General features: G+C 36.9%; 16 protein-coding genes, 2 long non-coding RNA genes and 1 pseudogene across 50 annotated transcripts in view; 8 read left to right on the top strand and 11 right to left on the bottom strand.

The window, feature by feature from the left end:
• Positions 1–6,705: 6,705 nt before the first annotated feature.
• On the bottom strand, positions 6,706–23,314 carry LOC137248758 (uncharacterized). The gene is made up of 4 exons (XM_067779665.1): positions 22,981–23,314; positions 9,995–10,308; positions 9,192–9,362; positions 6,706–7,357 (listed from the first exon to the last, which is right to left on the bottom strand). The coding sequence occupies exons 1-4, from the start codon at positions 23,312–23,314 to the stop codon at positions 6,992–6,994; spliced, it is 1,185 nt and encodes a 394-aa protein (XP_067635766.1). The 3' UTR covers positions 6,706–6,991.
• Positions 23,315–104,410: 81,096 nt separating this feature from the next.
• On the top strand, positions 104,411–214,210 carry LOC137248935 (uncharacterized). 5 transcript variants are annotated; one of them, XM_067779933.1, is made up of 5 exons: positions 105,637–105,698; positions 127,845–128,397; positions 137,390–138,230; positions 185,123–185,502; positions 185,657–186,247. In XM_067779933.1, exons 3-5 carry the CDS (start codon positions 137,501–137,503, stop codon positions 186,149–186,151), a joined length of 1,605 nt encoding a protein of 534 aa, XP_067636034.1. In that variant the 5' UTR covers positions 105,637–105,698; positions 127,845–128,397; positions 137,390–137,500; the 3' UTR covers positions 186,152–186,247. The 5 variants fall into 5 exon arrangements, with proteins under 5 accessions (XP_067636036.1, XP_067636034.1, XP_067636037.1 ...); XM_067779936.1 differs by lacking the exon at positions 105,637–105,698 and adding an exon at positions 214,199–214,210 and having other exon boundaries at positions 127,801–128,397; positions 185,657–186,163; XM_067779935.1 differs by lacking the exons at positions 105,637–105,698; positions 127,845–128,397 and adding an exon at positions 104,411–104,549.
• Positions 132,198–134,655, bottom strand: LOC137248934 (uncharacterized; annotated as a pseudogene).
• Positions 214,211–236,218: 22,008 nt separating the features above from the next.
• kairos lies at positions 236,219–782,255 on the bottom strand. Of its 5 annotated transcripts, none has more exons than XM_067784589.1 (8): positions 781,243–782,255; positions 598,530–598,615; positions 540,371–540,423; positions 434,811–434,899; positions 309,254–309,313; positions 267,127–267,169; positions 242,248–242,698; positions 236,219–242,154 (listed from the first exon to the last, which is right to left on the bottom strand). In XM_067784589.1, exons 6-8 carry the CDS (start codon positions 267,128–267,130, stop codon positions 240,999–241,001), a joined length of 1,611 nt encoding a protein of 536 aa, XP_067640690.1. In that variant the 5' UTR covers positions 267,131–267,169; positions 309,254–309,313; positions 434,811–434,899; positions 540,371–540,423; positions 598,530–598,615; positions 781,243–782,255; the 3' UTR covers positions 236,219–240,998. The 5 variants fall into 5 exon arrangements, with proteins under 5 accessions (XP_067640690.1, XP_067640687.1, XP_067640689.1 ...); XM_067784586.1 differs by having other exon boundaries at positions 780,930–782,255; XM_067784588.1 differs by lacking the exon at positions 434,811–434,899 and having other exon boundaries at positions 780,930–782,255.
• A 41,719-nt stretch (positions 782,256–823,974) lies between these two features.
• On the bottom strand, positions 823,975–824,524 carry ubl (Ubiquitin-like protein 5). The gene is made up of 3 exons (XM_067779937.1): positions 824,372–824,524; positions 824,171–824,309; positions 823,975–824,105 (listed from the first exon to the last, which is right to left on the bottom strand). The coding sequence occupies exons 1-3, from the start codon at positions 824,408–824,410 to the stop codon at positions 824,062–824,064; spliced, it is 222 nt and encodes a 73-aa protein (XP_067636038.1). The 5' UTR covers positions 824,411–824,524; the 3' UTR covers positions 823,975–824,061.
• An 840-nt stretch (positions 824,525–825,364) lies between these two features.
• On the top strand, positions 825,365–826,951 carry LOC137250900 (anaphase-promoting complex subunit 15B). The gene is made up of 2 exons (XM_067784593.1): positions 825,365–825,670; positions 825,743–826,951. The coding sequence occupies exons 1-2, from the start codon at positions 825,460–825,462 to the stop codon at positions 825,901–825,903; spliced, it is 372 nt and encodes a 123-aa protein (XP_067640694.1). The 5' UTR covers positions 825,365–825,459; the 3' UTR covers positions 825,904–826,951.
• LOC137250899 (NADH-cytochrome b5 reductase 1) lies at positions 826,608–828,058 on the bottom strand. The gene has a single exon (XM_067784592.1). The coding sequence runs from the start codon at positions 827,702–827,704 to the stop codon at positions 826,703–826,705; it is 1,002 nt and encodes a 333-aa protein (XP_067640693.1). The 5' UTR covers positions 827,705–828,058; the 3' UTR covers positions 826,608–826,702.
• Positions 828,059–831,358: 3,300 nt separating this feature from the next.
• THG (tRNA-histidine guanylyltransferase) lies at positions 831,359–832,652 on the top strand. Of its 2 annotated transcripts, XM_067784595.1 has the most exons (3): positions 831,372–831,489; positions 831,554–831,746; positions 831,810–832,652. In XM_067784595.1, the coding sequence occupies exons 2-3, from the start codon at positions 831,599–831,601 to the stop codon at positions 832,535–832,537; spliced, it is 876 nt and encodes a 291-aa protein (XP_067640696.1). In that variant the 5' UTR covers positions 831,372–831,489; positions 831,554–831,598; the 3' UTR covers positions 832,538–832,652. The 2 variants fall into 2 exon arrangements, with proteins under 2 accessions (XP_067640695.1, XP_067640696.1); XM_067784594.1 differs by having other exon boundaries at positions 831,359–831,746.
• NC2beta (negative cofactor 2beta) lies at positions 832,531–833,401 on the bottom strand. Its single transcript, XM_067784599.1, has one exon. It carries the CDS (start codon positions 833,274–833,276, stop codon positions 832,704–832,706), a length of 573 nt encoding a protein of 190 aa, XP_067640700.1. The 5' UTR covers positions 833,277–833,401; the 3' UTR covers positions 832,531–832,703.
• Positions 833,402–837,061: 3,660 nt separating this feature from the next.
• Positions 837,062–838,350, top strand: ATPsyngamma (ATP synthase, gamma subunit). Its single transcript, XM_067784596.1, has 2 exons — positions 837,062–837,211; positions 837,282–838,350. The coding sequence occupies exon 2, from the start codon at positions 837,319–837,321 to the stop codon at positions 838,201–838,203; it is 885 nt and encodes a 294-aa protein (XP_067640697.1). The 5' UTR covers positions 837,062–837,211; positions 837,282–837,318; the 3' UTR covers positions 838,204–838,350.
• A 2,329-nt stretch (positions 838,351–840,679) lies between these two features.
• Positions 840,680–866,225, bottom strand: Surf4 (Surfeit locus protein 4). Of its 2 annotated transcripts, none has more exons than XM_067784597.1 (5): positions 865,959–866,225; positions 844,732–844,995; positions 842,691–842,921; positions 842,396–842,575; positions 840,680–841,449 (listed from the first exon to the last, which is right to left on the bottom strand). In XM_067784597.1, the coding sequence occupies exons 1-5, from the start codon at positions 866,007–866,009 to the stop codon at positions 841,363–841,365; spliced, it is 813 nt and encodes a 270-aa protein (XP_067640698.1). In that variant the 5' UTR covers positions 866,010–866,225; the 3' UTR covers positions 840,680–841,362. The 2 variants fall into 2 exon arrangements, with proteins under 2 accessions (XP_067640698.1, XP_067640699.1); XM_067784598.1 differs by lacking the exon at positions 865,959–866,225 and adding an exon at positions 849,996–850,082.
• Positions 866,226–869,983: 3,758 nt separating this feature from the next.
• LOC137248937 (uncharacterized) lies at positions 869,984–870,620 on the top strand. The gene is made up of 2 exons (XR_010952219.1): positions 869,984–870,127; positions 870,186–870,620. It is a non-coding gene; the product is annotated as an uncharacterized lncRNA (long non-coding RNA).
• Positions 870,621–885,988: 15,368 nt separating this feature from the next.
• Positions 885,989–892,803, top strand: LOC137250910 (RNA-binding protein 1-like). Of its 12 annotated transcripts, XM_067784627.1 has the most exons (9): positions 885,989–886,144; positions 886,293–886,545; positions 886,672–886,800; positions 887,119–888,173; positions 888,236–888,287; positions 888,373–888,437; positions 889,001–889,386; positions 889,589–889,963; positions 892,086–892,803. In XM_067784627.1, exons 2-4 carry the CDS (start codon positions 886,337–886,339, stop codon positions 887,900–887,902), a joined length of 1,122 nt encoding a protein of 373 aa, XP_067640728.1. In that variant the 5' UTR covers positions 885,989–886,144; positions 886,293–886,336; the 3' UTR covers positions 887,903–888,173; positions 888,236–888,287; positions 888,373–888,437; positions 889,001–889,386; positions 889,589–889,963; positions 892,086–892,803. The 12 variants fall into 12 exon arrangements, with proteins under 12 accessions (XP_067640728.1, XP_067640727.1, XP_067640726.1 ...); XM_067784626.1 differs by having other exon boundaries at positions 887,119–888,287; XM_067784625.1 differs by having other exon boundaries at positions 888,373–889,386.
• LOC137250912 (band 7 protein AGAP004871-like) lies at positions 890,037–994,890 on the bottom strand. 3 transcript variants are annotated; one of them, XM_067784631.1, is made up of 4 exons: positions 994,769–994,890; positions 902,860–903,376; positions 902,626–902,791; positions 890,037–895,866 (listed from the first exon to the last, which is right to left on the bottom strand). In XM_067784631.1, the coding sequence occupies exons 2-4, from the start codon at positions 903,360–903,362 to the stop codon at positions 895,705–895,707; spliced, it is 831 nt and encodes a 276-aa protein (XP_067640732.1). In that variant the 5' UTR covers positions 903,363–903,376; positions 994,769–994,890; the 3' UTR covers positions 890,037–895,704. The 3 variants fall into 3 exon arrangements, with proteins under 3 accessions (XP_067640732.1, XP_067640733.1, XP_067640731.1); XM_067784632.1 differs by lacking the exon at positions 994,769–994,890 and adding an exon at positions 969,032–969,060 and having other exon boundaries at positions 902,860–903,373; XM_067784630.1 differs by lacking the exon at positions 994,769–994,890 and adding an exon at positions 928,116–928,371.
• On the bottom strand, positions 947,797–950,679 carry LOC137250905 (probable serine/threonine-protein kinase nek3). The gene has a single exon (XM_067784601.1). It carries the CDS (start codon positions 950,499–950,501, stop codon positions 949,440–949,442), a length of 1,062 nt encoding a protein of 353 aa, XP_067640702.1. The 5' UTR covers positions 950,502–950,679; the 3' UTR covers positions 947,797–949,439.
• Ubr1 (Ubr1 ubiquitin ligase) lies at positions 967,521–1,125,069 on the top strand. Of its 3 annotated transcripts, none has more exons than XM_067784604.1 (10): positions 967,521–967,791; positions 1,041,329–1,042,028; positions 1,075,612–1,075,629; positions 1,089,647–1,089,981; positions 1,093,316–1,094,794; positions 1,099,861–1,100,522; positions 1,103,437–1,103,548; positions 1,110,476–1,110,604; positions 1,110,674–1,112,039; positions 1,123,329–1,125,069. In XM_067784604.1, the coding sequence occupies exons 2-10, from the start codon at positions 1,041,854–1,041,856 to the stop codon at positions 1,124,552–1,124,554; spliced, it is 5,502 nt and encodes a 1,833-aa protein (XP_067640705.1). In that variant the 5' UTR covers positions 967,521–967,791; positions 1,041,329–1,041,853; the 3' UTR covers positions 1,124,555–1,125,069. The 3 variants fall into 3 exon arrangements, with proteins under 3 accessions (XP_067640705.1, XP_067640704.1, XP_067640703.1); XM_067784603.1 differs by lacking the exon at positions 967,521–967,791 and adding an exon at positions 1,036,909–1,036,990; XM_067784602.1 differs by lacking the exon at positions 967,521–967,791 and adding an exon at positions 1,036,997–1,037,533.
• Positions 975,285–1,032,220, bottom strand: LOC137250909 (fatty acid hydroxylase domain-containing protein 2). 4 transcript variants are annotated; one of them, XM_067784614.1, is made up of 7 exons: positions 1,031,965–1,032,220; positions 1,031,440–1,031,895; positions 1,027,739–1,027,812; positions 999,745–999,920; positions 995,024–995,478; positions 994,769–994,954; positions 975,285–976,219 (listed from the first exon to the last, which is right to left on the bottom strand). In XM_067784614.1, the coding sequence occupies exons 2-6, from the start codon at positions 1,031,892–1,031,894 to the stop codon at positions 994,804–994,806; spliced, it is 1,311 nt and encodes a 436-aa protein (XP_067640715.1). In that variant the 5' UTR covers position 1,031,895; positions 1,031,965–1,032,220; the 3' UTR covers positions 975,285–976,219; positions 994,769–994,803. The 4 variants fall into 4 exon arrangements, with proteins under 4 accessions (XP_067640715.1, XP_067640713.1, XP_067640712.1 ...); XM_067784612.1 differs by lacking the exon at positions 975,285–976,219 and adding an exon at positions 993,689–993,788 and having other exon boundaries at positions 994,713–994,954; positions 1,032,001–1,032,220; XM_067784611.1 differs by lacking the exon at positions 975,285–976,219 and adding an exon at positions 993,689–993,788 and having other exon boundaries at positions 994,713–994,954.
• Positions 1,125,070–1,129,830: 4,761 nt separating the features above from the next.
• The window catches only part of LOC137250915 (uncharacterized), a 570,288-nt gene continuing 546,685 nt past the window's right edge, over positions 1,129,831–1,153,433 (top strand). The window contains exon 1 of the long non-coding RNA XR_010953116.1: positions 1,129,831–1,130,293. This is a non-coding gene — a long non-coding RNA (uncharacterized lncRNA). The remainder of the gene's footprint in view (positions 1,130,294–1,153,433) is intronic.
• LOC137250913 (uncharacterized) overlaps positions 1,137,201–1,153,433 on the bottom strand; it is a 178,497-nt gene continuing 162,264 nt past the window's right edge. For all 5 annotated transcript variants that reach the window (XM_067784636.1, XM_067784635.1, XM_067784634.1 and 2 more), the window contains 2 exons: positions 1,148,604–1,148,955; positions 1,137,201–1,141,661 (listed from right to left, as the gene is read on the bottom strand). In XM_067784636.1, the coding sequence (XP_067640737.1) occupies positions 1,141,425–1,141,661; positions 1,148,604–1,148,955 (589 nt within the window). In that variant the 3' untranslated portion in view covers positions 1,137,201–1,141,424. The remainder of the gene's footprint in view (positions 1,141,662–1,148,603; positions 1,148,956–1,153,433) is intronic.

The following is a 1,153,433-nucleotide window of genomic DNA, read 5'->3' on the forward strand; positions in this document are numbered from 1 at the left end:
CATAGTAACCACGTTCCCGTCGCGATCCCTCACGGGCATGCTTCGTTTATCGGTGCAAAGCTTCCCAGTGATACCAAAAACTTCTTTCAAGTTTTCTTTAGATGCAGCAATCTCAGCCTCACGAGCTAATCTTTCATAATATGCTCTCTTATCTGCTCTCGCTTGTCTTTTAATTTCCTTGGATAGAATCGCGATATCTCGGCGCAGCTGTAGGCCACTTCTCACGTTTGGTTGGCTTAATAAGTTTTCCTTTTTTGACCTTCGTACTTCAACTTATTGCCAAAAATCTGCACTTAGCCACTCATTATTATTTCTTGTTGATACACCGAGTATTTCGTTGGCTGACGCAAGCATAGATGATTTTATATTGTCACATAGAACGCTTACTTGTGTTTCACTATCTGTTCTGTAGCCGTTCTCATACTTTGTGCGCATCGATCGAACAAGGTTTTATTTCGTCTTGTCTTCTTGGAGCCTGTTAATTTGAAATTTTTTCCTTCCAGTAGTGCCATTAAAAGACTTCGTTTATTTGGGAACCAGCATCAAAAACATCAGCACTGAAATCCAGCGAAGAATCAATCTTGCCAATAAATGCTACTTTGGACTAGGTAGGCAATTGAAAAGTTAAGTCCTCTCTCGGCGAATGAAAATCATACTCTACAAGTCACTTATCGTACCCGTCCTGCTATATGGGACAGAAGCATGGAACATAACAACAGCAGATGAAGCGGCTTTGGGAGTGTTCGAGAGAAAATTTCTTCGAAAGACTTATGGACCTCTACGCATTGGCGATGGCGAGTACCGAAGAAAATTTAATGATGAACTGTACGAGTTATACGCAGACATCAACATAGTCCAGCGAATTAAAAGGCAGCGGCTACGCTGGCTAGGCCATGTTATTGCGAATGAAGAATGATGCTCCGGCCAAGAAAGTGTTTCTATCGGAACCCGCCTATGGAAGCAGAGGTAGAAGGCGGCCCTCACTCCGTTGGATGGACTAGGTGGAAAAGGATTTAAACTCCCTTGATGTGACCAATTGACGCCGGTTGGGGGAGCGAAGGAGCGACTGGCGGTCCTTGTTGGGCGGCCATAACCGTTTAGATGGTTAAGCGCCAATTAAGTAAGTAAGTAAGTCGCAAAGTCATCTAATGCGAATGTGAGAAGATAACCGCTGTCCATAAAATGTACTTCTCGGCGCCCTCCTTTGGAAGCATAGCAAGAAGGAGATTCTTGTACTCCCTTGGAGGCACCCACTGAGACATATATTCAGGGGAATTCTTGGGTTTTTCAAGTTAGTGTAATGAAGAAGCAGTTGGGACACTTTTCTGACGGCCACAACCGATTAAACGTTTAACCGCACAGTTAGGTATGTATGTATGTAAAGAAAACCCACATGTGATATTTATTGTGAAATCGTATACATAAATATATCTAGCGCTAGTACGATATTGCATTTCAATACGAAATTAAATTAAATTTATTGAATTCGAAGTGAAAAAGTACCGCAGCACCAAAAACCCGCTATTAATTCGTATAATTTATGCAATTAGATATGCATACAAATCAACAATAAACAGTAAAATTGATGCGGGTCAGTAATGGGGTGTTGAATTGAAAAACTTGTTAGCAAACTACATATTAGTTAGCTTAAAGATTTCAATTTACTTGAAAATAATTAATTAATTCTGCCAGTTTTTCAATGAAATTGCAGTCGGGTTTTCCCCAACAACACTTTGCTTAAAGCTTGTTATACCTTGCCAATATAAAAAAAAGTAACATTTAAAAAGTCATAAAACTTATAAAGCCGTTTTAATTAGGGAGCGTTTTTAACAGTTTGTTTACAAATTTGAATTAAAAAATTAAGATAGACGACTAAATATTTTTGATAACTGAATATGACTAAATAATGATTGTGTGATAATGAATATTTTTCTCAAATTTCGATGAGCGAAGAAACCCACATAATAAATCTTAATAAGGTATCTGTGGTCACAAGACTTAACAGCACAAGTGTGTTTTTTAATTTTTCAGGAGAGCATTTTAAAGATTTAAATTATAATCTGAAAAAAGTTTTCGAGGTTTTCGAACAAACTTTTTTTTGGAATATCTCAGATGATATTATATGCATCTTATGCTGGCAGGTAACTTACGCAAATACTATTAGTTTTCCAAATACGCTTAAAAACGTAATTTATACCTTTTGCCCTAAAAATAATTTGACATAGACGAAAGACGTAAATAAAAACTTATGCTATTATTCCAAACTAACATTCTTACCATCTGGTGACACAATTCAAGTTATTCCAATATGCCGTAACAATAAATATAATGTTTTTAGTATAAGAATACTTGCGCTGTCTTGTCAAAACTGTTGTCATATTATTGAACTCCGTTAAGTGCATTTATTTCATTACATAAACCTTTTGTAAATGCATGTACATAATGAAATGCTAAAAATTGTATATGCGAATTTTTATGTGTATATAATAGTGAGCGTGGTAATCAATCGGGTTTGAGATTCCTGCACAAGGAAATTCTTTTTTGAAAGGAAATATGGATAACAAACTGCATCACTATATCTGCAGCGTCCTACATGAGGAACGACTTAGTGCTGTTTCGATAGTTATACGTGATTGTTTCATTCAACCGTGTGACGATTCTTCCTCTACATACTGGTTGCTGTGCCGAAGGTTTCTCACGACAAACCCTTTAACTGCGTTCGGTCTACTTTTACCGCCTCTCGATTTGTTGCGTCGACCACTGCTCCTAAGCGCTTGATAGTTTTTATTGCTGCATTGAACAATGGAAAGGTTTTCTTAATTCTTCCGATTCATGCCCTTTTCCACTCTTCTTCTCTGATAGAGTTCACCTGCTGTTTCATAACGCACCTCATTAGTTTTCTGCTAATTTTTCTCCCATAGCCCAACCCATTGTTTGTAGAGCCTTTCTTTGCTCTCGCTTATGACTCTGTTTTCTCTCTCTACTCCTTGTTATCAACGCAAAGTATCGGAAAGATTACGTTGAAATGCCCCCGGATATACCCTTTGGTTACAAATCATCCAATAGCCACAGTTCGTGGTCACCGAAATCTCTCCACCCTTCTTATAGGAAACACGGTGTAGATGGGATGCCCGTAAGTTCTCAGATGTTACGTTATGGAGTTCGACTAAGCCATCACACCATCGACAAGGAGCCTACCCTAGTGAGCACCTTGAGTAAGATAGTAGTAACAACAAATGATGCCTACAAATGGGACTACCTGCTGAAAGGTGGTGTTTCATTTTTAAGTAGGGCCTGGATGTCTGGAAAGTAACAGTTCGAATAATTGTATGCGGTTAATCGAACTACAAATAAAACTCTTAAAAATACAGAGCCCTATTTTTTTCGAACTTTTTATTTTATTTGCCTTTTTTTCCAAATTTGCACATAACGATTAAGTACTGATTTATCACAGAATCACATTTCATTTTGAAAAATTATTTGATATATAGAAAGTGGGAGTGGTTGCTTACCTATTATGCCCATTTTTAGCAGGAGTTTTCATCGTGGTCAGAAGAAGAAGTACGTTTAATTTCATTACAAAATATTTCTTTGAATGAAAGTGAAAAAAACATTTGAGGATGACTCTTTGGATATATAGATAGGCTGATGGATGGACCGATGGATGGATACAGTGGAAATTTTTTTTCGGTTGACTTGCTATAGAGAAAGGATTGCTAACCGTCACCATTGATAAATTTGAAAAGGGCTACCGAAAAAATTAAATTATTTCGTAAAGCTTAGTTCTTCAAGCAAGAAAATCAGTTAGACTAATTGAAAATCTGTTTTTTTACAGCATATTGTTATGTTGAAACGACTTAACAAATGTGTTCTCTCGCTAAAAACTACTCGGTTGAATTAACCGAATGCGAGCATAACCCGATTTGTTGACTCTACTAGGGTTATTTCTTTTGGTGCAACTGTTAAATACGGACAGGTCTTATAAAAATGATAACCGTTACAATCCCTGGATTTAACAAATACAGTATGTATGAAACCATGCTTTTATTCTACGCTGAAAATGTATGTGAAAAATAAAGCTAAACATTTAAATATCTCTCAGATTTTGAATCTATTTATTTTTTGTTATTTATATATGTTACAATCACTTTTAGCATTTACAGTTATGTATAAGTATATTGAGTGTCGATTTTATCGTAATTTACAGATAAATTTTTTATTATATTAAATTTTTTAATAAATAATTATTTTTTATTTTTACGACATCTAGATATTTTTTAATTTATTAGGACATGAGATTCAACATTATATGAATGTGTGTATCTTATAACAACTATAAAATTATTATTTATTCTAAAAGCGTTGTTTTTTAATTGTTCAGCTTTGCTGGCAAATGTTTGTTTCTTGCGTAAAATAAATAAATAGTATAAAAAATATCATACAATATAATAAATAAATATAAATAGTTTATCAAAGTAATAATCTTGGCTGCATGATTTTCTATAAACAATCAGTTTTGTCTTCCTTTTTATTATGTTTTCTTTTTTATAATTTGTAAATTGTAACGTATAATGTAAGGCTTTTATTTATATTTACATGTTATTATTGATATTTAGTAATTTTTATGCATGAGTTCCAATGCAATTAAGTATTATTTAATATTCAATTTAGTATTTTTAATAACTGAATATCTGTAGTATCAGTTCCAGCCATCAAGTGATGGCAATCATTCACAATTATACATGGTATGATATATAATTGAAAAACATAATGATCGGCAATGAATTCAAGTGAGCTGATATTATTTCGTAATTTGCTATGTGACTTGTGATGTTTTGATATCACAGTTAATTCTGCAATCCAAAGATGTATCTATCATGTAATATGTACATATTATTACTTAATGCTGCGATTTACATAAATGCATAATATGATATATTTCTTCAATCATGAGATAATGCGATCTAGCACTTCTATTCTACGACAACACTATTCTATTTTAATTTTTCTCACACCAATATATTTCTTTGTTCGAAACTCATTGTTCGGTATGGCCCTGTTTTTGCTTAGTTTTATAAGTTTTTTCATATCACTTGATTTCATGTACGACAAAACTTCATTTAGTTAGGCTTAATGATTTTCTTATTTTATATTGAGCAAAATAGCTACATATATCTTATCACATAACTAACTAAGTTGATCTCCTACCACTTTTGTTTCGCTTAAATTATATCAATAATTTTTAATTGATATTCGCATGACTGTTATTGCTTAGCATGCGATATGAATTGATGTTATCGTGTGATCTAATTTTATAACTTTTTTTTTAATATTTAGCAGCTCAAGGAAAGCTACATCATGTTATAACATGCGTTGATGTGTGTTTCGCCAGAAAGTCGTAATAATATTAAATTTTGAGGGAATGTCTTACATTATATCATATCATATCATGGCATATCGAACTGCTATATGAAAAGTAAGACTCACAAAATTCAATGTAAAAATATCATATCATATAATAATATTAGATAAATTCGCAGGAATATCTTACATAATTTCACAGTATATCATATCATATCATATAATATCATATCATATCATATCATATCATAGCATATCGTATCATATCGTATCATATCATGGCGTATAGAAGTCCCATACGAAAAGTAAAACTTTCAAAACATCCTTCAAGAATCTCTCTCTATACAACAGTCATCATATCATTTAATATCACATCATATATCATTTCGTTTCCATAAATATCGGTGTGCTTGCTTGGAAGTATTATCCTCTGATATTATTGACCTTGTCTAGTTATGTCACAATAAGTAAATTTATATGTGAAGCATCGATAACGCTAGTGCATCAAATAGTAAATTTACATGTGAAGCAACAATATCGCCAACACGTCAAATCATTTGCCAGCGCTTACACGTGATTTTTTTCGCAAATAGTTACACATTATGACGTTATATCAGATGGTATTGAATGACATGTTTAAAGTGATGTCATGTCATTCGTTTGAATAATATTGACATCAATTTATGAGCGAGTAATAAAGTTTATAAAATAAATAGGGATATAAATAATTTTATAACTACATAAATAAATAAATAAATATAGAAATAAATAACTCATGATATTGAATTCGTTATAAAATAATATTTGCGGTATTAATTTGTTTTGAGTAAGTAATAAAAATTTTATAGAATTAAATTATTGACAAAGAATAGTAAGTGAATTGCCAAACTTTCTAAGTTTTCTAATTGTTATTTCTTTTTCATTTCTGTTTAAAAACAAAGCATGATTAAAGGAAATTGAAGATTTAGTCTTTTATATTTTTATGAATTGGTCATCTTATACGAACATAATTTACGCAATTTTCGCACCAAATACTGTAGATCTCCTGTGTTATTAAATCCTTTAAAAGCATAGATTTTATGAATTAAACTGATATTTTTGTTATTTGTCTGCTGTCCGTCTTAATGTGCATCCAAAAAACTCTATAGATTTTGTTTTTCTTACTCGTCATTATTTAGTCTCTCAAAAACTGAGTTTTGATGGTAAAAATTTAATAAAGATGTTTTATTTAATATATAATAAAAATCACTAGATATTCATATTTAAAGAGAAAAGCAAAAGCTTCTTTTTTTGAAGTTCATAGTAAAAATAAATCATAAATAGGAATGCAGTACATACATAAAATCTCTAGTAACACATACACAAATGTAAAAATTTAATCAATTATTATGGTGCTCATAATTATACAGCAAATAGAAAACAAATAAATAAATAAAAAAAAGAATACCTATGAAATCAACCAACAGCAAAGTTGTCTTGTATGTGTAATATAAATTTGCTATACATTGAGCATACGAGCGTTATTTTTTTTTTTCTTTTCTTTTTTTTTTGTAGTTTTTATTAGTCGATGAGATAGCCTCCTATGCAGGCATATTTACTCCGCATATATGTTATATATGAGTATATGTATTTATACAGATGTCATTGAGTTGCACATTTCCAGTATTCGCGCATACAGTTTATTTAGATATTGTAAGAAACTAATACTTTCTACAATAATTAGCCACTCTTTTGCATAATCTGTTTCGTTAAATGTCATATCATTTTCAGAAGACTCTTCCAAAGGGATCTTCAGCTCCTCCATGCCAAATTTTGCATTTTCTAGATTATTATTTAATTCAATACGTGACTGATTTATAAATTCGCTAATTTTATCATACGATTTAAATCTGTGTTTCAACTCAGCTAGATTTTGTCTATTTTCCTTATCGAGATGACCAAAAGCGGCTTGCAGCATGCGAATTGTTTTGTGGACTTTATTCAGTTCCGTTTTAAGCTGAAATTATTAAAAAGCAAAAAAAATATTGGTTTTAATTTGAATCCGATTTTTATAGCTTTGTAATCTTAATCAAAAGAGTTGCAAAAACATTGAAAAAAATATATATAATTGCATGAAAACAAAAGAAAAAAACAAAATTAAAGACACAAAAAACATTCTTGCATATAATTCGAATTTTGTCAATTCAAGGTAAATAGTCATTTGATATGAAGCTTAGCATTTTCTAGGAGTGAGGGGTGGGACTACAAAATCACACGCATACGAAAGTAGATGGCTACACTTTTCAATCTATGTATTATATTTTTATTAGAAACTCAGATCCAATTTTCACCTTAACATAACTTGTATCCTTAAAGCAAAAACTGAAATTGATTTTAGCTTGCGACATGTGGGACAGGTTGCATTAGAAGCATAATGTGCGTGATTAAATTTAAGCTGACAGCTTCGCTGTTAATACTTATTTTATCTTTGTTAATTCAAGCGGCCGCCGTGGTGTGATGGTAGCATGCTCCGCCTACCACACCGTATGCTCTGGGTTCAAACCCCGGGCAAAGCAACATCAAAATTTTAGAAATATGGTTTTTCAATTAGAAGAAAATTTTTCTAAACGGGGTCGTCCCTCGGCAGTGTCTGGCAAGCGCTCCGGGTGTATTTCTGCCATGAAAAGCTCTCAGTGAAAACTCATTTGCCTTGCAGATGCCGTTCGGAGTCGGCATAAAACATGTAGGTCCCGTCCGGCCAATTTGTAGGGAAAATCAAGAGAAGCACGACGCAAATTGGAAGAGGAGCTCGGCCTTAGATCTCTTCGGAGGTTATCGCGCCTTACATTTATTTTTTTTTATAATTCAAGCGAACTTAATAAATTAGGTTTCTTGGAAGATAAGTATGTTTTGCTATACGTTTTTCATGCACTGAAAGACAATCATTTAATTCCAGTTTTTTATCAGTGGTGAATGACCCATATACCACAGAGAATAGAAAATGGCAGTGGCAAAGCAAACAAATTTAAAAAACGATTTTGAATAACTTTGAAAATTTGAGTAATTTTGCAGAGCTTTCGACTTTTTATTTAGAGTTCTCTGAGTTTTTTTGAGCATGCAGTTTTGTAAATCAAAAAATTTTTATACTTGGTTTCAAAATGACAGACATCAAAAACTGCATTATGCTAACCCGCTGGGCAGTTGTGGTGAAAATCATTTCCACTATGTCACATTTTTGACTCGAAGTCGATAAAACAGTTCATTTATTTCACAACCCATTTCGCTATTTCCCGTCGTTTCACACGCTCTGGAAATATTTTTAGATGGGACACCTGTTGGCAAACGAAAATAAATTGCCGGAGCCGTTTTCACTTAGAGGTAACTGTAATTTTGGAGTCAAAAAGGTCAAGTTTTCATTTTTTTTTCCTTGTCAATAAAATTAGCGTTAAGTGGCAAACAAAAAAGTTGAACGTTAAATTGATTGAAAAACGAAATTATCAAAATAAATTTTGTTTCGTTCGTGTTATAAATAAATTTTCGAAATAGTAATATTGTGTAAAATGAGTATAAAAATATATATCCGTTAAAGAAACGAAATTTCCTTTTTAATAATTAACGTTAGGAATAACGTTATAAAAAAAAGAAACATTTTTGATAATTTATTTTGTTAATCAACAAAACTAAATATTTTGTTGGTCTTTCTTTTATAGTCAGCGAATCGAAATATTTTCCTTTATATCGTTATTCAGGCCTTTTTTAAGAAATTTTTGGTTTCAAAGTAGTTTTATTTGGCGACTCATTTGAACAAGATTACCGATATAGTTTATGATACAAAATTTTGAAGAACTCACCAATAGCTCGGACATGTTCTTTCCATCCAAATGAGACAAATTATGATTTAAATTCTTATTTGTAATATTACGATCCAAGTTCTGATGATATGGATGAAGAAAATCTTTTAATTTGTGCAAGTTCCAACTTTGAGTAACATTTTCTGGTGTGCTATTAAAACGCGATTCGGTCTGAAAATAAAATAATAATAACATTAATACAATATGAAAGTACTATTGCAACAACTTAAACAAGTGATGGTATGAAATCATTATTTTTGGATCGCAGTAGCGGAAAAGCTAGCTGATATAGAATGGAGAATTGCTTTATAATACCCCAGTGTAAAAAAACCATTATCAATCCAAACCAATCAGCTTTCGTCATAATCAAAAATGCAAAATTTGAAGACAAATTAGAAAGCTATCAGCAAGGCACTCAAAAGGTTGGGTGGATAGAGGCATCTGCCTGAACACCAGTACGAATACAGCTAGCTGATGAAGAAGTGAAAATTAGAAACATGTCCTAGGAATATTCGACGTTGTGCTAAAATTTTTCTTTCAAATCAACAACAACGCGAAAAATATGAAATTTTTAAGAAATATAATAATTTTTTATTAGCATGGGAGCATTTGAAGAATGAAGTAGGGAGTCTTGTGCAAAATATCCATCGCATAGTAGATCATCATATTATACATAAATATCTTCAAAATTCAAGAGAGAGAAAACGCCAACTTGAGCTTTAAACTTGAACAGACTTTACATTTAAAATATTAAAGATGAAAAGTACAGAAAAAGTTTTAAAGTAATTGCTACATATACTTACATATTTATGAATTTCTGCCATAAGTATTTGCGCTGAGGTTTCTGCTTGCTCTTTCGACCCTCTCAGTATTTGTGCAATATCAATGCAGGTCATATTGAGCGCACGTTTATTCACATGATGACTAGAATGACGATGAAGAGGTTTTAAGTATCTGGGCTCAAGTTCAAGCTCGTAATCCATATGATGTTTGTAATGTTGCAATCGTCCTTCAACCGCGGCTAAACGTAATTTCTTTACTAATATTGATCGACCGGCAACACAGGAAATTTGCGCAATTATGAGAATGCAAATAATGGACAGGAGTGCATAAGATTCTGGAAAAATGAAAGAAGAAATCGACGTTAGGTAAGTGAACATTTTTGGAAAATTAATAAAGGAAATAAAAAAAAATACAAAATTTAAAACATAAAATTGATAAGATTTGTCTGGTTTCATTAGGACATGCGATGCCACAACGCTCATGACAAAAAAAAATAGATTTTAAAATAAACAAATAAAAAATAAACTATTTGCATTTAAACAAAAAGAAACATAGTATGTATACGAGTTTGTTTGCATCCCATCAAGATTCCTCAAACATTGTCGGAGCGCTCCTAATTTATGAAAAAGTTTCTATCTAATTATCGCCGTAATGATCAGAATTTTAACAATGTAGGAATTTTGAGCAAAGCTGCGACCGTTGTATGCCCTGGTTGTTCTGTCGGGTCTGTCTCTAATTACAGCTGACATCGCTATGCTCTACATTTATGGGTTTCCTCCAAAATTTCATGTGTACAAAACCCGCCCTGATATAGCTAATTTAATCAGTTATAAAGCACATAAACGACAAAGCAAATAGTCATATAGGAAGTAAATTATGGACACTTTAGTCTGAATTGAGCCCAATCTTTCAGGGACTCTTATTTTAGCTCATATAATGTAAGAAATTGAGCTCATATCGGTCGACCATCGCAAGAAGGGAAATAAATTTATTTCGGACTCATAAACGAGCTCAGAGTTAGCGTAACCGATACGAATTAGGACTCCTTTCTGACTCTTTTTGACTCCCAATATATGCTGGGATGTAAGTTATCCAAGAACAACAAAGTGTTAAACTTTTTTTATAAAGAAAAACATGCCGATGCTACCTTATGAAAAGATTTTAATATTTTCAAAACCACTTTTTCCAATTCGCCGATGCATAAATAATAATCCGTAATACATATGCACAAATACATGCACATGGGTACTAGACCGTCGGTTAGCCAACAAAAAAGTCAACTTATATAAAGCTTAATTCAATTAAGTTTAAATGTCTGCACGGCAGACCCCAAATGTTAAAGTTCAGATTAGTTATGGAAATAATTTGTACAATGTTTGACATTTATCTGTCAACAAAATAGCGCAAAAAGTTCAGTACCAAAGATCCCATCAAGTGAGCGTGACCGCCATGTGTGCAAAAGTACTTGCGTGATAATAAATGAATGCGCACAAACGAGTAATATAGTTATACCCGCTTGAGGGTATAAGCAATTGGTATTATTTGTATACCTTTCATGAGCATGAAATGGTATATTAACTTTGGTCCGATGTTTGTAACGTTCAGAAATATAGATATACTTACCATTAAGTATACCGAATTGATCAGGGCGACGAACTGAGTTGATATAGCCTTGTTCGTCTGTCCGTCCGTCTGTCTGTTTGAACGCAAACTAGTCCCTCAAATTTTGAGATATCTCAATGAAATTTAGCACAAGTATGCATTTTTGTATTATATTAGACATTTGTCGGATCCGGTAAGATCGGACCACTATAACATATATCTCCCATACAACCGCTCGTTCAGATAAGACGATTTTGGTCATGTCTGCCGCAATTTAGAAATTATAAACGTGAAACTCGGTGATATATATTCTAATATATCATAGAAGATGTCCTGGAAAAATCACTTTGATTGGAGCTATATATAGTATATATCCCATACAACCGATCGTTCAGATAGAAAGATTTTTGGCAATTTCTCGCTTAATTTGCAATATAAAATGTTAAACTTGGTGATATTTATTCTAATATATCATAGACGATTTCATGAAAAAATCATTTCGATCGGAGCTATATATAATATATAGCCCATACAACCGATCATTCAGATAGAAAGATTTTTGCCATTTCTCCCTTAATTTCCAATATAAAAACGTTAAACTTGGTGATATTTATTCTAATATATCATAGAAGGTTCCCTGGAAAAATCATTTTGATTGGAGCTATATATAGTATATAGCCCATACAACCGATTGTTCAGATAGAAAGGTTTTTGGCCATTTCTCCCTTAGTTTCCAATATAAAAACGTGAACCTTGGTGATATATATTCTAATATATCATAGAAGATTTCCTGTAAAAATCATTTCGATCGGAGCTATATATAATATATATCCCATACAACCGATCGTTCAGATAAGGAGGTTCTTTGCCATTTTTTTTTTATATTTATCTTAAAAATCGTTTCGGTATGTACATCTGTTCACTATATATTTCCTATCTTATACATGCTATTATTTGGAGATTACAAACGGGAAAAGACTATTGTTCAGCCCCATTCATGAAAGGTATGAAGTCCCGTCCTTACTTGTTTTGCATGTATATGGGACAATCGCCTGCACGAAAGTAACTGTTTGCTGACATGAGAATCCTTAACACTGATTTTATGCAAAGCCAGGCAAATATTCGGAGTCAAATAAGAGTCAGAAAGGAGTCCTTTGAGCTCATTTATAAGCCTAAATTTTTCCAAAAACCACATTGTAAAAAAAAAAACAAAAAAAAATTATCGTTGAATATTTGTTTGAGCACAAATCACAATTGTTCATCGTAAATTATGGAAAAAGAGTTTTTGAAAGCGTCCTTTATATAAATTTTCGGCCACTGTATTTCGGCAATCCGTTGCACTTAAATTTTATTCTTTTTTAATAAGCCGAGGTTCAGTAGAACAACAATTTAACAAATATTCATCGTAATTAAAGATATCAAAAATTTTGGATGTTACACTTGGGGAATTTTGCCGCATATATAAACTTTAAAGGTCATCGAAATATAGTGTTATGCCCGGGTTTTCACTGAGTCAAATTTGACTACAAACTTGGCCATATCATTGAAAACGGCTCGTCAACAACATCAAATGCGCTGGCATTTTGACTAAAAAAAGACAATTGTCCAACGGCATGTCAAATTTGACATACACATTTTATTGGCTATCATGTGGGCAAATTATTTTCATTTGCCAATTGTTGCCTTATCAAATAATAATGCCACAGCGTGTGAAAGAATAGGAAATAATCAAACACATTGTGCAATAAATGATCAACAAAATTTTGGCGTGGGCTTTGACCCGATCGACTGCTTGTCAGAAATGTAACATAAAGGAAACGTCTGATCAGAGGGACAGCTTGATGCAGTTCTTGAAGGACATTTGATGTAACAAAAACGTAGCATAAATTAGGTTAAACTAACAATATAATGTATGCATTTTTTAAATTCGGTGTATCACAAATTTTTTATAATCGTTAAACAAATTTTTTTGCTGTGTACAATCTACATTTAAACCTACACACTTGGGCAGTCATACATATATGTATGTACATATATGACTGCCCCGCCAATTGCAAAACTGCGCCAATGAGCGCTACGAAACTATCACATACATATGTACGTTGCATTAGCTGACTGCTGACTGTAAAAAATAGTGTAAACTGAATTGCTTTTACAATATAAACCTTAGCGGCTAGCTATCGCTTTAGTATTAGTAATAACGAAATAATAAAACATAAACTTCTCATAGACATATGTATGTATGCATGCATTCGTGCAATTAATTGCGACGCATGTGCGCTCACAAAAATTATTTGTAAAATTTTTTAAAGATCACATAAATTGATGATATCAAAGCAGTTAAGTTGTCGTCTGTCACTACACATGTGGCATGCAACAAAATAGATCGATGTTTTAGGTTAAAATAAGGCTCCATTCATACTTTAGTGTGACTGTGTGTTTGTAACTCAGCAATCAGGTTGTCTGGTTTATCAATGGCCTATTTGTCTTCAACGATAGCAGATCAAGGCAAAGGCCGCGCTCTCCGCCAATAGAAATTAAGTTCATATGTGTAAGCCTATTGCATTTATATGCTTGTAGTCGCTTTTGTAAGCGCATACCACGCATGCGCCAATTGTAATTTTCATTTGTCTGCATTTCTTTTTTTGTCCCTTTTTTCTTGTATTTCGTTGTGTGTGGCCGATAGACAATAGAAATTTGCTAATTATACTTTGTCATTTAGTAGTTGGATTTTAAATTGCTATTAATCTTGGTGAAAAATTTATATACGTCCGTTGTAGAAAAGACATATGTTTGTATGGTCGGTTTCTCTCGGTCAAATTGCTTTTGCTGATGTGTGGTCCTTTGTCCAGGTAGCGCTTTCTAAATAAATCAGTTCCGGTCATGGTAGTTCAATTAATTGACATTAAGAGCATTAATTGATTACAAATTTGCAGCGATTTTCCAATACGATAGTTGCTTATGTCTTTTTTTTGTTTTTTTTTTTTTTGTTGGAAAGTTATGTGGCAGTGGTGTTGTAGTGGTAGCGTGCGAAAAAATAAAATGAATCGGACTCGACCCACCAATTTTTAAGAAAATTTCGAAAGCAGCATGATTTCATTTGAAAGAGAAGCTCGCTGATATATATATTTATACTCTACGGTGTTATATCACGCCATGTATGTATATTATTTTTTTAAGTTATGTTATTTTACGTAATTTTCTTTTTAAAAATAACCGTGCTAATTTTTAGCTGTATTCGTTTTTTTTTTCTTTTAGTCATTTTTTCTTTGTTATTCATTACATGGTACAAAAATAACCTACATCTGTGACTTATTTATGCCTTTAATTAGGTTGCCATATAATTACAAGTACCAATATAAGGGTAGCTGTAAGTGTGTGTAGATTGTACTAAATTATAACATAGGCGAACAAAGTATACTCACAAAATAATTTGTTGCATTGAAGCATTCTAATAATTTATCGTTCATTAATACGCATCATTCCACACTGTGACAATATTGACGTGATGTTAATCATCCCTATAGAGAAAATCTTCCGAGTATTGAATTGGGGCTGTCTTCTTTTGTATTAAAAATACCGATTAGGTCAGCGTCAACTTGTATGCCGATTTTCTAGATTGTGACAGTTTTCAACAATGCATCACATTTTTTTATAATTCTGCTTATTGCATGAATCGCCTGCAAAGGTGCGATATCACATGATCTCGGCAGTTGGTTTGAAAATATCACAACTAATTTATTTAAAAGGACGGCTTTATCTTAGAATTTATTTTATATTTATGTTTTTATACAAAACACATTTGCAGCTTGGGTTAAGGCATTCTACAAATAATTTTGAAGATAATACTTTTTTAAATCGAAATGGGATGATCTTTAGCTCAGGCTACAATTACATTTAGATTTTCTGACAGGCTTCAAAGTTGGCGCCAGCTACAGAAAAATATTTTTGCTAGTCAAGATTTAGTTATGTCACAGTTATTGTTGATTTCTCTGCAGGGATATTTTAGACACAAACTCATATGAATAAATATACAAATGTACATACATATATGTATATTTATACACCCGCTTAAGACATTGAGCAGTAAGATAATTATTAATGACCAACAGTTGATGTTACTTTTTGCAAATGCACGTAGGCGGAACGTTATTGACCTGTTAAGGCAAATCATCAATGCTTAGTTATCCTACATACTTGCAATACGCAGATACATATCTGTAATAATTGTAGCACTTTATATGTATGTGTATGCAATTATATTTTATGACTTTATTAGCTCTTTTCATTTTAATTAGGTATTAAGGTGTAGTTATAAATACTCATGTATAGATCATAATAATACCAACGAAGGATCGGTATATAAAAAAATATATGTTTGTTTATTAGGATGTTTCATTTACAAGAAAAAAGAGCTTTTTTTGCCCTAATGCGTTGTATTAACATCAAAACGATCAAGAAGTTTTTTGATTTTCCCCTTGTAAGCCAAAGGTGAAGTTGTTTTATTATTATTATAGATATTTTCCTTTATTATTATACAAACTCTTTACAAAGTTCGTCCAAGATACGATCCGCATGATCAATTGAAATGTGCTAGGATTTATTGGGCATTTCTTGAGCACTTTTTCCAAGATCCAAGAAATGTTCAAAAAATACCTCTAGTCTTGAATTTATGGTTGCAGCACCCGTCTTTGAAGCAATTTTACAAAGAAGATGGATAATAAAATAGGAAAATGTGTATTTCTCAAATAAAAAATTTTAAAGTTTCGCAACAAACATTTCTTGTTTTTTTTACCAAATACCTGATCATATTTATTTTATTTGTTTACTAAGACATCTACTCTTATGCGCATATATATAAACAAATCTACGTTACACCACCCTACCATATCTAAAGGTGCTTGATGCTAAAAATGGATTTCTATTGAATTAAATATTAGAAAAAAGGACTGAAAGGACAATTTCATTGTGATGCTGTGTGAATTTATCGAAGGCGTTTAGTTATAGCGCTAATGTCTCTTTTTTGAGTGATTCTAGTTGATGAAGCCTTAGGTAAAGTAAAGACGAAGTACTTGCTCTCATCCAATAAAGAATCGGCGCATTCGAGCATTGGCAGCGGCGTCACTGTTGAAGGAGCTTAGAAATCAAACAAAAGTTTAGAAATCAAACTGAGAACAATCCTTTCCCACAAGTGCTACTTTGACTGAGTAGTAAAAGTAAGATCATCTCTCGAAGAACAAAAATCACGCTCTTCGATTCGCTTATCATACCTGTCCTGAGTATGGCTCAGAGTTATCGAGAGTTGATTAGATGACGCTCGGAGTGTTCGAGGGAAAGTTATCCGGCAGATTTATGGCCTGCCTGTGATGCCGATGGCGAGAATCACAGATACGAAGATAGTGCGCGAATACAAACCCGTAGACGGTTTCTCTGGCTAAGTAATGTTATACGAATGGATGAATACGCTCGGGCCATGGAAGTATTTCAATCGACACCGCAGTTTGAGGTCAGAGGAGAGGCAGATGGAAGAAGACTTTTACCTCCCTTGGTGCTCGCGCCTCTAATCGCAAAACAATGACAGCTGGAGTGACTTGTTACGAAACTGCCAAAATCTCATAGGCGGCTAAGCGCCAACGAATGATGATGATTATGATGATGCTGCCTAAAGTGGGTGGACTATGCACGAAATTAAGGAAAATTATTTGCCAAGAAAGAAACATATTAACTTTAATATTTATTCCAAAAAAAAGAACTATAAACAAAAGAAAATTTAATGCGCAAGATTTGGGATTTTTTTTGAAATTGGCGTTGTTTTTTGTTTTTTTTTTTTTTTGTTTATCGTAAAATGGTATTTGAATTTGGCTCTTATTATAAGACAAAAAATTGAGTACAAGCATGTCCGAAATTTTGTTTTCTTTTTTTTTATTTTATTTCGTTGTTTGCTGTTTTTCTCCATTTCGCTTCATTCCGGACGATATTTTTTTTCACTTAAAAAAGATAAAGTCGAACTTCAATTTTCGGCTAAAAAATGTAAAGTTCGAATTTTAACTTTTAATATGGGCATGAAAAATAAAAGTAAAACTTTATTAATTATTTTTTCACCTTGTGTATCAAAGCAATTTTAGTACTAAGAAAATTCTGGCGGCCGTCGTGGTGTGGTGGTAGCCTGCTTTGCCTACCACACCGAAGATCCCTAGGTTCACGTACGGGGCAAAGCCGCATCAAAATTTTAAAAACACATTTTTTCAATTGGAAATAAGTTTTTCTTAGCGGAGTCGCCCTCGGCAGTGATTTGGCAAGCACTACGAGTGTATTTCTGCCTTACAGATGCCATTCGTAGTCTGCATAAAACATTTAGGTCCCGTCCCGTCAATTTGTAGGAAAAATTTAAATGAGCACGATGCAAATTAGAAGAGAAGCTCGAGCTAATTATCTTCGGACGATATTGCACCTTGCATTTATTTTTGAGCCGAATTCTTTGTAAGGAGTATAAAAAATCAACTGGTATGCAATTTGTCCATCCCGAATCGCGATAAGCTCGCCTGGTAGTTAGTGAAAATATTTGCTCCAAATTCTTTTCCGATTTAAGTCCTTTCCGCAGTTAAAAATAAAGATATCTCCATTCGTTTAGGAGTATCTGTAGTAAAATTTTGTGGTTTTTTATTTTGTTTTTATACCATTAAAATAAATATTAAAATTAATACAAAAAAGTCCTATATTTGAATTTCTGTTTGTATTAATATTAGAACTAAACTCAAGAAAATTTTAACATTTGAAAATATGGGCTTAACACCAACTCTGTTTAGGCTAAGTAATTTTTCCCTTTATAGAAGATTTACCTCGATTATTAACTAACACAACCTCGAAAACTTGGCGATGATATTTTATTTACAAAAATATTAACGCCTACCTAAAATGGGCAAACTCGGTTATTAGTCATGCCCAGTTGCAATTAAAATAGTAAAAGCAATTAATTTCAGTATAGTTTTAATGAAAAATTAGGAGTTATGAACATTTGCGAGTGGTTATATTAGCTGTGTTTTTTTTTTTTCATATATATACATATCCACTTAAACTTTATATGAACTGCTAAGTATGTAATTTTATCTATACTTATGAAGTCTTTGTGCAGAAAATGAGTACTGCTAAATGTCAGTATCCATTATACTCAGATGCAACTGAAACGTGTCTCTCAATTTTAATTTATAATTATAATATGAAACTTCATTTCAGAATAACCCCCTCATTTTATTTAAAATCAACAAATTACACAGAAACATACTCGCACCACCTGACAAGGGCACCGATGCGCATAAGTAACATATTTTTTTTTATTATACTCAGCTGAGCAGAGCTCACAGAGTATATTAACTTTGTTCGCATAACGGTAATCCGTAACGGCATAAACTAATTGAGATAGATATAGACTTCTATATATCAAAATGATCTGGGCGAAAAAAGAAATTCATTTAGCCATGTCCGTCCGTCCGTCCATCCGTCCGTAAACACGATAACTTGAGTAAATTTTGAGGTATCTTGATAAAATTTGGTACGTATATTCCTGGGCGCTCATCTCAGATTGCTCTTTAAAACGAACGAAATCGGACTACAACCACGCCCACTTTTTCGATTTCGAAAATTTCGAAAAACCGAAAAAGTGCGATAATTCATTATCAAAGACGGATAAAGCGATGAAACTTGGTAGGTGCGTTAACCTTATGACGCAAAATAGAAAACTAGTAAAATTTTGGACAATGGGTGTGGCACCGCCCACTTTTAAAAGAAGGTAATTTAAAAGTTTTGCAAGCTGTAATTTGGCAGTCGTTGAAGAAATCGTGATGGAATTTGGCAGGAATGTTACTCTTATTACTATATGTGTGCTAAATAAAAGCAAAATCGGATGACGAGTATGCTCACTTAAAAAAAATTTTTTTTTAAAGTCTAATTTTAACAAAAAATTTAATATCTTTACAGTATGTACATAAGTAAATTATGTCAACGTTCAACTCCAGTAATGATATGGTGCAACAAAATAAAAAAATAAAAGAAAATTTCAAAATGGGCGTGGCTCCGCCCTTTTTCATTTAATTCGTCTAGAATACTTTTAATGCCATAAGTCGAACAAAAATTTACCAATCCTAGTGAAATTTGGTAGGGGCAAAGACTCTATGACGATAACTGTTTTCTGTAAAAATGGGCGAAATCGGTAGAAGCCACGACCAGTTTTTATGCACAGTCGACCTACTGTCCTTCCGCTCGGCCGTTAACATGATAACTTGAGCAAAAATCGAAATATCTTTACTAAACTTAGTTCACGTTCTTATCTGAACTCACTTTATCTTGGTATAAAAAATGGCCAAAATCTGACTATGACACGCCCACTTTTCCGATATCGAAAATTGCGAAAAATGAAAAAAATGCTATAATTCTATACCAGATATGAAAAAAAGAGATGAAACATGGTAATTGGATTGGTTTATTGACGCAAAATATAACTTTAGAGAAAACTTTGTGAAATGTGTGTGACACCTACCATATTAAGTAGAAGAAAATCATCTTGGAAGGAATACTGTTCGTGGTATTACATATATAAATAAATTAGCGGTACCCGACAGATGATGTTCTGGGTCACTCTGGTCCACATTTTGGTCAATATCTCGAAAACGCCTTCACATATACAACTACCACCACTCCCTTTTAAAATACTCATTAACACTAAATACTCATTTGATACACATGTCATACAAACACATTCCAGGGTTACCCTAAGTACATTTTGCTAAATGGTGATTTTCCCTTATTTTGTCTCCAAAGCTCTCAGCTGAGTATGTAATGTTCGGTTACACCCGAACTCAGCCTTCCTTACTTGTTATATGGTATCAAAAATTAGCATACAATATAAGCTAATATTAGCTTGTTAAAAAAAAAAAACATTTTTTGGAGATCTTGGGTTAAAAAAAATTTTAAAATTTTAATGTGGAACATTTTCTTTAAACAGGAATGAAAAACACAAAAAAGTCCTTCGGAATATAATGAAAGAATTGTACTGACTTTTTTTGTTATTGTATTTCCATAAAACCCAGATATTATCTTAATATTATATAACTTTTTTTTAACAAACATTTTAGTTTTTTTAGAGTACTTAACAGCTCATAGAACTTGGCACTCACAAGTTGACTCGAGTATACCATGTATAAGTTTCCAAACTTGACGATCTGTTGCACTTCTTCCATGTTTACGGACTTGTTCTGACAGAAGTTTGACTTTCATTTACTTCAAAAATTTCGTCAATTTTCCTTTTTTAAAATTTTTTATTTCACTAGTTTGAATTAGAAAATTAAATTGAAAAGCTGTTTTGATTTCCCCAAATTGAGTAGCCCTTAATTAATAGTAATGGAAAATCTTAATACAATTAATGCATGAATAATCAAAATCTTTTCCAATTTTTATTTTGTTTCCGCAAAAAAAAAGCAAAAATCAACATATTTTCACAAAAATATTATACCTGTCGATGTTTTTTTTTATACTCAGCTGAACAGACCTCACAGAGTATATTAATTTTGTTCGCATAACGGTACCCCTTAACGGCTTAAACTAATCGAGATAGATATAGATCAAAATGATCTGGGCGAAAAAAGAAATTCATTTAGCCATGCCCGTCTGTCCATCCGTCCGTCCGTCTGCCCGCAAACACGATAACTTGAGTAAATTTTGAGGTATCTTGATGAAATTTGGTATGTAAGTTCCTGGGCACTCATCTCAGATCGCTATTTAAAATGAACGAAATCGGACTATAACCACGCTCACTTTTTCGATACCGAAAATTTCGAAAAACCGAAAAAGTGCGATAATTCATTACCAAAGACGGATGAAGCGATGAAACTTGGTAGGTGGGTTGACCTTATGATGCGGAATAGAAAATTAGTAAAATTTTGGACAATGGGCGTGGAACAGTTTACTTTTAAAAGAAGAGAATTTAAAAGTTTTGCAAGCTGTAATTTGGCAGCTGAGTATGTAATGTTTGGTTGTACCCGAACTTAGCCTTCCTTTCTTGTTTTTTGTTGTAAGTGAAGAATATGATTGATTAAAAAACTTTAATAAACGTGGTTTAATTTGACAACCGATTTATGTAAAATTTTTAAATATTTGACTGGCGCAACTGAACTGGCGTATTCCAAAATGACGGATGGGACATTTTGACCTATTTTTTATTCTTAATTACATTAATTAATTACAAGACATTTTTCAATATAAGCGCTTAAAGTCTGAAATGAAACTAATGAAGTATTAAACTTAGAAGTATAATTTAAACGAACCATGCCATTTTCTAAGAGTGATGGCGTGACTTCTAAATCACTCGGCTATATAAGTTGTAGATTTCACTTGAAAATTTCAGACAAAACTATAGAAATCTTTTAGAAACTGGCTTTGTGATTTATAAATACAAAGGTTCAAATTACTGTAAACTAACTTTTATATATTATAAGGAAAAACTGTATGCACATTTTAGCCTATGACGTGTGGGACAAGTTACATTGGAAGCACATAATTTTATACGATAATTTCAATTAGCCACATCGAAATAATAAATTATTTTAAACGTGATACTACATTACAATTTTTACAAGTATTTTTACATTTTCTTCGCTCTAAATTCTAAAGCACATCCAATTTTGAATTGCTTAGAAAATTATATGAATTTCACAATAATTCAGTATCCTCGTCAATACCCAAAAATGCCTAGTGATATTAACCGACATATTTGCGTGTACATACACACATGAAAAAAAATATTGTCACAAGGAATTTATGCAGTTTTTAGCCTAAATAATTTTCGCAATTAGTTTATAAAAACTTGTCATTGAATTTTAATGTTTTAAAGTGTTAATTTTAATTACTTAAACTAATTTCCGGATTTTCAGCAATTTTTGTTGCTAGTGAGGTGAGCACTGTCTTCCTTAAAAAAAAAAACTACGTTCAAAAGTTTATTTGCTTTCTGCTGAAAAAAATGATTGCCAAAAATCAGAAATTTTTTGTAAAGGATTAATTAATATTAACACTTTATTGTAGTTAAATTTAATGAACTACAAAATTTTAAAATTTCACTGAAAATTTGTGTTTTGAATTCGAATTTTCACTAATTTTGCTTAAAATCTTGAACATTAGTTTACATTGATTTTATTACATATTTTTTCACGTTTTTATAAAAAAAAAAAAAAATCGCGAAATTATTTTGTTTAAGCAAAACTAGGTGACAACTGCAAAAATCTTTGTTTCAATAATTTTTTTCTTGAGTGTGTGCTTTCATCATTGGCGTATGCTTTGTTAATTAACTTATGTGATTGATATATGTACGTATAGTTAGTTTACTTGTTTAGTTTTATTTATTTTTTTTTTAACTTACTCATCATAATTGACAGCCGCTTATGCGCACGCGTTTTTCCGTTTAGTCTTATACTTTGCATAGCCACTAAACTGGTGGGTGCATTTTGGGAATTAGGGGTGGTAGTACTGTCACCAGTTTTCGTGATTGACAATTGGCAGGTGAATTTGCCATTAGCTGGCGATGTTAAGCGAACTTTGCTTTTGTTGCATTCAACATTTGTTTGTTTGCAAATGGTAAGCTTTTGCTTTTCTTGTCGCATTCTTATATGTTTTTTATTATTGATTGTAAGCACTGTGCGCGATTCGGTGCAATCAAGTGCAATATTTGTAAAACTCACTTGTGATTGATACATTTTTATTAAATATTTTTTGCTTTTTTTATAAAAAAAAGTCGTCTTTTAATTTAGTTGTTCGATTTTTAATTATATGTTTAACACAGAAAAAACGAAACAAACGGAAATTGCACTTAGTACTATCGTGCGAAATAAGTATACTTTTTTGTTGCAATCCTTTTTTTAAACCTTAAGTCCTTTTTGAATGTTCAGTTTAATACGAATACCAATTCCTGATTTTTCGTAAAAAAAGTATGTTTAAAACGCTTTCAGCTTTTCATATTGTGAAATAAGCTAAGAGCGAACTTAACTTTGATTTTTGTTAAAATTTTTATTTTCTGAATTTGTTCAAAATAATCTAATTTTGATTTAGAGCGCGCTATCTGCTTTCAATTTCACTAGTTCGCTACTGAATGGTGATTGTAACCAAATCCATATTTACCTTGGCTTTTTATTTCAGCCACTCGACTCGAGAACTACATACACACACATGCACATAAATGTTTGTTGCAGAGCATCTCTAACATACGCGCGCACTACAGAAAACTTAAGCGATAAGCTCAGTATTAGTACCCAACTAACAAAAAGGCGCGACGCGCTTATCATCGCAAATTCGCCTCGTAATTAGGTTTTCTTGCTTGCAATCTTAAAAAAAATTGCTAAACGCGAAGAAAGAGTTAGTTCTCGTTTTGCCAATTATAAGCAGTGATGCCAAATCGAGGGATTTTTGCCTTTTTGTGCGATGTTTTAATAAAAAATATGATAAAAGAGTAAAAGTGATTTCCGCAGGACTAGTGATTAAGAAGAGGTGTTTTTGAAAATTCATGCTTTTTTGTTAGTCAGTTGAACCCAAAAATTACCCTATTGAATTTTTTTAATAACTCTTCTTTGACTTGTTTAAAGCTACTCGATTAAGCCCAAACAGATCTTGTACATAGTCAAACGAGGGTGTTTGGAATACATTTGAATGAAAGTGTTTGGTGAGTGGAAGCTTATCTTAAAGCACTAAACATTAGATGTAAGCCTTAAGTATGGTATATTCGAATATTGAGGCACAAAGAATCAAAAAAATATTAAAAAACACAAAATTCTGCAGGTTCATCGTAGAAAGTAAGGAATATGTGGAATTTCAGCATGTTAAAAGAGATTTACGTTGAGTCATGATATTAAAATATCTGCCGCCGGTTAAAGTAGCGACATGGTTTTCAGTTAAAGTCAAATTGATTCACAAAAAAGAAGAAAAAAACTTGTAAAATCAACGGAATTGCGGATCAATTCAACCAAAATTTCAGTCAATCTTGATTCATCGTAAATAGCTGTTGAATCCACTTTGCATAAATTTTTAATTCTGAACTAACAGTTCCAACGGTCAAATCAGTCAAAAAAATTTAATCAAATGCTTTCTTAAAAAACTAGTTTGCAAAGATTTGATTTTGCTTTTTCCAGGCCTTGATCCCAGGGTTTTCGGTGTGGTGGGCGTTAAGATAATGCGACTGTTGTCAGTGAGTAAGGCGGTGATTTCTAGGTTTGCATCGCCTGACCGGACAGATAAGCCTTGACGTTCAAAGACATTGTCCCTGTGGCCGATGTCGGGATCAAGTGTATGGTATTGCACAGAGTGGTGTATAGTAAACGCAAGGCCGCCTCCATTTCCGCTCTCGCGATCTTTTCTGTGGACGTTGTACCCAGAAAAGGTCTGCAGAGCAGATCTTGCTGTGAGTTTAGTCTTTTGAACCGCAGCAATGCGGATGTTGTGCCGCTTCATGAAATCGACTATCTACGTGACCTTGCCAGTTAATCCATTAAAGTTTAACTGCAGAATTCTGAAGAGCATAGAGGGAGACGTCGTCACTCTGGGAGTAAGTGACGGGTGACTACGCCTGGGTTGAGGAAGGCCAGGAGGCAACTGCTGTTGTGGCGCTAAGGCGTATACTACGGGACGCCGGAGCCGTGAACAGCAAGGAGCCATAAAAGATTTATAGAAGTTACGTGGACGTCAGGCTTTGGGATCTAGCCCAGAACATCTTGTCTGATGCAGCCATCCCTTACACGAGACACACTGCAAGAGTATGACCGTCCCAAAAAGATTCTTTTCCGGCAGATGCAGCAAAACCATTTCTGAGGACCGGCGTCAGGAGACGGACCCGGATTGGTTTCGATACCTTTGCGGAGCAAGAGAATATGAAACAGTCCCGCTGCAATGAGCTGCTGGGAGGATGACAATTTGTGGGAGGGACGCAACAAATTAAATGGGGTTACACTGAAATGACAGTCCTTGGTCGGGAAAAATCCCGCGTCGCTCCGGTACATAGAGCCGACTGCCTTGGGAAGCACATCATACCCGTCCTGTCATATGGTGCAGTAGCATGGACGCCGTTAACATCAGATAATCCGATGTACAAGAACGACGTTCTTCAAAAGATTTAGCGAAATCTGCGTAGAAGAAGACCACCGACGATGACTTATGGTGAGCAGAGCGAGCTCTTTGCAGACAACAACATAGTTCAGGGAATTGAAACACCGAGATTATGCTGGATACGCCATGTTATGCGAATTAATGATGATCCGGCGCAAAAAATATTCTTATGGGAATCTACCTATAGAAGCAGTGGAATAGGGTGACCACCAAGTCGCTAGAGGGACTAGCTGAAAAACGATAAGTTTCTTTGGTATTACCAATTTCGCTACTTCGTTCAATGAAGAAATGATTGACCGATTTTTGGACGGCCATTAAGTAAGTTAGTAAATACAACGCCTGCTAAAGCGCCAAATACACGACACGAACATTTCCGCGAACATTCCGCAATCTTGTTCGCAGCTTTGGCCATACACCATACGAACTTTTGGCCGAACATTAGTTCTCTTTCAGACAGCGATGAATACGGACAACAATTGTGCTGCAGCAATATTGCTTGCTGTGGCAATTAAGCGTAAAAAAATTTATACATTTCAATAAATTCACTCAGAAATTTTTTATTGTCCATTTTACTTTTCCGCGCACGTCTGTTCCGTTCAGAAATTACTACGATTATGAGCTATTTCGCCATACACGCACGAACAGTTTGCGACAATGTTCGCCAAAAATTTAAATATTTTGATTTTTGGCGAACATTTGCGCGAACTGGCAAACACCACCATACACGACAGAAAAGGTCGCAGAAACATGACATAACGGGAATGTTCGCGGAAATGTTCGTGTCGTGTATTTGGCGCTTAACTCGCATACGATACTCTATTGTAATGATATTATTATCAGAGGATGTGAGCTCGCACCGCAATCGAATAAAGTCCGTTGTGTTTATTGGGTAGCAAAAACGTCTTTACAGTTAGAATGTGTGAGGCGAAGTCGTCACATCGTGGAGCTGTGGCTGCGCAACATCTGTGTATGCATTGACGTCGGACGTATTATAGCGTTATTAGCCATAGCAGCGCCACTTTGAAGTTGGCGCAACACAGGCGTCGATATCACAGCGACGACGTTAAGCATAACATTGAATTTCTCAGTTACTCGTTTAATAAACGATCTTGGCCAATAGAGTAAGCGCAAGTCAAATACGTACTTAATTTTGCTGAATTATTTTTGCTTGTGTGTGCACCAAGAAGCTAAAGGTTTCGGTTACTACTCGTACAAGCAACGGCACGCGTCGTTGGCTAAAGTCATAAATTAAGGGCGCTAAAAGCAGTATGTCAAACATAACGAAGACGTCACTTAACTAGTGTAAACGTCAAGCCAAAAAGGAGATGAGTGGGTATATAAATGTCGTTTAAAGGCGATTAGTACTAAACAAGCATTTCTTATTAAGCAGCAGCATTTAGTAGCAGCACGCGGTCAGCAGCGCTATTGACTCACACGTCGCTACCGCTAGTAAGTGGGAGTATTGACAACGCGCACGCTTTTCAAAAATAAATACATTTCATTTATACTTAATTAAACGTAGCAACTTAACACTCACTCATACCAAACAAACAAATTCTGAAAAACCGGCGCGTAGATTATACATATTGCTGAGCGTAAAAAGACCGCATGGCAGTATATGTGCGCCAGCCCCAAAAAAACATATTAATCAACAATCACACAACTTCGAAACTGGTAACCGCTTACACATGCATAAATACATGCATATAGTAAGCGCTTATCATGTCAATTAGATAATAATAATTTCAGTTTGTTTTGTATGATTATCAATTTTTATACTCCTCTCAGCGCGTCTATGTTTGTACTCAGTTGAGCAGAGCTCACAGAGTATATTAACTTTGATTGGATAACGGTTGGTTGTACAGGTATAAACGAATCGAGATAGATATAGACTTCCATATATCAAAATCATCAGTATCGAAAAAAAATTCGATTGAGCCATGTCCGTCCGTCCGTCCGTCCGTCCGTCTGTCCGTTAACACGATAACTTGAGTAAATTTTGAGGTATCTTGATGAAATTTGGTATGTAGGTTCCTGAGCACTCATCTCAGATCGCTATTTAAAATGAACGATATCGGTCAATAACCACGCACACTTTTTCGATATCGAAAATTTCAAATAATCGAAAAAGTGCGATAATTCATTACCAAATACGGATTAAGCGTTGAAACTTGGTAGGTGAGTTGAACTTATGATGCAGAATAGAAAACTAGTAAAATTTTACACAATGGGCGTGGCACCGCCCACTTTTAAAAGAAGGTAATTTAGAAGTTTTGTAAGCTGTAATTTGGCAGTCGTTGAAGACATCATGATGAAATTTGGCAGGAACGTTACTTTTATTACTGCATGTCTGCTTAATAAAAAATAGCAAAATCGGAGAACGACCACGCCCACTTTTAAAAAAATTTTTTTTTTAATTAAAATTTTAAAAGAAAAGTTAATATCTTTACAGTATATAAGTAAATTATGTCAACATTCAACTCCAGTAATGATATGTTGCAACAAAATACAAAAATAAAAGAATATTTCAAAATGGGCGTGGCTTCGCCCTTTTTCATTTAATTTGTCTAGGATACCTTTAATGTTATAAGTCGAACAAAAATTTACCAATCCTTGTGAAATTTGGTAGAGGCTTAGATTCTAGGACGATAACTGTTTTCTGTGAAAAAGGGCGAAATCGTTTGAAGCCACGCCCAGTTTTTATACACAGTCGACCGTCTGTCCTTCCGCTCGGCCGCTAACACGATAACTTGAGCAAAAATCGATATATCTTTACTAAACTCAGTTCACGTACTTATCTGAACTCACTTTGTATTGGTGTAAAAAATGGCCGAAATCCGAACTTTTTCGATATCGAAAATTACGAAAAATGAAAAAAATGCCATAATTATATACCAAATACGAAAAAAGGGATGAAACATAGTAATTGTATTAGTCTATTGACGCAAAATATAACTTTAGAAAAAACTTGGTAAAATGGGTGTGACACCTACCATATTAAGTAGAAGAAAATTAAAAAGTTTTGCAGGGCGAAATCAAAAGCCCTTGGAATCTTAGAAGGAATACTGTTCGTGGTATTACATATATAAATAAATTAGCGGTACCCGACAGATGATGTTCTGGATCACCCTGGTCCACATTTTGTTCGATATCTCGAAAACGCCTTCACATATACAACTAAGGGCCACTCCCTTTTAAAACCATCATTTATACCTTTAAGTTGATACCCGTATCGTACAAACACATTCTAGAGTCACCACAGGTCCACGTTTATGGCGATATCTCGAAAAGGCGTCCACATATAGAACTAAGGCCCTTTCCTTTTTAAAATACTCATTAACACCTTTCATTTGATACCCATATCGTACAAACGCATTCTAGAGTCACCCCTGGTCTACGTTTATGGCGATATCCCGAAAAGGCGTCCACCCATACAACTAAGGCCCACTCCCTTTTAAAACACTTATTAACACTTTTCGTTTGATACCCATATTGTACAAACACATTCTAGAATCAACCCTGGTCCACTTTTATAACGATATTCCGAAAAGGCGTCCACCTATAGAACTAAGGCCCACTCCCTTTTAAAATACACATTAACACCTTTCATTTGATACCCATATAGAACAAACAAATTCTAGAGTCACCCCTGGTCCACCTTTATGGCGATATCTCGAAAAGGCGTCCACATATAGAACTAAGGCCCACGCCCTCTTAAAATACTCATTAACACCTTTCATTTGATACTAATATCGTACAAACAAATTCTAGAGTCACCCCTGGTCCATCTTTATGCCGATATCTCGAAAAGGCGTCCATCTATAGAACTTAGGCCCACGCCCTTTTAAAATACTCATTAATACCTTTCATTTGATACCCATATCGTACAAACAAATTCTAGAGTCAGGCCTGGTCCACCTTTATGGCGATATCCCTAAATGGCGTCCATCTATAGAACTATGGCCCACTTCCTCTTAAAATACTCTTTAATACCTCCCATTTGATACACATGTCATACAAACACATTCCAGGGTTACCGTAGGTTCTTTTTACAACATGGTGATTTTCCCTTACTTTGTCTCCACAGCTCTCAACTGAGTATGTAATGTTCGGTTACACCCGAACTTAGCCTTCCTTACTTGTTTTTTTTTTTTTTTTTGTTTTGTTCTCTAATTTTTCTTGTTCTTTTTTTATACAAAACGTTCGTGTTGAGCGCGCGATGATTAGCATGCAATTTACCGGCTTGCTTATCGCCGCTGCACTTGTAACGCGTGCCAAGCGTAAGCCGAACGTTGTGTTCATTTAATATAATTTGTATATGTTTATTTGTTGTATATGAGTGAGAAAATTGTTGTTTTATTGGTAAGCATATGTTAGCGGTGTTTTTACAGAGCGCGTGCTGTAACTTTACTAGCTAGCGGGCGGTTTTGGTGCGAAATGTTGCAAATTGAATTGGGTGGCTTATGAAATTACGTTTCACTCAATAAGTCAATTAATTGATTGGAGGTTTCATGAAATGTTCATGTGCCTTTTTGTTTCCATACTGGTCTTACTTGTCTTAGCAAACGCTAACTTCACAGAAAACCTAGTTCACATTAATCACGAAATATAAACAACAGTTGGTGCAAGCGGCGTGAAAACAATAACCGCAAACAAACGATAAGCAAACCAAAATTACTGTTGCTTTGACTCATTGCATAGCACGAGCGCGATTTTGGGCGAATGTGTTGTTGTTCATTATCGAATTAAATTTTTGAGTAAAAAATTCGGTTCACATGGGGAACTTCCAAGGAAAATCATTGATGCTTTGCAACTGCTGTTAGTAGATGAGAAGCTCTGAAAGCAATAACCACAACCAAACGATTAATAAAACTAAAATTGCTGCTATGACTCACTGCACTCAGGTGCGCTTTGGACCGACATGCGCTTGCTTCTCGAAAAATATTTGATATTTGCTTATTATTGTGTGGACCTGGGCCTGTGGCCTTTATTGTGCAATCATCGGCGTAGGAAACGATAGTGACTCCATCTGGTGGTGAAGGTAGCTTCTGTATGTAGAAGTTAAACAGAAGTGGGGATAGGAAGCCACCCTATGGTGCCCCTTGTTTAATTCTTCTTGGTTTATTTGAACTCGTGAAATATTTTGTTAGTGAAATATTTTCATTGTGTAATACGCAGGTACCAAGGAATTTTTTTAGCAAAAGAAGAATATAAAAATTTTAATAATTTAATAAATAAACATGACAAGGAACTATTAAACGGAATCACAACTGATCTTACCTACGACACCGAACATGTCACGGCAGCTTTTGACTATCAGATGCAGAACAAAAGCTTTTTTCAAGGGAAGAATGGGGGAAGGCCAAGACAGTGATAGGAGCATTGCATTCAACACAGATAGCTCGAAAATGGAAAAGTGAAGTGGAGCTGGAGCTGGAATCTAGACAAAGCCTATGCAGGTAAAACAATCGTATCGACTGCCTGACTGATGCATTGTCTTTCGGGCGGTGGTCTAACCCATAGAGAGAGAGAGTAACCAGATTGCTCCAGGATAGCCCGTCCCAGACCCCAATGTAACGATCTTTGTCGACAGCCATGCCGCCTTAAAAGCATTAGAATCCAACGGAATAAAGTTGTATGTCGGACGGAGGTGTCGCGCTTTGCTCTTTCCGGTTTCGGGGCACAGCTATATTGAAGGGAACGAATTTGCATGCGTACAGCTTCTTACGACCATCACTTGGTTATCTCCTGAAGAAAATCGAGGAGTATGAAATGAGATGACTGTGAGGTTTTAAGGTTCTTATGGTCATTTTTGTATAGTAAAAGAACTAGCTTCCTTTTCAATCTTAACAAATATGCAGTGAGAGTACTTACGGGTGTCAGCACAGGTCATTGCGCTATCGCAACAATGCTCCGATGGTGGCGCATACTAAAAAGCTCACTCTGCAGAAGCTGTCAGGATGAGGAGGAAGTGGAGTCGATTTATCATTTTCTCCATTGATGTCCAGGACTGTAACCTTAATTAAGTTCATCAAAGAAAATAAGTGGTTCGTTGAGGACCACTAGGAAGTAATCGGGTTGGGCGAATGTGCCATACAAATTTCTCCTTGTGGTGCATTGGTCTTAGGGCATCCTTATGTTTATCTGAATCAAACGTTTGCGTAGATAGGTTCCGGGTCTCGTCATAGTGCTTATGAAGATGTTTCTTCATCCCTCTTGGAGCCGGAGCTATTTCAAGCAGTTGTTTGCTAGGGTGTCTTGGTTTGTTTAGCAAAAACTGCCTGTTCAGCATTTTGTTATACTGTTTAATTTTGAGCTTTTTTGTCTCACTATGTAGGTGACGTTCAGGAGTCATAAGAAGACATACCATGGCAGTTTTTGGCAGGCCTGACGAATTTTCCGGTTAGTTTTTTTTACGCCAGGCGACGAAACGGGCGAGGCGTAGCATACGAGCGGCCGGCCAATTTTTTGTAAATTGTTCTTTATCTTTTTCTCAAGTGCTGCCGGCAATCGACTTAAGAAATCGGTTGCGTCTTTGTACTTACGATACAATTTCGGAGACATGCGCCTAGTGTTATCGAATTTACTCCAAATATCTTTGGGTGTCTGGCAGTCAGAAGTGTAATGCCATCGACGTGAACGTCCTATAATTGCGGCGTCTGTTCCTTCCACGTGGTAAACAGAACGGACGTGGATTTGAAATTGGAAGACTGGGGAAATAGCTTATTATTTTAGAAGCTAATTGGTCTATTGAATGGTCAGGGCCTGTTGCTATTATTGTGCAGTAGGCGGTATAGAAAATGATAGTAGCTCCTTCTGCTGGGGAAAGGCGACTTTAATATGTAGAAATTAAACTAAAGCCGGGATAGGGCATCACCCTGGATACACCTGTTTAACTCTCCTAGGTTTTGAGATTTCGTTCCTAAGTCGAAACGACGCTTGTCTACCATTCAGATAACTTGCAGCCCATCTTTTTGAAAAGAGGTGAAATTTTGTATGAGCAAATGTCGAATGTGCAGGAATTCCCAAGCGAATCCATTGATGCCTTGCAACTACAGGAATGTTAGTAGATGACTTACTTACTTATTTAATGAGCTTATAATATTTTTAGTGAACAATACACTTATATTAAATAAAAGAGTTAAGTGGCGAAATTATGTTATTGGGAACTTAAAATTCTGGCTTTTGAAAACCGACTTTTTTAAGATTCTGCTTTTAAAATTCTGAATTATCAAATTCTGTAAACAGTATTAAAGAGCACATGCCATTACTTTTCCGTAACTTTTGTTATATCGAATTATTCAGCATCCCCGCAAAGATAGAAGTCCAGGGAGGAACCTTTTGAAATCCTAACAACGGACTGGACCAAAGTCCGGGAATATTCAGAAACGAAACTGGGACAATCTAAAGAAGTGACCACTATAGAAGAACTGAAGAAATCAATAACTTTCTATCAAAAGCGCTTATGAGAGAGTATAGCAGAGATTGTCCCCTAAAAAGATTCAAGAAGATTCAGAGGAAAGACAAAGCCGCCATGGTGGAACAAGGAGTTGAGTCTTCTTAGAGCGCAGGTAAAAGAAATATTGGAGCTAGCAAAGGTCGCGGTAAGCAAAGCCTGTAGGGTCGAGTACGGTGATCTATTGAAGCGTGAAAGCCACAGGTCAGAGAGAGCGTAATAGAAAAACTTATGTGAGGACATCGAGTGCAGCAGCGAAAAATCGCGGTTGAGGAAAGTCCTAGCAATGAGAAATATAGTGCAGAAACTAATAAAGCAAGTGAACGAGGAATGATCAAGGGGTAGTAAATAGTCACTTAAAGTGCTTCTCGATGCACATTTACCATGGATACGAGGTAGAAGAGACACAGACAACGCATACTCTGCGATGACGGAGCGGTTGTGTCGGGCTTGGTGACCCATACTAAGATGGCACGAACGGTGAAGATTTTTTCTAAATTTAAGTCGCCGTTCCCACTTGGTAGACATCATGCTTCAAATCCCGAGTAGATCGTTCGTGGAATGGTTTAAAATAATATTCGACGGGTGCGTAAAACTGAATAATGTACCCCACTCTGGAAGAAAATCTCGTGTAGTTTTTCTACCAAAAACATTATATGGCGCGATGCCAGGGCGAAAGAAGATCTTTATTGGGCTGAGAACCGTCTTACCTAATCCAGAAGTAGTGGCAACCACGCACTCACTATTATGAATTAGCATAGGAAGACACATACATCTATACAGTGCCCTGGCCATAAGGACATAAATCGTAACGAAAGGGCGGATATTATGGCAAACTAAGGAAACATTCTTAAAGAAATTAAGACATACTAGTATTATGGCGTTAGACTCAAATTTAGTATTATTACGCAACGGAAGGCTGTGGGTACAGAACGTATAAATTATTGTAGGGCACTTTCTATTAGCATCACACGACAACAACTACAGCAATATTGCAGCTGTGAGATGAAATTGAACATATCGTTACAGATTGGCGCTTCTGCTACTAACAGTTAGTAAATATGTCAGATATCGAAGCAGCAATTACAATACTTCTGGCACCTTATAAGAGGAAGATAGGTGTTTTCAGACTTTTTTCAAATTGCTGCTTACATTTCAGGCTCACTTGATCTATGCGAGGTACTTGCGAGACAGTTCGTAGCCATTTCAATTAAAAAAAAAAAATTCAATTTAATAAAACCAAAAATGTGTCCAGTATAAAAAGGGCTACACATCCATTTTTCTCAGTGGTAAAGCAATTTGAAAATTGAGCCTTAATTTTGCGTGCAGTTTGCAATCCAGCTCTTTTCTTTATTCATTTATTTTTATACTCAGTGGAGCAGAGTTCACAGAGTATATTAACTTTGATTGGATAACGGTTGGTTGTACAGGTATAAAGGAATAGAGATAGATATAGACTTCCATATATCAAAATCATCAGGATCGAAAAAAAATTTGATTGAGCCATGTCCGTCCGTCCGTTAACACGATAACTTGAGTAAATTTTGAGGTGTCTTGATGAAATTTGGTATGTAGGTTCCTAATCATCTCAGATTGCTATTTAAAATGAACGATATCGGACTATAACCACGCCCACTTTTTCGATATCGAAAATTTCGAAAAACCGAAAAAGTGCAATAATTCATTACCAAAGACAGATAAAGCGATGAAACTTGGTAGGTGAGTTGAACTTATGACGAAGAATAGAAAATTAGTAAAATTTTGGACAATGGGCGTGGCACCGCCCACTTTTAAAAGAAGGTAATTTTAAATTTTGCAAGCTGTAATTTGGCAGCCGTTGAAGATATTATGATGAAATTTGGCAGGAACGTTACTCCTATTACTGTATGTATGATTAATAAAAATTAGCAAAATCGGAGAAGGACCACGCCCACTTTTAAAAAAATTTTTTTTTTTAAGTAAAATTTTAACAAAAAATTTAATATCTTTACAGTATATAAGTAAATTACGTCAACATTCAACTTGTCTAGGATACTTTTAATGCCATAAGTCGAACAAAAATTTCCCAATCCTTTTGAAATTTTGAAGGGGCATAGATTTTATGACGTTAACTTTTTTGTGTGAAAATGGGCAAAATCGGTTGAAGCCACGCCCAGTTTTTATACACAGTCGTCCGTCGGTCCTTCCGCATGGCCGTTAACACGATAACTTGAGCAAAAATCGACATATTTTTACTGAACTTGGTTCACGTACTTATCTGAACTCACTTTATCTTGGTATAAAAATGAACGAAATCCGACTATGACCACGCTCACTTTTTCGATATCGAAAATTACGAAAAATGAAAAAAATGCCATAATTCTATACCAAATACGAAAAAAGGGATGAAACATGGTAACTTGATTGGTTTATTGACGCGAAATATAACTTTAGAAAAAACTTTGTAAAATGGTTGTGACACCTACCATATTAAGTAGAAGAAAATGAAAAAGTTCTGCAGGGCGAAATAAAACACCCCTGAAATCTTGGCAGGTACTACATATATAAATAAATTAGCGGTATCCAACAAATGATGTTCTGGGTCACCCTGGTCCACATTTTGGTCGATATCTGTAAAACGACTTCACATATACAACTACCACCACACCCTTTTAAAACTCTTATTAGAACCTTTAATTTGATACCAATATCGTACAAACACATTCTAGAGTCACCCCTGGTCCACCTTTTTGGCGATATCTCGAAAAGGCGTCCACCTGTAGAAATAAGCCCCTCGCACTTTTAAAATACTCATTAACACCTTCCATTTGATACCCATATCGTACAAACGTATTCTAGGGTCACCCCTGGTCCAGCTATATGGCGATTTCTCGAAAAGGCGACCACCTATAGAACGAAGGCCCACTCCTTTTTAAAACCCTCATTAATACCTTTAATTTGATACCCATATCGTACAAACACATTCTAGAGTCACCCCTGGTCCACGTTTATGGCGATATTTCGAAACGGCGTCCAACTATAGAACTAAGGCCCACTCCCTTTTAAAATACTCATTAACACCTTTCATTTGATACCCATATCGTACAAACAAATTCTAGAGTCAACCCTGATCCACCTTTATGGCGATATCCCTAAATGGCGTCCACCTATAGAACTATGGCCCACTCCCTCATAAAATACTCTTTGATGCCTTTCATTTGATACACATGTCATACAAACACATTCCAGGGTTTCCCTCGGTTCATTTTCCTACATGGTTTTTTTCCCTTATGTTGTCACCATAGCTCGCAACTGAGTATGTAATGTTCGGTTACACCCGAACTTAACCTTCCTTACTTGTTTTTATTTCGTTTTTATTGGCAATTGCGTCTGCGAATATTCACACTCTTCAATTTGTTGTCGCTCTTCATCGACTTGTGGTATTAGTCATTCAAGAAAATTGCTCAGTGTCTCTTCCTTTACACGCTGAATGATTTCTACAACAAGCTCTTGCATTAATAGCCGCTGAGTTTTAATTTTGTATGGCATTTCCTTTCAACTTCACATTTGTCTTCGCTTGTGATGTTTTGCAATATTTATTTTCTTTTCTTTTGTCACTTATATTTTGCTTACGAGTTTTTATTATTTTATTTTTTTGTCTTCTTTTTTCATTTATTTTTTCTGCCTCTTTTGGTTACCGGCGCATGTGGCTAAGCGTCAAAACGGAAGTAACTTCGCCGCCTTTGCGGCTGCCACTGCAGACGTAATATAGCGATAACTGGCTTTCTGAATGACTCCCTGTGCATATTCATTCCTGAATATCTACTTATACATACATATATGTACCTACGAATGTTAGTTTTATTCTGGTTAGACCATCACCACGCACCTTGCAATGCACGCATGCGCATTTGCACATTTGCGATTTCACTGATATGACAATGTCTAGGCAATGAACAGTGAATTCTTTTCAGAATTTCCCACATAAAATACTTTTTACATATTTGCCAAAAATATGTATAAAAGGAAATCTATACTCAGAAGAAACCAAACAAAAATGCACAACAAGAAGAACATAAATAATTTACAATTTACAATTATTTAAAGAAAGAGAAGAAAAAAGTGTTAAGTACATGACGCGATTTACCATCGAGGAGAATTAGACCGAGTTTCTTTTCCAATTTACGTCGTGCTCTTTTTTATCTTCTCCACATATTGGCGGGACCGGAGCTATATGTTTTATGCCGACTCCCAACGGCATCGGTAAGGAAAATGCATTTTCATGGCAGAAATATTAATTTAAAAAACATATTTCTAACTTTATGATGTTACTTGGCCCGGGATACACTCTCTAGATCCTCCGAAATTATTGCTTGTAGATTTAAAGGTAGTGCCTTTCCCTATAATTGGAACTATAATTGGGCCAGCATTTAAGAGATTAAGAGAAGACGAATAGACAAGACTTAAAATGAGGGGAATGTAAAGCGAAGAAGAGGAAAACGGTCAACATCGAAATATTTTGGAAACTTTTTCTTTAGGATCTTTCCTCTAGGCAATAGTTCAAACTCTCTAGAGCACTGTTGTTTTTGTTTTGCCGTGAAGAAAATGCACATATACAAATTCACATTTTGAATAAAATAAAAAAATTTCATGCACTCCCAAGTGCCTGAATTTCATATATATGTAAGTGTAAAGAAAAAACTCTTCCATATGAAGCCAATACACTTTGGGATGATATTCAAATTTACAACAAAGAATTGTTCAAACATATTGTAGCACTGAAAAAATTTTTAATTCAATATTTATTTATTAAGGGGACCATCAAAATTCTTTGAATATTTAAAATATTTTTTATATTTTTTTTGCAATTTAAAAAAGATTCAGTGTACATATAATTTTGTATATATATTGTGAATTGCACTTCAATATAAAAATGTGTGAACAGCCCTGTTCTAGAGTATTCCAGTATTTTAGGAAGATAAGTGAAACACAAACTCAAAAAATTCTTTGACAGAAAATTGCATCGTGCTAATCTTTTTCAAAAAAAAATTTTTTTTTGTACCAAAAAATTCTTCTTAATCAACTTCTTCCAGCACGGGGCCCAATCTAACTTTATGGGCGCCTAACCGTTTTAACGGTTATTGACACCAACAAGGCGAGTCAGTCGCTTCTTCGTTGGGCTAACTGGCGTCAATTCGTCACACCAAGGGCAATTTAAATCGTATTCCCACTAGTCCTTATAAGTATACATTCTTTACCGTAGCATAATATTTCATCTACTACCCTTTCCTGATATCTAAACATAAATGTTAATGTTTTAATTTCAACGCTGTCGAACCAATTTTTTGACTAGCAAGAAATTAGTACAAATATTTGAAAATTTGACGTCAATCATAAGCGCTTCTAAATTCCAATGTAGTGATTCACGTATCCCACAAGTGACGAATTGGGTGGCCGATTTTAAGCTAGTTGGCATTTAATGACAAATATAAATTCTTAAGGGTTTAGATTATAATTATTTAACATTTTCTTATTTGCGCTTTCCTAATATATATATATATATATATATATATATGGGGTATTCCATCCCATGTCGACCAATTTTGAACCCGCCCCATTAGAATTGGCTGAAAGTTTTTCTTCTTTTTCTAGCTTACGAAAGACGTTTTTCAGAATTTTTTCAAATTTTTTCATCCAACTCAAAAAAAGTTATGAATTAAAAAAAAAAACGATGTTTTTTTCAAAATGCTATAACTTTTTCAAAAATTTACCGTTTGGGATTTTTTTTTTAATTAGTTTTTAAATGTACTTTTCGGAAAAAATACAAAAAAATTTTTAAATTTTTTTTTTTTTTTTTGTAATTTTTCAGTTTATCGAGGTTTTTCGAATTTCGCCATTTTTTTTTTCTCATAAAAAACTTCAATCAATTCTGCAATCATCCCCACTAATCCCGGAGTGGGCCGACACCGTTTTCCAACTCAAAATAAGTTTTAAATATTAAAAAAAAAACGGCGTTTTTTTCAAAATGCTATAAATTTTTCAAAAATTGACCGTTTGGGATCATTTATTTTTTTTTTAATATGTTTTTAAATGTACTTTTCGGAAAAAATACAAAAAAAAATTTTAAAGTTTGTTTTTTTTTTTCAATTAAATAAAAAAAAAAAAATTTCGGCCCACTCCGGGATTAGTGGGGATGATTGCAGAATCGATTGAAGTTTTTTATGAGAAAAAAAAGGGCGAAATTCGAAAAATCTCGAAAAACTGAAAAATTACAAAAAAAAACTTAAACAATTTTTTTTGAATTTTTTCCGAAAAGTAAATTTAAAAACAAGTTTTTAAAAAAAACAAAGATCCCAAACGGACAATTTTTGAAAAAGTCATAGCATTTTGAAAACAAAAACGGTGTTTTTTTTAAAATTCATAACTTTTTTTTAGTTGGATGAAAAAATTTGAAAAACTTCTGAAAAACGTCTTTCGTAAGCTAGAAATAGAAGAAAAACTTTCAGCCAATTCTAAAGGGGTCGGGTTCAAAATTGATTGAAATGGGATGGAATACCCCATATATACATCGGGTTGCGCTTTAAACGAATTGGCCGATCACAACTAAGTTTAAATCACGCACTACAAACCTTCCAAAGATGGTCATAAGCTAAACATAACTTCAATATAAAAAAGGGGGTGGCACCTACCATACAAATTAAATAATGAAAATTAGTAAGGAGCTATATGACGTTAAGTCCCAACAGCACCAGTAATATATGGAATTGACAAAAAAAACAAGACAAATGGGACTTTCAGAACTATGACTGCCTTAAAAACGTAGGTTATTTCAACACGTAAAGTTTGATTTCAGAGTTGGGTTTGGCCGTTATTCCTTTAGTATTTTTTTATGTTATCTTCAGGGTTGGTATTTTTGGATACGCCTGGAGGGACCGGAAAAAAACATTTCTATATCAAATTAATATTAATTGATGTAAGAGCAAAAAGAGAAATCACTATGGCAGTTGCTATCTCAGATACTGCGGATACCGTTTGGTGGACGTACAACTTCGCATTTAAATGACCACTGTCTGCAAACATCTGATACACCGATGTACAACATAAGCAAACGGCCAGGCCAAAGTGAGGGTGTGCAATGTGTGCACCATGACTCGTAAACAGTCGGTGCAAGTTTTAGACCAAACCCCTAAGAATTTAAGGTGTAATCACCATCCCAAAGCTGGTGCTTTCCTGTTACTTGCTGGGACAGCCGCAGTTGAAGTAAATGCGTGCTTTTTCGTCTATAGACGGCTTTACCTACACAAATTTACTCTCTTTAGAAATATGAGAGGGCAATTTAGCGGAAACACTTCAACAGAAGCTTTTGCTAAACAACTTCTTGAAATTAATTATGGCAAAATTCCTATTTTTATACTAACAGATTTGATTTCTTTTCTGCAAGTTTTTAAGAAATTATGACATCACCTGAAGCTTTAATAGCTAATGTTTCTTCCAAATATTGAATCTATCTTTACAAACTATAAATGGCTTTGAGAAAAGTCATTTTAGGCACCTTAAAATGAGGATGTTAATATCACTAAAACCAAGACAACTTATCACTCTATTAACACAGTCGTGGAAGTCTCCCAAGCTGTGTAGATCCGACGGAGTTTATTTGCTCTTTTGAGCCACCAGAAATTTCTCCTCATCGATCGATCCTTAAAAAAGGGCCCATAATATCATAATATTTATGCTTCGTTATTTCGATTCTCCACGCTTATGTAGTGGGACAAATCTTTTCATCACAAAAATTTTGCGAATGTCATTGAAGCAATTCATTTTATTGGAAAATTTCGAAAATAAAAAAGTTTAAAACCAAGGATTCCATTGATACCGATAGATTTGTCTTTTCAATTTTAAATGTCTCAAATTTTCTATCACTATCAATGAAGCTTAAGGACGATCATAAGCCGCGAATCAAGGAATTGATGAGCGCAATATAAACCTTTATATCTTCAGGACTTCTGCAACTGTCAACCTCACCTACGCGAGGGGAATCCTGTTACAAATATGAATATATCATATAACAACAGTCATTAGCTGTAGCAGAAGTCAATCTTACCAACTCATGTTTTACCCATGGCCAGTTACGCGTAGTCCGCATATTTTTATAGAAACGTGGGGTAAAACCCACGCGCATAACCTAGTTTTTTATAAAAATCATTTTTTTATGCCAAAGTATATTAATTGTCGAAACTTTTGATGTAGAAAACGTTGAGTTACGATAAACCGTTCACGAATTATTAATTTTTTTTAAATAACATGATCAAAAACTCTAACTGTTAATAACTAATGTAAACAAAATTTTTTGCAAAAATATTTTCGGGAGATCGTCTTTACCTCCAAACCGACTAAAAATCAGACTAATGAATGAAAACTGGATAATCGATTTTAAAGTGGCCCACTTGAGGAATTTCGACCCATAAATTATGGTGTATGGTGGGTTCCGTCGGAGGCTGTCAATCCGGAGTCGAGAATGCACCTATTCCCTTTCTAAATGAATATACATTGCTTTGGTATTTGCTTCAGACGAATACATACACCATTGCGGAGAACTGTATCTAGTTTTTATATTGGAGAATTGTATCTAGTTATTTGGTTGGGCGGCCAAGGTCACCCACTGGTCAAAAGTGGCGGGAGTGTGAGAGATAAGACAGACTTCCCTTATCGTAGGTCGCATATGTGTATCAAATGCAAACTGTTTCTACTTACATATATATAAATAGTTATAAACAGTTTGAGAAGTTTACGAACTAGCGGTTATGCGATTGTTGTGCGAATGATATTCTTTCAAGTGATTACTTGCATTTTGTCTGTGCATTCTAATTGGCCTGCTAATCGCCGTATTTGATAGTAACTATATGAATGTGGGGTAGTGAAGCACTGTGACGAGTACTCGTTGTTGTTTGTAAATATATATCATTAATTTGCACTGTACGTGTGTACGTGAAGTAGGTTTTTTCAACTAAGCAAACATATTCAGAATATACATTAGCCTCTAGCGACCTTTACTGTCAAACATATTCCCTCAATATATAGAATAATAATCTCTCTTGTGAGATTGGCGAAATATCAGCGTTCTTAATAATTTGTTTATATTGTTTAATTCAAATATACATATATATAGTAATCGTGGGGCATATGTTTATTTCATGACAAAGAATCCCAACCCTGTACGCACCAAAAGCATCGCTTTCCAGTGAGACTTATCGCCGAAATTTGTTATACTCAGATGAACAAAACATCACTTTCGATGAGCAATGGGAAGAAAGCTAATGGATTTTTTGCATCGTAAACTAAAACCCATCACTATTTTTTTTTTTAAGCCATCTATATTTTTATACTCAGTTGAGCAGAGCTCACAGAGTATATTAAGTTTGATTGGATAACGGTTGGTTGTACATATATAAAGGAATCGAGATAGATATAGACTTCCATATATCAAAATAATCAGGATCGAAAAAAAATTTGATTGAGCCATGTCCGTCCGTCCGTCCGTCCGTTAACACGATAACTTGAGTAAATTTTGAGGTATCTTGATGAAATTTGGTATGTAGGTTCCTGAGCACTCATCTCAGATCGCTATTTAAAATGAACGATATCGGACTATAACCACGCCCACTTTTTCGATATCGAAAATTTCGAAAAACCGAAAAAGTGCGATAATTCATTACAAAAGACCGATAAAGCGACGAAGCTTGGCAGATGAGTTGAACTTATGACGCAAAATAGAAAATTAGTAAAATTTTGGACAATGGGCGTGGCACCGCCCACTTTTAAAAGAAGGTAATTTAAAATTTTTGCAATCTGTAATTTGGCAGTCGTTGAAGATATCATGATGAAATTTGGCAGGAACGTTACTCCTATTACTGTATGTACGCTTAATAAAAATTAGCAAAATCGGAGAAGGACCACGCCCACTTTTTAAAAAAAAAATTTTTTTTAAGTAAAATTTTAACAAAAAATTTAATATCTTTACAGTATATAAGTAAATTATGTCAACATTCAACTCCAGTAATGATATGGTGCAACAAAATACAAAAATAAAAGAAAATTTCAAAATGGGCGTGGCTCCGCCCTTTTTCATTTAATTTGTCTAGGATACTTTTAACGCCATAAGTCGAACAAAAATTAACCAATCCTTTTGAAATTTGGTAGGCGCATAGATTTTATGGCGTTAACTGTTTTCTGTGAAAATGGGCGAAATCGGTTGATGTCACGCCCAGTTTTTATACACAGTCGTCCGTCTGTCCTTCCGCATGGCCGTTAACACGATAACTTTAGCAAAAATCGATATATCTTTACTAAACTCAGTTCACGTACTTATCTGAACTCACTTTATCTTGGTGTGAAAAATGGCCAAAATCCGACTATGACCACGCCCACTTTTTCGATATCGAAAATTATGAAAAATGAAAAAAATGCCATAATTCTATACCAAATACGAAAAAAGGGATGAAATATGTTAAGGTAATTGGATTGTTTTATTGACGCGAAATATAACTTTAGAAAAAACTTAATAAAATGGTTTTGACACCTACCATATTAAGTAGAAGAAAATGAAAAAGTTCTGCAGGGCGAAATAAAAAACCCTTAAAATCTTGGCAGGTATTATATATATAAATAAATTAGCGGTATCCAACAGATGACGTTCTGGGTCACCCTGGTCCACATTTTGGTCGATATTTGGAAAACGCCTTCACATATACAACTACCACCACTCCCTTTTAAAACTCTCATTAATACCTTTAATTTGATACCCATATCGTAGAAACGCATTCTAGAGTCACACCTGGTCCATCTTTATGGCGATATCTCGAAAAGGCGTCCACCTATAGAACTAAGGCTCACTCCCTCTTAAAATACTCATTAACTCCTTTCGTTTGATACCCATATTGCACAAACGAATTCTAGAGTCACCCCTGGTCCACCTTTATGGCGATATCTCGAAAAGGGGTCCACCTATAGAACTAAGCCCCACGCCCTTTTAAAATAATCATTAACACCTTTCATTTGATACCCATATCATACAAACAAATTGTAAAGTCACCCCTGGTCCACCTTTATGGCGATATCTCGAAAAGGCGAACACCTATAAAACGAAGGCCCACTCCCTTTTAAAAATACTCATTAACACCTTTCATTTGATACCCATATCGTACAAACAAAGTCTAGAGTCACCCCTGGCCCACCTTTATGGCGATATCTCGAAACGGCGTCCACCTATAGAACTAAGGCTCACTCCCTTTTAAAATACTCACTAACACCTTTCGTTTGATGCCCATATTGTGCAAATAAATTCTAGGGTCACCCCTATAGAACTTAGGTCCACGCCCTTTTAAAATACTCATTAATACCTTTCATTTGATACCCATATCGTACAAACGCATTCTAGAGTCAACCCTGATCCACCTTTATGGGTATATCCCTAAATGGCGTCCACCTATAGAACTATGGCCCACTCACTCATAAAATACTCTTTAATGCCTTTCATTTGATACACATGTCATACAAACACATTCCAGGGTTTCCCTCGGTTCATTTTCCTACATGGTTATTTTCCCTTATGTTGTCACCATAACTCTCAACTGAGTATGTAATGTTCGGTTACACCCGAACTTAACCTTCCTTACTTGTTATTTTTATTTTTTTTTATTTATTATGCGTCAGTGGTTGGGGCTGTGTGTAGAAGCCCATGCAAGGGGGGAACCATCTGATAGCTACTCACAAGGAGAGATTTGTTTTATATAGAAGCTTGCTCCCAAGTACGCGTAGTCAGATAACATCCATTCGGCGTAAGTTAAAAATCCTTATAATTGATTTAATGTCGATGGGTTGTAATTAGGTCAACTGAAATAACTTTAGTGGAACTTTTGACAATTTGAAACGGCCATAATGGCAATTGGCATTGTGACGGCTTTAAATGATCATAAAAAGTAAATTGACTTTATGACCTTTTCAAATTTAACTGAATGGCTGTTGAGACTAGTGTAAAAAAACAGGTAGTAAACAGGATATATTAGACATCAAGTTAAACGAGTGTTTCTTGTTTTAAAGAACCGGTTTTTAGTCCAGTTTTCACTGGAATGAAACCAGAATATGAGACAAGAAACGCTATGATTTTAATTGAATAAAACAGTGTAAGATGCGTTCTACCTCCCAGCATATTAAGGCCGTGCTTCACTTCCAATCTGCGTCGTTGTTGTTGTTGTAGCGAAAAGGTTGCTCCCCGAGGGCTTTGGGGAGTGTTATCGATGTGATGGTTCTTTGCCGGATACAGATCCGGTCCGCTCCGGTATCACAGCACCAATAAGGTGCTAGCCCAACCATCTCGGGAACGATTTATGTGGCCACATTAAACCTTCAGGCCATTTCCTCCCTCCCCACCCCCAAGTTCCATGAGCATCTTGGGGTCGCCAGACCCTCGTCTGTTAGTGAAACAAGATTCGCCGCGGATAGGTGAGGTTGACAATTGGGTTTGGAGAAGCTGTATATTGCGCTGGCAACCTGAAGCGTTGCGCTATGCAGCCCCTTGAATCTGGTAGTTTAGTCGCCTCTTAAGACAGGCATACCTACCGCGGGTATATTGTGATCCCCTAACCCTCTGGGGGGTTCCAAACTGCGTCGTGCTACTTTTTGAATTTTCCTGGGGCGACGGGACCTATGTATATGTTTTATGCCGACTTCGATCGGCGAATGAATTTTCGCTGAGGAGCTTTTAATGGTAGTAATACACTCGGAGTGTTTGCCAAACAACTTTCGAGAGTGGGCATGCTTATGAAGCTTTTTTCTAATTAAGGGGATTTTTTCGAGATATGGATGCTGCTTTTCCTGGACTTTGAGTCCTTAAGCCGACGCTACCGCTATAGCACGGCTGAATAAGTTATTTCCTTTTAAAATGAAACCTCGCCGGATCATACGCATACTAAAGCAAACCAGTTTGTAGTTCTAGCCTTTAAAAAACAGAGGAAGATTTTTCGTTTACAAAAAAAAAAAAAATCCTTACAAAACTAGATACTAGCATCCGGGACTATAGCGAAGCAAGCTTTTTGGAGCTTAAACCTAAATAAAATAGGGTTCTTGCAGAAAACATTTGAGGATGGTGAAAGTGGTCATATTAGTAAACTTTTGTGGATGGAAAGGCAGCAGAATTAAAAGCACCACCGTAACAATGAATATTTATGACTGCTGTTATCTAACTTTTAATTTTTAATTCAACGCTGTGTTATATATTTTTTTATATTAATAAGAAATTAGTGCAAAATCTCGACAATGTACCGGAAGTGTATTAGTTTAAGTAACTTGCAATAAAAAAATCATACGTCATAAGCGTTTCTAACCTAAAAATGAGTGATTCATGTATATAAGATTCACGCAGGGTGTGGGCTACTTTTAGTTTTATGACTTTTAATAACAAATATAAAAAGGGTTAGTATCAAAACTAAAATGAAACAATTGTAGGCTGGGTCTTATTTGAGTAGTCGGCTGACATCTTTCCAGTTCATGAACGTAACACCAAAACCTAGGAAAACTAAACAAGTAGCGCCACAGGGCTGTTTCTTTTTCACCCGAAGGAGCGCTTGTTTCCTACGGCGATGACTGCATGACAATGGGTACAGGCTCTGGCCCTTCCATTGATGACCTATGCTGTGAACGCGGCAAATGTCGGCAATATCAGAGGTCCATGTCGAGGGAATTATGCTACCTCCTGCCCAGCACAAAAAAATTGGGAGTGACGTTCAATAATGACCTGCATTTTGGCAAGCACGCATGAGAAAAGCACTTGATAAATCTGCAGATCTGTCAAAATACTGCACTCAGAACTACCAAGGTGTATCTTCCCATATATACAGAACATCAACTACACATTGAGATGATTATACTCCCCATAAAGAATACAAACGAATGCTGAACAAACAGTTTCTTTTAAAAATCAGGCATCTGTACATCCCAACAGATATTTGCTAGAATAGACCTTGCCTCCTAGGGACGCATGGAGTATGCCACGAAAAAGTATTTGTTTGACGGTCAATCAGGTCCCTGAACTTACGTTGTAGAATAAATTCATCCTCTTGTCAAAAAATAGAAGTTTTCTGGGACCTAGCTTAATTCTTGCCTCGAGATCTAGCTACTCCGCAGCCCCTAACAGCTGGAGCACTGGAGAGGCCTAGCTTATACATAAGCATGTGAGGGCCCCGCACAACTGCGATCTGAACACTGTTATAAGTGAAATTTTTTCTTATCTAGAATCAACCCCGACAAGCACAATGTATGTCGTCATGTAATGTGTTTCCACATGATATCAACTACCTTTTCACTTGCAATATGAAACCCATGCCTTTCACACCCATGTCTATTGGGTCCAACCCTATTCAAATTTCCAATTTCCTCGGAATTCCCTCAGAGGCTATCGGTGCAAATTTGTGAGTGGTCACACTTATTAGTTGGCCGAAACACTGCCACAAAAGAAAAAGACGAATTTATTATTTTTGTTAGTATACTTGTATGCATTTCTGTTGTTAGGTTGAAAAATAACGACATTTTTAATGACATGTTTATAATCTTTTATTTAAAAAAAAAATGGCAAACATGAGGCACACATTTATTTCATGACTAAGAATCCCTACATTGACTGTATTAGAAATCGCAGAATATTTAAAACTCAGCTGGAAATAGTTTAGAAAGTATTTAGATTTTTTTTTTTCAACTAGCAAACCTGCAGACGTTATTCTGCCCAAACTTTAGTCTATCTGCACAACTGTTAAAAAGTTTTTACCTCTATATATCTTCCTCCTTCTGTATATTCTTTTATTCACTCCTCCCTCTACCTCAGTTATTCTGTTTTCACACAGAAACTTAATGATCTCATTTCACCTTCTAATGAAATCGTAAATTTTTTGCTTTCACACAGAAGTAACTGCTCGATTAGTATGAAGGATGAAATGTCAATCGAATAAAATGGCAATGATATATGACAGACAATCATGGCGGAACGATACAAGGTGGCAGCATGGTGACATACCTACATACATAAATAAGAATTTCATGTACTTTGTTTTTGTAACCTTGTATCGTTACGCCATGCAGACAATGACATTTACTTTGACAAATGACATTTTTAAGCACTGAAAACACCAAAAACTAAGAAATTGAACGCTCCGAACAGAGTTGCATTGTGCTTTCGACTTCATTAGGCATTCGATTAGCTACCAATGAAATAATTACAGATTCGAATTTTGTAGGGAAGATTGAGCTCAATAAGTGTCTTAATGTAGAAAACTGCCTTTATTATTCAATAAGCCGTCTGTGTGAAAACAGTATTACAGTCTCAGTCCAAATACAAGTCCCAGTTCAATTCCCAGTGGGTCCCTGGTCCATTTCAAAGAGGTAACCCTAGAATGCGTTTTCACAATTTGGGCACCAGACGAAAGGCATGGGAAAATACTATTGCATTGGGTTGTTTTCACAATGCCTTTGCACAATATATATATGAAATCAAATCTCCTTACGAAGGCTTAAAAAGAGTGTAACCCTGATTTCGATATCTCAACCCCTTTCCGAGTGGATCAGGGGTACCCCTGGATATATCTTCACTAAATAGGTGTAAAAAAGGTATTCGGGGGTATTAACGTATGATATCTTATATGTATTTCAACATCTTGCTTTCTTCAAAAAATATTCACCTAAATGTGGGCCAAAGGTAACCCAGAATGTGTTTTCACAATATGGGCATCAGACGAAATGCGTGCGGATGTGCTTTTGCATTGGGTTGTTTTCAATGCATGTTCTAATTAATAATTAATAAAATAAATAAATCGACGCAATAGAACTGCAAGGAGACTTAGGCGGCTCTTCTTGTCCAATTTGCGACGTACTTTTTTTAATTTTTTCTGAAAATTTGACGGGACGGGACCTACGAGACAAATTAATTTTTGCCGAAAAGCTTTTCAAGGCAGAAATATATTAGTAGTGTTTGCCAAACCACTGCCGAGGGTCGATCGCCTTTTTAGAAAATTTTGTCTTAAGTATTTTGGTGTTGCTTCTTCCGAGGATTGAACACAGGATCTTCGGTATGGTAGGTGAGCAGGCTGTAGTGACCAAATCTTTTTTTTTTTGGTATTTGGTACTCAACTTTGTCTGCAAAAATAGACATGATGAGACTTTATTTGGAATATCTTTAGCTAGTAAAAAATAAAAATAACATTGTTATTGTTAGGGCCTTGAGCTCGATTCGCACCCATGATCTGAAAGTTCTGTTAGTGATAAAACAAACATACCAAACTTCTTCCAATAGTCTGCTGATAATTTTACTAAATTATTTAGCTTTTCCAAACACTGTTCCTAAATCATAGTGTAATGATAATTAGTTTTTGTAAATACATATGTAGGTTCTGACAAAACTTTTCAACTTGCAACGTTTAAAACTATCATATTTATCACACAATTTATAGATGCACTTTTAAAAACTTAAATTTCAACTAGAAAATTAGAAAAAATAATTTAAACATTAAGAATTTTTTTCGAACCACGCCACCAACTGTGCTTATTTGGCAGAGGTAAAATTAAGTTATTGTTGATCCTTAATAATGAATTACATTTTTTATATTATTTTAAATATAGCACATTGCTCATATTACATATTATTTTTAACGTTACACGGTAACAAACTTTTTTACACTTCTCTAATATTTTGTTCAATCGCATATTCCACTGCACAGAAATTAAGCACTCTATATATCTACAAATTGCGTTTGCGAATTCTTTGCATTCTTTATACATAAATGCTCTACAAATAATTTGCAATTCATTAGTGATAACTTATCAATACACCAATTTTATACAAAACCAAGTCTTCAAAGGAAGATCTCACATTTTTTGTCACAAACACAATAAATCAAGTCATAATAAATTCAAAAGGCCTAATAATTACAAGCGATCGATGTAAATATTCGATCAAGACAATGCGGAAGAGACAAAGCAACTAACGACAAATGTATTTAAGAATTACAACTGTATACTTCCGAAGTGGACAATATGCAAAAAAATAAAAAAAAGACACAACTAACGACAACAAGAGAAGCGTTTACAAAATCGTTGAGTTAAACGGATAAGAAATTGCAAAAATATAAAAAATACGGAAAGATATATTAATGAATAGTAAAAACTGCAATAAATGTTGTGGGTGAAAAGAAGACGATCAATCATTCTTAACGTAAACAAACTAAGTGGAAGAACTTATGCGGCCGCCGTGGTGTGATGGTAGCGTGCTCGGCCTACCACACCGAAGATCCTGGGTTCACGCCCCGGGGACATCAAAATTTAAAAAAAAGGCGGTCGCCCCTCAGCAATGTTTGCATGTACTGCCAGTGTATTCCTGCCATGAAAAATCTCAGTGAAAACTCATCTGCCTTGCAGATGGCGTTAGGAGTCGGCATAAAACAAGTATGTCCCGCCCCGTCAATTTGTAGGAAAAATTAAAAAAGAAGCACGACGTAAATTGGAAGAGAAGCTCGGTCTCAAATCGCTTAGGAGGTTATCGCGCCTTAAATTTATTAATTTTTTATATGAGCGTATGTAAATAATAATAAATTCGCTATAAAGAGAAATGGTAGACGCACTTTTAACTCGTACACAAATATTTATTATTTGATGACACTCTCAGTTTTTTACTCATCGATCACAAACCTGAAAAAACGTTTGTATTCAAATATTAAAAGAGTGAGATTATACACGATGTCCGCTTTAGGTCATCTAGACATTTTAAGTCACTTTTCTAAAGTACATGTAGATCAAATTTGGAAATGTACTAGCCTTTTCGCTGTTTGTGTCAGGATTTCAACAAACATATGTAACACTCATTTGGATACAACTGTCTCGTTCATTCTATTTAACAAGTGTTTAATTGTAGCCGTAAGTAATTAAAAATAATACCTAGAGCGAATGGCTTGGAAACACGTCCTTTCCAACCTCCCACACAGTGCAGCTTTTATAGTTGTGTGACAATTGTACACCTGCTGCGCGTGCATTCCAACAGTATTATTATAAATACACCAAATGTGATTCAGTGATGCGCGGCATCGCTTTCACTACAACATATTCAATAATGCACATATATAAGAATATATATAAACGGGTTGATAGATTGAATACTAATCATTTCAAACACATCAACAGACTTCTGCAATGGGCTCGCCCGTCCCGACGTCTTCAAAAATGTGATTCGCCATTTATATGATTTACCCATGTAGTCTCTTAAAACTTAGTAAACTAGTTCTGTAAACTTGTTTGTATTTTCATATATAAAATCTGTGTGCTGAGTAGATCTAAATATAAATGTACATATACATGGGTAGTCTTTAAGATTTGATCAATCTGTAAATGAAATAATTGAACAACTAAATGTAGGCATATAATTTTTAAGCCAATAACTGCAGTGACACTTGTAAGAAAATTCAAATAATAAGAATCAAATTAGAAGACAATTTCAAATAGGGCGTAAATTGGAAATTAATATTGTATGCCACTGTGATTTGGCTTTGGTTTTATAAAACCAGAAGAGTGACAGGGAGTAAGCAGAAATGATGTTATCACCCATTTATCGTCGAGTCATCGGCTTCTTATTGGTCTCTTACTTTACCCATGAAATAACGGGTTACAGATATGTCATCGAATTTATATTGACGTTTATCGATATCTTTTTCACAACAGAAAACGTTGATAACAGGACGATAGCAAATTGCGTACTATCCGATGAGAAATCTATAACGCTTCGATACCAAACCGATACCTTTTCGATAACAAATCGACAACCGTTTTATAAAAAATCGATAAATATATAATCGATAATAATATATAACTTTTTAGTACCAAATCGAAAACTTTTTATTAAAACAAAAAATACTTTTCGATAACAAATCAATAACTTTTTGATACAAAATCAGTAATTTTTGATAACAAATCGATAATTTTTCGATAAAAATCAAAAACTTTTAGATTAAATGGCTTTCAGTTTTTTCCCATACACTAAATCAGTTGTTTAATTTATTATAGAATTTTTATAAAGTATTTCTTAATATTTGGTTAAGTGTGATAGCTAATTCATTAAATTGAATTAATTTCTTATCTTCTACCTCCAACTTTTCTTTCTTGCAATAAATTTTCTTAACTTACCGAAATCAAATTGGAAAACTTGAAGCTACATATTTAAATCTCCAGAACACCAACTCGTGCGGTGCATCTGAAAATATTTATCAACCGAACACGATCCACCGAACATGCCTGATAGCATTAAAACAATGAAGGAAGCATTCTTAAATGGACCTGAATTGATTTTAAGGTAGTTTCGAAACTATCCCATAGTGGTTACGAAAAATCTCGAAATAATCCTAATATAATCTCAAAACAAATCCCGAAATAGTTCCGGTTAAGCGGCAACCCTATTTAATATTATCTATACGACGTAAATAGCATTTGTTTGCTATTCAATACCAAAAACCAGTTTTGATTATTCCGTTTTGATTATTTCTGACTTTTATAATAACAGTCATACTTTAGTTGTTATCATTTTAATAAATATCTATATAAAAAAATCGGACAAATATTCTTTGGCTCACAAGTGTTCTGGTAATCAGTTCTGTATCCGAAGAATTTCCTTCTATCTATCTAAACTGCCGATTTTTCTACTAAATAAAATATTTCGACGAAGTTATGGATAATCTCTCTCAACTAACAAAATTTCTCTACAGAAAAGTCGGCGGTGCGTTGACTTCCAACCTTACTTGCTTCTTATTTATATCTAGTTGTAATTTAAATGAGCTTCACAAACGAAATCTTTATACCTTTACAAACTAGGTGGTTGGAAAATAAAAAATAATTAAAAACTAAAATTTCGGGATTGCCACTACTGGTACGCAAGAACACGTGATAAGCGAGGAAATATCAAAATGAGTGCCGTGTCTATCGTGCTTTTGCCGCGAATTCAATTTATGAATGAAAACGTAAACGTAAAAACCCCACAACTGCTGCTTTACGACTTCATACATGCATACATTCATATGCACATATGTTTATTTTGCCGGTTGATTTGCTATATTTGTATATACATACTTGGTAAGCAGGTGTGAATATTAAAAACCTGTTGAGCTTCAAATATAATAACGAACGAACCGCTACGTAAACCAGTTAGATTTTGTAAAATCATACGACACAAACGAACTGTTTAAAATGATTTTGTTATTGTTGCTGATTTGCGGGGCTTTACAAATTTCAAACCCCTTTCTACAACTTTAATAAAAATTGATATTCTCGTTTGAAAATCAATTTCGCAAGTTAGGGCAATTGCAACGGTGGCGCGATGCAAAACAAATCTGCAATCAATTCTTTAAAATGTGCGAGTTCATTATTATGTCACATTTCGTGGTGTGCTATGTTCTCTATCCCTGCAGTCAAACCAACTAGATGTATACAAGATGAATACTAGTTTGCCAAAAATCTCAACTAGTATGAGTTCTGTAATTTTTTCATATTTGCAACTGGTACTTTTAACATGGCGATGTCCTACGAAATATCAATTGCCAGTCTCTGCATCAGCATCATACCAATTGACAAACTAGTCATTATATACACCAACATCGTACCAGATGCCATACTAGTCAGCATACTCCTCAGGGTCATACCAATTAACATACTAGTCAGCCTTTCCGCCAGCATTATACGAGATGGCATACTAGTTATTATATACACCAATATCATACCAACTGATATACTAGTTAGTATATTCAACATCAATATACCAGTTGGAATACTACTCAGTATATGCATCAATGTAATAACAGTTGACATACTAGTCGATATTTGCATCAGCATCCTACTAGTTAATACACTAGTCCTAGTTGGATTGAAAAATTACTTGAAAATTGATAAATTAGCTCAAATTATGTTATTCTTTATATTTCATATATATAAAAGGTATGTCTATAACTTTAAAATTTATCACTTCAATACACTATACTTTGGAATAAATTTTAATAAAAATACGTATATATATATGAAAACTAAAAGGTAACGGAAAAACACACGAATGTAACGCAATCTCAAGACGCAGGGCTAAGTTTATGGGCTCACCATGGCCAGAACATTCCCACATTAAATCCCTCAAGCCAAGAGAACTGCAAGGGTTCATCATGGAAGTCGGATGGGATGAGGTGCTGACCAAAGGCCGCAGTGCAATCCTCAATAAATTATTTATCTATCTAACGGAGAAGGGACGAACCAGTAGTGGTTGACTGTGTAAAAACAGACCAAGCTGCACTAGCGCCGTCCTGTTATGAGTGTTAATGGAGTTCAGAATGGTGGTAGTGATATGCACTCTACGGAAGTCATGCTTATGGCTGGATAACCGAACAATTTCATTTAATTGAGGGAATCATAACGGCTTTAAACGTTTTCGTTACTGACTAAAGGGATAATATCGGTAGATACTGGCTGGGTTCCGGTCTTTCTCTGTTATTCTGGAAAGGCATAGGCTTTTAACGACAAGTAGAAAAAATGCCCTAGGCTACTGATGCCCTCATGGAACAGGTGTTTTGGCATCGGAATAGGTCTTCCGTCTGGGACTATTGATATGGATGGCTTGGCCTTTTCAATAATTTCTTTAACCTCTGTTGAGGTAACGGTGAGGGTTGACTCGTCATGCTTGTGTTTATGTGCCCATTGATTTGGACGATATCTAGCATTGTCAACTGAAGTATGCATTGCAAATTGGCTACAGAAAGCACTCGCGCATTTCCTCGAGCCGACAGGCGAAATTCTAGTCAAATGAATTATTTAAATACTAACTAGTATGAATAAACCCAAAAAATTCTAGTCAATGAACTAGAATGTTTGCTGTCTACTTTGGCTTTTGGCTGCAGGGTTATTGCATCATGCGTGTTCTCGTTTGCCTCAAAGGCAGCGTTAGCATATTTGATGTTTGGTCGCTTTTGTACTAAGCGTTTACGCAATTTATCGATGGGTGATTTTGCAAAAACATCGACGATGTATGTAAGTGTACTGCAGTTGGAGTGGGAGTGGAAGTGTAAGTAGGAGAGGGATTGAAATTTGGAGGGCATATGAGATAGAGATGAACAGTAAGGAGAAATAGGATATAGTGAAGATGAGGAAGAGAATAAGAAGGATAAGAAAGAGTGAAAGGACTATTTATCAAGAAGATTGTCAGTGGTATATTTGCTCAGTGCTAACAGAAATAAATAATTACGAGTAGATACCACAGCAAATAAACCTTGAAGACAAAGGTTCGAATCGAATCCCCCAGCGGGTTAGGGGGTCAGAATATACTCGCGGTAGGTATACCTGTGGTAAGAGGCGACTAAAATACCAGATTCAAAGGGCTGTGTAGCGTAACTCTTTCAGGTTGCCAGCGCAATATATAGCTTCTCCAAACCCAATTGTCAACCTCACCTATCCGCGGCGAATCCTGTTTCACTAACAGACGAGGCTCTGACGACCCCAAGCTGCTCACGGAACTTGGGGATAGGGAGGGAGGGAATGGCCTGAAGGTTTAATGTGGCCATATAAATCGTTCCCGAGATGGTCGGGCTAGCACCTTAATGGTGCTGTGTTACCGGAGCGTACCGGATCTGCATCCGGAAAAGGAACATAACATCGATAACACACCCCAAAGCCTTCGGGGAGAAACCTTATAGCTACAACACAACAACAACAACAACAACCACATTTCGAATAATGTATATATTTTTTGAAGTTATATCTACTTCTTTAAGCGCTCTAAGAAAAAATTACACTGAAAGAAATGGTGCTAGTAAAATCAATAAATCGGTTCTGTTGTTCTTGACTTAACGGAGATTCGGTGAATTTTTTTTTTTTTTTATATGCATACATATGTTTGTATGCAGCTTATGGACTCCAAAACCACTCCGCCGATTTTATTCAAATATGCAAGACAGCAACCTGGAGAGTGTTTTCGTTAAGTCTCCTTTTGGGAAGTGAACCAGCGGCCGATATTTTCGAACAAATTCAATTCATGGTACGATTTGCGTGAAATTTGATACGTAAGTAGCTCTTTTCCTAGATTAGTATTTACGAACCATGAATAGAATTTGTTCGAATAGATAGCTCCCTGCTGCACTTTCCCTGAAATATAAGGTTCGTAAATACTAACCTAATAAATATATGCCAATCAAATCAAGAACAGAATTTATTCGAAAAGATCGATCCCTGGTCCTTTTTTCGGTAGTAAATACTAATCTAGGAAAAGGGCTACCTATACACCAAATTTCAGGCTAATCGAACCAGGAAAAGAATTTGTTCGACTAGACCGTCCCCTGGTCCACTTCCCGGAAAGATACTTTTTTCTGATCTTTTCGATAAAATTCTGTTCTTGATTCGACTAGCATATGTATATTTATTACATTAGTATTTACGTGCCTTATTTTTCAGAGAAGAGCAGCATGGACCTATCTATTCGAACAAATTCTATTCATGGTTTGACTTGCCTGAAATTTGGTATATAGATAGCCCTTTTTTACCATTAGCCACTGATTACTGATGTTCCGATTCAGTCATTACCGAAAGATGGTATGGCAGTGGACATAATTTAAAAATGATGACATTCGATTAATTTCCGAATCTACGTTACACTTAGGCCCACTAGCATAACGGGAAGTTATCGTTTTAAAGCGGAGTGCATTTAAAAAATGTGTCATATCAGGTTAACGCTGAGTTAAACAAGTAAGAACGGGACTGTCTTCGGCTGTGCCGAAGACTTCATACCTTTCATGAATGGGGCTGAACAATAATCTTATCCCGTTCGTAATCTCCGAATAATCGGATGTATAAGATAAGAAATATATAGTGAACAGATCTACATACCTTAACGATTTTTAAGATAAATATAAAATAAAAAACAGGTAGGTAATTCGTGTGAGGATGCAAAGTTTCAGGTTTTTTGTGGTCTGCGTGTAAAAACTATGACTACGAATCACGTATTTCAAAAATATATGACGAAAACGTAACTATTTGATGAAATTTGATGAATTTTGAAGATCCTAGCCGTAAAAAAGGGGTCAAAATGACAGTTTATATGAAGTATATAATATATATACGACCGATCTCTATGATTTTTTCAGACAACAATATATGCTATATACGTAAGCATTTTGTGAAATTTGAAGCTTCTAACTGTTAAAACGGGGCAGAAATTGCGTAAAGTTTCTTATCTGAACAATCCGTTGTATGAGATATATACTATGTGTACCACCGATCTCAATGATTTTTTCAGACATCAATATATGCTATACACGTAAGCAGTTGGTGAAATTTGAAGCTTCTAGCTGTTAAAATGGGGCCGAAATCGTAAAAAAATATATATATACTATATATATATACTATATATACCATCATATATATATTATATATATCACCGATCTCCATGATTTTTTGACACAACAATACATACTATATACGTAAGCAATCGGTGAAATTTGAAGCTTATAACTGTTAAAATGGGGAAGAAATTGCGCAAAGTTTCTTATCTGAACAATCGGTTGTATGGGATATATACTATATATACCACCGGTATCTATGATTTTCTCAGACAACAATATATGTTATACACGTAAGCATTTGGTGAAATTTGAACATATCTAAACGATTTTTAAGATAAATATAAAATAAAAAATAGGTAGGTAATCTGTGTGAGGATGCAAAGCTTCACGTTTTTTGTGGTCTGCATGTAAAAACTATGGCTACGAATCACGTATTCCAAAAATATATGACGTAAACGTAACTATTTGATGAAATTTGATGAATCTTGAAGCTTCTAGCCGTAAAAAAGGGTCCAATATGACAGTTTATATGAAGTATATAATATATATACCACCGATCTCTATGATTTTTTCAGACAACAATATATGCTATATACGAAAGCATTTTGTGAAATTTGAAGCTTCTAACTGTTAAAACGGGGCAGAAATTGCGCAAAGTTTCTTATCTGAACAATCGGTTGTATGAGATATATACTATGTATACCACCGATCTCAACGATTTTTTCAGACATCAATATATGCTATACACGTAAGCAGTTGGTGAAATTTGAAGCTTCTAGCTGTTAAAATGGGGTAGAAATTGCGAAAAGTTTCTTATCTGAACAATCGGTTGTATGAGATATATACTATATATACAACCGATCTCTATGATTTTTTCAGACGACAATATATGTTATATACGTAAGCAATCAGTGAAATTTGAAGCTTATAGCTGTTAAAATGGGGTAGAAATTGGGAAAAGTTTCTTATCTGAACAATCGGTTGTACGAGATATATACTATATATACAACCGATCTCTATGATTTTTTCAGACAACAATATATGCTATATACATAACCAATCGGTGAAATTTGAAGCTTATAGCTGTTAAAATGGGGTAGAAATTGCGAAAAGTTTCTTATCTGAACAATCGGTTGTATGAGATATATACTATATATACAACCGATCTCTATAATTTTTTCAGACAACAATATATGCTATATAAGTAAATATTCGGTGAAATTTGAAGCTTCTAGCTGTTAAAATGGGGCTAAAATTTGCGAAATTATATATATATATACTATATATATATACTATATATACCACCATATATATACTATATATACCACCGATCTTTATGATTTTTTCAGACAACAATATATGCTATATACGTAAGCATTCGCTGAAATTTGAAGCCTCTAGCTCTTAAAATAGGGCAGTAATTACGAAAAGTTCCTTATCTGAACAATCGGTTGTGGGGGATATATACTATATATACGACCGATCTCATAAATTTTTTCAGGCAACAATATGTGCAATATACGAAAGTATATGGTGAAGTTTGAAGCTTCAATCTGTTAAATTGGGTAAGATATTACTAAAATCCTCTTTTTCTGAAAAATCGGTTGTATGGAGGATATATGCTATAGTGGTCCGATCCGGTCGGTTCCGACAAATGTCTAATCGGACACCCAAATACACCTGCTCACCAAATTTTATCAAGATATCTCAAAAATTGAGGGACTAGTTTGCATACAAACAGACAGACGGACAGACGGACAGACGGACATGGCTAAATCAACTCAGCTCTTCAACCTGATTATTTCGGTATACTTAATGGTGGGTCTATCTATTTTCCTTTAAGGACTTACAATTTTCGGTTTCGTGACGAAATTAATATACCATTTCATTTTCATGAAAGGTATAAAAATAGGTAGGTAATCTGTGTGAGGATGCAATGCTTCACGTTTTTTGTGGTCTGCATGTAAAAACTATGGCTACGAATCACGTATTTCAAAAATATATGACGTAAACGTATCTATTTGATGAAATTTGATGAATCTTGAAGCTTCTAGCCGTAAAAAAGGGGTCAATATGACAGTTTATATGAAGTATATAATATATATACCACCGATCTCTTTGATTTTTTCAGACAACAATATATGCTATATACGAAAGCATTTTGTGAAATTTGAAGCTTCTAACTGTTAAAACGGGGCAGAAATTGCGCAAAGTTTCTTATCTGAACAATCGGTTGTATGAGATATATACTATTTATACCACCGATCTCAATGATTTTTTCAGACATCAATATATGCTATATACGTAAGCAATCAGTGAAATTTGAAGCTTATAGCTGTTAAAATGGGGTAGAAATTGCGAAAAGTTTCTTATCTGAACAATCGGTTGTATGAGATATATACTATATATACAACCGATCTCTATAATTTTTTCAGACAACAATATATGCTATATAAGTAAATATTCGGTGAAATTTGAAGCTTCTAGCTGTTAAAATGGGGCTAAAATTTGCGAAATTATATATATATATATACTATATATATATACTATATATACCACCATATATATACTATATATACCACCGATCTTTATGATTTTTTCAGACAACAATATATGCTATATACGTAAGCATTCGCTGAAATTTGAAGCCTCTAGCTCTTAAAATAGGGCAGTAATTACGAAAAGTTCCTTATCTGAACAATCGGTTGTGGGGGATATATACTATATATACGACCGATCTCATAAATTTTTTCAGGCAACAATATGTGCAATATACGAAAGTATATGGTGAAGTTTGAAGCTTCAATCTGTTAAATTGGGTAAGATATTACAAAAATCCTCTTTTTCTGAAAAATCGGTTGTATGGAGGATATATGCTATAGTGGTCCGATCCGGTCGGTTCCGACAAATGTCTAATCGGACACCCAAATACACCTGCTCACCAAATTTTATCAAGATATCTCAAAAATTGAGGGACTAGTTTGCATACAAACAGACAGACGGACAGACGGACAGACGGACATGGCTAAATCAACTCAGCTCTTCAACCTGATTATTTCGGTATACTTAATGGTGGGTCTATCTATTTTCCTTTAAGGACTTACAATTTTCGGTTTCGTGACGAAATTAATATACCATTTCATTTTCATGAAAGGTATAAAAATAATTTGCCACTCTGCAAGTAAGCCTTAATGTAAGAAAATAAATATTAATTTATTTAGTTTTTCAGGTTTAAACTTAATTTATTGAGTTTGTCTTTTTTCAGTCCTTTAATATTTTATTTTAATTATTTATTTGCATGCAATTCAAAACTATTTTTTGATGATGACAAAGAAGTTTAGCTTCTCACGTGCATACCCGTACCCACTACAAATAGCATATCGTATGAAGTTGTTATTCTGCTATTCGCTCTGCTCCAAAAGACGACGTAGTTCCCAGCAGACCATAAGAAATGGACTGCTGAGCGGAATATCACCTTATCTCGCATGCCGTTTCGAAAACGGCATACCTTAAAAAATGTTTAAATAACGCCCGTTTCAAAAGTTTGTTTCAAAAATGCCGTATCTTAGAATTCAGTTGTGCCAAGGTCAAAATGTAATAAATTTGAGATCAGATAGGGCATAAACAAACTCTGATATAAATCTTTCTACAACCGAATTCTGATATAGGGCGTTTTTTAAGCAAATTCATTTAATTTAGTAATTCCTTTGTTGCATGTATATTAGGGCGGGTCGATTTGTGGGGAGGCAAAAACATCATCAGAATTCGTTTTAGAGGTATGGTTTCTTCGGCAAAGTTTCTTATTTTGATCCCTAGAATACGATTTTCACAGAGCAATGAGCGATTTTTAAATCGACCCGCCCTAATGTATATACATTAGACTGGTCGATTTATTAACCGATATCGCGCCATCGTTTTTTTTTTTTTTCGCAGGCTCGAATTTATTTTTTTGGGTATGCGTAGTGGAACTTTTTCTTCCCGAGCTCAAAAGGCAAGGTGATATAGAATTCAAACAAATTGATGTGTGTTCAAAATTCTAAATTACAAACGCATACAATCTCATAAAAAAGCACGTGAGCACTGGAACTGCTATTTGTGTCTGCATTAACGCCAGCTTTATGGCCGAGACACAATGAAGTTTTTCATATAGATGCGTTCAATGCAATCCTATGCTTACCAGTAACTTAGGAAGGAACTTCAGATTTAGCAATTGAAGTTTATTTTGCCTTGCCCATTCACATACACAATTTTGCGAATCACTGTTATAAACATTCTCACTGTACAAGAAATATATTTGCCAACATATTTTGTGTCCTATTGATATGTTATATCGCAGTTTTTATTGCAGTTTTTAACTGTCAAAAATATTAGAAAAGTTACCAACAAGTGGGGAAAATAATTTGACTTGCAAAGTGTGAAAGCATCTTTAGCGAAGGCAAATGTCAAATTCTTCTTCTTATGCGTTGCTTGCAACAAAATTCGGAAGTTGGCTCCTTTTTCATGCTAGATGGCGCCAGTGTCGCTCAATCTGCAGTTCTCGATAAAATTGCGTGCAATCTACCAATAGCGCATAAGATTGAGTTATGAAAAACTGTTTACGTGACGGGGGGGCTTTTAGTATAGCAAGCAGAATAATGCTGCTGCGTTTGACAAGGCTCACAATGTGCAATTATTGTAGTTGCGCTTAGGTCTGAAAATACATACACACGCACATGTAAACAAGACTAAATTTAGAATGTTTCGAAAATGGAAAAAACCCCAGCTACTGCAGATACAACCAGAACTTAATGCGTTATTTAAATATTCTACATATTTAATAGGCTCGCTAATTTACAAATATTTACATGTATGTTTGCGGAGGAATGTTTTGCTAATATGTTGATCATACGCCCCGTGTGTTCCCTTATCGGTGCAACAATGACTTTGGGGCGCTTATAAAGTTGATTGATTCTTGGTGTTTTTGCCGACTATTTAAAGGCATGCATTAAATTTTCAATAACATTGATTATGAATAAACTGTATTTATATATGTGTATATATGTCCAGCAACTAACACAACTTGGCACCTGTTGTAAGGTGTCAGTGTCAAATTCACTACACAGCGAGCTATCGATAATATTAACATATACAAAATAAATACTGTGGTAGCACTTTATTGCGATCTATATATTTACTACGTTTTTCTAAAAGTGTAGACAACTATCATACCGTGAGTACAACGTCTATGAGCTGTGAATTTAAAACAACTTTCATAACTTTAATCTCCCGAAGGTATTATCGCGCTTCAAACAATATTAGAGCCCTCACAATTCAAGAATCAAAAATGAGCCCGAAATATGTAGAAAATGTGAGCCTTAGAAATGTGATCATAAAGTAGTCCTTTATGACTCCGATATGATGAAAATTAGGAGCCATATCCCAAGAGTTTTCTTTTAACGAAGCAACTTCAGAACAAATATTCATATTGCGTTTATAACCATTTCAACTATCGTAGGAGTGCGGGTTCGACTCCCACTCCCGGAATTATTAAATTCATATTTTATTTAGATTTTTTATACTCAGTTGAGCAGAGCTCACAGAGTATATTAAGTTTGATTGGATAACGGTTGGTTGTACATATATAAAGGAATCGAGATAGATATAGACTTCCATATATCAAAATAATCAGGATCGAAAAAAAATTTGATTGAGCCATGTCCGTCCGTCCGTCCGTCCGTCCGTCCGTCCGTCCGTCCGTCCGTTAACATGATAACTTGAGTAAATTTTGAGGTATCTTGATGAAATTTGGTATGTAGGTTCCTGAGTACTCATCTCAGATCGCTATTTAAAATGAACGATATCGGACTATAACCACGCCCACTTTTTCGATATCGAAAATTTCGAAAAACCGAAAAAGTGCGATAATTCATTACGAAAGACAGATAAAGCAACGAAACTTGGTAGATGGGTTGACGTTATGAAGTAGAATAGAAAATTAGTAAGAGTTTGGACAATGGGCGTGGCACCGCCCACTTTTACAAGAAGGTAATTTAAAAGTTTTGCAAGCTGTAATTTGGCAGTCGTTCAAGATATCATGATGAAATTTGGCAGGAACGTTACTACTATTACTATATATGTTCTAAATAAAAATTAGCAAAATTGGATGAAGAACACGCCCACTTTTTAAAAAAAAATTTTTTTAAATTCAAATTTGAACAAAAAATTCAATATCTTTACTGTATATAAGTAAATTAAGTCAAAATTCAACTCCAGCAATGATATGATGCAACAAAATACAAAAATAAAAGAAAATTTCAAAATGGGCGTGGCTCCGCCCATTTTCATTTAGTTTGTCTAGAATACTTTTATTGCCATAAGTCGAACAAAAATTTACCAATCCTTCTCAAATTTGGTAAGAGCATAGATTCTATGACGGTAACTGTTCTCTGTGAAAATGGGCGAAATCGGTGGAAGTCACGCCCAGTTTTTTTACACAGTCCACCGTCTGTCCTTCCGCTCGGCCGTTAACACAATAACTTGAGCAAAATCCGATATATCTTTACTAAACTAAGCCCACGTACTTATCTGAACTCACTTTATCTTGGTATAAAAAATGGCCGAAATCCGACCATAACCACGCCCACTTTATCGATATCGAAAATTACGAAAAATGAAAAAAATGCCATAATTCTATACCAAATACGAAAAAAGGGATGAAACATGGTAACTGGATTGGTTTATTGACGCAAAATATAACTTTGGAAAAAACTTTGTAAAATGGGTGTGACACCTACCACTTAAGTAGAAGAAAATGAAAAAGTTCTACAAGGCGAAAGCAACAGCCCTTGGAATCTTGGCAGGAATACTGTTAGTGGTATTGCATATATAAATAAATTAGCAGTACCCGACAGATGATTTTCTGGATCACCTGGTCCACATTTTGGTCGATATCGCGAGAACGCTTTCACATATACATCTAAGGGCCACTCGCTTTTAAAACCCTCATTAATACCTTTAATTTGATATCCATATCGTACAAACACATACTAGAGTCACCCCTGTCCCACCCTAATGGCGATATCTCGAAAAGGCGTCCACCTATATACCTAATACCCAATCCCTCTTAAAATGCTCAGTAACACCTTTCGTTTGATACCCATATCGTACAAACATTTTATAGTCACCGCTGGCCCACCCTAATGGCGATATCTCGAAAAGGCGTCCACCTATAGACCTAATGTCCACTCCCTCTTAAAATGCTCAGTAACACCTTTCGTTTGATACCCATATCGTACAAACATTCTAGAGTCACCCCTGGCCCACCCTAATGGCGATATCTCGAAAAGGCGTCCACCTATAGACCTAATGTCCACTCCCTCTTAAAATGCTCAGTAACACCTTTCGTTGGATACCCATATCGTACAAACATTCTAGAGTCACACCTGGCCCACCCTAATGGCGATATCTCGAAAAGGCGTCCACCTATAGACCTAATTCCCACTCCCTCTTAAAATGCTCAGTAACACCTTTCGTTTGATACCCATATCGTACAAACATTCTAGAGTCACCCTTGGTCCACCTTTATGGCGATATCTCGAAAAGGCGTCCACCTATAGAACTAATGATTACTCCCTTTTAAAATACTCATTACCACCTTTCATTTGATACCCATATCGTACAAACACATTCTAGAGTCACCCTGGCCCACCCTAATGGCGATATCTCGAAAAGGCGTCCACCTATAGACCTAATGGCCACTCCCTCTTAAAATGCTCAGTAACACCTTTCGTTTGATACCCATATCGTACAAACATTCTAGAGTCACCCCTGGCCCACCCTAATGGCGATATCTCGAAAGGGCGTCCACCTATAGACCTAATGCCTACTCCCTCTTAAAATGCTCAGTAACACCTTTCATTTGATACCCATATCGTACAAACATTCTAGAGTCACCCCTGGCCCACCCTAATGGCGAAATCTCGAAAGGGCGTCCACCTATAGACCTAGTGCCCACTCCCTCTTAAAATGCTCAGTAGCACCTTTCGTTTGATGCCCATATCGTACAAACACATTCTAGAGTCACCCCTGGCCCACCCTAATGACGATATCTCGAAAAGGCGTCCACCTATAGACCTCATGCCCACTCCCTCTTAAAATGCTCAGTAACACCTTTCGTTTGATACCCATATCGTACAAACATTCTAGAGTCACCCTTGGTCCACCTTTATGGCGATATCTCGTAAAGGCGTCCACCTATAGAACTAAGGATTACTCCCTTTTAAAATACTCATTACCATCTTTCATTTGATACCCATATCATACAAACACATTCTAGAGTCACCCCTGCCCCACCCTAATGTCGACATTTCGAAAAGGCGTCCACCTATAGACCTAATGCCCACTCCCTCTTAAAATGCTCAGTAAAACTTTTCGTTTGATACCCATATCGTACAAACACATTCTAGAGACACCCCTGGTCCACCTTTATGGCGATATCTCGAAAAGGCGTCCACCTATGGAACTAAGGATCACTCCTTTTCAAAATACTCATTAACAGCTTTCATTTGATACCCATATCGTACAAACATATTCTAGAGTCACCCCTGGTCCACCTTTATGGCGATTTCTCGAAAAGGCGTTCACCGATAGAACTAAAGCCCATTCCCTTTTAAAATACTCATTACCACCTTTCATTTGATACCCATATCGTACAAACACATTCTAGAGTCACCCCTGGTCCACCTTAGTGGGGATATCTCGAAAAGGCGTCCACCGATAGACCTAAGGCCCACTCCCTCTTAAAATGCTCAGTAACACCTTTCATTTGATACCCATATCGTACAAACAAATTCTAGAGTCAGCTCTGGTCCACCTTTATGGCGATATCCCTAAATGGAGTCCATTCATAGAACTATGGCCTACTCTCTCTTAAAATAATCTTTAATACCTTTCATTTGATACACATGTCATACAACCACATTCCAGGGTTACCCCAGGTTCATTTTCCTTATTTTGTCTCCATAGCTCTCAACTGAGTATGTAATGTTCGGTTACACCCGAACTTAGCCTTCCTTACTTGTTTTTAATAAATTGGAATCCATTCATTGTTTCTAATGTATCTTGCTCTTTCTTTTTGATATTGGTATAGACTCTTATTCTGGCCGTCGCCGTGATGTGATGGTAGCGTGCTCCGCCTACCACGCCGAAGATCCTGGGTTCACACCCCGGGCAAAACAACATCAAAATTTTAGAAATAAGGTTTTTCAATTAGAAGAAATTTTGTCTAAGCGGGGTCGCCCCTCGGCAGTGTTTGCAAGCACTCCGGGTATATTTCTGCCATGAAAAGCTCTCAGTGAAAACTCATCTGCTTTGCAGATGCCGTTCGTACTCGGCATAAAACAAGTAGGTCCAGTCCCGTCAATTTGTAAGAAAAATTAAAAAAGAAGCACGACGCAAATTGGAAGAGGAGCTCGGCCTAAAATCTCTTAGGAGGTTATAGCGCCTTACATTTATTTTATTTTTTGAACGCAAAACTTTCCGCGGCGTGCCCCAGTTTACGACAAAAACATCGGAATGACCTACTTATGGAGGAGTTCTTTCGGCTTGGTTGTTTAGTATTCCAGTCATGATTTTGCAAGCATTTGAATGTCGTGCTAAAAGAACCTTCTTTGAGTTCAATAAGTGCCGAAAAAACATGAGATAAGTTTATATTGGACGAACATTGCAAGAAGATAAATCTGTTCATTTCCGACTCCTTAATGGACTCATAAAGCGCGTAAATGCTGAAATTTAGGGTTCCTTTCTGAATCTTTTAGGACTGTGTATGTTTGCTGGGATAGAAAAAGTGTGTCCACTTTTTAAGTTTTATGTTAATATTAATATGTTTGCTTTACCTGGGGTGTACTGTATTGCATTGTAATATATTTTATTTTAATAATACTAGATTTTTGTTCGACAAACAGTGGGCTCGTTGTTATTATATGTACATCCGACAACTTTTGAAACGGCGCGAACAATGCAGCGTTATCAAATGAATGAGTCGCCAGACCCGTCAAAATAGCTGTATATGTTTTTGTTGTTGCACATTATTAAGTGTTGCTGTTCACATGTTTGTTTTGTTTATTTATTTTGCAATTTTTTTATGTGCTTTACTTCACTTCAATTAGAATTAGTTGAAAGTGAAATTATTGTGCTGTTATTGCAATGGGAATTTCTCCACGCTTATTCCTTGTAATTAGATGCTTGGGAAAATTTACTTAAATACTTTGACTTGACTTAAGACAATAGATACCGTTTTATGTACCTAGTACTTATTTAATTTTGATAACAAATTTCACGCGTAATTAGAAACAAATTTCTAGTTTAAAAGTTTATTTTATGAATACTTTAAAATCATTGAGGTGCAAAAACGTGTTGTTGTTAGCTGATAGATGGATCATCGCTGAATTGGTTTTTCTAACAGCATCTGTTTACCTATTGGTGTAATGACCTCTTTATTTACACATAGTTCATTGTTATTGTTGTTGATTTACTACATTGGCGGTTTGTGATTAAGGTTTAAATGCGTTCTTTTTGTTGTTGTTGGGGCGTGTTACCAACATTCTGCTTTTATCGCGAGTAGTTTGGGAGTGATTGAGTGATTGAAGATTGCAGTGAATTTAAATGCTTTCTTTTTGTTGTTGTTGGGGCGTGTTACCAACATTCTGCTATTATCGCGAGTAGTTTGCGAGTGATTTTTTTTTGTCTCTCGAACCTTTCTCACTCTCCGTATTTGTTGTTATGAGAATGTTTGAATTAAAAATTAAAATAAATTTTAGAAAATCTGCAAAATTAATTAGATTATGGGTTTGGCGGCCGCCGTGGTGTCATGATAGCGTGCTCCGCCATCCACACCAAAGATCCTGGGTTCACGCCCCGGGTAAAGCAACATCAGAATTTTAGAAACAAGTTGTTTCAATTAGGAGACAATTTTTCTAAACGATGTCGCCCCTCGTTAGTGTTTGGCAAGCACTCCGAGCGTATTTCTGCAATGAAAATTACAAAGTTGACAAACGGCGATGTTTACTAGGACATGTTTCTGAATTTCGCTTCTTTATCAGATAGTTTCTAGGGGACTGAGTATTGAACTCGAAATCTCCAACATTAATACTTTATACTAGTGTAAAGGCCGATGCCGTTATCCACTCAGTCACTCCAGCTGGTCGCTAAGTGTTACCTTTTTTTGTGGAATAATTATAGGCGCGCTCCAAGAGCGTAGTAATATTGGGTTTATAGCAGTGCTTTTATGAGCACTACTTTCGCTGTTCACTATTAAATCAATATTATTTTCTATATTTAATTGGCGAGACATGCTCATATTGCTTTATACAATTGCTTTTGTTATTGCTATTAGAGAAAAATTACAAAGTTTACAAATGGCGCTGGTTACTAAGACATGTTCCTGAGTTTCACTTCTTCTTCACTTCTTCTATTTAAATACAGAGAAAGGAAAAGAAAAGAAAAGAAAAGAAAAGAAAAGAAAAGAAAAGAAAAGAAAAGAAAAGAAAAGAAAAGAAAAGAAAAGAAAAGAAAAGAAAAGAAAATAAAAGAAAAGTAAAGAAAAGAAAAAGAAAAGAAAAGAGAAGAAAAGGAATAAGTAAAGGAAAACCGAAGCTAAAACCGAAGCCAGAACCAAACTGGACGATGCGTTACTAATAGGTTATCGAGGTAACAACCGTTTATTGTAGGTGTGTTATTGGCAAAATACAGCTAACACATTTTTATCGGAGTGTTATAAACTTTTTTGTTAACAAAGGTTATCAATGAGTAACTGACTTTTTATCGATTAGTTACTGGTTGTTATCGAAAATGTATCGATAATTGACCACAAATTTATCGATACGTTCCTTAAAAAATTTTATAGTTTTGTTTTCTACTAGTTATCAATTTGTTATCAAAAAATTATTGAGAAATCTTCTACCAGCTATCGTTTTGTTATTGAAAAGTAAACGATTTTTTATCGGGATGCTTCCAAATTCTTATTGGCTTGTTATCAAAAAGTTATCGATTTTTTATCGAAAAGTAAACAAGTATTTATCGATTAGCTATTGATATAATACCAAAAAGTATCGACAAATTATTGACCTGTTATCGAGAATTTATCGATATGTTATCGAAAAATTATCAACTCTTTATAGAAGAGTTATCGATTTGTATAGAAAAATTATCGATTTATTAACAAAAATGTATATATTTAATATTGAAAAGTAATTTTTTATCGGTTACTAACTGTTTGATGTCGGAGTGCTAACGATTTTTTATCGGCGAAGCATCAGTTTGTTATGATAGATATCGATAAAGCTACACGTTTGAAATCAAGCGATTAAAAACCAATAAAAAGCCAATGACTCGGCGATAACAAGCCGATAGCAAACCGAGAGCTCGACTATAATAGTTCAGTGTCGATAGAAAGCCGATAATAAAAAAAAAAAATAGTGTCAGCTGTTATCGATAAGTAGCCGACGAAGCTCTTCTCAAAAAGCCCGCTAATATTTGCTTCTAGCAAACTTATATCTGTTGTCGTTTAAGTACGATTCCTGGTCAAGCTTTAGTTAACTTAAAAATACTAATTTTCTAGATGTACACTTGTATGTTTACACGTCGTACTACACGAGTATTTCGTACTCACGCCTTTTTTATACCCAGCGTGCTTTGCATAAAGAGTATATTAACTTCGATTGGATAACGGTTGGTTGTACAGGTATAAAGGAATCGAAATAGATATAGATATATCAAAATCACAAGTATTGAAAAAAAATTTGATTGAGCCATTTCCGTCCGTCCGTCTGCCCGTTAACACGATAACTTGAGTAAATTCTGAGGTATCTTGATGAAATTTGGTACGTAGGTTTCCGGGTACTCATCTTTGATCGCTATTTAAAATGAACGATATCGGACTACAACCGCGCCCACTTTTTCGATATCGAAAATTTCGAAACACCGAAAAAGTGCGATAATTCATTACCAAAGACGGATAAAGCGATGAAACTTGGCAGGTGGGTTGACCTTATGGCGCAGAACAGGAAATTAGTAAAATTTTGGACAACGGGCGTGGCACCGCCCACTTTTAAAAGAAGGTAATTTAAGAGTTTTGCAAGCTGTAATTTTGAAGTCGTTGAAGATATCATGATAAAGTTTGGCAGAAACGTTACCACTATTACTGTATGTGTGCTAAATAAAAATTATCGAAATCGGATGAAGAACACGCCCACTTAAAAAAAAAATTTGTTTAAGTCAAATTTTAACAAAAAATTTAATATATTTACTGTATATAAGTAAATTATATCAACATACAACTCCAGTAATGATATGGTGCAACAAAATACAAAAATAAATGAAAATTTCAAAACGGGCGTGGCTCCGCCCTTTTTCATTTAATTTATCTAGAATACTTTTAATGCCATAAGTCGAACAGAAATGTACCAATCCTTGTGAAATTTGGTAGGGTCTTAGATTCTATGACAATAACAGATTTCTGTAAAAATGGGCGAAATTGGTTGAAGCCACGCCCAGTTTTTATACACAGTCGACCGTCTGTCCTTCCGCTAGACTGTTTACATGATAACTTGAGCAAAAATCGATATATCTTTACTAAACTTAGTTCACGTACTTATCTGAGCTCACTTTATCTTTGAACAAAAAATGGCCGAAATCAGACTATGACCACGCCCACTTTTTCGATATCGAAAATTACGAAAAATTAAAAAAATGCCATATTTCTATACCAAATACGAAAAAAGGAATGAAACATGCTAAGTGGATTGGTTTATTGACGCAAAATATAACTTTGGAAAAAAACTTTGCAAAATGGGTATGACACCTATCATATTGTTACGAATATTAGCAAAACTAAGGAGTGCTGCTATCTCTAAGCCGATGCTAAGCAGTGACGTGAATTCACATCCATAGATCAATCATTATGTATCTACATAAACGAAACAATAATTGCGTCTACACATATGTACCATGTACGTATACGACCAGCGGAGAGTCAATGCACAAACACATGCATATATCTGAGATACTCCTATAAGTATGTAATGAGAAAAACTATAAAATTGTGCAATTGTAGTTACAGCTGAGAAGTTTGAGAGCTGCTGGACTAGTAGATTCTGGAAGCGCCTAGAAGATAAGAAGGTTGAAATCAAAGAGTATAAAAGGCGGCAATTGTAGAGGCGCTGGAATTCAGTTTGATTTGAGATTTGGATTAAGACGCTATCTAGCGAGCAAGAGCAGTATTATTTTGAATAGTAGAGTTTCATTTGAGCTATCAATCAGTTTGGTTATTAAGCAAGCTATTCGTTGCACAGTTTGAGTGTTATTGTGAAGTACTTTAATAAAGGCCATTTTGCATTACTACCTATTGGAGTTATTTATTCAACATCGAACTTAGCAGATGGTTGCAAATAAGAGGATTTGCAAGTAAAATCGTTACAATATTAAGTAGAAGAAAATGAAAAAGTTCTGCAGGGCGTAATCAAAAGCCCTTGGAATCTTGGCAGGAATACTGTTCGGGGTATTACATATATAAATAAATTAGCGGTACCCGACAGATGATGTTCTCGGCGACCCTGGTCCACATTTTGGTCGATATCTCGAAAACGCCTTCACGTATACATACAGCTAAACGTGACTCCCTTTTAAAACCCTCATTAATACCTTTAATTTGATACCCATATCGTACAAACACATTCTAGAGTCATCCCTGGTCCACCTTTATGGCGATATCTCGAAAAGGCGTCCACCTATAGAACTATGGCCCCCTTCCTTTTAAAATAATCATCAAGACCTTTCATTTGATACCCATATCATACAAAATAATTCTAAAGTCATCCCTGGTCCACCTTTATGGCGACATCTCGAAAAGGCGTCCACCTATAGAACTAATGCCCACTCCCTTTTAAAATACTCATTAGCACCTTTCATTTGATACCCATATCGTACAAAGAGATACTAGAGTCACCCCTGGTCCACCTTCATGGCGATATCTCGAAAAGGCGTTCACCTATAGAACGAAGGCCCACTGCCTTTTAAAATTCTCATTAACACCTTTCATTTGATACCCATATCGTACAAGCACATTCTAGAGTCACCCCTGGTCCACCCTTATGGCGATATCTCGAAAAGGCGTCCACCTATAGAACTAAGGCCCACTCCCTTTTAAAATACTCATTAGCACCTTTCATTTGATACCGATATCGTACAAAGAGATCCTATAGTCACCCCTGGTCCACCTTCATGGCGATATCTCGAAAAGGCGTTCACCTATAGAACGAAGGCCCACTGCCTTTTAAAATTCTCATTAACACCTTTCATTTGATACCCATATCGGACAACCACATTCTAGAGTCACCCCTGGTCCACCCTTATGGCGATATCTCGAAAAGGCGTCCACCTATAGAACTAAGGCCCACTTCCTTTTAAAATACTCATTAGCACCTTTCATTTGATACCCATATCGTACAAAGAGATCCTAGAGTCACCCCTGGTCCACCTTCATGGCGATATCTCGAAAAGGCGTCCACCTATAGAACTAAGGCCCCCTCCCTTTTAAAATACTCATTACCACCTTTCGTCATAAAAACACATTGCAGGGTTACCCTAGGTTCATTTTCCTAAATGGGGATTTTCCCTTATTTTGTCTCCAAAGCTCTCAGCTGAGTATGTAATATTCGGTTACATCCGATCTAAGCCTTCCTTACTTGTTTTATTTAGGTTGACTTGACAGGCTGCACAGCCGTTGTGAACGAATTTTGTAATTAAAATTGAAGTAACTTCCCGATAAGCTACAAGCTTGAAACTTGGAATATAGTTCAGAACCCGATGACAATGCAATAATAAGAAAAAAATCCCCGCTAGGTAGCGCAAGGATCGAGATATTCACCAAAATCGTACTTGTGATCCGATTTGGCCCATATTTGGAACTCAATACATACAAGAATAGAAATCGACCTGTGAAAGAAAATCACCGCCAGGTGGCGCATGAATCGAGATATTCACAAAAATCGTATTTATGGTCCGATTTGGCTCATATTTGGAACACTTAATACATACAAGAATTGAAAGCGACCTATCAAAAAAAAAAATCGCCGCTAGGTGGCGGAAGGATCGAGATATTCAACTAAAATCATATTTGTGGTCCGATTTTGCCCATATTTAGAACACATAATACATAAATACACGAATAGAAAGCGACCTATGATGCCCGATTTGGCTCATATTTGGAACAAATATTGCACACAGTCCGGTAGAAGTGACATCAAAATATTTTGGAGTTGGAGGAGGGACAAGCATACGTGGCGCAGAGTCGAGTAAAGTGTTTGGAAGGATTATGTATTGAAGAATTAGATTGTAACAAATTGTCAGGAAAGAGTCCTTGTAATAATGAGTTACCAAATGAACTAAATAAAATGAGAAATAATGGGCAATTAAATAAAGACTAAACACTTGAAAAAAAAATAATAAAAAAAAATGTTTAAGTTAAACGGTTTTATCGAAAACAATACATACAAGAAATAATAATAATATTAAAACCTAGAAAATAATTAGGTAGGTACTAGTACTTACACTCCTCAACAATCTGAGGCGTTGATCAGATAATTAAATAAAACGCGTCAAATTTCTATTGATAGTCATATATAAGACCAACTGAGAATTAATCAGGTTATGCTGCGTCTCACATTTTTAAAAATTTCACGCGCCCAACGCTTTTATTTAATTGTCCTATAAACGCCCTAGATTGATGAGGAGGGTGATGACTAGTACCTAGGACCTACCTAATTATTTTCTAGCTTTTAGTATTATTATTATTTCATGTAAGTATTGTTTTCAATAAAACCGTTTAACTTAAACATTTTTTTTAATTATTTTATTTCTAATTTAGATTTTTATGTATATTTGGAATTCCCTGCATGTGTTCTCCATCCAACAAAATTTGTTCGTCTACATTCGAAAAATTGTCATCCTACCCCCCTCCACCCTCTATTATATTTGGCCAACCTCATTCTTACCTCAAAATCCTATTATCCTTTCTGTTTCTTTTTTTCTTTCTTTCTTTCTTTTCTTCTATTTCTTTTAAAAAAAATAAATGTAAGGCGCGATAACCTCCGAAGAGATCTAAGGCCGAGCTTCTCTTCCAATTTGCGTCGTGCTCCTCTTGATTTTTCCCTACAAATTGGCCGGACGGGACCTACATGTTTTGTTTATGCCGGCTCCGAACGGCATCTGCAAGGCAGATGAGTTTTCACTGAGAGCTTTTCATGGCAGAAATACACCCGGATCGCTTGCCAAACACTGCCGAGGGGCGACCCCGCTTAGAAAAATTTTCTTCTAATTGAAAAATCTTATTTCTAAAATTTTGATGTTGCTTTGCCCGGGAGTTGAACCCAGGCCATACGGTGTGATAGGCGGAGCACGCTACCATCACACCACGGTGGCCGTATTGGCCGTGGCTATTTCTCTTTTACTTCTTCTTTTTATCACTCTATCTCAGCCTCTTTTTTTCCTATACTTATACCTCTATCTCTACCAAATGAACTATGAACTATAAGTCTAAGATAGGTCATAAATTGTATCTATCCTCATCTGTTGGTGTAATGATAGATAATCAACTCAGCGAAAATTCATCTTTGGTCGAAAAAGTACTTCCGTATATTCTCCGGTTTATAAGAAGAAATTAAAAATCAGCATGCCGCAAACTCTGAGCCTTAGCCTTTTATATGTAAATCGCGTTGGAGTATTATTACTATCTAAGTATTACTAAAATGTACAAAGTCATGTCCATGGTGACGCGAACACTGGTTCGACTATTCTTTTTCGGCCAACCAATATTTTCTTAGTTGACTTGTAAGTCAAGTATTAACTTACATACATATGTATTTTAGGTATTGCTAATGAGGATAAATAGAGAAAAAATAGTACAAGTTGCATTCATGCGGATTATATATTTTCAGATTATGACGCACTTGACGTAATCAAAAGCAGTGACGCATATCTATGCATGTACGCGCTTTTGTATCTTTACGACCTCTTGTTTTCCAATTACCTTCATGTGTACCACAACCTACACATCTCATATTGCATTGTAAATAGCGTTGCCAAATGTGCCGTATTGCCCGGGACATCCCGGATTTTTCACAAATTTTAAAATTCGCCACCGGGAAATGCCATGTTCCGGCATTTTCACAATATCATAATTAATAAATTATAATCTGCTGCTTAACCGCACTGGAACAATATACTATAAAAGCGTGCAATTACTGGCATATGCTGGTGGCATTGTTATCATCGGCCTAAACACCCGCGCTGTTAGTTCGGCCTACTCCAAACTGGAAAAAGAAGCGGTAAAGATGGGTTTGATGGTGAATGAGGACAAAACGAAGTACCTGCTGTCATCGAGCAAAGAGACAGCGCATATGCGCCTTGGCAACCACGCTACTGTTGGCAGCCATAATTTCGAAATAGTAAAAGACTTCGTTTATTTGGGAACCAGCATCAACACTAGCAACAACATCAGCATTGAAATCCATCGAAGAATCAATCTTGCCAATAAATGCTACTTTGGACTAGGTAGGCAATTGAAAAGTAAAGTCCTCTCTCGGCGAACGAAAATCATACGCTACAAGTCACTTATCGTACCCGTCCTGCTATATGGGGCAGAAGCATGGAACATGACAACAGCAGATGAAGCGGCTTTGGGAGTGTTCCAGAGAAAAGTTCTTCGAAAGATTTATGGACCTCTACGCGTTGGCGATGGCAAGTACCGAAGAAGATTTAATGATAAGCTGTACGAGCTATACGCAGACATCAACATAGTCCAGCGAATTAAAACGCAGCGGCTGCGCTGGCTTGGCCATGTATGCGAATGAATGATGATGCTCCGGCCAAGAAAGTGTTTCTATCGGAACCCGCCTATGGAAGCAGGTAGAGGGCGGCCTCACTCCGTTGGAAGGACCAGGTGGAAAACGATTTAAACTCGACTGGTGTGACCAATTGGCGCCGGTTGGCGGAGCGAAGGAGCGACTGGCGCGCCTTGTTGAACGGCCATAACCGTTTAGATGGTTAAGCGCCAATTAAGTAAGTAAGTAAGTAATCTGCTACGAAACATGGCCATACTTGCGGCTTGGATTGTATTCATCTCATTAGCATATTGCATGCAACTCTGTAAAGAAGATAAATTAATCCAAACTGTGGTTCTGAATATTGTCAATGTTTGACATTTCGCACACCTAAATATTCATTTTGTATGGGGAAGTGTTTTGTTTTAAAATAACGTTTAGAAAATGAATCCATAGAATATTGAATTCGCATTAAACATAGTAAACGTATTAAGTGTTAGCCTGTTTCATAAAAATATTTGTTATAAATAAAAGAGTTTAAAAAGTTTAATTCTATCTAAAAATTATTTCGCCGAATGCGCAACCCATACAAATATATAGGTGTTTCTTATTTTTCAAATATCCAGGGAAATTTTTAAAAATACCCGGAATTTGGCTCATATTTGAGGTTTGTCCCGGGAATCCGAAATAAAAATCTGGCAACCCTAATTGTAACACATTTATAAACAAACAGCGTTGAGTTCAAAAATAAGCTGAAAATTTACGCGAATTGAAGCTAGGAGGAAAAACTCATGACACTTAACTCTTCTAAAATTTTCGTTGCTTTATTTTATAAGAATTCGTAAAAAGGAAATATAATAAAAATAAAATAAAAAAATTTTAAGCACTCCCTTTATATAAATGGACAAAAATCAGCGAAAAATATCTCTTTATATAAAGACATATTCTTGTTTAACTTTGATTTTTAAACGGTTTTATTCAGCGTGAGTTGACAGGCCGCATGGCCGTTGTGAACGAATCTTGTAATTGAAATTTAAGTAACTTCCCGATAAGCTACAAGCATGAAACTTGGAATATAGTTCAGAACCCGATGACAATGCAATAATAAGAAAAAAATCCCCGCTAGGTAGCGCAAGGATCGAGATATTCACCAAAATCGTACTTGTGATCCGATTTGGCCCATATTTGGAACTCAATACATACAAGAATAGAAATCGACCTGTGAAAGAAAATCACCGCCAGGTGGCGCATGAATCGAGATATTCACAAAAATCGTATTTATGGTCCGATTTGGCTCATATTTGGAACACTTAATACATACAAGAATTGAAAGCGACCTATCAAAAAAAAAATCGCCGCTAGGTGGCGGAAGGATCGAGATATTCAACTAAAATCATATTTGTGGTCCGATTTTGCCCATATTTAGAACACATAATACATAAATACACGAATAGAAAGCGACCTATGATGCCCGATTTGGCTCATATTTGGAACAAATATTGCACACAGTCCGGTAGAAGTGACATCAAAATATTTTGGAGTTGGAGGAGGGACAAGCATACGTGGCGCAGAGTCGAGTAAAGTCTTTGGAAGGATTATGTATTGAGGACTTAGGTTGTAACAAATTGTCAGGAAAGAGTCCTTGTAATAATGAGTCACTAAATGAACTAAATAGAATGAGAAATAATAGGCAATTAAATAAAGACTAAAAACTTGAAAATAAAATAATTAAAAAAACGGTTAAACGGTTTTATTGAAAACAATACTTACATGAAGTAATAATAATACGAAAAGCTAGAAAATTTTCTTATTATTATTACTTCATGTAAGTATTGTTTTCAATAAAACCGTTTAACTTAAAAATTTTTTTAAATTATTTTATTAAATTTTGACATAGGAATTGCAAATATATTTATGAGAAGTAGAAATATAAAAGTAGAGCGCACGTTACTTGGATTTGAAATTTGGTAGGAAGGGAGATATTATTAGTCAATTAATTGCGCTCCACCTTTATATTTTTACTTCTCATAAATATTTTTGCAATTTCTATGTCAAAATTTAAAAATCAAAGTTTAGCAAGAATATTCTCTTATATAAGGAGATATTTTTCGTTGATTTTTGTAGATTTATATAAAGGAAGTGCTTAAAATTTTTTTATTTTATTTTTATTTTCTCCTTTTCTTACATTTTCTCGGTGTCTTAGCTCCATGAGAACTTACATAAAAATCAATTCCAAAATTCCCTCCATTCCGTTTGATTTTTATAAATATCTCAGTCCGTGCGCCCCCTAGCGAAACTTTTTGTATTTTGTCATCGGCTGTCACCGACCTCTGAATTAAGCTCTAAATTTTTAGCCTTAGCTCATTGAGAAGTTACTTAAAGCCCGGTTTCAAATTCCAAAATTATTATCTCATTTTTTCGATCCGTGCGCCACTTAACGGAATTTTTCCCCCCTTTATTCCTTTGTCACGGTGTCTTAACCTGTCTCTGAGGTTTCATGTTTGTAGCTCAATGAGAAGTTATTTTAAAATCAATCTCAAAACACCAAATTCCCCAATTCTTATTTAAATATTTCGATCCGTGCACCACCTAATGGATTTTTTTCTTTTCTTAAATTTTCTCGGCGTCTTATCCTATCTGTGAAGTTTTGCAGTTGTAGCTGAATGAGAAAATATAAAAAAAAACATCGATCCCAAAATTCCCTCCGTTTCGTACGATTTTTCCAAATATCTCATCCCGTGCGCCCCCTAGCGAATCTTTTTGTATCTTGTCATTAGCTGTCATGGACCTCTGAATTAAGTTTGAAATTTCAAGTCTCTAGCTCATCGAGAAGTTACTTAAAAGCTGGTGTGAAAAGTTTCAAATTCTTATCTAATTATTTCGATCCGTGCGCCACCTAACGGACTTTTTTCTTTTTGTTGCATTGTCACGGTGTTCTACTTATGTGTAAAGTTTCACGTTTGTAACTCAATGAGTAGTTACTTAAAAATCGATTGCAATATTTGTGTGAAAAGCGGACAAACATTCAACCGACCTAATATAAAGGAAGTAAAAAAAAGTGGAAGCGAAGACATTTTGAAGTTTATGGTCTTATATATTTAATTACATCCCTGAGTACCCCATACAAAATATATTAGTTTTCTCAGACCTAACGCAATAGCTGCTTCGAGATCTGGCGACTCTGCCGCTGCTAGTAGCTGGAGCCTTGACCTGGCGAGCACCGGATACGAATACAGAACGTGCTCCACAGTTTCTTCCTGCAACTCGCACTTCCTACATATTCTGTAACTGACGATGCTTAACTTAAAAGCATGTGACACAAGAAGGTCCAATTAATATGCCCATCGTGAGACTTAAGTTTTCTTTCTACAGAGATATGAGCTACTTTGTGAGTGTAATATTGTGGGCTTTGCACATGATATTAGAAATTTTGTCGCACCGCGCTTCTGTCTAAGTTTTTCATGTTTGATGGATTATGAGCAACTCATGCCTCCTTTTGATATCTCCCAAATGAATTGGGACATCTACCGTCGGTTAATCGAGTGCTGCATCCACATTTCCCAACTCATCGAAATTTTCGTTATCTTCTATCACTTTATGGCCGGGAACCCAGTATAGATGTATGGCCCGGCCTGAGTGTAGACTCTCTATTGCTTTTTGGCATTCCAGGATACTTCTTGGTGAAGAACTGTCCCAGATTATCGTTTTGTTTTCCGCCTGACTATCAATATACATATGTTTATATTGATGTGACTGCAGCTTCCTCCAGAATTTCTGCCAATTACTTCACGGCTAGATCTTTTGCTTATGGCCGACTGCAGTGATCAAGTAGCCTGTGGGATCTACTTATGTCTTGATTGACTTAGGAAACAGCAGACCCGTCGTTAATTTCTAATCATCAGTATACACGTGCATAATGTGTTCCGTCATTTCCGCACTTTTGCACCAACCCTCGGGCTCTATTGAGGTGCCAAGATGTCCTTCGAAGCTCAGGTTTGGGACCATATAATCCGTTCACTCTTTATTAGATGGCGCTATACTGCTTTGACCATACGGCATGCGCTCAAGCTGCCCCGAGGCCCTAAGCCCTTTTTCAGTTTCTAATGCTTTTTTTGACCACTAAGTCTTCAGGCGAAACGTGCAGAATGACATGCAATGCTACTGTCGAGGAAGTCTTTACTCGACTGCTGATATGCGTCCAGAAATATAATTAAACGACGCGTCTTGACATTAGTATTAATAATACGAAGACGTAAATAAAGAATTTAACTAATTCAAAAATATCAAAGGCGGAAAAATTGCCACGGGCTCTTCGGAAATCGGGGGTGAGATCGATAGTATTTTTACGCAGAACACCTTTCTGCCTTGGCGTCCTTCAGCATGCTCTTATAAGAAATTACGCTGGCTTCACCAATGGGGTGGGATCAAAATTTAATCCGTGCAAAATCCCTTTGTACACGTAATTTTTTCCTGTGTACAACAACAACAAGCACCTGAAAACTTCCAAATTTAACTGCAAATATCTTCGACAGAGATAAACTTTCGTTTTGCAGTTCGATTATGAGTTTCAACTGCTCAGTTAAAAATATTTTTCGGCTTGGTTTGGTAGAGCTAGAAACAAAAAACAGGCTGGAGGGATGGACAGAGCATCCTCGGGCCTGTCTTAAGGATAGGTTTTGTCCTCCCAACATGAAGTGGCAAATAGTTTTGAAACGATATTACCGATTTTGTGCCTGGCGTGGTGCCATTTAAAAACCAAAAAATTTACATTGTTACGAGAAATAACGGAATTGAATAATGGAGCTACTGTAAATAACGGATCTACTGTAAATAACGGAGCTATTGTGAATAACGGAGGAACATGTGAAATGAAACGACAATCTAGAAAGACCATTTCGATTATGTACCTGGCGCTGTGGTCATAGAAACCTGCCATTAATCCCAAATCCCAGAAAAAAAGATACAATTTCTCTTTTCCGTCTGCAGATTATTGTTGTCGATGTCGTCGCGTCGCGTCGTTTGATACCTCTCCCAATATTTTTGGACTCGTATTAGCAGTCCATTACTGCTATAGGCTTTTGCCCTTTTTTGTGTGGCTCTCCACCTAAGAAGGACCCCATAGCAATACTAATCTCTCCAAATTTATTTCCAATATCCGGGTACTCACTTTGCCAATTGCCACGTTTGCCACTCATGTGCCTCCATCTGTTGCGTTTCGTCGTTTTGTAATATCGTTTCTTTTGTCAGTTGATTCTTGAAACTATTTTCTTTTCCTTTACCAATTTCTTTTGACTCGTTAGTATGTGAGTGTTTGTTATAGATTTAATCAAAATTTTTTTTATTTTTTCAAAAATGAAAATTTTTATTTCTTTTAAAGCAATTTTTTAACAATATTACTGCACGATTTAGGCCCAAAGAAGTTGGAAATGGTAAAACAGTTGCCAGCTGCAGCGAGTGCGTACAGAGTTCACTTGAAATTTTATGTATTTTTGCATTTAAATCAAATCTTTGTAGCGTTTTTTTGAAAGCTTGATCAAAATGTAAATTTTGTTTTTTCAAACATTTGTTGATACATTTCTATTTTTCTATTCCATTTATTTTGCTAATGATTTTCACGTCATATCAAGTTTTTGTTTCAACTTTTGTTCTCTTTTATTTTCTTTTTTCAACAAATACTTATGCTTCGTGGCTTAAATAATTAGCTATTCAACTAGCACCAGCTCCTCTATTAATAGTATTTATCTTATTCTTAAGACAATTATTATTGTGTTTTTAATTGCGGAGCATTGTTTTTTCTCTTTGCTTATTTGTTTAATATTTTTGAATATAGACTCACGTCAGTACCATGGTACACAAACAATTTGATATCAAAGCAGAAATTGAGCTTTTGTCTAATATTTAAGCGCAGTGTTTGCAAAAGATATTTTTTTTTGGTTAAGTACACAAGCACCTTGCCGGCGCTTAATCCAAGTCAAACGAAAAATTGCAATGAAAGAAAAATGTAAATTTCAATATTCACACCTACTGAATTACAACTTTATTATTAAAGATAGAATAATACTTTACACATGTTTCTTGTACGCTAAATACGAATGAATTCTGGTTTCGCGACAACTGTCCCCAATTAAACTGTCGCCATTGACTCACAAAGTTGCTCATATATCTAGAGAGGGAAGATCTAAGGCTCACGATGGGCAAACTAACTGTATACTGATTTCTGGTGTCATACACTTATAAGTTTGGCCTCGCCAGTAACAGCAGATGTAGGAAGTGCAAGCTGCAGAAACAATGATTGAGCACGTTCTGTGTTCCTACGGTGTGGCAGAGTTGCCAGATTTCGATGCAACAATTAAGCAAGGTCCTAGAAAATTTCTAGTATTTGCCAAGAGGACGAAGTTATTCTTTAAGTCTATAACATAATTCCTGGCTCCTTATTGGGGCTCAGCCCTTTGGTGGTCAAACAAATTCCAGTTATTGACCAGGCAGTTCAACATAACGTAACCTAAACTAACCAAACCGAAACTGCAACTAGCAATAATCAAAGCGGAAACTGCGGACGATTAACCCAAATCAAAGTGAAAATGAGAATCGATTCCTCACTCTGACACGAAATCAAAATTTTGAACGAAACCAGCACCACAGGCAGAGTCGAACATGAAAATAAGATTTAAAATCAAATTCCTGTTATCGGTATTTATGAACAAATTGTACAGATGATGTTTTGTTTTCTAAAGCTTAAAGAATTTCTAAAGTGTCATTCATAGGTAGAAGCACGACATAAAAGAGAAACCTCGAAAAACCTTAAACAGACGATAGATTTCATTGTGGATAAAACAAGTGTGATACTTTATCCTCCAACTGCCTGACAGGATGTTCGAGATGGCAGCGCATAGGACCGGCTATCTTCAGCGGTTGATAGAAAGAGACACAGAATGAGACCCCATTGTTCAACTAAAAATCAAGTGATCGGTTCTATCAATTACACTTGTTTTATCCACAATGGTAGATGGGACAGATGTACATCATTGTTCCTATGAATGAGACATATCGTCGCCCGCTAGCCAGAAGCATGAAAGTGCAGTTTTTCCGATATTGCAATGCCATTTTCACGAATGTATAATTCAATCACACAAAACCGAGCCAGAAAAATTAATATGGCACATTTATCTTTCTGGCTGACAACAAGGTAATGATGTTTCTGTTTGTATGTCACATTCGTTGATATGGCTCAACAATTTTTGAAAAAAAGTAAGAACAGCACACATTCGTATGTTCGGGTATACGTGCCTGAATGTTGGGCACCAACTCGTAACTCATCAAAACTTTTCGAGGTTCACACATAATTGTATGACGATTTTTAAGCTATTGCATAGATTTTATCGCGGGCTTGGCGACTAAATCAAAAAAAACCGTAACGGATATTTGTCAAAAAAGATCCGAAAATGCTCGAAAAGGTTCGAAAAGGTTCATAAAGGTTCGGTGTTAGCAACAGGCCAAATACATAAAATTGGATCTCTATCATAAACAGCGGTGGGCACCACTACATTTACACGGTTACCAAATTGAGAATGTGTTAGTAAACACGAACGCGTAGCGAGCACGAAAGCAAAATCAATTATTTATTTCATGGCGGAACGATACAAGGTGGCAGCATGGGTTAGCTGATTATAACCTTTTTTATTTGATTTGATACATCAACTTCCGGCGCAGTACGATTTTGACATTTGTCCATCGAATTTACAAAAACAAAATACATGGAATTTTTATTTATGTTTGTAGGTATGTCACTATGCTGCCACCTTGTATCGTTCCGTCATGATTTATTTAGTTTGATTTCAATGCTTGAACGGTGAACACGTGTCACACGCACTCTTTGGTACTCTGTTTTAAGCGCGCGTGCGACACTTCTTCACCATACGACCAACTAAATCAAACTAAAAGAGCTGTCGTTGATTTTCACGAAGTAGCCATTGTGCTATCGCTTATCGTATACATATATGGTCGCTTACAAGTATAGCGGAACGATACAAGGTGGCAGCATGGTGACATACCTACAAACATAAATAAAAATTGCATGTACTTTGTTTTTGTAAATTCGATGGACAAATGTCAAAATCGTACTGCGCCGTATTTTGATGTATCAAATCAAATAAAAAAAGCTTAAAATCAGCTGTCCCATGCTGCCACCTTGTATCGTTGCTCCATGCTTACAAGCCAACCTAATAAAACCGCACTGCGTTTTTAGCCCTAACCCAAATAAGCATGCGTTGCGACAATGTAAAGCATGTGTGCAAACGTCAAATCTAAATGTCACGCAGAACAAAAATTGGAAATCGAGTTAGGTTTTCACGCATCAAATTCAATTTGAGTTGCTCTCATACAAGTTGTATGTGCATGAGACATTTTTGACAGAAAATGACTTGCGTGCGTTTATATTAGGTTGGCTTGTTAGCAGGTGCTAAGCCCACGCCCACCCCGGATCATAAAGTTAAAGTTAAAGTTAAAGTTAAAGTTAAAGTGAATGTTAAAGTTAAAGCGAAAGTTAAAGTTAAAAATAAAGTTAAAGTTAAAGTTAAAGTGAAAGTTAAAGTTAAATTTAAGGTTAAAGTTAAAGTTAAAGTTAAAATTAAAGTTAAAGTTAAACTTAAAGTTAAGCTAAAGTTAAAGTCAAAGTTACAGTTAAAGTTAAAGTTAAACTTAACGTTAAAGTTAAAGTTAAAATGAAAGTTAAAGTCAATGTCAAAGGTAAAGTTAAAGTTCAAGTCAAAGTTAAAGTTAAAGTTAAGGTTAAAGTTAAAGTTAAATTTAAAGTTAAAGTTACAGTTAAAGTTAAAGTTAAAGTTAAAATTAAAGTTAAAGTTAAATTTAAAGTTAAAGTTAAAGTTAAAGTTAAAATTAAAGTTAAAGTTAAATTTAAAGTTAAAGTTAAAGTTAAAGTTAAAGTTAAAGTTAAAGTTAAAGTTAAAGTATAAGTAAAAGTTAAAGTTAAAGTTAAAGTATAAGTAAAAGTTAAAGTTAAAGTTAAAGTGAATGTTAAAGTTAAAGCGAAAGTTAAAGTTAAAGTTAAAAATAATGTTAAAATTAAAGTTAAAGTTAAAGTTAAACTTAAAGTTAAAGTTAAAGTTAAAGTTAAAGTTAAAGTTACAGTTAAAGTTAAAATTAAAGTTAAAGTTAACGTTAAAGTTAAAGTTAAAATGAAAGTTAAAGTCAAATTCAAAGGTAAAGTTAAAGTTCAAGTCAAAGTTACAGTTAAGGTTAAAGTTAAAGGTAAAGTTAAATTTAAAGTTAAAGTTACAGTTAAAGTTAAAGCGAAAGTTAAAGTTAAATTTAAGGTTAAAGTTAAAGTTAAAGTTAAAGTCAAAGCTACAGTTAAAGTTAAAGTTAAACTTAACGTTAAAGTTAAAGTTAAAATGAAAGTTAAAGTCAATGTCAAAGGTAAAGTTAAAGTTCAAGTCAAAGTTAAAGTTAAAGTTAAGGTTAAAGTTAAAGTTAAATTTAAAGTTAAAGTTACAGTTAAAGTTAAAGTTAAAGTTAAAGTTAAAGTTAAAGTTAAAGTTAAAGTTAAAGTTAAAGTTAAAATTAAAATTAAAGTTAAAGTTAAAGTTAAGGTTAAAGTTAAAGTTAAAGTGAATGTCAAAGTTAAAGTTAAATTGAATTTTAAAGTTAAAGTGAAAGTTAAAGTTAAAAATAAAGTTAAAGTTAAAGTTAAAGTTAAAATTAAAGTTAAAGTTAAATTTAAAGTTAAAGTTAAAGTTAAAGTTAAAATTAAAGTTAAAGTTAAATTTAAAGTTAAAGTTAAAGTTAAAGTTAAAGTTAAAGTTAAAGTTAAAGTTAAAGTATAAGTAAAAGTTAAAGTTAAAGTTAAAGTATAAGTAAAAGTTAAAGTTAAAGTTAAAGTGAATGTTAAAGTTAAAGCGAAAGTTAAAGTTAAAGTTAAAAATAATGTTAAAATTAAAGTTAAAGTTAAACTTAAAGTTAAAGTTAAAGTTAAAGTTAAAGTTAAAGTTAAAGTTAAAGTTAAAGTTAAAGTTAAAGTTACAGTTAAAGTTAAAATTAAAGTTAAAGTTAACGTTAAAGTTAAAGTTAAAATGAAAGTTAAAGTCAAATTCAAAGGTAAAGTTAAAGTTCAAGTCAAAGTTAAAGTTAAGGTTAAAGTTAAAGGTAAAGTAAAAATTTAAAGTTAAAGTTACAGTTAAAGTTAAAGTTAAAGTTAAAGTTAAAGTTAAAGTTAAAGTTAAAGTTAAAGTTAAAGTTAAAATTAAAATTAAAGTTAAAGTTAAAGTTAAGGTTAAAGTTAAAGTTAAAGTGAATGTCAAAGTTAAAGTTAAATTGAATTTTAAAGTTAAAGTGAAAGTTAAAGTTAAAAATAAAGTTAAAGTTAAAGTGAAAGTTAAATACTAACATCTCATTTATTCAATAAAAGTAAAAAGTTTGTTTTCTTATCGGTCACCACGCTTAAAAAGGTTAACTTGAATTAATATCAAAGACAAAACTTGAATTAATATCAAAGAAAACAAAATGTTGCATAAATATTATAATTGCATAAGTTGATAATATGCAATAGCTTTACCGCGGCAGTCCCCGAGTGCCACACGTCCTTTTTTATTTATAATTATTTTACTCAGGGAGCTATAAAACTAACCATGCGATATATATGCTAGTTGATATACACAGAAGATGAGCTGTATAAGGTATTCTTCATAAAAAATTATACCGATGAAGAATTTTTAAAAGCAGAATATCCGAAAAAAAGATAGTTGTTTAATTGAAGACAAACCGGTTTATAGGAAGCCGTTGCCTCTTCTCGAATCAAAACTAAAATATACTTTAAAAAATTGTGTGAAAACCTGGTTATACCAAAAGAATATCATTCTTTTTATACAACTCTTAAGGCAACGCTTTACCCAGACCCAATATTTCAGAAGATTCTGATTCCGACTAGAATAAGAACTTTTTCTAAGTGCAATAATATCTTAAATAAAAACACATTAGTGTATATGAAATTGAATTGAATGCGTAACTTTTTTCATTTACATACATACTTTCGATAATTCAAAGCCGCGGATGTTTTCCCAAGTCCTATGATGCTCCGAATCCCAATCCGGAAACAGAATTGGCCTGGCAGGTCTTGGCTGGGCCCAATGTTATTTAAAAATCAATCTGGCCATACCATGACCACTTATAGTGTATTCGGATTCAGCGCATCAAAATGCATAGAAAGCATGAGCCGATTTACCTGATCCGGCTACTTAAAATTTTTTGGTTAGGTGTGTTAACAAAAAATTAGATCAGTTTTTATATTCAGTTGAGCAGAGCTCACAGAGTATATTAACTTTGATTGCATAACGGTTGGTTGTACAGGTATAAAGGAATCGAGATAGATATAGACTTCCATATATCAAAATCATCAGTATCGAAAAAAAATTTGAATGAGCCATGTCCGTCCGTCCGTCGTCCGTCCGTCGTCCGTCCGTCTGTCCGTTAACACAATAACTTGAGTAAATTTTGAGGTATCTTGATGAAATTTGGTACGTAGATTCCTGGGAACTCTTCTCAGATCGCTATTTAAAATGAACGATATCGGACTATAACCACGCCCACTTTTTCGATATCGAAAATTTCGAAAAACCGAAAAAATGCGATAATTCATTGCCAAAGGCGGTTAAAGCGATGAAACTTGGTAGATGGCTTGACGTTATGACGCAGAATAGAAAATTAGTAAGATTTGGACAATGGGCGTGGCACCGCCCACTTTTACAAGAAGGTAATTGAAAAGTTTTGCAAGCTGTAATTTGGCAGTCGTTGAAGACATCATGATGAAATTTGGCAGGAACGTTACTACTATTACTATATATGTGGTAAATAAAAATTAGCAAAATCGGATGAAGAACACGCCCACTTTTTAAAAAAATTTTTTTTAAATTCAAATTTTAACATAAAATCTTTACTGCATATAAGTAAATTAAGTCAAAATTCAACTCCAGTAATGATATGATGCAACAAAATACAAAAATAAAAGAAAATTTCAAAATGGTTGTGGCTCCGCCCATTTTCATTTACTTTGTCTAGAATACTTTTAATGCCATAAGTCGAACAAAAATTTACCAATCCTTCTCAACTTTGGTAGGGGCATAGACCCTATGACGGTAATTGTTCTCTGTGAAAATGGGCGAAATCGGTGGAAGCCACGCCCAGTTTTTATACACAGTCCACCGTCTGTCCTTCCGCTCGGCCGTTAACACAATAACTTGAGCAAAAACCGATATATCTTTACTAAACTTAGCCCACGTACTTATCTGAACTCACTTTATCTTGGTATAAAAAATGGCCGAAATCCGACCATAACCACGCCCACTTTATCGATAACGAAAATTACGAAAAATGAAAAAAATGTCATAATTCTATACCAAATACGAAAAAAGGGATGAAACATGGTAATTGGATTGGTTTATTGACGCAAAATATAACTTTGGAAAAAACTTTGTAAAATGGGTGTGATACCTACCATATTAAGTAGAAGAAAATGAAAAAGTTCTACAAGGCGAAATCAACAGCCCTTGGAATCTTGGCAGGAATATTGTTAGTGGTATTGCATATATAAATAAATTAGCAGTACCCGACAGATGATTTTCTGGATCACCTGGTCCACATTTTGGTCGATATCGCTAGAACGCTTTCACATATACATCTAAGGGCCACTCGCTTTTAAAACCCTCATTAATACCTTTAATTTGATATCCATATCCAATGAAGACTCTTCTTTCAAGAAAATTTTGATAAACGGTACAGCATATATGAATGAATATGAAATTGCTAACAATCTAAATAAATATTTTGTTGATAGTATTGAGGATATTTGCAATAATATAGAAGAATTTTATACAGAAGTAAATTTTCCTATTCAGTTAAATGGGATTTTCAAATTTGTAAAAGTTAGTACAGGCGACGTCATCAAAATTGTCATGACGTTTAAATCTAAGCGAGGTGGTAAAAAGCTGTTATCAGATGGTGTTCTTAAAGACATGATATCATATCTGGGATACTTCTATGTGCAAATCATAAATGAAAGTTTAAGTAGTGGCATAGTTCCGGGTATTTGGAAAACTTCTACCATTGTGCCAATCGAAAAAGTTAATAACACAATAAAAGCAGAGGAGTTACGTCCGATAAATACACTGGCCAGTGATGAAAAGATTTTAGAACTTGTGGTAGAAAACCTGTTGGTTCAATACTTGGAAGAAAAAAATATACTCATACCTCAACAATCAGGATTTAGAAAAAAACATTCCTGTGAAACAGCTTTGAATATGGTTTTAGCTGAATGGAAAGAAGAACTTAATAATAAAAAGGCGATAATAGCAGTTTTCATTGATCTTAAAAGAGCCTTCGAAACTATAGATAAAAAAATATTATTAGGAAAATTGGAAGGAATTGGTATTAGGGATGTTGAACTGGATTGGTTTAAAGATTTCTTAACAAATCGCAAACAAAGAACAGTAATTGGTTCGATAATATCAGACGAAGTGGATGTTAAGATTGGCCTACCCCAAGCTCTGTTCTTGCACCAATTTTATTCAACATTTATATTAATGATATAAATTCTGTTTTGAAATTCAAATCCATAAAACTTTTCGCTGATGATGCTCTAATTTCTATAAATGGCAAAAATGAAAATGATATAAGAATCAAGTTACAAAGTGACTTAAACGCACTTTATATCTGGCTGTGTACAAACAGACTTAAAATTAATATAGAAAAAACTAAATACATGCTTATTTCAAGAAAAAACATTGCTAATTTTGAAACTATTACTATAAATAATATGGAAATAGAAAAAGTAAATACGATTAAATATTTGGGTGTTTAGATTGATTGCAAATTAAAATTTGATGCCCATGTTGACTATTCAGTAAGTAAAATAGCAAAAAAATTATGGTTTATTCAAAGAACTTGTAAAAACTTAAGTAATTATTACAAAGTGAAAGTTTATAGATCCATAGTTGAGCCTTACTTGGTCAACAATATTTTTTATTGTGAAAGATTCGCAAATTGATAAGTTGCCAAAAATTCAATTCAATGCGCTTTATTTTAAGCAAACGTTATGATACTCCTATAAAAGACATGCTTCTAAGTTTAAATTGGATGGGCGTTAAACAACAAATATTCTTTAACACAATGAAATTTATTTATAATATAAAGCACGGAATTTTGCCAGAGTATCTCAGAACAGGTATTACATTTAATTACGAGGTCCATGATAAAATACAAGGCAGAGAAATAATTTTAAATTGCCAAATTATAAAACAGAATCGGAACAAAATAGTCTTTTTTACAAAGGGTTGAAATACTTCAACGAACTACCTGAATATATAAAAAATTGTGATAGAAACTTATTTAGCAGCCGGTTGTATGACTACACCAAATCTAGGCCGATTAAATGATATAGTCGTTGAGATTTAAATGCATTAGTGATACATGTGTCATAATTAAAATTTTTTCTTTAATTTAAAAATTTAGATTAAGTACACATGTTAATTAATGCAATCATATTTTTATGTTTTGAACTAGGCTCTTAGAGTCGTAATAAATAAATAAATATAAAATATAAATATAACACATTCTAGAGTCATCCCTGGCCCACCCTAATGGCGATATCTCGAAAAGGCGTCCACCTATAGACCTAATGCCCACTCCCTCTTAAAATGCTCAGTAACACCTTTCGTTTGATACCCATATCGTACAAACATTCTAGAGTCACCCCTGGCCCACCCTAATGGCGATATCTCGAAAAGGCGTCCACCTATAGACCTAATGTCCACTCCCTCTTAAAATGCTCAGTAACACCTTTCGTTTGATACCCATATCGTACAAACATTCTAGAGTCACCCCTGGCCCACCCTAATGGCGATATCTCGAAAAGGCGCCCACCTATAGACCTAATGCCCACTCCCTCTTAAAATGCTCAGTAACACCTTTCGTTTGATACCCATATCGTACAAACATTCTAGAGTCACCCTTGGTCCACCTTTATGGCGATATCTCGAAAAGGCGTCCACCTATAGAACTAAGGATTACTCCCTTTTAAAATACTCATTACCGCCTTTCATTTGATACCCATATCGCACAAACACATTCTAGAGTCACCCTGGCCCACCCTAATGGCGATATCTCGAAAAGGCGTCCACCTATAGACCTAATGCCTACTCCCTCTTAAAATGCTCAGTAACACCTTTCGTTTGATACCCATATCGTACAAACATTCTAGAGTCACCCTTGGTCCACCTTTATGGCGATATCTCGAAAAGGCGTCCACCTATAGAACTAAGGATTACTCCCTTTTAAAATACTCATTACCACCTTTCATTTGATACCCATATCGCAAAAACACATTCTAGAGTCACCCCTGGCCCACCCTAATGGCGATATCTCGAAAAGGCGTCCACCTATAAACCTAATGCCCACTCCCTCTTAAAATGCTCAGTAACACCTTTCGTTTGATACCCATATCGTACAAACATTCTAGAGTCACCCCTGGCCCACCCTAATGGCGATATCTCGAAAAGGCGTCCACCTATAGACCTAATGCCCACTCCCTTTTAAAATGTCCAGTAACACCTTTCGTTTGATACCCATATCGTACAAACACATTCTAGAGTCACCCCTGGCCCACCCTAATGACGATATCTCGAAAAGGCGTCCACCTATAGACCTCATGCCCACTCCCTCTTAAAATGCTCAGTAACACCTTTCGTTTGATACCCATATCGTACAAACATTCTAGAGTCACCCTTGGTCCACCTTTATGGCGATATCTCGAAAAGGCGTCCACCTATAGAACTAAGGATTACTCCCTTTTAAAATACTCATTAACATCTTTAATTTGATACCCATATCATACAAACACATTCTAGAGTCACCCCTGGCCCACCCTAATGGCGACATTTCGAAAAGGCGTCCACCTATAGACCTAATGCCTACTCGCTCTTAAAATGCTCAGTAACACTTTTCGTTTGATACCCATATCGTACAAACACATTCTAGAGACACCCCTGGTCCACCTTTATGGCGATATCTCGAAACGGCGTCCACCTATGGAACTAAGGATCACTCCTTTTCAAAGTACTCATTAACAGCTTTCATTTGATACCCATATCGTACAAACATATTCTAGAGTCACCCCTGGTCCACCTTTATGGCGATTTCTCGAAAAGGCGTTCACCTATAGAACTAAAGCCCATTCCCTTTTAAAATACTCATTACCACCTTTCATTTGATACCCATATCGTACAAACACATTCTAGAGTCACCCCTGGTCCACCTTAATGGCGATATCTCGAAAAGGCGTCCACCGATAGACCTAAGGCCCACTCCCTCTTAAAATGCTCAGTAACACCTTTCATTTGATTCCCATATCGTACAAACACATTCTAGAGACACCCCTGGTCCACCTTTATGGCGATATCTCGAAACGGCGTCCACCTATGGAACTAAGGATCACTCCTTTTCAAAATACTCATTAACAGCTTTCATTTGATACCCATATCGTACAAACTTATTCTAGAGTCACCCCTGGTACACCTTTATGGCGATTTCTCGAAAAGGCGTTCACCTATAGAACTAAAGCCCATTCCCTTTTAAAATACTCATTACCACCTTTCATTTGATACCCATATCGTACAAACACATTCTAGAGTCACCCCTGGTCCACCTTAATGGCGATATCTCGAAAAGGCGTCCACCGATATACCTAAGGCCCACTCCCTCTTATAATGCTCAGTAACACCTTTCATTTGATACCCGTATCGTACAAACAAATTCTAGAGTCAGCCCTGGTCCACCTTTATGGCGATATCCCTAAATGGCGTCCATCCATAGAACTATGGCCTACTCTCTCTTAAAATACTCTTTAATACCTTCCATTTGTAATGTTCGGTTACACCCGAACTTAGCCTTCCTTACTTGTTTTAAATTTTTGTTGTGCCAGAAAAATGAATATGATAAATCTCGGAGAATAGAAGGGATGCGAGCTGAACAACTGTCTCAGTTGAAAGAGCATAGTGTGAGTATAATATATAAGTACATTTTTACACTAGAAACTAATTCCTCTAATTTGGAGGGAGCAATAAACTTTGAAATTCGATTTCCCAACATTTGACGATATGTGAACGCGTAGATTAACTATTGTTGATTTATCTGTAGATGAGTGCGTGTGTGAGCATTATCTATCTTAGATTTAAAAAATTACTAATACATTCTCATAACTAAGTTCTGAATATAAAAATAGTCATATCAGTTTGAATGTGGTAATATGGCAAAGTACCCTGTTTGTTTATATAATTGTATGAACTCTAATTAAAACTTTCTTAACATATGCAATAATATAAATAATTACCAACTGTTTAAATATTAAAATTTTTTAACATTACTATCTAATTAGCTAATTGTTCATACAAAATATGCCTTTAATATTTGTTGAACGTTTAAAAAACAATGGATTGGTAGACAAAATCTCGCATTATCGTTAATATTTGCTAGAGTGAAAAGCAAATATTAGATACACTGTGCAAAAGCAATTTTGGGAACGCAATAACACCAACTCTAAATAAAAGATACAAATCCATATAACATCAGCACTGAAATCGAGCGAAGAATCAATCTTGCCAATAAATGCTACTTTGGACTAGGTAGGCAATTGAAAAGTAAAGTCCTCTCTCGGCGAACGAAAATCATACTCTATAAGTCACTTATCGTGCCCGTCCTGCTATATGGGGCAGAAGCATGGAACATGACAACTGCAGATGAAGCGGCTTTGGGAGTGTTCCAGAGAAAAGTTCTTCGAAAAATTTATGGACCTCTACGCGTTGGCGATGGCAAGTACCGAAGAAGATTTAATGATGAGCTGTACGAGCTATACGCAGACATCCACATAGTCCAGCGAATTAAAACGCAGCGGCTGCGCTGGCTAGGCCATGTTATGCGATTGAAAGATGATGCTCCGGCCAAGAAAGTTTTTCTTTCGGAACCCGCCTATGGAGGTATAGTGCGGCCCCCACTCCGTTGAAAGGACCAGGTGGAAAACGATTTAAACTCCCTTGGTGTGACCAATTGGCGCCGGTTGGCGGAGCGAAGGAGCGACTGGCGCGCCTTGTTGGACGGCCATAACCGTTTAGACGGTTAAGCGCCAATAAAGTAAGTTAGAAGTCTAAGATAGAAGACTCCTTTATCCTATATAGTAAAAGCTAATAAGGCCCGAAACTATGTTCGAAGTTTAAGGTCAATGGGTTATCGGGAAATTCCTTGAAATTTGGAAGCAAAATTTCCACACTCGGATGATTTTTTCAATTTACGTGATCCCTGGACTAGCTAAAAAAAAATTTTTTCACTCATTATGCATTGTTATGGGGTTCTGAATTATGTTCTTTGCTTGAATAATCTAGCTCTACGGGAGGTCAATCTAAATAGCGATGGGAAGATTCCACATGTTGTAAATAGACTTTTCCGTGTCCAATATGGAAAACTTTTTTATCCTAAACAATATAATCTAATAGAGCCATATCCGAAGTTTAAGGTCACTGGGTTACCAGGAAGTTCCTTGAAATTTGAATGCAAAAGTTCCAAGCTCAGACTTTTTTTTAGAACTTTAACGATCTCTGGATTACCTAGTGAAACTTTCTTTCTCTCATGATGCATTATCAAGGGGTATGTTTATAGTTTCAAAAATCTAGCTCTGCGGAAACTTACTCAAATATCGGTCGCAAGATACCACATTATCTCTAAATATCTCAATCGCTGTCCAATATAGAAAACTATTTTGTCCTATTTATAACAACCTAATAAGGTTTAAATCTTCGTTGGAACTTTCAGATCTCTGAGCTATCTAAAAAATCTCTAGGTTAGGTTGAACTGGCCGGTCCATGAGGACCTCAAGTAGACTGATTAAGTCCGTAGTGTTACCAGAATTTTGTTTTAACGACCAAACTGTTATAAAATAACTCCAACCAATGTTATAAAATAAATCCGTCCTCTTGGCAAATACTCGAACCTTCCTAGGACTTAAGCCACTTGCTGCTTATAGATCTGACAGCTGTATCACTCCTAATAGCTGGAGTCTTAGTCTGTTAAGTGCAGGGCACGAGCACAGAACGTGCTCGATCGTTTCCTCCTCCAACACCCACTTCCTACATATGCTATAACTTACCAAGCCTAATTTAAAGGCATGTGACGCCAGAAGGCAGAGTTCAGTCAAAATACCCGTCATGAGTCTAGAGTTCTCTCTTTTTAATGATAGAAGCAACTTTATTAGTCTAAGGTTGTAAGACCTACACATAATCTTCGACACTTTACAGCCCCGCGCTTGAACCCAAGCCTTTCCGTCTTGGTCGATCACGTGCACCTCTAACCTTCGCTTAATCTCGCCCAGTCTAATTGGGACCTCTACGGAGCAAGCTTCAAGGGATGCGCCCTTTTTAGCTAGTTCATCCGCTTTTTCATTCCCATCTATTCAGATATGCCCTGGGACCCAATATGGATGCATGCTTCTCCCTGTCCCGATTCTCTCCAGAGACTGCTTATACTCTAACACGTATTTAGATGCTGCGCTATGCGATTTTATTGCCTTAATTGCTGCATGACTGTCAATATAAAAGTTAACACGGTTGCAGCTTAAGTTATTCTCTTCCAGGGTTTCTACTGCTTTGGTTACGGCTAATATTTCCGCTTGAAAAACGCTACAGTAATCCGGCAGCCTGTAGGACCTGCTTATTTCCAGATCAGCACAGTATACCGCAGACCATACTCCTTGCACTACTTTGGAACCATCTGTGTACACATGTATCGCCTCATCCGCCATTTGCGCACCCTTGCGCCAACCGCCCACCTCTATTGTGGCCTTAAGATCTCCCTCGAAGCGCAGATAGGGAATCAGGTAGTCTGTTCGTCTTGTGATTGAAGACTCTATACTACTATGGCCATATGGTCGGCGCTCAAGCTGCCCCGAGGCACCGAGTCTGGTTGCAGTTATTAATGCTATGTTCCTTGTTACCAGTTCTACAGGTGGAATGTGCAGAATGGCATACAGTGCAGCCGTCGGGGTTGTTTTCAGGGCTCCCATAATGCTAAGCATCGATAGTCTGCATACCCCCTCTAATTTTTTGAGGTATGTTGTTTTTTGTGTGGCTTTCCACCAAACAAGAACTCCATAGTATAGAATAGGGCTTACAATCGCTGTAAAAACCCAATGATAAATAGGGGTCGATAAGCCCTACGTACACCCCACCATTCTTGTACATGCATACAGTGCCGTCGAGGCCTTCTTCACCTTCTCCTCCACGTTGAGCTTCCTTGACAGCTTACCCTCTAGGATGATTCCTAGATATTTTGTGCAAGGTTTCTCCTGTAAGGTCACCCCTGCTAACTTAGGCCTGGTCCAATTTGGGACCTTGTACCTCTTTGTAAACAAGACAGTATCCGTCTTCATTGCATTGACTTTAAATCCGACATTAGATGCCCAGGTATGAATATCCTGAAGCGCCCGATCCATCAGAGAACTAATCGTTGGAAGGCACTTTCCACTTATGACAATTGCAACGTCATCTGCGTAAGCCGTAAATTTTACGGGTCCCTCATCGAATCGCCTGAGCAGTTGGTTGATGACAAGGGTCCAAAGGAGAGGTGATTGCACCCCTCCCTGCGGCGTGCCCCTGTCCACTGATTTCGTGGCATCATACAATCCCCATTGTGATGTAATCTTCCTGCAATTTAACATGCAGCCGATCCATCTGGTTAAGGCTGGATGTACTTTAATGTAATTAATACCATCCATAATCACCCAGTTAGAAACATTATTGAAAGCCCCGGCAATGTCCAAGAAGACTCGTAGAGCATATTCCTTATATTTCAGAGGTTTCTCTGTGCTTATTACCACCCTATGCAAAGCGGTGTCTACCGACTTGCCTTTGGTGTACGCATGCTGTGTTGTGGAGAGCAGCTTTTCACCCACGTTGGACTTTATGTACACACATCACACAAATCCCTAAAACTGGAGAGAAAAATTTCAAAGTTCGAATGTTTTTCTCTAATTTGTAAAGTTTGTTTTCCCTTACGTTAAATTGTTATCGATTTTCGATGTGTGTTGAAAGTTTCAAGACTCTTGCTCTCTGGGAAGTTCCTCAAAAATGGATTGCAATATTCTCCAATTTTGTATGGAAATTTGCGGAAAAACATCAAACGAAACTAATTTAATGAAAGTAAAACGGTACAAAATAATGTATATCGGATCAAGATATGCAGTTAGTGTTTAAATAATAATATTTTACGAGAAATAACACAGCCCGACAAATTTAGGAACCAAAAATGAGCTTATACTTTCTGTGGGCTCTCGGCAAGCTGATTTTGAATGCGACACCAGTTTTTTTCCAAATTGGTTTTGGCTTTGCGATATTCATATTGAAAGTGCGGAAAGGGTGAAGACTTCTTTTTATAACGAACAGTGAAGGCATTGTTAAATAAAGCGCTGCTAAAAATCCAATGTAACTAGGCTCTGTTGATGCGCGCCTGTAAATATACCACACAAGTGGGATCAAAAAACATGTTTTGTAGATTGCATTCCAAAAGCAATAGATATTTAGCATTGCATTCTCCAAAAAATTATATACGGCTTTGCATTTGCTACCTCATGGCAAATACGCAAATACTCCCCTATTAGGGGAGTTCAGGTTTTTGTGAAAATGGTCTAGCATCATTTCATTTGCAAATTGGCGTTGTTAATTTGCACAATACGCTATCAAAATATAGGACTATTAATTTGCTAGGTCAATGCAAATACGCAACATCAAAAATCAAACAATTTTTTTTCCAACTCTGAATAGCAAATCAGCAACTATATACAAATACAAAACACAAAAAAGAAAAATTCCATGGCTGAACTATATGGTTGGCTCATGCTATCAGCTGATTTGTTTTTTTCATTTCACTGGAGTAGAGATTGTCAAAAGGAGATGGCAAACTCAAAATGAAACCAACACATTTACAACATTTTCTTGCAACACACAAAACTGCTTAGTTTGATGATTTTGATGACTACGCCTAACACCAACACGCAGATTTTGACAATCTAAAAAAACATATGTTGTTGCTGTGGAGATGAGCCAACCATATAGTTGAGCCATGGAAAATTCAAAATAAAAAAAGTTGTTCACCATGATTCAACTACAAAGGTTTGTTCTCCAATGATGACAGAGCTTTGACACTCCCACGCTTTAAAATAGTAAAACGGGGAATAATTCAACCCCCTTCAGCCAAAATTGTAGTAGAAAAGTAGAGTAAAAGTTAGTAGTATACTAGTAGCGATAACAAATTTGTAAATGCCAACAGGTTTTGGGGAAAATAATCCATTTTCTATTAAATATTTCGTGAATTGATAAAGAGTTATAATGGTTGGGTCAGCGGCCACTGTGGTGTGATTGTAGCGTGCTCTGCCTACCACACCGAAGATCCTGGGTTCAGGCCCTGGGCAAAGAAACATCTAAAATTTTAGAAACAAGTTTTTTTCAATTAGAAGGAAATTTGTCTAAGCGGGATCGCCCCTCGGCAGTGTTTGGCAAGCACTCCGAGTGTCTTTCTGCGATGAAAAGCGCTCAGTGAAAACTCATCTGCCTTGAAGATGCTGTCTGCATAAAACAAGTAGGTCCCATCCCGCCAGTTTGTAAAAAAAATAAGAGGAGCACGACGCAAATTGGAAGGAAATCTCGGCCTTAAAGCCCTTCGGAGGTTATCGCGCCTTACATTTATTTTTTTATGTTGGTTTGGTCATTCTTTATGAATTTGTTTGAAGAATGCAGTAAGTTAGAATTTTATTCAAAAATACATTATCTCAAAATTTGTTTAAAAAACTCCCTATCTGAGCATAAGTTCAATGACAAAAGAGGTAGTTAAAGAAAATCATTTTCAGATGAGGCGTTCTTCAATCTTATACTAATATAGGGCGTTTTTGTGACAAAGCCTGAAATGGAAAATTTTTTAAAAATATTTTGAGATAGGGCGATGTTGAACAGGCAGCCGACATGGTGTGATACTCTACCCAGCAGCCGCAATGAACTGACAAAAAAAAAATAAAAGAAAATGACGCACTGTCTTAAAACTTTATATTCCGGTCTTGACTTTGACAAAAGGGTTAAGCTTTTGTGCGGTCCTGCTAGACACTTTTTTTCTGAAATTTCGGAAAGCTCTTTTCCGTTGAGTATTCGTGGAAGGGTTCCGGATAAACTGTTAATTTAGAATATTCGGAACACGTTCATTTGATACTACCTCACGAGGTCCGTATATATCAAATAAGTATATAAATAATATTCCAAATATATACCGATTCCACAAATTCTTAAATGTGCCGAACATACGGAATGAATAATTTAACATGCTCAATGAGTAAATTTCGTAATGGCACATTTTTACGTGAATCGATTCAGTAGTCGTGTTTTTGACGTTGAACGATGAATTTTGAATTGTGTTAGGTTTCGTATGTTCATAGGTTTACGAAAGTGCACGATTCCTTGGTGTTCGCACTTTTCATAAAATTACATATTATGTTAGCCTCACTAATAAATCATAGCATAGTTAATAAATTCATTATAAAATTAAAAAAAAAAAAAATATGTTCTAAGTACCCTGCAAAAATCACGAGTACTCCATGCATGCATGTATGGAGTACTCACCATGGACCAACCGGGTGCTCCAAAATTAACCACAATTCATACAATAAAATATGGTCCAATTAACATTGCGATGTCCTAGGACTGGACCATATACTCCAGCTCCGCATTACATCAGAGTAATCCATGGAGTACCCACAGTCCAATAAACATCATGTAGTGATTACAATCGTTAAAAACGAGCAATGATCGGCTTACAATATGTTCGTATAGAAACATGAGTTGGTCCATTGCTGCATTACAGGGGAGTATAATGGTAAGTACTCCAGTAGACCACATGATCCAACGCTTTTTGCAGGGTGGTTGTTCACGATTTGTAGCTTATGCTTGCTATAGCAAAGCACAAAACTCAGAACTGCGTTAATGTACAATATTTTTTGCAGGTCTTTTATCCATTGCAAACCTAAACAATTAGCGGAACTAACAGCTGATCGCTCAAAATCAGTACACCCACATAAACATTACTAATTGCCATATTACGAAAATCGTTTAGAAAATGTAAGTTATATTTTTAAACATACATAAACTGTTATAATTTTGGAATATATAGCATCTAGGGCACTTATTTGCGGTAATATAGCGAAAATGTTTGCTTATATTGAAGTATTTAGTAATATTTTCCACATTTATTTGCAATATTGATACATATATTGAAGGTATATTGATGCAATGCAACTCTGCTCTTCCTGCTGTTCTTCATTACACTCCATTCAGCTGCCTTCTTTTACTGCCTTCCACCCTATTCGCAACATAACCTCAATTTAAGCTGCCGAACTATATAGTAAACCATGGAGGAACATGTACGCTATCTGAAACGGTGCGGGTGTATTTTCTAGGAGAAGACGCGAGCAAAAGTTTTACCCGAATCAAAAAAAATGGGAGCAGAAAAATAAAAGGCCATTTAAAACTGCATATTGCTGCTTAGCATTGCCACCTAACGCCAGTGCAAAAGTGGTAGGTACTTATGTCCAGTACGAGTTTAATACTGTTTTCACACAGAAACTTAATGATCTCATTTCACCTTCTAATGAAATCGTAAATTTTTTGCTTTCACACAGAAGTAACTGCTCGAATAGTATGAAGGATGAAATGTCAAGCGAATAAAATGACAATGCTATATGACAGACAATCATGGCGCAACGATACAAGGTGGCAGCATGGTGACATACCTACAAACATAAAAAAATGCCATGTACTTGTAAATTCGATGGACAAATATTAAAGTCGTACTGCGCCAGTAGTTGATGTATCAAATCAAATAAAAAAGGTTATAATCAGCTGTTCGATGCGCCCACCTTGTATCGTTCCGCCATGCAGACAATGACATTTACTTTGACAAATGACATTTTTAAGCACTGAACACACCAAAACCTAAGAAGCGGAACGCTGCCAACAGAGTTGCATTGTGCTTTTGAATTCATTAGGCATTCGATTAACTACTAACGAAATAATTATAGATTCGAATTTTGTAGGGAAGATTGAGCTCAATAAGCGTCTTTATGTAGAAAACTGCCTTTATTATTCAATAAGCCGTCTGTGTGAAAACAGTATAAACCACTGTTGGCTTTGAATAAAATTTAAATCTCTTGTTAACTTAGCGCAACTTCAATTAAAGTTGAAGCTTTCACTCAAAAACCGGACATAACAGGGAGAGTTGTTATCCATATATACGTATGGAATGTATTTACGTCAGTTTTTGAGTTGAACGTTACTGCCTTTCGGGGCACAAAATGGTTTTCGGGTTCGACTATACTATATGAATACAAACTTTATCAGAAGATCCACCAAAAACTATTGACAGTTGAATTCATGATATATTTACCAATTTTACCAAATTATTATTTACCAAAATATGTGAGGTGATAGACGGCCGCCGCGGCAATCGGGCATATACCAGAAGATGCTAGTACCGAAGCATTTGAAATTTGCAAATAACAATAAATATCATAACATTTTTCTAAATTTCAAAGGGCTGATTTTTAGATAAAAACAGCAACAGAGGCAACAGTTACTATTTTATCATAATTAGAATAACATAATTTTATTGAAATTGTTACATAAGTTATAATACGAAAGTTTTCGCGTTCTTGTTGTAGAAATGACAAAAACATTCCTCGAAAGTCTAGGGTAGCGCTGCCCAAGAGAAAACACTTGGTTGGATATAACAGTTTGTTTTTACAAAGCCATTTAAAAAAAATTAAGTATATTTGATAGAAACGTCCGCAATGTTTAACACGGCTTTACTTATGAAAATCAACACTGAAAATACCCAAATGAGAGATCTATGTTATTAAATTCAGTAAGCATCCATCGACTTTCAGCTAATAAGTTGGTGCGAAAAAGTACTAAAAGTGGCTTATTTTATTCTTAAAAAAATTCACAAAACAACACTTTTTCGGGCTGAGATATTTTGTTATGTTTGCGATACTTTCGCCATACAAACTTTTTTAACGAACTTGAAGTCTAACTTTAAGCACCTTAGAGGCAATGTCTGCACGTGCGAGACGCGGCAAATCATTCGTATTTAAATAAAGTTATTTTAAAGTAAAAAACAAAACGTTTAAGTTAAAAGGAATTCTGTCGACTACTCCATCTGCTACACAGCTTCAAACACAATATAATAAAGTCTGCCTGGAAGTGGGCTAGACATATTGCTATTGTTCGCAGCGAGGTAAATGGTTGTGTTTTCTAACGGTATGTATAGTTATTTAATGAAAATTAGTTTATTGGGGGTAGACTCAGTAACTGTTAGTTTTAATATGTACATTTCTTCATATAATTTGTATGAAGGAAAAATGTATATTTCAAAACTCACCCTTACTGAATACAGCACCTGGGCAAAATTGAGTGCTGAGTGCAACTGAAAAACCGGATTTGAGTACCTTAATCTTAAAATATCCCAAAAACAAGAATCAAAATAAACAATCTGGTAGAAAGTTCAAATTCAGTGAACCGAATACCTCTCGAAAGGTATTATCTAATTTCTGCGTCTGGACTTTTGAAGAAAAAAGAAAGTAATAACACAGGTACAACAGACAAGCACGCATCAACAAATAAGCACAAAATAATAAACAAACGAAATCAACAAACACACAAAAAAGGTCAAACGACTAAAATTATACACAAGTCGACAAGAAAACACACCCCCTTTCTGAATGAACACATAACACACACATATATACTTACACAAACATTCAATTTGACAACAGCTGTAGGAAACTACGAACTATAAATATAAGACACACGACAACAACAGATCAGAACGAAAAATTACACTGATGATTGCGCAACGCCGAAACCGAATTTCGATAGCGGAAAATAGTTCCAATATATATCAATTATCCACCCTGTAGGAAAATCAACAAAACAAAACGAAACAAACGGTTATACCTTGTAGGTATTTTTACCACTTGTTCGAAATTGTATTGAAAATTTTTTTTTTAATTATTGCAAATTACAAATTTCCATAGCGGAAACCCCTGACCGAAGAATGGAAAATGCTTTTTAGGTTCAAGTGTATGGGGTTAGGTCCCTCAACTAAAAAATTGTTGCACGGTGTTATAAACAACAATAGATACAAATTGTATTTAAAATAAACTAGATAGCATACTTTTTGCAGTAATATGTTTGTTTGCACTTAAAATAAAACGTGTATTCAACTTTTCAATGGGGAAGTTAATTTGGTATATCTTTTGTTTTATTATCTCACCTGTGTCAATAATTAATGCATTAATAAATGTTTTAATTAGATATTGTATTATATATTTTTTTTAAATCTTTAAAAACTAAAAAGTTCAAACGACTAAAATTATTGACTTCTACCTGCCTTAACTAAACACACAAGTCGACAAGTTAAAACCACCGCCGTTTCTGAATGAACACATAACACACACATATACTTAAACAAAGATTCAATTTGATAATACCTGACACTGATGCTGGCGCAACGCAGAAACCGATTTGTCTCCAAACCAAATTTAACAATTGGGATAGAGGAAATTCGTTCTAATATACATCAATTATCCAAAAGGAAAGGAAGGAATCAACAAAAAAAACGAATCAAACGGTTATACCTTGTATTTAACACCTGTTTTTACTTATTGTAAATTACAAATGACCATAGCGGAAACCCTTGACAAAAAATGGAATATGGTTTTGAAGTTCAAGTCTTTGGGGTTAGCTCTCTCCGCTAAGAGATTGTTGCACAGTGTTATAAATAACAATAGATCCAAATTGTATCTAATAGAAACTAGAAAGCACAATTTTTGCAGTAACATATTTGTTTTCACTTAAAAAAAATGTGTATTCAAGTTTTTATCAATGGGAGAGTTAATTGGCATATCTTTTAATTTTTTTTTTTTTTTGCAGTAATAAATGTCTTGATTAGATATTCGTTTTTTGTTTTAAATATTTAATTTCGCTCTGCAACAGCAACTTAAATGCAAAATGAAGGAAAGACAAAGGTGTGCTATCACTATGGTAAATTTCCATTATTTTGTTTGATTTTTTTTTTTAAACAAGTGAAACAATTTTTTAAATATTTTTGGAGCAAAATAAGTAGACAAGACCTATATAGTTAAATTTTATGAGCTCTCTCATGAAAGGGTCTTATTGGATTCTCTTGGGCATGGTGTGAATAAAATGAATTTTCGCTTGAGCTCTGGTCAAATTTCTTTGTTTTTGGCCCTTTGAGAGTAAATAGAGGACGGGGAAAATTAGGAAGGCGGAGATAGAAAGAGATGGAGTAGGAGATAAAAACTTCTTAAAAGTAATGCAGAAACACATCTGGCAGTTCTTCTTCTTATACTATTAACTATAAATAAAAAGGGTTGCAAATCATAATACTTACATGATTAGTTTAGAACTCTTTGAATCTGAAATGAAAATAAAAGACTTTAGACTCGTTAGCTAAATCTTTTGAAGTTTAAGTAAAGAAGTATCATTCAGGATGAACGCTTAAAATACGTAGATGTTTTTGGGCGTTTAAGGCATTGCACATTGGTCCCAAATCCAAAATTTGTGGCATAAACTCAATTTTTAAACTTTGAAGTGTTCAAAAAAGGCATATAGTTTCCAATAGTTCATATACTATTGCACCTAAAAACCAGTTTTATTCAATTCATCTGGCAACCATCAGTTTCTGACAAGCCATCAAAGTCAGCTGTATCGACACAATAATATTTAAGTTTTGCGTGTTGTTTTTTGCTGTAAATTATTTATTAGTGGAAAACCTAAGCTTGATTGAAAAAGTGTACTTTTTTGTGAATAACGTGTGTAGAAGTAAGTAGAACTTACTTTTAACAAGTTTTTTCATGTTTCTAAGTGTATTAGAGTAGCTTTGATGTGCTTTGTGAAAGGTATTTTATGTTAAAAAAATTTTATAATTTTTGTGTTTCGTAGACAAAAAGTTATATAACTACACAATACTTCACAAAAGTAAAGACGCTATATTATTTAGTAAAGCGTATTTAATAAAGCCGTGCAAAAATATTATAGCCGTTTTTAGCCGTTTTTAAAAAATTCGATATTTTTCCAGTGAACTTCTATCTCAGCAATTCCGAATTGTTCGACATTTGGGTATTACATGGAAAAAACAAAGAATCAATCTCAAAGTGGGTGTTCGGAAAAATAAGTGCAAGTCTCACAAAATGGAAGATTCAAGAAATTAACAAACAAATTGCAAATGTTGACACCTATATCAAGAGATTTTTTTAAAAATTCAAGGGAGATATTGAACGATTCAAGAGTAAACATCAGAAGTGGTATTCTCGGCATATGGTAATAAAAATTGGAGAAAAAGATTGTGTGAAGTATAGCAAGGTGGGACGCCCCTCCTTAGCATATTCTGAAGGCGGTACAAGATTAAAAAGAAAATTAGCTGCTGATCTTATGGCAAAACATTAGCATAATACAGATCTGCTTACCCACGCAGCTGCTATGGGAGCTAGGAAGTCAAAACCTAACGACGTGGTACTTGTGTTAAAGGAGACATTGACTACACCTAGCAAATTTAGTGAGGTTAGAAAGAAGCTTGAGTATCAAGAGCCCATTCCCATAACTCCTAATGAAGCTTTGGCTTTTTTGTTTGAAAATGGTTTAACTAAAACAACATATAACAATACAAGGCTTCTAAATAAAAGTTAAAATTGCGATATATATCCGAGTTATAAGCAGTTGATTGAGGCTTCAGTAAAATGCAAACCTTCTGGAATTCATGTCTTGGAAAGTGTCGCTTATGTATCATTACAAAATCTGTTGAATCTTACTGTTGAGCGCATAATTACAATGCAACAGGACATATTTGATCAATTTCCTGACATTAGGAATGTGAAACTAATAGCCAGCTTTAGTTTTGATGGTCCGACTGGACAAAGTATATATAAACAGAGCTTCTTAGAAGAAGAACCGAAATCGCTTGATCAACCTTTGTTTGTCACAACGGTAATACCATTACAGTTACTCGATCCTACTGGCCGAATAATTTGGATTAACCGTTCTCCGCAATATATCAGATTTTGCAGGCCCCTTAAAATAGAATTTGCCAAAGAAACAATGGAACATATTTTGAAAGAAAACGCTAATTTGGATACACAAATTGAAGACTTGCAACCATTTGTGTGCTTTATAAAGAGAACTATTACTGCCGAGTTTGAACTGCACATGACTTTAATTGATGGAAAAGTCTTGAATATATTGACGGGGACTAATTCCTGTAAATCATGTCGGATATGTGGAGCAAAGCCCACGGAATTTATAAAAACTATTGACCTGAATTGCGAATGTTTCAAACCAAGGCCTGGAAGTCTGCAGTATGGCGTGAGCCCCCTTCATGCGTGGATCCGTTTTATGGAGTTTGTGCTGAAAATATCTTATAGGATCGGGGTAAATAAATGGCAAGTAAGAGAATCAAATGATAAGGCTATGGTGAGAGAACGTCAAACAAAAATGCAAAAGAGATTATGGGAAGAAATGGGACTGCACGTGGACAAGCCGAAACAAATTGGAAGTGGAAGTTCCATTATGGTACCACGGCTAGCAGAGCGTTTTCGAATTGTGACTTGTTTGCGTCAATATTAGACTTTGATAAAGAAGTCCTTAAACATTTTCATACAATTTTAATAACAATTTCCTGTAAATATAACGTTAATGCTTGAAAATTTTAACTATTCTGTGAAAAAGCTGCGCTCCTGTATTTGGAAAAGTATCCGTGGTATCCAATGTCTCCGACCGTTCACAAAATTTTAGCGCAGGGTTCTCAGATTATTTCGGCTTCTGCACTTCCGGTTGGCTGTCTTGGAGAAAATGCTTCGGAAGCTCGAAATAAATTTTATCAGCACGATAGGCTATCACACGCTCGAAAAAATATTCGAACTAACAATATGTTTTATGTTTTCCATAGAGCTATAGACTCTTCGGATCCATTGCTATCTAGCCTTTGTCTCAAAATCTACATAAGGCTCTCCCACCTAATGTAATTAGTCTTTTGGAACCAACAAGTCATATTTTTAATGAAGATTGCGCTAATATATCTTTCAATGACAACGATGACGTTTCAGATGAGGACGACTTGCAAAGTGTAAATGAATATTCATTTGATTTGGATGTGGAATCTATTTAAATTTTAATTAAAATGGAAACAATCAATTTGTCAACTTTCAACCACTTAGCTGCATTAGTATAATTTATGCCAAAAAAATGGAATTGGGACCAATATGCATTGTAGGGCACCTTTATTGACATGGATTTGCTATTTACTATTTTTCAAAGTATAAATTTAACAATTATGTTTTTGGTGGAGCAGTGCTTCACCCCATCCAATAGGTGCGACCGACCACAAATTGTCATCAATATCCTCTAACGGAAGTCCAAGGAAACTTGCTGTTTTAACAGGGGTGGACCATAATGGGAGGGGTGTTGGAGACGTTGGTTCCTCATCTGCAAGTTTAGGGTATTGTTCTTTGAGTACAGGATTCACTGGGCAATTCCTGGCATAGAGGTCCGACGTCTGTTGGGGGAGTTCACTAAGGACCTGCTTGTGTTTTTTGGTTTCATACAGCTGTGTTCTCAGGTGCAGTATTTCCCCATAATGCTTACGGAGATGACTTCTGAAGCCCCTGGCCGGTGTTGGCTCGTCAATCAGATGTTTGTTGGGATGCACAGGTTTCTGGGTATTCAACAGGAACTGTTTGGTTAGCCTTTCATTTCTCTCCCTAATGGGGAGTATTCGCACCTCATTATGTAGATGGTATTCTGGGGACATAAGAAGACAACCCGTGGCGGTTCTGAGGGCTGTATTTTGGCAGGTCTGTAGCTTCTTCCAGTGAGTAGTATTTAGGCTTGGCGACCATATCGGGAACGCGTAGCATGCAATCGGCTGGCCAATTGCTTTGTAAATGGTAATAAGTGTTTATTTTTCTTTTCAAGAGATTTGAGGATTTTATTAAATCTCTGGATTTTCGGCACAATTGAGGCTGCATGCTCACCAAACTGTAGATCCAAGATTTTGGGGTGTAAGACAGTCGGTAGCGTAGCGCCAGTGACGTAGATGTTCAAAATGGTCAACATTTGGGACGTCCATGTTGTAAATAAGGTCTCCCATGATTTAGTCGGTGATAATGTCAGGTTTTGCGATGTGAAAAAACTGGAGAGGTTAGGGAGGTAGCCGTTTATTTTGTTGCAAACCTCATCGATCTGTGGGCCTGGGCCTGTGGCCATTATTTTGCAGTCATCGGGGTAGGAAACGATAGTAACTCCTTCTGGTGGCGAAAGTAGCTTTGATAAGTAGATGTTAAACAAAAGTAGGGTTGAGAAACCACCCTGTGGCACCCCTTGTTTAATTCTTCGTGGTTTTGACGTTGCGTTTCTAAATTGCACCGATGCCTGCCGACCATCCAGATAATTTGCGGTCCACCTTTTGAGACTTGGGAGGAAGGGTAGACCCTTCCAGGTCTTGCAGTAACGTGTTATGGTTGCCCGTATCAAAATATTTGGAGGTCTAGCGCAACGAGTACTGTTCTATACAGGGCGTTTTGATTTAAACCGCAATTTATCTGGGTGCTAATGGCATTAGCGCGGTGGTTGTGCTATGAAGTTTTCTAAAGCCATACTGATGACAGGCTAGTTGCCAATTCGCTTTGAAATAGGGGAACAAAATGGCTTCAAGTGTCTTGGCTTTGGCGATAGGAGAAATATCGTGCGATATAACTCTCCTGTGTTAGCTGGCTTCCCAGGCTTTATTAGCGGCATCAACTTGGCTATTTTCCATTTTTCGGGAATGGCAAAGGTGGAACGAAAACGGGTTGAAGACATGTGCTAAATATTTGAAACCCTCTTTTCCTAGGTTTTAAGCATCGCCATGGCTATGCCGTCTAGGCCCACTGCTTTAGATGGTTTAGCTTGACCGTTGGCATCCTCAACCTCTTTGGCGGCGATGGTAATTGGGGACGCGCTGAATTTATGTTTATGTGCGCGTCTGTTGGCCCTCCGTCTAACTTTGTCAACCACAGAATGTATTATATATTGTCGGCAGAAAGCGCTCGCACATTTTTTCGCATCCGACAGCACTGTATCGCCAAAGGCAATGGAAGTTTTGTCATTGTGCTTAGACGGATTCGATAGGGACTTTACGGTGGACCAAAGCTTACCCACACCGGCAGAGAGGTTGCAACTACTTAGATGCTCCTCCCATTTCGCCCGCTTGTGTTCATCAACAAGCAATCTGATGCGTTAGCTTATATCCCTTATTTGGGGGTCGCCGGAAGGGGGCCGAATTTCGGGAATTCTACTGGCGGGAAGGAGGCGAGCCGAGGCGGATTCAATGATCTTGTGGAAAGCACGCTCCCCTTGTCGGGCATCAGTCGGGATAGGGAGGGCAGCAAAGCTGTTGTCTGTAAAGGATTTGTATTCGTCCCACTTTCCTTTTTTAAAGCTTAAGAAAGTGCGTTTTTATCTGACGATGAAGTCGGCGGTACGCTCCAGCGAAATATGTATAAGCAGATGGTCGGATGCCTATGTTACCATCGGCTGCCAGTTGACGCAGTATACGAGTCCTGCCCTCACGATTGATATATCCGGCGCAATGTAATAGCTTCCTACCGTACGTGTGGGGGCGTCTCCATTTATTGTGCAGAACATCGTTTCTTCTATTTGATCCGCCAAAATCTCACCCCTACTGTCCGCACGCAAGTGTGAATGCCGTAGATCGTCGTGGGCATTGAAATCGCCTAAGATAATGCGATTGTTGTCAGTGAGTAAGGCGATGATTTCTAGGTTTACATCGCCTGACCGGACAGATAAGCCCTGACGTTCAAAGACATTGTCCCTGTCGCCGATGTCGGGATCAAGTGTATGGTATTGCACAGAGTGGTGTATGGTAAGCGCAAGGCCGCTTAGGCGTAGACTACGTGACGCCCTTGAGCGTGAACAGCAAGGAGCAACAAAATATTTATAAAAGTTGCGTGGACGTCGGGTTTTGGGATCAAGCCCAGAACAACCTGTCCGATGCAACCATCCCTTGTACGAGACACACTGAACAGAGTATGACCGTCCTAAAAGATTCTTTTCCGGCAGATGCAGCAAAACCATTTCTCAGGACCGGTGTCAGGAGACGCACCCGGATTGGATTCGATGCCTTCCCGGAGTAAGAGAATATGGAGCAGTCCTGCTGCAAGGAGCTGCTGGGAGGATGACAATTTGTGGGAGGGACGCAACAAATTAAATGGGGTCACACTTAAATGACAGTCCTTGGTCGGGAAAAATCCCGAGTCGCTCCGGCACATAGAACCGGCTGCCTTGGGAATAATAGCGAATACTGCACTGATCTTCAAAATGAAAGGACTTAATATAAGAAAGTAATGATTTTGTATACAACAAGTAAGCATGTCTAAGTTCGGGTGTATCCGAACATTAGATGGAGCAATCCACGGTTTATGCGAGACAAATCGTACACATTCTTTCAGTTTTCGGTCTTAACTAAGGACGAAAGCTGCGACATAGCGTTATTTAAAAAAAATATATAAAAATTCTAGAATACTAGAACACTAGAACACCCGGCAGATTTTGTTCAGCCCGAAAATTGGTTGGCTTACATTTGAAAAGTGAGCCTCGCTTACCCTCTTCACTCTCTATCCCCTTATCGTCTTCTTTATCCTCCATTTGTCTTCTTATTCTTGTCCATCCCTTATTCGATTTATCTTCCTCCCACTCCCGAACCCACTCACTCCCACTCCTACTTCCACTTCACCTCTCATTCATACTCCCACACACACTCCTCTGCATCTTACGGACTCCATCTACCCCTCTACTCTCAATTATCTCCTAGGTGGAGTCTTTAAACCAAATATGATATACCTGCTTCGTCTGAACGATTTGAATATCTTTGTTTTTATAAACCAAAACGAAACTATATGAGACTAACGCAGGTACAATATTAAAATCGCATTTATCTTTTCAATTGAGATATAGATAGATAATTGAGACGTTCTCCTGCCATATTGTACTCCTCTCGGCGATAACGCCATTTTTCGTATTGCAGCTTCTGCAAAAGAAAAACATTTAATCTTCTTGCCTCGCCCTTCTTCTCTTCCAATTTCGTCCCTGACTCTCCTCCGTATCTTCCGAATTTCAATTTCTAGATTTGTCTCGCTGCCGCTCCACATAATTCCTCTCCTATAGTCTACCTCTAATTTTCTTCACCCGTTCCCCTTCTCTAAGCTCCTTCCTTCCTACCTTTCCCTCGAGAATGTCGCTATTTCCTACTCGCACTTTCGCTCTTCTGCCTCACCCCCTATCTACTTTTCTTCCTTTCACCTTTTCTTTCTCCCGGTCTCCAATTCCAACTCCTATATCTTATTTTCCTTTTTTTTCAGCCTATGACTTTTTCCTCTCGATCTTTTTCTTAACAACCACCCTTTTTTTAAATATATTAATTGATACCGAGAGCCGAGCCGGGCCCCTTGGACAGTTCGCGTTTGGCTCATAGTAGAACGTAAAAAATTTTTCACGCGAGACAATAGACTAAAAGAACGCTCCCCTACAGCCACACTGACTGGAAGTATGCAAAATATTCTTAATGTTATGCAGATGTTCGGAAATAATACTTTCATCTTCAAGTCGTGAAATTTGTTCAGAAGTTGAAATGGTGGCAGCAAATCACATCCCAAATTTGCTAAGTGGATGGCTTTGAGATGAATGATTTCATCTATCAGATCCGTAGAAATATCGATGCCATAAATCGTGCAGAATGCCGCTGCCTTTTATCTGAGCTCTTCTTCCTCAGATCCTGATACTTCTACAATAAACTAAATTTAATCACAATGTCATTTACGGCTTCGAAACATCTTGTCATGTTACCAATCAAGCAATCCAAAAGAACGTAAAAAACTTGCTTGACTTGAATTGAGTTTCGGAGTCACACTCAGGTGATTCGCTAGGTAATTCATCGAACTGGCGCTTTCTTATCTTCCTTTTTTCTCTGCGAAGGTATTCACAACTCCTATACTCCCTGCTAGAACCTTACATTCTTGAAGTATGATCGACCATTGATCCCTGAACTTCTTCAACTCATCAATCAGGCCACGTATGTTTTCTGTTTCCACGTCCAGTGTGGCCGCTCTATTTTATTATCAGCCTGTATTTACAGATGTCGTTGGCTTTTACAAAAATGAAAAAGCAATACGACCAAACCGATGAGGCATAGTTATAATCGAAATAAAATGTGATTTTAAGGGAGTTGAAGCATTTTCGAGAGATAGCGCTTATAAAATTCTGTCAAAAACGTTTATCTAACTTAAAATCACATTTTATTTCGACTATGACTATGCCCCATAGTATTTGATTGGATGCTTATAATTTAAGTGAATTGATTTTCAATTTTAAAATAATTTTTTGTAGCAACAAAATATGTATGTATCTATGAAATCCTAGTTAGAGTACTGTCAATACTGCTTTGCCTTGCCGGGCCCCCGAAAACGTTCCGAGCCCCAGGGCAATTGCCCTGGCTGCCCCCCCTCCTCGACCATGGTCATGGTTAATTGAATTTCTTTTTTCGCACAGATGATTTTGATATATATAAGTCTATACCTATATCGATTAGTTTATACCGTCACGGGGTACCATTATGCGAACAAAATTAATATACTCTGTGAGCTCCGCTCAGCTGAGTATACAAATTGCTTGCGATCCGTGATTTATTTATGCTATACCAACTTTTCCAACGTCAAATATTGTTTTCACTTTGAATATGAAATAGCAAACTGAAATTGTAGATTTTTACTTACATAGAATGTGAAAATTCCAACATCAGTTCAAGTCCCAGACTACACAAAAACTTGCTTAATATGCACAAAAATTGCTTTCTGCGCTTAAGAAAAGATATTAAATATTAAATCATGTCCTAGAACGGGTTAAGGAAATTATCTTGATGGTACAATTAACCACTTACAACACACCACATTTAGCAAGAACGCGAACCTTTCGGAAAAGCACAATTTGTGGTGTGTTTGGGGCTTTTAAGCTTCCTAAAGCAAATTAATACATCATACTAAGGCATTCATACATTGGTGTGGTGTAAATAAAATACAAATAACAAATGTTATGAAGAACCAAAAATACATACATATTTAAGTTTTAAATGATGTGCACATAGTAAACTTATGCTGCTAAAACAATTAGATCATCATTAAGTTTCTCTGTTGAAGAAACGAAATCTGTGACAGCGCCCAATAACAGCCAAAGTCAGTTTATTAGTGAAGAGTCGTAAGCGTTTACTCAAGATTTTTTATTTCACTTTAGCTTTTATACCAGAATTTTTCTGTATTTTAAGAGAGAACATAATAAAGCTGATGTTGACTTTGGTTGTTTTTACATTACAAAAAATAGATATTTGATGACAATCATTATTACAAAATCGAGCAAGGAGAAAGCTGGGGCCTGTTATACGATCCGTGGTCGAAATCATTTTTTTTAAATCGCTATAGCTCTGAAATGGTTAATCGGATTAGGGAAATATAGGACATTTTGGCTACCAGTGCTCATTAAAGATCTGCCATGGCTACATGGCTGTAAGCTCACAAAATTTTGATCCTTCGCCAAATATCCCACGAATTTTGAGCGCGAATTTGATCGACCTTATATTCGAAAGAACCACTCGACTGACAACTTAAAATACCAGATGACAACCTAAAATAGATTTACAATGCTTTAGGAATCGATTTGGTTTTTCTCAGCTAAAATAAAATTGATGTATGCCTATTGGAGAAATGATGGGTCTGACTTTCAAATGTTATATAATTTACAACCAATTTAACACATGTGAAAAAGGTGGAAGGGTCATATGAGATCAACGGCCATAACGACAATTGACCTTATTACAACTTCAAATGCCCACCCACCAAGTCAATATGGAAATAAAAATATGCTTATGGCCCTTATTTTGAGCATCTTTCGATTTTCGATCTTCGCTGGCTATCGAATATCGACTTTCAAACTCATATTATGACAGCTCATTGCTGTTAAAATTTTTGTTGTGTATCTAATTTTGAATCGACTTCGGGTTTGTTGTCGACGCTGTATTGAATTTGAAGAAAATTGTTTTGTAATGTAAGTTTTTTGTGTTTATCTTCTACTTTTTTTCTACCTAATAGTAATTTCCAACTATTTGTATTAGTCCTACATACATATATAGGTCCAACGTCATGAATACGAAACAACAGCTTTGAATTTTGTTTTCAAAAATGGGACAAAATTCGTTTATAACAAAGGGACTTGCACAAAGGCTCATGTGGCAAAAAATTCCGAGTGCATTCTCGTTCCTGATCCTGAAAATATGGCTGTATATACAAACTTTAAACACATACAGCATAAAGAAACTAATTTTCCCATAACTATTTCCCAAAAATCGCCTAGTTTTTTGAAAAACTCCTCCAGTACTTCCTTTACAGAAAATGGTATATCAATATGGATATTCAATGAAGTGAGTCCATTCAAACGTTCTTGACTGATTGTACTCCGCAAGTATGATTTTAACCTTTTGAGGGCAGAAAATGTGCGCTCTGGTGTTGCTGTCGAAACTGGTAGAACGGCTAATATGCGCAATATCTTATTTACATGTTCGAAAGCATTTGGATTCACCATCTGAAAAAATAAAATAAAAAAGAAATATAGCATAAAAATTTTGTAGGTAATCATCAAAATTGTGCCCATCTCAAGTGCATCAAACACGTTTTTAAAGTTCTGACCATCGACTCACCTTCTCCACATTTTGACTTCCATTGCAAACTCGGTTTTGGAACAATTCACAACACTTTCATAAAATTCATGCAGTTTATTGCATTTTTCAGTGTTGTATTAATTTTTGGGGAGCAAAACACCGAAATTTTCTAAAATTAGTTGGTGTTTCATGTAACGGCTCTTGATTTTAACCTTTTGAGGGCAGAAAATAACGCAAATTTTATAAATGACCAGCACGTTATATTTAAAGATGTCATAAAATTTATTGAATTTCTGGTCATTTAACGTGCCATGACACCGAATGACCGTATGACTATTTGAAGTGGTCATAAGATGGATTAACTTTATGGCCGTTGACGTTATGTCATCCCGCCAAAAAGGCCCGTCGAGGCTTGTATCCTTGTTAGAAAATATGTATGTTAACACTTTCTTTTTACTTAATTTCAATAAATTTCGACTTTGCAGTTAGGTTCAGGCTAATAACTACATAGAAGCTGTCGAAGATTTAAGTTAGCCTCGGCTTTATAGGCTTACGATTCACCCGCGCCGCACTGTGCAAAACCAGTAACTGGCAAAGAAACGAAGCCAACTCCTGCTATACCGGCAGCGGGGAGAGGAATTACTCGAGCCTCGTTTTGCATACTTAAATAGTTTCGGTTTATATAACTAAGTGTGGGCCTTATCTTGCCGAGTTCAGAGAACTAGGAAATGTAGGAGAAATATAGATATCACAATTGTACCCGACTCCCAAGATCTTTCACTAAATCACTTATAACTACTCGATTACATCATTACTCGCCTTTCCAATTACTGTTTATTGTCACGTATAATTCAGTTCTGAATCTGCTTCATTTTAACAGAATTACTAAATAAATCACTTCCGCACCTATCCGGAAATGTTCCTCAAATATTGATTTATCGCAGCTTTCTTTAGTTGCGCAGCGAGTCCTTTTGTCCAAACACATACATGTGTACATATTAACACACAACCAATATATTTAAAAGTCAATATTTCAAATATTAATAGAGCATGTTTGATGTACGAGGTGAAAATTGTCAACAATAATACTTGAAATTAAGTAGCAATAAATACCAATTAAGATGTCACCATCAATGATACACCTCCTCCTGGTACATGCTCAACAACAGCCAATATGTACACGTGTGTATTATGCACATATGTGTTAGTGCGGCAGGATACACGTTTTTTGTAAACTGTATTTAGATATTATAGCGATGTATGGGTAGGTTCATATTAACATAGATAAGTCAAGGAGTGTACCAGATAACGAGAAAGCGACCAGATGTTTTCCACACATTTAGCACATCAATGGCAATCAAAAGGTCCTTAGAGTAGAAAGAAGACAGAAATAAGCATCTATAGTGGGAAGAAATCGTAACTTAGGGATTTATATTTGCATTGAAATATATTTGATGAAATGAGGTATGTGCATATCAGGACTAGGCAATAGGTAGATAGATACGACCGAGCGACGATACAAAAACAAAAAGTACATACATAAATCAAAACGATTACTAGCAAGTCACGGCTAATTACCATAGCTACATATCAATCGGAGCTAAGAAATGAGCCGAAGAGAAAATGCGCCAGAGAAATACACGGTAAAAAATTCGTTTTTTTGTTTTAAACCGAGCAAAGTTTACTGTTGATTTTATATCACTATTCAAACCACTAAACAGTTTTAAGCCACTTCTAAGATACTTTGGTTTCAATTTTAGTCCAGACACTTAAAAAATAAGATTTTCGATAAAAAGTTTAAAATAGAAACCATCAATTTTTATCCATAAACTTTTTTTAGTTTATGGTACATACTATTAGAGAATAAATCCAATTTTTAGTATTTTCGGGTTTAAATTTTAATCCAGAAATTTGAAAACTATTTTTTCTAATGAGTGGTTTGAAACTAAAACTTAAAAGTCCTATATTCTACAATAGCTGGCGACTAATTATACTCAGTTGAGCAGAGCTCACAGAGTATATTAAGTTTGATTGGATAACGGTTGGTTGTACATATATAAAAGAATCGAGATAGATATAGACTTCCATATATTAAAATAATCAGGATCGAAAAAAAATTTGATTGAGCCATGTCCGTCCGTCCGTCCGTCCGTCCGTCCGTCCGTTAACACGATAACTTGAGTAAATTTTGAGGTATCTTGATGAAATTTGGTATGTAGGTTCCTGAGCACTCATCTCAGATCGCTATTTAAAATGAACGATATCGGACTATAACCACGCCCACTTTTTCGATATCGAAAATTTCGAAAAACCGAAAAAGTGCGATAATTCATTACAAAAGACCGATAAAGCGACGAAACTTGGTATATGAGTTGAACTTATGACGCAAAATAGAAAATTAGTAAAATTTTGGACAACGGGCGTGGCACCGCCCACTTTTAAAAGAAGGTAATTTAAAATTTTTGCAAGCTGTAATTTGGCAGTCGTTGAAGATATCATGATGAAATTTGGCAGGAACGTTACTCTTATTACTATATGTACGCCTAATAAAAATTAGCAAAATCGGAGAAGGACCACGCCCACTTTTAAAAAAAAATTTTTTTTTTAAAGTAAAATTTTAACAAAAAATTTAATATCTTTACAGTATATAAGTAAATTATGTCAAGATTCAACTCCAGTAATGATATGGTGCAACAAAATACAAAAATAAAAGAAAATTTAAAAATGGGCGTGGCTCCGCCCTTTTTCATTTAATTTGTCTAGGATACTTTTAACGCCATAAGTCGAACAAAAATTAACCAATCCTTTTGAAATTTGGTAGGGGCATAGATTTTATGGCGTTAACTGTTTTCTGTGAAAATTGGCGAAATCGGTTGATGCCACGCCCAGTTTTTATACACAGTCGTCCGTCTGTCCTTCCGCATGACCGTTAACACGATAACTTGAGCAAAAATCGATATATGTTTACTAATTTCAGTTCACGTACTTATCTGAACTCACTTTATCTTGGTATGAAAAACGAACGAAATCCGACTATGACCACGCCCACTTTTTCGATATCGAAAATTACGAAAAATTAAAAAATGCCATAATTCTATACCAAATACGAAAAAAGGGATGAAACATGGTAAGGTAATTGGATTGTTTTATTGACGCGAAATATAACTTTAGAAAAAACTTTATAAAATGGTTGTGACACCTACCATATTAAGTAGAAGAAAATGAAAAAGTTCTGCAGGGCGAAATAAAAAACCCTTAAAATCTTGGCAGGTATTACATATATAAATAAATTAGCGGTATCCAACAGATGATGTTCTGGTTCATCCTGGTCCACCTTTATGGCGATATTTCGAAAAGGCGAACACCTATAGAACGAAGGCCCACTCCCTTTTAAAAATACTCATTAACACCTTTCATTTGATACCCATATCGTACAAACAAATTATAGAGTCACCCCTGGGCCAGAAAGGTCCACTCCCTCTTAAAATACTCATTAACACCTTTCATTTGATACCCATATCGTACAAACGCATTCTAGAGTCACACCTGGTCCATCTTTATGGCGATATCTCGAAAAGGCGTCCACCTATAGAGCTAAGGCCCACTTCCTCTTAAAATACTCATTAACTCCTTTCGTTTGATACCCATATTGCACAAACGAATTCTAGAGTCACCCCTGGTCCACCTTTATGGCGATATCTCGAAAAGGGGTCCACCTATAGAACTAAGCCCCACGCCCTTTTAAAATAATCATTAACACCTTTCATTTGATACCCATATCATACAAACAAATTCTAAAGTCACCCCTGGTCCACCTTTATGGCGATATCTCGAAAAGGCGAACACCTATAAAACGAAGGCCGACTCCCTTTTAAAAATACTCATTAACACCTTTCATTTGATACCCATATCGTACAAACAAAGTCTAGAGTCACCCCTGGTCCATCTTTATTGCGATACCTCGAAAATGCGTCCACCTATAGAACTAAGGCCCACTCCCTCTTAAAATACTCATTAACTCCTTTCGTTTGATACCCATATTGCACAAACGAATTCTAGAGTCACCCCTGGCCCACCTTTATGGCGATATCTCGAAACGGCGTCCACCTATAGAACTAAGGCCCACTCCCTTTTAAAACACTCATTAACACCTTTCGTTTGATGCCCATATTGTGCAAACAAATTCTAGGGTCACCCCTGGTCCACCTTTATGGCGATATCTCGAAACGGCGTCCACCTATGGAACTAGGGATTACTCCCTTTTAAAATGCTCATTAACACCTTTCATTTGATACCCATATCGTACAAACGCATTCTAGAGTCACCCCTGGTCCATCTTTACGACGATATCTCGAAAAGGCGTCCATCTATAGAACTTAGGTCCACGCCCTTTTAAAATACTCATTAATACCTTTCATTTGATACCCATATCATACAAACGCATTCTAGAGTCAACCCTGATCCACCTTTATGGCTATATCCCTAAATGGCGTCCACCTATAGAACTATGGCCCACTCCCTCATAAAATACTCTTTAATGCCTTTCATTTGATACGCATGTCATACAAACACATTCTACATGGTTATTTTCCCTTATGTTGTCACCATAGCTCTCAACTGAGTATGTAATGTTCGGTTACACCCGAACTTAACCTTCCTTACTTGTTTTTTATAATTTTTGATTTAAATTTTAGACCAATGAGTTCTAGCAAAAAAATAAATGAATAAATGCAAGCCGCGATAACCTCCGAATAGATTATAGACTGAGCTTTTATTCCAGTTTCCGTCATGCTCCTTTTAATTTTTCCTATAAATTGGCGGGACGGGGTCTATGTGTTTACGTCTACTCTGAACGGCTTCTGCAAGGCAGATGAATTTTTACCAAGAAGATTTTAATTCCAGTTTTTGAAGGTTTCAAAATACATACTCAAGGGTTTGAAAAGCAAACAAAGGTTTAAGTTCTTGTATTTTAAATAAATAAGTGGTGTGATTTTTTTTTTTCCAAAAAACTATTGTAAAAAATTTCGCGATAACAGTTTTTTGAAAAAAAAAATAAAAATATATATTTGGGTTTCGGGGAGTGGTTTGTTCGAAAAATTTACCCTTTCGCCATGGTTTTTTTTTTGCAAGCTTGAAAGTTATTTCTTTGGGTATGCGTAATGGACCTTTTTTTCCTGAGTCTAAATCCTATCGAAAAATCGATGGCGCGATATCGGTTAATAAATCGTAAAAGTTTAATATTTCAAGCAAAATTTTGAACCGTGTAGTAGGTGAATGAATGATGGTGAATTGGCGCCACCACACGTTTTAAAGACAAACCCCTTATGTTCATTCAAACATATTATTTCTGTATGTACATATGTGCATATTCATATACACATGGGGCACTCTATGCCAACTAATCCTAGAGATTTTTGTATCAACTATTTCGGATATGGATATTATTTTGTGCTCTTCCAAAAGTGTCGTTATATGATTTTTCCCATTTTTTTTAAACCATCCAATTCGAAAATATAAATTTCGACAATACCTTCTTTTAAAAAATTGTTTTTTTTTTTTTTAAGTAAAATTTTGCGATTTGGGTAATTTATTGTGTTCTTATTAGGGCTGGGACTATCCGCATATTCGCATACGGATATCCGCTGACACGGATAAAATCCGGACGGCATGGATATTCGGTTAATATTCGTTTGTGAAACTATCCGAATATCCGGATTTATGAAGATCCGGTTAATAACCGTATTTTTGTATATCCAGTGGAAGCAACAAATTGATGTACCATATATGTTTATTTAACATTAATAACAATAAATTCGTGGGGCATTTAAATCAATTAACAGTTTTTTTTACATTATAAACAAATGGCACTGTTCTTATTTTCAATTGTTCGTAAAATTGTAGCTTTTTAATTTTTGACGTTAATTTAATAATCTACATACATATTTTGTGAATAATTTTTCGATGTTTGCTTCGTTCAATTCTGATATGCAGATATTCAACTTTTATATTACAGTATCCGGACATATGGATATCTGGATTTTCCCTTTATGAATCCGGATATCCGGATAGCCGGATTTTTTGCTTAGCTATCCGGTTATTCGAATATCCGCTTTATCCAGATAGTTGAAAAATCCGGATGCAGTTCACAGGCCTAGTTCTTATAGATTGCATCATAAATTGAGATGTTTTGTTTTAGTTAAACAGAGATTTTCAAATATCTCTGAAATGGTGAATAGGTTTGGAGACATATGTGTACTAGTGGCAACTGGTATTCAAAGGAACACTGCATCTGTAATGTGGAATAAATAATTGCTCTTTCTATTCGATTGAACAAAAATATGGAGAAAACTAGAAACAGTGTTTTTAATTCCCTGTTATAATTTCAATTGGTTCAGCTGCGAAACTTTGTGACCACTTGAGAAAATCTGCGGTGAACTTTAAACCATTTTGGAAAAACGTAATGGCCATAATGGTAATATCTTTGATATAGGAACCATATGAAATGGTCATGCTCCCTTATTCGTTCCGAAAATTCAGTGTAAAGATATCCAAATTTTTTTGTTTCTTCATTATCTCCACTTCACTATAGATAAATAAAAAAATTGCAAATGCTTTCTATTTTTTGTTAACATGGAAGCTGCCTAATAACATAATTTTCCTATACATATGTATAGCGAAAAATAATATCAATGAAATTTTCTTTTCAAGTTTGACTATTTTTATAAACTTCAAAAAAACTAAGTTAGAAATATCAAAGGAAAACAAGGCTCGAGTCGTGTTTCACGATCACGTATCGAAAAACAATTTCATTCAAACGATAAAGATGAATTCTCCAAACTAAAAATGAAAACAAAATGGTTGATATTGATTGGTGCATAGTCATAGTCGAAATAAAATAGGTTTTAAATGTAGTTGCAGCTTTTTGACATAATTTTCTATGAGCTATCTGTCAGAAAAGTTGAAGAAACATACAAAACCTACTCTATTTTGACTATGACTATGCGCCATTGATTTAATGTGACCCTACAGCTAATACGGATGAATTAGCATGGAATGTCTCATATGCACACATATTTACATATAAATCATATTATAGCATATGAATTGGTCCTTTCGTTGCCAGCACGCTTCTTCATATTCTTTTTTATGTAACACATCCTTCCTTTCTAGTTTCCTTCACTTTTACTTTGAGGAACCGGGAAAGTTGTGGGTGTGCCGCAACAAGTGGTATTTTAATGAGAAATTATTATGTGCTTGTGATTTCACTTTCTGTTCTGTCAATAAACAAACCCATTTCGTTTTCAATGTGCTATCCGAGAGTTTTTAAGTGACATAAATTTTCTAGGTGTTTTTTGGAGTTGTTGTTGTTTATACATATGGGGTATTCCATCCCATTTCGACCAATTTTGAACCCGACCCCTTTATAATTGGCTGAAAGTTGTTCTTCTTTTTCTAGCTTACGAAAAATTTTTTCATTCAATTCAAAAAAAGTTATGAATTTAAAAAACACCGTTTTTGTTTTCAAAATGCTATAACTTTTTCAAAAATTTACCGTTTGGGATCTTTTTTTTTTAAATTTGTTTTTAAATGTACTTTTCGGAAAAAATACAAAAAAATGTTTAAAGGTTTTTTTTTCAATTAAATAAAAAAAAATAATAATCGGCCCACTCCGGGATTACTGGGGATGATTGCAGAATTGATTGAAGTTTTTTATGAGAAAAAAAATGGCTAAATTCGAAAAATCCCGAAAAACTGAAAAATTACAAAAAAAAGCTTTAAAATATTTTTTTCTTATCTTGTAAATCGATCCCAATAGAATCGAACCATCACTACTCGCATAAATTAGCTGCCTTCAATTCTATGGTTCATCGCCTTATTAACGTCCCACTAAGCTGTGTTGCTTACAACAAAGAAAAACACAAAATGTGAGCATCGCAGAAACTAATGGGTATTGCGCCAGCATGGTAGAGCAGCTAATAAGAAAACACCAGCGTAAAAAATTCCAAAAAGAGTGCAGTTCGTTTTTCGGCACAGTGGGCGAAAAAGACAACATGACTTGGTGCAGCATGACTTACGACCCATATTATTTTTCTGATATGAAACATATCTTTAAAAAAGCTGGTTTAAATTTGGCTCCAAAATCAAAAACAAAACTGAAGGCCTTATTGAGATCATCTAAGGATAAAGGTGACATCTTGGACAATCCTGGAGTGTACTCAATCACTTGCTCTCATATAAATGACGACGGAGTAGAATGCGGTGCAAAGTACATAGGCCAATCGACGCGCACTGTACGAATCAGGTTCAATGAGCATTTAAAATACATACAAAGTATTGAGCCCAAAAGTGGCATCGCCGAACATGCATTATCGAATCAACACTCGATAAGTCAAGACGACTGTAAATTAATTAAAATAGAATCTAATATTAGTAGATTAAATATTTTAGAATCCCTACATATTTATCTAAATAAAAGTGTGTCAGTGAATCGTGATAGTGGCCCACTGTATACAAATCTTTACTCAGCTTTCCATTAAACTTCGTTTGATCCATATTTTGTTATTACTTAATTTTGTTGTTGTATTATACTCTCTTTATATCTTTTTGCTTTTTCATTGTATTAGCCGATAATATTTGACAAATTTGGATAGGCTTACTTTGTTACTTTGTTATTTCTGTTGACAATGGTTAGTTGAAAACTAGCAACTGAAGAAGACACCACGCGAGTGTTGAAACATTTGTCTTGTTAGAATAAAAACAAAAAACTTAAACGACTAAAAGGTGTTGTTTCACTTTCTTTACAGTGTCGAAAGTCGTTTAGCACTCAAAAATAATTTAATTTAATTGAATTAAATAATTAATTGGCTTATCTTGTGGACATTTTCGAACATTTAAATAAACTGAATATGCAACTGCAAGGTTCCGGAAATAAACAGTTACAAAACGTCGGAAATATATTCATTTTTGAAGACAAACTTCGAGCTTTTATTTGCAAACTTCAGTTGTGGATAAGTAAACTTGAAGAAAAAAATTATTCTGCGTTTGCGACATTTAAAACTCTTGTGGAAGACAAAAAGTATGGCTCGAGTGTAGCAAATATCCAAAAAAACATTAAAACTCATTTACTCATTTACTCTTTGACCCGAAGTTGAACTTTAATAATCATGTTGACTTCATCATTGCAAAGTCCTATTCAGTACTTGGTTTTATCCGTCGGAATTCCACTAGGTTTTCTGACCCTTACACTCTGAAAATGTTATATATAACATTTGTACGCTCGCGTCTTGAGTACGCAGTTTTCATATGGAGGCCCTATAGCCAAGTTTCTATTAAAAGAATAGAACGTATTCAGAAGGTGTTTCTTAAATTCGCCCTAAGAACCTTAAAATTCGACGATCCTGTCCCTTCGTATGCTTCGCGTCTCATGCTTATTGACCTACAATCTTTGGATAGTCGTAGGTCTATGTTGTCGATGACTTTTATATTCAATATTATTCAAGGGATCCTTGATTGCCCTTCTCTCATGGAAAGGATTACTTTTAATGTTCCTAGGCGTAACCTCCGAGTCACTTACCCTTTTTACTGCAAAAAGGTTAAAACTAATTTCGCCAGCAATGCTCCTCTTGCAAGATCTATGCGAGAATTTAATATTTTGTCTCAAACAATCATCATTGATTTTTCAATGACCACTGAAGCTTTCGTAAATCTTTTTCGCTCGTTATCTATAAATCTTTAAACTTGTTTTAAATGCTTAGCATATTAACTTCTTAAGTTTAGTATGTAACATACTTATATTTTTATATAAAAATGTATGTACTTGTTGTTACTAGTCTGTAAGAAACTTTGTTTCATTGACGGTATTCCAATAAATATAAATATAAATATAAATATAAATGAGATAGTAATTTGGAATAGGAAAAGCGTCACATGAAAACGAGAGCTATATGGAAATAGCTGTAAAATGAAAATGCGAAAGTGTCGTTTGTAATTGGGAAAAGTCAGTCGTGAATAAGAAAGCGTTATTTGATATTAAGAACAGTTAGTTTTCAATAAGAAATTGTCAATTGAAAATTACAAAGCGTCTTTGGAAGTGCCAATTTCTTCGCTTCATCCACTAAGTGTTCTAAATGTTGGATCCGTGGGTCGCTTGCTCTGCCAGTGTTGAAGAACTAACCGAACCCATGCAGGGCATGCGTCCATCCCAAACGAACTCCTTTGTCGGTCTATCGATCTAATACAAACACTGATATCTCGCCAAATAAATTAGTGTTTCGGCCTCAATCGAAATACAGTGTCGCATTTACAGCTGACGCTTTCTCATTTTCATATGACGCTTTTGCATTAACACTTTTATGTTGTTATATTAGCAATAAAGACACTCCACGAAGGCTTTGGGGAGTTTTATCGATGTTGATGGTACTTTGCCGGATATAGATCCGATACGTTCCGGTAACAAGCTTCATTAAGGTACTCACTCAACCACCCGGGAAATGATTAATATGATAACATTATCCCGCACCCAAGCCCGAGTTTCTAAGTTAAAATTTACTAATCTTATTACCAACTGAAAAATCTTATTTTCAAATGACGCTTTCTCATTTACAACTCGAAATGGCATAGACCAGGGGTCGGCATTGCATAGCAAAATTGTGCTCTTATTGCGTATGCGATCATTACTTTTAACTTTTGGAGATCTACATATGGTGTAGATAATACGCAGTTTAGTTTGGTTTCTATGGGGACTTTTTTTTGTGTTTGGGCGCCCCTTAGCCCGCAATATCTTTTACGGGATTGAAAAAACACTTGAGCATTCATATAGAGTTCCGTTTGCCCGATTGTAGCCGGAAATCGTGATAGGAAGCTGATTTTCACATTAGGGCGTCACTATGTCGAATATGCCGGAGAGACTTCGCTAAAGTTTCTCCTCTTTTTACCGCAACCAAGATTACACATGGACTTGTTTGCGTCCACAACCCTAATGTTGATTGTATTTCATAGAGTAGATACAAGAGAACGGGATCAAGAATTATAGCGCAGCTTAATCACCTGGTGAGAGCCATAGCAAATGACCGAAAAATAATACTGCAGACAAACCGCTTTTTATCCACAGAACTGTCTGTCGTTGTATTTGCAATGTTAATCCAGCCGACTTCTGGTTTAAACCGGTACCGACACAAGTACCGGCTATTTACAACGCAGTCAAATCAGTGAATATTGCGAATACTTAAGATTTGGTTAACAAAGTGTAGTTACATACAACAAATTGCGGTTTGCAGCTCATGATAAAACACTTGATGAAAAGTTTTTAGTTTCTAATTGTTAAAAATAAAAAAAGCGGACGCTGCCGATGCTTATTTACTTGTCAACGCCTCATATATAAGCTCATATAAGAAATAATTTCCCTCAATTAAGCATTAGCTCAAATCTACAGACCAATTAGAACACGCAAACTAAATTTTGAAACGCCATTAAAACTGAAGAGCATTAAAGATAAAATGAGAGCAAGCTATAGGCAAGCAGGCATAAGTGATCTTGTATGAGTAGTAAGGAATGGGGCGTGTATGCGCGCCACAGTAAGAAGGCATTTATCCTCAAAATACTGCACATACATAAATACTGCTAGTATATAAAGTCCACAGTGAACCACCAAACAAGTTAGATAACAACAGACTAGTCTGCAACTAGCATTTTTATACTGAAATCGAACAAATGCGAAAAAAGCTAGACATAGCATAATTTGAACTCGAAAGCTGTGGAAAATACTGCATTGTTTAGAGTCGCCCCAAATTATTAATGCTATAATTATTCGGCGGCCACCGTGGTGTGATGGTAGCGTGATCCGCCTACCACACCGTATGCCCTGGGTTCACACCCCGGGCAAAGCAACATCAAAATTTTAGAAATAAGGTTTTTCAATTAGAATAAAATTTTTCTAAGCGGTGTCGCCCCTCGGCAGTGTTTGGCAAGCGCTCCGGGTGTATTTCTGCCATGAAAAGCTCTCAGTGAAAACTCACTTACCTTGCAGATGCCGTTCGGAGGCGGCATAAAACAAGTAGGTCCCGTCCGGCCAATTTGTAGGGAAAATCAAAAGGAGCACGACGCAAATTGGAAGAGAAGCTCGGCCTTAGATCTCTTCGGAGGTTATCGCGCCTTACATTTATTTTTTTATTTTATTATAATTATTATTTTTATAACCTTGTGATATACACTAACACTCATCGATTTAACTGCTGGGTTAGTATGAAAAATTAAAATGTTTGCATATAACCATAATATCTGTATGTATGCACTGAAGATCAATGTGATGCACGGCAAGAAGATCATCTATTCTACATTAGACCACACAAAAAACAAGAGAAGGGTAGTGCATTTGTGGGAAGGTGAACAAAGATAGGCAACTGTGCGATTAAAGGAGGGGGGACAAAATAAAGCAGTAGGACTCATCCAATAAGAAATTGAAAATAATTTCAGTAGTCATTTGACTTTGGCATTGTTTAGTGTTTGCGCAGCAATTAAGTTAATTAACTCATTTGTGTTTTTTGCTAATTAGATTAGGACACCAGATAATCAAATTTACGACAAAAAAGACAAAAAAACAGTAACAAAAACAAGCGAAAGGAACTTGAACAAACTGCTACCCAAAAAAAAAAAATTTTACTCACAATAAAGAATTACAAAAATAATCAGCGAAGAAGCGGTGGTGAGACTTGAGTGATTTACTTCGACAAAAAAAAAAAAAGAAAGAGTTTATGCAAAATCTGTACCCAACGCAGGAAATTTAAATTCGAGGCGGATAAAAAAAAAAATTTTTCAGTTAAAAAGTGAAAATAAGTAGAAGTGCTGACATTTAAATTACTTCTCAGCTTAGTTGACTGAAACAATATTTGCTGCTGAATCTCGTATGTTATAATTGAAGTATTTAACAAGTGCGAAAAGAATTATAATAAACAAATACAATAAAGAATATTCGAAAATTTAAACTGACAGCTAGTCAGTGAGGCGCTGTGATGCGACGGCCTACTCTACGACATATCGTTAGGCTGCTGTCAACGCCAATCCGATCGACAATTATCTGTGCAACCATTTTCTTAATTAATTGACTTGTAATTGATTGACTTGAACTGATGCGCTAATAGTAATAGCAAGCACACATACATACATTCGTTAGTACATACATTGGTGGTCAGAATTTAATAATAACAAGTAAAGAAGGTTAAGTTCGGGTGTAACCGAACATTACATACTCAGTTGAGAACTATGGTGACAACATGATGGAAAATAACCATGTAGGAAAATGAACCGAGGGAAACCCTGGAATTTGTCTGTATGACATGTCTATCAAATGAAAGGCACTAAAGAGTATTTTATGAGGGAGTAGGCCATAGTTCTATAGGTGGACGCCATTTAGGGATATCGCCATAAAGGTGGACCAGGGGTGACTCTAGAATGTGTTTGTACGATATTGGTATCAAATTATAGGTTTTAATGAGGGTTTTAAAAGGGAGTGGTGGTAGTGGTGGGTGACTCTAGAATGTGCTTGTACGATATTGGTATCAAATTAGAGGTTTTAATGAGGGTTTTAAAAGGGAGTGGTGGTAGTTGTATAGGTGGGCTCCTTTTCAGAGATATCGCCCTAAAGGTGGACCAGGGGTGACTCTATAATACGTTTGTACAATATGGGTATCAAATTAAAGGTGTTAATGAGTATTTTAAAGGGAGTGATCCTTAGTTCCATAGGTGGACTCCGTGTCGAGATATCGCCATAAAGGTGGACCAGGGGTGACTCTAGAATACGTTTGTACAATATGGGTATCAAAAGAAAGGTGTTAATGAGTATTTTAAGGGGAGTGATCCTTAGTTCCATAGGTGGACTCCGTTTCGAGATATCGCCATAAAGGTGGACCAGGGGTGACCCTAGAATTTGTTTGTACGATATGGGTATCAAATGAAAGGTGCTAATGAGTATTTTAAAAGGGCGTGGGGCTTATTTCTGTAGGTGGGCGCCTTGTCGAGATATCGCCATAAAGGTGGACCAGGATGAACCAGAACATCATCTGTTGGATACCGCTAATTTATTTATATATGTAATACCTGCCAAGATTTCAAGGGTTTTTTATTTCGCACTGCAGAACTTTTTCATTTTCTTCTACTTAATATGGTAGGTGTCACAACCATTTTACAAAGTTTTTTCTTAAGTTATATTTCGCGTCAATAAACCAATCAAATTACCATGTTTCATTCCTTTTTTCGTATTTGGTATAGAATTATGGCATATTTTTCATTTTTCGTAATTTTCGATATCGAAAAAGTGGGCGTGGTCATAGTCGGATTTCGTTATTTTTTTACACCAAGATAAAGTGAGTTCAGGTAAGTACGTGAACTAAGTTCAGTAAAGATATGTCGATTTTTGCTCAAGTTATCGTGTAAGGGCCATGCGGAAGGACAGATGGACGACTGTGTATAAAAGCTGGGCGTGGCTTCGACAGATTTCGCCCATTTTCACAAAAAATAGTTAGCGTCATAAAATCTATGCCCCTATAAAATTTCAAAAGGATTGGTAAATTTGTGTACGACTTATGGCATTAAAAGTATCCTAGACAAATTAAATCGAAAAGGGCGGAGCCACGCCCATTTTGTAATTTTCTTTTATTTTTGTATTTTGCTGCACCATATCATCATTACTGGAGTTGAATGTTGACATAATTTACTTATATACTGTAAAGATAATAAATTTTTTGTTAAAATTTTACTTTAAAATTTTTTTTTTTAAAGTGGGCGTGGTCCTTCTCCGATTTTGTTAATTTTTATTAAGCGTACATATAGTTATAGGAGTAACGTTCCTGCCAATAAATTACCTTCTTTTAAAAGTGGGCGGTGCCACGCCCATTGTCCAAAATTTTACCAATTTTCTATTCTGCGTCATAAGTTCAACCCACGTACCAAGTTTCATCGCTTTATCTGTCTTTGGTAATGAATTATCGCACTTTTTCGGTTTTTCGAAATTTTCGATATCGAACAAGTGGGCGTGGTTATAGTCCGATATCGTTCATTTTAAATAGCGATCTGAGATGAGTGCTCATGAACCTACATACCAAATTCCATCAAGATACCTCAAAATTTACTCAAGTTATCGTGTTAACGGACGGACGGACATGGCTCAATCAAATTTTTTTTCGATCCTGATGATTTTGATATATGGAAGTCTATATCTATCTCGATTCGTTTATACCTGTACAACCAACCATTATCCAATCAAACTTAATATACTCTGTGAGCTCTGCTCAACTGAGTATAAAAGTACATTAAATATTTCAAAAATCCTATACATATATGACACCGTAGCGTTCTATGGTTTCCACTCTCCGTATGAACTTTTTTGCAAAAGTTTTTCCCCGTTCTTTGCATTCCCGTCGAGTTCTTAACTGTGTGTGAAGTTTCAAGAGTGTAGTGCAAGGGTAAATCCCTTTAATCCTCTCGTAGGATTTTTCTCATTTTACTATGCGCCACCTGGTGTTAATTATTTCGGCGAATTTTTCCTTTATTTCCTTGCATCATATATGTAATACTCCTATATTGCTACAAAATGCTAGTTACATTCCCAAACATCAGAGCGCCGATATATTGCTGTTTAAACGTTTTTGTTTATTGATATTCAATAATCGAATGAACCTAAATTAAAATTTTTTCTTGTCACACTTATGCTGCTACAATCACAAAAATTTTATAGGCTGTCTTGTTTTGATTTCGAATTCAAAACACATTGCGAGCATTTTCTGTTAGCAATATAGGAGTATTACATATATTCCTTGCATGGTATGTACTCCCAACAAAGTTGTGCGGTTATTCTAGTCATCTTGGTCCACGCGTTCGCAGCGGATTTTTTGTTCAATTAAAATTTATAGATTCTCCTATCTCGACCAAAAGTCCACCTAACATATTTTTTCATTTGTCACGTTATCCCGAAGTTATTGTGAGGTTTCAGTTACTTAAACATTACTTGTGAGATTCCTTTTGTCCCGTAAAATTTGTCTAAATATCTATGCGTCCCAGCGGAACTTGTATTGATACGTATTCTACAGGCACTGGCCTTTGAGCACTGTTTTAAATATGCCAGTTTATAACTTGCTATCTAAAGAAAGTTTCTTTTTCTAATAAGATATCTCGATTTTTTTGACATTACGAAATTTTTTCTTATTTTGTTGTATTTTGAAAATTAACAATGGGCGCTTACAGCGAATCCAAGTGTTGATCAGTCGGTGAATGACAATTTTCTGAACGCACCACTATTTTTTATCCACTCGACGGTTGGGATTTCATGTCAAATTACTGAGCATAAATTTGCTTCCCTACACAGTTCTTAGACATTTTAAAGAGTTGGTTGCGAATAAAATTTCTAGTAAAGTGTGAAAAATAATTTAAGAGGTCTGTTTTCTTAAAATTTAAGGATAATTTTTCATTCGGCAATTGGGTAAGCTCGCCGTTGCACTATGGCCGAAATTGCGATTTTAGCGGCAAAAAATACTTCCCGACAAGCTAGCTTCACCAAATTTGGTGTGTAGACATCTAATGATAAAGAAATCGATTTGAGAAAAAAATGGGCGGACCACGCCCCCTTTTTTCAAAGTAGTGGCAAAACGTACTTCCTGGCAAGCTAGCTTCACCAAAATGGTTACACGGACAAAAAAGCAACTTGAGAAAAAATTGAACGGTCCACGCCCTCTTTTTCCTATATCCAAAACCCAAATTGTCGCCAAAAATACTTACCAAAAAGCTCGCTTCATCAAATTTTGAAAACGGACTTCTACTGACAAAAAAAACTTTAGAAAAAATGGGCGGCCCGCGCCCACTATTAAAAAAATATTGAATGCTACCAAGAAATTAATTTATTTTTTAATTCATAAATTTATAATTTTAAAGAAGTTGTAAATACTTATGGATTAATCTGAAAATAACAAAAATAACATACATATTCTCGAAAGATATAGGGCTTAATTATTCATGGTCTGTTTCTTCGTTTTCAGCCGCTTCTAATTCTAATGAATAATTATTTATCAACTCTAAGCTTACATTATAATCATAACTATAATTGCAGCTGGAGGCTTCTTGAGATGTTGAAGGTAATAAAAGTTCTGGTGGCAATACAGGCATTTTAAAAAGATCAATGACTTCTCGAGGAAAAGTAAGTTTTTTTGAACTATTTGTACGTTCTTGCAAACATAAACTTGAAATATATGGGTCAGAGCTATCCATAGCTCTATAATACATGTCAAGTATGTTGTGCATTCTTGAATCCTTTCGAGCGTGACCAGTTCGATCTTTTTTATAATATTTGTTTCGCGCCACAGATGCATTTTCTGCCAGGACACCTACGGACACTACTGAAGCCTCAATTATTTGTGACGAATGCACTAATATTTTGTGTATTGTGGCAGGCATAGAGTACCATTCGTAGTTTTGGAAAAATATTTCACTGGTTTTAATGCAATGATCACGAAACCTTTGAGCATCAATTTCAAATTCAGAGGAGAGAGCAATTAAGATTATGTGTAAATGTTTCAAAAAATCAATATTTATACCAGTAATAGATGCTAAAAGGTCCGTGTGAGAAAATGCTCTTCTAGGTGTGTTGCCACCGTTGGTGTTGCCGCTGCCATTTGCTTTCGGCTTATCGACATGAAGCCCCATTTGAAGCAAAAACTCTTTTTGAATTTTTTGTTTCTTTTCTGCCAGGATTCTCTTCTCTTCTGCTCCACGAACTTGCCATTTTTTCAAATCTAGTTTGTTTGAAAGTTTTAAAACAAACTCGAAACTACGAATCCACGCATTCAAAGGGCTTAATCCACATTTCAAAGCGTCGGTCTTCAGTTCAAAATTAGGAGAATCAAAGTTTCTTATAGTTCGAAATTCCTTTGGACCGGCATGACAGATGGGACATTGCTGTACACTTTTAGTTTCTGTCAACACATTTAAGACTTTCCCATCTATTAATGTCATATATAAATTATATTTTACTTTAATTTTTTCCCCATTACTTAGTGTGTATTGTAGTGGTTTCAACTCCTCAATCTGTTTCTTTTTGTTGTGGTTTTCAGTTAAAATATGCTCTTTTGTTTCTTTAACAAACTCCACTTTTAAAGGTCTACAAAAGCGTACTGACTGAGCTGTACGGTTTACCCAAATGTTATACCCTGCTGATGAAATTATTTTTATTGGAATGACTGATGTCACAAAAAGGGAATGATCGAAACTTTCCGAAGTATTTTCCACAAATTTTTGTTTAAACAAGCTGTGACCGGTAGAACCATCAAACCCGTAGCTCGAAATTAAGATCGATTCTTCAACATCCATTGTACACAATACTTCATCTTGATATTCAAGAATTCTTTTAGCTGTGTGTGCTAGACAACGACACTTCGACAGAGCTTTCATTCGCTTTGATTTCATCCGGTATACATTTCAATTTGCTTTTATAAACTTTATCATAAATCGGATAAATAATACAATTGTGTTTTATGTTTAATTGCCGCATATTTGAGTACACCTTTTTAGTTAATCCGTTTTCTAACACAAACATTAGAGCTTCATCAGGTGATACTGGCGTAACTTCTCTATGGCTAGTATTAAGAACTTCTCGAATTTTGGATGGCCGATTTGGAGATATAGAAACTTGTTGTAGGACAAATTTCAAGTCCGTTGCGCGGGATTTTTTGGCAGATATAGAGGCAGCATGAACTAATAATTGCGCATTGTCTCCTTGCTGGGAAGCTAATTCGGAAGCAAATTTCCTTTTATTTCTTTCGCAGCTATCATCATACGTCAGTTTTGGTCGCCCAATAGTATTAATCTTTTTCGGTATTACTTATCGTCTCAACCATTTCTTATTATATTTTCTAAATACATTCTCATTTCTGGTTTGTTTATTCCATTTAAGTTTAATAAAATTAGATAAGTTCTGAGCTTTAGTACATATCAATTTACTTAATTCACTGTAAATTTCGTATGAAACCTTTCCTTTTATGTAATTCGAAACATTCCTGTTGTTTCTCAACCAAAACTCAAATATTTCAGAATTTTTGAACCTGAGTGTTTCTACAAAAGTATTAAAAATTCGTTCATTAGCAGTCAAATGCATACACTTTTACCATGACATAAAACTTGAGTTTGCATGTGTGTGTACATGCAAATAGTTCCAATGACACTTCAAAACATTTTTAGTTTTACTCCACGAAAAACGATAAAACTCTTCAGAATTTTACAAAAAAATACATACAAAAAACCACCAAAATAAGTACGAAATAAAAACATTTAACAAACTATATTTGTATATAGTAAAATTACTCACCTCGAGTAATAGAACTCATATTTACAAAGTTTTTTACAAGAATATATTATTAAAAAACAGTTTTTAATTTTACAAAAATTTTGCTGCTTCACTTGTATTAACACGTACTAAAAAACTTGCAAATATTACCAGCTGTTTGTACATAAACAGGGTTGCCAACAGTAATTTTTTTTTTTTTTAATTTTTTCTTATCAATATGTTGGGTATTGAACACCATCAAAATAATTGCAAAAATTTAAATTTGAAAAATTGACTTTTTGCCGCTAAAATCGCAATTTCATTTAAAGCACATCAAGTTCTTAAGTTTAGTATATGTACACATTTTCCTGCCTCATTAATCATTCGTCGAAACAGATATGATGGGGCTCTAAGTCCCATCTATTGCAAAAGGGCAGTAAAGTGTAAAATGCAAAATCAGTGAAGATTGAGTTTTGGTTTGGGAAAGACTTTTCAAGTAGACAACAAATTAAAAATTTTTTTTTATCTTTAAATTTGAATTTCAATAAGGATTTTTTAATCAATGAGTAAATTATAAACACAGAAATTGTTGGCATTAAAAATTTCTAACATCATTTCGGTTGTGTACTCCTCATTTTAATAGCTAATCTTCACCTGAGGTAATATGGTCATATTAATATACATGATTCGTATCCTTATCGACTGGACAGATTTTGATAAAATTTTGGGTGTGTGTTCAAGGGAATTTGGGGATGTTTTAGATTTAGAATTTGGTCCGTTTCCTTCTTATCTTTCCGGGAAGTGAGCCGGAGGCAGATCTGTTCTAAAAAAATAAAGTATGGTGCGATTTGCTTGAAATTAGGAGTTGGACTACTTCCTAGATTAGCTTGTTATTTCATAAACTTTCCTTTCCGGGATGTAGGACAGGGACTGACCTTTCCTAAACAAAAATTTATATATGGTGCGGTTTGCTTGAAATTTGGTGCAGGGGTTAAACTAGCTTAACACTTGGACCCTTTATTTACGGAAAGTTGACCAGGACAGTGATTTGTTTGAAACTTATTATCAGCGCAGCCTTTTGAATAAGTTAATCTGTTGGTAACTTTATAACTCAAGATCGGATGAACCAAGAAGAAAAATATAGTGGTGGCAAGAGAGAAGACAGAAAGTGGGAATAGGAGATGAATATAAAAAAGTGTGTGTTGAAGAAAAAGTTTGAGAGGGACTTAAGAAAAAAGAGATGAGGAAAAACAGTGAGAGAGGAATAAAGCAGAAGTAGAGAAGTGAGAAAATTCGAGAAAGTGATAGGCGCAAGACACGAAGCGGATACAGGGATCAAACATGGAGAGGAGGGAGAAGCAAGATTATACATATGTATTGTAGAAGCTACACTATGACAAATGCTTTGTTTACTGGGACAGTGGATACATCACAGAGAGGAGTACTATCGTGCTACAGAACGTCTCAATTATCTCTCTGTATCTTATATGTAAAGATGAATGCAATTTTAAAAGTTGTACCTGAGTTAGTTTCATATAATTTCGTATTTTCCAAAAGAATAAAGATATTGAAATAGGCCCTTATGGGTTTACCCCATTTTTTACAATAAGATTCCATATATGAGGAGGTAGGAGTGAGAGAGACAGTGGGATTGGGACTATGAATGGAAGTGGGATCTGGAGTGTCAGTTGCAGTAACAGTGGGTGTGGGAGCAGTGGTTGGAGTAGAGCTGCGGAGTAGAGCTGCGAAGAAAATTCAAGACAACGTAGAAGATAACAGGATAGAGTGCTGAGGGAAGGAAGCGTTGCTCACTAGTGAAATGCGGGCAAACCAATTTTCGGGCAGAAAAAGTTTTGCGGGTATTCTAGTATGTGTATACATATATAATTTATTCCATGCATATTGTTTGTACTTTGCGACTATACGGGTTAACCCTCAGAAGGGCGTCTTATTTTTGAAAATCACAGCAGCTCCCCATAAAATAGGAATGACCTCACATGTATCAAAAAATAATTTCTCGCAATGGATAAATATGAATCCGTCAAACTGTTCTTAAGATGCTGATAAGTTATATATTTAAGCAGTATGACAAGGGACTTGTGCATTTAATTCGATTCGCCATTTCAGAGTTATTGTGGTCTAAAATGTTGATTTCGATCACGGATCGTATAGCAAGATTCCGGCTACAATTCTTCTTATTTGGCTGTAAACCGCTGTGTGATAAACCTACTACTTAAAAATTGAATTTCAATATAACTAAACTACAGTCATCAAAGGCATACGGTCTTCGGCACAGTCCCGCTCTTACCCAGCCAACAAAGTCTTAAAAGTAAGAGAATTTTTTGTAGGCAAGTGTAGTCTCGACTCAAGGAAGTTGTTGGGAAGGGACCCTATTTAGCAATCGAGTAGTGAATAATTAAGGAAATTGCGCAAGCTTAAATCACAATAAAATCCCATTAGAACACGACTTAAGAAAAATAATTTTTTTGGATTCAATAATTAGGTCTAATTTTGTTCCTATTTTTCTGCGGTGTTACTCGAGTCATACTCCAACATTATATACTCGAAATGGAGGGTTGAAATCTAACTGGTATCTAACTTCCGTGTATGTCGGGTACTTGTTGCAACTCCCACAGTTCAATTACTTTTGCCACCAGTGTTTAGATGTCCTAAGGTGTGTGTGTGTGTGTGTGTGTGTGTGTGTGTGTGTGTGTGTGTGTGTTGGATAAAACACAGAGATAGTCAGCGGTTTTTGACACTGATTTACATTAATTTAATGATTTTCTTTTGTACAGTTGCCACTAAAGCTAATCTCTTCTCCAACGCCAACCCCTTTTCTTAACTTCTACCTCTCTTTGGCGTTATTTCAAGCAAATTTGTTTGTTTGTGCGCACTCTTAAATTAGGATGCTCAATTATCATGAGCCGCAGTTGAGTAGCTCAATTGCTAACACCGAAAATTTTTCCTATCCACAAACGGCAAACGCGTCAACTCTGACATTGCAAAATGTTGCTGACAACCGCAGAGATAGCAACGCGGACGGCAGCAGCGGTGGCAGTAGTGGTGAAAGCAGCATCAGTGGTGGCAGTAGTGGTATTGCAGCGGCATTCTCAGCATCATCATCATCATTAGATCATCTGCACAGTTTGACGCAACATAATGGATTTGCCGTAGCCACGAACAACGATAACAACAATGGCGATAACCACCTTAGTAATATGAGCTCACATTTGACTATCGAAAGCACCTATCATCAGCAACAACAACAACAACAACAGCAATCACATCACATCCATCAACTTCAAAAACAACATCTGCCACACCACCAACAACAACCCCATCATAACCCACATCAAACGAGTGGATTTAACGGTGGCGTAAGCGTTTCAGGACCATCTACAAAACCAGAATGTTGCACCGCTCCCTGCTCACCCAACGAACTTAAGCGAATTGATGTTAGCAACTATCCCTTGGACGTTGTCGATAGCAAACATTCAGAGAATGTGAAACGTTTCTCCGTGAATAACTTGTTGGAATTGGCTAGTGATTGTCGTATGTCAGGAAAATTGCAGCATCAGCATCAGCAGCAACTCCAACAACAAAAGAATGTAGATGGCACGCAAATCAACGACATAGGTAAGTTGATCTAGTTACTTGTAAAATATATATAAACAGTAGAGAACAATTTTACAACCCACGCTTTCAGTTATTATCAACCTGGCTGCCTTGCTTATATGATATTAGTTTGAGTGAAATAGGCAAATGGCTAATTTGTCGTGGTCTGTTCATCGTGCTAGATTCATAAGGACACACTTCAAAATTCTGATATTCAGGACTCCTATTGGAAATCACCAACAGAACTTGAAGTGTTTTCCACATCTTATTTCCAAACCTACGTATGTGTGTGAAGATAAGAACACCTCAACATCTTACTCAGAATTTTTTCTATCGCACGTCAAAATGTTGTGCATTCGGAGATTGCATTTAACGGTTAGCCAGAAAAAGCAATTCGGTTTATCACAAATAACAACCGGTATCCAAAAACAAAAAAGGCTTTCTCAGTGAGTTATGCCTATTTTAAAATCTTTTCGGTCTTTCGAAGTCGTTAATTTGAATTTTCAAAGATTAGGCTGTGTTGAATGGGCTGGTCCGTGAGGACCTCACATAGACTGAATGAGTCCGTAGTGTTACCAGCAGTTTGTTAAACGACAAAACGGAAAAACCCTATCAACCCGGACTTATGTTATGAGTTAACTCCGTCCTCTTGGCAAATTCTAGAAGCTTTCTATGACCTATACCACTTGTTGCTTCCAGATCTTACAGCTGTAGCCCTCCTAATAGCTGGAGTCTTAGCCTGGCAATCTCGAGGCACGAGCACAAAACTTGCTTGATCTTTTCCTCCTCCAAATTTTTTTTCACTATTACTGAAATCGTTTAGAGTTATTCATTGCCTAATACTTTTTTAAAACTGTTGTTTTGCGACTGAAAAGCTCACGGGTATGGCAAATTTGTCGTCTCATTAACACAATGTAAACTTAACCTTATGTTATTACTTTGGTCTGTAAATTACTGTTATCACTCAAAACTTAAACCAAAAAAATCATATTAAGTCTCGATACCATGTTTAGGGGGCATACAAGGATTTTTTCAGGGCCACTTTTACATCATTGCTGAACTGTTCGGAAATATTTTTGGAACCATTTCACGACTTTTATTGAGTTATGTTGGGATCGTTACGAGACTAATTTGAAATCACTTCAGGATTATTTTGAATTTTTTAAAGATTTTTCAAGGAAACAATCAGGGATTATTTGAACGATTACTTCGGAACTATATATTTCCAGACTATGTCGCGATATCGATATTTTAAGATAGTTATGTGATAATCTTGGTATCATTTCGTAATAAATCCGCGATTATTTTAGCGGATATTTCGGGAAATTTCTGGACCAATGGGGAAAATATAAAAACTAACACGAAAATTTATCGGGCTGTTAATATCATCGGATTGTTATTGGCATGCTATTGGTTTGATATTGACATGTTATCGGCTTGTTATTGATAAGAACTATTATCGGTGCATAATTTGTGAATTATGGACATGTTGTCGGTTTATTATCGATAAAATTTACTTCTGCAGATTAAAGAAGCCATAAAATTGGTCAAGCTTTCTAAATCAACAAGTCCGAGACTTAAACACCTTGGGCGTAAAGGCAACAGCTACCTAACGCATGTTTTCTACTTGTCGTTTTTACCTTTGTCATTCCAGAAAAACGAAGAATGGCAAAGATAATGTCATTACTAAAGCCTGGGAACCTAGCTAATTATGGTAGCTGGAACCTACCGATGTCTTTTCTTTAGCTGGTAGCGAAGCCATTGGAAACCGTTCTGCTTCCAAAACGAAGTTTGGTCAGATTGACTCGTATTTCTCTGGGCAGTCTGCGTTCATCTTCTGCAAGGGTTGCACAATGTATATTGATAACAGCGTTCACCGGGCGCAACCTTGCGAAGTTGTTAACCGACTGTGTGTGAATTAAGCTTGGTGCCTGCATATGTTTATTTAGTTTAACCGGATGATAGGTGCCGTATCTCATCGTAGTTCTTACGGAGATGTTGCCTTATCCCTTTGGGTGGCGGGCCTAAATATAGCAGTTGTTTGCTGGGTTGCCCCGTTTTAAGATAATTCATCAAAATCTATCTGCACGGAAGGGAGCTTTAATATGTACAAATTAAATAGAACCTGGGATAGGACACCACCCTGCGCTACTCCCTTTTTAGTTATCCGAAGTTTTGAGGTTTCGCTCTTAAATTTAGCAGGCGCTTGCCGATCACTCAGATAATTTGCTGTTAATCTTTTCAAACAGGGATTATCCATTTATGTCTTGGAGTAGTGTGAAGTGGTTGATTGTGCCAAAAGCTTTTATTCGGTCAAGTGCCAAAAGCTTTTATGAGATAATGTGCTGCGAGCACTTTTTATGGGATTTTTGGTGGTTCAATCAGCAATTTTTTTGGGTATTAATGGCATTTAGGGCGGTGGTAATGATATGTATTTTACGGAAGCCGTACCGATGGCGGGCTTATCCAAGACTTGCGTTTAAATGAAGGAAGGAGAACGGCTAAAGGAATAATATCGGTAGGCTATCCAAGCTTTGGTAGTGGGATTATCCTTCCTATTCTAGTCATAAATTATAAGGTTCGCTGACTACTTCGGCTTTTGACTGCTGGGTATGTATGGAAATTAAAAAGGTGTGTTGACCGTATTTCTAAATACCTTCAGTTTAAAATTCTGACACATTCACAAATATGTGCATGCAGCTAAGTATGCGATAGTTTGAAGAGTTCCTGCGATTAAAATTATCCTGAAATTAACCTAGTAGCTTTACCTTGTAGCAGACAATTTCATAGAAATTGTAATTCAGTTGAGCGTTCATCTGTTTGAAAATGGCCAACAAGAAGGTTCTCGTTAACTATATTTACTGATAAAGATAGGCGACTACGCTAATTTGCAGTTCCCTGCAAAAATCGCGAGTACTCCATGCCTGCATGTATGGACCAAGCGAGTGCTCTATAATTAACTACAATTCATGCAAAAAATATGGTCCAATAAACATTGCGATGTCCTAGGACCGGACCCTATACTCCAGCTCATCATTACATAAGAGCAACCCATGGAGTTTCCAGTATGACACAATTAACATTGCGATGTCCTAGGACTGGACCATAAACTCCAGCTCAGCATAACATCAGAGTAATCCATGGAGTACCCCAGTATGACGCAGGTGGACCACATCATCCAACGACTTTTGCAGGGTTATTACTTAAAAAACAAAAAATATATTTAAGGCGCGATAACCTCCGAAGAGATCTAAGGCCGAGCTTCTCTTCCAAATTGCGTCGTGCCCCTCTAATTTGTTCTCTACAAATTGGCCGGACGGGACCTACATGTTTTATGTCGACTCCGAACGCCATCTGCAAGGCAGATGAGTTTTTACTGAGAGCTTTTCATGGCAGAAATACACCCGGAGCGCTTGCCAAACACTGCCGAGGGGCGACCCCGCTTAGAAAAATTTTCTTCTAATTGAAAAACCTTATTCCTAAAATTTTTATGTTGCTTTGCCCGGGGTGTGAACCTAGGGCATACGGTGTTGTAGGCGGAGCACGCTACCATCACACCACGGTGGCCGCCAGGTTATTACTTAGAAAAATATTAATTGCAGGGACTTAAGAACCATCTAAATTATATTTAGTCCTTAACATGGACGTGCAAATGCATTTATTCAAATAACTGGCAAGACCAAGCCCTGCTGGTGTTATAAGTATACTTTTTTTATTATCTAATACTTATGTATGTTATCCTTTTTTGATGTGTTAACATGGACGTCTTATCCATGTCTTATTGATGAGTGCGCAGTTTGTTATACATAAAAAGTGTGTCATAGACGGGTCATAGGCGAGCTATGGGTTTGCTATCGTAGTGTTATAGGGTTACTATCGATAACAAAGGCTGTCGATGAGTGATAGATTTTTTAGCTAGGTTTTTATAGTTTGTTATCGTAATTGTGTTGATTATATATCGAAAACTCGTGGATATTGTATCAAAAAATTATCGATTTTCTGTCAAACATTACCAATTTGCCATCGGAGTGTTACAGATTCGTAATTCATGTGTTATCGAAAATTATTAAATAGTTATAGATTTATTATCGAAAATTTATCGATTTATTATCGAAAAGTTACCGATTATTAATCTAAAAAATATCTATATGTTATAAAAATTTATCGATTTGTTATCAAAAAATTGTTGATTTTTTATCAGAAAGTTATAGATTTGTTATCAAAAAATTATAGACAAACTATCTATTTATATTAAAAATCAAACGATTTGCTATCAAAAAGTCATAGATTTCTTATCGGAATGTTACCTATTTGCGATTGTCGTAGTATTTAATTGTTATTGATGACTCATCGCTTTGTTATGAAAAAGGCTCCGATTAAACTTCAATATAAATTCGGTTATACATCTTTAATCTCTTGACAACTAGACCACAAGAAACCGTTGAAAAGCTAATGTTTCTACCATAACAAGTCGATAATAATTCACCATCGGTTGTTACCGATAAGAAGCCCAAGAAACCCTTCTCAAAAGGCGAAATCATATCTCTTTGGAAATGTTAACTCTCTCGTAGTTTAACTTCAACCCCTGAGCTTTAGTGAATTTAAAAAAACACTAGTTTTCTGGACGTACACATGTCTGTTTACACGACTAATTTCACGAGTCCTAGTTAGTCACGTCTTTTTTGCATTCGTTACGAATATAACATATGTATATAATCTAATCCGGTGTCTAATTTTTGAATCGAGGTATTTGCTATCCGAGCTTTGTTATAGTGAGATGTTGGAACAAAAATTGCATGAAACTGTATATTCCAAATTAAACAAATGGGAAAAGGGAACATACCCCTCTCCATTCTCTCCCTATCTGGCCAAAAATGGGCTGACCATAGACTTTTTTCTTGCAATCGATTAGTTGTCATTAATTGAATAATAAAAGTTATTTAAGGGGCAGTTTTTACATGCTTACACTTTGTGTCGAAAACACATAATCCACTATATAAAGCCAAACTTAAACTTTTGTTTTACGATGTTCGGCACAAAAGTGTCTCGTTGCGTTGAGTTAAGTGGAACATAATAATCCTCTGACGCCCCGATTCTAGTGTGGTAACAACATTCTTTACCGCAGTAACGAAATCATGTGGCAACTTTTACACTCTTTTGGTATTCTACCCGTAACCACACAACAGCTGTTGTTTAGAAAAAGGCAAAACTGAAAAATAAAGAATTGTAAACGCAAAAAGTAAAGATAATAGTAAAAAAGTGTTGCCTCTGCTATACATATTTGTTTACATTATGTTCTTTCACAGAATAAATTACAATATACCTACAAACTTATCATGCATAATATGCATATACACATCGTCCCGTTTATTCGTTAACCTCGTATCTACAAGTGAGACATTTTCGGTAACGCGAACACGGTTGCCGCACCATGGTTTTATTTGGAACCAACAGTCACCGAAAAAAAGGACCAAATTTTTGTTTTATTTTATTAGTATAAAAAACAAAATTTTAAGATGTTTCCATATAAAATTTTACTAAATATAGTAAAGATTTTCCTCTAATTTAAGCTGAACAAGCAAATATATGTGCATGCAAACAAAAATGGTACTATATTTTGACATAGGATAAGTCTATGTCTTTCACCAACCAAACGATGTGAACCTAGTTTTGGTCACAAAGCTCTTGGTTCTAACATTTTGTTGTTGATTGCAATGAAATAAAATTTATAGTGCAGTTAGGTTTTAGTAAGAAACGGTTAAAAATTTGCGTTCTGGTATTGCCGAACTATGTATGTGGAAAAGTCAATAAATCATAAATGAAACTAGGCAATTTTGTTAGTGCTATTTTTATAGATGCTTACTTTTTCCCTTATCGTTTAAACTTCATATCAGAACCTAGATTCAGTAAGTGTGAGTTTTGATCCCAGGCCTCATGGGTTCTGTTAACACCTACGGAAATAATTTTATACAAAACATTTCTTCCGAAATCAAATCCCTTTGCTCTTTGCTTCCTTTTGTCTTCGGGGTAAAATATTTCTTGTGCGAAGATACTTACTTTTCAACTACCTTGCGTGGCTTGTCACCACAATAGTCCTGGAATTCCTTGAACTCATTGAGCTGGGTGAGAAAGATTTAAATATCAACGTGCCAAACGAGAAGTAATGCATAGAATTATTTGCATAAATTTTGAAAGTGTTAGGCTCATGGCAGATGCTCGCTATTAGCTACGCTAGGCGAGAAGCAATTTTTATTTTCATATAGTTTACATAGTGTTGTATAACCGATCGAAATATCTAGCCGTTATTAATATTATTATAAAACAAGAGATTTTTTTTTTTTTTGTTAGTCGGTTATTTCATCAACAATTAACGACAATGTGTTTGCCAACACTTTTATTTTTAATGCCTGGCATAAATTATGTCCTAGGTCAAATGTTATTGTTCTGGTACATTCTATTGACTGAGCAATTTTTTATGGTGAGAGTTCCATTGAAGTAAATTCAAAATTATATGGGGGCTAACGAAAGTGTGGCGAATTTTTGGGCAATATTGTGAATTTTTTCCTGAGTCAAAAATAAATAAAAGTACCAATTGTGGCTACTGCCTAAAAAGGACTAAAATTGAAGAAAAGGGACCAGCGGACAAAATGGGGTTGGAAGGGACCATTTTTGGTGCAAATGGATCAAAGTGGCAACCGTGAAAGCGAAGAAAACTACCTTTCAAATTTCTCCACAGACACTGGTGAGTTTTTCGGTGATGACAGCGTTACCACTTGGGCCAGAATCGCGGATAAAAGAACTGGTAACGATATTTGGTTACATAATGTTCCGGGTACTATTTTACCGGTAACGCTCAGAATCGGGGCGTGAATATAAACATTCTTCACTTCAAACTGAAAAAGTTAGCAGGGGCCGTATCGTCACTTACAATCACGTATCGAAAACAATGTTCACTCAAGTGATAAAAATGGGGCTAGCAAACTTAAAAAAAACATAATAATAATATATTATGGTTCTAGTGAGTATGGTTTGCCCATAACTCATATATTTCATCAATCCGATTCACCGTTTCCGAACTATTGAGATTAAAAAATACCATTCGATCACGGATCGTATGACACGATACGGCCCAAGAAATTTATTTTCTCGTATCCTGGTACCTGGTGAGTTATGCATGTATGTGCATAGATTCAAACGTTCTTTTAAATAATTCCCAATATACTTAGGTAACTAAACTCAAACCGTATTGAGTGTGGATTATTTACACACCTAAATGCTTTGACATTCAGCTTTTTATCGGACAGTCGGACGTGTAAATAATCCATCCATAATAAGAGTGTGCTAACCGAAATAGTCATATCCAGAGTTATTTGAAAACAACAACCTCTTATTAAGTAATTCTGCTGACATCGAACCACCAAAAAAATTTAGTTTTGTGTGGAGTTAATAATTTTAATTGAAAATCGGGACTTTACTCCATCGCCTTGTTGAGCCTGTTCATTACAAATTCAGAAAAAACATTGATATTCGTTTAAAGCTGTAAGAAAATATGCTTTCCAGTTGAAAGTATAGCAGCATTCCATACATACACATTTGTACGTAACTATGCATAACCAAGTCGATTGAAGCATAATTTAGAAAATTTTCTAATGTCCTTGTAATGCAATTTTCATGCATCGTTGCTTATTAAAAACGCAGACCAATTTGTTTCCCGAATAACCTCTGCAGTTCCTGTGCGTGTATGTGTGTTGTAATACCATGCAGTAAATTGTACAAGTTGAAAAGTATAGTGAAACGCTGATATTTTAAATGCCGAATGCACCATAATTATTGCCTTCACAGCAACCCTGGCTACGTGGTCTATAATCACCACTTTTGCAACCGACACCCATATCGGAACCTCTTTCGCATTACTTCCATATTTGTCGTTTTTTGCGATCCCTTAGTTGCGCATGCAATCACGGACCGCTTTTTTGCTCTGAGAGTGATTTTTATAAGGTTGCTAATTTTTTGCCACTTTTCTGGGCCTTGCAATATTTTAGTGATTTGGTCGAATCTGTGCTCGAGCATTTGTCAGTTCTGCCTCTATGGTGACCATTTAAAAAAGGTGTGATCAGCATGGTCCTGTTTTTGTTGTTGTTGTAGCAGTACTACGTCCCATCCAATAGCCGCGGTATATTTTTTGAATTGCCATGTCCGGGGAGTATTTTGTATGTGATAACTCAACTTGTCAAAACTTCTGGTGGTCCATTTTTTACCATCTGTGATTGGTTTCGCTGTCCATCTTCTTCGTTGTTGATTTATTCACCCTTCTTGCCACAGACTGAACGTTTTTCCCTGCTCTGTGTACTAACAACTTTCATGATCCGTCTGCTTATAAGCTGGCCAAACCTTCTTCTTTCCAACGTTAAGAGGTCGATACAGATTCCTCCGGTAATCACTATCACTTTTGGTCCTTTAATTGTTGCCATCAATCCGCTTAGATGCCTTTTCAGTCGCATTCTCTTTTATGTCACATGTATTTCCGGAGGGGGTTTTAAAGCTAACTTATAGCGATATATGCTTTTTTAGGAGTATTGACTCTGTTTTTTCTGTTGCAATTACAATTGATTCCTATGCTGCTCCGCATGTGACTATCATAGTCGTTAGGGCCCCTGCAGTCTGATATAGAAGGACATGATCACTGAAATAGCTTTCGAGGACGCGTTGTAAAGAGCATGTGCTTTTTTAGCGCTGCCAATATGCAGCCAGCATGTCTACCCATCTCCCACCCACAGCATTCTTCATGTCTAAGGTTACAACGAGGGCAAGTCGCTTGGATTTGGGTTTACCTTACTGTGCGTATTCTCTGCTAGTATGGACATCTTCCAATTCGCCTAAAGTGCATTTTTCAGGCCTGGAGCCATGTTGCCTAGGTGATAGTCCTCCAGCTTGTTCTCTGGCGGTATGCTGATAAAAAAATGAGGGTCCCTTTTCAGTCAGAACGAAAAATGCACTAAATATGGCACAACGCCGAAATCAGTTTATCTCCAAACCAAATTTGACAATGGATGACGGAAAATCGTTTCAATATACATCTACTTTCCTACTCTTTCGGAAAATCAACAATACAAGATGAATTCGGGTCCCCCTTTTCTTTGCCAATTAACACTAGCTGCTGCTTTTTCTATATATTTTCTGGAACAATGCCCAGACCGCTCGCCGCATGACCGCTCGATGCCAATTTGCAAATACTATAATAATTTTTTCCGATATCCCATCTGCCACTGAGGCCTTATTGTTTTTAAGGTTCTTGCTGCAAATGTTAATTCTCGTGTGGCGCATGGCGTAAGATCTTCAAGTGTGCTGCTCTGGCTTGCACTGCTTCCCCTCAGTTCATGAGTACGAAAACGAGTGTTTATTATGTTTTGCACAAAGCCCACATTTTGTAGTACTATTTTGTAGCCCAGGCCTAAAGAGTCCCCGTTGCCTTAAAAAAGCTCCTGCTAGTGGTCTTTAGCAGCTTTTTTCATTTTTGTTTGATTTTGCTGCTACTATAGTTTTTCGCAAACATCTGGCTCTTCAATTTCGCCATATTTTCGCTTTTTATTCTGTCCACCACTCTAGGAAAGTTCAGTACAAAGTGATGTTATCCCATTAGCTGATTTATTATCTTTATATTTTCCACGCAGCGCCTTGGTACAGCAGAATGTCAATAAAACGAAATCGATGCAAATATACTTCGGAGTTGACATTTGCTGTACGGCGGATTGGTGTGAATTCGCTTTGCTGGTATTGTTTCATCAAAGCCTGAATTCTTGAAGGATGAAAATAAGGGACATTGAATTAAATATTGAGTGAAACACTAAATAATTTTGGATACTTAAGACCAAGTCAAGTTTAGAATATTTATGATCACGAATGGTCACTTATTGTACCCGTCCTGCTATATGTTGCAGAAGCATGGACCATGACAACATTAGATGAAGCGGTTCTGGTAGTATTAGAGAGAAAAGTTCTTCGAAAGATTCACGGACCTCTACGCGTTGGTGACGGCGAGTACAAAAGAAGATTTAATGATCAGCTATACGAGCTCTATGGAGACATCAACATAGCCTAGCGAAATAAAATGCAGCGGTTACGCTAGCTGAGCCATGTTATGCAAATGAAAGATCACGCTCCGTCTAAAAAAATTGTATGTATATGGCATCAGAGGACGCAGACATAATAGTTTAAACGGTTAAGCGCCAGTTAAGGATGTAATAATACTTAACAAAGAAAGAGAAGATTTTCCAAAAATCTTCGAGGCACAACATTATTACATAAGTTCGAAAAATCCCTTTTCCTTAATTTATGCAAACGTGACGCAATCACTTTCTCCACTGCTTTCTCAAAATGCCTTTGGCTCTCTTATATCGCTCAGAAAGACTGAAATATGTGATTGGATGTATTTCGCGTGCAACTGTCGCAAAATATACTAGTTTAAAATGAATGAGTTTGCCGACAGGGTTGTAAATATTTCGACTCTGAATGCAGAGCAGCTCAACCGGCAGCCATTCAAATTGAAGGAAGAACTAAAAATTCCAACATTCTCACAAATGGCATAGTGTTAATTCATGTTGACAGTGCCGGCTGCTGCTGACAGCCAAGAAAGCAGACAACACACCCAGCTAGAAGTGAAACCACAAGACTTTGTTGCATACACAACGTAGCTGACAACAAACCAACAAAAAAAAAATTACTTCCATATGAAAAATTATTCCAGAGGCCATGAATTTTTGCTAGTATGCAAATTTATAGTTGAAAATTGCAATCAAAAACTCGCCATTGAATGGAAAAATTTTCGGTTAAAGAAACCATTTAAACGGGTTGATCTAGTAGCTATTTGAGACTCCAACTCATTTGCTTGTATGAAAGAGGGGTTTGTGCTGAAGTCACAACACAGACTATTCACTTTAAAAATAAAAAAAGTTCGCTGATGGTCGTGGGTTGGGTCATGCTCAATCCTTCATAGTTGTCATACTATGTGCTGTAATTGTCATCAAATTCCTTTTAAGTAAGTCCTGGGAAACTGGCAGTGCCAAAAACACATCTTCGCTTCGCTGTTTGAACAGCTCAGATGGTAATCCGTCCTTACCCCTTTTCCTGTTATTCTGTAGACGGGATTGTTCTATTCTCAGTTAATCACAGAGCGTTTGGGGTGTCGAGTTCGTTTTCTCTCTGGTTATCTAGCAGTTTGTATATGCGCTTTATTCACAACTCAAACGCAATCTGTACGTCAGTAACGAGGTCGCATTTATCATTCCTGCAGAGCTCTGTCCCCGTCTTAAAACTTTATCTCAGTGAGTAGATGTGAGCGTTAGAGGGAGTAGTCATAGGCAGTCTCATAAGTAAACAACCAACTCAATAAGGGATCAAATGACCTTGATACTTTTAACCACGCACTCTACTCCAAAGAGTGCAGGAGTCATCCGTCTTCATAAATTCAAGAAGTGAACCACAGAAAGCCATATGTGTAATTTGAAAACGAAAAATTCAACTCAAGAAGAATTGAACAAGGGATAACACAAAATCATCAAGTCACTTTGTTTCAGCAATTATACAGTGACGCATCACCTGTTTGAGCTATCGACTTAAAAAGGACCCTCTGGAAAAGTTGTCTTCGAAACTACCCTAGGACGTCTCTACATGACGTCAGAACACCACTTACTCAGCGAGGTGGGAGCGCTCAATTTTAAAGACTGAAAAAGCACCGACCTGAGCATTCCACTAGACAATTGCTTTATTGGTCGGCGCCTTCATGTAAGCGAATATCTCCGTAAGTACTATTATAACATTTGGTGTAAGTAGCTCAGCTGTTTACTTCGAATAGTCGGCCAGACAAACATATCCACAGATTTCATGGCTTACTTTAAAAAATCAAAGCCAGTAAATCTGGTTATTTTATTTCAACTTTGTTTACGAGTACCGCAGAAGAAGGAAGCACACTGCTCACAGAGTTTGGAGGCACTCTGACTCAATTTATATCTGGCGATTGTAATTCAATTCACTCTTACCTATCCAAAACCGCCCCAGCAGTGTTGTATGCGGTGTGCCCTTACATAACACAAACCATCAATTTAAATCTAATGTCAAACTAAAGCCTCTAACGGCAACTACCCTTTGTTCCGAAGATATTTTAGGCCGCGCTTTTCTTCCATTTTACATCGTGCTCTTTTTAATTTTTCCTACAAATAGACGAGACAGAACCTACATGTTTTATGCTGACTGCGAACAGAATCTACAAGGGCTTTTGAATTTTAACTGAGAAGCTTTTCATGGCAGAAATACTCTCGGAGTATTCGCCAAATCACTGCCGAGGGGCGCCGCGGCTTAGAAAAACTTTCTTCTAATTGAAAAAAACTTCTTTCTAAAATTGTAATGTTGCTTTGCCCTGGGCTTGAACAAGGCATCTTTTGGTGTGGTAGGCTGAGCAAGCTACCACCACACCACGGCGGCCGCCGAGCATCAACTCCTATGTAAAATATGATGATATAGTGTGATCTGCCACAAAATCTGCGATACCACGTCCTACCGCGATGTCGGCTTACTTATTATAGCGAAAGACTGAAACCCAGTACGGCTTAAGACCGGGTTAATCTACTTTATACCAAATCTTCACGAAACGCCAAATCCTAATTAAGACTTGCGATGATACCTCAAGTTCTGTTTTCGCTGGACTGGACAAAGAAGCAAAACATTAGTTCTTATGGTAAATAAGAATCAGATGACATAGTTGTTGTCATCCAAGGAAGATTCAGCGCACTTGCGTCCTAGCGGCCTTGTCAATGTTGATGGATCTAAGTTCCAGACTGTCACTGCATTTATAGGAAAAAAATGTTAGCTTAAAAATCAAATCGAGGTTGACAACTAGTGCTACCTTGGACTGAGTAGTAAATTGCAAGGTTAAGTCCTCTATCAACAAAAATCACGCTCTACAAGGAAGAAAATAAGGCGGCACTTGGAGTGTTCGAGAGTAGTTCGAATGGAATGCTCAAAAAAGTAGTTTTATCAACACCTGTATTTGCAAAGAGGGAAATAGAGCAACCTCTACTCAACTGGTAGAGGCAGAAGGGTGAAGACTTGATCTTCCTTGGAGCTCCCAGTTGTAGTCAGTTATCGCTAAAACAAGGATCGCGAATAGTTAAAGCCATCTGTGAGATATGTTTCTCCCTCATCACCAAGGTGTGTTAAGATAGACAAAGCTAAATTGTCTAGGCCAACCGATTTCTAGAGCTTGATCTTTTAGATGTCTTTACCACCCTTTGTGATCGGGATTGTAATGTGCTCCCGTGTTGTTGCTCACCATCTAACCTTGTTAATCGAAGAAAGCATCACAAATTGCGGCATAAGAAAATTTGATTCTTCTTGCGACTTATTCATGTGAGTTTATTTTATCCATTCTATTTGATTCCATCAATTCCAACACAAGACATTTGCCAATGTTCTTCGCCAGAGTTGATGACCCATTTTATGGCGTTTTCCATTATTATTAGCAGAACTAAAGCGACAGGTTTCTTGCGAATATTCCTTTAAGTGCGGTCGATTACAACCTAGAAGATATTTGTTTAATTTTGTACTACATATATCATAGTGCTACAATAGGCTTTGTACCAAAAAAGCATATGTACACAAATTCTGGAAAAATTGTACTACAATCTTCGTCCATTTTTAAATAACTTATACTATTTACTTTTTTATAATTTTTATACCTTTCATGAACATGAAATGGTATATTAGCTTTGGACCGATGTTTGTAACGTTGAGAAATATAAAAGATAGACTCACCATTAAGTATACCGAATTGATCAGGGCGACGAACTGAGTTGATATAGCCATGTCCGTCTGTCCGTCCGTCTGTCTGTTTGAACGCAAACTAGTCCCTCAAATTATGAGACATCTCAAATTTGGAACAAGGATGTATTTTTGTATTAGACATTTGTCGGATCCGGTAGGATCGGACCACTATAACATATATCTCCCACACAACCGATCGTTCAGATAAGACGGTTTTGGTCATTCCTGTCGCAATTTAGAAAGTGTAAACGTGAAACTCGGTGATATATATTCTAATATATCATAGAAGATATCCTGAAATGATCACTTTGATCGGAGCTATATATAGTTATATCCCATACAAACCGATCGTTCAGATAGAAAGATTTTTGGCCATTTCTCCCTTAATTTAGAAAGTATAAACGTGAAACTCGGCAATATATATTTTCATATATCATAGAAGATTTTCTGAAAAAATCACTTTGATCGGAGCTATATATAGTATATATCCCATACAACCGATCGTTCAGATAGAAAGATTTTTGGCCATTTCTCCCTTAGTTTCCAATATGAAAACGTGAAACTCGGTGATATATATTCTAATATATCATAGAAGATATACTGAAATAATCACTATATATAGTTATATCCCTAAAAACCGATCGTTCAGATAGAAAGATTTTTGGCCATTTCTCCCTTAATTTAGAAAGTATAAACGTGAAACTCGGTGATATTTATTTTCATATATCATAGAAGATTTTCTGAAAAAATCACTTTGATCGGAGCTATATATAGTATATATCCCATACAACCGATCGTTCAGATAGAAAGATTTTTGACAATTTCTCCCTTAATTTCCAATATAAAAACGTTAAACTTTGTGGTATTTATCCTAATATACCATAGAAGATTTCATGAAAAAATCATTTCGATCGGAGCTATATATAATATATATCCCATACAATCGATCGTTGAAAGATTTTTAGCCATTTCTCCCTTAATTTCCAATATAAGAACGTCAAACTTGGCGATATTTATTCTAATATATCATAGAAGATTTCCTGAAAAAATCAGTTTGATCGAAGCTATATATAATATATATCCCATTCAACCGATCGTTCAGATAAGGTGGTTTTTTGCCATTTTTTATTTTATGTTTATCTTAAAAATCGTTTAGGTATGTACATCTGTTCACTATATATTTCTTATATTATACATCCGATTATTTGGAGATTACGAACGCGATAAGATTATTCTTCAGCCCCATTCATGAAAGGTATGAAGCCTTCGGCTGTGCCGTCCTTACTTGTTTTTTTTTTTTTTTTTTTAATTTAATTCTTCGATTTTATATCATATTCACGTAGTACATCAAACATACATATATGTAGCTAAACTTTATTTCTCAATGATGTTGCTCTCGTGGGACGTGCTGGCACAGAGGGTGATATACGACAACAAACAACTGCAATCCCATCACTTTCGCTGCATTCACTGCTACTGTCGCGGCATCTTCAATGTCCAACTCAATTTACTTGAGTTAAATGCCGCATGTGCAACGATGCAATACTGGGTGTATCCTTTACAAATATATAAATGCAACATTTATCGTGTGGGTTTTAGTTCATTGTTGTTGTATTTCTCTCGGTATTTAAATACCCAGTTGTTTTGAGTAAAAGGTTTCCAAGTATTTCAGTTCTCAGAATCAAATAGTAATGAATTCAAGTACGCCGTAATAAAATTTTTGGCAATGAAAGAAAAGATAGGAAAGGAAATAAATGTAAGGGAAAAGAAAGGAAAGGAAAGAAAGAAAAGAAAAGAAAAGAAAAGAAAAGAAAAGAAAAGAAAAGAAAAGAAAAGAAAAGAAAAAAAAAAAAAGAAAAGAAAAAGAAAAGAAAAGAAAGGAAAAGAAAATAAAATAAAAGAAAAGAAAGGAAAGGAAAAGAAAAGAAAAGAAAAGAAAAGAAAAGAAAATAAAAGAAAAGAAAAGCAAGTAAGGAAGGCTAAGTTCGGGAGTACCCGAACATTACATACTCAGTTGAGAGCTTAGCTGCGTTGGTTTAGTAGGGTTTCGTAGATGGTTTATAAGTGGTTTTTAATTTCATGTCACACACGTTTGGGAAATATCGACCAAATTGTAGACCAAGGGTGACGTTTTTTGGAGCGTTTTTCCTTCATCCTTTGACAAATAAGAGAAAATCACCATGTAGGAAAATGAACCTAGGGTGACCCTGGAATGTGTTTGTACGATATGGGTATCAAATGAAAGGTGTTAAAGAGTATTTTAACAGGGAGTGGGCCTTAGTTCTATAGGTGGACGCCTTTTTGAGATATCGCCATAAAGGTGGACCGAGGGTGACTCTTGAATGTGTTTGTACGATATGGGTATCAAATGAAAGTTGTCAATGAGTATTTTAAAAGGGAGTGGGCCTTAGTTTTATAGGTGGACGCCTTTTCGAGATATCGCCATAAAGGTGAACCGGGGGTGACCCTTGAATGTGTTTGTACGATACGGGTATCAAATGAAAGTTGTTAATGGGTATTTAGGTGGACGCCTTTTCGAGATATCGCCATAAAGGTGAACCAGGGGTGATTGTACGATATGGGTATCAAATTAAAGGCATTAATTAGATTTTAAAGGGAGTGGCCAGTACCTGTATATGTGAAGGCATTTTCGAGATATCGACCAAAATATCATCTGCCGGGTACCGCTAATTTATTTATATACATGTGTAATACCACGAACAATATTCCTGCCATGATGCCAAGGGCTTTTGATTTCGTCCTGCAGAACTTTTTCATTTTCTTCTACATAATATGGTAGGTGTCACACACATTTAACAAAGTTTTTTCTAAATATTTTGCGTCAAAAAACCAATCCAATCACCATGTTCCATCCCTTTTTTCGTACTTGGTATAGAGTTGTGTTTTTTTTTTTTATAGAGTTGTGGAACTTTTTTTATTCTTCGAAATTTTCGATATCGAAAAAGTGGGCGTGGTCATAATCGGATTTCGCCCGTTTTTAGTACCAGGATAAAGTGAGCTCGGGTAAGTACGAAAACTAAGTTTAGTAAAGATATATCGATTTTTACTCAAGTTATCGTGTTAACGGCCGAGCGGAAGGACAGACGGTCGACTGTGTATAAAAACTGGGCGTGCCTTCAAGCGATTTCGCCTATTTTCACAGAAAGCAGTTACCGTCATAGAAACTATGCCCTTACCAAATTTCACTAGGATTGGTAAATTTTTGTTCGACTTATGGCATTAAAAGTATTCTACACAAATTAAATGAAAAAGGGCGGAGCCACGCCCATTTCGAAATTTTCTTTTATTTTTTTATTTTGTTGCACCATATCATTACTGGAGTTGAATGCGGACATAATTTAATTATATACTGTAAAGATATTCAATTTTTTGTTAAAATTTGACTTTTAAACATTTTTTAAAAAAGTCCGTGTTCGTCAACGGATTTTACTAATTTATTTTATTATTAAATTTCATCATGGTATCTTCAACGAATGCTAAATTACAGCTTGCAAGACTTTCAAATTACCTTCTTTTAAAAGTGGGCGGTGCCACGCCCTTTGTCCAAAATTTTACTAATTTTCTATTCTGCATCATAAGTTCAATCCACCTACCAAGTTTTATCACTTTATCCGTCTTTGGTAATAAATTATCTCACTTTTTCGGTTTTTCGATATCGAAAAGTGGGCGTAGTTATAGTCCGATTTCGTTCATTTTAGACAGCGATCGGCGATAAGTGCCCAGGAACTTACATACTAAATTTCACTAAGATATCTCAAAATTTACTCAAGTTATCGTGTTTACGGGCGGACAGACGGACGGACGGGCATGGCTAAATGAATTTCTTTTTTCGTTCAGATCATTTTGATATATCTATCTCGACTAGTTTATGCCGTTACGGGGTACCGTTATGCGAACCAAATTAAATATACTCTGTGATCTCTGCTCAGCTGAGTATAAAAAGAAAAGAAAGTAAAAGAAAAGAAAAGAAAAGAAAAGAAAATAAAAGAAAAGAAAAGAAAAGAAAAAACGAAAAGAAAAAAAAAGAAAAGAAAAGAAAAGAAAAGAAAATAAAAGAAAAGAAAAGAAAAGAAAGAAAACAAAAGAAAAGAAAAGAAAAGAAAAGAAAAGAAAAGAAAAGAAAAGAAAAGAAAAGAAAAGAAAAGAAAAGAAAAGAAAAGAAAAGAAAAGGAAAGAAAAGAAAAGAAAAGAAAAGAAAAGAAAAGAAAAGAAAAGAAAAGAAAAGAAAATAAAATAAAAGAAAAGAAAAGAAAAGAAAAGAAAAGAAAAGAAAAGAAAAGAAAGGAAAGGAAAAGAAAAGTAAAGAAAAGAAAAGAATAGAAAGTAAAGGAAAGTAAAGGTTTGTTATAGGTGTGTCAAAAATGAGGTGCTATAAATTTTCTATCGATAACAAAGGATGTCGACCATTCATCGACGATTTGTCAGTTTTTTATCAAAAAATTATACATTTACTATCGAAAAATTATTTATTAATTATCTAAAGATATCGATAAGTTATCTAAAAAGCTATTGATTTGATATCGGCGTGTTTCCTATATGTTGTTTCCGTGTTAACATATAGTCATCGAAAAGTTATTGATTTGTAATCAAAAAGTTGTAGATTTGCAATCGAAAAATTTGTTTTCAATATGTTATTGAAAAATTATCGATTTGCTATCGAAAATTTATCGACTCCTATTTTTCTGTTCGCTGCTGTATTAAATTTTTTCTTTCTTTCTAATATGCAACTCATTGGTTATGTCCACACTTGGGTATATAATCAGATTTCCTCAATTCTTTTTATTAGTATTTCTTTTTGTTACCTCACCAATTATTGCACTCAGTACTGAACTCATGCATTCCCCCCCCCCAATTTGAGTCTCTGATTTGGCATCATTGATCATTTACATTTTTATTGATATGAGAAGCTATTTGTTCTGCATTTTCACTTTCCTTGATATACTTTTTTTTCACTAAATTGCCACTCAAGGGGTATATTTCTGTTCGTTTTTTATTCCACATTTATTTGACAGACAAGACAACTATACCTCAGGGACGATGCAGTTTTTTATTGCTAAGAACAACGACAATAATCACAAGCGTGGCCACATTTGTTTGAGAGTTTTTTTTGGTGGAATTTTAAGTTGTTGACAAATTGGCATCAGTTGTGTTGTGACAGATTTCTTTTGTTTTGTACCACTCCACTTTGATGGATATTTTGGTTTGCACTACCATTTGTAAGTTTATTTAATACTTAGCTATCTCATATTTCTCCTCCTCCTCCCCTGCTAGACGTACCAATTGGTTTTTGATTGAATTATTGCCACTATGAAAAAGTGTTAAACTTACTTTTCTTTGCCCATTTAGGAGTTACAGCTTAGCTCCCCAACTTTATATTAACTCTTGGGCTTGAAGTTTTTTATGTATAACATTTTTGTATTTATTCTTCGTTTGTTAATTTTTTTCCTGCACGTCAGTAGTTTCCGTCGCTGCTCGTCAAAATGGAGACATTTCACTTCAAGCGTGTAAGTAATACATCAGCGTTTGTGCATTGCCGCTAAATACCGCCCAGGTTAGTCCACACAAACACTCCCTTTGAGGGCGCATGCAAATAAAATAAATGTTTGATTTGGTTATTCTTTCATTTATGGCAGTTTTTCATTTTCCCCACCGATTTCTTGGTAGGGTGTTATGTGTAAAAAAAAATCTGCAAACTGAATTACTATTTGAATCAAATAATTGTTCTTTCTTTATTATCCCTACTGAAAAAATGTAGGTAATCACGCAAAGCATCAGTTTCGCACCATAGATTTAATGACTCTCTCCGAACTGATGCTAGTCGCATGCACAACAGGACAGTTGGCTGCGATACGTGGACAAACAGTACTTAAGTTTGATCTTTATTAGTTTAAACTAATCGATAAAAGGGTGCGCCTAACTAAACACCACCTATGACTGAACCCGTTAAAAAAGCCTTCCAAGGGTCTGTAAAGAGGGTAATTGTAATTTTTTAGGTTACTTCGATTTGGCAGGTCCGTGAGGAACAATTCTAGGACATCCAAATGTTAAAAGTGCCAGTTGAAAACACTACAAGGCAGCAGTTCTGAACTACTGTTATTAGGTTATCGGTGATGCTAGCTTTCAAATATTTGAAAACTTCATTATCACAAAAGCTGACTGAAAGGTTTCACCTCTAAATCTTGCACTCATCTATTACATCTGGGGATATTTAAGATAATAGGGTGGGTTTCATGGACTCACGATTAACTTTAATAACTTAAAACAGATGTGTCGAGCGCTTAGAATTAACCACCGAACAATAGTCCCCCCCAGCAGGCATGCCTGTCATAGCGCAACCCTTTTAGTGCAATTTAAAGCTTCTCCAACCCAATTTTTAACCTCACCTACCCGTAGCGAATCCTGTTTTTTTTTTTTAGCAGCCGAGGACCTTGCGACCCAAAGTTCCGCATGGATGGGGCGGGATGGCTTAGAAGGTTCAATTAAATCGTTCCCAAGATGGTCGGGCTTGTACCTTAATGGTGCTTGTTACCGGAAAGTACCGGATCTATATCTGTCAAAGGACCACCAACATCGACAACACTCTCCAAAAATTTCGGGGAGTCTCTTCATCGCTACAACATCAACAATATCGACACCTGGCAAAATGTGGTATCGGCCCAATGCTAACTTAGCTGATTCGAGTCCACTTGTCCAGCAGCAGTAAGCAAATGGCCAAAGGCATACCTTCCTTACTTTTCCTAAGAGCTGACACGTTGGGCCCATAAACATCCGATCGTGAGCAGATCTCAGCGCGACAATTGCCATTAATGTCATAATGATCTATCACGCAGATAATGTTTATCGATGTCACCGTGAGTGAGGTAAACCCATACCTGAAAGCTCTCTACCTTTTGATGTCAGAAGTCTAGCACTTTGATGATCTATTAACGTCGATCTGGAGTCTTATAGGTCAAACCAAGCACTAAAAAGAATTGAGATAGGGATGACTATAATATCTACAGGGTCCCCGATCATATGCGAATATATGTGAATTAAAGGGTGACTGAGATCCCAATTAGATTGCGAGAAATGGGATTCAACTTGCTGTGTAGAGCAATCATTCTATCATCCTCATCTACTCGTGGCGAACACTGTTTATTTAGCATGCGAGGGAGTATTGGATGACCTGGAAGGTGGAAAGTGTTCATATCAAATCGGTCCCGCCATGGTCGGGCTAGTAACTCAAGCGTGTTATTTTGCGGAATGTACCATGTAAATATCCCGAAGGGATAATGATCATCTGTAAATCTCTCCAAAGCCTTTGTGGAGTCTCCTTATCGCTATCAGTAGGTGAATAATGAGCGTAATAGAAAATAGGGAAATGTTACACATTTAAACCTATCAGGAAAGGCGTAGATCCAGGCGCGAGCTTCAAAGTGTTGAATATAATATGCTAGGCTTACGGCGTGAGACTAACCAAGTTGGTCTAACCGATTAAAACAGAAAACTGTGTCCTTAAGATGTGCGTACTTACTTGCCTCTAGAATGTGCAATTGCAGAAAAACCCCGTTTTAGGCAGGGATATATAGACGGGGCACTATTCTCCTACAAACTTATTTAAGATATGAATTTCTGCTGTTTAGTACACAGTATATAGCTAGATATCTTCTTAAAATAGGCGGACTATCAGGGGTAAGTGCTCACATATAGGCACCCACATACATACATAAGGGTAGGTCAATTTGTTATGGGAAGGTTTTTCCAGGGTCATTGGATTTCCAGCAAAATTCTAAAAAACAAATTCAGATAGAGAAAAGCTCTTAAGGTTATTTCGAACCTGTCCAATCTTTTTATTGGTCGACATCTAAAAACCCTTCGAGAAAATCGAAACATGTTATGTTTCATATTCTCCTCTGAAATGTGGTTGTATGTAATGTCATGATGATCACATGTTTGGGATAATTTTGACACATTTTGATATACAGCAGTGAGCACGAAAATGTCATTGGAAATTTATTCAAAATTTTGATAGTTGGGTTCTTTTTTATTTTCTATTATTTAAAATAAAACTGCCATCAATTTCTTACTAGCACTATTCAAACCAATTTCAAAAACGTTTTCGAAATATTTGAAAATTCAAGTTTTCTAAGTTTGTTTGAGTACGGAATTTTGTAACCCAATCAGTTTAAATTTAACAAAGTACTTACAAGCAATAGATCTCTGAAAACTCGCACTGATTATTGACAATTTTTTTTCCAAGTGTGCTTCAGCCTTTCTTTCATATTTTATATGAAGAAAATCTGAAACAAACTTCGGAAAAAAAATTATTTAAAAGATCAACAGAAGTTTTGAGAGACCTATAATTTGTACTTTCTCAGACTAAAAATTAATTGGGCTTCATAACTGCATACTAAAAAAAGTTCATAATTTTCGTTATTTTTTCTAGAACTTTCAAGGACCATATTCGATATTAGTATGAATAGTTTTAGTTTCAAAACTCAAAAAAGTTTTTTTCTAAATTATCGGAAATAAAAAAGAAGAAGAATTTAAGTTACGAAATTTGATAAAAAAAATGCCACTTCCTTTTACCTGTTCGCTGCTGTTCATCTCGGGCACAAGTCAATGGGTAAAGGAAAAACGGTATGTAATGTTACTTCTTGAGTCTAAAAAATATGTAAGGGATATTTGAGAAAAATCTACTAAATAGTTTGGGTCTGAAAAACTTTAAAACAAGGAATTAAATTTTAAAAATCTTTATGTAGATTCCAAAAATCTAGATTCAATGTCACAAAATAAACCGATCCATCCTAATCTGCATGTATATTAACCTGGATCGATTTGTATGGACGAAAGTTAATCGAAATCGCGCCATTGAGTTTTCGATAGGATTTGGGCTCAGGAAAAAAAAGTTCCACTACGTATACCCAAAAAATAATTTTCGAACCTGCGAAAAAAAAGTGGCGAAAGGGTCAATTTTTCGACCAAAACACTTCCCAAAACCTAAAAAGTATTTTTTTTTTTTTCAAAAAACTGTTACCGCCAATATTTTTACAACAGTGTATTGAAAAAAAAATATTTTTTGGGTTTTGGGTAGTGTTTTGGTCGAAAAATTTACCCTTTCACCATTTTTTTTTTGCAGGCTCGAAAATAATTTTCTTGGGTATGTTTAGTGGAACTTTTTTTCCTGAACCCAAATTCTATCTCAAAATCGATGGCACGATATCGGTTAATAAATCGACCTAGTCTAATGTATATACATTCATACATATCAAATATGCCCCTTGTTTCGCATATTCTACATATAAATTCACCCCCGACGATCAAAACGTCAAGTATGTTGCTTTTATGTTGACAGCTCGGTTATGCGTCGCTGTCAAACCAAAATCACATGTACCGCCTCTCAGAAATTGCCCACATATGGCGCGTGTGTGCGCAGCGATTTATCATTATACAGCTCAGCATGCCATAACGCCGACAACAACAACAAAAAACAACTCATAAAGGCACCATTGAAGTGGTTGTCGGTGCGGTGCGCCTGCCTACCATAACCGAAATGAATAATTAAATTTTAAAGAGCACTAAATTTTCACCTAATTATAAATCATCATCGTTTGTTGTATTTTTTTTCTATTTTTCTTTTTGTTTTTGTTGTGAGGATTTTTTGTGCGCCAGATTGCTGGCGATTGCCTATTGTGGTTGCTGACTCCATCGTTTTTTGTGTGCGTGTGTATTTGCAGAGAAAAACTCGTGTTCCGGAGTAATTTGTGTCAGCGTATGGATCAGTGAGATTGCATTTTGCGGTTTGTTGACAAGCAATCCACATGGCACGTTATGTCGGAGGCTATGAATCTATGCGGTTACATTTTAAGAGAAATTCGTGTTTCTGTTTTTTTGGCGAGTTTTCATGCATTTAGGTTATTGAGGAATTTTTGTAGATGGAGATAATGCATTAACTCATAAGAGGTGCTATATTTAAAACCTCATTCAACAGCTCCTATCCTAAGGATCTACGAAATTTTGTGTGTATCTGCTAGGTTAGGTGAGGTTGGACTGACCCGCACATAGACGGAATGTGTCCACAGTGTTACCGAAATTTGTTTGAAGACCAAACGGAAAAACTTCAATTAGGAAACTGGACTAATGTTATAAAATGATCCCATTATTCCATTTCCCTTGAAAAATAGTAGAAGTTTTCTAGGGCCCTGCTGCCTCGACATCAGTTAACTCTACCGCCCTAGTACCTGGAGCGCAAGACAGGAACGCAGAACGCAGGGATTCAACAGAAAAATATCGTTCCCGAGATGGGCGGGCTAGTAGCTCAATTGTACTTGTTACCGAAGCGTTACAGATCTATGTATATCCGGTAAAAGATAATCAACATGGATAAGACTCCCCAAATTCGGGGAGTGTCGTAATCGCTACAAGTAGAAGAAAAAGAACATACAACAACCTCAACCGTATCTTCCTGCACCCCGCACTTCAAAAATCTGCTGTTACTGGCGAGGCCTTATTTACAAGCATGACGTCATCATCTTCTTTCTTTAGAGATGTGAACAACTTAATAAAAAGAAATTTCCAAAAAATTTAGGAAAATATCTATTAAAATAAAAAGATGATAAAAAAAATTTAAGGACTGCCTTTATATAAATGGACCAAAAAATAGAAGGCAATTTTTCCTGTAATACATACATAGTCTTGTTGGATTTTGACTAAACAACTTTAACAATAGCTCTTGTAAAAGAATTTTGGGATTTAAAATTATAAAGGTGGAGCGCAATCTTTCAATTCAAGGCAAACCATGTACTTGGGATTAACTAATTGATTATTTAAAATTTAAACACGCGCTCTACCTTTATAATTTTAAATCCAAAAATTCTTTTACAAGAGCTATTGTTAAAATTTGTTAGTCAAAATTCAACAGGACTATGTCTGTATTAAAAGAAAAATTGCCTGCAATTTTTAGGTCTATTTATATAAATGTAGTCCTTAACATTTTTTTTCATCTTTTTATTTTCAATTTTTTAGTACTGCCTACAAAAAGGCAATTGCAACTTTGATTAGTAATTTAAGTAATTCCTAAGTGTAAATTCTTATATTTATTTATTCAAAATAGCAACATTTAAGAGAATTAGTGGAATTTTCGCAACAAAACACAGAATTCCACCTCGCATCATAACAAGAGAATTCAACCTCGTTTGTCAGCTACTTAATTTGCACAGCTGAACATCGTGGTGAAATTCGCATACGCCTGAAAGTCCAAAAGAATCATGGTGAAAGTCGCATACGCTTAAAGGTATGCACGTACGTGGATTGAGTTGGGCCTTCAACGAGGTGGAATTCAACAACGCCTGCAACACTTATGAGGCTAGCCATGAAGGTATGGCGTAATCTTCTAAATAGTTCGACTTGTGCGTTACGTACCTCAAATTTGTTGATCAAACATTTCACTGTCACTGAGTTTTAAACTATATTTCAGGTTTCAAGTCTCTAGATATCCAGGAAGTTAGTTAAAAGTCGATTGCAAGATTATCCATTTAAAATTAGTTTTCTCAATATCTCGATCCATGCGCCACCTAGCGAATTTTTTTTGATAAAATATTGAATTGTCACCGGGTTCTGACTTACGGCTCAAATTTCAAGTCTATAGCTCGCCGGGAAGTTACTTAAAAATCGATCGCAAGATCAAAACAAAAACTCTCTGAAGACTCACCTAACGTTTGAATCTTAATCATGCTCAGAACATTAATCTTCCGCAAGTGGAGCTAATAGATTTGGCTTCCCCTAATCCGCAAGCTGTGGTTCCATCCACTTCTAAGGCCGCGGAAAAAACCTTAGAGTCTCAAACTGTAACTGTAACTTCTCAATCTGTGACTTCTTATTCAGAAGTACCGGCTAAGAAGCTGGTTGTAGGCCCGCTCAAAAAATCGATTTTTGTATCTCGCTTTGACAAAGAAGCTTCCGTTGAGGATATCAAGTCTTATGTCACTTCGAAAATTAAGGCTGACGGCATGACTTTAAGAAAATTTTAATTTAATTACGAAAGAAACATTTCTTCATTTAGAATTGATGTTTACTCAAAAGATTTTGATAAACTTTTGGACAGCGCATTTTGGCCACCAGGGGCTTTTGTTCGCGAATTTGTGCATAAGACTATTGAGATTACTCAAAATGTAGCAAAAATTCCTCCTCAAAGTTCCGATCCAAAAAACTTAATTTAACATCTTGCTTAAGCATTTACTATCAAAACGTTAGAGGCTTAAATACTAAATTAACTGACTTATATTTGAAAACCATTCACTGTAACTATAATATTATTGCTTTTACCGAAACATGGCTGAAACCCAATGTTTTAAATTCCGAAATTTTTTGCGGTGAGTATCAGACCTATAGAAATGATCGATTAAATAGGACCGGAGGTGGTGTCTTGCTAGCTGTACATTCTTCAATTCCATCTGAAGATGTTAATTTAGCCGAAGTTTATTCCATCGAGTTTAAATGCATCCGAATCTTACTAGGCCGGGGTCATATTTACTTAGCCGTTTGCTATATTCCACCGTCTTCTGATCTATCAGTGTATATGTACCATATTTCACTGTTACAATCAGTCAAGTCGATGATAAAGCCCACGGACTCAATGATTGTTTTAGGCGACTTTAACCTGCCACATATATCTTGGAATACCGTTGATCACAATATTGTCCCCGTATCATCCAAGATGCATAACAATGACTTTTTGGATGGAATTACTGATCTTTGCCTTAATCAGATCAACTTCTTTCCGAATAAGTATGGAAAATTCTTAGACTTAGCATTTGTTGACGACATATCTAAATTCTCTATAAATCGGTGTGAACCTCTTGTTTTGCCAGAAGATGTTTACCATCCTTCTCTTGAGATAACTTACGAAATCATAAGCAACGAAGTCGGCTGCACTAACAAAACACGTGTCTCTACCAGATGCTTTGATTTTTCCAAAACTAATTTCAACAATTTAAATAAAGAGCTTTCTGAGATAACTTGGCCTCGATATAAAGAGGATGTAGAGGAAAACGTTTTACATTTTAATAAAACCATTTATACTTTATTTGAAAAACATGTGCCCAAAGGCACATGCTCGTACATTGAACCAGTGCAAGCTTGGTTTACTAAAGATTTAAAAGCTTTAAAAAATAAGAAATCACGTTTATTCAAATTATATAAGAGAACCGGTTTACATTCTCATTATGCACAGTACGCTATTTTCCATCATAAGTATTTTGAACTTAATAAAAAGTGTTATAAAGCTTACATATGTAAAATAAAAAGAAACATTATTTGGCACCCGAAGTGTTTTTATGATTTCGTAAATTCTAAACGCAGAACTAACGGGTTTCCTTCTGCCATGAAGTTTAGAAATAGCATTTCCAGCGACGATCAAGAGATTGCAAACTTCTTCGCTCAATTTTTTCACTCTAATTACTCTGCTGTGGTTGATTCATCACCTACAAATTATCCGTATGAGCTCCATTCTAGTAACTCAATATATGCCCCACATTTGCTGCCTGAAGATGTTCTACTACATCTAAAGACCCTAAAAGAATCCTTCAAATACGGTCCCGATTTGATCGCAACATGTTTTCTTAAAAAATGTGCGGAATACATTTACCAACCCCTTACTGATCTGTTTAACCTCTCTTTAAAAAATGGCATTTTCCCGACGGCTTGGAAGGAATCTTTTCTTATCCCACTCCATAAAAAAGGAAGCAAGTCGTCTATTGAAAACTATCATGGAATAGCAAAGCTCTCCGCTATCCCCAAGCTTTTCGAAGCAATCGTTACTAATCACCTTACATTTTCGATTTCTACATTGATAGATAGTTCTCAGCATGGCTTTTGTAGAGCCAAATCAACCACAACCAATTTGCTTGAATTTACAACTCACGTATTTAATAGGTTTAGAAACAATCATCATACCGACGTTATATACACTAATTTCAGCAAAGCATTCGACAAAGTACGCCACTCATTACTTGTTTATAAACTCGAATTGCTTGGTTTTCAACCTGGCCTAACTCGCTGGATCTCCTCCTATCTTTGCGGTAGAACTCAAAGAGTCATTTTTAAAAACCTTTGTTCGAATGTCATCGATGTTCCCTCCGGTGTGCCTCAGGGCAGCCATCTCGGTCCTATTTTGTTTTTGATCTTTATAAACGATGTTTCCACAACTATAAAATCTTCTAAAATTTTAATGTATGCCGACGACGTAAAACTTTTTAAGTCATACGCGTCGGTTGAAGAACGTTCTGTACTCCAGGCGGATTTAAATCATTTAGTTACTTGGTGTAATGCGAATTTTATGCTTCTCAACATAGAAAAATGTAAATCCATGTGTTTTTCACGTGAGAACATACAGCCAGCTTCCTACACAATTAATGGCCAAACTCTGGAAAGCGTTGATGTTTTTGTCGATTTGGGAGTTACAATGAATTGCAAACTTAGTTTCAACCCTCATATTAATGCCACAGTCAATAAAGCGAGAGGGGTTTTAGCATTTGTGAAAAGATGGGCAAAAGAGTTTGGTGATCCTTACGTTACAAAAACCCTTTTTACATCATTGGTGAGGCCGATATTAGAATACGGATCGATAATTTGGAATCCGCGTTATCAAGTTCATGTGGATAGACTAGAATCAATTCAAAAACAGTTTTTACTTTTCGCCTTGAGAAATCTTCAGTGGGACTCTCCGTAAAATCTTCCTCCTTACACTAATCGATTAAAACTAATAAATCTTCCTACACTTGCAAGTCGTAGAGAAATGCTAGGTGTACTATTTATGGCTAGACTTTTAAATGGATCGATTTCAAGCCCATTTCTTTTGAACGAAGTAAACTTGAATGTTCCATGCCGAGTTTCAAGGCATTATAAACCTATAATTCTTAAACAATGCAGAAGCAATTTCCAACTACACGAACCTTTTAATTGATGTTTCGGACTCGCTCTTTGCCATAAAAAAGACGGTTCTATCTTCTCTTAATAATTAAAAAATTATATTTACTTTTAGTCTATTGTATTTTGTGACTTTATATTTCTCAGCTGATGAGTTTCTCTGTAGCTGAGCGGTTTTAGATCTCGGCGCTTAAGAAGCCACTGCCTCTCAAAGACTCGGTAACAAAAAAATTATAAATAACACATAAATAAGAATTAGGATACATAAAAAAAAAAGAAAAAAAAACAGTATGTATAAATTAAAAAAAACCAAAAACAGGATTAGCCTGGTTTCATCGGGCCACTTGAGGGCAGTGCGCTGCCACAACGTCCGAGAAAAAAAAAAGATTCCCTGTACTTTTCATGGATTTTCGTTTATCTCGATTCGTCTGCCACCTGGCGGCATTTGGTTTTCCACGAGTTGTAGTGCCATCGACTCGTGTCACGTGTTAAGTTTCAAGTCTCTAAATCGCCGATAAGTTAGTTAAAAGTCGATCGTAAAATTTCCATTTTAAAATTAATTTTCTGTATATCTCGATCCATGTGCCACCTAGCGGATTTTTTTTCACTTGCATTGTAATGTCTCTCAGATCTGAACTATGTTCTAAGTATCAAGTGTCTAGCTCAACGGAAAATTACCGAAAAAGACTTTTCCGTGGGTCAAAAATTCGTATGGAAATGAGGGGACAAACATGAAAGCGACTTAATATAAAGGTAATAATAATAAAAAAATGTTATTGATTTTTTTCCATAGAATTACTTGACAAATAATTTTCTTAAAAATAATTTTTTTTTATAGCAAAAACTTTCTTAAGAATAGATAAACTTGCCTCGTGTTCCCCCACATCACAGTCGGTTGCTTAAACCAGTGAGCTATCTCGTATATGTAAATATTGTAAAAAATGCTCAATCAAGTATTCTGGATTGAACCATGGCAGAACTATATACGGTGGCGGCACGGTGACAGCTGATTTGTACTTTTTAAATATGATTTGATACATCAACTTCCGGCGCAGTACGATTTTGACATTAGTCCATCGAATTTACAAAAACAAAGTACATGCAACTTTTATTTACGTTTGTAGGTACGTCACCATGCTGCCACCTTGTATGGTTCCGCTGAACAAATTTAAGAAAAAAGTTTCAAAATAAGAAATTTTTACTCATTAATTAAAATTTTCCTTAATTTAAAGAAAACTTTTCAGGAAACTTTTTTCTCATTTTAGGGAATTATTATTATTTTTTTCTGAGTGTAATATCGTTGGCAAATCGTAGATTCATAGTGCTGATTCTTTCTTTCCCTACTCTTTGACCTGACATTGCCATCTATATTCCTAACCAATGCAATCCTGTTGTCGGAGTAGCTTTTAAGGCTCCTGTTTTGCTTATCGTCGATAATCTGTATACGTTGATGTTGTTGTTGTTTGTGTAGCGAAGGCCTCGGGGAGTGTTACCGATGTTGATAGTCCTTTGCCGGATGCAGATCCGGTACGTTCTGGTACCAAGCCTGACCATCTCGGGAACTATTTGTTATGACCACATGTGACCTTCTTGGCCATAACGCCCTCCCACCCTCTAGATCCATGAGGAGCTCGGGGTCGCCAGAGCCTAGACTGTTAATGAGACAGGATTCGCCATGGATAGGTGAGGTTGGCAATTGGGTTTGGGGAAGCTATATATTGCTCTGGCAACCAGAAAGAGTTGCGCTACACAACCTCTTTAATCTGGTATTTTAGTCGCCTCTTACGACAGGCATACCTACCGGGGTATACATCGTAGGCGTTTTTAGTATAAGTGTAGATGCCCACAAAACAAGGACCATATAAGAAAGTATGAGTTTGGATATTGCCGTTAATACACAATAAGATAATGTGGGATATACGCACACGTGTGTTATGGCCTCACCTTGCATACATACAAGTGCCCTTTCTTCCAAATGGAGTTTCTATGACAATTTACTATCGAGTATAATTCATAAATAATTTCTGCGGTACTTCTTTTGTAGGGTTACCTTTCCTAGCTCAAACTCGGTCCAATTAGGGCCCTTTTTTCCTAAAAAACAATACTTGATCATTTTTGGCAACTAACCATATGCAAAGGAAGGTACATTCTGCAGCGTCATACTAACAGACAGCTGGTTATTGACAGAAATCTGCCACTTATGGTTGCTGAAGCAGTTGGTTGAAAAGCGGCGTTCATAGCAATGGTTATAATACCCCTGCCTGCCGCGTTTACTAATTTTATGGCCTCGCACATACCCCATTGCGACGGGCCTGTGTTCGTGATTGCTCCATTGTTGTAAGCCCCTCTAATCTCCAGAAAAATATCTAGCGTCTATCTCTGGTGTTCCAAAGTTATTTCTGTGTTCATGACCACTACATGCCAGGTTGTAACGACTGACTTGCTTGTTTTGTTAAGCAGGTTGAGGTTAAGAGCAGGGCTGATCAAAAATTTTGATATTGAAGTGCAAATCACAATACATATACAAAATTATATGTACACTGAAATTTTTTTAAATTAAAAAAAAATTTTATTTATTTTAAATGTTTAAATAATTTTGATGGCCCCTTAATGAATAAACTTTGAGTTAAAAATTTTCTCAGTGCTACCATGATACAAAAAAGAAGGTAGTTCCGCTCAAAATTTGTTGACATTTTTGGGCATTTTTGAAGTTTCATAATGTTTCTTGTTTTGCCAAAAGCGTTGCCATACCGTTACTGTTTAAGGCGAAATTGTGGTTTTTCTAGATGGAAATTTCCTTTAGGACGAAAACGCAATGGTCATCTGAGACAACAATAATATGCTTTAGCACGATTTATGTGCATATATATCGATTGAGAATTCAGTAAAACATGCAATTTTATTGAAAAATAGTGGATAACGACTCGTACATTGGTTAGTGACTCATATCTTTATGGCTGCTTGACCCCTAGACAGAAAAAATACACGAAAAGTCCTGTTATTTTAGCATGGCCCTATTATCATGCCCATACAGTGGATATTTCTCAAGGCATGTTGAGAAAAAGTGTACCTACAAAGTCCGCCTCCCTAAAAAATGGTTTGATAATTCCCTCCTAAAGCGCAACGCTTGAATTATACAATAAATAAAAAATAAAAAAGGTGGACTTGTAGCCAATTTATCAAGAAATTGGGGTGTCGGTTTATAAGGACCTCCTTTGAGCAAGCATTGACAAACGTGTGTATTTTGTCAAAATGTTCTGAGCAAACGTACGTACACTTGAGAAGGCTATATTCCCTTGCTTTGCATACTTTGATTCACGATTTTTCCACCAAAACAATTTTCGGGAGCTCGAAAAACTTATTACAAACGTTCTTTTCTAGGCTGATATTTCGTATTAAAATATTTCCAAGACATGGGGCTCATTTTCTTTCTTTTTTATTTAAAATAATTATGAAAGTAATTTAGTCGTATTCGTTAATATGAAATCCATTAAAATTAGAAAAATTCGTAAAATTTTTCAATCTGGTAGCTTGTTTTTGGTGAAATTGTCATTGTCAAGTAACTAACGTCACACTAACTGGAACTGCCTCAATTTTTTGTATCATGAGTGCTACAATATTTATGTAAAATTTTTTCATGTCAATTTGTTAGAGTAAATTTGAATATCATACAAAAGTGCCTTGGCTTCATATGGAAGTGCTCCTTCTTTGCACTTTCATGTGAAATTCAGGCACTTTCACATGAATTGAATTTATATGTGAGGGCATATGGGAGTGCTATGAAATTTTTTTTTATGTTCAATTTGTGAATTTGTATCTGTGCTACAAGTGTATAGAGGTTGAGCAGCTCTGGTTAAGAGAGAAATGTTGCGTTGATATTTTACTATACATATATTGTAATATAAGGACCCATATGCTCTGTACATACTTTTATACATACATATATTTACATACTTTTAACAAATAGTACATACATATTTCTCTTAACTAAGTTACATAGTTTTAAGAGTAAATATACTAAGACTAAGGAGAGTAATTTAAAGAGGAGAAATTAGTCGTAAACTTTAGATAACTAACGTTTTTTATAAAATTTACTGAAATAAAGGAGTCGAGTTATTTTCCAGATAGCAAAGAGTGCGTTTGTGTTTTTAATAACGTTAATGGCGACGAGGAAAAAAAATAAATATAAAACAATATTTAAACAGAATTAAATACTTGTTAATGGAAAATTTAAACACAACAAAAATCGCAAATGAAAGTTATACTTATTGCAAAAAAAAAAAGGCAAATAAATATTGTGTAAAAACTTAAGTTGAGTGAAAATATTTCTTTTCAAAATAACTGTTTATTAACAAAAACAACAAAACCGCAAAAGAAACAAATATTGAAAAAATAAAATTAAAAATCTAAGGTGTGATCTCTATGAAGGGGAAAAATTTGCAAAAATTTTAATCGCCATCAATTTTCTATTATACAAAAAATTTTATCTTCACTCTCATATTGAGATAAAACAAGAATATTTTGTGTCGAAAACAAAGCCGACAACAATATTTGATCTCTCATTGATAACACTCCGACTGTATCGTTTTCTTGACTCCCTCTAATAAAAACAAAAATGCTATAAGAAAAAAAAATTAAATAAATAGAAAATACGTGCTAAGTACATGTAAACAACAATAGTTACTTACAATCGTGAATTGAGAAACCCACTCTCAGGGAACCGATTGCACCTTAAACTTTACACACATTATCTTCTGCGAAAAGAGGAGCAGTATTTGGAGCCGAACGACAACAACAAAGTTTACATCGCATTTATTTAACTGCACAAAGTCATCAACTGGAGAAGTGGCCAGCAATAGCAAGTAGCAGAGCAAATGACATGAGCAACAACAATTATAATTACCAACAACAATAAGTACTACAACTTGATACATGTTTATTTTCTTTTCTGTTTGATTACTGAGAGCACTTACTTTGCATATTTTCTTCCTACGTACTTACACATAATTAGGAAAAATATATACAAAATTCATTATGGATGCTTTACAAATAAGCAAATTTAATTTAATTTTAACCTGCATTAAAAATATTGAAAATTTTGATGGCAGCGATCCAAATCAGCTACCTGATTTTATAAGTCAAGTTGAAAATATTGTTCCATCAATGGCAGAGTTTGACAATGTTAATAAAAATATTCTTTATGGCTACATAAGAAACAAATGTGTTGGTAAAACTAGGGAAGCAATTCATAGGTACGCTAATGTAACCGATTGGCCGATTTTAAAAGATATTTTAATTAAAAACTTTGGCGAAAAATATAGCAGTAATGACTTGATGGATGATTTAAAAACTTGTAGATTACAAGGAACAATAGAAAATTTTTATTTTAAAATTAACAAACTTGCTAATAGGATTCATAAAAGAAATTTAACCCATAAAGATACGGATTATACAACTGAAGAAGTTAATAGGATTTCACTTAAAACTTTTAGAGATCATCTTCCTGAGCCAACACGTACTATGATATTCTCTAGAGACCCGAAAACATTGGAAGATGCCTTCAAGATAATATTAGATGCCAGACATCAGCATTACACCCAGTTTGGTCCAGCAAAAAGAGATTATTTGAATTCAAGTATAAGAACGAACTTTAGTGATAATTATAATAACAACTCCATTCAAGAAAGGCAATTTAGTAATACAAATAGGCTTAATTACAATAACATAACAGTACCAATAGGCCAACAAACTTCGTCTTATCAAAATAAACAGCAATTCAATCCGAATTTTTATTGTAATAACCCCTCAAACTCCAATTCCACAGGTCAAACAAGGCGATCCAATTTTTCACAAAATACAAATAGAAATGTTCCACAATTTTACCCCGACAGTAGATCAAACCAAACTAGGCAATCAGCTTTTAGGAATCAAAGAGGATATAATTTTGATAATGTTAACCAGCAAGTAGAACCTATGGAGATAGGAAACTCGAATGTAAATTTTCCTGTAGCAGACGAGCAAGACTTCCTTACATAGTTATAAATAATCCTGTGAAGGTTTTAAGATTTATAATTGACACTGGCGCCGAATTTAGTATAATTAATCCTAATATTTGTCATCCCAAATTTAAGCAAAATGTGAACGTAGTAGCAAGAGCACTAGGTACTAAAATATCAATAACAAAACTTTGCAAATTCCCAATAAAGAGTTAATTAAAAGAGAATTAAAGAGTTCAATTTAAATAATTATCACTGCGAATTTTTAGAATATCCTTTTCATGAAAACTTTGATGGACTTATAGGTAATAATATTTTAAAAGATTTAAGTTGTATAATCGATTTAACTAATCGACAATTCATTACAAGTAATGCTGTAATAACATTATTTTTATCTACGGAGGAAGAAGCTTATGTTAATTTAGCTTACAAAGAAAACTTTGTTTTTAATTGCGAAGTTGAAAGAGATAGCGTTTTGTCGCAAATTCGAACAAGCCACCTAGAAGAATATGAAAAAGAAAAGATGTTAAGAATTATTAGAAAATATAAGCAAGTATTTTACGATAAAGATGACAACCTCACGTTTACTAATGAAATAAAACATAAGATTGCAACGAAGCATGATATGCCAGTTTATTCCAAATTATATAGGTATCCTGAGGTGCATAAAGCAGAAGTTGATAGCCAGATTGAAAACATGCTAAAACAAAATATAATACGACATTCAAATAGTCCTTATAATAGTCCAATATGGATCGTACCGAAAAAACTAGATTCTTCTAATAAAAAAAACTGGCGTTTGGTAATTGATTATCGGAAACTAAACGATATTACTATCGAGGACAGATTTCCCATGCCAAACATTGATGATATTTTTGATAAACTAGGCGAATGCCAATATTTTTCTACCCTTGATTTGGCAAAGGGATTCCATAAAATAGAGGTTCATCCCGACGACATTCCAAAAACCGCGTTTTCGACAGCAACTGGCCATTATGAGTTCTTACGCATGCCGTTTGGTCTCCGTAATGCGCCAGCAACTTTTCAAAGACTGATTAACAACGTATTGAAAGAATACATTGGTTCAATCTGTTTAGTTTATTTGGATGACGTTCTAATTTTTTCGACAAGTATAGAAGAACATTTAGAAGCAATAGAGAAAGTATTAAAACGTTTCAGCCAAGCAAATTTGAAATTGCTGGTTGACAAGTGCACTTTTCTGGCAAAAGAAACTGAATTCTTAGGCCATGTTGTCACTTCTGAAGGTATCAAACCCAACCCGGAAAAGCTTAGAACTATAGATAAAATAGCTCTGCCCAAAACACAAAAAGAAATAAAATCGTTTTTAAGCATAACCGGTTTTTATAGACGTTTTATAAAAGACTATTCAAAGATAGCTCACCATCTTATTAAGTATTTAAAACAAGGTGCGAAAATCAATACAAACGATAAAGATTATAAAAACGCTTTCGAAAAATTAAAAACGTTACTCAAAAATGATCCTATTCTAGTTCATCCCGATTTCAATAAAACATTCACACTTGTAACTGATGCAAGCAATTTTGCGTTAGGAGCTGCACTGATGCAAGGAAATAAAGTAGTATCATTTGCAAGCCGTACATTAAATGGCCATGAAAAGAATTACAGTACAATAGAAAAAGAATTATTAGCCATCGTTTGGGCAACGAAGTATTTCCGTCCCTATCTCTTTGGGCGAAGGTTTGTAATAAAAACAGACCATCGGCCCTTAGTTTGGCTTAACAATATCAAAGAACCTAATGCAAAAATCCAAAGATGGAAAATCAAGCTAAATGAGTTCGATTTCGATATAAATTACATAAAAGGAAAGGAAAACGTAATCGCTGACGGTCTAAGTAGGTTAAGTTATGAGGCATCAAATAACGAAATTGAAATAAATTTACATGAATTATTTGATGAAGATGCTAATACAGTTCATAGCGCAGAGAGCGATGATGCTGACTATATTAAAATCACAGAAAATCCTCTTAATATATTTAAAAATCAGGTAGTTATCCAAACATCAAACGAAAACTCTTGTAAAACAAAAATTATGTTCAAAAATAAGATCAGACATAACTTAAAGGTGTCGAATGCGGGTGGTATTTTGAACTTTCTAAAAGATAAACTTCCTTCAAAAGGACTCGTAGTTGTTTTTTGTCCAAATATTGAGCTATACAAAGAATTCCAAGCTTTGTATATAAAATATTTTGCAAAAAACAAAAGCCTAAAAATACTAAAGGCAAATTTATTTATAGAAGATATAACTGATAGAGAAAGTCTTTTGCAGTTAATTGAAAAAACGCATATTAAAAATAATCATAGAGGTATTAATGAGGTTTACGAAGAATTGAAAAAAAATTATTGTTACCCGAAATTCCAAAAAGAAATCCAGAAGTACATCAATAACTGTGAAATTTGTAAGCTTGCAAAACACGATAGGTCTCCAATAAAATACAGTTTAAACATTACACCCACCCCAGTAAAGCATAACGATATTGTTCATATAGACATATGGTTTCCACAACGAGGCACCATGTATCTGACAAGCAAAGATAAACTTCCGAAGAATGCAACTGCCTCTTATTTAGAAGATAGAACTTGGGTATCAATACCTAAAGCACTAAAGGAGAGAATTCAGTATTTAGGGAAACCAAATCTATTAGTATTCGACAATGAACTGGATACTGCCGTAATTAGAGAGTTTTTAAAAGAACAGGAAATAAAGTGGCATACGACCACAGCATATCTTAAAACTGGAAATGCAGATATAGAGAGGCTTCATGGAACCCTGAACGAACACATCCGGCTCTTTAATGCGGATCCAAATAATAAGGATGATATTAGCGAACATGTGCAAAAAGCAATAATATCATACAACAACACTATTCATACTACTACTAAATTTCGACCAATTGATTTTTTGAATAATTTAATTCCAAAAGAAGAAATATCTAAACTTTCACAAATAGTACATCAGAAGAAAGTTAATCGTATAAATGCTTTGAATCAGAAAAGCTATAGAATTTATACAGACAGTTTTGCCAACAACATTGTTCATAATAACAGGGTTTAGTAAATCAAAACCTAAATACAAGAAAATTGTTAATTATAAACAAGATGGAAATTATTTAGTATCAAACGATAACAAATTTAAAAAAGTATATAAATCCCAAGTAAAACGAAAAACATGAATTATAAATAAAAAAAAAATTATGTTCTAAAAAAAATATATATACATATATACATATACATAATAATAACACTTAACTATATTTCTAATTATAATATATTTACGTTCTGAATAAGCAGGGACTGCCTATTCTAGGGGTGGAGGTGTAATATAAGGACCCATATGCTCTGTACATACTTTTATACATACATATATTTACATACTTTTAACAAATAGTACATACATATTTCTCTTAACTTAAGTTACATAGTTTTAAGAGTAAATATACTAAGACTAAGGAGAGTAATTTAAAGAGGAGAAATTAGTCGTAAGCTTTAGATAACTAACGTTTTTTATAAAATTTACTGAAATAAAGGAGTCGAGTTATTTTCCAGATAGCAAAGAGTGCGTTTGTGTTTTTAATAACGTTAATATATACATCAATTAGACTCTAGAGTTTTAAAAAAAAAGATGTTAAACTGATAGGCCTATAGGCTTTCGAGTTTAGATGACTGGTTCTTCCTGCTTTCGTTAATGTTCTAACCCATTCCACAATAGTCCCATCCGCCGCCTTCAACAGAGCAGTTAAAATCCCATCTGAACCCTATGAGTTAAATCTGCCAAAAGTTTACATCGCCCATTAAGTTTAGACACTTATCTTCAACTCAAGTATTGCTCTCTCCTTGTCTGAAGTTTGAACTATTTTACAAAACTCTGCCGCATTATCTCCCGATGGGAAAAGACTATTAAGTATCGCCTCAAGTGAGTCTTCACCACCACTTGAACATTCCCCGTAATCATTTTTTATCAGTTTCAGGACCATATCTCACTCCAAAAGACTTTTCAGTTTTTCCATTTCGCTTCCTTGAAATCCTCTTCGACCTGTTGATTTCATGTTTATCGATCCGAAACAACGCAGGTGTCAGTGCCTTTGATAAGAGGTTGTTCGACTCCAGTTCCAGCTGATCTATGGTGGCAACCTCTATAGGTGCCCAAGTATTTTTTCATTACATTTCTGGAATTCGGTTTCTAAAGGTTTCCCCTTTTTTATCATTTTTAAGAGGATGCTGAGTCTGATATATGCCGGTTCTGAGAAGAATAGCCTGTCAGGGGAAAATTATGTATAACGCAACGAAGCTTTTTTCTTGTGTGAACGAAAACTCGTATGATATAAGAACATTCATTCACTGAAGTGAGTTTCAGGGAACCTGAGGGCCTTTGTGAAATTTTTTGTATTATATATATATGAATGTGAGTGACTTCGACGCAAAGTGTCACCGCGTCATACATAATCTGACCACTAAAAGAAATATTTCAGGTACCTACATGCCTTCAAATAGTAGTCCTTGAAACCTAAGCCAAAACCGGTACATGAAAAGAGAATTCTCATCCGAGGCTTTGGTATATTTTTCGTTGTGATTTAAATATATAAACGACAAAAAAATTAATAAATAAATGCAAGGCGCGATTACCTCCGAAGAAATTTAAAGACGAGAAGAACTCTTCCAATTTGTGTCGTTCTCCTTTTAATTTTTCCAACAAATTGACGGGACGGGATCAACAGTTTTATGACGACTCCGAACGGCATCTACAAGGCAGATGAGTTTTCACTGAGAAGCTTCTCATGGCAGAAATACACTCGTAGTGTTTGTCAAATCACTGCCGAGGGGCGGGCCCGCTTATAAAAACTTTTTTTTCCAATTGAAAAACTGTTTCCTATATTTTCGATGAGGCTTTCGCGGGTGAGCGGAGCACGCTATCACCACACCACGGCGTCCGCCAAAAAGATAGCTACACATAAAAAATAGCGATTGAGCATGACTACGATTGCTCACCGGCGTCATACAACATAACATCCCAATTATATACTTCTTGTATACAAAAATATAAAAACCCCAGTCCCATCCGAAACGAAGTTGAGGTCAAGTGACGAGCGTCTCGCTGGGGAGGTTCTCAACTAAAATCACAAATTTACTATTTCTATGTAAAAAGTTTTCATTTTATTAAATTGGTTGTAAAGTAAAGTGTAATTTCAAACTGAAACATAAATTGATTTAATTAAGGGCCTTTTGAGTACTGCAAACTTTCGCGGAAATGCTGTAACCAAAATCAATTAGTTTTTCTATACACAGCAGAGCAACCTGCATTAAATGACTTAATGAATTGTACAAGCTAAAAATTAGAATACATGTATGCACCCATTAAATAAAACAACAAACAGCAAAAGTTAACACTAAATCATTATTTTACGAGCATTTAATTCGATAATAAAATGTTGCTCATTTACGGCAATCGCTAATGGGCAACAAAGTATTTACCGTTAAATGGTAACAAAAGAAAAGAATTTTAGCGAACATTTTTATGTTCATTGGAGGAGAAAAGTGAACGCATAAGCATTGAAATGAAGAAATTGAAAAGAAATGTGGAAGAAAATTTTATGATAAACTATATAAGGATATTAGGCGGTGTTCGTAATGTCTTCTACTTACTTGCTTGTAAGACCCTGTAGGCAAAAACTATTTTACAAGAACGCTTAACACAAGAATACATTCTAAGCCTTTTTGATAAACATAAGTATGTAGCTATCACGATAAGCCTTGTTGTAGTTGCATTATCGATAAAGTTATTCCCCGAATTTTTGGGTAGTGTTATCCATGTTGATGGTTTTTTTTTTCGGAAAAAAATACGGTACGTTCCGGTAACAAGCACCATTAAGGCTTTACCCGACCATCTCGTGAACGATTAATATTACCACATTGAACCTGAAAAGAAGTAGAACTAGTGCCGTCTCTCGATGCGATAGTTCTGTGCTGGTTGAAAACTAGTGCGATTCGTTGCAAGATTCCGACAAAAACTAATTCGAACATCAAAATATATCCGCTCACCAAATTTCAGCAAGATATCTCAAAACTGCTTTCCAACGAACCCGCTAAATCAATTCAAGCTCATCATCCTGATCAGTATCATCAGAATATTTATTGGTGGGTCTATCTCTTCTCTTTTGAAGACTTACGGATCAGAGATAAGAGAGTTAAGTTTACAGCGACTGCACCCATCAACACCGTGAGGTACACTTAAGCCACCTGGTCAATTGTAATACTGAGCTAATGCCCTTCCACCTTAGATATGTAATAAAATAATTTAAAAAAAATTTAAGTTAAGCGGTTTTATTGAAAGCAATACTTACATGAAGTGATAATAATACTAAAAGCTAGAAAATAATTAGGTAGGTCCTAGGTACTAGTCATAACCCTCCTCATCAATCTAGGGTGTTGCTCAGACAATTAAATAAAAGCGTTGGGCGCGTGAAATTTCTAAACATGTGAGGCGTAACATAAGCTGATTAAGATTCATTTGGTCTTATATATGACTATCAATAGATATTTGACGCGTCCAACACTTTTATTTAATTGTCTGAGCAACGCCCTAGATTTATGAGGAGTGTGATGACTAGTACCTAAGACTTACCTAATTATTTTCTAGCTTTCAATATTATTATTACTTCATGTAAGTATTGTTTTCTATAAAACCGTTTAACTTAAACAATTTTTTTAATTTTTTTTATATTCAAGTTTTTAGTCTTTATTTAATTGCCTATTATTTCTCATTCTATTTAGTTAATTTAGTGACTCATTATTACAAGGACTCTTTCATGACAATTACAATCTAAGTCCTCAATACATAATCCTTCCAAAGACTTACCTCGACTCTGCGCCACGTATGCTTGTCCCTCCTCGAACTCCAAAATATTTTCATATCACTTCTACCGGACTGTATGTAATATTTGTTCTAAATATGAGCCAAATCGGACATCATAGGTGGCTTTCTATTCATGTATGTATTACGTGTTCCAAATATGGACTAAATCGGACCACAAATACGATTTTTTTGAATATCTCGATCTTTGCGCCACCTAGCGGCGATTTTTTCATAGGTCGCTTTCTATTCTTGTATGTCTTATGCTTTCCAAATATGAGCCAAATCGGAACACAAATAAGATTTTTGTGTATACCTCGATCCTTGCTCCACCTAGCGGCGATTTTTTTTTCATAGGTCGATTTCTATTCTTGTATGTATTATGTGTTCCAAATATGAGTCAAATCGGACCAGAAATACGATTTTTGGAATATCTCGATCCTTGCTCCACCTAGCAGCGATGTTTTTTCATAGGTCGATTTCTATTCTTGTATGTATTATGTGTTCCAAATATGAGCCAAATCGGACCACAAATACGATTTTTGTGAATATCTCGATCCTTGCTCCACCTAGCGGCGATTTTTTTTCATAGGTCGATTTGTATTCTTGTATGTATTGGAATATCTCGATCCTTGTGCCACCTAGCGGCGATTTTTTCCTAGGTTGCTTTCTATTCTTGTGTATTATGTGTTCCAAATATGAGCCAAATCGGACCACAAATGCGATTTTTGTGAATATCTCGATCCATGCGCCACCTAGCGGTGATTGTTTTTCATAGGTCGCTTTCTATTATTGTATGTATTATGTGTTCCAAATATGAACCAAATCGGATCAGAAATACGATTTTTGTGAATATCTCGATCTTTGCGCCACATAGTGGCGATTTGTTTCTTATTATTGCATTGTCATCGGGTTCTGAACTATATTCCAAGTTTCAAGCTTGTAGCTTATCGGTAAGTTACTTAAATTTCGATTACAAAATTTGTGCCAGCCAGCCAACCTACCAGCCTGTCAAGGCAAGCTAAATAAAACCGTTTAAAAAATTTAACCAATTTTCCAACTGATATAACACAGGATACCCTCAATTGTATCAGAGTCAAGCTCTGAAGTGCTTCTTAGGCATTCCATGCATGTCTTGGCTAGAGCCGGACATCTGTGAATGAAATGTTAAACACTTTTCATCTCTCCCTTGCACCTACAACTTCCTCAGAAGTCATTCTTGATATTTCCACGCGTTTATCGTGTATTCCCATCAGACAGTGTACTGTGAAGAATCCATTAAAGAGACCTGAGGAGGGACGATTTAGTTTGATAATAATTTATTTCGATCCACATTTATGCGAGGTCAAGTTGTAGGGACATCTCACAAGTGAGTTCCTGTTTCCATCTCACATTGGTTTTATCGGTAAATACAGACATGAAGAAGTGTTTGCATGTCCCTAGTTCATCAGCAACATAGCTTCCAAGTTCACGACTGTGACCCGGAACCCACATCACCATTGTGGTGCACCAACGCATTAGTTTGTTGAACGTTTTTCTCCAATCTATTGGTACCTTTGAGGAAGTACCCTCGCCTAGAAGAGCTTTGGTCGCTGCTTGATTATCGGAGTAGATTGCAACGGATGTGAGATTATTGGAAAGTGGACTTGGAGCTGCCTTGAAAGATGCTGCAGTGGATTGATAGTCTAATACTTACGGAGAGCGAAAGAACCCACATGGCACTTAAGTATGGAGCCACCCGTGATGACTGCTGTAGTTTCTGCGGATAGAACGGATATATGTATAATCGCACTCGCGTACACTAGGACTTTGATATAGAAGTTGTAGTCTAGAGGAAGGGTCGGAGTAGTATAGTTCAGTCGACGAAAGAATAACAGGATGGTTCCCACAATAGTGATATGGGAAAATCTCAAGTCGCTCCACGCCCTACAGGTCTATTTGGAAATGGTTAAGCGTGATCCCAAAAGCCTTGATATCAGCATTGCGGCTGACTGCTTCAATCCAGTCGTCCTGATGACTGTGCGATTTGACATTCGTACCAAGCTTAATATACCACTTCATTTTCCTGAAGAGTATAATAAGATCAGTATAACCAAAATACGAAGCGGGTAGCACTGCCATTCATTTGTTCTCAAATGTGTTAGCACAAAACGAACCACGGTCAATATATCTGCGTAGTTTGTTCGATACTAATCCCATTTTTGATTTCTTATATCAACGGTAAGTAGGTGCGTACTGAAGTTGCTAGAATTGAGAAAACATATTCTAGGCAAAGAAGTATGAAAACCTAACCTAACCTAACCTACCGGTTCGAGTTCTTGTCGAACACAAGCGAAAACTTCGTAAATGAAGCGAAAGCTCTACATACAATTTTACCAGTGCACGAATTTAATTGAATGTCGGTATGGCGAACTTTACAAGTATTTCGATTTTCGAACATCTCGCGAGAAGCCCAGTTCTTGATTTATCTAGTCTCTCGCTTCTGCTCGAGAAAATATTTTAAACTCTAAACATAATACAGGCAATGCAGCGATAAAATTGAATATTGGGAAGCTTGCGAGGTTTACGATTATTTCGAGAATCTCGCGAAAAGCTAAGATCATTTTAGCTTAGACACTGCAAAGTTTTTCAATCTCATCGTTTCACATATTCCCATTTTTCCTTACAGGGTGTCAGCCAATTAAGCAATAAAATCAATTGTAATGTTTTGCTAATGCTAGCATTGAGTATTGAAGTTTCTACTGTCAGCCAATTTGTTGGTGGTGGCATTGTCTAAGAGGTTGTAAACATGCTGTGCAACAACACGACAAAATTTAACGACCCACTGTAGTCAGGCATGGCGGGAACAATGGAATTGACAACGAGCATTCGCTTCAGCATAAAATCACATTTGATACGTCCTCCGGCGCTACTGATTCCCAAAATATGCTGACACGTCATAAAAATTTTTATATTCTCTAAACTATATAACTAATGTTACTAAGTGCTGTGTTACAAAACATCGTGTGGCGTCATTGCGTCTTGTCATATTAGATAGAGAAAAATTGTTAAAAGTGTGTTAGTAAATGGGCGGAAATTTTCCCTTTTACCAACTAATTTTATAACTTTCATGAAAATAAAATGGTATGTTAATTTTGGCACGATAGTCAAAATTGTAGGTTCTTACCGGGTAATATTTTAACAGTAGGAAACTTAAAATTTCACTAAATGTTTATTATTCTCTAAAAAAAACAGCTGAAGACTCTGTCGTCCTTATTTGCTCAACACTACTATCGCCCGACTAAGTTGAAAATATAGCGTACAAGTGATGTCCCTTGGCAATAATATCGATTTGGGATTGATGTTTGAGACATTTTCTTAGATAGTGCGAACTAGTTCCATGCGTCATCATTTTCGGACCATAGTAGGCAGGCCGGTGAAACGCATATTTCCAACATTACGATAACATACTGTACTGATTTCATCTATAGTGCTGGCTCAATATTATTGGCGCACGAAAATTGGCGCCATTATCCACTCTTAGTGTCATGTGTGAAATGTACGGCGTGAAACGAGAGATAGAACATATGCACATATGTTTGCGTATTTATGTGCGAGGGAGCAGTATGTGACAATTGGTTATTGGTCATCCGGTCCCTTGTATGTAATTTGAGCTTTGATTTGTGTCGCACTTTTTTCTTCGAATTGATTTAATGGCTATGAACGCCAATGAAAGGGAAAAGTGAAAAATACACTTTGTTTATCGCAAAATTCAGCTAAAGTAGACATTCCAAAGTTTTCGAAAGTGTCACAAACGTAGACGTATATATGTATATATTTATTTACACGAACTCTTATTTTCCACTTCTAATTTAAGGACGAACCAATTTTTTTGGTGATAAGTCGTCTTTAAATGTAAGATTATCTTCTGCTCAACTAAATCACATATGTAAATTAAATATAATGTTCCTCCTCCCTTTTGTTCAATTATAGCGGTGAATAAAGCACTCCTGCTACTTTATTTTTGCCCTAATGGGATCGCTGAGTTCATTGTAATAAAGATACATCATTTTGTTCCTGAACTACGAGCTGTAGTTCCTCTTAAAAAGACATTGTGTTGTTCGCCTCGAGCAAGGGCTGTCAGTTCAGTGTAACTTCATACGATTTGTTGCGTCGCTCCCACAAACTGTCATACTCGGAACAGATCCTTGCAGCTGAACTTTTTCATACCTACTTATTACGGTTTATGAAAATTTCATGGCACTATTTCGCACTAAACACCATCAACATACAAATAAATTACGGATTGAACCAAAAAACCACGGAACCGCACCCTTAGAGCTAGACTTATCAAAAGCCTTTGAGATAGTCAACTACAGCACCTTACTACAAGACTTGGAAATTTCTACCTTTCCACCTAGTATAAAAAGGTAGCTCGCAAAATATATGTCTGGTAGGTAGGTATTGTGTCAATTAAGGAACGTAACATCTCAACCTAAAATAATTAAAGAAAGGGTGCCGCAGGGTGATATGCTTTCCCCCTTTTTGTGTAATCTTTACCATCGAACTCTGAACAAGCAGTTTACGTTAAATAATCAAAGATCTGAGCTTCGTAACAGATATCTGATTAAGTAGATCCCGCCTCCCAGAAATAAAAGGAGTCATCTCATACTTTGAACCAAAAGAGCATAAAAAGCCCATCCGAGTAATCGCGCTTCATTCTGGCACAACTTTGATCTGGATTATGTAATAGACTAAAAGTTTTACTTATACAGAATCGAGGCTGACATACGCATTGTGTGTCCTGCATGTAATGTCACATAACACCAACCATCTTTTAAATTGCAATGTGGAACCAAGGCCTCCACACCCATATCCTTCACGTCGCACTCTGTTAAAACTACAAGTTTCCCTAGACTTCCTTGAGGGGATGTCAATAACAATTTATGAGTAATCGCACCTCTTTGATGTTGCAAAACACTGCTACCAGAAGGAAAGGAAAGGCTCTTTTACACGTATATAATGCAATGTATGTGAGCTTCCAGTTCAGCCTTTTGTCCAGCCTTTTGGCCTTATCGGTTATGTCAAGCCCCATACTATTAAGTTCTTTAAGTGGTATAACTCAGTTCAAACCGAAATTTTCCTGAGACTTCCATTAGAAAACCTAGAGAATTAGTCATGCCCATGACGGGTAATTAACGTATCTCAAATTGGTTTTTAGATTATGCTTGATTACAATTATCTATAATACATATTATGTTATTTAACGCTTTAATAGTTTCACCTCCCGCTTGATTGTGCATTCCTTTCAGGTAGCAGCTTTCGCAGCAGTAGGCATGGTTATCCGGACGCTTGCATCTTAATTGATGCTCCACATGCTCAACAGCAGCAACTAGAGCAACATTCACATCATATGCCAAGCCAAAGCTTGCATATCAGCAATCAACAACTACAGCATCAGCAAATTTGTACACACCAATCACAGCATCCTACCCCGCCATCACTACCAGCTGCACCAGAGCCATGTGAAACAACGCATCATAATTCCCGAAAGCCACGCCGTAATCGTACTACATTCACCTCTGGACAATTGAATGCACTGGAAAAAGTTTTCGAACGAACTCACTATCCAGATGCATTTGTGCGTGAGGAACTGGCTACCAAAGTGGGATTAAGCGAGTCACGTGTACAGGTGCGTATTTTCGTATAAAATTGCAAATGAAATTAAAACTGAATATATAGTTGATTACTTTGAAATTCTTTTACGCCTTCACTACTCAATAATCACACAACACACATACACACGCTCTTTCTCTTTTCCGCTTTCCATTTCCTTTCAATAATAGGTTTGGTTTCAAAATAGACGCGCAAAATTTCGACGCAATGAACGCAGCTCAACAAGTGGACGTTCGATATTAGCCAGTACACCCCAACCGGTACTTCCCATCACTGTTACGCATAAATTTGATAAACTCATTGGTGGCAATGGCGTTTCTGGTGGATTTTTCCATCAACAAATGGATCATGTAGTCGCAGCGGCTGCGGCATATAATTTGAGTTTTCCAACACTCGGCATGTATTCGTCAGCGGCGGTGGCCGCCGCGGCTGCGAAAAATTATGCAAATTCCTACAATGCATTTGGTAATGGTGCTGTGAATGTGTCATCCAACGCTGCTGATGCATTTAGTAGCAGTAGTGGTGGAGTTGGTGGTGCTGGCAGTAGTGGTGTAGGTGGTTGTGGATTCTTTGGCTCTTCAAATTATTGTGCACCTGCAACTGGATACCAGCACAGTTTTGCATCGTTGAGATATAAAAGCACACAGGGGTTTTCAACGTTATGAACGGCGCTTGTTGTGAGTTGAATCAAATAATTAAATAAAAAGTACAATTTAGTTAAATTTTCAATGAAATATGTTTACTTAGGATGTTTCATTCAATAAAATATTTATTAAATCGAATTTGCTTTGCCTTGCAGGACTCAGTGATGAAAACGAAAGCTTCTGGAATAGATTTAACAAGTAATTGAGGCAAATATTGTCAATAGAATCAATAATATTAAATCTAGGTGGGTTTTGTTAAAGGATGAGGTTGTGCTTGGTATATCCAGGTTGAAAAAGAGCTAAGTGATATGCAGATATGGTAATAAGGTTTTATTATTTTAAGCTGACTAGCGAACTTGTCCGAATTTACCCTGCCAGATAATTGGTTTGTCCATACACGGGCGCCTCGCAACACTCTTCACTCTCTTTCCCATTATCTTCTACTTTATCCTCCATATTTTCCTCTTAATCTTCTCTGTCCCTTATTCCATTTATCTTCCTCCCACACCCACTACCACTCCTACTCCTACTCCACGCCCACTTTATACACTTTTTAAGTGCACACATAATCTCGACTTCTTATTTGTTTCTTTTCGGCTTGTTACCGACTGTCTGCAGATGTGTCGTTGGTGGCATATTTAAGTTAAATCGCCGATAATATATTGTTAACACTCCGATAACAAACCTTTAATTTTGCAATAAAAACGCGAAAACTCTTTGATGGAAAATCGATAAAATCAAGAGAATCGATATTATTTCGGTAAAAAATTTATTGCTTTTGAAAAAAATCGACAACCTTCCGATAACATAAATTTTCGATAAAATATCGTTAAAACGCCGGAAATAAAAACGATAACTTTTCGATCACAAATCGATTACACTGTAAAAAATAAACTGATACTACTCCAATTACAATCCAGTAAGTTCTCGATCGTTTATTTATAACATTTTCGATATATATTCGACAAATTTTCGGTAATAAATCAGTAACAAATTGATAACTCGTCTACACCTCGTTGCTAATACTTCGATAACAAGTCGATGACTTGTCGATACGAAGTGGTTAACGCGGCAGTATCCCGTCGATAACAGCCCGATATGTCGTCGATTACAAACCGTTAACAACTCGTTCATTTCCATTAATTTCCTTTCCTGCAATTTCCTTTATTTTTCTTTCCCTCAAATTCTTATACCTTTTTTATTTTTCCAGTTCTGTTTTCTTAAGCACATGCATGTATGGGTCTTATATTTATATATGTATTTTCTTATATCCATTAATTTTCTTATATCCATGTATTCTTTTATATGCTGTTTAAAATTTTGCTATTTAAAAAATTTCCGTTCTTACATTTACTATCTATGCTTAAAGTCAAGTACTAGCTTGGCTGCGTGACGACAATATCAACATTTAAAACTACAAACTCTTAATTTTAACGAGCACACCATAGCAAACAATTTTTGACAAACTTTGCAAAATCCCCCTGATATTCCTCATCCCAACGCATTCTAAACTCGTTCGTTTTTGGGTTAATTAAAGCACCTTTCGAACACTACCCAGCAGTGAATTCATAAATTGTACAGCAAATATTCTAGCTCATTAACTACACTGAAAGAAAAAGACTGGCAAACTCAACCGAAACACGGGACAATTCAATCGAAATTTCTGTAAATTTTTATCCATCTCAACAAGATGTTGAATCAACTGCGCACAAATCGTTGATTCGTAATTGACCGTTTTAGTAGTCAAATGAACAAAAAAAGTTGTAAGGCACGATAACCTCCGAAGAGATTTTAGGCCGCGCTTCTCTTCTAATTTGCGTCGTGCTCCTCTTGATTTTCCCTACAAATTGGCCGGACGGGATCTACATGTTTTATGCCGACTCCGAACGGCATCTGCAAGGCAGATGAGTTTTCACTGAGAGCTTTTTATAGCAGAAGTACACTCGGAGCGCCTGCCAAACACTGCCGAGGGGCGACCCCGCTTAGAAAAGTTTTCTTCTCATTGAAAAACCTTAGTTCTAAAATTTTGATGTTGCTTTGCCCGGGGTGCGAACCCAGGGTATACGGAGCACGCTACCATCATACCACGGTGGTACTTACTAACCGAACGTCAATTGGGCTACATCAAATATGCTGGCACACATTAAATATTATACAATTTATTATTTTGTTTTATTAAATTCACTTTCACCAAACTTTATATTTCATAATTTATTTAATTTATAGTTTTGAACTTCGCTTTGCAAATAGAAATGAAAATAGTAGTCACAAAACTGATTCTCAAGTCTTTCAGTTGCAGCTCAGCTCATTCTCAGTTTCTTCTCTCGCACGTAGTTGCAACACTTGATTGTTTCGAACAAAACTTGTAGTATAAATGTTTGACGTAACATTTTAAAAAGAGAACTTGTAAGCTATAGAAAAGTAAAGAATCAAATCGCAGGAAGGTAATTCACCCCATTTAACTTGTTACGTCCCTCCCACACATTGTCATCCTCCCAGCAGCTCCTTGCAGCGGGACTGCTCCATATTCTCTTGCTGCGGGAAGGTATCGATTCCATTCCGGGTCCGTCTCCTGACCCCGGTCCTGAGAAATGGTTTTGCTGCATCAGCCGGAAAAGAATATTTTTAGGACGGTCATACTCTGTTCAGTGTGTCTCGTGTAAGGGATGGTTGCATCGGACAGGTTGTTCTGGGCTTAATCCCAAAACCCGACGTCCACGTAACTTTTATAAATATTTTGTGGCTCCTTGCTGTTCACGTCCGGGGGCGTCCCATAGTCTACGCCTCAGCACCCCCCAACTACCTTCCAGCAGCCCAGCTGCTCAGCAAACCACAACTAGTACCCGCTGCTGCTCGCGCCTCGCGGCGCCAACAACTCAAACAGCTGCTACGACTCATAACTACTATCTTCGTAGTAGAGTCGGTAGCAATGCTGAGCATCAGCCCCTCCCCCCGTCACCCCCCCCCCCCCCTCTTTTCCGGCAGCAATCGTGTAGGTAAGGGAACCAGACTCTTAGTCCCTAACCCGTTTGCACCGTTTGCCAGCACAGAATATATATGTTTGCGACAATGCAGCTCCTGCCTTGGGCGGTGCCACTTTCCTAGATGTCCTGGTCTCTGCAACGGCAACCCCCCGACGGGTTTCATTGCGCCATGTTGCCAGGTCGCAAACCCCAATCTACCGGGTACCCCAATGCTTGTCCAAGGACGCCCAGTCCCAGGGCCACAACAGCAGTTGGGTCCTGGCCTTCCTCAACCCAGGCGTAGTCACCCGTCACTTAATCCCAGAGTGGCAATGTCTCCCCCTATGCACTTCAGAATTCTGCAGTTAAACTCTAATGGTGTAACTGGTAAGATCACGGAGATAGTCGATTTCATGAAGCGGCACAACATCCGTATTGCTGCGATTCAAGAGACTAAACTCTCACAGCAAGATCTGCACTGCAAACCTGTTCTGGGTATAATGTCCACAGAAAAGATCGCATGAGCGGAAATGGAGGCGGCCTCGCGTTTATCATACACCACTCTGTGCAATACCATATATTTGATCCTGGCATCGACCGCAGGGACAATTTCTTAGAACGTCAAGGCCTATCTGTCCGGTCAGGCGATGCAAACCTAGAAATCATCAACATCTACATCCCTCCTGCCACCTGTTGCCCCGGTGGACACCGCCCTAATATTAGCGCCTTACTCACTGGCAACAATCGCATTATCTTAGGCGACTTTAATGTCCATCACGATCTATGGCATTCAAACTTGCGGGCGGACAGTAGGGGTGAGATGTTGGCGGATCAAATAGAACGACGTTCTGCACAATAAACGGAGACGCCCCCACACGTATGGCAGGAAGCTGTCACAGTTCGCCGGATATCTTAATCGTGAGCGCAGAACTCGTAAACTGCGTCAACTGACAGCCAATGGTAACATTGGCATCCGACCACCTGCCTATACTTGTTTCGTTCGAGCGTACCGCCGACTTCATCGTTACAGAAAACGCACTTTCATAAACTTTAAAAAAGGAAAGTGGGACGAATACAAATCTTTTACAGGCAACCTCTTTGCTGCCCTCCCTATCCCGACTGATTCCCGCCAAGTGGATCATGCTTTCCGCAAGGTCATTGAATCCGCCTCGGCACGTTTCATTCCCGCCGGGAGAATTCCCGAAATTCGGCCCCACTTCCCGGCGGAGGCCGCAAATTTAGCGAGAGAACGTGACCTTATAAGACAGCTCGACCCAGGCGACCCCCCAAATAAAGGATATATACCAACGCATCAGATTGCCTGTGGATGAACTCAAGCGGGCGAAATGGGAGGAGCACCTAAGAGATTGTAACCTCTCTACCGGTGTGGGTAAACTTTGGTTCAACGTAAAGTCCCTATCGAATCCGTCTAAGCACAATGACAAAGCTTCCATCGCCTTCGGCGATAAAGTGCTGTCGGATTCGAAAAAATGCCCGAGCGCTTTCTGCCGTCAATATGTAATGCATTCTACGGTCGACAAAGATAGACGTAGGGCCAACAGACACAATCATAAACATAAATTCAGCGCGTCACTAATTACCATCACCGCCAGAGAGGTTGAAGATGCCATTGGTCACGCTAAACCATCCAAAGTAGTGGGCATAGACGGCATAGCCATGCCCATGCTTAAAAGCCTAGGCAAAGAGGGTTTCGAATACTTAGCACATGTTTTCAACCTGCCTCTTTCCACCTTTGTCATACCAGAAAAATGGAAAATGGCCAAGGTGGTCCCGCTACTAAAGCCTGGGAAACCAGCTAACATAGGAGAGTCGTATCATCCGAGATCTCTCCTATCGCCAGTAGCAAACACGTTTGAAGCAATTTTGCTCCCCTACTTCCAAGCAAATTTGCAGCTAGCCTGTCATCAGCATGGCTTCAGAAAACTCCATAGCACCACCACCGCGCTAAATGCCATAAACACCCATATAAATTGCGGTTTAAACGCGTTGCGCAAGACCTATCAAAAGCTTTTAATACGGTCAACCATGGCACGTTACTGCAAGCCCTGGAAGGGTCTACCCTTCCCCCATGTCTTAAAAGGTGGACCGCAAATTAACTTGGTGGTCGGCAGGCATCGGTGGAATTTAGAAACGAAACATTTAAACCAAGAAGAATTAAACAAGGGGTGACAGAGGGTGGTGTCCTATCCCCACTTTTGTTTAACGTCTACATATCTAAGCTACCTTCACCACCAGAAGGAGTCACTATCGTTTCATACGCCGATAACTGCACAATAATGGCCACAGACCCAGGCCCACAGATCGATGAGCTCTGCAACAGAATAAACGGCTACCTCCCTGATCTCTCCAGTTTTTTCGCCTCGCGAAACCTGGCATTATCATCGACTAAGTCTTCCCCCGTCTTATTTACAACACGAACGTCCCAAATGTCGACCATTTTGAACATCCACGTCGATGGCACTACGCTACCGACTGTCCTACACCCCAAAATCTTGGGTGTGACGTTTGATCAGGATCTACATTTTGGTGCGCACGCAACCGCAATTGTTCCAAGAATTCAGAGCCGTAATAAAATCCTCAAATCCCTTGCTGGCAGTACCTGGGGAAAAGATAAAGAAACGCTCATTACTACATACAAAGCAATTGGCCAGCCGTTTACGTGCTACGCGTCACCCATATGGTCGCCAAGCCTGAAAATTATCCACTGGAAGAAGCTAAAGGCCTGCCAAAATACTGCTCTCAGAATCGCCACGAGCTGCCTTCTTATGTCCCCAGAACACCATCTACATAATGAGGCGAGAATACTCCCCATAAGGGAGAGAAATGAAATGCTAACCAAACAGTTCCTGTTGAATACCCAGAAACCTAGGCATCCAAACAGACATCTGATTGATGAGCCAACACCGCCTAGGGGCTTGAGGAGTCATCTCCGTAAGCATTTTGAGGAAATACGGCACCTGAGAACCCACCCGTATGAAGCAAAAAAACACAAGCAGGTCCTTGGTGAACTCCACAAACAGGCGTCGGACCTTTATGTCGGCAATTGCCCGGTGAATCCAGTACTCAAAGAAAATTACCCAAAACTTGTGGAAGAGGAACGCATACTCCCCAAGGAAACACGTGTCACTCTTGCTCAACTTCGTTCTGGATACTGTAACAGGTTAAACTCTTACCTATCCAGAATCAACCGATATACAAAATGTATGCCCCGCTTGCAATGTGTCCCAACATGACACCAACCATCTCTTTAATTGTAATGTGGACCAGCGCCTCTAACACCCCTTTCATTATGGTCCACCCCTGTTGAAACAGCAAGATTCCTTGAACTCCCGTTAGAGGATATTGATGATCGGTCGCGGCAGTTAGGTGGGGCGAAGCACTGCTACAACAACAACAACAAGGTAATTCACCACTGGAGTAACTTTACATGTAATTCGGCAAGTTTAATTTTCGTAACACTTTAAGTTGAAACGATTCCAAAACAACTCAAACTTTTATGTTGTCGGAAATATCAACATTAACAAGTAAGGAAGGCTAAGTTCGGGTGTAACCGAACATTACATACTCAGTTGAGAGCTATGGAGACAAAATAAAGAAAATCACCATGTAGGAAAATGAACCTAGGGTAACCCTGGAATGTGGTTGTATGACATGGGTATCAAATGGAAGGTATTAAAGAGTATTTTAAGAGAAAGTAGGCCATAGTTCTATGGATGCACGCCATTTAGGGATATCGCCATAAAGGTGGACCAGGGCTGACTCTAGAATGTGTTTGTACGATATGGGTATCAAATGAAAGGTGATAATGAGTATTTTAAAAGGGAATGGGCTTTAGTTCTATAGGTGAACGCCTTTTCGAGAAATCGCCATAAAGGTGGACCAGGGGTGACTCTAGAATATGTTTATACGATATGGGTATCAAATGAAAGCTGTTAATGAATATTTTGAAAAGCAGTGATCCTTAGTTCCATAGGTGGACGCCGTTTCGAGATATCGCCATAAAGGTGGACCAGGGGTGTCTCTAGTTGTACGATATGGGAATCAAATGAAAGGTGTTACTGAGCATTTTAAGAGGGAGTGGGCATTAGGTCTATAGGTGCACGCCTTTTCGAAATGTCGCCATTAGGGTGGGCCAGGGGTGACTCTAGAATGTGTTTGTATGATATGGGTATCAAATGAAAGATGGTAATGAGTATTTTAAAAGGGAGTAATCCTTAGTTCTATAGGTGGACGCCTTTTCGAGATATCGCCATAAAGGTGGACCAATGGTGACTCTAGAATGTTTGTACGATATGGGTATCAAACGAAAGGTGCTACTGAGCATTTTAAGAGGAAGTGGGCATGAGGTCTATAGGTGGACGCCTTTTCGAGGTATCGTCATTAGGGTGGGCCAGGGGTGACTCTAGAATGTGTTTGTACGATATGGGTATCAAACGAAAGGTGTTACTGAGCATTTTAAGAGGGAGTGGGCATTAGGTCTATATGTGGACGCCTTTTCGAGATATCGCCATTAGGGTGGGCCAGGGGTGACTCTAGAATGTTTGTACGATATGGGTATCAAACTAAAGGTGTTACTGAGCATTTTAAGAGGGAGTGGGCATTAGGTCTATAGGTGGACGCCTTTTCGAGATATCGCCATTAGGGTGGGCCAGGGGTGACTCTAGAATGTTTGTACGATATGGGTATCAAACGAAAGGTGTTACTGAGCATTTTAAGAGGGAGTGGACATTAGGTAAATAGGTAGTCGCCTTTTCGAGATATCGCCATTAGGGTGGGCCAGGGGTGACTCTAGAATGTTTGTGCGATATGGGTATCAAACGAAAGGTGTTACTGAGCATTTTAAGAGGGAGTGGGCATTAGGTCTATAGGTGGACGCCTTTTCGAGATATCGCCATTAGGGTGGGCCAGGGTGATTCTAGAATGTGTTTGTACGATATGGATATCAAATTAAAAGTATTAATGAGGGTTTTAAAAGCGAGTGGCCCTTAGATGTATATGTGAAGGCGTTCTCGCGATATCGACCAAAATGTGGACCAGGTGATCCAGAAAATCATCTATCGGGTACTGCTAATTTATTTATATATGCAATACCACTAACAGTATTCCTGCCAAGATTCCAAGGGCTGTTGATTTCGCCTTGTAGAACTTTTTCATTTTCTTCTACTTAATATGGTAGGTGTCACACCCATTTTACAAAGTTTTTTCCAAAGTTATATTTTGCGTCAATAAACCAATCCAGTTACCATGTTTCATCCCTTTTTTCATAGTTGGTATAGAATTATGGCATTTTTTTCATTTTTCGTAATTTTCGATATCGATAAAGTGGGTGTGGTTATGGTCGGATTTCGGCCATTTTTTATACCAAGATAAAGTGAGTTCAGATAAGTACGTGGGCTAAGTTTAGTAAAGATATATCGGTTTTTGCTCAAGTTATTGTGTTAACGGCCGAGCGGAAGGACAGACGGTGGACTGTGTATAAAAACTGGGCGTGGCTTCCACCGATTTCGCCCATTTTCACAGAGAACAGTTACCGTCACAGAATATATGCTCCTACCAAATTTGAGAAGGATTGGTAAATTTTTGTTCGACTTATGGCATTAAAAGTATTCTAGACAAACTAAATGAAAATGGGCGGAGCCACTCCCATTTTGAAATTTTCTTTTATTTTTGGATTTTGTTGCATCATATCATTACTGGAGTTGAATTTTGACTTAATTTACTTATATACAGTAAAGATATTAACTTTTTTGTTAAAATTTGAATTTAAAAAAAAATTTTTTTAAAAAGTGGGCGTGTTTTTCATCCAATTTTGCTAATTTTTATTTAGCACATATATAGTAATACTAGTAACGTTCCTGCCAAATTTTATCATGATATCTTCAACGACTGCCAAATTACAGCTTGCAAAAATTTTAAATTACCTTCTTGTAAAAGTGGGCGGTGCCACGCCCATTGTCCAAAATCTTACTAGTTTTCTATTCTGCGTCATAACGTCAACCCATCTACCAAGTTTCATCGCTTTAACCGCCTTTGGCAATGAATTATCGCATTTTTTCGGTTTTTCGAAATTTTCGATATCGAAAAAGTGGGCGTGGTTATAGTCCGATATCGTTCATTTTAAATAGCGATCTGAGATGAGTGCTCAGGAACCTACATACCAAATTTCATCAAGATACCTCAAAATTTACTCAAGTTATCGTGTTAACGGACGGACGGACGGACGGACGGACGGACGGACGGACGGACATGGCTCAATCAAATTTTTTTTTCGATCCTGATTATTTTGATATATGGAAGTCTATATCTATCTCGATTCCTTTATATATGTACAACCAACCGTTATCCAATCAAACTTAATATACTCTGTGAGCTCTGCTCAACTGAGTATAAAAAAGGATGTTTTTTATTATCTTATTAAATTCGTTCGCGTGAGTGAAAATTCGTAAAAACTTGAACAAATTGTTACTAACTTTGGAAAAATTCCTGTTCGTTCAAACAAAACTTTTGCAACAAGAGGGCGCAAATTTGCATTTCGCTTGGACGAGAAGTTGCAAAATTGTACCCGATAGATAGGTGTCCCGGTATCTCATAATTTTTTCACAGTAAATTCAAAAAATGGTTTTTTTGTATTGATAACTGAAAAACTAGTTTTTTGTTGTTTTCCCATTTTGTTGGTTTTTTCGATTTTATGGTTTTCTTATTTTGGTGTTTTTTTAACAATTGGCACCATCGTCATAAGTACAAAGTAGAGAACGCAGTGAGCGTAAAATTCTCTTTGCAGTTTGCTCATGTATTGGCAGTTGATCGCCGTTGAAATGACCTGTAGGATCAGTTGTGTTAACAGAAAAATCAGTTAGATTGACCAGGAATCTGTCAATTTTACTGAATTTTGTTAACTTAAGAGCGACAATTTCTCTTCTGTTGAAACGACTAAACTAATTTGTTCGTTTGACAAAGAACTCGGTCGAATTAACCATAATTCGATCAATTTCACCGAATCTTCGTTAAGTCAAGAACAACAGAACCGATTTGTTGACTTTACTAGCACCATTTCTTTCACTGTATGTAATAGTAAAGCAGTTAGTTTAAATGAAAGCTCATACTAATATCTAATAATATGGCACACCTGCAAAGAGATTTAGGCCAACCTGTATGCATTACGTCAATTCGGAATTGCATCTGGAAAACTTCTCATGGCAGAAAAACACTCAAACTTTTCAAATTCTAATTGGTTGTATATAATGCTTTTTCTCAACCATATCGTTTTCAAAAACTCTTCAATTTTGAACTTGTTTACTGCTTGGAAAGAATACTTCGGTTATTAACTAGTTCGGCCTTAACGTAGAGGCAGTTGAATTTATACAAGTTTACACCCCAATCTTCAATATCAAGAGTAGCAGAGCAGTAAATTAATTTTTGTTCTGAGGTCATAAGCTAGTGCAATAATTAGTCGCGCTCACTTCACCCATATTTTTATTCCCTTTCAACATGAAAAAAATGCTATTGTTTATTTGCGATCTCAAACGCTCATGCGCAGAATGTTTTAGTTGTTAATGTAAGCAATATATTTTGTTTAAATTTTTTTTGTACATACTAGTTTTCTACATTAAAGCCCTCATTGAACTTAACCTTCCATACAAAATACTTATTCTTAACTAGCTTTACCAGGTGCACGTTGTAACGCCCGAGATCGAGTGGATGTTGCGTTTATTTTATACTCAGTTGAGCAGAGCTCACAGAGTATACTAAGTTTGATTGGATAACGGTTGGTTGTACAAGTATAAAGGAATCGAGATAGATATAGGCTTCCATATATCAAAATCATCAGGATCGAAAAAAAATTTGATTGAGCCATTCCCGACCGTCCGTCCGTTAACACGATAACTTGAGTAAATTTTGAGATATCTTGATGAAATTTGGTATGTATTTTCCTGAGCACGATATCGGACTATAACCACGCCCACTTTTTCGATATCGAAAATTTCGAAAAACCGAAAAAGTGCAATAATTCATTACCAAAGACAGCTAAAGCGATGAAACTTGGTAGGTGAGTTGAACTTATGACGTAGAATATAAAATTAGTAAAATTTTGGACAATGGGCGTGGCACCGCCCACTTTTAAAAGAAGGTAATTTAAAACTTTTGCAAGCTGTAATTTGGCATTCGCTGAAGATATCATGATGAAATTTGGCAGGAACGTTACTCCTATTACTATATGTACGCTCAATAAAAATTACCAAAATCGGAGAAGGACCACGCCCACTTTAAAAAAAAAAATTTTTAAGTCAAATTTTAACAAAAAAATTAATATCTTTACAGTATATAAGTAAATTATGTCAACATTCAACTCCAGTAATGATATGGTGCAACAAAATACAAAAATAAAAGAAAATTTCAAAATGGGCGTGGCTCCGCCCTTTTTCATTTAATTTGTCCAGCATACTTTTAATGCCATACGTCGAACAACAATTTACCAATCCTTTTGAAATTTGGTAGGGGCATAGATTTTATGACGCTAACTGTTTTCTGTGAAAATGGGCGAAATTGGTTTGAAGCCACGCCCAGTTTTTATACACAGTCGTCCGTCTGTCCTTCCGCATGGCAGTTAACATGATAACTTGGGCAAACATCGACATATATTTACTGAACTTAGTTCACGTACTTAACTGAACTCACTTTATCTTGGTATAAAAAATGAATGAAATCCGACTATGACCACGCCCACTTTTTCGATATCGAAAATTACGAAAATGAAAAAAATGCCATAATTCTATACCAAATTCGAAAAAAGGGATGAAACATGGTAATTGGATTGTTTTATTGACGTGAAATATAACTTTAGAAAAAACTTTGTAAAATGGTTGTGACACCTACCATATTAAGTAGAAGAAAATGAAAAAGTTCTGCAGGGCGAAATAAAAAACCTTTGAAATCTTGGCAGGTATTACATATACAAATAAATAAGCGGTATCCAACAGATGATGATATCTGGAAAACGCCTTCACATATACAACTACCGCCACTCCCTTTTAAAACTCTCATTAATACCTTTAATATGATACCAATGTCGTACAAACACATTCTAGAGTCACCCCTAGTCCACCTTTATGGCGATATCCCTAAATGGCGTCCACCTATAGAACTATGGCCAACTCCCTCATAAAATACTCTTTAATGCCTTTCATTTGATACACATGTCATAAAAACACATTCCAGGGTTTCCCTCGGTTCAATTTCCTACATGGTCCCTTATGTTGTCACCATAGCTCTCAACTGAGTATGTAATGTTCGGTTATACCCGAACTTAACCTTCCTTACTTGTTTCTGTTTTGTTTGTTGATAATTTAGTTTATTGTTCTGTAAATTGAACTGAATTTTGTACGCATATTTGGTGAAATTTTCTGTTAAAACATTTTGTTCTTTTATCTTATTTTATCTTATTTTATATTATTGTATTGCTTTTACCACTGATGATTGTTGCTTTGATTACATTCCGAAGAAGCATGACTGGTGAGCCAATTTTCAAATTTGATATATGCGCAGGCATTCCTTTTGGTTCTAAGGAGTATAGAAATTCATTTGGATAATTCACAATTTTATCTTCATCTGTAACTGCTTCGATCGATTTATATTTCGTCACCTCACCAGGAAATTGATTTTGAAAGCGATCATTGATTTTGTTAACATGATCATTTTTGGGAGCTAAGATAGTTCTTTCGCATAGCCAAAAAACAAAAACATTTAAATTTAAAATTCTTAATTCTGAAATATGAAATATGAAAAACTTTCGTCCTGATCGAAGGAACATAGGGAACACACACACAGAATTTGAATTTTATAGAAGATGTAGATAGACTGAAGCTAAACAATTTTTTTAACAGCGGCAGATTACTAAACATCCAAAAGGCATAACAGCTAAACTCAACAATGCAGTCAAACTTTAGGTGTTAAAATAACTTAAGTTTGTACGGCAGCCATAGTTTTTCCCCATTCCACATTTTACTGGAGGTTTTAGGACTTAACGTCACATAGCTCCTTACCAATTTTAATTATCCTACCATTACGACATCCAGATATATTCAGTATAATATATTCCATTTGTATGGGAGGTGCCACGCCCCCTTTTTCCCAATTACATATTTTCTTGGTGGTGTTAAGGATTGACTTCTAATAAATCCTTACTGAATTTCAATGTTCTGGCATGTATACCTTCAAAGTTATGCAGTACCAAAGATTCCATTTGAATGGGAGGTTCCACGCCCCCTTTTTCCCAATTCCGCATTTTCTTATTGGTGTTAGGGATTGACTTCATATAACTCCTTACTGAATTTCAATGTTCTGGCATGTATACCTTCAAAGTTATGCAGTACCAAAGATTCCATTTGTATGGGAGGTGCCACGCCCCCTTTCTCCAAATTCCGCATTTTATTGGTGGTGTTAGGGATTGACCTCATATAACTCCTCATTGAATTTCAATGTTCTGGCATGTATACATTCAAAGGTATGCAGTACCAAAGATTCCATTTGTATGGGAGGTGCCACGCCCCTTTTATATATCGAAATTATTTTTAGCCTAAAACCGTCCCGTTGATCGAAAGAACCCATAACCAAAATTTGGTGATGATTGATGTGTGGGAAATACGTTTCCATAGCGAACACACACACACACAGAATTTCATTTATATATATATATGGCTAAACCGATTTAGGATTTCAAAATCAACTAACCATCGTCTCTCTTTCCTAAAAATTTCATGGCAATCTGTCGCGCCGTTCTCGAGTTATGCAGTGACAATCAAAATGTACACTTCTTTTTATATATATAGATTATCTCATTATTGCCCAATTGAGTGAAAAATCTAGTCGGTCTTGCTTGGTGTTTGGATTTTTATTGTCAATGTAACAAATGACAATCAAAAATAAATTATTTTCAATAATTTCCGAAAAATAGAAAAATATCAGCAAATGCAATTTTTTGCTTTTGAAAAAGCTTGGCCCGCATCACGGATCATATACGTGATCGAAAACAATTTTTTTAATCGCAATAGCTCTGAAATGGGTAATCGCATTAGGGAAATATTTGGAATGGTGGCTACCAGTACTCATTACTTCCATAACTTATTATCCTTTTTACGAATCTTTTGATAGTTTCTGATTATGGTTTGAGTAGAATTTCATTTCGATTCGTGATCGTATAATACGATGCGGGCCATGGTGCGGAAATTTTGTGATAAAGATTGTCCTAGTTTAATTTTGAGCACGCTCATGAAACAAAAAGTAGAACAACTCAGAGAAAGACATTTTTTTATTAAACACAATTGTATGCAATATTTCAAGCTGGAGTAATTTAGAACCACTCAATGAACCAAACTAATGTGAATAGAAAACTAGGAATTAAAAATCGCGGATTTTTTTATTCCACATTTTCTGTTTCTGTGCTTTTTTCTAAATTCCAATAATTTAATTTTAAATGACATCAATTTTTAAATCATAACTTAATAGACAAATAATATTATATTATATTTGGAATTAAAATGTGTGCGAATTTTTATTTCTAAGCTCGGTAGTGGTATCCATAAGAAGTTCTGACACTAATTCACTTTTGCAAAGAGAATTATTATCAATAGCGTTAAAAACTATTTCCCACAATAACTCGATTTTTTAAAGGGAATGAATGTCAATGGCATGGATACCAACACGATTCTGACATTAATTATCTTACGGATTTGGAAACAAATTAATTTTAATGGTGTTTCAACAGCTAATTATGTCAACTAACGTTTGCTCCATTCACTGTGTTTCACTTTGGAGAATCATCAAATATTTTAATACATGTAAACGTATAAGATATTCGTTGTATATAGTCATTTCAAATGCATCTATATCTACAATGAAAAATCGGTAGCCTCTAACGTCTTTTTCCGGTAGCGACTAGCGGTTTTGTCGCTAACTTCCACTTGCAAAATTTTACTTAAAAAACCGGAAGAATCAGCAGCACAAAAACTAAAAGATATCAATTCTCATCAACCCATTCGACTAAGAGGGGTCTGCTCAATTTTTTTTTTGTGCAATAACCTGCATTTAAGTTTAGATTTTGTATTGAAATTTGAATAACAACTTCTTCAGGACACATGAACGAGCGTAACTGGTCTTCAACGGCCCAAATTTGTTTATATCCAATATTCTGTATAAATTTCTTATCTTTATTATTCAAAAAAGACCTGGTATAGGAAAAACTATAAAAATCTCTAGATAACCACGCCCACAAATCACATATTGGATATCTGCATATGATGAACTTCATATCAAAGGCTGAAAAAAACGTAAATTTTGAACCCGACCCCCTCAGAATTTGATGAAATTTTGAATGGGGTTACATCTTACCCACCCAAACACAACCTCATTTTTAGAAATTGCATTTTTAAAAAATTGTGGGCGTGGCAAGGTATCGAAATATCCGAAAATATTAGAAAAATGACGATAATAGGTACTTTTAAAGTGTGATTACTACGGAATGGCTTACTGTAAAAATTTTTAGCACACTGAAAAAAAATTTTTTTTTTAATAAAATTTAAAACTGAAAAAACACTTCAAAGATCAAGCGATTTTGAAAAATAAAATTTTATTTTAGAATGGTCTATTTAATATATATAACATATCTGAAAACTAAAATGGGGGTTTTTTTTTAATTTTTTTTAAGTAAATGCATCTCTTGGTTACTTTCTGATATTTTGATATCACGCGTAAACTAATCACCCGATTTCAAAGCTTTTTATACCGTTAGAAAGGTATTAAAATCACCTGTAAAGATTCTATATTACACTGAAAAAAAATTTTTTTTTTATTTTCTTTAATTTTCTTAGATGTCATGGTGTTTGGTAATAGAGATAATATTTTTTGCTTATCCAAATTATTTGAGCAGTTTTCGATTTGATATTTCATGTTCTCCAAAATTTGTTCGTAGTAAGCTTTGATCTTCGTTAGGTCTTCTCATAAAGTTGACAGTGAACCACCTCCAAGTGAATCCGAAATACTTGCGCAATTTGCTGTGTTTTTTTTTCAGTATGAATCCCTTTCTAAATATTTTCGCTTCATTGGCGATGGATGGCTTCCAAGATGAGGAATAACATGCTTATTTATATTGTCGACGAGTTCGTTGCGTTCGAGTGATTTAGTATAGCTGCTGCATGTTGGAACTTCCTTATATTCTTGATATAATTCACCGCTAGTCAAGATTTCTTGTGCCTCTTCACTTTCCGTTTCAGTAGAACGCTGATTATCAGCAATCTTGATAGCATCCTTAAGTTTAAAGCGACAACTTTCGCAAATACAGCAACGATGAACGTCGGAGACTGCTGGAAAATGCTCAGATATCAGCGCTGCTTCATTTAAGCTAATGTTTCGAAGTTGAGAGGAACATTTTCTTGATAGCTGCACACATCTGTATTAATTAGTTGATTCCATATCAATGCCTAGTTTCGTTCTGGTCTGTGTCTATCCTTTGTGTTGTTTTTTATAGTTCATGGGTGCTGTGTCAGGTAATGTCAATCTATGTGTCCGTGGTAGTTAACGTTAATATGCGTGTGTGTGTGAGCGGTATTGATACGTCCGAATGGTTACCTTTTCCAAGGGTTGTTTTTGTAGGTATCTGGACATACCGCTTGTTAGCAAAGCGGTAGGTTGAGGTAGGTAGAAATCGGTGATTTTTGCCGTTTGGTAAATTTTTCGTTTTTGCTTGTTCATTGTTACGTGTTTGGTTGCTGTACCTTCTGGCTTGTGCTGTTTTTTGTAAACTAGTTTTAAGGGTTCAAATATTTCGTCAGAGATAGTGTTGGTTTGTTCGTTTATTATCCTGCCGTCAAATGTTTTTAATTTGTATATCTCCATGTTCTCAAATACATTGAGCCGCCGACCTTTTCCTTGTACGTGAAGTATTCGAGCCGTTGTTTTGATGTTAGCTGGGGTGCACCCCACTGGAATAAAAATTTTTTACGGTGTATTTTTTCAAAAGGTGATTTTAATACCTTTCTAATGGTATAAAAAATTTTGAAATCGGTTGATTAGTTTACGCGTGATATCAAAATATCAGAAAATAACCAAGAGATGCATTTACTTAAATAAATTAAAAAAAAGAAAAAAAAACACCCTTCTAGTTTTCAGATATGTTATATATATTAAATCTAGCTTTCTAAAAAAATTTTTTTTTTAATCGCTTGGTCTTTGAAGTGTTTTCCCAGTTTGAAAAAAAAAATTTAGAAAAAAATTAAAAATTTTTTTTCTTTCAGTGTAATATAGAATCTTTACAGTATATGTTTTCAAAGGTGATTTTAATACCTTTCTAATGGTATAAAAATTTTTCAAATTTGTTGATTAATTTACGCGTGATATCCAAATATGAGAAAATAACCAAGAGATGCATTTACTTAAAAAAAATTAAAAAAAAAACCCCATTTTAGTTTTCAGATATGTTATATATATTAAATAGACCTTTCTAAAATAAAATTTTATTTTTCAAAATCGCTTGATCTTTGAAGTGTTTTTTCAGTTTTAAACTTTATTTAAAAAAATGTTTTTTTTTTTCAGTGTACTAAAAATTTTTACAGTGTATTTTTTTGAAAGCTTATTTCAATACCTTTATAACGGTATGAAGATCTTTGAAATCGGTAAAGCCGTTCCGTAGTAATCACACTTTAAAAGTACCTATTATCGTCATTTTTCTAATATTTTCGGATATTTCGATACCTTGCCACGCCCACAATTTTACGAAAATGCAATTTCTAAAAATGAGGTTGTGTTTGGGTGGGTAAGATGTAACCCCATGCAAAATTTCATCAAATTCTGAGGGGGTCGGTTTCAACGCATATTGGATTTGATATGAAATTTATCATATCTGTATTTGAATATTTACCAATATTTTAATATTATCTTCAGTGATTTCTATAACAAATATTTTATAACTACCTAAAAATTAATTTTTCTTAATCAAGCCTTGTTTGTCCGTCGTTGGTACTTACCATTTCTTACAAATTTTGGTATCGCGAAAGTTTTACCACGCACAGTTTTCATGCTAATTGGTGTAGCTTTCTATAATCATACTCACATACATATGCACATAAGCCTGGTGTATACATATACATATATGTACATAAGTATAACAAGCAATGTGGAAAAAGTTTCGGTAAATGTTTATAGTTAATATTCAATGGGAATTCAATAAATCAAATAAATTATTCAGTTTCCTACACTGGAAGTGAATAAAAACTTCTAAGACTTTTACGCTTTGGTAAGCTCTGAAGAACATACTTACATACTTACCAACAATAAAAGTTATATACTTGATTATATAAATTAATTGAATTTTGCTGTCGGTAAGCCTGTCGCTAAACTTTTAACAACTATTTAAATTAAGAAAAGGGGGTTTCAAATAAAAAATTTCAATTGAATTTTAAACTGAATATTGTATTTGTGGTCTCATGCAATAACCATGTAAGTCGACTTAACAATAATTTTATTAATTGATGCACCAGCGCAGTGGCGTACTGATGCTTTCTTGCGCCCGGAGCAAATATTTTTAAGAGAAATCCAAATTTAACATTAAGGTCGTTTAGTCGTGCAAATCTTGTACGTTTTTCTTGTTGGATACGATCGAGAACACTTTTCATAACGCGAGAAATTTCACATTCTGCGGAAAGACCAACATCTCTAGCCGATTTCCGGGCATTTTGCGGGGCCTTCTTACACGCTTTTCTATATAAATATCCCATTTTTCACAAAGAGACTTCGCTTTTAATCTGAGGTACACACGATCAATCCTCCTTAAGATTTCATACCATAAATGAACTAATGGTATGAAACTAAAATTTACACTTGTGGTGTTAGTGTCATCTACTAATTGTTCTAACTGTTCTACTACATTCTCTGCCCATCGACGGTAACGCTAACCGCTTGTATTCTGGAGCTCCATATGTTTCAGATTCATGTTTGACAGTTTTATTAAAGCATTTTTAATAATTCCCAGTTGAACGTGAGAAAACAAGTAATAAGCTTTCAATTATTCCACAGCCTTTCGCAAGTGTTCCGGATATATACATGAATTTTTTAGCACAGAAATTTTTTTCCAGAAATCATTATAATAAAAATACAGATTATCCAGGAAGTTCTGCTTTGCGTACCATTTGGCGGCCCCCTGTGATTAGCGCCAGGGGCAAGATGGCACCCCCATTACTACGCTACTGCACCAGCTTCCGGTGTTTGATGATGCTATTTTGTGTCCAAAATGTATTCCAAAATGTATTCACAATTAATCGTATGTACTAGCAAACGAACTCAATATTTATAAAAGAATTTTGCTACGATTTTATGAGAGCTTACTCAGTGGAAAGCTCTCTGGCTAACATTAAGGCCCGTTGTGATACCAAATGAGATAATGTTGGAAACACTTTGGCTACTATAGAAGTTCTTGCATAGCAGCGATATAGTTGCGAATAAGTCTGACCTCGACCCCAAATAAATTCTTTGGAGAAAGTGAGCCAAGACCTAATACTTTCGCATAATTCTGGCAAAACCTGAACAAACTTAAGATTATGAGTTATTCCACCTAGTCTGCAGCTGCAGCAAGAGTGGTTTCTCAGTATGTTGAGACGTATCGCATGTAATCCCATTGCGCACTAACCCGTCAAAACCCCAATCACTATTGAAAAATTACCCTTGTAGAACCCAATAATTTAAGCAAATCGCCTGTTATCTACTTTCAGTCAGAAGCATCTCGCTTCCATACAGGTGATAGTGTCCGCTTAGCGTTTACTTAGATGACTCGAGGACGATATTTAGAGAAGCAAACCACAGGTGACTACGTGTTCCCTATAAATATCTGCAAGTAAAGAGCGAGTGGCCAGCCAAATCTCCACTGGCAGACACCCTAAGTTTGGCAGTGCCTCCTCGGGCCAATAAATCAACCTTAATTTTACTAGGCATATTCCTTTGCACTGCTACCCATATAATTTTTTTTTTTCAAAAAGAAGTAAGATGCTACTGCAAAGAAGGTCAAGGCAGAGTGCTTTGATAGCCACCGAACTGAGAAGATTTTAAATCCTTCAATTCAATCAATATACCCACCCAAATCCTCCCATCTAGCCTGTATCCACTCGTGAACAGGCTCACCAGGTTACTGTCCCATATTAAAAATCCCACCCCAATCCTAGCTTGTGCGAATATAAGTGTTGAATGTTACAACAGGAGCGGACGCCGGCTGACAGTAGTCTGGCCTGCCCATGCTGTAGTCTCTGCAAACTTCCCGCCAGTATATTCATGGTATTGATATAAGCCACCACTTGATAGCCCCAACCCTCAAAGTCTTAAAGCAGGTAGTTCATTGCCACGATTCAAAGCAAATACCCTCATATGGAGTACGCCTTTTCAACTTTTGCTAATACGTCGCCCCCATCTAGACAGCTAGATGAAGTCCCCAAAAATCTGTGAAGTTGCGAATTATTTAACTCGGGCCGAAGACTTCTAGGGCGTATAAAAAATTATGACCCAAGCAAGTTGGCTTTCCCCATGGCGGGTTAAAGGCATTACTCTTAGACTGGCAATCGCCGGTAATGAAGCTGACTCCTGTGCAACTGGGACATGCGGGAAGTAAGTTTGTGTTAGAGACCCAAGGGATTCCTCACCGCTCATGGTCCAGCTTCCGTTCAGCATCGAGGACTCTAAATTCAATAAGATTATAATAATGTCACATTCGTTTAAGTTATATGTCAACTGACATACCCGAAGACAGTCACATTTTTATTTGCTCTTTATTTATTAAAATTCTTAACATAAATTACATAAAATATTAGTATTATCTTTCAATAAGAATACTCATACTACATCCGGATTTGTCTATTCCACTTCACTGATTACCAATTATATTGAGCCTTCCTTATCTCATTTGAGACTTTTATTTACGTTTGAATTCTCTTCAGTATTAAACTTTGCTAAGTACTTGGCAGAAATAATTTTAAGTTTCAATAATTAATTGGTGTTGGAGGAAGAGCGCGTCGGAAGTCAGCTTCAGTGGCAAAACAGAGAAGATGCACTCACTCAACCACATATGGTGTAAGCAATTATTTTCACAATTTAATTGAAAACTCACAATTTTTCCAGAACTTAATTTTAAGCTTAATTAGCATCCGTGGCAACAATATCACTGTCATAAAAATCAATTACACAACAACAATGCAAAGTAAACGAATGCATACATTAAGCACTTAGATGAATTTTGAAGTCTTTGCAAATACAGAGATTTAGAATCAGCTACATGAATTTCCTTCAAAGCTTTCCGCAACTAAGGAGTGTAATCGCTTAAGCTTCACTTCACTTGACTTTGTGGCTGCTGACCTTCGAATCATTCAAGTGCTGCAGTTACCGACTTATGTACTTAGTGTAAGATATATACACCGACTGTTGTGTTGTTGTTTTTGGGGCAAAATATGCTTACCTTTATGTCATTGAAGTAAGCCAGTAGAGAATTTGTCAAGCGTTTCACTTTGAAAAGGAACTTATCAGCAAAGGCAATCAATGCACAACTACGAAGCGCTTCATTGAAAGTGCTTCCTGTGCTCCCTTTTGAGCAATTTGGCCCGTTTCATATAAATAATATTTGACGATATCACTTCTAGGGAAAAGTATCCAGACACTGAAGATTGGCGTCTGTAATTCTTTCTTAATTGTTTCTATTTTCACTGGGAGATTGTGGCTATGAACTTGTACTGGACATGGAAATTGTGTGTACCACATTCAGTTAATGATATTGAACATAGGGAAGACACCTCAATGTTAGAACTAGTATCGTCTCTTCTCCGCTAGATCGAAATTAGTACGATTCACTGGAGGGAAATGAACTCTGTGAATTTGAGTTAATTTAGCTCAAATTCAATTCTGAAACTAAAGACGCGTAGCTTAAATCCTTTATTGTTTTCATTTCGCTATGGATCGCCCAGTGATCAGAAAAAAAGCGTAAGTTCCTCGTAAAGTTCCACGTACAAACATTTAGGTGTACGTTAAGAAAAATAATTTTTTTGAATTACGAACTGAAAGGTCGAATTCAAGGATGGAACAAACTTTGATGGTATTTACGGGCCGAACTAAATGAAATCTAAACCAATGGGATGCCACCCCACAATTTTTCAGGCAGAAATTCACGTTATCGAAGTTTGCGATAGATAATATATATATTAACGGCCGTCGTGGTGTGATGGTAGCGTACTCCCCCTACCACACCAAAGACCCTGGGTTCACGCCTCGGGCAAAGCAACATCAAAAATTTAGAAACAATTTTTTTCAATTAGAAGAAAAATTTTCTAAGCGGGGTCGCCCCTCGGTAATATTTGGGAAGCATTCCGAGTGTATTTTTGCCATAAAAACCTCTCAGTGAAAACTAGTCTTCCTTGCAGATGGCGTTCGGAGTCGGCATAAAACAAGTAGGTCCCATCCCGCCAATTTATAGGAAAAATTAAAAGGAGCACGAGGCAAATTGAAAGAGAAGCTCTGCCTTGAATCTCTTTGGAGGTTATCGCGCCGCTCTTTATTTGTATTTGTTTTAATATCGACAGAGAGGCTTATCCTCGAGAAGTATCTACATTATGTCAGACAGCCAGTCAACTTTACGTGCATTCTAGTATTCCACAAATACTTTCTAGGTAGTGGATGAATGCATTGGAGTCCTCTCTGATTTTTCCAAAAGCCCTTCTGTGGACTGACAAAGGCATACACTAGGAAATAAAGCAGTTCCGACAAAACTTTATTGAATACCCAGATCAAAGACAGGCCAATTTATTTATACTCCCAGCAACGAGAATATCAGCCAATCTCGCAAATCTACACACTTTTACTGGATACTACACAGGTCATTGTAATCTACAATATTACCTAAGTAAGTCTTGTTAGTATCCGATACAAGTATGTCGCTTATGTAAGTTGGAGGATGAAACGCCGGTTCACATTCCCTGCAAATGTGTCGTTTTGGCAAGGCAGAGACTCTCTCCAATGAAGGTTGTGTGTCTGTTGATCCTTTCGTGATATAAAGTAAACAGCCTGAAGAGGTACTTATATACATTAAAAGCCTGCACAATGTGTTTTTTAGTTTCGTGTAGTTTAGTTTCGTGTACATCGTTGTGTTGCTAGCGTCAGAAGACTAATATGACTTTATTTATTTTATTGCACTATTAGTCTTACTTATTCCAATTAGTGTTCTCGTATAACACAGTTGACTTTCTTGCTCAATAAGTCAGTTGAGTACTGAACTGCTTCGTGGCTTATGAGCGGTTATTCATTTTACGAAGCATGACTATATAAATATGTGTTAGTGGCTATAAGTGCTTGATATTCTTTGTTTGCATACGCACTAATACTCATTTTTTGGTTAGTTCACTAATAATCTTAAAAGATGAGTAATTGCAGCTCACTGCTACACATACATCAATAGGCTGAAATATCAATCACAGTTTATCTAAATAAGGGTAGCAGTGCATCGAGGCCTTATTATAATTAACAAATAAACGAGAGTTTGCCCGGGGATTGAAGTAAAACCACAACTGAGCTAACGCTATAATGGCGGTTTCTTTTGTTAAAATAGTGTTTCTTGTTGGGTATACATATCCCACTGGTAAGTTTGTGTGTTTCAAGGTTTAAAAGTTGGAATTTATTGGTGCAACAAAGGGGCAAAATTTATTCCATAAAAGGGAAAATTCGAGCAATTTGAGAAGAGCTTCACTGCCTTTTCTGTAGCGGTTGTCACCGATACGTTATTATTTTACTATCGGCTCATTATCTATAGCGGAACTAACGTCAGGATATCAGTTTGTTATCGTATATTGATCGGCGAGTCGTCGGTTTCTTATCAACTTGGTATCGATATTATCGTTTTATTATTTTATAACAAACAGACGAGTCATCGATAACAAATCGATAAAGCGTCCATAACAAATTGTTAAAACTTCGATAACATAATAGCTTTATGTAGCAAATCGATAAATTTTCTATAGCAAGTCGATAGCTTTTCGATAAAAACTCTATAACTCGTTTACAACAAACCGATTACTAATTTACGATCTACTAATCTACTAATCACGCCGATAACAAATTTTTTTAATCCGATAATAAACAACAATGTTTCAAGAACATATCGATAACTTTTCGATAGCAAATCCATAACTTTTCAATAAAAAGTCAGTAATATTAATGGAATAAAAATAAATAAATGGAATTAAGAAATCACCAGAAACATTACTTAAATGATTAACTGCACTCAGAAAACACTTGCCTAAAATGAGAAAAACATTTCCTACAAAATTGTATTTAAATTAAAAAATAAATATTTATGATAATGGCACCTTCACAATGAAACAATAACTTCTTTTACACATTCACAAAGTAAAGTACGAATATTTATTTACATAATATAATTGCTTAAATTACATAATATAATTGCTTAAATTGGTTTATTGTTTTCAATATTTTTTGTTCTAATTATTTGTGGAACTTCTTCCACTTTCAACTTTCAGTTAAGTAGTAATTTTTCTATTGAAATAGTTTGTTTTTATTTTTTATTGTAGTACGTACGAATAATTGTAACAACATATCGGACGTAAAAATTAACTTATATAACATAAACTGTATTTATTGGATTTATTTTCTCACATTTGACTGTGGTTTCATGTCTTAGAGACTTATGAATATGTTAGGCTTATGCCACTACACATAAATTGGGATAAATATGTGCATAAGTGTATTGATTTAAAGTTTCTATTCTTATAGACTATGTATTACTGTTTCCACTTAAGAAATGGAAATTTGAGAAAAAGTAAATAATAAAACACAAAAAGTACACATACACAAGCTGTTATGTAGCTTCTTTGAGTGCGTACATATTGCACTAAAATGTGTGTAAACAAATAATATATAACCCAGCAACATCACAGTCGAGTATTCTACCGACTTAGGGTAGCTTTCACCATCTTTAGTTAGTCACTTATCTGAAAGTTATCGAAATTTTCACTTTCTCCATTTTAACTGAAACTGTGCGTCTCAGTTCAGTCCATTGTGAATTTATACAAGTGAAAAATCTTTCCGTATCCCCATTGCCATACCTACCAGTCAAATGACAACTGACAGGGGGAATGGAGGTCACTTATAGCCAGAGAATGGAAAAGAGGTTTGTTTTGTGCTCGCCATGAATTGCACATTTGTGTTTCAAACCAACTTTTCTTCAAAATGTGTCTACAGAAAATCAGATTACATATCGTTAGCTTAATGTGAAAATGTGCTAAGTCACTTTTTTTAAAAAATCGTATTTTAATGCAGTTTTAAAACTGAATTCAAAATACATCGATCGGCGGAAAACAAGTATTTAAATTTTTAATTTTTACGTGCTGTTTGCAATGATGTGTAAATGTGCTAAGTCGTCAAATGTTCAAAAAAATGTGCTAAGTCAATGAGTCAATAATATCAAACTGAATTACTAGTAATTTCTTTGTGCGCGCATTTTATTTATGTATTTAATTCACTCAGTCTAAAAGTACATGTTTGTTGTTGTTGTTGTTGTATTAACGATAGAGACACTCCCCGAAGGCTTTGGGCCGATGTTGATGATCCTTTGCTGCATATAGATCCCGCACGTTCCGATAACAAAGCACTATTAAGGTACTAGTTCGACCATCGCGGGAAGGATTTATATGACCACATTAAGCCTTCTAGACCATCCCGTCCTCCCCACCCCCTAGTTCCATGTGGAACTTGGGGTCGCCAGAGCCTCGGCTGTAAATGAAACAGAATTCGCCACGGATAGGTGAGGTTGACAATTGGGTTGGAGAAGCTATATATTGCGCTGGAAACCCCTTGAGAGAGCTTGCCTACACAACCCCTTTAAATTGGATTCACCTAATTGATACATACCTTTGGTGTGTGATAAATACTTTGCGCTGACCATAATCTACTTCAATTGGTACATGTCGATAAATACATGCTTTGTTACAGACTATTTAAAAATAGAAAACAATTCAAGCTTAAACTTATATAATCTGTTATTAAAATTAATAACACTACTGAATCTATTTGCTAGATGTATAGTCCTAGTTATAGGTTCATTCATAGCATAATTCGTTTTATGAGTTATTTCGATAAATAATCCATTATGCCGAAGATCACGCAGTGGAATATATGGAATGAACAAACTAGATAAATCAGAGCTATTCGTGCTAAAGTTTATTACATTATAGGCAAGCATGAGTGAGGTAAAAGTTCTTCTGTCATGCAAAGCCTGAATACCAATCAATTTGCACCTACTGGTATATGGTGGGAGGCCTGGCCAGTGAAGCATACGTAAAGCAATTTTTGTAACAATTTTTTGAACTTCCTCAATTTTATAGGAGTTTGATTCATAGAAAGGATTCCATATTATTGAGCAATATGTAAGACGACTTCTGACCAAGGATATATAAAGTGCCTTCAACGTCATAGGGTTCTTAAAGTCACTGGTGTTACGCCTACTGAACCCAACCATTGCAACAAATTTTGAAACAACGAAGTCAATGGTACTAGAAAAAGAGAGTTTGGAGTTAAAAATTACACTCAAGTCTTTACTCTCTTGACAACGATAAAGATATTTAGTATTTAGTTTGTAGATAAAGTATGTGGCAGTTGTCTTTTTGGAATAAGACACAACACAACATTTGTTTGAATTTAAATATAAATTATTGTCTGCGCACCATCCGGCAAAAGAGTCCAGATCAGAACCGTTAGAAATAGTTTGACAAATAGATAGTATTTTTTGTGAAATATATAGTTTTAGTTTTTTATTTCAATCATTAAAGGTGAGGAGAGTTGGGAAAACATATTGAGTAAAAAGTGCTAAGTCAGGAAAAAAATTTGTTATTAGTGCGGAAATTGTGCTAAGTCATAAAATAGCTGCTGGGTTGGCATACATGATTTTTATTTATCTTTTTCAAAGCTTCTACACTCAAAAGCATTGCAATTAAGGTATCCTCATTCACAGTTTTGAAAAAAGAAAGTTATTTCAAAAATTATTCAGTTTTTTCGTTTCCTGTAAAATTCTTAAAAAGTGACTTAGCACATTTTCACATTAAGCTGACGATATTATTATTCATGTCTAAAATCTACATAATAGAGAAAATATGGGCAGTCAATTAAAAAACATTTTAAAATATGAAAATAATGCAATATACCAGCAAAACATATTTAAAGGTTTTGAGGAGTGTTATCGATGTTGACGGTCCTTCGCCGGATATAGATCCGCTATATTCCGGTAACAAGCGCCATTGAGGTACTAGCCCGACTATCTCGGTAACGATTATTATGACCACATTGAGCTTTCTAGGCCATACCACCCGCCCACCCCTAGTTCAATAATAGGATTACACTCGTGTGGGTATTAGGTTGATAATTAGGTTGCGGAAAGTCTAATCGATCAGCCATTTAACGGGTGTTCCACGCCGTTTACTATTGTGAGCGTTTTTTTTTTTCAAACATCTGACACTTGTATGAATTCACAATAGTTAAGTCCAAGGAAAAGTGTAAACATAAGTCAACTGTTTTCGTGTATTCACAATAGCTTTTTTGCCTTTTATTCTACAAAATATTCACAATTATCGATTTAACCGGGGATTGATCACACTAGGTTGATGTGAAAGAAAATGTCAAACTTAGCTATCTGAAAACGGCCCCTAGATACAAAATTAATTCGTAAAAACACAGGTCATTGTTTAAGTAACTTGAAAGTACTGTCTTCATCTTCTTTACTTTCGTAAACAAGCCAAGTGATATTATCTAATTATCGTGTAATAATGCTACATACCTTACAACGGATAAATTGCGGAAAATCTGGAGCAACCTTTCAAATAAGTAATACCTAAATTTTCATAAACTTTTCCTTTTTCTTTTAAAGGATTACAGATCAAAGCAAATTTGTAGCAACATATACATGCATTGAAAATTCGTGTACAAAACAGCAACATAAGGTTCATGCTAGGGATGACGATTTTCGAAAGTTTTCGGCATAATGATGATCTATATTTTCTTTACGCAGATATGACGATAATGTTATGCGAATGGACGAGAGCACTACGGCCAAGAAAGTATTACAGTCGACCCCGCAGTTTAAAAGCAGCGAAAGACGGTGGCCACCACTGAGTTGGGAGTGGCAGATGGAAGAAGACTTAACCTTCTTTGGCGCTTGCAATTGGCGTCAGTTATCACGTAACAGGGAAAACTGACATGGCTTGCTACGAAACGGTCAAAATCGTTAAGGCGATTAAGCGCCATTTACTCATGAGCTTCAAATACACAATGTTTTAAGTTTTTGATAAACAAGCCGACTAGCCCAATTCACTTAGGAGTCAAAATTATTAAATTTGCAAGATGGACCAATAAATAAAAAATAAATGATAAGTTATTTAAAAATTTGATAAATCGCCATAAGGACTGGTACAGAAATTTCTGCAAATTTTGAATTCACTATAAGTTTTTTATTAATAATAAAGTACGCTTTAAATTAATTACTTCCGAATTGCTGTTTTATAACACTTTTGAGATAAGATTACCTTCTGAAACATTGCATAAAAGACAAAAGTTATATCTTAACCGTCAATCGATGTTCAAGATGACTACTTTTTAGAGTTTTCGCAGCATTTTGAGAGGATGTTCAAGATGGCGACGCACACCTTCGGCTATCCTTAGCAGGTGATAGAAAAAGATACGGATGAGATCACGATAGTCACTTTAAAAATCAGATGGTCCATTCTATTTGTAATCTTGACATCTATGCAGAAGAAATCGCACTTGCCTTATCCACAATGTTCTGAAGTCAAGCCTCCAATAACGAGGAAAATTAGTAAGAAGTAAGACCTACTTAAAAAATATTGTACACTAAACGCCCAGTTAGAGAATAATTCTCTATCCCTAATTAGGAAAAACCCATGCATGCCAACAAAAGATATTGTCAAGGCAGCTAAAATAATTGAATCATGAGCCAAAACCACACATGTGCAAGTCACATGAATGAAGCAGAGAAATGGTATAAAAACCTACAAAAAGAAAAAAGTTCCAATACGCAGTGAAAAATAGACGTCAAAAAGCATTTCCCTTGCACGTAAGCTCTATGAGACAAAATTGTCAAACAAAAATGTTTTTGTTATTATGGACGACGAAACGTCTTTGAAAATGGACCTAAGAAAGTTGTCAAGTACCCAGTTGTACTGCTTGCAGTCTGAAGAGAACATTCCTAATCGGAAAAAACTGCCTTGAAAGAAAAGTTTGGAATAAAGCTTTGATTGGAGAAGATATTTGTGAATGTGGGCATAAATTCACGTCGTTTTCTACGATGGGAAACATTAACGTAGAAATTCGGATGAAAGAGTGTCTTCAAAAACTTTCTCTTTTTACGTCGCCATAATGGTTATTATATATTTTGGACAGACTTGGCTTCAAAACATTACGCCGGTGTCACACAAAAGTGGTACAAAGATAACAATGTGCGTTACGTTATGAGAAACTTGAACGTGCCTTAGTTGCGGGGAATTAAGCGATATTGAGTTCAGATGAAAGAAAGTTTTGAAAATTTGTAAGTCAACAAAAACCGTTACAGAAATTAAAAGAATGTGCCGAGAATAAGACAGTTGTACGAAACTGGATGTGGGGTCTTTTCAGCAAAGTTCGGTCATAAGGAAAGCAATGACTAAATGTTAAAATCCTTTTACATGCCATTGACATTAACAAGTAGCTGTTAGGACTTTATGGGCATTTTACAATTTGCAGAACTTTTTGTATAAGTACTTATTCAAAATTAAATACGAAAGAATCTAGGAAATCGTGCAATTAAGCATGTACTTCTTCAGGCTTTACGATAGGTAATTCAGTAAGTTAATTAGTAACGATTTATTTTTATTGCTATTAATTTGAGTTTTTCCAATTATTTTAGCTTAAGTATAATTACTTTTTTTGCCATGCATATTTTCGTTTTTTTTTTTATAAACTATTTATGCGTATTTTCCCCAGAATCAAGTTTTTTTTTTTTGCGCAATTCGAAAAAGCGGTTTACTTAATATGTAATTATTTTATTTAATAATTAACAGATAATTATGGGAGAGTTTTTCGTTTCAATACGCATACTTTTTTTGCAAAATTTAATTAATTTTTTCAAGATAAATTTTTAGGTAGCTTGGTATATTTACATGTACGTACGTAATATGTATGTGTGACCGCAAGTGTAAATATGTATTTTATTATTATCTCTACACACGTTTATATTGATACCAGCTTTTTGATACAATATTTTTTTCTTTTTCATATTTTCATTAATATTTACATGTTTCGTAATTATATACTTGTTTATTTAATATTTACTTTTTGTAAATAATTCTTATATATCTATGTATATTTATGCTTCTTATTTTTCATTCTATATTGTATGATACTTAACTGTCTTTTTATAGACACCGTGATGTATATATAATTTTAATTATAAATTGATTGTATTTATGCAAATTACACATGTACTTAAATATCTATAACACGTATTTACTTGTTTTCAATACACACTCAGAATTCCATATAAATAATTTGTTGTCACACTTAAATTCTAAGAATTAAAATAAGAAGTAAAAAATAGGCAAATGTAAACGTTGAAACACAAAGGTTAATTGAAGCCCAAACTAGCAAGAACAATATTATCTAACTGATGTTTCAATGCGCAGACAGCTTGAACTTTTTGATTGCTCTGCGTATATTCTAAATTTTCTGTAGATAGGAGAAGAATCTGTAATAGTTTATGAATGATGTGTGGTCGAGCAGTATGTGGACTAAATCAGTCTAAATACTATTACACTCAGGAAAAAACACTTACCTCCCAGTTGAAATAAATTACATGCATACAAGAGGTATGTATGCTAAATGCATGAAAGGGTATGTAATATTCATACTTTTTAATTCTAAATATATTTATTTATTTACCTGGAATCATATTTAGTTATACAAAAAGTACGCGTGTTTTATAAGTGCAAAAGGATGAACAATTCAATGCTAGTCGAGTGGAAAAAGTTTTATGCATGCATGAAATATGCATGTTGTATCAATGATCGTATGTATAGCTGCTCAATCACTATATCCTTATAGTACTGTTGTTTTGGCCTGTAAAATAGGCACATATACAAAATCACACTTTGAATAAAAAAAAAAAAAAAAAATGCATAACACTCCCATATGCCCTCACAAGTAAATTCGATTTATATAAAAGTGCCTTAATTTCATATGAAAGTGCAAAGAAAAAGCACTTCTATATGAAGCCAAGGCATTTTGGTATGATATTCAAATTTACACCAAAAAATTGGCAACAAAAATTTTTTCGAAAATTTTGCAGCACAGAAAATGTTTATTTCAAAATTTATTCATTATGGGGACCATCAAAATTTTATAAACATATAAAATAAACTTCTTTTTCAATTTAGATATGTTTTTCCTTTTCAATTTAATTAAGGACTCTTCGATTTTTCTTTATTGTATTGAAAAGTTTATTTGTATTTACGAAATGTATGTAATTAAAAAAGTTTTCTTTTTCGAAAAAAATCCACTATATGAATACTTGATTAGAAATTGGACAACTTGGAGCAATAACCGTGGAATTTGTATAGGATTAATTACGACCGCTGACCGTTTGGCTCAGGATGCTTTATTCCCATTTAACTGCTGTGAAAACAATTTTAAGAATGGTGGGGTTTGACCAAACCGTTTAGAATAGTGCGTGTATTAATGGTCCATATAATCCAAGTTTATGGCTTCAAGTTGTTCTATATCTCGTCATATCAATGTAATTGTTGTTGTAATTATATATGTATAATTAATGCCTATTGGTCAATGTAATGATAGTGATTTCTCATGTAAGAAACAAAGAACAGCAAAAATCGAAAACAACAACATTCGATTACATTCGGCAACATAATCGTGTTCAATGATCCAACTTTCTTAAACGAACATAATCGAAATTGATTTAAAATCAACCAACTTTTTTATTGCATACGTTAATATAATCAATTCAGACGTTTGCTCGTTTGCCTCAACAGCAATGATGACATGATACGAAACATTCATTCTCTCTCCATTCGTTTCCAGGAATGGGTCTTAAAGTTCATTCAATTGTAAACATTGGTTCATTCGATTGTAAACAAACTTCATTCGTTTCCAAGAATGGGTCTTGAAGATCAGAGTTGCGTAAACCGCGCAAAAAAAAATCCAAGAAAATCGGTGCGTTTTCATTATTTTTCATTTCAAGTGTATTCAACTACATAAGCGGATCAAAAATTTGTAAAAAAGTTACAAGAAATAACAAAATTAAATGAGCTGTTATATTAACGCACGAAAATAGATAAGTACATTTTATCTTAGCTATCAAAAAATTAAATTTCACGTGTTGTGACGGAAAAATTTTTAACGGGTAAAATAAGCTTTTTTTTGTATTTGTGATCCTGAAAAAATTCGAGTTTTTTGATATCCCATTTGACAATCTTGAGTAAGTTTTCGGTGAAAATCATAAATTAAACCTTTACCATGTAAAATACCACAAAGTTATTCCGAAATGCCCAAATTTGATTTTGAGGATGATGGCATCTATGGTCAATGTTATAAAAAATGCACATTTTCACGCGCTCTCAGAGAGCGAGAAGTTTCATATCATGTCATCATTGCTCAACAGTGAGGCAAATATGAAAACTCCATGCGTCTGAATATTTTCATGATTCTTTTGCCCTTACGTCACGGCGACAAGAAGCTACATATAAACATAGCTTACGACTCTGTTTGTTTGCCGAACTAAACGATACAAATTCTCGTGCTTTGATTTTATTCTCCGCTTGCCTTCGTTTGATCAATACAATCGTACGCAAAGCCTGTTCGGTCATTCGCTCGCAATCATGCTAACGGAGTCTAGTAAAGACAGATGATGAGTTTATTAAATTATGAGTTTATTCGCATGATTGAATGTGATTGCAAGTTTTAATGTTTGATTAAATCAAGAAAATTGTGATTTTTACAGTTCTCTGGTAAAAAACATACGTATGGATATATACATGTTTTTCTAGTGCACCATATGCATACAGAAGTACTACAAAGGGAGTATTAGAGCACTGATGACCTCATACGAAATATTCATTCTCTCTAAATTCGTTTCCAGGAATGGGGCTGAAATCAGCTGTCTGTTCATTCAATTGTAAACAAAAGTTCATTCGTTTCCAAGAATGGGACTTGAAATCAGATGGCTATAGAGTTGCCTAAAATTTGCAAAAAAAAAAAACTCCAAGAAATCCGTTCGTTTTCATTATTTTCAAATAAATCAGCAAGTAAGCTGATAACAACTTATTAAACGTTATCAAAAAAGGTAAAGTTTTGTAGAAATATTTTGTGGTAGATAAGTGAAAAAATATGAAATAATATATTTCGATTGCGTTGCTTTGCTTTGTTGTTCTGGCACCGGCATAAGATAACAATAAGCGGCTAGTCCCTTTTTTCACTTTGATGCGACCAAAACGTTTATGTACATACATACATATGTATATCCACATACAATAAAAACGCAAAAAATGTATAAGAAATTACGAAATTAGATCACTTCATGAGGTATCTGCGTTGTCGTCCGCAAAAGGCTATTAATTAAACATGTTGCGTTAACCTATACGTATACCTACAATTTATCTCAGCTGTCAAAAATGGAATGTCGCAACGCTCCACAAAAACATGGCCTTTATGCATCCATTTACATCAATGCGTAGACTAAGAAGCTGACTTATATATCAATCGAAAGTTGCTACCAAAACCTGTTTCGTGTGCAGACCTTCGACGAAAGGTGTTGTCACTGATAAATTTTCAACAGTTGAAAAAGAGTTATTTTTTTCTTCGGATTTGTAATCCTGACAAAAATTCGAGTTTTTTGATATCATATTTGACAATCTTGAGTAAATTTTCGGTGAAAATCATAAATTGAACCTTTACCATGCAAAATACCCCAAGGTTATTCTGAAATGCCCAAATTTGATTTTGAGTATGATGGCATCTATGGCCAAAATTATAAAAAATGCACATTTTCACGCGCTCTCAGAGAGCGAGAAGTTTCATATCAGGTCATCAGTGTATTAGAGTTTGCAGGCTCCCTGAGAAAGTACACATGTTAAAAGGAAATAAACGTGCATTTATGCTGGCATGCATACATAACTCCAATTCATGCTTCAGTAATCCATGTTTCAGTGCATAATATGCATTGCATACATTTACAACTGGGCTTATATGGCGAAAATATTTTCTGAAAAAAATTTCTTTAAATTGGGCAAAATTTTAATTTATGTAATAATATGTACAAAACACACACCAAATTGGCAATTTATACCATTTGGGCATTTTACTACGCAACATATCATATAATAAATTGTAATAATAGATTGCCAATTTAAAAAAAATTGCGTAAAAAATTGTTTCAAACTGCAAAAGCAACATTGTAAAGTTTGTTTATTGAGTAGATTTAAACGTCAGCTTTACGAAAAAACCCAAAAGTCAAAGTAACAAAACGTCAAACACAAATAAACTAAATCAATATTTTGTTAAAATTGATGGCGAACAACGTAAATGGTGAGTAAATTTGAAATTTTAAAAGCCAACCGTGAATCCAACCTTCATTCTATGGCTTTAAATAACAACACACGTTTAGAATTTTCCATACTTTTTTTAAAATTATTTTTTTTTTTTTTACAAATAAATTTTAAATTCAAAACACCACCAGCTGTCAAATTACTATTGTGTAAGCTAAATTGAGTTATATAAACACAGTCAATTTAAATCGAAATTGCCTCAATTTATATTTCTGTTTGAACATAATATAACAGGCGCATCTATTCAAGGTGATCGCAAAGTGAATTCAACCAATTCGCCCTACAGAAGAATGTCACGTCAAAAGAGAATTTATATTGATTTCGATTAACTGACATATTGTTGTAGAAGGTATTGTCTGGAAAATAATCAAGAATAAGCAATCAGATGTTGGCATAACCCCACCTGGTAATAAATTCGTCTTGTGTATGTATACAACTTTTCATAAATTTTGTACTTATCTTGACCCCGAATAGATTGGTAATGAAAATGGGTGAAATCAAACGATTACAGCGCCCAATTTTTCAATAAATATATTTTCGGAGTATGGAAAAAATGCCATAACTCACTGCCAAAGACCGAAAGAATGATAACATATGATATAAGGGTATTCTTTATCACGGAATATATACAATAATAGGTTTTGTCGATTAACCGCTTACCTCACGTAGTGCTTGAACCGTTCTTGATAGAACGTTGAATCAAAATACGTTCCAAACTACAGTTAGGTAGCTACATTTTTCAACAACTTTTTTGTGGAAATTTTGTTTGCTTAAGGAGATATACACAAAGTTCGGTTCAGTCGACAGTAAATGTCGTAGCCCTCGTAGCACTGGTGCCGTTAATTATGAAGCCTTAAATCAAAATGTCAATCTACCTACAAGTAAGTATTTATGTATTAAAACCAAATGTTTTTTTTGGAGATTTTCCTTGGTTGTAGAGATATACACAAAAATCGGTTTTATCGACAGCAGTTGTCGCTAAACGGGCTTCTCACGTACCGCTTCCACCGTTATAGATAGAACATTGAATCAAAATGCATCTCAATTTACATTTAGGAGGCTATATAAGGCAAAGAAAGTTTCGAAAATCTTATACTATGTTCAAACAGAAAAATAAATTGAGGAAATTTTGATTTGAATTGAGTGCTGTTCATACAACTCGATTTAGCTTACACAATAGTAATTTGATAGCTGGTTGGCTCATCTCTACAGCAAGAACATACCTTTGTTCAGACTGTCAAAATGAACACGCACATTATTAGGCGAATGAAATGGAATGAAAACATAAAACTTTGAAATTTTTGTGTGTTGTAAGAAAATGTGTTCAATGTTTTGGTTTCATTTTGATTTTGCCATCTTCTTTTGAAATCCGTACTCCAGTGAAATGAAAGACATAAAATCAGCTGATTAGATGAGCCAACCATATAGTTCAGCCATGCGTAACTGACGTTTAAGTATACTCAATAAACACACTTTACAATGTTGCATTTGCAGTTTGAAACAATTTATTACGCAATTTTTTTAAAATTGGCAATTTATTATTACAATTTATTATATGACAAATTGCGTAATAAATTGCCCAAATAGTATAAATTGCCAATTTGGTGTGTGTTTGAACCTAGTATTACGCTGTTCAAGAAATATAGAGAAATTAAGTGCAGGGTTATTTTTGTACCGATAACTCCAAGTTTTGCCTTGAAGGGTTAAGATGGAATTTTATATCAAAAGGTGGATTTATCTACAAATACAAAAAAATGTCCTGCTGGTGGAAACTAAAATTTATCCAGTGTTCAAGCATTATTTAATTAATTTATCTTATTTGATTTGAATAAACATAAGATACCGAATTCAAACATCATAAAATTGTTTTTGTTAATACTGAAAATTTTTAATTTTTTTTTTTGTGTTTTCAAAAAAATTTATAAAGCCGGTTGGTTCAGTAGTTATCAAATAAGAAAGACTACGCAGCTGATTTTTCTAACTCTCACAAAGCCGATGGGAGCAAGTTTCAAGAGGATTCCATCTCGTTCTTTTTCGAATCAAAATAATGGTTTCGGTTTAGGTTTTGAAACAGCTTCAGACGGTTATAGGTACCGTTTGGCTTAGTTCATTTTTACCCTCAGTTTCGAGTTATGCAAAAACCGAATAAGTTTCATTCATAACCGCCTTTACAGAAGCCTGGGCGCTGGTTTATTTCTGGTCCTTACTCGTGGTTATTTACTCTGTCCGTGAAAATTTAAAAAAGCCGAAAAATAATAGGAACTCAGAAATTCAACGCAAGCGGCAGCGGAAATAATAGAATTCCAAATGCCCCTTAAAGTATGCTACAATTTTATTGATTGGTGTAGCGTAATATATATCCTATTGCAAAAGCTCAATATAATTTGATGACCTTACTATGCAAGAAAATGCGATATCTTTTTTTTTTTGTTTGTTTGTTTGTTTGTGTAAATATACTATCGCTGGACTAAGGTGATCACGGTTCCTATAGCATTATCTCTGAATTGATTCTCAAAATCTTTGGCTGTTGTAATCAATCCTTCAAATCTGGAAATAACATACGTACTTTTTTGTGTTGTTTTATATTTCAAGAGCTCATGGTTGTCAACAAATGTAGCCCCAGCTTCTTCTAAAGTTTGTAATGTTTCAAGATCTCTCCTATTGACACTAATTCCAAAAGGATGTGACTTTCAAAAAATTTGTATTCTCATTGCTCCAGTCAAAGCTATAACGAAAATAGCACATTCGCACTGATATCGTGTCCACGCGGTACCTAATTGAGCCTCGAAATAATAAAAAGCTCAGAAGTTAGATAAAATCTCCATCGAAGGGCACAATGCCCCTTAATGAAAGCTAGACACATAAGTCGGTTCTGTAGTTATCAAATGAGGACTGCGCAGCTGATTTTTCTAACTCTCACAAAGACGATGGGAGCAAGTTTCAAGAGGATTCCATTTCTTTCTTTTTCGAATCAAAATAATGGTTTCGGTTTAGGTTTTGAAGCAGTTTCAGACGGTTATAGGTACCGTTTCGACTTAGTTCATTTTTACCCTCAGTTTCGAGTTATAAAAAAACCGAATAAGTTTCATTCATAACCGCTTTTACAGAAGCCTGGGCGCTGGTTTATTCGTGGTCCTTACTCGTGGTTATTTACTCTGTCCGTGAAAATTTAAAAAAGCCGAAAAATAATAGGAACTCAGAAATTCAACGCAAGCGGCAGCGGAAATAATAGAATTCCAAATGCCCCTTAAAGTATGCTACAATTTTATTGATTGGTGTAGCGTAATATATATCCTATTGCAAAAGCTCAATATAATTTGATGACCTTACTGTGCAAGAAAATGCGACTATTTTTTTTGTTTGTTTGTGCAAATATAATATCGTTGAACTAAAGTGAGCTTTCTAGGTACTCCTACACCCTCCTTGTGCAAGGAAGGAGCACAATACCTATAGCATTATCTTTGAATTGATTCTTACAATCATTGGATATTGTAATCAATCCTTCAAATCCGGAAATAACATGCGTACTTATTTGTGTTGTTTTGTATTTCAAGAGATCATCGTTGTCAAAAGGTGTGGGCCCAGGTTCTTCTAAAGTTTGTGATGTCCCATTGACAGTAACTGCAAAACTACGTGGTTTAACTAATTTAGTTAAGATTCCCATTGCTTCAGAAAAAGCTATAACGAAACTAGCACATCATTATAAAATCGTGTCCCACGGCACGTAATTGAGCTTCGAAATTATAAAAAGCTCAGAAGTTGAAAGAAATCTCCATCGAAGGGCAAAATGCCCGTTAATGTAAGCTAGACACATAGACCGGTTCTCTAGAAAAAATTTTAAAAAAGTCGAAAAATAATAGGAGCTCAGAAATTCAGCACAAGCGGCAGCGGAAAGAATAGAATTCCAAATGCCCCTAAATTTATACTACAGTTTTATTGATTTGTGTAGCGCAATATATATCCTATTGCATGGGCTCAATATAATTTGATTGACCTTACTATGCAAGAAAATGCGATATCTTTTTTTTTTTGTTTGTTTGTTTGTTTGTGTAAATATACTATCGCTGAACTAAGGTGATCACGGTTCCTATAGCATTATCTCTGAATTGATTCTCAAAATCTTTGGCTGTTGTAATCAATCCTTCAAATCTGGAAATAACATACGTACGTTTTTGTGTTGTTTTATATTTCAAGAGCTCATGGTTGTCAAAAAATGTAGCCCCAGCTTCTTCTAAAGTTTGTAATGTTTCAAGATCTCTCCTATTGACACTAATTCCAAAAGGATGTGACTTTCAAAAAATTTGTATTCTCATTGCTCCAGTCAAAGCTATAACGAAAATAGCACATTCGCACTGATATCGTGTCCACGCGGTACCTAATTGAGCCTCGAAATAATAAAAAGCTCAGTAGTTAGATAAAATCTCCATCGAAGGGCACAATGCCCCTTAATGAAAGCTAGACACATAAGTCGGTTCTGTAGTTATCAAATGAGGACTGCGCAGCTGATTTTTCTAACTCTCACAAAGACGATGGGAGCAAGTTTCAAGAGGATTCCATCTCTTTCTTTTTTGAATCAAAATAATGGTTTCGGTTTAGGTTTTGAAGCAGCTTCAGACGGTTATAGGTACCGTTTCGGCTTAGTTCATTTTTACCCTCAGTTTCGAGTTATGAAAAAACCGAATAAGTTTCATTCATAACCGCTTTTACAGAAGCCTGGGCGCTGGTTTATTCGTGGTCCTTACTCGTGGTTATTTACTCTGTCCGTGAAAATTTAAAAAAGCCGATAAATAATAGGAGCTCAGAAATTCAACGCAAGCGGCAGCGGAAATAATAGAATTCCAAATGCCCTTAAAGTATGCTACAATTTTATTGATTGGTGTAGCGTAATATATATCCTATTGCAAAAGCTCAATATAATTTGATGACCTTACTGTGCAAGAAAATGCGACTATTTTTTTTGTTTGTTTGTGCAAATATAATATCGTTGAATTAATGTGAGCTTTCTAGGTACTCCTACACCCTCCTTGTGCAAGGAAGGAGCACAATTCCTATAGCATTATCTTTGAATTGATCCTTACAATCATTTGATGTTGTAATCTATCCTTCAAATCCGGAAATAACATGCGTACTTATTTGTGTTGTTTTGTATTTCAAAAGATCATCGTTGTCAAAAGTTGTGGGCCCAGCTTCTTCTAAAGTTTGTGATGTCCCATTGACAGTAACTGTAAAACTACGTGATTTAACTAATTTAGTTAAGATTCCCATTGCTTCAGAAAAAGCTATAACGAAACTAGCACATCATTATAAAATCGTGTCCCAGCGGCACGTAATTGAGCTTCGAAATTATAAGAAGATCAGAAGTTGAAAGAAATCTCCATCGAAGGGCACAATGACCGTTAATGTAAGCTAGACACATAGACCGGTTCTCTAGAGAAAATTTAAGAAAGTCGAAAAATAATAGGAGCTCAGAAATTCAACGCAAGCGGCAGCGGAAACAGTAGAATTCCAAATGCCCCTAAATGTATACTACAGTTTTATTGATTTGTGTAGCGTAATATATATCCTATTGCATGGGCTCAATATAAATTGATGACCTTACTATGCAAGAAAATGCGATATTTTTTTTTTTTTTTTTTTTGTGTTTATTCGTGTAAATATACTATCGTTGGACTAAAGTGATCACGGTTCCTATAGCATTATCTTTGAATGGATCTCAAAATCCTTTGCTGTTGTAATCAATCCGTCAAATCTGGAATAAACATGCATACTTATTTATGCTGTTTTATATTTCAAGAGCTCATGGTTGTCAAAAGATTTGGCCCAGCTTCTTCTAAGATTTGTGATTTTTGAAGATCTCGCCTATTGACAGTAATTCCAAAAGGACGTGAATTTCAAAAAATTTGTATTTAAGATTCTCATAGCTCCAGTCAAAGCTATAACGAAAATAGCACATTCGCACTGATATCGTGTCCACGCGGTACCTAATTGGGCCTCGAAATAATAAAAAGCGCAGAAGTTAGATAAAATCTCCATCGAAGGGCACAATGCCCCTTAATGAAAGCTAGACACATAAGCCGGTTCTGTAGTTATCAAATGAGAAGGACTGAGCAGCTGATTTTTCTAACTCCCACAAAGCTGATGGGAGCAAGTTTCAAGAGGATTCCGTCTCGTTCTTTTTCGAATCAAAATAGTGGTTTCGGTTTAGGTTTTGAAGCAGTTTCAGACGGTTATAGCTACCGTTTCGACTTAGTTCATTTTTACCCTCAGTTTCGAGTTATAAAAAAACCGAATAAGTTTCATTCATAACCGCTTTTACAGAAGCCTGGGCGCTGGTTTATTCGTGGTCCTTACTCGTGGTTATTTATTCTGTCCGTGAAAATTTAAAAAAGTCGAAAAATAATAGGAGCTCAGAAATTCAACGCAAGCGGCAGCGGAAATACTAGATTTCGAAATGCCCCTAAAAGTATACTACAATTTTATTGATTGGTGTAGCGTAATATATATCCTATTGCAAAAGCTCAATATAATTTGATGCCCTTACTATGCAAGAAAATGCGACTCTCTTTTTGTTTGTTTGTGCAAATATAATATCGTTGAACTAAAGTGAGCTTTCTAGGTACTCCTACACCCTCCTTGTGCAAGGAAGGAGCACAGTTCCTATAGCATTATCTTTGAATTGATTCTTACAATCACTGGATGTTGTAATCAATCCTTCAAATCCGGAAATAACGTGCGTACTTATTTGTGTTGTTTTATATTTCAAGAGATCGTCGTTGTCAAAAGGTTTGGGCCCAGCTTCTTCTAAAGTTTGTGATGTCCCATTGACAGTAATTGCAAAACTACGTGACTTTTAACTAATTTTAGTTAAGATTCTCATTGCTTCAGAAAAAGCTATAACGAAACTATCACTTCGTTATAAAATTGTGTCCCAGCGGCACCTCATTGAGCCTCGAAATTATAAGAAGCCCAGAAGTTGAAAGGAATCTCCATCGAAGGACACAATGCCCCTTAATGTAAGCTAGACACATAAGCCGGTTCTGTTGTTATCAAATGAGGACGAATCAAAATAATGGTTTCGGTTTAGGTTTTGAAGCAGCTTCAGACGGTTATAGGTACCGTTTCGGCTTAGTTCATTTTTACCCTCAGTTTCGAGTTATGAAAAAACCGAATGAGTTTCATTCATAACCGCTTTTACAGAAGCCTGGGCGTTGGTTTATTGTGGTCCTTACTCGTGGTCTTTACTCGTGGTCCTTACTCGTGGTTATTTATTCTGTCCGTGAAAATTTAAAAAAGTCGAAAAATAATAGGAGCTCAGAAATTCAACGCAAGCGGCAGCGGAAATACTAGATTTCGAAATGCCCCTAAAAGTATACTACAATTTTATTGATTGGTGTAGCGTAATATATATCCTATTGCAAAAGCTCAATATAATTTGATGCCCTTACTATGCAAGAAAATGCGACTCTCTTTTTGTTTGTTTGTGCAAATATAATATCGTTGAACTAAAGTGAGCTTTCTAGGTACTCCTACACCCTCCTTGTGCAAGGAAGGAGCACAGTTCCTATAGCATTATCTTTGAATTGATTCTTACAATCACTGGATGTTGTAATCAATCCTTCAAATCCGGAAATAACGTGCGTACTTATTTGTGTTGTTTTATATTTCAAGAGATCGTCGTTGTCAAAAGGTTTGGGCCCAGCTTCTTCTAAAGTTTGTGATGTCCCATTGACAGTAATTGCAAAACTACGTGACTTTTAACTAATTTTAGTTAAGATTCTCATTGCTTCAGAAAAAGCTATAACGAAACTATCACTTCGTTATAAAATTGTGTCCCAGCGGCACCTCATTGAGCCTCGAAATTATAAGAAGCCCAGAAGTTGAAAGGAATCTCCATCGAAGGACACAATGCCCCTTAATGTAAGCTAGACACATAAGCCGGTTCTGTTGTTATCAAATGAGGACGAATCAAAATAATGGTTTCGGTTTAGGTTTTGAAGCAGCTTCAGACGGTTATAGGTACCGTTTCGGCTTAGTTCATTTTTACCCTCAGTTTCGAGTTATGAAAAAACCGAATGAGTTTCATTCATAACCGCTTTTACAGAAGCCTGGGCGTTGGTTTATTGTGGTCCTTACTCGTGGTCTTTACTCGTGGTCCTTACTCGTGGTTATTTACTCTGTACGTGAAAATTTAAAAAAGTCGAAAAATAATAGGAGCTCAGATATTCAACACAAGCGGCAGCGGAAATAATAGAATTCCAAATGCCCCTTAAAGTATGCTACAATTTTATTGATTTGTGTAGCGTAATATATATCCTATTGCAAAAGCTCAATATAATTTGATGGCCTTACTTTGCAAGGAAATGCGATTCTTTTTTTGTTTTTTTTTTGTGCAAATATAATATCGTTGAACTAAAGTGAGCTTTCTAGGTACTCCTACACCCTCCTTGTGCAAGGAAGGAGCACAGTTCCTATAGCATTATCTTTGAATTGATTCTTACAATCACTGGATGTTGTAATCAATCCTTCAAATCCGGAAATAACGTGCGTACTTATTTGTGTTATTTTATATTTCAAGAGATCATCGTTGTCAAAAGATTTGGGCCCAGCTTCTTCTAAAGTTTGTGATGTCCCATTGACAGTAATTGCAAAACTACGTGACTTTTAAATAATTTTTAGTTAAGATTCTCATTGCTTCAGAAAAAGCTATAACGAAACTAGCACCTCGTTATAAAATTGTGTCTCAGCGGCACCTCATTGAGCCTCGAAATTATAAGAAGCTCAGAAGTTGAAAGAAATCTCCATCGAAGGGCATAATGCCCCTTATGTAAGCTAGACAGATTACAAAAAAGGGATCGTGAATACTACTTAAATAATGCGCATTTGAATAGTTGCTCAGAATATAAGGAACCGACGACAAACGAAGTACACAATGTATGCGTTGCTCCCAAATGTATGCTGGAAATCATGTGGCGCTAAATTTCAAATTTCGCATTTCCTCCGATGGTTTTAACAATGTTTGCGTTCGAACATGTATAAATCATTAATTTCCGTTGCCGTCGTCCTTTAAATTCAGAGCACCTATTCACACATTGTGGAATATAATTTACTATATAAACCCTACCTTTAAATGTATACAAAATAAAATAGTCACCGATTTACACTAACCACTCCGCACTTATTCAGTCTATGTGAAGTCCTTATGGACCGGCCAGTTCAACCTACACTAACCACTGCGCTATTGAATAGGGGCTCAGTATATAAAGGCCGACGACAACGAAGGTAAATGATTATGCGGCACTGTAAGGCATTCTTGCCCACAGTTCTATAGTGTGCACGAAAATTTAATATAATATACTATACCCTATAACAGGTTCTGAAAAAATACATATTTAAGAATTGTAATGTCTAAAATTCTTGTTTGTTTGTATAGCCGAATGATCTCGGGAACGGCTCAACCGATTTAAATAAAATTTGGCACAGAGATAATGTATTGCCTTCTAAGACTTTCTACCTAGGTGTTGCTACTTAGAATGTTTCACAAGGTTGCCACCTATTCGAAATTTAAAAAAAATTGCATGAGATATGCCGATATGGGTATCAAACGAAAGGTATTTTACTCCGCTTTACAATTGGGACTTTTTGAGTAGGGTTGTCATTTAGGGTTGCCAACTTTTCGAAATTAAAAAAAATTTCATGAGATATGCCGATATGGGTATCAAACGAAAGGTATTTCACTCCGCATTACAATAAGGACAATTTTGAGCAGGGTTGCCATTTAGGGTTGCCACCTATTCGAAATTTAAAAAAATTGGATGAGATATGCCGATATGGGCATCAAACGAAAGGTATTTCACTCCGCATTACAATATGGAAATTTTGAGTAGGGTTGCCATTTAGGGTTCCCACCTATTCGAAATTAAAAAAAAAATTGCATGAGATATGCCGGTATGGCCATCAAACGAAATGTATTTCACTACGTATTGCAATAGGGACAATTTTGAGCAGGGTTGCCATTTACAGTTGCCACCTATTCGAAATCAAAAAAAAAATTGCATGAGATATGCCGATATGGGTATCAAACGAAAGGTATTTCACTCCGCATTACAATAGGGACATTTTTGAGTAGGGTTGCCATTTAGGGTTGCCACCTATTCGAAATTAAAAAAAATTGCAAGAGATGTGCCGATATGGGTATCAAACGAAAGGTATTTCACTCCGCATTACAATAGGGTCATTTTTGAGTTGGGTTGCCATTTAGGGTTGGGGTAGTTAGACGAAATAGTACTCTACTGACTCATATTCAATTAAAGCTTTCAAGGAGAACATTAAAGTTGAAAATCTTCGTAAAAAATCTTACACATGATTCGACTTAATTTTAAATAATTTTCTTTTAAATTAATAATTGCAATTTCTCACAGATTACTATTAGAAAGATTTCTCAGCACAACGACTGGAGATTTAAAAAAGTATTTTTCTAAATAACATTTACTCTAATACTTTTTCTTTAAAATCTTTGGAGCAAATACAATTTTTTTTTTAATCACAATCTCTGTCGGCAATGTAACAAACACTACATACTTTAGTAGGAGCTCAGAAATTAAACACAAGCGGCCGCGGAAATAATTGCATTATAAAATGCTCGTAAATGTATTCTTTATGTAAACAACCAACCAAGCAATTCAGGAACTGCAATTTTCCGCCCTTATTTGATTTCTTGTTATATAATTGCATAAATTTTTCTGTGTTTGTCCCTAAATTTCTTTTAATTACGATAAATTTCAGATAAATTGGAAAATTAATTAATTAAAACTGAGTCTACAGTCTAGCCAGCTGATTGACGCAGCCTCGTTTCTCAGGTAAATAAAGAGACATGTGAGTACATATTATGAATAAATTCGGATCCACGATCTCATAAGATTAATCTAAGAGAAAATGAAAAGACCCTTCTCCTTATCCATGCGTGCTCAGCAAATTTTTAAGCCGAGTAATGCCCGTCCAAATTTTACCCAATTCTTACATACTTAAGAGAAAAGTATTCCATCCAAGGCCTCGCCCGTCACTCGTTTATGATGGAGCCTTGAATAAAAATGTTGATTAAGTAAGTGTCTATGTATTACAACAACAATTTTTGGAAATTCTGCTTGGTTGAAGGGATAACACAAAAAATTGGTTTTATCGTCAGTAGTTGTCGATGGATTATTTGTGTACCGATTACTCCCAGTTTTGCCCTGAAGGGTTAAGATGGAACTTTATATCAAATGGTGGATTAATGTACAAATATATACTTACATACTACAAAAAAATTTGTTGGAAATTTTGCTTGGTTAAAGATGATACAGTTATGTTCGAGTACTCAATAAATCATTGTATCAGGAGAAAATGATACGCCTATTTGTCGTAAAGTCTTATTTAGAAAATCTTAATCGATCATTTTCCAATGATATTATTATTAGGCATATTGTTTATAGTTGAAATATATTTACATTTAGTGTATATCTAAGAATGATTTGCATTTTTTATTTCCCTTTATTTACCCTAGTTTAAATAAATTTCAGAAAAAAGGAAATAGTTGATAGTTGATAGTATTGTCATCATTGTTTTGCTTTTGAATCTAGTGTAGGCAAGTTTAGTTATCATTATTTTTAATTTTAACTTTTTTTTTTGTACATATGTTTTCTAGTATTATTGTAGATATAAATATATTCTTTACTAATTAAATATATATATAATTTCAACTTTATGGCTAACAATAAACTACTTAACATTATTTACAACAATAGATGCAATTATTAATGAATCATTTTCTACAAAAATTGTTTGCAAGTATATAAACTAGGAAGGATCGAAAAACTCGAAAAAGTTTGTTACAAGAACTGTATAGGCGCCAAAAGCTGTAATTTGTTTCAAATATTCCACGAAATAAAAAAGGCTTCCTTAACCTTACAAACCCTTAACTTACTGTAGAAACGAGAATTTGAAAATTATTTTAAAAATTAAAAAGTGAGAAAAAAGTTAAAAACGTTTGGATTACAATTTTTTTTTTTTTTGGAAAAGATAATATTATCTTCCCAAAAATGATCCGAATTATCTTAGGAAAAATCACGAACTGCATCCGAAATGAGATGTTAAAAGCTTTCGAAATGTTCTCGAATTGAAAAAAATTAAAAATTATCCCAAAAAACATTCCTAATATTGTCCGCAAAAAGTTTCAAACTTTTTTAAAATGGTTAATTAAAAAATGCTTGCATGATTGCAACAATACAAGATTTGAATGTACCGTAGTGGTAATGCCTTACTCGTTGATTACGGAGCAACGAGGTAAGACGTACGCAGGCTTGTTTGTTAGAACTAAATATTAGATCGTAAATATGTTATAAAAATATTATTTTATTGATTGAGTCTAACAAAAAATTTAAACAAAATGTATTGCTGACATTAATTAATTTCATAACATTCTCCAAATGAGCGTTTGTTTGCAAAATATGTATGTATATTAGACTGGGTCGATTTATTAACCGATATCGCGCCATCGATTTTTCGATAGGATTTGGGCTCAGAAAAAAAAGATCCACTATGCATACCCAAAAGAATAATTTTCGAGCCTGCGAAATTTAATTTTTTTTTTTTAACTTTTTTCGACTTTGATTTTTAAGGTTTTTTTCATGAGCTACTAAAAAAATTTTCATTTGATTGTAAAATTTTCATGTATACCCCGTCCGACCCAAAAATGTTGGCGATAACAGTTTTTAGCGGACATTTTTGGGTCGCACAGGGTATACATACGAACATTTTTTAGTAGGTCATGAAAAAAAAACTTAAAAATTAAAGTCGAAAAAAAGTAAAAAAAATGAAATTTCGCAGGCTCGAAAATTATTTTTTAGGGTATGCGTAGTGGAACTTTTTTTCTGAGCCCAAATCCTATCGAAAAATCGATGGGGCGATACCGGTTAACTTTCCTCCATACAAATAAGATTTTTTCAGAATGTTGCCTCAACCCTTTAGGAAGCAAATAAGGACCTTTTTCCAAATGATATCATACTACTTTCAGATCTATTTGGATTGACCATACCGTATCAAATTCGGGAACTAATTTGGTATCACTTTTGCTATTAGCGGGAACATTTCGGATAAACTTTGTGATCATTTCGCGATCATTTTGAATTATTTTGAGAAGCTTTTTGTCATGTATGTAGTAAATATTTCAAAGCCATTTCGGCATAATTTCTTGGCTATTTGAGAGATTCACAATGGTTTGTTACCGATAATAACCGATATCGACGAGCTATCATTTATCATATATGCTTATTATCGATAGTCAACCTATCGGTTTTTTATCACGTTGAAGTGTTATTTGTACGTATTAAATAAATAATAAGCCGATGAGTCGTTGATAACTTTACTAAGTATATACAACAAACCGATAACACGTCCATAACATCCCCATAACGCTTCGAAAACGCTCCAATAAAAAATCGCAAACTTTTCGATAAAAACGAGATAGCAAATCTCTAGTTTTAATAGATCAGTTTTCGATAACAAACCCATACCTTTTCGAAAACAAATCGATAACTTTTTCATAGCAAACAGTTTAGTTTTTGAATAAAAATCGATCAGTTTTCGTTAACCAAGGAGTTAAAATAAAACAAATCGATATATTTTCGTTTACTTTTCGATAAAAAACCGAAGGGTTTGTTTGGTTAGATACTGATTTTTGGGTTCTTTTAAAATCTATACCTCAATTTTTGTTACAACTTTCTTATGTTTTTGACCATCTGTTTCATATTAACATAGGTACATATTTATGTTTATAAATTACATTGATGGTTGTATGTAGTCACAAAAGGTTTGTCAAAAATTAAATTTCATCATATATTTAATATGTGGTGTATTGTTTATGTAAAGATCTAAATTGATTTTTTTTTTAACAATCAATATATGCAATATACGTATGTTTATGTTATTTGCGACCTATTGAGGATAGTTGGCATTATTTCAATATAAATGTTTGAAATTTTTATTATTTTTATAAAATTTTTTTGCAACGGTTAACTTGTATTACATTTAATTGGATTTGTTCAATTTTTAATTTATTATCGAATGCAATGGAGCACGTTTGGCATTAACATTTGTGCTATATAATTATTTTTTTTTTTTTGATGACTGTTGCAATTACGATTGCTTCAATAACAATTTTAATTTATTTGTAATTTATTGTAAATATATTCAGCAATACAAAAAAAATATATGAGCTCTTTCATATTAACAATTTTAGTTTATTTCTTTTTAACAATTTTTATAATTACTTTTATTATTTATCTATATCTGCAAAATAAAATACATTTATAACTTTTCATCATATCAAAATAAGGAGTGTTCCGAAAACATAGTGCACACATTTAACTTATTTTTTCTCGAAGTGTACATATGTACCGGATCATTATTTTATCCATGAACGAAAATGTAATCTATTCTGGTTTTTCTACAGATTTGTTCACCGATGCAGTTTTCATCAGCACAAAACTAAGCGAAAATGGCGAGAACCACTATAAAAATAGCTAATCGATAACATCATTTGTGTAGCGCGATGCTTTCAAGGGGTTGCCAGCGCAATATATAGCTTCACCAACCCAATTATCAACTTCAGCTACCCGTGATGAATCCTGTTTCTTTAGCAGCCGAGGCTCTGGATCCAGGGGTGGGAAAGCGGAATGGCCTAGAAAGTTTAAATCATACTAAATCGTGCCAGAGATGGTCAGGCTAGTACATTAACAGTGCTTGTTACCAGAATGTGCCAGATCTGCATCCGACAAAGGACCATCAGCATCGATAAAACCCCCCAAAACCTCCGGGGAGTGTCCTTATGGCTACAACAAAAACAACAACATCATCATTTGAAATCTTTTAAAAACACGGAGCCATCAAAATAGAGGGAAAAGCGGTGATATTAAGCAAACAGGCAGCACCAAAGTCTATGAATGTTTAGTGACAGAAAATTTTGAGTGAATTAAAAAATGTTATCTTGTTCCAATTTTGCATAGAGCCCAGTAGGGTAGTGAGATTTTCTTGCGCCCGGGGCACGCTCCATCTTGTTTCAGATTCACCTTTGACAGTTTTTCTTGAAGCATTTTTTAATAACTCCCATCGTAACGTTGAACGTGAGAAAAGAAATATATGCTTCCAATTATTCCACAACCTGTCACAAGTGTTCCGGATATATGCATGCATTTTTTAGTATAGAGAATTTTTTCCAGAAATCAGTTATAATAAAAATACAAATTATTCAGGAAGTTCTGCTTTGCGGACCATTTGGCGCCCCCTGTGTGTAGCGCCCGGTGAAAGATGCCCGCCTTGCCTCCCCCTCTCACTACGCCACTGATAGAGCTGACTGATTTGAATGTTAAATTTCCATTGTCTCCAAATTGTTAAAAGACGACTTTTATGGTAAATTTGTTGCACTTAAGCCTATTAAGGACAATCTGCAATTATGGTATAAGGGTTATATATCAAGGAAATCAATACCAGAAAGTTTCCAAGTAACGTTGAATGCCTTCCTATTGCAACACATTGTGTCAGCTTTATTTTGACTTAATTTTTCCCTGTGAATTTTATTAGATCTACAGTAGGATGGTATAAGGAAAACGCTTAAACAGTTGATTAAAAAGAGGAGATTCTTCCAAAATCTCAAAAACTGTGCTCAATGGAATGGTAGTGGGTGAATGATATGCGCAATATGTCCAGATAAGCTTGAGCTTACCATCATATATGCACAAAACTTGAAAAAAAAATAAAAAATATACGAAAAGCAAAGGTAACTTTTCTCGGAAGAGCTGCAAAGAAGTAAATCAAATGTGGCGAGAGTAGAACTCTGTTAAAATTAATAGATGCATTTCTTTGATACCTTCCTTCAACCATAGACTAGTTTAAAAGAAATTTGAAGACTAGTTTAAATATGCTTGTTTTCGTTAGAAGAAATTTGAAGCATATAAAGTGTAAGCTCGTCAAGATACAAGCTAATTAAAATGTCCACTTTATTTTCGGAAGAGTCCTTCGTTATATTAATAGCAATGTGCTCATTAGTTTTATCCTTTGCAAAATTGACCAGCATTTATTACTTTTTAATCCTCGGCATTTCATCCAGCTTGTAATGTTCATCCATGCAATAGCATACAATTTATTGAATCGCAAAAAAATTTTGCACTACTATTTACTTTATAAAAAAAATACATTTAAACATCACATTTAAGATTATTTTGGTTCCAATTAGATGATTAACATGCAAAATTTTTAAGTACGAAATTTTGTAATGCGAATTAGAATATTAATGAAAATTTTGGAACGTTTCAATCGGCTGTACATACAAACATTAATCGTAGTTTTGTTTCTTTTTACGTTTAATGTTCAAGCTTTTTTTCGTATAAACACAATTTCTGTTATTGATTTCAATATTTGTGTGGTTGTGGTTTTTGCAGTCATTATATCTCTCCATGAGCACTATTTGGTCGCTTTATATCAGTTTTAATTTCTTTTGTTTTACCAGTTTTATCATTATTCCTCTATTATAATATTGTTTTGGTTTTCTGCTTAATTTGCGAGAAAAAGTTTGTTTATGTACTCACTTTTAGTTTGTTTAACATCGAGATATTTAAAATATAATTTTATGTCTATTGAGCAGCAGATATGGAAAAAATTAGTTCAATAATTTCATAACTAACTAATAAATCCATACCTTTTCGCAATATAACAATAATAGTAATTTGGCGCGATATATATTCGAGGAAGTAAAGGCTTATACCAATTTCACATAGAGAATTAATGGAATCACAATTTCGTTTAATGATATAATCATTTTATCTCTTTCACAAAGCTTAATTGACAAATTAACGGGTATTCCAAAAAAGTATTATTCTTCTTACAATAAATTGTTAAAACGGATAGCACCGCTTCCGTCTTAACTTTAAAGGTAATAAAAGTAAAGCGCGCATAAAAATCATATCCAGACTATTAGGAATAAACCACATACAGAATGTATGTGCCTACATGGTGATCAAAAGGAATAGACACAAAAAGGCAACTCTTAGAGACCAATTGTACAGCGAACAACGGGACATTCATATGGCTGAGCAGCTAAAGGCATCTGCCTTTGCACTGATATGAATGTTGGAGATACGAGTTCAATGCTAAGCTCCCGAAAAGCTAGCTGATGAAGAAGTGAAATTTAGAATTATATCCTAGTAACCATTTGCCTTTTGTAAACTTACAATTTTTCTCTAATATCAATAACAAAAACCATTGTATAAAGCAATATGAGCAAAGCTCGCTAATAAACACATATGATCATAAATCATAAAAATAAAATTTAAAAGATAAACGAAAATATATCAAACTCACAAATTTTGGGGGTAAAGTAGTCTCGCTTTCTCATGGTAGAAATTGTTTTTGTGTTTTGAAGTTCCAATAAAGTTTCGTCAGTTTTTTCTCTTGGAATCCAAGACAAAATAAAGTAGTGTCATATAAGTAGGTATCAGAACATTGACAAAAAATATGAAACACCAAATAAAACCGTCATTTGGCTCAATTAGGTATTCAATTAAGCAATAATGGAATAATTAAGAATTTATATTTTGTATGGAAGATTGAGTTCAATAAGGGCTTTAATATAGAAAACTTGATTAAATATTTGCTTTACTTTCTACTTGAAATTGGTATAGACCGCAAGTGAATTAGCTTAAAAATATTTTTCAGTTCTAATTAAATTTTTTTGTTATTTCTTAAAGTTTGATTAGACAGGTGGTTTTGATTTGTTCCATTGGTAGTGTCGCGAAGGCAACGAAGATATATGTTTTTATATTTTAGGTATCAAGGGGAAGACAGTTTATATAAAAGCAGTTCAATCGGGCATTCGTTTGTTATAAAATAGAATTTTATGCTAATGTGCAAATAAAGTCAGAATTCAAAAAGTTCCTACTTGTTTACTTGAAAATTTTAAACACAGAAATAGAATTAAGATAATAGAACTATACTAAAGATATTAACTAAATACATTTATTTAGGTACCTAAATCTACATAGATGCACGTTTGTAATATGTAAATTACTTATCTCCTAGGACAAAGAACTTTTATTTCAATATTTTCACCTGGCATTTTTAAGCAAAATTATGTTAGTTAGCTTATTTATCAACTTTTAGTAACTATTTATTAGTACACGATCTTTGTGCTTCAGTACATTTTTATAACTATACATATATTAAGTATGTACGTTAGGGTGGCCCAAATAATTTTATTTTATTATTTTTTTTCGTTTGATGTAGTGAAAATATTGTTCAGGAAATCCAAAAAGATAGATTTTAAAAATAAAAGCTTTTTATATTAATGTTTAAAGTTGCCAAATCAAGACTTTAGTTTTCCCATAAAAATTGTTTGGGGGGTTTCCCAGTTTTTATATAGAATCCACTAGTTGCGATATTAACTAACTTTTATCACTCTCGCATTCGAGACGTGATTTAACACTGATATGAAAATATTACATAAATCATAAATACTCATAAACCTTTGCACATGCATAAGCGTTTTTGCTTAGGTTATATGGTAGCAATGTCAGCATAAATGAACATCAAATGTGCTGCTTATTTATGCTAGCGATCAAAATAGTTGAATGCACTCTTGGCTCATGCTATGATTTTTAATTTCTTATAAGATTTTGCATAATTAATGATTTGGGTAATACAAATTTAAAAAATCCAAATATGATTTTTATGGAAAAACTTACATAAATCGATATTAGTCCGGTCAATTTAACGATTAAAATAACAAAAATTACGACAAAGCCAAATTTAGTTTACCTTAAAAAAAACTTTAAAACTCCCTATCTATCCCATTTGTGTTAAAAAAGTTATTCGAGGTCAAAATTTCAGGTTTTTAAATTTTCTTCGAAAACGGTAAGTTTTATTAAAAAATAACTCAGACCAACTTGTACATTTCGAAATTCTCTACAGAAATACTCCTCTTGGTGTGAGTATCATCGTTCTTGAGATATCGCAACTATAAGAGTCAAATTGTTTATAATATGCACCACATGTGAGTCTAATTAGCATTTTAACTTCTTGTTTATTTGAATCTGATTCATACTATTCTTCTTCTTCTTCCTCATGCTGGCTATTCATAACTAGGTCAAATGAAGATCTATTAGTTGTCTCTTCATCAAAATCACATGAATCATTATCTGTTGTACTCAACTGAACATTTAAGCAAGATTGATCTTGGAAATTGGTACACGCCCAATTTTATCGTCTGTGTTAAGTCTTAGGAAAGAGTTGTAACAACTTTCATGGTATTTAGCATTAAAAGCTACTAAATCATATTCAAAATCATTACGTGCAATGACAGCTTTTGATAAGTCATCAGAACAATCTTTAGCTAATTTCAAAATATATTCTTTAAATGTAAGTGTAGAAATTTTAAAAATTTTTTTCGTAGATTCTGCGGTTTCTTTTTCTCGGGCTGTTCTTATATTTTATTGCAACGAAATAAGCATTTTTTTTTTTTTTTTTTTAAATAAAAGCTGGATCCACTTGGCTAGTGCTCTAGTTTGAGCTGCATTTACTCTTGAAGCACTAGCCTGTTCATCTTCACGCTGTCTTTTTGCTGCGGTGATTGAACTTTTCCGAGTGTATGACTTTCTGCAATCCAAATAGCTTAAATCCTTATTTTTTATGGTAAGCTTAAGGTCCTCACCAAAATGTGGCTTTGTCGAAATTTTTGTTGTTCTATCTCTATTTGTATGTTTAAATTGACCGGACTCTATGAGAAACCTCTAAATATAAAAATAAAATTTAAAACTATTACTGGCCATCTTTTTTTATTGTGGCGTGGACAATATTTTCACTATACCACAAGGGGAAAGATATATACATTTTTGGCCAGTCCTAATGCACATATGTTATATATAAATATGTAGTTGTGGTGTACACATGAACCGGAAGGTACTTCAGACTCTAATTGTCTGTTGTTTTTTTTTTCATACAAATCTAATTGGTATTTAATACTTTAAGTAAGAAAAACTTTAGTAACTATACTTTTTTGTTTACGATGCGCTCCACACCCCATCATCTGCTTAATTGGTACATTTTCATATTTCTCCTTAATATCACACTGCATTTCAAACCCATTACACAAATTTACTTAAACAATCTTCGCACTGTCAATTATTTAACAAATAAATCTTTTAGTGTTGAACATAATGATGCCTCGCATGTATCTTTTGAATCATCTTCGTCCGTTTTACCGAACCAATTGAGTGTTGTACGCATTGCATTTGTTGCCTGATTTTGTGCACTGCGACCGCCTCGCTTAGCTGCTTCTTTAGCAAGCAGACCAGTGGCTTTTGTGCTAGCGCTCTTCGGCGTACTACCCGAACTACCAGATGGACCTGATACAGAGCCTTTACGTAGAAATCCCTCAATAGCCGAACCTATCACAGTCGCATCAACGATTGTCCCTTTGGTGGTGTCTGTCCAACTTTTTTGCTTACTTCGTGGTACTAATTTTGGTTTACTCTCGCGCAACACATCTTTCGCTTGCAAACGTTTGAGCATATCTTCGGAGAGAGCCATTGCAGTACTCTTGCTGCGTACACTTTTCTTACGTGCCATCGGTTGATGTCGTTTCTCAAACCAACCTGACAGCGCTGCCGAACTATTGTCTTGTGCGTTACTTACCATTTGTTTAGCATTATTGAGTATGGAAACATCGAAACTATTGGAACGCGTAGAGCGTCCCGCATTGGGGTCGAGCAGATTTGATGCCGAGCAACTAGTTGCTGTGCTACTCGCTGATGCTGTTAAGCCACTGCTTGGCGTTGATGTTTTAGTTTTGGCTGTGGCCCCTGTTGAGCTTGAGCTGCTGAATGGTGGCAATACTACGGTGGGTACGGTGTCTTCATATTTGTTGATCTCAGTGGCGGACGATGTGAGCGTACTAAAAATGGATGCGCCCAATATACCACCACTCTTTTTGCGTTTTGTCGAAGAACGATTGCTGCTCGTTTGTGGTATACATGGTGAAACGATAGCTGGATGTTCAGAGGCTCTACGCATATTTGCCGCTGATGAAGTTCCACCCGATACGCATTCCGAGTAGCGACGATTTGTATAGCGCAGCGGTGTACCAGCACCAACTTCGTCTAAAGTTTGTACCTCGCATACTTTTTCGCTGCTTGTATTCCATAATTTCATGCGTGCCTTACGTGACTGTACAATATCATCCATTATATCTAATTGTAGATTATGTATGCTACCGATGGGATCTGTAGATGGTGGACCATTTGATGTCTTGCTCTCGCGTCGCGAATTAAGTGCACGGCTGGTGAGATGGAAAAAAGGTTGAACAGTTATGTAGATTATAGTAGCATAAGAGCACTGCACAACAAACAAGCAACCCCCTTCCCCAACTCACCTGCTTCCGGAGGGATAAGCTGCAACCGATTCACGTCGCGAGCGACCAAACAACGTTGTTGGCACTTTAGATATGGTTACCACGGAATGACGACGACCAGATGGTGCCGGCGCTTGTGAGAGTGTGGCGAGGAAAGCTGCCTCTTTGGGTGATGGACCAGAACCTTCACCGCCACGCTCTGATAAACGTCGCACCTGACTGGCTGTTATACCCTCGGTAACTTGCTGTGAGGGCAGTGAATGTTTACGTCCTTCACGCGGATCACGCCACGGTGAAAGTAAATAAGGATTTACCGGCGAATCAATGTCCAAACTGGCTTTGTTTGATGGTGTCTCTGAGCTATCGCGATCATCCTCCTCAACCATTTGTGACTCCTCAACGACAATTAACGGTTCCTGTTTGCCCACGGACCCGAAACGGGAAAATGATGAACGACGTATGCGAAAAGTGTCTGCAAAAGAGAAGAGCAAAGTAAAAAGATTTGATAAAGATTTTTTGTGTAAACTTTTTAAAGCTGCCAAAAAATGTAAAAGTACTTAATCATCATCATTTTCTCACATATTTATTTTGTGTTACAAAGAAACTGGCATGTTTTCAATAGCACACCCAACTTGCATACAAATATTCACGAAGTACCCATGCCCATTTTGAAATTCGTAACCTTCTTCTTGATGGATTCATGTAAGAATTTATTGTCATCTGTTACATAATGTCATGCCCACGCTTACAGAAATATTTATGACAGCGTAGTTACTCATGTTCGTTGAAAATGCATAACTACTGCTAACTTTGCTAAGTAGAAGGTCATTTTCATCTTACACAAAAAAATTGAAGAAAAAGTCAAATCAAAAGTCAGCAAATGAATTATAGCAGACGTGATTGCAAATATGTCAAACTGATTTATTTTATGGCATGTGTTGAACATAAAAAATTAACGATTTTTTTATATTAATAAATTGGTTGTTGATGAGGTGGAACACAATTCCGTTTGAACTTGTGACTCAAGAGTAGAGGTTGATGGTGTACAAAATTTGCCTTTTTAGCCAGGGTGCATAATACTAGGAGACCATGTCTTTCTAAGAGGTCGATTGTTTCAATGGATTCTACGTTTGGAGCTTAGAACAAAGACAGCCTAATATTGCAATGGAGAGGAGTGAGTATATGCACCTCTATTCCCGCCCACTTATAGTCGCCGGTAGGTTTGTCTTATAGTATACTGCCTGCATGCTTTCGACGCAATTGACTTGTGAAACAATTTGTAAGGCAAAGAGTATGATGGAATACATTGACTTCCGTTAGGTCGGAGGGTGTTGTACATATTGTCATATATGTATCTTTCCATGAACTTTATCGTGAGAAAGTCTTAAATTGTCAAAATTTTCACTTTTAAGCCAGTGAACGAACCTTTTGAGACGATACGACTAGAAATGGGGTTTTTGCACCTAAACTAAAATAAATACTTGGCGCAATTTACCTCCGCGGCAATTAAGGCCGAGGTTCTCTTGCAATTCACGTGGTGCTGCTTTTTAATTTTCGATACGCTGCCGGCAAGGGGGCATCTTGCCCCGGGAGCTACACACAGGGGGGAGCCAAATGGTCCGCAAACCAGAACTTCCTGGATAGTTTGTATTTTTATTATAACTGATTTCTGGAAAAAATTTTCTATACTAAAAAATGCATGCATATATCCGGAACACTTGCGAAAAGTTGTGGAATAATTAAAAGCATATATCTAACTGTCAAACGTGAATCTGAAAGATTTTCAAGCGCCAGAATACAAGCGGTTAGCACTATTGTCGATGGGCTAAAGAATGTAGAACACTTAGAACAATTATCAGAGGACATTAACACCACAAGTGACATAAGAAGAAGAGCTACAATTCTGTTGCAAAATATACTAAATTTTAGTCTAATAACATTAGTTCAATTCTGGTATGAAATCTTAATGCAGATTGATCGTGTGCAGCTCAGATTACAAGATTCGGGAATGAATTTTAGAGAAGCATATCATGATATTAAATCTGACTGAACTATCCGAAATTCGAGACACTCTCTGTGAAGAAGTAATAGAAAAAGCGAAGTCTCTTTGTGAAAAATGAGATATTTATATAGTAAAACGTGTAAGAAGGCTCCGCAAAAGAACGTGAAATTTCTCGCGTTATGAAAAGTGTTCTCGATCGTATCCAACAAGAAATACGTACAACTTTTATACGAGATGCAAATTAAAACTGATTTTTACAATATTTACGATCAACGATGGTGCAAAGCCGCCTAAGTAACTTAACATTATTAAGTGTGGAAAAAGAAAAATTTTAAATGACAAAATGTTGATAATATCTTTGATATATTTGCTTCCTCAAAGTTAGGCTTACTAATGTATTATTATCATATTATTATTAAATATGTATTTGAGTCTACTTATAGATGATATCTTCAGACCATGATAAAAATATAGGAAGGTAAAACCGTTCTCTCTTCTCGGCGGCCATGTTGGTTTTTTGATTTTTAAAAAAAATTTAAAATCTCTCTCAAAAACTTTGTGGAAATGCCAAGCCAAAGGATACAAACAAAGGACATAACGGTTGATGACATGCAGAGAGCAGCGCACATTTACATTTTCTTGTTAATCATCAACAGAATTTGGCGGCGTAGTCTATTTCCCGTCCGTCCATGTATGGTTCTTACTTTTGTTGTAAAAATCCCTCACCTGGGTTAGTACGCTAAATCACTCAAGAAATTTTAAATAAAATCCTCTAATGGAGGTCCAAGGAATCGAGCAGTTTCAATATGCTTTTACCAAAAAGAAGTTGCTATTACAGGTTTTTGTTCCACATTACAGACGAATAGATTATTTGTGCTATACACCAGGCTAGAGCCATACATAGAGATCGAAGTTGGGCCAGAGTAACGCGCATATCCTGCGGAGGTATGCATTCTTCTTCGGCGTTGGCTGCAAAGATCCTGACTTTGAAGGAAATCACAGACTCTGTGTTTGTGTTGCTCTGGATCATACTATACCAAATCTCGTCATATGGCTTATGCAGGTTTCTTCTTATCTGCCTTGGAGGCGCAGCTACATCAATCAATTGTCTCTTGGTATGCCTTGGTGCTCAGATGTCTTAAGAAGATATTCCGTAGCAGTTCTAAGTGGGAAATTTGGCAGCCCTGCAATTTTCTCCATTGCAGCGATTTGATGATTTTGATGAATCATGATGACGAAGCAGCAACTGTGTTCGAACGTCACAACCAAAATTTGTTGGGTTCTACAGTAGTAACGTTATGCCATCGAAGTGTTGTGTTATGTGTAAAGTCCACGCCGTGAACAATATGGCCGTATGTACATTAAATCAGTGCTAAGTCCTGTGATGTGAAAAATTTGAAGAGACTAGGGATACAAATGTTTACTTTGCAGCATAATTTTCTCTTGTTCATTCCAGTCTGCATGCACAGAGCCGTGAAACTGCCGGACAAAACTAAGTTATAATATTTTGCCCCGGCCGCAAGAAAATATAACTACGCCTTGACTCCGAACGTTATCTACGAAGAAGGTGAATTTTCATTGAACTTTTTATGGCAGAGATACACTCTTAGTGTTTGCCAAATCACTTCCCATGGGCGACCCCTATTCGATTTTTTTAAATATAAAATTCTATAATATAAATTTTTGATGTTTCTTTGCTCGGGAGTTGAACCCAGGACCTCGGTATAGTTGGCGGTACACGCTATCATCACACCAACAGCCATTTTCCTTAGACTCCCGGTAGAGGACTTTGATGGCAATTTGGTGGTCGTGCCCGCTGAATGGGCGAAACAGTGAACAGTGATAAATAACGAAAAATAAAAGGTCTTTTTTGGGTGTGCCTTCAGGGTATGCAAAAGTTACTCCTTAATTGTACAGTTCAGCAACCACGACATAACGTCTCTAAAGGGTCATAGAGACTGTAAAGCTTACACATGGGACGGACACAGATGCATACCACCATGCCTTTCCAAGGATAAAGTTGAAGCTAGCAAAAATACTAATGCTTCGAAAGTGTTCATTCCTCGCATCGACGCTAAGTTACAGCGTGGGCTGTGGCCATGCTCCTAATAATTTCCACCGGCGGCATATGAAACAATGCATTCAAAGTCAGGCTATGCGTTCCAAAATTTTGGCATTAGAAGCAGTATCTAGTGCAGTTCAATAAATCAACCCTGCTCAGCTCTTTGTATTAATCTCTCACGAAAGCTTGTTTCACCAAGGTACCAAAACTACCAGCAATACTTTGCCAATAAAAAGTGATGTGGAACAAAGATTTTTTTGTTTGGGATTTTAATTTAAAGTACACGATTCAGACCACTAAGCGGGCTCAAATGATTGATGCGTTTACGCCCAATGTTTACGGTAACAATTTCTACACTTTAGGCAAATTAACTTGCTGGTAAGTGTAGCTTTAGAACAAAAATTGTAGGCTGAACTACTCTTCCCAAATAGTACTAAGATTGAGTAGGTAACTGATAAATAAACGTCACTATTTACGGTCTGTTATCATGAGAAAAGTCCATCGGAAAGACTCCCCGAAATAATTTTGTCACTTCCATTATATCAATTAAAAGCAACGAAAAGATTGTATCCCCTGAAACAGTTTTCGAGCGCTCATATTTTAGGAATCAAATATAAGTCAGAAATTAGTGGAAAACATTAGCCTCAGAAACATTATCATAAGGGACCTTTTATGCCTCATATATGATGAAAAATTGGAGCCTCATGCCAAGAGTGTTCAGCAAACAAAGCAAATTCTAAACAGATATTCACATTTTACTTTGGAAACATTTCCATTCAAATTAAATTTTAATATGATCATAACGTTTGCCTGTTTCGCTGTTCCCTTTGCAAATTGGTATGATTTTTCTTTGATGGGCGCTTCGCCTAATCATTTGGTTATCATCCACATATATGTAAGTTTTATGGACTTTTTTGATTGCAAGAACGAATGTCTTCCACGGTATACCCGGGGTTGGTGTGTCGAGCTTCGTTTATCTACGATAAGCGCTGACGTTGGTGTACTCTACTTTTAAGGGGTTTCATTCCAAATATCATACTTTCCAACACTTATCAATAAACTATCCCATTTTTAAGTAAAGCGTCGAATATTATGTATAGGTCTTACAACCTTCGACAAACAAAGTTGATTCTATCATTAAAAAGATAGGACTGTAGAATCCTGACGGGTATTCTGACTGGACACTACCTGCTGACGTCACATGCCTTTAAATTAGGCTTGGTCAGTGGTAGCTGTGGTAGGAATTGCGGGTTCGAATAGGAAACGATCGAGCATGTTCTGCGTTCATGCCCTTCGCTTGCCAGGCTAAGACTCCAGCTATTAGGAGTGATACAGCTGCCAGATCTAGAAGCAGCAAGTGGCTTAAGTCCTAGGAAGCGTCTAGTATTTTCCAAGAGGGCGGAGTTATTTTATAACATAAAAAATAAAAAATAAATGTAAGGCGCGGTAACCTCCGAAGAGATCTAAGGCCGAGCTTCTCTTCCAATTTGCGTCGTGCTCCTCTTGATTTTCCCTACAAATTGGCCGGACGGGACCTACATGTTTTATGCCGACTCCGAACGGCATCTGCAAAGCAGATCAGTTTTCACTGAGAGCTTTTCATGGTAGAAATACGCCCGGAGTGCTTGCCAAACACTGCCGAGGGGCGACCCCGCTTAGAAAAATTGTCTTCTAATTGAGAAATCATATTTCTAAAATTTTGATGTTGCTTTGCCCGGGAGTTGAACCCAGGGCATACGGTGTGATAGGCGGAGCACGCTACCATCACACCACGGTGGCCGCCATATTTATAACATAGGTCCTGGTTTTTGATAGAGTTTTTCAGTTTGGTCGTTAAAATAAACTTCTGGTAACACTACGGACTCATTCAGTCTATGTGAGGTCCTCATAGACCGGCCAGTTCAACCTAACCTAACCTACCCCATATTTAATACTTACTATCGAAACTCCGCTCTGAACGGGGAAATCTTAATCCCTTATATGAGGCACGAAAATAGCTCCGAAAAGTCATTTAATAAGTAAATAATGAGTGTAATAGGAGTCTGATCGGACTCCAATTAAGTGGTCAAATCGTACTCGTTTGCTGGGATTTGATCAGTTTTACATAAATAGAAACATATTGCAACGAACAAAATCTTAACGTCTTCAATGTTGAGGTCAGGTTATGCGGGTGGAAACAGCCTTTTTTGAGGCACGGAAAATACTACCATCGACACCCAAGTTTAGCAAGAAGATAAAGTGGAGGCGAGCATTTAAGTCTTTATTAAGCTTAAAACAAAACAAGAAAAACAAACAAAAATTGTAAAAAATGGCGTAAGAATTTGAGTGAAACTGCGCATTATTTAACCAGTTTTATCAAACAGTGGACGTGATTATTAACCCATCTAGCAATAGTCTAAGAGCCCGTGACGGGCAGACCTTCATCATTTTTTAAAAGCTGAAATTTCGCTGGTGCACTTCCAACTGAAGCAGGATCGTTGGTCTATTATGAAACTTGAGTCATAGTGGCTTTAACAGATATCGTGTAAAAACTTTGCAGAAAAATAGACTTTTCTTTCGTCATTTTATAAAGACTGATTTTCATATATGGTCTTCGTCATGATATAAGAAGCAACTAGCCTCATTGCCAGACACTTTCCATAGTGGCTTTGTTCAGCCAGACACTTTCCATAGTGGCTTTGTTCAGCCAGACACTTTTTATAATGCAAAACTGTACTTTTTCAAAAGTTTTTTAAAGATTTTCTATTCGAATTTCAGTATAAAATTGCTTCGATGTTCCTTGAAGTTTAGAAGGATTAAAAGTGTCTGGTTAATTAAAGCCACTACGGAAAATGTCTGGCAATGAGGCTAGTGGCTTCTCATATCATGATGAAGACCATATACATATATGAAAATCAGTTTTTATAAAATGACGAAAGAAAGGTCTATTTTTCTGCAAAATTTTTGCAGGATATCTGTTAAAGCGTCTATGACTCAAGTTTTATAGACCAACGATCCTGCTTCAGTGGGAAGTATGCACTGACGAAATTTCAACTTTTATACAATGACGAAGGTCTGACAGTCTAGGTCTCTTGCTCTACAAGTGATCTCTGGATCTGTAGCTAATAATTAACAAGAATATTACTTCCTCCCAATTTCAGCAACTGATTTTGTTTGTAAGTTTCTAACGTTTGAAATTTTCTTCTCTTAAATGAAGGTGGTGGCACGCCCGTTTCTCAAAATACTAGCAAATATGTAATTTGTGTAACAGAAACAATCCATAAGCCAAGTGCCAGGGTTGCCTGAATTATCAGAATTGTCTAATTTTTCGACATTTTCGAGGTAGAAATCCGATTTTGCCCATCATAAATTCTAATATGTTTAGGGTAAAGATTTCTCATTTATATTATTGAAACTTCTCTGTTATGCTATTAAATTTAAAACTCCCTGTAAAGAAAATCAGCTGTTTTTACAGGACGAAGCTTAGTATGCACGTCGTGCTCGTGCAATTTTTAAACGGTTTTATTTAGCTTGAGTTGACAAGCTGCACGGTCGCAATCACGGCCGTTGTGAACGAATCTTGTAATTGAAATTTAAGTAACTTCCCGATAAGCTACAAGCTTGAAACTTGGAATATAGTTCAGAACCCGATGACAATGCAATAATAAGAAAAAAATCGCCGCTAGGTGGCGCAAGGATCGAGATATTCGCAAAATTCGCATTTGTGGTCCGATTTGGCTCATATTTGGAACACATAATACATGCAAGAATAGAAATCGATATGTGAAAAAAAATCGTCGCTAGCCGGCGCATGGATCGAGATATTCGCAAAATTCGCATTTGTGGTCCGATTTAGCTCATATTTGGAACACATAATACAGGCAAGAATAGAAATCGACTTGTTAAAAAAAAGTCGCCGCTAGGTGGCGCATGGATCGAGATATTCACAAAAATCGTATTTGTGGTCTGATTTGGCTCATATTTGGAACACATAATACATACGTGAATAGAAAGCGACCTATGATGCCCGATTTGGCTCATATTTGGAACAAATATTGCATACAGTCCGGTAGAAGTGACACCAAAATATTTTGGAGTTGGAGGAGGGACAAGCATGATGCCCGATTTGGCTCATATTTGGAACAAATATTGCATACAGTCCGGTAGAAGTGACACCAAAATATTTTGGAGTTGGAGGAGGGACAAGCATACGTGGCGCAGAGTCGAGTAAAGTCTTTGGAAGGATTATGTATTGAGGACTTAGGTTGTAACAAATTGTCAGGAAAGAGTCCTTGTAATAATGAGTCACTAAATGAACTAAATAGAATGAGAAATAATAGGCAATTAAATAAAGACTAAAAACTTGAAAATTAAATAATTAAAAAAAACGGTTAAACGGTTTTATTGAAAACAATACTTACATGAAGTAATAATAATACGAAAAGCTAGAAAATAATTAGTTAGGTCTTAGGTACTAGTCATCACACTCCTTATCAATCTAGGGCGTTGATCAGACAATTAAATAAAAGCCTTGGACGCGCATTTTTCTATTGATAGTCATAAGTAAAACCAACTGAACCTTAATCAGGTTATGCTACGCCTCACATTTTTAGAAATTTCACGCGCCCAACGCTTTTATTTAATTGTCTGATCAACGCCCTAGATTGATAAGGAGTGTGATGACTAGTACCTAGGACCTACCTAATTATTTTCTAGCTTTTCGTATTTTTATTATTTCATGTAAGTATTGTTTTCAATAAAACCGTTTAACTTAAAAATTTTTTTTAAATTATTTTATTTATACTCAGTTGACCAGAGCTCACAGAGTATATTAACTTTGATTGGATAACGGTTGGTTGTACAGGTATAAAGGAATCGAGATAGATATAGACTTCCATATATCAAAATCATCAGTATCGAAAAAAATTTCGATTGAGCCATGTCCGTCCGTCCGTCCGTCCGTCTGTCCGTTAACACGATAACTTGAGTAAATTTTGAGGTGTCTTGATGAAATTTGGTGTGTAGGTTCCTGGGCACTCATCCCAGATCGCCAATTAAAATGAACGATATCGGACTATAACCACGCCCACTTTTTCGATATTGAAAATTTCGAAAAATTGAAAAAGTGCGATAATTTATTACCAAATATGGATTAAGCGATGAAACTTGGTAGGTGAGTTGAACTTATGACGCAGAATAGAAAACTATTAAAATTTTGGACAACGGGCGTGGCACCGCCCACTTTTAAAAGAAGGTAATTTAGAAGTTTTTCAAGCTGTAATTTGGCAGTCGTTGAAGATATCACGATGAAATTTGGCAGAAGCGTTACTCTTATTACTATATGTATTCCTAATAAAAATTAGCAAAATCGGACAACGACCACGGCCACTTTTTTAAAAAAAATTTTTTAAAGTCAAATTTTAAAAGAAAAGTTAATATCTTTACAGTATATAAGTAAATTATGTCAACATTCAACAAAAGTAATGATGTGGTTCAACAAAATACAAAAATAAAAGAAATTTTCAAAATGGGCGTGGCTCCGCCCTTTTTCATTGAATTTGTCTAGGATAATGTTAATGCCATATGTCGAACAAAAATTTACCAATCATTGTGAAATTTGGTAGAGGCTTAGATTCTAGAACGATAACTGTTTTCTGTGAAAAGAGGCGAAATCCGTAGAAGCCACGCCCAGTTTTTTTGCACAGTCGACCGTCTGTCCTTCCGCTCGGCCGTTAACACGATAACTTGAGCAAAAATCGATATATCTTTACTAAACTCAGTTCACGTACTTACCTGAACTCACTTTGTATTAGTGTAAAAAATGGCCGAAATCCGACTATGACCACGCCCACTTTTTCGATATCGAAAATTACGAAAAATGAAAAAAATGCCATAATTATATACCAAATACGAAAAAAAGGATGAAACATGGTAGTTGTATTGGTCTATTGACGCAAAATATAACTTTAGAGAAAACTTTGTAAAATGGGTGTGACACCTACCATATTAAGTAGAAGAAAATGAAAAAGTTTTGCAGAGCAAAAATTAAAATTATCATTAACACATTTCATTTGATTCCCATATTGTAGAAACAAATTCTAGAGTCACCCCGGGTCACCTTTATGGTGATATCTCGAAAAGGCGTCCACCTATAGAACTAAGGCCCACGCCCTTTTCAAATACTCATTAACACCTTTCATTTGATACCCATATCGTACAAACAAATTCTAGAGTCACCCCTGGTCCATCTTTATGGCGATATCTCGAAAAGGCGTCCACCTGTAGAACTTAGGCCTACGCCCTTTTAAAATACTCATTAACACCTTTCGTTTGATACCCATATTGTACAAACGCATTCTAGAGTCAACCCTGGTCCACCTTTATGGCGATATCTCGAAAAGGCGTCCACCTATAGAACCTAGGCCCACTCCCTTTAAAATTATCATTAACACATTTCATTTGATACCCATATCGTACAAACAAATTCTAGAGTCAGGCCTGGTCCACCTTTATGGCGATATCCCTTAATCGCGTCCATCTATAGAACTAAGGCCCACTCCCTTTTAAAACACTCATTAACACCTTTCGTTTGATACCCATATTGTACAAACGCATTCTAGTGTCACCCCTGGTCCACCGTTATAACGTTATTCCGAAAAGGCGTTCACCTATAGAACTATGGGCCACTCCCTCTTAAAATACTCTTTAAAATGTAACCATAACCATATCCTAAACCATTTTAACTGCAGCCTTTAACTATATAAATTTGACGTTACGTAAAGATATTTGATGGTCAACTTTTCTTTTAAACTTTGCCTTCACTCGCAGCGTTGCCTAAATCTTGGTCTTGGTCTTTACCTTCTGTTATCATTATCCTTTATAGTTACCATTATCAAAAGTATTGCTAACATTCTTCTTCTTATGGCCCTTTCATATTATCTTACCATTCATTAACTTTTTCGTTACCTTTTTATTGTACCTTTCTATTTCCCAGACCCTTTTTTATTCGGCATTTCTTCACTTTGACCTATCAACATTTCCCTCACTTTTCTTCGAATACCCGATTTCGCAATAAAAAAAAATATTTATATGTAAGAGAATGTTGTTACTTTAGCTTATTAGCACTAAAATAATCTATGTATTTATTTTAAATAAAATTAAAGAAAAAAAACTTTTTTAAAAATAAGCTTTTATTATTTTGGTTAATAAAATTAACTAAAAAGTAAACAATAAATTGACTCTAAAGAAATATAACACTTTATAAGTTCATTGTAAGCTTAAACGATAATTATGCTTTTTCGTCTGCGACAAAAAAATTCTATATCGTACATAATTATATATTTTTAACATTAAAACTTTACACCTAAATTATTAAAGCTTACAGTTTATATCACAGTCCTAATTGTTCTAATAAAAAACGTTTTAAATTTTGATGGTATAATTAGGAACATTTAGGATCTCATTTTCTTGCTATCGCAATGTAACACGCTTTTATCAGAACAATTAGGACTGTGATATAAACTGTAAGCTTTAATAATTTAGGTGTAAAGTTTTAATGTTAAAAATATATAATTATGTACGATATAGAATTTTTTTGTCGCAGACGAAAAAGCCTAATTATCGTTTAAGCTTACAATGAACTTATAAAGTGTTATATTTCTTTAGAGTCAATTTATTGTTTACTTTTTAGTTAATTTTATTAACCAAAATAATAAAAGCTTATTTTTAAAAAAGTTTTTTTTCTTTAATTTTATTTTTTACTTTTTAGTTCGTTTTATTAACAAGTAATAGAAGCTTATTCTTAGAAAAGCCTTTTACTTAAATTTAATTTAAATATGAATTTTTTTTTAATTTTTAGTAGGGTAAAATATTGTTTAAATTAGTTACGTAAACTTTACTTAGTTATTTGTAACGTTTCTCATTCTATCCATTTCTTTTAATGCATCAACATTACAGGGTTTCTTTGAAGTCAACTTTGAACAGTCAAGTTCTTCGATTCGAATACCTGCTAAAGACCTAACTCGGCTTTTGACAGAGAGCACATATAAAATTGTGTCAAACAGTGTTAACTAACTTAAAATCATATTTTATTGTGACTTGGCCTATGTGGCGTTCAGTTTACAACTACTAATTGCAGATCTCTGCTCTGTGTGTTAAATCTGTTTTAAAATAATAGCCGTATTTTTTTTTTACACGTAAACGTCTATACGCTTATAATTTATATGGACTGCTAAGCGCCAAACTTTAAATACACCTCTGAAGTTGCTGCGCATAAAATGTGTACTAATAAATTCCAATACGCATTATACGCAGATGTAACTGAAATATGTGTTTTTGTTTCACCCCCTACACTAATTCTATGTATTCTATGTGTGTCCACAATTCATCGCAACTGATTTAGCTATTTGTTATACACAGGCATACAACAGAGGGTCGTGTCTCCGCTTTTCGGTACACGCTGTAGCTGTAGCTAGTTGTTTAACCACTGCCGCTAGATGGGTCTCCTAAGCATTATGTAAGCGAGGATAGGCGTTTTTTTTCACGCGCCAACGTAAACCTATACGCGTGTATAAAAAAACACGGCTAATATTCCAACTTTCGCTTAGCTAAAATTCCATCGCCAAAAATCTGTAAAACAAAATCAAGTGCGCAGAAAAGTATGCAACACTTACCGATAAGAGCCTAACCGCGTTAGCGTTCGTTGTATCACAGAATTTTTACAATTTGAAAATGACGGCTGTTGTTTGCAAGGTTGCATTCCTTTGAGTGTTCGTTTTCACCATCTGGATTAACAAAGTCATGAGCCTGGGCATTCGCGCAATTTTAGTGATGTAAATTGCATGGCGCCAGCGCCAATGCGGTGCCAGCTCAATAGTAGCTCATTGACGAAATGACTCCAAGCGAATTTTTGACGCTACTTAGTAGTGAGTGCGTAGTACATTTTACTTGCGCTATTGAGTGAAACGACTTTTGTATGTCAGGCACGAGTTTGGTGTTATTGGCGCTACTGGCAATGATGACACTGAGCTGTTGACGGTAGCGCTGGTAGTTCAGATTTTGAATCAGAGAAAGAATTGATGACCCGTGTAAATTATTATGGTGTATTTGTATATTTTAGATTTAATGCACAATTAATATGTGTGTGTTTGAGCGGCCAAATAATAACAGTAGTATTGCTAAAGTGCTGCTTAGTTGATGGAATGTCGCTAATTTCCTAGCGATGATCAGCAGATTGTCAATATTTCGTTCAACGGACGAGTGAAATTGCCACATCTGCTCAAATTTTCCAAGATTTTCCATTCTTGATTTTACTTAAGCTGTTATGCCAATATTTTTCAGCCAGCTTTTTTCAAATAGGTAATTTTTCCAAAAGAAAAATAAATTACAGAAAAGATTACAGAGTTAAACAGCCTTAAAAATTTAGCTATGTTGGTTATACACAGAAATACAACAGAGGGTTGTGTCTCCGCTTTTCGCAAGCGTTGAGATTAACCACGCGTGATACGCGTGATTCATCACGTTCAAATATCACAATCCACGGATAGGTACCGGCGAGTTTGTATGGGACTTAGGCTGTTATGCCAAAGTAAATACAAATCTTTACCGATAACTGTGTTATCGATTAATTTATCGAATTCTAACAAAGTAATATTGCATTGTCATCGGAGTTATACATGTGTACAAAATTTCAGCTCAATCGGACACCGGGAAGTGTATCAAATTTAACTTGCAAGATTCCATTACAGACAACAAAAGTGAAACTAAATAAAAGCTTATAAAATAGACCACAGCTGGGTATACTATATTCAGTTTTTCTGCTTTTAAGTTGGCTTTGTTGTTTAAAATCGGTTTATTGAAGCAACTTTTCCATTCAACACCCAATTTTACATTGTTTTGTAAGTTAAAAAGTCAATGAGTATTTTGGCCACGTAGCGGCACCACCAACCTTTCTGCAAGGACACTTTGACCTCACAAACACAATTTATGAACAAATTTGAGTGCTGCATAGGAACTTTTGTGCGCGCATAAAATATATTCATATACAAATACCTAGGGACTATGCATTTAACGCCCAAAAAAAAAATGTGCAACTTGTGTGAGCTGAACTAATTTTATCAAAATACGCGGTCTAAAACTTATAATAGTTTCATTATTTACACTACACTTTATATATGAATGTGTCAACACCTTTGTCCATAGTATGGAGGAATCCAAGATGTGAGCATAAAATAATTGTAAGTGGAAGTGTGGGGGAATAAACAATATATAAGTGTAAGCGTTATGAGTGTGAGTGATCTAAGAAAAGAGGAGGCACCAAACCAGAAACCGGATGGCGTGTCATCGATTTATTATGGGCTTTTCATCGACGTTTTATAGGTTTTTACACATTTCTTTTCTTTGTGGCCTTTTATCGCACGATATAGACGAGCTACCGATTGGCTATCGATTTATTTTCGTCTATGGCCAGCACTATGTTCATATTTACATAAATCTCATAGAGCTCCCAATAAAAAAAAAACTGATATATTGGAACGATTTTCCATCATCCCTTGTCAAATTTGTTTTCGAGACAAACCGGTTTCGGCGTTGTGCCAACATCAGTGTCGATTTTCGTTCTGATCTGTTGTTGTCGTTTGTATTCTATTTATAGTTCGTAGGTACATGAGCACTGCTCATTGAGCAGGTATTTTAAAAATTGATGTTTATGTATGTGTGTGTGTGCCGTGTGTTCATTCAGAACCAAAAAAACTCCTGGCGCACGGAAATCAAATAGATTTCGGAATTTTTTTTTTATTTTTTCTTCATTTTCTAAGCCGGTTAGAGCTCACCCTTTATAAAACTTATCAAATAGGCTCCAAACTGCATAAACAAAATTTTTCCAAAGAGTCTACGTAAAAAGTTTATAATTTAACCCTTTCACTACTGTACTACAAGTAGCGATCAGGCACATATTAAGCACATTTTTCCTGATAGCTTATGCACCAAATCGGCAAAAAAAAGCCTTTGGAAAGAATCGTATGTCCTGTGAAAGTAGATTATGTTTTTGGATAATTAGCCCCACTGGTTTTCTCACAACCCATTGAGTGGAACTCATTAGCCCACTTATAAATCGAAGCACTTTTCAATAACACGGTCATCTTGCTAATCGCGAATTGAAAATCCTCGTTTGCTTATTGAAATAGGGCGCAAATTGCATTTTGACAATTATTTATATTTCTATAGGCAACGAAAAGGGCACTTGCAGATTTTTGCTGAATTTTGTAAAATTTCTGAATCACTGAATTAAATATCTTTTAACAAATTGAGCATGCCAGGCAAAGCTGGTTAAAGCTCGCCGTACACTCAAAAAAATTTTTTTTTCGAAATGGGAATGATTTTTCGGCATACAAATTTCTTCCTATAAATAATAAAATTTCTTGAAAAAAACTCACAAATTTTTCGTTATTTAAAAACGGAAATAATTTCATGGCGAAAAATGTCTACCATTTTCCATGTTTTTCAAGTTTTTTTTTTCGTGTAGTAATAGTTTTTACCCAAGATTGCCACTGACTAACAATACACTTTCCTCAAAATAGCTGCTAATATCAACCACACACATCTACCGTTCAAACCGCTTTATGAGCGAGTGAGTAACTTACAGTTACCTGTCACAGCGTATTTTGAATAAATAAGCTATAATGTTGTCACGTTTATTAGTGCATAATAATCTCAAACACACCCAAGCACACACTTCCGCATATGCAAATTTATTTTAATGAAAAGTAAAAGAATAAGCTAAGACCCCGAGGAATCACAGCTGGCATCTGGAATTTTCTGCGTGAAATGGAACTGTCTCAAGATTTTCGCAAAACAAAGTTTTGGATCGTACTGAAGTACGACAGAGTTTTGGAACCACATCGACATTGTTTTAATCTGCAGGAAAATCTTTAGCAGTTCTAAATGTGTTGTTTAAAATATGAAAGCTATTCTGAAATAAGGAACGAGCTAAAAGTGGCTGACGTTGGAAACGATGCATTACCTTTTAATAAATAAAATAGTTCTTGGCTCAATCTACCTTAAATTTGGCAAAGATATTCTTCCCCGACTAGCGTGTTGTTTGGAATTTTTCTTTCCGGGCAGTGGATCAGGGACTAAGTGCTTCCAAAAAAATCTAATGAATCTTGAGGCTAACCCATACCAGCGGCTCAGTCCGCACTAGAAAACGAAACTTAAAATGATTGCGTATAGCCTCGACATAGTCCTGAAAACAGTTTCGAGGTAGTCAAGAAAATAATCTTAAAACAGTCTCGAAAAATACAAAAAGAGCGAAATTAAATTTAAAAAAATAAACAAATGTAAGGCGCGATAACCTCCGAAGATAGCTAAGGGCGAGCTTCTTTTCCAATTTGCGTCGTGCTCCTCTTGATTTTCCCTACAAATTGGCCGGACGGGACCTACTTGTTTTATGCCGACTCCGAACGGCATCTGCAAGGCAGATGACTTTTCACTGAGAGCTTTTCATGGCAGAAATACAACAGGAGCGCTTGCCAAACACTGCCGAGGGGCGACCCCGCTTAGAAAAATTTTCTTCTAATTGAAAAAACTTATTTCTAAAATTTTGATGTTGCTTTGCCCGGGGTGCGAACCAAGGGCATACGGTGTGGCAGGCGGAGCACGCTACCATCACACCACGGTGGCTGCCGCGAAAGAGCGAAATTAACTCCTGAATATATCTAAGACCAAGCTTCTCTTACGATTCGCGTCATTCTCCGTTTTCATTTTTTTCTACAAATTGGCTGTTTTATGCCGACTCCTAACTGCAACTGCAAGGCAGTTGACCCTCTAAAGAAAAGCTTTTAATGGCAGAAGTTCACTGGGAGTGTTTGCCAAATCATTGCCGAAGGGCGACCTTAGTAAAATTTCTCGACTGAAAATATTTTTTTTAAATTTTTCAATGCTGCTTTGCCCGGCGGCCGCCATAAAATATACTGTAGTTTTTGAAACAGTGGTACGCTATAATTCCCGGAAACACTTTTTTACGAAATAAGCCCTAAATGATCTTAAAATTTTTCTGAAAACAATCTCGAAATGATCCAGCGAAACCTTAAAAATATCCCGTTGCAATACTTCAAATATGATTCCCTGACAGCCTCGAAATGGCTTAGAAAACATTCCTTAAACGGTCCTAATTAATATCGAGAACAATCTCGAAACTATTTGCAGATATTCCCTAAATATGGATAAATCGGTCACGGCGATAGATTATGAATAATATCAAGAAAATTATCCCAAAATGGTCCCTTAGTAGTCTGGAAGTAACCTAGAAATAGTCCCAAAATGCTTCTGAACTGGCCCATATGGTGCCGAAACTATCAACAACATCTTCTGCCGATCTCTACATCAACTGCTGTTCCGATCTCTACATCTTTGTTGTTGCCAACACGGATTTTGCTTGAATTCATAACTCACGTCTCAAATATATTTCGAGAACACATTAGACTAGGTCGAAAAAAAGTTCCTAATGTCCGCCCCTAAATTTAAAGATTATGTTGAGAGGGTTTGGAAAAACATTTTTTTTTTAATCCTTCGAAATACAGCCAAAAAGGTTTTTTCGTTGCAACTTGGTTATTTGACGTCCGATTTTTAAAATTGTTATGTCATTATTTAGGCTTTGAGAAGCTTCACATTTCCGCTGAATGTCCTTATAAGCTATGAAGTTGTTTTCACATGGTTAGGTCAGCTAACAAAGTTTTACCCTCTAAATTATCCTTTTTTCTTTACTAAACGAAAATACTTAAAAATTCAAGAAAATGTTGCTTTCAAACCATATTACTAAAACAATAAACAAAGAAGTTATATCACTTTCAATATTTATTGCAACTGTTATTTTACCCGATTCTTATTATACTTAAATCTGAAATTCGTGATATTTTTGGAGGAAAAATTATTATTAGGGTTTGCATTGAAAAGTTAATAAAGATATGCCAAATATCATAAATAGGGGAGGTCGAAGTAAATAAGTGAATCAAACCTTTTGTGTCGATTTTATAATAATAACACTATGCAACAAAATAAACTTTTTTTCTCGTTATTGGACAAACCCCACTTTTTTGTAGAGATTGAGGCTTAGATAAACAAAGTTCTGTCTCCGTTTTTCGAAGTTAGCCTCCTTTTTCAATTTGGTGAACGTGTTACCAAAAAATAAATAAAATTTCGACTTTCGAAAGCCGATATCTATTTTTGGCTAACTTCGAAAAGCGGAGATAGTACTTTGTTTATCTAACCTCAATCTCTACCAAAAAGTGGGTTTTGTCCAATACCCAGAAAAAAATTTATTTTATCGCATAGTTTTATTATTATAAACACGAAACAATAGGTTTGATTCACTTATTTACTTTAACTTCCCCTATTTATGATATTTGGCATATCTTTACTAACTTTTCAAGGCAAATCCTAATAATAAATTTTCCTCCAAAAATATTATGAGTTTCAGGTCTAAGTGTAATAAGAATCGCGTAAAATAACAGTTGCAATAAATATTGAACGTGATATAACTTCTTTGTTTATTGTTTTAGTAATATGGTTTGAAAGCAACATTTTCTTGAATTTTTAAGTATTTTCGTTTAGTAAAGAAAAAAGGATACTTTAGGGGGTAAAACTTTGTTAGCTGACCTAACCATGTGAAAACAACTTCATAGCTTATAAGGACATTCAGCGGAAATGTGAAGCTTCTCAAGGCCAAAATAATGACATAACAATTTAAAAAATCGGACGTCAAATAACCAAGTTGCAACGAAAAAACCTTTTCGGCTGTATTTCGAAGGATCACAAAAAATTTTTTTCCGAAACCCTCTCAACATAATCTTTAAATTTAGGGGCGGACATTTGCAATTTTTTTTTGCATGGGGACCAACCCAGTCTAGAATACATGCACAACGACGTTGTATGCACAGATTTTAGTAAAGCATTTGACAAAGTATGTCACTCGCTACTTATTCATAAACTGCTGGGCTTTCAACCAGGTCTCACGCAATGGATATCGTCTTATCTTCTTGACAGAACTCAAAGAGTGATCTTTGAAAATGCTTCGTCAGATGTCATCGATGTAATTTCCGGAGTTTCTCTTGGCCCAATTCTGTTCTTGCACTTTATAAACCATACTTTTACAACAATAAAGTTTTCTAAACTTTTGATGTACGCTGATGATATAATAATTTTTTATCTGCACATTGCTCAATTGGTGCGACATCAACTAAGCATATGGCACTTAATCTTAAAAAAGCAAATTTATGTGCTTTTCACTTAGATTACTTCAGCCAGCTTCGCACACTCTTAATAATTATAATGTTGAATATGTATACAATTTTATAGACCTTGGGGTTAATATTGGTAGGAGGAACTTAATCTTAACCTTCATATTAGCGACTCGTACGTTACTAAAGTTCTTTTTACAACATTAGTCAGGCCCATATTAGAATACGGTGCAATAATTTGGAACTCCAGGCTACCAGGTTCATATTGATCGGCTAGAATCAGTCCAAAAACAAATATTTCTTTTCTCCTAAAGGGATTTTCATTATTAATATTACTGCCCTTGCTATTCGTAGGGAAATGCTTGAAATTTTATTTGGGAATGGTTCGGTCTCTAGCTCATTTCTGTTGAGCGAAGTAAACTTTTAGACCATCACAATATCAGATGAAATGGCTCCGGGAGTGTTCGAGATAAAAGTTCTTCAAACGATGTATTGACCTTTACGCGTTGGCGATGGCGAGTAGCGAAGAAGATTTAACGATGAGCTGTACTAGCTCTACGCAGACATCAACATAGTTCAGCGAATTAAAACACAGCGGCTGCGCTGGCAAGGCCATGTTATGCGAATGAAAGATGACGCTCCGGCCAAGAAAGTGTTTCTATCGAACCCCGCCTATGGAATCAGAGGTAGAGGGCGGTTCCCACTCCCCTGGGAGGACCAGGTGGAAAACTATTTAAACTCCCTTGGTGTAACCAATTGGCGCCGGTTGGCAGAGGGAAGGAGCGACTGTCACGCCTTGTTGGACATCCATAACCGTTTAAACGATTAAGCGCCAATTAAGTAAGTAAGAAAGAAGTAAACTTTAATGTTCCTTCCCGACCTTCGAGACATGTTAAACCTCTCTACCTAAAACATAATAGAACAAATTTTTAATTAAGCGAGCCCTTCCGCTGTTTATCTCAGAATTACTATTCCCATTCTAGCACATTTGATGTTTCTTCTCTTAATAGTAACTATTTGTATTCATTACCATATTCAATTCAATGCCTGATAATTCTATCCATTATATGAATGCATACTTATTACAAATAAGGCATTTATTTTCCTTAGCTGATGAAGTTGCCTCTATACCTGAGCAGTTTTAGATTTCGACGGTTAATAAACAACTCCCTTACAAAGACTCGGTACGAACAGGATTAGCCTGATTTCATAGGACCAGTTGAGGTCAGTGAGCTGTCACAACCTAAATAAATTTGTTTCTTAATTAAGCGCGCAATTATCGCGAAAAAACCCTAAAACTCCAAAAATCACCCGAAAATAATCTCAAAATGACTATAAAATTATCCCGAACAGTGTTGCAATGAGCCGGGAATGTCCACAAAACGATCCCGAAATAACCCAAAGAAAGCCGTGAAATGATCAGTAAAACGCCTGAAAATAATCCTGAAACTATTCGATAAGTTAACTGAAAACTGACATTTTATCTCAAATATTTTGATCGTACTTTTCCCGAGACTTAATAATATGAGACTGATATATCGTACATGTAGTTTTGAAAAAAATAAAAATGTCATGGGGACAAATGAGGGAGCCAGACAGTTTTAAGCGTTTTCTGAACGTAGCGATCTTTTGAGTTGATCGGTGTTTTATTCTATGTGCGCGATATTTATTTTTCGCAGAAATATAATGACGAACATTTTGAAGGATATCCTCAAAATAACAGCATAAATTTGACTGCTGGGTATTAATTGGAATGCATACGCCTCAAATTAATATGCAGTGCAAGTAGCAGTCATACATTAGCTTCACTATTTATATTCTTGCTCACCTGCAAACAAAGCGCTGCTGTTACACAATCCCTGATACAGAAAGTCATCTTTTGTGCTCGATTTTTTGCTCAAGTATGTATGATTTATTTATTTGCATTATCATGGATGATTCAATGGCAATTTCACTCATTTTTTGCCATCTTTTCTCCTTTTCAGAGACCGCGCTTGATGCCGGTAATAGATAAATAAAATACGCACGACTGCAGTAAGATACCTCCCTTGGAAGCCAATTTTATGTGTAGTCCTATGCTCTACTTGTACGTTGTGTTCTTCTCTTTCTCCTTTTGCATCATATTTATTTATTTATACTAATACATAGATAAATATTATCAATTTAATGTGCGTATACCTGCACAATAAATTGTGATTATATTTATTGATAAATCTATGACTTTGCACTTATTGTGACTATGCGATTATCCAGTTAATGTGATAAATCGTTAGTAAAATGCTGAAAATTGAATTTACACAATCAAATCAAAGTCATGCAATTTCGTTACGCAAGTCATTTAGTTTGCTTTAAAGAGTAAATTAGCCTCATTTAAAAGTATTTACGCATATAAATACATTTATGTATCTAACTACCTACGTTAGGCTTGTGCACGTCATATATGAAAATAAATACAGTGGCGATTACAAGAAGATAACACAAAAATTCAAAATGGCATGGTTTGCGGGTTCTAAAAAGTTATAAGATATTAATAGTCCTACCTAGATTTATTAAGTTGGTTCTTGATTTTGAGAAATTTATACTTAAATTGCCGTGACCGAAGCAGGCACAACATCATAAAGTATAGTAGAGTGAAAGCTACCCTGTAAAGAAAAGGTGTAGGGAGAAATATATACTGTAACGATTTAAAAGCAATTCCGCTTATTTGCAACCTTCTACTAACGTTCGAATCACTAAACTGTTGAATATATAAATCCACTATTCAATAAGGCAAAATGGCCTTTATTAAAGTAATTCACAATAACACTTCTACAGCTCAACAGATAGCGTGCTTAAATCAAACTGATTCGTCGTACCTCAGCTGCTGATTTTATACTCTTTGGTTTCCTCGTTGACATATTTCTAGGCGTTTCTATTTCAAGAATTTGCTACTAGTTTACCAGCTATAAAATTACCAGCTATAACTACAATGCACGATAGACTGGGTCGAAAAAAAAAGTTGCCAATGTCCGCCCCTAAATTTGAAGATTATGTTGAGTGGGTTTAGGAAAAAATTTTTTTTTGATCCTTCGAAATACAGCCGAAAATGTTTTTTCGTTGTAACTTCGTTATTTGCCATCCGATTTTTAAAATTGATATGTCATTATTTTGGCCTAGAGAAGCTTCACATTTCCGTTTAATGTCCTTTTAAGCTATGAAGTCGTTTTCATATGATTAGGTCAGCTAACAAAATTTTACCCCCCCCTCCCCCCCCCCCCCCCCCCCCTAATGTATGTTTTTTTCCTTACCAAACGAAAGTAATTAAAAATCCTAGAAAATGTTGCTTTGAAACCATATTACTAAAATAATAAACAAAGAAGTTATAGCACTTTCAATATTTATTGCAACTGTTATTTTACCTGATTCTTATTATACTTGGACTTGAAACTCATAATATTTTTGTAGGAAAAATTGCAGGGTTTGCTTTGAAAAGTTAATAAAGATATGGCAAATATCATAAATAGGGGAAGTTAAAGTAAATAAGTGAATCAAACCTGTTGTTTCGTATTTATAAAAATAACGCTATGCGACAAAATCTACTTTTTTTCTGGGTATTGGACAAAACCCACTTTTTTGTAGAGATTGAGGCTTAAGTAAATAAAGTACTGCATCCGTTTTTCGAAGTTAGCCTCCAAAAAATGGATATGGGCTTTCAAAGTTCGAAATTCTACATTTCGAAATTTTATTTTTTTGTTAACGCGTTCAGACTCTAACTTTTCACCTCGTATAACAGCTGTTATATTACATTTCTCAAAAAAAGAATTCAGCCCTTCAAATAAGGGAAAAGAGCGGACCACGCCCACATTTTTACTCTTTAAATTTGCTGAACGCGTTAACAAAAGAATAAAATTTCATAATGTAGAATTTCGAACTTCGTACTTCGTAAGCCGATATCTAATTTTGTTAGCTGACCTAGTCATGTGAAAACGACTTCATAGCTTAAAAGGACATTAAACGGAAATGTGAAGCTTCTCAAGGCCAAAATAATGACATATCAATTTTAAAGATCGGACGTCAAATAACCAAGTTACAACGAAAAAACATTTTCGGCTGTGTATCGAAAAATCAAAACAAATTTTTCCGAAACCCTCTCAACATAATCTTCAAATTTAGGGGCAGACATTAGCACTTTTTTTTTTTGTGTGGGGACCAACACAGTCTAATGCACGTTATAGCTTCTCATATGCGCGTGTATATGTGAGAGATACTTCCGCCGATGATTGCCTACTTTTGGGAGTATCTCAGATATATGCATGTGTTTGTGCTGTTCTCTCCGCTGCTTTTATGGACATATGTGTAGACATAATGATTCATTTGTTTACGTACATACAAGTGTGACAGATTCCTTTATTGTTGCTGTGGCTTTATTTACTTAGTTTCAGATTAGTTATATGAGTATCACTTAGTGTCACTAATATTCGTCACGATACATATATCTTTATTGCGTCCTTAAGCATATGGGTATAAGTGAAAATGAAAAAGCGGATAAGCTAGCTTAACAGGGCGCATTCTACGAAGCCTCTGTCATAGACGGTCCAATTAGCTTGGGCGAGATTGAACGAAACCGAGAGTTTTGCATAATAGACCAAGCAGGAAAGGCTTCAACGCAAGCACATGGCTACAAAGTATCGAAGGTCACGTACAGTTATTGCAACTTTAGACTGAAAAAGTTACTCTTATCATTGAAAAGAGGAGACTGTAGGCTCCTGATGGTGAGTCTGACTGGGCAATGCCTTCAGGCGTCTCATATTTTAAATAATGCTTAGTCACGCATAACAGAATTAGACAGTGAAGGTTGGAAAAGGAAACGATCCACACCTTTTTTTGCTCTTACACTGTGCTCGCCAGGATGTGACTCCAGCTATAAGAAGTGACATTGCTATCAGATCAAGAAGCAATAAGTGGCTGAGGTTCTAGAAAGCCTTTAATATTTTTTAAGAGGCCGGAGTTATTTTGAAACATTAATTCTGATTTTTGATAAATTTTTTCAGTTTTATTATTAAGACAAACTGTTGACCTGCGCGTCTTCACTCATTGGTATTAATAGACTTACTCAGAGAAGCATGTGGACTTTTATGGTAAAACCCATCTTCCATACATTTAGATTCAATGCCATTCATGTGGACAGGTATGCTGATAGATTTTAAAACGTGATTTTTGTTCATCTGAAGAGGATTTTAGTGTACAGTTGCCTACTTAGTTCAGACATATCCCTTATATACACCATATGTAGAGAGTCACGCATAAGTTTTGTCTCTTTTTCTCATTTACACATAAAAGAAAATTATCTGATATCTCTTACACAGACTTCCATTCCTTTCAAAATAGCACACATCCTGAGGCTACCACCAAATAATTTTGGTAACAATTAAAGAAGGGTCACAAAGTCTTAGTGTTTATGTTGTTTCTATGGTTACCAATATTACATTTGATTGCATAATGTATCTTACGATGAATAGCAGACCTTGTGAATTTCCCAAATATCCACTATTAAGTAGTTTACTACACTTTTATTATTTGACTCACTTAGAATAAAAGAGCTTACAGATAAAAAAAAACATATGTATATAAAGAAACAAACTTACCCATTTTTAAAATTTGATAATTCTTTTATAAGTCCAGTTTAATCTGAAAAATAAGAGGAAAAATTGGACTTAAACATATTTACTAATTAATTTTAGCAATGCGAAATATTGTATCTATTATTTATATTTTTAACATCATGTAAGTCCCCAATTATATATACTTTTAGTAAACAGGTCGGCTAAGGACTACACGAACCTTGGCCTTCATGTACTTGGGAATTTTCCACATTCCCCCTTTTCCGAATTTGCCTTCTTCTTATTCGCATTCACACCACCACTAACCAAATATTTTATCTTCTACTTATTTTTTTAAACCGTTTCTCCTACATGCTCTAATTCGCAGTCCCGATCCCTGCCACATTCCCACTTCCACACCAATTTAAAACTTTTATTCCCACTAGAACTTTTAGGGCCATTCTAATTCGCATTCTAAATCTCTATTTTTTCGGTATAGTGAATGGTACCAGAGATACACAGAGTAAAACACTTGTATGGGAGGTCACGTAAACTTTTCACGATCCGTTTCAGGGGGTGTTGGATATTAACGTGGCGGCTCCTTTTTTCGCATTGGTTGATTTTCAATAAAACAAGAAGCCTATTTCAAATGTCCTTCAAAAAATTAATTATCAAAGCAAATTTCGTTTCATAACAATAACTTATTGATTTTTTTAGAGATGGAGACTAGCTACGATGTCTCAAAAGCTCTTAAAACTATTCGAATCACTCGATTAATCCAGTATTCCATTTTACTTTTTGTACGTGCTATAAGCGAAGTTGACAATTCGCATAGTTTATTCGAAGGTTCAATTTGTATTTATTACGTATATGCCATGTATGAACCATACGCATACATAGATTTGTCTTCTTTGTTGAATCGTCGTAGATTTGATCGTCCTCCACAAAATTTTTTGAACTTTCTGGTTCCGGTGAGAAAAACGTAAGTTGCCATATAAAAATATCGAAAAAATCGAAGTTTTAGTATTAATGTCAAAAAAGGTATATAAATTTTATGTTTTCCCCAATTTTCGACACTCCATAGCTACAGAAATAAAGAAGTGTATACTTTTTAATGTGCCATATCTGATCCCTCCATCTATGATGAAAAATGCACTCGCAATGGCGCAAAATGTGATCGTTTATAATCGGCTGATATGAGAGCTTTCAACACCGATTTCAAGAAAATGTTGTATTAAACTCCAAAAAAAAAGGTGTTCCAACAGTTTTTTTCTTTGTATCAGAAATAAATGGGCGAAAAATTTCGGCGCAACCTTGGATAAAGCTTTAACTAAATAAAAATAAATGAAAATGTAAGGCGCGATAACCTCCGAAGAGATCTAAGGCCGAGCTTCTCTTCTAAGTTGCGTCGTGCTCTTCTTGATTTTCCCTACAAATTGGCCGGACGGGACCTACATGTTTTATGCCGACTCCGAACGGCATCTACGAGGCAGATGAGTTTTCACTGGGAGCTTTTCATGGCAGAAATACACCCGGAGCGCTTGCCAAACACTGCCGAGGAGCGACCACGCTTAGAAAAATTTTCTTTTAATTGAAAAACTTTATTTCTAAAATTTGATGCTGCTTTGCCCAGGGTGTAAACCCAGGGCATAATGTGTGGTAGGCGGAGCATGCTACCATCACACCACGGTGGCCGCCAAAGCTTGAACTGGCACATTAAATAAAAAATAAATGTCGAGTGTCTCTCCAATTTGCGACGTGTTCCTTCCTACAAATTGGCGGGACGGGACCTATATGTTTTACGCCGTTTCCGAGCGGCATCTGCAAGGCAGATGAGTTTTTATTGAGAAGCTTTTCTTGGCAGAGAGGAGTGTTTGCCAAATCACTAACGGGGTGCGACACCGCTTGGAAACACTATTTTTTAATTTAAGAAATTTGTTTTCTAAATTTTTGATGTTTCTTTGCATTATTTTTTTGTTTCAGAGATATGTGGAGACAAGTGTCATGATCTCCTTCAGAATATTTATTAATAATTTTAACTTTTTTAATTGTGAACTTCGAATATTGTAGCATTTGAGTAATTCGATTAATCGAACAACTCGAGCTCTATTAGTTTCCAAAACACTCGAAATTTCATACTTCATAATATATTTTTACTAGCAGACCGGGCAGACGCCGTTCCGGCCTAACTTTGGTCTACCTACATAAATTTTACGAAGTGTCACCCTTTACCTCCCCCCCCCCCCTCTCTACCTTTTTTTTATCCTTTAATTCACTGCTCTCTCTGCTTTTCTATTTCTCTGCGTCTCTTTCTCCCTCTCTACGCCTTTTTCCCCACCTTCCGGAAAAAGCATCGTAAATAACAATTCAGGCAAAGATCTATCTTTATACTAAATTTCAGGCAAATCGAAATATGAATGGAACTTGTTCGAATAGATCGGTCGCTGATAATAATTTTTATGTTATAAATTAAATTATTTATTTAAAAATTTTTAAAATAATAATATAAAAGTGGTTTCTTCAATTATCTCTTTTTATGCTTATGTAATACTATGTACAAACACACAGCAAATTGTCAATTTTTACCATTTGGACAATTTATTACGCAATTTATCATACAATAATTGTAATAAAATTTATTATTTAAAAAAAATTGCGTAATAACTTGTTTCAAACTGCAAATGCAACCTTGTAAAGTGTGTTTATTGAGTAGACTTAAACGTCAGTTATGCATGGCTCAACTATATGGTTGGCTTATCTCATCAGCTGATTTTATTTTTTTCATTTCACTGGTGTAGGAATTGTCAAAAGAAGATGGCAAACTCGAAATGAAATCAAAACATTGATATTTTTTATGTTTTCATTCCATTCCATTCGCCTAATACCAACACGCACATTTTGACAGTCTGAACAAAGGTATGTTGCTGCTGTAGAGATGAACCAACCAACTATCAAATTATTATTGTGTAAGCTAAATTGAGTTGTAACTATGAACATCACTCAATTTAAATCGAAATTGCCTCAATTTATTTTTCTGTTTGAACATAGTATAAAATGTAAAAAAAAAAAAAATTTAATTGTTTTATAAACAAGCAAAGATCAAAATTTAATATCCATTTATAAACTTTTCTTCTTTAAAAAAAACTTTAATTTAAAATAAACCTAGGAAAGATTAATTTTCGAACATCGGAAGAACATTACTATGCCTTCGATACCAACTTCAAAAAAAGAGGCATTAATTTTGCGCGTGTGTCTCGATATCTTCTAAAAAATTAGTTTGGCCTTATGCCCCGAAAAAAATTCAATTTGCGGACCCTGCAGGAAAAAATTATAAATTGGTAAAAAAGCCGACTAATAATTAAGTACACACTTTATAGAATTTCAGAAAGAATCTTACTTAAACTTGGTTAGAAAGTCATGCAAGATTGCCATGGCAACTATTGTAACTGTGAAATTGAAGAAAAATGAAATCCACATAGTTCTAAGGGCCGTTCTCTCATGTACTCCTTAAAATTTATTTGCCTAATAAACACTAATTTTGTTCGCAACAAATGTTTTTATCGTACAGATAAACCATAAAGTTAACTTGAGGAAACGATTCTAAAAAAGAAAAAGTTTTATAAAAAAAATATTTTAAAACATAATAAAACTATCTTTTATTGGCTTGTAGTTAACTTCTTTTCCTACTGGTGTAAAAAATCTAATAAATTATTGTTAATAGATTGTACTATACACACATCTCTTCGAATAACTTTGAAGATCGTGTTCAGAATTCTTAGAAGCTGCAACAAGCATATATACATAGCTCTCAAAACGACTAATTTTCAATAAAACCACAGAAATATCACACAACATAATTAATTCTAGTATCCTTCACGGAATATACAACTAAGTATAAAACGTTATATGGTCCCGGACGAGTTAAAATCTTCAAGTTTTTTTTCCCAGTTTATCAACAAGTTAGTTGTCAAATATTTAAAAGCGCACTTTCACGCACACACGAGCACAATTTCACAAATGTATTCGCCCATCTAAGATTAACTGACAAACTAATTAAAATCCACTTGCATACCACGTACAGAAAGCCAATTACCACTTTGCCACTTGTATGGCTCAACTAACGAGCTCACGAGCAACTCAACGATTTTCTGGCTATAGAGCTTTGGAAAACTTGACAAGGAAGCTAACTAATTTCAAGATTGAGAACAAATTCGCCAGGCAACAAGTAGACTACGAAAACCAAGTAATAAACACATGTACGTGTGATTGTACACACATATCGCTCATTTGCTGCAACGTCGTCATAACTCAAAAAACATGACTTTTGAGTTAATAACATAAAAACGTACCCAATATCATGATGTATGTTGTATAAAAAAATCTTCGTGATCAGTTAGAAATTTAGCACGTGTTATAAAAATTAAAAAATGCCTTTATATGAACAACATATTGCAGTTAAAATCTTTGAGTGGCTCTCCTGGAAAATTGTGTTTTTTGAGTTATTACAGCGTTGCAGCAAATGAGCGATATGTAGGTATATACATATAGAGGGAATAAAGATGTACATACATATATATAATATGCATTATTTGTGTGGCTTGGAGCAGCAAATAAAGGTAGTAAAAGAGACACAATCAGCGCCCACATAGTTAGAAAATGCATGCCCCACAAAAATCTGTGTATCATTAAGTGTAGAACGACTAAATCCTTTAAATATATTTTATGCGTTAAGTTGAGTCTGCCTTTGAGATGGCCAGGAGAGGTTCAGAAATAGGCGATAGTGAGACGGACAGCTCCGTACGACCACCGCTTTATGATCTCATGAAATAATTTAAGAATATAAGATATGTGCTTGCTTTTTACCCAACGGGATTATTGCGAAGTCTCAAAGTCCTTACGATCATGTTTGGCTAGAAGAGAAACTGGCTTCCTTCTCAAGCTAAACAAATCTGCAGTGGGAGTACTTATTATTGCAGCGATGCACCGACGGTAACGCATACCGACAAGCTACCTCTACAGCAGCTGTTAGGATGAGGAGGAAGATAACTCGATTCATCACTTGCTCTTCCGATGTGCAGGACTGCAAGCAAGACGGCTCAGATTTCTGGGCGCGCGGATTTTCAATAGCCTGGCATTAGTTGGGAAGGTAGATGTTTCACTCTCTCTTAAGTTCATCAGAGAGAGCAATTGTAGCGTTGACGACTACTGTTAAGTGATCTTGTTGGACAAATGCGCCACCACCCGGCACTCACTGAGGGCATTCACTATGAACAAAACTGTATCCAGGTGAAAAAGTAGGAGGTACCTATGTACGCCCGCTTAGCCAAATTTAACCTATACAACATTATAGTAGTATCTATTAAGCAAATAGACGTTTTATTTTCAGTCTCACTCCTTCACATGGTAATATTTATGTCAAAAATATTACATTAAAATACTTTAGGCTGATTCGTGTTGAGGTTGAGCTTGCGCTCGATTGTTCCTCACACAATCTTGATGTAGAGCAAGACTAACCTAAGTCCCTATTCTAAAACAATAAACTGCAGTACAAGGTTTTGTATTAAAAATACTTTCAACATTGTTGGCTGGGTATACTAATCCGTTTGCGGTGAATTCCGCTTGAAGAGAATCTTGAGAGAAATAATGAATTTTGGAGCATGCAAATTACTTCATTCTAATCTCTCAACATATTTACACACCCACACAATACATCAACATCCAAAAATTTATCAAGTGGAAGGACGTAAATGGAAATTCCTATGATAGCATCATTTAAGATGTAAACACCTGTTTGTTATAATCAAAATTTGTGCTCCGTCTCGCCTAGATATATTACAGTAGTTTGGCATATAGCGTATAAATACTACGTCTTCACTTAATTGTTCCAATTCCTACTACACTGCCCAGCCGGAAATATTTGAGTTAGAGTATCCAAAAATAGTTTGGCCAGAAACGTGAATTCAACGGCTTTACGGCTAGAATATTTCACGCAAATATATAAGGGCAGTGCGTTTAAAACCTTCTCAGACGAGGCAGCGCTTGTTAAAGTAGGTTGTTGTTGTTGTTGTATTAACGAGAAAGACACCCCCCGAAGGTTTTTGGGAGTGTTATCGATGTTGATGGTCCTTTGCCGGATATAATTCCGGTACGTTCCGGTAAGAAAGCACCATTAAGGTACTAGCCCGACCATCTTGGGAGCGATTTCCACATTAAACCTTCAAGGCCAACCCTCCCTCCCCACCCCCTAGTTCCATGAGGAGTATTCTTGATTGAAAAAATGAAAGAAAAATTTGTCCCTCAAGTGTATGAAAAGTTTTAAACAAAAATGAAATATTCCTCATTTTAAAGAATGTTTCAGAAGGAAATGTTTCCTTGTTTTAGTTACGTGTTTCTTCTGGGTTCTAGGGTTCGACCATTTCTAGTGAAATCTTATTAATGATTCGATACGTTAACATAAGAAATACTTTTCTCTCCAGGAAAGCGGACCAAGGATCGACCCTTTGAAAACGATTTATGATCTATTAAAAATGTTTCACTTAAAGGGGTTTTTGATTAGGTTAGTGTTGGGAACATTTTTCTTTTCCCTAATTAGGTGACCATGGACAGACTTTTCAAAAAAAAAAAATTAGTTTTTACGCGAGTTTCTGTACGTTCCTATAGAGATAGATTGCTTCATCACGGTTCAGCTCTGCTGCTAGAACTATCTTCTCCAGCATTATGGTGAAGAAATCGCGCGAAAGGGAATCGCCTTGTCCGAAGCCTCGTCTGGTTTCGAATGGCTCCCAAAGGTCTTTCCCAATCCTTAAAGAGCTGGTTGATGTTGCTCAACGTCAATTAGCAGAGCCCTTTTAGCATTTCAGGGAACTTAATTCAGATATAGCAGTATACAAGCAAATTCTTTTTGCGCTGTCAAAGGCTGCTTTGAAGTCGACAAAAATATAGCACATCCCAGCAAAAAAGGTTACGCAGTAAATAGTTTTAGGGCTTAAGTTACAGACGGACCGACAAAAAACAGGCAAGCAGATAGACAGTCACAGTTCTGATCTCTTAACACTAGTGAGAAACGTACGTCTGTGAGACGTGCGTCGTTTTAATTTTGCTCTCAGTCTCCCACAATCGCAAAGAGAAAACATTCTATTTCTCAGTTTTCTCAGCTACCATTACCAGCTTGTCAGTGGGGGTGTTTTTCAGTAGTAACTTTTTTGTTTTCTGAAATATATACGATTGTTTTTTAAAATACGTCTAAGACACGTATCGTAATCTTTTACGTGACTACAAAAATTTTATATGTAATTTTTGCTACAATGGTAATTTAAGCTAATATTTTTTTAAGTAAAGTTTAAAACAGTTATTTCATTCAGTTGAAGTACAAAAACATGTATTTTATTTTAATTTTTTCGCTTTACCTGAGGTCCTTCGAAAAAGACTGATTTTTGTAAGGACAAGTCCAATACAAGATAAACTTAATTTTTTATATATTGAAAAAACAATATTTTTCTTTAAAAAATATTTAAAACAAGTGAATATATATCAAAATATGTCAAACAAATGATTAAAAAAAAAAAAAACAAAAAATGTAAGAAATCTTTAGGGTCCTTAAACTGGAACACGTCTCTCAGACGAACGTTATATTTCTAGTTTAAAATAACGTTATATTTCTAGGGTTAAATATACTCATCAGAAGATCTTACTATTATTTTCTTCGATCTTAGAATTTTCAAGCAGCGAGCCAGATGACTTTTAAGTGTTTTAGTGAACGTTTGACATATTTGAATTGGGCGGAATCATTACGGCGGTGGTAGAAATCTGTTGATTGGTACTTTTCATCTGATTTGGCATTTGCTCTGCCTGCACCTTTTTATGGTTTCATTTTGATTTTGACTATGAGTCACTTTTTTTGTACGCATCATCCTTTGCAGCTCATTTTCTTGTTTGCGCTTTTTCTCGTCAACAGTTATAAATGTTTCCTCTGATAACTGCTTTCCTCAGCTTGTTTTACCTGCTAGGCCAGTTGCCTCTTCTAGCTAGATTTGACATATGCCTATATAGGTACTTCGAAAGTACATTTTAGTGCACAGAAGTATGCCTACACACAAGCAAATCTTCTTAGTAATCGAGCAACAGTTTCACACATCAAAATCTGCATAATTTAAGCTAGTTGAGCATGTCGATACTTAAGTGGTTAAATTAAGTTTGCTTGGTTGAAAATTCAATTCGTAAATTTGAAAATGCTAAGCGAGTGGGCTTCAAACCGAGTAAGTGTGTAGATATTTTGCGGTACAATAATTAAAACGAATAAATATTTTAATGAAAATTATAGCCACAGGTAAAAAGTTTTCCGAAAACTATTGCTCTTGAAGTTTAAGGTCAGCCTAGAATAAGTTTAAATTATATACAATTTATTGCTAAATTTGCTTTGCAAATATGTTAATTGAGGAAAATTATAAAGGCTGTTAAGGGTTTTATGAAATTGTTTGTGTATGTTTAAACGAAACATATTACACGAATTAAGGAAATTATTTTAGTGAGTGGCCTTAAGCTCATTAGGTATGGTCATTAAATATTTAAGTGAATAATAAAGAGTTTTTTATATACATAAAATCTTCGAGGGCTTATACATAAATTGTGCCAAATCAGTTTATACAACAAAAAAAAAACAAATACGAGCGAACCGGCAGATGTTGTTTTGCCCAACTTTGGTCTTACGCATAACTTTTAGGAAGTGTTTACCTCTTACCCTACCCCTATCTCTCCCTTTTCCTTATCCTTATCTTTTATTCACTCCTCCTTCTGCCTTTCGCTTTCTTTACATACATTTCTACCTCTCCGTCTTTTCTCCACTCTTTTCACTTCATCTATCCCATCTACCCCTACCCCATCTTTCTATCTTCGTCTAACGCTTTTTCCTTCTCAATCTCTTTCCCTCTTTTCTCTTCTTTCCTCCCAATGCCATTTTCCTAGTTCCAGTCAATGTCCCAGCCCCAGTACCACTCGGTCCTTGGTCTGAAATGAATTTCGAGCCTCCCTAATTTTGTTAGAAAATATTTTTTTTAGGAATTTTTATTATTATTTTTGTTAGAAAATATTTTAGGCTATTTAAAAATTGAATTTGCAATATGGAAAAGTAAAATATTCATCGATTTTTGCAGCAAATTTGTCGATTTTCCCTAAAAAGAAGCGACAAAATGCGTCAAATAGTAGGAAAGCGCCCTATAGGGACGAATATTTTACTTTTCCCTATTGCAAATTCAATTTTTAAATAGCCCGAAATATTTTCTAACAAAAATAATAATAACAAGTAAGGAAGATTAAGTTCGGGTGTAACCGAACATTACATACTCAGTTGAGAGCTATGGTGACAACATAAGGGAAAATAACCATGTAGGAAAATGAACCGATGGAAACCCTGGAATGTGTTTGTATGACATGTGTATCAAATGAAAGGCATTAAAGAGTATTTTATGAGGGAGTGGGCCATAGTTCTATAGGTGGACGCCATTTAGGGATATAGCCATAAAGGTGGATCAGGGTTGACTCTAGAATGCGTTTGTACGACATGGGTATCAAATGAAAGGTATTAATGAGTAATTTAAAAGGGCGTGGACCTAAGTACTATAGATGGACGCCTTTTCGAGATATCGCCGTAAAGATGGACCAGGGGTGACTCTAGAATGCGTTTGTACGATACGGGTATCAAATGAAAGGTGTTAATGAGCATTTTAAAAGGGAGTAATCCTTAGTTCTATAGGTGGACCCCTTTTCGAGATATCGCCATAAAGGTGGACCAGGGGTGACTTTAGAATTCGTTTGTGCAATATGGGTATCAAACGAAAGGAGTTAATGAGTATTTTAAGAGGGAGTGGGCCTTCGTTCTATAGGTGTTCGCCTTTTCGAAATATCGCCATAAAGGTGGACCAGGGGTGACTCTAGACTTTGTTTGTACGATATGGGTATCAAATTAAAGGTATTAATGAGAGTTTTAAAAGGGAGTGGTGGTAGTTGTACATGTGAAGGCGTTTTCCAGATATCGACCAAAATGTGGACCAGGGTGACCCAGAACATCATCTGTTGGATACCGCTAATTTATTTATATATGTAATAGCTGCCAAGATTTTAAGGGTTTTTTATTTCGCCCTGCAGAACTTTTTCATTTTCTTCTACTTAATATGGTAGGTGTCACAACCATTTTATAAAGTTTTTTCTAAAGTTATATTTCGCGTCAATAAAACAATCCAATTACCTTACCATATTTCATCCCTTTTTTCGTATTTGATATAGAATTATGGCATTTTTTTAATTTTTCGTAATTTTCGATATGGAAAAAGTGGGCGTGGTCATAGTCGGATTTCGTTCATTTTTCATACCAAGATAAAGTGAGTTCAGATAAGTACGTGAACTGAGTTTAGTAAAGATATATCGATTTTTGCTCAAGTTATCGTGTTAACGGCCATGCGGAAGGACAGACGGAAGACTGTGTATAAAAACTGGGCGTGGCATCAACCGATTTCGCCCATTTTCACAGAAAACAGTTAACGCCATAAAATCTATGCCCCTACCAAATTTCAAAAGGATTGGTTAATTTTTGTTCGACTTATGGCGTTAAAAGTATCCTAGACAAATTAAATGAAAAAGGGCGGAGCCACGCCCATTTTTAAATTTTCTTTTATTTTTGTATTTTGTTGCACCACATCATTACTGGAGTTGAATCTTGACATAATTTACTTATATACTGTAAAGATATTAAATTTTTTGTTAAAGGACCACGCCTTCTCCGATTTTGCTAGTTTTTATTAAGCGTACATATAGTAATAAGAGTAACGTTCCTGGCAAATTTTATCATGATATCTTCAACGACTGCCAAATTACAGCTTGCAAAATTTTAAATTACCTTCTTTTAAAAGTGGGCGGTGCCACGCCCATTGTCCAAAATTTTACTAATTTTCTATTTTCCGTCATAAGTTCAACTTATCTACCAAGTTTCGTCGCTTTATCGGTCTTTTGTAATGAATTATCGCACTTTTTCGGTTTTTCGAAATTTTCGATATCGAAAAAGTGGGCGTGGTTATAGTCCGATATCCTTCATTTTAAATAGCGATCTGAGATGAGTGCTCAGGAACCTACATACCAAATTTCATCAAGATACCTCAAAATTTACTCAAGTTATCGTGTTAACGGACGGACGGACATGGCTCAATCAAATTTTTTTTCGATCCTGATTATTTTGACATATGGAAGTCTATATCTATCTCGATTCCTTTATATATGTACAACCAACCGTTATCCAATCAAACTTAATATACTCTGTGAGCTCTGCTCAACTGAGTATAAAAATTTCTAAAAAAAACATATTTCCTAACAAAATTAGGGAGGTTCGAAACACATTTCAGATGAGCAATATTACTCAGTATGACCCATAGATTCAGAAACTGGATGTGCCTTTTCAACAAAAACCCACCCTACTCTTTATATACCAAATTTTAGGCAAATCGAACGTGAATGGAATTTTTTCGAATACCAGTAGTATTTATGCGGACAAAACTAACTCGGTCGTCGAACTCATTTTATTGGAATTCTTCGAAAAAAACAGAGGCAATTCAAAAGATGTTACTGAAGCTTCGGACACCAATTTTCAACATCAGACAAACCGTTTATAAAAATCTCTGCGGAGAAATAATTAAAAAATGGTCGCCATCGACAAGAAGAAAGATTTGAAGCGATACATGACACTAACCGAAAAATGAGAAAAAGGGTCAAACAATATAGATACAAGAACCTGGTGGGGTGACATAAGGTGAACAGGCAAAAGGTTAAACGACGTTATGACCATTTCAAATGGACATAAGATCAATTGGCCTTATGACTAGTTCAAGTGATTATAATTTAAATTGGTTTAATGGCCCTTCTTCATTTCACTTTATGATCATTTAGGCAAAAATACTATGGACTATTTGCTTAGAAAAAAATTCAAATTGAAAAGGAAAAACTGTTTAAGTGAGCAGAATTACATACGTGTGTAAGTTGCTTGATATGTTTTTGCTTTTCACTTGGAACTTTTTTCCAAACGAACAGAAAATGTTTAGATACGAAAAAAAGACCCAATCATCAATTTAAGACCAACAGAAAAGCAAACAACGTTTGTAGGATTGGTAAGACGTCTGTTTGAATATGGTCTTCCTATTTGGATGGAATCCTCTCTGTCCCTGCTTTTAATCCGGTGCGGTTTTGTACTCTTATAAAAAGAGATTTAGGAAAAGTTGCGGCGCAGGCTAAAATTTTGAATAACAAGTAAAGAAGGCTAAGTTCGGGTGTAATCAAACATTACATACTCAGCTGAGAGCTATGGAGACAAAATAAGGGAAAATCACCATGTAGGAAAATGAACCTAGGGTAACCCTGGAATGTGTTTGTATGACATGTGTATAAAATGGAAGGTATTAAAGAGTATTTTAAGAGGGAGTGGGACATAGTTCTATAGGTGAATGCCTTTTCGAGATATCGCCATAATGGTGGACCAGGGCTGACTCTAGAATTGGCTTGTACGATATGAGTATCAAACGAAAGGTGTTAACTTGTATTTTAATAGAGCAGGGCTTAGTTCTATAGGTGAACGCCTTTTCAAGATATCGCCATAAAGGCGGACCAGGGCTGACTTTAGAATTTGTTTGTACGATATGAGCATCAAACGAAAGGTGTTAACTTGTATTTTAATAGGGCGTGGGCTAAGTTCTATAGGTGAACGCCTTTTCGAGATATCGCCATAAAGGTGGACCAGGGCTGACTCTAGAATTTGTTTGTACGATATGAGCATCAAACGAAAGATGTTAACTTGTATTTTAATAGGGCATGGGCTAAGTTCTATAGGTGAACGCCTTTTCGAGATATCGTTATAAAAGTGGATCAGGATTCACTCTAGAATGCGTTTGTACAATATGGGCATCAAACGAAAGGTGTTAATGAATATTTTAAAAGGCCGTGGGCGTTAGTTCTATAGGTGGACGCCTTTTCGAGAAATCGCCATAAAGGTGGACCAGGGGTAACTCTAGAATTTGATTGTACGATATGGGTATCAAATTAAAGGTATTAATGAGGGTTTTAAAACGGAGTGGCCCTTATTTGTATATGGGAAGGCGTTTTCGAGATATCGACCAAAATGTGGACCAGGGTGACCCAGAACATGATCTGTCGGATGCTCACGTTATCGTGTTAACGGCCGAGCGGAAGGCAGACGGTCGACTGTGTATAAAAACTGGGCGTGGCTTCAACCAGTTTCGCCTTTTTCACAGAAAACAGTTATCGTCTTAGAATCTAAGCCCCTACCAAATTTCACAAGGATTGGTAATTTTTTGTTCGACTTATGGAATTAAAAGTATCCTAGACAAATTAAATAAAAAAGGGCGGAGCCAAGCCCATTTTGAAATTTTCTTTAATTTTTGTATTTTTGTTGCACCATATCATTACTGGAGTTGAATGTTGACATAATTTACTAATATGTTGCAGAGATATAAAATTTTTTGTTAAAATTTGACTTTAAAACAATTTTTTTTTAAGTGTGCGTGGTTGTTCTCCGATTATGCTAATTTTTATTAGGCATACATATACTAATAGGAGTAACTTTCCTGCCAAATTTCATCATGATATCTTCAACGAATGCCAAATTACAGCTTGCAAAACTTTTAAACTACCTTCTTTTAAAAGTAGGCGGTGCCACGCCCGTTGTCCAAAATTTTACTAACTTTCTATTTTGCGTCATAAGTTCAACTCACCTACCAAGTTTCATCGCTTTATCCGTCTTTGGTAATGAATTATCGCACTTTTTCGGTTTTTTCAAAATTTTCGATATCGAAAAAGTGGGCGTGGTTATAGTCCGATATCGTTCATTTTAAACAGCGATATGAGAGGAGTGGTCAGGAACCTACATACCAAATTCAATCAAGATACCTCAAAATTTACTCAAGTTATCGTGTTAACGGACGGACGGACGGACATGGCTCAATCAAATTTTTTTTCGATACTGATGATTTTGATATATGGAAGTCTATATCTATCTCGATTCCTTTATACATGTACAACCAACCGTTATTCAATCAAAGTTAATATACTCTGTGAGCTATGCTCAACTGAGAATAAAAAATGGCGCTTCTGTTGAACTTAATTATCTCTGTAGCTGATAATGTAATTAATACAACTTTGAATGCATTTCAAATATGTGCGTACATTCTTGCATATTGCTTATTATAACCATAATAATTACGGACTTGCATAAGCACCATAATTAAATTATTTACAATTGCTTGGTTTCGAATTCGAATAAAAAGAAACCACAAAGTTTGTACTAATCAGAAATTATTATATGGCTACTGCAGAAAAAATTGTAGTATCAAATTTTGAGCAATTTTTTGTTTTATCACATATAAGCTAGTGACAAAATAATTTGTTACTCCTTCAGCTGCCAGTTTGATCTGCCGCGGGAACACTCAAAAACTCAAAATCTGAAAATAATGGTCCGTAAACAAGTTTTTTGTATATACAATACATACAAATTAAAGTTTTTTTATTTTTTTTTTAGAGGCACATTATCGCATCTTTAGTTATTCAAACTGGATTTTGTGGGTGCCTCTTTTTATACTCAGAGTGCTTTGCACACAGAGTATATTAACTTTGATTGGGTAACGGTTGGTTTTACATGTATAAAGGAATCGAGATAGATATAGACGAGATAGGGCAACTTTTTTTCAAACGGGCGGTGCCACGTGTTATGTAGAAAAGTAATTTATCTGAAATGAAATGTACAATTGAATTTCACGCTGAGAATATAACGTTTGGTTACATCCGAACTTAAATACCTTTACTTGTTTTGAATAATGTCTGTTAGTCTCGCTAAAACTTCACCTGACGCAATGTATCCAAAAATTGCAGCAAGGCAATTTGTTTAGAAATGTAAAGAGGCACCACCCATAAACGTTTAATATAATGAGTCATATTCAAATGAAAGGGTTTATTTCCTAAATCCATTGTCCTAAAAGAAGATGATATTAAGCAACAAGTATGCCTGATAGAATTTGATAGATTCATATAATCAGAACAAATATTTGTGATGGATACATATTTTATATATGACCGATCTTGACGATTTTTTCAGACAATAACGTACGCCATATAGTATGCAAGCATCCTGTGAAATTTTAAGTTTCGGACTGTTAAAAAATTGGCAACAAGTTTCTGTTCAAACAGACATACTGACAAACGGGCATGGTTTAATGAGATCAGCTTTTCATGCTGACGATTTCTGTATACTTGTTGTATAATATCATCTCCCTTTCATATTTGAATATAACTTATTATATTAAACGGTTATAGGTGGTGCCTCCTCATATTTTTAAACAAATTGCCTTGCTGCCAGTTTTGAAAAACTAAAGACGCGATAATATACTTTTAAACAAAAAAATAAAAAGCTTTAATTTGTATATGCTATCGTTTGGAACGTCCAGCACAATTTTTTCGCGATACCATACAAGTCGTGTAGGAAATCACTGCAATTTGTGGTTGAACTTTAATCTCAAATAACTATTAAATGAGTAAGCTTACAAAAAACTTATTTACGAACCATTATTTTCAGAGCCACACGATTTTTGAGTGTTCCCGCGGCAGATCAAACTGACAGCTGAAGGAGTAACAAATTATTTTGTCACTAGCTTATATGTGATAAAACAAAAAATTGCTCAAAATTTGATACTACAATTTTTTCTGCAGTAGCCATATAATAATTTCCGATTATTACAAACTTTGTGGTTTCTTTTTATTCGAATTCGAAACTAAGCAATTGTAAATAATTTAATTATGGTGCGTATGTAAATCCGTAATTATTATGGTTATAATAAGCAATATGTATGAATGTACGCACATATTTGAAATGCATTCAAAGTTGTATTAATTACATTATCAGCTACAGAGATAACTAAGTTCAACAGAAGCGTCGATGTAATACACCGAAAGAAATGAAGAAAGTAAGATCCATAAATCAAGTTTGCTGTCCTTGAGTTAATAGTTATTCAGCGGCCGCTGTGATGTGATAGTAGCCTGCTCCGGCTATCACAACGAAGATCGTGGGTTCAATCGCCAGATAAAGTAATATCAAAAACAAGCTTTTTTAATTAGATAGGAGGACGATCTACGCCATGAAACGTTTTTTAGTGGAACCTCATCTGCCTTCTGTTCGGAGTAGGCGTAAAGCATGCAGAACCCGTCCTGCCAATTTGTCGGAAAACCAACAAAGAGTACGACGCAAATTGTAAGAGAAGCTCAGCCTAAAGTCTCTTCGGATGTTATCGCGCCTTGCATTTTTATTTTTCTTTTTTTGTTAAATTGGTCGCTTTACGGTTAATTCGCTACAGTTTCTTGTCAAGACAAAATTGTGTAGTAATTTCAAAACAAGAAAAACTGTTGATCTCAAATTCAAATATTCTGTAATAAAATATTCTGCAAACATTACAGTTTGTTAATCAATCAGTTTGATTTTTCTGTTAGAAGAACTGATTTCAATGGTCATTTCAACAGTTGAAATTGTCAGTACAATGGAAACGGATCAGCTAATTTTAAGGAGCCCTCTCCACTTTGTTCTCATGACTATCAGCAAGCATCCACTGTTATATTTTATAAGTTTTCATTGGCTTTTTTAGGGTGACAGATTTTTAGTTAACACACCAGAGCTAGGCGACCACAATGGCGTGATGGTAGCGTGCTACGCCTACCACACTGAAAGTCCTGAGATAAAAGCCTGAAAAAACAAAATATTTAGAAAAAATTGTTTTACTTGTATTTATTTATATTTTGTTTTTAGAGCTATGGCTTACATTTGATGAACTTTTTTTTTTGTAGATTAGACTGTTGAACGGTCGATTCAGAATCAACAATTTGTTAACTGAACAGCTATTTGTTATAGATAAAAATTTACAGAAATATCAGTTTGATGTGACCCATAATTCGGTTGACTTTAACAGTTTCTTTTTTTTAGTGTACTTTGAATTAGGCTATATGAATTGAATTTACTAACTGTCATGTTCACGAATCTCAGTTTTAAATGCAGCTATAGCTATAAATTTGCAACTCAATACGGATATTCAGCGGATGTTTGTTTTGCAATACATTTAGTAAAGTTTGCAAAGTTATTAAAAAAGCGGGTAGAAATAGGTAACCAGCTTACGGTTCATGTATTGATCTATATGTGGACTTATTAATAAAGCGCAAAACCTGACAGAGTATTAAGTGAACATCCATAAGAGTTTCTAAGAATGGGCATGACACGGCTCACTTCCTTAGTAAGTGGAGACGTAAATACATAACCACTATGGATATGCTAGCAAAAAATGACTCTGGCGCGCTTATTTTTGCCGTATAACGCATAAACAAAAAATACCACGCAAACGCATAACGGGGGTACCCCTGCGTCCACTTACAAGTTTTTGCCGTTACAAATGCACAGTAACAAAATTCTTAAGTAAAAATTATTACAGATTGGGTGCTGATCAATGAGTTACTTTCTTACTGCGACAAGCTCGAGAAAACCGGTAACTGGATCCTGCTACCTATGTTATACTGAAGCCCCCAAAGGAAGAAGAAAAATGCGATAACAATGAAGCATCTGCAAAAAACTAATGTGCCTGGTACATTCGGTAACAAATTGTATCTGCACCGTTTGCGAGCAGAAAATTTAGTATATGTCTACAAAATACAATATCTTTTGTTTAAAGATTCATGTTTTCTAATATATTTTTACAATCCGCAATAACAATTTTTCCTATTAAAACAAATAAATTGTTAAATATTTGAAGGGTATACGGGTACCCGGTTATGCGTTCGCGTAGGTGTCGGCTTTGGAAACTTATATCTGGGGAACCCCTCAACTGAAACCTGCAAGCAATGACTTAAACGATACGGAAATACTGTAGTTTTCTAGATTACAAGGTTCAACGCTCTAGTGACAGCGGTTCTCTCACTAAAGTAGTTTAAAGTGGCAACTGAACACACGGATACCCGGTTATGCGTTCTCGAGTTAATGAAGTTCTTCGCAAAACTTTTGACCAAGGATCCAAAAACAGTTGTATTTGGACTTTTTTGATTTTTTATTCGATAAATATTAGGTATTAAAGGCGAACTTTTATTTTATAAGTTCGAAAATAAAAGTTAAACCCAGAATTTTATTTTTAAGGACAGAAGAAAAGTCCGGTCCTATTACTATGTGGCGGCTCATTTGGATGAATTTCTTTCTAACATAATATTTCTTGTTGAAACAGACAAATACAATGTCTCAATTTAATCAAGCTTTATGTCATAAAAAAAAACAACTTTACCATAGAACAAGTAAGGAAGTCTAAGTTGGGGTGAAACGGAACATTACATACCCAGCCGTACACTTGAAATGTTGTTGTTTTTTTTTGTGTGCTTAATAGTGTTACAAGGCTGCACAATAATACATATACATATGGTTCTATTCTGAACTAATTTTTCTTCGAGTTATGGCTCCCGAAGCATAAAAAATTGCTTAGTCATAAAAGGGGCGGTGCCACGCCCATTTTTTTAACTTTTAACTTTTTTCTATTTATTTTTATAAATCCACTTGGGAAATGAAATAGAAAGATATAGCATATTTTATTCGACCCTTTTAAAAATCTTTTCTATTAAAGTGGGCGTGGTCCTTAACCGATTTCGTTAATTTTTCTTCAAAGCATTCCTTATAGCAAAGGCAACCTCTCTTCCGAATTTTGTTACGATAGGTTTAACGATTTTGGATTTATGATTAATAATATTTGTAAAATTAATTTTATCACAAGTGGGCGGTGCCGCGCCCATTTTAAAAAAATTTTATAAATTTCTATCAACAGTCTCAATATCAGTTCGCGCGTCAAATTTCAACATTCTAGGTGTATTATTTACTAAATAATCAGGTTTTTTGTGTTTTCCAAAATGTCATATATATAAAAAGTGGGCGTAGTTATCATCCGATTTCGCTCAATTTCAATATAAATCTATTCTGGGTGTTCGTGTACAATTTGGTGAAGTTATCTCAATATTTACTCAAGTTATCGTGTTAAGGGACAAACGGACAGACGGACGGACGGACATGGCTCAACCAATTTTTTTTTTTTTTTTCGATACTGATGATTTTGATATATGGAAGTCTATATCTATTCCTTTATACCTGTACAACCAACCGTTATCCAATCAAAGTTATAATACCCTGTGTACAAATACAGCTGGGTATAAAAGTAATAGTAATAGTACAATGAGACTTGGGTTTTGTTTGTCAATGACAAATTTCTGGTATCAGTAACAAAAACTTTCAAATAATCATAGAGGTTTCGAATCTGGAAACTGAGTACGATTTATTGGTATAAAATGGTTTCATTTGGATGAGCAAATCCATAATTACAAAGCCGGACTGTTATTTGAATGTAAAAAATAAAAATCGGATTTCACTTTTATTTATGTTTTTGAAAACAAAGAAGGAAAAATAAAAAGGATCCCCGGGATTCCATAAACTTTCACCTACGAAAATTTTTGGACCTGGACTTTTTCGACTGAAAAAAAAAAGATTACATTTAAATGGATCCCTGCTTTTGAAATCCAAAGCAAACAAAAGGCAACGAAATTTTACGAAACATTGTTTTTATTGCAGATACTGTTTTTCGTTCAAGAGAAAAGTTCTTCGAAAGATTTATGGACCTCTACGCGTTGGCGATGGCGAGTACCGAAGAAGATTTAACGAAGAGCTGTACGAGCTCTAGGCAGACATCAACATAGTTCAGCGAATTAAAACGTAGCGGCTGCGCTGGCTAAGCCATGTTATGCGAATGAAAGATGACGCATCGGTCAAGAAAGTGTTTCTATCCGAACGCGCCAATGGAAGCAGAGGGAGAGGGCGGTCCCCACGCGGCTGGAAGGGCCAGGTGGAAAACGATCTAAACGCCCTTGGTCTGACCAATCGGCGCCGGTTGGTAGAAAGAAGAAGCAACTGGCGCCGCTTGTTGGACGGTCATAACCGTTTAAACGTTTAAGCGTCAATTAAGTTAGAAAGCAAGTTTTTCGTAACTTTCTATTTAAATGTATCATTAATATATATAAGAGCACAGGCTGGGTATATAATGTTCAGTTTCACCATAACTTAAACTTCTTTCGGAATCTGTTTCACACACATTTGGCAATAAAAATCTTAGTTCGAAAATCATCAAAACAAACCACGGTCATATATGTATATGAAATTATGTAACTGCTCGTATCTGAAAATATTTTCTCTTCAAAAATTAACACGACATACAAATTGCAACGATTGAACAAATAATTGATGATTTCATTAAGTATTTCAAGATTAAATTTTATAACATATAAGATTGAACATTAAATCCTTTCGAATAAATCTCTAAGTGAAGATAAGGTATTAAATCCTGTAAAACTCTATAATTTTTAAAAGCAAAAATTCTTATTGAAAGTAATTTCTAAAATGTATTTTCCACTCTCCCTCAGGTCGGACATTATGCAAAAGCATCGATGATATGTAAGTGGACAGCTTGTAAAATTGGTGGTTAAGCATAAATCACTATATCAGATCATCATTTATTTCAATGGCACACATTTGCTATATCACTAATTACACTTAATATATATACATATATGTATGCGGACGTTTGATTAATGTCCGAGTGCTGACAGAAAGTAGACATATTGCAAATGAAAGCACAAAGGCGTCAGTATAGGGCAATCCTTGAGTCCCTAAAATAAGATAGGCAGATTTATGTACATAGTCGCAATGCTAGCAACTCAAACAAAAGCAAGAAAAAAAGACATGGCAATACAACAAAAGACATGAGCACGTAGGCTACGAAATTTCTCATTATCACTTGCTTGATTTGACATCTAAAGTGTGTAGTAAACACAGTATATGGAAAAAAATAATAACAAGGAGATTAATGAAGCCTACAAGAGCATCAAAGACAGTAAATTCTTAGGCATATTTCAAGATTTAAGTGCAGCAAAATCTCATTAGAGTAAGTCTTTTAAGTTTCCGCAAATTGAACAGATTCATGTAAAAGAAATTTAAATGAACAAGGTAGGAAAGGAAGTAATTATAGATCAGGCAGAGTGTAATGAGTAAATATAGTAAAAATAATAAGAGAATATTGCTTCATATCCAAGTAAGTCAAACAGCAAAGTGCTCAGTCGTTCGTTTGTGTTAGGTTCTCACAAGTCGGTCAGTTCAATCTCACCCAACCTAATCCAGCCTCACCGAAAATTATTTTTGCTTTGTTGTCATGCAAGATACGAAACGTGTTATCTGATGTAACTTTAAACTGGGTTTCTCACGTTGCCTGAGTCATGAGCATGGGCGCTTGTTGTTGTTGTTGTTGTAACAGTGCTTCGCCCAATCCAATAGGTGTGACCGATCACAAATTGTCATCAATATCCTCTAAAGGGAGTCCAAAGAAGCTTGCTGTTTCAACAGTGGTAGACAATAATGAGAGGAGTGTAAGAGGCGTTGGTTTCACATTGCAAGCAGGGCATATATTTTATGTGTCGGGGTTGATTCTGGATTGGTAAGAGTTTAATCTGTTACAGTATTCAGATCGAAATTGAGCTAGAGTGACTCGCGTTTCCCTAGGGAGTGTGCGTCCTCTTTTGCAAGTTTAGGGTATTGTTCTTTGAGTACAGGATTCACCGGGCGATTCCGGACATAGAGGTCCGACGCCTGTTTGCGGAGTTCACTAAGAACCTGCTTGTGCTTTTTGGCTTCATACGGCTGTGTTCTCAAGTGCCGTGTTTCCTCATAATGCTAACGGAGATGACTCCTTAAGTCCCTGAGCGGTGTTGGCTCATCAATCAGATGTCTGTTCGGATACCCTGGTTTCTGGGTATTCAACAGGAACTGTTTGGTTAGCATTTCATTTCACTCCCTAGTGTGGAGTATTTTTGCCTCATTATGTAGATGGTGTTCTGGAGACATAAGAAGACAACCCGTGGCGGTTCAGAATATTTTGGCAGGCCTGTAGCTTCTTCCAGTGTGTAGTCTTTAGGCTTGGCGACCATATCGGTGACCCGTAGCATGCAATCGGCTGGCCAATTGCTTTGTAAGTGATAATGAGCGTTTCTTTGTCTTTTCTCCTAGTACTGCCAGCAAGGGATTTGAGGATTTTATTACGGCCCTGGATTTTCGGTACAATTGCAGCTGCATGTTCACCAAAATGTAGATCCTGATCGAACGTCACACCCAAGATTTTGGTGTGTGAGACAGTCGGTAGCGTAGTGCCATTGACGTGCATGTTCAAAATGGTCGACGTTCACGTTGCAAATAAGGTCGCCGATGATTTAGTCGGTGACGTCAGGTTTCGCCAGGTGAAAAAACTGGAGATATCAGGGAAGTAGCCGTTTCTTTTGTTGCAAAGCCCACCGATTTGTGGGCCTGGGCCTATGGCCATTATTGTGCAGTCATCGGCGTAGGAAACGATAGTAACTCCTTCTGGTAGCGAAGGTAGCTTTGATATGTTGAAGTTAAACAAAAGTGGGGATAGGACACCACCCTGAGGCACCCCTTGTGTATTTCTTCTTGGTTTTGATGTTACGTTTCTAAATTGCACCGATGCCAGCCGGCCACCCAGATAATATGCGGTCCACCTTTTAAGACTTGGAGGAAGGGTAGACCCTTTCAGGTCTTGCAGTAACGTGCCATGGTTAACCTTATCAAAAGCTTGTAATAAGTCTAGCGCAAGGAGTACTGTTCTTTGGTGGGGGATTTGATTTAAACCGTAATTTATCTGGGTGCGTATGGCATTTAACGCGGTGGTTGTATTATGCAGTCTTCTAAAGTCATGCTGATGACAGGCTAGCTGCAAATTTGCTTTGAAATAGCGGAGTACAATGGCTTCAAGCGTCTTGGCTACTGGCGATAAGAGAGATATCGGGCGATATGACTCTCCTATGTTAGCTGGTTTCCCAGGCTTTAGAAGCCGCACAACCTTGGCTATTTTCCATATTTCGGGAATGGCCAAGGTGGAAAGAGACAGGTTGAAGACATGTGCTAAAACTAAACCCTGTTGTCCTACGCTTTTATGCGTCGGCATGACTATGCCGTCTGGGCCCACTGCTTTAATGGTTTAATGTATAATGTATAATATATTTATTTATTACGGCTTTCCTAAGCCTAACATAAATCTATTTTACATGTTTATAATTGTCTTCTGGACTATGCAATCTAGAATAGTTATATCTATGTCCTACCTTGGAGTACTATGGATGGGAGACTTCCAGATCATGCGAACAAAGCGTTGTGCTTGTGTAGTATGTAGGCATTTTACGCATGTTAGTAAAGCGCGAAGGCAACATCTGCACGGCGATGCACTGAGTTAATCGAGTGATGCGCTTCAGTGTGTGCTTCGGCAACCTTTTTGTATGCGTACAAGAGCTTGGAAGTCTTGGCGCTACATAGCAGTATAGTTTCGCAGCACTTCTATCGATGCTATGGAAGTCCGCCTGTCCAGCACTAAATTGGTAGTGTTCTGCAATAATTGTACAATGTTTGTTTAAATTTATTGGAATGACATGATTTAATATCATTCGGTTGTTCATTATAGGATTTAAGACCTTTATAATACAGATTACATTTGTCTGCTTCAGTTTTATAAGCCGGCAGATTAAAATCATTTTTATTACGAGTATTTACAGAGTGCATATCTTTTACATATTTTATATTAGTCCTCAAATACGCTGGCATAGTTCCTTCTATTATGTTTTTAATAAATTTTATGGTATAATAAAAAAGTTGCTGCGTAATGCTAAGCGAATTAAGAGAGCATAGCATGTCTCTGATAGGTGTGTCATACCGTTTTTTGAGAATGAATCTCATAGCGCGGTTCTGTTGCTTTTGTAGATTGTATGTCTGACTATCTCGCAAGATGAAAAATATAGTTGGGCAATAAATAAAATGAGGTTCGACTATAGATCTGTAGACGATGATTTTATACCTTCTATTTAAATATTTGCAGGTTCGTTGTGTAAAATATAACTTTCTCGCTATTTTTCCTACCGTATAATCCACGTGCTCGTTGAAATTCAGCTTATCATCTATTTTTATTCCCAAGTATTTTATGGTGCTGACTTTTTCAATTAGTTCGTTATTTATATTTAAGTTTTGTAGCTCACTGTTTTGAAAATTTGCGTCTAGATATAACCATAAATTTCGTTTTATTGACATTCACTTTTAGTCTGTTTACGCATAACCAACCATATACGCTGTTAAGATCTTCTTGCAGCTTAGCATATATTTCAGTAATATTGTTCCCACTTATCATCAGCAATGTATCATCAGCAAACAATTTTATTTCACAGTGTTTAATGGAGCTAGTTATATCATTAATATATATAATGAACAGTATGGGTGACAGCACAGACCCTTGAGGTAGACCAACAGGTACCACCTCCCTTTTATCCGATACGGACGTTCCAATCACTGTTCTTTGGTATCTTTTAATTAGGAAGTCTTGAAACCATTTTAGTTCTATACCAGAAACGCCAATGCAAGAAAGCTTTTTCAGCATTAAGTTTTGGTCGATCGTCTCGAATGCACGCTTTAAATCCAAAAACACAGCTAATATGTGTTTTTTCCTGCTTAAGTCTTCTTTCCAGTTAGCTACAACCAAATTCAAAGCACTTTCACATGAATGTTTCTTTCGAAAACCAGATTGTTGAGGTATAATAATTACATTATTTTCTAAATATTTTACCAGCTGATTTTTTACCACTGTTTCCAAAATTTTTTCATCACATTGTAACGTGTTAATAGGTCTTATCTCCTCAGCTTTGATGGTATTTTTAACTTTTTCTAATGGCACAACTATAGAAGATTTCCATAAACTAGGAACGAGACATTTATCTAAGCTCTCATTAACATATTGAGAATAGAAAAAACCTGTATACGTTATGGAGTATTTAACGACTCCTTCCGACACAAGTTTCTTCCCTCCAATTTTATTTTTAAACTTACTTACTATATCAACTATCTCTGAAGTGGATACTTTCTGAAACTTAAAAACATTAGGGCCATTTTGCTCATCTATAGTACCTTCATTACTAAATGAAGTAGGAATATTCATGCTAATATCCAATATACTATCAATGAAATAGTCATTCAAAGACTGCGCTATTTCATTTTCCTCTGTGTAGAGTTGGTCGTTTATTTTAATTTTTTTAATACCATTATTTTCTTTAGCCATGCTTATGGAATTTTTCAAGTTTTTCCACATGACCTTACTATCACCAGCACTATTGTTGATTTTGTTTTCCATGTACTTGGCTTTTTTTATCATAATTAGCCGTTTATATTGGCGTTTCGCACTATAATATTCACTCCATTCTTGTAAAGATTTAGCTTACGTTTATTTAAGTTAGCCAGCTCAAACTCATACCACTTGTTCATAAGATTGACACTGACTTCTTTAGAGTATGTCAGGGTGGTCACTGCGCTTGATAGCGTATTATATAGGAATGTTGCTTATTTTCGATGCTCGGATTTTCAAAGTCAGTGTAGTTAAGCTGTCGTAATTCATTAACAAGGCTGTCGCTTGTATAATTTTCCCAGGAAATTATTGTTCTCTTCGTTCTCATCTGAAATAACTTATGTAATTTGATTTTGAATTTAATCTTTTCATGATCTGAAATCTGAAACTCTTCTAATTTTAAACATGATATGGAGCTACTATCTGTAAATAACAAGTCGATCAATGTATCTGTCTTATCGCCCTTTCGTGTATAAAAATCTATTTTTTTGCTCCATAGCAAAGGATCGAAATAAGTCAACTAACTGTTTACTATAAGTTGTGCTCTTGTAAAGGTTTATATTGAAATCGCCCACGAAGATAATATTATCCTGTGCTACGCAGTTATTATTTAAAATGTCGTATAAGTACGTTATAAATTCTGCATCACTTGAGCTCGGTGAGCGATATATCAGAGCTATTTGATATTGGGGGAAAATATTTTTAACTTTTAGTATAATACACCAAATGTTCTTGTTTAATGTTCTGTTGTAACTTATTGAGTATTCAATTGTTTCATTTACATATATTAGCACACCGCCTGTGTGCCTGCTGTGGGAATCGCACCGTACACGTTTATATGTTTGTATCTGTAGCTCTTGATTCGTTATTTCTTCAGTCGAACAAGTCTCCGAACAAAATATTAAATGTGGTTTATGTACATCTATCAGACGCTCTAGTTCAGCTTTATTGGCGACGATACTACTAATATTTAAATATATACAACTTAGTTCCTCTGGTATTCGTTGCTAAACTCGTGCCTTATTTCTTGGCTGCGAATATTTTTTATACGCAGGACAATCTTTGCTGAAAGCGTAATGGCTAACATCGACGTCAATAACTTTTTTTTTGAACAAGTTCGCTACAGTTTACACATTTAACAATGTTAGATGTGCACTCTTTGCTATCATCGGGTCCAGCACATTTTCTGCAAGCTACTTTATTCGTGCACTCAGCTGCTTTGTGCTTATATCCCAGACATATAAAACACCTCAGAACACTTATATGCTCGTAAGCGACGCAAGTATCCCACTCTATATATAGTTTCTTTTGTTGCAACACATTATCGAATGTTACTGCATCTGTTTCCACTAACGCAATGTAGCTTACTTCTCTACGATTGGTATTTTCATACAGTTTTAACACTTTAAAATCCTTTCCGTTACATGAGTCATTTTGCTTAGTTAAGCATTCTACCAAACGCTCATTGCTAACTTTTTCAGTTAAACCAACAATTTTTATTTTATTTTTTATTTCATCCTTATTTTTTGTTTTCTCTGCTTCATAATCGTTTCCAATACCTTCTCTTACCTTTAGCTGGACTTTTTCACAGGCGTCTTTATTTTTACATTCTACAATAATCGCACCACTATTTACTTCTTTAACATTTTTAACAAGGCCTTCGGTAGGTTCGACAACTTTTTTTAGAGCTTCCTTGGTTTCCTTAGCTTTTTTGTCCTTCTTTTTCGGTTTAATGACAATTTTATTCTCATTTACAGAAGCGACCTGAGCATAAGATAGTTTTTCTGGCTGATCATTTGCCACGCGTAAATCGTTAAGCAATTCATTGCTCTTTTTTAATTCATTAGATAAATCTTTTACTATCTCATTCTTCATTGCAATCAATTTTACTTCTATGTTATGCTCTAAAAGGGAGTTGAAGTCCGTAATAATGCTACTTTTAATCTGGGAGAATTTATTACAAAATATCTGCTCGACTATCTGTTTAATATCAACGGCTTTCATTTTTGTTTCTTCACATTTATTAATCAAATGTTTGATTTCCACAAATTTAGCATTGGTATCCGATAATGCACATACATTACAGAACCATTTTATGTTCATATTATCTTCTATTATATTTTTTTCATTTATTTTAATATTACTGCATTTCAAGCAGAAACTATAGCCACACCCACCAGAGCATGCTACTATGTCATCTACCTGAAGCAGTTTCGCAGTACATTCTTTGCACTCTGCTGGCATTGTAAATGTATATCTTTATAAGAAAATGTAAAAGATATGCAACTTTACATGGCAACTTTGTGATACACAACTTTAAATATTCGCAAGACTGGTTTGAAAAAATAACCTAAAAAATATGTATAAATATATATTTTTCTACCGTGATGGCAGCCCTGTTTTAGGCTGACACTTTTCACTCTTTTATGTCTTCCACTTGCCCTTTCTATCATTCACCTTTGTAAACAAATTCAATGCTTATCAGGAGCTAATTTTTCGCGCTAAGTTAATGATAGCAAAGAAAACTCAAAAACACAAAATAAAGAGCACAATTAGTAGCGACAGTATAGCAACAAAGCGGCTTGACAGGTTGTTGATGTTCTCACCCGTACTCAGCGTATCAGCAGGCGTTTGTGTGAAAGTATGCTTGGCGATGTTTGCAGCGCGCCGACTGCGGTATTGGCAGCACAGCAGATAGCTTTTGCAAATTCCTAACCACCTATGTAAATACTCCACTCTCCCAAACTATGTTTTTAGATTTGTCCACTTGAATACAGCTTCCCGCACCTGTTGTTAGATGTTGTACGTTTTTTTAGCGCTTTTGTATGTTTTTTTAATATTTTTTTGTTTAATAAAAACACGGAGCACGTATCAAAATGGCCGTCTTGTTCTTGTTATGATTATTTGAAGATTTATGGACGCGTTGACCGATGGCATCCTCAACCTCTTTGGCAGTGATGGTAATTGGGGACTCGCAGAATTTATGTTTATGTGCATGTCTGTTGGCCCTCGGTCTAACTTTTTCAACAGTAGAATTCATTATATATTATCAGCAAAACCGCTCGCGCATTTTTTGGCATCCGACAGCACTTTATCGCCAAAGGTGATGGAAATTTTGTCGTTGTGCTTAGACGGATTCGATAGGGACTTTAAGGTGGATCAAAGCTTACCCACCGCCGGCAGTGAGGTTACAACTACTTAAATGCTCCTCCCATTTCGCCCTCTTGTGTTCATACACAAGCAATCTGATGCGTTGGTTTATATCCCTTATTTGGGGGTCACCGGGATCGAGCTGTCTTATAAGGTCACGCGAGCTGATGCGGATTCAATGACCTTGCGGAAAGCATGCTCCCCTTGGCGAGCATCAGTCGAGATAGGGAGGGCAGCAAAGCGGCTGTCTGTAAAGGATTTGTATTCGTCCCACTTTCCTTTTCTAAAGTTTATGAAAGTGCGTTTTTCGGTGACGATGAAGTCGGCGGTACGCTCGAGCGAAATAAGTGTAGCCAGGTGGTCGGATACCAATGTTACCATCGGCTGCCAGTTGACGCAGTTTACGAGTCCTGCGCACACGATTGATATATCTGACGAACTGTTCCAGTTTCATACCATACGAGAGGGGGCGTCCCCGTTTATTCTGCAGAAGGTCGTTTCTTCTATTTGATCGGACAACATCTCACCCCTGCTTTCCCCCTGTAAGTTTGAATGCCATAGATCGTGATGGGTATTGAAATCGCCTAAGATAATGCGATTATCGCCAGTGAGTAAGGCGCTAATATTAGGGCTGTATCCACTGGGGCGGCAGATGACCGGAGGGATGTAGATGTTCATGAACCACAAAAGGTTTATAAAAGTTACGAATACGTCTGGTTTTGGGATCTAGCCCAGAACAACCTGTCCGATGCAACCATCCCTTGCACGTGACATACTAACAAGAGTATGACCGTCCTAAAAAGATTATTTTCCGGCAAACACAGCAAACCCATTTCTCAGGACCGGGGTCGGGAGACGGACACGGATTGGGTTCGATGCTTTCCAGGAGCAGGAGAGTATGGCGCAGTCCCGCTGCAAGGCGCTGCTGGGAGGATGACAATTTGTGGGAGGGACACAACAAATTAAATGGGGTTACACTGAAATGACAGTCCTTGTTCAGGAAAAATCCCGAGTCGCTCCGGTACATAGAACCGACTGCTTGATGTTCATGGCTCAAAGAATTTCTCATAACAATTCTATGTCAACACTATCCTTTATAGCGCAATATTGCACATTAAATTACATGCAAACAAAGATACGACTGAATGCTAATCGTGAGGAAATTCGTTATATATAATTTTAAATTAAACTGCTATAAAAGTGTCTGCATTTATGAAGAGAAATATTTCACAAAAGCTCAGCAATGGATGACGGTCGCCATGGAGTAGTTATAGGGTGCTCCATCTGCTACACCGAGGTTCCTGGGTTCAACGCATAGGCAAAGTAAGATCGAAATTTTAGAAACAAGTTTTTTCAATAATTTGTTAATTTTTTTAAGCAGGGTCGCCCTCGGCAATGATTTGGCAAACACTCTGAGTAGATTTCTGCCATGAAAAGCTTCTCAGTGAAAATTCATCTACTTTACAGATGCAGTTCGGAGTCGGCATAAAACATGTAGGGAAATGTGTAGGGAAAATGAAAAGGAGTACGTCGCAAATTGCAAGAGAAAAGAAGCTCGGCCTATTTCCCCTCAGAGGTAAATCGATCCAAGTATTAATTTTTATACTCAGTTGAGCAGAGCTCACAGAGTATATTAAGTTTGATTGGATAACGGTTGGTTGTACATATATAAAGGAATCGAGATAGATATAGACTTCCATATATCAAAATAATCAGGATCGAAAAAAAATTTGATTGAGCCATGTCCGTCCGTCCGTCCGTCCGTTAACACGATAACTTGAGTAAATTTTGAGGTATCTTGATGAAATTTGGTATGTAGATTCCTGGGCACTCATCTCAGATCGCTATTTAAAATGAACGATATCGGACTATAACCACGCCCACTTTTTCGATATCGAAAATTTCGAAAAACCGAAAAAATGCGATAATTCATTGCCAAAGGCGGTTAAAGCGATGAAACTTGGCAGATGGGTTGAAGTTATGACACAGAATAGAAAATTAGTAAGATTTTGGACAATGGGCGTGGCACCGCCCACTTTTACAAGAAGGTAATTTAAAAGTTTTGCAAGCTGTAATTTGGCAGTCGTTGAAGATATGATGATGAAATTTGGCAGGAACGCTACTACTATTACTATATATGTGCTAAATAAAAATTAGCAAAATTGGATGAAGAACACGCCCACTTTTTAAAAAAAAATTTTTTTTAATTCAAATTTTAACAAAAAATTTAATATCTTTACTGTATATAAGTAAATTAAGTCAAAATTCAACTCCTATAATGATATGATGCAACAAAATACAAAAATAAAAGAAAATTTCAAAATGGGCGTGGCTCCGCCAAGTTTCATTTAGTTTGTCTAGAATACTTTTAATGCCATAAGTCGAACAAAACTTTACCAATCCTTCTCAAATTTGGTAGGGACATAGACTCTATGACGGTAACTGTTCTCTGTGAAAATGGGCGAAATCGGTGGAAGCCACGCCCAGTTTTTATACACAGTCCACCGTCTGTCCTTCCGCTCGGCCGTTAACACAATAACTTGAGCAAACAACGATATATCTTTACTAAACTTAGCCCACCTACTTATCTGAACTCACTTTATCTTGGTATAAAAAATGGCCGAAATCCGACCATAACCACGCCCACTTTATCGATATCGAAAATTACGAAAAATGAAAAAAATGCCATAATTCTATACCAAATACGAAAAAAGGGATGAAACATGGTAACTGGATTGGTTTATTGACGCAAAATATAACTTTGGAAAAAACTTTGTAAAATGGGTGTGACACCTACCATATTAAGTAGAAGAAAATGAAAAAGTTCTACAAGGCGAAATCAAAAGCCCTTGGAATCTTGGCAGGAATACTGTTAGTGGTATTGCATATATAAATAAATTAGCAGTACCCGACAGATGATTTTCTGGATCACCTGGTCCGCACTTTGGTCGATACCGCGAGAACACCTTCACATATACATCTAAGGGCCACTCGCTTTTAAAACCCTCATTAGTACCTTTAATTTGATATCCATATCGTACAAACATATTCTAGAGTCACCCCTGGCCCACCCTAATGGCGATATCTCGAAAAGGCGTCCACCTATAGACCTAATGCCCACTCCCTCTTAAAATGCTCTGTAACACCTTTCGTTTGATACCTATATCGTACAAACATTCTAGGGTCACCTCTGGCCCACCCTAATGGCGATATCTCGAAAAGGCGTCCACCTATAGACCTAATGTCCACTCCCTCTCAAAATGCTCAGTAACACCTTTCGTTTGATACCCATATCGTACAAACATTCTAGAGTCACCCCTGGCCCACCCTATTGGCGATGTCTCGAAAATGCCTCCACCTATAGATCTAATGCCCACTCCCTCTTAAAATGCTCAGTAACACCTTTCGTTTGATACCCATATCGTACAAACATTCTAGAGTCACCCTTGTTCCACCTTTATGGCGATATCTCGAAAAGGCGTCCACATATAGAACTAAGGATTACTCCCTTTTAAAATACTCATGACCACCTTTCATTTGATACCCATATCGTACAAACACATTCTAGAGTCACCCCTGGCCCACCCCAATGGCGATATCTCAAAAAGGCGTCCACCTATAGAACTAAGGACTACTCCCTTTTAAAATACTCATTACCACCTTTCATTTAATACCCATATCGTACAAACACATTCTAGAGTCACCCTGGCCCACCCTAATGGCGATATCTCTAAAAGGCGTCCACCTATAGACCTAATGCCCACTCCCTCTTAAAATGCTCAGTAACACCTTTCGTTTGATACCCATATCGTACAAACATTCTAGAGTCACCCTTGGTTCACCTTTATGGCGATATCTCGAAAAGGCGTCCACATATAGAACTAAGGATTACTCCCTTTTAAAATACTCATGACCACCTTTCATTTGATACCCATATCGTACAAACACATTCTAGAGTCACCCCTGGCCCACCCTAATGGCGATATCTCAAAAAGGCGTCCACCTATAGAACTAAGGACTACTCCCTTTTAAAATACTCATTACCACCTTTCATTTAATACCCATATCGTACAAACACATTCTAGAGTCACCCTGGCCCACCCTAATGGCGATATCTCTAAAAGGCGTCCACCTATAGACCTAATGCCCACTCCCTCTTAAAATGCTCAGTAACACCTTTCGTTTGATACCCATATCGTACAAACATTCTAGAGTCACCCTTGGTTCACCTTTATGGCGATATCTCGAAAAGGCGTCCACATATAGAACTAAGGATTACTCCCTTTTAAAATACTCATGACCACCTTTCATTTGATACCCATATCGTACAAACATTATAGAGTCACCCCTGGCCCACACTAATGGCGATATCTCGAAAAGACGTCCACCAATAGACCTAATACCCACTCCCTCTTAAAATGCTCAGTAACACATTTCGTTTGATACCCATATCGTACAAACATTCTAGAGTCACCCCTAGCCCACCCTAATGGCGATATCTCGAAAAGGCGTCCACGTATAGACCTAATGCCCACTCCCTCTTAAAATGCTCAGTAACACCTTTCGTTTGATACCCATATCGTACCAACATTCTAGAGTCACCCTTGGTCCACCTTTATGGCGATATCTCGAAAAGGCGTCCACCTATAGAACTAAGGATTACTCCCTTTTAAAATACTCATTACCACCTTTCATTTAATACCCATATCGTACAAACACATTCTAGAGTCACCCTGGCCCACCCTAATGGCGATATCTCTAAAAGGCGTCCACATATAGACCTAATGCCCACTCCCTCTTAAAATGCTCAGTAACACCTTTCGTTTGATACCCATATCGTACAAACATTCTAGAGTCACCCTTGGTCCACCTTTATGGCGATATCTCGAAAAGGCGTCCACATATAGAACTAAGGATTACTCCCTTTTAAAATACTCATGACCACCTTTCATTTGATACCCATATCGTACAAACACATTCTAGAGTCACCCCTGGCCCACCCTAATGGCGATATCTCAAAAAGGCGTCCACCTATAGACCTAATGCCCACTCACTCTTAAAATGCTCAGTAACACCTTTCGTTTGATACCCATATCGTACAAACATTATAGAGTCACTCCTGGCCCACACTAATGGCGATATCTCGAAAAGACGTCCACCAATAGACCTAATGCCCACTCCCTCTTAAAATGCTCAGTAACACCTTTCGTTTGATACCCATATCGTACGAACACATTCTAGAGTCACCCCTGGCCCACCCTTATGACGATATCTCGAAAAGGCGTCCACTTATAGACCTAATGCCCACTCCCTCTTAAAATGCTCAGTAACACCTTTCGTTTGATACCCATATCGTACAAACATTCTAGAGTCACCCTTGGTCCACCTTTATGGCGATATCTCGAAAAGGCGTCCACCTATAGAACTAAGGATTACTCCCTTTTAAAATACTCATTTCCATCTTTCATTTGATACCCATATCATACAAACACATTCTAGAGTCACCCCTGGCCCACCCTAATGGCGACATTTCGAAAAGGCGTCCACATATAGACCTATTGCCCACTCCCTCTTAAAATGCTCAGTAACACTTTTCGTTTGATACCCATATCGTACAAACAAATTCTAGAGTCAGCCCTGGTCCACCTTTATGGCGATATCCCTAAATGGCGTCCATCCATAGAACTATGGCCTACTCTCTCTTAAAATACTCTTTAATACCTTCCATTTGATACACATGTCATACAAACACATTCCAGGGTTCCCTAGGTTCATTTTCCTACATGGTGATTTTCCTTATTTTGTCTCCATAGCTCTCAACTGAGTATGTAATGTTCGGTTGCACCCGAACTTAGCCTTCCCTACTTGTTATTTCAGCACTGGTCCGAAAATATAAAAGTAAAATTTATTGAAGTATAACACATTTTTTCTATAGTAACTTTGGTTTAGTTTTACATTTTTTTTTGCTGACATATGTTTAGTTAGGTTGAGCTGGTTGGTCAATTAAGACCTCACATAAACTGAATGTATTCATAGTGTTACCAGAATTTGTTTAACGACCAAACGGAAAATCCCCAATCAGGTAGCAGGACTTATGTTATAGAATAACTCCGTCCTCTTGGCAAATATGTACTAGTATTATTCTGGGACTTTGCTTAATTACTGCTTCGATATCTGGCAACTCTGCCGCCCGTTATAACTGGAGCCTTGACCTCTATTGACATAATAAACAAAAACTGTGTTGATGAACTTTCGAAATTATAGCTTGCATAATCTCAATTCGTAAGGTATTGAATCGTATACAAAAATAATTGAGGCTTTTTTTTATGTATTTCAGTCAGAGAAGAAATGGTGTCGGTTGAAGTAAAACGTTGCTAAAAGATAAACGTGGTAAGATAGGTTAGTGAATTTATCGGACAAATTAGGTCCTGAGTGAATAACTCCACAACAATATATCACTCATTGAAGTCAATGATAATTTATAAAAAATATGTCTAGAATATCAATAACAAAAACAAATGTATAAAGCAATATGGGTCTGTCTGAAAGTGAACAAAAGAAACATTGCATGTAAAGCACTGCTTAAAGTCTAATGGTACTAAGCTCTTGAAACGCGCCTGCAAATATTCCACAATAATTGGTTGAAAGAAAATATAACGTATACATATATATACCAAAATTGTGCATGAAAGGATTAGCAAAAAAGGCAATGCTTGGAGATGATTTATGAAGCGTGCAGCGGGGCATTCATATGGCTGAGTGGATAGAGGCATCTGCCTCAATACCAGTACAAAATATGAATACTGAATAATGAAGATTTCGGGTTCAATACTCAGCTCCCAAAAATATAGTTGATGAAGTGAAATTCAGAAATATACAAATTCTGAATAACAAATCATAAATCACAAATATGAAAAACATATTTCGCTGCTTTTGCTAAATTTTTTTTTTTAATATTCTTGAAGTTTAATCAACAGATTTTAGTGACACGCTCTAATGTACATAATACTATTGTATAAGCCCAAGTATTCGATATCAAAGGAGGAGCAGTGACAGGAGATAACGATGCACAGGTATAATAGTTTTTCATCCTTATCAACTCATGTTGTAGTTTGACTATATATGCTACGATTTAATAAAGATATGATATAAGTTTAATACTTAGTACATTGTGATATATGCAGCACTTGCATCACGTACCTCAAAAGTGCTTAGTTTAACCGACTCTACAAAAATGAATTAAGTTACTCATTTCAACATAAACTGTGTAGCGATTTTGAATGTGTGAGACGTGATTTGGATTTAAAAATATTTTGTAAGGTATTTTAGTGGTTGTAGATAAATGGTTTTAAAAGTTTTTCCCTGTTGCACTCCAAGTTGCGAGGGTGAGTAATAGGATAGATTGGGAAAAGGAAATTATAACAAAAAAGGAATAAAAGAGAAGATAACACACAAGAAAGAATACTGCGTAAAGAGGGAAGGGGAAAAGAGTATATGAGAGGAGGTGGAAGAGCGCAATAGAAGCGGCAGGATTATAAGGTTAAGGAAAAAAGAGGAAGTTGAAAACCTTTAACGGCCAAATTACATGTGTTAAGCATTCTCAAAAAGAAGTGCACACAATCAATAAAATTTCAAAAAAGTTAAATCAAACACTAAAATCTCAATTTTAAAATGACACCACTACAAATTCTAACCAAGTGTTTAAACTATGAGAGTATTTACACTCACACTACGGAAGTGTTGAGAAACTCAGCAAGCCTCAGACAAATGAACTGAGTATTACTCAGATTTGAACTCTCGATCAAATGCACGTAGAGAACAGTGAAGTGAGAACAAAACAACTGGAAGAATAGCGCATTCAGCAAATATTAGTAAATGTGTTATTTTTGCTGATATTAAAAGTGTTTACAAAAACAAACGCAAATATTCAAGTTCGAACATTTATACATTTGTTAATAAAAAAATTTTAATTTTAAAAAATAAACAAAAAAAAATAAATAAAATAAAAAAATAAAATAAAATAAAATAAAATAAAAAATAAAATAAAATAAAATAAAATACAATAAAATAAAACAACAAACTATAAATAATAATATAAATAATAAATATAAATAAAAAAAAATCAGGTATAATAAAATAATATAAAATAAAAAAAAAAATAATAAATCATCTGTATTTAATGAGCAAGTCTTGCTAGTTAAATGCAAATGATAATATTAATATAAAACTAAAAGCGGAAGCACTCCTAATAAAAAAAACAATGCTGTAAAAATCCTTTTTTACTAAGCTTTTAAGCGCGGCTAAAAAATTCCACAACATGATAATTAAATGGCACATAGATTAGTATGTTCCATAAAATGGTGAATTAAAAGGAATAGCAACAAAGGCAATACTTAGAGACCAATTGCAAAGTGAGCAGCGGGGCATTCATATGGCTGACTGGTTAAAGGCATCTGCCTTAACACTGGCATGAATGTTGGAGATTCGAGTTCAATACTCAGCTCCCGAGAAGCCAGCTGGTGACGTAGTGAAATTCAGAAACATGTCGTAGTAACCATCGCCGTTTGTAAACTTTGCAATTTTTCTCTAACATCAATAAAAAAATATATATAAAAAAAAAAAATAAAATAAAATATAATAAAATAAAATAAAACAAAGTAAAATAAAATAAGATAAAATAAAGTAAAACAAAATAAATCAAAATATAATATTACAAAATAAAATAAAATAAATTTAATTAAATTAAAAAAGTAAAATAAAATAAAGTGCGTTGCCGTGCCGATGGTCATCCTGGCTGGGGGGGCCCCTTAAATAGCTTAGTCGCTAACGGAACCCTCTGGGAACAAGGACACGCCCAGTTGTAATTTAGGCCTTACCCCAGGTACAGCGGATCTCTTCCTGGGGTGGACGACCCTGTTCTCTGCAAATCGTGGGATTCACTTATGAATCGTAAAAACAAAAACAAATGTAACAAGGCCGTTACTCATAAAAACCCGGAAGGGGTAACACCTATCAATCTTCGCAAATCGTGTGATTCACTTATGAATTGTAAAAACAAAAACAAATGTAACGAGGCCGGTACTCATAAAAACCCGGAAGGGGTAACACCCATCAATCTGGAAAGTCGTGCGATGTAGGGCCCCTCTACCAGCCGCAGCGCGGCTATTGCGGGTGATGCGCAAAGACTTCAGGCGGCGCCGGAGTCTTTCACATCACCCATAAATTCATCTATGGGAGCTTTGGGGCGGCGACTTGACCCGCTGCCTCTGCTAGTAACCTTCTCGGTAGGCAGTTTGGTACCGCGGGAGCTGCTAGCACGGGGGAGCGGCCCGACCACCTACCTCCGGCTACGCCAACGGCGTACACCCAGAAGAAGGATAGGCCACCTCCCTCACAGATACGCAGTGGGCATAAACAGATGGCTATACGAATCCTGAAAAGGATGGCAAATGTCCCTCTCTATGGCGTTGCCTGGGGATGTTGATGAGTTAGGGGTGGAAATCTAGTGGGAAAAATCCATAGTGCCTGATTTTAAGAAGTCTGCTCCGGTGAAGGAACAGGCCTCCGGTAAGCGCAACCGTTCGATAGAAGTTGCGCAGAACGCTCCCAAGAGGTTTGGAGTCAAAGGCCCCTCATTTGCTGATGTTGCTAAAGGTGGCATCCTTGTGGGGGTCTTTGAATCTAATCCTGAGAAGTAGCAGGCCTTCAAAGACAAATGGGACTGGATAAGGACCGAAATGGCCAGTTTTGCAGTCGCCTTGGTAAGGGAGAACCCTGGACCTCCACCTGCTTGCAACGCGGTGGGTTGGTACCAGCGGCAAGTTAAGTTGGTGGCCTGCGATGAGCAGAGGTCAGCCGACTTATATAAAAAGGTGGTGGCTAAGTTTGGTGAGTTCTGCCCTGGTGCGATGCTCAGGGCTGTAGACTTTAAGGATATCCCATATAGGCCGACAGTTAGGGTCTGGATTCCATCGAAGCCGGATGATCCCGAAGATGTCCTTGAGGTCATAAGGACCTCCAACCCGGAGCTACCTTGCTCTGGTTGGAGAGTTCTGAAGCTGGAGCATAGCACCAGGGCGACGCGTCAGGCGATACTCCTGCTCAACAAGGAATCACTCCCTTTTTTGGAGCACGCGGATGGCGCTATTAAATTTGGTTTTGACACGGTGAAGGTCAAGGTGTACTCCAATGATTTAAAGGTGGCCTATGATCCGGAGCTGGAGATAGAGCCTGAAAAAGTAAGACCTAACAGGGCTAGTCCGACGGATGACACGCTGCGCGGGGACGCGTCTTCGCTCTGCTCGCAAACGCTGGACAGGCGCAGTGCTTACACTGGAGAGGAGCCAATGTCTAATGAAGATGGCGATTCGACAGTGGTGGAGGTGGTCGGTGCTTGGCTTAATGCGAGTCCTACAAATAAACCTCCACCACTGTAAATCAGCGTCTGCTGCGCTGCTGCTCCAGTTTTCCAGGGGGGCGGCTGACATAGGCTTTATCCAGGAGCCTTGGGTAGTAGGGCACAAGATATGCGGGCTGAAGGCAACAGGACTGACGTTTGTAAGTGGTGCCACACGTGGGAAACTGAGAGCTTGCATCTTGGTAAGATCTAATATACATTTTCTTTTTCTTCCCAGTTTAGCGACGAAGATGCTACAATTTTGATGTTGACGGTCGGTGGTACGGATGTTACACTGACTTCTTTCTGCTTCCCCCATGAAGTGTCGGCTCCGACGGAGCTAGTCTGCAAGATAGCTCGGGAGGCGAAGGATCGACTTTTACTAGCGGGAGATGCCAATGCGCACCACGAAGCGTGGGGCAGCGGAGACACGAACGAGAGGGCTGAGTCACTCTTTGATTTTTTTATTTATCATACCTTTAAGATTTCCAATAGGGGTTTGGTACTCACGTTTGTTACTAGGAGCAGGCGGGAGATTCTGGGCGTCACCCTGATCTCGGGCAGCGGGAAGTCCTTGATAAAAAAAATGCATGGTGCTTGAAGACCACTCCTTTTCGGATCACACATTTGTTCGGTGGCGCTCAGAACTGGCTGGCACAGAAACCTAAAAAACGCCAATTGGCATATCTATAAGGCTCTCAGGATCTAGCGTTCATATTCCCCGGATTCGGCAGAGAGCGCAATATGCATGCTCCTGAGTATCTACTTTCCAGGCACTAGTGGTGAAGAAATGAACTGGAGGGAAACTCATACTGGCAAATCGTTTGAGGGGAAGTTCATTACTATGGGTAAAGTTGAATGGGCTATAGTGTAGTTCAAGCCCTTCAAAGCACCAGGGCCGAATGGATTGGCCCCGGAGCAACTCCAGCGAACAATCGAGCTGAGCTCTTTATGGTTGTATACCATTTTCAAAGGAGTTTGTGCTCTTAACCATATTCCACGGGGTTGGAACGATTCAAGGGTCACCAAAAGACAGAAGAACTGGTCACGCCTAAAGACTTCAGACAGATATTTCTGACATCCTTCCAGCTGAAGACACTCGAAAGGTTAACGGACTCCACATTAAGGCAGTCCTTGGAGGGAATGTTGTCTACATCCCAGCATGCGTATATGAAAGGGAAGTCCACGGAGACAGCCTTGCATGCAGTTGTCTCCCAGATCTCGAAATTCTTGGCGTTCAAGAAACTCACACTCATAGCTTTCCTCGACATTGAGGGAGCTTTTAACAACGTTACGCCCTCTGCGATAACTTATTCACTAACCGTCTTGGTGGCCGATTCGGGGCTAGGAAAACTTGTTCAGCAGTTGCTGATGCGAAGAAAGGTTCATGCCGAACTAGCTGGGGGTACTTTTTCCACTTCTATGGGTTGCCACACTTAATGAGCATTTGGTTCTTCTTGAGAAGGACGGATGCAGCAAGGTAATAGCGTATGTAGATGACCTTGCGCTGTTAGTTAGCGGCAAGTTTCCGCACACATTATGCGTTCTAATGCAAACTAAGCGGAGACGGGTGGGGGACTGGACCAGAAGTAAAGGTCTATCGGTCAATTCAGCCAAAACTGAACTGGTTTTGTTCACTAGGAAATATAAGATTCCTGTGTTGCAGCTACCGGTGCTAGAGGGTACGACCCTGACGCTTAGGGACTCTGCCAAATACCTAGGAGTAATTTTGGATAGGTAACTATCCTGGAGGGAAAACGCTCAGGAGCGTGTGAGGAAAACAACGATGGTACTGTACATCTGTAGGGGAGCTGTTGCACGAAGATGGGGACTGTCTCCGGATATTACCCAGTGGCTCTACACTGCTGTGGTTAGACCAATCCTTCTATACGGGGCTTTGGTCTGGTGGACGGGCTTAGATACAAAATCGAACCTACGAGTATTCTAGAAGGTACAAAGAAGTGCTCTAGTCTGCGTGGTGGGCGCTCTACGACCCACCTCTGCAGAGACGCTGGATACTCTTTTTAATGTGTTACCAATAGATTTAATGGCCAAGCAACGCGCGGCCTTTTCTGCTCTACGGCTGCGGAAGTTACCCAGTTGGAGAGATAATGTGTTTGGCTACGCAGCCATCCTTAAAAATCTGGATTCGCCTTCATCGGACTATTGCGCTCCGACTGCATTTATCGATATGAAGTACGAGGTTGTTATCCCGGATAGGGATTATTGGGTGAAGGAGCCGCCGAACCTGAGCGATAGGCTGCAGATTTATACTGACGGCTCCAAACTGGACAAAAGGGTGGGTAGCGGGGTCTTTGCAGCTCATTTAGCGTGGAACATATCCTTTAGCCTACCCGTGTTTTCCAGGCGGAGGTGGCTGCTATAAATGAGGCGGTTGATCACCTGAGGAACGCTGTTCACGGCTATAATAAAATTCGTATTTACTCTGACAGCCAGGCTGCACTAAAAGCGCTTGCATCGGTCACATGTAAGTCCAGGACAGTGGAGAAGTGCCGCAAATCTCTTAACGAGATCGCTAAGCAAACTTCCCTCAGTCTGGTATGGGTGCCTGGACACTCGGAAATACCGGCCAGTGAGATGACTGACGAACTTGCAAGAGTGGGCGCATCCGTTCCGCTTTCGTCGTCCTGGAAGGGATTGAGCATGCCGCTCGCTACCGGTAAGCTCACTTTGAAAGGAATTTTTCTTAGGAACCGGGTGTGATATGGAGCAATCTCGCATCCTGCTATCAAACTAAGCTCGTGTGGCCTGAATGGGATGCGAACGTACAATAAGTCTCATTCTTCTTAGAAGGGGGGCATATTTCTGGTGGTTGCACTTATAACCGGCCAAGTAGCAATCGGGAAGCATGCACAACGGCTGGGTGCTCCTTAAAATGATTACTGCAGGAGCTGCAAATACGAAGAGGAGATAGAAACAGTCAAGCATTTTCTGTGCGACTGTCCTGCGCTTTGGCGCAAGCGGAAGGAATCTCTGGGATCCTTCTTTGGCGATCTTTGTGATCTGGCTAAGTTGGAACCTTAAAAATTCCTGACATTTACTGAATCGACCTATTGGTTTGAGTAGGAGAGCGATCCACGTGGTATCACAATGGGACCTTTTGGCCCTAAGTGCACTGGTGCTCGCACAGGTGGCCACTCTAACCTAACCTAACTTAAGGAAAATAAGGAAAAAGGAAAGGAAGGTAAATGGAAGTCTGTACTCTTTAAATTTCAATCACTAAAAGAACTTTATTTGTTTAACAATGTGAGCTTTTTAGTGGAAAGTGTTTAAGTTATTGTAAACTTACCTCCTTTGTTTAAACCTAGCACTGCGATTTCAAAAATTAAGGTTTTTTCGAAATGAAATCCTGTAAAGATAAAATTTTTGAGCGAAAATTAGCAGAGTAATCTAGTTATCTTTGCATTCAGCTATTAATATATGGTTACTAAGAACTGTAAACGTACTGAGTAATTCAAGAAATGCTTTAACTAATGATCCATTTTTTTTTTTTTTCTTGGATTACAGCAGCAGTAAAACGTAAAATTCTCACATTCTCTCTAAACAGAGGCTACAGAGAAGGATGACTGACTCCTTTTTTTTTCAACCCCATTTTACATGTTTATTCCATTCAGACCACAAAATATAGTTTCACCGGGCTAGGTCAGATTAAACTAGGAGTTCCGTGAGGATATCACATAGACTGAATGAGTGCATAGTATTATCATAGATTTGCTTAGCACCAGATTAGCTCAAATATTTACATACAGCTTATAGCTATGTTCATAACGATATTATGAATCAAATTTATAGCGCCCTAATCCATCCGGCATTTGAAATGTTTCGGCAAAAAAACCGGTATAATTTTTTTTCACTATCAGAAGTATTGGAACTAGTTCATTCCATGATTAAGAATAAAACTTATTTTTGATGTATAAACATATTTACATACGCAATGGCGCGTCGAGTTAAACGTGCGTCCCTGGAACGGTATGATTTATGGAGTAGTACAGAAAGTAAGTGTTAGTGTGAACACCACACTGTAGTTTAGTGTAGAAACAATGTACGTGCAGAGCTAATACGAGCGAAATTAGACAGCAATTTAAGGCGAGGCAAGGCCGAGTAATCAAAGGCAGGGAAAGTCAAGGCAAGTCTAGGCAAGTCAAGGAGGAAAGGAAAGGAAAGGAAAGGAAAGGAAAGGAAAGGAAAGGAAAGGAAAGGAAAGGAAAGAAAGGGAAGGCAAGGAAAAAGACAAGGCAGAGCAGAGAAAAAATAAGAAGACAAAACCGAAGCCGAATGGCGTGCTAACAATTACCCTGTCGAAGAACTACCGTTTTTGGGAAAATTCAACATGCTAGTGTTTCGTAGTATGAGGCTGTGGTGCTAAATGTTACGTATACGCCATGGTGTGCAATATTGTTTCCTAATGCAATAAAAACCAGCTAATTGTAAGGAAATTGGTTTTGTGTGCTTGTTTACCCTCTTATGTGCTGCTCGTTGTGCATGTACAAGTTTACAGGCGTTTGCATAAGCTCTATAAGCAAAGAAGCTGACAATAAATTAGTGTATTTTAATAATAAGCCGCCACATTATTTTCATTCATATGAATAAGTTCAATATGTATAGCAATGAGCTAAAAGACAAGGATGTATTATATTTCTTGCTAAGTGACGTTTAGTAACTGGGTGGTGCAAACATAGAGGATTCACTTACCATTCCGTTATTTGAAACTGTTTTTACAAACATAAAATCTTTATTTGGAGTCCATCAAAACTAAATATTATTCTGCATGTTTGATATGAGATCTGTACAAAAATATAAAATTTATTCATAATTTTATGGCAATTGTTAAACTTAAAAGAATGAATTCAAAGTGCATAAGAAATGAGAAATTTCTTGTATAATGCAATATATTTTAACAATTTATTTATGGCCTTTCAATTATTACGATTTCATTACTTTCAATTTTAGTAATGAATCTCTAAGAATCATAAGGCAAGAACCTCTTTTATAGAAATTTCAGCAAGCAAAACTCAATAATTAAAAATTCAGCTTTAGGTAAGTTATTTTGACCAATTTAATTCTTATCCAAAGGGCTATACTGTGTAGTTTTGTATGCTCAAATGTACATTAATGGGAATTTTATTTTTAGAGAATCGAAAATTTTCTGTTGGATACACATACAATCATCTGAATTTGCATATAAGTATAAATTGGTGCATACAATGGCCTTGGAAAGAAGTAATTACAAGCAGCATTGACAGTTGAGTTTCAAGTTTCTCTCAAATGAATACATGTACATACATATAATAGGGCATTGTTATTTTTTGAAAAGTGTTTATTACACATTCGGATTCTGGTCTGGTTCCAAGATAATGGAAGGTGTGGGGTCTGCGGCATACTGTGGTCATTCTGAAATTTCAAGCTGAAGTGGAAGTAGCAGCCAAAACCAAACCAGTATAAACACTGGAAGAAAATAGCTTTTATATTAACCAAGCAACAATTAAGGCAATAATCTCACATAGCGCAACATATTAAAAAATGTGTGAGTGTACGGAATCTCTGGAAAGAATAGGGTAGGGAAAGGTGTACAGTGTACACCAATGTTGGGTAGTAGAAATTTTTTGGAAAAGATGGGAATGAAAAATCGGAAAAGATAGCTAAATAGGGCGAATGCCAGAAAGACTTTACCTTCGACGTCTCAATGAGGTTGGGGAGATAAAGAGAAGTTTAGATGTGTACATAATCGCCCGAGCGGGAAAGGCGTGAACCCAAGCGTGGAGCTGTAAAGTGTTTTAAATCATTGTAAAAGATGATTCTAGCACACTTTTGAAGTTTGTGAGATATATGAAAATAAAAATTACTTTCTGCCCAGCATAGTTTACAGCGAGCAATCTGTTGTGAGCCTAAAGGAATGAAATGCGGAATAAATAGTTTTGAGGCGAATCCTTTTCCCAATATGAGTCTGTCATGCACATATTTAGTAGATGAGGCTCTGGTCTCCCTTGCCGACGGAAGGAGGAGGTCATATAAAATCGTTCCCGAAATATTCGAGATAGAAGATGAAAAAGATAAAAGAGAACAGCGAAAATTTTGAACAAAAAATTATACTCTAGATATTTCTAGTGACACAACCTGGCCTGAGATACCCTAAGCTTCATAAAAAACTGGGCCTGTGAAATCTTTCATATCTTTCCTCTGCAGGAAAAACATTATAGGTCTTGCCTTACCCAGCATGCTGCTGGCGCTATGTTCTTTAAAGATGAGAAATTAATCTAATTTTAATAAGATTTTATGCTTCATTTTTCATTGTGACACTTCTATAAAATCAGCTTATTACTGGTTAGCGAGGCCAAGTAAAGTACTCCTTGCCATCAAGCATAACTTTAAAGGGTATCTTCTTCGCAACCAACTACTTATAGGAGCCAACTCACCTACTGGAGGCGAATCCTCCTCCAAATATGAAACTGTCATGCTCATATTTAGCAGATAAGGCTCTGGCCTGCCAAATTTGTTGACGGATGGAGGAAGTCATCTATGTTCGGCAAAGGATTATCCGCATCGACAGCGAAATTTTCGAACACACAGTGACACAGCATGACGACTACTTGAGATGCCGTAGGATTTATAATAAACTTTGATCTTTTCATGACATCTTTCACATCTTTTCTCTGCAGGAAAAAATATAATTGGTCTTGCTCTATCCAGAATGTTTGCTAATGCTTTTTTAAACGACTTAAAGCATCATTTTAAAATCAAACTTCCTTCCATTTTAAATTTTACCTTCCCGCCCATTATGTTCATTCAAGTTATAATAACTATTCTGTTTTTAAACTGCATATATTTTGAAACCGCTAAATGTATTGCTATGCAAATGCATTTCACATTTGCTCTTGCATACTTTTGCTCTATTTTCAAAGTTATTGAACATAAACCTTTAAGTGGTTCTTTTTTGTATGTTTCAAGGAAATTCGATTTCTGCATATTTATGAGTAGCACTATTGGCATGCATTTACAAATAAACGAAGTTAAATCAATTTTAAAGTTTTGTTTTTTTCTTCAGCATATACACAAAGTTTCCGCACAGAACAGTGGTTGAGCTGATATATATCCATGACTTCATAGCAAGTACTCAATTGCCTAACCTTTTTTGTTGCGTGAGCTATGATTGGATTTAAGTTCAATTTATTGACAAAAGTAATTGCACCAACCCACTGTTGTATGAAGAACTTTACAATTTTTTCTATATATTTTTATATTTTGAATTTGAAGTAACTTTATTTCTAAAGTCTAGGATTTATATTGGTGACTACAATTAAAAAAGATATTTTGCGATTAGTTTAGAGTGATAAAAGATACATTTCTGATATGTAAACATCTTTGCCTACGGTAGTGGGAATACATGTCGAAGAATTGAAATTAAAAAAAAAACAAGTAAGGACGGGACTGTCTTCGGCTGTGCCGAAGACTTCATACCTTTCATGAATGGGGCTGAACAACAATCTTATCCCGTTCGTAATCTCCGAATAATCGGATGTATAAGATAAGAAATATCTAGTGAACAGATCTACATACCTAAACGATTTTTAAGATAAATATAAAATAAAAAAATAGGTAGGTACTTTGTGTGAGGATGCAAAGTTTCAGGTATTTTGTGGTCTGCGTGTAAAAATTATGACTACGAATCACGTATTTCAACAATATATGACGTAAAAGTAACTAGTTGAGGAAATCTGATGAATTTTGAAGCTTCTAGCCGTAAAAAAGGGGCAGAAATTACAGTTTATATAGGATATATAATATATATACCACCGATCTCTATGATTTTTTCAGACAACAATATATGCTATATACGTAAGCATTTGGTGAAATTTGAAGCTTCTAGCTGTTAAAATGGGGCAGAAATTGCGCAAAGTTTCTTATCTGAACAATCCGTTGTATGAGATATATACTATGTATACCACCGATCTCAATGATTTTTTCAGACATCAATATATGCTATACACGTAAGCATTTGGTGAAATTTGAAGCTTCTAGCTGTTAAAATGGGGCCGAAATCGCAAAAAAAATATATATATACTATATATATATACTATATATACCATCATATATATATTATATATATCACCGATCTCTATGATTTTTTGACACAACAATACATACTATATACGTAAGCAATCGGTGAAATTTGAAGCTTATAGCTGTTAAAATGGGGTAGAAATTGCGAAAAGTTTCTTATCTGAGCAATCGGTTGTATGAGATATATACTATATATACAACCGATCTCTATGATTTTTTCAGACAACAATATATGCTATATACATAAGCAATCGGTGAAATTTGAAGCTTATAGCTGTTAAAATGGGGTAGAAATTGCGAAAAGTTTCTTATCTGAACAATCGGTTGTATGAGATATATACTATATATACCACCGATCTCTATGATTTTTTCAGATAACAATATATGCTATATACGTAAGCCTTCGTTGAAATTTGAAGGCTCTAGCTCTTAAAATAGGGCAGTAATCACGAAAAGTTCCTTATCTGAACAATCGGTTGTGGGGGATATATACTATATATACGACCGATCTCATCAATTTTATCAGGCAACAATATGTGCAATATATGAAAGTATATGGTGAAGTTTGAAGCTTCAATCTGTTAAATTGGGTAAGATATTACAAAAATCCTCTTTTTCTGAAAAATCGGTTGTATGGAGGATATATGCTATAGTGGTCCGATGCGGTCGGTTCCGACAAATGTCTAATCGGACACCCAAATACACCCGCTCACCAAATTTTATCAAGATATCTCAAAAATTGAGGAACTAGTTTGCATACAAACAGACAGACGGACAGACGGACAGATGGACATGGCTAAATCAACTCAGCTCTTTAACCTGATTATTTCGGTATACTTAATGGTGGGTCTATCTATTTTCCTTTAAGGACTTAAAATTTTCGGATTCGTGACGAAATTAGTATACCATTTCATTTTCATGAAAGGTATAAAAATTATAGAAAATGCCGCATCGCAACGACGTGAAGCAATGACCCCATGCTAAGCATTTAATGGAATTTCGAGAAGTCCATTTTACTCAGAACACTTTTGGGGAGAGAGAATCCCTAAACTGACCCTGACTTAGAAGCCCGCTTCGCGGATGGAACAAAATTTGATGAAAGAAAAACTGCAGCTGGCATTTATGGGACGAACTTCAAAAAATTGAAAACAGTGGGATGCTACCCCACTAATTTTCAGGTCGAAATCCATGCAATAGAGATTTGAGGTAGAAAATGTCTCCGAAGGAGCTTATCCTTGGGAAGTATACTTATTATGTCAGAAAGCCAGGAAAGATAGTGGATGAATTCATAGAATTCCTAAATGACCTGTGAGCTAAAAACTAGGTTTTGTTAGGTTCAGGGGAATCAGGGACAAAAGGGTAATTAACATGCCGGCTACCTAGCCAAACAGGGTGGTATAGCAGCATTCTATGGTACATAGCCCTTCTGTGGACTAACACAGACACACGCAAAATAAGTGTCAGGGAAACAAAGCAGTTCAGACAGCACTGAGTTGAATGCGAGGGCCTACGAGCTCGCACTGGGTGTTATATATGGCGCACTGTAGTCTACAATATTAAGTACATTAAATCTATTCGACACACAAATCTCTCACTTTTGTGAGCTGGAGGATGAAGCGTCGGTTCATGTTCTCTGCAAATACGTCCTCTGGCAAGAGTCTCCTATCTAGGTGGCGTGACCCTTAATTTGTTTGTGTTATGGAGCAAGAAGTCTAAAGAGGCACTTAAATACATTAAAAGCCTCCACATACAGTAATAGGCTGAAAGGTCAAGCATAATCAATGTAAATAAAGCTCGCAATGTACGGAGGCCTAATAAAAAGAATAATAATTGTATTAGGATCAAAATGGGAGAATACAGAATGTACATATGTGTAGACATTACACTGAAGCATAATGTGGGAACAATGTATGTGGTAGAGTTGATATTTGCAAAGTCGGACAGCAAATCGGTTAAAGCAAATTACCAAAGACAGAAAGCAAATCGATGACATATAAAGCATAACCGACAAAAGAAAAGAAGTAAACGTAAAGAAGATGAAACGGAAAAAGAGACGGAAGGAAGAGCGGACGATAATAACAATATCGATAATGATGTGGATAATAATAACAATGCTTATGGTTATCGGCAGTGTTTTGAAGCGAAAGCAAAGCGACGAGTTTTGGTTTGTACTAGGTGTGTTATCGACGCGATTTAGACGAATTTTCGATTTGTTAACGAAGTATTTAAATTTTTCTATCGATAATAAGAGCTACCAATATTTTATAGACAAGTTATCGGCTTGTTACCGAAAAAATATTGATTTCATATCGCAAAGATATCGATTATCTATCGCAAAGTTATCGATGTAGTATATTCAAAATTTGACCCTTGTTTATTAAAAATTTATTGATTTGTTTTCGAAGTGTTACCAATTTGTTAAGGATTTTGTATGTATTCGTGATCAAATAGTTATCGATTGTTGTCTTATTATCATCGAGAAGTGACCGAGATGTTGTCGAAATGGTACTTATTTGTTATAAAATAATTATGGAGTGCTTTGCACACAGAGTATATTAACTTTGATTGGATATCGGTTGGTTGTACAGGTACAAGGGAATCGAGATAGATATAGACTTCCATCAAAATCATCAGTATCCGTCCGTCCGTCTGTCCGTTAATACGATAACTTGAGTAAATATTGAGATATCTTCACCAAATTTTGTACACGAGCTTGTCTAGACCCAGAATAGATTGGCATTGAAAATGAGCGAAATTGGATGACAATCACTTTTTATATATGTATGTAACATTTTGGAAAACATAAAAAACTTGATAATTTATTTATTTATTTAATTTCAAAAATAGTCTAAATTCTTACAGACTACTTGAGTTTGCACTTAAAAATACAGACCTTAGCAATACAATAAAAAAATTATTACACACAATGATTTGAAGATGGCTTTGGCAATAGTAGTAAATAATACACCTAGAATGTTGAAATTTGAGGTGTGGACTGATATTGACTTTTGATAAAAATTTGAAAAAAAAAAACAACTTAAATGGGCGTAGCACCGCCCACTTGTGATAAAATCAATTTTACAAATATTATTAATCATAAATCAAAAATCGTTAAACCTATCGTAACAAAATTCGGCAGATAGGTTGCCTTTGCTATAAAGAATGTTTTGAAGAAAAATTAATGAAATCGGTTAAGGACCACGCCCACCTTTATATAAAAGATTTTTAAAAGAGTCGTGGACGAATAAAATAAAATATATCTTTGCAAAAAGACCTCTATATCAATGGTATTTCATTTCCCAAGTGTATTTATAACAGTAAATAGGAAAAACTTCAAATTTAAAAAATGGGAGTGGCACCGCCCCTTTTATGACTAAGCAATTTTCTGTGTTTCGGGCGCCATAACTCGAAGAAAAATTAACGGATCGTAACAAAATTTGGTGCACGAAATTTCCCTATACAGGAAATATTTCTGGACAATGTCGATGAGATCGGTTAAAGACTACGCCAACTTTTATATAAAACAAGTTTCAAAGGGTCGTAGACTAGAATAATAAGCTATAACTTAGCAAAGAATATTTTTCAATCAGTGATATTTCACTTATCAAGTTTTATTGTAAGAGGAAATGGGAAGACATTTTTTTTTAAACGGGCGGTGCCACGTTTTATGTAGAAAAGTAATTTATCTGAAATGAAATGTACAATTGAAGCTCACGCTGAGTATATAATGTTCGGTTACACCCCAACTTAGACACATTTACTTGTTTTTTTATTAGGGTTACTTGTACTTAATATAACAATGCGACATCCTTTGCATTTATCATAAGTTATAGCTTGTGTGGCTTTTTAATTAGCTTTGATAAAGCAAAGTTGTCTCATATTTTTTGCCTTAATTAATGGTTTTAGTGGCAATCTTTATTAAATATAAAAACCACAAATGTAGTAAAGATTATCCCAAGCATAAATCTTATAAATTGTATCAAGTGAAGCAAAAAATAACTGCATATCAACAAATTTATTAATTTAGCCGACGACAGATATGATACCACTTTCACTTTCTTTATCCTAATAAATTCGTGCACATATTTGTGTGAGTAGTGCAAATAAGAAGGAAGCAAGGCCGAATTATGTTGCAATGAGAGCCAACCCAAATAAAGGTCAGATTGTGAAAGAAAAGAGAATTTATTTTGTGCTATATTGGCCAATGTGCAGTAACTCACGCCAAATTGGACCAAACAGTCATGTAGCCATGTACTCAATGTACCCCCTTTATAGAAACTTGACGATTGCACTGGATCAATTCCTACTTTAGCGGTAATAGGTTTAATGCAATCAGGGTCCAACATTGATAAAGTCGTTAAAAATCGGAAACAGTTTCAGGGTAATATGTAGAAATGGTGAGAGGAAATCGACGTAGATAATGGCGAGAAAAAGGAAAAAGGGGAGAGGGGAAAGGAATGATATGAACCTAAATCATAAAGCGTATCTAAAAGCGGGTGGAATGATATGAAACCAAATCATGAACCATAACGGGAACCAAAACCGGGCAGCAAAAAAATAATTTTTTATCGAAACGTTAACGGTTTTTATTCAAAGTAACTGTCATCGACGAGTCATCGGCTGGTTTTTTGATGATTTATCGGCGTGTTATCAATTTCTTTTTGCCGAGTTATCGATTTGTTATTAATTTGTTATCGATTTGCTATCAGCGTGCTATCGACGAAATGAAAGCTGTCGGTTTCCTTACGAGAGCTTATTGAAAAATTATCGATTTACTAGTTGGTGTCGAAAATGTATTAATTTATTATCAAGAACTATCGTCGTTTTTATCGACGAGGTATCGGCTTGTTTTTGTATCGACATATTGCAATGTTTTCGTGAAGTTATGCGTGTGGCGTTCCATATTCCCCGTTTTTAAGAGCCTTCTGTTGTTACTACGTCCAGGTACCGCTTTATTGCTCTGAGTGAAATTTCTTCAAAGTTGCTGATTTGTTGCCACTCTTCTGGGCCACTTAGCATTTTTGCTGCTACATTATCGGCGGTGGTTTTGACGGCATTTTCCTGAAGCTTATGCCGGTTCTAGCAAGCATTTGAAGAGAGTGTGTTCAGCATCGTCCCCGGCTGCACCCCCGTAAACGCACTTAGGATCTCCGACCTTTTTTATTGTACACAAATATTTATAGGTACTGAAGTAATTAATTTCGCCAAACGTCTGGATCTCCATGCTTCAAAATCTCTACCATCTGTCTCCTTGTTCATTTTCCAACCGTTTTTGTAATAATCTAAACATTTCTTCTCTGCTCTCTTGTTATCGAAGTTTTATTGATATGTTATCGGTTTGCTATCGAAAAATGTTCTATTTTTTATCGATACAAAAATTTTCAACTACTCAGCGGTGTGTAATAAATTATATAAAACAAGTAAGGAAGGTTAAGTTCGGGTGTAACCGAACACTACATACTCAGTTGAGAGCTATGGTGACAAAATAAGGGAAAATAACCATGTAGCAAAATGAAACGAGGGAAACCCTGGAATGTGTTTGTATGAAATGTGTATCAAATGAAAGGCATTAAAGAGTATTTTATGGGGGAGTGGGCCAAATTTCTATAGGTGGACGCCTTTTCGAGGTATCGCAATAAAGGTGGACCAGGGGTAACCCTAGAATTTGTTTGTACAATATGGGTATCAAAAGAAAGGTGCTAATAAGTATTTTAAAAGGGAGTGATCCTTAGTTCCATAGATGGACGCCGTTTCGAGATATCGCCATAAAGGTGTACCAGGGGTGACCGTAGAATTTGTTTGTACGATATGGGTATCAAATGAAAGTAAAGGTATTAATGAGGGTTTTAAAAGGAAGTGGTGGTAGTTGTATAGGTGGACGCCGTTCCGAAATATCGCCATAAAGGTGGACAAGGGGTCACTCTAGAATGTGTTTGTACGATATGGGTATCAAAGAAAAGTTGGTAATAAGTATTTTAAAAGGGAGTGGGCCTTAGTTCTATAGGTGGACGCCTTTTCGAGATATCGCCATAAAGGTGGACCAGGGGTTACTCTAGATTGCGTTTGTACAATATGGGTATCAAATGAAAGGTGTTAATGAGTATTTTTAAAAGGGAGTGGGACTTCGTTCTATAGGTGAACGCCTTTTCGAGATATCGGCATAAAGGTGGACCAGGGGTGACTCTAGAATGTGTTTGTACGGTATTGGTATTAAATTAAATGTGTTAATGAGAGTTTTAAAAGGGAGTGGTGGTAGTTGTATATGTGAAGGCGTTTTCCAGATATCGACCAAAATGTGGACCAAGGTGACCCAAAGCATCATCTGTTAGATACCGCTAATTTATTTATATATGTAATACCTGCCAAGATTTCAAGGGTTTTTTATTTCGCCCTGCAGAACTTTTTCATTTTCTTCTACTTAATATGGTAGGTGTCACAACCATTTTACAAAGTTTTTTCTAAAGTTATATTTCGCATCAATAAACCAATCCAATTACCATGTTTCATCCCTTTTTTCGTATTTGGTATAGAATTATGGCATTTTTTTCATTTTTCGTAATTTTCGATATCGAAAAAGTGGGCGTGGTCATAGTCGGATTTCGTTCATTTTTTATACCCAGATAAAGTGAGTTCAGGTAAGTACGTGAACTAAGTTCAGTAAAGATATGTCGATTTTTGCCCAAGTTATCGTGTTAAAGGCCATGCGGAAGGACAGACGGACGACTGTGTATAAAAACTGGGCGTGGCTTCAACCGATATCGCCCATTTTCACAGAAAACAGTTAACGTCATAAAATCTATGCCCCTACCAAATTTCAAAAGGATCGGTAAATTTTTGTTCGACTTATGGCATTAAAAGTATCCTAGACAAATTAAATGAAAAAGGGCGGAGCCACGCCCATTTTGAAATTTTCTTTTATTTTTGTTGCACCATATCGTTACTGAAGTTAAATGTTGGCATAATTTACTTATATACTGGAAAGATATTAAATTTTTTGTTAAAATTTTACTTTAAAAAAAAATTTTTTTAAAAGTGGGCGTGGCCCTTATCCGATTTTGCAAATTTTTATTATGCGTACATATAGTAATAGGAGTAACGTTCCTGCAAAATTTCATCATGATATCTTCAACAACTGCCAAATTACAGCTTGCAAAAATTTTAAATTACCTTCTTTTAAAAGTGGACGGTGCCACGTCCATTGTCCAAAATTTTACTAATTTTCTATTCTGCGTCATAAGTTCAACTCACATACCAAGTTTCGTCGCTTCACCCGTCTTTGGCAATGAATTATCGCATTTTTTCGGTTTTTCGAAATTTTCGATACCAAAAAGTGGGCGTGGTTATAGTCCGATATCGTTCATTTTAAATATCGATCTGAGATGAGTGTTCAGGAACCTACATACCAAATTTCATCAAGATACCTCAAAATATACTCAAGTTATCGTGTTAACGGACGGACGGACGGACATGGCTCAATCAAATTTTTTTTCGATCCTGATGATTTTGATATACGGAAGTCTATATCTATCTCGATTCCTTTATACCTGTACAACCAACCGTTATCCAATCAAACTTAATATACTCTGTGAGCTCTGCTCAACTGAGTATAAAAACACTTCAACTATTTAAGATATCCCGCTGGTATTTTAAAGGTTTAGCTAACGTTCCTCAAAGAGGGTATAAGACTTCCGTATTCTTATTCCAAAAAATTATGCCGAAAACCTGTAGTTGTTCCTACATTTCATTGCCTGTTTCGTGAATTTCAACTTGTAACTACTGGTATTAAAAATTTTGTTTATAAACGCTTTGCTTATAAAAGCAATGAAGGCGTCTTTTAAATATCACACTATTGAAATAATCAATCAGGCCAAGGCTATTTAATAAAAAATAAAATAATTAAAAAAAGTTTTTAAGTTTAACGGTTTTATTGAAAAGAATATTTACATTAAGTATTAAAATAACACTAAAAGCTAGAAAATAATTAGGTAGTTATCACACTCCTTGTTTAGGCCAGCAGGCTAAGACCAAATGGAAAATTAAGGACCGGCCACCCTAATATAAACTGATATAAAACCGCTTATTAGTTACAGCCGTTATCACTCATACAAGGCAAAAAAGTGACGTTTCATTAAGTTACCCCGCCAAAGGCCTGTTAGCTTTGGGGGGTAAACGGAACTTGTGGAATGGAACTCGGTCACTTGGATTAAAGCCGCAGCAGTATACGCACGCTCGTAAGTTCTTCTAATAAACAATAAGTTTTCAAAACCATAAAAAAGGTCACTCCAGCGATCATCACCGCCAGAACGCAGAGTCCCCGAATATATTAAAAGGTAAAACTGTAGCAATTGCATGTTTGCTTTTTAAACTCTACTACTTATTTTTCTATTGCACATTCCTTTGAAATAAAATTCTAGTGTAATTTTTTATATTAATCACTGCCTTTTATTTCTAACCCCCATCGAGAGAAACAAGTCTAGAATCCGCCAGCCCACGTTTTCACTCCTCATCAATCTAGGGCGTTCATCAGACAAAGAAATATAAGCCTTGGACGCGTAAAAGTTTCTAAAAACGTGAGGCCTAGAATACCTGATTAAGGTTCAGTTGTTAGTTGTGCGTATATGAAAATATCAATAAAGATATGAGCTGTTGATCATCAATAAAAATTTTACGCGACCCCCGCTTCTATTTATTTGTCTGATCAATGCCCTAGATTGATGAGAAATGTGATGACCAATAGGTACCTAGGACCTACCTAATTTTTTTCTAGTTTTAGTATTATTTGCAACAAACAAATTTTTATACCTTTCATAAACATGAAAAGGTATATTAACTTTGGTCCGATGTTTGTAACATTGAGAAATATAGAAGATAGACTCAACATTAAGTATGCCGAATTGATCAGGGCGACGAACTGAGTTGCTATAGCCATGTCCGTCTGTCCGTTCGTCCGTCTGTCCGTCTGTCTGTTTGAACGCAAACTAGTCCCTCAAATTTTGAGATATTTCAATGAAATTTGGCAAAAGGATGTATTCTTGTATTATATTAGACATTTGTCGGATCCGGCAGGATCGGACCACTATAGCATATATCTCCCACTTTTACAAGAAGGTAATTTAAAAGTTTTGCAAGCTGTAATTTAGCAGTCGTTGAATATATCATGTTGAAATTTGGCAGGAGCGTTACTACTATCACTGTATATGTGCTAAATAAAAATTAGCAAAATTGGATGAAGAACGCGCCCACTTTTTAAAAAAAAATTTTTTTAAATTCAAATTTTAACAAAAAATTTAATATCTTTATTGTATATAAGTAAATTAAGTCAAAATTCAACTCCAGTAATGATATGATGCAACAAAATACAAAAATAAAAGAAGATTTCAAAATGGGTGTGGCTCCGCCCATTTTCATTTAGTTTGTCTAGAATACTTTTAATGCCATAAGTTGAACAAAAATTTACCAACCCTTCTCAAATTTGGTAGGGGATTACATTCTATGACGGTAACTGTTCTCTGTGAAAATGGGCGAAATTGAATTGAAGCCACGCCCAGTTTTTATACACAGTCCTCCGTCTGTCCTTCCGCTCGGCCGTTAACACAATAACTTGAGCAAAAACCGATATATCTTTACTAAACTTAGCCCACGTACCACTCCCTCTTAAAATGCTCTTTAACACCTTTCGTTTGATACCCATATCGTACAAACATTCTAGAGTCACCCCTGGCCCACCCTAATGGCGATATCTCGAAAAGTCGTCCACCTATAGACCTAATGCCCACTCCCTCTTAAAGTGCTCAGTAACACCTTTCGTTTGATACCCATATCGTACAAACAAATTCTAGAGTCAGCCCTGGCCCACCTTAATGGCGATATCTCGAAAAGGCGTCCACCTATAGACCTAATGCCCACTCCCTCTTAAAATGCTCAGTAACACCTTTCGTTTGATACCCATATCGTACAAACATTCTAGAGTCACCCCTGGCCCACCCTAATGGCGATATCTCGAAAAGGCGTCCACCTATAGAACTAAGGATTACTCCCTTTTAAAATACTCATTACCACCTTTCATTTGATACCCATATCGTACAAACACATTCTAGAGTCACCCTGGCCCACCCTAATGGCGATATCTCGAAAAGGCGTCCACCTATAGAACTAAGGATTACTCCCTTTTAAAATACTCATTACCACCTTTCATTTGATACCCATATCGTACAAACACATTCTAGAGTCACCCTGGCCCACCCTAATGGCGATATCTCGAAAAGGCGTCCACCTATAGAACTAAGGATTACTCCCTTTTAAAATACTCATTACCACCTTTCATTTGATACCCATATCGTACAAACACATTCTAGAGTCACCCTGGCCCACCCTAATGGCGATATCTCGAAAAGGCGTCCACCTATAGAACTAAGGATTACTCCCTTTTAAAATACTCATTACCACCTTTCATTTGATACCCATATCGTACAAACACATTCTAGAGTCACCCCTGTTCCACCTTAATGGCGATATCTCGAAAAGGCGTCCACCGATAGACCTAAGGCCCACTCCCTCTTAAAATGCTCAGTGACACCTTTCATTTGATACCCATATCGTACAAACAAATTCTAGAGTCAGCCCTGGCCCACCCTAATGGCGATATCTCGAAAAGGCGTCCACCTATAGACCTAATGCCCACTCCCTCTTAAAATGCTCAGTAACACCTTTCGTTTGATACCCATATCGTACAAACATTCTAGAGTCACCCCTGGCCCACCCTAATGGCGATATCTCGAAAAGGCGTCCACCTATAGACCTAATGCCCACTCCCTCTAAAAATGCTCAGTAACACTTTTCGTTTGATACCCATATCGTTCAAGCACATTCTAGAGTCACCCCTGGCCCACCCTAATGACGATATCTCGAAAAGGCGTTCACACATAGACCTCATGCCCACTCCCTCTTAAAATGCTCAGTAACACCTTTCGTTTGATACCCATATCGTACAAACATTCTAGAGTCACCCTTGGTCCACCTTCATGGCGATATCTCGAAAAGGTGTCCACCTATAGAGCTAAGGATTACTCCCTTTTAAAATACTCATTACCATCTTTCATTTGATACCCATATCATACAAACACATTCTAGAGTCACCCCTGGCCCACCCTAATGGCGACATTTCGAAAAGGCGTCCACCTATATACCTAATGCCCACTCCCTCTTAAAATGCTCAGTAACACTTTTCGTTTGAGACCCATATCGTACAAACATTCTAGAGTCACCCCTGGCCCACCCTAATGGCGATATCTCGAAAAGGTATCCACCTATAGACCTAATGCCCACTCCCTCTTAAAATGCTCAGTAACACCTTTCATTCCTATATCGTACAAACACATTCTAGAGACACCCCTGGTCCACCTTTATGGCGATATCTCGAAACGGCGTCCACCTATGGAACTAAGGATCACTCCTTTTCAAAATACTCATTAACAGCTTTCATTTGATACCCATATCGTCCACCTATAGACCTAATGCCCACTCCCTCTTAAAATGCTCGGTAACACCTTTCGTTTGATACCCATATCGTACAAACATTCTAGAGTCACCCCTGGTTCACCTCAATGCCGATATCTCGAAAAGGCGTCCACCGATAGACCTAAGGCCCACTCCCTCTTAAAATGCTCAGTAACACCTTCCGTTTGATACCCATATCGTACAAACAAATTCTAGAGTCAGCCCTGGTCCACTTTTATGGCGATATCCCTAAATGGCGTCCATACATAGAACTATGGCCTACTCTCTCTTACAATACTCTTTAATACCTTCCATTTGATACACATGTCATACAACCACATTCCACGGTTACCCTAGGTTCATTTTCCTACATGGTGATTTTCCTTATTTTGTCTCCATAGCTCTCAACTGAGTATGTAATGTTCGGTTACACCCGAACTTAGCCTTCCTTACTTGTTTATTTTATATTTATCTTAAAAGTCGTTTAGGTATGTACATCTGTTCACTATATATTTCTTATCTTATACATCCGATTATTTGGAGATTACGAACGGAATAAGATTATTGTTCAGGCCCATTCATGAAAGCTATCAAGTCTTCGGCACAGCCGAAGACAGTCCCGTCTTTACTTGTTTTAATTATTTTATTTTCAACTTTTTAGTTTTTATTTTATACCTGTTATTTCTCATTCTATGTAGTTCAATTAGTGCCTCTTAATAAGAACTCTCTCTGACAATTTGTTATAATCTAACTTCTCAATATATAATCCTTCCAAAGACTTTACTCGACTCAGCGCCACGTATGATTGGTCCTCCTCGAACTTTACAGTATTTTGATGTCACTTCCAACGGACTGTATGTATGTTCCAAATATGAGCCAAATCGGACCACAAACACGATTATTTTAATATCGATGCTTGCGGCACCTAGCGGGAATTTTTTTCATAAGGCGATTTTAATTTCTGTATGAAATATGTGTTCCAAATATGAGCCAAATCAGACGACAAATACGATTTTTATGAATTTTGTTTCAAAACCACGCGTCGGTTTTCATGTTTTTCAGCGACCCAACTTCAGGGCCCACTGGGCGTATGAGCAACATTTACATATACAATTTATTTTACAAATTGGAAGTAAATTGATATTAAATTATTATTTTGCTACCATCACCCTGTAAAACGTACAAATAAAATAAAATTTTAATTTCAAAGAAAATCCTTTTTCAGTTCATTTCAATCCATATTGTGGCTGAAGGTAGTTTTCAGCTGTAATGCTACATTGATTCGGTTTAATGGTAGCTTAATGTCAGATGACCGAAATACTAAACAGAACAGAGTCACTTTATTTTATATGCATGTTTTAAAATGTGATCAAAATGGGTAATCAGAATTAGAACAGAAAACTAAAACATTGCTATGCTTTTACAGAAATAGATGTATCTACTTTGCACAAATGTAGTCTATGTGGAAATTTGTTAAATATGAAAATCACTGCCTTTTCCTTTTATAGATCTGAACTCTTTAGAATAAAACAGGCTTTAAGACAAATCTGATCTAAAAAGCATTAATTCAGTCTCTCATATTTACAATTTTGGATATACATTCATATCGCTGATTTACTTCAATAGTGTCACAACTCAAAAAACATGACTTTTGAGTTAATAACATATAAACGTACCCAATAACATGATATATGTTGTATAAAAAAATCTTTGTGATCCATTACATGAAAATATGCCTTTATATGCGCAACATATGGCAGTTAAAATCTTTGAATGGCTCTCCTCGAAAATTGTGTTTTTTGAGTTATGACACTATTGAAGTAAATGAGCGATATGTACTTACTTTTGAACAAAAAAGACATATCGAGCATTCTATGGAAAGCCCATGATTAACTTTCAATACCAAAATATTTTCAATATATCACATTTCAACTTACAAAAGAAGAATTTAAATATAATATCAACTTAAAAAAAAGAAAACAAAAAACAACATTGGTAAAGGAAAAATAAAAGAAAAAAGAATACGAATCAAATAAGCTCAAACAATAGTTCCTTTAGCAACCAGTTTTTTACTTCTGTATATTTAATGGCTGAAAAAATGCAGATTGTTTATTTCTGGAAACAAGCTAAGTCTGTGCAAGGAATTTGTAAATTTTGCGTAATATAAGCAAATGGAATCTAAGTGACCTTTGCCCAATCCACAAGAAAGGGCATACTGCAAAGTGATCCAACTATCTCGGAATCAGTCTTCTTAATATCGCATATGAAGTCTTGATGAGCATATTGTGCGAAAGATTAAAGGACACCGTGAGTCGGCTGATTGATTAATCAAACATCGACCATATTTTCAAAAAAACGCGAAAAAAATAATTGGCACGCTTCACCGTTTTGTCGATTTTAAAGCCGCATTCTCCAATACGAAAAGGAGCTCCCTGAGTTTGAATTTGAGTGCCAATTATGTAAGTAAGTAACAATCAAACGGGAACCACTTTACATATAAGATAAAAATGCATCACCTTTCTTTAGAGAATATGAAAAAATTTTAAAAAATAATTTCTTACGTGTACCACACAAGCACGAATGTTCGGGCACACATGTAAATATTTTAAAAGCAGGTTTATATTTTTATTTAGACACGCACCACACAATATATGTGCACTTAATTTGGAACGATTGCTACATATCTACCGTGGAATGCTCCATATATGTACATAAAATTGTCTAAACGTATTTATGAAAATGTAGGCATATAAATATTTGTCTTCTTTTCGATTTCAATTCCCATTTACTACTTTTTTCATTCAAATCATAGTTAGCATTAAACGAAAACATCTGATGGCGCCGTCATTAATGCAGTGACATATCGTTTATCTAGTTTTCGGAAACTCAATGAGCCTTAGTCGAATCAATGCTATTGAAGTTTATCGCTAATGGTGCATATTATCAAAAAACGTGTTGTTTTAGCCACAGCTTACATAGTGTCAATATAAAACAAATAAATCGGTTTATCGTTGTTAGTTGTGTAATGTCAAAGCTGGTATCATGTTGGTCCGAGTGCGTGCATAAGTGGAAATTATTGTAGATTAAACCCTTCTTAAATTAAAAATTATTTAAAATTTTAAAACCCAAAAAGCGATATTTATTTTGAAGCCCAAAGTAATGTTCGTTAGTGGCTATTTTTTTTTTCTTTCTTCAGGAAGCAAAATGAATATGTTTTATAGAAAGAATTATCGTCCAGCACGTATAGTAAATAATTTCTACGTTATTTCGCTGAAAAAACGTTAAAGCATTGCCTCATTCTACTACTGCCCAGTATGATGTGAGTGGTTGCTACCCCTGGCAAAGGAATCTCACTTGGATAACATGAAGGTTCATTACGATGCTCTCTGAAACTCTTCTTCACCACTACCATTCAGTTTTTTATCATCCGTAATCCAGTTACCGGGTCCATGGCCTAAGACTAGTGTCTTCGGTGGGAAATTATGCCAGGGGTAGTGGAACGAACAAGGTGAGAAAGTCCATATCCAATGTCAAGAAGCCTTGTCTTATCTTATTGTTACTGTCAGTAACATTTTTGTAATTCTCGCCGTACTATAATAAATGCCCAACGATTTTCCCCCAAATCGAGAGTGTTCTGACAGCGGGAATCTTGCATCTTCTCGCAAAAAGAACCAATGTCGTTTTTTTTTTTTTCAGTATTAATATCAGCTCACATTACTTAGCTAACCTTGTGATCGGGTCTAGTTAGAGCTACAAACAGCGAGAACATAGATCAGATGTCTACAATTCAGCGAGTTAGTGGGCTTAGAATATACCCGCGGCAGGTATGCCTGTCGTAAGAGGCGACTAAAATAATGAAATTATTCATTTGGTTGTTTAGCGCAAACCTTTCAAGAGATTTATAGCTTTTCCTCGCAATTTATAACTTCTTTAATCCAAGACCAAGTCCAAGTGTAAATCCTAGTCCCAGTCCCAGTTCAATTCAAATCCTAGTCGAGGTCCAAGTCCAAGTCCGAGTCCCAGTCTCAATCCTAGTCCCAGCTTACAAGCCACTTCCTCTCCCACTTATATTCCTACTCCCATCCCCTTTCATTCCCTTTAACACTCCCAGGCCCAGTCCCACTACGCCTTTTTTTATTACACTTTGGTGTAGCGTATTACCCTCAAGTGGCCAAATGAAACCAGGCTAATCCTGTTTATGAGTCCCTACCCCATGGGACCACCGTTAGGCATAACGTAACGGGAGGAAAGGCGATCTAGTCGCCACTACTTCTCATGCGCATTTCTCTGCGCATTTCTCTGCGCTCCCTTTCAGCAGAGATCAATAACTATTAAGAAGATCTTGCTCACAGCAGGCCAACAATCTATTTGGCTACACATTCGGCGAACTAAATATTTAATGGTAGGCTTCTCTCCAAAAACTGTGTGTACAGAGTCTTTCGCCGTCAGACACTGTCCCATAAGCACATGCTATTAGTATAGTAGTAATACGATAGGCTGCTAGTACATCTTTTTGGTGTGCCATTTTAGATCCGTGCCATACTGGTGATGCATACAATATTATCGAGCTGGTTACGTTGGATAATGGCTGACGGGTGGCTTTGCATGGGCCGCCAATGTTGGGCATTAATGCATTAGGGCTCCACTAACTACAGAAACCTTCTCCCCCACCGTCCTGAAGTGCTCCTTAAAAGTTAGTTTTGAGTAAGTATTTTCCCCGAAGTATTTCAAGAGTGGTTTTGAATTTGATAAACTCCTATGGATAGGACTAACTCATTCACAGTCCGCTTTGAGCTCACCAAAAACATTTCGGTCTTATTGCTAGCCATCTCCACTCCTATGTTCGTCCGACAATCCTTTATTCTCCCGCTCCACCTACCTCTTCCAAGTCAATTTCCTCATATAATGCCACTATACTAAATAAATGCGGAGATAAAGCAAACTCAAATAGGGGCGTGGCACCGCATACTATTCTAAAACTCAAAGTTGATATTTATATAATACTAGCTTATGCCCGTGAGTTTTATCCCACGTTCCTATAAAAATATGCGGGCTACGCGTAACTGGTCACGGATAAAACATGAGTTGGTAAAATTGACTTCTGCTACAGCTAATGACTGTTGTTGTATGATATATATATATTTGTAACAGGATTCCCCTCGCGTAGGTGAGGTTGACAATTGAGTTGCAGAAGCCCTGAAGTTATAAAGGTTCATATTGCGCTCATCAATCCCTTGATTCGCAGCTAATGATCGTCCTTCAGCTTCACTGATAGGGATAGGATATTTGAGGCATTTAAAATTGAAAAGGCAAATCTATCGGTATCAATGGAATTCTTGGTTTTAAACTTTTTTGTTTTCGAAATTTTCCGATAAAATGAATTGCTTCAATGACATTCGTAAAAGTTGTGTAATGAAAAGCCTTGTTGTCCCACTACATAAGCGTGGAGAATCGAAATAACGAAGCATAGATATTATGATATTATGGGCCCTTTTTTAAGGATCAATCGATGAGGAGAAATTTCTGATGGCTCAAAAGAGCAAATAAACTCAATCGGATATGCACAGCTTGGGACTCCTCCACGACTGTGTTAATAGAGTGATAAATTGTCTAGGTTCTAGTGACATAAACATCCTCATTTTAAGGTGCTTAAAATGCGTTTTCTCAAAGCCATTTATAGTTTGTAAAGATAGATTCAATATTTGGAAGAAACATTAGCTATTAAAGCTTCAGGTGATGTCATAATTTCTTAAAAACTTGCAGGAAAAGAAATCAAATCTGTTAGTAAAGAAATAGGAATTTTGCCATAACTAATTTCAAGAAGTTGTTTAGCAAAAGCTGCTGCTGAAGTGTTTCCGCCAAATTACCCTATCATATTTCTAAAGAGAGTAAATTTTTGTACGTAAAGCCGTCCATAGACAAAAATACACGCATTTACTTCAACTGCTGTTGTTCCAGCAAGTAAGAGGAAAGCACCAGCTTTGGGATAGTGACTACACCTTAAATTCTTAGGGGTTTGACCTGAAACATGCAACGAATGTTTATGAGTCATGGTGTTCACACCGAAAGTCCTCACTTTGGCCTGATTGTTTGCTTATGTTACACATCGGTGTATCAGATATTTGCACACATTGGTCATTTAAACGCGGACTTGTACGTCAACCACACAAAGGGTATCCGCTGTATCTGAGAAAGCAACTGCCATAGTGATTCTCTTTTTGCTCTTACATCAATTAATATCAAATTAAACAGAAATATTTTTTTCCGTTTCCTCCAGGCGTATCCAAAAATACCAACTCTGAAGATACCATAAAAGAATACTAAAGGAATTACAGCCAAACTCAACTCTGCAATCAAATTTACGTGTTGAAATAGCCTAAGTTTTTAAGGCAGCCATAGTTCTGAAAGTCCCATTTGTATTGTTTTTTTTTTTCTATTCCATATATTGCTGGTGCTGTTAGGACTTAACGTCATATAGCTCCTTACCAATTTTCATTATTCCATTTGTATGGGAGGTGCCACGCCCCTTCTTACTCACCCCTTATTTTCTTAGTGGTGTTAGGAATTGATCCAATTTAACTCTTTACTGGATTTCTATGTTCTTGCATGAATACTTCGAGAGTTATGCTGTATCAAACATTCTATTTGTATGGTAGGAGCCACCTTCTTTTTTATATTGAAGTTACGCTTAGCCTTTGACCATCTTTGGAAAGTTTCTAGTGCGTGATTCAAACTTAGTGTGATCGGCCGATCGGTTTAGGGCGCAACCCGATTTATACCTACATACAAACATTCATAATTTTAACTTTATATATACATATATAGATAGAAAATGTGGATAGACTGAAGTTAATAACAAATTTTAATGGCGGAAGATTACTAAACATCCAAAAGGAATATCAGCCAAACAACTCTGTAGTCAAACTTTAGCTGCTATAATAACCTAAGTTTGTACGGCAGCCATAGTTCTGAAAAATCCCATTTTAAGAAGGTACCACGCCCCCTTTTCCCCAATTCCACATTTTACTGGAGGTATTAGGACCTGCTGAACATACATCCAGTAGATATTGCGGGAAAGGCAGCTGCGGCCCGGCCGTTGGTCAGGCTTCGTGATATGGGTTATATGCTTTCTGATTTCGGACACTCTAGCTTTCTTACTAGTTTCGAATTTATCCCGGACAGGACGGACTATTGCATGCCGATAGCCGCTCCCTATGCAACCTTCACCCCAGTCATTCCCCCGAGGGAGTAGTGGGGAAGAGGAGTTATCTGGGGCATGGGACCGGTTAACTTGTTCACTGATGGGTCGAAGTTGGACGGAAAGGTTGTCGGGGTGGTCTTTTGCCAAGAGCTAAATGTAAGCCGCAAGTTTAAGTTGGCTGATCACTGCAGTGTATTCCATGCGGAAGTTGCTGCGATTAAGGAAGCGGTGGATGAAATGCTATCCAGCGCTACTACGGTTAGGGAATTTAACATCTACTCTGATAGCCAAGCGGCTATAAAGGCCTTGAGCTCAACTACAGTGCGATCGGAGGTGGTTTGGGAGTACCTGACGTCACTTGCGATTGCATCGAATTATTTTACAATTAAGATTATCTGGGTCCCAGGCCATAGTGATATTCTGGGTAACTGTCAAGCGGATCTCTTAGCCCGAATCGGAACAACTGAACCGGATAAAAATGGCTGTAGAGATTTCGGGATTCCGCTAGCCACCTGCGGATTGCTCTTCCATACCTGGGCCTCGAGTCAGCTCAGCAAACGTTGGGCGGACACTACGTCTTGCAGGGTAGCAAGGTCTTTCTGGCCGAAAGTGGATGGCAGGAGGTCTGCTGAAACAATTGGGTTCCCTAAGGCTCACATATCAATGGTCATTGGGGTTTTGACGGGGCACTGTCCCATGAGTATCCAAGCGGTGCGTCTTAATATATTGGAAACTCCATCCTGCTGCAGCTGTATGGAGGATGATGAGGTGGAATCACCAAATCACTTTATGCTTGGTTGCCCAGCTTTTGCCAGAACTAGGCGAAAGTATTTCGGTCGTGACTCACTTGGATCTCCCGAGGAGCTATCCAAGGTTGAGATCGGGATCATTCGGAACTTTATCGTTGCTATCCAACGTTTCTCTAAGTAGTTATATCTACGTCACCGTTAGTTTAGTTTGTTATATGTGGTATCACAACGGACCGTCACGTTGTCCAAGTGAGCTTCCCCTATCAGGGAAGCTGCCACCCAACCTAACCTAACCTAGGACCTAACCTCATGTAGCTCCTTACCATTTTCACTATCCTACCATTACTACATCCAGAGATTTGCAGTATGATAAATTCCATTTGTACGGGAGGTACGACGCCCCCTTCTCCCCCACCCAACATTTTCTTGGGGGTGTTAGGGATTGACCTCATATAACTCCTTACTGAATTTCAGTGTTTTAGCATGAATACCTTCAGAGTTATGTAGTACCAAATATTTATTTTGCATTGGAGGTGTCACGCCCCTTTTATATATCGATTTTATTTTTAGCCTATGACCCTCCTTGGAAGGTTTCTAGTGGGTTGTGCAAATTTGGTTGTGATCGGTCGATCCGTTTAGGACGCAACTCGATCTATACCTACATGCATACATAATTTGAATTATATATATATAGATATATGCTCAAATACAAATAGATTCAACAAAAAAAAAAAACAAGTATTTAACCAAAATTCTTTTTCCCTAAACCATGCGTGAAGCATTACGAAAGAAACAATAAGGGGTTAACAGGATTTACCATTACATGTAGGGTGTTAAAATTCCGAGTTCAATGCATAGTTATAAGAAAATTACAGTACTCTATAGTCTCAATAATGTGTAGTAGGGTGGAGTGAGTTTATATTTTTTCGAAATCGCTTTTGGCTGACCTCCAGAAAGTTGCCCTTTATTTCACTCATCGTATGTTTGGAGGTGCCACAACGCAACTAAACTTTGAAAAAGACGGTAGCTACAAAATTTTTTTTTTGTCCATGATTTACTTTTGCTTGTTGTTTATTGTGCTCACTGATTTCAAAGCCTACTGATTTTCATGGCCTGATATGTGCCTGTAAAACTCTTACTTATACACTTGATTAGAAACATACTATTATCAACAAAAAACTGTAAAACACCATTTAAAATTTGTTGTTATTAGTTATAATATGTAGTTTTACTAAAATTATGTATATTAAAAAAGAAATAAAATAAATATGTAAATAAAGAGCTTTGTAAAATCGCGATTATTTTGCTCAACTTCCTGGGGCTGGGGGCACCTCAAAACGACATCCTACGAAAATAATATTTGGTGCTTTTGGTTAACTCTTATAAAGACAAATTTTCATTGCTAGGTCATTACAAAAAAAAAAAATCCACCCTAATGTGTAGGCAAAGTTCTATACATGATTTAACAATGTTTTAGCGCAACAAGTTCCTGTTTATGTCAAAAAGCAATGATATATGTAAAGTATGTATGTATATGTATCTATCCATAGACACATCTATACTGCACATAATAAAACTAATAGATTTTACTTTTCATATGTACATCAAATTATAAGCTTATTAGTTATGTACGTAAGTACAAAAAAGAAGTACCCGCGCATTCAATTTAAACACATCTATGTGAAATTGTGCGCACTGGTCTATATATATTAATACTTGAAACTTTTGGCGCAAAGCAACGACTCTCCTCACATACAAAAGTTCGCAACTTGAGACGCTACTAACTATCTGGTATACCAAACAAACACCCAATGCGGCGGATGCTTTACGACGAAGGCTTTGTAAATTACACAACACAGAAAACACAACAAAGAGTTTTCAATTAATAAATATGAGACTAAGTAAATTCTGTCTTGTAGCCTTGTAACTTTAACCTAACAAACACAACCACAAATTAATGTGGCAATATCAAATTTTCGAAACCAGGAGCAAAAAGTTAAAAACGGCGACACAACCAAAAATATACCAAGTAATTAATTTATTTTTTAATTAAGGTTCGAGGGATTTGGCGTATAGCTTTTGGTCAATTCGAATTGCACTTAGCGAAACTCATTTAATCTCTTCCGAATTTTCAAATGTCCTCAAGCAATTGAAACATCCACAAAAACAAATCTTATATAATAATAAAAGTTGAATAAGCTCATAATTGCATTAAAACAAAATTAAGTTTATTTTAAGTTAGACGAAGGGATGTGCGTGGAAGTGTGAAAGAATGTAAATTAAAAAAATTAGAGATTAATTTTATTACATTCAAAAGCCTTTAACTTTGTCGAAAATTGAAAATTAGTTATTACTAAATAAAAATAAACGAAGTAGCTCAACTAAAACAAGTAAGGACGGGACTGTCTTCAGCTGTGCCGAAGACCTCATACCTTTTATGAATTAAGGTGAACAACAATGTGTTGAAATTTCAAAAATTCATAGTATGAACTATTAGTTGTATGGCATATATGATTTGTTAACCGATATCGTTTTTTTTTTTCATGACCTACTAAAAAAATTTTCATTGAATGAAATTTCGCACGCTCGAAAATTATTTTTTTGGGTATGCGTAGTCGAACTTTTTTTCCTGAGCCCAAATCTTATCGAAAAATCGATGGCGCGATATCGGCTAACTTTCGCCCATACAAATCGACCCACCCTAATATACATATATTATATATACGACCAATCGTAACCATTTTTTAGACAACAATGTATGATTTATATGTAATCATTCTTTACAATTTTAATTTTCTAGCTTTAGGAATACATGACAAAAACGCACTTTCGGTGGCATTTTGGATATAAGTACGCTTTAGTGATCCGATCCAGTTGGTTCGAATATATAATAAATTGAACACCCAAATATACCAGGCAAACAAATTTCATGAAGATATCTCAAAAATTGTGAACCTAGTTTCCGGACGGACAACTCAGCTCGTCATACTGATCATTTCGGTGTACATACTGGTTGGTCTATTCCTCCTTCTTTTAGGACCTACAATTTTGAGATTCGACAAACTTAATAAACGTTTTCATTTTCGTGAAAGGTATAACGAGTTTTGAGAATGATTGTAAAAGAAAAGTTGGTTACTCATCGAAAAAATAAAATTTGTTCATTAAACTTGAATATTCTGTATCAAAGCCAAAAACTGTATAAAGAATGTTCCATCTTCACGGGTGGGACAATTATACGCAACATTTCATCTTTGTTGTAGCATTCTAATAAAACCAGCTGGGGACTTTTAGTTCTTATATAGATTGATATTGTAACGAATTTACTGCAAATCCTCTTATTCGCAGCCTTCTACTAACGTTCGTATCGCTAAACTGTTGAATAAATAACTCCAATATTTAATTATTAAAGTACTTCACAATAACACTGATACTTCACAACCAATAGGTTGCTTAAATGAAACTGATTTTCAAAATAATGCCGCTATTGCTCGCTAGATAGCGTCTTAAATCCAACTGATTTTTCGCTTTTACTGTTGCTGCCTTTTATAGTGTTTGGTTTCCTCGTTGACATTTCTAGGCGGTTCTGTTCTAGAATCTACTAGTTGGTTATCCGCTATAAGTTTCTCAGCTATAATTATAGATGCAAAATTTTTATAGCTTCTCTCACAGCTCATGCGCGTGTGTTTGTGCGTTGCTTCTCCGCTGCGTGTACGTACATATGTGTAGACATAATGATTGAATTATTGATGTGCATACACGTCACTGCTTAGCATCGGCTTAGAGATGACAGTACCCTTTAGTGTTGCTAATATTCGTAACAATATGCTTAACATTCGATCATGGGTGGGACAAATTTCGGTGTTGAATAATTTCTTAAAAACTTCAAAAAATTCAAATTTGAATCATTGTTAAGACGAGATTATAACATTGTACAAATAGGAAATACAACAACGACTGGCATAATTTAAAATAACAACTTTCGACTTTTTTGTAATGGATAGAATAACACTAATACTGATCGATTCATCTAATAATAAAAATAAAAGTCTTATATTTTAAGCAGCTTCATTAAATAAAGATTAGTCTTGGTAGTTACTTTTCTTATTAATCACTCGAGTGGTAAATCACAAACTATTTGACGGTTTTTCCAAAACAAGCTAGCTATTTAAACCCCATTGAATTTGTTTTTAAGAGTAAAAAAAACTTTAATGAAAATTCATTTAAAGATTAAATTTTATATTTTTAGGATGGTTTAAGATTTTTACAACATTTGCATCCATACCGTCTCCAATTTTATAATTCATCATTGAACATCCCATAAATCACTTTTGTTAGAATTTTGTTAAGACGTTCCTCTTTTTTTCCTGGTCATATACTCTGCTAGGAGTTTTCAGATAATTTTATCGTCTATCGCCAAGAAGAAACTTATTCGATACGTTTTGCAGTAACTAAGGCGATATAAATTCATTTCCAAAACAAAAAATACTTTACCGAACCTTTTCTTTCCAATCAGAATTTCCCTTTATTTCAATAACTTTTCAAAATTCTTTCTTCAAATTAATGTTTTTAAACGATTTTATTTAGCTTGACTCTGTGTAGCGAACAGAATTTTGTAATTGAATTTTAAGTAACTTCCCGATAAGATACAAGCTTGAAACCTTGAATATACTTCAGAACCCGATGACAATGCAATAATAAGAAAACAACTCCAATAGGTGGGGTATAGCTCAAAAAGTCGTAATTGCGGTACGAATTGGCTCATTTTTGGAACAAATATTACATACAGTGCGGTAAAAGAGACATCAAAATACTTTAGAATTCGAGGAAAGACAAGCATACGTGGCGCTAAGTCGAGTAAAGTCTTTGGAAGGATTATATATTGAGGACTTGTAACAAATTGTTAGGAAAGAGTCCTTGTGATAATGATTCATTAAATGAACTAAATAGAATGAGACATAATAGGCAATTAAATAAAGACTAAAAACTTTAAAATAAAATAATAAAAAAAAAATGTTTAGTTAAACGGTTTTAGTGAAAACAATACTTACATTAAGTAATAATAATATTTAAAGCTAAAATAATTATGTAGGTCCTAGGTACTAGGAATCACACTCCTCAATCAACTCAATCTAGAGCGTTCTTCAGACAATTAAATAAAAGCGTTGGACGCGTGAAATCTCTAAAAAATTGACGCGTATCATAGCCTGATTAAGGTTCAGTTTACTTAATGTAAGTCTTGTTTTCAATTAAGCCGTTTAACTTAAAAATTTTTTTTTATTATTTTTTTTTTTCTGAACTTGAATAAAAAATGTATTGTGGTGAATGCTCCGATCACAAATATTTTGCAAAGATGAAAAAGTTTATCAAAATACAAAACTTTTCTATAATCTATTTATTCACAAGGAGATGTTTTCGCACTTTTATTTATGAGGTACGAACTCATTCGCTTTTTTTAATAATTTATCCACTTCTGCGGAAAGATTTTTTCATCTTCTAGTGAGAATCGTCTTTGCCAATATCAACTATCTAAAGTATCCTATCGTGTTACATAATTACTTTCGTGGTACAAAACTGCGATCTTCCTCGAAATTTTTCGTCTTATGGCGTTAGTAAATTATATTCCTATCTAAACAGTTTCTAATTTCTTTGTAGCTAAAGTTCTTCCTGAAAGTTGATAAGATTTTGGAACAACGGTCTAACCTCTGGCAATTAATTCTTCAAAAATGTCGTATCGCCGTGGTGTGCTGGTAGCGTACTCTGCCATCCACACCGAGGATTCTGGGCTCACGCTCCGGGAAAAGCAACATCATAACTTTAGAAACAAGTTTTTTCTTTTAGAAGAAAATTTTTCTAAGCGGGTTCGCCCCTTGGCAGTGTTTGGAAAGCACTCCGATTGTATTTCGGCCATGAAAAGCTCTCATTGAAAACTCATCTGCCTTGCAAATGCCGTTCGGAGTCGGCATAAAAAAACATGTAGGTCCCGTCCGGCCAATTTGTAGGGAAAATCAAGAGGAGCACGACGCAAATTGGAAGAGAAACTCGGGCTTAGATCTCTTCAGAGGTTATCGCGCCTTACATTTATTAATTTTTGTTTTTTTCTACTTTAATTTTCTATACTTTAAGCTTTACTTACTCAATTATAATTTCTATGAATTTTATAATTGAAACTATGCAAACCAATCTCAAAAACGCTTTCAAACAAACTAGAATATTCAAGAAAATATTGCGAAAATTTCACACTATTTATTTGGTTTCTATGAATTCTTTGAGCATGCAGCTTTATAGCCCAATTAATATAAGTCTAACTCTGTACGAGTTATAGGAGTCGCAAAACTCGCATTGATTTTTGAGAACTTTTTTTGCGATTTTCCTCCATATAAAATGGAAAGTTTTTTTTCGTTTGTTTGTTACTAAGCGGAACGTGACCCTATTGCTGCAATTTATTAATATTAATTTTTTCTTAATAATTTGTGAAAAATTTAAGTCCTTGCAAATCTCTTCAATGCCTTTTCCACGGGAATGATATTCGAACCCGCACATATGTGTTAATTGAACTGTTGAAAAACACTTTCCGAAAAAGTTGTAACCGAAGAAAAACACAAGACTGCATACTCAAAAAAATACACGGAACTCGAGGACTTAAGACAGTAGCATAAGTAAAAACAAGTAAGGACGGGACTGTCTTCGGCTGTGCCGAAGACTTCATACATTTCATGAATGGGGCTGAACAGTAATCTTATCCCGTTCGTAATCTCCAAATAATCGGATGTATAAGATAAGAAATATATAGTGAAAAGATGTATGTACATACCTAAACGATTTTTAAGATAAATATCAAATAAAAAATGGCAAAAAACCCCCTTATCTGAACGATCGGTATGGGATATATATTATATATAGCTCCGATCGAAATGATTTTTACAGGAAATCTTCTAAGATATATTAGAATATATCACCAAGTTTCACGTTTTATATTCGAAACTAAGGGAGAAATGGCCAAAAAACTTTCTATCTTAACTATCGGTTGTATGGGATAGGTATATATTATATACCATATACATATAGCTCCGATCAAAGTGATTTGTTCAGGATATCTTCTAAGATATATTTGAATATATATCACCGAGTTTCACATTTATACTTTCTAAATTGCGGCAGGAATGAACAAAATCGTCTTATCTGAACGATCGGTTGTATGGGAGATATATGTTATAGTGTTCCGATCCTACCGGATCCGACAAATGTCTAATATAACACAAACGTACATCCTTGTGCCAAATGTCATTGAGATATCTCAAAATTTGAGGGACTAGTTTGCGTTCAAACAGGCAGACGGACGGACAGACGGACATGGCTATGTCAACTCAGTTCGTCGCCCTGATCAATTCGGTATACTTAATGGTAAGTATATCTTCCATATTTCTCAACGTTACAAACATCGGACCAAAGTTAATATACCATTTCATGTTCATGAAAGGTATAAAAAGCAAGTATTTAGGTGTTTATATTTTCGCAGTTAGCCTGTTTGAAAAAAAGAAAGATTTTGTGAAATAGTCTAATATGCATGAGATATGTATTAGAACACCCACAGAAATAAAGTGCTAATTTTCTTCGCGCCCCATGTATTTTCTGAAAGAATGGAGATAAAGAATAAGATCCGCAAAAAAATCTGGCCATCTGTAGTGAAAAAATTCCATGGAAATTTGACATAAAAGCTAAAAATGCACTAAAAAATTGCATATGTCTTTATTGGCTAATATCTCGTACACCAGTAATTTTGGGGGAACTAACGGCATAAGGACTTTTATTTAGATCGGAGCCAAGAGTAAATTGTTCATATAAATGTTGTACCTGCGAGTGCATTTGCCAGGACTTTTAATAAGTCGAAGTTAATATTTAATTTTTTAATTTTTGTAATTGCCAAATAAAATACGTGCAAAATAATTGATTAGATAAGCTATACACCGTTTGGTAGGATATTAGCCATAGTTTGATTTTAACATTGCATTTTAATTTTATTAACATTTTTTTAATGGTGGGATGGTAAAAAGGTTTTTAAATTTCTAAAAATATACTTACTTACTTACTTACTTAATTGGCGCTTAACCGTCTAAACGGTTATGGCCGTCCAACAAGGCGCGCCAGTCGCTCCTTCGCTCCGCCAACCGGCGCCAATTGGTCACACCAAGGGAGTTTAAATCATTTTCCACCTGGTCCTTCCAACGGAGTAGGGGCCGCCCTCTACCTCTGCTTCCATAGGCGGGTTCCGATAGAAACACTTTCTTGGCCGGAGTATCATCTTTCATTCGCATAACATGGCTTAGCCAGCGCAGCCGCTGCGTTTTAATTCGCTGGACTATGTTGGTGTCTGCGTACAGCTCGTACAGCTCATCATTAAATCTTCTTCGGTACTCGCCATCGCCACGCGTAGAGGTCCATAAATCTTTCGAAGAACTTTTCTCTCGAACACTCCCAAAGCCGCTTGATCTGCTGTTGTCATGGTCCATGCTTCTGCCCCATATAGCAGGACGGGTACGATAAGTGACTTTTAGAGTATTATTTTCGTTCGCCGAGAGAGGACTTTACTTTTCAATTACCTACCTAGTCCAAAGTAGCATTTATTGGCAAGATTGATTCTTCGCTGGATTTCAGTGCTGATGTTGTTGCTAGTGTTGATGCTGGTTCCCAAATAAACGAAGTCTTTTACTATTTCGAAATTATGGCTGCCAACAGTAGCGTGATTGCCAAGGCGCATATGCGCTGACCCTTTGCTGGATGACAGCAGGTACATCGTTTTGTCCTCATTCACCATCAAACCCATCTTTACCGCTTCTTTTTCCAGTTCGGAGTAAGCAGAACTAACAGCGCGGGTGTTTAGGCCGATGATATCAATGTCATCAGCATATGCCACTAATTGCACGCTTTTATAGTATATTGTTCCAGTGCGGTTAAGTTCTGCAGTTAGTATAATTTTCTCCAGCATCAAATAAAAGAAATCGCACGATAGGGGGTCACCCTGTCTGAAACCTCGTTTAGTTTCGAACGGCTCGGAGAGGTCCTTCCCAATTCTGACTGAGCTGATGGTGTTGCTCAACGTCATTTTGCACAGCCGTATAAGTTTTTCGGAGAAACCAAATTCAGACATAGCGGCATAAAGGCAGCTCCTTTTCGTGCTGTCGAAGGCGGCTTTAAAGTCGACGAAGAGGTGATGTGTGTCGATTCTCTTTTCATGGGTTTTTTCCAAGATTTGGCGCATTGTGAAAATCTGGTCGATGGTAGATTTACCAGGTCTGAAGCCGCACTGATAAGGTCCAGTCAGCCGGTTCACGGTGGGCTTCAATTTTTCGTACAATACACTTGAAAGGACCTTATATGCGATATTAAGAAGGCTGATTCCACGATAGTTGGTGCATTTTGCAGTATCCCCTTCTTGTGGACTGGGCAAAGAAAACTTAGATTCCAACCGTCGGGCATGCACTCGTCCGCCCATATTTTGCTAAGAAGCTGCTGCTTGCGCCTTACCAACTCCTCGCCGCCGTACTTGAATAGCTTCGCAGGCAATCCATCAGCGCCCACGGCCTTGTTGTTTTTCAATCTGGTTATTGCTATTCTAACTTCGTCATAATCGGGCGGGGGGACATATATTACATCATCATCGACTGCGGGATCGGGTTCTTCATCTCTGCGCGGTGAATGGCTGCCTCCACTTAGGAGAGCAGAGAAGTATTCCCTCCATAATCTAAGCACTCTCTGGACATCAGTTACAAGGTCGCCGTTTTCATTCCTACAAGAGTTTGCCCCGGTCTTAAAACCTTCCGTCTGTCGCCGTATTTTTTGGTAGAATTTTCGGGCGTTATTCCTGGTGGCTAGCAGCTCAAGCTCCTCGCACTCACGCCTTTCTGCTTCTGCTTTTTTCTTCCTGAAAAGGCGTCTCGCTTCCCTTTTCAACTCACGAAAGCGTTCACACACTCCTCTTGTCGCGCTCGCTTTTAACGTAGCCCTGTAGGCAGCGTCTTTTCTTTCGGTTGCAACGCGGCATTCTTCATCGTACCAGTTGTTTTTTCGTGGCCGCCGGTAACCAATTTTTTCCTCAGGGGCAGTACGAAGTGCTTTGGAGATATGCTTCCACTGCTCCTGTATTCCTTCAGGATGAGTTGTGCTCTCAGAGAGCAGGTGTGATAGTCGAGTTGCGAAATCATTGGCGGTCTGTTGTGATTGAAGCTTTTCGACGTATAGCTTTCCTTGTGTTTTTTGTTCCTTGGTTTTAGCCGCGTTGAGGCGGATGCGTATTTTGGCTGCGCACATATAAAAACCTGGAGGCATGCCGGCCGTCTGTCACAACGTGATCGATCTGATTTCGAGTATTTCGATCAGGAGACGGCTATTCCGCTTGATGTATATTTTCCTGCTGGATATGACCATGTTTCGAGCACCGGCAAAGTCAATCAGCCTCAGTCCGTTAGGAGAAGTTTCATTGTGTAGGCTGAACTTTCCGACTGTAGGGCCAAAAACACCTTCTTTGCCCACCCTGGCGTTAAAGTCGCCAAGCACGACTTTTATATCATGGCGGGGGCAGTACTCGTATGTGCGTTCTAATTGTTCATAAAAAGTTCTAAAATTATTCAGAATGAGATAATTCAAGGGTAAAGTTCTAATCCTCTTCGCTGCACATAAAATACAAAATCTGTAGTGAAAATATTCCATGCGCTTTTGGACTAATGGTTAAAAATGCACTAAAAATTGTACATATATGTCTTTATTGGGTAACGTCTCGTAAACAAGTGTTTTATGGAGAAATAATAACATAAAGACTTTTAACTATTTTTGTTGTTATATCGGCCTACTGATTTTAAGATCGCGGGTTCGAATCGAGCTCAAGGCCTAACAATAATTTTAAATTAGAATAGAAGAAAGAAAAAATTCTAGACAACTGCCAAAGCTCGTTGTATAGATCCATTTCGGGAACTGCTAAATTCCTTCAGCCACCACAATGGTTATAGCAGCGGCGCCTAAACGTTGCCGATGAAGGAATAAAGCAGTTCCCGAAATGGATCTATACAACGAGCTTTGGCAGTTGTCTAAAATTTTTTCTTCCTTCTATTCTAATTTAAAAATTTTTTCAATTAAGAAAAAATGTATCATAACAATAATAATGATACAAAATTATTGTTAGGCCTTGAGCTCGATTCGAACCCGCGATCTTAAAGACTTTTATTTAGAATGGTATCAGGAGTAAATTGCTCATATAAATTTTTTAACAGCGAGTGTCCTTTTAAGAACTTTTCATAAGTCAACGATTTTTAAACTCAGTTGAGCAGAGCTCACAGAGTATATTAAGTTTGATTGGATAACGGTTGGTTGTACATATATAAAGGAATCGAGATAGATATAGACTTCCATATATCAAAATAATCAGGATCGAAAAAAAATTTGATTGAGCCATGTCCGTCCGTCCGTCCGTCCGTCCGTTAACACGATAACTTGAGTAACTTTTGAGGTATCTTGATGAAATTTGGTATGTAGATTCCTGAGCACACATCTCAGATCGCTATTTAAAATGAACGATATAGGACTATAAACACGCCCACTTTTTCGATATCGAAAATTTCGAAAAACCGAAAAAGTGCGATAATTCATTACAAAAGACAGATAAAGCGACGAAACTTGGTAGATGAGTTGAACTTATGACGCAGAATGGAAAATTAGTAAAATTTTGGACAATGGGCGTGGCACCGCCCACTTTTAAAAGAAGGTAATTTAAAAATTTGCAAGCTGTAATTTGGCAGTCGTTGAAGATATCATGATGAAATTTGGCAGGAACGTTACTGCTATTACTATATGTACGCTTAATAAAACTTAGCAAAATCGGAGAAGGACCACGCCCACTTTTAAAAAAAATTTTTTTTTAAGTAAAATTTTAACAAAAAATTTAATATCTTTACAGTATATAAGTAAATTATGTCAACATTCAACTCCAGTAATGATATGGTGCAACAAAATACAAAAATAAAAGAAAATTTCAAAATGGGCGTGGCTCCGCCCTTTTTCATTTAATTTGTCTAGGATACTTTTAACGCCATAAGTCGAACAAAAATTAACCAATCCTTTTGAAATTTGGCAGGGGCATAGATTTTATGACGTTAACTGTTTTCTGTGAAAATGGGCGAAATCGGTTGATGCCACGCCCAGTTTTTATACACAGTCCTCCGTCTGTTCTTCCGCATGGCTTCTAACACGATAACTTGAGCAAAAATCGGTATATCTTTAATGAACTTAGTTCATGTGCTTACTTGAACTAACTTTATCTTGGTATAAAAAATGAACGAAATCCGACTATGCCAACGCCCACTTTTTCGAAAAATTACGAAAAATGAAAAAAATGCAATAATTCTATACCAAATACGAAAAAAGGGATGAAACATGGTAAGGTAATTGGATTGTTTTATTGACGCGAAATATAACTTTAGAAAAAACTTTATAAAATGGTTGTGACACCTACCATATTAAGTAGAAGAAAATGAAAAAGTTCTGCAGGGCAAAAACCCTTAAAATATGGGCAGGTACTACATATATAAATAAATTAGCGGTATCCAACAGATGATGTTCTGGGTCACCCTGGTCCACATTTTGGTCGATATCTGGAAAACGCCTTCACATATGCAACTACCACCACTCCCTTTTAAAACTCTCATTAATACCTTAAATTTGATACCCATATCGTAGAAACTTATTCTAGAGTCACCCTGGTCCACCTTTATGGCGATATCTCGAAAAGGCGTCCACCTATAGAACTAAGCCCCACGCCCTTTTAAAATACTCATTAGCACCTTTCATTTGATACCCATATCGTACAAACGCATTCTAGAGTCACCCCTGGTCCACCTTTACGGCGATATCTTGAAAAGGCGACCACCTATACAACAACCACCACTCCCTTTTAAAACTCTCATTAATACCTTTAATTTGATACCCATATCGTACAAACATATTCTAAAGTCACCCCTGGTCCACCTTTATGGCGATATCTCGAAAAGGCAAACACCTATAGAATGAAGGCCCACTCCCTTTTAAAAATACTCATTAACACCTTTCATTTGATAGCCATATCGTAAAAACAAAGTCTAGAGTCACCCCAGGTCCACCTTTATTACGCTACCTCGAAAAGGCGTACACGTATAGAACTAAGGCCCACTCCCTTTTAAAATACTCATTAACCCCTTTTCGTTTGATACCCATATCGCACAAAAGAATTCTAGAGTCACCCCTGGTCCACCTTTATGGCGATATCTCGAAAAGGCGTCCACCTATAGAACTAAGCCCCACGCCCTTTTAAAATACTCATTAGCACCTTTCATTTGATACCCATATCGTACAAACGCATTCTAGAGTCACCCCTGGTCCACCTTTACGGCGATATCTTGAAAAGGCGACCACCTATACAACAACCACCACTCCCTTTTAAAACTCTCATTAATACCTTTAATTTGATACCCATATCGTACAAACACATTCTAGAGTCACCCCTGGTCCACCTTTATGGCGATATTTCGAAACGGCATCCACCTATAGAACTAAGGCCCACTCCCTTTTAAAATACTCATTAACACCATTCGTTTGATGCCCATATTGAACAAACAAATTCTAGGGTCACCCCTGGTCCACCTTTGTAGCGATATCTCGAAACGGCGTCCACCTATGGAACTAAGGATTACTCCCTTCTAAAATACTCATTAACACCTTTCATTTGATACCCATATCATACAAACGCATTCTAGAGTCAACCCTGATCCACCTTTATGGCTATATCCCTAAATGGCGTCCACCTATAGAACTATGGCCCACTCCCTCATAAAATACTCTTTAATGCCTTTATTTGATACACATGTCATACAAACACATTCCAGGGTTTCCCTCGGTTCATTTTCCTACATGGTTATTTTCCCTTATGTTGTCACCATAGCTCTCAACTGAGTATGTAATGTTCGGTTACACCCGAACTTAACCTTCCTTACTTGTTTTTTTACGAATTCTTAAAAAATAGTTTATTAAATACTAATACACTAAATTGTCACAAAGGGCTTGGAAATATATTTATAATAACCGTGCATTGTAATTGTGATCTCTAGGCCAAGAAATTTATAATAAAAATAATTATTATAAGGCAGCAGTGCTTTATTTTTGGCAGAAGGACTAATCAATTTATAGGAAAAATTCGATATTCCAGTGAAAAGACGTGACGGAATTGAAAAAATTATGTTACTAAGTTATAATAGCTAAAAGAAAATAAAAAAATAGTAGTTTAGCGACTATAAAAAAGTTTAACAACTCTTTGGAAAACTGTTCGATATTTCGCATATAAATACGTTAACATTTTAGTAAAAAAAAAAAAATAAAAGCAACAATTTTTTTCTTTACTTAGTATTTACCATTATACTTTAACATAGCATACAAAATTAGAACTGTGCCCCTGAATTATCTCATTCTATATGTTTTTAAAAATTTAAAAACCATTTTTACTTAGTTTTAAGCCATCCCACCATTGCAAAAATGTTAATAAAATTAAAATGCAATGTTAAAATCAAACTATGGTTAATATCCTACCAAACGGGGTATAGCTTATCCAATCCATTATTTTGCATGTATTTAATTTGACCATTACAAAAAAGATAAAAAATTAAAAATTAATTTCGACTTATTAATAGTCCTTGAAACGACACTCGCAGGTACGACATTTATATGGGCAATTTACTCCTGGCTCCGATCTAAATAAAAGTCCTTATGTCATTAGTTCTCCTAAAATTACTGGTTTACTAGATATTAGCCAATAAAAACATAAAGAATTTTTTAGTGCATTTTTAGCCTTTGGGTCAAATTTCCATGGAATTTTTTCAATACAGATAGCCCGATTTGTTTACAGATTTTATTTTTTATCCCCATTCTTTCAGAAAATGCGTGGGGAGGGAAATAATTTGATACTTTTGTAAATTCCATACATTCTGTGGGTTTTCTAATATGTATATAAGTGCTGAGGTATGCGCAAGAGCATAATTGAAAAGTGATTGCAAAATAGCTTATCGCCACAAAATAGTTATGAGAATACTCTGCTGTTAAAATAACAGAGTTCTATTTTTCTCTTCATAATATTTGAGAAATTAGAATAAAGACATTTTTAAATATGCTAATCAATTACAAATTTTTTATCTAGTTTTTAGGAATTTTATAAATTTTCTTTGCAGTAATGATTAATATGCACATAAAAAAATGTTGGCCAACTGTGATGCATGGATGCTAATGCTGAAGCAGGTCAAGCTAATCGCTAAGAGCTGATACCATGTATTGCAGATGCTTGTATTCAGATCTGGATCCTACCTTCAGGATTCGGATGAATCGCGGGTTTGTGGTTTAAAATCGCATTATGGATTTCTTCGTTTTTCTTTTATGCGAAGAATTCACTTTCGTGGAAAATGACAACAAAGCATACTTAATGAAGGTATGCAGTCGCTTCTTTTTTGGAGTTGGCAATAAAGCATTATCTTCGGAGAAATGCGATCACTTCAGCCCTCGAATTAGATAATACAGCATTTTCTTCGGAGTAGTGCAGTCTTCTTGTTTGGAAAGTTGGTATACAGTTTACTCTTAGTCCGCCCACAAGGGTAAACTGTCTCTTTACATATTCTTAACCTAAGCATAAATATTTCAAAGACTGTTTTGCGGAAGGTCAAAAAAAGGCTGATCACATTCCAAAATTGTAACCGTATTGTTTAACATGGTATAACCTGTTGAGAAAATTAAAGATAAAGCAGATGCCTATCATTTGTGGATGACTATTGATAATTGTAGGAGTGGTTTTGTGCTCACGCTTCTTTTTGAAATGTTTGAAACCTCGTTAGGCTATGCTGACCGATGACATCTTATCTAGAGTAAATGTGATGAGTACCTGTGATTAATGAAAATGTATCTTTTATTGATGACGTCGTAGTAGTTATTCACAGCGAATGAACATTTCAGTCATGATGTGTTGGCAAGGTTGAATCACAGCCCCTTAATTGTCAGCCAGGTTTTGTTTATTATTCTTCCTGGAGCTCAGAACGGGTTGTTCACATCCTCTAATACTTTTCATGGAATTCAAGGTGGAGTTGCCTTGCAACCGGTTTCTATTATCCTCAAAATGGTGGGAGCTTAGTAAGACTCAGTATCATACTAAGATAAAACTTTGTTATTGAAACGACTACATGTTAATTTGATAGCAGTTATTTGGCTACGAAGTGTTGAGGTTGGCAACATGGATCCGAAAGTTAGGCCATTGATCATGCAACTAGATCCATATTTGACGCAGTGGAGTTGGGTCTTTCATTGACAGGAAATCACGTTAAAACATATTAAGTAATTATACACCCAACTGTGTGCTTATATATATTGACGTACTGAACGACAACTAGCACAGAAATTTAACGTCTGACAAAACCTAGCAATTTCCATTTGTGGATGGGAAAAAGAAGCGACTTCGATTTGTCGCTGACGAAAATTGACTCAAACTCAGTTTGTTGTTTTTTTAAAAAAGTTTTCGACAGTAATAAAGTTTCTTCATAAAATTATAAATAGATTTTAGATTTTCTATAGATATTGATAATGTAATTGTTTTTGTTTTTATTTTCGGTCTTTCAAAAGTTATATTAAAAAGAATTTTCGAACTCTAGGCCACACACACAGTCGTCAAGGTGCATTCACAAGTCCCTGAAGATGATTTCTAATTGAAATCCAAATATCGGCAAAAGAAATAAATACTAAAATATATGGTATAATTGATTGAATTTTTATTACCCATATATATGTGTGACCTAGAGCTCGAAAATTCTTTTTAATATTGATTACGTAAGTCAAAAGGAACCATGCGTTCGGTACTAAGGCCTTTGAAAAATAGCATATAAAAATCTACAACCCAGTTTTGATGTCCTTGCACATTGATAAGGCAGAAGTGAATCACAAATATAATGCTCTTCGATAAACCTCGATTTCTTAGTCTTTTTTTAGTGCTTCTTCCATAAGTGGCCGCGGAACAGTGAAACCCGAGAACATTATGAGACTAATTTCAAAAATTATCAAGCTACGGGCATAGCTCTGAGCTGATTACGGTATAAAAAACAACAAAAGGTTTTGAAGAAAGTTTTAGTATAAATAAAATTACGATAGCGCAACCGGTTTGGGAGATGTCAGCCAAATATAATACGTTGCTTGTCGAAAAATTAGCCTTAAACGGCAGGTACTAAGGGGGCTTAAGCTTATAGATGTATCTATATCTACCAACCAATTTCGAGGTTATTCCCAACATTTGAGCCAGCGATAAACATGGGATCTTTTAAAATTTAATAGGTGTACAAAGAAGTTTTTAAGCTGAGCTTAATGCAGATATGATAGTGCAACGAGAAAAATCCCAAAGGCCTCATAGGCTATGTCATGGATTGCGAATGGATAAAGAGGTTAGTGTTGAATAATCATACAATATTTGAAAACCATCACAAGAGTGTTGATGTAATACAGTGAGTTATAAATTGCTTTACACTTAAGTCAATTTACATCTTTAAGAGCTTTAAGTTCTCATAAGTATGTAATTATCAACTTTTTAAATGCTCTAACTGATAAGTTGCCTTAATATTCGATAAAAAATTAAGCCAAGTACATGTGGATTGTTCGTGAAAAGTTTGTTATGTGCACATATATATACACATATTTGCATACATATGTAAATGCATGTTGTTGTACATATCTATGGCACATATGTGACTAGTATACGCTCTTAAACCAAATGAAATAGCTTAAAAATGAATAAAATTTGCATAAAGTTTAACAAAATGTTCAAGCAAACACAATTAAGCAAATTAACTCAATTTGTATGTAATGCAAATCTCCTGCAGTCATGGATATGTATACATATATGCTAAGTATGTATGCGTATCCAGATGTGTGATGTGTATGTATGTATAAGTATGTTTCATAGCCGAGTGCATAACACTTGTGGTGTGATTCATTACGCTTCATATTTAGTGCGTAAAGAATAACATGTGGGTGCTTTTTGAAACTGAGAGAAAGGCTTACAACTCACAAGTGCACACGTTTATTAACAACAAATTGAGGACTTTATATGCTTGCGTTTGTAGGAAACTTTGAAAACTCTAAAGAAATCATGTTGAATTTTTTTTCGGTGGATACTGCAATTTGGCAACAAAGTTGGATCACAGCTTTTGCTGTTTCAAGGGTTTTACATGTGTAAACAATTTTGCTGATGATATGTTTGATTCTTGATAGTTACTGGTTACTCGGTGTTTCAGGGATGAATTGATAACAGGAGAAATAAACAAATATATAGAAACTGAAGGAATAGAAATAAATCAAATCACAAGGGCCTAAACGAAAATTTAGAGGAACAAGTAAAAGGTAGAAGAAATGAGAAAAATTAAAAGTTTTTTTACTCCAAATTATGGAGAGCATCTTTACGTTTTAGCGTAAGCCGGAGTAAGTTGTGATGGTCCAAGTGGCAAATAAAAATTATCTGAGCTTGATCCAAGGGCGCACCAGCATGCCATTACCGACATATTTAAACTCTTTTGGCAATTATCGCCAGCAGAACTTTATATGAGTTAATGTTTCACTTATCTTGAAAGACACGATGTACTGCAACCAGATTTCTAACTAGATATTTCCATCCTAAATGTATGTCCCACATATGGAGCATATGAATGCAAAAGCTAGTATCTATTCAAGTGTTCGGAAAATTAGATTACTTTGCCTGTGAATTAGGTAACGTTGAAGGGGCTGCGGCGGAGGCACACATACGCCAGTGTCAGGAGGCTCGTTATGATACAACGAACATGCACCACCACCCCTCCTCTTGGGATCATTTAGAGGACCTGGTAAAAACCAGTAAGCCTTGGTATGATACTTTATGACCTGGCGTCAATTATTTAGAGAGGGAGAATCCAGTGATCGCGGTAAGACGGTTAGTTCCTTGGAGTTTCTGCAAGAAGCTCTCAAACACAATCTAAAGCGCTGGCGATGAAATTAAATGGCGAGATGCAGGTATCTATGAATCTTAATGGATTTCCATATGCATCTCATTTCCAAAATCGCTTCTCCTTAAGAACTGGTTTTCTTATTAACAAGTTACTCTTTAACTCGGTTATTTTTTTGAACCGGGTACTTTTTTGGAACCGGTTTTTTCTTATGAAATTTTTTTCTTTTTTGAATAAATATGTTTTTTTTTACAGTAACTTTTACGCAAACTATTTGCTTTTTTAGAAACGGTATTTTTTTGCAACGGTATATTTTGTAACCGGATACTTTTTAAACATGGTAAATTTTTGTAACCAGTAATTTTTTACGATCTGTCCCATTCTTGAAGCTTTCTCTTTTGGAGTGTTGCTCAGAGTGTTGCTTGTTGTTGTGTATTATTTAGTAAATAACCAGGGTTTTTGTGTTTTCCAAAATGTTATGTATCATCCGATTTTCATTTTCAATGCCAATCTATTATGGGTCCAGATAAGCTCGTGTACCAAATTTTATGAAGATATCTCAATATTTACTCAAGTTATCGTGTTAACGGACAGACGGACGGACGGACGGACATGGCTCAATCAAATATTTTTTCGATACTTATGATTTTGATATATGGAAGTCTATATCTATCTCGATTCATTTATACCTGTACAATAGGGCGGGTGGATTTAAAAATCGCTCATTGCTCTGTAAAAATCGTGTTCTAGGGATCAAAATAAGAAACTTTTCCGAAGGAACCATACCCCTAAAACGAATACTGATGTCCCCCCCCCCCTTTGGGTCGAATTTTTGGGTAGGGGCAATTTCAATTCTACCTGCTGTGTCTTGTGGTGGCTTAAAAAAAACAACAAAAGCAAATTTACGATCTGCAATTGTGTCACAGTGATACCTTCATTTTTTAAAACGGTTGAGTAAAAAATCCACACAATTATGTTTACGACATCCAAATGCATCACAGTGATGCCTTGGTTTTAAAAGGGGGTTGTAAAAACGCTAATTTCTAAATTTTTTTTTTAATTTCTTTTCTATTACTAAGTTAAATTCATTTTTTCATTTACATATGTTCTGACTAAATAAATTTCTAAAGAGAAAAATAAACTCCAAAAAAAAAAAACATAGGCATTTCAAAGTGGGATTTTTCAAAATTTGCCCTTACGACCCAAAGGGGGGGCATCAGAATTGGTTTTAGATGTATGGTTCCTTCGGCATAGTTTCTTACTTTGATCCCTAGAATATGATTTTCACAGAGCATTGGGCGATTTTTTTGCCTCCCCACAAATCGACCCGTCCTACTGTACAACCAACCGATATCCAATCAAAGTAATAATACCCTGTCTACAAGTACAGCCGGGTATAAAAAAGTGTTTCTAAAAAATTAAGCTGTTGCTTTTCCTGGCTATATTCCACATTACTTTCCGAAATAAAATAAAAGAAAGGAAAAGAGGAGGGAGATGAAAGAAAAGATTAGATTTTCTTATCTTTCCTCTCTCCGAAAGCAAAACCGAAGCTCGAACAAAAACCGGACGGCGTGCTATCAATTTTATGGTGATGTTCTATCGGTATCTATTTTGTAGCAAGCCGATGAGTCGTCGGTAGCGAATCGATAACACGCCGAATGGAAATTGGTAGCACTCCGAAAAACCATCGATAGCTTTTCGATATCATATCGGTAACCATTTGACAGCAAATATATTACTTCTGGATAAAAAGCCGACAAAAATTCAATAAGAAGCCAACGACTCGGCAATAACAACCCGATAACTCGAACATGATAATTCGCTGTCGATAGTAAGCAGATGTTTTAACAATAACTCGGTGGTACTTTTTTTTATTTTCCATAAATCGACAATAGGGGGAAAAAAATTACATAAATTCAATTAAGTTCATAGGTACCAGTGAGCTGCAATTATTCATGTTTTAAGGTTATTAGTGGACTAACCAAAAAATTAGTATTGGTGCGTACACAAACAAAGAATATCAAGCACTTATATCCACTAAAACACATTTACATAGTCATGCTTCGTAAAATGAATAACCGCTCATAAGCCACGAAGCAGTTCAGTACCCAATTGTCTTATTGAGCAAGGAATTCAACTGTGTTATACGAAAACACTAATTTGAATCAGTATGACTAACAGTACAATAAAATGAATATAGTCATATCAGTCTTCTGACGCTAGCAACACAACGATGTACACGAAACTAAACTGAAAACAGCGCTGAAGAAAAACTGATAATAAACGAAGTATACAGTGTATTATACACGAAACCAACATGCTACTGAATTAAAGCGACTAATGATTTCAGTTTATACTCAACAGTGTCATATATGTATGGGACATACATATGTATTGCGGGGCACTCGTATGTATTTTCTATTTTATGTGCTAGTCACTCATAGTATTTGTCTGTACTTGACTAAGTACACATTTAGATACAATTTTTTGGCTCATGACTGAGTGCACTAATTTTATTAGTACTCAAAGCAGACCTCTGATAGGTACAAGGAATAATCACTCATAGACAGTGTACGACCGATGTCAGCACAAACATTTTATTACATGTTAACAAGAATATTATTAGTCGTATTTAAATGCATGCAAAACCAATTAAGGCAATTTAAAAATGAGAATTTCAATACAATTTAATCATTCGTCTATCAATCAATCAATCAATATAAAATGTCGAAGGTTCTGCTACAATTACTGCGCAGAAAATGAGAACCAATAAATTAATCCACCAGAAAACAGAAATAAAGCAATATGGGCAATATAAGCTAAAATAGTAACAACAACGATTCAAAGCTGACAGCAACAGGCCACAAATAGGATTATTTTGCTTACAAGCAGAAGCATCAATAGAAACTGTTTACATAAGCGCCTATTTGAATGCCACATTATATTTTAACTGCCGACACCATTAATAACATGTAAATACAATATTACGCCTACTATGCCCCAACTGATTAGCAGACCAATTAAATGGGTATTAGCAACAAGCAATAGCGTGTTAAGGAAAAGAAATAAATTATCAGGAGCGTAAAGAAAGAGGTATAATTAAAAAGATTCTAATTTTCTTTGTATTTTTTTTTTGTTTTTGCTAATTAAAAACCATACAAATTTGTATTCTCTGTTGGCTTATATTCAAGCACACATAAACCTTATGATGAAAATGTCTGCCTTGAGTCGTATCGCGAGACTTTTTGCTACAGCCGTGGATGATAGTAGTTCACCATGGCTATGGGAATGGAATTTCCCTTACCTTTCCATGCACACTGTTGAAGTTTTTGCAAGGCCTGATCATCCTTCTGTCTAGCCCGATTCTTTGCACGTTCAATACGGAGGTGAGGTTAGCCTTTGCTTTCACTTAGGCATGCACTTTCCGCGCAATGATACTTTTTTGTATAAGGTCCGCTATGCCTTAAGTTAATTGCGATTGCCGTCTTCAGAAAAAAAGCTGTTATTATTTTTCTAGAAGTTTCTACTTAGCGAGCTCCAACTCCAACGCACAACCCTGATACGGAATTGAATGATATTTATAAATCGGGTAGCTTTATTTGAAACGGATGTCTGTTTGCAGGCAGCGCTTGTGGTTACCAACTTTTAAAACATCGGTGAGGCTTAAACGAAAAATAAAGATTTTTATATAACCGAATGGAGTGAGGTTGATCAACTTCTTCACGGATTGAAATACGTAGCTCTGTAGCAAAATCGAACAGACACACCAAGCTACCCGACTTGTTCCAAAATGATAACAACGTTGCCGATAGCCTTTATACCATCAGGATATGCGCGTTCTACAACATCATAATATCGACTCATATCATTACCTTGAGCCAGTTAGGATAAGCGGAAGCCTCGTGTAGCGAAGAAATTATAACACAAAGAAACCTTACCGTCGTAAATCTGGTACGGGAAACCAAATTGGTGATATTTCGAATCGGCTGTCAATGCTACTCACTCATTTACCACAAACCGCACAGCGGACATAGCAGGATTCGAAGTAGTCCTGAAAAACTAATAGTATGTTGAAAAATCTCCGGCCGCACGTTCACCACGTATACGTCTAGCCAATTGAATATCTTTTGGCATAATTGTGACACGTTTTGCATGAATGGCACACAAATTTGTATCTTCGAACAAACCAACTAAATATGCTTCACTTGCTTCTTGTAATGCCATAACAGCTGAACTCTGGAAACGTAAATCAGTTTTAAAATCTTGAGAAATTTCACGCACCAAACGTTGGAATGGCAATTTACGAATCAAAAGTTCGGTACTCTTCTGATAACGACGAATTTCACGCAAAGCGACTGTACCTGGGCGATAACGATGTGGCTTCTTCACTCCACCAGTTGCCGGCGCACTTTTGCGAGCAGCTTTAGTGGCCAATTGTTTACGTGGCGCTTTACCACCAGTCGATTTACGGGCTGTTTGCTTTGTACGAGCCATTTCTCACTTTTATTTTCCACAATTCAAAATAAACATATTTTGTATACATGTACTCTTTCGTAGGAAGTATTTTTCTTTCTGCTTTGCACGGGGTTATTCATGTACATAAATGCTCCAACAAAATATATGCGGGCTAACGGTAAACCTAAATATGCACAAAAAATCACCAGCTTTTCTCAATAAAAGTAAATAATAATATACTCTTCCAGCTAGTGAGAGTAATGTATGGTTTACTACTCCAAGAAAAACATCGATCAATACATAGAGGGATTTTCTCGATGAGTAAATGTTCCATATATCGATCGACATCGCTACTTACCAATGTGCAAAAACGAGTAGTAAATTTGACAAACATGTTTTTATTGCACAAAAAACTCACTTAAGCGTTGGCTTACTCATAGTAATTGTTTAAAACGATTCTAGAAGTTTGTGTTAAACTGTGTCTTGTGAAAATTCGTATGCATGTTAATGTATCGAATCAAAAATGCATCGAGTTATTTTGGCAAGTGATGTCTCTAGAGTGGTTTAGCTCACTGAGGCAACGGTAAATTTCTTAAAATCAACAAAGCTGAATGGCTTTTATTAAATCTAAAGTATTAGTTGGACTTTCTTCATCGTTGAGCGTTCCATTTATAATCGGGTATAATGTATGTAAATATTGTTACTGTTACCTCTAATAAAGGAAAAAATAAGCTAGTACTAGATGGATTCGTTTTTCATTTGGAAAGACAAAATAACGATGTGTTTTATTCGAGGTGCGAAAATCAATCAATTGCAAGGCACGAGCAATTACAGAGTTATACAATAGCAACCACCAAACAAAAAAGTCATCCTTTCAACACTCTCATGATCCGCTTGCATTTGAGAATAAAGTTTATAAAACAAACGGCAATCTGAAAGCGCGCGCAAAAAACACTAACGATAAACCATCACAAATAATTAATTCCGCAACAGTCCAGTGTCATCCTGAGTGTAGAACATATTTGCCAAAACATAGGAATTGCTTGCAAAAGATTAAAAGAGTGAGAAATAATTTGTTAAAAGAACTTAAAAGCTTACATGAAATTACTATACCAAAGATGCTTCGAAATGTTGAAGATGAAAATATAATTTTTTTTTTTTTTTTCAAAAACTGTTATCGACAATATTTTTAGCGGACATTTTTGGGTCGGACAGGGTATACATGAAAATTTTTTTAGTAGGTCATGAAAAAACCTTAAAAATCAAAAAAAATAAAAATTTCGCAGGGTCGAAATTTTTTTTTTGCGTATGCGTAGTGGAACTTTTTTTCCTGAGACCAAATCCTATGGAAAAATCGATGCGCTATATCGGTTAACTTTCGTCCATACAAATCGACCCAGGCGCTGCCTTAAAATTTTATTTTTTGAGTTTAAATAAGTATACCAATTTCGACATTTTTCGGCCTTTTTTCTTTTTTCGACATTGTTTAATTCAATAAAAAAAGTTTTCTGTATAATGAGCTTTTTAACGATTCGGCCTTTTGTGATTCGACAATTTTTTTTTCGACATATCGTACGGATCCCAAAATTTATCGGTTTTTGATAACGAATCGATATCTATTCCATAACACGCCAATAATTGATCAATAGCTTTTCGATAACTTACTCATAACAAACCGATAACATATCAATAACTTTTCGATAGAAAATCTTAACAAATTGATAACTTTTCGATATTAAATCCATAACTTTTTATAACATATCCATAAGTTTTCGATAAATTTTCGACAACTTTTTGATTATAAGTCGATTATTCTTCGATTACAAACCAACAACTAGTCGATTAAAAATCGATGTTTCATCAGTAGATTTAGTTATCGATAGCAAGTTCATAACACCTAAATAAAGAATCGAAAAAACTCGTCCATTGGTACTCATCGATAACAAACCGACAACTCAAGAAAAAGCTTGGTGTGCTTGTTGGTAAAACTTAGGTTAGGTGGTAGCTGCCCTTGTTAAGGGAAACTCACTTAGAAAACATGTACGCCCATTATGATACCACGTAAAATAAAATAACGGTGACGTGCCTGCAGGTACTTTGATAATCATTGCGTAGCAACGAAATAGTTTCGAATGAGACCGATCTCAAACTTGGATAAATATTTCGGATATCCAAGAGAATGACCGAAATAATTTCGGATAGCTCTGACAGCTACAGCAGAATGGAGTTTCCAGTATATTGAGACGTACCGCATGAATTCCCATTAGACAGTGCCCTATCAAAACCCCAATGACCATTAATAGATGAGTCTTAGTTTACCCAATCAGACCTCCTGTCATCCACTTCCGGCCAAAACGATCTTGTTTCCTTCCAAGAGGTGGTGTCCGTCCAACGCATGCTGAGCTGACTTGAGACCCATCTATACACGAAAAAACTACAGGTGCCCAGCGGATCCCCGATATCGCTAAAGCCATCATCACACAATTCAGTTGTACCGATGCGGGCTAAGAGATCCGTTTGACCAATAAAACATACTACGCCTACAATTAAATTCTATATTTCTCCATACAGCATACTGTTTCCAAACACTACGCTTGCTCTTACAGTTACCTAATGCTTACACTCTGTGTTTCCCCATACCCTGAGCAGCGATGTTTGCATATCTAACAGGTTTTATTAAAATACCCATTTAGAGCGCTCTTCACGATTACCGTTGAGATATTTACGCATATTTACGGTTACCTGACGTGAAAAAACTGATAAATGAGCTAAATTAATCACACAAAAAAATCCAAGGCATTTAAAGCATTTAGATGAAAGTCAGTTAGGAAGTACCAAATTAGTATTTATTCACAAGCATAATATTAACGCCAAAATTGAATTATAAAAAGAAATTGCATAAGAATAGAGAAAGAAAGAGTTAAAACGGCAACAGCTTTATGAGCAAGGCAAAATATATGATAAATAATAATTTACTAAATGGTTGTATGTTTGTATGCGCGAGTGCACGACCTAACGATTTCATTGTCATTTTGCGGCTTACTACGATCCGTAGTGCAAAACAATTCTTTATAATAAGGACATCCAACTGAGCTATTAAATTTTCATAATATTCTTGATTGCTTATTCTGTGTTATTCGTTATTCTCCCGATACATGCAAATTTACAATTTTTTTAACTTTCTAAATGAAGTAGAAGGGTGCCAGAAAGTACTTTATAAAACCATGATTATATTTGTTATTATTTCCAACTTCAATATTTCACTAATAAAAATCTTAGGCCTGAATAGTTTAAATGAGCGTTGTTATTGCCTATATTTTAAAAAGTCAAAACGATACCATAACTGTTCAATATTTTGAAAACAAAAATTAATGATATATCCAATGAACACTAAATGTCGCTAAAACAGGAAATTTTTTAAAATTGTTCTAAGTTTCCCATATAAAACTGAATATTGCTTACGCTTTATTTGAAAAAAAGTATTGACCGAGATAAAATTAGGGCGACTTTTAAATGACTTCTAAGTTCAATTTTCTCTATAATACTACGAAAATTAATATAGAAGGCACACATCTTTAAAAAAGAAGAGTGCGTTAGGTTAAGTTGAACTGGCCGGCCTATGAAAAACCTTATCAAAAACCAGGATCTATGTTATAAAATAACTACGTCCTCTTGGCAAATACTAAAAGCTTTCTAGGACTTATGCCCCTTGCTGACAGCTGTATCAATCCTAATAGCTAGAGTCTTAGCCTAGCAAGCGCAGGGCACGAGCCTGAAAGGTTGTGTAAAGTGATAAAATTGTCTGGAGGATTTACTTCTTCTTGAAAAGAAAGTACTCGTACTGAGTTTTCGATATACCTTTAACTATTTCCAATATATCGCCACAGTAGGCCGAAACAGATTTCACACTGATTTTGCTTCACCCGCCTTAAAACGGTTAAATATTTTTTTTGTCGTCCCTAAGAAATTCTTTCTTTAAAATCTCAAAAATTTAGCTCTATAATGTATATCAAGTATATCATGGCTAATATCTTTCCGATTTCTGTTTTTGTAATATTATGTATTCAATATATTTACCACCAGACCTGACAGCTCCAATCCCAGTCCCATTCCGTATGTAGTTTTGAAGGCTGTTTTATAAAAAAATAAAACCAAAAACTTTTATTAAAAAAAAGTTAAGGGGCGGACCACCCTTACTATGTTGGGGTATGAAAAATGGATACAATCCGATTCATATACCAGCTCAATATGTTCACGAAATTTCATGATTTCGAGCCATTCGAAGGAGTTCAACCAGAAACAATTTGACACGAAGATTTTATATGCAAGATAGATAATGACGTTGTACCACATTCTAGCCCCTATCTCGTAAAGGGGTTGACATTCTATAAAAGCCCTCATCAGCAGCTTTCATTTGATATCGATATTGTACAAATACATTTGAAATATATCCGGTTCAATACCACCGGGTTCAACACTCTAGTGGTCTAGTGAGCAGAACCATGCTATTTACAGTCCCTGGGTAAAGTCCAGCAAGTTTAATTTCAATTTGCGATTAGAAGCTAAACTGGTTACATGAGTTCTACGACCATGTATTAATGTAGTTATTGTTATAACAGTTATTCGCCCCATCCAAAAGGCACAACCACTAACAAATTGTCATTAGTGTTCTTTAAAGGAAGTCCGAGTTCAAATAGAGTCAAGTGTTAAATGCGTTGGTTCTACATGGCACTTGAAAAGATGGCTGGTATCATGTGGGGACATACATTGGGTATGTCGGGGATGATCCTGGATAAGTAAGATTTTGACTTTTTACAGTATCCATACAGAAGCTAGAGTGATAATGTTGCTTTTCTTAACTGCTAGTTTAAGGGTTGACCGGGCAATGTGCGACGTACTAGTACGACGCGTTTTTGTGGATGTTAATGAGGGCTTCTTCATTCTCTTCTTTTACAAACGGCTAGATCCCAAAATACCGGATTTCTTCATATTTATCCTCTCTAAGGAGCTTTGACAATCGTATACCCTGTTTCCCTACACTGAAAAGACATTCCTTTTAAGTCCACAGCATATTGGGAGGCAAACAGAGTATATTCGGAAAGTATTAGAACAAGATGAAAAAAGTTGTTTTTGTCGGTTTATAGTAACATTTATTAAAATATTAATCACATATTCGCAGTAGTTTTGTACATTCAACGTATTTCTGTGAACTGGAGACATTTTTAATGAATTTTACTGGAAGTTACATCAAAAGTTTTAAGAAAATACTGAGTATGCTACTTTTAGCTATTTTCTTGAAAATGGCAACCTTTTGCTTTGATGACTGCAACCTACAATTTTGGCATTCCTTCGAGAACTTTTCGAAGTTTTTGATGTGGAATATTATTCCACGCTTTCTTCAAACAATCATAGAGGTCAGAAAGACTTGTTGGCTTTATCCAAATCTTCCCACAGTAGCTCGATGGCATTTAAATGGGGGGAATAATAAATCTAAATAAGAGCAATGCTTTTATGTATGATTCGGATTGTTATCTTGTTGGTAAATGAACCCACGACTAATCAAATTAATGCCAGATGGTATTGCATGGCGTTGGAGTTTACTGTGATACTGCTGTTTTTTTCATAATTCGTTCAATTTTTTTTAGTGGACCAACGCCAGCGTAGCTGAAACAGCTCCAAACCATCACCGCCATGTTTTACAGTTGGCACAATGCAATCTGCTTAGAATCTTTCATTGACGTTTCTGGGAGCATATTGAAAAGATCGAATTTTGATTTGTCTGACCATAAAACTTATTTCCACTGATCAATCGTCCAGTCAATATGTTCTTGAGCGAACTTCAGTCTTTTCTGTTTATTTACTGGCCGTAGAAGTGGCTTTCTGACAGCAATGCGTCCAATCATATCTTTCTCTTTAAGTCGGCCTTTGAATGTCGTGTGCGATATTGGTAAATACAAGTCTTTATTAATTTCAGCACCAATTACTTATTGCATATATTTTGTTGTCGATTCTTTGATTTGTTTTTCTTGGTCAACCAGATCGTTTTCTGTTAGAATTTTGTCCAGTTTCTCGATATCTTCTAATGGCCGCATGAACTGAACACAGAGATATTTTCAAAAGTTTGGCTATTCCTCGATAGTTTTTGCCTGTTTCTTTTTTTCAAAACAATGATTTCGGCTCGTATTTCGAAGGATATTTCCTTTCGCACACAACATTTTTTTTATCTTGTTCTAATACTTTCCGACTGTACTGTGGCCAGGAAAGTGTTCTCATAGACTAAACCAAGTACATTTAGACAGTGATTCAGTTCGTCTTAAACATGCCTAAGTGCTTCAGAGGAAAATTTGGGAAATCCGAAGTACTTATTTTCTGTAGACAACAACACCTGGATGGAAATGGATATTTTTTCTTTCCCTTTCACTTAAAAGCATTTCCAATTGATATTCGCGTTGTAGTACTAGTAGTAACATATAAAATGTCTGTCTGTTTCGGGATCAACAAAAAAAGTAGCAACACTTGAACTAGTTCCAAATTAATATTTTTAACTAGTTCGGAACTATTGAAAAATTATCAGTAGTTCTACTAGTTTTTGAGTGGAAATATGGATCTAGTTCGGAACTATAGAAAAGGTAATTCTACGGGAGCACTTTCGAACGCCTGGGATATCCCCTGCTAAGTTCGTCAGCTTAAGCATGTAAAATAGATAGAGGGCAAACTAGTAGTGGTTCCAAATGCACTAGAAGCGCACCAGTTTTGAATTAGAGATTTTCCCATTGGGGTATCCACAGTGTTACAGTAAAATGAAGTAATTTTGTATCCCTTTCATGAACATGAAATGGTATATTAACTTTGGTCCGATGTTTGTAACGTTAAGAAATATAGAAGATAGACTCACCATTAAGTATACCGAATTGATCAGGGTGACGAACTGAGTTGATATAGCCATGCCCGCCTGTCCGTCCGTCCGTCCGTCTGTCTGTTTGAACGCAAACTAGTCACTCAAATTTTGAGATATCTCAATGAAATTTGGCAAAAGGACGTATTTTTGTATTATATTAAACATTTGTCGGATCCGGTAGGATCGGACCACTATAACATATATCTCCCATACAACCGATCGTTCAGATAAGACGATTTTGGTCATTCCTGCCGCAATTTAGAAAGTATAAACGTGAAACTCGGTGCTATATATTCTAATATATCATAGAAGATATCCTGAAAATATCACTTTGATCGGAGCTATATATAGTTATATCCCATACAACCGATCGTTCAGATAGAAAGATTTTTGGAAATTTCTCCCTTAATTTCCAATATAAAAACGTTAAACTTGGTGATATTTATTCTAATATATCATAGAAGATTTCATGAAAAAATCATTTTGATCGGAGCTATATATAATATATATCCCATGCAACCGATCGTTCATATAGAAAGATTTTTAGCCATTTCTCCCTTAATTTCCAATGTAAAAACGTTAAACTTGGTGGTATTTATTCTAATATATCATAGAAGGTTTCCTGTGAAAATCATTTCGATCGGAGCTATATATAATATATATCCCACGCAACCGATCGTTGAGATAGAAAGATTTTTGGCCATTTCTCCCTTAGTTTCCAATATAAAAACGTGAAACTTGGTGGTATTTATTCTAATATATCATAGAAGATTTCCTGTAAAAATCATTTCGATCGGAGCTGTATATAATATATATCCCATACAAACGATCGTTCAGATAAGGGGTTTTTTGCCATTTATTATTTAATATTTATCTTAAAAATCGTTTAGGTATATACATTTGTTCACTATATATTTCCTATCTTATACATCCGATTATTTGGAGATTACGAACGCGATAAGATTATTGTTCAGCCCCATTCATGAAAGGTATGAAGTCTGCGGCAGAGCGGAAGACAGTCCCGTCCTTACTTGTTTTTTCTTTACTTGTTGCTTACACATAATAAATCATCAGAGATTCAGTGGTACAATTTAACTCTGTTGTCCAATGCAATGAAAAGAAAGAAGATAAATACCAAATAAAAATCATTTGTCAATAATGCTCGTAACATTTTGCAATGTTTCCACTAAATCTACGAACTCCAAACAAAAAAATCTATGTCCGAACAAAACACTGTACTAACACAACTGAACGGTATTTTCTCATGTGCAATTGTACCAAATAATCGGTAGCAATACAACAAAGCTTAATAGAGCTTAACTTCTATTGTTACATGTCAGAGTTGACTATCAAACAAAGAATGAATAAAGAGCATTACGTAGTAAAAGCTTGAATTACATAGATAAAAAAACTTTTCGATGCGTTGATGTACGTGTTTACATGTATGTGTGTGAGCACAAACAAAACGTACTGTTAGTTCCGTTCAAAATATGCTTGAATTGACCGCTGATTTCGACTTTAATAATTTTTTCGTTATGACACGCTGATATGCACTATAGAAGCTGCAACTTGAGCTCAATTTTCGGTTATTCGGAGTTGTTGACTGGCACATGCTGTTGACGTTGTTAACGAGCGAATATCTGACATTGATATTCAATACATTCGACGATAAAGTAGTGGTGAAAGTAACGCAAATACAGTACGGAAGTGGATCAATAGTGGTCGTTGGAGTTACTAACTAATCCACATGCTAGTTACTTATATACATACATTTGTACTACAAACATATAAGAAAATTTTTGGCACTTTTAGAATCGAACAAATTGCGTTCTACCAATAAACACTGACTGAACTTCAATAGCTCTAAGTTTGTTGTACTTTTGGACAAAACCCAGGTCTGAGAATGCTGTATAACTTAGTTTAATATAACCAAAAATGTATTCTATAAAGTAAGCTTCTGTGCAAAAATATTTAAGGGCGCTTCTTCCTTAGAAACTCAGTTCAACTCATGTTATTTTTGGTAGCCATGGTATCTGTAAATGCAGCATGGATTTTATTTGTTCAGCGCTTGCTTTGTTTTTATACTCAGTTGAGCAGAGCTCACAGAGAATACTAATTTTGATTGGATAACGGTTGGTTGTACAGGTGTAAAGGAATCGAGATAGATATAGACTTCCATATATCAAAATCATCAGTATCGAAAAAAAAATTGACACAATAAATTGAGTAAATTTTGAAGTATCTTGATGAAATTTGGTATGAAGGTTTCTGGGCACTTATTTCAGATCACTATTTAAAATGAACGTTATCGGAATATAACCACGCCCACTTTTTCGATATCGAAAATTTCGATAAACCGCAATAATTCATTACCAAAGACGGATAAAGCGATGAAACTTGGTAGGCGCGTTGAACTTATGACGTAGAATAGAAAATTAGTAAAATTTTTGACAATGGGCGTGGCACCAACCACTTTTAAAAGAAGTTAATTTAAAAGTTTTGCAAGCTGTAATTTGACAGTCGTTGAAGATATCATGATGAAATTTGGCAGTAACGTTACTCCTATTACTGTATGTATGTTTAATAAAAATTAGCAAAATCGAAGAACGACCACGCCCACTTTAAAAAAAATTTTTTTTAAGTATATAAGCAAATTATGTCAACATTCGACTCCAGTAATGATATGGTACAATAAAACACAAAAATAAAAGAAAATTTCAAAATGAGCGTGGGTCCGCCCTTTCTCATCTAATTTGTCTATGATACTTTTAATGCCATATGTCGAACAAAAATTTACCAATCCTTGTGAAATTTGGTAGAGGCTTAGATTCTAGGACGATAACTGTTTTCTGTGAAAAAGGGCGAAATCGGTTGAAGCCACGCCCAGTTTTTATACACAGTCGACCGTCTGTCCTTCCGCTCGGCCGTTAACACGATAACTTCAGCAAAAATCGATATATCTTTACTAAACTCAGTTCACGTACTTATCTGAACTCACTTTATATTGGTGTAAAAAATGGCTGAAATTCGTCTGTGACCACGTCCCATTTTCGATATCGAAAGTTACGAAAAATGAAAAAAATGTCATAATTCTATACCAAATACGAAAAAAAGGGATGAAACATGGTAATTGGATTGGTTTATTGAACTTTAGAAAAAAACTTTACAAGATGGGTGTGGCACCTCTGAGAGAAACGACTGTTTCTCATGTAACTATTCTATTAAAAATTTAGAGCAAAGCCACATTGTTACTTTCAGCTCGGGGAAAGTCAAATTCAGGAAAGCCAACATACAGTTGATTCTATTTTACCAGTCGTTATTGATCTTTACATAGGTTAGGTTCGGTTAAGATGGTCGGTCTGTAATGACATGAAAAAGACTCAATATGTCCATTAATACTTAGAAAATATATATAAGAATGGGTCGATTTATTAACCGATATCGCGCCATCGATTTTTCGATAGGATTTGGGGTCAGGAAAAAAAGTTTCACTACGCATACCCAAATAAATAATTTTCGAGCCTGCGAAATTTCATTTTTTTTTTTACTTTGTTTGACTTTGATTTTTAAGGGTTTTTTTATGACCTACTAAACAAAATTTCATACGTCCAACCCAAAAGCGTCCGCTAAAAACGTTGGTATACATGAAGATTATACAATCAAATGAAAATTTTATAGTGTTCATAGTGTTTAATGTGACAAAGTGTACCACAAATCGATGGTACCGATTTTCTATGTAATTATTGGTGTAATTTTTGTAAATTTTATTTAGTTTTCATTTGAAATATTGTCAACCGCCACATCTAAAAATATTACGCCTCTGATTATGCCAAGGAAATTTGGCGAAACGTTGGGCCGTAAGGTGGAATAAACTTTGTTTTTATTCGCACTACAACGAAATATATCAGAATAGTTTAAAGGAAACTTAATCTCCGAAAAGTTTTTTAGTAGGTCATGAAAAAACCCTTAAAAATCAAAGTCAAAAAAAGTAAAAAAAAAATGAAATTTCGCAGGCGTAGTGAACCTTTTTTTCCTGACCCCAAATCCTATCGAAAAATCGATGGCGCGATATCGGTTAATAAATCGACCCATTCTAATATATATATAATAAGTATTACATTGAAATACAATATACAATGAAAAATAAAGGAATAAAAACAAATATATATGTTTTCAAAGGCCCAAATGAGTGAAGTGCAATGTAACTACGCCATAGAGTAGAGCCGCAAGTTTGGCGCGTTCCCAAATGAACCGCTTGAGCAGTTGGTGTAAAACCAGCTGCTATGGAGCAGAGGTGATAATACCCCGCCCTGCGGCGTACCTCTCTCCAATGATTTCGAGGCCTCATAAAACACCCATTGTTAAATAATGTTCCATCTGGTTATGATCGCCCGTTTGAAGGTATTGTTGAAAGCCCCGGCATTGTCTAACAAGCTTTCTAAGGCACACTCCTTATATTTCAGGGCTTTGTCTATATTTTTAACCACTCTATACAGTTGCGTGTCTGCCGTTTTGCCTTTGTTGTGTACATGTTGTGTTGTGGATAACAGGTTTTTCTCCATGTTGGACTTTATGTACATATCTAGCAGCCCCTCAAAAGTTTTGAGCAGAAATGTTGTTAGTCTTTGGGCTACATATGATCGACCTTCCCTTCCTTTGAAAGGAAAACTACTCGACATTTGTAACATTGCAGGGAATATACCATTTGAACTCGGCGATTTAAACTTAGAGAAAGTATTCACCTCCCATTCTATCTGGATATCTGTAACCAAGCCCGGCAGTAGCTGCTCCGAGATTGAGGTGTATTCAAGTGTTGTCTGCTGGCTTTTCTGCATGATGTCCCAGTGGTAAATGATTATGATTCCCCTTACTACGACTTTCCTCAATCGCGCTGTTTCGCAGGAGCACTCGATGTCTTCGCAGAAATTTTTCCTTTGGACTACGGAAATTCCACGACCTTTTTCTTCTAGGAAGACTCAGCTCCTTGCTTCACCATGGCGGCTTTTCTTTCCACTTTATAATCGCAAAAAGGATCTATCCGACAGTACCTATAGGGGTATAAAAAGGACCAGTCCGACACTAACCTTACTTACTTACTTAATTAGCGCTTAACTGTTTAAACGGTTATGGCCGTCCAACCAGGCGCGCCAGTCGCTCCTTCTCTCAGCCAACCGGCGCCAACTGGTCACACCAAGGGAGCTTAAATCGTTTACCACTTGGTCCTTCCAACGGAGTGGGGGCCACCCTCTACCTCTGCTTCCATAGGCGGGTTCCGATAGAAACACTTTCTTGGCCGGAGCATCATCTATCATAACATGGCCTAGCCAGCGCAGCCGCTGCGTTTTAATTCGCTGGACTATGTGGATGTCTGCGTAAAGCTCGTAAAGCTCATCATTAAGTCTTCTTCGGTACTCGCCATCGCCAACACGTAGAGGTCCATAAATCTTTCGAAGAACTTTTCTCTCGAACACTCCCAAAGCTGCTTCATCTGCTGTTGTCATGGTCCTAACGATTCAGGCATAAACCGGTACAATTTCTCCCCCCATAGGACATGCTCAAACAAAAGGGATCATTCCAACCCATATAAAGAGATCAGAACTGGCTATAGTTGCATAATCCTTTGCGACTCATTCCGGATTCATCCTCGAATAGACGCATTTTTTGCAGGGTCCAATCAAATTCTCAAATACACATAAATATATATCGATTTCAGTTTAACGTTCCCCCTTTGGGCATATCTGTACATGTAGTATGTCTTGAGGAATATGTAAGAGTACATTCCAATACTTGTGGTTATTAGAAGTACTGTGTACATACATTGAAAATTGTTTTTATTAACCATACGATTGGCATTTACAGACAAGTTTTACGTATTTAGAAATTTTCTTCCACAGCTTCGCAATTTTTTTTTTCGTTTTATTAAGAAAATTTTAGAATTTGAAGCCAAAGTAAAATCGAATGGGCCTCTTCAACCAACCCACTTGTGTGTGTGTGTACGTGTTTCTTTTGTGAATATCTTCTTGAATTTAAGCCCAACTAATTGCAATTTTCAGATTATTGAACATAACAAATTTAATAAAATTATTCCCTATCTTATAAGCAAGACAGTAAATCTTTGGTTTAATTTTACAAAACCGTTTGTCTACGGACAGAATTACGTACCAAAGTTATTTATAACTTTTGCAATTACAAAAATATATAAATACTTATAAGACTAATATGATTCTTTCAAAATATTTTGTCTCTCTTTCTCCATTGGGTTAAGTTAGGTTAAACTGGCTGGTCCGTGAGAATCTCGCATAGACTGAATTAGTCCATGATGTTACCAGAACTTTGCACAACGACCAAACGGAAAAATCCTCTCAGAAACCAGGTCCTATGTTATCAAATAACTCCGTTCTCTTGGCTAATACCATACGCTTTCTAGGACCGATTGCTACTCTAGATCTTATACCCGCGATACTCCTAATAGCGGGAGTCTAGCCTTGCGAGGGCAGCGCGCGAACACAAAACATGCTCGATCGTCTCTTCTTCCAACGCACACTTCCTACAACTGCACAGACATGTTACGCGCTTTAGAGCTGCAAATTCAAAGTGGTACCTAAAACGTCTCACAAGAGAGTACCTTAGTGGACGCATTCTTATATAGCAAACCTAAGAGTCTCTGAAAGTTACATGCCGAGCGGCACAGTGATCAATTTTAGATCCCCACCTGTAGAACGTCAGTGACTATCAAATTTTCAACCTTGAAATGCCCAATGATTCATTCCTGGGAGTGGCAAGAATCGCGCGAACTCAACCAGAGTTCACACGCCTTACAAAAGTCATATAAGAAATTACTTTGAAATCTTCTCTGGAAATATAACATGTAGAAAGGACGTCAACTATTTAGCAGTAGTATTTGATTCCCAACTAACAAATACAACATAGGACTGAGAAGGCAACTAAACCGGTTGATGGCGAACATCGGATGACCAGCAGAAATTAGAAAGAAGCAGCCAATGAACAACGCCTTATCCACGATGCCGTGCAGTCCGAACTGTGTAGAAACACACTTCGGAAGAAGAATAGCTGTAAGCTTTTAACATCTGCGCAGCAAATAGCAGCTTATGTGATTTTTAGGCGCGCTTTTGAAAGCTTAGTAACATTTGTTCGGATTTTTATAGTATTTGTTTTTAATACTTCCGCTGTTACTATTATATCAATATGATCATATGTATTTAATTAGCGCACTTTGCTCATATTGCTTTATACAATGGTTTTTGTAATTGATATTAGAGAAAAATTGTAAGTTTACAAACGGTGATGGTTACTAGGACATGTTTCATCATAACCACACCATTAGGAATAAACTACATACAGAGTGTATGTGCCTACATGGTGATCAAAAGGAATATAAACAAAAAGGCAACTCTTAGAGACCAATTGTACAGCGAACAACGGGACATTCATATGGCTTAGCAGCTAAAGGCTTGCACTGATATGAATGTTGGAGATTTGAGTTCAACGCTCAGCTCCCGAAAAGCTAGCTGATGAAGAAGTGAAATTCAGAAACATGTCCTAGTAACCATCGCAGTTTGCAAACTTACAATTTTTCTCTAATATCAATTACGGAAAACAATTTAGTTTAATTTAAAAAATAAATTTAAAATTTGAATGCATCTTAAAGAGTAGACCGACAAGGCATGCCAAAAGACAAGTTGTTTGTGGATCGGGAAATAGCAATGAAAACATGGGATTTCAAAGTCAGCGGTTGACGCAACGTTCTGTGTATAACATATAGCTGAATCAGTTGTGATAAATAGTGAAGGCGCATATAATACATAGAATTAGTGCAGAGGGTGAAACATAGACACATATTTCAGTTACATCTGAGTATAATGCGTATTGAAATTTAGTAGTAATTATTTTATGCGTAGCAATTTCAGAGGTGTATTTAAAGTTTGTCGCTTAGCAGTCCATATAAAGTTTAAGCGTAAACGTATATAGACGTGAAAAAAACACAGATATTATTCTTACTATTTGTAAAAGTAATCGAAATCGGTTGACGACCGTGTCCACATTGAAAAGAAATCGATATCGAAATTTCGAAGATTAGAAAAAATGCAATAATTCCTTACCAAAGACGAATAAAGTAATGAAACGCAATACGTGGGTTGACTTGACGACAATAATTAGAATTTTTTTAAAGTTTAGTCTGACAAAGTCAAAATTTTCACATTGATTTTAAAAATTATTTTTCCGAAGGATGTTTTATATTTTCTTATTTGTATACGGAAGAAAACCTGAAACACCCTTCAGAAAAAATGGTCAAAAATCAAAACTAGTTTTGAGAGATCTATAACGTGAACGTTACTAGTCTAAAATTGCTTGCGCTACAATGCTTCATACTCGAAAAAATATAAAAAAATAAAAAAAACTTTAAATAAAAAGTACGAAATTTTCATAAAAATTTTCTGGAATGTCGAATTTTTTCGAAAACATATTCACGGTTTACTTACATTTTCGAAAATAAGACAAGAGCAATTTGTTTAACGAAATTTAATTAAAATTGCCTTTGCTATTTTAGTGTTCACTACTGTAAATGTTTGTAGTTGTCACCATAGTACTTTGCCAATTCAATTGGTTAACAATAGGCATACTAAATATGAAGTTGACGAAATGTTAGCTGCATAGAATTTCCACGTAATCCACTTAGATTTATACGAATTTTCTCGAACGACAATACAATACAAAAATTGCATATTCTATTTCAAGCCATCCATATATAATTTCGAATAATTATGAAACTCGCTGCTAAATTTTATTTGACGCAAATCATATTTCAATCCATCAATCAAATAAATTTAATATGCAAATATGATTTACTTATCTACACATTTTCATATCAATATGCAAATGAGTTTAAAACATATTCCAGAAATACTGAAGTATACAATAATTGCAAACAGCTTAATGCTGATTTTAAATTAATTTATTTGCGGCATGAAATATTACAATGGGCTTGGCATGACGAGATTTAAGAGACAGATACTCGCGCCGTTCTCTGACGTATACAAATTATTATATATGGGCTTCGTTCTATAATACGAATTAGACAGCTGAATAAATGTAACTGATTATTTGCAAATTGGTACATTACCAAACTCCTTTTTAAGAAATATCAATGCAACAAAAAAAGTCTCAAATAGATCCCACACTCACAGTATGTTTCAACACAATATAGTTAAAAATTAACTATACGAAGGCATCTAGACCTTCCGTGGGGTACATGGAAGCCTTTATTTATTAGAAAAATAAATATAAATAAAATAAAAAAAAATTTTAAACACTTCTTTTATATAAATGGACAAAAATCTGCGAAAAATGTCTCCTTATATAAAGACATATTCTTGCTAGACTTTGATTTATAAATTTTGACATAGAAATTGCAAAAATATTTATGAGAAGTAAAAATATAAAAATATAAAAGCACATTACTTGAATTGGAAAGTTGGTAAGAAAGGATATATTATTAGTCAATCAATTGCGATCCACCTTTATATTTTTACTTCTCATAAATATTTTTGCAATATGTATATCAAAATTTAAAAATCAAAGTTTAGCAAGAATATAATATGTCTTTATATAAGGAGACATTTTTCGCTAATTTATGTCCATTTATATAAAGGAAGTGCTTAAAATTTTCTTATTTTATTTTTAACTACTCCTTTTCATACATTTTCTCTATGTATTAACATATCTGTGTTATGTTTTACGCTTGTAGCTCAATGAGAACATACATAAAAATCAATCCCAAAATTCCCTCCGTTCCGTTTGATTTTCATACTCAGCTGAGCAAAGCTCACAGTGTATATTAACTTTGTTCGCAAAACGGTACCCTGTAACGGCATAAACTAATCGAGATAGATATAGACTTCTATATATCAAAATGATCTGGGCGAAAAAAGAAATACATTTAGCCATGTTTGTCCGTCCGTAAACACGATAACTCAGTAAATTTTGAGGTATCTTGATGAAATTCGGTACGTACGTTCCTGGGCACTCATCTCAGATTGTTATTTAAAATGAACGAAATCGGACTATAATATCATGATGAAATTTGGCAAGAACTTTACACCTATTACTCTATGTGCGCTAAATAAAAATTAGCAAAATGGGAATACGAACACGCCCACTTAAAAAAAAATAATAATAAATAAAGTCAAATTTTAACCAAAAATTTAATATCTTTACATTATATAAGTAAATTACCCCAACATTCAACTTCAGTAATGATATAGTGCAACAAAATTCAAAAATAAAAGAAACTTTCAAAATGGGCGTGGCTCCGCCCTTTTTCGTTTAATTTGTCTAGAATATTTTTAATACCACAAGTCGAACAAAGATTTACCAATCCTTGTGAAATTTGGCAAGGGCATGGCTTCTATGACGATAACTGTTTGGGCGAAATGGGCGAAAGCGGTTGAATCCACGCCCAGTTTTTATACACAGTCGGCCGTCTGTCCTTCCGCTCGGCCGTTAACACGATAACTTGACCAAAAATCGATATATCTTTACTAAACTTAGTTCATGTACTTATCTGAACTCACTTTATCTTGGTATTAAAAATGGGCGAAATCCGACTATGACCACGCCCACTTTTTCAATATCGAAAATTTCGAAAAAGGAACAAAATGCCATAATTCTATACCGAATACGAAAAAAGGGACGAAACATGGCGATTGGATTGGTTTTTTGACGCAAAATATAACTATAGAGAAAATTTTGTAAAATGGGTGTAACAGCTACCATATAAAGTAGACGAAAATGAAAACGTTCTGCAGGGCGAAATCCAAAGCCCTTGGAATCATGACAGGAATACTGTTCTCGGTATTACATATACAAATGAATTAGCAGTACCCGGAAGATGATGTTCTGGGTCACCCTGGTCCAATATCTCGAAAAACGCTCTCACATCTACAACTAAGGTTCACTCCATTTTAGGACCCTCATTAGTACCTTTAGTTTGATACAAATATCGCACAAATACATTATAAAGTCACCACTGGTCCACCTTTATGGCGATATCTGGAAAAGGGTCCACCTATAGAACTAAGGCCAACTTCATTTTAAAATACTCATTAACACCTTTCATTTGATACCCATATCATACAAACACATTTTAGAGTCACCCCTGGTCCACTTTTATGGCGATATCTCGAAAAGGGCTCCACCTATAGAACTATGGCCCACTCCCTTTTAAAATACCCCTTATTACCTTTACGTCAGATACCCATATCGTACAAACACATTCTAGAATCTACCTTTATGGCCATATCTCGAAAAGGGGTCCACCTATAGAACTAGGGCCCACTTCCTTTTAAAATACTCACTAACACTTTTCATTTGATACTGATATCCTACAAACACATTCTAGGGTCGCCCCTGGTCCAACTTTATGACGGTTTCTCGAAAAGGCATCCATCTATAGCCCATTCCCTTTTAAAACTCTACTTATTACCTTCCATTTGATACCAATGTCATACAAACACGTTCCAGGGTTACCCCAGGTTAATTTTCGTACATGGTGGTTTTTTCTTATTTTGTCTCCAAAGCTCTCAGCTGAGTATATAATGTTCGGTTTCACCTGAACTTAGCCCCTAGCGTAACCTTATGTATTGTGTCATCGGATGTCATTGACCTCTGAATTAAGCTCTAAATGTTTAGCCTCTAGCTCATTGAGAAGTTACTTAAAACCCGATTTCAAAGTTCTAAATTATTATCTAATTTTTTCGATCCATGCGCCAGCTAACGGAATTTTTTTCTCCTTTTGTTCCTTTGCCACGGTGTGTTAACCTGTCTCTGAGGTTTCATTATTTGTAACTCAATGAGAAGTTACTTAAAAATCGATTGCAAGATTTGTATGAAAAGCGGACAAACATTCAACCGACCTTATATAAAAGAAGTAAAAACAGGTGTGAGTACCAAATACTTGTAAAGTTCGTTGTGTAAACTGACAGATGTACGTCTAGAAAACGAATGCCTTTCAGTAAACTGATGCTCGTCCAGGAGTTAAAATCAAACCACAACAGAGGCAACTTTACGAGAAAAGAATAATTTCAGGCTTTCTGAGAAGAGCTTCGTCGGCTTTTTAATGGTAACAGCCAATATCGGGTTATCATCGACAACGAATTACCATAACTAAGCTATCTGTTTGTTGTAGCCGAGCCAGTAGCTTCGTATCGGATTGCCATAACTGAATGGGATATGTTCCATCGCTGTTTTAGTGAAATTTTATCTGTATCTCTTTTATAACAAGCCGTTGAGTCGTCGATAACAAATAGATAACGCAACGATAAAGAATCAGTAAAAGCTCGATAAAATCTCGAGAATTTTTCGATACTAGCTCCAAAGCTTTTAGGTAAGTAATCGATAACTATTCTATAATAAAGCGATAACTTGTTGATAACATATCGTTGTCTTAACTGCTTTGTTCCAAAGTTACCGTCAATTTACCTAGTTTATGCCTTTTTGAGTCTACAGAAGGGCAGTGGGCCATTAAATGCTGCTCTAGCACCCTGCTTGGCTAGATAATCTGCCTCTTTATTACCATCATATCCCTGATGTCCGGGAACCCATTCTTATATACTTTTTGTTGGCTCCCAGATCATTTATAATTCCAAAGCATTCATCCACTAGCTTAAAAGTAATTGCGTATGACTGCAAGGCACGTAAGGCTACCTGATTGTCTGATATGTGAGGATATTTCTCGAAGATTAGCCTCTCCGTATATCTTCTTTGAAGCAAACTCATACGCATGGATTTCTACATGAAATTAAGTGAGGTGACATCCCATTTTTATCAAGTTTTTGTATGCAGTTTGCTTCAATCGAAAACTGGATTCTGTTGCCAACTACGGATGGTTCTGGCGTGTATAGTTTTCTTTTTCTGGAAAAGGTTTTAGGACACGATCATAGCGTGTTCGATTGCTTAATGTGTAGTATTAATTCTGTAAATCCTTCCTGTTTTTTTATACTCAGCTGAGCAAAGCTCTCAGATTTTTTATTACTTTTGTTCGGGTAACGTAACGGCATAAACTAATCGAGATAGATATAGACTTCTATATATCAAAATGCTCCAGGCGAAAAATCAAATTCATTTAGCCATGTCCGTCCATAAACACGATAACTTGAGTAAATTTTGAGGTATCTTAATGAAATTTGGTACGTAAGTTTCTGAGAACTTATCCCAGATCGTTATTTAAAATTAACGGAATCGGACTATAACCACGCCCACTTTTTCGATATCGAAATTTCGAAAAACCGAAAAAGTGCGTTAATTCATTACCAAAGACAAATAAAGCGATGAAACTTGGTAGATGGGTTGACCTTATGACGCAGAATAGAAAATTGGTAAAATTTTGGACAACGGACATGGCACCTCCCACTTTTAAAAGAAGGCAATTTAAAAGTATTGCAAACTGTAATTTGGCAGTCGTTGAAGATATCATGATGAAATTTGGCAGGAACGTTACTCCTATTAACATATGTGTGCTTAATAAAAATTAGCAAATTTAATATCTTTACAGTATATAAGTAAATTATGTAATGTAAAAATGTCGATCCAGAAATAAGTAGATCCTACGGGCAGACATATTACGGAGTGTCTCTCAGGCGGAAAGTGTAGCCGTAAAAAAGGTAGCAGAAATTATGGAGGAAGCGTGCTTAAGTTCGACACGCGTCAACATATACATATATTGATAGAAAGGCGGCGATCAAGACAATAATCTTGCACAATACTTCATATAGAAATGTCCTGGCATGGAAAGAAGCATTGGAGGGACCTCGCTCAGCTCAGACCCTATATCTATACTGGGTTCTCAGTCACAAAGGGACATAAAGTAACGAAAAGGCCGATGAGCTGGCAAAAGAGGATGCAACACCTGATGAATAGATGGTAGGCGCTTCAATTCAAGAAATAAAAAGGGGGAGTTGCTTTTGATCCATCAAGCAGGAAAGACTGGGACAGAAGCGCGCGGCTGCAAAATTTCTAAGATCATGTGCAAATCATACTACGTAAGACGCACCAAGTGCTCAAATCTCTTAAGAGAGAAAATTAAGGCTCAAGATAAGCAAACTAACTGGACACTGCCTTCTTGCCTCACTTGTTTATAAGTAGGAATATAGGGCGTGCGAGTTTCAAGAAGGAACAGTTTAGCACGTCTTATGTTCAAGTTCTGCGCTCGCGAGTTCTAGGTTCCAGCTACTGGGGCGTCAGAAATTCCAGATCTAAAAGGGGAAATTAAACTGGGTCCCAGAAAAGTTCTAGTTTTTCTAAGAGAACAGAGTTATTCTATAACATTATTCCTAGTAACTAATTGCGGTTTTCTCGTTTTGTCGTCAAACAAATTCTGGTAGTACTATTAACACAATAATCAATGCGAGGACTTTATTGACCGACCACATCAACATAACCTATTAACATGTTGCGATCTGTGATGTGACACCTCCCAGTTGAAAAAGTTGGCCGCATCTCTTAATTGTTGCAACACAAGTGAGTACCCCATTGGCAATGAAGATAATACCGATAGATGATGAACCAGTTTACCGGCCTCCACGACGATTTCCACCTGTAGAGCGAGACGCCATTGACAAGCAGGTCACTGAATCCCTTAAGGCCGGAGTTGTTACAGAGAGTGTGTCTGATTATGCGAGTCAAGCAGTGTTGGTCAATAAGAAAGACGGCACACTATGGCTTTGTATCGATTAGAGGGCTGTCAACAAGAAGATTCATAAAGATAGGTATCCACTGCCATTAATTGAAGACCAAATTGCTCGACTACAAGATGCTCATTATTTTACCACGTTGGACCTTGAGAATGGGTTTTTACACGTGAACATCGAAGAAAAAAGCCGCAAGTACACATCATTCGTAACGCAAAGCGGCCAATTCGAGTTTACTAAAGCACCGTTTGGCTTGCGTAACTCTCCAAGCGTTTTTCAAAATTTTTTCAACTACGTATTGCGAGATTTGATACCTGATGGAAGAACGATCGTATGCGTTGGCGTTATCGTAGTACCATCCCGAAGCATTGAAGATGGCGTCACTAACCTGAAGAAAACGCTTGCTGTGGTTGCCGCGAATGACCTAAATATAAAGTGGAAAAAGTGTAAATTTTTAAAGTCAGAAATCGAGTTTCTTGGTCACCGTATATCTAATGGAACTGTAGCTCCCTCGTCATCAAAATCGAAAGTTGTGCGGAATTTGCCAGTTTCGCCTACAGAGAAGCAGCTTCAGAGCTTTTTGGAGCTTGCCGGGTATTTCAGAAAGTATATCACTAACGTCGCTATACGAGCGAAACCACTTACGGAGTTAACTAAAAATGACGGACGTATCAATTTAGGTCAGCTGGAACTAGCTGCACTCAACGATCTGAAAAATGCATTATTATCGAAATTTGGTTTGCGAATTTTCAAGTATGGTGCTACAACAGAGCTGCATACCGATGCCAGTAGGCAAGGCTATGGTGCAGTGCTTCTCCAAGTTTGCGATGATGACAACCCGTATTTTATATGAGCAGATGTACAACCGATGCTTAAAAAAATTATTCAAGTTGCCTACGAGCAGATTAAAGAAATCATCAACAAATTTCCTGGACGGGGCATGCTTGTATTAAGTAGACTCAGATAATGAAGCTCTACAAAGTAACTTATCGTACGGGCTGATCGTAATAATTCAACGACTATATGAAACCGAAGGGATGGGTTTTATGGATCATGTGAACGCGAATTGTAACCATGAAGGCACTTTCAGCCTGATTAAAGAAAAATATGGTTTAATATGCAATAATTGCCAAGCCATAAAGATGTGTAAGTATAAATCATAAATACATTACAATTAACTGTCAACATTCCACACGGAAAAACTCTCTGAGTGATGACAGATGTTCTGATTATTGAAACAGGTATTCTAGCAACAGATGACTTTTAATATTATTTCACTTATTGGTTTTTATAACATCTGCAAGTTGTCCCAGCTCAACAAAAAATAACATGGAACAAGCATCATACAATCGGACTATGCTCATTAGAGTGTATCTAGAAGAATGGAGAAAACAATTACCTATTAACGAATAAATTCAAACATTTTACAGTTGAAACGTTTTCAAACTCTTTTCTCTTTAACTTAGAATTTAGGGCTTCATTCTGTATTGCGAACGATAACTCAGACGAACGATTCGCCTCCAAACGATTTCGTCTAGCAATGGCATTCTTAATCTTTATCGTTCGGCCTTTACGGTTCTTACTTTATGTCAAACAGGAAGGCGAAATCAATTGTCAAATGATATGTTACCAACGTTTAACATAGTGCAAATACACTATCGATTCGCCTCTGAGGCGAAACGAACGTTCGTTTCGTAATAGAGAATTAGGCCCTTAGTTTCATTAAAAACAAACATATCACATAGAAATACGGATACCGTTGCGTATACGTAACATTTCATTATTCTTATTTGATATAAAAGAGTTACATACATACAAACAAAGAAGTTTAGCGGGTTATCAATAGAAAAACTAAAAGGAAAAAGAAATTTTGGCTGTGTTTACAGAATCTTACACTTAAAACAAACATAAAATGAGGAAACTTTTTCTAAAAAAAAAAAATTATTTTGAATTATAAAAATTTCTAATAACTAAGATTTATTTTTTTACTGTAAAGCTATTCACTAGTTTGAGTAAACATTTTTGTTCAATTTTTTCAATCATTTTTAGAATTTGAAATTATATTTTGGGTACTTCCGGAGTAGTCCCTTGCGAGTATCAGTCGACTTCGCTTCACTCCAACCACTTATGAGTACAGGAAAGCGAAAGATATAAACAATCATAATTTTCATACTTTAAATTAATTTAGATAAAAAAAAAACAAGCTTTTAATTAAGTATTTTTTGGTATTTTTCTCAGAAAGTTCATAAAAAAAAAACGGAACAGGGAAAATCATAAATTTGTATTTGTTCCCAGGACATATGAAAATAGATGGGAGTAAACAAGCGGATGATCTGACTAAAAAAGGCGCATCCCTCGAAGCTTGATCCGTAGATGTCCCAATCAGATTGGGCGAGACTAAGGAAGTTGAAAGCGGGAAAGGCGTGAACCCAAGCGCGCGGCTGTAAAGTGTAGAAGATCATGTGTAGGTTAGATTAACAAAGTCGCATCTATCATTGAAAAGAGAGGACTGTAGACTCCTGACGGGTATTCTGACTGGGCAATGCCTTCTGACGTCAAATGCTTTAAAATTAGGGCTAGCTAGTGAGAGCAGACGTAGGTTGAACTTGCCGGTCGATGTGGATAGTCTTTTGCCGAATATAGATCTGGTACATTCCGATAACAAGCACCTTTTAGGTACAAGCCCGATCATCGCGGATACGATTTAATATGACCACATTTAACCTTCTGGGCCACCTTGACCTCCACCCCCCATTTCCTTGGGGTCACCTGAGCCTCGGCTGCTAAAAAACCAAAATTCACCGCGTGTGCGGTTGACAAGCTTTTAATTGCGTCCTTATAGGGTTACGCTACACAACCACTTGAATCACTCGGATATTTTAACGACCTCTTACGACAGTCATACCTGCCGCGGGTATATTCTATGCCCCTTAACCCGCTGCGTTGCCGAACAAATTTTTTTTACATGTTTGAAATATTTACAAAGTAAGTCGTCAACTTTTTTAAATGATACGTTCTAATGTACGTACTACTTTATTTACTTACATTTCAAACACTCAATTCAAATTTGCAATTACAATTACAATTACTACTATGGCAGCTGATTTCAACGACAATTGCTTACAATCGCACATACAAACATTCATAGTAATTGAGTGATGGTGCTAAGTACAAAATGGTTTTATGTGCAACTGTATGTGGTGTGTATGTAACTCAGTTTTACGCTCTTTCATAGAGCAAGAGAATTGTTTCACTATTTTCACACCCTCCCCCTTTTGAACACTTTATCCGTTCATTCATTTGCACATTCGCAATCATTTCAAGCATATACAGTGTACACTTTCAATTCCCATTTAAACAATGGCATTCATAAACACTTAATGTTGCTCAACTCAAAATATTGCTAGTTGGTAGCCAGCAAAGTGAGCCAGTTATGTGACACATACAAACAATAAACATAAAATGGCTGCTTGCAATCGTTTCAAGCATAAAGCGGCAGTTACCCACGAACGTACGTAGAAAAAACGTGTAATGCGGCAGTTACTCACGAAAGTACGTACCAAAAACGTGTCAGCTGACACGACCTATCTTATGAGTGTGCAATGTAAACGAAAACTCACCGACGTGCAACGCCCGTACGTACGTAGCCCGGAACGTAGAAATCAAAACAATTTTGATTTTTTCCGTAAGAACGTGTCAGCTGATCGCTCTCTCACTAGACAGAGTTGCCTAGTAAACTTTTGTGCGCTAATTTTTGACCGTTTGCACTTTTATGCAAAAACACCTAATTAAAGTTTGAAAAATTGTGAAAATAATTCGAAATAATTATGAAAAAGTGCAGATTATAAATATGTAATCTATTTATACTTATTTAATATTTATTCCGGCCTTTTACAATATCAAAAATTAAATTGGAAAAAGTTGATGTTTCCATAAGCATGCATGCAAAGTGGCCAATGGCAACAGTGCTTTGTTGTAAACAATACACACACAAATATGTTATGTACATGTACACAGACGCACACATTGATTCCTACGGGCTTGAGAATTCGGTCAAATGTGCTTCGTACGACAAACGTCCGTACGTACGGCACACGTCGGTGGGTAATTGCCGCTTAACAGTGAAACAAGCGGAGCGGTGCGCGTTTGGTATGATGAGTCGATGCAAAATGTAGATTTGTATTATGGAAGAGGTGTCCGTCTGTGTACGAACTTAAAAGCGTTCGCAACTATGCAGCCAAGACAAGCGCCTTCCCTTGTGTGCTAGTATTTGTTCTCTGGGCGTTCGATGGTATTCTAAGTGCAAGAGGGGGGTGTATTGTGGAATCGCTCCGGCATATAGTCTAGCTTCAGAACGCGATTAGCAATACATTTGCATGTACAAATGGTGTGAAGAATTATTTCATTAGATGAACTACATCAGCCAAGAATTTGATCTTAAACAAGTAGATGGAATTGAATCAAAGGCCCATTCTAAAAACCAAAATTTGGTTGTGGCTATAAATAACCATTATGGGAACCAAAATTTGTATTTTGGTTTTGAATAACCATTATAACAAAAAACAATTGTTTTGGTTGTCAGCTGTTTATTTACACTTCCTTGTCTGAATTGAATTTCTCCGGAAAGCTGATAAGTATTTGATACTAAAAAACGGCATCAGCGCCGTAAGGATTGAGGACGAACTTTCCAAGCAATTTAAGAAAAAGCGTGTGTACTATTAATATCACAACTAAATCACTATGGCACAATCTTTGACCAAACGCCCACCAGCCTCTTACACTTTGCATGTGTATCTCCGCATTGAGAAACACATAAATGGGAAGCCAGGAAAGTGAATACTCCTTCTTCTTCAATGGCCACCACCGAAAGGAACTTAATTCCCGCTCCTAGCCTAGAAGTATACCCTGCAGCAGAAGGCCATGGCTTCTGAAGACCTAAGAGCAACTCGAGAGAAGCTACTTTGGTATGCTAAAGGTTTTGGGTAGAACCCGTAACATCGACGAACTATTTGTCCACCGATCACGCCTTTCTAGTTAAGTCTACGTCCTTCTCTTTCCCTCTTTCAAGGTCGCTTTCCAACTCACTGCTGGTGCATCACGATTGTGGTTATGGGACTTCTCTCTAGGTTTGCATAGCACGCGCCCTTGGGGCATTTTCCCGAGGTCCGTATGACTGCTGGTTTATAACAATTTTATTAATCTCCGCCATCCAGATGATTTCCACATTGAAATAGCGCTTCCTCGACACGTCATTTATCATCTATTGGCCTCACAGCAGAGATGCTGCCTTTTATTCTGTGCGAAGGTTCTTTCTCTTCATCTCGGCTGAAGAATTAAGAGATTCACGGGACAAAGCTTTTGTTCACGAACTGCTTTTGACTTGTCTTTATCCAAGGCTCCCAAGGGCGGGACAGATTTTATTACTGCCATGTAATAAGAGAGTCCTATCTTACTTTCTACTTCTTATCCTTCTCCAATCTTCGATTCAGCTCGTATTTTTCTGCCGCTTTCTCACTGGGCGTATTGAATTTTCTCTACTGTCACTGTGATTGTGTGTAGCGGTATCAACTGTCTTGGCTTGTAGGTTGGTTGTGCGATCACATGTCAAATAGGGCGTGCAAAGAGATGAATTATTAAATATGTGGGAGAAAAACCATACGCCACAGTAGCGCCTCCACTACAGATAAGGCAACCATGGCAACGCGATGTGCTCCGGTATCGGGAAGGTTTTGCTCAGATACAGCCGCGTATGCCGCTAGCAGCAAATCATCTACTTAATAAGCACGGTTTATCATTCAGCATGGTTCGTGTTGGCAGTTCTTTCCATTTTTACGTCACGGAAAAGCGTTGGTGCAAGGGACTGAGCCACTCCGTAACATGCCAGGTCAAAGTGATCAGGGTATACAAGTTTTAGTTAGGAAATATTTTAATTTAAAATAAACGAAGTTTTTTTGTTTACTAAAAACCCACGGACCATAAAAACAAAGCGGGTAGAAACGACCAGGAAATGATTCTAAATCGGTTCGAAGAAATCGGGATTGGGAACAGCTAATCGACTCGAAATCAGCATGGTTTAACTATTAAAATATAGGTGGAATTTAAAACCTGCATATCTTTCCCAAAAAGATAATTGCACCCGAGTTGACAGATATCTAATCCCGCAGGCCTTCCACGAAGCTATGAGTGCATTGTAGCCTGCTTATTTCAGTTGTTATGCTGTTTTTGTTATTTTATTATATTTCATTTTATTTTATTTTATTTTATTTCATTTTTTTTTTTCATTTTGTTTTATTTTATTTTATCTTATTTTATTTTATTTTATTTCATTTACTCGCTGCAATAGATCTGAACAATTCTGGTTCTGTTTGTTACTCTGTGCGCGATTTTTTTGCGTTGCTTTCCTATACCCACACATATTCACATTCACATGTTAATGCACAAGTATGCATTTGCTAATGTTTCAGTTTTGTTATGTGCGCGCCTTCGTTGTCAAGTGGCTGCTATCCTTCCGGCGTGCGACGCGTAACAGAGGCCCTGGAGCAAGCACACTTCAAATAGCACATTCACATACGGGCACATATTCTTACCGTCATGCACACTTACTCATAAGCGCATCTATGCATGCATAGCACCACAATAGCGCATTCAAGCCACTGCAATGATTTACTGTTTACTCTCACAAATGTAACGCACTTACTAGATTGGGTCGGAGCTAATAGTTGCAAAAGTTCTCTGCTAGCTTTTAGGGCTTTTCTTGGGCGGGTGCTGGGGCTTTATTGTGTAAGGAAAATCGGATTAAAATGTGATTCGAAAGCTGCCAATTCACATATTTGACAATATTCTGATACCTCTCATCTATTCTTTGGAGTTACGCTTACGGAAGTCTAAGACGAGACGTTTCTTTTACTTCCAATATCGTCAGTGCCCTTTTTTCAACAACCCTTACCGGATTATTGTACGGAGAACTATATGGTATAATTATACCATCCTTTATAAACTGTTTTATTTCGTCATTTACAATGTATAATTTCGAGTAGACCGGGTCTTGGTCTGTAGTTTGAATCGTAGCGACGATATTTGTATTATAAGGCAGTTTTTCTTCATGCACAATCAGCCAGTACCAAACACACACAGACAATAGCAATGAGTCGTTATTATTTCACAATTCAATATCAATGAACCAGTTTTAAAAAAAAATTTTACTTAAACAATTTTTCTTGTAAAAATTTTATTACAGTTTCACAATCCTATTTTGCTATTGCAGTTCATTTAATTTCACAATTCATTACCAAAAGTCAACCTAAAAAAATATATTAACTTTAACAATTTTTGTAAAAGATTCTTTTATGTATTCACAATTCTGTTTTGTTATTGCAACTCATTTAATATTTCTCGAAATTTCCGTGTGTTTTCTCCTTTTTTATCGTTTCTGTATTTAATACAAATATAGTTAGTAAGAGGTTTCATCAAAATATTAGTTACCAGTTAATAATTCGCAATTCATTATAGCATTATTATCTTAACTGCTACACAAAAACAACACTTTTAAACACAAACTTAATTAAATTCTTATTATTCTTCCTTGCCCCACGTTGGGCGCCAACTTTATAAAAACGTTTATTTATTTTGATTATTTTGCGAAGACTGACTTACTTTTTTACAAAACCAAAAGAAATTTCTTTAATAAGATAATTAATTTTTTGATGTACGAACATTTTTGCAGATGCTGTGGAAGGAAACCTGAATGTAAGCGTAAAGTTAGTATTAGTTAGTTTTTGGATGTGGTATGCTTTATGGGTGAATGGAGAATGTAGGCTTAGTGTGTAGTGTAAGAGGAGTGTACAGAATTGGTAATCGGTAATATAGACAGCGCACTTTAGCGCAGTGTGAGAACAATTTACATTTGTTATTGATGAGTTATCGGTTTTGGGCATGTTCTCAATTTCTTATCGAGAGTTATCGGTTTGTATATAAAAGAAAAGTTATCGATTTCTTCCAGGGTTTAACCAATTTTTTATCAAAAATTATCGATTTACTATCGAAAAGTTATCGATTATCTGTCACAAAGTCATCGATATATTATGAAAAAGTTATCGGAAAAAAATCGATTTGTTTTCAGAGTGTACTCCATTTGCTATCAGCGTGTTACCAAGTTTTTCCGACAAGTAATCGGGAATTTATCGAAAAATTTGACGATCTGTTATCAAAAAGTTTCTATTGAAAGCCAAAGAGTCATCGATTTCTTCCATGAGTGTTACCAGTTTGTATTCGGTGCGTTGTGGATCTGTTATTCACAATCCAGCGGTTTGTTATGACCGATAAAATTTCTATATAAAATCGATGACACATCTGTAACGCATCGATATCGAGTCGAAAAGCAACTTATAAGAAGCCGATGATTCGGCGACAACAAGTGGATATTAAAACGATAATTGTCGATATTGGTTTTTACCAATAAAAAACCGACGAGTCTCTTCTCAAAAAGCCCTAAATTATTTATATCCGGAAAAGTTACCTCTTCCACTCCTGGACAAGCTCTAGTTAACATAAAAACATCAGCTTCCTAAACATATAGCTGTATGTTAACACAATGACACTCACGACTACTTGCAACTTTCACCTTTTTAAACGGTTTTATTTAGCTTGAGTTGACAGGCCGGCCGTTGTGAACGAATCTTGAAATTGAAATTTAAGTAACTTCCCGATAAGCTATAAGCTTGAAACTTGGAATATAGTTCAGAACCCGATGACAATGCAATAATAAGAAAAACAAGTAAGGAAGGCTAAGTTCGGGTGTAACCGAACATTACATACTCAGTTGAGAGCTGTGGAGACAAAGTAAGGGAAAATCACCATGATGTAAAAAGAACCTAGGGTAACCCTGGAATGTGTTTGTATGACATGTGTATCAAATGGAAGGTATTAAAGAGTATTTTAAGAGGAAGTGGGCCATAGTTCTATAGATGGACGCCATTTAGGGATATCGCCATAAAGGTGGACCAGGCTCGACTTTAGAATTTGTTTGTACGATATGGGTATCAAATGAAATGTATTAATGAGTATTTTAAAAGGGCGTGGGCCTAAGTTCTATAGATGGACGCCGTTTCGAGATATCGCCATAAAGATGGACCAGGGGTGACTCTAGAATTTGTTTGTACTATATGGATATCAAATGAAAGGTGTTAATGAGAATTTTAAGAGGGCGTGGGCCTTAGTTCTATAGGTGGACGCCTTTTCGGAATATCGTTATAAAAGTGGACCTGGGTTGACTATAGAATGCGTTTGTACAATATGGGTATCAAATGAAAGGTGTTAATAAGTGTTTTAAAAGGGAGTGGGCCTTAGTTCTATAGGTGGACGCCTTTTCGGAATATCGTTATAAAAGTGGACCAGGGTTGACTCTAGAATGCGTTTGTACAATATGGGTATCAAACGAAAGGTGTTAATAAGTGTTTTAAAAGGGAGTGGGCCTTAGTTCTATAGGTGGACGCCTTTTCGGAATATCGTTATAAAAGTGGACCAGGGTTGACTCTAGAATGCGTTTGTACAATATGGGTATCAAACGAAAGGTGTTAATAAGTGTTTTAAAAGGGTGTGGGCCTTAGTTCTATAGGTGGACGCCTTTTCGGAATATCGTTATAAAAGTGGACCAGGGGTGACTCTAGAATGCGTTTGTACAATATGGGTATCAAATGAAAGGTGTTAATGTGTACTTTAAAAGGACGTGGGCCTTAGTTCTATAGGTGGCCGCCTTTTCGAGATATCGCTATTAAGGTGGACTAGGGGTGACTCTATAATTTGTTTGTACGATATGGGTATCAAATGAAAGGTGTTAATGAGTATTTTAAAAGGGCGTGGGCCCTAGTTCTATAGCTGGACGCCTTTTCGATATATCGCCATAAAGGTGGACTAGGGGTGACTCTAGAATTTGTTTGTACGATATGGGTATCAAATGAAAGGTGTTAATGAGTTTTTTAAAAAAGTGTGGGCCTTGGTTCTATATGTGGACACCTTTTCGAGATATCGCCATAAACGTGGACCAGGGGTGACTCTAGAATGTTTTTGTACGATATGGGTATCAAATTAAAGGTATTAATGAGGGTTTTAAAAGGGAGTGGCCCTTAGTTGTATATGTGAAGACGTTTTCGAGATATCTACCAAAATGTGGACTAGGGTGACCCAGAACATCATCTTTCGGGTACCGCTAATTTATTTATATATGTAATACCACGAACAGTATTCCTTACAAGATTCCAAGGGCTTTTGATTTCGCCCTGCAAAACTTTTTCATTTTCTTCTACTTAATATGGTAGGTGTCACACCCATTTTACCAAGTTTTTTTCTAAAGTTATATTTTGTGTCAATAGACCTATACAATTACCATGTTTCATCCCTTTTTTCGTATTTGGTATATAATTATGGCATTTTATTCATTTTTCGTAATTTTCGATATCGAAAAAGTGGGCGTGGTCATAGTCGGATTTCGGCCATTTTTTACACCAATACAAAGTGAGTTCAGATAAATACGTGAAATGAGTTTAGTAAAGATATATCGATTTTGCTCAAGTTATCTTGTTAACGGCCGAGCGGAAGGACAGACGGTCGACTGTGTATAAAAACTTGGAGTGGCTTCAACCGATTTCGCCCTTTTTCACAGAAAACAGTTATCGTCCTAGAATCTAAGCCTCTACTAAATTTCACAAGGATTGGTAAATTGTTGTTCGACTTATGGCATTAAAAGTATCCTAGACAAATTAAACGAAAATGGCGGAGCCTCGCCCATTTAGAAATTTTCTTTTATTTTTGTATTTTGTTGCACCATATCATTACTGGAGTTGAATGTTGACATAATTTACTTATATACTGTAAGGATATTAAATCTTTTGTTATAATTTGACTTAAAAAATCTTGTTTTTTAAAGTTGGCTGTGCGTCATCTGATTTTGATATTTTTATGTTGCACACATATAGGAACAGGAGTAACGCTCTTGCCAAATTTCATCATGATATCTTCAACGACTGCCAAATTACAGCTTGCAAAAATTTTAAATTACCTTCTTTTAAAAGTGGGCGGTGCCACGCCCATTGTCCAAAATTTTACTAGTTTTCTATTCTGCGTCATAATTTCAACTCACCTACGAAGTTTCATCGCTTAATCCATATTTGGTAATGAATTATCGCACTTTTTTCGATTTTTCGAAATTTTCGATATCGAAATTTCGATATCGACCTATGATGCCCGATTTGGCTCATATTTGGAACAAATATTGCATACAGTCCAGTAGAAGTGACATCAAAATATTTTGGAGTTGGAGGAGGGACAAGCATACGTGGCGCAGTCGAGTAAAGTCTTTGGAAGGATTATGTATTGAGGACTTAGGTTGTAAAAAAATGTAAGGAAAGAGTCCTTGTAATAATGAGTCACTAAATGAACTAAATAGAATGAGAAATAACAGGCAATTAAATAAAGACTAAAAAATTTAAAATAAAATAATTAAAAAAATGTTTAAGTTAAACGGTTTTATTGAAAACAATACTTACATGAAATAATAATAATACGCAAAGCTAGAAAATAATTAGGTAGGTCCTAGGTACTAGTCATCACACTCCTTATCAATCTAGGTCGTTGATCAGACAATTAAATAAAAGCGTTGGGCGCGTGAAATTTCTAAAAATGTGAGGCGTAGCATAACCTGATTAAGGTTCAGTTGGTCTTACTTATTACTATCAATAGAAATATGACGCCTCCAAGGCTTTTATTTAATTGTCTGATCAACGACCTAGATTGATAAGGAGTGTGATGACTAGTACCTAGGACCTACCTAATTATTTTCTAGCTTTGCGTATTATTATTATTTCATGTAAGTATCGTTTTCAATAAAACCGTTTAACTTAAGCAGTTTTTTTTAATTATTTTATTATAATGACTTAGTTATGTGACACTCGTATGTCCTTTTAAGTTCTGAAACCATTTCTTGATTAAATTTTATAGCTATTAAGTAGTGTTTTGTGTGTGTGTTTTTTTTTTTTTTTTTTCAAGAAACTATGAAAAAGTTACCATTTTAAAACATAGAATTTGTAAAAACAAACAACAGAAGCTTCAACTCTAGGAGCGTACATTTCAGCCGGTTTTTATCTTTTGAAAGCCGACCCAGTCTAGTACATACGTATGTGTGGGAAAGCATGGAAGTACTATGAAGAGACATAATGTGAGATTCCTGTATTGGTGCACAGTTTTATTATTATTTGCTTTTTCTGTTTTTCATTATTATTTATTAACTGATTTTTTTGCTTTTATATGCCATGACACATGCAAAAGGAATTTATTTTAATTTCCGCTTGACAGAAAAAATAAAATAAAAGGCTTTATGCTCAACGTTTGCAAAGTATTATATTAAAGCGGAAGTTCTAATAAAAGCGTAAAAGGTAAAGAAAAATAAAGCGGAAATGCGAAAATTCAATAGAAAATAGAGAGAGTATACAATGTGAGTTGAGGTTTAAATAGCATACAAAATTCAAAGCAATTAAAGAAAAAAATGCTAGGCGCGCTAACCTCCGACGAGATTTTAGGCCGAGAATTTTGTCCAATTTGCGTCGTGTGTCTTTTTTATTTTTCCTACAAATTGGCGAGACGGGAGCCACATGTTTTTATGCCGACTCCGAATGGCATCTGCAAGGCAGATGAATTTTCGCTGAGAAGCTTTTCATGGCAGAAATACACTCATAGTGTATGCCAAATCATCGAGGGTTGACCCCGATGGAAAAACGTTTTTTCTAAACTTTCGTTGTTGCTTTGACCGGGATTTGAACCCACGATCTTCCGCGTGGTCGGCAGAGCACGCTACCACCACACTACGGCGACCGCAATTTTATATGTTTCCATATTTTTGAATACAATTTAAGAGATAATTGTTGCCTTACACCTAAATGCATTTTCGATTTTGGAAGAAATTTGGGTGTAACATTCAATTTACTTAGCTTAGAAATAATAATAACAAGTAAGGACGGCTAAGTTCGGGTATAACCGAACATTACATACTCAGCTGAGAGCTTTGGAGACAAAATAAGGGAAAATCACCATTTAGCAAAATGAACCTAGGGTAACCCTGGAATGTGTTTGTATGACATGTGTATCAAATGAAAGGTGTTAATGATTATTTAAAACGTAGTGGGCATTAGTTCAATAGGACGCCTTTTCGAGATATCGCAATAAGGGTGGATATGGGTATCAAATTAAAGGTATTAATGAGGGTTTTAAAAGGGAGTGGCCCTTAGTTTTATATGTGAAGCCGTTTTCGAGATATCGACCAAAATGTGGACCAGGGTGACCCAGAACATCATCTGTGGGGTACCGCTAATTTATTTATATATATAATACCACGAACAGTATTCCTGCCAAGATTCCAAGGGCGTTTGATTTCGCCCTGCAGAACTTTTTCATTTTCTTCTTCTTATTATAGTAGGTGTCACACCCATTTTACAAATTTTTTTCTTAAGTTATATTTTGCGCCAATAAACCAATCCAATTACCATGTTTCATCTCTTTTTTCATATTTGGTACAGAATTATCGCATTTTTTTCATTTTTCGTAATTTTCGATATCGGAAAAGTGGGCGTGGTAAGATAAAGTGACTTCAGATAAGTACGTGAACTAAGTTTAGTTAAGATATATCGTTTTCGTGTTAACGGCCGAGCGGAAGGACAGACGGTCGACTGTGTATAAAAACTGGGCGTGGCTTCAACTGATTTCGCCCATTTACATAGAAAACAGTTATCGCTATACAATCTATGCCCCTACCAAATTTCACAAGGATTGGTAAATTTTTGTTCGACTTATGGCCTTAAAAGTGTTATAGACGAATTAAATGAAAAAGGGCGGAGCCACGCCCATTTTGAAATTTTGTTTTATTTTTGTATTTTGTTGCACCATATCATTACTGGAGTTGATTGTTGACATAATTTACTTATATACTGTAAAGATTTTAAATTTTTTGTTAAAATTTGGCTTTAAAAAAAAAATTTTTTTTAAAGTGGGCGTGTTCGTCATCCGATTTTGCTAATTTTTATTTAGCATACATATAGTAATAGGAGTAACGTGACTGCTAAACTTCATCATGATATCTTCAACGACTGCGAAATTACAGCTTGCAAAACTTTTAAATTACCTTCTTTTAAAAGTCCAAAAGTTTACTAATTTTCTATTTTCCGTCATAAGGTCAACGCACCTTCCAAGTTTTATCGCTTTATCCGTCTTTGGTAATGAATTATCGCACTTTTTCGGATTTTCGAAATTTTCAATATCGAAAAAGTGGGCGTGGTTGGTGGGCGTGGTCCGATTTCGTTCATTTTAAGTAGCGATCTGTGATGGGCGCCCAGGAACCTACATACAAAATTTCATCAAGATACCTCATAATTTACTCAAGTAATCGTGTTTACAGACAGACGGACAGACGGACGGACGAACGGACGGACGGACATGGCTAAATGGATTTCTTTTTTCACCCAGATCATTTTGATATATAGAAGTCTATATCTATCTCGATTAGTTTATGCCGTTACGGATTACCGTTATACGAACAAAGTTAATATACTCTGTGAGCTCTGCTCAGCTGAGTATAATAATTTCTCGTGATGTGCCTCTGGGGAGATTAAGGCCGAGCTTTCCTTAGGATGTGCCACTTTCCATTTCATTCTACATGTCTTATTCCGATTTGCTTAGGTAAATGATCCATGATCCACTGCCAATCAACAGAGGAAGAGCGATCAGTTACTTTTATTTGATTTTTTTAAGTATAGAACATTCGAATAGCTATGTCATCACACAGTTGTTATACAGTTAGTTGTTAATACAACGAAGGTTTTGGGGAGTGTTGTCGATGTTGATGGTCCTTTGCCGGATATAGATCCGGTACGTTCCGGTAACAAAGCACAATTAAGGTATTAGCCCGACCATATCGGGAACGATTTATATGACCACATTAAACCTTCTAGGTCATCCCCCCACCGTCTACTTTCATGAGTAACTTGGGTTTGCCAGAGCCTACCTCGTGTATCGTGTATCGTGTATCTATCGTGTCTGATACATTCATATGTATTTGTAACAGAATTAGAATTTCGCTCGAGTAGGTGAAGTTGACAACTGGGTTGCGGAAGCTTTGAAGCTATAAAGATTTGTATTGCACTTACCAAGCCCTTGAGTCATCACATTCTGTCTATATAACGGTGGCCGCAAGAAAGTTTAGTTTTTGATCTAAATTAGTAAAGAGTTGACTGAGAACCCTTTTAAACAAAAGTGATAATATTTCTCATAAGAGCAATCGATTAAGTTCAGTGACCGAGTTTATTGGTTATTGATACTTTAGAAAAATAACAATGTAACAAATTAGTCTCACAATTGATTATTGAACGAACAGTGCCTTCAATTGTTCGCATGGTATGACTTAAATAGGTTGAGAAGCTTTCATTCGCTGTACTGGGTTCATATTGAAGCAAAAAGGTCATATATCTGGTCGTAAAATATTTTTGGATCTCGCTATCGGCATCACAGGGGGCCCATAGAACTTCTACAAAGGTTTCAGTCGAAAAGTTGTTTCGAGGGTACACAAAAATGATAGAGAGGTTAGCAACTTAGAACGCCAAAGTATAACTGTCCGGTTAGGCGTCGCTGTCCCTTTCATTATAAACATCTACGTACCTTCGATCATTTTGCGTCCGAAGTAGCTATAGCTCTGATTTCAATTGTGTTTTTAATTCAACGCACGCCATTACCTCCGGCATTTCAGTTTAAAAGCCGCTGAGAGAAGACAGAGAGCACCAACTCGCCAGAGATTAACATTTTTATCGCAAGACATATGAACTGCGAAGACTGATAAGCAGCCGGCCAAATTCCCAGCCGAATTTGCAACATTATAGAAAAAACGTGATCTTTTACGTAACCTAAACTAACGAGAGCCTCAAAAAAGGGCCCGATATAAAGACATAAACGATCTAAATTAGAGGAGCACCCTTAGAATTTTAACCGCTCAGATGGTGCAGCTATACTGTGATCAGCTGCGAATTCATAGTATAATTCGTTAAAACATAATGACCACATTTCAATCGCTTTTAATAACAAAGTTTCACCTTGTCCAAAAACGTATAAGCCCATTTGTGGTACATTCTTCGGTTGAAAAGGTCAGATAGTTTTAAGAAGTTATCGATTTGTTATAGGAGTACTATCATTTAAGTATCGGCATGTTATCGATTTGTAGTCAAAAATTTAACGATAGGTTATTTAAAGATTATTGATTTTTTATCGAAGTGTTAGGAATTTGCAAATTATAAAAAAAGGTTATTGATATGTTAACGACTTTTTATCGACGAGTTATCGGATCATTATCGAAAAGATATTGATTTTATGCCGAATTTTCCAAAAAATTATCGACATGTTGTCAAAAATGTATCGGTTTGTTATCGAAAGGTTATCGACCTGTAATCGGAGTACTACGAATTTGTTATCGGCGTGTAATAAATTTTTTATCGAAAAGTTATAGGTTTGTTATGGAATAGTTATCGACTTGATCAGTGTGTATTTTCGATTTGTTTTTGATCACTTATTGGTTTGTTGTGAAACAGATACAGAAGACACTTCAATATAAAATCACCGTTTAAACTGTGTTGGCCGTCCAATAAGACTTCTTCGCGTTATTCGTTTTCCACCTGGTTTTTCCACCTGGTCCTGCCAGAGGAGTGCGGATACCGATAAAAATGCTTTCTTAGCCAGAACGTCATTTTATCATTCATTTATGATAATATTTCGCTAATAAAACAATATCTTGTCAACAACAAAAGTCGTCAAAGCTCTTCTCAAAAACCACAAACTTATTTGTTTCTGGTAAAGTTACCTCATTTGTGGCTTAACTTTAACCACTAGACGAGCTTCAGTTAACTTAAAAACATTCGTTTTCTTGAAGGACATATGCATCGAATCTCACGAGTCTTGGTACTCACAACTTTTTTTATACAATAAGTGTTAAGCTTGAAAATGCATATATCATAGCTAAGTGACTTAAATGCGATGCTATTTTGTTTTTTAAATATTTAAAATTTCTCCGTCTACAAGTAAATATCTACAAAACTAAGCTGACAAATACGGCTGTGAGGAGTGAATATGCGTACATGCAGGAAAAGGAAAAGTTGACGGCTTTGACGCAGAAAAACTACCAAAGTAGTACAGCTAAAGTAAACAAAAAAAAAACAAACGCATTATACACAAAAACAAAACTTAAATAGCAGAAAATGAGGTGCCAGCAGCATTTTGGTGTCTGTTTTTATGCACCTGTTGCCGCTCATACACTGTAAATGAGACGAGAGACGCAAGTAAAATTTATGATAGCTTTAGTGAGCCAGTAAGTTGTGTGACATGATACTTGTCACATCACAGCATTACGAGGTAGATGTGATGCTCCAGGTAATATCATGATTTTACATAATGGTAGCATAAGTAAAAAGTAAAATGTCCTTTTACTAAAGAACACTATTACAATGTCTTCAACTTCGGTTCATATTACGTTTTTTTTTGGAAGTATTTAAATAATGTGAATTATGGTTGTAATTATAATTTTAATAAGATATTAAATCTTCAGTGTTTTGCTTTTACTTAAATTAGAATTTAAGAGACACTGCTCGAATTTCTTAAAGCTCTTAAACTTGTAAGTCTGTTCTGAAAGCAACAACAGAAACCTCAAAGCTTCACCGTTTCCTATATACACGATTTTAACGATGTTCATCCATGGAATATTAAAAAAATATTTCGTTCTTTTTTTGTCCAGAGGGCAGCCTTTTATCTTGGCTGTGAGCAAACTATGGTAATTATACTCAGTTGAGCAGAGCTCACAGAGTATATTAAGTTTGATTGGATAACGGTTGGTTGTACATATATAAAGGAATCGAGATAGATATAGACTTCCATATATCAAAATAATCAGGATCGAAAAAAAATTTTATTGAGCCATGTCCGTCCGTCCGTCCGTCCGTCCGTCCGTCCGTTAACACGATAACTTGAGTAAATTTTGAGGTATCTTGATGAAATTTGGTATGTAGGTTCCTGAGCACTCATCTCAGATCGCTATTTAAAATGAACGATATCGGACTATAACCACCCCCACTTTTTCGATATCGAAAATTTCGAAAAACCGAAAAAGTGCGATAATTCATTACAAAAGACCGATAAAGCGACGAAACTTGGTAGATGAGTTGAACTTATGACGCAAAATATAAAATTAGTAAAATTTTGGACAATGGGCGTGGCACCGCCCACTTTTTAAAGAAGGTAATTTAAAACTTTTGCAAGCTGTAATTTGGCAGTCGTTGAAGATATCATGATGAAATTTGGCAGGAACGTTACTCTTATTACTGCATGTACGCTTAATAAAAATTAGCAAAATCGGAGAAGGACCACGCCCACTTTTAAAAAAAAAATTTTTTTTAAAGTAAAATTTTAACAAAAAATTTAATATCTTTACAGTATATAAGTAAATTATGTCAAGATTCAACTCCAGTAATGATATGGTGCAACAAAATACAAAAATAAAAGAAAATTTAAAAATGGGCGTGGCTCCGCCCTTTTTCATTTAATTTGTCTAGGATACTTTTAATGCCATAAATCGAACAAAAATTAACCAATCCTTTTGAAATTTGGTAGGGGCATAGATTTTATGACGCTAACTGTTTTCTGTGAAAATGGGCGAAATCGGTTGATGCCACGCCCAGTTTTTATACACAGTGGTCCGTCTGTCCTTCCGCATGGCCGTTAACACGATAACTTGAGCAAAAATCGCTATATCTTTACTAAACTCAGTTCACGTACTTATCTGAACCCACTTTACCTTGGTATGAAAAATGAACGCAATCCGACTATGACCACGCCCACTTTTTCGATATCGAAAATTGCGAAAAATGAAAAAAATGCCATAATTCTATACCAAATTCGAAAAAAGGGATGAAACATGGTAAGGTAATTGGATTGTTTTATTGACGCGAAATATAACTTTAGAAAAAACTTTATAAAATGGTTGTGACACCTACCATATTAAGTAGAAGAAAATGAAAAAGTTCTGCAGGGCGAAATAAAACACCCTTAAAATCTTGCCAGGTATTACATATATAAATAAATTAGCGGTATCCAACCGATAATGTTCTGGGTCACCCTAGTCCACATTTTGGTCGATATCTGGAAAACGCCTTCACATATACAACTACCACCACTTCCTTTTAAAACTCTCATTAGTACCTTTAATTTGATACCCAAATCGTACAAACTCATTCTAGAGTCACCCCTGGTCCACCTTTATGGCGATATCTCGAAAAGGCGTCCACCTATAGAACTAAGCCCCACACCCTTTTAAAATACTCATTAACACCTTTCTTTTGATACCCATATTGTACAAACAAATTCTAGGGTCACCCCTGCTCCACCTTTATGGCGATATCTCGAAAAGGCGTCCACCTATGGAACTAAGGAATACTCCCTTTTAAAATACTCATTATCACCTTTCTTTTGATGCCCATATTGTACAAACAAATTCTAGGGTCACCCTTGGTCCACCTTTGTGGCGATATTCCGAAAAGGTGTCCACCTATAGAACTAAGCCCCACACCCTTTTAAAATACTCATTAACACCTTTCTTTTGATACCCATATTGTACAAACAAATTCTAGGGTCACCCCTGGCCACGTTTATGGCGATATCTCGAAACGGCGTCCACATATTGAACTAAGGATTACTCCCTTTTAAAATACTCATTAACACCTTTCTTTTGATACCCATATCGTACAAACAAATTCTAGGGTCACCCCTGGTCCACCTTTATGGCGATATCTCGAAACGGCGTCCACCTATGGAACTAAGGATTACTCCCTTTTAAAATACTCATTAATACCTTTAATTTGATATCCATATCGTACAAACGCATTCTAGAGTCACCCCTGGTCCACATTTATGGCGATATTTCGAAAAGGCGACCACCTACAGAACTAAGGCCCACTCCCTTTTAAAATACTCATTAACACCATTCGTTTGATGCCCATATCGTACAAACAAATTCTAGGGTCACCCCTGGTCCACCTTTATGGCGATATCTCGAAACGGCGTCCACCTATAGAACTAAGGCCCACTCCCTTTTAAAATACTCATTAACACCTTTCGTTTGATGCCCATATTGTGCAAACGCATTCTAGAGTCACCCATGGTCCATCTTTACGGCGATATCTCGAAAAGGCGTCCATCTATAGAACTTAGGTCCGCGCCCTTTTAAAATACTCATTAATACCTTTCTTTTGATACCCATATCGTACAAACGCATTCTAGGGTCAACCCTGATCCACCTTTATGGCTATATCCCTAAATGGCGTCCACCTATAGAACTATGGCCCACTCCCTCATAAAATACTCTTTAATGCCTTTCATTTGATACACATGTCATACAAACACATTCCAGGGTTTCCCTCGGTTCATTTTCCTACATGGTTATTTTCCCTTATGTTGTCACCATAGCTCTCAACTGAGTATGTAATGTTCGGTTACACCCGAACTTAACCTTCCTTACTTGTTTTAAATATGCCAAACTGCATTGAAACAATCGCGTTATTATTTTAATAAGATTCTCAAACAATTTTCGACAATAAATTCTTTACGAATTTGAGAGGTAATGTTTGGTTAAGTTAGTAGCCATAACGTAAGGCGTTGAATATGCATTAGCGGAGGCACGCTTGCGTCGCTACCGCGCCCAAGTAGCGCTCTAGGCGCTATTTTGATGCATATTCTCCCGGAATAAATTACTTAATGCGCCCTGTGTGCTTACTCAAACCCTTTGGTTAGATCAATAAACATATTGATGTCCTTTATAGAGCATTTTGACACCGCTCCTAGGTCGTGCTTGGTATTGGTAATGTCACTTAATTCCTCAAATGTGCATATCGATACACCGGCCTTTGCCAACTCATACGCCTTTTCATTACTGTCAGTGTTCTTGTGACCAGATACCCAAGTAAGTGTGATGAGCGCAAGGTTTGTTGCTTCTCTTACAGTTATCGACAGCCTTAGAGAAGATATATGGTGTATCTATCGCTTTTAGTGCTGCTTGGTTGCCCGAGTATATGCGTATCTCGCCGTCTTTTACCTAATTCTATAACAGGTAAATATAGGCGCTCAATGTGCCTAGTATCTCTACCTGGAAATTATTATCAGAGCTTGGAAGACGGATGGATATTGCGACAACTAGCTGTTTGGAGAAAACCCGGCATCAACAAAGCAGGACTTTTTGGCCCTCTACGTAAATTTATGGCTTCTTCTTTTCTGAAAATAATGTCGCGCTGTTGGTTTTTCTCTCTCGTGAATTAGTGTGTTGCTTTCACGAAACGTTTTCCAATAAACAATAAGAGGCTTCTCTTCTACAAATAGAGCTCCAGTTACAGTTTGTAGTGGAGTTATAAAAATAAATAAAAAAATTAATTTTTACAAATTGGCAGGAGGCGACCTACATGTTTTATGCTGACTATTAATTTTCACAGGCGTCCACCGTGGTGTGATGGTAGCGTGCTGCGCCTACCACACCGAATGCCCTGGGTTGACGCCCCGGCAAAGCAACATAAAAAATTTTAGAAATAAGGCAAGCACTCTGAGTGTATTTCTGCCATGAAAAGCTCTCAGTGAAAACTCATCTGCCTTGCAGATACCGTGTTCATGAAGGATGCGATGTTAATTGGTCCATAGTCCCTAGCAGTAAAATTATTCGGTTATTTGGGAACCAGTATAAACACAAACAACAACATCAGCTCTAAAATCCACCCGCCTATGAAAGCACGGGAAGAGGGCGACCCCACTCCGCTGGAAGGACCAGGTGTAAAACGATTTAAATTCCCTTGGCGTGACCAGTTGGCACCAGTTTACTCACAGAAGAAGCAACTGTCGCGCTTTGTTGGACGGCCATAACCCTTTAAATGGGCTATCGCCAATTAAGTTACTAAGTATTTGGCATTTTCGTACATTGGGCTATCCGCCTTGAGCAGGAAGATTATTTTTGTTTACTTGCAGCTGCGTGTAATATAGGTCAGAGTTATATTAGCTCTGTACATCCTTTCCAACCAGAGTTCCACTGGGCCACCTAGCGTTAGAAGCATCACCGGCGTGACGCCATCGAAGCCAGGGGATTTAAATGGGGAGAAACTGTTGACAATCGGCTCTGCATTGACTCAATGCTTTGTTCCAAATCACAAACCAAATACAATTTTATCTTTTTTTCATTGTAATGATTACAAAAAGCCTATTACGTTTTTACATTTTCCTAGTATCACTTTATTTTAATTTTAGAATTCTAAAAGCTTATTAAACAAAATGAACTGACTTTTTATGGCCATTGAAAAATATAAATTTGACTGACTTTTTATAGCCGTTGAAAAAAATAAATTTTAATGGCTTTTTTTACTTCTTTAGTTCGTGTTGCATGCGCTTTTAGTGTTTTTAGAATCTTAATTTTTTTCTGTATACATAAAGTAAATCAATAACTTTAAGTGAGCGTGAAAGCGATACGTTCTGAAATAATGCGAAACAGTACATAAATAGATGCAACAAAAGTGGAAAATAATTTGTTTTTATTCAAAAAAAAAAAAAAACTTTGTAGTTGTTAGCTTAATTTTCTTTAGAGCTTCTCACTTTGATATTTAAATTATCGAAAAATACAAACAAAAGCATTAAGTTAATATAACTTATTATGATCGAAGTTTACAAACGAAATTAAAAAAATAGTAAACCGAAATAAGTTGAGTTATTGCAGAGCAAAAACATATAGGAGACAGTCACGCAAAGCTGCAGTTTCGGACTTAAGAACAAAGTCGAGGCAAAGTTGAGTTAGATTAAAGTCTAGTAAAATCATATCACAGTCAAGTCGTAGTCAACTCAAAATCAAGTCAAAACGTGTAAAAGTAGTAAAGTTGAATTCAAGCCAAAGTTAAGTCAAAGTCAAGTCAAAACTAAGTCAAAGTCAAGTCAACTGAAGGTCCTGTCAAAGTCAAACTCAAATCAAGCTCAAATCAAATTCAAGTCAAAGTCAGGTCAAACTCAAGTTAAAGTGAACTCAAAGGCAAGCCAAGGTCAAGTCAAAGTCAAGTCAAGTCAAAATCTAGTCTAGAAAGCCAAAGTCAAGTCAAAGTGAAATCAAAATCAAGTAAAGGCCAAATTTTTTCGATAAAATTACGGAGCTAGAATATGTTGTAGAGACGATACGGCTATTCCATCTGGGCATAATACCCTCAGTGCCGGTGAAAGTGATAGGTGCATCATTTCACCATCTGGACTTGTCAACCGCGGAATGCTTTACAAACTGGCGGGAAAAAGACATCGCGCATGTTTTCGAATCCGGAAACACTTTACAACCAAACGACGGATGGTATAGTATTACTGTGCTTTGCAGGATTTGACAGGGACTACACGGTTAACGCTAGCTTACAAATACCGGCGAAGAGATAACAGTTCTTCAGCAGTTCCACTCACCTGAAGATTGTTTACATAAAGAGCGAGCGCATTCTACTTAAAGGAGCAAAATAGAATGCTGAACAAATAATTTCTTTTAAATTCCCAGAAACAGGGACATACAAATAGACAACTGACTGATGCAGCTCCACCTTCCAGACAAACTAAGGGGCATCTCTATAAGAACACTGAAGATATCCGTTATGTAAGAACACATCCGTTTAATATTAAAAAGCATAACAAGCTTCTTAGACTTATCCAAACACCGTCGGTGAGTTTTTGTGCCGAGACCTGCCCGGTAAGCCCAGTTCTCGGATCTTATTACCTAGTTTCTCAGTAGAGGACAGACTTCCCAGGTAGTTGTTGTTGTTTTAACAATAGGGACACCCCCGAAGGCCTTAATGGTCCTTTGCCGGATTCAGATCGGGTACGTTCCGGTACTAAGCCCGACCATCTGGAGAACGATTTGTTATGACCTTCTAGGCCACCCCGCCCTCCCACCTCCTAGATCGATGAGGAGTTCGGGGTCGGCATATCCTCGGCTGCTAATGAAACAGGATTCGCCACGGATAGGTGGCGTTGACAATTGGGTTTGGAGAAGCTATATATTGCGCTGGCAACTTGAAAGAGTTGCGCTATACAACCCCTTAAATCTGGTATTTTAGCTGCTTCTTACGACAGGCATACCTATCGCGGGTATATTCTAATCCCCAAACCCCAGGTAGGCTCGCATCTCTGTAACTAAACTCCGATCTGCAAGAGGTTTACGTTTTACTTTTCGAGAATCAACGCCGACTCACATGTGCATTGCATTAATTAGGCTTTATCTGTATTGCATCAGACATGTTTAGCTTTTGATCGGTGAAACGCTTCTAATACAATACGGCCTCAAAAATCCCCACCATACCAACCTTTTGGGGACTCAGACGATGAAGTTGAACTACAACAGAGGTTAATTTACCGAAAAGAAATAACTTCTGGATTTTTGAGCAGCGCTTCGTTGACTTCTTATCGGTAACAAACCAATATCGATCACTTATTGTTTTATTATAGTCTTAGTATCGATGGGGAAACTATTGTGGACCTATCGCTGAGTCATCGGCTTTTTATTGGTTTATTTATAGATAAATTCAAAAACCAATCGGTAATTATTTTAAAACATATAGATAAAATTTCGATTAGTTTTCGGTAACTAATCAATACATTTTTGAAAGCTAGTCGGTAACTCTTATATATTAAATCGATAAATTTTTAATCACTTATCAACCTTTCGATAAACAAGCGCTAAGTTTTTGATAGCACATCGATAACTGTTTGACAAATATCTATAACTTTTGATGAAAAACATATAACTCGATAGAAAATCTATAACTCAAACTTGGTGTTACAGTGAACGAAGACATGACGAATAATTTCCTGTATCAGAAAAGGGCTCTTCTAGTCACGTTAATGTCACCCTAAAAAGTCAACAGAGTGCAAAAAGTGCTCTCTTGAGTCAAGAAAGCAATTGAAAACCAGGAAGTTATAGAAAACAATGCTCCATAAGAACTTCGGAAGATTACTAGTCTTAGCCATGAAGACTTGAGTTAAAGTTAAATGGTGAGTTTTACGCATAAGTGAGCACAGATCGACTAATAATATTCCAAAGATTTCGCGTCTACCTTATGTTATTAAACCGATCCAGTGCAGAAAGAACTCCTATCGCAACTAGTATTTGACAGCTGAGCTTAAAGAGACAGGTGAAGAAAAATTTGATCTCCCTCGGTGTTCTCAATTGGTAAAAAAAAACTTTCTACGCAAGGAACAAAATCGTCTAGACAGTTAAGCCTTAACTACCAATGATAATGGCGATTAGTTTCGAGCAAAAATATTCACATTCTTACTTCATCATTTGACTTCAAAAATATTATAAGACAAAATTTATTGCTACTTCTTTCTTGTTCTGTTGCTATTTATATAGAAATTTTTTTAGCAATTAAATGGCTGTAAGTTTTGATTTAAAAGAAACTATAAAACTAGCAAATACTGAAACATAAAAGTATAAGTATCTGGTTCGCAATAGTGCGTATATTTATCAACGAAGCGTAGTGGAGTACATAGCTTTCGCGCTTGCTTTTCGTGCAATTAAAAGTTTATCGTGTTCAATGGCAATATTCACTCTGTTTCTTTTTCTTAAAAAGTTGAAATTGCATTTTCTTTACGATGTAACCGTGTGCGATAGATTTTAATTCACACAAATTACTAACGAAGCTGTAGCATACATATGTATTAGGGCGGGTCAAATTATATGGGGACAGAAAACTTCAGGTGCACATCCAGTTTCTGAATCTATGGGTCATACTGAGTAATATTGTCCATGGGACCATAGGTCTGAAATGAATTTCGAGCCTCCCTAATTTTGTTAGAAAATATTTTTATTTTTTTATTTTTATTTTTTTTGTTAGAAAATATTTTTTTTTTTTTTAATTTTTATTATTTTTGTTAGAAAATATTTTGGGCTATTTAAAAATTGAATTCGCAATATGGAAAAGTTAAATATTCGTCGATTTATGCAACAAATTCGTCGATTTTCCCCAAAAAGAAGCGATAAAATGCGAAAAATAGTAGGAAAGCGCCCTATAACGACGAATATTTTACTTTTCCATATTACAAATTCAATTTTTATATAGCCCGAAATATTTTCTAATAAAAATAATAATAAAAATTTCTAAAAAAACATATTTTCTAACAAATTAGGGAGGCTCGAAATTCATTTCAGGCATATGGTCCCATGGGCAAAAATACTCAGTATGATCCATAGATTCAGAAACTGGATGTGCCTTTTCCACAATAAATTTTACACACCCTAATATGTATATATTGTAACGAATATTAGCAGCACTAAGGGATACTATCATCTCTAAGCCGATGCTAATCAGTGACTTGATGCACATCAATAATTCAATCATTATATCTGCACATATGTACGTACACGCAGCGGAGAAGAGACCCACAAACACATGCATATATCTTATCTGAGGTGCTCACAAAAGAGGGCAATAATTTGTGCAAGTATTACTCACGCGCATATGGGAAGCTATAACCGTAGTTGTGGCTGGTGATTTTGTAGCTGATAACTAACTAGTAAGTTCTGAAATGGAAAAGCCTAGAAGTATGCAACGACTAAATCAGACATTATAAAAAGCGACAACAGTAGAGGCGTGAGAATCAGTTTGATTTAAGCATTCCATCTGTCGAGCAGTAGCAGTGTTATTTTTAAAAAGTACTTTAATAAAAGCCATTTTGCATTATTGAATAGTGGTGTTATTTATTCAACAGCATAGTAATTCGAACGTTAACAGAAGATTGCAAATAAGGGGAATTGCAGTAAATTCGTTACAATATGTTTATGATTTTATTTTATAAAGCAATTTGTACACTCATTGTATTTTATTTATAAAAATATGCTCGCAGTTCACTTTAAGGATCTGGAGTGCTGTCGTAATTTATAAGTAGGTACACATGTGCATATCTTAAGAAGTTGAAGAAAGTAAATTTCAACAAAATGCTTCATATAGTATTTCAGAAAATTCAACGTTCAAAACAATGCTTTCAGTGAAATATCAAGCAAATATCGACAGATTGGTAATAGGGCTGGGACTATCCGCATATTCGAATATCCGGATATCCATACGGATATCATTAAAAATTCGCTTTAGTGCAAAGTAAATGAAAACTCCACTATTTCGGCTCAACGTTTCGCTAAGCACCTTAGCTTCTTCAGGAGCGAAAACTGAATTTACATATTTTATTTTGCAATTTTTAGCACAAAAAACAACAATGAAAACATGAAAATAAAATTTAAAATTAGGTGCAAAGATGAAAATTCGTTGGATACAATTATTAACACTTACATATTTAAAACATGTGTAGCACTAGCTCCATCAAGGCGTCAAAATTATAAGATTTTTTACTACAAATTGTATACATTGTGCAATGTATAGTAGAAAAGTTAAATTAAATAGATAAATAATTATAGTACTTGATGTTGGCAGTACACTTGTCAAAAAACAACTTGGATTCGTCTACATTCGTTTGTTAGTACGTAGGCATATATGTACAAAAAAGAGAAAAGGTAAATAATGGATTATAAGCATAACAGGTATACAGCGGAGATGTCAGCTGTGTCTTCTTTTCTGTTGACAGTCCTGTTTCTCATTTGCTTTATACGTAGGCTTTCTGTTGTGAATCGCACTTTATCCCTCGTTTCTTTATCCAATATTTTCGCATTGCACAGATCAGAATGCCCGCTTTCGGTAGTGTGCTGAGAGAGAGCTGTTTTGTTGTTCTTTTTCTTAATGTCCGACTCATGCTCTTTGAGCCGAACACCTAGGGTACGTTTAGTTGTACCTATATATATTTGGTTAAATTTTTCTTTATCATTCCCTTTGCATCCTATTTGGTAAACGATATTGTTTTGTTGTAAATATGGGATAGGGCTTTTTGTTTTTAACACGCTTTTATTAGCTTGGCCTGTATGTAACGGAATCTTTGAGCTTAACTTTCACCGGTTTCTAGAAGTCTGATTAATTTGAAACTTTGCACACGTACCAAGGACCCATGACAATGCATTAATGTGATCGTGCGGTGATATAAGGTCAACGGTCATAAGGTCAATTGGGCTTATTACCACTTTGAAGGGCCATAAGTTTGATTGAAACTTTGCACACGTATCAAGGCTCGATGACAATGCATTAGTGTGATGGTGTGGTGACATAAGGTCAACGGCCATAAGGTCAACTGGCGTCGTCACAGGCAATTAGCTTGACATTGCCCTGGAAGCACTCTGCATCGGTGTAAGATGGCGGTGGACCAGGGTTGTCTTTCTTAACCTTAACGGCCACCGTAGCGAGCGCGGCCTCGAACCACTTCCACTGTTGTTTCGGGATCCTGCCATCTTCGCTGCTCTCATCTATAATGCCAATTATCTGCCGACCCTTGGCAATTTCGGCGAAAGACCGCGTCCAGCCTCCCTGCGTCTTGGCCCTTTTCGCAGCCGTGGTGTTGGATTCATCCATGGACCGCTGGCGTTTCGAGGTTTCATCACTCTCGACTAAAACTTTTAAAAATAACACAACAGAACTAATAGAGAGACTCGAGACCGTAGAGCTAACAAGAAACAGCAAATTGGTATCTTTTGACATAAAAGATTTATACCCATCTATACCACTATCGGAGACTTTGGACATAGTTAGCTCAACAATAGTTCATAACACAAAAAACAAAGTGAAAAGTATGCAAATCACAAATACGCTAAGAACCACTTTACGTCAAAACTATTTTAAATTCAACAATAAAATATATAAACAAACAAACGGTCTTGGAATGGGAAGCCCCACATCAGCAATTCTTATGGAAGTGTTCATGCAAAATCTGGAAGAAAAGTACATACAGGAGCTGAAGTCCAAATTAGGCGTGTCATTTTATGCTAGATACGTGGATGACATAATATGCGTTTTAACTACTAATAACGAAGAGTTCGTACTGGAGTACCTCAACAAACAGCACGGCAATATAAAATTTACAATGGAAACCGAAAAATATGGAGGAATCAACTATCTAGACCTCACGATAAATATTGATAAAGAAGCCAAAAGATTTAACTATGACATATATAGAAAGTCAACGGCCACCGACACAATAATACACAATACCTCAAATCACCCTCAACATCATAAAAATGCAGCATTAAGGCACTTGGTACATAGACTTGAAAGAACACCTCTTACACAAGAGGCATATAAGAGAGAACTTGAGGTCATATATAATATCGCTGCAAACAACGGATATAAAAAAGCACTAGTAGATAAGCTCAGAAGGACAAATGGAGAACCAAAAAGAAATAATGAAAAGGAAAATAATAGCTGGACGACTATGACATATACTGGAAAAGCAACATATAAATTGGCAAACTTCTTTAAAAAATACAACATTAACACAGCATTCAAAACATCGAACAATCTAGGGCGAAAACTAAGAACTAACATTTACTCAGAGGATCCGTTTAGCAGCCACGGCGTATACAAGCTTACCTGCGGATGCCAGCATAGTTACATAGGACAAACAGGACGGCAAATAAGAACGAGGTTCAGAGAACATATTAGAGATTACAACAAAAAAATACGGAATCCAAACATTATACCCGAGTCTAACTTCGCGAATCACATGGTCGAGAATGAATGTTCCCCAGCAAACATCAATAAAACAGTTAGGGTTCTTCACATACAAGAAAAGGGCCGACGTCTCAACGTACTCGAAAACATGGAAATCTACAAATAGAAAACATTCGACGGTAGAATAATAAACGAACAGATAAACACAATTTCTGACACAATATTCGAGCCTTTAAAACTTGTTTACAGGAAACGACTTAATCACACAGGTACAACAGACAAACACACAACAACAAATAAACACAAAACAATTAACACACCAAAACAAAAAACCGACAAAGAAGGTCAAACGACTAAAATCACAGATTTTTACCTACCCCAGTCAGCCACGCAAATCGATTAGTAAACACCCTCGGTTCTGAACGAACACACAGCACATACACATAACTAAATATACACAAGCATCAATTTGACAATACCTGCTCATATACCTACGAACTATAAATACAGGACAAATGACAACAACAGATCAGAACGAAAATCGACACTGATGATGGCACAACGCCGAAACCGGTTTGTCTCAAAACCAAATTTGACAAGGGATGACGGAAAATCGTTCCAATATACATCTTTTAAAAATACTTGAACTAAAAAATTAAAAATAAATAATAGTTTAAAAAAACTAAAAAAATACGCTTTTATAGCTAACCGAACTAAAATATAGGAAATAATTTTCAATTAAAAATAGTTTACATAAAAGTAGTAGAAGGTCAAGTTGGTAAGGCGCATGCAGCAACTTCTTAGCAAAATATGGGCGGACGAGTGCATGCCCGACGGTTGGAATCTAAGTGTTATTTGCCCAGTCCACAAGAAGGGGGATACTGCAAAATGCACCAACTATCATGGAATCAGCCTTCTTAATATCGCGTATAAGGTCCTTTCAAGTGTATTGTGCGAAAGATTGAAGCCCACCGTGAACCGGTTGATTGGACCTTATCAGTGCGGCTTCAGACCTGGTAAATCTACCATCGACCAGATTTTCACAATGCGCCAAATCTTGTAAAAAACCCGTGAAAAGAAAATCGACACACATCACCTCTTCGTCGACTTTAAAGCCGCCTTCGACAGCACGAAAAGGAGCTGCCTATATGCCGCTATGTCTGAATTTGGTTTCTCCGCAAAACCTATACGACTGTGCAAAATGACGTTGAGCAACACCATCAGCCCAGTCAGAATTGGGAAGGACCTCACCGAGCCGAAACTAAACGAGGTTTCAGACAGGGTGACCCCCTATCGTGCGATTTCTTTAATTTGATGCTGGAGAAAATTATACTAGCTGCAGAACTTAACCGCACTGGAACAATATACTATAAAAGCGTGCAATTACTGGCATATGCTAATGACATTGATATCATCGGCCTAAACACCCGCGCCGTTAGTTCTGCTTACTCCAAACTGGAAAAAGAAGAGGTAAAGATGGGTTTGATGGTGAATGAGGACAAAACGAAGTACCTGCTATCATCGAGCAAAGAGTCGGCGCATACGCGCCTTGGCAACCACGCTACTGTTGGCAGCCATAATTTCGAAATAGTAAAAGACTTCGTTTATTTGGTAACAAGCATCAACACTAGCAACAACATCAGCACTGAAATCCAGCGAAGAATCAATCTTGCCAATAAATGCTACTTTTGGACTAGGTAGGCAATTGAAAAGTAAAGTCCTCTCTTGGCGAACGAAAATCATACTCTACAAGTCACTTATCGTACCCGTCCTGCTATATGGGGCAGAAGCATGGACCATGACAACAGCAGATGAAGCGGGTTTGGTAGTGTTCGAGAGAAAAGTTCTTCGAAAGATTTATGGACCTCTACGCGTTGTCGATGGCGAGTACCGAAGAAGATTTAATGATGAGCTGTACGAGCTATACGCAGACATCAACATAGTCCAGCGAATTAAAACGCAGCGGCTGCGCTGGCTAGGCCATGTTATGCAAATGAATGATGATGCTCCGGCCAAGAAAGTGTTTCTATCGGAACCCGCCTATGGAAGCAGATGTAGAGGGCGGCCCCCACTCCGTTGGAAGGACCAGGTGGAAAACGATTTAAACTCCCTTGGTGTGACCAATTGGCGCCGGTTGGCGGAGCGAAGGAGCGACTGGCGCGCCTTGTTGGATGGCCATAACTGTTTAGACGGTTAAGCGCCAATTAAGTAAGTAAGTAAGTAAAAAGGTCAAACAATCAATTATATAGTTAATCACCTCAAAATAAAATTATAATAAAATTTAAGTTATTAACAGAATAATTTAATTCACAGTAAAAAGCGTCGGGTGCTTGATATTGAAGGTTACAATCATTCTATTCGCAACTATCTGAGACGAAAGATATGAAATGTAGTCAAATGGACCCCACGCTTTTTAATCTGAATTAAATTATTCTGTTAATAAATTAAATTTTATTATAATTTTATTTTGAGGTGATTAACTATAAATGATTGTTTGACCTTCTACTACTTTTATATAAACTCTTTTTAATTGAAAATTATTTTATATTTTTTAGTTCGGTTAGCTATAAAAGCGTGTTTTTTTAGTTTTTTTTTTAACTATTATTTATAAAATTTTATTTTATTTCCAATATAGTTTAATTTATTTCAATAACCCTACCAAGCCAAAATTGGTGGGGTTGTTGGTTTTTATCTACTTAATTGCATTACTTTTAAGTTATTATGCATCTATTTTTTTATTCAATTGATTCCCCATTCATTTATATTTTTAATAATTTTGATGTTGTACCACGAAAAACTAAGTTTTATTGTACTTCTTTTAAATAAATGAATAAATCCAAATACAAAATATATTTCAACAAACAATAAGATTTGTTAAATCCAAAACTCTTGTATATTATTAATGGCAACTCTCACACATTTTAGTGGCCTTAATGTCAATTGACTTTATGATCTTTCCTAATTTGACTTCTTATGCATTTAGGAAATTTCGGTTTGACCTTATGACCATTTCAAGGAAAAGATCCTAACTGTATACAGCGATTTAAGATCAGCATAAAAGCGTTAAAACTTCTGCAGGATTTGTTAAACCTTTACCTATATTTGTTCTCTTCATTCCAAAGGAATCGTCACCGGACCAGAACTGAGGAAAGTAGCAACACAGGCGAAAAAAATTGCGCTGGCTTTATATTAAATTTTCTCCTAGAATGCGACCAAATATAGGAAAAAGAACGCCGTATCCGAAAATTTTAAACATAAGTGCAGAACAAAATAACTGCACCTATGGCCACTTGACTTGGTAACCATTTCGGAATATCATTTCATATGGTCATAACTTCAATTGACTTTGCGGCTAATACTATGTTCAAACAGAAAAATAAATGGAGGCTATTTCGATTTAAATTGAGTGGTGTTCATACAACTCTATTTAGCTTACATAATAGTAATTTGATAGCTGGATGGCTCATCTCTACAGTAACAACATATCTTTGTTGAGACTGTCAAAATGTGCGTGTTGGTATTAGGTGAATGAAATGAAATGAAAACATAAAACTTTGAAATTTTTGTGTGTTGTAAGAAAATGTGTTCAATGTTTTGTTGTGATTTTGATTTTGCCATCTTATTTTGACAGTCCCTACTCCAGTGAAATGAAAGACATAAAATCAGCTGATGAAATGAGCCAACCATATAGTTCAGCCATGCGTAAGTGACGTTTAAATATACTCAATAAACACACTTTCCAATGTTGCATTTGCAGGTTGAAACAATTTATTACGCAATTTTTTTTAAACTGGCAATTTATTATTACAATTTATTATATGACAAATTGCGTAATAAATTGCCCAAACAGTATAAATTGCCAATTTGGTGTGTGTTTGAACCTAGTATAATTGACGTGACCAAAATCTCAATTGAAGCTCTGGGTATTCACTTTATGTCACTCCTTTGTAATACACTTCAACAATACCTTAAGAGAACATTTCTAACTAATTTTTTATCCACATACATCATACATAAGAACAAACACGCATACCTAAACATATAGCTTCAACGAATTTCCATTCAACAGCTATAACGTTACCTTCACTTCAGCCTTTGTAATGACAACAAGATCTCATCTATACTTATGTGAAAACGTGCTGATTTGATTTATTTTGTGACTTCTTCAATGCCTTCATTAAAAGCGTATAATATAAATTATAGAAGCTAAGAATAGCATGAGCTAGTTCATACCTTCATTAATTTATTTTCTAGGTAAAAAATGTGCATAAAATATTTCATCTACATAAATAAGTACCAAATTTACAATGCTTAATTTGAGTAAGCCTTATATCAATTCCAAACGAAAATCCTCTTTAGGTACTACATAATCTGATTATAAAATATTCAAAGTAACATTTTTTATATATTTAGTCAAATTTAAGGTATGTATAATTGTTATATACCTGGCAGCAAAATGAGTGAACTATAATTTGGTGTTGAATACACTGCAGCGAATCACGTTGGCATGTTCAGCTACCACACCAAAGATGCTGAGTTCAATTCCCGGTCAAAGGAAACATCATCAGTTGTTTCAATTAAAAACAAGTAAGGAAGGTTATGTTCGGGTGTAACCGAACATTACATACTCAGTTGAGAGCTATGGTGGCAACATAAGGGAAAATAACCATGTAGGAAAATGAACCGAGGGTAACCCTAGAATGTGTTTGTATGACATGTGTATCAAATGAAAGGTATTGAAGAGTATTTTAAGAGGGAGTGGGCCATAGTTCTATAGGTGGACGCCATTTAGGGATATCGCCATAAAGGTGGATCAGGGTTGACTCTAGCATTTGTTTGTACGATATGGATATCAAATGAAAGGTGTTAATGAGTATTTTGAAAGGGCGTGGGGCTTAGTTCTATAGGTGGACGCCTTTTCGAGATATCGCCATAAAGGTGGACCAGGGGTGACTCTAGAATGCGTTTGTACGATATGGGTATCAAATTAAAGGTATTAATGAGACTTTTAAAAGGGAGTGGCGGTAGTTGTTTATGTGAAGGCGTTTTCCAGATATCGACCAAAATGTGAACCAAGGTGACCCAGAACATCATCTGTTGGATACCGCTAATTTATTTATATATATAATACCACGAAAAGTATTCCTGCCAAGATTTCAAGGGTTTTTTATTTCGCCCTGTAGGACTTTTTCATTTCATTCTACTTAATATGGTAGGTGTCACACCCATTTTACAAAGTTTTTTTCTAAAGTTGTGTCAATAAACTAATCCAAATACCATGTTTCATCCCTTTTTTCGTATTTGGTATAGAATTGTGGCATTTTTTCGTTTTCCGTAATTTTCGATATCGAAAAAGTGGGCGTGGTCATAGTCCGATTTCGACCATTTTTTATACCAATACAAAGTGAGTTCAGATAAGTACGTGAACTGAGTTTAGTAAAGATATATCGATTTTTGCTCAAGTTATCGTGTTAGAGGCCGAGCGGAAGGACAGACGGCCGACTGTGTATAAAAACTGGGCGTAGCTTCAACCGATTTCGCCCTTTTTCACAGAAATAAGTTATCGTCCCAGAATCTAAGCCCCTATCAAATTTCACAAGAATTGGTAAATTTTTGTTCGACTTATGGCATTAAAAGTATCCTATACATGTTAAATGAAAAAGGGCGGAGCCACGCCCATTTTGAAATTTTCTTTTATTTTTGCATTTTGTTTCACCATATCATTACTGGAGTTGAATGTTGACATAATTTACTTATATACTGTAAAGATATTACATTTTTTGTTAAAATTTTACTTTAAAAAAATTTTTTTTTAAAAGTGGGCGTGGTCGTTCTCCGATTTTGCTAATTTTTATTAAGCATACATATAGTAATAGGAGTAACGTTCCTGCCAAATTTCATCATGATATCTTCAACGACTGTCAAATTACAGCTTGTAAAACTTTTAAATTACCTTCTTTTAAAAGTGGGCGGTGCCACGCCCATTGCCCAAAATTTTACTAATTTTCTATTCTGCGTAACAAGTTCAACTCACCTACCAGGTTTCACAGCTCTATTCGTCTTTGGTAATGAATTATCGCACTTTTTCGGTTTTTCGAAATTTACGATATCGAAAATGTGGGCGTGGTTATAGTCCGATATTGTTCATTTTAAATAGCGATCTGAGATGAGTGCTCAGGAACCTGCATACCAAATTTCATCAGGATACCTCAAAATTTACTCAAGTTATCGTGTTAACGGACAGACGGACGGACGGACGTACGGACATGGCTCAATCAATTTTTTTTTCGATCCTGATGATTTTGATATATCGAAGTCTATATCTATCTCGATTTCTTTATACCAACCAACCGTTATCCAATCAAAGTTAATATACTCTGCGAGCTCTGCTCAACTGAGTATAAAAATGTTTTTCTAAGCAGCGTCGCCTCTCGGCAGAGATTTAGCAAACACTCCAAGTGTTTTTCTGCCATGAAAAGCTTCTCAGTGAAAACTCATCCGTCTTGCAGATGACGCTTGGAGTTGGCGTAAAACAAGTAGGTCCCGTCCAGCCGATTTGTAGGAAGAATTAGAAAGGAACACTACGCAAATTGGAAGAGAAGCTCGGGCTAGAGTTATTGCGCGCATTGCATTTATTTATTATTTTTATAAAAAGTATCTACAATTTCAGGACCACCGAATTTCGAAAATAGATCTTTTTTTTTTTTTTGTCAGTTACCGTTAATGATCGTACTGAAAATTTGAATATCAAGACGTCAATATCTATATCGATTCCTTATTGCCTTTCCAGACAAACGGTAAGCATCAATACCCTTTTACGCAAGTACAAGCCGAGTATAACAAAATAATTTTAAAAATTTTTATGTACAGGCTTGTTCTGAGTTCAGGCTCGATTTAGAAAGTAAAAGCCAATTTGCTGATTTCGTTCTCAATTTTTAGATGTTGGAATCGATTTCGAATCGCTTTCAGTTGTTCTCATTTCAACTCGTTTTCAATTTAATTTCATAGAGTTTAAGCCACCCATCTCGCGGTCGAGAGGGCACAGGGCAGCATTAAGATTTGTCCCATCCCTGGCAGCCTTGGGCAGTATAACCTGCCGGGAGGTGAACCGCTTGGTACAGTTTGCAGTGCAGTAAACACAGGTAACAGGAAGTTCGTAAACAAGAGCAGATTAGATGAATGACGTGGAGCTTATTGATGTTGTTGTTGTTGTAGCGATAAGGTTGCTCCCCGAAGGCTTTGGGGAGTGTTATCGATGTGATGTTCCTTTGCCGGATACAGATCCGGTACGCTCCGGTACCACATCACCATTAAGGTGCTAGACCGACCATCTCGGGAACGATTTATGTGGTCACATTAAACCTTCAAGCCATCCCCTCCCTCCCCACCCCAAGTTCCATGAGGAGCTTGAGGTCGCCAGAGCCTCGTCTTTTAGTGAAACAGGATTGGCCACGGATAGGTGAGGTTGACAATTGGGTTTGGAGAAGCTATATATTGCGCTGGCAACCTGAAGGGTTGCGCTACACACCCCTTGAATCTGGTATTTTAGTCGCCTCTTACGACAGGCATACCTACCGCGGGTATATTCTTACCCCCTTATCCGCTGGGGTAGGCAGTTTCTTTGGGTATTGGATAAATTTAAATATAGAGATTCTTAGCTTCATAATCACAATGTTGCAGCACACGTCCCTTGAGGGCAGCGCGCTACCACAACGCCCATTTAACAAAAAAAAAAGCCGAGTTTCCGTCATTTGATATGGCGGCGTGTTGCAATGGGGCAAAGTCAATGGCGTGGACCAATACCACGAATTGAGGTGGAAATAAGGAGTTGTTTCTGATTTCTAAACGGCGGGAACGGGCGCACGGTTTGGGATGGTGCGTAGATCGTATATCTCTAAAGACCAACATATCGATCACATGCGTTGCGAATTCGGAAAATGCACAGATCTATCTAGAGCTTTTGATAATCGAATAATAGATTAATCAATTAGCAAAAGTTGCTATGTAAAACAATCAATTATCACTAATCGTCTAGTTGTTTGCAATCGATTAGTGACAGACTCGACTACTCGAGTATTGATTATGTAATTTAAGTGAGTTTTTCAATTCGCAAAGATGTTGAACTAGTCGAGATTCTTAAAGTCTTCTTAGTATGATTTAAGATAAAAATTTTCAAAATATGTTTTGACTGAAGGTAAAGAAACAGTAGCTTTGGTCGGGTTGTTAAAATTTTCCCAAAATATATAATAAATACATTTTTTTAATTTGGTAACTCAGCTTGGGTCTTAAATTGAAAGTTTAAGTTTAAGTGTGCAAGTTTTTTAGCGAAAAATCCAGCAAAAATTATTTAAAAATTTTCTCAGTAAATTTTTAATTTTTGTTAATATTGTATGTATAAGAAAAGCTGAGGAAAAAAATTTGAATAAACAATTTTTAGTTTTAAGAACCTTTTTCGGTAGCAACTGCATATTTCAATCAATTTTTGTATAGCAAACTAGAAAGGCTGCCAAGATTCGAACATATTTAAAAAGTTTTTTTCCAGATATGAAACAAATTTATACGCGCTAAGAAAGGAAAAAATTTAAGGGCCTCATTCTCTATTACAAAACGAACGTTCGTTTCGCCTTAAATCGAATCGCTAATATCGCTAATGTATTTTCATTATGTTAGACGATGGCAACATATCATTTGACAGTTGCGCCGCCCCCCCCTCCCCACCCCTCTGTTTGACATAAAGTAAGAAAAGTAAAGGTCGAATGAAAATGATAGAGAAGACCATTGCTGCACGAAATCGTTTGGAGGGGAATCGTTCGTCTGAGGTATCATTCGCAATACAGTACAATACGAAGCCCTAAAACACAAAATCGTCTTTTTTATTAGGCTAGAACTGATTATATTAAACTAAACTGCAAATACACAAAATTTTATATAACTGCAAGTAAAATTTGAAAAGAAACAAATAAACGATATAGAATTTATGTCAAGTAGAAGCAACAACTATTACCTCTGATTTATTGTTCTTGGAAAGCGGGGATTGCCCATTTGCTTTTAAATCTATTCACGCATTTTTTTAAATTATTTAAATTTAATTTTTAGCGACAGCTGTATCGATTATACCTTGTAAATCTCTTCAAAGCCTTTTCTCCCGGGAGTGGGAGTCGAACCCGCACTCCTACGATAGTTGAAATGTTTACAAACGCATTCAGCTAAGCCATGCCTTAGTTGTTGTAAAGTTTTCCCCAATTGCCTTCTTTCGCATATATTACCTTCCACACATCACATAATTCGTATGTATTTATGTGTTGAAGTTATGCATGTTTGTAAGGCGGTTTCATAGAAACTTGGTATTTTGCTGTTTTTGTTCTATTTATAGATTTACAACAAATTAACCAAATGTTGTCTCTTTATATGAATTAAACGGGGATTGCCCGTATTGCTTAAATGTATGAACATTTATTTCAAGCAATTTTTAATTTTATAATTTATTTAATAATTTGGGAAAAATTTAAACAACGTGACATCAGGACGGACAAGGCGATAGCTGTTTCGATTATACCTTGTAAATCTCTTCAAAGCCTTTTCTCCCGGGAGTGGGAGTCGAACTCGCACTCCTACGATAGTTGAAATGGTTACAAACGCATTCAGCTACGTCATGCCTTAGTTGTTGTAAAGTTTTTCTCAATTGACTTCTTTCGCATATATTATCTTCCACACATCACATAATTCGTATGTAGTTATGTGTAGAGGTTATGCATGTTTTGTTTTTGTATGTGAAAAAATGTAAACAACTCGACATCAGGACCGACAAGGCTGCAGCTGTTTCGATTATAACTTTTAAATCTTTTCAAATCCTTTTCTACCGAGAGTGGGATTTCAACCCGCAGTCTTGCGATGATCGAACTGCTTGCAAACGCGTCCGACCATCACCACGTCTTGCTGTTATACAACTTTTACTCTATTGCCTTCTGCTTCATTAATTTATACTTCCATTTAGAGCACAATTTTTCTATGTTTGTTTATATGAAAGAAATGACATTAGAGTCGGTTCGTTTAGAACAAGTTTTTTATTTATTACAATTTGGATGTTTCTTACAGCAACTTTTATAGACACAACTGTACATAATAAAAAATACTAATCTTGATATGAAGGACTCTTAGCCAAATTTAAAATATGTGCGCGTCTACAAAAAAAAACAAGTAAGAACGGGACTGTCTTCGGAAATATATAGTGAACAGATCTGCATACCTTAACGATTTTTAAGATAAATATAAAATAAAAAACAGGTAGGTACTTTGTGTGAGGATGCAAAGTTTCTGGTTTTTTGTGGTCTGCGTGTAAAAACTATGACTGCGAATCACGTATTTCAACAATATATGACGTAAACGTAACTATTTGATGAAATTTGATGAATTTTGAAGCTTATAGCCGTAAAAAGGGGGCAAAAATTGAGTTTATATGGGGTATATAATATATATACCACCGATCTCTATGATTTTTTCAGACAACAATATATGCTATATACGTAAGCATATGGTGAAATTTGAAGCTTCTAGCTGTTAAAATGGGGAAGAAATTGCGCAAAGTTTCTTATCTGAACAATCGGTTGTATGTGATATATACTATATATACAACCGATCTCTATGATTTTTTCAGACAACAATATATGCTATATACTTAAGCATTTGGTGAAATTTGAAGCTTCTAGCTGTTAAAATGGGTTAGAAATTGCGAAAAGTTTCTTATCTGAACAATCGGTTGTATGAGATATATACTATATATACCACCGATCTCTATGATTTTTTCAGACAACAATATATGCTATATACGTAAGCAATCGGTGAAATTTGAAGCTTATAGTTGTTAAAATGGGGTAGAAATTGTGAAAAGTTTCTTATCTGAACAATCGGTTGTATGAGATATATACTATATATACAACCGATCTCTATGATTTCTTCAGACAACAATATATGCTATATACGTAAGTATTCGGTGAAATTTGAAGCTTCTAGCTGTTAAAATGGGGCTAAAATTTGCGAAAATATATATATATATATATATACTATATATATATACTATATATACCACCATATATATACTATATATACCACCGATCTTTATGATTTTTTCAGACAACAATATATGCTATATACCTAAGCATTCGTTGAAATTTGAAGCCTCTAGCTCTTAAAATGGGGCAGTAATTACGAAAAGTTCCTTATCTGAACAATCGGTTGTGGGGGATATATACTATATATACGACCGATCTCATCAATTTTTTCAGGCAACAATATGTGCAATATACGAAAGTATATGGTGAAGTTTGAAGCTTCAATCTGTTAAATTGGGTAAGATATTACAAAAATCCTCTTTTTCTGAAAAATCGGTTGTATGGAGGATATATGCTATAGTGGTCCGATCCGGTCGGTTCCGACAAATGTCTAATCGGACACCCAAATACACACGCTCACCAAATTTTATCAAGATATCTCAAAAATTGAGGGACTAGTTTGCATACAAACAGACAGACGGACAGACGGACAGACGGACATGGCTAAATCAACTCAGCTCTTCAACCTGATTATTTCGGTATACTTAATGGTGGGTCTATCTATTTTCCTTTAAGGACTTACAATTTTCGGTATCGTGATGAAATTAAATACCATTTCATTTTCATGAAAGGTATAAAAAGATGTAAACGTGAATATACATACACATGTACGACAATATATAGAGCTCTATTATATTCAAATTTTCAGTGATAAAAGCACATTGTTTATATTTAATGTGCACAAAGTTATATTGCGATATTTTCACTTGGCACTTAAAACAAACAAAAATACGGATATGAGCTCCATATTTTATGGCAGCTAACTTTAAAACAAAATGCGAACAAAACAAATAGGGAAGTCCAAGTTCGAGTGAAACCGAACATTACATACCCAGCTGTACACTTGAAATGATGTTGTTGTTTGTTTTGTGTGCTTAACAGTGTTACAAGGCTGCGCAATAATACATATACATATATGACTCGGTCTATGAAAAGGTGGCTTATGACTCAAAAAAGAAATTGCGAGAAATAGCTGTTAAAGATAAACAATTTCTTCAGTTTCTTAGTAGTAGTAATTTTTTTTTTTTTTTTTTTGAGTCATAAGCCACCTTTTCATAGACCGGGTCACATATGGTTCTATTCTGAACTAATTATTCTTCGAGTTATGGCTCCCGAAACATAGAAAATAGCTTAGTCATAAAAGGGGCGGTGCCACGCCCACATTGATATAAAGCTCTTTTTTGCAAAAATAAAGCTTATTTTATTCGTCCACGACCCCTTTAGAAATATTTTATATAACAGTGGGCGTGGTCCTTAACCGATTTCGTTAATTTGTCTCCAAAGCATTCCTTAGATTAAAGGCAACCTCTCTACCAAATTTTGTTACAATAGGTTTAACAATTTTTGATTTATGATTAGTAATATATGTAGAAGTGATTTTATCACAAGTGGGCGGTACCACGCCCACTTTAAACAATTTTTTCAAATTTTTATCAAAAGTTTCAATATCAGTCCACACGTCAATTTTCAGGTGTATTATTCAATAAATAATCAAGTTTTTTGTGTTTTCCAAAATGTTATATATATAAAAAGTGGGCGTGGTTATCATCCGATTTCGCTCATTTTCAATACCAATCTATTCTGGGTTGAGATAAGTTCGTGTACCAAATTTGGTGAAGATATCTCAATAGTTACTCAGGTTATCGTGTTAACGGACAGACGGACGGACGGACATGACTCAATAAATTTTTTTTTCGATACTAATGATTTTGATATATGGAAGTCTATTTCTATCTCGATTCCTTTATACCTGTACAACCATACATTATCCAATCAAAGTTATAATACCCTGTGTACAAGTACAGCTGGGTATAAAAACACCAACAATGTCAACATAATTTGTGGCCTATATAAAGGCACTTAAGCTAGTTGCTTTCATCTGTTAGCGGCAGTTAAATAACGAATGATACTTTTCTGCACTTTTTACCTTTCTGTGTGAGCTGCTGAAATATGTGGGTCGTTTTTTCTTTTAACTTTTGTTTAGTATTTTTTGATAGCAGCATAAAACCCAGATTTACAGAACTAATTTTTTCAGATTTAAATGAGCATTGATAGCGTTTTGCTTTGGAATGTTTTTTGTGGCCTCAAGTTGTTTGTGAAATATTTTGAATGCGAAAAATATTTTATATGAGTTTTTTGTTTATACGCGAGTATCAAAATGATACCGGTTGTAATGGAGTTATCAGCATACATATGTAGCGAGTAATACTGGGCTTAAAGGTGCTTTAAAGTAGCTTTGAATATTTAAAGGAAAAAAGTATGGGGAGTAAATTTAGAATTTAACTAAACATTATATACCGAGTTGTGATAAATATGGCATCCTCCATAATAAGGAGTTAGATTTAGATCATTGATTCCTATTGGAACGGTTTTTCCTCATACCTTGTCAAAGTTTGTTTGGATATAAATTTATTTTTCGCGGTGCCATATCCAGTGTCATATGGTTTTTGTTTTATTTATAGCACAAAGAAAATTCTTGGTAATTATGGCTTATATCAAAAATGACTTCGTTCCCGCAAGGGATGAAATGAAATATCAGATATATTGGGCAAGGTTAAGTCAACAATACTTCATAAGGCAAAAGACAAACCTTGAAGTATGCAAATCACGAACACGCTATGAACCTCTTTACATCGAAACTATTTTCAGTTTAATAATTAAAGGTATAGAAAAATAAATGGACTTGCAAAACCCGACATCAGCCATTTTATGGAAGGAAAAAATACAAAGAGGAATTGAAATCCACATTAGGTGTGTCATTTTACGTTCAAATCACACCTATATTGAAGATCTAATACTGGAGTCCTTTAACAAGCAGCACGGGAACATAAAATTCACAATTTGTATTGTATTTTGTTTATTAAGAAACTAACATGAAGCCTTCGAAATAGGTAATGAGGTTCTTTCGTGTAAATGATCTTATGTAAGGTAGTAAGATTTCTAACCTTTAGAAGGTTGTCAAAGGAGACGTCTAGCAACTTTTCAGAGTAATAGGAAACGTAATAAAGCCTATTCAGCCCATATACATATTTGGCGATGTTATTGTAAGCAACATTCAACTTCTTTTTGATCGCATAGTCGCAGCTAGAAAAAATCTCACAGCCATAAAGAGGCGTAGGCATTAAGGGAGCTTTGGATAAAAGTAATCTTATATGTAGCGGAGTGAAACATTGTGTGCGGAGCATTCCGTACACTTTTCCTACCATATTAAAAATATGGTCTTTCCGTGTCAATGTTTTGTTAAAAACAATACCAAGATTTCTTGCCGTGTCAACATATTCTATAACAGAGTTTTCGAACATAATATTATCTAAGGCATTTGTAGCTAGCGGCATTCTACGAATGACGATACATTTCGACTTTCGAGGATATAAACATAAGCTGTTCCTAGAAGCCCATAAACCTATTTGGCGTAGATCGTGATTCATGTTACTTATACATAAACTGGTACAATCGACAGGATAGCACGTATACAATTGAAATCGTCAGCGTAGATGTAAACGTCGCAATATTTGAGAACACTAGGCAGATCATTAATGTACAACACAAATAACAAAGGACCCAGGATTGAACCTTGGGGAACACCTCGCCAAACGTCTAACAAGTTTGACCTTCTACTATCTACACATACTGCCTTCTAGATAAGAACTGATAAAGTTGGCTATATGACTCGAAAAATTAAACAGGGTTTTCAACTTCTTACATAATAGTGTATGGTCGACAGAGTCGCAAGTACCCAAGAAGGATTAGGAAAGCCGTAAATTTATCACCGATGCGCTGCCTTATATCTTCAGCTACAGAAAGGAGTGTCGTAGTACAGCTTCTCTTTGGGCGGAAACCAGACTGATGATCTGTAAAGAGTTTATTTTCACGTAGCGATCTGTCCATGTAAAATGCGCTCAACGACCTTGGAGAGGAACTGTAGTATGGCTATAGGCCTGTAGTCATTGTTCTCTTTGGGAATCGGTATAACTTTAGCAGCTTTCCCACATTTTGGAAATACATAAATCGTTAGAATGGAGTTTATTAAATATGTTATGTGGGGAAGGCTTATGGGTAGAATGATTTTCAAGAACTTAGCACATATTCCGTCTAACCCTATTGCGTTGGACTACACCGAAAGTACAGCTTGCACAACATTATAATCATCGACACCGGCAAACAATGAATACCGAAATAGGCGAAGGAATCAGCTATTTAGACCTAATGATATTTACTGATAAAATTGTCAATAGATTTAAATGCGACACATATGACCTCAAACCACACATAAGAAATATGGAATCCAACCATCATCTAAGAGACCAACATGACCGAAAATAAATGATGCTCAATCAATCGCATGCTCGAAGATAAATGCTCCACCTGAACGAACACGAAAACATATAAATCTATAATCAACAAACATTCGACGGTAGCATAATAAACGAACAGGCAAACACAGTTTCTGATACAATACTTGAACCAGTTAGGGACTAATTCGCATCAACGAATAAACACGAAACAGTAAACCAACCAAGTCAACAAACACAAAATCTGAACAATCGGTTGTAGGGAATACATGCTTGATATACGAACGACCTCTACGATTTGATCCAGTGGGTCCGGATCTCCTCCCACGAAAATTTTCCTGGGTCGGCCCCTGTCCAGCTTCCAAACATTTTGCATTCATGATGAATCCCTTTTTACATTTATAGACACCCTTCTCTTGTAAAAAATTTTAATATACTATACAAAGAGTATACTAAGAACAAGAAACCAATTCAAGGATGTGTTTGTGAAAATTTCACCCCAATTATGATGAAGCTATTAAGTTTATTCACGCGGTTGAAGTAGTAGTGTGACCTTTATGCTAAAAATTTAAAAGAACACCGTTGCGACATGTAGACAGTGAAATCGATTCAAAAGCAATACATGTGGGATGAATATATTGTATTGGATAGCAAATTGCAAATTTCTTTAAAGATATACGTAGAACCAATTAAAAGGGTTATCATTTTACCTTCGTTAGAAAAATGTACAGCAGCGAACATGAAAATGGCAAATTAGATTTTTTCATCTGAATTTTTTTGAACTTTTTTGATTATTTAGCTTTGTAGCCCAATAAATTTTAGTCCATGAAAGTACAGGGTATCCCATAATTCCAATTAATTTTGAAACAATTTTTCCGAAAGGTGTTTCAGAGTTTCTTTCATATAAAACCAAAGTTATGCGCCTTTCGTTTGGATTAAAATATAAAACCCACGTCGGAAAATAATAGTCAAAAATTAATATGACTTTTGAGATACCTTTGACTTGTACTTTACTACTAAACTGATTGGGCTGCAGTGCCGCTTTCAGCAGCATCACAAGTATTCAGTACCATTGTCACTAGACATTCATATAGTTACCACTATATACGGCCTCAAGTTAACAGCGATCGGAGAGTCGCACTGTGACTTATATTTAAGTAGGAACAATTTGCGTTTGATATATATCAGCAAAAGCGCGACCTCTAATAACGAAAAACCGTACCGCAAACTATATGAGTCAAGAGATGTAATTCCCTCATCCTGAGAGCTTTTACAGAGGGAGCTTGTTGGTTTTCGCCACCGTCGGAGCATTGGTGCGATAGCACAATGACCTGTGATGACACCCGTAAGTACCCTCACCGCAGATTTGTTCGTTTGAGAAGGAAGATGGTGCCTTTCCTATCCAAACATGGCCATAAGGACCTTCAGACTTCGCAGTCAACCCTGTTGGTCAACAGTAAGTCCGTTGCCCTGTTCCCATATTCCTCAATTCTCCCCAGGGGATAACCAAGCGGTGGTCGGATGGACCTGTCCACTTCACTTTTGTCCAAATCGGAACCTTTCCTAGCCATCTCATCTGCAAGTTCATTCGCTTCAATACCGCTATACCCAGGGACCCAGCAAAGGGAGACATTGAGATTGAATGAGGCTCGACACCTCTGCACGATATCCTATTTTATCATGTTGGACTCTAATGCTCTTAAGACGGCTTGCCTGTCAATAATAATTGTTACGTCGGTGGCGGAGACCGTACTATCTTGAAGCAGCTTTGCTGGTCTGTCTATGGCATAGAAATCGGCCTGGAATAAACTGCATGCGTCAGAAAGTCTGAATGATTGGCTTAACTGTAGATGTGTAGAGTACATCACAACTCGAGTTCCCTTTTCCATTCCAAAGGACGTAAGAACCTAGTTCCTACTGCCTCCTGCACCCAGGTGCAGGTGTATCAAGCGGCCAAGTACCTACGGCGCCAAACCACCATGTAAATAACCTGGATATACATCCGCTGCGACTCGATGGACATCGATTTCACAACCACCGGTTGCTTAGAAATCGTTCAACTGATGCGTCATCATCGATCGCGAATTCACCAATCTTATCCACCGACATCTATCAATCCACCTACCCACCGATGGGTTAGCTGTGGCCCACTGCACATCGAATTCACCAACCACCGCTTACCTGTAAATCGATAAGCCAATTCGTGATAGCGTCGCCAATTCACCAATGCTATCCACCGACATCCACCAATTCATCGATCCGTCATCTGTGATTCGTCGGGTATCGATTCCACCAACACCCGGTTGCTGGGGAATCGATCTACCCAATTCTTCATCACCGATCTACCAGCATTCACCAACCCACCGGTTCGCGGGGTATCAATTCCACCAACCACCGATTGCTTGGGAATCGATGCACCCACACAGTATCACCTACTCACCAATCCTGTTTACCGGCATTCAATAATCCACCGACTCGTCATCTACGACTCGTCGGGTATCGATTACATCAACCACCGGTTGCTTGCGAATCGATCCACCGATTCGTCATCATCACCGCCACCAACCGCCTGTTCAACCACCATAGCTCTCCTCTACTGATCAATAGGATTCTAGTCCGCTGCGAACACTGTCGCCGTCAACCGATACACCGTTCACCGAAACCCGATCATCATTCAGCGATTACACCAGGAACCGTTAAGTGTCCTTCAACCGATACACCGTTCACCCGTTCCACCACCTGTCCACCGATTCCACCAGCAACCGAACGACGTCAATCGATCCTTCGCCCATCAACCCTTCCATTAATCAGCGGTTGATTACAGTTCCCCTCGAATTTTACAACAATATACAATTCTTCTGTATACGTCTGAACCAAATACCACCAACAAAGTAACGTGTATTCATTTAGAAAGGAAAAAGGTGTCTTATCGACTCTGGATTGACTGAGTTTTATCCCATCTTTCGACGAGACCCACCTTAATTGTGCGGATTCTGAATAGAAAGTTCGAAATATTTATAAAGCTTTCTCAAATTTTTGGATTTTTTCTTAAACGCTTTTGCGATTGGAATACATAGTTTGTGAAAATTTGCTCCTAAATAAAGTTTCTCACTGCTATTTTCGTGATCGCTGCTGTAGATACGTATTTATGTTTTTAGTTATTAAGTGTGCATGAAATATCCCCCGGGGTACTATTTCACCTGCCTGTTATGCTAACCTTGTTGTCTTTCTATGTGAATCCACTGTTGGAATGGTGATTTTAGAAGCTTGTTTGGTATTGAAAATTCGATAAATATTTGTTGAGAACATAAAGAGAGAATAGGGGTATGTATGTACATTAGACTGGACATATTTTGTATGAAAAAAATAAAAGTTTATAAAAACGCTGTACCGCCCCCTCAAATTATTTTTTTTGTATGTAGGTAATTAATTTCCAAAGTCTTGGGCAGATAACTTCAGGTTAAGGCATGGCATATTGCCATTGAAAATGCGCAGAGTCGGATTTTTTGTAATGTTCGAGTCATGTCCGACAAAACCTTATAAAAAGTTATTAATATGATATTGCTCACCCTATAACTATCAAATGAATCTCAAAATATCTATAAAACTTCTTCGTTATTTCCATACTCATTTCTTCGATTTATTCAAATAATAAACTTTAAATCACTCCACGGCGCGTTTTGCGTCAATTCGAGGTTCATGGCTGAGCCACATTCAAATTTTTCATATAGATGCGTTCAACACGATCTTTTGCATGTCAGTAAAATCGCCACAACCGCGCAAGATGTTGCGTTTGTAAAAATAAAGGCACTTTAGACTTAGCAATTGAAGTTTATTTCGCCTTGCCCATTCACAAACGAAATTTCACAAAGCATTGTTATAAACATTCTCACAATTCAAGAAAAATACATATTTGCTAACATATTTCGTGCCTTGCATTTATATCTAATATCTAATATATATTATAAATGGCAAAGTTTGGATGTGAAGATGTTTGGATGTTTGGATGTTTGGATGTTTGTCCAGACGTTTGTCTTTGTGACTCAATCACGCAAGAACGGCTGGACCGATTTGGATGAAATTTTGCACACATATAGCCAATAGTCTAGAAGGATCTACTAACTATATATTTTTGAAAAGGGGCGTGGTACCCGCCCCCTAGGAACAGTTATAATTTAATTATTATATTTTTTCGTCTTTGCGACTGAATCACGCCAGAATGGCTACACGGATTTTGATGAAATTTGGGACACAGACAGTAGTCTACTAGCGAAATTTTTTTCGAACATGGAAAGAGGGGTGGGGGTCCCACGACCCCTTCGAGAAATTATTTTTCAATAATTTTTACACATTATAACTTTACGTATACTGGCCTTCACCAATATCACAGACTCAAGGGGTCAAATAAGTCGAGGGCTTACAAAGTAAGCAGTGACACCCTCCTCCCGCCCCCCCCCCCCCCCCCTTTATCACTCCTCTGGTGTAAAATCTATAAATTGTTATAACTCAATATAAATTTTCTCCTAAATCAATAGTTTTTGGTATCTGGTACATACAGAACGAGATCTAGACAGTTTTGGAGGAACGATCAGTGGTCCTCTCCTCTACTCCCGCCATCCGCCCTCCATCAATTGTTTTTATTAGCACGCTTTTATTAGCTTTACCTGTATGTTTCTATGTAACTTTTTATTCGCTCCAATGCACCTGCTGCCTTATTAACATGGTTTTATAATTAGCTTCACCTTATTTGTAATCCCGCAAGGGTCATATCGAGACCCTCCGGGATCATTTCTGTATAGTTTTCGGGATCCGTCCGGGATCCCGTCGGGGTTATTTTGGGACATTTTCGGGACTATTCCGGAATCATTTAGGGACTATTTCGCGATCATTTGGGGACCCATCCGGCATCATTTCTGGATGGTTTTCGGGATCCGTCCGGGATCCCGTCGGGGTACTTTCGGGATCATTTGCGTACCTTCGAGAGATAAATTCTTGATGGTTTCCGGGATCATTACGGGACTTTTTCGGGGTCAGTTTGGGTCCTTTCCGTAATTATTCCTGGATGGTTTTAGGGATCCGTCCGGGATCCCGTCGGGACCATTTCGGGGCTATTTCGGGATCATTAGGGTTATCTTCCGGCATCATTTCTGGATGGTTTACGGGATCCGTCCGGGATCCCGTCGGTTTCATTTCGGGACCATTTGGGGTCCATTCCGGCATCATTTCTGGATGGTTTTCGGGATCCGTCCGGGATCCTGTCGGGGTCATTTTGGAACTTTTGCGGGATCATTTGGGGTCTCTTCCGGCATCATTTCTGGATGGTTTTCGGGATCCGTCCGGGATCCCGTCGGTGTCATTTCGGGACCATTTGGGGTCCATTCCGGCATCATTTCTGGATGGTTTTCGGGATCCGTCCGGGATACTGTCGGGGTCATTTTGGGACTTTTGCGGGATCATTTGGGGTCTCTTCCGGCATCATTTCTGGATGGTTTACGGGATCCGTCCGGGATCCTGTCGGGGTCATTTTGGGACTTTTGCGGGATCATTTGGGGTCTCTTCCAGCATCATTTCTGGATGGTGTTCGGGATCCGTCCGGAATCCTGTCGGGGTCATTTTGAGACTTTTGCGGGATCATTTGGGGTCTCCTCCGGCATCATTTCTGGATGGTTTACGGGATCCGTCCGGGATCCTGTCGGGGTCATTTTGGGACTTTTGCGGGATCATTTGGGGTCTCTTCCGGCATCATTTCTGGATGGTTTACGGGATCCGTCCGGGATCCTGTCGGGGTCATTTTGGGACTTTTGCGGGATCATTTGGGGTCTCTTCCAGCATCATTTCTGGATGGTGTTCGGGATCCGTCCGGGATCCTGTCGGGGTCATTTTGAGACTTTTGCGGGATCATTTGGGGTCTCTTCCGGCATCATTTCTGGATGGTTTTCGGGATCCGTCCGGGATCCTGTCGGGATCATTTTGGGACTTTTGCGGGATCATTTGGGGTCTCTTCCGGCATCATTTCTGGATGGTTTACGGGATCCTTCCGGGATCCTGTCGGGGTCATTTTGGGACTTTTGCGGGATCATTTGGGGTCTCTTCCAGCATCATTTCTGGATGGTGTTCGGGATCCGTCCGGGATCCTGTCGGGGTCATTTTGAGACTTTTGCGGGATCATTTGGGGTCTCCTCCGGCATCATTTCTGGATGGTTTACGGGATCCGTCCGGGATCCTGTCGGGGTCATTTTGGGACTTTTGCGGGATCATTTGGGGTCTCTTCCGGCATCATTTCTGGATGGTTTACGGGATCCGTCCGGGATCCTGTCGGGGTCATTTTGGGACTTTTGCGGGATCATTTGGGGTCTCTTCGGGCATCATTTCTGTATGGTTTTCGGGATCCGTCCGGGATCCTGTCGGGATCATTTTGGGACTTTTGCGGGATCATTTGGGGTCTCTTCCGGCATCATTTCTGAATGGTTTTCGGGATCCGTCCGGGATCCCGTCGGTGTCATTTCGGGACCATTTGCTGTCCATTCCGGCATCATTTCTGGATGGTTTTCGGGATCCGTCCGGGATCCTGTCGGGGTCATTTTGGGAATTTTGCGGGATCATTTGGGGTCTCTTCCGGCATCATTTCTGAATGGTTTTCGGGATCCGTCCGGGATCCCGTCGGTGTCATTTCGGGACCATTTGGGGTCCATTCCGGCATCATTTCTGGATGGTTTTCGGGATCCGTCCGGGATCCTGTCGGGGTCATTTTGGGAATTTTGCGGGATCATTTGGGGTCTCTTCCGGCATCATTTCTGGATGGTTTACGGGATCTGTCCGGGATCCTGTCGGGGTCATTTTGAGACTTTTGCGGGATCATTTGGGGTCTCTTCCGGCATCATTTCTGTATGGTTTTCGGGATCCGTCCGGGATCCTGTCGGGATCATTTTGGGACTTTTGCGGGATCATTTGGGGTCTCTTCCGGCATCATTTCTGGATGGTTTACGGGATCCTTCCGGGATCCTGTCGGGGTCATTTTGGGACTTTTGCGGGATCATTTGGGGTCTCTTCGGGCATCATTTCTGTATGGTTTTCGGGATCCGTCCGGGATCCTGTCGGGATCATTTTGGGACTTTTGCGGGATCATTTGGGGTCTCTTCCGGCATCATTTCTGAATGGTTTTCGGGATCCGTCCGGGATCCCGTCGGTGTCATTTCGGGACCATTTGGGGTCCATTCCGGCATTATTTCTGGATGGTTTTCGGGATCCGTCCGGGATCCTGTCGGGGTCATTTTGGGAATTTTGCGGGATCATTTGGGGTCTCTTCCGGCATCATTTCTGGATGGTTTACGGGATCTGTCCGGGATCCTGTCGGGGTCATTTTGAGACTTTTGCGGGATCATTTGGGGTCTCTTCCGGCATCATTTCTGTATGGTTTTCGGGATCCGTCCGGGATCCTGTCGGGATCATTTTGGGACTTTTGCGGGATCATTTGGGGTCTCTTCCGGCATCAATTCTAGATGGTTTTCGGGATCCGTCCGGGATCCCGTCGGAGTCATTTCGGAACTTTTTCTCGACTAATACAGGATCATTTGGGGACCCTTTCGGCATCATTTCTGGATAGTTTTCGGGATCCGTTCGGGATCCCGAGGGGGTCATATCGGGACCATTTGGGGTACCTACCGGCATCATTTCTGGATGGTTTACGGGAGACGTCCGGGACCCTGTCGGGGTCATTTTGGGACTTTAGAGGGATCATTTGGGGTCTCCTCCGGCATCATTTCTGGATAGTTTCCGGATCCGTCCGGGATTCCGTCGGCGTAATTTCGGGACTATTAGGGGGTTATTTGGGGACCTTTCTGGCATCATTTCTGGATAGTTTTAGGGATACGTTCGGAATCCCGACGGGGTCATATCGGGACCATTTGGGGTACCTACCGGCATCATTTCTGGTTGGTTTTCGGGATCCGCCCGGGATCATTTCGGGACTATTTCGGGATCATTTGGGTACCTACCTTCATCATTTCTGGATGATTTTCGGGATCCGTACGGGATCCCGACAGGGTCATTTCTGGCCTATTTCGGGATCATTTTGGGGTACCAACCGGCATCATTTCTGGATGATCCGGGATCCGTCCGGGATCCCATCGGGGGAATTTCGGGAATTTTTCGCGACTAATACGGGATCATTTGGGAACCCTTTCGGCACATTTCTGGATGGTTTTCGGGATCCGTCCAGGATCCCGTTAGGGTCATTTCGGGACTTTTCGTGACTACTTCGGGATTATTTTGGGACCCTTCCGGCATCATTTCTGGATAGTTTTCGAGATTTGTCCAGGATTCCGTCGGCATCATTTCGTGACTATTTGGTGTCATTTAGGGACACTTCCGGGATCATTTTAGGTCTCTTCGAAACCGGTAATTCAGCACACATGGCCGTGGATTTACGGCAAATTATTCGTAATTAAAATTCGGTATGTTTTATCTTTAATATATCACAGCTTTTTCGTTCTATTTTTAAATGAATCCTGTAACGAACTATTACAACTATAATTAAAATTTTTGTAATATTTTAACCAACTAAATACCCGAAAAAGCAACACTGCTTTTATTTAAAAACTTCTTTTTGGTTTTTGCTAATTGTAGTTTCACTCCTTTGTTCTATGAGTAGTAATTCTTTCACCCCTGTCATATCAATTAATTTAACTTAGAAACAAAATGTATTTTTTTTAATTCGAAAAAAGTGTATTGTACTATTCATGTAAGCGTGCCCATCAGCTCAGTTAGTTCTTTTTTTTTACTGTATTAAAAAATAAAATACATTGACAGAAAAAATTTTTAAACAGACAACTTGATAAACAGGCTAACGTGAATAGCACATATATTTTATTTTCTCCTTGCGGACGGAGCCGCGGGTAAAGGCTTGTCTAATATATAAAATTCTTCTGTCACGGTTTTAGAGGCTGAACTCCTCCGAAACGGCTGAACCGATTCTCATGAAATTTTGTGAGCATATTGGGTAGGTTTGAGAATCGGCCAACGTCTACCTTTTTTTCGATACTTGTCTAGGGTCTTGAGATCAAAACGTGGACCCGGGTACCCCTAGAATATGTTTATACAATATGGAAGTCAAATGAAAGCTGTTGATGAGTGCTATAGAACAGGATAATTTTCATACAACTGGGAGGCTAGGGTCTCAAGATATAGCCCAAAACGTGGTCCCGGGTACCACTAGAATGTGTTTATACAATATGGATAACAAATGAAAGCTGTTGATGAGTGATTTAGTACAGGATAATTTTCATAAAACTGGGTGGCTAGGGTCTCGAGATATAGCCCAAAACGTGGACCCGGGTACCCCTAGAATGTGCTTATACAATATGGATATCAAATGAAAGCTGTTGATGAGTGATTTAGTAGAAGATAATTTTCATACCCCTGGGTGACTAGTGTCTGGAGATATAGGCCAAACAGGGGCCGGTGAACGCCAAGACAATTTTTTTACATTGTGGGTATTAAATTGAAGCTGCTGATGAGTGCTTTAGTACAGGGAAGTTTTCATACCTATTGGTGACTAGAGTCTCGAGATATAGGCCAAAACGTGGATCAGGGTAACACTAGGACGTGTTTTTACATTATGGATATCAAATTGAAGTTGTTTATGTGTGCTTTAGTACAGAGTAAGTTTTACACCGCTGAGTCACTAGGGTCTCGAGATATAGGCCAAAACATGGACCCGGATACCCTAGAATGTGTGTGTATTATGGATATCAAATGAAAGCTGTTGCTGAGAGCTCTAAAGTTCATTGTGATATTTGATTTAGTCGCATCAACCTGGCAAAACTGATAAATATGCACGCGAAGCCGAAATAAAGACAAGAATTAATAATACCCACATACCTGTTTACATACGTCCTATTCGATACGCCTGAAATTTTGTATATAAATTTGCCTATATTAGTATTTACGATGCTTTTTTCCGTGATGTATACCAGAGACGGACTGAGACTGGGATTAGGACTAGGACTGGGACTGAGACTGAAACTCGGAGTGGGACTGGGACTGAGACTCGGAATGGGACTGGAACAAAATACATACCACCCTCTGGGACTGGCAATAAGAGATGAAGAAGAAGGAGAAAAACTTGAGAGAAGAGAAAAGAGAGAAGGAGACTGAGAAAGAGATAGAATGAGAGGAAGCGAAAAAGACGGAGGGAGGAGTGAATAAAAGGATTAAGAAAAAGTGAAGAGGGGGAGGGCAGAGTTAGACGGAAAAAACTTATTAAAATGTATGCAGATAGGCCAAATTTAAGGCAGAACAACGTCTGCCGGGTCTGCTAGTATCTTATAACTGATAAAAATTTTAAAACCAACGAGAGGGAAAAATAGTTTCACTTGCTGAGTGTAAAAGCGCACGTATCCAAAGCAAATGTCGAATTCTTCTTCTTATGCTTTGCTTGCAATAAAAGTTGGAAGTTGGCTACTTTTTCATGTCATATGTGCCAGTGTCGCTTGATCTGTCGCTTGTGTGCCGTGCTTGAGTGCAAGTTATGTTTCTCGAAGTCACTGAAGACTCCGTGAACCAAAAAACGAATTTCGTTTTTCGAAAGATATTATACTCCCACTGATTCTTTTAAAGTTGACCCATCCAAATGACATAATGAGTTTGGATTTAAATAGGAATTCATGTTGTTAAGAATTGAGCTGTTTTAAATGATGATTAAATAAAATTAAATTATTTTGGTAAATTTTGCTAGAAATATTCACACAATAAGAATAAGTACTTTCTTTACAATATTTCAATTCTTCTGGGCGTGGTGCTTAACCAAAGTGGCAGAAATATGTGACTTGATACGTCCATTGGCTCTGAAACATTGGAAAATGCATCATTGTTTTAGTTTCAATTTTCTTCTTATAAATACACTATAAGTAAAACAGCATACTTACAACGTTTTATATGACTTTGTCGGGCATTATTTTCGAAAATTAAAAAAAAGGGTTTCGACATTTTCAATGGCAATATGCCACCCCTTAAACTGGTGTAATCTGCTTAAGGGTTGCGATATTTATCACTTACATGCAAAGGAATAATTTGGGAGGGCGGTACAATCTTTTTGCGGAAATCGTAGTTTTAAAACCACTCTAATGTACATATATGTATGTGTGTACCAAAGTATATGCAACCTTGAAAGCTTGTGTGTGAATTTTATCAAATTTCTATAAAATATTCGAATTTACATACCTTATCAAACCGCGTACTTATTTATATATGTATGTATGTGTGTAGGTGTGCATGTATCCTGCACAAATTTTGCTTCAATTTTATAGAAGCTGTAACGACATGAAAAAAGGGTAAGTAATTAATTTTGCTTTTGAAAGATGAAGTTACAAAACGTTTTTTAATTTCATTTTGATTAATACTATAAAAGCAAAGCAAGCATAAACAAAATATAAAATAAGGATGATTATTAATTTCTTCTAGTTTCAAATGGTAATACCAGAAAGATAATGTTAAATTCTTAAAGACGAGGAAAAAATCGACTACTGAAGGAAAGAAAAATGGAATATGGTAATTGAATTTTCCTACTTCTCATAAGAGAGCATCCCTTCTTCACTCTCTACCCTATTTTGTTTTAATATATCTTCCACTTATTTCTTACTCTTGTCCATCCCTTATTCTATTTATGTTCCTCTCACTTCCTAACCCATTTCCACTCCAACTACCGCTCCGACTTCCACTACCACTACTACTTCCACCTCGATTCCCATTCTTACTCTCGCACTCACTCCTACTCGCACTAGCACTCCTAGTACTACTTTTACTCCTATTCTGACTCCCAGTACCGCAATAAGCTCATCCAATCTTGAGGCCAACAGTTGCCAACAGACTTTGCACTCGCTCTTATATATAAGAAAGAAATTGCACCACCCTGTTTTGCCTTCAGTGATGAAAGAGCCCAATTATTAAGCTCGTCAAAAAGAAGCCCCTTTACTATGTCGAGTCAAGGAGGCACCTTTGTGCTAAATTTCAAGCAAATTGCATCACGTATTAAACGTTTTGGAAAATATTGGTCACCTGACCTCTTCCCGGTCAAAAAAGTGCCCTGTATCGAAGCAAACCGCACAATAAATTTTAAATTTGTGATTAGCTCGGTATACTTTCAGGAAATAAAATTTTCTCATATAATAAGATAATAAGCTAGTTAAGGAGGTGCCCCAGTGCCAAATCTAAAGCAAGTAAAACAAGTTGAACTATTAATACAATTTGTTAGAATAGATATGAACCTGCTCCAACTCCCAGAATGAAAAGTTTCTCGAATATTCATTTGGCCACCTGTACTTTTTTTCAAACGAATCGGCTAATTTGGCCAAAGAGGTATCCCTGTAACTTATTTCAGGCAAATCGCACTATGAACTAGTTGTTTTAAATAGTTCGGAGTTGGTCCACTTTCCGGAGAGAAGTTTCTCAGACAATATGCCAGTCAAGAAGGTAACCCTTTGCCAGTTCGATTTTTTAGAATAGGTCGGGCCCTGTTCCACTTTCCGCAATGAAAAGTTTCTGAAACAATAAGTTATTCAAGAAAGGTACTTCCTGTACCGAATTTTAAGGAATTCCTACCATAAATTCCTTTTTTTTAGAACAGGTATGCCCCTGGTTCGGTTCTCAGGAAGATAAAAAATAAAACGAATCCAACTGTGAATCTAAAACAGCCGCATGAGTACACACTCAAAACTTCATCAAAGTCGCTCCAACAGCTTAGGAGCAGTTCAGCCACTAACACACGTACAAAAGAAATATATATATAAAGAAAAGAAATTCTTACTCATTAAATTAAAACTTAATAAAAAAAAAGAATTATGTATGTAACTGTCAAGACAGTGGATTTTTAGTCGAAGTTCTCAACTTTACAGCCGGGTTCTTTTATTCACAAAGCTAACCCGTACATGTAAATAATTAAATTAAAGAAAAGTGTTATACGAAAATTAGAAATTCCTACGCAATAAATTGAATTTTTCCTCAATTTTGTATACATTTTTGGTCGTTGTTTTTTCTGTGTGTAAAGACAACCCCTCCACTATTATTGATTCTGTGTAGAAGATAAGAAATCTGGACTTTGGCATGCGACACTATTTAAGGGGTCTTTAATCGGTTCAATAACAAAAAAAAATATTTATTTTATATTAAAATACCACCCTAATATATGAACGAATGTAGTTGGTGTGAAGTTTAAAAAAAAAAAAAAAAAAAAAAATCTATAGTCTGTAGTTTCTTCGTTACTTTCGCCGTTCCTAACACCGACAGCACATACTGCGTTTAATCAACCGCGACATAACCATTATCTCGGCACCACAAAAACGTGATTCGTTTGCTTGAATTTGTGTTAAATGTTTATCTCAATGTTGATTGAGAAAAACAGCTTAACTTATTCAAAATGTTTGTTGCAGCTTTAGCAAAATGCATATTTGCCCTTGCAATAATAACGTTTTCAAAAAAATCCAGTATTATCAGTGATTTGCACCAGATGGCGCAACACTGAATAAATATAGTTGGTAAAAAGGAATAGAAGTAGCAAATTCTGCGCAGCTATGGCAGGTTGTCCGAAAAATTTTCTACTTACTATTCCAAAAACAAAATACAATTTTTCAAATTTAGAAAAATTAAAAAATAACAATAATTATCATTAGAAAAAATTATTTTTCTGGCCTTGAGCTCAATAGGCAGATAAAAACAAAAAAACAATAGTTTTTCAAAACAAATTAGCTGAAATAATGAACAACTAAAGCTACATTCATATATAAAATCTCAACATTGAACATAAATAGCAAAATCAAATTTAACTTCGGCTGCTTTGGCCGCTTTATGTGATGCCAAACTTCATTAATCAGCATTGCGTCATAAAGGAAGTATATTAAAAAGATATAAAAGTGCTGCGCAATGTTTCAAGTCCAACCAATTATAGCCAAAGTTCTATTATTTTGCTTAGAACTCAGGCGGTTATTTCTTTCTCTGGCTCGCATGATTAATTATAAGTACTACCGTCATCAACTTAGTGTCACCAGTAGCGCGAATAACACCAAACCCCCGATTCGAGATATCATTTGACTCAATGGTGCATGTACCGCCACCAATTCAGTGTTGAGTAACGTCAAAAATTCGATCGGTGCCGTTGTGCTAACTCACTGCGCTACCACCGGTCGAAGCGTTGGGGGCATAGCGTCAACTCCACAAAAAAGGCGTCAATACCCAGGCTAACAAAGAAATTTTACTCAAAATCGATGAAAATATTTTCGAATTTTGTACTGAAATTTGCACTCAAGTACAACAGAAAGGAAAAAGTACACAGAAAATTAACTCCAAATTATTTTGAATGTAAAGTTTTGGTTTCAGGAATTTTTACTCAGAATACAGAACAGTAAATAGTTGAGCTGCGAGTTGTGCATTTTTTTTTTTTTTTTTTGTAATTTTCTCCAGAATTTTACCCTCAAAATAATTTTGAAATGCAGAACTGATTGATGCTCAGAGAATAAAAGCGAGTTGTCCGATCTCGACTAAAGCATTTTCGAATTTAACTTATTCTTTTATACTAAGGTGACGTGAGATGCCAAAATGGGTATACAATGTTCGGTTTTGTACGAAACTTGCCCAACTTACTTGTTGACATTCCTTTGCTTCACTTTGATACGCCCACAGCATTTACTCATTATAGTAACTTTTTAGGATTGAAAGCATGAAATTGCATACATTTTTCATTTTATATTCAAATTGAATACCAATTTGTAATAAAGTCCATAAATACAATTTGAATACAAAATAATGAATGGTTTCGCACAGTAGACAAGCAAAAATAATATGCAATACAAAGACAAGAAATGAATTTCAGACAAAGCTAATGTAATAGAGAGGCGTAATGCTGACAAAACGAAGGAAAAACAAGTAAGGAAGGCTAAGTTCCGGTGTAACCGAACATTACATACTCAGTTGAGAGCTATGGAGACAAAATAAGGGAAAATCACCATGTAGGGAAATGAACCTGGGTAACCCTGGAATGTGTTTGTATGACATGCATATCAAATGGCAGGTATTAAAGAGTATTTTAAGAGGGAGTGGGCCATAGTTCTATAGGTGGACACCTTTTCGAGATATCGCCATAAAGGTGGACCAGGGCTGACTCTAGAATTTGTTTGTACGATATTGGTATCAAATGAAAGGTGTTAATGAGTATTTTAAAAGAGAGTGGGCCTTTGTTCTATAGGTGGACGCCTTTTCGAGATATCGCCATAAAGGTGGGCAGGGACGACTCCAGAATGCGTTTATACAATATGGGTATCAAACGAAAGGTGCTAATGAGTATTTTAAAAGGGAGAGGGCCTTAGTTCTATGGGTGGACGCCTTTTCGAAATATCGATATAAAGGTGGACCAGGGGTGACTCTAGAATTTGTTTGTACGATATGGGTATCAAATGAAAGGTGTTAATGAGTATTTTAAAAGGGAGTGGGCCTTAGTTCTATAGGTGGACGCCTTTTCGGGATATCGCCATAAAGGTGGACCAGGGGTGACTCTAGAATTTGTTTGTACGATATGGGTATCAACTGAAAGGTGTTAATGAGTATTTTAAAAGGGAGTGGGCCTTAGTTCTAAAGGTGGACGCCTTTTCGAGATATCAACATAGGTGGACCAGGGGTGACTCTAAAATGCGTTTGTACGATATGGGAATCAAATGAAAGGTGTTAGTGAGTATTTTAAAACGGAGTGGGCCTTAGTTCTATAGGTGGACGCCTTTTCGATATATCGCCATAAAGGTGGACCAGTGGTGACTCTATAATGTGTTTGTACAAAATGGGTGTCAAATTAAAGGTATTAATAACAATTTTAAAAGGGATTGGTGGTAGGTGTATATGTGAAAGCGTTTTAAAGATTTCGGACAAACTGTGGACCAGGGTAACCCACAACACCATCTGTCGGGTACCGCTAATTTATTTATATATGTAATACCACGATGCCATGATTCCAAGGGCTTTCGGTTTCGCCCTGCAGAACTTTTTCATTTTATTCTACTTAATAATGGTAGGTGTCACACCCATTTTACAAAGTTTTTTTCTAAAGTTATATTTTGTGTCAATAAACCAATGAAATTACCATGTTTCATCCCTTTTTTCGTATTTGGTATAGAATTATGGCATTTTTTCATTTTTCGTAATTTTCAAATCAAAAAAGTGGGCGTGGTCATAGTCGGATTTCGGCCATTTTTTATACCCATACAAAGTGTGTTCATATAATTATGTGAACTGAGTTTAGTAAAGATATATCGATTTTTGCTCAAGTTATCGTGTTAACGGCCGAGCGGAAGGACAGACGATCTACTGTGTATAAAAACTGGGCGTAGCTTCAACCGATTTCGCCCTTTTTCACAGGAAACAGTTACCGTCCTAGAATCTAAGAGCCTACCAAATTTCGCAAGGATTGGTAAATATTTGTTCGACTTATGGCATTAAATGTATCCTAGACAAATCAAATGAAAAAGGGTGGAGCCACGCCCATTTTGAAATTTTCTTTTGTTTTTGTATTTTGTTGCACCATATCATTACTGGAGTTGAATGTTGACATAATTTACTTATATACTGTAAAGATATTAAGTTTTTTGTAAAAATTTCACTTTAAAAAAATTTTTTTTTAAAGTGGGCGTGGTCGTTCTCCGATTTTGCTAAGTTTTATAAAGCATACATATAGTAATACAAGTAACGTTCCTGCCAAATTTCATCATGATATCTTCAACGACTGCCAAATTACAGCTTGCAAAACTTCTAAATTACCTTCTTTTAAAAGTGGGCGGTGCCACGCCCATTGTCCAAAAATTTTCTTGTTTTTTATTCTGCGTCATAAGTTCAACCCACCTACCAAGTTTCATCACCTTATCCGTCTTTGGTAATGAATTATCGCACTTTTTCGATTTTTCGAAATTTTCGATATCGAAAAAGTGGGCGTGGTTATAGTCCGATATCGTTCATTTTAAATAGCGATCTGAGATGAGTGCCCAGGAACCTACATACCAAATTTCGTCAAGATACCTCAAAATTTACTCAAGTTATCGTGTTAACGGACGGACGGACTGACATGGCTCAATCAAATTTTTTTTCGGTACTGATGATTTTGATATATGGAAGTCTATATATATCTCGATTCCTTTATACCTGTACAACCAACCGTTATCCAATCAAAGTTAATATACCCTGTGAGCTCTGCTCAACTGAGTATAAAAATACAACAATTTTATAGATGCCGCGGGTAAACAAATATCGCACTAAAGCATTGAGTGGAATTAAATAAAATGTTGCATGAAATTAGATTTATTATGACGCTTCGGCGTTGAAGTGTAGGAACGATAAAACAAACAAGTAGCGAAAAAAACAAAGAAATGAAATGGAAAAAAATACAATTGGATTGTACGCAACGCGAAAGTTAATACAGACAATAGGGTGTAAAGCCAAAGAGAAAAAGAAACAATAGCCGTGTTTTTTAACACGCGCGTATACGTTTCGTTTGCGCGTGTTAAAAAACGCCTATCTTCGCTTAGATAATGCTTAGGAGACCCATCTAGCGGCTGTGGTAAAACAACTAGCTACAGCAACAGGGTGTAGCGAAAAGCGGAGACGCAACGCTCTGATGGCCATAGGGTATAACATATAGCTGAATCAGTTGCGATGAATTGTGGACACACATATAATACATAGAATTAGTGTACAGGGTGAAACAAAGACACATATTTCAGTTACATCTGAGTATAATGCGTATTGAAATTTAGTAGGACAAAATTTATGCGCAGCAATTTCAGAGGTGTATTTATAGTTTGTCTCTTAGCAGTCAATATAAAGTTTAAGCGTAAACGGATATACGCGTGTTAAAAAACACGGCTAATATAAGGCTGATAAGGGGTGCACATCAGAATGGAATGCCTAATGGCAACAAGAAGGAAGCCGTTGTTAAAATAAATTTGTTAGAAATGCAAAATTTTATTGACAAGTCAAATGAACAGAATATCGTTAGGAAAAATCAATACGTCTTATACATTAAATTCGTTAAGTGTTGATTGGTGTATGTCATAACTCATTGGATTGCATTTTACACAGACATAAGTCAATAAGTGTAGGAAATGAGTGGGAAATTGAAAGGTAAATCCCTCTCTGGACGAATAAAAACCATGCTCTGGACGTTGCTCATCATATCTGTCGCGATGTATGGCTCGGAATCATAGACTGTGTTTAGGAACTGAGATGGCTATTGGAGAGAAAAATTCTCTCTAAATTCTATTTATGGTCATGTCCGTGCTGCCGACCGACGATTATCAAAGGAGATGCGGTATGAGCTTTTCACAGATATGCAGATAGTGCAGCGAAGAAATACTCAAAGTCTTCCCTGACTAAATCATATGATGCGAATGGATGAAGACGCTTAGTTCAAGAAGGTATTTCAGTCCGCACCTCATCTCGGAAGTAGGGGTAGGGGGAGACCTACACTGAGTTGGGAGAGGAAGAGGGAGTAAGACTTGAAATTTTTTGGTTCTCCCAACTGGCGTCAGATTTCTCGAAACAGGGATAGCCCAGTCGTAACTTGTTACGAAACGGCCAAAATCGCTAATGTGGCTAAGAGCCACCTTTTGAAGATGATGATTATATTTCTTAAACTTTTTTTGAGGAAGCGAATTGATAGATATTTGTATAGACGAAACGATTGAATTGAAAGGCGTAGGAAGGAGAAAGAAACTAAGAAAAAGATAGAGATAGTGGAAATGGAGAAGGGAGAAGGGGAGGGAGCTACATAGAGGATGGAAATGTCGAGAGAGAGGAAAGGAGGGAAAAATATGGAGGGGGACAGAGACGCATATAGGGAGAAAAGGAAATGGAGAAGTGATTAAAAGAAGAAGAAAAGATAGAAAGGGCGAGAGGGTAGGGAGTAAGAGATGAAAGAACACAATGCAGATAAACCAAAGTAAGGTCAGACCAACGTCCGCCTTGGTCTGCTAATATATGAATGAAAATTGCTTCACATAGACCACAGCTTCTATTTTTTGTTTACTGAGTTACCGTCAACCTTAAGGTTTCGCTGGCAAGGCCATATTTTTTACATGGATAAAGAAAACTACAGTCCAGGAAGTATTGTATTCCAAACAACACAGCACTGAGGAAGAGTTCACGGAGATGAGAGAAAGAGGTGGAAGAAAGACTCGGTCTCCATTAGCACTCCAAACTGACGTAAATTTTCGTGAAACTGGGATGGCCCATATAATAACTGATAATCTGAATTTTAAAAATGATGGCGTTGTCCTATAGTTTTGTCTGCTAAACCAGCTTTAGCCACTTGGAGTATAATTTTCACCAAAATGTAAAAGAAACAAGTTTGTGAAAACGTCTGTGATATCAAATAACCTTCAAAGTTAGACTTTTGTTAATTTTTTATTTGATATAAGGTCAACCGAGCCTTGTATGCATACAACTACATATCTGAATACACTACGCTGCTTAGCATAAACATCCCTTTTTTTACTTCCACCATATTTGATTTTTAGCTTTTTGTGCTATTTCTTTATCTCATCGCCATTTCATTTACATATATCCCTGTTTTTGATCAATGAAATGGAAATTTGTGTACACATACAAACATACTGATAGCATCGATATACATATATATATATTTTTATACCAACTTGTTCTGAGCAAGGCATTATTATGGTACACAAATTCAAAATGTAACAAAGTTGTCCTATCCACGCTACTATTTATACGCCACTCATTGGCAAATATCGGGGCTGGTTTCGTGTATATTTCGATTTGTTTTCGGTTTCCTATGAGGATTATTTCGGGAATATTTTGAGATATTTTTAGAAAATTTGCGAGTCATTTCGGGATCATTCCTGATTTTTCTTCTGATAATTTCTTTTTTTTTTTTCTGCGCAAAATTTTCATAAAAATAGTTGGCCATTCTCATAATTATTCAAGATTTCCGAAAAATGTCAAGACCTAGGATTGTTTTCGAATACTTTCGGGACAACTTCAGTTTAATATCTTTGTTGTTTTCGGCATAGTTTCAAAATTGTTTTCCGATTAATAAAAAATTAGTTTTTCACAATTTTCAGGCTGTTAAGCGATCCTACCGATTTTATTTTGAAATCAGTTCGAAATTAATTTTGGATGGTTTTAGTTTCATATCGTGACAATTTTTATACTCAGCTGAGCAGAGCTCACAGGGTATATTAATTTTGTTCGCATAACGGTACCCCGTAACGACATAAACTAATCGAGATAGATATAGACTTCTATATAGCAAAATGATCTGGGCGAAAAAGAAATTAGTTTAGCAATGTCCGTCCGTCCGTAAACAGGTAAACTTGAGTAAATGTTGAGGTATCTTAATGAAATTTGGCATGTAGGTTCCTGTGCACTCCTCTTAGATCGCTATTTAAAATCGGACTATAACCACGCCCACTTTTTCGGTATCGAAAATTTCGAAAAACCGAAAAATTGCGATAACTCATTACCAAAGACGGATAAAGCGATGAAGAAAATTAGTAAATATAATTTTCTTCCGATCTGTTTGGATAATATTTATGTATATTTTAAGCTACGCAGATCTATTGTGTTGGGTGCAAATAAAAATAAGATTAAAGATTATTCCACCTTTCAGCTCGACGTTTCGCGAAATTTCTTTGGCATCTTCAGGAGCGTGACAAATGATGGAAAATTAACGAAAAACACAATTTTTACTAAAACATTTAAACATTAAAACATTTGAATATTAAAAAATTGCGGAAAGTTAATAAAGTACAAAAAATCGATACCACCTACATGCGGTAAACTTGTCATACTATTAACTACTATTAACTTTCCGCAATTTTTTAATATTCAAATGCTTTAATTCTAGTAAAAATTGTGTTTTACGTTAATTTTCCATCATTTGTCACGCTCCTGAAGATGCCAAGGAAATTTGGCGAAACGTCGAGCTGAAAGGTGGAATAATCTTTATTCTTATTTTTATTTGCATCCAACACAATAGATCTGCGTAGCTTAAAATATACATGAAAATTAGTAAAATTTAGGACAATGGGCGTGGCATCGCCCACTTTTAAAAGAAGGTAATTTAAAAGTTTTGCAAGCTTTAATTTGGCAGCTGAGTATGTATTGTTCGCTTACACCCGAATTAGCCTTCCTTACTTGTTTTTTATTGTTTTCGTATAACTCAAGAATTTTTTTCGCCTTTTCTTTGTATTATTTCGGTTTCAGTTCGGCGCTATCTTTTGATAATATTAGTATTATATCTGAATGTGTTGGCTATTACTTTCGAAATAGATTTAAGATAATTTCTTGATCAAAACTATCTATGGATGATTTCAGGACTATATCTGAAATTCTTCGCCATAATTTTGCGATAATTTCAAAACAATTTGATGAGAGTGTCGTATTTTTTTTGTATTCTAAATTTTTTTGCATAACTTCCGAACTATTTAGGAAGCCTCTAGAACTGTTTTTGAATCACTCCGAGACTATTTTGGAATCACTCAGCAAAAAAATGTTTTTAACTTGGAACTAGGTATATCAAGCTTGGTTTCACCCACACAAAGCCTTCCTTATTAGTTATTATACCTTTCATGAACATGAAATGGTATATTAACTTTGGTCCGATGTTTGTAACGTTGAGAAATATAGAAGATAGACTCACCATTAAGTATACCGAATTGATCAGGGCGACGAACTGAGTTGATATAGCCATGTCTGTCCGTCCGTCTGTCTGTTTGAACGCAAACTAGTCCCTCAAATTTTGAGATATCTCAATGAAATTTGGCACAAGGATGTATTTTTGAATTATATTAGACATTTGTCGGATCCGGTAGGATCGAACCACTATAACTTATATCTCCCATACAACCGATCGTTCAGATAAGACGATTTTGGTCATTCCTGCCACAATTTAGAAAGTATAAGCGAGAAACTCGGTGATATACATATATTCTAATATTTCATAGAAGATATCCTGAAAAATCACTTTGATCGGAGCTATATATAGTTATATCCCATACAACCGATCGTTCAGATAGAAACATTTTTGGCCATTTTCTCCCTTAATTTAGAAAATATAAACGTGAAACTCTGTGATATATATTTTAATATATCATAGAAGATTTTCTGAAAAAATCACTTTGATCGGAGCTCTATATAGTATATATCTCATATTCAGATAGAAAGATTTTTGGCAATTTCTCCCTTAATTTCCAATATAAAAACGTTAAACTTGGTGATATTTATTCTAATATATCATAGAAGATTTCATGAAAAAATCATTTCGATCGGAGCTATATATAATATATATCCCATACAACCGATCGTTGAGATAAGGGTATTTTTTGCCATTTTTCATATTTATCTTAAAATCGTTTAGGTATGTACATCTATTCACTATATAGTTCTTATCTTATACAGCGCATTATTTGGAGATTACGAATGGGATAAGATTATTGCTCAGCCCCATTAATGAAAGGTATGAAGTCTTCGGCACAGCCGAAGATAGTCCCGTCCTTACTTGTTTTTCTTTTATGTTGGTGATCAATCAGTTGGAAATTCATTGTCTGGTAATTCAGTTAAACCACTGTCCATAATAAACCTAATCGAGGCCACTTATCGCTAGATAAATCAATCAAAAACTTTTGCTATAATTCAATTTTATGAAAAAATTTAATGCAAACAATATCAGCCACATATATCTACAGTCATATATCTAAATATGTTGATTGAGCCGACCTTCGTTGTCGTATTTAAAAAAAACTGCGCAGTCATCACAAATATATGACATGGAATCAAGTGAGCTCATATAAATGATGTCTATTTTATATGGCTTTGCACCGCTTTTAGTTCAAATGGAATTTCACATTTTCTTTCCTTAATTTTTTCACATACTGGACATCAGTCCTGTAAGTTAAAGGGCAGTGGTAATAAATTTGTTTTTATGTAAATGTAATACATATTCAAAGGATATATAAACCCAAAATTTTCTGGCTAGTTAATGATTTTTTTTTTGTGCGATCAAAGGTAAAATATGTTTCAATGGAAAAGATGCATAAATACTTTATCCTCATATAAAAAGAAGGATATATGTATGTTTCTATGCAGCTTTATGACTTCCGAAACCACTACGCCGATTTTGTTCAAATTTGTAGGATAGCTTCACAGCAAACCAAAAAACTTTTAAAAATGTTCAAAAGTTAAACATAGGGGCGCTTTTTCAACCGGCGCATGAAGGTCAGTTATTTTAGTTGCATTATTTATTATATTGTTGGTGTTTTCCAAAACTTTATAGATCTAGAAGGTGGGCGTAGTTATCGTCCAATTTCGGAATGGGAGACAAGTACCAAGGAACCTGCATTCCAAACTTCAAAATTTACACTAGTTATACGGACTGATCAAAGGGCGGCTGGATATGACTAGGAACTCAAGAGATTGTTAAGCGCAACCGTTTCAAGGTGCAGTGCAACTTTTAGCTTCTCCAACCTAATGTTGTTGTTGTTGTTGTAGCAATGCTCGCCCCACCTAATAGCGAATAGAGAACCCAGCCGTAAGAAGTGAAAAAACACAAGCAGGTCCTCGGTGAACTCCATAAACAGGCGTCGGACCTTTATGCCGGGAATTGCCCGGTGAATCCAGTACTTAACGAAAATTATCCAAAACTTGCGCAAGAGGAACGCATACTCCCCAGGGAAACGCGTGTCACTCTTGCTCAACTTCGTTCTGGATACTGTAACAGGTTAAGCTCTTACCTATCCAGAATCAACCCCGACATACAAAATGTATGCCCCGCTTGCAATGTGTCCCCACATGACACCAACCATCTCTTTAATTGTAATGTGGAACCAACGCCTTTAACACCCCTTTCCTTATGGTCAACCCCTGTTGAAACGGCAAGTTTCCTTGGACTCCCGTTAGAGGATATTGATGACAATTTGTGATCGGTCGCGGCTATTAGGTGGGGCGAGCATTGCTACAACAACAACAACATCTTTGGGCCTGGGCCTGTGGCCATTATTGTGCATTCATCGGCGTAGGAAATGATTGTGACTCCTTCCGGTGGTGAAGGTAGCTTAGATATGTAGAAATTAAACAAAAGTGGGGATAGGACACCACCCTGTGGCACCCCCTGTTTAATTCTCCTTGGTTTTGATGTTTCGTTTCTAAATTGCACCGATGCCTGCCGACCACCCAGATAATTTGCGGTCCACCTTTTAAGACATGCGGATAGACCCTTCCAGGTCCTGCAGTAACGAGCCATGGTTGACCGTATCAAAAGCTTTTGATAGGTCTAGCGCTACGAGTACTGTTCTATGGTGGGGGGTATTGATTTAAACCGCAATTTATCTGGGTGCTAATGGCATTTAGCGCGGTGGTAGTGCTATGGAGTTTTCTGAAGCCATGCTGATGAGGGGCTAGCTGCAAATTTGCTTGGAAATAAGGGAGAAGAATGGCTTCAAGCGTCTTTGCCACTGGCGATAGGAGAGATATCGGACGATGCGACTCACCTATGTTAGCTGGTTTCCCAGGCTTTAGTAGCGGGACCACCTTGGCCATTTTCCATTTCTCGGGTATGACAAAGGTGGAAAGAGACAGATTGAAGACATGTGCTAAATATTTGAACCCCTATTTCCCTAGGTTTTTAAGCATCGGCATGGCTATGCCGTCTGGGTCCACTGCTTTGGATGGTTTAGCACGACCAATGGCGTCCTCAACCTCTTTAGCGGTGATGTTGAATGCGCTGAATTTGTGTTTATGTGCGCGTCTATTGGCTCTCCGTCTATCTTTGTCGACCGTAGGATGCATTATATATTGTCGGCAGAAAGCGCTCGCGCATTTTTTCGCGTCCGAAAGCACTTTGTCGCCAAAGGCGATGGTAACTTTGTCTTTGTGCTTAGTCGGATTCGATAGGGACTTTACGGTGGACCAAAGTTTACCGACACCGGTAGAGAGGTTACAACCTCTTAGGTGCTCCTCCCATTTCGCCCGCTTGTGTTCATCTACAAGCAATCTGATGCGTTGGTTTATATCCCTTATTTGGGGGTCGCCTGGGTCAAGCTGTCTTATAAGGTCACGTTCTCTCACTAAGTTTGCGGCCTCCGCCGGAAAGTGGGGCCGGATTTCGGGAACTCTCTCGGCGGGAATGAAATGTGCCGAGGCGGATTTAATGACCTTACGGAAGGCACGCTCCCCTTGGCGGGCATCAGTCGAGATAGGGAGGGCAGCTAGGCGGCTGTCTGTAAAGGATTTATATTCTTCCCACTTTCCTTTTTTGAAGTTTATGAAAGTGCGTTTTCTCCAACCTAATCGTCAACCTCTGTTACCCGTGGCAAATCTTGTTTCTATAGCAGGCTAGGCTCTGGTAACACAAAGTTCCTCATGGAGCTAGGGAGGGTGATAGCCTGGAAACTTCAATGTAGACACATTTTATCATTCCCCACATGGTTGGGCTTGTATCTCAATAGTGCTCATTACAGGAACATAATGGATCTAAATATATCCGACAAAGGAAAATCAACACCGATAGCACTCTATCGTGATATTTCTATGTGTTTATTATCGTCATAGAAATAACTGCAATAATTGCAAATTTGAACTTAAATAACGTTACTTGCAATTTTACAGTAATTTTCTTACTTAGGAATAATTTATAGTAATGAGGAAATAAGGAAAATGCAAACAGCAGCAGCGTTTTAATTGCTATGCACATACATATGTGCGTCTTCTTCTTCTTGTATTTAAAAGTAAAATGAAGCAAAGTTACCCTAAAGCATGTGTGGCTTATGCTCTTTTCTGCTCCCCACTTTATACTTCCTGTTTTGTGGTAATCCTTTACTTGGACTTCATTTCCTGTCAATCTCTTTAAGTAAACAAAAATTAATACTAAAGCTTCTCAGTTGTGTTTTGTTGTACTTACTTTTTGTGTTACAGTCATCAGACGAGTCAGCCAAAATAGTATGCGTGATGCGAAAGAAGAGAATGTGACAGACTTTGCAGGTTCATAAAAGAGCCCCAATGGAGCACAACCTGCTAGGGAAGAAGCACACAGTTTATCAACTATCAACAAGATTGATATATTTTATGAAGTTATTCCTAAACTTGTTCATGCGTTATTTTGTAAGAATTACCTCCATTTTCACAGAAAGAGCCATTATTCAATGTTATTGTTGTGAGAGTGGCTTTCTGCTCATTATTTTATCGGAATCCGCAGAGGAAGAGGACGGCCACCACTAAGGCCCCAACGGACCTGAGGGCTTAGATTATACCCGCGGTAGGTTCTGTAGCACAACCCTTTCAAGGGGATGTCAGCACAGTTTGTAACTTCCAACCCAACTCCCAACCCCACCTACCCGTGGCGAATCCTGTGTCTTAAGCAGACGAGGCTCTGACGACAACAAGTTCCTCATGGAACTAGGGGGTAGGGGGCAGTATGGCTTAGAAGGTTGAATTTGGTTATATTAATTCTTTCCAAGATGGTCGAGCCTATAACTTAATGGTGCTTGTTACCGGAACGTATGCCAGGTAAAAGATCATTAACATAACAAAAATTCTCCAGATCATACCGGATCTATAGCAGGTAAAGGATCATCGTCATGATAACAATCTCTAAAACCTAAGGGAAGTGTCATTATCGCTACAACAACCCCCAAGGACCAAGTGGCAAACGATTTAAATTCCTTCCAATTGGCGCCAGTTAACCCAACGAAGAAGGAACTGGTGCGCCTTAAACGGTTAAGTGCGAATTAAGTAAGTAAGCCTTCTGCTCATCCTTGCATGACTGGATACGCCTGCGAGTATATTTATACATACATATATAAACTTTGTATACTTATATAAGGATTACAATGGCAAAGTTAGAGGTTTTGAGTAATTAGAGATTGCATGTTACATCAAATCAATCTGTTAGTGGTTTGTGGTTTGTGGCTAATTGGTAATTAGTTCAATATGAAGTAGAATTGAAACCAGCATACAAAGAGCTACAACTAAATTCAAAGAGGCAACCAAACCTAATTGAAATATGTAGATGTGTAAAGCAACCGAGTATTTAATTAGAATTTGTGTAAGCAAAAATTATGTATATAAGAATTCGGAGCATTTGAAAACAAAATAAAAGGAACGGAGTAAGTATGTACTGCAGCCCACTTATTTATAATTCCAGAAAGGAAACTATTTCACAGTTCAGATATTTACGAACTTCATTTAATAAGCGAATTACATAGATCTTTATTTTCAAAAAAGGCAGTTGTATCATCACATTGAACCACATTTCAAAAGAGTTGTGTTCAATCCGTGTTTTATACCTTTGTGGCATGCATTACATGAAAACGACTGCAGTCCTCAAAAGTACATTACGATTAATAACAAAGTAGAGCAGCGCAGTTATAAACCACACTTATACCAAAAGCGCTGAAATCTCAATTACATATATTTAAATAAATTTGCCAAAGGCCGCGACTATTCTCCGGATACCTCCAGCTGGTTAGGGGGTTAGAATATACCCGCGGTAGTTATGTCTGTTGTAAGACAAAAATTCCAGATTCAAGGGGTTGTGTTGCGCAACCCTTTCAAGGGGTTGCCAGCGCAATATATAGCTTCTCCAAACCCAATGGTCAACCTCACCTATCCGTGGCGAATCTTGTTTCATTAACAGCCGCGGCTCTGGCGACCCCGACCTACTCATGAATCTAGGGGATGGGAGGGCGAGATGGCCTAGAAGGGCGCATGTGGTCATCACAAATCGTTCCTGACATGGTCGGACTTGGTACCGAAACGTACCGGTTCTGCATCCGGAAAAAGACCATCAACATCGATAACACTCCCGAAGGCCTTCGGCGAGTGTCCTCATCGCTACAAAAACAACAACAACAACTACTGCGAACCATCTACGTTTAAACCCGTTAAAAGCACATTCATAATGTAACGAATTTACTTGCAAATCCTCTTATTTGCAATCTTCTGCTAACGTTCGTATCGCTAAACTGTTGAAAAAATAACTCCACTATTGAATAATGGAAAAATGGCCTTTATTAAAGTACTTCACAATAACACTTATACTTTGCAACTACCTTGCTTAATAACCAAACTGACTGAAAGCTTAAATGAAACCCTACTACTGCCCGACAGATTGCGTGCTTTATCAAAAACTGATTGCAGCGCCTCTACCGGTGTCACCTTTTTTACTGTTCGGTTTATTCGTTGATATTTCCAGGCGGTTCTGTTCTAGAATCTACTAGTTGGTTATCTGCTATAAGTTTCTCAGCCATAACTACAGATGCACAGCTCATGCGCGTGTGTTTGTGAGCGACACTTCCACAATTATATTGCATATCGCAGATAAGATATCTGCATGTGTCTGTGCGCTGCTCCTCCGCTGAGTGTTCGTACATATGCGTAGACACAATGATTGAAATATTTATGTAGATACATAATGATTGATTTATGGATGTGCATACAAGTCACTCCGAGCATCGGCTTAGAGATGGCAGTACCCCTTAGTGTTACTAATATTCGTAACAATAAGATCTGCAAAGGAAGGCAATTGCCATTTCGTAAAACATCACATGTTAATAGTGTCAGTTGAAAATACTGCGAGTTAGAACTAATACTATCTTAATGCGATAGCTCTACGCTAGTTCGTAGGTAGTGCGATTCGCTACCACTTTCTTATGTGGTATGACAACGAAACTACACATATGCTGTCAAAATGGGCTTTTTTCCAGTGTAGCTATCATTCAAGTTAGCTTAACCCACTAACTGTGATGTGATAAGCTATATCATAATACTTTGGCAAAGTCTCAAAACTGCCAAATGGCAGCAAGACGTGGCTTCAGACTTAAGCGGTAATAACAAAAATATTAGTATGATACGTATAATGACATCTCAAGGTAAGATCTGGTTTCGAGTCTCGTGCTCTCTAAATACTTGACCACCGTATAAGGAGCAGTAATACAGAAATACAAAGGAAACGAAAGGAAACAAAAGAAAAGGAAACGAACGTGGAGAGGAGAGGAGAGGAGAGGAGAGGAGAGGAGAGGGGAGAGAGGAGAGGAGAGGAGAGGAGAGGAGAGGAGAGGAGAGGAGAGGAGAGGAGAGGAGAGGAGAGGAGAGGAGAGGAGAGGAGAGGAGGGGAGAGTAGAGAAGAGGAGAGAAGAGGAAAGGAAAGAAGGAAAAAAAGAAAAGAAAAGAAAAAGAAAAGAAAAGAAAAGAAAAGAAAAGAAAAGAAAAGAAAAAGAAAAGAAAAAGAAAAGAAAAGAAAAGAAAAAAGAGAAAAAAAGAAAAGAAAAGGAAAGAAAAGAAAAGAAAAGAGAAAGAAAGAAGAAAAGAAAATAAATGAAAAGAAAAGTAAAGAAAAGAAAAGGAAAGAAAAGAAAAGAAAGGAAAGGAAAGGAAATGAAAGAAAAGGAAAGGAAAGGAAAGGAAAGGAAAGGAAAGGAAAGGGAAGGAAAGGAAAGGAAAGGAAAGGAAAGGAAAGGAAAGGAAAGGAAAGGAAAGGAAAGGAGAGGAAAGGAAAAGAAAGGAAAGTAATAGAAAGCAAAATAATCGAAAGGAAAGGAAAGGAAAGGAAAGGAAAGGTAAGGAAAGGAACAGAAGGAAAAGGAAGAAAAGAAAAGAAAAGAAAAGAAAAGAAAAGAAAAGAAAAGAAAAGAAAAGAAAAGAAAAGAAAAGAAAAGAAAGGAACAAGGAAAGGAAACAAAAAGAAACAAAAGGAACGAAATAAAGGCACTAGAGAGGAAAGAAAATATTAGAAGTCAAAAACGAAACCACACTACTACCGGTTTATCGATGAGTTATCGCTTTTTTACAAAAGGATTTTGGGAGTATTATCCATTTGTTATCTAGTTATCTTTTTTTTCAATAGGTGTGTTGTCGACAAGGTATAGGCGAGTTAACGATTATGAATTTGCTGATGATAAGGTTATCGTTGTTAATATCTTACAGAAAAATTATCGATTATTTGTCCAAAAGTTATAGGTATAGCATTCAAAAAGTGATCCGCTTGCTATCCAAAACTTATCGATTTTTTATGATTAACGATGTAACATCTTTAACGCGTCGATAACGAGACGAAAAGAAATCAATAAGAAGCCGACGATTCGGAACTCAACTATAATATTTTGATGCAGCTAACAAGCCTATAAGAAGCCGACTAAGGCGGTCGCCGTGGTGTGTTGGCAGCGTTAGCCGCCTACCAAAGTAAAACTCGCACATGAAATACTGACAAACTCGACTACGATATTTTGCTATAAATAAGAAGCCGACTAAGGCGGCCGCGGTAGTGTGGTGGCAGCCTGCTCTGCATACCACACCGAAGGTTTTGAATTCAACTCTTGAGCAAAGTGACATCAAACGATTAGAATCAAGTTGATTTTTTCAATTTCAATACAAATTTTTTAAGCAAAAAATCTTCTCTGTCTTGCAAATGCCGTTCGGAATCGTCATAAAACACGTAGGTCCCATCAGGATTTGTAGGGAGTATAAAAAAAGAGCATGATGCAAATAGGAAAAGAACTTCGGCCTAAATCTCTAGGGAGGTAAATCGCACAAAGTATTTTTTTTAAAGATGTTTTTCGGGAAAAACAAAATGTTTTGTTTCTGGCAAAGTCAAAGCTGTTGTAGCATAACTTCAACTCCTCAGGGAGCTCCAGTCCACTTAAAAAAATAAGCTCTTTAGACGTATACCTGTACGTTTGCCCATCGATCTTCAGATTACTTGGTACTTACGTTTTTTCAATTTGCGCTTCCTCTTCATATATCTTTACACCTGCACAGCTTTTTAGAAAAGTACACCAAAAAACCAATATATACATACATATTCGTATATACTGCTTTACATGTTACTATGCACATATTTATCTTTGTCTGCCTATGCATTTCGAAATTAATATACACATCAATGTTACGTCTACTAAATTGCGCAACTTAAGTTTATGCATCGAAGCAAAATTGCATGCAATTTATGTGGCATAAGTGCGTTGTTTGTTTGTCTGAAATCTCATTTCGTCCTTTGGACAACGCGCACACCGCACGACATTCAAAGGCAGGCAGATGTACACGTGTCTTTTGTAGTGTCTACAAATTTAAGTATGTGTCTTAGGGCGGGTCGATTTAAAAATCGCTCATTGCTCTGTGAAAATCGTATTCTAGGGATCAAAATAAGAATCTTTGCCGAAGGAACCATACCTCTAAAACGAATTCTGGTGTCCCCCAATTTGGGCCGAACTTTTGGGTAGGGGCAAATTTTGAAAAATCCCACTTTGAACAATTTAGAGTGCTCCAATCGAGTCCAAATGTATGACCGACCCCCACTAACTTTGGAGGCCCGACCCACCGATGCCAGTGGCACACTCCCTGGAACCACCCTGGGGGTTCACCATACAAACATTTCAAAAAATCGCCGGTTTTGCACTTTACATGAAAAAATCAGCGAAATGCCTATGTTTTTTCTTTTTGGAGTTTATTTTTCTCTTTAGAAATTTATTTAGTCAGAACATATGTAAATGAAAAAATGAATTTAACTTAGTAATAGAAAGGAAATTAAAAAAAAATTATTAGAAATTAGCGTTTTTACAGCCCTTTTAAAACCAAGGCATCACTGTGATGCATTTACATGTCGTAAACATAGTTGTGTGGGTTTTTTATTCAACCGTTTTAAAAAATGAAGGTATCACTGTGACACAATTGCAGATCGTAAAATTGCTTGTGTTGTTTTTTTTTTAAGCCACCACAAGACACAGCAGGGAGAATTGAAATTACCATTTCATTCTTATTACCTCGTCTCGTAGACCATATATAACGCAACAGTTTTTGTGAATGCATTAAGTCGTTGTGAAGAACTCAAAGTGTGAAGTGCTAATTTCAGATAAAAAAATATTTCAAAAAAAAATAATAAGTGAAGCGACCATTCCAAATCAAAAAGTTTACAATGAATCCACCATCCTCTACACCGCAAGATGAAGCAACTACAACAACAACTATCGAAAACCCAATAAGTCATATACCCAAGCATGATGTTACTGTTTTTGGTGTGTCTATTGATTTAACTGATCTTAATTTACCAACCCATCTGGATATCTTGAGATATTATTTTTACTTAAGCGAACGTGCTAAAACAGAACAAAAAAAGTTTTCCCATAAATCATTCACTATTCAAGTACAAGATAAGTTGATTAGAATTTGGGAAAAACTTGGTATGGAAATAATGCTGAAAAAAAGTGTATTTAATAAATTGAAGAAATTGCTTGACAAGTATCAAGAGAAAATCAAGAGAAGAAACAACACCCAACAATTTACAGAGTATGTAAAATCTCTGGAATCAATTTTTTGACATTGGGACATGTAAATGCGATTTGAAGGCAGCTCCATGTGCATGAGGCTGGGTTCCCGAACGCCTCAAAGAGTTCATGCACGATCAACATAATCAGAGAAGACTAACAATGGATACATTTATGATGGAAACTGAAGAGCAAGGAGCAACGTCTATGTCATCAATGCCAACATAAATAAATAATAAATGTTATAATAAATAAATGTATAAATAAATAAATAAAAATAAAAAATATAGCCATTTAGCTAATTTTTTCATGTAAGGTGCAAAACCGGCGATTTTTTGAAATGTTTGTATGGTGAACCCCCAGGGGGGTTCCAGGGGGTGTGCCACTGGCATCGGTGGGTCGGGCCTCCAAAGTTAGTGGGGGTCGGTCATACATTTGGACTCGATTGGAGCACTCTAAATGGGTCAAAGTGGGATTTTTCAAAATTTGCCCCTACCCAAAAGTTCGACCCAAATTGGGGGACACCAGAATTCGTTTTAGAGTTATGGTTCCTTCGGCAAAGTTTCTTATTTGATCCCTAGAATATGATTTTCACAGAGCAATGGGCGATTTTTGTGCCTCCCCACAATTCGACCCGGCCTAATGTGTGTGTATATGAGAATTATATGTTTGCTGTAATTTACATTACATCTGCACTACAAAAGTATGTATGTACATAATTAAGTGATGTGCAATCGTGCAAACCACTTTGCTTTGCCTCCAGTCAACAACTTTACACCTTCTTAGTAATGTATTGCACTGAATGACAATCATTTGATCCTCTCAAGCCGCCGGCACGACATTTCAGCTGAGTGCTCCGCGTATATTTCATCACCACAACAATGAAATGTTCAGTGCTTGGTTAAGCCAAAAATACAGACAAAAACAATTTTGCTTTATAGCGAAGCTAAAGCTAACTTTGCAATGGAGGGGAAGTTTACAAACTGCGTAGGAACCAAGTTGTGTTGGAGTGTGTATGTGTAAAGGTCAAAGTAGCATAACACGCCTACGTGCTCATACGCCTGCACGCCCATTACAAGCTGCTGCAGAACCTATTGTATTGAAAGTGCACGTGTATTTAACGAGTGTAAGTGCAGGCTTATAGGAATTAATGAAGGGCTATGTATTAGACTGGGTCGATTTATTAACCGATATCGCGCCATTGATTTTTCGATAGGCTTTGGGCTCAGGAAAACAAAGTTCCACTACGCATGCCCAAAAAAATAATTTTCGAGCCCGCAAAAAAAATTATGAAAGGGTAAATTTTTCGACCAAAACACTCCCCAAAACCCAAAAAATATGTTTTTCAAAAAACTGTTATCACCAACGTTTTTACAACAGTTCTTTTGAAAAAAAAAAAATTTTTTTTGGGTTTTGGGAGTGTTTTGGTCGAAAAATTTACCCTTTCGTAATTTTTTTTGCGGGCTCGAAAATTATTTTTTTGGGTATGCGTAGTGAAACTTTGTTTTCCTGAGCCCAAATCCTATCGAAAAATCAATGGCGCGATATCGGTTAACTTTCGTCCATACAAATCGACCCAGGTTACTATGTATACTTAGAAATCCGCATGCATATTACACTGGGCCAAAAGAACTAATTACGCATTTTCCATCAGCCTTTATCCAGGTTGGATTTGATTCAAAATTCAAAAATATCATTTTCTTAACTTTTACTTAAAGGCTTTATAACACTGAAATCGCTTCGTACTAGTATTAGTTTCATGAGTTCAGTGCTGAAATATACGACCGTAGGTAAAAGTACATACTGTGATATCAACAACCGATCCACGCCATGCCAAGTCATCAGCCGTCTTGTTTTTGTGTATTTATACTCAGTTAAGCAGAGCTCACAGAATATATTAACATTGATTGGATAACAGTTGGTTTTACAGGTATAAAGGAATCGAGATAGATATAGACTTCCATATATCAAAATCATCAGTATCGAAAAAAAATTTTATTGAGCCATATCCGTCCGTCTGTCCGTTAACATGATAACTTGAGAAAATTTTGAGGTATCTTGATGAAATTTGGTATGTGGGTTCCCGAGCACTCGTCTCAGATCGCTATTTAAAATGAACGATATCGGACTATAACCACGCCCACTTTTTCGATATCGAAAATTTCGAAGTGCGATAATTCATTACCAAAGACAGATAAAGCGATCAAACTTGGTAGGTGAGTTGAACCTATGACGCAAAATAGAAAATTAGTAAAATTGTTGACAATGGGTGTGGCTCCGTCCACTTTTAAAAGAAGGTAATTTAAAAGTTTTGCAAGCTGTAGTTTGGCAGAAGTTACAGATATTATGATGAAATTTGGCAGGAACGTTACTCCTATTACTATATGAATGCTTAATAAAAATTAGCAAAATAGGAGAACGATCACGCCCACTTAAAAAAAAAAATTTTTTAAGTCAAATTTTAACAAAAAATTTAATATCTTTACAGTATATCAGTAAATTATGTCAACATTCGACTCCAGTAATGACATGGTGCAATAAAGTACAAAAATAAAAGAAAATTTAAAAATGGGCGTGGCTCTGCCCTTTTTCATTTAATTTGTCTAGGATACTTTTTATGCCATAAGTCAAACAAGAATTTACCAATCCTTGTGAAATTTGATAGGGGCTTAGATTCTAGGACGATAACAGTTTTCTGAGAAAAAGGGCGAAATCGGTTGAAGCCACGCCCAGCTTTTATACACAGTCGACCGTCTGTCCTTCCGCTCGGCCGTTAACATGATAACTTGAGCAAAAATCGATATATCTTTACTAAACTCAGTTCACGTACTTATCTGAACTGACTTTGTATTGGTGTAAAAAATGACCGAAATCCGACTATGACCACGCCAACTTTTTCGATATCGAAAGTTGCGAAAAATGAAAAAAATGCCATAATTCTATACCAAATACGAAAAAAGGGATGAAACATGGTAATTGGATTGGTTTATTGACGCAAAATATAACTTTAGAAAAAAAAATTTGTAAAATGGGCGTGACACCTACCATATTAAGTAGAAGAAAATGAAAAAGTTCTGCAGGGTGAAATTAAAAGCCTTTGGAATCTTAGCAGGAATACTGTTCGTGGTATTACATATATAAATAAATTAGCGTTACCCGACAGATGATGTTCTGGGTCACACTGGTCCACATTTTGGTCAATATCTCGAAAACGCCTTCACATATACAACTACCACCACTCCCTTTTAAAATACTCATTAACACCTTTCATTTGATACCCATATCGTACAAACAAATTGTAGAGTCACCCGTGGTCCACCTTTATCTCGAAAAGGCGTCCACCTATAGAGCTAAGGCCCACGCCCTTTTAAAATATCGTACAAACAAATTCTAGAGTCAGCCCTGGTCCCCCTTTATGGCGATATCCCTAAATGACGTCCACTTATAGAACCATGGCCCTCTTAAAAAACTCTTTAATACCATCCATTTGATACATATGTCATACAAACACATTCCAGGGTTACCCTAGGTTCATTTTCCTACATGGTGATTTTCCCTTACTTTGTCTCCATAGCTCTCAACTGAGTATGTATTGTTCGGGTGGACCCGAACTTAGCCTTCCTTACTTGTTTTTCTATATTTTTTATTATGTCCTACAGATAGGGACATGCTCATGAGATTCCCGTTAATACACAAGCAAATTCCAGTCTGTCAGTGAAAACTGAGCCATCCAAACCATAAATCCGAGCAGCATATTACCAATCATTCTTTATAGGAAAATTATTATAGAGAAGCGTCCATGTCAACAATTATTTTATTCAATTTGATTAAAAAACAAGATCAAAAATAATATATGAGTATTAATTCCAAAAACTCTTGGTCTGCTTAACATTCGCAGTATATATCCTTTAGTCTTCCCATATTTCGAAGTGAGTGTTTTGGGAATGCTTGATGTGTATAGATATTATTTTGTTTGTATTTTATAAAAATAAATTAAATATTTATGTATGTAAATAGATTGTAATCTGCACAATAAAAATTCTTCTCAGCTAGCTGGAAACGCATGTTCATGTCACAAAATTCATGCGCAAGCATTTACAGCCAGAAAAAATATGTTTGCATACAAATTTGCGATGAAATAAGAAAATGTCAGTCAATTTTTCAAATTTCTAGTAAGAAACGACGCGACAAAAGCTTTTTGCAAACATGAACTTTAAGCGCAATGCAATATTCATGTATGTGTTTTCATATTTACTAGCAAAGCCAGCAAACGTGGTTCTGCCCTAACTTTTAATAAGTTCTTACCTCTTTCTCCCCTTCATATCTGTCCTCCTTTTCCTTATCCTTTTCTTCCTACTGTTTCTGATTTTCTTTCTCTCTGCACCTCTTTCTCCTTTTCTAACTTCCTCTCCTTATCTCTCCCGCCCTCCATCTATCTCTGCCGCTCTATCTTTGCCCACCTCTATGCCTTTGTAAATCTCTTTCTTCTTCCCTCTTCTTGTTTTCTTCTAGTGCTTCTTATTTTTCTGCATTTCTTATTTCCATTCCCAGCGCTAGTCCAAGCCCATGTCCAAGTGCAATATAACTCAACTGGAAGTACTGAGGAAGATAAAATTTTCTCGATCTGCCCTAGCATTTCAATGACAGTCGTCAGGGTTTCTTTCTGGTCCGGCGAGGCTTAATCTATTCGCAAACCATGACCTAGGCAAAAAAGCTTTTGGGCACTATCTTCATATTTACGTAAAGTTCATCATAAACCATCTTTCTGTACACTCAGTTTAAGTTAAACCATTCCAGGATTATCACTAGTCCACATGTTAGGCGATTACTTTTAAACTCGTTGACGAAATAAGAGCACAGAGAACTCTAGATTTCGAGCTCGAGCTTATTTGATGAGCATTACATTAACTTTTTTATTTTTGAATTTGCTCCTGCCTTGTTAAAGTGGAAAGGGGTCACAACCGGTTTGCTGACTTTGAATACGTACGCTATTTTTTGAAAGCTTCAGTTACGAACGCAAGGTTTCATATAACTCGCGTGTTCAATAAGTAAAGAAAGTCCGAAATCTGTTATAATATTACAAATTATCTATACTATTGTGGCGAATATTAGCATTTCTAACATCACTATGCTGTTAGTAAATAAACACAGCGACAGCAAGTCATTTACACACATACATAGAAGGCAACGAAGAATATCTAACACACATAACCAGCAGCTTGAAGCGGAGAGATTAATTCACATACAAATATGTAGTCAGCAGATAAGAGCGAAGAAGAAAGAGAAACAATCACACAACACGTTATCATCAGCTAAGATTAGAAGCTGTTACTCACACATGTAGCTAGAAGAAAAACATAAACTACAGATACTCCAGAAGGCATGTTCGTGAAGAACGCGAGTATTGTATTTATAAATTTCTACTAGGATAAAGTTGAAATTAAAGGATATATTGTTATACTGAATATTTGAGTTATTTATTCGACAGTTGAGCGATTCGAACCATTGGTGCAAAATAATCAGAAATTCACAGAATTCATTACACTATTACTTATTACCTTGTAATCTAAACAAGAAATTCAGCTTGATGGTTAATTTTTGTCAGCCGCGAAACGAAATCGCAACTTTTCATCAGCAACAACGTGAAATTGCTGGTTTTCTTTAGCCTCTAAAATTCAAGTGATAATTTTTGTATGGTACGTTGATACTTACCCCTTGCCAAATGTCGCCTGAGAGGTTATGTCCCCAATATGTATCGCAGAACCCTCGGTTCCCTGAATATATATCACTTATATATATGTCACTTCAAGGTATCTTCGAATAATAGGGGACGAAAATAGGGAATCAAGTAAATTATGGGCTGAAATTTGCCGGAAGACTGCTACGAAACTGCGGCAATAGTGGACATCGGCACTGATGTAACAAATAGAAAGAACACCTTAAAATACGTCTTTGCATGTTATGTTCAACCGCGAAATCGAAATAAAATTATTGTGTAAAAGTGAAGTTGTTTGTACAGGAGTCCCGCGTATGTGCGAAACACGTACGAAACTGAGTTTTTAAATTTTGTTTTTCTTATCTCCTATACAGAAAAAAATACGCTGTGGATATCTGGAGCGTTGTTTATGAATGTAGATTTTATAAATGCAAATTGAAATTAGAATCAAAACCGGAATCGAAATTGGCATCGACACTCGAAACCAAATCGGAACCAAAACCAGGAACACTTTCACTTCATGTGGAAACCTTAATATAAACCAAAAACTGAATCGCAACTTAAGCTTGAAGTAAAAACGGAACTTAAGGCAGAACTTGAAAGAAAAAAATTTTAAAGAAAGTTGTCTCGATCAAAATCCAAGCCAACAAAAATATTGTAAACGGATACCGGATAGATTTACTGAAATTATAGTTGAATCAATCGATTTCCTGCCAGACAGATACCTTAATTAAGATCAAAATCTGCAAAGTAACCGACCATAAATTGTAAATCAAAATGGATATTAAGTACAGTTTTAAAATCGAATATGTATGAAACCGAAACATTACCGAAATTGAAGCAGCTTAAGCTATGTTAGTGCAATATGTATATGTTGGTAGTTAATATGGTGACCTTTATAGGGGTTGAATTTCAACAAGTGAGCAAATTCAAGTGTTAAATAGATCAGGGACCCAAACTGTTATACCTTTTATAATGAAAATCGTTAAGAAAATTTTATAATTATTTGCGAACTTTAACTTTTTAGTCCGAAAGAAATTATCAAGTTCGGACTTTTATTTTTTAATGACAAAATAAAAGTCCGTCCCTTTAACTATGGCTCGTCCTAATGAAACGATTCTTTTTTCATGCAGAATCCTTCTTGTTTCAACAAAAAGCTGTGTATCAAATATCAAGACAATATCTCATTTGGATCAAACTTTATGGCGAAAAAACACGTGCAAGTTTACTATGCATAATAATAAAATTTAAAAAATTTAAGCACCTGCTTTATATAAATGGAAAAAATCAGCGGAAAATGTATCCTTATAAAAAGACATATTCTTCCTTAACTTTGGTATTAAAATTTGGCAAAGAAATTGTCAAAATATTTATGAAAACTAAAAATGTTAAACAGCAGTATAAATAGGCTTATTCACCATTATTTGCTTATTGCAAAGTTAAATTAAACTCCACTATTTCGGCTTAACGTTTCGCTAAGCACCTTAGCTCCTTCAGGAGCGAAACTGAATTTATTTAGTAATTTTTATCACAAAGAAGCAATTTCATCTCAACAACAAAGTACATGAAAGAAAGTCATTAAAAGAAATTTCGGTTAGAATTAAGCAAACAGATTGTTTAATAAAAAACTTACTTATATGAATGTATGTGTTATTTATAATGTGTTATTTATAATTTTTTTGCTACCGAATCTTTGAGAGGCAGTGGCTTCTTAAGTGCCGAGATCTAAAACCGCTCAGCTACAGAGAAACTCATCAGCTGAGAAATATAGATTCACAAAGTACAATAGACTAAAAGTATAAATATAATTTTTTAATTATTAAGAGAAGATAGAACCGTCTTTTTTATGGCAAAGAGCGAGTCCGAAACATCAATTATTCTCGAGTGTGAGTTATAATCTTCACACAAACATAGAAAAGGTTCGTGTAGTTGGAAATTGCTTCTGCATTGTTTAAGATTTATAGGTTTATAATGCCTTGAAACTCGGTATGGAAATTCAAGTTTACTTCGTTCAAAAGAAATGGGCTTGAAATCGATCCATTTAAAAGTCTAGCCATAAATAGTACACCTAGCATTTCTCTACGACTTGCAAGTGTAGGAAGATTTATTAGTTTTAATCGAATAGTGTAAGGAGGAAGATTATACGGAGAGTCCCATTGAAGATTTCTCAAGGCGAAAAGTAAAAACTGTTTTTGAATTGATTCTAGTCTATCCACATGAACTTAATAACGCGGATTCCAAATTATCGATCCATATTCTAATATCGGCCTCACCAATGACGTAAAAAGGGTTTTTGTAACGTAAGAATCACTAAACTCTTTTGCTCATCTTTTCACAAATGCTAAAACTCCTCTCGCTTTATTGACTGTGGCATTAATATGAGGGTTGAAACTAAGTTTGCAACTCATTGTAACTCCCAAGTCGACAAAAACATCAACGTTTTCCAGAGTTTGGCCATTAATTGTGTAAGAATCGGGCTGTACGTGAAAAACACATGAATTTACATTTTTCTATGTTGAGCGGCATAAAATTCGCATTTCATCAGGTAATTAAACAATTTAAGTCCGACTGGAGTACAGAACGTTCTTCAACCGACACGTATGACATAAAAAGTTTTACGTCGTCGGCATAAATTAAAATTTTAGAATATATCGTTTATAAAGATCAAAATCAGAATAGGACCGAGATAGCTGCCCTGGGGTACACCGGAGGGAACATCGATGACATTCGAACAAATGTTTTTAAAAATGACTCTTTGAGTTCTACAGCAAAGATAAGAGGAGATCCAGCGAGTTAGGCCAGGTTGAAAACCAAGCAATTCGAGTTTATAAACAAGTAATGAGTGGCGTACTTTGTCGAATGCTTTGCTGAAATCAGTGTATATAACGTCGGTATGATGATTGTTTCTAAACTCATTAAAGACATGAGCTGTAAATTCAAGCAAATTGGTTGTGGTTGATTTGGCTCTGAAAAAGCTATGCTGAGAACTATCTATCAATGTAGAAATCGAAAATGTAAGGTGATTAGTAACGATTGCTTCGAAAAGCTTAGGGATAGCGGAGAGCTTTGCTATTCCACGATAGTTTTCAATAGAAGACTTGCTTCCTTTTTTATGGAGTGGGATAAGACAAGATTCCTTCCAAGCCGCCGGAAAAATGCCATTTTTTAAAGAGAGGTTAAACAGATCAGTAAGGGGCTGGTAAATGTATTCCGCACAATTTTTAAGAAAACATGTTGGGATCAAATCGGGACCGTATTTGAAGGATTCTTTTAGGGTCTTTAGATGTAGTAGAACATCTTCAGGCAGCAAATGTGGGGCATATATTGAGTTACTAGAATGGAGCTCATACGGATAATTTGTAGGTGATGAATCGACCACAGCAGAGTAATTAGAGTGAAAGAATTGAGCGAAGAAGTTTGCAATCTCTTGATCGTCGCTGGAAATGCTATTTCTAAACTTCATGGCAGAAGGAACCCCGTTAGTTCTGCGTTTAGAATTTACGAAATCATAAAAAGACTTCGGGTGGCAAATAATGTATCCCTAGATTACATCGAATGCGTCACAAATTGCGCACTTTTAGTATAAACTAACTAAGTTATGCATGAAAATTAAAAGTATAAAAATGGTACTAGTAATATGTAGTACAACTTGTCATTAAACTTACGTATATAAATGTATTGAAACATTTATAAATGTAAGTTTTTTACTAGACAATCTGTTTGCTTAATTCTAACCGAAATTTCTTTTAATAACTTTCTTTCATGTAATTTGTTGTTGTGATAAAATTAAATACTTGTTTGTGATAAAAATTACTAAAAAAATTCAACTTCGCTCCTGAAGAAGCTAAGGTGCTTAGCGAAACTTTGAGCCGAAATAGTGGAGTATAATTTAAATTTTCACTAAGCAAATAATGATCAAAAAGCCTATTTATACTGCTGTAAAGCACATAATTGACTGGCTACCTTTTAATTAAAAAACGTTAAAGTTGCCACAATCGCTTTTCTTATTAGTCTGGCGCAATCTAGCTCCTCTATGCGAAGGACATTCAAAAATTTTACTCGGCTCAATGCTACGTAGGGCCCTATTCAAGGTACACCCTTGCATTTTGTGAACTGTGCAAGCCCAACAAAGTTTAATAATTATTACAGTTTACAGCCAAAATGCACCACAGATGTCATTATAAAATTCCTATATAAAATCACCCCCTGATTCCGAAAATCAAGGTTATTTTTAATTCTATGGTAACGCTTTTGAGATATTTACGAATAACGGTTTTTTCCAAAAAAAAAAATTGGGTCCACTTAATCATATATATCTCAAGGACGAATTGAGCAATTCCAAAACAGTTTCAAGCTTTTAAAAGGTAATACAATTTTCTATAAATTGTGCATACAACACTTTTTGCTAAGCTCTGCAGATTCAAAGACAACGAACAATCATTACGGATTTTTTAAATTTTTTTTTGTAAAAATATAAAAAAATGTGTACTTTGCAAGGAGGGATCTCGAAAACTTTTTATTTTTTTGCAGATTTTTTTTTCTATCTAAGCTCTGTTTCAGTACAAAAAAATAAGCTTCCGTCCAACAAAATCGATAAACTAATACAAAAGTTATGAGCATTCAAATAAATATATCCATATAGTGAAACTTAAGTATCCTACAAATAATAGCATATGTACATATGATTCTGTCTTAACTCTATGATCTTATTTTATAATTAAAAAAGTTATGTGTCTTGTTTTGACACTTATTTAGATTAGGATCCGTTTTTCTTATGAGAAACCAACAGTAGTCACCCATCATAGCGACATCCAAGAATCCTTGATACCGACTTTCAATCATTTTCATTTGCTGATGAAACCTTTCGCCATGCTCGTCACTTTCGTGGCCAAGATTTTCGGGAAAAATTTGAAATGGGAGTGTAGAAAATGAATTTTTAAAGACATGTTTACTCCTGAAAGAAAATAAAAAAGTATATTAGATAAACACATAAGTGACACATTAGTAAATCATTTTCTTAAGCTGGATTTATCTTTCAATTCAGAACAAATTTTTTGTTTACATTTTTCTCGTTCTTGTTTGTTCGGAACTGGACGACGAATTCAAATTTAGGGCTATATATACTCATGTAAATTTAAAAATTTTCATACAAATTTTTTGTTTATCGGGCAGATAGGTTTTAAAGTTAACTGAGAAAACGGTTTTAAATATGTTTTTTATTTACACATTTCCGCATAGTTTTTGATTAAGTCATTCACTATCATCTCGTAGTTAGGAATTTTGTGTTTGCCTAAAAAAGAAGTAACGGCCTTTTGAAAAGAATTCCACGCTGCTGCCTCCACTGGTGACAATAGTTCTTTGAAATGGTTATTGGTCATCATTTTCCTTATTTGCGGTCCCACAAAAATTCCTTCCTTTATTTTTGCTTCTTAAATCTCTGGAAAGATTGTCTTCAAATGATGAAAAGCTTCGCCTTCTTTGTCCAAATCCTTGACAAAGTTTTTGATAAGGCCGAGCTTGATAGGGAGTATTTTATGTTATCCATTCCAACTTGAAACTCGATTCGTTCTGGCCAATCCTTTATGATGTAGGGGTCTTGACGAGCTCGGCTATCCCATTTGCATAGAAAGCAACCGTATTTTGTGTATCTAATTGTAGACCACATAGCATTCCAACGACTTTAAGATCGGCACATATTTTCCAATCATGTTCTTCGTATTTGATTAATTTGAGCAATTTTTGCATTATCTCATACGTTTCCTTCATATTTACTGCATGCGTGATCGGGATAGATGCCTTTTGGTTGCCAATTAGCAATAATACGGCCTCTAAACTTATTTTATTGCCGTCTATGAACAATCGCCACTCTTTTGAGTCATATGGTTCACCAAATTAATTGAATAGACCAGCAATGTCTTTGCAGTAACAAATACTGTCCTCCTTCGTATAGTACTTGTAAAATTGTTCGTGACGAGTTCTATAATATGTTACCTTAACATCGGATGAAAGAAATTTAAATTGTTGCATACGAGAGGCGTGTAGTTCGGCCTTTTTCTTTGACAATTCCAAATCCCTTATCAAATCATTCAGTTGTTCTTGTGACAAAGAGTTTCTTTCGTGAAATCCAGTATAACATGATGCCACGTAATCAGATACTGCTTTTGACAATAAAACTGGAGCCGGAACTAAAGTTAAATTTGATTCTGGCAATGTAGCTTCCGTTGAATTTAGTTCTGGTAATGACACTGTAGATACGCTCGCATAGGTTACTGTTTTTGACTTTCCAACCCCATGTACTTTTGTAGTACAAATATAGCAGTCCGTTGAATGGCAAGTTGGTTCCCTCCACTTCATTGTAGTAATAAATTTCATATGTCGCCTAAATAGATAGTTTCAGAAATTAGTCAGCTATGCATTAAAAGGGAGCAAATTCCTAATTTTTACAATGCACCTTTTTGTTCCGGTTTCCGAAAAAATCAATTCAACTCGACATGTGGTGCACACAGTATTCGGTGTCCATGGTTTTTCATTGTTTTTAGGCTCAATTCCAAAATACTTATAGTATGTAATTTTCAAAGGATTTGAATTGCAATTATAAACTGAATAGTATCCGGCGAGCCTTGCAGATATTATGAACGAACAAGGCGCATGTACTATTATTTATACTTAGATCAAGTAAAAATTAAAGCCTACCTAGACAAAAAGGTTCCCTAGTTCTACAAAGAAAACACTACCTGCCTTAAAGGTATGCTCTTGCTTGAAATGTACCTGGGTTTGAGAAAACGACACTACCAGTTTTTTTGTATCTAATAACCCTTCGAAAATCTACCTGCTATCTAACGGATATACGAATACTAACTCATATGTACCAGTAGGGTACTTAAGTACTAAATGGATATATTTACTTGAATGCTTATAACTTTTGTATTAGTCATCCATTTTGTTGAATTAGAGCTTTTTTTTTTTTGTAATAAAACAGAGCTTAGAGAGAAAAAAAATTTGCAAAAAAAATTTTTCGAAATCCTTCCTCACAAAATACTAATTTTTTAAATGTTTACAAAAAAATTTAAAAAATCCGTACTTATTGGTCGTTATCTTTGAATCTACATGGCCTAGCAAAAGGTGTTGTATGTACAGTTTATAGCAATTTTATTACCGTGCAAAAGCTCCAAACTGTTTTGGAATTGCTCAATTCGTTCTAGAGATATATATGATTAAGTGGACCCAATTTTCTTTTTTTTTTTTTTGGCGTCATTCGTAAATATCTCAAAAACGTTACCATAGAATTAAAAATAACCTTGATTTTCGGAGTCAGGGGGCGATTTTACATAGGAATTTCGTAATGGCGTCTCTGGTGCAGAAAAAAATTGGAATTTGTGATCCAGTGTAATCGATCGCAAGATTCACTCCATTACATACGATTTTTCTAAATATCTCAATTCATGCGCCCCCTAGCGAAACTTTTTGTAATATGTTTTATACTGTCATCGGCCTCTGAATTCATTTTGAAATATCAAGTCTCTAGCTCATTAAGAAGTTACTTAGAAGCCGGTTTCAAATTTACAAATGTTCATCAAATAAATTCGATTCATGCGCCACATAACGGATTTTTTTTGTCCCATTGTCACGGTGTCTTAACCTATCTATAAAGTTTCACGTTGGTAGCTCAATGTGAACCTATTTAAAAATCGATTGCAAGATTTGTATTGAATATGCGAAGAAACATACAACCGACTTAATATAAAGGAAATAATAATATATGTAAGTACAGTGTACTCTCTCTTAAGCGGATACCTCTCATAAACGGACAATTTTTTCAGTACCAAAAAATCTTTAAGCATTTTTTAAGGTTTTCCCTTTTGAGCGGACAACCCTCCCATTACAGGACGCGGACACTTACTTTTTACCCCAAAGGCTTTTTAATTTCCCATAACCGGACAGCTTACAACACTTTTTTTTTTATTTACTCTGTACCATATACGTACAGCTGTTGCTTATTCACTAATACGTGCAGGGATGTAGAGGAATCCCCTAAATACGAAGAAACTGTTTTCAGTACAGTAAAAAATATAAAAATGTATGTACCTATTGCATACACGTAGTTAGTATCTTCTTGTGTGTGTACGTAGTGAATCGCAATGCCTAAAGTAGTGTTGAGTATTAAAGACAAAGTTAATGTCATTGAAATTCATAAGAAAGAAAAACTAAGTGTACGAGAGTTGGCATAAAAATGTAAGATCAGCAAAACGCAAGCTGCTAGAAAAACGAAAACAAAGATAAAATTTTAAGTTTGTGGGACACTGACGTCAACCCGGAGAGAAAAGGGAGTCTGCTGAAGCCCAAAGGCCTTGATATTGATAAATTGTGATACAAATGGTTTGTGAAGGCTCGAAATAAGAGCATTCCTCTGTCAGGTACACTTATAAGGAGCAAAGCTAAAGAAATTGCAGTGAGACTCAATTACGATGATTTTAGTGCATCATCCGGCTGGCTGGAAAGGTTCAAGAAACGTCACAACAAAACTCAGTCTTATTTGTATGTATTAATATTCTTGTTTTGGAAATAAAACTGCTTAAACATTCATCAATAATACTTTTCTCATAAGCGGACACCTCTCATAAGCGGACACCTCTCATAAGCGGACAAATTTGGCAGTCTCTTAGGTGTCCGTTTAAGAGGAAGTACACTGTACCCCATTATGAGCGTTGGTTTTAGTTTTTCTATAACGATTTTTTGGTATTACTAAAACTTTCAAATGACCATAAATGTTTCAAGTCTAGACATTTAGAAGAATCTACTTGCAAAAATTGGTTTTCATTTAGATGAGACGTGCCATAGTTATGGTGCCGGACTTTTATGTGTCCTTCAAAAATATTTATAAAAAATTCGAATTTTACTTTTATTTGTTTTTTTTTTTTTTGAAAAAGTTCCAAAAATAAAACTAATGCATGATTCGTCATGAGAATGCTTTGAGTATTCCAGGGATCCCGTAAAATTTCACCTAGGTCAATTCCTTTCCCGGAGCAACACAAAAAAGAAACAAGTAAGGAAGGCTAAGTTCGGGTGTAACCGAACATTACATACTCAGCTGAGAGCTTTGGAGACAAAATAAGGGAAAATCACCATTTAGCACAATAAACCTATGGTAACCCTGGAATGTGTGTGTACGATATGGTGTTAATGATTATTTAAAACGTAGTGGGCCTTAGTTCTATAGGTGGACGCCGTTTCGAGAATGTGTTTGTACGATATGGATATCAAATTAAAAGTATTAATGAGGGTTTTAAAAGGGAGTAGCCCTTAGTTGTATATGTGAAGGCGTTTTCGAGATATCGACCAAAATGTGAACCAGGGTGACGAAGAACATCTTCTGTCGGGTACCGCTAATTTATTTATATATGTAATACCACGAACAGTATTCCTGCCAAGATTCCAAGGGCTTTTGATTTCGCCCTGCAGAACTTTTTCATTTTCTTCTACTTAATATGGTAGGTGTCACACCCATTTTACAAAGTTTTTTCTAAAGTTATATTTTGCGTCAATAAACCAATCCAATTACCATGTTTCATCTCTTTTTTCATATTTGGTACAGAATTATGGCATTTTTTTCATTTTTCGTAATTTTCGATATCGGAAAAGTGGGCGTGGTCATAGTCGAATTTCGGCCATATTTTATACCAATATAAAGTGACTTCAGATAAGTACGTGAACTAAGTTTAGTTAAGATATATCGTTTTTTGCGCAAGTTATCGTGTTAACGGCCGAGCGGAAGGACAGACGGTCGACTGTGTATAAAAACTGGGCGTGGCTTTAACCGATTTCGCCCATTTTCACAGAAAACAGTTATCGTCATAGAATCTATGTCCCTACCAAATTTCACAAGTTTGGTAAATTTTTGTTCGACTTATGGCAGTAAAGTTATTCTAGACGAATTAAATGGAAAAGGGCGGAGTTACGCCCATTTTAAAATTTTCTTTTATCTTTGTATTTTGTTGCACCATATCATTACTGGAGTCGAATGTTGACATAATTTATTTATTTATTTATTTATTTATTTATTTATTTATTCAGTCTATGAAGATACAGGTCTTACAGACTGCCAATAATGGTAGATACAAAAAATATTAACACAAAGATAACAAAATATACATGTAAATATATAGTTTACAATAAATAATAAGTTCTTATAACAAACAATTTAAAAACAGTTAAATAGCAGACTTTAAAATATTTATAAAATCGTCCCTACACATAGAAAAATCAAGCTCAATAGAAGATGAAATCTTATTGAATTCGTTCAGGGCACGTGCAATTGGCGCATTCCTTCCATAATTGGTTCTAATATTTATACCATAAAACGGGCAAACATTACGAAGATCCCTCCTTGGAACATTAAAATTAATTTCCACAAGAAGGTCAGCGCAGTCTACATCTCCGTGGATAATGCCAAACAAGAAAGTCAAGGAGAGAATAGATCTACTGGCTTCCAGGGATTTAAGATTCAAAAGAAGTAAACGAGCAGTATATGGAGGAAGAGGGTATGTAAACCTTAATGACCGTAAAGCATACTTAAGAAAAACTTTTTGAACTCGCTCAAGCCTGTTGATTGAGAATTGTTGGAAAGGTCTCCAAATGATGGTAGCATACTCAAGATGAGAACGCACGAATGAGGAGTAGAGTACTTTTAAAGTATACGGGTCAGAAAACTCCGAACTATTACGCCGAATGAAGCCTAGCATAGCATAAGCCTTGGCAACGATGCAATCAATATGGTTCACGAACATTTTGTATCAAATACAACCCCAAGATCTTTGATTTTTTCAACAGTCTGCAACGTACTGTTAGCGATACTAAACGAACTGTTGAGATTTGAACGAGATTTTGAGTAGGTTACGTGGAAGCATTTATTTATATTTAATGAAAGATAAGATCTAATGCACCATGAGTAAAGTTTATCAATATCAGCTTGAAGATTAATCATATCGTTTGCGGAATTTACAACAGAGTAAACTTTCAGATCATCGGCGTACAACAGAAATCTAGCGTAAGAGAAGCATGAGCTAATGTCATTGATGAATAAGATAAAAAGCAATGGTCCCAAAGTACTACCCTGCGGGACGCCCGATGTCGCCAAAAAGGGATCTGATGATACCCCATCAATAGAGACGCCACACCATCTATTACTTAGATATGATTTTAGCCACTGCAAAAAGGTTGAATGAAAGCCAAGGCAGTACAGTTTGTGAATTAGAACATCATGCGATACCTTATCAAAAGCTTTGGAAAAGTCGGTATAAATACAGTCGACCTGAAGACCAGATGAAAAGGCAGATATACAATATTCACTGAACTCCACAAGATTGGAAACGGTAGAGCGACCAGAAACAAACCCATGCTGTCTCGGACAGATCAAGTGCTTCACTGAAAAATAAATATTTTCCTTGACAACGCACTCAAATAGCTTAGAAACGGTGGAAAGCTTTGAAATTGGCCTGTAATTGCAGACATCAGTCTTACTGCCAGATTTATAAATAGGAGTTATCGAGGCGAATTTCCAAGCATCAATAAACTCACCAAAGCTAAGTGATAAATTGAACATGATCACTAACGGGACAACTAGGGAAGTGCATCCTTTTAGCAAGGCAGCCGAGAGACCATCAATATCAGCTTTAGTAGAGTTGCTCAGTTTCGAGATGCCACTGAAGATATCTTCAGATGAAATTGACATTGAACCAAAATTTAGGGATGATTAAATTTCAGACGAGAAGTCAGACGAGGGACTAGCATCATTATTAGCAAAATTAGAATTAAAAAAATCAGCAAACTCGTTAGCCACATTGTGGGGAGTGTTAGCAGGTCTGTCATTGTAGAAGACGGTGGCAGGCACCGAGGAGCGAGATTTCTTCGACTTAACGTAATTCCAGAATGCTTTCGGGTTAGATTTTATATTCGTCTCAAAGCTTGTAATGTAGTTTCTGTAAAGAAACTTCTCTAGACAGTTGAAATCCTTCACATAATGTTTATATTTGGTAAGAAATAACGGGTTTTTGGTTCTTTTAAACTTTTTGAAGAACTTGTTTCTTAAATTCTTCAACTTTTTTAACCTTGTTGTGTACCATGGCAACCTATATGGTTTCCTTTTCGCAACTGGTACATGCCTCGTACACAGATCAAAGAGAGTCAACTTAAATATTTCAAAGCAATGACCAACATCAGAGATGGAAAGCAAATTGGCCCAGTCTATTTCAGCTAGATCCTGATCGAGTCTAGAAAAATCACACTTCGAAAAGTTAAATGAAAAATCATCAATTAAAGAGCGAGCTCCAAACTCATAAAATTCGAGTTTAAGAATTAGAGCAGAATGGTGCATATCCGTCGGAGCGAATGGCGCATGGCACTCAGAAAGATTAGAATTTATGTCATTAGTAATAAAAATTAGATCTAATATTCTATCGAGCCTGTTTTTGAAACTATTGATTTGATGCAAATTTAGACTTAAGATATTATCTATAACGTATGACTCAAAAGACTTAGTAATATTATTAGGTAATAGGCCTTTACTTTTATACTGTAAAGATATTAAATTTTTTGTTAAAATTTGACTCTCATTCCGTTCTAGTCGTTCAGTAAGAGTGGTCGTGCGGGTCATCCTCGGCTCAACTGTAATTTGTCGGGCTTTTTTAGTTGAGCCGAAAATTTTAATAGGCCTCAAGGTTGGCTTTGTGCTTCCTTCTGGCTTTTCGGCGGAGTTGGGAGATGCAGTGCTTCACTGATCTGGTGTCAGATAGTGAGGGTGCACTCCCAACAGGAATCAGTGAAAGTATAAGTGAAAGCATATTAAAAAATTGGAATTGATAACCTGGCGTGGGCCACATAATACCAACTCGATTAGCGTATAACTGTCGTAACGGGAAAATATTTAGCACATGGCAACAGGCCATATACTGGAAATTAAGGAAATTCTCGGAATTATAACGGATCAAATTACGGATTATAATTTTATGCTGAATAAGCAGCTCGTTTTAAAAGCTATGCAATACTGTGCATATCTATGAACATTAAATTGCAATTTTGATTGCAAAAATTTTAAAATCACTTTCTGTGAACATTAATTAATTAATTAACAAATTGAATATAACCTGGCGTGGTGCCATCGAAATACCAATCTCAATTGAATTTGAGAAAATTACATTTATTGACATCCATTCGTAAGCTGCTACACGTGGTTCTGACCTCTGAAATTACATATAAAAAAAAAAATATATATATATAACACTAAATACGAAGACTATTTGAATATAACCTGGCGTGGTGCCACTTAAATACCATTTTACAAATCACGGATAGTCTAATACTAATAGCAAGCTGCTACACATGGTTCTGGCCGCATTGGTATTACCATTGTGTACTGGTGGTGCTCAACGTGCGTCTATACAACATTGGAAATTTAATCCATTAATTAAACAATATATAATATTGATAATAACCTGGAATATGGTACTTTTAATATAGTCTCCTCCATTAAACCAAATTTCAAAAAAAAAAAAAAAATTTGACTTAAAAAAAATGTTTAAAAGTGGGCGTGTCATCATCCGATTTCGCTAATTTTTATTAAGCATACATATGGTAATAAGAGTAACGTTCCTGCCAAATTTCATCATGATATCTTGAACGACTGCGGAATTACAGCTTGCAAAACTTTTAAATTACCTTCTTTTAAAAGTGGTCGGTGACACGCCAATTGTCCAAAATTTTTCTAATTTTCTATTTCGCGTCATAAGGTCAACGTACCTACCAAGTTTCATCGCTTTATCCTTCTTTGGTAATGAATTATCGCACTTTTTCGGTTTTTCGAAATTTTCGATATCGAAAAAGTGGGCGTGATTGTAGTCCGATTTCATTCATTTTAAATAGCGATCTGAGATGAGTGCTCAGGAATCTACATACCAAATTTCATCAAGATACCTCAAAATTTACTCAAGTTATTGTGTTTACAGACGGACGGACGGAAGGACATGGCTAAATGAATTTCTTTTTTCGCCCAGATCATTTTGATATATAGAAGTTTATATCTATTTCGATTAGTTTATGCCGTTACGGATTACCTTTATGCGAACAAAGTTAATAAACTCTGTAAGCTCTGCTCAGCTGAGTGGAAAAATAACTATTAAAATGGGTCCCTGAAATAAGTACATCTTTACATATACATATTTGCATGTAATTCTTCAAGATTCCGCGTTTACGAAATTGAGCTTACATAAGTATTTACATACAACAACAAAGTCAAGCACATCAACACGCGCGTATACTTACAAGATTTTGTCAAAAGTAGCTACATCAAAACTTTCGACTTTAGACAAAAAATAATCTTTCCTTCTTCAACTTAGCGTTCATTTCCCATCTCTTCAGCTATTCTGCTACATACACGCTTACTCGCATATCCCTTGCGTACGTGTTTGGAATTTGTTTTTTCTTCCCATCTTCCCTCCTTATGTTTTCATAAACTTTTCATGTATACTTTTTTATTGCAATTTTTATTATTGTTAAAAGCAGCTTGAAAGTTTTACAATGCTTTTCCGCATTGCAGAGCTTGCAACTTTTCGCCTTACACTTACAATACGTTCGCTTGTTACATCTGATGCTGTTGACGTAAGCAAAAATCATGATACATATGTACGTATGTATATTAAACCGGCCGATATCTTAAATTTTTTTTGTGATCCCAAACTGCAGGGCAAAAAAATTTAACTTTTTACCTAAAAGCTTAAAATATAAAATTTGCTAATAATACTGACCGACAACTTTTAGACTCATAAACGAAGATTTACTTTTCTAAAAGCCATAAACACGTTAAATCAGAATCCGGTGTCAGAATTTTTCAATTGGTTCTTGTTTTCGAGACATTTGTACATGAAATACTAAAAACAAACGTTTTTCCCGCTTTATTCTTTGCGCTTTTATGTCACAAAAGCTTCGTTTCTTTTCAATACTAAGCAGCATAACAAATTTGAGAGTTCAGCTATATTCATTCAATATATGTAGTTTTGTTTTTAAGAAGGACCCTTAAGCGGTTTAAGATATTCTTTTAAACCGCGCTAGGGCTGCAACAGTTTCCCATACGAAATTTCCTCACAAACTTGAAGTCTACATTTAGGCACGTTAGTCGCTTAAGAACTCCGTGTAGGTGTGTTCAGCAAACAATGCCTGTTCGAAGTAAAATTATACTAAGCTTATAAAACCAACAATTTAAGTTAAAGAGAATTATATCGGCTATCGTTTGCCAGACAACTCTAGACCCAATATAAGAAAAACCGCCTGAAAGTATGCTAACCATATTGCTTTTGTTAGTAACGATCACGGACTTGCAGCGTAAAAACGTGTATACCCATTCAACGCAAATATCGGGAAAAATTAAACAGCGTTTGTGAGCAAAATTATTGCGCGTTTAAACAGTTTATCTAGATTTTTAATGTAAAGTTTTTTTTCGTGTCAAAATTACAAATTGAATGTAGCAAACCAAAAACACAGTATTCGTACCTTCATGTAGAATACTTCAAAAACTAGAACACGAATGACAAATTTGATTTGGGACTCAGTTTCAGTGAATCTTTAGCCTTTCAAAAAGTATAAGTTCATTTCTGGGTCTAAACTTTCAATTTAATATTGTATAACTTTTACAATTTTCTACTGAAGATTCAAATGGAAATCAAAAATTAAACTAAACTTTACAACAAATTCTGTTACACGTGGTAAAAGGTAAACCAAGCTACTATATAGCTTTATATCCTGTATTTTCGCTTGTGCGTGCCCACCAAAATCTATCCACTTTTCATCAAATAAATTGAGTTTTAAGGTGAAAAGAAACATTTTTTTGTGCGGCTGTTTTATGTAGGGAAATAAGGACCGGTCTAATGTATTCTTTAACGTTAAGAAGATTATACCCAATATGCGCTTTTGAGTCTTTGTTGTTTTGCTCTTCTTTGATACAAATATGCGTATCTGACTTAAGCTTCAATATTGCACGTTTTTTTAAAAACTAGCGATTATCCGGCGCGTTGCTAGCGCAGATAAACTAATTCCATATATCAGTCCCTATTTGAAAACCCCATTTTGTTTAGTTAAAACTCTAGTATTGTCCTTTCTCTTATTCAAGCCCGCTATATTTTCTCTCTCGTTTTTCTCCCACTTCTCTTAATATTACCTACGAATTGGCGGGAAGGGACATGTTTTATGTCTACTCCGAATGGTTTCTGCAAGACAGATGAATTTTCACTGAACAGGTTTCATGGCAGAGCTACACTCAGAGTGTTTGCCACATCACTAGCGAGGGGCGACCTCGCACAGGAAAACTTTATTTTAATTGAAAATATTTATTTCTAAATTTTGATGTTACTTTGCCCCTGAGTTGAACCCAAGAACATGGGTGTGGTTGGCGCATCATGCTACCATTACACAGCGACGGCAGCGAGTCCCACTCAAGCGAACGTAATTTTCGGCAATGACTTTCGATTGCCAGCTAGCTTGAAATTTGGGATAAATTTCGAGGATGAAGAGGTGCCAGGAAATCCACTAGTGTTCTGAAAAAAGAGATGAGAAAAATACACAATTTAGTGAGACAACATGCTAGGATTCAGTGCTTACTAGGAGGGCTCGCACAAAGTTGCGAATCGGATAAGCGATGTTGTCGGCCGCATACAAACTATTGGCAAATCACGAAAGACTAGTTGCATTTGGATCAACAACAGTGTTAGTAGACGAAATAATCAGTAAGTGCCGCACAACAACAGCAACCATGTAAGTAGACGATATAGCCACGCCTATACACCCGGAAGAGATCTGCATAGTACCGGGTATGTACACAGCATCAACGAGCGCAGATGCATATGCATCTGGCTACAGCGAGTATGAGATACAGCCGAATGAGAAGTAAATAAGTAAGTTTTCGGAAAGGCTTTTGGCCAAAATTCTAGACCCTGGGAGAAAATAGTGACGAATCAACTGAGTGGTATTCAAGCAGCGTAATCCAAAGCATGATTAATCAATTTGATTCTCACACGTCATAAGTGAAGCACGCTAATATATTAAATCGTGAAGTTCTACTACCATAGAAGTGCTGAATAAAGAACATTTAAATATGCGGAATATTGGAGTTCATTCATTTGAGTTGAGTCATTCGACCGATAATCGAAACAAATAAAGAGAATTCTTAAAATTTACCACAATACAATCATAATATATGCTATTCCATTAACATATGCTACACCATTCCCCTAATTCATAAATACCGGTCCTGGTTTTGTATTTATATGTTTGGCGTAAGTGCGTGTAAGCCTTCCTTTCGGCACTCAAATTAATATCATTATATCTACCGTGTCGGCATGGAGTGAATTAAAACTGGAGAAACTGCAGCGAAAATTAAACAGAAAAGTATCTGAAGTGGTAAAGACTGATTAGAGGAAAATGTCCACAGTGATAAAATTACATATGTAAAGGAAAAAAAACAAGTAAGGAAGGCTAAGTTCAGGTGTAACCGAACATTACATACTCAGTTGAGAGCTATGGAGACAAAGTAAGGAAAATCACCATGTAGGAAAATGAACCTAGGGTAACCCTGGAATGTGGTTGTATGACATGTGTATCAAATGGAAGGTATTAAAGAGTATTTTAAGAGGGAGTAGGCCATAGTTCTATGGATGGACGCCATTTAGGGATATCGCCATAAAGGTGGACCAGGGCTGACTCTAGAATGTGTTTGTACGATATGGGTATCAAATGAAAGCTGTTAATGAGTATTTTGAAAAGGAGTGATCCTTAGTTCCCTAGGTGGACGCCGTTTCGAGATATCGCCATAAAGGTGGACCAGGGGTGTCTCTAGTTGTACGATATGGGAATCAAATGAAAGGTGTTACTGAGCGTTTTAAGAGGGAGTGGGCATTAGGTCTATAGGTGGACGCCTTTTCGAAATGTCGCCATTAGGTTGGGCCAGGGGTGGCTCTAGAATGTGTTTGTACGATATGGGTATCAAACGAAAGGTGTTACTGAGCATTTTAAGAGGGAGTGGGCATTAGGTCCATAGGTGGACGCCTTTTCGAGATATCGCCATTAGGGTGGGCCAGGGGTGACTCTGGAATGTGTTTGTACGATATGGGTATCAAATGAAAGGTGGTAATGAGTATTTTAAAAGGGAGCAATCCTTAGTTCTATAGGTGGACGCCTTTTCGAGATATCGCCATAAAGGTGGACCAAGGGTGACTCTAGAATGTTTGTACGATATGGGTATCAAACGAAAGGTGTTACTGAGCATTTTAAGAGGGAGTAGGCACTAGGTCTATAGGTGGACGCCTTTTCGAGATATCGCCATTAGGGTGGGCCAGGGGTGACTCTAGAATGTTTGTACGATATGGGTATCAAACGAAAGGTGTTACTGAGCATTTTAAGAGGGAGTGGGCATTAGGTCTATAGGTGGACGCCTTTTCGAGATATCGCCATTAGGGTGGGCCAGGGGTGACTCTAGAATGTTTGTACGATATGGGTATCAAAGGAAAGGTGTTACTGAGCATTTTAAGAGGGAGTGGACATTAGGTCTATAGGTGGACGCCTTTTCGAGATATCGCCATTAGGGTGGGCCAGGGGTGACTCTAGAATGTTTTTACGATATGGGTATCAAACGAAAGGTGTTACTGAGCATTTTAAGAGGGAGTGGGCATTAGGTCTATAGGTGCACGCCTTTTCGAGATATCGCCATTAGGGTGGGCCAGGGTTGACTCTAGAATGTTTTTACGATATGGGTATGAAACGAAAGGTGTTACTGAGCATTTTAAGAGGGAGTGGGCATTAGGTCTATAGGTGCACGCCTTTTCGAGATATCGCCATTAGGGTGGGCCAGGGTTGACTCTAGAATGTTTTTACGATATGGGTATCAAACGAAAGGTGTTACTGAGCATTTTAAGAGGGAGTGGGCACTAGGTCTATAGGTGGACGCCTTTTCGAGATATCGCCATTAGGGTGGGCCAGGGGTGACTCTAGAATGTTTTTACGATATGGGTATCAAAGGAAAGGTGTTACTGAGCATTTTAAGTGGGAGTGGGCATTAGGTCTATAGGTGGACGCCTTTTCGAGATATCGCCATTAGGGTGGGCCAGGGGTAACTCTAGAATGTTTGTACGATATGGGTATCAAAGGAAAGGTGTTACTGAGCATTTTAAGAGGGAGTGGACATTAGGTCTATAGGTGGACGCCTTTTCGAGATATCGCCATTAGGGTGGGCCAGGGGTGACTCTAGAATGTTTTTACGATATGGGTATCAAACGAAAGGTGTTACTGAGCATTTTAAGAGGGAGTGCGCATTAGGTCTATAGGTGCACGCCTTTTCGAGATATCGCCATTAGGGTGGGCCAGGGTTGACTCTAGAATGTGTTTGTACGATATGGATATCAAATTAAAGGTATTAATGAGGGTTTTAAAAGCGAGTGGCCCTTGAGATGTATATGTGAAGGTGTTCTCGCGATATCGACCAAATGTGGATCAGGTGATCCAGAAAATCATCTGCCGGGTACTGCTAATTTATTTATATATTCAATAACACTAACAGTATTCCTGCCAAGATTCCAAGGGCTGTTGATTTCGCCTTGTAGAACTTTTTCATTTTCTTCTACTTAATATGGTAGGTGTCACACCCATTTTACAAACTTTTTTCCAAAGTTATATTTTGCGTCAATAAACCAATCCAGTTACCATGTTTCATCCCTTTTTTCGTATTTGGTATAGAATTATGGCATTTTTTTAATTTTTCGTAATTTTTGATATCGATAAAGTGGGCGTGGTTATGGTCGGATTTCGGCCATTTTTTATACCAAGATAAAGTGAGTTCAGATAAGTACGTGGGCTAAGTTTAGTAAAGATATATCGGTTTTTGCTCAAGTTATTGTGTTAACGGCCGAGCGGAAGGACAGACGGTGGACTGTGTATAAAAACTGGGCGTGGCTTACACCGATTTCGCCCATTTTCACAGAGAACAGTTAACGTCATAGAATCTATGCTCCTACCAAATTTCAAAAGGATTGGTAAATTTTTGTTCGACTTATGGCATTAAAAGTATTCTAGACACACTAAATGAAAATGGGCGGAGCCACGCCCATTTTGAAATTTTCTTTTATTTTTGTATTTTGTTGCATCATATAATTACTGGAGTTGAATTTTGACTTAATTTACTTATATACAGTAAAGATAATAAATTTTTTGTTAAAATTTGAATTTAAAAAACATTTTTTTTAAAAAGTGGGCGTGTTCCTCATCCAATTTTGCTAATTTTTATTTAGCACATATATAGTAATAGTAGTAACGTTCCTGCCAAATTTCATCATGATATCTTCAACGACTGCCAAATTACAGCTTGCAAAACTTTTAAATTACCTTCTTGTAAAAGTGGGCGGTGCCACGCCCATTGTCCAAAATCTTACTATTCTGCGTCATAACGTCAACCCATCTACCAAGTTTTATCGCTTTAACCGCCTTTGGCAATGAATTATCGCATTTTTTCGGTTTTTCGAAATTTTCGATATCGAAAAAGTGGGCGTGGTTATAGTCCGAGATCGTTCGTTTTAAATAGCGATCTGAGATGGTTGCTCAGGAACTTACATACCAAATTTCATCAAGATACCTCAAAAGTTACTCAAGTTATCGTGTTAACGGACGGACGGACGGACGGACGGACGGAAGGACGGACATGGCTCAATCAAATTTTTTTTGGATCCTGATTATTTTGATATATGGAAGTCTATATCTATCTCGATTCCTTTATATATGTACAACCAACCGTTATCCAATCAAACTTAATATACTCTGTGAGCTCTGCTCAACTGAGTATAAAAAAACAAGTAAGGACGGGACTGTCTTCGGCTGTGCCGAAGACTTCATACCTTTCATGAATGGGGCTGAACAATAATCTTATCCCGTTCGTAATCTCCAAATAATCGGATGCATAAGATAAGAAATATATAGTGAACAGATGTACATACCTAAACGATTTTTAAGATAAACATAAAATAACAAATGGCAAAAAACCTCCTAATCTGAACGATCGGTTGTATGGGATATATATTATATATAGCTCCGATCAAAGTGTTTTTTTCAGAATATCTTATATAATATATTAGAATATATATCACCGAGTTTCACGTTTATACTTTCTAAATTGCGACAGGAATGACCAAAATCGTCTTATCTGAACGATCGGTTGTATGGGAGATATATGTTATAGTGGTCCGATCCTACCGGATCCGACAAATGTCTAATATAATTCAAAAATACATCCTTGTGCCAAATTTCATTGAGATATCTCAAAATTTGAGGGACTAGTTTGCGTTCAAACAGACGGACGGACGGACAGACAGACATGGCTATATCAACTCAGTTCGTCGCCCTGATCAATTCGGTATACTTAATGGTGAGTCTATCTTCTACATTTCTCAACGTTACAAACATCGGACCAAAGTTAATATACCATTTCATGTTCATGAAAGGTATCAAAAACGTTTTCGTGCAAAGTAATTTCAGAGCTCTCAAAAGGGTGAAAAGAAGTTAATGCCACACCAACGTAGTTATCACCATTTTCAATATTTATTTAAAATGATTGCTTAATTAAATTGAAGAGAAAATACTCAGGTGGGAAAACAAATGCAAATTCAGATATTCAGTGTAATCGATTTTCGATTTTTTGTTTTTTTTTTTTCATAACAGTTATTTGCCTCACTAACCAAGCACAAACATCATAGAAATGGCAGTATTCAGTAGACAAAGTGGAAGTTGAATCATCAGAAGTAAAAGCGGACAAACATAAATGACTGATTTTGCTTGTAAGCGAAAACTAACCATGACTGCCAAGAAGAACAGAAAATTGCTTTCACATGAAAATATAATCAAGACAAATTTATACATGAAAAACTGCAAACAATCACACAACTCTGAAGATTTATGTTAATAAATGAAGAATACTCATGCTGAAGGTAGTTATTCTGCTACTCTTCATATTCGATTGGATTGACTATGAAGGGCGTCAGTTATCTACTCTGTATTTATTACATACAAAAATCAGTGAAAAATTTTATCTTTCTAAGAAACGAGCTTGAAACAGTGTGGTTTAAGGACACGACAATATTGAAGTGCATCTTAGTATATTGGTTGATTAATTTATATTTGTTACTAGCAAACCTATGGCATGCCTAACCCGTTCGATTCTTCACAGAGGCTGGACAGCATAATGTGACATGGAAAATTCTACTTCGGCATCCTCCATACAGCTAACATAGCTGGGACTGTTCAGGATATTAAGACACATCACATTGCCTCCTATTAGTCAATGGAAGGTAAACACTCCAACAACCACGGACTGTATTGTTGCGCTAGACCTATCAAAAGCTTTTGATACAGTCAACCACGGCACGTTATTTCAAGACTTAGACGCGTCCTCCCATCCTCCAAGTCTCAAACGGTGAACCGCAAATTATCTGTGTCTGGTGGGCTAGCATCGGTTCAGGAACATAACATCTAACCCCAGAAGAATTAAACAAGGGATACCACAGCGTGGTGTCCTATCCCCGCTTTTGTTTGGCTTCTACATATTGAAGCTATCTTTACCACCAGAAAGAGTCACTATCGTTTCCTACGCCAATGACTGCACAATAATGGCCACACGCCCAGGCCCATATACCGATGAGCTTTGTAATAAAATAAACAGCTAGCTCCCTGATCTCTCCAGTTTTTTTGTCTCCCGAAATCAGGCACTGTGTCCGACCAAACCATCGGCGACCTTATTTACAACATGGACGCGGTAATTGGACGATGATATTGGACATCCACGTCGAAGGCATTACGCTACCGACTGTCTTACACGTTCGATCTGACGTTCGATCAAAATCTACATTTTGGAGAACATGCTGCCGCAATTGTACCTAAAACCAGGAGCCGTAATAAAATCCTCAAATCTCTCAAATCTCTTGCCGGCAGCACTGGCGTAAAGATAAAGAAGCGCTCATTACCACAAAGCATTTGGCCGGTCCATTGCATGCTACGTGTCCCCGATATGGTGCCTAAAGTTTGCTCACTGGAAGAAAATACAGGCCTGCCAAAACACTGTCCTCAGAACCGCTACGGGCTGTATTCTTATGTCCCCAAAACATGACCTACACGTGGGGCGTGCGTACTCCCTATTAGGGAGAGATATGAAATGCTGAACAAACAGTTTCTGTTAAATACCCAGGGCATCCCAACAGACATCTGATTGATGAGGCCACACGATGAGGATAGATGAGGTTGACAATTGGATTTGGAGAAGCTATATATTGCGCTGGCAACCTGAAAGGGTTGCACTGCACAACCCCTTCAATCCGGTATTTTAGTCGCCCCTTACGACAGACATACTTACCGCGGGTATAATCTAACCCCCTATCCCGCTGGGAGGCTTAAGGGGTCATCTCCGTAAGCACCTGAGAACACAGCCATTTGAAGAAAAAAAGCACAAGCAGGCCCCATTGATATCCACAAATAAGCGTCGGACCTCTATTCCAGGAATTTTTCGGCATATCCAGTTCTTGAAGAAAAATACCTAGAACTCGCGGAAGAGGAACGCACTCTTCCTAGGGAAACGCGCGTCACTCTAGTTCAACTTCAATCTGCGTACTGTAACAGGTAAACCCGACATACAAAATGTATGTCCTGCTTGCAATGTGCCCCACTTAACAACTGTAATATGTACCCAACGCCTCTAACACCCCTCCCTCTACGGCCTAACCCCGTTGAAACTGCAAGTTTCCCTGGACTCCCGTTAGAGGGTATTGATGACAATTTGTGATCGATCGCGCCTACAACAACAACAACCACGATTAGGAATTTATAAACCTTAACTTTTTCGCTAGGCGTTTGCTTAACTGACTCGAGATCCACCTCAAATAGCGAAGAGGAAATCTATACTGGCAGCCGTGTACTATTCGCAAATGCCTGGGATACAAGGGATGTCCTTATGCTGAGAATACCCCCAATCAAAAATGGCTGGGATAACTACTTTGATATCCGCCTGATCATCTGTATAAATTTCACTTGAAGCGATAAATATCGTCCCGTATAGTGAATTCCCCCCAAAATGCACCTGAGATAAGCAACTGTCATCGGAACGAACACGAGCCAGCACAATTTAGAGGTTCTCCAACCTAATTGTCATTCACATCGACGCGAAGCAACTTCTGTTCCAAATATGAATGCATCGTAGACATATGAAGGCGATAGAGACTATGGTGAACCCAAGTCTCTCACGGAAGGAAGGGTGGGAAGACCTGGAAGGTCCAACATGGTCATAACAATTCCTTCGCGGGTTGGTGTTGATTTCCGGAATTTGCCGAATCAATATCCTGCTGTAGACCATAAACACCGATAATAAGCCACCCCCAAAACCTTTTATTGGTAAAATAGGAAGAAAAAACCAGACTACCTCATTCTACCATAGAAGTGACTTCTAGGTGGTTTCAGTCTCTATGGTGGAATGGTGGAATCCATTGCCCATTAGTACGCCTTAAAAGGGCTAAAGTCCACGACAGTAAGACTGGTGGAGTGTCAATAAGTCACAGGCTTTATCACGTGCAAGATTTTGCAGTGCGTTTAATATCAATGTTGAAGTTGCGAAAATCCCCGCTTATTTGAACCGCTGAAAATCGCTGCACCACTTCTGCTCTTGGACATGAAAGAAATGATTGTTCTACCCATCAGACCGGCATTCTATGGAAGAGACTACAATACTCAACAAACAATATTTAACCCCTGAAAGAAAGTCCAGCGTTTACCAACTAAAAATAAACAGTAGTACAAGGCAACAGATAACGCTTCAAAGACAGCTTACTGTCAAGAATTATTGCGAGGAACTCACCTCTATCAGAGAGAACCAATGCTAATGTGGATGATTGCATTTCTAAGATCTTATAAAAATTCCTGAACAGAACCTGCTACGTTTTACTAAAGCTAACAGCTAATTCGTAACATTCAGACGACTTGCGCACAATACCCAAGTATGCCGATGAAAGCGCCTTTCAGTGCATTCAGAAATTTTCAGGAGATGCTTTGAAAGGCTGCAACAGGTCACCCTGAGACGCCACATGAAGCAGGGGAGAGATAAAGTGGCGTAATTACTCCCCTTCCCTTAAATGTTCGACTAGAAATATTGAATTATTGAAGTCGTCCAAATTTTGTGCCATCTCCATTTTCAGAAATCTTTAAGGATTATGTCTTTCCAGCCCTTTAAAGTGTGTTACATTTCTTGTCCTCGCAATCATGCAACATTAACGCTAGCCCGAAGCATATTTCAAGGAACATAACCAATCCTTAGAGGCATTCATCGTTCTCCAGCCGTATCTTGCGTTAATGCCATTGTGTGAAAATAACGCTGAGGCTATACGGGTTTTCCCCCGTTTTGTGATGGGCGCTCTGCTGTTTTGAATTAAAGGACTTTATTAGTTTGGACTCAGCTTCACCTGAACATGTCTACCTTTAGTTCTCTAAGACACCAAGTTATAATTCATAGTTGTAGTCTATATTTCATTTTCATCCTTTTCTTTGCCTTCCTTTTCGTCTTCATCTTGACATTTGTACTAGTGTTTATACTAGCCCTTGTCTCACTTCTTGATATCATTTTCGTTTACGTCATTGTCTTCGTCTCCGTTCTAATCTTGGTTTTTATTTAAAATGTCACTGTCTTCGCTTATCTTTCTTTTCACTTTATTCTCCATTTTATCGTCGTACTCACTTTCGTCTTTCCCTTCGCATTTACTTTGTTGTTGTTGTTGTTGTTGTTGCTGTTGTAGCGATAAGGTTGCTCCCCGAAGGCTTTGGGGATTGTTATCGATGTGATGGTCCTTTGCCGGATACAGATCCGGTACTCTCCGGTAACACAGCACCATTAAGGTGCTAGTCCGACCATCTCGGGAACGTCGCATTTACCTTCATCTTGATGTTCAGTTTCATATTTGTCTTCGCTTATCTCTTCACATTCCGTTATATTTTTGTTTTCTTTTCTGATGTCTTTTTTTGTATTTTTCTTCATCTTTCTTTGGCTTTCGTCCTCATTTTGGATTTTTATTTCACTTTTATATATTTCTTCGGCTTTTTCTTAGTCTCCAATATTTTCCATCGCCTCTTCTCATTGACTTCGTCATTACTATTTAGTTTTGTCTTTATCGTTCCCTTTGACCAGTCCCTCTCGGTCTCTGGTTTTAGCTTCTAGCTTCTCTCTTTTCATCCTTTCCCGCCTTCATTAGGCTCTTTGTAATCACCTTAATTTCCGACTTATTCTTCGTTTAAATTTTTGCCGTCCCGTCAGTAGTGTTCTTTATTTACATATTTGCCATCCTTCTTTTTCACTGTCACTGGCGAGCACAGCACATAACACGTGGTCATAAAAATAGAACTTTTACAAGCCATTAACAACGATCTGCAACAAAGGATATTACTTCAATTTTTCTAATTCTAATAATTCTATAATGAATAATTGTTTTGCCAAGTGCCGCCAACGTAATAAAATTTGAAGCCTCATAAAAGTTTACCTGTTATTAATTCTGTCACTGCCTTTGGCAATCAGAAATGTGTCAATTCTAATCTACTTTATTTCTAAAAAGAAATTTTATTTGTATGTATGTAATTGGGAATGAATGACAAGTGAATTTCGTTACAAATATCGAGGACAAAATATTTTAACATTCCACATTACAAGTAGCTGGTGAACTTCATACCTTTCATGAATTGAATGAATTTCGTGAAATTGGAAGCTTACATCTGTCAAAATTGTGTAGAAATTCCGAAATGTTTCTTATCTGAACAATCGGTTGTATAGGATATATGCTAGATATTCCACCGACCTAAAAAACTGTCATACAACAATGTGTGCCCTGCACGTAAGCGTCGGTGAAGTTTGAAGCTTCAAGATGCTAAAAAGAGCCAGAAATTACGAAAATCTTCTTATCTGAACAATCGGTTGTACGGGATATACATACATATTAGAGCCGGCCAAATTGTATGGATGGATTTTTTGATTCTAAAATAAATTGTTAAAGACACCACAGCTGTGATTCCGATTTCGAGTCCCCGACTTTTGCAGAATAGATATTTTGCAATATGAATGTAGGGTTTGGCCAAAGTCTTCATAGCTTCTGATAGAATTATAGGAAAAATATCATATTGGGCTTACTTTAGGTATTTTACGTACATTTTAGAATATGTATTAATATCTATGGTGGTTTTGAATTTTAGTAGAGATATTAGGCTTAAATTATGAGAAATTAGCCTAAAATGAACTTTTTACTTCTATATTATCATTTTTAAAAAATGTTTATAGAATTTTTTTTTCTGGGAATGTTTTTATACTCAGTTGAGCAGAGCTCACAGAGTATATTAAGTTTGATTGGATAACGGTTGGTTGTACATATATAAAGGAATCGAGATAGATATAGACTTCCATATATCAAAATAATCAGGATCGAAAAAAAATTTGATTGAGCCATGTCCGTCCGTCCGTCCGTCCGTCCGTCCGTTAACACGATAACTTGAGTAAATTTTGAGCTATCTTGATGAAATTTGGTATGTAGATTCCTGGGCACTCATCTCAGATCGCTATTTAAAATGAACGATATCGGACTATAACCACGCCCACTTTTTCGATATCGAAAATTTCGAAAAACCGAAAAAATGCGATAATTCATTGCCAAAGGCAATTAAAGCGATGAAACTTGGCAGATGGGTTGACGTTATGACGCAGAATAGAAAATTAGTAAGATTTTGGACAATGGGCGTGGCACCGCCCACTTTTACAAGAAGGTAATTTAAAAGTTTTGCAAGCTGTACTTTGGCAGTCGTTGAAGATATCATGATGAAATTTGGCAGGAACGCCGCTACTATTACTATATATGTGCTAAATAAAAATTAGCAAAATTGGATGAAGAACAAGCCCACTTTTTAAAAAAAAAATTTTTTTAATTAAAATTTTAACAAAAAATTTAACATCTTTACTGTATATAAGTAAATTAAGTCAAAATTCAACTCCTGTAATGATATGATGCAACAAAATACAAAAATAAAAGAAAATTTCAAAATGGGCGTGGCTCCGCCCATTTTCATTTAGTTTGTCTAGAATACTTTTAATGCCATAAGTCGAACAAAAATTTACCAATCCTTCTCAAATTTGGTAGGTACATAGATTCTATGACGGTAACTGTTCTCTGTGAAAATGGCCGAAATCGGTGGAAGCCACGCCCAGTTTTTATACACAGTCCACCGTCTGTCCTTCCGCTCGGCTGTTAACACAATAACTTGAGCAAAAACCGATATATATTTACTAAACTTAGCCCACCTACTTATCTGAACTCACTTTATCTCGGTATAAAAAATAGCCGAAATCCGACCATAACCACGCCCACTTTATCGATATCGAAAATTACGAAAAATGAAAAAAATGCCATAATTCTATACCAAATACGAAAAAAGGGATGAAACATGGTAACTGGATTGGTTTATTGACGCAAAATATAACTTTGGAAAAAATTTTGTAAAATGGGTGTGACACCTACCATATTAAGTAGAAGAAAATGAAAAAGTTTTGCAAGGCAAAATCAACAGCCCTTGGAATCTTGGCAGGAATACTGTTAGTGGTATTGCATATATAAATAAATTAGCAGTACCCGACAGATGATTTTCTGGATCACCTGGTCCACATTTTGGTCGATATCGCGAGAACACCTTCACATATACATCTAAGGGCCACTCGCTTTTAAAACCCTCATTAATACCTTTAATTTGATATCCATATCGTACAAACACATTCTAGAGTCACCCCGGCCCACCCTAATGGCGATATCTCGAAAAGGCGTCCACCTATAGACCTAATGCCCACTCCCTCTTAAAATGCTCAGTAACACCTTTCGTTTGATACCCATATCGTACAAACATTCTAGAGTCACCTCTGGCCCACCCTAATGGCGATATCTCGAAAAGGCGTCCACCTATAGACCTAATGTCCACTCCCTCTTAAAATGCTCAGTAACACCTTTCGTTTGATACCCATATCGTACAAACATTCTAGAGTCACCCCTGGCCCACCCTATTGGCGATGTCTCGAAAAGGCCACCTATAGACCTAATGCCCACTCCCTCTTAAAATGCTCAGTAACACATTTCGTTTGATACCCATATCGTACAAACATTCTAGAGTCCCCCTGGCCCACCCTAATGGCGATATCTCGAAAAGGCGTCCACCTATAGATCTAATGCCCACTCCCTCTTAAAATGCTCAGTCACACCTTTCGTTTGATACCCATATCGTACAAACATTCTAGAGTCACCCTTGGTCCACCTTTATGGCGATATCTCGAAAAGGCGTCCACCTATAGACCTAATGCCCACTCCCTCTTAAAATGTTCAGTAACACCTTTCGTTTGATACCCATATCGTACAAATATTCTAGAGTCACCCTTGGTCCACCTTTATGGCGATATCTCGAAAAGGCGTCCACATATAGAACTAAGGATTACTCCCTTTTAAAATACTCATTACCACCTTTCATTTGATACCCATGTCGTACAAACACATTCTAGAGTCACCCCTGGCCCACCCTAATGGCGATATCTCGCAAAGGCGTCCACCTATAGACCTAATGCCCACTCCCTCTTAAAATGCTCAGTAACACCTTTCGTTTGATACCCATATCGCACAAACATTATAGAGTCACCCCTGGCCCACACTAATGGCGATATCTCGAAAAGACGTCCACCTATAGACCTAATGCCCACTCCCTCTTAAAATGCTCAGTAACACCTTTCGTTTGATACCCATATCGTACAAACACATTCTAGAGTCACCCCTGGCCCACCCTAATGACGATATCTCGAAAAGGCGTCCACTTATAGACCTAATGCCCACTCCCCCTTAAAATGCTCAGTAACACCTTTCGTTTGATACCCATATCGTACAAACATTCTAGAGTCACCCTTGGTCCACCTTTATGGCGATATATCGAAAAGGCGTCCACCTATAGAACTAAGGATTACTCCCTTTTAAGATACTCATTACCATCTTTCATTTGATACCCATATCATACAAACACATTCTAGAGTCACCCCTGGCCCACCCTAATGGCGACATTTCGAATAGGCGTCCACCTATAGACCTATTGCCCACTCCCTCTTAAAATGCTCAGTAACACTTTTCGTTTTATACCCATATCGTACAAACATTCTAGAGTCACCCCTGGCCCACCCTAATGGCAATATCTCGAAAAGGCGTCCACCTATAGACCTAATGCCCACTCCCTCTTAAAATACTCAGTAACACCTTTCATTTGATTCCCATATCGTACAAACACATTCTAGAGTCACCCCTAGCCCACCCTAATGGCAATATCTCGAAAAGGCGTCCACCTATAGACCTAATGCCCACTCCCTCTTAAAATGCTCAGTAACACCTTTCATTTGATTCCCACATCGTACATACACATTCTAGAGACACCCCTGGTCCACCTTTATGGCGATATCTCGAAACGGCGGCCACCTATGGACTAAGGATCACTCCTTTTCAAACTACTCATTAACAGCTTTCCTTTGATACCCATATCGTACAAACATATTCTAGAGTCACCCCTGGTCCACCTTTATGGCGATTTCTCGAAAAGGCGTTCACCTATAGAACTAAAGCCCATTCCCTTTTAAAATACTCATTACCACCTTTCATTTGATACCCATATCCTACAAACACATTCTAGAGTCACCCCTGATCCACCTTAATGGCGATATCTCGAAAGGGCGTCCACCGATAGACCTAAGGCCCACTCCCTCTTAAAATGCTCAGTAACACCTTTCATTTGATACCCATATCGTACAAACAAATTCTAGAGTCAGCCCTGGTCCACCTTTATGGCGATATTCCTAAATGGCGTCCATCCATAGAACTATGGCCTACTCTCTCTTAAAATACTCTTTAATACCTTCCATTTGATACACATGTCATACAACCACATTCCAAGGTTACCCTAGGTTCATTTTCCTACATGGTGATTTTCCTTATTTTGTCTCCATAGCTCTCAACTGAGTATGTAATGTTCGGTTACACCCGAACTTAGCCTTCCTTACTTGTTTGTATAAGCTTTGCTGGTTATTTCAATTTGAAATGAAAACTTTAGTTTTCCTCCATTTATATCCAACGTTTCACCAAGCTCCTTGAGATCATCAGGGGTTAAATCTTTAATTTTAACATATTTTTTCACTATAACAAACATTTTTTGACAAAAACTTACATAGAAAGAAATAATTTAACACATATAATATCACAAAAACAAAGTGATTATAAACTAAAAAAGATTTATCGGTACCATCATCTTTAGGAACACTTATCGTACTGAGTGTCATAAGCATGCCAAATAGCTAGCAGCAATAAATTCTGTGTCCTCTTTTTTGTTCATTGTCCTCTCCCTTTCTTGTAATATGTGTAGAATTTCCAACGTGAATCTCGTTCTTTCCCTCTTTTCTATGTCTATTATTTTCGCGTTCTTTAGATCAGCTGTATGTCCATGTGATTATACGTGTTGAGCAATAGCTGTGCTGGTCTTGTTCTTCTTAATGTCAGCGTCGTGCTCTGTCAATCGGGTTCCTAGTGCTCTTTTTGTTGTTCCAACGTAGATTTTGTCATAGTTCTCATTGTCTCTCCCCGTGCATTGAATTTCATATACTACGTTGTTTTGTTGTAGGGGTTCTATGGGGCTTTTTGTTGGTGTAAAGATAGTTGGAAGTGTTCTGTTGGATTTGTAAGCGAGGAATATATTTCGTTTTTGTTTCTTCGTATTCTGGTTACAGTTTTCAGTAAACTTGGGTATGTATGTGACACTGTGGTATTGCTTTGTCTTCGTTGCGATCTCTGTTGATGCTTTATTTCGTTTTCTATTTCCTTCTGATAGTTCTTGTTTTATTAGTGATGTAATTAGGTGACTTGGGTAATTGTTATTGGTGAGTATGTTGTGTATTTTGGTTTTGTTTTTTCCAGAACTTTTGGTGGGTTATCGTAAATATTTTGTGTATTAAATTTTTCGCTGTGTTTATTTTATATTTTTTGGGTTTATGATATGAAATGTATAATACATCCGGAGGCGTGCTCTATACGTAAAAGTTTGGTGAAATTTGAAGCTTCTAACTAATAAATTGAGGAAGATTTTACAAATAACAACTATTTTCTGAAATATCGGTTTTATGGTAGATATATGCTAGAGTGGTCCGATCCGGTCGGTTCCAAGAAAAGTCTTATCCGACACCAAAATATACCTACTCGCTGACAATATTTCATCAAGATATTTCAATTATTGTGGGACTAGTTTGCGTTTCAACAGACAGACGGACGGACAGACGAACATGTTTAATATCAATTCAGATCGTCGTCATGATCAATTCGGCATACTTATTGGTGGGTTTATCTCTTCTCCTTTAAGGACTTACAATGTTGATATTGATGGCAGATTTAAGGTACCATTTCTTTTTCATGAAAGGTAAAAATCAGAATTTCCTCAATAAACACGTCAAGTATGATTTATATTTAATACAATTTTCGCTAAGAAAGATCGCTTTTAGCACAAATTCTAAAATTACGTTTTCTATAGAAAAAATTTTAACAGGACGTTTTCTACCGCAGACAACTCCCCCACTGCTTTATAATATATCCGTACACTATCATTTGGCTAGCAAATATTCCCAACTAAAGTTCATTAGTCGTGAATTTTATTATTATTATAATTTTTTTTTTTTTCATTACCTTTATATTAAGTCCCTTTCATGTTTGTCCTCTCATTTCCATACGAATTTTTGACCCAAGGAAAAGTCTTTTTCGGCAACTTCCCGTTGAGCTAGACACTTGATACTTAGAACATAGTTCAGATCTGGGAGACATTACAATGCAAAGGAAAAAATCCGCCAGGTGGCGCATGGATCGAGATATACAGAAAATTAATTTTAAAATGGAAATTTTGCGATCGACTTTTAACTAACTCCTCGGTGAGACTAGAGACTTAGCACATAGTTTGCTCGTCGATGGCACTACAATTCGTGGAAAACAAAATGCCGCCAGGTGGCAGACGAATCGAGATAAAAGAAAATCCCTGAAAAGACGCAGGGAATCTTGCGATCGATTTTTAAGTAACTTCCCGATGGGCTAGAGACTTAAAACTTGGGCCGTAAGTCAGAACCTGATGACAATGCAATAGTTAATCGAAAAAATTCATCTAGGTGGCGCATGGATCGAGATATTGAGAAGCTAGTTTTAAATTGGGAATCTTGCATTGATTTTTAACTAACTTGCTGGATATCTAGAGACTTGAAACCTGAAATACAGCGCAATGTTTGATCAAAAAATTTGACCTACGTAACGCACAAGTCGAACTAGTTAGAAGATCGGCTAGCCTTCTGAGTGTTGCAGGCGTTGTAGAATTCCACCCCGTTGAAGGCCCAACTCAATGCACGTCCTTGCATACTTTTAGGCGTACGCGACTTTCACCACAATTCTCTTAGACTTTCAGGCGTATGCCAATTTCACCACGATTTGCAGCTGTGCAAATTAAGTAGCTGACAAACGAGGTGGAATTCTCTTGTTATGCGAGCTGGAATTCTGTTGTTTTCGCCAGTGTTGTCAGCGAAAATTCCCTTAAATCTTGCTATAACAAATAAATAAAGATAAAAATTGTCACTTAGGAATTACTTAAATTACCGATCAAAGTTGCAATTGCCTTTTTGTAGGCAGTACTAAAAAATTGAAAATAAAAAGATAATAAAAAAATTTTAAGGACTACCTTTATATAAATAGATCAAAAAATGTAAGGAAATTTTTCCTTTAATACAGACATAGTCTTGTTGATTTTTGATGAAAAAACTTTAACAATAGCTCTTGTAAAAGAATTTTGGGATTTAAAATTATAAAGGTAGAGCGCGTGTTTAAATTTTTAATAATCAATTAGTTAATCCCAAGTACATGATTTGCTTAAATTGAAAGGCTACCTTTATATAGTAATTAAAATCTTTTTATCATCTTTTTTTTTTCATTTCAAACTTAAGCGATAGAAATTTACTTACCTACATATTAAAGGAATGTGCTGAAGCAGCTATAATAACAGCAAACTGCTGGTACTGCACGCGCCGCTCATGCTACTAATTTGTTTCACCGACTGTGAAATGACAAAGGACAACAAAAACAAACTTACAGAAAGAAGATTGATATTCTGAGTACAAACCAACCATCAAAATGAAAGACAACGACAAAGCCATTGACAAGTTAATGATATAGGCAACTGAGAAATGATGAGATTCTCCATAATAAAATGTAAATAAGTTGATAATTTAGTAATTCAAATTACATTAATAGAGTGAAAGTTGCTTGGAAAAATTGAACATTTTAACATTGATGCTTATTAGCGGTGATGGTCATATAATTAATGGAATTTCACAAAACTTAAACAAAAATGCTAAAACAAAAAAAAGGAACAAAAATTAAACGTAATTAAAATGCTAAAGGAACAGAAATAAAACAGCAATAAGTAATGAACATCATTAAAATCGCAAATCAATGAAACTACGTACATTGAAGGCAAAATAAACAAAGCGAATGAAACAAGAACTCAACCAACATCAAAATAATAAAAAAGAAGTTGAAGCAAACTACGAAGAAAATGAAACAAATCCACAGCGAACAAATTATGGAAACGCAACACCATGACAATGCAATCATGGTAGTAATTAAAATAAAACTCAGCAAAAGGAAACTGAATCACAAAACAAGTTTAATGCAATGGAAACGGATAAGCAACAACCCAAATGAAAGCAAAAATCAATGAAATTGAAATGGGAATGGATCGATTCTAAGTGTTATTCGCCAAACATGAAAAACCAACAAATATTAGTTGATTTATAATTTATATAATAATTTGTGTAAAATTTAAACAATGTTATATCATGTACTGTGCAAAGAATAAAATATACAAAGCATGCAATTGGAATAAAGTTTACAGCAACTAACGCATGACGTGGGTCAATGCGTTTGAAAAACTTTAACCATCGTAGGGGTGCGGTTTCGAATTCCACTCCCGGGAGAAATGGTTTTGAAGAGATTTACAAGGTACATTCGAAACAGTTGTCGCCTTGTCCGTCCTGGTGTCACGTTGTTTAAATTGTTCCCAAATTATTAAATAAATTAATAATTGCTTCAAATAAATGTTTTCATATATTTAAAAGCAATGAGGGCAATCCCCCCTTAATTCATACAAATTAGTTTATTTATTTATATTTCATTCACTTGTATTACAGCAAAAAATTATGAGATTGAAGTTTTTAAATATAACACAAATTTAACAGATAACCCAAGCTAACAGATTTAAAATGCAGTTGGTGTGGTTGTTCGCTGTGAACCTGCGACCTTCGCCACATATGATCATCTGTCACATGTAGTAACATATCCACATGCTGAATTAGCTTTATTTAACTTCGCGAGTACATTTATAGATATCAATATATGGATGTATGTGTGTATGTATTTTCATTTCATATCAGCTCGACATACAAACAGACATATTTATGTGTGTATATGTTGTTAATGTTTAAGAAACCATACATCTTTTGAAAAATACTCCACCGATTTCATTCAAACCAATGAACCACTTGCGAAATCTCGACCTCTGCAAAACTGAAGAAAAACCGGACGTCTAGAAATCTGCGTCATCGCGTTTCTTTGTATGCACCACCTCCGAAGCAGGGTGCAATAGCAATAACTTGTGATGACATTTTCGATTTTTCTCAGAAGATACCCCTGCGGTGAGCACACTTTCGCCTCGTGTACCAATGCAGTACGTAGATGAGACCAAAATAGAAACTTGAATGACATTAGAATTTGATTTCGTCTTTAACAACTTAGCCAAGTAAGAAAACCCAATCATCTTATACAGCGCAGTACAGTGCTCTTCCAGTATAATTAAAATTATTCTTATCTGTACAAATGTAAAACTTTTCAACACCTGACTGCAAATTTAAGCCGAAGTAATAATATGAAAAGTAAAATCAACAAAAGTAAAAGTACAAATGAAAAGAAACTGAATTATATATGCAAACACATTAAAGGTGGAAAGTTATGGAAAGATGTCATAAACTAAATGTATAAATAATGAAATATGAAACTCAAGCGAAAATCAAAGAAGCTGCAGGTAATCAGAGTAAAGGAACTGAGCACCGAGGTAAATAAAATCAGAAATGAGAGGAACTGTTTGCTTTATTTAAAGTGGAGTTTTATGCAATATGATGTGAATAAAAGTTTTCCTTGGAAATGATTCTTTCATACAATCTTGTTTGTAGTTTTAAACTTTTGTTGGTAAAAGTCTAGTTGAGGGGTTGACTGCTAATGTGCTACCAAAAATATCGAGAGAGGTATCAAAAGACGCTTATTGACAACAATAATCCGAAAGCGGAAAAGAAAAATTTTATCTCTGTCCGAAGATATTTGCAGTTGAGGTTGACGATTTTCATGTGGTTGTGGTAATGTTCTAATGTACCCACAAAAAAAATGTGAACATAAGTGTTTTGCGCGGATATAGTTTTGGTCTCCAAACCAGTGTTGATTGGCCTAAGGCCGCCAATGCATAAAAGTTGTTCTGCGCAAAAATATTTTGGATACCACCCCCCGTTTCGGAGGGACCCACGGGTCATTTTTCGGTTTTTCATTAATATCTTTTTATATAGTTAAAATTTTTATTTTCCGTCTTCGGATTATTAACACTGATGTCAAGACGCGTCGTTTGACACATCCTGCGATATTTTTGGTAGCGTATTAGCAGTCGACCCCTCAACTAGAATTTCACCCTTTTGTTAACCTCTGGATATCTAACTATATCTAACTATCATATTGTAACGAATTTAGGGAAATTCCGCTTATTTACAACCTTCTACTAACGTTCGTATCGCTAAATTGTTGAATAAATAACTCCAATATTCAATAATGTAAAATTGTCTTTATTAGGCTATTTTGAAAATACTTCACAATAACACTTATACTTCGCAACTGATAGCGTGCTTAAATCAAACTGATTGCTGCTTACTAAGCTTTTGCTCCTTTTATACTCTCTGCTGGCTCGTTCGCATACTTCTAGGCATTTCTCCTTCTAGAACTTACTACTTAGTTACCAGCTATAAACTTACTACCTATAAACTACAGATGCACGTTTATAGCCTCTTGCATAGCGATATGCGCGTGTATGTGTGAGTGATACTTCCACCGATGATTGCATACTTTTGTGAATATCTCAGATATGTACATGTGTTTGTGCATATCTCTCCGCTTCTTGTATGTATATATGTGTACACATAATGATTGATTTGTTTATGTAAATACAAGTGACTGCATAGTATCAGCTTAAGGATGATAGTATCCCTTAGTGTTTCTAATATTCGTGACAATATATATTATTTCTAATTGTTTTTTTATGTACCGGTCCCTTTTTCGCTCTTATTTGAAATCCAAATCTATAAATAAAGTTTTGGTTGTAAAGATGGAGATTCGGGCTAACAGCGAGCTTTGGCAATTTTGGTCGTAGTGCTTTTGTTTAGCTATATTTTATTAAAATAATTTGTTAAAACTAAACAATTGTGAGCACACAAAGAAATCTATTTGTGAATATTTGCACCGCATTTCCGGCAGTTGCTATTGTACGCTAGATAACAGCGCAAGATGTAAGTTTTATTTGACTGGCGGCAGTTGTTATTATACGCTAGCTGGCAGCGCAATCTGTAATAAAACAGCTGATTTCTGTTGATAGTTGATAAGAGACTTTTATATTGGTTGCGTATGATGCGCACGGGTCAGGCTTGTATTGAAATATGAAATTATAAAATGCTTATCAGTTATCTCATCACCTTCAGATTCACGAATAAAATCCCAGCAAACATTCGGGGTCAAAAGAGAGTCAGAAAAGAGTCCTAATTCGGATAGTTTACGCTTATTATGAGCTCATTTATGAGTCCGGAATGTAGATATTTCCCTTCTTGCGACGGTCGACCGATATGAGCTTAATTGCATACATTATATGAGCCTAAATAAGAGTACGATATGACTCCCAACAGGCTCATAATTTGCTTCTTATATGACACTTTCCGGAGTCGTTTAGGTGCTTCATATAAGGAATTATATTGGCTAGATCAGGGCGGATTTTGGACGCATGAAATTAAAAATGGGGAAGAATATCCTCAGTATTGGTTGCAAACCAGGAATTACGGATGAAAACCATAAATATAGGGCATACCGACGTCAGATCTAAGGACAGGTTCGGCAAGACCATCCAGGACATATCACAGCAGCACTTGTGTTCGAAATACTTTCATTATTAAAATGCCCATCATTACGGTGATGTTTATATAGAACGTCCTTGCCAATTTAATACGGAAACAGTGCGACAGATTATAAGCTATGTATGTATAATTTTATTCAAAAAATTTTTTTCGAAATTAAAACATGAATATTGGTTCCCAAGTTGCTTGGTTTGCTTAACAGTCTTGACTTTTAGTTCATAACTTTCACAACGGAGTCACAAAAGACTCTTATATGATCATATATCTGAAGATCAATTTATTATGTTACGCCCGGCAAACTTGGCCTTCGCAAAAACAAGTATATATGTATAATGAACAGCTCAATGAGCACGGTTCGGATAGCACTCGGAATAACGGGTTTTATAAAGTTGCCTTCTCTAGATCCACCATATCCGATAAAAGAAAGCATGAAACACGTATGGTCGGTCTTGCGCTACAAAACAGCCCCTGCTCCAAGTAAAATTTGATCCTGAATGAAAGAGAAAAGAGGTACCGATGGAAGCTGGGAGTAGAAGCTAGATCAGCTTACAGGACCCTACACCTACAACAACAACAATCGACGTTTTAGAGTAGCGCCGGTGTGTGTAAGGCGAGATATCCCCATCAAATACACTAAAAATAATTAGAAGCATCTTTGTTTTGGAAGCGCATCAAATAAAAAATAAAAAGTATCTTTAGAAGTATATCTCCCGATGATTATGGGCTGACTGAAGATTTAAAACATATCTTTACTTTGGTTGAAAAGTCAAATTACAAATAAAAAATATATTTTATTTGTATGCTGAGTCAAATTTAAAAAAAAACAAGTAAGAACGGGACTGTCTTCGGCTGTACCGAAGACTTCATACCTTTCATGAATGTGGCTGAACAATAATCTTATCCCGCTCGTAATCTCCGAATAATCGGATGTATAAGATAAGAAATATATAGTGAACAGATCTACATACCTTAACGATTTTTAAGATAAATATAAAATAAAAAATAGGTAGGTACTTTGTGTGAGGATCCAAAGTTTCAGGTTTTTTGTGGTCTGCGTGTAAAAACTATGACTACGAATCACGTATTTCAACAATATATGACGTAAGCGTAACTATTTGATGAAATTTAATGAATTTTGAAGCTTCTAGCCGTAAAAAGGGGGCAAAAATTAGAGTTTATATGGGGTATATAATATATATACCACCGATCTCTATGATTTTTTCAGACAACAATATATGCTATACACGTAAGCATTTGGTGAAATTTGAACATATCTAAACGATTTTTAAGATAAATATAAAATAAAAAATAGGTAGGTAATCTGTGTGAGGATAGAAAGCTTCACGTTTTTTGTGGTCTGCATGTAAAAACTATGAGTACGAATCACGTATTTCAAAAATATATGACGTAAACGTAACTATTTGATGAAATTTGATGAATTTTGAAGCTTCTAACCGTAAAAAAGAGGCAAAAATTACAGTTTATATGAAGTATATAAGATATATACCACCGATCTCTATGATTTTTTCAGACAACAATATATGCTATATACGTAAGCATTTTGTGAAATTTGAAGCTTGCAGCTGTTAAAACGGGGCAGAAATTGCGCAAAGTTTCTTATCTGAACAATCGGTTGTATGAGATATATACTATATATACAACCGATCTCTATGATTTTTTCAGACAACAATATATGCTATATACGTAAGCAATCGGTGAAATTTGAAGCTTATAGCTGTTAAAATGGGGTAGAAATTGCGTAAAGTTTCTTATCTGAACAATCGGTTGTATGAGATATATACTATATATACAACCGATCTCTATGATTTTTTCAGACAACAATATATGCTATATACGTAAGCAATCGGTGAAATTTGAAGCTTATAGCTGTTAAAATGGGGTAGAAATTGCGAAAAGTTTCTTATCTGAACAATCGGTTGTATGAGATATATACTATATATACAACCGATCTCTATGATTTTTGCAGACAACAATATATGCTATATACGTAAGCAATCGGTGAAACTTGAAGCTTATAGCTGTTAAAATGGGGTAGAAATTGCGAAAAGTTTCTTATCTGAACAATCGGTTGTATGAGATATATACTATATATACAACCGATCTCTATGATTTTTTTCAGACAACAATATATGCTATATACGTAAGTATTCGGTGAAATTTGAAGCTTCTAGCTGTTAAAATGCGGCTAAAATTTGCGAAAATATATATGTATATATATACTATATATATATACTATATATATATACTATATATACTATATATATATACTATATATACCACCATATATATACTATATATACCACCGATCTTTATGATTTTTCAGACAACAATATATGCTATATACGTAAGCATTCGTTGAAATTTGAAGCCTCTAACTCTTAAAATAGGGCAGTAATTACGAAAAGTTCCTTATCTGAACAATCGGTTGTGGGGGATATATACTATATATACGACCGATCTCATCAATTTTTTCACGCAACAATACGTGCAATATACGAAAGTATATGGTGAAGTTTGAAGCTTCAATCTGTTAAATTGGGTAAGATATTACAAAAATCCTCTTTTTCTGAAAAATCGGTTGTATGGAGGATATATGCTATAGTGGTCCGATCCGGTCGGTTCCGACAAATGTCTAATCGGACACCCAAATACACCCGCTCACCAAATTTTATCAAGATATCTCAAAAATTGAGGGACTAGTTTGCATACAAACATACAGACGGACAGACGGACATGGCTAAATCAACTCAGCTCTTCAACCTGATTATTTCGGTATACTTAATGGTGGGTCTATCTATTTTCCTTTAAAGACTTACAATTTTCGGTTTCGTGACGAAATTAATATACCATTTCATTTTCATGAAAGCTATAAAAATTATCTTTGACTGGAAGGAAGATTTTAAATCAAAAAGCATTTAGAATAATCACGCTTAAGACAGAGAGTCTTAATGTATTTTAGCATTCTACAAATTATATAAAGGTTTTTGTTGATCACATCTTCTTAAGACAGAAAAGACAAACAAAATGCATTACAGTTGCGTAAAATCGTAATGTCAGGCACAATTCTTAAGATAACAAGCTTTTTAACCTACAGCTTTTAAATAACTTTCAAGTAGACATTAAGCCACTTTTATATAAGACACAAACAGAGCACGTTGCTACATATGTGTGTATATATCAGTTTCTTTGCTTGTGTATGGTATTACCTGTGTATTCAGACAAGTTCACATACATACATAAATACATGTGTGTAAGTATACAGTAAAATTATCTTAAACAAGTAAGGACGTCTAAGTTTGGGCGAAATCTAACGTTATATACCCAATGTTTGCTGTAATATATATGGGATATTCCATCCCATTTCGACCAATTTTGAACCCGACCCCTTTAGAATTGGCTGAAAGTTTTTCTTCTTTTTCTAGCTTACGAAAGACGTTTTTCAGAATTTTTTCAAATTTTTTCATCCAACTCAAAAAAATTTATGAATTTTAAAAAAAGCACCGTTTTTGTTTTCAAAATGTTATAACTTTTTCAAAAATTGACCGTTTGGGATCTTTTTTTTTAAATTTGTTTTTAAATATACTTTTCGGAAAAAATACAAAAAAATTTTTAAAGTTTTTTTTTTTTAATTTTTCAGGTTTTCAAGATTTTTCGAATTTCGCCTCGTAAAATAAATAAGTGTAAGGCGCGATAACCTCCGATGAGATCTAAGGCCGAGCTTCTCTTCCAACTTGTGTCGTGCTCCTCTTGATTTTCCCTACCAATTGGCCGGACGGGACCTACATGTTTTATGCCGACACCGAACGGCATCTACAAGGCATATGAGTTTTCACTGAGAGCTTTTCATGGCAGAAATACATCCGGAGCGCTTGCCAAACATTGCCGAGGGGCGACCTCGCTTAGAAAAAATTTCTTCTAATTGAAAAATCTTATTTCTAAAATTTTGATGTTGCTTTGCCCGGGGTGTGAAACCAGGGCATACGGTGTGGTAGGCGGAGCACGCTACCATCACACCACGGTGGCCGCCACGCCTCATAAGCAACCTCCTTTAAACCCTGTGAGTTTTAGGGATAAACCTTACATAATTCTATACCAATATTGTATTATTTTACCTAAAAAACTTCCAGAGCTACGTCTATCTCTTCCAAATTCTTTTTTCCTAACCCCACATTTATCAAGAAGTAAAAGTATTTAACATTTTTAATTTTCATGACAAAATCGGGATTATATTGTGTTATATAATATTAGAATTTTCAGGAATGGTTGCCAATGTGCGCCAAAATCACGAGTTAGAGCTATGTTTACATTTAGGCTGTTGTTTGCAAACTAAAGGCACCAACTCTTACAAGAGGCCTACTTTATTTTGAAAAGAGTGCTACTAAAGTTGGGCTTCGGTCAACCTGAGTCTATAGACCGTGTAAATACAAAATTTTGAACTAAACCATATTTCTTAGGCGTTTAACTGACGAACTCTGAAAACTATGTATTTAGAATGTCAAAAGATTTGTATTACTTCAATAATGTTAAACATACTCAAAGAAACAGGTTTGCATTTTAAATTCTTCAACAGCCCAAAAAGAGAATTTCAAAAATTCAATAATTTATCAAACTGATTTCGTACTTACCATGCACCACATTCAACGAAAATGTATTTAAATAGCATGTGTGCACAGAGAATAAGGGAGTGATAACAAAAAAGTTTAAACAAACTTTAACAATAAATATAAATTACAATACATAAATAGCCCGAAGTTTGCTTGAAATATTTTTCGGATATGAAATTTCGATGTACTTTTGTAACATTGTGCAACTTGTGTATTACATAAAAAATCATCATTGAAGCAAATAAAATCTTACCAATGCCATCGTGGTGTGGTGGTAGCGTGATCCACCTACTGCATCGAAGATCTTGGGTTCAAGTCCAAGGCAAGTAACAGCAGCAAAATTTATAAGAAAATCTGCAGTGATTTGGCAAACACTCCGAGTGTATTTCTGCCATGAAAAGCTTCTCAGTGAAAATTCATCTGTCTTTCGGATGCCGTTCGAAATCGGCGTGAAATATGTGGACGTAAAACTCGCGGTCCCGCCAATTTGTGGAAAAGATTAAAAAGGAGAATGACGTAAATAGGAAGAGAAGCTCGGCCTAAATCTCTCTGTAGATATATCACGCCTTATTTTAGTTTTTTAGTTTTAATACCACAATGCAGAAATATCTGTTTGTGGAATTACTTTAACCTTATGCTGGAGAAGATATTTCCAACTGGAGAGGTATAATACAAGTGCGTAAAATGACTGGTTTATGCTGATGATATTCAAAATAGTGGGCTGAATTCTTTGCGCTGAAGGGCACGCTGTTATTATCCATAAATTTTAAATAAATTGTCAAAGTCTTTATCTACATGTGAACGAGCGTTAGTTTCGATAATGAATGTTTATTGAAAACGTTTACACTATCACTAAAACATTATGCGGAAGAAAAATCAAGGTTTGAATAGCTTATGAGGAGATCAAAAAATATTTGAAATATATTTTCAGCATCCTTGAAAATCAGTGAAACTCATCATTGAATATCTAAAAGTTTTCCTTTGCTCCACGAAACTCTCCAGGGCACCTGTAGTATAAAGGAATCTAGATCGACACAAGCGTAGTATATGAAAGTTATCAGCATCGAAAAAGATTTATATTGGGCCACGTCTGGCCGTCCGTCCTTAGAAAAGACAACTTGGTTTAAAATTAAAACATCTTTACGAAATTCGGTACATTGGCTCATTCGGACTCAGAATCGATTGGCTTTGAAAATGGGTGATAATCGCGTCCACTTTTTCGTCATGGAAAATTTTGAAAAATGGGACGTATGTGATAATGCCTTAACAAAGACCGATAAATTGATGATTATATATACACTTAGTGAAAATTAGCAAAATTCGTTGACCATGCCCACTTTAAGAAAATTTTTTTTAAGCCTAGGGTTGACAAAAAATCCAGTAACTTAATGGTGTATAAATAATTTTATGAATATTTTCCGTTAGAAGTGATAAGTTGAAGCACAGTATTGAATAATAGATGTGTTGAAAACGGGCGTGGTTCCGCATCTAGTATGGTTAATCTCCCTATACTACTATCATTGCCATAAACTGTATAAAAGTCGACCAAACCTAAATCTGAAACATTGGGCCTGGCACCGCCCACAGTGAAAAGAAGAATATCTTTGACTTTGCAAGCCCTAAATACAAAAACCGTTGAAGGTATCATGTTGAAACTTGGCAGAGAAGTTGACCCTGCCTTTATATACTCTCTTACTGAAAATTAAAGGACTCGATTGACGAGTATGGCCACTTAAAAAAAAAAGTTTGGTATTGATATCAGATATAAAAAATTTTGAAAATTGGCCGTAGCCTCCCCCCACCCTTCCGTTTTCGTTAATACAAAATTTGGTAAATTCGTTAATACAAAATTTTGTAAAAAATAATTTAAAAAAAATGTTTAGGTTTTATTGAAAACAATACTTACATGAAGTAATAATAATACTAAAAGCTAGAAAATAATTAGGTAGGTCCTATGTACTAGTCACCACACTCCTCATCAATCTATGACGTTGATGAGACAGTTAAATAAAAGCTGTGGGCGCGAGAAATTTCTAAAAATGTCAGGCATATCACAACCTGATTAAGGTTCAGTTAGTCTTATATATGACTATAAATAGAAATTTGAAGCATCTAACGCTTTTATTTAATTGTCTGATCAAAGCCCTAGATTGATGAGGAGTGTGGTGACTAGTACATAGGACGTACCTAATTTTTTCTAGCTTTTAGTATTATTATTACTTCATGTAAGTATTGTTTACAATAAAACCGTTTAACTTAAAATTTTTTTTTTATTATTTTATTTTATTTTATTGCCTATTATTTCTCATTCTCTTTAGTTCATTTAGTGGCTCATTATTATAAGGACTCATTCCAGACAATTTGTTACAATCTAAGTCCTCAATACATAATCCTTCAAAAGACTTTTCTCGACTCGGCACTTCGTATGCTTGTCCCTCCTCGAACTCCAAAGAATTTTGATGTCGCTTCTACGGCACTGTATGTAATATTTGTTCGAAATATGAGCCAAATCGGATATCATGGGTCGCTTTCTATTCATGTATGTATTATGTGTTCCAAATCGGACCACAAATACGATTCTTTTGAATATCTCGATCCTTGCATCACCTAGCGGCGATTTTTTCACAGGCCATTTTCTATTCACGTATGTATTATGTGTTACAAATATGAGCCAAATCGGACCATAAATACGATTTTTTGAGATATTTCGATCCATTAGCCACCTATCGGAGTGCTTTTCTTATTATTGCTTTGTCATGGGGTTCTGAGCTATATTCCGAGTTTCAAGCATGTAGCTTATCGGGAGGTTCTTAAATTTCAAGTCAAGTTAAATAAAACCGTTTAAAAATAGCCGAAATCGGTTGGAAACCGCACCTACTTTTTTCACCCGGCCTTCCATCCGTCCTTCCATCTGCTCATTATTACACGAACTTAGCTGAACTAAGAGGATATTTGTTTTAAAAATATTCGAAATAAAGTTACTTCACCACACACTTTTTGGTTATCAATAATTTCGACTTGGCCCCTTTCCATTTAAATAAGAATGAGTACATAGTTTAGCCATATGTTTGTTTAACGGCAAAACTGGAAAACTCTTTCAAAAACCATGACCTTTGTTATACAATAACTTCATTCTCTAAACAAATACAAAAAGCTTTCTACTCTAAGTCTCAGTTAAACGCATGTAACGCCAGAAAGCAGCGTCCATTCAGAATGCCCGTCATGACTCTACAGCCGTCTGTTTAATAATAGGAGTAATTTTGTTATTGTAAGGTTTTCAGACCAACACATGATCTTCGACACTTTACAGCCATGCGCTTGTGCCCACGCCTTTCCCGCTTGGTCAATCATGTGCAACTCTCGCCTTCTCTTAATCTCGCCTGTCTACGGAAAAAGCTTTAAAAAATGCGCCCTTTTTAGCTAACTCATCCGCTTTTTCATTCCCATCTTTTCCCATATGCCCTGAGACACAATAAAGATCTATCACTCTTCCTATCGATTCCGATCCTTTGGAGATTTTGCTTACACTCTAACACACTTTAAGATGTTGTGCTTTGCGAAATCACTGTCAACACGAAAACTGATGTGACTGCAGTCCAAACTATTTGCTTCCAGTTTCTACAGGATAGAGGGCAAATAGTGTCTTCCTGTGAAATGGGAGGAAGGAGAATATTTTCTGTCATTAAAGAAGCCAGCATTCATATCCATATATAAATTTGTGTAGCAAGTGAAAAGTAGCTACATAGATTTATTTTTTTTTTCTATTTATGTACTTAATAAACAGAAAATATTTTTCAACAACCAAAAGCGAACATTTAAGAAAGCTCAATAAAAAACAAGTAGGGAAGGCTAAGTTCGGGTGCAACCGAACACTACATACTCAGTTGAGAGCTATGGAGACAAAATAGGGAAAATCACCATGTAGGAAAATGAACCTAGGGAACCCTGGAATGTGGTTGTATGACATGTGTATCAAATGGAAGGTATTAAAGAGTATTTTAAGAGAGAGTAGGCCATAGTTCTATGGATGGACGCCATTTAGGGATATCGCCATAAAGGTGGACCAGGGCTGACTCTAGAATTTGTTTGTACGATATGGGTATCAAATGAAAGGTGTTAATGAGTATTTTAAAAGGGAGTGGGCCTCAGTTCTATAGGCGGACGCCTTTTCGAGATATCCCCGTAAACGTGGACCAGGGGTGACTCTAGAATTTGTTTGAACGATATGGGTATCAAATGAAAGGTGCTAATGAGTATTTTAAAAGGGCGTGGCCCTTAGTTCTATAGGTGGACGCCTTTTCGAGATATCCCCGTAAAGGTGGAACAGGGGTGACTCTAGAATTTGTTTGAACGATATGGGTATCAACTGAAAGGTGTTAATGAGTATTTTAAAAGGGCGTGGCCCTTAGTTCTATAGGTGGACGCCTTTTCGAGATATCCCCGTAAAGGTGGAACAGGGGTGACTCTAGAATTTGTTTGAACGATATGGGTATCAACTGAAAGGTGTTAATGAGTATTTTAAAAGGGCGTGGCCCTTAGTTCTATAGGTGGACGCCTTTTCGAGATATCCCCGTAAAGGTGGAACAGGGGTGACTCTAGAATTTGTTTGAACGATATGGGTATCAACTGAAAGGTGTTAATGAGTATTTTAAAAGGGCGTGGCCCTTAGTTCTATAGGTGGACGCCTTTTCGAGATATCCCCGTAAAGGTGGAACAGGGGTGACTCTAGAATTTGTTTGAACGATATGGGTATCAAATGAAAGGTGTTAATGAGCATTTTAAGAGGGAGTGGGCAATAGGTCTATAGGTGGACGGCTTTTCGAGATATCGCCATAAAGGTGGACCAGAGGTGACTCTAGAATTTGTTTGTACGATATGGGTATCAAATGAAAGGTGTTAATGAGTATTTTAAAAGGGAGTGGGCCTCAGTTCTATAGGCGGACGCCTTTTCGAGATATCCCCGTAAACGTGGACCAGGGGTGACTCTAGAATTTGTTTGAACGATATGGGTATCAAATGAAAGGTGCTAATGAGTATTTTAAAAGGGCGTGGCCCTTAGTTCTATAGGTGGACGCCTTTTCGAGATATCCCCGTAAAGGTGGAACAGGGGTGACTCTAGAATTTGTTTGAACGATATGGGTATCAACTGAAAGGTGTTAATGAGTATTTTAAAAGGGAGTGGGCCTCAGTTCTATAGGTGAAATGTCGAAATGTCGCCATTAGGGTGGGCCAGGGGTGACTCTAGAATGTGTTTGTATGATATGGGTATCAAATGAAAGATGGTAATGAGTATTTTAAAAGGGAGTAATCCTTAGTTCTATAGGTGGACGCCTTTTCGAGATATCGCCATAAAGGTGGACCAAGGGTGACTCTAGAATGTTTGTACGATATGGGTATCAAACGAAAGGTGTTACTGAGCATTTTAAGAGGGAGTGGGCATTAGGTCTATAAGTGGACGCCTTTTCGAGATATCGTCATTAGGGTGGGCCAGGGGTGACTCTAGAATGTGTTTGTACTATATGGGTATCAAATGAAAGGTGGTAATGAGTATTTTAAAAGGGAGTAATCCTTAGTTCTATAGGTGGACGCCTTTTCTAGATATCGCCATAAAGGTGGACCAAGGGTGACTCTAGAATGTTTGTACGATATGGGTATCAAACGAAAGGTGTTACTGAGCATTTTAAGAGTGAGTGGGCATTAGGTCTATAGGTGGACGCCTTTTCGAGATATCGCCATTAGGGTGGGCCAGGGGTGACTCTAGAAGGTGTTTGTACGATATGGGTATCAAGTGAAAGGTGGTAATGAGTATTTTAAAAGGGAGTAATCCTTAGTTCTATATGTGGACGCCTTTTCGAGATATCGCCATAAAGGTGGACCAAGGGTGACTCTAGAATGTTTGTACGATATGGGTATGAAACGAAAGGTGTTACTGAGCATTTTAAGAGGGAGTGGGCATTAGGTCTATAGGTGGACGCCTTTTAAAGATATCGCCATTAGGGTGGGCCAGGGTGACTCTAGAATGTGTTTGTACGATATGGGTATTAAGTGAAAGGTGGTAATGAGTATTTTAAAAGGGAGTAATCCTTAGTTCTATAGGTGGACGCCTTTTCGAGATATCGCCATAAAGGTGGACCAAGGGTGACTCTAGAATGTTTGTACGATATGGGTATCAAACGAAAGGTGTTACTGAGCATTTTAAGAGGGAGTGGGCATTAGGTCTATAGGTGGACGCCTTTTCGAGATATCGCCATTAGGGTGGGCCAGGGGTGACTCTAGAATGTTTGTACGATATGGGTATCAAACGAAATGTGTTACTGAGCATTTTAAGAGGGAGTGGGCATTAGGTCTATAGGTGGAGGCCTTTTCGAGACATCGCCAATAGGGTGGGCCAGGGGTGACTCTAGAATGTTTGTACGATATGGGTATCAAACGAAAGGTGTTACTGAGCATTTTAAGAGGGAGTGGACATTAGGTCTATAGGTGGACGCCTTTTCGAGATATCGCCATTAGGGTGGGCCAGAGGTGACTCTAGAATGTTTGTACGATATGGGTATCAAACGAAAGGTATTACTGAGCATTTTAAGAGGGAGTGGGCATTAGGTCTATAGGTGGACGCCTTTTCGAGATAACGTCATTATGGTGGGCCAGGGGTGACTCTAGAATGTGTTTGTACGATATGGATATCAAATTAAAGGTATTAATGAGGGTTTTAAAAGCGAGTGGCCCTTAGATGTATATGTGAAGGTGTTCTCGCGATATCGACCAAAATGTGGACCAGGTGATCCAGAAAATCATCTGTCGGGTACTGCCAATTTATTTATATATGCAATACCACTAACAGTATTCCTGCCAAGATTCCAAGGGCTGTTGATTTCGCCTTGTAGAACTTTTTCATTTTCTTCTACTTAATATGGTAGGTGTCACACCCATTTTACAAATTTTTTTCCAAAGTTATATTTTGCGTCAATAAACCAATCCAGTTACCATGTTTCATCCCTTTTTTCGTATTTGGTATAGAATTATGGCATTTTTTTCATTTTTCGTAATTTTCGATATCGAAAAAGTGGGCGTGGTTATGGTCGGATTTCGGCCATTTTTTATACCAAGATAAAGTGAGTTCAGATAAGTAGGTGGGCTAAGTTTAGTAAAGATATATCGTTGTTTGCTCAAGTTATTGTGTTAACGGCAGAGCGGAAGGACAGACGGTGGACTGTGTATAAAAACTGGGCGTGGCTTCCACCGATTTCGCCCATTTTCACAGAGAACAGTTACCGTCATAGAATCTATGTCCCTACCAAATTTGAGAAGGATTGGTAAATTTTTGTTCGACTTATGGCATTAAAAGTATTCTAGACAAACTTAATGAAACTGGGCGGAGCCACGCCCATTTTGAAATTTTCTTTTATTTTTGTATTTTGTTGCATCATATCATTACAGGAGTTGAATTTTGATTTAATTTACTTATATACAGTAAAGATATTAAATTTTTTGTTAAAATTTGAATTTAAAAAAAATTTTTTTTAAAAGTGGGCGTGTTCTTCATCCAATTTTGCTAATTTTTATTTAGCACATATATAGTAATAGTAGTAGCGTTCCTGCCAAATTTCATCATGATATCTTCAACGACTGCCAAATTACAGCTTGCAAAATTTTAAATTACCTTCTTTTAAAAGTGGGCGGTGCCACGCCCATTGTCCAAAATTTTACTAGTTTTCTATTCTGCGGCATCAGCTAAACTCATCTACCAAGTTTTGTCGCTTTACCTGTATTTTGTAATGAATTATCGCACTTTTTCGGTTTTTCGAAATTGTCGATATCGAAAAAGTGGGCGTGGTTATAGTCCGATATCGTTCATTTTAAATAGCGATCTGAGATGAGTGCCCAGGAATCTACATACCAAATTTCATCAAGATACCTCAAAATTTACTCAAGTTATCGTGTTAACGGACGGACGGACGGACATGGCTCAATCAAATTTTTTTTCGATCCTGATTATTTTGATATATGGAAGTCTATATCTATCTCGATTCCTTTATATATGTACAACCAACCGTTATCCAATCAAACTTAATATACTCTGTGAGCTCTGCTCAACTGAGTATAAAAAAAAATTATGCACACCAAATTAGGATGGCCTAAAATATTGCCAATATTTCCAAACCACAAAAAGGTCAGAATGACATTTGAAAAACGATGTACCCAAATCATCAATAACCCTTGCGGCTAAATCATCATTAGCTTTATGCTTTAGCACTCGGGTCTTTTGGTGTAGGGTAACCTTAACAAAATTATATACACTCCGTTATATATAATGCATGGGAGATTTAACGTGAGTATTCTGTTTACTTTTCTTTTGATAGTAATATTAAATTTGTTTGTTAAAATGGTAAGAATATTGTGGCACATTAAAGCTGTTTCGCAGTCAACAACATAATTTGGGAATGAAAACAAAGCGAGGAATGCTTAAGTGTAAACTTCTGTTTATAAATTCAGATGTCCAACGTCGCGATATCAAGAACGAATGTTTCAATAATAATAAGTGAAAAATATCTGCCGAAAATTGCATGCCTGATCATCTGACTTCGGGTTGATCACCAATGTGAAAAAAAGTGGATCTAATATATTTACTAGGAAATATGAGGTCGCAAAATAGGCTTCAATTAAGCTGTGTGAGCGATAAGCCTGCAAAAGAAACACAAATAACTTGGAATCATCTTAAGAGTGCAATGTCGAGGAAACCCCAAGTAGAAGAGAGAGCAAAGAAAGCCGTCCCGAAATTGTATGCATGCAACGGTATGATAGTTTCCCCAAAACCTTCGCAGTGTCTTTATCGCTATACAAACAAAAACCCAGTGACCATAAACATAACGCAAACAAGTAAGGAAGGCTAAGTTCGGGTGTAACCGAACATTACATACTCAGCTGAGAGCTTTGGAGACAAAATAAGGGAAAATCACCATGTAGGAAAATGTAACTAGGGTAACCCTGGAATGTGTTTGTATGACATGGGTATCAAATGAAAGGTGTTAATGAGTAATTAAAAGGGAGTGGGCTTTAGTTCTATAGGTGTACGCCTTTTCGAGATATCGCCATAAAGGTGGACCAGGGGTGACTATAATATGTTTGTACGATATGGGTATCAAATTAAAGGCTTTAATGAGGGCTTTAAAAGGGAGTGGCCCTTAGATGTATATGTGAAGGCGTTTTCGAGATATCGATTAAAATGTGGACCAGGATAACCCAGAACATTATTTGTCGGGTACCACTAATTTATTTATATATGTAATACCACGAACAATATTCCTGGCTTTTGATTTCGCCCTGCAGAAGTTTTTCATTTTCTTCTACTTAATATGGTAGGTGTCACACCCATTTTACAAAGTTTTTTCTAAAGTTATATTTTGCGTTAACAAACCAATCCAATTACCATGTTTCATTACTTTTTTCATATTTGGTATAGAATTATGACATTTTTTTGATTTTTCGTAATTTTCGATATCGAAAAAGTGGGCGTGGTCATTGTCGGATTTCGGCCATTTTTTATACCAAGATAAAGGGAGTTTAGATACGTACGTGAACTAAGTTTAGTAAAGGTACATCGATTTTTGCTCAAATTATCATGTTAACGGCCGAGCGGAAGGACAGACGGTCGACTGTGTATAAAAACTGGGCGTGGCTTCAACCGATTTCACCATTTTCGCAGAAAACAGGTATCATCACAGAGTCTATGCCCCTACCAAATTTCGCAAGGATTGGTAAATTTTTGTTCGACTTATGGCATTAAAAGTATTCTAGGAAAATTAAATGAAAAAGGGCGGAGCCAAGCCCATTTTGAAAATTTCTTTTATTTTGGTATTTTGTTGCACCATATCATTACTGGAGTTGAATGTTGACATCATTTACTTATATACTGTAAAGATATTCCATTTTTTGTTAAAATTTTACTTTAAAAAAAAATTTTTTTTTAAAAGTGGGCGTGTTCGTCAAACGATTTTGCTAATTTTTATTCAGATCACATATAATAATAGAAGTAACGTTCCTGCCAAATTTCATCATAATATCTTCATCGACTGCCAAATTACAGCTTGCAAAACTTTTAAATTACCTTCTTTTAAAAGTGGGCGGTGCCACGCCCGTTGCCCAGAACCTACATACCAAATTTCATCAAGATACCTCAAAATTTACTCAAGTTATCGTGTTTACGGACGAACGGTCAGACAGACGTACGGACGGACATGGCTAAATAAACTTCTTTTTTCGCCCAGATCATTTTGATATATAGAAGTCTATATCTATTTCGATTAGTTTATGCATTACGGATTACCGTTATGTGAACAAAGTTAATATACTCTGTGAGCTCTGCTCAGCCGAGTATAAAAATGCGGGAGGGCTTAAAGCAGCAGGGGCAACGTAAATATTTGAAAGGGCGTCCAGTGCACTATATAGATTCTTTTGCACAATTGTCAATCTCACCTACCAGTAGTGAATTATGTTTAAGTTTAACTTGGGCACATCATATCGTTCCCGCGCTGGTTGGGCTATTACTTTAACGGTACTATTTTCCGAACTGTTTCCCCAAAACTTGCGGGGAGTTCCACTGTCGCTACAATGAAAATGATGATTGGTTTCTTATCGGCTTATTATCAACCACGATTTCATTACCAAAGCAATAACTTTTTGATAACTAATCGATAGCTTTTCGATTATAAGTCGGGACTAGTCAAATAAAGCATTGGTATTCTTTGATAAAAAATCGATATCTTTTCGATTAATCATCAACAAATTTTACAAACAGCTTTTCTTAAAATTCATAAGCCCAGCCGATGGTCTACACTGTGTATTTGCTTTATTTGCTAAATCTTTAGTAGCTGATATATCAATAATTCGTCTATATACCTCGTTGACAACACAATTATAACAAAACTTTTCTTTCCTTTCCTTTCCTTTCCTTTCCTTTCCTTTCCTTTCCTTTCCTCTCCTTTCCTTACTTTACAATTCCTTTATTTTCCTTTCCTTTCCTTTTTTGCCCTGCTCCTTTTCTTTCCCCTCTTTTCCTTTTCTTTGCTTTCCATTCCTGCTGTTGTTGTTGTTGTTGTGGCGATAAGGTTGCTCCCCCAAAGCTTTGGGGAGTTTTATCGATGTAATGGTCCTTTGCCGGATACAGATGCGGTACGCTCCGGTACCACAGCACCATCAAGGTGCTAACCCGACCTTCTCGGGAACGATTTATGTGGCCACATTAAACCTTCAGGCCATCCCCTCCCTCCCCACCCCCAAGATCCATGTGAAGCTTGGGGTCGCCAGAGCCTCGTCTGTTAGTGAAACAGTATTCGCCGCGGATAGGTGAGGTTGACAATTGGGTATGGGGAAGCTATATATTGCGCTGGCAACGTGAATGATTGCGCTACACAGCCCCTTGAATCTGGAATTTTAGTCGTTTCTTACGACACGCATATCTACCGCGGGAATATTCTGACCCCCTAACCCGCCGGCGAAATTCCATTCCTGTTCACATCGTTCTTTTCGGTGCCTTGATTCGCTGTTAGATTTTTCATATATGAAGATGTTTACACATGAAGTGAAAACTGCAAATATCAAAGGAGATTCAACTTCTTGCAAAGATACGGAGATATCTTCTGAAATCAGCACAAGCGAAAAGCAAATCATCTATGGTATTCTTGCCAGGTATAGCAAAGAAGAGATAGTCGCTCGATGTGTTTCGAGAAGGAAAAGATCGTCTAGACGTTTAAGAGCAAATTAGTGACATTAATAAGTAAATATGTAAATGCTTTTTTCGCTGCTTAGACAATTCCTTTCATTATTTGTTGTTTTTCTTCTTCCTTTTTTGTATTTATTTGTTTGGCAGTCCTTACAAAGCTTCTTATGAATTCGAAAGCATTCTCTTGTTGTTGTTTTTGCTTCTGTCTGTGTTTAACTCAACTGGATATGACATTACTTCATTAGTTCTGAAAGGAAGTAAATGCAAGAAAAGCTTGTGGCGTAAAATAAATTACTCATACGCCGTGTCGTACGATATTAGTTCTTACCTACATACATATGTGTATTTGTATATGGATTTACAATACGAACAAAGGCAAAAGCATTGAAGCCACAAGTTTTTATATCCTTAAGCCATCTCCATTCAACAATCACCTCATGCTAACCAACTTCGAAGATTTTACACAGCTAATGTTTCATAAATTACATTTTCTTTCTATACGAATTCTTTTGAAAGGTAATATTTTACTTCTTCTACTGCGCTTTGGAGAAAGTTTTTGATATTCTTTTATTTGTACAATATTTTGTATAGAAGAAACTTTCCCTCTGGCCCTATTGTTCTCTTTTCACTTTATATATACATATATTTCCATAAATTTTCTACCGCTGCTTGTTTCCCTTCTACTTTGATTGCATATTTCATTTCGCTTGTTGAATATTTTCCCTCAATTATTCATATTCAGCAATCTGTTCATCACGCGAACTTTTTGTGATACAATAAATACTTTACAAAAGAAAAAAAGAATAATACATATAAGAATATATCCATTGAAGGTATGTTTTAGGGTCAGCCAAATAACAAAAAAGTTTTTTCATATTTATATACATATTAGAAATATTGTTCAGGATACACAAAAAAATAACCTCTTAAAATTTCAGCGTTTGCTTTTAATTTTAACTTGAACTTATTTCACGGCGATCTAAATCTTTTCATATGGGAAATATGAGGAATTTTTAAGTTTTTATAAAAACTGACATAGGGTTCTTATACTTAACCCAAATCTTTAGCTAAACATATTCTTTTAGGAAGTTAAGCGATTTACAAGAAAGGCCATAGATGTTTTTTTGTTAATTCGACTCGGTTAGTTGTTATTCGAGATTAAATTTCAACCTCAAATTGTACGATTTTGTTTTGGCCCACCCTAGTATATATGCTTAAAATGAATATTTCTAACTGTGCCATTTTCCTCTCTCATAAGCATATATCCCAATAAGTAAAAGGGTAAACTTATCAAAATTACAGAAGCTCTTGAGCTTTTACTTACCCTTTCAGCTCCCACACTTCAAAGTATGATAATCTTTTTTTGGCGTATAACATAATCTCGGCTTGCAAAATCCCGAAATACATTATAATGATAATATCAAATCAAGACGAATCTTAATCTAATTCGAAGTCAGACCTTACATAAACCCGACAAAACACACTCACAAATACACGCAAACATATCACTTTCACCTGTTAGCACGGGAACCGTAACTGTGTGTAACTGTGACACAATATCTTGTTTCGGTGCGCTGTATGGGGGAATACAAAATGTAAGCATACGTTTAGTCACAACACTGTCGCTTATTGTGTTGTCCAATGTAGTGTTGATATAAGAAATCAGACAGAAACTCAAGACAAGGTATGGCATGTTATCGAAGTGTAAGCGTATTGTTATCGATAAGTAGTCTGTTTGCTATAGGTGTGTTATTGAAGAGGTATGGATAAGTGTTACACTTGTTATCGAAGTGTAATCAAATTTCTTTGTATAGCAAACTTTATAAGGAGTTTCCGTCAATTGCCGAAGAGTTATCGACTTGCTGTCGAAAATTTGGCAGTTTAATATCGAAAAATGATAAACTATTTATGGAAAAGTTATAGATTAGCTATCGATTTTATATGGAAAAGTTATGGATTTTTTATTGAAAAGTATAACTTGTTTTGAAAGAGATATCGATATATTATTGAACAGTTATCGAATTTTTAACGTGGTACTTCCGGGTATTATTTTCTGTCCAAAATTTATCGGTTTGACATCTAAAATGATTGGTTTGATATCGATAGTTATCGATTACCTACCGGAGTGACATATATATTTTTAAGCGTGTTATCAATTTGTTATCGACGACTCATCATCGGCTGATTATTAAACATATACTAAGGAAATTTATAAATATAATATAATATTAATGACAAACACATCTGTAACCCGTCCTCTAACAAGCCGATAAGAAAGCAATACAAAGCCAATACTCGTCGAAAGCATATCGAAATTAATGGCGAAATGTGGTTATATACAGTCATATTCATCATTCCCGAGATAGTTGGGCTTGTATCTTACTGGTGCTTGTTACCGAAATGTACCGGGTCGATAACCTCGCAAAGAACCATCAATATCGACAACAATACCGAAAACCTTCGGGGAGTGTCTTGTATCGTTACAGGAACAACAACAACAATGCGGACTTAGCTTCCTCGTATGTTACGTATAGTTATGAAATCCAGTCAGAGTATAACGGTTCTTAGCCGATTATATCCGAATTCGAAATAGTTAACCATACCGCTCTCCCTCCTCCTGCTCATACGCTCAAACGTTTTAATAAATCGCTATAGCTCGAAGTATACTTGATCAGGACCAATGCTCTTTGACATATGACGCATATAGATTAAGGTCTCGCAAACGGCCAGAGACTTGGGGATCGTTTGATAGACTGTAAGGTTTTATTTCCGGTTTAGGTCATGTGGATTTGAGATCATGCAGGAATTATTTCAGAGCCCCCTCTGATCACTTGTTTTAGGACCACTGTAAACTTTTTCAGGATATTCTCGGGACAATTAATGGGTTCTTTTCTGAAAAATTTTGCAACTATTTCAGAATGATATCCGGCTCGTTTTTGAGATTACTTGGCTATATCCCTATCTGTCTGCCGATCTATTTTACGTTTCTGCTTTTAGTTTGTATATATTATTTCAATGTTGAAACCAAATTAACATACATTTATGTTTGGTATAGGCGGCTATTAACTTTTCCACTCGGTTCTCAAATGCCCAAGTGATTCAAGAGCTTGTGTAGCGCAACACTTTCAGAGGGCTCCCAGTGCATTTTATAGCTTCTCCAGCCCAATTGTTAACGTTACCTACTCGTGGCTAATTCTGTTTCTTAACAGCCGGGCTCTGGCGACCACACGTCCTTCGTGGAACTTTGGGGTGCGAGCAGGATGACCTAAAAGGTTAAGTGTGGTCATATTAAATCGTTTCCAAGATAGTCGAGCTAGTTATTTAATGATGCATATTACCGGAACATAGCGGATCTATATCGATAATCGATAACAGTCTACAAAACCCTCGGGGATTCTCTTTATCGCTACAACAACAACAATGGCAATATTCAATTTAACTTTGTAACCAATCCGTGGGAACGCAGTGGACATATAACAGAACTGCGAGTTGCAGCGATACTGGATTGGGTTAAACTTTTTTGACCGCTATGGTTATGGTGTTGATATAATTGGCCTTAATAAACGTAAGCTTTGAAGGACTTTGTCGTTATATTGCTATTGAAAACTTCTACATGAAATATTTGCATAAGTCGCTATCAATATTTCAACATGATATTTTGAACAAAAGCGCCAGAAAGCAAAAGCATTTCTAGTTTCGTTTCTGAATTTTGTTTGTTTTTTCTTTTTGTTTGCGTAATGGAATATTTTCAAACCTTTTTTAACTTTCCCTTCTTTTTCCTGTCATTTTATGTTGATTTATGCTTTCCGCGAAAATGCATTTTGCGCTACTCAGAAACCAACATTTTTTATAAGTACAAATCTTTAGAGCTTGCGTAGCTTCAATTCTTTGTTGACATTTGAATTTTTATCCTTTCACTTGTTTACTTTTGATTTGCGCTGAGAACTGTTCATATTGTTTTTGTTTTTTTTTTTTCATTCTCCACATAGCTTTGTATGTATGTATGTGGCTAGCTCGGAAAAAAATTATTGGCTTTTATGTGCAACGAAACTAAAGTGAAATTTGTTTTTAATTCTTTATGTAAACTTGAAATCACGGAGGAATATAATATTTGGTATATCGTTAGCTTAATGTGAAAATGTGCAAAGTCACTTTTTGAAAAATTTTATTTTAATGCAGTTTTAAAACTGCATTCAAAATACATCGATCACAAAAAAAAATATTTTAATTTTAAATTTTTACGTGCTGTGGGCAATGATGTGTAAATGTGCTAAGTCGTCAAATGTTCAAAAAAAAATGTGCTAAGTCAACCAGTCAATAATATCAAACTGAATTACTAGTCATTTCTTTGTGCGCACATTTTATTTACTTATTGAATTCATTCAGTCTAAAAGTACATGCTTTGTTGTTGTTGTCGAATTAACGATAAAGACACTCCCCGAAGGCTTTGGGGCCGATGTTGTTGGTCCTTTGCCGCATATAGGTCCGGTACGTTCCAGTAACAAAGCACTATTAAGGTACTAGTCCGACCATCACGGCAACAACTTTTATGACCACATTAAGCCTTCTAGGCCATCCCGTCCCCCCGCCCACTAGATCCATGAGGAACTTGGGGTCGCCAGAGCCTCAGCTGTCAATGAGACAGAATTCGCCAAGGGTAAGCGAGGTTGGCAATTGGGTTGGAGAAGCTATATATTGCGCTGGGAACCTCTTGAGAGCGTTGCCTACACAACTCCTTGAAATTGGATTCACCCAATTGAGACATACCTTTGGTGCTTGATAAATGCTTTGCGCTGACCATAATCTACTTCAATTCTTACATGTCGATAACTACATGCTTTGTTACAGACTAGCTAAAAATAGAAAACAATTCACGTTTAACCATATGTAAGCTGTTATTAAAATTAGGAACACTACTGAATCGATTTGCTAGATGTATAGTCCCGGTTATAGGTTCATTCATAGCATAATTCGTTTTATTAGTTATTAAGATAAATAATCCATTATGCCGAAGATCACGCAGTGGAATATATGGAATGAACAAATTAGATAAATCAGTGCAATTCGTGCTAACTTTTATTACATTATATGCAAGCATGATTGAGATTAAAGTTGTTCTGTCATGCAAAGCCTGAAGGCCAGCAATTTGCACCTGCTGGTATATGATGGGAGGCCGTCTGGCCAGTGAAGCGTACGAAACGCAATTTTTGTAAAAATTTTTTGAACTGTCTCAATTTTATAGGACTTGGATTCATAGAAAGGATCCCATATTATTTAGCAATATTCAAGACTACTTCTGACCAAGGATATATAAAGTGCCTTTAACGTCATAGTGTCCTTAAAGTCACTGGTTTTTCGTCTACTGAACCCAACCATTGCAACAAATTTTGAAACAAGTCAATGGTACTAGAAAAAGAGAGTTTGGAGTTAAATATTACTCTCAAGTCTTTACTCGCTTGACAACGATTAAGAAATTTAGTATTTAGCTTGTAGATAAAGTATGTGGCAGTTGTCTTTTTGGAATAAGACACAATACAGTATTTGTTTGAATTTAAATGTAAATTATTGTTTGCGCACCATCCGACAAAAGAGTGAAGATCAGAATTGTTAGAAATAGTTTGGCAAATAAATAGTATTTTTTGTGAAATATATAGTTTTAGTGTTTTATTTCAATCATTAAAGGTGAGGAATAATGGGAAAACATATTGAGTAAAAAGTGCTAAGTCAGGAGAAAAAATTTGTTATGAGTGATTTTTATTTATCTTTTTCAAAGCTTCTACACTCAAAAGCATCGCAATTAAGGTAAACTCATTCACATTTTTGAAAAAAAACTCGTAAAAGTTGACTTAGCACATTTTCACATTAAGCTAACGATATGTTTGTCTAGCGAAATTATTTGTATTTGACAAATATATTGAATTTTCTAGTAAGAAGCCACTTAACTTTATGTAATAAAAATATTGTGTTAAAGAGAAAGATGAAATAATGTAGGAATTCAAGGTGTTGATAAGCGCAATACAAAGCTTTATATGAAGCTTCAGAGGTTCCGCAACCCAATTGGCAACCTCACCTACGCGAGGCGAATCATGTTACAAATATGAATGTTCCCAAGTTCTGCATTTTAGCAGTGTAAGTATTTTGAACATTTTGTGGTTGTTACCTCAGAGTTATTTCCTGGCTGGAGTGTAAATTCCCTTATGTCCCCAATTAGCGCGGACATGCCGATGTACTACTTATTGAGAAAGCACCCATTTCTTTGTATTGGAATTAGAATTTTTTGAATTGGAATTATAAATTTCTAAATTTAAATCGGAATTTATGAACTTGACTTTTAATTTTCTGAATTAAAATTGGAATTTCTGAACTTGAATTCAATTTTCTGAACTTGAATTAAAACTTACAATTTTTCTCTAATATCAATAACAAAAATTTCTGAATTTAAATTGGAATTTCTGAACTTGACTGGTAGTTCTCTGAACTTGACTTGTAATTTTCTGAACTTGAATTGCAACTTTTTAAACTTGAATTGTAAATTTCTGAATTTAAATTGAATTTTCTGAACTTGAATTGTAGTTTTCTGAACTTAAAGTGGAAAAAGTGAAATATTGCATGTGGTACGATTCTGGTGTAAATAGTAACTAGTTGGCAACAGGTAGGATGCTGATGCATAGACTGGCAATTGATATTTCTTTGGACATCACCATGCTAAAAATACAATTTGCTAATATGGAAATAAGACATAACTGTAGTTAGTTGCAATTTTTGGACAACTAGTATTCTTCTAGTATTCAACTAGTTGGTTTGGCTGCATGGCAACCAACTTATTTTTTAAATTCTTGACTTCGTGGAATTTTTTCATTATTACTCTCATTTTAACTTCTTTACTGTCACAAATTATTTATTGAAAAAAGAAATTGATTTTTTTACTTCACGCATCGCTATTTTTTGTTAACTTCGCTGCAGTTAATTAAAAAAGTTTAATTTGCCGTCAACGCTAACTTTGAAAATAAAACTTTTATATTGTTGTGTCTTCGACGTAATTAATTATGGTGAAAATAGTGCAGTTTTACTTACATATGTAATGCATAAATTTCATATATCTTGAAACACGAACATCTTGTACAAAGAAAGCCGATGGATTGCGTGGTGAATCAAAAACACTTATTTAGATGGCTGCAATAATGATTTGCGAATACGTCCTACACAGTAATTTTACTTTGCCAAGAAAAGTCAATAAAATAAGCTGGGCTGGTGTTTTTACAACACAAAGTGATTATTAAGAATATATCATTTACAAGTTGGTTTAGCAAAAGTTGTATTAAACTGTCACAAACACATACTGGGTCACCTGATGAACTATTTATAACTGGTATCGTAAAAGAGAAAATAAAAGTTAAAACTATACTTTCAAAAGCCGGTAGCCATAGTCTCCAACGTTAGTCAAATTTTTGTTGGCACTTTAGATAACTTGTATAGTCTCAAGTACAGAAAATTGTTAGAAAAGTATTTCATGAGTCATTCCACAGCATTAGACATTAGAGATTGGCGGTAGTTGTCTTATCTTCTTTAATCCAATTTCTAACTTCAGTGTTTGTTGAGAAATTCAAACACAGCTTTTTTAAATTTTTTATAATTAGTAATTCGAGAACCAATAAATCATGTACGTTCCATATGAAATTTAAAACAAAACTACGTACTCTTTTTTAGTCAATATAAGGGTAACATGAAATAAATAACTTAGTCGTGAAAAACGTATAAAAGTTGTACCTAAGTGGAACTGTTTTCGAGACTACTTTTGAACTTTCTTCAGGATATGCTAGTATCATTGTGGAACTATTTCGGAATCACTTTATGGCCATTTTGGGAATTTTTTCTGTATGAATTAAATTTCATTTCGAAAGAAGCGATAATTTCAAGACTTGACAAAATAGCTGGACTTTTCGAAAGGTTCTCGAATCTCGAAATATTGGTAAAGCCCGCGAGCTTATTGGCAATCAATCAAGTAGCTGCACTGGCAAACGATTCTCAATACAAATTTCTTCTCGAACGAATTTGAGAAAACGTAAGCTTTACTATATTCATATAACTCAGAATGACTTTTAAACTATTTCAGGATTAAAAATAAAATAAATACATGTAAGGCGCGATAACCTCCGAAGAGATCTTAGACCGAGCTTCTCTTGCAATTTGCGTCGTGCTCCTTTTAATTTTTACTACAAATTGGCCGGACGGGACCTACATGTTTTATGCCGACTTCGAGCGGCATCTGCAAGGCAAACGAGTTTTCACTGAGAGCTTTTCATGGCAGAAATACTCTCGTAGTGCTTGCCAAACACTGTCGAGGGGCGACCCCGCTTATAAAAATTGTCTTTTAATTGAAAAAACTAAGATGTTGCTTTGCCCGGGACGTAAACCCAGGATCGTCGGTATGGTAGGCGGAGCACACTACCATCACACCACGGCGGCCGCGCGGGATTATTTCCGAGAAATTTCGGAATAGTTTGCAGGATAATCTCCAGACTATTGCGGAATGATTTTGTTTTCAATACGGAAACATTTCTGGCGTTTTCGGAATTGTTTTTTCGATTATTTTACAGTTAATCTGGTAGTTCTATAGCTACTTTCCAATATTATTTTCGGAAAAAAACTTCGAGATAACTTCTAAAATTTTAAATCATTGTGGAATACTTCCGGATCATTTCGAAATCATTTTGGGATCATTTTCGAATTGATTTGGCACTGTTTTTATTTCATTTTTGGATCAGTACTTATTATACTAAGCTGAGCAGAGTTCACAGAGTATATTAACTTTGATTGGATAACGATTGGTTGTACAGATATAAAGGAATCGAGATAGATATAGACTTCCATATATCAAAATCATCAGGATCGAAAAAAAATTTGATTGAGCCATGTCCGTCCGTCCGTCTGTCCGTTAACACGACAACTTGAATAAATTTTGAGGTATCTTTATGAAATTTGGTATGTAGGTTCCTGGGCACCCATCTCAAATCGCTATTTAAAATGAACGATATCGGACTATAACTACGCCCACTTTTTCGATATCGAAAATTTCGAAAAATCGAAGAAGTGCTATAATTCATTACCAAAGACGGATAAAGTGATGAAACTTGGTAGTTGAGTTGAGCTTATTACGCAGAATAGAAAATTAGTAAAATTTTGGACAAAGGGCGTGGCACCGCCCACTTTTAAAAGAAGGTAATTTAGAAGTTTTGCAAGCTGTAATTTGGCAGTCGTTGAAGATATCATGATGAAATTTGGCAGGAACTTTACTCCTGTTACTATATGTACGCTTAATAAAAATTAGCAAAATCGGAGAACGAACACGCCCACTTTAAAAAAAAAATTTTTTAAGTAAAATTTAAAAAAAAAGTTAATATCTTTACAGAATATAAGTAAATTATGTCAACATTCAACTCCAGTAATGATATGGTGCAACAAAATTTAAAAATAAAAGAAAATTTCAAAATGGGCGTGGCTCCGCCCTTTTTAATTTAATTTGTCTAGGATACTTTTAATGACATAAGTTGAACAAAAATTAACGAATCCTTGTGAAATTTGGTAGGGGCATAGATTCTAGGACGGTAACTGTTTCCTGTGAAAAAGGGCGAAATCGGTTGAAGCCACGCCCAGTTTTTATACACAGTCGACCGTCTGTTCTTCCGCTCGGCCGTTAACACGATAACTTGAGCAAAAATCGATATATCTTTACTTAGCTCAGCTCACGTAATTATCTGAACTCACTTTGTATTGGTATAAAAAATGGCCAAATCCGACTATGACCACGCCCACTTTTTCGATATCGAAAATTACGAAAAATAAAAAAATGCCATAATTCTATACCAAATACGAAAAAAGGGATGAAACATGGTAATTGGATTGGTTTATTGACGCAAAATATAACTTTAGAAAAAAACTTTGTAAAATGGGTGTGACACGTACCATATTAAGTAGAAGAAAATGAAAAAGTTCTGCAGAGCGAAATCAAAAGCCCTTGGAATCTTGGCAGGAATACTGTTTGTTGTATTACATATATAAATAAATTAGCGGTACCTGATAGATGATGGCCTGGGTCACCCTGGTCCACATTTTGGTCGATATCTCGAAAACGCCTTCACATATACAACTACTACCACTCCCTTTTAACACCCTCATTAATACCTTTAATTTAATACCTTTAATTTGATATCGTACAAACAAATTCTATAGTCACCGCTGGTCCACCTTTATGGAGATATCCCTAAATGGCGGCCACCTATAAAACTATGGCCCACTCCCTCTTAAAATACTGTTTAATACATTCCATTTGATACACATGTCATACAAACACATTCCAGGGTTACCCTAGGCTTATTTTCCTACATGGTGATTTTCCCTTATTTTGTCTCCATAGCTCTCAACTGAGTATGTAATGTTCGGATAGACCCGAACTTAGCCTTCCGTACTTGTTTTATTTGCTCGGTTACTGTCTTTGAGTATTGGCATAGGGATCTAAAAACAAATATTGCTTGTTTTGCTGAGGGACTTGCCACAGGATTCTGGACGGAATATTCCTCCTTTCTCTAGCCATCCAAAACGTCCGCATACACCCTCTTACGCTACAAAATCGGAGGGAGTTGCATTATTCAATTCAAAATTAACCACAGGTATGGTGAACACAAGGCTGAGTCGTGAAAAAAATGTCGAGGGGACCTGGGAAAATTGTTCTATACTTTTCTTAACCGTTGCAAGTACAGCCGAGCCTTATTGTATTGTAACATCTTGGTTTATTAACTAATGTCACAGTTGAAGCATTTGGAAGATATGAAGAAGTTTCCATAAAGTTTTGTCGGCTTAAGCAGGCGTAGCCCCTTAATGTATGATTCTCAGTTTCCAAAATATGAAAACCCGACTATGTCAAAACAAATATAAATCTGCTTCTCAAGATGAATGAAATAACGATCTCTTCACCTAAAGTTTTTTTTTTGGTTCTTATTTTCGGACTTGCTTTTGGTCCCCTTTTTGTTTCGGTAATTAGCTTTATATCGTTTTATTTCGCAAACGCATAGTTTGCTTAACCCGCATACATGCAGATATGATCTCACAGACTTGTCTGGAAGTAGACTTCAAATTTGAGAACACATTTTTTAATGGAGAAAATACCACACACTTTATACACAGAAATATCTCAAATCGCAAAGGGAGCCTTCTAAAAACCAAAAATACATTTTAAAGGAAAATAATTGCAAATGTTATATGTAGTGAATATACCAAAAAAACGGGTCTTTGGCACTTTCAGGCACTAATATTTCGAAAATCAGAACCAATTTAAAAATTACTAGTTGGCCATGGTTGTACGAGGCTACACCACGCGCTTAGTATCCAATAACTCTGTTATGGTTTCACTTTCGCTGATGAAGCAAATTTGCAATAGCACACATCCCTTCAGCGTTTCATGTCCGGACGCCTAAATGGGATTTGCGTGTTTTCTTTGTTTTACTGTTAAGTCATGGTGCGAACAGAAAATCTGACCTTCACGCATTTGTCGAAATACATATACTTCAATAAATGAATTTAAGATAGTATTATTTACCCATTTAGCAACGTTTTTTGTCTTAAATTGGCTGCTCAAACGGAAATTCGCTAGCACCATTTAAACCGTTTGAATAAGAAGCTTCCAATCTATCGCTTTTAAGAATTTTGATGTGTCTCAACTGTCCAATCAAAAAGGATAAGTGAGTAAGAACGAAACATGCTTTTCCCGATAACACACCGTTATGTTTCATGTAAGCTCATCGCCATCATTATTAACTTTTTAAGAAATAACAGACATCCTTTTCTTTTCATATAACAGTACCTATATATTTTATTCCATCTCTTTGTACGAAATTTCATACATTCACACAAACATATGAATGTATTTCTCTTCTAACCGGAAAACAAAAACTAAGCAAAGGATGTGAAGTAGTGATGTGTTGGTATGCGTAGAAAGAATGTCGACAACGGCAATGAATATAAATAAAATGACAGTTTGACATAGAAATGAAATACAGAACGGTGTAACATCAATGTCACTAATGCACAGTAGTTGATTTTGCGGTGTGAAATCAATAACTCCCAAAGTAAATGAGATGTTTTCACCAATTTCATTTTATTTTTTTTTTTTCAGTATTCCGAAAAAATTTAAGAATTAAGAATTGTTTTCAACAAATTTAATAAAAACACTGTATAATACTCGGTTGGTTTTTTGAACAAATCAATTTTTTTTTTTGTTGGCGTTTTGTGTTACTCGAATTTTTCTAACTACCCAAATACATTGCTTTTCATTAAAAGAGACTCATTCAGGAATATACATATCTTTATCTTGCAAAATATATATATTTGGACATAGAATAAAATAAATTTTCCTTAAACGAGAGGGAACTTTGTTAATACATATATACTACTAGCAGACCCGGCAAACGTTGTTCTGCCCTAAATTTGGTCTATCTGCGTAAATTTAAATAAGCTTTTTCCATCTAACTCTGCCCTCGCCTCTACACTTTTTCCTAATCTTTGTATTCATTCCTCCCTCCGTATTTTTCGCTTCATCTGTCTCCATCTTCGTCTCATTCTATCTCTTTCTCAGTCTCCTTCTCTCTTTTCTCTTCTCTCAAGTTTTTCTCACTCTTCTTCATATCTTATTGCCAGTCCCAGATGGTGGTATGTATTTTGTTCCAGTCCCACGCGGAGTCTCAGTCTCAGTTCCAGTCCTAGTCCTAATCCCAGTCCCAGTCCCAGTCCGTCTCTGATCTACTTCCTGGAAAAAAGCATCGTAAATACTAATATAGGCAAATTTATATACCAAATTTAAAGCAAATCGAATAGGACGTATGTAAATAGGTATGTGGGTATTATTAATTCTTGTCTTTATTTCGGTTTCGCATGCATATTTATCAGTTTTGCCAGGTTGATGCGACTAAATCGAATATCACAATGAAAATTACTTTAAAGCTCTTAGCAACAGCTTTCATTTGATAACCATAATAGACACATTCTAGGGGTATCCGGATCCATGTTTTCGCCTATATCTCGAGACCCTAGTCACCCAGCGGTGTAAAATTTACTGTGTACTAAAGCATACAGCAACAGCCTCAATTTGGTACCCATAATGTAAAAACACATTCTACAGTTATAGCGTCAGGAAAGAAAACCCGACTTATTTTTATATTATAGAAGATGAACAGAATTTGTACCGAACCGGGTTTGAATCGTAAAACCGTATTTTTTTGTTAAAAAATTGAACTATCAACCGAACCCAAATCGTCGGCAAATATTTGGTCCGCACCGAGAACCGAACCACTTTTCCTAGCAGTTCAATGTTTTATTTTTTGTTTATTTATCATTTAACAGTAGCTATCCGAGGAAATTGATGAAATGTTAAAAGAATTAGTGCAGAATGAGACTAAGTTTAAAAATACATCATTAATAGATAAAATCATTCCACTTGATAATACAAATAAGACTCCGGATCAAATTTATATATAATAACTTAGCAAACCATGTTTCAGTAAAAAAAACAGTGTTATTTCATACTGATAGCGGATTAAACAAACCAAAGAAAATTGAACAAGTAAGGAAGGCTAAGTTCGGGTGCAATCGAACATTATATACTCAGCTGCCAAATTACAACTTGCAAAAGTTGCATCGCTTTATCCGTCTTTGGTAAAGAATTATCGCACTTTTTCGGTTTTTCGAAATTTTCGATATCGAAAAAGTGGGCGTCGTTATAGTCCGATTTCGTTCATTTTAAATGGCGATCTGAGATGAGTGCCCAGGAACTTACATGCCAGATTTCATTAAGATACCTATAAATTTACTCAAGTTATCGTGTCTACGGTTAGACGGACGGACATGGCTAACTTTCTTTCTTCGCCCAGATCATTTTGATATATAGAAGTCTGTATCTATCTCTTTTAGTTGAAGCCGTTACGGGGTACCGTTATGTGAACAAAATGAATATACTCTGTGAGCCTGCTAAGCTGAGTATAAAAACCTCTGCTATGTATAGTGTACGTATGTATGTATGTATTTCCAGCTACGATTATACAAAATACAACACTCTCATTAAACACTTTAATTCTTCGGGAAAGCGGTAAACATACAGATGTACGTCTTAAGAAAAAGTAACTTAACTAGAGCTCGCCCAGGTATTAAAAATAAGCCACAACAGAGGTAACTTCAGTTAAAACAAATAGTTTTGAGCTTTTTGAGAAGAATCTCAGCTGCTTCTGATCGGTAACAACCGATACCGACAAGTAACTGTTTTTTTATCGGCTAACTATCAATCACTGTCAAGAGTTATCGGTCTGGTATCGTCATTCGTTTCTTATCGGTTTGCTATCGACGAGCTACAGATATGTCATCGATTTTATTTGAAGTGGTTATAAAACCAATTGATCTTATGGCCATTTGCAGTGGTCATAACGTCAATGTACTCTTTGGGAGTTATCCTTATGTCACCCCACCGATGCTAGTACCAGAGCGAACTCGATTTTTAGCCTGTAAATAACTTTCAAATCAACAGCATAGCGTTTTTATAGCTACTGTAAGTTCACGCCATCTTGATAATCTCATTAATTGAAGCTTAACCGCTAGCGATTTTGGTGGCTTCGTAACAAGTCACAGCAGCTATCCCCGTATCGCGATAACGGACACCGGTTGGGCGCACTAAGGGCGGTCAAGTCTTCATCCACCAGCCTCTCCCAACTTAGTGGAGGTCCCCTCCTTCCTCTGCTTCTAAACTGTGGTGTCGAGTGAAATAATTTCTTGGCTGGAGCGTGTTCATTCCTTCGCATAACAGTAGCACTTGTTGGCAAGATTTATTCTCTGTTTGATTTCTAAGTTGGAATCATTTCTGCTGTTAATGCTTATTCCGAAGGGGACGAAATCTTTCACAGTCTCGAATTTATATCCGTCAACTGTGACGTGGCTGCCAAAGCGCGAATCCAGCGATTCTTTATTGGATAGCAACGAATACTTCTGGTCGTTGCCGTTTACCGCACGACCCACTTATTTTGCTTCCTTATCTAACACGCTATTTTACATTTAAATATTTTGCACAATTAGCAAAAATATTTTGTGATATACAACAGAATGTTGTTACTGTAATATTTGAACATATACAAAACAAGTAAGGAAGGCTAAGTTCGGGTGTAACCGAACATTACATACTCAGCTGATAGCTTTGGAGACAAAATAAGGCAAAATCACCATGTAGGAAAATGAACCTAGCAACTTCCCCATCCAATGAGTCATATGTGACTCACGAGAGCGTATTGAAATAAGTGCATGAGTCACATATGACTCATTTCTTTATACAACTTAAAGACGCTTTCTTGGTATGAACGTGTCGTTATATATTTGTGAATTCTATATGAGCGTATATCAAAAGACCTAAACTTTAGGAAAATGAAAGAAAATTTCGAAATTTTTTTCTGATACCTTTTTCTCATTTTTCTTCAATTTTTGTATATACTTCTAACTTCAATTAAACAAAAAAGCACACTGATACACGCTTTTGACATTTATATATCAATTTACCGTTATTGTGATTCGAAAAATTTAATTATTTCTTATGGTCCTATATGTTCACATGTGACTCATTGAACGTGGTAAACAAAATTGTTTTTGCTACGTTCAGGAGTCACGTTTGACTCACAAAATAAAATAGCCAAAATAAGGTAAATATATGTCAAATTATTTATAAAAATAATATTTTATAATATATATTCATATTATTCAATTAAGCAATACAGAACAATAATGGACGTGGGCATTCTCAAAGCGCTTTGTATGGGGACCGTAAAGTTGCTAGGGTAACCCTGGAATGTGTTTGTATGACATGGGTATCAAATGGAAGGTATTTAAGAGTATTTTAAAAGGGAGTGGGCCATAGTTCTAAAGGTGGACCAGGGGTGACTCTAAAATGTGTTTGTACGATATGGGTATCAAATGAAAGATGGTAATGAGTATTTTAAAAGGGAGTGATCCTTAGTTCCATAGGTGGACGCCGTTTCGAGACATCGCCATTAAAGTGGACCAGGGGTGACTCTAGAATGTGTGTGTATGATATAGGAATCAAATGAAAGGTGACAAAAGGGAGAAGTCCTTAGTTCTATAGGTGAATGCCTTTTCGAGATAACGCCATAAAGGCAAGAATCAAGTGCAGCTATTCTAGAACACATAATCGTGAAACGACTAAACCTTAGGAGCATTGGCGAACGTTATAACCAGTAATTAGTTTGATTTAAAAACGCTACTATTTGTGAAGTGAATTGTTATTGTGAAGTACTACTCCCAAAGTAGTATAAATAAAGACCATTTTGCAATACTGTATATTGGAGTTATTTATTTGAGAGTTCAGCTATTCGAAAGTTAGCAACAGGTACACAAGTATCAGGAAATCCCCATAATTCGTTACAATATATATATTTATATAAAAAAACACTATTTTGCCTAAAAACTATTATTAAATATTTTGAAAACCAGAGATGTTAAGAAACGGCTTGCACATTTGCAACTAGTTTAAAAAGTATCTTAACAATCGTGCATACAATTTCATGCAACAGAACCTGTGTCGGACAGTGTTATTATAAAATATGGCACACTGTGAAATGCTGATGATTCTTTCTGATTTCTTCAAGTTTATATGGTTGGTCTCAAATTAAGATCTACGACTGCAAACCACCGCGATAGTGCACAGGATATGTCTTAATAATGATAAGTCTGAGCTTCTTATAGCATCGAGAAATATCCCTAGACTACAGAGTGCCAGGCATTCAACTTTCTAAGGTTGGATAACATTCATTGTATTTCATGACTCTTATTTGACGTTTTTAGCAAACGTAGTCGCAAAGCCCTTCTTGAATATATTTACAAATTGACATGACGCTACTTCATTAAACATGCTTTAGATATTCGCAAATCTCTGGTTATCAGAATATCTGCGTAGGTTGTGATATTTTTCAAACAGTTAAAAAAAATATTGCACCGAATTTACTGCAATTCCCCTGATTTGCAATATTCTGCCAACGTTCGTATCGCTAAACTGTCGAATAAATAACTCCAATATTGAATAATGGAAAACTGGCCTTTATTAAAACACTTCACAGTAACACTTATGCTTTGCAACGAATAACTTGCTTAATAACCAAACTGATTGATAGCTCAAATGAAACTGACTTCTCGCATCCACTGTTGTCGCCCTTTTATACTGTCCGACCTCCTCGTTGCATATTTCTAGGCTTTTCTAATTACAGAACTTACTAGTTAGTTATACATTTCTCAACTACAACTACAGATGCATAACTTGTATAGCTTCTCTCATACCCTATGCGCTTGTATGTGTGAGCGACACGTCCACAATCACAATTGCATACCTTTAGGAGTATTTCAGAGAAGATATCTGCATGGGCTTGTGCGTTGCTTCTCCGCCGCGTGCACGCGTATGTGTAGACATAATGATTGAATTATCGATGTGAATTCACGTCACTGCTTAGCATCGGCCTAGAGATGGCAGTACCACTTAGTGTTGCTAATATTCGTAACAATATATATACTTAAGAGAAAAAAAATGTTTGCACATAAGTGTATAGCACCACTACCTTCTGCTGAAAAGATTTTCACACGCAGGCTCTTTGCCATACTTTCAGTGCAAAGTGCAGTTTCGTGGAGCAATCTCGGCCCCGATATACTTCTAAAGAGATTTCGCAAAGCTTTTCATATAGATTTTGGCAATCTAATTTAAATTTTCTTTTCACAAATTGCTGAATTTTCTGATTGATCAAATTTTTTTCATGGTAATTAACTTTTGTAACACGCACACTTTTATTGCATGCATTTTTTTCACCTAAGCGTTTAATACTTAAATAGTTATATTAACTTTTAAATACGCACTGAGTTTCGCCATTATTTTGCCATTAACTTTTGGCCGGGAGCATTTAAGCGATAAAATAAACGTAATGATAATATGTTTGCACGTGCATGGCTACCTTTACGTAAACAGGTAGGCCCAAATTTTTTATGAGCTTTAAGTATGAGTAATTTTTAAATGAGTAAATGTTTGTATGACCTTATAGCCAAATTTTCATATATATACATTAGAGCGAGTCAAATTGTATGGATGGATTTTTATTTTTCATCAGGAGTATAGCAAAAACGTAATCTTCAGATAATTCTAAGAACAATTGCTGAAAACACCATAGCTGTAAGTGCGATTTGCAGTCCCTCACTTTTGCAAAATAGATATTTTGCGATATGAATTTAAGGTTTGGCCAAAAAATCTTCATAGCTTCTGATAGAATTATAGGAATAATATCATATTGGGCTTGTTTTAAGGTATTTTACGTACTTTTCAGATTCTGTATTAATATCTATAGTGTTTTTCAACTTTAGTAGAGATATAGGGCTTAAATTATGAGAAATTAACCTAAAATGAACTTTTATATACTGGGGGTGGAGAAATGATGTATGTATGTTGGAACGATTTTCCGGCATCGCTTGTCAAATTTGGTTTGAGACAAACCGGTTTCGGCGTTTTGCCTATAGAATTAACTACTTTGTACTCTTTACTTTAATTTTTAACATAATTTTTAATTGAGTTTTCGTGTTAACTTAAAACTTTTGAATAACTTCAAAAAAAGAAAATTCTAATTAGTTGGAAAATATTTAAACTCAAAAATAAATAAAATAATATTTTTAAAAAATAAATATTTAAATATTTGGTTAACCACCAAAGTGCCATCATCAGTTTCTATTTTCGTTCTGATCTGTTGTTGGCGTTTGTCCTGCATTTATAGTTGGTAGGTGCATGAACAGGTATTGTCAAAATTGATGCTTGCGCATACTTAGGCATGTGTATGTGCTGTGTGCTCATTCACAACCGAGAGCGGGTTTTACTGATCGATTTGTGTGGCTGACTGAGGAAGGTAAAAGTCCGTGATTTTAGTAGTTGGACCTTCTTTGTGGGTTCGTCGTTTTGGAGCGTTAACACAACAACAAATAAATGTTTTTTCTTTAAAGCTTTTTGTATTTAAATTTAAAATGGATGAACCAAATTCCTCTACATCATCTGAATCCACTTTATCACATATACTTGAACAAGATATTAATGGATTTGGTTTATCAAGTGAATTAAATTATCTAAATTTACCCTCCAGTCGTGATATTTTAAGATTTATTTTTTTAGGTGATCATGCTAAAATTCAAAGTAAAATGCTTTCGCATAAAAATTTAACTCCTCGTAAAACTGGTTGGAATTTGGAATAAATTGAATATTCAACTAATTGATAGACGTAGTATTCTAAGAAAAATAAATGTTTTAATGGAAATATATCACGAAAGTATTAAACACAGAAACAAGTTCAGGAATTTACAGCATTCGTACAAACAACAAACGAATTATTTTACATTGGAAAATGTATGTAGAATGTTCATGTGGTTTAATACCAAACCATTTAAAAGAATTTATGATGGACCAAACATAATGATAGAAAATTCACAATACCTTAATATATGGATGACATTGTAGAAGAAACACCTACAACAATACCAACAATGTCAACAGTTAGTAATGATCCAACATACGAACCACTTGGAACAGATATGGAAACAGGTGAAGCACAAATTGCAAATTAAGCAGTTGCAGAAACGGGGATACAAGGAAACGAGGACATTATACTCAACGACACGATGCTATAAATTTTGCTAGGATGTGTGACAGATTCGGTGTTTCAGATAGTTACTTCATGTTTAGCAAAAGCCCTTTTCGAAGATATAAATTTTCGAGATGTTCGTGGTAAACTTTTCATAATGGATAAATCTAAAGTTGCAAGAGAAAAAATTAAAGCGAAAGCTCATATTTCTAAAGCCAAGCTCGAGGAATGGAAAAACATCCATAACCACTACGCAGCCATTAATGTAAGAGGGAGAAACCAATCCTCCCAAGGGGTGCAAAATGTAAGGACATCACATATTTATGCAGACTAAGAATTGGCCATACGATATTTACACATAGCCATATTATCACGGGTTCAGGAACTCCACAGTGTAACTTCTGTAACGCTGCCGCAGTCTCCGTCACCCACCTACTTGACAACTGCCAACATTTTTCGACTATAAGGGCCAACATCTTTGGTAGAAACATCCCGTCGGAGACATTGAAAAGCTACGACATAGAATCCATCACGAACATCAACGAATTCCTCTCATTTTCTGAGCTTAAAAAGCTAATCTAGAGTCAGCTAGATTTAAGTTTATAAGTTATTGTATTTTACAGTAATAACACACACAGTACAAAACAATATATACATATGTACATATCAATTTATATAAACTAATATTCCGAATGTAATAACCAGAGAGCCGAAGGTGGCAACACTAGTGCTCCTATCCAGTGTAAAGCAGTGAATCGTCACTCCTTTTCCAATATATAATAATAATAATAATAAAGCTAGAAATGAAGTGCTTCGTAAACGATACATAGATTTCAACATAACTGCACTTTCTTTCGGTGGCAGAGAAAAATGTTCCTTAACTAGAGAGAAAATTAATGGGAAATTTCATACAAATATGGTAAAAGAACCCCATTTAGTTCTTCTAAAAGAGCCTAATGCTGAATTTCTTGGATATGTTAATTTGGGTGAAGAAGAATGACGATAATTTACTATCAGAACCGGCATTCACATAGGATCACTTGGTAAAATTCTTAGATTACGAAGAGCCAACACTAGATGATCCTTATATTCCAATGGAATTACAAAGAACAGAAATATATGTACAGTTGTTAACATCTGTTTCCAAACGTGTTATAGAAAAAAAAAACGCGAAGGTCCATAAGTGTCCCGGTTCTGCAAGCGAAAAAATTCTGGCGACTGCTCGTCTTTTGATGTTAAACCTCTGTTATGGCCGAATGTTTAGCACAGCGGGGCCTTAAGTTGACTGATGAATGAGTATAGCAACTCCCGACATGGATTTATATTTCCAGTGTTGGCTGTTGACTATTACATTTTTAGTCTTCAGCTCTTATAAATAAAAAATCAATCAAGAAAATATATAATAATGGAAAAAAACTAATTTTAAGGCCTTGAGGTCGTTTCACCAAGATTATGCAAATTTAAAAGGCCGACAAACTACATTTCAAAGAGGCATAATGAGGGAACAGACAAACACCAAGTCGGACGTTTTATCCGAAACCCTCAAAATAATATACAAAAAGGGCAACACAAAAACAAAATGAACCCCCAAAAGACAAATAAGAATTACTAGCAACTAGTCATGCGCAGTCATAAACCGAACACTCGTTTAATATCGGTTTTTACGAATACACACTAACTGACTACCAGCTATACGTACGCCTACAAAAACTAATCACGACAGACTCGAGCACTGAAGATAGCGCAACGCCGAAATCGTTTGGCCTACAAAGCAAAATTGACAGGCGATATCGAAAATCTTTCTAAAATAATTCAAGCCATAATCTCTTCTTTGGGGGTTAACGGGAATATTCCCAATTTCCTTATGGATCGATTTCTACAAAAAGATTTGTTCGGTCCAATACCACGAAAAAGTGATTTTTTCCTATAGCGTAAGTGTTACCAGTAGCGCACATAGAAACGAAAATTAAAGACTTTTTTATTAAACACAAATTAAGAAGTTCCGTTTCGTACATTGAAATTGAAAATTTCCATCGAACAAGCAATAAATGTAAGCACAAATGCTAAATATGAATTATCGAACAAATTATAAGTAAATACTTTGGGATCGAAATGCTTTTGTGAAACTTTTATAGCAAATACCTGACACCAGCTGATGTTGCTAAGCCACGTAAATACCGACAATAATAGGAGATTTCAATTCCCTAAACAAAGCACAAATGCTTACTATCGTAAATGCATATTGCATACTCGTATTTGTGTGTATGCAGTAGGGTAGGATTATATTTATTGGCAGCAATACAAGTAGATTTCATTAGAGACTATGAGGTAAGTGAGGGTTAACAAGTATGTAATGTAGGGTTAATGATCAAATGAAAACTGATGGGTGATCTACTTCATCAATCTTCCGGAAATTAGGGATGCGTAGTTCCAAAAAACTGGATTCGTACATTGTACGAGCCAGGATCCCACCCAAATAGCTAAAAAATGTGGGGTTGTCAAAGGCACGCCTACAAGTTATAAGTACGTGCCATTCCCCCAGAGTAACGCTATCTTCAAAAAAGGTCTTGCGGTGCCAGCTATTGGTAGTGAATTGGTTAAAAATTTCGCTTTATACACCCTAATGAACACACATACGAATGTATTTCTTTCTAAACTACACGAAAAAAGTTTCTCAGCATCCGCCTAATGCTTTCAGGCATTTAAAGATTACTCTTCAAACTTGGAATCGAAAAACAGCCATAGGTGTTGATATAAAAAGTTTTTCTATAAAAATTAATGTATGTATGTAGTTTGCTTTTTATTTTTATTTGTAATTTGTGTGAAATTTCTGTTTATTATATATTTATATGCTCTGAGAAGAAAACAGAATATACTTTAATGCCCACGCATGAAACTCGATGCCTGCGAGTATGGCAGTTGTTGTTCTTTTTTGCAGAAAACGGCAAGCTTTCCAATAACTTGAATTGAACGGAAATGTGTATTTTTGTAAGTAGTATGTGGGGGAATTGAGCTGTGTTTAAAAAGAAAGTTTATAATAATTGTGAATTGTTAACAAGCGACAATGATAAGACGAATTTCAAACGCCAAGAACATGGTTCCCGTTCCCTTGTCATATGCAGCATGGTAGATTTCGCATAAATTTTATAACTTGTTTTCTTTAAAGGGCCCTGGCACATGTCAGTGAATTATAGGGTAAGGCCTTTGTTTGATACCTCGTGCTTTTGGACTGTTACACTTTGCTTATCTGCTCTCCAAAAGCGTTACTAGCGCAGAGTAGAGTACAAGAAAGTAAGAGATCGATACTACCGAGAAATTAGAGGCTTTCTATAAATAGATCAGCTATTGAGTTACATCTTTCCACCCTTTGTGGCACCTTAAGTCATGTTACCGAGAGTTCCTAACGCATAAATACTTTTTACCTTTAAAACTCGTTAAAATTTTGAATTTGAGCTATTGAAATACGGTCCCTCATTCGTGGTATAAAACATAGAGTTTTTGCTTAAGATAGATGCATGATTGACTCTTCACAATTATGCAAATATGGACTATCTAATATAATATTAAATTATTCAAAGATTAGCAGACCCTTACTTTGGTCTATCTGCATACCTTTCAAGAAACTTTCACCTACGACTCTTCCTCCCACTCACCCTTTTCCTTATAATTTTATTCACTCCTCCTCCCACAGCCTTTCTCTTTCCCTCCGTATTTTTCTCTGCGTTTCTTTCTCTGCATTTCTTTCTCTGCGTCTTCTTCTCTATAGCTCCCTCTCCTCCTCTCTCACCCGCTTCATCTATCCCTATATCTCTATATTCGTCTAACTTTATCTCTTTTCCGATTTTTCCTCCTTCCTTCTTTTGATTTCTCTCTAAATTCTCTTATTCTTTTCCTAATCCTAGCCCCAAGCCGACCAAACAATTTTTCCTTAAAAAACGTTAAGGACCCATTCTTAGACCTACTCAATATATTCACAAAATTTCATGAGAATCCGTCGAGCAGACACCAGAAATTTATATTTTAGATAGAGGAATGTGTGGTTGCCACTAAATAATTATTTTATTAAAAGAACTTTGTGAAATACCTTTTTTTTGATATTCACATTGATAAATTTAGTTCCCCAGTTAGAGAGCTTAGAATTTAGCACATATCTTGGATACAAAATTTCATCTAAATAGTAACAGACGTAAGAGCTGATTATAGTGAACTATTTGTATACCGACTTTCGTACAAATCAACTAAGCTACTTCCGAGAAAGTAGTGGGATTTACAAATCAACAAAAATTGCACGTTTATAGTTGTAAGATAAAGCAAGTTTTTACAGACGAAATTCATTTAAATTTTAAACTTACCTTCTTTCCAAGCAGTAAATTGTTTGCTAAACGGTTTAGAGCTGTTCGAATGTCTGCAAGTAAGAAGATAAATGACTTGGTTAGAAAAAAATTGATCAGCAAAACCATTTGTAGAAACAAAACGACTGTTGAATATTCAAAACTGCAAAGGCGTAAAATATTGCCAATAGCAAACAAAAACATGTTAAAATGCACGTACATATATATTAGTGCGGGACGATCAGTTGTACGTAAAATCGCATATGCAGATAGGTCTAAAGCCTTTTTAGTTAATTCAATCGGAATATACGAACAAAACTTTTTAACCTTTTATAATCAGTTGAGCAGAGCTCACAGAGTATATTAATTTTGATTGGATAACGGTTGGTTGTACAGGTATAAAGGAATCGAGATAGATATAGACTTCCATATATCAAAATCATCAGTGTCGAAAAAAAATTCGATTGAGCCATGTCCGTCCGTCCATCCGTCCGTCTGTCCGTTAACACGATAACTTGAGTAAATTTTGATGAAATTTGGTATGTAGGTTTTTGGGCACTCATCTCAGATCACTATTTAAACTGAACGATATCGGACAATAACCACGCCCACTTTTTCGATATCGAAAATTTCGAAAAATGGAAAAAATGCGATAATTCATTACCAAATACGGATTAAGCGATGAAACTTGGTTGGTGAGTTGAACTTATGACGCAGAATAGAAAACTGGTAAAATTTTGGACAATGGGCCCGCCCACTTTTAAAAGAAGGTAATTTAGAAGTTTTGCAAGCTGTAATTTGGCAGTCGTTGAAGATATCATGATGAAATTTGGCAGGAACGTTACCCTTATTACTATATGTCTGCTTAATAAAAATGGGCAAAATCGGAGAACGACCACGCCCACTTTTTAAAAGATTATTTTTTAAATTCAAATTTTAAAAGAAAAGTTAATATCTTTACAGTATATAAGTAAATTATGTCAACATTCAACTCCAGTAATGATATGTTGCAACAAAATACAAAAATAAAAGAAAATTTCAAAATGGGCGTGGCTCCGCCCTTTTTCATTTAATTTGTCTAGGATACTTTTAATGCCATAAGTCGAACAAAAATTTACCAATCCTTGTGAAATTTGGTAGAAGCTTAGATCATAGGACGATAACTGTTTTCTGTGAAAAAGGGCGAAATCGGTGAAGCCACGCCCAGCTTTTATACACAGTCGACCGTCTGTCCTTCCGCTCGGCCGTTAACACGATAACTTTGAGCAAAAATCGATATATCTTTACTAAACTCAGTTCACGTACTTATCTTAACTCACTTTGTATTGGTGTAAAAAATTGGCGAAATCCGACTATGACCACGCCCATTTTTTCGATATCGAATATTATGAAAAATGAAAAAATGCCATAATTATATACCAAATACGAAAAAAGGAATGAAACATGGTAATTGTATTGGTCTATTGACGCAAAATATAACTTTAGAAAACAACTTGGTAAAATGGGTGTGACACCTATCATATTAAGTAGAAGAAAATGAAAAAGTTTTGCAGGGCGAAATCAAAAGCCCTTGGAATCTTGGTAGGAATACTGTTCGTGGTATTACATATATAAATAAATTAGCGGTACCCGACAGATGATGTTCTGGATCACCCTGGTCCACATTTTGGTCGATATCTTGAAAACGCCTTCACATATACAACTAAGGGCCACTCCCTTTTAAACCCTCATTAATACCTTTAATTTGATACCCATATCGTACAAACACATTCTAGAGTCACCCCTGGTCCACCTTTATGGCGATATCTCGAAATGGCGTCCACATACAGAACTAAGGCCCACGCCCTCTTAAAATACCCATTAACACCTTCCATTTGATACCCATATTGCACAAACGCATTCTAGAGTCACCCCTGGTCCACGATTATGGCGATATCCCGAAAAGGCGTCCACCCATAGAACTAAGGCCCACTCCCTTTTAAAGCACTTATTAACACCTTTCGTTTGATACCCATATTGTACAAACGCATTCTAGAGTCAACCCTGGTCCACTTTTATAACGATATTCCGAAAAGGCGTCCACCTATAGAACTAAGGCACACTCCCTTTTAAAATACTCATTAACACCTTTCATTTGATACCCATATCGTACAAACAGATTCTAGAGTCACCCCTGGTCCACGTTTATGGCGATATCTCGAAAAGGCGTCCACATATAGAACTAAGGCCCACTCCTTTTTAAAATACTCATTAACACCTTTCATTTGATACCCATATCGTACAAAAAATTTTAGAGTCACACTGGCCCACCTTTATGGCGATATCCCGAAAAGGCATCCACCTATAGAACTAAGGCCCACTCCCTTTTAAAATACTCATTAGTACCTTTCATTTGATACCCATATCGTACAAAAAAATTTTAGAGTTACACTGGCCCACCTTTATGGCGATATCCCGAAAAGGCATCCACCTATAGAACTTAGGCCCACTCCCTTTTAAAATTATCATTAACACATTTAATTTGATACCCATATAGTACAAACAAATTCTATAGTCAGGACTGGTCCACCTTTATGGCGATATCCCTAAATGGCGTCCATCTATAGAACTATGGCCCAATTCCTTTTAAAATACTCTTTAATACCTTCCATTTGATACACATGTCATACAAACACATTCCAGGGTTACCCTAGGTTCTTTTTACAACATGGTGATTTTCCCTTACTTTGTCTCCACAGCTCTCAACTGAGTATGTAATGTTCGGTTACACCCGAACTTAGCCTTCCTTATTTGTTTTTATTAAATTGTAAGTTTAACTGATATAGGAATTGCTAAAAATAAATTCAGCTAGATCCGAGTTTTAAAACCAAAACCTCAAAAAAAAACATTTTTTTTTGTTGGAAATGCAAAAAATTGTCGGTACGAAATTGCGCTGCCATCTAGCTTATGATAGCAACTGCCAGCAATGCAGTGCAAATATTCTCAATAGTGCCACAATCGTTTATTTTTAACAAATTATTTTAATAAAATATATCCAAACAAAAGCACTGCGACCAAAATTGCCCAAAGCTTGCAAAGCCCGAATCTCCATCTTTATTTATAGATTTGGGTTCCAAATAAGAGCGAAAAAGGGACCCGTACATAAAAACAGCAATTATAAATAATATATATGATAATATCGATATCTCGGTGGTATGTTGTTACCCTCTTGCAACTGCCGTTGAAAAAGCGTCCTATCTCAAACAATTGTTTGCTCTTTTTTAGAATTTGTTTCAGAAACGCTCTATTACTCAATTCGATTTATGAACGCCCTATCTGAGAGTTTGTTTCAAAAATGCCCTATATGAGCATAAATTCAATAGATTTCGACGTAAGATAGGACCTATGTGATAACGAATTCCGAAAAAAGAGCGTTACCAGCCGAATTCTAAAATAAGACGTTTTTACAAATATTAGGAGACAGAACGTTTTCGAACTGACAACCAAGAGAGGGTGAAACTCAGTTCAGCCATCGATAACATTTTTATTCGAAAATAAAAGGAATCTTTAAATCATATTCAAACTTTAATTACATTTTTTTTAACAAGTTTTCAAAACCTGTCACATGGTTTTACTTTTTTGAGAATGGGTAAACATTAGTTATTTTACCAATTATTTCCCAAACTGGTTACTTTTTGAACATACAAATTTTTTGCAACTGATAAATTTTATAGATATAGTTTCTTTTCTGGAATTGTGAAATTTTTTTCGATCTAAGTACTTACTTGCGAAACGGCTTTTGGAACGAATTACTTTTTTGGAACCAGTTGCCTTTTTGAACCCAGTGTTTTCGTGGAACCGCATTTTTTATTAAAATTAATATCTTTGGAACCGGTTTCTTTTATTTTGAGCGGTTACTGTTTGGAACCGATTATTTTTCTGGAACAGGTGGCTTTTGGTGGCTATATAACTGTTTTTGTTTTAAAACCAGTTACTTTTTGGGAACCGGTATAATTTTTGTATAATTTTTAGGATAAGACTACTTGAAAATGGCAACTTCTTTGAAACAGGTAACTTGTTTGAAAAATAGCTAAGATCCAATTCTCAGACCTACTCAATATGCTCAAAAAACACTGTGACACAATAATTTTATATACATATAAGATTCAATAAGAAAATAAGCTCATCGAATTAAAAAATAAAAATTACCTAAATTGTTTTTACTCAAGTTCATAAATAACTTTTTCCACAAACAATATTACTAGTTAAAATCTTGATGGAAACGTTTTTTCTATTTATTCCGACACCTACAAATGACCATCCTCAATGAATTTCTGAAGGTAATTTGTAAAAAAATCGTGCATATCAACATATAAACGTTTTCATAGCGCTACAGTTTTATTTATTAGGTATGGCTGTGTATTTACATTTTACGAATACATATGTAAGTATATGTTTGTATATATAAGCGAAAAAGACTGTAAATGCGCTCATAGAAAACTGAATATTATCAAAGTTCAATTTCATATCGCTTTAGAGTGCAGTAAAAGTGTGCACTTGAGAAGTTAATGAATCTTTAACAAGTGGATCACTGCATGGATATCTCGAACCTTTTATGGATTTAAGTGAAAGAGTAAAAATGTTTAGGAGAAAATGTTGTTTTTCATTAAAGGTGTGATGGAGTATGTATATACGCACCCTTATAAATGAATAAAGTAAAATCTATGCATATGTAACAAGTAAGGAAGGTTAAGTTCGGGTGTAACCGAACATTACATACTCAGTTGAGAGCTATGGTGACAACATAAGGGAAAATAACCATGTAGGAAGATGAACCGAGGGAAACCCTGGAATGTGTTTGTATGACATGTGTATCAAATGGAAGGCATTAAAGAGTATTTTATGTGGGAGTGGGCCATAGTTCTATAGATGGATGCCATTTAGGGATATAGCCATAAAGGTGGATCAGGGTTGACTCTAGAATGCGTTTGTACGATATGGGTATCAAATAAAAGGTGTTAATGAGTATTTTAAAATGGAGTAATCCTTAGTTCTATATGTGGATGCCGTTTCAAAATATCGCCATAAAGGTGGACCAGGGGTGACTATAGAATGTGTTTGTACGATATGGGTATCAAATTAAAGGTATTAATGAGGGTTTTAAAAGGGAGTAATCCTTAGTTCCATAGGTGGACGCCGTTTCGAGATATCGTCATAAAGGTCCAGGGGTGACTCTAGAATTCGTTTGTGCAATATGGGTATCAAACGAAAGGAGTTAATGAGCATTTTAAAAGGGAGTGGGCCTTAGTTCTATAGGTGGACGCCTTTTCGAGGTATCGCAATAAAGGTGGACCAGGGGTGACTCTAACTTTGTTTGTACGATATGGGTATCAAATAAAAGGTTTTAGTGAGTATTTTTAAAAGGGAGTGGGCCTTCGTTCTATAGGTGTTCGCCTTTTCGAGATATCGCCATAAAGGTGGACCAGGTGTGACTCTAGAATGGGTTTGTACGATATGGGTATCAAATTAAAGGTATTAATGAGAGTTTTAAAAGGGAGTGTTGGTAGTTGTATATGTGAAGACGTTTTCCAGATATCGACCAAAATGTGCACCAGGGTGACCCAGAACATCATCTGTTGGATACCGCTAATTTATTTATATATGTAATACCTGCCAAGATTTTAAGGGTTTTTATTTCGCCCTGCAGAACTTTTTCATTCTCTTCTACCTAATATGGTAGGTGTCACAACCATTTTATAAAGTTTTTTCTAAAGTTATATTTCACGTCAATAAAATAATCCAATTACCTTACCATGTTTCATCCTTTTTTCGTATTTGGTATAGAATTATGGCATTTTTTCATTTTTCGTAATTTTCGATATCGAAAAAGTGGGCGTGGTCATAGTCGGATTTCGTTCATTTTTCATACCAAGATAAAGTGAGTTCAAGTAAGCACGTGAACTAAGTTCATTAAAGATATGTCCATTTTTGCTCAAGTTATCGTGTTAACGGCCATGCGGAAAGACAGACGGACGACTGTGTATAAAAACTGGGCGTGGCATTAACCGATTTCGCCCATTTTCACAGAAAACAGTTAACGTCATAAAATCTATGCCCCTACCAAATTTTAAAAGGATTAGTTAATTTTTGTTCGACTTATGGCGTTAAAAGTATCGTAGACAAATTAAATGAAAAAGGGCGGAGCCACGCCCATTTTGAAATTTTCTTTTATTTTTGTATTTTTTTGCACCATATCATTACTGGAGTTGAATGTTGACATAATTTACTTATATACTGTAAAGATATTAACTTTTCTTTTAAAATATGAATTTAAAAAAATTTTTTTTTTAAAAGTGGGCGTGGTCGTTCTCCGATTTTGCTAATTTTTATTAAGCAGACATATAGTAATAAGAGTAATGTTCCTGCCAAATTTCATCATGATATCTTCAACGACTGCCAAATTACAGCTTGCAAAAGTTTTAAATTACCTTCTTTTAAAAGTGGGCGGTGCCACGCCCATTGTCCAAAATTTTACTAGTTTTCTATTCTGCGGCATAAGTTAAACTCATCTACCAAGTTTCGTCGCTTTACCTGTCTTTTGTAATGAATTATCGCACTTTTTCGGTTTTTCGAAATTGTCGATATCGAAAATGTGGTCGTGGTTATAGTCCGATATCGTTCATTTTAAATAGCGATCTGAGATGAGTGCTCAGGAACCTACATACCAAATTTCATCAAGATACCTCAAAATTTACTCAAGTTATCGTGTTAACGGACGGACGGACGGACAACCAACCGTTATCCAATCAAACTTAATATACTCTGTGAGTTCTGCTCAACTGAGTATAAAAACACTTGCATAAAAAGGTTAAACGAAAAGCTCTTGAAGCTCTTGGGTAAGACTGCTGTTTGTATTTGTATAGCCACTAAACTTTGGTGTGGAGTTTGTGATGTGCAAAAAATTTCATCAATTTAGTTTATTTGGTAAACAAATTCCTTGCTTTCGACGACGAAAGGTTCAGTGTTATTGCACAACGACAGCGACTTCACTGTATCGTACATCGTCTATTTGGAAACCTCGATTAACAGCCGTAACAATGACTGATTAAAGAACAAACTGAGAATAACTCATACCAACAAGAGCTACTATGAATTCAGTACACAATTTAAAAATAAGCTCCCGGTTCACAAGAAAAAAATCATGCTCAACAAGACACTCATTAGACCTGTCTCCGTGTTTCGTTTGAAATCATGAACGGTGTCAAGAGAAGAAGATGGCCCTTCGAGTGTTTGAGGGAAAGGCAACCCAGCAAAATATGACGGTGCCCATTATGCCGAAGGCTAGAACCGAAGGAGGGTTTACGCAGATTTGAAGATAATGCAACGAGTAAAGTCTGAAAAGCTTCGCCGTCTAGGTCAAGTTACCCAAATGAAAGAATTTGTTCCCAACAAGAAATTATTACTATCGACACCCGTATTTTTAGGCCAATAAAGGGAGGATCTCCACTGAGTTTGAAGAGGCTGGTGTATGAACACTTTATCTCCCTTGGCTCTACCAATTGGGAGTTATCGCGAAGCAAGGATAGCTGACTTAGCGCAAAACGGCCAGATTTACTTGGGCGCTAAGAGCCAATTAATGTTAGTCGAACATATCGTCAAACTGGAGCTTATTAACAGCCGTTTATGATGCTGGTGATATCAAAGGAACTATAATGATAAGCGCAAATGCTTCGCTGGCTAATCATGTTTTGCAAATGGATTACAATCATCGCACCAAAATGTACCCCAATATTTGCCCAGAAATATAAAGGAGATCTGCATTAAGCTGGGAGAAATAGGTTGGTAGGTTTTTCTCTACCAAATTTTCAACACACTGCACTAAATTTACGCTACAACTACCACTAAAAATTTGGTGGAGAACCTCCATTATTTATTCCAAAACAATACAGTGGTGGTTGAATGGATAATTGAAGGCACTGTTATCAACTATGGCTGCACTTCATTGACGTCAGTTATCGCAAGCCAACAATAACTGGCTCTGACTGACTTACAGTTCAATGACCAATGAGCTACCCAGGTTCTTCGCCTTCTCCGCGTCAATCAATGATGTGTGATGATATGCTTGAAAGGAGTTGGACTATTATTGATTTATATCGACGAATAGGGTAAAGTTTAGACTGTGCCTAATACGCATTTGATTTCCAGGTGATTTGCCACTCAAGGACGCCGATTCTTCTTCTTCATTACAATATTAGCCCCTTTCCTTGTGATTCACATATTCGGCGATGTCACTTAGATGCTACCCTGTAGGAAAAAATCGGAACCAGTACTTGTTTGCTTTCAATCTTTTTACATGCTGGCGAATTTAACATGGCATAACCTAGGCAGTAAAAATTGTACCCCGCAATATTCCATTTTCTATAGTTCACAACTAAATTCCGCTACAACCGAACAAATTCTTATTTCGTACTTTTGGCTTAGGTTAGGTTAAGTTAGGCGGTAGCTACCCTGATAAGGAAAGCTCACTTGGACAACACGAATATCCGTTCTGATATCAAATACAACAAAAATAACGGTGACTTAGATGTAGCTACTTAGAGAATCTTTGGGTAGCAACGATAAAGTTCCGAATGATACCGATCTCAACTTTGGATAAACCCTCCGGAGATGCAAGTGACGACCGAAGTACTTTCGCCTAGTTCTGGCAAAAGCTGGCCAATCAAGCATAAAGTGATTTGGTGATTCCACCTCATCATCCTCCATACAGCTACAACAGGATGGAGTTTTCAGTATATTGAGACGTACCGCATGGATACCCATGGGAAAGTGCCCTGTTAAAATCCCAATGACCATTGATGGGTGAGCTTTAGTGAACCCAATTATTTCGATAGACCTCCTGCCATCCACTTTCGGCTAGAAAGATTTTGCTACCCTGCAAGAGGTGGTGTCCGCCCAACGTTTGCTGAGCTGATTCGAGGCCCAGCTATGGAGAAGCAAGCCGCAGGTGGCCAGCGGAATTCCGAAATCCCTACAGCTATCTTCATCCGGTTCAGTTGTACCGCCGTGGGCTAAGAAATCCGCTTGACAATTACCCGGGATATCACTATGGTCCGGGACCCAGATAATCTTAATTATAAAATTGTTCGGTGCAATCGCAAACTAGGTCAGGCACTCCCATACCACTCTCGATAGCACTGTAGTTGAACTCAAGGCCGTGATAGCCGCTTGACTATCAGAGTAGATGCTAAATTCCCTAACCGTAGTAGCACTGTATAGCATTCCATCCACCGCATACTTAATCGCAGCAACTTCCGCTTGGAATACACTGCAGTGATCAGCCAACTTAAACTTGCGGCTTACATTTACCTTTTGACAAAAGACCCTCCACCAACCTTTCCTTCCCACTTCGACCCATCCGTGAACAAGTTAACCAGTCCCCTGCCCCAGATAATTACTCTTTCCCACTCCTCTCTCGTGGGAATGACTGGGGTGAAGGTTGTATATGGAGCAGTTATCGGCATACGATAATCCGTCCTGCCCAGGATAAAGTCGAAACTGGTAAGACGGCTAGAGTATCCGAAGTCAGAAAGCACATAGCCCATGTCACGAAGCCTGACCAACGACCTTCCAGGCCCTATCTTCCACATTGGATCTCCAGGACAGTTTCTTGTCCAAAACAATCCCCAAATATTTAACCCTATCAGAAAGCACCAACGGTACCCCTCCAATCGAGGGAGTTCTGAAATCGGGCATCTTATATCTCCTTGTAAGAAGAACTAATTTCGTTTTTCCCGGGTTGACCGCCAATCCACATCATTCAGCCCACTTAGCCACAGTATCCAGGTAGCCCTGCAGAAAATCGCGCAGGATGCCCAGAAATTTACCTCTGACTAGGATGCAAGGTCATCTGCATAGGCAGCCTCCCGACATCCATTGGCTTCCAGCTCTACAAAAAGCTCGTTGACTACCACAACCCAGAGCAGAGGAGATAGGACACCCCCCCCCCCCCTGCACACCTTCCTCTCAAGTATGGACCCTCCCCACTCCGCTGAGACAATTCTGCTGCATAGAAGTAGCTAATAAATTCAACCAGAGCCGCCTCGACTTCTAAACCCACCCGAGCTCATTCGATTGCCCCCGGCAAGACATTGCTAATAGCCCCATCGATGTCTAGAAAGGCCGCCAGACCGAACTCTTTGTGTTCTAGGGACCCCTCGATCTGCCCTTGCAGTAGGCATGCTGTTAAGCCGAGAGTAACCCCCGAGGAATCCTTTCCCGTAGGTACAGGTCAGTCAACCGCTCAAACGTCTTAAGAAGAAACGACTAGAGACTGATTGGCCCGAAATCCTTAGGTGATACATGAGAGCTTCTGCCGGCCTTCGGAATGAAGATGGCCCTAACCGCATGCCACGACTTCGGGATACAGTTACGCCTGAGGCAGTTAGTGTAGATGATGGCCAAACAGTGGCAGGAAATCCCCAAAGACTTTCGAAGTTGCGCAGAATAGATGCCATCCGGGCCCGGAGACTCGTAGAGCTTGAAAGAACCTATAACTCAGGTTATTTGACTTTCCCGTAGTGAAAAGGCAGGCATTTCTGCATTGCTAACGACCGCCGACCATGCAGGCGAAAATCCCTGCGCAACTGGGACATCGGAAAAATGCTTGTCAAGTAAAAGGTTTAGGGTTAGGGACTCCTCGCTACTCATCGACCAGTTCCTACCATCATCTCTCAGATACCCCAGAGGGGCGTTATTCCTAGAGAGTGTTTTTCTAAGCCTCGCGGATTCATTGCAGCCTTCTGCGTTTTCGCAGAAGCTTCGCCATGAATCTCGCTTGGCTATCCTTATTTCATATTTATAAATCCCCATCCTCACCTTATAGAGCTCCCAGTTCGAGAGTAATTTACTCCTCCTGGCTCTGTTGAAGAACCGCCTACTGGACGCTCTTAGATCGTGAAGGCAATCAGACCACAGGCGGCTTGACCTTCCCCCTGTAAGTTTTCAATGGACAGAAGAGTTGAAAGGCGCTATTGCTTCCCGAAGTGAAGTTTTCTACCCGAACGTCTATCCCAGATTCGGACTTAAGGCTTAGTTTCGTACAAAAAATCTGTATCACTAATCTGCAATGAACCGCACAAGTTCGGATCTAACTCTCGCATTAAGGAACGCTACCATTGTACTTATTTTGCTCGTCACAGTGATTTCAACTGACACATTGTGATATCCCACACAATGTCAAATTCCTAATTTGCAGGCTTTTGAACATAATTTAAGCTGGTACAGTCGTAGATGGTTCCGAAATAGTTACAGTGTTCGATTAATTAATTTAAATACATAAAGGTCAGAGTTCAGCGCTGTTGGTACAAGTGGTGTAGCTTATAACGTCCTGCTCTGTATCGGAATGATTCCAGCTCGGAGATATTCATTAGACCTATAGTGCGAAAATGTCGCTATGTGTGACTGTCTCCCATATTCGCTACTGGTTAGTAACTGACTTCCCTAAGGGGCAGTTTAATACTGCTGAACACCATTAATGGAGGATTAAATGACCGAGAAAAACTCCTGTAGGAATGAAAACGGCGACCTTGTAACTGATGTCCAGAGAGTGCTTAGATTATGGAGGGAACACTTCTCTGCTCTCCTAAATGGAGGCAGCAATTCACCGCGCAGAGATGAAGAACCCGATCCCGCAATCGATGATGATGGAATATATGTCCCCCCGCCCGATTATGACGAAGTTAGAATAGCAATAACCAGATTGAAAAACAACAAGGCCGTGGGCGCTGATGGATTGCCTGCGGAGCTATTCAAGTTCGGCGGCGAGGAGTTGGTAAGGCGCATGCAGCAGCTTCTTAGCAAAATATGGGCGGACGAAAGCATGCCCGACGGTTGGAATCTAAGTGTTCTTTGCCCAGTCCACAAGAAGGGGGATACTGCAAAATGCACCAACTATCGTGGAATCAGCCTTCTTAATATCGCATATAAGGTCCTTTCAAGTGTATTGTGCGAAAGATTGAAGCCCACCGTGAACCGGCTGATTGGACCTTATCAGTGCGGCTTCAGACCTGGTAAATCTACCATCGACCAGATTTTCACAATGCGCCAAATCTTGGAAAAAACCCGTGAAAAGAGAATCGACACACATCACCTCTTCGTCGACTTTAAAGCCGCCTTCGACAGCACAAAAAGGAGCTGCCTATATGCCGCTATGTCTGAATTTGGTTTCCCCGCAAAACTTATACGGCTGTGCAAAATGACGTTAAGCAACACCATCAGCTCAGTCAGAATTGGGAAGGACCTCTCCGAGCCGTTCGAAACTAAACGAGGTTTCAGACAGGGTGACCCCCTATCGTGCGATTTCTTTAATTTGATGCTGGAGAAAATTATACTAGCTGCAGAACTTAACCGCACTGGAACAATATACTATAAAAGCGTGCAATTACTGGCATATGCTGATGACATTGATATCATCGGCCTAAACACCCGCGCTGTTAGTTCTGCTTTCTCCAAGCTGGAAAAAGAAGCGGTAAAGATGGGTTTGATGGTGAATGAGGACAAAACGAAGTACCTGCTGTCATCGAGCAAAGAGTCAGCGCATATGCGCCTTGGCAATCACGCTACTGTTGGCAGCCATAATTTCGAAATAGTAAAAGACTTCGTTTATTTGGGAACCAGCATCAACATTAGCAACAACATCAGCACTGAAATCCAGCGAAGAATCAATCTTGCCAATAAATGCTACTTTTGGACTAGGTAGGCAATTGAAAAGTAAAGTCCTCTCTCGGCGAACGAAAATCATACTCTACAAGTCACTTATCGTACCCGTCCTGCTATATGGGGCAGAAGCATGGACCATGACAACAGCAGATGAAGCGGCTTTGGGAGTGTTCGAGAGAAAAGTTCTTCGAAAGATTTATGGACCTCTACGCGTTGGCGATGGCGAGTACCGAAGAAGATTTAATGATGAGCTGTACGAGCTATACGCAGACATCAACATAGTCCAGCGAATTAAAACGCAGCGGCTGCGCTGGCTAGGCCATGTTATGCGAATGAAAGATGATGCTCCGGCCAAGAAAGTGTTTCTATCGGAACCCGCCTATGGAAGTAGAGGTAGAGGGCGGCCCCCACTCCGTTGGAAGGACCAGGTGGAAAACGATTTAAACTCCCTTGGTGTGACCAATTGGCGCCGGTTGGCGGAGCGAAGGAGCGACTGGCGCGCCTTGTTGGACGGCCATAACCGTTTAGACGGTTAAGCGCCAATTAAGTAAGTAAGTAAGTAAATGACCGAGAATATTAGGTGGAATTCAACAGCAAAGCTTTTAGATATTTAAGCTCTATTCACCTTCAACGTATGTACATATATGTATATCGGCTATTCAAGTGATGAAAGCCAAAATGCAAAACGCACTCTTGTTTTTAAATTTATAGCATTTGGAAGCAGTCGTTATCCACGTAAGTGTGTCTGCTAATTTTCCTGTGAAATTTGAATCAAAGTAATGCCACTCGTAATAAACTTTTATTACAAGCAAATTCACAAGAGCGATAAATTAAATTAATCTAGAAGCTCTGACTGAAACCATACTGTCAAATACGTAAGAGCTATCGCACCCAGAGACGAAACTACTTCTAGTGCTGTTCCCTGGCAATGCTTCCAACTAACATTTTTAACATAGTGATGTCCTAAGAAATAGCAACTGTCCTCCTTTGCAGACTTTTTGAACACATTCTGAAATCTCTTTGGTTGTTTAGTTCAAACACAAATACCTCAGATTGAAGCGCTATTGGTCCAAGTGTGCTTGCAACTGTCCCGCTTTGCATACAATTAGCACCAGTTCGAAGGTAGTATTTAAACCAGTCGTACAAAAAAGTCGCTTTTCATGACTTCTCCCATTATTGTATGACACCGTAACACCTTGCGTCGCAGTCACAGACATGATACGAAAAATTTTACAAAGGCATTCAAATTTACTGTCGCTCATTGAAGTGAATAAATGTGTGAACTTTGATTCACATGAGAGAAATGACTGCGTTATATATAATTTGTCACATAACTATTCGTTTAGTTAGATTTAGTTCAGTGGCTGAAATATAACCATTATAGTTATCATTAAACAAATTACGACAAATACATAATAATTTAGAGGATAATAAAATAGTATGATGCATCATTTTCAGCTCCAACTTTGAATCTAGTTTCGACTGCAGACTATTTGAATTTTCAAATTTAAATTTCTTCTTAATTTTCTTAAATTTCTACTTCTTTTTACTATTCATGTGCTGTTTCGGTTGCTGTACGGGTTTCAATTAAGATTTTAATATCGTACCCATTGATTAATTAATTGATTCAAATCAACACTTTGAGTTCTGTTCACCGGCGCCAGGAGTTTTGAGCTTAGCGGTGTTTGCAGCATTAGTATGAGCTTTGGTTTGAATTTCGATTACGGTTTAGAGTTCGCTTTAAGGTACGGTTTTGACTCCGAATCCGGTCTCGAATTCAATTCTCGTTTTTGATTCTTATTTTTGCTTGGGATCAACTTCCTGTTTTCGTAAGGTTTCTGCGTTCGGTTTTGGTACCGATTCTTATTAATATTTATGATTTCCAATAAGGCTGTAGTTCAGGTTTCGGTTTTATCCCGGTCCTTTAGTGGTTTCCGGATTTGTTTTCCGTTTCGAGGGATTACAATTCTGATTTCATTTTCACTTTCGGTGCAGGTTCCAGCCCAAACTTTATTCACCAATCGGCTTTGTTCGAATTAGTTTTCATAGTTTTCATATCTGGTTTATGTTCTGGTCCCAATCTAGTTCTGTCTTCAATTCCGTGTTTTGCTTACCGTTCCGTTGGACTCAGTTTAATTTTAGCTTCTGATTGCTTTCGATTCCAGAATTAGTATCAGTATTAATTAACCTTTGCTGGATACAGATCTGGTATGTTCCGGTAACGAGTATCATTAAGGTTCTAGCAAGTCCATTGATGACCCCATGTGCATCTCAGATATAATCTAAATTCTACATTGCATTTTCACAAGAACTCGCCGTTGTGCTGTTAGGACCGCTGATTATCTCCTTGTTTGCCTCACCTGCAATCTAGCAAGCGAAACAAGTGGTCTGATATTTATTGAAATTTATTTCTATATTAAAAACGTCGCATACTAAATTGAAAACAAGTTTATATAATCCCCATTTTCCCTGCTCTTAGGCGGTTTTTTCATGAGTATCTCTTCTAGCCGGAGGTCTATTATTCAGTCGTGCCGTTTGTGGAAGCCAAGCCGTATAAGTACAGTTGGTTTCAGGTACATATTTCCTTTTCCTATTATTCAATTGCGTTGTCACTTTGCTAATTAAAATTTAATTGCGTATTAATTGCACTATCAGAATATTCATTGTACATGTTTGCCTTTACGCCTTTAAGTCTCTATTAAATTAATTGTTATTATTTCTTCTTAGCTCGTAGTTTTTTTTTTTTTTTTTTTGCTCTCTTTGGGTATCCTTATGTACGTAAAGAGTATCCCTCAGTCTCCTCTTGTTTGAATACTTGCAGACCACAATTCGTGGTCATCAAAGGTAACTAAAATTACTACCACTTTTTATTTACATGAAACACCACCTTAAAAACCCACTAAACAGTTCTCTTTGGCTATTAGTTATGTTCGTGAGCAACTTTAATTAAATTTCTTCCTTTTTCAGTAAACCACACTTACTTTGCTGTATCACTTTATTTTATGTTAAGTAACTCTTAGCCACTTTAAATGTACTTAAAATTTTCTAGAGCTCTTCATCAAAACCATCTTTATAAGCACTTGAGTAATAAACAAATACTTAAACAACAAATCTCGACAAAAACACTAAGTGATATATATAAGTATTAATTACACTTGAGATTTGGTGCAGATACAGAAACTATTTGTTGAAGTTGTTATTCACTTTCGAGTGTTTAACATTAAATATATATACAAACTAACTCAAATTTAATCTTACATACATATATATGTATAGATAAAAAATAAAATAATAAAAACAAATTTTAAGTTAAACGGCTTTGTATATTGGAAAGATTTTCCGTCATCCCTTGTCAAATTTGGTTTTGAGACAAACCGGTTTCGACGTTGTGCCATCATCAGTGCCGATTTTCGTTCTGATCTGTTGTTGTCGTTTTTCCTGTATTTATAGTTCGAAGGTACATGAGCAGGTATTGTCAAAATTGATGTTTGTGTATATTTAGTTATGTGTATGTGCTGTGTCTTCATTCAAAACCGAGGGTGGTTTACTAATCGATTTGTCTGGCTGACTGGGGTAGGTAAAAATTCGTAATTTTAGTCGTTTGACCTTATTTGTGGGTTTGTTGTTTTGGTGTGTTAATTGTTTTGTGTTTATTTGTTGTTGTGTGTTTGTCTGTTGTACCTGTGTGATTACTTTGTTTCTTGTAAACAAGTTTTAAAGGCTCGAATATAGTGTCAAAAAATTGTGTTTATCTGTTCGTTTATTATCCTACCGTCGAATGTTTTCTGTTTGTAGATTTCCATGTTTTCGAGTACGTTGAGACGTCGGCCATTTGCTTGTATGTGAAGAACCCTTAATTTTTTATTGATGTTTGCTGGGGAACATTCATTCTCGACCATGTGATTCGCGAAGTTAGACTCGGGTATAATGTTGGGATTCCGTGTTTTTTTGTTGTAATCTCTAATGTGCTCTCTGAACCTCGTTCTTATTTTCCGTCTTGTTTGTCCTATGTAACTATGCTGGCATCCGCAGGTAAGCTTGTATACGCCGTGGCTGCTAAACGGATCCTCTGAGCTAGTGTTAGTTCTTAGTTTTCGCCCTAGATTGTTCGATGTTTTGAATGCTGTGTTAATGATGTATTTTTTAAAGAAGTTTGCCAATTTATATGTTGCTTTTCCAGTATATGTCATAGTCGTCCAGCTATTATTTTCCTTTTCATTATTTCTTTTTGGTTCTCCATTTGTCCGTCTGAGCTTATCTACTAGTAATTTTTTATATCCGTTGTTTGCAGCGATATTATATATGACCTCAAGTTCTCTCTTATATGCCTCTTGTGTAAGAGGTGTTCTTTCCAGTCTATGTACCGAGTGCCTTAATACTGCATTTTTATGCTGTTAGGGGTGATTTGAGGTATTATGTATTATTGTGTCGATGGCCGTTGGCTTTCTATATATGTCATAGTTAAACCTTTTGGCTTCTTTATCAATTTAACGTGAGGTTTGGATAGTTGATTCCTCCGTCACCTTCGGTTCCCATTGTAAATTTTATATTTCGATGCTGCTTGTTAATGTACTCCAGTACAAGCTCTTTTTTATTAGTAGTGAAAACGCATATTATGTCATCCACGTATCTAGCATAAAATGGCACGCCTAATTTGGACTTCAGCTCCTGTATGTACTTTTCTTCCAGATTTGGCATGAACACTTCCGTAAGAAATGCTGATGTGGGGCTTCCCATTCCAAGACCGTTTGTTTGTCTATATATTTTATTGTTGAAAAAATATTAAAATTAAATAAACAATTTTTTTTATTTTATTTTCAAGTTTTTCTATTATTTCTCATTATATTTAATTCATTTAGTCACTCATTATTACAAGGAGTCTTTCCAATTTGTTACAATCTAAGTTCTCAATACATAATCCTTCCAAAGTCTTTACTCTACTCAGCGCCACGTATGCTTATCCCTCCTCGAACTCCAAAGTATTTCGATGTCACTTCTGCCGGACTGTTTTTAATATATGTTCCAAATATGAGATAAATCGGACCACAAATACAAATTTTTGAAATATTTCGATCCATGCGCCACCTATTCTTATTATTGCACTGTCATCGGGTTCTGAACTATATTCCAAGTTTGAAGCTTGTAGCTTATCGGGAAGTTACTTAAATTTCAATCACAAAATTCCGTTCGTTACACAGAGTCAAGGTCAATAAAACCGTTTAAAAATAGTAATAAATTCTACCAGCATCAACCATTTAGAGGAAAAGTTGCTCATACGCCATGGCACACCTCTGCCTTACTGACTAGAGAACAGTGTTCAAAATTAATTTCATGTTTTTAGTTCATTTTGTCTCGACTTTGTCAAGAATGCCTAGATTTACAGAACAGCAGCAAAGTGTAAATCAAAAAAAATTAAAATTAAACATTTCCTTCTTTTTTGAATAACGAAACGACTGTAGCAGTTCTGCGAAATTTTTTGCAAAAAATCATTAGCGAGTGGAATAATTTTATTGTGACAGTGGCAATGTTCAGAAAACGCTTTATCAGCGTGATTTAATTTTAAGACTGTTATAGGCTATGCTAACGATTCGTGCAAAGAATTGTGTACACTTCCACTCGATATGTCTGACGACCCCAAGTTTCATACAACTAGTGTGCGGGAGCAGGGATGGCTTAGAAGGTTCAATGTGGTCATATTAAATAGTTCCCGAGATGGTTGGGCTTGCACCTTAAAGTTGCTTGTTACAGGAATGTAACGGATCTATATTCCGCCAAGGATCATCAACATCGATAACACTCTCCAAAGGCTTTGTGGAGTATCTTTATCCACGGAGTCGTGTGAATTGATAGTCCGTTGTACATCCCACTTTTTTTCTGCGGTTTTGTGTTATCAAAAAGCAAAATTTTTTTTATCGGAATCTTCTAGTGGATGAATTTTCGAATTGTTATCGAAAAACTATCGACGTTTCAGTAAAAGAGATAGTAGATTTTCGTTTTTTTTTCATCAAAAGGTGATCGATTTTCTATTAAAAATTAATCGATTTCCAATGAACTGATATCAAAAATGTTTGTATTTTGTATCGAAAAGTTATACATTTCTTATAGGAGTGTAACCAATTTATTATACGGGAGTTATCGATTCGCTATCAAAAACTCTTCAGCTGGTTACGAAGCAGTCACCGCTAAAACTTCCGTCGATAAAAAGCTGATAAAAAAACGATAGCTACACGAGAATTGCGCTCTCGATAATAAGCCGATAATAAACCAATAGCTTAGCGGCGAAGGTTGCCAGATATAAAATGCCCCAAATTATTTGTCATTAGTAAAGTTACCTATATTGCGGTTTAACTTAAACACCTGGAAGAGTTCGTCTTAAGAACATTTAAAACATTAGATTTCTAGACGAAGACCTTTATATTTACACATCAAAGCTTACAAGTACTTGGTATGCACACCAGTTTTTTCTCATTATCTGAGCTTCTATTGTGGATGCTTCTCGGTATATGCCATCCTCAGATTTTCGATGCAATTGCAAATTGGCTTTTCGTGATACCAACAAGTATAATTGGTTCGAGAGCGTGGCGAGCTCAAATTTCTTCTATTAGCGTTCAAGCACCATTTTGGTATAAAAATAATTATAAATATCTAAAGTATAAATTGGAAATTATAGAACTTCATGCATTTGATTGAGATTATTCGGTAAGCTCACGAGCCTTAGTACTCCTAAATTTACACAGAATCTCGAAAAAGGTTTTTCTGAAAGATTGCTCTAACAAGCTCATATTGTTGACATTGAGTACCGAAAATAACTTGATTACATAGCTTAAGACTGACTTAGGGTTGTATTTTGAATACATAACGTTAGAAATTGTTCCACCAATTGTCTTCCTAGAGGTGATACCATTGTGGGTAAAACTTTAGTGAGCAAAAAGCTTATCACAGCTGTGGTATGAGATATTAATCATATGCATGACACATGGGCCCAGTAGTACAATAACTTGTGAATACCGCCAATAAGCTAAATGTGTCCCTTCTATTTGGCTTTCTAACAGCTGTGTTTTATTAGTATCAAGCTTTCATTCATCACCTTTTTCAAGCTTGTGCTAAGAGCAGCGTAGAAGCAAATCCATAAAGAACCAGAAAATGAAGGAAACTCTATATCATCTTGAAATGTTTTTGGATCATTTTTACATCGTATTCAATGCTGCTGTAACTCCGCAAAACTCTTGAAGAGACATAAATGTTTAAAAATGCTTTTTCCTGCTTTTCCTGCCATATTCGGTAACATTTTCTCTTATTAACGTCCAAATCATGCTTTACGTATACTGGCCTTGGTAGCGTTTCTCAAACTCCATTATATCTTGATGGAATCGCTCCCCGTGTTCTTCTGAATAATCTCCCATATTATCTTTAAATTTATCCAGATGTGAATGTAACATGTGCATCTTTAGCGAAATTCTACATCCGATGGCGGAAAAAATCGTAATCATTCCAGTTATCAGCTCATCATAATTTTCATCCCTATGATTTCCAAGAAAGCCATGAACTACTGCCTTAAAACTGTTCCACGCTAGTTTCTCCTCATTGCTAAGTAGGTCCGGGAAAATATCGCAGTTCATAATTTTTTTATTTGAGGGCCAACAAAGAATCCAGCTTTAATTTTCGCCTCTGACAGCTTTGGGAAAAAAGTCTGCAAATATTTGAAAGATTTAGACTCAATATTAAGAGCCTTCACAAATTGTTTAATAAGGCCCAATTTAATATTAAATGGTGGCGTCAATATATTTTTAGGATCGACAATTGCTTCATGTTTAATATTAAATCTTCCCACTCCATACTCAGTACGTTTAGGCCAATGTTTTTGGCGATAGTGGGCGGCATCATTTCTGCTATCCCATAGGCAAAGATAACAGGAGTGTTTGGTATATCCACCTTGCGTTCCAGTAAAAAAACAAACCATCTTGAAGTCTCCAATAACTTCCCACTTGTATTCCGCATATTTGAGTGCAGCTAATAGCATTTTAATACTGTCATAATTTTATTTGAGATGTATGGAATAGATGGAAATTTGTTCCCATTGTGCAGTAAAACTGCTTTTAGACTTTTTGTTGAGCTGTAGATAAAGAGGCACCATTCATTTGTATTACAAGGAATACCAATTGCTTCAAATAAACCTTTCACGGCATAGCAAAAACAGAGTCCATCTTCCTTACTGTAGAAACAAGAAAATTCTTCATGACGCTTTCTTTGCCGAGATATTCGAACATCAGAAGTAAGTAAATTTCGTTGTTTAAGCCGCGTCATTGAGATCTTCAGAGTTGATGAGATGTGGTATTCCTGGTTCAAATTGAGGAACAAACTCGGAATGTACGGATGCAGATGAACTCGGTGTTTGAAAGCTGCCTTGAGGGAATAGTTGCTTTTCCAACACAGGTGGATCAGGTACAGGATTTTTTTCCGAATGTGGTACTGGAGCGGATGTCGATGATAGTTCCGGATATATATTTTTTTTTTCCTTAAACGTTTCCCTTTCAGTGGTTTCACTACACAAAAATAGCAATCAATGTCATGATTACTCGGTTCCCTCCAAATCCTCGGCACTGCGAACTTCATGGCTCTTTTCTCACCCTGGTACCAAACTATAATAAAACGTAAAGCATTTCATAACAATTTCAGTTATTATGCAATTATATATATGTAGATATATGTATATATATATGAAACAGTTAGTACAATAAAAAAAAGAAAATAAACTTACGCTCCAGAATGCTTCTGCAAGAGTTACATGAAATATGTGAGCCCATTTTTTGTCCTGGTTTTTAACAGGTAGACCGAAGTAGGCTAGGTAGGTCTCGCAAATCCTTGTGTTTTTAGTTAAATCAAACTTTTTTTGTCTTCTTTTAATACATTCACCACATATATAGCAAAACGAATTAGCCGCTCGTTTACAACTTCTCGAAGACATCATTCCTCTGTGATATGCAAAAACATAGTGTCGCCCACAACAAGTGACCCAAGAAACTACAGCTTCTTAAAAAAAATTTTACTTACAAAAACGCTATCAGGTAGCTGGCATGCTCTATTGCTAGGCCTGGCAATCCGTCAGTAAAAGTTTCGATAAGTTTCTTAATATGTACTTAACGAATTGCCAAATCTACCTAAAATCATGTGTATCTGGGACCTTTTATCTCCTTTTTACTGTTTCTCAGCCAAATTTTTTTGGTTTTTTTTTTTTAAGATGAGTATGTTGTGCTTTAAGTAGATCTTTTTTCAATGCATCGCTGCATCATGTAGCTACTCGCCGCCCTCTATCGACTCAAATAGCGCGAAAGAACCTACATTAGCCTGGTGCAAAAATGCAAAATTTTCAAATCGCTATAACTTCTACAAAACCAAACATTTTTGATTCGTAATTGTATTTTTTTTAGAGTTGAACATAGAATCCGCATATATAGGGCAAAACCCATGTACAGAAAAAAATTTTTTTTTGTTGACCTGTGTAATCTATTTAAAGGCTGTCCTATTTGAATAAATTGATAACATACAACCACCTAGTAAGCATATAAATATTCTTAGCGCACAGAAAGGCGTGAATTTTTTAAATTATGCTATTCAAGATACTTTTTTATTTTTAAGAAAAGAAATGTTTATTATAAAAATTATGAAAAGTTGTGCGCAAATAGAGATTTGGTTTTTGCTTGCAACACTTAACAAGTAGATTTTCTTCATTTGTTAGCAACTACATCCTGAGAAGTATAGTCTTCACCTAAGGATTTCAGGCCAATCAGTCTCTCGTCGTTTCTTCTTAAGACGTTTGAGCGGTTGATTGACCTGTACCTACGGGAAGGCATACCTCGGGGGTTACTGTCAGCTTCACAGCATGCGTACTGCAAGGGCAGATCGACGGAAACGGCTCTCCATTCGATTGTAAAGCAAATAGAGGGGTCCCTAGAACACAAAGAGTATGCTCTGGGTGCCTTTCTAGACATCGAGGGGGCTTTTAACAATGTCTTACCGGGGGCAATCGAAAGAGCTCTGATGGGTTTAGGAGTCGAGGCGGCTCTGGTTGAATTTATTAGCAAACTTCTATGCGGCAGAATTGTCGCAGCGGAGTGGGGAGGTGGCCTTCCTATCTCCTCTCCTCTGGGTTGTGGTAGTCAACGAGCTTCTTGTGGAGCTGGAAGCCAATGGTTGTTGGGTGTTTGCATATGCAGATGACCTCGCTATCCTAGTCAGAGGCAACTTTCTGGGCACCGTGCGCGATGTTCTGCAGAGCTACCTGGTTACTGTGGCTAGGTGGGCTGAATTATGCGGATTGGCGATCAACCCGGGAAAAACGGAATTGGTTCTTTTTACAAGGAGATATAAGATGCCCAATTTCAGAACTCCCTTGATTGGAGGGGTACCGTTGGTACTTTCTGATAGGGTTAAATATTTGCGGATTGTTTTGGACAAGAAACTGTCCTGGAAACCCAATGTGGAAGATCGGGCCAGGAAGGCCGCCATTGCCTTGTACTGCTGCAGAGGGGCTATCGGAAAGAGATGGGGACTCTCGCCAGGAGTAGTACACTGGCTTTATGAGATGGTGGTCAAACCGATTCTGCTATATGGGGTGCTGGTCTGGTGGAAAGAACTGGACACAGCAAGCACCTCCAAAATGTTAGTGTCAGTGCAACGGACGGCGCTGATCGGTATCAGTGGCGCTCTCAGAACAACACGTAGGCACTGAACGTCATGCTGAACATATACCCAGTAGATATTGCGGGAAAGGCGGCCGCGGCAAGGTCGTTGGTCAGGCTTCGTGATATGGGATATGGACTTTCTGAACGCGGACACTCTAGCCTTCTTACCAGTTTCGACTTCATCCCGGACAGAACGGACTACTGTATGCCGATAACTGCTCCCTATATAACCTTCACCCCAGTTATTCCAGAGAGGAGTGGGGGAAGAGGAATTATCTTGGGCATGGGACCGGTTAACTTGTTCACGGATGGGTCGAAGCTGGATGGAAAGGTTGGTGGGTGGTCTTTTGTCAAGAGCTAAATTTAAGCCCCAAGTTTAAGTTGGCTGAGCACTGCAGTGTATTCCAAGCGGAAATTGCTACGATTAAGGATGCGGTGGATGGAATGCTATCCAGTGCTACTACGGTTAGGGAATTTAACATCTACTCTGATAGCCAAGCGGCTATCAAGGCCTTGAGCTCAACTACAGTGCGATCGAGGGCGGTCTGGGAGTGCCTGACCTCACTTGCGATTGCATCGAATTATTTTACAATTAAGATTATCTGGGTCCCGGGCCATAGTGATATCCCGGGTAACTGTCAAGCGGATCTCTTAGCCCGCATCGGTACAACTGAACCGGATGAAGATGGTTGTAGGGATTTCGGGATCCCGCTGGCCACCTGTGGATTGCTCCTCCATAGCTGGGCCTCGTATCAGCTCAGCAAACGTTGGGCGGATACCACGTCTTGCAGGGTAGCAAGATCTTTCCGGCCAAAAGTGGATGGCAGGAGGTCTGCTGAAATAATTGGGTTCACTAAGGCTCACCTAACAATGGTCATTGGATTTTGACAAGGCACTGTCCCATGGGTATCCATGCGGTACGTCTCAATATACTGGAAACTCCATCCTGCTGCAGCTGTATGGAGGATGATGAGGTGGAATCACCAAATCACTTTATGCTTGATTGGCCAGCTTTTGCCAGAACTAGGCGAAAGTACTTCGGTCGCGGCTCACTTGGATCTCCCGAGGATATATCCAAAGTTGAAATCGGTATCATTCGGAGCTTTAGCGTTGCTACCCAACGGTTCCCTAAGTAGCTAGATCTATGTCACCGTTATTTTTGGTGTATGTGGTATCACAACGGACCTTCGTGTTGTCCAAGTGAGCTATCCTTATCAGGGTAGCTACCACCTAACCTATCCTATCTATCCTAGCAACTACATCGTATATAAACAGCTATGTTTGTATTTTCAATACACGCACACAACACCAAACGTCACCTACATGACAGATTTATGTGACTACCTACCAGTTGCATGTGATGGCGTTTACTAATCATATATGTATATAGATAAAAAGTATTTGCGCAGACAAATACGAACATATATATATATTTTTTTTTTGTGCTTTCTATACTAGATTTTTATGGTGACTGAAAAAATAAAAGTTTGGATCTAAGTATTTATAAACAAGTCGAAATGCAAGCGATAGTAGTAGAAGTAGCTTTAAACAGGCCACGATTGCTATCAATTCCATCACACCCTATTTATAATCAACTTTCTAACACCTAATGATAGCAAATTAGATTTTCAACAGATGCCTGAATGTATGCTTTTCACGTCACGAGAAATGGGTGTAGCTGTAAGCAACGCATAAAACTTCAACTAAGAGCTGTTGAGTGGGGAATGCCAAAAATTAATATTATATATGAAGGCTATCAGTCATCACCAATGTTCAGGAAATCGAAATGCGAGAAACCAATGACAGATATCACGATGCCATCTGAAAGTATTATGCGGCAGGACAAAAGGGGGAAGTGCTTGCCATACATATTGTCTTTAAGAGACACGCCGCGGTCCGCCTACCACACCGACAGGTACTAACTTCAAGCCCTGACGAAGCGAGCTGAAACTGCAGAATTTGTTTCTAGCTTCCATGGGCATTTACCCACTCTGCTACTTTGCCTGCTCCGTCCAAAGTAGCACTTGTGAGCAAAATTGATTTAATTTTCACGCTAAGATGGTATTTGCTGTTAATTTCGAATACCAATAGACGGCTACTTGAGAGTAGGAGATCATTGCGCGGAAAAACCAGTGAATTTGATCCTCAAGTTTAATTTACGATAACTATTTAACTGGTTGTCATTGGCGTACGCTAGTGTCGAATATAAAAGAGTCCGTTCGGAATCGGTATGTATAGATATAAGTAGGTCCTGTCCCTCCAATTTGTAGTAACATTATTTGGATTACGCGGCAAGATGTAAGAGAATATCAGCCGGTAACGCCTCGTTTACATGCAAGACTAAGGGAGATGAAAAAAAATGTACCCGTAAAGCACAGAATTTGTGGAGCTACCTAAAAAAATCGTGATAGGCCCTGGCGCCACAGATAGCCAACAATAAAATCTCTAGATGAAATAATATTTCAAAATAATAATCCCAAAACCGCGTCCAGCCTATGGTCTAGAATAAGTAAAGAAACACAAAAGGCGCATCTTTTTCTCTGTAGATCAACCAAAACCCTATGTTCCTCATGTCACACAACATATTGGCAAAGAAGAGCTTAACACAGAAATAGCTGTCGTCCCAACCCAGCAAGCAATGACACCAGTTTCGAGCTATGGCATTCAGAGCAGGTGCCAGTTCTTATTCTGTCACCTCGTAAAGTTTTAGACTGACAGTTTAAAATTGTGGTGTCCTACGAAATAGCATTTGCCACCTTGACCTTTTGAATACGTTTGTAGATGGTTCTAAAATAGTCGCTACTAATTGATTAATTTAAAAACATAAAACTCACAATAAAGCTCTGCTGGTACATTTAAGGCTACCAACTGCACCGCTGTGCATTCGATTAGCACCACTTCGGAGGTAGTCATTCATACAGTGCGAAACTGTTACCCTGCGTGACTGTCTGTCATGCTCCTAGCTGCTGTCAGGTAAGTAGGAACACAGCTTGGATGTAGGCTCCTGACTTCCATTTCATAGCCTTTCCTGTCTTAATGTATCCATGGCATATCTGCAAAAACACTGGAAAGTTTGCCCAAGCACTGACAAGACACCAGGCATGATAGGTGGATGTGGTGCTTCCTTCATTGCCAAAATGACGTCCAGAGCACCCCATCTACTGTAGATGTTATAGCAGCTGCATATTCTATAATCTGTTAGCATTAGTTACAGTACATTTTCGTAAATTAAACTAATGATATGTACTTTAAAGCGGTTAAAATAAAATCAAGTTGTGTGAAATGAAGTTCCGGAAATACAAAGACCATATTATTACTATCACTACTGGAGAATGAAAACGAACACACGACTCTGCACTGAGCAAATAGAAATGCTACTCTCTCAAGCAGGAAAGTAATTGCTGGCAAAACAGTCAAAACGGCAATGGAGAACCAATAAACAGTAAAAAAAACAGTTCTCCAATTGGCGACCATGTGCAAGCAATCACATGATGAAATTAACTTATATTCCAGAAAATCTTCAATTGGAGACGTTTAGCATGTGAGTATTTCCACCGAATGGGAAATATTGATATATTTAACTGTCAATATCTGGGAGATGTAGACGTAGTAGCGCAAAATTTACGCGAAGAGAAAAAGATTTTGCGACGTATTTAAGAGGCAGCTGACATCAAATATATTGGCCTGAAAGCAACACTTTTGTAAAGAAAATGTAGGTCAATGAAATTAATTTCACTGACCTTAAATCGCGCTCACAAGGGAATTAATGTCAATTGAAAACTAGAAAATGTTATTTTATGAAGTTTAGGGAACTTCGTGAGTTACCTTTGGCTCCTCTTAAATTTTGTCTTACCTAATGTGTCGAGTTTATGTCGACCCAATATAGCCCAAGGAGAGTGAGCCTTTGAAATAAATCAGTAATTCAGTTCAGACCACCCTAGGGCATGGACACCACATGAATGATGTAGCACTTACTTCTTCCTACCACGCCAACACGTTTCTATTTTCCATCAGTATTTTCAGTGTTTTTTCCATTCCATCATAATTCTTATATTTTTTATTGCACATTCATTCACTTTTCAATTTCCCCCTATATTTTTTTGCGCTTAGTCATTTCACTGACAAATTGTTCTAGCAATCATGTTACACACAGCCTGCAACTTAACGCAACACTGCACAGCAAAACGAAGAAAGAAACCCAAAATAGAAACTTTAATTACTAAGAATGTTAAGGGGCGCACAAAATGGCAAAGGCTATGGAACTTCGACTTGCGTTAATACAAATTGTCGCGATGTTCAACTGACAGTTGCGAATGTTTGTAATAAATGTAAGGCGCGATAACCTCCGACTAGATTTTAGGCCGAGCTCCTCTCCAAATTTGCGTCGTGCTCCTCTTGATATTTCCTGCAAATTGACGGGACGGGTGCCCTACTTGTTTTATGCCGAGTCCGAGCGGCATCTGCAAGGCAGATGAGTTTTCACTGAGAGCTTTTGATGGCAAAAATACGCTCGGAGTACTTTCCAAACACTGTCGAGGGGCGACCGCGCTTAACAAAGTTGTCTTCTAATTGAAAAAACTTGTTTCTAAAATGTTGATGTTGCTTTACCCGGGCCGTGAACCCAGGATCTTCCGTGTGGATGGCGGAGCACGCTACCATCACACTACATTCACTGTCATGAATGATCAAAGTAGTGTAATGTACCTATGAAAGTTGGTGAGAAGAAAAATTTAAGGTCAATGGTTTTCTCACGTTGCATTAGTTTTTTTTTTTATAATCAGGAGGAATGTGATTAAATGATTTATGAAGCATTCCGAAATGTTGCTCATACAACGTGTACATAGGACTGTGTAAGCTCTGTGTTAGCGCCATTATTATGTGCACTCGCAGTGTTTGCTTATATTAAGACGAAAAATTTCCTAGCCAACGCATCCGATAAATTGTTATAAACTGAAAGATGTTGGGTTTTGCTTGACGGTTATGCAATCAGTATTTCACGAAGTCGCTCGAAATATAGATTAAATAAAGATATATGGAAAAGTCGCGACGAATATTTTATATTTTATAGTATTTGCAGCAAATGGCAACTAAAAAAAGGAAAGGGATGCTGTGAATAAAATTATAAACCCTAGTTCTAAGAGAAACCTTTACTCTATTGTGTTAAGTGTGGATGGTGTTGATGTCTCTGACTCTCTCGAAATTTCAAACGTACGTAATAACTTTTTCGTGAATGTAGGTACTGTGTCTGAAACATAAAGTGATCCAAATCATTTCATTTGCCAATCAGATCCAATGTACGCAGAGTTCATACCTCCTAGTTCTTTGATCCCATTTCCGGTTCACAAATTCTTGATATTATCAAGAATTTAAACAATTCCGGTCAGCATTTCGAGACGCATTATTTTATATTGTCGATATTTTGAAATATTTATTGAAGTTAAGTATATCTTAGGGAGGTTTTCTAGAAGATTTAAAATGCCACCGTGATACCGCTTTTTAAAAAGGGAAACAAAAAAGATAAAAATAGTATCAAAAGTATCAAAAGTGTTTGATATGGTTGATATCACAGTATATTAATAAATAAACTTAGTTCTGCAGGTTTTCGTGGTAACTTTCGTAGTTGGTTTGAGTCATACTTAACGATCAGAGTTCAGAGAGTTAAAGTTAATTATGAGGTAAGCTAATTCAGACCTATAAACTTAGAAGTGTCACAGGGGTCGGTTTTTGAGCCAATTTTGTTTTTAATTTAAATAAATTCGGTATTATTGTTGCCACTAATTGGTAAAGTTACAGCCTTTGCTGATGACCTAGCCATCGCATATGGTTCAGAAAATTCTTTTATTCTTAATGCTGATAATAATGCCTTTTTGTTAAGAAATTAGTTCGTAAGCTATAAACTCGTGGTAAACAGCAAAACAAAGATAATATGTTTTAACTTATGTGGAAAGGAACCAGCAAGGAAAGATATTATCTTTCATGCTTCCACTTGTACGCGTCACAAATTGTGCGCTAATAACTCTTCTCAACATAGCTCTAAACTCAGTTCTCACGAGACAACAAATTGTGTCAGTAAATGCTTTGATCGAAGTTGTCTCACATTTATTTAGGAGTTATAATTGACCAAAACCTAAGTTGGTCATCGCACATATCTGCTATGAAGGTTTATATGTTGTCAGCAGTACGATCCTTCTATAATTTAAAAAGACTGTGCTCAAATAGAGTTTGGCAATGGTTTATTATGGACTAATGCACTCAAAATTACAATACGGTGTTAGTTGTTGGGGTGGTGCCTATGCTAGTAAAGTTCATTCGCTTTTAATTCTACAAAAATGTATTATCAGAAGAATGCGCAACATTGGTCGTTGGTCGTGGTCACTCTACAGATCTTTTCAAAAAAATGAACATTCTTCCATTTATACTATTACAAAGTTCTAAAAATCAATCATGAGGAGATAGAAATTCTGCTGCGTTCTTTCTCACAATTCTTTGATGTTTAAGATCTGATATATTTTATAGTAAAAAATAAATTTGTATCTGTAATTATTGTTTGTATTTATAATAGGTTTATCATTGAATTCTTTATTCATGTTTATCATATAAATTGTACCTGTTTATTATAATGCGCCCCGAAGAATTTCAAAAATCGCTAATACCGTATAGAAGAAATGACATTTCCACTGCTCATACAATAAGCATTTAATATCATTATCTATTTTCTTATTTAATTGTTAATTTAAATTTTAATACTGCATAATTATTAATATTTATAAGAAAATAAAGAAAACAAACAAACAAACAAGTAGGTTTTGAGTGTCCAAAGTATTCGGGGTCATTGTTAAAGGTGATAAGCTAAAAAACAAAAAGCCATTTCTGAACACCCATTATCACTGTCATTCGCCATATTTCGGCAAGCAGAATTACGCACTGCTAAAACGAATAAAATATCTATAGAAATTCTTCCCTTATTCTGGACAAGTAATTTTACTAAAAATAAAAACAAATTTTTTCCTTGGTTAAAGGAATATTTTTCTAAAGAAAACTTAATCAATCAAAATAAAAAGACTAAATGTGTAACTGTCATGGCAGTGGATATCGAGTCGAGATTTCCAACTTCACAGTCGAGTTCTCGTTTCCACAGAAACTAGTATTCTTGAGTTGACTTATTTGTCATTGGTTGAATAGCGGGGGAGTACGTCTTGCGAGTTATGGTGCAGAGGCATAGATGAAACGGCTCTGGGAGTGATTGAGAGAAATTTTTTTGGAGAGATTGATGGACCTCGACGCGCTGGCGACGTCGAATACGGGAAAAGATTTAATGATGAGCTGTACGAGCTTCAAGCAAACATCAACATAGTCCAGCGAATTAAAACGCAGCTGCAGCTGCTTTTTTGTTTACCGAAGCATGGCAAAACGCGTTATTTCCCAAAATGGTATTGTGGACTTTAAATGCGGTTATGCAGCCAGTAATCACCTAATCCTTTTTAAGTAGGCAAAAACCACCCAATGATCTGCAATATCAAAACTAAATAAACCGCATCGACATATTTTTATTGGCATAAGTGGTGCGATGAGAACGTTCTCTGCTGATGCACATAGTGCCTTAGTGGAAATATAATCCAATAGAGAAAGAGGCAACACTTGCTGCACCAATACTTCAATATATCTCTGTGCCAAAGAAACATCCCAGGGCGGATGAAAGTAATATGAAAATTCATAGGAAATATTGCACTGATCCCTATGCTTGCCATTTTAAGTGTAAGTTATGGACCAGGGACGGAAAATAATAATTTTTTTTTTTTCGGAGTCAAAAAAGTCCTTGTCAAAAAATTGTCCTAGGTGAAAATGTTTGAGTTCCCAGGTATCCCAATAGCAATATCATGTCGAATTTTTATTTTTCGAACTTTTTCCATAAAACTCCATGTATAAAAGTAAAATCTGTATTTTTATTTTTTGAGTCCGATAAAATTGGTTAAACTCGGACTTTTAAAAATAAAAGTTCGGAAATAAAAGTTAGATCTGGACTTTTATTTTTTTTTTTAATTTTTTTATTTGGGATAAGCCGTTTCTTTGTTATCAAGCGGGACTTTTATTTTTGCCTTAAAAAATAAAAGTTCGGATTTAACTTTTATTTCCGGACTTTTATTTTTAAAAATCCGAGTTTAACTAGTTCTAGCGGACTCAAAAAATAAAAATCCGAAAACAGTTTTTATCTTGATCCAAATATATTTAAAGTCCAAAATGAATAGTTTTGCAAGGAATTATATTGTTAAGCTGATGCTAAGCAGTGATTGTATGCACATCCATAAATCAATCATTATGTATCTACATAAACGAATCAATCATTATATCTACACATATGTATGTACACACAGTGGAGAAGCAATGCACAACCACATGCATATATCTGAGATACTCCCGAAAGTATGCAAAGAGAGAAGCTATAAAATCGTGCATCTGTAGTTACAGCTGAGAAATTTGATAGTTGATGGCCAACTAGTAGATTCTGGAAATGGAAGCGACTAGAAGATGGAACGAGGAAATCAGAGAGTATAAAAGGCAACAACGGTAGAGGCGCAATAATCAGTTTTGATTAAGACGCTATCTGGCGAGCAATAGCAGTATTATTTATTGTGAAGTACTTTAATAAAGGCCATTTTTCCATTATTCCATATTGGAGTTATTTATTCAACAGTTTAGTGATTCGAACGTTAGCAGAAGATTGCATATAAGGGGAATTGCAGTAAATTCGTTACAATATTATAAAATGAATAACACTTTCAGCCCCTGTCATAGACAGCACTCTATGGGAAACACGGAATCCATATACTGACCCTCACTCAGTGGTGTAGTTCACGGATGGATCAAAATTTGAAGAACGATAAGTGCCAGTTGGCATATATGAGCCGAACTTCAAAAAACGATACAAATTGGATGCTACCTAACTCCTTTTTTGGCATAAATCTATGCAAAAGGTGAAGAGAATGTCCACGAAGAGGGTTATTCTCTCTCACTATGTTAGACGGCCTGGCTTTACATACCTCGCAGACTTACAAGGTTTTTTATGAAAATTTTTTCGAGCATTAGGAGCATGAAGCTAATGAACATAATGTAATAAAAACCTAGCAAGGCACGGTACAGTATCAGCATTCTATGGTCCGTAATCCTCTTTTAAACTCATAAATGCAATCACTGGAGGGACCAAAAATAATATTAACATTGGTCGAATGCTCAGTGTAAGCATACACTACGAGCAATGAGAATAGCAGCCAACCTATTAATCTAAGCAGAGAAGGCTTATAGGTCATAGTATAGTAACCGGACACTGTATTCTACGATATCACCTAACTTCTTCTTTAGATATTCAAATATCGCATGTTCTGTGCGGAAATTTCAAGATGCAGAAAGAGGCGTAGCTACTGACCGATTACGCCCATTTTTTTAGAAAGCTTTCCCATCATAACAGAATGCGGTGTACCAATTTTCACTCTCATAGTTGTATTGGAGCGGAATTTATTGCAAAAATTCACTGCAAGTTCACTATTTATACTACGAGATTTTCGATATAGTGTGTTTCTGATACATTTCTAGAATTTTTATCATAAATTTTCAAAAGTCCATACGGTTTTCAATTTTAGGAATCCAGGAGAATAGATTGGTACCAATTTTTTTAATTCGGATAAGTTGTTTATTTGTTATCAAGCCGGACTTTTATTTTGGCCTTAAGAATTAAAAGTCCGGATTTAACTTTTATTTCCGGACTTTTATTTTTAAAAGTCTAAAGTCGGACTATTTCTATGGGACTCAGGTAATAAAAATTCGAAAATATTTTTATCTTGATCCAAATTAATAGTTTTGTAAGGAATTATATTATAAAAGGAATAATAGTTTCTGCCCCAGGAAAAATCAAATAAGTCTGAGGGTAGTAAAGTCAGGGTTATGACAATTGGCAGGACATCGATTTTGTATCTGCGAGAGGAGTTCGAAAAGAGGGTGTGGAACCTACAATTTCTTTTCATATCATATTCCTCCTGTAAAGCACAACTTCCAGCAACGTTGATGTCAAAGTCCTATCAACCTTCATACAAAAAATCAAGTCTCCTTAAAATATCCAAAACCATACATCGCTAGACACACCTACGCCTGGGAGGTGAAAGTTGGATTGGACCCACACAAAATAAATGCCGTACTGTACAGACGAGTAGAATTTATCTCAAGTAAAGAGAGATTGGTATACCCGATGTTAATAAATCTCTATAAAGGCTTTAATTTTCTTAATTATTTTTCTGCTGATTTTGCGACAGGGTGGATAAATGGTGTATATTGGAACGATTTTCCGTCATCCCTTGTCAAATTTGGTTTCGAGATAAACCGGTTTCGGGATGACGGAAAATTGTTCCGATATACAGCTTTAATTTTCCTATCCCTTGCCAAATATATTGTATTGGTCAAATTTGAGACCCCGGGCGATACTAGTAATAAAAATGATACAGCAGCGAAAAGAAACATGGCAGTGACAGTTGCTATCAAATTACGTATTTTTATAATTTTCGATGTTTGAAGTACAAATAACTTAAATGCAGCAATGAAAATGAAATTATTTCAGATTTTTGATACAGCATTTCAAGATTTTTTCGGGGTCAGTTTTTTAGCCCAATCAATTCGCATTGGTTTTTAACAAATTTTTTTTGAAGGGTGTTTCAACTTTCTTCCATATAAAACTTGGTGGAAGCTCTAAGCCGGTCTTCGGAAAAAAAATTTTTTTCTTAAATCAAAGCGAATTTGGTGAGACCTATAATTTTTACTACGTTGTACTGAAACTGATTGGGCTTACTCAAGACTGCTTAGTCAAGGAAACTCAAGAAGTTTGACATTGATTTGCACAGTTCAAGTTTCAGAAATGCCACTGCTATATTTGTTGTTCTCTGATGTTAATGATATCGTAGCTAGTGGGATTGGGAGTCATAACAGTTGTAAAATATTTTACAAATCATTGGTTTAACTGCGGTGTAGTTCCTCTCACAACTGCTTTTACACAACACATACATATTTAGCCGCACTAAAGAGCTTTTGTTTATCTGCTTAGATTTAGTTATTCCTCAATTACAAAAGTACACATTCACTACAAAACACATGGGGCTACATCAATTAAAAGATACACGTGCGGCATTTAAATTTGGCCATAACAAATTCAGTAGAAGTTATCAGTGCCACACAGAATGTTTAGTAAGTAAAAACAGTGCATGTCAAAATGTTTTCAACAGAATTGCCGCAATAAAACCAACAAAAGCTATTTTTGTTTGAAATACTAAGCTTAGCTTATGAATGCTTAGCAACATATTTAAACTTAAAAGAAAATAAAAGCAAGATGTTTCATTTAATTTATTTGGAAATCATCTTGGCAGTGGGCTTTTATTAGCTTTATACGATTTTGGTTCACAGCATTTAAATTTTAACAAGAATTTTCCAGTGAACTATTTGGGTTCAATGCAGGCAGATTATTAGGAATATAAATAAATAAACATTGTATTATGAAAATAAATACATTTTTGTTAGGTTTTCAAAAGCCGAAAATTTCTGTTAGCTGTAAGGCGTCTCATGTGCAGATAACTAATCTGTGGAAACTAGGACGAATGCTGATGGGCTCTGCTTTAAAATAAGGAGCTCAGTCTCTCTTCTCTTCAGCTTTTTTTTCTATACCTAACCCGACAGGCGGCCGCTGCGGTGTGATGGGAGCGCGCTCCGCCTGCCATACCGAAGATCCTGGGTTCACGCCCCGGGTAAAACAACATAAAAATTTTAGAAACAACGTTTTTCAACCATAAGACAATTTTTCTAAACGGGGTCGCTCCTCAGCAGTGTTTGGAAAGCATTCCGAGTGATTTCGTTCATGAAAAGCTCTCAGAGAAAACTCCTCTGCCTTGCAGATGCCGTTCGAAGTCGGCATAAAACAAGAAGGTCCAATCCCAATTGTAGGAAAAAATAAGAGCACGACGCAAAATGGAAGAGAAGCTCGGCCTTAAATCTTTTCGGAGGTTAACACGCCAGCAGTCCCGAATTGATCCTGACAATTGTAAGGGAATGCACAGTCATCTCATTACCCTCAAGACAAAAGGTACAGATTGGGTTATTATGTATCTTGATTACAGCCTTTTGTTTATGTCACATAGGCTGTTTAAGGTCCAAGACATGAGAGCCGTGCTCTGTACAGCGATGTTGCTTATATCGTACCTCAGTGAATGAAACATCAACTAATCTCCTTTTTAAAGGCAGTGGGAGCATTAAATGGTTAGGCATTGAGAAGGTACCAGTGTCTGCAACATGCAACCTCCACCAACAACCATCTCACCACATTCCGTATTTTAGAACCTTCTGCATCTAGAACGATCTCTTACGAATCGCCGCAAGTCAATTAATAGCCAAACTCTTAAATAAGCGAGAAAGCACGCCACTTTTGATGTGGATATGGTGGTGTTTTGAATTTGGTTTATAACGACATTTCACCAAGAAGGGCTTCAATATCATAAACCTAAATGTTTTCAGTCCTGCCTAAGCTAGTGACGAAGCAAGTTTTTGGGCAACACATTGGAAGAAATTTCTGGCTCGTCAGAACATGGTTTCAAAATCCGCATACCAAATACCACCTTATCCCAATGAAATTATACACTGACAGCACCTTACAGCTAAGGGACACCAATAAAACTATAATAGTAGATTCAGAGAATGTCTTATTCTCTTTGATGTGTAAAAGAAGGTGTTAGTGTAAGCATAATATTTGGAAGTTTTCGGGGGAAACAGAGGAAAGGGAACGCAAAAAAAAAGAAAAAGTTGGGAGAGGAAAGGAAAGGATAGCTCAGGAACCACAACAGAAAATTTTATCTAAATAAGCCTGGGAGTGTGTTATCGATTCCTTACCGTTGTTTTATAAATTTGCTATCGATAAAAAAATTATCAATGTATTATTGGTTTTTTATCAAATATCTATCCAAAGTTTATCGCTTTCTTGTCAGAACCTCATTGATTTCCTATCGGAAAAGTATCTATTTTTTATCATAACATCTATCAACATTGCCAATAACAACCGCTATCTACGAAGTATAAGAGTTTAATCTTTTCAGTGAGTTATTGCTTTAATATTCGCTATCGATTTTTTGTAAGAATGTCATCTACAAGGGAAAGGCGAGTTATCGATTTTTTTTATCAAAATATTGTCAATTTGTTATCGACAACATATGCTATTGATCAGCTATCACGTTTGCTTCGAAAACTCATCGCTTTTCGTCAAAAATATATCGTTTTTTTTTACCGAAAAAATAACGATTTGTTATCAAAAAGTTATCCAGTTTTTATAGAAGGGTTTAAGGTTTTTTATCGATTACAACCGCTTTCGACGAGTCCTAACAATTTTGTCTGCGGGTTGTAAGAGTATTATCCCTTTTGTTCCGGCATTATCTACGAGGTGCAGACGGGTTGTCGATTATTTAACGTGGTGTTACAAATTTAATAACGATACCAAAGGCTTTCAATAGTTTCTCAGTTATTTACAAAAAAATTATCGAAAATGTATCGCTTTCTAATAGAAAATGTATGAATATGTTATAAAAAAAATATCGACTTGTTATCAAAAAGTTATTAATATCGACTGCTCAAGTGGCCTGTCGTTTGGAAAATGCTCTACTTCAACAAAATTTAGAAAACGCAATATTTCAGAATTTGGTTGAAGAATGCCTCATCTCAGGATTTCTTTCAAAAACGCTCTATCTTGCCATACATTCAATAGATTTTGATGTGAGATAGGGCGTCCTATAGATTATTTTGAAATAGAGCTTTCTTGACTCTGGACTCTTAAGTATGGCATTTTTTAAACCAATTCTGAGATATGGCGTTCTTGAAACATACTTTTAAATAACGCGTGTTTGAACTGGCAGTCGATATAAAAAGGAAATTGTGTGCTATTGAAGTGCTATGAAACTTGCTATCGATGAAAAGTGTAATCAATGTGACTCCGGTTTTTAATCGACGAGTTAGGGGTGTGTTATCGAATTGTTATAAAAAAAGTTAGCGATTTGGTATTGAACTATATAACTAGAGGATAATGCCACGCTATCGATGATAAAAAACAAAACAAGTAAGAAAATCTATGCTCGATGAAACTGAACATTACATGCCCAACTGTGTGCTTGAAACAGTGTTGTTGTTTGCTTTGTGTGGTTAATAGTGTTATAAGGCTGCGCAATAATACATACATATATGGCTCTATTCTGAGCTCATTTTCTTTCAAGAGAAGCAAAAAGGATACAGAGGCTACCACCAATGAACTTGAGTGGGTCAAAATGCAGTTACACAGTTGTAGCTATGAACAAAATGTGTATGCCAAATTTCGTTCGGATTGTGAGATTCTTGTTCGACTTATGGCATTAAATTGTACTTAAGAAAGAGTAACAAAAAAGGGCCTATATTATATTATATCAACCATACCACTGGTGAGGTAGAATATTAATCAAATGTAGTTAAATACCATAGAGTTATTGCAAACTTTGTTAAGGTTAGACCTTTAGGAAAAGTGGGCGCGGTCTTTAACTTATTTTGACTATCTTCAGTCAGTCTATATGATTTGGTAAGGATAGTGTCTGTGCCAAGTTTCAATGTAATATCTTTAAAGGCTTGTTAAACTTCCAAATTTTCTTCTTCTAAATGTGGGTGATGCTGCGCCCATATTCCAAATTTTTTTAGAGTTTATGTTTTGTGTCATAAAACCAATCCACATACCAAAATTCGTTTTTGCACTATCACATTTTTTTCATTTTTCCAAATTACGAAAAAGTGGGCGTGGTTATCGTCCGATATCACTAATATTCAAATACCAATCTATTCTTGGCCCAGATAAGTCCGTATACCAAATTTGGCGAATATGTCTAATATTTTTCTCAAGTCGGGCATTATACTGAATCATATTTTTTTTGTTTTGTTACGAGTACAGCTGGGTATAATAAATGTAAGGCGCGATGGCTTCCTTACTTTTAGTCAGCGTTTTATTGAGCGCGATACCAGTAATTATCGAGAACTTTTCCTCGATACTTATTTTGATATCAATTACTTTTACCGATCCTTTTATAAAAGCTCAGGTATCGAGTACAAGGTGAAATCGGAACATCACCACTCATGCCATATATTAGTACGCGGGTACGTATACGCACCTTCATACCCCATCACTTGAATAAATCTTGACACATCCCAATGTTTATTGTGCATATTTATAAAAAGTTTACACACATTGTAAACCAAAGTCACTGTAACGCCAAGTTTTCTTAATCAACTGTTATGTAATCCATAGAAGCAGGTACAGTTCTTTTAGAAAACAAAAACAAAGCTATGAAATGCCGTAGACAACTTCACCTTTACATTATTTTCACATAGATGTAGGCCTTCGGCGTGAAACTTATTATTAGGAGAAAGAAATCGCACTTGAATTAAATTGCTACTCCCGATTGACGTCAGTTATCGCTAAATGTTTGGTTTACTCCAAAAGCGGTGCCGCTGTGTTACAACCGCTAAAGAGTGGCCGGTATACACACCGTTTTCAGTGGTACCGCTTTGTTTGGAAACTACATACAGTTACAGCAGACGATTCGCAAAATTTAATTTTGCATTTTTGTGTATTTTTTTTTTTTTTTAATTTTTTTTTTACAAGAAACCAATTTCAATTCAAAAATATAGATTTTTTTAATAAATATTTTCAATAATTTGACAAAATTTTCATCGCTTTGACAATAGCGGTGGCAAGAAACGTTGATGAACGAGTTTCTACCGTCTTGACGGCCGTAATATTTGGTGCCCTGCTGCTATATTACGTTACACCGAACTTCACCGTCTGCTTAGTTTCCACATAATTACTTTTACACTGCAAAATTTTGCAACGGCCGCTATATAGCGACAGCGCTTTCGAGGAAACCAAGCCTTAAGAAAGAATCACTGGCGTACATTACTACGAAATGGTAAAGATATCCTTGCCAATTAGTCGCGAATTTATGATAAGACTTGCAGGTATGGCAGACGTTGTTCTGCCCTAACTTTATCTATCTGCAGAAATTTAAAAAAGTTTTGACATCTTACTCTCCCTCCGCCTCTCTTCCTCTTTTTCCTATCCTCTGCCTTTCTCTTTCTCTCCGTCTTGTCTCTCTCTCTCTCTCTCTCTTTTTTCGAAGACTTCTCTCTAGCTCTCTATCCTTCTGCCTGCCCCGCTCCATTTATCCCTATCTCTCCATCTTCGTCGAAATATTTCTCTTTCTCAGTCTCTACCTCCATAACTATTTTTTCTTCTCTCTAGCTCTTATGTTTCTCCATCCTTTATTTCCCGTCCCATTTACAGTCCCGGCCCAAGTCCCAAACTGAACAAAAAACCTTGTCTAAAAAAAAACCAAAAATTGAGTGGTGGACCACCTTTTCTATTTAGACCTCCTCAATATGCTGACAAAATTTCATGAGAATCGGTCGAGCCGTTTCGCAGGAGTTTGGCCACATAGACTGACAAGGGAATCAGATATAATTTTCCACAGTTTGTCTGTTTATAATTTCAGTTTAATATTTAAAGCGGTAAAACGTGTGGAAATCTCTCTATGGCGTACCACATTAAAGGTTAATAACTATATAATCCCGAAAATTAAGCAGCGAATAGTGAAAGAATAACGACGTAAATTAATTTGTATAATCTCTTTAAAAATATAATACCTTCCTGTTTTGTAATCACACTACGCATTCCTCCACGTGTTATGTATATATGTAAGCTAATAGCTCAGGTATCACACGACTCCATTATTTAACAACACAGTGGACACAATAAACACCACTAATTAATTAAATATTATCACCTATTTGATAACACCCATTGATTACTTTCGCATTTTGTGTGGTTCTGAAAATAATTAAATCTGTCAGTCACATTCTATCCGATTAACAAAAGCGCCATGGATTGACATTTGTTCACTTAATTACTACATGGGTTGTGGAGTTATAGAAAATATGTACAAAGATATTTACATATTATATAGGTACTAGCAGACCCGGCAGACGTTGTTCTGCCCTAAATTCGGCCTATCTGCATACATTTCAATAAGCTTTTTCCGTCTAACTCTGCTCTACCCCTCTACACTTTTTCCTAATCTCTTTATTCACTCCTCCCTCCGTCCTTTTCGCTTCATCTCCATCTTCATCTCATTCTATCTCTTTCTCAGTCTCCTTCTCTCTTTTCTCTTCTATCAAGTTTTTTTCCTTCTTCTTCATCTCTTATTGCCAGTCCCAGAGGGTGGTATGTATTTTGTTCCAGTTCCACTCCGAGCCTCAGTCTCAGTCCCAGTCCTAGTCCTAATCCCAGTCCCATTCCCTCTCTGTTATACTTCCCGGCAAAAAGCATCTTAAATACTAATATAGGCAAATTTATATACGAAATTTCAGGCAAATCGAATAAGAGGTATGCAAATAAGTATGAGGGTATTATTAATTCATGTCTTTTTTCGGCTTCGCATGCATATTTATCAGTTTTTCCAGGTTGATGGGACTAAATCGAATATCACAATGAACTTCAGAGCTCTCAGCAATAGATTTCATTTGATATCCATATTACACACACATTCTAGCGGTATCCGGGTCCATGTTTAGGCCTATATTTCGAGACTCTAGTCACTCAGCGGTGTAACACTTACTCTGTATTATAGCACACATCAACAGCATAAATGTGATACCCATAATGTAAAAACACGTTCTAGGTGTATCCGGGTCCATGTTTTGGCTTATATCTCGAGACTGTAGTCACCCAGCGATGTAAAACTTACTCTGTACTAAAGCATATATCAACAGCTTCAATTTGATATCCATATTGTATAAACACATTCTAAGGGTACCCGGGTCCACGTTTTGGGCTATATCTCGAGACCCTAGCCTCCCAGTTGTATGAAAATTATCCTGTACTATAGCACTCATCAACAGCTTTCATTTGATATCCATATTGTATAAACACATCATAGGAGTACCCGGGTCCACGTTTTGGGCTATATGAAAATTATCCTGTACTATAAAACTCAAGAACAGCTTTCATTTGATTTCTATATTGTATAAACACATTCTAGGAGTACCTGGGTGCACTATTTGGGCTATATCTCGAGACCCTAGCCTTCAGTTGTATGAAAATTATCCTATACTATAGCACTCATCAACAGCTTTCGGTTGACATCCATATTGTATAAACACATTCTAGGGGTACCCGGGTCCACGTTTTTGCCTATATCTCGAGACCCTAGTCACCCAGGGGTGTGAAAATTATCCTGTACTATAGCACTCATCAACAGTTTTCATTTGATATCCATATTGTATAAACACATTCTAGGAGTACCCGGGTACACTATTTGGGCTATATCTCGAGACCCTAGCCTTCAGTTGTATGAAAATTATCCTGTACTATAGCACTCATCAACAGCTTTCGGTTGACATCCATATTGTATAAACACATTCTAGGGGTACACGGATCCACGTTTTGATCTCAAGACCCTAGACACGTAGCGAAAAAAAGGGTAGACGTTGGCCGATTCTCAGACCTACCCAATATGCTCACAAAATTTCATGAGAATCGGTTCAGCCGTTTCGGAGGAGTTCAGCCTCTAAAACCGTGACAGAAGAATTTTTTATATAGGTATGTATACATAGGTATACATAAGTATATGTTACCCAACGTAAAGGGTTTAGTTATTGTTACCTACTGCTTTCGATTTTGATTCATTTAAATATGTTCTTAGTTATGTGTAAAGGTAGTGAAAACAAGATACAAACAAATCTTTCATATTAATTAATAGCTCTTTCCATTATTTTCTTTTCGTACCTTGTAAAGTAACGTTACAATAATACAGCCAGAACTACTTCATTTGCCAACTTAACGCGAATGCTATAGATTCACAATTCGGTTTGGGAGGTGAACCAGGGGCCGACCTATTCCAAATGACCTTATATATGGTGCGGTCCACTTGAAATTCAGTACAGCGCTATTTCTTTAACAAAGATGATATATCAGAAACCTTTCATTCCGAGAAGTGGACAAGGGCCTGATCTATTATAATAAATCGTAGTTATCGTGCGATTTGTTGGAAATATTGTTAAAAAATTGTCATTCTTTGCAGTGGACCAGTGATGGACGTTTTAAAAAATATATATATAATTTATGGTGCGATTTGAAATTTAGTACATGAGTTCCTCTTCGACAGGCTATAAACTTGGAAAACTTTCTGCATGTGAAAGGAAGGATATGAAGGGTTAGGGGGTCAGAATATACCCGCGGTAGGTATGCCTGTCGTAAGAGGCGACTAAAATACCAAATTCAAGTGACTGTGTAGCGCAACCCTTCAGGTTGACAGCGCAATATATAGCTTCTCCAAACCCAATTGTCAACCTCACCTATCCGCGGCGAATCCTGTTTCACTAACAGACGAGGCTCTGGCGACCCCAAGCTCCTCATGGAACTTGGGGGTGGGGAGAGAGGGGATGATCTGAAGGTTTAATGTGGCCACACAAATCGTTCCCGAGATGGTCGGGCTAGCACCTCAATGGTGCTGTGGCACCGGGATGTACCAGATCTGTATCCAGCAAAAGACCATCACATCGATAACACTCCCCAAAGCCTTCGGGGAGCAACCTTATCGCTACAACAACAACAACAAGCAGAAAAATAGAGGGAGGTTGAGGGAGAAGAGAGAAATTGAGAGTCGAAGAGAGAAAATCGAGCATTTAAAATTAAATGATTACCCGGATTATTACCGGGATCAAATATGGCGGGAATGAGGAATAGGCGAGAAGTAATTTTTTTTTTTTTTTTTTTTGCAGAAGCTACAATGTAACAACAGGTAGAGTAATAACATGGCTTGAAGGAATATTAATGAGCAGGAGAAAGAATCAATTGTCTATCGATATCATTTTTATAAAAATAAAAAGAATTTTTAAAATTGCGGTAGTTTCATATAGTTATGTACAAGTTTATACTAGGGCTGGGACTATCCGCATATTCGAATATCCGGATATCCATAAGGATATTCGTTGACGCGCATAAAATCCGGTCGGCATGGATATCCGGTTAATATTCGTTTGTGAAACTATCCGGATATCCGGATTTATGAAGATACGGTTAATAACCGTATTTTTGGATATCCAGTGAAAGCAACAATTTGATGTACCATATATGTTTATTTAACGTTAATAACAATAAATTTGTGGGGTATTTAAATCAATTAACAGTGAATACAAAAAAGGCTCGTATTGAGAAATATGTAATATGATGTTAAACTATATTCTTCTTTTTCTGGTGTAAGAAAACAAGTGCCGATATCATTTCCCGACTTAAACAATTTCGTGTGGGACGAACTACATTTTCAGCAATTGAAAATACCCTTCAGAAGTTTTCATCATCCTCGTATCAGTGTTTTTAAATTTCAGATGTTTATTCATAATTTTATGAATGATGGGTTTCATTTTAGAAATTGTAATCTCTGTGACTGCTAAGCACATTTGTTGCAATTTCGGAAGGGGTCAGTAAATTTATTAGAACATCAAGTGCATCCCAGTCACTGTCCGAAATTGCAATATTTTGAACGGTTTTGTTGTTGAAAATTGAACGACCAGCAATTACTGCAACAATAGAAGATCTAAGCTCTTTAACTCTATCCAACATAAAAAGAACTGAATTCCATCTAGTTGGACAACTATGGATTAGTTTTTGAACTGTCTTTTCAGTTTGTATTAAATCGGGGAGCATATGTACGTTTACTCGAATGATTGAAACTCATCACCAGTTTCGAAACCTTTTGGATGACTCCCAACATTCCGGTAGTTTCATTCCTAAATTAATACTCAATTGAAGTGTATGTCCACTGCATGGCTGGTTATGTCAGGAATAGCATTTGTTATATTTTTCGCGATTTCGTGTACAATAGTTGTGACTTTTTCTTTGATATCCCATTTTTCTATGGCACCTCGAAGCGAGTCTTCTAAATTCTCAGCTGTGTGGCTTTCAGTCATTTCTTCCGTGAGCAAATTAAAATAGCGAGGAGCCCAATTAGAATCTAAATAATGCGCTCTAAGTCCCATAAAAGATGGGGTGGCTCCTGATGTCCAGTAATCAGTGGTCAAAGCTATACCAGATGCTGTACTGAGATTTTTCTGAACTTTCTCTATTTCACGGTTATGCATGGCTTGAATTCTACCGGAAATTGTTTTGCGACAAGAAATTACATACTTTGGTTCCAGGACATTAAGAAACTTCTTATTAGCGAAGGCTTGTGTTATTATCTCTTGACGTTCTTTATACAAATATTTATTGCGAACAGTTTGAGCTACGCGTGATGTTAGAGCTTTCCTCGTGGGGGGTTCTGAACATTACGAATTGTGATCAAAATTACTTTGTGATGAACTGCTACTCGGCTTATATTCTGGCGCATATTCAGAGAGAAAAGCTGCGCCAATACCGTTCCCTTCCCATCGACTTGATGTCGATCCTGTATTTTGTAGCGTTTTTTCACAATGTAATCAAACGGCACTGTTCTTATTTTCACTTTTTTGGAAATGATCCCAAATCTTGCTGACCATTTTAGCATTCATTATTATATTAAATTGACGCTTGTTTGCAAAACGCTGATGTTTGCAAAATTGTAGCTTTTTAATTTTTGACGTTAATTTAATAATCTACAAACATATTTTGTGAATAGTTTTTCGATGTTTGCTTCGTTCAATTCTCATATGCAGATATTCAACTTTTATATTCGAGTATCCGGACATACGGATTTTCCATTTACGAATCCGGATATCCGGATAAAGCGGATAATCGAATAACCGGACGCAGTTCACAGCCTTAGTTTATACAAACGAAGATATTGAAATCGGGCGTCTCATTGAAGTATATGATATTTTGTCTAGATATACCAACACTGGTGGTGAGGGAAGAGGGAATATAAGTGGAAAACGAATTGTAGTGGGAGTGGGACTAGGACTAGAAGTGGGAATGGGAATATGAAATTTAGCGGAAGTTGGAGTGGGTGCGTGAGTACGAATGGGATTGGGTGTGGAGATGGGATTGGGGAGTTGGAGTAGGAATGGGAGGCAGACAAATGGAATAAAAGATGGACAAGAACTATAATTTTAAGTAAACTGGAAGAGGGAGTAGAAAATAATGGTATAGATAGTGAAGAAGGAAAGTAAGAATCATTTCTTAAAAGTAAGCAAACCAACTTTCGTATAGAACAAAGTCTGCGGGGTACTCTAGCTTTTATGAAACTTTTCATAAATTTGCTGAGAAATTTTTCTTCATTTTTTTTTTTTTTTCAATCAAGAATACTTCATTGTCATAACAGTTCAGCAACTGTCAATACAAAACTAAATGTACAAGGAATAATTTTAAAATGAAAAAAGTTGTTCACGATTTTTGATTGATTGATTGGATTTGACATTTGGTTTGATTTATTTTAATAGATTCGTTAAATTAATTTGTCAACTAAACTAAAAGCAAAAAGTTTAAAAAATTGAAAGCAAACAAGTAAGGAAGGCTAAGTTCGGGTGTAACCGAACATCACGTACTCAGCTGAGAGCTTTGGAGACAAAATAAGGGAAAATCACCATTTAGCAAAATGAACCTAGGGTAACCCTGGAATGTGTTTGTATGACATGTGTATCAAATGAAAGGCACTAAAGAATATTTTGTTAGGGAGTGGGCCATAGTTCTATAGGTGGACCCCATTTAGGGACATCGCCATAAAGGTGGATCAGGGTTGACTCTAGAATTTGTTTGTACGATATGGGTATCAAATGAAAGGTGTTAATGAGTATTTTAAAAAGGAGTGGGCCTTAGTTCTATATGTGGAAGCCTTTTCGAAATATCGCAATAAGGGTGGACCAGGGGTGACCCTAGAATTTGTTTGTACGAAATGAATATCGAATTAAAGGTATTAATGAGGGTTTTAAAAGGGAGTGGTGGTAGTTGTATAGGTAGTCGCCTTTTTAGAGATATCGCCATAAAGGTGGGCCAGGGGTGACTCTAGAATGCGTTTGTACAATATGGGTATCAAACGAAAGGTGTTAATGAGTATTTTAAAAGGGAGTGGACCTTAGTTCTATAGGTGGACGCCTTTTCGAGATATCGCAATAAGGGTGGACCAGGGGTGACTCTATAATGTGTTTGTACGATATGGGTATCACATTAAAAGTATTAATGAAGGTTTTGAAAGGGAGTGGCCCTTAGTTGTATATGTGAAGGCGTCAATAAACCAATCCAGTCACCATGTTTCATCCCTTTTTTCGTATTTAAAAAAATAAATGTAAGGCGCAATAACCTCCGAAGAGATCTAAGGCCGAGCTTCTCTTCCAATTTGCGTCGTGATCCTCTTGATTTTCCCTACAAATTGGCCGGATGGGACCTACATGTTTTATGCCGACTCCGAACGGCATCTGCAAGGCATATGAGTTTTCACTGAGAGCTTTTCATGGCAGAAATACACCTGGAGCGCTTGCCAAACACTGCCGAGGGGCGACCCCGCTTAGAAAAATGTTCTTCTAATTGAAAAATCTTATTTCTAAAATTTTGATGTTGCTTTGCCCGGGGTGTGAACCCAGAGCCTACGGTGTGGTAGGCGGAGCACGCTACCATCACACCACGGTGGCCGCCATGACATTTTTTTCATTTTTCGACATTTTCGATATCGAAAAAGTTGGCGTGGTCATAGTCGGATTTCGCCCATTTTTAACACCAAGATAAAGCGAGTTGAATTAAGTACGTAAACTAAGTTTAGTAAAGATATATCGATTTTTGCTCAAGTTATCGTGTTAACGGCCGAGCGGAAGGTCAGACGGTCGACTGTGTATAAAAGCTGGGCGTGGCTTCAACCGATTTCGCTTATTTTCACAGAAAACTGTTATCGTCATAGAAGCTTTACCCTTACCAAATTTCATAAGAATTGGTAAATTTTTGTTCGGCTTATGGCATTAATGGTATTCTAGACAAATTAAATGATAAAGGGCGGAGCCACGCCCATTTTGAAAATTTCTTTTATTTTTGTATTTTGTTGCACCATATCATTACTGGAGTTGAATGTTGACATAATTTACTTCTATGCTGTAAAGATATTGAATTTTTTCTTAAAATTTGAGTTTTAAAAATTATTTTTTAAAAAGTAGGTGTGTTCTTCATCCGACTGTGCTAATTTTAATTAAGCACACATATAGTAATAGGAGTAATATACCTGCCAAATTGCATCATGAGATCTTCTACGACTGCCAAATTACAGCTTGCAAAACTTTGAAATTACCTTGTTTTAAAAGTAGGCGGTGCCACGCCCATTGTCCAAAATTTTACTAATTTTCGATTCTGCGTCATAAGTTCAACCCACCTACCAAGTTTCATCACTTTATCCGACTTTTGTAAGAATTATCGCGCTTTTTCGATTTTTCGAAATTTTCGATATCGAAAAAGTGGGCGTGGTTATAGTCCGATATCGTTCATTTTAAATAGTGATCTGAGATGAGTGCCCAGGAACCTACATACAAAATTTCATCAGGATACCTCAAAATTTACTCAAGTTATCGTGTTAACGGGCATACGGACGGACGGACATGGCTCAATAAATTTTTTTTTTTGATACTGATGATTTTGATATATAGAAGTCTATATCTATCTCGATTCCTTTATACTTGTACAATCAACGGTTATCCAATCAAAGTTAATATACTCTGTGAGCTCTGCTCAACTGAGTATAAAAAGATGTACATAAATCTTCATTAAAACTTTAAAATCGAAGCGCGAGGGTTTCCCCACCTATCGTTCCTCCGCTAATCGGGTATACATATATGTATGTATACAAATAAGTATGATTTCTATGGCTTCTATTATGATATCCTCCCGGTTTCATAATCAATAATAATTTTTAAACTAAGTATGTATAATAATGCAAACATGTACAACCCACACGGCATATGGCAAGGTAATTAACTCACGTCTTTTAATTAAAAATTTTAAATGTGAAGTTTCATGTCTTCCCGTACAGGTTTTGGATATTAAAACATGTATGTATGTATGTATTAAAACAACTGCAACGTCAAGTTGATTAAGTACGCCGTTTTTATCACTTATCATTAAAAATTAATATTGTGATTAATAGTGTGTGTAATAAAGCGCTGATTAAAATATAAGTATATGTGTACATTAGGGTGAGCCAAGGCGTGAGTATCAGGTACTTGTGAAGTCCGATGCGTAATACATTAAACTGTTTCTTTTCTTCCTTCTATTCTTCTGTTTCATCTTGTTTGCACTTAATTCTTTTCACTTTCTCCTTCACATATTACTTAAGTGCATTTTTTCAAGGATGTAAAGGCTACATTTGAATTTTGAAATTTTCGTTTGTCAAGGCTGCTGTTAATTTTCTCCCATACAAAAATAAATTAACTGTAAAAAAAAGCTATATTAAATTATTTTAACAATAATCTAGTCATAGTAAATTATCAACAAGTTTTTGTATAGCTGACTAAAACAACTTGAATTTTTGGTTTTTGCCACCCTTATGTATGTTATATTCATGCTTATATTAACACTTTCGTCCAGTAAGAACATAAAACTTTCGCAAACATAAAGTATGCAATATATATATTCACACATCGATTAGTCTATATGTACGAGCAACGCATAATACCCTTACATCAAAGTTCACACAGCCTTTGCAGTTCGTTACACCTCTGCAAAAGGCAACATAAAGTTGAAAAATATAAAGGTAATAAAGCTTAAAAGGTAACCATCGTCAACTACAATGAATACGCATACATATTCTATATTACAGGGCGCTAAAAAGACCAGTGTTCGGACTTCTATAACGTCAGTGGTAGTTCCAGCACTTTTTCTTAAATTATAGATTCTAGCATATCAGTTTGAAAGCGATGCTGCGAGCGAGCATTACATGTGATATCTTTAAATTACGGACCTTAGTTTATGAGGACTCAGAAGCTATGTCCCAGCCTACCTCGGCCATTTCAATGACATAAAATGTTTAATATTCTTTAGTAAAAAGTATTGATATCTACGATCTGCTAAAATGTACTACTTTGTTTTTTCTGCTCTACCAGTTATTCACTTTTTTAAGACCGAGTACTGTAAGGTATGTGTGCACATGTTCTTTTTGTTGTTGTGCGATGTTGTACATGAAAACCTTTTATTACTCTTTCTGATGTCAACGCATTTTCATGACTCAGCTCGGTTAACTACAAAAAAAGTACGACATATACATTGGATATATTTACTGGGGTGGTCTTTCAAAATAAATGAATGGTTTTTTTTAGTCTCACCCCTTTCGAAGGCAATGCTGAAGGCAAAGATATAACATATCATCTATCTGACGGCTTTAAAATTTTACAGCAGGGAAGAAAATTTATCTTACAACATTTTCGCTTTAGTTTTTTCCCATGATAAATATAAGTCAAATTTTTTTTTATTTTGTTTGAATATAAAGTTTACATGTTTTTAAAAGTTCACATCTTTTAAAACTTTTGGCACTTTATTCAAATAAAATTGAATAAATACAAGATAGCCTTTGGACTTTTATTTTTTGTCCTATCTTCATATCATATCGCTGCACATTCCATCAGCATCACTGATAGGAAATCTTCCAGAGAACACCTCTCTAACACTTCAAGACCCTTCTCATATACTCTCTATACCGTCCATAATTTCGAACGATACATCAGTTATAATTACCGAATTGTATGGAATGATTTTTATTCGTTCAAAGAGGTCTTTGCTTTTCAATTTTTCTACTCAGCCGAAAGTAACACTTGCTGGCAAGAGTTACTCTTCGTTTTATTTCTAAGCTGACATTGTTTTTGTTGTTGATGCTGGTTCTCAAATAGACGAGGTCCTTCACAGACTTCGAACTTATATCCGCCGATTTTTTTATACTCAGCGTGCTTTGTACACAGAGTATATTAACTTTAATTGGATAACGGTTGGTTGTACAGGTATAAAGGAATCGAGATAGATATAGACTTCCATATATCAAAATCATCAGTATCGAACCCCAGCGGGTTAGGGGGTCAGAATATACCCGCGTATGTATGCCTGTCGTAAGAGATGACTAAAATACCAGATTCAAGGGGCTGTGTAGCGCAACCCTTCAGGTTGCCAGCGCAATATATAGCTTCTCCAAACACAATTGTCAACCTCACCTATCCGTGGCGAATCCTGTTTCACTAACAGATGAGGCTGGGAAGGGAGGGGATGGCCTGACGGTTTAATGTGGCCACATAAATCGTTCCCGAGATGGTCGGGCTAGCGCCTTAATGGTGCAGTGGTACCGGAGCGTACCGGATCTGTATCCGGCAAAGGACCATCACATCGATAACACTCCATAGAGCCTTCGGGGAGCAACCTTGTCGCTACAACAACAACAACAACAATCAGCATCGAAAAAAAAATTTGATTGAGCCATGTCCGTCCGTCCGCCCGTTAACACGATAACTTGAGTAAATTTTGAGGTATCTTGATGAAATTTGGTATGTAGGTTCGTGGGTACTCATCTCAGGTCGCTACTTAAAATGAACGATATCGGACTGTAACCACGCACACTTTTTCGATATCGAAAATTTCGAAAAATAGAAAAAGTGCGATAATTCATTACCAAAGATGGATAAAGCGATGAAACTTGGTAAGTGAGTTAAACTTATTATGCGGAAAAGAAAATTAGTAAAATTTTGGACAATGGGGGTGGCACCGCCCACTTTTAAAAGAAGGTACTTTAAAATTTTGCAAGTTGTAATTTGGCAGTCGCTGAAGATATCATGATGAAATTTAGCAGGAACATTACTCTTATTACTATATGTCTGCTTAATAAAAACTAGCAAAATCGTATAACGATCACGCCCACTTTTAAAAAAAAGTTTTTTTAAAGTCAAATTTAAAAAAAAGTTAATATCTTTACAGTATATAAGTAAATTATATCAACATTCAACTCCAGTAATGATATGGTGCAACAAAATACAAAAATAAAAGAAAATTTCAAAATGAGCGCGGCTCCGCCCTTTTTCATATAATTTGTCTAGGATACTTTTAATGCCATAAGTCAAACAAAAATTTACAATCCTTGTGAAATTTGGTAGGGGCTTAGATTCTAGGACGATAACTGTGTTTTGTGAAAAAGGGCGAAATCGGCTGAAGCCACGCCCAGTTTTTATACACAGTCAACCGTCTGTCCTTCCGCTCGGCCGATAACACGACAACTTGAGCAAAAATCGATATATCTTTAGTAAACTCAGCTCACGTAATTATATGAACTCATTTTGTATTGGTATAAAAAATGGCCGAAATCCGACTATGACCACGCCCACTTTTTCGATATCGAAAATTTCGAAAAATGAAAAAAATGCCATAATTCTATACCAAATACGAAAAAAAGGATGAAACATGGTAATTGGATTGGTTTATGGACGCAAAATATAACTTTAGACAAAAACTGTGTAAAATGAGTGTGACCCCTACCATATTAAGTAGAAGAAAATGAAAAAGTTCTGCAGGGCGAAATCAAAAGCCCTTGGAATCTTGGCAGGAATACTGTTCGTGGTATTACATATATAAATAAATTAGCGGTACCCGACAGACGATGGTCTGGGTCACACTGGTCCACATTTTGGTCGATATCTCGAAAACGCCTTCACATATACAACTACCACCACTCCCTTTTAAAACCCTCATTAATACCTTTAATTTGATACCCATATAATACAAACAGATTATAGAGTCACCCCTGGTCCACCTTTACGGCGATATCTCGAAAAGGCGTCCACCTATAGAACTAAGGCCCACGCCCTTTTAAAATACTCATTAACACCTTTCATTTGATACACATATCGCACAAACAAATTCTAGAGTCACCCTTCGTCCACCTTTATGGCAATATCTTGAAAAGGCATCCACTTACAGAACTAAGGCCCACGCCCTTTTAAAAAACTCATTAACACCTTTCGTTTGATACCCATATCGTACAAACAAATTCTAGTGTCACCCCTGGTCCACCTTTACGGCGATATCTCGAAAAGGCGTCCACCTATAGAATTAAGGCCCGCGCCCTTTTAAAATACTCATTAATACCTTTCGTTTGATACCCGTATTGTACAAACAAATTCTAGAGTCACCCCTGATCCACCCTTATGGCGAAATACTCATTAACACCTTTCATTTGATACCCATATCGTACAAACAAATTCTAGAGTAACCCCTCGTCCACCTTTATGGCAATATCTCGAAAAGTCGTCCACCTATAGTACTAAGGCCCACGCCCTTTTAAAATACTCATTAACACCTTTCGTTTGATACCCGTATTATACAAACAAATTCTAGAGTCAACCCTGATCCACCCTTATGGCGAAATACTCATTAACACCTTTCATTTGATACCCATATCGTACAAACAAATTCTAGAGTAACCCCTCGTCCACCTTTATGGCAATATCTAGAAAAGTCGTCCACCTATAGAACTAAGGCCCACGCCCTTTTAAAATACTCATTAACACCTTTCGTTTGATACCCATATTGTACAAACAAATTATGGAATCAACCCTGATCCACCCTTATGGCGAAATACTCATTAACACCTTTCATTTGATACCCATATCGTACAAACAAATTCTAGAGTAACCCCTCGTCCACCTTTATGGCAATATCTCGAAAAGTCGTCCACCTATAGAACTAAGGCCCACGCCCTTTTAAAATACTCATTAACACCTTTCGTTTGATACCCGTATTATACAAACAAATTCTAGAGTCAACCCTGATCCACCCTTATGGCGAAATACTCATTAACACCTTTCATTTGATAACCATATCGTACAAACAAATTCTAGAGTAACACCTCGTCCACCTTTATGGCAATATCTCGAAAAGTCGTCCACCTATAGAACTAAGGCCCACGCCTTTTAAAATACTCATTAACACCTTTCGTTTGATACCCATATTGTACAAACAAATTCTAGAGTCAACCCTGATCCACCCTTATGGCGAAATACTCATTAACACCTTTCATTTGATACCCATATCGTACAAACAAATTCTAGTGTCACCCCTGGTCCACCTTTACGGCGATATCTCGAAAAGGCGTCCACCTATAGAACTAAGGTCCACGCCCTTTTAAAATACTCATTAATACCTTTCGTTTGATACCCGTATTGTACAAACAAATTCTAGAGTCACCCCTGATCCACCCTTATGGCGAAATACTCATTAACACCTTTCATTTGATACCCATATCGTACAAACAAATTCTAGAGTAACCCCTCGTCCACCTTTATGGCAATATCTCGAAAAGTCGTCCACCTATAGAACTAAGGCCCACGCCCTTTTAAAATACTCATTAACACCTTTCGTTTGATACCCGTATTATACAAACAAATTCTAGAGTCAACCCTGATCCACCCTTATGGCGAAATACTCATTAACACCTTTCATTTGATACCCATATCGTACAAACAAATTCTAGAGTAACCCCTCGTCCACCTTTATGGCAATATCTCGAAAAGTCGTCCACCTATAGAACTAAGGCCCACGCCTTTTAAAATACTCATTAACACCTTTCGTTTGATACCCATATTGTACAAACAAATTCTAGAGTCAACCCTGATCCACCCTTATGGCGAAATACTCATTAACACCTTTCATTTGATACCCATATCGTACAAACAAATTCTAGTGTCACCCCTGCTCCACCTTTACGGCGATATCTCGAAAAGGCGTCCACCTATAGAACTAAGGTCCACGCCCTTTTAAAATACTCATTAATACCTTTCGTTTGATACCCGTATTGTACAAACAAATTCTAGAGTCACCCCTGATCCACCCTTATGGCGAAATACTCATTAACACCTTTCATTTGATACCCATATCGTACAAACAAATTCTAGAGTAACCCCTCGTCCACCTTTATGGCAATATCTCGAAAAGTCGTCCACCTATAGAACTAAGGCCCACGCCTTTTAAAATACTCATTAACACCTTTCGTTTGATACCCATATTGTACAAACAAATTATAGAATCAACCCTGATCCACCCTTATGGCGAAATACTCATTAACACCTTTCATTTGATACCCATATCGTACAAACAAATTCTAGAGTAACCCCTCGTCCACCTTTATGGCAATATCTCGAAAAGTCGTCCACCTATAGAACTAAGGCCCACGCCCTTTTAAAATACTCACTAACACCTTTCGTTTGATACCCATATCGTACAAACAAATTCTAGAGTCACCCCTCGTCCACCTTTATGGCAATATCTCGAAAAGGCGTCCACCTATAGAACTAAGGCCCACGCCCTTTTAAAAAACTTACTAACACCTTTCATTTGATACCCATATCATACAAACAAATTCTAGCGTCACCCCTGGTCCACCTTTACGGCGATATCTCGAAAAGGCGTCCACCTATAGAACGAGGGCCCACGCCCTTTTAAAATACTCATTAATACATTTCGTTTGATACCCATATTGTACAAACAAATTCTAGCGTCACCCCCGATCCACCCTTATGGCGAAATACTCATTAACACCTTTCATTTGATACCCATATCGTACAAACAAATTCTAGTGTCAACCCTGGTCCACCTTTACGGCGATATCTCGAAAAGGCGTCCACCTATAGAACTAAGGCCCACGCCCTTTTAAAATACTCATTAACACCTTTCGTTTGATACCCATATTGTACAAACAAATTCTAGAGTCACCCCTGATCCACCCTTATGGCGAAATACTCATTAACACCTTTCATTTGATACCCATAGCGTACAAACAAATTCTAGAGTCACCCCTGATCCACCCTTATGGCGAAATACTCATTAACACCTTTCATTTGATACCCATATCGTACAAACAAATTCTAGCGTCACCCCTGGTCTACCTTTACGGCGATATCTCGAAAAGGCGTCCACTTATAGAACTAAGGCCCACGCCCTTTTAAAATACTCATTAACACCTTTCATTTGATACCCATATCGTACAAACAAATTCAAGAGTCAGCCCTGGTCCACCTTTATGGCGATATCCTTAAATGGCGTCCACTTACAGAACTAAGGCCCACGCCCTTTTAAAAAACTCATTAACACCTTTCATTTGATACCCATATCGTACAAACAAATTCTAGAGTCACCCCTGGTTCACCTTTATAGCGATATCTCGAAAAGGCGTCCACCTATAGAACCAAGGCCCACGCCCTTTTAAAATACTCATTAACACCTTTCATTTGGTACTCATATCGTACAAACAAATTCTAGAGTCACCCCTGCTCCACCTTCATAGCGATATCTCGAAAAGGCGTCCACCTATAGAACTAAGGCCCACGCCCTTTTAAAAAACTCATTAACACTTTTCATTTGATACACATGTCATACAAACACATTCCAGGGTTATCCTAAGTTCATTTTCTTACATAGTGATTTTCCCATATTTTGTCTCCATAGATCTGAACTGAGTAAGTAATGTTCGGTTACACCCGAACTTAGCCTTCCTTACTTGTTTTTACTTGATTTGGTAGACAGCAGATTTTCGACTGTAAACCTTCGCAAATAGGATAAGATGCCGAGAAAATAAAATAAAGGGAGAAAAAATTCCGTTAGGTGGCGCACGCATCGAAATATTTAGATAACAATTTGGAAATTTGATGTTTTGAGGTCGATTTTAAAGTAACTTCTCATTGAGCTACAAACATGAAACCTCAGAGACAGGTTAAGACACCGTAACAAAGGAACAAAAGGAGAAAAAATGCCGTTAGGTGGGTTTAGCTTCTCGATGAGCTAGAGGCTAAAAATTTAGAGCTTAATTCAGAGATCGATGACAGCCGATGACACAATACAAAAAGTTTCGCTACGGGGCGCACGGACCGAGATATTTAGAAATATGAAACGGAACGGAGGGAATTTTGGGATTGATTTTTATGTAAGTTCTCATTGAGCTACAAACGTAAAACTTAACAGATAGGTTAAGACGCCGAGAAAATGTAAGAAAAGGAGAAAAAAGTCCATTAGATGGCGCACTGGTCGAAATAATTGGACAAAATCAGCGAAAAATGTCTCCTTATATAAATAAATATTCTTGATAAACTTTGATTTTAAAATTTTGACATAGAAATTGCAAAATTTATTTATGAGAAGTAAAAATAAAAAGGTGGAGCGCAAGATTGACTAATAATATCTCCTTCCCTACCAACTTTCCAATCCAAGTAATGTGCGCTCCACTGTTATATTTTTACTTCTCATAAATATTTTTGCAATCTCTATGTCAAAATTTAAAAATCAAAGTTTAGCAAGAATATGTCTTATTTAAGGAGATATTTTTCGCTGATTTTTGTCCATTTATATAAAGGAAGTGCTTAAAATTTCTTTATTTTATTTTTATTTGCCTATTTAGCTAATCCAGAGAAAGTGTAACTTACGGCGCGGTTAGAAGGCTTAGAATATACCCACGGCAGGTATGATTTTGGTAAGAGCGACTATATGATTCAAAGGGATATGTAGCGCAACTTTTTCAAGGGTCTTCTGCCACAATATAATGCTTCTACAGCACAACTGCTACACCACATTTCCGGTGCTACAACAGCAGCAACAACAATAGCACGTTTGTTAAGGCCGACGATACGATATTATTAGCCTACTCCAATATAGAAACAAAAGAGAACCTTGGCCTAAAATCATTTTGGAGTCTATCGCGCCTTACATTTATTTATTTACTATCGAAATACAATTTAAGGCTGAATTATTGGTTTTTAATCGGCTTGTTATCGCTGAGTCATTGGATTCTTTTTGGTTTTTATCGGCTCGCTATCGATTGATTACATATGTTTCATCGATTTTATATTGAAGTTAATGGTTTCTGCTTCATAACAAAACCTATGGTTCGTCGATAAAAATCGATAACACATCATTTGAAAATTGGTAGTACTCCAATAGCAAATCGATAACTTTTAACAACTGATCGATAGCTTTTGAAACCAAATCGATAATTTTTCAATAAAAAATTTTAAACATTTCAAAAACACGCCGAAATCAAATTGGTAACTGTCGATAATTTTTTGTATGGCGAACCGATAACTTCTTCATAGCTTAGGTGTGCTAATTTTTAATGTATAATCGATTCTTTTTGATGATGACTTTCGGATAAAAAATCTAAAGCTTTTCAAAAACAAATCTATAGCATTACGATAGCAAAACTTTTTGATTACAAATCGATAACTATTTAAGCACATAATCTACAAAGTTATTTGGAGTACTGTAACAGGTTAAACTGCTACCTATCTAGAATCAACCCCGACATATAAAACATGTATCCTGCTTGTAACGTGTCCCCACATGACACCAACCATCTCTTTAATTGTATTGTGGACCAACGCATATAACACCTCTCTCATTATGGTCCACCCCTGTTGAAACAGCAAGTTTCCTTGGACTCCCGTTAGAGAATATTGATGACAATTTGTGATCGGTCGCACCTATTGAATGGGGCGAAGCACTGCTACAACAAAAACAACAAAGTTTTAATAACAAAGCGATACATTTTCGTTAACCAACCGATAACTCATTGACAACTAACACTTACAACATCGAGGTTGGCATCCTTAGTTGCGAGTCGTGCATACAGTTTTGTAAACGATTCTAGTAAAATTTTAAATCTATAATATTACAACCAAATTTGCTTTAACAGTTTTAGACTTGAAATTCGTTTCATGATTATTTCTAAATTATTCAATCAAAATAACAATGCATTGTTACTTACCCTCAATTTAATGCTTTATTTCGTTGCTGCAGTCTTCATTTTTCTTCTCAATTGAAAACTTGTAGAAACAAATGTTAAACGCACGTCTGAAAAAGAAAAATTAAGACGTACATAAGTACGATAAGCAAAAGATACACTCACAAATGCTTGAATAAATTATACCGGTCAGAGTTATTTGGCACTTTCAAGTAACTAAACACAACAAGCGACTAAAAACCCCTGTCACTACACAGCTTAAGACTAACTCAAACAAACAAACATACGTCAAACACAGAAAACACAAAGAAAAATTGACACTTTGAAGCCACAGAATACCTGTTGAGACATAAAGCTGCTGTTAACTGTTGCTGAAAACTTTCGGATCAATATAACTTACATATTGGCCACAGATTGAACAGTGGGTTAACACTTTACTTACATAACATACACACATACATACAAATATACACGCGCATATTCATATCAATGCTATGTGAGAAGGTGGAAAATGTTGTACATATGTATGTACTTTGATGTACAGTTACAATTTTCTTGCTCGTATATTCTGCAGGAAGTGCACTACATTCGAATCTCTACAAGCACCACACTTTGACACTGTAAGCTTAAGAATACAATTGAAACGAGCTATAAACGGAATCAAAGAAAATGATGTCAAACGTGGAATATAGAGTTAGTAGTAGTGTTTTCATTAATTTCTCTATCACACAAGTAAACTCATTCAATCTGTTCGACAGTGCGTATGAGTAACTAACTTCAATTTTATGAACTACAGAATTGCGTTCGTTTATTTGTGTGCGTCACTAAGCGAAGGGCTAGTAATTGGATGAGTGGCACCTGCAGTTATGTGCACAAGTAACGCGCTCAAATCCCTTTTCAACGTCGACTATTTTCAATTTTCCTTATTTTAACTTGTTCGTGCTATTTTTCGGGTGGTTGGTATTTTAAATTTTTGGTTGGGCTTCAACCACAACATTCATTGAACTCATAAGCCTTACTTCACTTCATATATTTATCTCACCCGCACTTTCTAAGTTTAAATCGCCTGGCCCAGATGGCATATTCCCGGCCATGCTACAAGTTTCAAGTCGAGCGGTCGTGGAATGGCTTAAAATAATATTCGATGGGTGCATAAGACTGAGTCATGTACCGCACTCTTAGAGAACTACTCGTGTAGCTTTCATACCAGAAGCGCGGAAGATCGGTAATGTGTATCCCAAAGACTATAGACCCATTACCTTAACATCATTTCTGCTCAAAACCTTTAAGAGGCTGATAGATGTGTACATAAAGTCCAACGTGGATGAAAATCTGCTCTCCACAACAAAACACGCGTACGCCAAAGGCGAGTCGGTAGACACCGCATTGCATAGGGTGGTAGCAAGCATAGAGAAAGCCCAGGAATATAAGGAATATGCTCTAGGAGTCTTCTTAGACATTGCCCCGGCTTTAAATAATGTTTCTAAATAGTCGATTATGGATGGTCTTAGTTGCATTAAAGTATATCCAGCCTTAACGAGATGGATCGGCTGCATGTTAAATTGCAGGAAGATTACATCACAATGGGGATTGTACGAGGCCACGAAATCAATGGACAGGGGCACGCCGTAGGTAGGGGTGCTATCACCTCTTCTGTGGACGCTGATCATCAACCAAGTGTTCAGGCAATTCGATGAGGAACCCGTAAAACTTACGGCTTACGCAGATGACGTTGCAATTGTCATAAGTGGAAAGTGTCTCCCAACGGTTAGCTCTTTGATGGACCGGGTGCTTCGACATAGTCATACCTGGGCATCTAATATCGGGTTGAAGGTCAACGCGGAGAAGACGGATATGGTCTTGTTTACAAAGACGTACGAGGTCCCAAATTGGCCTAAGTTAGGTGGGGTAACCCTACAGGAGAAACCTTGCACAAAATATCTAGGAATCATCCTAGACAGTAAGCTGTCATCGAAGCTCAACGTGGAGGAAAGGGTGAAGAAGGCTTCAACGGCACTTTATGCATGTAAAAGAATGCTGGGGTGTACGTGGAGCCTATCGCCCCTTTCTCATTGGGTTTTTACAGCGATTGTAAGCCCTATTCTATACTATGGAGTTCTTGTTTGGTGGAAAGCCACACAAAAAACAACCTACTTCAAAAAATTAGAGGGGGTATGCATAGTTAGCATATTTGTGTGGGTCCGTATCCTAGCGAATCCTGTTAGCATATGTTTATGCAATACATCAGGGCTGAAGAGAAGTATACCTTTCCACTTCTTTACTCTTTCAGCATACAGGGAGTATTTATTTCTGGTATTAGCTGCCTACTACAATTGTTATGAATTTACATAAAATAATAAAGCACACATTTTATTAAGAAAATCAAGTTATATTATTATTGATGTGTATGACGAAGTCTAAACAATCAAGCGTTATGACTTGAGTTGATATGAGCGCAATCAGACAAAAAATCAGTTAACGGATATGAATGAAATCAGAATAACCAAATTTAAAAATAAGTAAAGCAACTATTTTTTTGGCATTCCTTCCGGACTTTGTCATCATTATTTCGGGATTATTTTCAGAATATTTTAAGTATCATTCCAAGATGCTAGGGGAACTATTTGAAGATTTTTTCGGTATAGTTTCAATATAGTTGCGGAAATTCTCTAGAGCTGTTTTAAGATCATATAATAAAATATTCTAAACGAAAATTTCGCCAAATATGCGTACAAAATTCAATTCAATTTACAGAACAATAACCTAAATTATCAACAAACAAAACAGAAAAACTAATGCAACATTCATTCGATATCGGGCGTTACAACGTACGCCGCGTATAGCTAGTACAATTTATAGACAACAAAGTTCCGCTAGGTGGCTTGCTAATTGAAATAACTACAAATCCCTAAAAAACGAGGGGAATCTTGCGATCGATTTTTGAGTAACTTGCCGGGGAGCTAGAGACTTGAAACTTGGGCCGTGGGTCAGAAGCCGGTGAGAATGCAATATTTTATCAAAAAAATTCCGCTAGGTGGCGCATGGATCGAGATATTGAGAAAGCTAGTTTTAAGTTGGGAATCTTGCAATCGATTTTTAACTAACTTCCTGGATATCTAGAGACTTGAAACCTGAAATATAGTTTAAAACTCGGTGACAGTGCAATGTTTGATCAAAAAATTTGAGCTACGTAACGCACAAGTCGAACTATTTAGAAGATTAGGCCATACCTTCATCGCTAGCCTCCTGAGTGTTGCAGGCGCTGTAGAATTCCACCTTGTTGAAGGCCCAACTCAATGCACGTCCTTGCATACTTTTAGGCGTACGGGACTTTCTCCACGATTATTTTAGACTTTCAGGCGTATTTGAATTTTCAGCTGTGCAAATTAAGTAGCTAACATACGAGGTGGAATTCTCTTATTATAATGCGAGGTGGAATTCTGTGTTTTGTTGCGTAAATTCCACGAATTCTCTAAATCTTGCTATTTTGAACAAATAATTAAATATAAGAATTTTCACTTAGCAATTACTTAAATAAAATGGCGGCCACCGTGGTGTGATGGTAGCGTGCTCCGCCTATCACACCGTATGCCCTGGGTTCAACTCCCGGGCAAAGCAACATCAAAATTTTAGAAATTAGATTTTTCAATTAGAAGAAAATTTTTCTAAGCGGGGTCGCCCCTCGGCAGTGTCTGGCAAGCGCTCCGATTGTATTTCTGCCATGAAAAGCTCTCAGTGAAAACTCATCTGCCTTGCAGATGCCGTTCGGAGTCGGCATAAAACATGTAGGTCCCGTCCGGCCAATTTGTAGGGAAAAATCAAGAGGAGCACGACGCAAATTGGAAGAGAAGCTCGGCCTTAGATCTCTTCGGAGGTTATCGCGCCTTACATTTATTTATTTTTTTAATTACTTAAATTACTAATCAGGCAGTACTAAAAAATTTTAAATAAAAAGATGATAACAATTTTTGTTGTTATATCGGCCTACTGATTTGTAATATCCCGAGTTAATATCGAGCTCAAGGCCTAACAATAATTATTTTATCATTATTATTGTTATAATATATTTTTTCTTAATTGAAAATATTTTTAAATTAGAATAGAAAAAAGAAAATATAAAAAGATGATAAAAAAATTTTAAGGACTACCTTTATATAAATGGACCAAAAAATAGAAGGCAATTTTTCCTTTAATACAGACATAGTCTTTTTGAATTTTGACTAAAAAACTTTAACAATAGCTCTTGTAAAAGAATTTTGGGATTTAAAATTATAAAGGTAGAGCGCGTGTTTAAATTTTAAATATTCAACTAGTTAATTCCAATTACATGGTTTGCCTTAAATTGAAAGATTCCGCTCCACCTTTATAATTTTAAATTCCAAAATTCTTTTACAAGAGCTATTGTTAAAGTTTTTGAGTGAAAATTCAACAAGACTATGTCTGTATTAAAGAAAAATTGCCTTCTATTTTTTGGTCCATTTATATAAAGGTAGTCCTTAAAATTTTCTTATCATCTTTTTATTATTTTTTATTTTAATTTGTTTTATTTCAAAATGACTCAACCCTGCCTAGTAGTCCGTAGTCCGTTCAACTCAGTTCAATTCCATTTGTGGCAATAGTCACCTATTTCTGAAAGGTTATTATGTATTATTCCTTTCGAGCATGCATTGAAAAGTGTTTTTTCTCTCTCGTCAGCTTTCTTCATATTCCCCTCTGTTCATACTTCCTCTAGCTCTTCCTCTCTATCACTGTTCTTCTTCTCTTGTTCACTCCCTCTACCTATAAATCTCCCGTATTCATATAAAACAATCTACCCAAATATAGGCAATACGAAATAAATAGATTTTGACAATGACATTTTGAAAATTTATATCGCCGGAAGGTGTGGACACACCCTCATTCCACAAATTTTAAGGCGCTCGTAAAGAACACAACTTAATTTGTCTATTTTTCGGCTTTGATATATTTCTTTGTCTCAAAATGCCCACCTCTCCCAAGCCTGTTTCACCACTCCCAATCCTTCCACTTTTCCTTCTCATTATCATTCACTTTCCACTGTTTTCCTATCACTTTAAAAATCGAAAATCAAATGCCCCAAAATTACTTTTGGATGCAAAAACATACATACATATGTACCTATGTATCATTATTATCTGTGTACATTTTATATACCCACATACATGGGATATCCTTTTGGTATAACGCCTTTGATGGTCGCCGTCTAAATTAAATTCAATATATTCATGGCATGGAGTTTGTGCTTGCGCTAGATTTATTTAAAATTTAAGCTGTTATCAGTTGCTAACCCCTTCCAATTCCCTTTGCACTTGCTGGTCAAATAATATGGTGCAAAAACATATGCATATATGGAAATATGTTTGTTGAGGATTTAATGCTTATTTATATGCAAATATTCACAAACAAACGTTCATAAATGCAAACAATAGCAATAAATTGAATAAAACCAATTATTGAGTGAGTGGGAGGCATAAATATAGTTGGTTGATGTGTTACACATTTTTAATGTACTGAACTTTTACAATTTTTAAAACCACCGCTGATGTTAAATATGTCTACTAGGATGGGTAGAACAAAAATTTTTTGATTCCTTTTGTTTTTTGGAAAATGTTGTTCAGAACATCCAGAAAGTTGGCCGTAAAAATGCCAATGTTTTATGTCGTTGTTAAAGTGTGCATCTTAGCGACTCTGGTTTTTCCATATAAATCGTGTGTGATATTTTCAAGTTTTTTAAAGTTTATCAGATCTCTACCCTTTAAGACACATGCATAACTCCAGCAATACATATTCTTATAGAAAATTGAATGGTCTACAAAAAAGATCGTGCAGTGATTATTCGAAGTTAAAGTTCAGTCACAAATTGTATGTAATTGCCCATACGATTTTGTATGAAAGAACTAAAGTCGGGATGAGGCACCTCTAAGCAATAAAATAAAAGGCTGATATTTTGTGAGGCTATCTTTTTGGATGTCCCGAATAATATAGTTTTCTATAAAGAAAGAAACAAAAAAAACTGTGTTGGCCCACCCTAATATTAACGTTATGTGTATATGCATTAGACAGTATCGAAAAAGAAGTATACAATTAAACAATCTTTTAAATTTTGTAACGAAATTTAAGTAAATAAAATAATTTTTAAACGCATTTTAAGTTAAACGGGTTTCTTAAAAACAATACTTACATTAAACAAGTAAGGAAGGCTAAGTTCGGGTGTAACCGAACATTACATACTGAGCTGAGAGCTATGTAGACAAAATAAGGGAAAATCACCATGTAGGAAAATGAACCTAGGGTAACCCTGAAATGTGTTTGTATGACATGATTTTCAAATGGAAGGTATTAAGGAGCATTTTAAAAGGGAGTGGGCCATAGTTCTATAGGTGGACGCCATCTAGGGATATCGCCATAAAGGTGGACCAGGGGTGACTATAGAATTTGTTTATACGATATGGGTATCAAATTAAAGGTATTAATGAGGATTTTAAAAGGAAGTGGCCCTTAGCTGTATATGTGAAGGCGTTTTCGAGATATCGACCAAAATGTGAACCAGGGTGACCCAGAACATCATCTGTTGTGTACCGCTAATTTATTTATATATATAATACCACGAACAATATTCCTGCAAGATTCCAAGGGCTTTTGATTTCGCCCTGCAGAACTTTTTCATTTTCTTCTACTTAATATGGTAGGTGTAACACCCATTTTACAAAGTTTTTTCTAAAGTTATATTTTGCGTCAATAAACCAATCCAATTACCATGTTTCATCCCTTTTTTCCTATTTGGTATAGAATTATGGCATTTTATCATTTTTCGTAATTCTCGATATCGAAAAAGTGGGCGTGGTCATAGTCGGATTTCGGCCATTTTTTATACCAATACAAAGTGAGTTCAAATAAGTACGTGAACTGAGTTTAGTAAAGATATATCGATTTTTGCACAAGATATAGTGTTAACGGCCGAGCGGAAGGACAGACGCTAGAATGTGTATAAAATCTGGGCGTGGCTTCCACCGATTTCGCCCTTTCTCACAGAAAACAGTTACTGTCCTAGAATCTAAGCCTCTACCAAATTTCACAAGGATTAGTAAATTTTTGTTCGACTTATGTCATTAAAAGTATCCTAGACAAATTAAATGAAAAAGGGCGGAGCCACACCCATTTTGAAATTTTCATTTATTTTTGTATTTTGTTGCACCATATCATTACTGGAGTTGAATGTTGACATAATTTACTTATATACTGTAAAGATATTAAATTTTTTGTTAAAATTTGACTTACAAAAAATTTTTTTTAAGTGGGCGTGGTCGTGCTCCGATTTTGCTAAATTTTTATTATGTATATATATAGTACTAGGAGTAACGTTCCTGCCAAATTTCGTCATGATATCTTCAACGACTGCCAAATTATAGCTTGCAAAACTTTTAAACTACCTTCTTTTAAAAGAGGGCGGTGCCACGCCCATTGCCCAAAAGTTTACTAGATTTCTATTCTGCGTCATAATTTCAACTCACCTACCAAGTTTCATCGCTTTATCCGTCTTTGGTAATGACCCAGGAACAAACGTACCAAATTTCATCAAGATACCTCAAAATTTACTCAAGTTATCGTGTTAACGGACGGATGGACGGACATGGCTCGATCACATTTTTTTTCGATACTGGTGATTTTGATATATGGAAGTCTATATATATCTAAGCTAGATACTAAAAGCTATAAAATATTTAGGTAGGTCCTAGGTACTACTCTTCACACTCCTCATCAATCTAGGACGTTGATTGGACAAATAAATAAAAGCGTGGTTCACGTCATATTTCTATTGATAACAACATTTCTATTGTCAATAACTCATATCTTTACAAATAATATTTTCATATATGTATAAGTAAGACGAACTGAACCTTAATCAGCATCTGCTACGCCTCACGTTTGTAGAAATTTTACGCGGCCAATGCTTTTATTTAATTGTCTAATCAACGCCCTAAATTGATGAGGAGTGTGAAGAGTAGTAACTAGGACCTACCTAATTATTTTCTAGCTTTTAGTATTATTATCAATTAATGTAAGTATTGTTTTCGATAAAACCATTTGGCTTAAACAATTGTTGTTATAAATTTTTTTTTGTATGCGCTTTGACCTGTCTAATGTACATTAGGCACGTCTATGCCACTGACTTAAACTGTCAATAAAACTGATCTTGCTTTATATAAAATATATAAACCTTTGAGGCCCTTGGCAATTAAAATAAATTATTGATCAACAATTTCATAGTTGGTTATGGTTTAATGGATTAATGGTGTTTTTTTTTTTTTTGTGAAGGTTGCAAAGCAAAAAATTTGCGTACGTACATACGTATGTCAGTGTGTGAGTGTGACCAATAAATATGATGTGGCTAAATTGAAAATGAAAATTTGTTGATTAATAAATTGTAGATACACTAACGGTCATTTGCGATTAAATAGAGCATATGCAAACAGAAATTTTTAACATGCATTTGTGTCAATATTAATTTTTTTTAATTTAATATTTATCAAGTTTTTCTTCTGCTTGACTAACGGAAATGAGTTTTTATCTTTTACACGTGTCATATATTTGGTAAATACAGCACAAACCGTTAACTTTTTGGTTACTCGTGTGTTTAAACAAATACAGTAGCGAGCAATAAAATAACAGCACCAATTTTTATCCAGTCAGCTTAATCCTTTTTATTTTAAAAAATTTGAGGAAAACTTCTATGAATCGAAACTATGGCAACCAATCTTAAAAACAAAAAAATTCAATCAAATTTTACGCAAATTTCAAACGTTTTTTTATACTCAGCTGAGCAGAGCTCACAGAGTATATTAACTTTGTCCGCATAACGGCAATCCGTAATGGCATAAACAAATCGAGATAGATATAGACTTCTATATATCAAAATGATCTGGGCGAAAAAAGAAATTCATTTAGCGATGTCCGTTCGTCCGTCCGTAAACACGATAACTGGAGTAACTTTTGAGGTATCTTGATGAAATTTGGTATGTGGGTTTCTGGGCGCTCCGATCCCTATTTAAAATGAACGAAATCGGACTGCAACCACGCCCACTTTTTCGATATCGAAAATTTCGAAAAACATAAAAAGTGGGATAGTTCATTACCAAAGACGGATAAAGCGATGAAACTTGATAAGTGGGTTGACCTTATGACTCAGAATAGTAAATTAGTAAAATTTTGGACAATCGGCGTGGCACCGCCCACTTTTAAAATAAGGTAATTTAAAGGTTTTTCAATATGTAATTTGGCTGTCATTGAAGATATAATGTTGAAATTTGGCGGAAACGTTACTCATATTACTATATGTGTGCTAAATAAAAATTAGCAAAATCGGATAGCGAACACGCCCACTTTTAAAAAAAAATTGTTTCATCAAATTTTAACAAAAAACTTGATATCTTTACAGCATAAAAGTAAATTATGTCAACATTCGACTCCAGTAATGATATGGTGCAACAAAATACAAAGATAAAAGAAAATTTTAAAATGGGCGTAACTCCGCCCTTTTTCATTTAATTCGTCTAGAATACTTTTAATGCCTTAAGTCGAACAAAAATTTACTAATCCTTGTGAAATTTTTTAGGGGCATAGATTCTATCGTCATAGACTGTTTTATGCGAAAATGGGCGAAATCGGTTGAAGCCACGCTCAGTCTTATACACAGTCGACCGCCTGTCCTTCCGCTTGGCCGTTAACATAATAACTTGAGCAAAAATCGATATATCTTTACTAAACTTAGTTCACGTACTTATCTGAACTCAATTTATTTTGGTATAAAAAATCGGACTATAACCACGCCCACTTTTTCGATATCGAAAATTACGAAAAATTAAAAAAAAATTCCATAATTCTATATCAAATACGAAAAAAGGGATGAAACATGGTAATTGGATTAGTTTATTGACGCAAAATGTAACTTTAGAAAAAACTTTGTAAAATGGGTGTGACACCTACTATATTAATTAAGTAGAAGATAATGAAAAAGTTATGCAGGGCGAAATCAAAAGCCCTTGGAATCTTGCAGGAATACTGTTCGTGTTATTATATATATAAATAAATTAGCGGTACACAACAAATGATGTTCTGGGTCACCCTGGTCCACATTTTGGTCGATATCTCGAAAACGCCTTCACATATACAGCTAAGGGCCACTTCCTTTTAAAACCCTCATTAATACCTTTAATTTGATACCCATATCGTACAAACAAATTCCAGAGTCACCCCTGGTTCACCTTTATGGCGATATCCCGAAATGGCGTCCACCTATAGATCTATGGCTCACTCCCTTTTAAAATGCTCTTTAATACCTTCCATTTGATAATCATGTCATAAAAACACATTCCAGGGTTACCCTAGGTTCATTTTCCTAAATGGTGATTTTCCCTTATTTTGTCTCCAAAGCTCTCAGCTGAGTATGTAATGTTCGGTTACACCCGAACCTAGCCTTCCTTACTTGTTAAAGTTTTTTATTGTTGTGGCCACCATTGTTGGTCGCTATTATTATTGCTAGTATTTATTCTTATTATACTCAGCTGAGCAGAGCTCACAGAGTATACTCATTTTGTTCGCATAACCGTACCCTATAACGGCATAAACTAAACGATATAGATATAGATTTCTATGTATCAAAATGATCGGAGAGAAAAAATTAATTCATTTAGCCATGTCCGTCCGTCCTTCAGTCTGTCCGTAAACATGATAACTTGAGTAAATTTTGAGGTATATTAATGAAATTTGGTATGTAAGTTCCTGAGCACTCATCTCACATCGCTATTTAAAATGGACGATATCGGACCATAACCACGCCCACTTTTTCGATATCGAAAATTTCGAAAAACCGGAAAAATGCGATAATTCATTACCAAAGACGGACAAAGCGATGAAACTTGGTTGGTGGGTTGACCCTATGCCGCAGAATAGAAGATTCGTAAAATTTTGGACAATGGGCGTGGCACCGCCCGGTTTTAAAAGAAGTTAATTTAAAAGTTTTGCAAGCTGTAATTTGGCAGCTGAGTATGTAATGCTGGGTTACACCCAAACTTAGCCTTCCTTACTTTTTTTGTTTTTTTTTTTTTTTTTTTTTTTTTTGAATATGCAGTTCTGTGCCCCACAAAATTTAGAACAAGTATTAAGTTATAGGAGTCTCAAAATCAGGCTGATTTTTTACCATTTTTTCCGAATGCTGTTTCAGACTTTCTTCCATCCAATTTTTATATTGAAGAAAATCTGAGGCAACTTCGAAAAAAAAATTTCAAAACTATGAGAATTTTGATAGACCTAAAACTCGTGCCTTGTTAGTTTCATTTCCGAGTTCGAACTTTCTGTCATATTTTCTCGAATTTCGAAAATGTTTATGAGGTTGGTTTTGCAAAGTTACAGTTATAAAACTCATAGGAATCTTTTTTAAATTATAGAAATAAAAAGGGGATTCAGCCACGTCTTGCCTTAGTTGTTGTAAACTTCATTCCAATTGCCTTCCTTGAATATTTTATTCTTTTGTACAGCACATACTTTGTAGATATGTAATCATGTGTTAATCAAGTTATGCTTTTTGTTAGTGGCGGTTTCAAAGAAACTGGTATTTGCTTTTGTTCTATTTATAGAAATACAAAGAATTTACCAATACCAAAATAGACAACATTTCCACTTAATATGCTATCCACTCAGCGGTACCTTTGGCTGGCAGAAGACTTGCTTGTCGAGGTGCAGGGATATTTTGAGTACAATACCTGCTGTCACATCTCAAGAGTTGGTTCTCCACATCTTTAATATATATGATGGATGTTATGGTGCGATAGAGTTGCGACAATGGTTGCCGATGAAGGTCAGTTCTTTATAGAAGCACGGAGATCTGCTAAAGGCTTATGGGCCTTCTCATATACTGACACATGAGCACATGGGGCTACTGTTGTGCCTTTAGGGTGCAATCCCCCTTCTGCCCACGGGTAGACTAACGATGTCCAGCGGGTAAAACTCGACCCACATCATATAGCTCAGGTATAGTTAAATCCTTTTTATACTCAGTTGAGCAGAGCTCACAGAGTATATTAAGTTTGATTGGATAACGGTTGGTTATACATATATAAAGGAATCGAGATAGATATAGACTTCCATATATCAAAATAATCAGGATCGAAAAAAAATTTGATTGAGCCATGTCCGACCGCCCGTCCGTCCGTCCGTCCGTCCGTTAACGCGATAACTTGAGTAAATTTTGAGGTATCTTGATGACATTTGGTATGTAGGTTCCTGAGCACTCATCTCAGATCGCTATTTAAAATGAACGATATCGGACTATAACCACGCCCACTTTTTTGATATCGAAATTTTCGAAAAACCGAAAAAGTGCGATAATTCATTACGAAAGACAGATAAAGCGACGAAACTTGGTAGATGAGTTGAATTTATCACGGAGAATAGAAAACTAGTAAAATTTTGGACAATGGGCGTGGCACCGCCCACTTTTAAAAGAAGGTAATTTAGAAGTTTTGCAAGCTGTAATTTGTCAGTCGTTGAAGATATCATGATGAAATTTGGCAGGGACGTTACCCCTATTACTATATGTACGCCTAATAAAAATTAGCTAAATCGGAGAAGGACCACGCCCACTTTTAAAAAAAAATTTTTTTTAAGTAAAATTTTAACAAAAAATTTAATATCTTTACAGTATATAAGTAAATTATGTCAACATTCAACTCCAGTAATGATATGGTGCAACAAAATACAAAAATAAAAGAAAATTTCAAAATGGGCATGGCTCCGCCCTTTTTCATTTAATTTGTCTAGGATACTTTTAACGCCATAAGTCGAACAAAAATTAACCAATCCTTTGGAAATTTGGTAGGGGCATAGATTTTATGATGTTAACTGTTTTCTGTGAAAACGGGCGAAATCGGTTGATACCACGCCCAGTTTTTATACACAGTCGTTCGTCTGTCCTTCCGCATGGGCGTTAACACGATAACTTGAGCAAAAATCGACATACTTAATGAACTTAGTTCACGTACTTACTTGAACTCACTTTACCTTGGTATGAAAAATGAACGAAATCCAACAATGACCACGCCCACTTTTTCGATATCGAAAATTACGAAAAATTAAAAAAATGCCATAATTCTATACCAAATACGAAAAAAGCGATGAAACATGGTGAGGTAATGGGATTGGTTTATTGACGCGATATATAACTTCAGAAAAAACTTTATAAAATGGTTGTGACACCTACCATATCAAGTAGAAGAAAATGAAAAAAGTTCTGCAGGGCAAAATAAAAAACCCTTAAATTCGTGGCAGGTATTATATATATAAATAAATTAGCGGTATCCAACAGATGATATTCTGGGTCACCCTGGTCCACATTTTGGTCGATATCTGGAAAACGCCTTCACATATACAACTACCACCACTCCCTTTTAAAACTCTCATCAATGCCTTTAATTTGATACCCATATCGTACAAACTCATTCTAGAGTCACCCCTGGTCCACCTTTATGGCGATATCTCGAAAAGGCGTCCACCTATAGAACTAAGCCCCCACGCCCTTTTAAAATACTCATTAACACCTTTCATTTGACACCCATATCGTACAAATTTATTCTAAAGTCACCCCTGGTCCACCTTTATAGCGATATTTCGAAACAGCGTCCACCTATAGAATTAAGGCCCACTCCCTTTTAAAATACTCATTAACACCTTTCGTTTGATGCCCATATTGTACAAACAAATTCTAGGGTCACCCCTGGTCCACCTTTATGGCGATATCTTGAAACGGCGTCCACCTATGGAACTAAGGATTACTCCCTTTTAAAATACTCATTAACACCTTTCTTTTGATACCCATATTGTACAAACAAATTCTAGGGTCACCCCTGCTCCACCTTTATGGCGATATCTCGAAAAGGCGACCACCTATACAACAACCACCACTCCCTTTTAAAACCCTCATTAACACCATTCGTTTGATACCCATATCGTACAAACACATTCTAGAGTCACCCCTGGTCCACCTTTATGGCGATATTTCGAAACGGCGTCCACCTATAGAACTAAGGCCCACTCCCTTTTAAAATACTCATTAACACCATTCGTTTGATACCCATATCGTACAAACAAATTCTAGGGTCACCCCTGCTCCACCTTTATGGCGATATCTCGAAAAGGCGACCACCTATACAACAACCACCACTCCCTTTTAAAACCCTCATTAACACCATTCGTTTGATACCCATATCGTACAAAAACATTCTAGAGTCACCCCTGGTCCACCTTTATGGCGATATTTCGAAACGGCGTCCACCTATAGAACTAAGGCCCACTCCCTTTTAAAATACTCATTAACACCATTCGTTTGATACCCATATCGTACAAACAAATTCTAGGGTCACCCCTGCTCCACCTTTATGGCGATATCTCGAAAAGGCGACCACCTATACAACAACCACCACTCCCTTTTAAAACCCTCATTAACACCATTCGTTTGATACCCATATCGTACAAAAGCATTCTAGAGTCAACCCTGATCCACCTTTATGGCTATATCCCTAAATGGCGTCCACCTATAGAACTATGGCCCACTCCCTTATAAAATACTCTTTAATGCCTTTCATTTGATTCACATGTCATACAAACACATTCAACGGTTTCCCTCGGTTCATTTTCCTACATGGTTATTTTCCCTTATGTTGTCACCATAGCTCTCAACTGAGTATGTAATGTTCGGTTACACCCGAACTTAACCTTCCTTACTTGTTAAATAATAAATTCAAAGAATTTTAAACGTTAAATCCTTTCGGTGAATTTGGAAATCGAGCAAAACTCGTGGCTGCAGGAAATTATGCAAAAGTTTCTGCAAAAGAGAACAAATATTAAACAACGAAGCAACTGGCAGTAGTGCTCCCAACAACGTTGCTACTAAAATTGTTGCTGTAGCCTCTAGTGCTGCCTCAACCAAATTCCCTGGAATAGAAAAGGATAAAGAGCGAGCACAGAAGTGCGATGAAAAAAACGTGATTTTAAAGCCAAGTAGCGTGAAAGTGTGGAGGCGGTGGCGTCCATCATAAGAACCAGCATACCAAAACTATTTCCCTAATGTCGTAATAGTCTATTACAGGGTGCAAGAAGGAGGGCTTAATATCCAGGATTGTCAATGGCCGTGCATAGCAACCACACCGCATAACACACATTCTACTGTACATTATTTGTTAAAAACGCTCAATATGAGCATTCATATTCCAGGAAAATTTTAATTCCACAACTGTAACACCCCAATCAGTTATGCATACATTTAGGCTTGAAATTGAAAATTAAAAACGTTGCTTGGGTAAGTGTTTAAATTATGCTAATAAGAACAAATGGATATGAGCTAATTTTGGTTTGAATAAGAATAGATACTAACATATATGCTAGTTTATTCAAAATAATTCTTTTAAATATATATGTGAAACGCCAAAATGTTGTTATGTAGTCGTGCATTTTTGAACCAAATTTATGTGGTACTATCTGATGAATTCGCAGAAATGCTTTCGATACAATAACAAGCAAACGCAAACCACGAACATTTAATTAGCTAAGTACACAAAACTCTGCCTACCACTAGATTTTTTAGTCTCTACAATGAAGCAATATATTTGCATGAACGGCAAATTTGATAGCAGAGCGAGTATAATATTAAAATCGCAGAGAAGAGCACTTCGGATCCACATCTGCTGAGCATTATATGACGGACCACAGACTCCTATCATTCATATAATTTGCTTACAATTTCACGCCATAGTTGACTGAGATCTTTTGACAGATCAAGGGCCACCAGCTCTACCCTAATTTGCTGGTTTACCATTTTTGTTTTCCTGGAATGTCAGAGAATTACATTCCCAGGCTTCTAACTCCTTCATGGCCAAGTTGTTTTTACATCAACATAGCAATGTGGTCTTTTTTGGCTAATTAGGAGGACTATGTCTTGTAGACGGCTTTCTTTCAATGATAGTTGTGGTCGCAGTAGAAGTATACGAAATGTTAGTTTTATGTACATGAGCTTGTTAATCACAAATTTTTCGCAGAAAACTCTCGCACATTTTATGGGATCCAATGAAGAACTTTATGGTTGATCATAGCTTACTAAACCAGCCGACAACTTGAATTGTTACGCTTACTCCATCCATTTGGCTCGCTTGTGTGGCCATACCCATCCGCTGCGGATTTTGAACTCTTTGGAGCCAGCCCAACAAAATGTTTTGAGTTAATGAGGGTTTGGTGTTCAAAAGTGATGAAATCAGCTGGTAAATCTAATGAGGGGCGAAGGGAAAGCATCGATCGCGAGTACAGGTAGACCTGCGCTGATAGAGGAAGTATCTGTCTACACCATTTTCCGTTGTAAATGAGAAAGCTTTATGTGGAAATGAGAATAGTTACTTTAAAATGAGAAAGCATAGTTTGAAAATGGGAATACGTACTTGAAAATGAGAAAGCGTAATTTGAAATTTGTAAATTGTAAATGAGATTAGCCAGTTGTAAATTAGAAAGCGTCAAATGTAAATGCGAAAGCGTTATATGGAATTGAGAATAGTCAATTGTAAATGCGAAAGCATCACTTTGATATGAGAATAGTCACTTGTAAATGAGAAAACTTCAAATGAGTTTTCGAAAGGGTCAATTGTAATTGAGAATGTTCAGTTGTAAATGAGAATAGTGAGTTGTAAATGAGAATAGTGAATTTTAAATGCGAAAGCGTCATTTTTAAATGAGAATAGTTAATTGTAAATGTAAAAGCGTCATATGTAAATGAGAATAGTCACTTGTAGATGAAAATGCGAAAGCGTCATTTTTAATTGACAATACGTAGTCAATTGTAAATAAGAAGGTATCACTTAAAAATGGGAAAGTGTCATATGGAAATGATAATAGTCAATTGTAAATGCGAAATCATTATATAAAAATGAGAAAAGTAAGTAAATTTTGAATGAGAAAGTATTAAATGAAAATGCGAAAGACTTCTTTGTTATTAAGAACAAATAATAATAAGTATAATGTAGTGGTTTCCTCTCATTACCCATTTCCCACCACTGGTCAAGAACTTGGACTTCTCTTCAAAATATGCATAAAGAATCCGAAGTCCAAGGGACACAATGGTATTAATCAACAAAGTCTTATTAGTACCTAGTGTTATTTTAGTGAAGTAAGTACATAGTGGTTAAATACCATCCTAAAAGTTAACCACGGGTTTAAGTTATTTAAGCAATTACACAGTTTGGATCTGTTTTCTCATTTACAAGTGACTATTCTCATTTTAATATGACACTTTCTCATTTTCAAGTGAGACTATCTTATTTATAATTGAGTACGTATTCTCAATTACAAATGACGCTTTCGCATTTTCATTTTATGCTTTCTCATTTACAAGTGACTATTCTCATTTACATATGACGCTTTCGCATTTACAATTGACTGTTCTCATTTACAAGTGACTATTCTAAATTACAATTAACGCTTTCGAATTTCCAAATGACGCTTTCTCATTTACAAGTGACTATACGCATTTCCGTGTAACTCTTTCGTATTTACAATTGACTAACCTCATTTGTAAATGACGCTTTCGCATTTCCAATTCACTATTCTCATTTGCAACTGATTATTCTCTTTTACAAATGACTAATCGCATTTCCATGTAACGCTTTCGCATTTACAATTGACTATTCTCATTTCCAAATGACGTTTTCGCACTTACAATTCACTGTTCTTATTTACAACTGACTATTCTCATTCACAAGTGACTATTCGCATTTACATGTGAAGCTTTCTTACTTGCAATTGACTATTCTCATTTTCAAATGACGCTTTCGCATTTACAATTCACTATTCTCATTTACAACTGAATGTTCTCAATAGCAATTGACGCTTTCGAAATTTTATTTACAGTTTTCTCATTTACAAGGGACTATTCTCATATTAAAGTGACGCTTTCGCATTTACAATTGACTATTCTCATTTCCATATGTCGCTTTCGCATTTATATCTAACGGTTTCTCAATTACAACTGGAAATGGTGTAGTTGGTTACTCATGTTTCTTACACAATTTGGTACATTTATACTTTATGCTTTTAAACCTTCCATTTGATAATCATGTCATAAAAACACATTCCAGGGTTACCCTAGGTTCATTTTCCTAAATGGTGATTTTCCCTTATTTTGTCTCCAAAGCTCTCAGCTGAGTATGTAATGTTCGGTTACACCCGAACCTAGCCTTCCTTACTTGTTAAAGTTTTTTATTGTTGTGGCCACCATTGTTGGTCGCTATTATTATTGCTAGTATTTATTCTTATTATACTCAGCTGAGCAGAGCTCACAGAGTATACTCATTTTGTTCGCATAACCGTACCCTATAACGGCATAAACTAAACGATATAGATATAGATTTCTATGTATCAAAATGATCGGAGAGAAAAAATTAATTCATTTAGCCATGTCCGTCCGTCCTTCAGTCTGTCCGTAAACATGATAACTTGAGTAAATTTTGAGGTATATTAATGAAATTTGGTATGTAAGTTCCTGAGCACTCATCTCACATCGCTATTTAAAATGGACGATATCGGACCATAACCACGCCCACTTTTTCGATATCGAAAATTTCGAAAAACCGGAAAAATGCGATAATTCATTACCAAAGACGGACAAAGCGATGAAACTTGGTTGGTGGGTTGACCCTATGCCGCAGAATAGAAGATTCGTAAAATTTTGGACAATGGGCGTGGCACCGCCCGGTTTTAAAAGAAGTTAATTTAAAAGTTTTGCAAGCTGTAATTTGGCAGCTGAGTATGTAATGCTGGGTTACACCCAAACTTAGCCTTCCTTACTTTTTTTGTTTTTTTTTTTTTTTTTTTTTTTTTTGAATATGCAGTTCTGTGCCCCACAAAATTTAGAACAAGTATTAAGTTATAGGAGTCTCAAAATCAGGCTGATTTTTTACCATTTTTTCCGAATGCTGTTTCAGACTTTCTTCCATCCAATTTTTATATTGAAGAAAATCTGAGGCAACTTCGAAAAAAAAATTTCAAAACTATGAGAATTTTGATAGACCTAAAACTCGTGCCTTGTTAGTTTCATTTCCGAGTTCGAACTTTCTGTCATATTTTCTCGAATTTCGAAAATGTTTATGAGGTTGGTTTTGCAAAGTTACAGTTATAAAACTCATAGGAATCTTTTTTAAATTATAGAAATAAAAAGGGGATTCAGCCACGTCTTGCCTTAGTTGTTGTAAACTTCATTCCAATTGCCTTCCTTGAATATTTTATTCTTTTGTACAGCACATACTTTGTAGATATGTAATCATGTGTTAATCAAGTTATGCTTTTTGTTAGTGGCGGTTTCAAAGAAACTGGTATTTGCTTTTGTTCTATTTATAGAAATACAAAGAATTTACCAATACCAAAATAGACAACATTTCCACTTAATATGCTATCCACTCAGCGGTACCTTTGGCTGGCAGAAGACTTGCTTGTCGAGGTGCAGGGATATTTTGAGTACAATACCTGCTGTCACATCTCAAGAGTTGGTTCTCCACATCTTTAATATATATGATGGATGTTATGGTGCGATAGAGTTGCGACAATGGTTGCCGATGAAGGTCAGTTCTTTATAGAAGCACGGAGATCTGCTAAAGGCTTATGGGCCTTCTCATATACTGACACATGAGCACATGGGGCTACTGTTGTGCCTTTAGGGTGCAATCCCCCTTCTGCCCACGGGTAGACTAACGATGTCCAGCGGGTAAAACTCGACCCACATCATATAGCTCAGGTATAGTTAAATCCTTTTTATACTCAGTTGAGCAGAGCTCACAGAGTATATTAAGTTTGATTGGATAACGGTTGGTTATACATATATAAAGGAATCGAGATAGATATAGACTTCCATATATCAAAATAATCAGGATCGAAAAAAAATTTGATTGAGCCATGTCCGACCGCCCGTCCGTCCGTCCGTCCGTCCGTTAACGCGATAACTTGAGTAAATTTTGAGGTATCTTGATGACATTTGGTATGTAGGTTCCTGAGCACTCATCTCAGATCGCTATTTAAAATGAACGATATCGGACTATAACCACGCCCACTTTTTTGATATCGAAATTTTCGAAAAACCGAAAAAGTGCGATAATTCATTACGAAAGACAGATAAAGCGACGAAACTTGGTAGATGAGTTGAATTTATCACGGAGAATAGAAAACTAGTAAAATTTTGGACAATGGGCGTGGCACCGCCCACTTTTAAAAGAAGGTAATTTAGAAGTTTTGCAAGCTGTAATTTGTCAGTCGTTGAAGATATCATGATGAAATTTGGCAGGGACGTTACCCCTATTACTATATGTACGCCTAATAAAAATTAGCTAAATCGGAGAAGGACCACGCCCACTTTTAAAAAAAAATTTTTTTTAAGTAAAATTTTAACAAAAAATTTAATATCTTTACAGTATATAAGTAAATTATGTCAACATTCAACTCCAGTAATGATATGGTGCAACAAAATACAAAAATAAAAGAAAATTTCAAAATGGGCATGGCTCCGCCCTTTTTCATTTAATTTGTCTAGGATACTTTTAACGCCATAAGTCGAACAAAAATTAACCAATCCTTTTGAAATTTGGTAGGGGCATAGATTTTATGATGTTAACTGTTTTCTGTGAAAACGGGCGAAATCGGTTGATACCACGCCCAGTTTTTATACACAGTCGTTCGTCTGTCCTTCCGCATGGGCGTTAACACGATAACTTGAGCAAAAATCGACATACTTAATGAACTTAGTTCACGTACTTACTTGAACTCACTTTACCTTGGTATGAAAAATGAACGAAATCCAACAATGACCACGCCCACTTTTTCGATATCGAAAATTACGAAAAATTAAAAAAATGCCATAATTCTATACCAAATACGAAAAAAGCGATGAAACATGGTGAGGTAATGGGATTGGTTTATTGACGCGATATATAACTTCAGAAAAAACTTTATAAAATGGTTGTGACACCTACCATATCAAGTAGAAGAAAATGAAAAAGTTCTGCAGGGCAAAATAAAAAACCCTTAAATTCGTGGCAGGTATTATATATATAAATAAATTAGCGGTATCCAACAGATGATATTCTGGGTCACCCTGGTCCACATTTTGGTCGATATCTGGAAAACGCCTTCACATATACAACTACCACCACTCCCTTTTAAAACTCTCATCAATGCCTTTAATTTGATACCCATATCGTACAAACTCATTCTAGAGTCACCCCTGGTCCACCTTTATGGCGATATCTCGAAAAGGCGTCCACCTATAGAACTAAGCCCCCACGCCCTTTTAAAATACTCATTAACACCTTTCATTTGACACCCATATCGTACAAATTTATTCTAAAGTCACCCCTGGTCCACCTTTATAGCGATATTTCGAAACAGCGTCCACCTATAGAATTAAGGCCCACTCCCTTTTAAAATACTCATTAACACCTTTCGTTTGATGCCCATATTGTACAAACAAATTCTAGGGTCACCCCTGGTCCACCTTTATGGCGATATCTTGAAACGGCGTCCACCTATGGAACTAAGGATTACTCCCTTTTAAAATACTCATTAACACCTTTCTTTTGATACCCATATTGTACAAACAAATTCTAGGGTCACCCCTGCTCCACCTTTATGGCGATATCTCGAAAAGGCGACCACCTATACAACAACCACCACTCCCTTTTAAAACCCTCATTAACACCATTCGTTTGATACCCATATCGTACAAACACATTCTAGAGTCACCCCTGGTCCACCTTTATGGCGATATTTCGAAACGGCGTCCACCTATAGAACTAAGGCCCACTCCCTTTTAAAATACTCATTAACACCATTCGTTTGATACCCATATCGTACAAACAAATTCTAGGGTCACCCCTGCTCCACCTTTATGGCGATATCTCGAAAAGGCGACCACCTATACAACAACCACCACTCCCTTTTAAAACCCTCATTAACACCATTCGTTTGATACCCATATCGTACAAAAACATTCTAGAGTCACCCCTGGTCCACCTTTATGGCGATATTTCGAAACGGCGTCCACCTATAGAACTAAGGCCCACTCCCTTTTAAAATACTCATTAACACCATTCGTTTGATACCCATATCGTACAAACAAATTCTAGGGTCACCCCTGCTCCACCTTTATGGCGATATCTCGAAAAGGCGACCACCTATACAACAACCACCACTCCCTTTTAAAACCCTCATTAACACCATTCGTTTGATACCCATATCGTACAAAAGCATTCTAGAGTCAACCCTGATCCACCTTTATGGCTATATCCCTAAATGGCGTCCACCTATAGAACTATGGCCCACTCCCTTATAAAATACTCTTTAATGCCTTTCATTTGATTCACATGTCATACAAACACATTCAACGGTTTCCCTCGGTTCATTTTCCTACATGGTTATTTTCCCTTATGTTGTCACCATAGCTCTCAACTGAGTATGTAATGTTCGGTTACACCCGAACTTAACCTTCCTTACTTGTTAAATAATAAATTCAAAGAATTTTAAACGTTAAATCCTTTCGGTGAATTTGGAAATCGAGCAAAACTCGTGGCTGCAGGAAATTATGCAAAAGTTTCTGCAAAAGAGAACAAATATTAAACAACGAAGCAACTGGCAGTAGTGCTCCCAACAACGTTGCTACTAAAATTGTTGCTGTAGCCTCTAGTGCTGCCTCAACCAAATTCCCTGGAATAGAAAAGGATAAAGAGCGAGCACAGAAGTGCGATGAAAAAAACGTGATTTTAAAGCCAAGTAGCGTGAAAGTGTGGAGGCGGTGGCGTCCATCATAAGAACCAGCATACCAAAACTATTTCCCTAATGTCGTAATAGTCTATTACAGGGTGCAAGAAGGAGGGCTTAATATCCAGGATTGTCAATGGCCGTGCATAGCAACCACACCGCATAACACACATTCTACTGTACATTATTTGTTAAAAACGCTCAATATGAGCATTCATATTCCAGGAAAATTTTAATTCCACAACTGTAACACCCCAATCAGTTATGCATACATTTAGGCTTGAAATTGAAAATTAAAAACGTTGCTTGGGTAAGTGTTTAAATTATGCTAATAAGAACAAATGGATATGAGCTAATTTTGGTTTGAATAAGAATAGATACTAACATATATGCTAGTTTATTCAAAATAATTCTTTTAAATATATATGTGAAACGCCAAAATGTTGTTATGTAGTCGTGCATTTTTGAACCAAATTTATGTGGTACTATCTGATGAATTCGCAGAAATGCTTTCGATACAATAACAAGCAAACGCAAACCACGAACATTTAATTAGCTAAGTACACAAAACTCTGCCTACCACTAGATTTTTTAGTCTCTACAATGAAGCAATATATTTGCATGAACGGCAAATTTGATAGCAGAGCGAGTATAATATTAAAATCGCAGAGAAGAGCACTTCGGATCCACATCTGCTGAGCATTATATGACGGACCACAGACTCCTATCATTCATATAATTTGCTTACAATTTCACGCCATAGTTGACTGAGATCTTTTGACAGATCAAGGGCCACCAGCTCTACCCTAATTTGCTGGTTTACCATTTTTGTTTTCCTGGAATGTCAGAGAATTACATTCCCAGGCTTCTAACTCCTTCATGGCCAAGTTGTTTTTACATCAACATAGCAATGTGGTCTTTTTTGGCTAATTAGGAGGACTATGTCTTGTAGACGGCTTTCTTTCAATGATAGTTGTGGTCGCAGTAGAAGTATACGAAATGTTAGTTTTATGTACATGAGCTTGTTAATCACAAATTTTTCGCAGAAAACTCTCGCACATTTTATGGGATCCAATGAAGAACTTTATGGTTGATCATAGCTTACTAAACCAGCCGACAACTTGAATTGTTACGCTTACTCCATCCATTTGGCTCGCTTGTGTGGCCATACCCATCCGCTGCGGATTTTGAACTCTTTGGAGCCAGCCCAACAAAATGTTTTGAGTTAATGAGGGTTTGGTGTTCAAAAGTGATGAAATCAGCTGGTAAATCTAATGAGGGGCGAAGGGAAAGCATCGATCGCGAGTACAGGTAGACCTGCGCTGATAGAGGAAGTATCTGTCTACACCATTTTCCGTTGTAAATGAGAAAGCTTTATGTGGAAATGAGAATAGTTACTTTAAAATGAGAAAGCATAGTTTGAAAATGGGAATACGTACTTGAAAATGAGAAAGCGTAATTTGAAATTTGTAAATTGTAAATGAGATTAGCCAGTTGTAAATTAGAAAGCGTCAAATGTAAATGCGAAAGCGTTATATGGAATTGAGAATAGTCAATTGTAAATGCGAAAGCATCACTTTGATATGAGAATAGTCACTTGTAAATGAGAAAACTTCAAATGAGTTTTCGAAAGGGTCAATTGTAATTGAGAATGTTCAGTTGTAAATGAGAATAGTGAGTTGTAAATGAGAATAGTGAATTTTAAATGCGAAAGCGTCATTTTTAAATGAGAATAGTTAATTGTAAATGTAAAAGCGTCATATGTAAATGAGAATAGTCACTTGTAGATGAAAATGCGAAAGCGTCATTTTTAATTGACAATACGTAGTCAATTGTAAATAAGAAGGTATCACTTAAAAATGGGAAAGTGTCATATGGAAATGATAATAGTCAATTGTAAATGCGAAATCATTATATAAAAATGAGAAAAGTAAGTAAATTTTGAATGAGAAAGTATTAAATGAAAATGCGAAAGACTTCTTTGTTATTAAGAACAAATAATAATAAGTATAATGTAGTGGTTTCCTCTCATTACCCATTTCCCACCACTGGTCAAGAACTTGGACTTCTCTTCAAAATATGCATAAAGAATCCGAAGTCCAAGGGACACAATGGTATTAATCAACAAAGTCTTATTAGTACCTAGTGTTATTTTAGTGAAGTAAGTACATAGTGGTTAAATACCATCCTAAAAGTTAACCACGGGTTTAAGTTATTTAAGCAATTACACAGTTTGGATCTGTTTTCTCATTTACAAGTGACTATTCTCATTTTAATATGACACTTTCTCATTTTCAAGTGAGACTATCTTATTTATAATTGAGTACGTATTCTCAATTACAAATGACGCTTTCGCATTTTCATTTTATGCTTTCTCATTTACAAGTGACTATTCTCATTTACATATGACGCTTTCGCATTTACAATTGACTGTTCTCATTTACAAGTGACTATTCTAAATTACAATTAACGCTTTCGAATTTCCAAATGACGCTTTCTCATTTACAAGTGACTATACGCATTTCCGTGTAACTCTTTCGTATTTACAATTGACTAACCTCATTTGTAAATGACGCTTTCGCATTTCCAATTCACTATTCTCATTTGCAACTGATTATTCTCTTTTACAAATGACTAATCGCATTTCCATGTAACGCTTTCGCATTTACAATTGACTATTCTCATTTCCAAATGACGTTTTCGCACTTACAATTCACTGTTCTTATTTACAACTGACTATTCTCATTCACAAGTGACTATTCGCATTTACATGTGAAGCTTTCTTACTTGCAATTGACTATTCTCATTTTCAAATGACGCTTTCGCATTTACAATTCACTATTCTCATTTACAACTGAATGTTCTCAATAGCAATTGACGCTTTCGAAATTTTATTTACAGTTTTCTCATTTACAAGGGACTATTCTCATATTAAAGTGACGCTTTCGCATTTACAATTGACTATTCTCATTTCCATATGTCGCTTTCGCATTTATATCTAACGGTTTCTCAATTACAACTGGAAATGGTGTAGTTGGTTACTCATGTTTCTTACACAATTTGGTACATTTATACTTTATGCTTTTAAACCCAAATTTAGGCTCGTTCAACACATCTGGATTAGTAACAATGGGTTTATGGTAGTGAATGATTAGCAGTGCTTACGCTATTCACCATTGTTTCAATATTATAATTATATGTATTTTATTAGCGAGGCTCATATTGTTTTAAACAATTTTTTTAACTTTTATGGAAATGAAATTTTGAGATTACTCAATGAAATTAACCACTTGAGCATAGGGCAACCGATACAACCGATTTTTCGGAAAAGAGGGATCTCGTAATTTATTCCTCATTTTAACGGCTAGAAGCTTAAAATTCTACAGGATGTTTACGTATAAGACAGATTGTTCTCAACATCGGTCATATATCTATATATATATAATTCAAATTATTTGTGAATGTATCGGGTTGCGTCCTAAGGGTATCGACCGATCACAACCAAATTTGAAACACCCACTACAAAACTTCCAAGGATAGTGATAAGCAAAAAATAATTTCGGTAAAGAAAAGGGGGTGGCACAATGGAATCATCAATCTGATAATGCATAGCTCTGGAAGTATTCATGCTTGAACATTGAAATTCGGTAAAGAGTTATATGAGGTCAGTCTCTAACAATTAATCTCTTACACCACAAAGAAAATGTGGCGTAAGAAATAATGGGGCATGGCACGCCCCCTGCCCATACAAATGGATTACCTCATAAGCCATATCTATGGACGGAGTAATGGTTGAATAATGAAAATTGGTACGGAGCTGTATGACGTTAATTCCTAACAGCACCAGTAAAATGGGGAATTGGGGAAAAGGAGGCGTGGCACCTTCCCTACAGATGGCAGCTATGGCTGCCGTACAAACTTAGATAATTTTAACACCTAAAGTTCGACTGCAGAGTTGGCTTTGGCTGTAATTCCTTTCGGACGTTAAGTAATTTTTGGAATTTGTAATCTTTATGGTTGGTATTTTTAAATGCGCCTAGCGGAAAAACATTTCTGATAAATTTGGTATTGCTAAGAGAGAAACCGCTGTGGCAGTTGCCTCCTTACGAATCACGGATACCCTTTTGTGTGGTGGACGTAAACCTCACTACACATTTAAATTACCATGGTTTCTTCAAAAATATTATACACTGATGTGCAATATACGCAAAAGGTCAGGCCAAAGTGAAGTTTTAAAGACATGTAATCTCATCGTGTGAGATGAGTGCACCATGGCTAATAAACAGTCGTTGGAAGCTTTCCAGCGAATACTTAAGGTCTTCAGGGGTACTGGTCATCCTAGGGCTTTCTTCTTACTTGATGGAGATTTCCGACAAAATTCCGAAAAAACACCCGCAAATGAAGTGAATGCGTGCTTTAAATCCTCATATCTATGGTATTTCCTACAAAAAATCACCCTCTTTACAAATATGAGAACGCATTTGGGCGGAAACAACTCAGCAGAAGTTTTTGCTAAATAACTTCTTGAAATCGGTAATGGAAATTCCTTTTTCTTTACCACCAGATTTCAGTTTTTGCCAACTTATGACAATACCTAAAATTTCAATAGCTAATGTATTTCCTAATATTTAATCTTATTATACAAACTAAAGGATATATATACTGAGGATATTAATTGCATTAATGCCAATATCAAGGACTCTCATTAGCCTCGCCGGAATCAATCTTACCAATGCATGTGTCACCCAACATAAATAAAAATATATGCAAGGAGCGATAACCTCCGAAGATATTTTAGGCCGAGCTTCTCTTCCAATTTGCGTCGTGCTCCTTTTAATTTTTTTCTACATATTGGCTGGACGGGACCTACATGTTTTATGCCGACTCCGAACGGCATCTGCAAGGCAGATGAGTTTTCACTGAGAAACTTTTCATGCCAGAAATACACTCGGAGGGCTTGCCAAACACTGGCGAGGAGACACCCCGCTTAGAAAATTCTTCTTCTAATTGAAACAACTTGTTTCTAGAATTTTGATATTGCTTTGCACGGGGCGTGAACCCAGGATCTTCGGTGTCGTAGGCGGAGCATGCTACCATCACATCACGGCAGTCACCAACACCCATGTGCAATTAAACATAGTCTGCTTCAGAGTTGTCTCATCTAAAAGTCTTTTTGTTTATACCACAAATAAAATTACAAAAAAAACCGAATATGCATTGATTTTCTGCAATACCTTAATTTGCATATACAAAACCTTGAAACAATTTTAAAATTTGTTTTATTTATTTTATATATTTTTATTGAAACGTGAGGTAAAACCCAAAGGTTTAAGCTATGTATAAGTATATTATATGTCCCATACAACCGATTGTTTTGATAAGGCGTTTAGGGTAACTTCTTCGCCATTTTATCGGAGCGAAGCTTGAAATTTTTTCAGACGCTTACACATAGGACATTCATTACTGCCTAAAAAAATCGTTAAGATCGGTCATATATATTATATATCCGATACAAGGGATTTTTCATTTCATTCTAATACCTAGAAGTACTGCACAAGATATACATACATGTCTAGAAAAAATCGTCAGAATCGGTAAAATATATAATATATGTCCCATACAGCTGATTATGAATTTTTCAAATTTCGTCAGATTATTCTACTTGTTATTTTTGTTATTCGCTTTAAAGAAAAACGAACTTTTACTTTCGTCCTTTCGTTGTTTCATATTTATTGAGGTTCCTTTTGTGTATAGTATACACTGTATACAAATATCAGACAGACTAAATCGTTTCATCTGAACTTTTGTATTGAAATTACCATAATTACTTATTTACAGTCAGTGTGAAAAGAAGATATACAAACAATATCAGCTATTTAAAGGTTTTCCGGGCGATGCAATGGAACACTTTATATTTTTCGAAAATAATATGTAATCCTTTTTTATTTAATAGAAATACATAAACAAAGCACTTGCAACAAAAAAGGCTACTGACAAACACCCAGAAACCAGAACATCATTATATGTTAAGTGCCAAATCATGGTTCATGTGTTGGCAAGGAAAATATCCGACCCAAGCCTATGGCGACCTACAAAAATAGGAGATGTATGGACTGGAACCTTTTTAAAAATGTTCTGTCCTCTGCGGGGGGTTAGGTTGGGTTGAACTGGCCGGTCAAAAAAGACCTCACATAGACGGAATGTGTTCATAGTGTTACCAGAATTTGTTTGACGACCAAACGGAAGAACTCCAATCATATGTTATAGAAAAACTCCGTCCTCTTGCCCAATACTAGAAGTTTTCTAGGACCTAGCTCAATTTCTACCTCGAGACCTGGCAGCGTCTAAAAGCTGGAACCCTGACCAGCAGGACACGAACACAGAACTTCCTCAACCGTTTCTTCCTGCAGCACGCACTTCCTACATGCGAGGGCGGTATGGCCGAGAAGGTCGCATATGCTCATAACAAATCGTTTCCGAGATGGTCCGGTTTGTTACCGGAACGTACCGGATTTGCATCCGGTGAGGGACCAACAACAGCAAGGGCGGGAAGAATAAGAGGAAAAGCAGGAAGATTAACGGAAGGATGAAAGGGTTAGGGAAATGATTGAATAAGCCGATTAAGGTAAACTAGAAAATGCAGATGGGAGAGGAAATAAGAGAGAAAAATGGTTAGAGAGCGGAGAGTCAGGTGGATATTTACATGAAGTCAGAACAACGTCTGTCGGGTTCGATCATATTGCTAGGATTATTTTACGTTCGCTTAACATTCATAAGCCAAAGGTTTTTTATTGCCATGAGGCAAATCTATAAGCTCTGATTTGTTGAAGCGTCGTTGCTGTAAAACCACTGCTGCTATATATTTTTACACCAGCCATATTTTCTGCTCAACGAGCCTACCTCAATTTTTGAACTACATAGATAAGTGGTGGGTCTTGGGGCCATCTACCGTCAACCACCAGTTTTCGTATTACATGCCTCCCATATAATCATCTGCAACTTCATGATATTGTAACGATTTTGCTGCAAATCCTCTTATTTACCCTTTTCCTAAGTTCGAATCACTAAACTGTTGAATAAATAACTCCAATATTGAAGAATGGAAAAATGGCCTTTATTAAAGTACTTCACAATCACACGTATACTTTGCTACTCGCTGGCTTAATAACCAAACTGATTGATAACTCAAATGAAACTCTCCTATTGGCCGCCAGATCGCGTGCTTTATCAAACTGATTGATAGCTCAACTCAAACTGAATTACAGCGCTTCTACATCTGTCGGCTTTTATACTCTTTGGTTTCCTCGTTCGCCTCTTCTAGACGCTTCCAGAATCTACTAGTCCAGTATCTCTCAAACTTCTCAGCTGTAACTACAATTGCACGATTTTATAGCTTCTCTCATACCCCATGCTTGTATGTGTGAGCGACACTTTCACAATTATAATTGCCTACATTAAGAGCATCTCAAATAAGATGTCTGCATATGGTTGTGCCTTGCTTCTCAGCTGCGTGTACCTACATATGTATGTGTAGACATAATGATTGATTCGTTTATGTAGATACATAATGATTGAATTATTGATGTTAATGTTTGTAGTTTACAGTCTCTCGCGCACACATAGGCGTAAATGCATCTGTGTGTGACATCTCTCGGCTGCCTTATATATGTGTATACATGATTTGATTATTGACGTAAATACTGCTTAGCATGGCCTTAGTCATGGTATAGCTTAGTGATGCTAATATCCATGACACTGCCCTCCACCTAAGTCTGATCGTCCCGATCAGACAAATCTCTCGATCTAAACGCAGCTAATCTCTCCAAATGAACCAATTTAATTTTGGTTCGTGGTTTGGTAGTGGTTTGTATGCGGTACACTACATCGTTGATCCGTTTTGCAACTTTGTATGGACCTTCCCAGTTACACAGCAATTTCGGGGACAAACCTTTTTTTCTTTGTGGGTTGTATAGCAGCACCAAATCTCCTTCCTGAAACCCTTCCGAATTAATTGCTTTATCGTACCTCGCTTTCGTCTTGTCACTCATAATCTTTGCTCGTTGCCTTACCAGATTGTGTATCTCTCTCAGCTCTTCTTCCAAGACACCAGTGGATTTCTTGACATTCCTCTCCGCATCGGCATCTATCCCATACTTCAAATCAGCTGGCAGTCGAAGTTCATTGCCAAAAATTACCTTTGCGGGAGTTTGGCCCGTTGTGTCATGTACTGCCGATCGGTAGGCCATCAAGAATAATGATATGTGTGTGTCCCAGTCCTTATGGTACTTGTCTACTACTTTCCTTAAATGCTCCTCCAATGTTCTATTGAAGCGTTCCACCTTACCATCGGACTGAGGATGCAATGCAGTTGTCCGTGTTTTTCGAATGCCCAACTTCTTGCACATTTCTTGGAACACAGCTGATTCAAAATTCCTGCCTTTGTCAGAATGTAACTCCATTGGTACACCATACCTTGCAACCCATTCGTTTTTAACCACTTCTGCTACTGTTTCTGCTTCTTGGTTTGGGATTGGGTATACCTCTGGCCATTTACTGACATAATCCATAACCACCAGTACGTATTTGTTTCCGCGGTTGCTAGTAGGAAATGGACCTGCGACATCCATGGCGATCCTTTCAAATGGTGCACCTGAAATATGCTGCTTCATTTGGCCATACTTCGGGTTTTGGGCCCTTTCGCTCTGTTGCATACCTCGCAGTTGGCAATCCACTCGGTGACCGACTTACGGCAACCAACCCAATAGAATCTCTGCTTAATTTTCTCGAGTGTCTTCGTGATTCCAAGATGACCTCCACTTGGACCATTGTGCAGCTCGCTGAGCACGTCAGGAATCCTCTTCCTGGGAACAACTATCAGTTTCTTCTTGCATTGACCATCCTCACTCTCCCATACTCGACGCAAGCAACCGGATATCAATTCTAAACTGTTCCACTGTGCCCAATATGACTTCGCAATGGGACTCTCTGCTGACATCTCCTCTCTGCTTGGTCTTTCGTTTCGTTCGAGCCCTTGCATAACATGTGACAGATCTGTATCTTCTAGCTGACACTTTCTTAGTTGTTCCTTGTCCCATTCATCCGTACACGTTATAGTCATTAGCTGGACATCTATAATGTCTTCTTTAGCCTCGGCCTCGGCCTTTAAGCAGTGCTTGCATTCCAGACCACATGGTCTTCGTGACATTGCATCAGCATTTCCATGGGTACTACCTTTTCGATGCTCAATGGAAAAGTCATAGCTTTGTAGTCGCTCGATCCACCGTGCCAATTGTCCTTCCGGATTACGGAACTGCAGAAGCCATTTCAACGCTGCGTGATCTATCCTGGCACGGAATCGCTGGCCGTAGAGGTATTTGTGAAAATGTTTAATGCACTCTACCAATGTCAACAGCTCTCTCCGTGTAACGCAATAGTTCCTCTCTGGTTTTCCAATTGAACGGCTGTAATATGCAACTACCTTCTCTTGTCCATCGACCAGTTGTGATAAAACGCCTCCTATAGCATATCCGCTCGCATCTGTATCTAGAATAAACGCCAATGCCAAAAGGCATCACTGTAAATTGCCAAAGACCATCACCGACACTGAAGGCTGTTTTCTCTTTATCTTCCTCCTTCACCTCAACTTGCCAGTAGCCGCTTTTCAAGTCCAGTGTGGAAAACCATTTCGTACCAGATAGCGAGTCCAGAGTGTCGTCAATTCTTGGCAACGGGTAGCTATCCTTTTTCGTAACGTCATTCAACTTTCGGTAGTCCACGCAAAACCTCATTTTTCCATCCTTCTTCTTTACAAGTACTACCGGTGAGCTCCATGGACTAGCTGATGGTTCGATGACGCCGCTGTCACCCATTTCTTGTATGATTTGACTCACAACTTCCCGCTTCGCCAGTGGAACACTACGTGGAGCTTGACGGATCGGCCTCGCATCTCCAGTGTCAATTTGATGTTTCACAACATTGGTGCGGCCTGGTTTGGAACCATCCTGGTCAAATATGTTCGCGTATTTTATGAGCAGTTGTTTTGCCTTACTCTGATAGGCTTCCTCTAGCCCATGCGTCCATGCCGTGATATCATTTGAAAGATCAGTATTACTAGATGAAACGTGTTCCTGGAGCTGTTCACAGTTCACAGTTAATAACTACTTCGGCCTCTTGGCATCTTCCCAAAATAGCTCCTTTGGTCAAATTGAATGGCGACTTAAACTCATTGAGTACTCTTACCGGAATACGTCCATCTTGTTTTGTCATAGCCAGGGTTTTTCCTACAAGTATTTTCAGTGCTGATTTATTTGCTGCTTCGACAACCCACAATTTGTTTGTCCCACAATCTCCATCAACCTTTGCCCAGATGACTGCTTCTGATTTTGGTGGTATTTGCTGACTCTCTTCCACCAGCACTCGTTTACTGCTGTAGCCTCTCTCGTAGCCGAAATTAAGTAGCACATCCATGTTCTTATATCGCATCGTCTTGCTTTGCATATCGATTTTGATGCCTTGGTTTATTAAGAAGTCCACTCCAATTATGATTTCATCAACAATACCTGCCACTATAAAATTATGTAGTACCGTGACGTTCCCAATTGCTACTTCACATTCTACTTCTCCAATTACCTGGGTGTCTTCTCCAGTGGCTGTACGTAATATTGGTCCATTGAATGGACTTATCTTGTTGTTGACTAAATCCGCTCGAATGATGGAATGAGATGTACCCGTATCTACAGTCAGTAAACGTTCCTTTCCATCCACATGTCCTCCGACAGTAAGATTGCTCGACCTTCTTCCAATTTGTGAGATAGAGATTATGGGGCATTCAATTGAGGGAGTCAGCTGTCGCCCCTTGCTGCTGACTCACTTTAGTTTAACGATTGATTTGTCTTGGAGATTTGCTCATCTCCTTCTGCTCTGCGTTCTCGACCACCCACATTGTTGGAACTGTTAGGGTTGGTGTTGCAATAACGCGCAATATGCCCTGGCTTTCCACACTTAAAGCATTTGACTGCATCATTATTCTTCTGCTGCGTACCCTTCAATGCTTCCAAAATTGCGTCTACCCAGTCTGGCTTTTCCACTTCCACGCGATGAGCTTTGTACGCTGGCTTACTCAAAATTGAGGCTGTTTCCTGAGTCAGTGCATGCGATACCGTTTCAGCAAACGTTAACTTTGGATTCGCATATGTAGCCCGCTTCGTTTCCACATCTCGTATGTCATTTATGAAGCTCTGGATTTTTACCCTTTCAGTGTATTCCACGGGTGCGTCCGCATTTGCAAGATGAGCCAATCTTTCAATATCTGAAGCAAACTCCTGCAATGTCTCATTTGCTTTTTGGTAGCGGTTTTGCAACTCAATTTGGAATATCTGTTTCCTATGCTCGCTTCCGTAACGTCTCTCTAAAGCGCTCATCAATGTTTCGTAGTGGTTCCGCTCGTACTCTGGGATGGTCTGTAAGATTTCCGCGGCAGGCCCTTTCAGTGCCACGAACAGAGCTGCAACTTTATCTTCAGCATTCCATTGGTTCACTGCTGCGTTCTTCTCAAACTGTAGCATAAAGACCTGGAAAGGAACAGAACCGTCAAAGGATGGTGTTTTTACCTTTGGATTACAAGTTGAAACTGCTGGGCGATTTAGTTGCAACTGCTCGATACGTCCTCTCAAAGCATCCACCTCGGCCTCGATTTTTTCTTCAAACTGTAAAATTTTTGTATCTTGCGCCTCCAACTTCGAGGAAATACGTCCTTCTTGCTCTTCCAGTTGAGCAGAGATCTACGATGATATCTGTGCTGAAATTTGAGCCGACATTTCGGATATCCGTGCCTCTTGTGCTTCCATCTTCGATGTAATCTGTATCGACATTTCTGACATACGCGTTTCTTGTGATTCCATCTGTGATGACATATACGTTTTCTGTTCTTCTAGTTGAGATGACATGTTGGTGGATATTTGCGATGACATTTCTGTTATACGTGCCTCTTGCGCTTCCAGTTGGGATGCCAATTGCGACGACATTGATGCTACTGTCGATAGTTGTGCAGATATTGCAGCCAATATCATGTTCAAGTCTGTGCTGGTAACCGTCTGCGATGTTTCGTTTTTCTCTTCAATTTTTGTTGTCTCCTCGCCATCAAGGTGAAATATATACTCTTCCACATCAATTCCTTCTGCTTCCATTGCCTCTCGTAGCCGTGTCTGAAGTTCGAGTTTAACGCCGCTTGTATTCAATCCACGGCTCTCCAACTCCTTCTTCAGTTGCTGGATCTTTAATTCACTGAAATTTTCCATGTCCTTGTTGTCTTCTGGAATTTATTCAACAATTCCTCTTCTGACACCAATTGTAACGATTTTGCTGCAAATCCTCTTATTTGCCCTTTTGCTAAGTTCGAATCACTAAACTGTTGAATAAATAACTCCAATATTGAAGAATGGAAAAATGGCCTTTATTAAAGTACTTCACAATCACACGTATACTTTGCTACTCGCTGGCTTAATAACCCAACTGGTTGATAACTCAAATGAAACTCTACTATTGGCCGCCAGATTGCGTGCTTAATCAAACTGATTGATAGCTCAACTCAAACTGAATTACAGCGCTTCTACATCTGTTGGCTTTTATACTCTTTGGTTTCCTCGTTCGCCTCTTCTAGACGCTTCCAGAATCTACTAGCCCAGTATCTCTCAAACTTCTCAGCTGTAACTACAATTGCACGATTTTATAGCTTCTCTCATACCCCATGCTTGTATGTGTGAGCGACACTTTCACAATTATAATTGCCTACATTAAGAGCATCTCAAATAAGATGTCTGCATATGGTTGTGCCTTGCTTCTCAGCTGCGTGTACCTACATATGTATGTGTAGACATAATGATTGATTCGTTTATGTAGATACATAATGATTGAGTTATTGATGTGAATGTTTGTAGTTTACAGTCTCTCGCGCACACATAGGCGTAAATGCATCTGTGTGTGACATCTCTCGGCTGCCTTATATATGTGTATACATGATTTGATTATTGACGTAAATACTGCTTAGCATGGCCTTAGTGATGGTATAGCTTAGTAATGCTAATATCCGTGACAATATTTTTCCAGATCAGCTCACTGACTGCAGCAGCATGTTTCCATATTCTTTAGTTGCGGACAATGTGATACTCTGGCAGAAAGCCCTTAAGTATAGGTAATATTGTTACTTTACACATGTATACTGTAGCTTTTGGCACTGACTGTAACTACATATATATTAAATTTGCTCCCTACCTGAATCTTTTTTACTTACACTGACGCACGCTAATATCAAATTACATGTAAAAGTTTGCCACATGCAGAAAAGAAATTAAAAACCTCTTCCATTAGGAAACAATTATGCGCACACGCAGACAAATTGCATTTACAACACGCAAAATATTCTTGTTTCAATGACGAGCACCACTAATTGCCCTTAACTTTTTGGTAAACCTAAAAATAAACTTTTACCTTAAATTTTTGTGTTCCCCCAATACTTATAAGTACATGTTTGCTTGCCGTTGCGTAGATTGGAAAGTTTGCATGCTCACAAAGTTATAATTGCATATAATGAAATCTTAATAAAGTTGAATAAAATAAACGATTATTTGATATAAGTTTTACATTAAATAATAAATATAAATAAATAATTATTTACAGTCAAATTATGTTTATATAAATTAAACTAAGCTAGAGCTTAAACTAAATACCTTTTATATATATTATAAAAAAAATTACTCACATTCTATATTTTGCGCACTTGCATATGTAGAACTTTCAATAGCTTTTTGTTAGTTTAAAAAAAATCGAGTCACAGTAATAAAATAAAATTGTCAAAGCACATCTGCAACTAATATCTCTAAACGACCACAACTGGACAACCTACGCTACACGAAAAATTGTAAAGCCACAAAATGCATCGCCAAAAACCAAAAAAATCTACTGACACCAATTCTAATAAAAAAACATGTAAGGGTGTCTAAGTTCGGGGTAAGCGTACATTATATACTCAACGTGAGTTTGAATTGTACAGTTCATTTCAGATAAAGTACTTTTTCGAATTTTTATTACGAGGGAATATTCGTTTTTTTTTTTTAGGCTCTATTGTATAATGCTTGATCGAAATAGGGGCGTGACACCGCCCATTAAAAAATGTGTCCCAATTTCTTCTTATACTGAAACTTGGTAAGTGAAATATCATTCTTACAGAAATACAATACAACACAAAAAAAAAAAACAAAAAAGGACGTGTGGCACTCGGGGACTGCCGCGGTAAAGCTATTGCATATTATCAACTTATGCAATTATAATATTTATCAACATTTTGTTTTCTTTGATATTAATGCAAGTTTTGTCTTTGATATTAATTCAAGTTACACTTTTTAAGCGTAGTGACCGATAAGAAAACAAATTTTTTACATTTATTGAATAAATGAGAAGTTAATATTGGTTAAAAAATTTTTATTATTATCTTACAAGATATGTACATACATAGGTTATTCAGGAATATTTATGATTGAAATTATAGGTTTATGGTAACTGAAATAGGAAACATACATTTGAAACTTGATATCCTCTAAATATCTTGAAAATACCGCGTCAATGGTGGTCCCATATTTTGTTGTGGATTCTTTTGGATCACTATTTATTTTCAAATTGAATTTTTCAAAAAGAAAACTTGTCAACCGCTCTGATTTTTTATCAGCAAAATTGATATTGAAATCGCCGGCCAATATAAGTGGAAATTTATTACCATTTTTACCAAGTATTTTTGCCCCTTCTTCAGAGTACTCCAGTAAAGTGCGATGAATAAAATGCTCTATCTCGTCCAATTTTGGATTCGTAGAAATGTAAATTGCTACCATGACAACGTGTAGACCATTTCTAAGTTTGCATAAGCACGCAAATATCTCCAACAAATGAGCGCCTAACATTAACATAGCTAACGTGTGCAATATTTATTTCAATATTCGGAGTCATAATATTATTTATATTATTTTTAAATATTTAAATTTAACTTTAATTTTACTTTAACTTTAACTTTAATTTTAACTTTAACTTTAGCTTTAATTTTAACTTTAACTTTAACTTTAACTTTAATTTTAACTTTAACTTTAACTTTAACATTAACTTTAACTTTAACTTTAACATAAACTTTAACATTAACTTCCAAGAAGAAGAGCTTAAAACTGCCGTGCGAACTATGAAACCTAGGAAAGCATCTGGGCCCGACGGAATACCCGCGGAGGCAATTAGACTAGCTGCAAACGACTGCCCAGAACTTATGTTGCACATGTACAACAAATGTCTCGAAGAAAGAATTTTCCCCACCATATGGAAGACAGCACGACTGGTTCTCATTCCAAAAGGGAAAGGAGATCCCAACTCTCCATCATCCTACCGCCCCCTATGTATGTTGGGCACAGCAGGGAAATTGATGGAGAGTCTCCTGAAGCAACGCCTCACCAGAGCGTTACAGGACGCCGGAGGACTGTCGCCCAGACAGCATGGTTTTCGGTGGGGGCACTCTACAATAGATGCCATAGCAGAAGTTATAGACGCAGTCAAGAAAGCCGAGACAGCGTGCCACAGAGCAAGACCTATAGTGTTGCTGGTCACGCTGGACGTCAAAAACGCTTTTAACTCAGCTAGGTGGGAGGACATGCTTGAGGCACTAGAAAGCACTTTCAAAGTACCGCAATATTTGTTAGAAATTTTAAGGGACTACGTAAGAGAGAGGTATCTAATATATGAAAGTACTCACGGTCAAAAAAAGGTAAAAATAACAGGTGGAGCAGCCCAGGGTTCGGTACTAGGTCCCGATCTCTGGAATATAACTTACGACAGTCTTCTTCGATTAGACATGCCAGAAAGCACCTTCCTCGTTGCATTTGCAGACGACGTGGCAGCTGTGATAACAGCACCAAGCTGCGAGCTGGCACAGCTAAAATTAAACCAGATCATGCGTAATGTAAATAGGTGGATGGCTGAGCACGGTCTCCAGTTAGCAACAGCCAAAACGGAGATCGTCATCCTCACAAAGAGACGTATTCCCGCTACCAGGAACATGATGGTTGGGGACCAGCCAATAGAAACACTCACTTCAACGAAATATCTGGGAGTGAGGTTAGACAGCAAACTCAACTTCTCGGATCACATACGAGGGACCTGCGAAAGAGCTGCGCGCATAATAGCGCAGTTGAGTAGATTAATGGCAAACACAGGTGGCCCAAAGCCATGCACAAGGAAGTTGCTTGCATCAGCCTCGGATTCTATACTCTTATATGGTGCAGAAATCTGGGCGGACGCAATGAAATACCGGAAGAACCGAGTCGCCCTCACCTCGGTCCAACGCAGAGGAGCGCTGCGAATATCTTCGGCTTACCGCACGGTATCAGCTGAAGCTGTCCTGGTCGTTGCGGGAACCATACCGATATATCTTCTCGTTGAGGAAAGAAAAACAATATATGACAAAGGATCGCAAGCAAGTAGAGCTGCTGTTGCCATGCAGGCGCGAGAAGAATCGATCCGACGTTGGCAAGATCAGTGGAGCAACAGCATCGTAGGAAAGTGGACTAGGGAACTAATCCCTGAACTTGATCCATGGTTGAAGCGACCGCACGGAGAGGTAGACTTTTACCTGACCCAGTTTCTAACGGGACATGGTTACTTCCGCAAATACCTACACAGAATGGGTAAGGTTGATAGCCCGAGCTGTCTGTACTGTGGGGAAATAGACGATGTACGCCACACCTTCTTCGAATGCAGGCACTTCTCCCATCAGCGAAGGAGGGTAGAAGAGGTACTTGGCGACCTATCCCCGGGCAGTGTCATTAATAACATGACCTATCGAAGAGACAGATGGGATACGGTCAGCACATATGTGAGGCATATACTTACCAGTAAACGAGAAGACGGATGCCTAGCCCATTAGCGTGAGAGTAGCCATAGAGCTCACGTAGCGCGCACCCGTACCCGAAGTAATGCTAAACGCGGTCCCAGGTACGGGGATTTGCGCGGGCCGTGGGAGGTTAGGTTTTAGTGGGTAGGCCTTCATGGAAGAAGGGAGTCCTACACTCGGAGAGTCTCGCAGTGAGGCTTAAATATCCCGGTCAGTGCATAAAGCCTTTCCTCCTTCCACGAAACACAAAAAAAAAAAAAAAAAACAAAAAAAAACATTAACTTTAACTTTATGATAGAGATTCAATTTTATGTCTTTGGCGGTTGCTAACACCAAACCTTTTTCGAACATTTTCGAACCTTTTCGAAACTTTTTTGACAAATATCCGTTACGGTTTTTTTTGATTTAGTCGCCAAGCCCGCGATAAAATCTATGCAATAGCTTAAAAAATGTCTAGTCTACGACCCTTTTCCGTCCATTTTACGAGAAATTTTTCTGCTATAAAGAAATTTTGTATTCCCAGTTTTATTCATGTTAATTTTTCTTCGAGTTATGGCTCCCGAAACGTAGAAAATTTCTTAGTCAAAAAAAAGGAAGGTGCCATGCCCATTTTCAAAAACTCAAATTGTTTCCATCACTTGGGAAATGAAAAATATCTTATATAAAGCTATTTTTTGAAAAAATCTTTTATCTAAAAGTGGACGTGGTCCTTTACCGATTTCGTAAATTTTTTTTTTTCGAAGCATTCCTTATGGTAAAGGCAACATCTCTGCCTTTTCTTTTATGATAGATTTAACGGGTTTTCATTTAAAATTTATAATATTTGTAAAATTGATTTTATCACAAGTGAGCGGTGCCACGCCAATTTTCAAAAATGTTTTCAAAGTCAAGAGTTTCAATATAAGTCCTCCATAAAATTTCAACATTATAAAAATAAATAAATGTAAGGCGCGATAACCTCCGAAGAGATTTTAGGCCGAGCTACTCTTCCAATTTGCGTCGTGGTCCTCTTGATTTTCCCTGCAAATTGGCCGGACGGTACCTACGTACTTATGCCGACTCCGAACAGCATCTGCAATGCAGATGAGTTTTCACTGAGAGCTTTTCATGGCAGAAATACACTCGGAGCGCTTGCCAAACACTGCCGAGGTGCGACCCCGCTTAGAAAAATTTTCTTCTAATTGAAAAACTTTATTTCTAAAATTTTGATGTTGCTTTGCACGGGGTGTGAACCTTGGGCACACAGTGTGGTAGGCGGAGCACGCTACCATTACACCACGATGGCTGCCAATATTATAGGTCTATTATTTCATAAATAATCAGGTTTTTTGTGTTTTCCAAAATGTTATATATATAAAAAGTGAGCGTGGTTATCATCCGATTTCGCCCATTTTAATTAGCGATGGGAGATGAAAGCCATGGAACTCAGATACCAAATTTCAATAAGATATCTCGGTATCCTAATAATCACAGACAGACGGACGGACCGACGGACGGGCATGGCCAAATCCATTTACCTTTTCATACCGAGCATTTTGATATGTGGAAGTCTATTATAATCTCTATTAGTTTATGCCGTTACGATCAACCTTTATGTTACCAAAGTTAAATAGTCTGTGTATAAAGCACGCTAAGTATAACAAATAAGGAAGGCTAGATTCGGGTGTAACCGAACATTACATACTCAGCTGCCAAATTACAGCTTGCAAAACTTTTAAATTACCTTCTTTTAAAAGTGGGTGGTGCCACGCCCATTGTCCAAAATTTTACTAATTTTCTACGTCATAAGGTCAACCCACCTACCAAGTTTCATCGCTTTATCCGTCTTTGGTAATGATTCATCGAACTTTTTCGGTTGTTCGAAATTTTCGATATCGAAAAAGTGGGCGTGGTTATAGTCCGATTACGTTCATTTTAAATAGCGATCTGAGATGAGTGCCCAGGGACTTACATACCAAATTTCATTAAGATACCTCAAAATTTACTGAAGTTATTGTGTTTACGGACAGACGGACGGACGGACATGGCTAAGTGAATTTCTTTTTTCGCTCAGATCATTTTGATATATAGAAGTCTATATCTACCTCGATTAGTTTATGCCGGTACGGGTTACCGTTTTGCGAACAAAATTAATATACCCTGTTATCTCTGCTCAGCTGAGTATAAAAATGTCACATGCAGTGACAGTGACAACTTTTATAGTCACTAGCAAACATAAATATCCACGTTTAGATACGGTTTTATACAGGCAATTTATTTTGACCAAAATTCTACACCGCAAAAAGGATGCTGAGTTTCATGAAAATATGACAGCAGCGAAAAAGCAAGAACGACAATAGCGAGAATAGCCCTAACACATTCGACTTTTGTGTAGTTTTGACTCTTACGTTGATTTGGAACACCTGCGTCTTCATTGTTATGCTCTCAATCCACAGGCAACGCAACGGTAACGGCAAAATAATGCAGTGAGTAGAAAGGACACCCGTCCTTTGGTCAAGTTCTCGGAACCAATCTGGTTTTATGTTTTATTTAAAGGGGTAGTGCTAGTGTGCACTTGACCAAAAAAAAAATACTTGACTTCCAAATTTCGTCGTCCTCCTTTTTAATTCTCGCTACAAATTGGCGAGACGGAACCTACATGTTTTATGCCGACTCCGAACGGCATCTGCAATGCAGAATAATTTTCACTGAGAAGCTTTTCATGGATAAATACACTCGGCACGTTTGCCAAATCACTGCCGAGGGGCGACCCCGCTTAGAAAATTTTTTTCTAATTGAAAAACACTTCTCACTCAATTTTTAATGTTGCTTCGCCCGGAATTTGAACCGGATCGCGCTACCACCACACCACAGCGGCCGCCATGTACAGCGAAAACAATAAAACATAAATGTAATGCTATAGTTGTTAAAATTTGTAAAACATGACCACTTATAAAAAAAAAGTTTACTTTTTCACCAATTCGGAAAAACAGGATGGTGTGATTATGTCATTTTCGTTGATATTGTAACTATTTCAAATCTGACGTTTTGACCATTTCATATGCTCATAGCTTCAATTGACTTTATGGCAGTTTGAAGGGGTAATAAAGTCAACTGATGTTTTGGCCGTTGACCTTATGACACCCGTTCCAATTTTCTGATATAGGGTAAATATATCAAAACGGCAGTTCGCTTGGCGGCACACTTTATCAGAACTTCAGAATTTGGCATTGTAATCTTCGTCACGGCCGTTTCAATAGCAATCAATAAAAATTTGAAATAACCTTGTCTGTTGAAGTTTCTCATTGTGCTGTACTTGTACACAGGGTATTATAACTTTGATTGGATAACGATTGGTTGTAAAGGTGTAAAGGAATCGCGCTATATAACGACTTCCGCATATCAAAATCAGCAGTATGGAAAAAAAATTTGATCAAGCCATATCCGTCCGTCTGTCCCGTTCGTTAACACGATAACTTGAGCAAATATTGAGAATTCTTCACCAGTTATCTGGACCCAGAATAGATTGGTATTGAAAAAGAACAAAATCTGACGATAATTTAATGAAATTTTGTAAGTTCCAAAAAAAATATGGAATATGGGCGTGGCACCACCCACATGTATAATAACAAAATTTAGAAGTTTAACAAGCCTGAAGTCAAAAGCCGTTAAATTTAGCAGATACACTATCATTGCCAAGTTATATACACTGAGTCAAGATAATCAAAATCGGTTGAAGACCACGCCCACTTTTCTTAAAGGTCTAACCTTAACAAAGTTTGCAATAACTCTATGGTATTTAACTACATTTGACTGATATTCTACCTCGGTAGTGGTATGGTTGAGGCGAAGAAATACAGTCAGACTCTGACTTCTGACTTTTCACCTCGTATAACAGCTGTTATACTAAATTTCTCAAAAAAAGATTTCAGCCCTTCAAATAAGGGAAAAGAGCGGACGACGACCACATTTTTACTTTTTCAATGTGCTGAACGCGTTAACAAAAAAAATAAAATTTCGAAATGTAGAATTTCGAACTTCGTAAGCCGAAATCTATTTTTGGAGGCTAAGTTCGAAAAACGGAGGTAATATCTCTGGTTTACTTAAGCCTCAATCTCTACGAAAACGTGGGTTTTGTCCAATACTCAGAAAAAAAGTTTATTTTGTCGCATAGTTTTATTATTATAAATAGGAAACAACAGGTTTGAATCACTTATTTACTTTGACTTCCCCTATTCATTATCTTTGGCATATCTTTATTAACTTTTCAATGCAAACCCTGTAATTTTTCCTCCAAAAATATCATGAGTTTCGGGTTTACGTATAATAATCAGGGTAAAATTTTGTTAGCTGACCTAATCATGTGAAAAGGACTTCATAGCTTAAAAGGACATTAAACGGCAATGTGAAGATTCTCAAGGCCAAAATAATGGCATATCAATTTTAAAAATCGGACGTCAAATAACCAAGTTACAACGAAAAAACCTTTTCGGCTGTATTTCGAAGGATCAAAAAAAAAATTTTTTTAATTTTCCGAAACCCTCTCAACATAATCTTTAAATTTGGGGGCGGACATTAGCAACTTTTTTTTGTATGGGGACCAACCCAGTCTAGTGCACACTATTTTGTTTCATTATGCCCTAAATTTTAAAATAATTATAATATTTAAAAAAGGGTATGTAAAAAAATATATTGTAGGGGGTATGAACTATCGGTCTGTGAGACTGGGCGCGAGTATAGATGTTACAATAATTGGCGCGAATATAGGAAGATTAATGGTACTGTCTTTATCCGTTTTACTTCTTTTGAACGAAAGTGAGTTCAGAGTAGAACCGTATGTATATGTATTATTGCGCAGCCTTGTAACACTATTAACCACACAAAGTAAACAACAAGAGCGTCTCAAGTGCACAGCTGGTAAATAAATTTCGGTTTCACCCAAACTAAAACTTTCTTACTTGCTTTTTATTAACAATTGAATTTTTAAATTTTCTTTTGACTATATTGCCACTTTGATCACATTAAGTACCAACGTAATGGATTTTCTTAAGCTTTATCGCCTTGAAGTGTTGCTTTCATTTCACACTTTTGATTATATTTTCAAAATAGACGAAAGGCATAATACAAAGAAGAATAGCAAATAGTAAAAAATTCAGAAGTGGATACAGGGCACGCCTTCGCTAACGCTTTCAGCACTCAACAGCATATAACAGTCTAATAAATTTTCAAAATAACCATAATTATGTCGTCATAAATATGTACAACAAGTAAGGAAGTCTAAGTTCGGGTGAAACCGAACATTACATACCCAGTTGTACACTTGAAATGCAGTTGTTGTTTGTTTTATGTGCCTAATAGTGTTACAAGGCTACGCAATAATACATTTACATATGGTTCTATTCTGAACTAATTTTTCTTCGAGTTATGGCTCCCGAAACAGAAATTGCTTAGTCATAAAAGGGGCGGTGCCACGCCAATTTTTTTAAATTTGAAGTTTTTCATATTTATTGTTATAAATCCACTCGGGAAATAAAATACCATTGATATAAAGCTATTTTTTGCAAAGATATAACTTATTTTATTCGTCCACGAGCCTTTTAAAAATCTTTTATATAAAAGTGGGCGTGGTCCTTTACCGATTTCGTTAATTTTTCTTTAAAGCATTCCTTATAGTAAAGACCGAATTTTGTTATGATAGATTTAACGATTTTTGATTTATGATTAATAATATTTGTAAAATTGATTTTATAACAAGTGGGCGTGCCACGCCCATTTTAAACAATTTTTTCTAATTTTTATATAGTGGGCGTAGTTATCATCCGGTTTCGCTCATTTTCAATACCAATTATTCTGGGTCCAGATAAACTCGTGTACCAAATTTGGTGAATATATCTCCATATTTACTCAAGTTATCGTGTTAACGGACAGACGGACGGACGGAGAAGGCTCAATCAAATATTTTTTCGATACTGATGATTTTGATATATGGAAGTCTATATCTATCTCGATTCCTTTATACCTGTACAACCAACCGTTATACAATCAAAGTTATAATACCCTGTGTACAAGTACAGCTGGGTATAAAAATGGGGAAACCAAGAAGAACGTTTTCAAGCTCGCGTCTCAGTTATATATAAATCGTTATTAGCCAGCTGTGAGACAAATTGATTTGCCAGCATCGCAGACAAACAGACGGAATACAGTAACAAAAATAAAAGGATTTAAGAGAAAGTTGTCTGCAAATGTTGGCAAGTAACTACTAATATGTTGTTTACATTTGCTTTTAACAAACCGCTACATTCCGTCGTGTTTGCTATCTAACTTTTGCTTTATGTGATTAATGAATGGTTTCGTAGAGACATACCAAATTGCGAATTATATGTAGCTGCACTAGTAGTTATATTATTAGATCTGTGCGAAAATAAAGAATAAAACTGCATGATGTTACTAATTGGTGTATTTTCATAGCAATGCTGTATGGTAAACTTCTTTTGATTTACGTCAATTGATAACTAACCTTTAAAGGTAAAAAAATGCGAAGCCCTAACCTTGCCTTTAATTGAGCAAAGAGCCTACCTACTGTGAAGAAGAAGCAGGAGATTAAGATCAAATTTTTCTTGATTGCTCTATACAACACCGCCGCTAACGGTCCTCTGTCTGAAAAAGCGGTTCGGTGAATAGGTAAACTAGTAAAACTTTTGTATGGTGTGTTCTTTAGGGTTGTACATTAACCTTGGTCAATTTGTATGGACGAAAGTTAACCGATAACGCGCCATCGATTTTTCGATAGGATTTGGGCTCAGGAAAAAAGTTCCACTACGCACACCCAAAAAAATGACTTTCGAACCTGCGAAAAAAATGGCGAAATGGTAAATTTTTCGACTAAAACACTCCCCAAAACCCAAAAAATATTTTTTTTTTTTCAAAAAAACTGTTTTAAAAATGTTGGCGATAACAGTTTTTTGAAAAAAAATATTTTTTGGGTTTTGGGGTGTGTTTTGGTCGAAAAATTTACCCTTTCGCCATTTTTTTTTGCAAGCTAGAAAATTATATTTTTTGGATATGCGCAGTGGAACTTTTTTTTCCTGTGCACAAATCCTGTCGAAAAATTGATGGCGCAATATCGGTTAATAAATCGACCCAGTCTATTGTACATATTTTCCAAATTCGTAATTCAATTGGCGTCTGCAGAGCCACTTAGGATGCAAAACATTAAGATGTAACCAATACGAGCCAAAGTGTAAGCTGAACTAAGAAAATTTATAAAATCTGATCAATCAGTTGTATGGGGTATATATTATATATCGACCTTTCCTTATAGAACGATCTTAAAAGTTATGTTAATTACCTCAAACATTCAGTTAATAAGGCCGTAACGGAACGAAGTCTTTAATAAAGTCGTATCTCATGAGGCCGCTCTCAAAACCTTCGGGCGACATTACTTTCACAACAACAGGGTGACAGTATTTTCAGAAAAGAAATCGAATATATTGCAAAATTTTGGCTAAGAGTATCTTACTATAGTTTCTCTGAATTTCAAAAGCATTTTGCTTGAATAATTTTATAGGTCATACATTTTTTCGTCACTTTTGGGAAGACAAGCGCGGCACTCTGGTATTGGTAGACTCATGGCAGCTCGAAAAATTTTTTTCCATCAAAACATACAGTTCCATGAACCATACCACTGTTTTAAGCTAGTTCGAATTAAATTTGATGCTTATATTATTTTTTGAAATCCTCGTATAATTCCCTTTTATACTATAAATTAAAATAAATTGATGAGATAGAGCCACCAGTAAGTACATGGAAATAATCAAAATGGCAAGCTGAGTTGTTTGAACGCAATCTTACTTATTTACTTAATTATCATTTAAACGGTTATGGCTGTCCAACCAGGACCGCTCCTCCAACTGGTGCCAATTGGTCACACTAAGGGAATTTAAATTGTCTTCCACCTGGTCCTTCTAGCGCAGTCAGGGTCACCCTCTTTCTCTGCTACCATAGGCGGATTCCGATAGAAACACTTTTTAAGCTTGAGTGTTATCCTTCATTCACATTATATGGCCTAGCCACCATAGCCGCTGCGCTTTAATTCGCTGGACTATGTTAATGTCTGCTTAGAGCTCGTGCATCTCATCACTAAATCTTCTTCGGTACTAGCCAACGCCATATAGCCGAGAGAGGATTTTACTTTTCAGTTACCTTCCTGGTTCAAAGTAGCATCTATTGGCAAGAGTGATTATTCGCTAGATTTCAGAGCTGATGTTGTTGTTTGTGTTAATGCTGGACTCTGCTCGCTGACAGCAGGCACTTCGTCTTGTCCGCATTCACCATCAAACCTATAATTTGCCGCTTCTTTTTCCAGTTTGGAGTAAGCCTAACTTACGGTGCGGGTGTTTAGGCCGATGATATCAATGTCATCAGCATATGCCAGTAATTGCAAGCTTTTATAGAGTATTGTTCCAGAGCGGTTAAGTTCCGCAGCTATTATAATTTTCTCCAGTAACAAATTAAAGGAATCGCACGATAATGGGTCACCCTGTCTGAAACCTCGACTAGTTTCGAACGACTCGGAGTGGTCCTTCCCAATTCTGATTGAACTTATGGTGTTGCTCAATTTTTGCCGTTTTATAATTTATTGTTATTCTGATTTCATCATAACTTTGTTAATCCATTAATTCCATCATCATCGATAGCGTGATCGGGTTCATCAGAGAATCGTTCCCTCCATTAGACTTTTTGATAAATAATACCGTGAGCAAAGATATTTACACAAGAAAGGCAATTTGAACGAGTCTGCCACAAATTTTGAAGATTCAATTGAGAGAATCTCGGAAAATCCTTTTCAATTTTTGTTTGATCAGCCGAAATTTTATTATTGTAACTTGGTTGTTTTCCAGCCATATATAGTGTGCATTTACACACATATGTATGTGTATGTACATATGTCTTTATAAGTGCATGTGCTGTTATTGATCTATATGCTACAAATTGAATTATGATTGTGGTTTTTAGTCACTAAACTTATACGATTTTTTCTATTCTATTTCGCATGTTATGCAATATTAATTGATTTTTAATGATTGCAAATATTTTCTTAAGTTAGTTATGTGTTGGCGTAGATAAGTGGTTTTTCTAATCAAGTGCTTGTATGTTACAATAAAAAAATACTATGGTAATTAAAATATTTAACTTATTCGAAATATGTTTTGCGCAAATTTACTTGTCTACATGTTTTGAACAATAACGCTGCGTACCTCATATCATTCTTTCACTTCTTCCACCGTCCAATTTCCCGCCTCTTCTTGGGACAAAAATGACTTCCTTTCCCTGTTTTGCACCCTTTTCCTTCCTTTGCTATGCCGCTTCTTTGATTATATTTGCTTTTTCTTCTTTGATCTGATCTTTCTTTTATCTGTACTCTTCTGCTTCTTTTGTCCCTCCATCTCCTCTTTCCCCTAAAGGGCTAATCTTTTCCTATTTTCAGTATATTACTTATTCTTATTCCTATACTTATTCTTATTTATATCTCTATACCTTTTCAGAATTTAATTTCTTAATTTGAGATGGGTCAACAGTTTGTATTGACATATTCGCTCATTCTTTGAATAATTTTCATTAGCTTTCAGCTGACAAAAAACGTAAAGAAAAATTTTAAATTGCTAAATAAATGTTTTACATACCCCTACGTATCTTTTATATGTAGCTTTACTCTTTCACTTTCTCTCGTAATTCCACATTTTGTCTTCTTCTTCTTCTGTTCTTTCTTTAAGTTTAACTCCAGCACTTCACCGACTCACTCTCCCAGCTTGGCTTCCCCTACACATCTTATGCTCTCCTTCCTTTCTATTAAATCACTTTCCTTTACCCTACTCCTTTCCTTTTCAATTATTTCTCCATTTCTTTCATTATCTTTTCCGTTTTCCTTCCTGTCTCCATCTTTCCCACCTCTCCTTTGTATTATGCAATCCCCTCTCCATTTCCACCATTTACATTTCTTTCCCTTCTTCCTCCCCATATTCTCCGCACAGAGAATGTGCTCACTATCCCTTTCAATAAACAGTCCTCTCACACTTATTCTCTAATGCACAGCAGCGAAATCAAATTTCGTGCATAAAACTCTTCTGTTTTTATTTTCGGTATTTTAAGAAGCCAACTCTATGAATTTTGTAACTGAAGCTAATTTGCCTCAAAAGCTTTCCCGAAAAAATTCGAAAATTCGCGAAAACTTTAAGAAAATTCCAAACTTTTATTGTGGAGTTCTCAGAATTCTTTTTTTTTTTTTTTTTTTTTTTTTTGAGTATGCAATGCGAAACCTTTTAACCTGTTTTGTTTTGGGAATAAATATTGTGGAATATGCGAATTGCGATATTTTGTTAGATTAAAATTCATTAGGCTACAAAGCGCATATTTAACAGAATTCAGAGAACTCAAATAAAACTTCGAAATATTCATACAATTTTCTCGAATTTTCTAATTTTTTCAAAAATGTTTTTGAGATTGTTTTGCTAAGTTCCATTTCAACTTTTTCCTTAAATCAACAGAGGAAAAAAAAATAAAAAAATCAATATTTTTGTTCGCTGCTGTTAGTGTCAATTAAGTAAACTGGGTATTGAAAGAAAATCATACCGCCTACGCAACCATCTAAGATATAGGTTGCATTTATATCAAAGAGATGTAAACTACAAGATTTGTGTTAGTTGATTAATGCAAAATATTTTTGTATATTTTTACCTAAATCCTTTTATATTTTAACTTACTTTGGAACAGAAAATAACAATTTTAAGGATTTTCTTCGTATTAAGCCTTAATTTATACATTTTCGTACTTTGTTCTGTATAAATATTATGCGTCAGTGTTTTAATTATTTTTTCTGTAATATTTGGCTTATCCTGAAGCATTATTATTCAACCTTAGCAATATATACAACCATAAATATACACTAATGTGTGTGCAAAAACAAATACAAATTGGTTGTTGGTTGAACCAAAAAAAAAAAACTAATTATTATCCCCCTATATATTTTAGGTTAAATGAGCCTGTTCTAAGCTGCTTAACATCAAAAACAGAAGCTTTCTTTTCTTCCTATCATTTATGTGGAACAGTTATATATTTGGGTTGTACTTTTCCATTCAAATGTACTTGTCTCCATCTATTCACGCGCCTTCCTTGCCAAAGTGTTTTTTCTCACACTTCTGAATGGCTCGTTTGTTGTTTTGTATGTTTATTATTTCCTTGGGCGCTCGTTGTTTGGTCTGTTTTTCATTTATATATGTAACTATTTTCTGTCGCTTTAAGAGATCATCCTACAATTCTCAGCATTCTGCTGACTCTCTTCTTTAGGCCTTTTATCTCTTCTTTTTATATGTAGAGCTTTTTTATTTCCTTTTCGTTTACTCCTTTGTGTTTATTTAGGAATTAACGACCTTTGTGCCTCTTTTGAGTTATCTGATTTTCAGTTTAATTAGCGTGCAAAGATTAGTTAAAAGTGACTCACTAAAGACGCGGCAGTCTTAGTCATAAAAAACGCTTGCAGAAAAACATGTACTCAGTACAGCTACAGCCCGATGGGGATGACATGGCGTATACGCAACGTTCTAAATTTAAACTTTCCAATGCCTTTAGAACAAGGTTTGCCCTTAAAGGAAAGGAAGAGGAAAGTAAGGAAAGAAAAGATTAAAAGTCAAAATCGAAGCGGGAACGGAAAGCGTAATCGGATTTTGTGTTATCAAAGGGTTATCGAAGTGTTAATTAGCAATAAATTATTTGTTTGTTGTCGACAGAATATGGGCGTGTTTTTATTGACAAGTTATCGGTTTGTTATTGATGTACTAGCGAAAAGTTGTCGGCCATCTTTCGAAAATCTTATCAGTCTGTTACTGAAACGCTATTTATTTGTTATCGGAGTGCTAATCTCTTTTTATCGAAAAGTTATCGATTAAACATAGTTATCAAATACTTGTCCAGTTGTTATCAACTAATTATCGCTTTGTTATGGAAAAGTTATCGTTTTTGCTATTGGGGTGTTGTGAAAAAACTATCGTTTATCGTTCTATCTTCGTGTTATTTTTATAGCATTTTTTACATTGGTTTATTCTGAAACAGATACCGATAAAACTTCATTAAAAAACGGATGACATATCTGTAACCCGTCGATAACAAGCCGATAACAAACCAATAAGAAGCCGATGACTCGGAAAATCCCAAAGAAAATTAAACCCTGAAAACCAAAATCAATACAGAGAAGAAGAGAAAATTTTCTAGACGGTAATGTGGGTACCATCCGCATTAAACTTTGAGCCAGCGTCCATTCGACCGTATATGGCACCCTAGAATCTAGGTTAGGCTGAACTGGCCGGTTAATAAAGACCTCACATAGACTGAATGGGCCCATACTGCTACCAACATTCGTTTGGCGACCACACAGAAAACCTTAATTAGGTTACAGGACTTAGGTTATAAAATTACGTACTTTTGGCAAGTACTAGAAGTTTTCTAGGGCTTAGTTTTATAGCCGCCCCTAGTAGCTGGTGCTCTGACGAAGGACGCGGACACGGGTGTGGGAGTAGGGGTGGGATTTGAAGTGGAAATGGAAGTGGGCGAGGATGGGAGATAATTGAACAAGAATAAAAAGAAAAACGGAGGATATACCAGGAGAGAATGATATAGGAAAAGAAGAGTGGAAACGAAGTTCACTTGTTGCATGGAGTCAAACCAATTTTTGGATAGGACAGAATTTGCCGTGAACTCTAACTTGGAATATAAAATCACACAATCCATTGGGTATCTTCTTTCTATTTCAGAGAGAACCGCATTGGACCAGTTTTTATAACATTTTTCATAGAGAATAGAACAAAAATATAGAAAAGAAGAAGAGTATCGAAAAAATTTGAACAAAAAATTGATATTTTCATTTGAATAAACAAAAAAATATTGAAAACAATAAAACGTTATTGACATAATGCAATGATAGAAGATGGAAAAAGGTTTGGCAGCTGTCATATCGACCGCCTACACGGGAAAGGGGGCATAAAAGAAGGGTAATATAGTAGGGAGGTTAGATAGTATTAAATTTCATACTCTTTCAAAATATAGAAAGTAGGTTAGGTTACATGATTGTAGTAGCAATTGTATGATAAAAACTAGTAAGGGCGGGACTGTCTTAGGCTGCGCCGAATACCTAATATCTTTCCTTAATGGATCTGAACAAAAATCTGAGGAAATTTCAAAAATTCATAAAATCTGAAAATTCAGGTGTATGGGATATCTATCGATTTCGTTTAGACAAATGATTCATCGGGCACCCAAATATACTCACCCACTATATCTATCTCTTCTCCTTTAAAGTCCCAATATTTTCGAGGTTAGAACCAACTTTGATATTCCATTTTCTTTTCATGAAATTATAAAATGTTTGGTAATTCTATACGACAGCATGACACTCTTAATACACGTCCAAAAATATCCAAAAGCGGAAATTTAATATTTAATTTCTTTCCAGAGATAGTTGCAAACAAAATTGAAAATTTTCACGTGGTTGTTGTAATTTTGATGATTTTGTTGTAGCATCAAAAAAACAACTATGGGACGTTCAAGATGGCGGCGTAAGAGCGAGAAACTGCTTCCATCATGGTTATTGAGTTCATCAACTCGAGCCTTTCTTTAAGGATAAGTTAAAATATAACTACGACGTATAGGCTACCTTGTGCTAGATAGAATATTCCCTGATATGGATTTTTGCTTTAAGGACCATATTTACATCCACCACTAGATAGTAACAAATAAATCACAAAGGTCCAAGCTGTGCTCTCAGTAACTGATGTGAGTATGTGCTCTTATATAATACCAATTTTCGTTCACACAAAAAGCATATCTCGCTACGTTATAAATAATTCCACACACTTGAATAGATATAAGCTTCTCTCACAAGGCTAGCATATGTACATTCATTATGTGTACTTATAACAAACACAAGACAGATAAAGTATAAAAGAAGAATACTAAGGCTTCAATAATGTGATATGAGGACCATGCAACACAATGCTGTCAAATACAATACAATTCAATGCGAGAAAGGTCGACAGTGATAAAAAATACAGTATGTACTGTCAGTCTATTAAGTGCTCTGTACGGACAACAACAACAAATGATAAGAAAAATCATTGCATACACACGAGTCAAATGGTGAAGTAAATTATGAACGGATTATAAATATTTTTTAGTGCGGAAATTGTATTCGCAAAAGAATAAGAAATATTTGTTCTTAACCCACAAAAGAATAAATGGCAGATGCGCATATAATCACATGCGTAGTTGAAGAGCTTTTGAATATCGGTAAACACTGTCAGTTATGTGAAAGTGCATGTTTTGTCATATTCCTGCATGATTAAGAAAAAATTTAAAGGAAATGTATAAAAATTATAATTGGACCTTTTTAAGTTTTCACCTAGTTTTGCTTTAGCAAAATAATTTTTTATGTTTCATTATAAAAACATGTACAAATATGTAAAAAAAACAATACAAGCAAAAGTTCATGATCTTACGCAAAACTGACGAAAATTTGAATACTAAACATGAATTTTCAGTTACTTAGTGATATAATGATTCGAGTACTGAGTGAGTGATATCGATACTTTTCCAAAAAATTCTCGAGTATTTCGTACTCGATGCTTTTTTCCAAGTACTGAGTAAAATATCGATGCTTTACCAAGTGCCGGTGGTCTACATGTTTACGATCAACAAAACTCAGTCCATTAACACCAAACCAAATCTTCGCATTAAGCTTAGACCGACTTTTTGATAATGATGGAATGGGAGGCGTTTTCGCATATGGTGGTAAAAGAAAAGTATTTGTTTATTGTCCAGATTTACTAACTCCAAAAAAAATTATGAAAAGCTGCTAACTCCCTAAAATTTCAGAACATTTTAACTTACCATGCAATAGAGCTTCTTCGATCTACTTTGAAGTTTTGGTGGATAGAGTTAGCAGCTTTTACAGCATCGTCGACGATATATTGGTATTGAAAAAGGTCGAAATGTGATTATATCCACACCGACTTTCAAAAATGGAAAAAAAGAAACGCTGCTTTAACAAATACAGAAGAAAATTTAAAAGTTTTGCAAGCCGTAAAATTTAAAGGTTTAAAAGCCCTTGATTTCACTTTGCAATTTGGCGGATATATGGTATTTGGTATTATATATATAACCGATAAAAAGCGGATAGGAACAAGCCTACTTTAAAAAGATGGCTTACAGTTTCAATCTTAATAAAACGTTCAATATATATATGGAAGGTAACAATACTAGCCGGAGAGATATGTTAGTGCAAATTACAAAAGTTTACAAAAGGAACATCGTTCTGATCCCTCTATTTAGTTAATCTCTTCACAAAAGATTTAATGCCATAAAAATACTTGACGCGGTTTACCTCCGAGGAGATTTAGACCGCGCTTACCTTCCAAATTGCGTCGTACTATTTTTAAACGGTTTTATTTAGCTGGACTTGACAGGCTGGCTGGCTGGCACGAATTTTGTAATTGAAATTTAAGGAACTTCCCGATAAGCTACAAGCTTGAAACTTCGAATATAGTTCAGAACCCGATGACAATGCAATAATAAGAAAAAAGCTCCGATAGGTGGTGCAAGGATCGATATATTCAAAAAACTCGTATTTGTGGTCCGCTTTGGCACTTATTTGGAACACATAGTACTGTAACGAATTTAGGGCAAATACTCTTATTTGCAACCTTCTACTAACGTTCGAATCACAAAACTGTTGAATAAATAACTCCACTATTCGATAATGCAAAATGGCCTTTATTAAAGTACTTCACAATAACACTTCTACTTCTCGACAGATAGCGTGCTTAAATCAAACTGACTCGTCGTGCCTCAGCTGCTGCTTTTATACTCTTTGATTTCTTCGTTGACATATTTCTAGGCGTTTCTATTTCTAAAATTTGCTATTTGTTTACCAGCTATAAATTTCTCAGCTATAACTACAGATGCACGATTGTTATAGCTTCTCGCATAGCCTATGCGCATGTATATGTGAATGATACTTCCACAGACGATTGCCTACTTGTGGGAGTATCTCAGATAAGATATATGCATGTGTTTGTGCCTTTTTCCCTGCTGCGTTTACGTACATATGTGTAGACATAATGATTGATTCGTTTATGTATATACATGCTTGTTTTATTGTTGTTGTGCCTTTATTTACTTAGTATCAGATTAGTGTTGTGAGTATCCCTTAGTGTCACTAATATCCGTCACAATAAATATGTGAATAGAAGGCGACCTATGATGTCCGATTTGGAACAAATGTTACATACAGTCCGGTTGAGGTGACATCAAAATATTTTGGACTTCGAGGAGGGACAAGCATATGTGGCGCAGAGTCGAGTAAAATCTTTGGAAGAATTATGTATTGTGGGCTTAGACTGTAACAAGTTGTCAGGAAAAAGTACTTGTAATAATGAGTCACTAAATAAACTAAATAGAATGAGAAATAATAGGCAATTAAATAAAGACTAAAAACTTTAAAATAAAATAATTAAAAAAAAAAAATGTTTAAGTTAAACGGTTTTATTGATAACAATACTTACATGAAGTAATTATAATACTAAAAGCTAGAAATTAATTAGGTAGGTTCTAAGTACTAGTCGTCACACTACCCATCAATCTAGGGCTTTGATCAGACAATTAAATAAAAGCGTTGGACACGTTAAATTTCTATTGATAGTCATATATAAGACCAAGTGAACCTTAATAAAGTTTTGCTCCGCCTCATATTTTTCATGTAAGTATTCCTTTCAATAAAACCGTTTAACTTCAAATTTTTTTTTTCTTATTTTATTACATATTTTATTCCGATTCCGAACGGCTTCATTAAGGCAGATGAACTTTCACCAGCACGCTTTTCATGGGAGAAATATTCGGAGCGCTTGCGAAAATACTGCCGAGGAGCGACCACGTTCATAAATTTTTTTTTGGAAACGAAAAAGCCGTTTTCTCTAAAATGCCATAAGTCGATAAAAATCTTTTAAATAATTTATTGTTCTTAACGTTTTTCTTTAAATGTATCTTTAAAATATATGTAGAGCACACAAATGGATATATAATGTTCGGTTTTGTTCAACCTTAAAATTCCTTACTTTTTTGTACTAAATTTAAAACGTAAAATCTCGCTTTAAAAAAAAGTTCCTTCATTTTTGGTGAAAACTCCGAAGTACTCAGTTGGATCGAGTATAATCGATACCTTCTACTGAGTATGAGTACTAGCATCGATACTTTGGCCCGAGTATTTTATATAAGTACGGGTATCGATACCTTTTCTAAAAGTTCCATCACTAAGTATAATTTAAAAATTTTCACTACGCATATTTATAATTTTTCTTAGTATGAAGTTTCGTAGGTCACTGAATTTTAATACAGTGAAGTGTTAATCTTAAACCCCGTGTTGATATATTACAGTTGTGATTATGCAACTGATTTGCCGAGTCCGCAGTCACCTCACATACGATTCTTAACCCACGTTGGGAAGTTTGAAAAAACTGCCTTTATTTATTTTAAGGTGTTCAAGTTGTTCAGCTTTATTAACTTCACTCCGATAGACACCTGCCAATGGGAGTTCCTGCATATATCAGCGTCACTATCAAGAACTGCTTCGTCGCTCCGTTCTACTTCCTACGGACAACCAGAGTCGCAGTATTTGGATTCTTTTAGAATCTCAGAGTAAAACCCCAGTCGACACAGACACCAAACATTAGTTTATCAATCACTTCTTAGCAGCATAGCCTTTTATTGTGACAGGGCCACCATTATTTCACATGTCAGCCCAGTGAGAGGAAGGCTCTATTAAAATACAACGGAAGTCACGCGTTCCAGCGCTTAAGCCACTCACTGCTACATAGTAGGGATAAGCCCTAACAACAGTGAAAAGCTGCCTGTCCAATGGCTTATCATCCCAAAGTGGAAAAAAACGGATGTTTGATGTTTGCAACCGAATACGAACGAGCCAGATACATATTTTCCGGCAGATGCAGTTCTTGTATGTTCTTGTACAGGTGTTGCATTAGATAACTTCCGAAAGCAGTTTGTTGAAGATCAAAATATAGACCAAGAAATTTAAAGAAAGAGACTAATACAACTGCAAATCAAAATATCGTTTTGAGACGTTTACTTTTTAAGAATATGGTAGCGCAGTTTTAAAAGGGAATGCCAAAACACAGTTTATGTCAAATTACGTCAATGGCGTAGAAGAAGAAGAAGTGGAACTACTTCTCTATACTTGAATCATATTTTTTACTTTTTTTGTTGTTTTCTTCCTTTACATGTATTTTTATACCTTTCATGAACATGAAATGGTATATTAACTTTGGTCCGATGTTTGTAACGTTGAGAAATATAGAAGATAGACTCACCTTTAAGTATAACGAATTGATCAGGGCGACGAACTGAGTTGATATAGCCATGTCCGTATGTCCGGTCATCTGTCCGTCCGTCTGTCTGTTTGAACGCAAACTAGTCCCTCAAATTTTGAGATATCTCACTGAAATTTGGCAGAAGGATGTATTTTTGAATTATATTAGACATTTGTCGGATCCGGTAGGATCGGGCCACTATATCATATATCTCCCATACAACCGATCGTTCAGATAAGACGATTTTGGTCATTCCTGCCGCAATTTAGAAAGTATAAACGTCAGCTCGGTGATATATATTCTAATATATTGTAACGAATTTACTTGCAAATCCTCTTATCTGCCCTTCTGCTAAGTTCGAATCACTAAACTGTTGAATAAATAACTGCAATATTGAATAATGGAAAAATGACCATTATTAAAGTACTTCACAATAACACTTATACTTTGCAACTAGCTGACTTAACAACCAAACTGATTGATAGCTCAAATGAAACTCGACTTTCAAAATAATACTGCTATGGCTCGCTAGATAGCGTCTTAATCGAAACTGCTTGATAGCTCAACTCAAACTAAATTCCAGCGCCTCTATTACATTTGCTGTCTTTTATACTCTCTGATTTCAACGTTCGCATCTTCTAGGCGCTTCCAGAATCTACTAGTTGCCATCAGCTCTCAAACTTCTCAGCTGTAACTACAATTGTACGATTTTATAGCTTCTCTCATTGCATACTTTCAGGAGTATCTTTGAAAAAGTCACTTTGATCGGAGCTATATATAATATATATTCCATACAACCGATCGCTCAGATTAGGGGATTTTTTGCCAGTTTTTATTTTATGTTTATCTTAAAAATCGTTTAGGTTTGTACATCTCTTCACTATATATTTCTTAACTTATGCATCCGATTATTTGGAGATTACGAACAGGATAAGATTATTGTTCAACCCCATTCATGAAAGGTATGAAGTTTTCGGCACAGCCGAAGACAGTCCCCTCCTTACTTGTTTTTTTATTTTTTGTTTTACTCTTGGCTGCAAATTCGACGTAAATTTCACATTTTCCCAAATAACTAAGCAGCCTTTTCTAAAGTCGCCTTGCAAGCAAGAACATCAACGTCAATAACAAGCCATAATATAATAAATCGAGGAATGTGACTTTTGTAATTCTTACATATTCGAATTTTTTCTTGTATTTTTATGTAGTTTACGAAATAAGTAAGCTGATCTTTTTTTCCACTGCCAAATATTGCGCCTGTCACGTCTATTGCTTGTTTGTAAATAAAAGTTGCTCATAAAATATGCTAACACAGTAACCTTGAAGCAATGAGTTTTAATTTGACTTGAGCAGCATGACTTTGCAAGTATTTCGGGAAAGAGAGGTGAAAGTGGAATAGGTGGTGCTTTGTAAAGACAATTTGATATGAATTTTTATTTTTTTTTTATGTTGTTCTTTAAAATGACAGGCGATTTTGTTAATACCGCCTTTAAGTTGAAATCATCAGAGCTTAAAAAGAAAGTCGCTATGAGCGTGAAAGTATTTCATGTTCAATTTTCGTGGTTGAAAAGCTGGATGGGGGAGTTATCAAGGAAATACTTTAACCTTAAAGGCCCCATTACTGATTCTTAGCATAGACTTGACTTGACTTGAGAACTGTCACTTACAGTTCTGTTAAATGAACATTGCATGTTACTGATTACTCAAAACTTAGCAGCACTTAACTTGAATTAGAAGTCGGTTGAATTTTGATTTTCTAAGTAAGTTCTTAGTGACGTTGACATTTTGAGATGCCATTTGTTTGTTTCCATTTCATTTTGTCATACAAATTGACATTATGATGCCATATTGTATGCGCTAAGTGGAGTATAATCGTGGCCAAGTTGCCAATTTTACGCCAAGTCAAGTCTATGCTAAGTATCAGTAATGGGCCCTTAACACTCGTTAACGATCGACATATGTATGTGTGTTGCATACTGCCGCAATTTCGTTTAATACATTTAAATTAGCTTCACTCTAAAGAGTATGGAACAATACTTTAAGTGCAAAGTACCTAGCTCTAAAAGATTTTTAGGTCCGGTCCCGCCAATTGTAGGGAAATTCTAAAAGAACACGATGCAAATTGAAAGAAAAGGTTGGCCTAACATCTCTTCGAAGGCTATTATCGTACCTTGAGATGAGTTTTCAATGAGAACTTTTCATGGCAGAAATACACCCGGAGTGCTTGCCAAACACTGCCGAGGGGCGACCCCTCTTAGAAAAATTTTCTTCTAATTGAAAAAAACATGTGTTTAAAATTTTGATATTGCTTTATCCGGGGCGTGAACCCAGGATCTTCGGTGTGGTAGGCGGAACAAGCCGGCCGCATTAAATATATTCGCAACAATGCCATCAGTATACTAAAAGATAGCACTGATAATTCTGCTAATATTATAGCCAAGTAGCGATTTGGAGACACTCCTCCTTAACTTCCCTTGTTGGGTGGTACAGCGGTAAGTTTGCTCGTTCGTATAATTTATTATATACTATCCTACTCCCGTCGCTTAGTTCGCACGAAGCAAATGCAATATAAAATAATATATAGCCCATATGTAATCCTGAAAATAGTTCCGAGACAGTTCAGTAATGAATCTTCAAATGCACACACTCTCGAATAAGTCCGGATCTAAACCCGCTAGAACCCATGGAAGGAAAAATATACTGGATTTTTTTTTAATTACGGCTCAATTCTGCCTTGAAACTTGTTTTTAAGTGATACCTAAAAGTCTTAAAATAGTTCCGAAAGCCATTGGTCCGACGAAGGGCAAAAATGTTCTCTAGCAATCCTTCCGATATTATTCTTAAACAGCCTCGAAATGGGAACGAAAACATTCCCGAAACTGTCAGAGTAGACCCAAGCAGATCTTGATTACAATCCCCAAACAATCCCTAATTTGTCGTTATGTAATATGTAAAAAGGCTCGAAATTATTTATAAAGTACCGAATTAGCCCAAATAGTCTCGACTCTATCCGGAGATAGTTCCGATATGATTTCAAAAATACACCGAAAATTATCCAAAAAAATTGTCCAAAAATGATCCTGGTCATTCATAATTATCCCCGGAACAACTCGGAGAAAGTCAAATAGAGATCCGCTGATGGCCCCGAAATAATCATGTCCATGAATGATACCGAAACAAACCTGTAAATTTACCGAAGAATTAATACTTTTCTAAAATTATTTGGATACCCCCGAAATGGTTACCAAAAAGTCTCAATATGATTCCGATATTACTCCGAGAACAACCAAAAAACTGATCCAAAAATTTATAACGCAATTCCTCAAAGATCCACAAATAATCCTGAAAAGAGTCCAGTCTTGAAAAAGCCAAAAAAAGGTCCCGAACAAAATTCCGAAACTGTTCTCAAATAGTCCTAAACTTATTTAGAAATTGTACGGAGCACAAAATTGTTTCGAGGTCATCCCGAAATGATCGGAGAATTATCTCAGAACCACTTTGGTGTGATTCAAAAAAATAGCCAGTAGATCCTTCCAGACTATGGGGTAACTGCGGTCACAAAGCCAAACCTATCGACATATGAACAAATATCCAAACTTTCACATTTATAATATTAGTAAGATGGTTTGGAAAACTGTTGTAGTGTGATTACAAAACTCAATGTTTTTTATAACAGACACACCATGTATTTCATTCCGCTTGACATATCACTAACTTACTATTCCTAAGGTCAACTAAGGCATACCTGTGGCATTCACCTTTCAAGTTGGCAAACAGATAAATTGTTTCGGTTTTTGGCAACTAACCACACACTCATCCATACACACATGCACACTACCACCCCCACCACTTATACAAACAAACAAATAACAAGTATCTTGAATTTTAAGTGATTTTGCAAAATTACCAAAGACTTTTTTCTTTGTTGAAAAGCAACTTCGAGAGTGCTACAAGAGACAAAATATTTACTTGGGAAAATTGTATAGCATTTTGTGCGCTTACTTATATTTATGTATATATGCATGTGTGTGCGTGCATTTAAATATTTATGCTTGCTATCTCCTTTTTGGGGGAACCAGCTTTTACTAGTTCTTTTTAGATGTCATATAAATTTGAAATATCGAAAGGCGTTCGAGTATGAAGTCGTGTTTGTTAACTGGCCCCCGGGCAGGGACGCGCTTAAATATCCAAGGAGTGAGCCCACGGATAGAACAGTTTAAATTAGGGGAGGCTTGTGTTCTCCAAATAATAAAATAGATTACGAAATGAATTTTTTTAAGCTATTTACCATATGAGTTTGCCATAAAAACCTAAAGCGTGATTGGATAGAAAATAGGCATGTGTCCCAAATACCCTTGAACTACTAAACATACGACTGTACGTCTAGAAAACAAAATTTTTTAAGTTAACTAGAGCTCGCCCAGATGTCGAAGCCAAACAGACGAAATAGCTTCCGCCTTTTTGAGAAGATCTTCGACGGCTTCTTATAGGTAACAACTGATACCGGAAAGTTATTGGCTTATTTCGAAGGGTTACACATGGGTCATCGATTTTATGTTGCAGTTATATCGCAGTCTGTTTCATAACAAACCGATGTGTCGTTTTTAGTAAATCTATAAAATGCCGATATGAAATTGGTCATACTCTAATAAGAAATCGATAGATGTTCGCTAGCAACTCGATAATTTTTTCATAACAAAACGAAAACTATTTGATAAGTTATCGACAACTTTAACTTTTCTTTAAAAAATCGACAGTTTTTAGATTTTTTGATATTAAGCCTATAAATTTTCGATAACAAATCGATAAGTTTTCGATTATAAATTGATAGCTCGCCGAAAACAAATTTGTAACCCTCTGAGAACAAATCGATAACATTTCAAGAACCAACTTATGACTTGTTGATAACATATCGACAACTTTTCGATAAATATCTAATAACTTTTCGATAAAAAATCGATAGTAAACCCACATCTCGTCAATAAAAAGTTGAAAACCTTCGTGATCGATAAAAAATTTAAACACTTTCAATAACAAATCGATAACTCATCTATCCCCCATCGATAACACAAGCTCTTTCTTTTCCATCCTCTTTTATTTCGTTTCCTTTCCTGTACATTCTCGATGGCTAACCAAAGCAAGCAGGGTATTACGTCTATATACAACAACTAATACACCATCGCATAATTTGAAAACTCTAGCAGTTTATTTTATTAGAATTTATGTGCTAATGTATTTCAATGTAAAATACTTTAATTCTGTTGTATACGGCAGTGTAATTTTATCAAAGTTTATTCGTTGGACACGATACCTACCACGTAATTTACCTAATATTTTAGATTTTGTAATCCAAAATAATTAATATTACGCTCATCCAGAAAACTTTTTATTAACAATGTTATTTGATGATGGAAAAGCCATACGTCATAGAGCTATCAAAAAAATTGTATACTATCGAGAAAAAATACTTGATCCAACTAAACTAAGAGTTTACAAAAAATATAATTCCATTTTAATGGTTCAGATTATACTGATATGATTGATCTGAATGACGATAATTTATTATCTGAGCCGGCATTCACAAGAGATATTCCATAGATGATCCTAATATGCCAATGCATATACAAGGAACAGAAAGATATGTACAGTTGTTAACATCTGTTTCCAAACGTGTTATAGAAAAACAACGTGAAGATGTTATGGCTGTTACAGCAACAGGTTGTGAAAAACAACCACGAATGGAGAGCAAAATAGATTTTAAAATATAATAACATAACATTTCATTTATTTTGAAAAATACGTTAAAATGGTCATTTCTAAGTAAAAAAAATTATTTTTTAAATAAATTACATCAAAATTATAAAAATTGTGTTATTTTGCTTATTACTTGAAAATATAGGTTTTTTTAAAAATACATATTTTCTACTAAAACGAATTCGAAAAAACAAAAACTGTCTGAATCAAAGTTGTTGGAAATGTCTGAACTTATTTTAGCTGCAAAGAAAAAAAAATGTTCGATAAGAAATATGTTAAAAATGATAATACAGTAGTTAAAAGTTCATTTTAGGCTAATTTCTCATAATGTAAGCCTCTACTATAATTCAAATACACTATAGATATTAATACAGATTCTGAAATGTACGTAAAATACCTTTAAAGTAAGCCCAATATGATATTTTTCCTATAATTCTATCAGAAGCTATGAAGATTTTTTGGCCGAACCTAACATCCATATGGCAAAATATCTATTTTGCAAAAAGCGGGACCTCGGACTTAGAGCTATGGTGTCTGCAGCAATTTTTCTTAGAATCATCTGTAGATTACATTTTTGTTATACTCCTGATGGAAAAAAATTTGACCCGCTCTAATGCTCACATATCAAAGGCTTGATTTTGAGTCATGCACTACTTCCTTGTGCATATACATACCAGACTTCTGCTGCCGCGCAATTTACAATTTATTATCCGACTAGTACCAAACTAATTGCGGACTAATACCATGTAATACCACCTCAAATTTCACTTTAGGGTATGACTTAGTTAGGCTTTGCTTGCAGGACGGTGCTTTGGTACAATATCTGCAACCACTAACATTACATCATGAACTGTTGATTCTATCATCAAAACATGCAAAAGAAAGTGTGGGTGGTTGTATATGTTTTTCCAGTTTTCCTTTTACTATAAACAATATTTAAGTACATTTGCTAACTAACAAGCAATCAATGTTGAAGAATTTCTTTGATAGAAATTGGTCAGCTACATAACAAGAGCAACGTTGAAGTTTTTGGGAAAAAGATATTTTTCTAAATTGTGCCAACAATGCTTAAGCTTATTATTTTTAAAGTCAAAGGGTAGCTTTGTATAGCAACGCTTTCTACATTCAGCATGGGAATTCCGTTTTACAATGCCTACCTACATACAAACGTTTTTCAATTTTAAATTATTTCCGGCTTAATTGAAAATACCAATTAAATAAAGTCAACAAAAATTTACAAAATTTATTAATAAAAAAAATCTTGAGAAATTGTATAGCTAACAAGTAAGGAAGGCTAAGTTCGGGTGTAACCGAAAATTACATACTCATCTGAGAGCTTTAGAGACAAAATAAGGGAAAATCACCATTTAGCAAAATGAACCTAGGGTAACCCTGGAATATGTTTGTATGACATGGGTTTCAAATGGAAGGTATTAAAGAGTATTTTAAAAGGAAGTGGGCAATAGTTCTATAGGTGGACGCCATTTCGGGATATCGCCATAAAGGGGACCAGGGGTGACTCTAGAATGTGTGTTTGTACGATATGGGTATCAAATTAAAGGTATTAATGAGGGTTTTAAAAGGGAGTGGTAGTAGTTGTATATGTGAAGGCTTCGAGATATCGACCAAAATGTGGACCAGGGTGACCCAGAACATCGTCTGTCGGGTACCACTAATTTATTTATATATGTAATAACACGAACAGTATTCCTGCCAAGATTCCAAGGGTTTTTGATTTCGCCCTGCAGAACTTTTTCATATCCTTCTACTTAATATGGTAGGTGTCACACCCATTTTACAAAGTTTTTTTTAAAGTTATATTTTGCGTCAATAAACCAATCCAATTACCATTTTTCATCTCTTTTTTCATATCTGGTATAGAATTATGGCATTTTTTTCATTTTCTCGTAATTTTCGATATCGAAAAAGTGGGCGTGGTCATAGTCGGATTTCGGCCATTTTTTATACCAAGATAAAGTGAGTTCAGATAAGTACGTGGACTAAGTTTAGTAAAGATATATAGATTTTTGCTCAAGTTATCGTGTTAACGGCCGAGCGGAAGGACAGACGGTCGACTGCGTATAAAAACTGGGCGTGTCTTCAACCGATTTCGCCCATTTTCACAGAAGACAGTTATCGTCATTGAATCTTTGTCCCTACCAAATTTCACAAGGATTCGTAAATTTTTGTTCGACTTATGGCAGTAAAGTTATTCTAGACGAATTAAATGAAAAAGGGCGGAGTTAGCCCATTTTGAAATTTTCTTTTATCTTTATATTTTGTTGCACCATATTATTACTGGAGTTGAATATTGACATAATTTACTTACATACTGTAAAGATATTAAATTTTTTGTTAAAATTTGACTTAAAAAAAAGTGTTCGTCATTCTATTTCGCTAATTTTTATTTAGCACATATATAGTAATAGTAGTAGCGTTCCTGCCAAATTTCATAATGATATCTTCAACCACTGCAAATTACAGCTTGCAAAACTTTTAAATTACCTTCTTTTAAAAGTGGGCGGTGCCACGCCCATTGTGCAGCAGTTTACTAACTTTCTATTTTGCGTCATAAGGTCAACGCACCTACTAAGTTTCATCGCTTCATCCGTCTTTGGTAATGAATTATCGCATTTTTTCGGTTTTTCGAAATTTTCGATATCGAAAAAGTGGGCGTGGTTGTAGTCCGATTTCGTTCATTTTAAATAGCGATCTGAGATGAGCGCACAGGAACCTACCTACCAAATTTCATGAAGATACCTCAAAATTTACTCAAGTTATCGTGTTTACGGACGGACGGACGGATGGACAGACATGGCTAAATGAATTTCTTTTTTCGCCCAGATCATTTTGATATATAGAAGTCTATATCTATCTCGATTAGTTTATGCCATTACGGGTTACCGTTATGCGAACAAAGTTAATATACTCTGTGAGCTCTGCTCAGCTCAGTATAAAAACTGTTGAAATAAGGCAACGTAAAAATGTATATACCGTTCAGGGGCATAAAAGGTATACTAAGATCGGTTCATTTGTGCCCGATACATGGCACTGTTGTAAGTAAGAGTAATAATCTGCTGACTTAAGAGTAAACAGAGAAAGCTAAAGTAGAAGACGGAAAGGCAGAATGAAAATAAGAGCTAGCAAAAGAGGAATGGGAGAGATTCAAGGGAGACGGCATCACCGATTTGGTTTACATATTTTCGCAGAATATATGCATTTTTTAAATATTTTTTTTTAAATTAACTTGAGAGAAATTAAAAGGAAACAAGAGCATAAGATTAATCAAGCAAGATAGGAGTATATAGAAGCGGAGAGCTGCAAAGCTTCTGATATCGTATGTAAATCCTACTATATTAGACTCAAAATTTTTCAGAAATCAAAATACAAAAGACTTACATAAGTCTCTGGTTGAGTGGACTGACGGGACACTGCCTACTGGCGTCAATTGCTTATAAATAAGGCTTCGTCAGTAAGTGCAGATGTAAAAAGTGCAGATTGTTAGAAGTAAGAAGAAGGCTCCAGCTACTAGTGTCGTCAGCGTTACCAGATCTCAAGGCAGCAATTAAGCTAGGTCCAAAAAAACGTATAGCATTCGCCTATAGGACGGACTTATTTATTTCGTCGTCAAACAAGTTCTGCTCACACTCTGCACACACTCAGTCTAATTGAGATCTTTATTGACCGGACAGTTCAACTTTAACTAGTCTTGACGAAAATTTGTCCAACTTAGTTCCTACTTTTGCTCACACACCCACTACCACTCCCAGTCCAACTACTGCTCTCACATCCATCCCGACTTCCATTGCTTTGTCACCAGTTGGTCATTTGAAATAAAAGAACTCGGCAGAAATTGGAACTGCGAAATAAAATTATGAACCTTATGGCCACTTACGAAAATATGAGTTGGCTTATTGACCATTTCAGAAAAACAGAATTGTCAAAATGTCAATATCGTTGAGATTGTGACCATTTGCAAATTGATATTGTCTTCATTTCATTTGGTCATAACTTCACTTGCCTAGTGACAACTTCACTTTGAAGGGGTCGTGATGTCAATTGATGTTATGGCCGTTGACCTTATGCCACCCTCCCCCTTTTTACTGGACCACTTGGCTGTAGTGACCAGGTGGTCTGAATCATGCCATCCTAGCAAAACAGGATGGATTCTGTATACGAAACGGTACAATATTCTTAAATTTAGACCACCCTAGTTAGAGGGAGTACCGCTGGTGATGCCTGGAGCACGTTGTGAGCTGAAAAATTAGGCTTAACGATCACTGTTATAATGCATGCAGTGGATGGTATGCTATCCGTCGCTTTAACTGTTAACAATAATTTTCTTTATACTAATTGTGTTTCTTTTTTCCGGAAAAATTTTGCACTCTAAAATTTTTAAATTTGAACTAGACCACCTTGCATTCTGTAAAAAGTCAGAATTTGTAAAAAATAGTCCCCATTTTCCTATTCAGTGGGAAATATTCTGTAAAAGGAGCATACAAAGCTGTGAGAATGCTAAAAAGAACCAACAGGGCAACACTATTTTCAGAAAAGAAAACGCCGTAAGATATGTCAGTCAGACAGGCGACTATCAAAGCGCTTCTCCTGCACAGTGAAGTTGAGTGCTTACACAGATTTGCTTCACCTCACTTGCAGGCATATGGATATCCCTGGTAAGTGTTACGCTGATTTCTTTGCACTTAAGCTGATCGTAGCTACCAGTAGAGACTTTTTCATTCTGCTATGTACTTTTGCTCTGATTCTGAATTGCTAGTACTAGAGTTAGTTATACATAATAATTGGAGTATTAACAGGGCAGTATCTGACGGGAAGTCATACGGTGCGCCTTATTATCTTGGAAAGCCCTGGCTATGTCAGCTGTATAACGAGGTGAAACCATCTATATATGTATTTCATGTTCAGCTACCAACTTAGTGATAAAATAGAGGCACATATTTCTTGGTTGGTACACATTCGATTCGAAAGAACCCAACCTAATTCACTCGCGATCTCGTTAAACTCTTGAGCAGTTTTCAGTCAGTTCTTACAGATATATTTAGTATCAAAAATTACATCAGCATGGGAGATAAGCCCCTTTCTTTTAAGCTGTTATAGATTCCTCTTATTTATACGAGGCTTGTTGATATATTTCATTGTCGTACCCGTCCTGCTATATGGGGCAGAAGCATGGACCATAACAATAGCAGATGAAGCGGCTTTGGGAGTGTTCGAGAGAAAAGTTCTTCGAAAGATTTATGGACGCGAAGATTTTTATACGCGTTGGCGATGGCGAATACCGAAGAAGATTTAATACTGTACGAGCTATACGCAGACATCCACATAGTCCAGCGAATTAAACCACAGCGGCTGCGCTGGCTAGACCTAATGAAAGATGATGCTCCGGCCAAGAAAGTGTTTCTATCGGAACCCGCCTATGGGAGCAGAGGTAGAGGGCGGCCCCACTCCGTTGGAGGGACCAGGTGGAAGACGATTTAAACTCCCTTGGTGTGACCTATTGGCGCCGGTTGGCAGAGCGAAGGAGCGACTGGCGCGCCTTGTTGGACGGTCATAACCGGTTAAACGGTTAAGCGGCAATTAAGTATGTAAGTAAGTAAGATTCCTCTTATATAGTCCTTTGTCGAATTTCAATATTCTAACAGGAATCCTTCGAGAGATGTGTAGTATGACGACAAATTTATTGTCAATGAGTTTCTCGATGGTATATTCCGGGTCAAATTATAAAGCCAATTTGAACTTGGAATCTTAGTTCCAATGTCGCACTATCTACGTTATACTGCAAAGGATTGATACGCTCCTTTATACTTTCATCAACCGCTTGGTATGTACATAAGTATATATACATACATACGCACATCAGCATTAGTGTTAATTATATTGCATTTAATTACGCGTAAAAGTGTTTGCTATAATAACGTATTCATACATATGTTTGAAGAACCATTTAAATGTATTTAATTAAATAATAGTAATTGCACAAAGGATTTGATGTAATCTGCTTGTTTGCTTGTTCATTAGTAAGATAAACTGACTGAATTATGGTCGTATGTTAAACTTTATATTTTTTTGTCGAATTTTTCAAAAAGGCGCCATGGTTCCAGGGTAACAGACTATGTAACTACTGCCACACAATTATCAAATAGTGGCTACTAATTAATTTTTTTTAATTTTTTGGTAAAAGGTTGGGTTAAGAAGTACTGATTTTGTAAGGTTACTGGTAACTTGAACTATCTTCGTTTAATTAGTGGATGGTTATGACTGGTTTTCACAAGAGCCTTTCTTAAAAGGAGTGTACATGGCACAGCTGAGCGTACTGAACAACGCCTTCTATGTCAAGTATACGTAGGACGAAGAGACGGATAGATTAAGTTGCATTTAAGTTAAAAGGCGACTTTTGTGTTGTCTGGATGGTAGTACATCGAGCTGAGTGTTTATAAGATTCCTAAGCATTGAATCAAATTCAAAGTCAGCCACACTAGTAAATGTGTGATGTTAGAGCAAAAGGTCATCAGTGAGCAGCACCGTATCCAAGGCAGCTGGTGGTAAACGTTTCATAACTTAGTGCAGAATCCGCGAATCCTTATCAACTTTCATTGACTTAGATGTTACAATGAACCCCGTAGCTTGACTGTTAATCACATATTTCCGATTTACTGTGATAAATTAGAATCTGTTCAAAAACTGTACTTGATCTTGGGTTGGAATTGCCTACCATGTGATCCAGGACGCAATCTTCCAAGCCTCCTGATACTCATGAAACTACGTAAGCTACAAAGGCTTTGTGAGATGCTATGTGTATTATTCTTTGCGAAATTAACAAGGGACTTGGTGGACAACCAAATATAGCCATGCTATGCATGCACAATATAATACCTTGCATTCCAAAGCTTAGGGAGGAGTTATTGACGATTTCAATTCTCAAAGGCAAATCGCACAACTTGAGGCATCGTCCTCCTAGTTAGTGGAACGTGAACTAACTAGTTGGCATCTTCCTTACTTGCAGTGGGTATCAAAGGATCCTCAACATGAACTTTGCATTCATGGATTTTAGCTCCCTCGCATTAAAGTGTGGTTATATGAAAATATGTTGTTTAGACTTTCCGTGCAAACACTAGGCGTATACGCGACTTTCTCGTACTGAATATACAGATCTGATTAAATTAATAAATTTCTATTTAATATATATTATTTTATAAAATGTAATTTTTATTTTGATAGATATTTATCTTTTATTAAGTTTATATTCAACACAATTTCTTTTTGTAATGAAAATTTTAGATAATCACAAAATCAATATTGAATATTAAAAATTGGTAAAACATTTCAAAATTACAAAATTCAAAGTAACTTAAACACAAAGTTAAATGAAAATAATAAGAATCCTACATTACTCCTCCTTCCAGAGAATTAACATTAAATAAATTAAATGTGACTTTCTTTTTTGTTCTAATGTTATTGTGATGAGTGTTAGGGTTGTTAGACAACGTTTCAATAATCGCTGGTTTTAACCTGTCAATCGGGATAGTTTTGATTTCATTATCAATTTCTATTTTAAAATAATTCTTGTTTTTTTTCAAGTACCTTGTATGGACCTTCATACGGTTGTTGTAAAGAACGCTTATTAATTAAACGAACAAAAACAAATTTACATGTTTGTAAATCTTTCGGAACATAAAAACCAACATTGGAGTTATGATGTTTTAAACTCGAATGAACATTTCTAAATTTTTCACGTAATTTACCCAAAATTTCATTTGACGATGGATTTTCAGATGTTGGAACAATAAGTTCACCGGGTAATCGTAAATTTTGTCCAAGAACCATTTCAGCCGGTGTAGCCGAAATATCTTCTTTAAATTTTGATCGCAAGCCCAACAGTATTAGAGGTAGCCCATACCAATCTCTGGTTCCATTTGTAGCCATTAAAGAAGATTTCAATTGCCTATGAAATCGCTCTACCATGCCATTCGCTTGAGGATGATAAGCTGACGTTGTAATTTGATGACTGCCTAATAACTTTGTTAATTCTGTAAACAATTTTGAAGTAAATTGAGCACCCTGATCAGTAGTTATTTTTAGAGGTACACCAAACCGAGATATATATTCACGTAAAAATTTATTTGCAATTGTTTCTGCAGAAATTTCTCTTAATCCGTATGCTTCTGGCCAACGTGTGAACCTATCGATAATAGTCAAAATATAGTGATGTCCCTTTGAAATAGGTAAAGGTCCTACAATATCTAAATGAATATGTTCGAATCTTTTGTTCGGTATTGAAATTTTACTAACTGGTGATTTCGTATGTCGATAAACTTTAGATTTTTGACAACTAATACATTCTTTGGACCATCTATTAATTTCTTTATTCATGTTTGGCCAAAAATATTTTTTTATAATTCGACGTCGAGTGGCTTTAGTACCCGGATGTACTATTCCATGTAACTTATCAAATACTGTTTTTCGTAAATTATTTGGAACGAACGGTCTAGGATAATCTCCAGATGATTCACACCATATATTGAAATTTAAAACAGGAATTTTAACTAATTTAAAATTTTGAAATGATTGTTGTTTAGTTCATCATCTTGTTGTTGTTCCTTTTCTAAAATTTTAAAATTAAGTTCTGAATTTTGAATTGTTTCTATTTCAAATGCCCTAGATAAAGTATCGGCTACCACATTTGCTTGTCAAGTAATATGCTGGATATCACTTGTAAATTGTGCAATAAATTCAAGATGTCTGGTTTGTCGTGGACTACGTTCAGTTTTTGAATTTAGAGCGAAAATTAAAGGCTTGTGGTCAGTAAACACAGTGAATTCTCTTCCTTCTAATAGGTATCGAAAATGCTTAATATTAAGATAAATTGCTAATAGCTCTCTATCAAAAGCACTATATTTCATTTCAGCTGGAGAAAGTTTCTTCGAATAGAATGCGAGAGGCTCAGATTTATTGTTAAAATTTTGTTGTAGAACACCACCGACAGCCGTATTGGATGCATCTACAGTTAAAGTCAATTTTGCATCTTTGCTAAAATGATTTAACAAGATCTTAGATGCATATTTATCTTTAATGCATTCAAATGCTTTAATAGATTTATCATCCCAAACTAGAATTTTGTCTCTTTTTTTACTTGATTTGTTAATTAAATCATATATAACTCCAGTAAATTCTGATAATTGTGAAATATATCTATGGTAATAATTAACCAAACCAATAAACTTGTGTGTTTGTTTAATGGATTTTGGTAGTTCAAAATCTCGAATAGCTTTTATTCTATCTTCAGATGGACGTATTCCTAACTCAGAAATACTATGCCCTAGAAAATCAATTCTAGTAACACCAAAAATACATTTATTTGGTTTAACATTCAAACCATATTCAGACAAACGTTCAAAAAGTATACGTAGATCTTTAAAATGTTGCTCTTCACTCTCACTTGCAACTAAAAGATCATCAATGTACGTGAAAACAAAATCTAATTCACCTACAACTTCATTGATGAATCTTTGAAAAGTTTGTGCTGAGTTCCTCAAGCCGAAAGGCATTCGAATGAACTCGAACATACCAAAAGGAGTAGTAATCGCTGTTTTGTAAATATCTTCTTCTGCCATTGGTATTTGGTGATACGCTCTAACAAGATCCAACTTAGAAAATATCTTTTTATTTGAAAGGTTCATATTAAAATCTTGAATATGTGGTAAAGGATAGCGGTCAGGAACAGTAACAGTATTAAGTCTTCTAAAATCACCACAGGGACGCCAATCATTACTCTCTTTTTTTGGTACTAAATGAAGTGGTGATGCTACAGAGGAATTTGATGGTCTCCAAATTTCAGTTTTTACAAGAAAATCAAATTCAGTTTTAGCTACCTTAAATTTGATTGAGTCTAAACGTCTGGGTTTTGAGAAAGGAAGATTACCTCCTGTAACTAATCTATGAACTGTGGTATGTTTAACTGGTTTTGAATAATTTGGCTCTTATATAAGAGAAGGAAATTCTTTCAACAATTTTGTGTATTGATTTTCTACGAAAAAAATTTTGGAAGAGAGATGTTACAATAGTACGAAATTGTGTTAACTGATAAATTTGTTAATGGATCTATTAAACGTTTGTTTTTAATATCAATAAGAAGTCCATATTTGCATAAAAAATCTGCACCTATAATTGATTTTGCTATATCAGCGATCAAAAACACAAAAGGAAATTCTCTCCTTAAACCTAAATTAACATTTATAAGTTTTTTTCCATATTTAAAAATCGTTGAACCATTAGCTGCTGTTAAGATAATATCAGAAGATTTTTTTGTACACGAAAATTTTGAAACTGGAAGCACTGAAATTTCTGCTCCACTATCAATCAAAAAATTTAATTTATTTTCTTTGTCAAATATAAATAAACGACGAGTTGATACTTCTGAAATTCCATTATTCGTCGCTGCAACAACGCAACATTTTAGTTTTTTGGAGTACTATTTTTCACAAACGCACACGGTTCTTCACATCTCCTAGCTTTATTTCCGAATTTGTAGTGATATCTGCATAACCAGTTGGGATTATCACGAGATTTTTAACGATATCTAACAGGACTTCTATAACTATTTCTACTTGTTGAACGTGATCTTGAATAATTCTGATTAATTTCTTTCCTAATTTCACTTAATTCCAAAGATAATTTTTGAAAATTTTCACAAATCAAAGATGTTGTCTTAACCAAATTAGTAATAATAGCATTTTCTCCTTTAGAATTTTGAGAATTGTTTATCAAAGCAACTTCATTTTTGCTGATAACTTCCCAAACGTTATCAGCTAATTTGGTTAGATCATTTATGTCATTGGAATTTGAACTTGTTAAAATTACATTCAAGTTTTTGGGTAATTTTCGCATCCAAAGTTTCTTTAAAACTTCTTGGCTAAAATTAGAACCAGAAAGTAGAACTAAAGATCGGTAAAATTCCGAAGGTTTGCGATCACCCATTTCAGAATCGGACAACACTTTATCTAATTTCGCATTCTCACTTATGGAATGCCTTTCAATCAAAATTTGTTTTAATGCAGAATATTTATTTGTTTCTGGTGGATTTTGAATAAAATCTAAAATGGTTATTATGACTTCCTGAGATAATGCAGTAATAATATACTCATATTTAGTTGTTTCTTGAGTCATTTTTTTGGTATTAAACTGCATTTCAGCATGTTTTAACCATGCATCAGGACAATTTGTCCAAAATTGAGGAAGTTTTACTGAAGTAGAAAAAATTTCATTATTGTTTTGATTCGCATACGGATTTATTAGATCATTTTGTGAAGAACCATCTTCTAAATTGATAAGCGAATCGTTAATTTGATGTGTTGATGTAGATGAATGTCTGTGGTGTGTTGGTGTATGATACATAATAAATTATATTAATTGAAATAAATTCTCAGAAATAGATGTTATTGGTGATAATTAAAAATAATATTTAAGATCTCTGGAAAAGAGCGTTTACAATTTAAAAATTTTTACCAGATAAAAATAAATAATTCTTTATTATTGACCAAAAGAAAAATAATTAGTATGTAAATTTATATCTGAGTAATTGAATTACGCAGAAGTGATATTAAATTAGAAAAAGAATAACATTAATACATAAATGATATTATAAAACAATATTAAATATGACTACCAACGTTTCACTACCACCAATCTTTTACGCAAACAACGTTCAATGTTTGTGTTTCTTTTTCTGTGTTATATGTATTTGCGTTATTTTGATTTAACGCTTGTCAACTACATACAATCCAAGATTCGATAATGACGTTGCAATTGTGTAAAGAGCATTATTGGTAATGTTCTGATGTTTTTATTGCTTTTTTTTTACACTTAAATGGAACACAAAAACGGCAAAGTAGTTCCAAAGGAAGTTCACTGCGTTAGGCTAACGTTTCCGTTTTTGTTATACAAGAACTATTTGTATTTCAACTTGTTAGAACTTTATCAGTTATGGTGTCACTATCTTTTCAGCTCTGGTGTGGCAAATCAAATTGAACATCCGTCTGTAATATTAGTACTTCTATGTATCTGCAACTGAACTCGACAAAAGGCGGGATCGCCAATTGTGGTTATATGAAAATATGTTGTTTAGACTTTCCGTGTAACCACTAGGCGTATACGTACTGAATATACAGATCTGATTAAATTAATAAATTTCTATTTAATATATATTATTTTATAAATAAATAATTTTCTTGCCGGCTTGAGGTCCAATTTTGTAAATAAAATTTTCAAAAATTGTTGAGTTTTTTTTTCTTTTCTTCAATATATTTCGGTTACCTACTGTAACCGTCTTCAGGATTAACTATAACAATATAAAGAAACATAAACAAAATAAAAATAACAATTGACATCAAAAGAAACATTGATAAAAAAACATTATTTACATACATTATTTTACGCGTCTTTACTGCTCCACGCGGAGTTTTGTACTGTCCGTCTGTTTGTTATCAAATGTCTGTAGGAGCTCGCGCAATTATCGATGTCCGTCTTGTAGTTCATTCTTATGCTGGTCGGTGTGTTAATTATATGCAGCATTTCCAGTGTAAATCTTTTGTTATAATTGGTTTCTTGTTGGAGTATCGTCGTTTTATCAAAGTCTGGAAAATGATTCTTCGTTGCACAGTGTGTCATTAATGCTGTTTTTTGGTTAATAGTTTCATGACCATATTTAAAATCGGATTTATGTTGCGCTAGTCGTGATTTCAATTTTGCTTTAGTTGTTCCCACATATATGTTATTGCATGATTCTGTTTTGTTTCCATTACAAGGGATTTTATAGACAATATTACTTTTTTCTGTTTTAGGAATTTCGGATTTCGTTTTGTTAAAAATATTTTTCAATGTGTTTATTGGTTTGTGAGCTATCTTCACTTTTTCTCTATTATAGCAATCTGATTTTGCTAGACGCTCTGACAATTTTGGTACATATGCTAGCGATTTGAATATTTTTGTTTTTTCGGATACACGTTGACTCATCTGTGATAAACTTCTTTTTATTAAGGTTCGCTAAAAACTTATAATGTACAATACGGAAGGCACGCCGAACGCATACAACAGTAAAATGGGATATGCAGAAATAAAGAGAAGCTATGGCAACGAGAAGGCAACTATAAACAAATTTCAATTAACAGCAAAAAAAGTAACAAAACTAAAATGTAGTATAAAATTTTTGTTAAAGTGTAGAAAATCCAAATTAGTTCCTAATTTTATAAGAAATTCAACTAGAAGTGATAAATTATTTGCGTATGACGGTGACAGACACACAGATATAGATAAGACATTAGACAGACACACATACAACTACCACTTGAAAATTCTAAGCCTACTTATAAAGCAGAAACACAACACATTAAAACGGCAACAAGAAAAAATGGAATATACAACAAAAAAGCTAAAGAAGAAGCTGAGTGAACATGATTTCGACGAATTTGTGAAAACAGAAGAAAATGCCGCGAACCAACTTACCAAAACATTGAAGAAGAAACAGGAATCAAAGCACGAGAAACTACGAAGCAAACAAAATAACATACTCGTCGACAACAACAATAGCAAAGAGTGGTTTGTAAACAAAACAAACGTTGAATTCTCCCCAGATATAAAAGCTCTGATAACAAAAGGTCCAAAGTTTGCGCTGCCGATAGAAAATGAGAGATTTCCATTATTCCAATATATCGCGGATGGTGAGGATCTTATACAAACTATTAAAACAAAGGAAGAACAAGAAGAAGCGCGAACTAAATTCTCACAGCTAATAAAACATCACACAACAACAAATAAACCAAGTGCAATAGATCGTGCAATATCGGATACAGTGAAGCGGACGCGGAATTTTCTGAGCAAAAATAGTAATATTCGTATTTTAACATCGGACAAGGGAAACCAAACAGTAGCAATGCATATGTGTGATTATGAAAATAAAATGAAAGATATATTAAATGACTTGACAATGTATAGAATACAAAGACAGGACCCCACATCGAGGCTACAAAGCAAAAACAATAGCTTAGTTGATAAGCTTTTCAAATTGGACCTGATTTCAAAGGCCGAAAGAAATAAGTTAACCACGACCAAGGCACTATCCCCACGAATTTATGGACTTCCGAAAACACACAAGGAAGGAACACCACTTCGGCCGATTTGCTCTGGGATTGGATCACCATCACACGGCCTATGTAAATACATTGCCGACATATTAAAAAACGTCATGACGAACTCCATATATAATATTAAAAATTCGCTAGAGTTAAAAGAAAAGATAAATAACTCATATATTTATGACGATGAAAAACTTACAGCTTTTGATGTAATTTCCCTATTCCCCAGTATACCCACACAGCTAGCACTTGACATTATAATAAGAAAATGGACGATAATAGAAAAACATACGAAAATGCCAAAGAAACTATTTATGGAAGTATTAAAATTCTGTATAGAAGAAAACAGATATTTTAAGTTTAAAGAGACAATATACACACAACTAAAAGGACTACCGATGGGATCGACGACTTCACCAGTGATTGCAGATATCGTAATGGAGGAATTATTGGAAAATACAACTGCAAAATTGACTAGAACACCAAGATGCATTACCAAATATGTGGACGATCTATTCGCTATTATAAATGAAAATGACGTAAAAAGTACACTTGACGCATTAAATTCATTTGACAAAAACATAAAATTCACAACAGAACTCGAAGACGACGGAAAATTACCTTATCTCGACACAATTATTATTCGACGAGGAAACCAATTAAAGCTCAAGTGGTATAAGAAATCAACATCTACCGGACGAATCATCAATTTTTATTCAAAACATCCAAAAAAGATGATAATGAATACAGCAATGGGCTGTATACGACGTATGTTACAAATATCAGATGACACTTACCACAAGGAAATAAAAGAAGAAATTAAATTAATATTAAAAAGGAATGACTTTCCTGACAATGTTATCAAAACCTTAATAAAAAGAAGTTTATCACAGATGAGTCAACGTGTATCCGAAAAAACAAAAATATTCAAATCGCTAGCATATGTACCAAAATTGTCAGAGCGTCTAGCAAAATCAGATTGCTATAATAGAGAAAAAGTGAAGATAGCTCACAAACCAATAAACACATTGAAAAATATTTTTAACAAAACGAAATCCGAAATTCCTAAAACAGAAAAAAGTAATATTGTCTATAAAATCCCTTGTAATGGAAACAAAACAGAATCATGTGAAAGAGTCTTTATTCAAGCTCTTTCGGGTTGTCAGGATTTTCTGGATTCCGATTAAATAAAAACGCTACCGATTTATGCACATTAGCACATTATAACTAACAATTCATGTTTATTAAAGTTTAAAGTTAAATATAGGAAAATATGTGTGTTTAAATGAAATTAATTAAATGGTTTAATTTATTGAAAGTAAAATGAGTATTAGAATGATTTCTCTGCCCGTTGCCGAACCGACGTTGTTCACGGCGCGTTGTTCAAATCTAAACTGCTCTTTTGTCGCTGACATTGAGTAAGGGTTGCCAATTGATTATTATTCCGTTCATGTGCAGAGATGATGTATTTCGTAGGATTAATTACTAAGGTAGGGTCAGCCTAACCGTTGTATTATATTGACCATAGATTAGGTTGCCTTTATATTATATTGCTCGTATACTTAGGATGACCTTACATTCGGCCAATCCTGATTACTGGAGTCGCCCTCGGCTCCGTCGTCGTCGTCGTCAAAACCATCAAAATTGGGTAAACTACACCATGGCTTCAACTTATCTGATGCAAAAATTGAAGTATAATGTCGTTGCTTACGTTTCGATCCAGGTATGTCTTCAATGAGATACCGGTCTTTACCTATAACCTTTGTTATCAAAAACGGCCCTTTGTACAGTGGCTCCAATTTGCGAGAACCACCAGTGCTCACCTGTTCATTTTCGGCGAGAACAAGATCGCCGACGTTGTACTGTGTTGGTTTACGATGTCTTTCGTCGAATTTAGATTTTGCTTTCCCTCTTTGCTGATTTATTCGATGCACGGCATCTGTTTGTATCTCTTTCATCTCGTCGTTGTTGATAGTTTTATCTTCATGTAATGCTAATATCAATTTGTTTTGTAGAATATCTCTAGGCTTATAACTGAATAAAAGTTCTTGGGGTGTTCGCTGTGTTGTTTTATTCTTCATCATGTTAATAGCCCACTGTATACTTTGAATTTGTTCATCCCAGTTTTTGTCGTTTTCAGTTGATGGAAGTAACATACCCATAATAGTTCGATTTGTACGCTCGGCATGTCCATTTGCCCGTGGAGTTCGAACTGCGTTTAAAATCTGCTTGATGTCGTGATTGTTACAATAATTCTTAAAGTCATTTGATGTGAATGCTGTCCGTCGATCTGTTACGATACGTGTAGGCACTCCAAAATAACTGCTCACCTCATTCATTAGTGTCAATACATGTCGGGTTGCAGTACTCTTAACTGCTCGTACTATCGTATATTTTGTAAATGAATCCACTAAAACTATAATATGCTCGTTTCCCTTTTTACTACGGGGAAAAGGTCCAAGATGATCAATATGTATTGTTTTAAATGGTACAGGATCGATTTCATCGTAATGGTACGCCCCCTCTGTTTTACCACCCCGCTGCTTATTGTACGCACACTCGACGCATGATTGTATAAAAGATTTTATGAAATTTCGCATACGTGGAAACCAAAAGTATTTCTGTGTTTCTTCTAAAGTTTTCTCCGTGCTAAGGTGTTTAACTTTCTCATGTACGCTAGCTATAATTTTGTAACGCATTGATTTTGGTACTAACCATAATTTATCACCTTTCTGTTTTCGGTAAACCCGCCCATTTTCGAGCTTATATTCTTCATTTGTAATTTTGTCACCGCTTTCTAGTTTCTCAATAATAGAACGAATATTATTGTCTTGCTGTTGCATACTGTACATCCAATCTCCCATTTCTATTGTTGTTTTTGAAATTTTTAAGGATGCTGTCTCTATATCTATGCTTTTTTCGTTTGGTGTTCTGCTTAGGAAATCAACATGTTCCATCCTTTTGCCTGGTCGATGTTCTAACTTAACAATAAAGTCCTGGATACGTAGCCACCAACGTGCAATTCTTGGTATCAACTCACGCTTCTGCATCGCTGTAGTAACTGCATTACAATCAGTCACCACTACAATTTCTTTACCTTGGACGTAATATCTAAAGCGCTCTAGACTACTAACCACTGCTAAAACTTCGAGTTCATAGCTGTGAAAACTACGTTCGCTATCTGTTGTGGATCTGCTATAATACGCAACTGGTTTCCAGTCACTACCTTCCCGCTGTAAGAGCACACCTGCAATGCCAACAGAACTGGCATCAGTATGTATTTGATGATCTGCTTCAACGCGATAACCTGCCATCACCGGCTTCGATGTTAATGCTGTCTTCAACAACAAAAATGCTTTCTCTTGCCTATCAGTCCATTTAAACTGTTGATCTTTGCGTAATAATTCACGCAACGGCTCGCTTATAATCGAGTACCCTGGCACGAAGCGTTTAAAATATCCACTAAGACCTAGAAAACGTCTTATATCGGTTACGGATTTTGGCACTGAAAAATTATTTACAGCCGCCGTCTTTATATTGCCTGGACTTACACCACCGGGGTGAAGTTCATGTCCTAAAAATTCTATTGTCTGCTTCATAAATTCGCATTTGTTGATATTTAAAGTAAGATTAAGTTGGCGTAAAGCTTCAAATACTCTAGACAACTTTTCGTACATCTCGGATATATTGTTACTACCAACCAATATATCATCCATATAGTGAATCATGTCACCAGGTTGAGTCCTATCTTTAATGTTTTGCATTAAACGCTGGAATACCGCCGGCGCATTTCTAAGCCCGAATGGCATTCGCTTAAATTCAAATAAACCGTCTGTTGTTATGAACGCAGTGTATTTTCGACACTCTTCTTCGATTGGTACCTGATAGTAACCACTATTTAAATCTAAGACTGAAAAATATTTGTATCTCAAGGCTTCGCTCAGCCTTTCTTCTATGTTTGGTGTAGGATAAATTTCTTTTGTTGTAAACTGGTTTAGTCGCCTGTAGTCAACGCAGAGGCGGTCACCGCCGTTTTTCTTCTTAACCAAAATAATTGGACTTGCGTATTCCGATTTCGATGGGCTAATTATGTCGCATGACAAAAGCTCATTAATCATTTCTGTTACAAGATGCTTTTTCGGCTCAGGAACCCTGTATGGTTTTTGAGCAATCGGTGTATTCGTTGTCAGTTCAATTCTCATTTTCGTCGCATTAGTTAAGCCAATGTCACAAAGCTTTTCTGCAAAAACGTCCCTATTATCTTCCAATAACGCTTGCAAATTTGAATTCACGTCGTCTATACTACAATTAATGTTACTAAAACTCGTTACTGGTTTTTCCACGACTATCTTCTTCACCTGCGTAGAAAATGTAAAGTTGTCCGCTTTTATTTCTGCTACCATGCCGTCATTTTTAAAAATATCTTGGCCCAAAAGTACGTCCATCGTTAAAATATCGTCATCGACCACAAATAAATTGACTTTTAAATTTATCTCATCAACTGTCATGCATACGTTGACCTTATTCTTTAATGTACGTTTTCCACCGCATATACCTAGTATTTCTGCAGCGCATGGATATATTTGGATGTTCAACTTTTCTACAGCTGATCGCTGGATCATACTACATTCACTTCCAGTGTCTACGACAGCTAATAATGACTTACCATTTACAATGACTGGTTTTTGACAAAAATTTGTTGATTCTTGTAACTGAGAACGCTTGACAACAACTGGTTTTTTCCCGCAATTTTCTGCTTCATTATTTGGATGAAGTTTATTACAGTCTTTACATTTACGATTCTGTTTCGATTTCAGACAATTTCGCGCGATATGTCCACCTTCTTTGCAATTGTAACATGTTACGCTTTTCGTTTCGACCGCGCTTCGATTGATATCTTTAGCACTTTCTTTATTGCGATTGTTTATGTACTCGTTTTTAAACTGTTTTGTTACCGACATATTTTGTATATAATCTTCAATTGTTTCGCGCATATCTTTAAGAGAATTAAACTTAATTGGAGCTATTGCTATTTGCAACTCACGATGCTTTAAACCGTCGCGAATGTATTTTATAATTGTACTTTCAGTCAAGCCATACCGTCGGCCTAGTCCGCTCATTCGAAAACAATATTCATTAACTTTTTCGTTTTGCATTCGCATTGAACTTGCCATTTTATAATGAATTTGTGCGTCATTCAATTCAAAACTAAATTCACTTTTTAACGCACTTGCCAAATCAGGCCAATTAGAATAAAATGTTGGTGCAGCATCTAACCACATTCGTGCAGCACCTTTTAATTTACTGTACACTGCCAAAAGTAGACATTTCTCATCCCATTCGTATGCACTTATTGCACTGTCCACCCTATTAACAAATTGTGTCACTGTTAGAGAGCTTTCGTTCGTTGGGTTAAATTCTGGTATTGTCTCAGCAATTTCTTTTACACTGGCATTTCTGCCCACCACTCTTATTGAACTTTGGGGTGACACAACTATACGCTCTTCATTTACACTAGAGCCACTACCATTCACTTCTTGTGCATTTGTCTGTTGACTTGGAACCAAACTTTGTATTTTTGTCATCATAACTCTTAAATCATTTACTTGCGTTTGTAAATTTGATTCAGAATTCTCGATTTGGATTTCATCACTACCTAAGAAATCACACAATCGTAACACTAATTCAGCTTTTGTTCCCGTAGTTGAAAGATCATTATTACGCAGCTGCTCTTTCAGCTCGTCTACTTTCAACGTTGACACTTTTATTTTCATTTTGCTATTTTGTTTACTTCTTTTAAAACGAGTATTCTAATTAGAATTTGTTTACTTATTTGTTTTGCTTCACTCTTCCTTTCGTTTGAGTTTTATGACACGTTGTCTCTTTTGTCTATTTATATTTTCATACACACGAATGGTCGTGTAAGCGAGATCGACACTTTGAAATAAATTATTACAACAATAACATTAACGACCATTGTCGTATTCTTTACTCGTTCACTCGCACGCTCTACACGCAGACCGCAGAGTTAATAAAAAAAATCTTGTATTTATTACTTCAAATACAAAGCTCTGATTTCTATTTTCTATGTTCATCAACCGTTCGTACATTCGTACGCCCGATAACTATACTTTGCCACAGTTATATTCGTACGCATATAATTCACAATTTCTGCTTTCTTGCATTTGCCTTTTTTCCCCGCAAACCGCTCGTCCATTCGTACGCGCGATAGGCAACAAATTTTGGGCAACAACTATAACACGCAATTTGAAATCAACCACCGAAATTCACTTGCTCTGTCTTACTTTGTATGTATCACCGACCGATCGTCCATTCGTACGCGCGACATGCAACACAACAACATGCAATTTGAACACAAACGGATTTTAGTTGTTTCTTTGCTTGCAACTTACGATTTATAGCAACGCTTTCTGAACACACAAAAACATGACAATATCGTATGCAATTCAAATACTTTCCGTTGATACTGCTTTATCGATAATGCTTTACCGACGCTCGTCCATTCGTACGCTCGTAGGCAAACACAACAACAAAACATATGTATGTACATCAACTTTCGGTTTGTGTCTTATGTACAGACTTTGAACATGTCTACACTTGTCAGAATGTTGCATGTATTCTGATGCAATCTTCCTGAAACGAACGAATCTTCTCAAGAATTCGTTGTTTTACACACACACATATTTTGTTCTATTATATTTCAATATAATTCACACTGTCACTGTGAGGCTATGCGGAGCATCTCACTTCTGAACTGAAAGAGTCTTTATTCAAGCTCTTTCGGGTTGTCAGGATTTTCTGGATTCCGATTAAATAAAAACGCTACCGATTTATGCACATTAGCACATTATAACTAACAATTCATGTTTATTAAAGTTTAAAGTTAAATATAGGAAAATATGTGTGTTTAAATGAAATTAATTAAATGGTTTAATTTATTGAAAGTAAAATGAGTATTAGAATGATTTCTCTGCCCGTTGCCGAACCGACGTTGTTCACGGCGCGTTGTTCAAATCTAAACTGCTCTTTTGTCGCTGACATTGAGTAAGGGTTGCCAATTGATTATTATTCCGTTCATGTGCAGAGATGATGTATTTCGTAGGATTAATTACTAAGGTAGGGTCAGCCTAACCGTTGTATTATATTGACCATAGATTAGGTTGCCTTTATATTATATTGCTCGTATACTTAGGATGACCTTACACATGCAATAACATATATGTGGGAACAACGAAAGCAAAATTGAAATCACGACTAGCGCAACATAAATCCGATTTTAAATATTGTCATGAAACTATTAACCAAAAAACAGCATTAATGACACACTGTGCAACGAAGAATCATTTTCCAGACTTTGATAAAACGACGATACTCCAACAAGAAACCAATTATAACAAAAGATTTACACTGGAAATGCTGCATATAATTAACACACCGACCAGCATAAGAATGAACTACAAGACGGACATCGATAATTGCGCGAGCTCCTACAGACATTTGATAACAAACAGACGGACAGTACAAAACTCCGCGTGGAGCAGTAAAGACGCGTAAAATAATGTATGTAAATAATGTTTTTTTATGAATGTTTGTTTTGATGTCAATTGTTATTTTTATTTTGTTTATGTTTCTTTATATTGTTATAGTTAATCCTGAAGACGGTTACAGTAGGTAACCGAAATATATTGAAGAAAAGAAAAAAACTCAACAATTTTTGAAAATTTTATTTACAAAATTGGACCTCAATCCGGCAAGAAAATTATTTATTTAAAAAAGAAAGGTCGCTAAAAACTTATAATATATTATTTTATAAAATGTAATTTTTATTTTGATAGATATTTATCTTTTATTAAGTTTATATTCAACACAATTTCTTTTTGTAATGAAAATTTTTGATAATCACAAAATCAATATTGGTAAAACATTTCAAAATTACAAAATTCAAAGTAACTTAAACACAAAGTTAAATGAAAATAATAAGAATCCTACATAAAGCACGTTAAATATTTCCTTTGTTCATATTCGGTGGCCACCGTGGTCTGATGGTAGCGTGCTCCGCCTACCACAACTAATATCCTGGGTTCACGCCCCGGGCAAAGCAACATCAAAATTTTATAAATACGGTTTTTCAATTAGAAGAAAATTTGTCTAAGCGGGGTCGCCCCTCGGCAGTGTTTGGCAAGCACTCCGAGTGTATTTCTGCCATGAAAAGCTCTCAGTGAAAACGCATCTGCCTTGCAGATGCCGTTCGGAGTCGAGTCGACATAAAACAAGTAGGTCCCGTCCCGCCAATTTGTAGGAAAAATTGAAAAGGAGCACGACAGAAATTGGAACAGAAAGTCGGCCTAAAATCTCTTCGGAGGCTATCGCGCCTTACACTTGTTCATATTCAAAGTGGTAAAAGGGGCTTTGCTTCCCTCTTACTTCGAAGTATGGATGGGCATAACTATTTCTTGTCCACGTGTGTTCCGAAATCCTCCCTTGAAGGAAATGCCAAACCCAATAATAACCAATAGATGTGGATTTCACCCAGTGTACCGATTCAAATCCAAAGGGAGATTTAGATACACCACTCTGTAATGCTAGTACTCTAGACCGAGGCACTGATTCTCACCATCAAATAGGGCTGTAATGGGTCTTGCACGTTTTATGCAGAGCGGTCGAAGATCGCCTCCTAACCGTGCTCCCTTATTGGAATGCTCAGTCGAATGCAAAGGAAGACTGAAACACCCAACTCAGCAACGCTATTCCCTAGTTTTAAGGATCTCTTGGCAGAACACTAAGTTTCCCCAGCAACTATTTATACATACTGTTAGTGCTAAGTTGTCCCTACTTCTCAAATATCGACTGCTGAATGGATAATCACTCTATATAGGTTGGCGTTTCGAAAAGCACATACCTCATACAATTTTTGAATAACACCATTTCTTAGAACTCGGTTGAGAAACCTTCTATCTATATTTAAGCGGTATGCAATACACCTTTATTATGTAATAACCGTTACCACCGTTCCCAGGAGACCATCACTTTATGTACTTTCTGAACAGATACCCCCTTGTGCCGCTTCCTGCGCTCTCTCCATCTAACATCACTATATTTTTCCCTCTTTCTCTCTCTTGCTCCCTGGGACCTAAGGCTTTCGATACAACAACCAATTGTGTTATTATTTGGTAGAGGTTTTTGGGACCTTTACCCGACTCTGAAACGGCTTAGCCGACCTCAGCCTTCGACAAAAATCACATTACACACCGTTCTCCGATTCTACAGGAATATTTGGAAAAGTCCAAGGTTTTCACCGCTACCTGCTCACTTCTTCTCTTACCTGAGTCGGCGTATTGGTCATCTATCGCGAATCTTCTCATATCTGTATATGTGCGTGACTCAAATAAACTCACAAATTTACCTTTATTCATTAGCATAGAAAGGTGGCCATTTATCCGACTCTGGATTGGCTGAGTGCTACCCCAGGCAGCGACTACACAAACCTTACATACTTTCACACCACATAGCAGGACGGGTTCGATGAGCGACTGCAATTAGATTTTTGTTCGCCGATATAAAACTTTGCTTAAAGGTTGGCTTCCGAGTCCTTAACAGCCTTCTACTAACAAAAGATACTTTTGCTCTGATTTCACAAAAAGTAATTGTGATAATTGAGGACCTTTAACTTAGTGAAGTAAAAAATGCCAACTTTAAAAACAAAACCAACCCCTCATGTATCCGTTTCTTCCGTTGAAAGCCCGTGAAATAACCCATCAATTTAATGCCAAAAAAAGCTTTCCTCTTAAATGAACAAAGTATGAAAGCTAAAACTTCTTGTAGGAGAAAGTAGAACAAAAAAACTTTATTAAATTTGCTGAAAATACTCACTACTGGAGTGAGGAGAGCAAGGACAAGTTTCCCACACGCTTGCATTTTTGTATGTAGGTATGTACATGATATGGCTTAGTATGAGTGCAAAACAAGGACGCAAATGTAGGAAAAAGATACCCAACAACAATAATTTTATACTTTCTAACTAGTAAACGTTAATACTTGTTAACTCACACACACACCTGCACACACACATTTTTATTTCAAACAAACCTTACGGTCCCTAGCCTCTGTCACATTAAAAGCGTCCCTTTTTTTTTTGTTCTCAAATCAAAACCAAAATCACTGATCTGTCCGAAATTAGGCAAAGAACTCTAACTTTTGACGCATTTTATTTATTATTGAAAACGAGAAAAAAAACTTACTTAGATATTAGAACTACATCTGTTTGGGTGAGCAAGTATATGAGTGTGCATTTGAAACTGCTTCTGCTTTTGCTCAAGGCATTTCATTAAGTCAGAAAGGGGGAAAAGCAACAAAGTACTGCATCAAAAGTTGTTGGTAAGCAAAAGGGACAAATCCAATTACACAGCAGTTTGAACGTAGTTTAAATGGGGCTTAAGTCAAAGCAGCACACTTACAACAAAAATATATCATTGCATATGTACTAGAGATGAGGGAATCTTTTGGGAATATTTCGAGACCAATTTGGAATTATTTCAGAATTAATACTGCAGTTATTAATTTAGGTATCATTTCAGGATAACTTGTGGATCGTTTCGAGACTATTTCGCAACCATTTTAAAACTAAAATAGAAGCACTTCGGGAGTATTTTCTGGATCATGTCGAGCTTTTTTGGGACCCAATTCATTAATATCACTTCAGGATTAATTGTTAGGCATTATTTCAGGACATTTTCTAGCACATTTCGAGACTTTTCGCAACCATTTAAGATCTATTAGAGAAATCAGTTCGGGACTATTATCTGGATCATTTCGAGATTATTTCCGGAACAAATTTTGAACAATTTCACTTCAACGTTAATTTAGGTATTATTTTGGGACAATTTCTAAATTATTTCGAAACAAGTTTAGAACTCCTATAGGATCACTTCGAGGTTATTTTTGGAATCCTTTCGAGACTAGTTCGGGACCAGTTTGGAACTATTTCAGAATTACTTCCGGATTTATTTAAGTATCATTTCGGTATTGATTTTCGATAATTTCGGGACTATTCGGAATTTATTTGGAACAATTTCAAGATCACTTCAGATTTTTGAGGATCATTTCGAGGCTTTTATGAAACGATTTCTGCTATAGGATCAATTCGAGATTATTTTCGAAATCATTTCGAGCTCATTTTGGGACCAATTCGGAACTATGTGAGGATAACTTCAGGATTAATTTAGAAAGGATTTCTAGACAACTTCAGAATCATTTCGAGAATTTTTTTAACCATTTTTAGACTGTTAACGGATCACTTCAAGGTTATTTTATCATTTCGCATAGACAAAGGTAGCACTAAGCTCCATATTCATGGATATATATGCGCATATCTCTTATGCTGAATAACATGATGTGCTAACTTTCAATGATGTGGTAGGAATTCTTATGGAAAAAATTATGAGTCGCGGTTTACTGTATAAATCGGTGTGTCCTCATTTCAATGGAACGATAAATCCAATTGTTATTGATCCGTTCCCATAATTTTAGGATGGTTTTAAAGACTATTTTGGGGATCTTCCCGTGTCAATTCCGGATCAATTTGTGGTAATCGCGTGATGATTTTTCAACTTTTTTAGGTTCGTTTCCCCTTTATAATTTCGAGATCCGTCAATTCGAGGTATATTTTTGGTAGTTTCGTTATGATCTTGGGGACTGTTTCACAGTACTTTCAGGGTAACTTATCCCCCACACAACACAACAGCTGCTTTGTCAAATAGCTTTAAAATTTTACTAATACCACTTATTTCTTTATTGCAAGATATATGAATTTGCAATTACGTTGTATCTTACAAAGCATTATTGGTGTAATACTGCTTACATGACTGATATATTAAAGTGTCCGGTTTATCTTGCCACTACTTTTTTTTTTTTTTTAATGGTAGATCAGAACTATTCCTAGAAAGATTTAAGTATTCACGGAACTGAAATTTTTCGAAATAGTTTAAAAATTGTTAGAAATATAATCGAAATAAAAATAATGAGTAATGCCGAACATGTCCCAAATCCCAAAAATATTCTGTAATAACCTCGAAATTATTGAGAAAGACTCGGAAAGTAATCACAAATGTCTATTATTGGCTATTAACACTGCCACTCCCTGGGACATATTTAGTTCTTTGTGACTCAAGCATGTATTCGTAAAAAACGTCTGCATTTTTCCGATTAATTTGGAGGATTTAAATTGAATACACTGTGCTTAGAACAGAGTGATCCAAAAAGGCATCGAAATACTTTGCTCAGGTATTCCTGAAACCAGGACGCATAAAAATATGAGATACATTTTTTGAGTTTCATAAAACTGAAATCGGTGCTCAAAGCTCTCATGTCAACCGATTGTCAATCATCATATCTCGAGCGTACTTTTCACGTTGGAAAAGAAAGGACGTCTCCTTTATTTTTAACGCTAAAGATATTTCCGATGACCACAAATTGGTTTCCAAAAATTTTTAAATTTTCGATGTTTGATAATTTTTTGACTTTTTTCCCAAAATATTTTGCCCTCCCCCCAAAGTTTTGTGCACATATTTATGTTTTTCTTACCGGAATAAGGAAGTTTGGAAAATTTTACATGTGGACACCATTTGTGAGAAATACCACTCCACGATTTCAATATCTACTAATCGATCAAATTAACAAAGATTCAACAAAGAATAAATATTTGGTACATACATGGCGTATACGTAACCTTTTTGTATGAACACTTTCATGGCTCAACTATATGGTTATGTCATATCATCAGCTGATTTTATTTCCTTCATTTCACTGGAGTAAGGATTGTCACAAGGAGATTTCAATCTCAAAATGAAACCAACACATTGACAACATTTTCTTACAACACGCAAAACGATTAATCGAATTATTCGCATATTTTTAAGAGCCCTATACAATAAATATAAAACAAAAATAAATAAATGAAAGGCGCGATAACCTCCGAAGAGATTTAAGGCCGAGCTTCTCTTACAATTCGCGTCGTGCTCCTTTTAGTTTTTCCTACAAATTGGCGGGATGGGACCTACTTATTTTATGCCGACTGAACGGCATCTGCAAGGCAGATGAGTTTTCACTGAGAACTTTTCATTGCAGAAACACACTCGGAGTGCTTGCCTAACAATGCCGAGGGGCGACCCCGCTTCGAAAAATTTTCTTCTAATTGAAAAAACTTATTTCTAAAATTTTGATGTTGCTTTGCCCCGGGCGTGAACCCAGGGTCTTCGGTGTGGTAGGCGGAGCACGCTACCATCACACCACAGGACCGAACTTTTATTTGTCTTTAAAAAATTTAACTTTTATTTTCGGACTTATGAAAGTCGTATAATCCGGACTTATTTTTGGATTTTTTTTTAAAGGTGCGAAAAATAAAAAGAATGCATGATTATGAAAATGCTATGGGCGTCCCCGTGCTATAGGTATCCGGGATCATCTAGACAAAATTTCGACTCAAACAAGAAAAATCATAACTTTATAAATGGATCCCTGAAAATTATTGTTTTCTCACTGTTGTTCGTTTCCCCAAGATAAGAGGAGGAAAGCCCACGGTTTTTTTCGCTACCCCCTTAAATCAAATGAATGCAAAATGATTGTTTTCACACTGTGGTTCATTTGCTCAAAGAACTATCACAGCAAAACTACTCGGGTTGCATGTTTTTTGCATAGAAATTGAGATCGATAAGGAGATTGTCAATTTGAGTAAAGTCATATCGGAATTTCGTTATACAACCTTCATCCCTATTACACAATTGCATATGTACTAAACTAAATGAGATATATATTTTTTTTGCTACAAAGTTTTACTTTGCCTAAAAAACATAGCAAAGCCAAGCAAAACGGAACCAAAAACATAAAAGATTAATTTTTAGCAAGTAAATCCAATAAAGTATTACATATATTTGCTGTGTGAGGTGTGGGTATGTGATGCTATTTTATGTTTTGTTTGTATGATAGAAAATATTTTCAGGATTATTCTTTCAAACTCGAATGTAATCAAATAAATGTCAGGAATATGTGAAACTCTTGGTAGAAAAGTATCGGATTTCCCTTTCCATATGCGTAATTTCATTTGTGTTGGCGTAAATATATGAAGATTTCCTATTCATAAAAGAGAATTTACTTTAATTATTGGATTCTTATCCAATGAATCTTTTTGATCTGTAAAAATAATTGCAAGTTACATGGACGTAGCCAGATCTCAATTAAGACAGGGAAACAGCATTTAAAATATCTGAGGGAACTCACCAGAAAAATTTTCATTTCTTATAACCGAATTGTTTTTCTATAAAGTTAGGTATATTCTCAGTCTCCCTGTTAAAATGTTACGGATATATTAAGACTAGACTCGCCTCCGCCTTCTCGATTTCTGACCCCCTTTGATACACTGTGAAGTCTTATTTTGTGTTCGGATCGTGTAGGTATGGGGCTATGCAGGAACAATTTTCGGAAACACTTCGCGACAGTGTTGCATTGTTTTTCATGTAGAAATTCAAATTATTTGAAAAATGGAAAAATAATAAAGCAACTCACTATAACACGAAGCTGACTCGAAACCTCGTAAATAAGCAAATTTCCATAAGAGTTTGTGAAGTTTTTTCAACGGAAGTCGCAGATGTCTGCTTTCTAATGGATCAGACGCTTCGGGATGTGCATGTCTGGGCATCTTGAGTCAGATTAACAGTGTCGGACAATTGTTATACCTTACTATAAGTTCGTTATTTGGTGGATGGCCACAAAGAACATACGTATACTAGAAACTAGAGGGTATGCAGATTCTCAAGTATTGCCATGACGGAAGCACTCAAACTTCCGCGAAAGCACAATTTGCAAGCCATTCTGCGCATACCACCTGCAGGCCTAAAGGCCAAGAGCGCTAACAACTGCAACAAGGTTGAAGGCCGCAGAACAGCTTGAATACCGGTGTTGGTGTCTGTGCCTGACCTTTGAAAGAGATCTTAGGAGTGGGAGAGTTGGCACAGCAGTGCGGAAATGTCACACTATAGTACAAGTATACATATGATTCCAAATTAACAGAAGATTTAGGGTCTGCTGTTTACTGTGTCGATCCAGTAGATACTACAGGACGCATATTAGTGCCTTTCTGGCGGAAATTGTAACCGTAAAGAAAGCAACAGAAATTCTAAAGGAAATTTATCACAGCTGCAGTCGCCCAAATATATATTTTGATAGTCATGCCGCGATTAAGGCAATAATCTCAGACAGTACTTCATCAAGAAGTGTCCTGGAATGCAAACCAACATCGATTAGGCTTCGTTCAGGCCAGAGCAAACGCCTACGCCGGGAACCTGAGAGGGCGATGAGTTGACAAAAGAGGGTACGGCATTCGATGAATCGAGTCCCAATTCAAAATCAAAACGAGACAGAAGTTGCATATGATCCACCAAGTTGGAAAGGCATGGAATGCAAACCAGCATCGATGAGGCTTCGTTCAGGCCAGAGCAGACGCCTACGCTCGGAACCCAAGAGGGCGATGAGTTGACAAAAGAGGGTACGGCATTCATTGAATCGAGTCCCAATTCAAAATCAAAACGAGACAGAAGTTGCCTATGATCCACAAGTTGGAAAGGCATGGAAAACAGGGCGGGGCGGCAAACATGTGCAAATCCTATGATATTAGACTTACAAAAGTGCCCATATCTCTAAAGAGCGTAGACTTAAGGCCTTGTCAGTAACAGCAGGTGTAGGAAGTGTGGGCTACAGGTAGAAACGGTTGAGCACGTTCTGCTTTGGAGTCCTGCGCTCGCGAGGCCGAAACTCCATATTCTACGGGTGATGGGGTTGCAACTAAGCTCAGTTCTTGAAAACTTTTAGTATTCGTTAAGAGAACGGAGTAATACTATAACATAAGTCCTGATAACGCTATGGGCACATTCATTCTATGTAAGAATCTTCATTATCCGATTATTTTAACCTTACCTAACTGTCTTTTCTTTCAAGTCAGACCTTAAAACCCTCAAATCAAGCAATTACAACTATGAGTCTAGCATTTCGTTTTTAGCGTTACTAAAATTATAGTTCGAAGCGAATATAACTCGGAAGGGTTGAAGGGGAACAGTAACTGTTCGCCTTTCAATACAATTACAACCCCGCCCTTGCTGGGGAAATTAGAGAGTTTTAGAGCAGCAACTCCGCTTCTTAGTCCAGTCTACGTACAGCAATAAGACTCGTACTTCCCTTGGACAAAAGCGGCCTTGGCTATCCCCAATCGCCAACGTTATACGTTTAAAAATTTAGTTCGAACAAAACTGAAAGTGTGAGGCCAACTATGGCTGAGGTTTTGCCTCGTTGATCTTTTAGTTAAATTTACGTCTTGTTCGTAGCAGTAAACTGGTCATTATAACCGGTAAGATTTCATTGATTCTGAAAGCTACTTACCTTTATTTCTATATTTATAGAAAGGGCGCGGTTTTGCCCACTTTCATTACAAACCTTTCTTTTTACAGCGGAAAGCGGGCGTCAAATTTGCTTAGATACAATACTTTATTTGAACGAAATTTTTATAAACTGCAGCTTTGATGAGCCTTAGCTCTTACCTAAGAAATTGGCAGCAACTATCCTAGAAAGTTTACATTTTCGGAAAAATTTAGAACGAGTATAATTCTTGATGCAGCACAATAACGCCAATGGGATCAAAATGAATTGGCATAAGTAAGTTGTTTTTTAAAAGTGACTTCAAGGCGGTGACATGAATTCGCAACTCAAAAGAGAGGGTCAGCATAATGTGGGAAATAACGTCGTCAGAAAAGCTTTTCTACGCCACAGGGGAAATGTTGAAATGAAAAATCGCGCAAATTTTAATTCCAAATATATATTTTTTCTTACGATACAATTTAAAAATTGCCTATTGCATAAATTTCCATTTTTAATACTAGAGCCGCCACCGTGGGTGATGGGCGGGTGATAGTCTACCACGTTGAAGGTCTTGGGTTCAGGTGCCGAAAAACGAAACATCAAAACCGCCAATTTTTGCATGGACTGCGGCAAACAATGCCAAAGCGTAGTAAAGTCCATTTATTCTAATTCTTTTTCAGGCTGAGATTTTATTTTACTGACTTAGGTTTACTTTCAAGGGAGAAATAGTGTCAATGGACGTTAATTCCCTCGGCATTTTAGCACGATTTCCCCCGAAAATCTTACATTTAATCTATATGCCGTCCTTAGGTATCAGCCAGTTGAACCTCTATTTAATTATTTTTATCCAATCTCAATTTCTTACCCTATATGATTTATATTTATAGAATTTCCCTTAACGAACATTTTTCATCGATTTGAAGGTCTTGGCGTAAAACTCCGAAAAATGAAAGATCAAGACCGCCAATTATTGCTTGGGCAGTGCAAAGAATACAAAAGCATCTTAAAGTCGATTTACTTAATTTTTTTCGGGCTAAGAACTCATGTCACCGCCTTTAGTTCACTTTCAAGAGAGAAATAGTGTCAATGGACGTTAATTCCATTGGCATTATAGCACACTTTTCCGGGTAAATCTCACATTTAATCTATATGTCATCCTTAGGTATCAACCAGTTTAACTTCTATTTAATTGGCTTTACCCAATCTCAATTTTTTACCACTAATTGATTTGTATTTTAGAATTTCTGTTTACTAATATTTTTCATCGGTTTACTATGAATTTAATTTTTTTTTGAATTTTCTGCTTCCTCGTTACGCGTGAATTCCAACCAAACGCATTCAATGGGAGTAGTTAAATCAACTTTTAACCGATTAGTAAATATTGTATGCAGCTGTTTGCTAAATTAAAGATTTATTTCATTATTTTAACTAGTTGTGGCCAGCAAAGAATATATTATTAATTTGAAAACCCAACGTTGGGTTGGTATGACATAAATGGATGGAGATGGATATAGACCTCCATATTTTAAAATGCTCTTCTGTATGGTCTAGCCTGAGTGAAGTTTTTCTAATACTTCTTTACATTCCAGGACACTTCTTGATGAAGTACTGTGTGAAATTATTTCCTTAATCACCACTTGACTATCAATATATATATACTAGCTGACTCGCAGACGTTGTTTTGCCCCAAATTTTGTCTAACTGCATACATTTTAATAAGCTTTTTTCGTCTAACTCTGCCCTCGCCCCTCTACACTTTTTCCTAATCTTTGTATTCACTCCTCCCTCCGTATTTTTCGCTTCATTCTATCTCTTGATCAGTCTCCTTCTCTCTTTTCTCTTCTCTCAAGTTTTTCTCATTTTTCTTCATACTTTATTGCCAGTCCCAGAGGGTGGTATGTATCTTGTTCCAGTCCCATTCCGAGTCTCAGTCCCAGTCACACTCCGAGTCTCAGTCTCAGTCCCGGTCCTAGTCCTAATCCCAGTCCCGGTCCGTCTCTGGTCTACTTCCCGGAAAACAGCATCGTAAATAGTAATATAGGCAAATGTATATACCAAATTTCAGGCAAATCGATTAGGACGTATGTAAGTAGGTATGTGGGTATTTTTAGTTCATGTCTTTATTTAGGCTTCGCATGTATATTTATCAGTTTTCCAGGTTGATGCGACTAAACCGAGTATCACAATGAAAATTACTTTAAAGCTCTCAGCAGCAGCTTTCATTTGATATTTGTTATTTCGCCACATACATACATACTCATTTTAATTGCTTTTTAAGGGCCATGTAACCCCACACATTAGATTTAATCATTTATGTAGTTATAGCATTCAACAATTTTATATCATATTTTACAGAATGCTTTACCTTTTTTCTTATATTTCAATCTAAGTGATGTTAACTTAAGTTACTAAGTTACGATGGAAGAAAAAATTAATAAACCATAACCATAATACGCACACATTCTATGGGTATCCGGGTCCATGCTTTGGCCTATATCTCGAGACCCTAGTCACCCAGCGGTGTAAAACTTACTCTGTACTAATGCACACATCAACAGCTTCAATTTGATATCCATAATGTAAAAACACATCCTAGTGTTACCATGACCCACGTTTTGGCCTATATCTCGAGACCCTAGTCACCAATAAGTATGAAAACTACCCTGTACTAAAGCACTCATCAACAGCTTCAATTTGATACCCATAATGTAAAAACACTATCTAAGCGTTCACGGGCCCACGTTTTGGCCTATATCTCGAGACCCTAGTCACCCAGCGGTGTAAAACTTATTCTGTACTAATGCACACATCAACAGCTTCAATTTGATATCCATAATGTAAAAACACATCCTAGTGTTACCATGATCCACGTTTTGGCCTATATCTCGAGACCCTAGTCACCAATAAGTATGAAAACTACCCTGTACTAAAGCACTCATCAACAGCTTCCATTTGTTATCCATATTCTATAAACAAATTCTAGGGGTACCCGGGTCCACTTTTTGGCCTATATCTCGGGACCCTAGTCACTCAGTGGTGTAAAACTTACTCTGTACTAAAGCACACATTAACAGCTTCAATTCGATACCCATAATGTAAAAACACATTCTAGAAGTATCCGAGTCCACGTTTTGGCCTATATCTCGAGACCCTAGTCACCCAGTGGTATAAAACTTACTCTGTACTAAAGCACACATCAACAGCTTCAATTTGATATCCATAATGTAAAAACACATCCTAGTGTTACCCTGATCCACGTTTTGGCCTATATATCGAGACCCTAGTCACCAATAGGTATGAAAACTCCCCTTTACTAAAGCACTCATCAACAGCTTCAATTTGATACCCATAATGTAAAAACACTATCTAGGCGTTCAACTGCCCACGTTTTGGCCTATATCTCGAGACCCTAGTCACCCAGGGGTATGAAAATTACCTTCTACTAAAGCAGTCATCAACAGCTTTCATTTGATGTCCATATTCTATAAACACATTCGAGGGGTACCCGGGTCTACGTTTTTGGCTATATCTCGAGACCCTAGTAACTAATAGGTATGACAACTACGCTGTACTAAAACACTCATCAACAGCTTTCATTTGATATCCATATTGTATAAACATATTCTAGGGGTACCCGGGTCCACGTTTTGATCCCAAGACCCTAGGCACGTAGCGAAAAAAAAGGTAGACGTTAGCCGATTCTCAGACCTACCCAAAATGCTCACAAGATTTCATGAGAATCGGTTCAGCTGTTTCGGAGGAGTTAAGCCTCTAACACCGTGACACAAGAATTTTATATATTAGATATATATTGTTACGATTATTAGCAAAACTGAGGAGTGCTGCCATCTCCAGGCCGATGCTAAGCAGTGACGTGAATTCACATCAATAATTCAATCATTATGTATCTACATAAACGAATCAATACTTGCGTCTACACATATGTACACATTCCGACGAGCAACATTTACATATATAAGGCAGCCCAGAGAGATGTCACACACAGATGCATTTACTTATACGGCTATGTGCGCGCGAGAGACTGTAAACTACAAACATTCACATCAATAATTCAATCTTTATACATACATACATACATACATGTGTTTACATAAACGAATAAATAATTGCGTCTACACATATGTACGTATACGAGCAGCGGAGCGGCAATGCACAAACACATGCATATATCTTATCTCAGTGGTCACAAGAGAGGGCAATAATTTGTGCACGTAGTTGTGGCTGGCGATTTTGTAGCCGAAACAACTAGTAACTTCTGGAAATCGAAGAGCCTAGAAGTATGCAGCGTAAACTATAAAAGCGGTGCAGGCGAGTAAGAAGGAATTCAGTTTGATTTGAGTTGATCAGCAGTTACGACTAAGAAGATATCTAGCGAGCAATACCAGTATTATTTTGATTAGTGGAGTTTCATTTGAGCTATCAGTTTGGTTATTAAGCTATTCGTTGCACAGTTTGAGTGTTATTGTGAAGCATTTTAATAAAGGCCATTTTTCCATTATTCAATAGTGGAGTTATTTATTCAACAGTTTAGCGATACGAACCTCGCAAAAGGGGCAAATAAGAGGATTTGCAGCAAATTCGTTACAATATATATATTGACGCGACTGCAACTTAAGCACGCTTCCTCCAGAATATCTGCTGATTTTCGCCTGGAAACCGCTGCAGTACTTTGACAGCCTGTAGGATCTACTTATTTCTGGATCGACACAGTAAACAGCAGACCTGATCCCTTCTGTTAATTTGAAACCATCGGTATACATGTGTATTGTATGCCCTGTCATTTCCTAACGGTTGCACCAACCCTCCCACTCCAAAGAGATCTTTCGATGCTTGCGCCCGACACCCGCGTAGTCCGTTCGCCTAATATTGAATGGCGTTATACTGCTATGACCATACGGCCTTCACTCAAGCTGCATCGAGGCCTTGAGCCTTATTACAGTAGCTAACGAGATATTTTTTGGCCATTAGGCCTACGCGCGCGATGTATAGAATGGCATGCAATGCTGCTGTCGGCGTAGTTTTTAGGGCTCCCGTTATGCTAATCATTGATAAGCTGCATGTATACCCTTTCTAGCTTTTTGGTATAAGTGCTTTTTTAGGTGGCTGTCTACCAAACAAAGATCCCATAGTAAAGTATGGGTTTGACAATTGCCGTAATGAATATAATTATGTTACAAAAAAAAATTTCGAAAAAAAGAGTTGATGAAAAAATGTCCCATGTATAAATTAAAAGTAAAGAAACTTTCTTAAATCACGCCTTTAGATCTAAAAGCTTTTATTTCAGCACTTGCGGAAACTCTGTCAAATTTTGTACTCACCAAGGGTACATAAAAATTGTCTTGTATATCTGGTGTACCCGGTAGATTTTGGGCAGGACTAAAATGAGTTTGCCTACGTTCAAAATGTTCCCTACTTCCCGCTCTATACCCTTCTCTTCTCTATTATCTTCCATTGCCTGCTTATTTTTGTCCGTCCCCTATTCCATTTATGTCCCTCGCATTCCCACCCCATTTTTCTCACATATCGAAATATCGTTATAGAAGGGTGGTAACTTAAAAGTTTTGTTAAGAACGGCTTATCTCAGACATTCTGTTGATAAGGCCGTATCTGAGCGAAGTCGTTAATGAAGTCGTATCTCAGGAGAGCGGCTAAAAAGGTTGTAACGGAAAAAATTAGATTTTTGTCACAGGTAATTTAATTTAATTTATTCCCTACTCACAGTGCGCAAAAGACATAAATTATTAGACCAGAATATAGATTTATGTGTCTTCTATATTATAGCTTAGCATTTTAAGTCGTTAAAGAATTGATAAAAGAAATGAAATTAAATAAAATTATATCTTTTCTGTAATAACATTTCTATACTCAGCTGAGCAGATCTCACAGAGTATATTAATTTTGTTCGCATGACGGTACCCCGCAGCAGCATAAACTAATCGAGATAGATATATACTTCTATATATCAAAATGATCTGGGAGATAAAGAAATTCATTTAGCCATGTCCGTCCGTCCGTCTGTCCGTGAACTCGATAACTTGAGTAAATTTTGAGGTACCTTAATGACATTTGGTATACAAGTTCCTGGGCACTCATCGCTATTTAAAATGAACGAAATCGGACTAAAACCACGCCCACTTTTTCGATATCGAAAATTTCGAAAAACAGAAAAAGTGCGATAATTCATTACCAAAGACGGATAAAGCGATGAAACTTGGTAGCTGGGTTAACCTTATGATGCAGACTAGAAAATTAGTAAAATTGTCCTTCCGCTTTGCCGTTAACACGATAACTGGAACAAAAATCGATATATCTTTACACTTAGTTCACGTACTTATCTGAACTCACTTTATCTTGGTAATAAAAATGGGCGAAATCCAACTATGGCCACGCCAACTTTTTCGCTATCGAAAATTTCGAAAAAGGGATGAAACATGCTGATTGGATTGGTTTTTTGACACAAAATATAACTTTAGAAAAAACTTAGTAAAATGGGTGTAACACCTACCATATTAAGTAGAAGAAAATGAAAAAGTTCTGCAGGGCGAAATCAAAAGCCCTTGGAATCTTGGCAGGAATACCGTTCGTGGTATTACATATTTAAATAAATTAGCGGTACCCGACAGATGATGTTCTGGGTTACCCTGGTCCACATTTTGGTCGATATCTCGAAAGACATATACAACTTAGGGCAACTTCCCTTTAAAATACTCATTAACACCTTTCATTTGATACCCATATCGTACACCCACATCCTAGGTTCACCCCTGGTCCATCTTTATGGCGATATCTCGAAAAGGCGTCCACCTACATAACTAAGGCCCACTCGCTTTTAAAATACTCTTGAATACCTTCCACTCGATATCCATGTCATACAAGCACATTCCAGGGTTACCCTAGGGTCATTTTTCTACATGGTGATTTTCCCTTATTTGACAAAGGATGAAGTGAAATCGTTCCAAAAAACGTCATCCTTGGTCTAGAATTTCGGACTCTTATCGGACTCATAATTAAAAGCGCTTCGAAAATATTACAGGGGTAATTTAAAAAAAATTATAAAGAAATGTGTTCAAATTTACCCAATTGTTACTATTTTAAAAAAAATATTCAAATAAAACGAATTGATAGCTGAAGAAAAATAGCAAAGGCAAGTTGCTCCACTTTTTAGTGTTGCCATTTGTATGTACCCATAAAAAAAGACAATTTTGTCTCCAAAGCTTGTAGCTGAGTATATAATGTTCTGTTACACCCGAATTTTTCCTTCCTTACTTGTTTTATTTCAATTACAGCCTTCTTAACCAATATGCTGGGATACGACTTTAATGGCGACTTCGTTGAAATACGGCCTTATTAACAGAGTATCTGAGATACGTTCTTTCTAACAAAATTTTGAAGTTAAGACTTTTCTATTATGATAGGTCGATATGGAATCTTTAAAACATACATTCAATACCGCTTTCAAATAATAGCAGAGATAAAACGAATTAAAATGTTCCGTATTACCGCCCACCTTTCCAACTTTTTTCGAAACCAAAGGATGGAACAATAGCGAAAGGAACAAAAAAAATTATCTAAATTGGTCAAGCCGCTTTTGAATTTTAGCGAGACTAACGCATAGCAATTCATTTTTATATAAATACATCGATAATGCTATGCTAATGCACGCCAGCTTTCACCCCCACTTATTTGTGTTTGGTTTATATCGATTGGCTGGTCAATTTATTAGTAACTGTTAGTAAACCAGTTGAAAGAATTTGAAAGATGCGTTATTAAAAAAGTTAAAACTATTTAGTAATAAAGTAGTTCGCAGGAATTTGAAACACAAATATTCACTAAAAGCGAAAATATTTTTCGTGGAATTAAGTTACTTAGTATTTTGTATTTATAGAAAAACCTGCAATGCCTTGTCGCTCAAAGTGCATAGTTAACCCAGGAACGTAAGGGAAAGGAGGGGAGTGGAAAGGAAAGGAAACGAAGCGAAACGAATGAAATGAAAAGAAAGGAGATAAAAAATCAAGTTTATGTCAAAAAGTCATCGATTTATTATCGAAAATTTATCAATTTAGTATTGAAAAGTCATCGATAGGCTATCGATTTTTTATCAAAAGTTATCGATATGTTTTCGAAAAATATTGTTTCGTTATCGCATAATTATCTATTATTAATCACAACCTAATCGATATGTTGTCAAAAATGTATCGATTTATTATGGAAAAATAGATTATTCATCGAAGAACTATCGATAAGCTTTCAAAAAGTTATCGATTTGTTAGCAAAATGTTATCGATTTGATATTGTAAAGCTATCGTTTTCATATTTCATTGTTACATGTTTTTTGTCGGTATGTTGTCGGTGAAAGTTGTCGATAACAAGCTGACTAGAAACCAATAAGAAGCCGATTACAAACTTGTTACTGAACGATAAAAAATTCGCTATTGATAATAAACGTTGAAATAAGTAGCAGAAATAAGCAAATAAAATTGAGAAAAGGGCAAATGTATTTGTGAAATGGGCAAGTGATTTGGTAAATGGGCAAATGTATTTCAGAACGAATTAAAAAATTAATAAAATTCCATTCTCAAATGCATGAACCTATTTCTCAAATGCAACTACCGTTATCTCGAAGTGATCTGCCCACTTCTCATATTGATTTACCATTTCGCATGCACATTCGCCCGTTTCTCGAATACATTTACTTTTTTCTCAAATACAGTTTGAAAATGTATAGACGTTCAGATGTGTGTTTATAAATCCTCCTTCACGACCACTTGGTTAGGTTAGGTTAGATTGAACTGGCCGATCCTTGAGAAGCTCACAGTGACTGGATGTGTCCATAGTGTCAACATAAATTTTTTAGAAGCTTTTTATGATCTCTACTAGTTGCTGCTTCTAGATTGCGAGAGCAGGTAATGAGTACAGCACATGCATGTGACGCCAAAGGGTAGTGTCTATTCCGAATACCCATCACACGCCTACAGTCCTCTCTTTTTAGTGACAAGAGTGACTTCGTTGGTTTAAGGCCGTAAGACGTGCATACGATCTTCGAGACTTTCCAGCCACGTGCACGGTTTTACGCATTTCTGGTGATCGATTATGTGCAACCCTCGCTTTTTTATATCGCCCAAATTTGGTACAAAGGCCTTTTTTAGATAGGCATGCCTCTCTTTAGTATTTTGGTCAGCCATGAAAAGCGTTGCTAAAAAAGAAAGTTTTCAGATGCATTAGTTCTGTTACCCGAAAAATCTTTCCCAGACTCATGTTAAGGAAATTGCGTGATTCGAACTTGAATTACCTGCCATTTCGTTTGGTTTTGAACAGTTCGAAGGATACGCTTGCAATACTGACGAATGTAGCTGGAATTTTGCGAACGTAATTCGAGATGGGCTATACATTTTTAAGGAAAACCGCACTTAAAACACCGTATAGGCCTTCCATTTAATAGTAAGTATAGGAAATCAAAAAACAGACCAAAGCTACATGAGTAGAGCCAAATCAGATAGATAGAACTTATGTACGCTATATTGAGGAGATACACTCGTTTGACCATATTCTGCAGAGTTTATGAATTTAGTTTTGGGTTCTTTGATTCGCCTATTGCTGAGTGGATTGCTGGTGCTCTTTAAACTGTGGTCTGGTAAAGGTTAACTAACTTTGAGAGAAGTTACACAGAAGTGGTTCATGCGATACCAGCTGTTCCTTGTTTGGAGTCGGTACATTCCAAGCCATAAGGGCAGCGAGTCTTTCTCCCTTAAATATATAACCTGTAAGTGACAATACCTCTAACATTCTTTTATGCAGCAGAAGTAGCGAAGTATGCCCTAAGGGCATCCATTTTGCAACTTGTGAGTTCACGGTAAGTTTGATGTGTAACAATTTTAAATTAATAGGATTAGGGCCCATCGCTTAACGTAGTTAAGCTATCACGGAATTTTATTTAAAAGACTAGGTTTCAGTTTTCATGTTCAGCTATCATGAGGTGATTGTCAAACTTAGGAAGCTCTCACCAAGGTTAACAGTATTACAGTATGATATGTTGGTCAAGCCAATTCTCGTCCGTGAAGTTCTCCTCTATTAGACTGCTGAAAGCCAAATCTGTACCCGATTGAGGACGCGGGCTAAAAATGCATTCCTTTGGAGGAAATAAGGCTTTAAGATGCAGGATAAAAAGGCAGACGGTTGTGCGTTTACTTCCGCCCCTTTTTTTTGGCTTAAGCGGGAGTCATTGGTGCCGTATGTCGTATCGCTTTTGTCGTATCCCTAACGTAATCAGCTGTTTATCGTTACGACGGTAACCAAAATCCAATTGGTTGGCTACGATACGGTTACGACCTTAGCGGCACCAATAATCGATTGCACTGATTCCCATAAGGTTGGTCGAATCAGCTGTTATAAGGTTACCGATACGGTTACCGATAAAGCACCAATGTCTGCAGCTTTACCACTCATATCCCCCTTAAGCGGATGGAGAACGAATATGAAAGTAACTTTTGTGAGGTCACAGTCCAGTACGGCACCGTTCTCTATGTGGATATATCCGCTGTTAAGGATATGGTAGATAGGTCGTATTATCCGTTCGGGATCTTAATATTTACTTGTATTGTATTGTAAGGTGACAATTAAACGCTTAGCCATGCCACCTATGAGTTAAGAAGGACTGTTTGAGCTTACACGCAGCGGCATTTAACTATTTTGAACTTAAAACTATCAGGTTTCCAGGGCCCTGGATATTTCAGGCAATGTTACGCTGATAACAAGCCCCAGTAAAAGCTCTGGAAACTCGCTGTCCAGTAAGATAAGCAGGCGCTACTCCCAATGTGGGCAGGTGTCTTGGTTTATCTGGTTGATGCGTCCAAGTGCTCGGGAGGATTGTTAGAATTTTTAAAGCTCGTCTTTGCATGGTGAATAGAGTAGGTGGTGCACCTTAACATTCTGGGCAGTCCGTAATGCATTATATGCATGTACAAACTTTGCGAGGAGAAGTTTTAAATACGTATTCGGTTAAAATCGGCACTCAGAGACCTTTATGTCATTGGGCGCCCAGAAATCTAAGTCGCCTTATTTGCAGTCCTAGACATCGGCAGAGAAAATAATGAATCGACACGTTGTCTTCCTCATCTTGACAGATTCTGCAGTGCAAGCAATATTGGTGCGGGCATCGTAGGGGCCTATGGTCTATAATGACACCCGAAAATACCCTCACTGCAGATTTGTTTTGCAAGAGAAGGAAACTGCTCTCTTTCCTATCAAAATATGGCTGCAAGGATTTTGAAACCCCACAATTATCACTCAGATAATCCATCGGTGTTTGTACGGAGCTGTCCACCTCGTTTATGTCCATTATGGGCCAGCAAAGGGAGACATGAAGATGTCTTATGGGCGCAAGCTAGGCTCGACACCTCCGCGCCACCTCCCACTCTTTTACGTTGGATTTTAAGGCATTCAAGGCGGTCTAGCTGTCGTTACATTTCTGTGCGGGATCGTACTGTCTTGGATCAGTTTAGACGCTATCTCTGTGGCTGAAACTTTCGCCCGCAGGACACTGCGTGAGTCAGAACGTCGATACGCTTGGATTTTCGTCAGCAGTTTCGCCAATCGATCTTGTATACTTTAAGATAAGAAATACTTCCGAACAAGCCAAAAGAGGTTTACGCCATAACTTGCAAACTTACGCACAGTTGTTGTATGACGCCTACTTCAACCAACTAAAATAAAGAGCTCAAAGTGGTGTGCTATAGAAAAGTGAAGGGCGACTTGAAACGCTTGAAGCAAACATAAAAGTTGATGCCAATTTATAGTACAAATTACATACCTACTTCATGGAAAACGAAGCAATCAGCTAGCAAAGAATTGAATAGCAAACTCATATCATTATCATTCCATTGAATTAAGTACAAACTTAGGCACTTGTATTCTTTCACATATTTTTACCAAGAAAATCTCTTCATGTTTTTTGCGCCCTTAGAATACACCACTAAGACGGAAGTATACGCTATATATTCGGCTAACATCGCTAATAGGAGAGGTACATTTCTAGTACGCCTGTAGTTCTGGCTTAAGGCATTTTGAAATAGAAAACTGGAAGATTGTCTGTCTAGTAGAAAACAACAACAACAATACTAAATGCGGCGGACACTTGACAGCTACAGGAAAAGAGAAATTTTAACAAAACGGAAAAGAAGAGAATTCTTAAAAGTTTGCATTAAAAATGAATCACAAAAGTACCTTTCTGTGTACCTCATGTATGTATGTATATATCCATGTGTATGCTAACTGAACAATAATGTCGATTGTATTGTCCAGCTGATTCACAGACGACTGCAGCTGGTAGTTATTGTGCTGTACTTAAATCACAATGTCAACTCACAGTGCAAGCTGAACGTCGTATGTCCATTGAAGTAACCACAACTGCACTCACACATTTCCACATACATACATAAAAGTGAGCAAGTATTCACAAGAATAGGATTCACATTTGTTTTCATTGCACATTTGTGCAATCAAATAAGTTGTATTGTTTGATATGAAAAAGTGTCCTTCATATGGGAACGCGGCTTAAATAATCGCAATGAATTATAACTGTCATATGTACCTATACAAGTTTGTATATAAAAATAAAAAAATTTAAGGCGCCATAACTTCCGAAGGGATTTTAGGCCGAGCTTCTCTTACAATTTGCGTCGTGCTTATTTTTTTTTTTTCTTACCAATTGGTGGGACGGGACCTATTTGTTTTATGCCGACTCCGAACGACATCTGCAAGGCAGACGAGTTTTCAGCGAGTAGCTTTTCATAGCAGAAATTCACTTGGAGTGCTTGCAAAACACTGCCGAGGAGCGATCCCGTTTATAAAAATTTTCTGCTATTTGAAAAAAATTTTTTGTGAAATTTTGATGTTGCTTTGCCCGCGGCGTGCACCCAGGATCGTCGGCGTGGTAGGCGGAGCACGCTACCATCACACCACGACGGCCGCCAAGTTTGTATGTAGCAATATGTATTTGTTGGTTTATAAGCTTAAACGAAACCCGCACGGAGTATGACCAATACAAATAAAATGAAATAGCACACAGAATAAGTAGAAAAGTCAATTGTATTATTTTCAGTTCAAGGCAGGCAGCTAAAGAGATGGGCATGAAGGTCGATTGGTGTATTGAAATTAGTGCTGGGTTCTGGGACTTTTTATTTATGAAATCACGACACGGACATCTTGCCTCTGTATTCTGAGATCCCTCACCTCACCATACTTTTTGTATTATTTTGACGGGACCAGAAATCAATCCCGAAATCGTACCTTAACAATCCAATTCCGAAAGAATCCGGAGGTATGCCGGAAATGATCTATAGGGAGTTCTTTAATCATTAAGATTATTCGAGTAATTCGATTAATCCCGTATTCGATTATTCAATTTTAGACTTTTGACGCATTAATCGAAATGCATTATTCTAAAAGATGATTGTTCAGATTATTCGAATAATTTCAAACCAACGATTATTCGAACACCTTATTAAAATCGCACGTTCATTTGTTAATTATTACGTATACGCCATGCATGATCTACATGCGTCTTACTTGTTGAGTCGTTGTTAATCTGATAGCTTACTAGATATTAAAAGTTTTGAATTGCATGTCTCAGACTTCGTGTTTCCGGGTAAAATTTTCCGAAATTTTCGATTCTTGTGTGAAAAACGTTAGTCAGCATACACAATTTTCGATAAAAATCAATGTTTTGGTAAGAATTCCCAAAAATGGTAAAAAAAATCGACCTTTTTTGCAATATTGGAAATCTTTTTGTGGTCATTGCGAATATCTATACCTACAGCAAGAAGGAACCATACTTTTCTAACGTACCCATATGACTCTTCTGCGATGAAAAGTACCCCGCAGTGGACCGAGTAAGAATCGCCTGATATGAGTGCCAGGGAACACCGTCTTAGATTAAATTTAAACCCATTTACAAATCGCAATAATGCAGACAATTTTTCGAAAACGTATTTGAGTGACATGAAACTAATTATGCCTCGGGAAGTGGCAGTTTTAATAGCCAGTAACAGAGTACCAATATTTTTTATTTAAGAGACCTGTCAATACTAGTTTCGTGATAAAAGTTTTTTATCGGACGTTGTGGCAGCGCACTGCTCTCAAGTGACCCAATGAAATCAGCCTAATCCTGTTTTTTTAATACACAATTTTTTTTTATTCTAATTCTAATTTATGTTTTACTAGCCTTTACCCGCGGCCCCGTCCGCAAGGAGAAAATGAAATATGTGGGCTATTCACGTTAGCCTGCTTATAAAGTTATCTGTTTAAAATTGTTTTTCTGTCTAATGCATTTTATTTTTGTAATTGAGTAAAAAAAAGAACTTTATGAGCTGATAACCTGATAGGATCCCAAAATGATAACGAAATTATCCAGAAAAAGCCACGAAATGACCCCGACGCTATCGCGGACGGATCCCGAAAACCATCCAGAAACGCCCCGGAAGTGTTTCCAAAAGTTCCCGAAGTAGTCCCAAAAAAACCCGAAATGACAACGACACGATTCTAGACTTATCCAGATAACCACACAGAAATGATGCCTGAAGGGTACCAAATTGATCCCGAAATAGTCCCGAAAAAGTTCCGAAATTACCCTGACGGGCTCCCCGACGGATCTCAGAAACCATCCAGAAAATATCCAGGAAGGGTCCCTAAATTATCCCGACTAACTCCAGAAAAAGTTCCGAAATGGCTCCGAGGGGATCCACGATGGATTGCGAAAACCATACAGAAATGATTCCGGAAGGATTCCTAAATGATTCCGAAATAGTCCGGAATTGACCCAGATGGGATCCCGCACAGATCCAGAAATGATCCCGGAAGGGTGCAAAAACTATCCCGGAAAAGTAACAAAAAATCCCGAAATGGCTCCTACGGCATCCCGGCCGAATCCAGAAATGATCTCGGAAGGGTCCCCAAATGATCCCAAAATGGTCCCGAAATGACCCTGATGGATCCGGCAAACCATCAAGAAATTATGCCGAAAGGGTCCCAAAATGATCCCGAAATAATACAGAAAAAGTCACGAAACGACCCCTAGAGGATCCCCAAATGATCCCGTATTAGCCCCGAAAAGGTCCCGAAATAACCCCGACGGGATCCCGGACAAATCCCGAAAACCATCCAGAAATGATGCCGGAAGGAATCCCAAATGATTCCGTAAAAGTCCCGCATTGATTCCGACGGGATCCCGAACGGATACCGAAAATCATCCAGAAGTGATGCCGGAAAGGTCCTCAAATGATCACCTAATAGTCCCGAAATGACCCTTAAGGGGTCATGGACAGATCCCATAAACCATCCAGAAATGATCCCGATATATTCCCGAAGAAGTCCCGAAATGACCCTGACGGGATCTCGAACGCACCCTTAAATGACCCTGACGGGATCCCGGACAGATCCCGAAATCCATCCAGAAATGATCTTGGGAGGGACCCCAAATGATCCCGAAAAAGTCCCGCAATGATTCCGAGGGGATCCTGATCGGATACCGATAACCATTCAGAAGTGATGCCGGAAAGGTCCTCAAATGATCACCTAATACCAAAATGACCCTGACGGCATCCCGGACTGATCCCAAAATCCATCCAGAAATGATCTTGGGAAGGTCCCAAAATTATCCCGAAATAGTCTCGGAAAAGTTCAGAAATTACCCTGACGGGTTCCCGGACGAATCCTGAAAGCCATCTCTAAATGATCCCGAAAAAGTCCTGAAATGACCCTGACTGGACCCCGAAAGGATCCCGAAAACTATCCAGAAATGATGCCGGAAATGTCCTCAAATGAACACCTAATAGTTCCGAAAAGGCCCTGACGGGATCCCGAACGGATCCCGACAACTATCTAGAAATGATGCCGAAAGGGCCCGCAAATGATCCCGTATTAGTCGAGAAAAAGTCCCGAAATGAACCCGACGGGATGCCGGACGAATCCCAAAAACCAGCCAGAAATGATGCCGGAAGGGACACCAAATGATCCCGAAAAAGTCCCGCAATAATTCCGGCGGGATCCTGAGCGGATACCGAAAACCATCCAGAAGTGATGCCGAAAAGGTCCTCAAATGATCACCTAATAGTCCCAAAATGACCCTGACGGCATCCCGGACAGATCCCGAAATCCATCCAGAAATGATTTTGGGAGGGTCCCAAAATTATCCCGAAATAGTCTGGGAAAAGTCCAGAAATTACCCTGACGGATACCGGACGAATCCTGAAAACCAATCTTAAATGATGCCGAAAAAGTCCCGAAATGACCCTGACGGGATCCCGAAAGGATTCCAAAAACTATCCAGAAATGATGCCGGAAAGGTCCTCAAATGATCCCCTAATAGTTCCGAAATGACCGTGACGGGATCCCGAACGGATCCCGACAACTATCCAGAAATGATACCGAGAGGGCCCGCAAATGATCCCGTATTAGTCGAGAAAAAGTCCCGAAATGACCCCGACGGGATGCCGGACGAATCCCAAAAACCATCCAGAAATGATTTTGGAAGGGACCCCAATGATCCCGAAAAAGTCCCGCAATTATTCCGACGGGAATCTGAACGGATACCGAAAACCATCCAGAAGTGATGCCGGAACGGTCCTAATAGTCCCAAAATGACCCTGAGGGCATCCCGGACAAATCCCGAAATCCATCCAGAAATGATCTTGGGAAGGTCCCAAAATGATCCCGAAATAGTCTCGGAAAAGTCCAGAAATTACCCTGACGGGTTCCCGGACGAATCCTGAAAGCCATCCTTAAATGATCCCGAAAAAGCCCCGAAATGATCCTGACGGGATCCCGAAATGATTCTAAAAACTATCCAGAAATGATGCCGGAAAGGTCCTCAAATGATCCCCTAATAGTTCCGAAATGACCGTGACGGGATCCCGAACGGATCCCGACAACTATCCAGAAATTATGCCGAAAGGGTCCGCAAATGATCCCGTATTAGTCGAGAAAAAGTCCCGAAATTACCCCGACGGGATCCCGGACGAATCCCAAAAACCATCCAGAAATGATGCCGGTAGGTATCCCAAATGATCCCGAAATAATCCCGAAATGACCTCGTCGGCATCCCGGACGGATACCGAAAATTATCCAGAAATGATGCCGGAAAGGTCCACAAATGATCCCCTAATAGTCCCGAAATTACCCTGATGGGATCCCGGACGGATCCCGAAAACCATCCAGAAATGATGCCGGAAGATCCCCCAAATGATCCCGAAAAAGTCCCCAAATGACCCCGACGATATCCCGGACGGATCCCGAAAACCATCCAGAAATGATGCCGGAAGAGCCCCCAAATGATCCCGAAAAAGTCTCCAAATGATCCCGACGAGATCCCGCACGGATCCCGAAAACCATCCAGAGATGATGCCGGAAGAGCCCCAAATGATCCCGAAAAAGTCCCCAATTTACCCCGACATACTCCAGAAAAGGTTCCGAAATGGCTCCGAGGGAATCAACGACGGATCGCGAAAACCATACAGAAATGATTCCGGAAGGATCCCAAAATGATCCCGAAATAGTCCGGAAATGACCCAGATGGGATCCCGCACAGATCCAGAAATGATCCCGGAAGGGTCCAAAAACTATCCCGGAAAAGTAACAAAAAATCCCGAAATGGCTCCTACGGCATCCCGGACGGATCCAGAAATGATCTCGGAAGGGTCCCCAAATGATCCCAAAATGGTCCCGAAATGACCCTGATGGATCCGGCAAACCATCAAGAAATTATGCCGGAAGGGTCCCCAAATGATCCCGAAATAAAACAGAAAAAGTCACGAAACGACCCCTAGAGGATCCCCAAATGATCCCGTATTAGCCCCAAAAAAGTCCCAAAATGACCCTGACGGGATCCCGAAAGGATTCCGAAAATAATACAGAAATGATGCCGGAAAGGTCCTCAAATGATCCCCTAATAGTCCCGAAATGACCGTGACGGGATCCCGACAACTATCCAGAAATGATGCCGAAAGGGTCCGCAAATGATCCCGTATTAGTCGAAAAAAAGTCCCGAAAGGACCACGACGGGATCCCGGACGAATCCCAAAAACCATCCAGAAATGATGCCGAAAGGGTTCCCAAATGATCCCGTATTAGTCGCGAAAAAGTCCCGAAATGACCCCGACGGGATCCCGGACGGATCCCGAAAACCATCCAGAAATGATGCCGGATGAGCCCCAAAATGATCCCGAAAAAGTCCCCAAATGACCCCGACGAAATCCCGAACGGATCCCGAAAACCATCCAGAAATGATGCCGGAGGAGCCCCCAAATGATCCCGAAAAAGCCCCAAATGACCCCTACGATATCCCGGACGGATCCCGAAAACCATCCAGAAATGATGCCGGAAGAGCCCTCAAATGATCCCGAAAAAGTCCCCATATGACCCCGACGAGATCCCGCACGGATCCCGAAAACCATCCAGAAATGATGCCGGAAGGGTCCCCAAATGATCGCGAAATAGTCCCGAAATGATTCCGGAATAGTCCCGAAAATGTTCCAAAATAACCCCGACGGGATCCCGGACGGATCCCGTAAACTATACAGAAATGATCCCGGAAGGGTCCCAAAATGATCCCGAAATAGTCCCGAAAAAGTCCCGAAATTACCCCGGCGTAATCCCGGACCGATCCCGAAAACCATCCAGAAATGATCCCGGAAGGGTCTCGATATGACCCTTACGGGATTACAAATAAGGTGAAGCTAATTATAAAACCATGTTAATAAGGCAGCAGGCGCATTGGAGCGAATAAAAAGTTAGATAGAAACATACAGGTAAAGCTAATAAAAGCGTGCTAATAAAAACAATTGATGGAGGGCGGATGGCGGGAGTAGAGGAGAGGACCACTGATCGTTCCTCCAAAATTGTCTAGATCTCGTTCTGTATGTACCAGATACCAAAAACTATTGATTTAGGAGAAAATTTAGGTTGAGTTATAACAATTTATGGATTTTACACCAGAGGGGGAGATAAAGGGGGGCGGGCGGAGGGTGTCACTGCTTACTTTGTAAGCCCTCGACTTATTTGACCCCTTGAGTCTGTGATATTGGTGAAGGCCAGTATACGTAAAGTTATAATGTGTAAAAATTATGAAAAATAATTTCTCGAAGGGTCGTGGGACCCCCACCCCTCTTTCCATGTTCGAAAAAAATTTCGCTAGTAGACTACTGTCTGTGTCCCAAATTTCATCAAAATCCGTGTAGCCATTCTGGCGTGATTCAGTCGCAAAGACGAAAAAATATAATAATTAAATTATAACTGTTCCTAGGGGGCGGGGACCACGCCCCTTTTGAAAAATATATAGCTAGTAGATCCTTCTAGACTATTGTCTATATGTGTGCAAAATTTCATCCAAATCGGTCCAGCCGTTCTTGCGTTATTGAGTCACAAAGACAAACGTCTGGACAAACATCCAAACATCCAAACATTCAAACATCCAAACATCCAAACATCCAAACATCTAAACATCCAAACATCCAAACATCTTAACATCCAAACTTTCCCATTTATAATATATACTAGCCTTTACCCGCGGCCCCGTCCGCAAGGAGAAAATGAAATATGTGGGCTATTCACGTTAGCCTGCTTATAAAGTTATCTGTTTAAAATTGTTTTTCTGTCTAATGCATTTTATTTTTGTAATTGAGTAAAAAAAAGAACTTTATGAGCTGATAACCTGATAGGATCCCAAAATGATAACGAAATTATCCAGAAAAAGCCACGAAATGACCCCGACGCTATCGCGGACGGATCCCGAAAACCATCCAGAAACGCCCCGGAAGTGTTTCCAAAAGTTCCCGAAGTAGTCCCAAAAAAACCCGAAATGACAACGACACGATTCTAGACTTATCCAGATAACCACACAGAAATGATGCCTGAAGGGTACCAAATTGATCCCGAAATAGTCCCGAAAAAGTTCCGAAATTACCCTGACGGGCTCCCCGACGGATCTCAGAAACCATCCAGAAAATATCCAGGAAGGGTCCCTAAATTATCCCGACTAACTCCAGAAAAAGTTCCGAAATGGCTCCGAGGGGATCCACGATGGATTGCGAAAACCATACAGAAATGATTCCGGAAGGATTCCTAAATGATTCCGAAATAGTCCGGAATTGACCCAGATGGGATCCCGCACAGATCCAGAAATGATCCCGGAAGGGTGCAAAAACTATCCCGGAAAAGTAACAAAAAATCCCGAAATGGCTCCTACGGCATCCCGGCCGAATCCAGAAATGATCTCGGAAGGGTCCCCAAATGATCCCAAAATGGTCCCGAAATGACCCTGATGGATCCGGCAAACCATCAAGAAATTATGCCGAAAGGGTCCCAAAATGATCCCGAAATAATACAGAAAAAGTCACGAAACGACCCCTAGAGGATCCCCAAATGATCCCGTATTAGCCCCGAAAAGGTCCCGAAATAACCCCGACGGGATCCCGGACAAATCCCGAAAACCATCCAGAAATGATGCCGGAAGGAATCCCAAATGATTCCGTAAAAGTCCCGCATTGATTCCGACGGGATCCCGAACGGATACCGAAAATCATCCAGAAGTGATGCCGGAAAGGTCCTCAAATGATCACCTAATAGTCCCGAAATGACCCTTAAGGGGTCATGGACGGATCCCATAAACCATCCAGAAACGATCCCGATATATTCCCGAAGAAGTCCCGAAATGACCCTGACGGGATCTCGAACGCACCCTTAAATGACCCTGACGGGATCCCGGACAGATCCCGAAATCCATCCAGAAATGATCTTGGGAGGGACCCCAAATGATCCCGAAAAAGTCCCGCAATGATTCCGAGGGGATCCTGATCGGATACCGATAACCATCCAGAAGTGATGCCGGAAAGGTCCTCAAATGATCACCTAATACCAAAATGACCCTGACGGCATCCCGGACTGATCCCAAAATCCATCCAGAAATGATCTTGGGAAGGTCCCAAAATTATCCCGAAATAGTCTCGGAAAAGTTCAGAAATTACCCTGACGGGTTCCCGGACGAATCCTGAAAGCCATCTCTAAATGATCCCGAAAAAGTCCTGAAATGACCCTGACTGGACCCCGAAAGGATCCCGAAAACTATCCAGAAATGATGCCGGAAATGTCCTCAAATGAACACCTAATAGTTCCGAAAAGGCCCTGACGGGATCCCGAACGGATCCCGACAACTATCTAGAAATGATGCCGAAAGGGCCCGCAAATGATCCCGTATTAGTCGAGAAAAAGTCCCGAAATGAACCCGACGGGATGCCGGACGAATCCCAAAAACCAGCCAGAAATGATGCCGGAAGGGACACCAAATGATCCCGAAAAAGTCCCGCAATAATTCCGGCGGGATCCTGAGCGGATACCGAAAACCATCCAGAAGTGATGCCGAAAAGGTCCTCAAATGATCACCTAATAGTCCCAAAATGACCCTGACGGCATCCCGGACAGATCCCGAAATCCATCCAGAAATGATTTTGGGAGGGTCCCAAAATTATCCCGAAATAGTCTGGGAAAAGTCCAGAAATTACCCTGACGGATACCGGACGAATCCTGAAAACCAATCTTAAATGATGCCGAAAAAGTCCCGAAATGACCCTGACGGGATCCCGAAAGGATTCCAAAAACTATCCAGAAATGATGCCGGAAAGGTCCTCAAATGATCCCCTAATAGTTCCGAAATGACCGTGACGGGATCCCGAACGGATCCCGACAACTATCCAGAAATGATACCGAGAGGGCCCGCAAATGATCCCGTATTAGTCGAGAAAAAGTCCCGAAATGACCCCGACGGGATGCCGGACGAATCCCAAAAACCATCCAGAAATGATTTTGGAAGGGACCCCAATGATCCCGAAAAAGTCCCGCAATTATTCCGACGGGAATCTGAACGGATACCGAAAACCATCCAGAAGTGATGCCGGAACGGTCCTAATAGTCCCAAAATGACCCTGAGGGCATCCCGGACAAATCCCGAAATCCATCCAGAAATGATCTTGGGAAGGTCCCAAAATGATCCCGAAATAGTCTCGGAAAAGTCCAGAAATTACCCTGACGGGTTCCCGGACGAATCCTGAAAGCCATCCTTAAATGATCCCGAAAAAGCCCCGAAATGATCCTGACGGGATCCCGAAATGATTCTAAAAACTATCCAGAAATGATGCCGGAAAGGTCCTCAAATGATCCCCTAATAGTTCCGAAATGACCGTGACGGGATCCCGAACGGATCCCGACAACTATCCAGAAATTATGCCGAAAGGGTCCGCAAATGATCCCGTATTAGTCGAGAAAAAGTCCCGAAATTACCCCGACGGGATCCCGGACGAATCCCAAAAACCATCCAGAAATGATGCCGGTAGGTATCCCAAATGATCCCGAAATAATCCCGAAATGACCTCGTCGGCATCCCGGACGGATACCGAAAATTATCCAGAAATGATGCCGGAAAGGTCCACAAATGATCCCCTAATAGTCCCGAAATTACCCTGATGGGATCCCGGACGGATCCCGAAAACCATCCAGAAATGATGCCGGAAGATCCCCCAAATGATCCCGAAAAAGTCCCCAAATGACCCCGACGATATCCCGGACGGATCCCGAAAACCATCCAGAAATGATGCCGGAAGAGCCCCCAAATGATCCCGAAAAAGTCTCCAAATGACCCCGACGAGATCCCGCACGGATCCCGAAAACCATCCAGAGATGATGCCGGAAGAGCCCCAAATGATCCCGAAAAAGTCCCCAATTTACCCCGACATACTCCAGAAAAGGTTCCGAAATGGCTCCGAGGGAATCAACGACGGATCGCGAAAACCATACAGAAATGATTCCGGAAGGATCCCAAAATGATCCCGAAATAGTCCGGAAATAACCCAGATGGGATCCCGCACAGATCCAGAAATGATCCCGGAAGGGTCCAAAAACTATCCCGGAAAAGTAACAAAAAATCCCGAAATGGCTCCTACGGCATCCCGGACGGATCCAGAAATGATCTCGGAAGGGTCCCCAAATGATCCCAAAATGGTCCCGAAATGACCCTGATGGATCCGGCAAACCATCAAGAAATTATGCCGGAAGGGTCCCCAAATGATCCCGAAATAAAACAGAAAAAGTCACGAAACGACCCCTAGAGGATCCCCAAATGATCCCGTATTAGCCCCAAAAAAGTCCCAAAATGACCCTGACGGGATCCCGAAAGGATTCCGAAAATAATACAGAAATGATGCCGGAAAGGTCCTCAAATGATCCCCTAATAGTCCCGAAATGACCGTGACGGGATCCCGACAACTATCCAGAAATGATGCCGAAAGGGTCCGCAAATGATCCCGTATTAGTCGAAAAAAGTCCCGAAAGGACCACGACGGGATCCCGGACGAATCCCAAAAACCATCCAGAAATGATGCCGAAAGGGTTCCCAAATGATCCCGTATTAGTCGCGAAAAAGTCCCGAAATGACCCCGACGGGATCCCGGACGGATCCCGAAAACCATCCAGAAATGATGCCGGATGAGCCCCAAAATGATCCCGAAAAAGTCCCCAAATGACCCCGACGAAATCCCGAACGGATCCCGAAAACCATCCAGAAATGATGCCGGAGGAGCCCCCAAATGATCCCGAAAAAGCCCCAAATGACCCCTACGATATCCCGGACGGATCCCGAAAACCATCCAGAAATGATGCCGGAAGAGCCCTCAAATGATCCCGAAAAAGTCCCCATATGACCCCGACGAGATCCCGCACGGATCCCGAAAACCATCCAGAAATGATGCCGGAAGGGTCCCCAAATGATCGCGAAATAGTCCCGAAATGATTCCGGAATAGTCCCGAAAATGTTCCAAAATAACCCCGACGGGATCCCGGACGGATCCCGTAAACTATACAGAAATGATCCCGGAAGGGTCCCAAAATGATCCCGAAATAGTCCCGAAAAAGTCCCGAAATTACCCCGGCGTAATCCCGGACCGATCCCGAAAACCATCCAGAAATGATCCCGGAAGGGTCTCGATATGACCCTTACGGGATTACAAATAAGGTGAAGCTAATTATAAAACCATGTTAATAAGGCAGCAGGCGCATTGGAGCGAATAAAAAGTTAGATAGAAACATACAGGTAAAGCTAATAAAAGCGTGCTAATAAAAACAATTGATGGAGGGCGGATGGCGGGAGTAGAGGAGAGGACCACTGATCGTTCCTCCAAAATTGTCTAGATCTCGTTCTGTATGTACCAGATACCAAAAACTATTGATTTAGGAGAAAATTTAGGTTGAGTTATAACAATTTATGGATTTTACACCAGAGGGGGAGATAAAGGGGGGCGGGCGGAGGGTGTCACTGCTTACTTTGTAAGCCCTCGACTTATTTGACCCCTTGAGTCTGTGATATTGGTGAAGGCCAGTATACGTAAAGTTATAATGTGTAAAAATTATGAAAAATAATTTCTCGAAGGGTCGTGGGACCCCCACCCCTCTTTCCATGTTCGAAAAAAATTTCGCTAGTAGACTACTGTCTGTGTCCCAAATTTCATCAAAATCCGTGTAGCCATTCTGGCGTGATTCAGTCGCAAAGACGAAAAAATATAATAATTAAATTATAACTGTTCCTAGGGGGCGGGGACCACGCCCCTTTTGAAAAATATATAGCTAGTAGATCCTTCTAGACTATTGTCTATATGTGTGCAAAATTTCATCCAAATCGGTCCAGCCGTTCTTGCGTTATTGAGTCACAAAGACAAACGTCTGGACAAACATCCAAACATCCAAACATTCAAACATCCAAACATCCAAACATCCAAACATCTAAACATCCAAACATCCAAACATCTTAACATCCAAACTTTCCCATTTATAATATATACTAGCCTTTACCCGCGGCCCCGTCCGCAAGGAGAAAATGAAATATGTGGGCTATTCACGTTAGCCTGCTTATAAAGTTATCTGTTTAAAATTGTTTTTCTGTCTAATGCATTTTATTTTTGTAATTGAGTAAAAAAAAGAACTTTATGAGCTGATAACCTGATAGGATCCCAAAATGATAACGAAATTATCCAGAAAAAGCCACGAAATGACCCCGACGCTATCGCGGACGGATCCCGAAAACCATCCAGAAACGCCCCGGAAGTGTTTCCAAAAGTTCCCGAAGTAGTCCCAAAAAAACCCGAAATGACAACGACACGATTCTAGACTTATCCAGATAACCACACAGAAATGATGCCTGAAGGGTACCAAATTGATCCCGAAATAGTCCCGAAAAAGTTCCGAAATTACCCTGACGGGCTCCCCGACGGATCTCAGAAACCATCCAGAAAATATCCAGGAAGGGTCCCTAAATTATCCCGACTAACTCCAGAAAAAGTTCCGAAATGGCTCCGAGGGGATCCACGATGGATTGCGAAAACCATACAGAAATGATTCCGGAAGGATTCCTAAATGATTCCGAAATAGTCCGGAATTGACCCAGATGGGATCCCGCACAGATCCAGAAATGATCCCGGAAGGGTGCAAAAACTATCCCGGAAAAGTAACAAAAAATTCCGAAATGGCTCCTACGGCATCCCGGCCGAATCCAGAAATGATCTCGGAAGGGTCCCCAAATGATCCCAAAATGGTCCCGAAATGACCCTGATGGATCCGGCAAACCATCAAGAAATTATGCCGAAAGGGTCCCAAAATGATCCCGAAATAATACAGAAAAAGTCACGAAACGACCCCTAGAGGATCCCCAAATGATCCCGTATTAGCCCCGAAAAGGTCCCGAAATAACCCCGACGGGATCCCGGACAAATCCCGAAAACCATCCAGAAATGATGCCGGAAGGAATCCCAAATGATTCCGTAAAAGTCCCGCATTGATTCCGACGGGATCCCGAACGGATACCGAAAATCATCCAGAAGTGATGCCGGAAAGGTCCTCAAATGATCACCTAATAGTCCCGAAATGACCCTTAAGGGGTCATGGACGGATCCCATAAACCATCCAGAAATGATCCCGATATATTCCCGAAGAAGTCCCGAAATGACCCTGACGGGATCTCGAACGCACCCCTAAATGACCCTGAAGGGATCCCGGACAGATCCCGAAATCCATCCAGAAATGATCTTGGGAGGGACCCCAAATGATCCCGAAAAAGTCCCGCAATGATTCCGAGGGGATCCTGATCGGATACCGATAACCATCCAGAAGTGATGCCGGAAAGGTCCTCAAATGATCACCTAATACCAAAATGACCCTGACGGCATCCCGGACTGATCCCAAAATCCATCCAGAAATGATCTTGGGAAGGTCCCAAAATTATCCCGAAATAGTCTCGGAAAAGTTCAGAAATTACCCTGACGGGTTCCCGGACGAATCCTGAAAGCCATCTCTAAATGATCCCGAAAAAGTCCTGAAATGACCCTGACTGGACCCCGAAAGGATCCCGAAAACTATCCAGAAATGATGCCGGAAATGTCCTCAAATGAACACCTAATAGTCCCGAAAAGGCCCTGACGGGATCCCGAACGGATCCCGACAACTATCTAGAAATGATGCCGAAAGGGCCCGCAAATGATCCCGTATTAGTCGAGAAAAAGTCCCGAAATGAACCCGACGGGATGCCGGACGAATCCCAAAAACCAGCCAGAAATGATGCCGGAAGGGACACCAAATGATCCCGAAAAAGTCCCGCAATAATTCCGGCGGGATCCTGAGCGGATACCGAAAACCATCCAGAAGTGATGCCGAAAAGGTCCTCAAATGATCACCTAATAGTCCCAAAATGACCCTGACGGCATCCCGGACAGATCCCGAAATCCATCCAGAAATGATTTTGGGAGGGTCCCAAAATTATCCCGAAATAGTCTGGGAAAAGTCCAGAAATTACCCTGACGGATACCGGACGAATCCTGAAAACCAATCTTAAATGATGCCGAAAAAGTCCCGAAATGACCCTGACGGGATCCCGAAAGGATTCCAAAAACTATCCAGAAATGATGCCGGAAAGGTCCTCAAATGATCCCCTAATAGTTCCGAAATGACCGTGACGGGATCCCGAACGGATCCCGACAACTATCCAGAAATGATACCGAAAGGGCCCGCAAATGATCCCGTATTAGTCGAGAAAAAGTCCCGAAATGACCCCGACGGGATGCCGGACGAATCCCAAAAACCATCCAGAAATGATTTTGGAAGGGACCCCAATGATCACGAAAAAGTCCCGCAATTATTCCGACGGGAATCTGAACGGATACCGAAAACCATCCAGAAGTGATGCCGGAACGGTCCTAATAGTCCCAAAATGACCCTGAGGGCATCCCGGACAAATCCCGAAATCCATCCAGAAATGATCTTGGGAAGGTCCCAAAATGATCCCGAAATAGTCTCGGAAAAGTCCAGAAATTACCCTGACGGGTTCCCGGACGAATCCTGAAAGCCATCCTTAAACGATCCCGAAAAAGCCCCGAAATGATCCTGACGGGATCCCGAAATGATTCTAAAAACTATCCAGAAATGATGCCGGAAAGGTCCTCAAATGATCCCCTAATAGTTCCGAAATGACCGTGACGGGATCCCGAACGGATCCCGACAACTATCCAGAAATTATGCCGAAAGGGTCCGCAAATGATCCCGTATTAGTCGAGAAAAAGTCCCGAAATTACCCCGACGGGATCCCGGACGAATCCCAAAAACCATCCAGAAATGATGCCGGTAGGTATCCCAAATGATCCCGAAATAATCCCGAAATGACCTCGTCGGCATCCCGGACGGATACCGAAAATTATCCAGAAATGATGCCGGAAAGGTCCACAAATGATCCCCTAATAGTCCCGAAATTACCCTGATGGGATCCCGGACGGATCCCGAAAACCATCCAGAAATGATGCCGGAAGATCCCCCAAATGATCCCGAAAAAGTCCCCAAATGACCCCGACGATATCCCGGACGGATCCCGAAAACCATCCAGAAATGATGCCGGAAGAGCCCCCAAATGATCCCGAAAAAGTCTCCAAATGACCCCGACGAGATCCCGCACGGATCCCGAAAACCATCCAGAGATGATGCCGGAAGAGCCCCAAATGATCCCGAAAAAGTCCCCAAATTACCCCGACATACTCCAGAAAAGGTTCCGAAATGGCTCCGAGGGAATCAACGACGGATCGCGAAAACCATACAGAAATGATTCCGGAAGGATCCCAAAATGATCCCGAAATAGTCCGGAAATGACCCAGATGGGATGCCGCACAGATCCAGAAATGATCCCGGAAGGGTCCAAAAACTATCCCGGAAAAGCAACAAAAAATCCCGAAATGGCTCCTACGGCATCCCGGACGGATCCAGAAATGATCTCGGAAGGGTCCCCAAATGATCCCAAAATGGTCCCGAAATGACCCTGATGGATCCGGCAAACCATCAAGAAATTATGCCGGAAGGGTCCCCAAATGATCCCGAAATAAAACAGAAAAAGTCACGAAACGACCCCTAGAGGATCCCCAAATGATCCCGTATTAGCCCCAAAAAAGTCCCAAAATGACCCTGACGGGATCCCGAAAGGATTCCGAAAATAATACAGAAATGATGCCGGAAAGGTCCTCAAATGATCCCCTAATAGTCCCGAAATGACCGTGACGGGATCCCGACAACTATCCAGAAATGATGCCGAAAGGGTCCGCAAATGATCCCGTATTAGTCGAAAAAAAGTCCCGAAAGGACCACGACGGGATCCCGGACGAATCCCAAAAACCATCCAGAAATGATGCCGAAAGGGTTCCCAAATGATCCCGTATTAGTCGCGAAAAAGTCCCGAAATGACCCCGACGGGATCCCGGACGGATCCCGAAAACCATCCAGAAATGATGCCGGATGAGCCCCAAAATGATCCCGAAAAAGTCCCCAAATGACCCCGACGAAATCCCGAACGGATCCCGAAAACCATCCAGAAATGATGCCGGAGGAGCCCCCAAATGATCCCGAAAAAGCCCCAAATGACCCCTACGATATACCGGACGGATCCCGAAAACCATCCAGAAATGATGCCGGAAGAGCCCTCAAATGATCCCGAAAAAGTCCCCATATGACCCCGACGAGATCCCGCACGGATCCCGAAAACCATCCAGAAATGATGCCGGAAGGGTCCCCAAATGATCGCGAAATAGTCCCGAAATGATTCCGGAATAGTCCCGAAAATGTTCCAAAATAACCCCGACGGGATCCCGGACGGATCCCGTAAACTATACAGAAATGATCCCGGAAGGGTCCCAAAATGATCCCGAAATAGTCCCGAAAAAGTCCCGAAATTACCCCGGCGTAATCCCGGACCGATCCCGAAAACCATCCAGAAATGATCCCGGAAGGGTCTCGATATGACCCTTACGGGATTACAAATAAGGTGAAGCTAATTATAAAACCATGTTAATAAGGCAGCAGGCGCATTGGAGCGAATAAAAAGTTAGATAGAAACATACAGGTAAAGCTAATAAAAGCGTGCTAATAAAAACAATTGATGGAGGGCGGATGGCGGGAGTAGAGGAGAGGACCACTGATCGTTCCTCCAAAATTGTCTAGATCTCGTTCTGTATGTACCAGATACCAAAAACTATTGATTTAGGAGAAAATTTAGGTTGAGTTATAACAATTTATGGATTTTACACCAGAGGGGGAGATAAAGGGGGGCGGGCGGAGGGTGTCACTGCTTACTTTGTAAGCCCTCGACTTATTTGACCCCTTGAGTCTGTGATATTGGTGAAGGCCAGTATACGTAAAGTTATAATGTGTAAAAATTATGAAAAATAATTTCTCGAAGGGTCGTGGGACCCCCACCCCTCTTTCCATGTTCGAAAAAAATTTCGCTAGTAGACTACTGTCTGTGTCCCAAATTTCATCAAAATCCGTGTAGCCATTCTGGCGTGATTCAGTCGCAAAGACGAAAAAATATAATAATTAAATTATAACTGTTCCTAGGGGGCGGGGACCACGCCCCTTTTGAAAAATATATAGCTAGTAGATCCTTCTAGACTATTGTCTATATGTGTGCAAAATTTCATCCAAATCGGTCCAGCCGTTCTTGCGTTATTGAGTCACAAAGACAAACGTCTGGACAAACATCCAAACATCCAAACATCCAAACATCCAAACATCCAAACATCCAAACATCCAAACATCTAAACATCCAAACATCCAAACATCCAAACATCTTAACATCCAAACTTTCCCATTTATAATATATATTAGATTTTTATTGTTACCGAGTCTTTGAGAGGCAGTGGCTTCTTAAGCGCGGAGATCTAAAACTACTCAGATACAGAAAAACTCATCAGCTGAGAAATATAGATTCACAAATACAATAGACTAAAAGTATACATATAATTTTTTAATTATTAAGAGAAGATAGAACCGTTTTTTTTTTTTTTTCATGGTAAAGAGCGAGTCCGAGACATCGATTATTCTCGAGTGAGAGTTATAATCTTCACACAAACATAGAAAAGGTTCGTTTAGTTGGAAATTGTTTCTGTATTGTTTAAGAATTATAGGTTTCTAATGCTTTAAAACTCGGCATGGAAAATTCAAGTTTACTTCGTTCAAAAGAAATGGGCTTGAAATCGATCCATTTAAAAGTCTAGCCATAAATAGTACACCCAGCATTTCTCTACGACTTGCAAGGGTAAGAAGATTTACCAGTTTTAACCGATTAGTGTAAGGAGGAAGATTATACATGGAGTCCCATTGAAGATTTCTCAAGGCGAAAAGTAAAAACTATTTTTGAATTCATTCCAGCCTATCCACATGAACTTGATAACGCGGATTCCAAATTATCGATCCATATTCTAATAGCGGTCTCACCAATGATGTAAAAAGGATTTTTGTAACGTAAGGATTACTAAACTCTTTTGCCAATCTTTTCACAAATGCTAAAACTCCTCTCGCATTATTGACTGTGGCATTAATATGAGGGTTGAAACTAAGTTTGCTATTCATCGTAACTCCCAAGTCGACAAAAACATCAACGTTTTCCAGAGTTTGGCCATTAATTGTGTAAGAATCTGGCTGTACGTGAAAAACACATGAATTTACATTTTTCTATATTGAGCGGCATAAAATTCGCATTTCATCAGGTAATTAAACAATTTAAGTCCGACTGGAGTACAGAACGTTCTTCAACCGACACGTATGACATAAAAAGTTTTACGTCGTTGGCATAAATTAAAATTTTAGAATATTTTATATTTGTGGAAATATCGTGTATAAAGATCAAAATCAGAATAGGACAGAGATAGCTGCCCTGGGGTACACCGGAGGGAACATCGATGACATTCGAACAAATGTTTTTAAAAATTACTCTTTGAGTTCTGCCGCAAAGATAGGAGGAAATCCAGCGAGTTAGGCTAGGTTGAAAGCCAAGTAATTCGAGTTTATAGACAAGTAATGAGTGGCATACTTTGTCAAATGCTTTGCTGAAATCAGTCTATAACGTCGGTATGATGATGGTTTCTAAACCCAATAAAGACGTGAGTTTTAAATTCAAGCAATTTGGTTGTGGATGATTTGCCTCTACAAAAGCCATGCTGAAAACTATCTGTCAATGTATAAGTCGAAAATGTGAGGTGATTAGTAACGATTGCTTCGAAAAGCTTAGGGATAGCGGAGAGCTTTGCTATTCCACTCTAGTTTTCAATAGACGACTTGCTTCTTTTTTTATGGAGTGGGATAAGAAAAGATTCCTTCCAAGCCGTCGGGAAAATATTATTTTTTAAAGATATGTTAAACAGATCAGTAAGGGGCTGGTAAATATATTCAGCACATTTTCTAAGAAAACATGTTGGGATCAAACCGTATTTGAAGGATTCTTTTAGGGTCTTTAGATGTAATAGGACATCTTTGGGCAACAAATGTGGAGCATATATTGAGTTACTAGAATGGAGTTCATATGGGTAATATGTAGGTGATGAATCAACCGAGTATCAAACGAAGTACCTGCTGTCATCCAACAAAGAGTCAGCGCATACGCGCCTTGGCAACCCTACCTAACGCTACTGTTGACAGCCATAATTTCGAAATAGTAAAAGACTTCGTTTATTTGGGAAACTGCATCAACACTAGCAACAACATCAGCACTGAAATCCAGCGAAGAATCAATCTTGCCAATAAATGCTACTTTGGACTAGGTAGGCAATTGAAAAGTAAAGTCCTCTCTCGGCGAACGAAAATCATACTCTATAAGTCACTTATCGTACCCGTCCTGCTATATGGGGCAGAAGCATGGATCGTGACAACAGCAGATGACGCGGCTTTCGGAGTGTTCGAGAGAAAAGTTCTTCGAAAGATTTATGGACCTCTACGCGTTGGCGATGGCGAGTACCGAAAAAGATTTAATGATGAGCTATACGAGCTATATGCAGACATCAACATAGTCCAGCGAATTAAGACGCAGCGGCTGCGATGGCTAGGCCATGTTATGCGAATGAAAGATGATGCTCCGGCCAAGAAAGTGTTTCTATCGGAACCCGCCTATGGAAGCAGAGGTAGAGGGCGGCCCCCACTCCGTTGGGAGGATCAGGTGGAAAACGATTTAAACTCCCTTTGTGTGACCAATTGGCGCCGGTTGGCGGAGCGAAGGAGCGACTGGCGCGCCTTGTTGGACGGCCATAACCGTTTAGACAGTTAAGCGCCAATTAAGTAAGTAAGTAAGATGAATCAATCACAGCAGAGTAATTAGAGTGAGCAAAGAAGTTTGCAATCTCTTGATTGTCACTGGAAATGTTATTTCTAAACTTCTCGATAGCTTTTGGGGATAATGCGGGATTTTTTAGCTTTTTTTACGGATCATTGGATACCAGACATGTTCGGCATTGTTTATGATTTTAATTTCAATTTTGAAACTATTTCGAAAGAGTCCAGTTGTCAACTCCTGACCTACCGTTAATTATTAACGAATGAAAAGGCAAAATAAGCCATGTACGTGAGTGCATTAGTCATGTATGCGGCATTACAACAACAGCATTAAACGCTGTAAGTGGAAATAAATGAGTAGTTTGATAAAGAAGCTGTATTATGTGGGGTTTAATATTTGACACTATCGTTAGTCCCTCCTTTGTTTCATCATATTATTAAAACCAATATGGCAAGTTAAACAAAAATTGGTCTACTTTCGGGAAAGAAATTTGTCTAAATGAGAAGTCAGGATATTGAAAAGTAGTAACATTACAAGCAGAATAACTCAGTTAAAACATGCGGTATAAAAAATCTAACATATGAAATAAAAACACATTTACCTGTCCTAAACGAAAATGTAACTAGATTTGATTAAGGCTAAATAAGTGAACAAGTATTTAGGTTAGAAAGGTAAATTGATTTTTAATCCAAAAATACATCGAAATTCATACAATTTTTATACAACTTTAGATGTGCGCGACTAGCTCCGTTGACGTTGCAGATAGGTTTTGTGTATGTATACTCTTCAGTGGATATCTAGGAACGCCAGCGAGTATATTTTAAAAAAATGGAATATTTTGAAAAATCGACTTTTGCCCCACCGTGCGATGGCACCCTTATATCAAATGTCAAGCAAATCTCAAAATAGATAAGGTTTTTTGCAATCGGTTCGCCTCTGATCTACATGCCGGCTATGAAGGGTCCCAAATATTAAGCTTGTCAAAGAGGTACCCCTGTACTAAGTTTCAACCAAATTACGCCATAAATACGATCAGCCACTGGAAGAAAAATATACTACAGCAAATCCGCGTGGGCATAAAGAGTTTCACTTATCAAACGTACCATTGGCAGCTTTGAAATTGAAAGTAAACACAATTACAATTGGTCCTTGTGATTCAAGTAAAATACTTCGTTTACCAATATTGAATTAAATACAATAAGGCACCTCATTCAAACTTATAAGTGGGTCATAACTTTCGCAGTCTCGTAAATCAAACAATTTTTAATATGCGTTTGTGAGGTCTGTTCGCGGTTTACGAGCTTTGTGCTGAATTTGGGTGGGTGTATTTTATTAGTTTTCCTAATATCAAATAAATATGAGTTGAATAAAAATTCACTTCGTTAAAATTTTAAACTTTTCCAGATAGAATTTCGGCAAAACACTTTTCTAAGAGCATAGTCTGAAATATTTTTGTTTGCGTTGAGTGGTCTTGTGCAGGATTTCCTCAAAAAAAAATTTTTTTTTTCAGAGATCTGCATGTGCTTAACTTCGATGGGTAAGCAAACTTGCCCACATTCAAAATGCTGTAACTTTGGTTCCACTCGTCGTATCTTATTAATTTTTGTTTTATTTTGAAGGTAACAATATTTACTTTATAACTGCGTTAAAGACTATTTAATTTCATAAAATCAAAATAATTAATAAAAAATGAATTTTTTGAATGATTATTACATACTGTTTTCCCCCACGAATATTTTCGAAAAGATATACATATTATGCGATACACTTTCATCTAAAAACCTCTTTTTATTTTATGTTGGACAATTTTGTGGTTCAAAAAGATATTAACTCATTTCTGACCTGACCTCGAGCAACTTGCTTACAATTATTTGCACCAGGTACGTGCTTCAATTGCATACAGCCAACGCCTGCCTGGTGTGCATGCATGGTCAACTTAACTACAACATGCATACATATATTTACTTGTAAATAAATCTACTATTCACTTAGCAGGTAAAAAATAAAAAGGGGTTTTTAGATGAAAGTGTATCGCATATTATATATATTTTTTCGAAAATATTCGTGGGGGAAAACAGTATGTAATAATAAATTAAAAAATTCATTTTTTATTCATTATTTTGATTTTATAAAATCAAATATTTTTTTAACGCAGTTATAAAGTAAATATTGTTACCTTCAAATTAAAACAAAAATTAACAATATACAACGAGTGGAACCAAAGATGTAGCTTTTTGAATGTGGGCAAGTTTGCTTACCCATCGAATCTGAGCACTTGCAGATCTCTGGAAAAAATTTTTTTCGAGGAAATCCTGATATATGTGTTGACTTAAATTGCGAAAAGATTCCAACAAATAAATTTGGTGTCTTTTAAAACATTTTTTTTTTGTTTTCTACAAATCCGTACTATTTGTAAAATAATAACCCATATAAGGTTATAGTCAGAAAGAGAAAAGCTTAATTAAAGTCAGTCGGACATATTCAGCATGTGGACCCATACAGGGTTGTTAGTTGTCTTATGGTCCGTCCAATGGATAGAAGTTGACCTAGACTGACCCGTTTCCCCAACTTGTCTGAAACGTCGTTGTTTATCTATACTGCCCTCAGAATCGCTACGGGCTTCTTATGTCACCAGAACACCGTATACAAAATGAGACGAGAGTACTCCCCATTTGGGAGAGAAATGAAATTCTAATCAAACAGTTTCTGTTGAATACCCAGGAACCTGGACATCCCAACAGACATCTGATTGATCAGGCTACACGGCTCGGGGGCTTAAGGGGTCATCTCCGTAAGTGTTATGAGGGAATACGGCACAAGCAGGTCCTCAGTGATATCCACAAATAGGCTTAGTACCAATATGCCAGGAATTGCCCGGCAAATCCGGTACTCAAAGAAAAATACCCAGAAATAGAAGAGAAAGAACGCACTCTCTCTAGGGAAACGCGAGTCACTCTAGCTCAGCTTCGATCTGGATACTGTAACAGGTTAAATTCTTACTTATACAGAATCAACCCCAAGAAACAAAATTTATGTCCTGCTTGCAATGTGTCCCCACATGACACCAACCATCTCTTCAATTATAATATGGAACCAACGCCTCTAACACCCCTCCCATTATGGTCCAATCCTGTTAAAACAGCAAGTTTCCTTGGACTCCCGTTAGAGGATTTTGATGACAATTTGTGATTGGTCGCACCTGTTGGATGGGGCGAAGTACTGCTGCAACAACAACAACAAAAATCTCCTCGATAGCGATGACGAAAGTTTCCTCCAAAACGAGGTCTTAGTGCGGCCCTAAAATCAGTAAATAGGAAGTAGATTTCTTGGATGGTCTTGTGGGAATCCCTGATTTAAACAAGATTTTAAATATAACCTTAGGAGCTCTTGAGTACAATTACGCTGGAAAAATAACAAAGAAGCATTCCCCCGGTTGCTGTAAACCTATCCTGAAAATAAGCCACAGCCCAGAAGGTCCCAGGTTTTCTGGAAGGTTCATTAAATTTTGGATAAATATTTTTCATTTCCTCTTAAAAATTAGCCGTATTTGGTTAAATAAAAAACTACATCCAGTGGATGATCTAAATCATCATTATTTCGCCGCTGTTTATATAACAGCAAGACATTTATTATGGGTCCAAAAATCGAATTAATTTTCCACTGATTCTAAAGCAAATTTTCCACTGATAATTAAAAATCAATCCGTTAAAAATTATTGATGCAATTAAATAGTTACTTGATGCGAATTAAGCGATTTATTTAATCAAATGAATAATCATTGCAATTCTTACAAGCCGCATTAACACATCCACCACAGTGCTTGAATACGAAACATAGCTCTAGATAATCGACTATTCGATTAATCGATTAGTCGGTTACCAAAAGTTGGTTAGTAAAAAAACGATAATCGCTAATCGACTAGTAGTTTGCATTCGATTAGTGGCAGACTATTCGAGAAGTTTGTTTTTGTAATTTTAATAAGTTTTGCAATTGGTTTAGTTATTAAATTAATTATATGTCATTTCGGTCAATGAACCTAATATTAAAATGAATACAAAAATCCACAATCCAAATCAAATTTTCTTCTTTTTTACAATTTGGGCGATGCCACGCCCATTATCGAAAATGTTACCAATTTGTACATCTATATGTATAAAATTGAAATTATGTATGTATGTATGTATGTAGGTACAGATCGAGTTGCGTCCTAAACGGATCGACCGATCACAACCAAATTTGCACAACCCACTAGAAACTTTCCAAGGATGGTCATAGGCTAAGAATAATATCGATATTTAAAAGAGGCGTGGCGCCTCCCATGCAAAATAAATATTTGGTACTAGATAACTCTGAAAGTATTCATGCTAGAACATTGAAATTCAGTAAGGAGTTATATGAGGTCAATCCCTAACACCCCTAGGAAAATGTGGGGCGGGGGAGAAGGGAGCGTGCACCTCCCACATAAATGGAATTTATCATACTACATATCTCTGGATGTAGTAATGGTAGGATAATGAAAATTGGTAAGAAGCTATATGAGGTTAAGTCCTAACACTTCCAGTAAAATGTGGAATTGGGGCCAATTCATTTTATCGGAAAATTTCGAAAACAAAAAAGTTTAAAACAAAGGATACCATTGATATCGATAGATTTGTCTTTTCAATTTTAAATGCCTCAGGACGATCTTTAGCTGCGAATCAACAACAAAAGTCATTAGCTGTAGCAGAAGTTAATCTTACCAAGTCATGTTTTACCCATGGCCAGGCGATTGCCCTGGGGCCCGGAAGGTTTTTGGGGGCCCGGCTAGGCAAAGCAGTATTGACAGTACTCTAACTAAGATTTCATAGATACATACATATTTTGTTGCTACAAAAATTTGTTTTAAAATTGAAAATCACTAAACTAATATCATAAGCATCCAATCAAATACTCTGGGGTATAGTAATAGTCGAAATAAAATGTATTTTTAAGTTAGATAAACGTTTTGACACAATTTTGTAAGCGATATCTGTCAAAAGTGCTTCAACTAACTTAAAATCAAATTTTATTTCGACTATAACTATGCCCCTATCGGTTTGGTCGTATTGCTTTTTAATTTTTGTAAAAGCCAGCGACATCTGTAATAAACGAGAGCGTTAATTTGAAAAAATTAGTACACTTAACATATGATGCCGTGGATAAGCTTACATAGGTCATTGATGAGCCGAAGAAATTCAGGGATCAATGGTCGATCATACTTCAAGAATGTAAGGGTCTGGCAGGGTGTATAGGAGTTGTGAATACCTTCGCAGAGAAAAAAAGGAAGATCAGAAAGCGCCAGTTCGGTGAATTGCCTGGCGAATCACCTGAGTGTGATTCCGAAACTCAATTCAAACAGCGAGTTTTTTACGTTCTTTTGGACTGTTTGATTCGGAACATGACAAGACGTTTCGAAGCCGTAAATGACATTGCGATTAAATTTATTTTTTGTGGAAGTATCAGGATCTGACGGAAGAAGAGCTTAGAGAAAAGGCAGCGGCATTCTGCACGATTTATGACATCGACATTTCTACGGATCTGATAGATGAAATCATTAATCTTAAAGCCATCCACTTAGCAAATTTGGGATGTGATTCGCTGCCACCATTTCAACTTCTGAACAAATTTCATGACTTGAAGATGGAAGTATTATTTCCTAACATCTGCATAGCATTAAGAATATTTTGCACACTTCCAGTCAGTGTGGCTTAAGGGGAGCGTTCTTTTAGTCTATTGTCTCGCGTGAAAAATTTTTTACGTTTTACCATGAGCCAAAATCGCTTGACAAGCCTTGGAACATTGGCGTTTGAGTCCAGCCTTGCTCGCAGCATTAATTTTGAATCGGTAATTTCCATATTCGCAGATCAAAAAGCACGGAAGGTTTTCCTTTGCTGATTTAAGCTCTTAAAATGTACATATTTAGAAAAAGTTAATGTAAGCAATCAAACAATGAGATCAAACATTTCATTTATGTAAATGCTCCAGTAAATCTTATTTTATATGAAATAAAACTGAAAATGTGAATTGAAAAATGTATGTATGTTATGTTATTTTTTTACTGGATTGAGTTTATTTTTTAAGGGGGGGCCCGTGAACGCGAACTGTCCCAGGGGCCCGGCTCGGCTATCTGCAGCCCTGCGCGTAGCCTGCATATTTTTATAGAAACGTGGGGTAAAACCCAAGGGCATAAGCTAGTAATGTTATAAAAAGCGATTTGATCTTAAAGTTTTCCAATCTTTGCATTGTGTACGTAAATTGTACCCAATTTGGTAAAGATATCCGCATTTTTGTCTAAATTATTTTTTAACTGTTATATCTGGCTCTATCTCGTTATACTGTGACAAACGTTACACCGTTATTCGGTTGAAGTTATAATATCCTGCATACAAATATAGCTGGGTTAAAAAACGTTAGGAAAAATTCGTAGTGGTACAATAGTTTGCTTGGGCAGCCATGCAGTCTCACTAAGTGATTTATTTAATTTTTTCGTGCCTTTGCATTTCTTCTTTTCTTTTAATTTGTGTGCACAATTTTATTTATGGTTTCGTATCTATATAAGTTCTTAAAATATTTATAGCACACACTTTTGCGGTATTCTCACAAACCGTGAGTAAATTCAAAAGAAAAACAAGCAAACCATAAGCAAAATGAAATTCGTTCAAAAACAGTCACTTTATTTTTAATGGATATTATGTGTAACTTTCGGTACGTGTGTCTATGTTTATATGGCTTTGAGTTTGTGTGAGTGTATTTTACGAGTTAGAAACATTTCTCACAGTTGTGTCATAGTCAATTATTGTCATTTGCATACCGTTTTCTTAGCGATCAACACAAAACGTTGACTGGACGTGCTGCGCCAAGTTTTCTTACCCTATCGCACATATATACATAAGTATTAGATTGGGTTGAAAAATAAAACTTTATTATGCTGAAATTTGTTGATAATTTGGCTTAGCTAGCTGTGAAAAATTAATAATTCCCAAATTAATTTCATATGAGCCATTATTTTCAAGGTGACATAAGTCCACTTTTCTTCTAATTTTTTCTAACAAAAATGTTTGTAAGTGGAGTTACCGCATGAACTAAGATTAACACCAGAGAAACTTTTTGATGTTGATATTTGGTATGGGAGAATCCAGAATATAAGCGTAAGTGTAATATAAAAAAAAAAAATTTTTTAAATAAAATAATATAAAATTTAATAAAATAAAATATCCATACTTTTTAGACATTGACATGTCAATTACAGCTTATTAAGAATGCACCTATCTTTATATATATAAAAATCACTTGTCACATTGTTTGTCCTCGATGGACTCCTAAACTACTGAACCGATTTTGAATTTGTTTTGCACCCCGTGTGTAGTTTGATCTAACTTGAAATACAGTTTTTTAGTTTATAGTCGCAATATTATTTTATTGCAAATTTTCTTATATGTTTATACGTAATAATAAAATGTTACGTACACGCACCGGCACTCATATTTTCAGGTGGTGCGGATATACTTCCGTGTAATTGGTTGCTGTTTAATTAAACAACGTTCTTATCAATAAAAAATATTATAGCGAATGATATCAAGTATAGCACATCACCAGGCCCGACAAAAAAAGGGGGAGGGGGGATTAGCCCTGGGCCCGGGGTTTCTGAGGGAGCCCGCGATTTAGAGGTACTATGAAATTTTTTTTAATTCAGGAAAGTCTTTAATTGTTCCATGTGCAATTTTTAAGCCGAATTTCAAAAGCAACGAAAATCTGAATTTCGTTTTAATATTATAGTGAAGTGTGAAATATAAGAATCTATATATATAAAAAGAAAGGCTAAAATGTGTGTTATTTGGTCGCCGGTGTTTGAAGAGATGCGTCGTTCGATTTTGTTCAAACTTTCACACAAATTGCGTATACCTCACGCGGGTGGTTACCACATAGGTTTGGTTGCGATCTCGAGATATAGGCCGAAACGTGGACCCGGGTATGAATGTGTTTATAGCATATGGATAACAAATGAACGCTGTTTATGAGTGCTTTAGTAGAGGGTAATCTTCATACCCTTGGGTGACTACGGTCTCGAGATATAGGCCAAAACGTGGGCCCGTGAATGCCAAGACAGTGTTTATACAATATGGATATCAAAAATGAAAGCTGTTGATGAGTGCTTTAGTACAGAGTAATATATTATAAAGCTGGGTGACTAGGGTCTCGAGATATAGGCCAAAACGTGGACCCGGATACCCCTAGAATGTGTGGGTAAATTGGATATCAAATGAAAGCTGTTGTTGAGAGCTCTAAAGTAGTTTTCATTGTGATATTTGATTTAGTCGCATCAACCTGGTAAAACTGATAAATATGCATGCGAAGCAGAAATAAAGACATGAATTAATAATACCCACATGCCTATTTACATAGGTCCTATTCGAGAGTTAGACGGAAAAAACTTATTAAAATGTATGGAGATAGGCCAAATTTAGGGCAGAATACCGTCTGCCGGGTCTGCTAGTTAAGTATAAATAGCTTTATATATGTTATTGTATACAACCTATGTATAATGTATAGGCCAGAAGCATAAGGGAAAAAATAAAATAAAATAAGAAAATGAAAATGAAAAATAAAATAAAAAAAATTAAGTCAAATAAAATTAAGTAAAAAAAGAAAAACACAAGTAAATGTGTCTAAGTTCGGGTGTAACCGAACATTATATACTCAGCGTGAGCTTCAGTTGTACATTTCATTTCAGATAAATTACTTTTCTACATAACACGTGGCACAGCCCGTTTAAAAAAATGTCTACCCATTTCCTCTTACAATAAAACTCGATAAGTGAAATATCATTGATTCAAAACTATTTTTTGCTCAGTTATAGCTTATTATTCTAGTCTACGACCCTTTTAAACTTGTGTCAGCCGACATGGCAACTCTAACTAAGTAAAAGACGATTTGAGGAGAGAAATGAAATGAGCGAGACGAAGCAGTCTGTCTCGAACCTTCAGAACGAAACGTCGTATTTAACAAAATCATAATTCACTTAAATTACATTAAAGTGTATATTCATTATTTCTAATAATAATACTTTCATTCATTTAACAATAAATAAACTAGCGTGCGTCTAATTAATTATTCGGAACTCTGACAAACGTAAGTAGATATGCCATCGTGATAATATCAGAAGTGTGCGAAACCTATGCCACATAAGGATTGTCGCGTTAATAATAATTCGAGCATATTATAACAAATGTGAAAAATCTTTGCAACAATAAAAAGAAGTGCTGTGTTAATGATAAAATGCATTGAAAAACGAAAGCGTGTATAGTAAATAGTCATATATGTACATATGTACGAGGAAAAAAGTCCAACCGTGTCGAAAAACGTACAACGAAGTAGAAAAATTGCGTCGAAATTGTGAAATTGCAAAACACGAAAAAAATAAAAGAAACGGTAGTATACATACACACATAAATGTACATGCGTCTATATGTACATACGAACGTGCAACGCGTCGAGTTTGCAACGAACGGTCGGTTAAATTGAAAATTCTACGACTCATCATAAAAACGAAAGGGATAGCGAAAATATTCCTATACTAAAACATATATGTGTTTATGTTGTATACAAGAGCGTCGTTTCAACCATTTTAAAACATCGCAAAACTTCTCAACTCGTAAAAGCTGAACTCGCATTTTCAATTTCTAATTAGACAAAAACATGAACTTTCGTAGTATGACAGTTAATGATCTGCGCAACAGATGTCGCGAGCGCGGAATTGCAAAGACGGGAAAAAAACACACTTTAATCGAACGACTCGAAGAATATGAAAATGTAAACAAAACCGCGAACGCGAACGCAAATGATACATTTATGAGTGCAAATGAAACGATGCTAATGCAAAGAATAAATGAATTAGAAAAAACAATTACCGATTTGCAAGTGAGTGTAACGCAACGTGAGTGTGAAATGCCAACGCAAAGCAAAAGCACTCAAGTAGTATCTGAATTTCGTCCGTCGGTTGGTTTGTCACCACAGTCCGAACAAATTACAAGTTGCATAAATTCGTTTGTTTCGGTACCGCTTACGTGCGTGCCGCCAACTAGTGTATCATATACACACGCACATTCATCGCAAATGAGTACAAATATTCAACCACCGTATATATCAATAGCAAATGACGTGCACCCGTATATGCAAGTCAACGAGCATTCTTATTGGAATAGTGAGAATATTCACAATCTAAATTATATGCCACCCATGTCTGTTTATAATGGGCATGCTCAGTTGTGTTATGACGAAAATTTCACGCAAACGCGATTTTATAATGAACCGAATATAAGAAGCAATATGCAGTCGAATAGTGTTCATGCTCATATGCAACAAAATCATCCATTTTCAAATGTAAATATACGACAAAATCCGTATAGTAATGTGAATGAAGTGATAGCACTTCTACCCGAATTCGACCCGTCAAATGAAACATCACTAAGTGCAAATCAATTTATAAGAAGAATCGAAATGCTACGTACTACATATCAGTGGAGTGACCAAGTGTTATTATTCGCCGTACAACAAAAATTAAAAGGGCATGCGAAATATTGGATTGATTGTCAAAATATTTTTAAATCGTGGTCGGAATTCGTCGCGAAATTTTGTATTGATTTTGCAACCGTTGAAAACGTCGCGGATATACACATAAAATTGGGACGAACGCGTCGCCAACGTAACGAAACTCCCCAAGACTATTATTACAAAATGTTGTCGATGGGTACAAAAGGAGGAATTCCTGAATTTGCTATCGCGCGGTACATAATAAACGGCATTAACGACCATGATCTCCGTAAAAAGATCTCGAACGATTACGAAAATTGCAATAAGTTGCTAAGCGATATTCAAAATTATTCGGTGTACAATAACATAAAATACGAACCGCTGAACTATAAACAGAAAATCGACGAATATACGGCTACGTCCAAAAGCCAAACGAAAAATGTTGGTGAACGTGAAATACCAGCAAACGCTAAAGTAGGTGAACGCGAAACACCTAAATCGGTTAAATGCTATAATTGTTTAAAAACGGGACATATTTCAATAAATTGTTCAGAACCACAACGTGTCGAAAGATGTGAGACTTGTAAACGTACAGGTCATAAAGCAATAAACTGTAAACAAGCGAAAGCAAAACCTAAACCAAATACGAAGGTGAATAAAATAAATGATGTAATTCAAGATACAAACTTGACAAAAGTAATCAAAGTAAACGATTTCGAAACAAAAGCTATCATCGACTCTGGTAGTACGTGTTCGCTAATCCGTCATTCTATAGCCGAAAAAGTGGGCAAACTTGTAGAATGTAAACGCGTCTTAAGAGGATTCGCAGGAGGCGAATATATGTGTAAAGCAAACATTTCAGTTGTACTTGAAATTGACAAAAATCATAACCAAGCCGTATTATTAGTGGTTAACGATGATCACATTGATGAAGATGTACTCCTCGGAAGAGATGTGTTTTGTAATAACAAAAATAGGCTGGTTATAGAAAACAACAAGTGTAGTTTCGAGAAATTAGAGAACGTGTCGAATATCTCAACGAATGAACGATCGGAATTGAAAGCTATTATTGAAGCAAACCGCGATATATTTTCTGAGTCTGTATCCGACCTAGGTACATGCACAGTCTCGAAAATGAATATCGAATTAACCAACGATAAGCCAATAACTCGATGGCCGGAAAGAATTTCAAATGACGACTTATGGTCTAGAACAAATCAACCTAAGGCTACCACAGAAATAACCAAGCGTAAATGGTCGTGGATTGGTCACACTCTCAGAAGACCTCCAGTAAATATAGCCAGACAAGCATTGCGATGGAATCCACAAGGAAGCCGACGACCTGGTGCACCTGCGAAAACTTGGCGCAGAACTGTGGATAAAGAACTCGAAGACGCAGGATATACGTGGAATGACATCACAAGAACTGCACCTAACAGAATAAGATTTAAGTCGGTGGTCGAGGCCCTATGCTCCAATAGGAGTTGAGGAGGATGATGATGATGATGATGAAGCCAATAACTTTAAAGCCATATAGAGTGCCGTTCGCTAAACGTAAAATAGTATCTGATATTGTATCTGAACTATTAACAAATCGAATAATTCGTCATTCGGAATCACCTTACGCGTCACCGGTCGTGTTAGTTGAAAAAGCCAATGGGGAATCGCGATTATGCGTGGACTATAGAGCGCTAAATAAAGTTACGGTGAAACACCCATATCCCATGCCAATAATCGACGAACATTTCGCACAACTATCGGGAAATAGTTATTTTACGACACTGGACTTACGGATGGGATATCACCAAATAGAAATCGAAGAGTGTGCGAAAAAGTTTACTGCTTTCGTGACTACGGATGGTCACTATGAATACAATAGAATGCCATTTGGCCTGGTAAATGCGCCTTCTGTATTCCAACAAGTAATGAATAAAATAATTGCGAAAATGAGAGCGGGTGAAATACTCGTATACTTGGATGACGTCATAATTCCAAGTAAAACGGTTAAAGAAGGTTTATCACGTCTTACAAAATTCTTAAATATCTTACGAGAAAATGGTTTAACACTACGTTTTTCAAAATGTAATTTTCTGGCTGAAGAAATACACTATTTAGGCCACGTAATAAATAAAAATGGTATAAAACTGGGAGAAAAGAAAATAATCGCTATCAAAAACTTTAAAGTACCATCTAGTATAACGGAAACTAGACGATTTTTGGGTTTAACTGGGTTCTTCCGGAAATTCGTACCGGAATACGCGCTAATTTCGAAACCAATAACGAAACTTCTCGCGAAATCAAACGAATCTTTTGTATGGGGTCGTGAACAACAAGAAGCATTCGAAACCTTGATCGAACGTTTAAGCAACGCTCCAATTCTCGCGTTGTACGATAGGATGGCCGAGCATGAAGTACACACCGACGCATGTAGTGTTGGCCTTGCCGGTGTGCTACTTCAGTCAAACGACAATAAAACGTGGAAACCAGTATTTTATTTTAGTAGGCATTGCACGAGTGCAGAAAGTAATTATCATGCGTACGAACTCGAGGTACTCGCCGTAGTCGAATCCCTCGAACGCTTTCGAATGTATGTACTAGGCAAGCATTTTCGACTAGTAACGGACTGTTCTGCCATAGCTAAAGTCAAAACTAATAAAGAATTAAAATCTCGTATCGCGCGTTGGTGGATGAAACTTTTAGAATTTGATTTCGATATAATTCATCGCCAAGGCACACGTATGGCTCATGTCGATGCTTTGAGTCGCGCACCAGATCAGCCACCAAACGACGTAGAACCGGCTGGGTTGGTAATGAAAGTTAATACTTCATCCGAAGACTGGCTCTTGACAATGCAGTTGCAAGACCCAACGTTATCATCGATAGTATCAGTACTTAAGCAAGAAAAGAAAACAGATCAAGACGCCCAAATTCGACAAGACTACGAAATTAAGGATCATCGATTATATCGCCGTACGAAAGATGGGTTACGATTCGTTGTACCAAAATCAGTTCGTTGGAGAGTAGTGCATTCTTGCCATGACGAAATGGGACATTTTGCACTCGACAAAACGATCCAACGAATTTCGACACATTTTTGGTTTCCTAAAATCCGCAAATACGTTAAAGATTATTTAGCAGCATGTCCAGATTGTTGCTACAACAAATCTCGTCACGGTGTGGCTGAAGGTAGGCTGCATTATAGTGAACCTGATCCCATGCCATTTCGGATCCTTCACGTCGATCACTTAGGACCTTTCGTCAAAAGTAATCGTGGAAATTGCTACGTTCTGGCAATATCCGATAGTTTTTCCAAATACCTGGTAGTGAAGCCAGTACGCAATACGAAAACCACCGCGGTAATCAACGCACTAAACGATATGACAAGCTACTTTGGACTGCCTGTCAAAATCATCACCGATAGAGGTACATGTTTTACCTCGAAGCAATTCGAACAGTTTTGTGAAAAAATTCGATCCAACATATTAAAAACGCCGTACGTACACCTCGCGCCAACGGCCAGGTTGAGCGAGCTAACCAAACCATATTAAATTATCTTCGAACATCGACCGATAAACCGAAAGAGTGGGATTGTCATCTACGAAACGTGCAATGGTCAGTCAACTCACAGCGCAACGATACGTCAGGTTATTCGCCGAACGAACTAATTTTTAATTTTCGTCTCCGCGATATCGTACAAAATAAGCTAATTGCAGCTATTCACGATACAACCGATAATCCGAATCCGCTACCAATCGACGAAAAACGGCAACAAGCCCTTGAAAATATTAACCACGAACGAGAAAAATGGAAACGTAGGTTCGACGATAAGCACCGTACTCCGACAACATACACTGAAGATAACCTCGTTGTTATTGAGAACGAGCCAGCAGCAACTGGCGAATCGAGAAAGCTGGAACCCAAGTTTCGCGGTCCATACGTTATTACCCGAAGCTTGGGAAACGACCGATACCTCATAGAAGATATTCCGGGTATAAAAATAACAAATCGCAAATTCTGCTCAATATTTAGTACCGACAAAATAAAGCCCTGGTGTCACAGTGCACCCGAGCTCGACGAATACGACGACGACGACGACGACCCTGATCAAATCGAGGTCGATTTGGAGTCAGGAAAGGCCGAATTGTCAGCCGACATGGCAACTCTAACTAAGTAAAAGACGATTTGAGGAGAGAAATGAAATGAGCGAGACGAAGCAGTCTGTCTCGAACCTTCAGAACGAAACGTCGTATTTAACAAAATCATAATTCACTTAAATTACATTAAAGTGTATATCCATTATTTCTAATAATAATACTTTCTTCATTTAACAATAAATAAACTAGCGTGCGTCTAATTAATTATTCGGAACTCTGACAAACGTAAGTAGATATGCCATCGTGATACTTGTTTTATATCTAAGTTGCCGTGGTCTTTAACCGACCGTGTCCATTTTTGCTAAAAAATATTTTATGCTATAAGGAAAATATGTGTATATAATTTCATTACGATATGTTAATTTTTCTTCGAGTTATGGCTCCCGAATTATAGAAAATTACTTAGTCATAAAAGGGGCGGTGCCACACCCATTTTCAAAAATTTTAGTGTTTTCCAATTTAATGTTATAATTTAATTTAGAAAGTAAAATTCTATTGATACAAAGCTCTTTTTTGCTAAGATATAGCCTATTATTTTCGTCTACGACTCTTTTAAAAAACTTTTATATAAAAGTGGGCGTGGTCTTTAACCGATCTCGTCCATTTATTCTAGAAATATTTCCTGCTATAGGGAAAATCTGTGTACCCGTTAATTTTTCTTCGAGTTATGGCTCCCGAAACATAGAAAATTGCTTAGTCATAAAAGGGGCGGTGCCACTCCCATTTTTTAAATTTGAATTTTTTCCTATTTATTGTTATAAATCCACTTGGGAAATGAAATATCATTAATATAAAACTCTTTTTTGCAAAGATATAGCTTATTTTATTCGTCCACGACCCTTTTAAAAATCTTTTATATAAAACTGGGCGTGGTCCTTAACAGATTTCGTTAATTTTTCTTCAAAGCATTCCTTATAGTAAAGGCAACCTCCGCGCCGAATTTTGTTACGATAGGTTTAACGATTTTTGATTTATGAATAATAAAATTGGTAAAATTGATTTTATCACAAGTGGGCGGAGCCACGCCCATTAAAAAAAATTTTTTTTTCAAATTTTTATCAGAAGTTCCAATAATAGTCAACACGTCAAATTTCAACATTCAAGGTGTATTATTTTCTAAATAATCAGATTTTTTGTATTTTCCAAAATGTTATATATATAAAAAGTGGGCGCGGTTATCATCCGATTTCGCTCATTTTCAATACCAATCTATTTTTGATCCAGATAAGCTCGTGTACCAAGTTTGGTAAAGATATCTCAATATTTACTCAAGTTATCGTGTTAACGGACAGAAGGACGGACGGACGGACATGGCTCAATCAAATTTTTTTTCGACGCTGATGATTTTGATATATGGAAGTCTATATCTATCTCGATTCCTTGATACCTGTACAACCAACAGTTATCCAATCAAAGTTAATATACACTGTGTGCAAAGCACGCTGAGTATAAAAATACAGTAAAATAAAATAAAATAAAATAAAGTAGAATACAATAGAAAAAACTAAAAAAATTTAGTAAAATAAAAGAAAGGAACGATAAACAAAGGGAGAGGAAAGGAAAGGAAAATTTATGCATGAAAACCGAAGCCGCAACTGAAATCTGAAGTTATCAATTTGTTATCGAAAAGCTAAATTTATGTTATTTATGAATCATTGGTTGGTTATGGGCGGATTATGGACGGACGTGGTATACTTTTCTTATTGACGAGTTAGTGGTTTGTTGCTCATGGGTTTTATCTGAGAAGTTTTTATGACAGAAATACACTCGGAGTGTTTGCCAAATCACTGCCGAGGGGCGACCTTAAATTTTATTTCTAATTGAACAAATTTTTTTCAAAATTTTCAATGTTGCTTTGACACGGAGTTGAACCCAGTATCTTCGGTGTGGTAGGCAGAGCATACTACCATCACATCACGGCGGCTGATGTCTTATCGGAGTGCTATCGATTTGTTATCGACGACTCATCGGTTTGTTATGAAAAAGATACCAATCAAACTTCAATATAATATCGATGACAGACCGGTAACCCGTCAATACCAAGCCTATAAGAAATCTATTTCAAGCCAATAACTGTGCGATAATGAGCCAATAACATACCGATCACTCGACATTAATAATTCGTTTCAGTAATATGCCGATAGTAAAACAGTAATTTGTTTGTACGAAGCAGGGTACTATAGCAGCTTCATTTGGTCCAAAGGATTGACTATCTAGATCAAAGACAAACTGATAATACTAGCAGCAACGAAAGTGTCAGCCAAACTCATTAATCTAAGCATAGAGCATACGAGCTCTCGTTGGGTACTATACCGAACACTGTAGTCTACGATATCACCTAAATAAGTCAAATCTATTCGGTAAAAAGAAGCTGCCGCTTTTGGGAACTGGAGGATGAAACGAAGGTTCGCAGTCACTGCGAATGCATCGCTCTGGTAAGGCAGAGACGTTCCCATCTAGATGGACTTATTTTTAATCCCTTCGTGACATGAAACAAAAAGGGTACTTGAATACATTAGAATCCTTCACATATAGTAATCGGCTCAATAGGTCAAGCACAGTAGATCTATATAAAAAGCGCAGTGCATCGAGGCCTAACAGTAATAATGATATGGATCCGTTATTGCCGGTAAGAATTCGGCGAAACTATTATAAAAAGAAATTACTTGTTCCTGGTAAAATTCGTTGGTTCAGTAGATCTCTTTTTTGACAAATAATTTTCGAATAATTTTCGAATATTCATATGAACACAATAACTTAAAACAATTATTCACGCAATAAAACCAGGCAGGTGATCTCAGTAGTAGAAAACAGAGGCAATAGGAAGGAAAAGTAGAGGAAGTGGGAAAAGTAAAAAGACCAAGAGAAAGAGGCAGAGTAAAAGTAAGAATAAGAGTAATATAAGGATAAGATTAAGAGTAATAGCGATAGTTAGACTTGGATAAGAACAAGAGCAGGAAGAGTAAGAGGACAAACGGGAAGATTTGCGGAAGAATAAAAGGGAGAGGGAAGTTGAGTGGGCCGATCAAGGTGAACTAAAAAATCCAGAGTGGAGAGGAAATACGATTGGATGAAAAGGGTTAGCCAGAGGAGAGGCAGGTTGATAGCCTGTTCCATTTTGGTCTGGGTATTTCATATTGGTCTAAATGTTTCCAGAGTCAATCAGAGCTGTTTAAAATGAAGTTTTGACAGGCCACATATTTCTTGTTGTGCCATCAATGCTTATGGAAATAAGCAATGGTTTTTTGAAGCATCGTTGCTGTAAAACCTATGCCGCTTTATATTTTTACGCCAGCTACAATTTTCTGTTCAATGAACCTACCTCTTAACGCTTTGTTTACATAGTAAATGTTGGGCCTCAGGGACTATGTACCGTCGACCCTAATTTTCGTATTACAATTAATTCGTATTAAAATTAATGCTGCATATAAGCAAGAAGCAATAGAATTATGAGAGCGAGTATTATCAAATGCGACTCCATTTGTTAATAATGGCTTCACCTGTCTCGTTTTATTGCGTCATGATTCAGAGCTGGCTGAGTCTGAGTTATCAAGTATTTTTTCTTCACAGCCTTTATTTTATAAACGAGGTAATACATTTTCTTATTTTTTTAACCAATAGATCAAATTCATAGGAGACAATAACCAAAAGCTGACCACACCCGATCGAAAAATGTGCAAAATGTCGATTTTCCAGCCCACCCCAATAGACACACAAAATATGTAAGTAAATAAGGATTGCGCCAACTGCGTTGCTCGAACTGTTACTCCGTGACAGTTGGTAGCATAATTTCATTTTTTATTTCCTGTGACGATTGCTGAGAAATTTTCTACCCAAAAACTAAACGCCATTTACTTTCTGGTACAATGTATTATCCAGCTGTCTATGTACGTATGTATTTGTGGCTGATGGCCTAGCAGCACGATACCAACTGTTGAGTGTTTAGGGTGTTTTTTTTTTTTTTTTGCTTCAACTTGTAAGCCTCGCTTATGTCCTTGCTAACAACATTCAGCGACGAGGAAAATTGTAGTTATAGTGATTGTTGGTCATGGTGACAATATTAGCTGTTGTTGTTAAAATGTGTTTCGTTAGTATATTTTTCATTTGGAGTGTTTTGTTGAATCGACATTTCTATTTACTGGGCAGTTTATGTATTTGTTCATGATTTTGCCATGGCATTGATATATTGAGACTGAATAGCTAACTCAATCGTTTGTAAAGTACGTTTTAATGCATTACTTTATTTATTTATATAGTAGCTTTATTTTTTTTTTATTTTTTCTTGTAGTTTATTATAGGCGCAGCAATGTATCTACCAACATATTAGTAGTGCTAGAAATATTTATTTTTTTTCATATTTCTTTTTTATTACCATATATTAGTCCTTTTCATGTTTGTCCCCTCATTTCATACGAATTTTTGATCCACAGAAAAGTCTTTTTCACAATTCCTGGAAAACAAAAAGGCCGCCAGGTGGCAGAGGAATCGAGATCAATTTTTAAGTAACTTCCCGGTGACCTAGAGACTTGAAACTTGCCACACAGTTCGTGGCTTGATCACAATACAATTTACAGAAAACAAAATTTCGCTAGATGGCGCGCTAAGTGAGATAACTACAAATCCCTGAAAAACGAGGGGAATCTTGCAATCGATTTTTGAGTAACTTCGCGATGAGCTGGAGATATGAAACTTGAGCCGTTTCCCGGCCGTTAGAACCCGGTGACAATGCAATATTTTATCAAAAAAAATCCGCTATGTGGCGCATGGATCGAGATATTAGGAAAATTAATTTTAATTTGGGAATCTTTCAATCCATTTTTAACTAACTCCCTGGTTACCTAGAGACTTGTAACTTAGCACATAGTTCGAGACCCGGTGACAATACCATTTATAGAAAACAATGTTCCACTAGGTGGCGTGCTAGTTGAAATAACTACAAATCCCTAAAAAACGAAGGGAATCTTGCGATCGATTTTTGAGTAACTTGCCGGTGAGCTAGAGACTTGAAACTTGGGCCGTGGGTCAGAAACCGGTGACAATGCAACATTTGATCAAAAAAATATCGCTAGAGACATGAAACTTGGGCCGTAAGTCAGAACCCGGTGACAATGCAATATTTTATCAAAAAAAATCCGCTATGTGGCGCATGGATCGGGATATTGAGAAAACTAGTTTTAAATTGGGAATCTTGCAATCAATTTTTAACTAACTTCCTGGATATCTAGAGACTTGAAACCTGAAATATAGTTTAAAACTCGTCAACAGTGCAATGTTTGATCAAAAAATTTGAGCTACGTAACGCACAGGTCTAACTATTTAGAAGATTAGGCCATACCTTCATGGCTAGCCTCCTGAGTGTTGTAGAATTCCACCTTGTTGAAGGCCCAACTCAATGCACGTCACTGCATACTTTTAGGCGTACGCAACTTTCACCACGATTCATTTAGACTTTCAGGCGTATGCGAATTTCACCGCGATTTTCAGCTGTGCAAATTAAGTAGCTGACAAACGAGGTGGAATTATCTTGTTATGATGCGAGGTGGAATTTTGAACAAATAAATAAAGATAAGAATTTTCACTTAGGAATTACTTAAATTACTAATCAAAGTTGTAATTGCCTTTTTGTAGGCAGTACTAAAAAATTTAAAATAAAAAGATGACAAAAAAATTTAAGGACTACCTTTATATAAATGGACCAAAAAATAGAAGGCAAGTTTTCCATTAATACAGACATAGTCTTGTTGAATTTTGACTAAAAACTTTAACAATAGCTCTTGTAAAAAATTTTGGCATTTAAAATTTTAAAGTCCATTTATATAAAGGTATTCCTTAAAATTTTATTATCATCTTTTTATTATTCATTAACTGTAACTTCCAATGCTAAATGATCCTAACTGCTGAGCATGCAGTAATGAGTTTTTCTATATCGTTGTTAAAGATTTGTTGTTGGTTAGTTGTAGCAGAGTTTGCAATTTCCAGCAGGACCACCTGTTGACTTTTCTATTTTGTTACAATAATGTATTGCTTTTTGGCTAAGCATTTACCCTTATGCTACTTTGAATTTTCAACTTCTTTCACAGTGGGGTCACTAAAATTTTTGGAAATATTTAACTTGCCTGTTGCAAAGTTTCTTTGAGTGGAGGCTGTAAAATATTATTTGTTGTAGGTGCTTAAATGTGTTAAAAGTATTTTTTAACCTTCATCTTCTGAGATTTTTTATATTTCTTGAGTTTAACCGCAATACCAATGTGTAAACATCTTTGCTCACGGTATAGGGGAATCCTTAATATAAGCGTAAGATGTAAAGTGTAAGCGTAGGCGTAGGCGTGGCCTTTGAAAGTGATATGCAATTTACAGACGTAGTGGTATTGGTATTGATGTGGAGTATTACAGAATATGTTAGCGTAGTCACTAAACTGTAGATAATCAACGAAAATTAAGGAAAGGAGAGAAAAGAAAACGTACGTATAATTCATCGAAATGCATGAAAGGCCGTTGACGGGTCCCCCATCATTGCTTAAACCTACTCCAATTTTGGACATTATACCTCTTAGTAAACAAAATCATATCATCTTATATGCATTATATGCCCAGGTGTGTACATTGGGTCGGGTTTCAAAAAAACTGTTGTAAAAACGTTGGCGATAACATTTTTTTGAAAAAAAAAATATTTTTTGGGTTTTGGGGAGTATTTTGGTCGAAAAAATTTACCCTTTCGCCATTTTTTTTCGCAGGCCCGAAAATTATTTTCCATTTTATAGTTCCACTTTTTTTTCCTGAGGCCAAATCCTATCGAAAAATCGATGGCGCGATATCGGTTAATAAATCGACCCAGTCCAATGTATATACCGAAGCGCCCGATCATCACAAAGCTAAATATTGGAAGATAGGTTTGACGGGTCCCTCGTGGAGCCGTCTGAGTAGTTGGTTGTTAATCAGCGCCCACAGCAGAGGAAATAATACCCCACCCTGTGGCGTGCCCCTGTCCAATGTTTTCGGCGCCTTACACTATCACGGTACCAGAACATGAGAAGAATTCGGCGAGGAGCTGAACAACCAACCGAAAAATGAAGTAGAAATGTCGCGGCATCAGGAACAGCTACAAACTTTCAAGAATTTTATTGATTATTTAGTAAAATAAGAATGTTTAATCCAAAATGCTTAATATGAGGTCTGTATCCATTTGCAGATATCATTGGTTTGAATAACGCAACACAAACTATGGAGACATATGCATAAATTGAGCGTATAATAACAATATTAATCAACACTATGGCCTCATTCAGTCGATGTGGGGTCCTTTCCTACCTTGCAGTTAAAAGTATAAAAAATACATATCACTACCACCGCGCTAAACGCCATTAACATCTAATTAAATAGTGGCCTGAACAACCCTAAACTTCATCATAGGTCGGCTCTCGTGGCACTTGACCTTTCCAAAGCTTTTGACAGAGTCAGCCGCCGCACACTACGACATAGAAGGTTGCCCCTTCGCCCTTGTCTAAAAAGATGGGCCGCAAATTATCTGAGTGGTTGGCAAGCGTCGCTTCAATTAAGGAACGAAACCTCAAAACCTAGGAGAATTGAACAGCAGGATGGCGTACGTTGTTGTACTCTCCCTGCTTCTGTGTAATTAATCAAATATAAAAGCTACCTTCACAACCAGAACGAGCTACCAACATTTCCGATGCCGACGACTGCACGATAATGGCAACAGGCACTGGCCAATCAATAGATGCATTGTTTTTCAAATTAAATAGTTATCTATCAATCTTTCTGTATTTTTTTCACCTCGTGCGATCTGAAACTATCGCCGACCATGTCCACAGTCACTCTGTTTAGGACGTGGAAGGAACACGATGACATTTCGCTATCGAATGAGAGTCACCCAAAGATCGTACTATTTTACAAAGCAGTTGGTCGGCCGTTCATGAGCTATATATCGCCGGTTTGGTCGCCGGACTTTAAAACACGCATACTTAAAAAATCTGGCGTGCCAAAATACTGCAATCAAAACTACTACAGGATTTCTTTCTTATGACCAACCACATAGTGAGCGCTCAACTTAAAGGATCATACTGAAATGCCGAACAGACAGTTTTTGCTGAATTTTCACAAGGCGGGGAATTCCAAAAAAACAGCTACTTAATCTAGCCCCGTCTCCCGGAGGGATCAGGAAACATCTCCGTAAGTACTATGATGAGATATGACACCTACTAACTCAGCCGGTTGAGGTATATAGACATAAGGAGGCGCTTAGCCTTATACACACTGAGACGGTAAATACCTTCACTAGGTAGCACCCGGTGCACACTGTTAACAATACATTGTTGCATTAACTAACTAGTATGTGAATTGGTATGCTATTGGTGTAAATAATAACTAGTATGCCATCTGCTATAATGCTGGCGCAAAGACTGACTAGTTTGTTAATTTGTATGGCCCTGATGCATATACTGACTAGTATGGCATCTAGTACGATTTTGGTGTATATAATGACTAGTTTGTCAATTGGTATGATGCTGATGCAGAGACTGGCAATTGAGATTTCGTAGGACATCGCCGTGTTAACAATACCGCCAACTGCCCTGAGCATTTTGATGTATAGGAGTGCGTTTTTATCACGATTCGTTTATGGCGATACAATCTGCCTTTAGGCTAACAATCTCCGTCAAAACTTTTTCAACGTTTATGCTCCAATTAAACATAAGAACTAAGACATCGCTCTGTTATTTTTACGGCAGTTCACCAGGGCGTATGAGTAACATGTTTGCTTGTATTTAAAATTTTGCAGATTTCGCGATAAAAAAATTCGTATTAGATAAAAACCCAAAAGATATACAAAGAGCGTGTTTGCTTTTAATTATTTACTTTTGTTCTTGTTTTTTCAGTTGACAAATTTTGCAAGGCTACCTTGAAAACATTCGGACACTTATATTACTTATTATGTGCACTAGCGCTTGTAAATCTTAAAATTTAATAAGTAAGAAAGTCTAAGTTCCGGTGAAACCGAACATTACGGACACAGCTGTGCACTTGAAAAACTGTTGTTGTTTGCCTTGTGTCGTTAATAGTGTTATAAGGCTGCGCAATAATATGGCGGGTGACGCCCATTTTCAAAATTTTTTAAAGTTTTGTTCTTAGCTCAACCATAGCAATACTGAGGTAGAATATCAGTCAAATGTGGTAAAATACCATAGAGTTCTTGCAAACTTTGTCAGGTTAGACCTTTGGCAAAAATGGGCGTGATCTTTAACCGATTTTGATTGTCTTCACTCATCATGGACATGTTTGATGGACAGTCACACAAAAAGCACGAATACCAAAAAATCTTGAGAATATTAATGATTAGCATAGCGGGAGCCTTAAAAACTACCCCGACAGCAGCATTGCATGCCATTCGACACATTCCGCCTACAGACCTAGCGGCCAAAAACATCGCGTTAGCAACTGCAATGGCACCTAATATCGGGAAAACGGAATTTATGGTCCCGTGCCTGAGCTTGGAAAGAGATATTGGGGTCATAATTGGATCGGAGGGATGACGCCAGTGTTCAGAAATGGCAGAACATACTATACACGTGTATACGGATGGTTCCAAATTAATGGAAGGGGTTGGGTCTGCTCTTTATTGTGTCGACCCAGAAATAAGTAGATCCTACAGGCTGCCACATTACTGCAACGTTTTTCAGTCGGAAATTATAGCATTGAAGAAAGCAGCAGAAATTCTGGAGGAAGCGTACTAAAGCTACAGTCGCGTCAATATATATATTGATAGTCAGGCTGCGATTAAGACAATAATCTCACACAGTACTTCATCACGAAATGTTCGGGAATGCAAAGAAGTAATGGAAAAACATCGCTCAGGCCGGAACATCTTTTCAGGGTTCGCGGTCATAAAGGGATAGAAGGTAACGAAAAGGCCGATGAGTTGGCAAATAAGGGTGCAACAATCCCCCTGAGTCAACGATATGGGACGTCTATCGTTTGGGAGAAATGAGAAGGCGACAGGAGTTGCATATGATCCATCAAGCAGGAAAGGCGTGGACAAAAACGCGGGCTGCAAAATCTGTAGGATCATGTGCAAAGCGTACGATATTAGATTCACAAAGTGACTCATATCTTTGAAGAGAGAGGACTTAAGTCTCAAGATGGTTATACTGACCGGACACTGCCTTCCGACGTCACATGCTTATAAGTTAGGCCTCGTCAGTAATGGCAAGTGTAGGAGGTTTGAGCTGCAGGAATAAATGGTTCAGCACGTTCTGTGTTCATGTCCTGCGCTCGCCAGTTCAAGGCTCCAGCTATTAGGGGCGGCAGAGCTGCCAAATCTCGAGGCAGCAATTAAGCTGGATTCTATGAAACTGCTAGTATTTGTCAAGAGGACGGAGTTGTTTTATAACATATGCCCTGGCACCTGATTGGGGTTCTTCCGTTTGGTCGTCAAACAAATTCTGGTAACACTATGGACACATTCAGTCTATGCGAGGTCTTTATTGACCGGCCAGTTCAACCTTACCTAAATCAGTATATATAAATTGGCAAGTATAGTGGCTTTGCCAAATTTCAATGCAATACCTTTAACGGCTTTTGATTTACGGCTTGTTAAACTTCAAACTTTTCTTATTCTAAATGTGTGTGGTGCCACGCCCATATTCTATATTCCGGATGAACGGACAAATTTTTTTTCGATACTGATGATTTTGATGTATGGAAGCATATATATGTATATCTCGCTTCCTCTATACCTGTACAATCAACCGTTATCCAATCAAGGTTATAATACCCTGTGTACAAGGACAGCTGGGTATAAAAAGAACGCAACAAAGCTAAAATGAAACTAAAATACAAAAATATAAAACACTAAAACAACAATTTGAATGTCTGCACAGCTACTTGCATACGAGCAAAGAAGCCTTATAATGCCAGTTTTTATGAAAGTTAGCGGTTTCTGTTTTATCAGTGACATTTTGTCGAGACTTGAAATTGTTATTTGTGAAAACAAAAAAATTATATAATTACCACTCCAGCATTTTTAAGCTGCGCATGTTTGTGTGAGTGGGTGTTATTTACCAATAAAGTATGTGCACGTGTCTGTATACAAAACACATAACCTCAAGCGCACTATGGTCCATATTGCAGAAACTTGCTTCATAAGCAAAAATTATACCAAAAGAACTAGTGAGTAACAGAATAGCCCATAGTGCGAAGTAGTCAACCTATTCTGTAGTATTTACGCGCTTCCTATCGTCTCATCTTTTAACGTTGTTTTTATGTATGCCGCCAACGTAGCTTGCAGCACGAATGGTTGTATTTAATTGCATTACAGAAACAACAATTACAGTAATTTTATTATAACGTCCTTTGCTTGCGACAAAGCCGTTTCAGGCAGTAGTGTCGCGGTGTCCCAAGGCAAGCACGTTTGCTGATTTAGGTGCACTCCCACACTTTTATTGACACATAGAAATGTGTACTCGTGTAGGAGTAAGCGGCTTTAAATAAAGGTTGTTGGTATGGGGTCTTAGATACGGACACCAAAACTCTTTTGCGAAAAAAATTTTGCTAAAGTAGGCTTTAATTGAAATGTTTTTACTAGAAACTGACTGAAACTACTGACTTCGTCTAACTTTGAGAATAGGTTGACCGTTTTTTCAAACAGTCTAGTCCACATCTTTCGCAAACCACAGATCGTCCTGATTTTGGTCGACATTTATCCAGTCTTCCGGAAAAGATAAAGATGGTGGCAAAAAAGGATGTCACTTCTATGAGATGAAATTAGACGATCGTACAAAAGGCATCATGCTACTTAGTGTCATCCCTATTGCTAAACATCTATTAGGGTTAATTTATCCTAAGAAGTTTTATTCCGAATATTCGGAGAATTTTATTAGACACCTACCTTGGCATTGTATGTCATGCTGAACATGCACCCAGTAGATATTTCGGAAAAGGCAACCGCAGTCCGGTACTCTGATAGACAAGCGGCTATCAAGGCCTCCAGTTCAACTATAGGGCGATCGCGAGTGGCATGCGGGTGTCTGACTTCGCTTGCAATTACATCGAATTATTTTATGATTAAAAATATCTGGGTCCTGGGCCATAGTGATATCCCGGGCAACTGTCAAGTGGAGTTCTTATCTCTCATGAGTATGCATTCATACGGTACGACTCAATATACTTGGAACACCATCCTGCTGCTGCTGTATGGAGGATGATGAGGCGGAATCATTGAGTCACTTTATGCTTGATTGCCCAGCGTTTGCCAGAACTAGGCGTAAGTATTTCGGTTGCGACTCACTTGGATCTCCAGAGGATTTGTTGAAGGTTGAGATTGCTGTCATTAGAAATACCGAGTATATCACTGCTAAACAACGATTCTTTAAGTAGCTATAACTATGTAACCGTTATTTTATGTGGTGTCACAACGGCTCTTCATGCTGTCCAAGTGAGCTTCTCCTACCAAGGCAGCTACCAACTAACCTTACCTATCAGACTTGCCTTTTGTTCGTCGACAAATGGCTTCAATTCAAATTTGCCAACTCATTTTAGAGTGGGACTTATTGGAAGGAATATTTTTCTAATGGAACTTTACGTCTTCTTTTTAATTTAAGTCCATCAAGGCATATCAAGCAGATATAAACAAAAAGAAAATCTTACCTGCTTCTGTGTTGAGAAAAGAGGGTGCAGAATTCGATGAATCGATGGTAGATATCCCTGCGCTCGCTAGGTCAAGGCTAAAGCTTCTGGGGGCGACAGAGCTGCCAAATTTTAAGGCAACTTCTTAGCTAGGTCCTAGAAAAGTTGTGGCGTTCGCCAAGAGGGTGGAGTCGCCATGGACACATTCAGCCTATTGACCGGCCAGTTCAACCTTACCTTTTTTCTGCTGTTAGGTCTTGTTTCGGTTTCATTCTTTTTGCAGTTTTGCTCTTGTTTCGGCCTCTTCTTTTTTTCAGATTTGTTCATGTTTGGTTTGGTCTAGTTGTTGTGCGGTCTTTATTCTTGTTCGGGATTGGTTCGTGTTTGGGTCTCATTTTCCTTTCAGTTTTATTATTCTTCTAATTTCAGTATTGTCTCCATTGTTTTTTTCGGACCCATTTCCGTTCCTGTTCTATTATCATATTCATTCCGTTTTTAGTCGTGTATGGTTTTTCGTACAAATTTTTTTCAGTGTTATTCTTGTTTCGGTCTCATTCCTTGCATCTTGTAAGCAATTTTATTTGTCTCGGAGAGATGCACTCCAATTCTGTCAGTCTGTGATTTAACTCAGTCGTATAAGTTTTGTGAGAAAATATTTAAATCTCTATAATGTCATGTAGACATCGACAGAACCTCTCTCGCAGTTAAACTACCACCTTAGTCAAGAGATAGAATTAATTTGATGTTTTATAACGAGTTCAAATAAAAATTACAATGTTTACTAGGTTCTAAATAAAAACACCAAAATAGTCGGAGTTTACTGGCATGAAACAACAACCATCCGACCAAGATTTCTGGAAAGATACTTAGCTTAGTTTAAATGCGTTGAACCGATTTGTGCTCGGAGTTTAATAGTACTTAGCGAAGAGAAAATTATGAAATTGATAGTGGCTAAGAGTGAGCTTTCTACGGTTCTGCAGTAAATAAAACAAAGTTAGGTTGAGGCTTAGCTGCCCCAGCAAAAGAAGCTCCCTTGGACCTGCATGAAAATTAATTGTGAGAATCGCTGCGCAAAAACTATGAAATCTCAAATATATCTGATCTTGACAAAAGCTGGACAGTCAAGCAAGAATTTGCTTCATGATTTCACTCTGTTATCTTATATGCAGCTGCAAAATAAATGGTTCTCCATGCTTACTCAAATCTACTTAATGGACTCCATTGGACAGTTAAATGCTATAATCTCAACTAGTTAATGAGATCTAGTGAACTGAAGGATTTCGGATCAGACAGAAGACAGATCCATTTCGGGTCAGAAAAATGTGACTATTCCCCACGCGTTGAACTGTGGCCAATGTTTGTTTAGCCGACTCAAGTCCTATCTGTAGAAGGGCAGACTACATGTGGTGAACTAATTCCTTGCAGCCTACTACGTACATCTGATTTTTTTCAAATCTGGGCCAAGTAATCGACGTGAAACCCGGGCTATTCAGTTATATGTTAATTCCTTCTTTTCTAATTAGACTTACGCTTTAAACAGTTAAGTGGTTGTTGTTGTAGTGAAGAAGACCATCGTTGAATGTTTCGGGGAGCTTTTTTGATGTTCATGGTCCTTTGCCGGATATAGATCCAGTACGCTCCGGTAACAAGCACCATTAAGGTACTAGCCCGACCTCGAGAACGATTTTATATGACCACAGAGGAACTTGGGAATGCAAGATCTAGTTAAATGGTCCTCACCCTCGGCTGAGTCTCTACTTACATTCCGTTTTTCAAGGGAGGGAAGGTGGTGAAGTCCGGTCAGTTCGCAGTTGCCGGTACATAACAGTCCGTCTTACCTCAGATAAATTTGAAGTAGAAAGTATTTTTGGAGTGCCCGAAATCAGCGACCCCACATCACGAAGGCTTAATAACGCAAGGGTCGCAGCCACCTTGCCCGCAATATGCAACGGATGTATGTTCTGTATTGCATTCACGGCCAAGGTTCACATAGAAGTATCGATTTGCCTATGATTTAGTAAATCCAGCGTTGAAACACTGGGTGGAGCCCCAGTTCTTCCTCACAGTAGCAAAAATCAAACGACAGGTTTCTAGCTCTAGAGCTTCCCTTTCCATATAGTTCCTGATTGATAAACCCGATCAGAAGCTAACGACACTCACTCAGCTAGTACGTCTTATGCATTTGTTAGCTGCAATAATTGGAGATATTAAAAGTTACTCAGAAATAAACAACAGGGCAGACGCTGGCGTAAAGCGACCGGATACATACAGAGCTTTGTTGTATTACAAAAAAAGGTGGAAGTGAGACAACAAATACACACATATAAAACAAGACAGCTACTTTTTGTTGCTGTTTTCTTCTTGTTGCCTTATAAATCGCCCTCGTTGCTTATTATGATTTCTTACTTCACTTTGTTGATGTCACTATGACAAATATCTTTGGAATTTTCCCCATTCCCTTTTTTATTATCATAGAAAATTGTTTTTGTTTGTCGCTTTCACGGTTACCAAATTCCAACAAGTTGTGTTTTTTGTATACTTTGTTTATTATTAAACCCTCCTTTCTAATTTGAGGCAGGACATCCTAAATTGAAAGAAAGGTAGTTTTAGTGCGCCAATGGGTTAGGGTGTGAGCGCGTGAGCTAGCACGCTGAGCGACAGATGGCAGATACTCGTAATACCAAATAATGATGGGCGTAAAACTTTTTCACTTTTCGAATTTCACTTTTTGTGTTTATCTCTTTGGAATGCACATTTGTATGTGAGAGTTTATGTATATATATTTACTACAATGTATTTGCCTATATATTTTGCTACGTTTACAGCAGAGTGATGGTTTAAATAATAAATAAATGTAAGGCGCGATAACCTCCGAAGAGATCTAAGGCCGAGCTTCTCTTCCAATTTGCGTCGTGCTCCTCTTGATTTTTCCCTACAAATTGGCCGGACGGGACCTACATGTTTTATGCCGACTCCGAACGGCATCTGCAAGGCAGATGAGTTTTCACTGAGAGCTTTTCATGGCAGAAATACAATCGGAGCGCTTGCCAGACACTGCCGAGGGGTGACCCCGCTTAGAAAAATTTTCTTCTAATTGAAAAATCTTATTTCTAAAATTTTTGATGTTGCTTTGCCCGGGAGTTGAACCCAGGGCATACGGTGTGATAGGCGGAGCACGCTACCATCACACCACGGTGGTTTAAGTGGGCTTTTTTCGTGTAGCTGGATTAAAATATACATTTCGTAGTAATTCTAGATTATAAAGGCCAGCGAATGCCCGAGCGCACAATGAAAGGGGTTAATCTCTGTCAACAGTTTTGTTTTGGTATCAATAAATATGTTTCTAACAAACTCTTTAAAGCTTTCATAACAAAAATTCTGCTTAATAAAGCTTGACATATGGTTGAATAAGCTTAGCTTACTTTAATTTTCAATAAAAAAAAGAACATATGTGTACTTGAAAAGTAAATACAAGGCCCAATATACCTCCGGGGAGTTTTCAGGCCGAGTTTCTTTTTCAATTTGCGTCGTGCTACTTTATAAATCTTCGAACGTATTGGCGTACGGTACTAATACGTTTTATGCAGACTTCGATCGGCAGATACAAAGAAAGTGATTGTCGGTGAGAAGCTTTTCATTGCACATCATTCTTGAAGCATAGGATAGTTGTAAGCCTAAGCACAGTCTTTGGAGGTGGCATGCTATATGGAGGAATATAGAATGTAAGCTTGGTGGCCATTTCATATATGACCATTACAACAAAAATACCATAAGCATTTACAGCAGTTTAAGATCCGTACTGAAGCAAAAAACTTTTGCAGGATTAGTTGTTGTTGTTGTAGCGATAAGGACAGTCTCCACAGACCTTGAAGAGTGTTATCGAGTTGATGGTCCTTTGCCGGATGCAGCCCGATCAGCTCGGGAACGATTTGTTATGACCACATGCAACCTTCTAAGCCATACCCCCTCCCATGAAGAGTTCGGGGTCGCTAGAGCATCGGCTATTGATGAAACAGGATTCGCCTCGCCACGGATAGGTGAGGTTGACAATTGGGTTTGGAGAAGCTATGTATTGCGCTGGCAACCTGAAAGGGCTGCTCTACAAAAACCCCTTGAATCCGGTATTTTAGTCGCCTCTTATGACAGGCATACCTATCGCGGGTATATTCTAACCTCCTAACCCGCAGGATTAGTCAAAGGCTAAGTTGAATATTTTCTTTGTTTTTTAAAGGAGTCATCACCGCCCTGGATTTTATTCCGATTTGGCACTTTAATAAAACCAGAGTTAGGAAAACTAGCGCCACATGCTCAGATTTGGTATACAGCATTTTGACATTTTTTATTCCAAATTTTCTCTAAACTTTTAGTTAAATAAATGATTCTTAATTCAAAGGGGACCTCATTTGGGCAGTAAGTGTAATGCACCAATTCTTAAGGTTGTTAACCTTATGCCCACTTGAAAATTAATTTATTGACCTTGTTAGCATTTCGGAAATGAAGGATTGTCGTAATGTCAACATCGTTAACATTGTAGCCATTTAAAATTTGACGTTGCGACCATTTCAAATGGTCATTAAATCTATTGACTTTGTGGCCATTGGAAGCAGTCATTAGATCAATTGACGTTATGGCCGTTGATATTGTGTCACCCCGCCCTAGTCTGACTTCACTGTAGCTTGATACGAGAACAAAATACGGGGTAGTATTTATATGAGCGCGATCAGACAGCATATTATGGTAAGGCAAGGTGTGTTATCAATTTGTTGTCGACGAGTTTGTTATTAAAGTCTTATCGAGAGGTATTGTTTTGTTGTCGATGTGTTGTAAATTTGCTATCAATAGCAAAGGTTATAAATGAGGTAGCGATTTTTTAGCCACGAGTCATCGACTTGTTTTTTGGAAAAGTTATCGATTTATTATCGACAATTTATCAAACATTTTTCGAAAAGTTATCGACATGCTATCGATTTTTAACACATATATAGCGATTTTCTATCCAAAATTTATCGATGTGATATCAAAAGTTATCCAAAAGTTATAGATTTATTATTGAAAAGCTATAAATTTTTATCGATATATTATCACAAGTTTATCAATTGTTTAATGAAAATAATTGAAAATGTATCGTTTTTTTAAGCTTATCGATTTGATATCAAAAAGTTATCGATTTCTTATAGGAGTATTTACAAATCGAAATGAAAGTGATACCGATAAAACTGCAACACAAAATCTATGACATATCTGTAGCCCGTCCTTTGAAATTCCGATGAGGAATAATAAGAAGTTGATGACTCGGCGATAGCAAACTGATAACTCGACTATAATAACTCGCTAGCGATAATGAGCAGACGTGCAGATATGAAACTTCACGAGGGCTTGGTACTCGCGGCCTTTTTTTCTAATTGAAACAATTTTTTTTTTAAATAGATAATAGAGCATGTTGGTTTATTGGAATCCAATTTATAGTTAGCTTGTAGTTAGCTTCTTTCCTATTGGGCATATGTAGTTTAATTTGTAATGCAAAATCTATAATTTTAGTTGGTGCTTAAGTATAGGCGCTATAGCTTACGTCAATAGGGAGCAGCAAGTCTTCCTCCACCCATGTAGCTATACCAATAAAGTGGATGCCTCCCCTCCTGTCTTTCTAAAAACAACTGACGAGAGGAATATTTTGTTAATTACAAAAACATAATCATAAACTTAACATGACCTAGCTGCTTTTATTCATTGCACTATATTCATATCTGCGTGCAAAGTTTTTATTAAGCTCATCATTAAACCTCCTTAGGCCCGTTGGACGTACATTGTACACTTTTCGGAGAGTTTTTCCCTCGAATACTACAACACTACTGCCAGAATTTATGGCCTTATTTGTGTGATTGCTGGCACAGAATTTCTTGCACGCACTCTTCTATAATAAACCGCGGACTTTACAAATTGCCCTACCCTAATATCATACATAATTTTTTTTTTTACTGTCTTGTTTTTTTTGCAACACTAGCAATATGAGAAATTTAATAATCGTAAAATGTTGACATTGGTAACAAAACGATAGTGTCGGCAAGCGCAAATACCCAAAAGAACAAATGAATTACAATAGCACACACTGTAAACAAGAAATAATGGGAATTTCCCAGAAATCTAGCAGTGGGGCAGTTTAAAAATAAAGTGACAGAAAACAGGAGAAAACAACAAATTGCGCACATATACAACTTCTTACGATGGCTTTATGTTGTAGCGATAGCAACAACTTAGCTCCCAGAACGGATAAAATGTATTGCATTGTTATACTCAGCGTGCTTTGCACACAGAGTATATTAACTTTGATTGGATAACGGTTGGTTGTACAGGTATAAAGGAATCGAGATAGATATAGACTTATATATATCAAAATTATCGAAAAAAAAAATTTGATTGAGCTTATCTGGACCCAGAATAGATTGGTATTGAAAATGAGCGAAATCGGATGATAACCACGCCCACATTTTATATATATAAAATTTTAGAAAACACAAAAAGCCCGATAATTTAGTAAATAATACACCTAGATTGTTGAAATTTGACATGTGGACTGATATTGCGACTCTTGATAAAAAATTTTCAAAATGGGCGTAGCACCGCCCACTTACGACAAAATCAATTTTACAAATATTATTAATCATAAATCAAAAATCGTTAAACCTATCGTAACAAAATTCGGCAGAGAGGTTGCCTTTACTATAAGGAATGATTTGAAGAAAAATTAACGAAATCGGTTAAGGACCACGCCCACTTTTATATGAAAGATTTTAAAAAGGGCCGTGTGCGAATAAAGTAAGCTATATCTTTGCAAAAAAGAGCTTTATATCAATAGAATTTTACTTTCTAAATTAAATTATAACATTAAATTGGAAAACACTAAAATTTTTTAAATGGGCGTGGCACCGCCCCTTTTACGACTAAGCAATTTTCTATGTTTCGGGAGCCATAACTCGAAGAAAAATTAATGGATCGTAATAAAATTGGGTACACAAATTTTCCCTATAGCAGAAAATATTTCTAGTAAAAATGGACGGGATCGGTTAAAGACCACGGCAACTTAGATATAAAACAAGTTTAAAAGGGTCGTAGGCTAGAATAATTAGCTATAACTTAGCAAAAAATAGTTTTGAATCAATGATATTTCACTTACCAAGTTTTATTGTAAGAGAAAATGGGTAGACATTTTTTTTAAACGGGCGGTGCCATGTGTTATGTAAAAAAGTTATTTATCTGAAATGGAATGTACAATTGAAGCTCACGCTGAGTATATAGTATTCGGTTACACCTGAACTTAGACACCTTTACTTATTTTTCTTTGTTTTTGCTTAACCTTCTGGCTTCTTTGTCTATTATGCGTACATCTGTCTATACACTTTCATATGTATGTATGTATATAAAGCCATCTTTTTTAAGTTTATTTTCACTTTTGAGCCGAGAACTGGCAGACTGGGCAACAAGCTGTCTAAATCCAGTCACACTGATTCTTTGAGTATTTGGCTGCAGCAATTGTTTTCTGTTTTAGTTAACTTACCTTTGTATATGCTGGTTTTATACCCAGTTGCGCTTTACTGGTAGGTACTAAAACTTGGAAACAGGACCTACCAACGTTTTTGGTAATTATTGTAGCGAGTGAATGAAATATCATACATCCTATGAAACTCTCCCTCGCATGTTAAAGAATGCTGGTAAGTATAAGATAGCGAAAGCTATGTACACATCTGTATACAGGAATGAAGTGAACAGCATCGTCAATGAGTATACGGCGAAGAGGAGAAGCCCATACATCAACGAAGTATTTAAGAATGTGATAAACAAATAAGCAAGATGTTGTAGAGGGACTATTGCTCTGCAGACCTATAAAAGGTAACGTACATATATGCAAGGTATGTAAGTGAAGTTCGGTAAAATCATTTATGGATATGAAGACATTGAGTGAATATAAAATCCATTAATCAACAAGTAAGGAAGGATAAGTTCGGGTGTAACCGAACATTACATACTCAGCTGAGAGCTTTGAAGACAAAATTGTCTTTTTCATGGATACATACAAATGGTAATACTAAAAAATGGAGCAACTTGCATTTGTTATCTTTCTTCAGCTATCAATTCGTTTTATTTGAATTTTTTTTTTTAAATATGGAAATTTGGTCAAATAAGAAACGCATTTTTATCATTTTTTTTAAATCACCCCTGAAAAATTTTCGAAGCGCTCTTAATTATGAGTCCGAAATTGTAGACCAAGGGTGACGTTTTTGGGAACGATTTTCCTTCATCCTTTGTTAAATAAGGGAAAATCACCATGTAGGAAAATGAACCTAGGGTAACCCTGGAATGTGCTTGTATGACATGGGTATCACGTGAGAGTGTTAGTGAGTATTTTAAAGATGAGTGAGCCTTTTTTCGTAAGGTTGACGCCGTTTCGAGATATCGCCATAAAGGTGGACCAGGGGTGACTCTATAATGAGTTTGTACGATATGGGTATCAAATCAAATTAGGGTTTTAAAAGGAAGTGGCCCTTAGTTGTATATGCGAAAGTGTTTTCGAGATATCGATCAAAATGTGGACCACGGTGACCCAGAACATCATCTGTCGGGTACCGCTAATTTATTTATATATGTAATACCACGAACAGTATTCCTGCCATGATTTCAAGGGCTTTTGATTTCGCCCTGCAGAAATTTTTCTTTTTCTTCTACTTAATATGGTAGGTGTTACACCCAAAGTTTTTTCTAAAGTTATATTTTGCGTCAAAAAACCAATCCAATCACTATGTTTCATCCCTTTTTTCGTATTTGGTATAGATTATGGCCTTTTTTCATTTTTCGAAATTTTCGATATCAAAAAATTGGGCGTGGTCATAGTCGGATTTCGCCCATTTTTAATACCAAAATAAAGTGAGTTCAGATAAGTACATTAACTAAGTTTAGTAAAGATATATCGATTTTTGGTCAAGTTATCGTGTTAACGGCCGAACGGAAGGACAGATGGCCGACTGTGTACAAAAACTGGGCGTGGCTTCAACCGATTTTGCCCATTTTCACGGAAAACAGTTATTATACCCTTGCCAATTTCGCAAGGATTGGTAAATTGTTGTTCGACTTATGGCATGAAAAGTATCTAGACAAATTAAATGAAAAAGTGCGAAGCCACGCAAATTTTGAATTTTTCTTTTCTTTTTGTATTTTGTTGCACCATATCATTACCGGAGTTGAATGTTGACACAATTTACTTATATACTGTTAAATTATTCAATTTTCTGTTAAAATTTGACTTTTAAAATTTTTTTAAGTGGGGGTGTTCGTCATTTCGATTTTGTTAATGTTTATTTAGCACACATATAGTAATAGGAGAAACGTTCCTACCAAATTTCATTGTGATATCTTCAACGACTGTCAAATTACAGCTTGAAAAACTTTTAAATTACCTTCTTCTAAAAGTGGGCGGTGCCACGCCCGTTGTCCAAAATTTTACCATTTTTTCTATTCTGCGTCATAATGTCAACCCACCTATCAAGTTTCATCGCTTTATCCGTCTTTGGTAATGAATTATCGCACTTTTTCGGTTTTTCGAAATTTTCGATATGGAAAAAGTGGGCGTGGGTATAGTCCAATTACGTTCATTTGCGATCTGAGATGAATGCCCTGGAACTTACATACCAAATTTCATTCAGATACCTCAAAATTTACTCAAGTTATCGTGTACGGACAGACGGACGGACTGACATGGCTAAATGAATTCCTTTTTTCGCTCTGCTCAGCTGACCCTGCAAAAATCGCGAGTACTCCATGCATGCATGTATGGAGTACTCGCTATGGACCAACCGAGTGCTCCAAAATTAACCACAATTCATGCAAAAATTATGATCCAATTAACATTGCGATGTCCTAGGACTGGACCATATACTCCAGCTCCGCATTACATCAGAGTAATCCGTGGAGTACCGACAGTCCAATAAACATAGTGTAGTGATTACAATCGTTAAAAACGAGCAATGATCGGTTTACAATATGTTCGTGTAGAAACATGAGTTGGTCCATTGCTGCATTACAGTGGAGTATAATGGTAAGTACTCCAGTCCAACTATTTTTGCAGGGGAGTATAAAAAATGCTAAGCAGGATAGGTAAGACGTTTAGTTTATTATATTCCAAGCATATATTTATCAGATCAGTTATTAATCCTATTTTTGACTTTAAATTCGTTATTTGCTAACATTTTCATACGTGGAGGTTCAAAGCAAAATAATTGACCCTAAGGCCACTTAAAATAATACATATGCGCTGACTTTATGACCATGTCAATATCGTTGACGTTGTAACCATTTGAAATTTGACGTTGTGATCATTTCATGAGGTCATAACTTCAATTAATCGTATATCTTTGAAAGTGGTAATAATGTCAATTGACGTTATGGCCGTTGGCATTATGTCACCCCTCTGATTTTTTAATTTTTTTGTTGCCCTACTAACCGCATACAATTTTCCTTTGAGTGCTCTCTTCACATCTGAATTAAAAAAGTGTGTGCTGCAAGTTTGTATGCAATAACATTTAATCTAAATTCTGTTAAAGTCAACATAAATCTGCTTGACATTAGCGGTTTTCCTGTTTATAATTAGTGAAATTTTGGTTTGCTGAAAGATGAAGTCACAAATAAATAACGTAAGTTTTTTTTTTTTGTTTTGATTCGAAACATTTTGTTTCGAACATGTGTAAGCCATATAAAATTTATTTATAATAGAGGACCTTTAAACTTTTGCCACCAAATGTTCATTTTTATTATTTCACATGTTCGTTAATTTATCTGTGTTGAGTATTTTATGTGAATACATTTTTAACTAAATTTTAGTTGCGAACATTTCCTGTTTAGTTGTTGCAGATTTAGCACAAATTACACACATTTTCTACTTACACAGTTGCACAAATCCCTCGACTAAAGTTTGTTACAATTAAATTTTGCTAAAATTATTAGAAATTATGCATTCATTTGGATTTGTTGTTTGAATGCGAGTTTATATTTTAAAGGAATTTTGTTGCAGTTCTAAACAACATTCTGTAGAATTAGATGTCATGTCGTTGGAAGTGCTTGGGGTTGCATGTGTGACCTATTTTTCACCGAACTCATACCAATACTAGTGTCTGTAAAACTTCAACGAAGAGGACATGCCGATATACTAGAGTATTTTTGAGAATGTGTTGCGTGAATAATCCAGTGGTGTGTTGAAGAAACCAGACGAGGAGGTGTAGAAGCAAGGCATTACCATCAGTTCGATTTTACCGCGTAGCATGTAAATTTTCACAGCGGGTTATAGACTCTAGATCTACCATTCCTGTCGTAAGAGCCTACTAAGTAAAATCAACGTTCCACCAAAAAAATCCCTACCAATAAAAATTCTAACCAGCCTCGAATGTGATCCTTATTTTTTGACGTCATATCCATTAGAATAACGTGAATTAGAATAACTTCTTTCTAATTAAAAACTTGCTTTGTTTGGAACATGAACGCAGGACCTTCGGTGAGGTAGGCGGAGCATGATACCACCACACCACGGTGGTGGCTTATTACTGTAAGTATATCCCGCCACTTAAGGTGCATTCATTGTGCGCGTGGCTTTTTGTAAATATATATAATAATAGTAATAAGAAACTACTATGTAGATTAGTATTATATACTTCATTACAGTCAAAACAAAAAAAGTCCCCCCCCCTGGAACCGCGCATGTTAAAAGTATCTGATTCAAAAAGTACCCGGCTTTAAAAAAGTATTCGGCTCTAGTATTGTTCGTTCATTACATATTGTTTTAAATTTAAGTTTTTTTAACTTATTTTTTGTACATTAAAGATTTTTTTTTTTTTTAATTAAATGGTTAAGCGCCAATTAAGTAAATAAGCAAGTAAGTACTTTAATTTTGAGATAACGGTAGTCCGTAGGGACATAAAGAAATCGAGACTTCCATACATCAAAATCAGCATCGAAAAAAATTTTGCTTTAGCCTGTCCGTCCGTCCGTTCAAGATAGCTTGAGTAAAATTTAAAATCTCTTTACAAAATTTGGTATAAAATAGAGCTTTAAAATGGTCGAAATCGCACGTATCGAAAATTTGAAAATTGATCTTATGATAAGAATCAGAAATTAGCAAAAACATTGAAAAATAGGCGTGTCGGCGGTGGACATTAAGAAGAAGAAAAATGGGGAGCCTTTTAAGCCATAAATCCTAAGTTGTTGAAGATATCACATTGAAATTTAGCGGGGAGGTCGTCCACTTTTTGAAAACAAATCAAATTGTATTGGCGCATTTTTTTGGTGTTGGTACCATGACACCAACGCCAAGCCCGGTGTCAACTCAGAGAGTTAGCACTAAAACACCAATGGCGGATTGGCGCTGCTTAGCAATGAGTTCGTGGGGTTACATGCGCCATTGAGTCGAATGATACTTTTGTGTCAGGCACAAGAAAGCAACAGTTGCCTGAGTTCTAAATTATTGGTTTTGATTTTAACTATTGCGCAGCACTCTCAGCTGAGCAGAGCTCACAGAGTATATTAATTTTGTTCGCATAACGGTGCCCCGTAACGGATTAAACTAATCGAGATATATATATAGACTTCTATATATCAAAATGATCTGGGCGAAAAAAGAAATGCATTTAGCCATGTCCGTCCGTCCGTCCGTCTGTCCGTAAACATGATAACTTGAGTAAATTTTGAGGTACCTTAATAAAATTTGGTATACAAGTTCCTGGGCACTCATCGCTATTTAAAAGGAACGAAATCGAACTATAACCACGCCCACCTTTTCGATATCGAAAATTTCGAAAAACCGAAAAAGTGTGATAATTCATTACCAAAGACGGCTATAGCGATGAATTTGGTAGGTTGGTTGACTTAATGACGCAGAATAGAAAATCAGTAAAATTTTGGACAATGGGCGTGGCACCGCCCACTTTTAAAATAAGGTAATTTAAAAGTTTTGCAAGCTGTAATTTGGCAGCTGAGTATGTAATGGTCGGTTACACCCGAACTTAGCCTTCCTTACTTTTTTTCTTGTTGCCAGATGCTTCTTATACTCTTTGCTGCTAAGTAAGGTTTTGAAGCAAATGAGCTCGGCGATCATAACAGGCAGCATTAATTTTGAGTAATAACCGCATACAGCTGTTAATAGTGTGACGAATATTAGCATCACTAAGCTGCTACTAAATACATACATGTACAACATCAATAAAGCAGCCACTCTTATGTAGAAGGCGACGAATATCTTACACACACAAATATGTAGTTATCAGCCGAAGTAGTTACTCACACATACATACGCATATGGCTGTGGGAGAGGCGTGGACTACAGATATACAAGTATATGGCTGGTAGCTAACCACGCATGAGATACAACAATTCCAAAAGGTGAAACGTCTAGACCTTTGGAGAAATATGCGGACGAGGTAACAACGAGTATAAAAGCAACCCAAGCTGAGAAATGACTATTCAGTTTTGATTCAAACACGCTATTATTTTTGAAGTATAATTGTGAAGTACTAATCCCAAAGTAACCTAAATAAAGACCAGTTTGCAATACTGAATATTGGAGTGATTTATTCAACAGTTTAGAGATTCGAACGTTAGCAAAAGGTTTCAAATAAGCGGAATTTCCCAAAATTCGTTACAATATGTTAAATGGTTGTTAACACAATATCTGTCAAGAGATGTCGCTCTTAAAGCTTTTAGCAGTTCTAAGGGAAGTTATTGCAGTGTTGCCAGCTTATAAAGGGTTTGTACTGTATTTTGGAAGCCGAAATTCAAAAGCCATTGTAGAGGTTTTCCTTGCTATTATATTAACAAAATCGGTTGGCGACTACGCTCACTTTAAAAAATTATGTTTTCAAAGTCTAATGGTAACACATAGAGTTGGGTCGTTTCGTTCTGAACTTGTTCAATTTTTTCTTTTAGTTCTTTCTCTCTTCTCGTTCGTGGACATTGTAAATTCATACATACAGGATGTGAGCAGCAGTGAATAAATTTGCTTGAAAAAAAAGGAACAGATGAACAAAAAGAACAACTTGTTCGTTCATCAGAAAAAGAACGAAAGAACCGAATCTCTGAAATGAACGAAAAAGCACAACTCTAGTAACACAATTCTTATTGGTACAAATTGCTTCTTTTGGCGCAATTGAAATTTTCATTAAATCTGTTTTCGGCGAAAAAAGTTAGTGATTTACAATATTTATGAGTATATGTGTGCACACGTGTGCTGTTAAGCCTGCAGCTACCGCAGCGGATTTTCTGAGAAATGCATATTATAATCAAACGTATTCCTCTGACATGTGGGGCTTTTTTTTTAAGAAAAAAATTTAAAACTTTAGAAAAAAATGTCCAGTGTATTCTTGTATATACAAATCGCATTTCCTATTGATCACTTTGACATTACACACTTTACAGCACGCGTTCCGTTTTATATAAAGCTGAGTAAAATAATAAAGGCAAAATCAATCACATAACCTCACTTTAACAGCAGCTCTATTTTTTAGTGTTGGGAACTATCGAATGAAAACTATCGAGTTATTCGATAGTTCACTAATTTTCATTCATTCGATAGTCATTTGAAATTCGTTCATTACTATTTTTTTGAATTACTAGTTTTAGGTATGAATGATTCGTTCACTACTATTTTTTCGAGTTACTAGTTTTAGGTATGAATGATTCGTTCACTACTATTTTTTCGAGTTACTAGTTTTAGTTATGAATTATTCGTTCACTACTATTTTTTCGAGTTACTAGTTTTAGTTATGAATGATTCGTTCATTACTATTTTTTCGAATTACTAGTTTTTGGTATGAATGATTCGCTCATTACTATTTCTTCGAATCGTTCGTTCTATTTAAATTTTTGCTGTGCATATATCAGTGTTAAAAAGATATTAAAATAAATTTAGCATACGTCAACCTAATCGACAAACGTTTTAAGCGTGGTAATTATTAAATATTTTTAACTGAGGAAGTGATTTTAACGATTTCATTTGTGTAGATATTTATAATACGGCCTGAATTGAAGAGATCTTCCGTTTGGGAGTTTTTACCAAAAATGGCAATGAAGTTAAATGCCATATATGCAAAAAAAATTTTAAATTTTCTGGCAACACATCAAATTTAAATGACCATCTACGCCGTAAGCATCCGTCTTCCTCAGAACCATGGTGGAATAACCAGGTGAAGTAAGCCGTCAATTGTCTCGCTCTAAATTCTTCTTTGTTCTATCATTCGGCTATCTGAAAATTTTTCACCAATGTTGTCCCCGAAAAATGTGGTTTTTTGCATTTTTCAGGAGTGAAATATGGTAGTTTTAGTCATTTTTTCATCTAAACCAGTAGGTGAATATCGATGGACCTTTACCGGATTTAATTACAGAGATTCATATTTGGGTATCTTTGGCGTGGGCTTCCATAAGTAAGGTCGTGCTTAACTATTGCGTTTATATTATTGATGTTTCCATCATATAAGTATGTTTAATTTGTTCCAAAAAAATTTGAAACAGGTCTTTGTTAAAACAAACTATTTGAATTCGCGTCATATCCAACAAGGATTTTCGCCTGTGCAGCGCTACTGAAGACTTTCGAAAAATGTGCAAGAACAACAAAACTATCGTATTACACCTTATTTATGTAAACACTTCGCTAAAACAATGGATTTCTAAATACAATTACGAAAAATTGTTACTCACTATGTTTGTTTTGGCCTAAAAATTAGACCACTATGATAAGAAGAATGTTGCTGTTATGGATTGTAAATTAGAATATATGAATCCGGCTCGCTTGGATTAGCACCTTCTGGTTCTAGGCCGACTCCTATTATATCCCCTGACATATTTTAGTAAATAATAACTTGGGACCATTAGTAATACATCATGAATTAACTGTCAAGAGCTTATGGGAGATCTTCTGATCAAGTTTGTATGATATATTAAAAGGTCATATGTTTTACTTCCAACTCTCAATGTCAAATCAACAGAGCAGATGGAAAGAACAATGGAATTTTAGAGATCGAAACACATTTAAAAGTATTACGATCACTTCCAAGTGTGACTGTAAAACTTTTCATCAAACCCGAAACCCATTTAAGTGCGCAAAGTTCCTACAGTTCAACTATATAATGGATAACACCTCTCCCACTTATGTCCGGTTTTTCGATAAAAGCTTCAACTGAAGTTGAAGTTGAGGTCAGTTTACTTTAGACGCATTCTTGAATTTTACTACTCATCGCAGTTTAAGTTTTTAATTTTATTCGATGCCTAAAGTAATATAAGTTCGCACTGGTCTTGTGTATCCCTTTTGTATTGGCATTAGGTTGCACTGATATGCTGAAAAAGAAACAGTCTGTAATGGCTTTCGTATCGTTATCAACAAAGGAAATCTTAGGAAATCATACCTCCCAAAATATAGCTACAGAATTGAAGTTAATATTTGATGAGTGGTCCGTTTTTGACAAAATAGTTACTGTAGTAAGTGATAACGGGGCTAATATTAAAAAGACTATAATTGAAATGCTACAGAAGCACCACCACCCATGTGTAGCGCACGCATTAAATTTATGTGTAATTGATGCCATCAAAGCTGTTCCACAAGTTACTGCCAAGTGTCGTGCCATAGTCACTTACTTTAACCATAGTTCTCAAGCGACGGAAAAATTAAAAAATATGCAAAAGCAAATGGGCGTTACTGAACTGAGGTTAAAACAAGATGTCCCTACCCGGTGGAATTCCACCCTTATAATGATGGAGCGCATATGCTTGGTAAAAAAACCACTCTCTGCCATAATAACTTCTTTACCAAATGCTCCTGATTTCCTCAATTCATCAGAATGGGAAACATTGTTGGACTACACTAATCTTTTCAAGCCCGTAGAGGCTATGACAACCGAATTGTCAGGAGAAAATTATCCCACGATGTCACTGGTAGTGCCCCCTGATCAGAGGTCTTCAATACGCAGTACGAAATCGCAAAATGAAAACTGTAGAGGGAGAAAGTTTGAAGAGCAGATTGTTAGAGGTAGTTTGGATACGATTAGGGCAGTTGGAGTCTGACAAAATGTGCGCCAAATCAACATTCCTAGATCCTAGGTTTAAAAAATTGCGTTCGGTAATGAAATTAATGCAAATAATACAACAGGAGATACAGAAGGATACAGAAGGAGTAACTTCCCTAATACGGCAACAAAACACAAGTGTTTCTACCAACACCCCAAGAGAAGCATCGGTCGATAAAAGCGAAGTATCTCTCTGGGACCTTCTCGATGTAAGAGTTGCTGAAGCAAAAACAATTTGTCAAAACGCGCCCAATGTCAATGCAAATATTCAGTTGGAGCAATATCTAAGGCAAAATTTTGTTGATCGCTCAAATAATCCCCTAGACTATTGGAATCGTAGCCAGTCAACATTTCCGGAACTATATATGCTTTCGAAAAAATATTTATGTATACCCGCAACATCGGTTCCGTCAGACCGAGTTTTCTCGAAAGCAGGGCAAATAATTAACGACAGGAGAAACCGACTTAAAGGAGATAAACTAGATATGATAATATTTTTGAACAGCAATTTAAACATTGAAGGTATTTTTCATGTCAACTCGATGTACATACTTGTGTTATTTACTTTACAATCAATTTTTTTAGGGGTTTAATAACGCAATCAGTTGCCATCTCTGCGGCGAAAATTTAATATAGACCCTCATGCACTATCCGATTTTGGCTAGAACAACTATAGCGACTTTTAGTATTTAAGTGCTTGAAATATTTGTTTTATGTTTCTTTTATAAGTGAAATTTAATGTGCAATTTTTATATTAATTAAACGTGACCTGAATTTTGAAAAAAAAAAAAAACAGTAGCTTATGTATAAGTTAAGGCAATCAATAATGCCTCTGAAACAGATTTGAATAATACAGATAAAAAACCATCTTAAGTAACCCTCTTTCCTGTTGTTGTTGTTGTAGAGGCATAAAATCTCCCCACAGGTTTGGGGAGACCAAAAAACTCAGTGGGTTGCGAACCAAGGTCATTTGCATATCATTCATGCGCTTTGCATAACATGTAACAAAGGCATTTAAATTGAATATTTTCATTATTTACTTGAAGCAAAATTTACACCATTTTAGTCATATTTAACGTTTTTGTTACGTTCCAATGTAGCGTGATCCAGATACGGATAGAAATTTAACATACAAATGCAACAACAAATTGATCCATATGGTTCACATTGTTGTCGCATTTGCATGTTAAATTTCTAGCCGTATCTGGATCACGTTTCATTGGAACACGAGGTTTTTTGTCTTATATAGGTTTGTTCTTTAGCTACCCCGAGGGGTAACTAAAACAATCCAGACATTGTTCTTTTGGCTTCTGGCAAGCTAAAGAACAAATCAAATGAATGAATGAATGAATGAAAAAATTCGTTCGATAGTTAAAATCATTCAGTAACTAACTATCGATAGTTGAATTCATTCGATAGTTCCCAACACTACTATTTTTATTTTTTTTTTTTTTTTGTAGGATATCGCAATAAAAATTGGACCACATTTTTTATAAGTATGAGGATCAGCTATGGAGTTCCCGTATACCACTACTCCACAACTTATCCCAATTCCATGAACATGACACAATAGAACCAGATAGGTGAAGTCAGTCGGAAAACAACAAAAATTTTACGGCCCTCATAATCCGGTCATGAATTTGAAGGTAGTAGGAATGGAAAATTTTTAGTACAATTTTGTTACTATTTTACTACCTTAGTAATATAATGTGTGGAAAAAAGGCCAAACTCGATATATTTACATTGGAAACGCGGGCATGAAAGAAAAGAGAAAATAAAGCTAATGGGAAGAGAAAGTAAAGGAAGTTGGAGGGAAGTGGGGAGAGTAAAGGGAACAAGAGGAGGGTTGAAAATTTGAGTAAAAGTAAGAATAAGGTTAATGGTTTGAGACAAAGTAGCAAAAAGATATTAATAGGAAGGTTAAGAATAAGGATAAGATTGAGAATAATGTTGAGTATTAGACTTGGACAAGGGCGGGAAGGGTAAAAGGAAAAGCGTGAAGATTTGCGGAAGACTAAAAGGGATAGGAGGGTGGGGCCGTGTGTAGAAGTCCACGAAAGTGGGGAAAGCTTCTGACCGCCATTCACCTGGGAATGGCCAGAGCGATTCTTTTGCATGCGGTTCAAGCAGCTCACTACTGCCGGTCGCCTGCGGCCAAGTATCCTCTGGGTAGCCCCTAAACACCCGTTTAGCGGTGAGCTAATGTGAGAAGGCGACAACCTGGCTAGGCCACTCTGACATAATCGGTCTAAGGGCTAGCCGGGGGAGATCTCATCGGCAGCGTCTGTACACTTCTAGGTGCGGCTGCAAGCGGGCGTCTGTCTTGGAGCAAGCGGCTCGCTATATAAACGTGACAAGTAATATTTTCACCCCCGCTGAGCGGGTTGTGCGCTGGGCTTGGGACCCGCCACGTAAAAACATACTCCAATGAAATATAACAACAAGCCTCAGATAAATACACTCTCTATTGATGACGACCATGGCAAACGTTTGAAGGACAATGAATTGAGGGCTTGCACCTGGAACGTCCGCTCCCTGAATGGGATTGGTGCAGATGCCCGGCTGGTTGATGTCCTCGTCAAAGCAAAATCTGATACCACCGCCATCCAAGAAATGCGTTGGACGAAGCAAGGAAGAAAGAAGATCAAAAATTATGACATATATTGGAGTGGCCATGCGAATAAGCGCAGTTTTGGCGTCGAATTCGTGGTGGGAGAGAGACTTTGCCGAATAAAAGCAAAATTTTTTAATATATCATTCATCTGCGCCCATGCGCCGACAGAGGAGAAAGACGATGAGGTGAAAGAGACTTTTTATGAACAATTCGAACGCAAATACGACCGCTGCCCCCGTCATGATATAAAAGTCGTGCTTGGCGACTTTAACGCCAGGGTGGGCAAAGAAGGTGTTTTTGGCCCTACAAGCGAAAAGTTCAGCCTACACAATGAAACTTCTCCTAACGGACTGAGGCTGGTTGACTTTGCCGGTGCTCGAAACATGGTCATATCCAGCACGAGGTTCATGCATAAAAAGATACATCAAGCTACATGTCTGTCTCCTGATCGAAATACTCGCAATCAGATCGATCACGTTGTGATAGACGGACGGCATGCCTCCAGTGTTTTAGATGTGCGCACGATCCGAGGACCTAACATCGACTCGGACCATTATCTCGTTGTAGCCAAAATACGCACCCGCCTCAACGCGGCTAAAACCAAGGAACAAAAAACACAAGGAAAGCTAGACGTCGAAAGGCTTCAATCACAACAGACTGCCAATGATTTCGCAACTCGACTCTCACACCTGCTCTCTGAGTGCACAACTCAACCTGAAGGAATACAGGAGCAGTGGGAGGATATCTCCAAAGCACTTCGTACTGCCGCCAAGGAAAAACTTGGTTATCGGCGGCCACGAAAAAACAACTGGTATGATGAAGAATGCTGCGTTGCAACCGAAAGAAAAGACGCTGCCTACAGGGCTACGTTAAAAGCGAGCGCGACAAGAGGAGTGTGTGAACGCTATCGTGAGTTGAAAAGGGAAGCGAGACGCCTTTTCAGGAAGAAAAAAGCAGAAGCAGAAAGGCGTGAGTGCGAGGAGCTTGAGCTGCTAGCCACCAGGAATAACGCCCGAAAATTCTACCAAAAAATACGGCGACAAACAGAAGGTTTTAAGACCGGGGCAAACTCCTGTAGGAATGAAAACGGCGACCTTGTAACTGATGTACAGAGAGTGCTTAGATTATGGAGAGAATACTTCTCTGCTCTCCTTAATGGAGACAGCAATTCACCGCGCAGAGATGAAGAACCCGATCCCGCAATCGATGATGATGGAATATATGTCCCCCCGCCCGATTATGACGAAGTTAGAATAGCAATAACCAGATTGAAAAACAACAAGGCCGTGGGCGCTGATGGATTGCCTGCGGAGCTATTCAAGTTCGGCGGCGAGGAGTTGGTAAGGCGCATGCAGCAGCTAAATATGGGCGGACGAAAGCATGCCCGACGGTTGGAATCTAAGTGTTCTTTGCCCAGTCCACAAGAAGGGGGATACTGCAAAATGCACCAACTATCGTGTAATCAGCCTTCTTAATATCGCATATAAGGTCCTTTCAAGTGTATTGTGCGAAAGATTGAAACCGTAAACCGGCTGATTGGACCTTATCAGTGCGGCTTCAGACCTGGTAAATCTACCATCGACCAGATTTTCACAATGCGCCAAATCTTGGAAAAAACCCGTGAAAAGAGAATCGACACACATCAACTCTTCGTCGACTTTAAAGCCGCCTTCGACAGCACGAAAGGAGCTGCCTATATGCCGCTATGTCTGAATTTGATTTCCCCGCAAAACTTATACGGCTGTGCAAAATGACGTTGAGCAACACCATCAGCTCAGTCATAATTGGGAAGGACCTCTCAAGCCGTTCGAAACTAAACGAGGTTTCAGACAGGGTGACCCCCTATCGTGCGATTTCTTTAATTTGATGCTGGAGAAAATTATACTAGCTGCAGAACTTAACCCCACTGGAACAATATACTATAAAAGCGTGCAATTACTGGCATATGCTGATGACATTGATATCATCGGCCTAAACACCCGCGCTGTTAGTTCTGCCTACTCCAAAATGGAAAAAGAAGCGGTAAAGATGGGTTTGATGGTGAATGGGGACAAAACGAAGTACCTGCTGTCATCGAGCAAAGAGTCAGCGCATATGCGCCTTGGCAACCACGCTACTGTTGTTCAGCTTAAATTCAGATTATGAAAACTAGCGAGTCAATTGGGACTCGCCACTCCAACCAACCAACCATGAAAACTAGCAGGAAGAACAGAATTGCATTGCACCAATATTCCTTCAATCTTTGTATAAATAACAGATAAGTAAAAAAATTATTAAATACTTGAATATAAACTAAAACTTCCATTTATAAAAAAATAAATAAATGTAAGGCGCGATAACCTCCGAAGAAATCTAAGGCCGAGCTTCTCTTCCAATTTGCGTCGTACTCCTCTTGATTTTCCCTACAAATCGGCCGGACGGGACCTACATGTTTTATGCCGACTCAGAACGGCATCTGCAAGGCAGATGAGTTTTCACTGAGAATTTTTATGTTGCTTTGCCCGGGGTGTGAACCCAGGATATACGGTGTGGTAGGTGGAGCACGCTACCATCACACCACGGTGGCCGCCATTCCATTTAATTACTGCAAATAAGGTGTAATAAATGCTATACATTTCAAAATTTGCAGTTTTTATCTGCTTAATATTTAACTTGAAAATTTCTTAGAGTTTTTCGTAATATGGACTTTAGTGATGTTTGTGTGTGTATTAATTTTGAGCAATCAGCTGTGAGTTGCGCTACTTGTGAAGGTTTACAATAAGGCATTTCACGATTAATTTCATATGAGGTGACAAAGTTATGCATTTGTATTAAATCACCATAGTAAACATTAAACATTACTTATTCATAAGCTCGATCAACTCGGTTTTCAACCCCGTCTTATATGTTGGATTTCTTCGTATCTTTGTAATCGTACGCAAAAAGTAATCTTTAAAAATACACTTTTTGGGGTCATCAATGTTTCTTCTGGTGTTCCTCAGAGCAGCCATCTTGGTCCGATTCAATTTTTGTTGTTCATAAACGATATATCTAATACAATTAAATACTCAAAAATCTTGATGAACGCAGACGATGTAAAACTTTTCAAATCATGTGCCTCGGTTGAGGAACATTCCTTGCTTCAACTGGATTTAAATCACTTGGTTACCTGGTGCAATGTAAATTATATGCCACTCAATCTCAAAAAATGTAAATTCATGTGTTTTTCTCGAAGAATTTCGCCACCAGCTTCATATACAATTAACAACTATAATCTAGAAAATGTAAATAATTTTATTGACTTGGGAGTCATGATGGATTCCAAACTTAGTTTCAATCTTCATATTAATGCTACAGTGAATAAAGGCAAGGGTGTTTTGCAGTTTTTGAAACTTTTCGGCGCTTATGCCAAGATTATAACTCTCACTCAAACACATTTGATAGCTCGGCACTCCCTTTTTTCTATAAAAAAGATTGTTCTCACCTCTCTTTATAATTAATGTATAATACGTTTGCTTCTGTTTCTCTTTAAGTATTACGCTTGGCTGATGAAATCTCTTCTGTAGCTGAGCAGTCTCAGATCGGGATGCTTGACAAACCGCTGCCCATCAAAACTCGGCAAAATTAAAAAAGAACAAAAAAAACAAAAAAAAGTTATTAAAAGTTAATATCTTAATATAGAAAAAACACGTGTCACAGGTTTGAGACCAATGGACTCCTAAACTACTGAACCGATTTTGAATTTGTTTTGAACCCCGTGTGTAGTTTGATCTAACTTGAAATATAGTTTATATTTATTGCAATTTTTTTTAATTTGTTTATACGTGCAGTGGCACTCATATTTTCAGGTGGTGCGGATATACTTCCGTGTAATTGCTTGGTGTTTAATTAAACAACCTGCATATCAATAAAAAATATTATAGCGAATGAAATCAAGTTAGCACATCACCAGGCCCGACGAGAGGGGGCAGGGGGAGGGGGTTTCTGTAAGTTGGTCGCCGGTGTTTGAAGAGTTGGGTCGGTCGATTTCGTTCAAACTTTCACACAAGTTGCGTAGACCTCACGCGGTGGTTACTACAGGTACAGGGTCTCGAGATATAGGCCAAAACGTGGGCCAGTGAATGCCTAAAGAGTGTTTATAAAATATGGATATCAAATGAAAGCTGTTGATGAGTACTTTGGTACAGAGTAATATATTATCCAGAGACGGACTGGGACTGAGACTCGGAGTGGGACTGGGACCGGTACTGGAATAAAATACATACCAACCTCTGGGACAGGCAATAAGGAATGCAGAAGAATGAGAAGGAATTGAGAGACGAGAAAAGAGAAAGGGGAGAAGGAGACTGAAAGAGATAGAATAAGACGAAGATGGTGGTAGATGAAGCGAAAAAGATGGAGGAGGTAGTGAATAAAAGGATTAAGAAAAAGTACAGAGGGCAGAGTTAGACGGAAAAAGTTCATTAAAATGTATGCAGATAGGCCAAATTTAGGTCAGAACAACGTCTGCCGGGTCTTCTAGTATATATATATATATCGATCGCGTGAATAGGATTAGCCTGGTTTCATTGGGACACTTGAGGGCAGCGCGCTGCCACAACGCCCATTAAAAAAAAAAGAAAAAAAACCCTACAAGACTTGACTTAAACGAAGACCTGTAAGATAACAAAATTTTAAAAACAACGCGTGCTCAAACAAATTTATGCGCAAGGTTAGAAAAAGAAATAAAATCATAGGCATACATTTCACACTGTGATAATATCACAGGTACATAATTATTTAAAAAAAATAAATAAAATAGCGATATGAGAAATAATCTGCAAGAAGTCAAGTTACATTTCGATTGGCGCTTAAAACGTTATTCGCAAATGCATTTCAAATATTTTTAGGGTTACCGGCGTCTGTTGTTGCAAAATAGTGTATAAGCACCAGTGAAGCGCTCTCAGTATAAGCGCAACATCGCAACGCTGCGCAAGGTTATACAGGACTATCTACTCTAGAGGTTGAAAGTTAAATCAGCTGTTAGAAGTTAACAAGGAAAAAATAAGTTTAAGTTAGAACTGGGAATTACATATACCATTCCTACTAGTTTCAGCTATATACACTAACGTATTGTAAAACTAAGTTGTTTTCTATTAAACAGCATTTGCACGCAGCTTTTCATATTAATAGGGTGAAAAGGCTCCCAAAACCTGGAGACACTACGCAACAGTTCGTACAAGAAATCTTACTGCTTGGCAGTGTTAAGAAAGATTTGTGCGAAGCACTTTTAGCTGCTGATATTCCACTCTACGAAGTGAGACACAAACATTTTTAAGCTTTTTTGGATAAAAACACCAATTTTAAAACGCCTTGCGAAACTACTTGATGGGAAAATATTTAAAGTGTGTTTTCGTCAACAATAAATGATATAAAGTATATGGTTAAAAACCATTATATTTGGTTGTCAATTGACGAGACCACTGATACTTTAGGCAGGTACATAGCCAATGTCATAACAGGAGTGTTAGATTGTAACGAACATTTGCTAAACACCGCGCTTTTGGAAAAGGCAGACCACACTTCTATAGCAAAGCTGTTCAACAACTCTGTACGGATTTTGGGCGCGGATTATGACAGGAACAAGATTTGGCTACTGCTAACAGATACAGCACCATACATGAAAAAAGCAGCCAAGGCGATTGAAATTTTCTTCCCTAAGACTACGCACGTAACTTGTGTTGCGCATGGGCTTCATCGAGTTTGTGAGGAAATACCAGATCAGCATCCTTTGGTTGATCGTTTTATTTCTAATGCAAAGAAAATGTTTCTAAAATCCCCGACTTGTTCAGGAATACTTAAAGAGTTAGCTCCAAATCTACCGCTTCCTCCATGACCAATAATAAACGGTGGGGGACGTGGCTGGATGCCGGCAGCTACTAAGCCCAAAACTTCGATATCATAAGTCAAATCATTAACTCCCTTGATTGTCTAGATTCACAGGCAATTAAGGAAGCGCAGGATTTGTTGAGCAATTACAAAATACTTAGCCAGTTGTTATTTATCTACAGTAACTACAATTTTTGCCAGAATCAATATCGAAATTAGAAGCAAGTTCATTCACTCTAACCGCCCAAGTAGTAATTGCTGTGAAAACTGAAGATAAAATTAGTGTTGTAAATTGACTTGAAAGCGATGAGCTTAATTTGGTTCTTAACAAGAGGGGATTGCCATTTTAAAAAGTATTGTAAGCCAAATTGAATCTGGTAATTCGATTCAACCGTTGGAAAAATATACCATCACTAAAATCTCTGCCTTTCAAGTTCGCGCCTATTACCAGTATAGATGTGGACAGGTCCTTTTCTATATTTAAGAATATATTCCGCGATAACAGGCAATCAATTCTTTTTAAAATTTGTCTAAATATTTAGTTTTAAACTGTTTTTGTACCTTCCTGAATAAAATTCAATATAGTATTTTTGGTAAAAGTAACTGAAGGTGTTAATATTTTTAAATGCATTTGAGTGAAGCGTGATTTTTAATAGTTCATATTTATGCATATTTCTATATTTTTCGTGCATATTAAGGCATAATTTTGTATTATTTTTGCATATTTTAAGCGCTTAAAACAATCTTTTTACGGCATGTTTCCGGTTGCCCTAGTTATAAGGCTGCGCAATAATACATATACATATGGTTCTATTCTGAACTTATTTTCGTTCAAAAGAAGCAAAAAGGATAGAGAGACTACCACGAATAAACTTGAGCGCGTAAAATTACAATTTAAAAGTTTTAGCTATGAAAAAAATTGTATGCCAAATTTCATTCGCATTGGGAGATTTTTGTTCTACTTACATATGGCATTAAAAGTATTTTGTAGAGAATAACAAAAAAAGTGGCTGGTCACGTCCATCCAAAATTTTTTTAAGTTTTATTCTTAGGTCAACCATACCACTACTGAGGTAGAATATCAGTCAAATGTGGTTAAATATCATAAAGTTATTGCAAACTTTGTTAAGGTTATACCTTTAGGAAAAGTGGGTGTGGTCTTTAACCGATTTTGATTATCTTCACTCAATCTCTATAATTTGCCACGGATAGTGTCTCTGCCAAATTTCAATGTAATATCTTTAACGGCTTTTGATTTACGGCTTGTTAACTACCAAACTTTCTTCTTCTAAATATGGGTTTTGTCATGCCCATTAGGGTGGGTCGATTTATTAACCGATATCGCGCCATCGATTTTTCGATAGGATTTGGGCTCAGGAAAAAAAGTTCCACTACGCACACCAAAAAAAAATAATTTTCGAGCCTGCGAAATTTAATTTTTTTTATTTTTTTTCAACTTTGATTTTTAAGGTTTTTTTCATGACCTACTAAAAAAATTTTCACTTGATTGTAAAATTTTCATGTATACCCTGTCCGACCCAAAAATGTCCGCTAAAAACGTTGTCGATAACAGTTTTTTGACGGACGGACGGAGTATACATATGAAATTTTTTTTAGTAGGTCATGAAAAAAACCTTAAAAATCAAAGTCGACAAAAAGTCAAAAAAAATTAAATTTCGCAGGCTCGAAAATTTTTTTTTTTTTGGTATGCGTAGTGGAACTTTTTTTCCTGAGCCCAAATCCAATCGAAAAATCGATGACGCGATATCGGTTAACTTTCGTCCATACAAATCGATCCACCCTAATGCCCATACTCCAAATTTTTTTTGGAATTTATGTTTTGCGTCATAAAACCAATCCACCTACCAAATTTCATTAGCTTAGCACTATTCGTGTTGGAATTATCACATATTTTCCATTTCTCAAAATTTTCGATGTCGAAACAGTGGGCGTGGTTAACGTCCGATTTCGCTTATTTTCAATAACAATCTATTTTCGGTTCAGATAAGCTGATATGCCGAATTTGTTGAAGATATTTCAATATTTGCTCAAATTATCGTGTTAACGGACGGACGGGCATGGCTTAATCAAATTTTTTTTTTGATACTGATGATTTTGATATATGGAAGTCTATATCTAGCTCGCTTCCTTTATACCTGTGCAACCAACCGTTATCCAATCAAAGTTATAATACAGCGTGTGTACAAGTACGGCTGGGTAAAAAAGAATGGATCAATGAGAGAAATGTTCAATTTTTAAGCCTCACTTTTTCGAAAACACGTTGTTATTAAGTCTTGCTTTCTATTCTACAATTCTACAAAGTTTCATCAAAATTGCAGATATAAAAAAATTTGGGTGGTAGACTTGGAATATGTATGTATTTTACCTCAGTGATGAAAGTTAGTGTAAAGCCTTCGATACAACCAAACACAACTCTGTAAATTTTTGTATTTCATTTCATTTTTAACTTGTTTTCAGTGCTTTTTTTTCTGTTAATCTTTCGTTCAAGTTAGTATATGCCTTCTTTTTGAGCGTATTTTGTACTGTTATCTATTTTTTATTGCCATTGATTCTGCTTCTTATTTCTTTTTGTGAATTGCACTCTGCTTTTAAGTTTATTTATTTTATTTCATTCAATATCTATGCATAATATTTTCACTTGGTGTATTGCTATTAATTTTATTTTTTCATGTACTTACAATCACTTCATAACCAGTGCATGTTGAAACGGTTTCCTGCTACTAAAACTTATTAATGTTTAAATTATTTTTTAATTTTTCTTTAATGAAGTTCTTTTTATTAGTATTTTTTAAAGAAAACACGTTTTCGTTAGTGAAACATTTTTATTTTTAACTGAATAAATTTTTTTAATTTTTTGTAGATTTTTTTTCTATTGATTCGAGTACTAGTTTGCTTTTCTTCACTCTTTCTTTTTGTTTCGTTGGAGTTTTATTAACTTTAATGCAATTCGTACAAATTTTTTTATTTTTTTTTTTATTTTATAGTATTTGCAATTTTTTGTGACCTCAATTTTTTACTTTTTTGCTGTTTTTTTTAATTATCAATTATATACTTGCCATTTTCAAATCCTAATTGTTGTACAGCATTTCTTCAATTTCACATTTCACGATATTGCTTTTTATTATTAATTTTTATACATGCAAATAATTTTCAATTAAAAATATAGAATATATATTTTTTTGGTTTTTGTTTAACCATTTTCATAATGCAAACTAGCTCTATTTTAACAACACTATTTTGTACTTACACTTAGCACAATCATTCAATTGTACTTTGTCAAATGAGTTATTTCTTTTCGTACTAAATTGTTTTAAAATTAATCAAATATTTATTTTTAATAATCACATCATTATTTTTATTTCTTTGATTTAGAAAGCGTTACACTTTTTTGTCTCCTTTCTAATGTCAACATTTTTTATGGCCTCTGTATGTTTTTTTTTTTTTAGTTTTTAAACAAACTGCTACTCCTGCAGTTGCCCTTGTTACACAACTACAACAAAAGTACTTAACTTTAAAACTTTGCTTTGCTGTAACTTCACTTTTTGCTTTGTCACTTTTCGTTTGGTTAGTTGTCGAATGCACAAAGTATCTCAATGTACTGAAGATACTTTTCAGATGACTCGTACTAATATAGTAGAACAAAACGCGCAACCAAATAATTGCGTTTACCAAATGTATTTTTGCAAGGATACACAGGAATACAACGCTCATACTCACACATACCTAACTCATACAATCAGGCATAATGATAACAGCGCTGAAGGAAAACAAAAACAAATATGAAGGAGCGCGCATCATTTAGGTTTCGAGCAGACGCAACAGTTACGAACAATACATACACACAAAAAAAAAAACTAACTAGCAACAGCTGTACATTTGAAACAGCTGATAAGAAAGCTTAAAAGGAAATTTTCGAATAAGCAAAGTCAAACACCAAGCAAAAGCTTCAGCGCTTTATTTTTTTTTTTTTTTTAATGAAGAAGAAAGCTACGAGTGAATGTTACTGAGTGAATTTGTTAAATGAGTATTTTTTATGCGTATGTAGCATGAATAATAAAAAAAGCTCCGCTCATTGCGTCTGCGCTTGAAATGGTCCTTGCCTTTGCCTCAAACGAGTTTTCATGTTCATTTATTTACCTCGGTTTCGTGCTTTTTGTATCATCATTTTTTTTTATATCGAGTTTATGTATGTATTTTGCTTTGAGCATAAGCTTTATTCTTTTTTGGTTTGTATTTGAATACATACCCCTTTTTTTGGAAGCTTAAAGCTCTGTCCAACTCCTTTTTATAGCATATTTGAATACTTAAGGGGAATATGTTGTATTTGTGCTAAATTTAGTACATAAGTTAAAGATTTTCAACATAACTGACATTGACAAAATTCGATTAGCCTTTTGAAGATGAACTACATTGAAAAGAACTACCTCAAACTGTGGCAGGGGGCAATTAGAAACGCCACATGCTATCATCAGACGCAACTGTTCCAAGTAAATAAATAAATGTAAGGCGCGATAACCTACAGTAGGTCGAGTTTCTCTTCCAATTTGCGTCGTGCTCCTTTTAATTTTTCTTACAAATTCGCCGGACGGGGCCTACTTGTTTTATGCCCACTCCGAGCGGCATCAGGGCAGATGAGTTTTCACTGAGAGCTTTTCATGGCAAAAACAAAACACTGCCGAGGGGTGATCCCGCTTAGAAAATTTTCCTTTTAATTGAAAAATTTTTTTTCTAAAATTTTGATGTTGCTTTGCACGGGTCGTGAACCCAGCGTCGTCCGTGTGGTAGGCGAAGCACGCTACCATCATACCACGGCGGCCGCGACTGTTCCAAGTGCTCTGAAGAAATGTTTCATTGAACACATAGTAATGCATAAGGAATTGGTGTAGCGTTAGACTCGTATCGATAAAGTTTAGAGCTGATCGCGTTAGCAGGATTAAAAGGAAAGGTGCTTTGCAAGAAGACTAAAAAGAACCAGAAGAACAAAAAGAAAAAAAAAACAGTCCAGTTCATTTAGTAGGTTGCTTTTAAAGAGATCTAGAACATAAATATATAAATAAAAACTCCAAGCGCCAAACAGGACAAGACTACTAGAGAAGTTCTTGTGATAACAACGACTGATGTAACAAGCCTATGAGATTTAAACAAATTCTTTCGAGAACTCCTGCTTTCGACTTTCTTGAAGAGCCTGATAACGATCAAAGAGAAATTCCTTAATTTTGTCATATGCACTGACTTTCCGACGGGTGTATGGAAGCCAGCGTGTTTGAGCTATCAACACCCTTTTGAGACGAAATGCATTATTTTCTTGCACATACTGTTCTAATGTAAGCTAACTGCCTTAAATGAGGCTACATGACCAAATCATGGAATATGGCGAAAGATGCCGTAGCTGCAGAGGGAGCAAAAACTCTTACGACTCTGCAAAGGAATTTAGATTAATCAGCTTCTTAACATGCCTCTTCGAAACTTTGGACTACCTGACTGATTTCAAATATATGGAACGATTGTCAGCATGATAGTTATATGGGTACATGCCAATTTTTATAAGGTGAAAGACTTTATCTGTTCTATTAGCATCTCCTAGCAAGTCCTTGAACTCAGTTTACTCTTGATTGTGATGGTGTCTTTGCAGCTGGCTTTATATTTCGTGTATGTTGGATAGAGTTATAACAGTGGATGGATGAGTGGGTTTGGTTGAAATGACCGGCACATAGACTGAATGAGTCCATAGTGCTTCCAGAAGTTTGCTCAACGACCAACCTAAAAAACCCCAATCAGAAACGAGGACTTATGTTGTGAAATAACACCGTTCTTTTGGCAAATACAGTAGACGCTCACAAATTAGAATCACTTTGTTTTAGGGTGATTCTATTCTTATAACTTTAAACGAGGAATTCTTGTTTGTTTATATAGCCGAACGATCTCGGGTACGGCTCAACCGATTTAAATGTAATTTTGGACAGAGATAATGTATCCCTTCTAAGACTTTCTACCTAGGTGTTGCCGATATATGCCGACATGGGTATCAGACGAAAGGTATTTCACTACCCATTACAGTAGGGACATTTCTGAGTAGGGTTGCCATTAAGGGTTGCCACCTATTCGAAATTAAAAAAAATTGCATGAGATATGCCGATGTGGGTATCAAACGAAAGGTATTTCACTCCCGATTACAATAGGGACATTTTTGAGTAGGGTTGCCATTTAAGGTTGCCACCTATTCGAAATTGAAAAAAAAAATGCATGATATATGCTGATATGGGTAGCAAACGAAAGGTATTTCACTCCGCATTACAATAGGGACAGTTTTGAGTAGGGTTTCCATTTAGGGCTGCCACCTATTCGAAATTAAAAAAATTGCATGAGATACGTCGATATGGGTATCAAACGATAGGTATTTCACTCCGCATTACAATAGGGACATTTTTGAGTAGGGTTGCCATTTAGTGTTGGGGTAGTTAGACGAAATAAGACTCTACTTACTCATATTCTGTTAAAGATTTAAAGGAGACCATTAAAGTTAAAAATTTTCGTAAAAAAATCTTACACATGATTCGACTTAAATTTGTTAGATTCTCACACGCTAATAAAATGCTATATCAAGGCACCGTGACAAATTCTAACAAAATATATAAAAATGCATATTTTTGGCAAATATGAAATGAATAATTGCAATTTCTCACAGATTATTATTATAAAGATTTCTCACTATAGCAAAAAGATATATCATCATGGCAATTTGCTACCGTTGAACACTAGAGGCATATGTTCAATTTGAAAACGACATCTAACCATTTAACTACTTACCAACAGATGGCGCTTAGGGAAGTAAGTTGGCATTTAATTAAACTAACTGATAGTTGTCATTCGTGAAATTTACAAGTTTTTGGAATGTAATAAAATTGTGAGACTTTCATAGCTAAAAAAAATATTTAAAATTAATAAGTAGGCGCATGAAGATACTCGAGAAAAGTCGGTCGCCCAGCTACTATACATATATGTATATATACGCTAAATCAAAAAAAGATCCAAAAAACAAAAACTCCAATTACAATAAATATATTTTTCATTAAAAATACATAAAACATCGATAGAAATACACTAAAAAAGCCAAAAATGAATCAAAAACTTGATAACTAATATTCAGCGATATGCAATGATTTTTTGTTAGCCTCATGATAGGTATTAGAAACAGCGCCACATCAAATTCTAGGGTTAACCGCTTCCCTTGAACATCTTTGTCAAGCTTTTCCAAGATTTAAACTTTGGTTTCCAAGGACAAAGTATTTTACTTACGTTTATTTGGCATTTAAGCGAATTACATTTACTTTTAAACAAACAATTCCAAAACACGTGCACGCGTATCGAATTTCATACAAAATCTGTACAGAACCTCGACGAAAATCCAACGACTACCGAGCGAAACATGAGTAAATTGGAGATTCCCCTTTTTATATCTATTTTGCAACAAAAAAACAAAATACGCTCAGAAAGTAGAATTTCTATTCTAATTTCAGATCGTGTAATGTATTGAAGAAGTTGATTCTAATTTCTGGACATTCTAATTACTAAGGGCGGCCACCGTGGTGTGATGGTAGCGTACTCCGCCTACCACACCGGATGCCCTGGTTTCAAACTCCGGGAAAAGCAACATCAAAAATGCGCTCCGGGTGTATTTCTGCCATGAAAAGCTCTCAGTGAAAACTCATCTGCCTTGCAGATGCCGTTCGGAGTCGGCATAAAATCATGTAGGTCCCGTCTCGCCAATTTGTAGGGAAAATCAAGAGGAGCACGACGCAAATTGGAAGAGAAGCTCGGCCTTAGATCTCTTCGGAGGTTATCGCGCCTTACATTTATTTTTTATTTATTTAATTACTAAGGGTTCTAATTTGTGAGCGACTACTCTACTATAAGCTTTGAAAGACCTATGCTAGATTTCTGCTTCTATTCAACAAAATTTGAGATAGCATTATTGCAAATTTAACAGTTCTATGTTGTTAAAATTATGCTAGCAAAATCACAATACAATACTAGCATTTTTACATCCCCTTCTGCACAATTTTTTGTTATTTTGTCGCTTTGTCGCTCTTTTAAGGGGTGATTTCGCTGCTTAGTTGTCTGAGAGCCTTTTAACAGTACTTTTTTCAGCAAGCGGACAATCCAAACTTGATTGTCCGTTCCTTTTCTCACTTGCACTGTTAGCTCTCTTTCAAGGCTTTTGGACGCATCTGTTACTGGCTAGGGAGCAACAATCTCAATCAACATTTCTCATAACTTTCATTATAAACTATATCCCCAACTAATAAATTCACAAATAGTATTCTCGAATGAGTGTTTAGCTATGTTAAATCTCGTGTACTACAGTTGATGTATCATCCAGCGCTACACTAATTTCCGTTGTCATATTTCCTGTTATGCGTATGTCCCTGAATAACTTTTATTTGCTTTTATTTACAGTAGAAAAAAATTTAGTTTACCTTGGCATTCACAGGGCTCCTGCTGTACTGCCACTAACATGCGCTAACGCAGCCCCCCTCCACCCTCCCAAATATACACACACACATACTCATCTATACACTAAGTACATCAAATACTTTTCATGCGTATGACAATTTCAGCCGGAAATTCACGCAAGCTGATGACAATCCGTGTAAACTTTGTTTTTATAACGACATGTTGGCACAGGCACACATACACGTACACATAGAGAAATGTGCTAGATGTACTTCAGAAGATTTTCTGCTTCGAATGTTTATGGCATTCGAAATTCATTTTGAAAAAAGTTTTAAATTACATTTCTTTTCTGCTAAAGAATGCGCTTGTTGAGGCGAAGACGTGGCGGCTGCTAAGTGTTTGGCTATATTGTTGTTGCTTAGAGCTTTAACTGCATTTTCAAGACAACGTAGATACCTTGTCTCATCAATTTGCTAAGTTGATTGGCCCAGTGGTATTGGCAACGCTTTCGTATAAAACTTGCATTGGATACTGCCCAGAGCTCACCTGACCAGCTGCCCAGTTATGTGTATGTGCATGTGCATTTGTGTGTGTAGATATTTATTTATGGTAGCACGGCTTTACTATATTTGATTATGTTGCTCTCGTAGATTGGTTTCTCGGCTTGTTTATGGTTATTATACTTACTTGCATTGTTTTCACTTCCAAATCCATTTCCAAGTATAGTTTGATATTAACCTTGCAACCGCTCACTACTTGAACAGTGGTGGTCGCATATATGGGTATTGTGTTATTTAAAACATACGTGATAAATCTCCATTATCATTAATCAGGACAACGGAACCCTCATTGGGGGCTCTTTAGCAAACTCGGCTTTAGAGGTCACTGACGCTTGCACCTGTTCTGTTCGCTAAGAGGTGTAGGTAGAGTATGTGATTAGTTTCAAATTTCAAAGAAGGTGGCCCTGTCCAGCAGTTGCCGTGTTACGGTAATAACGTTCTCCGCTTACCACACCGAAGTTCGTGGATTTAAGGGCAGGTCCTGGATTCAAGTCCTAGGCAACGCAATACTAAAAGTTTAGAAACAAGATTTTTCAATTGAAAAAACTTTTTCCGCGTGTATATCTGCCATAAGAAACTTTTCAGTGCAAACTCATCACTCACGCAGCTTTCGATCACTAGGTTACGTTGAACTGGCCGGTCAATAAAAACCTCAAATAGTCTGAATATGTCAACAGTGTTATTAGAATTTGTTTGACGACCAAGCGGCAAGCCCCCAATAAGGCACCAGGACTTATGTTATAAAATAATTCCGTCCTCTTTATAAGAAACTTTCGGACCTAGCATGATTTCTATCAATAACTCTGGCGCCCCTAGTAGCTGGATCCTTGATCTGGTGATCGCAGAACACAGAAGGCGCTGAATCCTTTCTTCCTGCCACTCACACTTCCTGCACTTGCTGTCAGTGCTAAGGTCTACCTTATGAGCATGTGACGCTGGAAGGCAGTGTTCAGTTAGTTTGCAAATCATGAGCCTTAAGTTTTCTCTCTTTAGAGATATGAGCAACTTTGTAAGTCCAATATCGTAGAATTTGCAATTTGGTCTTAGAAATTTTGCCACCCCAAGCTTCGGTCCACGCCTTTTCTGGATTTCTCCCAAGCAGAATGTGACATCCACATTCGATTTATCGAGGGCTGCACCTTCCTTCCTCAAATCATTGACCTTTTCCAGTCTAGACGTATGATCCGACCTGAGCGAAGTCGCTCCAAGGCTTGTTTTCATTCCAGGACACTTCTTGATGAAGTACTGAAGTTATTGCCTTTACTGGCTTTCAAGTTTTGTACATATATATTGACCCAACTGCACCTTAAGCACGCTTCCTCGACTGAAGTGCACTACAGTGATAGCAGCATCCACTTATTTTATGGATCGACGCAGTAAACAGCAGACCGATCTCTTCCGTTAATGTTGAACCAACGGTATTCACGTGCAAAATATGTTATTCTGCACTCTTGCGCCAACTCTCCGATTCTATTGTGGCCGCAGCAGACTGTAGGTGGCATAAATCATGTAGATCCCGTTACACCAATTTGTAGGAAAATAAAAGGCTCACTACGCCAGTTGAATGAGAACCTCCGCCTAAACCTCCTCGAAGGTAAATCCCGCCACAATTTTTTTTAATACTGTCCAGCTGGTTGATGTTCACGCTAGCCAGCCAGTCAGATCAAAATCATATGGGCAAAGCAGAAACATTTGGTCAATATTCATCATAATCATTTATGAGTGCTTAACCTCATAGACTATTTTGGTCGTTGAGTTATAATACAAGGCATCTATAATTATTTTGCAATAAATAACGCCCACAGGGAGCCACAAGGGTATTCAAGTCTTCCTCCCATGTTGTGGAAATCTCCTTCTTCCAACTTCCTGAACTTTTCCTTCTCATAACGTGACCCAGTCAGCGAAGCATAAACCTCATACAGCTCATCGGTATACCTCTTTCACGCCGTTGTTATCATGTATAGGACAATAAATCTTCCGAAGAACTTTTCTCTCGTATACCTCAAGTTCTCTCGATGCCTTGTATTATTCAAAGGACTTAACTTTTCAATTGCCTACGCAGTCCATAGTAACACTTCCAAGAAGCATGTGCCTGACTTTAGTGCTAGCTGTGGATCATGTGGCACTTCCGTTAGTCAGTTTAAAGTTGATGCTTCCCAGGGATGGGTCGTCAAATGTCGCTTCCACCCACCTTCGCAGCTGATCGAAGTGTTCGCATTCAAAGGAGGGGTCGCGCTCGTCACCTTGTCCCATGTTATAGAGTTGTGTTGCTGTGTTGCTTCGCCTGTTCTTTTTACTTCTTCTTCGCTTCTTTTTCCGTGAATTATTTCATAGATCCGGTATCTTAGGTAGTCCCTCACGGTAAGTAACAAGTGTTATGGTACGTTGAAATAGCGTTTCATTGTGAATGGTACTGCCGGTCTTTCTTCGCGACAAGCTATCTCGCCTTTCTTGTATCGTTTCTGCTGTGACATCTATTGTGTAGTGCCTTTTTCGGTGGGACAGCGCTCCCTTCCTTCAATTGCTGCGGCGAGGCGCTGCTTCAAAAGGCACCCCATCATTTTCCCTTGAATGTCCAGTTTGGCTTAAAAATTGTATTTAGCATCTAGAACGGAAATGTTACCAATAATAGTCGATGCTCTTGCTTGCTGCCCAATAAATCTATACTCAAAATCAATTCGAAATTTTTCTTACTATACGATCTATGATCCAACCTGTGAGTAGCCTCTGACTCTAATTAAATCTTAAATTAAAGTTTGTCGAATGTGTAAAAGCCTTGGTGGGAATCCTGCTATCGATTCCTTCTATTGCTAGCCTCGCTTAGACAGTGCTGAAAAGTGCCGTCCTTGGTGAGCATAAGAGTTGCAAGGCCAATCTTAGCTCCTGCATTATCAAGTGCCAATCCCCGCCGTCTCAGCTCACCGGTCATCTAATGGCGGGTTTATAGCAGATGTCGGCAAATAGTGGAACAATTGTGCACACTCAATTCACACGTATTAATATTGTCTTTAGTTTATTAGTCGCTGAACATTTGGCGCAGCAACATCGATTGTATGCGCCGCTCGCAAATTTTGACGAATGCTGCCTATGTTTCACTATTTGGCGACAATTGCTCACAAATGAACTTCGCTTCTTGCTTGCTAATAAGCGAATGAACAACAAAAAAACGACGCATCAAGTGATTTTTTCGACTAACACTAACACAGCCCCATTTTCATTTCGCCGACGTCTGGTTTAAAGCCCACTGCCTATACTTATCAACGAGACTTGATGTTATTGTCGCTAGCCTGTGTTGAAAGCGTAGCCAAGATGGCTCCTCATTTGCCGGTACAGTTTGTATTCAGTAATGCTTAACAAGCCATCTGGACAACGACAATCTCGAATTTAGCAAATTTACATAGTGTTGCTCCAGCTCCCACATAATAATTAATCCGTGAAAACTGTGATTTCGAATCACTCAATGAGCCCCTGTCTTTCCAATCGCTTACGGTAGAAAAGAGGGTCCTATAGTTTTTATCGAAAACTGTCGTTCTGAGCTCAGATCCGTTGACTCTATGCTCTGTGTTTAACTTCCAATTCAGTTTAGTACTCCAGGCTTTTTGACGCCATCAAAAATTCGTATTAACTCTTGATCATGAAAAGAATGTCAAATAAAGCCTCCTTTGAGAAGTCTTTAAAAAAGGGCATACCTTGAAATAATAAACAATGCTTCAAATCAAATTAAAAACCGGTGACCTCTTTTTGTCGTTTGCTGGGAATAAACAAGAAACGGAAGCAATTGAACGACCATGAATTTAACCGCAGTCATCACCACAAAAATTGTCAAACTATCGTCAAAAGCAGAAAAGTTGGCAAAATGCTTTTTATTTGTATGTGTCTCGTTTGTGTGTGCGTGTGCGTGTGATACACAGCTTAACACCTGAAACCGATTGCAATCTGATCCTGATTGAAATTGAAATGCCTTTTTACGCACTTTTTTCTTTTTCCTTTTTCACGTTTCAACATCAAAGCTGCATTAAAAACAACACATGGAAAAGTAAAAACATATCAGCGATACGTACAAAACTGCAAAGACTTGAACTTATTTACTGTCCTAATCAAGCTTTTGAAAAAAAAAATTGCAGAATAGTGTAAGCCTTCGCTTTCGACAGTATGCCGATATTATTTGCTGTTATAGAAGTTGACACATAATTAAGATATTGGCAGGTTGAAGCATCTGGATAGGAGGTGTATATGCAACAGTATGGAGGGTCGTCATGGACTTTCAGGCACAATCCGTCACCTCGCACGTCCGCTTATCGCACGATGCGGAGCAAGTGCACCACCAATTCAAACTCGATGAGACATCTGCTGTCATCCTTTGTATCTCCTATGTTTTTGATTTCATTCATTTACTTATTTATAAACGGTTTTTAAAACAAAAAATTGTATATAAAAACTAGCTAAATCTATTATCTACTTCCAACTCCATCGTTAAATCGATGTCCTTGTGGTATGAGTTTAGTAAAGCTTTTGTTTTTCCAACTCATCCTCTTTAGCTATTGAAAAGACGTCATATACATATTTCGTAAGACATCTCGTGTTGGTCACTTTCATCAGAAGCTCTTACATGACGATATCGGCTACTATCGGTGATGCTGGGGATTCCATCGGAAGTCCTTTTAATTGCGTATAAATTTTGTCCTTATACTTAAAATATCCGTTTTCCGAGATACAAAATTAATTTTGTCATATATTTCATTTCCTAAATATTCTCAGTTTCAAAAAGTTTATTTTGACAATTGCAAAACAAACTTAAACAAGTAAGGAAGGTTAAGTTCGGGTGTAACCGAACATTACATACTCAGTTGAGAGCTATGGTGACAACATAAGGGAAAATAACCATGTAGGAAAATGAACCGAGGGAAACCCTGGAATGTGTATCAAATGAAAGGCATTAAAGAGTATTTTATGAGGGAGTGGGCCATAGTTCTATAGGTGGACGCCATTTAGGGATATAGCCATAAAGGTGGATCAGGGTTGGGACGCCGTTTCAAGATATCGCCACAAAGGTGGACCAGGGGTGACCCTAGAATTTGTTTGTACAATATGGGAATCAAACGAATGGTGTTAATGAGTATTTTAAAAGGGAGTGGGCCTTAGTTCTATAGGTGGATGCCGTTTCGAAATATCGCCATAAAGGTGGACCAGGGGTGACTCTAGAATGTGTTTGTACGATATGGGTATCAAATTAAAGGTATTAATGAGGGTTTTAAAAGGGAGTGGTGGTTGTTGTATAGGTGGTCGCCTTTTCGAGATATCGCCATAAAGGTGGACCAGGGGTGACTCTAGAATGCGTTTGTACAATATGGGTATCAAATGAAAGGTGTTAATGAGTATTTTAAAAGGGAGTAATCCTTAGTTCCATAGGTGGACGCCGTTTCGAGATATCACCATAAAGGTGGACCAGGGGTGACCCTAGAATTTGTTTGTACAATATGGGCATCAAACGAAAGGTGTTAATGCGTATTTTAAAAGGGAGTGGGCCTTAGTTCTATAGGTGGACGCCGTTTCGAAATATCGCCATAAAGGTGGACCAAGGGTGACTCTAGAATATGTTTGTACGATATGGGTATCAAATTAAAGGTATTAATGAGGGTTTTAAAAGGGAGTGGTGGTTGTTGTATAGGTGGTCGCATTTTCGAGATATCGCCATAAAGGTGGACCAGGGGTGACCCTAAAATTTGTTTGTACAATATGGGTATCAAGAAAGGTGTTAATGAGTATTTTAAAAGGGAGTAATCCTTAGTTCCATAGGTGGAAGCCGTTTCGAGATATCGCCATAAAGGTGGACCAGGGGTGACCCTAGAATTTGTTTGCACGATATGGGTATCAAATGAAAGGGGTTAATGAGCATTTTAAAAGGGAGTGGGACTTAGTTCTATAGGTGGAATTTCGAGATATCGCCATAAAGGTGGACCAGGGGTGACTCTAGAATGAGTTTGTACGATATGGGTATCAAATTAAAGGTATTAATGAGAGTTTTAAAAGGGAGTGGTGTGAAGGCGTTTTCCGGATATCGACCAAAATGTGGACCAGGGTGACCCAGAACATTATATGTTGGATACCGCTAATTTATTTATATATGTAATACCTGCCAAGATTTTAAGGGGTTTTATTTCGCCCTGCAGAACTTTTTCATTTTCTTCTACTTAATATGGTAGGTGTCACAACCATTTTATAAAGTTTTTTCTAAAGTTATATTTCGCGTCAATAAAACAATCCAAATACCATGTTTCATCCCTTTTTTCGTATTTGGTATAGAATTATGGCATTTTTTCATTTTTCGATATCGAAAAAGTGGGCGTGGTCATAGTCGGATTTCGTTCATTTTTCATACCAAGATAAAGTGAGTTCAAGTAAGCACGTGAACTAAGTTCATTAAAGATATGTCGATTTTTGCTCAAGTTATCGTGTTAACGGCCATGCGGAAGGACAGACGGATGACTGTGTAGAAAAACTGGGCTTGGCATCAACCGATTTCGCCCATTTTCACAGAAAACAGTTAATGTCATAAAATCTATGCCCCTACCAAATTTCAAAAGGATTGGTTAATTTTTGTTCGACTTATGGCGTTAAAAGTATCCTAGATAAATTAAATGAAAAAGGGCGGAGCCACGCCCATTTTGAAATTTTCTTTTATTTTTGTATTTTGTTGCACCATATTATTGCTGGAGTTGAATTTTGACATAATTTACTTATATACTGTTGTATAAAACTGCACTATTGTGGGTAGGTGCACTGAGGGATTTAGGGAGAAACACTTCACTGCAAAATAAATCAAACGCGACAACTTTCGTTTTAAACATATGAATATATATTTTATTAGGAATTATTTCAGAATTTATTTTAACAATTTAACAATTTACACTTTCGCGAATTTAGTTCATTTAATTTTAGAGGCGTGAATATAGTTAGGCTGATGGCGAATAACTAACTTAAAAGCGGTCCAATGCATTCAGTTGGACCGCTTACTTTTTAACTTAAGGAGAGAGAAAAACGGTAAGTGTATAAATAGGTAAATAGGAAAATATGTATGCATTTCTTAAATATGCATATTTTAGGCAAACGGTAGCTTACTAAATCGATACAGGGTGAATGTAAAATATGAGTATGAGTATGAGTATGTGATTTTATACAATGTAAATATTTCTGAATGGTAAGTATTTCAAATAAGGGTAAGTATTTCTGAAATGTCTATATATAATTAAAAAGGGTAGGTATATATTACAAATTTAAGGTAAGTATTAAGATGTAAGGATTATATATATTAATATTGTACGTGTATGCATATGTATATTTGACTCATGTCTTCAACATGGCGGCCGGCCTGCGGAGCTGAGGGATGTAGACGCTCTTCGAGATCCTCTGAGGTTCCGTCGACTTTGTTGAAGATTCTACGCTGATGTAGAGAGTTGCTATGGCGGCAGTTCCTGAGATGGGAGGAGGCAGAGTTTAGTAATGTTTCGCGTGACTATACCTGCTTGGGTGCGGACATCTACCACACGAACCCGTTGATCGGCGCCCGCATGGAGTTTGATAACTCGGCCCAAACGCCATTCATTGGGGGGGTGAAGGTCGTCTTTAATAACGACCATATCTCCTTCGCGAATATTTTGTTGGGGATGTTTCCATTTATATCTTTTATGCAAGGTTTGTAGGTACTCGCTCTTCCAACGTGAGCTGAACTGGTGATGCAGAACCTTTAATCTTTGCCATTTCGTAGTAGGGGATACGTTTTCGGCATTCGGTTCGGGTGAGGAAGTTAAGGGGGCTCCTCGAAGAAAATGTCCAGGAGTTAGGGCTAATAAGTCGCTTGGATCCTGTGACATGGGAGAGAGAGGGCGAGAATTGAGCACTGCTTCGATTCGAATGAGGAGAGTGGTGAATTCCTCAAATGTAAACTTTTGATTTCCAGCTACTTTTGTGAAATGGGTTATGAAGCTTTTTACTGCGGCTTCCCATAGGCCGCCCATGTGTGGGGCATACGGCGGTATGAATTGCCAAGAGAGGCCCTGTACCGCATACTTTTGTGCAATATCAACAGCTGCTTCTTTGAGGAATAGGGCTATCTCCCTCTGGATCGCTCGTTGTGCACCAACAAACGTCTTTCCGTTGTCAGACATTATTTTGTGGGGTAATCCGCGTCGCCCTACGAAGCGGGTGAAGGCGGCTCTGAAGGCTTCAGTTGTCAAATTTGTGCATGATTCGAGGTGGACTGCTTTAGTGGAGAAGCAGACGAATACGCAAACGTACGCTTTCGTGTGAGAAGCTCGTCGTAAGAGGGACGTTTTCACCATAAATGGACCAGCGAAGTCAACTCCTGTTACGTGAAATGGCACGGAGTAAGTGGCACGTTCGGGGGGTAGAGGGGCCATTATTTGTGAACGCATTTGTTGTTTGTATATCGTGCACGTCTTGCATTGGAATATGCATTTCTTTACTTTCTGCTTGATGCGGGGAATATAGTATTCCGCTTGAATCATGCGAATCATCAGTTGCACCTCAGCATGAAGCAATACTTTGTGGAGAAAGTCTAGTAGCAGTGAGCAGAACTTGGAGTTATCTGGTATAATTATCGGATACCGTTCATTCTCGCTGATGTCGGCATTAGTTAAACGACCCTTAACTCGCAGGAGGCCAGCTTCATCTAGCACGGGATTGAGGGTCAACAATGAACTTTTCTTGCTGATAGGCTTTGCTGCTTCTAATTGGGTGATTTCGGCCGGAAAATGATGGCGTTGCGTGACCATTATAAGTTTAATTTTTGCGAAATATAGTTCTTCCTGCGTGAGAACTAGGGAACTGGAAATTGGTTGTTTCTGGGTTTGGCGGATAAACCGGTACATGAAGGCCACAACTTTTAACGCGCGCGGATATGATGAGAATCGTTCCAGTATATCGGCGTGATCGACAGCATGCCAGGCTTCGACGAGTTTCTTCTCCGGAAGGGTTGAGGTAGAAGGGACATATCTTGGCCAGAACAAGCTCGGTTTAGAGAGCCATTGGGGTCCATTCCACCATAACGAAGAGTCAGCTAAGTCTTGCGGCTTGCATCCTCGGGTTCCTAAATCGGCGGGGTTGTCAGCACTGGGTGCGTGGCGCCAAGATGCGTTACTAACGTTCTGTAGAATCACGGTGATTCTGTTTGCCACGTAGGTTTTCCATGTATGTGGGGGTTTTTCTAGCCAAGCCAACACGATGGCGGAGTCTGACCAGAGTGTCAGTTCGTGTGGTGGCAGATTTAATTGGGATTGAGTGTTTGCTACTAATTTTGATAACAGTACTGCGCCACAGAGTTCTAATCGTGGTAAGCTAATCGTCTGTAGAGGAGCGACTTTGGTTTTAGCCACGAAAAGCTGAGATGAGAAGAAGTTTTCATCATGTTGTACTCTGATATAGACGCATGCTGCATATGCTTTTTCTGAGGCATCTGAGAAACCGTGTATTTGGATGCATTTATTTGGGGCGAATTGCACCCATCGTGGAATACGTATATTGCTTATGGCTGGGAGACTTTCCCGGAAAGTGTTCCACTTATGAACAGCTGCGGGTTTGACCTGTTCATCCCAGTCGGTACCTTCTAACCATAGCTGTTGGAGGAGAATTTTGGCTTGGATCATTATTGGCGAAAGCCATCCTGCGGGATCAAACAGCTTAGCTACGGCCGAGAGTATTTGCCGTTTTGTGTGTGACGTAGAGTCCGGTATTGGGTCGTAAGAGTACGAAAAGGAGTCAGTTAGAGCATTCCATCTTATGCCCAGAGTTTTAGTGGAGCTGGTGTCATGGAATTTAAGAAATTCCGCATCTAAGACATCAGAGGCTGGAATCGAATTGAGGATTTCTGCTCTGTTTGCAGTGATTTTTTTGAGTGGAGAGCCAGCCGATTTTAGAGCTTCGATAGTTTGATTCATGGAAGCGAGAGTGGACTGTATATTATGCCCGCCTGAGAGGACGTCATCTACGTAAGTTTCTCGAAGAATGATGTCTTTAGCGAGCGGGTGAGTTTCTTCGCAATCCTGAGCGAGTTGGTGGAGTGTACGGATTGCGAGATATGGAGCGCAGTTTACACCGAAAGTGACGGTTTTCAACTTAAAGTCTTGGAGTGGCTGGTGAGGAGCTTTCCGAAAGAGAATTCTCTGAAAGTCTTAATCCTCCTCCTTGACGAGAATTTGGCGATACATTTTTTCGATATCGCCATTGAACACGAACTTGTAGAGGCGCCAATTGAGAATTATTGACGTCAAGTCGTTTTGGAGAATCGGGCCTGGGTATAAAACATCATTCAGAGAGTTTCCTGAGTGCGATGTCTTTGATGCATTAAATACCACGCGAACCTTTGTGGTTTTGCTGTCGGGTTTGAGAACAGCGTGATGACGGAGGTAAAATGAGAAATATTTACCATTTCTGATTACCTCTGTGTTTGGAGCGGGCTGCATGTGGTCCATTTGGAGGTACTCTGTGAGTACTTCTGAGTACTTTTCACATAATTCGGGCTTTTTTTCCAGACTCCTTTCTACACTGATGTATTGTTGCTGCGCTGATGGGCGGGAGTGCCCTAGTGCCAATGAGTGGGGGAAATTGGGTTTAAAGGGAAGTTTTACCACGTAGCGTCCATCTTCTCTTCTTGTAGTTGTAGATGTGTAGAGGGCCTCACAAAATTGGTCCTCCGGTGATCTGGACAGAGTTGTGTGGATCTCTTCCTGTTCCCAGAACCGTTTGAGTAGAGTGCTGATGTCCGGTTCTGTTGATTCACTGGCTTGTGTAGAGTAGGTGGAGACTAGTTCCTTTACTAGTCCGCTGAGAACCCATCCAAATATTGTGTTTTGAGCTATAAGGGTTTCTTGCGGATTTCGTTGCAGACCATCGAGCAGTATTTGGGGAATTATATCGCTTCCTATAACCATGTCTATTTTTGAGGGATGGAGACAGTTAGGATCTGCGAGCTGGAGAGATTGGAATGCCTCTAAGCTGACTTTTGAGATTTTCTTATTGGGAAGAAAATGAGTGAGTTGTGGGAGCAAAATTGCGTTGGTGCTAATCTCTTTGCTTAAGTCTGAGGAGCAAAGAGTTACCTCGCAGATTTTGTTTGCTTTTTGCACCACTGTGCCTCCCATTCCTGAGATTTCATATCTTGCATTTTTTGTTGGGAGGCCTAACATTTTTTGGATTCGGGTTGCCAAAAATGTTTTCTGAGAGCCTTGGTCAATAAGTGCGCGAATTTTATGGTACTCCCCGGCGTGGTGAATGGGGACTAGTGCCGTTGGGAGTAGTGTTGTTTCACAGCTACTGGAGAAATGTGACCAGACCGTGTGGGTTGTTGAGTCCTGGTGTTTCTGCGCCGCTGCTTCAGTCGCTGCTTGCCTTGATGTCGATGCTTGTTCATCATTTATTTGATATGGGATTGTGGTTTGGGCTAGTGTATTTTGGGGTCTGAGGCCTGTTGCCCGAGATGCGTTCTGATGTTGTTGACAATGGAGGAGAGAGTGATGTCGTTTTTGGCAATAAACGCATGAAAACTTGCTCTGACAATCACGCTTGAGATGTGAGTATGACAAACAATTCTCGCAATAATTGTTTTCTTTTACAAATTTGAGGCGGTCTGCTACCGTAAGCTCTTTGAATTTCACGCAAAACATCATTGAGTGGTTTGAGTTACACAGCTTGCAAGAGACTTGCTGTGGTTTTGAGTGATGATTATTAGAGTGAAAATTATTTGTTCTGTTTTTATTTGAGAACGTGGAGTTGTGGATTGAGTTTTGGTTTGTGGACCTGGGTGTGAAGTTTGGTAGAGGATTTCTAGGCTTACCTGGTCGGTAATTGTGGAGTCTCTCTACTACTTCGTATCTGGAAGTCAAAAATTTGTCCATATCTGACCACAGTGGCAACTCTTTCCGAGAAGTAAGAGATTGCTCCCATAGGGACAGGGTTTCACTGGGCAGCTTTGAGGAGCAAATATACACAAGAATGGGGTCCCAATTAGAGGTTGGGATACCTTGTGCTTCCAGGGTACACAAACAATTATTTATGGTGGTTTGCAGCTTTTGAATTTGCTCACCATTTTCTGAGAAAATTTGCTGAAGACTAAAGAGGGTCTTCAGTTGGTTGTCAACCAATATTCTTCGGTTTTCGTACCGAGCTTTGAGGGCGTCCCATGCTAACTGAAAACTGTTGTCTGTGAGAGGGTATTGCTTCACTAACTGACCTGCTTGGCCTCTCGTTTTCTGCCGTAGGTGATATAGTTTTTGAGCTTGAGTGAGTTTGGGGTGATTGCCGTAGACTGCCGTAAACATATCCCTGAATGCAGGCCAGTCTTCGTATCCGCCGTGGAATATTTCAGTATCGTAGGGTGGTACTTTGAGGTATACTTGTGATGAGTTAGAAGTATTTGGGGGATTTAAGGGCTGAGATATTTGAGGTGAGGGTCGCAGTAGTTGTATGGCGTCCATAATTTGTGACATGCAAATTTCATAGCTTTCAGAGCACTTTTGGTATTTTTGCTCTATCGAATCGGTGGACTCCTGATGGGATGGAGAAAGAGATACATTTCTGTAGGAATCTAGGAGTGATTCCCACAATCTTTCGAGCTGTTGTGTTTTTACCTTGAGAAGTGACTCAGTTTGGTCAGCTATCAGGGTTGCTGACCACTTTGAGTAAAAAGCCTCTAGTCTATTGCTTTCGAAAATGAAAGTATCAAGACTTGTGTCGGGTTGACCTACATCAAGAGTGTCATTTGCTTTTTTGCTCATATTGGTTTTGTTCAGGGTAAACAGGTGTTAATTATAATATTATAATATGGGATACCAAATGAGAAGGGTTCTAAATGTATTGCTTGGTTAAATTTTAAGCAGTGCTGAGTGAGGTAGTAGTATATTAATTGATAGGACACTTTAATTCTACTATGTTTGAAATATAATTTTGGTCTTAACTATTTTCCGGCTTATAAATTCTTGTGACACAGTCTAATGCTTGTACACAGGAACGGGAATTTACAGCGAGATGAGAAAATGAGCAAATAGCTGGATCTTATTTATATGTATTTAATTGTGTGCCAGTATTTTGTTTATATTAGGGTGGGTCGTTGTTGTTTTTTTTTTTTTTTTGTGGAAAAATTAAGTAGGCGAAATATTTTGCGGTTGTGCAAATATTTTTAAATATTATTTACTTAATTACAATTATGCTCATTGCTGGGGTTTTGTTAATACACCCTAGTGAAGGTGTTTTGTTTTACTTGTTTCTGTACTGCCTTAGCGCGTCTAAGTGCAGTTAGCGGATTGGGGTTAGATTTTTTTTTTTTTTTTTATATATATATATGTATAATATATACACTGGCACAAGTGGGAGACTCCAATTTGGGAATTTTGCGGTTATATTTTGTTCTTTTGTTGGGATTGAGAATGAGAGACTCAATACAGTGCTCTTATGCCTGTGAGACAGCAATTGATAACGGGAATGTGCCAGTGGGTATGGAGAGTTAATACGCCGTGGGGTATATACGTGATGGGATTTGAGAATATTGTGTTATAAGTATATTACGTATGTATGTTTGAGTGTAGCGGACTAATTTCCAAGTCTCTCGAGATTTATATTTGAGAAATAAGAGATTATGTATTTCGAATTTACCGTAAATTGGAACCGCTATGAGACTTACATACGTAATATATGCACACTTACCGCTGGTTTCAATTCTAATATGTTTTGAATGTACTGTACCGTGATATCCTCTTAGCCGATGAACCCGTTACCTTTCTGTTGCTTCTGTTGCTGGGACTCACGTTGCTGTTGTTGGCTTCTTTCGAATCTGCTTTGTACCACTCTTGCAGGTCTACTGCTCGTGCTATGAAATAAATATTTATGGTTTTAAGAGACACTCTTCTGTGCCTTAGCACTTAAAACCAGCACTTATCCTTTTTTATAATTTTTTGAATTTTTTTGTTGAAAATGGGTTTTCCAGAGGGTAAGTATAATTTTCTTTTCCAGGTAAGTGATTTTCTTTTTCAGGTTAGTGAACTTTTTTTTCCGGTAAGTAATTTTCTTCACAAATACTTTTTTTTCCTAATGGCACTTTATTATATCTGTTATATTCTCACAGTATTTTTTTTTTAGCTTAATTTAAATTTTCTTTTCAGTTTTTGTTTTTTCGATGAGAAATTTTGATATGATATTTTTTTTTTTTTTTGGTTCTCCCTACTGTACACTTTTTATGTATACGAATATGTATATGTATGTTTGTATGCACACTTCTTATTGCACTTAAGATATTTATTTCTTTAACTAAACTGTTTATTTTTGTTCGCTTTTTATATTTTTTATAAACTTTAGTTTTCAGGTTTTTACTTTTCAAGCACCCTACCCTTTTTATATTTTCAATTCTTTTTAATTAACTTCTGTTTTCAGGGTAGTGGATCACGTCTTTTCTAACTTTTCTTCTTTTATTTTCCAGGTTTTTTGTATTCTTGCACAATTTTATATAGACTCTTAGGTGTTTCTTTTTCTTTTTAGCTCTTATTTTCGTTTTTCACCAAATTTCTTATATTTTATATCCTTTTTTATAACAAGTGATTTATTTCAAAAAAAACCAATTTTTTGGGTACTGCCTACTATGCACTTTTTGTGGTGTACTATGTGTACGTATGTACATATATTCTTCACTTTGGGGCGCAGGTATACTGCTAGTGATAATTAAATAATATAATTAAATTTTTTTAGAAATTTAGCGTACTTGTAAATGTTTTGCACTGCACTTTTTTTGTCTTTTGAGGTTTATATTTGTTTTAAATTTATTTTGCACAATTTTTTGTTGATAGCGCGTCGCGAAAACCGATTTGTTTTTAATATTAAGTTTATTTAAATTTTGAGTATTTTGTAGGTCACTAGCTCACTTTTATGGCTCCAAAAGGACCATGTATAAAATTGCAGTAATTAAGATAGGTAAGGGTGCACCAGGGAATGGTAGAGGGGATGGGCACTCCACTCAAGTATAGAACGCACTATAGGGAGTAGACGCACAAGGGAAGCACTTCACTTTAGTAAATAAAAAGGCGCGACAACTTTCGATTTTGTATAGGTATAAAATTATAAACTTTAATATTTATTATTTAATTATTTAGTTTAACATTTTTTCGTATAATAAATTAGAGGCGCTTGTATAGTTAGGCTGATGGCGAACAACTAACTTAAAAGCGGTCCAATGCATTCAGTTGGACCGCTTACTTTTTAACTTAAGGAGAGAGAAAAACGGTAAGTGTATAAATAGGTAAATAGGAAAATATGTATGCATTTCTTAAATATGCATATTTTAGGCAAACGGTAGCTTACTAAATCGATACAGGGTGAATGTAAAATATGAGTATGAGTATGAGTATGTGATTTTATACAATGTAAATATTTCTGAATGGTAAGTATTTCAAATAAGGGTAAGTATTTCTGAAATGTCTATATATAATTAAAAAGAGTAGGTATATATTACAAATTTAAGGTAAGTATTAAGATGTAAGGATTATATATATTAATATTGTACGTGTATGCATATGTATATTTGACTCATGTCTTCAACAACTGTAAAGATATTAAATTTTTTGTTAAAATTTTACTTTAAAAAAAATTTTTTTTAAAAGTGGGCGTGGTCCTTCTCCGATTTTGCTAATTTTTATTAAGCGTACATATAGTAATAGGAGTAACGTTCCTGCCAAATTTCATCATGATATCTTCAACGACTGCCAAATTACAGCTTGCAAAAGTTTTAAATTACCTTCTTTTAAAAGTGGGCGGTGCCACGCCCATTGTCCAAAATTTTACTAATTTTCTATTCCGCGTCATAAGTTCAACTCACCTACCAAGTTTCGTCGCTTTAGCTGTCTTTTGTAATGAATTATCGCACTTTTTCGGTTTTTCGAAATTTTCGATATCGAAAAAGTGGGCGTGGTTATAGTCCGATATCGTTCATTTTAAATAGCGATCTGAGATGAGCGCTCAGGAACCTACGTACCAAATTTCATCAAGATACCTCAAAATTTACTCAAGTTATCGTGTTAACGGACGGACGGACGGACGGACATGGCTCAATCAAATTTTTTTTCGATCCTGATTATTTTGATATATGGAAGTCTTTATCTATCTCGATTCCTTTATATATGTACAACCAAACGTTATCCAATCAAACTTAATATACTCTGTGAGCTCTGCTCAACTGAGTATAATAAGTGTGGTGATAAGTTCGGCGTGATCACAACAGGGTCACCAGGGCGTATACGCAACATTCATCAATAAATAAATATTCAATTGAGTTGCTCTATTTTTTTAGTCTGTTGGGAAGATGAAGCTCTTAATGCGGTATATTAAACTTCGATTAAACTATGTATGTTGTCGGTGTAATCAGTATATTGTTTAGCGATATCTATGTAGTCACCGCAGTACCGCTGTTTACCAAATTTTTTTCTATGCAATGTGAACAAACACCAACAAGTACATGGCACTTGTAATACAAATGGAATGAGACAAGTAAGTTACATGACAATTATCCTTGATTGTGAGTTTTGCCTTGGCGTTATTACTTACATAAACTGAAGCTATTAATATCGCGTATGCATGCAAATCTTATCAATGCGATTTGCACTAAAATGTAGAAAGCAATACCGCAATAATGACTTCCTGTGCTATGTAGCCAATTCATGTGTTGTATATGTATGTATACTAGACTGGGTCGATTTATTAACCGATATCGCGCCATCAATTCTTCGATAGGATTTGGGCTCAGGAAAAAAAGTTCCACTACGCATACCCAAAAAAATAATTTTCGAGCCTGCGAAATTTCAATTTCTTACCTTTATATTAAGTCCCCTTCATGTTTGTCACCTCATTTCCATACGAATTTTTGACCCACGGGAAAGTCTTTTTCGGTAACTTCACTTTGAGCTAGGCACTTGATACTTAGAACATAGTTCAGATCTGGGAGACATTACAATGCAAGTGAAAAAACCGGCTAGGTGGAGCACGGATCGAGATATACATAAAATTTATTTTAAAATGGAAATTTTGCGATCGACTTTTAACTAACTTCTCGGTGATGCAGACACTTGAAACTTAGCAAATAGTTTGCGAGTCGATGGCACTATAATTCCAGGAAAATAAATGCCGCCAGGTGGCGAGCGAATCGAGATAAACGAATGTGTATGTGTGAGATATGAAACTGAGCCGTAAGTCAGAACCCGGTGACAGTGCAATATTTTATCAAAAAAATTCCGCTAGGGGCGTGGATCGAGATATTAGGAAAATTAATTTTAATTTGGGAATTTTTAAATCCATTTTTAACTAACTTCCCGGTCATCTAGAGACTAGTAACTTAGCACATAGTTCGAGACCCGGTGACAATACAATTTATAGAAAACAAAGTTCCGCTCGGTGGAGTGCTAATTAAAATAACTCCAAATCCCTGAAAAACGAGGGGAATTTTGCAATCGATTTTTGAGTAACTTGCCGGTAAGCTAGAGACTTGAAACGTGGACCGTGGGTCAGAATCCGGTGACAATGCAACATTTGATCAAAAAAAATGTCGCTAGGTGGCGCATGGATCGAGATATTAGGAAAATTAATATTATTTTGGGAACCTTTCAATCCAGTTTTAACCAACTTTCCGGTTACCTAGAGATGTGTGTCTCAGCACATAGTTCGATACCCGGGGACAATACAATTTATAGAAAACAAAGTTCCGCTAGGTGGCGCGCTAAGTGAGATAACCACAAATTCTTTAAAAACGAGAGGAATCTTGCAATCGATTTTTGAGTAACTTCCCGGTGAGCTGGAGATATGAAACTTGAGCCGTAAATCAGAACCCCGTGACAATTCAATATCAAAAAAATGCCGCTAGGTGGCGCATGGATCGAGATATTAGGAATATTATGTTTAATTTGGTAATTTTCAATCCATTTTTAACTAACTTCGCAGTTACCTAGAGACTTGAAACTTGGCACTTAGTTAGATACCTGGTGACAATAAAACTTATAGAAAACAAAGTTCCGCTAGGTGGCATGTTAGTCAAGATAACTGCAAATCCTTTAAAAACGGGAGAATTTTGCGATCGATTTCCGAGTAACTTCACGATGAGCTAGGGACATGAATATTGGGCCGTAAGTCAGAATCCGGTGACAATGCAATATTTTAATCCAAAAAATCCGCTAGGTGGCGCATGGATCGAGATATTGAGAAAACTAATTTTAAATTGGGAATCTCAATCGATTTTTAACTAACGTCCTGGATATCTAGAAACTTGAAACTAGAAATATAGATTAAAACTTTGTGACAGTGCAATGCTTGGTCAAAAAATTTGAGCTACGTAACGCACAAGTCGAACTATTTAGAAGATTAAGCCGTACCTTCATGGCTAGCCTCCTGAGTGTTGCAGGCGTTGTAGAATTCTACCTTGTTGAAGGCCCAACTCAATGCACGTCCTTGCATACTTTTAGGCGTACGCGACTTTCACCACGATTCTTTTATAGCATTTTCTTTTCTAAAATAAATTGTTGCCTAAGTAAATGGTAAAGCCTTAATAGTGTTACTCCTACCCCAGAAAATTGTCACCATTTACAGTGCATACAAAGAACATTTCATCTCACCATATTCACTCATATCACAAATCACACAAGAAGATGCGCATTGGGCATGTAAACATTAGATCATCTCTTTTTTATGGGCAATTCTACGTCATTTTCCTTTAGCTCTTGTTTTTTTCTCTCTTTCTTTCATTCGCTCAAACAGTCAACTGTGACATAGATGCGCAGAACGAAGCAATTTTGAACTCGTGAATGCGCAATCTGGTAGGTGATCTGTGCACTCATATTAACTATTAACAGAGTATATGTGGAACTCAAGAACGAATTGAGAGTTTCACAGAGTTGCACTGCCACAACGCCATTTTATACAGGGTAAAAGTGTAACGCTTGTGCGTTGCGAGCAGGCAATAATTTTCACAAAAGAACGAAATACCCCGTAAAGGCGTTGCCTGTTTTTTAGAATAGAACAACAACCCTGGCGCGGCGTACAAAAAGCGTAACACTATAGCCAGAAAAGAAAACGCTATTAGACTTTCAGGCGTATGCGAATTTCCCCACGATTTTCAGATGTGCAAATTTATTAGCTGACAAACGAGGTGGAATTCTCTTGTTTTGATGCACATTCACCAGCAATGAAAATTCACCACTTTATCAATTGTGTTGAACTTACTTCCTCAACAATTGTGATCATATTCACCAACAACGATTGCGTTGCACTATCCGGCTTCGCCAATTAAGAGAATAATCGCCTACAAGAATCATTCGCCGCATTCATCCCCTTTGTCCAACTCACGTGCTCCACAAATATCAAGAACATCGAACAGCAATAATAATTCACAGATTTATATGTAGCACACATACATCTTTCTACAGTCACCTAAGCCGAATATAGATATAGACCAATGGACCAAAAGATAGAAGGCAATTTTTCCTTTAATACAGACATAGTCTTGTTGAATTTTGACTAAAAAACTTTAACAATAGCTCTTGTAAAAGAATAATCAATTAGTTAATCCCAAGTACATGATTTGCCTTAAATTGAAAGACTGCGCTCCACCTTTATAGTTTTGAATCCCAAAATTCTTTTACAAGAGTTATTGTTAAAGTTTTTTAATCAAAATTCAACAAGGTTATGTCTGTATTAAAGGAAAAATTGTCTTCTATTTTTTATTCCATTTATATAAAGGTAGTCCTTAAAATTTTTTTATCATCTTTTTTTTTTTACTTTTTTTCGACTTTTTTTTTAAGGTTTTTTTCCATGACCTACTAAAAAAATTTTCATGTATACCCTGTCCGACCCAAAAATGTCCGCTAAAAACGTTTTCGATATTTTTTTTATTTTTTTCAAAAAACTGTTATCGACAACGTTTTTAGCGGTCATTTTTGGGTCGGACAATGTATACATATGAAAATTTTTTTAGTAGGTCATAAAAAAACCTTAAAAATCAAAGTCGAAAAAAAGTCAAAAAAATTTAATTTCGCCCATTTTTTTGGGTATGCGTAGTGGAAATTTTTTTCCTGAGCGCAAATCCTATCGAAAAATCGATGGCAAATCGACCCACCCTAATGTATATATGTGTACAAATGAATATGTATGTATGTGTCCACATTTCCAATTATGATGTGTGTGAAACTTGAAATATAACACATATGTACATATAAGGTAAATATAAGGCTTTGGGGCCGCAGTTCTCTTATGATAGTTCTTTTCTTAGTACGAATATAAAGTAAAACCAGCGGTAGCTGGTAACCAAACGTAATGTGATCAGTTTTGAACCGGAATGTTCGAATTATTGTCTTAGCACAAACAACCGTGCTTAGACTACTAAAAGTTTTGTACGTTGCATACATTCGCAGAATATTTGTAAGTTTGTGTGTATTTATATTTGTAATTAGATGCAGTAAAAAGGTGGTGCAATTGGTTATCTACATAATAATTGTTGTGGGTTTGCCTGTTAGTATACAAGCTAAGGTTAGTTTGAACTGGCCAGTCTGTGAGAACATCACATAGACTGAATAAGCGCATAGTGTTACCAGAAGTTAGCTTAACGACCAAACTGAAAAACACTATCAAAAATTAGGACCTATAATATAAAATAACTCTGTCCTATTGGCAAATACTAGAAGCTTTATAGGACTCCCGTAATGCTAAGCATTGATAACCTGTATACCCCTTCTTATTTTCTTATATTGGTTATTTTTAATAGGGCTTTCCACCAAACAAAGACTACGTAGTATAGGATAGGCTTTACAATCGCTGCCCAATGAGGGAGGGAAGGCGATGGACCCCTGGTACACCCCAGCATTATTTTCCATGTAGAAAATGCCGTCGATGCCTACTTTACTCTCTCCTCCACGTTGAGCTTCCACGACATCTTACTATCTAGAATGATTCCTATATTCCTGTCAATCCGTCATAAGATGCCCTAGTATGTACATCCCGAAGCGTCCGATTCATCAAACAGTTAATTGTTGGAAGGCACCTTCCACTTGTGAGAATTGCTTATCTTTTTAAGAAAATTATAGTAGAACCAAGCTCAGTATTTGCAGAGCGAAACGCAATATCTTTTACAATGACATTGTCATCAGCAATAAAACATTTTATTTAGTCAACTCCTATAACTTTCGGCTTTCTTATCTTCAAACACACATCAAACCGCCTCAGCCTTTGGCTGATGACCAGCGCCCAAAGCATAGGTGATAACATCCCGCCCTGCGGCGTGCCCCTGTCAACTCATTTTGTGGCATCATACAACACCCATTGTGAAGTAACCTTCCTGCAATTTAACATGCAGCCTAACCATTCGGCTATGGCTGGATGTACTTCAAAGTAGTAAAGGCCATCCATGTTCGCCTATTTAGAGACATTATTGAAAGCCCCGGAAATGTCTCAATTTATGTAAGTGTCGTTCCGCGTATTTATAGGTTAAATTGAAAAAGAGCACGACGCAATTTGGAGTAGAAGCGCGGTCTAAATCTCTTCCAATGTAAAAGGAGCCAAGTATTTTTTTATAGTGATGTTCCAAACTTGCAAATATTCGCAACAATATCATAGTTTTACGGCACCTTGTATATTGGTTTGCAAACATCTACAATGTTCACTCGTACATATTTGTATGTGGGTGTTTCTACAAAAGTGTCAACCAAGATCAAAAAGTAAACCCTTTCCTAGGATAATTTTATAAATGTCAATCGATAGTCTCATATGTTATGCTCTGCGAGACATAATATTTGTTCAAATATTTGGCTAATATAAGTAAACTGGTCGACCAATAAAGACCTCACATAGACTGAATGTGTCCATAGTGTTGCCAGAATTCGCTTGGCGACCAAATGGTAAAACCCCAATCAGGTACCAGGACTTATGTTATAAAATATCTCCTTCCCTAAACTACTAGATTTTTTTATTTTTTTTAACAAGCTTCAAGAAATTTTGTTGTAGCAGTGAAACCACGTGTAAAAACTTTAAAACTAAACAGCATTTTCATTTATCATTAGGGTCACATAATTTTTTTTCTAGAAGCATTAGGATGTCAAACCCCGAAACATCCGAACACTTATAGAAAAAACAATGACCATCGGAAGCATTGCTAATAATGCACTGCTAGTATCACTGATCAAGTTTTGTTGAACATACCAGAAAATATTTCCCACAATTTAGGTAAACTCACAAAGTATATATGTACCAAAGTGTATATAACAAGGAATAGAAACAAAAAGATAATACTTATAAACCAATTACAAAGGGTGCAGCGGGGCATTGAAATGTCTGAGTGGTTAGAGGCATCTGCCTTTACACCAGTACGAATTATTCTGTAACGAATTTAGGGAAATTCCGTTTTTTGAAACCTTCTGCTAACGTTTGAATCACTAAACTGTGGAATAAATAACTCCAATATTCTGTATTGCAAACTGCGCTTTATTTAGATTACTTTGGGAGTAGTACTTCACAATTATACTTCATAACCAATAGCGTGTTTAAATCAAAACTTATTCCTTATTACTCAGCTTGCGTTGCTTTTATACTCTCGGTTTCGCGAACTTCATGCTTGGTTACCAGCTATATACTACATGTATAATTGTAGTTTGTAGCCATATGCATGTGTATGTGTGAGCAACTACTTCGGCTGATGACTAGAGTTGGGATTCTACCGGGTATTTATATTTTTATGGGTAAATACCAGGAAAATACCCGGAATATTCCTTTTTTGTATCTTTTTTTGGGTATTTAAAAATCATCGAGGCTACTTGGAATTACAATTCAAAAATTAAATGTATACGTCATTTGAAATTAAAAAATTTTCGTTTTGATTTTACACAAACAACCTAGCAAACACACTGAGTCAAAAAGGAGTCCAAACTATGGATCGTTAGCTCTCGTTATGAACTCATTTGCGAGCCTGAAGCGAATGCTATATGCTCATATTTTGCCTCTAAAATATGTAAGTCTTATACAGGTCTCCTTCCGATATCATATATGAGCCTTATTGGCGTCGTGTACTGCTAATTTTGAGTCTTTTAATGATCTTTCTAGGAAGATTTTTTAACATATATCCGAAGAGGAAAACATAGGGGAGAAAATTGTTGAGGTAAAACTCCCATGAGGTTAAGATAGAATTGAAATGTATTAGTTGAATTAATTATTTATCTTAATATATAAAAAAACACGTGTCACACAATTGAGGCCAATGGACTCCTAAACTACTGAACCGACTTTGAATTTGTTTTGCACCCCGTGTGTAGTTTGATCTAACTTGAAATATAGGATAGGTGACTGCGTGACTAGGGTCTCGAGATATAGGCCAAAACGTAGACCCGGGTACCCCTAGAGTGTATTTATAGAATATGGATATCAAATGAAAGCTGTTGATGAGTGCTTTAGTAGAGGGTAATTTTCATACCCCTGGGTTACTCGGGTCTCGAGATATAGGCCAAAACGTGGACCTGGGTACCCCTAGAATGTGTGTATAGAATATTGATATCAAATGAAAGCTGTTGATGGGTGCTTTAGTAGAGGGTAATTTTCATACCCCTGGGTGACTAGGGTCTCGAGATATAGGCCAACACGTGGGCCAGTGAATGCCTAGACAGTGTTTATACGATATGGATATCAAATGAAAGCTGTTGATGAGTGCTTTAGTACAGAGCAATATATTATCCAGAGACGGACTGGGACTGGGATTAGGACTAGGACTGGGACTGAGACTCGTAGTCGGACTGGGACTGGGACTGGAATAAAATACATACCACCTTCTGGGACAGGCAATAAAGGATGCAGAAGAATGAGAAGAAATTGAGAGAAGAGAAAAGAGAGAAGGAGAAGGAGATTGAGAAAGAGATAGAATGAGACGAAGATGGAGATAGATGAAGCGAAAAAGACGGAGGGAGGAGCGAATAAAAGGATTAGGAAAAAGTGAAGTGTATGCAGATTGGCCGAATTTAGGGCAGGATAACGTCTGCCGGGTCTTCTAGTTTAGAATAAATTGTCGCAGAAAATTTTCTGAGTTTTTATTCCGGAGCTGCCTAGTTTAGCGATTTTAATATTTTTCGTTTGTTCATAATTTCATCAAATTGCAGTCATAAAAGGCTCTACGGTGATAGCATTTATGAATCTGATATTTTGCGGGCCCATATTGAACTCCAGAACTGTAAGAGAATGTTTATAGGGTACTCATATTTACGCAAACAAAGCTACCCCTCAAACATGCTCACGGCGCTCATAATGCAAGAATCCGAAACGAGTCCAAAATAAGTGGGCAATCAGAAAAGCGTCCAAACGCGTAGGAGGGCCTAAAAGCCCCAAACCTAGCCTGCAAAAATTATCAATTAACAACTAATTATCTGGCGGCCACGGTGGTGTGATGGTAGCGTGCTCCGCCAACCACGCCGTATGCCCTGGGTTCACACCCCGGGCAAAGCAACATCAAAATTTTAGAAATAAGGTTTTTCAATTAGAAGAAAATTTTTCTAAGGGGGGTCGCCCCTCGGCAGTGGTTAGCAAGTGCTCCGGGTGTATTTCTGCCATGAAAAGCTCTAAGTGAAAACTCATCTGCCTTGCAGATGCCGTTCTGAGTCGGCATAAAACATGTAGGTCCCGTCCGGCCAATTTGTAGGGAAAATCAAGAGGAGCACGACGCAAATTGGAAGAGAAGCTCGGCCTTAGATCTCTTCGGAGGTTATCGCGCCTTACATAAATTTTTTATTTTTTATCTTCGTCACAGCGAGTTTGGAATATATTTTGAAACTTTGTTGCGACAATTTTTCATTTTAATACAAAATGAATTACATTTGTACATTATTGTTGCCCTTACTATTCTGTTTTTGTATAAGCATCGACGTTTTTCCGCTCATGGACGCTTCTCGACATTTTTAATGTGACCGCAAAGCTGCCACGCTCTGTCCAGGTGTGTCGAACTATATATGACCCCAATAAGCGCTGACGATGCCTAATATATAGGCCATATACATAGGTGGCATATAATCAGAGTTTATTAGAGTTAAAAATATCGCCAGAGAGTTCCAGTAGAGTACAATATGAGCTGTTTAAACTTTTTGACTTTTATGACTTATGTCGGACTCTTATTTAGGCTCAATTGGCATACGTTAATAGCCTCATATAGGACGACCATTGCAAGTTGGTTTCGGCCTCCCAAATGAGCACATACCGACTGTAAACGCTCCAATTTAGATATTTTTCTGACTCTTTTTTTTTTTTACTTAAAATGTGAACTGGGTAAACTTAAATTTTGCAACGGCATGCATTATTGGCTAAATATTTTTGAAAAATGCTGGATTACAGATTAAAACTAGTTCAACCGATAGCGTAATGGATAACTACCCACCAATAATGGACAAATTGGGTACATTTTGGATTGAATTTGTGTGTTTGTTTCCCATATTTTCAAAAAGATTATTTTTACTCTTCTTTTGGGTAAATATTTGGTATTTACCCATTTTTACCATATATAACCAATTTACCGAATATTTACCATTTGGGTATTTAGCCCTTTCCCATCTCTACTTATGACTACATATTTGTATGTGTGAGATGAGATATCTCTTCGTCGCCTTCTACATAAGAGTGGCTGCTTTATTGTTGTTGTGCATTTATTTAGTACCAGCTTAGTGATGCTAATATTCGTCACAATATATATATGCTTTTAACGTGAGTACCTGCCTCTTTAGGCTCAACTTCAAGGTGTCAAACACACGGATCTAGTTGCGTGATGTTCCCAGCCCAAAAAACAACTCAGTGCACGATTGTTTTGGTACTAAATAAGCTTATAATTGGGTGTACAATCACAAGGTCTTACCTTTGTAAGAAATGAGTCTATCAAAGGTCCATATACCATTTTAAGGATAATGGCATGCGGTTGCAAAGTTACTCCACCTTGACCTCCATTAGCATTCTATTCCAAGTATAAAAAATTCAAAGGGACACCACGAAAAAAATGTTACAATTTCACAATTTTAATACAATACGGCGGCCGCCGTGGTGTGATGTGCTACCACACCGAAGATCATGGGTTCACGCCCCGTCCAAAGCAACATCACAACTTTATAAACAAGGTTTTTCAATTAGAAGACAATTTTTCTAAGCGGGGTTGCCCCTCGGCAGTGTTTGGCAAGAAATCCGAATATATTTCTGCCATGAGAAGCTCTCAATGAAAACTCATCGACTTTGCAGATGCCGTTCGGAATCGACGTAAAACATGTAGGTCCCGTCCCGCCAATTTGTAAGAAAAATTAAAAAAAGCACGACGCAAATTGGAAGAGAAGCTCGGCCTTTGATCTCTTCGGAGGTTATCACGCCTTACATTTTTTTTTTTTATTAAGGGATGTGAACAACTTTTTCTGCGCACCAGGACATCCTTTTCGTTACATCGAACTGAAGTTTCCGTTCCATCTAGGCTAAGTAATCACATTTACTCTAGATCCGACATTTTAGAAAAGAAAAGTGAGCACAAACACAATTTAGGGATGTGTGCAACCTTTTCTTTGACCTTCCCCAGTAGAATCTTAAAAAAAGTTTTGCCTAGGTTAGAATGGGTAAAAAGGCTTTACCCTTCTGTGCGAACCAAGAGACCGCATTGCTCGCTAAGCTACTTACTTACTTAATTAGCGCTTAACCGTTTAAACGGTTATGGCCGTCCAACAAGGCGCGCCAGTCGCTCCTTTTCTCTGCCAACCGGCACCAATTGGTCACACCAAGGGAGTTTAAATCGTTTTCCACCTGGTCCTTCCAACGGAGTGGGGCCGCCCTATATCTCTGTTTCCATAGGCGGGACCTTATATGCGATATTAAGAAGGCTGATTCCGCGATAGTTGGTGCAGTTTGCAGTATCCCCTTCTTGTGGACTGGGCAAAGAACACTTCGATTCCAATCGTCGGGCATGCACTCGTCCGCCCATATTTTTCGAAGAAGCTGCTGCATGCGCCTTACCAACTCCTCGGCGTCGTACTTGAATAGCTCTGCAAGCAATCCATCGGCGCCCACGGCCTTGTTGTTTTTCAATCAGGTTATTGCTATTCTAACATCGTCATAATCGGGCGATTGCGGAATCGGTTTCGTCATCTCTGCGCGGTGAATCGCTGCCTCTAATAATCTAAGCACTCTCTGGACATCAGTTACAATATCACCGTTTTCGTTCTTACAGGAGTTTGGCCCGGTCTTAAATCCTTCCGTCTGTCGCCGAATTTTTTGGTAAAATTTTCAGGCATTATTCCTGATGGCTATCAGCTCAAGCTCCTCGCACTCACGCCTTTATGCCTCCGCTTTTTTCTTCCTGAAAAGGCGTATTTTTACCCTTTTTAACTCGCGATAGCGTTCACACACTACTCTTGTTGCGCTCGCTTTTAACGTAGCCCTGTAGACAGCGTCTTTTCTTTCGGATGCAATGCGGCATTCTTCATTGTACCAGTTGTTTTTCCGAGGCCGCCGGTAACCAATTTTTTCCTCGAAGGAAGTACGAAGTGTTTTGGGGATATGCTCCTGCATTCCTTCAGGCTGAGTTGAGCTCTCAGAGAGCAGGTGTGAGGGTCGAGTTGCGAAATCATTGGCAGTCTGTTGCGATTGCAGCCTTTCGACGTCTAGCTTTCCTTGTGTTTTTTGTTCTTGGTTTTAGCCGCGCAGAGGCGGGTGTGCATTTTGGCTGCGACGAGATAATGGTCCGTATCGATGTTAGGTCCTCGGATCGGGCGCACAAATAAAACACTGGAACTATGCCGTCTATCACAACGTGATCGATCTGATTGCGAGATACTTCCGACTGTAGGGCCCAAAACACCTATGCCCACCCTGGCGTTAAAGTCGCCAAGTACGACTTTTATATCATGGCGGGGGCAGCGCTCATATGTGCGTTCTAATTGTTCATAAAAAGCGTCTTTCACCTCATTGTCTTCCTCCTCTTTCGATGCATGGGCGCAGATGAATGATATATTAAAAAATTTTGCTTTTATTCGGATAGCGGCGAGACTTTCGTCCACAAGGGTGAACGTCAGTACTTGACGACAAAGTCTCTCTCCCACCACGAATCCGAAGTCGAAGCTGCGCTTATTTGTATGGCCACTCCAATAGATGTCACAATTTTTAATCTTCTTTCTTCCTTGCTTTGTCCAACGCATTTCTTGGATGGCCGTGATGTCAGATTTTGCTTTGACGAGGACATTAACCAGCCGGGCATCTGCACCAATCCCATTCAGGGAGCGGACGTTCCAGGTGCATAGCCTCAATTCATTGTCCTTCAAACGTTTGCCATGGTCGTCATCAATAAAGGGTTGTCTTTTTATCCGAGGCTTGTTGTTGCTTTTCATTGGAGTGTGGTTTGACGTGGCGGGTCCCAAGCCAAGCGCACAACCCGCTCAGTGGGGGTGAAAATATTACTTCCACGTTTATATAGCGAGCCGCTTGATCCAAGACAGACGCCCACTTGCAGCCACACCTCGTGGTGGACAGACGCTACTCGCTAAGTTATAAGTAAATAATATGTCACCTCAAATATGAGGTACGCTTCGGAACGTCCCAACAGCAACTTATGGTCGCCACAAAGTAGCTGTGTATCGCTTATAGAAAAACTTTGTAATTGATTTGGATGGAAGTCTAAGATTTTCGTTTATAATAGAAGAAAATTTTCTGATTCAGTTCTTACTATAGTTTTTTACCCAAAAAAGTGTGTCAGGAGGAATGTCCGCAGTGTTGGAAACACCCACACACAGAAGAATGCATTCATAGCATATGAAACGATTTGAGTTTGAAATCAAATTTAAATGAACAAATTGCATTTAATTGTTAACTCTCACTTCAAATCAATTATTGTTCCGTGATGGATTTACGAGTACTTGCTTCAAGTCAAAAATATGTGCAAATCTAGAGCAAATCTATTGATTACATAGCTAGAACCATAACTTGAACGAGCTTATTTAAATGGGCACTACACGTAAATATGTTTGTGAGATTAAATTTTGTGAAGGATTCGCTGACTTTGAGTTCTTTACAATTTAATGTTCTCGAATGGAAATTTAATATTTTAGTTGAATAATATCTTCGAAGAAACCGCACAAAGGAAAACTTATTGTGTTTTACTAGTAATACTTGTGAAGCCGGTTTCGCCAAATAATTTCACTTTGTTTATCTTCTATACAGGATTAATGAATTGTGTTGACTTAGCATCTTAAAAACTGTAACTGTAACTCCACCGATCGTGTAGGGATTAGCCGCTAGAAGAGCTCTACAACTAAGAGAATCCAACATGTGGAAAACATCTAAGCACGGACACGCGACGATTCTGGACGATATGACGAAAGGGCAATTAAACGGAATAATAACCGACCTAACATCCAAAACATACCACATCGCAGGTTCAGAACATACGATATCCTTCAAGGGAGGAATGGAAAGTAGGCCTAGACAAAGGCAGGGGCATCACAATATATATCGAAGGCTTGAAAATGGAAAAGGGAACTGGAGCTGGGATGTACTCAACACATCTCCAGTTAAGCCAATCATTCCGACTTCCTGATGCATGCAGTGTATTTCAAGCCGAGGTCTATGCCATAGACAGAGCGGTAAAGCTACTCCAATACCATTCCATTACCAACAATACTTGTTCACAGCCAAGCCGCCTAAAGGGCATTAGAGTCAAACATAATAAAATCGGACATCGTGCGGAGGTGTAAAGCCTCTCTGGCTTCTATAAGTCATCCCAATGTCTCCCTTTGCTGGGTCCCTGGGCACAGCGGCATTGAAGGGAATGAACTCGCGGATGAGATGGCTAGGAAAAGTTCCGTCCGACCGCCGCTGAGTTATCTCCTAGGAAGAATCGACGAATATGAGAACAGGGCAGCGGACTTGCTATGGACCAATAGGGTTGACTGCGAAGTCTCAAGGTTCTTATGGCCATGCTTGGATAGGAAAGGCACCAGCTTCCTTCTCAAACTGAACAAATCTTCGGTGAGGGTACTTACGGGTCATTGTGCCATCGCGCCAATGCTCCGACGGTGGCGAATACCAACAAGCTCCCTCTGCAGAAGCTGTCAGGATGAGGAGGAAGAGGAGTCGATGTACCACTTTCTCTGCCGATGCCCGACGCATCAAAGGAGAGGCCTCTGATTTCTGGTCTCACGCTTCTTCGCCAGCCTGGCAGAGGTTGGGAAGGTGGACGTCTCGCTTCATCTTGGGTTCAACAGGGAAAGCAAGTGGTTCGTTGAGGACCACTAGGAGGTAATGGGGCTAAACGAATTTACCGCCACCCTGTACTTACTGAGGGCACTCACAATGGACAAAAATGTGTCCGAGTGGAAGTGTAGATAACACCCACGCACGCCCTCTTAACCTAACCTAACTCCGTCGATGTTGGCAAGTTCCTGTCAACCGTAAAGTCCATGTCATATCTGACGCAGCACAGTGACGAACTGACCACCGTCTTCGCCGATGAAATATTTTCGGATGAGACGAAGAGCGCTAGCACATTCCTCGCCTAACAGGGCTAGATGAGGAGCCACCGGCGAGGGAAGCCAACCTTCAAAGTCGAGGATGAGTGATTTAGCTTCAGAGCGCATGTTTTCAATTTATCACTATCCTCTCTCGTCATTCCTGAAAATTATAAACTGGCAAGGGCGTTTGCTCTATAAAATCCGGGGTAACCAGCAAGCCGCTCTTCTGTCATCAGTGGCGAGGTCATGTTGTTGTTGTTGTTGTTGTAGCAATGCTCGCCCCACCTAATAGCCGCGACCGATCACAAATTGTCATCAATATCCTCTAACGGGAGTCCAAGGAAACTTGCCGTTTCAACAGGGGTGGACCATAAGGAAAGGGGTGTTAGAGGCGTTGGTTCCACATTACAATTAAAGAGATGGTTGGTGTCATGTGGGGACACATTGCAAGCAGGGCATACATTTTGTATGTCGGGGTTGATTCTGGATAGGTAAGAGTTTAACCTGTTACAGTATCCAGAACGAAGTTGAGCAAGAGTGACACGCGTTTCCCTGGGGAGTATGCGTTCCTCTTCTGCGAGTTCTGGATATTTTTCTTCAAGTACTGGATTCACCGGGCAATTCCCGACATAAAGGTCCGACGCCTGTCTATGGAGTTCACCAAGGGCCTGCTTGTGTTTTTCCGCTTCATACGGCTGGGTTCTCAGGTGCCGTATTTCCTCAAAATGCTTACGGAGATGACTCCTTAGGCCCCTAGGCGGTGCTGGGTATTCAACAGAAACTGTTTGGTCAGCATCTCATTTCTCTCCCTGATGGGGAGTATTCTCGCCTCATTATGCAGATGGTGTTCTGGGGACATAAGAAGACAGCCCGTGGCGATTCTGAGAGCAGTATTTTGGCAGGCCTGTAGTTTCTTCCAGTGGGTGGTTTTTAGGCTTGGCGACCATATGGGTGACGCGTAGCACGTAATCGGCTGGCTAATTGCTTTGTATGTGGTCAAGAGCGTTTCTTTATCTTGTGGCGAGGTCATAGAATACCGTTGTGCACTTTTATTTCACCGCTAATCCTCAACTAGCTAGTCATGAGCACAGCTTCCGAAAAATTCCAAGGCAAACCCGCAGCGTTAAACCATAATAAATTCCAGATTAAATCGAGAAATACCCAGCTGGTTAACTTTTGAAATAATTGCATGATATTAGAAGTCATACATAGATGGATTATCTTATCTCTGCGAACTATCTGATTGTTCCGCTGGGATCTGTGCAGTTTTGAAATGAAATATCTAAACCAAGAAGGGGTTTCTATCTTTTTTTAATTCTAAATATCAAAGCTCAATTATCCACCGAAGGAGTCAACATTGTTTGCTATTCAGTAGACTACACAATAATGTCACCTTCATAGATACAACAAACAAATGTTTTTTTTCCAAAGTCCTCACAGTTCTTTCGCCTCGCGTAGTTTGATATTTTCCGCAACGTAGTCCACAGTGTCCACGGCAACGGCATTACGCTACCGACTGTTGTGACGTTCGATAGCTATCTCAGTTTCTATGCACATGCAACTGCAATTGCATTTAATATACAAAGACGCAACAAAATCCTGAAGTCGTCTGGTGGCAACACTCAATTTTCTCATAGATCTAGGGGGTGGAAGGGAGGTATGTCCTAGGTTTCCTGTGGTCATACCAAATCGTTCCCGAGATGGTGCTTGTTACCGGAACGTACCGGATCAGAATCCGGCAAAGGACCATCAACATCCATAAGGCGTGTTGTTGTTGTAGCAGTGCTTCGCCCCATCCAACAGATGCGACCGATCACAAATTGTTGCAGTTTCAACAGAAGTAGACTATAATGAGCGGGGTGTTAGAGGCGTTGTTTCCACATTACAATTAAAGAGATAGTTGGCGTCATGTGGTGACACATTGCAATCAGTGCATACAATTTGTGTGTCAGGGTTGATTCTGAATAGGTAAGAGTTTAACTTGTTACAGTATCCAGATCGAAGTTGAGCTAGAGTGACTCGCGTTTCCCTGGGGAGTGTGCGTTCCTCTTCTGCAAGTTTTGGGTATTGTTCTTTGAGTACTGGATTCACCGGGCAATTCCTGACATAAAAGTCAGACGTCTGTTTGTGGGGTTCACTGAGGACCTGCTTGTGTTTTTTGGCTTTATACGGCTGAGTTCTCAGGTGCCGTATTTCCTCATAATGCTTACGGAGATCCCTTAATCCCCTGGGCGGTGTTGTCTCATCAATCAGATGTCTGTTGGGATGCCCAGGTTTCTGGGTATTCAAAAGGACCTCTCCACCTTTGCATTTCCCACTCATCATTTATATTTCTCTTTTCCTGCCTATCGGTTTTCCCATTCTTTGTCACTCTTCTTAACAACCGCCCTTGTTAAACCCCGCATTAACACATCCAGTTTGATGCTGATATTATGAAAACACAATCTGGGGTCACCATGGTTCACATTTTGGTCTATATCTATCTATGATTTAGGAAACTATACCATTGCAGCTCTAATTTTTAAAATTTGTTCACCCGATCTTGGGTTATAATGTTAGCAACAGATTCTACATTCGTTTTTATATATCTATAAAATTCACCTTTTCGAAATGCTGTCTTAATAATAAATGTATGACAAATCGCACATACATACATAAGATTTAATTCAATAGCTCGGATGATGGTCCACTTTCCGGAAAGAAATGTTTCCCAAATAATAAGCTAGTCCTAGGTACCCTCAATTTTCAAGCAATACTCGCCAGGAATATGATTTTGTTGAAAAGGCCCACTACTGGTTCACTTCCCGATAAAAGAAAGGGTCTCAACTGTAAAGCTATTCAAATTTCTAGCAATTCGCACCATCAATAACATGCCAACCTAATAAAACCGCACTGCCGTTTTTTAGCGCACGCAAACAACCGGCGTTTTTTGCCCGAACCGAAATAAGTATGCGTTGCGATAATGTAACAAGCTAACCTAATATAAACGCACGCAAGTCATTTTCTGTCAAAAATGTCTCATGCACATACAACTTGTATGAGAGCAACCGAAATTTAATTTGCTGCGTGAAAACCTAACTCGATTTCCAATTTATGTTCTGCGTGACATTTAGATTTGACGTTGGCACACATGCTTTATATTGTCGCAACGCATGCTTATTTCGGTTGGGCAAAAAACGCCTGTTGGTTGCTTGCGCTAAAAAAACGCAGTGCGGTTTTATTAGGTTGGCTTGTAAGCGTTATTTTATAATAGATCGGCCCCTGGTTCACTTTCCGCGGAAAGAAAACAAATCAAAATGTGAATATATAGCATTGAAAGACATACTTACTTTGTTAGCACTTAACTTCTTATAGGATTCTGACCGTCCAACACATTTAGGGCAAAAAACGCCTGTTGGTTGCGTGCGCTAAAAAAACGCAGTGCGGTTTTATTAGGTTGGCTTGTAAGCGTTATTTTATAATAGATCGGCCCCTGGTTCACTTTCCGCGGAAAAAAAACAATCCAAAATGTGAATATATAGCATTGAAAGACATACTTAGTTAGCACTTAACTGTTTATAGGATTCTGACCGTCCAACAGGTTGTGACAGTGGTTTCTGCGCTGTACTAACTGCCATTGAACACACACATGAACACACTCACACAAGAAATATAGATATGCAGGTATAAAGAAATATAAATTCTTATTAAACTCAATTCGAACTTTATTTTTAAAATTTCGTTCATATATACTTAAAAATGTTAACAAACTTATAAAAATCCACTACTTCACAATTTTCACTAAAACAACAACAAAAAACAACAAACTGACCATTGACATAACTTTCAAAGCCTACTACGTTACAGCTACAAATTTGTCATTTTGAATTTCTCTTTGTTGACATACATATTGCATATTTATTGTGGATTTCACTGAGGATCTGCTTGTGTTTTTAGCTTCATACGGCTGGGTTCTCAGGTGCCGTATTTCCTCATAATGCTTACGGAGATGACTTGCCCCTGGGCGGTATAGGCTCATCAATCAGATGCCTGTTGGAATGCCCAGGTTTCTGGGTATTGTTGTTGTTGTAGCGATAAGGTTGCTCCCCGAAGGCTTTGGGGAGTGTTATAGATGTGATGGTCCTTTGCCGGATACAAATCCGGTACGCTCCGGTACCACAGCACCATTAAGGTGCTGGCCCGACCATCTCGGGAACGATTTGTGTGGCCACATTAAACCTTCAGGCCATCCCCTCCCTCCCCAAACCCCAAAGTCCAAAAGGAGCTTAGGGTCGCCAGAGCCTCGTCTGTTAGTGAAACAGGATTCGCCGCGGATAGGTGAGGTTGACAATTGGGTTTGGAGAAGCTATATGTTGCGCTGGCAACCTGCAGGGTTGCGCTACACAGCCCCTTGAATCTGGTATTTTAGTCGCCTCTTACGACAGGCATACCTACCGCGGGTATATTCTGACCCCCCCTAACCCGCTGGGGGAGTTTCTGGGTATTCAACAGAGACTGTTTGGTTAGCATTTCATTTCTCTCCCTAATGGGGAGTATTCCCGCCTTATTATGTAGATGGCGTTCTGGAGACATAAAAAGACAACCCGTAGCGGTTCTGAGGGCGGTATTTTGGCAGGCATGTAGCCTCTTCCTCTGAGTAGTCTTTAGGTTTGGCGACCATATCGGGGACGCGTAACCCTGCCCCAGCGGGTTAGGGGGTCAGAATATACCCGCGGTAGGTATGCCTGTCGTATTAGGCGACTAAAATACCAGATTCAAGGGGTTGTGTAGCTCAACCCTTTCATGTTGCCAGCGCAATATATACATAGCTTCTCCAAAGCCAATTGTCAACCTCACCTATCCGTGGCAAATCCTGTTTCATTAATCATAACAAATCGTTCCCGAGATGGTCGGGCTTGGTACCGGAACTTACCGGATCTGCATCCGGCAAAGAACCATCAACATCGATAACACTCCCCAAGGCCTTCGGGGAGTGTACTTATCGCTACAATAACATCAACAACGCATAACCCCATTCCCGAGATGGTCGGGCTCGTACCTTAATGGTGCTTTGTTCTCGGAACGTACCGGACCTATATCCGGCAAAGGACGATCAACATCGATAATACTCCCCAAAGCCTTCGGGGAGGGTCTTTATTGTTAATACAACAACAACAACGTCGCGCGTCCTTCGAATGAAATGTTGACAATCTATTTATCATCAACAGCAAATTAAACGCAGCATAAACACTTTCTCTACGATATTGCAGCACGTTATCAGCTTGAATATCATCAACATTCCAGTAATTAATAGCGTTTTCTTTTCTGAAATAAATTGTTGCCAAAGTACATGGTAAAGCCTTAACAAAGTTACTCCTACCCCAGAAAATGTTCAACATTGCATTGCACTGCCACACCGCCATTTTATGCAGGGTAAAAGTGTAACGCTTTTGCGTTGCGAGCAGACAATTTTCGCAAAAGAACGAAATACCCCGTAAAGGCGTTACCGGCTTTTTAGAATAGAACAAAATATATTTACAGTCCTTGCGCGGCGTACTAAAAGCGTAACACTTTTGCCAGAAAAGAAAATGCTATAACCGACTCTTATTATTGTTTGGCGGCTCCAACACATCCACATCCAGCTCGGCCAGAATTCGGAAAAACTTATGCGAGTTGTTAAAGTTCAAACCAAATTATATACAAAGCGACTCCCTGCCATTTGCTGACATACGCCGCTTATAATGATTTGATCGGCTTCAACGGTGGCTTCATACGTAAATACTGCCTTCCCAAGATCTTAAAAATGCTAAAAACCAATCTGTATGTGAAATGTAAACGTAACCACTGCGTTTCAAGAAAAAACGTGCAAGTCGATGGCTGGAACAGTATGAAACATATGTTATTAGCGAGTTTTTAATATCTATATATATTTAATTTATTTATCAAAACTTAGTGTTCAATCTAAATATAAAAAACGAAATTCTAATTATTGATAGTACAGCTCCAAATTCATGCCGTCATGGATTTCATCTACGAAAAAGTTAGAATCTTAAATGTTAACGTGTTTACAAAAAGCATACGTTATCAATACTTACAATCGCAGAGACGTATTGGATCCTTATAGATGGTGTACCACTTCTTCAGTACAATTTTTTCCGGCTTGGTACCAGTTTGTGCAGCAATCAACTTCTTTAGATCACCAATGGTATCTTCGGGATTACATTTCACACGTACCTGGAGAAACACAAATACTTTGAATTTATATTTTATCAGTAAAATAGCTATTTAATTGCTACCTTTTTACCCAATCGATCATTGCAAGTGATTTCAATCATTGTAAATGTTTATTTTAGAAAATGTTCCGATGCCTGGAAATATGTACAATTTCATCTATGTGTGGAATATTGATAAAGTGACGTATAAATTGTCATCGTTCAGTAACTTCAGCTGGTATTCAAATATTTTAGAGCCACTGGATATTTGGCCAGAATAATCTTCATGTGGAATATTCCCTAGTTTGTCGGGGAAATATTGCACTTATTTGTGAAAATAGAAAAATTTTAATATCAATGTGAACCAAATTCGCCATTTAGGGCGAAAAATTCCAAATGCGACTCTTATCCCGTTTTATGGTTAAAAGTCACCATTAATTACACCTTTAAGCAGCTGATCGATTAATGGTGTCATACCATAACGCTAACACCATAACCATATCATAGCCAACCAATTGGTTTTTGGTTTCTCGCCATATCCATAGCCTAAAAATATTTGAGTTGGTGAATGTAATAACTTTTTGTAGATTTTATTCCTTTTTTTGGATACGTTATGACTAAAGGGCGAATTAATGGTGCCTTATAACCATAAAGCCATAACCAGATAAAACAGCTGATCACACCTACCTTATGGAAATCAATGTAATCGAGTTAGCGTTATGGTATGGCACCATTAATCGATTACATTGATTTCCATAAGGTAGGTTCGATCAGCTGTTTTATCTGGTTATGGCTTTATGGTTATAAGTCACCATTAATTGGCCCTTAAGAGACTTATTTTTTGTGGAATATGTTTGTTAAGGCACCATTAATCGATCACATTGGAGATGGTTATGGATATAGGTATGGTTATGACTAAGGCATTAGGGTTCAGGAAGTTTAATTAGCCCTATAATGAGGAGGCAGTACATCAGGCGATATCACATTTGGCGTCAAGTTGAAAATATCGCTATTGAGCAGCTATCGTATCGATATGCTATCGTATCAATATGCTATCGTATCGAAATTCCTGTCCCTAACATTTTGTTCGTTTCATGGTTTGTTTATAAAAGTTCCGAAAACGATTTCCAGAAGTAAATAAATATTAAAGTTAATAAATAACGCACAAAATAATGTCAATGATACCATTCTTTCCATCGCTACGCCCACAAATTGCAAATCGCATTTGGTTTGAGATAAACACGCCACCAAACGAGGATGATGTCTTGCGCTATGAGAGAGAACATGATAGCTGGAAGGAATCCATTAAAAATGCGGCCAGTGATATTTCACCACTTGGGAAAGTGCTCACAAAACCTGGACCGGAAACGGATGACGAGGATGGTTAGTACTTGAAGTCTATATGGAGGATGGTTAGTACTTGAAGTAACTAGTGTTGTTGACTTGTGCTTTTAGCTAACGACGACAGCGATGATTCGGATACCCATGATGACGATGATGATACAAATGATAGAGCCATACCTGGCCAACCAGAACAGTCAGCACTTTATTCACCCGGTGATGATATGAATCCAATACAAGAAGACGCTACACCATCAACTAATGATACATTATAATTTATTTTATACCAAATTAATATCTAAGTGAAACTTTTACTTAAATAATACATAGAAGTTCTGTAATTAAGGCGCACAAATACGTGAAGGAGGGAAGATTTCAAATATTCAGGATTTTATTATTGCATTGCATTTAGTAGTTGCATAGGTCCACTCTCCAAAGCAATCTTTGACATATCCCTTTTAAACTCAATATGTTTCTTCATAAATTGTTTGCAACTGTTTTTGCGTGGGTTTGATATCTTGCTTTTTGTTGTTTTAGTCTTCATACTGGTAACGATTTTACTTAAATGGTTAGATGGTCTAAAGGAAAAATTATGAAAATTCCAACCAAATAATTTGAAGTCCAAAATTAGAACTTGTCGAGCACTTCGAATAGATTTTTTGGTATTTCCCAAACGATAAGTAAATAATTTCGATACTCACATTGCTCGTTATCCAAAGTCAATTAAAATCACTTGTTTATTTGTACGTATTTACCTTATTTGGACTTTATTAGTGCCAGTGAATGTTTTGGTCGAACATCTTGAGAACGTTCTCTGCAGTAAATTATCCCGTGTGGAATCTTTGCAGTATTTTAGAAGTAGCATATATAAAAGATGCAACTTGCCATTCTGTATTAGCTAAAAAATTTCATGTTTACCTTTAAGTCAATATTTAGAAGAAAGTCTTTATTAGCAAGGTAAATTATGTTCTGTATAGAATTATTTGGTCATAGCTGCTATTTATTTGCATATGTTTGTCTAAACTTTTTTTACATTACAATTAATTAATTAATTTAAATAATTATTTTATTTAATTACAACAAAAAAATATTTTTATCCAATACGTTTACACAAGAATTCTTAATTGTTGCACACCAAGTTTCTTGAAACGTTTTACCTCCTGCAATAAGAAAAACTTGTTCTATTGACTCATTAAAACTTGAGCATAAGTCTAGCAATTCGAATTTGTCCAAACGTCGAGTAAAAGCAATTTCTCTGTAAAACAAATTGTCTTGAAACCAAGTGCATTTTCCAGTGCATTCACCATCTGTACACATTTCCGGCGGACAACGCTGATGAGCCAAATATATACGACTTTTAAAATTCCAATATTTATTGAATTCTATTAATTCATCACGGAAAAATGCATGTTCTAAGTCCTTATAACATGCTAGTTGAAAAACCCGACTCACGTCTTCTTCATTTTCAAGGATATGTTGTACGATTCGTATCGTTGGTGCAATTGCTACACCTTGTGTAATCAAGAAAATATGTCGTTCTTTATCATAGCTTTTACTTAATTCATATACGCCTATTGACCCACGAAATTCAACAGATTCACCAACTTGTAGCGATTTCATATAGCGCGACATATGGCCATTGGGTTCAAGATTTACCAGAATTTTAAATTCCAAACCCAAAGCATCTACCCAGTAAGGAGAGTATGGTCGCAAATAAAGTTCACCTGTGGGTAATTTAGTACGCATCATTATATGATAACCAATAGGTATATCTAAGTAATATTCGGTCGCATTATTTAACGTGTCATCTATACAAAAATGAAATTCCAGCACTTGAGAAAGCTCCGTTTTATCATTGCTGTCGATTTTGCCCTTTGGATTATGGGAACGCCTATTGAGTAGACGGAAATTTCGATAGGACGACATAACATTCTTTTTTCCAATTTTCTTTAAATTTATTGATTTTTGAAATCCTGTATTTAACACACAATTTGTACATCCGTTTCCACAACAGTCACTTTCTTCGATCATTTGTGTTTCTTCCTCATGGCTGTATTTGTTGTCATCTTTATTCATAAGGAAGGGGAAATATTGCAACAAATCTATAGATCAAAATTAAGTTAATGCATTTATTTTTGGTATGTGGAACGCTTAAGGCTAAGTTTATGACCGAGCGCGATGCAACGAGAATCGCTGTTAGCGATCAATTATATTAGTGCATATGGAGATGTTTATGACAAAGCGATGTAGCGTAAAGCGAATTGAGCGATTACAAGCGACAAAAGCGACGAAAATTTGCAATCAAAATATTTTGATTTAGTTGAGCGAAATAAGCGAAACTATATGGATGTTTTTATTGAAAAGGTACGTGACAAGCAGTATTTGTGGAATTTGCGTCATGCAGTTTACCACAATCGCGATTGGATGCACTTGATATTTTTTTCTTATGTATACTTTTTAAATATTTTTTTCGTTACAAATAGCTATTTTCTAATAATAAAATTTTACGAGTTAATATACGCATGTTGCTTTTTTACACTGCCACAACGTGAATAAAAAAATGTTGAGTTATATTGTTGAGCATTCCATCGATTGCTATTTTGCTCTACTATAAACACTCAATCGCCAGCGAAAATGTAACAAGCGATTGAGCGTTTCTCGTCGAATCTCGCGATGCGATTACGCTCGATCATAAACTTAGCCTAAGCATTTTAGGGATTTTAGTCTTTGAGGAATGATAAAACACACACAAGCATCGATAATTTCCCTCGTAAGAATTTTGGAAATCGATATAACTCTGATGTTAGAGAAAGAAGTGCTCCCCGCGTTCCAATGAACGGTGATCCTAATACTGATAAAAATTTAACATACAAATGACACAACAAATTGATCCACAAATTACACTTACAAGATTGGCATTGCGCATGTAAACAAAAGATCAGCTCTTTTTTATTGGCAATTTTTACGCCATTTTCCTTTAGCTCTTATTTTTTCTCTCTTTCTTTCGTTCGCTCAAGCAGTCAAGTGTGACGTAGATGCGCAGAACGAAGCAATTTTGAACTCGTGAATGAACAATCTTCTGTGTGTGATTTGTGAAATTGAAAACGACGCAAAAGTCTAAAGGGTGACTTGTAACCATAAAACCATAACTAGAAAAAACAGCTGATCGAACCAACCTTATGGAAATCAATGTAATCGATTAATGGTACCATACCATAACGCTAGCGCCATAACCATTGTGAATGATGACTAAGTGTGATAACATATCTGTCAACTGCCTGACAGGATGTTCAATATGGTTACTTTTTACCGTTTTGACAGGGTGTTCAATATGGCGGCGCCTATCTTCAGCGGGTGATAGAAGGAGATATCACACTTAGTTATCATTCACAATGGTCATAACCATACCATAAGGACTAATTAATGGTGACTTATAACCATTCAACCATAGCCAGATAAAACAGCTGATCGAAACTACCTTATGGAAATCAATGTAATCGATTAATGGTGCCATTCCATAACGCTAACGCCATAACCATACATAGCCAACTAATTGGTTTTTGGTTTCTCGCCTTATCCATAACCTAAAAATATTTGAGTTGGAGAATTCATTAACTTTTTGTAGATTTTATTCATTGTTTTGCATACATTATGACTAAGAGACTTATTTTTTGTGGAATAAGTTTGTAATTTTTTGCGTTTTCTTCATTTTTGTGAAATTTTCACGATTTTTAGGTTAAGGCACCATTAATCGATCACAATGAAGATGGTTATGGATATGGGTATGGTTACACTATGTCGTTACTGTTAAGAAAGTTTAATTGGCCCCTAAAGCTGTAGTTATCCACCGACGTGTGTAACGTACGTATACGTGTGCCGTACGTACACATATTTGAGCGAAATTTATGCCCGTAATGGCAATGCAAAAGATGTTGCCCTCGACCTGTAGGCAATCAAGCATATGGAACCATCAACTTTTTCCATTATAATTTCCGATGGTGTAAAAGGCTGGAATTAATATTAAATAAGTATGAATAGATTACATATTTATAATCTGCACTTTTACATAAATATTTCGAATTATTTTCACAATATTTCAAACTATAATTGCATAAAATTGCAAAGGGTCAAAAATTACGCCAGTAAATATGCTGATCGGAACCACATGGCATTCCAACAGCATATTCAATAGAAATAAATAATAATGAATTGTACTTAGTAGTTTAAGTTTTAGGCCTAAACAGCCGTAATAATAAATAAATTAAATTAAATAAATTAAATTAGTGCACAAAAGTTTACTAGGCAACTCTGTCTAGTGAGAGAACGATCAGCTGACACATTCTTACGGAAAAAATCAAAACACAATCTTACGCCCCGATTCTAGTGTGGTAACAAAATTCTTCACCACGGTAACGAATTCATGTGGCAACTTTTACACCCTTTTGGTATTCTACCCGCTATAAAGGGCGAATTAATGGTGACTTATAACCATAAAGCCATAACCAGATAAAACAGCTGATAACACATACCTAATGCAAATCAATGTAATCGAGTTAGCGTTATGGTATGGCACCATTAATCGATTACATTGATTTCCATAAGGTAGGTTCGATCAGCTGTTTTATCTGGTTATGGCTTTATGGTTACAAGTCACCATTAATTCGCCCTTAAAGTAGTCGGATAATTTTTTACCCACAAAAGTAGGTGGTAACATCGAAATAACCACACAACAGCTGTTGTTTGGAAAAAGGCAAAACTGAAAAATACGGAATTCTAAGCGCAAATAAGTACAGATAATAGTAAAAAAGTGTTGCCTTTTGCTATACATATTTGTTTACACTATGTACTTTCACAGAATAAATTACAATATACCTATGTAGAAACTTATCATGCATAATTTGTATATACACATCGTCCCGTTTATTCGTTAACCTCGTATCTACAAGTGAGACATTTTCGTTAAGCGAACACGGTTGCTACACCATGTTTTCATTTGGGACCAAAATTCATCGAAAAAAATTACCAAATTTTTGTTTTATTTTATTAGTATAAAATACAAAATTTTAGGATGTTTCCATATAAAATTTTACTAAACATAGTGAAGAAAGACTCCTTTAATTCAAGCTGAACAAACAAATATATGTGCGTGCAACCAAAAATGGTACTATATTTTGACAAAGGATAAGTGTATGTCTTTCACCAACCAAACGTTGTGAACTTAGTCTTGGTCACAAAGCTCTTGGTTCTAGCATTATGTTGTTGATTGCAATGAAATAAAATGTATAGTACAGTTAGGTTTTAGTAAGAAACGGTTCAAAATTTGCGTTCTGGTGTTGCCGAACTATGTATGTGGAAAACTCAGTAAATCATAAATTAGGCAATTTTTTTAGTGCTATTTTTATAGATGCTTACTTTTTCCCTTTACGTTTAAACTTCATATCAGAGCATAGATTCAGTAAGTGTGAGGTTTGATCCCAGGCCTCAGGGGTTCTGCTATCACCTATGGGAATAATTTTATACAGGACCAAAATTGAAGAAAAGGGACCAGCGGACCAAATGGGGTTGGAAGGGACCATTTTTGGTCAAAATGGACCAAAGTGGCAACCGTGAAATCGAAGATAACTACCTTTCAAATTTCTCCACAGACACTGGTGAGTTTTTCGGTGATGACAGCGTTACCACTTGGGTCAGAATCGAGGATAAGAGAACTGGTAACGATATTCGGTTACATAATGGTCTGGGTACTATTTTACCGGTAACGCTCAGAATCGGGGCGTTAACAGCTGATTTCTTAACATCTTTTGCGGAAAATATATGGAGTATTAATTATAAACCCTTGAGCACGTTTATTTAACACAGAGGTAAGCGAGATTTTACGGGCAGTCTTTGATGCCGCCATTGCAAATAACTAAACTTTGCCTGAAGACTTCAGCCAATTTTCTGTACCGAGTTTTGCACACGTCTGGAGGCATGGCTTGCAGCCGTTATGAGTATGTTAAAACTTATGAAAAGGACGACAGCATACTACCGAATGTGTGGATTGTGATAAGATTGGATGGAAAAGGCTTTCATAAATTCTCCAAAATTCACAACTTTGAGAAGCCGAATGACACAAATGGTAAGTTTTGCAAATGACATGTTAATGAATCAAAGCTAAAATGTATAAATACTCCCTTTATAGCGCTCAGTTTGAAGAATACTGCTGCAGTAACTGTAATGGAAGAGTTCCGCGACATTATTCTGGCTTATGGTCAAAGTGATGAATACTCATTCGTTTTTCGAAAAGAAACCAACGTGTTTAATCGACGTGCTGCAAAGTTGCTTTCATACGTAACCAGTTTATTCACCTCATCGTATGTGCTTAATTGGAGTTATTGGATGGAGAATAAAACCTTGAAATATCCGCCTTGTTTCGATGGTCGAATTATTCTGTATCCGTCAGATCAAAACTTGCGTGACTATCTTAGTTGGCGACAAGCCGATGTACATATTAATAATTTATACAATACAGCATTCTGGAATTTGGTATTAAAGAGTGGGCTTAGCCATCAAGAAGCTGAAGCAGAATTACGCGGCACATTCTCCGCAGATAAAAACGAATTGCTTTTCACAAAGTTCGGTATAAATTATAATAACATTCCAAAAATTTTTCGCAAAGGCACTACACTTCTAAGAAAGCGTGTGAAGTTAATGGAAAAATACGGGGATGACATCTATAGGACATTAATTGTGCCACTACACGACGATATGATATGTGATAAATTTTGGAAAGAACATAGTGAACTACTGGGCAAATATAAACCAGGCGAATATACATGCACAACTGATTTATCACGCTTGCTAATTAAACAAATGGAAAATTTAAATATAGGTGACAAAAATGAACAATCATTTGATAGTAATAGTTAGCATTAATGGATTACAAGTGAATATATTTCATATTTAAGTTTCAATTAATTGTTCTGTTTAACTTACAAAATATATTAAAAAAATGTATGAATATATAGATATAAAGTAGAAACGATATTTACGATTTTTTATACTTCAACAAAAATGTTACATCTAATAGGGCAAGTCAGTAATCCTCGTCGTCATCGTCATCATCATCTAAGCTAATAACACCACCACTTGCATTATTCTGTGATTTCAGTTGTCTATGCATTAATTCCGCACTCTGTTGAACAGCCGTTGCCTGCATGCTAATCCATTGTTGTTGCTCCTCTCTTGCCTGCTCCTCGCGCGCTTTAGCAAAAAGTTCTTGTTGCTGTCGCAATAGTTCTTCTTCGGGTATACCAAGGTTTTCCAAGCGTGTGCTTTGACGTCGGCGTTTGGCTGCAACTTCCTTGCAATCATTGAGTACAGATTCTGCTTCATGCTTATAATCGCAGAAACCTAGTCGATCCAATGCTTCTAATACGTGCTCTGCATTAATGGTTTTCTTATTGCGTCGATTACAAACGTCATTAGCTTCTGATGCTATTAAATGTATGAACTCTGAGCAACAATTAAGTATCAACTCGCGACTCTCATTCGCCACACGCACTGATGGTACAAGCTCCTTTATAATTTTATTGATACTGGCTCGTGGCAATGTCAATTCATCATCTTCGTTTGGAGGTGGACAAAGTTCGTCCTGCGGATCTGCCATTTTGGTATATACACCTCTTTATAAATATTTAGAGAAAAAAATTATAAACAGCAATTTCTATTATAAGCAAAACTTATCGAAATCACACTTTCGTTGAAGACAACATATGTCGAAATTTAACATCTATTTGTCAAATACATGTCAAACTGACAGCCTGCGAAAATTTCCCTACTGTATGTGTTCTAAAACGTGATAAAGGCAGCAGTAAACATTGTGAATCAAGTTGACATAAAGATTCATGCACCTTATACGACGCGACATGTAGCGACACGTTCCGACAAAATATTTGCGGCATTTTTGCCTAGTTGCTCGTACGACTGTCGCTAGATGTGCATGGCTCCGTAAGAATACATGCAAAGAATCGCGTTGCTTCGTTTTTTGGTTTGGATAAGCCCAAAAATTATACAGCTGTGTTTTTTTTTTACATCTATATACATATGCGCTTAAACTTCATATGGACTGCTAAGCGTTAAACTTTATCCACACTTGAAATTGATGCGCAGAAAATTAAAATAATTAAATAATTGTAAGGTGCGATAACCTCCGAAGTTTAAGCGCATATGTATAATTTCATTCGCTCCAAGCGCTCATCTTAGGCAATTCCCGTGTCTGTGTCGTACCAAGGTAAAAATTCCACATCGTCTTTCGACAAAGTTAACTATTTTGCTGAATTTTTTAAGTCGAATTTCGTGATTGATAAACCACTGAATGACAATGGTGATATGTTCAATAATATACCGTCTTATCTCAACTTGTGCTCATTAGCCCTCGATATTGATGACATTACTTTGGGTATTAAGGCTATCAAAAATTCAAAGATATGCGATTATCAACAATTTAAATCTTTCTTTTTAAAGCAATGTGCGATTTCTGTTGCGGAACCTCTAATGTATTTATTTAATTTATCACTAAAGTCTGGCATTTTTTTGAATGAATGGAAAATTTCGTATATTCAACCAATTCATAAGAGTTGCAATAAAAATGAAATTTCAAATTATCGTCCAATCTCTAAACTTCCCGTTATGTCTAAATTGTTTGAGAAAATTGTTATGGCTAAAATATCATTCATGGTTAATCGTTATCTAAGTTCTTGTCAACATAGTTTTGTTCTAGGACGTTCCACAGTGTCCAATCTCACTGTATTTTCTAATTATTGCATTTCATCATGCACGGATGGCTGTCAAGTTTATTGTATTTATACTGATGTAGCCAAAGCTTTTGATAGAGTATCGCACTGCGTACTATTGGGTAAGCTAGAAGGATGGGGATTTCATTCCTCATTTCTACAATGGATAAGTTCATACTTATCCAATAGAGTCAATTTCGTCGTTATTGATGGTGTGGAGTAAGCACTTTATGTGGCTACATCGGGCGTGCCTCAGGGAAGCATCCTTGATCCATTCTTTTTCATTCTGTTTTTCAATGACGTAAGTGCTTGTTATAAGCAATGCCGTCATCTCATGAATGCTGATGATTTAAAAATCTTTTTGAAAATTAAAAAAGAGTCTGATTTTCCATACTTCACGCCGAACTCGATGATTTTAATGATTGGTGCTGTAGAAATAAGCTCTTTTATGAAGTACTGTTTATCTGATTTAAAATTCGACCAACCCCTTCCTCCTCATTCTTCAAGGTGTAAGTTAATTAACCTTCATTTCCTAGAAAGTAGAAGGGTAATATCCACAATTATGTTCCTTTAAGATATTGTGAATGGCATAATCGATTGTCCAATAATTCTTGAATCTTTGAACTTCCATGTTCCACAACGTAATTTGCGTCAACATTATATGTTGGCTTTTGAAAATTTTAAGTCTAATTATGACCTGAATGGACCAATTACACGCGCTCTAGTTGTAATCAAATCAATTAATCATAAACATTGTATTGATTTTTCTTTATCGCGGCAATGCTTTAAAAATTTGTTCTTTTCTGCTTTAAGTTAATTGGTTTTTTATTATATATAGGTATATGAATTCCTATCTAATATAGTCTGTAGGATTTTCTGTATATAATAGACTAAGTAAATAAATAAATAAATATATAGATGTGAAAAAAACACAGCTATATAATTTTTTGGCTGATCCAAACCAAAAAACGAAGCAACGCGATCAAAGCGCTTATGACAACTCGATTTTACTCCTGATTTTATGACGCTTAAGTTCTAAAGGGCTAAGTAATGGTGACTTATAACCATAAAACCATAACCAGATATCACAGCTGATGTAATCGATTAATGATGCCTTAACCTAAAAATCGTGAAAATTTCATAAAAATGAAGAAAACGCAAAAACTTACAAAGTTATTCCACAAAAAAAAATTCTCTTAGTCATAACGTATCCAAAAAAATTAATAAAATCTATAAAAAGTTATTAAATTAACCAACTCAAATATTTTAAAGTTATGGATATGGCGAGAAAGACGGCCCATACATGACACAAAAGTCATGCGCAAATATAAAACGACGAAACTTGTGCAAATGAAAATTTTGACATACACGGCCCAAAAGCACTGCACAGTATTCATTTTTAAAGAGCGCAACAAATGAAACATGTGTTTTAATTGTATAAAAAAGGCACTAATTGTTTAAAAAATCACTCTTTATTTTCCACAGTGCTGGTAGTTCACGGTATAAGTCGAAAAACTCGCACCAGAAGCGTTTATTCTCCATTGTATTTATAAAATATATATTTTAATTGCAAGACCAACTCAACTCATTGCAGCACTGCGCAATACTCACTTTTCAACTAGCGCAACAAATGAAACATGTGTTCTAATTGCATAAAAATTATTATGTATTATTGAATTTGTGTGAATTCCTGTTACAAGCTAGAGATGGTCCTTACCTTACGCCTTCGATATTAACATTTTTAAGCAATAATTTCTGATGTTATATTATCAGGAACCACAGGTAAACTGTGTAAGATTTGCCACACACGAAGAAAAAAGCATGTGCAATATTTGTAGACATGCGTAAATATCAAAATCGTTTTGATTTTAGCGCAGTTCTCTGCGCAAATAGCGCAACCAGTGCACACACCGGGCAAATACTTGTGCAAATTGGTAATTGGCACAAGGATACTTGAGCCGTGTAATTGGCGTAAAACCAAAAACCAAATGGTTGGCTATGGCATGGTTATGGCGTTAGCGTTATGGTATGGCACAATTAATCGATTACATTGATTTCCATAAGGTAGGTTCGATCAGCTGTTTTATCTGGTTATGGTTTTATGGTCACAAATCACACACAGAAGGTTGCGCATTCACGAGTTCAAAATTGTTTCGTTCTGCGCATCTACGTAACACTTGACTGCTTGAGCGAATGAAAAAAAGAGAGAAAAAACAAGAGCTAAAAGAAAATGACGTAAAAATTGCCCATGAAAAACAGCTGATCTTTTGTTTACATGCGCAATGCGCAATCTTTGCCGGCATCCAGTGAGTTTACAGCTCCGGCTCACGCTCAATTCTCACGGGAATGCTCTGGATCATTGAGAGACTTGAGAAGCAGATGTCGTGATATTTTCGCACACGTGAAATGTGATAGGTAAATGTCGCCGCTGTTTTTCATTTAACTAATACGGCGAAAGGCTAAGCAGCGAAATCTATTTTTGAAAAAGTAGGTTTATTAAAGGCAACGTTGCCAAAATAAAGAAAAGTAATTAACAAGTTATCTGGCCCACAAATTGAACCAGACTTCTATCTGGATTTATCTGGCTCAAATCGTTGTTGTTGCATATACATGCAAAATTATTTATCTGGCTCGGGATCTTGCCACTTGTGTGTGATTTGTGTTATCGTTGAAAGTCACCATTAATTGGCCCTTAATGTCAAAGAATTTTACTGGCTTTACAATCGCTTTAGCAACACTGTCACTTACTTATATAAGAAGAAATTCTAGCACCATTCCCTGTCAACTATTTCGTGTCGTGAAAAATTTGGTAATTCTTACTTTGCATAATCGAAAACTGCAAAAATCACCTAAAAATAATCAATTAACAACATTTACAGCTTACTGCACGGACCAGCCTTTCAATCAAGCTTAATAATGATGCAGCGTGCTAATATTTTGCTACCTGTCGCTCTCGAGGCGACATTCCAACCGCAGCGCGGCATGGCCACATTAAAATCCATCTCGATACGCTTGAAGTCCGTAAAAAACATCCAGAAAATTACGCAATCCATGAAGATGGTGTCGGCGGCTAAATATTCGCGCGCAGAACGTGACTTAAAAGCTGCTCGCCCCTATGGTATTGGTGCGCAGCAATTTTTCGAAAAAACTGAAATCCAACCTGGTGAGGGCGAGGAAAAGAAGAAGCTGTTAATTGCCATGACTTCTGATCGTGGTCTGTGCGGTGCAGTTCATACAGGTATTGCACGTCACATTCGTAATGAATTGGCTGTAGATGATACCAAAACAAAAATATTCTGTGTTGGTGATAAATCCCGTTCAATTTTGTCACGTACCTATGGCAAGAATATTTTGATGGTAGCCAATGAAGTGGGACGTTTACCACCCACCTTTTTGGATGCCTCAAAGATTGCACATGAGGTTATTAAAACAGGTTATGATTTCAATGAAGGACAAATTGTCTACAATAAATTCAAATCGGTCGTTTCATACCAATTATCTACGCTGCCAGTATATAGCACACCAACTGTGGAAAAATCCGAAAAATTAGCACTTTATGATTCACTTGATAGTGATATTATTCAAAGTTATTTGGAATATTCGCTAGCATCACTTATTTTCTATACGATGAAGGAGGGTGCTTGCTCAGAACAATCATCACGCATGACTGCCATGGACAATGCATCGAAGAATGCTGGTGAAATGATTGAAAAACTAACACTCACATTCAACCGTACTAGACAGGCTGTAATTACACGTGAATTGATTGAAATCATATCTGGTGCTGCCGCTTTGAATTAAAACCAAAAATAAAATCTTACATCCCGAGCGATATTTTTTTAGTACAAGATAATAATTTGATTTACATATATTTTAGCACTAATCGCCAGGTTTGATGTTGAATTTGAAACGAAATATTGTAAGCCAATAAAACTTATGATAAACACATTTTTTACTGTGTTCATATTTAAATTTATTTATTTATTTACTTGTCTACCAATTTAACAATCAGACTAAATGTAGTTGCGGATTACAGATAAATTACAGAAGCATACAAATTGAACAAAATTATATTATAAAATATGTATATATATCATTAAATCAGTTGTCGGGATGGACTGTGATGCCGAGCAACGGGAATTGATTATTAGTGCTGTCGAAATGGACGTTATTTCGAGCAGCTGATGTATATTTGAGCCACCCTCCCAAAGTTACTGGAGCTGATGATGAGACGTGATTTCGAGCAGCTGAAGTATTTTGGACACACAACAAATCATCCCCTACGACTCCGTAACGTAGGGAGCGGAATAACTTTTAAACGGCAGGAGTAGGGAGGAAGAATCCTTGAGGGGTCCCATTGTAAGTCCCTTAGCGCAAATATCAGGAATTGCTTTTGAACCGACTCTAATTTGTCGCAGTGCTATGATAAACTCTAAAATGGTTCGATCGGTCATCCATGGTGTACATACTCTCTAGGTGCTGAAAATGTGAGCCCCCAACTAATTTGAATGGTACTTCAGCATCTGGTGCATTTAGAAACAAAACTCAAGATATGAAATTCGGTTTTATTTTACATATCGAAACTCTTTCTCATTATAAGCTTGCAAAATTGCATACGATAATGAGTGGTCGAAAAAAGTCACTAACATTGATGATCTTGACAGCTACTTTGCATGGTACGACTGAAACTGACTGTTAATTAACTTAAATCAAAGAATATAAATTTAGGTATATTGGAACGATTTTCCATCATCCCTTGTCAAATTTGATTTGGGGTTTCGAAAGAAAAATTACACTGAAGATGGTGTATTGCCGAAACTCGTTTCCCTGTGGGAAAACAAAAAGAATAAGTTCAACTTACGTGTCCCCAGTACCAGTCTGCTTCCCTGATGGGGTAACAACTACAACAAAAACGTTATCAACAAATCCTTATATAATTACATCAGGCCTAAGTTAGGAGAGGTGACCCTACAGGAGAAACCTTGCACAAAATATCTAGGAATCATCCTAGACAGTATGCTGTCATGGAAGCTCAACGTGGGGCTTATCGCCCTCTCTTTCTCATTGGGTTTTTGCAGCGATTGTATGCCCTATTATATACTATGGAGTTCTTGTTTGGTGGAAAGACACACAAAAAACAACATACCTCAAAAAATTAGAGGGGGTATGCATACTACCGATGCTTAGCATTACGGGAGCCCTGAAAACAACCCCGACGGCTGCACTGTATGCCATTCTGCACATTCCACCTGTAGACCTGGTAGCAAAGAACAGCGTTAACAACTGCAACCAGGTTCGGTGCCTCGGGGCAGCTTGAGCGCCGACCATACGGCCATAGTAGTATAGCATCATCAATCACAAGACGAACAGACTACCTGATTCACTATCTGCGCTTCGAGGGAGATCTTAAAGCCACAATAGAGGTGAACGGTTTGCGCAAGGGTGCGCAAATGGCGGACGAGGCGATACGTGTGTACACAGATGGTTCCAAAGTAGTGGAAGGAGTAGGGTCTGCGGTATACCGTGCTGATCCGGAAATAAGCAGATCCTACAGGCAACCGGATTACTGTAGCGTTTTCTAAGCGGAAATATTAGCCGTAACCAAAGCAGTAGAAATCCTGGAAGATAATAGCTTAAGCTGCAACCGTGTTAACTTTTATGTTGACAGTCAAGCAGCAATTAAGGCAATAATCTCGCATAGCACAGCATCTAAATGCGTGTTTCGAGTGTAAGCAGTTTCTGGAGAGAATCGGGACAGGGAGAAACCTACATCTATATTGGGTCCCTGGGCATATGGGAATAGATGGGAATGAAAAAGCGGATGAACTAGCTTAAAAGGGCGCATCCCTTGAAGCTTGCTCCGTAGGCGTCCCAATAAGACTGTGCCAGATTAAGCGAAGGCAAGAGGTGCACATGATCGACCAAGCAGGAAAGGCGTGGGTTCAAGCGCGGGGCTGTAAAGTGTCGAAGATTATGTGTAGGTCTTACAACCTTAGACTAATAAAGTTGATTTTATCATTAAAAAGAGAGGACTGTATACTCATGACGGGTATTCTGACTGGACACTACCTTCTGGCGTCACATGCCTTTAAATTAGGCTTGGTCAGTGAAACGGGTTTTCAGTTTGGTCGTTGAAACAAATTTCTGTTAACACTAATGACTTATTCAGTCTATGTGAGGTCCTCAAGAACCGCCAGTTCAACCTAACCTAATCCATATATAACTAACCTATAACTAGCTGTTGGAAGTCTTTTTACTTAAAACAAAGACATCAGTATCTTAGCCAAATTAAATCTTTTATTTTTACCCTATTTCACATATAGTTTTACATTTTTATAAAAAAAAAATGATTGAATTACAGACAAATTCTTAGATTTTATTTGTGCAACTAAATCATAATAAATATAGTATTGAAAATGTCCATGGGAAAAGGTGATTTTGAGTTGCACATTTTGTTTTTATTCTTAATAACTTATTTATGTACAGTCATACGCACAACATGTGGCACATATTACATAACATAAAAATCATCAACTTGGAATTTAACGTAATCTCATAAAATCTAGATTAAAATTATATTACATATACTATGCTTTTTCTTATAAATGCGGAAGTACAAAAGGAGTGGTTGTTGTTTTTTTATGCATTTAATTTGAAGGTAACTTTTCATGGAGCAAAAAACATTGGCTGATTCCAAAGACGACTGTTTCTAATTAGATTAACTTTTAAAATGATTTTCTCTAAATTTACATTTTTGTTTTTTATTACACATATTATACTTTTATCATCATTTGTTCCCATTTTATGGTTTTTTTTTATCGTTGGTTTTATATAAAAACTTGTCTAATTTATGAAAAAAAAAAATTAAAAGAAAGGAATACATTTGTTTACAATAAAAATCAAGTTTATGATGTTCTCTACTATGTATGTAGGCGGCTTTCGATTGTCTAGTCGCAAAGTCTACCACTTCTTTTTATGCTCGTCCATTGATACGCCACCTGGGCCCAGTGACACAATCATTAACAAACCGCCAATAACAGAAAGCGTCTAGAAATAGAGAAATATGCATTATTGTAGTAAAATTATTTTATTTCTACCCTGCCAGCATTTTCTATTTCCTTTCTGACGAAATGATCGTCGGAAATATCGCCGCTGTTTCGAGTTCTTATCAGTTTTCGGGAAGAAGTGTTGCCCCATAGTGGTACACTATTTAGATAGGAAACGAATACCGCATTTAGGAACTAGACTAGCCGGGGTGGATTGTATTTTATTCTCGCGAAAGTAACTAATTCGATAGGATATTTAGATTTTTTTGAGCATTAAAAATGTTCGAAATATAATTTTTGTGAGTACCAGGTTCCAGCGCAAAAGGAAATCAGTTAGCTAATGGCTATATTTCAATCGAACAACTCAAACCTATGTTGATCATACCAACGTCCTGAATGTGCGCATAATACGAGATCTTAATATTGAATCAAACCATCATCTTGTGATAGTCAAAAAACATCAAAGCCCTTGCTTTACGAAGAAAATGCGTACAGGTTCGTAAGGAAAGTGGCCGCGGTAAGACCGTAACTCGTAAGTTTTAAGTGAAGAAGTAGGAATAAGAATCTGGTATACAAAAAAGGGTGTCACAATGGGGAAGGACATCTCCGATGTATTAGCAATCAAAGACGCTTCAGAGTTTGAAGTTAAGATTCGATGCTTATATAGCTTAATATACATAGTTATAATTCGAGCCAACTGCGCAATCCCCTAGAGATCCCCTTATGGTAAGTGATGATCGAAGTACATAGGTAGTCGACAATCATAATTGAAGCGGGATTAAACTCGTTGGGGTTGAATTGTATTGTCCTGCAATAGTGGATTAGAGCGCTACACCTTAATGATCTTAACAGAAAGCATCCTCACAATAAGTTCGAGAAGCTAGTATCGAATGTCCTATATGAATGGGCAATAAATTATACTACAGACGTATTATTCATTACTTTACCTGGAAAAAGTCATATTTAAGAAAATCTCTTAGTGGTTTATATGATGGAATGGTCCACCACGCGTTATGATATAAATTCAATACAGTCAATAATGCTACGAGTATAAGTGCAGACAATTTTGTTTTGTAGCCGATCGTAACGAGTACCATTAAAATCGATCCAATGATATCTTGAACAATCTATGAAACCAAAGAATTGAAAAAAATTAGAGTATGTAATATAAATAACGTATAAAACTATATTTTTTGAAAAAATACTAAGTAATATATAATTATGCAGTTTAGTTTTAACTACCTGTAGGAAGCTCATTTCGAAGCGTATTAATGTGATAAACATAAATGCGAGTAATATGCGACCAGCAAGTTGCATAACATTCTTCGGTTTATTTTCGCCAAGCGATGGAACACCGGCGAATAGACTACGTCCTTCCACTCGTGATTCCGCCAAAACGAGTAAGAGGGCACCTATAAGCGCTAGATTTCGCAACAGGAATTGTATATCCCAAAGTATGGAGTAAGCGATTGTCTAAATGAGGCAGAATATTATTGTTAACAAGTAAGGAAGGATAAGTTCGGGTGTAACCGAACATTATATACTCAGCGTGAGCTTCAATTGTACATTTCATTTCAGATAAATTGCTTTTCTACATAATACGTGGCACCGCCCGTTTACAAAATAATATTTCTCCATTTCCTCTTACAATAAAACTTTATAAGTGAAATATCATTGATTCAAAACTATTTGTAGCTAAGTTATAGCTTATTATTCTAGTCTACGACCCTTTTAAAAATCTTTTATATAAAAGTGGGCGTGGTTTTTAACCGATGTCGCCCATTTTTTCTAGAAATATTTCCTGCTATAGGGAAAATATGTGTACCCAATTTTATTACGATCCGTTAATTTCTCTAGAAAATTTCTAAGTCAAAAGGGGCGGTGCCACGCCCATTTTTTTAAATTTAAAGTTTTTCCTATTTATTATTATAAATCCACTTGGGAAATGAAATACCATTGATATAAAGCTCTTGTTTGCCAAGATAGAGCTTATTTTATTCGTCCACGATTTAAAAATATTTTATATAAAAGTGGGCGTGGTCGTTAACCGATTTCGTTAATTTTTCTTCAAAGCATTACTTATAGGAAAGGCAACCTCTCTGACCGAATTTTGTTACGATAGGTTTAACGATTTTTGATTTATGATTAATAATATTTGTAAAATTGATTATTTTATTTTAAACAATTTTTTCAAATTTTTATCAAGAGTCTCAATATCAGTCCACATGTCAAATTTCAATATTCTAGGTGTATTATTTACTAAATAATAAGGTTTTTGTGTTTTCCAAAATTTTATATACATATATAAAAAGTGGGCGTGGTTATCATCCGATTTCGCTCATTTTCAATACCAATCTATTCTCGGTCCAGATAAGCTCGTGTACCAAATTTGGTGAATATATCTCAATATTTACTTCAAGTTATCGTGATAATGGACGGACGGACATGGCTCAATCAATTTTTTTTCGATACTGATGATTTTGATATATGGAAGTCTATATATATCTCGATTCCTTTATACCTGTACAAACAACCCTTATCCAATCAAAGTTAATATACTCTGTGTGCAAAGCACGCTGAATATAAAAAAATTATTGTTTTATTCAAGGTTCGATGCGAGCTCAAGGCCAGAACAATAATTCTTTTCTAATGATAATTATTGTTATTTTTTTTAAATTTTTCTAAGTTTGAAAAATTGTATTTTGTTTTTGTAATAGTAAGTAGAAAATTTTTCAGACAACCTGTCATAGCTGCGAAGATAGATCCATTTCGAAGGGTGCTAAGCCTTCATCATCAGTACGCTTTAGGCATTCTGCGCTAACCATTTAGCTATACAGCGGTGTTTGGTGATAAATTGCTACTTCTATTCCTCTTTACCAACTATATTTATTCAGTATGCGCCATCTGTTGCAAATCACTGATAATGCTGGATTTGTTTATTGTCAATTTCTTTGTTTGACATTTCCCAAGTGCTCATGGTTTATTAACAATTGTTTTTGTTTTTATCGGCCTATTGATAAATGATTCAAGGTTCGATGCGAGGTCTAAAAAATTTTCTACTTACTATTCCAAAAACAAAATACAATTTTTCAAATTTAGCAAAATTAAAAAGAAAATAACAATAATTATCATTAGAAAAAAAAATTATTGTTCTGGCCTTGAGCTCGCATCGAACTTTGAATCATTTATCAATAGGCCGATAAAAACAAAAATAATTATTATTGTTTTATTTTTATTTTACTTTAATTTATGGGAGGATATATCTACATTTGTATGTACAAACCTGTAACACAACTATAAAGAAGAGCACACCCACAGCAATATCCACCTTAAATCTGGCGAGAACCATGGCACAGCCACCCAATTGTCCAAACAAATTTACTAACACAAAAACTGTTGCCAAAAATTTACCACAACCCCAACTTAAGTCCATATATTCGCGTTGTTCATTCCACTGGAAATACATACGCAAGCCATCTTCGAAAAATGTCGCGATCAAACATAAGCGAGCAACTGTGGGCAGTATATTTTTTCCGCGACGTATTACCTAAATTAATAAATTAATTAAAATTAATAAATGTTCAAGTAATGATTATAAATTATCTCAGAGTTCTTTGGGAAAGATTTTTAAGAAAACTTCTACGGTAGCAAAATCTGAGTAAAAGATATAAAATCTTAAGCAATAGCAATTGCTCAGTTTTTTTTTAATACGACCGAATGTAATTAATGATATACATATAAATTTTGCGTGGTTGGGATATTAGTTATGTTTTACCCATATATTGACCAAAAAAATAATTGGAGAATAGGATTCTTCAACTGAAAGAGATTTTTCTAGATGGGACAGGGGTCGAGATATTTAGAGGCATTAAGAAGTCCATTTAGAATTGCGGAATCTTGCGATCTATTTTCAAGTAACTATTCATTGACCTGGAAACATGAAACCTTACACAAAGTTCAGGTCACCTTGACAATGCAACAAAATGAGGAAATAAAAAGAAGATATAAATTTGTTTAGTACTTCCTTTATATAAACGGACCATTAGAAACTGAAAATGTCTTTTTAAATAAATATATAATTTTGTTGAGCTTTGATATTCAAATTTTAGCATAAACCACTGTAAACGTTTTTATGAAGAACAAAAACTAAATATACTTTTGATATAACCTTTATATTTTTGTTACTCATACAACTTTTACAGTGTTTGAATATCAGAGTTCACCAAGATTATGTTTTTGTTTAAAGAGTCTTCTTTCGTTTTTATTGGTCCATTTAAAAAATTTGCATCTTTTTATTTTTCGATTTAAAAATAGATTATCAAAAATAGCAGAATTTGCATTTATTGTAAAAACTCTATGTGTCAAACACTATTACCAATTTTTACTTTGTTTTGAAAATTCTTTTTCTACACTTCTATCTTTTTATACTCAGTTCAGCAGAGCTCACAGAGTATATTAACTTTGATTGGATAACGGTTGGTTTTACAGGTATAAAGGAATCGAGATAGATATAGACTTCCATATATCAAAATCATCAGGATCGAGAAAAAAATTTGATTGAGCCATGTCCGTCGTCCGTCTGACTGTTAACACGATAACTTGAGTAAGTTTTGAGGTATCTTGATGAAATTTGGTATGTAGGTTCCTGAGCACTCATTTCAGATCGCTATTTAAAATGAACAATATCGGACTATAACCACGCCCACTTTTTCGATATCGAAAATTTCGAAAAACCGAAAAAGTCCGATAATTCATTACCAAAGACGGATAGAGCAATGAAACTTGGTAGGTGAGTTGAACTGATGACGCTGAATAGAAAATTAGTAAAATTTTGGACAATGGGCGTGGCCCCGCCCACTTTTAAAAGAAGGTAATTTAAAACTTTTGTAAGCTGTAGTTTGGCAGTCGTTGAAGATATCATGATGAAATTTGGCAGGAACGTTACTCCTATTACTATATGTATGCTTAATAAAAATTAGCAAAATCGGAGAATGACCACGCCCACTTTTAAAAAAAATTTTTTTTTAAGTCAAATTTTAACAAAAAATTTAATATCTTTACAGTATATAAGTAAAATATGTCAACATTCAACTCCATTAATGATATGGTGGAACAAAATGCAAAAATAAAAGAAAATTTCAAAATGGGCGTGGCTCCGCCCTTTTTCATTTAATTTGTCTAGGATACTTTTAATACCATAAGTCGAACAAAAATTTACCAATACTTGTGAAATTTAGTAGGGGCTTAGATTCTGGGACTATAACTTATTTCTGTGAAAAAGGGCAAAATCGGCTGAAGCCACGCCTAGTTTTTATACACAGTCGACCGGCTGTCTATCCGCTCGGCCGTTAACACGATGATGAGCAAAAATCGATATATCTTTACTGAACTTAGTTCACGTACTTATCTGAACTCACTTTGTATTGGTACAAAAAATGGCCGAAATCCGACTATGGCCACGCCCACTTTTTTGATATCGAAATTACCAAAAACGAAAAAATGCCATAATTCTATACCAAATACGAAAAAAGGGATGAAACATGGTATTTGGATTGGTTTATTGACGCAAAATATAACTTTAGAAAAAAACTTTGTAAAATGGGTGTGACACCTACCATATTAAGTAGAATGAAATGAAAAAGTTCTGCAGGGCGAAATAAAAAACCCTTGAAATCTTGGCAAAAATACTGTTCGTGGTATTATATATATAAATAAATTAGCGGTATCCAACAGATGATGTTCTGGGTCACCCTGGTCCACATTTTGGTCGATATCTGGAAAATGCCTTCACATATACAACTACCACCACAGCCTCATTAATACCTTTAATTTGATACCCATATCGTACAAACCCATTCTAGAGTCACCCCTGGTCCACCTTTATAGCGATATCTCGAAAAGTCGACCACCTATAGAACTAAGGCCCACTCCCTTTTAAAAAGACTCGTTAACACCTTTCATTTGATACCCATATCGTACAAACACAGTCTAGAGTCACCCCTGGTCCACCTTTATGGCGATATCTCGAAAAGGCGACCACCTATACAACTACCACCACTCCCTTTTAAAACCCATATTAATACCTTTAATTTGATACCATTTGGACAAACGCATTCTAGAGTCCCCCCGGGTCCACCTTTATGGCGATATCTCGAAAAGGCGTCCACCTATAGAACTAAGGCCCACTCCCTTTTAAAATGCTCATTAACCCCTTTCATTTGATACCCATATCGTACAAACAAATTCTAGGGTCACCCCTGGTCCACCTTTATGGCGATATCTCGAAATGGCGTCCACCTATGGAACTAAGGATCACTCCCTTTTAAAATACTCATTAACACCTTTTATTTGATACCCATATCGTACAAACAAATTCTAGAGTCACCCCTGGTCCACCTTTATGCCGATATCTCGAAAAGGCGATCACCTATACAACTACCAACACTCCCTTTTAAAACCTTCATTAATACCTTTAATTTGATACCCATATCGTACAAACACATTCTAGATTCACCCATGGTCCACCTTTATGGCGATATCTCGAAACGGCGTCCACCTATGGAACTAAGGATCACTCCCTTTTAAAATACTCATTAACACCTTTTATTTGATACCCATATCGTACAAACAAATTCTAGAGTCACCCCTGGTCCACCTTTATGCCGATATCTCGAAAAGGCGACCACCTATACAACTACCAACAATCCCTTTTAAAACCCTCATTAATACCTTTAATTTGATACCCATATCGTACAAACACATTCTAGATTCACCCATGGTCCACCTTTATGGCGATATCTCGAAACGGCGTCCACCTATGGAACTAAGGATCACTCATTAACACCTTTTGTTTGATACCCATATCGTACAAACAAATTCTAGAGTCACACCTGGTCCACCTTTATGGCGATATCTCGAAACGGCGTCCACCTATGGAACTAAGGATCACTCCGTTTTAAAATACTCATTAACACCTTTTATTTGATACCCATATCGTACAAACAAATTCTAGAGTCAGCCCTGGCCCAACTTTATGCCGATATCTCGAAAAGGCGACCACCTATGCAACTACCAACACTCCCTTTTAAAACCCTCATTAATACCTTCAATTTGATACCCATATCGTACAAACACATTCTAGATTCACCCATGGTACACCTTTATGCCGATATCTCGAAAAAGCGACCACCTATACAACTACCAACACTCCCTTTTAAAACCCTCATTAATACCTTTATTTTGATACCCATATCGTACAAACAAATTCTAGGGTCACCCCTGGTCCACCTTTATGGCGATATCTCGAAACAGCGTCCACCTATAGAACTAAGGATCACTCCCTTTTAAAATACTCATTAACACCATTTATTTGATACCCATATCGTACAAACAAATTCTAGAGTCACCCCTGGTCCACCTTTATGCCGATATCTCGAAAAGGCGACCACCTATACAACTACCAACACTCCCTTTTAAAACCCTCATTAATACCTTTATTTTGATACCCATATCGTACAAACAAATTCTAGGGTCACCCCTGGTCCACCTTTATGGCGATATCTCGAAACGGCGTCCACCTATGGAACTAAGGATCACTCCCTTTTAAAATACTCATTAACACCTTTCATTTGATACCCATATCGTACAAATTCTAGAGTCAACCCTGATCCACCTTTATGGCGATATCCCTAAATGGCGTCCACCTATAGAACTATGGCCCACTCCCTCATAAAATACTCTTTAATACCTTTCAATTGATACACATGTCATACAAACACATTCCAAGATTACCCTCGGTTCATTTTCCTACATGGTTATTTTCCCTTATGTTGTCACCATAGCTCTCAACTGAGTATGTAATGTTCGGTTAAAACCCGAACTTAACCTTCCTTACTTGTTAAATTTTGTCTTCTCAAAGAAAAATTATTATTATTAAAAATTCTTTTAAGCACGGAACTACTGTTTTTCTTTAAATATATAGTTTTATCAATATACTCTATTTTCTCAGATCTTACACAGATACCATTCGCCGGCAGTAAATTTCTTTACTTTGCTTCGCGCCTTCACCCACCAATCGGGGGTATGAAATGGGACAATGTCGTCCGCTTTATCCGTTAACCATGTAACTGCACTTTTTGAGAAAATCTGTTATTTTAAATGATATCACCATAAGACGAGACGATAGTTAGTTTGTCGAAAATACCGTCATGATTTAAGCTCCTTAATTCACCACGTATATACATTTTGTATGCAAAACGTAAGGGCTTGAGTTAGTTTTTTTTTTTTGGCATGCTAACACTTTCTCAACATCAGGTACATGGTTAGCGAAAAAAACGGGACGATGTACATGTTTCTGCATTTTAATTTCACATTATGCCCTAACGATTATGGTTCAGAACAGCCGAGAATAATTTTTCTAACAAAATAAATTTTTTTTTTAGAAGTGCCACCTGAGCGCCATTGCTATTAAGACCAACTGTACATACATACTACATATGATTTATAAAAATACACACATTTAAAACTAAAAATATGTTGGCATTTTACCGATTTCCACATATTTTTCCACTAAAAACTGCTGGATAAATTAATTTTCTTACTGCACACTATAAACAGGCAACGGTATTTTATTTCATGAAGACAACGGTAAGCCGATTAATACATATCTGTAAAGTCTATGTTATAATACTGACACGTTTAAAAAAACCAGTAAAGGTGCCTAAGTTCGGGTGTAACCGAACATTATATACTCAGCGTGAGCTTCAATTTTACATTTCATTTCAGATAAATTACTTTTCTACATAACACGTAACACCGACCGTTTAAAGAAAATGTCTCCCCATTTCCTCTTACAATAAAACTTTATAAGTGATATATCATTGATTCAAAACTATTTTTTGCTAAGTTGTAGCTTATTATTCTAGTCTACGACCCTTTTAAACTTGTTTTATATCTAAGTTGCCGTGGTCTTCAAACCGATCCCGTCCATTTTTACTAGATATATTTTCTGCTATAAGGAAAATATGTGTACCCAATTTCATTACGGTATGTAAATTTTTCTTCGAGTTATGGCTCCCGAAACATAGAAAACTGCTTAGTCATAAAAGGGGCGGTGCCACGCCAATGTTATAATTCAATTTAGAATTTAAAATTCTATTGATACAAAGCTCTTTTTCGCTAAGATATTGCTTATTATTTTCGTCTACGACGCTTTTAAAAATCTTTTATATAAAAGTGGCCGTGGTCTTTAACCGATTTCGCCCATTTTTTCTAGAAATATTTCCTGCTATAGGGAAAATTTGTGTACCATATTTTATAAGGATCCGTTAATTTTTCTTCGAATTATGGCTCCCGAAACATAGAAAATGGCTTAGTCATAAAAGGGGCGGGGCCACGCCCATTTTTTAAAATTTAAAGTTTATCCTATTTATTATTATAAATCCACTTGGGAAATGAAATACCATTCAACTCTTTTTTGCAAAGATATGGCTTATTTTACTGGTCCACGACCCTTTTAAAAATCTCTTATATAAAAGTGGGCGTGGTCCTTAACCGATGCGTTAATTTTGTTACGATAGGTTTAACGATTTTTGATTTGTGATTAATAATATTTGTAAAATTGATTTTATCACAAGTGGGCGGTGCCACGCCCATTTAAACAAATTTTTTCAAATTTTTATCAAGTCTCAATATCAGTCCACATGTCAAATTTCAACATTCTAGGTGTATTATTTCATGAACCAATAAACAGATCCCGCATTAAAAAATGAGAGAGCAAAAAAATCATAGTTGGATGGGAGATAAATTTCTCGGCGTGACGTCACGCTTTTGACAACATGTTTTATTGTTGACGCAGTGTTCAGTCTTTATTCCAATCGAAGTATTTTGCTCCCCTCTTACCTCCTACTACATTTTTTATCTTAAAGGTTTATTTGGGTCGAGTTGAAAACTAAATAGTATTACTACCTAATATCTTTTGGTTGAAGTTTTCAATGCATATGTACGTATGAAAAGCTGATTGTTTACAAGTGACGATTGGACGAAATGATTTTTCGTGTCTTAAGACATGTTTGTTCACATTTTTCATATGGAATGAGAATAGAAGGAGTAAAATGCAAGCAAAAATGTGTCCAGAAGCGATCTGTAAATCCTGCCTAAATTCAACATACTGCTCTTCTTGAAGTTTTATATAAAAATGAAGTACGTTGAGTCAGTGACGTTAGCTAACCCTGTTTTGTGATAACACTCGCCAATTGGGAGCACCAAGCGAGGTCAAAGCTTCCTCCAACTGTCTTTCCAAACTCAGTGAAGGTCTTCTCTTTCTTATGTTTACAAACTGCTGGAGCGTATTCGTTCATCCGCATAACATGACCTAGCTAGCGAAGCTTTCTGTTTTTATTGGCTGCTCTATCGTCATATCTGCGAAAAGCTCATATAGCTCATCATTATACCTCCTTCGATACTCGCCGTCGACATCACGGATAAGACTATAAATCCTCCGGAACTTTTCTCTCGAATACTCCAAGGGCCATCTCATCTTCTCTCGACACCTCCCATCATTCCGAGCCATACATCAGGACAGTTATGATAAGTGACTTATAGAGCGAGAATTTTGTTCGTCGAGACAGGACTTTACTTTTCAATTGCTTAAAGAAGCACTTGTTTGATTTCTAGGCCGACATTGTTTTTGCTTTTAAAGCTGCTTCCCAAATATACGAAATCCTTCACAGTCTCCAATTTTGAATCCGTCAACAGTGACGTGGCTACAAAGGCCACGATGACAGCAAGTACTTCGTCTTGCCCACATTTATTCCAAGACCGACTTTTTTTGCTTCTTTATCTTATACCAGCTCTTCGCCTCCATGTTTGAACAGCCCGGCGGGTATCCCGTCATTACTTGGCACTTTGTAATTTTTTAACCGTAATATTGCCATTCTCACTTCGCCAAAGTTGGATGCCGGAGCGTGCTTTCATCATCGGCAATCGGGGTATCGGGTTCGTCTTCCCCGCCCCCCCCCCCCCTCCCCACTCTGTACGTCAGTTACCAGGTCGCCATTATCATTTCTACAGAAATCTGCCCCGGTCTTGAAACATTCTGTCATTAAAAGAGTATGAAAAATGTATGATAAACCAAAAATAATAATATTTTTCCCGATATATATCCGGGGAGATAGAGCCCACTTTTCTTCCAGAATATTGTGTGCTAATGAGAGCATTATTTGGTAATCCTACACGTTTCAGGCCGACTCCATGTGCATCCGATAAGGAGTTTTTGCTGAGAAACTTTTCATGACGAAAACACAATCGAAGGGATTGCCAAGCCACAAAATCAATTTGATGTTAGTTAGAAGCGGGCGAACAGATTTCAAAAAGGAAAAAAAAATATACTCCGAAAATTTTATTTTTACTCCGCCGTAGTCGTTTACTCAGGTAACAGTTTTAAATTCTCCGAACACCGGTAGCGAAATGAGATGAAATGTAATAAATCGAAAAACTTCAAAAGCGCTACGTCATCAAATTTTTTTTCAAATTCGATTACAAATACAACAATTCCGGAATGCGGGACCTTTGCTGATTTGTTTATGGTATTATTTACTAAATTATCATGTTTTTTGTGTTTTTATATATATAAAAAGTGGGCGTGGTTATCATCCGATATCGCTCATTTTCAACACCAATCTATTCTGGGTCCAGATAAGCTCGTGTACCAAATTTCGTGAAGATATCTCAATATTTACTTAAGTTAACGTGTTAAAAAAAATTTTTTCGATACTGATCATTTTGATATATGGAAGTCTATATCTATCTCGATTCCTTTATACCTGTACAACCAACCGTTATCCAATCAAAGTTAATATCCTCTGTGTGCAAAGCACGCTGAGTATAAAAAGGAGTAATGGCATTAAACAAATTTTTTTTAATTTTATAAAGCACTTTTAGCAAATATGTGCGCAGCTGTTTACTATAAAAATGAGTCTTGGCTAGGATGGGCTAAGTAAGTCTAGTTTCTATTGCTTATATTAAAACATGAATAATTCTGGTGAATTATTAGTTTTTCTTTTGTCAACGTTGAATGTGTTTTCACGCCATAATAAAGTAGCTATGAAAATTTATAACCTTATTTTATTTTACTATTAACCAGTCAACATCTTATAAATATTATTTTAATTTTATAGGCAAACAGTAAATATAATAACGATTTACGTGCTAAGTACAATTCTTATAGTCATAACAGCCCTTCTGCGCGCAGCCAATTGTTGTTATGTAAATGTAATAATGAATATTAATTGAAAGTGCATGTGTGGCGATTTGTTTTTTACTTTTTTTATATACTACATGTGTATGTAGAGCGATCACTAACTCAAATCTGCATTAAAACTTTCAATAAAAAAAAACTTAAAACATATGAAAAGAGTAAAACCAACCCGAACCAAACCGGTCGGCCAAGATACATAATACATAGCTCCAAATCTAAAGACACATTCAAACTGAAATATAATCCGATAAAAAAAAAATCAAAAATTAAATACACCTGGTGCATGTCGAATGAGAGGAGTGTGGTGAAAGTTATGAAAGAAGTAAAGCTTATTGATATTGCGAGTATGTTAGGGTTATTTAAAAATTGCTTTTATTTCTTAATTTCTACTATGCTTGTATTACTTGATTTAATGCCAATTTCACACAGAGGCTTAATGAAATGATTAGTCAAGTTTTCTACATTAAAGCACTAATTGAACTCAATCTTCCATACAAAATACAAATTCTTAATTATCTCATTATTGCTTTATTGAGTGAAAAATCCAGTGGGCTTTCCGTGTTGCTTCGAATTTTATTGTCAATGTAACTAATGACAATCAAAAATAAATTATTTTCAATAATTTATGAAAAATAGAAACACACGAAAAATTTAAAATTTAGTTTTCGCTGCATTTGCTGCAAAAGATAGTATGGCTTTTTCGAAAATAGGCCCATATTTGGTTAGGTGCAACATCTGTGGGTAGTTGCGCATGCATTTTATTGTGATTGTATTTATAGTTAAGAAGGAAACGGCTGCTTTCCATTTTAACTATTTTTTGTAAAAACGAAATACTTTTTTTGCGGCTGCTGACAGATGTTCGCTTAATGAAGCAAAAGGCCCTGTATGACAAGGGAAACTTAATTATTTCATTAAATAGAATTGTGAAGTTTCTGTGTGAAAACGGTATAAGTATAACTTTATTTTAATTAACACAAATGTAACAGCACTTTGTTTTTTGTGAGTTTTTAGTGAATGTATGTACGTTAGGGTGGGTCAAATTTATTGTTGAAAAGGCACCTCCAGTTTCTGAATCTATGGACCATACTGAGTAATATTTCCCATGGGACCATAGCTCTGAAATGAATTCGAGCCTCCCTAATTTTGTTAGAAAATATTTTTTTTAGAAATTTTTATTATTATTTTTGTTAGAAAATATTTTGGGCTATTTAAAAATTGAATTTGCAATATGGTAAAGTAAAATATTCGTCGCTATAGGTCGCTTGACCTACTATTTTTCGCATTATATCGCTTCTTTTTGGGGAAAATCGACGAATTTGTTGCAAAAATCGACGAATATTTTACTTTTCCATATTGCAAATTCAATTTTTAAATAGCCCAAAATATTTTCTAACAAAAATAATAATAAAAATTTCTAAAAAAAATATTTTCTAACAAAATTAGGGAGGCTCGAAATTCATTTCAGACCTATGTGCCCATGGACAATATTACTCAGTATGTCCCATAGATTCAGAAACTGAATGGGGACCTGAAGTTTTTTCCCCATACAATTTCAACCGCCCTAATCTACATATTTCAATTTTTTATTTTGATTAATATTTACCGGTAAAGTGTTAGCTGACGTAATCATGTGAAAACGACCTCATAGCTTAAAAGGGCATTAAACGGAAATGTGAAGCTTCTCAAGGCCAAAATAATGACATATCAATTTTAAAAATCGGACCAGCTACAACGAAAAAACCTTTTCGGCTGTATTTCGAAGGATCAAAAAAAAAATAAAAATTCCGAAACCCTCTCAACATAATCTTTAAATTTAGGGGCGGGCATTAGCAACTTTTTTTTTTCGACCCAGTCTAATGTATATGATATTCCGAATATCCTACACACATATAGACCACAACATTTTTGATACTATAAAATCAACACCGGAAACAAAAATTGGCAGATCTTGAAAAAATAAAATATTTTAAAGCTAATAACTGGGAAAAATTCAACTTACATTGGAAATGTAACAAAGTAATCCGACTTTTTGAAAAAGTTTATAGTTTATGATTCAATAGCATACAAAATATTAGCTTCTCATAAGTGGTTAAGCTCTACAATTGTGCAAAATTTATAAATTTACTCTTAACTGAAATGCTCTGCAAGTGGGCCCTATTATATTTAATTTAATTTATTTATTAACAATAATATCTAAGATCTTTCATAGTACAACCAAAATAAATAAACCTTATAATCGTAAAATAATCCAAACTTGAAAAAAAAGAAATGTCAAAGATCAATACGAATCACCGCTACAACAACAACAGTTTTGGGATAATTTCAGCTTGTACTTTGTTAGACTTAACCATTTCACACCGGAGTTTTATTTACACTCTCCTAATAGTTTTTTGAAATCAGTTTCAAAATGTGAGAATAATATTTGAACAAATTTTCATTAATAACAAGTAAGGAAGGCTAAGTTCGGGTGTAACCGAACATTACATACTCCGCTGAGCTATGGAGACAAAATTAGGGAAAATCACCATTTAGGAAAATGAACCTAGGGTAACCCTGGAATGTGTTTGTATGACATGGGTATCAAATGAAAGGTGTTAATGAGTATTTTAAAAGGTTGTGGGCCTTAGTTGTATATGTGAAGGCGTTTTCGAGATATCGACCAAAATGTGGACCAGGGTGACCCAGAACATCATCTGTCGGGTACCGCTAATTTATTTATATATGTAATACCACGAACAGTATTCCTGCCAAGATTCCAAGGGATTTTGATTACGCCCTGCAGAACTTTTTCATTTTCTTCTACTTAATATGGTAGGTGTAACACCCATTTTACAAAGTTTTTTCTAAAGTTATATTTTGCGTCAATAAACCAATCCAATTACCATGTTTCATCCCTTTTTCATATTCGGTATACAATTATGGCTTTTTTTCATTTTTCGTAATTTTCGATATCGTGCGCGTGGTCATAGTCGGATATCGACCATTTTTTATACCAAGATAAAATGAGTTCAGATAAGTACGTAAACTAAGTTTAGTAAAGATATATCGGTTTTTGCTCAAGTTATCGTGTTAACGGCCGAGCGGAAGGACAGACGGTCGACTGTGTATAAAAATTGGGCGTGGCTTCTACCGATTTCGCCCATTTTCACAGAAAACAGTTATCGTCATAGAAGCTATGCCCTTACCAAATTTCACAAGGATTGGTAAATTTTTGTTCGACATTTGGCATTAAAAGTATTATAGACAAATTAAATGAAAAAGGGCGGAGCCACGCCCATTTTCAAATTTTCTTTTATTTTTGTATTGTGTTGCACCATATAACTGAAGTTGAATGTTGATACAATTTACTTATATACTGTAAAGATATTCAATTTTTGTTATAATTTGACTTAAAAAAATAGGAGTAACGGTCCTGCCAAATTTCATCATGATATCTTCAACGACTGCCAAATTACGGCTTGCAAAACTTTCAAATTACCTTCTTTCAAAAGTGGGCGGTGCCACGCCCATTGTCCAAAATGTAAACATTGTATAAGATTAGATTGTGAAGGTATAATAAGGTTAGATTGTAAACGTAGTATAAGGTTAGTTAAGGGTAACCCTATAAGCACGACATATTCTGTAAATATTTGCAACACCAGATACTAGTATAGAAGAAGATGGCGGAGCACTTCCGACTAGAGGAGAAAAGCGTCGGCAACGAGGAAAACTAAAATCCAAATAAAACAAATAATAAAACCAACATCCATGCATTTTAAAAAAATTATACTAATTTTCTATTCTGCGTCATAAGGTCAACCCACCTACCAAGTTTCATCGCTTTATCCGTCTTTAGTAATGAATTATCGCGGTTTTTCTGTTTTTCGAAATTTTCGATATCGAAAAAGTGGGCGTGGTTATAGTCCGATTTCGTTCATTTTAAATAGCGATCTGAGATGAGTGCCCAGGAACGCACATACCAAATTTCATCAAGATACCTCAAAATTTACTCCAGTTATCGTGTTTACGGACGGACGGACGGACGGACATGGCTAAATGAATTTCTTTTTTCGCCCAGATCATTTTGATATATAGAAGTATATATCTGTCTCGATTTGTTTATGCCGTTACAGGGTACTGTTATGCGAACAAAATTAATATACTCTGTCAGCTCTGCTCGGCTGAGTATAAACATTTTCATTAATAAAAAGTAAAGTTTTTTATTTTCAAGTATTTGCCTAGCTTCTGAGACTGTGCCCTGTTTGTTAAGAAAACGCAAACAAAGTTTTATTATAAGATTTTATTTACTTTCACTTGGCTGTTGTATTTAATGAAATCTGGCAAGTTAAATTTGATACACTTCCCGGTGTCCGATTGAGCTGAAATTTTTTACACATTTTATAAAAATTTACAAAGTAAAGGCCGAAATAGAATAAAAGTAAGAATTCAATAAATTAATCGATAACAGAGTTATCGGTAAAGATTTGTATTCACAAGGGAATAAAAGCCTAAGTCGTCAAGAACGCAGGTAACTTCGCTTTGTTTGTGTATGCAACAAACGTAGAAGTTAGGCTGTTATTCCTCAATGTTGCATACTTTTCTGCGCACTTGATTTTGTTTTACAGATTTTTGGCGATCACGGTTGCCACTTTGGGTCCATTTGGACCAAAAATGGTCCCTTCCAACCCCATTTGGTCCACTGATCAATTTTCTTCAATTTTGGTCCTTTTTAGGCAGTTGCCACGATTTTGGTACGTTTCTTTCTTTTTCACTCAGGTAAAAATTCACAATATTGCCAAAAAAATTTGCAGCACATTCGTTAACCCACTAATAATTTTGAATTTACTTGAATTGATTTCTCACCACAAAAAATTGCTCAGTCAATAAAAATGTACGAGAACAGTGACATTTCACCTAGGAAATAATTTAGGCGAGGCATTAAAAAGAAAAGTGTTGGCAAAACATACTGTTGTTAATTGTTGATGAAACAGCCAACTTATGAAAAAACTCTTGTTTAATATTTATAATAATAATGACTAGATATTTCCATCGGTTATTAAACACTTAGTGAAAGATTTTTGTTACTAGTAGAGCTAAAAGTATGTATTTCAAATGCACTTGCGCCTCTAAGAAATTTGACAAGGCTTGCAACTGATGAAGCTTGGAGTTTAATGAATTGAAAACTAAGTAAAAGAATGAAACTAATTTATTTTATATTAAGTGTACTTGCCACTTATTTAATTCCAGCCTACCGAGAGATATTGAGAGTTGGCGAAGGCACTTCGATATTTAAATCTTTTTCACCCAGCACAAGAAATATTTTAACTGGAAGGCAGAAATACTTCTTGAAGGCGATAACTTTATAGATGTACAACGAATGCGATAAAAAAGTTTTATTTTTATATTCAGCTTTTGAAGCAAATGCAAAAGGGATTTGATTTTGGAAGAAATATTTGTGTAAAATTATCCCCGTAGGTGCTAGCATGAACCCCTGATGCCAGGTATCAAAAATCACACTTACTGGATCTAGGCTATGATATAAAGTTTAAACGTTAAGAGAAAAAGTAAGCATCTATAGAAATAGAACTAACAAAATTGCTTAGTTTCATTTATGCTCTACTGAGTTTTCCACATAGTTCGACCAGAACGCAAATTTTTGAACCCTTCCTTACTAAAACTTAACTGCGCTATACATTTTACTTCATTGCAACCAACAACATAATGCTGGAACTAAAAGCTTTGTGAACAAATCTAGGTTCACAACGTTAGGTTGGTGAACGACACACACCTATTCTAGGAATGTGAAAATATAATACCATGAACTAGATTTTATTTTTGTTTGTTCCTTGAATTTAAGCAAAGTATGTATTATGTGCAGTAAAATTGTATATAGGAAACCATGGAAACATCCTAAAGTTTTGTATTTTACAACGAATACGACCTCCTTATATACCAATAAAATAAAATAAAAATTTGGTCCTTTTTTTTGAGATTAGGTCTTTTTTTCGTGAATTTTGGTCCCAAATGAAAACATGATGTAGCAACCGTGTTGCCGATGAAACAGAGCAGAGATCTGCAATGAGTACTTGTAAACTGAACGCGCCATAGGCAAAGTCACAATAAAATATGATTTAAGTTAGTTAACACACGAATAGAAGAACTTGACTGTTCAAAGTTGACTTCGAAGAAACCTTGTAATGTTGATGCATTAAAAGAAATGGACAGGATGAGAAACGTTACAAATAACTAAGTAAATATTACATTACTAATTCAAACAATATTTTACCCTACTAAAAATTAAAAAAAATTCATATTTAAATTAAATTTAACAAAAAAGCTTTTCTAAGAACAAGCTTCTATTACTTGTTAATAAAACGAACTAAAAGTAAAAAATAAAACTAAAGAAAAAACTTTTTTAAAAATAAGCTTTTATTATTGGTTAATAAAATTAACTAAAAAGTAAAAAATAAATTGACTGTAAAGAAATATAACACTTTATAAGTTATAAGTTAAGGTCCTAAATGTTCTTAATTATACCATCAAAATTTAACACGCTTTTATTAGAACAATTAGGACTGTGATATGAACTGTAAGATTTAATAATTTTGGTGTAAAGTTTTAATGTTAAAAATATATAATTATGTACAATATGGAATTTTTTTGTCGCAGACGAAGAAGCCTAAAGGTTACAATGAACTTATAAAGTGTTATATTTCTTTACAGTCAATTTATTTTTTACTTTTTAGTTAATTTTATTAACCAATAATAAAAGCTTATTTTTTAAAGTTTTTTTTTTTAATTTTATTTTTTCATTGAGTTCCATTATAAAAATGATTCAAAGCCTTCCATGTCCCCTACTTTGGTCTTTTTGAGTATTCTATAAATGCCAGCAAAATCGCATCAGTTGGTTATGTTGGTGTATCATAAAATCTAAAATAGTCAAAATTTTGAGTTGAGTTAGTTTACAATAAAACCTGCGATATGTATAAATAAATTTAAAAGAAAATTCCAGTAATCGCAAAAGGGTTAAATGAATTTTAAAAAATATTCAAATGTTCCATTGAAATTTGAAAGTAAGTTCTACTTAAAGTTGGCTTCCCTTGTTAATCGCCACTATGTGGCGTTACTGTTTTGCCTGGTTGATGAGGTAGCTCCTGCCCTACCAATCTGCATCATTTTTGACAAACACAGGTTTCATTCTAGGCCGACGAAACATATAAACAGGTGTTAAAGCTCGTGAGCTCTTACAAATACGATGTTTTAAAACTTTTCAAATTTGTGTGTACCAAATTTACTGAACTAATAAGACAGCCTTTTTGTGTCGTAAAAACTTTGTTTGCAACTAGGTGCGCATTAAGTATAATATATACTTATTTTATGGAGAATTAACCTTTTTAAAATTGTTTAAGGTTCTGTGTGGTCAAATCCAATGGAGCGTACTACATTTACATAGATATATGTATATAAAAATGTCTATTGGGTTATGATCAAATTAAATTGGTCTCAAAAGTTCATATATTCCGGTAAAAAGCACGATTAAGGTACTAGCCCGGGGAAACTATTTAATATAACCACATTGAACCTTCTAGGCCATCCTGCCCCCACCGCCTAGTTTCATGAGGTACTCCCCGGGATTCAAGGGGTTGTGTAGCGCAATATATAGCTTCTCCAACCCAATTGTCAACCTCACCTTCGAGCGGCGAATCCCGTTTCACTAACAGACGAGGCTCTGGCGACCCCAAGCTCTTCATGGAACTTGAGGGTGGGGAGGGATGGATGGCCTGAAGGTTCAATGTGGCCATATAAATTGTTCCCGAGATGGTCGGGCCAGCATCTTAATGGTGCTGTGTTACCGGAGCGTATCGGATCTGTATCCGACAAAGGACCATCACATCGATAACACTCCCCAAAGCCTTCGGGGAGTAACCTAATCGCTACAACAACAACATGAGGTACTCCCAGTGCTTCCCACGGCAGCCGGTTCTTCGTACCGGAGCGACTCGGGATTTTTTTCCCGACTAAGGGCTGTCATTTCAGTGTAACCCCATTTAATTTGTTGCGTCCCTCCCACAAATTGTCATCCTCGTAGCAGCTCCTTGCAGCTGGACTGCTCCATACCCTCCTGCTCCGGGAAGGTATTGAACCTAACCACGGCCCCAGGCTGTGGTTCTGCTGCATATGTCGGAAAAGATATCAGACGGTCATACTCTTGCCAGTGTGTCACGTGTAGAAGATGGTTGCATCGTTCGGGCTGTTCTGGGTTAGATAATCACGTTCGTCGCCCCCGAAATTTCTATAAAACCTTTGTGGCTCCCTGTCGTTCACGTCCAAGGAAGTCCCTCGGTTCACTCTCAGCGTACCTCCGCCACCTTCTAGCAGCGACGCTGCTCAGCAGTCCACACCAACCGTCCGCTGTTGCGCGTGCCAAATGGCGCTTCCACCTAACGCGGCCGCTACAACCCATCACTACAATATACGTAGCATGGATAGTAGCAATGTCGAGCACCAGCTTTTACCCCCGTGCCTCCCCTTCCTTTCCGACACTCGTACTCGCGTAAGAAGGAGTCATCAACTCCTTGTCCCCCACACCGTGTGTTCCGTATGCCAGCTCAGAGTATTTACGATAGCGGCATCGGTCCAATGCAGTCCACGCCTTGGCCTATGCCACCTTCATAGATGCTCTGGGCTTACAAACGGCAACCGTCCGACATGTACATTCGTTGCACCTTGCTGCCAAAACACTAGTACCAACACATTGACACCAGGTACACCAGCAGCAATCGGACCTCCGAACTTGCGATGGCTACAACATTCATAGGCAAGATCGCACAAGGGGGTGATGGTCTTGCCTTTATCACTCATCGCACCGTGCAATATAGTCTATTTCAACCCAACATCAGACGTAGGGATAATACCTTAGAGAGTCAAGGCATAACCATCCGGTCAGGCGATGTTGACCTACATAGAAATAATTAACATCTATATTCCCCCTGCCACCTGCTGTTCAAGTGGCTATCGCCTTGATATAAATACGCTACTCTGTGGCGAAAACCATCTGTTGTTTTTGTTTTTGTAGCAATGTTTCGCCCCACCTAATAGCTGCGACCGACCACAAATTTTCATCAATATCCTCTAACGGGAGTCCAAGGAAACTTGCTGTTTCGACAGGGGTGGACCATAATGAAAGGGGTATTAGAGGCGTTGGTTCCACATTACAATTAAAGAGATGGTTAATGTCATGTGGGGACACATTGCAAGCGGGGCATACATTTGGTATGTCGGGGTTGATTCTGGATATGTAAGAGTTTAAACTGTTACAGTATCCGGAACGAAGTTGAGCCAGAGTGACTCGCGTTTCCCTGGACAGTATGCGTTCCTCTTCCGCAAGTTTTGGGTACTGTTCCCTGAGTATTGGATTCACCAGGCAATTCCCGGCATAAAGGTCCGACGCCTGTTTGTGGAGTTCACCAAGGACCTGCTTGTGTTTTTTTTTGCTTCATACGGCTGAGTTCTCAGGTGCCGTATTTCCTCAAAATGCTTACTGAGATGACTCCTTAAGTCCCTAGGCGGTGCTGGCTCATCAATCAGGTGACTGTTGAGATGCCCAGGTTTCTGGGTATTCAACAGGAACTGTTTGGTTAGCATCTCATTTCTCTCCCTGATGGGGAGTATTCTCGCCTCATTATGTAGATGGTGTTCTGGGGACATAAGAAGACAGCCCGTGGCGGTTCTGAGCGCAGTATTTTGGCAGGCATGTAGCTTCTTCCCGTGGGTAGTTTTTAGGCTTGGCGACCATATAGGGGACGCGTAGCACGCAAACGGCTGGCCAATTGTTTTGTATGTGGTAATGAGCGTTTCTTTGTCTTTTCCCCAAGCACTGCCAGCAAGGTATTTGAGGATTTTATTACGGCTCTGGATTTTCGGAGCAATTGCGGCTACGTGCTCACCAAAATTTAGATCCTGATCAAACGTCACACCCAAGATTTTGGGGTGTAGGACAGTCGGTAGCGTAATGCCAGCGACGTGGATGTCAAAATGGTCGACATTTGGGACGTCCAAGTTGTAAATAAGGGCACGAATGATTTAGTCGGTGATAATGCTAGGTTTCGCGAGGTGAAAACCATCTTATCCATGGTGATTTCAACGCTCACCACGATCTCTGGCACTCCAGCTTGCCAGTCGACAGCAGAGGCAGGCAGCTATCAGAGCAAATAGACAAGAAGACTTTCTGCATGATAAACGGCGATGCTCCCACCAGAATTGCAGGTAATTGCCACAGCTCGCCTGACATTTCAATGGCGTTGAATGGCAACCGATCCTTACTTTAGCTTCTGATCACCTCCCCATACTCCTTTCAATTGAGCGACCTGCCAATTTTATCACCTCTGAAAAGCGGACTTTCATTAATTTTAAAAAAGCTAATTGGGAAGACGCAAATTGGAAGAGAAGCTCGGCCTTAGATCTCTTCGGAGGTTATCGCGCCTTACATTTATTTTTTTTTTTTTTTAATTGGGAAGACTACACAACCTTTACAAATTAATCTTTTGCGGCTCGTTCCGCCTGATGTCCGGCAAGGTGAGAGTGCGTTCTGCAAGGTCATCGCTTCAGCTTCTGAACGCCTCATCCCGGCCGGTAGAATACTTGAAATCATACCGCATTTCCCGGCCGAAGCCGCAAATTTAGAACGTGACCTTGCGAGACACCTCAATCCTAGAGACCCCCTTAACTTGGATATCATGCGGCTGGTAAATTAACATAAACGTACCAAATGGGAGGAGCATTTAAAGAACTGCAACCTCTCTGCGAGTGTTGGTAAATGATAGTCAACCGTCAAATCTTTGTCTAATCCAACTAAACACAAGGATAAAGTATCTATGTCTCGGATGTCTCCTTATGACCCCCGAACACCGTCTACATAGTGAGGCCAAAGAGCGCAATATTAAAGAGCACAACCAAATGCTGAACAAGCAGTTTGTGCTTAATTGTTACAAACCAGGACATCCTATCAAAAACTGCTCGATTTGGCACCGCCTCCACGGGGATTAAGGGAACATCTCCTAAAGTACTATGTATGGACTCCCATTAATCGTCGTGGACATACTAAATGGTTCCCGAGATGGTCCGGCTGGTGCCTTAATGGTTCTTATTACCGGATCTGCATCCGACAAAGAACCATCAACATCGATAACACTCCCCAACGCCTTCGGGAGTGTCGTTATCGATACAAAAAAAAAAAAATAACGAACTTGGGGTCGCCACATCCTCGCCTACAAAATATGTGTATGATACATGCATATTTGCAACAGGGTTCGGCTCGCGTGGGTGGGGTTGATAATTGGGTCGCGGACGCTATGAATTACGTTTATCAACAAAACTTAATTGTATGCCAAAAAATTAATTGTATGCATATTGTTATACTTTATTTGACGAAAACATTGAGCTTGTAATCTTTCAACTAAGATCATAGCAATTGATATGTTTATACGGGACGGTCATACTAGTAAAGATTACGGCGACAACGCCGACGCCACCCCAGCGGGTTAGGGGGTTAGAATGTACCCCCGGTAGGTATGCCTGTCGTAAGCGGCGACTAAAATACCGGATTCAAGGAGTTTGTGTAGCGCAGCCTTTTCAGGTTGCCAGCGCAATACATAGCTTCTCCAAACCCAATTGTCAACCTCGCCTATCCGTAGTGAATCATGTTTCATTAACAGCCGAGGCTCTGGCGACCCCAAACTCCTCATGGGTCTAACGGGTGGGAGGGCGGTATGATCTAGGAGGTCGCATGTGGTCATAACAAATCGTTCCCGAGATGGTCGGCCTTGGCACCGGAACGTAACGGACCTGGACCATCAACATCGATAACACTCCCCAAGGCCTTCTGGTAGTGTCCTAATCGCTACAACAACAACAACAACGCCACTATCACCAAAATACATATTTCATACTTAACAATAACATCAAGCATTAGTAACAAAATTGCTGACCAACAACACTATTAAGCGAATGATACGAGTGGATGACGTTGACAGTTTTCCGTAATCTGCCGTGCGGCTAAATAGCGTATTTCCCCGCCCTCACCTCACCCGAATGATTCAAGATAGATTGACAGCTTTTAATAAAAAAAAGCATAAGCACATTCCAAACGTTAAGCTGATCACTTTCTCTTAAACTTTGCTTATTCACAGGCGTGTGTGCTCCCTTATCTACATACATATAATTTTGTGAAGATTTTGGTCAATTGATAGCATTCCAAACATATTTGTCCAATTTACCTGATCCGCCACATCCTCTGTTTTCGAAATATACTCGTTGGGGATGTTCATTTTTTATTTTTTGTATATTAGGTTTTTGCGGCTTTCCGGGAACTTTATTTATTTAAATTAGTAAGTCCTATTGTTATGGCTTAATGGGTAAAAAGCCTAATTTTCTTAAAAAACGCCGTGCTGGTTTCAAGTGTTTAAAATAAAAAAATGTTAACAAAACCTGAAGAAACACGAATAACTTGAACACGAACCACGGAAACGAGACAAATGTTAAAAGAGAACACGTCTGCCTTGGCGGAACCATACAATGTGGCAGCATAGTAACATACCTACAAACATAAATAAAAGTTCCATGTACTTTGTTTTTGTAAATTGGATGGACTAATGTCAAAATTGTACTGTGCCGAAAGTTGATGTATCAAATCAAATAAAAAAAGTTAAATCAGCTGTCCCGTGATCCCACCTTATAGAGTTCTGCCATGACGTCTGTTAATGTCAACAGTGTTGTATTTCAGTGTTGGACAACATAACAGCCCTATAGCGAAACCATGGCGCAACGATACAAGGTGGCAGCACGGGACAGCTGATTATAAAATTTTTATTTGATTTGATACATCAACTTTCGTCGCAGTACGATTTTGACATTTGTCCATCGAATTTACAAAAACAAAGTACATGGAACTTGTATCTACGTTTGTAGGTTTGTCACCATGCTGCCACCTTGTATCGTTCCGTTATGAGCGAAACTAACTACATCGTAATCAAATTGAATTGTACAGTTTATGAAACCCTTCTCGATTCCAGAAGATCTCGATTGGGTTTTCCCAGTCCGTTTTGCTATCAGCCTTCGTATCGTTAGTGCGGCGCGCTAAAGTAAGAAATGTCAAAAAGAAATCAGCGAACAAGAAACCAATTCAGAGCTTTTGAAGCAAATATTCCAATAAATTGAATTGTTATTGAAATTTGCTCAAATTTTTAAGCCAACATCCCTACAAGAATACTGACTATCATATGACTATCATCTGATTGTCAGCAATGTCAAGCTAACGATCAGCGTCTCATACAAACTTTCTATCACAAACTTAAGGGGACTTGCGCAAATGTGATGTAAACAACTGTGTACGTGTGAGTTTTTGTCTCCTTCTTATACACCAACATGGCCTACTGCCCTACAAGAAACGCTGATAGTTTTACTAATACACTCAAACTTGTAATTGACAATGCTGATCCTGCGATGACGTAAACATTGATACTCAAATTTATGTCTGTTCCTTTGTTCGCTCATGCATGTCAGCATGTTCCCAACGACAGCCTATAATCATGAAAAAGGACTCAAACTGGGAAAGCTTCGGACACCTGGTACAGAACAAAAGAACATACAGCAGATACCATTATGCATGTGAGACAGATACATAATTCTCAACGGAATTTTATGTATGCGAGAACAGTTTATCCGATTTAATCATGTTGTCACTAGTGACTGTCATATGACAATCAAATGATTATCACGGTTGTTTTGTTATTTTTTAAATTCCGCCATTTTCAACCGACGAAAACCATATAAAAAATAAGTTTAAAAAATAAAAAAGATAGCATTTCAAAGCTCCATGCTAAAAGAAAAAAAATCGAAAATAATATTAAAAAATACCAAAAGCTGTCGGAATGTATGGGGCGCACTCAAAAAATTGATGCGCGAAAAATAATAGTGGTTAATGGTGATTCATTTTTAAATGTGTTTCCGCATGAGGAAAGCGCTCTTCTGTTGTTTTGTTATTTTCTGAATTTAAATTGAACATTCTGAACTCGAATTCTTATAAAACTATTTATTTTAAACAAATAAGAAACACATATGCTTTTATCACGTACAAAATTAAAAACGTAATGAAATAAAGTAAATAAAAAGCAAAAATCATTGTTTCATTTTTGGCGGAATATATCAATGGTCATTTATGATAGTATAACAGTCAAACCTGATATCTACAGTAAACTATCATTTATGACAATTTTTGATAGTTAGAGTGTCAGCACTGATCCAGGAAAATGAATGAGAGTGAGCAGTACGGCTATATACTTAATCAGTAGGCCACGTTGGTGTATAAGAAGGAGACACAAACTCACACGTACACAGTTGTTTAAATCACATTTGCGCAAGTCCCCTTAAGTTTGTGATAGAAAGTTTGTATGAGACGCTGATCGTTAGGTTGACATTGCTGACAATCAGATGATAGTCATATGATAGTCAGTATTCTTGTAGGGTGATTAAGTATATAGCCGTACTGCTCACTCTCATTCATTTTCCTGGATCAGTGCTGACACTCTAACTATCAAAAATTGTCATAAATGATAGTTTACTGTAGATATCAGGTTTGACTGTTATACTATCATAAATGACCATTGATATATTCCGCCAAAAATGAAACAATGATTTTTGCTTTTTATTTACTTTATTTCATTACGTTTTTAATTTTGTATGTGATAAAAGCATACGTGTTTCTTATTTGTTTAAAATAAATAGTTTTATAAGAATTCGAGTTCAGAATGTTCAATTTAAATTCAGAAAATAACAAAACAACAGAAGAGCGCTTTCCTCATGCGGAAACACATTTAAAAATGAATCACCATTAACCACTATTATTTTTCGCGTATCAATTTTTTGAGTGTGCCCCATACATTCCGACAGCTTTTGGTATTTTTTAATATTATTTTCGATTTTTTTTTCTTTTAGCATGGAGCTTTGAAATGCTATCTTTTTTATTTTTTAAACTTATTTTTTATATGGTTTTCGTCGGTTGAAAATGGCGGAATTTAAAAAATAACAAAACAACCGTGATAATCATTTGATTGTCATATGACAGTCACTAGTGACAACATGATTAAATCGGATAAACTGTTCTCGCATACATAAAATTCCGTTGAGAATTATGTATCTGTCTCACATGCATAATGGTATCTGCTGTATGTTCTTTTGTTCTGTACCAGGTGTCCGAAGCTTTCCCAGTTTGAGTCCTTTTTCATGATTATAGACTGTCGTTGGGAACATGCTGACATGCGTGAGCGAACAAAGGAACAGACATAAATTTGAGTATCAATGTTTACGTCATCGCAGGATCAGCATTGTCAATTACAAGTTTGAGTGTATTAGTAAAACTATCAGCGTTTCTTGTAGGAATGCAATTAAAACAGAACCAAATTTATATTTGTAATAATATATAAAAATTAAATAAATAATCATATTAACAATAGCAAATGCTATTATTTATATTTCTCATTATACCAAAGTTAATATTATTGTGGCGAATGGTGACATCACTAGGCTGTTCGTAAATAATCACGCAACAACAAAAACATTAAAGCAAGCCACACTTGTGTACATGAACACTTTAATCATTATTTATACACATCTATGGAAGGCGACGAGAAGTACATGCACACACATAACCAGTGTAGCCAGGTGATAAAAAAAAGAAGCTAGATTGGCAAAAAAAAAGGTTCGAAAAAGCTAAATTTAGAAAAAAAGAAGCTAAAAAGGCCAGACATTTTTTTGGTTAATTCATAAATTTTTTTTTATATTTTAGTTTACACATTTGTAAATAAAAACTTATAAACATAACTTAAACATAACTTCTTGTTTCAAAACATATCAGGCACATTTTCCTTGACTAGCACATGGAATTACTTTAAATGATTGCATATGTGTATATACACAAAAAAAAATATTACAAACTATTTATTTATATAAAATATTCCACGTCTGAAAAATCAGAAGAGCTTAAGTCTGCGTATAAAGTTTGGCTATTTACCATAGATATGAGATCATCGGTAATTTCAAAATCTTTACAACATTTATGCCCCTATTACCGTTTACAACTCAACTTAGTTGGGTTGTAATTAAAACAACTCAACTTTAAGACAACTTAACTCCTGTTTGGTATTACGAATTACAACTTATTTCAGTTGAAATTGAATTGAGTTGCCAACTTCAGAAAGTGATGATTTTGACAGATAAATAAACAGCTGATCAATTTATGGCAGAAATTTAAGCATTTTCAAATGTGATTTTTTTATTAATATTATATGAAATCTATTTTATAATGACAAAAATGTTGGTGATTGACATTTCGCGAATACGGAAAACATTCGCGTGATCATTCCAATCCCTTGGAACTACCAAGCACCAAGTAAGAAAATGTTTAAGTGACAAACAAATAATGAGTTTCAGATGAAGTTATTTTGCAGATTTGAAAGGAAGCATTTTACTCAGTACTAAACAAAATTAAGGACCATTTCCGCATACGCGTTCGTATTTTAAAATTATGCGCCATACTCCGATTCCTTGCTGACGGCAGCTATCAAATATGATGTGGAAATGATTTTGGTGTTGGACTGGTTTTAGATATTATTGAGGAGAATATTTGTGCGAAGTAGATTAAAACCCAAACAGAAAAAACTGTATTTTACTCAAATAGGATTCCCAGGAGTAGTGATAAGTATCAATGGGACTCGCATAATTATTTCACCTATTTTGGCTGCATCCGAACTGCGGCCAGCCTCGTCCAACTAAGGTCAAAAAGTTATTCAATGTAATTCGTTTAAACTTTGTTTTTTCTAGAAATGTGTACAAAATTGTTGATTATTGTTTGATTAAAAAAGGTTTAACTACCGGCTTTAAATGTTTTGCTTTTTTTTTGGTAACGTTTTATAAGCCCGTGCACCATCTAACTCTTATCAAAGGTGGTATCAAAAGACGGATTTCCATCTCCGTTTTTAGGATTCGAGAGCGGAAATTAAAAATTTTATTTCTTTTGAAAGATATTTACAAAGACCCACAAAATGGCCCGAGAGGGTACGAAATATGTGGCCCGTTCCACAGTTTTTTTTGCACAGAACATCTTTTTGCGTTGGCGGCCTTTGGCCGCGATTCGTAAAAATAACTCTGGTTGAGTCCAACACCTTTCTGCATAGCTGTGTACAAAAAATCTGGCAAAATACAACAACCACATGAAATTAGATTTTATTAGAAATAAAATTTTTAATTTTTGTGGTAATTCTTTACGACAGCATGACACTGCTAATACGTGTCCAAAAATATCGAGAGAGGTATTAAACGATGCGTCTTGGCATCAGTATTAATAATCCGAAGGCGGAAAATAAAAATTTTAACTCCTTCAAAAGATATTAAACAAAAACCGAAAAAAGACAACAACATTACAACAACCACATGAAAATCGCCAACTTCAATTACAAATATCTCCGGACAAGAGATAAAATGTTTCTTTTCCGCCTTCGGATTATTGTTCTCGAGATTAATACGCGTCTCGATATTTTTGGACGCGTATTAGCAGTGCCATGCTGTCGCAAAGAATTACAATTTTTGTTTTCGGATTCTTAAATCGGAGGTCGAAACGTGTCTTTTGATATCAACTTTGAACATCTTTGTTAAAAATTAAGTGGTGAACCGTCTTCTAAAACGTAACATTTTTTCAAAACAACTGCAAAATTACATGAGACAACTGCTAGTAAGCAGTTGTAAGATTTTGACGTCTTTGACAACTACACCAACACAAGGTTGTAAACGGCAATGCCACAAAAAGTTGTAAGACTAGACAACTCAATCGAAATTTTTTTTGACAGGTTGAGTTGTAATCTGTAATACCAAATTGCGAAATTTCAACTCAACCAGAGTTGAGTTGTAAACGGTAATAGGGGCATTAGATAAGCGTTTTAACGAGCATCTAATATTAAGCAGCGCATTAAGCATTTTAATTTTTAGTTTGTTCCTTAATTTAGTTTGCCGAATTTTCATGCCACTAAAAATTCTTTCAACCTCCGCGTTACTGAGTGGTAATACTAAAAAACTAAATATGAATTCGACAAGTTCTAAAAAAGGTGGTTCGTTTAATGCATTTTTATGTTCTCGGACTTCCGACCAAAATTCCGTGGTGGAGTGTACATTTTTCCATTGTATAGTTATAAGTTTTCGGCAATGCAGCTCTATTAATGCTATTTGACTTGAAGAATAACTATACTTCTCTTTTTCAAAGTAAGAAAATACATCTGGCTTTGAAACTTTCAACGAATTTTCAGAAGAAAAAGAATTAATCTTTTGTAGAGAACTCATATTATTAGGTATTAGGTGTTAACAGGAACTATTGAAATTATTTTATTTTAGAAATTATTAAAAATACATTCGGATTAAAAAAGGCTAGAAAAAAGTCACGAAGCTAAACCCAAAATTTCGAGGCTAAAGGCAAAAATAAAAGGCTAAATCTAGCCTCGAAAAGGCTAACATGGCAACACTGCACATAACCAGCAGCTCGAAGTGAAGAGGCATATGGGCCGTTCCATTGGTTTATCGAGCTCTGGCTCTGGCTCAAAACTCATTTGAACGATCTGGATCAACTTTATGAGAGCTGGCAGCACTAATATAAAACATCTGTTTTGTAGAAAATAAGAAGAAACGTAAAAAAATTTTTAAGATACTGATAGAATTATTAACATTTAAATAGTTTCGCACGTAAGCAAACTATTTATTTTCCTTACATCATCTTCAAGTTGTTTACTCTTTCAGTGTTTTTGCTTTTAAATATGGCGAGATCTTTTATGTATACACAAATGTACACGTATTTAGTTCAGTGCTACAATGGCTCAACTATATGGTTGTCTCATCTCACCAGCTGATTGTATTTTTTTCATTTCACTGGAGTAGGGATTGTCAGAAGGAAATGGCAAACTTAAAAAGAAACCAACGAATTTACAACATTTTCTTACTACTTACAAATTCTGCTAAGTTTTATGTTTTCATTCCATTCCATTCGTCTAACACCAACACGCTAATTTTGGCAATGTGAACAAAGGTATGTTATTGCTGTAGAGATGAGCCAACCATATAGTTGAGCTATGAGTGCTACCAACTCAAAAGTGGTTAGCTGTCAAAAAATCTACTACAGAAAACGAAACGAACAGAACTGCTATACGGATTAGAAATTGAACCAGATAAATATCAGGATCACAATGTTGTTGTTGCATTTGCATGTTAATTTCTATCCGTATCTCGCTCAAGTCTCAATGGAACGTAACTATTGTTACGGTCTGCTGCTACGGCATATGGCTGCGATCCACTTGGGAGCGTGTTCACGGGAACACACCTAGCGATGTGGCGAAGGTTGCGATGAAAATTATCGAAAACAAGAAGGAAATGACAGACCGGCGATCACTAAGGAAAAAAGAGCCCTTTTTTTTAACTACCACGTTTTCTGCAGACGACACAAAAAAGAAGAAAATTTCAATTAAGTGGATGGCACGCGTCCGGAAAGGCCAAAAAAAAAAAAAAAAAATGAGAATACAGCAATAAGTGTGTAATAGATACTCGTGTGGACTTGGCACTTCAGTACAAGCCAACAAAATTTGAAACAAGTTGAAGTGACGATTAATTGTACTACGAAATTGATATCAGCAACCATAACCTAAAAGTCTAATGAGTTGTGAAGGCTTTGACTAAACTCCAAAACGTGTGCGTACGTGGGTCTCATCGTTGGAATTGCGTGTCGTCTATGAAAAACGGCAAACTCATACAGAACAAGTGGTTCCAACATATTTTTCCAGCTAAGTCTTTAGGAAAAGGCACTCCGTTCAACTATAAAAAAAAACAAAGAAAACTAGTTGTACACCAGGAAAGTGCAAATGAAGTAACAATATTGCAGAAGTTACGAGAAAGATATCTGCAACGTCATCAATCAATCTGCAGAAAAATAAATGTGATCTAAAAAGACAACATTTGAAAATCGTTTATAACATACTTCTCTGCTATTAACTATAAAAAGCAGAACTTATTCCATTTATGTTCAATCAGTCATCTTTTACTAAGTATAAAATATACGAATTTTGCTGAACGCATTAAAACAGCGAGGAGTCTCACTACAATTGAAAAGTTGGTTCAAACATTTGCAAGCGGTTAGGTGTACATGAATGTGGTTGCAGTAAAGTTACAACCACCTGTGGCACACACTTTATATGCTCATGTGCCCGTTGAAACGGCAATGTTAGCCACAACCCATCTATATGGTCCAACAACGACTCAATGGGCAACACCACCACCAGACTTACAGAAACCACCAGTTACAACAACAACAGCAGAGCCGTAATTACAGTGCGGCAACAATAGCGCCAACGAAATCGCGCGCTGCCACCATCCGCGCGCACGCTACCATACTCGACGGCGCATCGTCGCGCGCAATAGCCACCAGCTTTACTAACAACGGCAGCCGGGCCGCCAACTATAGGCCGCTGCAGCATCACGACGCGGACCGCAACAACAACAGGGCCCCGAACCTAGGCCTGTTGCAACGCCACTCACAGTAACCACAACATTTAGAACAATGGGTGAGTTCGTTCCATGTCACTGACCACTACACTCCACTTAAGTCTTAATATGCAGTACATTTCTTTTACAAACGCTTATTATAAAACCTTAGCAAAATTACTTTGAAAGCGCGAACGCAAGATTCAAACCATACGCAGGCCGTTCATGAGAGCGCAATTTTTTGTTGGGTGTAACCAAGCGAAAATTTTTTTTTGTTTCGTTTGGTTCGAAAATTACTGCTAACATGCGGTCCTGGTCTAAGTAACAAGTCGTAGCATACCTATAAGGTTCTTTTTTTTGTATTTCATACACTCAAAAAAAAAAAAAAAAGAAAGGAACTAAGTATAAATACCTTTCCCCGTTTGGAGGGTTATCAAGAACTAAATGTAAAAAGGTTGCAATCAATAAAATTTTTTTTTCTATATACAATTTAAGGAAAATATATCCAAAGTTCTCAACAAAAACTCACAAACAAATAAAATAAAGACGTATAGAAACATTTAAGCATATACGTAACATATTTTTGTATTATACCTTATATAACACAGTTGTAGATGTACATACATACGAGCATATGAGAAAGAAATGAAAATATGCGAAAGTTTAAATAATTCAAAAGAAAGAAAAATTTAAGCTAATTGTATTTATTCTAGAGCTTTGCTTAATTTACAATTATTAAGAGATAAATATTGATGATAATGCTTTGATTAATAAAAACCTGGTTGAGATTACTGTTCAAATTCTTCCTAGTAAAGACCTTCAATGTGAAGAAATTGAACTTTCGGGAAATATTAATGAAAATTTAACAGAAATTAATGATGAAGATTCTAAAGAAGAATCTCAAACTAAAGCTTCATGTTCTGGATTTCCAAGTCTTCTTGATAGTTATAAAGCTGTTGGTAATAGTGTGACTCAAAGTGGTCTTCGTCGTTCTAGTAGATTAAAATATAGACATGACAGCTTTGATTAATTTCATTCATTATACGTTCCGAATATTAATAGTTTAATCTAAGTATCGACTTTATTGATTTTCTTATTTAACATTGAATAAAACAAAATGACTGGCGTCCTGTGGAGTAACTCCAGTATTAGCAATTTAAGTTAAAATAAAACAAAGAGTTTGTAGACATTTCAAATAAGTTCTTAGATGAGGACAGCTTGGTTGGCAATAACCACCTAAGAAATTATATCGAACGGTTATAAGGAATTTATAATGAATTGTCAATAAATTTAAAAAAAAATGGGAATGCTGATGATTCGTCTCATTTAGAAGGCACTTAGGGAACCAGGTAAGGGGCCACCGAAAGATAGGTGCGTCGGTGGCCATGGTTATTTGAGGGTGGGATAAAGCACCGGGCGTCGCAACACCACCCGCGGCGCCCCCTATGTATATTCGGCCCTTTTCTTTTTATTTTTAATTTTTTCAGCTTTTTTGTTATTGTTTGGTTTTTCAGCGGTTTTTTTTTTGAGTTTGATTTTCAACGTTGGTAACCGGCCATGTCCGGTTCGGTAATTTTTTTTTGCGGTTATTTTTTTTGAATTTTAAATTTTTGAATTTTTTTGAATTTAGATTTTGAATGTCAACGGTCTGTCCGTGACATCCGGTTCGGCCGGATGTTGTTTTATTTTGAATTTTTAAGCGTTTTGAGTTGTCTCTGCGCTTCTGTTAGGTTTTTTTTTGAATTTGACAGCTGCTCGTTTTGATAGGCATGATAGGAACATTTTTCTGTTTATGGCGCAGGAACAGTAAGGTTGGCAAGGACCCGCCCCAGCCGACAATGACTAGCCACTGTGCACCAACACATCATGCCGACCGCCTTCCTTACTGATTCCACTGTAAATGCGATTCCATAACAGATGGCGCCCAACGTGGCACCTAAGGCGCTGGCCGCGGGGGTCAGTCGGGTCAACCTGTGAGGTTGACCATCCCACCAGTCCGAGTGAGCAGCCACAGAAGCTGCCACCTACGTTGCGGTGGGATGGTTGGACGGATCAGGTTGTCCGGGCTGGTCATCGGGGGCAGTGGCCGAAGGGGTCACGGGACTTCACGTCAGTCCTCCGGATTTTTTTGATTTCACCCAGTGAGGCAGTGCTGCACGCACTTTATTTTTTTTTGTAATTGGGGTTTTTTTTTGTTTTCCCGGAAAGTTGTCTGCAGTCGGCATTGGAAAATATATGTCCGCTAATTGGGTTTTTTTTTTCTCTTATTAGTAAATTTTAAAAAGTTTTTTTTTGTAAAGTAGTTTTTTTTTTAGTTATATGCCGAATTTTGTGTTGTCTTGTGTGAGAGTGTGTGTGAGTTGGAAGAACCCCAGCTCATCCCACGTCCCAGGTGGTAGATTCGAATACCACCTGGACTGTGACGGGTTGAGCTGGGATTCAGAGTGGCACTCCTTCCTGTCCCGCCAGACTGGGGGAGCGGTTCCGAAACCGCTCCACCCATTGCGGCGGAGGCAGGAGGGGTGTCCAGCGAGGATGGACGGGAGGCCTCAACACCCCCAACCAGTCCCAGGGGCAAGCCCCCTGGAGACTGCCCCTGCGTTGCGGCTGGGCGTGTTGAGACCGACCCGTGTGTGCCTGGAGTGACCCTAGTGACCCCAACCAGTCCCGGAGGGGGCCTTAAGACCCCCTCGCACTGCGGTTGGGAGCACTAGGGACATGTATGAATGAGTTTATGTAATTTTTTTTTCATTTTTTAGTTTTGCCTGTATCCCGAGTGCCTTCGGAGGGGGATGTCAGCATTCCCATGAGTATTAGGACACATATTTAACTGAAAATTTTTTTTTGCGATTTTTTTTTTGCAGTAATTATTCGCGCTCAAATTTTTATTTTTTTTTCCTCCATATAATTTTTTTTTCTAAGCGCCGCACGGGCATAAGTTTTTGCTTGACCAAAAAAATTTTTTTTCCCCCCTGAACATGTCGCGCGACCAGCCATTCGGGCATCAGGGCCGGAACACACCGTTCGGGAGCGCGGGGAATTACAGGGGAAACCCTAATCGGGGTAGCAATAATAGGGGGGCTTTCCCCAAGGCCAGGCGTCCCTTGGTGGTGCACACCCCAGTAGGGGGACATCGCGGAGATCCCGCGCTGTTTAACATAGGCTCGGACCTGAACGACCCGCGCGACAAAATAGACATACCCGTAAGCACCAGTCATGTGAACGTGCACGATATCTCGGGGCTAATGCCCAATGCGGCGATCTACGCACCCGAAGGAGCTGGTGCCTTACCCCCAAACCAGGACATAGGAAATTTCGGAGACGCTACAAGCGATCGGACCTTAGGAACGCAGGACGAAGCCAACCGTGCAGGCTCGTGGGTGGACGTGCTACACCAACTGTTCCAGGCTTCGCAGGAGGAAATGCGGAGAGAGATGGGCTCAATTAGATCCAACATGGCCCAGCTCAACGCCGCTCTCGAATCCACGCAGCAAGCGCACCAGCAACACAGGAACGCGAGTAGGATGGACCGTAACCCATTGCCATCGGGAGTACCACCAATGTACCCGACTCCAAGCAGCATCACCGTAAAACCGCAGGAGTGGAAAATCGCGTTCGACGGCAATGGCAGCGTAGCCGATTTTCTGTTTAAACTGAACACTTTGTGTGAGCGCACACAATGCCCGGACGAACAAATAATGGCCAGTTTCCACTTGTTCCTTTCTGGACGAGCCGAAGAATGGTACTGGCTGTTTACCAAACAAAACCCAAATGCGACTTATGCCTTCTTGTGCTACTCGTTAAAAAGAGAGTTTGGCACTTTGAAAACGGACCACGAGATCATGATGGAGATCTCCATGCGGAAGCAAAAGGCAAGTGAGTGTTATGACGTGTTTCACGCGGACATAATCTCCTTGAACGCGCGCTTAAGGGAGCCAATGTCAGAGCTTCTACTGATTGACATAATAAAAAGGAACGTCAACAGTAGCCTTAAGCTAATGCTTTTTAATGCGGACGTGAGGAACCTCCATGATCTACGCGATGTAGCACGCAGAGGTGAACAAGTGCTGAAAGAGAGCAAGCTGCTGGGAGCCATTTACCCAGGACGGCATGTAAGCGAGGCACGCGTGACAACCCCGGACATGAAGATGGAAGGCGAGGACGGCGAGATAGACCCGCAGATAGAGGCGCTGGAATATAGACGCAGCAGAAGACCGGACTACTCGGGAATCCAATGCTGGAATTGCCAAGGAATGGGGCACTCCTATATATATTGTGAGGAACCCATAAAAAGTCCTTTTTGTTTTAAATGTGGGTATAAGGGTGTATTCACCCCCAAATGCCCTAGGGACCATCGCAGGCAGGGAAACCAGTACCCGAGCGAGAAGGCGGGGGAACCTCGTTCGGCTTCATAGCCCCCACATCAGCCAGTGCTCGAGGCGTCGTCCCGTGCGCTGACCCAGAGGGCGAATCTCTGCATGGAGGTGGTGAGCTTCCGAGGTGCTGTAGTACCCTGGCAGAAGAGCCCTCCAAAGTAATAATAACTTACCCTGACAGTACAGACAGTTCTGAAGCCGAGAGTCGAACGTCCTCTTTCACGATGGGCGAGCAAATCAAAATTCTGCGACGCCAGCATAGGGATGTCGCGTGCCAAACGCAACTTTTCCCAACCCTAAAAGAAAGGGAGGATAGGTATGAACAATTGAGACATACCATTTTTGACCAATATCCGGTATCGGACAATATTTTGAAGTGTAGGAAGAGATACCACCGGAGAGTACAGGAGCGTAGACTGTTGCAAGCCACCACGTTAACGCTTACAGAGGACGAAAGGCCTTTAGTAAAGGCTAGAATTAAAAATAGTTTTCTTGTAGGGTTGTTAGACTCGGGAGCCAACGTCTCCATCTTAGGGAAAAATGGAGTAGAATTCCTAAAGGATAACGGCTTCGAATATCAGCCCTTACATGCGTTCGTATATACCGCAGGCGGCAACAAACAAAAAATTTTAGGCTCAGTATCTCTGCCGGTCACTTTTAAAAATCTCACAAAGATTATTCGTTTTTACCTTGTTCCCTCATTGCTCCAAGAAGCATACTTCGGGGTAGATTTTTGGAGAGCATTCGCGTTAGCTCCCGAAATATTCCCGAGCGTAGAGTGTTTAGAGACTAGGCTTGAAAAGGAAGAGGAACTTAACCTCCATGAATTGTCACCAGAACAGAAATCAGGATTGCGAAAAGTCATCGAGACGTTTCCTTCGTACGAGAAGTTAGGCCTAGGGCAAACTAAATTAGTGGAGCATCACATCGACACCGGTGATGCTGTACCCATAAAAAGCAAACATTTCCCTCTTTCGCCGCCGAGGCAAGCCGAAGCTTTTAGAGAACTAGACAGGTTACTACAGTTAGGAGTTATAGAGGAATCCAACTCCCCGTGGTGTAGTCCTGTAGTACTGGTCCGGAAACCAGGCAAAGTCAGGCTGTGCATAGATTCGAGAAAGGTCAACGCGGTGACTAAGAAGGATTCGTACCCCCTACCCCATATCAACGGCTTATTGAGCAGACTCAAGGACACGCATTTTATTAGTGGCATTGATCTGAAAGACGCGTTCTTCCAGATCAAATTGACAGAGTCCTCAAAGGAAAAAACAGCATTCGCAGTTCCGGGGAGGCCTCTGTACCACTTTAAGGTGATGCCATTCGGTCTGTGCAATGGACCGCAGACTATGAGTAGGTTGATGGACAAGGCAATTCCTTCGCGTCTGCGAGAGAACGTCTTTGTCTACCTGGACGATCTGATGGTATGTAGCACTAATTTTGAGGATCATCTAAACTTGCTAGCGGAAGTGGCGAACTGTTTGAAAGACGCAGGTCTGACAATAAACGTAGAAAAAAGTAAATTTTGTCAGAAGGAAATACGCTACTTAGGGTATTTGATAGGCAGCGGGTGTCTGAAAGTGGATCCGGGAAAAGTAGAAGCAATACAAAACTTCCCGATCCCTAAATCCCCTCGGCAAGTGCGTAGGTTTGTAGGCATGGCGAATTGGTACCGAGCATTTATTACCAATTTTGCTGACTTGGCAGGTCCCTTGACCGACTGTCTCCGCAAATCAGCAGGCCCGTTTAAACTCACTCCTGAAGCTATAGAGGCATTCGAAAAACTAAAAGTAGCCTTGAGTTCGGCGCCTGTCTTGGCCCAACCAGACTTTTCAAGGGAATTCGTAATACAATGCGACGCTTCCAAAATAGGTGTTGGCGGAGTGTTGTTCCAGGTCGACGATGAGGGCGCTGAGCATCCAATCGCGTTCGTATCGAAAAAGCTGAATAATGCTCAACGCAATTATACAGTAACCGAGCTGGAATGTCTCGCAGCCATAATTAGCGTGAAGCGTTTCCGACCCTATGTCGAAGGATTACCTTTTCGGATTATTACGGACCACTCCAGTCTCAAGTGGTTGATGACACAAAAGGACTTGAGCGGGAGGTTGGCGAGATGGTCACTCTTACTGCAAAGATACGATTTTAGAATGGAACATCGTAAGGGCACCCTGAATGTAGTACCAGACGCGCTGTCGCGTTTTGACGTTGACGAGTTAACTTTCACTACCACACCCGGAGAAATAGACTTAGTCTCTCCCGAATTCGCCAGCAAGGAGTATTTAGACTTAATTCGGACCGTCACCGAAAACGAGGAATCACTTCCGGATTTACGAGTGGTAGACGGTGTAATTTTCAAAAGAGTTAAGTTTCGTAAGGGGATGGAAGGGGAAGAAGACTCGCTGTGGCGTTTATGGTTGCCAAAAGGGTTGACTAAGGAAGCAGTGAGATTAGCACATGACGCTAACCGGAGTTACCATGGCGGATGGCAGAAAACCTTAGAACGTGTTAGGCAGAAGTACTTCTGGCCGCAGCAGGCTAAGGACGTCAGGGACTACGTCCAGCGTTGTGACACCTGCAAAACGGTAAAACCCACCAATCAGCAGTCGAGACCACCTATAGGGAGTGCCTTTGAATCCGAAAGGCCATTTCAGCGGTTGTATTGCGACTTTCTAGGGCCGTATCCGAGATCTAAGCGGCGAAATCAATTTCTTTTCATAGTACTAGACCATTTTTCCAAATACGTTTGGCTAAAACCCATGCAGAGAGCTACCACTGTTAACGTTATAAATTACTTCGCTTCAGAAATTTTTCCGGCTGTAGGGGTCCCTGAGTTTATTCACAGTGACAATGGTAAACAGTTTATCTCGAAGGAAATGAACCAAATTTTTGCAAACTACGGGGTGACGCACGTGAGGACGGGGCTATATTCTCCCCAAGCGAACGCATCTGAACGCGTCAACAGAGAAATTGTTTCTAAGATTAGGATTTTCCTGAAGGATAAACCTGACCACACTAATTGGGATAAGCATATACCCGAAATTTTATCAGTTTTGAGAAGTGATTTTCATACGGCGATTCAGTGTTCTCCATACTTTGTATTATATGGCCAAAACATGGTCCAGCATGCCTCAACGTACAACATTTTAGGGAAACTCGACAGCCTTCGAGAAGACCAGGTTACGGTAGAAAGCCGAGCTGACAAGTTGACCAATATTCGTGAGCAGATCCGTAGAAATTTAGATCAGGCCAAGGATAGGGGAGCAATCACCTATAACAAGCGCTCTAGGCAAGTCAACTACAAGGAAGGTCAGGAAGTTTTCAGAAGAAACTTTGCCTTAAGTAACTTCAAACAGGGCATTAACGCCAAATTCTTACCGAAATACCTGAAGTGTCGCGTGCTTCGAAAAGTAGGCAATGCGTTGTATGATCTCGAGGACCTAAACGGGAAATTAATAGGTCGCTTCCACGCTTCGGACATTCGTCCGCAATGAACCAGAAAACGTTTCCTTACCGAACTACAATTTGATTTTTTTTTATATACCCACCAATTGGACTTTTGTCTGGGCGTTTTGGCGGTCGGGGACATCTCGCCCAGTATCCTCCCCGAGCACTGACCTCATAGGATGTTCACACGCGTACTCACCGAGGACCGTGAACACCCTGGCAGTCCACGCTTAAGCCGGACTAGCCTTTCGGAGTTTGGACGAGTTCTCCCCATCAAAATGTCTATACTTTTTTTTTTGTCTTGCCTTTTGTGGGGGCGATAACCACTAAAACCTTTCGGAGTTTTGACGAGTTCTCCATAACAAATGTCTACTTGCCGCAAAGCCCTTTTAAAACTAGGAAACGAAATTAATTCCCAAATTTGACTAAATTTTTTTTTGATGGACCTATGTTGCCCGGCTAGCTCGTAGTAGGACTTTGAGACTCTTATCTCAGGGGTGAGTCGTGCCCCACGTTGCTTGTCGTCGAAGTTCCCTGGCAGTAGCTTCCCACAGCTGACCCGGTTTCCTGTTCGCTTCATCGTCAGGTCTCCAAAGCGAAGCAGGTTTGTTACGGTCTGCTGCTACGGCATATGGCTGCGATCCACTTGGGAGCGTGTTCACGGGAACACACCTAGCGATGTGGCGAAGGTTGCGATGAAAATTATCGAAAACAAGAAGGAAATGACAGACCGGCGATCACTAAGGAAAAAAGAGCCCTTTTTTTTAACTACCACGTTTTCTGCAGACGACACAAAAAAGAAGAAAATTTCAATTAAGTGGATGGCACGCGTCCGGAAAGGCCAAAAAAAAAAAAAAAAATGAGAATACAGCAATAAGTGTGTAATAGATACTCGTGTGGACTTGGCACTTCAGTACAAGCCAACAAAATTTGAAACAAGTTGAAGTGACGATTAATTGTACTACGAAATTGATATCAGCAACCATAACCTAAAAGTCTAATGAGTTGTGAAGGCTTTGACTAAACTCCAAAACGTGTGCGTACGTGGGTCTCATCGTTGGAATTGCGTGTCGTCTATGAAAAACGGCAAACTCATACAGAACAAGTGGTTCCAACATATTTTTCCAGCTAAGTCTTTAGGAAAAGGCACTCCGTTCAACTATAAAAAAAAACAAAGAAAACTAGTTGTACACCAGGAAAGTGCAAATGAAGTAACAATATTGCAGAAGTTACGAGAAAGATATCTGCAACGTCATCAATCAATCTGCAGAAAAATAAATGTGATCTAAAAAGACAACATTTGAAAATCGTTTATAACATACTTCTCTGCTATTAACTATAAAAAGCAGAACTTATTCCATTTATGTTCAATCAGTCATCTTTTACTAAGTATAAAATATACGAATTTTGCTGAACGCATTAAAACAGCGAGGAGTCTCACTACAATTGAAAAGTTGGTTCAAACATTTGCAAGCGGTTAGGTGTACATGAATGTGGTTGCAGTAAAGTTACAACCACCTGTGGCACACACTTTATATGCTCATGTGCCCGTTGAAACGGCAATGTTAGCCACAACCCATCTATATGGTCCAACAACGACTCAATGGGCAACACCACCACCAGACTTACAGAAACCACCAGTTACAACAACAACAGCAGAGCCGTAATTACAGTGCGGCAACAATAGCGCCAACGAAATCGCGCGCTGCCACCATCCGCGCGCACGCTACCATACTCGACGGCGCATCGTCGCGCGCAATAGCCACCAGCTTTACTAACAACGGCAGCCGGGCCGCCAACTATAGGCCGCTGCAGCATCACGACGCGGACCGCAACAACAACAGGGCCCCGAACCTAGGCCTGTTGCAACGCCACTCACAGTAACCACAACATTTAGAACAATGGGTGAGTTCGTTCCATGTCACTGACCACTACACTCCACTTAAGTCTTAATATGCAGTACATTTCTTTTACAAACGCTTATTATAAAACCTTAGCAAAATTACTTTGAAAGCGCGAACGCAAGATTCAAACCATACGCAGGCCGTTCATGAGAGCGCAATTTTTTGTTGGGTGTAACCAAGCGAAAATTTTTTTTTGTTTCGTTTGGTTCGAAAATTACTGCTAACATGCGGTCCTGGTCTAAGTAACAAGTCGTAGCATACCTATAAGGTTCTTTTTTTTGTATTTCATACACTCAAAAAAAAAAAAAAAAGAAAGGAACTAAGTATAAATACCTTTCCCCGTTTGGAGGGTTATCAAGAACTAAATGTAAAAAGGTTGCAATCAATAAAATTTTTTTTTCTATATACAATTTAAGGAAAATATATCCAAAGTTCTCAACAAAAACTCACAAACAAATAAAATAAAGACGTATAGAAACATTTAAGCATATACGTAACATATTTTTGTATTATACCTTATATAACACAGTTGTAGATGTACATACATACGAGCATATGAGAAAGAAATGAAAATATGCGAAAGTTTAAATAATTCAAAAGAAAGAAAAATTTAAGCTAATTGTATTTATTCTAGAGCTTTGCTTAATTTACAATTATTAAGAGATAAATATTGATGATAATGCTTTGATTAATAAAAACCTGGTTGAGATTACTGTTCAAATTCTTCCTAGTAAAGACCTTCAATGTGAAGAAATTGAACTTTCGGGAAATATTAATGAAAATTTAACAGAAATTAATGATGAAGATTCTAAAGAAGAATCTCAAACTAAAGCTTCATGTTCTGGATTTCCAAGTCTTCTTGATAGTTATAAAGCTGTTGGTAATAGTGTGACTCAAAGTGGTCTTCGTCGTTCTAGTAGATTAAAATATAGACATGACAGCTTTGATTAATTTCATTCATTATACGTTCCGAATATTAATAGTTTAATCTAAGTATCGACTTTATTGATTTTCTTATTTAACATTGAATAAAACAAAATGACTGGCGTCCTGTGGAGTAACTCCAGTATTAGCAATTTAAGTTAAAATAAAACAAAGAGTTTGTAGACATTTCAAATAAGTTCTTAGATGAGGACAGCTTGGTTGGCAATAACCACCTAAGAAATTATATCGAACGGTTATAAGGAATTTATAATGAATTGTCAATAAATTTAAAAAAAAATGGGAATGCTGATGATTCGTCTCATTTAGAAGGCACTTAGGGAACCAGGTAAGGGGCCACCGAAAGATAGGTGCGTCGGTGGCCATGGTTATTTGAGGGTGGGATAAAGCACCGGGCGTCGCAACACCACCCGCGGCGCCCCCTATGTATATTCGGCCCTTTTCTTTTTATTTTTAATTTTTTCAGCTTTTTTGTTATTGTTTGGTTTTTCAGCGGTTTTTTTTTGAGTTTGATTTTCAACGTTGGTAACCGGCCATGTCCGGTTCGGTAATTTTTTTTTGCGGTTATTTTTTTTGAATTTTAAATTTTTGAATTTTTTTGAATTTAGATTTTGAATGTCAACGGTCTGTCCGTGACATCCGGTTCGGCCGGATGTTGTTTTATTTTGAATTTTTAAGCGTTTTGAGTTGTCTCTGCGCTTCTGTTAGGTTTTTTTTTGAATTTGACAGCTGCTCGTTTTGATAGGCATGATAGGAACATTTTTCTGTTTATGGCGCAGGAACAGTAAGGTTGGCAAGGACCCGCCCCAGCCGACAATGACTAGCCACTGTGCACCAACACATCATGCCGACCGCCTTCCTTACTGATTCCACTGTAAATGCGATTCCATAACACTATTAGCTGTTGTTCTCCACGATATCTGTCAAAATGTTCCTTCGGTCTGTCAAAAAAGTTTTAACGCATCTGTCGCAGCGACTAAAAAAAAATTGTTGTATATAGCACCCTGTGCCTGACTTTTGTGTATTTATGGTAAGCGTTCGGAAAGCGAAAACGGGTTAAAAAATACAACAGAATTTTTTTTATTATTCTTCTAGCATATTTTCCGAAAGACAGACGTGTACGTGATTGCTCTGCAATTTTGTGAAAATTTTATTACCAAAAAGTTTTAAGTTCCAGTAAAACTGCTCTTTTTAACAAAATATAGCATATCGGGTAAAATTTGGCTTGCGGTAAGTGAAATGATAAAAAATTGTGCCTGATTGGCCTTGGAAAGTAGTTATGCAAACCGAGCGTTTGTCCGCCATTTTGTTTTTTTTTCTATATAGAGAAAATAGCGCTCGTAGAAAAATTTTTTGATATACACATTTTCAATTTTAGGTTTTCTTGGCTAAAAGTTGTATATATATTAACAAAAAATAATTATGCCACGGTATAGAGAGTGGGACTTGGCTTGCAAAGTATACGTTGGAAACTTGGGATCGTCTGCATCTAAATATGAAATTGAAAATGCATTCAGTAAATATGGTCCTCTCAAAAACGTATGGGTAGCTCGAAACCCCCCTGGATTTGCTTTTGTAGAATTTGAAGATCGTCGTGATGCAGAGGATGCGACACGCGGCTTAGATGGAACGTAAGTTGCTATATACCACCATGAGCCCTCAAACCACATCCCCATTTCAGAAGCACGAACTTGTTAATGCTTTTGTTTTATCTATTATACCTATACTGTATATATCTCTTTGTATGTAAATTTCAGACGATGCTGTGGTACTCGGATTCGTGTAGAAATGTCATCGGGCCGCTCAAGGCGGGATGATAGACGACGTGGCGGCGGCGGTGGTGGTGGTGGTAGCACAAGTGGTGGACGCGGTGGAGGACGGTATAGGTAAGTAGTTTAATACTTATGGTTTAATCGTTTTATTGATTTACATAAAGTGCACTTTTGCGCAAGTGAGTGCATTTAAAATTTCATACGAAGATGAGCTATGTAAAATTAAATTATAAGATTCGGCATTCGTTGTCATTTCTAGCTTAGATACTTTTATAAGTTTGCAAAAGCAGAACACCCTAGTAATATATGCAAACGTCAGCTAATAACGCTGCCAAGGCTTTTGCAATTGCTAGTTTCAGTTATAGTTCTGTACAAACCCATACAAATAAATAATTCGAAAAAGATTTTAAATTCAATTTACGATAATTGCAGGGTAAAATCTACTGCTTCTACTACCACTAGATCTTCTAAGTCCTCTTCCTTCAACAAAAACATCTCCACGTATCTCAACTGCTCCTCCACAAACTTCACAACGACAGGCTACTACAAGCTCAACAATGTATTATTCAACGAAAACAGTCATGATATTAAAAATAATAATATAAATGTACAATTCTTTGAGAAAGCATACCCACAAGTTTTCGACAACAACAATTTTAGTTATAATTATGACTATAATAATTACCAAATTCACCAAAAACAACTGCAATATAAGCCACAACACAAAACCTTCATCAGTAAAATTAAAATTATAGCTTTTGTTAAGAACACCAACACCTTGAATTACATCACTACCAACAACAACGTCACAACAATTTTGCACATACAACTTTTTCTCGTTTTCGCTGTAGCCCATGTCATCAAAAATTATCTAACAATTGTTGTTGTCGTAACAAAAAATAGTAACAGTTGTTGCGAAGTTAATTGCAGTAAACGAGCAACCGTCATTAGACCAGCAACAACTAGTAGAATTGCTGCTGCCGTTACACCTACTACTACTATTTTAACATCTTCTACAACTCATAGCACTACCACTGCTACTACTCCCTCAGCTGAAAGTGCTTCTGCAGTCACTATAACTATTGTTACTACAAACATTAGTGCAACTAGTAAAAGTGTTCTTGTGCAGCAGGCGCTGGATCAGCAACAGCAGCTAAAGCATTTAATACAACCATCATCATTAACGCCACTACTACTATCACCACAACCACCTTAACAACTTGATATTTGTAATACCACTTCCTTCTCCTTTGAGTGAAATATATACGTATGTATGTATGCCCACAAAACAAACTTACCAACAGCACAACAAAATGTCACCAAATAACCGTCTACATCAAAAAACAACTATATCGACTTTGACAAACGCAAAAAATGCACATACATCAACAGATTCGTGAATGTTGGATTAGTGGTGTACAAAGGGTAATATACGCTCGTATGTGTATGACCACCACCATCGATACTGAAATTGGGGATTGTCAACGGTGACTACAATTCAACTTTCCATTTCTTTAATCATCATAAGTTGTTTTTAATTTTTGATCAGCGACATTTTTTATATATACTCATTGCGTTTCGCGCTGTGTGGGAGTTAGCCGGTAAATACATCAGCCATTAAAATTATCAAAAACATCAACATCAACAAGGTTCAACATAAATAAATCCTAATTTTTAACTAATTAGTTTTAGGGAGAATTTGCGTACCGACGTGGATGAAACAGAATTGTTGAGCTTTCGAACACTCAATGGTATTTATATATCTTTTATATGATCATTGTGTGGCTTTCACCTTTTAAACAATATTTCAGAAAGAGGCATATCTAGTATGAAAAAAAAAAACTGAAATTAAATTTCAGAGTATTTCAGAATAGTCCATATGAAATTCAGAAAACAAAAAGTTATTTCAAAAATACCAAAATCTATTTTAGAAATGCACCAAGGAGTTCAGAAAGTTAGCACCAATCTTCTGGGTCGCAGGTACTGACTACTGTTATAGTTTAGTTTTCAATGAAACATAAAAAATTTTATTATAACAATTGCCAGTTACTGCGAGCCGGAATATGGGTGTAAATTAAGAAATGGTCGAATGATTGTCAATAGAGAGCAGATAAAATATATTACAGCAACTTAAACACAAACACAACATCCGCAATTTTTGAATTACAATTGCTACTGGTAATTTTTTTAGCCTTGAAATAAGTCAAACCTTTAGTTTGAGATAGTTTACTGTTGAAAAATGAATAGATTAAATGCCTCTTTCTACAATGACATTTAAGTTCATAATTACGGAATGGTTCAAACTTAATGTAAGGGTTCCTCGGCGTCATCGTTCTTCAGTCAGTCAGCTTATCTACATTCAGCCATTCACAGCACTATGCAGATCTGCAACTTTATATGAAATTTCTGCTTCAATCCATTTTCTGCATTCACAACACAACTGCAAATAAATATTCCCAACATATTTACGGGTAAATTTTTCTGTATACGCATTTGGTTTTAATTATGAAATAATTCAGCAATCAATTCAATCTCAAATCTGCCAATACAAACGGGAACGAAGCTGAATTGTGATTTTGTTGAGAATTCGACCAAACAGGTAGTTGGGGATGGGCGTCGTTTTTTAACATAAAAATGTGCGAATCGACGTTTAATTACATCAAGAACGATTGATAATGAAAACGACTGCTGCAACTTCAAGTAAGATATGTACATATATATATTTTTTGTCTAATTTAGAATACATCATACATGCATAGTTGATTTTGTTACTAATACTTTTTAACGACCATCTGCAGTTTTATTGAAGTTGTTTACAAAGAATTTTTGCAGAATTAAACTTTTTACCTTCCATTGACAGAATTTTATTCACTAATTGTAAAATTCAATTGCATTCGCGCAGGTGAACACAAAGCAGCTTAATGGTCAATAATTGCTACTGCAACTACTAAATATTAAAAGTATGTATGTGTTTCGCCTTCTTTTTTAACTACTCACGTCTCTGGTTCTCTTCGTCCAAGGCCCTTAATTCAATTTATCATTACATCAAACAATCTTAGCTGGCGATCAAGCTGGCTGTTGGGTGATCCAAACAACATCCCATACTGAAATACATAGCCATTATGTATACATCAAACACCTATGCAACGTTCCGATCAATCAAATTCTTCACTACAGATCTACAAGATCGTCCAACAAATATAAAATAATTCTGCATCCAAAATGTTTGCAACAAGGACAACATAAGGCATAACAGATATCCATCTTCACTACAAAAGTATATATATAAAGAGTATCAATGCAAATGAAGGCTTTTTAATATACTTTTATCACAACTCCTATCATGGCCACCATCGCTATGCACTACAAATGCTTCTATGAGTATTTAATTGCCATATGTATTTTTTGAGTTTATTATGACTCCCCTAAAAGTTAATTTACTATTTCATAATTTCCTCCTTTTCGTTTGAAGTAGGCATATCTTTAATCATATAATTGTCTACAAGTGAGCCTATTCCATTATCATCAGACCGCTACTACTACCACAACAACGATTCTCAACTACTCCAAAACACCTCAACAAATCAGTCACATCAAATAGATGAACAACTGAGAACTATCGACGGTTATTCCTAGATTCCTTGACAATTTTTACAATCAGCGGTATTTATTAAGGTAGCTCTACTGATCAAGTGCATTAGCAGTGGATTACATAAAAAAAAAAAAAACAGAAAACATCAGTCATGCAAAACAAGAAGCGAAGGGTTCGGTAAAACAAAAAAAAAAAAAACTGCAACAGTGCAGCTACCTTGTTTAGTCCGCCGCTGAAATTGCCGTACTTGTGTGATGAACTATGAAACTTGACACCAACATATGCCATCATGAATTAATGTGGAGCTTTTTATCAGCATGCGGAATATGTTCTTTTTTAGTATTTTTTTATGTATTACCCAGCAAACAGTCTCGTAGAGGATTTAGTGTTTGGCAAGCCCTTCGAGTGTATTTTTACCATGGAAAGCTCTCATGAAAACTAATCTGTATCGCAAATGCCGTTCCGAGTCGGCATGAAATAAGTAGCTCCCGTCCGGCCAATTCGTAGAAAAAATCAAAAGGAGCATTAGGCAAATTGGAAGGGAAGGAAGGACTAAAATTAAAATCTCTTCGGAGGTAATCGCGCCTTAAATTTTTTTTTAACTTTTTATGAAAAGCTAACTCTTGAGTTAAAAAGACGATTTCGCCTTTTCCAAGCCTTATTTTCTTAATTTCAATTCAGTTAAGACTAAGCTATTTTTTACATAAATGCATTCAAAACGTCGAAGAGTAAGTCAAACTTCGATTTTATTTTATTATTAAAATCAAATTGTTCACAAAAGACGGGAATAAAAATTAGTTAAATAGCTCGCATGTTAACATCCTATTAGTAAGAAAAATTGTTATTCATAAACCAAATAATTAAATTGGAATACTATTTTCATCCTATTAGTAAGAAAAATTGTTATTCATAAACCATTAAATTGGAATTCTATTTGAAAACTATAACTTTCAAATTTGGTGGACTGCTTATCGTCCTGGATTTTCTTTTAATCGATATGTGGTTTGAGTGTCTGCTGGGTAATAGCTAACGACAATTTTCGTTACATCACAAAACTGTACTTCAGAATGTTTTTTTTTCTGAATTCTATTACCTTCAACAAATAACAACAACAACAACAGCATCACGTTTCATCAAATGTCTGCTGCAATGGTAGTAAATTTTACCGTAAATGCTTACATCTTACGTAGGGTTCTACATATCGCAAACTAACTACAAAAGAGTCACAACTTGAAAAATGTAAATGTTCAGGAGAGAAGAAAAACGGTTTATGTGAAAACGTCTGTAATGTTATACTGAAATCCAGTTTTACAAAGAAAGAGACCGTCATTACAAAATGAATTGACGAAATTTTGTTGTTAATTACTTACTCTTTACGTATAAAAAGACACAAATTTAATAAATACACAACAAAGTGAAAATTCTTTTGCAACAAGATAGTTAGAATTTAAAATAATACGCTTTAATGCGTAAAAAAACTGTTCACTTGTTTTTAAGCACATTGGCACAACTAAAAATAGTAGTCATTAGTTGATACAGCGCAATCGATGCAATCAACACCAAAACTGGCATAACGGTAATTTTCCAGTTAAAGAAGAAAATAATGACAACGAAATTTGGGGGCAGTTAGAGATGTGTACTGTGAATTGGTTTATGGAAAAAAATCGATTTTGAAAAATTTTAAGTTTCGAATCTTTTGTACTTAGTGCGCGATATTTGTGATTTCGTGTATATGTACATTTTATTGTCCTTTATATCAACAATATATTGAAAAATTGTAACTTCTTATATTTCACTATTCTTACAGATCACGTTCACCACGCCGTTCGCGCAGCCGTTCACGCAGTTTTTCTAGAGATAGACGTAGCCGATCAGATTCTCGTGATCGCCATTAGACTTTATGGCGGGATTGTTTGGTTAAAATAAAAGTTAATTCCCTGAAACAAATATTTTCTTCACCCAATATCTACATTTAAATATATAAAGCGGAGATTTTTAACTTAATAACATACATATGTATGTATTTATAATGAATTTGAGAGTAGTTGTGCATATAACAAATTTGAATTGAAGATTGAACAAATAATGTCATTCATATTTAAAGTGAAAAAGCTTGTTGCAGTTATGTAAAAACAAACAACAGCATTACAACATAAAATGATCAAAGTAATGTTGTGCAAATATGTATGTACGTACACTATTGTTTTGTATAATAATTTGGAACTTCATCTATGTACTCGTACATGCAAATTATAGTATGTAGATGAAAAAATGACGTAAACACAAAACTTGCAACAACATTGGATCACTCACCTAAACGCAACTCATCGATCCAAAAAAATCCAACATAAATACATGTTGATCCATAAAACGTATTCTTATAGGGTAAATTATTGAATTTTTAATTTACTGATTTACCATATTGTACGTACATTTGTGAATATTTTATGGAAACCAATAATTTTAAGTCTGGCTAATTTTAAAATTACAACAAAAATAAAGATTAAATAAGTTTAACAAAAAAACTTTTAATTACTTTAACTAGGGTTTTAATGATTTTAATTTTTATTGTTGCTGGGTGCCTTCGATTTGATAACCATTTTGTTTAGTTCGGAACGATTTTCTGTTTTTCTCTTGAAGGGGAATACGGGATTGTGTATTCTCATGGACGAAAATAGGAAAAGAATGAAGAAAAAGCTCACAGTCATGATCTGCACAAAACCTCTTGATGGTACTTACTTTAGGACAGAGGATGAAAAGTTTATATGCTCTGCTTGCAGCTCACTTTCTAGACATCATCAGATGGATGCAGTGACTTGAGCTGCAAAGCCGACATCCAAATCTCCGGGAGTGGACGCACAACGGTCATAAGGAATAGTAAAAGTGTTTATGTTGTTGTTGTTGTTGTTGTTGTTGTTGTTGTTGTTGTTGTTGTTGGTGTTGGTGGTGGTGGTGTTGGTGTTGTTGAAGCAGTCCTTCGCCCCATCCAATAGGTGCGACCGATCACAAATTGTAATCAATAGCCTCTAACGGGAATCCAAGGAAACTTGCTGTTTCAAAAGGGGTGTACCATAATGAGAGGGGTGCTAGAGGCGTTGGTTCCACATTACAATTAAAGAGATGCTTGGTGTCATGTGGGGACACATTGCAAGTGGGCATACATTTTGTATGTCGGGGTTTATTCTGGATAGGTAAGAGTTTAACCTGTTACAATACCCAGATCGAAGTTGAGCTAGAGTGACTCGTTTCCCTAGGAAGTGTGCGTTCCTCTTCTGCAAGTTTAGGGTATTCTTTGAGTACTGGATTCACCGGACAATTCCCGGCATAAAGGTCCGACGCATGTTTGTGGAGTTCACTGAGGACCTGCCTGTGTTTTTTGGCTTCATACGGCTGAGTTCTCAGGTGCCGTATTTCCTCATAATGCTTACGGAGATGATTCCTTAAGCCGCTGGACAGTGTTGGCTCATCAATCAGATGCCTGTTGGGATGCCCATGTTTCTGGGTATTCAACAGGAACTGTTTGGTTAGCATCTCATTTCTCTCCCTGATGGGGAGTATTCTCGCCTCATTATGCAGATGGTGTTCTGGGAACATAAGAAGACAGCCCGTGGCGGTTTTGAGAACAGTATTTTGGCAAGTCTGTAGCTTCTTCCAGTGAGTCGTTTTTAGGCTTAGCGACCATATAGGGGACGCGTAGCATGCAATCGGCTGACTTTGTAAGTAGTAATGAGCGTTTCTTTGTCTTTTTCCCAAGTACTGCCAGTAAGGGATTTGAGGATTTTATTACGGCTCTGGATTTTCGGTACAATTGGGGCTGCATGCTCACCGAAATGTAGATCCTGATCAAACGTCACACCCAAGATTTTGGGATGTAGGACAGTCGGTAGCGTAGTGCCATCGACGTGGATGTTCAAAATGGTCGACATTTGACACGTCCATGTTGTAAATCATTTAGTCAGCGATAATGCCAGGTTTCGCGAGGCGAGTGCGAGAGTGTTCCTCATATCCAATATAGCAAACAAATCTAATCTCTGGTATGGTATATTTTTTTGCCGAGAAGATACTTTTTAATTATAATTTTGGTTCTTAAAATTTTTTTTCGAGGGGCAATCGTGAGCGCACATATTGGACGGGACAAGCACTGGTGTAATAACTACCGAGCATCTTTCAGGCTTCCATAAGCTTTCCGCAGAGATCCACATATAAACGGCTACTTGAATGAACTTTATATTGGGCGACATTCAGGCCTCACTTACGATCATATCTTCAATTAAGATTTTTTCCTCAATAGCCCACGCGTGCGTGCAGAGGTTGAACCGCTTGAGGACTAGTAGCAACATGCGCTTAACCTAGGTCGGAGCCAATACAGCGCAGGATGATGTGCATCTTGGAGAACAACATTGGCTGGGAGGCGCCGTATTGCGGCAGCAGGTGCAATGCAGCAATGTGAAGCTATGATTCATGTCTGCGAATTTGAAAAAGTCTGCACAGCTCAATGGGACATCAAGGATGAAACTGCAGACATATCTCGAATGAGGTGCTCTGGCTAGAAGAAGACTAAAGACCCCCGGATCGCTGAAGTTAGAAAATAGGCGTAAGGCCGCACTTAAGCCGAGGACCTTTCTGGATTTCTAAGAGTGCTCTGCTTGGACGACGCTTCGCCATTTTCAATGACCCAATGGCAAAACTTTTCTTTGAGTTGTATTAACGATAAAGATACTCTCCGCAGGTTTTGAGGAGTGATCGATGTTGATGGTCCTTTTCCAGATATAAATCTGATACGTAAAAAATATTCAGGGAAATGCTACAAGAAGATGAAGATAAGCAAGTAAATATTTCCTTTTCTTCCCCAGCTGGGTGATATAAAAAGGCGACATGTCTTGAATATGATTATTGAAATTGGAAATATGTGGATTAAAGAGCGGGGCGATGTTAGCCTAACAAAGTTCCTGTTTATCTAAAGAGATAAGTCCTGAGGCTCATGAAGAGCGTACGGACAGGGCGTGGTCTTCCGGGATCCCCATGCTTACATATCACGAAAGGTTGACGACAGTTAAGAGCTCGTGTGATGGGCTCGCGAAGGCAATGGTTCGTCTACTAGGGACACCTCAATTATTAGACCTCGAGACAGCAATTAAGTTTTTTATTAAAATAAGTTCTGGCATTTCAGTGCGGGTTTCCGTTTGACCGTCTAACAATTTTTGGTAACATTGCACACATACAGGCTATGCAAGGTCTTTATTGACCGACTTCTTCAACCTAACCTAACAATGCTGAATTAGGAAGGCCTATAATACCTGAATTTATAAGGGATGTTAGAAAATCGTTTCGAACTTTTTCTTATTTATCAGTTATTGGTTTATTTTCCAATTACAGTCGATTTCATATTGGGTCAGATCATCTAGGTATTGCCCTAATAGTAATCGTCACTGATGGCTTCCTGTTTGAGCCGGAGCGGCATGAAGTCGGCACACGTGATTCCCCGTGCAGTGTCCCAAGAAAGGCGTCAATAATTCCATGGGCAAAGGAAATATTATAGTCGAGTTCTTTTCGGCAGAAATACTGCTGAGAGTTTGCAGATAACGTAACTGAAAAGATACATAAAAAAGAGACACAATAAATGCAAGGCACGATATGCCTTCGTTGATAATTTAGGCCGAGGTTCTCTTATAATTTGCGTCGTGCTCCTTTTGTATTTTTTCCAACAAATTACAGGGCAATGCAGATGAATTTTCGCTGAGAAGCTTTTCATGGCAGAAATACACTCGGAGTGTTTGCCAAATCACTGCGGAGGGGCGACCCCGATAAGAATAACTTTTTTTAAATTGGAAAAACTTGTTTTTAAACTTTTGATGTAGCCTTGCCCGGGACTTGAACCCAGGATCCTGTTGTTATTGTTGTTGTAGCGATAAGGACACTCCCCGAAGGTCTTGGGGAGTGTTATCGATGTTGATGGTCCTTTGCCGGATGCAGATCCGGTACGTTCCGGTGCCAAGCACCATAAAGGTACAAGCCGACCATCTCGGGAACGATTTGGTATGACCACATGAAACCTTCTACTCTATCCCGCCCTCGGTGTGGTAGGCGGAGCAAGCTACCACCACACCACTGCGGTCTTACAGTGCGTTGTTCTGTACAGCCTCCACTTCCAAACGGTTAATTCTACCAAGCAAGTTGCCGAAATGACGGTGATGTTTCGGATGCCAATTCGTTCATGACACCATGACGGATCGTGTAACATGTCGTTTTCAACCTCCCAAACACATTGACTATATGGTTCAGTCAGAGATGCCAGTTGTTATGCTGATCTGAATTTAATTGCTTTCGAATACTTATGCCTCGGGGTAGGACAGGATTGGAAATGGTTCTTTCCAACCTCCCAATGAGTTGATTCTTAAGACTCGTCCATGGGAATTACAAATTTCTGTGCTGTTCGGAAGCTCTTTCTTTCCGACAGCCTAAAATTAGTAATAACATTATTTTTAAAGTGTTTTATTTAGCTTGACTTGACTGGTTGGCTGGTTGGAGCAAGGATCGAGATATTCAAACAAATCGTATTTGTGGTCCGATTTGGCTCATATTTGGAACACATAATACATACAAGAATAGAAAGACAACTATGAAAAAATCGCCGCTAGGTTCACACCCTGGAAAAAACAACATCAAAATTTGGGAAATAAGGTTTTTCAATTAGAAGAAAAATATTCTAAGCGGGGTCACCCCTCGGCAGTGTTTGGCAAGCGCTCCGAGTTTATTTCTGCTATGAAAAGCTCTCAGTGAAAACTCATCTGCCTTGCAGATGCCATTCGTAGTCGGCATAAAACATGTAGGTCCCGTCCGGCCAATTTTAGGGAAACAAGAGGAGCACGACGCAAACTGGAAGAGAAGCTCGGCCTTAGATCTCTTCGGAGGTTATTTCATTTCATTTCATTTATTTACTGACAGTATTAGCACAATAAGATCTTGTATGATCTTTTATAGTGCAACAATGGTTACATAATAATGAGTATAATTTTTTAAAACTTAAAACTTAAAAATGTATATATTATTCCATAAAGTAATAAAAGTGATAATATATAAGTTTCACAAGAATTGTGACAAGGACATTTTACAGCAATGATTGACTAGATTAATAAGTAGCTAAACTCAGATTCTAATTTGTATAAACTTTACCAAAGAAAGAAAATATAACATTCTTAAAGTTGCTTCTACTTAAGCTATTGCGAACCGAGTTGGGGATAGAGTTCCAAATGCGGATAGCATTGACAAAGAAAAGTCTTGCAGAGTTTAAATAATTGTAGCTGGGCACGATCAAGTCACTTATGCGAGCAGATCTAGAGAATGTTAGCTTTTTATATAAATAAGTAGGCATTTTATCAGCAATCACACGACACAAAAATATACAGTTCCTAGCCTTAAGATACTGAGATATTTCACAACCCAAGAGACTCGTTCGCCACGCTGATATATGATCATACCTAGCCAACCCGAAGACATACCGCGTGATATGATTAAAGGCGACATCAATCTTATGTGCCGATTTTGAATCTAATTTGCTGTATATACAATCCGAATAGCAGATAGTTGGTAGCATTAGTTGTATAGCAAGCCGCTTCCTAATTCCAAGTGGGGTGAAGGGGGCAGACATTCGTAGATTACGTAGAGTGTAGTAAACTTTACTGATAACAGCGTTAATATGATCATCACAAGAGAGACTAGAGTTAATAACAACCCCCAGATTCCTTACTTTAGAAAGGAACTTAAGGCACTTATAATTGATATATAAAGCTGGTAGATTTGATGAGTTAATTTGCCTTTTAGATATAGGTAGCACATACGATTTATCACTATTAAGGGAAAGATAATTTTTTTGCGCCCAAGACGAAATAGCTGACAAATCACTATTAAACTTGGCACAAAGTTCAGAAACTTGCGCATGTGTTCCAGACATATAAAGTTGAATATCATATGCATAAGCATGCATTTGAGCATACCTGCAGGTGGTAAATATGTCATTAATAAATAGGCTAAATAATAACGGTCCAAGTATAGAACCTTGGGGGACACCATTTGATAACCTCTTAAGACTAGAGACTTGCGATCCCACCTTCACTCGTTGCGCTCTACCACCCAAGTAACTCCTCATGAGACCTAAGGCAGAGTCCCCAAAACCAAAATAAGACTTTAGCTTCATGCACAACAACGTGTGGTTGACAGAATCAAACGCTTTGGAAAAGTCGAGCAGACACAACATAGTTATCTTGTTGCTATCATAGGGCGTCCGAATATCATCCAAGATTTTGATTATTGCAGTTGAACAGCTATGCTTTGCTCTGAATCCAGACTGGAATGGGGAAAGTAGATTGAACTTGTCAATATAAGCATGGATCTGTTCTGATAAGAAGCTCTCAAAGGTCTTCGACAACGCAGGAAGGATGCTTATGGGACGAAAATCACTTAGGCGGCAGGCGGACTTATTTTTAGCTACAGGAAGGACAGATGCGATCTTCCAGACATCAGGAAAGCACGAGGTTGTCATGCAGTGGTTGATAATGTGGGTCAGGGCTGGCAGTATCTGTGGAAGAACAATTTTTATAAATTTTACAGGAATACCATCCTCACCAATAGCATTTGAGCGTACCTTATAAATGCATCTAACCACATCATGCTCCGACACAGCACAAAATTCAAATTTCTGGGAAAAATTCACAGGACAATGTATCGGGTGGGTGATTGGGACATTGGAAGAGGTAGCATAATTAACGAATACTGCATTCAGATCTTCAGGGTCGAGCGAGCAATCAGGATTGTCTTTAAAATGTACACGAAGACTTTTCAAGTTACGCCACAACACTTTATTAGGAAGTTCACAATTTAACATTTTTCGAAAGTATGCCTGCTTCTCCCATGGCGGCCACCGTGGTGTGATGGTAGCGTGCTCCGCCTATCACACCGTATGCCCTGGGTTCAACTCCCGGGCAAAGCAACATCAAAATTTTAGAAATAAGATTTTTCAATTAGAAGAAAATTTTTCTAAGCGGGGTCGCCCCTCGGCAGTGTCTGGCAAGCGCTCCGATTGTATTTCTGCCATGAAAAGCTCTCAGTGAAAACTCATCTGCCTTGCAGATGCCGTTCGGAGTCGGCATAAAATATGTAGGTCCCGTCCGGCCAATTTGTAGGGAAAAATCAAGAGGAGCACGACGCAAATTGGAAGAGAAGCTCGGCCTTAGATCTCTTCGGAGGTTATCGCGCCTTACATTTATTTTTTTTTTTTATGCCTGCTTCTCATGTTTTATAGTAGCAGTAGCTACATTCCGTATATTCGTATCGCACCTTAAATTTTTTTATTTTAATACATACATGAATAGAAAGCGACCTATGATGTCCGATTTGGCTCATATTTGGAACAAATACATATAACGTATAGTCCGGTAGGAGTGACATCAAAATATTTTGGAGTTCGAGGAGGGACAAGCATCGATAGGATCTCTGAACGAATGCTGTACGAATTATGCGATTTACCACGTTTTTGTACGTTACAAATCGAAAGGCAACTTACCCGTATAATCAGTCTTCGTGTTGCAGGTGACTTTCAATTTAGACTAAGTCAAAAATATGGTATATGGGACAGAGGCAAGAATGGCAATGAAGTAATCGACGTACCGAAATAAACTCTAAATTTGGAATGGATGCCTTTTTGGGAAGCATAGCTAATAACGAAAACAATGTCCGTAGAGAATTTCTTTCCAGCAAGTCAGGCTTTGAATTTATTGCTAGGAATCATGAACGCCAGCCAAGAGAGCAAGGGGAAATAAACCTCTGAGATTTAATCGAAAGGAAGGTTATTCGGAAGACTTATAGTCCCTCGCTACGGTCTAATGGCGGGTATCGACGGGAATATTGTAATGAGCAGTGCGAGGTTCATGCAGGGAAGCGGATGCGCGGTCTAAGTCATACTATGTGACGCTTCGTTCAAAAAGGTATTCCTATCGGCTACCGACTTTGACAAAGCACAGTTTAAAAACTCAATGGAAAACGTTTTAATCTCCCAGGTTCGCAGTTGGGAACGGAATACCCAGGCATTTGGCCGTTTAACATAACGTAGAACATATCGAACAAATCTTTTGATCTTCAAAAAACTAAGCTCAAGCATTTGGAGAGCATTTTACTACTTCTTACTCTTGAAGATATACAAAAAGTTCGGGTTAGTACCTTAATGGTGCTGTTTTCAGGAATGTAGCGGATCAATATCGGGCAACGGACCATCAACATCATCAAAACTAGTCAAAACCTACGTTATCGTCTTTCCTGTCGAGAATAAATCATAACAACTGTTTGATATCATATGAAGGAATACTTTCTGGGCCGGAGCATCTATTCAGTCGCATTCAGCATGTCCTAGCCTGCAAGGCATTTGGGTTAGTTCGAACAGCAAAGGTACCAAAAGCAGCTCATGCGATGTGTGTCTCCACATGACATCAATTGTAATGCGGAACCAAGCCTCTAACAGCAAATTTCCTGTGGTCCAACCCTGTTGAAACTTGGAGTCTCATTAGACGGCTTTGATGACAAATTGTAAGCGGCCACACCTACTAAATGGGGCGAAGCACTGTTAACATTGCATCCAAAAAGATCTAAGATCCTGGGAGACTTGACACGGTCTTTCGTGTACATCGCCAAGAATCAGCAGGTCATTGGCGTGATAGATGAGCCTCGAAAGCAGGAATGGATCTGTGGCATGAGTCTGAAATATGAGCTTTACAGCGCACATGATAAAGGTAATCCTCGTTTTTGTATATTATCTAAAGCAAATCTAAATGCTCCTCATTTTACTTCAGTTTAGTACCGCAGACATGACAGCGGTCAGATTTAAGAGACCAGAGAGAATTTATAAAATGGTGTCCTTTTATCTAGCCCACGTTTACCAGGGTCCTCTGGAAACCGAAATATTCAGAGAGTTCGTAAGGTATACAAATCCGCGGAATGCTCGGAGGCGACCACTCCTTTCCACTGTAAAATCTCAAACAAATGGCTGAGGTGAGTCACTTTATAACATTGGCGTTAATATAAATATCAGTATCTTCTTAGACCACCTGTATATCCCCCAGCTGGTTAGGGGGTCAGAATATACCCGCGCTAGGTATGCCTGTCGTAAGAGGCGACTAAAATACCAGATTCAAGGCGTTGTGTAGCGCAACCCTTTCAGGTTGACAGCGCAATATATAGCTTCTCCAAACCCAATTGTCAACCTTACCTAACCGTGGCGAATTCAGTTTCATTAACACCCGAGGCTCTGGCGACCCCAAGCTCCTCATGGAACTAGGGGTGGGGAGGGAGGGATATCCTGAAGGTTTAATGTAGTCATATAAATCGTTCCCGAAATGGTGGGGCTAGTACCTTAATGGTGCTGTGTTACTGGATCTGTATCCGGCAAAGGACCATCACATCGATAACACTCCCCAAATCCTTCAGGGTGAAACCTTATCGCTACAACAACAACAACAACCACCTATATATATCAGGTTTTGTATATTTGAGTCACACTCAAGCCCTAAATACATACAAAATGTTAGAAATTCATTTACAAGAGCTTAACGGTGGTACGCCACTCCATTTATAAAGCAGAGTTGGGTGAGTTCGCCAGAAATTTTTTGGATAGGTCCTGAGCTAAAAGAAGAAAAAAAAAGAAATAAATCGTAGCAGAAAAAGCTGTCTTGGCGGTCGTAATAATTTGCTAGATATAAAAAAATAAATAAATGAAGGGCGCGATAACCTCCGAAGAGATTTAAGGCCGAGCTTCTCTTCCAATTTGCGTCGTGCTCCTTTTAATTTTTCTTACAAATTGGTGGAACGGGACCTACTTGTTTTATGCCGACTCCGAGGGGCATCTGCAAGGCAGATGATTTTTCACTGAGAAGCTTTTCATGGCAGAAATACACTCGAAGTGCCGAGGGGCGACCCCGCTTAGAAAATTTTTCTTCTAATTGAAAAAACTTGTTTCTCAAATTTTGATGTTGCTTTGCTCGGGGCGTGAACCCAGGGTCTTCGGTGTGGTAGGCTGAGCACGCTACCATCACACCACGGCGGCCGTGGTAGATATACCTATGACCCATTTTATGTTTGGTGCGAGTACAAATGTGCTCTGATCATCACTTTCCGTGTGTGAGATATGAATGCCAGTTTGGTCCTCCTTAGAGGCATTATATCTGGTAAGGGCTTTCACTGGATGGGAGGTTTGAAGATGCCTCAGAGTAGAAATTTTTGCGGCCGATGCGTCTGGTTGTTCAATTAAGTAATAAAATACCAAAATAATTAGAATAATAATAAGAAACACCTTTCCCACCCACCTGCAATGCGGATGGACTCGCTGAAAGCATTTCAGATGCCTCTTTCAATGCACGCGACGACTTCATTTCACCTTCAGCAGCAATCACTTTTGCGCGAGCTTCACGTGCTGCTTCTGCTTCAGCTGCCATAGCGCGTTGTAATGCCGTTGGCAATGATACGTCTTTGCTATTCAAACATAAAGTAAATATTCATAAAATATTTTAAAAAAATCCGGCACAATAATTAAAACTTACATTTCCACCCGTTCCACCTTTACACCCCACGGATCGGTTGCCTCATCCAGCGATACTTGCATTGTATGTGATATAGTTTCACGTTCCGTCAATAATTCGGATAAGTTTCGTGTGCCCAGGACGTTTCGTAATGTTGTGGCCGCCAGTAAACGGGTGGAGTGACTATAATTAGATACTTGTATGACGGCTTTAAGAGGATCACTGATACGATAATATACAACTGCATCTACTGTGACGGTTACGGAATCCTTCGATAGTACTTCTTGTGGCGGCACATCAAATGAAACGGTGCGCAAATCCACTTTGCAGTAATCATCGACGCAGGGTAATACGAAGAAGACACCAGGACCGCGTGCCCCACCACTACGTAAACGGCCCATACGAAAGATCACAGAACGCTCATACTCTGAGACGACTTTGAAGCATACAAAAATTGATATGGGGAAGGTAAGTATCATAATTATAATGGAAAGCAATGTTGCTATTATTTCCACACAACCCATTTCGTCATTCTCTGCTGTAATGAGGAGAAACAGTTGAATCAATTACTGGTTGTTTGGAGCTTAGGCAGATTTTGATACATTCTTTTGGGAAATTTACAAAAGTCTCGCATTCATTGCAAAGCTTTAAAGCGTTTCCATGGTTCCCAATATAAAATAAGTGTAAAACGTAGTACGTACATTTTGTGGAGTATTAATGGTGTTGATGGTCCTTTGACGGATATAGATTCGGTACATTCTGGACGGCCCAAGCACCATTAAGGTACTAGCTCGGTAATCTCGGGTTCTATTTAGTATGACCACATGGAATCTTCTAGGCTATCACGCCGTCCCACCTAAATCCAGAGGAACTTGGGGTCGCCATTGTCTCAGCAGCTAAAGAAACAGTATTCGTCATCGGTAGGTGAAGTTGACAAATGGGTTCGATAAGCTATGAATTACGCTGGCAACCCCTTGAATAAGTTTGGTATTTTACTCGCCTCTTACGACAGGCACACCTAAAAATAAATGTAAGGCGCGATAACCTCCGAAGAGATCTAAGGCCAAGCTTCTCTTCCAATTTGCGTCGTGCTCCTCTTGATTTTCCCTACAAATTACAAATTGGCCGGACGGGACCTGCATGTTTTATGCCGACTCCGAACGGCATCTGCAAGGCAGATGTGTTTTCACTGAGAGCTTTTACCTGCCGCAGGTATATTCTAAGCCCCCTAACCCGCTGGGAGGAGCTAATTTAGGTATTTCCGTTGGGTCGTCAAACAAATTCTGGTAGCAATATGGACACATTCAGTCTAGGTGAAACCTTTATTTACCGGCCAGTTCAACATAACCTAACCTTATCGAATGCCATTTATCCGAATAGATCCGAAATGGTGAATCGGTCTAATGAACTAGGGATTACGCGTACCCACAAGATCCATAATCTATTATTTTCTTTTTTTTAAGTTCGATAGCATATACTTTTTTTCGTTTGAGTGAAAATAGTTTTCGATCCGTGATCGTAAGTGACGATGTGGCCCCTGGTAAGACTATAGACACATTCAGTCTTTCTTGACCGGTCAGTTCAACCTTACCCAGGACATACGACAAATATAAGACGGATTCCTGCTTATTATATATTTGCTAAAAAAAAATTTGGATAAACAACAGACGCAGCCATGCCCGAAAATCAGCTTGCCAACGTAGAAATTCAAGAGTAAATAACTCCGGAGAGATTTAGGGCGCGCTTCTCTTCCAATTTGCGTGGTGCTTCTTTTTAATTTTCCCTACAAATTGGCCCATCTAGAAACCTTTTTATCCTAAACATTTCAGCCTAATAGACCCAAAGATTCATTCAAAGTATCTGGTCTCTTGGTTATCGGGAAGTTTAAAACTCGAAAGCAAAACTTCCGAGCTCGGATTATTTTTTTAGTTTTCACGGTCCCTCGACCACCTAGCGAAAATTGTATTCATCATGTTGCATTTTCTTTTGGGTTCTGAATTATGTTCTTAGTTTGAAGAATCTAGCTCAGTATCAGGTCTTAGGGCTATCGGAAAGTTGCTTAAAGCTGGAAAGCAAAATTACCCAGCTCGGGCGATTTTTTGATTTCTCACGATCCCTGGACCATTTAGCAAAGTTTTTTTCCCTCATGTTAAATTGTCATTGGGTGTGTGTTCTATATGTGTTCCATTTTTCAAGACTCTAGTTCTCCGGGAATACTCAAAAATGGATTGAAAGATTCTCCAATTTTGTATGGAAATAGACGGAAAAACATCAAACGAATAAAATATATAGAAAGTCAATAACGACGCGTATATATCAAGAAACATAATACAACCTATATCAACCTCCTTCCTACAAGGATTGGAGGAATGTAAGAAAATGTACGGAAATGGCTTGCTGTTGACAGCAGCCTTCCCATATACACGGACGGCTGCAAGCTAAACGGTGGAGTAGGAGGTGGAGTATACTCAAGGGACCTTGACCTCCAGCTCTCCTTCAGACTTCCCCACCACTGTAGTGTGTTCCAGACAGAAGTTCCAGCCATAATGGAAGCCGCAGCTAGGATAGGTAGACACACTGTCGGCAAAGAAATCTTTAGTTTCAGCGACAGCCAAGCTGCCATAAAATCTCTTGGCTCCTACTCGTTCAATTCTGAACTAGCACTAATCTCTCGCCTATCTCTTCAAGAGATGGCCCAAGAGAAGCGTGTACACCTCACATGCGTCCCTGGACATAGGGACATCGAGGGAAACTGCATTGCAGATGAACTCGTTAGGCAGGGTACAACCAGGCAGATTCTCCCGGCCAAGAACGCTTAGCTATGCCCTTGTCCACATGCAAGCTAATGCTAAAAGAACACATCCACCGTCAAGCCGACGAAAGAAACCTGGTCTAAAAGATCCCGTCACGTGTACAACCTAAGTAGGGATACAGTTTCCACACTTGCGGGGCACTAACTGGTCATTGCCTTATACGTAGGCATGTAGAAAGGTTAGGAGCGCCTTACCGTCGATGCGGCAGGATATTTAAAGAGGATGATGAGGAAGATACGGTGGTTCACCTCATCTGCAACTGCCCGGCACTAAGCGGAGCACGGCAGCGCTTTCTGGGTGCTCCATTTCTAGATAATCTGAGCGAGGTTGTGGAGCATGACGTCAAGGACCTGGTAGCTTTATCACGTCCTCAAAATGGTTCGAAGAGGAAAGGAAACGGTGTATTTTCGTGGTATCACAGCGGGCCTAATATTACTGGCCTAAGTGTGCCCTCGGGCAGCCACCTCAATCTAACCTAACCTTCTGAAATGGCTTGTGGTGTGAGAGCAGGAGTCTTTGCGACACCGCTTGACACCTCCATTCATAGGCGCCTTCTGAACTCAATGAGTGTTGTTCACAGTTAGAGACACATTACCAGATGTCGGAGCTACAAAATTCCGGGGGCGCGAAAATAGAGCATACTTCAGTTTTCTTCTAATATACTATTTATTTGATTAATTTAGAAATTTTTATATTAAAACGGCGCTATTTGAAGTCTGGTGCGACTTGCCACACCAACCAAGAAACCAGTGATATTTCGTCACTTTTTTTTCTTCCTCCCAATTTACCGTCCGCTAATTTTTTTTTTATACCCGCTGTACTTGTACACAGGGTATTATAACTTTGATTGGATAACGGTTGGTTGTACAGGTATAAAGGAATTGAGATAGATATATACTTCCATATATCAAAATCATCAGTATCAAAAAAAAATTTGATTGAGCCATGTCCGTCCGTCCGTCCTTAACACGATAACTTGAGTAAATATTGATATATCTTCACCAAATTTGTTACACGAGCTTATCTGGACCCAGAATAGATTGGTTGAAAATGGGCGAAATCGGATGATAACCACGCCCACTTTTTATATATATAACATTTTGGAAAACACAAAAACCTGATTATTTAGTAAATAATACACCTAGAATGTTGAAATTTGGCATGTGGACTGATATTGAGACTTGATAAAAATTTGAAAAAAAAAAATATTTAAAATAGGCGTGGCACCGCCCACTTGTGATAAAATAAATTTTACAAATGTTATTAATCATAAATTAAAAATCGTTACACCTGTCGTAAAAAAATTCGGCAGAGAGGTTGCCTGTACTATAAGGAATGCTCTGAAGAAAAATTAACGAAATCGGTTAAGGATCATGCCCACTTTTATATAAAAGATTTTTAAAAGGGGCGTGGACGAATAAAATAAGCTATATCTTTGCTAAAAAGAGCTTTATATCAATGGTATTTCATTTCCCAAGTGGATTTATAAATAGGAAAAATTTCAAATTTAAAAAAATGGGCGTGGCACCGCCCCTTTTATGACTAAGCAATTTTCTATTTTTCGGGAGCCATAACTCGAAGAAAAATTTGTTCAGAATAGAACCATATGTATATGTATTATTGCGCAGCCTTGTAACAATATTAAGCACGCAAAACAAACAACAAAAGCATTTCAAGTGTACAGCGGGGTATGTAATGTTCGGTTTCACCCGAACTTAGACTTCCTTACTTGTTCGTTTCTAAAATTCTTTGATTAGTTACCGAATTTTCAAGGACAAGTCGGCTTCAGAAATTCGATTTTCTATAGCTCTAGAGCAGGGATGGGCCTATTTTGGGCTCCTAAATCAGTTTCAGTGCAGCGAGTACAAAATGAGACGTTTGTGTGTTTTGGGGTGTTAGGGGTGTAAAAAAATACATTGGAAATATCGTACGCTTCGTCTCAAACGATATTCATCGTAAAAAGGTTGCGGAAACACTAAAAGTATTAAAAAGTATTTTTAAAGTAGTAGCATTAGAGGAAGTGGTAGTAGAAAACCGTATTAATGCACGTTTCGTATACAATCGTGGGAAAACGAAACCCTTTTCAGACTTGTTGGCAGTGTTGTCGTGAGCCTAGAAAGAAATGTATCAGTTTACAAAAAAAAAGGTACCAATCGCATAAACTAATTTTACCAGTTTTATTATAAACATAACTCCTTTCATTTATGAATTTCAAATTATGGGGGAATTTTCAAATTTCTTCAGCTCACATATATCGTTAAATCCACACTGCAAAAATTGTTGGAGCATGTGTTGCATTTGTGTTTAAGACCATTTTTCTAATGTCATTTTTCTTTGTTTATGATTTGAATCATAAAGGAACTTTTAAAATTACAACTGAAAATTCAGTTCGAGTTGTGAATCACAAAGGCGACATTACATATTTGTGGCCTTTAGTGCGAGCGAAGCCGCCGGTAAAGGCTAGTTTATCCGAAAACGCTTAATAATTTGAACATAATAAGAGCTGTTGCAGCTCTATTTTCCATATAGCTTGGTAACTTTTAAATATGTATTAAGCAAGATGAGCAATATGTGTTTGTATATTATTCTCTTCCTGTGTTCTTCGCCCCACATACCTGCACCTGATCGTCCCTCACCTTGCACTTAAATGTGCAAAGCGTGCCCGTATGAGCAAAAGGCTCATACGAGCCGTTTTGCCCATCGCTGCTTTAGAGGAGTCGCAGTAAAGCGACAATTCGATTAATCGAAGCTAGGGGAGGAGTATTCGAATACTGTTAACCGAAAGCATGCTAATGTTTCATACCAAATAATCGGTTAACCGGTTAGTCGATTGATCGAATAATTTTCTGAGCTCTAGTATGTATATTATTTGAAATGTGTGCACCTCTGCAAAAACTTTTTTAATTTAATTTTAATGGCAATCTTATTGAACAGAACAACCAAGATGTGTGTTGCATAAATTGCATAAAATGAAAATTTGATTGCATGCAAAGTATTTAATGAAGTCGTTAAGAATCGCCCAAAAGTGCAACGCAAACAAATTTACATTTCGATAAAAGCAAACTTTATAGGCGATTTTGAGATAAATTCTTAGAGAAGTAATAGAACGTGCCATTTACAATATGCATGCATACATCATATACATACTTTTTTTGCAGATGAATCCGCATGCTTTTTTGCCAGAGATCGTAAAAATTGCTTTTTAATTATTATTTTTGAAGTTTTTTTTATTTCATTCGCAAAATATTAATTACTTTTCGAACTTTTTTCTTATTATTTTTAACGGCTTTTCAGATCAAGTCCTTTAGTTACTTACTTAATTGGCGCTTAACCGTTTAAACGATAGGGGGTCACCCTGTCTGAAACCTCGTTTAGTTTTGAACGGCTCGGAGAGGTCCTTCACAATTCTGACTGAGCTGATGGTGTTGCCCAGCGTAATTTTGCGCAGTCGTATAAGTTTTGAGGTTAAACCAAATTCAGCCATAGCGGCATATAAGCAGCTCCTTTTCGTGCTGTCGAAGGCGGTTTTAAAATCGACGAAGAAGGATGTGTGTCGATTCTTTTTCGCGGGTTTTTCCAAGAATTGGCGCATTGTAAATATCTGGTCGATGGTAGATTTACCAGGTCTGAAGTCGCACTGATAAGGTCCAATCAGCCGATTCACGGTGGGCTTCAATCTTTCGCACAATACACTTGACAGAACCTTATATGCGATATTAAGAAGGCTGATTCCGTGATAGTTGGTGCAGTTTGCAGTATTCCCCTTTCTGTGGACTCGTCGGGCATGCACTCGTCCGCCCATAATTTGCGAAGAAGCTGATGCATGCGCCATACCAGCTCCTCGCCGCCGTGTTTGAATAGCTCCGTAGGCAATCCATCAGCACCCGCAGCCTTGTTGTTTTTTAATCTGGTTATTGCTATTCTGACTTCGTCATAAGAAGAGAAGTGTACCCTCCATAATCTAAGTACTCTCTGGACATCGGTTACAAGGTCGCCGTTTTCGTTCTTACAAGATTTTGCCCCGGACTTAAAACCTTCCGTCGAATTTTTTTGTAAAATTTTCGAGCTTTATTCCTGGTGGCTAGCAGCTCAAGCTCCTCCCACTCACGCATTTCTGCCTCTGCTTTTTTCTTCCTGAATGGGGGTCTCGCTTCCCTTTTAAACTCGCGTTAGAGTTCACAGTAGAGTTCCCTTGTTTTTTCCTCGGCGGCAGTACGAAGTCTTTGGAGACATGCTCCCACTGTTCCTGCATTCCGTCGGGTTGAGTTGTGCTCTCAGAGAGCAGTTGTGAGAGTCGAGCTGCGAAATCATTGGCAGTCTGTTGCGATTGCAGCCTTTCGACGTCTAGCTTTCCTTGTGTTTCTTGTTCCTTGGTTTTAGCCGCTCAGAGGCGGGTGGGTATTTTGCCTACGACGAGATAATGGTCCAAGTCGATGGTAGGTCCGCGGATCGTGCGCAAATCTAAAACAGTCCTTTACTTTTACCAACATTAACATGGCCACTAAAACGAGATTTCGATGATTCCTTTAATTGGGATCAAAAGGTTTTTAAAACCTTGATTTACCGGCTAATCAATTAGCGTCAGCTACATATTTCGAAGCAGAGATTGCTAACGTGTTTTGTTGCGGACCGACAAAGTCTAGACGCTATGAAGCAAAGAAAGAAATAATATCTACTATGAGTTCTATTAAAATTGCCACTATGAGTTCTATTTATTGCCAACGAAAAAACATATTTATTGGTCGTAATAATTATCAGCTAACGTTAAGAATAAACTTTACAAATAATTATTGAAGAAACAGCTGAGAGCTTTGGAGACAAAACAAGGGAAAATCACCATGTAGGAAAATCAGCCTAGGGTAACCCTGGAATGTGTTTGTATGACATGGGTATCGAATGGAAAGTATTAAAGAGTATTTTAAAAGTGAGTGGGTCATAGTTCTATAGGTGGATCAGGGGTGACTCTAGAATGTGTTTGTATGATATGGGTATCAAATTAAAGGTGTTAATGAGGGTTTTAAAAGGGAGTGGCCCTTAGTTGTATATGTGAAGGCGTTTTCGAGATATCGACCAAAATGTGGACCAGGGTGACCCAGAATCACCAAATTTCATCCATTTTTTTGTATTTGGTATAGAATTATGGAATTTTTTTAATTTTTCGAAATTTTCGATATCGAAAAAGTGGGCGTGGTCATAGTAGGATTTCGCCCATTTTTAATACCAAGATAAACTGAGTTCAGATAAGTACATGAACTAAGTTTAGTAGAGATATATCGATTTTTGCTCAAGTTATCGTGTTAACGGCCGAGCGGAAGGACAGACGGTCGACTGTGTATAAAAATTGGATGTGGCTTCAACCGATTTCGACCATTTTCATACAGTTACCGGCATAGAAGCTATGCCCCGTACAAAATTTCACAAGGATTGGTAAATTTTTGTTCGACTTATGGCATTAAAAGTATTCTAGACAAATTAAATGAAAAAGGGATCCACGCCCATTTTGAAATTTTCTTTTAATTTTGTATTTTGTTGTTGAATGGCGGCCACCGTGGTGTGATGGTAGCGTGCTCCGCCTACCACACCGTATGCCCTGGGTTCAACTCCTGGGCAAAGCAACATCAAAATTTTAGAAATAAGGTTTTTCAATTAGAAGAAAGCTTTTCTAAGCGGGGTCGCCACTCGGCAGTGTTTGGCAAGCGCTCCGAGTGTATTTCTGCCATGAAAAGCTCTCAGTGAAAACTCATCTTCCTTGCAGATGCCGTTCGGAGTCGGCATAAAACAAGTAGGTCCCGTCAGGCCAATTTGTAGGAAAAATCAAGAGGAGCACGACGCAAATTGGAAGAGAAGCTCGGCTTAAAATCTCTTCAGAGTTTATCGCGCCTTACATGTATGTATGTATGTTGAATGCTGACATAATTTACTTATATACTGTAAAGACATTAAATTTTTTGTTAAAATTTGACTTTTAAATTTTTTTTCTAAAAAGTGGGCGTGTTCGGGGTCCGATTTTGCTAATTTTTATTTAACACACATATAGTAATAGGAGTAACCTTCCTGCCAAATTTCATCATGATATCTTCAACGACTGCCAAATTACAGCTTGCAAAACTTTTGAATTACCTTATTTTAAAAGTAGGCGATGCCACGCCCATTGTCCAAAATTTTATTGATTTTCTATTCTGCGTCATAAGGTCAACCCACCTACCAAGTTTCATCGCTTTATCCGTCTTTGGTAATGAATTATCGCACTTTTTCGGTTTTTCGAAATTTTCGATATCGAAAAGGTGGGCGTGGTTATAGTCCGATTTCTTTAATTTAAAAAAAAAAATAAATTTTCATTCAAAAATTATTTTTTTACGTATCTGCTATAAAACTTATAACTGGTTAATACTGAAAACTAAAATTACAAAATTTTATCTTGATCCATCCGTTTAGGTTTTGTGGATCTCGTATTTGTCCCGAATTTTATAAATAAACATTTGAAAACTCTAATGCCTAGTATTTATGTAGGTATGTGTATTTAATTACAATAGCTCATGATCCCACTAGTTGCCGATTGAAAATAGGAAACAAATTTTCATACGATTGAATTTTCGATATGATAGTATATATGCGTAATTGTACGTGAACAATTGAGTTTATTGGCATATTAAAAGGCGGATTTGTTAAATTAAATGGTGCATAAAAACACAAAACGATTCACATATTTTTAGTATTCGCATCAACGAAAATTATCTGAAGTCATAAGAAAACAAATAAGGGCTGCACTGTCTTTGGCTATGCCAAAAATCTTATATATTTTATAAATATGACTAAACTATGATTTAGTTGAATTTTTAATTAAAGAGCAGCACTATTAGTGTGGCGGCAGAAGTCGCCAAACCTACGCTAGGATAAGCAATTTATTTACATATATGTATTAGCTGGGTTTTTTTTTACATCTACATACATACATATGCACTTAAACTTTATATGGGCTATCAAGTGCGTAACTTTATCTACACTTTTGAAATTGCTGCGCAGAAAATAAGTACTCCTAAATGTTAATACGCATAATTCTCAGATGCAACTGAAATGTGTAGATTCCGTTCTTGTCTGTTCGGCAGAGTGGACGTGCAGTGTCATCCTTGCCTCAACTACAATATTTTTGGACTTTTTTGGTTGAGATGAAAATTAAAATAGGCCTAAAGGTTGGCATCTGTGCTCCATTCTGGCTTTCTGGCGGAGTTGGAAGATGCAAGGTTTCCCTGACCTGCAGTTAGGGTGGTGTTTGTGCGCTCCTAACAGGAATCAGTAAATTAATAATTGGCGTGGTGCCATTTAAAGACCAAACGCTATATACATAACGGGATAGTGAAAAAACATGGCTACAAGCCACATATTGAAAAAACATCAGTGCTGGCGTGGTGCCATTTAAAAACCAAACGCTATATACATAACGGGATAGTGAAAAAACAGGCTACAAGCCACATATTGGAAAAACATACAATTATATGAAAGAAAATTCTCGAAAGTGAATCAAACAAATTAATAACTGGCGTGGTGCCATTTAAAAACCAATTTTTTACGGAATACCTACTATAATATAAGAAAATACTCGAAATTGCAACCCAAGCTCACGGAGCTAATTAATACTTGGCGTGGTGCCACTTAAAAACCAACTTTATATACATAGCGGCATAGTAAAAAAACATAGCTACAAGCCACATATTGGAAAAACATACAATTATATGAAAGAAAATTTTCGAAAATGAATCAAACAAATTAATAACTGGCGTGGTGCCATTTAAAAAACAAATTTTTACGGAATACCTACTAAAATAAAAGGAAATACTCGAAATTGCAACGCAATCTTACGGAGCTAATTAATACTTGGCGTGGTGCCACTTAAAAATACATAATTGAACAAAACTTTAAAGTGAAATTAACAATTATGAGGAAAACAACGGAATCAAATACAAGTGAATAACAAGCTACTGTAAATAACGGAGCTATTATAAGATGATAATACATAACGCCATCGAAGGCAAACGGAACATATAACGGTTCCCAACAATAATGGGATTAAATTTCCCTCTGTGTCTGTCTCTACGCCAGTCAAGCTGCTGTGTCAGCGTTTGAAGTAGATGACAGATACACACACATATTAAATAACCATAAGACAAAAATACTAAATAAGAGGGACAATTGGCGTTTTAAAGCTTTTTGAGCTAACCATACAGAATTCAAACTACAAACCAAAAAAAACTGAAATGTGCGTCTATGTTTTACCTCTATGTCTTACCTTTACAAACGGTGGGTGTCCACTATTCACCGCAACCGATTCAGCTATAGGTTCTACACTATGGCCAACAGAGGTGCGTGTTTCCGCTATTCGGTACAATCCGTTCTGTAGCTAGTTATTTAACCACTGCCACTAGAAGGGTCCACTAAACATTATCTACATAAGTGATGAATAAACATGTAAAAAAAACACGGCTATTTTTATAAGCTTGAACTGCACAGGTAAACTTTCGCTGAAATGTTTTTCGTGGCAGAAATACACTCAGATGGATTGACGAACCATTTCGACGGTGAGCTCCACGAAATTTGTATATAATTTTCGATTTTCACTTTTGCAATGTGGTAAATACTAGGAAGCTAGAAATGTATTACTTATAATGACATACGGTGCCGGGTTTAGGAAAACATCTATAAAAGCTGAATGAGGCTAGATAGATTAATGACTTCTTCGAACAAATTGTGCGCTAACTGAATACCTTTACCACAATGTATCACTCTCTGAAAACTATATTCAAATAGATAACTTATAAAGAAAAAACTAATTCGTTGTTTTTACAGAGAGCTGATTTTTTTTTAATTCTTGTAATCTTCACGAAGTATTCGAACCCTGGAAACATTTTAAATTTTTTTTAGTGATACGCTCTAGTGAACAGTTCTTTGACGAATATAAAATCGGTACGCTTCGGTATTAGCACCTTGTGGTACTAGCCCGTCTGCCTGGGGAACCTTCGGGTCTGTGAAGTTTAGTCGCCTCTTACGACAGCTATACCTAGTGTTGTTCTGATTCCCAAATAACGTGTCCAAAACAATGAATAAAATCTACAAAAAGTTATTAAATTCACTAACTCAAATATTTTTCGGTTATGGATATGGTGCGAAACCAATTGGTTGGCTATGGTATGGTTATGGCGTTAGCGTTATGGAATGGCACCATTAATCGATTACATTGATTTCCATAAGGTAGGCTCGATCAGCTGTTTGATCTGGTTATGGTTTTATAGTTATAAGTCATCATTAATTGGCCTTTAAAAGTAATCGGTACCAAATAAATAATTAGGGAAAGCACTCGAAATAGCTCCTGCTATTGTGCTCATTAGAAACCTCAGTAAAACTTGTGAAAATTAACCCGTTACTAACATTTTATAAAAACATTGGATTATGTTAAAGTTTGAATTACGCCGAAAAAAATTTACAAAATTTTATGCAATAACAGTTTCGCCACTTCATTCGGAGCCGTTTTTACGACCTCTAATTTAGCTAAAAATACACTAGACTATATCAATCCTTCAGATAGCTTCATTTGACAGCTTCGTTTTGACTAACACAGAGTGACCTACTCCACTCCCAGTTAAATCGATTTTGTAGAAAAAATAGAGAAAATCTATTTTGAATACATGAAAACCAACAAAACAGCTGACTTTTATTTACACTTTTGCATTACACTTTATAGCGTTTTCTTTTCTGAAACAAATTGTTGCTAAGTAAGTGGTAAAACCTTAATAGAGTTACTCCTACCCTTGAAAAGTGTCAACTTTTATAGTGCATGAAAGGAACATAAATGGCTACCCCGTGTGTCAGCTGATTTTCACAAACGCGCTGTCAATGATAAGAAAAATTCATTAGCAATCATTGCTTCTATTTCAATTTTCTTCGTTAAAAATGTGAGAAGTAACGGAAATAAATTGTCACGATCAGCTGCTTTAGCAGGGTTATAATGCCACACCATTATTTTATGCAGTGTAAACGTGTAACGTTTTTGCGCTGTGATCAGGCAAGAATTTTCACAAAAGAACGAAATACCCAGTAAAGGCGTTGCCTGCTTTTTTGAATAGAACAAAATATATTTACAACCCTTACGCGGCGTACAAAAAGCGTAACACTCCTTCCAGAAAAGAAAACGGTATAAGAGGATGAAAAAAAAGAAAATCGAGAACTTATAGATCAGAGAATGCGAAAACGGTAATTGATCAATGGTGCCATATCTTAACGCCCTAGCTAGCCAACAAATTGATTGGCCATATCCATAACCTATATATATTTGATTTGGCGAATTTATTAACTTTTTGGATATTTTATTGTTGGTTTTGGATACGTTTTGACTAAGTGACTTATTAATTATATATTTTGTTATTTTTTTTTGGCACTTAATCTTGTTTTTTTTTTATACTCAGCGTGATTTGCACACAGAGTATATTAACTTTGATTGGATAACGGTTGGTTGTACAGGTATAAAGGAATCGAGATAGATATAGACTTCCATATATCAAAATCATCAGTATAAAAAAAAATTGATTGAGCCATGTCCGTCCGTCCGTCTGTCCGTTAACACGATAACTTGAGTAAATATTGAGATATCTGCACCAAATTTGGTACACGAGCTTATCTGGACCAAGAATAGATTGGTATTGAAAATGAGTGAAATCGGATGATAACCACGCCCACTTTTTATATATATAACATTTTGGAAAACACAAAAAACCTGATTATTTAGTAAATAATACACCTAGAATGTTGAAATTTGACTTGTGGACTGATATTGAGACTCTTGATAAAAATTTGAAAAGAAATTTTAAAATGGGCGTGTCACCGCCCAGTTGTGATAAAATCAATTTTACAAATATTAATCATAAATCAAAAATCGTTAAACCTATCGTAACAAAATTCGGCAGAGAGGTTGCCTTTACTATATGGAATGCTTTGAAGAAAAATTAACGAAATCGGTTAAGGACCACACCCACTTTTATATAAAAGATTTTTAAAAGGGTCGTAGACGAAAATAAAAAGCTATATCTTAGCGAAAAAGAGCTTTGTATCAATAGAATTTTACTTTCTAAATTGAAAATGGGTGTGGCACCGCCCCTTTTATGACAAAAGTAATTTATCTGAAATGAAATTTACAATTGATTCTCACGCTGAGTATATAATGCTCGGTTACACCCGAACTTAGACACCTTTACTCGTTTTGTTTTGAAACTATCATATTTTTTAGGTTCAAGCATCAATAACTAATGCCAAAAGATATAATTAAGTAAAACATTGGTTGACTGCATTATGGCTATGTAAACTTATGTTATCGAAGGAACGGTTTGCGGTACATAACTTTTCAAGATACTCAAGAATGTATGTCGTAGTTACTCGTTCCGTTGATATGTGTTAACATTTTTTTACGAACTTCCCGCGGAACTCGACCCGCAAACTTTTCGGAAATTATTAGGCTATAGCGGGGTGAGACTACATTTTCCTAAAATTTATGGTTCGATTAGGCAAAGTTCGCGTTGTGTTGACATAAAATGTCAGTTCTTTCTTTATAAGCCTCGAATCATTCTACACAAATAAAATAATATATGTCCATCAAGGTTAGTTCACCAGCTTCTCTATAAAGGATCATTCGTTTACTCGTTATATGTCGATACAGAGGTAGAAAGTGGAAAAGAGCTTGGAGAGACAGATATAATAATTTTTGGAAAGAACTTGGCACAAAAAAATTTTGCCTCCAGCCTTCCAGAAAGCTACATTTATATTGGATAGGTTAAGGGCCTAGTAACTAACTATTGGTGGCCAGCGTAAGTTCTGAGATTTAGTACACCACAATTCTCCTTGAATCACCTTAGAAGGTACAATAAAAGGAATGCTTCAAAAATAAATATGTATTCTAAAAAGTATGTTTATTAAAATTTATGTTTGTAGTCGTTTCTTAACAAAAAAAAGAAAAAAGGAAATAAAAATGCTTCGAACGATTTATCGTTCCACTAAATAAACACGTTATTCAAATGATTTTTATCATGGGCGAGATAACCATAACGCTTAAATGTGAACATGAGCAGTTTCGTATGTTTTACCTAATATGTATATGGATTTGATTTGGACAAGATCGGTTTACAACTAGTGAAGGCGGAACCACAGCACCGGAGTAGGCGAACCAGGTGGGATTCAAGGGGTTGTGTAGCGCAAAATATAGCTTCTCCAACCCAATTGTCAACCTCACCTTCGAGCGGCGAATCCCGTTTCACTAACAGACGAGGCTCTGGCGACCCCAAGCTCCTCATGGAACTTGGGGGTGGGGAGGGAGGGATGGCCTGAAGGTTTAATGTGGCCATATAAATCGTTCCCGAGATGGTCGGGCCAGCACCTTAATGGTGCTGTGTTACCGGAGCGTATCGGATCTGTATCCGACAAAGGACCATCACATCGATAACAGTCCCCAAAGCCTTCGGGGAGTAACCTAATCGCTACAACAACAACAACAACAGGCGAACCAGGTCCTTAGGGAACGTACGCATTTGCTGCTTAGAAAACTTGCTTTTAAATTAAAAGCAAGGGGTGGGGACCGCCCCTCTCGCCCTAATTTATGATTAAGTTAACTTCCAGAATAGGAATTGGGTCCAAATACTTGCTCTCACATGAAACCAGACTAGAAGTGTATGATACAAATCTAAAGACTTTCTTTTAGCTACGTCTCGTTTGGACTACGACGTATACGTCATCGTTGAAACGTGGCTCAACGAAGACTTCTTTGATGAAGAGTACTTTGACCCTAAATTATTCCTAACTTTCCGTAAAGACAGAGACTTCGCGAACACCGGTTAAAAGAAAGGTGGTGGTGTCCTAATTGCAGTTAACAGAAGCCTGCATTCATTAAAGTTTCAACTACATAATCAGGATACACTGCTCGATCAGCTGTGTCTGTGTTTCCAGTTCGTCTGGCTCTACTTTCATTTGTTGCTCGTATATACCGCCCAATAGTGGTGATGGCTTATATAATGGTCATGTGGAGAACATGGTTAATTTATGCGAAACTCATACTGATGCCAACTTCTGTAAACTTGGAGACTTCAATCTACCAGATATTGTCTGGTCAGATTTTCAATATAATGGAATTTTGACGCCTACCAATGTCACGCGTTCTAATGAAATTAGCCTTATAGATAATACCTTAAGTTGTAATCTGATTCAAATCAATAATTTATTTAATACTCTCTCGAGGTTACTTGATCTTATATTCGTCGACGAGAATTTAATATATCAACTCTCTGAGAGTACTTTTCCTGTATGTCTATCTGATAGACATCATATACCAATAGCTATTCATCTAAATAACTTTGATGCTATCCCTACGTCACCTGTTTTAGATAATTCCTCTTTCAACTTTCGATCTACTGATTTCGGCGAGCTGAACAATGTATTATGTATTTGAAATTAACTGGGAAAACATATTTCCCTCTAATGACGTCAGTGTTTGTTATGATATTTTCTTATCGAATTTGACTGAAACATTTCAAAGTATAGTGCCTCGTTTTGACCCCAGGCTTCATAAATTACCATGGTATAATAAAACTCTTAAGAGGTTGAAAAATAAGCGTAACAAACTCAATAACTTATTCAAGGCAGATTCAGATAATATCCTTTTCAGAGAACAGTTCACTACCAGTGTGCGTCAATTTAATGTCCTTGACAAATTCCTTTATAATCGCTATATGGGTAGGCTCGAAAATGAGCTCAAAGAAAATCCTAAAGCCTTTTGGAACTTTATCCGCTCCAAACGTGGTTCGACGAATATACCGATCTGCATGAGCTTTAATGGTGTACGCTCCCAGTCCCTACCAGAAACAGTTGAGCTGTTTGCTGATTTCTTTAAATCAAACTTTGATGATGCTACTGTAGATCTGAATGACTCTTATTCGCGATCCGGGCTCTATGATCGTCTAGGTTTTGGCTCCCTCGTGATCTCCGGCGACGACGTCAGCAATGCTATGTCCTCCCTTAAACCCTCGTTAAAATATGACAGTGATGGCCTCTGTGCCTTTGTCCTGAACTTCTGTAGTTTATCTTTGTGCATACCTCTTCGGCATATATTCAATTTATCCCTGTCTTCCGGAACTTTTATCGATAGGTGGAAAAAAAGTTCTATTTGTCCAATCTTTAAAGCTGGCAATAAAAATGGCGTCTCTAATTATAGGCCTATCGCCAAACTAACAGTTTGCTCGAAGCTTTTTGAGAAAATTATAAAAGAGAAGCTAACTTTTGTCATCAAAAGCGTCATTGAGCCGTGCCAACATGGGTTTGTGGCTGGCCGCTCGACTGTTACGAACCTAGTGTCGTTTTTCTTCTGCATCTCTGCATTTCAGGACGGTTGCCAGGTAGATACTGTATACACCGAATTCACGAAGGCTTTCGATAAAGTATCTCAAAAAATCTTATTATTTAAACTTGAATGCATTGGATTTCACTCTGTTTTCCTATCATGGTTAAAATCTTATTTGTCGAATAGGTCCTTGTGCGTCGAAATTGAAGACTGTAAGTCCCAGCCTTTCTTGGCAACATCCGGGGTACCTCAGGGTAGCATTCTTGGTCCTCTTTTATTTGTGCTCTTTATTAATGACATTGGTTCCTGCTTTAATTCGTCTGATTTCGTTTTATATGCAGACGATCTTAAGATTTTTCGTAGAATTAATGGCCCGTCAGATGCAGTGCTCATACAAAATGATTTAAATAATCTTGTTGCTTGGTGTAATGCCAATAGTCTCTACTTAAATGTCAAAAAATGCTTTCAAATGTCTTTTTCTAAGTCGTCTACCCTGCATACCACGCCCTATGGTATTTCAGGTGTTCCACTAGCTTCTGTCAAAGAAGTTATTGATCTAGGTGTTGTCTTCGACACCTCTTTCTCCTTCGTTAGTCATATCTGTTATGTATTTCCGAAGGCTTACAGAAACCTTGCCTTCTTTTGCAGATATGCAAAAGGCTTTAAGGATCCCTATACCAGGAAGGCACTTTTTATCTCTTTAGTTCGCTCAAAATTAGAATACGGCTCAGTTGTCTGGAATCCTATCTATAGTGGCCACTCTGCCAGAATAGAGAGGGTTCAAAGAAAATTCATTAGATTTTGCTTAATTTCTATTAACTTTGACGATCCAACCCCATCCTATTACTCGCGATGCATACTTATCAATCTCCAGTCGCTTGAAATCCGGAGAGCTGCGCATCTACTAATGTTTGTTTATGATCTCATCATTGGCTCTTTGGATTGTTCAGCTCTTCTAGCTAAAGTTAATTTTAATGTACCTAATAGGTGTCTTCGTACTTTCTTGCCCTTTTACTTGCGTGTCGGTAGAGCTAACTATTGCATGTTTGACCCGATTTTCCGCGCACTTACCGAATTTAATAGACTCTCAGGGAGTTTCCTTCTTGATTTCTCTTTGTCGAGAAGTACGTTCAAGTCTTCTCTGGATTTGTGGCTGTAATTTATTTTTATTATTTATTCATATCATTGTTATCTTTTTTATTATTTACACGGTAATTACATATATAAGTTTGACTATATAGTTTTTATATCTTTCTATTCATTTGTATCTAGTCTGTAAGATTCTTTTCGATCATAGACTTAATAAACATATACATATACATAAGAATAGCCGCAGCTCAAATCAATAGCTTCGAGTGAATAAACGGAGCACAACATGCTTCCACAACGTTGATGACGCCTCAACATAATATTTGAATAAACTGACTATATTACTGCGTCAACGTCTCTCTTATCGTTACTCCACGACTAAAAGAAATCAACTCATCAGCCTTCCTTAAAACCTATATTTTATAATGCAAAATGGTCTTTATTAGACTACTTTAAAAGTACTTCACAATAACACTTATACTTCGCAACCAATAGCGTGCTTAAATCAAACTGATTCTGCTTACTCAGCTTTTGCTCCTTTTATACTCTCTGCTGTGTCGTTCACATACTTCTAGGCGTTTCTTCTTCTAGAATTTACTACTTGTTTACCAGATATAAACTCACCAGCTATAAACTACAGAAGCACGTTTATAGCTTCTCGCATAGCCATATGCGCGTGTATATGTGAGTGATACTTTGACCGATGATTGCATATCTCAGATATATGCATGTATTTGTGCATATCTCTCCGCTTCTTGTATGTACATATGTGTAGACATAATGATTGATTTGTTTATGTAGATACAAGTGACTGCTTAGTATCGGCTTAGAGATGATAGTACGCCTTAGTGTTGCTAATATTCGTCACAATATGTACGTTTAAGCGGGCGAAAGTTGCGTAAATAAACCGTGCCGCTCGAGAATTAGATCTGTTAAGGATCATAAAACGTAAAATCAACCGGACTAAGAGAGTATATTGCAAAATTTTAAATTTTAAAACTAACACTTCGATTACGATAATGCCAGGCTTGTTGACTGACACAAAGAGACCAAATGGACGATGAACATTTTCTCAAAGTTTAGGCTAGGAGAAATATTCCTTGCCATGCAACAAATGTCGGGTAGAACGTCTGGTGAATGGCTAAATGGGTGCATACGACTAAATCCTGAACCCCGTTTCCGGAAAACTGCTCTCCACAGGCGAGAAGGACTCAAAAACTACAGGATCATTAGCACAACCTAATTTCTGCTCAAACCCTTTGAGAGGCTAAAAGATGTGTATATAAGGCTGAACATGCCGAAAGGGGTTTAACCTAGATATTTCCGGGCTTTCAAAAATGTCTCCCACGGCGTACGCAGCTGACGTCTAGGAATAATTCCAGTCATTTATTTAGGTAATTTTCGGGGAAGCTCAATGTGGAAGTGACATTAAAAAAGCCTACGACATTTTGTGTATGTAAAATAATGCGTGGGGCCCTTCGTCCTCCCTTTCGCATTGGGTATTAACAGCGATTGTGTAAAAATGCTATGGAGTCCATGTTTGGTGAACAGCCACACAAAAAAAAAACAACAACCTCAAGAAATCAGAGGGGTATGAAGTCTATCAATTCTGAGCATAATGGGAGCTCTGGTAGCAAAAACATAGTGTTAAAAAATGCAGACCGTACAGTCATAGTGGTATACAGGTCCGACGAGAGGGAGGGGGTATGGGGGATTCCCCCGGGCCCGGGGTTTCTCAGGGGGCCCGCGATTTAGAGGTACTAAGACATTTTTTTTTAATTCAGGATAGTCTTTAGTTGTTCCATGTTAAAATTTTAAGCCGAATTTCAAAAGCAACGAATATTGATAATAATTTTTTGCCTGGGTCTTCGAACAGTGAGGAGACAAAAATATATGTTTAGATGAATCCGAAATCGCAAAGTTTTCGTGGAGACACGGATGAAGGTTCATCTACAAAAAGTCTTCCAACAATACCATCAACTCTGTATCAAAGTCCAGTATATTTAAACGACTTCGATATCGGTACCGTGAATAATAAGTTTTTGCGATCTGAAGAAGTCAACGAAATAATTCGTCGAGGTCATCAAAAGTGTCCTGTTTTTTTCCACGTGATTGTCATGAGGCATTTCCTACCTCGTTGTTAAACAGAATCTTGCCAAATGGGGAAAAAGTGGAGTGTGACTGGTTAGTGTGGAGTGCCAGTAGCAATGCATTTTATTTCCTACCACGTCGTCTGTTAAGCACCAATACTTTAAATCGACTTAAAACTTGTTGTGCGGATATTCAAAATTCCAGGTATGGAAGAAGCTATACGATAAACTGCCCTCACACGAAAATACTCAAGATCACATTAAATGTTATATTCAATGGCGATCTTTACAAAATCTAATTCAAAAGGAGGCTACAATTGATACACTTATCAACGAACAGCTAATCACTGAAACTCAAAAGTGGAAAGAAATTTTATATAGAATTTTTGACATTATTTTATTTTTCGATGAAAGAGGCCTAGCTTTGAAAGGCAAAAGTATATATCTTGGTGAATGAAACGATGGAAACTTTTTGGGCCTCTAAGATCTCATAAGCCATTATGATCCGATACTTAGAGATCATTTGGAGAAAGTTAGGATTTCACAACAGCAGCACAAACGTTTACAAGTTCACTATCTTTCCTCAGACATTCAGAACGAGTTTATAGAAATTTATGCAAAGCACGTGAGGGAAGATAATTTAAATGAGATGATTACGGATGATTCAGAGTCTGATTTTTAAAACAATACATTCCTGGTAATCGTTGATTCGGCAATCACTGGCATTACTGAACGATTTGCAACTATGAGAAATTTGAGTGAGACGCTTTCCTGTTTATGGCAATTTGAAGGCATGGATGAAATTACGGTTCGGGCGGGCGCAGCAAAATTTGTCGAAAAATACAAGTCGGACATTTCTTAAAGATAAAAAAAAAAATAAATAAATGTAAGGCGTGATAACCTCCGAAGAGATCAAAGGCCGAGCTTCTCTTCCAATTTGCGTCGTGCTCCTCTTGATTTTCCCTACAAATTGGCCCGACGGGACCTACATGTTTTATGCCGACCCCGAGCGGCATCTGCAAAGCAGATGAGTTTTCACTGAGAGCTTTTCATAGCAGAAATACACCCGGAGCGCTTGCCAAACACTGTCGAGGGGCGACCCCGCTTAGAATTGAAAAACCTTATTTCTAAAAATTTGATGTTGCTTTGCCCGGGGTGTGAACCTGGGGCATACGGTGTGGTAGGCGGAGCACGCTACCATCACACCACGGTGGCCGCAAAGATTGGAATGCGATTTTTTGGACTTGCCACGCTTTGTGTTGAATCCGTTTTGGCAAGACAGTTAAATTTTGATGTTATAATAATTTTGCAGCGAAAAAAGCAAGTTTAAGCCACTCTTTGATATCTGAAATTTCTATATTCCATAATTAAAATTTATAATCATCATTAAATTTATAAATGTATTAAAATGTTACCAAATAATTAGAAAAGACTATCAGACCCGGCAGACGTTGTTCTGCCATAAATTTGGTCTATCTGCATACATTTTAAAAAGCTTTTTCCGTCTAACTCTACCCTCACCCCTCTACACTTTTTCCTAATCTTTGTATTCACTCCTCCCTCCGTATTTATCGCTTCATCTATCTCCATCTTCGTCTCATTCTATCTGTTTCTCAGTCTCCTCTCTTTTCTCTTCTCTCAAGTTTTTCTCATTCTTCTTCGTATCTTATTGGCAGTCCCAGAGGGTGGTATGTATTTTGTTACAGTCCCACTCCGAGTCTCAGTCTCAGTCCCAGTCCTAGTCTTAATCCCAATCCCAGTCCGTCTCTAGTCTACTTCCCGGAAAAAAGCATCGTAAATACTAATATAGGCAAATTTATGTACCAAATTTCAGGCAAATCGAATAGTACGTATGTAAATAGGTATGCGGGTATTATTAATTCATGTCTTTATTTCGGCTTCGCATGCATATTTATCAGTATTGCCAGATTGATGCGACTAAATCGAATATCACAATGAAAATTACTTTAAAGCTCTCAGCAACAGCTTTCATTTGATATCCATAATACACACACATTCTAGGGGTATCCGGGTCCATGTTTTGGCCTATATCTGGAGAACCTAGTCACCCAGCGGTGTAAAACTCTGTACTAAAGCACACATCAACAGCTTCAATTTGATACCCATAATGTAAAAACACATTCTAGGTGTACCCTGATCCACGTTTTGGCCTATATCTCGAGGCCCTAGTCACCAATAGGTATGAAAACTACCCTTACTAAAGCACTCATCAACTGCTTCAATTTGATACCCATAATGTAAAAACACTATCTAGGCGTTCACGGCCCACGTTTTGACCTATATCTCGAGACCCAGTCACCCATGGGTATGAAAATTACCCTTTACTAAAGCACTCATCAACAGCTTCCATTTGTTATCCATATTCTATAGACACATTCCAGGGGTACCCGGGTCCACGTTTTGGCCTATATCTCGAGACCCTAGTCACCCAGGGGTATGAAAATTACCCTCTACTAAAGCACTCATCAACAGCTTTCATTTGATATCCATAATCTATAAGCACAGTCTAGGGGTACCCGGGTCCACGTTTTGGCCTGCATCTCGAGACCATGTGCGTCTATCCTGAATTTTCTTTGCTATAAACCTCACGGAGCCCGAGACCTTTCCAACGAACGAGACCTTTCCAAAAAACCGTTGAAATCGGTTCGTGCGTTCTGGAGTTATAGCGTCAGGAAGGAAAACCCGACTTTTTTTTATATTATAGATTATTTGAAACAATATGTGGCTGTTAAAATAGAATTTTATTTCTACGTTACAATAAAATAGTGTAAATAGTAAATATTCTGTGTTAATTTTATTTTCAGCTCTTAGTCCAAAAATCATTTAGTTGATGTGGAAAAATTTTGTTTGATGTAATCGATCAATAATGATTCATGAGTGAGACGTCATTAATTCAAACTAATCAAATGTATTAGTGGAGTTTTTATAGGGGACCCGTAAATTGTTTAGTCCCGGGCCCGGATTTTCTCTCTACGGCCCTGGTGGTATATCGTCATCAAATACTGGACGGACAGACTACCTGATCTCGTAACTGCGCAAACGTGCGTTAAGGGAATACATGTACACAAAAATAGCTTCATACTAATTAAAGAGGAAGGGTCCTTGGTATACCGTGCTGCTCCAGGGGGGTCCTTCAAGCTGCCATCTCACTGTGGTGCTAAATGAACGTAACCAAAGGAATAATGGAAGCAAATAGCTTATAGGTGCAGTTACACATGATAAACCCAGAAGGAGCGGTGGGAAAATAAGAACAGCGCTGCAAAGTGTTGAAGATCTGGTGCAGCTCTTAGAACATTAGACTAGTAAAGTTACTTTTATTACTAAAAAGAGGTGACTGTAGGCTCATGATGGGCATTCTCACATGCTTTTAAATTAGTCCTCGTCAGTGATAGCGAATGTAGAAAGTGTAGGTTGCATATGGAAACGATTGAGCTCGTTCTCGTTCGTGCCATGCGCACGACATATTTAAATGCCAACTATTAGGCGTGACACAGATATGAGCAGCAAGCAAGTCTAGAAAGCGCTAGACGATTTTCCAAGTTTTTGATGGGGGTTTTCAGTTTGGCCGTCAAAAAAACTTTTGGTAACACGATGAACACTTTCAGTCTAAGTCTATTATGAACCGCCCAGTTCAACCTAGTCTAGCAGTCAATAGCGTATTTTATTAGATGGTATTGGACTCCTAAAACACCTAGAGTGGCAACATCTTCGGGTAAAATTTAATAGCTGTATTTCTTTTTCACTGCTCTTGATTCACCAGCTTTTTGAACTCTTCCGGTGGTGGGTGCACGTTGCAGCGTTGTAGCAGGATGGCAGTATAAGCACTACGTCATTTTCCCTATCGGTGGCCACCACCGATAGATAACACTGTGTGAAAAAAAAATATCTCTGGGAAGTGATACCATTTTTCTAGTAGATCTTGAAGATCTAAGTATGGCTACATACGGGATTTTCCCCGGACACCCTTAAAATTGTGAGTTATGGGCAAAAAATCGGGGTTTCCCTATACTTTTTTGGTTATAAACCGATTATCAGTTTCTTTTAAGGTAGCTTTAGACCTTTCCAACGATATATATATTAACTAGAAAACATAACATAGCTGATATAATAACCCTTTGATGCCAGAAATTTCTAGTTGAATGACAAGGCAAGGCATGTCATTATTACTCCCCCTCCCCCCCTAGTCACATGAAGAATTGCAAAATAAATAGCCACGTCAACGTGGATAAAGCACCAAGAAAAATAGCTCGTTTTAAAACTCGCTAACTTATTTCTGAAGATCGATACATATGTATGTATATATGTATGTATATTAGGGTGGGTCGATTTGTATGGACGAAACTTAACCGATATCGCGCCAACGATTTTTCTATAGGATTTGGGCTCAGGAAAAAGAAGTTCCACTACGCAATTTAATAATTTTCGAGCCTGCGAAATTAATTTTTTTTTTTACTTTTTTTCGACTTCCATTTTTAAGGTTGTTTTCATGACCTACTAAAAAAATTTTCATATGTATACCCTGTCCGACACAAAAATGTTCGCTAAAAACGTTGTCCATAACAGTTTTTTATTTTTCCAAAAAACTGTTTATTTTTTCAATAAACTGTTGTCCCCAACGTTTTTAGCGGACATTTTTGGGTCGGACAGGATATACATGAAAATTTTACAATCAAATGAAAATTTTTTTAGTAGGTCATGAAAAAAACCTTAAAAATCAAAGGCGAAAAAAAGTAAAAAAAAATGAAATTTCGCAGGCTCGAAAATTTCTTTTTTTGGGTATGCGTAGTGGAACTTTTTTTCCTGAGCCCAAATCCTATCGGAAAATCGATGGCGCGATATCGGTTAATAAATCGACCCAGTCTAATGTATATATATGTATGTATGTGTTTGCGTGATTACATGTTTTCAATCCCTGATAGACGCGGGATCCCTGCACGGTTTGTGATCGTACATCTGTCGTTGGATATGTGATTACGTGTGAAGTTACGGGATTTACACGTGGGCGTTGCTGCACCGTTGCTGCATTCATTTTATTCGAGTTTGGGAAATTCGTATGTAGTTTTGAACTCGGAAAATTTGAACAAGTGCAATGCTTGTTATTTCACAGGTAATAAATTTTAATGCTGTATTGAACGCGTAATAAAGATCTAAACGATTAGAGCTAGAGGAAGCAACTAAATTGAATCTTACGAAAATTGGTAAGCGGGAAGAATTTTCAAAAATATATTTTGCGTTCAAATATATACATACATACAAATATACTTATATAATATGCACATAAGTAAATAGATATATACGAGTAATTCTCTAATTTTCGCCCAGCTAGCATTCGGATTGTGATTAATTAAGAGCTTTATGTATGGCAGGATTCGATCAACTCAGATCTCTCATAATATGATGATGTTAGGTTAGGTTGAACTGGCCGCCAATAATGATCTCGCATAGACTAAATGTGTCCATAGTGCTACCAGAATTTGTTTGACAACCAAACGGAAAAACCCCAATTAGGTACCAGGACTTTTGGTCTAGAATAATCCGTCCTCTTGGCAAATACTAAATTTTTTGATATCTAGCAAATCTGCCGCCCCTTGTAGACGAAGCCTTACCCTTGACAGCGCAGGACACGAAACGTACTCAACCCTTTTCTTTCTGCAGCTCGCCCTTCCTACATTGCTGTTACTGACGAGGCCTAACTTATAACCATGTGGCGCCAGAAGCCAGTGTCCAGTTAGTATGCCTATCGTGTGCATTAAGTCTTCTCACTTTGGCACCTTGTGAGTGCAACGTCGTAGGATTTGCACATGACCTTAGAAATTTTGTGTCAGGTATTAACAAGTCGAACCTTAAGGTTGAGTAATCATTATAATTTATTTCCGCTTAATCGCCTAGCCGTTGCGTAGTAAGCCACGCAATTTATCCCTCGCGACGCTTATTGGGAGCACCAAGGTAGATCACGGTTTCCTCCACCTGTCTCTCCCCCCTTTGCTCTACTTGCACATCCGGTGTCAGGAATACTTTATTAGGCGGAGCGTATTCTTGCATTTGTATAACATGACCTAGTCAGTGAAGCCTTTAGGCTTTTATTCGTTGCAGTAAGTATGTTCATATCTGCCGAAAGCTCATACAGGTTATCACTATACCAAGGAGGATAAATATAATAAGAGACGTCACTCGTTAATTGGTGCCAGTTGCTAAATGTTTTCTTCGAGGTTAGTCACTGTTCTTTTTTTTTTGGCGAAATTTTCATAAAATGTCTTCAATACATTTGCGTGGGGTATTTGTGTTTATTTTTCCGACTGTATTTAATTAATTAATTAATTCTCTTTCCCAAAATCACAGTTGCACAAGGTGCCTACACTAGACTGGGTCGATTTATTAACCGATATCGCGCCATAGATTTTTCGATAGGATTCGGGCTCAGGGCAAAAAAGTTCCACTACGCATACCCAAAAAAATAATTTTCGAGCCTGCGAAAAAATGGCGAAAGGGTAAATTTTTCGACCAAAACATTCGCCAAAAACCAAAAAATATTTTTTTTTTTTTCAAAAAACTGTTATCGCGAACTTCTTTACAAAAGTTTTTTGAGAAAAAAAATATTTTTTGGGTATTGCGAGTGTTTTGGTCGACCTTTCGCCATTTTTTTTTTTCGCAGGCTCGGAAATTATTTTGTTTGGGTATGCGTAGTGGAACTTTTTTTCCTCAGCCCAAATCCTATCGAAAAATCGATGGCGCGATATCGGTTAACTTTCGTCCATACAAATCGACCCAGGTTAGCCTACACGGCATGGAAAAATGTGAGACAATTAAAATGGTTTCTGATATGGGTTTTCAGTTTGGTCGTTGAACAAACTTCTGGTAATACTATGGACTCATTTAGGCTATGATCCTCACGGACCGGCTAAATAACCAGACTTCAATATAAAGGATGATTTTGGTTTTATTGGCATTTTTAAATGACGTCAGTTTTCGAGATGAATAATTATTGACTCACTTAGTCAAAATCATGATTAAATTTTCGGAATTCAGAAATCAGTCAACTACAAAAACCACACCCTGCTCATACAAGCATTACTTACTTACCTAATTGGCGCCTAACCGTTTAAAGGGAATTTTAATCGTTTTCCACTTGGTCCTTCCAGCGGAGTGGAGGCCACCGTCTTCCTCTGCTCCCATAGCGTCATATTTCATTCGCATTACATGGCATAGCCAGCGTAGCCGCTACGTTTTAATTCGCTGGACTATGTTAATGTCTGCGTAAAGCTCGTACATCTTCGTCGGTACTCGCCATCGCCAACGCGTAGAACTTTTCTCTCGAACACTCTCAAAGCCGCTTCATCTGACATTGTCATAGTCCATGCTTCTGCACCATTTAGCTGGACGGGTACGATAAGTGACTTGTAGAGCATGATTTTCGTTTACAGAGAGAAGTCAGTGTAGAGTAAAAGCATTACGACTGAAAAATGACTGCTTGACTTGAGTACCAATATTATTCTAACCACTGCAGTTAGACCACGCAAATCCCGCCGTATCATCGATCAAAATTGGTTTACTTAAAGGTCAATTGGGTACATTGGTTTTTCATTTGATGTGCCTATGAACATGCATACATACAAATGGATAAGGTGGGTTGTAGTTCGAACTGGAAAAAGTTTTCCAGCCGTTTTGTTTATTATATTTTATAAACAAAATAACCACGAACTAGTTGGTGTAGTTTTTTCTGTTCTTCTTTCAATGAAATCCAAATGTAAACATTTGTGCCGAGATGTTCCACACATAACTATTTACATATATGGGGTATTCCATCCCATTTCGACCAATTTTGACCCCGACCCCTTTAGAATTGGCTGAAAGTTTTTCTTCTTTTTCTAGCTTACGAAAGACGTTTTTCAGAAGTTTTTCAATTTTTTTATTTTTTATGAATTTTTAAAAAAACACCGTTTTTGTTTTCAAAATGCTATATCTTTTTCAAAAATTGACCGTTTGGGATCTTTTTTTTTTTTGTAAATATGTTTTTAAATGTACTTTTCGGAAAAAATTGAAAAAAATGTGTAAAGTTTTTTTTTTGTAATTTTTCAGTTTTTCGAGATTTTTCGAATTTCGCCCTTTTTTTTTATAAAAAAATATTTAAAACTTATTTTGAGTTGGAAAACGATGTTTTTTTTCAAAATGCTATAACTTTTTCAAAAATTGACCGTTTGGGATCATTGTTTTTTTTTAAATATATTTTTAAATGTACTTTTTGGAAAAAATACAAACAAAATTTTAAAGTTTTTTTTTCAATTAAATAAAAAAAAAAAATTCTCGGCCCACTCCGGGATTAGTGGGGATGATTGCAGAATTGATTGAAGTTTTTTATGAGAAAAAAAGGGCGAAATTCGAAAAATCTCGAAAAACTGAAAAATTACAAAAAAAAAAAACTTTAAACATTTTTTTGAATTTTTTCCGAAAAGTACATTTAAAAACATATTAAAAAAAAAAAAGGTGGGATCGGATGGGAACGGTCAATTTTTAAAAAGTTATAGCATTTTAAAAACAAAAACGGTATTTTTTTAAAAATTCATAACTTTTTTTGAGTTGGATGAAAAAATAAAACTTCTGAAAAGCGTCTTTCGTAAGCTAGAAAAAGAAGAAAAACTTTCAGCCAATTCCCGGGTTCAAAATTGGTCGAAATTTTATTTATTTTATTTATTTCTTTATTTAAAGTCGACGCAAACACAAAGCGGTCGACTAATTATTGTAATAGACAGATATATATGTAAAATACAGAGCCATTCTTAAAATTAAAAAATTCAAAAAAGGTACATAGAAAATTTGTATGTTATAAACATTTCACATCGCATTGTATAAGAAAAAATAAAATTAAAATATCAGGCTAAACATAAGAGTATAGCAGTATGTAAAGCAGCAAACGAACATTCAAAGCCAATGCAGTTATACAAATCATTGTACCGCGAGCACCAATGGCGCAGGGGACTGTTTCTAGCAAAATTTTGCCGGCATAGAGGTAAATGAAAAGGCACAAAATGCCTGGACGCCCTAGCAGGAACCGCAAAATTTAGTTGACTGATTAGGTCAGGGGAGTCAATCACACCAATGATGAGCTTGTGAATGAACATAACGCCAAGTAATACTCTACGATTCTCTAGAGATGGCAAATCAATTAGAAGAAGTCTATTCCTGTATGGTGGAAGATGAGTACTTGATTCCCAGTTGAGACCTCGTAATGCAAAAATTAAAAACCGTCTCTGGACCGACTCAATCCGATCAACATGGATTTGATAGATCGGAGACCAGACACATGAACAGTACTCGAGAATAGGACGTACCAGCGAGGTATAAAGGATCTTTGTGAAATAAGGGTCATCAAACTCTTTAGCCCAACATTTGATAAAACCTAATACACCAGTTGCTTTGTTTATAGCGGTTGAAATATGTGTGGTAAAACTTAATTTCGGATCAAAAATAACTCCCAGATCAGTTACAATAGATATCCGCTCCAAGGGGTCGCCGTTAAGTGTATTAGATGATAGGACCGGCTTCACACGGTGAAAAGTCATTTGCTTACATTTAGAGTAATTCAAAAAAAGTAAATTTGCAGTACACCAGCTTTGAAATGAGTCAAGATCGGCCTGAAGCTGATTAAAACAGAAAAAGTTCGAAGGCAGATATGTGTAACAAAGTTTTACATCATCTGCATACATAAAAACTCTAGAATGTAATATAACCTTTGGTAAGTCGTTAATGAACAGGTTAAAGAGTAATGGACCCAAATGGCTACCCTGGGGCACGCCAGAAGTTACATCAAACGACTTTGAAAGATTGTTGTTAAAGAAAACTCGCTGAGTCCTATTTTCAAGATAACTTGAAATCCAACTTAATAAAGGCGCTGGAAAACCCAGAAGATCAAGTTTGGTAACTAAGAGCTCGTGATTAACAGAGTCAAATGCTTTACTAAAGTCGGTGTAAATTACATCAGTTTGTTTGCAAACTAAAAAACCATTCATAACAAAAGACGTAAATTCAAGCAAGTTGGTAGTAGTTGATCTCCGATGAACAAAACCATGTTGACAAGGTGATATTAAAGAGCTACACAAGTATTGAAGCTGGTATGTAATTATCTGCTCAAAAGTTTTAGGGATAGCTGAGAGCTTAGCTATGCCTCTGTAGTTCTCAATATTAGACCTACTACCTTTTTTATGCAAAGGTATAATAAACGATTGTTTCCAAATAGATGGGAATGATGCGGATGCCAGAGACAGTTTAAATAATTTAAAGATAGGCTCTGATAAGCTGACAGCACAGTACTTAAGTACACAACTAGGAACACCATCTGGACCCGGCGAAGATATCGGTTTCAATGCAAGAAGTTTATTAAGAACAGTATGGGGATGGAATACCCCATATATATATATTTACATTAGGGCGGGTCAAATTGTATGGGGAAAAATGGGGGGAAAAACTTCAGGTGTACATCCAGTTTCTGAATCTATGGGTCATACTGAGTAATATTGTCCATAGGACCATAGGTCTAAAATGAATTTCGAGCCTCCTTAATTTTGTTAAACAATTTTATATCCCAATCCGAATCCGAATTTGACATTTATATTCATGTATTTTATTTGTGAGAGCCGCTATTCTGATTGGGATATAAAATTTTCTAACAAAATTAGGGAGGCTCGAAATTCATTTTAGACCTATGGTCCCATGGACAATATTATTCAGTATGACCCATAGATTCAGAAACTGGATGTGCCTTTTCAACAATAAATTTGACTCACCCTAACGTATATACATTTATATATATATATATATATATATATATATTAGGGTGGTCCTTATACATCATGTTACTTTTTTTCTGTGTTACCCCTTCAAACGATAACACCAAAGTCAAAAATATCACACATAATTTTGGTCCCGATTGGAGCCGGTTGAAGGGTATTTTTGAGTATCTTTGATCGACTCAACAATTGGGATTTTACTTCAATTTGCTGAGCATACATTCCTCAACTTGTTTATTAGGAAGTCTGACAGTTATTTGACGTTTTAAAACAATCAATCAAAATAACAAGTAAGGAAGGCTAAGTTCGGGTGTAACCGAACATTAAATACTCAGCTGAGAGCTTTGGAGACAAAATAAGGGAAAATCACCAAGTAGGAAAATGAACCTAGGGTAACCCTGGAATGTGTTTGTATGACATGGGTATCAAATGGAAGGTATTAAAGAGTATTGTAACGAATTTACTTGCAACTCCTCTTATTTGCAATCCTCTGCTAAGTTCGAATCACTAAACTGTTGAATAAATAACTCCAATATTGAATGATGGAAAAATGGCCTTTATTAAGTACTTCACAAAAACACTCAAACTGTGCAACGAATAGCTTAATAACCAAACTGATATCTTAAAGGAAACTGACTTTCAAAATAATAGTGCTATTGCTCGCTAGATATCGTCTTACTCGTAACTGCTTGACAATTCAAATCAAACTGAATTACTTCTTACTCGCCTGCATCGCTTTTATAGTTTACGCTGCATACTTCTAGGCTCTTCGATTTCCAGAAGTTACTAGTTGTTTCGGCTACAAAATCGCCAGCCACAACTACGTGCACAAATTATTGCTCTCTCTTGTAACAACTCAGATAAGGTATATGCATGTGTTTGTAGTTTACAGTCTCCCGCACACACATAAGCGTATAAGTAAATTCATCGGTGTGTGACATCTCATCTCTCGCTGCCTTGTATGTAAATGTTGCTCGTCGGAATGTGTACATATGTGTAGACGCAATTATTGATTCGTTTATGTAGATACATAATGATTGAATTATTGATGTGCATTCACGTCACTGCTTAGATCGGCTTAGAGCTGGCAGCACTCCTTAGTTTTGCTAATATTCGTAACACTGCCCTCCACCTAAGTCTGATCGTCCCGATCAGACAAATCTCTCGATCTAAACGCTGCTAGCATCGCCAAATGTACCACTCTTCTACTCCGTGGTTTCTCAATGCTTTGTATGCGGTAGATGGTATCACTGAGCTTCTTCACAATCTTGTACGGGCCTTCCCAACTGCACCGAAATTGGGCTGGGACACCTTTCCGCCGGTGAGGGTTGTTTAACAGTACCAAATCTCCATTCCGGAAACCTTCCGAATTATTTTCCCTGTCGTACCTGTGTTCCATCTTACTACTCATTATTCTGGATCGTTCTCTCGCACTCTGTTGCTTGGCCAATGAAGAACTACTTTGTAGAGCTTGTTCTGGACGGATTGGCTTCACATACTCAGTATCGTTCCGACGTTTCCCAACAAAAGTGCGCGCTGGCTTGAAATCATCCTTGCATTCTTTCTGAAAAATTCTTTCAGTGAATTTAGTGCGTCCATTAGGGTTTGTTGATGCCGGTCTTTTCCTCGCAGGTACTTTTAATTTCGCTTTATTTGGCACATTCGATCCATCAACCTTTGCTCGATCTACTTTCCTTGACTTTCGTGGTCTCTGTCGAATCTCCTCGACCAGCACTCGCTTACTGCTGAACCCTTTTTCCAAACTGAAGTTAAGTGGCACATCTTGGTTCTCATAATGCATCACCCTTCTCTGCATATCGATCTTGATGTCATGGTCAACCAAGAAATCCACTCCCAATATAACTTCATCAACGATCTCCGCCACAACGAATTTGTGTAGAACCATGACCTTCCCAATTAGGACTTCACATATTACTTCTCCCTGAACTTGGTTATATTCGCCTGTGACCGTACGCAACCTCGCTCCAGGTAATGACTTTATTCCCCTGTAGACCAAATCAGATCGAATCAAGGAATGAGATGCCCCCGTATCTACAGTCAGTACACGCTCTTTACCATCCACATTCCCTCTGATGGTAAGACTGCTTGATTTCCTTCCAATCTGCGACACAGATATCACAGGACATTCAACAGCCGGGGTAAGTTTTCGTTCTTTACTTTCGACACGCTCTTGCTCATTTCCGCCAGCTTTGCGTTTACGGCCACCCACATTGTTGGAACTATTAGGACCAAGATCGCAATGACGTGCAATGTGACCTGGGTTGCCGCACTTGAAGCATTTGACTGCATCATTATTCTTCTGCTGCGTACCCTTCAATGCTTCCAAAATTGCATCTACCCAGTCTGGCTTTTCCACTTCCACGCGATGAGCTTTGTACGCTGGCTTACTCAAAAGTGAGGCTGTTTCCTGAGTCAGTGCATGCGATACCGTTTCAGCAAACGTTAGTTTTGGATTCGCATATGTAGCCCGCTTCGTTTCCACATCTCGTATGCCATTTATGAAACTCTGGATTTTTACCCTTTCAGTGTATTCCACGGGTGCGTCTGCATTTGCAAGATGAGCCAATCTTTCAATATCTGAAGCAAACTCCTGCAATGTCTCATTTGCTTTTTGGTAGCGGTTTTGCAACTCAATTTGGAATATCTGTTTCCTATGCTCGCTTCCGTAACGTCTCTCTAAAGCGCTCATCAATGTTTCGTAGTGGTTCCGCTCGTACTCTGGGATGGTCTGTAAGATTTCCGCGGCAGGCCCTTTCAGTGCCACGAACAGAGCTGCAACTTTATCTTCAGCATTCCATTGGTTCACTGCTCCGGTCTTCTCAAACTGTAGCTTAAAGACCTGAAAAGGAACAGAACCGTCAAAGGATGGTGTTTTTACCTTTGGATTACTCGCTGAAACAGCTGGGCGGTTTAGTTGTAACTGCTCCATACGACCTTTTAACGCTTCTATTTCGGCATCAATTTTGTCCTCGAGTTGTAAAATTTTTGCATCCTGTTCTTCCAGTTTCACAAAGAGCTGCGATGATACCTGTTCCGAAATTTGTGCCGACATTGCAGATATACGTGCCTCTTGCGCTTCCAGTTGAGACGCCAAATGTGTCTTCTGTTCTTCCAATTGTGATGTTATACGGGTTTCCTGCGATTCCAGTTGGGATACCATATACGTCTTCTGTTCGTCAAGTTGTGAAGAAATTTGTGTTTCCTGTGCTTCAATCTTCGATGTTATTCGTGTCTCTTGGGATTCCATCTGTGATGACATATACGTTTTCTGTTCTTCCATCTTGGATGTTAAACGTGTCTCCTGCGATTCCAGCTGAGATGCCACTGTCGATGTTTGAGCAGTTATTGCAGCCAATATCATGTTCAAGTCTGTGCTCGTAACTGTCTGCGATGTTTCGTTTTTCTCTTCAATTTTTGTTGTTGTTTCGTCCCCATCCGGATAAAAGACAAACTCGTCCACATCAATTCCTTGCGATTCCATTACCTCTCGTAGCCGTGCTTGAAGTTCGATCTTATTCCCAGTTGTATTTAATCCCCGGTTTTCCAACTCCTTTTTCAGTTGCTGGATCTTCAATTCACTGAACTTTGCCATGTCCAAGTTGTATTCCCAATCTTCGGAATTTATTCAACAATTCCTCTTCTGACACCAATTGTAACGAATTTACTTGCAACTCCTCTTATTTGCAATCCTCTGCTAAGTTCGAATCACTAAACTGTTGAATAAATAACTCCAATATTGAATGATGGAAAAATGGCCTTTATTAAGTACTTCACAATAACACTCAAACTGTGCAACGAATAGCTTAATAACCAAACTGATATCTTAAAGGAAACTGACTTTCAAAATAATAGTGCTATTGCTCGCTAGATATCGTCTTACTCGTAACTGCTTGACAATTCAAATCAAACTGAATTACTTCTTACTCGCCTGCATCGCTTTTATAGTTTACGCTGCATACTTCTAGGCTCTTCGATTTCCAGAAGTTACTAGTTGTTTCGGCTACAAAATCGCCAGCCACAACTACGTGCACAAATTATTGCTCTCTCTTGTGACAACTCAGATAAGGTATATGCATGTGTTTGTAGTTTACAGTCTCCCGCACACACATAAGCGTATAAGTAAATTCATCGGTGTGTGACATCTCATCTCTCGCTGCCTTGTATGTAAATGTTGCTCGTCGGAATGTGTACATATGTGTAGACGCAATTATTGATTCGTTTATGTAGATACATAATGATTGAATTATTGATGTGCATTCACGTCACTGCTTAGATCGGCTTAGAGCTGGCAGCACTCCTTAGTTTTGCTAATATTCGTAACAGTATTTTAGAAGGGAGTGGGTCGCAGTTCTATAGGTGGACGCCTTTTTGAGATATCGCCATAAAGGTCTAGAATGTATTTGTATGATATGGATATCAAATTAAAGGTATTAATGAGGGTTTTAAAAGGGAGTGACCCTTAGTAGTATATGTGAAGGCGTTTTCAAGATATCGACCAAAATGTGGACCAGGGTGACTCTTCGTATTTGGTATAGAATTATGGCATTTTTTTCATTTTTCGAAATTTTCGATATCGAAAAAGTGGGCGTGGTCATAGTCGGATTTCACCCATTTTTAGTACCAAGATAAAGTAGTGGGTCGAGATAAGTACGCGCACTAAGTTTAGTAAAGATATATCGATTTTTGCTCAAGTTATCGTGTTAACGGCCCAGAGGAAGGGCAGACGGTCGACTGTGTATAAAAACTAGGCGTACCTTCAATCCATTTTCACAGAAAACAGTTATCGGCATAGAAGCTATGCCCTTACCAAATTTCACAAGGATTGGTAAATTTTTGTTCGACTTATGGCATTGAAAGTATTTCAGACAAATTAAATGAAAAAGGGTGGAGCCACGCTCACTTGAGATTTTCTTTTATTTTTGTATTTTGTTGCACCATATAATTACTGGAGTTGGACGTTGACATAATTTACTTATATACTGTAAAGATATTAAATTTTTTGTTAACATTTGACTTAAAAGTTTGTTATTTTTTTAAGTGGGCGTGTCCGTCATCCAATTTTGCTAATTTTTATTTAGCACACATATAGTAATAGGAGTAACGTTCCTGCCAAATTTCATCATGATATCTTCAACGACTGCCAAATTACGGCTTGCAAAACTTTTAAATTACCTTTTAAAAGTGGGCGGTGCCACGCCCATTGTCCAAAATTTTATAAATTTTCTATTCTGCGTCATAAGTTTAACCCACCTACCAAGTTTCATCGCTTTATCCGTCTTTGGTAATGAATTATCGCACTTTTTGGGTTTTTCGAAATTTTCGATATCGAAAAAGTGGGCGTGGCTATAGTCCGATTTCGTTCATTTTAAATAGCGATCTGAGATGAGTGCCCAGGAACTTACATACCAAATTTCATTAAGATACCTCAAAAGTTACTCCAGTTATCGTGTTTAAGGACGGACGGACGGACATGGCTAAATTAATTTCTTTTTTCGCCCAGATCATTTTGATATATAGAAGTCCATATCTATCTCGATTAGTTTATGCTGTTACGGATTACCGTTATGCGGACAAAGTTAATATTGTAACGAATTTAGGGAAACTCCGCTTATTTCACACCTTCTTCTAACGTTCGCATCGCTAAACTGTTGAATAAATAACTCCAATATTCAATAACGCAAAATGGTCTTTATTAGAGTACTTCACAATAACACTTATACTTCGCAACCAATTGCGTGCTTAAATCAAACTGATGACTGATTACTCAGCTTTAACTCCTTTTATACTCTGTGATGTCTCGTTCGCATACTTCTAGGCGTTTCTTCTTCTAGAATTTACTACTTGTTTACCAGTGCGCTTCTCATATGCGCGTGTATATGTGAGTGATACTTGCACAAATGATTGCTCACTTTTGTATCTCAGATATATGCATGTGTATGTGTGAGAAATACTTTGCTGATGATTGCATACTTTTGTGAGCATCTCTCCGCTGCTGGCATGTACATATGTGTAGACATAATGATTGATTTGTTTATGTACAAACAAGTCACTGCTTAGTATCGGCTTAGAGATGATAGTATCCCTTAGTGTTGCTAATATTCGTCACAATATACTCTGTGAGCTCTGCTCAGCTGAGTATAACAATGATAACTTTTTCATTTGGCAGTTGGCTCAACTCGCAGTTCATGGAATAAATTTTCTATCACTCACCTGACTGAATGAAACATGTTTGCATCGTATTGTAACGAATGTTAGCAGCACTGAGCGATGCTATCGTCTCTAAGCCGATGCTAAGCAGTGACGTGAATTCACATCCATAGATCAATCATTATGTATCTACATATACGAAACAATAATTGCTTGTACACATATGTACCATATACGTATACGAGCAGCGGAGAGTCAATGCACAAACACATGCATATATCTGAGATACTCCTGAAAGTATGCAATGATAAAAACTATAAAATCATGCAATTGTAGATACAGCTGAGAAGAGCTGCTGGACTAGTAGCTTCTGGAAGCGCCTAGAAGATGCGAACGTTGAAATCCGAGAGTATAAAAGGCGGCAATTGTAGAGGCGCTGGAATTCAGTTTGATTTGAGATTTCGATTAAGACGCTATCTAGCGAGCAAGAGCAGTATTATTTTGAATAGTAGATTTTCATTTGAGCTATCAATCAGTTTGGTTATTAAGCAAGCTATTCGTTGCACAGCTTGAGTGTTATTGTAAAGTACTTTAATAAAGGCCTTTTTGCATTATGACATATTGGAGTTATTTATTCAACAGTTTAGTGATTCGAACTTAGCAGAGGGTTGCAAATAAGAGGATTTGCAAGTAAAATCGTTACAATTGGTGTCAGAAGAGGAATTGTTGAATAAATTCCAGAGGACAACAAGGACATGGCAAAGTTAAGTGAATTGATGATCCCTCAACTGAAGAAGGAGTTGGAGAAACGTGGATTGAATACAACCGGCATTAAACTCGAACTTCAGGCACGACTACGAGGGGCAATGGAATTAGAAGGAATTGACGTGGAAGAGTATGTCTTTCATCTTGATGGCGATGAGACAACAAAATTGGAGGAGAAAAATGAAATACCGCAGACAATGGCGAACACAGACTTGAACATGATATTGGCTGCAATATCGGCACAAATGTCCGAAATGTCATCACAAATATTCACCAACATGTCATCACAATTGGAATCGCAGGAGACACGCATAACATCGAAGATTGAAGCACAAGAAACGCGTATGTCAGAAATGTCGACACAGATTACATCGCAGATGGAATCCCAAGAGACACGTATAACATCAAAGATTGAAGCACAAGAAACGCGTATTTCAGAAATGTCGGCACAAATTCCAGCACAGATATCATCTCAGATCTCCACACAACTAGAAGAGCAGGAAGTCCGTATATCATCTAAACTGGAAGCGCATATGGAAGAAAAACTAACCCAGTTTCATGAAGGCTTCAGTGGTCGACAGGATAAAATCGAGGCCGAGGTGGATGCTTTGAGAGGACGTATCGAGCAGTTACAACCAAATCGTCCAGCAGTTTCAGCGAGTAATCCAAAAGTAAAAACACCATCCTTTGACGGTTCTGTTCCTTTCCTTTAAGCTACAATTTGAGAAGACCGCTACAGTGAACAACTGGAATACTGAAGATAAAGTTGCTGCACTCTTCGTAGCATTGAAAGGGCCAGCTGCTGAAATCTTACAGACTATTCCAGAGTACAAACGGAACAGCTATGAAGCATTTATGGCCGCTGTCGAGAGACATTATGGAAGCGAGCATAGAAAACAGATATTCCAAATTGAGTTGCAAAACCGTTACCAAAGAGCGGATGAGACTTTGCAGGAGTTTGCCTCGGATGTTGAAAGGTTGGCACATTTGGCAAATGCGGACGCACCCGTGGAGTACACCGAGAGGGTAAAAATCCAGAGTTTAATAAATGGCATACGGGACGTAGAAACGAAGCGAGCGACATATGCAAACCCAAAACCTACATTCGCAGAAACGGTATCCCATGCACTGACTCAGGAAACAGCATTGCTTCTGTGTAAGCCAGTTTACAAAGCACGCCGTGTGGAGGTAGAAAGGCCAGAGTGGGTAGACGCAATATCGGAGGCGCTGAAAGGATCGCAAAAGCGGAGTGAAAAAGTTATCAAATGTTTCAAATGCGGGAAGTCCGGTCACATTGCCCGTCATTGCGATCTTGATCCTAGTAGTTCCAACAATGTGGGTTGCCGTAAACGCATAGCTGGAGGAGATGAGCAAGAGCGAGTAAGAGGTAGAGATCGAGAGCTAGATCCAGCTATTGAATGCCCTGTGATATCTGTGTTGCAAATTGGTAGAAAATCTAGCAGTCTTACCGTTAGAGGGAATGTGTATGGTAAAGAGCGTGTACTGACTGTAGATACGGGGGCATCTCATTCCTTGATTCGATCTGATTTGGTCTACAGGAGAGTAAAGTCATTACCTGGAGCAAGGTTGCGTACGGCCACAGGCGAGTATAACCAAGTCCAGGGAGAAGTGATATGTGAAGTCCTAATTGGGAAGGTCGTGGTTTTACACAAATTCGTTGTGGCGGAGATCGTTGATGAAGTCATACTGGGAATGGACTTCTTGGTTGACCATGACATCAGGATCGATATGCGGAGAAAAATTATGCGCTATAAGAACCAGGACATACCACTTAACTTTAGTTTGGAAAAAGGGTTCAGCAATAATCGGGTACTGGTGGAGAAGACTCGACAAAGGCCACGAAATTCAAAGGTAAAGGTTGATGGAACAAATGGGCCAAACAAATCAAGACTGAAGGTACCTGTGAGAGAAACACTGGCATTGAAAAGCCCTAACGGACGTACTAAAACGAAGGAAAGGATTTCGCAGAAAGAATGCAAGGCTGGTTTCAAGCCGAGGCATACTACTGTTGTGAAGCGTCGGAACGATACTGATTATGCAAAGCAAATCCGTCCAGCGCAAGCTCTACGAAGTAGTTCATTGGCCAAACAACAGAGTGTGAAGGAACGGCCCAGGGTAATGAGTAGTAAGATGGAACATTGGCATGACAAGAACTTTAATTCGGAAGGTTTCTTGGCGGGAGATTTGGTACTGTTAAACAACCCTCACCGGCGGAAAGGTGTTCCATCCAAGATTCGGTGCAGTTGGGAAGGCCCGTACAAAGTTGTGAAGAAGATCAGTGATATCATCTATCGCATACAAATCACTGGGAAACCACGGATTAGAAGAGTGGTTCATTTGGAAAGGCTGGCAGCGTATACATTGAGAGATTTGTCTGATCGGGACGATCAGACTTAGGTGGAGGGCAGTGTAACGAATGTAGCAGCACTGAGCGATGCTATCGTCTCTAAGCCGATGCTAAGCAGTGACGTGAATTCACATCCATAGATCAATCATTATGTATCTACATAAACGAAACAATAATTGCGTCTACACATATGTACCATGTACGTATACGAGCAGCGAAGAGTTAATGCACAAACACATGCATATATCTGAGATACTCCTGAAAGTATGCAATGAGAAAAACTATAAAATCATGCAATTGTAGTTACAGCTGAGAAGTTTGAGAGTATAAAAGGCGGCAATTGTAGAGGCGCTGGAATTCAGTTTGATTTGAGATTTCGATTAAGACGCTATCTAGCGAGCAAGAGCAGTATTATTTTGAATAGTAGAGTTTCATTTGAGCTATCAATCAGTTTGGTTATTAAGCTATTCGTTGCACAGTTTGAGTGTTATTGTGAAGTACTTTAATAAAGGCCATTTTGCATTATTACATATTGGAGTTATTTATTCAACAGTTTAGTGATTCGAACTTAGCAGAGGGTTGCAAATAAGAAGATTTGCAAGTAAAATCGTTACAGTATAGAAAAAATTGTGCTCCCTGAAATCATAAGTTCGATTTTAGGTATTAATTAAAAATTAAAATAAATTTTTTTTAGAAGAAATCGTAACTTTGACCCCTGTGCGACACTCCTTAACCGTCTCCAATTTATACGTGACATTTTTGATCTCTCGTTACCAAATCGGTAATTTAATCTATAAAGGTTCACCATAATATTAATATGTTAGTTTATAAATATATATATAAGGAATACCTATTTTATATATTTTATGTATATATACTCTCCTATAATTAATTAAGTTATTTTAATTTACTACAAAGCAATTGTCCAGCCGATTCCTAGCTACGCGTCCGCAATATGGTCGTCAAGCCTAAAGACTACTCACTGGAAGAAGATACAGGCCTGCCAAAATACTGCCCTCAGAACCGCCACGGCTTGTCTTCTCATTTCCCCAGAACACCATCTACATAATGAAGCGAGAATACTCCCCATCAGGGAGAGAAATGAAATGCTAACCAAACAGTTCCTGTTGAATACCGAGAAACCAGGGCATCCCAATAGACATCTGATTGATGAGCCAACACCGCCCAGGGGCTTAAGGAGTCATCTCCGTAAGCATTATGAGGAAATACGGCACCTGAGAACACAGTCGTATGAAGCCAAAAAACACAATCAGGTCCTTAATGAACTCCACAAACAGGCGTCGGACCTCCATGCCAGGAATTGCCCGGTGAATCCTGTACTCAAAGATCAATACCCAAAACTTGCACACTTCCTGTGGAACCAACGCCTCTAACACCCCTCTCATTACGGCCCACCCCTGTTGAAACAGCAAGTCTCCTTGGACTCCCGTTAGAGGATATTGATGACAATTTGTGATCGGTCGCACCTATTGGATGGGGCGAAGCACTGCTACAACAACAACAAAGCTTGATCTACTTGCACACCCATCTCAACCACTACAGTGTTGTTGTTGTTGTTGTTGTTGTAGCGATAAGGTTGCTCCCCGAAGGCTTTGGGGAGTGTTATCGATGTGATGGTCCATTGCCGGATACAAATCCGGTACGCTCCGGTACCATAGCACCATTAAGGTGCCAACACATTAAACCTTCAAGCCATTCCCTCCCTCCCTACCCCCAAGTTCCATGAGGAGCTTGGGGTCGCCAGAGCCTCGTCTGTTAGTGAAACAGGATTCGCCGCGGATAGGTGAGGTTGACAATTGGGTTTGGAGAAGCTATATATTGCGCTGGCAACCTGAAAGGTTGCGCTACACAGCCCCTTGAATCTGGGATTTTAGTCGCCTCTTACGACAGGCATACCTACCACGGGTATATTCTGATCCCCTAACCCGCTGGGGGAACCACTACAGTGTCTTTGAGGCCCATCAGTCAATGGGCTAGCAAGATTTATTTATTGCGCATATTTAAAGCTATTTTATGGAGTGGCGTAGCTGGATTTGAAACGTTTTGATTTGGCTTCTGAATACATACATAAACAAATGTCAGATTTGACAAACAGACAGGTAAGAGAAGCGGTAGACGTCTACGGTTTATTTCCCTAAGTGGGAAATTCTGCTATTGATCAAATCGTTTGGACATGTTTTACTGTAAGGCGTATTGCATATCTAAGCTGCTTGCGATTGCAGTATAAATATTGTGGCGAATTTTCACATCAATAAATAAATGCACAACAACAAAAACATTAAAGCAAGCTACATAAACCCATTAATCATCATTTACCCACATACTTACAAGGCAACGGAGAGATAAACACATGTAATGATCAGCATTAGTTCTCACATATACACACGCATATGGCTATGCGAAAGACTATAAACTACAAATATACATGTAAGTAGATGGCTGGTAACCAAGCATGAAATTCACGAAATTACTAGACCTTAGTAGAAATAAGCGAATGAAGCAACGGAGAGTATAAAAGCAGCAATCACTATTGATTTAAGAACGCTATTGGTTGTGAAGTATAAGTGTTATTGTGAAGTACTTTCAAAGTAGTCTAATAAAGACCATTTTTTGGAGTTATTTATTCAACAGTTTGGCGATTCAAACGTTAGCAGAAGGTTTCAAATAAGCGGAATTTCACTAAATTCGTTACAATATGAAACATTAGGGAGACTTGCTTTGTCTTGCAAACGATTGGGAAGAATGCATGTATTGCGCGGCATGTAAAGTCACAACAACAAAATATACTCAATAATCATATGCAATTCGTGCAATGTATAGTTCGGTGCTTCTTGCAGTCCTCCCATTTCGTTCACAAAATTTAGCAATTGTGTTTCATAATTTTCCGTAGTATTTTATTATTTTATATCACTGATCTGTGTTTTATATCATTCTTGGAACTCCCGTAGTCATGCATATTTTATAGTGCATGCAAAACAAAGACAGAGCGCATTCCCCTATAGCTAAAGCAAGAAGTAGACTAAGGGAGCGAGAGGGTAATCTAGGTAAATTTGTGTATTGGTAGAAGTTTAAACGATTATGGCCGCCCAACAAGGCGCGCTAGTCGCTTCTTCGCTCTGCTAACTGGCGCCAATTCATCACACCAAGGGAGTTTAAATCGTTTTCCACCTGGTCCTTCCAGTGGAGTGGGGTCCGCCCTCTTACTCTGCTTCCATAGGCGGATTCCGATAAAAACACTTTCTTAGCTGGAGCGTCATCTTTCATTCGCGTAACATGCCCAGCCAGCGTAGCCGCTACGTTTTAATTCGCTGGACTATGTTGATGTCTGCGTACAACTCATCATTAAATCTTCTTCGGTACTCGCCAATCACGAACGCGTAGAGGTCTATAAATCTTTCGAAGAACTTTCCTCTCGAACACTCCCAGAGCCGATTCATCTGATGTTGTCATCCTCCATGCTTCTGCACCATTTACATATATGTAATACTCCTATATTGCTACAAAAGGCTAAGTACATTCCCAAACATCACAGTGCCGATATATTGCTGTTTAAACGTTTTGTTTTTTTGTATTCAATAATCGAATGTACCTAAATTAAAATTTTTTCTTGTCACAATTATGCTGCTACAATCACAAAAATTTTATAGGCTGTCTTGGTTTGATTTCGAATTCAAAACACATTGCGAGCATTTTCTATTAGCAATATAGGAGTATTACATATATGACCATTTAGCAGGACGGGGACGATAAGTGACATGCAGAGCATGATTTTCGTTTGCCGAGAGAGGAATTTACTTTTCAATTGCCTATCCAATCCAAAGCAGCATTTAATGGCAAGAGTGATTCTGCGCTGCATTTCAGACCTGATGTTAGTGTTAATGCTGGTTCCCAAATAAACGAAGTATTTTTGTTATTTGGAAATTATGGCTGCCAACAGTAGCGTAGTTGCCAAGGGGCATATGCGCGAACTCTTTGCTCGATGACAGCAGGTACCTCATTTTGTCCTCATTCACCTTCAAACCCAACTTTACTGCTTCTTTTTCCAGTTTGGAGCAAGCAGAGCTAACGGCACGGGTGTTCAGGCCGATGTTATCAATGTCATCAGCATACGCCAGTAATTGCAGGCTTTTATAAAATATTGGTGCAGAGCGGTTAAGTTCTTCAGATAGTTAAATTTTCTCTAGCATCAAATTAAAATTTATCAAATCTTATTTTATATCGCGGTATATTCCACTTTTGAAATAGGCGAGCAACCTTCAGTCCCCCAAAGGGCTTGTAAATATTTTCCGCTTGGGAAGTCTCTTTTGTGTTCCTAACTCATCAGCTGCCGCATCTTTCCATATTGTCGTGAGGCAGTTCCAAAGTATATTAGTCTATAGAGCTAAGCGCTTGTATTTGGACAAGTTGTAAAAGGCAAATAATAATATCGATAAATATTTTTAATTATTATTTTTAAAGTATGTGTTACTTATTTATTAGCACAAATCAACATAATATATATGCATAAAGTTATAGTTTGTTTTATATGTACACATACATACATATATGTATTACATTACATTTTACATTTTATTTATTTATTTTGTAAATTCTATGCACATTTTATGGAAACGTACTCTAAATGAAATAAACACCAATTATCCTTTATAAGGCACTTTAAAATGTACGGGACATTTAAACTTTTATTTTAAACAATTGCTTTGAGTTATATAATACCTTTTTTTTTTAAATCCATTATAAAAACATATTTTAAAAATATAAATTTGTAAAGATTGTAAGCCTTACAAAGCACATAAACTTGTATGGAAATTTACATTTTTATAACGTTTATACAGTAATAAGAACATTTTATAAGGGTTATATCTAATTATAAACTATAATTTTATAGTCACATAAATAATTGTTTTTTAACTTATTTTCCAAATAAGAAGTATATGGAAGCCATTGTTTATATATTACCAACCAGTCAGATAATTAATTTTATTTATTTAGTAAATGCCTCAACAGAATAGCTCTAACTACGTGTGGAAATTGACGAATTAAATTTCAAAAACTTTAATTCTTTTTCATATTAATATAAACTTAAAAGTATAATTAATATACATACATTTTTATGTAGTAAACTAGTATCTAGTTCTGCATGAAATTTTATACATTTGTAATGTATACAAAAATGAATAACTAGGCTGGTCTCCAATACAAGCAATTAACTGCCGAAACCCAACTGTAATCAAATTTCAGAAAAGGTGTGCATTATACCTCATTGATTTTCTTTAAAGAGTTCTCAAAGGTCTCGATGCTGGGCCAGGGTGAATGGTGTCTCCCTTGGTAGTATGCTTTCTTTTTCTGCAAGGTAGAATAGAGTGTATATTGATAACAGGGTTCACCGGGTCTGTCCTGGGTTCTATGTGGATATCGCCTAGGGCTTCCTTATGTAAGCCCATTTAATTTATATATTTTTTTGTAAGCATTTTGCTATTCCGTTTATATGCCCATATTTTTAGGTCTAACCGAATATGCCCGATTTTTACTGCCTGTCCTTTAAACCATAATGAGATATAAAGGAGTATCAACAACAACATTGCAAAATGACATATTATGTATCAAGAAATACAAACGATGAGTCTCTGTTCATACCATTTTTTGTATCATGGTATCAATAATAATTGCGGCAATTTTTTTTACAGCCAAAACCAAAAACAACGTTAGTTACGAAATTTTTAAAATTTAAGTCGCATTAAGTTACCTTAATAAACTGATATAACAGTCTCTTTACGATAAAACGAAATTATTTTCATTTCCAAATTTGGTATAACTAAAAGGCATCTAAAATAGTGTATTCTTTAATACCTACACAATAGATCCGTGAGCAAACTATGCAGCTAATATACTTATAAGAAAACATTTTTGAAACTATTGAGAATCCGTTAATATATACAGCAAATCTCACTCATATGCCTATATATATAAATGTGACAGCATGTTAAATTGTTATTCTTTCGCACGACACTAATGTAACAATTGCGTACAAACATCGTCCACATTAACTATTGGCTTTTCTCCAGTATCATCAAATTTCCGCAGTGAATGGTTGTTAGCTCTTTCTCTATTAAACAGTTGTCAATCATTGTACATGCCATCAACCAGAAAATCCATACGTCGATAATGACGCGTTGACCAACAATCGCGGAAACGACGATAAGTGGTAATCACTACTCCACAAACCAAAGGTATTGTAAAGAGAACTGTCATAATGGGTACAATAAAATCACGACTTCTATGATAATTAAATCCACTATTCATTTCTTGGGAAGGTTCAGCATTTGGTGCTGAAATATCGTTAGACGTTGGCAATTTTGAATATGTTGTCTTTTTGGTGGGAATTGGTTCGCCTGGTAAATGTGGAAAGTCGCCTAAGCCCAATGTAATTGCTGGCTTCTTGGGTTTGGTTGTGGTGGTTGTAGTTGTAGTTGTGGTTTTTGTTGTTGTTGTAGATGTCTCATTCTTTACAGAGCTGTTCGATTTAAGTTCTTCCGTGTTATTTGAAACAGACGCATCATGGTCCACTTTGGCAATTGGAGTAGAAATTGGTAGTGTTTTGTTATAACTATTTTTTGCATTTATTGTTTGGTTGAATTTAACAGCGACGGTCGTTTCATTATATTTCAGTGCATTCAAATCTATAACATTTGGCGCAACCTCCTTTGAAGCGGTTGTATTCTTACTATAAGATGCATTTGCATTCACATTGTAACTTGGCTGTGATTTGAGTTTGTTAACATCTAGAAGAACATTTGACGCAACCATTGTTAATTTGGTTGTGTCTTTCCTATGTTGTTGTTGTAGCAGTGCTTTCCTATCAGATGTAGTTTTATTCGCTTTGTTGATTAGTATTTGTTTTCCAATTGGTGGGGCGGGGGCATTTTCTGTGTTTGCAATTTTTCGACTCTTATACTTGCCACTCTCCTTATTTTCTGTGCTATTTGCCACCTCCTGTAGTTGGGCTATTGTTACATTGGTTGTATTTTTGATTTGAAAATTGGTTATTATATTAGTACCATTTGATGCACTTTGCATCGTAGATGACGTTGCATTTTGGTTACTTTCGGCATTTACCAAATATGGAATTTCCTGTTGGAGCAGGCAACAAATGTAGAAACACAAAATCACTTTAACTTTCATTTTTGGCTTCTTTCGTGTGAGATTTTTATTTATTACATTGAATATAAACTCCAAGTGTTAGTTATTTTGCAAATGCTTTTTGGTTTTAATAAATTATTTATTTTCTAAAATTGCAAAAGCAAAAGAATATGACTTCACAGTCTTCTCGTCAGCAAAACCATCATTGTAAATTTTACCAAGTAGCGCAACTAGCAGCTGATCGGAGAAATTCGCACATTCACACGCACAGTTGTCGACGCAATTTCAAAAAAAACTAGATTATTTAGCTTAAATTTTAAAGTGAGATAAACCTTACCAATTGATGTATAAATAGAATATACAAGGCGTATTTCTTGTTATTAAAAGAAGCTTTTTATTAATATAACATTTTTTTTCCAACTTTAACAGTTTTATGCGCTTTTAAAGCATTTTCGTGCATTGAAATACAACCATGTGCATATACATTTTGACATTATATTTCATACTCGTTCGTGTTTGCCATTCTCATTATTTCTAAATTCGTAAACAAGGACTGCAGTTATTCCAGGGATGCACCTTAACGTTAAGCTAATCGTTTATCAAAAACATAGTGTACAAGTACAAGTGTGTTGACTTCTTTCTGACAGACACTCGCTTAAGTGGGCATAACGGGAAAATCTGGGTTGCTATTGTTGTTTCGGTTGAAAAAGGCCAATTAGGGTTCTGTGCAGAGACGTAAAAGATTGAAACAGGGTTTATGTAGTCACAAAAGTGTTGCTCCTGTTCCACAGCATTTTAATTTTATATCATGGCGAAAAGTGTTCAGTTCAGAGTTATTGATTTTCATTAAAAGTTTAATTTATTACGGAGGATTACTTCTTTAATTGTAAAAAGCAGAGAAATCGTAGAGTTTTTCAAATTATTGTGAAAAACTTTTTAATTTGAATTTCTGTACCCAAGTTCACTATGAAAAACTGAAAAATGTACACTTATTGAAAACTCATTTGCACACACAATTTACACTTTGAATTTAATTGTGTTTTTATGCACAAAATTTTGAAACTAAAAACAAAATTTTCATTTGTCAGAAAAAATAAAGAAAAAACTGCCTAATGTCAAAAAACCCTATCGAAATACAAACTGGCTTGTTTGTTTTTAATGAACTACGTTGAATTTTTCTTGTATTTCGTTAGTTTTTTCAAATATAGTTCACATACTTTCACCAGTATTGAAACCTTATTGGCTCCCTCGACAAAAAATATAAGAGAAAATACAAGAAAAATACATATACTATGTTTATACGCATGCATAAGTCGTTTTGAATATATATGAGTTCACTCAAAACGCATGCATAAACTAAATTTCAATTCGCTTTAAAAGTACAAAGTTTTTTGACTTACACTCGTTTTAAAATCGGTCGTTATTATCTCCAGACGCATGCACAGAGCGTATAAACACATCTAGTATTTAAAGCGAATTGAAAAACAGCTGATTTTGAGTTCGCGGTTTACTTGTATATTTGCAAATTAATTAAATTACAGATTTCTTGCAAAATAAAATGGAAAATAAAAAGAAAAGAAATATATGGAGAGAAAGGGATGTTGTTGAAATGATATCCATTATTAAAGAACGACACATCCTTAAATTGCTGGACAGTAAGGTTAAGAGGAACCGCTGTATCTTTGAGGAGGTGGCTAGAGAGTTAAATTCCAAAGGAATAAATAAAGATGCCATCCAGATTAGAGCAAAATTTAAAACTTTGAAGTGTGATTATTACAAAGCTAAGCGTCATAATAATAAAAGTGGTGCTGGGAGACAAACATGTGAGTATTTTGAGCTGCTGGACGAAGTTCTTGGTAATCGCCCTGCAGTAGCGGCAGAAGGTGAGGACACTTCACAAGTCGAAGTGAATTCCAATAACATGAACACGTCACAGTGTAACTTTATGGAAGTGAATTTGGACGATCCTCTAGGCAGCGAGTCTGAAAATACTTCACAACCCAACGTCCCATGCAGCACTCCCCGAAATAAAGGAACTTTCAAAAATCAAAGTAAGTCCATACGTGAGGGGTTACAAACCAAATTGCAATAAGAGCCCGATTAATGTCGTGGGAATGCGAGTCTTATTTTACATGATCTATAGTTCTTAGGTGCAGTGTACCTCTCTGGGTTGATGACAGTTGGGAGTGATTTAAAATATAACTCGTGTTTTACCTGTAGGATACTAATGTCAAGTATTACCCTTGGTACGAGTGACTCATTGCAATTTGGTATGGAACTTATAACCGTATAATGATTTCGACATGATTCCGGTTGGATATCTGTCCAACCAGTTTAACTTTGATTTTTAAGTAAAGTGTACACATTTTTTTATACATATTTTCAGAAAAGGCTTCTTATTCGAAAGTTATGGAATCTTTTACAAATGAGTGGAAGAACACGCAAGATAATTTAGTTAACGCTATGAAAAAACAAGATGAAACCCATTTAAGCAACGTTGAACTTTTATTAGAAAAAAATCGCAAACAAACTCAGAAAATGCTAGAAGATGAGCGTCGTGAAACAGTTAAAATGTTCAATTCTTTCCTATGCACAATGCAGACACCACAGTCACATAATATTCCTCTTTACGTACCACATCATTTCCTTTCTCCTTCAATTTCTTTGACTTCGGAAGTAGTATCGGGTTCTCATAACGATGTTGATATTTTTGGATCGTTTGCGGAATCGCAGGAACAAGCTACATCTGGCTGAAACATCGGTGCCCGAATTTAATTCATGCAAACACAAATACATATAATCAAACTATGTACAAAATTTATAAAAAAGCAAAGAGTTTTGTATAAGTTTTACACCCGTATTCTGAGCAGTGACAGCGCTTTTTTTTACATTTTTTGTATCATAAACTTGGGCCATGAAGCTATTTACTGGAAAAAAATCTGCACTAAAGGTCAGAATAAAGCTAAAAGTCACGATTAAATCAATATGACAAGCGTTGTCACAGCTCAAGAATACGGACGTTATAAATTGTATAAGTTGAGTTCCACTTTGGTATGACTTAAACACGCCTGTAGGGACAGTGTTTAGTTTTTAGACCTTTTACTCAATTTTTGAAACTTTCTCCATAAAAATTTATGTAAAATTTTTCAAATCTTGAGAAAAAGCAATTGCTTACTTTTCATTAATATGGTCCAATGCTGCGAAAAGTTATAAGCTCAAATAAGCTTTTTTGTTTCAAAAACTGCGAATACCTACTTATACCCCAAAGAAATTTTTTCAAACCTATATTTAAAAGAACAACCAGGATTGGAAATTTCTCATTTTTGAATATTCAAATACATTCTTTCACACTCACATCACAATAAGAATAATAAAAAATATTCTCATCACTCGCATTCGCGAATAAGAATATTAAAAAATATCCATATCACTCGCAATGCAGCTCGGGTCAAGCAGCCTTTATTCATAAAACAGAGAAAATGTTTATAAGGTCTTATAAAGACGTTTCCAATTATAAGAGTTTTATTTTATTTTTTATGAATAAGGAGTAAGTGTACATTTCAATGTTCAACACAACTTTAATTTTTAATAATAATAACTAAGAACTTAAATAAAAATTCAAAATGTTTTCAAAACATACTACACGCTTAAAAGTTTTAGAGCCGAAATATGTATCTCATAATATGAGCCATATTCCTATTATGGATACGTTAAAAAGTGAATAAAAAAATGCGAAAAATAATTTGTTTATTACTACGTTAATAATAAACTTGAAAATTTTTAAATGAAAATTTAATTGATTTCTCAGCCATAAAATAGATTTTCTTTGAATCAGTTAGATACTTTATTTACTTAAATTTAATGTAAATGTAAATGTAACTGATTCAAAGAAAATAAATTTTTTAGCCGAGAAGTTAATTCAATTGTCATTTAAAAATTTTAAAGTTAGCCATTAATATTATAATAAAAAAAAATATTCAAGCGTATAATTTAGAAGTTATACAAATCGGAATAAAAAATGGTCTGTGTTGTTGGTACGGGGAACCCTATCCTTAATGGCTCATATTATCAGATTTCTTTTTTGACATCTAATCGAAACACACAAAATATTTTTTTTAATAGCTCTGGTATACAGTTAATTGAATTAATTTTTTTTTTCATTTATATTATTACTAATTAAAGATTAAATGCATACAGTGGCTTTAATATTGTTATCAAATCGTTTGACACGTGTAGTTTTGTTGCTGTGAATAGAAAGCAATATGCTTTTAAATGCTTAAGAAACTGAATGCAAACATTGACTGATCAATTGAATTGATTTTGTATTTAAAATGCCATTACTTTTATTTTATTATATTATTACATTTTACTTAAAGTTTATACGTTATATATAACGTTATATATAAAATACATATACAGATCAATTTGTAATAATTAATGAATTTAAAGGAAGGAATGAACAAAAGTAGGTACGCTAACAAAAGTTGTATTACTGACATTTTCATAGTTATTGCTTGAGTCAAAATGGGTTTCGATCATGAAGGGTACGACGATACCGCCCCTGGTTAAAATTAAAATTAATGATTATAGTGACTTGTCCTGAAAGGAAAATTATCTTTTAAATAATTTTTTAAATTTTTTCTTAAATCTTTTGGATGCATACTTTCGTCTGAAATTATTTCAGTTGAAAATGTGTCTTGAGGCTGTGGATATTCTTGTAGGTTTTGAGACGATTGTGACCAAATTTCCAGATATGTTTCCTTTTTTTGCTCAACAAAGTTATGTAATACAGCGCAAGCTAGAACAACTTTTGGAACGAAACTGGGATTGACATCAAGCCTTTTGGCAAGGCATCTCCATCGCCCTTTAAAACGGCCAAACGCATTTTCCGCTACAATTCGAGCAGTGCTCAAATGACAATTAAAAGAGAGAAATAATGGAGTTTCTACATTGTTAATTAGTTTTGTGGATCTTGGAATGAGTTTCGAAGAGTTTTTAAATAACCCTGACTCTTTAAATACGGTTGCGTCATGAGTGCTTCCAGGTAACTTAACGCTGACATCAGTAAACCTGTTAAAATAAAAAATTGTATCGAACTCGCTTTTACATAATAAGGGTGCTCACAATCTTGGGCAAAGGTTTAACATCATTGTAAAAAAATGATACAAGTGCAATGACGATACACCATTGCACAAGATTTAATACTATTGAAGGGCCCAACCAGAATTATCAACGAAGATTGCCGATAGCTTAGGGCTACCGAATTTAAATTCCCTAAAATCTTGAGTGGGGCTCTTGTCAATAGCCTTGTTTCACTCCCAGGCCTTTAACGGCTATCTCCGTATGCATCACTTCGAAATAAGGCAGTATAAATTAACATCTACTGTGCCCTTTGAATCGGACCTTCTGGAGGGAGAAAGATACACTATCCACGAATTGGCGGTAAAGTGTTTCGTAGATAAAAGCACAGCGAATCCCATTATAAACGCTTACGCACCACCTGTAGCCGATGAATATGTTAATATATGTATCGCATGTGGAGGACCTCCACGATACAATTCGTCTTTTCTAGTGTTAAGTAGAATCCACTTTCTAACACTTTGGTCTAACCCTGTCGAAATAGCCTGTTTCCTAGGAGTCCTGTTAGAAAAGCCTGATGGCAATTTGAAAAGAGGAAGTGCCGGTTGGGCAAGAAGAAGTACATCCAATGACGAGGTTCTCTTCCAATTTGTACTTTTAATTCGAGGTACGAAGAGCAATATCCCGATTAAAAAACAATAAAGCCGCGGGCGCTGATGGGTTCCCGGCTGAGCTAATCAAGTTCGGCGGCGAGGAGCTCATAAAGCGAATGCCTGCCGATTGGAATCTATGTGTTCTCGGCCCAATCCACAAGAATGAAGATCCTGTAATCTGCAAATCTTGGAAAAAAGCCGTGAAAAGAAAATCGACACACATCACCTTTGTCGATTTTAAATCCTCCTTCGACAGCATGAAAAGGAGTTGCCTATATGCCGCTATATCCAAATATTCCTGCAAAACTGATACGGCTATGCAAAATGACGTTGAGTAACACCATCAGCTCAGTCAGAATTGGAAAGGACCTCTCCGAGCCGTTCGAAACTAAACGGGGTTTCAGACAGGATGACTCACTATCGTGCGATTTCTTTAAATAAGAAAATATTACGAGCCGCAGAACTTCACCGTCCTGGAACAATTTTCTACAGGACGGTACAGCTTTATACAGCCATCACATAGAGCATCGGCGAGGCTTATTAACTTAAGAAGGGAGGATCTATGAACTCTTACTGGCTATTATACAGGGCATTGCGGTCTACGTTATCACCTCAGTAAGCTAAATCTATCGGATGCACCAATCTGTTGGTTTTGCGAGCTGCACGATGAAACTCCGGTTCATATACTCTGCGAATGCGTTGCGTTAGCAAGACAGAGACTCTTCCACCTAGGTGGTGTGACTCTAAATCCTTTTGTGATTTGGGCTAAAAAGCCTGCGAAGGAGCTCAGATATATAAAGAGCCTCCGCCTAGAGCAATAAGCTCAAAGGTGAAGCACAAAAGATAGAAAAGGTCGTCGTGTATAAAGGCCTAATAATAATAATAATAATAATAGTTACGTAGTGCGAAAATCGTTTCAAAAATATTAACAAATTATAAAAGGAGCTGAGAGGTCTCTTTGTCCCTAGACCCTACTTGAGTTTGGGATTTTAAATTTTACACAAAACCGCTTCGGGCCTTTCGGTATTGAACAAAAGATATACTCACATATAATTCCAGTCCACAACTGCCTGCATTACAATCGAAGGCCAACCCTTTCTATTAATATAATCCAAGTACCCTTCACTAGGCGGCAACATCGGTATGTGGGTACCTACAAAATATAATAGTAATTGATAAAATATATTATCCTTGTATAATATTGACGCTAGTTGTTTTTTTCTAGTAATAAGAGCTAAATATAATTACCATCGATAGCACCAATAATGTTCGGTATATTAGATTTCTTCTCAAATTCAGCAGCAATTTTCAAAGCGTCATCTATTTGCGGGAACTTTATTAGCTCTGTCTGTACTTGGAGGAGAGCGTCGACAACGGTATGAAAATATTTATGTACTGTGCTTTTGTGGACACCAAAAACATCACCAACTACTCGGTATTCTCCACATGAAGCGAGTTTATATAAACATATGGCTACCTGTTTTTCTATAGGAAGGGGTTGTGTGATGCAAGGTATGCAATTTCTTCGGAGTAAGGGTTCCAATTTACCACAGAGTAAAGTAAAAGACTTTTTGCTCATTCGAAAAGCCTCGATGTAGCAACCTTCATTTTCTGGTTGCAGGAGAAACCACCAGAAATTTTCTTTTCTATGGCGTTTATGTAAATTTCTGATCCGAGGTATATTTGTAGAAAAAACTATGTTTGGTAGACTGGCCTGGGACAGAAGCAAAGCTCTTATATTCTTTATTCTTTCATTCAAGCACTTCTCAACGCAGGAGTTAGTGTTTACAAGATGATTTGTGACTATCAATCTTTTGCTTTGCAACGATTTTATTAATCCAAATACAAGTATTTTATTGTTAAATTCCATCGCTGTTTCACACTTTTATTATTAAAATAACCCTTAGAGCAATAACAAAAACCTGTAGAAAATTAACTTATAGCATCTGCTTTTTGAAGTGCTCCAATGACCACAACAACTCACTTTTACTTTTATGTACTTATTTGCGTGAGTCCCGTACACGGAAAATTATTGATTTATGTAATAGTTACTTCTTTACTTCAAAAAATATGTTGATAAAAATAGAATTTTGTTAAATTAATATATTTTACAAAACTTCCACGAAATTCACAGCTGTCACGTACTGTCAATTCAAGGCGGTTGTTTTGATATCGATATAGGGATGAGAGTATAAACACTTGATGAAAATGTGTGCTCAGTCAACTCGGTTTGTGTTCAGAACGGCTTTCTTGTAGGTATAAACAAGGTAATAGAAAATAAAGTAGCGTCATATAGGAGTTTGATTTGTTTGCAATTACAGCACCATTATATTTGCAGGAGGCTTTCACAGCTACAAAAATTAAGGCGGATTTAAGCAGACGCTTTGGTTGTGTTGCATTCATTAATTCATCTGTCGGGCGAAGTATCGAAAAATTTACATAAATGCTTTGGTTGCGTGCCTACGCTAAACTATATTTCAAAAAACTAACGAAATACAAGAAAAATACAACCTTTCATTAAAAACAAACGAGCCAGTTTGTTTTTCGATAGGTTTTTTTGACATTCGGCCGTTTTTTCTTTATTTTTTTCAGACAAATGAATGTTTTTTTTTTTAGTTTGAAAATTTGGTGCATAAAAACACAATTAGAATCAAGTTTCTTGTGAAAAAAGTGAACCATTAGAGAAAGAAATAATTTGCGCGTGTTATTTGCATTGTTTTATCGTTAAAAATGTTAATGTGAAAACAAAATGTAAAACATAAACAAAAACATGACAAACTCGCTAATTATGGGGGAATAGTGGCCTCGCTTTTTCATGATAGAAATTTTTTTTGTGTTTTGAAGTTCCGAAAAAGTTTCGTTAGTTTTTTTAGCTTGAAATCCAAGCAAAAATAAAGTAGTGTCATATATGCTTTTGAAGTGACCAAAGCGTTTTATATAATTTTGCCCTTATGCATTTGTGTAAACAGCCTTATACGCCAATTACACGGCTCAAGTATCCTTGTGCCAATTACCAATTTGCACAAGGATTTGACCGGTGTGTGCACTGGTTGCGCTATTTGCGCAGAGAACTGCGCTAAAATCAAAATGATTTTGATATTTACACATGTCTGCAAATATTGCACATGCTTTTTTCTTCGTGTATGGTGAATCTTACACAGTTTACCTGTGGTTCCTGATAATATAACATCAGCAATTATTGTTAAAAAATGTTAATATCGAAGGCGTAAGGACCATCTCTAGCTTGTAACAGGAATTCACACAAATTTAATAATACAAAATAATTTTTTATACAATTAGAACACATGTTTCATTTGTTGCGCTAGTTGAAAAATTAATATTGCGCAGTGATGCAATGAGTTGAGCTGGTCTTGAAATTAAAATATATATACTATAAATACAATGGAAAATAAAATCTTCTTGTGCAATTTTTTCGACTTATACCATGAATTACCAGCACTGTGGAAAATAAAGAGTGGTTTTTTATGCAATTAGTGCCTTTTTTACACAATTAAAACACATGTTTCATTTGTTGCGCTACTTTAAAAATGAATATTGCGCAGTGTTTTTGTGCCGTGTATGTCAAAATTTTCATTTGCACCAATTTCGTCGTTTTATATTTGCGCATGGTTTTTGTATCATGTATGGGCCGTATTAGAAGTGAAATTTTTCCATGTTACACGTGTGGCGCTTTATATTTTGACTCTAATTTAAATAAATTTTGCTTTCCGTATGTTTGCGCATTGTTGCAGGCTACAAATCTAGTATTCTTATTTCCGCGGAAATATATGAACTATTACATCTGTAAATACTACAAAGTTTTATTTAACTATTAAATGCAACTCAGCTTGAAGTACTCTTACGTACCAAAAATGCAACTCTAGACCTGAGATTTGCATCAGGTGAGCGAGGCTGTTTGTAGTTTTGACGTTTATCGCTTAGTTGACACACTTGGTATAGGTACACTATGATCAAAAAATTTCCACCGTTTCCGTTGAAACACTTGGAAATATTATCGATAAAGAAATTATCAAGATAAATTGTATGTCGTTTTTAACCGAAAAGAAAAGCTGGAATTCTTACCACGAAAATTGCTCTATCTATAAAATGTAGCAGGAAAATGACTTTTCACCCGGTAGATAATTTAGGCAAGGCATTAAAAAGGGAAGTGTTGAATGTTCGGGCAAACACATTGTCATTAATTTTTGATGAAACAACGGACTTATCAGAAAAAAGGCTTGTTTTAGTGGTTAGATATTTCGATCGGTATTCAGTTTTTACACAGTTGAAACTTTTAAGACACTTGAATTTTAGTCTGAGTTCCAACTCACACTTACTGAATCTAGGCTCTGGTATGAAGTTTAAACTGTTAGGGAAAAAGTAGACATCTATAAAATAGCATTAACACCACTGCTTAGTTTTATTTACGATTTACTGAGTTTGCCACAACGCAAATTTTTTAACCGTTCTTTAATAAAACCTAACTGCGCTATGCACTTTATTCCAATGCAATCAAGCAAAACTAGGTTCACAACGTTTGGTTGGTGAAAGACATAGACTAATCCTAGAAATGTGAACATATAATACCTAAAGGTGCACTTTATTTTTGTTTGTGCAGTTTGAATTAAAACCAAGCTTCTACTTTATTAAAATTTTATATATTAAACCATTGAAACATCCCAATTGTTTGTATACCAATAAAAAACCTAAAATTTGGTCCTTTTTTGAGATCTGGTCTTTCTTTCGATGTATTTTGGTCCTAAATGAAAACATGGTGTGGCAACTGTGTTTGAGAACGCATGTGACAAGGGAGCATTATGCAGAAAAAATTTTTTTTTTTTAAATAATGAAATAGTAGTATGAAAGCGACAGCCATAGTAGTATACATGTATGAGAATATTAGCAAAGTTTTTAAAAGCAAAGCATTTTTTCTTTGAAAATAATTTAAAGGAAGATGCACACGAGGCGTATCTTCAAAAACGCGTATTAGGTTCAGCATAATGCGGCAGTTATCCACCGACGTGTGCCGTACGTACGGACGTTTGTCGTACGAAGCACGTTTGACCGAACTCTCAAGCCCGTAGGAATCAATGTGTGCGTCTGTGTCATGTACATAACATATTTGTGTGTATTGTTTACAAATAAGCACTGTTGCCATTGACCGTTTTGCATGTATGCTTATGGAAACATCAAGTTTTTCCAATTTAATTTTTGGTATTATAAAAGGCCGGAATAAATATTAAATAAGTATAAATAGATTACATATTTATAATCCGCACTTTTACATAATTATTTCGAATTATTTTCACAATTTTTCAAACTTTAATTAGGTGTTTTTGCATAAAATTGCAAACGGTCAAAAATTAGCGCACAAAAGTTTACTAGGCAACTCTGTCTAGTGAGAGAGCGATCAGCTGACACGTTCTTACGGAAAAAATCAAAATTGTTTTGATTTCTTCGTTCCGGGATACGTACGTACGGGCGTTGCACGTCGGTGAGTTTTCGTTTACATTGCACACTCATAAGTTAGGTCGTGTCAGCTGACACGTTTTTTCTACGTACGTTCGTGGGTAACTGCCGCATAAGAAATCTTGAGGCGTAGAAAAGCGTAGCTGCATTCCATATTTTGTACGCGTCTACGAAGCTATGTCTCGTGTGTATCTTTCCTAAGTTTAGTTTCTTACGAGATCCAACATTTTTAATTAATAATGATTAATAACACGTGAAGCAACTAAGCTTAAGGTGACTTTTGAGTCGTTTTGGCACTTGCGTTGCGTCTACATCTGACTTTGAACACACGCGCTTTAATTGCTTCAATCTATAAGCAACGCACCGCCAACGTCAAAGCAAAACACAAATAATTAAAAACTTAGGGTCCTCTTGAATTTTCCTGGATTTCTTGAAAAATATAAGAATTTCTATCGCTGTTCATCTAAATAAAAAACATAAGTATACCTTTCATGAAAATGAAATGGTATATTAATTTCGTCACGAAACCCAAAATTGTAAGTCCTTAAAGGAAAATAGATAGACCCACCATTAAGTATACCGAAATAATCAGGTTGAAGAGCTGAGTTTATTTAGTCAAGTCCGTCTGTCTGTTTGTATGCAAACTAGTCCCTCAATTTTTGAGATATCTTGATAAAATTTGGTGAGCGGGTGTACTTGGGTGTCCGATTAGACATTTGTCGGAACCGGCCCGTTTTACCAGCTAGAAACTTCAAATTTCACCAAATGCTTACGTATATAGCATATATTGTTGTCTGAAAAAATCATAGAGATCGGTGGTATATATATTATATACTTCATATAAACTGTCATTTTTGCCCCTTTTTTACGGATAGAAGCTTCAAAATTCATCAAATAGTTACGTTTACGTCATATATTTTTGAAATACGTGATTCGTAGTCATAGTTTTTACACGCAGACCACAAAAAACCTGATACTTTGCATCCTCACACAAAGTACCTACCTATTTTTTTTATTTTATATTTATCTTAAAATCGTTTAGATATGTTCAAATTTCACCAAATGTTTACGTGTATAGCATATATTGTTGTCTGAAAAAATTATAGGGACTGGTGGCATATATAATCTCATACAACCAATTGTTCAAATAAGAAACTTTGCGCAATTTCTTCCCCATTTTAACAGCTAGAAGCTTCAAATTTCATCAAATGCTTACGTATATAGCATATATTGTTGTCTGAAAAAATCATTGAGATCGGTGGTATATATAGTATATATCTCATACAACCGATTGTTCAGATAAGAAACTTTGCGCAATTTCTGCCCCATTTTAACAACTAGAAGCTTCAAATTTCACCAAATGCTTACATATATAGCATATATTGTTGTCTGAAAAAAATCATAGAGATCGGTGGTACATATATCATATGCCCCATATAAACTGTATTTTTTGCCCCCTTTTTACGGCTAGAAGCTTTAAAATTCATAAAATGTCATCAAGTAGTTACGTTTACGTCATATATATTGTTGAAATACGTGATTCGTAGTCATAGTTTTTACACGCAGACCACAAAAAACCTGAAACTTTGCATCCTCACACAAAGTACCTACCTATTTTTTATTTTATATTTATGTTAAAAATCGTTTAGGTATGTAGATCTGTTCACTATATATTTCTTATCTTATACATCCGATTATTTGGAGATTACGAACGGGATAAGATTATTGTTCAGCCCCATTCGTGGAAGGTATGAAGTCTTCGGCACAGCCGAAGACAGTCCCGTCCTTACTTGTTTTGTATTCATGTCGATTTCGTGATCGATCAGGAGAGATGGTGGAACATATCCTCCTGGAACGCGACGCAATCTGATGAGGGAACAAATAGATCAAAGGTCGCAGTGCAATCTCCAATAAATTTTCTATCTATCTTCATGTTATAAAAATAGTTGTACTTCATTTTTCCTCATGTAACAGGGGACCCTTTAACGTCCGTTATTTTAAAGTAACCCTTATTTGACGCATCACTGAACGATTTCTTTCAAATAAAGTGTTTGTTAGCGTTCACCGAAGATGGTGAAAACGGCCCCTGGAATTGTTATCTTATATAGCCTAAGGAAGTTATGCATAAGCAAAATTTAGTCAGCACAAAACGAATAGTTAGAGAAAATTTAAAATATAATGCATATGTATAAAATGCATGCAATTTATGAAATAATTTTTATTATATAAAATTAGTTTGACATATCAGATTTGCCAATATTATTTTAGTTCTGCTACTTTTAACACATTTATAATATTTAAGAAGAACATATAAGAAGTAAGAAACATGATTAATGGTTACATTAATACGTGTTTCATTTATTTTCATTGAGGAATAAGTTCGTAAAAGTAAAAAGCACGTTTTTATAAAGTGCATGTGAAGCTCCATGAAGCTCCATAAAATGAGTAATAGGAGGAACATTGGTTTATATATTACATTTTTAAAATGAAAATCTCCAGCTAAAAAAGTAATAGAATGAACATTGGTTTGTATATTACATTTTTAAAATGAAAATCTCATGCTGAAAAAGGAGCAAAACCTAACTATATTTTTTCATTTTCGTACTTAACTACACTCCCTTTTGTGATTCAGGATTTCGGGCAAATTTTGAAAAAACTCCGAACATCAATTCCCTCATTATATGACATTGGACTGCCTAGTCCACTGCCTTCCACTCTATTCGCAACATTAGCTCTATTTAAGCTGCCAAACTATATAGCATGAACCATGACTATATAGTAAACAATGAGCAAAACAGCATTCTACATTCTTTAATGTTTTTTTGACACCTCTCTCGATATTTTTTGACGCGTATTAGCAGTCGACCTCTCAACTCATTGTTTACTATATAGTTTGGCAGCTTAAATAGAGGTTATGTTACGAATAGAGTGGAAGGCAGTGGACTTACTTAGCTTCCCGTAAAAATTTTTTCATAAATGCATTTTATAATAAAAATATAAATATTATGAAAATAATTAATAATTTTAAAATTTTTAATAAAATAAATAATTCATAATTAACCCCTAATTAATTATAAATTAATATTAAATAAAATAAATAAAACTATCAAAAATAATCAATAAATATACAATTTTTAATATTAAAAAATTTAATATATATATATAAAAATGAATTGCTGTTCGTTAGTCTCGCTAAAACTCGAGAACGGCTGAACGGATTTATCTTACCTTGGTCTTGAATTATTCGTGGAGGTCTAGGGAAGGTTTAAAAGGTGAGAAAAATTCGAATACTTGCCGGGAAAATACTCAAAACAGCATATTTCCTCGAGATATAGGCCAAAACGTGGACCCGGGTACCCCTAGAGTGTGTTTATAGAATATGGATATCATATGAAAGCTGTTGATGAGTGCTTTAGTAGAGGGTAATTTTCATACCCCTGGGTGACTAGAGTCTGGAGATATAGGCCAAAACGTGGACCCGGGTACCCCTAGGGTGTGTTTATTGAATATGGATATCAAATAAAAGCTGTTGATGAGTGCTTTAGTAGAGGGTAATTTTCATACCCCTGGGTGACTAGGGTCTCGAGATATAGGCCAAAACGTGGACCCGGGTACCAATAGGGTGTGTTTATAGAATATGGATATCAAATAAAAGCTGTTGGTTAGTGCTTTAGTAGAGGGTAATTTTCATACCCCTGGGTGACTAGGGTCCCGAGATACAGGCCAAAACGTGGACCCGGGTACCCCTAGAATATGCATATCAAATGAAAGCTCTTGATGAGTGCTTTAGTAGAGGGTAATTTTCATACCCCTGGGTGACTCGGGTCTCGAGATATAGGCCAAAACGTGGACCTGGGTACCCCTAGAATGTGTGTATAGAATATGGCTATCAGATGAAAGCTGTTGACGAGTGCTTTAGTAGGGGCTAATTTTCATACCCCTGGGTGACTAGGGTCTCGAGCTATAGGCCAAAAAGTGGACCCGGGTACCCCTAGGATCTGTTTATAGAATATTGATATCAGATTAAAGCTGTTGATGAGTGCTTTAGTAGAGGGTAATTCTCATACCCCTGGGTAACTAGGGTCTCGAGATATAGGCCAAATCGTGGACCCCGGTACCCCTAGAATGTGTTTATAGAATGTGGATATCAAATGAAAGCTGTTGATGAGTGCTTTATTAGAGGGTAATTTTCATATCCCTGGGTGACTAGGGTCTCGAGATATAGGCCAAAAAGTGGACCCGGGTACCCCTAGAATCTGTTTATAGAATATTGATATCAGATTAAAGCTGTTGATGAGTGCTTTAGTAGAGGGTAATTTTCATACCCTTGGGTGACTAGGGTCTCGAGCTATATGCCAAAAAGTGGACCCGGGACACCTAGAATGTGTTTATAGAATATTGATATCGAATGAAAGCTGTTGATGAGAGCTTTAGTAGAGGGTCATTTTCATACCCCTGGGTGACTAGGGTCTCGAGATATAGGCGAAAACGAGGACCCGGGTACCCCTAAAATGTGTTTATAAAATGTGGATATCAAATGTAAGCTGTTGATGAGTGCTTTATTAGAGGGTAATTTTCATACCCCTGGGTGACTATGGTCTCGGGATATAGGCCAAAATGTGGTCAGACGGAAAAAGCTTATTAAAATGTATGCAGATTGGCCAAATTTAGGGCAGGACAACGTCTGCCGGGTCTTCTAGTTATTAATAAATATCTAATAAACAAATAATAATTCTAAAAAATAATTAATAATTTTAAAATCTTAATAAATAATTAAAAATTAATCCGTAATTAATTATTAAATAAAATTGAAAATAATCAATAATTATAAAATTTTTAATAAAAATCTATTTTATAATAATGAAGGAATGTTGTTCGGATTTTTTTCAAAAAAAAAAAATGATAAAAGCTTTAATATAAATAAAACTATTGTTTTAATAACAACAAAAACGCCTTATATATTGTATATACATAAATTCGTAATGATTATCTCACTTTAAAATTTGAGTTAAATAATCTAAAATTTTTTTTTGAAACTGAGTCGAGAACTGTGCGTGTGGATGTGCGAATTTCACCGATCAGCTGTTAGTTGCGCTACTTGGTAAAATTTACAATGCCTCAACTAGACTATTACCAAACAACAATCACTATCATTGTAAATTTTACCAAGTAGCGCAACTAACAGCTGATCGGTGAAAATTCGCACATTCACACGCACAGTTCTCGACTCAGTTTCAAAAAAAAACTTTAGATTATTTAATTCAAATTTTAAAGTGAGATAATCCTTATAAATTTATGTATACAGAATATATATGGCGTTTTTGTTGTTATTAAAACAATAGTTTTATTTATATTAATGCTTTTATCATTTTTTTTTTAACTTTGAAAAATCTCCGAACACCATTCCTTCATTATATGACATTCGACTTCCTAGTCCACTGCCTTCCACTCTATTCGCAACATAACCTCTACTTAAGCTGCCAAACTATATAGTAAACAATGATCACTATTTTCTTTTGTTCAATTTTTTTTTTGGTAGTTCTATACGACAGCATGACCATAGTGTACAAGTACAAGTGTGTTGACTTATCTGTCAAGCATTCTGACAGGCACTCGCTGGATTCGGAATGACAGCGAATTCAAAATGGATACCATTACCGAATGCTCCGAATGATTGAAAAATTGAAAAAGTCCATACGATTGGTAGTCAAAAATGTTGTCGTTGAGACTAAAAATGCGACTCTAGACCTGAGATTTCCATCAGGTGAGCGAGGCTGTTTGTAGTTTTGACGTTTATCGCTTAGTGAACACACTTGGTATAGGTACACTATGAGCATGACACTGCTAATACGCGTCCAAAAATATCGAAAGAGGTGTTAAAAGCGTATTAATCTCGACAACAATAATCCGAAACCGGAAAATATAAATTTTATCTCTGTCCGGAGATATTTGCAGTTGAAGTTGGCGATTTCCATGTGGTTGTTGTAATGTTGTTGTGTGTACCCACAAAAAAAATTGTGAACATTAGTGTTTTGCGCGGATATAGTTTTCGTCTCCAAACCGGTGTTGGACCCATCCAATATCCTATGGAATACTATGGATACCACCCCACGTTTCGGAGGGACCCACAGGTAATTTTTCGGTTTTTCGTTAATATCTTTTGAACGAGTTAAAATTTTTATTTTCCGGCTTCGGATTATTAATATTGATGTGTTGTTTGACAGTGTCATGCTGTCGTATAGAATTACCTTTTTTTTACAGATTTGGTTAAATGGAGGGGTCTATATTTAATAGTCTCATATTCCAGGTTACTATCAACTGCAAATGTTGCTTAATTAATGGATTAAATTTCCAGTGTTGTATTGACGCACGTTGAGTTGCACCAGTACACAATTGTAATACCAAATGGCCAGAACCATGTGTAGCAGCTTGCTATTAGTATTTTACTATTAGTGATTTGTAAAATGGTTTATAAATGGCACCACGCCAGGTTATTTTCAAATTGATTTTAGGGTAAAAGTCGATTTTAGTTAAGTTATTTATTTTCCATTAACAAAGTTGGTATTTTTGTCAAATTCGCAATTTAAAATTGGATTTTAAATGGCCCCACGCCATTCACACTTTCATAATGCTTTTTTATTTTTTCATTATTTGTTCACAAAATTTAATTTCACTTTTTGCAATAAAAACTGCAGTTAGATGTATGCAATGAGTACTGCATAGTATGTAAATCGAGCTGCTTTTTCAGCATCCAGTATAGATGAGTTTAACAGCTGAATTCAGTAAGCCGTCTCTAGTCACTGTTAGAGATTATTTGGGGTGAAAATCACTTTTGAGACAATTTGCCATTCTGTAAGCTGTCTCATGTCCAGCCTCACAAAAGCAATCACTAATTTGTGAGCTGGGCCGGGCAGATCACCAAACATGAAAATTTCAGAAAAAGTATGAAAATATTTTGCCAAAAGCGCTGTTGTTTTATCCCTCAAATTAAAATAAGCATGGAAAAAATTAAAAAACAGAAAATACTTAAAAAAAAAAAAAACAGCGAAGTCGCTGAGATTCGAACCTAAACACTTTCGGATTTTATATACAAAATTGTGAACGGCGTCTTCGCAAGCTCTTATCTTTAACACTCCGTTAAATTGTTCCGTTAGTTTTTGTTTTCCTGTTGGGCCAAATATATTCGTTATGCTTCCTTTTATGGAGCTTTACGGCCGAGAAATTAGAAGGCAAAAATTAAATTTTCCTTTTCCCTCCTACGTGTTTCGACGCTCTAACGTCTTCCTCAGGGAGTCTAATGATTTGATTTTAAAAGCAATTCATTAACAACAAACATAATTACAATTAAATAACCTTAATTTGGACACTTACATTATTAAATTAAACTTATTTAATTTTTGAGTACATTTTTTATTTATTTACACACAGTACCGAGATATATATTAACTATTACTTGCCACCTCTGCATCTATCTTTGTACTGCATGACCGCTGTGTAAGCGTTGCTTATTTTGTCCATATCCTCTTTAAAATTCATCACCGTGTTTAATTGTTGTTGAATGCGAAGGCTTTCTAACGTCATTCATAGTTATTTTCGAGAATTTTGTTTTATATTTAGTATGTATGTATATGAAAGTTAAGGGCCAGTTAAACTTCCTTAACCCTAAAGCCATAGTCGTAACCATACCCATCTCCATAACCATCTCCAATGTGATCGATTAATGGTGCCTTAACCTAAAAATCGTGAAAATTATATAAAAATGAAGAAAACGCAAAAATTGCAAACATATTCCACAAAAAATAAGTCTCTTAATCATAACGTTTTCAAAAAAATGAATAAAATCTACAAAACGTTACTAAATTCACCAACTCAAATATTTTTAGGTTATGGATATGGCGAGAAACCAAAAACCAATTGGTTGGCTATGGTATGGTTATCACAAATCACACACAGAAGATTGCGCATTCACTACCCTGCAAAATCGTTGGATCATGAGGTCCACTGGAGTACTTACCATTATACTCCACTGTAATGCTGCAATGGACCACCCTGCAAAAATCGTTGGATCATGTGGTCCACTGGAGTACTTACCATTATACTCCACTGTAATGCAGCAATGGACCAACTCATGTTTCTACACGAACATATTGTAAGCCGATCATTGCTCGTTTTTAACGATTGTAATCACTACACGATGTTTATTGGACTGTGGGTACTCCATGGATTACTCTGATGTAATGCGGAGCTGGAGCATATGGTCCAGTCCTAGGACATCGCAATGTTAATTGGACCATATTTTTTGTATGAATTGTGGTTAATTTTGGAGCACTCGCTTGGTCCATAGCGAGTACTCCATACATGCATGCATGGAGTACTCGCGATTTTTGCAGGGCAACTCATGTTTCTACACGAGCACATTGTAAGCCGATCATTGCTCGTTTTTAACGATTGTAATCACTACACGATGTTTATTGGACTCTGGGTACTCCATGGATTACTCTGATGTAATGCGGAGCTGGAGTATATGGTAGTTCAAAATTGCTTCGTTCTGCGCTTCTACATTACACTTGACTGCTTGAGCGAACGAAAGAAAGAGAGAAAAAACAAGAGCTAAAGGAAAATGACATACAAATTGCCCATAAAAAACAACTGATCTTTTGTTTACATGCGCAATGCGCAACCTTGTGTGTGTGATTTGTGTATGGTTATGGCGTTATGGTATGGCACCATTACTCGATTACATTGATTTCTATAAGGTAGGATCGATCAGCTGCTTTATCTGGTTATGGTTTTATGGTTATAAGTCACCATTATTTGGCCCTTTAAACAGTACCAACGAATGAAAAACGAAAACGGACCCTATTCATTCGACTACGTATATTAATTTCATGAAAAAAACAGAAAGTTGGAATACAAAATCGAGCTATTTTTTATTTTATTTATTTATTTATTACGGCTTAAAGCCTTATTCAAGGTACAATTAGCATTATCCTATCCTATAGGTAAAGTTTTACAAACTTCATATAATTTTGCCTTAAAAACTAAGATTTCATTGCAGTTTTTAATATCCAATGGGATCTCGTTGTACCCTTTAGGCCTTTGTAAAAAATGTTTTGCTTATCTATTTCTGTTCGAAAGAATGGTAATTTGAAATTATGTCTATTTCTAGTATTTATATTGTAACGAATTTACTTGCAAATCCTCTTATTTGCCCTTCTTCTGCTAAGTTCGAATCACTAAACTGTTGAATAAATAACTCCAATATTGAATAATGGAAAAATGGTCTTTATTAAAGTACTTCACAATAACACTTATACTTTGCAACTAGCTTTCTTAACAACCAAACTGATTAATAGCTCAAATGAAACTCTACTATTCAAAATAATACTCCTATGGCTCGCAGATAGCGTCTTAATCGAAAATGCTTGATAGCTCAAATCAAACTGAAATTTAGCGCCTCTACATTTGCTGCCTTTTATACTCTCTGATTTCAACGTTCGCATCTTCTAGGCGCTTGCAGAATCTACTAGTCCATCAGCTCTCAAACTTCTCAGCTGTAACTACAATTGCACGATTTTATAGCTTTTCTCATTGCATACTTTCAGGAGTATCTCAGATATATGCATGTGTTGGCGCATTGATTCTCCGCTGCTCGTATACGTACATGGTACATATGTGTAGACGCAATTATTGAATCGTTTATGTAGATACATAATGATTGAATTATTGATGTGAATCACGTCACTGCTTTGCATCGGCTTAGAGATAGCAGCACCCCTTAGTTTTGCTAATATTCGTAACACTGCCTTCCACCTAAGTCTGATCGTCCCGATCAGACAAATCTCTCGATCTAAACGCTGCTAGCATCGCCAAATGTACCACTCTTCTATTTCGTGATTTCCCAATTGCTTGTATGCGGTAGATGACATCACTGATCGTCTTCACAACTCTGTACGGGCCTTCCCAACTGCACCGATATTTGGATGGAACACCTTTCCGCCGGTGAGGGTTGTATAGCAGTACCAATTCTCCCTCCCGGAAACCTTCCAAATTATTTTCCTTGTCGTACCTGTGTTTCATCTTACTACTCATTATCCTGGGTCGTTCCCTCGCATACTGTTGCTTGGCCAATGAAGAACTACTTCGCAGAGCTTGATCTTGACGGATTGACTTTGCATCATCAGTATCGTCTTGACGTTTCACAACAGTAGTGTGCGCTGGCTTGCATTCTTCCTGGAAAATTCTTTCAGTCGTTTTAGTGCCTCCATTAGGGTTTGTAAATGCCAGTTCTTTTCTCGCAGGTACCTTTGATTTCGCTTTATTTGGCCCATTCGATCCATCAACCTTTGCTCGATCTACTTTCCTTGACTTTCGTGGTCTCTGTCGAATCTCCTCCACCAGCACTCGCTTACTGCTGAACCCTTTTTCCAAACTGAAGTTAAGTGGTATATCCTGGTTGTTATAGCGCATAATCTTTCTCCGCATATCGATCCTGATGTCATGATCAACTAAGAAGTCCACTCCCAATATGACTTCACCAACAATCTCCGCCACAATGAATTTGTGTAGAACCATGACCTTTCCAATTAATACCTCACATACCACTTCTCCTTGGACTTGGTTATACTCGCCAGTGACCGTACGCAACCTTGCTCCAGGTAACGTTTTTACTCTCCTGTTGACCAAGTCAGATCGAATTAAGGAATGAGATGCCCCCGTATCTACAGTCAGTACAAGCTCTTTACCATCCACATTCCCTCTGATGGTAAGACTTTCTACCAATTTGCAACATAGATATCACAGGGCATTCAATAGCTGGATCTAGCTCTCGATCTCTACCTCTTACTCGCTCTTGCTCATCTCCTCCAGCTTTGCATTTATGCCACCCACATTGTTGGAACTATTAGGACCAAGATCGCAATGACGTACAATGTGACCGGAGTTCCCGCATTTGAAGCATTTGATAACTTTTTCACTCCGCTTTTGCGATCCTTTCAGCGCCTCCAATATTGTGTTTACCCACTCTGGCCTTTCTACTTCCACACGACGTGCTTTGAAAACTGGCTTACACAGAAGCGACGCTGTCTCCTTAATCAGAGCTTGTGACACCGTTTCTGCGAATGTTGGCTTTGGGTTTGCGTATGTAGCTCGCTTTGTTTCGACGTCCCGTATGCCATTTATAAAGCTTTGAATCTTTACCCTTTCAGTGTATTCCACGGCAGCGTCCGCATTTGCAAGATGAGCCAATCTTTCAATATCTGAAGCAAACTCCTGCAATGTCTCATTTGCTTTTTGGTAGCGGTTTTGCAACTCAATTTGGAATATCTGTTTCCTATGCTCGCTTCCATAACGTCTCTCGACAGCGGCCATCAATGCTTCATATTTGTTCCGCTCTCCTTCGGGAATCGTCTGTAAGATTTCGGCTGCTGGCCCTTTCAATGCCACGAACAGAGCTGCAACTTTATCTTCAGCATTCCAGTTGTTCGCTGCCGACGTCTTCTCAAATTGGAGCTTAAATACCTGGAATGGAACAGAACCATCAAACGTTGGGGATTTTACCTTCAGAGTAGACGTTGAAGTGATTGGACGGTTCAATTGTAACTCCTGAATCCGATCTTTCAAAGCATCCATCTCGGCCTCCACTTTATCTTGTCGTTCACTAACAGCCTCCAGCTGCGATGAGAATTTTGTTTCCTGTGCCTCCAGCTTTTTGCAGATACGCTCTTCTTGTGCTTCGAGCTGTAATGTTATGCGTGCCTCTTGTTCTTTTAAGTGTTCTGCAATCTGTGACGCCATGTGTGTTTTCTGTTCTTCCAATTGTGTTTCCATCTTGGATGTTATACGGTTCTCCTGGGATTCCAGTTGAGATGGCAGTTGTGACAACATGTTGGTAGATATTTGTGATGACATTTCTGTTATACGTGCCTCTTGCGCTTCCAGTTGGGATGCCAATTGCGACGACATTGATGCTACTGTCGATGTTTGTGCAGATATTGCAGCCAATATCATGTTCAAGTCTGTGCTGGTAACCGTCTGCGATGTTTCGTTTTTCTCTTCACTTTTTGTTGTCTCCTCGCCATCAAGATGAAAGACATACTCTTTCACATCAATTCCTTCTGCTTCCATTGCCTCTCGTAGCCGTGCCTGAAGTTCGAGTTTAACACCGCTTGTATTCAATCCACGGCTCTCCAACTCCTTTAGTTGCTGGATCTTCAATTCAATGAACTTTGCCATGTCCATGTGGTCCTCCGGAATTTATTCAACAATTCCTCTTCTGACACCAATTGTAACGAATTTACTTGCAAATCCTCTTATTTGCCCTTCTTCTGCTAAGTTCGAATCACTAAACTTTTACATAAATAACTCCAATATTGAATAATGGAAAAATGGCCTTAATTAAAGTACTTCACAATAACACTTATGCTTTGCAACTAGCTTGCTTAACAACCAAACTGATTAATAGCTCAAATGAAACTCTACTATTCAAAATAATACTGCTATGGCTCGCCAGATAGCGTCTTAATCGAAAATGCTTGATAGCTCAAATCAAACTGAATTTTAGCGCCTCTACAATTGCTGCCTTTTATACTCTCTGATTTCAACGTTCGCATCTTCTAAGCGCTTCCAGAATCTACTAGTCCATCAGCTCTCAAACTTCTCAGCTGTAACTACTATTGCACGATTTTATAGCTTTTCTTATTGCATACTTTCAGGAGTATCTCAGATATATGCATGTGTTGGCGCATTGATTCTCCGCTGCTCGTATACGTACATGGTACATATGTGTAGACGCATCTATTGTTTCGTTTATGTAGATACATAATGATTGAATTATTGATGTGAATTTACGTCACTGCTTAGCATCGGCTTAGAGATAGCAGCACCCCTTAGTTTTGCTAATATTCGTAACAATATTGTAACGAATTTATGGTATTTCTGCTTATTTGCAACCTTCTGCTAACGTTCGAAGCAACTAAACTGTTGAATAAATAACTCCAATATTCAATAATGCAAAATGGTCTTTATTAGACTACTTTCACAATCGCACTTCTACTTCTCAACAGATAGCGTGCTTAAATCAAACTGATTACTGATTACTCAGCTCTGTAATGTCTCGTTCGCATACTTCTAGGCGTTTCTATTTCTAGAATTTGCTACTCGTTTACCAGCTATAAATTTCTCAGCTATAACTACAGATGCACGATTATTATAGCTTCTCACATAGCCAATGCGGTTGTATATGTAAGAGATACTTCCACAGATGATTGCCTACTTTTGGGAGTATCTCAGATATATGCATGTGTTTGTGCGTTGCTCTCCGCTGCTTGTATGGACATATATATGTATAGACATAATGATTGATTTGTTGATGTGCATACAAGTCACTGCTTAGTATTGGCTTAGATATGATAGCAGGGGCGTAGCGACGGGGGGGGGGTTTGAGGGTTTAAACCCCCCTTGCCTCATGATCATTTGATTTATTAGGTCGATAAAATTCAAAAATTTAATGTTTTTATGTCTATGTTAATAAATTAATTTATAATTCTGCAACGTATTTACTTTGTCGGTGACATTATATTTTTAATATGCAAGCATAAGTATTTACGAAGTGAACACTTATATATTTCAATCATATTCTGTTTCATAATAATTCTGCAATTTATTAAATATACAAATGTACATGTTAACTTTTACTATAATTTCATAAAGAAGTTTCCTTGTAAATTTGCCTAACGACCATCTACATACATATCAGAGAACAGCATACATCGAACACAACAACGTTCGATCCAACTTGCTTAAACGAACATAATCGACATTGACTTAAAATCAACCAACTTATTGCATGCGTGAATATAATCAATTCAGGCGTTTGCTCGTTTGCCTCAACAGCGATTACATTCATCATTCATGAAAAGGCAAATATTTTTAACATTTAAATAATGTTAAATTTACAGTATTTTTTTGAAGTACACATTTCCTATTTTGAAATATAATGCAAATTTGATATTATTTTCCATGTGGAAAACACATTATTATAATGTAATATCTACATTTTTTTTCATGTCAAAAACACATTTCAAAAATGTAAAATTCAAATTATGTGATAAATTAAAAAATAATGTGTTTTCACATTTTAAAATGTAAAAAAAACACATTAGTGTTTTTTCCGTGTAGATATGACTTTTTTAAATAAAATTTGTTTCTATTCGATCAGTTTCTTTCTTTTGAATTTTATATACGTATACGTTAGATCTCATGCATAGGCTCAAAAAGCATGAATACTACTTATTCCTGAAGGTGGTACTTCGGTTTTTTTTTTATCAATTTATCTATTAATATTACAGGAATGCGATTCTGTGGCTTTTCCTAATGTTCACATGTTGTTGAAAATCTTGTGTACGCTTCCAGTAACAGCGGCAACGAACGAGAGATCTTTTTCAACTCTTAGGCTGATTAAAAACTATTTGAGAAACACGATGAGTGAAAATCGATTGAATGGCTGTGCATCACTAAGCATCCATCGTGATCAAATTGTTACCGTTGATGAAGTTTTAGATGAAATGGCAAAGAAAAGCCGACGCATGTGCTTGAGTTTTTAATGTAACCTTTTTCATATCAAATTCTAAATACACGTTAAAGCAAAAGACAACATTTTTTTTATTTATTTAACTCTCCCCCCAAGGCAATTTTCTGGCTACGCCCCTGTATGATAGTATTCCTTAGTGTTGCTAATATTCGTCACAATATTGTGTGTTTGCTCCACTAGAACTACGTTATTACTTTAACTAAGTTTTTATAGATTTTAATAATATGTATTTAATTAGCGAGATTTGCTCATATTGCTTTATACAATGGTTTTTGTTATTGATATTAGAGAAAAATTGTAAGTTTACAAATGGCGATGGTTACTAGGACATGTTTCTGAATTTCACTTCTTCATCAGCTAGCTTTTCGGGAGCTAGCGTTGAACTCAAATCTCCAACATTCATATCAGTGCACTCAACACATCCAGAGTCGAAAAAGGACACCTATTTCCTTTCGAAATGACTACACGTCGATTTGTTGTTGATATTTTGGTCAAACACACACACACACCGTAGCAGAAAGGTAGACCTGGCCGAGGAATGGGAGGTGGACTGTAACCGAAGGTTGGTGAATCAGTGGATCGATTTCCCAAACAACCGGAGGTCGGTGGAATCGATGCACGTCACAAGTGGGCAGTTGGTGGATTACGGTAGGTCGGTGAATACGGCTGGTGGATTACGGCGGGTCGGTGGATGCTGCAGGTGGATCGTTGAGTCGGTGGACACGGCAGGTGGATCGTTGGATCGATTTCCAAGTAACCGAAGGTTGGTGAAATCGATACAAGTCACTGGTTGACAAGCTGGTGGATTCCGGTGAGCCGGATGGTGGATCGATTTCCGGGCAACCGAAGATTGGTGAAACCGATACACGTCACCAATTAACAAGTTGGTAGGTTCCGGTGAATCGGAAGTTAATTGTTGAACCCAATTTATTCAGTGGTATCTTCCCGTAAATGGGGAAAATTTAGTCGTTTTTTATTTATACATATTTTGAAGTCTGGTTGCACTGTTTGCTCAATTCCCTGCGTTTTCTTGTATTTTTTTGGAAACTTTGTGATCACACTATAAGCCTCCTGTGGATGGGGGTGGTGTTTTTAGGATCATGGGATCAGAACATGCTCTTGCCCGTGCTTACACACTTAAATTTTTAAATAGTTGTTTATACCATGGTGATAAAACAAGTGTGTTATCTTATTCATCAACTGCCTGACAGGATGTTCAAGATGGCTACTTTTTGGCGTTTTCGCAGCGTTTTGACAGGATGTTCAATATGGCGGCGCATCTTATCAACAATATTTTATACCTTAAAGTTATAGTATGGTCGTGGCGAAATTTTGAACATGCCTATTTATATAATAGTTAGATATCCCTAAACCTTAATGTGCCCGGATTATAAAACTTGCGTGAGCTGTCGGAAGTCTACATTTGTAGCAAGCATGCAACTGCCTGTAAGACCAATACTGTACTTGTACGTGTATACTACTAAATTTTTATTAAAACAAGTAAACGTCTAAGTTCGGGTGTAACCGAACATTATATACCTAGCAGGACCTTCAATTGCACATTTCATTTCAGATAAATTACTTTTCTACATAACACGTGACAACGCCCGTTTAAAAAAAATATGTACATTTCCTCTTACAATAAAACTTGATAAGTGAAATATCATTGATTCAAAACTCAGTTTTGCTAAGTTATAGCTTATAATTCTAGTCTACGTTCCTTTTAAACTTGTTTTATATCTAAGTTGCCGTGGTCTTTAACCGATTCCGTCCATTTTTACTAGTAAAATATGTGTATCCAATTTTATTACGATCCGCTGATTTTTCTTCGAGTTATGGCTCCCGAAACATAGAAAATTGCTTAGTCATAAAAGGGGTGGGCCACGCCCATATTTTAAAATTTGAAGTTTTTCCTATTTATTGTTATAAATCCACTTGGGAAATGAAATACCATTGATATAAAGCTCTTTTTTGCAAAGAAATAGCTTATTTTATTCGTCCACGACCCTTTTAAAAATCTTTTATATAAAAGTGGGCATAGTACTCCACCGATTTCGTAAATTTTTCTTCAAAGCATTCCTTATAGTAAAGGCAACCTCTCTGGCGAATTTTGTTACGATTTATGATTGATAATATTTGTGCCACACCCATTTAAAATTTTTTTTTTTTAATTTTTTATCAAGAGACTAAACAGTTTTTTATTTAATTATTTGGGAAACATTTAAATAACGTGACATCAGGACGGACAAGTCGACAAGGCATAAATTAAAAATTGCATCAAATAAATGTTTTCATACATTTAAAGCAATAAGGGCAACTCCCGCTTAATTCATATATACAGTTTTTTATTTATTTAGTTACAGAATAATGTACAATCTTTTATTATTTGCCTGCATTTTTTAAACTCCTGTATTTGTTCGTCATTCAGATTTATGCATTTATTTAGCAAAATATAGAGAATCAGACAATTCCTCAATGCGTTTTGCGAAATCGGTGTAATTATTATTATTAACTTGCAAAGCTGCAATTTTTCCGGCCACAACTTTCGAGTTGTCGGGTTTTATACGGTTACGTAGCGCTATTTTTATATCATTAACTGAAAGTATTTGAGTTGGTATTGCTTCTCGAGCTTTACCATCGAGTTTGGATTTAATATATGAAATACAAGTGCCAGTTAAATTTTCGTCGACAAATTCTTCGATTAAATCAATTTTATTAATGAAAGATTCAAGACCTAGGGGCTCACCACTATAATTTTCACGCATAATACCAGCACACATGCCGATAAACGATCTTTTTTCCTCATGAGTTGCCATATTTGTATCGTAAATAGAAGGAGTTGAAATATGTGTTTCGGGCAATTCCTCAAATCCGTAAAATTCTCCGGACAAAGAAAGTCTAACAACAAGGTTTTTGATTGTACTGGGCGAATATTTGGTTGAGCCTTCGGAAACTGAGCTTTTAAAATCGAGATTTTCGGAATCGGAACTTTCGGAATTAGAATTTTTGGAATTGGGATCTGAATTTTCGGAATCTGAGTCTTGCTCTGAAATTTTGGGAACTACTTTCTTGTTTCTAAGAACCATATGTAGTAGAATGCAAAGAAGATATATTTAGACTGATTTAAAGTCGAATATATAGAATTTACTTACGAAAGTTTAACAGAAATTGAAATTGAATTGAATGTTGATGTGAGATTGAAAGAATTATCCGACAATTTAATGAGAGACTGAATATTTAAATTGAATGTATATTAAAGTAATTAAATTTAATTTGATTTCAAAGAAAAATATTTTATTTTGGTAGAAAAGACTTGGCTGTTGATATCGAACGCCCTGCTTTATTAAAAAAATCTCAATGTGTTTGTGTTATTACGGACGCACCGTTTTTATCAAAGTTCTATAGTTTTTATTTTTATAGATCTTTCCAAAATTCTAATATAAATGTTCTCGGACGCACCGGGATTAAAAAAAAATTCCATTGGTTTGTCACGGAACCACCGTTTACGCAAAAAAAAAATCTCTTTGGTTATTTACGGAACCACCGCTTTATGCAAAAATTTTTTCAAAACAATGAAGATTAAACAAATTAATGTTTTGTGAAAGTTTACAATTATTAGAAGTTTTTATTTTTATAATTTGTATTTAGAATCAACGGAAATGAATTTTGCATATTTTTGAAGTGGTGATTAGAACAGTTGAAATTACCGAATGGTAAAAAGTAGAAAAAGGAAATTTATTTTGAATGTATTAAATTAAATTTTAAGTTTGGTTTTTTCCCACTGTGACCCATTGTATTTTGAAATGAATAGAAAATTTTTATAAATGTATTTGTGTTTTGCTTTTTTTCATCATTTTTTTTTTTGTGTTTTGTAATGTTTTAATAATAATAAATTTTGTATGAACAAGTAAGGAAGGCTAAGTTCGGGTGTAACCGAACATTACATACTCAGTTGAGAGCTGTGTAGACAAAGTAAGGGAAAATCACCATGTTGTAAAAAGAACCTAGGGTAACCCTGGAATGTGTTTGTATGACATGTGTATTAAATGGAAGGTATTAAAGAGTTTTTTAAGAGGAAGTGGGCCATAGTTCCATAGATGGACGCCATTTAGGGATATCGCCATAAAGGTGGACCAGGCCTGACTCTAGAATTTGTTTGTACGATATGGGTATCAAATGAAATGTGTTAATGATAATTTTAAAAGGGAGTGGGCCTAAATTCTATAGGTGGACGCCTTTTCGAGATATCGCCATAAAGGTGGACCAGGGGTGACTCTAGAATTTATTTTGTGCGATATGGGTATCAAATGAAAGGTACTAATGAGTATTTTAAAAGGGCGTGGGCCTAAGTTCTATAGATGGGCGCCTTTTCGAGATATCGCCATAAAGATGGACCAGGGGTGACTCTAGAATTTGTTTGTACGATATGAGTATCAAATGAAAGGTGTTAATGAGTATTTTAAGAGGGCGTGGGCCTTAGTTCTATATGTGGACGCCTTTTCGAGATATCGCCATAACGGTGGACCAGGGGTGACTCTAGAATTTGTTTGTACTATATGGGTATCAAATGAAAGGTGTTAATGAGTATTTTAAAAGGGAGTGGGCCTTAGTTCTATAGGTGGACGCCTTTTCGGAATATCGTTATAAAAGTGGACCAGGGTTGACTCTAGAATGCGTTTGTACAATATGGGTATCAAATGAAAGGTGTTAATGAGTATTTTAAAAGGGCGTGGGCCTTAGTTCTATAGGTGCACGCCTTTTCGAGATATCGCCATAAAGGTGGACCAGGGGTGACTCTAGAATTTGTTTGTACAATATGGGTATCAAATGAAAGGTGTTAATGAGTATTTTAAAACGGCGTGGGCCTTAGTTCTATAGGTGGACGCCTTTTCAAGATATCGCCATAAAGGTGGACCAGGGGTGACTCTAGAATTTGTTTGTACGATATGGGTATCAAATGAAAGGTGTTAATGAGTATTTTAAAAGGGAGTGGGCCTTAGTTCTATATGTGGACGCTTTTTCGAGATATCGCCATAAACGTGGACCAGGGGTGACTCTAGAATGTGTTTTTTACGTTATGGGTATCAAATTAAAGGTATTAATGCGGGTTTGAAAAGGGAGTGGCCCTTAGTTGTATACTTATGTGAAAGCGTTTTCGAGATATCGACCAAAATGTGGACCAGGGTGATCCAGAACATCATCTGTCGGGTACCGCTAATTTATTTATATATGTAATACCACGAACAGTATTCCTTCCAAGATTCCAAGGGATTTTGATTTCGCCCTGCAAAACTTTTTCATTTTCTTCTACTTAATATGGTAGGTGTCACACCCATTTTACCAAGTTTTCTTCTAAAGTTATATTTTGCGTCAATAGACCAATACAATTACCATGTTTCATCCCTTTTTTCGTATTTGGTATATAATTATGGCATTTTTTTCATTTTTCGTAATTTTCGATATCGAAAAAGTGTGCGTGGTCATAGTCGGATTTCGGCCATTTTTTACACCAATACAAAGTGAGTTCAGATAAGTACGTGAACTGAGTTTAGTAAAGATATATCGATTTTTGCACAAGTTATCGTGTTAACGGCCGAGCGGAAGGACAGACGGTCGACTGTGTATAAAAACTGGGCGTGGCTTCAACCGATTTCGCCCTTTTTCACTGAAGGATTGGTAAATTTTTGTCCGACTTATGGCATTAAAAGTATCCTAGACAAATTAAATGAAAAAGGGCGGAGCCACGCCCATTTTGAAATTTTCTTTTATTTTTGTATTTTGTTGCAACATATCATTACTGGAGTTGAATGTTGACATAATTTACTTATATACTGTAAAGATATTAACTTTTCTTTTAAAATTTGAATTAAAAAAAAATTTTTTTTTTAAAGTGGGCGTGGTCGTTCTCTGATTTTGCTAATTTTTATTAGGCAGACATACAGTAATAAGAGTAACGTTCCTGCCAAATTTCATCATGATATCTTCAACGACTGCCAAATTACAGCTTGCAAAACTTCTAAATTACCTTCTTTTAAAAGTTGGCGGTGCCACGCCCATTGTCCAAAATTTTACTAGTTTTCTATTCTGTGTCATAAGTTCAACTCACCTACCAAGTTTCATCGCTTAATCCGTATTTGGTAATGAATTATCGCACTTTTTCGATTTTTCGAAATTTTCGATATCGAAAAAGTGGGCGTGGTTATTGTCCGATATCGTTCATTTTAAATAGCGATCTGAGATGAGTGCCCAGGAACCTACATACCAAATTTCATCAAAATTTACTCAAGTTATCGTGTTAACGGACAGACGGACGGACGGACATGGCTCAATCGAATTTTTTTTCGATACTGATGATTTTGATATATTGAAGTCTATATCTATCTCGATTCCTTTATACATGTACAACCAACCGTTATCCAATCAAAGTTAATATACTAGCTCTGCTAACTGAGTATAAAAATAGTAATAGTAGCTACATAGGTGATGTTGATGTTTGGTATTTATAGGAAAAGTTAATTATGATACAGTAAAGTATTTAAAGAAAAGAATCAAATTGATGGTTATAGTAACTTATTTATAAAGAGATGATACTAGAATTGAAAACTACAATGTGTTTAAAAGATTTTTAAATTTTAAAATTTGTATTGGAAAAATATTTGTAACTGTCTACATATGTCGTGTGCACATTGTGCGCCATACTTATGTAAAATATTTGAGCTGCCAACTGTGATGCCAAATGTCTGCTGAATAATAACCTCCTCTGCTGCTATAGTAACCACTGCTGCTATTTGCTGCCGGCCCGCTTGTAATTGCCTCTGCTGTTTTTCGGCGTTATGTAAAACTCTTATGTATATTTAAAATGTACCTGTGTTAATATACCCTGCAAAAATTGTTGGATTACGTGTTCCATTTTCTTCATGTTGGAGTACTCTAACAATACTCCTTTGCAATGCGTTTGCGGATCACCATCAGCCGATCAATGCTCGTTTTTTAACGACCGTGATCACGACACAATGACGATCGAACAGAGTTGCCAAAAGTAAAATATTGCATACACATAACTGATAATAAAATTTTACTATGGCAACTCTGACACAATGCAACCGCGCTGGTTTTATGTATACATACTATAGTATAGAGAAATGTTAGTTTCTTTATTCACGCAAATGCTAAATAACATCAATATTCGTAGTAAAAAATATAAAAGTCGTATTGCCCCTCTTCATTTACCTTCATTTTAAATTAAATTCACTCCGATAAGTCTTTCCGACACAATTCCTCTTTAGTACTTTGGCATATGATCCTCTGTGGGTGCTCCATGGTCTACTACAGTGAAAGTAGTTTGGAAAGTACTCTCACGTATGTACTCTATGGAATGCCACAAACAAAGCGAGAGTGGGATCACCTACTCCTCTCCTAGGACATCGCAATGTTAATTGGAGCACATTTTTTGTATGAATACAGATTAGTTTTGGAATACTCCTATACTCCCAATGAGTATTCCTTACATTATTTATGGAGTACTCGCGTTTTTTGAAGGGTAGCTGTACTTGAGATGGCGTGATTTAGCTAGGCCCGTTATGTAATTTTTGGTACAGTGCTCCTTTTGTAGATTCAGTTTTTTTTTATATTATTTTCGTATTAATAATTTCGTAGATTATTCCGGTATTTATTAGATTGGTTGGTTATCTCCGTTTTTGTAAATTTGTAAAATTTTTCAGTTTAATCTCCGTTATGTAGTAAAGTCGATTTTTTCTTGTTTAGTAGTATTGGATTATTCTGTTTTTATTAGTTTTTGTAAATTATTTAAGATTATATGTGCGTTATTTTAGAAAAAGTTCTTTAGTTATTTCGTTGATTATTACCTCCGTATATATTAGCTTTTCGTATTATTCGTATCGTTTTGCACATCACACACCTCCTTGCTGTATCGTGAAAAGTTTTTATAGAAAAGTTATAAGTTAATTCAGTTGCTTTTTCAGCATTTTTTTTTTTTTGTAAGTTTTAGAAATTTTATATTTTTTTTTTGTAGTTTTTCACATCTTTAATTTTTTTTTGTAGGGTTTTTACGTTTTTGAGTTTTTTGTATGGGTTTTTTGAATGTTTTTTAATTTTTTTGTATATTTTTATTTTTTTATTTTTATGATTTTTTTTTGTAATTTTTCAATTTTTAAATTTTTAGATATATTTTAAAGAATTTTAAATTTTCGTATCTTTAGAGAATTTTTAAACAATTTTAAAATTTTCACATTTTTAAGAAATTTTTTAAAGAATTTGAATTTTATTGCAATAAAATTAAAAAGGCACTTGTTTTGCTACGGCAAATATAAATTGTTACGCCTTTTAAGTCCGCACTTCATGCGTGTGACCGCCCTTTTGCGGCACGGCCCACGGTCGCCATCTAAAAACTTACGCCTCTCCATTGGATCCAACGATACCCACGTTATATTTTTTTGCTTGTACTACGTGTTTTTTTATTCCCCCAGTGTTTAGGCAGGATGCCTAACTTTTTCCGCATCTGTCTGCGATCCCCCCAATGCAACCCTGCGAATCGATACTCGATACTGGAATTAATTTGTAACCACCCACACCATCACCGCCACATGCATGTGCATGTATGTACATGTACGTGTATGTGTGTTTTTTGTCAGCACTCATGCATATGCATGTCGGGGTTGATGTGTGGGTGCCTTTCCCCTCCAAAACGGAGGATTTTGCGGGTCAACGGTTGTAGCTTGCTATACAACCGGCCTCTTTGATTTCAACAGCCAACGCGTACACATCTGCCGCCAGCGATCTCTGCCATAGTCACATATTCACAAGGTGATATATTTTCCTGTATATTTGTTAGCTACCCAATAAAACATATAATTATAACGAGAAATCTCGTATTCTCCTATTTTTATTTCCACACGCCGTATTCCCATTAAGATCGACCCCGGTGCGCCCACCTCTCGCAAGGATCAGAAGCACCCCGGCCGAACACCCAGGAAATTGTATGTGGCCTTCACACTTTTTAAATAAAATACTGTATGGATAACATCGTTTGAGTTTACTAGTCACATGTATAAAATACAAATTTATTTTTAAAGAAAGAAACTTATATTGTTTTATACTACTTTTTAAATACGTGTGTCATTGGTGCCGTTTGTCGTATCGCTGTAGTCGTATCCCTAACGTAATCAGCTGTTTATCGTTACGACGGTAAACCAAAAACCAATTGGTTGCCTACGATAAGGTTACGACCTTGGCGGCACCAATAATCGATAGCATTGATTCTCATAAAGCGCCAAATACACGACACGAACATTTCCGCGAACATTCCCGTTATGTCATGTTTCTGCGACCTTTTCTGTCGTGTATGGTGGTGTTTGCCAGTTCGCGCAAATGTTCGCCAAAAATCAAAATATTTTAATTTTTGGCGAACATTTGCGCGAACTGCTCGTGCGTGTATGGCGAAATAGCCCATAATCGTAGTAATTTCTGAACGGAACAGACGTGCGCGGAAAAGTAAAATGGACAATAAAAAATTTCTGAGTGAATTTATTGAAATGTATAAATCTTTGCCATCATTGTGATAAGTAAAAGCAAAGATTATTGTAATAGAATTAAAAAGAATAATGATTATGCGACTTTAATCGAAAAATTAAAAGAAGTAGATCCTGATGCCACAAAGGATACAGTTATAAAAAAAATAAGTAGTTTGGGGCGCAATTGCTGTCAAAAATTTAAAGTCTTCAAAGCTATTGCCACTAGCTAGAAAGCGCAAAGTTAAAGCAAGGCGGTGATGAGGGGGAATCGCTTCTCTCATTATTGTATCCCGTTTCGTTATGAGTGGCAAAATTTTTTGTAAAAGTTGGTCAAATGTTGCCTTGCTCATACGAACGTAATTTTTAAAATCATTTTGTGACGTGAATTCCAGTTCTTTCATAAGCTCACTTTGTCCAAGAACTGCTCGTTTTTTAAACCATTCTTTGCACCAAATTCTTTTTTTGCGATCTTCTCTCCTTTTTTACGCTTAATTGCCACAGCGAGCAATATTGCTGCAGCACAATTGCTGTCCGTATTCATCGCTGTCTGAAAGAGAACTAATGTTCGGCCAAAAGTTCGTATGGTGTATGGCCAAAGCTGCGAACAAGATTGCGGAATGTTCGCGGAAATGTTCGTGTCGTGTATTTGGCGCTTAAGGTTGGTCGAATCAGCTGTTATAAGGTTACCGATACGGTTACCGATAAAGCACCAATGTCTGCAGCTTTAATCATTTGGCTCATTAGGGGGACTCATGATAGCATATAAACTTATAAGGTGTAAAATTATATCCATTTACACACGCGGTTATATGAACGCACCTAGTAATACTCTTGATAAACTTGATTGTTTTTCAGCTGTATTATTTCCAAAAAAATTTTTTTGATTGTTGTACAAATTAAAAAATGCCAAGATCAAGTGAAAAATCAAAACTAAAACGCCTTTACTTGCTGATATTGGAGATTTGCTGTAATGTCTGCAAGGTTGCATTCCTTTGAGTTTACCGCGTTTACACAATGAAATATGCGCGTAAATTTTTACAAATTGTGTAAATGATTTTTCATACAAAAATTGACAGCTCCTGCGTAAACTAGATAAATTTATACGTTTACACACTTTATAAGACATTTATACGGTTACATGAGTCCCCCTATTGTAAATTTTACCAAGTAGCGCAACTAACAGCTGATCGGTGAAAATTCGCACATTCACACGCACAGTTCTCGACTCAGTTTCAAAAAAAAATTTAGATTATTTAATTCAAATTTTAAAGTGAGATAATCCTTACAAATTTATGTATACAGAATATATATGGCGTTTTTGTTGTTATTAAACCAATAGTTTTCTTTATATTAATGCTTTTATCATTTTTTTTTTAACTTTGAAATTCTCCGAACACCATTCCTTCATTGTATGACATTCGACTGCCTAGTCCACTGCCTTCCACTCTATTCGCAACATAACCTCTACTTAAGCTGCCAAACTACATAGTACACAATGATTTGGCTTTTGCAAATTTTCACTATCCCGTTATTGTCATTCCATTGGGAATGACGGCATTGCCAGCCCACTATCGATATTGCATTCTTTTAATATGCGTTGCCATATCGTTAGTGGTGCCATTACACTTTGATTGTTGGGTTGTAATCCAGACGTGTGTGTTCAAAGTCAGCTGTTTGCGCAACGCAAACGCCAAAACGACGCAAAAGCCGAATATGTACCGGCTTTAAAAAAAAACTTCCGAATTTATGTGTTATTGTGCATACGTACATATTGTGTGTGCTGTGTTATTTAACCCCCAAACCGCCCCCCTGGCTGCGCGCCTGTCTATCTAGATTATTTTATACCTGTACAACCAACCGTTATCCAATCAAAGTTATAATACTCTGTGTACAAGTACAACTGGGTATAAAAACATGTGAGGGCGACTCCCCGGACGGATAGACCGATAAATGGATAATTAACGCAATTTTTTTTCGGTTGACTTAATCCATTGTGAATGATAACTAAGTGTGATATCTTCTGCATAGACGTCAAAATTCCAAAGTGATTGGATCACCTGATTTGTAATTTACTATCGCTCTCTCATTCTGTATCTCTTTCTATCACCCGCTGAAGATAGGCGCCGCCATATTGAACTCCCTGTCAAAACGCTAAAAAGTAGCCATATTGAACATCCTGTCAGGCAGTTGACAGATAAGATATCACACTTAGTCATCATTCACAATGACTTAATCGGCTATCGGAAAAAAACCCTGCACGATACCAACTATCAAGTCGATAAAGGCCTCCGAAAAATCGGATTTTTTCGTGTACGTCCTCCTCCTAAAAATGTCTCTCTGCTAGTAGAGCATGATTTCATTTGCCGATTTGCTTGATTTCAAACTGATGTTGTTTTTGTTAATGCTGGTTTCCAAATACACGAAGTCGTCCACTATTTTGAAATAATGGCTTGTAACAGTAGCGTGGTTGTCAAGACGCAAATGCACTGACATTGTTACTTCGTTTTGTCCTCATATACCATCAAACTCATCTTTTCTGCTTCTTTTTTTAGTTTGAAGTAACCAGAACTTACGGCGTGGTTGTTCAGGTCGATAATATCAATGTCATCAGCCTACGTCAGTAATTGCACGCCTTTATAGAATATTAGCCGTGTTTTTTTATACACGCGTAAACTTTTACGTTTGCGCGTAAAAAAAAAAACGCCTATCCTCGCTTAGATAATGCTTAGGAGACCCATCTAGCGGCCGTGGTTAAATAACTAGCTACAGCCACAGGGTGTACCGAAAAACGGAGACACAACCCTCTGTTGGCCATAGGGTATAACATATAACTAAATCAGTTGCGATGAATTGTGGACACACAGAATACATAGAATTAGTGGGTGAAACAAAAACACATATTTCAGTTACATCTGAGTATAATGCGTATTGAAATTTAGTAGTACACATTTTATGCGCAGCAATTTCAGAGGTGTATTTAAAGTTTGACGCTTAGGAGTCCATATAAAGTTTAAGCGTATAGACGTTTACGTGTAAATAAAAACACGGCTATTGTTCCAAAGCGATTAAGTTCTGTAGCTTGAATTTTCTCCAGCATCAAATTAAAGAAAATGCACGATAGGGGTCACCCTGTCTGAAAGCTCGTTAAGTTTCGAACGGCTCGGAGAGGTCCTTCCCAATTCTGACTGAACTGACGGTGTTGCTCAATATCTTTTGCAAAACAGTATAAGTTTAGCAGAGAAACCAAATTTAGGCATAGCATAGGCATATAGGGAGACTTTTTTCGTGCTGTCGAAACCATTTTTTCAAGATTTGGCGCATAATGAAAATCTGGTTGATGGTAAATTTATCAGATCTGAAGCCGCACTGATAAGGTCCAATCAGCCGATTCACGGTGGACTTTATTTTTCCGCAAAAACGCTTGACAGCACCTTACATGCGATACCAAGAAGGCTGATTCCACGATAGTTGGCGCAGATTGCAGGGATATTCCTCATCGTACTAGTTTTTTGTATATCCTTCACTATCAATCTTCTACTTTCCTCCAAATTCAGCTTCAAACACCTTTGAAGAACATATAAGAAAGGTGAGTTGACCCGAAAGTTGAAGAGGACTCTTCTACCGCTACAACAACAACAGCAACAGCTGAACTCCAGGCTTCTATCTTGTAGGAACGCTCGATATGCGGGACATGTATTAATTATGGCAGGGTTTAGTCCGGATTAACTACCGAATCGATATTAATCGGAGATTTCAGTTAACTTTTGGGGTGGTAAAGTTGAGAGCAATGACCAGCTTAGCATCCCTTTGTGCTCGTTAAACTTTACTCGTTTTCATGTCATATATGTACATTAGAGCGGGTCGAATTGTATGGATGGATTTTTTTTCATCAGGAAAATAGCAAAAACGTAATCTACAGATGATTCTAAGAAAAATTGCTGAAGACACCATAGCTCTAAGTCCGATTTCGCCTTTTGCAAAATAGACATTTTGCAATATGAATGTAGGGTTTGGCAAAAAATCTTCATAGCTTCAGATAGAATTATAGGAAAAATATCATATTGGGCTTATATTAAAGTTATTTTACGTACATTTCAGAATCTGTATTAATATCTATAGTGTTTTTGAATTTTAGTAGAGATATCAGGCTTAAATGATGAGAAATTAGCTTAAAATGAACTTTTAACTACTATGCTATCATTTTTAACAAATTTCTTTTGGAAAACTTTTTTCTCTACAACTTTCATTCAGACAGTTTTTCTTTTTTCGAATTCGTTTTAGTAGGAACTAATTTTCAAAAAAACTATATTTTCGAGTAATAAGCAAAAAAAAAAAAAACACGATTTTTATAATTTTAATGTAATTTATTTAAAAAATTATTATTTTTACTTAGAATTGACCATTTTAACGTGTTTTTCAAAATAAATGTAATGGTATGTTATTATTGTTTAAAATTAGTATAATTTTCCTATTTTAATTTGATTGAAAAAATATTCTAAAATAATTTTAACAAATGTATACCTGAAAATTTTCACAGTCTTGAATGTCTTTGTATACATTTCCACTTGCTGCTTTTGGTCCACTCGTGACTGTTTTATCCAATGCTCTGTATAAATGACCAAATGGTAATTCATTGAAATGAAGCAAACATATAAACCAGTGCAGTGGTCTATTTAAATGCTTTAAAAAAAGTCTGATAACACCATTTTCTATTCCAGTATTAGCTGGTTCTCCATCGCCGCATATGCCAATTAATTGATCTATTGACAGTTTTTTGCTATTGAAGAATTCATTTAAATTTTTTAATTTGTGTTTTGCATTTTCTTCTTCACCCAAATTAACATATCCAAGTAATTCAGCATTAGGTTCCTTTAGAACAACTAAATGGGGTTATTTTACCATATTTGTATGAAATTTCTCATATTTCATGATATTTTTCAATTAAACATTTAGTTTCTTAGAATACTACGTCTATCAATTATTTAAATATTCAAGTTATTCCAAATTACAACGAATTTATCAATTACATGAGGAGTTAAATTTTTATGCGAAAACATTTTACTTTGAATTTTAGCATGATCACATAAAAAATAAAATAAAATCTTAAAATGTCACGACTAGATGGTAAATTCAGATTATTTAATTCACCTGACAAACCAAATGCAATAATATCGCGTTCAAGTATATGTGATAAAGTGGATTCAGATGATGTAAAAGGATTTGGTTCATCCACTTTAAATTTAAATACAAAAGGCTGTAAAAAAACAAATTTTCCATAAGAAATTTGTTAAAAATGATAATATAGTAGTTAAAAGTTCATTTTAGGCTAATTTCTCATAATTTAAGCCTGATATCTCTACTAAAGTTCTAAAACACTATAGATATTAATACAGATTCTGAAATGTACATAAAATACCTTTAAAGTAAGCCCAATATGATATTTTTCCTATAATTCTAGCAGAAGCTATGAAGATTTTTTGGCCAAACCCTACATTCATATGTCAAAATGGGGGACTAGAAATCGGACTTAGAGCTATGGTGTCTTCAGCATTTTTTCTTAGAATCATAAAAGATTACGATTTTGTTATGAGGGGGGGGGGGGGGGGGTTCATAAACTTCAAAAAAGGAAAGTGGGAAGAATATAAATATTTTACAGACAACCTCTTTGCTGCCCTCCCTATCCCGACTGAGCGCCAAGGGGAGCGTGCCTTCCCCAAGGTCATTGAATCCGCCTCGGCACGTTTCATTCCTGCCAGGAGAATTCCTGAAATCCGGCCCCACTTCCCGGCGGAGGCCGCAAACTTAGCGAGAGAACGTGACCTTATAAGACAACTTGATCCAGGCGACCCCCAAATAAGGGATATAAACCAACGCATCAGATTGCTTGTGGATGAACACAAGCGGACGAAATGGGAGTAGCACCTAAGAGGTTGTAACCTCTCTACCGGTGTGGGTAAACTTTGGTCCACCGTAAAGTCCCTATCGAATCCGACTAAGCACAAAGACAAAGTTTCCATCATCTTTGGCGACAAAGTGCTGTCGGATGCGAAAAAATGCGCGAGCGCTTTCTGCCGACAATATATAATGCATTCTATGGTCGACAAAGATAGACGGAGGGCCAACAGACACGCACACAAACACAAATTCAGCGCGTCACCAATCACCATCACCGCTAAAGATGTTGAGGACGCCATTGGTCGCGCTAAACCATCCAAAGCAGTGGGCCCAGACGGCATAGCCATGCCGATACTTAAAAGCCTACAGAAAGAGGGTTTCAAATATTTACCGCATGTCTTCAACCTGTCTCTTTCCACCTTTGTCATACCCGAGAAATGGAAAATTGCCAAGGTGGTCCCGCTACTAAAACCTGGTAAACCAGCTAACATAGGAAAGTCGTATCGTCCGATATCTCTCCTATCGCCAGTAGCAAAGACGCTTGAAGCCATTTTGCTTCCTTATTTCCAAGCAAATTTGCAGCTAGCCTCTCATCAGCATGGCTTCAGAAAACTCCATAGCACTTCCACCGCGCTAGGCACGGGGTGGTCGGCAGGCATCGGTGCAATTTAGAAACGAAACATCAAACCAAGGAGAATTAAACAAGGGGTGCCGCAGGGTGGTGTCCTATCCCCACTTTTGTTTAATTTCTACATATCTAAGCTACCTTCACCACCGGAAGGTGTCACAATCGTTTCCTACGCCGATGACTGCACAATAATGGCCACAGGCCCAGGCCCACAGATCGATGAGCTATGCAATAAAATAAACGGCTACCTCCCTGATCTCTCCAGTTTTTTCGCCTCGCGAAACCTGGCATTATCACCGACTAAATCTTCCGCGACCTTATTTACAACATGGACGTCCCAAATGTCGACCATTTTGAACATCCACGTCGATGGCACTACGCTACCGACTGTCCTACACCCCAAAATCTTGGGTGTGACGTTTGATCAGGATCTACATTTTGGTGAGCACGCAGCCGCAATTGTTCCGAGAATTCAGAGCCGTGAAAAAATCCTCAAATCCCTCGCTGGCAGTACCTGGGGAAAAGATAAAGAAACGCTCATGACTACATACAAAGCAATTAGTCAGCCGATTACGTGCTACGCGTCACCCATATGGTCGCCAAGCCTAAAAATTACCCAGTGGAAGAAGCTACAGGCCTGCCAAAATACTGCTCTCAGAATTGCCACGGGCTGTCTTCTGGGGGCATAACACCATCTGCATAATGAGGCGAGAATACTCCCCATCAGGGAGAGAAATGAGATGCTGACCAAACAGTTCCTGTTGAATACCCAGAAACCTGAGCATCCCAACAGACATCTGATTGGTGAACCAGCACCGCCTAGGGGCTCAAGGAATCATCTCCGTAAGCATTTTGAGGAAATACGGCACCTGAGAACCCAGCCATATGAAGCGAAAAAACACAAGCAGGTCCTCGGTGAACTCCACAAACAGGCGTCGGACCTTTATGCCGATAATTGCCCGGTGAATCCAGTACTCAAAGAAAAGTATCCAAAACTCGCGGAAGAGGAACGCATACTCCCCAGGGAAACGCGTGTCACTCTTGCTCAACTTCGTTCTGGATACTGTAACAGGTTAAACTCTTACCTATCCAGAATCAACCCCGACATACAAAATGTATGTCCCGCTTGCAATGTGCCCCCCACATGACACCAACCATCTCTTTAATTGTAATGTGGAACCAACGCCTCTAACACCCCTTTCCTTATGGTCCACCCCTGTTGAAACAGCAAGTTTCCTTGGACTACCGTTAGAGGATATTGATGACAATTTGTGATCGGTCGCAGCTGTTAGGTGGGGCGAAGCACTGCTACAACAACAACAACAACGATTTTGCTATACTTCTCATGGAAAAAAATTTGACCCGCTCTAATGTACATACATACATTGGTAGATAAGCAAACAACAAGAATATCGGATTATTATTAAATATCCTAGCTTTACATTTTAACGTACATACATACATATATTCATATCACATATACATAATCAGCCCAATTCTAAACGAAAATTCCGTGCGAGTTTTCTCCCTTCTCCCATTCCTCGTATTCTAAATAAAAATTCCTTGTGGGTTTTTTCACTTCTCCCTTTCCTCCTATTCTGAACAATGTTCGAAAAAGCGGAAACCGGTTATGGGAGAAAAGTAGGTATTATGAATGTGAGGGAGAGGGAGATTTCTCTGCCATTTCATAGGGGTTTTTTCACTTGTTAAATTAAAGGGAATGCAACAAAATAGTTAAAGGAAATTGGTTATTTTAAGAAAGAACACTTATTTGTACAAATTTGTGCTAAAAGATGTATTTATATTCTACCAAAATATTATCACTTCTAATACAACAACAACTACAACCACAATATTCTTTATTTTAAGTTGAAAAGTATATCATAAGCAACGGTAGAGCTCTTAGTATACAAATTTGATGCAGCCATCCAGAAATTGCGCAAGGATTTTTTAATAAGGCTTAAATAGATTTTGGCATATGATGAAGGACGAATTCAACTCAACTTGGCCGCCAGAAAATTGCTTTGCTGAATGAAAGCAGGCAACTCCGGCAGATTTGTGTTATGCGGCCGTCTTCTTCTTATGTTCCGCTGTTGATGTTGCTGTGGCACCAATTCATTACTCATTTCAGTGAATACCACATGAAATGCAATAAATACTGTGCAATGTTTATATTTTATTTCTTAATTTCCAACAAATTTGCAACAATAATTAAACTTTTGAATTTTTTAAACAAAATAAGAAATGTGCAACGAAGTTTCAATTGACAAAACAGCTGACTTCGAAAATTCGAAATTCCTATTCCCCAATTATTGTTCTCCCTAGGAGAACAGAATTGGAGGAATTTTTCCGCGGGAATAAAAAAATCCGCGAGAACAAAATTCCGCGAGAATATTTAGAATTGGTGTGAATTATAAATTCCAACTTAAATCTATAAGTATTGCAAAACAATTTCAATCACTTACTCAATGTACTGATAACAAATTAGACCATACAAAATTTACTTAGTTGACGAATCGGGAAAGGCATCACGTGGCGGCACAAAACTCAACATCATGATATGGCGCGTATAAGATTTGGTAGCACGAAATAATAAATCAGTGCCGTGAAGACGATCCAAAACGCCCAATACACCAAAACAGTTATTAAATCTAAATTCAAAGAAAAAAAAACGGTAAAACTCGAGTTTTTCACCTGAAATATTCGTGTCTCCTTCTTACTTTAAATGATGGAAATCATGCGCCTCAGGGCTGGGAAAGAAAGGCAAGTGATAGCCGGAATGAGCATTCAATGTTGATAGAATAGCGAGAGCAAACCACATCCAAGCTGTAGCTACATGGGTATTCATTAGGAATACACCCAAGAACGGTGGCAATAAATTGCTGAATATATGCTCGATGGGATGGCAATAAATTGCAGTTACCGCTATTGGTGCTGTCCACTCGTGATGTTGTTTATGTATAAATTTATAAATATGTTTTTTATGCAATAAACGATGTGAATAGTAAAAACCAAGTTCCTCCATCAGAATGCATACCGTGAGTTCAACACAGACCCAATGAAATGTGGGCAATTCGTGTATTGAACTGAGGCCACGCAAAGTCATTAGCTTATAGCTAAGAAAAGCGAATGGGATGCCTATAAACAGTTGATTGCTAATAACGCGCCAAATAACCTAGGAAATACGAAAAAAGGAACTTATTAAACATGTGACACATTGAATGAAATTATGCATAAATAATTATTATAATATTATTATAATAGGTCATTGAACATATGAATCCATTTGTGACGGTGGATAGTTTAGGTGGAGTTACTACATACTAGTACCGTATAAGGAGAGTGGGGATAAAGCTGCACACATTGGCGCTTTATCGGTAACCGTAACGCTAACCTTATAACAGCTGATTCGACCAACCTTATGCGAATCAATGCAATGGATTATTGGTGCCGCTAAGGTCGTAGCCAACCAATTGGTTTTTCGTTTACCGTCATAACGATAAACAGCTATTACGTTAGGGATACGACTATAGCGATACGGCAAACGGCACCAATGACCGCAGCTTAAAATATTATGGCCCGTAAACATAGTCAAAATAAAATAGAGTTTTATTGGTTGAAACATGGTTCTAAATTAAATATCATTTTAAGTCTGTTATAGTCCACTTAAACACTATTTTATCTCTAAAAAAGTATTTTAAATTTTTTAAAATAGGTTTTAAGTTGCGTCTGCTGTCAACATTTGCGAGAAATTAAACAATTTGCTATTTAAATGCCATGAACTTAAATGGAAGTGAAAAAAGGCTTCCCCGACAAGCAAATATACGTCAGGAGTTAATTTATGATACCTAGAATACGTATTAATATGTTTGTGACGAAAATTACACAATCTTAAAATGTGCGGTGGTTACTTGGCTCCACATATGGGAAATCTTTAATTAAGACTATTCCGCATTCAAAGAGATTTGTGAGTTTTGACATTTTAGTATCTTTTGAGGAAAAAGTAGCATCCTATACTGATTTTGGCATTAAATTTAGAAATAAATATTCAATGGAAGGAATTATTTACCACAGGCGTCGATTTTTAATACATGTCACAAAATTTCGAGAGAGGTGTCAAATGACTGTAAAGATATTTTTGCAAAAAAAAGTTTGAGACTTCCATGTTGTTGATGTAATTTTGGTGATATTGTTGTACAATTTTCACCAGTTTCGCAGCCGTATGAGGGTAATTATTCGGTTTTTGTGAATATCTACTAAGAAAAGAACAAATTCTTATTTCCGACTTCTAATTATTGAATGACATTACATAAATCAATTCTGCTGGCATTTCCTTTTTTGTCTTCTATTCCCCTTTACATTTGCCAATTCCTCTTCAAAGAAAGCGTGAAATAAAACACGGAATACAACAAGAATTATTAATTTTAAGAACTGCTTGGTACGGGCGCTGCCCCTTTATCACCCTCTTAGTCTATGTCATGATCGACTTGAGTTCAATGATTTTCTAATGTAAAAGGGAATTACACTTTGCAGGTCCATGTACAATGCCTGAACATGCTAGGTCAATTCTTTCCTATGGAAAACTAATCTAAGCTCCCTTTATTTAGGCTGACTTTGCTAATACAAACCTAAATTTGATTTAACCTGATTATCATTGAAAGTCCTGCATACTTATTAGTATCGAGGTTAGAGATATCCCTCGGTTTCGGGTTTATTGAATTAAACGGCTTCAACGGTTAGGGCCACCTAACATTTAAGGTTTGCATCATTTTGGCCGTCACATCTGTCTTAATGAAAACAACTTTTCTTTACAACATTCTTACAAACTATAGTGGATTGACTTGTTGCTTCCTTTGCTTTATTTATGTTGCGAGATTTTAATAATTTTTTAAGAACGAAATTAAGTAAATTTTCTTTCAATAAGTATGTTCATGTTCAATTGAAAGATTGTGCACTCAATTTTAAATTGACGGCTGATAAAAAACAGCGAATTTTTACAAAACGTTTGCTAATAACTTTTAAATAGAATTGAATGATAATTATCCGCCACCGAATTATGATCAAAACGCGTTTTCAGGTACTCCCTTGATAATTTTTGTGCTATTGTAAGAGTTTTTGTCAAGTAAAAAATTACCATTTTTTATACGTGGAGTCAAGTAACCACGGTTGTAAGGAACAGGGTCAACTTTTAAAATTTCTAAAAAATTTTTTCATAGCGCTAATCAATACCTTTTTTTCATGCGGATACCCTGGCCATGCTTATTTTAGCTGAAAACTGTGTTTAAATGTCTATGACAGACCAACATTTTAAATCCCGTTTTTAATTTAGGCAAGATTTTAACTAAAGAGTATTTTAGTCAGCGACTATGAATACCGGCCTATGAATTTCTATTAGGACTTCGGAGGAGAGCCACACAGAGAATCTTTTTTACACATTTTCCAAAGTTCAACAAAAATTAAAAATCGCTCGACTGGAGCTAAGAGCTTAAAATAAATATTGAATTTCCTTACTGTACGATCTCTGGATAGTGACACATCCATCACATAAAGCTGGAGACATTGGTGCTTTATCGGTAACCGTATCGGTAACCTTTTAACAGCTGATTCGACCAACCTTATGAGAATCAATGCAATCGATTATTGGTGCCGCTAAGGTCGTAACCGTATCGTAGCCAACCAATTGGGGTTTGGTTTACCGTCGTAACGATAAACAGCTGATTACGTTAGGGATACGACTACAGCGATACGACAAACGGCACCAATGACTCCAGCTTAAGCCGGCAACCTAAATTTATCTTTGAGTTTTTGACAGACTGCAACCCACCATCAAACAGCTTTCACAGTTTCGACCCATCCGTAAACAAGTTCACGGGACGAACTCCCACCATATAGTATGAGAACCCTTCAAAAAACGCGAGTACTCCATAAATAGTGTAAGGTATACTCCTTTAGGAGTATAGGAGTGTTCCAAAACTAATCTGTATTCATACAAAAAATGTGCTCCAATTAACATTGCGATGTCATAGGAGAGGAGTAGGTCATCCCACTCTCGCTTTGTTTGTGAGTATTCCATAGAGTACATACGTGAGAGTACTTTCCAAAGTACTTTCACTGTAGTACTCCATGGAGCACCCACAGAGGATCATATGCCAAAGTAATAAAGAGGCATTGTGTTGGAAAGAATTATCGAAGTGAATTGAATTTAAAATGATAGTAAATGAAGAGGGGTAATACAACTTTTATATTTTATACTACGAATATTCTTATGTTATTTAGCATTTGCGTGAATAAAGAAACTAATATTCTCTATACATACTATAGTATGTGTACATAAAACCAGTGCGCGGTTGCATTTTATCAGAGTTGCCATGGTAAAATTTTATTATCAGTTATTTGCATGCAATATTTTACTTTTGGCAACTCTGTTCGATCGTCATCGTGTCGTGATCACGATCGTTAAAAACGAGCAATGATCGGCTGATGGTGGTCCGCAAACGCATTGCAAAGGAGTATTGTTAGAGTACTCCAACATGAAGAAAAAGGAACACGTAATCCAACAGTTTTTGCAGGGAAGCATTCATGCGATATTAATAATCTGTTCTGCTGGGGATGAAACAACAGTATATAAGAATAGCCCATGCCCAGACGCAGACTAGGCTGCGTCCAGCAACACCGACTGGCGTTTTTGAGAATCCTAGTTAATTTTAAAAGGAGTTAAGAGCTGGTTATGTGTAGCTCAGTTTAAGCGATTTTTTTTTTTGCCTCAAAACTATCTAACCTGGGGAGCTAGCGCAGCTGAAATCCCCGGCCAGGATTATGTTTCTTCCTTGCCTGCTTAGTAACTGTCTACGATAGCTCAGTTCATAAAAGTTCGCCAGTCACCCTCTTTTTTCTATAACTGGCCAATGGGGAGCAAATCCTCTTCTACTGATCCTTTCCAGCACAGCAGAGGCTTTACCTCTTTCTCTTCTATTAACTAGGATGGTGTGGCCTCTGCACTATCTCATTCTTTCATGTTTATGGTACATTTATCAGAATCAAATGTTGTTGCAGTAGTAAATAACTGCAAAAACACTCTGTATATAGATTCAACCGTCATATATCATTTGTTTAACATTAATCTCGATAGAAGGAATGGCCCCTTCAACACACTCCTCATTTTATTTTATCTGGGATTCAAGAAGTTCATAAGCGCAATTCTAATCTTTATGGCTTCACAGCTTCCGCAACCCAAGCAGGCGAGTTTCTAGCGATCTCAAGTTCTTCATGGAACTAGAGCCTGAACAGAATGGCCTAAAAGGTTCAAAATGGCCATAACAAATCTTTACCGAGATGGTGGGGATAGTACCTTAATTGTACTTGTCACCGGATCTATATCCGACAAAGGACCATCAACATCAATAACACTCCTCTTAATACAAGAATTTAACCACACATTTACCTTTAATAAACGTTCGATTTCTACGGGTTCATTGGTTCCCGGCTGGATTTTATATTTACGCAAAAATTCTGGACGGTTTGTTAAATCCATAAAAGTGTAAATACCGCCAACAAACCAGTAGACGATCATTGAGAATATGGTGCTACCAAACACCCAAAGCATGAAGGGATCATCGCCTGCAACGAAAGTAGTAATAATGTTTAATGGATGATTATTATTTTAAACTGCCCGTATAGAGAGATGACACCTGCACCTTATTTAAGACCAACCCCAATAACTTTATATAATTGTTTCCTACTATTATATCCTGGACCCAGCATCTTCGGTGTGGTAGGCGGAGCACGCTACCACCACACCACGGCGGCCGCAGTTGCAGGGTTTTTAAGTGTATAGAGTCAACACACTGACGTGGACGGAGACGTATAAAGCTTTTGTATTGCGAACAACGACCTACATATATTCTTAAATCGGAGACAATCAATTACTCCGGATTACATCCGGATTATTCAAAGGACTTTGGACAGTGGGTATTGCGGTAAATGAGGACCAGACGAACTATGCAACTGTCGACGGATATATGCATATGTGAGACTGTGAAGTACTTCGTCTATCTGGGAACCAACATTAACAGCGAAAACAATGTCAAACGGATAATAACTCTTGCCAGCAAGTGCTACTTTGAACTGAGTAGGCAATTGAAATGTTAAGCGCTCTCTCGACGAACAAAAACCACGCTCCAGAAGTCGCTCATCATACCTGTCCTGATGTATAGTTCGGAATTATGGACGCTGTCGAGAGAAAATAAGATGGATCTAGGATATCTTGAGAGTATAGTTCTTCGGAAGATGTACGGTCCTGGCCGTAATGCCGACCGCTGGATAATGGTGAGCCGTATGAGGGGCAGACATCCACTGAATTGAGAGAGGGGGTAGAGGAAGACTTAACCGACCTTGGTGCTCCCAACTGGCATCAGCTATTGCGAAACAGAGATAGCTGGCTTGAATTGCTACGAAACGACCAAAATAGCTTAGGCGATTAAGCGCCAACTAATGATGATGATTGAACTGTTCATAACCGAAATGGAATGAAACTCCTTGAAAAACATTTTAGTTGAAAATTAAAAATGTTCGTATCGCTAAATTGTTGAATAAGTAACTCCAATATTCAATAATGCAAAATGGTCTTTATTAGACTACTTTGATAGTACTTCACAATAACACTTATACTTCGCAACCAATAGCGTGCTTAAATCAAACTGATTTCGTACTACTCAGCTTCTGCTGCTTTTATACTCTCTGCCCAAATGTCTAGACGTTTCTTCTTCTAGAATCCTCTACCTGGTCACCAGACATACGCGTGTGCATTTGTAGTGTGTAACCATATGGGTGTGTATGGTTGATGATGACATGCGTTTGAGAGTATTTCTCTGCTGCTTGTATGTTAGTGTGTACATGATGATTAAATTGTTTACGTACATACAGGTGTGGCAGCTTGCTTTATTGTTGTTGTGGCTTTATTTACATAGTATCAGATTTGTGATGTGAGTATCACTTAGTGTTACTAATATTCGTCACACTGCCCTCCACCTAAGTCTGATCGTCCCGATCAGATAAATCTCTCGATATAACCGCTGCTAGCCTCTCCAAATGAACCACCCTTCTATTTCGTGGTTTCCCAATTGTTTGTATGCGGTAAATGGCATCACTGATCCTCTTCACAACTCTGCACGGGCCTCCCCAACTGCACCAAATTTGGATGGAAAACCTTTCCGCCGGTGAGGGTTGTATAGCAGTACCAAATATCCCTCCAAGAAACCTTCCGAATTATTGTTCTTGTCGTACCTGTGTTTCATCCTACTACTCATTATCCTGGACCGTTCCCTCAGACTGTTGTTTGGCCAATGAACTACTTCATAGAGCTTGCGCTTGACGGATTGGCTTCGCATAATCAGTATCGTTCCGACGTTTCACAGCAGTAGTGCCCCTGGCTTGAAACCACCTTTTCATTCTTTCTGTCGTTTGTTTTAGTGCATCCATTAGGGTTTGTCAATGCCAGTGTTTTTCTCGCGGGTACCTTGTGTTTTGATATGTTTGGCCCATTCATTCCATCAACCTTTGCCCGATTTACTTTCTTTGACTTTTGTGGTCTCTGTTCAATCTCCTCCACCAGCACTCTCTTACTGCTGAACCATTACTCCAAACTGAAGTTAAGTGGCATATCCTGGTTCTTATAACGCACAATCCTTCTCTGCATATCGATCCTGATGTTATGGTCAACTAAGAAGTCCACTCCCAATATGACTTTATCAACAATCTCTTCCACAAGGAATTTGTGTAGAATCGTGACCTTTCCAATTAAGACCTCTCGTACCACTTCTCCTTGGACTTGGTTATACTCGCCAGTGACCGTACGCAACCTTGCTCCATGTAATGGCTTTACTCTCCTGTTGACCAAATCAGATCGGATTAAGGAATGAGATGCGCCCGTATCTACAGTCAGTAAACGCTCCTTGCCATCCACATTTCCTCTGACGGTAAGACTGCTCGAATTCTTCCAATATGCGAGACAGATATCACAGGACATCCAATAGCTGGGGCAAGGTACATCTGACTCGCTCTTGCATATCTCCTCCAGCTTTGCGTTTACGACCAGCCAAGTTGGAACTGTTAGGGTTGGTACTGCAATAACGTGCAATGTGCTGGCTTTTCACATTTAAAGCATTTGACGGCACCCTCGCTTATCTGCTGCGTTCCTTTTAATGCTTTTTGGTAGCGGTTTTGCAACTCTATTTGGTACATCTGCTTTCTGTGTTCGCTTCCGTATCGCCTCTCTAGAGCGCTCATCAATATTTCGTAGTTGTTCCGTTCTCCCTCGGGAATAGTCTGAAGGATTTCAGCAGCAGATCCTTTCAATACCACGAATGGTGCAGCAACTTTATCTTCAGCACTCCAGTTGTTCACTGCTGCGGTCTTCTCAAACTGAATCTTAAACACCTGGAAACGAACAGAGCCGTCAAAAGTTGGAGTTTTTACCTTCGTATTGCTTGCTGAAACAACTGGGCGTTTTAGTTGCAGCTCCTGTATACGACCTTTTAAATCATCGACCTCAGCCTCGATTTTGTTTTCAAACTGCATTAGTTTTTCGTCCATACGGGCTTCCAGTTGTGCAGAGATCTGCGATGATACCAGTGCTGAAATTTGTCCCGAAATTTCGGATATACGTGCCTCCTGTGTTTCAATCCTGGATGTTATTTGTGCCAACATTTCTGAAATACGCGTTTCTTGTGCTTCAATCTTCGATGTTATGCGTGTCTCCTGCGATTCCAGTTGGGATGCCATATATGTTTTCTGTTCTTCCAGTTGAGTTTCCATCTTGGATGTTACAGTCGACGTTTGTGCAGATATTAGAGCTAATATCATGTTCAAGTCTGTGTTCGCCATTGTCTGCGGTGTTTCATTTCTCTCCACCAATTTTGTTGTCTTCGCAACCCATAGCGTGCTTAAATCAAACTGATTACGGACTACTCAGCTTCTGCTGCTTTTATACTCTCGTCCCAAATGTCTAGACGTTTCTTCTTCTAGAATCTTCTACCTAGTCACCAGCCATACGCGCGTGCATTTGTAGTGTGTAACCATATGCGTGTGTATATGTGAGCGAAGTAGTAGCTGATGATGACATACGTTTGTGAGTATCTCTCTGCTGCTTGTATGTATGTGTGTACATGATCATTAAATTGTTTACGTACATACAAGTGTGGCAGCTTGGTTTATTGTTGTTGTGGCTTTATTTACGTTGTATCAGATTAGTGATGTGAGTATCACTTAGTGTTACTAATATTCGTCGCAATAGCTGTGTTTTTTTACTTCAATATACGTTTACGCTTAAACTTTATATGGACTGCTAAGCGACAAACTTTAAATACACCTCTGAAATTGCTGCGCATAAAATTTGTCCTACTAAAATTCAATACGCATTATACTCAGATGTAACTGAAATATGTGTTTTTGTTTCACCCTCTACACTAATTCTATGTATTCTATAAGTGTCCACAATTCATCGCAACTGATTCAGCTATATGTTATACCCTATGGCCATCAAAGGGTTGTGTCTCCGCTTTTCGGTACACCCTGTGCTGTTATGGTAGTTATTTAACCACTGCCGCTAGATGGGTCTCCTAAGCATTATCTAAGCGAGGATACCCTTCAAAAAACGCGAGTACTCTATAAATAAAAAATAAAAAAAAAAATAAATAATGTAAGGAATACTCCTTTGGGAGTATAGGACTGCTCCAAATCTAATCTGTATTCATACAAAAAATGTGCTCCAATTAACATTGGGATGTCCTAGGAGAGGACTCTCTCGCTTTGTTTGTGAGTATTCCATAGAGTACATACGTGAGAATACTTTCCAAAGTACTTTCACTGTAGTACTCCATGGAGCACCCACAGAGGATCATATGCCAAAGTACTAAAGAGGAATTGTGTCGGAAAGAATTATCGAAGTGAATTTAATTTAAAATGAAAGTAAATGAAGAGGGGCAATACAACTTTTATATTTTATACTACGAATATTCTTATGTTATTTAGCATTTGCGTGAATAAAGAAACTAATATAATACGCATACGCATACGTGAATAAAGAAACTAATATAATATGTATGTATACATAAAACCAGTGCACTCCCTTCAAAAAACGCGAGTACTCCATAAATTATATAAGGAATACTCCTTTAGGAGTATAGGAGTGTTCCAAAACTAATCTGTATTCATACAAAAAATGTGCTCCAATTAACATTGCGATGTCCTAGGAGAGGAGTAGGTGATCCCACTCTCGCTTTGTTTGTGAGTATTCCATAGAGTACATACGTGAGAGTACTTTCCAAAGTACTTTCACTGTAGTACTCCATGGAGCACCCACAGAGGATCATATGCCAAAGTACTACTACGCGAGCTTTAAATATCTGCAATTTTGGTGGTTGGCTTTTTAACTATATGTATGTCTGTCTTCGGGTGTAGGTAGTATGTATTTGTATTTTATTTGGTAGATATATGTAAATATTATGTTATAGTAATATATTTTTGAATTAAATGTCGTATATATGTTTAATATTAACCGTGCAAAATGGGAATTAAACCGATTTGGTTTTCAAATGGAATATTTCTCTATAGTATGTATACATAAAACCAGTTGCGCGATTGCATTTTATCAGAGTTACCATAGTAAATTTTATTATCAGTTATTTGTATGCAATATTTTACTTTTGGAAACTCTGTTCGATCGGCTGATGGTGGTCTGCAAACGCATTGCAAAGGAGTATTGTTAGAGTACTCCAACATGAAAAAAATGGAACACGTAATCCAACAATTTTTGCAGGGCTGTTGCATTTTATCAGAGTTGCCAAAGTAAAATTTTATTATTAGTTATTTGCATGCAATATTTTACTTTTGGCAACTCTGTTCGATCGTCATCGTGTCGTGATCACTGTCGTTAAAAAACGAGCAATGATCGGCTGATGGTGGTCCGTAAACGCATTGCAAAGGAGTATTGTTAGAGTACTCCAACATGAAGAAAATGGAACACGTAATCCAACAATTTTTGCAGGGTAGGCGTTTTTCTCACGCGTAAACGAAACGTATACGCGCGTAAAAAAACACGGCTAATATCATTATTGTGTAAACTCTAGAGGAATCTCTCAAAAGATTTATTTTTCCTAAGCGCACTTTCATTGGGCTTTTTTTACTGGCACATAGTAGTCGTGTGTTTATTAATACTGTAACGAATTTAGTGAAATTCCGCTTATTTCCAACCTCTGCTAACGTTCGTAACGTAAACTACAGATACACGTTTATAGTCTCTCGCATAGCCATATGCGCCTGTATATGTGAGTACTACTTCCACCGATGACTACATCTGTATGTGAGTTATCTCTTCGTTGCCTTGTATGTACATGTGTAAATGATGATTGATTTGTTTATGTAGCTTGCTTAATGTTTCTGTTCTTGTGCCTTTATTTAATAACCTTAGAGATTGTAATATTCGTCACAATACAGTCATGGTATTTACACCATTAAAATAATGAACAAATAATATAAATACTAAATAACGACAAAAAAAAAAACGATTTTCAACAGAGGATGCTTGTAATGAACATATGTACATACAAATAAACTACATATAAGTCCACAAGCGAATGGCGATGGTATAGTGGGTAGATTGTTTGACTCAGATGCCAAAAGTTCATACCTCGATAATTGCATAAAGTAAACAAAAAAACATTACCCAGTTCAAACAACATACAGATAAAGCTGAAATCAGTTCAACCATCCGGCTTTGACCATTTACATGAAATGTGACATATTTCTTCTAAGGAACTAAGCTATACATAGCCGCTAACAATTGTAAGGTCCACTATTTTGTAGGGAAAAGTTTATGCTATCCCTTCTAGTAAGTATAAGAGAACGTCTACCTTGAACCGCTTAGAGGTTAATTCGCATCGATATTGTTTTATTTTCAAACTAACAAGGGGATAACGCAAGTAATGCATGATTTATTAAACAAGCAGACTTAACTGATTGATTTAAACACTTTAAATGCACAAACGAGGTATGATTATTAAGTCCTGGGATGTTAGTAGTCAGTTTGCTTCAGTTATCTTCTGGTAGTAACAGGATTTAAAAATGTTCAATGCTAAAATTCGTAGCCGGGTTTTCGTAGTAAATATCTTTGCTCAGGGTATGGGGACACCCAACGAGTTACGCTTGACTCTTTAATAGCTAAGAGGCATGCCCAACTACATATATGGCTGTCCTTATAATACAAATAAGAACAAAATCGGAATGTTAAAAAAAAAAAACCAAATAGGCTTGTTTCGATTTTCAGAAAAAAGTTCGAGTCAATAGTTTTTGCTGTTCGAGTAACTGCGTAAACATTAACTGTGTTTTTTTTCCATCTATAGACGTTTACGCTTAAACTTTATATGGACTGCTAAGCGTCAAATTTTAAATACACCTCTGAAATTACTGCACCTTTACACTAATTCTATGTATCACCTCTTAAAATGGTGCGTGTCCACAACTCATCGCAACTGATTCAGCTATATGTTACACACAGACATACAACAGAGGGTTGTGCCTCCGCTTTTCGGTACACCCTGTGCTGTAGCTAGTTGTTTAACCACTGCCGCTAGATTGGTCTCCTAAGCATTACCTAAGCTAGGATAAGCGTCTTTTTTACGCGCAAACGTAAACGTATACGCGTGTAAGAATAAAATAATTAAAAAAACATTTTTTTAAGTTAAACGGTTTTATTGAAAACAATACTTACATGAAATAATAATAATACGAAAAGCTAGAAAATAATTAGGTAGGTCCTAGGTACTAGTCATCACACTCCTTATAAATCTAGGGCATTGATCAGACAATTAAATAAAAGCGTTGGGCGCGTGAAATTTCTAAAAATGTGAGGCGTAGTATAACCTGATTAAGGTTCAGTTGGTTTTACTTATGACTATCAATAGAAATATGACGCGTCCAACGCTTTTATTTAATTGTCTGATCAACGCCCTAGATTGATAAGGAGTGTCATGACTAGTACCTAGGACCTACCTAATTTTTTTCTAGCTTTTCGTATTATTATTATTTCATGTAAGTATTGTTTTCAATAAAGCCGTTTAAGTTACAATTTTTATACTCAGTTGAGCAGAGCTCACAGAGTATATTAAGTTTGATTGGATAACGGTTGGTTGTACATATATAAAGGAATCGAGATAGATATAGACTTCCATATATCAAAATAATCAGGATCGAAAAAAAATTTGATTGAGCCATGTCCGTCCGTCCGTCCGTCCGTCCGTTAACACGATAACTTGAGTAAATTTTGAGGTATCTTGATGAAATTTGGTATGTAGGTTCCTGAGCACTCATCTCAGATCGCTATTTAAAATGAACGATATCGGACTATAACCACGCCCACTTTTTCGATATCGAAAATTTCGAAAAACCGAAAAATTGCGATAATTCATTACAAAAGACAGATAAAGCGACGAAACTTGGTAAATGAGTTGAACTTATGACGCAGAATAGAAAATTAGTAAAATTTTGGACAATGGGCGTGGCACCGCCCACTTTTAAAAGAAGGTAATTTAAAATTTTTGCAAGCTTTAATTTGGCAGTCGTTGAAGATATCATGATGAAATTTGGCAGGAGCGTTACTCCTATTACTATATGTACGCTTAATAAAAATTAGCAAAATCGGAGGAGGACCACGCCAAAATTTAATATCTTTACAGTATATAAGTAAATTATGTCAACATTCAACTCCAGTAATGATATAGTGCAACAAAATACAAAAACAAGAGAAAATTTCAAAATGGGCGTGGCTCCGCCCTTTTTCATTTAATTTGTCTAGGATACTTTTAACGCCATAAGTCGAACAAAAATTAACCAATCCTTTTGAAATTTGGTAGGGGCATAGATTTTATGACGTTAACTCTTTTCTGTGAAAATGGGCGAAATCGGTTGATCCCACGCCCAGTTTTTATACACAGTCGTCCGTCTGTCCTTCCGCATGGCCGTTAATACGATAACTTGAGCAAAAATCGACATATCTTTAATGAACTTAGTTCACGTGCTTATTTGAACTCACTTTATCTTGGTATGAAAAATGAACGAAATGCGCCTATGACCACGCCCACTTTTTCGATATCGAAAATTACGCAAAATGAAAAAAATTCCATAATTCTATACCAAATACGAAAAAGGGATGAAACATGGTAAGTTAATTGGATTGTTTTATTGAAGCGAAATATAACTTTAGAAAAAACTTTATAAAATGGTTGTGACTCCTACCATATTAAGTAGAAGAAAATGAGAAATTTCTGCAGGGCGAAATAAAAAACCCTTAAAATCTTGGCAGGTATTACATATATAAATAAATTAGCGGTATCCAACAGATGAAGTTCTGGGCCACCCTGGTCCACATTTTGGTCGATATCTGGAAAACGCCTTCACATATACAACTACCACCACTCCCTTTTAAAATACTCATTAACTACTTTCGTTTGATACCCATATTGCACAAACGAATTCTAGAGTCACCCCTGGCCCACCTTTATGGCGATATCTCGAAACGGCGTCCACCTATGGAACTAAGGATTACTCCCTTTTAAAATACTCATTAACACCTTTCTTTTGATACCCATATTGTACAAACAAATTCTAGAGTCAGCCCTGGTCCACCTTTATGGCGATATTTCGAAAATGCGACCACCTATACGACAACCACCACTCCCTTTTAAAACCCTCATTAATACCTTTAATTTGATACCCATATCGTACAAACACATTCTAGAGTCACCCCTAGTCCACCTTTATGGCGATATTTCAAAACGGCGTCCACCTATAGAAGTAAGGCCCACTCCCTTTTAAAATACTCATTAACACCTTTCATTTGATACCCATATCGTACAAACATATTCTAAAGTCACCCCTGGTCCACCTTTATGGCTATATCTCGAAAAGGCGAACACCTATAGAACGAAGGCCCACTCCCTTTTAAAAATACTCATTAACACCTTTCATTTGATACCCATATCGTACAAACGCATTCTAGAGTCACCCCTGGTCCACCTTTATGGCGATATCTCGAAACGGCGTCCACCTATGGAACTAAGGATTACTCCCTTTTAAAATACTCATTAACACCTTTAATTTGATACCCATATCGTACAAACACATTCTAGAGTCACCCCTGGTCCACCTTTATGGCGATATTTCAAAACGGCGTCCACCTATAGAACTAAGGCCCACTCCCTTTTAAAATACTCATTAACTACTTTCTTTTGATACCCATATTGCACAAACGAATTCTAGAGTCACCCCTGGCCCACCTTTATGGCGATATATCGAAACGGCGTCCACCTATGGAACTAAGGATTATTCCCTTTTAAAATACTAATTAACACCTTTCATTTGATACCCATATCGTACAAACGCATTCTAGAGTCACCCCTGGTCCACCTTTATGGCGATATCTCGAAAAGGCGACCACCTAAACAACAACCACCACTGCCTTTTAAAACCCTCATTAATACCTTTAATTTGATACCCATATCGTACAAATCGATATTTAGAAACGGCATCCACCTATAGAACTAAGGCCCATTCCCTTTTAAAATACTCATTAACACCATTCGTTTGATGCCCATATTGTACAAACAAATTCTAGGGTCACCTCTGTTCCACCTTTGTGGCGATATCTCGAAACGGCGTCCACCTATGGAACTAAGGATTACTCCCTTTTAAAATACTCATTAACACCTTTCATTTGATACCCATATCGTACAAACGCATTCTAGAGTCAACCCTGATCCACGTTTATGGCTATATCCCTAAATGGCGTCCACCTATAGAACTATGGCCAACTCCCTCATAAAATACTCTTTAATGCCTTTCATTTGATACACATGTCATACAAACACATTCCAGGATTACCCTCGGTTCATTTTCCTACATGGTTGTTTTTCCTAATGTTGCCACCATAGCTCTCAACTGAGTATGTAATGTTCGGTTACATCTGAACTTAATCTTCCTTACTTGTTTTTTAATTACTTTATTTTCAAGTTTTTAGTCTTTATTTAATTGCCTATTATTTCTCATTATATTTAGTTCATTTAGTGACTCATTATTACAAGGACTCTTTCCTGACAATTTGTTACAACCTAAGTCCTCAATACATAATCCTTCCAAAGACTTTACTCGACTCTGCGCCACGTATGCTTGTCCCTCCTCCAACTCCAAAATATTTTGATGTCACTTCTACTGGACTGTATGCAATATTTGTTCCAAATACTTATGAGCCAAATCGGGCATCATAGGTCGCTTTCTATTCATGTATGTATTATGTGTTCCAAATATGGACCAAATCAAATCGGACCACAAATACGATTTTTGTGAATATCTCGATCCTTGCGCCACCTAGCGGCGATTTTTTTTTGATAGGTCGCTTTCTATTCTTGTATGTAATATGTGTTCCAAGCATGAGCCAAGTCGGACCACAAATACGATTTTTGTGAATATCTCGATCCTTGCGCCACCTAGCGGCAATTTTTTTTCATAAGTCGCTTTTTATTCTTGCATGTAATATGTGTTCCAAATATGAGCTACATCGGACCACAAATACGGTTTTTGTGAATATCTCGATCCATGCGCCACCTCGCGGCGATTTTTTTCACAGGTCGATTTCTATTCTTGCATGTATTATTTGGTCCAAATATGAGCCAAATCGGACCACAAATGCGAATTTTGCGAATATCTCGATCCATGCGCCACCTAGCGGCGATTTTTTTCTTATTATTGCATTGTCATCGGGTTCTGAACTATATTCCAAGTTTCAAGCTTGTAGCTTATCGGGAAGTTACTTAAATTTTAATTACAAGATTCGTTCACAACGGCCGTGCGGCCGTGCATGCGGCCTGCCTGTCAACTCAAGCTAAATAAAACCGTTTAAAAAACACGGCTCTTATTCAACTATTAGGGTATGCACGTCACGTGATCCTTTTTATCAGCTTAACTTCTTATGTAGTTATATTTTTTACACACTTTCCAAAAACAAAATATAATGAGGACTAGTAATTTTTAAGCAGATCGAATTCTAGAAAACTGTTTAAGGGACTGGAAAACTTGTCAATATCCATATCCATATAAAACAGTTGATTCAACCAACCATGTGGAAATCAATGTAGTTGGTCAATGGTGCCACCAAAGAGGATAAATATAATAAGAGACGTCACTCGTTACGTTGCGTAATCGCAGGATTTTTTTTTGGGCGAGATGTGCATAAATGTCTGTATACCTTTTCGTGGGGTATTTGTGTTTATTTTTCCGACTGTATTTAATTAATTAATTAATTCTCTTCCCAAAAATCACATTCACAAGATATGATAAGATTATGATAAGAGCCACCAGTTTGCTACGAGTGGCGAGTAACTCGCTGGAAATCATAAAATTAATGCCGAATGTTTTCTAAGAGGAACATTTTTCAATTGTCTCGCAATTATCCATGCGGTGTAGGCACCTTGTGCAACTGTGATTTTTGGAAAAGGAATTACTTAAATAATTAAATACAGTTGGAAAAATAAACACAAATACCCCACGAAAATGCATCGTAACGAATTTAGGGGAAATTCTACTTATTTGAAACCTTCCGCTAACGTTCGAATCGTTAAACTGTTCAATAAATCACTCCAATATTCTGTATTGCAAAATGGTCTTTACTAGCTTACTTTGCGAGTAGTACAATTATACTTCGCAACTGATAGCGTGTTTAAATCAAACTAATTAGTTGTTACTCAACTTGCGCTGCTTTTATACTGTCTGTTGCCTTGTCCGTATACCTGTCCTAAGATCTGGTTGTTTGGAAAACAGTTGCAGGTCATGCGTGGTTAGTTACCAGCTATAACCATGTATATCTATAGTCCACGCCTCTCCCATAGCGTGTGCATGTGTGACTAACTACTTCGGCTGATGAGCACATGTGTGTGTGTGAAATATCTCTTCGTTGCCTTGTATGTATGTGTGTAAATGATGACTGATGTATTCATGTACACCAGTGTGGCTTCCTTCATGTTTTTTTTTGTTGCGTGATTATTTCCTAACAGCCTAGTGATGTCAAAATTCGCCACAGTATAGAAGACATTTTATGCACATCTGGCCCAAAAAAACCAGCGACTACCACTTAGAAAACATCGAGTAAATGGCTGCGAGTAACGAGTGACGTCTTTTATCATAATTTACCCTCTTTGATCAAACAAATTGGTTTATAGTTTTTGGTTTTTCGCATACCTAAAACTATACACGTTAAATTCCAATTAGAATTAGCAATTGATGCAATTGGTTTATATTCTCTAATTCATTAAACAATTAGAAATAGTTCAACTAATTCCCATTATATAATTGAAATTTTTATTCTTAATGGTAAATCTAATGCTAATGCAATTAGATATTCAATTAGCTCGAATTAGAATCAATTATTTATATTTATTTACATCTTTATTCGTTCATATCAATAATTTTTTGAAAAAAATTTATTTTGCCTATATTTATGCCTAAAACCATAGATGTTAAATAATGATTAGATAATACTAATGATTGCTAATTAACCTTCATTTGCGAAATTCTCTAATTCATTAAACAATTAGAAAGGTTCACCTAATTCCCATTAGATAACTGAAATTTTTATTCTAATGGAAAATCTAATTGCAATTAGTTGCATGAATATTTAATTGCATTAGCAGACGTCAATTAGATTTCTAATTGTAAAGGTAAACCAATTTTTTTTGCTAATGAACTAATTGCAATTATATTTACCATTAGAATAAAAATTTCAATTATCTAATGGGAATTAGGTGAACCTTTCTAATTGTTTAATGAATTAGAGAATATAAACCAATTGCATCAATTGCTAATTTTAATTGAAATTTAACATGTATGCCTGAAACCTATAAACATTTGAGTTGCTGATTTACAAAACTTTGTTGATATTTTATTCTTTATTTTGGATACTAAGCAACTTAATAACTGTGCATATCAATAGATTGTCACGTACACGTTGCTTTGGTTCCAGATGGTGGCCCTAGCTAGCTCAGTACATTTGGCAGGCCGTGGTTCTCAACCCGCCATCTTGGAACCGGACGCATACATATATTTACTTACTTCCGTTCACCTCTTCGGATTCACTTACCCACCGCACAACAGGAATCCCACCCAACCTTGGACCGCTCGCATCGTGCAACCTACTCTGCGGTCACCCTAATGCCATGCTCCATACTCCTACTTACCTCCTCATCATTCCATCCTTACATCCCGCCCCAAAAGAAATTAGCCAGCCATATTACTTCTCTTTTCACTTCAATAACGCATTTTTAATAACCATAATCTTAAAATCTATACACGAAATGAAATAAAATCTTATACAAAAAATCAAGCTTCGTTTATATTCAATAATATTTTTCTTCAAACACCTTAATTTATGTATATACATATATGTAAATTTTAATTTAACACATATGGGTTCCTTCTTCGCAAAAAAAAAAATGTATATCCTTATGCAAACATATAAAAGTAAAAATAAACGTATTACAAACAGTATTTATGAACGCGTAAACAGGCCTATAAATATTATCAACCTAAAAAGAATCAAAATGCGCACATGAATTCCGTATAAAAAAACTGTATGACACATGTTCAAATATATTTCTGGGCCTTTCTGTCGCCAAAATCACCAAACTCTTATCTACTCAAGTGGAGTTATATAAAAAAAGTAGTTTTAAAACACCCCTAATGCCTGCCTAAAAGAGCTCTTTTATGTGGGGATTGGGGAGCATATTGGTGCAGGGTTCATACCCCCTGCAAAAAAAAAGGTAAGACAAAAAAAACAGTCTAAATCGTTTTGGTATATCTTGTGACTGATAGACACCTTACAATTTTAAAGAATTTTCGATCTACTCTGAACATTACGTTTAAGACTAAAACGAATAAGATTTATAGTGACTCGGATATATGTCCATGCACATCAATGTAAAATTCATATTTCATACAGTTTAAAATTTGGGATAAAAAAAAACAATTCTTAGACTACCCTGACTCGTTTGTTAATTTCTATCTACCATAAAAAGCTTTTGTACACATTCCATTATGGTGAACTTTTTTGCTGAATGCTATAATGAGGTAAGTCGCTCCAACGTTAGGGTAAATGGCTAGGTGAATAAACAAATCCAATTGGACGCAGCTTTCCGAGACGCACATAAAAGGATTTGTTGGTGATGAAATGGTAATACCAAAATCGTGATGAGATGCAATTACGATTTTTGCTTGATAAAAAAATGTTGTAGGGTTTTGATAGATCGGAGATCGAATTGTATCGGATTTGTAGGCAATGACGCTGAGTTTGTATAAAATGACGTCGAATATGTAGGAATAATATGGACTTTGTACAAAAACGGTGTTGATTTTATAAAAATGGTTGATACTCGTAACAATTTTGATGTTGAAGTTGCAAAAAGAATTGTTGCATTTGTAAAATTTGATACCGAATTCGTAGAAATTCGTAGTTTTCGTAAAAATTCGTGATTTGTAAAAATTTTGATTCGTAATAAATGTGATTCGCAAAAAGTGTGATTCGCAAAAAATTTGATTCGCAAAAAATTTGATTCGCAAAAAGTGTGATTCGCAAAAAATGTGATTCGCAAAAAGTGTGATTCGCAAAAAATGTGATTCCCTGGCGCTTTAAAAAGGCTTCACTGGCCACCTCCGGTTCCCACTACGAGAATTAAATCTCAATTAGCGCCAATTAAATTCTTTCATCAAGGCTCCAAAAACCGATTTGGCGTTCACGCGCCTTATGTCACACATACATTCATATTATATTGCCCTCATACCTACTCGCAATATAAAATGAGTATCCACAAAAATTTAGTATTTTAATCAAAAAAAAAAAGCAGAGATATTAAATTTTTAGAATTTGGGTTTACGCAAAAAAAACTGCTTGAGTGGAAATCTTCACCCAGGAAAATCCGTGCCTGCGGATTTATTGAAGAGGCTGGTGACCGAAGTCAAAATTGAGGTCGCGTGAACCCCAAACGGCGCGAAAGTCTAGATGATAATAAAAAATCTTCATAATTTAAACACTCACCAGGTAAACAAATATTCCACCTCCTTATGCAGCAAGGAAATCCTGTCCTGATGGTTGGATGCAGCGTCGTCCTTTTTCTTTAAAAATTATCGACCGAAACCGATTTTTTTTTATTGAAGGCAATTTGCCTTATCAAAACTTAAAAATTATTGCTATCGGCACTAACCTGATCCTTTCTGGATCTTCGCGCACAGGGAATTTTAAAACTTTATCACACGCAAAAATCACAAATGTTTTTTTTTCTTTTTATAAGCGGAGCGCGCACTTTAGCCCGATATGCTGCTATATTTTACTTTCCTCTTGTTCACCTTCAGTTACCCCCTTTTATACTATCCGAACCGCTGAAAAGAACCGTTTCCTTATGCCGTTTCCCACGGTCTTTCTTTTGTCTATTGCAATCATAACCACCCTATATCTATCCCTGTCCTTATTCTCACCATATCATGCACGTCAATCTGGCAATCTTCAACCTAAAGCTTTTTTCATCATTGTGAACTTACGTGAGTTCACCATGGTGTTTTTTTGGGACATTTTCATTTGACGTTTCTCGTGTTTACCTTTTTGGTAAACACAATTTCTATAATTTTCATTATGTTAAAATGTTGATGTGCTACTAAAAAAAAATATCGAGAGAGGTTTCCACGACGCGTATTAATCTCGAGAACATGGCCACGAAGGCGAAAAAAATAAAAATTGTATCTCTGTCCGGAGATATTTGCAGTGGAAGTTGGTGATTTTCATGTGATTGTTGTTATGTTGGGTACCCAACAAAAAAACGGTCAACATAAGTGCTTTGCGTGGATATAGTTTTGGTCTCCAAACCGGTGTTGGACCCACCCAGGGTACTATTTTATAAGCGCAGCAGAAGGCCGCCAACGCAGAAAGGTGTTCTGCGTAACCCTACGGTGGATACCACCCCTGGTTTAGGAGGGACCCGCTGGTAACTTTTCGGTTTTTTGTTCTTATATTCTGAACGAGCCAAACATTTAGTATTGCTGTTTTAACAGCGTACTCCACCTCAACATGTGAGGCTCTCTGCATCAAAGCGGGCCAAGGTCTGCATAAAGCCCAACGCGGGGACGACCCACGCCCTGACACTGTCTCCTGCTTCGCGAGCTATGCCGGGCATTTATGTATGTACTGCATATTGGACCTCTCCGGACGACTTGACCCTCATCGCCGGAGATAGATTTACGGGAAGTATTATTATGTCTAAAATTCACCTATAAGCGAGTTACTTTGTGGATTTTTTGTTTATCTTTCTTTCAGGTTGGCAGACACCATCGATCGGTTGCTGCTCTCTGGACGACTTGACCCTCGTCGTGACGGACTATTGCTTGAGGTCCTTGGCATGCCACGCACCTAAGCTTCTTCCCGACAACGTTTCCAACAGGTACATGTTTTTACCTAACGCTCGCGTTACTCTGCACTTGATAAACTTTTTGCAAAACTTCGCGTTTATATTTTTATTAAAATCGCTTAATACGAAGTTGCGCTTATATATTTCTTGTCCGGGTACAAAGCGCACTTCACGGGTTCTTTTGTTGTACCGAGCCGCGTTTGTCTCATAGGTTTCGTGTAAATTTTCTTTAATTTTCTCTCTCATTAATCTTATTCTGTCGCTGTCGTTCAGCAACAGTAATTCGTTGTCATTGAGGGAAATTAGTTTCCGAGCCAGCTTATAGTCTGCACCGCTGGTGAACATGTTCATGCCGAATAAGGCGAAATATGGCGACACACCCGTTGCGGAGTGTATGGCGCTGCGCAACGCGCACTCAATCTCTGGCAAATATAGATCCCAATCCCTCTGGTCTGTTTTTAAATATGAGCGGATAGCAGCCAAGACCGATTGGTTGACCCGCTCAGCGGCATTTGATTGTGGCGAGTAAAACGCGGTTTTCAAGTGTTTAACGCAGTACGCTTCTATCATTTTGGCAAAATGTTTAGAGGTAAACTGTTGCCCATTATCTGAGTGTATTATTTCCGGCACACCAAACTTATGAAAGATTTCCTCGGTGAGGAACTTCACGACATTGGTGGCCGTAGCCTCACGCATTGACTTTAAAAATGTGAACTTGGAAAAATGATCCACGACTACAAAGATATAGGCGTTGCCTCGTTTGGACCTAGGGTATTTGCCTAAAAAGTCAATATAAATTTTCTGAAAGGGACGTTCGGTAACTACCTCCGATCCTATACCAGGTTTCAAAATAGCGTTACTGGGCTTGCTTTCCTTACAAACCTGACAGTCGCGGACGTAGTTTCGGACTTGTACTACCATGTTTGGCCAGTAATATAAACGTCGCAAGCGATGCAAAGTTTTTGCCATACCCCCGTGCGCAGCAGTTTCGCAACAGTGCGCATTCTCTATTAAGGTCGATGTCAATGCTGCCGGCACCCACAACTTCCATTCGTTTTCCTCCAGTTCTACATCTTTTGCAATCATTTTTTTGAAAACAAACCCGTCTTCGACTTTCAGGTCCGGCAGCCTTTCAGCATTTTTTTGTATCGTGCCTATCAAATCTAAATATTCCTCCGACTCAAACTCTACCGTATCCATTCCCGCTATCGATGATTGAGCTAACTCCTCGATGCACCGTGACAGTGTATCTGCAACCACATTTTCAGAGCCCTTCCGGTGCTCTATTTCGAAATTAAATGCTTGAAGGTGCAAAGACCATCTCGCTAATCTACCACTCAGATCTTTTAGCCCCATGAGCCACTTAAGACTGGCGTGATCTGTCACCACTGTGAACGGCATCAGCTCAATATATGGGCGAAACTTTTGCACTGCCATCACAGCCGCGAGGCATTCCTTCTCGGTAGTGCTATATTTGCGTTGGCAATCGTTTAGTTTCTGAGAGAAATAAGCAATAGGGTTTTCGGAATCATCGTGATTTTTTTGAAATAACACCGCTCCTATGCCATAATCGGAGGCGTCACATTGAACCCAAAAACGTTTAGTAAAATCCGGGTGTCTTAGGACAGGCGCACAGGTAAGTGCCCTTTTCAATTTATTGAACGCGTCGATTGCTTGAGGTGTCATCTCGAATTTGTTCGTCTTCTTAAGGGCATCGGTCAACGGGGCCGCTATCGCAGCAAAATCCTTAATGAACCGTCTGTACCAACCGGCTGTTCCTAGGAAGCTCCGAACTTGCTTCATGGTTTTCGGTACCGGGATGTTCACGATCGCTTTTACCTTTTCGGGATCGGTCTTTAACATGCCCCCGCCCACGATATATCCTAAATACGGCAACTCCTTGAAACAAAACTTTGACTTTTTTAATCCTATTGTTAATCCTGCTTCTCTAAGACACATGGCAACTTCTTGCAACGTATGCAAATGCGAGTCAAAATCGGGAGCGATTATAAGTAAGTCGTCCAAGTATATAAAGACATTTCCCTTCAATCTCTGTGGTATGACTCGATCCATCAATCGGCATAACCGTTGCGCCGCATTGCATAGTCCGAACGGCATGACCACGAACTGATATAAGGGACGCCCCGGGACTGTGAAAGCGGTGTATGGTTTACACTTGTCTTCCAGTTCTATCTGCCAAAAAGCGAACTTAAGATCCACGCTACTAATAAAATGGGTATCATCTATGCGACTAATTATACCTTCGATATTCTGCAGCGGATAAGCGGTCAAATCATTTAATTTTCGGGCATCTAAACAAAATCTATTTTTACCGGGTTTACGTACTATAGTGGTCCGATTACTCCACGGGCTCTCACTTTCTTCAATTACCCCCAATTCTAACATTTTGTCTATTTCTGTGTAAACTATAGATTGCATGGCAGGTGATAGTGGGTAATGGCGATCTTTCACAGGGACTGCATCTTCCACGAGTTTAATGGAGTGTTTTTCCAGCGGTGTACGACCTAAACCATCCTTTTCAAACGTTTTGAAACTTTCGACGACCTGATTTAAGCGCTGTTGTTGTTCAGCCGTGAGGTCATGAAGCACACGCCGTTCATTCCTGTCTTCCGCCGTCACCATCTGCTGCTCTAACTTGGACAAATCGATTTCATTTACATCTATGACATTCGGGGCTAATTGGAAAACGCGCCAGAAATCTATCCCGAGATAAATGTTTTGTTCCAGGTATGGACATACGTAAAACGTTATTTTATTCTCTAAATCTTTGTATTTGACAGGTATAGTTATCTTTCCTAATACCGTATGTGCGCCACCACCAGCAGTTGTAACCTTTGAAATGAACCGTTCGATAGGTACCCCTAACTCCTCGACTAACTCACGACATCCTCTACCTAATAGACTAACTGATGCACCTGTGTCCAGTAGCCCTCGTTTTTGGACACCATTTATTTCGATGTCCGCGTACACCCGTGGGTCATCTCGGTCTGCCCTTTTAACAGTGGCAACAACTGCTCGACGTAGCATCTTCCGGTTTCGAAATCGATCCCTTGCCTTCAGTATCTTGCGTGACACCCTGCGACGACCTAGTAACACGCCGTCTGCAAAGATTCTTTCGCGGGCTTCTTTGTACCTCCTCATACGTTCTTCAAGGGACAGTCTAGCCGGGTTATTTGTTTTGTTATTCATAGTACAATTTGTTAGTTTTGGTTTTATCCGTGATATCTGCTGATCGTCCCCTCTCACGAGGTCTTCATCTACTGTGTTAGTCGACGCGTCTACTCTAGCGGGAATTGTGTGGAGCGCGATACCCCCGCTGTCATCGCGTTCCGTTTCGCGTTTCCCGATAGGCTACATGTTGGACACTTCGGCGTGATGACGTCCGCCTTCCCACACTTAAAACAAAATATGCGCCTCTGAAGTGACATGCAATCGGTGAATGCATGTCCTTCGGCACCGCAATTCCAACACAACAGGTTTTTACGATTTGCTTGGTCGCGAGATGATGGGTGTTTGGTAACGCGCTGATAGCGGAGCTCCTCCACGGAGACTTGACCCTCATCTCCGGGGGACTCCTGCTCTTCCGGCGATGTATCAACTATTTCGTTCACTTGGTATGAACGAGGCACAAATCCACCTTGGGGAACTCGATCCCTGCGAGGAAAACACCTTTCAACTTCCTTACACTCCATACGGAGTTGCTCTATAGAGTAGACCGCAATGGGGTATACTAATTTGGCCAACGATTCCCGCAAGTTCCCTTTGACGAGCCGAACCATTTCGTATTCGGGTATGGGGTTCCTTAGACGCGAACGCAGTATGCCGACAGCGTGAAAAAAATCATCAATCGTCTCTCCGGGTTTTTGTTTGCGTTCCGTGATCTCTCTCATTATATCGAAATCCGTTAGCTGAGATCCGAACTGCCGTTGTAACGCGAATTGTAAACTTGGCCAGTCTAGGTTGCGATTCGTTCGGATGTACAACCAGTACCATTCACGGGCCTCTCCACTCAGCAGCCGATGAAAGTCTCTAATGATCTCAGCCCACGAACACCCATACTGCTCTTTCACATACTCCACCCTGAATAAAAAGTCCTCTATGGTCATGGAATCGCGGTGACCCTGGTAATTGATCCCCCACTTTTCTATATTCAGTTCAGCTCGGTAGGTACCAGCTCTGTATTGAGGCTCAGGTGGTGATCTTTGTGAGGAAGAACGATGGTCTGGTGCTGCAGGGCCTAGGATTGGACGCTGATTCGCCTGATTATTTAACGCCGGTAACGGACCTACCGCCGACCTAACAGGAATATTATTATGTGCATTACGATTGTTGTTGACGTTTTCATTAACTCTTTCGTTTTCAGGTATCGAACGCCTCGATTCTGCTGACTCGCTGCTAATGTTATGCCTCCTTTTTTTATACTGTATTCGTGGCCTATTTGTCTGACGGCCAGCTCCCACTTCGACACTGGAACTGCGTACGGTTTCAAACATCGCCTGCATGCCTGCGCGCATTTCACTTAAAAGGGCTTGTTGAGTTTCCGCCATCATACTTTTTATTATGGGCGTCACTTCCTCACGTATGTTTGGTGTTATAGGCCTACTGGCCGTAACATTAGTCGCGAAATTGTGAACCGGAGGGGGGCGTGGAAAGGGTAACGACGGTGGCCGGATGAGTACCGATTGGGTAACTTGGGCCTGACCATATTGTTTGGGCATTGTCCCCGTACTAGTTGTTAATGCTTGCACACTACTTTGTGGTGCGCCTTGCCCACTACCGCCTACATTTTCATCCCCTTTGTTTTTCGTACCTACGAACCTATCTGAAAGATCGATGAATGCGGGATCACCCTCATTCATTTGCTTATTTGCGTCTTCTGCTGGCATGTTGGCTATCTTTGTTCTTGCTCGTGTATTATGGGCCGGTGCCGAGTGATTCATACGAATGATTCAAAAAAAATTTGGACTTAAAAAAAATCTTTGTATACGAGGCACCAAAAAGACACACTGTAAATGTATATATGTATGTAAAATCCTTATGTAACCCTAAAAGAGAAAATTATAGTATAAAACCCGAAATGTGTGTTTAATCCTATGAGCCTTGCGTGTCTACAGACACGCCTTTACGTACTAGCGCTTTTAAAAAAAATCAAAAGAAAATTTATATAAAAGAAAATTTAAATCAATATAAAATATATGTATGTGCGGGTTATACCCTATGCGAAATTATATGTATAACACGTATTAATCAAAAAAAAATTTTTTGGTAATAAAGCAAGTGTAAAGACCATGTATATAAGTCGAGATGACTGCGTATGTATATTAGATCCTACCAAAAATTTAATCTCGGCTAGCGCACACCACTGTATCAGCGCCACTCGTAGTAAAAAAAAATCCAATTATTTCAGTAATAAAATAGAGAAAAAAAAATTTGGATGTAATCCAAAAAAAAAAGAAAAAAATATATGATCTAAGGACAGTAGATGTACGTTAAATTCCCTCTGAATTGACTATTCGCAACTTCGCTCGCGTATGTTAGCAAACCGTGTAATATAAAAAAAATTGAATATGTATTAAAAAAACAAATATTTATATATAGAAAAAAAACTATAAAAGAGGACATCTGTATATGTGTATGTTCAATCCTATAGGTACTGAATCTTATAAAAAAATATATATCTATTGGTATAAAAACAATATTCATGTAAAACAAAATATCAGGTAGCCACGTAATCTCGATGTAATCTCAAAAAGGAGAATATACGACATAGCAAAATATATGTATGTTAAATGCTATAAACCTTGAGTGTCTACGAACACGCACCCATGTATTAGCGCTTCATACAACTCACCCAACAAAAAAAAATTATATACAAAATATATATATATCGATTAAAAACAAGTGTTTGTATTGATGAATATATATATAAGTAGGTATTGCATGCATATAGTATATCCGTGGGTCAAATCCTTTGTTAACTGAATGTTCATAAACTTATACTGACGTATTAACGCAACACGTACACCAAAAAAACTCAAACCTTTGTACACTGACTCCAAAAAAAAATCAATACCAAATTTAAAATAAGAACTCTCCGATATAAAAGAATGTATACACAGAAAATTTACAATTTAGAATATTACGAGTTGGCGGGTGTTCGGATGGCCTGACTCCTTGAGGAGGCTTAGGGTTCTGGAGCATAGTTGTTCGTTCCTGTGTGGGTAGGTAGGTGAATCCTCACTGATAAACTAAATAACGAAACAAATTACGAAACGATTTTATGCTTCACAACATCTACCAATCGCAATGTAGTTGTGGTCACAAAATCTACTACTTATGGAACAACAAAACTCAAAACCTATGTTTTGGCTTCCACATTTGTAGCCATATTCCTGACACTAACTCTCTATAAAAGAAACAAACCAAAAACTGAAATCTAAAATAAACTTTTGTGTTGTAAAAATGTCGATGCTAATAGATCACCCTCATGTTTTGTGTCTATGCCACCGTTTGGTTATTGTATCTGATATGGTGGGCTTGCTCCTAACTACTGGTGCAATTAAACTTTGTAACAAGTAGACAAGCAAGTCACCTAACTAGCTTAGAAACCCGCTTACACCATAACCTTTTTCAAATGAACGTTTTTTTTTTTTTTTTTGAAAGCTTAAATACATTTGTAAGTGCAAGATTAATTGAGTAAAAAAAAAAGATAATTATATCTTTGTATTTCTACTAGATGTTACTGAAGAATATTTGATTTCTTGCGAGGGCGCCAATTCAAGCTTCATTTCATGCGCTCTGTCGATTTATAAAAAAAATTATTTCTCGGGTGCTATACTAAATATAGCGATCCCTTCATGTGTTTTTAGTTTGGGCGCCATTTATAAATATATGTCACGTACACGTTGCTTTGGTTCCAGATGGTGGCCCTAGCTAGCTCAGTACATTTGGCAGGCCGTGGTTCTCAACCCGCCATCTTGGAACCGGACGCATACATATATTTACTTACTTCCGTTCACCTCTTCGGATTCACTTACCCACCGCACAACAGGAATCCCACCCAACCTTGGACCGCTCGCATCGTGCAACCTACTCTGCGGTCACCCTAATGCCATGCTCCATACTCCTACTTACCTCCTCATCATTCCATCCTTACATCCCGCCCCAAAAGAAATTAGCCAGCCATATTACTTCTCTTTTCACTTCAATAACGCATTTTTAATAACCATAATCTTAAAATCTATACACGAAATGAAATAAAATCTTATACAAAAAATCAAGCTTCGTTTATATTCAATAATATTTTTCTTCAAACACCTTAATTTATGTATATACATATATGTAAATTTTAATTTAACACATATGGGTTCCTTCTTCGCAAAAAAAAAAATGTATATCCTTATGCAAACATATAAAAGTAAAAATAAACGTATTACAAACAGTATTTATGAACGCGTAAACAGGCCTATAAATATTATCAACCTAAAAAGAATCAAAATGCGCACATGAATTCCGTATAAAAAAACTGTATGACACATGTTCAAATATATTTCTGGGCCTTTCTGTCGCCAAAATCACCAAACTCTTATCTACTCAAGTGGAGTTATATAAAAAAAGTAGTTTTAAAACACCCCTAATGCCTGCCTAAAAGAGCTCTTTTATGTGGGGATTGGGGAGCATATTGGTGCAGGGTTCATACCCCCTGCAAAAAAAAAGGTAAGACAAAAAAAACAGTCTAAATCGTTTTGGTATATCTTGTGACTGATAGACACCTTACAATTTTAAAGAATTTTCGATCTACTCTGAACATTACGTTTAAGACTAAAACGAATAAGATTTATAGTGACTCGGATATATGTCCATGCACATCAATGTAAAATTCATATTTCATACAGTTTAAAATTTGGGATAAAAAAAAACAATTCTTAGACTACCCTGACTCGTTTGTTAATTTCTATCTACCATAAAAAGCTTTTGTACACATTCCATTATGGTGAACTTTTTTGCTGAATGCTATAATGAGGTAAGTCGCTCCAACGTTAGGGTAAATGGCTAGGTGAATAAACAAATCCAATTGGACGCAGCTTTCCGAGACGCACATAAAAGGATTTGTTGGTGATGAAATGGTAATACCAAAATCGTGATGAGATGCAATTACGATTTTTGCTTGATAAAAAAATGTTGTAGGGTTTTGATAGATCGGAGATCGAATTGTATCGGATTTGTAGGCAATGACGCTGAGTTTGTATAAAATGACGTCGAATATGTAGGAATAATATGGACTTTGTACAAAAACGGTGTTGATTTTATAAAAATGGTTGATACTCGTAACAATTTTGATGTTGAAGTTGCAAAAAGAATTGTTGCATTTGTAAAATTTGATACCGAATTCGTAGAAATTCGTAGTTTTCGTAAAAATTCGTGATTTGTAAAAATTTTGATTCGTAATAAATGTGATTCGCAAAAAGTGTGATTCGCAAAAAATTTGATTCGCAAAAAATTTGATTCGCAAAAAGTGTGATTCGCAAAAAATGTGATTCGCAAAAAGTGTGATTCGCAAAAAATGTGATTCCCTGGCGCTTTAAAAAGGCTTCACTGGCCACCTCCGGTTCCCACTACGAGAATTAAATCTCAATTAGCGCCAATTAAATTCTTTCATCAAGGCTCCAAAAACCGATTTGGCGTTCACGCGCCTTATGTCACACATACATTCATATTATATTGCCCTCATACCTACTCGCAATATAAAATGAGTATCCACAAAAATTTAGTATTTTAATCAAAAAAAAAAAGCAGAGATATTAAATTTTTAGAATTTGGGTTTACGCAAAAAAAACTGCTTGAGTGGAAATCTTCACCCAGGAAAATCCGTGCCTGCGGATTTATTGAAGAGGCTGGTGACCGAAGTCAAAATTGAGGTCGCGTGAACCCCAAACGGCGCGAAAGTCTAGATGATAATAAAAAATCTTCATAATTTAAACACTCACCAGGTAAACAAATATTCCACCTCCTTATGCAGCAAGGAAATCCTGTCCTGATGGTTGGATGCAGCGTCGTCCTTTTTCTTTAAAAATTATCGACCGAAACCGATTTTTTTTTATTGAAGGCAATTTGCCTTATCAAAACTTAAAAATTATTGCTATCGGCACTAACCTGATCCTTTCTGGATCTTCGCGCACAGGGAATTTTAAAACTTTATCACACGCAAAAATCACAAATGTTTTTTTTTCTTTTTATAAGCGGAGCGCGCACTTTAGCCCGATATGCTGCTATATTTTACTTTCCTCTTGTTCACCTTCAGTTACCCCCTTTTATACTATCCGAACCGCTGAAAAGAACCGTTTCCTTATGCCGTTTCCCACGGTCTTTCTTTTGTCTATTGCAATCATAACCACCCTATATCTATCCCTGTCCTTATTCTCACCATATCATGCACGTCAATCTGGCAATCTTCAACCTAAAGCTTTTTTCATCATTGTGAACTTACGTGAGTTCACCATGGTGTTTTTTTGGGACATTTTCATTTGACGTTTCTCGTGTTTACCTTTTTGGTAAACACAATTTCTATAATTTTCATTATGTTAAAATGTTGATGTGCTACTAAAAAAAAATATCGAGAGAGGTTTCCACGACGCGTATTAATCTCGAGAACATGGCCACGAAGGCGAAAAAAATAAAAATTGTATCTCTGTCCGGAGATATTTGCAGTGGAAGTTGGTGATTTTCATGTGATTGTTGTTATGTTGGGTACCCAACAAAAAAACGGTCAACATAAGTGCTTTGCGTGGATATAGTTTTGGTCTCCAAACCGGTGTTGGACCCACCCAGGGTACTATTTTATAAGCGCAGCAGAAGGCCGCCAACGCAGAAAGGTGTTCTGCGTAACCCTACGGTGGATACCACCCCTGGTTTAGGAGGGACCCGCTGGTAACTTTTCGGTTTTTTGTTCTTATATTCTGAACGAGCCAAACATTTAGTATTGCTGTTTTAACAGCGTACTCCACCTCAACATGTGAGGCTCTCTGCATCAAAGCGGGCCAAGGTCTGCATAAAGCCCAACGCGGGGACGACCCACGCCCTGACAAGATATGGTTAAGTAAAAATATAAATATGACTAAGACCACGTTCACACATGCTTTAATCTACAATAAAACGTCAAAAGATTATCGATGCGTTTACATATGTTCCATCCCTGTGAACAAGATTATTTTCCTGCAAGTCTTCACGTCTTTTATTTTGTGCTTCCAATAAGAGATTACATTCTAGAGGTGGAACTTTTCCACAAATTTACCTTTTATAAACGTTCAATTTCCCCAAGGCCTTCGGGGAGTGTCCTTATCGCTACAACAACAACAAGGTGTTTGTTTGGCTCTCTGGCAGTTCTTCTTGGACATTTTGAAGTGTTGATTATGAATAAAATTTTTCTACGCTCCTTAAAATTTAAGAATAACTAATTAATTTGGCAATTCATAAAAAAGTGTATATCCCTCGACTGACGGATCCATGTTTGCAACATATCAAAAAAATGTGTGTTCCATGTTCAGCTAGTACTGCCTCTTCTGCGCTAATTTCAAAATAACGCGTTTTTCTGCACAATTGATTCATGAATTTTGGGATGATTTGAGACATCTACATTAGGTGGTATATTCTGTTTTTGTACGCCGTGTGGAATGTAACCACTTAAGCATATAAACTGATAACCAGGCTCACATGAACACCCAAACTTCTTGTTTTTATAACTTCATATTTGTGATTTATGAAGGTGAGAGCTGAGAAAAAAATGTCAGGTACAAACCGCTCACCTTAACCCACACACATTATTGTGTATGTAAATACGTATAGAAGCAACTATTTACGCACTAATATGACATCCCAAGTTCAATGGCGAGTATATACCACCTTTGTTTTTTCTTAATTAACAATTACCTGTTTTATCGATGAATTTATCCCATTGCGCTTGCCAAAAATCGCCCGATGCACCCCAAAAGCTTTGCAAATGCCTGAGCAGAAATATATCCAAATAGCAAAATTTTTCCATTAGCAATTAAATTAATTAGTAGGTAAACAGCAGTTACAATATGAAAAACCCTAAAAGAACTATGAACAAAACCAAAATAAAACAAACATTCGAATAAAGAAAAAAGTTCCGCAACCACTATCAAGACTTTCCTTACAAAACTAAGCTTAGCTGAGCTTGAACCGAAAGTCGGAACTAAAGACTAGAAAAATGTGAAAATAAATGAATAAAGTAGTAAAAATCTGGCATTAGCTGTAACAAGAGAAAGGCAAATGAATACATGAAGAATCGCCGTTCTGAATGACTAGGTAGGTATGCACTGTTGGTGAGCGTCGCAATTTGTATACAAATTGTAATTGATGAGCTCAATTGAACTTCTGTGCAGTGCGACGACGATCTCTTTCAGCACTATTAACCAAAACAAAACGATCGAGATTCTACTTTACCAAATTGCACTTGCACCAATGTATCTCACTTCATATGACTATAATAAAGAGTGAGTGAGCACTGGAGGCCTCTTGAAGTTTGATAAATTTACATTTGAAATGCATGGAATGAGTATAAATACAAAAGCACTTTAGAGTGCCTCACCAAAACAATTTGTTTTCCAGTGGGTTTTTAACATTTTTATAATTTAAGAAATCTCGACTCAGTCGATTTGTTGCTATAGACGAAAAATGCAATTTTTTAAGATAACTTGATCGATTCATTATAACCACTCCTAAATATATACATATAAGCACATTATTTTTATTTTGTTATAAGCAGCTTTTACAACACTACGGACTCAATAAGTATGTGAGGTCCTCATGGACCGGCCAGTACAACCTAAGCAGCTTTTACGACATTTTTCGCTAAAAATAAAGATTAATCTCATGCGCCTAAATTAATGTAGATGAGCGTAGCTAAGAGTGGGAAAAGGGGATAGGAGGGAGCTTATCTAATGTATACGGTAATATTTAGTATCAGACCAATTCTAAATATTCTCGCGAAATTTTGTTCTCGCGTAGTTTTTTATTTCAGTGGAAAAATTCCTCCAATTCTTTTCTCCTAGGGAGAAGAATATTTGGGGAGTAGGAATTTCGAAATTTTCGTAGTCAGCTGTTTGCCAATTGAAATTTTGTTGAGCATTTCTATTTTTGTTTAAGAAATTGAAAAATTTAATTATTGCTGCGAGTTTGTTTAAAATTTAGAAATAATATATGAACAATACAGAATATTGCATTTCATATGGTATTGACTAAAATTAGTAATGAATTGGTGCCACAGCAACATCAACAGGGGAGCATAAGAAGAAGCAGACGGCGGCATAACACAAATCCGCTGGAGTTGTCTTCTTCCATTCAGCAAAGCAATTTTCTTAAAAAAATCCTTGCACAATTTTTGAATGGCTGCATTAAATATACCAAGAGCTCTTCCGTTGCTTATGATAAACTTTTCGACTTAAAATAAAGAATATTTGTGGTAGAATGTACATATTTGTAGAAATAAGTGTTATTTCTTAAAGGAACCAATTTACTTTAACTACTTTGACCCACATGATAATACATACCTCCCATAGCCAGTTTCCACTTTTTCGAACATTGTTCAGAATAGTAGGAAATGGAGAAGTGAAAAAACTCACAAGGAATTTTTATTTAGAATGGGAGAAGGGAAAAAACTTTAAAAAATAAATCATGGCCGACCAGAAGAGAGAACGGTTATATTTGTGTTTTTATCATCGTAAATATGATTCTGTCGTACTGTTCTTAAAAATTATGATATATTAGCCGTGTTTTTTTTTACACGTAAACGTCTATACGCTTAAACTTTATATGGACTGCTAAGCGTCAACCTTTAAATACACCTCTGAAATTGCTGCGCATAAAATGTGTACTACTAAATTTCAATACGCATTATACTCAGATGTAACTGAAATATGTGTTTTTGTTTCACCCTCTACACTAATTCTATGTATTCTATGTGTGTCCACAATTCATCGCAACTGATTTAGCTATATGTGTGTTTAGCTGTGGGTTGTGTCTCCGCTTTTCGGTACACCCTGTGGCTGTAGCTAGTTATTTAACCATTGCCGCTAAATGGGTCTCCTAAGCATTATCTAAGCGCGGATAGGCGTTTTTTTTCACGCGCAAACGTAAACGTATACGCGAGTATAAAAAAAAACACGGCTATTATGGCTCTAATAACTACTCTCTACTGAGCTGAGCTATAAGTTGATTTTTCTTGCAAGCGATCTTCAAAAAAACGCTTCAACTAGCTAAACAGTTTCTTCATGGCGGAACCATACAGGTGGTTGAAGTAAATCAGGTAATTGGTGCTTATTTAAGCTGCTTATCGTACTCTGTGTTGTTGCTTTCTGTTCAGCTCGCTAATCTACCAAGAGTTTTATTTCCACTTGCGTGCAAAAAAAAATATCGGCTATTGTAATTTAAATAATTTATGTCTATCACGCAAGCATCAAACATTTTTGTTTTTAATTTTTTTCTTGTAAGAACAAATTGAAGTTTTTATTTAAAAATTTGTATTTTCCCTGATTATTACCACGTTTGCGGCCACCGTGGTGTGATGCCAGCGTGCTCCGCCTGCCACACCGTATGCCCTGGGCTCGCACCCCGGGCAAAGCAACATCAACATTTTAGAAATAAGGTTTTTCAATTAGAAGAAAATTTTTCTAAGCGGAGTCGCCCCTCGGCAGTGTTTGGCAAGCGCTCCGAGTGTATTTCTACCATGAAAAGCTCTCAGTGAAAACTCATCTGCCTTGCAGATGCCGTTCGGAGTCGGCATAAAACATGTTGGTCCCGTCCGGCCAATTTGTAGGGAAAATCAAGAGGAGCACTACGAAAATTGGAAGAGAAGCTCGGCCTTAGATCTCTTCGGAGGTTATCGCGCCTTACATTTATTTATTTATTACCCACGGAGCGTTTTCTTGTGATCTGGTTACCGCGCTTAATTATGAACCATCTCTAGACATGCAGATTTTTCCAGGTTATTGCAAACTAAGGCATCGAGTTGGGCCTCCCGGGACATTTTTCAATCCCCAAATCCCAGGTTTACATGTAAAAAAAATCCCGCGTTTTCGGGAGTGCAAATTTAAATAGCTTTATTTGGTAAATTTTTATAAGTTTCAATTTCAAACCACAGCAAATCCTCTTTTCTTGGTAAAGTACAGCATTCTTTAGACGATACAATTTTCAACGTTCCGATTTAAAAGAAAACAGACATTTTTCTAATAAACGTTTTTTGTTAAAGGGGTCATATCTGTATACGTTACATTTTTATTTTTGAATCGAAATTCAAAGGCAGTAGTCTCCCGAGTAATCTCGAGACCCCGGGACTGCCATTTTCAAATCCCGATCTCTCGGGATTGCACAAGGTTTTCGGGATTCGATGCCTAATTACAAACTACGATGTATGGTAAAATTATCGATTTTGAAAAATTTGATTTTTGAGCAATGAAAAAGAACCACATCTATTACGCTTATATGAAGTAAACATCAACTTGAAAGGTAGAGAGCAAAAATTAAAGATCAATCAAGTTCAATTATACTGAAGATAAATTTAAACATTTTAAAATAAAAAGTTTAAGAACTCAGCAAAAGATAATACTTACCAAGTTAAAACATTACGAAAAACAATAAACACCGCGAGAGCGCAGGTAATAATAAATATTACACTGTGTAATGATGATAACCAACGGGGCTTTTGCTGTTCCGTTGGTGGACCATAACCAATTGTAGATAACGGTGATGAAGGTGGCATGTAGTCTGTTTCATCACCGGCTATCAAAGCAATACTATCGTTCCTAGCATCAAAATCAATATGTGCGGTATGCTTTTCCGCCTCTTCATTGTTTGCGGTGACACCACCGGCATTGGTCGCGCCATTATCATTATTCACTTGACCACAATCACTGCCACCTACAATTCCAGCTAGAGTTGGATACGAGGCGTATAAGTCCGTAGGTGTTTTTGTTATTGTATTTGTGATATTCATATAAGTTGTTGTGGTAGTTGTATTTGATGTTGTTGTTATATTGTTCACATTTGAAGTTTTTTCGGAGGCCATACTTAATAATAAATAAATAAATACATTTTAATTATTATGTATTATTATTCGATCCAAATGAATTTTATACCAAGCTACTACAATGCTATAATTAGGCTTAACTCACGTCCTTAAATCGATAATTTTGCCAATGAACCCGTAATTTTAAAAATCGATTGCCCACATCCGTTGGCTTTTGTTTGGTCTATATATGTTCTCACGATTACTTTCGCAAATTTGTTTTTCACTTTCTAGCAAATCTTTTAAATTTCAATTATTCCGCATAAAATTCTTGTAATTTACTTATTTAAAGGAAAAGACGACAAAATTTACAATGTCTATCACGAGTTATGCACAAAGGATACGAATTGAACACAAACAACTCAGTCGTTATCCTTTGTTTACATTTGTTGACTTGACAATAACTGATTTCCAAAGCTTTCATTGAAGCAAGTATTTACATACATATACATATTGTGACGAACATTAGTATTACTAAGCGATACTACAATCACTAAGCCGATACTAAGCAGTACGTAAACAAATCAAACTCATCTTCACACATACATACAAGGCAACGGAGAGATACTCATAAACACATGTAATCATCAGCCGAAGTAATACTCACATATACACACGCATATGCCTATGCGAGAGACTATAAACTACAAATACTGGTAACCAAGTAAAAAATTCTAGAAGGAGAAACGTCTAGACAAGGCAACAGAGAGTATAAAAGCAGAGCAAGCTGAGTAGTCAGTATTCAGTTTGATTTAAACACGCAATTAGTTGTGAAGTATAAGTGTTATTGTGAAGTACTCTTAAAGTAGTCTAATAAAGACTATTTTGAATTACTGAATATTGGAGTTATTTATTCAACAATTTAGCGATTCGAACGTTAGCAGAAGGTTTGGAATAAGTGGAATTTCCCTAAATTTGTCCACAATATGTATAGTGGCTTTCACATATCGTTAGTTTCATTCACGAAGGCCCTAACCAACAGGTTTGTCTAAATTGTGTTTGTCCAGATTTTGGTACGATATATTACAATAAATTAAAATAATTAAAATATATTAAATTAAACTAATAACAACAGAGTTATGCAAATTTTCCAAATCCATTCCTATATGATGTCAATGTAAAAATAAAATGTTTTTTGGCTCTTCTGTTATATTTGACATTTGTTGGTCAGGACCTTTGTGCATAAAACTAACGATATGTATTACAGTGTAGAAAGTCGAGATGGATCTTGTATGTTTCTGCCAATGAAGCCCCTGAATACTGTCGTTCCTAGTTGTGATCCGAATCAAGGCAAGGTTGTTCAATATGACACTTATTTCAGCCAAAAAAAGGTATATTAGCGCTAACCCCGCTCTGAGATACGATTTTATTAACGACTTCGCTCAGAAATGACCATGGTTCAATTATAATTACTCATATATATAATTCAATTATATAATTGAACCATGGACATGACCTTATTAACAGAATGTCTGAAATACGTCCTTTACAAAACTTTTAAGGTATGCCTTTTTTGTTAGGATATGTGGATATATAATAGGGGGACTCATGAAAGCATATAAACTTATAAGGTGTAAAATTATATCCATTTACACACGCTGTTATATGAACGCACCTAGTAAGACTCTTAATAAACTTGATTGTTTATCAGCTGTATTATTGCCAAACAAAATTTTTTTGATTGTTATACAAATTAAAAAATGCCAAGATCAAGTGAAAAATCAAAACTAAAACGCCTTTACTTGCTGATATTGGAGATTTGCTGTAATGTCTGCAAGGTTGCATTCCTTTGAGTTTACCGCGTTTACACAATGAAATATGCGCGTAAATTTTTACAAATTGTGTAAATGATTTTTCATACAAAATTTGACAGCTCGTTTACGCACTAGATAAATTTATACGTTTACACACTTTATAAGGCATTTATACGGTTACATGAGTCCCCCTAATATAAAATATAATAAAGTGATTTAAAATAAAATAAAATTAAATAAATTAAACTTGAATAAAATAAAATAAAATAAAAAACAAGTAAGGAAGGCTAAGTTCAGGTGTACCCGAACATTACATACTCAGCTGAGAGCTTTCGAGACAAAATAAGGGAAAATAACCATGTAGGAAAATTAACCTAGGGTAACCCTGGAATGTGTTTGTAGGAGATGGGTATCAAATGGAAGGTATTAAAGAGCCATGGTTCTAATGTGGACGCTTTTTCGTGAAATTGCCATAAAGGTGGACCAGGGGTGACTCTATAATATGTTTGTACGATATGGGTATCAAATGAAAGGTGTTAATGAGTATTTTAAAAGGGAGTGGGCCTTAGTTAAATAGGTGGACGCCTTTTCGGGATATCATCATAAAGGTGGACTAGGTGTGACTCTATAATGTGTTTGTACGATATGGGTATCAAATGAAAGGTGTTAATGAGTATTTTAAAAGGGAGTGGGCCTTAGTTCAATAGGTGGACGCCTTTTCGAAATATCGCCATAAAGGTGGTCCAGGAGAGATTCTATTATGTGTTTGTACAATATGGGTATCAGATGAAAGGTGTTAATGAGTATTTTAAAAGGGAGTAGCCCTAAGTTGTATATGTGTAGGCGTTTTCGAGATATCGACCAAAATGTGGACCAGTGTGAACCAAAACATCATCTGTAGTACCGCTAATTTATTTATACATATATGTAATACCACGAACAGTATTCCTGCCATGACTCCAACGGCCCTTGATTTCGCCCTGCAGAACTTTTTCATTTTCTTCTACTTAATATGGTAGGTGTCACACCCATTTTACAAAGTTTTTTGCTAAAGTTATATTTTGCGTAAAAAAACCAATCCAAATACCATTTTTCATCCCTTTTTTCGTGTTTGGTATAGAATTATGGCATTTTCGAAATTTTCGATATGGAAAAGTGGGCGTGGTCATGGTCGGATTTCGCCCATTTCTATTACTACTATAAAGTGAGTTCAGATAAGTACGTGAACTAAGTTTAGTAAAGATATATCGATTTTTGCTCAAGTTATCGTGTTAACGGCCAGCGGAAGGACATACGGTCGACTGTGTATAAAAACTGGGCGTGACTTCAACCGATTTCGCCCATTTTCACATAAAACAGTTATCGTCATAGAAGCTATGCCCTTACCAAATTTTACAAGGATTGGTAAATTTTTGTTCGACTGATGGCATTAAAGTATTCTACACAAATTAAATGAAAAGGGCGGAGCCACGCCCATTTGGAACATTTCTTTTATTTTTGTGTTTCGTTGCACCATATCATTACTAGAAATGAATGTTGACATAATTTACTTATATACTGTAAACATATTCAATTTTTTGTTAAAATTTGATTAAAAAAATTTTTATTTTTATCCGATTTTGCAAAATTTTTGTTTAGCGCACATATAGTAATAGGAGTAACGTTCCTGCCAAACTTCATCATTGTAACTTTTAAATTACCTTCTTTTAAAAGTGGGCGGTGCCACGCCCGTTGTCCAAAATTTTACTAATTTCCTATTTTGCAGCATAAGGTCAACCCACCACCACATTTAATCGCTTTATCCGTCTTTGGTAATGAATCATCGCACTTTTTCGGTTTTTCGAAATTTTCAAAATTTACTCAAGTTATCGTGTTTACGAACAGCCCGACACGGACGGACGGACATGGCTAATTGAATTTCTTTTTTCGCCCAGATCATTTTGATATATAGAAGTCTATATCTATCTCGATTAGTTTATGCCGTTACGGGGTACCGTTATGCTAACAAAGTTAATATACTCTGTGAGCTCTGCTTAGCTGAGTATAATAATGGAAAATAAAATTAAATAATTTCTTAACGGAGTACCACCGATTACTTAGTTATCGATATATTATAAACAGGGTTGGAATTCTCTCACTGTGAAAAACTGCAATATGTACACTGAAAACTGATTTGCACACAAATTGTACACTTTAAATTTGCATGCGATTTTGTAAAGTATTGTGCACATTGTTTTTTTGAATGTGTGCTAAATGTAAAAGTCATATGTCAGTGAGAAAATGTTTATCAAACGCCATGAAAAGAAAAATGTTATTCTGTAACAGTGCGTATGAGTTTTGAATGTCACAATAGTGTACACTGGGTGTCCAGAAAACTCACGAAGTTTTTATCAGTGAGTTTTCTTGTTCACAGTCATGGTTCAATTATATGGTTGGCTCATCTCATCAGCTGATTTTATTTATTTCATTGCATGGTCGATGGGATTGTCAAAAGGAGATGGCATACTCAAAAAGAAACCAACACATTCGCAACATTTTCTTACACATACAAAAACTGCTAAATTTTATGTTTACGTTCCATACCATTCGCACCAACACCAATACACAGATTTTGATAATTTGAACAGACATATTTTGTTATTGTACAGATGAGCCAACCATATAGTTGAACCATGTTCACAGTTTTGCTTTACAGAATCAGAATTTCCAAGTTTACACAATTTCTTGTGTACACTAAAAGGCTAATTAAAGTTCCTTAAAGCCAAATTAAAATTCCTTGACCCTAACGCCATAGTCGTAACCATACCCATATCCATAACCATCTCCATATGGTGCCTTAACTTAAAAATCGTGAAAATTTCATAAAAATGAAGAAAACGCAAAAAATTACAAACATATTCCACAAAAAATAAGTCTCTTAGTCATAACGTATCCAAAACAATGAATCCAAAAACCATTTGGTTCCGTTAGCGTTATGGTATGGCACGATTAATCAATTACATTGATTTCCATAAGGTAGGTTCGATCAGCTGTTTTATCTGGTTATGGTTATATGATTATAAGTCACCATTTATTGGCCCTTAAAACTCCAAGATAGGGAATAGGGCCCCAGGCAAACATTCGAGATTCGGTCGGCATCTTAAAAGCTCATTTCAAAAATCTTGATGATAACAGGAAATCAGAACACATCTGGCATCACACATCAAATGCAACACTGATTTCACCGTTTCAACTTTCATCTCTTTCACATCTCCAAAGCTCGTAATTTGAAAGAAGAATTAGCCTACCAACACTTGCTTTTCTGACAGCTGTTCAGTCAGTGTTCACGTGTAAAATTGACAGGTAGAGGAAATTTTTATTATATAAAAAATAACATAATTGCCTTAACACAATTGTTGCGATAATTGTACCGATTTTATAGTCATTTCGTTCAAATAATGGTTGGTTTTGAAGCGTTTATTTCACTTGCACTTCTGCGCTAATGAAAACAATAACAAAACACGACAAAAAGCACAGTTATTTGCATAGTTTCGCGTGTGTGTGTCAGAGCGAGAAAGGGAGTAAATGAGCAAAAAAGATAAGCAACAAAAGCAAAGAAGTAAAATAAATAAAAAACAAAATAGAAAAGAGGAGAACAGATAGACAAAAATAATTTTGAGTATTAAGGAAGAAAAGGAATTAAAAAATTTGTAGTGCGATTACACGAAAGTTAGTAAAGAAATCGGGAGGAAAATTTTCATTTTCGTCGCAAGATACGTTGTTCAAGTTTAACTTGATGGTGTTTAAAAATGTGCAATTGAATAAAACAAATTAACAGCTATTCAATATTCATATGGGATGTACAATTTGTAAAGCCTATTTAAGGCGAAATATATGAAAAAAATTGTACGTATAAACATATGTATTGAATGAAGATAAAATATTAAAATATATTATTTCTGGTTGCATTTTAAATCAGTAGCCCACGGTCGAAGCAGTGAGCTTAATTTGAGTATTAGAATTGAAATATGATGCAGCAGTTGTAAAAGAAAACGAAAAATAACCAATTTCTCTGATTTCATAATTTACGCAAACGGTGCATAAAAAATAAAAAACATTTGCAAAAAATGGAAGTCATGCATAAATGATGTGTACCTATTCGATTAATATTATTTTTGTATGAGGGGTAAATGCATGCAATTTTACTGGCAACTCTGCTGCAACTACGTGGAATTTCATTTTTACATAAAGAGATGTGACGAAATGCAATGCAACGAAATTCATAAGGCGTAAGGAGTCAGAGACGTCTGCAAATTAGTATAGTAATTCTGTACTTTATCACAACTGCTAAAACGCGTCCAAAATAATCAGGAGAGGTGTCAAAAGACGCGCTTTGGACCACCCAGGATCATGAATCCGAAAGCGGAAATTGAAAATTGTATTAGTATATACTTTAGTGCAAATCTTTTCCTAAATACAAAATTTGCTTATTTGCCTCTTCACGATAACACGCTCTTGCCAAATGAATCGCACCCCTTTTGTTATTTTTATCCTGCAGCACAGATAACAACCATCTTATCTTTACGACCTTCAGCCATTGAAGCTGCTACTGCGGCACTGCCGAAATTTATTGAATGTGCCAAAGATTAGTTATTATTTACATACTTTATTAGCATTTTTCAGGCACTGAATTTCAGCTACACACATACAGCTTTCTGTTACGTGCATTATCTAAATAGGAAACAAAAAAATATATCCATGCATCTGTGCGTTTGTATGCACAGGTGTACATATGGACATAAGTTGTACGTCACGGTAGGCATCATTGTGAATTCCTTCAACTGCGCAGTTTAATACACTATTCTTTTGTATAACAAAATTAAAGAGTAAGCAAAAGAGGTGAAAACAATGAATACTTCTCTATAGTAGCGGCTGCTTCTGTAGCAGCACTTTACTCACCGGTAAAGTCCATTCATAAATTTCCACCAAGATCAACTGTCTTAAAACTCATCAAAATGCTGTAGCGGCATAGTCAGATCTTAGGACTAGTAGATTTAGACAATTTTACAAAACTTGACAAGTAATAAGTTGTTTTTCGCGTTGCGCCAAAGTCGTAACAATTTTCGGAAGTCAAGAGTTAGTTAGAGCGGCCGTCAAATGTTCCTCGCAAAGAACGGCAACAAAATTAAGAAAAGTGCATCAACTTGGCATAGCGGGTGCGATAATGATAATACCTCCCTTCCTTATTCTATTAAAGAAAGAGGCAATACTCACTGCACTAAGACTTCAAAATCCCCATGCGTGTTAGGACGCCTGCCGTAAGAGGCAACTAAAATAGCAAATTGATTCAAGGGGTTGTGTAGCGCAACTAGCAATAATTGCCAGCACAATTTATAGCTTCCCCAACCGAATTGTCAACCTCACTTATCCGTTTTTATGGATCTAGGGGGTGGGAGAGCGGGATGGCCTAGAAGGTTTCATGTGGGCATACTAAATCGTTTCCGAGATGGTCGGGCTAATACCTAATGGTGCTTGTTACCGCATCCGGCAAAGGGCCATCAACATCGATTCTACTCTCCAAAACCTCCGGGGAGTGTCCCTTTCGCTACAACAACAACAACAACTCCAAAATATCTGAGTTAAAGGTCGGAAACATGAAAGGGCTTAGAAACTAATTAGAAAGTTCATAGGAAATCCCGTAATGCAACTATGTAATGCAATAGCCGTTGTGCTCAGAATCTTACGGAATTTTGAGGTGCCCATTGTAGACAGAAGTCTTCGGGAATAGGCGTAGAAGGTTTAATGCGGTCCGAGATGGTCGGGATAGTAGCTTGTTGTTGTTGTTGTTGTAGTGATTAGGTTACTCCCCGAAGGCTTTGGGGATTGTTATCGATGTGATGGTCCTTTCTCGGATACAGATCCGATACGCTCCGGTAACACAGCACCATTAAGGTGCTGGCCCGACCATCTCGGGAACGATTTATAAGGCCACATTGAACCTTCAGGCCATCCCTCCCTCCCCACCCCCAAGTTCCATGAGGAGCTTGGGGTCGCCAGAGCCTAGTCTGTTAGTGAAACGGGATTCGCCGCTCGAAGGTGAGGTTGACAATTGGGTTGGAGAAGCTATATGTTGCGCTACACAACCCCTTGAATCCCGGATAGTAGCTTAATGGTGCTTTGTTAGCGGAACGTACCAGATCTACATATATCCGGCAGAGAACCACCAACATCGACTAAAATACCAAATTGATTTAAGAGGTTGTGTAGCGCAACCCTTTCAAGGTGTTGCCAACGCAAAATATAGCTTCTCCAACCCTGCTTCCGTCAACCTCACCTACGCGTGGTGAATCCTGTTACTTTAACAGTCGAGGCTCTGCCGACCCAAGTTCCTCATGGATCTAGGGTATTGCATTGAAGATTTCATACTAAATCGTTCCCGAGATGGTCCTTAAAGGTGCTTGTTACCGAAAAACAACTGATGGGAAGTTATCTGTGATCACCTGATGTTAACCTCGCCTACCTTGTTGCAAATGGGCTCACAGAGTGTATTAATTTTGTTCGCATAACTGTACCCCATAACGGCATAAACTAATCGAGATAGATATAGACCTCTGTACATATATCAAAATGATTTGGGCGAAAAAAGAAATTCATTTGTCCGTCCGTCCGTCCGTCTGTCCGTAAACACGATAACTTGAGTAAATTTTGAGGGGTCTTGGTATGTAAGTTCCTGGGCACTCATCTCAGACCGATATTTTAAATGAACGAAATCGGACTATATAACCACGCCATCTTTTTTGATATCGAAAATTTAGAAAACCCGTAAAAGTGCGATAATTCATTATCAAAGACGGATAAAGCGATGATACTTGGTAGGTGGATTGACCTTATGACGCAGAAAAGAAAATTAGTAAAATTTTGGAGAAGGGGCGTGGCACCGCCCACTTTTAAAAGAAGATAATTTAAAAGTTTTGCAAGCTTAATTTGGCAGCTGAGTATGTAATGTTCGGTTACACCCGAACTTAGCCTTCCTTGCTTGTTTTCAAAAAATTTCTTTTGAAGAAATGTATTCCGACGGCAGTCTTTTCTAAGCCTTGAAATTACCCAGATTCATACGTATGCCAGCAACGGCTAATCTGGCTGCTCTCCCAAATAAGTTCGAGAACTGTTTTGGCTTTAATTAAACAACTTTAACATGTTCTAAAGGATGCTTATCGGAATTCAAATTTGGTTTTCGTAAACGAATAACCCGATCAAATAAGAAACCTTTTCACATCTGTGGAACATAGATATAGGTGTCGTAATTTGATTTCAAAAATCTGCTCGATAGCGTAGCGTGTCTAAGCTTCACTATAACTACGCCAATTGGGAACGTAAATGACGTTCAGATCTACTTTTACCTGCCTTTTCCTACCCAGTAGAGGTCTTCTGATTCTAAATACGGTTGTCGTTGGAAAAAATGTTTGAGCCGGAACCCTGTGCATCACTTGGCCCAGCCAGCGCAGCCTTTGGGCTTTTATACGTTGCACTATGCTCACCATCCCGCCTCTCGCTCCTTGTTCCATGAAAAACGTGAGATCGCCAAACCCTCGCCTTCTAAATATGTGTATGATACATTCATATTTGTAACAGGATTTCCTTACTAAATTTTTATTTCTATTTAAAATTCATTTCTAAACATATTTTTAAATTATTTCCCAGATACAATTATTCAACAAGAAAAGCACAAGCAAAAGGCGTAAAATAAACAAACGAAATACACGTTCTATGAACATATACATTTAGTATACTCTTCGAATCTCGATAACAAACAATCAAAAACAAAGGAGGAATTATATTTATAAAAACGAAAGTTCACGTATAAAACACTAGCGGACAAGACATTTTGTTTACTTTTGAAATGATCAGAGGTATTTTACACAGCTACATAAATATATGACCAATGCAAAAACGTCTACCCTAACCGGAAAAGATTGAAACGAAACAAAGAGTTTACTAAAAATATAAGTGAAGAAATATATTAGAGACGAAAATATTCACTAAACCGTTAGCGTGGCTAGCAAATAGACATCAAAATATATGCAAAAATAAATTTCCACACTAAAAACAAAAATACAAACAACAAAGTTAAAATTCAATAAAATAGAAGAAACATTATTGAAGAGAGCAAAATTTCAAAAATCTACAAATCAGCTTTCATTGTGAATAAACGTCGTCTCCGAAGATATGGAACGCTTCGATTTGGAGGATGTGGTTGCACCACCAACACATATTGCTGATGCTCCACTCAAAGATTGGCGTCTAAAGTATCAAGCAGGCACAATTCAGAAAAATGACTTTATTGAATTCTTTCGGAAACAATCAAGAAAATATTTTCATTATCAATATGAATCAGAACAAGGTGAGTAGTAGAAGTAGTTACTTAGTTTAGCATAGTCGATACTAAAAACACTTGAATATGTGCACACCGGGTTCGAATACTTACTGCATGGAGAATCGAAAATGAAGTTTTCAGCACACTGCAAAAACAGCGAGATTAGTTAATTTTTTTTTTTATGATTCACCTGTGCGCAATACGGCCACGTTGCATAAAGTAATAAGTACCAGGGCGACCGAGTTTGCTCGGCAATCTTCGAGTATGCCGCATAACATACTTTGTTCTACATGTCATCATTAATCAAACTCTACTTTTTATACTCAGTTGAGCAGAGCTCACAGAGTACTTTAACTTTGATTGGATAACGGTTGGTTGTACAGGTATACAGGAATCGAGATAGATATAGACTTCCATATATCAAAATCATCAGTATCGAAAAAAAATTTGATTGAGCCATGTCCGTCCGTCCGTCCGTCCGTTCCGTTAACACGATAACTTGAGTAAATTTTGAGGTATCTTGACGAAATTTGGTATGTAGGTTCCTGGGCACTCATCTCAGATCGCTATTCAAAATGAACGATATCGGACTATAACCACGCCCACTTTTTCGATATCGAAAATTTCGAAAAATCGAAAAAGTGCGATAATTCATTACCAAAGACGGATAAAGCGATGAAACTTGGTAGGTGGGTTGAACTTATGACGCAGAATAGGAAATAAGTAAAATTTTGGACAATGGGCGTGGCACCGCCCACTTTTAAAAGAAGGTAATTTAGAAGTTTTGAAGCTGTAATTTGGCAGTCGTTGAAGATATCATGATGAAATTTGGCAGGAACGTTACTTGTATTACTTTATGTATGCTTAATAAAACTTAGCAAAATCGGAGAACGACCACGCCCACTTTAAACATTTTTTTTTTTAAAGTGAAATTTTTACAAAAAATTTAATTTCTTTACATTATATAAGTAAATTATGTCAACATTCAACTCCAGTAATGATATGGTGCAACAAAATACAAAAACAAAAGAAAATTTCAAAATGGGCGTGGCTCCGCCCTTTTTCATTTGATTTGTCTAGGATACATTTAATGCCATAAGTCGAACAAATATTTACCAATCCTTGTGAAATTTGGTTGGCGCTTAGATTCTAGGACGATAACTGTTTTCTGTGAAAAAGGGCGAAAACGGTTGAAGCCACGCCCAGTTTTTACACACAGTAGATCGTCTGTCCTTCCGCTCGGCCGTTAACACGATAACTTGAGCAAAAATCGATATATCTTTACTAAACTCAGTTCACATAATTATCTGAACACACTTTGTATTGGTATAAAAAATGGCAGAAATTCGACTATGACCACACCCACTTTTTCGATTTCGGAAATTACGAAAAATGAAAAAAATGCCATAATTCTATACCAAATACGAAAAAAGGGATGAAACATTGTAATTGCATTGGTTTATTGACGCAAAATATAACTTTAGAAAAATACTTTGTAAAATGGGTGTGACACCTACCATATTAAGTAGAAGAAAACGAAAAAGTTCTGCAGGGCGAAATCGAAAGCCCTTGTAATCATGGCAGGTATACTGTTCGTGGTATTACATATATAAATAAATTAGCGGTACCCGACAGATGATGTTCTGGATCACCCTGGTCCACATTTTGGTCGAACATATCCGTCGACATATACAACTACCACAACTCCCTTTTAAAAATCTTATTAATACCTTTAATTTGACACCCATATTGTACAAACACATTATAGAGTCACCCCTGGTCCACCTTTATGGCGATATATCGAAAAGACGTCCACCTGTAGAACTAAGGCCCACTCCCTTTTAAAATACTCATTATCACCTTTCGTTTGATACTCATAATGTACAAACGCATTCTAGGGTCAACCCTGGTCCACCTTTATAACGATATCCCGAAAAGGCGTCCACCTATAGAACTAAGGCCCACTCCCTTTTAAAATACTCATTAACACCTTTCGTTTGATACCCATATTGTATAAACGCATTCTAGAGTCACCCCTGGTCCACCTTTATGGCGATATCTCGAAAAGGCGTCCACCCATAGAACTAAGGCCCACTCCCTTTTAAAATACTCATTAACACCTTTCATTTGATACCCATATCGTACAAACAAATTCTAGAGTCACCCCTGGTCCACCTTTATAGCAATATCTCGTAAAGGCGTCCACCCATAGAACTAAGGCCCGCTCCCTGTTAAAACACTCATTAACACCTTTCGTTTGACACCCATATTGTGCAAACGCATTCTAGAGTCACCCCTGGTCCGCCTTTATAACGATATCCCGAAAAGGCGTCCACCTATAGAGCTAAGGCCCGCTCCCTTTTAAAATACTCATTAACACCTTTCATTTGATACCCATTTCGTACAAACAAATTCTAGAGTCACCCCTGGTCCGCCTTTATGGCGATATCTCGAAAAGCCGTCCGCCTATAGAACTAAGACCCACTCCCTTTTAAAATACTCATTAACACCTTTCATTTGATACCCATATCGTACAAACAAATTCTAGAGTCACCCCTGGTCCACCTTTATGGCGATATCTCGAAAAGGCGTCCACCTATAGAAAGAGGCCAACGCCCTTTTAAAAAACTCATTAAGACCTTTCTTTTGATACCCATATCGTACAAACAAATTCTAGAGTCACCCCTGGTCCACCTTTATGGCGATATCTCGAAAAGGCGTCCACCTATAGAACAGAGGCCAACGCCCTTTTAAAAAACTCATTAAGACCTTTCTTTTGATACCCATATCGTACAAACAAATTCTAGAGTCACCCCTGGTCCACCTTTATGGCGATATCTCGAAAAGGCGTCCACCTAAAGAACTAAGGCCCACGCCCTTTTAAAATATTCATTAACATCTTTCATTTGATACCCATATCGTACAAACAAATTCTAGAGTCACCCCTGGTCCACCTTTATGGCGATATCTCGAAAAGCCGTCCGCCTATAGAACTAAGGTCCACTCCCTTTTAAAATACTCATTAACACCTTTCATTTGATACTCATATCTTACAAACAAACGCATTCTAGAGTCAACCCTGGTCCACCTTTATAACGATATCCCGAAAAGGCGTCCACCTATAGAACTGAGGCCAACGCCCTTTTAAAAAACTCATTAACACCTTTCTTTTGATACCCATATCGTACAAACAAATTCTAGAGGCACCCCTGGTGCACCTTTATGGCGATATCTCGAAAAGGCGTCCACCTATAGAACTGAGGCCAACGCTCTTTTAAAAAAACCCATTAACACCTTTCATTTGATACCCATATCGTACAAACAGCACATTCCAGGGTTATCCTAGGCTCATTTTCCTACATGGTGATTTTCCCTTATTTTGTCTCCATAGCTCTCAACTGAGTATGTAATGTTCGGTTACACCCGAACTTAGCCTTCCTTACTTGTTTTATATGTACATATATTATATATTTTTACTTGCCAATATTTGATTTCCTTAAAAATAGATTTCAAAAACATATGAAACACTTACCGCAAAATGAACTGGAATGTAAAATTTGAAATGGGTAATTCCAGCCTATAGTATAATGGATTGTATGACAATTAGTGAAATCGAGAACTAAGTTATTTAGGCCGAGTATCTTCATGCGCCGAATTATTAATTTCAAACATTTTTTTAGTTATACACTATGAAAGTCTCACAATTTTATTACATTCCAAAAACTTGTAAATTTCACGAATGATAACTATTAATTAGTTTAATTAAATGCCAACTTACTTCCCTAAGCGCCATCTGTTTGTAAGTAGTTAAATGATTAGATATCATTTTCAAATTGAACATACGCCTCTAGTGCTCAACGGTAGCAAATTACCATGGTGAGATACCTTTATGCTATGGTGAGAAATCTTTCTAATAGTAATCTGTGAGAAATTGCAATTATTCATTCCATATTTGCCAAAAATATGCATTTAAATATATTTTGCTAGAATTTGCCACGGTGCCTTGATATTGCATTTCAATTTTATTAGCGTGTGTGAAATTAAGAATATTAAGTCGGATCATGTCTAAGATTTTTTTACGAAGATTTTTAACTTTAATGTTCTATTATATGTTTTTTGCTGGCTCAAGGTCCAAATTAAAACACAAACGTTTCGTCTTTTTTGTCAATATATTTCGGTTACACTTCGGTAACCATCCTCAGGACACTATTAACAATATAAAAACATCACAATATAAAACAATGTACAATATAAAAAATTTTTGTAAACAAAAAATCACATACATGATAAATATCCGATCCGTCTAATGTGTCTACTGTTGTCGCTTGCTCTCTAACAAATGCCTGTACAAATGTGCGCTGTGGTCTATGTCCGTTTTATAATTCATTCGTATGTTTGTAGGTACGTTGATTATGTGAAGCATTTCCAATGTAAAACGTTTCCCGTAGTGTTGTTCTTGTTCAAGTATAGTTGCTCTGTCAAAGTTAGGAGAATGCCCGGTGCTTTTACAGTGGAACATAAGGGCTGTTTTATGAAAGTTTGTGTTGTGGGACTGTTTGTAGTCAGACTTGTGTTGTGACAGTCTGGTTTTTAACTTTCCTTTTGTTGTACCCACATATATGCTATTACATGGCTCATCTGTTTTACCGTTACATGGAATTTTGTAAACAACGTTACTTTTTTCGGGTGTTGGAATTCTCTGTTTAGTTCTATTAAATATATTCTTTAAAGTATTAATTGGTTTATGAGCTATTCTCACTTTTCCTTTATTATAACAATCAGATCTCGCTACACGTTCTGACAATTCAGGTACATATGTTAATGATTTCAATATTTTCGCTCTTTCTGAGTTATTTTGATGGGTTTTTGTTGAAGATCGCCTTAATAGAGAATTTATAACCGATTTCGGAAAATCATTGTCTTTTAGTAATGATCTTATTTCTGTTTTTCTCTTTGTGGTATATTTCGTCAGATGTTTGTAGCATTCGATGTATACAGGCCCTTGCTGTATTCATTATCATCGTTTTGGGGTGCTTTGAATTGAAGCTTATGATTCGTCCAGATGCGGTTGGCTTTTGATACCACTTTAATTTTAATTGATTTTGTCTTCTAATGATTATTGAATCCAGATAAGCTAATTTTCCGTTTTCTTCTAGCTCTATCGTGAACTTTATATGCTTGTCAAACGAATTTAGTGCGCTCAGTGTGTCTTGTACTTCATTTTCGTTAACTATGGCAAATAAGTCGTCAACATATTTTGTCAGTAGTCTTGGGGGACGTCGTAATCCTGTTATCGTTTTTTCTAAGAGTTCCTCCATTATGATATCCGCAATCACTGGGGATGTTGGTGATCCCATTGGTAGTCCTTTTAGCTGCGTGTATACCACATCGTTAAATTTAAAATACCTATTTTCCTGAATACAAAATGTTATAATTTCCATAAATATTTGTTTTGGTATTTTGGTGTGTTCCTTTATCGTTGACCATTTATTTCGAATTACATCTAATGCCAGCTGTATTGGTATGCTTAGATGTAATTCGAAATAAATGGTCAACGATAAAGGAACACACCAAAATACCAAAACAAATATTTATGGAAATTGTAACATTTTGTATTCAGGAAAATAGGTATTTTAAATTTAACGATGTGGTATACACGCAGCTAAAATGACTACCAATGGGATCACCAACATCCCCAGTGATTGCGGATATCATAATGGAGGAACTCTTAGAAAAAACGATAACAGGATTACGACGTCCCCCAAGACTACTGACAAAATATGTTGACGACTTATTTGCCATAGTTAACGAAAATGAAGTACAAGACACACTGAGCGCACTAAATTCGTTTGACAAGCATATAAAGTTCACGATAGAGCTAGAAGAAAACGGAAAATTAGCTTATCTGGATTCAATAATCATTAGAAGACAAAATCAATTAAAATTAAAGTGGTATCAAAAGCCAACCGCATCTGGACGAATCATCAGCTTCAATTCAAAGCACCCCAAAACGATGATAATGAATACAGCAAGGGCCTGTATACATCGAATGCTTCAAACATCTGACGAAATATACCACAAAGAGATAAAAACAGAAATAAGATCATTACTAAAAGACAATGATTTTCCGAAATCGGTTATAAATTCTCTATTAAGGCGATCTTCAACAAAAACCCATCAAAATAACTCAGAAAGAGCGAAAATATTGAAATCATTAACATATGTACCTGAATTGTCAGAACGTGTAGCGAGATCTGATTGTTATAATAAAGGAAAAGTGAGAATAGCTCATAAACCAATTAATACTTTAAAGAATATATTTAATAGAACTAAACAGAGAATTCCAACACCCGAAAAAAGTAACGTTGTTTACAAAATTCCATGTAACGGTAAAACAGATGAGCCATGTAATAGCATATATGTGGGTACAACAAAAGGAAAGTTAAAAACCAGACTGTCACAACACAAGTCTGACTACAAACAGTCCCACAACACAAACTTTCATAAAACAGCCCTTATGTTCCACTGTAAAAGCACCGGGCATTCTCCTAACTTTGACAGAGCAACTATACTTGAACAAGAACAACACTACGGGAAACGTTTTACATTGGAAATGCTTCACATAATCAACGTACCTACAAACATACGAATGAATTATAAAACGGACATAGACCACAGCGCACATTTGTACAGGCATTTGTTAGAGAGCAAGCGACAACAGTAGACACATTAGACGGATCGGATATTTATCATGTACATATGTGATTTTTTGTTTACAAAAATTTTTTATATTGTACATTGTTTTATATTGTGATGTTTTTATATTGTTAATAGTGTCCTGAGGATGGTTACCGAAGTGTAACCGAAATATATTGACAAAAAAGACGAAACGTTTGTGTTTTAATTTGGACCTTGAACCAGCAAAAAACATATATTAGAATATAAAGGTCGCTAAATCATCAATTATTTAATGTTCTATTTTAAAGCTTTAATTTGATATGAGTAAGTAGAATACTATTTCGTCTAACTACCCCAACACTAAATGGGAACCCTACTCAAAAATGTCCTTATTGTGAAATACCTTTCGTTTGATACACATATCGGCATATCTCATTCAATTTTTTTTTAATCCAATAGGTGGTAACCCTAAATGGCAACCCTACTCAAAAATGTCCCTATTGTAATGCGGAGTGAAATACCTTTCGTTTGATACCCATATCGGCATATCTCAAGCAATTTTTTTTAAATTTCGAATAGGTGGCAACCCTAAATGTCAACCCCACTCAAAAATGTCCCCATTGTAATGCGGAATGAAATGCCTTTCTTTGGATACCCACGTCGGCATATCTCATGCAATTTTTTTTAATTTCGAATAGGTGGCAACCTTAAATGGCAACTCTACTCAAAAATGCCCCTATTGTAATGGGGAGTGAAATGCCTTTCTTTTGATGCCCATATCGGCATATCTCATGCTATTTTTTTTAATTTCGAATAGGTGGCAACCTTGTGAAACATTCTGAGTGGCAACAACTAGGTGGAAAGTCTTAGAAGGTGATACATTATCTCTGTGCCAAATTTTATTTAAATCGGTTAAGCCGTTCCCGAGATCGTTCGGCTATTCAAACATACAAATATACGAATATACAAGAATTGCTCGTTTAAAGTTATAAGATTAGTGTTATAAGATAAAGTGTCATCTAAAAAAAAATATTGTGTAAAGCCCAATTTCGCCATTATTTTTTTGGTGTTGAGTGAAAAAATGAAATGTTCCAAAAATAATTAGGGAAAATCCAATATGGATGAAAAGCCGTTCCACAAAACACAACATGGTTTCACCAAAGTCGGTAGACATGCCACTGCATAGGTCTTTTATAAACTAGAGAGAGAAGTACGCCTTAGAATTCTGCTTAGACAATATCGGGCTTTCAACAATGTCTAAACACTCGACCAAGATGAGTATTTTTAGGGAACCCGCCTATGGAAGCAGAGGAAGAGGGTGGCCCCCACTCCGCTGGAAGGACCAGGTGGGGAACGATTTAAACTCCCTTGGTGTGACCAATTGGCGCCAGTTGGCAGAGCGAAGAAGCGACTGGTGCGCCTTGTTGGACGGCCATAATCGTTTAAACGGTTAAGCGCAAATTTAGTAAGTAAATAAGTAAGTAAGTAAGTAAGGAGAGACTTCAGTACATAGTAATTGCAAGACGCTTAATTCGCCGCAGGGCGCGGTATTATAACCTCTTCTTTAGACGATGGTCAGGCGTTTCAATAAGGACCCGTCAAACTTACGGCGGACGGAGATGACGTTGCAGTCGTCACAAGTGGAAACTCAACGTTGGGGAGAGAGTGAAGAAAGCATCGACGGCACTTTATGCATGTAAAACGATGTTGGGATGTACATGTGGTCTATCTCTTGTTTGCGATTGTAAAGCCTATCCTATACTATAGTGTCCTTGTTAGGTAGACGGCCACACAAAAAAGTGCCTTGCTAAAAAAATTAGAGGGGGTAGGCAGGCTTTCAATGTTTGGATAGCTGGAGCCCTGAAAACAACCCCGACGAAATTATTACAGTGTACACAGAGGGTTCCACTGTAATGGATGGGGTAGGGTCTGCGGTATACTGCGCTGATACGGAAATAAATAGATCCAGCAAGCTGCTAGATCGCTGTAGTGTTTTTCTTGCGAAAGTAGTAGCCGTGTGAAAATATGCAGCAATTAAAAAAAAAATGATGTAAGGCGGGATAACCTCCGAAGAGATTTTGGGCCGAGCTTTTCTTCCAATGTATGTTGTGGCCCTTTTAAATTTGTCCTACAAGTTGGCTGGACTAACCTACATGTTTTATGCCGACTCCGAACGCCACCTGCAAGGCAGATGATTTTGCACTGGGAAGCTTTGCATGACAGAAATACACTCGGAGTGCTTGCCAAGAGAGGCGACCCCGATTAGAAAAAATTGTATCTAAACTTTTATTGTTGTTTTGCCCAGGGCGTGAACCTAGGATCTTCGGCGTGATAGGCGGTAAAAGCTTGTTGTAGCGATAAGGACAGTCCCCGAAGGTCTTGGGGAGTGTTATCGAGTTGATGGTCCTTTGCCGGATGCAGATCCGGTACGTTCCAATACCAAGCCCGACCATCTCGGGAATGATTCTTATGACCACATGCGACCTTCTAGGCCATTCCGCCCTCCCACCCCCTAGATCCATGAGGAGTTCGGGGTCGCCAGAGCCTCGGCTCTTAATGAAACAGGATTCCTCAAGGATAGGTGAGGTTGGCAATTGGGTTTGGAGAAGCTATATATTGCGCTGGCAACGTGAAAAGGTTGCGCTACACAACCCTTGAATCTGGTATTTTAGTCGCCTCTAACGACAGACATACCTACCGCGCTATGCGCTCGCCGGGATAAGACTTCAGCAATTACTAGTGGCACAGCTATTAGATCTAGAAGCAGCAAGTAGCATAGGTCCTAGAAAGCTTCTGGCATTCCCCAAAAGGACGGAGCTATTTTATAGGTCCTGGTTTCTGATAGGGCTTGACAGTTTGATTGTTGAGCAAATTTCTGTAAACACTATGGACTCATTCAGTATATCTGAGGTCTCATGGACCGACCAGTTCAACCTTATCTAACCTAACAGCTTCATTATAAAAATGAGACTTAAAGAAAGCTATCCAGAGCGTTTTTGTCCCTATGTGCATTCTATATATGGAAGTATAATCCCACCCAGCCTATCCTGGAATATCACAAAATCTCCAATAAGGAAAATTTTGATCTGCATCTGTTTACAATAAAACGTGCGACATAGCGCTTTTTAACACAGGGCGGACAGGCTACATGGATCCGTACCTCAACTTCGGCCAACAGGGTTGGCGTATATGCGGATGGTTCCCAACTTGGGTAAGAGGCTGCTGCTGTGTCGAAATAAATGGCCAGCTAATCACTGTAGTGCCTTGTAAAGGGTAGTGGTAGTACTTAGAATATACCCGCGGGAAGGTATGTCTGGCGTAACAGGGCGCAGCACTTTCCACAGGTTGCCAGCGCAGTTTATAGCTTCTCCAGCCAGACTCACCTACCCGAGGGCCGAGGCTCTGGCGACCCTAAGCTCCTCATGGGTCTAGAGGATGGGGGGGGGGGGGGGGGGGATGGAATGATCTAGAAGATGCAATGTGGTCATATTAGGTTATCGCTACAACAACAACAACAGGAATGCAGCAGAAATACTGGAGACATATGCAAATACAAACGCTCAAATTTGTTCTTAGATGTTCGCAACCCCTTATCGTGGGTCCATGCTTTTCGTACTGTGATATTTGCGTTGTCAAAAAGCACTACCATTACTTATTATTCTATTATTTCACATAAATATGTATGTTTATACTAACTGTTATATTAATGGATTAATTACCGTTACGCGCAGACCACACAATTGATGCTTGCAGTTTTTTTTTGCCACAGTCTGCCCTTTGTCAATGGCGGCTGTGATGTTTGTGGTTTATGAAATGCTAGGTAACATTGGAACATGGCAATTTGATCTCACACAACACTTGCATTCATTTTGAATAAAACAATATTACACTGAGTGAAATTTATCTCACAATTATATATATAAACACACTTTCTGAGAATGGGGTTGAAAAACGTAATTTTTGACTGCCTTTCACGTGGGAGACAATCCCCTACTGCAATTGCGTAATATTTTCAAATTGCTGTAATGCGATTATGTTAGATTGTGGTGCAAAAAGCAGTGGTAGGTCCGTCGCTCTCGTACTTGTCGGCTCATACCACCAAATAACATTGGTTTTTATAACGGCACGCCATTGACCGAAACGCCGGTTTTTTGGGGCATCGGCACATCAGCCACCGATCCGTCCCCGCAGGCAGTGTTGTCACCAATTTCTATTAACCAATTTTCTTCAACCATTCACCGATCCATCGTTACACTAGTTTCGCCATTTTACCTTCGCTGATACACCGGTTCGACCCTCAATAGCATCCACCAGGATGCGATCTCTTACCTTATTACATAAACCCTATGCAAACGAAAGTGTTGCGGTGCTACGTAAATAATTGCAAGTGCTCCATTGATTCTACTAAGAAATCCATGGATGTAGTTACATATCGTCAGTTATTTCGAAACTTCGTTTTTCACAGCTTTTGGTGTGAAATATAAAAATTTTTAAGTTATAGTATTGTAACGAATTTAGGGAAATTCCGCTTATTCCAAATCTTCTGCTTACGTTCGAATCACTGAACTGTTGAATAAATAACTCCAATATTCAATAATGCAAATATGGTCTTTATTGGACTACTTAAAAGTACTTCACAATAACACTTCACCACCAATAGCGTGCTTGAATCATACTGATTACTGATTACCATTGTTTACTATATAGTTTGGCTGCTTAAATTGAGGTTATGTTGCGAATAGAGTGGAGGACACTCGAATTCAGTGAAAGAGACATTCGAATAGAGTGGAATGAAGAACAGTAGGAAGAGCAGAGTTGCATTGGATTAATATAACTTCAATCATTGCATCAATATTAAAAATAAATTCAGAAAAAATAATTAAATACTTGAGTATAAGCAAACATTTTCTTTCACTTACTGCAATTAAGGTGTACTAGATGCTATATATTCCAAAATTATAACATTTTATGTCTGTTTAAAAATTTATCTTCAATTTCCCTAAGATTTCCGTAATATGGCCATTAGTGATGTTTGTGTGTGTGTGCAAATTTTGAGCGATCAGCTGTTAGTTGCGTTACTTGGTAAAGTTTACAATGCTGATTACTCAGCTTTAACTCCTTTTATACTCTCTGATGTCTCGTTCGCATACTTCTAGGCGTTTCTTCTTCTAGAATTTACTACTTGTTTACCAGCTATAAGCTTACCAGCTATAATCTACAGATGGACGATCATAGCTTCTAGCATAGCCATATACGGGTGTATATATGAGTGATACTCCCACCGACGATATCGGCTCAGAGATGATAGTATGGCTTAGTGTTGCTAATATTCGTCACAGTATCAATAAAAATGGAGTTATGCTACTTTAAAGAGTTAAGGATTTTGTGAAAATGGTCTAGCATCATTGTATTTGAAAACTGGTGTAGTATTTTTACACAAAACGCCAAAAACTTTATACGGCTATGCATTTATGCATTTACTACGTCACACAGTGTGATATATCATCAACCTAGCTGATATAAAATCACGATTGGAATAAATAATTAATTTTTCTAGCTATACTCACGAACTAACGCTATTACATAAAATTAAATATATTATTTGTAAATATTTATTATTATTTCACTACTTTTTAAGTTTTTATTGAGCTAAATAAGTTTAAATCAAGAAAGGTTATATCAAAGTTAGAAAAATTCATAAGAGAAAACGTATTATCGTGAAGAAGAGCATATTTTTGTATGTTATCACTACATAATTGTATAAACTTAAATAAATGTAATCAAAATCAAAAAAATGTAAGCTGAAACTGGATTCGAACTCTTAATCTAGGTCTGAGATGTCGGAGCCTTGATCAAAATTCGCTTCTGGGTTTCACAATAGCTTAAGTACTTTTTTGTCGAATGCCTCATTTGCCTTAAATGCATTCGAGTTCTTTTCTGAAATAGAGTATATTAGGGGATCGGACGACAAAAATAATTTATTGAATAAATCTTCCATTGTATATTTACGAGACATTTTACTGTTTTATTAATAATGTCTGCCCCATGATTTAAAATTTTGTGAATGCTCGATGGCATGTAATACCATGGGTACAAATCTACAAAAATTTTTATGGTCAAAATGGCATACTTTCGAAATGCTTCAGAATCAACGCCGAATTCACATGACAAAGTTAGCATTGGAAAAAACGTCTGGCTGTGTTGCTATCATTGGTCGTCCCAAAGCCTTGTTTTGGAAGATCTACTAATAACCTCTTTTTTTTTTTTTTTTTTTTTTTACTAATAACCTCTTGTCTTCTTTAAATCTTTTTTTTTTCTCTCTTCAACAATCTTTTTTTCCGTTCCTTCAAGAGTTTTATCCATCAACGCTTGCAGGTGGACTTCCGCTGATATATCAGTTATAAGAATGGATTCCTTTGGAGATGCAATTTTTTTTTCTAAGGAATTCATATGATGGGTAAATGTCCGCATGTCTTTGTTTAGCCCCAGTTCGTATTTCTAAATATAATTTAACTGTAAACTTTCGATTTATGTATAGAGCTACTGCCTCTTCTGGAGTATATTTAACTAACACTGACGCTGGACGAGTAAGAGCATGTTATATTTTAGTTGCGTCTGCATTTTTTGTGATGTTTTTTACCATTAATGCTGCATACCGATGACCTGACAACCTCAAGCTAGAAGCAGTTGCAAAAGCCAACTCTTCTTTTAAATAGTTTCTTATCAAATGTGATAAATTTTTCCTTTTCGATTGATGACTACCCTCCGAAAAAGATATCACTGGTCATCCCTTCTTTTAAAATATATCGGACAATAACCACGCCCACTTTTTCGATATCGAAAATTTCGAAAAATCGAAAAAGTGCGATAATTCATTACCAAATACGCATTAAGCGATGAAACTTGGTAGGTGAGTTGAGCTTATGACGCAGAATAGAAAACTAGTAAAATTTTGGACAACGGGCGTGGCACCGCCCACTTTTAAATGAAGGTAATTTAGAAGTTTTGCAAGCTGTAATTTGGCAGTCGTTGAAGATATCATGATGAAATTTGACAGGAACGTTACTCTTATTACTTTATGTCTGCTTGATAAAAATTAGCAAAATCGGAGAACGACCACGCCCACTTTTTAAAAAAAATTTTTTTTAATTCAAATTTTAAAAGAAAAGTTAATATCTTTACAGCATATAAGTAAATTATGCCAACATTCAACTCCACTAATGATATGGTGCAACAAAATACAAAAATAAAAGAAAATTTCAAAATGGGCGTGGCTCCGCCCTTTTTCATTTAATTTGTCTAGGATGCTTTTAATGCCATAAGTCGAACAAAAATTAACCAATCCTTGTGAAATTTGGTAGAGGCTTAGCTCCTAGGACGATAACTGTTTTCTGTGAAAAAGGCCGAAATCGGTTGAAGCCACGCCCAGTTTTTATACACAGTCGACCGTCTGTCCTTCCGCTCGGCCTTTAACACGATAACTTGAGCAAAAATCGATATATCTTTACTAAACTCAGTTCACGTACTTATCTGAACTCACTTTGTATTGGTGTAAAAAATGGCCGAAATCCGACTATGACCACGCCCACTTTTTCGATATCGAAAATTACGAAAAATGAAAAAAATGCCATAATTATATACCAAATACGAAAAAAGGAATGAAACATGGTAATTGTATTGGTCTATTGACGCAAAATATAACTTTAGAAAAAAATTGGTAAAATGGGTGTGACACCTACCATATTAAGTAGAAGAAAATGAAAAAGTTTTGCAGGGCGAAATCAAAAGCCCTTTCAATCTTGGAAGGAATACTGTACGTGGTATTACATATATAAATAAATTAGCGGTACCCGACAGATGATGTTCTGGATCACCCTGGTCCACATTTTGGTCGATATCTCGAAAACGCCTTCACATATACAACTAAGGGCCACTCCCTTTTAAAACCCTCATTAATACCTTTAATTTGATACCCATATCGTACAAACACATTCTAGAGTCACCCCTGGTCCACGTTTATGGCGATATTTTGAAAAGGCGTCCACATATAGAACTAAGGCCCACTCCTTTTTAAAATACTCATTAACACCTTTCATTTGACACCCATATCGTACAAACAAATTCTAGAGTCACCCCTGGTCCACCTTCATGTCGATATCTCGAAAAGGCGTCCACCTATAGAACTAAGGCGCACGCCTTTTTAAAATACTCATTAACACCTTTCAATTGATACCCATATCGTACAAAAAAATTCTAGAGTCACCCCTGGTCCACTTTTATGGCGATATCTCGAAAAGGCATCCACCTATAGAACTAAGGCCCACTCCCTATTAAAATACTCATTAACACCTTTCATTTGATACCCATATCGTATAAACAAATTCTAGAGTCACCCCTGGTCCACCTTTATGTCGATATCTCGAAAAGGCGTCCACCTATAGAACTAAGGCCCACGCCCTTTTAAAATACTCATTAACACCTTTCATTTGATACCCATATCGTACAAACAAATTCTAGAGTCACCCCTGGTCCACCTTTATGGCGATATCTCGAAAAGGCGTCCACCTATAGAACTAAGGCCCACATCCTTTTAAAATGCTCATTAATACCTTTCATTTGATACCCATAACGTACACAAAAATTCTAGAGTTACCCCTGGCCCACCTTTATGGCGATATCTCGAAAGGGCATCCACCTATAGAACTAAGGCCCACTCCCTTTTAAAATACTCATTAACACCTTTCATTTGATACCCATATCGTATAAACAAATTCTAGAGTCACCCCTGGTCCACCTTTATGGCGATATCTCGAAAAGGCGTCCACCTATAGAACTAAGGCCCACATCCTTTTAAAATGCTCATTAATACCTTTCATTTGATACCCATAACGTACACAAAAATTCTAGAGTTACCCCTGGCCCACCTTTATGGCGATATCTCGAAAGGGCATCCACCTATAGAACTAAGGCCCACTCCCTTTTAAAATACTCATTAACACCTTTCATTTGATACCCATATCGTACAAACAAATTCTAGTATCACCCCTGGTCCACCTTTATGGCGATATCTCGAAAAAGCGTCCACCTATAGAACTAAGGCACACGCCCTTTTAAAATACTCATTAGCAACTTTCATTTGATACCCATATCGTACAAACAAATTCTAGAGTCACCCCTGGTCCATAATTATGGCGATATCTCGAAAAGGCGTACATCTATAGAACTTAGGCCCACGCTCTTTTAAAATACTCTTTAATACCTTTTATTTGATACCCATATCATACAAAATAAATTCTAGAGTCACCCCTGGTCCACCTTTATGGCGATATCTCGAAAAGGCATCCACCTATAGAACAAAGGCCTACTACCTTTTAAAACAATTATTACACTTTTCGTTTGACACCCATATTGTACAAACGCATTCTAGAGTCAACCCAGGTCCACTTTTATAACGATATTCCGAAATGCGTCCACCTATAGAACTTAGGCCCACTCCCTTTTAAAATACTCATTAACACCTTTCATTTGATACCCATATAGTACAAACAAATTCTAGAGTCACCCCTGGTCCACGTTTATGGCGATATCTCGAAAAGGCGTCCACATATAGAACTAAGGCCCACGCCCTCTTAAAATACACATTAACACCTTTCATTTGATACTCATATCCTACAAACAAATTCTAGAGTCACCCCTGGTCCATCTTAATGGCGATATCTCGAAAAGGCGTACATCTATAGAACTTAGGCCCACGCTCTTTTAAAATACTCATTAATACCTTTGATTTGATATCCATATCGTACAAAATAAATTCTAGAGTCCCCCTGGTCCACCCTTATGGCGATATCTCGAAAAGACGTCCACCTATAGAACTTGGGCCCACTCCCTTTTAAAATTATCATTAATTCATTTGATACCCATATCGTACAAACAAATTCTAGTGTCACCCTTGGTTCACCTTTATGGCGATATCTCGAAAAGGCGTCCACCTATAGAACTAAGGCCCACACCCTTTTAAAATTCTCTTTAGCACCTTTCATTTGATACCCATATTGTATAAACGCATTCTAGAGTCACCCCTGGTCCACGTTTATGGCGATATCCCGAAAAGGCGTCCACCCATAGAACAAAGGCCCACTCCCTTTTAAAACACTTATTACACTTTTCGTTTGACACCCATATTGTACAAACGCATTCTAGAGTCAACCCAGGTCCACTTTTATAACGATATTCCGAAATGCGTCCACCTATAGAACTTAGGCCCACTCCCTTTTAAAATACTCATTAACACCTTTCATTTGATACCCATATAGTACAAACAGATTCTAGAGTCACCCCTGGTCCACGTTTATGGCGATATCTCGAAAAGGGGTCCACATATAGAACTAAGGCCCACGCCCTCTTAAAATACACATTAACACCTTTCATTTGATACTCATATCCTACAAACAAATTCTAGAGTCACCCCTGGTCCATCTTTATGGCGATATCTCGAAAAGGCGTACATCTATAGAACTTAGGCCCACGCTCTTTTAAAATACTCATTAATACCTTTGATTTGATATCCATATCGTACAAAATAAATTCTAGAGTCCCCCTGGTCCACCCTTATGGCGATATCTCGAAAAGACGTCCACCTATAGAACTTGGGCCCACTCCCTTTTAAAATTATCATTAGCACATTTCATTTGATACCCATATCGTACAAACAAATTCTCGAGTCAGGCCTGGTCCACCTTTATGGCGATATCCCTAAATGGCGTCCATCTATAGATCTATGGCACACTTCCTCTTAAAATACTCTTTAATGCCTTTCATTTGATACGCATGTCATACAAATACATTCCAGGGTTTCCCTCGGTTCATTTTCCTACATGGTTATTTTCCCTTATGTTGTCACCATAGCTCTCAACTGAGTATGTAATGTTCGGTTACACCCGAACTTAACCTTCCTTACTTGTTTTTATTTTGCTCTTGTTTGATCGCGAATGGACCATATCTCCGACGATCTACTGCTAAATTTTGTTGAATGAAGTTAGTACCTTTTATCGCGTCGTCGACAATATGCTTTTTGAAATGCTTTGTGTGAATGTTACCTTGTTTCAGAGCAATATGAGCATTTTACAGGTGCTAGCTTGGCTGGCGCTGACAGTTGTAATAAAAAGTTGTTTCCTATTAATTTATTGCAATGTTATACCAGTAAAATAGCTGTTTGTACAATGTAAGTACATTTATGTACTACTACATATATTAGAGATGGGTGTATGCAATCGGTACCGGTTGACTCCTGTTAAATACCAAACGTTTGTAAAATCATGCGCTGTATTTTCTATAAAAAAAGCATTTTATATAGCAGCGCTTTTCTCTACATAATGGACTTGTTCGAGAAAAATTAGTCTTATTTATTAACAAACTCAAAAATATTGTAGACCAACATTCCCTTCAAGGCAGAACCGACTGTCCCTAGGTCAGTAGGCAAGGTTAGATGCAGCGCCATTACAGAGCGCCTTTCGCAAACGCTATGAGAAAACCTTCCTCTTATGCTTTGTATACGATATGTCATTGAGGCTCATGCTACTATTCGGTATTTGACCTCCACAAATAACCCCATATGAATTATTGCATATATCATCAACCGCCCCAATATTGCGTTGTGACTATCGTGACGGCGGTGCAAAAATCTCATTTTATTGATAAAATATTGTAACGATTTTTTTTGTGAAATTCCACTTACTCCAAACCTTCTGCTAACGTTCAAATCGCTAAACCGTTGAATAAATAACTCCAGTATTCAATAATGCAAAATGATTTTTTATTAGCCTACTTTGAGAGTATTTCACAATAACTCTTACTTCACAAATAATTGCGTGTTTAAATCAAACTGATTGCTTACTACTCAGCTTGCTCTGCTTTTATACTCTCGGTTTACTTGCTTGGTTACCAGTATATACATGTATATTTGTAGTTTGTAGCCAGATGCGTGTGTATATGTGAGTACTACTTCGGCTGATGATGACATGCGTTTGTGAGTATCTCTCCGCTGCCTTGTATGTATGTGTATATGATGATTGCTTTGTTTACGTACATACGAGTGGCAGCTTGCTTTATTGCTGTATTGCCTTTATTTAATAACCGCTTAGTGATGTGAGTATCACTTAGAGATGCTAATATTCGTCACATTATTAAGTCTCGATCTTGTTCAAATCAAAAGTTCTAATAACAAGCTTAATAGAATTCTTGATCTTGGCTTCGTTAGTACGAATCTGAACACTTCCATTTCCAATGTCTTTCTTGTCCTGAATTTTAGGAGACTATTGCCTATCAATTTGATAGTAAACTTTTTTATTAAGTTTCTTGCGATTTCCAAAAACTTAACGACTGTTTCATAGATACATGATTGATTGTTACTATCTATGTAAGACACGATTTTCTGAAATCGTCGAAATATCTGACCCTTTATAAACAGCTATCAAAGAAATTTACCTGCCTTAGCAAATCTCTTTATAGAAACTATGTACTTAGGATGGAAGCTACTATTAAGTCCATCCCTAAAAGGTTTCGGGTGCCAGCAACTGTTGTTCTGTATGATAAACTGGCAAAATTTCCCATAGCCATTGCAAATTTGTTTGCCAAAGTGTTTCAATCCAACTTACAATTGATGAGGTAGTTTCGCGAAACTATAAACCCGTCATAACCATCAAGAAATTTTGAAATTAGGTGATCTACGACTTACCTCAAATGACATTATTAAGGGTCTTAACGCTCTAAAAAACTATCGAGACGAATTTAGTTTGTCCTGCTCAAAAATTGCCATGCTATTGTTGTCTAATGTTAATTAAAAAAAAAATCCCTAAGTTCCGGAGTCTTTGTGAATGCCTGGAAAATATCCGATATTATCCCAATCTTCAAAAATGGCAAGTAGAATGACCATTTAAGGTATCTTAATTTAATGCTGCGAAAGTTAGCTTTACTTGGGTTTCATTCACTTCTCAATTGGTTCTGTTCCTACCTAAGGAATAGATCCTACATGGTATTGATCGAGGTGTGAACACATCTCCCCAACTCGAAAGGACATTAAAAGCAAATGTGCAAATTTCAAAACCAAGTTAATTAATGGCGGCCACCGTGGTGTGATGGTAGCGTGCTCCGCCTATCACACCGTATGCCCTGGGTTCAACTCCCGGGCAAACAAACATCAAAATTTTAGAAATAAGATTTTTCAATTAGAAGAAAATTTTTCTAAGCGGGGTCGCCCCTCGGCAGTGTCTGGCAAGCGCTCCGATTGTATTTCTGCCATGAAAAGCTCTCAGTGAAAACTCATCTGCCTTGCAGATGCCGTTCGGAGTCGGCATAAAACATGTAGGTCGCGTCCGGCCAATTTGTAGGGAAGAATCAAGAGGAGCACGACGCAAATTGGAAGAGAAGCTCGGCCTTAGATCTCTTCGGAGGTTATCGCGCCTTACATTTATTTTTTTATTTAAGTTAATTACGCATCACACGTTTTGTGCTGTTGTTGGTGTTGTGTTCGCAAGGCAAAGTTATAAGGATTGACATAGCAAGCAGATCTAGAAGCGTCAAGTCGCATAGGTCCTAGAAAGATTCTAGTATTTGCCAATATGGCGGAGGTATTTTATAACAAAAATCTATGTTTATGATAGGGGTTTTCACTTTGGTTGTTGAGCTTTTCTGGTAACACTTTGGACTCATTCAGTATATGTGAGCACCTCACGAACCAGCTAGTTCAACCTAACCTAACAATAACATGTCGAAATTGTTTATTTTGGACGAAACATTAGTCTCCCTTTCCCACATGGAATACAAGTAAAAATAAACTAGAGTCACGCAGGTATGACAAAATTTGTTATTCATTTCTGTTGCTATTTTTTCGTACACAGGTGTGCTATGTATATAAAAATTCGTTCATGACGTAAAAATTTAAAATTTGCAATAATTTTATCATGCTTCCGTGGCTCATACGTATATACTTTGTAAGGTCATTGATTTTTTTATGAGAAAAGTGCAATGAACGAAAATTCTTGAAGGATACAAAGCTACTCATTTTCTTTGTCTACTTCTGTATGTCACATTAACAAAAATTATTTTGAAAGTATTGTAACGAATTTTGGGAAATTCCTGATTATTATACACCTTCTGCTAACGTTCGAATCGCTGAACTGTCGAATAAATAACTTCAATATTCAGTATTGCAAAATGGACTTTATTAAACTACTTTGGGAGTAGTACTTTACAATTATAGTTCACTTCACAACTAATACCGTGGTTAAATCAAACTTATTACTGATTCCTCTGCTTACGCTGCTTTTATACTCTCGGTTACCTCGTTCGCCCATTTCTCCTAAGGTCTAGACGTTTCACCTTCTAGAACAGCTGTATCTCATGCTTGGTTACTTAGCTATATACATCTATCTCTTTTGTTTGTTTTCTTCTTCTAGCCATATGCGTGTGTATGTGTGAGTAACAACTTCTGCTCTTAGCTGCCAGCTGCATAATCTCTGCTTCAAGTTGCTAGTTATGCGCATGGAATATTCTTCATAGCCTTGTACATAAGTGCGGCTGCTTGCTTTAATGTGTACATTAGACTGGGCCGATTAATTAACCGATATCTCGCCACCGATTTTTCGATAGGATTTGGGCCAGGAAAAAAAGTTCCACTACGCATACCCAAAAAAATAATTTCCACAGCAAAGATCGCGAGAGTGGAAATGGAGGCGGTCTCGCCCACCCCGTTCCATATTTCTCATTTTTTGAAGGCCTACTGTTGTCCCTGCGTCCAGGTTCCCGCTATTTGCTCTGAGTGTCGATTTAATCGCTTCTGCTTCGCATGCGCATTTCTATGCGCTCCCTCTCAGCATCCATCAGGCGTATCATGACTATAAATGCCATTTTGCTCACTGCAGTCCAGCACTTTTTCCTGTTGCACATTTGTGATACTATATTTCTCGTGGTAGGTTCCTCCCCAAAGACTCTATGCAAAGCGAGTCTTTCCTCGTGGAAACGGGGGCAGTGTAACATGACGTGTTCCTCGTTTTCTCCGTGGTACACATTGGGCATAGATGATCTTCCTCTATCCTACGCTTCCATAAATACTCTGTGTAACCGCCATGTCCACTCAATATCTCGTGAGATGTTAGTTCAGTTCGCCGTGCTTCCGCTCATTGCATTGAGCTACGTTTCAAACTAGCGTGAAGGGCCAACGCCCTTTACTTGAGGCTTCCCACCGTTATTGCCACTTAGCTATTGTTTGTGTCCTTGCTCTTTTCTTGGCTTCTTCAGATGGTCGCTTGATAATAGTGTTATACAGATCGGGTATTTCGCTTTCCAGCAAGTCCACGGGGATTTTCCGCGTTAGAACCAGGATCGCGTCTTCGGACACCGTCCGATAAGCATTTGTTATTCTTAAAGCTGCAAGTCGGTACGTTGCTAATATGTCTCTTTGATGGGTCCGTTTAGATCCATACCACACTGGTGCTACGTATAGTATTATTGAGCTGGTTACTGTGGACAATAGCCGACATGTAGCTTCGCTCGGACCACCAATGTTAGGCATTCTTCGCATAAGTGCTCCATTAACTTTGGTAAGTTTCTCTCCCACCGCTCTGAAGTGCTCTTTGAATGTTAACTTAGAGTCAACGTGCACTCCTAAGTATTTTAGAGAATCCTTTGAAGTGATTTGATGATCCCCGACAGTTAAGACTAACTATTGTGGCTTACTAATACCACTTCCGTCTTTTGGCTAGCCAACTCCAGTCCCGTATAGGTCAGCCATTCCTTTATTCTTCCTACGGCGTCATTACATACTGCTTGAAGCAGGTCCACTACTACCACTGCAATATCATCAGCATATCCCACAATTTGCGTGTTTTCTGGTAGATCAATCTTTAGCACCCCGTCATACATTACATTCCAAAGCGTTGGATCGAGAACAGGTCCCTGTGGGACGCATCCAGTGATTTTGTACTCTTTTGCTCCTTGATCCGTGTCAAAAAGAAGTACTCTGTCTTTAAGATAGCTACCAATTATTCTGTGTAAGTAAGCTGGTGTGCCGAAGCTCCGCAGCGCTGCCATTATCTGCATCCAGTTCGCAGTGTTAAAAGCACAACGTAATCAGTGCACAGAACTTCCTTGTATTTTGGCCTCCAGAGATAGCTTCTCTAGCTATATTGACGACTGTTTGTATTGCATCTACGGTGGATCTTGATTTGCGAAATCAATATTGATTATTCGATAAGCCACCTGGACTTTCTAAAGTCAGCTGTAGGCGCTCGCTAATTATACGCTCGAAAATCTTTCCTAGGGAATCCAGCATACAAAGTATGAGGATGGCTGCTCCGGCTGTTTACCACGTTTCAGCAATGGGACAAGTCTTTGTCGTTTCCACGGGCGAGGGAACACGCCTTCTTGCATACAGGCATTAAAAATATCAGTAAATAATGTAGCCCTAGTTGTGATCGCGGCTTTAAGGGCTATGTTTGGTACTACATCGGGTCCTGGGGATTTGTTATCAGCAACTCTTTTTGCAGCGTCCAGCACCTCTTGCTTTGTAATTTGCGGAATTTCCGCACTTTCGAGATCCTCGCTTGGATAAGTCCAGCGATCTTGCGGCGGGAAAAGTGTTTCAACACTAGTATTCATTAGTATCGGGCTGTGATATCGGTCCTTTAACTTTGGCCATCACAGTTCTGTAGGCTGATCCCCAAGGATCTAGGTCGACATTATCTAGCAGTTCCCTAAAGCACAAGAAATCAACGACCCCTATATATGCCTCGGTAGTCTGGAAGAGATCTCAGATTTACTGCGATTAATTGGGGTCTGTTCAATAACAATTCTTCCGCTCTGCGGTAAGGGCACTGTGGTGGGTTCCAGTACGAAATCTTCCGCCTTACTCATGTCTTTCTGAAACTTGTACAAATACCTTGGTTACAGAGAAGGAGGGAAATGCTAGGTGTATTATTCATTGCGAAATTAACTAGGGGCGTGGTGAACAGCCTTCTGCTGAGAGATATTATGTTCAACGTCCCTTTTAGATTGTCTAGACGTTTCCAATCACTTTCTTAAGCTTGTGTAGAAATGGACGAAGAGTCCCGTTGCTTGTGTCAGGCGCTCTTCCTAATTAAAAAGCAGGTACCTAATTCCTTAAATATTTATGATTCGGGCTTGGGATCAACTCCCACACAACGCAGCCCTAATAAAAAAATAATTTATTCTCCAAAAGGCAGCTGCAAGGCAGATGGATTTTCACTGAGAAGCTTTACTTAGCAGAAATACACTCGAAGTGTTTGCCAAACCACGGCCAAGGGAAATCCCGCTCAGCAAATACTTTTTTCTAATTGAAAGGAACTTTTCTAAATTCTAAATTGTCTGGTAGTCGGAGCCTGCTACTACCAATTGACGGCGGTCGCCGCGCAGCCCTAATTATTGTGTTAAAAAATAAAACCGCAGCTGCTCGAAATCACGTCCATTCCGACAGCACTGATAATCAATTAACAAAGAGAATTTTTTACTATGTTAAAGAGATGATGGAGTGGTAAAGGATCCTGTATAACCATCAATATCACAATTCTGAATTTACAATACACCTCTTATGGTAAAATGTTATAAAAAGTGTATTTAGCTACTGCCCTAAACGTTGCCATATAAAACAACAGATTTCACAACTTGGTTAAACTGATAACTGTCGCACGGAGCTTTCGCGCCAAACTAGGTCCTTACATACTGTATTATAGAACATTTATATGATATGCTCCTATCTCCAAATAAACTGGACCATGGGGGTTTATTATACATAAGTAGCTAGGTTAGGATGAACTGACCCGTCCGTGATGTCCTTACATAGACTAAATGAGTCCATAGTGTTACCAGAAGTTTGTTCAACGACTAAACTGAAAAACCCCATTGGAAACCAGGATCTATATTATAAAATAACTCCGTCCTCTTGACAAATACTATAAGCCTTCTAGGGCCTTCTTTTAATCTCGCTCCATCTCATTGGGACGTATAGGGTACATGCTTTGCGGTTGCGCCCTGTTTAGCTAGCTCATCCGCTTTTTCATCTCCATCTATTCCCATATGCCCAGGGAGCCAATATAGATATATATATCTCCCTTTTCCAATTCTTTCAAGGGATTGCTTACACTCGCATCACACTTTTGGATGTGCTATGAGAGATTATTGCCTTAATAGCTGCTGCTGGGCAGTCAATGTCAAAAATTTACGCGGCTGCAGTTAAAGCAATTTTCCTGCGCTCAAGAAGCATTGAGTGTCATTGCAGTTGCTTACGCTATGTTCTTAGACATAAAGATCTAGAGGTGGAATGTGCAGAATGCCGTACAGTACCCGTCGCATATTATTTCAAGCATGGCAGGGAATATACCATCTGGGCCCGCCAATTCCAACTTAGAAAAAGTCTTCAACGCGCATTCTACATTGGTATCAGTCACCACGCCCGGTCCGTAAGTGTTGGCCGCTGGCTTTTCTGCATCATCTGCAGATGTGCGTCGAAAAACGTTTGAAGGGACTCTTCACTACTTCGTAACCACTCCCCGTTGTTTTTTCGTTATGAGTCCCTCAACTATGCATCTAACATTAATTCCAGTTCTAACGATCTACATTTGAAAACCTTACTAAAAATAGTGACTGACTTTCATCCCGGCTTTAAAATTTGCCACTTTAATTCCAGAAGTTTAACTCAGTCAAAACTCGAGTACCTAAATTATATATTTGATACGGTATGCATTGATGTGATTTGTGTGACGGAGACTTGGTTCAAGGAAGACCATAACGACAAATTATGTGACTTCTGGGATAAGGAATGATAGGCAGTACGGCAAAAAGGGTGGTGGTATTGCAATATATTTTAAGAAGGAACTGCAACATAAAATGGTAGCCAAATCAGATCCTAATGATCAAGTAGAGTTCCTGATGATTGAATTTTATAATAATTTTCAACGATGTCTTGTGATATGTATTTATAACCCACTTAGATCGTGTAACTTAACAAGCGTTTTTCAGACCATTGGCAGGCACAGTGCTGCTTATGAACATATAGTGCTTTGCGATGATTTAACCATTGATTTGCTTATGGAAAATGAGCGTTCGAATAATTTGCTTGATAATTTGTCCAGCGTCGGATTAGGCGTAGTCAACAACTTTCCTACTCGTTTTGGTCCGCACTGTAAGCCTAGCTTACTTGATCTGTTCTGTGTATCGGACACGTCTAGTATATTACACTATGAGCAACTTTCCCTGAGTGGCGTTAGCGACCATGATCTAATTTATCTAAGCTAGAATTTATCGTTAGTAATCCATGTGCAACCCGTAAGTATACTTATTTTCGTGATTTCAATGCGAAAGATAAGGACACTTTATATGCTGAAGCTTCTTTTCTTCCCTGGAATAATTGTTGGTTTTCGGCTGATGTAAATGAAAAAGTTGATGAGTTCTCTAAGCTTGTAAACTATCTTTATGATAAATATGTCCCATTAAAAAGAATTAAAGTAAGTAGTAATAAGCAGCCATGGTTTACTACGGGGGTTCTTAGGGCGATAAGAGACAGTAATAAATGTTACTCAATGTGGGGAAAAGATAGAAGTGAGGTAAACTGGATGGCATATAAATTTTCGCGAAACAGGGCCATTGAAATAACCCGAAAGGCTAAAAAAGCATATTTTCAAAGCAAACTTGATGTAGATCTCCCGTCTCAAGAGCTGTGGAAAAGCTAAGACACCTTGGTATGAATAGCGATAGGAAGGTTAACTGCATATTGATGTTGATAAAATGAATGTGTTCTTTTTGGTAAAACCACCTGAGGAAGAATGTACCTTTATACTTAGTGACGAGCTAGCCTGCAACTTCAGCATTAAATTAAATTTTTCGTATATCAATGAAACTGATATAATTAGTTGCATTTTTTCAATAAAATCCAACGCTATTGGCGATGACAGAATAAGTTTTAGATTTCTCAAGCCTATTTTACCCTACATTCTATCACCTTTGAGTCATATTTTCAATATTGCGTTGACGTCATTAAAATTTTCTGATGCTTGGAAAGTGGCCAATATAAGACCTATTGCGAAAAGAAACAACTCAGTGGTGCCAGCAGATTTTCGACCAATAAATATTCTGCCATCCTTATCGAAGGTTTTCGAAAAACTACTGTTGAATCAAATGATTACGTACTTGACTGATAAGTGTCTCATTTCCCAAAACCAATCTGGATACCGTCGGGGGCATAGCTGTTCTACTGCTCAATCCTCGGTCCGGTCTTATTCACCCTATATATTAACGACCTTGAAAGTTGTTGTAAAAAGGTGTATTTACATCTCTATGCTTATGACGCACAAATATATCTTTCTGGATCCTTAGGACTTTCTGAGGACCTCATTTGTAGAGTAAACGTAGATATAGAGTCAATCTCTATGGTCGAAGTCTAATAGACTTAATCTGAATGTGTCGAAAACGCAGACAATTATGATGTCCTATTTGCCATATAATGCTAATAATCTGCCGCCAATAATGTTGAATGGGAGTGTTGTTAAGTACGAGAAAGCTGTTAAAACTCTTGGCTTCAAAGTAAATACAAATCTCACGTGTATTGATCATGTTAACTCTGCAATTAGTAAAATGTATTTTGTGCTAAGGCAGCTATGGAGAACCTCAACTAACATTCCTCAAGAAATTAAACTCAAGCTAGTTAAAACTCTATTAGTGCCAATATTGTCATATCAAGAATTGCTATATGGCTGCCCTGACAGCTTCTTAATTAATAACGCCACACGATATGTATATTCAAAGAAAAAATTTGATCACATTTCACAATTTTCAAATAATATTCTTGGTTGCAGCTTAGCCTCGTTTTTTGATCGTCGTTATAATTTGTTTATTATTAAATTAACCCACAGCCGATGTCCGAATTACCTTTATTCTAAACTAAAATTTGCACAATCTGGCCGTACCTGCAACACAATTGTACCATACTTTAAGTATTCTACAACATCAAGAATGTTTTTCGTTAGAGCTGTACAGTTGGGGAATTCTTTACCCAATAAATTAAAAATGGAATCTAATCGTAAACACTTCAAATTGGCTGTTTTCTCTATATTTTCTTCCTAAGTCTTTTCACCTGTTACTACAACAATGATCTCCAATCTTCTATGTGAGCACATATTTATTTTATTTTATAATTGATTTAAAAATGTTAATGTTATCAATTTCTATGTATAACACTATAAAAGGCATATTCTTACTTGTGTATAAATAAGTACCTAGGCTACCGAGCTTTGCTCGGCAATCATGTCATCACTAATCAAACTCTACTTTTTTTATGTACATATATTATATATTTTTACTTACCAATATTTGATTTCCTTAAAAATAGATTTTAAAAACATATCAAACACTAACCGCAAAATGAACTGGAATGAAAAATTTGAAATGGGTAATTCCAGCCTATAGTATAAGGGATTGTTATAACAATTAGTGAAATCGAGAACTAAGTTATTTAGGTCGAGTATCTTCATGCGCCGAATTATTAATTTCAAAAATTTTTTTAGTTATACACTATGAAAGTCTCACAATTTTATTACATTCCAAAAACTTGTAAATTTCACGAATGATAACTATCAGTTAGTTTAATTAAATGTCAACTTACTTCCCTAAGCGCCATCTGTTGGTAAGTAGTAAAATGGTGAGATGTCGTTTTCAAATTGAACATATGCCTCTAGTGTTCAACGGTAGCAAATTACGATGGTGAGATATATTTTTGCTATGGTGAGAAATCTTTCTAAAAGTAGTCTGTGAGAAATTGCAATTATTCATTTCATATTTGCCAAAAATATGCATTTAAATATATTTTGCTATAATTTGCCACGGTGCCTTGATATTGCATTTCAATTTTATTAGCGTGTGTGAAATTAAGAAAATTAAGTCGAATCATGTGTAAGATTTTTTTACGAAGAATTTTAACTTTGTTCTCCTTTAAAGCTTTAATAGAATATGAGTAAGTAGAGTAATATTTCGTCTAACTACCCCAACCCTAAATGGCAACCCTACTCAAAAATGTCCCTATTGTAATGCGGAGTGAAATACCTTTCGTTTGGTACCCATATCGGAATATCTCATGCATTTTTTTTTTTAATTTCGAATAGGTAGCAACCCTAAATGGCAACCCTACTCAAAAATGTCCCTATTGTAATGCGGAGTGAAACACCTTTCGTTTGATACCCATACCGGCATATCTGGTGCAATTTTTTTTATTTCGAATAGGTGGCAACCCTACTCAAAAATGTCCCTATTGTAATGCGGAGTGAAATACCTTTCGTGTGGTACCCATACCGGCATATCTCATGCAATTTTTTTTTAATTTCGAATAGGTGGAAACCTTGTGAAACATTCTGAGTGGCAACACCTAGGTAGAAAATCTTAGAAGGTGATACATTATCTCTGTGCCAAATTTCATTTAAATCGGTTGAGCCGTTCCCGATATCGTTCTGCTATACAAACAATGGGATGAATTGCCTAATAAATACAAACAAGAATTGCTCGTTTAAAGTTATAAGATAAATCTAATATACAAAATTTTTCTGTCACGGTTTTAGAGGCTGAACTCCTCCGAAACGGCTGAACCGATTCTCATGAAATTTTCTGAGCATATTGGGCAGGTCTGAGAATCGGCCAACGTCTACCTTTTTTTCGCTACGTGTCTAGGGTCTTGAGATCAAAACGTGGACCCGGGTACCCCTAGAATGTGTTTATACAATATGGATATCAAATGATAACTGTTGATGAGTGCTATAGTACAGGATAATTTTCATACTCCTGGGATGCTAGGGTCTCGAGATATAGCCCAAAACGTGGACCCGGGTACCCCTACAATGTGTTTATATAATATGGATATCAAATGAAAACTGTTGATGAGTGCTATAGTACAGGATAATTTTCATACACCTGGGAGGATAGGGTCTCGAGATATAGCCCATAACTTGGACCCGGGTACCCCTAGAATGTGTTTATACAATATGGATATCAAGTGAAAGCTGTGGATGAGTGCTATAGCTCAGGATAATTTTCATACAACTGTGAGGCTAGGGTCTCGAGATATAGCCCAAAACGTGGACCCGGGTACCCCTAGAATGTGTTTATACAATATGGATATCAAATGAAAGCTGTTGATGAGTGCTATAGTACAGGATAATTTTAATCAACTGGGAGGCTAGGGTCTCGAGATATAGCCCAAAACGTGGACCCGGATACACCTAGAATGTGTTTTTACATTATGGGTATCAAATTGAAGCTGTTGATGTATGCTTTAGTACAGAGTAAGTTTTACACCGCTGAGTGACTAGGGTCTCGAGATATAGGGCAAAACATGGACCCGGATACCCCTAGAATGTGTGTGTATTATGGATATCAAATGAAAGCTGTTCATTGTGATATTCGATTTAGTCGCATCAACCTGGCAAAACTGATAAATATGCATGCGAAGCCCAAATAAAGACAAGAATTAATAATACCCACATGTACCTATTTACATACGTCCTATTCGATTTACCTGAAATATCGTATATAAATTTGCCTATATTAGTATTTACGATGCTTTTTTCTGGGAAGTATACCAGAGACGGACTGGGACTGGGATTAGGACTAGGACTGGGACTGAGACTGAGACTCGGAGTGGGACTGGAACAAAATACATACCACCCTCTGGGACTGGCAATAAGAGATGAAGAAGAAGGAGAAAAACTTGAGAGAAGAGAAAAGAGAGAAGGAGACTGAGAAAGAGATAGAATGTGACGAAGATGGAGATGAAGCGAAAAAGACGGAGGGAGGAGTGAATAAAGAGATTAGGAAAAAGTGTAGAGGGGTAGGGCAGAGTTAGACGGAAAAAGCTTATTAAAATGTATGCAGATAGGCCAAATTTAGGGCAGAACAACGTCTGCCGGGTCTGCTAGTATAAATATAAAATATAAATATATCATACATTGATCTTAAAAGAGCCTTCGAAACTATAGATAAAAAAATATTATTAGGAAAATTGGAAGGAATTGGTATTAGGGATGTTGAACTGGATTGGTTTAAAGATTTCTTAACAAATCGCAAACAAAGAACAGTAATTGGTTCGATAATATCAGACGAAGTGGATGTTAAGATTGGCCTACCCCAAGGTTCTGTTCTTGCACCAATTTTATTCAACATTTATATTAATGATATAAATTCTGTTTTGAAATTCAGCTCCATAAAACTTTTCGCTGATGATGCTCTAATTTATATAAATGGCAAAAATGAAAATGATATAAGAATTAAGTTACAAAGTGACTTAAACGCACTTTATATCTGGCTGTGTACAAACAGACTTAAAATTAATATAGAAAAAACTAAATACATGCTTATTTCAAGAAAAAACATTGCTAATTTTGAAACTATTACTATAAATATTATTGAAATAGCAAAAGTAAATACGATTAAATATTTGGGTGTTCAGATTGATTGCAAATTAAAATTTGATGCCCATGTTGACTATTCAGTAAGTAAAATAGCAAAAAAATTATGGTTTATTCAAAGAACTTGTAAAAACTTAAGTAATTATTACAAAGTAACGGTTTATAGATCCATAGTTGATCCTTACTTTATTTATTGCTCAACAATATTTTTATTATGAAAGATTCGCAAATTGATAAGTTGCAAAAAATGCAAAATAAAGCAATGCGCTTTATTTTAAGCAAACGTTATGATACTCCTATAAAAGACATGCTTCTAAGTTTAAATTGGATGAGCGTTAAACAACAAATATTCTTTAACACAATGAAATTTATTTATAATATAAAGCACGGAATTTTGCCAGAGTATCTCAGAACAGGTATTACATTTAATTACGAGGTCCATGATATAAATACAAGGCAGAGAAATAATTTTAAATTGCCAAATTATAAAACAGAATCGGAAAAAAATAGTCTTTTTTACAAAGGGTTGAAATACTTCAACGAACTACCTGAATATATAAAAAATTGTGATAGAAACTTATTTAGCAGCCGGTTGTATGACTACACCAAATCTAGGCCGATTAAATGATATAGTCGTTGAGATTTAAATTCATTAGTGATACATGTGTCATAATTAAAATTTTTTCTTTAATTTAAAAATTTAGATTAAGTACACATGTTAATTAATGCAATCATATTTTTATGTTTTGAACTAGGCTCTTAGAGTCGTAATAAATAAATAAATATAAATATATAAATATATACATTAAAATATTCTATCATTCCCAAAAAAATGCCACATTGTTTATTGTGCCATTATCTTTATTTATGTATTATACTCAGCGTGCTTTGCACACAGAGTATATTAACTTTGATTGGATGACGGTTGGTTGTACAGGTATAAAGGAATCGAGATAGATATAGACTGCCATATATCAAAATCGTCAGTGTCGAAAAAAAATTTGATTGAGTTCGTCCGTCTGTGCGCCCGTCCGTTCGTCTGTTCGCCTGTTAGTCTCTCCGTTAACACAACGTGGCACCGCCCACTTGTGATAAAATTAATTTTACAAATATTATTAATCATAAATCAAAAATCGTTGAACCTATTGTAACAAAATTCGACAGAGAGGTTGCCTTTACTATAAGGTATGCTTTGAAGAAAAATTTACGAAATCGGTTAAGGACCACGCCCACTTTTATATAAAAGTTTTTTAAAAGGGTCGTGGGCAAATAAAATAAACTATATCTTTGCAAAAAAGAGCTTTATATCAATGGTATTTCATTTCCCTAGTGGATTTATAACAGTAAATAGGAAAAACTTAAATTAAAAAAAAAAAAATGGGCGTGGCACCCCCCCTTTTATGACTAAGCAATTTTCTATGTTTCGGGAGCCGTAAAAATGGACGAGATCGGTTAAAAACCACCCCCACTTTTATACAAAAGATTTTTAAATCAATCGTAGACGAAAATAATAAGCTCTATCTTAGCGAAAAAGAGCTTTGTATCAACAGAATTTTACTTTCTAAATTGAATTATAACATTAAATTGGAAAACACTAAAATTTTTGAAAATGGGTGTGGCACCGCCCCTTTTTTGTCTAAGCAATTTTCAATGTTTGGGGGGCAATAACTCGAAGAAAAATTTACATATCGTAACAAAATTGGGTACACATTTTCCTTATAGCAGGAAATATTTCTAGTAAAAATGGATAGATAAGATTGGTTAAGGACCACGCCCACTTTTATATAAATGACTTTAAAAAGGGTCGTAGGCAAAAATTATAAGTTAAATCTTAGCGAAAAATCGTTTTGTATCAATCGTATTTTTATTGTTCTGTTATATGTTTACTTTAAAATAAACAGTAAGGAAATCCCCATATATGAAGGAAAACTGCATTATTACCCGCTCAAGGTCATTGGTGTTAGCCTGTGTATCCTTTTTGCTTGGACACAATAGACCAATGGTCGCAGTGCGATCCTCAATTAATTATCTATCTATCCTTTTTGCTTCTTTTAAACGAAAATTAGTTCAGAATAGAACCATATGTATATGTATTATTGCGCAACCTTGTATGTAACATTATTAAGCACACAAAACAAACAACAACAGCATTTCAAGTGTACAGCTTGGTATGTAATGTTCGGTTTCACCCGAACTTAGACTTCCTTTCTAGTTTCTTTATGAGTCCTTGGACTATCATACATTAAAATATTCTACCCATCCCAAAGAAATTCCACATTGTTGTTGTGCCATTATCTTTATTTATTTTTTCACTATGTATTATGTAATTATTTAAATATGAATAACTGACTTACAATTATTTGTCATCACTAAGTTTGTATGTTTGTGTGTAAAATCGAGCTAGAATACGTAAATTTTTTTCGTATTATTTAAATTCCGTTGAAACTAACTAAGCAATTTCTTTTTTTGATTTTCAGATGCGACTAGACCCAGCTGTGAGTACATACATACATAAACATTAAAAGCAAATAATTTGTGCACTCACACTTCATGTTTAATACTTAGATCACTTAAATATTTAGAATCTAATCTCATGCATACACTTTAATTTAAGATTAGCTTCTAGTCTAAGTAATTTGAATTGAGTACGGAAACGGAGTCATTGTAGGTTGTCTGTAGCATTTCCACAGGGTTCTACCAAAAGGGTAATATCTTGAATTATTGCTTAGTTCAGATGGTCGCAAATTTCGTGCTGCGATTTTCCATGTTATTTAGCTATTTTGTTGGAAATATGGACACCTAACCGTCTATACTTAATCCACGGTGGTGTTACGCAAGATTATGAGCTGTACTATTGACTGAGATGGAGATGTAGTACCCACCCTGAAGGTCCAGCACCCTTTCTCTATTCTTCCCACCGTTCTTGCCACATAACCGTAGTTCGTGACCTTGCGCTTTTTTGGCATTTTCAGATGGTCCGCCGATTCCAATGCCATACAGAGTATATCTACATGGATCGCGTCGTCAGACACCGTCCGATAAGCACATGCTATTCGTATAGCAGTAATATGGTAGGCTGCTAGTATATAATTTTGGTGGATCGGTCCGTTCGATCCGTGCCATACTGGTGCTGCATATAATATTGTCGAGCTGATTACGTTGGATAATAGCTGACGGGTAGCTTTGCCTGGGCCGCCGATATTGGGCATTATTGGCGTCAAGGCTCCACTTGCTCTAGAACTTTCTCTCCCACCGCCGTGAAGTGGTCCTTAAAAGTTAGTTTAGAGTCTTAGGCTGAACCTCAAGGTGTCAAAATACAGGAACTCATTGCACGATAACTCTGTCTACAGTAAGATAGAATTCAAGTGAGAGTAAGCCAATTTAAAAACTTAGTACTCAGTAGGCCGTAACTATTGCTGGAAGCATTCAAACCTCAGCATTCCCATAACAGTCGGATTAATGATGTGGGAGAATGGGTATACGATCGCATATCAATTAATGTGAAACTAAGTGCCATAGTTAGGAATTGTATCGTATATTCTTGAATAATTTCGGAACTATTATGGGACAGTTTTGTGAACATTTCGGGATGACTTCAGGATTACTTCAAGATTATGTAAAGGGATCATTTCGAAACTATTTCAGTGCAATTTTGGGGTAATTTCACTATCACTTCTGGTTTATTTTCGGAATCATTTCTATACTTTATCAGAACCAATTTCAGGAACGCTTCAGGATTATTTTAGTTAACAAGCAGACTATATGCTTGTTTGATTGGTAATAGGCTAACTTATTTTTCGACTGAAATTACTTGAATTGTAGAAAGTTGACAAGTAATGCTGAAATAAGGGCGGAAATGGCGAATAAAGGTACAAAAGAAGTGCTAAATTAAGAGGTCAGTTGAAGAGACAGTGAGTGATAAAAAGTAGGGAAATTGAAGAAAGTAAAAAAACGTTAGAGGAAGGAAAGACCGAAAGAGAGCGCAGCAGAAGGTTTGGGAAGCGAAGAAGCTTGCTATCTTATAAATAAAGAATTAAGGAAGGCTAAGTTCGATTACATACTCAGCTGAGAGCTTCGGAGACAAAATAAGAGAAAATCACCATGCAGGAAAATGAACCTAGGGTAACCCTGGAATGTTTTTGTATGACATTGGTATCAAATGGAAGGTAATAAAGAGTACTTTTGTAGTTTGTACCGCTATCACATATCATTATCATTTTGAGTCCATATTTTGCTGGCTTGTTTGGAATGTACATCCGGAAGCTACATTTTCCCCTGAACGCCAGTAGTGGCTCGTCAATCGTAAGGTATTCCCCAGGCGTATAGTTTTCACGGCACTTTTGAATGAACATTTCCCAAATTTTTCTAATGGGGGCATATTTGTCTTCAACTATTTGAAGGCGTGCAGATTTATCGCCGAATCGAAGACACGACATAAGAAATTTTAACCTTGCTTTTGTCATTATCGAAATATATGATATTCCACCATAAGATCTGTCAAACAATTCATCTGCCGACAAATGCTGATCTTTCTTGCCTGCTGTTACTACCAATAGTCCAATTAGGGCAGACATTTCATTTGAGGAAGTTTCTTTCCTTTGAGCTTCATCTGTAGTTACAAGTAAGATAGCAATCTCAATGTTTGTCCATTGAACAATTTCCTCCACGATCTCTGGTGTAATGAACATCTGGAAGCATTGCAGTGGGTCTGTTATATTTTTGCAATGGCGTGTTGGTCCTCGAGCTTTATTTACTACATTTAGACCATAACGATAAGATTTGCCCCTTTTGTTGACCACTTATGTTTATTTTTGCCACGCAAAATAGATTTATTAAAATAAATTATATTTGACTTGGCTCTCAATAAATGTAAAGGTATGTTATCTTCATCTGTGTCGGTTGATTCTTCTGAAAAACCTGCATCCCCTAAGCTTTCGTTTTGTTCGATTTCTGCATCTGATTCTAGTTTGCTGTTGTCTAACTCATCGTCTAATCCATTCTCGTCGTCGCACATTGCAAGAAATTTTTCAATTTCTTCGTCAGTATACATTTTTCTGCCACTCATCTTGTATCACAACTGTACAAACCAAACAGATAAATAAGCAAGAAAAATAACTACGGAACGAAAAACTCACACAAAGTTCATCGCTCGTCTTTTCGACTACGCATATTTAAAAAATAAGTACTTACAAAGATCGTACGAAGCCAAGCAACTGCAAACGTCAACAGCTCAAGAGCGACTAACGCTGTAAAAAACAAGGCACTTTACAAACAAAGGAACAGTGTGATAACGGTAAAGTAAAAACTCGCGTCGTCGAAACGACGACGCATGACATTCCAGGGGTAAAAAGTGGGTTTGTTCGTCATCAGATTTTGTTAATTTTTATTTAGCACACATATAGTAATAGGAGTAACGTTCCTGCCAAATTTCATCATGATATCTTCAACGACTGCCAATTGCAGCTTGCAAAACTTTTAAATTACCTTATTTTTAAAGTGGGCGGTGCCACGCTCATTTGTCCAAAATTTTACAAATTTTCTATTTTGCGTCATAGGTAATGAATTGTCGCACTTTTTCGGTTTTTCGAAATTTTCTTATCGTAAAAGTGGGCGTGGTTATAGTCCGATTTCGTTCATTTTAAATAGCGGTCTGAGATGAGTGCCCAGGAACCTACGTACCAAATTTCATAATATACCTCAAAATTTACTCATTTAACGGACGGACGGACGGACGGACATTGCTAAATAAATTTCTTTTTTCGCCCAGATCATTATACTCAGTTGAGCAGAGCTCACAGAGTATATTAAGTTTGATTGGATAACGGTTGGTAGTACAGGTATAAAGGAATCGAGATAGATATAGACTTCCATATATCAAAATCATCAGGATCGAAAAAAAATTTGATTGAGCCATGTCCGTCCGTCCGTCCGTTAACACGATAACTTGAGTAAATTTTGAGGTATCTTGATGAAATTTGGTATGTGGGTTCCTGAGCACTCATCTCAGATCGCTATTTAAAATGAACGATATCGGACTATAACCACGCCCACTTTTTGGATATCGAAAACTTCGAAAGACCGAAAAAGTGCAATAATTCATTACCAAATACAGATAAAGCGATGAAACTTGGTAGGTGCGTTGAACTTATGACGCAGAATAGAAAACGAGTAAAATTTTGGACAATGGGCGTGGCACCGCCCACTTTTAAAAGAAGGTAATTTAAAACTTTTGCAAGCTGTAATTTGGCAGTCGATGAGATATTATGATGAAATTTGGCAGGAACGTTACTCATTACTATTTGTACGCTCAATAAAAATTAGCAAAATCGGAGAAGGACCACGCCCACTTAAAAAAAAAAAATTTTTTTTTAAAGTCAAATTTTAACAACAAATTTAATATCTTTACAGTATATAAGTAAATTATGTCAAAATTCAACTCCAGTAATGATATGGTGCAACAAAATACAAAAATAAAAGAAAATTTTAAAATGGGCGTGGCTCCGCCCTTTTTCATTTAATTTGTCTAGGATACTTTTAATGCCATAAGTCGAACAAAAATCTACCAATCCTTTCGAAATTTGGTAGGGGCATAGATTTTATGACGCTAACTGTTTTCTGTGAAAATGGGCAAAATCGGTTGAAGGCACGCCCAGTTTTTATACACAGTCGTCCGTCTGTCCTTCCGCATGGCGGTTAACACGATAACTTGAGCAAAAATCGACATATATTTACTGAACTTAGTTCACGTACTTATCTGAACTCACTTTATCTTGGTATAAAAAATGAACGAAATCCGACTATGGCCACGCCCACTTTTTCGATATCGAAAATTACGAAAAATGAAAAAAATTCCATAATTCTATACCAAATACGAAAAAAGGGATCAAACATGGTAATTGGATTGATTTATTGACGCGAAATATAACTTTAGAAAAACTCTGTAAAATGGTTGTGACACCTACCATATTAAGTAGAAGAAAATGAAAAAGTTCTGCAGGGCGAAATAAAAAACCCTTGAAATCTTGGCAGGTATTACATACATAAATAAATTAGCGGTATCCAACAGATGATGTGGAAAACGCCTTCATATATACAACTACCACCACTCCCTTTTAAAACTCTCATTAATACCTTTAATTTGATACTAATATCGTACAAACAGGTTCTAGAGTCACCCCTGGTCCACCTTTATGGCGATATATCGAAAAGGCGACCACCTATAGAACGAAGGCCCACTCCCTTTTAAAAATACTCATTAACACCTTTCATTTGATACCCATATCGTACAAACAAAGTCTAGAGTCACCCCTGGTCCACCTTTATTGCGATACCTCGAAAAGGCGTCCACCTATAGAACTAAGGCCCACGCCCTTTTAAAATCTTCATTAACACCTTTCGTTTGATACCCATATTGTACAAACGTATTGTAGAGTCACGCCTGGTTCACCTTTATGGCGATATCTCGAAAAGGCGACCACCTATACAACTACCACCACTCCCTTTTAAAACCCTTATTAATACCTTTAATTTGATACCCATATCGTACAAACACATTCTAGAGTCACCCCTGTTCCACTTTTATGGAGATATTTCGAAACGGCGTCCACCTATAGAACTAAGGCCCACTCCCTTTTAAAATACTCATTGATACCCATATTGTACAAACGCATTCTAGAGTCACCCCTGGTCCACTTTTATGGTCATATCTCGAAAAGGCGACCACCTATACAACTACCACCGCTCCCTTTTAAAACCCTCATTAATACCTTTAATTTGATACCCATATCGTACAAACAAAGTCTAGAGTCACCCCTGGTCCACCTTTATTGCGATACCTCGAAAAGGCATCCACCTATAGAACTAAGGCCCACTCCCTTTTAAAATACTCATTAACACCTTTCGTTTGATACCCATATTGTACAAACACATTCTAGAGTCACCCCTGGTCCACCTTTATGGCGATATTTCGAAACGGCGTCCACCTATAGAACTAAGGCCCACTCCCTTTTAAAATACTCATTAACACCTTTCGTTTGATACCCATATTGTACAAACGCATTCTAGAGTTACCCCTGGTCCACCCCTATGGCGATATCTCGAAAAGGCGACCACCTATACAACTACCACCACTCCCTTTTAAAACCCTCATTAATACCTTTAATTTGATACCCATATCGTACAAACAAATTCTAGGGTCACCCCTGGTCCACCTTTATGGCGATATCTCGAAACGGCGTCCACCTATGGAACTAAGGATCACTCCCTTTTAAAATACTCATTAACACCTTTCTTTTGATACCCATATTGTACAAACAAATTCTATGGTCACCCCTGGTCCACCTTTATGGAGATATCTCGAAACGGCGACCACCTATGGAACTAAGGATTACTCCCTTTTAAAATACTCATTAACACCTTTCATTTGATACCCACATCGTACAAACAAATTCTAGAGTCAACCCTGATCCACCTTTATGGCGATATCCCTAAATGGCGTCCACCTATAGAACTATGGCCCACTCCCTCATAAAATACTCTTTAATGCCTTTCATTTGATACACATGCCATACAAACACATTCCAGGGTTTCCCTCGGTTCATTTTCCTACATGGTTATTTTCCCTTATGTTGTCAACATAGCTCTCAACTGAGTATGTAATGTTCGGTTACACCCGAACTTAACCTTCCTTACTTGTTTTGATATATAGAAGTCTATATCTATCATCATTAGTTTATGATGTTGCGAATTACTGTTATGCGAACAAAATTAATATACTCTGTGAGCTCTGCTCAGCTGAGTATAAAAAATGCATAGTAAAACTGTAAGTAGAATATTTCATAGAGCTGCTATGGAATCGTAACATACGGTCACGAAAACTATTTTCACTCAAGCGTTGGCAGTCGAACTATTGTCCCTAAATCACATATTTCATTAATCCTATACACCATTTCGGAGCTATTGTTATTTTAAAAACAGCATTCGATCACGGATCGTATGTTACGATTCGGATCCTGGTTATCGTTCCTGAGTTGCTAGAAGAAAATCTCAGATAAGCGATAAGAATAAAAAGAAACTATTGAATTCGCAAAGAAGTACAAAAACAAACCGAATGAGTTCTAGGATACAGTTTTATTCTCAGATGAGAGTAAATTTAATATTTTTCAATCGTACGGCCGAATAAGAGTTTGGAGAAAGCGTAATACAGAATTGGAAAAGCGCAACACAATCAGCACAGTCAAGCATGGTGGTAGGGAAGGTCATGGTATGGGGATTAACCTGGGTCGATTTGTATGGACGAAAGTTAACCTATATCGCACCATCGATTTTTCGATAGGATTTGGGCTCAGGAAAAAAAGTTCCACTACGCATACCCAGAAAAATAATTTTCGAGCCTGCAAAAAAAAAATGGCGAAGGGGTAAATTTTTCGACCAAAACACTCCCCAAACCCAAAAATAGTTTTTTTTCTTCAAAAAACTGTTGTAAAAACGTTGGCGATAACAGTTTTTTGAAAAAAATATTTTTTGGGTTTTGGGGAGTGTTTTGGTCGAAAAATTTACCCTTTCGTCATTTTTTTCCAGGCTCGAAAATTATCTTTTGGGTATGCGTAGTGGAACTTTTTTTCCTGAGCCCAAATCCTATCGAAAAATCAATGGCGCGATATCGGTTAATAAATCGACCCAGTCTAATGGGGATGTATGCCATCATAGTTCTATAGATAAGTCAGTATACTTGAATATTTTACCGACTCCACCACAATCACCGGACTATAAACCGATCGAACATCTTTGGGATGAATTGAGTCGAAGAATATCCAAACATAATAAAACATGCAAAACTCCGTTTAAGGAAATTTTGCAACAAGAATAGGCAAATAGTGGAGGTGAAACCACAAAAAAAAAAGCGCTCAATGTCAAAGAGGTTGAACGAAGCTATTAATATTAAGCAAGAAGGATTTACAACTAATTTAAAAATTTTCCATTAGCTAGTATTATCAGAAAAGAATGTTGGTGTGAGAATACTTTTGTCGTTGAAAAATGTTTACGAACAATTTTCTTGGTACAGAAAATATTTTTTTTTTCACCGATATGCCGTATAGAATGATTAAAATAATATTGTGGCGAATGTTGACATCACTAGGCTGTTAGGAAATAATCATGCAACAACAAAAACATGAAGCAGCCACTCTTATATACATGTACACATTAAGGCTAGGAACTCTTATGTAGAAGGGGACGAAGAGATATCTCACACACACAAATATGTAGTCATTAGCCGAAGTAGTTACTCACATATACACACGCATATGGCTATGGGAGAGGCGTGGACTGAAACTGTTCGCGAAATTACTAGACCTTAGGAGAAATGGGTGAACGAGGAAACCGAGAGTATAAAAGCAACGCAAGCTGAATAATAACGTATCAGTTTTGATTTAAACACGCTATTGGTTGTGAAGTATAATTGTGAAATACTAATCCCAAAGTAACTAAATAAAGGCCAGTTTGCAATACTAAATATTGGAGTGATTTATTCAACAGTTTAGTAATTCGAACGTTAGCAGAAGGTGCATAAATAGCAGAAATCCCCAGAATTCGTTACAATATTAAGCTAACTGTTACCAACAGAAATAAAACTATTATTTTAAGATCGCGGGTGCGAATCGAGCTCAAGGCCTAAGAATAATTATTTTATCATTATTATTGTTATGAGAAATGTTTTTTTAAATGAAACATTTTTTTTAATTAGAATAGAAGAAAGAAAAAATTTAGACAACTACCATACAGAAACCAGTCCAATTTTCACATCGATTCTGCAACAGATGTCACAGCGCTCTGTAAATCATTTGGCAAGACAAATGATAGAAGTAGAAATAATGAAGACAAACAAAAAACCACTGTGATAGCTGAATGGTTATAGCAGCGGCGCCTAAACGTTGCCGATGAGGGAATTTAACAGTTCCCGAAATGGATCTATACAACGAGCTTTGGCAGTTGTCTAAATTGTTTCTTTCTTCTATTCTAATTAAAAAAAAATTTCATTTAAGAAAAAATGTATCATAACAATAATAATGGTAAAATAATTATTGTTAGGCCTTGAGCTCGTTTCGAACCCGCGATCTTACAAATCAATATGCCGATATAACAACAAAAATGGTTAAACTATTTTAGTTAAAAAAAACATTATTGTGTGAATACTTTAGTCCATCAGTGTGGGTAATAACATACATATGTACATTAGTATACCATCTATTATATCTATTATAACGTATGTGTATTTACCTGAGCTCGCATTATTTTAAATAACATTTCATTATTATTTAGTATATTTTTTATTATTTTACCTTAATTATCAACTATGTGTTGTTTTTGGTTACCCAAGGGGCAGATGTACTTTATGCGTTTAGAAATTATCAAACTAGGCTTGAGGGCTCGCGAGCTTGTGGCGCCTGTAAGTTCTTTTGTTCCCATAAAACTTTTGTTTTTCTTATTTCGTTAGTTTGCTCATCTGAAAGTACAAAAAATAATTAAAAATCCAATTACACAGTCATTCAAAATTAGAAAAGGAAAACAGCTTTCCTTAGCATTTACATATATACTTGTGTACATAAATACTCGCACATCCATACACATTTTAACAATTTATATTGATTTTGAGATATTCATGACAACGCTACTAACATTACATAGCTGTATATTTTATAGTCGAGTTGCAAAAGAACGTCGTATCTCGTCTCCTCATAGGAAACATCTCCTAATAACAAATAATAATATTTCTAAAGCGACACCCCGCATAGTGTCATGTTGGTGCTGTGATGCTAAACTCGATCGTCGTGAGAAACACCTACGATAATACCGAGGCTACAACATCAAAACCCTGCGTCACTCTGCGCTTGACAAGCAATGCATTGAGGGCGAAAGGCTCTATATACTTAGCCGTTGATTTCCTTGTTCGCCTTCTTGTCATTCATTCCAAAGTAGCTTTGTCCAGAATAGCTCACAAGCATAGATCGCAAATAATAGTTTTCGAAAGCGATATTTTCAATTAAAACAGTTATTAAATGACCACTATTTAATTAACTGTTAATTGCCGGTACGTCTGGTTTCCGTTTCTCACAGAAAACGACCGTTATGCAAGCAAAATAAAGCGAATGGTTATTAAGCGATAAAAACCGATTAACGAAATGATACATAAACCAATATCATTTCAGTTAACAGAGTTGCTGTAAACGAATACCATACCAATGAATTATTTACGTAATTGTGCAAATACGGAAAGAAAACAGAAGGAAGTCTATCGAAATCAAAGGATAGGAAAGAAAAGGGCAGGAAAGGAAGAGAAAGGTCAGAAACGGAAAGGAGAGGAAAGAAAATTGAAGGAAAGGAAAAGAAAGGATAACAACCGTTATCGACTAATTATCGGATTGTTATCGGCTGGCGTGTTATACATTTGGATGATTTATCCGCTAGTTATCCATTTGTTATCGGTTTTATATCGGCGTGTTATCGACAAGGTGTAGAGGAGTAAGAGATTTTTTATCGAACAGTTATACAATTGTTATCGATAACAAACGTTATAGATGCGTTATGAGTTTGTTATCAAAACATAATCGAAAATATATCAATTTGTTATCGAAAAAACATCGTCTTGTTATCGAAAACACATGGGTTGGCTATCGAGGAAATATTGATTCGGTATCAAAAAAATATTTATTTTATATCGAAAAATATCAATTTGTCATTGAAAAAGTATCAATTCGTTATAGAAAAAAACACATGTTGTTGTTGTTGTAGCGATAAGGACACTCGCCGAAGGCCTTGGGGAATGTTATCGATGTTGATGGTCCTTTGCTGGATGCATATCCGGTACGTTCCGGTACCAAGCCCGACCATCTCGGGAACGATTTGTTATGACCATATGCGACCTTCTATGCTATACCGCCCTCCCACCCCCTATATCGATGAGGAGTTCAGGGTCGCCAGAGCCTCGGCTGTTAATGAAACAGGATTCGCCACGGATAGGCGTGGGTTTGACAATTCGGTTTGGAGAAGCTATATATTGCGCTGGCAACCTGAAAGGGTTGCGCTACACAACCCCTAGCATCTATTTGGTATTTTAGTCGCTTCTTAGGACAGTCATACCTACCGCGGGTATATTCTAACCCCCTAATCCGCTGGGGGAAGAAAAAACACATCGCTGTCATCGGCCTGATATTGCATAGTCATAGACTCTTAGTTCGTTTTTACGGCTTGTTTTCGACGGTTTATAGATGTTGGATCGATATTCAAGTTTAATCAGTATCTATTTCATAAGAAACCGATGAGTCATCTAAAACAAATAGAAAACTTTTCAATAATAATTCGATGGTTTTCCATAATATTCTTGAAATGATCACGAAAAAGTCGCTAAAATTATACCGAAATTATAATGAAATGGCTCCGAAATGATTACAACTTGATCCGATAAAGATTCTCAGATAGTCCCGATTGAAAACAATCGGAAAAAAATAAGTCCGAAGTTATCTCAAAATTCTGGACGATATGACGAAGGGGCAATTAAACGGAATAATAACCGACCTAACAACCAAAACAAACCACATCACAGGGGTTTCGGACTTCCAGGTTCAGAACATACGATATCCTTCAAGGGAGGAATGGGAAGTAGGCCTAGACAACGGCAGGGGCATCACAATATATACCGATGGCTCGAAAATGGCAAAGGGAACTGGAGTTGGGATGTGCTCAACACATCTTCAGTTAAGCCAATCATTCCGACTTCCTGACGCATGCAGTGTATTCCAAGCCAGGTCTATGCCATAGATAGAGCGGCAAAGCTGCTCCAAGATAGTGCGGTATCCAACACCGACTTAACAATATTTGTTGACAGCCAAGCCGCCTTAAGAGCATTTGAGTCCAACATGATAAAATTAGAGATAGTGCGGAGGTGTAGAGCCTCTCTGGCTTCTATAAGTCATTTCAATGTCTCCCTTTGCTGGGTCCCTGGGCATAGCGGCATTGAAGGGAATGAACTCGCGGATGAGATGGCTAGGAAAGGCTCCAACTTAGACATAAGTGAGGTGGACAGCTCCGTCCGACCGCCGCTGAGTTATCCCCTAGGGAGAATCGACGAATATGAGAACAGGGCAACGGACTTGCTATGGACCAATAGGGTTGACTGCGAAGCCTCAAGGTCCTTATGGCCTCGGGCATCTTTTGGTACTGACTCACCTTTTCCACGACGTTTTTTGCTTGAGGGTGTTGGTGTAACACTCAACTTGCGTTTGTTGGCAACATCTTTTTGCGTCATTAAGCCTTGTACAACGGATCGTCTATACTCTAGAAGAGTCATTTTATCATGGCTTCGGCAATATACAATGTAAGAATTAACGAAAGCTATTCCCAAGAGTCGCCAAAACAATCTATGCCACCATTTTTTAGATCGGCTGCCTATACCGTATGCACACCGCAACTGATCTGCATGATCTACGCCACCCATGAATGAATTATACTCTTTAATTGCAGTTGGGACATTGAAATTGCATTGCCTGACCTTTACGACCTCTCCTCTGGACAGTACTTTGCTCAGTGCTATGGAAGTTGGAAGCCAACAGTATGGGCTTGTTATCAATCCATTTAAAAAAAGTTACACCGTTCATAGTTGTTCGTGAATCGAACTCGCCTCTTTTCATTTTCTTGTCCGCTTTCATGTTTGAAGGAAGTCCTTTTCTCTTTCCCCGTACTGTACCGCAAGCAAAAACTTTTTACGTTTGTAGAAATTGTAGTAGCCTGACAGACGTAAAATAATTAACAAAGTACACGTACTTATTTTTTGCCCACTCCTCTTCTTTGAGAGATAAAACTACTCTCTCTCCCAGGCCATATCCTTCGTACTTTTCTTCGACAGCTTCGTCCTCTCCTTGGTATATAGAGAACTTTTTGATATATCCGCGTTGATCCGCCAAGCACCATAATTTGTAACCACGCTTAATTGGTTTCATAGGGCAATATTGTTTTATAGCACTTCTGCCTTTGAAAAGAATCATAGATTCGTCAACTGATAGCTCCTTCGTTCCATGGTATACCTGACGAAAACGTTAATTCATACCTTCAATCTTAGGGCGAATTTTGAACAGTCGATCCTTATTATTTTCTGGAATTTTACAATTATCATTTACGTGCAAAAAACATAGGATTGAATCGAATCTGTTTCGGGAAATGGTTTTTGATACTATGGGCACAGCCAGATCTTGCTGCTACTCCAATAATGACGATAACTTGGCAGCTGATGATAGCCCATAAAAAAGTTTATGCCTATAAATGCCCAAAATTAACTTTTGTAAATTCAAGGTTTTGTTTTTTTGTACCCCATATAAATTCGAATGAAATACGATTCCTTCCACAATAGGCTCCATATAAGATAGGAAAAATTGTGTTGGCGTTTCCATATCATCAAAAAATCCATTTACTGGTCCCTCTGCAGAGTCAAATTGTGGAACCACGGTGGTTTTATCAATTTTTTTCCATTTTCGCAATGGTTTTTCGAAAACTGTGCTTCTTTCGATTTCTGGCAATATATTTGTCTCTTCATTTTCTTCTTACTGAATTTGATTTAGGACTTCAATCAAAAACTGATCTTCCTCGTTCGGTAAAGTCATCTCTTCATCTTCATCATCACTCTTGATATCCGTATCTTCCTCATTATCGCTTGGAATTTCTCCCAAAATGGAAGCAATTTCATTTTCTTACAAACATCTTCCGCAAACCCCAGCCATTATCTACTAATATTTGTAAAAAGCTGTGTATACAAATCAGAAAATACAAGGACAACAGAGCCCGACGGTACTTCTACTACTACTAGAAGTCTCCTTCGGAAAATCAAAGATCACTGGTAAACAAAAAAAGTAAAGTTCTTTGTATCTTCAAAACTAAACACTAAATTCACAAAACTTATACTTTCTTTTTATTTAATAGAGATATTTTAAGAATTTAGCAAGATATAACTAAAATAATACACTAATTTGTGACCGCACTATGGAAAGCACTTATTTGAAATGAGCATAAAAAGCAAAGAATCCACGAATTTTATTAAAAATCCCGTTATATATGTTCTACGTTTTGTACTTTAAAGTACCGTTGGTCTGCATAATGTAAAAACTTACTGATTGCTTTTAAAGTAGCAAAATCAGAATGGTATTGGAGAGTACGGTCAGACAACAAGGGGTTAAAGTAAAGCTTCTGCTTTTGCAACTCGGTTATAAAAAATGAGTCTGCTATTATCATTTAATTAGGCCATTAGGTATACAATATTTACTATAAAGGCATTCATTTAGACATTTAAATGTACCGTTTTACGTGTATGCCTCGCATTAAATGTTTAAACGAATGCCACTTATTAAAAATTATTATTTTTAATAAATTAAATTCCTTCCGCTATTTCAAAAAAAATTTACATGTGCTATATTTGTATCTTTTCATCTTCTTTTATCCGTTTTTTCTACGTTTCATGTTGAATTATAGTAAAATGCACTTTCAACGATGCTGGCGCCAAGGAGCACATTATAAATGTCCTAATGGAATTCGTGCTAGGCGATAATCCCAAAATTGTGCTTGATAAACTGCAGCAGGAGGGCAATACGGCGACCGTTTGCGGTAAAGTTTTCAAAACAGGTGAACCGACATATTGTTGCCGTGAGTGTGGTATGGATCCAACATGTGTGTTGTGTGTGAATTGTTTTAAACAATCTGCACATCGGTATCACAAGTATAAGATGTCGACTTCGGGTGGCGGTGGTTGTTGTGATTGCGGCGATGAGGAGGCATGGAAAAAGGACCATTATTGTGAGGAGCATTTGGTGAGTAATTATTCAAATAATAAATTTATGAATTGATTTAAATGTAGCTGTTGAGCATTGAATTTCACATACACAGAGCTTTAGAGTTGTAAGACACTGCGAGTTTCCAGAACAGCGTTTTTTGTGACTGTTACTTCACAGAAGCAGAGGGTTTAATCCGTGATTGGTTAGTGATAGAAAAGCTCTAAATCACAGTTGACTACTACTATGCCTACAAATAATCGCAATATTAAAGCTCTCATCAAAGCAGATCAATTAGCTGCGACATCATGAATCAATGAATTTGTGATGTGTGTTGTTATCCACTGCTAGATATCGACAACCCGTGATATACTTCTAGATGGGGTTACACTGATCTATCTAGACAGTCAACCACGGCACGCTACTCCAAGACATAGAAGGCTCACGCCTTGCTGCTTGTCTAAAAAGATGGACCGCTAATTATCTGAGTGGTCGGCAGGCGTCGGTTGAGTTTAGGAACGAAATTTCTAAACCTAGAAAAATTAAGCAGGGGGTTCCACAGTGTGGTGTCCCATCCCCGCTTCTGTTTAATTTTTACATATCAAAACTCCCTTCCCCACCAGAAGGAGTCCCACTCATTTCCTATGCCGACGACTGCACGATTATGTCTACAGGACCTCGCCATTCAGTTGATGAATTAGTTTCTAAAATAAACAGCTATTTCCCAAATCTTTCCGGTTTCTTCACCTCGTTCAACTTGGCATTATCACCGACAAAATCCACGGCCACCCTGTTTACGTCGTGGAAGGAATAGATGTCGCAAATATTGGACGTACGCGTCGATGATGTCACACTACCGACTTTCAGTCACCCAAAGATCTTAGGGGCAACGTTCGATAATACTCTAACTTTCAAGGCTCATGCCACCGAGATCCTCAAGTCGCTTGCCGGCAGCACATGGAGAAAAGATAAAGAAACGTTGCTAACCACGTACAAAGCAATTGGCCGGCCGCTCATGAGCTACGCGTCACTAGTCTGGTCGCCTGGTCTTAAAAATACACACTGGAAAAGGCGACAGGCCTGTCAAAATGCTGTAATCAGAACTGCCACCGGATGTCTCCTTATGACTCCCGGACACCATCTACATAGTGAGGCCAAATAGCTCAATATTAAAGAGCAGAACGAAATGCTGAACAATCAGTTCTTGCTTAATTGTCACAAACCAGGACATCATAGCAAACAACTGCTTGATTTAGCACCGCCTCCACGGGGCTTAGGGGGCATCTCCTAAAGCACTATGACGAGGTCCGACACCTGCCAACACAGCCGTTTGATCCAGGCAAGCATGAGCAGGCCCTTAGGCAAATCCACGGTGAACCCCGTTATTAATATGCAATATCCCACCCTTGCAAAAGAAGAAAGCACACTACCAAGGGAAATACGAGTCACCCTGGCCTAAGTTCGTTCTGGATACTGTAACAGGTTAAACTCTTACTTGTCCAGAATCAACCCCGACATACGTAATGTATGCCCTGCATATGATGTATCCCACATGACACCAACCATCTTTTCAATTGTAATGTGAAATCTACGCCTCTAACACCCATCTCATTATGGTCCGCCCCTGTTGACTCCCGTTAGAGGATTTTGATGACAATTTGTGAGTGGTCGTGCCCGTTGAATGGGGCAATGCACTGTTAATACAACAACAACACACACACACAGTCGCAGCACAGATCACGGGCTCATATTCATTTATATCATGGCACGTACTTGTTTCTTTGAGTGGTTATGGGTATGTGATTGTCATTATTAATAAGCGTGATTAACTAGACAGGTCGCCTACCACACCAAAGTTCCTGGGTTTAAGTCCCGGGAAAGGCAATAACGAAAATTTATAAACAAGTTTTCCAATAAGAAAATAGTTTTTCCAAGGCGCGGTCGCTTTCGACCGTGGTTTGGCAAACACGCCGACATGAGAAGCCTCTCAGTGAAAATTCATCTGCCTTGCAGATGATACCGTTAGGAGTCGGCATAAAACATGTTGGTACACTCCTGCGAATCCAGTAAAAAAATAGTAAAAACAGCCCCACGCAAATACGAAGAGATGCTCTGCCTAAATATCCTTGGAGCTGAAACGCGCCAAGTATTTTTTTATCGAAAAGTTATCGATTTTTATCGAAAAAACATCGACTTGTTTGAACAAATTAATTTTTTTATAAATAATCGACAATTTTTCGATAACAAATCGATAACTTTTCAAGCTCGTAACTCATCGATATTTCATTTGGTTTGAGTAGGGGAGAGATCCACGTGGTATCGCAATGGGACCTTTTGGGCCTAAGTGCACTGGTGCTCGCACCGGTGGCCACTTTATCTAACCTAACCTAACTCATCGATAACGTTAGCTATCGATAACAAATTTATAATCCTTCTATAACAAAACGTTAACTGGACCATGACGCGCCGATAAAAAGAAATGTATAGTACTCCCATAACTCGTCGATAACGGTTTTTATCCTTTCCAGGAGAGGTCCTTTCATTTCCTTTCGTTCCTCTTCCTTTCCTTTCACTGTTTTTTTTTTTCTTTCCTATAACTTCCTTTCCTTTTCTCTCTTTTCCCTTCCCTTCCTTTCCTTTCTTTTCTATTTGTCTCGCCTTTTCTTTTTTCCCTCCTTTCCAATTTTGCATTTCTGTTCCTTTTTTTCATATTCTATACCTATGCTTTCCTTTCAATTCCTCCTTTTCTTTCTCATTATTTTGCTTGCACAACATTCGTTCTCTGTGAGAAATCAGGAGCCTTTATATGTAACTCGACTCCAAAGAAATTTCTTTAGGATTTTCAAAAAATTGTGTGTAATCGCATTTTGTTTCGAATCGGGTTACAGAATAAGGCCCCAGCAGTATCAGTATATGACAGTTATTTAAAGTGTGGTCCCTACATAACTTTTTTAATTGAAAATATCGGTTTCGGTTGCGATCTCTGACGAAAACTTATCTGTCTAAAAGTAGCACGATGCAAATTAGAAGAGAAGCACGGCCTAAATCTGCTCGGAGATTACTATAATGACGAACGAGACGCAGATATTGTCATGCAGGACCCCTGTAGGTCAGGCCACCCTTTAACCGTTTCCAATTCCAATATTTATATGTGATATTCATATCGGGTTTTATTATTAGATACAAAAATAATAATAAAGTTTGTTTGAGTCTCCATAGAAAAATCTGAACTACAACACTTTGCGACACACTTTAGCCGTCTCCAATCAGGATTATTATTGTTATTTATTTATTAAAATGTGAATGTAATTATGGTTCTTTAAACATTCGTTTTTCAATCAATTATTATTATTGTCTTTCTTTACATATTCAGCGCGGCAAGGAAAATCCAGCAAATAGTACAATTATTACCGATGCCATCAAGGAGCGCTGTGAACTGGCATTCACTGCAATTCTAACATTTTGCGTAAACTTTCTAGAAATCGAATCGAATGCGAGTCTCGAGTGCCTGGATGGCGATGCGGATGATGACCAAGAGGAATGCTTTTGTACTGTTCTGTACAACGATGAATCGCACACTTTCGATCAAGTCATCCAAACGTTGACGAAAATTGCCAAATGTCGTCAAAAGGATGCCATGGAAATTGTATCGAGTATTGATCGTGAAGGACGTGCTGTAGTCAAATGTGATACCTTCAGCGAATGTCGCCAATTACAGGAAGCCATTGAAAAGCAAGCTGTAACCACAATAGCTGGCCTCCATACAGCACGCGCCAATCAATCGTTACGCGTTTCTGTGCTCAATATTCGTGCTGTTGCTTGTCAGCAATTTGCCCTACAATTACTCACCTGGTTTCAAGAATTTCTCATCAAACATTGCGTCTTCAGGCAAATATTTGCACGTATCGTTATGGATCGTAAGGCACCATATAGTATACGCCATATACTTGAATATGATGTAAAATTATGGAAATCAGCGCGTACATGCTGGCATCGTCTACTTATCTCCGGTATGTTGATGGAATATGATAATAAAATGCAATTATCACAAGAATTCTCCAAACACTATGCATCCATTGTACAAGATTTCATACGAGATGATCATGAGCATTCATGTTCGATTGTGTCGTTGAGTGTACAATTATTTACCGTGCCAAGTATAGCACATTATCTAATAGCGAATGAAGGTATATTTCACAAATTGTTACATACCTTCTATCATGCAGCCATCGAACCGTATATTAAAAATAAAACATTACAATTTACAAAAAATGTGAATGTGTCGTTTAAGCGTGCCGCTTATATACTCTACGATTTGCGTTATATACTCATGTTTAAACCAGACGCTTGGACACACGAATTGCGTGAGGGCTTTCTCGAAGGCTGTAAAGGTCTAATGAAGCTATTGAATGTGATGCAGGGTATGGAATCGATAACACGTCAAACGGGCCAACATATGGACTATGAACCGGAATGGGAATGTGCTTTCAATTTACACATAAAATTGGCGTGCACTATTACTTTGGTGTTGGAATGGTGTGCGAATGATGCAGTGGTTCTTAATAGACTTTATCAAATGGTAATGCGTTATCTTAGCGCAAATGTATTTATTGTTGATCGTGTGCCGAAGAAAGAGGAACATCATGTTGCTGGACATGTTGCTGAATGTATCGTCTATGATGTGTCTACACGTCCCGTCTCCATACACTTGCCGCTATCACGTTTCTTTGCTGGTATATATTTACACTTGGGCACATATGGTTTGACCTTTGATAATGCAATGGTTGGACATACACGCTCGCCAGAGGAAATTATTGAACCGATATTGTGTACGCAAGCAATGATTGCGCAGGTAAGTTCAATGTGATGCATTTTTGATATGTGGGCTCTTGCTTACGCTAGGGGGTGAAATATTTCATATAATTGTGTTTAATGACAAACTTTCTTGCTCTGTGTTGGTCTAATTTTTGTTTCATGGTTTTGCCCAAAATTGTACAAGAGCAATTTAGATCACAAATTCTGCTCCATCTTTTTTTATTAGAGCAAAGAACGAATTGTCAGTTGTCAACAACAAAATTGCAATTTCTGAATTGAAAAACTCAAATCATTCGTATAAAAAAAGAAGTAAAATATAAAATATTATAAGTAAAAAATGTATTGAAGGCAGTATTTTACTATTTGAGTACATACTTATGTATGTTAGCCAAAACTAACATTTTAATTGCTTATTAATCGGTTGTTTTAAAATTTTTTGCCAAAAAAGTGTTTCATGGGATGTTTACTCTGGGTTGTACCAGCTTGTTCTATTTTTTTATACTCAGCTGAGCAGAGCTCACAGGGTATATTAATTTTTTTCGCATAACGGTACCCCGTAACGGCATAAACTAATCGAGATAGATATAGATCCGGGCTAAAAAGGAAATTCATTTAGCCATGTCCGTCTGCCCGTTAACACGATAACTGGAGTAAATGTTGAGGTATCTTGATGAAATTTGGTATGTAAGTTCCTGGGTACTCATCTCAGATCGATATTTAAAATGAACGAAATCGGACTATAACCACGCCCACTTTTTGATATCGAAAATTTCGAAAAACTGAAAAAGTGCGATAATTCATTACCAAATACGGATAAAGCGATGAAACTTGGTAGGTGGGTTGAACTTATGACGCAGAATGGAAAATCGGCAAAATTTTTTATAATGGGCGTGGCACCGCCCACTTTTAAAATAAGGTAATTTAAAAGTTTTGCAAGCTGTAATTTGGCAGCCCTTGAAGATATCGTGATGAAATTTGGCAGGAACGTTACCCCTATTACTATATGTGCGCTAAATAGCAAAATCGGATTACGAACACGCCACTTTTTAAAAATTTTTTTCTTAAGTCAAATTTTAACAAGAAATGTAATATCTTTACAGTATATAAGTAAATTATGTCAACATTCAACTCCAGTAATGATACGGGCTCCGCCCTTTTTCATTTAATTTGTCTAGGATACTTTTAATGCCATAAGTCGAACAAAAATTTATACATCCTTGTGAAATTTGGTAAGGGCATAGCTTCAATGACGATACCTGTTTTCTGTGAAAATGGGCGAAATCGGTTGAAGCCACGCCCAATTTTTATACACAGTCGACCGTCTGTCCTTCCGCTCGACCGTTAACTTGAGCAAAAATCGATATATCTTTACTAAACTTATATCACGTACTTATCTGAACTCACTTCATCTTGGTATTAAAAATGGGCGAAATCCGACCCACTTTTTCGATATCGAAAATTTCAGAGAACATGAAAAAAGCCATAATTCTATACCAAATACGAAAAAAGCGATGAAACATGGTGATTGGATTGTTTTTTTGACGAAAAATATAACTTTAGAAAAAAACTTTGTAAAATGGGTGTGACACCTACATTATTAAGTAGAAGAAAATGAAAACGTTCTGCAGGGCGAAATCAAAATCCCTTGGAATCTTGGCAGGCGTACTGTTCGTGGTACCCGACAGATGATTTTCTGGGTCACCCTGGTCCACATTTTGGTCGATATCTTGAAAACGCCTTCACATATGCGACTAAGGGCCACTCCCTTTTAAAACCCTCATTAATATCTTTCATTTGATACTCATGTCATACAAACACATTCTAGGGTTACCCTAGGTTCATTTTCCTACATGGTGATTTTCCATTATTTGAAAAAGGATGAAGGAAAATCGTTCCAAAAAACGTCACCCTTGGTCTACAATTTGGTCGATATTTCCCAAACATATGTTATATGGAATTAAAAAGCACTTATAAACCATCTACGAAACCTCACCAAACCAACGCAGCTATAATTATGCTCAGATGAGCAGAGCTTACAAACTATATTCAAAGCTCTCAGCTGAGTATGTTATGTTTGGTTACACCCGAGCTTAGCCTTCCTTACTTGTTTATGTATGTACAATTTATGCCCGTAAAAAAATTCATGAGTACCAACTACATGTGAAACATACAAATGTACGCCTATGATTAAGACCATTTGCGAAACTATTTCTGGATAAGTACCAGACTATTACTTTACGAGTTTGTGGCCGTTTTGAAAAGAGTTTCGGCACTATTTTATGGTCTACTTCGGGATTCGTATAGCGTGTTTCAAAATGTTGTCCACCTTAAGTGGTCAGTTGGGAACATATTCGCAATAATTTCGTACTTGTTTGTAATCTTTTCGGAATGACTTTGGTATTCGAAACCTTTTCTTAATGATGCAAGACCTAGTTCGGATATCTGCGGGGTCATTTCGGAACCATATCGGCATAAGTTAGGACCATTTCGGTATAATTTCTGAACTTTTTGAGAAAAGCTTCATAAACTCCTTATCGGTTACAACCGATATCGACGAGTTATCCGTTTGTTATCGATAGCGACACTTCCACTGAGTTATCGGTTTGTTGTTGTCGAGTCATCGGGTTGTTATCGGAGGATTATTGATGTACTATTGACTTGATAAACTGTTTTCGGCATCTGTTTAATAACAAACCTACGAGTCGTCGATAACGTTGCTTTGTATAACAAACCGATAAAACTTCTATAACTCGTCGGTAAAAAGTGATAACATAGTGATTACAAACCGATAGCTCGTCATTAACAAATGTCAATAACACATACTCAGGTCCAGTTTTTCAGTGTTAGTTTAAACTCCATACTACAACAACAATGAATCATCAAGGATTTCAAGATTGAAATGTCATCGTAACTGGCGTTCCACAGCTCAGGGCCAATAATTGATCCCTGGGCTGCCCTGCATGTAACTTTCATGGTAGGCGTACCCTCTGACGACGCGCTCAAGGTTGCCTGGTATTTGGAATTGCTGCTCTAAAGCGTCTTGAATTGCACCTAAAGTGTATTTTCCGGGCCTGAAACCATAGTGCCGGTCGTTAGTCCTCCTGTTCGTTCTACGGCGATACGTGTTTTTAGGAGCATTTCAAAAAGTTGTCCGGCTGTGTCGAGAATGCATAACGGCCAGTATGCTAATGGACCAATAGACTAGTCGATTAGCCGAATAATCGATTGCGTAAACATAGCACTGCAGAGAAGAGGAATTCAGATGCCTATCCAGAGATGGATTGACAATCTACTCCGTATAAGAATTGCTGAAGTCCATGTAAGCAACAGCGCAATTAAGGTTAATACCACGAGGGGTGCCCTCAAGGAAGTGTCCTGTCACCCCTTCTGTGTATGAACTCCTGCAGAAGCTATCAAACAGTGGCATAAGATGCCAAGGATGTGATGTCAACATCGTCATAATTGCTAGGGGTAAATTCGAGAGTACGCTCTGTGACATAATACAAAGAACATTGAACATTACAATGGGATGGTGCGCCAGTGCGGAGCTTACACCAACCCATCTAAGACAACCATCATCCCCTGCACCAGAAGAAGGGTCCTACCAGCCCTGAGACCAGTAACAATAGATGGCGTGGCATTAGAATCTGGAACCACTGTGAAATACTTGGGGTCACTTTTGACACCAAGCTCCTATGGAAACAACACTTCGAGTCCATGAAAACTAGGGCCACGAGGTCCATTATGGTGTGCAAACGTCTAGCAGGCAAATAATGGGGCTGCAGCCCACATGTGCTAAGATGGATGTATACCATGATAGTAAAACCTATGATAACATATGGCTCGATAGCCTAGGCATCGAGAACAACTCGGTTGACGACGAGACAGGCACTGTCAAAACTTCAGCGACTGGCATGTGTGTGCATCACGGGAGCTATGCGCACATGCCCTACAACAGCGCTGGAAGCTATCCTCGATCTAACCCTGCTGCATATATCGATAGAGCAGTCAGCCAACCGATCCCTCCTCAATATCGTCAAGGAGGGCTGGGGCAAAGGTAAAGTCATATCGTCCCGGAACATGGAGCAATTGAGAGAGAAGATCCCAATATCTCAACTCCTGCCATACTCAGTGACAGTCAGGCCGCCCTCAAGGCGATCTCGGCGTTTGAAATAAAATCAGCACTGGTCCTTGAGTGCGTAGAAAAGCTAAATCAACTAGGAGCACACAACGAACTACTGTTGGCCTGGGCTCCTCATGGAACTTGGGGATGGGGAGGGAGGGAATGGCCTGGAGGTTTAATGTGGCCACATAAATCGTTCCCGAGATGGTCGAGCTAGCACCTTAATGGTGCTATGGTGCCGTAGCGTACCGGATCTGTATCCGGCAAAGGACTATCACATCGATAACACCCCTCAAAGCCTTCGGGGAGCAAACTTATCGCTACAACAACAACAACAACAAGGGAAGAACACTGGCGCAATATGGCAGGCCTGAGACAATCTAAGTTAATATTAGGGGGTTACAGCACAACTCGATATAGGGAATTAATAGGCCTCTCCAAAGATAACCTAAGAATCCTAACAGCCATTCTTACCGGACACTGTAGACTGAACAATCACATGCAAAAGCTATAATATCGAACAACACATGACGATTTTGTGATCGATCAGCGAAGACGGCGGACCATATCCTCCTGGAGTGTGACGCAATCTCAAGACGTAAGGCTCAGTTTATGGGTTCACCATGGCCAGAGCATTCTGACATCGAATCCATCAAGCCAGGTGAACTGCTAGGGTTCATCAGAGATGTCGGCTTGGATGAGGTGCTGTGGCAGCTGAGGGCACAATAGACCAATGGTCGCAGTGCGATCCTCAATTAATTAACTATTTATCTATCTATCTATTTGCTAATATTTCGAAAACGGCTTTATCCATTTGAGTTTTGGATTGGGGTTGCCAACTAACCTTAATTACATATATATTTGTATAATTGCAAATCTTGAAGTTTGTATAATTGTAACTCTTGTACCAAAGCTACATAGGCGTGGTTGATGGCAGTAAATGTATATTTGTATTAATTGAACATTTTTCCATTTTCCAGGTACACGCGGGGATGTGGCGTCGCAACGGATATTCCCTACTCCATCAACTATATTTTTATCGAATTGTACGTTGCCGTGCCGAAATGTTGGATCGTGATATTGTTGGTATGCAAATTGGTGCTGCGCTCATCGAGAGTAATCAATATCTCATACATATACTAAATAAATTTAATCTAATCAAATGGATACAACCCGACTATGAGAAAGATTTAACTGCACAAGCTGTCGATGATGAATATTTGTTATCGATGATAGAAGAATTTTTAGAATTATTAATTGTTATTATTGGCGAACGCTATGTACCGGGTGTTTCGGTTGTTACCGAAGAGGAGCGAACTAAAAAGGAAATCATACAATTACTTTGTATCAAGCCATATTCACATTCGGAATTAAATCGTGCTTTACCCGACACAAATAATGATACATCATTGGAAGATCTCATAGACTCAGTAGCGGTGTTCAAAAAACCACAAAAATCCGATGCAAAAGGTGTATATGAGCTTAAGGAGGAACTTTACAATGACTATAATATGTACTTCTATCACTATACCAAGGAGGAAAAGTCCAAGTCAGAGGAGACACAGCGTTTGCGCCGCAAAAATAAAGATGAACTTGTATGCTGTCCACCACCAGCGTTACCAAAATTGACCGATGGTTTTGTGTGAGTTGTATTAATATGTTTTAGGCCCGGTTTTTCAGTGCAAGTTCAACTCAGTTTGTCAGTTGAACTACGCTTAAACTTATTCTGCAGTTTTTCAGTTTTACTTTAACTGAAGTTTAAGCTATGCTTAAGCGGCCGATCTGTCAGGTTTAAACTCTAGTTAACCTATCATTTATTTGCGTTCGTTTGACATTGGCATCGAATATATGCAACAAGCAGTTGGACTTGAGTACCATTAGAGCTCATGTTGATAACTAGGCATACTTTTAAAATCTCAAGAGTTGTTTCGAAACAGTGGCTCAACTCGAGAATCATAGCGTATCCAGCAAAAGAGGGAACATTTTATAAAGCAAAATATGCTATTAAGTTGAAAAAATGTAATTAACATCTTGTGGTTCTCTAACTGAACTCAAATGTAAGATTCAATGATGTTGATGTAGGATCTTCGGTGTGGTAGGCGAAGCACGCTACCATCACACCACGGCGGCCGCCTATATAATTTATTCTTGATTAATTACGCTTCATTATTGCTATCAGCCATGTGTTTATTTCTCACAATAAACAGCTGTTGGGTTTTGCTGGTACATCCTTGGAGATTTTTATCGACTCCACCTCAACTCGATATATGTGACGCGGCCTATGAAAAGGTGGCTTATGACTCAAAAAATAAATTGCGAGAAACAGCTGTTAAAGATAAACAATGCATTTCTTCAGTTTCTTTTTAGTTTTTCTTTTGCATTATGAACAGTCATGCCCAAAAGGCAACCAAAAAAGGCAAAAGAGCATACATGAGATAAGTTCGTGTGTGTATATAAAGAGCGATATTTTTTTCAATGCAAAGCACAAACCAGTTTCTGACCGAAAAAAAATCGTGTGAGTGCTCAGATTTAAAAGCAATGCTGAACGAATAGGACGTGTGTCGCTTGTGAATAATGTCTGTAGAAGAAGAATTTAGCGAGGTTTTTCAACCATATTTCTGTGAAAACGAAGAGAATGATGATGATTCTTTCGATGATGTTCGTATCAATTACGAGGACGAACTACAAGCATTGTTTCAAGCTGAAGGTCAAATGGATTTGGATGAAAAGATTGCTGTAATAATAAATGCCAAAAAATTACACCACGAAAGATGATAGAAACTGCAAGAAATAACTACCTAGAATTATCAAAATATGAACTTGATTTGGTTATACTGAACCATATCGAATCAGCAATGATGTGCACGGACAAACTTAGAGATGCTTACACAGAAATGACGAAATGGGGGAAACATGGAAGGCAAAAAAGGCAAAGATGTTGAAAGGCATAAATTGATGTTAACTTTTTATCACTTACCTGTTTGCCGTTCATTTTTCCTTTTTGTGCATGCGTGTGGAAGAAAACGTTTTGGAATAGAGTTGTGCTTTTTCGTTCTTTTCAGAGATTCGAATCTTTCGTTCTTTTTCTAATGAACGAACAATTTGTTCTTTTTGTTCATCTGTTCTTTTCTTTTTTCAAGCAAATTTGTTCACTGCTGCTCGCACCCGCGAAAAAAGCCAACAAGTATAGATGGGGGTGTGTATGCAGCAATGCTTTGTGTAGGTATATTTAAATGTGTTACGAATAAATAAGTTAATATATATATGTATAATTAACTTCAAACAAAGTTACAAATTTCGGAAGATCCAGGAAATTGAAAGAGTACAGACACAAATTGTAAATAAGAACTTTTCAAGTTTAATAAATGTAATAATTAGTTTCTTACAAAACATGTTTTTCATAAATAGTCCATACATATATTGTTGCAGCAGTGCCACACACGAAGATGACCACACATATCTGGCATAATCGACATTCGTACTCACTGTGAATTTCTGCGTATATATGTATGAATTTACATTGTTCGCGAACGAGAAGAGTGAAAGAATAACATTAGATAAAACGAACTAAAAGAACAAATGAACTAAAAGAACAAATAGAACCGAAATCGAAGATCTAGTTCACTTGTTCAGTTGAGAGACCCGGTCAATTGAACAAGTTCAGAACGAAACGACCCAACTCTATTTTGGAAATTTACTTCGACATTTTCATACACATGGTGCCATAACACGGGTACATGGGTTAGCAAATAACCCAATTACACATGCGAGAGCGTTGCAGCCATCTGACATCCGAAAAGCTGTTACATTTATTGAGTATACAGCCGATCTATTGGCTCTTCTACTGCCGGGACGTTTACCCAAATTCAAAAATTATCGCGTTATGAAGCTGCCATCTAATGAGACTTCTAAGCAAGTTAGGACTTTCTAGTTTTCACCACGTGAAAGAGCGTCTCAAAAACTATCGAAACCAGAAAAAAGTGGAAAAAATATAATGTAAGATATCAACTGGAGAAAGGGGTTGAATATTCATTTGAGAACTGTACATTTCTCAAAATCTCTTGAAATTAGGATAATAATTGGAAAATACTAATGACGTTGGAGATCAACTGGAAAACTTTTAATTTTACAAAATTTCTCAAAGGTTGGATAGCGACTGGAGAATGAAGTTGGATATCAAATCGAGAACTATCTGGTTTAAGAATAATTAAATAATGATGTTGGATATCACTATCGGAACTAGATATATATTTCGCCGGAGAATTGTTTTCCATGTTGATTGGGTAAACAAAATCCAGCTGTTGCCGTATCTACAAATTATATAGATAATAAAAAAAAACCAATGTTGCCGCACAAAGCAGTATACCCCAAAGGCGGCCTTAAACTGTGACTGAAAAACTGCTCAGTAGTTTTACTGGAGTTTAAATTTGACTAGAGTTTAAGCAAGCTTAGCTTAACCAACCACTGATAAACCGGCCCTTAGAGTTTTTGTTTATTGCCCATCACTTCTTAAATTTGGTTTTGTTGTCATGTTTGCTTTTTACATTTTACTCTAGCTCTATTGCGAATCTGCTGCAGTGTGATGTTATGATGACAATAATTACAACAGTCCTTGATCGGGCAATAGATTTAAATTCAAAAAGCTTCGCTGAGAATCATCTACAAGAAGTAAGTTGAAAATTGAGATACTGTTTTTTATCAAGAAATTGGTCGTCGGCGGCGGATACCTTTAAAGTAAACAATTACAACTAAATTCAATGAGCCGTCGCTAGTCACTACTAGACTCTTTTTTGGGGTGAAAATCAGTTTTGAGACAATTTGCTATTCTGTAAGCTGTCTAGCAGGTCACAAATAAAAAAAATTATAAATAAATGTATTTGGCGACCTTTATGTTACTAAACTTTGTTGTTAGGCTGGCTTTTGGTCAATTTTCGTAAAAAAAATAAAACACAAGTGTTTTTCTTTTAACCAATATATTTCGGTTACTCCACGGTAACCGTCTTCAGGGTAAAACTGTTGATAAAAACATAAATAAAACTCAAATTAACAAACTTCAAACATAAGAAAATAATAAAAAATTAATTAATGAAAAAATAATAATAAAAATACATTATTTTTCCACATGCATTAATTTTCACGTCTGCCCCGTGTGACGCGGAGTTTGGTACTGTTTATTAGTTAATAAGTGCTTATATATATGCGCGCAGTCGGAACTGTCACTCTTAAAGTTCAGTCGTATATCCGACGGTGTGTTTACTACATGTAACATCTTCGATGTAAATCTTTTATTGTAATTTTGTTCTTGTTGGAGAATTTGCGCGTCATCGAAATTAGGCGAATGCACACTAGGTGAACAGTGGGCCATTAGTGCTGTTTTTGGGTTATTAGTTGTATGACAATATTTGAAATTAGATTTATGTTGTGAAAGTCTGGATTTTAATTTTGTTGTGCCTACATAGACACTCTTGCACGGCTCTCTGTCAATTCCTTTACACGGAATTTGGTACACAACATTGCTTTTTTCGTTTTGTGGTATTTTTGACTTTGTATTATTAAATAAATATTTTAAAGTATTAGTCGGTCTATGGGCAATTTTTATTTTTTCCTTATTGTAACAATTTTGCAAGACGCTCGGAGAGTTGAGGTACGTACGTGAGAGATTTGAAAATGACTGACTTTTGTGGTTTTTGTTGACTAATAGCATGGTGTTTACTCTATTAATATTTTATTAATTGTGTGTGTTGGAAAATCGTTGTTCTTTAAAGTTGAAAATATTTCTTTCTTGATTTCATGGTGGTAAATTTGGTCCGAAGTCTGTAACATCCGCTTTATACAGCCCATTGCTGTATTTAATATCATTGATTTTGGATGCTTTGAATTATAATTAATAATTCTCCCCGATGATGTTGGTTTTCTATACCATTTTAACTTTAATTTATTGTTTAATCTATTTACTATTGCATCGTATATAACTTAAAAATACATTAGAGTTCAAAGAACGAGTAAACGACACAAACATATTTGACAATGAAAAGATAATTTCTTTTGACGTGGTTTCATTATTTCCCAGTATACCGATACAACTAGCAGTTGACGTAATACAAGAAAAATGGACAACGATAAAAGAATTTACGAAGATACCTAAACAATTATTTATGGAAATTGTTCAATTTTGTATTAAAGATAACAGATATAGTAAGTTCAATGAAAATGTATATACGCAGTTAAAAGGACTGCCAATGGGATCACCTACCTCCCCAGTGATAGCAAACATAGTCGTGGAAAAATTATTGGAAAAATTATTGGAAAAAACGATGGATAAATTCGAGCACAAACCAAGATTACTTACTAAGTATGTTGATGATTTATTTGCTATCGTAGAAGAAAATGAGATTGAAAATGTACTTAACACATTGAACTCTTTCGACAAAAATATAAAATTTACAGTGGAACTCGAAAAGGACGGAAAATTGGCTTATTTAGATGCAATAGTAAATAGATTAAACAATAAATTAAAGTTAAAGTGGTATAAAAAACCAACATCATCGGGGAGAATTATTAATTGTAATTCAAAGCATCCAAAATCAATGATATTAAATACAGCAATGGGCTGTATAAAGCGGATGTTACAGACTTCGGACCAAATTTACCACAATGAAATCAAGAAAAAAATATTTTCAACTTTAAAGAACAACGATTTTCCAACACACACAATTAAAAAATTATTAAGTAGAGTAAAGCCTGCTATTAGTCAACAAAAACCACAAAAGTCAGTCATTTTCAACTCAACTCTCCGAGCGTCTTGCAAAGTCGGATTGTTACAATAAGGAAAAAAAAAAATTGCCCATAGACCGACTAATACTTTAAAATATTTATTTAAAAATACAAAGTCAAAAATACCACAAAACGAAAAAGCAATGTTGTGTACCAAATTCCATGTAAAGGAAGTGACAGAGAGCCGTGCAAGAGTGTCTATGTAGGTACAATAAAATTAAAATTAAAATCCAGACTTTCACAACATAAATCCGATTTCAAATATTGTCATACAACTTATAACCCAAAACAGCCCTAATGGCCCACTGTTCATCTAGTGGGCATTCGCCTAATTTCGATGACGCGCAAATTCTCCAACAAGAACAAAATTACAATAAGAGATTTACATTGGAAATGTTACATATAGTAAACATACCGTCGGATATACGACTGAACTTTAAGAGTGATGGCTCCGACTGCGCGCATATATCGCACACTAATTACAAAAGAGTCACAACTTAAAATTTTTCAAAATCGGTTTTTTTCCATAAACCAATTCCCAGTACACATCTCTAACTGCCCCTTAAATTTCGTTGTCATTATTTTCTTCTTTAACTGGAAAATTACCGTTATGCCAGTTTTGGTGTTAAATGCATCGGTTGCGCTCTATCAACTAAAGAGTACTATTTTTAGTTGTGTCAATGTGCTTAAGAACAAGTGAACAGTTTTTTTTACGCATAAAGTGTATTATTTTAAATTCTGACTATCTTGTTGCAAAAACTTTTAACTTTGTTGTGTATTAATTAAAAGTTCATTTTATAATGAAGGTATCCTTCTTTGTAAAACTGGATTTCAGTATAACATTACAGACGTTTTCACATTTACATTTTTTCAAGTTGTGACTCTTTTGTAGTTAGTATGCGATATATAAGCACTTATTAACTAATAAACAGTACCAAACTCCGCGTCTACAGGGCAGACGTGAAAATTAATGTGTGTGAAAAACTAATGTATTTTTATTATTATTTTTTAATTAATTAATTTTTTATTATTTTCTTATGTGTGTTATATATTGGTTAAAAGAAAAGCACTTGTGTTTTACTTTTTTACGAAAATTGACCTAAAGCCAGCCTAACAACAAAGTTTAAAAAAATTATAAAGTATGACATTTTTTGGCAAAAACTTTTTATAGATTACACAGGCTGACAGCATCTGAGACCCAGAAACCGAACTATATATTTTCGAAGGATTTTGATACGATAAATCGAAATCTGGCCTCAAAATTGCTCTAGCAGATCTGGTTTTCGAGATATCCTAACCTAAAAGTGCAAAAAACACCGTTTTTGCCCATATTTGAGGTTATGTAGCGTTATAGATGTTTTCTTTCACCAAAATTAAAGGATGGCATATTTAAATACAAGTCTTCTTCTTTCAAATGGCGTTGAGTTTGCTTAAATATAATTTTTTTTCGCTGAGATATCGCATTTTGAAATTTTCATGTAGGTGTAGGAAAATTTAGAAACATGAAAATTCCAAATTTAAAAACATGAAAATTTCAAAATGCGATATCAGCGAAAAAAATGTGTTAAAGATGCCACCTCTAATTTTGGTGAAAGGAAACATCTGCAAGGCTACATAACCTCAAATATGGGCTAAAACGGTGTTTTTTGCACTTCAGGATATCTCAAAAACCAGAGCTGATAGAGCAATTCTGAGGCCAGATGAATGTTGGTTAAATTTTGTCGCCCTGTGTTATTATTACATATAACATGAGATGCAGATATGTAGATGTAACAATGCAGTTGCGGTCAAAATCTTAATAGTCCTTATAGCTAATTTCATTTATGTGGTCAACTTATCTGTATCACAACAATTTTTTTGGTATCCACTGTAAAATCCATTAGTGTAGGTAGTCGGCTTCAAAACAAGCACTCACTTGATAGGCTTAACCAGTTGAATTTGCTTTGTATCAAAGCGGGTTAGGGGCTTAGAATATACCTGCTGCAGGTATGCCTGTCGTAAGAGGCGACTAAAATACCAAATTGATGCACGTGGTTGTGCAGCGCAACCCTTCTATATACCTTCTCCAACCCAATTGTCAACCTCACCTACCCGTGGCGAATCCTGTTTCTTTAGCAGCCGAGGCTATGGCGACTCCAATGTCCTCATCGATCAGGGGTGGGAGGGCGTTATGGCCTAGAAGGTTTCATGTGGTCATAATAAATCGCCCCCGAGATGGTCGGCTAGTACCTTAATGGTGCTTGTTACCGGAACGTACCGGATCTGCATCCACCAAAAGACCATCAACATTCGATAACACTACCCAAGGCCTTCGGGGAGTGTCTTTATCGTTACGGCGCATTCTGGTAACAAGCACCATTAAGGTACTAGCCCGACAATCTCGGGAACGATTTAATAACGCCCTCCCACCCCTGATCCATGAGGACATTGGGGTCGCCAGAACCTCGGCTGCTAAAGAATCAGGATTCTCCACGGGTAAGCGAGGTTGACAATTGGGTTGGAGAAGGTATAAAGTGCACTGGCAATTATTGTAAGTTGCGCTACACAACCCCTTGAATCAATTAGGTATTTTAATCGCCTCTTACGACAGGCCCACATGCCGAGGGTATATTCTAAGCCCTTAACCCGCTGGGGGCCGTTGAGACTGTTGTTGTAACAGTGCTTCGCCCCATCCAATAGGCGCGACTGATTACAAATTGTCATTAATATCCTCTAACGGGAGTTCAAGTAAACCTGCAGTTTCAACAGTGGTGTACCATAGTGGGAGGGCTATTAGAGACGTTGGTTCCACATTGCAATTGAAGAGATGGTTGGTGTGAACGCTTCCTAAGGCAGTCGGTTCTATGTACCGGAGCGACTCGGGATTTTCCCGACCAAGGACTGTCATTTCAGTGTACACTGGTACAACAACAACATGGTTGGTGTCATGTGGGAACACATTGCAAGCAGGGCATACATTTGGATGTTGGGGTTGATTCTGAATAGGTAAGAGTTTATTAAGTTGCAGTACGCAGATCGTAGTTGAGCTTGATATGATGACCTCTTAAGCTCCTGGGAGGTGTGGTCTCTTCCATCAGATGTTTGCTGGGATGCCCAGGTTCCTGGGTATTCAAACGAAACTGCTCGTCGGCTTTTGCGTGAGCAGGACCTACCTGCTTACCATAGCTTTGATTGGTCATTGCATGATTGATTCGATTGGTTATTGGAACTCATGATGGAGTTGCCGTGCCATGTTGTTGTTGTTGTTGTAGCAATGCTCGCCCCACCTAATAGCCGCGACCGATCACAAATTGTCATCAATATCCTCTAACGGGAGTCCAAGGAAACTTGCCGTTTCAACAGGGGTGGACCATAAGGAAAGGGGTGTTAGAGGCGTTGGTTCCACATTACAATTAAAGAGATGGTTGGTGTCATGTGGGGACACATTGCAAGCAGGGCATACATTTTGTATGTCGGGGTTGATTCTGGATAGGTAAGAGTTTAACCTGTTACAGTATCCAGAACGAAGTTGAGCAAGAGTGACACGCGTTCCCCTGGGGAGTATGCGTTTCTCTTCTGCGAGTTCTGGATATTTTTCTTCAAGTACTGGATTCACCGGGCAATTCCCGACATAAAGGTCCGACGCCTGTCTATGGAGTTCACCAAGGACCTGCTTGTGTTTTTCCGCTTCATACGGCTGGGTTCTCAGGTGCCGTATTTCCTCAAAATGCTTACGGAGATGACTCCTTAGGCCCCTAGGCGGTGCTCGTTCGTCAATCAGATGTCTGTTGGGATGCCCAGGTTTCTGGGTATTCAGCAGAAACTGTTTGGTCAGCATCTCATTTCTCTCCCTGATGGGGAGTATTCTCGCCTCATTATGCAGATGGTATTCTGGGGACATAAGAAGACAGCCCGTGGCGATTCTGAGAGCAGTATTTTGGCAGGCCTGTAGTTTCTTCCAGTGGGTGGTTTTTAGGCTTGGCGACCATATGGGTGACGCGTAGCACGTAATCGGCTGGCTAATTGCTTTGTATGTGGTCAAGAGCGTTTCTTTATCTTTTCCCCAGGTACTGCCAGCAAGGGATTTGAGGATTTTATTACGGCTCTGAATTCTTGGAACAATTGCGGTTGCGTGCGCACCAAAATGTAGATCCTGATCAAACGTCACACCCAAGATTTTGGGGTGTAGGACAGTCGGTAGCGTAGTGCCATCGACGTGGATGTTCAATATGGTCGACATTTGGGGCGTCCATGTTGTAAATAAGGTCGCGGAAGATTTAGTCGGTGACAATGCCAGGTTTCGCGAGGCGAAAAAACTGGAGAGATCAGGGAGATAGCCGTTTATTTTATTGCATAGCTCATCGATCCGTGCCGTCGGATGACATTATCCATAAAATGCGAAAGGTCTACGATAGACCTTGAATATCACCAAGGTAAGACCTTGTGATGGAATAAACAAGGAGTCTTCGTTGGGCAGCTTATCGACGTAATTAGATCCGTGAAGTTGAGCCATATGATGGCAGCTACCCAAGTTAAGCATATTATATTTATTGTCTCCTTTGGTGAATTTTGTTGATTTGATGATTATTTTATGCCCTCGCCTTCTGAATACCGAAATCATTTAAGTCGCATAATTTGTCTCAAATGGTAAATCTCAAATTCGGAGACTTGAGATGGAACTGCGTTACAGAATTCAGCTGTTAATATTCTTAGTGTGACATACTCTGCTAACCAGAGATGAAAACATATCCGCTGGGCCTGCGATCTTTCTGTATTAATTATATATATTTGAGCTGATAAAAAATATAGTGGTGTATTAACTTTTTCAAAATTTTTGCACAGGTACTCTTTCTGATTGGTTATGGTCTGCAAGAGGAGCAAACTGGCAATTATCCTTTTCTTTCATTCTATGAACGGTCACAAAAATACAATATGTTATCTAAATTAGAAGATCTGTCCCATAGTGCCAGGGTAAGTACGATAAAGTTGTGTTTTCGAAATTGTCAATTAATTTTTTAAATACTCTGCCACAAAATTTAGGTTGAAGCACATCGCGACTTCCTACTTTGGACGATTAAAAAATTCAAAGAACTCGCGGCTAAAGACGAAACAGCTATTGATGAAGATGTCAACGCTATGCCGACAGAGGGGGAATCAATTGAATTAACTCGTCCACTTACCGCCGCCGAACAAGAGAAGCAAGAAAAAGAGGAACGTGCACGCTTAGCTGCCGAAAGACGTGCTAAAATAATGGCACAAATGCAAAATGCTCAAAATAATTTTATGAAATCCAATGCTGAAATGTTTGCTAGCGCTAATGCACAATCGGGAGCTGGAAGTAGTAGCGATATGGAATGGCAAGATGTGGCAAATATAGAGGACGAAGAAGGTGCTGTTGCTTATAATTCAGTAGCTTGTTTGGGTGTGGACCGCCGTTTGCAGCAACCTGAAGAAGAAAGTTTTAAATGTATACTATGTTTTGAGGATTGTACTGTAAGTAAAGATGGGCCTACACTCGTATACTCAGCATACGTGCAAAAATCGAGAGTCTTGCCACCACTTGCGTCAGATCACCCATCATCGGTGCATACAAGCAGTTGTGGTCATGTAATGCATGTTGATTGCTGGCAAGAATACTACAACAACGAAGAATCGAAAGAGCAACGCAGGCCACATCGTAGTCGTCAACCTTTTCCACAGACCCCACAGAATACCGAATTCCAATGTCCATATTGTCGTTGTTTGAGTAATTCAGTGTTACCGCTGAGTGCGCCCTTATCGAAGTATTCTATGCCAATGGTTATACACAAGGGTGAAGAGTTATTTCCCATCGATATGTGGATTGAAGTTATGAAGACATTGAGTGATGAATTGAATATGCCAACACCTGAAGGTAATTACGATCGCGTTCTACCACCTGCAGAAGCAATATTGAGACGTGCAAATTTGTATGCTAATGTTGCACAATTTGAACGTATCGCACAACCAATTGATAAAACAGAACTACCAACAAGCTGGACAAATTTTGTGCAACATTATATTAAATCGGTGCGTCAGCATGCACCAGTTGATTTTGAAGATTCAGAAAAGGGTGGTTTGTTGTGGCTATGGCAGACATGCATCTACACTGTACAATCATTGGAAGTTTATCTACGCGCAGTTGGTAAACCGTTTAAGAGTGAAATGTCAATTCGACACAAGAGTTGCTTGAGCGGTTTAATACGCGCAAGTTGTTTATATGGCTCAAATCTTACCTGCACAGATGTGAAGAATTTGAAGGAGCCTACACTTGAGCTTTTGGATACAATATTTAAACAGAAAAGCATCTCGGTATTGGAATGGAATTGTTTTAGCATGATGGTGCAGCTAATATGCATGGTACCGAATATACTCTTCTCATCGACGCGTAAGTATAAATACAATCCTTCATGCTTTTTTTCTCTAAGATTTTATATCCACACTTCGTTTTTTGACGTCATCGCGTCAAGTTCGTTTCCCCACAGCTCAACCGCGTGTTATAAAAGGACGCTATTCATGCGGTTGAGAACAAAATGGCGGATAGTGAGGGAAGCGACTTGACAAAAAATTAATAAAACAGTTGAAAAACTTAAAATTTATCGTACTTGGAGTAAACCATTAAATCAAATTGAATATAACATGGCGTGGTGCCAAGCAATTGCACGAAGAATTATAATAATTAATACCAAATTGCAAGCTGCTACACATGGTTCTGGCCACCTTGGTACTACCATTGTGTATTAGTGGAGCTAAAATTACATATACAACAATCTGAAAAAAGAACAATCCGACATACAACCTGGCGTTATGGACTAGCGTCCGTGCCATTCAGGTATTGAAAATGCTATTATTTTGTTAAGATAGTTATTATGTAAACTATGTGGTTGTTGTAGCAGTACTTCACCCGATGTTGTTGTTGTTGTAGCAATGCTCGCCCCACCTAATAGCGGCGACCGATCACAAATTGTCATCAAAATTCTCTAACGGGAGTCCAAGGAAACTTGCCGTTTCAACAGGGGTGGACCATAAGGAGAGGGGTGTTAGAGGCGTTGGTTCCACATTACAATTAAAGAGATGGTTGATGTCATGTTGGGACACATTACAAGCGGGGCATACATTTTGTATGTCGCGGTTGATTCTGGATAGGTAAGAGTTTAACCTGTTACAGTATCCAGAACGAAGTTGAGCAAGAGTGACACGCGTTGCCCTGGGGAGTATGCGTTCCTCTTCCGCGAGTTTTGGATAATTTTCTTTAAGTACTGGATTCACCGGGCAATTCCCGGCATAAAGGTCCGACGCCTGTTTATGGAGTTCACCAAGGACCTGCTTGTGTTTTTTCACTTCATACGGCTGGGTTGTCAGGTGCCGTATTTCCTCAAAATTCTTACGGAGATGACTCCTTAAGCCCCTAGGCGGTGCTGGTTCATCAATCAGATGTCTGTTGGGATGCCCAGGTTTCTGGGTACTCAACAGGAACTGTTTGGTCAGCATCTCATTTCTCTCCCTGATGGGGAGTATTCTCGCCTCACTAAGTAGATGGTGTTATGGGGACATAAGAAGACAGCCCGTGGCGATTCCGAGAGCAGTAGTTTGGCAGGCCTGTAGTTTCTTCCAGTGGGTAATTTTTAGGCTTGGCGATCATATGGGTGACGCATAGCACGTAATCGGCTGGTTAATTGCTTTGTATGTAGTCATGAGCGTTTCTTTATCTTTTCCCCAGGTACTGCCAGCGAGGGATTTGAGGATTTTGTTACGGCTCTGAATTCTCGGAACAATTGCGGCTGCGTGCTCACCAAAATGTAGATCCTGATCAAACGTCACACCCAAGATTTTGGGGTGTAGGACAGTCGGTAGCGTAGTGCCATCGACGTGGATGTTCAAAATGGTCGACATAATTTGTACTTCGCCCCATCCAAAATGTGCAAAAATTGTCCACCGGAGGCCGAGGAAACTTGTAGTTTCAATAGGTTTGGACCAACCAAACAGACATGGGTATTCGAGGTGTAGGTGCCATATTGCAAATTAAAAGATGGTTGGTTTCATGTAGGGAAATTACATACATATATTGCGAATGCCGGGGTTGATTCTGGATAAGAACTACTACGAGTTTCGGGTATTTTACATTTGGAACGGACTCGCGGGGCATTTATTGGCATAAGAATTTGTCGGCTCTTTGTGGATAAATCTGAGTGCTTTTTTATGTTCTTTCGGTTCAAACGGCTGAATTCTTTTGAGTCGGATTTCTTCGCAATGCTTGCGGAGATGACTCGTTATGTCCCTGGGATGCGGACAGGGTGCTTAGAATATACCCTCTGAAGGTATGCCTGTCGTAAGAGGCGACTAAAATACCAAACTGATTCTAGGTTGTTCCAGACTCTCAAAGGTAAAGCCATTTTGTAATTTTAGAATATCTTGCATTCAAGGGAGATTCAAAGGGCTGTTAAGCGCAGAAAAAAGCTTTATACCAACAGCTCTTCCTTACGCCAATTTTCAACCTGACCTATCCGTGGCGAATCCTGTTTCATTAACGGCTGAGGCTCTGGCGACCGCAAGTTCCATATGGAACTAGGGAGTGGGGAGGGCGGATTGTCCTAGAAGGTTTAATGTGGTCATATAAATCGTTCCCGAGATGGTCGGGCTAGTACCTTAAAGGTGCTTTGTTAACGGAACGTACCGGATCCATATCCGGCAAAGGACCATCAACATCGATAACACTCCCCAAAGCCTTCGGGGAGTGTTGTTGTTGTTGTTGTTGTAGCAGTGCTTTACTCCATCGAATATGTGCGACCAATTACAAATTGTCATCAAGGTCCTCTAACGGGAGTCCAAGGAAACTTGCAGTTTCAGCAGGGGTGGACCATTAAGAGAGGGGTGTTAGAGGCGTTGGTTCCACATTACAATTAAAGAGATGGTTGGTGTCCTGTGGGGACACATTGCAAGCGGGGCATACATTTTGTATGTCGGGGTTTTTTCTGGATAGGTAAGAGTTTAACCTGTTACAGTATCCATATCGAAGTTGAGCTAGAGTGACTCGCGTTTCCCTGGGGAGTATTCGTTCCTCTTCCGCAAGTTTTGGGTACGGTTCTTTGAATACTGGATTCACCGGACAATACCTGGCATAAAGGTCCGACGCCTGTTTGTGGAGTTCGCTGCGGACCACCTTGTGTTTTTTGGCTTCATATGGCAGAGTTCTCAGGTGCCGTATTTCCTCATAATGCTTGAGGAGATGGCTTCTCAAGCCCCTGGGCGGTATTGGCTCATCAATCAGATGTCTGTTGGGATGCCCAGGTTCCTGGGTATTCAACAGGAACTGTTTGGTTAGCATCTCATTTCTCTTCCTGATGGGGGGGGGGGGGGGGGGGGTATTCTCGCCTAATTATGTAGATGGTCTTCTGGGGACATAAGAAGACAACCAGTGGCGGTTCTGCTGGCAGTATTTTGGCAGGCCTGTAGCTTCTTCGAGGAGTGTCTTTATCGTTAATACAACAACAACAACATGCGGGACCTCTTCAATCAGATGTCTGTTGGTGTTGAACCAAGGAGGATTTTCCTGGGTTACATGAAACTTAGGTAGTGGGGGTGTGCAAATGTTGACCAGTGAGTATATACTTGCCAGCGAATATAAATATAGCGACTAAAATACAAAGACGAACCGTTCACGTTAAGATGATGATTTGCAAAGATTTATTGGAAAACAAATTATGTAGGTACAACCAAAAGCATAAGTGAGATTGAGTATGAGTGCAATAGTGTGTGTGAGTATGAACATGTTTACAAAGAGTGCGTTTAGTATAAATTGAGAGTAGTTAGCAGCTGCTTAATAAGTGTTTTTAATATTTGCTATAAATGCTATTAGGGTGATCCAACATCCCGGCCCCGTTGAAGGAACCCTCTTCAAGTTACAGGTAGGATAGCTAATTTGTGTATCGGGCGGCAACAAGACCCATTAGCAGTACGGAGGTGCGCAAAGCGAACATGACCATCTTTACCAGGTACTGTAGATTCGACGCGACCAAGTTTCCAGCGCAAGGGTGGCAAATTGTCGTCGTGAATTATTACTAGGGCTCCAACATTGAGATTTGGTTCAGGAGTCGTCCACTTGACCCGTGAGCGGAGTTCATTGATGTAGTCCTTGGACCAACGACGCCAAAATCATTGTTTAATTGAACAGATCATCTCGAAATGATCCAAATTAGATAGATTTTTATGTTCCAGGCAGCGCTCAGGTAAACCACGTAGGGACTCACCAACCAAGAAGTGTCCAGCAGTAAGAGCTTCGAAATCGTTCGGGTCTGAAGACAACGGCGATAGTGGACGAGAGTTGAGTATAGCTTCAATTTCAGCAGCGACAGTACTCAGCTCTTCAAATGTTAATTTGGTATTTGCTAACGTGCGATTAAGCAAACCCTTTGCGATTTCTACGGCTGCTTCCCAGAGCCCGCCAAAATGAGGTGACCTGGGAGGAATGAAATGAAAATTAATGAAGTCTGATGAACAAAATTTGAAAATTTCTTTTTGTATATCAGGATTAAACAGAAATTGCTTAAGCTCCTTTAGGTGATTAGCTGCTCCGACGAAATTTGTAGCGTTATCGCAATATATATCGCATGGCATTTTTCGACGACTACCCATACGTTTAAGTGCATTTAAAAATGCCTTCGTTGACAGGTGCGATACTACCGCAATATGAACTGCTTTGGTGACCAAGCACACGAATACGGCCAGATACAACTTGTTGGGTGGCTTTCCACGAATCCGCAAGTATGTGTTAATGGGTCAACAGAAGTCAACCCCACAGCGTTCAAATGGACGAGAAGGTGTGAGACGTGTAGGTGGCAGCGGTCCCATAATCTGTTGCAACAGCTTTGGTCTGTAGCGGACACAATGAACACACGAGCGAACAATGCGGCGAGCGACGTCTCTAGCGTTGACTATCCAGAATTGGAGTCGAATTAAGGCTACCATTGCCTTGGGGCTTGCATGATAATTTTGCATATGTAAGTAGCGAACGTATTTTGTTACAAGTTGCGAGTTGCTGGGTAGTAAGATTGGATGCTTTTTATCGTTCGGTAGATCTGCGCTGTCCAATCGACCACCAACCTTAATAAGTTCAAAGCCGCTTGAATTGTCTAAAAATGGTGTTAAATATTTTAAGGTGCCTTTCAATGGCAGATTTTTTTGATCAAACGGATGTCGTCGGCGAAGTGCTGCTGTTGAATCATCCAAACGATAGAATATAATGCATGCCGCAGCTCTTGAGGTGCTGGCGAAGAAGTCGTTTGTCTGGACCTTTTTCTGCATATGTCACTGAACCTAAACATCCAAGCAACGAGTCGAAGACAGCGAATGTATGAGCTAACTTCCTCGATGGTTTTTAGGATGTCATTTGTTTCTACAATGGCAGCAAACAAGCTTTTTCGCTTTTCAGCGTTGACTATGTTAATATCTGCGTCGAATTTTTCTCCCTTAGCAGGCCATTTCGCCACGTCTTCACGCAGGAACCGTGGACTTGAAAACCAGTTCGATGTTTTCAAGTTATCGACAGTGTAGCCGCGAGATACCAATCTGCGGGATTTTGTTGAGTTGGCACGAATCGCCAATGGCCCTTCGCTGTTAACTCCTGTATGTCAGAGACTCTGTTGCCTACAAACGTTGACAATGTCACCGAGTGTTGTTGCAGCCAATGAAGCACTAGTTGCGAATCAGTCCAAAAGAATGCGAAAATTGGTTTCTTTGAAAAAATGTTTTTTACCTTATTGTACAGTTGAGCGAGAAGATGCGCACCGCAGAGCTCGAGTTTCGGAAGGGATTGTTTTTTGACTGGAGCCACACGTGACTTTGATGTAAGTAGGTGAACAGCAATATTCCCATCGGCATCTTCGGTGCGCAAATACAATGCGCAACCATATGCTCGAATTGATGCGTCGCAAAAGCCGTGGAGTGGAAGATTGCATGTGTTCGGCTGCAGGCAATAACGAGGCACCGCAAACGTTGTTAGCAAACCGAGTGATAACAGTCATTTGTTCCAAGCTTGTTGCAGGTTTTGTGGAACGGACTCGTCTCAATCGAGCTTTAAAAGCCACAATTCTTGCAATATGATTTTGGATGTAATCAGAAGTGGTGACAGCAATCCGAGTGGGTCGAAGAGTGACGATGCAGTCGAAAGGATCGTACGTTTTGTAACCGCGGTATGGACTTGCTTTGGTAAGAAAGCGAATAAAAACATATCACTGTGTTGATGCCATGTTACACCAAGTGTATTGGTGACGAAGTCTTCTGTAAAGTTGAGCTCCTTTGAAGTTTGGCATTCTCTGAAGTGTGGGTGGTTGGAGTGCCATTTGGATAAAGGAAAGTTGCCTCGCTTGAGTACAGAAATTACTTCAGTTTTTACTGTGTTCAAGGCGTCAACGTCGTCAGCTCCACACAACATATCGTCCATATAGAAAGACGACTTTACCACATGAGCACCAACTGGGAACTCGTGCATGTATTTGTCTGCCAAATAGTGTAGGCTGCGCACTGCAAGGTATGGCGCTGAAGCTGTTCCATATGTGACGGTATTTAGCTTATACGTACGGAGTTCTACATCTGGAGAAGCTCGCCAAAGAATATAATGGTATTTACGATCATTATTATTCAAAAGTACTTGCCTATACATCTTTGTGACGTCTGCGGTTATGGCGTATCGAAACAATCGAAAACGTAGCAAAAGTATGTACAGCTCTGTTTGAATTGTTGGTCCAACTAGTAGTAAATCATTTAATCACCCCTATTCTGCATTTCGATTACGTTCCCGTTCTACGCTCCGCTTTAATCGAAGTTTGGTATTCTGCATTACGACGGAATCGTAAGAGAAGAGGAAGAGCAAATGATTTTTCGAAATCAGCTGTTCGTACGGAATGTGTGAACATTGGAACGAAATAAATTAAAGAAAATTTGTAAAAAACATTGAATAACGTTTATATTTTATTATCCACGCCATTTTGTACAAAAAAAAGCAATGGAATATATTGCCGCAGTGTTATATTTTTTTGAGTGAAGTGTTTTCATAATTGTGTGTTTTTGTCGTTCTTTTGGCCAATTCCCTGCCGTGGCCACCAAGTTTTGTCAAAACGGATTCCTGCACGAATATAGTTGACATTTTCTGAATTTTAAGGATGCAAATTTCATTGCACTGGCCTAAAATACTTTATAAAGGTTTATTTATTCTTTCCGCAAGGATTGTTTACGTTTTCGCTTCACCTTCCTCTACGCCGGCAGCTTGCTTTGGCATATAACTCGACCCAACGAACAGACACAAATTATAGCTGTCTATTATAAGGGAATCAATAGCCGCGGCATTATTTATGGAGTTGGAAAGCAACGCACACGAAAATTGCCAGGCGAGAATGGAAAGGCAAATATTGCGAGATTTGTGTAATCCATTTGAGATGAGTGACGAATTGTAAGAAATTTAACTTAAAAGTGGTAAAGTTTAATGACTTATTTTCTTATTTAGGTTCAAAAAAAACTTTCGACTTAACAAGGATGCTTTCAAGTATGTGTTAGATACTTTTGCGGGGCAGATACGTCCAAGGACTTCGACATCGACATGTTGTTTTTGACCTGGAAACATATAAAAAACAATCACCATCAAGCCTTCTACGTTTCTTAACAAGTTTTACTTACATTTTTGTTAAAATTCTGTTATAAATTAATAACACAATAAAAAGAAAATATTTTTCCGCCAACTAATTTACAACTTAGAAAAACGGAACTACGATCGAAATGCAGAATACACAAAATCGAACGATTCGAAGTTGGATCGAAAGAGATTGGAACACAGAATACCAAAATTGCCAAATCGAAAAAATTCCAATCCAAGTCGAAATGCAGAATAGGGCTGAATGATTTTTGCGAAGTCGTCTTACATGAAGCATCGAACACAACACGAAGTTTTGTTGATTCGCTGCTGGGCTTAAAGACACAATGATGTAGTATGAAAAAATGAGATTCATCTAGAATCGGGTTTGTAACAATGGACATGTGGCCGAGAGTTTCGTATTCGGCCATAAATGATATGTATTGCGATCGAATCTCAGGTGATTTTAATAGCCGTCTCTCGACCGACATGAATCGACGACGCGCTGTTTCGAAAGAGTTCCCCAGACAAGTAGGACTATCTTTGAAAGGCAGACTTACGGGTATGCGTCCAGTGGCGTCCTGATAAGTGTTGGCTAAAAAGTGGTCTTCGCAAATGCTGTGCTCCGGTTGAATTTGCTTGTGTGGTGCGTTGACAGCTTCGAGTTTCCAAAGCTGCTGTAATTGGTCGTCGATGGAGTCTTCGCATGACATCAAACAAGTAGATGTATTCGCTTGACGCTCTTGCTGATATCGGCCAGACACGATCCACCCGAACAACGTTTTTTGTAATGTTGGTAAATTAGCTCCTAACCGGATTTGGCCAACTGCAAGCGCTTCGAAAAGTGCCTCTGTCCCAAGTAGGAGATCAATGCGGCGTGGTTTGAAGAATTCATCGTCTGCCAAAGTTGTGTTGCGTGGAAGGTTCCATCTCGAAGTATCGATTTCAGCATCCGGTTGGTAGGCGATGTGCGTTGTAATGCCGAATTGTAGGGACAAATTAAAGTCCGATGTCCGTGACTTGACGGTTGTAGTTGTGCGTGCCTTCAGGTTTGTAAGTGAGTTTCCGATGCTACGTATTCCAACGTGGTGTTTTTCACGACCAAGACGAAGTTTTTGGGCGAAGTCGTCCGTGATGAAATTCACTTGCGAACACGAATCAAGCAAAGCCCTGCCGAGTATGTACTCACCGACTGCGTGCTTGACTAGAACCATTGCCGTTGCTAGTATTACTTGCCCGCTTTCCGGCGTTCCTATATGTGAATGTGTTGCAGCTTGCGAAGAATGCGGTTCGGCATAAGATTGAGGTCTAAAAGTAGCGTTTGTTGATTGCCAAGGTGCAGCAGACTGCGAGGTATGCGTGATGGGTGTTGGTTGCTGTGTCGATGACGTGGCTTGCGATGAATTGCCATGATGTAACATCGTGTGATGGCCTTTTTTGCCTATTCGACAGCGACTTTTCGATGGACATTGAGCTACTCTATGCCCATTGCCAAGGCATTTGATACATAAGTCAATCGAAGCGCTGATTTGAAGTCATCTCCTTGAATGTAGGGCAACCAGTGAGTCTATGTTTGGAGCTGGGACGGAGAACACAATTGGAACTGGATACAGCAAATGATGATTGCTGGTTGCTATTCGTCCCACGATTATGCTTGCCAGATTCTGCCTTGCGTTTGACTGACGAATCAGATGAATGCAAAAACTGGCTGTGGCGTTCTAAGACCTGCGAGCATTTGGACCAAGTCGGAAGGGATTTGTAGTCGAGGGACTCATTCCACTTATTGCGAGTCTGCTGGTCACATTTGCCCATAACTATATAAATCAACATGGCTTGCGCAATCTCAGAGCTTGTACCCAGTGATTCCAGCGAGCTGTAGATAGCGGATGCTTTGTGTTCGAGACTTCTCAACTGCTGAGCGTTCGACTTGTCTGCTGGCTGCAGCGTAAAAAGTGAGGCGATTCCTTCTAAAAATATCAAAGTCGGATTGTCGAATCGTTCTTTGAGTCTGTCTAATGCCTTGGGATAATTCTCACTGGTTACTTGAAAGGCCTTCACTGTTTCTGGGGCTAAGCCTTTCAAGCAGGATAAAAGGTAGTTAAAACGCTCTATATTTGATAGTCTAGACTAACGTGAGATAATTTGAGTGAAAGATTTTATAAAGTTCTTATACTCAGCGTAGTCTCCACTGAAGGTAGGCAGCGATAACCTTGGGAGATGGGACGACGTAACGACAGGTGCAGGTGTACCCGTCTCAGTATAATTTACTGTGGTATTACCATCATCCCCAAGTCGTGCCTGTATGCTGAGCTTTACAGCCACGTAGCTGTCTTCTAAGTCGGCTCGACCGTTATCGGAAGGGTCTAAATCTTCAATATCTGCTTGCACGGAAAGTGCTTGTTTGAAGTAGGACTCCAAAATCCCTAGTCGACATTGAAGTTCGGCGTGCGCCGGCTTTTCATCCGTATCTTTAATTGCCTCTACAATTGATTTTATACGTGAAATATTTCGTTTAATATTGGAGCGCTTGCGTTTACATTCTTCTAGGGACATGGTGACTTACGACGTGGTATACGACCTGAATGATTGTTCAGTTGTCTGCTGGGTTGTGCTAATGTTGGTTGCGAGGAAAAATGCTGCTAGTCAAGTGATGACGCAGGCAGGACAAGCGAAAATGACGAAACGAGCAGAGCAACGTCAGCTTAGACGTGGGTGTATACGCTAGCAAACTCAAATAATGCAAAAAGGTGGCTGTGACAAAAATAATAATTTTATGCATACATACGATTTCCAAAGGGCAGTTGATAGCGGCAAACGGTTTACATGTACACATGATTATTTGTATATAGCGCTGCCGATTGTCCACGGGAAATGTACAGCACAATTACGGCCGATGAACTGCTGACTGCGGGATCGGCGGTTGTTGTTGTGATGTTCGACGGTTGATAACTCCCAATCTGGACTATGAAGTTGCATACAAGCTCCACGTTTGGGCGCCAAAATGTTGAACCAAGGAGGATTTTCCTGGGTTACATGAAACTTAGGTAGTGGGGGTGTGCAAATGTTGACCAGTGAGTATATACTTGCCAGCGAATATAAATATAGCGACTAAAATACAAAGACGAACCGTTCACGTTAAAATGATGATTTGCAAAGATTTATTGGAAAACAAATTATTTAGGTATAACCAAAAGCATAAGTGAGATTGAGAATGAGTGCAATAGTTAATGCTTAATGTTAGGTGTGTGTGTGGGAACGATTTCACACCATCCCATTCCCATTCTGATAAAAACTGTTTCCTTGTTACAGATCTCAGCTTGTAAGTGCGCCACAGTTCTTTTTAACTTCATTCATCCTCTCTGGGAAAACTGGAGTCGCAGCGCTAGCTCCCTTTGTTGTTGTTGTTGTTGTTGTAGCTATAAGGTTACTGCCTGACAGCTTTGGGGAGTGTTATCGATGTGAAGGTCCTTTGCCGGATACAGATCCGGTACGCCCCGGAAACACAGCTCAATAAGGTGCTAGCCCGACCATCTCGGGAACGATTTATATGACCACATTAAACCTTCAGGCCATCCCGCCCTCCCCAGCTCCTCATGGAACATGGGGTCGCCAGAGCCTCGTATGTTAGTGAAATGACAATTGGGTGTGGAGAAGCTATATATTGCGCTGGCAACCTGAAAAGGTTGCGCTACACAACCCCTTGAATCTGGTATTTTAGTCGCCTCTTACGACAGGCATACCTACCGCGGGTATATTCTAACCCCCTAACCCGCTGGCGGTGCTAGCTCCCTTTAGAATCTCCGAGTAATCTGGACACCATTTTCTCTCTCTACTTATACTTGATCTGGTTTAAAGCTTTAAAGTAAATAATCGTCGTTATATCACCGCTGCCGGCAAGGCGGTTGTCTGCATAGTATTAAATAGTTACCTTTCCTTCCCGAGGGTTCCCAATCTGCTCCGCAAAACACCTTGAATTAGAATAGTGGACATAATTTTAAAAGGTATTTTGATACAAATTTTTTTTAACATATTTGTTTTATTTTATTTTTATTTTAGAAAAAGTTGCCGTACCAAATGGCAGCATAATGGATTACTACGCCATGCAGCTCCTCTTCCTGGCAAATATGGCAAAGGCAATTATACTTTTCGAAATACCCACCAATGAAATGGGCATGGATGTCGATGAAGAATACGAAAATGAAGAAGTAAAACGATTGCCACAAAATATACGCAATAATATAGCAAAATTCTATCGCAAATATAATTTCGAAGCAAGGCGACAAGCATTTGCGGCAAGGCCTAAACAACAACAACAAAAAACACGGTCACAACCACAACCCCAAACAGCAGCCAAGTCAGCCGAAGAACCATCAACAGCACATGAATGCACAATAACACAAACTGCAGACAATGATGCACCTATGTATGATGCATATATTGATGATGATGATGACGAAGACGACATTGATCGTATGCAGGTATCATGTGACACAAAAAGGATCGCTGCAATTTACGAACATATAAAAAAAGAAATGCGACAATATTTACGTTGCTGTTGTATATTCTTTCAATTTATTACCGATGTTGAATTTCCGGATGAACTCAGCTATGAGGCCAGTGATACATATGAGAATATGTGTAAATATTTGGGTTTAGAAACTAGTTTGGAAACATATTTTGATAGTGCTGGTTGTTATGCATCAATATTGGAGACATTTGCATCACATCGTGATATACTTTATTCTGAATTGGCGTTGAAAAAGAAACATTGCGGTAAACAATTAGAGGTGGTGCCTTGCACGTTAGAAGTACCACGATTAGTTGATCTACCCGAAGATTATAGTGATTTGATAAATAGTGTTGCAGATTTTATATGCCCGAATAATGAACGTGAAGAAATGAAGACACCATCACTGTGTTTGATATGTGGTAAAATTATATGTGGACAATCATTTTGTTGTCAACCAGATTTGGATGGACGTTCGGTTGGTGCATGCACTTATCATGCGTATTATTGTAGTGCCGAAACTGGTATTTTTCTACGTATACGCGATTGCCAAATTGTATTTTTGGGACGTAATAAAGGCTGTTTTGTATTGCCACCCTATTTGGATGAATATGGTGAGACTGATCAGGGTTTGAGACGTGGTAATCCATTACGTTTATGTCGTGAACGTTATAATAAAATACAACTAATATGGCTGGGTCATGGATTGCACGAGGAGATTGCAAGATTAAACGATAATACGTCCGTTATAGCCACACAGTGGCATCACATGTAGTCGTTTTGGTCTTGGCCAATAGCACAAACACGACGACGTTGTGGCGCGTAGAGAGAGAACTGAAACAAAACACGAAAACAAAAAACCGCGCACTTCTACCAATTCGACGTTAGATGGTTGTATATGTGATTTATATGTACGAGTTAAATGGATCAACCTTTTTTGGGCATAGTTTTTAGCAAGATATTACTTTATCAGCCGGCAGCAAATAACGGTAGCGTATGTAATGAAATATTTTTCCCACTGCGACAGAGGTTGCACCCTAATTGGTTTTGTAAAGAAATATTTTTAGTGTTTTTTTTCAATTTTATTTATTATAAACTCTACTTATGCATTAGTAATGTATACGCTGAAGTGTTTGTTAGCCATAAACAAAAAAAAAAGGAAGAAACATTGAAATATAAAGAAAATTGAAAGCGCATTTTAGTTTGTAGTGAATAAGTTAAAATTGCAACGCTTTTCAACTTACAAATTCTACTACACACATACAGTTACTCACAAAAATAAGTACACCCTTGGTTTATGCTGAAAAAAAAACTCAAATGCAGAGGCTCACAGCTTAATTGATAATTTTCATTTAAAATATCACAAATTCCCTAACAGACGTTCAAAAAATGTCACAGGTATTCAAAGGTAAGGAGAATTAATCAAAATTTCTAAAATGACCATCAAAATTTTAAAATTTTGTTTCAGAATTTCTAGAAAATTTTTGAGTATGCAGTTTTGTAGCCCAATAAATTTTACAGCCCAATTCTAAACAAAAATTCCGTGCGAGTTTTTTCCCTTCTCCCATTCCTCGTATTCTAAATAAAAATTCCTCGTGAGTTTTTTCACTTCTCCCTTTCCTCCTATTCTGAACAATGTTCGAAAAAGCGGAAGCCGGTTATGGGAGAAAAGTAGGTATTATGAATGTGAAGGAGATTTCCTTGCCATTTCATAGGAGTTTTTTCACTTGTTAAATGAAAGGGAATGCATTAAAATAGTTAAAGGAAATTGGTTCTTTTAAGAAAGAACACTTATTTGTACAAATTTGTGCTAAAATATGTTCTACCACAATATTCTCACTGTTAATACAACAACAACAAGAACCACATAATTTTTTATTTTCTCTTGGTATATTTGATGCAGCCATCCAGAAATTGCGCAAGGATTTTTAAGAAGGCTTAAATATATTTCGGCATATGGCGAAAGGCGAACTCAACTCGACTTGGCCGCCAGAAAATTGCTTTGCTGAATGAAAGCATGCAACCCCAGCGGATTTGTGTTATCCCGCTGTTTTCTTCTTCTTCTTATGCTCCTCTGTTGATGTTGCTGTGGCACAAATTCATTACTCATTTCTTAGTTTCAAACAAATTTGCAAAAATAATTAAACTTTTCAAATTTTTAAACGAAATAAGAAATGCGCAACGAAATTTCAATTCACAAAACAGCTGACTTCGGAAATTCGAAATTCCTATTCCCCAATTGTTCTTCTCCCTAGGAGAAAAGAATTGGAGGAATTTTTCCGCGAGAATAAAAAAATCCGCGAGAACAAAATTCCGCGAGAATATTTAGAATTGGTCTGTTATTGGTATAATAATGTGCAAGTTAGAAATAGCTCAACATTTTTCCTGAATTTTCAGAATTTTTTCGGCGAGGGTGTTGAGCAATTTCCCACATACAAAATGCATTTTTGTTCATGCGATGTATGGAAGAAATTGCTCAACATCCTCGCCGAAAAAATTCTGAAAATTCAGGAAAAATTTTGAGCTATTTCTAACTTGCACATTATTATACTATAATTTATTGGGCTACAAAACTGCATACTCAAAAATTTTCTAGAAATTGAAACAAAATTTGAAAATTTTGAATGTAATTTTTGAAATTTTGATTAATTCTCCTTACCTTTGAATAACTTTTAAAATTTTTTTGAATGTGGTTTCTGTTAGGGAATTTGCGATATTTTAGATGAAACTTATCAATTAAGCTGTGAGCCACTGCATTTGAGTTTTTTCAGCATAAACCAAGTGTGTAGTTATTTTTGTGAGTAACTGTATATATATATATATATACATATATAGTATAAATAGCATTAACATTACTTGTAACTGTTTAATACGGCTAAATAAAATAATGAATAAGTGTTTGAAAACAAAAAACTTTCAATAGAAACTAAAACCAAACAAAACAATATCAGACAAAAATCGTATAAACTGAACGCAGTACTTTTCTGGCACTCGTTGGAACTTTCGCTATACCTTTATGCAATACAACTACTTATATACAATAAATAAAAATAATGTTAATAATTACAATTTAAATATAAAGACAAACAATTGGAGCAAAAAAAAAAAAAAAAAACTAAATAAAATAAAATTGATCAAAAAAAAAAAAACTTTTTTTTCAATTCGTCTTTGTGCACCGTTTATTAAAAAAATAGCAGCAAACTCGCTTTGCAAATTTTATCAGTTGTTTTTACATTTTTATGTACATATACATACGTGTCCCGCACAAACGCGCTTGTCCCGTACAAACAACACAAGTTTTACATTTTGGAATCAACATATTTAATTTTTATACTCAGCGTGCTTTGCACAAAGAGTATATTAGATAACGGTTGGTTGTACAAGTATAAAGGAATCGAGATAGATATAGACTTCCATATATCAAAATCGTCAGTATCGAAAAAATATTAGATTGAGCCATGTCCGTCCGTCCGTCCGTCTGTCCGTTTGTCCGTTAACACCATAACTTGAGTAAATATTGAGATATCTTCACCAAATTTGGTACACGAGCTTATCTGGACCCAGAATAGGTTGGTATTGAAAATGAGCGAAATCGGGTGATAACCACGCCCACTTTTTATATATATATAACATTTTGGAAAACACAAAAAACCTGATTATTTAGTAAATAATACACCTAGCATGTTGAAATTTGACGTGTGGACTGATATTGAGACTCTTCATAAAAACTAAAAAAAAAATGTTGAAATGGGCGTGGCACCGCCCACTTGTGATAAAATCAATTTTACAAATATTATTAATCGTAAATCAAACAATGTTAAACCTATCGTAACAAAATTCGGCAGAGAGGTTGCCTTTACTATAAGGAATGCTTTGAAGAAAAATTTACGAAATCGGTTAAGCACCACTCCCATTTTTCTATAAAAGATTTTTAAAAGGGTCGTGGCGAATAAAATTAGCTATATCTTTGCAAAAAAGAGCTTTATATCAATGGTATTTCATTTCCCAAGTGGATTTATAAAAATAAATAGGAAAAACTTCAAATTTTAAAAAATGGGCGTGGCACCTCCTCTTTATGACTAAGCAATTTTCAATGTTTCGGGAGCCATAACTCGAAACATTTACATATCCTAACAAAATTGTGTACACATATTTTCCTTATAGCAGAAAATATTTCTAGTAAAAATGGACGGAATCGGTTAAATACCACGGCAACTTTTATATAAAACAAGTTTAAAGGGCTCGTATACTAGAATAATAAGCTATAACTTAGCAAAAAATAGTTTTGAATCAATGATATTTCACTTATCAAGTTTTATTGTAAGAGGAAATGGGGAGACATTTTTCTTTTAAACGGTCGGTGCCACGTATTATGTAGAAAAGTAATTTATCTGAAATGAAATGTACAATTGAAGCTCACGCTGAATATATAATGTTCGGTCACACCCGAACTTAGACACCTGTAGTTGTTTGTAATAAAATATACCTTGATCCCAGTACTACCAAAGATATATTTTGGTTTTTTCACACATTAGTTTCGCTGAGATTTCACCTGACGCAGTGTGTCCCTTTTCCAAGAATACCACCAACCCACCGGAGATTTATACTTCACTTACAATTTTATATTAAAGTTGCTATAAAATGTATGAAAATTACAGTGAACTTACCAGCTGAAAAATATTTTGAAAAACATATTGGAAAGTATTTGTAAATAAAAAAGTCGTCGGTTTCTTATTGGTGGCGAATAGTTATCGTCGAGTTATCGGTTTGTAATCGGCTTGTTGTTGCCGAGTCATCGACTTCTTATTGGATTCTTATCAGCTTGTCATAGAAAGTACACATTTGTCATCCATTATTTATCAAAGTTTTATATACTTATTGTTTTGTTGATTTTTCGACAGGGTGGATAGATAATGTATATTGGAACGATTTTCCGTCATCTCTTGTTTTATAGGTATGTGTATCATAACAAGCCGATGAGTCATCTTTAACTAATCGATAGCATGCCGCCAACAAGCTGGTACCGCTCCAATAAGAAATCGATAACAAATCGATTCATTTTATGTAACGAAATCGATAATTTTTCCATAACTCCCCGATAACAAATTGGTGACACTTCGATAAAAAATCTATAAGTTACCTAAAACCAATTGACATCTTCTTTATAAGATATCGATAACTTTTCGGTAAGTAATGGATACATTTTCGATAAGAAACTGGTAATAATTCGATAACAAGTCAATAACATATTGATAACATATCGATAATATTTCGGTGATAAATGCAAAACTTTTCGATATTTTAAAGATAACTCATCGATTAAAAACCGACTTAATTTAATTTTATATAACTTAAGCTTGTTTAAAATAAAAATAAATGTAAGGCGCGTTAGCCTCCGAAGAGATTTTAGGCCGAGCTTCTCTTCCAATTTGCGTCGTGCTCCTTTTTAATTTTTCCTACAAACTGGCGGGACGGGACCTACTTGTTTTATGCCGACTCCGAGCGGCATCTGCGAGGCAGATGAGTTTTCACTGAGAGCTTTTCATAACAGAAATGCACTCGGAGTGCTTGCCAAAAACTGCCAAGGGGCGACCCCGCTTAGAAAAATTTTCTTGTAATTGAAAAAAATTATTTCTAAAATTTTGATGTTGCTTTGCCCGGGGCATGAACCCAGGTCATTCGGTGTGGTAGGCGGAGCACGCTACCATCACACCACGGTGGCCGCCAGCTTGTTAAGTCTGTGTAATTTAGTTTAATTTATTGGTTTTTATAAAATTGTTAACATTTTTTTACTCTATTTTATTTTACTAAAGGTTTTTATTTTATATTATTTTATTATTATTATAATTTTATTTCATTATTATTTATTATTATAATTTTATCTTATTATATTTTATTATTTATTATTATTTTTATTTTTTTTTAATAAAGTTGTTTTTGATTGGATATTATTTAATTTAAATTATTTAGTTTTATTTTGTCTTAAGAGGTTTTTTTCTTTATTACACTTTACAAATGCATACAAAATAACCCAATAATGTACAACTATAACCAACAAAACCTAGCCCCGTGCTTTGTTTTTGCAAACACTTTTTGTATTCGAGTATGTTAATTTTAACAAATTTTCTTCTGATTTTTGTGTTTTGCAGGGAAATGATGCCGCTTGACAGAGAACAGAGAGATAAAGAAATTTTCAAAAGCACTTGGCCTCTATTATTTTTCACACAATGCTTGCGAAATTTGCCATCAGTACGCTTTTGAGTCAAAAACTGTAAAATTTCGCACTATTTGTCCCGTAAAAACCGTAAAATTTTCCAAATCATAAATCAATGTCTGAGATTTTGAAAAGAGATAATCTCGGGTACTACTTGTCCCGTAAAAACCGTGGAATACGCCAACTTATAGATCAAAGTCTTAAACTTTGGAAAGAGACAATCTCGGATAGTACTCCCGTCCCGTTAAAACCGTCAAATTCTCCAAATCTCGGATACTACTAAACGGATTGCAAATTTCGGTAAGTTTTAAAATTGTTTACACTACGCAAGCATTACTGTGAACGAAAGCAAATTCAGGGCTAATGCTGGCTGGCAACAGCGCAAAAAATGCTGCTGGTAACCATAGCAACCGGCACGAGCGGCGGTAGTCGTGATACACGTACTTGTTGGCTTCGCGTTGATGAAACAATTTTTAGATTTTTTCGCTGGTCTATTTGATCGTGGCCAACGTGATTGACAAGCATTAGTGTGTTAGTTTTGTGAGAACGTCAAATGAGCATGTTCGCGGAAGAAAAAGATTTTACGTTGCGGTTTATTGTAATCTACGAATGCAAAGGTCGGATGGAAAAAAAAAATTGCCAAAATCAGGTAATTTTCTTAGTGGCTTAAGATTAGCATCTTATTATATTAAAATTGAATAAGCTACACAACTGCATACTCGAAAAAATTCTTAGAAAAAACTTCAAAAATTTTTATGAAAATTCGCAAAATGTACAAGCAATAAAAAATCGTCATCCGATGACATGTTTACGTCCGGACGCTACGAATTTTCAATACAAATGGCGCTTGATGCTTTCTGTTTGTGTAGTGGCCGGGCAAGCGACAATCAACCGATACGCACACAATCACGCGTTGCTATGGTTACCAGCAGCATTTTTTGTGATGTTGCCAGCCAGCATAAGAGGTGTGATTGTGTGAGTCGTAAATCAATCGCCCTTCGTTTATTATTAACGAATTGGTTTGCTGTGTGTGTTTTTTATTTCACAAGCTAAATGGCAAAACGAGAAAGACAGAGATAATTGGGGTTATTAAATATGTATGGTGAAATTTTTTAAACGTAAACCATGACCAAAACAATGAGGTGAACTTAGTTCTCGACAAATGCACCTACTGTTATACTATCTAAATGCATTGTTTGTTAGATGTATTTCTTTTCTTTACGCGCTTTTCATCTCTTTCATTAGTAAATTTCCAGCAAAGTACCTTTTTGGACTGTCAATTTAACACATAAATCATTTTTAATTTGCATAAAATAATACTAGAAACATTCAATATACAGCACTTATAATTCGACCACGGAGCGGATAGTGCCGGGTTTGGAGACACGCCCCGAAGGTTTTGGGGAGTGTTATCGGTGTGGTCCTTGCTTGATATAGATTCGGTATGTTCCGGTAACAAGCACCATTAAAGTACAAGCCCAACCATCTCGTGAACGATTTTATATGACCACATTGAACCTTCTATGCCATTCCGCCTTCCATGAGTACCTAGTGGTAGCCAGAGCTATGTGCCACCACTCTTGCAGAACTGCTCCGGTCGTTTTCCTACCAAAAAAGGCGAAGATACGTCGTATGTATCAAAACCCCTGAGACGCTGATATATGTGTACATAAAGTCCAACATAGATGAAAAACTGTTCTCCACAACACAACATGCGTACACCAAAGGCAAGTCGGTAGACACCGCATTTCATAGGGTGGTAATAAGCATAGAGAAAGCCCTGGAATATAAGGAATATGTTCTAGGAGTCTTCTTAGACATTGCCGGGTCTTTCGCCAATGTCTCTCAACAGGCGTTAATGGAGGGCCTTAAGTACATTGAAGTTTTGCATGCTTAATAACAGGAAGATTACTTCGTTGTTTGGGATGTATGAGGCCACAAAATCGGTGGACAAAAAAACGGCACAGGGCGAGGTGTTTTCACCTCTGTTGTGGACGCTGGCGGCTCAGATGAGGTTGCAGTTGTCTTCCAAAAATTAGCTATTTGGTGAGGATAGGGCGCTGCGGGATGCACATAATGCCTGAGCATCTAATGTCGGGTTGAGCGCCAACGCGGAGAAGACGAATATGGTATTTTATACCAAGCGGTATAATGTCACAACTTTTACTAGGCCTAAGCTAGGGTCGATGGCCTGGAGTAGGAATCTTGTTTAAAATATCTAAGAATCTCAACGTGGGCGAGTGAGTGAAGAACTTTATGCATGTAAAAGAATGCCGGGGTGTACGCGGTGTATATCGTCCTCTCTCTTTGGGGTTTTTACAGTTTTTTTAATTTAAAGTGGTTGCCTTATTGCATACTCAATTAGAGCATAATTGAGCTATGGAACGTAGACCTTTGATTTACAGCGATTTTAAAGCCTCTCCTATACTATGGAGTCCCTTGTTGTTGTTGTGGCAGTGCTTCGCCCCATCCAATAGGTGCGACCGATCACAAATTGTCATCAATATCCTCTAACGGGAGTCCGAGGAAACTTGGAGTTTCAACAGGAGTGGGCCATAGTGAGAGGGATGTTAGAGGCGTTGGTTCCAAATTGCAACTGAGGAGATGGTTGATGTCATATGGGGACACATTGCAAGCAGGATATACATTTTATATGTTTATTTCACGCGCCCAACGCTTTTATTTATTTGTCTGATCAACACCCTAGATTGATGAGGAGTGTGATGACTAGTACCTAGGACCTACCTAATTATTTTCTATCTTTAAGTATTATTATTACTTAATGTAAGTATTGTTTTCAAGAAAACCGTTTAACTTAAAAAATTTTTAAAATCATTTTATTTGGATATCTCAATTCTTGCGGCACCTGGCGGCGATTTTTTCATATGTCGCTTTCTATTCATGTATGTAATATGTGTTCCAAATAGCGCTCGCTATTCTAAGACTGCCGCTATTAGGAGTGGCACAGCTATCAGATCTAGAAGCAGCAAGAAGAAATCTTCTACACCTTTTCCAGTTTAGGTTCACAAAATTACAATTCAAATTCACAATTTCCAATTTAAATTCAGAAATTTACAATTCAAGTTCAGAAATTTACAATTCAAGTTCAGATTTTTCAATTCAAGTTCAGAAAATTACAATTCAAGTTCAGAAATTCCAATTTAAATTCAGAAATTTACAATTCAAATTCAGAAAATTACAATTCAAGTTCAGAAATTCCAATTTAAATTCAGAAATTTCCAATTCAACTTCAGAAATTTCCAATTCAAGTTCAGAAAATTACAATTTAAATTCAGAAAATTGCAATTCAAGTTCAGAAAATTACAATCCAAGTTCAGAATTTTCAATACAAGTTCAAAACATTTGTCGGGTATTTTTTTTCATCCAATGGAAATAAATGTATGTAAGATGGTAACTATGTGTTAAGAAATCATTGGACATCTTAACTCGTTTAAATCAATTTTGCGAGATAGCGAAAAAAAAACTCTCGCTCATAAGTAGCAATTGCGATGCCATCCAGCTATATTTTTAGCGTCACAACCATTGATCTGCACTGAGTATGACAGCAGTGATGACGGAGATATGGCCACTTAAACAGTCAACGGAGCGTCCACACTCCCGGAAGTAACGTATAGGTACTGTTTGTATAGATCTTGGCGCCATATGTCAAAATATCTCAACTTATCCGCCATCATCATCATTCATCATGAATTGACACTAAATCGCGATTTTAGCAGTTTCGTAACAAATCATGCCAGCTTTCCCTGTTTCGCGGTAACTGGCGGCGATTGGGAGCACCATGAGAGGTCAAGTCTTCCTCCACCTTCGCAACTCTGTGGATGTCTCTTCCTTCCACTGCTTCCAAACTTCTGTTTCGACTGAAGTACTTTCTTGGCCGTAGCGTCATCATGCACTTGTTGGAAGGAATTATCCTCCATTTGATTTCAAGGTTCGGGATGTACACACCTTGAAGAAAACTTGGGGAACACCATACCCAAGCCACCATTTTGGCAGCATGGTCAACGAAGCATCAACACTTCCGCAAGTAACATATAAGTATAAAATTAATTAATTAAAATAACTTTTGAAAATTAACACCCTACTTATAAATTTCTGAATTCGAACTGTAATTTTCTGAACTTGAATTGTAATTTTCTGAACTTGAAATGAAAATTCTGAACTTGAATTGTAATTTTCTGAACTTGAATTGGAAAATCTGAACTTGAATTGTAAATTTCTGAACATGAATTGTAAATTTCTGAATTTAAATTTGAAATTCTGAGTTTGAATTGCAAATTGGAAATTCTAAACTTAAATTGGAAAAGGTGTAGTATTTGCTAAGAAATGATTTATTGGTTTTTTATAGGGTTTTTCACTTTGCCGTTGGGCACATTTCAGGTACCGGTATGAACCCATTCAGTCTATGCGCGGTACTCCTGGACCTAAATAAAATTAACGAAACCCCTGTACGCAATGGATTCGAAACTTGAACAAAGCGTGTCGGGATGGGTACAGGGATCTACTAAGGATCTACAAGCGTGAAATTTCCAGGGCGAAGAGAATCTCATGGAAAAGTTTCTGTACGAACTTAGAGTGCTCCAGCGAAACAGCACGGTTGAGAAAAGTCCTAGCAAGGGGAAATATAGTCCAGGGACTAATAAAGAAAGAGAACGGGGAATGGTCACGTAATAGCGAGGAATCCCTTGAGGTGCTTCTCGATACACATTTCCCATCCGTATATTGTTTAGAAGAGCCAGCAGACAGCACTCACACTTCGACCACGGAGCGGGTAGTGCTGGGCTTGGTGACCGATACCAAGATCCAATGGGCAGTAAATACGTTTTCTAAGTTTAAATCGCCGGGCCCAGATGGTATATTGCCGGCCACGCTACAAGTTTCAAGTAGGACGGTCGTGGAATGGCTTAAAATAATATTCGATGGGTGCATAAGACTGAATCATGTACCGCACTCTTGGAGAACTGCTCGTGTAGCTTTCCTACCAAAGGCGGGGAAGATCGGTCACGTGTATCCCAAAGGCTATATACCCATTAGCTTAACATCATTTCTGCTCAAAACCTTTGAGAGGCTGATAGATGTGTACACAAAGTCCAACGTGGATGAAAAGCTGCTCTCCACAATACAACATGCGTACACCAAAGGCAAGTCGGTGGACACCGCATTGCATAGGGTGGTAACAAGCATAGAGAAAGCCCTGGAATATAAGGAATATGCTCTAGGAGTCTTCTTAGACATTGCCAGGGCTTTCAATAATGTTTATAAATGGGCAATTATGGATGGTCTTAATTACATTAAAGTACATCCAGCCTTAACGAGATGGATCGGCTGCATGTTAAATTGCAGGAAGGTTACATCACAATGGGGATTGTACGAGGCCACGAAATCAGAGGACAGGGGAACGCCGCAGGGAGGGGTGCCATCTATCGCCTCTGCTGTGGACGCTGGTCATCAACAAACTGCTCAGGCGATTCGATGAGTGACCCGTAAAACTTACGCGGATGACGTTGCAGTTGTCATAAGTGGAAAGTGCATTCCAACGATTAGGTCTTTAATGGATCGGGCGCTTCGGGATATTCATACCTGGGCATCAAATGTCGGTTTGAAAGTGAACGCGGATAAGACGGATATGGTCTTGTTTACAAAGAGGTACAAGGTCCTAAATTGGATCAGACCTAAGTTAGCAGGGGTGACCCTACAGGAGAAACCTTGCACAAAATATGTAGGCATCATCCTAGACAGTAAGCTGTCATGGAAGCTCAACGTGGAGGAGAGGGTGAAGAAGGCTTCAATGGCACTTTATGCATGTAAAAGAATGCTGGGGTGTACGTGGGGTTTATCGCCATCTCTTTCTCATTGGGTTTTTACAGCGATTGTAAGCCCTATTCTATACTATGGAGTTCTTGTTTTGGTGGAAAGCCACACAAAAAAACAATACACCTCAAAAACGTGAGCCCGGAAAACAACCCCGACAGCCGGACTGTATGCCATTCTGCACATTCCCCCTGTAGACCTGGTAGCAAAGAACATAGCGTTAACAGCTGCAACCAGGCTCGGTGCCTCGGGGCAGTTTGAGCGCCGACCATACGGCCATAGTAGTATAGCGTCATCAATCACAAGACGAAGAGACTACCTGATTCCTTATCTGCGCTTCGAGGGCGATCTTAAGCCACAATAGAGGTGGATGGTTGGCGAAAGGGTGCTCAAATGGCGGACGAGGCGATACATGTGTACACAGATGGTTCCAAAGTAGTGGAAGGGTCTGCGGTATACTGTGCTGATCCGGAACAGATCCTACAAGCTGCCGGATTACTGTAGCGTTTTCCAAGCGTTTATAGTAGCCGTAACCAAAGCAGTAGAAACACTGGAAGAAAATAGCCCAAGCTGCAATCGTGTTAACTTTTATACTGACAGTCAAGCAGCAATTAAGGCAATAACCTCGCATAGCACAGCATATAAATGCGTGTTAGATTGTAAGCAGTCCCTGGAGAGAATCGGGACAGGGAGAAGCATACATCTATATTGGGTCCCAGGGCATATGGGAATAGATGGAATAAAAAGCGGACGAACTAGCTAAAAAGGGCACATCCCTTGAAGCTTGCTCGGTAGACGTCCCAATTAGACTGGGCGAGATTAAGCGAAGGCGAGAGGTGCACATGATCGACCAAGCGGGAAAGGCGTGGGTTCAAGTGTCGAAGATTATGTGTAGGTCTTACAACCTTAGACTAACAAAGTTGATTCTATCATTAAAAAGAGAGGACTGTAGACTCATGACGGGTATTCTGACTGGGCACTGCCTTCTGGCGTCACATGCCTTTAAATTAGGCTTGGTCAGTGATACGAGATGTAGGAAATGGGGGCTGGAGGAGGAAACTATCGAGCACGTTCTGTGCTCCTGCCCTGCGCTTGCCAGGTTAAGACTCCAGCTATTAGGAGTTATACAGCTGTCAGATCTAGAAGCATCAAGTGGCTTAAGTCCTAGGAAGCTTCTAGTATTTGCCAGGAGGACGGAGTTATTTTATAACATCGGTCCTGGTTTTTGATAGGGTTTTTCAGTTTGGTCGTTAAAACAAACTTCTGGTAACACTAGGGACTTGTTCAGTCTATGTGAGGTCCTCATGGGCCGGCCAGTTCAACCTAACCTAACCTAACGGAACCACACTAACCAGCTTACTAATTAAAACACATAAACTTAGTTTTTATTTCCTTTTCCATATTTTCGATGTTTATTTTTTATTTATTTTTGTTAATTTATGTCGTATTTCTGAATCTTAAATAATAAATGAAACGCTAATAAATAAACTTAAACCTATTATATTATCATATATCATCTACACCAAACATAAGTTTATATTTTAAATGCTGTTTATCTCGTTTCTTTTATTAACATAAAACTAAATGCCGTTATACGGCAATGTGAAAAAAAAAAAACGAATTAGAGTTAAATAAGTATGTAAGTAGTTCTTCGGACTAGATGCTTTTCAGGAATATTTACAATGAATTGTAATGAACGTAAACTAAAGAGTAAATAGCTAAAAAATATTAATTCTAATATTTCTTTTTTTAATTTAAAATAAATTTACATATATTGTTTATAAACTTCTTATGATTATCATACTGTAAATAGGTATTTATGCAGCTCAAAGCTAAATAAGTTTAAAGTCACGAAGTACAAATTTAGTAATTCTGTTCAATCGCGGCCTTGATCCTTCAAGGACTATTTCAAGGTTATATGTATCTGTAATTTTATATGGGAACATCGCATGGTCAAAAAATATGGCTAGATTTTTCCAAGGGCCTGGGTCGATTTTTCATTTGATTATTATGGGCTTATAAAGGAAAGAACAAGTAGCAAAACAATTAACAGTTTGATAATGCCTTCACGGAGTTTCGTCTATCTATTCACTATTTATCCCGATTAAATAATTGTAATTGGGCTCTTGACCAGGGACGGAAAATAATAGTTATTTTTTTTCGGAGTCGAAAAAGTCCGGGTCAAAAAATTGTCCTAGGTGAAAAGGTTTGAGTTCTCAGGTATACCTACAGCAATATCATGTCGAATCATGCATCCTTTTTATTTTTCGAACTTTGGCCACAAAAGTCTACATATAAAAGTAAAATCTGTATTTTTATTTTTTGAGTCCGATAGAACTAGTTAAAGTTTTTTTTAGTTTTGCAAGGAATTATATTATAAAAGGAATAACAGTTTCAGCCCTTGCTCTTGACAGTTTGTTAGTGTTAGTGCCTCTTACTGACGGCTCCAGATAGAGAACACTATCGATAGCGATGTTTTGTTCAGAAAAGTCTAGTTGAGCCCTCGATAATTTGTTAGTGCTGTTTTTTTTTGTCAATTCTAAACTAGTCTACTTATCTCGATGATGATGATGTTTGTCTTTGTAATGGAACTTCACCCTGCATAGATATGTGGTATGTATTGTGTGGCCATTCTGTACAGCCAAGACATACAACGGCAACTAGTTTTCAGATCGCAGTTTTGAAAGAGGAATTTTGGTCACTCGTGGAAGGCTAAGTTCCGTCTCTGCATATGTGGTGATTGGCTTCCACTTGAGGCATTTACAGTACGGCGGTGGCAAAGGAGTATATAAACTTTTTTGAAAATCTTTATAGGTCCTAATGCTCTCTCACACTAAAATTCTACTTATAAGCTCTATGATCATGTTGTGGTGTCATAAGACAACAACCTTTTGCTATAGTGAGAGCGTTGCTCAGATTATACATTAGGGCGGGTCAAATTATATGGGGGAAAAAACTTCAGGTGCATATCCAGTTTCTGAATCTATGGGTCATACTGAGTAATATTGTCCATGGGACCATAGGTCTGAAATGAATTTCGAGCCTCCCTAATTTTGTTAGAAAATATTTTTTTTAAAGAAATTTTTATTAATTCAAATTCGTTGATTTTCCCCAAAAAGAAGCGATAAAATGCGAAAAATAGTAGGAAAGCGCCCTATAGCGACGAATATTTTACTTTTCCATATTGCAAATGTTCCTTTTCAACAATAAATTTGACCCACCCTATTATACATATTACTAAAACACGGCTGGCATTGGGCGTCTATAACAACAGCCGTGTTTTTTAACCGTATATCCGTTTACGCTTAAACTTTATATGGACTGCTAAGCGACAAACTTTAAATACACCTCTGAAATTGCTGCGCATAAATTTTGTCCTACTAAATTTCAATACCCATTATACTCAGATGTAACTGATATATGTGTCTTTGCTTCACCCTCTACATTAATTCTATGTATTCTATGTGTGTCCACAATTCATCGCAACTGATTCAGCTATATGTTATACCCTATGGCCATCAGAGGGTTTTGTATCCGCTTTTCGGTACACTCTGTGTTGTAGCTGTAGCTATTTAACCGCTGCCACTAGATGGGTCTCCTAAGCATTATCTAAGCGAGCATAGGCGTTTTTTTTCACGCGCAAACGAAACGTATACGCGTGTAAAAAAAAACACGGCTAACGTTAGCTTAATTTTACACAGAAATGACGATACATCACCTATCGGTGGACTGTACAAACTACTTCCTTTACATTTCTAAGCGAGTTCATGAAGTAAGTTTTCATGTATGGTTCACACTTCGTCAAGGAAGCAAGCTGAAGTTACCGCTTTAAAACAAATGAATACGTTCGCGGCTTGAAACGAACAGGCTTCAACGAAGGGGCTTCGCTATTTCGTTTATTGTATGTGTTAGTTGTTTTATTTAGTAAACAAAAGCTCAAGAGAATGATTTTAAGCATTTAAATGTTGGAATTCTATTTTATTTTAGTTCTTCTGTAATGAAATAATATATCATAGAATATTTATGGTTTTTGAATGTTAGCAAACAATGTGTGCACTCGTCTTACTTCATTGCTCGTTGATCAACGACTAAACCACAACCACTACGATCATAATACTCTAACTAACACAATCATAATTAGAGTTTTGAAGAAGAGGCCGGATAGTGGTTTCCCATATCCGGTAAAGATTATGCAAACGAATGTCCACTTAGCCAAAATGCATTTTTGAACCAGGGACGGAAAATAATAATTTTTTTTTTTCGGAGTCAAAAAAGTCCGGGTGAAAAAATTGTCCTAGGTTATCAGGTATCCCTATAGAAATATCATGTCGAATCATGCATCCTTTTTAATTTTCGAATTTTTTCCATAAAAGTCCACATATAAATAGAACTAGTTAAACTCGGACTTCTAAAAATAAAAGTCCGGAAATAAAAGTTAAATCCGGACTTTTATTTTTTAAGGCCAAAATAAAAGTCCGGCTTGATAACAAAGAAACGGCTTATCCGAAATACATTTTTTTTTTAATTAAACTCGGACTTTTAAAAATAAAAGTCCAGAAATAAAAGTTAAATCCGGACTTTTATTTTTTAATGCCAAAATAAAAGGCCGGCTTAATAACAAAGAAACGGCTGATCCGAATTTGAACAAATTAAAAAAAAAAAAAATAAAAGTCCGTATTTAACTATTATTTCCGGACTTTTATTTTTAAAAGTCCGAGTTTAACTAGTTCTATCGGACTCAGGTAATAAAAATCCGAAAATAATTTTTATCTTGATCCAAATACATTAAAAGTCCAAAATTAATAATTTTACAAGGAATAATAGTTTCCGTCCCTGTTAAGAACATGAGTTCTAAAATTCCTTAAAACTACCGAATGATTGACACAATTCTAATGCGATGCAAAGAAATTGTCGCCCAGCATACAAATTAAGGCTGACTTTTAAAATGAAAGCACATCACCAATAAAAGCAAAAATTTCCAGGATTAAAAAGCTAAACTTTACAAAATGTAGACTTTTGTCATTGACAAAAAAAAAACGTTTAAATTTTTCTTAAATTTCAATCGTTGTCTTCGTTAAGCTTAAATTAAAGATTTATAAGTTACAAAAAAACCGATTGGCAGTACTCGTTTTGCTTCAGGCAAATCGCCCTAAGAAGCATCTTTTATTAAAAAAAATCTTTAGTGGAGTTCAGTATTTTGCGCGAAAGGTCTAGCATTATTACTTTGCAGACTTAAGTAGTCCATTTTTTACAATACACTAACAAAAAACACACGACTATGCATGCACGCTACAGCTTTGTAAATTTGCAACATCAAATTCTATTGTATATTTTTTTTAAACAAAATGTGAAAAGAAAATATTAAAATTAAAAAGTTGTTCACGATCCGTATCTTATACTTGCTATGGCATAAACTTCCTCTGCAAATGCACCAAATTCAGAACTCTCTATTAATTAGATTTTGCTTTCACATTTTGCTGCAAACACCTTGATCTCTTTTATTTCTCTCTCCGTAAAGCAAAAAAACAAGTTATTCATTTCACCAATATGATTTTAAAGTAAAAAGTAGAGCATCCAAGAATTGCTGCCAAGGCTGCCCAACTCAAATATGTAGAACGGTTCCGGTAGTTGGATGCGCATCCTTTAGTCCCAATTGTCTGTTCGAATTGCTCGTGGTGGCGATAGTTGACGCTATTGTTGGCATTTGTTGTTCTTTGCATTGTCCCAATTTAACAATGATGCAGTCGTATGCTGGTGGTGGGCTTTCATGTTTCACAACGGTATCATAACTGGGTGGCAGGTTTTCGACGATTCGTAAAATATCGTTTTGAGTATTGATCTGTGGGTGATATGAAAGAGAAAGACGATATCAATTTTCTGTAAAATTGACTGTTCGAAAATCACAAAATTCTGAATATACATATTTAATTGATCAAAGTACGCTTTTAATGATTGTTTTCAAGCTTCTACTTTATAAAGGACTAATTTATATATATAGTTCTTTTTTGGCGAAAATCTGGTTCGCGTATATTCCAGAGAGTATAATCAACTCTAGGCACATAGGATAGATACTTAATCGGGTCGAGTTGAAAATAAATCGTTTACAATATTGAAAGCAGAAGTGTTTAGTCCTGCAAAACGATTTGCAGCTAGCCAGTAGGGGTGGTGCCCTATGTATGGGAGTTTCCATTGTTACGGTCGCGATATACCTTAGAAGATAGAACAGATTTAGGCCGAGCTTATATTTCAATTAGCGTCGCGCTCCTTTTAATTTTTTCCTGTAAATTGGCGGGACGGGGTCTACATGTTGTGGCGAATGTTTGCATCCTATTCTAAATAAATAATCACAACAACAAGCAGCCACACTTGTGTACAAGGCAACGAAGTATATTCTACACCCAAAACCAGCAGCTCGAAGTGAAGAGATATCTCACATACATAAATGCAGTCATCAGCTAAGAGCAGAAGTTGTTATTCACACATACAAACACATATACCTAAATAACCAAGTATGCAATACAACTGTTCCATGTTCGTGAAAAGTCTAGACCTTGGGAGAAATGGGTAACCGAAAGTATAAAAGCAGCGCAAGCTGAGGAATCAGTAATCAGTTTCATTTAAACGCGCTATTAGTGAAGATAATTGTAGTTGTGGAGTACTACCCCCCAAAGTAGTCTACTAAAGACCGTTTGCAATACTGAATATTGGAGTTATTTATTCGACAGTTCAGCGATTCGAAGGTTAGCAGAAGGTGCATAATTATAAGGAACTCCCCAAAATACGTTACAGTATTTTATGCCGACTCCGAACGACATCTGCAACGCAGATGAGATTTCACTGAAAAGCTTTTCATCACAGAAATACACTTGGAGTGTTTGCCAAATCACTGCCAAGGGGCAGTTTGAAAAAACTTGATTCTAAATTTTTGATGATGCTTTGCCCGGGAATTGGACCCAGGATCTTCGGTGTGGTAGACGGAGCACGCTACCACGGCACCTCTTCGGTGTGGTAGGCGAAGAACGCTACCGCCACACCACGGTGGACGCCATAAAACATATTATTTTAAATAAAACTGTCAAAGTAATGATTGGGTTATTATATGAGGAAGGACTTGAAGAAGTTAGAAATGTAGTGAGTAAGTGAGATAAATTCTGATTTATTAGGATTTTAAAACGTTACGATTGCGACATATCGGTGTTACGGTCGTGACATGGTTAGTTTTTCTAGTGTGTATTGGTCGATATCTGTGCAGCCAGTTGTTGTAATGTATCCAATCTTGATAGTCTGAACAGCCGCTTTCATGTGATACCCATATTGAAGTAAGATATTTCAAGGTCATCTCGGTCCAAACTTTGGTCAATATCTCGACAACAAGGGCTTTCATAAAAAAATGGTTAGTACCACTAAAATTAGTGGACTTGGTGTAGTTGAATCCGTCGCATTTCCCCGCATGATTGAAGAAAATGCACTAAAGGTTACTGTCTCAACACATATAAAATGTTAGAACTAAATTGATACTTTGGTATTGTAATACTTTCTTAATGATACTTTGGTATTGTAATACTTATGTAGATATTAAACTGTTTCCCCTTCCGTAGTTCAATATGATGTTTGTAAAAGAAGGGGAACTTCATAAAAAGTCTTTGCAACTACGAATTTCAGATCTTTTTCCAATTATCTTGTTATCAACTATGAGCTGTGCTTACGTCTTCGTCACAATATCCAAATGGAAAAAATGCGTTCAAGTACGCACGTAAACTTTTTTGGATAGTGCAAGATGGAATTTGTTTACTAGCTCAGAGGAGTCTGTGTGGTGGTGATCCCCATATGTTGGTCCAAGAGAGTCCTTGATAGGTCATCCTTCTCAGACCATGCTTGTATCAGCTTCACCATGCCCCTAAAGAGGGTGAAGAATTTAGGAACCTTTAGCAACCCTAGGCCAACAGACTGGAGCAAATTCCAGGAATATTTATAAAAAAACTGGGATAACCCAAAGCAGTTGCCACTAGAGATATATACATACATAGATAGACCTGACAACGACACATTGTCTTGGTGCACTTGGGAATCAGCGCGATAATCAGTGCACTGATGGATCACCATAAAGGAACCACGTAAAAGAGCCATATACCTAAGGACGTGCAATATTTATGTAGGTGTTAATAAGCTATCCAAGAAACTCCAGAAAAGAAGCGCATTATAGTGAATCCTTCGACAAATTAGGCCATGGCTACACCGAACAGGTAGACACTCAAACATAAATGCATCTACGCACCCCTTTGGCATTGCCACTTATAAATTGAGGAAGCTTTCAGGAGGGCACAATTTTCGAAATCTGTGATCTCAAATGCCTGTCTAACGGCGGACAAAGTGAGACTTATACTAAAAGATATCACTCGCTAGTAGCGAATACCTTCCGATCGTTTTTTTTCCCAATGTAATCAGAAGCCACGGCACTGGATCTTTTGAAAGGTTTATACTAGCACTTAATCAAATAGGAAATTTTAGGCGCTTGTAAGCCACGTTTAATAGCAAGCCACGTCGTCTCTGCTTCGCTATTACTGACTCCCATTGGGAGCCCCAAGGGAGATCGAGTCTTCGTGCACTTGTCTCTTCCAGATTAGCTAGCAAATACTATAAGAATATTTTCTTGATAGGAATACTTTCTTTACAACTGAATCTTCTTTCATTCCTATAACATGACCTAGATCAGTGATGCTCAAACGCATACAATAACATTTTACGCTTGTTACATTCGTAGTGGTAAAAAATGAGAGACTTCAGCACTAACCCAAAAAAAATCACATTTATCTACTTGCATTTATAAATTACATAGTCTCAAATGAAATAAAAGAATACATTATTATATTATACCTAATTAGGACAAAATTTGTTAAGCGGGCCACCTAAAACAATTTTCAGTTTGATAACTAAAATACTTAGTATTATTGTTTGATAGAGGGTCAAATACTAGCATTTGCCCTATACTTTATTTTTAAAAAAAAATTATACCATGGCAAAAAATTGCGAATTTTAAGTGGAATTATCATTAAGATATTTTAACCATTTTTGTTGTGAATAAATTGTAAAACTCTTTACCCGCAAGCTTTTAAATTTTTTATAAAAAATAAAATAAATGTAAGGCGCGATAACCTCCGAAGAGATCTAAGGCCGAGCTTCTCTTCCAACTTGAGTCGTGCTCCTCTTGATTTTCCCGACAAATTGGCCGGACGGGACCTACATGTTTTTTGCCGACTCCGAACGGCATCTGCAAGGCAGATGAGTTTTCACTGAGAGCTTTTCATGGCAGAAATACACCCGGAGCGCTTGCCAAACACTGTCGAGGGCGACCCCGCTTAGAAAAAATGTCTTCTAATTGAAAAACCTTATTTCTATAATTTTGATGTTGCTTTGCCCGGGGTGCGAACCCAGGGCATACGGTGTGGTAGGCGGACCACGCTACCATCACACCACGGTTTTTTCTGGTACTAAGCTATTTTTTCTGCAAATTTGAGAAAAAATATTCATGGGCACAACCTTTCCTAAAAATTAAACATTGCTTACTTGATGCAAAAATATTTTTTACATCGATTTAAAAAATACAAATTTTGTAACCTCTTATGCTATTGAATTAACAAGAGAAATTCCAATTTCTTTTCACTCGAAATACTTCACTTGTTCTTCTCAAAAAAGCAGAGTGAACAATTTAAGCGTGCGTCAGTATCAGCAGTCGCTAGTCAACTGATCGGCAAGTACACTATCGTACGTCACACGGCAGAGAGTGCTTTTGCCTTGTACGTGTGAGCTTATGTGTGGGAGCATTAAAAATCTCCGCCCGTAGGCTAGGAAATGATCCTCACTGACCTAGATAGAAAATTGTAATTTTATTCGCCGCATTAAGTATGCTCATATCTGCGTAAAGCTCATAAAGCTAGTCATTAAATATCCTTCCATATACATATCCCATCGACACTGCCGTGACTCCGATCTCAACATCGGCCCAAGTATTTTGGGTGGTTTCGTAAATGGTCGATGAGCAGCTGGAGAACGTAGAAACAAAACGTTTAAGTCTGGAAATATTAACTGATTGGTGCCACAGGGTAGTGACAGATGTGACAGATTCCATTGCGCGTCGAATAAATAACTCCAATATACAGCAAAATGGTCTTTATTAGACTACTTTGGGGGGGGGGGGGGGGGGGGGGGGCAGTACTTCACAATTACAATTATAGTTCACTAATAGCGTGTTTAAATTAAACTGATTACTGTTTCTCCTAAGGTCTAGACGTTTCACGAACATGCCTCCTAGAACAGTTGCAACTCATGCTTGGTTATTTAGCTATATACATATATATCTGTCTTATGTTTTTCTTCTAGTCATATGCATGTGTATGTGGGAGTAACAAATTCTGCTCATAGCTGCCGGCTACATACACTTACGGTCAAAAAAAAGCCGAAGAAAATTGTTTCCCTGTTACGGCGTTCCACAGTTACTACAGCTGCGTTACGAAACTGTTTAGTTATTGTGATTAACATCGACAATTCCTTAACTCATAATACCTAACCATGGAAATTAGAATCGCAACGGTATAGCGTCTCGAGGAAAAATAATTTCATGGCCCATGGCTAAAGGAAAAACCCGCTTTCCACCACAAAAAAGCGATCCTGCACGCTAGCTGGTATTGCGAAATCATATATTGGACAGGGAACGATTGGCTATGATTCATATTCTCTTATGAGTGCAAAATAAATTTTATTCAGTTAAGGTTCGCGATGCGTGGTAAGGCCTAAAAATCAGGAAGATTGAATCAAAACTGCGTTAAGGTAATAGTGAAGGATTCTCCATATATTATCGTGCGGTACGCATTAAAAACCGTGAGAGTTGCTTAGATTTTCTTAATGCGGAGTTAAACTAACTCCGCCGCTTACATCCAGCATTCACGACGGCATCTTACCAAGAATTGGGGCGCTTATCGAGCACGGTAATCTGAACGCAGCTGTCAATCCATATATTTGTATTTTTGGGGCTAAACACGTATAACAAAACTTAATTGAATATATTTATTTTGCGCTAATGAGAGCATATGACTCGTCCCCAGTCGCTCCAAGGCCAGCTTCTTTTTCACAGAACCAGCGTAGTGTGGGGAAAGGATTTTTGTGGGAAAAAGCTGGTTTTATTCTAGCCAGGGACGATCTAATTATTTTACCTCAAGTGAGGGCGGACCAAAAATATTATAATTTTCATGTTTATATTATCCTTCAATCCAGCGGAAGTTTCTGTAACATTATTAAATGTTTTCAGAAGAGCTATCGTGACGATATTCTTATTAACGCGTTCAGTGGCCTTTCGTGGTCGTCAGTGGCCTTTCGTGGCTTCGATAACGAATGGATAAAATCACCTATTCATTATATTTCGTCCAGAATCTCCTTAGGGATAATTCATTTTAGCGTTCTCTGCCGACTCTTTCCATATTTTTCGTGATTTGTTATTTTTAGACAATTATGGTATTTTTTTTCAAGGATGAGACTATTACTTATATCAAATATGGCTGATTTTACGAAAACTGCTAGGGACTTTGTAACTTTCTCGCCTTAAGATACCACATAGTGAGTTAAGGAATTATCGATGCTTACCACAATAACCAAAAAGTTTCATTACGCAGCTGTATTTACTGTAGAAACGCACTAACAGGGAAAACACTTTCTCGGCTTTTTTGACCGTAAGTGTATATGTATTGTTACGAATATTAGCAACACTGAGGGGTACTGCCATCTCTAAGCCGATGCTAAGCAGCGCCTTGTATGCATATCCATAAATCAATCATTATGTATATACATAAACGAATCAATCATTATGTCTACACATGTGTACGTATACGCAGCTGAGAAGCAACGCACAACCACATGCATATATCTGAGATACTCCCGAAAGTATACAATGAGAGAAGCTATAAAATCGTGCAATTGTAGTTACAGCTGAGAAATTTGATAGCTGATGGCCAACTAGTAGATTCTGGAAACGGAAGCGCCTAGAAGATGCGAACGAAGAAATCAAAGAGTATAAAAGGCAGCGACAGATAGAGGCGCTAGAGTCAGTTTTGATTAAGACGCTATCTGGCGTGCAATAGCAGTATTATTTATTGTGAAGTACTTTAATAAAGGCCATTTTTCCATTATTCAATATTGGAGTTATTTATTCAACAGTTTAGTGATTCGAACTTAGCAGAAGGATGCAAATAAGAGGATTTGCAAGTAAATTCGTTACAGTATGTTAAATAATCTCTATGCTTGAAGCTGCTAGTTATGTGTATGGTATATTCTTCGTTGCCTTGTATATAATTATGGCTGCTTGTTTTAATGTGTACATGTGCATAAGCGAGGCTGCTTGCTGTTTTTGTTGTGATTATTTACAGTTGTTAGTGATGCTAGCATTCACCACAATACTGTTACTAGCACAGCCACAGTATCAATTTTGGTGACCGCTGTTCTATACTGCCATCCATAGAAAAAATACAGTAAAGGATAAAAAGTGAAATCGAAGAAAATTAAATTTTTATTTGGGAAATTTAAGCTTTTTCAAGTAAACTTTAAATTTTAGACCGTGTTTTATCTTTCATTGTGATTTTTAAATGAATAATAAACTGGCTTATGTGATGTATGGTCTACTTTCTTCTTTCTAAGCCTTTCAGAATAAGCAAATTTATAGTGATCTAACAAGTTAATTTATGAAACAAATTCTTGTAATTAAATGAATGTTCTTTAAGTATTAGTCAAAACTTACATGTGATACTCCACGCCCATCAACACGATTGCCCATCTCATCAATAGGTCCCGTCCAACAGCAGACACTTAGACGATGTGTCACGTAGCCGATTATTATCATAATGACCATTAACAAACCCAAACCCAACACAAACACCAACCATGGACTATCGCTCATATTTTGTAGATTTTTTTCCAATTGTAGCGCAAAAAGTATTAAAACCGGTACAGCAACAACACCAACTAATATATCAAGAATATGCCGACGATCATTGCTGGAATCGGAAAGATCATTGCTATTGTTGTTAATCATGTTGCTCAAGCTAGTCGTCGACCGCACTGTGTTAATGCTGTGAGCATGAAGTGCCATTCTAAAAAAAAAAAAGAAAAAAAAAGAAACAAGAAAGTTGTATAATCCATTAAAATTATAGTATATAACAATAAATAAGGAGCAAAAACATTAATGAAACAGATTTTAAGCAGAGTTATGAGCTCAGACATATGTACAAGTTGATGTTCGATTTAAGGAAACTTGAAACTTATTTAAGTTTAAGCTCTAGAATTATTATTTTTTTCTTACCCGCGATAATTTATTTAAAAGCTACAACTTTCAACATTACCTCACTGCAGGAAATGTTTTCGATGACGAAGTTCGGATGGGCAGAGATGATATCTTTTAGTTCAATAGCTTGACAAAATTATAGAGCTAAAGTCTTTCTCGTACTGTTTCGCGCACAGCAGAAAGGCAACATCATGCGAAAGAAGAATCAAGCGATCGAGCTTTTTATTGTACCTTAGTTTTTATTTAAAGAATCCGCTTTTTGTGGATAAGTAGCTCGCCAATGAAATACTTGAGCTTCTTCTGAAAATATATTTTCCAAAGCATGCAATTTCAGGTTAGATTAGGTTGAACTGGCCGGTCCGTGAGGACCTTACATATTGTAACGAATTTAGTGAAACCACTTATTTTACGCCTTCTACTAACGTTCGTATCGCTAAATTGTTGAATAAATAACTCCAATATTCAATAATGCAAAATGGTCTTTATTAGACTACTTTGAAAATACTGCACAATAACACTTATACTTCGCAACCAATAGCGTGCTTAAATCAAACTGCTTAGTCATACCTCAGCTTGTGCTGCTTTTATACTCTTCCGTTTCCTCGTTTCTCCTAAGGTCTAGTAATTTCGTGAACTTGATGCTTGTTTACCAGCTATATACACGTATATTTGTAATTTGTATCCATATGCGTGTGTATATGTGAGTACTACTTCTGCTAATGATGACATGCGTTTGTTAGTATCTCTCTGTTGCCCTGTATGCATGTGTGTAGATGATGATTGATTTGTTTATGTAGCTTGTTTAATGTTCCTGTTGTTGTGCCTTTATTTAATAACCTTAGAGATGTGAGACAATAAGTGATGCTAATATTCGTCACAATATATTGAATGTTACCAGATGTTTGCACAACGATCAACTTGAAAACCCCTAACAAGAACCAGGACCTCTGTTATAAAATAACTCCGTCGTCTTGACAAATAGAAGCTTACTAGGATCAATTCTAGAAATGATAGCTATGTCACACCTAATATCTGGAGTCTTAGCCGTGCGGGCGCCGAAATTAATTAGTATTTTTTATATGATATTGAAAACATCATTGCTGCATATAAGTCAAGAAGCAACACTGCAATTTATGAGGGCGTAATTTGTTAAATGCAACTCCATTTTGTAATATTGACTTCTGTTTAAGCGACTTAAACTATGAACATTTTTCGTTCGTTTGTTTCAGTAGCCATTGAGTGTGCTTGTAATTCTCAACTGGTTAGTGAAATATTCTAAAGACATAGTTTGAGTTTTTTAATTAAAAGCGAGGTTCTTCGGATGGTGTGCTAATACATCAGAGCTCAGTGCTCGCCTCCATATCACACTTTGAAGGGGTTCTCCAAATAGAAGATGAGGTGGCTCATTAGAGCGAAACCTCATAGTGCCCAACGCTCGCCCCAAATTAAATAAATAGAGGTTTTTCTTGTAGAAAATGGGGTGCCAATACCTCAGAGCCGTCCCGTGCTCGCCTCCATATCACATTTTAAAGGGTTCTTCAAATAGAGGATGAGGGGGCTCAGTAGAGCGAAGCCTCAGAGCCCCCAGTGCTCGCCCCCAAATTAAATAAATAAAAGGTGTACTGATGCTATGCATCCTCCCATGACTTAAACACACCAATAACACTAAAACTACCCAACTCAATAAATGGAATACATTAAATCAAAAACCCCATAAACTCAATACAGTCCATTAATAATAATAATTTATAAATTTAAAAAAAAGGAATGCTTGGTGGGAGTTGAACCCGCAACCCCGGGCGTTTGGTCGGGTACGTCAGCCACTGTGCCACGACTCATACGCTTACAAGCACATAAAATTACTCATTTATAACTCTTATTAAACTGCTCGCCCTCAATTGCCCAAAGCTTAGACAACTTCACTTGTCTGGTTTTATTGTGTCATGAACCGACGATATATCGAGTTCAGCAAATTAGGCTGGTAGTTAAATTTTATAAATCTACATAAGTCTCTTTAAACATGTTGGAGTTCAACACATTCCTTATCCTTTACGAGGAAGTTGCAGAATTTTGTGTTTTTTTTTTATGGTTTTATGATTCTTTTAGCCTCAGAATTTCGAATTTGCCATGCTGAAAGCTTACACCTCATGTCTAAATAAATGCTTTAGGATCACCGTCAGTCCACTGGCATCAGCCATTTCCCAATTTATTTCATTCAAATATATTCTAAATGCCTTCGTTTGGTCATGTTTCATCCGATTTGAAAGCGCTAAATATTTCATTCAAATTCAAGTGGCCTTGAACAAGTGGAAGGAAAGTAATTTAAAAACAAGTAAGGAATGCTCGGGTGTAACCGAACATTACATACTCAGCTGAGAGCTTTGGAGACAAAATAAGGGAAAATCACCATTTAGCAACATGAACCTAGGGTAACCCTGGAATGTGTTTGTATGACATGTGTATCAAATGAAAGGTGTTAATGATTATTTAAAACATAGTGGGCCTTAGTTCTATAGGTGGACGCCTTTTCGAGATATCGCAATAAGGGTGGACCAGGGGTGACTAGAATGTGTTTGTACGATACGGGTATCAAATTAAAAGTATTAATGAGGGTTTTAAAAGGGAGTAGCCCTTAGTTGTATATGTGAAGGCGTTTTCGAGATATCGACTAAAATGTGGAGCAGGGTGACCCAGAACATCTTCTGTCGGGTACCGCTAATTTATTTATATATGTCATACCACGAACAATATTCCTGCCAAGATTCCAAGGGCTTTTGATTTCGCCCTGCAGAACTTTTTCATTTTCTTCTACTTAATATGGTAGGTGTCACACCCATTTTACAAAGTTTTTTCTAAAGTTATATTTTGCGTCAATAAACCAATCCAATTACCATGTTTCATCTCTTTTTTCATATTTGGTACAGAAATATGGCATTTTTTTCATTTTTCGTAATTTTCGATATCGGAAAAGTGGGCGTGGTCATAGTCGGATTTCGGCCATATTTTATACCAATATAAAGTCACTTCAGATAAGTACGTGAACTAAGTTTAGTTAAGATATATCGCCTTTTGCGCAAGTTATCGTGTTAACGGCCGAGCGGAAGGACAGACGGTCGACTGTGTATAAAAACTGGGCGCGGCTTCAACCGAGTTCGCCCATTTTCACAGAAAACAGTTATCGTCATAGAATCTATGTCCCTACCAAATTTCACAAGGATTGGTAAATTTTTGTTCGACTTATGGCATTAAAAGTATTCTAGACGAATTAAATGAAAAAGGGCGGAGTTACGCCCATTTTGAAATTATCTTTTATCTTTGTATTTTGTTGCACCATATCATTACTGGCGTCGAATGTTGACATAATTTACTTTTATACTGTAAAGATATTAAATTTTTGTTAAAATTTGACTTAAAAAATTTTTTTTTTAAAAGTTGGCGTGTTCGTTATCCGATTTCGCTAATTTTTATTTAGCACACATATAGTAATAGGAGTAACGTGCCTACCAAATTTCATCATGATATCTTCAACGAATGCCAAATTACAGATTCCAAAACTTTTAAATTACCTTCTTTTAAAAGTGGGCGGTGCCATGCCCATTGTCCAAAATTTTTCTAATTTTCTATTTTGCGTCATAAGGTCAACGCACCTACCAAGTTTCATTGCTTTATCCGGCTTTGGTAATGAATTATCGCACTTTTTCGGTTTTTCGAAATTTTCGATATCGAAAAAGGGGGCGTGGTTGTAGTCCGATTTCGTTCATTTTAAATAGCGATCTGAGATGAGCGCTCAGGAACCTACATACCAAAATTCATCAAGTTACCTCAAAATTTACTCAAGTTATCGTGTTTACAGACAGACGGACAGACGGACGGACGGACATGGCTAAATGAATTTATTTTTTCACCCAGATCATTTTGTTATATAGAAGTCTATATCTATCTCGATTAGTTTATGCCGTTACGGATTACCGTATCATTAGATTTGGCATAACTAGTCCTTATCGCCAGGCATGACCTCTTTCGACCATTCTCTCTTCTTCGTAGTAGGGATTAGGGTATAGGGAATTGGTGTTAAAACATCACCCTGTACAGTTGTTCTATATAATAACCAAGATAGTGGGAATTCCACAAGAAATGTTGAAGAAAATTACCCAAACAAGTTTAGTGTAAATAATAATAATAAGAAAACCATGAGTAACTTAGGTCTCAGTGATCAATTGTACCACGAAGTCGTAGAACCCCTTTAAAATCGCGCTAATCGTGATTGTCTCTAAATTGTATTTTTTC

This window comes from Eurosta solidaginis, chromosome 4 (assembly GCF_040869045.1).
Source record: "Eurosta solidaginis isolate ZX-2024a chromosome 4, ASM4086904v1, whole genome shotgun sequence".
Taxonomy (NCBI): Eukaryota; Metazoa; Arthropoda; class Insecta; order Diptera; family Tephritidae; genus Eurosta; species Eurosta solidaginis.

What these genes read in the sequence shown, in the direction of transcription:
- LOC137248758 (XM_067779665.1), bottom strand. Translation starts at nt 23,314, where the DNA reads ATGTATCAATCACAAGTGAGTTTTACAAATATTGCACTTGATTGCACC. An exon ending in GCGGCTGTCAATTATGATGA is followed by an intron (nt 10,309 to 22,980) that starts GTAAGTTAAAAA and finishes TCATTTTTCCAG; the next exon opens with AATCTTATGCACTCCTGTCC. An exon ending in TGGCAGAAATTCATAAATAT is followed by an intron (nt 9,363 to 9,994) that starts GTAAGTATATGT and finishes TTTTATTTTCAG; the next exon opens with ACCGAATCGCGTTTTAATAG.
- LOC137248935 (XM_067779935.1), top strand. Translation starts at nt 137,501, where the DNA reads ATGCTCAATTATCATGAGCCGCAGTTGAGTAGCTCAATTGCTAACACC. An exon ending in CACGCAAATCAACGACATAG is followed by an intron (nt 138,231 to 185,122) that starts GTAAGTTGATCT and finishes CATTCCTTTCAG; the next exon opens with GTAGCAGCTTTCGCAGCAGT. An exon ending in TAAGCGAGTCACGTGTACAG is followed by an intron (nt 185,503 to 185,656) that starts GTGCGTATTTTC and finishes TTTCAATAATAG; the next exon opens with GTTTGGTTTCAAAATAGACG.
- kairos (XM_067784589.1), bottom strand. An exon ending in GCTTATCCCTCCGGAAGCAG is followed by an intron (nt 242,155 to 242,247) that starts GTGAGTTGGGGA and finishes CCATCTCACCAG; the next exon opens with CCGTGCACTTAATTCGCGAC.
- ubl (XM_067779937.1), bottom strand. Translation starts at nt 824,410, where the DNA reads ATGATTGAAATCACTTGCAATGATCGATTGGGTAAAAAG. An exon ending in ATGATCGATTGGGTAAAAAG is followed by an intron (nt 824,310 to 824,371) that starts GTAGCAATTAAA and finishes GTGTTTCTCCAG; the next exon opens with GTACGTGTGAAATGTAATCC. An exon ending in TCCAATACGTCTCTGCGATT is followed by an intron (nt 824,106 to 824,170) that starts GTAAGTATTGAT and finishes ACTTTTTCGTAG; the next exon opens with ATGAAATCCATGACGGCATG.
- LOC137250900 (XM_067784593.1), top strand. Translation starts at nt 825,460, where the DNA reads ATGTCAATGATACCATTCTTTCCATCGCTACGCCCACAAATTGCAAAT. An exon ending in GGAAACGGATGACGAGGATG is followed by an intron (nt 825,671 to 825,742) that starts GTTAGTACTTGA and finishes TTGTGCTTTTAG; the next exon opens with CTAACGACGACAGCGATGAT.
- LOC137250899 (XM_067784592.1), bottom strand. Translation starts at nt 827,704, where the DNA reads ATGAATAAAGATGACAACAAATACAGCCATGAGGAAGAAACACAAATG.
- THG (XM_067784594.1), top strand. Translation starts at nt 831,518, where the DNA reads ATGCCGCCATTGCAAATAACTAAACTTTGCCTGAAGACTTCAGCCAAT. An exon ending in GAAGCCGAATGACACAAATG is followed by an intron (nt 831,747 to 831,809) that starts GTAAGTTTTGCA and finishes CTCCCTTTATAG; the next exon opens with CGCTCAGTTTGAAGAATACT.
- NC2beta (XM_067784599.1), bottom strand. Translation starts at nt 833,276, where the DNA reads ATGGCAGATCCGCAGGACGAACTTTGTCCACCTCCAAACGAAGATGAT.
- ATPsyngamma (XM_067784596.1), top strand. Translation starts at nt 837,319, where the DNA reads ATGATGCAGCGTGCTAATATTTTGCTACCTGTCGCTCTCGAGGCGACA.
- Surf4 (XM_067784597.1), bottom strand. Translation starts at nt 866,009, where the DNA reads ATGAACATCCCCAACGAGTATATTTCGAAAACAGAGGATGTGGCGGAT. An exon ending in TCTTTATAGTTGTGTTACAG is followed by an intron (nt 842,922 to 844,731) that starts GTTTGTACATAC and finishes TGCCTCATTTAG; the next exon opens with ACAATCGCTTACTCCATACT. An exon ending in TTAAATATGACTTTTTCCAG is followed by an intron (nt 841,450 to 842,395) that starts GTAAAGTAATGA and finishes CTCTATTTCTAG; the next exon opens with ACGCTTTCTGTTATTGGCGG.
- LOC137250910 (XM_067784616.1), top strand. Translation starts at nt 886,337, where the DNA reads ATGCCACGGTATAGAGAGTGGGACTTGGCTTGCAAAGTATACGTTGGA. An exon ending in ACACGCGGCTTAGATGGAAC is followed by an intron (nt 886,546 to 886,671) that starts GTAAGTTGCTAT and finishes TGTAAATTTCAG; the next exon opens with ACGATGCTGTGGTACTCGGA. An exon ending in CGCGGTGGAGGACGGTATAG is followed by an intron (nt 886,801 to 887,118) that starts GTAAGTAGTTTA and finishes CGATAATTGCAG; the next exon opens with GGTAAAATCTACTGCTTCTA.
- LOC137250912 (XM_067784630.1), bottom strand. Translation starts at nt 928,245, where the DNA reads ATGAATGCAGCAACGGTGCAGCAACGCCCACGTGTAAATCCCGTAACT. An exon ending in CTATCAGGGATTGAAAACAT is followed by an intron (nt 903,377 to 928,115) that starts GTAATCACGCAA and finishes TCCTCATTACAG; the next exon opens with CAGAGAATGACGAAATGGGT. An exon ending in CGAGTCCATCCGCATTGCAG is followed by an intron (nt 895,867 to 902,625) that starts GTGGGTGGGAAA and finishes GTATCTTTTCAG; the next exon opens with TTACGTTATCTGCAAACTCT.
- LOC137250905 (XM_067784601.1), bottom strand. Translation starts at nt 950,501, where the DNA reads ATGAAAGTTAAAGTGATTTTGTGTTTCTACATTTGTTGCCTGCTCCAA.
- LOC137250909 (XM_067784614.1), bottom strand. Translation starts at nt 1,031,894, where the DNA reads ATGGCCTCCGAAAAAACTTCAAATGTGAACAATATAACAACAACATCA. An exon ending in TAAATTCATCGATAAAACAG is followed by an intron (nt 999,921 to 1,027,738) that starts GTAATTGTTAAT and finishes CTTTCGTTGCAG; the next exon opens with GCGATGATCCCTTCATGCTT. An exon ending in CATGATTTCCATCATTTAAA is followed by an intron (nt 994,955 to 995,023) that starts GTAAGAAGGAGA and finishes CTTTGAATTTAG; the next exon opens with ATTTAATAACTGTTTTGGTG.
- Ubr1 (XM_067784604.1), top strand. Translation starts at nt 1,041,854, where the DNA reads ATGGAACGCTTCGATTTGGAGGATGTGGTTGCACCACCAACACATATT. An exon ending in CGCAAGCAATGATTGCGCAG is followed by an intron (nt 1,094,795 to 1,099,860) that starts GTAAGTTCAATG and finishes TCCATTTTCCAG; the next exon opens with GTACACGCGGGGATGTGGCG. An exon ending in AAATTGACCGATGGTTTTGT is followed by an intron (nt 1,100,523 to 1,103,436) that starts GTGAGTTGTATT and finishes ATTTTACTCTAG; the next exon opens with CTCTATTGCGAATCTGCTGC.